This window comes from Gopherus evgoodei, chromosome 3 (assembly GCF_007399415.2).
Source record: "Gopherus evgoodei ecotype Sinaloan lineage chromosome 3, rGopEvg1_v1.p, whole genome shotgun sequence".
Lineage (NCBI taxonomy): Eukaryota > Metazoa > Chordata > Testudines > Testudinidae > Gopherus > Gopherus evgoodei.
The window spans coordinates 100,220,766-101,093,095 of NC_044324.1; the positions used below are offsets into that span (position 1 = coordinate 100,220,766).

General features: G+C 42.0%; 5 protein-coding genes and 1 long non-coding RNA gene across 9 annotated transcripts; 5 read left to right on the forward strand and 1 right to left on the reverse strand.

Annotated features, from left to right (window-relative positions):
• The first annotated feature begins 18,809 nt into the window (after positions 1–18,809).
• On the forward strand, positions 18,810–31,275 carry LOC115647513 (nephrocan-like). The gene is made up of 3 exons (XM_030554241.1): positions 18,810–18,998; positions 23,728–24,629; positions 30,828–31,275. The coding sequence occupies exons 1-3, from the start codon at positions 18,810–18,812 to the stop codon at positions 31,273–31,275; spliced, it is 1,539 nt and encodes a 512-aa protein (XP_030410101.1).
• Positions 31,276–38,312: 7,037 nt separating this feature from the next.
• NUS1 (NUS1 dehydrodolichyl diphosphate synthase subunit) lies at positions 38,313–79,464 on the forward strand. The gene is made up of 5 exons (XM_030556183.1): positions 38,313–38,924; positions 59,178–59,300; positions 64,454–64,606; positions 75,015–75,114; positions 76,622–79,464. Exons 1-5 carry the CDS (start codon positions 38,543–38,545, stop codon positions 76,710–76,712), a joined length of 849 nt encoding a protein of 282 aa, XP_030412043.1. The 5' UTR covers positions 38,313–38,542; the 3' UTR covers positions 76,713–79,464.
• A 92,222-nt stretch (positions 79,465–171,686) lies between these two features.
• SLC35F1 (solute carrier family 35 member F1) lies at positions 171,687–547,000 on the forward strand. The gene is made up of 8 exons (XM_030556184.1): positions 171,687–172,400; positions 392,645–392,820; positions 465,401–465,528; positions 480,196–480,355; positions 484,319–484,475; positions 494,390–494,442; positions 500,409–500,563; positions 543,839–547,000. Exons 1-8 carry the CDS (start codon positions 172,228–172,230, stop codon positions 544,061–544,063), a joined length of 1,227 nt encoding a protein of 408 aa, XP_030412044.1. The 5' UTR covers positions 171,687–172,227; the 3' UTR covers positions 544,064–547,000.
• Positions 547,001–553,328: 6,328 nt separating this feature from the next.
• On the forward strand, positions 553,329–634,734 carry LOC115648506. Its single transcript, XR_003999578.1, has 3 exons — positions 553,329–553,403; positions 579,754–579,984; positions 634,028–634,734. It is a non-coding gene; the product is annotated as an uncharacterized LOC115648506 (long non-coding RNA).
• On the reverse strand, positions 619,881–793,854 carry CEP85L (centrosomal protein 85 like). Of its 2 annotated transcripts, XM_030556185.1 has the most exons (13): positions 793,767–793,854; positions 765,396–765,557; positions 709,732–710,516; positions 663,121–663,242; positions 644,280–644,397; positions 641,601–641,777; positions 635,200–635,352; positions 633,662–633,816; positions 631,789–631,906; positions 631,225–631,275; positions 624,863–624,970; positions 624,194–624,407; positions 619,881–621,260 (listed from the first exon to the last, which is right to left on the reverse strand). In XM_030556185.1, exons 1-13 carry the CDS (start codon positions 793,828–793,830, stop codon positions 621,097–621,099), a joined length of 2,391 nt encoding a protein of 796 aa, XP_030412045.1. In that variant the 5' UTR covers positions 793,831–793,854; the 3' UTR covers positions 619,881–621,096. The 2 variants fall into 2 exon arrangements, with proteins under 2 accessions (XP_030412045.1, XP_030412046.1); XM_030556186.1 differs by lacking the exon at positions 765,396–765,557.
• Positions 686,024–708,151, forward strand: PLN (phospholamban). Of its 3 annotated transcripts, XM_030556189.1 has the most exons (3): positions 686,024–686,221; positions 687,847–687,918; positions 695,665–697,041. In XM_030556189.1, exon 3 carries the CDS (start codon positions 695,788–695,790, stop codon positions 695,944–695,946), a length of 159 nt encoding a protein of 52 aa, XP_030412049.1. In that variant the 5' UTR covers positions 686,024–686,221; positions 687,847–687,918; positions 695,665–695,787; the 3' UTR covers positions 695,947–697,041. The 3 variants fall into 3 exon arrangements, 2 of the variants coding, with proteins under 2 accessions (XP_030412049.1, XP_030412047.1); XM_030556187.1 differs by lacking the exon at positions 687,847–687,918; XR_003999577.1 differs by lacking the exons at positions 687,847–687,918; positions 695,665–697,041 and adding an exon at positions 703,454–708,151 and having other exon boundaries at positions 686,037–686,221.
• Positions 793,855–872,330: the final 78,476 nt, after the last annotated feature.

Consider the following 872,330-nt stretch of genomic DNA (forward strand, 5'->3'; position numbering starts at 1 on the left):
CCTGGGAGTGTGTATGGAAGGAGGGAGTGTGGGTTTTTTTGATAACTGTATTTGGAATATTATTCTGATCAAAGAATTGTTTTTCTTATCTGAGCTCTGTGGTGTATCTTCTGTTTGCCTTGTGTTGGGGCCACTTGGTTTTATCCTTCCATGTGACTCCCAGATGGTGAAGAAGAGCTCTGTATAAGTGCAAAAGGTAGTCTCTCTCAATACCAGAACGCACCTTATCTCCCAGAGATTAAGTTCTTTCTTTAGCTATTGTTCAGGGATTGCACTGGACGTAGGGAATTGGTGTTTCTCACCCATCTTATTCTCCTCTGTTGAAATCTTCAATCTTCTGAGTGTCTTTGTTGCTTGCAGCATAGGTGGCGGCAAGAGAAAGGCCCAGCATGTGGCCACTGTGTTCTGTTTTATACGCTTAGTCCGTGTGCTTGGAGATCACAAGTCCAGGCATGTCTGGTGGGCATTGCTGAGTCCCCAGTCAAGGCTGAGCAGTTCTCCTGGTGTGGCCTTATGGAGATGAATCATTGCATTGTAGATCCCTTGCTGGACAATGGCTGGTGATTACTATTCAGCACCACCCCCACCCCCAGCATGCCCTCTCCCCTGGGTGTTTGTTACCTCCCTAGTCATTATCTCTGGAGAGTTAGTATCTGGGTGCTTCCCAAATCCACAGCATATTTTCATGGCAACCATACAACACATTTTCATAACTTCATATGCATTAATGATATACATATTTAGATAGAACAGTGACCTTCAGCCAATCATAATCTTTTCCCTGATACCTCACATGGCATGCTTTATATGCAATATCACAATTATATCCAAAGAGGAACATGGGGGTTACAAGACGCTCCCCTAGGATATAGTATGTCATAATCTGGTCAATGTGCGATGGCAGTCAAAAAAGCTAACAGAATGTTAGGAACCATTAGGAAAGGGATAGATAATATGACAGAAAATATCATAATGCCACTATATACATTCATGGTGTACACACAACTTGAATACTGGGTATAGTTCTGGTTGCCGCATCTCAAAAAAAGATACTGGAATTGGAAAAGTCACTAAGAAGAGAAAAAAACATGATTAAGAGTATGGAACAATTTCTGTATGAGGAGAAATTAAAAAAACAGAGACTGTTCAGATTAAAAAAGAGATGACTAAGGATGGGATATGACAGAGGTCTATAAAATTATTAATGGTGTGGTGGATGTGAAAAAAGAAGTCTTATTTACCCCTTCACATAACACAAGAACCAGATGTCACCCAATGAAATTAATAGGCAGCAAAACACACATACAGCAATATTTCTTCACACAACACACAAGTCAACCTGTGGAGCTTGTTGCTAGGGAATGCTGTGAAGGTCTAAAGTATAAGTGGGTTAAAAAAAGAATTAGATATGAGGATAGGTACATGAATGGTTATTAGCCAAGATGGTCAGAAACACAACCCCATGCTCTGGATGTCCCTAAACCTCTAACTGCCAGATGAGATTCATTCCCTGTGAAGCATCTGGTGCCAGCCACTGTCACAAAACAGGATATGGGCTAGATGGACTATTGGTCTGATCCAGTAAGGCCATTCTTATGTGCTGATGAGTTGGTTCAATCAAGCCCTGTCCTCTTAAGATGCTCCAAAGTCACCACTCTCAGCAAATTGTACAGAATCATTATTCCCTTTCTTGCATGCAAATAACATCAGCTGTTCAATGGCCCTCTGTCTTGTATGATTTGATCAGCAGTGAAATAGTTGGTCTATTAGTCTATAAGGTGCCACAGGACTCTTTGCTGCTTGTACAGATCCAGACTAACACGGTTACCCCTCTGATACGTCTGTTAGTCTATAAGGTGCCACAGGACTCTTTGCTGCTAACACTATTTAGAGTGGCTACAAACTATTCTACAACTCTATTTGACTGAAGCCAAACTGGTTTGAAATGCTCCTGTATGCACTTGTGGGAACTGAGCCTAACTGAGTTCACGTCTGATCTCCATCCAAATAACAGCATGAGGCATATAATGCTGGCTGCAATTTCTGCAGGGGATAGTCTGATGGAGAATCAAAACATTTAATTGTGTCCAACTAGTAAAATGTCATTATGTTAACTTTGGTCAGTTACATGACAACATTAGTCTATCCATTTGAATTAGGATTTCAATTTTCTTTCTTAGCCTTGATTTAAAATAGATTTCAGTAAATGTCAGAGTGGAGAAATATATGTGGAATTACATTCCTTTCTGCTGCCTCAGTTTAAAGAAAAAAGGCCAAAATAACGCCTCCTACCTAAGCATTAGAACTTCATGCTAACATAACTTCATCTTACATTTAAAGATATCAGTTTATGTTGACAACTGGCAAAGAGGTTTCTCATACTTACTATGTAAAATACATATAGTAAACATTCCCTTTAAACTCACACAACTTGTTATAACTACCGGTCTACCTGTCCCTTTATAGAGTATCACCTGTTCTTGAATTTGGATGATCTTTTCCCGTTTGCTGAAGATTTGGCTTGGCTTTATCTTACAACTGCATTATCTGCAATGCTGTCAGAATTTACCAGTCATTAATTTTACTTTTTTCGTCCGTTGTCAGTGCTACATTTATTTCTCATGTCAACAGACTTCATAAGTCAAACAAGGTTTCCCTTTTGCTCCTCCAGCTCCCAAAGCACTCTCACAGATTAGTCCTTCACTTAGTTACATGTGTTTGTATTAGTATCAGACTGTGGTATTCAACCATAGGTATGTGTTTTGCTGAATTGAAAATAATTGGGATAGGGTGGGATCTACAAAGGTACTTAGGTACCTAAACCTGGTTTAGGCACCTATGTCTTGGGTTCAGGCTCATAAATCCCAGTTTTGGCTCCACTGCAATCCACAAAACTCCTACCGAACCATGTAGGTGCCTAAACTCAGTGCCCAAGTTTTCAGGGTAAATGTTCCCCTGGCACCTATGTTTCTGCCTCAGAGTATGCACACTGCTGCCTCCTTCTAGACATCTAGACATCTATCTCCCACATACACTCCAGAGGGAATCATGAAACAGAAGATAGGTGTTCGGCTGCTTATCTTGTGTGTAGGGTCCAATCCAACAGGTGCCCTTTAAGCACACCCACTGGATTCGGTCCCATTCAAAATCTGGCCAGAGGAAGTGGGCCACCTTATAACCTGTAGCTCAGTGGTTAGAGCATTTGCCTGGAATGCACAGACTCAGGTTTAATTCCCCTCCCTCTGGTAGAGAGAGAGAAAAGATTTGAGCAGGGGTTTCCCACCCCTCAAAAGAGTGCTTTAATCACTGAGCTCTAGGATAGTCTCATGTGGATTACCCTCAGTCTCTCTGTTGAAGCTGTTCCACTGTGGATAAATAATGAAAGAGTGATTGGAGCAGGGGGATTGGACCCGGGGTCTCCCACCTGCCATGTGGGTGCCCTAACAACCGAACTATAGAATCATTCTCTCTCTCTCTCTCTCTTTTTCCTTTTTGTACTTTGTATTAGATGGAATCCTGTGGGTGAGAGAGAATGGGTTATCAAAAGGAGATGAAGAACTTGTACCTTTCATCAACTGTGGGGTTGGCAGTGTAAAGGTGTGTGTGTTAACATGATATATTGGGGCACTGCTGAAAGAGGGCAGAATTAAGGTTGCATGGCATGTGTGGTGTGTGAGTCGCCCACTCAGGGAGGCTAGCCCCACCCCACCCTTCTGCCCAAGGCCCTGCCCCCCCTTTTCTCCCTTGCTGGAGCCCCAAGGCCCCGTGGCTGCTGGCCCCACCACCCCATCCCCCAGTCCCCTCGAGCACAGGGTGGCCAGCCCCAGCACCCCCAAGCACAGGGCACTGCAGCCCCAGCCCCAGAGTGCCTGGGCAGTCCCAATGCTGGGTGACCTAAGCGCCGGGCAGGTGGCCCCAGAGCTCCCAGCCCTGAAGCACCGAGTAGCATGTTCCCAGTGCCTAGGGGGGGCCCCCAGTGCTGGGCAGCCCCAGACACCCCAAATCCTGGCCGCAGGCTGGCCTGCCCTAGCCCCAGTCCACTTCTGGGAAGAGGAGAAGCTTGCCTGGATTGGGGCCAAGGGGGAAGCGGCAAGCAGGAAGGGGCCTTGGGGCAGAGCATGGGCAGGGCCATGTGGGACTGTTTGGGGAGGCTTAGGGCCTGCAATACCTGCCTTCAGTGTTGCAAGGAAAAACCTAACTGCATTTCTTGGTTTTCAGGCATTTGAGGTTTACTCAACTCAGCACTCTGCAAGAGGGTGACATACCACCAAGCAACCTTAACTCTGTGTTAATTTAGATTTTTTTTGTACGTACCATGTCCCACATACTGAGCCAGCCAACACCACCTCACACACCCACCATACACCAGCTTTGCCTCACCAGCCCTGATTCTGCACTCCTCCCCAGCCATGCCCCTGACCCATTCACTGAGTTCCCCCTCCACCTGGCCCCCCCCACTACTTTATCCTGCCTCCACCATCCCCGGCAAGCAGGGAACATATCTCCCTGAACGCTTCACTCCATGGTATACAAACATTGTATTGCTTTTACTTTCCATTCCACCTGAGCTCCCCTCCCCATAACGTGACTGACATGCAGTAACTGGAGCAAAGGCTAATTATGTTACAGTGGAATGGTGTTCCTGGTCATGTTTTAGAATGGGTGGGAGGGTGGAGTGTGTAACAGAAATCACAGACAGGGTTTCTGTTCCAAAATATTGAGTGTTTTATGTTTGACAGAAAGATGCTTTGCCCCCTGTCCAATAGACAGGGGGCATCTCCAAGAAACAGTGAGGCGTCAGAGTTTATAATGTTTCTGTGGCATACAGTACACATTTTCTGGTCAGCCATGAACCTCCAGTTTCCCAATGAATGTTCTTCCAACACATATTAATAACTTTTATATTGTTGCCATAGTAATTATTCAGATGCTCAGCCAAATCAGAGAAAACTAAAACAGCTCCTGGAGACAAATCTCTGAAGCTGTTCAATTCTAACCTCATAGATTATATGAGATATGAATCAGGAATTAGGCCTAGATCACTTCTGCCTGAGTGTATCACCACAGTGTCTGACAGATCACAAACTTCTTAAGTCACCAGTTAGAGGCTGCAGAGTGGGCAAAACATGATGCCAATGTAGGCCACCTGTCTTCACTCAAATAAACCTGTAATCAGCAGCCACCATATCATGGTGTACTCCTTGCTCTCCTGCAATCCTGTGATCCAGGAATCGCCCAGCATCCACACTGTGACAGCTTGGCAGCACACAGATTTCTTTTCCCTTAGCAGTCAAGGTACCTGCATTGTCATTCCAAACTTCTGCACTGTGTGTGTTGGGATACACCACATTAATCTCCCACAAGATCAGGAAGTAGCCACTTGTCACCCTTGGCTCCCCAGGGGCTAATAAAATACGGATTTTCTTGAACAATCAATCCAAGACTCACCTGCCACCTGTCCTCATTTCCTGCCCCCTCCTCAGCTGCAACCCCCCTCCCTATCACTGTGCTCCTCTGCCCCACAGTCCTCTGTCTCTGGCTTCTCCAGACCTGATACAACAAATATTTTGTTTAGACTGGCTTTTGTTGGCTGCTGACTATTCTGCTGTGTTCATTGTAAACCTCCCCACAAAAACAAACAAACAAAATAAAATAAACCCAAAACATGTTATATTATAAGGGACACAACTTGTAGCAAGCAACGTGAGTTATTATATCTTTATTGCATCGGTGTACAAAGATTAGGACTAGAAACATCAGTGGTGGGGTGTCACCAAATGCAAAGGCATTGACACATTCTCTCAAACTACCCATGCAAGCATGAAGTGGCTGACTGGAAATCTTCTCATGGCTTTTTTCTTTATTGGTTCATGTGCATTGTAATCCAGACTGCACATCTACACAAGGAAAGACATGAAAATGTTGTTAAATACCCTTCTCAGTTTGGGACCCCAAGCTTTAATGGACTATATGCGCTCCCTTGAGTATAACTTGACAGATTGAGACCGTTTTTGACACACATCACATCAATAGTTTTATCTCTAGCTCTGTGCAAAAACAACACACAAACAAACAAACCACCTGGAAATATTTTGAAAGATGACCATTTTTTCAGAGTTCATATTTCCACACACCTAGTTCATTTGACCTCAAATTTAGGTCATTAACCCTACTCTGCACCTCCCTGAGGCACACCAAATTTCAAAGACATCTGACTCAGCATGTCAATTTTAAAGAACTTTAAAAGGATTGTATTATATCTTTCTCTGCTAGATTGAAGAGCCTGCGGGAAAACAAACAAAAATTAGAGCAGCCCTGTGGCTACTTTAATGTATCAAAGGGGTCAAGCAGGTTCCTGGACAGCCCCATAATATAGGGGTACATAGGTGATGTAAAGCCACTTTCTCTCTTCCCCTCTCCACTTCCCCTATTCTTGCATAATGCTTAGCTCAGATAGAACATATCAGGATTTTAGAGGTTTGCACACACTTTCCTCAGCTTTAAATGACTACCCAAGGTGCAGGGCAGCATAGAATCAGGACATGGTGTTTACACATGGAGGTCAGCTGCTCTGGAAACTTTTGCAATTGCTGAGTGCCCAGCCATAGATGCTTTTCTACAGCATACGCATATGTCAAGGCCATGTGTGTAGTTGTACAGTTGCAGGAGTACAGACTCTTGATTCCAGCTTCAAAGGGAGGCAAAGATTGGGTGCTGGCATTATCAACATGAGAGAAACCTTGAGAAGATAAAACAAAACAAAAATATGCTTTTGTGAAGCACTTTATGGGAAAAAATGCCTCCATCCACACTGACATTTACGAGGACATATATTTTAAGGTGTAGCTATCGAAAACTTCTGTTGCAAAAGTGAGACTTAGTGGATTTTCACATTTTAAATGCTTGCCAATCTGTGGACTCAATGAGAATTCTTTATTTGAGTCCCTTTTACTGACTTGCTAAACTTGGATGGTTCCTTGGATGTAACAATACACTTATTTCTTCTATGAAGAAATGTTTACTTTTGGGTCTCTTTTTACACAGAGATAATGCCACAATTTCATAGTCAAAGGATAGGACCACTTTTTTTCTCTTAAAAATGTTTCCTATGGTACATTTCTAGACTCGGGACTGGCCCACAACATTTTGGCACCTGAGGTTGGGAGCTCAAATGATGCCTCCATGCCCCCTTGCTTGGGCCAAAACTTTGAAAAGTCTCAATTCTGCCTTCTTCCTGTTCTAGTCTTCCACCTACCCCAATAAAGGAGAACTAACAACTTAAAATGTCTTGTTCAAAAATTTTAAGTAATACTTAACTTTCAAACACCTAAACAGCAAATCTAACTTTTCTTGTCTGCATAGTAAACACTGGCATTTTTATCTGTTTGAATAATCAAAGTGGTGCTTTCCGTGCCTTCTTGGTTGCAAAGATTTGAACTGCTTCCTGCTGAAGTTCCACAGTCTGGGCCAGCTCATGCTCTGTTGAGATGGTTGCAAGGACGACCAGTTTCTCTGGTGTCACTGTGGAGTGTAGATGTGTTTTCACTAACTTCAGCTTGGAGAAGCTGCGTTCTCCACTGGCAACTGTTACAGGAAGTGTTAGAAGTACACGCAGAGCAATAAAAACATTTGGAAAGAGGGTGGTCATCTTATTTGTGCACATATATTCCAGAACAGCCTTTGGAGTTGATCCTGCTTAAATGTATCTTGAAAGGGCTCTCAGTTCATTACCTAAATCACTCGCATCAATATCGCACGTGTCATCATGTGTCAACACTGTCTCTAGTGCCCTGAATTGCTGGTGTAGGTCTTCTTCAGGTACACCGAGGAGTTCTGGAATATCATACAACATCCCAAATATACTGCTGTGTTCCTTGAGCTTCATGAAACGTTCTTCAACTGACTGTATTGCACAATCTAGCACTTTGAATTGTTGTTTGGGGTCTCTTATGGCATTATCCCGTGCCTTGTAATCAAAATGTCTTCTTCTTCAGTGACTCCTGTATTCTTGAATGGGTGGGAAAATAGGTTCAGTGTGAAGTTCCTTTGCCAACTTCTCTGCATTCTTTGAAATCCCTCATCTGACCTGTAAGACTGTAAGTATGACTTTGCTTTGTCCAATTGTTCCATTGCTCCAGATATATCAAGGTCAACACCTTGGAGTCTCTTGCTTACAACATTTATTTCAAACAGTATGTCATGCCACAACACTAAGCCACATGGAAATTTGAAGTTATTCCATTTCCCTCTGCCATCGATGAGTTGATGCAGAGAAAAACACATAGATGCTTTGAATTATATTAAAACATTCAGCAGCCTCACTAGAAGCTGATGCTGCATCGCTGACCAACAAGTTCAACAAATAAGAACTGCATGAGACAAAAAAGCTTGAGGGTTTAACTCTTGGATCCGTGTCTGCACTCCTCTGTTCTTTCCTCTCATGTTGGCACCATTATCGCAATTCCCGTATCTTCCAGATTTTTAAGAAGCACGTTTGTCGTACCAGCTCCTGTAGTATCATCAATGCCAATAAATTCTAGAAAATGCTCTCTGACAGTCACCATTGCAGGGACATTTTCACTAGGTTCTGTTGTTACGAAATGCATCATTAAAGTCATTTGTTTTGTACGGCTGATGTCAGGTGTGCAGTCCAGAATAGCAGAGTAATATCTTGCTGACTTCATATCTGCCACAATCTTCTGTTTGACTTTTATTGCCAGTAACTGTATGATCTCATTTTGAATTGTTTTTCCAAGGTAGTGGTGTGTGTACATTTCTTGGGTGGTAACTCTTCTTAGATGCTCCTGGAGTACAGCATCAAACTCAGCTATCAGCTCCACAATTTTAAGGAAGTTTCCATTGTTTGGCACATACAGCTGATCTGAAGTGCCATGCAGTGCTAGGTTTTGGGTAGCAAACATTCTCACAATGGCAATGAGCCTTTTCAGAACATTTTGCCAGTAAAGAGACCCTGATGCAATCTTCTCTTGATGCTGATCATCTATGGTGGCCTTTAACTTTAGTCTCATCTCAAGCTCTTTCCACCTATGGAGTGCTCCCTGGTGATTTGCTGCCCTCTCATGGCATGCCAGATTTCTAGCCCAATTTTTCCAGTCCTTTGTTCCTGGAAGAGCTTGCAACAAAAATAGTATGCAGCATTCTGGGTTTCTGAGTACATAAGCAATGGCCTCTCCACTTTGTCACCATTGGAGATTTCACGCCAGTAACGTGTTGGATGGAAACTTCTATTTTCATTGTCTTTGGGAAACATGAAGTTTTTCACTTGCTGTGGCCCATGCAGTACAAGGAAGTCCCTCAGGCTACTGCTCATGTGGGTCCACCGTCCTGGATCATCTAGACTTAAGGAACTAAACTCAGCAGCAGCTGTTCCTTGCGCCTTTACCACACTCTTCTCTGATCTACACTTTTCTTCAGAAATGTGCATGGTTACATCCATTTGAGATGGAGATATGGATGCTGCAGGTCACCTGCACTCTGACTAACTGGAAGATCAGGCATCCCCTCACCACTCACATCCTCACTGGGGCATGAAGGCTCACCCTGAACTTTTGTGTCTATGTAACTCAGGGGAGCTCCTTCCTGCTTAGATAGAAAAGCTTCCTGGACTTGCTTTCTTTTTCTGAATGCTGCCCCAGAGGAGCATTTTCTTCTTTCACTCATGACTGCTGTTCTGTGCCAGCTATAGTGGCTTTCAACACTCAATTGAAGGAGACAAATAAGCAGGCTGGTAGCAGGGCCTGAGTGAGGGAAGATATCAGCGTCTTAAGGGCCTAACTGGCTCCTACTACTTCAGTTCTCCTCAAGTGGGTTGAGGGAAGCAGCAGGAAACAGGAAGCTCCCTGAGAACCTGGTGTTAATCAGTCCAGGCTCCACAGAGGGCTAGAGTGGTACATAAGAGGCTCCTTCTCCTCTTTCTCCTTTCTGTTATTCCCTCTCACCTTTTCTCCTGCCTGCCTGTTATGTCTCTTGTGCCTTCCTTCCTCCAGCACAGCACTCCACCATCTTTGTGCATCTAGAGCACAGAGAATACATATGCACCAGCAGCAGACACAATTTTCTACACTCTGGATCCTAGCGGTGCCCTCCCACAGTCTGGCACCTGAGGCGGCCACCTCAGTTCACCTCATGGTAAGGCCAGCCCTGTCTAGACTTCTTTACACAGGTACCTTTACTTTCATTCACTTACTTCTTTTTCCACCTTTGACTCCCATTTTGATTTCAACTTTTAAATTAATTTAGTAGTGGGAAAAGGTATTGGTTTTCACAGCCTAGGAGAAAGAAGGCTTCTCTTTACATACAGAACAGGTACAGCTTGGCCAGTGACTGCACAACTTCCCCAGGCCAACATGCCAATGTGCCTCAGCCCTGAGCTGGCTGGAGAACAAGAATTCTGTTTCATGAAAAAAATTGAGGTTTTGACATTTGTTTCCAGTCAGATGAGCAATTAAACCAAGACCCTTTGATTTTTTTTAAATAAAAAACAAAAATAAACAAACCAAAACGGATGGAGGAAGAGTGATATGGAAAGCCACATTCAACTCCCTGATCTGCCTGATTTGGCACAGGCACTATGAACCTTCACATCCCAGGTGAGTGCATTAACCACCAGGCTATTTGGGATGGGGCGAAGTAGAATGGGAAAAATGCACATGCATACTAACGCACACAAATACCACTCCCCATAGTTAAGGTTGCCCCACATTTCCCATAAAAAGATCTTGGTTTCAGTGGCTTAAAGTTTGACAAAGTTTAAGTGTTTGGGCTGAAATTTTCGATGCAGGTTGTCTACCTCAAAAACAGTTTGGCTATTACCAACAGGGGTTAAGGGAAAATATATAGTTTAAAAAAATATCTTACAATATCTTTCAGTGAGAAGCCAGAGCACCTCCATGCTTTGGAGCAAGGACTTGAAATCTGGGTGGCCTTTGTGCAAGGGATCTTTTGTCAGTCCTGTCAAAATTGGTCCAAATCTGGTCAAGTTTAAAAATGCCTCTTGGGAAAAAAAAAATCTCTTTTCACATGCTCAGTATGGATGTAGAGTTTGGCAGCTAAATTCTGTGGTGATTCCGTCTGTCCTGAACACGCTCCATCCCCTTTTGGTTCCTGTGTGCCAACCAGACCACTTGCACCAGCCCCCCCAAATAACTGAGCTTGCGCCAGCCCCAGGCAGGGGCTGAGCAAGCCTCTCCCTGCAACAGAGATCAATGGGAGCTCTGCTCTGAACATATAAAATATGCTAAGTGCTCTGAAAAATCAGGCCTAAGGCATCTCAAATTGGGCACCCAAAATTAGTGGACATTTCTGACAATTATAGCTTTAATTCTTGTGCTTCAGTTCCCAATCTGTAAAACTGGGATAATAATATTGTCATAGTTTCAGGGTAACTGCACCTGTATTTCCCCTTTGTGGTCCTTCAAAGGCACCCACAAAAAGTTTCAGGCTTCCAGCCATCATGCCTCTTGGGCAGAGACCTGCGTCTCTCCCCGTCCTGACTCGGGGTTTTCAGGCTGCACAGTCCCGCTTACCCTGCCCTGTGATATACTCAGCAAGCCAATCGGCCTAAAGGCCAACGCTTATGTGTTGCTTTCTCCCAAGGGCTATGATCAGCATGTGTCAGCAGTTACAAGTTACCACACAGCTCTTTCTAAACAGAGTGCAATTATTCAGGATTAAAAAGCAAGCAGAGAAAACATTAAAAAAAAAACAAAAAAAAGCAATTGCAGGTCCTACACACTTACTAATAACTATACCAGAAATCATCCATCTGACTTATAGCCCTTTTGGCCAAAGTCATTCCAACCACTTAGCAGGATTGGTGGTCTCCACTTCTTGGACAAAATGTCTTGTCTGTTTGTTCACTCCAAATGAGGGCCCTGAATCTGTTTAAAGTCCATTTTTTTTCATGTCCCAAGTTCTTTCTTTGTCTCTTAGTCTCTGGAAAACCCAGTCTGAACCAGTATATGCAAACCATGGTACCTCGAGCTGTTTACAGTCTTAGTGTCACCACAATTACTCTCTCTTGTTTTCAGTTCCTGGAGGATCTGTGATAATCTTCTCCCATGGAGCAAATCACAATCATGCATAAACCATACATAAATTTTAACACATTAGTCCCTAAAGATACTTCATGAGGTTGCAATGTTTGCCAGAAATACCACCTCACTTCACAGGATGGTTGTAAAGATAAGTTCTTCACAAATATTAAAGAATTTAGATAGTGTGACCGACAGCATAGCAAAAGGAAAACAAATAATTTTGTATTCAGTGCAGAGTTTGGATGATGAGAAGTAAATAATGCATGGGGCCACACTTTGAATGATAAGGATAAAGGATAGATAATGAATAGTTTCCCATTCAGTGATCACTGTCTTTCCTGTCACTGAATGAGGCAAGGGTCCCACGGAAAAAAAGGTATTTGAGCATGTAATTAAAGCCTGCATCATAAGTATATACCCAAAGGGACTGGATTAAGGTTGCATGAACAACCTTAATTCTGGCATTTTGAGTATTTGATTTTGCAACCCTAATGTTTTTAAAATATGCAATAATTATATAAATATATATATGCTTTTGTTAAAATTCTGACTTCAGTAGAAGCAGGATTGGCTTCATAATATAAGAGGGCATACTGGCTAGTCACCAGGGCTATTCCATATTTTAAGTTTTTAAAAGAGCTAATAGAGGTCTAGGTGGATGTTAAAGACCTCACCATAGATGAGTAGAGAGGACTTCCACACTGTTTCATCCAAACTGTCATTTTTTTATACTTTGCAATTATATTTGATAAACACAATTATTTTAGTATTCAACAACATGAAGAGCCAGAACTGGATTTTGCGTTCAGCAGGTTTTGATTTGAAAATTTTAGTTTTCGATTTAAATCACATATTGTGTACTATTTCCCTGTGATTGCACATAATAACAGGTTACAGTCATGCTTCTTAACAGAGAAATCACTGAGGGGAAAATCATGCCTTCAGTTTTACTCCCCACTGAAAGCAGTCTTGAGTACTGCATAAAAATTGTTGGCATTAAATGGCTACTGATTTACTTTCTTAATGTGATATTACGAAATTGCACAATTCACTGAGCCAGCAGTGTTACTTACACATTAGAAATTTCTGAGCTGTTTGTTTACCCTTTAACATAACTCACATCTTCCTGCTTTTATTATAGGTACAGTCCCCTGACTCCTATCCCTGATTCTGATGAGAGATAAATATCAGGTGACAGTTTTATGTAGAAAGAAAGGTATTTGCTTTTGTGGAGACATGTTGGACTTCCGTGAAAAAGACAGATATGACAATGATCTTTCATAGGATCAACTTTGATAGCTAGCACATCTAAATAATAGTCCAATGACTGAAAGCAGAGTTCACATTAATACCTAAAATAATTATTTTTTATTAAATCATTGCAATAAATAGCAAATTAATTAATGATTTTACCATTAAAGTGTTCCCTTATTAATTTGGGGTAGCAGGAGTTACATTTGCTGAACAAGAAAGCGAGAGGCCAAGAACACTGAACCTTATTCATATCTCACACTGTTTTTACAGTGGTGTAACTCTAGGTCAGTGGTTCCCAAACTTTAACAGCCTGTAAACCCCTTTCAGTAACACGTCAAGTCTTGCGAGCCTCCTCTTAAAAATGAATATTTCCAGGGATTTTCTCCTGTACCTGAGTATAAATTATAAAAGCAGTGATCTTGGAAATATAGAATTTGTTTTTATGACATGCTTATTACACACTATTTATTATTATTTATTTATCATTATAGTATTTTTATTACATTATGAAAACGGCAACACTCTTCCAAGATCTCCCTTTTCCAAGATTTCACTCAAAAGTGTTCCTCCTACACAAACATTCCGGTCTTGAGCAGTCCAGGCAAACAACACACGTTACAAAAAAGCTTAAACTTGTTCTTCATAATAATTTTAAAAACGATACTAGCTGCCTATTTAATTTTAAAAACAGCAAAAAATATTCACCTCCCTTTCCATTTCTTATAAGGAGTCTTGAAGGTTAAATCTCCTCAGATAAATATGCTTGCTTTGATCTGCTTAGCTCTTGGAAGTCTAGGGGCTCCAGACTGCTGGTCCCATGCTGCCTGGGATCCCTAGGGACAGCTCTGTCCACCATTAGGGAATTTTTTCCAGAAAACCCCATGTAACATTTCGCAACCCCCCAGGGGTTCACGAACCCCAGTTTGGGAACCACTGCTCTAGCTTAAATGGAGTTACTTAGTTCTGATTAACACCAGTATCATTGCATCCCTGAGCAGAAACCATTGTTAAATTATATGTGCCAGACCGGGATGATATTTTGAGGTTGACACCCACATGAAATCATAAACATCCTAGTCAGTGGTGACCTATGTCAGTATTTGAACTAACTCACCAGAAGTGAAAGGGTAACAAATTGTTGCAGGGTATCACCTGCTAAAAATGCTTGAAGTATATGCCATTATAAAGAGAGGTTTTACTATTTTACCAGGGTTCTTTGATCTTTTTAGGAAAAGTAAGGAATAAGAATCTGCACCAAAATATGATAGAATGATTGCCTTAAAACATCTTTGCAAATTCTACTCACCCCTGGAGAGCTTTCGATGGACAAATAAGATGCTATTAGTTTGATCAATCACTATTGCAAAGTCAGGCAAGACTTTCTGCATGAGCTGGTATATATTTATGCCAGTTTTACAAGGCTGTTTTAGAAATAGGCTTATTTCATCGGCTGACCCTGGGCTTAGTAGGTGCTGGAAATGGCCTAAAGGTAGTGTGCTTGGCTCAACTCAGCACCTCAAGTGGGGTTGATATAAAGTAGGAAGATCCTCAGGTCTCCAGTAGCAATTATGGAAGGCCAGTATGTGTTCAGTGTAAAACCAGTTGTATCAAATGGACATTCCCAGTTATAAGTGGTCACAACCCAGTAACCACATTGCCAAATCAACCTGATGTCATTTTCTGTTTGGAAAAAAAAAACAGACCTATCAGTATATATGTGAATAGGGAAAGGTAGTTCACCCCAACCCCTTCAGATGATCAGATCTTAGACTCATAGACTCATAGATTCTAGGGTCAGAAGGGACCAATGTGATCATCTAGTCCGACCCCCTGCACAAAGCAGGCCACAGAACCCTACCCATCCACTTTTATAACAAATCCCTAACCTATGTCTGAGTTATTGAAGTCTTCAAATTGTGGTTTGAAGACCTCAAGCTGCAGAGAATCCACCAGCAAGTGACCCATGCCCCACGCTGCAGAGGAAGGCGAAAAACCTCCAGGGTCTCTGCCAATCTGCCCCGGAGGAAAATTCCTTCCCGAACCCAAATATGGCGATCAGCTAAACTCTGAGCATGTGGGCAAGACTCACCAACCAGCACTCAGAAAATAATTCTCTCCAGTAACTCAGATCCCATCCCATCCAACATCCCATCGCCAACCACTGGGCATGCTTATCTGCTGATAATCAAAGATCAATTGCCAAAATTAGGCTATCCCATCATACCATCCCTTCCATAAACTTATCAAGCTTAATCTTAAAGCCAGATATGTCTTTTGCCCCCACTACTCCCCTTGGATTATCCCTGAAGCATGAGATTTAATACCTTTTAGCTATAATTTATCTTACTTAGTGTCAGAAATTGTTAATGGTCAAAATATCAATAGCTTTTAAAAACTCTAGCTATGGCATCTGTTTCAACAGCTTCCGGGTGGCAGTGAATTCCACAGGCTATGTATGGCAGAAAGAAATTTTTCCTTTTATTGGTTTAGGTTTGCAGCCCTTTAGTTTTGTGAAGAATTGCTTAATTTCCCTGCCTGATCTTCAAGAGGATTCCTGGATAATTTACATACATCAAAGGATGTCCTTTCATTCCCTCTTTGTGGATTTATACATACATGTCCACAGGACAATATAATCAGCTGCCTTATTCTTCCCTTGATCTAATCTACACATGGCATTTCTAGCATCACTACTGGAAACTCTGAACATGGAAGTAAACAGGATGTGACCATAAATTTCCGTGGTTCATAGAACAATTACATCGTACTTTAAGATTGGATAACGTTCTATAAACCTTAATTATATTATATTCTATAAACCTTTTATATTGGAGTAGGTGTGCATTGTGCTCACTGTATGATAAAAATAAACAGTTTATCTTCCCCAAAGGACTAACAAACTGAGGGCACATGCTGAAATGTTCAAGAATAAACATTACAGTATACAGATATATAACCTCCAGCACCTTGGTGAGACTCTGCAGCATTAATTGCACTGTTAACATTTTGAAAGAATTGTCACATCATCTGCCTTCTCCCCAAAATTAAAAGAGAAATTGAATAAGTGGTGAACTCTTAACATTGTGGATCACACCTGTGCTAAGAAGCTAAAGTACGATATCTCAGGACATAAAAGGCAATAATTTCTGTCTTTTTCTTTCATCTTAATTAAGGTTGAGTGTTTCCAGCCTAACAGATCTGTCTCATTTGCATAAAATTTCCAAAAACTTTCACTTTGGGGCTGAAATTGTCCTGCCTGATCTCTTTTTCAGGATGCTTTTTTTAAAAAAACAATAATTTAGAGCAAAAATGGGCTAGCTATTTTTCAAAGTGAAGGGTAAATATTAGGGTGACCAAATATCCCAATTTTATAGGGACAGTCCTGATTTTTGGGTCTTTTTCCTATATAGACTCCCATTACCCACCACCCCCGTTCCGATTTTTCACATTTGCTGTCTGGTCACCCTAGTAAATATATATACACTTTTTTCATGATAAGAATTGTTTGTAGACATTTTTATAAAGCTCTAGTGTGCCTCGTTGCTTTGTGGTACAAACAAGAAAAATTGGCAGGAAGATAGTTCTTAGATAAGAGACACATGCCTGGTGGAGACTTGGTGAAAACCCATTGTGATTTGGTCAAATTGTAATGGTTTAAAAGATATTTATATTTGCAATGTTTGTTTTTTATATATAAAATAAACAATTGTTTGCCAACTGTCTCCCAACATGCCATTGGCACTGTAATGTGGCACACGTAAATATATAGGGCAATTTTCTAGTCAGTGAGCTCTCAGTGACCTGATGACCCTTGGCATAAGGACATAAGAAAGTTTAATGGAATTTCTCAGTCAGCATGTGGAATATGAATAAAATGAGTGAAAAATTAATGAAATTCTTCACAAAATTTTTAAACCATTCTAGTTGACACAGCTGTTTGGCAGCTTTAGGAGAGAAGTCAAGGACTGAATTGTCCATTGAGACTGAGACTTCTAGTCCTTACTTCCATTGAAGTAAAGAGAAATTTTGCTACAGAATTCAGTGAGAGCAGGATTGGGCCCACAGTCCCTCCAAAAACAAAGTTGAGCCATACCAGCTGGAGCAGGGTGAGGAAATTTGCATTGTCACTGCTTGAGTGCTACTTTTTCTGTAGATTTGTCTCTGTAGCTATTAATGGATCACCGCTCACAAACATTTTCATTTTATAGTTTATTAAGCCTTTTGTGGGTAATGCTGAGACAAGAGAAAAACAAAGACCCTGTTACAGATGAGGATGAGCTTTCTGCTGTAGACAAGAAAAATTTACAGGAGGAAAATTAAGGAATAAGCCATTGACCTGATCATTCCCTCTCAAGATCCACATGCAAAGGGAAATCCCAGACATGGATTTTCCCCTCCTCTGTGGAAAGAAGGCAACACATACCTCACTCGTCACAAGTAACATTAGGGATACTTTAAAGATCCAGAGATCTGTGTGGAGGGAGAATGGGCCAAGGATGGATCTTGGCTCTCAGAACAGGGGGAAAGACTTACAAATTGTTTCCCCTCACTTGCACCAGCCCTACAGAGCTCAAAGCAGAAATGCAGTACTACTCAAAACATAATTCCTGGATCCCAGAGCCAAAAGTTATTGAATTGTCCTCACAGCTTGTTCTGCAGCTACATGGAACAACTGGGGAGAAAACACCATAAGAGGAAGCCTAGAGTCTTCCTCTTTAGCTCCTATCCACCTGGGATGAGACAACTGGGCCTTAAATTATGAACACTTTCTTGGTCCTATACCACTGGAAATGTGGTAAAAGCTTTCAAGTGTTTCACAAATTTTCAATTCCAAAAAGAATGAGTATCAAAACTTGGAATTCTGTGGCAACCTTCTCCACGTTATAGTTAACACAAACCAAAATGTAATTAAAAAAAATATTTCTATCAAACTTTAAAAGAACTTGTACCATCCAGCATCACTGAACTGCATCAAAAAGTTCAGAAAGTTAATTTTTTTTTTTTTTTTAAAGCTGCTTGTTTTCATGTAAGTAATGTGAAGGAAGGAAAAAAAGGCTTCAGTATCTGTTTTAGGTGGAGTGTTTATTTTAATGTTTTAAATACAGGGTCACAGAAGATACAGAGGTTTTATAGCCCACTATAAAACAGCTCTTTATCTTTTTTCCACTAATTCCATGGTGTCACATTTAACAAAACTAGGAAACTGCAGATAATATGGATGTTTGCAGATTAGACATCAGGCAATAAATAACACTAATTTCACAGGCCTACAAATATAAAGGTCCCTTATCATTGTTTAAGCCTCTCACTCTTTGTAATGCTTGCTAACACTTTAACCCAGGCAAATTAAGGTATTGTTTTTGCTGCCTTCTCCCATAGACAAAGCACACAGTCATAATATCCTTTTATCAGATTTCATGGTATAAAAGGACTTCTGGTGCCTAAATTCATACTGTGTTGTTATTAACAGGGATGGTTTCAGAGTTCTTATTTTGGAAGATGCATTTGTCTTATGTTTTACTCATTTTGTTTCCTCTTTACAATGGTCTAAGTACCACCTGCCCCAGAAGATGCAATTGTGACTCTACACAGTCAGTGCAATGCTACCGGGTTCTACAGGTACCTAGAGAGATTCCTGCTAACGCCAGGCAGCTTTACATCAGCCACAGCAAAATCAAACACCTCCAGGTAGGATAAATCCCAGTTTAAATAACTTCCATTTTCAATTTAAATCAAATGATCCATTATGTTTCTGCATGGTGCTGACTTCAAAGTCAAACCCAGTGAGAGATTTATTCTAGCGACTAATGGTTAGGTACAATTGTGCCAGGTCTGTATTTGTTTTTCCTATTCTTTACTATTACTAATTATTATGTTGTTGTTGTTGTTGTTTCCATAACTATGGTATCTGACCCCGTTTGTACTGCTTGACTGATTTGTTTATGTGATTAATAAACCAGTGATTAAAGATGTTGATCTTACATATATACATTTTATAATCAATAAAAGAGAGCCAAATCTTGATCAGTTTTTAACCAGTCAAACTCCTATTGATTCAAGAGCTACCTTATATCTTCACTTAGAAGTGATGGCATTCTATTAAATGCAATTAATTCCTTCTTTATCTAAGTCAAGTAGCTTAACAAAATAAAAGAAGTTTCTGTGATGAATGTAACTGCAGTACTTTCCTGTGAGTAGTACATCTACTATTAAAAACTGCATAGTGAGGGTTTGACTACTCAGGACCTGAACCTGCACTTCTGAAGTCAGTCGGACTTTTGCATTTGATGTCAATAAAAGCAAAATTGGGCCCTAAGTGATCTTACTAAACAAGAGCAATTCATAAATGAAGTTGCTACCTACTTATTATTGTGATGGTCATAAGCAGTAAGAGGTTAAAAGAGTGTGACTCAGTTCATTCTGAGGTTCACTAGGCATCACTGATTTCTGGTAGATCTGTACAAAAGTCAGTACCACATGATGCTTTAATGTGGCACATTCTGGAGTAACTTCTTTTTAGTCCCACTGCAAAAATATTGCTATAATAAATCCAATTTACATGGATAGACAATAGGGAAATAAAACCATCTGTGTTATACATGCTATATGTGCCAATTGTATATGAATAATTTCCTAAGAAACTGTCTGTTTAAAAGAGAGAAATTTTTATTGAGGTTCATATTTTGCTTTTATTCTCAAGATTCAGTAAACTGGGCTAATAATTGCTTTGAAGCAATGTCTGGGATTCCTGTTGTTCAGACTGTTAAATAATCTCTATTTTGAGAGTAATATTGCAATTTAGCCATATCATACAGTTCACTTTTGCTGTTTCCCAGCCATTATTAATCCCCAAATTCCCCAGTCATAGATCCAATATCTAGAAGAGTCAAAGCTCACCTGTATACTTTTGGTGTAGTGATATAGTCCAGTTAATAAATTCCTTTTGCAGACATGTCTGTTTGCTCTTTATTAAGAAATGTAACAAAATAATGGGAAAGAAAAATAGTATTTACATTTCAAGACAAGTAAGAAAAATTGATTGCTCTTTATCAGTTTAATTGCTCATTTATGTCAACTAGTATTCACTTAATAGTAGCAAAGCAGACTTGGACTATGCCTTTTAAGAACACAGGTATTTTTTATGAGACATTTAAATGCTTGCTGTGAACATGTAAGACACCCAACTATGTTGCAGTGTAATGAAATAAATGCCAGGAAATTATACCTGAAACCATCTGATAAGGCATTTTGTCATTTTATAAATTCCCTGAGGTGAACAATCAGAATGCCTTACATTTACTATTAAGTTTGCAATGAATATGGTATAAATATCTTTATTCTATCAGGTTGTAATTATCCGGGCTCTTTAATTAAGATTACTCTGAGCTATTGCACATATATTTCACTTTTCTTTCCATGTGACAAACTTTGTTTAAAATAAAACTTAGGCCCTGATTCTCTAAGCACTTATGCCCATGTGCTTAAATTTACATATATAAAGTTACATATCTGAGTAATCCCATTTGGTGCATATTTAAGTGTTTACAAGATATGCATCTGAATTTTACAAGATATGGGTCTTAATTTCCAAATTTAAAATAAATGCTTTTTTCCTATGACAGCTTTAGAAGAAAGCTAATTTATTTTTTGATTCCTTGTCTTTCTCACTTTATTGAAACTGAAAGAATTTAAAAAAAAATTGAATTTACATATTATCATTTATGCTGTTTGCTCACCTTCTGCATTTTGCTCAGCTTGAACAGTGACTCTAGACTGGTTGCTTTCATTTTAAGTATTAGACCATTTCTAATTAGATTAATTTATGGTTTGCATCTACTAGCATAATGTTGTTCTCAGCCATTACTGCCTGGACTTGTTTAAGATGAATTTGCTTCCACTGACATAACAGTAATAATGCAAATGTTTTTATTCATCTAAAGCTTTGTAAATCCTTGTTTTTCCACAAGATCTAAATTTTTGACCCCAACCTTGTTGACAGTGTCACTTCCAATTAAAGACTGCCCAGCTAAACAATAAGAAGCACCATGTAGCAGAGGGAGCTGATATTATTTCAAATATGTCTTGGCTTATTAACTTTCATTTGTTTGGTGACTGCAAAAAAGGATACACGTGTAAGTGTCAGGAATAGAACACCAGAGAATGATACTACCAAAGCATACTAAATGGATGCAAAAGAAAATTATAATAATCCATATTAAGAACCATAATATCCTTCATCAGAGAATGAATATCTGTGGACTGAAAAGAAATTAAAAGTATTTATTTATTTAACTCTCTCACTTTATAAAATAAAAATTAAGCTTCTTAGAGATCTAAAGGAATCAACTTAGCAAAAGCAGGAAAAAGTTCACTTGGACCAGATATGTCAAATTTGTGAAAGTTCAGATTTAGTTTGATCTCAGTATGAAGGGCTTCCATAAATCCTTACAACATACAAGTAGTCCTTACTCATCTGAGTAATGCCATTTATTTCAGTGATACGCCTTTCAATTAAGGGAACAGGCTATTTTGTGGTGGTAACATACTCACTGAATTAAAATGGGGTTGATGGGAAAGGTTCCATATTTATACTTTTTCAATGACTCCATATGAAATTTGTATGGTCAAGGAATGGCTTTGCAAGAGAGTCAGTTGGAAGCTCGATGCTAAGCAGTTAGAAGCTAGTTGACAATTTTGATGAGAATGCAAAGGCAATATAAAATCTGGCTCACCCTTCTGTAGCTGTATAAAGTATCATTCTGTGCTCTTAATAAAAGTAACACTTGGATTTTGGAGGTAAAGTAAACCAATATGACTCAAGGACACACAGGGATTAGATATATTGAGTAAAATGGTGCATGGTTATAGCCATTTTTCTGATAACTGCTTTACTTTAAGATGCACAATGAAGCTGTACGGCTGCTATCCAGTACATCCTCTGCAAACAATTCCTATTAGCCAAGACAAGATTTGACAGGGAAGGCCCTCAGGGATGTGCTGTGAAGCATGTTTTGCTGTTCCTCTGAGTAGAAGCAAAGTGTGCCTCTAGCTAGTGACAATGAGTCCTGTGGCTCCTTAAAGACTAACATGTATTGGAGCATAAGCTTTCATGGGTGAATACCCACTTCATCAGACGCATGTAAAACTACATCCTACATACAGATCCAGACTAACAGGTCTACCCCTCTGATACTCTAGTTAGTGAGTCATTTGGAAAAGTGGTGTGCATGTGTAGCATTGGCTAGACATCTCTCCCTAGTGATCTTGAGTAGTATAGCGAGATCTCTGCTGTGTGCATGGGTGGAGCGAGGAGAAACAACTATCCTCATACTTCCCCCTTGTACACTAGGGCAGGATGTAATTCTTAGTCTGAAGGGTTTTTTGGTTAATCCCCTAAATTCATTCTTAAAAATCAAACCTCTTATGTTGCATTATAGTGTTACTCAAGCTTTTAAAGCTACTCAGCACCATTGCTTAAGTAAATCAGTGTTCTCTGAGAATTCCTGGATTCTTTTTTTTCAATTGCTTCTCATATCTACATATTAAGGGGAACTGCCACAGTAATTTAAGTCTCGTTAATTCAGCGTACAAAAAGAGCATTGTAAGTGAGAGATCTCCACTAAAGAAGAAAAATGATAAAACAATCAGCATTATCCTACTTATGAAATTCACAGCCACATCTAAGCTTCATTTACCACTGATAAACATCTGTTTATTTCTGACTTATGAAAATTCAGTGGAAGTAGAGAGAAGCCTGAGCTGGAACGTTCATTTTCAAATCTAAACTGCCCTAAAGTTCAGAGAGCTTGGATCTGGGGTTTTGCTTTGGGTCCATCTTAAAATGTAAGTTTTATAAAATTGAGAGCTAGATTGTGGTTCACAGCCAAAGCCCATAGTAGGGAAGTGTGTGATGAGACTTATCCTATCTCCTCCTCCAGTTTCCAGACAGCATCACTGCTCTATGAAAGGATGGAGTATGCACTTCTATCTGCACCAGGGAGCTCTGCTGGCCAGCAAATGGGGGAGAGGAACATCCCATTCATTACAATGACTTGTGCTTATATAGATGCTAGTCATGAACATGCACTGGGCTATCCTATGCAGGAGTGCACAGAATGCTATTTATCTCCCATTGCCCCATACATGTGCATCTGCAGAGCCAGCCACAAACTGGATCTAAATAATAAAGTAGCATTCCAGAACTGCAAACAAACAGCAATTGAAATGTACATGGCTGCAATAATATCTGTATTTATTGTCTGTTGTTTTCTCTGCTGTTCATCATTAATCATATTGTAGGAATAAACATTAGTAATAGTTAGACCATATAGAAAATTAAAAGCTAGTAAGGAGGTTCCATAAACTGGATAGTATATTATCACATTAATTTGTTCTGTTTTTTTCTTTTTTCTTTAAGATCTCCGACTTCAGTAGAATATCGTGCCTGGAAGAGCTTATACTGTCTTGCAGTGGAACAGAATCGGTAGAAGATAACACCTTCAAAGCTCTGAGCACCTTGAAGATCCTGGAACTCTGGAAGAATAAATTAAGGCGCATACCCACTTCCCTCCCATCCAGTCTTGAAGTATTAAAACTTGGTGACAATTCAATTAGTGTTCTGCATGAGTCAGATTTTGAAGGCTTAAAGAAATTAAGGGTGCTTGACATTCAAAACAACTTGATTTTGGCAGTCTCTTTCAACACACTTTCCTCCCTTTGCAGTTTACAGAGTCTGACTTTGGATGGTAATAATATGGAATCTGTGTCTGGACCACTTAAGCTTCCCGAACTGAAGTATCTAAGTATGGAGAATAACAAACTACATTCTTTCTCAGGCAGCTTCTTTGCACCACTCCAACATTTACAGTTTCTCAGATTAACTGGCAATCTTCTGACCAAGGTCCCTCTTAACCTGCCTAAGTCCCTGCTTTCATTAAAACTAGAGAGAAACCAACTCAAAATTATAAGATTTCGAGACATGAAACACCTGGAAAACCTGTCTGAGCTTTTCCTCTCTGAAAATCAACTCTCATCAGTTGATGGTGCCCAGCTTCTTCCTAACTTAACCACCCTGGAGCTGTCCAGGAACCACCTCCAAACCATGCCACTCAGACTATCAGCCAGACTACAGAAACTTGACTGTAGCAATAACTTCATTCAGAGAGTGACAGCCCAGGGCTTCCATGATCTACGAGACCTCAAGCATTTGTTTCTTGACAACAACACTGTCAGCACGTTTGAGGCTGGAGCACTTCATGCATGTGCACGACTATCTAACCTAGCACTGGAACAAAACCTGCTTATTTCTATTCCATTAAGGCAAGTGAATTTGAAGACAGCTGGTAAATGAAGGTCATCATCTCTCTCTCCATATGCTGCCTAACCTGGCAGAAATGGGACTGCAATTGTCGAAGCTGGGGGAGCAGCAGCTGTGCTGCCTCCCCTCCACTCACTTCTCAGTTTTTGGTCTCCTTCAGTATGTGGGGCTGCTCTATCATGCCATTGCTAAGCTATTGGGACTTCTTTGTTGGAGTTAAGGCTGACCCAGTGGGTGGTCTCTCTCATCATTCACCCCCTCTAGGACTCTTCTTAACTGCCCTGAAGTCCATGGCATTTCTCATTGATTTTGGGACATCCATATGTTCGCTTAATCTCTCCCCCTGCCTGCTCCACAGATGTGTGTGGGTGTGAGAAAGAAAACTCTGCTCCCTAACAACTAAAAGATCTGCAGCAAACTTAATAAATCGAAGTTAATAGTTGCTTGGGTCCTATGAAGGTATTTAGGCAGGGATCTGTGGACCCCTCACAACCTTTAGTTCAGCAGTCAGGGTAACTCACCCTGGATGTGGGAGATCCTTGTTGAATTCCCCTCTCTGCCTGATAAGAAGGAAGTTGAACAAGGACATGTCACCTCTCAGGTGAGTGCCCTAGCCACTAGACTATGGGATAGTCTGCTATAGGTCTCTCTCAATCTCTCATGTTGAAGCCATTCCCCTTTTTATTAAAACAGTATCAGAATGACTCTGTAGTCTAGTTGTTAGGGCACTTAACTAAGTGGTAGGAAACACCTGTTCAAATCCCGGGGGGGGGGTCCCTGAACAATGGGTCTCCTACATTCTAAGTGAGTAACCACTGGGCTAAATGTTATGAGGGAGGCTTCCTTCTCCACCCTGGCCTTTTTGTGTAGAATGAGGCATGCTCAGAACATGCTCACCTGATTGGGATTTCTCTGCCCATCTTCCTATGGTTTGCAGATGGCTCTGGGGTTTAGGTGTCCCAATGCCTGCCTGAGTCAGCAGTGCATATGCCCAGGGGGTGAAACTTATGCAATTAGGGAACTCTGACTCTGAAAACATAGGCACCGAGTTAGGTACCTACAGAGATAAGTGGCAGCTGAGCAGAGATTTTGTGGATCACAATGGCACCTAATAAATGGGTCTTAGGTGCCTAAAAAATGGGACTTAGGCACCTAAGTCCCCGTGTAGATCTGGCCCCTTTTGCACCAGCGCACCTTCACACAGATTTTATTTTTATTTACCGCAAAATTCAGTCCCGCTAGTACACATGAATGTGGTTAAAGAGACAGTAAAAGATGCAGTGAACTTTATGGAAACTTATTTTTCCCTGATGTCCGCAGAAAATTCCTATTGCCATCAGTAGTTGTTCTGTGCATGGAAAAGGCTAGCATTTAATTTATTTAAAATTTTAAGAGAACTGTCTGGCTCATACTATTGGTTCTGGCTAGATTGCTTGTGAGCCTTTAATGTCCAGTCATTATCTTTAGTCACCTAGCAGTTAATAATGAAAGAGAACATAACCATCTGATAACCATTGGGTGGGTCTCTGAAATGATTTTTTTTTCCTTCCTGTTCCTAGTAGAGAAATGTCTTTACCATGAGCCCATCGTCGTAATTGGCACTAACTGGCATCTTTGTTGGTAGTTGAAGCAAAGCAACAGAGCTGTTTTGAAAAAATTTGTGACCTCCATTGAATACATTTGTTTCTAATCTCTGGCTGCAACTGGAATAAGGGGGGAATGCTAAGTATATACAAAAGAATGGCATAGAGAAGGTACAGCGATGCTCATCTTTACCCCCTCTTATAATGCAAAAGCTGAAAGGCAGCAAGTTCAAAACTGATAAAAGGAAACATGTTTTACAAACCCATCTTTAACTTATCACTGCTAGAAGATAAAATTCCAAAAGCGTAGCATGGTTCAAACAAAGGAATTGGCTATTTATATAGATAACAATATTGACACACATATACATACTCTTCCTAAAGGTTTATAAACCCCCATGCTTCAAAAGCATAAGCCAACCTCTAACTGAAGAATTTAGGAAGGAACTGCCTTGTGGGCAGAATACTCCATAATTGCCCACTTTGGGGTTTTCGCACATTGTTCTGAAGCATCTGGTACTAGCCATTGTCAGAGATAGATGACCATGGTCTGATCCAGTATGGCAATTCCTATGTTCTAAATACCTGTACAATACGATGTTATAAAACATACCAACGTAACTGTGTAATATCAGTTTCTTTAACACCACTAAACTACTACATTTCATTTTATGGACAGGGCAAAGTAAACAATGTAATAAAACTTCACTTGCAGCAGATCTTTAGTATCAGATTTCTGGAAGGTACTTGGTAGGAATTTTATAATTAGTGATTTAGTGGTATGTTAATTTGTTTGATTTCAGTCTAGCTTAATAGAAACATTCATTGCTTTCTAGTTATGTAATTGCATTCAATATGTCTAATCCATTTTATTTTTACAACATATAGTAGAGACAATATAGGGAGAAGAAAGAGCTCTCTATTAATCTCTTAACAATATAACTTTTTAAAGCTATATTGAGGCTTTTTATTTTTAACTCTGCAGTGGGCATAAATTCTAAGGGAGCACCTTAAAACCACAGAAGGGGACGATGAGCAGAAGTATATTTTATGTGGTTAATTTTGTGCACCCTTCACTTGGTACCTGAGTGCATGTACAAAAAATGAAAATAAGATGATGGTACTGTGATATGATGACAGCAGCTGTCATCCTGGAAGTCTGAATATGCAGAGAGCTGGCCATAGCCCCAATCAATACTGCAGCATGTGCTGAATGAAATTTAAGCAATTGCTTAAGGCCCAGCTTCACGCAGGTACTTAGGTGCGGAACTCCCATTTTTAGGTGCCACTACAATCCATAAGAAGATAGGTGGCACTTGAGCAGGTAACTCCATAGGCACCTGAATTCACTTGGCAACAAAGATTTTATAGTAAAAGTTCAGTAGGGCCTATGTTTCTACCACTGGGCACATGTACTGCTGCCTCAATCTAAGTGTCTATGGGCCAATCTTCCACCTAAGCCACACTGAGATCCACAAACCAGCAGAAGATAGGCCATCCTCTATTTAACTCACATGCAGGGCTGATCAAGCAGGTGTGCTCAGGGGGCTAACTCCACACAAAATAACCTAATAGGAGAAAGGGAAAGCAAACAGCTGCCTTTAGCCCAGTGGATAGGATACTTCCCTGAGATGTGAGAGCACCCTGGCTCACAGCCCACAGCTGTCTGAGAAGAAAGGATCTGAACACAGATCAATCACCTCTCAGGTGAGTGTCCTAACCCCTTGACCATGGGATGGATAGTCTTATATGGGTCTCCCTCCATCTCTCATATTGAAGCTATTCAATTTTAATTAAATATTAATTGGGCCAGATAGTGAGACTCACTCCATAGTCTAGTGGTTAAGACATTTACCCAAGAGGTAGCAGATCCTTTTCAAATTCCTTCTTATCAAGCAGGACTTGAATTGGGGGTCTCCCACATCCCAGGTGAGTATCCTAACTACCGGGCTAAAGATCATAAGGGAGGTACCCTGCCTCTCTTACTTCCCCATAGCTATTTTGTGCTGAGTGAGGCAGATACCTAACTCATTCTCATCTAAGCCACCTGACTCCAGGAGATAGGTTCCCAGATTTGAAGAGCAAGCAGAGATAAGTCTCTTCCCACAGATCAGACTTAGGTGCCTATCTCTGTGAGAGAGGTTGGGCTTCAGACATACCCCTCTCATCAGCATCTCCCATTTGCTCGCTTAGGTGGATCCCATTCTTAGGAGACTATGTCTCCCCATACATTGTATAGGGAGCCTAGGTGCCTGACTCAGGCTTTTGTGGATTGCTATGTTGTTCTAGTGATTTAATAGGTATTTAAAAGCCAGGTGTTTCAATGCCTACATCCCTTTGCAGATCCATGTCCAAGTGCTTTTCGGAAATGGGTCACTTGAGAGCAGTGTTACTTTCATCGAGCCAGCCTCTGGGTTTCTGTCCTCTGCCTGACCAAGTCTCAAAAGTGGGGAGGGAATGCTAGAACTAGATAGTTATCACTTCCAGCTGCAGCATAGCTGTCATAGTCAGCCCTTTGATGCTGTGTGGAGCTTCTGATAGCAGTAGGATCAGCTAGATACTTGAACATAGTTACTCTTTTAAAATAAACACTACTTAAGACCAAACAATATGGCCACAAAACTTCAACCTGACTTCAGTGTGACTATTTATATGCTTAAATCAAGCATGTGCTTAAATCTATGCTGGATCAGCACCTTACACTGTAATCTCTTTGGGACAGGAACCTTGAGTGAAATCCTGGTCCCACTGAAGTCAATGGCAAAACTCTCAATTGTTACAGTGGAACCAGGATTTCAGTCCATCTTATCATTATTGTATGTCAAAGCACCATGCATATCAACTACCAGCATAAACCATGTTTTTTTCCCAAATATTTTTATCATGGTCACACAAGCAAAAGGCAAGATCAAAGTCTTACCAGTATAAAGCATAATGGATTATTCCATATTCTATCATCTGGGTCTTTTAGTACCATAAGACCAAATTTTACAGCCTTATTCATGTAACATTCTCATAGATATCAAGGGGAGATTTGCATCAGTATGACAGCAAGCTTTGGACCATGGTATAATATTTAGCCTCTCGCAAATAAATACTTCTACATCTGAATATCCCAATGGTACCTCCTCAGTTATTTTCAATGATATATCAGATCACTGCAGTACAATATACTATCACATTTGGTGTTAGTGGAGAGTCACTGCTCAATTATAAATCATTCCAGTTAAAATTATTTATAATTCCCAAGGAAATGATATGTAACAGACTTCCTTTAAATCTCATATTGCCACTCCTCACCTCAGCAGGTTGGGCACCAGAATAGTAAATTGTCTTTTGGATTAACTTCAAAAGGATTTAATTAAAATTGTTTTCTATGCCAAATTAACTTGCTTCCTTATTAAACAGCTTTCACCCATAGATTCGGATAAAAATAGAAGATAAAAAATGAACAGTACAGCGTTTGAAATATAAGAGCTTTAGTCATATCATATATTTATATGTATAAAAACAGAAATGAAACTGACCAGGCTAGTTTAATGTCCAAGGTGACTGAGTACAAAAGTAAATAAGCAACACATATGGTGAAAAGTAAATCATATTTCATCCACAGTTGTTTGCAGTGCTGTTGGAGCCACCTTGGTCCCAGGATATGAGAGAGACAAGATAGATGAGGTAATATTGTTTATTGAACCAACTTCTGTTGATGGAAGATACAAGCTTGCAAGCTGCTCAGAGCTCTTCTTCAGGTTTGGGGAAGCAAGAAAAGTGTTCTTCCCCAGACCTGAAAAGAGCTCTGTGTTGCTCAAAAGTGTATACCTTCCATTAAGAGAAGTTGGTCCAATAAAAGATATTACCTCACCTACCTGATCTTCATAAGATTTCGTTCAGCTACTCAAGTGTTTTTTAACAAAACAGGTAAGGGGCATTTCTATTTATTTTTTTTTAAATAAAATATATTGTCATATACATGGGCAATTTCATTCGGGTTCTTCCTACCTGGTGTGCTCAGTTTCTGAATCTGATGCTAACTCCCTTTTCCCCCAACCCCAATTTTCTAATCCATGCAATATATTGTACAAATTTTCAACCAAAATCATCCAAAGAAGGGCTAGGGGAGCATGTCCTTAGGCTTCTCTAGCTATTTAAAGTTTGGCACTACTATAAATTTGCCTTATGCATGTCTATGACATGGGACATCATGTATCTGCTTCTAACTTTATTGAAAACCCAGCTGGAATAAAATACTTTTTTTCCCAAATAGGACTAAAATTGCTCTTTATTTCAATTAAATGCATTCAGTATACATCAGAACTGTAACAATTCGGGGGAAAACAATTGAAAGGCAAAAAGGTGGTGGACCCACAGTTTAAAATAAGAAATCACCCCAAAGCAAAAATTCAGACAAATGCCACAAATTATGCATAAGAATGTTCCAGGGCCACACCTCTTCCATAGTGGGTCACATTATTTACTTAATTTTTAAATGATGGACAACAAAGGCTGATGGTCCATAATCTATGTGCGTTTCAACTAACCTTCAGCTTCCCTCCCTGCATAATCAACACCAGCAAAATCAGTAAGATAAATATATTCATCTTGTTTTGTTTTTTCCAGACTTCCAGATACTCTAGCCAGGTTGGATCTAAAAGGAAATGACATACAAGATGTTGGAGAACGAGAGCTAAAGGACTTGAAACAGCTCCAGGTTTTAAATCTACGGAACAACAAGATATCTGCCTTGGATCGCAAAGTCCTGGAAAATCTGCCTCGTCTCAAGTACCTGTATTTGGATGGAAACCCATGGAATTGCACCTGTGACCTTCTGAGAACCAGAAGAGCACTGATGGCCAAAGGGACAGATGTCAGAGGAGGACAGTGTGCAGCACCAGCAGAAAGCCAAGGCGAAAGCTGGATGTCTTCCAAAAAGATTCTGCAGCGGTGTGAAGACCACCTCTCTTCAACTGAACGAGGCAAAGAGGTCAGAAAAAAAATGAAGACTGATGACCTCTCCAGTGAAGGTGTAAACGTGGATGATGATTATTATGATTATGAAATAGATTAATCATGTAACTATGATGAGCTTTAGAGCTATCTTTCTTAATTCAGCAATGATATTTGCAGACAAAGAGCCTGCTCGGCTACAATTGACATTTCATCTTTTATTTTATACTACAAGACTTAGTGATTTGATGCAGGTGGGGATGTAAGGTGTTTTGAAAATTGTAAGATGCCTCTTTTTTAAAAAACTGCTTTTTGTTTAATATTATATGTGCGTAGAAAATAAGAGTACCAATATTAACAGCTAGAAAAGTTTGGCATCCTCAAACAAAACAGTGGCAATTAACTGGGTCTGCTAGCTCTGCATGGGGCTCAGACAAGCAAGCAAATAGTTCCACGGAAGTCCTGTAAATAAAATCCACACCTACCACACAAGATGCAGCAGCTGGGAATCTGAGACCCAACCCATTTAAGATGGCAGTGCTATAATTGCCAGAACAAGGGGCCTGAAGTTGGAAGGTTTTCTATGTGTACTCAGACTGATATAGGTGGTTGTTCAGTACTGTTCACATAGTATTGCCCTTGAGAAATTAAATTTTCAAGATTTGTCTCCTTTAATTGACTTAAACCACTTAGTCTAAAGATGAATTAGTTGAGGCACATCTCTAGGTTTAATCCACTTGTCTATTTTTATAACAAATACAACAAAGAGAACAGGTGAGTGGAGCTTGTTTATTGTTCAGTAACATTTATTTACTGGCTCTAAGTTTGGTTAGTATCCATGAACCAAAAGTTTGGGACCAAATGTGACCTGACTGTGTCCCTTTAAAGGATCATTGCTTACCCCTTTCTTAGGGAACAGGAACTGCCACCACCAGAAATTAGGCTAAGTTTGACAGAGGCAAAATTATTGGGAGACTTTGGTGTGCAACAGACAAACAACCATTTGACCACAATGCAGGACAAGTTGCTGTATGTAAGTATTTAGGGTTATGCATTACTCCTGTCTGTAGAGGTACAGCAATAAAAGCTGCAAAGGAAAACATCCTGTCACCCAGTGTAAGAGATCCAGTCTGCTAATGGAAAATAAGAAAACGTGACAACAAATTATTTAAACTTAGTAATAGGAGAGAGCTGAAATATCAAGTATTTAACAGAAGATGACACAGAGTTATTAATGTGCAAATTTCTTAAAGAAAGGTTGGCCTTTTTTATAAGGAAGATTGCAAGTGTTGGGTTAAATAACATAAGGCTAAATTCCGAAGTGATGTAAGTTACATGTTGATGAGATTCTAAGATGAAATGCCCTCTACCCACTTTATCTTACACCTTGTTACATTTTCTTTAGGTCTTGTGATATGTAAATTTGACCAGTTTGCACCTCTATTTGGCCTCTAATAGCTAAATTCAACATATAGGAGAAGAAGCTATATTCTCTCACATGGTGTGTACTATTTAAATATATCTGTTATTTGGGGGGAACAGAAGATACAAACATCAGAATTAATATAGATGTTTTTCCTGCATCAAGAAGAAATTATATTTTGCTACTTCAATTATATTAAGGTGAGAGGCCTTTCATGGGTGGGAGCGTCCCAGAATATTTGAGACAAAAGGGCTTTATGATATAAACACCAGCTCTGCTATATACACTAGTGCAGATCTTACTGAACAGTTCCCAAAGTACTTGAAAACCAAACAGAACAGAAATACACAAACACTAAAAACCAGTGAATTACAAACAACAATCTAAGGGCTTTCCTGCCAGTTCATAAATCTCAGCTGAAAACTGAGCAGTGATAGCAGCAAATTACTTTCCAAAACAAACAGTCTCAATTATCCACTGTTTTCTGGTGCCATTCAGTTACTTAATAATCACTCACATTCATAAAGTCTGTTTTTTCAGGTGTCAGACCTCAGTTATTTGGTTATGTCACCTATGAAAGTATCAATAGTATTTGTATTTAGAGCTATATGGGTCACATGATTAAATACACTGACATGAGGAATTTGGGGTTTTTCAACTTTTTTTTTTAGCAAGACATGAGACAAATGTTTTTGGTAGAGAGAGATGTTTAAGGCAGCAATATGTTTAGGCAAACAATTTTAGTGGTTGCTAGTGACTTTTATCTGCTTATATTGGACTGTGTATTAATTAAAAAAAGGTCCCAAAGTACTTTTTTCTGCATAAGAAAATCACTTTTGTTACACTAATTTTCACCCATTGTTCATAATGATAGATTCTTTTAACAATTTATTTTAAGTGCCCGCCTAGTGTTATCTCAGGCACCCAGCCTGTCTTACTATCAGAAGATATCAGTTTCACAGCAAAGGACTAACTTGATGGAGCTTGCTCTCTCTTTTGGGAAATACAAGATATATTACAGGCAGTCTATAGATTTTTACAAGCACAGGTTGCAGGAATCCAGTAGACAGAGATTTCATTTGACAAACATTATTCATACAAACTGGGATATATTGCCGGAGTACTGAATTCAGTTGCACCTTTTGCCTTTAGATCAGAAAAATTAGGCTGATCTCTGATTCTGGGTGGGAGATACTCTTCACTTAGCCGTGGCTGAATGCAGCAAAAACAAGTACAGAATCTGGCCTGGATCAACAAACGGACTTTTCAGTGCCTAGAAAATCATGAGAACTATAATGCGATCCATAAAGCCTGAGTTGGTGCTTAAGCTCCCTATACAATGAAGGGAGAGAGACAGGTGCCTTAGAACATGATCCACAAAAGGGCAACTTCCTGCCTAAGCTAGTCAATAGGAGCAGGGCCAGCGCTTTCATTTAGGCGGCCTAGGCAATTGCCTAGGGCGCCAGGATTACTGGTGGGCGGCGTTTTGCCGGAGGGGGCAGCAGGCGGCTCCGGTGGAGCTGCCGCAGTCATGGCTGTGGATGGTCGGCTTCTCCTGTGGCTCTGGTGGAGCTGCCACAGTCGTGCCTGCGGATGGACGGCTGCTTGCACGGCTCCGGTGGACCTCCCACAGGTATGACTGCGGCAGCTCCACCGGAGCGGCGGGAGCAGCGCGCAGGGCAGCGAAATTGACATGCGCCTAGGGCGCTAAAACCCCTAGCGCCAGTCCTGAATAGGAGATGGCAACAACGAAGGGGGTGGGGCGTGGAGGGCTGGTGGTATCTAAGCCCCCTGCCACCTCTCATAGAAATAGGAGCTTATCTGTGTTAGCGGTCCACCATCAAGAACTCCTCTCTTGGGGGCTTAGATGCCTAAGCTGTTTCTTGTGAGAATGAGTTACATAGGGTTACCATATTTGAACTTTCAAAAAAAAAAAGACACCCCGCAAGGGGGCCGAGAAGCACACAGCCCCGCCCCACCAGAGTTCTCCGGCAGCGGGGCACGCTGAGGCTGGGGGGGGAGGGGCTCTGGCTGCTGGAGCCCCTGATGCAAGTGGCTCAATCCAGCCCGGCCGCTCTGTCAGCCACGCCACACTCTGCATTGGGAGTGAAATCCCAGATCTTTTTAGATTTTTACAAAGTCTTCCTGGATGGTTATTTAAAACCCCAAAATCCGGACATGTCCGGGATAATCCGGAAGTATGGTAACCCTAGAGTTAGATGCCTGCCTCACTCAAAACAGCTACAGGAGGAAGAGGAGCAGCCCACTGTATAAATTTTATCCAAGTGGTTAGCACACTTAGCTAGGCTGTGGGAGACCCAAGTTCGGTTTTACTGCTGTCTGCATGATGAGGAAAAAGAATGTGAACAGGAAGTGCTCAAACAACTGAGCTATCAGGTATTCTGATGGGGGAATCTGTTAGCCTTAGGGTACGGCTACACTGGAACTTCAAAGCGCTGCCGCGGGAGTGCTGCCGCAGCAGCGCTTTGAAGTGTGAGTGTGGTCGCAGCGCCAGCGCTGGGAGAGAACTCTCCCAGAGCTGCGGCACTGTTTACATTGGCGCTTTGCAGCGCTGTATCTTGCAGCACTCGGGGGTGTTTTTTTCACACCCCTGAGCGAGAAAGTTGCAGCGCTGTAAAGCGCCAGTGTAGCCAAGCCCTTAGTCTCCTGTTGAAACTGTTCCACTGAAGCTCTCTCCAGAGACTGCTATTCAAATCTTTTCTCCCCCTGAGGAAGAGATGGGAATTGAATCTAGCCTCAAAGTTATAAGGTGGGTGCTGCCAGCCCCACGAACCAAATTTTGAATCAGATCTGATCTGGTACACAGTTTCTGAGCATGCCTACTGGATCAAGCCCCACATGCAAGACAGACACTTCTCTGCCTATCTTCTTTGGGTTTGAGGATTGTTTTTACATGCTTATTTGGGAGAGAAGCGTCCAGGTGGTGCCTTGAGTGACGCAGCAGTGCATATGCCCAGAGGCAGGAATTTAGGCATCAACAGAACTTTTATCCTGAAAATAGACACAGAGTGAGTTTAGACATGTACAGAGTTAGGCAGCAGTTGAGCGGGAGTTTTGTGGATTGCAGTGGTGCCTAAATCCAGGGTTAGGCACAGGGCCGGCTCCATGCCACAGCATGCCAAGCACATGCTTGGGGCAGCACGCCATGGGGGACGCTCTGCCGGTTGCCGGGAGGGCGTCAGGCTGCTCCGGTGGATCTCCCGCAGGTGTGCCTGCGGAGGGTCCGCTGGTCCCGCGGCTCCAGTGGAGCATCCGCAGGCACGCCTGCAGGAGTTCCACCGGAGCCGCGGGACCAGCGAGCGGCAGAGCGCCCCCCGCGGCATGCTGCCGTGCTTGGGGCGGCGAAATTGCTAGAGCCGGCCCTGTTTAGGCAACCAAGTACCTTTGTGCATCAGGGCCTCACTGAACACAAGCCTGAGAATGAGAAGCTTCTGAGTTCTAATAATCCCACCTCTAACACTGACTCAATGGTCTTGGAAGAAATTACTCTGCCTCAGTTTTTCCTCTGTAAAGTGAGGATACTGACCTATTTACATGGATGTTATAAGATTAATTACTAATATTGCAACACATTTTAAAGATGAAATACATATAAATATTAAAGTTTTGTTGTCCACTTGTTTTACTATGTTCAATTTCCTACAATTTAAAAATACCACACTAGAAGGGGCCATAAAATTACTTGTTTAAAAATCATTTTAAATGCTCTTCCCAGCTTATTACTTATTCCATGACTTGTTTTTTTAATACACTTCTCTCCCACTGTCTGAGTTGAGACACTTTCTCCGTCAATCCTGTACACAGGCTTCCTGGGACAAGATTCGAAGGGGAAAACATGCACGATGGACATAAATCAGCAGGCACAAGTTTTTACTATTTTTAAAAAGGAGCCCTTTTGATGCATTTTCTTAAAAGGTTTTTTTTTAACCCTCAGCGAGCGTTGGGATAATTGCATAAGCACGTGTTGGCATACCTACTAAAATATTTAAATAGTAATACCTTGCTTTTACATTGTGCTTTCAAAGGAGGCCAGTATCATTATCCCCATTTTACAGATGAGGAAACTGAGGCACAACAAGAGGATGTGACTTGTCTGAGGTTACCCTGGCTCTGGTCAGCTAGAACAGAACCCAGGTCTTTTATGTGCCACTCCAGTGTTCTTGCTTCTAGCCCACACTAGCTAAGAACCTGATGGAATTACTGAAGTACACATGTGTTGGTGTCACTATGCATAACCCTACGTAACTCGGGAGGGTGGAAGGCCACAAGAATATGGAGCCTTCCTGGTTTTAGGCCTCAGCAGACAAGAGTCCCTCCATGTTTGAACTTTAATCGACCTAAAAGGCCAGGTGTAACAGCCGTTATCAGTTGCAACAGTTCTAACTGGTCTAAAGCAGAAATAATGAGGCACCTTTAGCAGAAGGACAAGATAACTTGCAGAAGGAAAACTTACTAACGAGCTGCCGCGGCCAAGATTACTTAATGCACCTGCGCTTACGTAATTGCTACAGGGGGAGGAAGGAGAAAGAGGGAGGGGAAACGGGGAATTGCTAGTCAGTGAGAAAAGTTCTCATGGATATAAAGGAACAGACTGCTTGTTTTAGGTGTGCTTGATCTGAGTCAATCTCCCTGCACCGCTTTGAGATCTCAAATAAACTTGGTTTGCTTCTCCACCCTGGTGTGTTTATTGGCGCGGCACACCAGGCGACGGACCCCCCCGCTGTTGCTTGGCCTCAGGCAGTTATCTGCCGGCAACACATGTAACCAATGAAGTACAGGACACTGCACATTGTTTAAGAATTATATGAAGAAAAAACAGAAGCAGCAGAGAAGGGGTGGAAGAGGCTGACTTTACAAATCTTACTTTCAATAAATTGGGGGGTTGGGAGGGTAACATGGCTTCTCCAAAAACTGACACACAATGTGACATTTTCATTAAAGAAACAAAATCTTTCAGCCTGGATCCACAAAGGGGTTTATGCATTGCAATGCTCAGCACTCCAACACCTTTTAGGCACCTAAAAAATCACTTGGAACATGAGCCAAAAAAGACAACATACTAGACTGGGAGCCAAGCCATGAAAGGGTGTCCTTAAGGGCTTTGCTCCTAGGATGACCAGGCAGCAAGGGTGAAAAATCGGGACGGGGGTGGGTGGGGGGTAACAGGAACCTATATAAGAAAAAGACCGAGAAATCGGGACTGTCTTTATAAAATCAGGACATCTGGTCACCCTATTCGCTCCTCTCATGGAGTTAGGTGCCTGATCCAAGGCTGATAGTGACCCACAACTGGGAGCCCCACTTCTGGCATCAAGCAGCTGAGACACCTAAGAGGTTTCTTGTAACAATAAATTAAGCAGCTGTCATTGCCACATCCATCAAAAGAGCGTGGGGAGAAAAACGCTGCATCCAGCCTTTAAAGCGAGTGATTGGAGGGCCTGTCTGAGCGCCCCAGGCTCAGCTCCCGCCTTTGCCTGGAGCTGAGAGGAGGGGGCTTGAAGAGCGGTCTGACGCTTTGCTATACAGTTACCGTTTGCTACCCAGTTCCCCGCGAGGGGCCGCTGTGCCCAGATCTCTGCCTCCAGCCCCTGTGCGCGGCGGGCAACACCCCGAGCCGGACCATCAAGCCCAGACATTTCCTGTTGGCCACATCATTCTCGCCCTAATAGAGGAAGTGACGCCACCGCTAGGAGTTCAGCCAATAGGGGCTCGGCGGCGTCGGGGTCAAAGGGCAGGCGAAAAGCAAGATGGCGGCGCCAGCGGTAGCGGCTGAGCAGATGAGGCGGTGTCAGTGAGGAGCAGGACAGTGGCTGGGCTGGGCAAGGCGTGGGTGGGGATGAGGGTGCGTGGCGCGCGCTGTGGCTGAGGATCCCTCGCACCCTCTAGCCGTCCCGCGCACCCGCCCCTCTCAGCTGGTGCCCCGGGCTCGCGCTCGCTCCTCTCCATGAGCGGCGCGTGCGAGCTGGTGTGGCGCCTGCTGCACGCCCTGCTCTGCCTGCTGCGCGCGCTGCTCTCGTGGCTCCGCGGCCGGCTGCGGGGAGGCCCCCGCTCGTGGCTCTGGCGCTGGTGGCGCCGCGCGGCCTCTGCCGCCGCCTCCTGCGCGCTCCTGGCGCCCGCCGCCGGGGCCTTCGCTTTCCACAAGCCGGGCGCGGCGCGGCGGGTGCCGCGCGGGCGGGGGCGCTGGGACGGGCGGTCCCTGGAGAAGCTGCCGGTGCACATGGGGCTGGTGGTGACCGAGGAGGAGCCGAGCTACGCGGACATGGCCAGCCTGGTGGTGTGGTGCATGGCGGTGGGCATCTCCTACGTCAGCGTCTACGACCACCACGGTGAGCGCGGGGGCTTGGCGGGGAGAGAGGGGGCCTTGGGCGCCACCTTCCTGTGCTCGGTAACGGGCGCGGGCGGATACAGCGCGGCGGGGGTTGGCTCGGCCCGTGGCCGCTGTGTCCTGTTAGGGGGCTCCTCTGGCTAGTCGGTGTTGGAGAAACACCCCCACTTTCACGGGCTGGGGAGAGGGGCCGCCCGTCGCCTGGGGGAGCTCTGCCTGCCCCTGCACGCCTCGGAGGCTGTTACCAATGAGCTTCCTTCCTGCGTGAATAACTCCATCCCCACTCCTCGTCTTTGCTGTCCTGGGATCTCCAGGCTCATCTCTGCCTGCCTGGCTCTAGCAGCAGCTGTGAAACCACCAGAGACCCCTTGGCCGTGTTCTGCTGCCTGAGAAAGTGCCAGGCAGCAGCAGAGTCCTCATGCCTGCCTGCCAGCTCAGGAGGGTAGGGTGGCATTCCCATGAAGGTATGATGGGAGTTGGGTTGGAAACAGGAGGGAGCACGGGCTATAATGGCAGAGAGAAAAGAGGGTCAGGGCAAAGCTGGGAGGCAAGATCAAACCAGTATCTTAGATGCCTATATACAAATGCAAGAAGTATGAATAATAAGCAGGAAGAACTGGAAGTGCTAATAAATAAATACAACTATGACATTATTGGCATTACTGAAACTTGGTGGGATAATACACACGACTGGAATGTTGGTGTGGATGGGTATAGTTTGCTCAGGAAGGATAGACGGGAAAAAGGGAGGAGGTGTTGCATTATATATTAAAAATGTACACACTTGGACTGAGGTGGAGATGGACATAGGAGACGGAAGAGTGGAGAGTCTCTGGGTTAGGCTAAAAGGGGTAAAAAACACGGGTGATGTCGTGCTGGGAGTCTACTACAGGCCACCTAATCAGGCGGAAGAGGTGGATGAGGCTTTTTTCAAACAACTAACAAAATCATCCAAAGCCCAGGATTTGGTGGTGATGGGGGACTTCAACTATCCAGATATATGTTGGGAAAATAACACCGCGGGGCACAGACTATCCAATAAGTTCCTGGACTGCATAGCAGACAACTTCTTATTTCAGAAAGTTGAAAAAGCTACTAGGGGGGAAGCTTTTCTAGACTTGATTTTAACAAATAGGGAGGAACTTGTTGAGAATTTGAAAGTAGAAGGAAGCTTGGGTGAAAGTGATCATGAAATCATAGAATTTGCAATTTTAAGGAAGGGTAGAAGGGAGTGCAGCAGAATAGAGACAATGGATTTCAGGAAGGCAGATTTTGGTAAGCTCAGAGAGCTGATAGGTAAGGTCCCATGGGAATTAAGACTGAGGGGAAAAACAACTGAAGAAAGTTGGCAGTTTTTCAAAGGGACACTATTAAGGGCCCAAAAGCAAGTTATTCCGATGGTTAGGAAAGATAGAAAATGTGGCAAAAGACCACCTTGGCTTAACCACGAGATCTTGCGTGACCTACAAAATAAAAAGGCGTCATATAAAAAATGGAAACTAGGTCATATTACAAAGGATGAATATAGGCAAATAACACAGGAATGCAGAGGCAAGATTAGAAAAGCAAAGGCACAAAATGAACTCAAACTAGCTATGGGAATTAAGGGAAACAAGAAGACTTTTTATCAATACATTAGAAGCAAGAGGAAGACCAAGGACAAGGTATGCCCACTGCTCAATGAGGAGGGGGAAACAGTAACAGGAGACTTGGAAATGGCAGAGATGCTTAATGACTTCTTTGTTTCAGTCTTCACTGAGAAGTCTGAAGGAATGTCTAGTATAGTGAATGCTTACGGGAAGAGGGTAGGTTTAGAAGAGAAAATAAAAAAAGAGCAAGTAAAAAATCACTTAGGAAAGTTAGATGCCTGCAAGTCACCAGGGCCTGATGAAATGCATCCTAGGGCTTGTCTACATCAGAAAGTTGCAGCGCTGGTGAGGGAGTTACAGCGCTGCAACTTAGGAGGTGTACACATCTGCAGGGCACCACCAGCGCTGCAACTCCCTGTTTGCAGCGCTGGCCGTACTCCCGTTTTGTCTCGGGTGTAGAGGATCCAGCGCTGGTGATCCAGCGCTGGTAATCAAGTATAGACACTTCGTGGAATAAGCAGGTATCCCAGCATACCTGAGGAAGCCTCTGGTAATCAAGCTGGTCTCCTTTCCCGGTTTGCTCTCTCGTTCCCCGAACCGCCGAGCAGGCAGGTCTCCTTCCCTGCAGTTTGCAGGGTGGTTCGGGGAACGCGAGAGCAAACCGCAGCGAAGCTGGTCTCCTTTCCCGGTTTGCTCTCTCGTTCCCCGAACCCCCGAGCAAGCAGGTCTCCTTCCCTGCGGTTTGCAGGGGGTTCGGGGAACGCGAGAGCAAACCGCGGCGAAGATGGTCTCCTTTCCCGGTTTGCTCTCTCGTTCCCCGAACCGCCAAGCAAGCAGGTCTCCTTCCCTGCGGTTTGCAGGGTGGTTCGGGGAACGCGAGAGCAAACCGCAGCAAAGCTGGTCTCCTTTCCTGGTTTGCTCTCTCGTTCCCCGAACCCCCGAGCAGGCAGGTCTCCTTCCCTGCAGTTTGCAGGGGGTTCGGGGAACGCGAGAGCAAACCGCGGCGAAGCTGGTCTCCTTTCCCGGTTTGCTCTCTCGTTCCCCGAACCGCCGAGCAAGCAGGTCTCCTTCCCTGCGGTTTGCAGGGTGGTTCGGGGAACGCGAGAGCAAACCGCGGCGAAGCTGGTTTCCTTTCCCGGTTTGCTCTCTCGTTCCCCGAACCGCCGAGCAAGCAGGTCTCCTTCCCTGCGGTTTGCAGGGTGGTTCGGGGAACGCGAGAGCAAACCGCGGCGAAGCTGGTCTCCTTTCCCGGTTTGCTCTCTCGTTCCCCGAACCGCCGAGCAAGCAGGTCTCCTTCCCTGCGGTTTGCAGGGTGGTTCGGGGAACGCGAGAGCAAACCGCAGCGAAGCTGGTCTCCTTTCCCGGTTTGCTCTCGCGTTCCCCGAACCCCCCTTGAAGCCGCCCAACAGCACTGCAGTGTGGCCACATCTAACACCACTTGCAGAGCTGGTTGCTGTAAGTGTGGCCACTCTGCAGCGCTGGCCCTATACAGCTGTACTAATACAGCTGTAACAACCAGCGCTGCAAAATTTTAGATGTAGACATGGCCCTAGAATACTCAAGGAGTTAATAGAAGAGGTATCTGAGCCTCTAGCTATTATCTTTGGGAAATCATGGGAGATGGGGGAGATTCCAGAAGACTGGAAGGGGGCAAATATAGTGCCCATCTATAAAAAGGGAAATAAAAACAACCCAGGAAACTACAGACCAGTTAGTTTAACTTCTATGCCAGGGAAGATAATGGAACAGGTAATCAAAGAAATTATCTGCAAACACTTGGAAGGTGGTAAGGTGATAGGGAATAGCCAGCATGGATTTATAAAGAACAAATCGTGTCAAACTAATCTGATAGCGTTCTTTGATAGGATAATGAGCCTTGTGGATAAGGGAGAAGCGGTGGATGTGATATACCTAGACTTTAGTAAGGCATTTGATACAGTCTCACATGATATTCTTATAGATAAATTAGGAAAGTACAATTTAGATGGGGCTACTATAAGGTGGGTGCATAACTGGCTGGATAACTGTACTCAGAGAGTAGTTGTTAATGGCTCCCAATCCTGCTGGAAAGGTATAACAAGTGGGGTTCCGCAGGGGTCTGTTTTGGAACCGGTTCTGGTCAATATCTTCATCAACGATTTAGATGTTGGCATAGAAAGTACCCTTATTAAGTTTGCGGACGATACCAAACTGGGAGGGATTGCAACTTTTTTGGAGGACAGGGTCAAAATTCAAAATGATCTGGACAAATTGGAGAAATGGTCTGAGGTAAACAGGATGAAGTTCAATAAAGATAAATGCAAAGTGCTCCACCTAGGAAGGAACAATCAGTTTCACACATACAGAATGGGAAGAGACTCCATAGGAAGGAGTATGGCAGAAAGAGATCTAGGGGTCATAGTAGACCACAAGCTTAATATGAGTCAACAGTGTGATACTGTTGCAAAAAAAGCAAATGTGATTCTGGGATGCATTAACAGGTGTGTTGTAAACAAGACACGAGAAGTCATTCTTCCACTTTACTCTGCGCTGGTTAGGCCTCAACTGGAGTATTGTGTCCAGTTCTGGGCACCACATTTCAAGAAAGATGTGGAGAAATTGGAGAGGGTCCAGAGAAGAGCAACAAGAATGATTAAAGGTCTTGAGAACATGACCTATGAAGGAAGGCTGAAGGAATTGGGTTTGTTTAGTTTGGAAAAGAGAAGACTGAGAGGGGACATGATTGCAGTTTTCAGGTATCTAAAAGGGTGTCATCAGGAGGAGGGAGAAAACTTGTTTACCTTAGCCTTCAATGATAGAACAAGAAGCAATGGGCTTAAACTGCAGCAAGGGAGATTTAGGTTGGACATTAGGAAAAAGTTCCTAACTGTCAGAGTAGTTAAACACTGGAATAGATTGCCTAGGGAAGTTGTGGAATCTCCATCTTTGGAGATATTTAAGAGTAGGTTAGATAAATGTCTATTAGGGATGGTCTAGACAGTATTTGGTCCTGCCATGAGGGCAGGGGACTGGACTCGATGACCTCTCGAGGTCCCTTCCAGTCCTAGAGTCTATGAGTCTCTATGAGTCTATGATCCATGGTCTAGGACTAAAGTTAGTTAAATGGGAACTTGGATTCTGTAGGAATTGGTGACTTAGGCCTCTGTTACTCAGTAGGAAAAGAGTCAGGTTTACTGCTGGTAAATGGATTTGCATGTTTGGTTTGCTGTTTTTATTCTATAATCTTGTGTCGGAGCATCTCTCAAAAGTTTAAGCACTATAACTAGTGTCTCTTTTTCAAATGATTCTTCCTTCTTCAAAGGGGGAAGGATATGTACATTTTTATTTAAACTTTACATTATTAAATTGTATTACCTGGAATGTGCTATGTTCTATATTGATGAAGGCAAGATCAAGGAAGTATGCTTTCAGCTTGGAACCAAGCATTGAGATTTAGTGATCCTGCAGAAGATCCAGTCTTGGATCATCCCTTGAAAAAGCTTGGTCTCCTACATAGATGAGCTTTACCCTTGTAGTAAACAACTCTACTGTGCCAGAGGAGTGGAGCTGTTGAAAGGATGATCTTTAGGTATTCTGGGCCCAAACTCTGGGGTTTCTTGACTAGGAGGACCGATCTTGAATTTCTCATTTTATGGGAAGTCACTGCAGTGAGCAGAGAACAGACTTCATATATTCATGCCGTCACATGTTGCTGAGGACTTGTACAAAACCAGCACTTGATGTGAGCTCTAAGGAGCTGAGAGACAACAGGGCATGTCTTCATTAGCAACATTAAAGTGCTGTGTAGTTGTGGCACCAGTGCTAGGGGAGAGCTCTCCCACCGCTATAAAAAAAAACACCTCCGCGAGGGGGTCTACATTGCTATGTTACAGTGCTGAAACTTGCAGCACTTGGGTGGCGGAGCGGGGGAGGGTTCACACCCCTGAGCAAGAATGTTGCAGCACTGGAAAATGGCAGTGTAGACAAGGCCTTAGTTTCTTGACATCTGATGGCTTTGTTCCCAGCTAGGCTGCATAACTTTAGTCCAGCTTGGAAGTGATGAGCATCTATTACTAATGCTAGCTAAGTCATCTGTGAGGATAGACAGAGTCATCTAGCCATTTGGAGATAACAGCATCCACAAGTAAAACTGTGCTGTGTGAAAGCTAAACTGCAGATGGACTTACTGTACAATTGGCTATCTTCAGCCAAAGGAGACTGCACTGCACTGAGGGGCTCTTCAAAGTGTTTCTGATTACAGTAGTGTTGTATGATATGAAGGATAGAACTTTTTGCTATTTGCATATGATTTTTCTGATTTCACACCAGTTCTGGTGGCTGTATGTAGATCTTAAATAGGACTTCAGAGAGAATTGGTCCTTGTGGGTCTGTCTGGGTAAGAGATCTGGTGGATATGTACTTTTTCAATCACTACCTTTTTAGGCATTCCTTCAAGAAGGATTTAGAACACTTTAGAGCATTCCCCTGGACTTTTGCTACCTCCATCAGGTGGGATAGCAATCTCTCATGATCAGCCATGTGAAGAGATCTAGGAGTATGGAAAAGGATGTCTCCTCCATTCATAGACAAGCATGATGTTATCCATCAGTGCCACTAATGCTGTTCCTGTTCTATGTAGTGGCCTGAATCCAAACTTCAGGATCTAGGATGTTATCTTTGGCTAGCTTCTTTGAGCTTGTTTAGGAATTGTAGGCTTGATACTGGGGGAGCTAGGTTAGATCCAGGGAGGATTTCTGCAGTATTTATTGCACTATTCTGTTGACTAAATATTCTTTTGGTGAAAGAGGCATTAGGTTGTGGTGGCTAATGCATGCTCAGCTTCTTGGGGAAGTATATATTGGCTGCTGTGGATAAGGGTTTAGTTGTGTGTGGGTTTTTTTTTTTGGTTTCAGACTCCTGAGAGATTGCTTTAATTGCTCCAACAACATTGGAAACTATTGCCATACAAGATTATTCTAATCTTGGTAGGTCTTATGCAATGTGAAATTTATTGGAGTGTGTCACACTTTGACAATAGTAGTGATCATTGAGCAAGAATTGAGATTATGACTTAGCACTGTCCTGATACGTTTCTTATCAGATCCATAAGTTGTCTGCAGTAAATCCTGTTGCTCAGGGTTAGATGACACAAGTTTAAACATTAGTGCAATGTTCCCCAAACTGTGGGGTGTACCCACTCTGCTCCCTGCTCCACCCTGGCTATAAGATGCATGTGGACAGATTACATTATGGGTAATGAGGGGTGTGGAAGGTTCAGTCACAGACACCCTTTTGGGACTGTTCAGCACCTGATGTGCTGAAACTACCTTTGAGCCTGTCTTCTTTGTCAGCTTGGGACTCCAGAACCTGCCTCGTTGAGCCAGACATGCTAACCTGCTGCAACACAGACCCAGGGTCTGAACCGTGCCCCCAAAGCTGCAAACTTAACTGAAAACAGCTGAGCAAGTACTTCTGTCTCTAGCACTCAGACACCCAGTTCCCAATGGGATCCAAACCCCAGATAAATCCGTTTTACTCTGTATAAACTTTTTATAAGGTAAACTCATAAATTGTCTGCCCTATATAACACTGATAGTGATATGCACAGTTCTTTGCTCCACCAGGTATTAATCACTTACTCTTGGTTAATTACAGGTAATAAGCAAATGTGACTTTCATTAAGTATAAAATAAGATTTAAGTGGTTTCAAGTAACAAACAGAACAAAGTAAGTTATAAAACAAAACACGCAATTCTAATCCTAATGCATTAAGAAACTGAATACAGGTAAACCTCCTGCTCAGAGATGTTCCAATAAGCTTCTTTCACAGACTAGACTCCTTTCTAGTCTGGACCGAATCCTTTCCCCAATACAGCTTTGTTTGTTCCAAGCTCAGGTGGTAACTAAGGGATTTCTCATGACTGGCAGCCCCCTTTGGTCTGTTTCACCCCCTTTTCTATCTTTGGCTCAAGACAGGAATCTTGTATCAGAGGGGTAGCCGTGTTAGTCTGGATCTGTAAAAGCAGCAAAGAGTCCTGTGGCACCTTATAGACTAACAGACGTTTTGGAGCATGAGCTTTCGTGGGTGAATACCCACTTCCTCAGATGCATGTGGTGGAAATTTCCAGGGGCAGGTATATATATGCAGGCAAGCTAGAGATAATGAGCATCATCTCAGGATTAAACAAAGACTGTGAATGGCTTGCCATTTACAAAACCAGTTTCTCCTCCCTTGGTTTTCACACCTCAACTGCTAGAACAGGGCCTCATCCTCCCTGATTGAACTACCTCCTTATCTCTAGCTTGCCTGCATATATATATACCTGCCCCTGGAAATTTCCACCACATGCATCTGACGAAGTGGGTATTCACCCACGAAAGCTCATGCTCCAAAATGTCTGTTAGTCTATAAGGTGCCACAGGATTCTTTGCTGCTTTGACAGGAATCTTTTCTCTCTTGGTTCCCCTCCCCTCCTTCTAAATGGAAAAGCATCAGATTTAAGATAGATTCCAGTAGCAGGTGACATGGTCACATTTCCTGTGAGGACCGCAAGCCTCCATGACTCACAGCAAGGCTTGCAAGTAAATGGCCAATTTGCAACCAATTGTCCTAGTCAGTGGGAGCCATCAACATTCCAAGCCACCATTAATGGCCCACACTTTGTCATTACAATAGGACTTTAGAGTTATACTTCATATTTCTAGTTTTAGATACAAGAATGATAAAAAAATAGGATGAACACACTCGGTGGATTATAAACTTTGTAACGATACCTTACAAGAGACCTTTTGCATGCAGCATATTCAGTTACATTATATTCACACTCATTAGCATATTTCCATGAAACGTATGGAGTGCACGATCACAAGGAGTTTGACATAAAATTTGGGGATCATTGCACTAGTGGAGCTACACCATTGCTGTAACAACAATGGGAATTTCAATGATAAGCTCAGTAACAGCCCTAGTGTCACTGCAAATGCTATTAAGAAGCTTTTTAGTCACCCATGGCTTTGGTTAGTAGGTAGAGGAACCTTGTACTTACAATGAATAGTAAGAGATGAGAGTAATTTTAAAGATGTAAATATCCATCTCTGAAGTATTATGGTTCACTTCTGTGCAAGAACAGCGGGTAAGATCCCACTAGAACTGCTTACTTGAGCTTGATACTGTAGGGCCCTCAATATCTCACAAGTCTGGTGACACTGATGATATCTAGCTATATACTTTACCGTCTGGCCTTCCTCTCAGTAATTCTTGAGCTCATGACCTGTATGCCTCTTAGGAAGGATAAAAATATTACAGCAAGATTAAATTGAAAATATTGACTACAGTAAGAGTGTGGAACTATTAGTAAGGCATGCTACCACAAGATGACCTGTATCACTATGTATTTTGTACAGTGTTCAATGCAATGGGGTCTGGATCTTGGTCAGGCCTTTTGGGCTCTAGTTTAGCACAAACAGTCGCTTCTAAATAGACAAAACATACAAAGGGTCAGAGAAAAGTAGAAGTATCCCCTATTTATAGAGGGAAAACTGAGGCAAAGAATAAGATACTTGCCCAAGGTGGCATCTGTGGCAGAGCTGGGGATTAAACCCACATCTCTTGAGTACCAGTCTACAGCCTTAACAAGTCTCTTCCTTTGTATTTAGCAAGCATCCTAAGGAAGCAGCTGTCTAGTAGATCGTGCAGACTTTCAACAAAATAGTTCGATTCGTTATCTTAGTGTGCCAGCTGACACAGTATTGACAATATTTTTTTCCTTGGGAATGATTCCTGACTGAACTATTCAAGACTGAGAGGGGACATGATAACCAAGTTTTTCAAATACAAAAAGTGTTACAAAGAGGATGGAGAAAAATTATTCTCCTCATCCTCTGAGGATAGGACGAGAAGCAATGGGCTTAAATTGCAGCAAGGGCTGTTTAGATTGGAAATTAGGAAAAACTTCTTAACTGTCAGGGTGCTTGAGCACCGGAATGAATTGCCCAGGGAAGTTGTGGAATCTCTGTCACTGGAGATTTTTAAGAGCAGATTAGACAAACACCTGTCAGATTAGTGGTCTCCAACCATTTTAAGCACATGATCACTTTTTGAATTTAAGTGCAAACCCAGGATCTACCTCAAAGAAAATGTAGAAATAAGAGTAATTTCACAAACCCAAACACCCTTGCCCTGCCCCCTTTCCTGCTCTTGCCCCACCCTTCTCCGAGGCCCCACCCTGCTCACTGCATCCCCGCAATCTGTCCAGTGTTCGCTCTTCTCCCCCTCACTCACTTTCACTGGGATTGGGGTGCAGGCTCTGGGCTGCGGCTCAGGGGTTTGGAGTGTGGGAGGGATCTGGGCTGAGCTTTGGGTAGGGGGCTGGAGTGCAGGAGGGGGCTCGGCTGGGGCAGCAGGTTGGGGTGCAGGGTGCAGGCTCTGGGAGGGGGCTGAGGCAGGGGGTTAGAGTGCACAAGGGGGCTCAGGCTGGGTGCAGGAGGGCATTCAGGCCTGGGGGTTTGGAGTGTGGGCTCCGGCTGGGTGCCAGTTACCTCAGGCGGTTTCCAGGCAGCGGCAGCACAGTGGAGTTAAGGTGGGCTCCCTGACTGCCGTGGCCACATACTGCTCCTAAAAGCAGCAGGCATGTCTGGCAGCAGCTCCTGCGGGGGAGAGGGGTGGAGGGTCTCTTTGTGCTGCCCTCGCATGCAGGCACTGCCCCAGCAGCTCCCATTGGCTGGAGTTCCCTGTTCCCAGCCAATGGGAGCTGCTCTCCCTGCCACTCTGTGACTGCATCTGGTTCCCAAAGGGAAAGATGTGGCAATTTACAAAAGAGCCTAATGCTGTTGGTCAGTTTTCTCAACCAAAATATATCGAGTTAAATGTCTTCATCCCAACTGAAGACTTATAAGAACCTCTATATAAGCAGCTAGTTTTTCAGGGCTTGACAAATTTCTTAGGTCTTGTCTACACTTAAAAAGCTACAGCGGCATAGCTCTGCTGCTGAAGCTGCACCACTGTAGTGCTTCAGTGAAGACAGTGCCTGCACCAATGGGAGGGGTCGTCCTGTCAGAGGAGGTAATCCATCTCCCTGAGAGCCAGTAGCTATGTCAGCGGAATAATTCCTCCATCAAACTAGTGCTTTCTACACAGGAACTTAGGTTGGCTTAACTATGTCTTTCAGTGGTGTGGATTTTTTGTACCCCTGAGCAATGTAGCTAGGCTTATCTAATTTTCTAGTGTAGACCAGGCCTCTCTACTAGCAAGAGATTGCCTAAATAAAAACACACCCACCTTGGACCCTGCTTTAGTGCCTTTCTATTTTGTTGGCTAGGTAACACAGCTGCTTTGCTTGCTATACACTTGAAGCTCCCTCTTCGTAGCTGCCTTGAAGGTAGAGGTCTCCTTCACCCTAGAGCATTCTGGTTGCCATGTCGGGTTTGGAATAGGTCTCTGCTATTCTACCTCTCTTGTTTCCCTTATTTTGGGTTGGGGGTGGGGGGTTTGTCTTCCTCTCTGCATAACTCAAATGCCTACTTCCACTGATTATCATAGCCTGCAGCAGTCTGAAATTGGCAAAAATCATGTGTTCCTTTGCTACCAGTAGGGCTATGAATAGCTGTGAAACTGACTAGTTTTGTTAATTTAACTAGACTTCATTGATCAGCAATCTTTCTGCACACTAGGGCAGAAAAATCTGCATGACTTTAAATGCAGTTTACATTTGTAATCTTATATTTAAAATAGAAGGCTAGAATCTTGGCTTTTTTTAAATGAATTACTTGTGTGTTGTAGAAAATGGTGATTAAGATCCTCATCCATATTGGGGAATTCTCCTGTGGCAAGGAGACTTTTTTAACCTTGCAATTTTCCCTTCTACTAATGGCTGAGTTGGCACAAATATAGTCCGTTTAAGTATCATTGCATTGACACAAACCAAAGTTAATTTTTTTCCTTCTTCCAACCCTAGAATATCAAACTTCATGCAGGGCATTGAATGGCTATGGGAATTGACTGGTATTGGGTTGGGGACTTTCATCTCTAAATTACTAGTAGCAGAAGGAGTGACTGTAGCTTGTACTACACTACAACCCCTTCAGAGAGCTAAAATCCCTTTTGGATCATTATTCTTTCCTCCTCTTCTGGGAGCTTGAGACCTGGGTGTGTTGTTTGTTTTTTTTTTGAGGGAGGGAAAGCAAAAACTGCCCTCTAAAGATATATTTTAAATACTTAACCATTGCAATATGGTTATGAACTGTACAATAATCCATAGTAGCAGGATTTGTTTGTTGTAGTTTCCATTTACTCTGAAGTCATAGGATATGTCTAATATTAATTGTAAATGAATTTTTGTTTATATTTCATAGAATATCAGGATTGGAAGGGGCCTTGGGAGGTCATCTAGTCCAACCCCCTGCTCAAAGGACCAGTCCCCAGATCCCTAAGTGTCCCCCTCAAGGATTGAATTCACAAACCACTCAGCTATGTTCCCTCTCATTCTTGACTGAAACTTCTGAAAAGCTTCAATAAGTTATCTAGTTAGTTTTCATCAGATATTTAACGGGCTAACCTTCCCCTTAAGAAAAGCCCAGACAGGAATAATAAGTTAGAAGGGAGAGATCACTGAGCTTGCTGCTGCCGTTTGCTTGCCATAGTAGTCTGTAGTCACTGTTATGTCTCCAAGTATAATTCTTGTTTTCAAAACACAAGTGCATACCCTAGCAAAAATTGCACAAAATAACTTTCTATTTAGGAAATGTGTACAGTGTGACAATTGGTTGTTTATAAACTAAGTCCATTCTGAAAAATACATGAAAGATTTTAAACTTGGTTGAGGCAGCTTACAAAGAGTCCCGAGGATTTGCCGTTGACTAAATTAGTTTGACATACAATTGAAAGCATCTTTTCCCATATAAGAAATAAGCCTAAAATACCAGCATTTTATATGCTTCTAAATAGGCTGCATTGAATAGACACTATATTATCACGAAATCTGCTGTGACTGCTACACCAGTTTTTCTTCAGATCGTATAAATCTTTTTTGCCTTTTACTAAAGATTTCCTATGTTGCTAAAACTATTCTCATCTCTTGCCACTGAAAGCTAACGTGCTGACACTGAAGTCATGAGGTTTAAATGATTAGTTTAAAACTCATAACGCTGGAAAATGGCAAACAGGAAGCTGGAGGATATTCCATACATGGAATATGTGTTGCTTAGATATATCTTAATACATTGTCCAAAGGGAAATATTTTTTAAAAATGCATAAACATTTTCAAATTGTCTTTAGTTAAATAAAACTACCTTAACCGTGCTGGATGCAAAAGGAAAAAAGTTATAAGAATTTGCCAAAAAGTTCTGCATTTAATACTGACTGGCTTCATAAACAAAGGTAGCTACTGAACTGATTGTTTCTAATTGAATAGCTCAAGACTTCAGAATTAGTAGATCTCATCCTCTCATACCTTTTTTTTTTAAACCCATACATTAGAAGGAAAAACAAACAAGTTTTCTTGCTTTCCCAGTTGGTTTCTTAAGTTTGAATGAACTAGTCCTCGAACTGAACTAATTGAATAAAATGAAGAAAAAATGTTTTCTCTGCACCTGCAGAAGAAGCTGTTGATGTCAAAAACTGGTTTAGCATTCCAACAAACTCTAGTCCTGGGTGCTTAGCCAGTGACTTCACCAGTGATCTAACTTTATAACTTCAGCAGCAAACAAGTATCACTTTGAATATTTGTTTTTAATTAGACTATTAACGGATTATAGTAAATTTAGGCCTAAACATATGTTGTAATTTCAAAATTAATTCTAAATGTTTGTTTTTTTTTACAAAGCAATGTATTTAATCAGTTTTAAAGAAGAAAATATTTCTGGCTTGGTTTGGGGTCAGTTTCAAGCTCCAAATTTGGAACTGGAGGGTCCCAAGATAGACCCACCTTTTTCTCTTCCCTAAATCACATGACACAAATTAGGGGGTTTTCATGCACTTGGGTCAAACTGTGGCTTTGCTAGAGCTGAAGCTATGCCACTTCAGCGCCATATTTACTACAGCGATGGAAGGACTTTTTTCCATGTTAGTAAATCCGTCCCCTTGAGAGGCAGGAGCTAGGTCAAGGGAACAATTCTTCTGTCAACCTAGCTCCATTTCCAGTGGGGTTTAGGTTCACTTAATTTGGTGGCTGTGTGACACTTATCACAGCCCTCAAGAACTAGATCGACCTAATGTTTAGGTGTAGACCAGGCCTGGTCCTCTTCAAACATAATCACCCACTTTGAGGTGATATCCCACACCTGCTGCCTCTTTAAGGAAGCAATATTTTAAAGGGTGTGAAAGATTTGGGGGATAGGATTGTCACCTTATTGCATTTTTACTTGGTGAACACCCTTTGAATGTTACCTCTGATGTGACTTTAAGAATTCATTCTCTCAGGCTATGTCTACACTACAGCTTATTTCACTTGTGGTGTGAATAAACTACCCTGAGTGACATAAGTTACACCAACATAAGCACCAGTGTGCACAGTGCTGTGTCGACTGGACAGCTTCTCCTCCTGCCATAGCTTCTGCCTCTTGCAGAGGTGGCTTTATTATGCGGACAGGCACTTGCAGGGGTGCTGCTGCATATGTAGACAAGTACAGACACTGTCTGGGAAGCTGTCACAGAGCAATCAAAGGCCATCAACAGTGAATGGCTCTCCCCTGGTGGAACAATGAGGTTGCTAGTGGCAGGGCCATTGACTTCGAATGACATTTGTGCCTTGAAGTCAACACCTCACTGAAGCATAGAAATTCCTCTGTGAAGGAGCATGGACAGAACAGCTGCCAGAGGCATTTTAAGAAAAATGCTCCATAAGGGAGGGAAGCTAATTCATTAACAGAAACGGGACCAATCTGGAGAGAGTGGAGATAGGGACTTTACCTTCCCTGAGGATGCTGATCAAACCCAAGCCTTCACAAAAGGCAGTGAGGTCAGATAAAGGCCTGGTCTACACTAAATACTTAGATGAACCCAGCTGCATTGCACAGGGGTGTGAAAAATCTACCACCTTCCCTGCAGTGACATAATTAAGCTGACCTAACCTGTGGCAGACAGCGCAAGGTCATTGAAATTTTCATTGGCCTTGCCTCTGGATTACCTGCTCTGAAGGAGAGCCCCCTTTTGCCAGTGTAGATATTGTCTATGCTGAAGTGCTGCAGCTGTGCTGCTGTAGCATTTCTGATGTGGACAGTCCGTAAGGGAAAGCATTCAGGAGTTTGTTTTCCATATCTCTGTAACACTCACCTTTGAGGTGTGTCTGTGTGTGTTTTTAAGGAATTCATTTGCTAAGCCTGTATTTCCTTACTTTACTTCCATACTGTACTGTGACGGGTTGGATCACAGAAACCCCCTTGGGAGCTGCCAACTGATATGCCAAGACTACCTCTGCTCCTGTTTTCCCTGCCAGCTCAGGACTCCAGCACCCTGTCTTGCTGAGCCAGACACTGCCTGCTCCAACAAAGACCCAGAATCTGAATTACCTGCCCCAAAGCTGCAGGTTTATCTGAAAACAGCTCACAGAAGTGTGCTTGTCTTTACCACCCAGATGCCCAACTCCCAATGGGGTCTAAACCCAAATAAATCCATTTTACCATGTATAAGTTTACCCTGCATAAGCTTCATAAATTGTTCGCCCTCTATAATGCTGATAGAGATAGATGAACAGTTGTTTGCTCCCCCAGGTATTAATAAGTGATTTTATTAAATACGGAGAGTAGGATTTAATTAGTTCCAAGTAGTAACAGACGGAACAAAGTAAGTCACCAAGCAAAATAAAATGTGCAAATCTATGTCTAATCAAACCAAGTACAGATAATCTCACCCTCAGAGATGCTTCAGTAAGTTTTTTTTTTTGTTTGTTTTTCCTCCTCGACCCCCCCGGACTAGACACCTTCTAGACCTGGGCACAATTCTTTCCCCTAGTACAGATCTTGTTCCAGCTCAGGTGGTAGCTAGGGGATTCTTCATAATGGCTCTTCCTTCTTTGTTCTCTTCTGCCCCTTTATATATCCTTTGCATAAGGTGGGAATCCTTTGTTCCTCTCTGAGTTCCCACCCCCTCCTTCTCAATGGAAAGACACCAGGTTAAAGATGGATTCCAGTTCAGGTGACAAAATCACGTCACTGCAAGACTTCGTTGCCCACTTGCCAGCACATGCGTATACAGGAAGACTTGCAAGTAAAACAGTCATTTGCAGACAATGGTCCTAGTTAATGGGAGTCATCACAGTAATCCCTCAGTTATATTTCATATTTCTCATTTCAGATATAAGAGTGGTACGTTTATATAAATGGATGATTACATTCAGTAGATTATAAGCTTTGTAATACCTTACAAGAGACCTTTTCCGTGAAGCATATCTGTTACATTATATTCACTTATGATTTTATAATTAAATGTTTATATAGACTGCACAACGTTGCACTGTTTTTGAATGGTGCAGCTACACAAACCAGAGCTCCTGCAGCCATCTGGACTCTGTGGGGGGACGTATGTCGAAACAACTGAGAGTCTTCAGGGGGCCAGGAACTATCTTCAGGATCTAAGCAGTCAGACTACATGATCCTACTGCTTGAGAAGGTGGTCAGACCTTGGCATCAGCGCCTGAGAGTGCGCTGGAGCAATCCAGAACTAGGAACAGAGATCAGTCATTTCCCAGAAACAGTGAGCTTAGCAGCAGGTGGGATTCAGTGGTTGGATCCCTTTGCAACAGAGGAAATTCCTGTTCAGAGAGTGATACTGGACCATTTTGTGACAAAAGGTATTAAGAGTAAAAGTTGGATCTACAATGTGGGTCAAGCAAAGCTGCTGAACCAGAGAAAATCACTTGTACATTTGCAATGGAGACGGCCAGTATTGCTTGCATGCCAGAGTGTTTGCGAACATCGGAATAAGTAGGTGGCTCAAGGTGACATCCTGTGACCGTTGAACCCAAACAGCACCCATATACTGTGAGTTCAAGTCCTGTCCATGTCAGCATCCTTAGAATGTTTTCTGCACATTGTTTTAGAAAGCCAGTAATCATATCAAACTCCAAATATTCCCCCTCCCGTAAACTGTAACAAAAAAATCAAGCACTCCACAAACTACAATAAACATTTTAAAGTTCTGTTGCTTTGGTTAAAGCATCATTTTTGTAGGCTTTTTCCACCCCTCTTAAAATGAAACTCTTGCTTTAAGCTTGTGAGGGTGCTACTATCAGCCAGTGTATTAATGTCGTATAAAGGGCCATGGTAGAGTTTGTGGTACAAATGTAACTTTAGCACCATTGTAGTCCAGATGGAGTCTACTCTGCAGGCAGCTCTAGCCAAGAAAGGCATGTGCAGGAATGCAGCAGTGACAGTCCCTTCCACAACAGGAGCATTTGTTCTAACACCCCCAGAGTAAACACCTATGGGAAGGCTACAATGAATATAGAAAAGGGAAATATTTGTTTACAGAGGGATGAAAGGAGAAAAATGATGGGGGAGAGGGGAGATGGTGGGGATCAGTAAAACAGGGTTGCATTTAACACAAGGCCCCACCGAGCAATATTCAGGAGCCCTGGGCAAAGTTCCAGTCCAAGCGTGAATCTTGAGTGCTCCTGGTTATCTTTGGTGTTAGCAAAATTTTCCCAACAAACCTCTCCAGTATCCTCTTCTCCTGCTCTTTGCAAAGCCACACAGAGCAACAACCTTCCCACTTAACAAGCTAACATGCTCCTTCTTTATTTGCTATGCAAAGTCACAAGCCCCAGGAATCATGGCCCCATACAGTTCTGCGCAGCAGTGAAGTTGGGTCCAGCTCCAGTTTGTCCTTCTCAGGCGATTCCTCCTTGGCACAATGCTCCCCCTGCCTGGAGTGTCTCCGATGGGCTGCTCTGCCCCTCCCAGGCTTCATGGAAGTTGTCAGCTGCTTCACTTTGTGAAGGCCTGCTGGCCTTCTGTCTAGAGCTCCAGACACACGCACCTTGTCACTTTCCCTCCTCCCTGCCCCCCGCCCCATAACTTCCTCCTTCTGGAACAATCAGCACTTCCCCCCTCAGTGAAAAGATTTAAAGGGGCCACACACTCTAAACCTCAAAAGAATTACACAAATTTAGTGTAATTTGGGCAAGGGATTATCAACGTACACCCATCACATTGAGTTTGTTTTAATTTTCAACATCTCACCGTGCATATGAAAACTAATATCTTACAACAAGGGCTGGAGTAGACTTCATGATGGGGAGAAGAACACCTATTGAGTTAAATGGGTCATCTGACACCTTTCAGAACTATTGTCAGATTGTATTAATCTCTGTGACATGTTGTGATTCATTTGAGAACATCCTACTGAGATGAACAAACCATTCCACATCTCTCTGCAGTCCTAGCTGAAAAGGGTTTTGGTGAGCTCTTTCTTTCAAAATGGAGTCTGGTGTCCATCTCCACTCCTTGGTGCCTCCAGCTGGTAGATGTGCTCCTTGCAGCCAGCCCACAGTCTGTTTTCTCAAAGGTCTCTCAACCCCTACTGGGGACATGGAGGAACAAAGAAGAGAATAAACCCGGTAGCTTAGTGACAGCAAGGTTTCCAGGAAGACTTTGTGCCCCCTTACTACTAGAACCACTTTCACTTTTGAATTCACTGTTTAAAAAAAATTTGGTTAATTCACAGTTAAGAGTGACTAGCCGTGTCTCGTACCCTTCCAAAACATCAAGCACATGTATGGTTAAACCTTAAAATACCAGGATATAAAGCATTAAGGTATCTACCAGACCCACGCTGGAACTGAAACCCTGCCCTCTGAGTGAAGCCCCTTTCCACACTGACAGACAACATAGCACACTATCTTTCCAAATGATATCAAAATATCTGGGTATGGTAGGAAAACCTCTGTCCTCACTAAGGCAAACTGCATTTAGAACAGGCTTAGTGAACAAAACTGGCTATGCCTGGCCTGAACTTAATCTGTTCTGCAAAAACAACATCAGCATTCCAGCTATTACTGTTCCTTGACCTTTATCTTAGTCTCTTGAGAACATTGCCTGCACTTACGTCCTCCTTGAAGTGTACTGTCCTATGGTTTGAGTTCTACAAAACCCCACAGCAAGAATTGGCTGTTGTGCTTTTCTGCTTGTGCAACCTACATAACTCAGCACAGAAATGAAGGATTCATGATCTCTTTGGATGTAGATGTACTTCTCCTCATACTGCAGTGTGAGCTGTGGTAAACTACTGCAAGTAATCCTTGCACCAGTCAATGCAGCAGTCCCTAACACAGTGAAGATCAGCTGGAGTGCATGCAGATGAAGGAAAGAATACAATTCTGTAAGGTATACCACATTACATAAAATAGTATGCTTACTTCATCATTCCTTAGGTACGTGTTCTTATTGTAGAGTAGCGCTGGCTGAAACATACTTTCAGTATATTCCCTGTGGCTCTTGCCGGCTTCTAGGAGCAGAGTTAAAGTGGACTGAGGTTGGTGTGTTCTTAAACCTCTGAAAACCAAGAAATGAAGGGTACGTCTTCACTACCCGCTGTATCGGCGGGTAGCAATCGATTGCTCGGAGATCAATATATTGCATCTCGTCTAGACGCGATATATCGATCCCTGAACGCCCTTATATCTATTCCGTAACTCCACCAACCCGAACGGAGTTGCGGAATCGACAGGGGGAGCCACAGACATCGATCCCGCGCCGTGAGGATGGTGAGTAATTCGATCTTAGATACTTCAACTTCAGTTACGTTATTCACATAGCTGAAGTTGCATATCTAAGATCAATTTTCCCCCGTAGCGTAGACCAGCCCGAAGTAAAGTGTATGAGGCACTGGTGGTCAACTTTAAATACTAATGAAGTTTTGAGCAGTGAATTTTTGTAATAAAATGAGCAGTATTATTCTCCTAAGTGTCAAATAGTGAGTTGATCGCAATATGCTGTAATAAATATAGGCCTGTACTGTCAGTATTGGCTATGAAATCTGACTGTAAAAGTTATAATTGTTTGTAAAACAAACAGGACTACTCCTGTTCTTTTTGCGGATACAGACTAACACTGCTGCTACTCTGATAATTGTTTGTGTTGCCTCTAATAGTCATCTGCTCTAGCCTCACTTCTCATAATTTAGTCTACAGTGTATTTTACAAACATTGATTCTTGTAAAGCTGTTAAGAACATGTAAGAGGTTATGCTGTGCACCCTAGCTTTACAGCTGAGCTAGCCATGCACTATTTGTCCTGATACAAAGTTTCATTTGTCTTAGGCCACAGAGGGAGCTGGTGCAAGGCTAGCATTAGAACATGGGAATTCCTTGCTTCTGCTTGTTTGTACATCTTCTCTGTCTCTAACTTGCGCCTGACGTGGAAATGGTAAATTGGTCATAGAATTAGAGCGTTCTAGCAGTGAAGTGAGTGTTCTGCTTTTTAAAGAACTATCAAATGTCACTGCGTAGTGGTTCAGCTATACCAAGAACGATAACAGCATACACCAGATCTAAAGTTGTATGTAGTTAACTTTCTCTTCCAAGGTCACCATGAAGCCAGATTTATGTAGTATCATCTGCTTCAGTTATTTATTAATCTTGTTGAGTCTGGTTTAAAACTAGTGTTTACTGCCTGTTTCTTTTCTCTGTTTTCACAACATTCTTTCTGAAAAGTGGAAACTGAAGTGACTTATGTTTTGTTATGGGTTTTTTAAGGAATCTTCAAGAGGAATAACGCAAGGCTGATGGATGAAATTTTAAAACAGCAGCAGGAACTCTTGGGTCTAGATTGCTCCAAATATACAGTGGAATTTGCAAATCAAGACAAAACAGACCAAGGTAGGATTGTGGTGATGAGCGCCCTGAGAAAACTAAGTGGTTTGTTCTTTGAGGGTTATGTATCATGCTATATGTACATTCCACCCTCTCGCTGCTACCTACTTACTCTTTCTTTCCCCTCTTTCTTCCTTAGCCCCTCATTAAAGTGAGTGACAAAGAATGTTTATAACCATCCTGGGCTAGTGTTGTTTTTGTAGTAGTTGCTCAAAGGATCCTGTTATCTAAGGCAGTAGCTCTTAACCTTTCCAGACTACAGTAGTCTTTGTCTTGGGTACTCCCAAGTTTCACCGCACTTAAAAACAACTTGCTTATAAAATCAGATATAAAAAGACAAGTGTCACAGCACACTTACTGAAAAATTGCATACTTGCTCATTTTTACCATATAATTATAAAATCAATTGGAATATAAATATTATACTTACATTTCAGTGTATAATATATATAGAACAGTATAAACAAGTCATTGTGTGAAATTTTAGTTTGTACAGACTTTGCTAGTGCTTTTTATATACCTGTTGTAAAACTAGGCAAATGTCTAGATGAGTTGATGTACCCCCTGCAAGATCTCTGCGTATCCCCAGGGGTAAATGTGTGCCTGGTTGAGAACCACTGGTCTAAGGGACATATTGTCCTCGTAATCTATGTGAGAATTATTAGTGGAAGCAAATATTCTTAAATTTTATATGTCCATAGTTATGCTAACACTTCACAGTTAGCTGTAGAAATGAAGGGGACACTTCCCAATAGAAGATGCAGAATAAGCTAATTTCATAGGGGAGAGGTCACCTGCATATTCACTTTTTCTTGTTTTTTCAGCATGCTGGCCAGCCTCCTTTCTTTATGTGAAATTAACTAGCTCTGGGTAGGAGAAGGATGTGGGAGCAAACATTGCCTCAGTACTGGCAGTGTGCACAGTACCCATAAGAGGGGAAAAGGGAAGAGTGAACAGAAGCTCTTCCACTGCTGCGTGCAACAGTAGCTTCCTCATGAAGCATGAGGGGACCAGGGCAGGAATGTCTACAATAAGGTTACTTTCACAATTTAGCATACACAAACAAATCTAGTGAATGTTTCCTGTTCCACAATTAAGAGGAAGACACTAGGAATCAGTTCTTCTGACTCAGCTAACTAGCTTCAGAGTAGTAGCCGTGTTAGTCTGTATTAGCAAAAACAATGAGGAGTCCTTGTGGCACCTTAGAAACTAACACATTTGGGCATCAGCTTTCATGGGCTAGAACCCAATTCTTCAGATTCATGGAGTGGAAAATACAGTAGCAGGTATATATACATAGTACGCTAAAAGATAGGAATTGCCTTACCAAGTGGGAGGTCAGTCTAACGAGAAAAATTAATTTAACAGTAGAATACCAGGGGAGGAAAAATCACTTTTATAGTGGTAATGAGGATGGCCAGCAATGCCCCTCTGTCATATACATTGGCCAAACTGGATAGTCTCAACACAAAAGAATAAATGGACACAAATCTGACATCAGGAATTATAACATTCAAAAACCAGTAGGAGAACACTTCAGTCTCCCTGGTCACTCAATAACATAACTTACAAATGGCAATTCTTCAACAAAAAAACTTCAGAAACAGACTCAAACGTGAAACTGCAGAACTGGAATTAATTTGCAAACTGGACACCCTCAAATTAGGCCTGAATAAAGACTGGGAGTTGATGGGTCATTAGAAAAACTAAATTTCCCCCTACTGTTGTTCACACCTTCTTCTCAACTGTTTGAAACGGGCCACCCGCATTACCACTACAAAAGTGATTTTTCCTCCTTTGGTATTCTACTGTTAATGTAATTGTCTCATTAGACTGACCCCTCACTTGGTAAGGCAACTCCCATCTTTTCATGTACTATGTATATACACCTGCTACTGTATTTTCCACTCCATGCATCTGATGAAATGGGTTCTAGCCCATGAAAGCTTATGCCCAAATAAATTGGTTAGTCTCTAAGGTGCCACAAGACTCCTCGTTGTTTTAGCTAACTAGCTGACATGTCTAAACATATTTGCTTTCTTGATAAGATAGAGACCTCCATATGCAAGAAGGACAGCCTGTAACTAAGGGCCTCAGTATATAAACTTCTCCACAAGTGTTTTTAAGGCACTGGGTAAGCTGCTGCAAAGTGCAACTGTCTGCTTGGGTATATAACATTGGTATTGTAACAATATAGTGCCAGACTAACAATACTATTGTGCTACTCAAGGAGTGCATTTGTAAAGACAAATACTGTACTTGTAAGAAATGCTACTTGCCAAACAGATTATTACTTAAAAAGTACAGTCATCAAGTTGTATCCTATTATTATGAATGTGAGAGACCCAATAATTTTAAAATTAGTCTTTTACTGCTTGAGTCATTCAGTTCTTTACACTCACAGGGTTCTCTCACCAGATTTGCAGTACTACTTTAGAAGATTTCCTGAGAGAAGGGATACATTCCTTTTAATGTGCCAGCCAGCATCTGCCTCAGAAGTTTCTATTTATTGGTAGTTCTTCTGAAAAAGACATTTTAAAGTTTTTTTTCATTTCCTCAACTGCAAGAATTCTGGGGTGAATTTCAGTGTCTTGAATGTATACTTTATTAATGTTATATGGCACACAACAAGGGTTCCTTGGATTTTCAGGGTGCAAGACTGTCTTGTTGCCCATCTCCTCTTCCAGTAGTAAAGACACACTAACAATGAGTATCATGTTCCTCTTGTCCCCATGCATCTAGATGCTTCTGCTTCTCCACCTGCTCCCTTATCTATTCTTCTCTTGGTAGATAGCATGGCAAAGTCTTGCTGGTGATTTTGGTTTTAGACTGCAGCATCAGTTTCCTCTCTCTTTTCAATGCAATATTTGTGTTAAGTAACATTCAGAAACCCCACTGTACTGGGCAATGTATAGACATGTTATCTAAGCCCTGGGCTACACTACAGTTAGATAGACATAAGGCAACTTAAATCAACCTAACTCTAAATATCTATGCTAAAATTCAGCTCTCACTGATGTAGCTCTCCCACTCTGCTGACTTAATAACTTCACTTCTGCGAGAGGTTGATTTAGTTAGGTCGACACAGTGTCAGTATAGACATTGTGTTGCTTACATCAACTGTTGCTGCCTTTCAGAAGCTGTCCTACAATGCCCCACGCTGGCAGTTAAATTGGTGCAAGCACTCCTGGTGAGATGCGCACCGCTGACACAAGGAACATAGTATGGACATGCAAAAGCAGTTTAATTACTGCAGTGGCTATAAGTCAATATAAGTTAGGTAGACTTAATTTTGTAGTGTAGACTTGCCGTAATCATTGGCTGAATTCTTACTCTTATCTCGGCTTCCATATATAGGGCAGGCTCTTAGCTGTAAGAGTTCTGGCTCTTTGAGGCCAAGGTGGGTCAGCCTCATTTAGGCCAGCTGCCAGTTCCTTTGTCCTTTCAAACAATACTAATTGTGACATCAGGGGGAGCTGCTGAGTGTTCAGCACTTCAGAAAATGAGGCCACTTACTTGTGTCTAAACATAACGCTTATTTAAGAGCTTAACTTTAGGCATCCATTTTTAAAAATATCTTGGTCCAAGTCAGTATAGTATCTTTAGAGATCAGATAATTCTTTTGAGTAGATGCAGACATCTATTCCACTTAGGTATGTGCATACCCTGCATGCCAGAGCTGGAGACTTTTCCCTACCATTACCCATAGAGGGGCCACGCTTGAAATCTGCGTTGTGCTAACGAGTACGAATTCAGCCAAGCGATAGTTGTAATCCTGTTTCTCAAAGTTCAAATGTATATATTCTGCATCGGCCCGTATTGAGATAGCTGTGCAGTCCCATCTTATTCCTGGATGCTTCTGCAAACCTTCAGGCTCCCCTTTGCACTGAAGAACCTGGACATCCTTGAAAGCAGCTGAAAACAAGGAGAGCCAGCACTATCTGACCACATAACTTTTCATGGGCTACCAGCAAGTGCTCTGTAGTCCGTGACTGAGTCTGAGAACCTAAATAATAAACCTGGTGTGTTACACATAGCACAAAGCATATTTAATGATTCCGAGCTGTTTTCCTGGTTCTTTGGGTAAATGCATTGGATGCAAGTAGTCAGTTGAAGCCCACTGCAAAGTTTGCCCCTCACAGATGAACTTGTGACTGAATATCTTTCTTTACTCCTCAGACAAGAAATATGGAATGTATATCTCCTTTCAAAAATGGGCCATAAGTACATCAGCTAGCAAGAAGCTTGTGTATTTTTAGCATGGGTACCCTACCTTCATCCCTTCCATTCACTTAGTCTAGTGATAAAGACTAAAAACTAGTGGCTGTCTTCCCTAGTAGCCTCATAACCCTTGTTTTTCTGTCTTAATTTCTCTGTCTATAGCCTTTTCAAAGACTCCTGTAAAGCAGTTACTTGCAACCAAATAATTTAAAATTATAAATGTATTATGAGTTTCTTAAAGATCCAGTCTGCCTTTCACCCATGTCCCATTATGCTGTGTCTGGAATTGTCACATCCTGCCTCCTGTTTTGTTCTTTGTGCTACTCTCTTATTTTTGTCTGTCCTTTCTTTCATTTATCTCATCCTTCTGTTTTTTATGGGTATGCTTTCCATTTTTCATTTGATTGCAACTCCATTTGGAGCCCAGGTGATCCCTCCATTCTGTTCCCTACCCTGCTCCCTGGTACCATAGTCTTCTGGCACAGTGCTTCCAGCAGTCATATGCAGCAAGTGCCAATGCAGCCTTCTGGAGTGGCCTTGCCCTCCTGCCCCACAGCTTGGAAACTGGCCTGAGACTAATGACACTGTTAAATAAGTGGTAGGCTTTTAGGCACTTACAAGATCCCTGGAAGATGTCCTAAGGTCAAACTGTAGGAAATACAAAGTTAAGGTAACAAACCTTGAGACTATCAACACCAGAAACTTTTAAAAAGATGTAGTTGCGATATACATGTTTGTACACTGTGTAGAAATGCTTTAGTGCATTGCTTCTTAAAATGTGAGATTTCAAGATGTGCACACTTGGTTATTGATACAAGAACTTGCATCCCTGTCCCCATTCTCTGAATAGTTCATCAGCCTCCTAGAACTGTAAACAAATAACCTTTCTTGCAAAAGTTCACTTGCTTTTAAAACAATTTTGTGCTTTGTACTTGCAGTTTTAAATTGCCAATCTACATTGAAAGTGCTGTCCCCAGAAGATGGAAAGGCAGACATAGTGAGAGCTGCTCAGAACTTCTGCCAGTTGGTAGCACAACAGCAAAGAAAATATACGGACCTGGATGTGAATGTCTTAAACAACTTACTAAGTAGTAAGTACTGTATTGTGCCTGGGGCAGGGAGGGAATACTATGTGCTAACAAGTCAACTTGTAACAGGCATATTTGGATCAAAATGGCATTGGATTTACATCTGGATTTGGTCTCCTGTTCAGCATTGATGACCATTTTAGAACTTTTGCCCATATCTTGATAATATAGTAACTCCTCACTTAAAGTCATCCTGGTTAATGTTGTTTCATTGTTACACTGCTGATCAATTAGAGAACTTGCTCGTTTAAAGTTGGGCAATGTTCCTTTCTAACATCGTTTGGCAGCTGCCTGCTTTGTCCACTGCTTGCAGGAAGAGCAGCCCGCTGCAGCTAGCTGGTGGGGGCTTGGAACCAGGGTGTACCTGCAGCCCCCCTGTCGGCTCCCTGCTCCCGTAAGTTTCCTGTGCTGCAGCTGCCCAGCAGGCTATCAATTGCTGGCAGTTCAGCTGTCCCTCCCCCCACTGCCATGTGCTGCTCCTGCCCTCTGCCTTGGAGCTGCTTCCAGAGACTCCTGCTTGCTGTGCAGAGGGGGGAAAGGGGTGCTAATGTCAGAATGTCCCCTTCCCCCCTGCTCCTGCACCCCGCTTACCCCTTCTTCATATAGAGCAGGGTGAGGACACAAATGGAGAGAGACAGAGAGCTTGGGGCAGCAGCAGCTGCTGTCTCAACTTCCTGATCCACTTATAAAGACAATGCACTTAAGAGTGGGTCAGCTTACTTAAAGGGGCAGTGTGCATCTCTCTCTCTCTCTCACAAGGTGTGTGTCTCTCTCTGTCTGCTATGCTGTCTCCCCTCCCTTGTGTTTGAGCTGCCTTGTGAGAGAGGCTACATTAACAACATGTTAACCCTTGAGGGCTCAGCCAAGTTCATCATTTAGCAGCAAGGCATTCCCTGGGAAATATCCCACCCTCTTCCACCCTCTAACTTCACCACCTCAACTAAGCTTCACAATCATAATAGCTGTGAACAATATTAGATTGTTTATTTAAAACATATACTGTGTGTATTTCTATATAATATATATTTTTTTGTCTGGTGAAAAACATTTCCCTGGAACCTAACCCCCCACCCCCCAGTTACATTAATTCTTATGGGGAAATTGGATTCACTTAACATTGTTTTGCTTAAAGTCGCATTTTTCAGGAACATAACTACACCATTAAGTGAGGAGTTACTGTATATAGTTTAAATCATAACATTTGTCATGTCCCTGGCACAGAACTGAGCACATAATTTTATATTTATTTATTTCAGTGTTTGGGAGTGTAAAATTGAATTTTCATTTTTTTCCCTCGACTAAACAAAAAGCCTGAAAACCTTTCAAATCTCAATTCAAAGTGACATTTTGAAAAAAAGATTCAGCCTAAACTATTTCCCAAATTTGAGAATAATTTGAGCCTCTCCTTCCCCCCCGCCCCAGGTGTGTTTTTTGGCAAAATTTCTATTAGTCAAAAAACTTTCACCCAATTCTGCCCTATTTGAAGATGCTGCTGCTAAACTCTTTTGCAGAGCACTCTGAAAACATATCCCATTGGCTTCCCTCACCTTCTGCATCAGTTTCTTCTATACCTTCAGAGCTCGATTTAACTCCTCCCCTCCAAGTCTTCTTTCTGTCTGTATCCTGTATAACCTCTCCAACACCAGTCTTCATATCTTAGTGTCTTTTATGGGATTCTCAAACAATTTTCCTTCTGAAGAAATGAGAGAAGTGCGACTGAGTCAACTGAATGTATTAAAGCCTGTCTTCGCATTCAAATTAACTTGAATTATCTACACTCAGGCTAATGCCAACCTACCTCAAGTGAGCAGCAGCCAAACTACAGAATAACATGATGCAGAGTGTGAAATTTTGTTAACTTTTAACTGACTAGAACTCGAAACTAAACTTTTTTTTTTAAACTAAGAAAATTCAAGCTTTACTCTTGAATTGTGCTGAAAATTTGGTGTAGATGCACAGTTGCTTTTATGGACAAGACAGGTTTGATTTTAGGGCCGAACAGAATACTCTTGCTGATGACCTCCTAATACCTCTGACATAACTCTAATTTAACTCAGTTGTTGTCTAGGAATTAAGTCTGTTTACATATCTAAAATTAAAAAAAAAATTACAGGTAGGGCTTAATTATCTCTTAACACAGGCATGCAAAAACCCAGGAATTTCTAAGCGTAGATTAAATTCTAGAAATCTAAACATGTTAAGGTAGCAAAATGTACAGTTAAGGCACTTAAACAACTCTCCCCTGTAATGACACCAAGAAGGAATGTGGAAAGAGCAAACTAAAATGAAAAATCAGTTGAATCTATGACTCTAAGCACAGATGTTGCAATCAGAATTGGTTGGTTACTGCATGGCATTATTACAGGGCAGAGTTAAAACTAAAGATGCCTTTAGGATCGTGTCCATTGAGAACTTTCTCCCCATTCTTGATCTCTATTGCTGTGTCCTATACTGACTTTATGTCCTTCCTAGCCAACTTCCTAGAGTACATGGAGGAACTGAGCTCAGTGACTGCTCTTCTCTTCATCCTGAACTATTTTTAGTGGGCCACATCAATGGCTCTGGCATAGAAGATGTGTGTTGGAAGTAACAATTCCGTTGCTACCCCAAATCTGTCCAACTAATCAGACCACCACACTCTCTCCAGCCTCTGGAATGCAGTAGGAGCACAAGATAGTTACTGGATACCTCAGACTGGATACCTCCCTCTATGGAAGACTTTCTTGTGTATCACACCACATAGTCTCAATGGCTTTAAATCTGAAATGTCCCCTTCTTTTCCTTCGGAGATTAACTCTTCCAGAGGCTAGGACACTTGCCTCAGTCAACCACTTCCATACCTAAAGTTCTGTGATGCAATCATAAAAACCAGAATAATCCCAACCGATTCCCAGAGGAATGGAGTAGGCGAACAACCCATACTCCAGTGATAATTCTACCCTTATCAGAAGGTTTTGAAATGATTTTAATATGACTTGATGTTTTGCCTTTGTTTTGGACTTTCCCATCAATGTCAGATGCAGGGCTCCAGCTCTGCAAAAAGAACTGAGCTCTTGGTCATCTGTTTCCTCCCTTAACACAATACTAGAGCATCATAATAGGAAATTTAAGGTGTCAGACTTTCCATATAGACGTTCTTACATGTCTCATTTGAAAGAGGCATATCCGATTCTTGCTGCACATGGAATTACTCCCAGAAATTAAGGAAATTGGATTCCAATCTTAAATTTAATACCAAAAAACCCCAAGCCTGGTGTTATAACCTTATTCCCAGATTCTGGACCTTAGCGTCCAAAATATGGGGGTTAGCATGAAAACCTCCAAGCTTAGTTACCAGCTTGGACCTGGTACTGCTGCCACCACCCAAAAAATTAGAGTGTTTTGGGGCACTCTGGTCCCTCTGGAAAACCTTCCCTGGGGACCCCAAAACCCAAATCCCTTGAGTCTCACAACAAAGGGAAATAATCCTATTTCCCTTCCCCCCTCCAGGTGCTCCTGGAGAGATACACAGACACAAGCTCTGTGAAACTGCACAGAGACTCCCCCCTCTCTGTTCCCAATCCTGGAAACAAAAAGTACTTTCCTATTCCCCCCAGAGGGAATGTAAAATCAGGCTAGCCAATTCAACACACACAGACCTCCCCTGATTTCTTCCTCCCACCAATTCCCTGGTGAGTACAGACTCAATTTCCCTGAAGTAAAGAAAACTCCAACAGGTCTTAAAAGAAAGCTTTATATAAAAAAAGAAAGAAAAAATACAAATGTTCTCTCTGTATTAAGATGATACAACACAGGGTCAATTGCTTAAAAGAATATTGAATAAACAGCCTTATTCAAAAAGAATACAAATCAAAGCATTCCAGCACTTATATTCATGCAAATACCAAAGAAAAGAAACCATAGAACTTACTATCTGATCTCTTTGTCCTTACACTTAGAAACAGAAGACTAGAAAGTAGAAAGTACTTCTCCAAAGCTCAGAGGAGCAGGCAGACAGACAAAAGACTCAGAGACACACTTCCCTCCACCCAAGGTTGAAAAAATCCGGTTTCCTGATTGGTTCTCTGGTCAGGTGTTTCAGGTGAAAGAGACATTAACCCTTAGCTATCTGTTTATGACACGCCCCCCAAATTGCAGACAGTGGGGAAGCTCACTGGCGGCAATTTCCTTCTAGAACTTGAAAATAAACAGATTAATACAACACATGCACCTTTACATATACTACTAAGTATATAAACCCCTCCCATTGCTGCTTCACCAACTGTAATGGCCCCTTAACCTCGTGACCATACACAAGTTTAAATGGTGAAAACCCTAAACTGGGATGTGGTACAGCCCTGTAGGCAAACAGCAACTGCTGCAACACTAGGTCCCAATTATTGGAGAATTCGTTGATGAATTTTTTTATTATGGCCCCCAAAGTTTCATTGAACCTTTCCACCAGGCCATTGGTTTGATGGTGGTACGGGGTGGCAACCAAGTGATTCACCCCATGAGTTTCCCACAGTTTTTCCATGGTCCCTGCCAGGAAATTAGACCCTGAATCTGTAAGGATGTCGGAGGGCCAACCTACCCTGGCAAAGATGTTTGTTAGGGCCAGGCATACAGTGTTAGCCCTGGTGTTGCCTAGAGCTACTGCTTCTGGCCATCGGGTAGCAAAGTCCACTAAAGTCAGTACATACTGCTTTCCTCTGGGCGTCTTTTTTGGGAAAGGGCCCAGAATATTCACAGCTACTCGCTGAAATGGGACCTTAATTATGGGGAGTGGCTGGAGAGGGGCCTTGACCTGGTCTTGAGGCTTACCTACTTTTTGGCATACCTCACAAGACCGGACATACTTGGCAACATCCTTGCCCATCCCCTCCCAGTGGAAGGACTTCCCCAACCGGTCCTTGGTTCTGTTCACCCCAGCATGGCCACTGGGATGATCATGGACTAAGCTTAAGAGCTTCTCCCGGTACTTAGTTGGAACCACCAACTGTTTTTGCGGCTGCCATTCTTCCCGGTGTCCACCAGAAAGAATTTCCTTGTATAAAAGTCCTTGGTTTATAACAAACCGGGATCGATTTGAAGAGCTGAGAGGCGGTGGGGTGCTCCGTGCCGCCGCCCACGCTTTCTGAAGGCTGTTATTTGCTTCCTGCTCAGTCTGGAACTGTTCCCTTGAGGCTGGGGTCACCAGTTTTTTCTTAGACTGTGGACTTGGGCTTGGTCCCTCTGGAAGCGATGTAGGTGATGGGGTTGTTTCCGTTGCTGGTGAACCGCTCTCCGCTGGTGCACCTGAGGGTATTTCAGGCTCTGGCTGAGCCTTTTGGGTATGGCTGTCTTTTGCTTCTGCCAGTTTTGGCTTGCTGGCGCCCTCTGGCGTTGAGTTTGAAGATGTGGTTGCACTTGCTGGTGCTGGTTGCTGTTCCAGTTCCGGGCCTGGGACTGGAGATGCTGTGGCTGTTTTAGTGGTAGGCATGGAATCCGGGTTCACTACCTCTGTCTGGGTCTCTGGTAACACAGACGGGGCGTCTGTGGACGGCTCAGGAACAGGAATGGGTCTGGAAGCTTGCCTGGTTTGGCTACGGGTAACCATTCCCACTCTCTTGGCCCGCCTCACCTGGTTGGCCAAGTCTTCCCCCAGTAGCATGGGGATAGGATAATTGTCATAGACTGCAAAAGTCCACATTCCTGACCAGCCTTTGTACTGGACAGGCAGTTCAGCTGTAGGCAAGTTTACAGCTTGTGACATGAAGGGGTAAATGGTAACTTTGGCCTTTGGGTTGATGAATTTGGGGTCAACGAAGGATTGGTGGATAGCTGACACTTGTGCCCCCGTGTCTCTCCACGCAGTAACCTTTTTTCCGCCCACTTTCAAATTTTCCCTTCGCTCCAAGGGTATTTGAGAGGCATCTGGGCCTGGGGATCTTTGGGGTGATGGTGGTGTAATGAATTGCACTCGCATGGTGTTCTTGGGACAGTTGGCCTTGATATGTCCCAGTTCATTACACTTAAAGCATCTTCCATCTGATGGGTCACTGGGCCGAGGTGAGTTACTGGAGACTGGTGAGGTTGAAGAGTAGGGTATTTGTGGCTTTACTTGGGTGGTATGGAGGGTCTTTGGCTGTCCTCGGTTGTAGGGTTTATGGTCTGTGTGCCCCCTGGGGTAATTGTTCCCCTTGACAGTAGCTTTTTTGCTTTTTGCCAGTTCCATTCATTTGGCTTCAATCTCCCCCGCCTCAGCGATAGTTTTGGGATTTCTATCTTGTATGTACCGTGTGATGTCTTCAGGAACACCATCCAAGAACTGCTCCATTTGTATGAGGAGGTTCACTTCTTCCAAGGTTTGAATGTTGTTTCCTGTTAACCAGGCCTCATAGTTTTTTGCAATGTAGTAGGCGTGTTTGGGAAATGACACCTCTGGTTTCCATTTTTGGGTTTTGAAGCGCCGACGGGCATGATCTGGGGTTATCCCCATCCGGTATCTGGCCTTGGTTTGAAAAAGTTTATAGTCATTCATTTGCGGCTTGGGCATTTCAGCTGCCACCTCTGCTAAAGGTCCACTGAGGTGTGGCCTTAATTCCACCATGTACTGGTCTTCGGGGATGCTGTACCCAAGACAGGCTCTTTCAAAATTTTCCAAGAAGGCCTCGGTGTCATCACCTGCCTTGTAGGTGGGAAATTTCCTGTGCTGTGGAGCAATAATTGGCGCCGGGTTGTTAGGGTTGGCTGGCACATGCAGCCCAGCTTTTGCCAAATCCAGTTCATGTTTTCTCTGTTTTTCCTTCTCTTCATTTTCTTTTTCCATTTGTTTTTGTTGTTTTTCCATGTCTCGGCGGTGGGCCGCCTCTTCTTCTTCTTGCTTCCTTCTGTGGGCCAACTCATCTTCTGCTTGTTTCCTTCGGTAGGCTACCTCTTCTTCTTCTAGTTTTCTTTTGTGTGCTGCCTCTTGGGCTGCCTGTTCTCTTTGGAAGGCTGCCAGTTTGAGGCTTTCTTCCTTTTCTTTCATCTCCATCTGTCGCCTGTGTTCAGCGTCTTTGATTTGTTCTTCGGCGTCAATCTTTGCCTTAGAAGTCATGGTTCCTGTTTTCTTGTGTTGGGGTGCCCTCCGGTGTTTATTTTCTGAACTGCAGGCTCTCTGTTGCCTCCTGAAGTCTGCCTAGCAACAGTGCTTTTTTCCTTTTCTCTCTCTAGCTAATGTTCAATTAAGGGAAACCAGAAAAACCACTTTATTTGCATGCATATAAGTGCTGGTACTTGCCTGCTAATGGGAGGGCTATTGCATGACAAAAGACCCTCAACAGTCTTCTCGCTTAACATGCAAACCACAAACTGCTAGAGAGAGCAGAAAAAAAAATTCTCTCTGGTTCCCTTTTAAAACCAAACTGTTTCTCTCTGCTAAAAAGCCCTTAGCAGAGAAAAGAAAAATATAATATTCCTACTGGCTTCTGGATTCTGTCTATATCCCACCGCTGCCACCATGTTATAACCTTATTCCCAGATTCTGGACCTTAGCGTCCAAAATATGGGGGTTAGCATGAAAACCTCCAAGCTTAGTTACCAGCTTGGACCTGGTACTGCTGCCACCACCCAAAAAATTAGAGTGTTTTGGGGCACTCTGGTCCCTCTGGAAAACCTTCCCTGGGGACCCCAAAACCCAAATCCCTTGAGTCTCACAACAAAGGGAAATAATCCTATTTCCCTTCCCCCCTCCAGGTGCTCCTGGAGAGATACACAGACACAAGCTCTGTGAAACTGCACAGAGACTCCCCCCTCTCTGTTCCCAATCCTGGAAACAAAAAGTACTTTCCTATTCCCCCCAGAGGGAATGTAAAATCAGGCTAGCCAATTCAACACACACAGACCTCCCCTGATTTCTTCCTCCCACCAATTCCCTGGTGAGTACAGACTCAATTTCCCTGAAGTAAAGAAAAACTCCAACAGGTCTTAAAAGAAAGCTTTATATAAAAAAAGAAAGAAAAAATACAAATGTTCTCTCTGTATTAAGATGATACAACACAGGGTCAATTGCTTAAAAGAATATTGAATAAACAGCCTTATTCAAAAAGAATACAAATCAAAGCATTCCAGCACTTATATTCATGCAAATACCAAAGAAAAGAAACCATAGAACTTACTATCTGATCTCTTTGTCCTTACACTTAGAAACAGAAGACTAGAAAGTAGAAAGTACTTCTCCAAAGCTCAGAGGAGCAGGCAGACAGACAAAAGACCAGAGACACACTTCCCTCCACCCAAGGTTGAAAAAATCCGGTTTCCTGATTGGTTCTCTGGTCAGGTGTTTCAGGTGAAAGAGACATTAACCCTTAGCTATCTGTTTATGACACCTGGGTATTTTCTTACTATGGGGCCATTCAGTTAGTTAAACTACTGACATAACTACAGTATGTTCTACAGATGGTTGAGGAGAACAGTACTACTCACTACAGTGTGGTTGGCTGTATGTGGGAGTAGTCCAAGATGGATGTACACAGAGCACTACAGTTTAGTCTGAAGTGTGTAGTGTGGGTAGGAGTTTAAATGTTACTACACAACCCTGCTAAGCCTGCTTCTAATAGTCCCGCATTTTTTAAACTACCACAGTGACAACTTTATCAAACCATATTAAAATGGAATTAGTCTAGTTTACAAATTTAATCCACAGAGCTGAAATTCAGTGTGGCCTAGATAGAACACTAGACTGGGACTCTGGAGACCATTCCTGGTTCTGCCAGTGGCTTGCAGAATGGACTCTGGCAAGTCACTTCATCTTTCTGTGCTGCCATTTTCCCACAGTATTGTTACCAGCAAGTTAAAGTAGATTGAATGAATGGACTGATAGGTGGATAGAAAGCTGGTTAGATTGTCGGGCTCAATGGGTAGTGATCAAAGGCTTGATGGCTAGTTGGCAGCCGGTATCAAACGGAGTGCCCCGGGGTCAGTCCTGGGGATGGTTTTGTTTAACATCTTTAATAATCTGGATGATAGGATTAATTGCACCCTCAGCAGGTTCACAGATGACACTAAACTGGGGGGAGAGGTAGGTACGCTGGAGGGTAGGGATAGGGTCCAGAGGGACCTAGACAAATTGGAGGATTGGGCCAAAAGAAATCTGATGAGGTTCAACAAGGACAAGTGCAGAGTCCTGCACTTAGGAAGGAAGAATCCCATGCACTAATACAGGCTGGGGACTGACTGGCTAAGCAGTAGTTCTGCACAAAAAGACCTGGGACGAGGTGGACGAGAAGCTGGATATGAGTCAGCGGTGTGCCCTCGTTACCAAGAAGGCCAACGGCATATTGAGCTGTATTAGTAGGAGCACAGCCAGCAGATCGAGGGAAGTGATTATTCCCCTTTATTTGGCACTGGTGAGGCCTCATCTGGGGTATTGCGTCCAGTTTTGGTCTCACCACTACAGAAGGGATGTGGACAAATTGGAGAGAGTCTAGTGGAGGGCAACAAAGATGATTAAGGGACTGGAGCACATGACTTACGAGGAGAGGCTGAGGGAACTGGGGTTATTTAGTCTGGAGAAGAGTGAGGGGCTGTGATGATTTAGTTAGTGTTGGGCCTGCTTTGAGCAGGGGGTTGGACTAGATGACCTCCTGAGGTCTCTTCCAACCCTGATATTCTATGATTCTATGATACTTACCTCCTCTGAGATCAGTAGATGTTAAAAGGAGGTAAGTATTGTCTATAAGAGACATTATGGAGTCAGAAGTATCCTTTGTGGATGCATTGGGGTATCTCCATGTCCAGGAGCACTCTGGATGAAGACAGAAATGCATCTGACCTTAGGACTCCTACAGACACTTTATTGAACTATGTATAGTTACTTGTCTAAACTCATTAAGAACAATGGCAAAGTACAAGAAATTAAGCAATTCATGCCTGTTTTTGTGTTTAAAGCACAGGGATCGCTACGTAGTAAAAATCTGTCAATCTATATGTTAAGAGCAGGCCGGCCCCTTTTTTTTTTTTTTTTTTTTTTTAAGTTCTCCATGTAATAAATCATTAAGTTTTCTCAGCTGTGTCCCAGTGATTGGGATGTTTTGTGGAGAGTTCTGTGATATGTTATGTGACATCATGGTCAATATGTCAGCTAATTTGATTTTTCACAGTAGGATTCTAACGTCTTCACTATGTATACTTATATTTTTAATCAAGTCCCCAGACTATTGTGCAAGACATAGCAGCCCACTCTTACCAATGCTGGCCTCAGCCTCTTTCTTCACTTGTTAGAAAAAAGGTGCAGGGCTGATCTCTTCTCTATAACACTTTTTATTGTCTCTTATGTGACTGATTTTTTTTTTAAATGAACAAATGCATAATTCATGTGAAATAAGTCTCTTAAAATTCTAATAAGTCTAAATCTCTAATTCCATAAACTTTAATTATTTCCCTCTCTTTTTATTTATTTATTTTGTAGGTAATAAAGGTTTCCCTGACCCTGATTTAATTTTGAAGTTTGGTCCTGTGGACAGCACATTAGGATTCCTTCCCTGGCACATCAGACTGACAGAGATCATGTGAGTTGGTTATAAATCATTTATGTTAACTGGTTGGAATATATTCATTCTTTAACTTAACAGTTTTAAATGTTTTTTTTTTTAACTTTAAAGTAGTGCAGAAAGAAAGAGATTAAATCCCTCCAGCAGACAAAAAGCAGGGCCTAAGTTCTGCCTGGAGATAGTGATTGTACAGAAGGTATCTGTTCTGTGCATCAGTTTTTACCATCTCCTGTTACAGAGAGATAATATTGATTGGTTCCCTGCTTTTGGGTTTTGCTTGTCTCCAACAAGAAGCATTTACTCCATTGGTTCTAGAGGTTTTTGTGCCTTGAAGCCCAGAGAGGAGTTGTGTGTGCAGATGTTTCTAGTGTCTGTTAATTGATTGTTGCTCTTCAGTTCCTTTTCTGACCATGGTATGCAAAAAAATAGCTTCTAAAAAGTGTTGTCATTACCAGTTCAGTTAAGAGGATCCTGAATCCTTTTGTTATATGCCCTGGTTGATAGGTTCTTCAGAAAAGATTCAGTAGTTTCTTAAAGACCATTGGCTGCATAGTTGAGAAGGTATCAAACCATCAGTTTTGTGTGACAGTGTTTTGCCTCCGCTTGTATCAAGTTGTCTTTGAATTGTATGCATTTGACCTTTTCTCATAACAGGAGCATGTCTTGCTGTTGATACTTACTTTTCACTTAGAGTTATGTTATGTAAAGCTCTGTTGCCCTCTGTCTACACATGGAGGTTTGTTAAATATACTTGTCTGTCTTCTAGATTTAACTGAGGAGATGTTACGGGGTCAGAGGCATTCTTTGTGGATGTGTTGGGGTTTTTCCATGTACAGGAGTAATCTGAATGAAAGCAGAAGTGTGTCTGATCTTGGGACTCCTACTGACACTTCATTAATGAAGTCGAACCTGTAACTGTCTTTGAGTGCTTTAATAGAAAAAGGGCTCAGTCATACTTTCACCCAGAAGATTTAAACTTTCTTCTGTGGTTTGAAAATATTTTGAACATTTCTCAATGTTGTGGGAAGCAGCAGCTCTTTGTGCTATTTGTGGGCTACTTCAGAAGTCAGTAGAAGGACTCTCTTAAATAAATAGCATGACAATAGAATGGCAATGGTACTACATAAGTTGCTTAAAAGTCGTGTCTTAAGGTTTTTTCTATACACAAATTTACCAAATTTACACTGAAATAGCTAGCCTGTCTGTAATTAACCCAGTTTTTATTCTGGCACAAATCTGTCTGTCTCACACTTATTTCACAGTGCTCTGTAAGTGTCCATGGGCAAACTTGCACCAAAATAAAAAACATGTTAATTACAGCCAAATTAGTTTTTTTCAGTGCAGTTTGTGTATAGATAAGCCCTTCATTATGAGAGTTATTTGAGGGGTACCAGAACTCTGCAGCTCAGTTAACTGTTGTGGTTGTGATTGTGATGATTAACCAGAAATTACATTTGCTTGCCTAGGTAAACTCCTTTATATAAAATAGTTGCCTTAATGACTCCTTCCTAATTTGTTTCCTCAGTTCTTTGCCTTCACACCTGAATATCAGCTATGAAGATTTTTTTTCTGCGCTCCATCACTATGCAGCCTGTGAGCAGCGTTGGGGAAAATGATTTCTTGTTGAACACTCTGTCAGGCTTTCCATGGAAAGGATCCAGTATCTCTGTTTACAAGCACCCTGTGATCTGAACAAGTCTGGTTCATAGTAATTTTCTTAATTTATCAACAAACTCAATAAAGTGTCTTACCTTTCTAGAGAGTCTGTGCGTGTGAGTGTGTGAGAATCCTTCTGCGGAAAGGGGGAAATGCACAGTTTTGTTAATTTGTGCAAATTACCTTGTATAAATTTTAAGCAGAGCTGATCAAATGCTCTATTCCCCCACCTCTGTTTTATTTTCCTTCCAGTGACCAAAATGTTATGTAAGAATAATGTTCCCCTTTTCTAAGGGGAAACATTCATAGTATCCTTGTGAAAACTGCTAGGCAATATAAGATGTTGCCAGATGCATTGAAAGAGTGGAAAAGTGGAAGACTTGTTTGCAATTATATGCCTGTCCTGTCCTTATCCTCCCTGTGTTCCTCATAGATGAACACTTGAGAGCTATTGGCCTGGTTATCTTCAAATATGTTAGGTGTGTGTTTGTGTATTGCGTATATCAGTAACTGTTCAGGTGACCATAAAAATGGAATGAAAAGATTCCAGCTTATCAGCTGACAAGACAAAGTGTCTAATAGGATAAAAAGCACAGGTAATAAATTTCTGTAATCTGAAGAGGCCACAGATTCTTTCATTACCTTATTTTGGGGTAAGTACATTAAGCAGCAGTCTGTTATGAAATATCCAGGGTGAATTGTGGGGGTTTTTTTGAGGGGGGAACAAGGATGTTTAAAAGCAAAAGCCTTCCAAAAATGCATGTATAGCCCTAGATATATTCCCTTCTTTCCTAGGACCCAGCGAAGCCAAATTCCTGTTGAGTTCAGTGGCACTGAATTGAGCATCCATAGTGATGACATAAATTGAGATTTCCAAAACATAATTATCATTGTCAATGACTTTTTATATTCCACTGATCTGGTACTATTCTTAAATTAAAACTTTAAGTGAATTAAGTCTCTAGCTGGATAAACCAGTCTCAGATTGAGTTAAATTTAGATTTTGTGTTGCTGATTCTATTTTTCAAGCTCTATTTAAGGAACAATACAAATTACCACTGTGCTTTCCTTATTACTGTTTAGTCATAAGGCAATGTTTAACTGGGTACATTTCAGGGAAGTCTCCATCAGATATAAATATACATTCTGAGCTAGATATGTTCAAGACTGAGTTTTGCAAGTCTGCAAATACAGTGAAGAAAAGGAATGGATTTAGTGAACATACAGTACTCTTACTATGTTTTTTTTCATGTTTGAGATCGTGAATGATGAAGCAGTGTAACCAGAAGTGCAGCATTAGGTTAATATCTGCATAAAGAATTCTTGACAGTTATAGGAAAAAAACCTCCATGACAGAATGTCCTCATTTAATTATTTAAATATAGAAAATACACTTGAAATAAAAACTCTTAAATTGAAATTGTCATGTAATGTCTAAATGCTTTTAAGTATTAAAGAATAAGCAGTACCTAAAAAGAGAGCTGTACTGTTTATTGCTGAATGTTTGTCTTTTTGAAACCATATGCTTTTTTTTTGTCCTTGAGTTTATAGAATTGTTAGCCTGTTCTTTAACAAGTGTTTTCAGATCTGTCTCCCTCCTCAGAGATTTAGTCCTCTTTTGCTCTTTAAGAAAGTGGGAAGCTTGGCAAAGCACTGCATGGGAAATCTTTATTTCAGTTTAAAAAGGGAACTATCAAATTTTAAAAGAATGTGTTTTTTGTTTGTTTTTTGTGTAAAATAACACACTGTGCTTTTTGTCATTAGTAGATATAATGTTACAGTACAGGTTGGAGAGCAGTTGTTAGCATCAGTAATTTATGCTTTTTATTTTCCTCTCCCTCCTTTAATATCACATTGCAGGTCCCAAAAGAATCTATAATAATGTGAACTGCCTCATTTCATGTTTTGTGTGAGACAAAGGGACCTTGATCAAGTTGCTCACTGCTTTGAGCTGATCCTTTCAAGGACGTCAAGATGATATTCCCTATGGGTTGTAATGCCAGTACAGTGTATTTAATCTCATTTGTGGGGTTGGCTTTTGATGTTCACCCTGTTTCTACTATGATAAAACAAGATGGACAATTTAGCATGCAATGCCTTCTTGAGGTCCCTGGAATTCCCCACTAAACATACATTTAGCTTTTGGGGATGGGATGAATGACTTGCTCTTGAAGAGAGATCTTGGGTATTGTGAATTTAATTTTTTCGTGAGGCAAAGACCACCTTCATGTAAACATAAAAAAGGTTGTCAAGCAGTTCTGGTATTGGCAGTAAACAGAAATAAAACAGGAAAATGAGACTTAATTCTGTGTTTCTTTTGAACTTTTCACCAGTCTGCAGACTGCCAAAAAAGTCTTGCATTACCTGAACTGTTTTTGGCCCTTAACAAATTCCTGAATATCTTTACTGAAGCAAGTATTTCCTGTTTCAGAGCCAGACCTTAAGATTTAGTGAGCTGTGCCAAATACACTCTGTATATCCACAACTTGATCTTCGAATGTGTCATTGCAGTTAGCTTCCCCACCCCGGCTTATCCTGTGTGCAGGTACATTGTATAGCTGTGACATTGTCTGGCTGTAGTCTCTGGCTACATGTAAATAATGTGTAAAGCAAGTTTTTTATGATTAAGGAATCAATTTATTTAACTTTATTATTGAAAGTTAAACCTGAATCTGTAAAACAAGAAACCAATAAAAGAATATAATCTTTCTACAGGTTATGGTGTTATATGAACACTTTTTCTCTAGATTTTTGAATTGGGAAATAATTTATATGGCTCATGGTGGAATGGTATCACTTTTCTCTCTTCTGGAGTGTCCTGCTCCAGGCAGGCCTTACCTCTTGGGTGAACCTCCAAAACATTTTTTGTGGACTGTCCCCCATTTTTTGTGTGAACAATTCATGTCCTTTGTGTTCACATTATCATGGAAAGCATCTGCACTGAAAAGTTGGTGAGATTGTATGGGGATGCGGGGGCCAAAGGCAAGGGAAAATCTAAAACTTAACTGTCCTTTTATATAAAGGGATCTAAACTTTCTGCTGTAGAAGGGGAACCGAGATGCTTGTTCTGGGGCTTGTTTGCTCAAGATCAGGGATTGGCAACCTTTGGCACGCAGCCCATCAGGGAAAATCTCTGGCAGGCCAGACCGGTTTTTTTACCGTCCATGTCCTCAGGTTCGGCTGCGGTTCACTGCTCCAGGTCAATGGGGACTGTGGGAAGTGGCGGCCAACACATCCCTCGGCCCGCGTCGCTTCCCACAGCCCCCGTTGGCCTGGAACCATGAACTGCGGCCAGTGGGAGCTGCGATCGGCCGAACCTGTGGACGCGGCAGGTAAACAAACCAACCCAGCCCGCCAAGAGGCTTACCCAGGTCGGTCACATGCCAAAGGTTGCCAATCCCTGCTCAAGATAGTTAAATCCAAAGCAGATTGTGAAATGTTACAAAGGGATCTCATAAAACTGAGTGACCGGACAACACAGTGATGAAATTCAGTGTTGATAAATGCAAAGTAACGCACACTGGAAAACATAATCCTAACTACACATACAAAATGATGGGATCTAAATTAGCAGTTACCACTCAAGAAGGATCTTGGAGTCATTGTACATAGTTCTCTGAAAACATCTCCTCAATGTGCAGTGGCAGTCTAAAAAACTAACGTTGGGAACCATTAGGAAAGGGATAGATCATAAGACAGAAAATATAATGCCCCTATATAAATCCATAGTACACCCACACATTGAATACTGTGTGCAGTTCTGGTCTCCCCATCTCAAACAGAAAAGTTAGAGAAGGGCATAAAAAACAAGGATATGAAACAGCTTCCATACAAGGAGAGAATAAAAAGACTGGGACTGTTCATCTTGGAAAAGAGATAACTAAGGAAGTGGGGGGACATGACAGAAGTCCACAAAATCATGAATGCTGTGGAAAACATGAGTAAGGAGGTCTTATTTACCCTTTCACATAACAAAAACCAGGGCTCACCCAGTGAAATTAATAGGCAGTGGATTTAAAACAAAAGGAAGTACTACTTCACACAATGTGTGATCAACCTGTAGAACTTGGTGCCAGGAGATGTTGTGAAACCCAAAATGACCTGCGTTCAAAAAAGAATTAGATAAATTAATGGAGGATAGGTCCATCAGTGACTATTAGAATAAGATGGTTAGGTATGCAACCTCATGCTTTGGGTCTCTCTAAGCCTCTGACTGTCAGATACTGGGTGACAGGATATATCACTTGATTATTACCCTTTTTTGTTCATTCCCTCTGATGCATCTGACTGTGGCCAATGCCAGAAGACAGGATATTGAACTAGACAGACCACTGGTCTGACCTAGTATGGCCATTATGTATTTTGCATCAGTTAATCAAGCCCCCTACACTCTGATCCACAGTGAAGTGTCTTGCATTTGGAAGTGAGTGCCCTATTCTAGATTTCCCCTGCACACACTACTCCGTGTTTCAGACATCCTGTATAAAATCTGCCTGTTGTAATGAGAAGTCCATTACTCATGTAATACCCAACACTTGCTGCAAGTTAACTACACCATAGTCCTGAACATAAGTACATTTTTCTTGAACTGAACTCTTATACATATCTCATTTTAGCTTCCTAAACTACTTGCTGCAGTGAAAATCATTGAGCTGCAAAGTCACCTGAGACCATTGTGAGCTCTCTGCTCTGGAGAGAGGTAAATTTGGGAAAAACTATACTCTGTGCATCTTGGTGTGGACTTGTGGTTTGGGGTTTTTTCGTTTTGGGGTGGAGTGGAGGTAACAAAGTGTTGGCAAGTTATGCATTCAGCACAGTGACTCATGCATGGGGGAACTAATGCTTAATTGGGTTCTCTGGTTTGGGGGGCTGAAGCCTGATACAGTTACTTGTGGGAATACTGTACTTCTCAGGCTGCAGGCATTGTATCCACTTGTTGACCAACTCAGGGTACAAAAATTTTAATGAGAACTGACTTGAGTTATAAATACTTAACATGTGCCTAAGTTTAAACAGCCAGAGAACTGAGAGAGTAACTTGGTTTCAGAGGAGACTTAAAGTGATGGACATGGACACAAGCTACTTGGAAATAAGGGCTCTCCCCACAAGATTTTGGTTATATTGTATTTGCGCTTTCTTTTTTACCAGATATACTTAGGATTTACAGGGAAAGAGATGGTAGATTTACTCCAAGTTGGCTTTTCTGAATACCACTTACTTGAGAAGCAGAGGTGACTACTCATAAGAATGGCCCTACTGGGTCAGACCAAAGGTCCAACTAGCCCAGTATCCTGTCTTCCGACAGTGGCCAGTGCCAGGTGCCCCAAAGGGAATGAACAGAACAGGTAATCAAGTGAACCATCCCTTTGCTCATTCCCAGCTTCTGGCAAACAGAGGCTAGAGACACCATTCCTGCCCATCTTGGCTAATAGCCAGAAATGTTTGTAGAGGTTGACACAATATAGAATCCTTCCTGAATTCTGTTGGAGGAGGATCCTCATTAATCATGCAGATCTCAACTCCGTGATACCCACAGACTCCATTCTGCCTTTTCAGTCAGATGGTTGACTTTTATGAACAGTGGGGGAGAACAGCTAGAACAAGCTCCTAAGGGGACTGCTCATATTTTACTTATGCGATATTTATCTATTGAATGTCCCATTGCTTTTGTATCATGAGGGAGGGTAAATAGGAATGCCTGGTAAGCTTGGAAAATGTGGTAAAGGAGAGAGATGATACCACCCACAAGTGAATCTGATCTGGTTACATTCCCAAACACAGATGCCACCTTCTCCCCAAAGATGTGGTAATAACAAATAAAGCCGCCAGCCAGCCAGCCAGCTCTATAGCCTTTCAGGCATCTGCTGCCTCCACGTCTTCCACTATAGCTATGCTGGCACATTCGTATCCCCTTCTAGTTTAAAAATCCTTTCATGATATGTGCTTCTCTGGCTGATCTGGGTTTCTCAGCAAGAGCAATGAGTTATAATTTAGTGTTGTAACGCCAGCTCTGGCTAAAGCTGTGGAAAGCAGGTGGTGGTCACTGTGAAGTACACTGAAGTGAATGCTCTGTGACCTTATGGATAAAACTACCATGTAAATGTCCTTTGGGACGGGGGGTGGATTCTAAAAACCTTATTCACCTTCATAATTAAAAAGAAAATAGATCCTGTTGTGGGTCCTGGCATACCTTTCAATCAGCTAAGACTTACATGAGGGTTATCAAACCACCAAGAAAATCAAATGGCCCTTTAAAATACATTTTTTTTAAAAAAGGAGATGAATGCAAAGCATTTTCTTGCACTTTCAAACAAGCGTGACCATAGGCTTATCCAGTCCTATGTGATTCCCCCACAAAAGGGACATGCTGCAGGAAATGTTCATTTTTGAATCCATATTATGCCAGGCACATGGGTCTTAGACACATCCAACTTGAGTAACTTCTTAGAAATGAATGCAACTTCAAATCCAATGTTACTGACACCACCTACTTCCTCTAACCAATTGAAACACCACCATATGTAAATAGCAATATATCATTGGTTTCAGCTTAAAGCAAATGAGTTCCCAGGGACTCTAAGGTTTAGGACTCTAATCCAAGCATTCCAACAACAACGGAGCAGTACTCAATCTGAAGTTCTCCCTCCAAAAGCTGAAGTTTCAGTATGGAAACCACCTATTTCCCAGTCAGAGAATTTTTATCCACATACTATTTTATAACTTTCTCAAGAGACGTCTGTCCACTTGATGTGCAAAAGACAGTCTCCTCGGTATGCTGCTTTTTACCCGTTGGTATACCTACTTCTCTAAGTGTTTTACCAAAGTGCTACTTATCTTCTTGGTTTTCCGCTATACATGAACTCTTTCCAGCTTCCCATTATAAAATGATGTGTTCATCAGAGCACCTTTCCCGGAGAAGACTCACAAAGCAATTATTACACCTGTTCCGGAACAACATGAATTTGTCAATACTACTAAGAGTCATATGCCACCACACAGTTTATTACATATGAGGAAGTCCTAGATGCCAACTTTCAAAGTGGCTTTCGTTTTTTGTTTTCTCTAGCAGGAGCTGGTGCCCAAGATACCACCAATGTTATCAATTCTCCAATTACATCTTTGAGGACTCTTGACGGCTTCCTGGACTGATGTACTGCTGTGAATGAAGTTCTACATACTTTCTCTCAAGAAGTTTCTCATCTTTCTTAGCCCACAGTCTGTATCCTCCCTAGTCCTAGTGCTCAAAGGAGCATAGAGAGAACAGGCGCGGTCTCTCTGTGACTAGAAGAAGGTAGGTACTCAGATGGCCACACCATGTCAGGGTTGGTGGTGACAATCAATGGCCATTTCAGAAGCTCAGTCAGGGAACGTGAACAAACACAGCTCCAACACTATATCAAGTGGCTTGAGCTCAGAGCAATCAATTACGGCCTAACAACCCCAACTCCAATCCTGATCAACAGGCGTCCTTGTGATGCCTTACAATGCTTTCAGCAGGGACTTATATCAACAAGCAAGAGAGGTTCCAAATCCTTGCTCCTTCTACAGGAGCCCGGTCTCCACTGGTTTTTGGGCAGACAGGAATCTACACAAAAGGGGAGCTAAACATGAAAGATAGATCAAGTTGGTAAAGAATACATGTTGGAGAGTGGAGCCCAAGCTCTTTTAGGGGAGACTTGGGGCCCTGTAATACCCATCAATAGACCTGTTTACATTTGGGACCAGACAAAGATACTGAAATTTTCCTTCCAGATATAGCAATGAATAAAAGATTGCTGCAGTTTTGCTCTTCCCCCATTGTCAAAAGCATGATTGTATGTCTTATTACCATTCATAGTACTATTCACCAAAAAAAGACAACAGAAGTGAGGCTGATGGCTCTCAGATCAAGTTCAAATGGCACCTATCACTCTGGTATTCTTCTCCCATAGGAAAGACCTGCTCTCACAAGAAAATGAAATTACCTGTTTGCTATTTGAGAGGCACCAATTAAAACAGATTATTCAGACACATTCTGGAACCTAAGAAAAGTGATTATGAAAGTACTCCATGAATAGGGCATTATTCTGAATCACCTACTATGTTCACTATAAAATTTTAGAGCTCTCTTCACGTCCAGCATATACCAGAGGTTCTCAGAATGTGGTTTGTATATGGGCAAAAAGATGCAATGAATTCTTATGATGTATAGAATATAGAGCATATTGTAGGGATGAAGGTTGTGTTAACTCTTTGCACACCTTTGCCCTCTTCAGGTGTCCAGTTCATCTATTGATGAAGCACCAAACTCCAAAAGTCTTCTTACCAAAGTGATTGTCACCAGGAAGACAACCTTTAGAAAGACTATAAAAGCACTACTAACAAGGAATCAAAAAAGAATAGTTAATATTAGATTTTAGTCCCTTGGCTGCATTTCCATATTAGCCTAAGCCTGATGTATGAAACAACTCTGAAAACGCTAATGTCCAGATGAAATGTTGTCTTGTTTTCACGTGCTGCTTCTAGCACGTTGGAAAAGGTTAACAGTTTTACTGTTGCTCTGACTAGACCCATGCTAATGACTTTGTACCCTGCCTTAAATAAATAAACCAAACCTTTGAAAATCTAGTTCTTGTTCTGTACCATGTATCATCATCATTCCTCCTCAAAAAATGGGTTAACATGGCTAAATCTCCTCTGAATGGCTATTGTTATTCACTCAGCCATGGCAGCCTCCTGGTTCAAAGGATCATATGCAACATACAGAGGTCATGTAGGGGGCCATCTGGTTATCTTTCTACATCTTCACTAAGTTGACAAACATTCAAACTTCTCTTAACTTACCCCAAAATGTCAAGTCCACAGATCCATCCCACCCAGCACAAGTATTACAGTTCCAAAGGAAGGTTTACACTACCACAGCTCTCCTCCATTTCCTTGTTTGTGCACAATATTTGTCTGCCAGTAGCTAGTTGTGAAGTGTTTCATATAATTTTTTTAAATTTTATTTTCTATAGCCTATTCATTAAAGGAATTCACTCTACAAAGCAGCTTTGGAAGTATTTTGAACTGCCTGGGTCTTCAGTGTTGTAGCTGCTCCCCGCCTGCCTTCACTGACAACTCTGGTTCTGCTTCCAAGGAACTGCAAGTGCAAAGTAATACGAAAATTAATTCTTTTCTCCACTTGACGCAAACACAAGCTTATAATATGTCAATTAACATAGCCACCTCTGTTCTTTAGAGGAAACACTCAGTAAGCATAAGAGAAATATGTAACTTAAGAACATAAGAACTGCCATACTGGGTCAGACCAAAGGTCCATCAAGCCCAGTATCCTTTCCTCTGACAGTGGCCAATGGCAGGTGCCCCAAAGGGAATGAACAGACAGGTTATCAAGTGATCCATTCCCTGTCACCCAGTCCCAGCATCTGGCAAACAGAGGTTAGAGGCACCATTCCTGCCTAATAGCCGTTGATGGACCTATCTTCCATTAATCTATCTAGCTCCCTTTTGAACCCCGTTACGTAGTGGCCTTCACGATACCCTCTGGCAAGGAGTTCCCGAGGTTAACAGTGTGTTGCGTGAAAAAATACTTTCTTGTGTTTGTTTTAAACCTGCTACCTATTAATTTTATTTGGTGGCCCCTTGTTCTTGTATTATGAGACGGAGTAAATAACACTTCCTTATTTACTTTCTCTTAACTTATTTTAAATGTACTCTAACATACATGAAACACGTTAATTTTTAAATCTACCTGCTGGGATTCCCTCGTGTTTCATAATTTCAGTTTCTATATGAAATCAAGACTGCATTGAATGATCCAGAGTGATTTGCTAGATGTGGAAGATTTTCCTTTAAAAATAAATTAAATGTATGTCTTCATAGTTCTATGAATATCTCTATCCTATTAATCAAGGATTTGCTATAATTAAAATAAATTGGTTTATGTAACTCAAATGTGCATACAGATGGTTCCAGTCTTCATCTGCTTAAACCAGATGTGCCATCTATGTTGCTTTAGTTTACAAGCTTAATAATAATGTTTGAGATATGACTCAATTTATCTTGCTAGCAGGAACTGCATCACAGGCTTGTCACATACTGACAAGTCAGCATTTCACAGAGACATTCATTTACAACTTGAAGAGTATTAGGGGAGAAATCTGTTTCCTCACTGCTAACATTTTACAGCAGAGGTCAGCAACCTACGGCACGCATGCCAAAGGCGGCACGCAAGCTGATTTTCAGTGGCACTGTGCTGCCAGCCTGGGGTTCCATCTACCAGCCCTGCTCAGCCGCTGCCGATCTAGGGTACCGGCCGCTGGCCCAGGGCTCTGCTCCTGGCCTCGGCCTCGTGCTCTGCAGCTGCCCCAGCTGTGACCCAATGGCCCCAGCCTGGGGCAGTGAGAGGTGCAGACGGGCAACATTTTAAAAATTGTTCCAGTGCCACTGGGATATTTTTAAGTCCAGATTTGCTGCTTCTACCATGCCATGTAGAACAGCACACTGCCATCTGTCGTGATCTTTTTTCCACGGTAAGTTGAGGGGTACATTTGACAAAATGTCAGCTCCTAAGAAAGCAAAGTTAGATGTCCATTCATTTCAGCCTTCTTGGACAGACACGTGGATTTATTCAAAAGAAGGACCGTGCTGTTTGTGCTTTCTGTTGTGAAAGTGTTGTTTGTCGCACATCAAGTGCTTGATTACATTTTCAAATGAAGTATGAGAAAACCTTTCTTGACAAAGCAGACAAAAGTGAATCGATCAGAAAGGCAGTAGCAGGTTATGAAAAGCAATGTTTTTAAATGCTTAAGTGTAAGTGAAAATCAAGCTACAGAAGGAATTTACAAGATTGCACAGTGCACTGCAAAAAATGGAAAGCTGTTCACAGATGGGGAATATATAAAAAGTTTTTCTCAGCAGTTCAAAGGTTTTATTCAATGATTTGCCAAATAAAGATACGATCATATCTAGAATAAAAGAGCTGCCTGTCTCTGCCAGAACAGTTGAGAGACGCGTAAGCGAAATGACAGAAAACATTAACGAAAAGCAGACAACTACAGTAAAAGACACAGCAGTGTTTAGTGTTGCAGTGGATATAAACAACATTCCATGTTTGGCAGTTGTTGCAAGATATTATACTTCTGATGAAATCCAAGAGGAACTTTGTTGCCTAAAACCCTGCATGGCACAACAAAGGAAGAAGATATAGTGGAAAGTTTTGTAAAACATTTTGAAGAACGAGGAGTTGACATCAGAAAAAATATTTTGTGTGACAACAAATGGTGCTCCTGCCATGGTCGGAAAACAGAAGGGATTTATAAAGTTACCTGAAGGTCAAATTGGCCACCTGACATTCAAATTTCACTGTATCATCCATCAAGAAAACTTGTGTGCTAAAATTTCTAAATCAGAGCTTAATAATGTGATGAGTACAGTGGTGCGAATTGTGAATCTCCTTCTTGCTCAATCTACTTTGACTCACAGACAGTTTCAAGCACAAAACTACCCCAGACTGGATGATGACAAATGGCTGTGGAAGCTCATGTTTCTAACTGACATCACCGCTCACCTGAACGAAAAAAACCTCTGTCTCTAGGGGGCAGGACAAATGGTTCTGGATTTTTATGAAGCCTGGAAGACATTTGTTGGAAAACTAGCATTTTTTTCTCAGGATAGTCTAACTTCAACTTTCCACGACTTCCAGCACATAAAAGAGCTATCGACACGTTGCACTGTCAATGTCGATGAGATTGGAATGTACATGCAAGAGCTGGAATCAGAATTTTCTGACAGATGTCAAGATTTCCAGCGATTTGGCCCAATGCTTTCTTTTCTAATTAAACCTGAAAAGTTCAACGAAAGCGACTTGGATTCATCTGTATTTCAGTGGATGGGTGTTGAAGATTTTGAAATGCTGCTCATTCAGTTAAAAAGCTCAGAATTGTGGGCATCAAAGTTTGGAGTCTGCAGAGTGCACTTGAAGCTACTGAGAGAGATCCTGGGGCCTCTATTCTGATCTGCTGGATGTCCCTGCCAGTGAAATTTAACTGTTTGAAGAAAATTGCGTTTGCAGTGCTTTCAGCATTTGGATCCACATACCTGTGTGAACAGGTATTTTCACATGTGAAGACTGTGTGTAGCTTAAAGTATCCAAATATGCGCCAGACAGTGGAAAACTCAGCAAGGAAAAGCAAGGGCAAGGATCACACTAAACTGATAAGATCTGCATTTTAATTTAATTTTAAATGAAGCTTCTTAAACATTTTAAAAACCTTATTTACTTTACATACAACAATAGTTTAGTTATATAACATAGACTTAGAGAGAGAGACCTTCTAAAAATGTTAAAATGTATTACTGGCATGCAAAACCTTAAATTACAGTGAATAAATGAAGACTGGGCACACCACTTCTGAAAGGTTGCCTACCCCTGCGTTACAAGATGGTGACTTGTGTGCTACTGCCTTCTACTGGATGGGAACTCTCAGCACGTAGGGTGGTTGCTGACTGTAAAGGCTTTGCTCTCATGTAGTTTTCCTGAACAGAGGCTCCCCACTCTGGTCCTGAGAGCTAATGAAGAATCTCCTTCATCTCAACTGGAGCACAAGGAGTTCTACCTCATGCTATGTGAGGGTTACAGACAACCAAAGTTTCTAAGCATGTGGCTATATACCTTATCTGTATCACAAGAGTATTATTAGTGAATGCCAACAACTTCTGGCTCTTTCTGCCAAGAGCTGAGCCGCTCTGAAAATATTTAAATGTTAGTTTAAATGCATTAAACAAGGACCATACTGTACTTTAAATATACACTAACCGTTCCCTCAACTCTAAGTTTAAAAGATATGTTTGCAAGCACTTCCCTTGCTACACATGGCTTTGTTAAATGATGCAAGACCTTATTGAATTCTATTGATTCAATCTACTGAGAGCCTTTGGATTGTTCTTAAATTGCACCTGAAACCACTGTCTTAGAAGCTGAATAATGTTACATATCTTTATATGTAAACATGCCTCAATGCTGAAGCACTTCATAAATTAATATTTAATGAAACTGTTTGCCTTGAGGCTTTTCTCTGTCCAAGCTCAGTGGTTTGAGCATTGGCCTGCTAAACCAGGGGTGGGCAAACTTTTTGGCCCGAAGGCCACATCAGGGTTGTGCAACTGCATGGAGGGCTGGGTAGGGAAGGCTGTGCCCCAAACAGCCTGGCCCCCGCCGCCTATCCATTCCGTCCCACTTCCCACACCCTGGCTGCCCCCTCAGAACTCCCAACCCATCCAACCCCCCCTGCTCCCTGTCCCCTGACTGCCCTGACCCCTATCCACACCTCCACCCCCTGACAGCCCCCCTGGGACTCTTACCCCCTATCCAACCACCCTCTGCTCCTTGTACCCTGACCACCCCTTCCCGGGACCCCCCGCCCCTAACTGCCCCCCTGGGATCCCACCCCCTTATACAACCCCCCTCTGCTCCCTGTCTCCTGACTGCCCTCCTGACCCCCATCCACATCCCCACCCCGACAGGCCCCCTGGGACTCCCACTCCCAACCCTCCCTGTTCCTCATCCCTGATCGCCTCCCCCCGAACCTCTGCCACATCCAACCATCCCCTTCTCCCTGACTGCCCCCCCAGGTCCCTGTTCCCTTACCCATCCCCCTGCTCCCTGCTCCCTTACCAGCAGCAGGAGCTCTCAGCTGCAGCACCCAGCCAGAGCCAGCTGCGCTCCCCATGCTGCCCAGCTTAGGGTGACCAGATATCCTGATTTTATAGGGACAGTCCCAATATTTGGGGCTTTTTCTTATATAGACTCCTATTACCCCCCACCTCCCTCCTGATTTTTCACACTTGCTGTCTGGTCAGCCTAGCCCAGCAGGAGCGGCTGGCCAGAGTGCAGCCCACATGGTAGCATGGCTGCGGGGGAGGAGGGACAGTGGGGGAAGGACCGGGGACTAGGCTCCCTGGCTAGGAGCTCAGGGGCCGGGCAGGACTGTCTCACGGGCCAGATGTGGCCCGCAGGCCCTAGTTTGCCCACGTCTGTGCTAAACCCAGGGCTGTGAGTCCTATCCTTGAGGGGACCATTTAGGGATCTGGGGCTTGGTCCTGCTTTGAGCAGGGGGCTGGACTAGATGACCTCCTGAGCTCCCTTCCAACCCTGATATTCTATGATTCTAAGTTCACTTTTAAGGATATAAAAGAAAAAAATGATCATACTATGGATTTGGGGACAGAGTACTTATTAGACTTCTAAAATGTACTAATTAAAGTAAAACTTACAAATCTGCCCAGTGCTAAAGTATCTGTTTGATCTTGTATTCAGCTGTGATGCTGGAAGGACCTTTCCCAGACCCAAAGAAGAGCTCTGTGTGGCTTGAAAGCTTGTCTCTCTCAGCAAGTGAAGTTGATTCAATAAAAGATATTACTTAATCCACCGGGTCTCTCTAATATCTTGGCACCGACACAACTACAACACCACTTCATATAACAATGCCAAAATGACTGACTCAAGTTATCTATCCTACTGCCTTACTCAACATCCCACTACCAGCCCCACCCAGGACAAGCCTCAGCAAGTAGGCTTTGCACTGGACTCTGAAGGCTAGTAAATCAATGATATTGCACACTAGCAATGGATAGGGAGGAATGAATTTTGGAATCAAGGGCCTCTCACAAAGAATCCCCTGCCAGAGGCTTCTCTCATTTAAAGGGCTAGCATGAGTACCTTTGATCACAATAGATGTAGCTTGCTAGCCCATACCATTTCAGTAATTTTAAGATCATAAACACTTCTAATTTCATTCAGATATTAGTTGATACAGACTGCTAATCATAGCACATAGGGCTAAAGTGCTCCCTAGGGGAAATACTGTTAAATACACTGCTTGCTACAGCTGCAACTTCCAGATGATTTTAGCCCCTTTAAGATTATATTGCTTTAATCCAGTCTTGAGGTGACAAAGGCATGAATGACTATGGTACAGGGCTCTTGTGACTTTTTTTCTCCCTTACCCCTTGTGACATTACCTGGAGTACAATCCGGTCTGTTGAACAGCTGTGTCCCCACAAGCAATGAGCTTTCTATGGACACCTGATAAGTTACTCTTTATGGATAAATATCCTGTAAGACGTTAGGTGTAGTGAGTTTGTTCAGTCTGAGGTGAGAGCTATTTGCAAAGAACAGGGGACTCTTTTCCAAGGCGTCCCTCTCATACCTCTGTCTGACATTGACACAGTACTGGTAGCTAATGATTATTCTGCAGGCATAATTCTGGGCTCTCTTTTTTGGACAGGGCTCCTGCTACCATGTTTTCTTCCCTTTGCTGTGTATAATCTCCATTTTATATTGCTGGAGTGCTGTGCTTCAGCACAAAAACCTAGAGGTGGTACCTTTGGTCATGTGCAGCCACTCCAATGGAGAGTGCTTAACACCCAATATTTTCTGTTGAACAGATAGTGTTGTATCTGTTTGTCTGCCCATGCAATTGCAAAGCATTCCCACTCTACTGAACAAAAGCACTCGGTCATAGAGTTCATTTTTTTTACTTAAGAATGCAATGGGGGAGTTTCTTCTTGCTCTCCCCTGCTTGCATTAAAACTGGAAGTCTGGTAATGGTGGATACATCTGCACACAGCTCAAACACCTTACTAAAATCAGGGCTTGCCAGAACTGGCTGTTCCAAAGGGTCTTTTTTACTCTATCAAAGCCCTTTTGACCAGCCTCATATCAAACCACTTTGTCTGGTTTATTCTTTTTACAGAAGTCAGTGCTAGCTGATACAATATCGCTGAAACTCTTTACAAATCTGCAGTAATACCCCACCAACCCTATAAACGATTGCACTTGCTTTTTAGTTTGGGGTATAGGCCAGTTGACAATAAATTCCACCTTTAAGGGACCAAGGCAAACTGACCCTCATCCATCAAATGTCCTTTCACTGGTATTCCTGTTTACCATTCTTCCTATGCAGTCTGACTCTTTAAAAGACTTTGCTGCACCAAATCCATTGTGGATTTTAAGAGCTCTCTATACCTGGTTACATATTCAGTTAGAGACTTCCCTTTTGGTTCAGAATTCTCCCAGGAGTCCCTAATAAGATCTAGGAGGTCACGGACCTTTCTTCCATAAAAAAAGGTCAAATGGGGGTGAATCCCATGGACTTTTCAGGTACTTCCTGTCATCAGTTGTTGCATGCATTTGTGTGTTCTCTCAGCACGCTGCACTGGCTCTGGCCAGCTAGCTTGTACAGCAGGCTCTGATTGAACTGCCAGAGAAGACCCCAGACTTGGTTCCATAGCAGACGCACTCGGCCAGGTTTTTTGTCAATGGAGCATGGTCCTAATGCCCTAGCTCAGTGGTTAAAGATACAGTAACACATGTATGCTCGTTACAATGGACTTGGCTCAGTGAATTGCAGGACTTTCCATTCCCACTCGGCCAGACAAAGACACTCTCTGCGATGCCTCTTTTATACACTGATACAAACAAGTTACATATTGTGCCTCTGACATGGTTACTTACCATCCTTTAACTTGTACATGTTGGTGTGAGCGAAACATTTCTATCCATCACCCTGTCATTCTGACCTTATCTTTAAGAGGGGCCAGTGTGTCTCTGCATCATCTTTGGGGAGTATGTTTACACCATAACTTTGTATTGGGGTGTTCTAGTACTACCCTTCTGGAATGCATTTACATGAGTGTCCTGTGCCTAGCACTTCTTAGGAGTGTTTGCATTTTTGCAATACTAGCCCAGTTCTTGCCAAGGTCTGTGAACTTGCAAATAGGTATGTTTTGTAACAGAGCAGAGTCTGACTTTAGTTTGAGTCTTAGGGCTTACATCAGGCCTTTATACCAGGCCTCATGTCTCAGGTGCCTTCTTTCTACTTCACTTCCCTGTAAGCAAATAATAGGGCAATAACACATCTGAATCTCCAGCTTTTTCTGTCCACATACATTCTTTGTATGGATTTAAGAGTCTCATTGACCCTTTCCAGTAGACTTTTTGTCTCTGGGTGGTAAAGCGCAGACTTGGACTCTTTTACCCCAGGTCTTTCACTAAATATCAGGGACATAAAGTTTGACACTGAGATATGATTTCATTTCGACAACTCACTCTGTTGAATGACCTTTTGGGCACTATAAACTGTCTGCACGGTATCCCAGAGCACCGGTTGTTACCCAGCTGGACTTCCCTATATATCCTGCCCTCCTGCAGAAAGAATTTACCCTTGCTTTCCCTACTAGGTTCATCACAGCATATAGCCTTCCTTATGCTTTCTAGCGAAGGATTAATATTTTACTCTGTGACAAATGGTTTTGCTCCGATGCAGTACTGTCTCCAAGTCCACAAAGCATACTTTCAGTATTAATACATTATTCCCTAAATATTGTCCATACATACATCTTACAGTGATGATGAGGCTTGAAAAGTTATGAGCTATCTGTAGATACCTTACATGTTACTCTTTATGGATAAATATCCTGTAAGACTTGTGTTCGGTATAGAGAGGGTGACGGGTTGGATCACAGAAACCCCCTTGGGCTGCCAACTGATATGCCAAGACTATTTCTGCCCCGGCTTTCCCTGCCAGCTTGGGACTCCAGAGCCCTGCCTGGATGTGCCATACATGCTTGCTGGCCACAAACACAGACCCAAGTCTGAACTACATCCCACAAACTGCAGGCTTAACTGAAAGCAGCTTAAGAAGTGTTCCTGTCTTTAACACTCAGATGCCTAACTCCTAATGGGATCCAAATCCCAAATAAATCTTTTACCCTGTATAAAGCTTATACAGGGTAAACTCATAAGTTGTTCGACCTCTGTAACACTGGTAGAGAGAGAGAGATGCACAGCTGTTTTCCTCAGGTATGAATACATACTCTGGGTTAATTAATAAGTAAAAAGTGATTTGATTAAACACAGAAAGTAGGATTTAAGTGGTTCCAAGTAGTAACAGACAGAACAAAATGAATTACCAAGCAAAATAAAATAAAACACGCAAGTCTATGCTTAATACAGTAAGAAAACTGAATACAGATAAAACCTCACTCACCTGTAGTTATTGTCCTTTGTTCCAGTTTCTTTCAGGTATCCTTTGAGGGGTGGAGAGGCTATCTCTTGAGCCAGCTGAAGACAAAATGGAGGGGTCTCCCAGGGATTTAAATAGACTTTCTCTTGTGGGTGAATACCCCTCCCTTCTCTTGTGTAGAATTCCAGCTACAAGATTGAGTTTGAAGTCACATGGGAAAGTCACATGTCCATGCATGATTCAGAACTTACAGGTAGCAGCTGTGGTTCACATGCTACTTTGAACATCCTTGTGTAGACTTCTTATGTGGATTGGAGCCTTCCAAGATCCATTGTCCGTTAAGTGCTTCTTGATTGGGCACTTAACTTGCAAATCCCTTTCTAAAGAAGCTGACCAAATGCCTTACTAAGGCTATTTAAAATCAAACAAGTATACAGCCAATATTCATAATTTTGAATACAATAATGACACATGCATACAAATAGGATGAATAGATTCAGTAGATCATAACCTTTTCATAGATTTCTTACACGGCATATGTAGTATAAACCATATTCCAGTTATGTCATATATACATTCATAAGCATATTTCCATAAAGCCTTATGGGGTCCAATGTCACAAAGAGTTTGTCAGGTTTGAAGTGAAAAATGTTTGCAAAGAACACATGAGCCTTTGCCAAGGGGTGTCTGTGTCACACCTCTCAACACTAGAAGATTTCCTTCCTAAAATGGCAGTATTCTCTAAGCCAGTGTTTCCCAAACTTGGGACGCCACTTGTATAGGGAAAGTCCCTGGAGGACTGGGCTGGTTTGTTTACCTGCCCCGTCCGCAGGTCCGGCTGATTGCGGCTCCCACTGGCCGTGATTCGCTGCTCCAGGGAGCTGCTGGAAGCGGTGTGGGCCGAGGGACATACTGTGACCTGGAGGTTTTGATTTCAAAAGGGTTAACTTTAAAAAATTAAGGAAATTAGTTAGGGAAGTGGATTGGACTGAAGAACTTGTGGCTCTAAAGGCAGAGGAGGCCTGGAATTACTTCAAGTCAAAATTGCAGAAACTATCAGAAGCCTGCATCCTAGGAAAGGGGTTAAAATTCATAGGCAGGAATTGTAGACCAAGCAGGATGAGCAAGCATCTCAGAGAGGTGATTAAGAAAAAGCAGAAAGCCTACAAGGAGTGGAAGACGGAAGGGATCAGCAAGGAAAGCTACCTTATTGAGGTCAGAACATGTAGGGATAAAGTGAGAAAGGCCAAAAGCCATGTAGAGTTGGACCTTGCAAAGGGAATTAAAACCAATAGTAAAAGGTTCTATAGCCATATAAATAAGAAGAAAACGAAGAAAGAAGTGGGACTGCTAAACACGGAGGATGGAGTTGAGGTTAAGGATAATCTAGGCATGACCCAATATCTAAACAAATACTTTGCCTCCGTCTTTACTGAGGCTAATGAGGAGCTTAGGGATAATGGTAGGCTGACAAATGGGAATGAGGATATGGAGGTAGATATTACCACATACGAGGTAGAAGCCAAACTCGAACAGCTTAATGGGACTAAATTGGGGACCCCAGATAATCTTCATCCAAGAATATTAAAGGAACTGGCACATGAAATTGCAAACCCATTAGCAAGAATTTTTAATGAATCTGTGAACTTAGGGGTTGTACCATATGATTGGAGAATGCTAACATCATTCCTATTTTTAAGAAAGGGAAAAAATGTGATCCGGGTAACTACAGGCCTGTTAGTTTGACATCTGTAGTATGCAAGGTCTTGGAAAAAAATTTTTAAGGAGAAAATAATTAAGGACATTGAGGTCAGTGGTAATTGGGACAAAATACAATATGGTTTTACAAAAGGTAGATCACGCCAAACCAACCTGATCTCCTTCTTTGAGAAGGTAACAGATTTTTTAGACAAAGGAAATGCAGTGGATCTAATTTACCTCGATTTCAGTAAGGCATTTGATGCGGTTCCACGTGGGGAATTATTAGCTAAATTGGAAAAGATGAGGATCAATATGAAAATTGAAAGGTGGATAAGGAACTGGTTAAAGAGGAGACTACAACAGGTCATACTGAAACGTGAACTGTCAGGCTGGAGGGAGGTTACTGGTGGAGTTCCTCAGGGATCGGTTTTGGGACCAATCTTATTTAATCTTTTTTATTACTGACTTTGGCATAAAAAGTGGGACTGTGCTAATAAAGTTAGCAGATAACACAAAGATGGGAGGTATTGCCAATACAGAGGAGGACAGGGATATCCTACAGGAAGCTCAGGATGACCTTGTTTGCAGACCTCTGCAATAGAAGGTGCTGTAACAATGCAGTGTTAGTCTCTGCCAGTGTCCGGAGCAGCAAACCAAGGATCATAATATGTGACCCTCTCTGCTAAAGAAGGTCTTAGCATCAACTCCTTTAGTTAGTGGAGCAGCCCCAGCTGTGGAAACATCTGTCTCTTCTCACCTCTTGAATTCATTTGTCATAAGCATGTGCTGACCAGCTTTCTTTACACAGCCCACCCACTCTTCCTGCTGTGATTCTCCAAGTTAAGAGGTGTGAAATTTCTTTTCTATCTATAGCAGGCTTCCTGCCTGGGAGCTGGGAGCCTGGCAGCAACTATTTTTTTTGGATGCAGCAGCTGCTTGTCTCACTAAGCACCTCCAACGCACAGCACTCAAAAGTCAAGAAGTGAGAGCAGGATTCCTAAAGAGCAAACTTAATCTCATTGTGAATTAATAGGCTGGTTTATTTGAAAAACAGAACCAGATGGTTTTATTTATAGTAGGGCTTTAAAATATGTTGAGTTTGGCTGGGTGGTGAGAGCAATACTTCAGAGAGAAGCACTTTTAAAAAAGAAAAAGGAAAGGAAATATGAAATGTACATTAATGCAGTATCACTGGTATGAACTGGAATGCATTTCAGATGAACAAGTACAAATTCTTGTAGTTGCATTAGCTCACCACATAAAATAAACATTTAATGGTTTGACAAGTAATCCAATTACTTGTGCAGACTAGTCAATGAAATGTCACGCTGAGAGCTGTAACTTTTTCCAGTTCCTGATGGTATATACCAGGGGTAGGCAACCTATGGCACATGTGCCAAAGGCGGCACACGAGCTGATTTTCAGTGGCACTTACACTGCCTGGGTCCTAGCCACTGGTCCCAGGGGCTTTGCTGCTCGCCTGGGGTACTGGCCACTGGCCCCCTGCCAGCCAGGGTTCATCTGCAGGCCCTGCTCAGCCCTCTGCTGGCCCTGGGTTCCGGCCACCAGTCTGGGGGGCTCTGCTGCCACCTGAGGTCCCGGCTGCTGGCCTGGGGCTCTTCAGCCTCCCCCAGCTGTGGCTCACTGGCCCCACCCTGCAGCAGTGAGTGGAAGGACCCCCCAGAGAGGGGGCAAGTGGGGCAATTTGCCCCAGGCTCCGGGCCCCACAAGGGCCCCCATGACAGTTTTTTGGGGCCCGTGGAGCAGGGTCCTTCACTCACTCTGGGGGGCCCAGAAAACTCTCACGGGGCCCAGGGCAGAAAGACCTGCCGCCACCAAATTACTGCAGAAGCCGGACCCACCGCCGAAGTGCCGAGTCTTTGGCGGTAATTCGGCTGCGAAGGGGCCCCGCCGCAGGTCTTCGGGGCACTTTGGCAGAGGGTCCCGGAGCAGAAGGAACCCCCATTGCTGAATTACCGCCGAAGCGGGGGGCCCCCACCGCCGAAGATCCCAGGCCCCCTGAATCCTCTGGGCGGCCCTGGTGAGGGATGCAGACGCGGGCAACAGGGAGAGCAGCTCAGCACCCCAACCCTTAAAAATTGTTCCAGCTCCACTGAACTGAGATATTTTTAAGTCCTGATTTTCTGCTTACATCACTATCATGCCACATGGAACAGATCACTGTGTTTGATGTTGAGATTAAAATGTACATGCAAGACCTGGAATCAGAATTTTCTGACAGATTTCAAGCTTTCAAGATTTCCAGCAATTTGGCCTAATGCTTTCTTTTCTAATTAAACTTGAAAAGTTGAACGAAAACTATTTGGATTTGTCCGTATTTCAGTGGATGGGTGTTGAAGATTTTGAAATGCAGCTCATTCAGTTAAAAAGCTCAGAATTGTGGGCATCAAAGCTTGGAGATTTGCAGAGTGCACTTGAAGCTACTGAGAGAGATCATGGGGTCTCTATTTTGACCTGCTGGATGTCCCTGCCATGAAATTTAATTGTTTGAAGACAATTGCATTTGCATATGCTTTCAGCATTTGGATCCACATACCTGTGTGAACAGGTATTTTCACACATGGAAACTGCTCTCTGTCCCTCTTGGAGTCGATTAACAACTGATCACTCAGAAGCCTGTGTGCAGCTTGAGGTATCCAAATAAGTGCCAGACAGTGGAAAACTCAGCAAGGAAAAAGCAAGGACAAGGATCACACTAAACTGACAAGGTCTGCATATTAATTTACTTTTAAATGAAGCTTCTTAAACATTTTAAAAATCTTATTTACTTTACATACAACAATAGTTTAGTTATATATTATAGACTTAGAGAAAGAGACCTTCTAAAAATGTTAAAATGTGTTACTGGCATGCAAAACCTTAAATTAGAGTGAATAAGTGAAGACTCGTGACACCACTTCTGAAAGGTTGCCAACCCCTGGTATATACATTCATACACAACCTGGGTATTGCATTTAAAGAGCTTATGTTGCATTTATTTGATATGGTGAATTGATCAACTTTATCCATCCATCCTATGCCTATCTGAAACAAGCCCTAATTATGCTACTGTTTTTCAAATGGATGAAATCATCACTCTCCCTCAACCACAGAGGACTAGATCTTCAGTAGTGGGTAAATATAAATAAAATATAATAATAAATAATGATGATTGGAGATATACCTATCTCCTAGAACTGGAAGGGACCTTGAAAGGTCATTGATTCCAACCACCTGCCTACACTAGCAGGACCAAGTACTGAGCTATCCCTCCCACTCTGTGCAACTATTCTTCACATTCCTTACATATGTGAACCTCTAGTGGGGAATTACAAAAAAGAAGAAAGCCACTAATGTAAATGGTGGATTCTCTGTAATTTGAAGTCTTTAAATCATGATTTGAGGACTTCAGTAACTCAGCCGGAGGTTAGGGGTCTATTTACTGGAGTGGTTGGGTGAGGTTCTGTGGCCTGCAATGTGCAGGAGGTCAAACTAGATGATCATGCTGGTCTCTTCTCACTTTAAAGTCTATGAGTCACTAGAAACATGTGGATTTGCATATGTGCATTGGGTTCCTGCCCGCACCACTGCTGAAATTGGTAGTAACCACAAAGCTTAAACACATTTGCTGCTAAACACCATTCTCTTTGCCAGTGGAAGAAGGGTTTTGCCCCATGGAGCCATGCTGGCCATTCTCTCCCCGTCTCTCACTCCCCTTCAGGTAGCCTACAGATGGTTCCATAACATGATTCATAGAAGTAAAATAGCTGTCTAGACTTGTCAGGGAAACGAAACACAAATGAACTAGGGTGTTCACAGCAGCATTTCAACTATAAGCTAGATAATGGCAATGCCTGTTGTGATGGGATCCTCCCAGAGTGCATCCTGGACCTTACCAGTTTGGCCTTCTTCTCACACTATGACACTGTGACAAGCTGCAAAGCCCTCCCAGCTTGCACTCACACCAACATTCACAGGCAGGGACCACACCCAGCTGTGTTCATTAATACTCTGCCAGCCATTGCATGGACCAACAATAGAGAGGCTACAGCCAAAATGCAGCCAGCTCCCCAGCCTAGGACCCCAGAGTTATACCATCCTGCCCTGGTAAAAAGCCTAACCAGTAAAGGTTATTACAATTATCCAGTTCACCCCTCTTTCGTTGTGAAGAGGAATATGCACAAAACCTTTGTTAACTGAGCTAAGATTTTTTCCAAACACTTCACTTAAACCACACGATTTTAGGTAAAATATAAAACATATTTATTAGTTACGGAAAGATAGGACCCCTCCTCCTTTTGAGACCTTCCCTTCCCCCCTCCTCCCTCCCGTCTCCCCCTCCTTGCTGATGAATTTTTTCATTTGACTCTTTCCTCCAGTTCTTGTCTTTTAATAAAATAATTGTGTTGGTTTGAAAGCAATCTTAATTCTATTAAGTGAAAGCAAAAAGAGCCCTGCAAAGCAACAATTATGTTAAACCCCCTTCTTGCATCATGTGAACCAATCACCTCCTAGCATTAGAAGCACTGCAGTCTCCAGCATAGCAACAAATATTAGTGGCTTTCAACTTCAACTTGCTGCCTCAAGTCATCCCTGATCCTTATGGCTCCGCACTGTGCCCCTCTAATAGCCCTGGTCTCTGGCTGTTCAAACTCGGCCTCCAGGTGCTGAGGCTCTGCGGTCCAGCTCTGAGTGAAGCTTTCACCTTTCCCTTCACAAATATTATGGAGTTTACAGCTATAAGCACAGGAATATTGTCATCGGCCAGGTCCAGTTTCTCATACAGGCATCACCAGAGGGCCTTTAAATGGCCAAAAGCACACTCAACAGTCATTCTGCACTTGCTGAGCCTGTTGAACTGCTCCTTGCTGCTGTCAAGTTGCTCTGTGTATGGCTTCATAAGCTATGGCATTAAGGGGTAGGTGGGTTCTCCCAGGACCACTATGGGCATTTCGACTTCCCCTACAGTCATCTTCTGGTCTGGGAAGAAAGTCCCTGCTTGCAGCTTCTTGAACAGGCCAGTGTTCTGAAAGATGTGTGCGTCATGCACCTTTCTGGACCAGCCCACGTTAATGTCTATGAAACGTCCATGGTGATCCACAGGCGCCTGGAGAATTATTGAGAAATACTCCTTGTGATTAATGTACTCAGTGGCTAGGTGGGCTGGTGCCAGAACTGGAATGTGTGTGCCATCTATCTCCCCTTCGCAGTTAGGAAAGCCCAATTGTGCAAAGCTATCCACAATGTCATGCACATTGCCCAGAGTCATGGTCTTTCAGAGCAGGATGAGATTAATGGCCCTGCACACTTCCATCAACATGACTCCAATGGTCAACTTTCCCACTCCGAACTGGTTAGCAACCAATCAGTAGTGGTCTGGAGTAGCCAGCTTCCACAGTGCAATGTCCATGTGCTTCTCCAGCCAAAGGGCAGCTTTCATTCTTGTGGCCTTGAGTTGCAGTGCTGGGGTGAGCTCCCATGAATGTGGCTTTTCTCATGCAAAAGTTCTGCAGCCACTTCTCATCATCCCAAACATGCATCACGATGTGATCCCACCACTCAGTGCTTGTTTCCCAAGCCCAAAAGCAGCGTTCCACTACGGTCAGCACCTCTGTGAATACCACAAGCAATCTCGTGTCATAGCTACTATGCGTGGCGAGATCAATGTCACACTCCTCTTGCCTTTGTAGTTTAAGGAATAACTCCACTGCCACTCATGACGTGTTGGTCAGAGCGAGCAGCATACTGGTCAGCGGTTCGGGATCCATTCCTGCAGCCTGAAAGAGGCAGGGCGCCCAGTACATAAACCATTGAAAGATGGTGCCAAATGTGGATGGAAGCACAGAGATTGCTGGGATGTGAAGCAATGCATCACAGGGCATTGGGACAGGACCCAGGATGCCCTGCAACCCCCTCCACCTTCCTACAATGCTTAATGGCAAAAGAGAAAGAGGTGCTCTGTGGGATAGGTGCCCAGAGTGCACCACTACGAATAGTGCTGCAAGTGAACACACAACAGCAGTCTTCCTTTTGCACTCTCTGAGCGGCGCTGTAACTGCTGGCACTGTAACTTTGTCAGTGTAGATGTGCCCTAAGCCTAATATGTTAGACAGGATTTGAATTAAACAATATGTTAGTATAAACAGTCCACCAAAGTTTTCTACACAGACAGGCTTCCTTCTTTCCTGCATGGGACCAGCACTTCTCCCAGTTCAGTCTTTGTTCCTCAGGTGTTTCCAGGTGATATCTTGTGTGGAGAGTGAGGCCCTGTCATGATGTTACTCCCCCTTTTATATCTTTTTCCAACTTGCTGTAAAGATCTTTTGCAGTGGCCTAGAAACAGTCCCCATTGTGTTCGGCTATCTCTGAGAGGTTTCCATTGTTCACAGTTCCTGGGGTAATCCTTGTGAGTGTGGGTATTTCCTCAACAGGCAATCAACATTGTTTGGGCTTTTGATTGTTGTACCTGAAAGGCTGCTTGTGGGTGTTCCCAATCTCACAGCATGTTTCAGTAGCACATACATGGCAATACTTTATAACTTCACATACAATGATAACACATACAACTTAACAGGATATTAATGTTCAACAGATCAAGACTTTTAGCATCCCTCACAGGGCATACTTTGTACAAAACATATCATAGTTATACCACCAGGGTGAACATAGGGTGCAGAGTGTCTCCTTGCAGCACAGTGTGTCATATCTGTACCTGAAGGTTTTGCACACCTCCCCCAGCAGCTATCTATGGGGCTGTGTTGTAATCTAAGAACTTTACAGAGCTAAAAGGGCAGGAGGTTATATGCGAGACATATATTTTATGTTAAATATCCACACTACGAGGTAAGTAGAAGATTTTTTAAATCCCTCTTTAAAATGAGGCTCCCAGACCTAGGCAAGCCACCATTTACACATTACAATAACGTTCACAGTAAACTGCTTACTGCTAATCTCCAGGAAAGAGACAAGCTCCAAGTCTCAGAATCTCTTACATTTTATTTAGAAGGATAATGCCTCATTTTAGCACACAAAGGACGCAAAGGAGGTGGGGCAAAAATGGGTTTCAAAAAGAACCTGTATGCTTTACCTATGATGTCCTCATCCAAAAATAAGCAAGAGCAGGAAATGCCAGACTGCAAGAACAATGAGACTTGTCTTAGGTGACCACTTAGGGAGCCAGTGAAATGATCAGTTACTTGGAGGCAGTCTTTAAACAAAGGTCAGGAAAAAAACAGGTTCAAAATGTTCTAGTTCTTGTACATCGATACAGAGAATGAGAGCCCGATATTTAGGTGCCTAAAGATGCAGAGAGGCAACTCGGCACTTTTGAAAATCCCACTAGGCACTGCTTTTGACAAAAACTTGTCTTGTCAATTGTTTGTATATTTCTTCAGCTTGGGAACACAAACTTCTTAAATCTAATTGCTTTTAGTAAATTCAGCACAGGTGAACTATACAAATAATTGACAACACACGCTTTTGAAACTGAAATCCTAGTTATCCACACAGGATATACAGTGCCAGAAGCTTTCTCCGACTGGACCACCCATTTGCTTCAAAAGCTAACCTGGAAAGATCACCTCCCCTTTCAGTCTTTGTCTCCTCCACTGTGGACTACCATGTAATGTCTATTTTCAATGATTAATGTGATGCAAACACCTATCAACCAGAAAATGAGTCATCTACTCTTATACATAGGATACCAGCCAGAAGATGAAATCAACTTTTGTTTAGTACCAGTCTGAGCCACATTTGAATAAGTGAATTAGATGAAAGGGTCCATATACCAATAACTTTATTAATGTATTTTACAGTAGTGCTTAGAGGCCCCAACCAGGTCAGAGCTGCATTGTGCTATGACTTGTGCAAACATATTGTAAGACAGTTCCTACCCTCTCTTACTCTTTTACAGCAGCAAGTCAGGCTGGCATAATTATGATACCTCTTGAATCAGAAGTCTATGTCCTCTATTAGGTGCTTGAAGTTAGCTTATCAGTATCTCTCCTAATTACCCTAGAGTTCAAAGCTTGTTTTTTATACAGAAAATTAAAGTGGCAGAATGCCTGTATCATCTTGTGTCTTCTTTAAAGTTTATTACCCTACATAGTAAATAAGTAAGTCTTCCTTGATAGGTTCAGCACAAGTAGACACTTTCAAAACAAGACTTTTGTGCTGATTTCTTAAACTGAAGAAAAGGCTTACATTTCATTAAAGTGGAATTTCTACTGTGCTTAACACAGTAGAAACATTTTCTTCTTTAATAAATTAGATTATTGATCTAAGGAGATTGTGCATGTGCATGTAGTGCCAAAGAGAAAAGTGGTGTTGTTTTTTTTAAATTGCTTTGAATATTTGTTTTGATATTTTGCGGCATAGCTTGTCATAGGAAAGCATCATTCTTTCTAAAAATGCACATTTATGGGGAAAAATGAGGGAAAAGTAATTTCACAGGTTGAAGTGAATACAAAAGTGCAGAATCCCTTCGCAAAGAGTAACCACTAGAAAGTCTGTCTATAACAAACTGAGTCATAATGTACTGAAAGAACACAGACCATTAGAATTTCCAATATGTAATACCATTTACTTACGAACTGGTGTCTGTAGCTTTAATCTTTAACTTGCAAAGACACATACCAAAAGACCAAACGTTTGAACATGACAATGTCTTGGGTTAACTTAGCTTAAAGAAGATGCAAATGGTTTTTATACTATATTAACTCCAGCATTGATCAAGGAGGAATTGGTGGGTCTTAGGTAAAGTGTGTTAAATTAGAACTTAGAATCATAAGAAAGTGGCAATTAGGGAAGAAATAGAAGGCAAGAATATCTTATTGACACTAGAACAGTGTTTTCCTAAGTCTTTGACTAGTGCCTAAGGGCAGATCTACACTATGGGGTTAACTCAACCTAAGTTATGCAACTTCAGCTAAGTGAATAACATAGCTGGAGTCGATGTAGCTTAGGTCAACTTATTGTGGTAGCTCCTGTCAACTTACCTTATGCTTCTCATTCTGGTGGAGTATGAGAGAGCAATCTGTAGTCGATTTAGTGGGTCTTCTCTAGACCCGCTAAATTGACCCCTGGTGGATCGATTGCCGCAGCATCAATCCACAGTAAGTATAGACATGGCCTAAAATTCCATTTTATGTTGTTCCTGGCGGAACAAGAAAGCTTTGTGAATGTGTTAAGTGTGTTCGGTCACCCTTAGGTTTTTTAGTCAATGTACTGTATTTTGCAGGGTGCTGTCCAGTCCCTTGATTATTAAACAGTGAATCCAGCTTCCTTTTCCTTTTCTTCCTTAAAACCCTTTTTGCTGTTTGCAAGCTGCAAAGGAATGGGAGTAGGCTTTTCACAGCAGAGACAAGGGCAGCAGCATGACATCCTACGCTGTAAAATCTTCAAGCATACAAAAAATAAATGTTCAGAGCATTAAAAAAAGAAGTAATGGCTACACAGCAGATTGCTAGTGACACTATTTCTCCTTAACAAAAAATTATCAGGATTTTTTTTTTTTTTGTCAGTTGGGGCAAAGTTTTACTTTTGAAGAAAAGTCAGAAGTGTAAGTAATTCAAAATAACAAAAGAATACAGGTTTGCTGGTCACACTGAAGCTACAACACAGACAACCAATAAGCAGAAAAAACTGACAAGCAAGGATTAACCATGATCAGTGCATGATATGTTCTGTTTATGGCCAACATAATGCTGACTTTGCATTTAAAAAATACTTGCAAAAACATAAGGCCAGAATTTACCAACTGACTTTTGGGCTTCCAGCTTGAGACTTCTTAAACAAGCCTGGTTTCCAGGAAGTGTCAAGTGTCTGCCTTTTGAAAATCAGGACCTTTCTGATGTCTCAAGTTGGACGTTCAAAATCACTAGCCACTTTTATCCATCTTGGCCATAGATCAGTTTAGCTCTATGGAAGGTCTAAACTTTAGGATAAGAAACAATAAGACCTTATAATTGTAGCTGGTTCACTCTTCCGTAATTCCAAGACTATGGGAAATAGTTTGGATTGAAAAAAGAACCCATCTTGGTAAGTCATATGATTAATCTATTTTTTAACCTTACACCCTTATTGTTATAAGCTTGCATTATGCTGAATCTGAAAAGCCAGATGTGATAGTGGTGTGTGTGAAGGGGGAAATGGATGGAGAGAGAACTGGTTGTTTTGTCATGCCCCTATTACCAAATTTGCAGCCAGAGCTCTTCTGGAAAATATCTTTTTCTCAAAGAAAGGTATCTATTAATACTAGCTATCTGTTTCTTCTCCACACTGGAGAAACCCCCACTTTGCAAATTTGCTGTTAGCTTCCAGCCTTTGGAGATAAGGCAAATTGGTTTAGGAAAAGGAGACAGCAGAGAGATCACCTCCATAACATATACACATACTCTCTGAATTGATTTTTCGAAAGAAGCTTATGGGAATGTTGTCTATACAGTGGTTAAAGGAGAGGGAGGGGTTGGACCTCTAGATTCTAATCTAGCTGTACTGCTGATTCACTATACAAATGTGTCAAGTATCAGAGGGGTAGCCATGTTAGTCTGGAATTTATAAACTAACAGTTATTGGAGCATAAGCTTTCATGGGTGAATACATGCCTCTGACGAAGTAGGTATTCACCCATGAAAGCTCATGCTCTAATACATCTGTTAGTCTATAAGGTACCACAGGACTCTTTGTCGCTTTATACAAATGTGGACAATTCACTTGACCTCTCTGGGTGGGTGCTATAAATCAGCTGGAGTGGTAGTCTGAGGGGAAGGATTATATAGGAGTGAGGATAGGCTGGATCCTGGTTTCCAGACACACTTACCCTTGCGGGTTTTGAAAAAGGGAGGACTTTTTTTTGTAAAGCAACTAATATTGTTTCTTGTATGTTAACTGGACTCCACTGAAACACAGTTCCAACCAGAACTCATTTAAATTACATTTTTGTTTTCAGCTAATCAGCTTTCCATTAAGGTTGGACCTCTCTCACAGCAACAGAAGGGAGAAGCTTTAAAAACATAGGAAAATGTGATTGTAAAACTGCTGAAATTGGTGGGGAAACTGAGGGTAAGTGCAACATTTAAAATTATTTTGAAATAATTTTGAATTAATTTTTTTAAATTGACTAGATTACCGTGACTTTTTAAGTAGCTGAGTTATGCATATCTTAGGTTTTTATCCCACACTGACAAGTGAAAAAATAGTGCACGTTACCAGAATGTAGGGCTCTGACATACTCTGGAATGATACATTTTTGTAGTCAAGGTAATCTCCAAAAAAAACCTGTTTCATTTGGTTGTATGGAACTTTTCTCAGACCATGCATGAGCATATTTAATATTTTCTATTTTCATGCAAACATATACCACTGGGAAATGAATTTGTCTTAACCCCAGACAAAAAGGTTTAAAAGGAAGCCAGTGAAACTGCTCACGTTGCAATTTTGAGAAATGAGATTTAAAGCCAGACACACTACTTCTAATGCTTGCTTAGTGTACGCACATTTATTCTAATTTTCTGTAGTTAAAATTATTTCTATAATGGCAAGAAAGTATGCTCCTTTCTTGGCTTTAATGTATTGCACAAGCTAGTATGGCAGAAAAGCGGAAAATTAGATATATAAAATAAACAAAAATTAGAAATAGAAAACAAAGGGATTAAGAAGAGACAGCAAGACACCATCTTGGAGAAGTAGAATGCAAAGGGCTGTAAAAACAAAACAATCCAATAACAATTTTGCCAGCAATGCATTTCTGAATTAAAAAGGCAAGATCCACATACCCGTTTAATATATTTGTATTAAAAGATGCCACCACCAGCCTCTATTATTGCAAACCTGAGCAGAATACTTTCATCTTGGACAAGCTGTGAATGAGACAAGAAGAGGTTTGCTTTAATATTGTCATTCTCACACTTTGCTTGAGATTAACATTGGGGGGCAGGGATGTGTGTGTGACAGATGAGAGTAGGCTAAGGCTGAAACCCCACTCTAGGTATTCTGTAAGCTTCTCCAAAGGGGCCACCTTGGGGAGAGAGTTGATTAAGGACTGGTTATTAATCAGTTACTAAGGGATTCATATTGTCAGCTGGAAAGGTTAAAAGGGAGACAGGAAGGGAGAAGGGGAGGCTGGAAGGAAGGGCAAAGAGGCCCAGAATCTGAGAGAGAAATGAGATCTCTCTCCTCCATCTTGGCTTGTATCTAGGAAATAGGTAGAAGTGTGGAAAAACCTTTATGTTGTGGGGACACTAGTCTATAGAGCTAGCTTTAGCATTTATTTCATTTAGCAGTAACACAAGGAACCAACAGGCCTATATTCTGTGAGACATTGGCTTCAGGAGTTAGCATAAGGCTTGAGGTCTATGAACTTTGTCACAGATAAATGGCCCAGAGGTTATCTCTAAGTTTTGGGGAACTGGGAATAGAGTGTTTAAGAGGAAAGGTTATAGATAACAACCCCAGGCCACCACAGGAATATGAGCGAACACCAGCTTTTCGAATATTTTAGGATAGGAACGTCTGCAGATGTCTGCCCACAAGAGTGCTATGGCAACGAATTGATGTAGGTGATTATAACTTGAGATCATTAATATATTAACCTACAGGAGAAGGGCACTCCAACTTCAGTAGGGTGAGGAAATAGAAATAAGGAAGAGGAGAGAAAACCTCTAATGAATATGCATTACGCATATTGGCATCAGCGTAATGTATTATAAAACTTGTAGTCCAGCCTGAATGCAGGGGGAGAGAAAGAGATGTAATTGTCCACTTGCACCCATGAAGACGCTATGTGCAAAAGGGCTTATCTCATCAGTCTGAATTCTGGAAGAAGGAAATAAAAATAGCTAACAAGAAATTTTATCATCTCTTTTGCCTCTCACAGGGTCAGAGCTATGACACAGAAGCAGAGATCCCCTGGGTCAACCTGGGTTAGTCCTGAAAGACATTTAGAGCTGACAGATTCCTACAGTGCTGTCACCTTGTGAAACCATAGCCTGCAACTCATTTGTGTATATATGTTTGCCTGCTTTAACCTTGTAATAAGGCTCTCATTTCTTTTCTTAAGTTTTATAAATCCTTAGATAGAATACTATAGGGTTGGCTGAAAGCATTGTCTTTGGTGTGAGATCTAAGGTATAAGCTGACCTGGGGTAAGTGACCGGTCTTTTCGGTCTGGGAGCAGCCTGAATGTTTTGTGATCTTTGGCGTATAGTAACCATCTATCACTACGTCCAACTTGCCTAGGTGGCAAGATAGACTGGAATGCCCAAATGAACTGTCTGTGACTCTGAGGTAAGACGGGTATAGTACTTTAGGAGTTCACACCCATTACTGGGTTTGGGAAATCTAATTATAGAACATACAACCAGTTGGGGGGGGGGAGGTGTCTCTTCCCTGCTTCTTGACAGGCTGTCCTGAAGCACAATTATGAGCCACTTCAGACAGCGTGAAATGCACTGTGGAAACTTGAAATGCCAGAGTGGTACTGGTCAGTAGGAAATCATTTTGGAGTTGGAAAAATCCACTGTGAGGGCCATTGTCATGCAACTGTGTGGGGCCACTAATTTTTCTCCTGCTGTGCAGGACTGTGACTCTTAGCATCAGACCTCCTTGCCACAGAGTACGTCAACAGACAGGACTACTTTTCTATGCATGCACTGGTGGATAATCAGGCACGCTTCACCAACATCAACGGTGGCTGGTCAGGGAAGGTGCATGATGCTTGTATGTTTAAGAACACATGACTGTCAGAAAGCTATCAGCAGGGACTTTCTTTCCTGACTGGTGGATCACCATTGGTGATGTTGAAATGCCAATAGTGATCCTGGGGGATCCGGCCTACTCTTTGCTCCCCTGGCTTATGAAGTCGTACACTGGACACCTCAAAAGCACCAAGGAAACATTCAGTTATGGGCTCAGCAGGTGCAGAATGACAGTTGACTGTGTTTTTATCAGAGCGAAGGGGCACTGGCATTGTTTACTCACAGGATTGCATCTCTGTGAGAAAAATATCCCAATGGTTAAAGCTGCCTGCTGTGTTCTGAGTCATATCTGTGAAGCAAAGGGAGGAAAGTTGCTGCTGAGATGGAGGGTGGAATTGGAGCAGCTGCCCACTGAGTTTGAACAGCCAGGCACAAGAGCTATCAGAAGAGCTCAATGGGGAGCAATACAGCTAAAGAAGACATTGAAAGAGCATCCTAACAATGAGCCAGAGTAATAGGTTGTGGTGTACTGTGCTCTGTGTGGCCCTACAGTTTGGGGGCTTGTTAGGAACTGTGTGGTGCTTGGGGCACATCTATGAAGAAAAAACTGACAACACACCTATTAATTTTGTGATGCTTGCTGTACATTTATGCTGACTAGGCTATGTTTGTCATCGATCCTCTGAATTGTGTCACAGTGTGCAATAACAAGTAAGTGGGTGCTTTCACGGACACCAGGCATTCTGCAGCATATGTTGGGAATTAATACCAATAAATTATTTTCTGAACAATAGAGTTTTATTGAGTAAAGAAAACTCTTTAAAAATTCTATACAAGTTAAAAACAAACATACCAAAAAACTTAACAAATGTATAGAACCAGAGCTTAAAGAAGGGGAAAGAACGTTCAAGTCCATTTTGGCTACCCATACAGCAACTGTGGTTCTCAGAGGTCAATGTATGTGACCTGTGTTGTTCCTGGTGTCTCTTGGTGTGGAGTGGTAGGAGTACAGATGCGGCTCCTAATGCCATGTGGAATGTTGGAGGAGGAATAGGGAGTTCTCCATGGACTGCAAATGGAGGTGAGTCTGAGATTGTTGAACCTATTGGTCTGCAAGAGTCTGCAGCACCTGTGTTTGCTGCTGGAGAAGCCTCATTATGCTCCGGTGCATCTCGCTCTTCTTTTCCTTCTGGGCCTTTCTCCTCTCCACTCTTTCCTTCTCCAGGCTGTCTGCAACATTAACTCTCCAGGCCCTGTGCTCACAGTCAGAGGCAGCACTGGCTTGAAGGATTTTCCCGAACATGTCATCCCAAGTCCTCTTCTTTATCTGGCTCAGGCTTTCCCCACATATGGAGGGGAAACCCTCAAGGCAGCAATGGCAGCAGGAAGAGATAAAACACACGTAGGTACTACTGTCAATATAGTCACAAAGTTAAGACTTAGAACTCCCTTCCTTTGTTCCTTAAAGTTTTAAACAAGACATGCTTATTGACCCTTCTGCTTTGGAATGCGTGTGCCCGGCACCATTCAGAGCAGTATGGAGTATGGCCCACCAGGAGTGAGGGAAAGGAGGAGGGAATTGCTCAGTTGCATGAAACTATGAGTCTAGGACAATGGCACCGAATACCGGCGCCATTTTCCACAGGCGGTGGTGTTTTTAGCTGCTATCTCACTCTTGAGTGTAACAAAGGCACAGAATGTGCAGCTGATGATGATGTCCCGAAGCTGCCCAGACAACATACTGTTAGCCTGTTTACTGCTATGGTGCCTGCTGAAGTTATCACTGACTGGAGTGGGAAAGTGGTCTACTGTGGAGGCAGAAGTAAGGCTTCTTCCCCTAGAAACTTTTGGGGGAGGACTCCAGAGGACCTCCACATCTCTCAGGAGGTTTCAAGGGACTTCCCTGTGTATATAAGTAAACTGCTTCTTATGCCCCCCCCCGTAACTCCACAGTTCAATGAAAAGCAGATAACTCTGCCCCTCTTTGTTATACTGCTCTCTCTTCTAGTACGAGTAAATTAGTGAGAAGTCGATAGCTGTTCCTTGCTAAGTTTGGAGTGCCACCAGTACATCACTAATGGGAAATAAATGTACACACTTACCTGAGGTTCATTCCCCTGCATCCGGCTCACCTGTGCTCAACTGCTGAGACTGACTGGACTAAAGTGGGTCTTAAACAGGGCCTGTTGCATGTCCTCCATACTCCTCCTCTTCCTCCTACACTTCCTTCTTATCCCTTGCTGTTCATGGCAAGGACCTGTGTGTTGGACTCCTCAGAGGTATCCATAGTGGTATGTGTGTGGCAGAGGGGTCTCTGCCAAGTATGGCATGCATCTCTTTGTAAAAGTGGCAGGTCTGCAGCTCAGCACCAGATCAATTGTTGGCCTCCCTTATCTTCTGATATACCTGATGCAGTTCCTTTACTTTCACGGAGCACTGCTGTTGATCCCTGTCATACCCTTCTGCATCCCCTGTTCAATCTGCTCATAGATGTCCACATTTCTATGGCTGGTCTGTAGTTGTGCCTGTACAGCCTCTTCTCCATCCGGCCCAGGAGATCCAATACCTCCTGTCTATTCCAGGCCAATGTGGGTCTGGAATGTGTAGTTTGCATGGTCAGCTGCACATGACAATGGAGAGTGGTTGGAGGTATGCTCTCCAAGATGGACAATCAGGAAAAAAGCATTTCACAAATTCACAGGGCTGTAAAGGGGAAGGAGGGGCTTCTGTCTCTGTGACTCCTGGGCAGTGCGGTTCACAATTATGACTAAAGCATTGTGGGACAGCTGCAAGAGGGCTGTCGGTGTCGACATAGGTAATGCAGTGTCTATATTTGCACTTCCTTGACTGTTGCTTCCAGTTCATTGACCTTGGCTCAAAGCCGCTTGTAGGGGTGGTGTTACCATGTCAGCACAATGGAGAGCTTACATTGGTGGGAGACAAATGTAAGTGTGGACAGATGCACAGCTAGGTCGGTGTAGGGCAGGTTACATTGACCTACCTTTGTAGCGCAGACCAGGCCTTAGACAAGCACACAGAGTTGGACCTACAGGGGAGTGTGTGCAGATCGTTTGCAAAGAGAAATACAGGGTGAGGGAGCACGCCTTGTGACAGAGAGAAAGCAGAGTGAGGGCAGCAGGAGGTGGGGAATCCTCCCCTACCTCCAACACACAAAATAGTTCTTTCCAGCCTAGGCTGTTGTTGTTTTAAAACCTCTTGGCTTTTATTGTTAAATCAAACAGGAGTGTTTTGTGCTGCACAGTCTCTGTCAGTGCAGAGGGCTGGCTCCTCAGCTGGTGTCAGACGGCACAGCTCCACTGAAAGCACTAGAGCGACATTGATTTACACCAGCTGAGGAGTTGGCTCAGAATTTTTCCTTAAGTCCACTGATCAAAATATATGGAGGCTAATTATCCTGCCCAAGGAATAGATCCACGAATTACATTTAAAAATCCAGGGAGCCTGCTTTTTAACTAACAAGTTGTCTCTGTTTGCCTTCATCACTTCCACTTCTACCCCTTTCACTACCAATAAACTTTAGATTCGCTCATGTAGTGGGCATATTTGCTTTTAAAAGGTCAGCCACTGGCAGGCTTATTCCGCAGGGAGTAGGTAGTGTGTGCTTCACCAAAGCCTTGCTACCATTCTTGATGTGTTTAAAGGATACTAGGCCACAAGGGCATTGGAGCACAAAATTCATTGTCAGTACTGTAAGTAATATAATCTTTGCTACAGGGAGGCTTGCCAGGTAAATGTAAGACTCTGGGACTGTGTAGGAAAAGAAACTCATAGGCTCAGAAGACATTTTTTTTCACACTGTCTACCCTAGCACAGCACAGAGCAGTTTTACTTTGGTAAGGCCAGGGATGAGAAATTGGGACACAGTACTTCAGCCTACGGCACTGGAGACTGCACACAGAAGAGATGTTGTGTGAAGGAAAATAGCCGCAATACTGCACTTTCCCTTAAGCACTATTCTTCCAAACCGCCCCTCAGATTCTGTGCAATGGGGGAAAGATGGGAACCTCATCATTTTACAGAGCTGAGAGTGAAAATTGCAGTTTTTATTATACAGTCAAACCTCAGAGTTACGAACCCCAGAGTTATGAACTGACCATTCAACTACACATCTCATTTGGAACCAAGAGACAAAAAAACAAAAACAACAACAACAACAACCCCCCCACACACACACATATAAAAACAAAACAAAAAAACAAATAAAAGGAAAATAAAGCACGTTACTGTTAAACATAAACTACTAAAAAAAGGAAAGCAGCATTTTTCTTCTGCATAGTAAGGTTTCAAAGCTGTATTAAGTCAATGTTCAGTTGTAAACTTTGAAAGAACCATAACATTTTGTTCAGAGTTACAAACAACCTCCATTCCCGAAGTGTTTGTAATGCTGAGGTTCTACTGTAAGACTTCAGTATTATTGCTAGGATAGAAACAGGTGCTTTGGACAAGTTCAGAATTAGAAACGTAATAATGTAAGTTGCTGCTCAGTAGAAAATGCCTTTCCAGGAATGACGTGAGTTCAACTTACATAAGAAATTGCTGGAATTTGGGATCCCTTTTCAGTACTGTTTGACAAGGAAGTGAGGATCACTGCAGTGATAGGCAGGAAAAGTACCTTTCTGAGCGAGAAGTTCAGGAATTGGTTGACCAGATTTGAGCAAGACTAGCTGATGAAGTTAGGACTGAACTCAGAAAAGGGCTTGGTATCACTATTCAGGGATGAATGAGAAAATATCATCCTGCCATTCTGTAAGAGCCGGGAATAAGAGAAAGTGTTGTTATTAACAATGTTTATGGTGTGGTAGCACCTAAAGGCTGCAACTAGGCTGCACTCCATTTTTCTAGGCACTGTACAAGCATAGATGACTGTCCCTGTGCCAAAGACCTGGTAGCCCAAAAGACAAGATGGACAGGCGAATGAGACAAAGAAGCAGGTCAGGGTGAGCTGGAGTAAATAGGGTAACAGGTTAAATAGGAGGTCCCCAATCCTTGGTCTGTCAGTAGCAGTGACTACAGCTCTCTACCTGTCTAGCCACTGTCAGGTTCATTGTATGCGCTTCAGCAGAGGTGAGGAGCTTGAAAGAGGACAAAGTAATGACTCCCTGGGTTTTGCATGGGAGCTTTCCCCACTCCTAAGGGACAACAACACGGATAAAAGAAGGAAAGGGCTTTTCAGAGAAGCAGAGAATGGGGAGATGGAGGGTGGCTTAGTTGGCAGAGTGCAGACTGGAGCTGATCTTGTGAGGAAGGTCAGATGGGGACGGGAAGGCTAATGTGGTTGCCTTTTTCAGTAAATACCAGAGGGAGGAGAGGAACTCCTGTTTTTTCAATGGGACCCCTGACACTGTCGATGGAATATAAGACTTGTAATAGTATCTTGCATTAGCCTCTTGACAACTGTCTTTTTAAAGTTGTGTGGATCTAGTACAGATTATTTCCTTTTTCCATTTTCCCTCAGGAGAAAATAGTGCCATCTTCACAGTAGAAGAATTAGTTGTCCATATACATAAAAGCTCAGCTTTGTTTAATACTGGATTTTGTGCGTGTGTCTGCATGTGTGCCAAATGAATTGCTTACAAAATAATCCCCTCTTAGCCAGTCCTTCAGGGAAAACTCCAGATATTGTCACTTCTATTTCTGCAGATCTCTAACGTGGGACAATTTAATCACAATAAATCAGAATAACATTCCCCACAGAAATTCAACAGACATCTAATCTAAATGAAATGCAGTCTCATTGGGATCCTCCTTTGTATCTTCTTTGCCTTCTTGCTAAAATTTTAACATGCTCAGGTCCTGAATGCAGGTTCTTCCTGTCAGACCCAGATCAGGGTCTCAATGCTCAGTTCAGAGAGTGCTTTAGTCCTCCTTCTGTTGTTGTGTATGTGAATTGAGGGAGCAGGAGGAGGCGGAGAATGTTTTGAAAATATGCCTATAAAATAGTGTCACTGAAAGAGAAAGCATGGAATTAATTTGCAAGTGAAAGTAAGATCAATTTTTTATTGTTAGCATGAAGGCAGCTAAAGCGTTGTTTTTTTAGAACTAGAGCAAGGAATCAAAACATCTTATATTGACACTGCAAATAAAGCTCTTCTCTGGTGGCACTCCCTGTCATTTCTGAATGAAGAGCATTGACTGAAAGTAAATACATTATTGTCTCCATTTTTCTTTTATTATAGTCAAATTCACTCCTGCTCCCACCCTGCCACTAAACAAGTTGAATATTCTTAAACACTCAGGAATGTGCAGCCTACTTATATGAAGGTAAGCAGTATTGTCTCATACACCATCCTTCCCCTCCACACACACATCTCTGTGTTGAATTCAATTATTGCCTCTTGTCTTGAACATAGATTGCAAGCGCTTCTGGGTAGGAGCTGTGACTTTTTTTCTGTTTGTTCACTGCCTAGCATACTGGGGCCTTGGCCCATGATTGGAGCCCCTAGGCACCACAGTAATAATTAGAATGTACTGAAAAAGATTAATATTGCATATGGATGTACGAAAAATTCTTCAACTGGTAGACCTTTACCAGGGCACGGTTCTGCCTTTGCAGAGGGATGGAGTCAATGACCTAATGGGTCTCATACATCTTTTTCACAAGGCTCTTGATGCTCCTTGTTTCCTTGGTCTCAGGAGTACCCGAAATGGGTCTCATGGTATTTTGGTACTTCAGTTCTGATCCTAGTTAGGACCATAAAATTCCCACAAATTAATAGCATGGAAGATGCAGGGGAACAAAACTCCTGACAATCCCAAAGGTTCCATTTTTGGAGATTTGCATCTTATAAATGTTATTATTCCCGTTTCTGAATGTTTGCCAGGCTTTGTGCATATTGATTTTGACTTACCCCATGGGAAGAAGGGTGCCTTGCATCTGCACCGGGGAGCTATGACAGAAAAGGCACTTGCCTGTACAGGAGGGCAGGAAGAGGTAGTGCTACTGCCCTTCCACAGGGAGTTATGCTATGAAGGGATGTAGCTTGAAAGTTCTTCTAGGACCTCACGTGATCCAAGCAGATAGATTCTGTGCTGAGTCAGAGCATTTCTGGGATGCCCTGGTTAGCCCCCTTCTGGGGTGCACTCACTGATTCCAAGGTACAGATGGACCAGGCGGGTTGTAGGCAGCTTGAACCACTATGCTCTCACTGCAGAACTTGGAAAAGACAGCACCAGGATGTCTTGTGTTTGGGTACTCACCGGTGGTTGCCACTTCACCAGCAGAGCTGGCACTGAGGCTGCAATATTTCGGATCTCAGAGAGTCTATATATAAAAACTTAGTAAGTAGAACTTACAGTAAATGGTGTGTACAAAAAGTCAGTTGTTTTAAGAGGAAAATAAAGGTAAAAGTACAATCTGAAACGTTATCTCAGACTCTTCAGGCAAAGGGCATCAGTCTTTCAAAGTGGCTGTCCCTGGTGTAATCACTTACACCTGAATTAATCCAAGTAAATAAAAGTATTCAGTGGACTGGAAAAATATCCGTGGAGCTTGCACTGGGTTTGGTAAAAGGTGTGCATGCTAATGATTAGTTGCACACTCTAAGCAGTACCTTTGCAAGGCCCCAGTTGTATCATGTGCTATACAATTGTTAATAGAAAAGTAATTACAGGAACTTGTTACCAAAGTGATCTGTGACATTTTCTAAGGATAAGGATGGTTTCCATTGTGTGTATTCTTCAACAAGGGGAGGATTGCTTGTTTTCCCAGAGAGTAGGACAGATAGTTAGCTGGTGGAAATTAACATAGCAGTATTGACTTCAGCAGCAATGTGCTGATTTATGCCAGCTGAAGTTTTGAGGTGAATGATCCCCTACTGTATGTGGACCGCTACCCAGTCCTAAAAATCTAGGATGTTTGCACAGTTCATTTGGAAAATGTAGGTTTGTATCAAGTGTACCAGCAGATGGCGCTCAAGAGTCTCAGATGCCATCGTTAACACATGTGAGATATTGTCCTGGAGCAATAGGCCTCTTTTATTGGGTGGCTGGCAGGCCAGCTATATTTCAGCATACAGAAGGCAAAATATTTTAGAGTTTACTGTGGTGTGACTCATTATCTGGCTCAGATCCTCACATCTGTAAAATATAGATGCTCATCTGAGAAATCCAGAGTCTGTTAAAATATGTTAGATTATGGTGAATAAGAAGTAAATGTGCCTTACTCCAGTCACTGGTGACATATCTGAGTCATACAGTTGATATGAAAAAGTTAAAGTCTGTCCTAGAGAGAAAAAAAGTATAGTCCACAGTAAATGTTTCTATGAATAGCACAGAAATTATTCCTTTTGCTCTTAAGTGTTACAGAAAGTTTCTATCTAACTTCTCTTCAGTAACAAATCCAATGGCAATTAAAAGAAATGTGCTTTGTTTTAGAGAAAGAAATGCAAAAAGGCATTTGAGCAGAACAAGAGGATAGCAACAGCCACAGAAGTGTTAGTGGTTTTATTTTATGTTTTGTTGGGTTGCAGTTTTTACATGAGCACACACCAAAGACCTATTCCTTTTTCTTTTTCCCAATGGCCAAAACACTGACATTCAGCATAAGCCAACTGAAAAACTGGGAAATGAGGTGGAGTTAGCCCAGTTGCCATCAGGCGTGAAATCCACCAACAAAGTTCTATTTTCAGCCCTTCGTAAAAAGAACTTCCAATTACGACAACTGAAATGGCAAATGGAGGCAGACAGGACCAGTCTTTAAAACCTTAATGCTGCATATATTAGAGTCTAGTGGGAATGTGTTTCATTTTTAACTAGAGCCACATGCAGGTTGAAAAAACTAAGAGGTCCAGTACTCTGTATTGTGGAGACTTTCCTTGCAGTGACACCAAAATCTGTGCAGACTCTATTAATAGAGCTGCATGAAACCCACAATGAGAGAGTTAAAATGAAAACTGTCAGCAGCCAGCTATTTTTGGTGGTCAGATTTGGATCCACATATAGACCTGGTGAATGCGCTGTCTGGTGAATACCAATAGGCCCACATGGTACCTGCCATTCTTCCTTTATTGGAAAGTGAATTTGCTAGAATGTGACAGCCTTTCTGTAGAATGTTTGAGCTAGTAGAATTCTCTAGCAGGGATATAATTCTCCAGAATAATTTTAACAATGTAAAAATGAGATCATTTTCCATGTCACTCTGTAGGTACTTAGAGTGATTTCTATACAAGCTTATCCAGTCCATTATATTACTCTCTTGGCTTCATCACTGTTAAATTCTATAGGGTGAACTCAAATGGGCGGGGTTTCCTCACTATAAAAGCACTCACCCATACATCTCATTGTGAATCAGTTCAGTCAAGATTTTGGGGGCAGAGGAGAGGTGGCTTCTGAAGAGTCTAACATTTGTAGATTGAAATTATAGGGAGGTCTATTTGCCAGCCTCATGAAGAATTAATATGACAGGGCAATGGAGAACTGGCTAGCCATCCCCAGAAGATGTCTGGAGGCTACAGGATTTACACCCTTACCACACTTCAAAGGTAGGTAGCTAGAGTTAAAAGCCAAGGTGATCCATGATGCACAGGGCTTTATTGAACTAGATAAACACGAAGCCACCTTAACAATTAATTGGGGATTTTGCTTATGCAAAAATATTTAGTATAGCAGAGTTCACATATTAGCTGTATTTGCCTTCACGACTTGCTGTTTCTGTTTCATCATTTGATTAATTTTTCTGTTATTAATTTTGTGCCCTATTTCATGGCCTATAGTTCAGGGAGCTTACGGCCAAGCTAAATGAAAATGGGCCCCACTGATCCTGGCAGCTGAATTCTAAACCACTGCTACTATATTGCCACAATGCCTTTCGTGCCATTGTGCTAAGTAAGGTGATGTCAGTGGAATCTTCACTCTGGGGGGTTTATTACACCTCAACCATAAAAATGCTAGGGTTGTGGGGGATTGGAACCTTTCTTCCACTTCAACCTTGAGATGAAGTTTGACTTTCCCTTCCTCAGGCAACTTATCTGCTCCTGGCTCCAAAGGGCAGGGAACTTCATTGCCTTCCTTCTTGCAGCCGGTGGAGACAACTGGAGTACAGTTTCCTCATTTGTAAAAGCTTTAGGTATCACAAAAGGTTCAAGACCAAAACAGCTCATCAGGCTCACAGAACTCAAACTCCATGACATTCCTCCATCCCCCACAAACCTGGTCCAACTCTATCAAAGTCACTAAAGTTCTGACAAACTTTGCTGCATATGGACTTCCAGAAAGTAATCCATTGGTCAATGGTCTTCCACTCATTTCAGGCATTCTCTAAGAGGAATGGTATTAAACATATGAAATCAACTGCTTACTCTCCTCCATCAAATCAGGTGGCTTTTTTCAGTGATCAAGAGATGAACAAAATGATAATCACTCAGGCACACCACTGAGTCATTGTATAGCAAAATGTTGTTCTTGACTATGTCACCCATCAGGAAAACCTTGCTGAAAATTCCTATTGAGTTGGCTTTGGAACAGTACCTAAGAGCTGTCCAACACATGTTTGCACAGAAATAACAAATAGTGTGAATTACAACAGATGTTAGTTATTTCAGTGCAAAGTCTGTATGTGGACTCTGTTGTTACAGAATAAAAAATGTTGTGTTTGGCTGGCTAGTCAAGTTGAATAATTGTTCCTGTCTAAAAATGTACTTGTTAAATTTACAAGATGGTTAATGCCCCCTAGAAATGCTATCAGGGCACCTAAAGCCTCTGTATAGGTTTCTATTTTATTATTTAAATCTAAATTAAATAAAGTCAATTCAGTGTCAGTAGCAAACAGACTTTAGCTAAATTGCCTTTTGTGTTTTTATTCCAAAATGAGCATCTATACACAGACTTGCACCAAAATAGCAAAATCAGTTGTAGGTAACCCTTCAAGTTAAAATAGTGCAAGTCTGTGTATAGACCAGCCCTCTAAACCTGTTTTTTCTTTCTTGAGACCTCAAATAAGTAACACAATTTCCAGAAAACTAGCCAGAAATCAAAACTGCGAGCAAGTATTCGCTCCTGAAAACCAGTTGTTAGAGCTAGTGTAATAAAAATGGTACTTGGTCCTTTAGCTTCTTGTAACTATATGCTAAAGTGTACAAGACCTATAAATCAGTTACTATAAAGGATAAAACACATCAAGCCTACAAGTATCAGAGACTGACAGTTTGAAAATACTATTAAATGAAGAAAGTTTTGCTTTTCCACTATTTTTAGAGGGTTTGTTTCAATCATTTAGTAAAGCACAGGTTCAGCACCATGTGCCATTTTCATGCATCTGGCCCTCAAACTTTACACAGGACAGAAGAAATATGCTGTTAATAAGATAGTTATCCCAAGGACTGCCTGAGATTTCCTTTCAAAGGAAGGTAGATATCTTTATTGGGTACAATATGAGATTTACATAAGAGGATGTCTGATTATGTGCTTTGCACCCTATTGCAATCTAGCAACTAAAGTGTTAATTATCTTTCTGTAAATTGGTTAATTAGACCATTAGGGCCTGCTGTGTTTGACTAGAAGCACCTGGGAAATTATTTATTGTCAGAACTGTTATAGCTTGCACCTCTATGAGTTTGCACAGTTAACAGTGTGCTGTGAGCAACTAATGGAGTCTGGTTACATTGCTGTGCTGACTTCTTGCTCCTAAAACTTAAGCATGTTGGCTAAGGAAGTCCAATTAGGTCCTTTGTAATTTTTTTTTTCAAAACACACACCCACACAAAGGCAAGACCCAGAAGTCTGAGTGTCACACATCTTCCTCCACCTGTGAGACATATTCCACCTCTACAAATTGAAGTTATGGTCAGAAGAAAAATAGAGCACCTTCTTCTCAATTCAAACCCAGTCTGAAGTTCCTATTAGTGAATGTGTTGGAAGGAAGCTAGCTATCCTGCTGATTTTAAAATGCTAGCCCTTAATTTTTTTTTACTGTCAATTGTATTCTAATGATATTGCTAGGACTCTAGAACCATTAGTTAAAAGAATAAGGTTGTTTGCTTATTTTATTTCCTGTATTAAAGATGACAGATTTATAGTGTGCCTTTTTTAAATTAATACCCAGCTTTCAGAACCAGCAGAGCTGTGTGTGGAAATCTGAGAGGCTTGACTGTCCTTATGATTACAGCGCTATACAAAACTATCTTTAACATTACATTGTTGTAGTTACCTTCTTCCAAAAAAATTATATTTACATAGTTAAGCACATCCAGGCAAAAAAGAATCTTTATGCTGGAGTTTCAGGTTGAAAGAAATCTGAATATTAAAATTTGGCAAGAATTTTGTATTTCAAGAAGAAAAAAAGCATCTTACAACTTAAAAGAAACCCAACTTTTGGGAGTATGGAAACAAACACCTATGACAGCCAAATAATCTTAACTCAGTCCCCTTAGCAATGCCCACCTCCTATCTTCCCTTCACATATGTTTTATAACAGAGGTTATTTGAGATTAAAGGCTTTAGAGGTGTGAGCTATGAAGCAATTTAGGTGCCTAAACTCCAGAGTTAGGCACCTAAGTCCCTGTGCATGGCACTATTGTGATCCACAACATTCCCTTGTCTGCCACCTAATGCTATAGGCATCTAACTTTCCACTGTAAAATTTCCTAGCCACCTAAGTTTTAGACCCTGGGGCATTCACAGTGCTGCTTTCATCTAGGTACTCAGGTGCCTATCTCCCACCTAAGCCCAGGGTGATTCATAAACCAGGGGAAATGCAAGCATTCATCTAGCTAAGTTGCTTGTGTAGCCCTGATCCAGTAGGCAAACTCAGATGTCACCTAGTGGATCATGTCCCATTAAAAATCCAGCTGGGGAGGAGAAGGTAGCCAGTTTATAACTTTTAGCTCTGTAGTTAGAGCACTCACCCAGGATGTGGGAGACACAAGTTTCAGTTCCCCCTTTTGCCAGAAAGGGAGAAGGGATTTCAACTCCCATCTCTCAGATACCATCGGCCAGTGAGAGAGAAAGAGAGTGAGAATGACTCCGAAGCCTTGTCATTAGGGTTAGGAGGTGGGAGATCCAGGGAGTAGTCTCCATGCTCCAATCACTCTTTCAGCATTTATCCATAATGGAACAGCTTCAACAGGACAGACTCAGAGACCCCCACATCAAAAGATCCATTAGTCAGAGTGCTCACCTGAAAAGTCTTCTGTGCAAATCCCTTTTCCCCTTCTGGCAGAGGTGGAAATTTAGTGAATCTGGATCTCCCACATCCCAGGTGAGAGCTCTCAACCATTGGTTCTAAACATTTTTGGGCTCAGGACTGATTTGTAAAAATTCATGGCCTGTCATGACCCAGTAAATAGTTTGGGAGTCAAGGCCCAGGGCGGTTTTGGTCAGATGCCATCCCCCAGGGGGGTTGAGTCTTGCCCAGCATGCACCCCACAGTGGTGGTTCCTGTGCTGTAGAACTGGCTGGGCATCTGAAATATGGAGGAGATGCTTTAAATTAGGATCTGATGGTTCTTCTGTCCCCACTTATTAGAAGGAGTTGAAACTCTTTAGGGAAATATTGATGGATTCTTACCGATTCATTGCAGCATGTGGTGCTTGTTAACTTCATCCTGGCTATAGGGGAGTGAATCTCTAGGCTGAATGGCCTTTAGGGAGGCATCCTGGGGCTGGCTAGTAGTTTACCAAACTTAGGAAGAAAGTTTGGCCTTGACTTTGTTTTACTGTTAGCTGTTTGCAAATAAAGCCAAAGCCTAAGCCCAGGAAGGGGTTAGGGGTAAGTTTTGACTCTATGCAGTATGTATGGATTTTGGGGGGAAGGAGAGTAGTAAAGCCATCTACTCACACATTTTTTGGGGTGAACTGTAAAAGAACTGATTTTTGACATGGCTTTTATGCCATGTATGATGCTTTGTCACTCAATTAATTTTTGTTGTCTCTGAAACTGTAGTGACTTCTTATGTGGCCCAAATGGAGTTTGTATTACAGGTAGGGCTGGTGGTACCAGCTGTTAAGCTTGCCTGATGCTTCCCATTATAAGAACCTGTTTTCAGTTGTATTTAATTTAACAACTCAGCTCTTGCCAAATTTGAGAGTAGAGAAAATGCAATTATGTACCATGTTTTAAAAAAATATATATATAAAAATCTGCCAGCCTTTTCTTTGAGAATCTCTGGTGCTCTGATTTGTGCCTAAACTTGGCAGGGGGTGGCCTCTATCAGGCATGTGCCTTTTACCTTTGCATTGAAAATTCTCAAATTTGACCAAGTTATAAATTTTTGAAAAATCTGTTTGTACATGCTCAGTGGGAGCAGCTAAATTCTATGAAGGTTCTATCCACAATGATCATTCTTCAGCCTAGGGCTGTGGGGACTAAGCAGGACTTTGCCAGTAATTACTGCTCCTAGTGGTTGAGGGTCAAGGTGGAGCCAGGCATTGAAATGGAGAGCAGAGATACATGCTCTCAATGCTGCCCTGCTGGTCCCTGGTAGCAGGGAGAAGAAAGCCACCTGACTCCGATTTGAAGCAACAAGAGCTGGAGTCAATGGGGGTGGAGAGGGGAAGACTGAAAGTAGGAACTGTGGAGAGAAACAGAGGGAGACTGGGAGCCAGTGGTGGGGAGAAGATTGGAATTGGATGTGGAGATAGGGGAATTGAGACTGGGATTAGGACCCAGTTGGAAGGAAGGAATGAGAGGGGAAGACAGATTTGCTGAGGAGCTGGGTTGTGTGGGTAGAACTAGGATTAGCTGGACAAAGAGACTAAGACAAGGAATGGAGACTGGATATGGAGCTTTGGGTGGGAGACTGGGACTAGGAGGCAATGGAGGGATGAACAAGACAGAAGGATTAGATAAGGAACTGGGAGTGGAAGGGAACTGGAACTGGGAGTAAGGGAAGATTGGAGCTCAGATGGCGAGACCAGTACTGGCTAGGCAAGGAGCCTGGGGTTGGGATGAAAAGCCAGGGCTGGGGAAGAGGCAGTACTAGAACAATGATAGATTAAAGGGGATGGGGCAGAAGCGGTCAGGATTGGGAAAATGGGTCAAAGAGTCTATGCTCACTATAGCACACAGCCTTCCAGAGCCTGGAATGGACCTAGGGTGACCAGATGTCCCAATTTTATAGGGACAGTCCTGATATTTGGGGCTTTGTCTTATAGGTGCCTATTACCCCCTGCCCCTGTCCTGATTTTTCACACTTGCTGTCTGGTCACCGTAAATGGATTCCAAGCTTACTGAGTCTCTCTGTTCCTCTGATGTTGTCATATATCTGTGCAACTGACTGGCAGAGTGTGTCGCTCATCCCATGTAGTGCTGGCTCACACAGAGGATGACAGCCTACTACTGCTATCAATTACTCTATCAGCTCAAATGGCAGAGGTCTGTGCAGTGGATCTCATGTGTCAAGGTTTTTTCCCCACTTTGAACTTTAGGGTTCAAGAAGTGGGGACCTGCATGATCACTTTTAAACTTAATTTCTGGCTTAAATTTGGTATGCTGCCACCAGCCAGAAGTCTGTGTCTGGCACACTTCTGTTCCCCCAAAAGCTTCCCTGGGGAACCCAAGACCCAAACCCCTTGGGTCTTAAAACAAGAAGAAATTAATCATCCCCCTGTCCTTTTCCCCCCACCAATCCCTGGTGAGTTTAGACTCAATCCCTTGGATTCTAAAACAAGGAAAAATCAATCAGATTCTTTAAAAGAAAGCTTTTAATTAAAGAAAGAAAAGGTAAAATTTATCTCTGTAAGATCAGGATGGAAAATGCTTTGCAGGATACTCAGCTTCATATAGACTAGAGGGACTCTCTCCCCCACCCCCTCCACCCCAGCCTGAGATTCAAAGTTACAGCAAACAGAGGTAAAAATCCTTCCAGCAAAAAGACACATTTACCAGTTGAGAAAACAAACATAAAACTAATCCGCTTTACCTGGCTATTATTTACTATTTGGAAACATGAAAGACTGATTCAGAAAGATTGGAGAACCTGGAATGATGTCCCGTTCCTCTCAGGCCGGAGAGTGAACAATGAACCAAAACAAAAAGCAGAAAGAAAGACTTCCCTCCACCAAGGTTTGAAAGTATCTTGTCCTCCTATTGGTCCTCTGGTCAGGTGTAAGCCAGGTTCACTGAGCTTCTTAACCCTTTACAGGTAAAAGAGACGTTAACCCTTAACCATCTGTTTATGACATCGTGGTTCTGCTCCTGCTAATGAATCATGTGGGTGTCAGTGATGCAACATGATGGAATTTCTGTTTTAAGTTTGTGTATTTTATAAACCTAGGAAAATTATACACACACACACACATACACAAAGTAAGTTAAAGAGACATTAAGGTTGCAAAATCAAAGACTCTGAAGTAAGGAAATGGCAGAATTTAGATTGTCTGTGCAACATTAATTGTGCCCCTTGCTCCTGTGAATTATTATTTCATGTTGTGGCCAAATGGGGTTTATATGCATAAATAGCTATAATATTTGTAGTCCATGGAACCTTAATGAAGAATAGGGGATGATTGCCTTCAGTATGCTATGCCTTATAAGAAAGGGGTAAAGTAAGTCTGTCTTTCCTGTGTGTAGACTCCCTATAGTCATAAAGGATGCACTCAGATTAACCATGAACTGATTGAAAGTAAAGTATTCTACTTCTGTCATTTATGACATTAATACATTCTGGCCAGAGGAGAATCTCTGTGTGTCACTACTGCAGCACAGTTAAGGTTGTTTGGTTTACTGTAACTGTGCATTTCCATGTTTGCATTTCCTTCTAGTTTAACCAAAATTCTCAGATTCTGGACTTTCTAAGCTTGTGGCTTTTTTTTTTTTTTGGCAACTACAATGCTCTTGTATGCTTTATACATGCAGGTCTTTGATTATTTACTACTACCCTTAACTTTACATTAATAATATTTTTTGCCTGCATATTTTGTTAGGTTTTGAAAAATATTTAAAGGCATATTTAAGTAAAATGAGAGTCCCTCAAATTTCTGAGTGCTTTGCAGCCTGCTAACTGTAACTAGTTACAGCAAACAGCTGATTAAAGGATAGTTCTGTGGAAAATATCACTTTATTATAAATCTGCTTGTGTCTTCCATATTTTCAAAGCACGTATTTCAGATAGCTAAAGAAGTCTGCTAAAGTTAACCTAGAGGAATCATGTGGGTATATTCTATATCTGTGAGAGAAATATTGTACACCTTTTTTTTATAAACATTTCAGATTTGATTCTAATCTGAAAATGTTAGTGAGAATGCAACATATCTATGGCAAGAAGAGCTGATACGCTCCAAAAATCATTCTGACATTTACTCTCATTTATTTTGAAATGCAAATGCATCAAGTTTATGCAGAATTCTTTTGCGGCGTACTGTCTTATTAGTGATCACGCTGATAACTTGAATTTCTGAAATGCTGTTGCTAAGCAATGCATCTTCAGGCATGTAATGAGGCTTTCCAGTGGCTACTTGAAAATGAAGAAAATTATCTCAGCTTCACAGGTTGTTTGATCATCAACCATGTTATAATGCTTGGGTGATAAATATGTTTTTGGCATGCCCTTCCCCTTCTGCAGATAATTATATTTGTACAGTAATTCAGGATCATATAGTCCTAGGAGGAAAGTTTGTATGTTTTGGGGGATAGAGGCAATGAACTTGCCTACCTCCCAGTGCGTTCCCTTTTTATGAAGAGGGGGGTGCTCCTCACAACCCCTTACATTAGGGGAGAATAAAGGTGATTTGGGCTCCAAGGCACATTTCACATCACCACATCCCTTGGATAGTGAGGCTACCCATTCTTGGGGTTGCAGTGACAGGGGCCATCTACACATGGGCTGTCTGATGGGGACTTGCCATCACTTCTATTTGGGCAGGATGGAGCTCTCCACACCATCATCCACTGTCTTCACACAGGTTGGGCTCTGTCCTGGAGGAAAGGGGTCTCTGTCTCTACCTACTGTGTGTGAGGGCTGCCGCTGACATCACCCTAGCAGATGTTCAGTGGACTGGCAGCAGCAGCAAAGTTTCCACACACCCACAAACTCCCAGTGGGATGGTGAGGAAAGCCTGCCTTCCTCTAGAGAAGCAACCAGTAGAGACAAACAGGGCAGCTTGCACCTGTTGGAGCTATTGTTTTTAGCTGGCTGTAGACTCAAGCTGATGTTGTTACATTGGTTACACTTGAGTAATGTTGTTATTTGTATTGCCATAGCACTTAGAAGCCCTAGTTATGGGTCAGGACCCCACTGTGCTAGGTGCTGTACAAACACAACAAAACATTGGCCCCTGCCCCAAGGATCTTACAATCTAAGTATAAGTCAAAAGACAACCAATGGATACAGCCTGGGCAGTAGAAGGAAACAATGACTCAGTATTGGTTATAGGCTGCTGGTGTGCTGTGACCACAGCCTAACAGTTGTCAATTTTTTCTGTAGCTTTCATAGCAAAGGAGAGTTAGGAGGAGGGTTCTGAGGGTGGATAATGATGGTAGCTTTGCAGATGTTTACAGGGAGTGCTTCCCAGGTGTAAGGGGTAACATGGGAGAAAGCATGAAGGTACTTGTTTGAAAAATGAAGTGGGCAATAGAGACTGGCATCATGGGCCCATAGGAGCTGAGCATTAATCGCTCAGTAATGAATGAGAGATAATAGGTAGGTTAGGGATTGACCACAAAAGGGCCTCAAAAGTGAGGATCAGTAGCTTGTATTTGATACAACAGAGAAGTGGGAGTCAATGGAGGGATTGAAAGCGAGGAGAGACATGGTCAGAATGATGGGGTAGGAAAATGGTCTTTGCAGCAGTGTTCTGAATAGATATGAGTGGGACATGACTGCATTTATCAAAACCAGAGAGAAGGATGTTTCAGTAATTGAGATGCAAGATGAGTTTTAGCTGTGTGGATGGATCAGAAAGGCCATAGGTTAGAGATGTTCTACAGAAAGCATTGACAAGATTTAGACATCACCTGGATGTGAGGACCTAGCAAGAGGTCAGAGTCCAAGATAACATCCAGGTTACAGACTTGAGTGACTGATCAAAAAAGGAGATAGTGAGGAGGATTTAGGAAGGGGGTGGAAATTAGGAGCTTGTTCTAGCCAGGTTGAGCTTGTGCTGATGGCTAGATATCCCTGATGAGATGTCAGAGAGAAGCTGAGAATTTAGTTGGAACAGAAGGAGACAGGTCTGGAGCACAGAAGTAGATCTGAGGGCTCTCAGCACAGAGATAGTTGCAAAAGGCTTTCTCCACAAGCATGAGATGTAAAGACCTTTTCAAAAAAAATTGTCTGATACTATGATGTGATTGTGATGGGTTTGGTCACAGATACTCCTTTGGGACTGTCACCTGATGTGCTGAGATTACCTCTGAGCCCATTTTCACTGCCAGTTTGGGCCTCCAGAACCCTGCCTTGTTGAGCCAGACATGCTAGCATGCTGCAGCACACACCCAAGGTCTGAACCACACCCCCAAAGCTGCAGACTTAACTGAAAACAGCTTAAGAAGTGCTCCTGTCTCCAGCACCCAGACACCCAGCTCCCAATGGGATCCAAACACCAGAAGAATCTGTTTTATTGTGTATAAATCATATACAGGGTAAACTCATAAATTATCCATCCTCTATAACACTAAGAGAGAGGTATGCATTGCTGTTTGCTCCCCCAGGTATGAATTACTTACTTTGAGTTAATTAATAAACAAGTGATTTTATTAAGTATAAAAAGTAGGATTTAAGTGGTTTCAAGTAATAACAGACAGAACAAAGTAAGTTACGAAGTAAAATAAATCAAAATATGCAAGGCTAACTTAATACACTAAGGATTTAGTTACAAATACTAACTCCTCACCCTAGATGTTATCTCAGGTACAATCCCTTTCAGACCAACGTTGTAGTTTATGGCCTGGGTCCAGCAATCACTCACAGCTCCATAGTTACAGTCCTTTGTTCCAGTTTCTTTCAGGCATCTCTTTGGGGTGGAGAGGCCATCTCCTGAGCCAGCTGCAGGGCCAGCTCCAGGCCCCAGCGCGCCAAGTGCGTGCTTGGGGCGGCATGCCGCGGGGGGTGCTCTGCCAGTTGCCGGAAGGGCGGCAGGCGGCTCCGGTGGACCTCCCGCAGGCGTCCCTGTGGAGGGTCCGCTGGTCCCACGGCTCCGGTGGAGCATCGGCAGGCACGCCTGCGGGAGGTCCACCAGAGTTGCGGGACCGGCGAGCAGCAGAGCGCCCCCCGCAGTGTGCCGCTGTGCTTGGGGCTACGAAATGGCTAGATCCGGCCCTGGCCAGCTGAAGACAAAATGGAGAGGCTTCTAGGGCCTTTTATATTCTCTTTCTTGTGGATGGAAACCCCTTTGTTCTTATGTGCAAAATCACAGCAACAAGATGGAGTTTGTAGCCACCTGGGCAAATCACATGTCCATGAATGATTCAGCTTTTTGCAGGCCGATGCCATTGTTTGTTAGTTTGAACGTTCCCAGGAAAGCTCAGATATGGATTGGCATCTCCCAAAGTCCATTGTTAGTTAAGTATTCACAATTACTTGAATAGCCCCTTCACAATATGTTAGCCAAACCTCCCTTGTGTGTTTCCTACAGCAAACACATCAAATAAAGCATAGAGCCAATGCTCATAACTTCAGATATAAAAATGATACATGCATACAAATAGGATGAATATATTCAGTAGATCATAACCTTTGCAAAGATGTGTCACATGGCATATCTAGCATAAAGCATATTCCCTTGTGTTATATTTACACTTATAAGCATATTTCCATAAACACACAGAGTGCAACATCACAGTGCAATCACAGGCCTACAATGGCTGTACCTTAATTGTGGCTTGATTTTCAAGTGCTTGCTTTTTCAACCTTAATTTTTGTGTGTGTAATCTAATATTTCTATTACATTAGTTCCCAAAGCCTCCAATCAGGATATGTGCCCTGTTGTGCACATTGCCTGGTTAGACCTACAGAAAGATATAGTTCCTGTTTGTAAACTCTGCTCTTGCAAACAAAATTTTAAATTGAGAAATGGATGTGTTAAGGTGCCCTGAGGAGCTTGTTTGTTTGACAGATCTTGCCTTCTGAGTAGAAAGTAAGTGTTACAGGCAGAGCATAGCTATTTCAGAGGTAGGCCATGCGGTCTGAAAGCCAGACCAAGAAATATGATTGCTGTTGCTATGAGCTGATGGACTAAATCCTGCTGTCCTTGCTCATACAAAGGGAGTTCTGCCTGGGTAATGATTAAAGATTTTGGGATTTGGTCCCTGAAAAAAGAATATTTTAAAGCTTCTAGTTAGCTGAGCACACTTTGTTTTCATAGCACAAAGCCACTAAATCTGCACTTATAGTGTATAGACATGAACTTAATCGAAACATCAGATGAATGCACTTATCTGTGTGCAAGCAAGCCTTAAAATATAAGCAGTCAAATGCTCATGTAACATTCAGTGCACTGCACTCCCAACTGCTGAAGTGTTTGGTATTCTGGGAAAGAGATTTCCATTCCATTTTGCTAGCTCATGTTCTCTGGTCTCCAGTGTCACCTACTAAAATATCTTCCTCTGTTTCTGCTCTTAGTTTCAATCCATTCTTCCTTGGAGGATGGGGGGAGGGGAAGAGCCAGGAGACGGGATGGTGGGGGAGTTCAGCCTCTCTTCCTTTTTCAGGAGACAGAAGAACCTGAATTCAAGGCTGGTGTGAAGTTGCTGCATTGGCTCCCCGAGGCTCTGAAATTTAGAATCCACAGGTAGGTACTGGTAGCAATCTCTTAATACAAAATGCAACTTTAAACTGTGGAATTTAGTAGCCTATCTCCTTGCTGCAGAAGCAAAGACTATTCCTGCTCCTGTTCGTAATCACTAAACCCAGCGTTCAAAGCTGCCTGCTGTTGCTGTTTGGGATGTGGCCACAGAGCAGCACAGGAGAAAGTCACCTTCTGGTCGGGTGTCACATCTCAGACTTAAGGCTCGTGACTTCAGTGCCAGTCAGGAGCTCAGTGTCTTTGATCCTTGTAATGATTTTTCTTTATTCCTGCTCTGTCAAATGGCTCTGATAAAATCAAATGTTGTTGGTCTGCACAAATCATTTGTTCGATGGCATGTGTGGTATGGAGCTTCCTGAGAGGTTTTTTTTCCTGTTTGTGTGTGATGTATTCTGTTGGCTAAGTTTTAAAAGATTATCACAATACATGACCCTAATAGTCAAAAACTGTGTACAAAATAGGTACTTAATTAAAATCCTCTATTTCCAATCAACTTATCAATCAATCCAATCAAAACATTGTAAGCACACAGGAAAAAAAGGCCTGTGATCTGTAAAAACGTGATATCCCAATGCTTTCAAATAAAATAGTGGATAATGTAATTAAGGATTATCTTTCCAGTGTGGTGGTTAAAAATTAAACACCCTAAAGAAGGCATAATGCTTTTCATCTCTGTTAAGAGCTTCACAAACCCATTAACTCTTAGGAACCTGGCTAATTCTTACTAGTTTAATTCCTCATGGATGGTCCCCTCATGAGAGAGTGAGTAGGAATATTTGCACAGGAGGCAGGGCCATGCAACTAACGTAGGGAGGAACACCAAGTCCTAACTGACTCCCTTCCCTTCTATTTAGAAACTCCTCTCTCTCCTGATCTGTTTTCTTCTCATCCTCCATTACAGCCATGCCACTCTGGCCAGGAGCTGGCAGGGAAGTACTGTCTGCAGAGATGGCTCCAGGCACCAGCACGCTGAGTGCGTGCTTGGGGTGGCAAGCCACGGGAAGCGGTCTGCCGTTCGCTGTGAGGGTGGCAGGCAGGTTGCCTTTGGCGGCATGCCTGTGGAGGGTCCATTGGTCCCACGGCTTCGGTGGACCTCCCACAGGCTGCTGCCGAATCCATGGGACTGGGGGCTCCAGCAGGCAAGCCGTAGAAGACCGCCTGCCTGCCGTGCTTGGGGTGACAAAATATCTAGAGCCGCCCCCGACTGTCTGGGAGCAAGGAAGAACTTAAATTAAGGAAAAATGAGTTTGCTGCAGCTGCTTTCTCTGTGGAGGTAAATCCTATTTGCGGTTTCCATGTTAGCTACGTGGGCTGGACACTAGGGATCTACAGCAGAGGAGAAATTGCAGAACAGTAACAGAGCTTCTCCACAGCCACTCTTCTGGCCTCAACACAACAACAGCCTTTGTAGCCTTTTCCCCCACATTGTTGGGGTCCAAGGTTCTGCTCTCCCCAACTGAAAAAGCCTCTATCCATAGGCCACCCCCATGGAGTTTGTCTCCGCAATGAGTTAAATTGGCCAAGCCATTTTCTTCAGGTAGGAAACACTAAAGAACTGGAACAATTCTTATGTTGTGTGTTTTTCACTATGATGTTTCTTAGACTGAGGCCCAGCATCTTCACACTTAGTTTTTACCTGTGTTTGCTGGTAGTGCTGCCACCCACCTGCATTTCTGCAGTGAAGGAATAAATGTATTCTGGTTAACTCAAGTGATTGGCAACACCCAGGTCTGAGTGGACACTGTAGTCACACTCAAATTATTGTGTCTTCTCTTGTGCTTCCCTCTGTGTGTCACTAGGACTTCTAGGGACACAGTATATTGCCAGCTTCAAGAGATCAAAAATCATGAATTAGGTCCCCCTCAAATTACAACTGCCTTGGCTCCTTGCTCCCTGGTCTCCTGTAACAGTCCCATGGTGGCAGCACTACCTCCCTGACTCCTTGCTGCTGCGCCCTTTTCCCCAGGGCTGCTTCTGCCTGGATTCCAAGGAGAGGAGAAATCCCAAGGCAGTGGGAGGAGGGAAGTTTTGCTGCTGGGTCTGGGTCCCTGATCCCAGCAGTACTTTTCTCAGACTCTCCAGTCTGTTGTCCCAGGGCAATTTCATATTAAAGGCAGGGCTCAGACACAGGGCAGGTGTTTGCCCTCAGTCTCAAGGCTCTTGCACAAAGTTGTGCCCAGGCCTAGAAAGGGCAGGATCAGAGAGAGGTTTCTCACATCATTGCAACAGCTCCTCCTACAGGTGCCAAAATTCTGCAACTCAGTTTGCAAGAGCTGGCAACTCTGTCGTCCACTGGTTGCTTAAAGGGGATGTCCTTTGCTCTGCATGCCCCCAGGCTGGGAGAATTGACATTCTATTCCTCCACCTTGATCACTGTCCTCTGCACCAGCCCTGAGCTTCCCCGGTGCCCCCAAGTTCCCTGCAATCTCAAAATCTTCATTGTGCACCTCATTCTCCCCCTCTACCTTTCAAAGGGACTGTGCTGTTTCTCTCAAACTCAGTGTCCTATCTAGCTCCCTGAACCATAGAAGAGCAGCCATTTTGCCTGTGGGCTTGGCTTCAATCTCACTCTCACTGAAAACAGTGGCAGGTGATGGGCAGCTTCCCTTCCCCATACAGATAGACTGTAGAGAAATGGCAGACATCTTGCTGGCTTCAGCCCCACTGACAGTAAGAGGAGATGGTGGCCATTTTGAATACAGGAAATTTGTGAGTTGGCATCTTTCATGTTTTCATGAGCCAGGTTAAACCCCTCCAACCCAAAATCCCTGGAATCACAATACAATTGTGAGTTGGCAATACTAGGCATATCTTATGGTTCTTTGTGCTACAATCAGCTGAGCTGCTCTGATTCCTTCCTAGTGAATTGTGGGAGAAGTTATCTGTTCTAGATACGCAGGAAGAATGATGGAAGGCACTGGAGACTGTTAGCACTGGAGCAATTTAATCTGTTTCACTGCAGAGTGGGCAGGTTCCTTCCCAAGTGAAACCATCACTCTGGCTTTGGTCTATAGCCCCATCTGTGCCAGCTAGCCTGGGCTGAAAGCATCCCCAAAGTTTGTGTGTGTGGACAGGAGCTGGGTTAGGGGCAACCCCAGTTAAAACCCTGAGTTAACTCTGCATTAAGACATTCCCCAGGTGCCTCCAATTCTGGCATGGAGCTCATAAGCCTTGCAGAGATCCTTCAGAGTACTGTTGTGCTATAATGAATTTTGTGCCTAGAGAGCACTGGGATGTGATATAATATCTAGAGAAAACATGCATAGACTTGCAATCTGAGCATACTGACTCATTATGTGGTCTTAGGCAAATCGCTTTGCCTACTTTACCTTATTTATAAAATTTGCTTTTGTAAAATGTTGATCTGTGGGTCAAAAGTTCCTGGGATACCAGGATGTCATATGAAAATCTGGGAGCATTGTGCTAAAATTGGGGTGTATGGCTTTTTAAATTCCCCATTGCTGCTCTCTCTAGCTATGTCCTGGCTTGCTATTTGGCTGTTGTCTATCTAGGTATTATGGTGGAAAGGGGGCCAGGTGATGACTATGGATTCCAGAGATCCATTGCTAATTGTTCCCTGCTTTTATCTGTAAGAAATAATTAAAAAAAAAAACGCTCAATCACAAAAATGTAAAATCTTGGGGTTTATCTGTGAGAGTGTTCAGGTTAAAGGACAATTAATATGTATGTCTTAAGCCTACCAGTTGGAACATATGGCCATGCCTCAGAAAAGTCACTTTGGCAGTTAAAGGAATTGAATTAGTTAATCCTAGCTGTGTACTTGTGACTAAGGAAAGTGTTTCATCTGAAAAATATTTGGTAAATAAACCAGAAAAATAATGGAGATCTGGGTCAAAAGCTCATAATACTTAGTGTGTGTGTGGGTGGGTGGTTTCTGTCTCTAGTCTCTAACAGACCAAAGCTTTTTGGAGTGACTGGGGGAGGAATGAAATAAAAAAAAATTCTTTGAACTCTACAATGTGTCAAGAATGAACAGTGTTTTAATATTTATGCTTGCTGTATAAAAATTTGTCTTCCACTCTGTTGGCATGAAAACCTTGTTAAGACTTAAATCTTGTTTTATGCAGAAATTATTTGTTTTCTTGTTCTTTGCTTTATATATCTGCACTGCCAAGCAAGACATTTAACAATTGCAATGAAATATATTCACTTCCTCTTACAATTTCTAAAATAAAAAACTTGTGTTTTGGAATAATACATATTAACTAGGTAAGTAATTAAAAAAAAGTCTTCTACAAATGTTATCAAATTAAATACAACCTTCAATGCTGTTTCTGAAGTATATCCTTTGTTACTAGAGGCTTCATCTGTTCAATTTATTCTGTTTTGTTCCTCCTGCAACAGTGTAGTGTCAAAGCCAGAAATAAGCAATGGTTGAAAAAGTCACATGCATGCAGAGGATGTGGATGCACTAACATATTCTTACAAGCTTTTAAGATCTCTTTAAACTTGGCACATAAATAGGACTCTTCGTCCATATATGACAAAACATTTTGCAAAGAGTGGGTAAGTATCTTTAGTTCCCAGTTTTTTAGAATTTTAGAATGAAATCACTGGGAGTTGCAAATGACACAGTCAAGAGGAAGTCTGACTTTATGAAGAAAGTAAAATAGAATATCTTTGACAATTAGGGTGAGCAGGTGTCCTGCTTTTATAGACAATCACAATTTTTGAGTCTTTTTCTTATATAGGCTCCTATTACTCCCCCACCCCCTGTCTCGATTTTTCACATTTGCTGTCTGGTCACCTTATTGACAATCAGAATGAAAGCACAGTTATGAGCTATATCATATTGGAGAACACTGTCCTTTCCGTTCTTTCCTGTCAAGTTAAGTGACACCAATTATCTAGAAGAATTATCACATCAATAGATCTGGCTGAAAAAACGCAGCTGATTCATGTACAAAAGGTACATTATGACCTAGAGGCTCTTGTGTTCCAGTTCTGCCCAAAGAAGAGCCACATTGGAAACTAGCCAAGAGTATACAAGCCACATCTCATTTGCATGAAACTAAAAAGATCATGTTTACTGTTTTCAATAGAGATGTGACCTGTGGTGACTGCAGGTCTCAGCATGCAATGCTTCATCTGATCTGCAATAACATATCAAACGGATGAAGTGGGTTTTAGCCCACAAAAGCTTATGCCCAAATACATTTGTTAGTCTCTAAGGTGCCACAAGGACTCCTCATTGTTTTTGCCGATCCAGACTACCCCTCTGAAATCTGTCATTAAATTCAGTTACTGGACAGGAGGGCTGGAGGGTAGTAAATGTCCCAGTCTTGGTGGAGGGAGAAGGAAAATAACCAAAAGTCTCATTGGGGCTGATCCTGAGAACCATGGAGAGTGAGCCTTACTTCAGTCCAGGCCAAATGGTTGAAACAATCATTTTAAAATAGTATTATAAAAAACTCTTCAGTGAACGTATTCTGATAAGGCCAAATCAGCATAGCTTCTGTAACAAAAAATCATATTTCTCCAGTCCACTACAATTCTTCAAGCATGTCTGCAAAAGGAGTGGATAAAGGCAGTTGAGGGGTGACACTATCTACTGGGATTTTCAGAAATCCCAGGATAAAGTCCTCCCTAGAAGGTTATTAGGAATACTTCTCACCTGCAACATTTCAGTGAATACTGCCACAAATCAGAAACTGGCTGAGAGTCAGAAAACAGACTAGGATGTGGTCAACTTTCAGTATGGCAAATATTCAAAGATGTGTTCCCTCTAGTTCTGTACTAGAACAGGTGATGTTTTCTGTCTTTATTAATGGAGGTAGGGAAGTGGATGAACAACTCATTTGTTTTATTGACTTATTATGTCTGGTCACATCCAGAGGTACTGTTAACTATATTTGTATACTGGGGACCCAACCTGACTGGGGCCTGTTGGTGCTACTATAATATAAATGCTCATTATTAAGCCAAGGTTGCAAAAGTTACACATGATTCACTGATGGTAGTCAAAACTAAAGAAGACAGTGAGGAATTCAAGGGGGACCTTATCAAGTTAGGCAACTGAGTATCATAGAAGATGAAACTTATTGTTGACCAAAGCTAGGTTGTGCCTGTCAGAAGGAATCATTTGAGCTACTTGTGTACATTTGGTTCTAAGAGAAGTAGAAGCACTCAGGAAAAAGGAACTGTACATCATTGTGGATAGCCAAATGGAAACATCTGCCCATAGTGCAGCAATCAAAACAAAATGTTAGGCTAGAAAACACTGAGCGCTCTCATATCAATTCCAGTAATGTGGAATATTGGGTGCAGTCCTGGACACCAATTCAAAAAATATAATGGACACAGAGAGGGTTCAGAGATGGTCAGGAGTGTGGAGAGGCTTCTATGCTGGGAACGATGGAAAAATAATAGGATTGGTTAGTTTACAGAAGGAGTTGAATAAGAGGGTGCATTAGCGGAGTATGAAATAATAAATGGTATAATGGAAGTAAATGAGCACTTTTTTTTTTTTTTTTTTTTTTTACTATACAAGAACATAGTGACAGTGAAACTGTCAGGGAACAATTTAAAATGATACTAGGAATAAATTGAATTTTAAGGCCAGAAGATACCCCCAGATCATCTAGTTTGATCTCCTGTAAAGCACTGGCCACCAACATCATTCTTTCTATAATGTAATTTTACCCTCTGGAACTTACTGTCCCAAGAAAACATTGAGCCCAAAAGCATAGCAATTTTTTTAAAAGGCCTTTTTTCAGGATAAGGAGAATGTTAGATAGGATAAATAAATAAGAAAAATGCTTTCAGGCTTCAGGGCATAAACAAATCATTGAATGCCAGGAGTAAGGAAGAAACTTCCCCTTCAGCACAGGGGATTCCATAATGGTCCATTGCTTTACCACCTTCTGAAACCAGCCTCTGACAATAGACAGAAACCAGACTAGATGGGCCACTGGCATTCAGTATGGCAATTAATTCCTATTCTCCTGATGGTGCTAATCCCTCTGCCTAAATCCTATATCTTTATTCAGAGAATTTAAGTAATAAAAATATTCTCTCTTTTAGAGTGAAATGAAAGATCTAAAATCTGCTAACGAGTAGTAGTCTTCTAGAGTTCCCATTTAAATGGAAACACTGAAGGTATTATGCTATTTTCCAGTGTTAGCCATGGCATTGATACTGGTACCTCCAGAGAATTAATTCAACTCCAGTAAAGGCAGAAAAACTCGCTTAGAAGTGATGAGGTGAACAAGAAGTTAGTGAATTTGATTTATGCAAAGTAAATCCTGAAAGTATTGTGAATTATACAAATAAGTGCAAAAAACATCAATTAGTCTTTTGAAAATCTTAATTCAACTTTTTTTTTTTGAGGTGGGGGAGTGACAATGAAATCATATTTATACAAAAAATAGCTACCCTGGAGTTAGAGTTTTAATGTCAAGCTCTATTAACTGAGCAATTTAGAAAAATCCTGGGGGGGAAAAAGCTACTGCATAGAATAATGGGTCCTGAAAGTGCTTTTGTAACAGAAATAATAAATAAGCACACACTTGTAGGGTTATTTTTAAATACATTTTATGACTGACAGTTATGCTATGTTGATTAATAAGTTACGGTAAGAGGAATCTCATTAGTATCTAGTATAAGGTATAAGCAGGATTCATTAGCCAATTGTAATCAAAACATTACCAAACTGTAAGTACAGTTATTTTGGACATGCTCACCTCTCATGAGGTTGAAGGCTATAGAGCCATGGTTTCAAGCAGGGCCAGCATTAGACTCGCTGGGGGCCAGGGCAGAAAGCTGAAGCCGCACCACTTGGGGCCGAAGCCCAGTTCCCTGAGCCCTGCCACCCAGGGCTGAAGCTGAAGCCTGAGCGATGTAGCTTTGTGGGGGCCCAGGCAATTGCCCTGTTTGCTACCTCCTACCACTGGCCCTGGCTTTCATATGCAGAAAATCAGTTATTGTGGCACAGGTAGGTTATGGAGTTTTTATAGCATGTTTTGGGGGGGGGGGGCTCAGAAAGAAAAAGGTTGAGAACTTCTACATAACACATGGAGGCAGAATTGAGGTTGCACAAGTGACAAGGGGGAGGGATAGCTCAGTGGTTTGAGCATTGGCCTGCTAAACCGAGGGTTGTCAGTTCAATCCTTGAGGGGGCCATTTAGGGAACTAGGGTAAAAATCTGTCTGGGGATTGGTCCTGCTTTGAGCAGGGGGTTAGACTAGATGACCTCCTGAGGCCCCTTTGAGCTTTAATCATCTATGATTCTATATCTAAACTATAGGAATAGATCACAAAATTTCTCTGCTTATCCTAAACTTCATTCTTAACTGGCTGAAGCAAAAAAGTGGGTCAAAGGGCATTATCACCTTGTGTCCTGAACAGCCATGATGCTTTGGGCAAAGCCACTATTTTAATGTGAAAAAGTTTTTTAATCCATTGGACCATATGTGCATTAAAGCAATATTCATACACCTTTTTAATAAAGGTCAACCCAAAGTCTCCTGTCCCAGGATAAAATGTGCTCCATTCCCTGCTGTTGCCTCCCTCAGCAAAAAGCTTGAGTAGACAAACTACCCTTTCACCATGCCTGGATGTCAACAACTGGGAGCTCTGAACTAGCAGAGGGAAGCATATTCCAGAGCTGTGAGTCTTTCACGGTGAATGCCCTGCCTCTAATCCCCAGTAATTCATATTTAGGGATTTAAGGGAAATAGAACCCCAGGTAATATTGGTTGTCTTGATGAGAGAGGAGATCTTATGTAGCTTAGACATAAATCATACACAGCAGGGCAAAGATTTTCAGAAGTGACTAATGACTTTAGATGGCCAACCTGAGACATTTTTTAAAGGATCCGATTTTTCTAAGGGTGGCTGCTCTACACTTTCTGAAAATTGTCCTCTTTATGGTTTGTCAAGTTGGGCACCTAAAATCACTAGTCACTTCTGCAAAATCTTGGCTGAGGGATCAATAGATGAATATCAACCTTGAATTCAACCCAGAAATGAATAAGAAGTAGTGGAGCCTTTTGAGGATAGCACCACACAGCTGGCCCCATGCTTCAGTATTGTAGTTTCTGGGTACTGCTCAAGGGTAGCATAGCACAATACATTTGAAAGCAATTTAGGTCAGGATCTGTCACTTGCTATTTGTTTATACAGTGCCTAGTGCAATGGGACCCTAACTTTGTTTCAGGCTTCTTGGTGCTACCACAATATAAATGATTGATTACTTGTATTGTGTAATTTAACTCTGATTCTGGATAGGGACGAGGCACTGCAAGTCAACCTTAACAGCACGATGTTTTTGGACTGATACTCATACAAGCTTTCCCCCTCAATGACAGATTCAAGTTGATTTAATTTTTTTGCCACACCTACCCTACTAATGTAAAGTGAATCCTTGGTACAATTATTTATTTTAATATTTTAAATTATACATTACTGTCATTCTACAAATAGCGTTTGACTAAAAATAGAAGTATTTAAATTGGAACATATGACCAGAAAGGAGTACCTGGGTCACTGAGTCCAGTCCTCTGCTATCACAAGCAATCCTGTCATACAATCCCTGTTCATAAATTTATCAAGCTGCATCTTAACGCTAGTTAAGTGTTTGCCCTCACTGCTCTTGTTGGAAGGCTATTCCAAAACCTGACTTATCTGGTGGTTAGAAACCTTCTAATTTTCAGTCTAAACTTCCTCAGGGCCAGTTTATTCTTTTTAAACAATGTCAAATTTATTTGAACACTGGTGTCATTTTTTGAATGTAGTATTTGCCCAGTATCAAACAAAGATCCGTCTCTCAACTGTACTGTAATATGCAGTACAGCACACATTGGAACTGAACTTGAAGCTGAGATTCCGATTCAGCAGCAGATCTGCTTTAAAGAGTATTTTTTCTCATTAATTTTTTGATGAAATCCACACTTTTTTTCTTCAGCATTTTCTGTGGAAAATTTTAGGTTTTTCATAATTTTTCAAGTTTTAGGAACTGAAACTTGTGTGACAAGCGTTCAACCTTATTAGCAAAACCTGAACAGTCAAGTAAAAAAAAATTTTTTTTACATCCTTCCCTCCCCCCAACAAAATTTTCCAGCTATACTCAGCAGCTATGTTTTTCCATGACCCAGCTGGTCTGTACTTGAAACTTGTTGCTTAGAGCAGGGGTTCTCAAACTTCTTTGCACCATGACTCCCTTCTGACAAAAAATTTACACAACCCCAGGATGGGGGACTGAAGCCTGAGCCCGCCTAAGCCCTGTCACCCTGGGCAGTGGGCTTTAGCTTTGCCTCTCCCAAGGACTTCAGCCCTAGGTGGGGGGGCCTGTAGCCAGAGCTCCACTTCCTAGGACTGAAGCCCTTGACCTTTGGCCCCAGGTGGTGGGACTCAGGCTTTAGCTTCAGCTGTGGGCCCCAGCAAGTCTAACGCCAGCCCTCAGGACCCTGTTCTGGGGTCCTGACTCACAGTTTCAGAACCACTAGATTAGAGGCTCTAGTATGGCAAATAATATCACAAGTGATATTCTGTCAGCGATCATTATCTGTATACTTATCAGCTTCTGCATCATGCTGTCGATCTTGTTCTTTAAATGTTCTTATCTTTCAACTATCTCAATTCATTTTCAAATTGCTAGTTGTTTCTCTCAGTGTATTTCTACTCCTGTAGAGTTTCCTTTAGATTGTTGGAATGTCCCTCTACTCTCCAGAAGGTCCCTCACCAAAGGCTCTTAAGCCAGCCAACTCAACTGTGAGATAAGAGGGAGGATCATCTTATGGATCAGTAACTGGTTAAAAGATAGGAAGCAAAGGGTAGGAATAAATGGCCAGTTTTTAGAATGGAGAGAGGTACATAGTCCCCCAGGAGTCTGTACTGGGACCAGTCCTATTCACTGTTTTCCACTTTTTCCAGATAATTTATGAATATGTTGAAGTGGCAAAATTTGCAGATGATACAAAACTACTCAGGATAGTTAAGTCCAAAGCAGACTATGAAGAGCTACAAAGGGATTTCACAAAACAGAGTGACAGCTAATAGAACGTTGGGAAGCATTAAGAAGGGATTGATAATAAGGCAGAAAATATCATATTGCCTCTACTATAAATCCATCCTACACCTACATCTTGAATAGACTCATAAACTCATAGACTCTAGGACTGGAAGGGACCTCAAGAGGTCATCGAGTCCAGTCCTCTGCCCTCATGGCAGGACCAAATACTGTCTAGACCATCCCTAATAGACATTTATCTAACCTACTCTTAAATATCTCCAGAGATGGAGATTCCACAACTTCCCTAGGCAATCTATTCCAGTGTTTAACTACCCTGACAGTTAGGAACTTTTTCCTAATGTCCAACCTAAATACTGCATGCAGATATGGTGCCCCCCCCACACATCTCAAAAAAGATACATTGGAATATGAAAAGGTACAGAAAAGGGCAGCAAAAATGATTAGGGGTATGGAACAGCTTCCATATGAGGAGAGATTAATAAGACTGGGACTTTTCACCTTGGAAAAGAGATGATTAAGGGATATGATAGAAGTCTATAAAATCATGACTGGTTTGGAGAAAGTAAATAGGGAAGTGTTATTTACTCCTTCTCCTAACACAAGAACTAGGGGTCACCAAATGAAATTAATAGGCAGCAGGTTTAAAATAAATGAAGTATTTCCTCACACAATGCACAGTCAACCTGTGGAACTCTTTGACAGAGCATGTTGTGAAGGCCAAAACTATGACAGAGTTTAAAAAAAACTAGATAAGTTCACAGAGGATTATTAGCTATTAGCCAGGATGGGCAGGGATGGTGTCACTAGGCTCTGTTGGCCAGAAGCTGGGAATGGGCAACAGGGGATGGATTACTTGATGATACCTGTTCTGTTCATTCCTTCTGAAGCACCTGGCATTGGCCACTGTTGGAAGATAAGATACTGGGCTAGTTGGACCATTGGTCTGACCCAGTATGCCTGTTCTTATGTATTGGTGGCTTTTGTAGGTGAAACCAATGATTTTTGGGAGTGTGTGTGTGTGTGTGTGTGTGTGTGTGTGTGTGTGTGTGTGTGTGTGTGTGAACTTGAAAGGCCAACTGTGAAGAGGCTTATGTCTCTAAATTCTATATTGAGCCCCACCGCCCCCCTGCGCGCACAGTCAATTTCTTGGCCTTAATCAACTTTAAGGAGGGATTGAGGGCTACACATCATGGAAGGGGTACCTCCCGAAGTTAATCCTCAATGGAATTAGATTGGGAAGGGTAACTGCATGGACAGGATTATTTCCATGCCCCAAAGCACACCCTTTCCCAGTGTGCAGATTCTCTGCCCAAGGGAAGACATGCACAGGATCAGGAGAAGGAAAGAGCAATGCAGTAGAGGCAACACTTCCCATTCTATCCCCCCGATGATGATCTATGGGGTTTGGTTCTGGGATGGTTGGTCTGCTCTCTCTACTCATTGAGGGAGAAGGGATAATCTGAGTCAAAATAATTTAGGTACAGAATCATGTAACAAAATGCTGTAACTCCAGAAAGATACTATTTGTTCCATTCATGTTGTGGATTTGTTTGTTACAAACATGCAGAGATATTAAATTAGGAAATTGTCCACTATTCTTTCACAGCTACCTGATCAACTCTTTGACATCAAATCTATGTCACTGTTAATGGAAACCTTTGGTTCTTTGTTGGGATAAACAAGAATGGCTTGTGTTCACCGATTTATTAGCGTGTGGGTGAGTCTTTCTACAAATAATCAATGTTCAGAAGAGGGACGTGATATAGATCTGTTTGTTCCATGAAGGTTTATATAAAACACAGAAATGTAGACATCAGTCCATTCTTCAGCTAGGAAGTGGTTTTTATCCAAGCCTTGGCATCATTGGCCTTCAAATATATTTGCTTAGAAAATGTGGTTTTGAAAATGCGAATTGCCTTGTACAACGTTAGTGTTCCTGAAAACTCTAGTTTTATTTTGCATGTGAAATTTACTTTTACTGTTAGATTACACCCCCACTCCCCCCCCCCACAATCATATGTAGCCTAGACAGTAAACGGAATTGTGGCTTTACATGGTTCCACACCACAATAATATGTGGAGGTATGAATAGGAAGCCTGTCTCTATAAAGAAATCATTGTAATATTCTAATTATGGGAACATGGAATCTTCCCACTTGAGATATAACTTTGCCATGAATGTTCAAGGGACAAGAATTTTTTTAAAATATAAGGTTTAATTTTTTTTAAGTATGAATAAAGAAGGGAAAGGAACTTGCCAAGTTTGAACAGGGCAAAAGAAGTCTGTATATTTTATTCACATCTTGTCTATTGTTAAGAAACTCCAACATATCTTCCTGAGATGGAGCATAGTTCTAATTCAATTGTTTTAGTCTTTGACAATTCTACATAACTTGTCCTAGTACCCTTCCCCTCTCCTGAATGAATATGATATACCTCTTCAGAGGTAAGCCTTCCTGTCTCTTCGTAAATATAGCTGTGAATGAAGTCGTGTGGGCATTTGTTTCTAAATAAGTAGGCTTGGCAGAATTTTTGATTGATAATATTATATTAACACTTTTCTCTATTTGTATCAACTTAATGTCCTGCAACTGTGAACAATTTATGTGAGGTTTTGACAGTTACTTAATGACAGACGTTACAATTCAAAAAAATTAAAGCTTTATAACTGTAGAAAAATGAACTGTCTATCATGTTAATATATGCTAAGTAAATATGCTTAAATCAAACCATAGTTCTCTAAGCAACATTTTTCTTTCTTGGCATAGCTGTAAATTTATATTATTGATGGAAATATATTTTCATTGGTGTGTGTGTGTGTGTACAGTGAAACTGATGTTTGACTGACACTTACTGATAAAAAATTTAATCCTTCCAAGCCTATAAAGTTTTTTTGACTTCTTGTAGTAATAATAATAAGAAAGAACCCACATTTTGAGCCTCATTTTGGAGATTCAATGTCCTTGAATGTTATAGTTGATTATCATTTCTTTATGTAATATGTGCAGGGTGTCTGGCTCCTGGTCAGATTTCTATTGTTCCAGTATTGGATGCTGTTGTCCTCTCTATACAAATAGGTGAGATTGGGAAGCAAGAAAGGCAGGGCGGGGGCGGGAGGGAGCAGAGGGAGAACATATGACACTAGAATACTCCTCCTGTATGGTTCACTTATTCTCTAGTTGCCAGCTTCATGATTTTATGTGTGGGCATAAACTAGATAAAAGTTCTTTCAGGACAGCACTATCTAGGAAGCATGCAGAATGGGTTTTGCTAGTATCTATCCGTTAAGTTTATTAGCAAGGTTAAAGATTGTTCTAAGGATAACAGGGGTTATACCAAAAGCTAACACCCAGGCAGTTGGTTTGTTAAAGAAACCTGGGTCATCCCTACTGTGACAAAAATATTTACTAGTGGGGCTTCAGTGTCATTAAGCTTAACTTTCAGAGAGTTGGGTACTACTAATTAATTTTTGAAGGCATCCACAGTTTGATTTTAATTTTGTATGAAATATTAGAGAGGTCACTTCCTTTTGTAAGAAAGGACAGTTGTAATTTGTCATTCCTAGCATTCCTCTTTGAAGTTCTGGATTCTTAAAGTCAAACAGGTGAGTTTCCCGTTTGTTTTGGTTTGTTTTTTAACAAAAACAAACAAAAAAACCCTCTTACATCTTCCCTAGGTTTCTTGAGACTTGCCAGTATTTTCTTTCATGAAATAAGATTGATCATTCCCTTAATAGTCCATGAAATGATGTTTAAGGAGATACTTGTGATTGCTGAATAGCATTACGATTCCATTTGTCCCAGGTGGGATCAGATTGTGATAACTATTATAAATGAGTGAACTGTCAAATCCTGAGCCTTCTGAAGCACACACAATATACACCAGAGCATGTAGCTAGCTGATAAAGATGTGGTAGTACAATAAACCCTTCACAGAATACCACAGCAGAAAACAAGTGTTTGGTTATAACTGACAGCAGCCTCCTTGCTCACCCCCATTACAGATAACTAGGAAGGTAGGGCAGCAACTCAGTGTTCTGTGCCTCTGCCTTTTTAGGATTTGGGGATTTTCTGGAAACCAAGCATATAGACTCTGTTTGTGCTACTGCATGGAAAAATATGCAGTTCATCTTTTCAAAATAGGGATAGTGGATAGGGCACCTACCCTGAGACTTAATAGATATGGGTTTTGTTCTTGGATCTGCCACTGACCTGTTTTGAAACCTTGAGCAAGGCACTTCATCTCTCTCTCTTTTTGACCTCCCAGCCTCTTGTCTATTTGCATTGTAAGCTCTTCAGGAAAAGGCTTGTTTTCTTACAATGTATCTGTTGGGTATCTAACAAAATAGGTCCTGATCTCCATTTGGGCCTCTCAGTGCCAATGTAATATTATTGATTTTCCCAAAAAGAAGGCAGGCCAAGATGTAAAATTGCAAATCCATTGGCCATCTCATGTCCTTTGCCATTTGGAATTTTGCCTGCTATAACTGAATGTTATAGAAACTTTTATACAACACCAGAATAGACACTGGAACTCTTCCCCGTAAAAGCTCTTTTTGATATAAGACAAGCTGTAAGGTTGATTCAGCGCTGGGTTCCATCGGCTCTTCTGGGAGTGATCTATGGCTATACCCACACTAGTGAATTCACACATGTCCATTCATGTGGCTGTGCCACACTCCCCCATTCACTACTAAATACCTGTCTGAAGGTGAGTAGAGGGTGAGCAAACTAGCATGTCTGAGGGTTAAGGGTAAGTACACACCTTAGGCTGTGGTGTGGCCCCATACCTGTGTGAGTCTGCAGAGTGAATGGGGGTAAGGAGCGTGTACCAGTCTTGAGTTTCAGTAGTCCTCCAGTCTCATTCCCACAGTTCAATGAACCCTTTTCTACCTGACCCTTACCCGCTCTATAAATGTCCTCTGTCCTCTCATTTTTACCAGCATTAGCAAGTTGCACTCACCACATCAGCATAGCTTTCCACTGCGCTCTTCACAGATCAATACAGGTGAGAATGGATCCAGCTCTGAGAACAGCTGATTTGCCCCCTTACCACACCCAGGTGCTGATCAGTGTGAGGTCAGAATGCACTGTCCTCCATGACTTCACCTGGAGTGGAGTGTATAATGCTACCCGGGTCTCCAAACTGACAGTACCTCTGGCTCCCAAGAAGGAAACCATTCCACTTGGAGAGCAGAAGCAGCACCCCACAGGCAGCGAAGGCAGATGGAGGAGGACCCTGGAAGACTTGTTCATTGGCATGGACAGGAGGAACCAGGAGCAGTTTGAGTGTTTTTTCAGGGCACGGGAGGATCAGGCACCTCAACAGGAAGAGAGACTGATGAACCAGGTCATGAAGCAGGAGGTACACCTTTGGGAACAGAAGCATTTCCTAATGGAGAGGCTGATAGAACTGGGGGTTGAATGAGTTTGGGGTCTAAACGAGTTTGGGGTCTGCCTGCTTCCATAGCTACTGCACTTTCCTTTGAACGCCCAGCTCTTCCTCTGGCTGCTGCAGAGGACCAGCCACTCCTGACTCTGTGACATGGGGGAGCCTGCAGACTCCCAGAACCACACCCTCCATTGTCACTGAAACCCTTCATAAGATGGCCCCACCCTCACCCCTCTGAGCATGCATGAGGTGAATGATGAGCCTGCAGAAATCCCTGAAGCCCACTAAGTGTCTGCCCATAAGCTCTGTGCAGGACAGGTTCCTGGTTGTCCCCAAGAATTTTTTTTCAGTTTCTTCCCCATCTCCCTTGTCAGAGGGAATGGGAGGGTAAGGATATTGGCCAAATGTTAGTGTCTCTGAACTTTTGTTCATGGATTCAGTTCCATTATGTTTTGTTGGTTTACATTCATTTTACAAATATTTCAATTATGCATTCCATATACTACTTTAATATTACAGTTTCCTTGACTTGTATGTGGCCCCTCCTTCCTAAGTATGATAAAGGTAAGATGTTTTCAGGTTCAGGATTGGGCCCCATGATTCACCGCTCATGAATTGGGAGAACGTAACTGTCTAGAGCCATCATGCATTTTCTTCCACCCTCCCCCAGCTGAGAACAAAAATCCCAAGGACATACTAGAAGGACGGGAAATGTGCATCTAGAGTTTTGTGCTTACAGAAAGCACTGCTCATTCTAAAGGCAGCAGAACTCTCAACAGAGAAAATGGGTAGATAAACCTCTTTAGGGCTTGGTTCATATAGAGAAAAACAAAACACACTTCCTGTAACAATACAGGCATTTGCTGCTACCCAGAGATTGAACAGTCCCTCTCTTTCCCCCTCCTTCCCCAAAATAACTTGACCAGTTTCAACCCTGGGGCTAGTGTTCCATAATAGCCACTAAGCACATTTAACAGTGCTGAGACAGAACAGTTGGTGCATCTGCACCTGCCAAACCAAATGTTGATAAGGGTGGTGAGAAATTGAGTGCTCCCAGGAAGAGGTTTGTAAATAAGTCTGACCAGTTATGCCAAAAACATTGCACAACGACAATGCTACAGCTTGGTCCACACCATCCATATCACTAACCCAACCCGAAGGGCTAAACCCAGTAGAGCTGCCCTATTAGAACTGCGTATAGGGTGAATTGTCACAGGAACAAACAGCAAATAACCATCGACTACTGGGGAACAAAACCTCAAAAAATGATGTACCCGTCCCTGCTATGTGCCAATGTTCTGTTATGGCCTTTACCAGCAGCTGTACAGGGTATGAAGGTGACTCATGGCACAGGAATTGTCATCCTTTGTCTCCTTGCTGTTCCAAGATGCGTAAACATATGGCGTCCCTGATTGCCCTTGCCTGCTGGGAACCAGAACTAGTGTGTATTTGGGTGGGATCCAACTGCATGTAACATTTGTAAATTAGACTTGGCCTGTGCCCACTTGGCATGGAAGCTCTCCCCTGTAGCTCATAAATGTTTTGCAGTGCACAGCAGGTGCTGACTGTGAACAGCATTGACCACATTGGCATCCAGATGAGTGTGTAGGCAATGCCAACAAGATTTCAGCCTACCAAACATGCATTCCGTGACCATTCTGCAGCCATCGAGTTTGTAATTTAATTTCCTTTTTTTCCCCAATGATGATCAGATCTGGTTTCATCAGACAAATTAGCAGCAGGTATGTCAAGTCTCCCCAAAATAACATTAGTCACAGACACATTGTACAGAACCATGTTGTTTCTGGGGAATAAAATTCATTCTCCTCCTTCCCCTTCAAGTATAATCCCAATCTCATCATCATCCTGATGTCATGCACCTATCCAGTGTTTCCCATGTTTATATTAATGAGTCTGCCTCTGTGTTCCACTAAACCTTGCAGAACAAGTGAAAAGTAACCCCTGTGTTCACATATTCGTTTCTTTTGGTGGGAAAAGTATTGGGATGTGGGTGCCATCCATGTCCCTTGAACATTTTGGAAACCCCATCCCTGAAATACAACTGTTATTTCTGGAACTTCGCTTTTGCCACTCACCCATGGGTAGATCAGTGTTAACTGCTTCACAAATATGCACAGTCTTGACCCCAACAGTGGACTTACCAAACCCAAGGTAGTTTGCAGCTCACAGATAGCTGTCTGGTGTTGCCAACTCCTACAGGGCAATAGCCACCTGTTCTGTACCAGTGTGGTTTCCCTGAATCAAGTGTTCTGGTGCTGGAGGTTTGGTGCAAGTGCTTGTTTGGTGTGGCAATCTATCCCCCCCTCTAGTGGCAGCTAGATCAGCTAGAGATTGATGAGTCTGCTACTGCCTTGGTTAATAGACGTGTCTTTTAGCTCATTCAATAGCAACTTGTGGATTAAGCTCCAGAGAAACTAGGTTTGATTCCGGCTGACGATGACCAGGGTCTGTCAGCATTACACAAGCTCCTTGCACAGCTCCATAAAGGTCTCTTTCCTCATTCTGATGTTCTAAAGCCACTGCTGGTCATCCCGGGTTTCCAAAACGATGTGATCCCACAATACCATGCTGGTTGTCCTGTATCAGAAGCAATGGTCCACCCATGAAGCATAACATGGCAACACTGGCATTCACCATAGTTACTCTATGGGAGTTGGGTTACTATACGTCCAGGTTTTTTGAGCTTCCGTCCTTTGTCCAGGAGGATTTTACAAATAACAGGAAATATCCAGGATTTTTTCAGAGCAGACATTGCAAGTTAGAAAGAGCCCTGATTCGTCCACTTCCCAGTTGGTCCCTCCCCTGCATTTGCAGCTGACTGTTCTATTCCCCTACAGCCATAGCTGCTGGATCCCACCCACCCAGCCCCCAGCTGTCAGCCTTGGGGAGGGAGTCCTGCAAGGAGGTGCTGACTGACGTTTGTTGCATCCTGGGCTTGCGTCAGCCACTCTGACACTGTGACAGAACGCAACACAGCCACTAACCTCAAGTGAGCACCCCTGCCACAGATACCCCCTGTCCAGCTCCCCCTCCCGCTCCTCCTCTCTGCCCTCCCTCTGGCAGTGTCCTCTTTTTGGGATCCTGAAAAATGGTAACCCTACCTGGGAACAGACTAGACTGTCATTTCCCCCTCAAGTGCAGTCCTCTTCGGTGTGTCAGAAAGTTCTGCTCAAACTCCATTCAACATTCACTGGTCTCACTATTTATGTGGTGGAGTAGAAGCAGAACCAGATTATCCTTCAGTTGCTCCGTGCCTTCTACCCAGTTTAGCAGGAGGAAAAGGTGAGCAGGAACTGCAATCGGCAGATGTGTGAAGGCATGGGACAGTATCAACAACACACTGCACAGTGGTTTGAAGCGTGTCTCTCTGTGGTGCATAGAACCCTGGGATACTGCACTGGTAGTGCTATTGTCACATAAAAGCGGCAATGTGGATGCAGAGATATACGTGTACACCAAGTTATACCTGTGTCCAGCACAGCATATGTGAACACTCAGGGTGGATATAGGGAACATGAGAACATGTACACAGTCTAGTAACTGAATATGCACACCAGGATGTAGACAGTCTATGATGGCAGAATGTCTGTCTGGAGCAGGGTTGTTGTGGTGCCAGGTGCTTGCACTGAGGTCAGTGCAACCTCAAACATTTTCAGTGCTGGCTGTGGGGAGCACAAAGGTAGAGTAGCCACAGGATTCACTGATTCAGCACATTTCTGCTTAATCTCTGCTATCAGGCCACCTATGAAGCCATAACTGCAGTATAAAGCAGTCCTTTCTAGGCAGAAGCTCCGGAGAGGGCAGTGATGCAAACATCAGCCATCTTTCCATTGCAGTATATCAATCTATTCTTGGGTGCAGTGGCCCTTTCTGACACAAGGGGTGCATTATATATGTGCATGAACACCCTGGCATAAGCAGTTGTGAATCCAGGCTCTTTGTTTCATCCATACTATTTGTTCATTTTATTAAGTGTCTTTATTTGGTAAGAAATAAAAACTGAACATTATCATATGGAATGTAACAGTAAGTGGCACAAATAGAATTACTTGTGGTACAATTGGCCTTTTAAAGGGCTCTCTTAAATGACCTTGTAAGAAGATCAAATTTAGCTTTATTCTTCTTATTTTGCCCCCACCAAAAGTAGTCACGGAAGCCACAGAACACAGATTGTATGAAATATTCTCAGATCACTCAAGATAATGACCATGAATTCAGACTCACTGCTTGCACCTATAAAAGCAATGAGTTGGTTTGTTACCATAAATCTTTTCAAGTGTGTGTAGTTGTTGTTGTTTTGAGATGCTGAAGTAAGTATGAAAGCTGTTTAGTAACTGTTCAGAGTGGCCACATGGCTTCAGGCGCAACTGACAAAGAAAAAAAGCAGTTCTTCCCTGGAAAATAGCTTCTGATCTCAGCAAGTCATTTTTAGAGGAGATTGTTGCATAGAATTCTGTCAAAGTTTGTTGGTGGATGAAATACGTAAGAATCTACTGTCAGAGTGAGCCTTAGAATGAAAGTGGAGGATTTGTATGTTGTGTTTTGTTCAGGAATGATGTCAACATTAGTTTTATTTAGCCCTCATCCCAATGAGTAAATTTTCCATTTCTAATTATTAGTAATTTAAATGTTAAAAAACAACAAACAAACCCAAAACTAAAAGCTTCCAGTAATTTCTTATCATTTATCTTATGAATGGAAATGTTAAATGGATTCTTTGGGCCTTTCCTAACAGCTGGAATTTATTTTTGTAGGGTTGGAATGATAAAGTATTTCCAAAAGTCAAAGACACAGCTCTTCAGCTGGACCAGAACTTCAGTTGGTGCAGCTGAGGGGGACAAAGGTGACTGCCAGAGGCTAGACTGACATAACTGGTTCACTGCTCCAAATTACACCTAGCTGCAAAAGACACAAGGGGCCATTCTGCAGCTCGGGATCTACACTATGTAGGCATACCCCCATAATGGGGGAATCCCCAGCTGTCAACTTACGATAGCTTTATGGGTCCTGTTGCAAAGGAAACAAATCTGGCCCTAAAAGAAGAAATGAACGTTTCCTTTTATATACCACTCCCATGTACCTTGAGGAAAGTCTGTTGGTTCCTACTCTACAGTTTGTTAGTCTGTGAGGGTGATAATAGAAGGCTTCAGCAGGCATTTGTTGCTAGTTAGCAATGATTCTATATGAGGCTGTAGTGCCAGTTAGACCTAATCCTACACAGGGCATGGCGGTCAGTGCTATACCATGTGCGGAGAAGCAGCAGGAGGCATTCTCTCTCATAAAATGCCTCCTGGAAGTCTTTGCTGAGTAGGGGCGCACACAAACAGCTACCCCCCTTTAAGGAGTTCAGCATCTCCCCCCACCCTCCTCCTGCGTGATTGACTAATGGAGCAGGACTGGGGATAAACAGGATCATGGCTCCACCTGCTCACCATCCCCTTTTGTGTGTTCTCTTTCCCTGAGGGAATTATGTGGTGGGCAATCCCAGAGTTTGTCCTGAACACTGGGACTGCTATTCTCCCTATCCTAACACTGGACTCATATACATAAACATCTTCCCCTCCATCCCTCAGCTCTACAGCACTTCCAATTAAGGGCTAACTAGAATCTAGCCCACAGAGATTGACTGAATAATAAAAATTAACAGTGACAGTTTGTTATAGTGAACTCTTTCAATAAGAATCCATGCCTTAAATGCCACATAAGAAAACTCATGTTAAGGCTTTTGTATTTAGGCTTAACTAAGTGATGTATTTGTGTGTCTTGTCTCGATTTTCCATAGACTGTACAGCCCCTCTTTTATAATCTTAGTTTGTTGACCCAATGGTCATTCTAAAAAAAGAAACAATCTGTAATTCTCAATAAACCTGTATCACTGTCATGGAGATCACTTTTTTTTTAAATTTAATTCTTAGCATCTTGAGGGCAGCCTCTGGTTAGAGAAAGTGCTGTGGTAAGCTGGTTATGCTTCAATAGCTGTTTCACATACTGGTTAGTCAATAATTAAATTAATATATTTTAAAACACTGGGGAAAAGATCAGCTGGAGCTGTGAATTTATAGCACGCTATAGGTGCTGTGCTTTTAGCAGATATTTTGAGAACACAAAGACTTTTATAGAATCTGAATTGGGTGCAGGGGGAAAAAAGCAACCAAAGTCTCCTAGTCAGTGTTAGTTTAATAAAATAATATTAATTCATTAGTTACTGTATGTAGTAGCTTTCATCTGAAGATTTAAAGACACTTTTGAAAGGTGGATAAGTGTGATTGTCATCTTATACATGGGGAAGCTGAGACAGTTTAAATGTCACATCATCACAAAGTAGCTTGCTGGCACAGTTGGCTAGAACCCCTGCGCAACCGCAGTAGTCACTGAAATCTCAGCACATTGCTAGCCTTACTTCTTACTAGGGAAGGATAAAGTACAATGAATTAATATTAGATTCTAAGCAATAGAAGTAGTATTAATTCATTGCTGCCTCCACCTATGAGATTAAGAAAACAAAATAAAATTAGAGTAGGAAGGCTATAGGCAGGGAGCATCCTGGCCTCCTGAATTCTCCTCACTTAGATATTTTTATGCAGATCCCACTTCAGCTGTGCTAAGCTCCATAAGCTTAAGAATCTAGGCCAAACTTTCAGAAATGGATGCCAAAAATTAGGTTTCTAATTCCAGGAGTGAAGCCAGGTGGAGCTGTACTTTTGAGTGTCAGGTCATTTATTTAGGTGCTTATGTATTATTTTAAGGGGGAAACTTTCAAAAGCAGAGTAGCACAGTGGTGCTTAACTCTCATTGGTTTTCAAAGTGCGTCAGCTGCCTCAATGCCATTTGAAAATCTCTCTAGGACCCTAGCTTGAAGGACCAACCTTTGAAAATCTTGGTGCTAGTGTGAAATTCAGCCCAGGGCAGACAGCCCACACCATTTAACCCTGTGAAGATCAATCAATTACCATTATATCCATCTAGTGTAGCTTCCCTGAACTCTGGAGCTACTATTACCAACAATGAAACCTCTACTTACAGATCAAACACTTCCCTGTTACTTCTAGTGAAAGTTTATTATTAATCACTTCCAGAACAAGAAACAACATGTCTGCAATCCACGGGAATGCCAATGATCAATGCTCCTAGTCCCATTGTGTGGTGCAGAGGAAGAAAAACAGCAGAAATAGTCCTATGTGCATGATCTACTCCATCTTCTCCATATAAATTACATGTGGCTAATGGGTTGTGTAGTGAGGGAAAATGGGAAGTTGCGGAGGAGGTTGGGGAGAATCTGGGAAATATATTCCCCTTCTTATATGGCCTACACATTAAAACCAGGGTTATCCCATCCTTCTTACACGTAAAAATCAGAGATTTACTTTGTTGTTCAGAGCAATATCAATTGTCTCAATTACTATGTGCTACGCAGGAGTGGTCTCAGAGCACAGGTACCAGCCAGCCAATGTCAATGTGACAAGACAATTGCATTTTGTTGGTGGTGTAGAGGGCTTTGGAAGGTATATTTCCACAGGATTCTGCAGGAAACACTGGCATTAATTTTGTGGATTCTCTAGTCTTTTATTAATTTTTATGGTGCTGCGCCTCAACCCTACCCAGTCCTATTGGGAAGGTGGGAGAGCATGACCTGACAATTACATCTCAAAAAGAGTTTAAAAAAAGCTAAGTCTTAGCAGACAGCACATTACATGAACTTGTAATGTAACAGACAAGTTACAATGACCAGTGTAACTCTGGGCATGCAGTTTGGAACTTCATTCTCTCCCACACACAAAGGTCTTGGAGGCTTTGGTAATATACAGAGTCCAGCAATTTAGATTAATAACACCAGTTACTCTTACCACTAGAAAACAAGATCTTTTCACCACAGTTAATTTTCCTTCTTTACAGACAAAATTCACTCTCTTCCTGGGGTTCTTTCCCCAGTGATAGTGATGAGTTTTGCCATCATCTTGAACTTACACTCTCAACTAAATGAAAGAAAATACCAGCCTAAAGTCCGCAACAAATCTTTTCTTTATTATTTTTCTTCTGTCAATGGCGTTACTCCAGGGATAAATTTGGCACAATATATAAGACTTTTTCTTCACTAGATAAGTGAACTGGTTTAATTAAATTGACTCAAAACCATGTAAATCATTATTGTAGACACATTGAAGCTGGTTTAAGCCTTGCTTATATAAATTTTGTAGAATCACAAAAATACAGAGCTGGAAGGGACCTCAAGAGGTCATCAGGTCCACCTCCCTGCACTGAGGCAGGGCCACGTAAACCTAAACCACCCCTAACAAGCATTTGTCTAATCTGTTCTTAAAAATCTCCAGTCACAGGGATTCTACAACCTCCCTTAGAAGCCTATTCCTGTGATCAACTATCCTTATAGTTAGGTTAGACATTAGGAAAAAACTTTCTAACTCTCCCTTGCTGCAGATTAAGCCAATAATGTCTTGTCCCACCTTCAATGCCAGTGGACATGGAGAACAATTGATTGCCATCCTCTTTATAACAGCCCTTAAAATATTTGAAGATGATCAGATCCCCACTGTAGTCTTTTTTGTTGTTAATATTAATCGTGTTAAGCTTCTGGTTACAATTAATTTTTTTTTTAGCAAAGAAGCAAAATATACATGGAATAATTCAGTTGTCTTGATGTCATCTGTTATTAGCTCTTCTTTCCCGCTAAGTAGTGGACCTACATTTTTCTTCATCTTTCTCTTGCTCCTAATGTATTTATAGAACCTCTTCTTCTGTGCCTTGCTAGGTGTAACTCCTTTTGTGCCTTAGCCTTTCTGATTTTTGTCCCTATGTGCTTTTGCTAGACTTTTGTACGCCTTCTTTAGCAATTTGTCCATGTTTCTACTTCTTGTAGGATTCCCTTTTTATTTTCAGGTCATTAAAGAGCTCCTGATGGGCTCCTTACTATTCTTCATATATTTCCTTCTCATTGGGATAGTTTGCTGTTGCATCTTAATATTTTATCTTTCAGAAACTGCCAGCGGTCATGACTTCCTTTTTCCCCACAGATTTTCTTCCCATGGAACTTAACCTGCCAGTTTTCTGAGTCTGTTAAAATCTGCTTTTTTGAAGTCAATTGTCCTTATTCTGCTGCCCTCACTCCTTCCTTTCCTTAGAATCATGAAATCTGTCATTTCATGATCACTCTCACCCAAATTGCCTTTTACCTTTCATATTCACAACCAATTCCTCCTTGCTAGTCAAAATCAAGTCTAAAATGGCTGCCCCCCAGTTTATTCCTCCAGATTCTGAAACAAGCTGTCCCCAACATCATAGGTGCCGACTCTGTGGGTACTCTGGGGCTGGAGCACCCATGGGAAAAAATTCGTGGATGCTCTGCACCCATCTGCAGCCAAGCTCCCAACCTCCCAGAGCATGCCATGTCCCCACTCATCCGCCTACCTCCCAGTGTGTCCCACCTGGCCGCCGCCAAACAGGTTTTTGGTGGCATTAGCAAGCTCGGGGTGTAAGGAGGAGTGGGAACATGGCACGCTCAGGGGAGGAGGTGGGGAAGAGGCGGGGCCAGGGCCAGGATTTGGGGAAGGGATTGGAATAGGGGCAGGGAGGGGGCGGAGTTGGGGCAGGGACTTTGGGGAAGGCATGGGAGGGGGCAGGGCAGGGCAGGGGTGGAGTCGGGGTGGGGCCCGGGGGAAGAGGGGATGTCAAGCACCCACGGAAAAGAGGGGAAGTCAGGGCCTATGCTCAACACATTCCAAGGACTTATTGGAAATTTTGTGTTTTTCTGTATTACTTTTCCAATAGATGTCCAAGTAATTAAAGTCCCCCACTACTACCAATTCTTGTGTTTGGGGTATTTCTGTTATTTGTTCTAGACATGCCTCATGCACTTCCTCCCCCTAATTTAGTGGTCTTTAGTAGACACTTAACATGACATCACCACTGTTTTTCCCCTTTTATCCTCACCCAGAGGCTTTCAACTAGGCTGCATCTTACCTCCTTCTGAAGCTCAGAACAAGTGTATATATTCTTGATGAACAATGTAATACCTTTTTCCTTTTTAATCTGTCAGAATTTTTGAACAAACTATACTCCTCTGTACCAATATTCTAACCACGAGATTTATCTCACTGTGATGCCAATTAAGTCATCATTGTGCTTATGTTTTAAGACTTTTCAGTTCTTTCTATTTATTCCCCATATTCTTTGCTCAATACTCCTCCCAGTTAAGCTTGCATCAGTTTAGCTTCTGTCATTAAAACTGATTACTTTTTTTAAACCAGTCCATTTTTCTAATTTAGACAAAGCCACATTGTTAGTAAGTTTCACTTTGCCTTGGAACTGGCTAAGCTCTCAGCACAGGGGAAGAAAACTGAGCCTAGCTTTTCCCCTGTGCTGTGGCAAAATGAAGTTTGCTCATATTAAGTTTCATTTTGTGAAAAGAGCACGGTAGACTGTGGAACAAAGGACAGAACCAGCCAAAAAGGCAACAGCAGCTAACAAACAGGCACATAAGGGGGAGGGAGAAAAGTTAACTACAAGATGTTTCTACTTGAAGTAGGAAGCTTGACATCTATGATGCATGGTAGAGGCCTGTTTTGTCCCATTTCATCAGCTCTGTCCATTTAACTGCCATATCTCATTATTAGTTCCACCATACACAACTTCAATGCTAGGAAAGATTGAACCTTTTGTTTCAAAACACCATACAAGTGCTTCAAGGAGTCCTCAGGGTCAAAAATATCAGCCATGATGATACTCTTGCACATGATAAAAATTGTAACGCATACAACTGGGCTTCCAGACTGCATTCTCTGGGTATGTCTACACTACCCGTCGGATCGGCGGGTAGCGATTGGTTTATGGGGATCGATATATCGCGTCTCATCTAGACACGATATATCAATCCCTGAACGCACTCATGTCGACTCCGGAACTCCACCAGGGCGAGCGGCGGTAGCAGAGTCGACGGGGAGCTGTGGCCGTCAATCCCATGCCAGCAGGATGGGAGGTAAGTCGAAATAAGATACTTCGACTTCAGCTACGCTATTCCCGTAGCTGAAATTGTGTATCTTACATCGATCCCGTCCCCTAGTGTAGACCAGCTCTAAGTCTCCAAACTTCACCATGAAAACAGCAAAATGGGCAAAGATTGGTCACACTTGAAATTCTCTGGGTATGCTTTGTCACAATAAGGTGTCTCTTAATGGTTTAAGACTTTTAAAAGAGTTGCTGCAGCTGCTTACATTGGAGTGTCAGATAACCTTACATTTGTGAAGAGTCAGCTAGCAATGGGCCTCTAAACATTTCTACCTTGTTCTGTCTGCGCACAGCTGACTTTTCTATTACCAGCTCCTTAGGGCTCATTTCCAACAACTCAGAGTTAACACTTTCTATAAGTGCTGAACATTAGCATGTAGGAGAGAAGACCTAGAGCAGAGGTAGTCAATTATTTTTTGTCAAGGTCCAAATTTCTTAGTCAAAGTATAGTCAAAGTCCAGACTCCAGAGAAACATTTTTCATACCACAATAACAATAATGATGATAAGTAAATAAAAAGATTTTGCAGTTTGTTCAAAAGCAGCTGGTCGTCTGGATTTGGTCCGTGGTCTGCCTATTGACTACCCCGTCCTTGAGTTTTAAAGTGGCCTACAAAGCAGGTAAGTGATATCTTACCCACTAACTGTGGGTGAAATCTAACCCCGTAGACAGAGCCTGCGCAAAGCCTATGTGATGTTTACTCTTAAGTAATCTTTTGAAAGCTTATGTAGAACTTTGGTACAGAGCCCTTGTGCTAGTTTCTGTATGGTGGTGTATTTCACTCCAAATTAATGTGAGTAGAGATGTAGGCCACAGCATCCCAATAGCTACATTGGCAGACTGTAACAATTCAAGACTCTATGCTACAAAGATTGGTCCATATTATGTGGAGGTGGCATGACTATTGTGATATTATTTCATGTACCTACAATTATATTAAATCATTCAAAGCTTTGCACACTATTTGCCATGAATACCCCTGCTGATGGCTGGCTATGAGGCACAAATCTTATAATTCCAGGGTTTTCTGTAAACTGGGAGATGTGGACAAATCCTCAGCTGGTATAAATCAACATAACTTCATTGAAGTAAATGCTGATTTACACCAGCTGAGAATTGAGCCCAATATTTTTGGAAGGAAGATTGTCTTTGGAAATAGAAAAATCATGTACTATAATTCATGTGAGTAACCTAATTTGCTGGTATTAGCAGAATGGCAGAAGATCTTTTACCCTACTGCATTTTTTTGTACAGCTTCCCTTATGTGAAAATCAGCATAAGTCTTGGTAAACTTCAGAACTTCAGAAAGGACTCTCATTGGAATGTAGATGTCCAAATACCTTTGAGGATCTGGACATATAGCCATATGATAGCACTGACTTTACAGGTACCTTCTGCTCACAGTACTTCAACCTCATGGGTAGCCAATGAAGGAAATTACTGAATCTGAATCTGCAAATGTGGCCTGTGTTTGATGAGCCAAAGGAAAGGATTGACTAGCTCAGCAGGTAGAAAGCACTGTAATATCTGAGCAGGTTTATCATATGACTGTAGGTGGCAGTGGTATACATAATTAATAATGAGTCAATACCTCACAGCTGGCAACAATCAGCTCTAGAGTCTGTGAATACTCTGTACTGTGAAATGTGTAGCATGTCCAGCATGTTTTTGTTATTCTGGCTCCAGCATTTTTGAGCTAAGCTACTGAGACTGTGTCTGCACTGCACACTAAAGTATTCACAGCACATTTAATCCTGTCCCTGATATGACTCAAAGGACTAAAATCCAAAGAATGCATTTTAAAGGACACATCCTGCTGTGGCTGATGCAGCAATGGGAAGCAGAGATGCTGCTTCATGCATCCTCTTATTACAGGGATCCTGCTTACCAGGGTAATTCATAGTGTGGGCAGGAGCACCCCGTGGTGGGGTTCACTTTGTTGCCCCTCTAAGCAGGAGCACCATGTCTGCCTGCCACCTAGCTCTTACTGCTGATGGCGTCTCATACTCTAGCTATCTTGGGAGTGGAACACCCCCAACACGTTATCTATTTGGGGATGTGATATGTTGGTATGCTCACCAACTCTTGTGTGTTAAGGAGGCATCTTGCCCTGCTGTTTATGCATGAGGAAAAGTTCTGATCTTCGTCCCTCCCCCAGTCCTTTCTCAGGGCAGTATTGAGCTCAGACAATGCAGTAAGGTTCAGTTGGGCATGCAAAGAGTAGGAAATTCATTTTCAAAAGAGCAATTTAAGGAGCTGGGTTCAAATTTGCCCCTACGTAAAAGCCAGTGCAACACGCATATAAATCTCTGGGATACTTCCATCAATTACTTAAAAGGGGAAATAGTTTAACTTGTACTGATTAGGATGTAAAATGAAACAGCACTCCACCCTCTGCTGTTTCCACTGAAATCTATGGAGTTTACAGTAGAAGTGAATTTGGTGCATTGAATAAATCTAAGAACCCTGTCTAGCACAGCTCATTTCCTATGTATGTGTTTGTTCAGTAAACCCTTTACCATTAGAATATTCTTAGACTGTAAAACGTAATGTAGATGATATGCTGGGAAATAACTTCTCAGATCATCAAGTGTAACCCCTGGCATCAAGCAGGATAAAATACTAAACTAATTACACTCTATTTATCTAGCATTATCTTGAATGCCACTAATGATGGTGACATAATGACTTCTCTAGATGATCTGTTCCAAAACCTGATTGTCCTTATTAATCATGCCTGCTGCTAAGATTTTAATAATTAAGAACTATTAAGAAATAAAAGCCTTGAACCTGACTTTTTCCCCACAAAAAAAGTCAAATTATTTCCAGAGTGGATTCCAAGAATTCACAGATGTGTTTTTCTTACCACACAAATTTAGTTCATCGTTTTTTTGTTTTTTTTTGGAAACGTCAATCTTCCAGCATGGCTCTGCCTGAATCAGGCATTCCTCTCTGTAGTCAATCAGGTATACATTTATGTTTCTTTTCCTGCCTATGATGTCTGTGGAGCAGCATCACAATTAAAAATAACATGTTAAGGGTCTTGATGCTTTGACAAAGAGGGCTTGCTAATTTTTGGTGACCAATCCTCATTGAAAAAAGATTAAAACATTTCAAGTGTATTGAATGTGAAAGGACTGGCGGGGCATTTACTTAAGGATCTCAATAATAAAGCTGGTGTGCTGCAGTCAATTTAAGCATCCTGAGATTTTTGCCTTTTTTTTTACTGTTACATATATATGATTTGAACTGATAGTTTGTCTGATGACAAAGAAATCTGATGTACTTGAATCTTGATTGAGCAAATGAGCCTAGCAGCTACTGCACATGAAGTTAGCAAGATTATAGAAAGGGCAATATCTCTGCCATTTTCAGGAATAGAGAAATTCAGAATGCATCCTGGACAAGTATTTTGTTACTTTCTTTGCTTCTGTTTTATTGTGCACTTCTATATAATGGTGCATGTGTGCAGGTCACTACTGACTCTCAGCCAGGGTACAGCCCCTTTGTGTTATTCTGTAAAGCCATTTTACATAGCCTCCTTAGGATTTCCTTGGGTGATAGAGCTGGCATATCAACTCTATGTCACATTTTCTCCTAGGGTCCCAGCAGATAGGCTGCAGCTGGGGAAAAAGGGGTATGGCTAGAGCCTGTATCCCAACTGGCTGAATAATTGTAAATTTGATCAGAACAGCAGGTCTCCCAGTTGACCCCAGGATTAGGAAGTCATAAAGACAGTATAAAGCCATCTTTACTGTCCTACCCTCTGGTCCTACACAGAGTGCAGCTCAGCCAGAGCAGATCCTTGACCCAACAGCTTACAATCTAGATCAGACATGACATAAAAAGTTGAAATGAGAGATTCCATCAGGCAAGATGGAAGGAGACTTACATAAAATAAGTTTATGAAGATTTTTGTTTCAGTGGTTACAAATCATATTAGTTTCCCCTCATCCCTTTTAAAACTAATTTAAATTTCTTACATTGTCATGGAAGCGTGGATCTGGACTGGAGAGAGAGGGCAAAGCAGTGTGTCTGAAGAAGGGAGGCTGTGGGCTTTACAGAATGAGGGGCGATATTTCAGGTGTGGGAGAAATGTGCAGCAGCACTTCTGAAAGAAGGATGCAAAGATGCTGGGAGCAGTACAAAAAGAAACAAGATGCAGGCAAGGGAAGGGGGGGTGTAAAACCTGGAAAGCAAGGACATGCGGAATTTGAATTCAGTGTGAAATGATAGGCAAAGCTAGTGAGGGGTTGATGTGGTCACAGTGGCAGGAGTGAAAGATGAGTTTGGTATCAGGATTTTACATAGCTGGAGATGTGAAGGTAAGTCAAAGAGGAGGCAACTGATAGTCCAGTGAGGAGATCTCTGTCATAGTGACTAAGACCCCGCCTGATCTCACTGTGTGCACCCTACTTGCAGGTCTCAAGCCTTCGCCTCTCACTGAGGTGGAATCATGCTACTCCCCCACTCTCAGACCAGATTCAGGGCTGCAGACTAACCATGATTATCTCAGCAGGTCTAATTTAGGCTCAGACCCTGCAGTTCTTTTCCCTCTGAGAGCAATGACAATGGTAATCAGAAACAATACAGCCTTCTTCAAGCAAACTATTATTTATTAGAACAAAAGTATTTAAGAGGAAACATCTTAAAAACAATAAACCAAGCTATACACCCATTCGTACAAGAAAGTCTTATAGCCCAGTATACAATAACTGCCTCTCACCAGATCAGAGTGTTCATAATATTGTTACAACTCATTCTTAGATTATCTAGCAGCTCCAACAGGATTCATAATATTCTTGCATTTCTTCTCCACTTCCATCACACTCACTAAAGCATAGGAAAAGGTTTGGCAGTTGGGATGGATTTTGAAGATGGTAACAAGTTGCTGTTCTTTCATGCTATTTGTTACCCACCCACGTCCCAATATTGAAAAGTATTTTAAAGATATGTATTTAAACTAAATGCATTGTTTCTTCAAACTTTAAGATCTATTTTTCACTGCCTCCCTAGCTTTGTACATGCTGCAATGTTTGATGTTATATACTTTGTTATCTAGAGAGGCTTTGGACAATAAGAGAAGGAAAAAGACCTTTTAAGGGCAGAATTGTATGATGAAATTGGAATGGTAGAAAAAACTTCTAGTTAAAAGGCTGCTTCTCTTCATCCTGCTCTTCTAAGCTCATACTGCACGCTGAACAGTGGCTTACACAAGTAGTTCCATTAATGTCAATGGATTAATTGTATAAATAAGGGTAACATGAATGAAAATTATTTGCAAGACGGAGTACTCTCTGTGTGTACAGTAAAGGTAAATTCTGAACAATATTAAAATGACTGAAATTAAAATTCTTCCTGAAAAATGTACAGGACTTCTCAAGCCTTGTTCCTTAATTCCAAGATGACTGTATTTTATTTGTTATCTGTACACTCACTGATTACTGAACAGGAGCAGATTGCGAAGGGTTATTATTGCTCCATTGAAAATATTTTTTTAAACTTATTAATTCTGGACAAGTAGAGACACCTTTAAATTAAAAAGTACTTCAGGCTGACATTTAATTATGTAATGAGGAAGGAGAGGAGATGTGCAATAAAACAAAGTAAGAGTAATTGTAATGTGGATTACTGAAAAGAGCATGAAGATTGAAATTGTTACTGGGCTGAGCAAAGACACCACCATAAAACTAAGCAGTGTTCAGTATTTTCTATTTCAGCAGGTTAGAGTAGTCCTTCCCATTGGCCTTTTTGCACTAAATTTCAGTGTGTGAGACTATGGCATGTCTCTTTCTGCAATTGGCTGCAAGCTTTCTTGTCTCTCACCTTGTCTTTTGAGATTCAGTTCTCTTTCCTGTCCCAGGTTTTTGTGTTTTGAGTGAGTTGAGCATGTGAGCAACTGTGCTATGAATGAAGTGTGGAAGGTAGTACATTCCTGCGGTGGTTTTTTTTTCTTGTTTTATTAATCTCTGCAGCATTCCTTCATTCATTCTTCTCAGATCTAGGAAAGGACAAATAGGCAAATGTATACACCCATGGAAAAGCTAATGGCAGCTGCAGAGCTACGAATGACTGAGATAGACAGATTAGTCAAACCTAGCGGATGACAATAATTGGCAAAAGAGAGAAGCACAGGCCTGGTCTACACTACGCGTTTATACCGATTTTAGCAGTGTTAAACCGATTTAATGCTGCAACCGTCCACACAACGAGGCCCTTTATATCGATATAAAGGGCTCTTTAAACTGGTTTCTGTACTCCTCCCTGAGGAGAGGAGTAGCGCTGAAATTGGTATTACCATATCAGATTAGGGTTAGTGTGGCCGCAAATCAACGGTATTGGCCTCTGGGCGGTATCCCACAGTGCACCACTGTGACCACTCTGGAAAGCAATCTGAACTCGGATGCACTGGCCATGTAGACAGGAAAAGCCCCTCGAACTTTTGAATTGCATTTCCTGTTTGCCCAGCGTGGAGCTCTGATCAGCACAGGTGGTGATGCAGTCCCAAATCCAAAAAGAGCTCCAGCATGTATCATACGGGAGATACTGGATCTGATCGCTGTATGGGGAGACAAATCTGTTCTATCAGAGCTCCGTTACAGAAGACAAAATGACAAAGCATTTGAAAAAAATCTCCAGGCCATGATACAGAGTCCACAGCACAGTGCTGTGTGACAAGCGTAACGGAAAGCCAAAGAATCAAACGGACACTCATGGAGGAAGGGAGGGGGTACTGAGGACTCCAGCTATCCCACAGTCCCTGCAGTCTCCGAAAAGTATTTGCATTCTTGGCAGAGCTCCCAATGCCTGTAGGGTCAAATACGTTGTCCGGGGTGGTTCAGGGTATATATCGTCAATTTACTACCCTTCTCCCCCACTCCGTGAAAGAAAAGGGAAAAAAATCATTTCTTGACTTTTTTCAATGTCACCGTATGTCTACTGCATGCTGCTGGTAGACACAGTGCTGGGACAATGAACAGCAGCATCCTCTCCTCTCCCTTCCCCGGTGGCAGACGGTACAGTGCAGTAGGACTGGTAGCCGCCCTCGTCATCAGCCTGTGAGTGCTCCTGGCTGGCCTCAGGTGAGGTCGGCTAGGGGAGCCTGGGTAAAAATAGGAATGACTCCTGGTTATTCCCGGCAGGTGGTACAGAACGGCTGGTAACCATCCTCATCATAGCAACTGGGGGCTGAACTCCATCAGCCCCCCCCCCTTTCATGTCTAAAGAAAAGATTCTGTTCTGCCTGGACTATCATAGCAGCGGGATGCTGGGCTCCTCTCCCCCACACCGCTTAATGTCCTGCCTGGACTATCATAGCAGCTGGAGGCTGCCTCCCCCCCATTTTATTTCAGTAACAAGTCAGTGTTTCTTATTCCTGCATTCTTTATTACTTCATCACACAAATGGGGGGATCCTGCAATGGTAGCCCAGAAGGGTTGGGGGAGGAGGGAAGCAACGGGTGGGGTTGTTGCAGGGACACCCCCTAGAATGGCATGCAGCTCATCATTTCTGTGGGATCTGACATGGAGCGGCTGTGCTCTCTGGTTCTCTGATACACTGGTTCTCTAGTACACTTGCCCCATATTCTAGGCAGGACTGACTCTATTTTTAGATACAACATAAAGGGGGGAATGAGCTGGGGGGTCATTCCCATTTTGTCTTTGTGCCCCCGGCCGACCTCAGCGAAGGTCAGCCAGGAGCACCCATGACAGCAGCAGACGATACAGAATGACTGATAACCGTCATCTCATCGTCAATTTACAATGGCACAGCAGACGGTACAAAACAACTGGTAACCGTCTCTGCTACCTTGCAAAGGCAAATGAATGCTACTGTGTAGCGCTGCAGTACCGCCTCTGTCAGGGGCATCCAGTATACGTATGGTGACACTGACAAAAGGCAAAACGGACTCCATAGTTGCCATGCTATGGTGTCTGCCAGTGCAATCCAGGGGAAAAGGGCGCAAAATGATTGTCTGCTGTTGCTTTCATGGAGGAAGGAATGAGTGACGACATTTACCTAGAATCACCCATGACACTGTTTTTGCACCATCATGCATTGGGATCTCAACCCAGAATTCCAATGGGCAGGGGTGACTGCGGGAACTATGGGATAACTACGGGATAGCTACCCACAGTGCAACGCTCCAGAAATCGATGCTAGCCTCGGTACATGGACGCACACCACCGAATTATTGTGCTTTGTGGGGCTGCGTGCATTCGACTTTATACAATCTGTTTTACAAAACCGGTTTATATAAAATCAGAATAATCCTGTAGTGTAGATGTACCCACAGGAAATCAGATTTTAAAACAAGAGAAAGAGATTCTTCAGGAAACATTGTGCTAGGCTAGGAAGTTCAGATTCTGAGCTGGCTAATAAGCATCATATTATTGTGAGCTAAATTCCTTATGCTGTTATTTACAGTAATCTTTATTATCTATTTGTTTTTCCCTAAGGTGAGAGAGAATCTAATAAATTATATTTTCTTTTACCTTGTTTAGACTGGATAACCCATTTTCTTCACAAGATGACTCAGCCATTTGGTCTCTATTACACAATGGTATGTGATGGTTGTATAAATATTTTCCTCACAGGGAAGAATGAGAAACTTGGTTTAATTAGTTTAGTGTATTCCCCACATTTAAATCAACATCTAACAAACACAATTATAAAATATTGCTACGGCATGTGTCACCAGATGGCACTGTTACACATGTTCTTTTTCTTACTGTGCAAGCAAGTGTTCAGTCTTGGGAAGACATGCAGTAGTGTTGGTACTGTTAGTAGTACTTAGAGGGCGCTATGTGAGAGCTGGAGGAGAGATTTCTCTCTGAATTAGTCTCTGATTACAGTTAATTCTTGAGGCAGAGCTGGTCTCTGGGAATTGAACATTGGTGTTGGGATGAGATTCCTGACAGAAGAGATTGGCCTGCATGCTTTTTGCCTACCTATATTCTAGGACTTATGTATATTTATGTAAAAAAAATCAATTTACACTTAGAATATAGTCAGCCTTGGCATCACTGATTTCTCCTCCACTAGAAAAATCTATCTCTAGTAACTGCTTGGCAGAAGGGCAGAGCTAGTGTCAGAATAGGATACTGATGTTGGAAGAAGGGGCAATAATATCAAGGATTTTTCATTCTGCTGAATATCTCTGTTCTTTTTTATGAGGACCATTTCCATATAGGGGAATAGAGTTTTTTGGCTTCAAAGTGCAGTTTCCTTTGAATTTTTCCATGGATAGGGAGAAGGATGAGGGCACTGGATTTGGATGAAAAGGGTTGGCCTTCCCTGAAGGTTAGGAGATTCACTTCTTAAAGGTGCAGCTGTTAGCAAATGTCAAGAGGCAAATATCTTTTGTGCAAACTGCCCCCTGGACTGTGTGCTACTGTCCATATCTCTGGCTTCCTGCAACCCCCGACAGCTCCTCTTTGTTGCCAGGGCTCTAGCCTTTGGACAGTGACTGCCTCTGAACTACTTGGGGGAGTTTCTTAGCTTGGTTCTGGAAGAATCATACATAAAGTAAAGTTTTGTGGTTAATGTCTCTGTTTCTTTTGACAGTTTTCTTGTGTGTGTTTCTTCCTTTGTTACGTAAATTCTTCTATTTATACAACTATATGGAATTTCTTATGTATATTACCCAGTAAGTGTTTTACTTCATGTGTATATAGAAATGTTCATGGCTTATTTTGGCCTACATCCAGTACATGTCAAATTATAAGAGATACAGGGGAGAGTAAGTGAAATGAGTTAACATAGATTATATCACCAGGTGTTAACATAATGTCATCTAGGGTAAACTCCTGGCCTCACTGCAATGACAAAGCTCCTATCGACTTCAGGGCAGCCAAGATTTCGCTCCTTGAATTTAGGAACAGGACTGGTAGTCAGGACTCCTGTGTTCTGTACCTGACTGTTACATTCTCTCCTTGGAAAAGCTATTTAGTGACACATTTTTAAAAGTTATCTTTACTTCTGAGTTTCTCAAACTTTGTTCAGCATCTTTGAAAATCAGGGTGTCTAAATGTAAGCACCTAAAATGAGAGAGCCCTTTTGAAAATGGGGGTCTTGCCCTCTTTATAACTCAATTTGCCTACCCATAAAATAGGGATGAAACCACACTGGGATATTGTGCATATTAATATTGTGCTCTTTCTAAAGCACATTGAGCTCTTCCTCTGAAAAGTTCTCTATTGAGGTAAAGTATTATTGTTATTAGCATTTGTTATGTGGATGTGAATGGTAGCAAAATTAGCAAAAATTAATTATTTTGTGGGTGAAGCCTTTTTTTTTGTTCATTCCATCTCACATTTGGTCTAGTGTCTGAAACTTCCTACCCCTCCCAAGAGCCCACTTTCATTAATCCTTGTCTAGAGTTGCCCTTTGTGTCAGGTCTGGTATGGGTAGTTTTTGTTAGAGCAATTGGGAAATTTTTGACAAAACTGATTGGCGTTACTATCAGAACATTCTGATTTATTTTTTTAAACTAAAACTTTTGGCAGAAACATATCTGTTCTGACAAAAATTTCCATCAGGAAGGTTTCTCAGGTCAAGGGTGGAATGAAGAGAGAGAGAGACAGAAAGAGAGAGCAAGACACTCTCCCATATCCCAGATGAATGCTCTAGTCATCGGGCAGTTGGCTGTTTTGGGGGAAGTGCTCTAGCCACCACTGGTTGGCTGTTTTTGTGGGGGGTACCCTGGACACTGGGCAATTGGCTGTTTTGGGGAGCATTCTGGCCACCAGGCAGTTGACTGTTTTGGAGGGGGTGCCCTGGCCACCAGTGGTACATGTTTTTTTGGGGCGGGCACCTTTGCCACTGGCGGTTTTGGGGCCTGTATTCACACATTTCACGTTATTGTAATAGTTTTTGTATAGAGCATGCCTTGTGAGGTATCATTTGAAAACATATAACTTGCTGATGAGTAATACGGTAAAATGCATGTAGCAACATTATATGTAAAGTTATGAACATAAGCTGAAATCATGACTATAGTGTGTTTCCCAGATAAGTCTGGCGAGTGGCTAACCCAGTTTCTCAAAAGGCAAGCTGACATCCCAACCAGGTGTCAACAAAGCTGATGGGCCATCACCTATCAAATGGCCATTCTTTGGCAAGAAAGAGGGGCAGGGACATAGATCTGCATCTTAGCAAAGAAACAGCATGAGGAGTCCTTCCTCCACCAAACCCCCTATCTCTTGGTTCTGAGCTGGAAATGCTTTTCAAAGAGGGACTGAAACTATAAAAAAGGGGGGCAAGCATCCCAAGACCTCTCCCCTCTCTCCCTACCTATCTCATTCTCTGCAGCTGAGAAAACAAAGGAAAAGAGTCATTGGACTCTGGAAGCAAGGGGGGCAGTTTCTGACCTGAAGAGTTTGGTCAGTAGCGGTGTTGGAAGCATGTGGTCAGAAACTTTATTTGAATCTAATACAATTTGTTAAGCTAGGGACTAGAAAGCATTTTTATGTTTATTTTCTTGTAACCATTTCTTACTTTTATGCCTCATTACTTATACTCACTTAAAACCTATCTCTTTGTAGTTAATCAACTTGCTTTATTTAATCTACTCCAGTGTGTTCAATTTGAAGTCTCTGGTAACTCCATTTAGGGCGGCAAATTGTGTGTATATTATCCCCTTAAAAGCATACAGACTTAATATATTTGGGCTGTCCAGGAGGGAGCTGGGCAGTACAAGACCTACATTTCTAGGGGAAAATCTGGGACTGGGAGTGTGTTAACAGCACTTTGTAATATAACCAAGGCTGGTAAGAGCCAAGGTGTGACTGATGGGCTGCAGTTACACAAACGTATCTGGGAGTGACCTGCATGCTGGTGGCTGTATGTGAGAGATCCAGGTTGGGAACTACCACAAGGCACCCCAAGTTGCAGGGCAAGGGTGACACAGACCTCACTGGTCTGGATTGCACCCCAGTATGTCACAGGGTGCCCTGGTTATTGAGTGGTTGGCTGCTTTCGGGGGGGGGGGTGCCCTGTCCATCAGGAGTTGGTTGTTTTGGGGGGCACCCTGGCCTTTGAGTGGTTGGCTGCTTTTTGAGGTGGCTGCTTTTTTGGTGAAAAACTGTTTGTCTTGTTTTTGTTCTGAGGCCGAAGGACACCCTAACATTTGTTGGCAGCTGGGATTGCGGGTCTCCGGCCTGCCTTAGTTGTGATGACTCCCCATGTCTCACCTCAGCGGCTTTACATTTCCTAGGACTTTTGGCAGCCGCCTGCCGCTGTCCGCGGGTGGCTGGTACTGAAGGCGGGGTGGGAGACACCCCTGAGGGTGGAAACTACAACTCCCGGCAGGCAGACCCAGTCCCGGGGGCGGCAGGGGCGCTCTCGTTGCTGCATGTGCTCCCTCTGGTGGGTGTGAATAGCCGGGGCGGGGAGGGGAGGGCTGTTGCCCACTGGCTCCGTCTCGACTCCACTCGCGTTCATTCCCTGCCTCTGACTCGCTCTCGCTCCCAGCCAGTCCCCCGCACGGAGGGAGACAGACGCCGCACTCACTGGCAAGGACTGAGCCCGGCGCGAAGCCGCGGGCAGCACCTGAGCGCCGCACGCTCTGTGTGTGTGTGTGAGAGGGAGCCGGAAGAGCAGCGCCAGGGGGACACAAAGCGGCTCAGTCCAGCTCGGCAGCGGCTTCCTCTGATCCAGAGAGCCAGACGCTCGCTGGGAAGGGAAGGGACGGGGGGGGGGGGGTGTCCAAACTGCGGCCACTTCGTGGGCTGTGACCAGCCCTTGCTGCTGGGAAGGAGGCTCGGCTCGGCGGGCGCAGCAGCAGCAGCAGCCCGCCCCTCGCTCCATGGCCGCGCAGTGAGCAGGAGCGGGGCACAGTGGCCGTGACTCTGGAGCTGGCGCTGGGCGGAGAAGAAGCGAGGGAGCTGCCGCCCGCGCGGAAGTGTCGCCCGGCCGGCCGCGCGGCGCAGCATGCGCCCGGCTGCTGCCTTCTGATGCCCAGCCCCGCCGCGATGATCTCCCCCGAGCAGCCGCCGCAGCCCAACCATGTTGTCGCCACCATCGAGAACCTGCCGGCGGAAGGCGGCGCCGGTGGCAGCGGCAGGAGCAGCATCTCCGCCTCCTCCTCCCCCGGCGTGAGCCAGCGGCTCCGGAAAGTGCTGAACAGGTGAGAAGAGGGGCCGGCCCCAGGCGGCGCGGGCAGACCAGGGCTGGGATCAGGGGACGGGGGAGGGGGCAGGGGTGCCCAGCTCACTGCCCCCGTCCGGCCCTCAGAGCAGCGGGTAGCATGTGCTCCCCCTCTTTGCCCTTTGCAGAGCTGGGGGGGGGGCGGGGAGAGCGCTTTGTGCCCTCGGGCTTTTTAAACAGCAGGGCGGCCCGACCCGTCCTGGTGCGGGCGGGGGATGGTGCTGCTGACCCGGGCGTAGGAGGGCAGGTGCCACATGTCTGGGGTTCACAACCAGCCCAAGTCGTCCTGCAGCAACACCAGGGAGGGAGGGATCGAGGCAAAGGGTGCCCCAAAGAGGCACGAAAGTGTTAAGAAGAGAGAGCAGCCGGTGGAAGTGCCCTTATCTGCCAGGGCTGAGAGCTGAAAGGACGGGGGTTAATAACCCGACTGCTCCTCTCAACACAGGACCGCTCTGTTGCCTGTTGGAAAGGGACTTTGCACCATGTACTGTTTAACCGTGGGCTCCCTTTTCCCACTCCCTCCCTCCTTTCAGAGCTGGAAGACGCTAATTTTTACATGCCTAGTGACTCCATCAGAGGACGAACTCCATAGAATAAGCCTCCAAATGCTTAATTTTTGCTAGTTAATCTCATATTCACAGAGTATAGCCACGAAGAAATAACAGTAGACTCTATGTTATACAGTCTGCAGTTTTGATTTTTAATGGAGAAATCCCTAAGAAATTATGCCAGTTTACCTGAGTGGAACTATGAGGTTGAAGTGGGAGGATGTAGAAACAGCTGTAAAATTGTCATAGCTGAGGTGATCTGGCTAGTCATTATTTGTGTGGGGGTTTACTGTTGGTGCGTTGTACATATAATATGCAAAACAAACAAAATCTAATGTCTCAGGAGATTTTAAATGGGTCTGCCTGATTTCTGGTTACTTAAGCCAGTTTGCTTTGTCAAGGTATGTGCCCTGACATCAGAAATGAAGTGTTGGTGAGATTCTAATGGGCAGATTTGCCTATGCATGCTCAGAATTGTGCATGCTAAGATATTATGATTATAAGAAGAATGCATTAGATGATGCAGCAAAAGAAGAATGAATCCAGTGAAACATCAACTCAATTTATTTAATTTTTTTGTTTTCCCTTTGCAAATTACTTGTTTCTTCTGCCTTGGATACTAACATATCTAATATTTAAAGAATCCAAAACAATGGCTGTGATTAATTTTCCCCATAAGAATGGGAGATAAATAATTCAGCAGCATACCATCTCATTTCTAGCAGGCCATCTGAAGCTATCACTTTTGTGTATGCACAGTTTTACTTGCCCTATTGGGCAACTGCAGCACTGCTGATACCTGGGAGAAGGTGTGTACGCATGTTCACATCTCACGTTACACGCACATTAGTTTCACACAAGGGCAGCATGGGTAAACAGCTAAGAAAAAGCTCAGCACCCTGTTCTGAATGTATTGCTTTTGGAGACAGAGTGCCTTTACTCTTCCAAGCTTTTAAAAATTTGAAAGCAATGATTGTTACCATCAATTCTGACGGTATATGTCTGATTCCTCAGGGAACCCTGTCATTACTTTTCATTAATGAATTCTGATAATTCTAGGAGGATCTTAAAAGCATTTCTTAAGGAGAAAATATATTTGTACTTAGTTATTCAAGAATGTAGAAGATTGAAGAATAGTTGAAACAAATAGAATTATCTGCACAGACTTGGAGACTCAATGCCACATTCTCCAGATGCCTCAATCCAACTGAACCATGATGGTTTTGCTATATGGGCATTGGCGTACAGAACTCTGCACCCCTTCTTCATAAAGATGGTCTCTTTGGTAACTCTGCATAAACCACTGCAGATGGGAATTTGTGAGGGGAGGGAAGCGGTGGAGGTGTGTGTGTGTGGCCAGGGGAAAACTTTTTTCCTCAAAAAAACAAACAAACAAAAACAAGGCCAGGATATGTATGAAGGAGAGAGAAACACTCCCCCCGCCCAGCCAATAATCTAGTAGCTAGGGTACTCACCTAATTTGGAACAGGGACTTGAACGTGGGTCTTCCATATTCCAGGCTAGGTGCTGTACCACCACAGTATAGATTCAGTCTCTCTCTCAGACCCAATGAATATTTAATTATTTATATAAAATGGGACAGCTCTAGCAGGAGAGATTGAGGATAAACCTTCAGGCCAACCAATAGCTTGGTAGTCAGGTACTCACCTGGAAGGGGGGGTTTACTGGAATTACTTTGAACATAAACTCTGAGCAAGTCTTGAACCTAAGTTTCCCATATCCCCATGGAGTTACCTAACCACTATGCTATTTGAGTGTGAGGGGCAGCTCTTGTATATTCATGGAAAATTTCAAAAGGTTTCTTTTTCATTGTAATCAGCAATATGAACAGATTTTGAAATCTTGATGTTTTTCAAAAAATTGAATTGTTGTTTTCTGACCAGCCCAAGTGACCAGTGGGTCAGATACACAGGCTACATGCACTCCTACTCCAGCCTATGGACAGGAATAGTGACCACAAAAGGGTCTTCCAAGTGGACTCTACCCTGCCTGTGACCATGAGGTACTAGATTGGTTCTTCCAGCCCAGGTAGTTCTGCTGCTAACATGTGGGCTTTGTATATGTGAATCTTGTCCATTAGTGCATTTATCAAGGACCATTAGTGCATTTTATTTATTTTAATTTATACCTAAATAAAATGACAATATCCCAAGCTCTAGCACTTCTGACAATTTTTTTTTGTATAGACTGTTTTAAAATAATCTAAGGGTTGTTATCTCTGTGGAGGTCAAAAATAGTCTTCTCTTAAGTTAGAATAACCTGTAGCTCCATCCTGCAGTAAGTATCAATGGACATTTTACCTGAGTTTTAGACACTGTTTAAATGGGAAAAATCTAATAGCTCAGTCCTGTATAATGTCATGGCACTCATGCAAATATCTCCACATGAAACCTAACAAAGCATTCGTGCTTTCATGTGGTATGAAAGGTAAAATGCAAATATAGAAGGGGAAGGAGGGAATAGAAATATCAAAACCAGAAGCCAGTACTAATTGCTCTGCATCAATACATTTTCCTCTGTTGGAAAAGTGGTGCCCATTGTATTTTATCTGTGACACTTATCTACCATTTGTTTGGGACATTTGTGAAATGTTATTTATTTGAACTTACTTGGGCTGGACTTCTCTTTCCTGCTTAGAGAAGTCTCCTAAAACAAACAAAATAACAGGCTGGCACCAGGCAGAGTTTGCCAAAAACTTATTTGTAGTCTGGAATTGGCCTGGTTGGGGAGGAAACTGCCAGCAAGGGAAGGGCACTCTTAGCAGATGTGAAGTCTCTCTCACACAGAGAGAAAGAGAAAGAGAGAGAGAGAGTAATTCAGTCACCTGGTGAATCCGGAATTGTCTTCCAAGATTTCTCTTAAAATTGCTTTACAAGCTGTGAAAGCATATGGAGGAAAGGTTGAAAGGTGAAGGTGAAACATTCCCCCAGTAAGTTCTAAGATTAGAAGGCAATGTGGACATTGTGGAAGAAAATCTCCAAATGGTTACAGAGGAAAAAGAGATATTGAAAACGGGAGTGGATAGCTTTAAAAATCTATTTCAGTGATCACTAAGAGTGTCTTTCTTACTGTAAGGTGGGCAATAGCAGAAAACCAAAGTATACAATTAAAAATTGTAGGGTGCTCAGAATCAAAGAGGGATAGCAGGATTGAAACAGGTAATGGAAGGTGGGGTTTACTGGAATTATTTTGAACCTAAATTCTGACCTGCCATTACTGGGAAAATGATCTACCATATTTTGAACAAACTCCCTGTTATTTTTAAAGCCGTGGTATCCAGAGAGAGTGGCTCTCAAGACAATAGTGTTAAGGGTTGAAAATTGTGTTTGATCCTGAACTACAAGTATGTTCCTGACTCATATCCTGCAAATTTTAAACTGAAGTGTTTGAACCGGGCTCATTGTTAGGAGGAGGAGGAAGGGGGGTATTCCATCCTCCACTATCTTCCATGCTTGCCCTGCAGCCCTAAGAGGGGTTTTCATGTGAGCTGAGAGAGCTCTGAGCAGCTGCTGTTCCTTTCTTGCTACAACTGCTCAGCAGTCCCCTACTGACCATGTGGTGCTTTGCAGTTGAGGGAGAAGAGTAGTTCTAGCTGCTCCATTGTTTCCTTTCCCCCTGGGCTGTGGGATCCAGGACTGGAACTCAACTGGCTCCTCTCTCCTACAGTCATCCGGGGCAGCACAGGAGAGGAGGAGGAACCTTTCTGATGCCCACCATTCAAGAAGGATGTTGAAAAATAGGAGAGGATTCAGAGGAGAGCCACGGGAATGATTAAAAGATTGGAAAACATGGCTTATAGTGATAGACTCAAGAAGCTCAATCTATTTCAGGTTAAGAGAAGGAGAAGAGAAGGTTAAGAGGTAACTTTATTACAGCCTATAAATACCTCCATGGGGAACAAATGTTTGATAATGGGTTCTACAATCTAGCAGAGAAAGGTATAACACAGGGATCAGCAACCTTTGGCACGCAGCTTGCCAGGGTATGCTCCCTGAGAGGCCGGGTCGGTTTGTTTACCTGCTGTGTATGCAGGTTCAGTCAATCACAGTTCCAGGACAATGCAGGCGGCAGGAAGCGGTGGCCAGCACATCCTTTGGCTCACGCCGCTTCCTGCAGCCCCCATTGGCCTGGGACAGCGAACCGCGGCCAGTGGGAGCTGCGATCGGCTGAACCTGCAGACGTGGCAGGTAAACAAACAGTCCTGGCCCACCAGCGGATTTTCCTGAGGGGCCATATGCCAAAGGTTGCCGATCCCTGTTCTACTGCCTATGTAATACAGGAGGACATACTAGATCAGTGGTCCCCAACGCGGTGCCCGTGGGTGCAATGGTGCCCACCAGGGCATCTATGTGTGCCTGCGTACTGGCTGGCGGACAAGCAGCTACCGAAATGTCACTGAAAAGCGGTGTCATCAAGAGGCATCGCTGCTGAAATGCTTCCGAAAAGCGGCGTCACCAAGAGGTGCCACCGCTAAAATGCCGCTGATTTTTGGCAGCATTTTGGCGGTGATGCCTCTTGATGACACTACTGCAGCGGCATTTCGGCGGTGATGCCTCCGACAGCATTGTGGCAGATGGTTGTCTGCCGGCCACAGTCCTCGGTGGCTCGTTGTCCAGTGCCTGCCACCTGGAAAAGGTTGGGGACCACTGCACTACATGATCGCAATGATACTTTCTGGCCTTGGAATCTATCTACGATGAGAATCAACAACCAGTAGTGGTATCCTGATCCTCTGCCTGGCCCTGGTGCAGTTTAGAGCTGTCTGGGATAGGGTTGAAACCATAAGACTAAACAACTGGCAGTGTGTACTGATACCTGTACAGATTTCCCAGCACAGCTACAACAAATGGATGCTCCTGGAAAAACCTGGACATGTGGTAATCTTAGCCTGGGGGTCCTGTAACTTTCACCAAGTGTATATAGTCCTCCGACATGGGACTTGTGGGTCACCACTCCCTTTGTCATCTGAGTGATATAAAGGGAGCACAGCAGGGCAAAGAATCACCTTGGAAGTATTGATTGATGTTCTTTGATCTTTTTGAAATGTGTTTCAGCCTCATGCTGAAAAGGGGGAACACCACTGCCTTAAAGGAGCTGAAAAAAGGATAAATGTTGCTGAAAGATGGAGGGCAGTTATTGTTTGGTTGTCCCCTTAGAGGATTCAGAAAGTATTTACTGAAATGAGGATCATAAAGTGAATTACCCTAGGCCTTGCTATTCTGATACAGAGCCAAATGATTGGGTGAAAGTTGGACATATTGAAAAAAGAATTAATATGTGGGTTATGATAAAGGTCTATACAATCATGAATGGTGTGAGAAAAGTGAATAGAGAAGTATTGTTTACACTTTCACACAATACAAAACCAGGGGTCACCTGCTGAAATTAATAAGGAAAAGACGGTTACTCACCGTTGTAACTGTTGTTCTTTGAGATGTGTTGCTCATATCCATTCCAGGTAGGTGTGCGCGCTGCGCGTGCACGTTTGCCGGAAACTTTTTTACCCTAGCAACTCCAGTGGGCCAGCAGGTCGCCCCCTAGAGTGGCGCCACTATGGCACCGGATATATACCCCTGCCGGCCCGCCCGCTCCTCAGTTCCTTCTTGCCGGCCACTCTGACAGTGGGGAAGGAAGGTGGGTGTGGAATGGATATGAGCAACACATCTCGAAGAACAACAGTTACAACGGTGAGTAACCGTCTTTTCTTCTTCGAGTGATTGCTCATATCCATTCCAGGTAGGTGAATCCCAAGCCTTACCTAGGTGGTAGGGTCGGAGTGAGAAGTCGCGGCCTGGAGCACTGCAGAGGCAAAGGCCGCATCATCTCTGGACTGCTGAACCAGGGCGTAATGGGAAGCGAATGTGGACCGATGACCAGGTCACCGCCCTACAAATCTCTTGGATTGGCACGCGGGCAAGGAAAGCCAGCGATGATGCCTGTGCTCTGGTGGAGTGAGCAGTCGGAACATGGGCCAGCTCATAACAGGTCCTGATACAGGAGGTAACCCAGGAAGATATCCTCTGCGAGGAAATCAGTAGTCCCTTGACCCGGTCCGCTACTGCCACGAATAACTGGGGGGACTTGCGGAATGGTTTGGTCCTGTCCACATAAAATGCTAGCACTCGACGGACATCTAGCGAATGGAGCTGTTGCTCCCGGCGGGACGAATGGGGCTTTGGGAAAAAGACTGGGAGGAAGATCTCCTGGTTAATGTGGAAAGCTGAGACCACCTTGGGGAGGAAGGCAGGGTGTGGTCTCAGCTGCACCTTGTCTTTATGGAAGACCGTATACGGGGGGGTCTACTGTGAGGGCCCGTAGTTCCGACACCTGTCTAGCTGAGGTGATGGCCACTAGGAAGGCGGTCTTCCATGAGAGATAAAGCAGGGAGAAAGTAGCTAACGGCTCGAACGGAGGACCCATGAGCCGAGTTAGGACCAGGTTGAGATCCCATGAGAGGGCAGGGGGCGGATCTGTGGATAGAGACGCTCCAGTCCCTTCAGGAATCTTGCCACCATAGGGTGGGAGAAGACGGAACATCCGTCTCCTCCAGGATGAAACGCGGAGATAGCCGCTAGGTGGACCCGGAGGGACGACAACGCCAGACCCCTGGGCCTTGAGGGACCAGATGTAGTCTAGAATGGTGGTGATAGGAATCTCCAGAGGGAGAAGACCTTTCTCCGAACACCAACAGGAGAAACGCTTCCACTTAGCCGAGTAAGTAGCCCTGGTGGAGGGCTTTCTACTGCCCAGGAGAACCTCCCGAACTGGGATAGAGCATTGTAACTCGGAGCCCGTCAACCACGCAGGAGCCATGCCGTAAGGTGCAGAGATGGAAGGTCCGGGTGACAGAGCCTGCCGTAGTCCTGGGTGATCAGGTCCAGATGTAGGGGCAGGGTAACTGGGTTGGCTACTGAGAGGTCCAGCAACATGGGGTACCAATGTTGTCTGGCCCATGCTGGAGCTATGAGAATCACCCGAGCTCTGTCTCTGCGCACCTTGAGGAGAACCCTGTGTATCAGCGGAACGGGAGGGAACGCGTAAAACAGGTGGGTTGCCCATGGGATCAGGAAGGCATCCGCTATAGACCCGGGCTCCCGACCCTGGAAGGAGCAGAATGCTCGACATTTCCTGTTCTCCCTGGATGCGAAGAGGTCCATCCGGGGACGACCCCACCTCTGGAAGAGTGAGAGGGCGACGTCTGGACGGAGGGACCACTCGTGGGAGCAGAAGGATCTGCTCAGTCGGTCCGCCAAAGTGTTCCGCACTCCCGGGAGATAGGAGGCGGAAAGGTGAACGGCATGGGCTATGCAAAACTCCCAGAGACGCATCGCCTCGAGACATCGGGGAGAGGACCTGGTACTGCCCTGCTTGCTGATATAAAACATGGTCGTCGTGTTGTCGGTGAACACCGCAACACAACGACCTTGAAGGAGATGGACAAACGCTTGACAAGCAAGACGGACCGCTCTCAACTCTCGTATGTTGATGTGGAGGTCCCTCTCCTGAGGGGTCCACAAGCCCTGAGTTCTTTGGGCGCCGCAGTGTGCCCCCCAGTCCAGATCTGAGGCGTCCGTAGTCAGGGATGCAGAGGGCTGGGGCGGATGAAACGGGAGCCCCGCACAGACTACGGACTGGTCCAGCCACCACCGAAGGGAGTCCAGTACCCTTTGAGGAACGGTGATGACTGTGTCCAACGAATGTCTGGCCAGCCAGTACTGCGCGATGAGCCAAGATTGAAGAGGCCTCATGCGGAGTCGGGCATACGCCGTCACGAACGTACAGGCTGCCATATGGCCCAGGAGGGCCAGACATGTTCGTAGAGAGGTCAGCGGGGCCGCCTGCAAGCGCAGAATGATGGCCGACAGCGACTGGAACCTGGGCAAGGGTAGCAAGGCCCTGGCCAGGGTAGAGTCCAGAACGGCCCCGATGAACTCTCTCCGCTGCATGGGGAGCAGAGTAGACTTGTCCATGTTGATCACGAGGCCCAGGGCAGCAAAGAGGCTGCTGATCCTGCGGACGTGGTCACGGACCTGCAGCTCCGATGTGCCCCGGATTAGTCAGTCGTCGAGATAGGGAAACACGTGAATGCGGCAACGCCGAAGGTGTGCGACGACGACAGCCATGCATTTCGTGAACACCCTCGGGGCCGTGGAGAGGCCAAATGGGAGGACCGCAAATTGATAATGTAGTCGGTCGACCACAAAGCGGAGGAAACGCCTGTGCTGGGGGATATGGAGATATGGAAGTAAGCGTCCTGCATGTCGAGGCCGGCGTACCAGTCTCCAGGATCCAGGGACGGGATGATGGTTCCAAGGGATACCATACAGAACTTCAACTTCACCATATACTTGTTGAGTTCCCGCAGGTCGAGGATGGGCCTGAGGCCCCCCTTGGACTTGGGGATTAGAAAGTAGCGGGAATAACACCCCTTGCCCTTCTCACTTTCTGGAACCTCCTCTATGGCTCCCTTGACGAGGAGCGTGTGCACCTCCTGACGGAGGAATTGCTCGTGAGAGGGGTCCCTGAAGAGGGACGAGGAAGGTGGGGGGGGGATGAAAACTGCAGGCGATAACCGGCCTGCACCGTACGCAAGACACAACGGTCCGATGTTATTTGGGTCCACGCCGGGAGGAAAAAAGAAAGACAGTTGGAAAACTGCGGGGAAGGATCCGGAGGGGAAACTGGTACTGCGCCCTCGGGCGCACCTTCAAAATGAAGGCTTAGGTCCAGGAGGGGCCTTGGCGGAGCCTTGGTTCTGCCCCGTTTGGCCACCTGACTGCCTGCGTCGGTTGTTCCTGCCGCGGCGCCTAGTGAGGTCCTGCCGCGGACGGAACTGAGGATACGGCCGACACTGCTGCTGTTGGTTCTGCTGCCGGAATGGCCTGCGCTGTGTCGCGGGCGTATGCATCCCCAGCGACCCTATTATGACCCTATTGTCCTTAAGGTCCTTTAGTCTGGGGTCTGTTTTAGTGGAAAACAGGCCCTGGCCTTCGAAGGGGTGGTCCTGGATAGTATGTTGGAGCTCCGGTGGAAGGCCAGAGACCTGCAGCCAGGAAATTCGGCGCATCGTGAGCCCCGAGGCAAGGGTCCGAGCGGCTGAGTCCGCAGCATCTAAAGAGGCTTGTAGCGATGTCCTCGCTACTTTCTTGCCCTCATCCAGGATGGTGGTAAACTCCTGGCGGGCATCCTGTGGTAACAGCTCTGCAAATTTCCCCGCCGCTACCCAAGAGTTAAAGGAGTAGCGGCTAAGGAGGGCCTGCTGGTTCGAGACCCTGATCTGCAGCGCCCCCGCTGAATAGACCTTGCGGCCCAGGAGGTCCATCCGTCTCGCCTCCTTCGACTTGGGTGCCGGGGCCTCTTGACCGTGGCGCTCCCTGTCGTTCACCGACTGGACCACAAGGGAACAGGGTGTCAGGTGAACGTGCAGGTATTCATAGCCCTTGGAGGGGGCCATGTACTTCCTTTCCACCCCTCGAGCGGTCGGAGGGATGGAGGCCGGTGACTGCCAGATAGTAGCGGCGTTGGCCTGAATAGTCTTGATAAAAGGCAGGGCCACTCTGGTGGGCGCATCGGCGGAGAGGATGCTCACCACTGGGTCCTCGATTTCAGAGACCTCCTCTGCTTGAATGTCCAGGTTTTGTGCCACTCGTCGGAGGAGGTCCTGGTGTGCCCTAAGGTCTAGAGGGGGAGGGCTGGAGGATGAGGTACCCGCCACTGCCTCATCCGGGGAAGACGACGAGGAAACCCCCGGCAACAGAGCGTCCACGGGGGGCTCTGTCTGAGGCTGCACCTCCGTCACTGGAGGGAGCTCTGGATCCTGGTGGCTGGACCTGTCTTCAGCTTCCGGGGAGGGAGGGGGTCTAGACACCGTTGCCTCTGGTGGCCTGCGCTCCGCCGCAGGGCGGGGAGTAATATGTTGTGGACACTGGGCTTGGCGGTACGCCCATGGGGTCCAAAACCCCCACTGTTGAGGCCCTCGCTCCTGAGGCGGAGGGTCCTGAAACAGGGCCGAGTGTCTGTCCTGGCCCAATGCATAGGCGCTCTCTGCCTGAGAGGACACAGATGGTTCCCTTGAAGGCCATGGAGGCGCTGAGCCAGTTTGATAGGCCTCTCCATATGCCGATGCCGACACTCTCCTCGGTGCCGAGGATTGGTGCCGGGACCCGTATTGGTGCCGGGATCGGGTCCGGGAACGGTGTGGCAGTCGGTGCCGGGATCCGGATCGGTATCTGCCTCGAGGTCGGTGCCGAGAGCGGGATCGCGACCTTCGTTCAGCGCGGTGCCGAGATGGCAGTGGGGACCGGGACCTGCCACCGATGCGGTGCCGGGAGGTCGACCGGGATCGGGACCTACCACTGGCTCGGTGCTGGGAGGTCGACCGAGGAGCCGAACACCGAGGTGAACGGCTCCTAGAGTCTCGGTGCCGGTGGTAAACGGAGCGAGAGCGGGACCGTGCAGAAGCTGATCGGTGCTGCGAGTGCAACCGGTACCGCCATGGAGAACGGTGCTGGGACTGCGAGCGGCGTCCCGAGCATGAGCGCTCACGTCTCCGGGGTGATCGGTGCCGAGACTCCGGAGACAGCGCTCTCAGCATCGGCTTGCCTCTGGAGGTTACCCATCCCAGGGGTGCCATGGTCTGAGGCTGCGATGGCTCCGTGAGCGCTATTAAGTCCCGTGCCGAGGCGAAGGTCTCCGGCGTCGATGGGACTAACAGCTCGACCCCTGATCTCACGGGGGAGCTAGGAGGGGCTGGACTCGACGGACCGTCCGGGCCGAGTCGACAGCAGCCCTGCAGGCGGTGCCACAGCCAAGGTAGATGCCGGGCGTTCCATTCGAGCCTGCCTCGATGGTGTTGCAGATGTCGATGGATCTGCTCCCGGTGCCGGGGATGGACGGTGCCGGAGAGTCTTGCCGGTGCCGGCGCGGTCCAGTGCCGAGGTAGAAGCGGCCGGTTGCGGCGCCGGTGCCGGAGTCAGTGCCGCTTCCATAAGGAGAGCGCGGAGTCTTTGATCCCTCTCCTTCTTTGTGCGAGGCTTAAAGGCCTTGCATATACGACACTTCTCACTGATGTGCGATTCCCCCAGGCACTTGAGGCACGCGTCGTGGGGATCGCTAGTCGGCATCGGCTTCTTGCATGCTGCGCACTGCTTGAAGCCCGGCGAACCAGGCATGAGCCCGGTGCCGGGCGCCGGGAAGGGCAACGGCCCACCCGCGAACAAGTTAAACAACTATATATAATAAACAACTAACTAATATACTACTTAAAACTATCGATAAAACTATCTACAACGACGATATGAACAGAGTACAGGAGAGCTAGGTACGTGGAGGACAGCAAGCCGCACTCCACAGTTCCAGCAACCGACGTGGCGGTAAGAAGGAACTGAGGAGCAGGCGGGCCAGCAGGGGTATATATCCGGTGCCATAGTGGCGCCACTCTAGGGGGCGACCTGCTGGCCCACTGGAGTTGCTAGGGTAAAAAAGTTTCCAGCAAACGTTCACGTGCGGCGCGCACACCTACCTGGAATGGATATGAGCAATCACTTGAAGAAGAAGTAGGTTTAATATAAACAGGAGGATGTATTTTTCACACAATGCATTTATAACCTTTGAAAGTCATTGCTGTGGGAAGCTGAGATGGCCAAAAGTATAACTGGGTCTAAAAAAACTGGGTAAGTTGATGGAGAATAGGTCCATCAATGTCTGTTAGCCAAAATGGTCAGGGATGCAACCCCATGCTCAGGATGATCCTAAATCCCTGACTCTCAGAAAATGGGAGTGAAAGATGTGTGTACCACTTCATAGATGCCCTGTTCTGTACACTCCCTCTGAAGCTCTGGTATGGGCCACTGTTGGGAACAAGATGGAACGTGGCCTGACCCAGTATGGCAGCTCTTATGTTCTTACGTTTAACCAGTGGTATTTCATTCAAGTAAACAAAGTCATTCAGGACAACATAAAGTACAATAGTAAGACCAAAGCACTCTGCACTCCAGAGTGATATCCAAGAGCCACTCTGGTGGGTATTGGATGATAATGTTACATTTTCGACTGAGAAGGAAATTACTAAAAAAACTTATTTACTTTTAAGGCTTAATATATTTCCTCCTCTTACTTCTGGGTCTGTTCCAACCGGTGAAGCTTATTTTTATTCATCTCCATTTTTAATTAAGGCATATAGTAATGTTTTTATAGAACTTAACCAGGAGATAGTAAAAATAATAAATCAAAAAATACTCCAGAGTGAGACAAGATGGGTGAGATAATATCTTTTATTGGACTGACTTCTAGTCATGGAATGGACATGCTTCTGAGCTTCACAGAGCTCTGAGGTCCCTGAGGAAGAACTCTGTGAAGTTCAAAAGCTCATCCCTTCCACCAACAGACTTTGATCCAATAAAAGATATTACCTCACCCATCTTGTCTCTCCTTGGAGTGTCTTGTTATTTATTATTTTTACAATCTTCTATTGAAGTTCAGTAAACAAAAAATTGTCCTGGTATATAACAACAGTGCAAGATACTCCAGATACATTTTCAATATTATATAAAACTTTCTCATCAAACCAGATCTGTATTGTACATAATGCTTCTTGTTTTACTCTCCTCCACCTCCTAGTACTTTCACAAATGAGTACTTGTTGCAGAATCTAACAACAGTTTATATTTCTGTTTCAAGGATCTCTGTTTCTTTGTGAATGGTACTTTTGTGGTTTTGAAAGTTCCTAAAAATCATTTTTAAAGGGTAAAGAGAAACTATAAAATTGAAACAAAAAATTGGGTTAAGAGTCGTTTAGGCCTGCCTCCAGCCCCTGAATCCGGTGTCATTTATTGTATCTTTACAGTGGTGAAGTAGGACTTGTGCTGTCTGTCTGCACATGGGTGCATAAGAAACCATGACCTTTATTACAAAAAGAGAAAATGAAATTGTATGAAACAAGATAATTCATATAGGCTAAAAAATAACTAATTTTATTTCCAAAATAAATACATAGTCTGTGCATAAGGTCTGTTTTGATACTTCTTGTTAAGGAATACAGCTGTCTGGGTACAGTCTGAGCAAATCCCTGCTTCCTTCAATATATAATGGACCAAATTCATTACTAGTGTTAAAGTCAAGGAAGAATTTGGCCCAATACTGCACAATAACTTTGAACCTGGACTGTATGCCAAGGCTATGGGCTCTTGAAATAAGAGCATGAAATATTATGTGCCCCTACAACTACATTGCAACCCACAAAAACTATAATCCCAGAAAAATAATCTTCTAACAATGCATATTCTTATGATTAGATATGTATGTATATATTTATGTATTTAGAAATAATAAAACCAAGGCAATTTATTTCACTGCCCCAAAGCAATAACATCATTCAGTTGACTGATTTGAGACACAAACAACAATCCAAATAATTTATGGCATTTCTGCTTTAATGAAAGCAACTTGAAGATCAAATATAGTCCCCTTTGGAGTCCCCTGATGAACTAAGCTTTTTTGTTCAAAACAAAAGAATGAGCTTTCTTTGGCATTTTTATTTCTAAAACATTCAAACAGCTATTAAAGATCTCCTTGAATAAGGGCAGGTGAAAAACAGTGGATCTGAGGCCTTTTCACATAGCTTTTGGTTCACCTTTAGAAAAAATATTCAAAATTTCCATGCAGTCAAAGAAAATGCACATTTTGGATCATAGATAAAGCAAACACTTGCTCTTTTGTAGCCTTTTTTTAAATTATTTTGCTCTTCAGGGAAGACACTTGCATCTGACCATTACAGAGTGTGTGTTCTGTATATCTCCGTGGGTGTGTTGTTTGGGGAATGCTTGCTATTGAAACAGCAGTTCCTGATTTAGTGTTTGAGACTGACCATTTTTAAAAACAATCTTTGGCTATGTTAGTTTTATATCTTGGGCTTGTGCTACCGTCTTCCACTACCCAGATGTTGTGACTGGAAAAAAAATAGATCTTGGAAAGCGGACCAATGCAAAACATATCTGATCAGAAATTCTCTACTGTACCCTATTCCCAATATTTTACATGTAGCCATTATTCTGAAAGCAAATCACACCCTTGGGTAAGATACAGTTCCCAGGGATTTGTGTTGCAATAAGAGAAATATGTGGCTGTTAGTATTATAATATTGGTATCTTCTACCCTACCCTCTCCCCAGAGGGTAGTTCAGTATGTCTGTTTATTGGGAATGCAGCCTGATATCTCTCAACATGCAGAACTCTGTGTGTGTGTGCGCCCCCTTATGATCACATTAGGAGAGATTCTGGGTTCTTCCACTCACCCACTAGCATCCCTCCCTCTTTTGGAGGTTGAAGTGAGAGGGAACCTCGACCTCCAGCCAGTACCGCCATTAAGCACGCTGACAGGGCGGTCCCACCAAGTAGCATCCCAGCTCCTGGTTAGCACTTGCCCCCTGGGGGCTAGACATGATGCTCCATTTCATAAGAAGATGCACTCGGGATGCCCATTGTGTTACCTTTTGGGCTCTGGAGCCTAAATCAGGGAGTTCCTGCACTGGGTGCCTAACAAAAGATGCAATTATTAAATGACTGTCACGTAGATCCAAACTGTGCCCTCTGGGAGGGGGAGAATTTCCAGCCCTTTGATTTCCCAAAACCTAACCCCTATGTTTTGCTGAAGGAAGGCAAAAAAAAACCAACCAGCTTCTACCCAGGGCCAGCTCTAGGCACCAGCAAACCAAGCACGTGCCTGGGGTCTCACAATTTCAGGGGTGGCAAATCAGACATCTTCCCCCCCACACCTGCTTCAGCAGTTGTGCTCCCAGGATTTATTTATTTTTTATCCTAGAGATGGCCCTGCCTCAACCAACCTGGTGGTATAGGAAAAAATTCTTTCCCAGCCCCAAAATGGTGACTAGCACAGCCTGCAGCGACCTACATAAGGGACAGAAGGTGGGCTGACTGCTGGAAACCAGCAAACAGGAAGTGGCTCTGAGCACTATCTTATCACGACTCCAAATCTCATGTCAAACCCTGCAAGAGGTGATGGCTCCAAACCATTGACCAAATCCTGCAGGACCTCAAGCCTACTCTGGAAGTCCTGTGGGAGCTGGAAATCTCGTGGGACACAGCCCGTCCTGTCATTTTTTCCCTCTCCCCATCATAGGAGTTAACAAAACATATCCCTCACTAGGCTCTGAGCCCTTTTAGACTTAATGTCCTAATGCTCTTTGCCCTTGTCTTTCTCTTTTCCTGAGAATTTGTACCATACATTGAGTATGCCTTGGGAGTCATATTCTGAAATAGGAATTGTTCAAAGGGTGGTGATGTACTAGGGCAGAAGCTTGCTCAGTGCCCTGCATTCTAAAATACAAAAATCGAACGTACTTGATTGGAAAAAAGCTATTCTTAGATGGAGTAATTTGAAAGACAAATTATATATGTTTCTGCAGTTGAACTGTGACATTCAGAGTCTGTACTTACTGGGTACCTGTGGTAAGAAAGAAATTTTGACACAGGTTGTAACTCGGGCTTTGGGAAGAGGTTAGTGCCTCTTGAACTGTGGGAGGAGAGGCACAGTTTCAAAAGAGTAGCAGTGTAAATGGCTCCATAGAGAACTCTGGTGGATTGCACAGAGTGGCTCTGATCAAATGGACAGAGTCGCTTTAATGTGCTAATGAGGGGAAGCCCAGATGCCAGCTGGGATGAGAGGAGTTCTTTGTGATGCTGTGTCTTCTGAGATGGCTGGAGTCTCTGTCCTTCTCATTGCTGCTGCTGCAGGCAGGGATAAACACTGGGCTATTAGTGAGGTGTTCCCTTCCTTTAAATCTTGCCTTACAAATCAACACCTGAATGCTGATTAGGGACAATCACCACCAGAGTTTGGGGAAAGTGCCTGGTGAAGAAGCTTAAAACTATTCTTCAGGTTTGTCAGGCTTGTGAGTTGAGTTCATGCTCAGCTAAAGTCACTGGAGGCAAATAAATAAATAAAAATGATAAACTTAGCTATATGGGGGCTCATAAAATGTAACCACTAAAATATGAAAGATACAGGTATTTGTGGCTGTAGAATTAGTTATGTGAACAATTTAAGTTCCATGTGCTCAGTTCTGTCACCCCGTTTGGTTTTTCATTGAAAAAAGTGCTCCTTTTGAGGCTCAGGCTTTCTGCTTTCCCTCTTGGGTCTCTTATGACTGAAGAAAGTATATTCAGCATTTTGAAGTTTGTGGAAGAGAACAACCACTCCTAGGGAGCCCCCTTGTAGCTAGGTATGACAGCTCTTCTGTTATCTAGCTCTGTCTCTGCTGGTAGCAGCTCTGACCTACAGTTGTTTGTCGTCTCAGGAGTTGGCCATCCTTTTATTGAAACCACCCAGATCCTCCCCGGCTAGGATTCATCTTTAAGTGGGCCTGACCCGCCCTTCAGGTGCAACCAGATTAATTAGCCTCTCCAGTCCACATTAGTCCTTTCACCACCTGTGTGTGGGGTAAACACCCCTTCACACTGCTCAATATATGATTATGATGATAAGGGGAAAACATCCTCCTCTGTTTTGAATGCCAGCCAATTCTGCCATGAGTTTGACGTGTATACATCAGATCCTCAGAACTGTTTGAACTTGAGTGATGAGGACTAGTGGTGTTTCCCACCTGGGGAGTTAATTTCCCACACCCAGTCTGGATGCTGCTGAACCATCCCTGCTGCAATGACTTGTATTATTGCTTCTCTGTTAATACTTCTAAAGAAAGTTTGACTTTTGGGACATACTACATTGCACCCTATGGTAAGTACTATCCAAATCGTTTCCTGGGAAAGGATATTCCTGCATCCAAACACAAGAGCGTATCCACTACTTTCAAAATGACATTGTAACCTTCAGTAATTATTACTTCTGATCTCTGCTTCTTGTTGTAGCAGATCCATTCACTCCCATGCTTGATTTCAGTTTCCTGCTGGCTTGGTGATCAGTTTTCTTCTTAGGCTCCCTCTTCCATCGGCAGCCTTTAGTGGCCACATTCAACCTCAAAATAAAACATTGAACTGATGAGCAAATGGCATTACGCTCACAAGATAATAAGCATTGCAGGCTTTGTGGAGCTCATTTGCCAGAGCACGCTACTCTGAGGCAAATAGATTGCTGCAGCTCTAATGCTGATAAATGTGCTAATTTGTGTCCAGTAACAAGACCATAATTATTGCCTCCCCAGCTCCAAAGTTAATTGTCACCTATAAGGCAATATTAGCTGGTGATGGAAGAAAGCATAACATTTATAGCTATGGCCATTTGATTGCTGAGCTCTGATGTTCATTTGTCAAAGAAAATGGCATGTGTATGTCCAAAAAGCCTGCTTGACCATATTTTATTAAGCTACATTGATTTTAAAAATGATGCTGTTTTATGAGTTGGATTCTTTTTCATTACTTTGTCCTAGCTGGAAAATATTTGTGTGACTTGACATTTTTCTTCATTTACTAGAAAGTAAATTAAGGAGCTGTTTGATGGCAGCTCTTTTCTACCTTGCTTTTTGGAAAGAAATATATCAGAATTTCACACCCTCCCCTAGTAGCTTTTATGAAAGACAGATAAATTTTGGAATGATAGAGGAGTTTTATAGGGGGTCTGAAAATTATTGTTTTGTTCACATTTCATAATGGCTTTTATGTAACAATGAGCCATGGAGCGAAAAGGCACACTGCATTTTAAAGTTATATTGTTAGCTTTAATAGCAGATCAGTAGTTCAGCTTGGACTAGAATCCAGTATCCTCCTGGTCTCCAGTTCTTTGCTCTAACCACTAGATTGTAGAACCACTAGAGTTAGTGATTAGTTTATCTAAAGGCAAAAGGGGAGACATACACATAGTTTCCTAACTGGGTTTTATTAAAGGGTTCAGGGAGAAGAAGTTGCCAGATGCTCTGAGTGGAGACTGCAAAGTAAGAAAAGTGTGGACATTTTAATAAAATATAACGGGAGATAGTTCTCTCCCCTCACCTGGCCCATATACACCATTCTGACAACATACAGGAACCAGAAAGGTGCCACAAAGCATTGGGGGAAAATTGCCCTACTGCCAGCACACTACACTGCTCCTCTCATGAGCCTCAGAATAGGAGACATGCTGTGGATGGGAGAGGGTATCTCCATAGAACATAGCAAAATTGAGATTTTTGGGCTGGCACACAACACATAGGCAGCCTTTTGGAGGCTGTTAGCTGCTAGAGCAACACCCTAATATGCTGCTCTAATCAATGCCAGGGCCTGCACTGACTGCCTTAAACCACTTCTGCCCTCCTCTTGCCGTGCACTATCATAGCACTTGGACCTGATGTGTCTTACAGTATTCCTTTTGAATGAGTTAAAGATGTAGTGAAGGTTTCAGGGAAAGTGTAGAGTAGAAAATGAAACCACAGTGGAGTCACCATCTTTTAGGGTCTTGAGGGGAAAGGCAGGTGTGGTAAGTTGCAACAAAGAAACAGGATAGGTGAGATTAAGAGTAGATTTAAAATACTGGGCCAGATTCTCATCTGGTGTAAACTGGCATAGCTCAGACTCAATGGAATTATGCTGCTTATATCAACTGAGGATCTTCCCCATTGCATTAACAGCTAGTGAGGCTACTGAATCCTCTCAACAGAAATCCAGATTCTGACAGATCTTTATGTAACTGTCCAAGCTGTAGGGAGGTTGCAGAGAACTTCTCAGGAGCGGTGCCAGGGTTTCTGGCGCCCTTGGCAGAATTCAGGGGGTGGCATTTTGTGCGCTCCTCACGGGGCACATGGGAGCTTCCGGTTCTGCTCCCATTGCGCCACCAAAGAAGGACCCTCCACCGAAATGCCGCAGGTGACAGCGGCAGTCATTGAGCTGCTCAATTGCCTGCCGCTGTTTTTCACAGCACATCGACAGAAGGTCCTTCTTCGGCGGCTCGACAGGAGCGGAACCGGAAGCTCCCGTGGGGAACGCACAAAATGCCGCCCCCTGAATCCTGGCACCCTAGGCAACCGCCTAGGTCACCTAATGGAAGTGCCGGCCCTGGAACTTCTGTAACAGACAGATTTCAGTGGGCGGGATCATACTGGGGACCTCTGGAGCTTAGTGTGTGAGCCCCTGCTGCATGAGCTAAAAGACAGCTGGCTCTTAGCTAAGGCTGTAGTCCAGACTCATTTAACTCTCTCTCTAAATGGTCCCCATGCCACTAGATGGGACAGAACACCACACCCAGGAGGTGTGTTACACTTCACCTCTTTGTGCCCTGTACAAGGAGAAACTAGTGTTCTTAGGGTGTGCAGTCCATACTCCTTGGTATAACCCTTGCAGATGTTCAGATCAGGGAGCATACTGCTCCTTCTCTGAGAGTGGTAGAGTTACTGCTTTAGTGTGGACATCCCAGGAAACCCTAGCTGGAATTCTGACTGTCAGTAATGTGCCTTTCATTTCCCCTCCCTAACATGCAGGGAAGAATCTCTCCCAGGATAATTATTGCTCTGAGTCCATCACTGATTGAGCCTTGGCAAAAACCAGCCGGCATTGCACCACTTGTTCTTACTTTTTAGCACCTGGAAAAATATAAAAAAATTTTAAAAGGGGAGCTCTAAAGGTCAATCCAATTAAAGAATAAAAGTTGGTGGAAAATGATCTTTTTGAATGATCTTAAGGTATCCAACAAAGCATACTCATATTTGATATTATTCCACAGTGATTTATTATGGAGTATATAAACTGTCTAGTTCTTCTTACATTGCCTGTCTTTTGGCATTAGATCATTCTTTTCAGACATGTGGGTGTCAATCTAGCAACACACTTGGGCATATTCTTAACTTCAGGCAGGTCAATATCATTCCACTGATCACATTGGGATTACCAGTGTGCTAAGTGTTTAGCAGGGTTGGAGTTATGGGATCATATCTAGTCAGAGTTATATTCTGGCTGGCTTTATGTGGCAGGGTCCAAGGGCAAGAAGGGGAACAAAGATACAGATTTAACTTAGAACTAAGTTACTTCCCAAATCTACTAAGTACATATGTGCAGAGAATATTTGAGAAGCAGGTGTATATGTAGAAAAAAAAAACTTGCCAAAAATAGATAATTGCATGATATAGGTAGGATTGCTTTTTCCACAAACAACCCTCAGATGTTACCCATTGGGATTTAGTGAGGTGAGAGAGGAAGAGAGACATAACATTAGAGGTGATAGAGACTCTTAGGTCTTCTAATCCATTCCTTGCCAGTTCATAATAATATCTGGTGCATAGGGCAGGTTGTAATTACACGTTAATCCTTATACTGGTCTGACCTTATTTGTATAATGATCACAATAACAGTGCAGTTAGATACATTATCCCCCCTTCATTTGGATGCACTGGAAGTGTTCAATAACCTCAGGGAAGGGAATTATGGAAACAAACTAACTTCTGCCTAGCTTTAAAATCCAATCCAAGGAAAGAGCACACTAAAGTTTTCCGAAGTGAGATCTCAAGGGGAAAAAGAATGCTAGGAGATACTATTTCAACCTGTGCGTGTTAAGGGAAGATGACGCTGCTTTGAACATTTCCCTCCCCCACCAGGTTTCTTTGTTCTTTCCTAGTGAAAGTTGTCATGTCCATTCAGCACACTGTACTGCTAAGCTAATCAGGGTGTACTTTGTGCTTATGGTATATATTACTGCATACAGTTGCTGTACCTGCTGCTAAGGCTACAAGTGCCAGAATACTAATTATTCTATTGGAATAAACATCTGCAAGCTAGAAAGAGCAACCAGATGACGTGTATTAAAGGGAAAAGAAATCCAACTGTATAGATGTGTTTTAGAAACAAGCATCGAAGAGGACCAAGCAAAGTGGAGAGTACCTTAATGGTGAAGTTTTGGGATATTAGATTAATATGAAAAATATAGTGTGTGTGTCATTTTGATTGTGCTTGGCTAAAATAGTTTATGAGGGGTGGTTTTATATGTTGTTGGGATCACCTCTTTTATGGAAAAATCACAGCTCAGCAAATAATTACAGCAGGGTTGTTTTGGGGAGGGAGGTCTTATAGCTAAGGCGTTTATGGTCTAGCTCTGTATTTAGAATCCTGGATCAGTCATTGTCATGGTTTGTGGCGTTAGGCCAATCCTTTAACCTCTTTGGGTATATCTGCAGCTCCCAGCCTGGGGAGACAGATGCATCTAGCTCTGCTCTAGCTAGCATGGTAGAAATAGCAGTGTGGACATTGCAGCATGGTTTAGCCACCCGAGGATGTCCCCAGGGAGTCAGGCAGGCTCATACTTGGGTGGCTAGTCTGTGCTGCCATCCATGTCTCAGTATTGGTCTAGTATTAAAATCAGTGGAAGCTGAGCTTTGCCAATTTTGGGCACTTTTTTGAAAATCCCACTTTCAGGGGATGAGAGCATAACAGGAGCTAACATGACAGGAGAAACATTCTAACTTTCTTCTATCTTACTGAAGACAAATTGTGCTTAGTTTACCAGGGTAATGTGTGTGGTAGATTAAAACCGCAACGTTGCAGACAGCCATTCTTATCAGAAAGCTGCCACATGCTTTGTGGTTGTCTGTCAGTGTCTACTCATAAGGGCAATTATGAGGACCGCTCACTAGTAGGTACACCTCCTCCTGGCTGCTCTGGGGATTAGCTCCTTCCAGGTGTTGTGCCCTCCTCTGACAGTCTTTCCACCCACCTCTGCAATTTCAGGTGCTCCTTTTTCACAACTTGACCAGCCAGGCCACTCTGCATACTTCCCACCTTCTGGGGTAACAGTCTTCCTATTCATTGCCCCTATGGTGCCACTTCCACAGTGGCTGGTAGAGGAACATGGACCATCCCTCTACCCCCAGGTCATCTTAGGGAACCCCTTATTCAGCAGCCAAGGTCTGTTCCCTCCCAGAGCTAACTGCTTTTCCCTGAGCCATTTTCTTACCTTCTGGCTCTCCCCATCTCTCTGGGTTTGCAGGTTTTACAACTCCATCCTCCTAGGGAGTAACTGTAAGGCACTTGTCTTTGTAACTTCAAACACATCTCGCAGGGAGTAACTGTAGATTACTACCCTGAAGCCCCTAGCTGCTCTCCGCTTCTGGGCTTTATAGAAGCCCTACCTGTTCCTGCACAGGCGAGCTTCCCCTAATTTAGGACTTTCCTCTCAGCCTTTGTTCTCCCAGCTTGAGCCTGCTAGGTTAATTGGTCCATCTGCCCTCCATTAATCCCTTTGGGGCGAGTGTGGGGTGAACACTCTGTCACAGGGGCAAAGGAACAACACAGTCTGATTGATAGATTTGGAGCTGCCCTGTTGTTTATGAATACTGTATGAATATTGGTTATTGGGATGTTTCCTGTATGAACATGTTGGTTTAGTTTAATAGGAGGTGGAAAGAAAAAGCAGGTAGGAAGGAAACAATGACTCAAAATAAGCCACTCCTGGGTAAACACCTAAGGGTTTTTAAGAGACAATACCTGAACTATTAACTGTGAAGATTCGGCTTCCTGACCCTCAAAAGCTCTCTCTCATCAGCAGAAGCTGGTCCAATAAAACAGTGGTTCTCAACGAGGGGTATGTGTTCCCCTGGAGATACACAAAGGTCTTCCAGGGGGTACATCAACTTGTCTAGATACTGACCTATTTTTACAGTAGGCTACATAAAAATCACTAGCAAAGTCAGTACAAACTAAAATTTCATACAGAGAATGAGTTGTTTATACTGCTCTATATACTATAAACTGAAATGTAAGTACAATATTTCTGTTCCAATTGACTTATTTTATAATTGTATGGTAAAATGCTATAGTAAGCAATTTTTCAGCAAAAGTGTCATGTCATGGTATAATTCCCCACTCTGAACCTTAGCGTCCAAAAGATGGGGTACCAGCATGAATTCCTCTAAGCTCAATTACCAGCTTAGAACCGTAGCGCTGCCACCAACCAGGAATTCCAGTGCCTGGTACACTCTGGTCCCCCCAAAACCTTGCCCGGGGACCCCCAAGACCCAGACCCTCTGGATCTTAACACAAGGAAAGTAAACCCTTTCCCTCACCGTTGCCTCTCCCAGGCTTCCCCTCCTGGGTTACCCTGGAAGATCACTGTGTGATTCAAACTCCTTGAATCACAAAACAGAGAGGACAATTCACCTTTCTCCCTCCTTCTCTTTCCCCCTCCCAGACTCTTCCTGAGAGAAAGTAATCCTGGCACAGAGAGAAATCAGCCTCTCTCTCCTTCTTCCCTCCTTTCTCCCCACCAATTCCCTGGTGAATCCAGACCCAGTCCCCTGGGGTCTCACCAGAATAAAAACACAATTCGGTTCTTAAACAAGAAAAGCTTTTAATTAAAGAAAGAAAAAACAGTAAAAATTATCTTTGTAAATTTAAAAAAAAGTGGAATAGGTACAGGGTCTTTCAGCTACCGACACTGGGAACACCCTCCCAGCCTAAGTATACAAGTACAAATTAAAATCCTTTCAGCCAAATACACATTTGAACTTCTTCCAACCAAATACACATTTGCAAATAAAGAAAACAAACATAAGCCTAACTCACCTTATCACCTAATACTCACTATTTTGACTCTAGAAGAACCTGTATCAGGGAGACTGGAGAAAAACCTGGTTGCACATCTGGTCACTCTCAGAACCCAGAGTGAACAACAACCAAACACTAACAGCACACACAGAAAACTTCCCTCCCTCAAGATTTGAAAGTATCCTGTCCTCTGATTTGTCCTCTGGTCAGGTGACAGCCAGACTCACTGTTCTGTTAACCCTTTCCAGGCAAAGAGATATGAAGCACTTTTTTTCTATTAACTCTTACTCATCTGTTTATGACAGTGTGCTATGACACTTTTATATTTTTGTGTCTGATTTTGTAAGCAAGTAATTTTTAAGTGAGGTGAGACTTGGGGTATGCAAGACAAATCAGACTCCTGAAAGGGGCACAGTAATCTGAAAATGTTGAGAGCCACTGCAATAAAAGATATTACCTCACACACCTTGTCTCTCTAATATCCTGGGACCAACACAGCTACAACTACACTGCATACAAGAATTGGTTCATACAAGCCAGGATAAAGTTTGAGAGCTGACAAAAACAAAGGAACTCTAACTGGCTTCTCTCTCTCTCAAAGATTCTCTCTCAAAAGGGCAGGTAATTGAGGAGCTGGTCTAGGAAACCAAACTGAGCCTGTACCCCGTGAGGTGTCTGAAGATGTTTGGCCAGCCTAGTTTACCATCGGGATGGTAACCCCGTAAGATAGACATGCATAGACTCTGTTATTTTAAAATCCTTTTTCTCTTAATGCTTTGTTCCTACTGTTAAAATTAATCAATACTTTGGTTTTAAGAAGGCTGTGTGATTACAGTATGACACTGCTCACAGACTCCCAAATGAAAGACCTGCAGGTGTCAGACCTGCTGGGAAGGCCTGGTTGAAACACACAATACTGTAGTCCAGGGTCTGGTCCAAATGGAAAAATCATTTGATTACACCCCAGGAGAGAGAAAGGTCTGAGGCCTGACATCTGAGGGGGTACATTTAGAGAGGAGATGGGTACAGCTAGCCCTGTAACTCTGGCACATAGCAAGGATGTTGTGGGTGTTATCTGAAATGCATTACTGAGCTACCCAGGGAAGCCTGGACAGAACTTCTCCCTATACCTGTTTTTAGCTAGCACTATTTAATTCCCTCATTTCAATAGGCACTGATGTTATGTAAAATCTTGTATAAACAATCTGTGTGTTTGGTCTTTGCTCAGAAACAGAGCAGGGGCCTTTATTCTATACAGATTTTATTTTTACAATTACTTATATATGAGAGTTATTTGAGGATGTTTGAATTATTGTATGTAGTTTGTGCAAGTTGCACGCTGTGCATTATGAATCATTCCTGTGTCTCTAAAGAGTTGTGTAGTAATTTCTGTTATACTGATTAGGAAGGAAATTGATCAATGGCTGCTGAATTGATTCATCACATTAATTATGACATCAGACGCTATTTTCAGACTGTTCCCTTGCTTTGTGAATGGCTATTTTTACTGGGCAGATGGTGTGGCTTTTTTTGAGTCCCATGGTAATTTCTTGGCCTTTTTTTCCCCTTTTTGATCTTCCCAAGAGCAAATGTTCATGTACTTTCATTTTACAAAGCCAGCACTTTGAAGGAGTGCTCTGATCAGCAGAGCGGTAACTTGAATTGCGGAAAGAGTATTGATCATCCATTGGATTGGTCACATAGGAGGAGCTCCTTCTAGGTGCTTAGATTCATAGATTGCATTTATATATATATTATTATACAGAGCTTGTACAAGTGTTACTTCTGGCTTTCTGTATCAATCCTATGTTCCCAAAGCATTCTGTTTTAATCTCAGTTGCCAATACTTATTAGCAATAGAAGGGATGATCACTCATTGCTATATATCTATCCACAAAACCACTCTTCTCAAACCCAACAGTAAGTAAAATCAGTGGTATTTCTGATGAAAGCATAGGCAGGCTGAATAGGAGGCAAGTGGAGGTAATTGCACACAACATATTGAACTGAAGATACATGCCACTTACAGCATGAAGTGCCAAAAGTGTGACCTACTGAGTGTGTCTAGGTGGCCTACAGCTACCTTGATCAGAAATATGGACTCTGAATATGGACTAACAAGTGCATCAGGACTGCAGGCCTCAATATGTAGTGCTTTATTTGGATCCCTATTATTCCAAGTGGAATATTATGTAATGAGACCTATAGATCTTTGGGTTGCTTCTTTGTATTAAATATTGTGCTGTTGCAGTTTGCTCCATTTGGTTCATTTTCCTTCCAATCCTAGGATTATTGTAGGCCACAAACTCAGACTTCCCCCTGGGCTTGTATATGGAACATAGCCACCATAAACTGTATCATCCTGGATATTATCGATGAGATCTATGACAATCATATACTGTACAGACTAGGGGGAAGTTCTGACAATACAGTTATTAAAAAAAAACCAGTTGTTGCCAGGCTCCAGCTCAATATGGGTGGAATTTTTGTGCTGATCTACAACTAATCATGTGTGACTGCTGTGTCTGGGAGATGAATAACCTGTTACCTCTGATTTTATCATCATACATGCTTTCCACATACAGGCAGAAGGAACATGGACAAATTTCCTTTTTTCTTTGTCATCACCCCGATGAAATTATACATGTGTTGAGACTGACTGGTCAGGTTATTCCCCAGCCTGGTGCCTGCAAAACAGATGGTCATCTAACGTTCTGAGTACTGTCAAATACAGTGCTGCACACCCAGCATCCCCCAGTGATTTCAACTGGAGCTGTTGGATACTCCAGCACTTTTCAAAATTATGCCACTAAGTTAGGAACCTAAATAATGACAAACTTTGGACTCCTTTTTTAAAAAAAAGTCTTGGCCTGTAGGCCTCTGAGAGTGATGATACGTGATTTTGATGTGATCTACACACTCCTATCAAGAGGAAGCATTGCACATTAGCACTTGTTGACTTCATAGGCTCCTAGCAATTCAATAATGTTGACTGTGGTTGGGAAAAAAGTTTGGGCTCTCCTGATCTAGAACCAACGATTCCTTGGTACATCTGCCCCAGGCTAAAGCGTTAACAGTTTGCGAATGGGTAGCGCCCAGACTGGCATATGATTGGCAAGAAGATTTTCTGTGGATCACTTCACATTGGCATGTTGAAGTATAATTTTCAAACTGGGAAGGTTGAAGCAACTGTCTCTTCTATGTGCAGGTTCTATAAGAAAATGTACAGTTGCTGCTGTATCTATCCTGGATTAACTATCAAAAGCAGGGAAGGGAAGAAGCTTCCATAGCAGATCTTTTCTTACATGTTTGAATTATATATATTGGAAGTGGAGAGATGCGATACAATACATCTTCATCTATTTTTGTCTGTGTCCAAATATGCGCTCATAAATGGAATGAAACCAAAATAAGCTTCTGTGGCATGTGACTAGATTGTCAGGAAGGGAAAACCTGTTCTCTTGCCTTTTGTGTAATGTGTGTGTAATTATTATGGTTCAGTTCTGATTTGTAATAGCTTGGCAGCCATTTCTGTGTATCTTGTTAAATTAGCCACTGTGCATGTGTGGTTTCATGGCAAGCATTTTAGCTGATTTTATAATCAAAGTGATGATGATGCACACCTGCATATTATGTAGAGCATGACAGACCCATTTCTATGGAAGAACCATAAAGTGCCAGTAAAACTAAATATAGTCATTGTACAGACTAGGACTGAACCATAGAATGCATTTTATTTCCTTTCAACCAGCAGTCATCTGATCCCCAATTTAATTGCAAGAATTTTTTTTAGGAAGTGGGCTATGAAATTAATCCCATACCCCAAATGAAGAGGGTCTATTATAAAGGATTAATTCCCTCCCGCCAACCAAAAGTGTGACCCCTTGAGAAGTTTGTGTTACCCTTTTGACATGCGTGTTTCAGTAAGAGGGTATACTATATTCACTCTATTTCAGAGCAAGTGTGTTTCATGTGATACAGGGGTTACCATAGTGATTAATCATCCCTTTTAAGGAATAGTATAGAATACAAATCCATGTAAATTACTCTGAACACTAGTTAGAGCTGCCCTCTAGGCACCTTTGTTTTTGATTTTATCCAAAAAGATAAGAGGATGGAAGTTTTTTTTCCTTATGGAAAGGGATGAAATATACTTGGTTTGTACTGTGTTTGACTAGCTTTAGCCTTTTTTGTCCTTCCTCTCTTGGGGGTGTGGCAGAGACTAGCTAGGCATTGTATACAGACAAAGGGGACTTTTGTGAGTAACAAATTACAAAATATACTGGGACTTTGTGGATTCCATACTTGTGTTTGTTCTCCAGTCCTTGCAAATATGAAATGGTGCATACCTTAGAAATGAAATAAGCTTGGTTCACAAAATGATTTGCTGAGATTTTTTTGTCTAGGTTTTAAATGGAAACCAATTGCAGCAAAACTTCATTCAGTGTTTGTGTTGTTATGTGCAGATAGGGGCAATGGGGGAGAAATAGAGGAGACTGACTATGCAGTTATGAACTCGTAAATCTAAATGGTGATGACCAGTAGTCATTTTGTGATAAGAATGGAAGTCATCTTAACACATTCACTGGAGGGTTAAGGCCTACTGTTACCTATCCATTTTAAAAGCAGTTCTGTTTTCATCCATGCCTTATTAAAATCGATTGCAAATCTATACGTAAGTTTGACAGCTTATTTAGGGCATTAAGGTCCACTCTGCATTTCTTGGAGCAATAAGAAGTGTAAAACATACTCTTTTTAGTTTTAATAATAATCTTCAGAAAAATAAAAAATAAACCCTACATTTTAGACTTGGAGGGTCAAATGATCAGAGACCTCAATCTGTCCCTTTAAATGAGTAGGCACAATTCTACATGCCCGTAATTTTGTGGGCATAGATTTACACCAAGTATTTGTACAGGGAAAAACTTGTGCACACAAAACTGTGCCCACTATTTTTAGAAGCTGCTTTTGAGAATTAGAACTCAGAATTGGTGGTAGTAGTTTTGTTATATCACTAGTTTCTTCCATATCTCTCTTCCCGTCCCTCTGCTTCCCCTCCTTCCTCTCTCTTGCCTATTGCTCTTAATATCTTTTCTCCATTTGCTATTATAGACATTAGATGAGATGTATAATTTGTCATAAATTGGAATTCATTGACATGGTAGGTCACTGAGTCAAATACATGACTGGATTTTAATAAAGGACTGGGTAACTTTATGACTATCAATAACATTGGTATGGTAGCTATGCACACTAAGAATGCATGCTAAATGTCATACTTCACGTCATAAGCCAATCACTAGAAGTGCCAATATTTTCTTCAGCGTATATGTAATACTGCACAATTGGCTAGCTATATTGCTAAGTTTGTTCTTACTTTCCTCAGAAATGTCAGATATTACTGCTGACTGCTAAAGTTTGATAACCAAAAAAGATGAACCTAGAGTCCTTATTCCAACCTGTGCATTGCAAGTCCTTCCTATATGGAAGATGGGCCCAAGCCACTGTGTTTTGGACCTGAAGTCAGGTGATTTTTTTTGTTGTTGTTGTTTTTACAAAGCTCAGCATTTGTCATATCAGAGGTTTTGTTGTAAGAAGGTAATAAGATGGCATTTTGCCACTATTCCTACAAGTGAGCACCCAGTTTCAAAATCACTGCAGAGGAATAGAGCCTCAAACTGAACATGCATCTAAGATATCTGTTTTAGAACAAGATGGACAGATCTTATTCAGTTAGAATGTGCCTCCATGATCAAGTGCAGGAGGGAACCTTGCAGAAGTAGATTTCCCATGCAGAAGAAGGGACTGTCAACTCTGGGACACCGTCATTTCCACTTTCCCCACCCCTTTCACTTCTCTGTCACCCAGACCCTGCAGCAAGCTCTTTACAAGGTTAGGATCAGTCAGACTGGGGTGGCGGCAAGTATTTGGCCCCAAATTAGATGGAGAAGTGTGTTGGGGAGCACACCTCTTCCTCCCAACTGCCCCATGGCTATTACCTGGGAAAATCTGTACCTGTATTACCTTTCTCAGGAAGTCCCCTCCACAGTGGATTTCCCTTAAAGGACATTGAAAAAGGACCCAAGGTCAGGAAGCATTCCTGTGAGGGATAGAAGGGAAGTATGTTAAAGGCCCTGCCTGATTCAGAACAGAGTTTTTTATCCTAGATCACTCTGAATTAGTCAGAGCAGAGACTTTAATCTTGCTCTCCCACATCTCAGGTCAGTGCCCTAATCACTAGTGTAACCGGGCGCAACTCACCCCCACGGCACCTCCTACTTGTCATCCTGGGAATTAGCTGAAATTCCAGCTCAGAGCGCCCTCTGCAGGCCAGTGATCTGCCTTGTTTCCTGCTACAGGCCCTATATCCCTCCCTGGACCCCAGTGCCCCTTTTACATGGGGTTCTGCCCCCAGCAGCAACCCCTTTTCCTTAGGGGTTTCCCCTCCCTGGGAACCCCCCACCCTCTATCCCCACCTTGCCTCAGTGTAGGCTACTGCCAGTCTTTGTCTAGCCCCACGCCCTGCGGTAGACTGCAGTATCAGCCACTCATCATCAGCAAAGGGGTTTGGACCTGCTGCCTTGGGCTACCGCTGGGTTGCACCCTGCAACCTCCAGTATCTCTTAGCCTTCTGCTAGGCTGCAGCCTGGGGCTTTCCAGGCAGGAGCTCCCCAGCTCCTCTGCCTTTCCCCAGCCCTGCTTCACCCTAGGTAACTTATTTGGTTTTCTGCAGCCATGCCCTTCTCTCTTTGAAGGCAGAGAGAGACTGTCTTGACTCCTGACTTCTCTGCCCTTATATAAGGGCCTGTTGCTCAGTCTGGGGCATGGCCCCAGCTGCTGCCACTTCCCCAATCAGCCCAACCTAAATGGCTGCTTTCTCCAGCCCCAGCCCTTATCCAGGGCTGTTTTAACCCCTTCCGGGCCGGAGCAGAGACCCACTCTGCTACACTAGGTTATAGACTATGGAGAGAAATTCTCTCTCAAAGCCACCCCCCACCAAAACTGCAGCTCCGTTCCCAGTGAAAACATCACTAAAATGGATACATCTTTGCACAATGTTTTTGGCTTTGATGATGAAACAGCATATTTCACCAAAATTTCATTTAATCAAAGATGTTGTGACCACTCTAGGTACAATTGTTGTATTTGTCTTGAGCTTGCCAGTAAGACTGTGTGTGTTCTGTATTGTTTGGCACATCTTAGTCATCAGTCATCCCATATTCCTGCTGAAGTCCTGAGAATTTTTTGTTCTCCTTGTTGCCGTACCTCTGTTCTGCAATGGCAGAACGTAGGTAGGGCTTGTTGTATTGCCAGCAGAGGCAAAAAGAAACTTTCTGTTGCAAAGCTGTTTGAGAGCTACAGATACAATACTTTCCAGTCGTGTCAGCTGGCCTGATAATTCCCAGCTGCTTTCCTAGTGCAACTACCAGAAATGTCAATGTCATCTCACAGTGATGGAAAATTCCAGGAGACAGTAAGTGGAACGGAGGAAGAGCAAAACCAGCAAAACCTAAACAAGAAGTCCCAGGCTGTCCTAGAGGTCTTGGACCTGAAGAGAGATGTGCCATTTTTGAATGCATTGGTTACTTGAAATCATGGTTGTGGGTGGAGACATTGTTTCTTTAAACCAGTCTACTCTGCAAGGGGGTTATTGTATGTTATGGGGAATAAAAATGCCACACCTCATCCAGCTTTTAGAGAAGATGTGGGGGAGAGGGTAAATCTATTGGGATTTTGTGTTAGTGAACTGGGAACCCCACACTAATGTCTCCTTGCTGAACTGTGTTGATGGGGGTGATGATAGCGGGAGTGGAAGGAACTCAGGCTCACTTGCCGACTGGACCATCCCTAAATGTGCCTATTAAAAGCAAGGGATCCCCCGCTAAGTATCTCTCTCAGGAATGCAGAACGATTGAAAGGAACAGTAAAAGTGCAGCTGCGACTGAATGTTGCCCGTGTGGTTGCTGCCAGCTGGTGGCCCTACTTCATGCTGCTCCCTGTCTGCCGCACAGCCATCTGCTGCAGCTTTAATGAATGAATCTCTCGCTCTCTTTTTTGGACAGAACAATAGCTTCTGAGATGTGATCTGCATTCCAATGGACGCACACTCTCTCTGTTGCTTGTGTGGGGTGGGGGTTGGGCCAGTGTTTGTGAACAATTTTTTTTTTTATGTTCCATTTTGTTAAGTAATGGTCAGTTATCCTTTTTCCTCTGTTCCCGATGAATGCAAGTAGTGCCATTCCTTTTGCCCTCTCTACCCTATGGCTTTCTTTTCTCTCTTCACAAGCAGACTGCGCACTTTCTCTCAAGAGGAAAGTGTACTTACGTCGGGGCAGAATAGCAAACCTGTTGGGTGAAGTAGTTCAGTTCTTTGTGTCTGAAACAACCCGACTGTTTCTTGGTGCCTGCTGTGAGGAATCACTGGCCCCTACCCTTTCCACAGACTTTGCACTGCAGTTTAGAAGACATTTGGCTGTATATAAAGTTGCACACATGAGTTGGTGAAACTTTGAGAAACAGCCACAAGCAAGTTCTGTTTCCCTGTAGTGGTGATCCAATTTGTTAACATGTCTCTCTTCAGAAGAGTGTCCAATTACAAATATAAATAACTAGAACAGGCTTGGTTTTGTGATGAGGATAATGCTGTTTGAAAATAGGCCTTGCTCAGAAATATTGCCTTTCTGACAGTAGTCTCTGCTGTCATGCAGGGAGGTTTGGTGTGAGGTTCCATCTCACGCTCATGGAGCTGTGGAGGTGGATCTCTCAGCACTCATGAAGAGAGACGGTCTCATGTGTCCCAACAGTTACCCTGACTAAGGAGTAATTTTGACAGGATCTAAATATAGTTCTGTTCTGTCATCTTTAGCTGCCAGGACTGTTGCTGCAGAGAGAGAGAGAGGAAGGTGCCATAGGTGTTCCAGGCACACCTGGGATTAAATGTGTTGCTTGCATTAACCAACTACATGCACTTACTAACAAAAAACTGGGAAAAATAATCCTATTAATGACACCATTTTCTGTTCCTCTTCAATTTTTCTACAGTAAATAAATTGTAGCCTGTTATGACAAGAATGGCCTCCTACATAGATTTTCTGTCTATATTGAAAGCCAGAGTTTGGTGGCAGCAGAGTATATTATTAGTCTGAAATTTCTTTGGATCTCTTTATTTTTTAAAGAACTTGGTCTGCATCCACTACCCATGATGTTTGGGGGAAGCTTGGTTCTAAATCTGAATACAATCTTCATAGCTAGGGTATATCTCTGCCATACTGAACCAGAACCCCAGATCCAAGTGTATCTATATAGGAAATGCTAAGGCTATATTATGCATACCTCTAACACTCTTCTTATTCCTGGACTTCAACATAACTTTTTGCAGAAGCACAGGCCAGAGTTCTGTCTTTTCAGGACTTTTCAGATAGCACTACAGAGTTAAACTTCAGAGCTATTGTATGTAAAATCCTGATAAGAAGGCGTTAATAGTCAACTGCAGAGAGTGATTACTAGACAGTTTCTTACTAAATAAACATTTAATGCACACATACAACATTGTAAAGCAGCATCCAGAATACTGTGAATAACTTTTCCACAAAAGCTATTAGACAGTAAATCTACTGGTGTTCCTTATGCAGACTCTCCCCGATCAGCCTCCCTTGTTGTCGTTACACATATATAACAGTTCAACATAATGTCTCTGTCAGTTTCACCTCTCTTGGGCGAAGACCCTTGTCTCTCTCCCTCTTGACCAAAGTTTTAAGGCTGCACAGCTCCCTGAATTACATTGTGATATCCCCAGCAAGTCAGAATGCACTTTGCTGTCTTTCTCAAGGCTATCAGCAGTGTACTGCTCACTGTTAAAAGTTACCACACAGCGCTTTCTGAGCAAGCACATTTATTCTCCAGGTAAAAGCATTACAGAAAAAAACACTAAAAACAATAAATGAACCTACACACATGTTAAAGAGCTCATCAGAGATCCCCCCTCCCACCTTCAACGTTGGGCTCGGTAGGTATCAGTCCTGCAAAACCCACAATTGGATTTTCCTCATGGTTACAAGTTCATTACTGTCTCAGATTCAGAACCAGAACCCAGGCTTGGCAGTACAGCTGCTTCTTTGTACCACTTAGGCCATTGATCTCTAGCCTCCTGGAACAGGAAATTGTCAGACAATGACCCTCTCCTCAGAGCATAGCTTCAAAAGGAGCATAAATGGAGTTGGGACATTTGCATTAACCTCTCCCTAGAGATTCCCCAGGAAATCCACTTCAGGCTTATTGTCCTCCATTCTTGTCTAGCACATTTTCACTATAGTCCTTTGAACTCCCAAGCGTCACATCATTTCTCCTCGCATTCCCCCAGAGAGGTTATATACAATCCCAGCTCACAGTAACAGATATATCTTTTATTTAATACAATGGACCCCCAAAGATACTTAAGCTTAATTCAATATGGTCTCCCAGGGATATGGCAGGATGCTGCCATGTCAATCACAGTTTACACCTCTATACTTTAGCACACACATAAACACACTGCCCTCTAACCTTCTCTCAGAGATGATTTTCAGTCTTTATAGTGTGACTATAGTATGTAGTGTGTATGTGTAACCTGGACTTCTCAGAGCTTGAGGAGAATCGCATAATTTCAGTCCTTTCATACACTTCAGAATCCTGTCATCAATTAAAGAATCTGGGGATCTCCACAGCTTCCAACCTTTGGGTTAAGAGCTGATTTGTTCTCTGTGTTGCTGACGAAACAGAAATCTGGAGCCTGTATCCAAAGTGGTACAGGGATTGGGACCCAGCCCTCAGAGCAGACACGGCTCTTGGTCCTGCATGGATCAGCCACTGACCCCACAGGGCTTTTAACTCCTATTTATGGACTGCCTACCACAGGGATCCCTAACGCAGTGCCCACGGGCATCTAAATGCGCCCACATCCTGGCCAGCTGCACTGAATTTTGGCGGCTTTTCGGTGGATACTCGACCGCCACCACAGTCCTTCCAGACGAAAAAGGTTGGGGACCACTGGCCTCCCATGAAAACGTCCTATACAGCTTCAGAATCAATTATTGAGCATGTCTAATAACTGCCACACCCTATTTCCAGATTTTCTGGACCCTTCTAGCTGAGTCACCCTGCCCGGCATTCTGCAGAGGCATAGCATACTAAACTAAAACCCATGTCTCCTCCCCACTGCTTCTCTGACTTTCTTTGGGCCAAACAAAATCAAATGCTGCAGTGTAAACTATAACGCATATGAGTTACACAGTTATCTGCAAACTTCGGGAAGGTTCTGATCCGTATCTGAGGATTGTGGCTTGGGGTCATCAATAATTTTTAAAGTTTGTTTAAAAGCAGAGCACAAGTTCCCCTCATTTCACTGATATGTTAACATTCTATAAATGCAATAGCAGGGGCATGTCTTGATATACTTGTATATGAATCATGCATAATAAAACAGACAAATAGTAATGACCAAGGGACATTCAGAATAGCAGAGAATTCAGATATAGATGTATGGAATTCTGGGGGCAGACATAATAGCTTCTAGAAAATGTAAACTGTTGACAGCCTATCATTAATTAAAGCATATTAATTTATCAATTTGGGACTAATTATTTGAAACAGATTATCTTCAGTATATAGAAAATAAGTCAATGCAAAGTGTATCATAAAAGAAAATTTTCCCAAGTAAGGACTAGAGTTTGGACCTACAGAAATAGGAGAGATCAAAGGCCCATCCTGTGAAATTACTAAGGGGCATGACAAAATCAAGTGCGAATTTTATCTTTAAATGTTTTCATATCCATATAGGGGAACCTCGCTTAATTTTGCCTGAACTCATAAACGGAAATTTACCAGCTCAGACAAAAAACCTGTTTGCTAACCTTTTACCATAATGATAACAGTGCAAAAACTAGTAATCGTATTTAACTTATTCATCAAGAAAATTACTTAGGCAGGGTGGGTGAGTAGGATTTTGCAAAGGTGATATAGGGTTGGATTCAGCACTAATGTGCTTTCAGTGGGAATTGCATCTGCTTATAGTACATCAAAGATGAATTTATTCCATAGTCACTCACTATATTGTCTCCTAGCTATCCTGCCTGGGAGTTTCTGCAATATCATTCTTAAAATCCATATCTCTTAACTCCTAGCACCGTCTTCTTTTGCAACATGTTCTTAAAAGAGGGATTATTTTCATTTAGGGTAGATTGCCCTTGAAGGGTTGTAATAAGACTGAATAGCTTAAACAGTATGGCTTACGAAATGTGATACTCTAGAAGCCCTATGTTTCTAAATATCTGAGAGAGAATCTATCTACTGTTAATTTTTAATCTAAAAGTATTGGCTTAGATCCTGCACAGACTGGCCTCCCCATTTATATTCGGAAATGTTTGGGGTAGTTCAAAAGAATATAACTAGGAACAATGGGATATATAAACAAAATTAAAGCTGGATATAGGAAAATAGCCTGCTGGTGAGATATGATACTTTGGATTAATCTCCCCTAGAAAGAAATGGAATCATCTAAAACTAGACTGCAAAAAGAACCTTCAGAACATATGTGGAGGAAGCAACTCTGAAGTGGCAGTGGGAGAGAAAAGATGCTCTGCAGTTTTTATCATCTCTAATTTCTAAGGTTTTGAGTCCTTCACCAAAGCTATAATTTCAGGGTTATTAAAGACAGGGATGATGGATTTAAAATCAGATCCCTGGCTTGTTACATCATGATGACATGCCACTTTCTAATTGTTTTATTCAAGATAGAGGTATAATTTATAATACACTTCATGCCTGTTCACAAGCAGGTATTAGATTCTGAACAGCAGGGTTCCAATGTTAACAGTGTAGAGCACCCCAAGTTCTTCATTTCGAACTAGTGACTGGAATGAGTGTTGTATCTTTCCAGAATGGCTGCTCATGGTGGCAAAGGGTGCCTGTGTATTTCCCATGAGAAGAGCAGAACTGTTCTTTTTGCCTGCTTTAGACAGAAAAGAGAACGTATATGATTTTGGGCAGAACTATGGCTTTATTTTCTTTGATGTGCTGTTCAGCTGCATTGTGTGGTAAAGTATTCCGGTTCCCTCCTTTGTGGCACGTAAACTGTGATTAAATCCTCAATGAGTGCCCCTTTACTAGGCAACAGGGGAACAGTGCCTGGAATCTGGTCAGTTCATTGATAAAACTTGAGCCTGAAAGCATGATTATTCCTTTGTGTAACTGCATCCAGGCCTTTTTAATGGGCTACTGCCAAACTCTGCCATCTGATTCAGCCATTGCCTAATCTGAGCCATTGGAAAGTCAGCTTTCACAGCCTACACTGAGGTTTCTAAGATTTTATTTAACATTTTCATGATCACAAAATATTATTTAAGCCACATGAGTTTGGCTCATGTTGTGTTACTAATATAGAGTGTGTATACAATTTTTCATAGAACTTTAGCATTTGAAACCATTGCTGAGATCAGTGCCATTGGAGGGGTGCTACTTAGAGGAGAGGGAAGCTATTCTTAAAGCATAAATAACTTAAATTTCCATAGGAATCTGATCCAACAGCTCCCTACTCTTAGCAAAACAAGGTATATACCTCTGTTCTCTGTCTGCTGATTGAGGTCCAAATTCAGACCTAGAGTAAATGAGTGAACTTCCATAGATTTAGTGTAGTTCCACTGGCTTCCACCAGCTCTGTGTTTGCTCCATAGTTCTTTTTTATAATAGAAGAGCTAGTCAAAAGTTTTTTTCATTAAGGCTAAGTGGAGTATTTTTCTTAAGGCAGGGATTTAACCACTTTGTTATGTATGGAGAGTTACGTCATATCTTCCCAAAATTGACAGCACTTTCAGTACAGATTGCATTATCTGAGGATTTACAAGTAAATCAGTTAGTTTATTACTTAAAATTAATTTAGAAACAAGTCATTTATGAAATTTAGCAGTGTCTGACCCCCTTTTTTCTCACGAAAGATCTTAGTTGCAAAATAATGTAGACTCTTAAAACTTTCCTTTTATATAAAACTCACTGAAATCTTGTGCATTGGCTACATCTGAAGAAATGATAGACATGATAATATTTTGCTGTTATTATTTATAAATGACTGTTTCTTTCTTCTTTAGCAGGTTCTGATGAATAATTTGTCCTGGGAATTCCACAAAGAACTACCCTCTTTCAAAATGGCTGCCTGTGACGGGGCGTCTGCCCAGCACTGGCTCTGATAGGGTTAAAACCCAACCTGGAGGGCTGTAAGGAAACAGCCATTTAGGGCAGTGGCTGCAGCCAGTTAGGGAGGTGACTGGACCAGCCAGTCAGGGCCCAGTTGGCCCCTATAAAAGGTATCTGGAGGCCAGAGCAAGGGAGCAGACTGGCTTCCTAGAGGGCCTCAGAGACTAACACTGTGAACAAGGCTGCTAGTGCTTGCAGGCTCGAGGCCCTGGGAAGAGGGTGAAGGAGCCAAGGGCAGGAGCCGAAGAGGCTCGGGCTTTAGGGAAGTGGCCCAGGGAATTGAGACAGACTGGTGGAAAAAGAAAGGAGGGGCAGTGGGCAGCTGTTGTTTGCAGGGTTCCTGGGCTGGGACCCAGAGCAGTGGATGGGCCTAGGTTGTCTCCACCCCCTGCCCTCAACGCTGAAGAAATGGCCAGGCTATGGACTACCAAGCCACTGTGAGGAGTGGCTAGACTATTGTGGAAGAAGTCCCACGGAAGGGGGAACCCAGATTGTGACATGGCTGGAGGGCTGTGCCACGAAGCAGAGGCAGTGAGACTCAAACTGTGGTGGGTCTGCAGGCAGAGATGAGGACGGGAGAGCCACCACCACCGGAGGGCACACCTGCTGACCAGAGCTAATTCCCGAAATGGCCAGCAGGAGGCGCCAGTGTGGTGAGTGGCCCCGTGACACTGCCATATATTGTTCTCAGGAGGAATCAGGCTATAATACAGCCCTTTGCAAAGATGGCCTCTTTCTAAACTGCCATTGCATCCTGTTGCCATTGGAATGAAACTAAGCTACTCTCCAGGAGCTTGGTGGCCTCCAGTAATGAAGGGGGCCGCTATCTTTCCTAAAGTAAATATTTGTTTGGGGGATAATTACAACATAATTGTTTTATCTTTAATTTATTGATATATATGCAGTTTACTGTAGTTTTACTGTGGGGATTTAATTTTTGTGTTGTGGTAGTGCTCAAAGGCCCAAATCAGAATCAGGATACTCTTACGCTAGATGCAGAACAAACAGATAAGAAGACATGGTCCCTGCCCTGAAGAGCTTACAGTCTAAATTGAAAAAAAGATAAACAGTAATTAAGAGATAACATATAAACAAAATACTTTTTTTCTTCTTCCACATAGGTTAAAAATAGCAATGTTAGATATCCAAGTCTAGGTTGGCAATCGAATTGAGTGTTTCAGGTCACGTGGCGTGGATGGCAGAGTTACCACCAGGATATGATTGTTTGGGACAATTTTTGCTGAGGTGATCCATAGTGTGAAGTCTGTTTCTGTAGTCATAGATTGGATTGTGTCTCAGTTATGAAGCAGGTAGGCGCATCTGCCATGTGATGTGCAGATGTGGTTCAAAGCAGACCACATTTTCTGAGTGAAAAGCCATTGGGTTATTGTTTGGATCCTTCATGAGGTGTTTGTACAGGGCGTTAGCGTCCTTCCACCTAGCTCACCATCGATCTTTGGGGGAGAGCTCCAAGTCTTTGAGCTTTTGTATTGCAAGCCAAAAAGGCATGAATGCACAAATCTTGTTAGTTACCCTAAAAAACAAAAAAATAATAATCAAAACCATTTCTGCCCCTTTCCAATGGTCTGTCCACATGTCTCAGCCACTGTGCTACACCATTGCTAACTCAATATGTTCTTCTTCCACCCTGTCTACTCCTCAGAAATAGATTCACGGATGGGGCTGAGGGTGAAAAAGTCTAAATGCCTCCCTGCTTCTCTGATGCTTTGCTTTCAGTTCAGCTGCTTTCTCCCTACAACCCCCTCCATGGAAGGTCATAGGGAATCTTCTACTTCTGTGGGTTGGGACCAACAAGGCCAGCAGTTTTTGTTATTCTTAGTTAAAGCACTGCACCCGCCTATGCACCGACCTGATCCTTATTATGGCCATTTTTCAGTGCAGAACATAGATTCTGTGAACTGTTTGCAATGGCAACATTTTCAAATCATGAGACTAAGTTACTCATACAGAACAGGAAATCGCTAAGAAATGAATTATTCACAAAGAAAAATTGCAAATTGTCCACACAATTTCCCTTTTATGGGCTCATAACTTAGGTGCATATTTTTGAAACTGTAGCCCAGGATATTTCCTGAATTTTAAAAAAATACCTGGCTAATGGTGAAATCACACATGCCTCCTTTCTATACCTCTTTGAGTTCTGGAATTCCAGGCTAATATTTTCAAAAGTGATTTAGCCAATTGGGTTCCTAAGTCTCATTATCTTTCACTGGTACGTAGTCCCCTAAGTCTCTTTTGAAAATGGGATTTAGGCTCCTAAATAGATCTGTATGAATAACAGATTTTTCAGTTTGTTGGGAAGTCCAAAAAATTGAATTTTTTTAGCAAATCAGAATGTCAATTTTTTTGTTTCAGGTCAAACAAAACATTTTGTTTCTATTTTGAGCACTTTTAAAAATGTTTTAAAACTTATTTTAAAAAAAGAAGAAAGAAAGGAAAGAAAATTTAATTTCAAAACCAAAACTCATTTCAAGTAAAAAATCCAAACCTTTGAAACAGAAACAAAATATTTTGAGTTTTTCAGAATTTTTAAAGTTTTTTTTAAGCCAAAATGGTTACCTAAAAGCAACATGAATTTGTGAAATGTTTCAGTTGAAACGAATCTGCCTTTTTTGCCCCTCCCCCTCAGAGTTTCAGTTGAAAATTTTTGTCTGGCTCTACTTTTGTGTCGCTTAGATGCTTTTGAAAAAATTATTCCTCATCTTGAGTTGTCTTAAAGTGTTGCTTGCATATGTCAGGCCTCATAGACATTCATTTGATTAAATTTGATAAATATATTTCTTATTACTATGGTTAATAATCAAAATGCATTTAAATTTTTTTCTGAGGATCTCAAAATGCTTTTCAAACTTCCATTGAGCAAGACTCAGAACCCCCCTGTAATATAGGTAAACATACCCAGTTTACACGTGGGTACAGTGAGATAACATGAAGGCACACAACACCTCTGTCACAGTGCCAAAAATAGAACCCAGGAGAGGAGTCCTGGAGTTGTGCTCTAAGCACTAGAATATAGTCCCTTGCCTTTGTCCCATTGAAATCAGTGGCAAAATTTCCATTTTCTTCTGTGACAGCATGTGTGAGTACTAAACGTGTTACTTTTCAGTGGGTGGTATGAGGGGCAGAGGCATAAAAGGGAGAGAAGATTGGTGCTTTTATAAAAGACTTTTAATTGATTTTAATATGTTGCTTTTCTTAACAGCAGCATTTAAAAGCCTTTTAATAAATAATCTGCTCAGCACTGACAATTTATAAGGAAAGGAGACAGCTCTTTTAAAGGTTTTTAAATGATAATGCTGCCAATTTATAGCTATATCAATTAAACTGTTTTAAATAGCCATCAACTTCCCCTCCACTCTACCTTAGTTATACTTCATATCTCGACCCTGTATGCTAATGTGGTGTTATCTGACTGGTAGAGTGTGGTGCAGCTGGTATAAACTTGCTGACCTGAAGAGTTGCAAAAGAATCCAGTGGTTGGCTCTTACTTGGGGTCAGCACAGGAAAGTTCCACATTTGAGGCAAGTGGGGTGGGGGGTAATTCTGTAGCAAAATCAGTGAGTGAAGAATTATGGAAAATGTGGGAATCTGATCATCACTGGGAATATCTCCACCATATAGTAGCTATAATTTTTCATTAGGTGTGTGTGTATTAAAGGGAGTTAGCCAACACTTTCGATTCTAAAAATAATACTTGCAACTTTTTTTTAGCACTTTACAGCTCCATGGTTTGCAGTAGGAGTTTGAAATTTGGCAGGAGTATAGTTTTGGGGTCAGCGAGGTTTCTTTTTTGCTTCCTTTATAAAAACCTGTTTGTATTTGGCTGCGTTATAAGCTGTTGAAAATCACTCCTGCTTGTGTGTTTCATACAGCACAGCTTGTGTTTGGCACCCACACCAAAATCCATCAACATTCCATTGTTATTGCACATGCTCCACCCCATCCTCTTACTTCAGTACTTTATATACAACATAGACCCTCTAGACAGGGCACAGACAAAATTGTTCTTCCTCTCTTGGGGATGCACTATGCCGGGGCCTGGGAGATCATGAGTCCTAGACTCACTTTCTAACTAGGGTGGCTAATTCTATGCCCTTCACAACCCACAAATCTCATATCTGTAATCCACTTTGTCATCACTGATATTTGACAAACACTTAGCAGGTAATCCTGTGAGATGCTGAGTGCTTCCTGAGAGGTGTTGTGCAGACTCAGCTCCCACTGAAGTCATTGGGAGGTAAGGGGCATTCACCATTTTCCAGGATTGGGCCCTTATTTATGTGTTAGTGTTAATTTTAAGAAAATATTTTCTGATTAAGATAAAAATAATTGTTTGATTCCAACCAGAAATTTAGTTTGTCATTTGAAAGGGAACTTGAACTGCAGCACTAAAAGTGCGAATGAAACCAGTTGGGCCATATTGTCTATTCCTTTGCCATAATATGTGACATTTTAAAACTAGAAAGGCCAAGGCACTGGATAAATATGCTACAGGAACAATCCCTGTAAATCTCAGAAGTTTATATTCTACCAAGAACTTCAGAAGCTGTCTGTAAATTTTAGATAAATTGCAGGCTGGGCATTGTATTATGCGGAAGTGAATTTCCAGAAAGTTATACAGCATCACCATCAATGTCCTCATCATGTGCATCATTAAGACCAAACAAGGAAACTGCCTATCAGTACAACAGCTTTTATCATGAAGGAAATTCAGATTTCCCATAACCCAATGCAGCTGTGAGAGCACTGCCATTGTCCCAGCTGTTTTAAAGTACCTTCCCTTTCAACTAAACAGCAAAGTCATACAAAGAAGACAGATAGCTGTTGTACAAAATGACTGTTTAGAAAGGTTAAAGTGAATAAGTGCTTCTGGAGAAACCAAGGCACATATCTTTACCTCAGTGATGTTGCAATAATTACGCTGGATGCCGCATGCCAAATTTTGGCTAAATCTTAATCAACATACCCAATTATCAAACTATAAATTTGGGGAAAAGAGCCTCTGCCTTGTCTCTTTAGCCAGCTATAATTTAGCTAATTCTAATCATAAACTATTAGGGTTGGAAGGGACCTCAGGAGGTCATCTAGTCCAACCCACTGCTCCAAGCAGGACCAATCCCCAGATTTTTACCCCAGTTCCCTTAATGGCCCCCTCAGGGATTGAACTCCCAACCCTGGGTTTAGTAGGCCAATGCTCAAACCCCTGAGCTATCCCTCCCCCCAAAATTGAATCATAGCTTCCCAGAATATTAGGGTTGGAAGGGACCTCAGGAGGTCATCTAGTCTAAACCCCTGCTCAAAGCAGGGCCAAGCCCCAGACAGATTTTTATCCCAGTTCCCTAAATGGCCCCTTCAAGGATTGAACTCATAACCCTGGGTTTAAGCAGGCCAGTGCTCAAACCACTGTGCTATTGCTACTCCCTAGTTTTGTGATCTCATCAAATAAATTGAGCAAAATATTTTTCTAATAGTTTAATGTTCTTACAAGAAATAAAAATGAGGTGCCTGTGATTCTTTTGGGTGCCCACAGGGCTGTGAGCCACCTTGTTGCCACCTGACTCCAGTGTGAGGGAGCCTTGCCTATGCCAGCTGGTTGTTAGCTTCCTAACACAGCCAGCCCGTCAGCCACTCAAGCACCCCCCTCTGGGCTATGCCAGGTTGATAGATGCACCCTAGCCCTCAAGTCTCTTCGAAGTGTCCCCCTGTGGTTTCCAGGCTCTGATCACTAGATACCTACAGAAATCACAGATCCTCTGTTCCCAGAGGAACAGGGTACCCCAGTTTTACCTGAGTCCACTGCTCTTGTGTCACATGCAGTGCTTGAGTTCAATTATAGTAATGCAAAAGGAAACTTATTTGAGAGAAAATAGAGATTCAAATAGACACAAGTGTGAGTGATGGAATCAAATGGTTACATATAAAACAAAATAATAAATAATAAAACAAAATAGTAAAACACAGACTAGAGCCTTCACATAATAAAATAGATAAAAAGTTCAGTCTTTTGCAATGCTTGCTAGCTCCAAGGAACCAAGACCCGGTCTTTTATGAAGCACCCATGCTCATCAAGGTACCTCCTCAGTGAATGGATCCAGAGTGTCTTTCTCCACTATGTGATATACTGAATCATCCTTTGTCTTTATTCACAGACAGGGTGATCCCCTTGTTGTCCTATTGTTCCTGTTCATTGCCAAATGGTTTTGATTATCATTTGTCTCTGGTGGTTTTCCATTGGCTTTTCTGGGTTGTTGCAATGGCGGACAATTGAATAATATCCTCTTCTTTGCCTATCAGACAGATAGTTTTGGAGCTGTTTCTTGGCATGGCTGTTTTAACATAAGTGCAATATAGACATGTTCAGAGCGAAGAGTATTCCACTCTAGAAGTACTCCATTTTGATATTTGATCTGCAGGGCTGATCAGAGGTAAGGATCAGAAATGGCTTCTCAGTTGCTGTACAGAAATTCTCTAGATGCTTTCATAAATCCTAACAGGAATTTTCACAGCCTGCACGCTGCATTTGCATTGATTGGGCTCAATGGATTTCCAGATGACGAGCTGTGATATGGGGGAAAAAGTGTTGTTGTTTTTTTTAGCTCAGCCCCAAAATATGGTATGCCGCCTTACAGTTTATTGAAATGAAAAGATACTCCCTCTGCATGAAATACTGATGCATCACAGCTGCCTGGCATGTAGAGACCCTAGGGAAATGTGTGGACACTTCTCTATGCACATAAATACACATATTGTTGTACTCTAAATGTCACAAGCAAAGATAAGTAATCCAGAGTATCACTTTGGAGGCAGACATCCTCTAGAGGGTTTATTCTGTAAAACAACATGAAATCACACTGGCAATTTCTAAAAGTTATAAATCTCTATTCCTATGTTTCAGGACACCTTCTGTACTATAGACCCGCCAAGCGGCAAGCAGATGTGCCTTTGAACTCTGATTTTTTTCTCTCTCTGTTGATGTATTCTTTTTTGGCATTTGTGAAACAACAGGTGGATCATGCATAAGGAGGCATGTGTTACCAGGCTTCAGTGCTGGCATATGGGATTGAATTCCTGCAAATTAAATGGTATCCACAGTGCTGTTCAGGATGCCTCACTGCTTGGCACCTATGGTGGAGGGCAGGAGTTTGGCCAACTTGTATAAGTTGGCATCGTGCCATCCAGATAGATTGACATGAATGGAAGCAGCCAAGAGACAGTGTGTATCATGTAAAGATGTTAAGAGCGGCATACCCAGCTGAGAGCATACAAAGAACTGTCCATCCACATCCTCTGAGTTTAGTAATAAAGAGTTGTGACATTGCTTATCAAGCTCTGAAATGGATATAGTCTTAGAAATAAAAATAATGTTGCTTCAGCTGTTTTGCCTCAAAGTGCTGGGCAGGAATGGAAAGAATCCTTCCATTGAAGTTTTCAGCCCTTTTTATCACTTTCCAAGTGGTTACCCACAAATAGCAGAAAAGTACCAGTAGTTTCCAGCTGAATTTTTTGTGAATTGGACAGAAAGAGGAAGTAATTCTGTCCCCTGGCATTGTAGCAGGTTTCTTGGCATGGAAGAGGGAGACAGCATACAGAGTTCAAAGACAGGAAGTGCTCCTCAAGAAGAGTTTGAACAGCAGTAGCATCAGATGAAGTGGGAAAATGAGCTTTTCTGTTTTAAAGAATTAATGTTTTCCAGTGGGAAACAGGAAATACTGCTCTCTTCCCGTGTGAGGGGGAGGAAAACAGAATGAAATAAACATATGCGTTGATGTTAAAGAAAGACAAATACAGTACTTCCAAAAGAACTACTATACATATAGTATGGAGTGTGCGTGTATATATGTACTGTAAATTCTGTATTATACATACATTCTATCTATAGGTACTGTTCACTCTGTGTATGTGTAGTCTTTGATGACATAATAGAGTCACCATGTCTCTGGTTCTGTTACTTAATACGTAATACATAAAACACCCCCCTTCCCAGCACTGCCAATGGAATGTAGTAATTTGCAATGCATTACTCATTTTTTCCCCCAGCTTAGTTCACATTATGTACATTTTTGAGTTTTTTTGTATACTTATTAGGAGAAGACATATCTGTTGCAGAACAGATTTGAGCTTCTCAGTGGAGGAAACGTGGCTTCTGTGTTTGGAAAGAGCTTAGCACATTTTAGGCACTATTAGAAATAATAATAGTTCAGAAGAAAGTATTATGAATCAGGAGCCCCCAGCATAGGCAGTGACTTTTTTTTAATTTTTCCCCTGGGGTGCTCCACCCTGCTCAACCTGAGGACCTTCTCCCACTCCACTCCTTCCCCCAAGGCCTTGCCCTTGGCTCTGCCTCTTTCTGCCTCCCTTCCCTGAGGCCCTGCCCTCGCTCTGCCTCTTCCTGCCCCTGCTCCACCCCCTCCCTGAGGCCTCCACCCACCTGCCACTCCCTGCTCTCCACCTTCCCTCAAGTCCCTCCCCCAGCTGCCAAACAGCTGATTGGTGGCACTTTGAATAGCTATGGCTGGTGGATGCTGAGCGCCCTCCTTTTTTTCCTGTGGGTTCTTGAAACCGGGAGCACCGAGGCAGTGCCTGTGACCCACAGTATACTGAATGCTCCCTGAAGCCACACTGTACACAACTATATGCCTTATCTAGTTGTAACCTAGCCTTGAGGTGTGACTGGAGCCTTCTCCCTTTTCTCCTCAGGGGTCTGGGTCAAGGATTCATCTATAAGGGCCCCCAGTGCCTCCACCCAAGAAATCCCTCCTAGTGCAGGAACAAAGAGGGCTTGTCCCTTGCAAAAATACTTAATGCACAATCTGTTACAGAGGATTGTCAGCCAGAACACACACAATAAAATAGCTATCACAATTCTTAGAGTAGTAAAACCATAACTGGGGCTTTATTATGTATGGGGAGCTCAGGGTAAGTGACGGTGGAAAAGGAGATTAGGATAATAAAAGACAAAAACATTACATAAACTCTACTCCTCTGAACATTTAACACTGCATCACTACCAACTTCCCTGTGCTCCCTCCCAGGACCTGCCTAGGCACATAGTGAGTTAGGCTCACTCTTGGGATGAGTGGTGCAGCAGTGAAGTTGGTGGCCGGCTTAAAACAAAACAGCAAAATCAATAGGCAAGGCTGTTCTGACAAAGTGTCTATGTCAAGGATGGACATATTATCCTTGTACTCTCTGGTCTGGATTCCAAAGAGCAGTTAGGTTGGCTCTTGGTAGCCTAACTGTGACTCTCCTCAGCCTCCTGGGTTTCTGGTCTCTGCTGAGATGATACTGTTCATTGTCCCAGAAATCCCCAAAGGACTCTTCCTGTGGCTAGGAATAGAGGGCAGAAGGGGCCTTCATGGCTGTGATGCTTCTTTTCCTGCCACACACATTTTAAAACACAGTCGAAAGTGAAAGTAATACCAACCCCATTATCCTTGAGTTTTGGTTTATGATTGGTTCTAGTAGTGCTGCTAACCAGTTCTTTCACTTCCCTGGACCAGATGCCATCTGGGAAACAGATTTCTGAGCCCTTGCTGCTGTAGTCTAGGGGTGAATAGTGGCTCAGTGTGGTATTTCAGAAGCCCCCTTTCTAAAGGGGTTACACACAGTGCAGTGCTGAGTTCCCTCATCAATTTGTGTTAGAGTCATTGAGAATTGAGTTTGCTCAGCTCCTTGCTGGATCAGGGCCTAGCATTACTTCAGAACTTTGAGGCATCCTGAATACTGGCCTGAGCAAAGACAAAGTGGTGGTTTATTATTGCCCTTTTCGTTGGAATTGTTGCCCTTGTCATAAAAATCTGTTTGCCTCTGTATACAGCAACATTTGCTCTCTGGGTAATTATACAATGCCTGTGGTTCTGTTTCAAAGCAGAGTGAATTTAAAAGGGCTTTTGTATCTCCTTTTTGTTTGAGGTAAAAATACCTAAACATCTTTCAACTTAAACACCCAAAGAGATTAAAAAAGCAGTATGACTAGTTTCCATGCATGAAGTAACCAAAAAAGGAACACAGTTCTCATTAACCAATTACTGGTAAACCGCGACCCCGATATAACACGAATTCGGATATAGCGTGGTAAAGCAGAAGTGCGGCGAGCGGGGGGCTGTGCCGTCTGGTGGATCAAAGCAAGTTCGATATAATGCAGTTTCACCTATAACGCAGTAAGATTTTTTTGGCTCCCAAGGGACAGCATTATATCGGGGTGGAGGTGTATGCTGTGAGAGAAGCAGGATTTGTTTGGTTTTTTTAAGAGAGTAACTGGAGAGTACATATTGTGGACCTGATCCACAGCCCATTGAAGATAATGGCAGTTTTTCTGTTAACTTCAGTGGGCTTTGGGTCAAATGCTGAATGAATTAATAATCAAGTGTTCTATACTCTAGAATAGGAAGAGTAGACTCCTAGGTATTAGAGACTGAGAGGACCAGCTTTTCCATCCCTCTGGCAGTGCAGGATTTAAGCTGTGTGAAAAATAGAATTTTAGAAACCTAAAATCAGTATCACAATTCTATTTATTTGCAATGGAAAAACTGTCAAATGTTTTGCTACTGAGCTCTGAAAGAGCTTCTCCATGGAGCCTCATCATTGGTGGGGAGCCCATTTAGAGGAAACTTAGGAGGAGAAGGGTTACCCTGGCAGTGCAGCTCCCATAAAGCTATAGTGAGAATAGCTCAGAGGAATTCTGGGGGCATAGAAGCTGGTACGGAGGCACAGCGTCTCTATACTAATGGTCTTGTGTCTCTGGCAAATCCCTCAAAAGATTCTCACGGTTTGAGAAAAGAACTTCCTATGACTGATGTTCTAGCTCAACCAGTAGTTATGAATTTGATATAGCAATCACTTGGTGGGGTTCTCTGGCCTGTGTTATGTAGGAGGTCAGACTAGATAATCATGATGGTCCCTTGGGGCCTTAAAATCTGCATACTGAAGAGTAAAGGGAACCCTACCTTCTGATGGGGCAATTTGTGGACAATGCAGTGAGTGCAGTATGGTTTTCCTCTATTCCCTGCCTCAGTCTGGACCATCATGTTCAGCCTGTGTTTTATTTTCAAAGCACAGTAGCCTTGTGTCCCTCACTTTGTGAAGTCCTGGGACTTGATTGTTAGCTATCTTCATCCTGCTCTTTTCCTATCAATGTAACTTGATTTCCCCATTCTCACTCTCCCTGCCCACTATGCTTCTTGCCCTCTTCCCCTCCCCTTTCTTCCTCCCCTTCAGTTTCCCTCTCCTTTTAACTCACTTTGCCCTCATACTCTTGTACACCACTGTACTTTCCATCATCCCTTAGCCCCACTTGACCTCATTGAGTACGACCATCAACAAAGAAAATCTAAGTTGTTAAACAGATATAAAAAATAGCCTGTCAATGCAGAGCCCTAACGAGGTGTTTTTGTGCTTGGGGAAGCAAGCTTATTTGCACCCACTAGAAATGATGTATGGGGGGACACATATGTTCAGGGTTCCCCCGCCCAGATTTTAGTCTTCCATTTAGCACAGAGGTTTGGAGGCACACCCCATAGTTTGAAAACCATCATCTCCTGCCAGGAACTGGTGTTTTGGAAGCTGGTGGGAGCCGCCCCACCCCGCCTGCTTAGGCCCCGGGCTCTTTGTGCTGTGGGAGCCGGGGTTCTGGCTGACTGTCCATCAGCCCTGCTTTCCCTGCTTTCTGAGCTGACCTACCTCTGCACAGCCAGGTGCTCCCCAGGCAGGGTGGACATCACAGCTCCATGCTGTGCCACCAACGCACTCCTGCATCTCCCCTGAAGGAGCACAGCACCTGCCAGCAACTCCCCCTGGAGCCAGACCTGCCTGCAGATGCCATGAGATGCTCCCCAAGGCACTCACTTGCCACTGCAAAGCAACAGCAGAGCCAGGACTACATGGGTGTAGAGAGTGTGCCCCATAGATTGAAAACCTTTGTGATAAATGGAAAGCAGAAATCTGGGGAGGCACTTGACCCTGCATGCCCCTCATGATTCCCCATTTTCTGCCCCATGGCTTTGCACCCTGGATGGCTGCCCCACTCTCCCAGCCTTGTTTATAGCCCTGTGTCAATGTAACCATTGGTTTTCACTCCCCCCCCATCCCCGATATCTTTGTTCATCCTGCATCCATTTGTTATGTCATGTCTTTATCTAGCTTGTTAACCTCTTTCGGAAAGGGACTGTGTCTTCTATATGCTCTGTAAAGTGTCTGTCTCATTTTGGGGATCTGTAAAACAAATAATGAGACAAATATCCTGGCTAATTATGAACCCAGACTTGCAATGCATTTCAGATACCACCAATATGTCTTTAAAAGTATTTCTTCTGATGGTGTGTTTTGAAATTTGAAGCATGGAGTTTCTGTTGTTGCATGTGACAGAACTATTTATTTTTCATTTTCCTGGTTAGGAAAAATGACTCAAATCCATTTGAGATTATTCCGGGATTATCAGATGGATTTGGCTTCACCTCCATAATCTATTGAGAGGTTGGTCATGACTACATGATTGTCTGTCATATTAAGTAAGACTGATTATCTTTTTAAATGTAGTTATTTGTGGGATTACTCCAGATTTCATTGCTTTATAGATTAGATTGTACAGTTTGTGCAGCAGGGACTGTCTTTCCATACAATGGGCTTCAATTCTGATTTGGAGCCTGTGAGAGCTATACCACAATAAAACAATTACACCAGCGTAGCTGAGATCACAAGGAGCAAAATGGAAGCAAGTTAGAATTGCCCAAAGCCACTTAAGGGCAACAGGATGAGCCTCAAAGTAATTCCTGAAGTTGGAATTTGGCCAGAAGACCAGGCCAACCCCCTGATCAAACGAAAAATTATGTGGTATCTTTAACAATCATAAGTATGGTTGCCAGGTTTTTAATCACAGAAAACTGAACACCCTTGCCCCCTGCCCCTACCCCTTCCCTAACCCCTGCCCCTGGCTCCCAGGCCCTGCCCCCCTCCCTCCATCGCTCGCTCTCCCTGACCCTCACTCACTCATTTTCACTGGGCTGGGGCAGTGAATTAGGAGGGGTGGAGGGGGTGAAAGCTCTGGGCTGGTGGTGTGGGCTCTGGAGTGGGGCTGGGGATGAGGGATTCAGGTTGTGGGAGGGGGTTCCGAGCTGGGGGAAGGGGTTGGGGTGCAGGAGGCAGTGCGGGGTGTAGGAAGGGGCTCAGAGCTGAGGCAAGAGATTACGGTGCGGGAGGGGGTGTAGGCTCCTGGAGGGAGTCTGGATGTGGGAGGGGGCTCAGAGGTGGGGCGGGGGGTTGGGGTGCAGGAGGGGATTCCAGGCTGGGGCCTAGGATTTTGAAGTACAGGAGGGGGCTCGGGCTGGTGCAGGGTGTTGGGTCATGGGAGGGGGCTGTGGGCAGGCAGGGTGTTGGGGTGCAGGCTCCAGGAGAGATTTTGAGTGCGAGAGGGGGTTCTGAGTTACGACAGGGGGTTGAGGTGCAGGAGGGGGTGAGGGGTGCAGGCTCTGGGCGGAACTGACCTCAGTCAGCTCCGGGGAAGCAGCAACATCTCCCTCTGGCTCCTAGGCATAGGGGCAGCCAGGGTTCCTGGACAATGGGAGCAGCATTGCTAGCGCTTGGGACAGGTGCAGCGCGTGGAGCCCCTGTGGCCACCCCTATGCCTAGAGCCGGAGGGACACGTGGTCACTTCCTGGGAGCATGCAAAGTCAGGTAGGGAGCTTGCCAGACTCATGTCAATCCTAGTCAGCAGTGCTGACTGGAGCTGCCAGGGTCCCTTTTCAACTGTTTTTTTTGGTCAAAAACTGGACACCTGGCAACCCTAATTGTAAGTAATCAGGATTTTGGTTTTTCATTTTATCTGCAACACGGATGATGGAAATTGGTGTAGCCAACTGTCACACAATCCTGCCTAGAACAATGCTTGTACTTCTAGCCATTGAGACACCCATGCAGGCTGAAATTTTCTTTGTATTCAGTATGTTCTGTGCTATTATTTTCCCCCATTTTATGGTATACATATTTTGGAAAACAGAACATCAAAAAGACCCAACTTCTTTAATCTGAAAACTCTTTTAAGTTGTGCTGTGGGGGTTTCCCAGTAAACATAATTACTTTGCTTTTCCCATACTGACCAGAGCTTGCTATATTCATTTAAGTAACGGACTAAGGCATGGACAGATCCATCAAGAGGAGCCAATTTGCATTGTTACTGTTGGTTCTGGACACACACACACCTTTTAGGTTAAAATAAAAAATAACATTAGATAAATGATTTCAGGGCATTTCCATTTAGTGTGCAATTTTTCAGACTGAGCAAGTTACTAATAAAATACTTCAAAAAGGCACCAGAAGCATTTCAAACTTTCTGTCAACAGCTGTTGTAGAAGAGAAGCAATAGATTTTGCAAGAGAATATATTTTATATATTGTTTTATGGATTTATTGCATGCCTTGTATTTTATTTTTCTTCATGTATTTTATAGCCTTGTGTGGAAGAAAAAGGCTTGAGACGTGCAGTATATATGGGGAAAGATATAAAAATCAATATTCGGTGAAGATCAGATTTGTACAGTTTTTGTCTTTTCTCTCTTTTTGCATTACACTGCCTTTATTTACCTTTTAAAGTCCTAGATTAGATCAAGCCCAAAAGAGTCCTGATCTATTTTTAATTTCAGTTTTGTTTGGAATGCAAAATCCTTTCAAAATATGTATCTCCAAGTCAACCCCTCTAAAAGTAAATTTAGTTTATTGTGGTCATTTCCTACAGATCCAGATCCTGACCATAATTTTGTGGCAAGCTGGACCTAAATGCTGAGGCAAGGTCCCTGGATTGTGTGGCAGAAAGGAAAATCTGCAGAACTTTAAATTAAACTGAAAAATGAGAGGGTTTTAGTTTAACATGAAAATGAATAATACAATTAGTACAGTGTTTATTTTTAATTTAAATCAATATTTTTTTATTTTGTCCCCTCATTTTCAGTAGGCCATAGTATTAATGCATAACTGTCATTTATTTAAAAAAATGAAAGCCTAAATTCTTGAGCACAATTCTATGTAAAGGCAAATACTGCAGCTCAGAAATTGTGGAATAAATGGAGCCCTGACCATAATAAGGAAATAGGTAAAGGAGAGAGATAGATCAGATGAGGAGTCAGAAGGGGGAAACTGGGACTGGCTGGCAAGGAGCCTGAGACTGGGATGAGAAGCCTTGAGGTATAGAGACTGGGACTAGCTATGTGAAGGGACTGGGACTGGTATGAGGAGCCAGGCAGAGACAAGGCAGACTGGGACAGAGACAGACTGGAGGAATGGGGCAGAAGGGGTCACACACAGAGGGAATGGGCAGAAGGCCTCTGTCCACTAGAGCATGCTCCTCTCCAGAATTTGGGATGGAACCCAAGATTCCTGAGTCTCACCATTCTTCTGCTGTCAGCAAATATCTCTGGCAAACCCACTGGCAAAGTGTCCTGTCCTCCTCAAGTGCTGGTCCATAGGGTAGCATCTTACTGCTGTTATCAGTATTCTGGTAGCTGTGCAGTGGAGCTAAAGGTTCCAACTCAGCTGATCATGCATGTGGTGTCAATATGACACCATGTACTGAATTTTTCAGTTTGTGCTTTTAAAAAGGTAGGAAATTATACACAAAAAATTAACTCAAAAGAATATTACAGAGGTTGCACAGTGAAGCATCAAAAGTTAGGAAATATTAGAATTAAGTTTGCCTCTATGATAGTCTTTAATTACATGATAACATACTAGTTTTTCTACAGGACCCTTACCTCATCCAGCACTCAGAATGCAACATTAATTCTGGCATTTCATAACAATTGAGGGGTTGACGTTGCAGCCTTAACAATGTTATTTTAATGTAGTTTTTGTGCATGTAATATACAGTAGTACAGAAGCATACCCTTTTAGTAGTACATAGGTAGGAAAAAACATTCCAGGTAGCTCTGAACCAGCACTTTGTCAGCAACACTCTACCCCATGCTAACTTCTACCAGTCTGGGTTACTGCTTGCAGGATAACCCAACACACTCCTAGTGCTGAATTTTCCCTAGAACATGTGTGTTCTGCACTGTCCAGCTCTCTCCTGAGCACCCTCTGACCCATACGCCAGCACCCCGCTTCCCTCAGAGGCCAACTATGGGGCACCCTCAGCCAAGACACCTGCATCCCCACAACTTCTTTACTGTCCTGCTGGAGGATTCAGTGTGGTGTGGCCCTGCCCTTCCTCACCCTTTGCCAGAGCTGGGTCTCCTGCCCTCTCCCATCCCTGGGAGAATGAGGATCAAGCCAACAGCATGCAGCCTCTATCCTCGCTGGGATGGCTACTCCACTCACTGTGAGCTGGGCTCTGAAGAGTCCATCAGCCTCTAGTGGCGGCCAGCAAATCTGCAGCTTCAATTCTGTGGGGGAAATGCAGAATTCTGTGCAAATTCTGCTTTGAGCAGTGGTTCAGAATTCCCCCAGGAGTAAAACCTTGGAGTTTTTTAGGTGAAAGACAGAAATAGGGAGAGATCCACTGCAGAGTTTTTGCACCTCACTTTTATAGTCCAGTTACCCTTTGAAGTAGATTATTTTGAGGATTATCCCTTACATCAAAGTTTATTCAAACAGTAAAGAAAGTGACATGGAGTCTGGGGGTGAATGTGGCTTCCTGCTTTTTCTTCTGCCCTGTGTATGCTGAAATGTCAATTTGCCTTGTCTCCTCTTTCCCATTTTTCCCTCCGTCTGTCTCAAGGACCCTCTCTCCTACTTATATGTAAATTGAGGTAAACATACATTCATTTGTTTAAATTCAATCTATTTAACAACTTTTGCCTAGTCAGTGCTGAGTGGGGGATGATCATGTGCTAACAACATCATATGGGGGAATTCATAACTTCACATATAATGTTGCTACATACATGTCACCATGATATCATTGACCAGCAAATTATTAGTTTTCAAATAAAACCTCTCAAGGTATATTTTGTACAAAGATTATTATAATAGTGTGTAGGGTGTGAATACAAGGGTGCTTTGGGTCACAAGCCCCTAATCCTTGCATACTCTGTTCTCTGAATACCCAACATTATCTACCTCTTTCTTATACGTGGGTGTTCAAAATGGAATCTGTTATTCTTCGTGTGGTCTCTCCAGTCTATCTGGACAAATATCACCAGAGCATATAGCCACTTTCTTCCCTTACAAGATGACTGCTCCTTTAGCCTGATTCATTCCCTGTGATCATCTGTCCAGTTATCTCAGTGAATGAGACTAATATCACAAACACATAATCATTATTACTGACAGTGTCTGATAAGAGTCACAAACTGAAAAGGGGGTGGTTTCTGCTAACAAAAAGTGTGAGGCAGCTGTGAGCCATGATAAGGAAGAAAATAAAAAACAAACGAGAATTTGATGATTAAAAACAGGATTCAAGTTTGCCACAGTGTAGCAATATTATTTTTTAAATAATGTTGTTTTTTAAAAAAAATCTATACTTTTCATATTATTACAAGCATACCTGCCACCCTGTATTTAAAATAAGTTAATCACGAGCTTCCACCTCAGACAAAGGGGTATGTGAGTCTGCCCAAAATTTGCACCATGTGGGTGGAGAGTTCTACTGGGCATTGTTTGCTTCAGCTTGTCTCTCCTATACATATACCTTTAGTCAAAGACAAGAAAGAGAGACACTGAACAAGTAGCTGGGAACTACCCTGGAAAAAGTCTAGAGAGAGAGAGCTTTTGGGGAGTTGGCGGAAAAGTGTGTGTTGGGTGCTGTGAGCATGGGACACTGTCCTGTTTGGTTCCTTGTATGTTCAGAGGAAACTGGATTTTTACATTATTTGTAAATAAGACTGCATCAACAAAAATACCAGACCCCTTTGTCAGTTTCTACTCCAAACTGGAACATCCCCAAAGCCCTGAACATTGACTAACCACTCAGATCAAAAAGATTAATGATATACTTCTTTAGTAGTTACCTCACTCTATTATAACATCCTTTGGGGCAGAGGTTCCGACATTTTTTTGCCTACATGACCTCTTTTTGAGACTTATTGATTCCCATGACCCCACACAGCAACATAGTGACCAATGAATTCAAAGAATTACACATTAAGTACATTGCTTAGTAAACTCACCATCTCTAATGTGAGACATGGGTTTGCATGTTGCAACACAGCTTCTTGAAGTCCAGCTTTGTGATAGAAATTGCACATCTAATCTCTGATGTGACATCAATGTTAGATCAATACCAAGACTTGATGGACATGTTTTCGAATGGCACCATCAATTCAAGATAGGTATTGAGAGGGCAGGAAATTTGTTCTTGATGTTATACCAATATAATAAAAACCAGCAGGATCTTATTAAGAGGGATAAGGAAAAGATGCCACATTTATTGTAAATATAATAATAAAGCAAAAGACAAAAGTAAACAACGTTGTTTGGCTAATTCCTATTACGACTTATTCCTTACACACACACACACACACACACACACACACACACACACACACACACACACACACACACACACACACACACACACACACACACACACATATTCATTCACACAATCATTCATTCAATTTCTGTATAGGTGTTATAGTTACCAACCTAGAAGTTGCTCATGCCAAGTTACTGGCCAGGTATCTTGGTCATGAGGATGGAGCCGAGTCTGTGTCACATGCACCTGATGCTCCTGGAGGTTGGCAGCAGAACCAGAGACTCAAAGTCCTCAGTTTTTGGAGTTCATTCTTATAGGAATTAATTCCTGTGTTAGTCTATGGGAACCGTTTCATTCTGCTGTCGCTGGCTCAATTAGCAGATGGCACATTCCTGGTGGCTCCACACTGTCTAAAGTGGCCCATTCCTTCCAGGTGTTTGGGGTGGATCCCAGTTTACCCTCCGGGGGTTGTCTGGTGGTCCACTTGACACATTCTTTGGCCGATGGATCCCTTCTAGGCTGGCACCTCCCTAACCATTCACGTACATTACGCATTCATCAACATACATTCCATATCTTAGGCAGAGTCAATTAACGGCATAAGGCTCACAGCAGGGGTGGTAACATAGTGTCCACTTCAAGAACAAAATCAATTAACTTGTTTGTAAGTTTTACATAGCAATAGAGTATCTTTCACAGGACAGATACAATCAATGTTTTCTGCAGACAGAAGCTTATAGGTTTTAACAGAAGAAATTAAAGATTTTTGTACTTGGTGAAACTTGGGGGGGGGGTCACTGTCACTTGGGGGAATCACTGTTAGTACCTTCTTTAATATCCCTACATTGACACTGAACCAGAACTCTGGGAAATTTCAGTGAGCTATTTGATTTCAGCTACTGGCAAATCCATGGCATCAGGCTTGCACTGCAAGGAGTATTGCACAAAATCTTACATTATCACGTCCAAGTCAGGGAAAAAGGATGCAAACTGTTCCTCCAGCTGGCTGAGATGTTCAGCCCTCATTTGTGTAGAAGGCTGAATAATTTCATTGTCAGCCATGAACCTGCAAAGCTGCAGGAAAAGGATTCATAATTTGTCTGGAACAGATTATTCTGCCAGAAAACAATTTTCTTCATGAATCCAGTGATTCAATCAGTCAGCTGAAGAAAGTTCCTTGCAGACTTGCATTCAATGTTTTCAGTTTCCCAAAGATGTCTGTGACAAAGACAAGAAGGCACAGCTTCTTTTGGTCACATTGAAAATCAACAAATTCATTATTTTTACTGTCCATTGCTTAGGCACACAGCTTGTCTCTCAGTTCAAAGAATCATCCCAGTACTTTTCCTCTTGAGAGCCAACAAGCTTCAGTGTGGAACAACCACATGGCATGAGCTGACCCTGTGTCTTCACACAGTTTTGCAAACAATTGTGTGAACAGGCTGAGGCTTAATATAGTTTTCAGTGGATGAGACCTGCTGCAGGACTTCACATAGCTCTGGACTCAGATCTTTAGATGCCAGTTGATCTCTATGCATCATGCAGTGATTCTACTCAGTAGACAGAGCACCTTTCTTGACAGACATGGAGACCTGCTTTGTGGCCTGCCACAGACAGAGTTCCATCTGGAATCCCACAGGATATTTTTTTCATGCATGGAGCCATGTAGCACATCAAATATTCTTTGTGCTGTCTTCTGTCTGGGAAGAGAGAGACAGAACAGAATGTTTTTGGGAATTGCACCATCCCATATGGGTTGTGCAAAAGGGGAGAAATGTGCATCAGGACCTTCAGGTCTCACGTCAACTTAAAAAGCAAAATCATCCATGTTTTTCAGACACTCCAGGAGCATGTTTTCCTGATATGCTGCTTTTGCCTCAATCTGTTTGCTTCACTGTACTGTTGGAGAGTGGTATGGCTTTGAATTTGTTTTCTCAGTTTCCCCACAAATTATCTTCACCATATTGATTGCAGTGGGCATAATCAAAGTCTTTTCAATTGTGTGAGGCTTCTTGGCCTGTGCCATGTAATAACTCACCTCAAATGATGCCTTCTGAGCTTGGTCAGCTGTTATACTTATAAGAACACACTGGATCTTTATAGGGGAGAAGACAAAAATGCCACATTTATTGAGAATACAGCAGTTGGCATATGCTTTTCAAACACACACATACACACACACGTACCCAGTCCTGCCACTTGATGTTTATAGTTACCAGTCCAGAGTCTGGATCAATCTAATGGCCAGCCAGATTGGTTGCAGAGGGGAGCCGGGTTCTGTCAGTCGTGATCTGATGCTCCTGGAGTGTGGCAAGACGAACCCCAAATCCCATGGTCAAGCACCCTGTTCTTATAGTTTTTTTTCTCTGTAGAAGTCTATGGATTTTGTTGTGTCAGTTTCTGACTGGTTACTTGTGTTATCTGCTCCGATCAATTGTCCTGTCCTTAGGGCTGCTAGCCTTCACCTCAGGGTCGTCAATCTGCGCTTCCTTCATTATGGATGTGCATTGATGGTTCTCTCACTCCTTCTTTCTTGACCATCTGGCTATAACAATGGCCATCACACTGTATCTTTTCCTGATGCAGACATTCCTCATTCACACAGTCTTTTACAGAGGCCTCAGATAGGATAACATTTTGGAAAGGATTATATGGTTACTAAAGAGATTACAAAAGAACCTTACCCAAATTTAGTTTGCAATGCATACAAGAAGCAAGACCTTATAGCAAATAATGTAATGAAATCTTATCCTAAAACAAAAAGGTAACCATAATCAGCCATAAAGACTGTTCTGGTCTGTCCCTGCCCAGGGTCACTACATACACTGGCAGTCTGTCAGATGCATTTCTACCAGTGTCCCAGAGGGTCATTCCTTTCTGCTATTCAGAAAAGGGTGGCTGGCAGGATGAAATCAAATCATACATTAATTCTCATAGTACAATTATAAAATCCTGCCCCTACACAGAGATGGACATGGCATTCTTGCATTACACCTGTTGACACAAAAGTTCTTCTTTCAATGGAAAAATTATCTTGTTTTCCCTATGTGTTCCTTGTGAAGGGTTTTCAAATATTGTTTGTTTATTAGGCTTCATGCTTTCACAAGATATCTCTGTATAATACAGCAGGCATTTTGACCTTTTATTTTTTAATTATTGACAAAAACACTGGTGAAGTCATGCTCAAGGAAAACCTCATTATATTTGCAAGCATGTTTTTTGCACTCTTGTTTTTCATTCATATTATGTCACTGAACTCACTACTGGAGGTTGAACCAGATGCTTTGTGTAAAAATGACTCAATTGTGCCTCTTATTACAAATCAGAATGAAGAATGTATGATAATAACTTGGTAAAAATTAGCACGCTCACTGATAAGCAAATGAAGTCAGAACTTAGGAAGTCCCTGTGTGGTAACACTAGGCTACACCGGCTATGTTAATCAGTCTGGGAGCCAGAGAGAACAACAAGGTCTGTCTGTATCCTGCAGCCTCAATAAAGAATCTCATTCATATTCACTACATCCCAGTCCTGTCTCTTCTTGATCATGAGACACATGACATGAGGGCTTTTATTCTTTCCAGATTGGTTCTTGCCCATTGCTAACTGGACACCAAGAAAAACACTCTTGGTCACTTGAGGACCAGAGGCCAGAAGAAAGAACTCACCATCAAATTATGCAGTCTTAAAGACTGAATTCATGAAAACCTTTCTGAACAGCCATATGCTTCCCAATGCAAAGAGTCAGTGACTTGCAATAATTCTTTGAGTGTCAGCCCAACAGGGTGCTCTTGGTGCCATACACATGAAACACTAAAACCTAGTCCCTGACTTTAAGGAGCTTACAAGTCATTGCAGATTCTCATCTCAGAAAAGCCTAACACAACCATCTCTAGCAGAGAAGATGCTCTCTTGATAAGACTGCTGTACACAGAAGATAAGGATGTTGGTTCAGGTCTCAACTGGATGCTTGCACAGCCATTGGATGGTGCTCGTTGTATGTGTGGGGTCACACTATTTATAGGACACCATTTTGTAGAGAAGGTCTGGATGCATTTGGAAACCAGATGGAATCATCTCTTTGGCTGGATTAGACTGAAGGCCGCGAGTTGAACCTGTCAGTCAGGATCACAACCCAACCTTCTGATGTTGTGGCCTGACCCCTAGTTTAGGAATCACTGCTTTATACCAAAGTGCTAGCCAGTGTTCAGAGGTTAAAATCATTAGCGCTCTGTAGAAACTAAATACGTTTCTGTAGCAATTGCTCTGTAAATATATAGACTTTAACAGAGTGGAAGTCTTTCTATTCAAAGTTTTATATCAACCAATATAATTTAATAGTGAATTACATCGCTGTGACAGAATTCAACAGGTTAATTTAACACCATTGACAGAGGTTGTTAGTTGCTGTTAAATAAAAATATTATAATAATCCAATAAAATTGATTTGCACTAATGTACCCCTTGGAAGCCTTCAGTCAGGACCGAGGCTCTAATGCATTGGGCGCTGTACTGTCCCATAAACATTTGGGCTAGGGCACATAGAAGTTATATTGGCAGATGGTGGGAGTCAATGCAAATGGTAATTTAAGTTCAGTGATTGTTTTTAGTCTCCTTACCATAGAGGGCTGGAAAAATTCTGATGAAACATTTTCAGAGTAGGTGAAATATTAACTTTTCACTGAAGTTCTCATGGAACCCAGGTTTCCTGACAACTCGCCCACTTGGCTCCTCACCAGCCCAGATTTCCAGTATCTGCAGCTCTGGGACCACCCGACAGGCAGACTACCTTGGGGCAGTGGTCCCCAGGATTTCCAGGATTTGTGGCTCTTGGGCAGCCCACCAAGCAGACTGTCCTGGAGCCTGCACTCCATTTCCTTTCATGGAGAATTTTTTAATTTTTGGTTTTTGTTCCTAAATCAGAACAAACCCAAATTTACAAATCTCCGTGAAATGGAATTGCCTTTCTCTGCACAGCTCTACTCCTTATTTTAATCCCTTCATTGCTGTAAGAACGTGCTTGTGTCCTGGCACCAGTTTCAATAGATTTCCACTCACTGAATTGGATTTTCAGTTTAGTTGGACTTGTTTAGTCATTTTGACCACTCTTCACAAAGTGTTTGTTCCTTTTATTGACGTGGTGGCTTTCAGTTGATTTTTATCTAAAAAAGTTAACAGATGTGGTCGTGAAAGATATTGAAATAATTTGTAGTGACACTAGGGAACATGCTTTATAAACTGTCCCTCATTGGGAGGGAAGTCCCTTATTTTAGGCCCAAAGTTGCATCTATTGTTGACAATTATTTAATCGGAAATAAAAAAGAATCATGAAACTGAGATTAGTGGGCTGAATCTTGCCAGATGCTGAAAACTCTGGTCCTTATCCAGTGAAGCACCTAAGCATGTGTTTAACTTTAAATACGTGTGATGTCCTGTTGTGTTTTGCAGGATCATGACTAGGAAGCTCAGCACTTTGCAGGATTGAGCCCACAGATAGTTATTTACCATAAAGGAGTGAATCAAATAGTATTTTAAGTCTATTAAGTTTCCTTCATTAATAATTTTTCTGTGTCCTTCACTTTGGGTCTTTGCCCTACATCATGACCTTGACAAGTTGAGAGGTTTGTTGAAGAGGTATATCACTTTTTCACCGAAGATGCTTTTTGTGATTTCAGAAAGTTCAAAGCTCTCTCCCACCTCTCCTACATTACATTTGTTTAGGAGGAAAAAAATCTGAAAGTACAAGGGCAGAAATAATTTACATCACCTTTAACAATTGCACCCGGGCTGTCAGCTGCTGCAAGTACTGGAGAATGATAAATTGACATTTAACTTGCACAGAATTCATGGCATGCTGAAGACAACAAGAACCTCTGAGGAAATAATTATCTTGCTGCCAGGAGTTCATGCATACCAAATTGGTTGGTGCATCAACTTTAGAGTTGCCTGCCTGCCTATTGAATGTGGTTCAGAGTTGGCACTTTTGGCTGCATGTTAGTGCAAGAGCATAATCAATGAGATTGTGTTTTAGGATGTCAGAAAAAGAAAAGAAATGACAAAGGTCTAATGCTGGCTATTTTTGTTTGCATGCAATGAGAGAGAGAGCAAGGGTTGAAAACAGAGTTCAGAAATACATTCCTTTTTCCTTTTAATATAGTTTTGGAACCATCACAGGATGAATCACTATGAGCCTCATTGTTAACTGCTAGGATCGCCCATGTATAAGGCAATTTCTATTGAGTGGCAGGTGACTTATACTTTACAGTCAGTAAATAGTATCTTCAGTTAGTGTGCTTGATTCTGGGAGAGTAGGAGAATTTCTCTGACCAGAGAGGGAATGTTACTACTTTGAGTCACAATAACTAAATTTCCATGTAAGGAATTGACTCCTATGTGACAGAACATTTTCCTCTTCATGGTATGACAATTTCTTGGTTTGCTCTTTTTGCACTGATAGAGTTTAAAGGCCTGATCCTGCAAGTGCTGCATTCCCTAGCTCCCACTGAAGTCAGTTAGGAATATGAGGTGCTCTAACATGATCAGGCCCTCCGTTTTCATTAGAAATTAGCATAAATAACACTTTAGATACTTTCACTGGAAATGAGGCATCGTAACTTTGAAAATCTCTCATGTATCTAAGGAACAGATGCTAGTAAAGAAATCATTTCTTTTGAATTCTTACTTCAATTTTTCAGAAAAGAGAATAATAAAATGTCAGTATCTACTTGTTATTAGTAAAACCAAAATTGGTGATTGCTTATATTTGGTAAAACTTTCACAACTGAGTTTTTACTTTGCAAGTCCAAAACCAGAGCTGTTCATATCCCAGGTCCATTTGATCTGAACCACCAAAGTTTTGGGCCCTGTCTAGAGGGCCAAAAGTGGAGGCAGGTTTGATTTTTTTGTAAATCCTTCTGGGCTGCTTTTTCACTTTGCAGCAGGAGGAGTGGTTTTGGATCCAGCTTGTATTTTATCTGAAGCCATTCCTCTGCATCTCACATTTGCACTTTGCTCTTGGACATCCAGAACAAAATCAGTAAAGCCAGGAACACCTTCAGGAGCTAAATACAGTCTGGAAATCATCAGAATACAACACCAAAACCAGACTTAAGATTTATCAGAGCTGCGCGCTTTCAACATTACTTTATAGTGCAGAATGAGAAAGTATGATATGTCCAAACTGTCTTTATTCCATACAACCTGCCTCAGAAAAATCCTCCGTATCTTTTGGCCCAGAACAATCTCAAACCAAGATCGACACAGTGCAGCCAAGAGGATCTGAGCACCATCATTGCCAGGAGGCACTGGACATGAATTGGTCATGTGCTTCGGATGGAAACTGATTCCATCACCAGAGTAGCAATAAGATGGACCTCTGAAGGCATGCGAAAACAAGGCTGCCCGAAAACAAGATGGCAAAAAGTTGTGGAAGCTGACCTGAAAAACCTAGGCACAGCTGGGGAACCATTGAAAGACTTGCCGAAACAAACGAGTGGAGGAGCTTCGTCACTGCCCTAAATGCCAGAGGCATAATGGGAACACGATGATGATGATGATTTGTGACAAAAAGCCAAAATGTAGAGCACACAAAGTAATTCACACAGAAAACTTAAAATGCTGTAGGGTTCGTTTCTCTTGTGTACAGGGCTGTCCCTGGGGGGTGGGGTGCAGTCCCCCATGGGGCAGCAGGCACACTGGGTCTCCTCTGGGAGCACTGGTGGGGGAATAGAGGAGGGCTGCATTAGTGGGTGATGGGGCTTCAGCTGCTCCATGGGGCAAGTAATGGAACACAAAATTTCACGTCATGTGCCTTTGCATCTTTTGTAGATTGTGTCCTCCATAGATTCCTCATTATTTTATTTTAATGTTTCATTTGAGCTGATGTCAGTAATATCCACACCATGTTTAGGAACATATTTCAAGGAAACCAATCTCATCCTAAAGTTTTCAGTGGTATTTTGCCATCTTGAAAAACATTCTTGTTTGTTTGAGATACCTTCTCTAAGCAGCTTCCAACTTCCTCTGAGCCAAATACTTTTTTCCTCCTCATTCAAATATCTCTTCCAAACTAATTTTTTTTCACAAATCCACTTTATGCTGATTTCCTCACTAATAATGACTCTCTGGGTACATCTGCACTGCAATTAACACTTGGGCTTACGGGGCTCAGCCTGCAGGGTTAAAAAATAGCAGTGTGGGCTTTCAAACTTGGGCTGGAACCCAGGCTTACGCCCAAGCCAAATGTCTACATTGCTATTTTATAGTCCTGCAGCCCAAACCCTATGAGCCCGAGGCCAACCATGGCTGTGCTGTGGGTATTTTATTGCCATGTAGACATATCCTGTATATAATAGGACTTTTGTTTATCCATTTATCTATGGCCAGATTTCAAGTGCTTAGGATCCATGGTTGGGGTCAGATTTTCAAAAGAGCTCAGCTCTTATTTAGGTGTCAAAATAAGGGACATTTGAAGTTTTCAAATCCCAACCCTCCCACTGTGACCTTTAGAGACAGATTTGCAAAACCGTTCAATACATTAGAGACTCTGAGTTATTTTGAATATCTAGCCACTTATTATGGGCCTGTCATGGCATAAACCCCCACTCTGAACCTTAGCATCCAAAAGATGGGGTACCAGCATGAATTCCTCTAAGCTCAATTACCAGCTTAGTACTTGTAGTGCTGCCACCAACCAGGAATTCCAGTGCCTGGTACAGTCTGGTCCCCCCAAAACCTTGCCCGGGGACCCCCAAGACCCAGTCCCTCTGGATCTTAACACAAGGAAAGTAAACCCTTTCCCTCACCGTTGCCTCTCCCAGGCTTCCTTTCCCTGGGTTACTCTGGAAGATTACTGTGATTCAAACTCCTTGAATTTTAAAACAGAGAGGAAAATTCACCTTCCCCCCTCCTTCTCTCTCCCCATCCCAGACTCTCCCTGAGAGAGAAAGTAATCCTAACACAGAGAGAAAATTAACCTTTCTCCTCACCAATTCCCTGGTGGATCCAGACCCAGTCCCCTGGGGTCTCACCAGAATAAAAAAAACAATCAGGTTCTTAAACAAGAAAAGCTTTTAATTAAAGAAAGAAAAAAACAGTAAAAATTATCTTTGTAAATTTAAGATGGAATATGTTACAGGGTCTTTCAGCTATAGACACTGGGAATACCCTCCCAGCCTAAGTATACAAGTACAAATTAAAATCCTTTCAGCAAAATACAAATTTGCACTCCTTCCAGCCAAATACACATTTGCAAATAAAGAAAACAAACATAAGCCTAACTCGCCTTATCTACCTAGTACTTACTATTCTGGACATATAAGAGACTGTATCAGAGAGATTGGAGAGAAACCTGGTTGCACGTCTGGTCACTCTCAGAACCCAGAGAGAACAACAACCAAAAACTAACAGCACACACAAAAACTTCCCTCCCTCAAGATTTGAAAGTATCCTGTCCTCTGATTGGTCCTCTGGTCAGGTGACGGCCAGGCTCACTGAACTTGTTAACCCTTTACAGTCAAAAGAGACATGAAGTACTTGTGTTCTATTAACCCTTAACTATCTGTTTATGACAGTACCTAAATGTGATTGTCTACACATGGAAATTTACCTAAATAATTATTCTAGATAATTCTGGAATAATTTCCCATGTTAGTAATTAAGCTAAATTAGAATAAGACACTTTTATTCCAGACTAAGCATGTCCTTATGGAGAAGTATTCCAGAATAATTATTCTTGTATAGCTGTTTTGGTAGTTTTTCACATGTAGATGAGCTCTATGCTAGCTACCACTGTGACAAATAAAGTGATCTCTAAATATCACTTAAAACGCAGTGCAGTATTTACTGAGTTTATCTTTCTATATTAAGCACTGTGCAAACATCCTAGTGTGAATTCAGTCGCAGCAGGATAATAAGCAGAGTGAAAATAAGTGCTTTGAATGTTATGTGTATGACTTGGCCTTTAAAATAAGCAATAATTAAAACCCTTTAACTTCCTCTTTCCTTTTAGCAGTAACCAATACATTGCCACAAACAAACATTAGAAAATTTGCATATGATGTGCACAGAGAAAGGTAAAATTATTCCTTATCCTCTCTCATTATTAGCCTCTATCTCCTATTCATTTATCTCCATTGTATGAGTGCCTAGTCTCCAGTCCCCTGGATGTTTTCCTTAGTGAACTGTGGGCCTTCTTGATACTGAATATAAAGGGAGAGTGTTGCTGGGTTTTGCTCATTATCTCTTTTTTGTTTAAATGGAGGGGGAGGCATTTAAAAAACCATCTCTTGTTAGTTCTCTGCTTTAATGTAATATCTCTATATATAAGAAAACTCTATGCATTGACCATGATAGGAGATTGTTTGTTACTTTTTCTTTGCGACTGTCTTTATCTTTCTATTCTCTAAACTGCCTGAAATTAAAAAAATTCTGAGTCTCACTGGTGACCACAATATTGAGAGCCATACAAACTTCCATTGTTGTGATCTAGAATTGCATGCAGTAACTGTTGGGTGGTTCAGAGAATGGCAGATGGTTGATAAAAGCAGGGTGCAGAATTTTCCACATCTTTGTTAGTGGCTGAGAGGGTATTTGCAAATACACAGTTCTTTTTCATCTTCTCTATTTATTTCTGTGCTGTTGGTAAAGAAAACATTGGTGACACACAGAGGCAAAAACTAGATACCTGCCTGCCGATAGTGCAGGGGATATGTGGTTGACAGAGAGACCTGGTGATTAGTTTTATTCTATTGAAGAATTTCAATTGGTTAGAAATAGATTAAAAAAAAAGAATTAAAGTACTAATTTCATAACACTAAGTGGACTCTTACCTGCCAACCACATCTCTATCTTTCAAATCCCTCCTCTTCAAACAATCCCTCCTCATCAGTGATCCTCCCACTGTCTATTTCCTGAACACCGTAGTCTTTGTGCTTTCTTTTGTGTTTATTTCTCTTGTCCTTTTAGTGCCATCTTTTGAACCCATTTTTCACACTGGTGAGCAGTTACTGTCATGAGTAGTTCTACTGATGTCAGTAGGACTATCCTGTGAGTAGCTGTTCACCAATCTGAATAAGGAGTTCACAAACTGGCCTTTGGATTTTAACCTCTGCAGTCCAAGGAGCATACCGTACCTTATCTATATTTGGTAAAATACAATGCACATTTATAGTGCTATTGTTATAAGGGGCCCAATTCAGCCACACTTACTCGTACTGCAAAATACCTGACATGGCTCTTTACAAAGTCTTTACAAAGTCAGGTCCACTCAATGTAAGGTTGTTAGAATTGGGTCCTAAATATTTATTAATAACAAACAAAATCTTTTTGAAAAATTCAGATTTTTAACAATTGTAAGTTTTACATTTTGTAAGTTTCTAGTTTTCACTTGCTTTACAAGGGTTTGTTTCTTTGTGACACAGAGAAACACACCTTCGCTGGTTCTGTCGGTGATTCTGTTGTGTACTTTCCATGACAGAGTGATAGCATACTTGTTATAAGAGGGCATCTTATATTATCCATCTTTCAGATGAGACGTAAAACTGAGGTTAGCCCTGCTTGTGATGGTTAAAGATTCTCTTGCACTGCTTATGAAAACCCCAAGGGTTCTGTGCTAGATCCCAATCTGACTTAGCAGTAATGATCATTAATAATTTATACTTTTAACACTGAGAGGTAGACTGCTAGCGACAGAGAGGAGGTGGCTTTTAACAGCTTTATGGCTACAACCAGACCAAACCCAGACTGAAATCAGTCCAGGATGCTGAATTGATTAATAATTGGTGGTGGTAATAATAACGTTTAATGCATTATTTTATTTTGCTTTGTTATGAAATAATTCACCTGGCCAGCTGTGCAGAGTGAACGCATTATATCCTTTTAACTCATGGAGCCTTGGGTTTCTAAGTGATATTGTGACTGAAAGGGAACTGTCGTTATCCCATTTTGTATAGGCCCTGCTGTCCTAAGGTGTTTCTTCCCTTCAGAATTCAGCTCTGATTCGTATTTCAAGGTATGACAGTGGAAGCACTTAGATTTAGGCACAAAGAATGTCCTAAGCTAAGCCAAAATGGCAGCTAACGTTTGGCCCCCTTTATTGGCTTAAAAGGGAGAAGACTGAAATGAGATCCCTACCTGACTAGCCTCTTCTTCTAATTTTCTATGCTGCATTGATATTTTGCTCTTATGACTGTAATGTTTTGGGGTTTAACCCAGACCGGTAAGGGGTTATTTCACTGGCTGCCCCATAACTCTGGGTGCTTTCAATGCTATGCTGCTGCAGCGAAACATCCAGCAGATCACACCCTAGCTTTCACCACCCAATTTCTTTTTTGCAAAGTGACTCCAGTGCCCTTGCAGCACCAAATTTCCCCAGAATCATCTCCCAGTGTGACAGTCTGTTAGGGTTCCCTTGTAGGTAAAGAAGAATAAACCTCAACTCCTCACTTCCCCAGAGACTTCTCCATGTGGTATCCCTCTCCCCGGAACACTCATAGATGTTAATAAGTTTGCTGCTCCTTTAAGGAGACGGTATGAGCTGCTCATTAATTTAACTGGGGTTTGACAGTCTTATTTCAGTCACAGCACTGAATTGGTTTATAGTAAAAGTAAAACAAATTTAACAAAAAGGACATAGGATTAAGTATCCCACAGTATTCTTGCCAGCAAGTTAAAGAAGTATGGATTGGATGAATGGACTATAAGGTGGATAGAAAGCTGGCTAGATTGTTGGGCTCAACGGGTAATGATCAACAGCTTGATGTCTAGCTGGCAGCCGATATCAAGCAGAGTGCCCCAGGGGTCCGTCCTGGGGATGATTTTGTTCAACATCTTTATTAATGATCTGGGTGATGTGGATTAATTGCACCCTCAGCAAGTTCGCAGATGACACTAAGCTGGGGGGAGATGTAGATATGCTGGAGGGTAGGGATAGCGTCCAGAGTGACCTAGGCAATTTGGAGGATTGGGCCAAAAGAAATCTGATGAGGTTCAACAAGGACAAATGCAGAGTCCTGCACTTATGAAGGAAGAATCCCATGCACTGCTACAGGCTGGGAACCGACTGGCTAAGCAGCCGTTCTACAGAAAAGGACCTGGGGATTATTGTGGACAAGAAGCTGGTTATGAGTCAGCAGTGTGCCCTTGTTGCCAAGAAGGCAAGTGGCATATTGGGCTGTATTAGTAGGAGAGTTACCAGCAGATCAAGGAAAGTGATTATTCCACTCTATTCGACACTGGTGAGGCCACACCTGGAGTATTTCATCCAGTTTGTCCCCCCACAGCAGAAGGAATGTGGACAAATTGGAGAGAGTCCAACAGAGGGCAAGGAAAATGATTAGGGGGCTCGGGCACATGGCTTGCGAGGAGAGGCTGAGGGAACTGAGGTTATTTAGTCTGCAGAAGAGAAGAGTGAGGGGGTATGTGATAGCAGCCTTCAACTACCTGAAGTGGGGTTCAAAAGAGGATGGAGCTAAGTTGTTCTCAGAGGTGGCAGATAACAGAAGAAGCAATGGTCTCAAGTTGCAGTGGGGGTGGTCTAGGTTGGATATTAGGAAACACTACTTCACTAAGAGCGCGGTGAAGCACTGGAATGGGTTACCTAGGGAGGTGGCGGAATGTCCATCCTCAGAGGTTTTTAAGGCCCAGCTTGACAAAGCCTTGACTGGGATGATTTAGTTGGCATTGGTCTTGCTTTGAGCAGGGGATTGGAGTAGATGACCTCCTGAGGTCTCTTCCAACCCTAATATTCTATGATTTGTGATAAAGGAGGGCCAGGGAGCAGTGGTAGAGGGGAAATATATAAATCCTAGGCTAATTAAGGCATGGTTCCCTGTAGACTAGGGAGGGTTGCTATAGGTTAATTAAAAGCAGCAAAGGGTCTGTGGCACCTTATAGACTAACAGACGAATTGGAGCATGAGCTTTCGTGGGTGAATACCCACTTCGTCTGATGCATGTACATGCATGACTCTCTTCAGGGTCTCATCCTAAGCAGTAGCTCTGGAAGATGTCCTTAAAATCTTCCTCAGTTGGGTTGGTCTTGCTCTCCAGTGAGTACACTCTCTTGACAAGACCAAGAGCATAACACATTTTTAACCTCATCAGTGTTTAATGCATATGTTCTCACAATGATATTCATTACCAGTGTGACACAGGCTTTCATAAAAGAGCTTACTCAATACATTTCTTTAATACTGTAATATTGTATACAGTCAGTCAATTCAATTGCTTATCATTTGAGATTCAGACCTCCGGTCTTTATAGTAAAAAAGCTATCTCTCCCACTCACTAATTTGTTTATCCTTCATGTAAACATACCTTCATTGTCAGGCAAGCAAATACACTTTCCTTTGTCTAAGACAGACTGTGCTTTTGCATTGCTTGCAAAACACGTATTAAGAACATAATTCTAGCACACAGTCATAACTCTTTGTACACAACACATACATCACACAAAAATATTAATGATGAGTGAGTTATTAGTTTCCCAACAATATATTGTATGCTACTTTATGGGTACATATAATGGCAACAGTGTGTTAGGTGTAATGAGTATGTCAGGCCCGACAAAAATTCCTGACACAGAGCAGTGAACCATCAATGGGCCTCTGTGTCACAATGACCCCATCTCCCTCTCCTATATCACTAACTGTTACAAGTGTGACATTCTGATAAAATATATTATTGTTACATACAACTAGCTCACATGCTTTTTTATATGTCATGTCAAGAAGTTTGTGTTGTTTTCCTTGGGGGGGTCAATAATCCTGAGATTAGCAAGTGTTAAACAATCAGACAGCATGCCTGAAAGTTACATTCTGAAGACTATTCAGTAGATCATGATAGTTTATCCTAAACTCATGTGATAGCCAGTGAGATTATGCACATCAACGTCTTCATTGTCTTGAGTGCCTTCAACAGCAGGTATCCAGCCCTCCGATATCATATTATCCTTAGAATGTCAGGGGTTTTATTAAACATTTAAGATATTCATACCCACACTGGTTAGATTTCCACATATTTCCAATGAAGACATTCAGAATGTGTGTGTAATGAGAGAGATAAACTTTTCGGCTGGGATTTGCAAAGGCACATAAGGGAGTTAGGTGCCCAACTCTCTTTTAAATTCAGTGGGCTTCTAACTTCCCTGTGCTCCTTTGAAAATGTTTTGGCAAACACCAACTGTCTGATCTTTTAAGCTCTCCATGTCTGGAACTCCCACAGGATGAGTTCTGTGCATGTGGGGCTTGGAGGAACAGGCCAAAGGTACTTTAGTGTGTATCAAGATTAATATTGACCTCTACTTCACCTCAGTCTATGTTTCCTCTCAGGTCAATATGTGCACCTCAATAGAAGGTAATCATCCAGCTTCATAGTATCATATTGTTAAACACAGTTTATCTGAAGTAACATCAGTAACAGTAATTATTTATTAGTGTGTTTTTCTGTCTTGAAGAACTCATTTACCAAAGAGATTACAGTAAATAATTTTCCTGTACAGTCAGTCCATTCTCCCCAAGTTCAGCCCTTTCCACCACCACATTCCAAACAAGGCTTGGAACTGTATTTTTACAGAGCTTGCAGCACAGTGTAAACATGTTTAATGGAGGCCTGTTAATTGAGTGTGTGTGTGTGTGTGTGTGTGTGTGTGTGTGTGTGTGTGTGTGTGTGTCTCTCTCTCTCTCTCTCACACACACACACACACACACACAGAGTTTTCTGTTAACAAAATGTTCTTGTAGACAGTTACATTTATTTAATTAGTCATCGCTACCTGTAAAAATCTAGTTAGATTGTGTTATGCCTACACATCATTAAAATTAATTTCTCATATTTCCATCTTGCTGCTTCAGTGGCCATCGTATTCTAGTTAATTATACGTGTACGAATATGCACCTACATTCAACACAAGTTGTAAAGGAAAAGACAGTCAGTATATTATAGCATTATTGATTTTATAGAAGTTCATAGACATTAAAAGTCAGAAGAGACCATTATGATCATGTAGTCTGAGCTACATAACACAGACCATTGAATTTCACCAGGTGCTTTCTACATCAAGTCCATAATGAAGACTGTAAGTTGCAATAGGAAAGTCCTGGCTTCTTAGTAACTTGGGGTTAAAGTCCTGTGGAAAAGACACCATACTAGCAGCCGAACTCAAGATAAGCATAATCAGTACTTCACTGCTGTTTTGCCACACATTCTCCCATCTTCTTTTCTCTCATCTTTTTTTTCCCCCAACATTTCCATCCGTTCTCCTTCATAAACAATTCAGTGTTGGATGATGGGATGTGGTATTCTTCCTGATTGGATTTTCATGTCATAAGAAGCTCAGCCTATTATCATCCCTCCCTTCTTCCTCATCTCTCAACCCTTCTCTTCTCTCCTCAGTGGAATGATGATATTGATGATATTGGAGGTAAATAAGCCATGTTCATCTTGACCCTGTTCCTCCATTTTTCTCTCCCCTTTTCCTCCTTAGTAAATTTCTCCTGTTACTTCCCCCCCCTCCAATTCATGTGCAGGTTGATAAGCCTTTAATTCCCCAAATACACCTCTACTTCAATATAACGGGACCCAATATAACACGAATTCGGATATAACGCGGTAAAGCAGCGCTCTGGGGGCGGTGGGGCTGCGCACTCCGGCATATCAAAGCAAGTTCAATATAACGCAGTTTCACCTATAACGCAGTAAGATTTTTTGGCTCCCGAGGACAGCATTATATCAAGGTAGAGGCATATTATTGACCAAAAAACCCCAAACAGATCCTTGAGCCAAATGGCTTTGATGGCAGTAACATAAACTGAGAAATGAGTCTCTGATAATGCTCCATTTACCTGTATTGGATCACAGCTGATCATAGCTCACTGCACAGGAAGAACTAAATCCTGAGGTTCTGATTTTTGAAGTTTTTTTTTTTCACTCAGTCCTTACTCAGCCAAATTCTCTTTGATTTCAGTGGGAATTTTTTACATGAATGAGGACTGAATAAAAAATGAGTAATGAGTTGAAACCTGCTCCCAACCTCCTTACATTCAGAAAGTTTGTGTTTATATCCTAAATATACCATCAAGAGGAGCTTAATGTAATTTTTTCAGCAACTGTAGAATAATGTATTTTATAGCTGGTATTAGACTGGCACAATCTTAAAACTTCACAGGGTAGTAATACATGAAATATAAATAAAACCTCTCTGCTTGTGGAAGAGATGTGTATCAAGTACTGAAGTGCTGGTCTTTGAATAAACACTTTAGTTTCAAGCTAGTTACATGATGGAAATATTGTTTCATAGAAATGGTGTCATTGCTATTATTTTTACCTTGTTTAGAGAGCACTGGTGTTTTATAAAAATATTCTGTGCTGAAATTTATGCGGTTTCTGTTATGCTCTATCTATCTATCTATCTATCTATCTATCTATCTATCTATCTATCTATCTATCTATCTATCTATCTATTCTTACTTATCACTTTAATATCTAAGATCCCAGTTCAGTAAAGCATTAAAACATGTTCTTAACTTTAAGCACAAAAGTGGTCTGATTAGATCAGTTGCCTTCAATGGAGTTACTCAAGTGCATAAAATTATGTACATGCTTAAGCACTTTCCCAAATTGGGGCATAAGTGAATTATGCAGCTTAAACAAAGAGACCCTGTAACTTATTATCACATGATTTGTGGTTGCCTTGTGCAAACTCTCCCCTTTGCAAAATCAAGTTGGCCAGTTTACAGAAAAAAAATTGACTCACAAATGTAAGTGAAAGGAATTTAATATTTTGAAGGATGGAAATGACCTTGAGGATAATATCCATGGATTCTTTACCCAGAACATGGTTCAACAAAGTGTTCAAGGATGGCTGTCTCAGTAAGAGTAAAATCTTAGCTGTCCTCAGGTGAGCAGTCCATCGTTGTTGAACAAAGTGCGTATTCAAAATAAAGGCAAAGATATCAAAATTGGGAAGGTATTCAGGTCTGAGATTTTGAAGCATGATATGGTGTATTATAGAATTTCTTTGTTAGAAACAAATGCTGTTAGAGCATAAAATGTTAAAAAATTCCACTGGCTCTAGCAAATATTTTGATTAATACCCATTATAGAAAATAGTGGGAGCAAAATTTGTCCCTGCCTTAACTCCAGATGAAGTCAACTGAGTTACGCCAAGGATGCATTTGGTCTCATTCATCTCACATGTATCTGAGGTTTTCTGTTTCGAGGAACCATGATATTTGGGTCTATCAGTCAGTCTCAGTAAGGGCAAGGGAAAGAGGAAGTGCTGCTTTCTTTTCCTGATGATGATGCATCTCTGTACTAACAAAAGCATATTGACTAACCAGCTATTCAGGCCTGACTGTGCTTCCCCAAGTACTTCACTCTAGAATTGCTTCTTCCGCACTGGAGATTTCTCTGGGCTTGAATAAGATTTTTCCAGTTTAGACTGTATCTTGTTGAAATTAGCCAGCCTAGGGCTTATGTCCCAGTGTCGGTTTGCACTCCCTGTAGTGCATGGGGATGATTCAGAGTCAATATCTTGTCTAATTTATCCGGGTTCTAGTAGCATTGAAAGAGGATTTTGTATTCTAGCTACATAAGATGTGAAAATTGAGGAACTTTTTGTCACATAATTGGGAAAAAATGGGTGTCAGTTAATAATTGCACTGTAGCCCTTTTCTCTAGTTTCCCATATAAGTATGTGTTGTGTCATTTTTGAATCCAAAGCATAAACAGAATTCACATGATGCCGTGGCTGTTGTACTTTTTTTTTTCACGGTACAGTGAAATATTTTGTGCTTGGATTATTTTTCTTCTTCTTTGAAAGTATCTATTGGGGGTACCGTTCAAGGGCGTTTTTGGATGCTGTTGAAAAACTGCCAGAACAGATTAAAGGATTCAAAAGAGCCAATGTAATGAAGAATTCAGTTTCTCATTTTCAGATTAATTGTTACTCATTGCAGGAGTCATCTGGCATCTCCAGGTATATTCCAGTTCATTTTGCCTCTATGCTTTGCCTGAGGTTCTAAATAAAAAAGACATGAATTTTTGCAGATGGCATTAGGCCATGCTTCTTTTCTGGTCAAATAACACAATAATGATGTGACTTGTTCATCCATAAAAATTTGTAGAACCGCACCAAACATCTGCACATAATGAATCCACTCATGCAAAGAAAGCTAAGTGCCTTGTTTATCACACTGGATCTACAAGAATTACTCTCTTTCCTCAGACAGCTTCAGAAGTTTTGCTGCTACAGGAGGCAACAGCCCACACCCCATTAATGAAAGGGTGCTGAGAGCCTTTGAACCAAACTGTAAACTCTGTATATGATGGAAACCACTTCAAGCCAGAAATACTACAACTACTTCAGCACCTGTGCATTAATCTGATGAGGCAAAGTGCAAAATGTCACTCTCACTGTGCTTGTGAATGCCTAGCCTGATTTGGAGGTAAGAAGAAGTGAGCCATGGTACCCTGAAAAAGCAGTAGATTCTACAGGACAACTATTATTAATTGTTGTTATTCTTTTGTATTTCAGTAGTGCCTACAATGTGCTAGATGCTGTCCATACATACAGGAAGACACAACTTCTGCCCCAAAAAGTAATATACAAAGTGTGGTGGGAGATGGATAAACCATATTATGATATCTATAATATTATATATAATTAGCCATCTGTACCTAGCCATTATTAGTCAGCTAGGTTATTTGAAGCGTAATGGAAGAAGTGGGTCTTGTGGAAGGATTTTAAAGTGGAGGTCAGTGGTGCCAGAGAATGGTGGGCTTGGTGGGAAAGAGAAGAGAATTTAGTTTTAGCCATGCAAAGAATAAATTAATGATGAGACACCCAGGAAATATTGGCAGAGACAGGCTTACACATGGAATTGGATCAAGGAAGGAATATCAGGTGCAGAAAGGCAGACTTGTGATTCACAGGTGAAAAGATGATAGGTGAAGCTATGTGAGCCGATGAGGTCATTCAGAGATTGGGTGTAAAGGAAGAAATCGAGTGGAGGGGACCACAGGGACTCTGAACATTGATAGAGAGAGGAAGAGATTCTGGAAGTGAGGTAGGAGAAAAAGGAGTAGAGCAGTGATTCTCAAAGCCGGTCTGCTGCTTCTTCAGGGAAAGCCTTTGGCAGGCCGGGCTGGTTTGTTTATCTGTCGCGTCTACAGGTTTGGCTGGTCGCAGCTCCCACTGGCCACAGTTCACCGCTCCAGGCCAATGGGGCTGTGGGAAGGGTAGCCACAGGGCCTGCTCCTGGCACCAGCCGAGCAAGCTCGTGCTTGGGGCGGCAGATTCTACGGGATGGCAGATTCTACAGGACTGCATTCCGCCCAATCCTAGGGCTGCACGGCCGTTTTTTGTGTTTTTTTGGTTCACTGATCCATCCGCCCTGTAGGGGGCAGCGGCACGGAGGAGGGGAGCGCCCTGCAGCAAATTCGGCAGGGCAGCCTGCGTCCTTCCCTCCCCACCGACTGGAGCAGCGCAGAGCTCTCCAAGCAGACAGCGCAGCAGTCAGGGCCACGTGGCGAGTGCCCTGCTGAAGCCCTGGCTGCCCCTCTTCTCTCTCTCCCCCCCGCTCTCTCCTTCTTCCCTCTGCAAGCTGGGGCACGTCTGCAGTGCAAGGGGTCCCCTGAACCCTGGCTCCAGCCAGGCCGCAGGTTATTTTTTTTTTGTTTTGTTTTTTCTCCCTGCTTTGCTGCACTGGCTCCGCCGTCCCCTCACCCCAACCCTACTTTGCCACTCTGGCCATCCTACTCCCCCTTTTTTTTTGTCCTTGGGGCGGCAAAAAAACCAGAGCCAGCCCTGGGCGGCCAGCACATCCCTCGGCCTGCGCTGCTTCCCGCAGCCCCCATTGGCCTGGAGCGGAAAACTATGGCCGGTGGGAGCCGCAATTGGTCAAACCTGTGGATGCGTCAGGTAAACAAACTGGCCCAGTATGCCAGGGGCTTTCCCTGAACAAGCGGTGGACCGGCTTTGGGAACCACTGTGGTAGAGGTCAAAGATTTGTAAGCCCATGTAGTATAATATTTTGAAAAGGAGGATGTGATCAACTGTCAATAGCAATAGAGGTGCCAAGGAGGGTGTATATTGAATAGAGATATGAGATTTGGCTAGGAAGAAATTGTTAGAGAGCTTGGTGAGAGTGGTGCCAGATTGCAGGGAATAGCGGATGAAATTGGCAACGCAGGACAATGTTGGTTAATGGCAAATTCAGTTAAGAAGTGAACAGAAGAAGGAAGTTGGAGAGGCAGGTAGGTTTTATGAAGATGAGGGACACCACAGCATGCTTATATTTTGAGTACAACTTCCCTGGTTGTACTGAATCAACATGATGATTCTTTCATTATGTTGGCAGCAAAATTAATAGATTCAAAATTGCATTTCTCCATCATTTCTTAACAAATGGGCAATGAAATCCTGTTCCTGTGAGGTGCTGAGCATCCTTACATTTCACCAAAGTCAGCACCTCCTGGGACTGGGCCTGAAGAGAACAAGGAACAGACTTCTTTATGTCATATGCCAGCTTTCAGAGGCTAAGGTACTTAATGGCCTTAGTTTTCAAAAGTGACTAGTGATTTTGTGCATCTCAGTTTTAAGACACCTTTAAACAGATTTTCAGAGGTCAGGTCCTCACACCTCTAAAAATCAGGCCCTTTTACAGTATCTCCAATTGGGCTCCCAAAATCACTGCTCATTCTTGAAAACTGAGGCCATTATCTCCGTTAGTTCTGAGCCCAAATGTCACTTCCATCATGATAATTCACAGCAAACAGGAAAATGGGGTCAGATACAGATTAAAGAGATTACAGTTGCATGAGATTATGATACATCATGAGGCATCATTATTGTCCAGCAATTTATTATGTCAAGAGAGAGAGTGTGTGTATGTTGCAAATCCAGGCTACATGGGTAAGCGTGAGTAACAATGGGAAGCATACTGTTTTAAGCAAGGTTAGATGTGAAAACACTATAAACCCCTCTGCATTTCTTCTGGCTTTAAGAGCTTTTTGATCAGTCACCCTCTTGAACTGGAAAATACTATTCATGAGGTCAGAAAATTGTCATAAGGAGGTAGGGCACATGACAAATTATGTTTAATTATCAGACAAGATGCCCAGTAACTAAGGCTATGTTTTAGTCACAGGTATTTTTAGTAAAAGTCATGGACAGGTCACGGGCAGTGAACAAATTTCACAGCCTGTGACCTGTCCATGACTTTTACTATATACTCCTAAGTAAAACTTGGGCTGGGGGACTGTGGGTACTGGGTGCAGGGGCAGGCGTCATCGTGCAGTCCTGGACTGCACGGGAAGTGGTGGGGTCAGGAGGCAGCATGAAGCCCTGGATCCCTGCTGGTCCCAGGGGGGCGAGGGTTGGTGGGGCAGGCAAGCTTCCTACCCAGCTCTGACCGGCATGTCCCTGGAACACTGTGGCAATAGACTGTGACAGGTTCCCCAGGGTACAGCCTGGGACGGTGGGACCACTGTGCCCCCTTAAACTCTCTAGCCTGAGCTGTCTCCCACAATGTTTTGCTAGTGGCAAGCAGCAAACCCCTCCAGGCGCTGTTATCACTCAGCACAACCACATGTGGAGCCCCGCACCCAGCTAGATCGCATGAATGCTCCCTGAGCCATCCATGAATCACCCAAAGAAAGGACCCAGCCAAATCCCCCCAGCTCCCTGCACTGTACCTCAAGAATATACCATCTTTCCCTGCAAAAGACGAGCAGTGCAAATTATTAATTGGTTTGCCACTTCATCAATGGAAAGTGGACATACACCAGCCTTTGCAAGCCTGAATAGATTTAGCACACATTTCAGGCAAACTCACTGATAAAGATAAACAGTTAAACAAATTTATTGACTTAAAAAGATAGATTTTAAATGACTATAAGTGGTAGACAAAAAGTCAGAATAGTTACCAAAATAAAATAAAATATAAGCACACATTCTAAACTCTCAACCCTATAGATTGGGCAACATCTCGATTAAGCAGTTTTTCTCACCCCACTTTATATTTCAGTCCTTAATATGCAGGTTTTCCCCTTAAACCTGGACCAGTCCCATAGGCACTGAATCCGTGGGTGCTCCAGGGCTGGAGGAAAAATTTTTTTCCAGGGAAAAATTAGTGGGTGCTCTGCACCCACTGGCAACCAAGCTCCCTTCACCCCCTGCCCCACCTCCTCCTCCCCTTAGCACACCACATCCTGACTCCTCTGCCTACCTCCCAGTGCTTCCCCCCCAGGCGCTAAACAGCTGTTTGGCAGCATTAGCACACTCTGGGAGGGACAGAGTGTCTCTAAGGAGGGAGACACAGTGAGGCTGGGGCCTGAAGAGCCAGTGGGTACCCAAGTACTAAATAAATTGGTAACTTGTTGCGAAATAACAGGTAAAAAATGGAGAACCCTAATGACAACCAGATATTGTCTTGATCTGTGCTTGCCTGAAGAAAAAAATTAAAAAACAAACTAACTCAAATAAAATGTGTATTTTAGTGCTACTGACTTGTATCGTTCTCTGCTGCCACAGTACAGTTGGGCATGAGGATAAAAGAATTCTGAACTAGAATACAGAGGCAGTGTGTGCACCTGTATATGCTTGTGGATTTGTACACACATGCCTATGGTGTTGCTCAGCCCATGATTGCAGCAGCTAGCTGTATACGAGCTAGATATTTTATCTGTTCCAGCCTGCTCTTGCAGTAGCCTCTATCTTACTTGAGACTTTGCCTTTTTTTTAAACAACTTGTTCATTAATGCAGCAGTAATCATGAAAATAGGTCACAGCCCTTTTGGAGTTAAGCTGTTATGTCCCCACAGAGAACAGCACTTAAATATCAATAGCGTAACCGGGAAAACTCGGCAGTTATTTCCCTGTTTTCTGCAGCTCAATGAGGAGTTGTTCGGTGCAGACCCCATTGCACTCAGGATGAATGGTGGTGATTGTGAGAAAATGATCTCCTATTAATGCAGGATGTCACAGTGAGAACAAAGACTAGTTTTTACCATGATGTGATGAGCTCACCCTAGCCCCAATTTGAGAGACTTTGATGCTGGTCCAGGTGCCAGCTTTTGCATATGTCACATACCAGGGAAAACTTTATAAAATGTTGAACAGGACATTAAATATTGATTCATGGTATTTGAATCCCAAGGTCACATGGGGTGAGATGGTAATTATGACATTTTGCATATTATTTCCCTCTGCAGCCCCCGCTCCATCCCAATAATGTAATCTTTAACGGAGCTAAGACAATCACATTCTAATTTAGAAAAAAGAAGCCTATCACAATATAGTAAAAACAGAAAAAATTCAAGGGTTTTTAATTGCAAAATTGCTTTAGTTTTTACTGGCATAAACATCTACCAAGAATCAGTGTATTTCAGATTAAAGGTTTCTGCCAACTTTTCCACAGCACACATCCTACTTGTTCCTACTCTGAGATTTTGTTTTCTTCTCAGGAAGGTCCTGGCATGAAATGCTGCGAAGCTGTGTTATTCTCCTACACATATGACCACTCATGTAACAGAGCAGTAGGGTGAAGGAGCGGCACTCACTAGCTGTTTTGGGCTGCTTGTTGCTGTGGACTCAGCAATATTTTTTAATAAAATATATAATTTATCAAAAACAGGACAATAAATGCCTTTAACACAGCTACAAATTAAAAGATTAGGTACAACCCACTACACTAGTATCCTACAAACAAAAGCGTGAGATCTAGCTGTTGTGTTAAAAGATCATAACATAAGAACGGCTATACTGAGTCAGACAAAGATCCATCTAGCCCAGTATCCTGTCTCTGACAGTGGCCACTGCCAGGTGCCCCAGAGAGAATGAACAAACAGGTAATCATCAAGACATACATCCCCTGTTGTCCATTCCCAGCTTCTGGCAAACAGAAGCTAAGAACACCATCCCTGTCCATCCTGAGTAATAGCCATTGATGAACCTATCCTCCATGAACTTATCTAGTTCTTTTTGAACCCTGTTATACTCTTGGCCTTCACAACATCCTCTGGCAAAGAGTTCCTCAGGCAGACTGTGCATTGCGTGAAAAAATACTTTCTTTGTTTTAAACCTGCTGCCTATTAATTTCATTTGGTGGCCTCTAGTTCTTGTGTTAAGATATAACCAGTTCTTGCAATATCAACCATTATATGTACAGGTAAAGCACTGGCTACAGCAGGTTTGCTTACCTAGTAGTTCAAAGGTAAGAACGTTTTCTGCATACTTCTTTGAACTATAGTTGAGTCCTGTAATATTCCCCAAAAGTCAGTGGGCTTGGTCTTTACCAGCCACTAGGGGGAGCAAATTCCAGAATTGAGGACTCCTTAATGCTCAGATCTGGAAGTGGTTTGCTCATGCCTCCGGGTTATTTCACTGTTGGCGAAAAGCACTGGGGCAAGATCTCACAGACACCCATAACCCAAACCATAGAATTTAATCAGAGAACCAAAATATCTTGAATTGCACCCAGCTAGAAATTGGAACCTAATACCATCTTGAAGAACTGGATAATGTGTACTCTTTGCAAAACAACAAAAGTAGCTAAATTCTGCAGTAGTTTAGCCGTGAGCGGTCTTCAGGTATCAAGTAAAATGTGTTGCAGCAATCTATTTGAAGACAAAAGTCCTAGCCAAATGAAGATGGAAAAAAATAATTAATGGCTGCCTCTGTAGTGTAGAGATCTAGAAGTAACCTGGGAGTAGATGGGAGTCAGTAGGACTCCCATCATTCAAAACTTGATAGTGCAAGGAAGACATGCCTGCTCAATTGTGCAGTTTGACATTACTGCAACTACTTCAAGTTGCTTTTTCCAGTCTACCAGCATTATCTCTGTCTTTTCTGGAATGACAGCTACTTCAGACAGCTACTTTTACCTGAGCCTGTTCCTTAACCAGATACTCGGAAAATCAATTAGCAAGATCTGATGAAATAAACATAATGCTAATGAGTGTTATCCTGAGAGCTGGTTGGGAATTTTTTGATTAAACTATTTTTTGTTGAAAGACATTGATTTGTCAAAATGGAAACTTTTCATGGGATTGTACCAATTTCGACAAAGCTTTCTCAGGTCCAGGATGGTTTTGAGAGAGAGAGAGAAAGAAAGAGAGAGAGAGAGAGAGAGAGAGAGAGAGAGAGAGAGAGAGAGTGAGCCGAGAATAGCCAATAGCTAGGTGGTCAGGGCACTTACATGCAAGATGGGAGACCCAGCTCCTTGCTCTGCAGGATTCAGAGCAGGGACTTGGGTCTTCCACCTTCCATGTGAGTGCCCTGACCCCGATGTATTCATTACTCTGTTTTTTGTCTAAAACGTTGAAAGGGCTCAGTTCCCTCCCAGTTTTCATTACCGCCGGTGTACTAATGATACTTCACCCAAACCAGCTCTCTAGTGGCCTTGTGTACTCATCAAATAGGAAGGTTGAAAAGCTAGATCCTTCTTGTATCCGTCATAAGAGAGTCCTCTCAGTTGAGCAATTGCCCAATATTAAGGGTCCTTGTGGAGAGAAAAATAACAGAATCACTCCAGTGCAGTCCTGTCTGTCCCTACCAGCGTCCACAGGTATGTGGAAATTTCATAGGCAACAGTATCAAAGGCTGCTGACAGATCTAAAAGAAACAGCATGGGATACCTGGTTTTTGTTTATCCCCTCAGGAGGTCATTCATAAGATCTTTTATGATATGAAATAAAAGACACTGCAGAGAATAGAAAATGAACTCCTGAAGAACAAAGAGAAAATGTTAGAATACTTTTTAAGCCTTAGAAAAGGGAGAAAACACACCAGAGCAGGAGTTGTCAGGGACAGACTTTTAAAGCATTGAACTTTTTTATTCTATATAATGCTTGTTAAAAAGCATTCAAATGTATTGAACTTGATTCTGATCTCACTTGCAGGGGTTAACCTCAGTATAAATACATTTACTTTAATGAGACCACTTCTGATTTACACAAGTGTTAGGGAAAGAAGAATTAGCCTTTATTCAGATATGACAAATAAAATATATGTTACCTTAACTTTATTCAAAGTGCAAAACACTATAAAATTCCAGCCTACATGGAACAGCTACAGATTTAAAATACAACTCTCTTTTTTTAGGAGAAAGGATGCAGGCCCAGTGCATGAGAGACTGACCCAGTACCCTAGAGCAATTTTTCAGAAAGGGTGACCAGGAGAGAAACCATCAAAAGAAAACTTCTGATAAAAATGTAATTGATAAGGCATTCATACCTGAAGACCTCTGAACATTTTAACAAAAGTATAGATAAAACCCAGAATTTCAAAACTGCAACATATTCTGAGAATCAGAAAGATTGCAGAACTACCATAAGAACAAATTCCCAACCCTATTCCTGCCATCACCCCAGGTAAGCCAACCAAGAAATAAAGATGTCTTTGTTCTCACCTAGAAGGATGCCACAGTTGTCATCTGGCATACTGTGGTATAGGAAGAAAATCATTCTAAAGATAGGCCTAATTTTTTAGCCCAGTGGAACAACTGAGTGTTTTCTCGTAGTACCTAGTCTGGTTTTCTAATTCCTAGGCTTAGTGGCACCACTTTCTACAGCCGGACAGAAAACATTTGACACCTAACTTGGGAATCACATATCTTGGTGCTCATATTGGCATATAAATTCCTAAAAGTGGTATTTAAGCACCTAAATGTTTCTCTGTGAGGTTAAATGCATGATTCAGGCATCCAGCTTACCATGCCAGTTTGAAAATGAAGGCCCTGGTCTGAAAAACAACTTTGTGTGGGTGTGTGGATGTCTCCCCAAGCTGATGGAAACTAAATTTATTTTGGAAGAGATTTAGAGTCTCCTGGGAATGCATGCTTTACAATATATGCTTAGGTTTGGATTAGATTTTTATTGGTAAATATCAGTAAACATCAATTTCACTGTCCACACAAACTGACAAAAATATTTCCATTGATTAATAACTGAAATTTGTAAATAGGCAACGAAAAAATGCTGCTTGGGAACTTAGAGTATGATTTAAGGATGATCTTGACAATTTGTGTTAATCATTATAAAGCTTTAACTTTTTGAACCACACTATCTATTGTCATTAAATAATGTATGGCACCCCCCTATAATGTCCCACAATGATGAAAATTTAAAGAGAAAAAATGCTTAAAATGAACTGATATTATCCATTACAATTATATATATATATAAAAAAAACATTGAATTGTGCTAAACCAAAATATACTTCAGCTTAGGTCTGATCCAAAACCCATTGAAGTCAAATTGGGAGTTTTTTTCATTGATTTCAGTTGACTCTGGGTCAGGTCCCATTGGAAGAGGTCTCTGACTCCATCTCCCAGACTGTAAAGAAGAGTCTTTGGTAAACTTGTTGAGTGGTGAGAAGTGATATTAGGTCAGGATTCTGCATTGATCTGCATTTGGATGAAGCCTAGAGCTCCCATGGTGCTCACTGCAGGATTGGGGCTTGAGAGTTAATATTGGAAAGGTAGGGAACATTCAGTATGGCTATGCAAACTACTGAAGCAGAAAAATCATGACTAAGGAATGTATTATTTGTTTCCCTTCATTTTGAAGTTGGATGGCTAATCATTAGTAATGCTGTGTTTGAGTTATGATTTGTCATAGAATATCAGGGTTGGAAGGGACCTCAGGAGGTCATCTAGTCCAACCCCCTGCTCAGAACAGGACCAATCCCCAGACAGACTTTTGCCCCAGATCCCTAAATGGCCCCCTCAAGGATTGAGCTCACAACCCTGGGTTTAGTAGGCTAATGCTCAAACCACTGAGCTATCCCTCCCCCCATTGTTTTAACTGTGTTTAATTAGCAAAGATATGTGGTTAGTGAAACAGCATCTTAAGCTGCTTGCAATGTCTGTAATGAACTTTTTTGCCAGTGTTGGAAGTCGATTGGAGTAAACTTGCAAGCCAGTGTTTTCCAAGGTCCCATGCTATCGCTACCCATATGAACAGTATCTCGGCAGTTCTAGTCTAACCTTGCTTCTGAACCCCACTACTTCTTGGGCAGATTTTTATCATTGTCACCCTCAGTGTATATTATTGAAGGGGTTACTGATTTGCCATGGTGGCCAGTAAACCATGAAATTGGGTAGTATTGGTAATCTCCATATTGGTTCTGGAGATGTGCTGCTATGCTTAGTCTCAGCTGGTGATGGTGGACATTTGACACAGAATCCCCTGGAGTAGTAATAGCCTGTGTTTACAAGGTGCAGAGCCATTTCTTTAGCAGTACTTTTAAACGTGAGCAAAAATCAGAGTGATCTTTCTGTGAAACTCTCCCCCTCCCCTTCATTACAGTGCTTCAGGTCATAAACATAGCTTGCTGGCTGCCAAATCTCTTAGCAGCAGTAGGGCCTGCCTATGTTATCAACTAATGAAATGGCTGTGATTTCATACTGTGCCTGTTTGCTCTTCTCATGCACTCATTCCTCAGTTACTACTGACTCTGAAATTCAGAGTAGGTCAAAAGCCTAACTCCAAGTAGAGAGGGCTCTTCTAAATAATAGCAACTTGGGAACGATGGGAACTCTTGCTAATTATGTTTCTATCATTCATCCACAATAGGCTTTTGTATCACTCTTAATGTGAAATAGCCTTGGGGTATTATTTCAGTGCACTTCTGTAAATTACTCATTGACTAAAGTGCTTGAAATCAAGCCCTTTTCATGTTGTTTTGCTAAAGCCATTGTAATCTGGGAAGAAATGAGAGGGATGAGAGCCACGGCAAGAAACAAGTGGCTAGTTGCATTGTGAGGTTCAAGGCCAAGCTCAATTAAATACAGAAATAGATAAGGTAGTGGGACAGATTCAGAAGTTTATAGTTAAAGTGATGTAAATTACAGGTCAGTAAGTGAGTATAAGTAGGCTAACGGAGGCTGAGGGGCTGCAGGGCCAAACCTGAGTGGGCACACCAGGCACTGGACTGGCTAGCACTGTTCCTCCTTGCCACAGCCTTGGGGCAGGTTCCTGCACCAGGGCTGCCACCCCACGCCACAGCTGGCTTTCAGCAGCCTGTGTTCCCTCCCAGGACAGGTCTACACTTAATATGCTGCATTGGCGCAATTGTGCCACTGTAGCACTTCAACGAAGACACTCTAAGCTGGATGGGAGAGAGTCTCGTCATCTTAGTTAATCCACTTTCGTGAGAGGAAGTAGCTATGTCGGCAGAAGAAGCTGTCCCACTGACATAGTGCTGTCTGTAGCTGTGCTTAGGTATGTATAACTACCTCACCTAGGGGTGTGGGTTATTCACACTCGAATGACATCGTTATCCTGAAGTAATTCTGTAGTGTAGACCAGGGCCCAGGAATGGGGAGTGACACTGCACCTGGGCAGGTCTAAGCTGGAACATGGGCTGAGCATGATGTGGATTCAGCTGGGCCAGCCGCTGCAGAGCGGATAGCTCTATGGGGAATGACAGTGTGCACCATGGAAAAAAATTCTGGGAGCATCCCTCTCTGAGGGAGCATGAAAGTTATGCTGCAAAGGGTTTAGGGCTGCCCCTAAGTACACAACTGTAAGTGATGCCAGAGTTGAACCCTACGTATCTGACCTGGTGTGATATACACACCACAAGGCTGCAAGAGTATGTAGAAGGTGTCGTTTAAAATTGCAGTAATGATGCAGAATGCTACAGCAGCATTCTTCTGTACATTGTGGTAATTTGGGCCAGTATTATAGAATATGGTAGTATTTTTTTAATAAACATTATTTTCCACCAACAGTAGTAAATTGCTAAGATTGAAAAGTTTAGATGGTTGTGTGCCATTGTTTTACTGTTTGTACAGTGCTATCATTGAATTTACAAGACAGTGCAGTCAATACTCATATCGATTGTTTGACCTTAATAGACGTTTTCCAGGCCTTGCACAAATTGAGGGCATATGAAAATATCTTTTGTTCTTACCTCACAGAAAACTCATGCTATTTGCACCTCTCCCTTTTACTGTTTTAGTGCAATAATCAGCTGTGGAATATTTTAATTCTTAAAACAGCTTCTCATTTTTTAATTGTATATGTCAGGTCACACCATGCCATTACAGCTCTAGTGCCCTTTTATTCTTAGTTTGTAACAGATCACTTTAAATTTGTGGATACAGTACATGTTAATACAGCTAATTTTCTATACTTCATTGCTTGACTAAGTTCTGGTGCCCCTTGGCACCAGCACTTGAGTAAAATTAGACTTGTTTGAATTGGAGCAAGTAGCACTGAAGAGGTAATTCCAGCAGAAACATTCATACTTGGATCATTGATCCGCTCACTCAGTTTGAGAAGATTTGTTTGGTTGATTTTTCAGGGTGGAGGGGTTGTTTATAATGCACTTCATTTCTGACTGTAAAGTCAGCAATAACCATGGCAAATAGAAATGCTGACATAGGGCCAAACTATTTAGTCCTAACTTGTAAGTCAATGGGACCTTTGCCTAAATTCAGAATGAGGCAGTGTAGCAGTGTGAGATTCTCTACCATGGTTCCTCCTGCTGGCCATTCTAGAATTAGCTCAAGTCCTTTCACAGGGCGCCCTCCTCCGGTGGTGTCTCACTCACTATTACTCCTGCTTTGCTGTCTCCACCACTGTGGGACCTGTGTCGCTGCACAGACCTCTGACTGTGTCCCACTCTACTGTCTCCCCTGTTTTGGGGGAACCGGCAGTCTATAGTCCAGCCACTTGCCTCAGTAGCCTGCTGCAATCACCAGTCTAGTCCCTCGCTCTGGGGGGGCAAACTGCAGTCTGTGTTGGCCACATCCCTCAGGGCAAGTTGCAGGGGGGAGAAGGAGAAGGGAAACACGACACAGAGCCCTAGCACCTTATCTGCCCTTCCTCCGGGGCCTCGGTCTGACAGTGGCCAGCCAGAAGCTCCTTCTGCTCAGCTACCCTGCCCAGCACTGCTCTAGCTATGGTGCTCCTAGACAAACAGTCCTTCTCCCTAACAGGCCAGAGAAAAACTCCCTCTAGTCCCTTGAGCAGCCCTTTATATATGGCCCCTGCTGGCCCTGATTGGCCACTACAACAAGCCACCTCCCAATTGGCTCACTTAGTGAGCCCTCCTCTAATTGGAAGGTTCTGTGCAGGCTCCCTCTGGCCTGCTTTAACCCTTCTTCCCTGAGTGGGGCAGCGACCCCATCACAATAAGGACCTCAATATTTGGCCCATGAGTAGTGAAAATACAAACAAAATGGCACGGCTGCTCAGATAAAGTACCTGCACAGTAGTAGGCTACGTCAGCATGCATGCAAAGTGTGTTGTTTTATGACTTTGTAATACTTTGTAAATGCCTTTGGCATTTCTGGCCTGCTTTTCTGTTTATAATCCTGAGAGGACTCAACATGGTCCGAACGATATAAATGTTTCTTTAAGAGTGTGAGTAATTTCAGAGAGAGCAGAATATAACAATGTTTGGTATGACCATTTACTTCCACAGTATTGCATATATTTCATGGTTATGGAGGTTGAGAAGTAGATGCTGAGGTTTGGGATAGGCGTGGGCAGAGTTTATTTTTATTGGAAGGTGGAGAGAATATTTTTAAAAAGAGGGTTCATGCTATATCTGCTGGAGTTAGTGGTGCACTTGCATTGTTATTCAGATACATAGATTTTGATGAGATATGTACAATTCTGAAGTAATTGCCCAGCTGCCAGAAGAAAAGGGAAATGTACGCAGTGCTAGCGGGTCCTTGCTCAGGAATAGAGGAAACCTGAACTTTGTTCCTCCTACTGTACTTTCTCCCTCCCTCCACCTTCCATGCTTTTTTCTTTATCTCTCCTTAGCTCCCTTATACCTCACCTCCCTCCATGCTGCCTGAAGGGGTAGCTCAGTGGTTTGAGCATTGGTCTGCTAAACCTAGGGTTGTGAGCTCAATTCTTGAGGGGGCCATTTAGGGAACTGGGGTAAAAAAAAAATTGTTGAGGAATTTGCCCTGCTTTGAGCAGGCAGGTGGGACTAGATCTTCTGAGGTCCCTTCCAAGCCTGATATTCTATGAATGCTGCTGATCTGCACTTAGTCTGTTCATGTGTGCACTACACACTATCTAAAACATGGTCAGAGCAGGGATGGGGTAGGTGCTTGGTTCCCCTCTCTGATCATGTGCTCCGAGAGGGAGGGAAAGGAATCAAATTAGAGAGCAGCAGAGAAAAACCTCGGTGCATAGAAGACCATGATTGCTAACAGCTGAATACTTTTTCTAGGTACAGGTCTCAAGATAATCTGGGACCCAAGAGTCCCCTGCCACAAAAGGGCAAGGTGTGGTGAATTCTAGGTTGTTTTAATATCCATATCCCAGAACTCAGAAGCTTTGGGGTTTGGATAAACATCAGGAGTTTGTATACTTCTCTGAATCTATGGAGCAAAATGTGTCCCAAGAGGCTCTGTGATATTCTGTTTCTAAAACAGGGGTAGGCAAACTTTTGGCTTCAGGGCCACATCTGGGTGGGGAAATTGTATTCAGGGCCATGAATGTCGGGCTGGGACAGGTGGTTGGGATATGGGAGGAGGTGCAGGGTGTGGGAAGTGGCTTGGCAAGGGGTTGGGGTGCAGGAGGAGTGTGGGGTGCAGCAGGGGGCCCAAGGCAGGGGTGCAGGTGGGGGTGTGGCATGCAGGGGGGCTCAGGGCAGGGGGGTGGGGTTCAAGAGGGGTGTGTCGAGGCACAAGGCAGGGGATTAAGGGACTCAGGGAAGGGGATTGGGGTGCAGGAGGGTTGTATTGGGGCACAAGGCAGGGGGTTAAGGGACTCAGGGCAGGGGGTTGGGTTGCGGGTGCAGGAGAGGCTTGGGGTGTGGGCTTCAGCTTAACGCCGCTTGCTTCGAGGGACTGCAGGGTGGCGGCAGCGCGTAGCAGGGCTAAGGCAGGCTCCCGGCCTGCCTTGGCCCCGTGCCGCTCCCGGAAGTGTCCAGAATGTCCAGCAGTTGCTCCTGGGGGTGGGGTGGGGCAGGCAGCTCAATTGTGTGCTGCCCTCACCTGCGGGTACCACTCCTGGAGCTCCCATTGGCCGCAGTTCCCTGTTCCTGGCCAGTGGGAGCTGCAAGGGACAGTGCCTGCAGGCGAGGGCAGCGCATGGAACCCTCTGCCCCTCCTTCCCCCAGGGGCTGCAGGGATGTGGTGCTGGCCGCTTCTGGGAGCGGCGGGGGCCAGGGCAAGCAGGGATCCTGCCTTACCTCGACTGTGCCACAGGGCTGTCAGTCCGATGGGCCGCATTGAAAACCCTGATGAGCCAGATCCAGCCTGGCATGTCTTGACCCAGTAAATAGTCTGGGGGTAGAGGCCCTGGGGCATTTTTGGTCAGGTCATGCTCCCCAGGGGGTTGGATCTTGCCTGGCACTCACTCCACAGTGGTGGCTCCTGCAGCTCCTGTGCTATGCAGCTGGCTGGGGTTTGCTCTCCACCTCAGGCATTGCAACCTCAGGAGTTGCAGCACCACTCAGGTTTGGCCCCACCCCCATGACTGGACTGAATTTGTGTGAGTGGAGTTGTGACCTGGCTCATGGGGTTACAGTGCCACTCACTCAGATTTGTCCTACCCAGACTCCCATCATCATGATGGCTGGGCTAAACCTGAGTGGTGCCGGGACCCCAGAGGTTGCAGTGCCTGGAGCAGGGAGGCGAGCCCAGCCAGCCCCGTGGGACAGGAGCCACAGGAACTGCCATAGGACCTTTTGAAACATTCTGGTGACCCAATTCTGGGTCCCGAACCACAGGTTGAGAAACCCTGATGTAGGGTTTCTTCGTTGGGAGCCTGTTTAGATAAGGGTAGGGGCACGTTCAGACTTCTACCCTTTGTGTGTGTGTTCATTGTCCACCTCCTGCCTATCCATATCACCCCTAATTAATTGCATCTTCCACCCACTCAGCCTACAGCACTCTTCTTCCCCTTCCCCCCAATATATTTCCAATCTACGATGGTCTTCCCATTGCCTTTAAGTGTGTGTTACACATGCTGAACAATACTCTGGTATAAATTGCCCAAAGTGTGTGAAAAGTAGCTGGAAAGTGATTTTAACCTGCAATCCTGGTTTGTACCATTGCTGAAAGAAAGCACTGACCTGTCAATGAAATGGTGTGAACTGGGTTTGTTTGAACTAAAAGATCTGTTGGTTAGAAGTTTTTCATGCTTCTGGTGAGATTATAACATTGTTTTATATGACAGGCCAAAATATCCTTAAAATCAGAGGGCCATTGGAAATTTTTGGTCACATTTGATTGTGCAAATTTGCCACTCTTCACAGGCATTTCTTTTCTGGGGAACACTTAGAAAATTACACCACTCAGGGTGGAAAGGAGATTGGAGCACCATCACTTGCACAATTGCCTTTAGAAGTGTCAAAAGTCCTTGGCCCTTCTTTCTCATCATCTTGAAAGATGTTCTGAATAGATCACAGGAGAAGCAACTGGATAAATTTCCATCTCTGTGTGTCCGTTCTGAGCTAATCTTGCCATGTGAACCTAATATCCCTGCTAATGTCTCTGTGTGACAATCTACACTCTCACCTTATTCCTCCTACCTTTCCCATTTTGCCTTCTGTCTTATAAGAGTGCAACTCAGCCAAGCAGGACAAATTTAGCCTTGCAACGAATGCTTTGTTGTACCAGTCTGGCAAGCTAAAATTGGATATGAACAGTCCAATCTCTGTTTATTTAAAAAAAATGGCCAAAGGAAAATAAGAAAAATCTAGCCAAATGTTTTCCCAAGCTAGGGAAGCAAAGCTGGCATCCTAGAGTGGGAAATTGGATCTTGTACAGTGGCTGTGATTTTCTAGCAGCTGAACAACAAGCATCAGAAGCAGAAACTGCATTTTCATGTTTTGCTGTTTTTTCCCTCTAGTCACTCCTTTGCCTGAGTTTGTCTTAACAGGATCAGACTTTAACAAAGCTTAAGAACTACCTCCTAACTCTGACTTTCTTTTCCCCTATTTAATACCATCTGAGGGACTGCCAAGCAAAGATTTATCACATAAAAACACCTATGAAAATAGAAAGGATGAATACTTTCTTTTTGTGGTTGATAATTGGCTGTGTTCATCAAGGGAAACCCAAATTCAGTTTTATGAGACAGTTTTTTTTAAAAAAGGTAGAGCTGAAAACATTCACTAAAAATGAAATTTCTTCAAAAAGCGGAATTGAATGTTTTTAAAACAAAGTTCATAGCTTCCCACCCCATTTTCTGACCAGCTCTGTAAAAATTAAATAGGTGACTTAAAAGTTCAGCATCCTAAAAAGCCCATCCAATCCTTACAACAGGCCACCAGTGCATGCCTATCCATTGTTACTGAAGTATGCGTCACAACCAGGACAAAGGTGGTTAGAGCAGGAGTTGAGCACTGGGAGGTCAAAGTCTGAGATATGCCAGTGCGCAGACCGAGGTTCAGGCGTCTGGAGGCAGGATCAGGTTATCAGAGTCAGGTGCCAGGTTACAGACAGCAATCAAAGAGCAAAGTCAAGGACAAACCAGGGTCAGAAGCCAGAGTCTAGGGTTAATCGCAATCCGGAGTCTGGAGCAGAGACAGACAGTCTGCACTGTTGCTCTGACAGCTCCCCTTCGTGGTTTCCTTGTGTAAGTACTGGTGCAAGTCGGCTGTGAGGAGCTGACACTCAGGCCTGCTGGGCATATTTCCTGCCAAGCCCAGCAGCCTCACAAGGCCCTGCAGAGGTATCAGCAGCCCAGAATCTCCCAGGTTCCAGGCTTGCAAATTCTTACAATGTTCCTGAACAGTGTGCTCCATATCGTCAAATAGGGGCTCCTTTTTTCTTTATCTCTATCCTGTATCTTTTTGCCTCTCAGTTCTGAGTTGGGTTACTGATGTGGGGGAAGAATTGGGTTGCCTCTCATACATTAGGGCAAGAGCTGCTGCTCCTCTGTTTTCACTGCCATGACTCCTGTGCATGTCTGTGCATATCTGAAGACCCCTAGTGGCAGCTGTCTAAATTGTCAGAAGTGCCAGGCAGCATTTCATTAACCTCACCTAGAAAGGATTTTAAGACAGAAGAAAAGAAATTAAAAGTAAAGAATTTTTAAAAGCTTTAACTCAATCTACCCTGCAATACTGTTGTAAATCTGGATTAACATCACTGAGTTGAATGAAATTACTCTGGATTCACATCAATGTAACTGAGAGCAGAATTTGTCCATCTGAATTTTCAACCAGCTTTGCTAAACTGCATCACTTGATTCTTTTTCTCTTTTGGCCCGTGTATGCATGGAAATCCATGACAATAAAGCTGAGACCGTGGTGAATTTCTGCTGTTGCCATGTGCTGCTCTTCCTTCAAACAGCCGGCTTGTTTCTCTTTGGCGTGTTTCTCTCTGTATAGTCCGCACTTTTAGTTCCTAAACATGGCCCAGAATCCTTTACATTGTTTGCAGTAATGCTTCAAAGGAACTAGCACATAGGGTTCTTGAGCATATCTGAGATCCCAATGCATCCATTGCACCTGACAGAGCAGAAGCAAGGCGGCCCTTTCTGCAGCAGGAATGAGGCTCAGAGACACTCCATTGCTAGAGAAGAGAAATTTAGGAATGTACTACTGATTAGTGACATTGATCCAGGTACGATTCTGGTTATATATTCGATATGGCACTCAAGGAAGGCCGTGTCTGCTTAAGGCAGCCTTAAGATTGGGTTATAATGTTTGCTTTTCTTTGATAGAAGCTTTAATGTAATTAGTCATTATACAGACTGATTCATGGTTACAAACTTTCATGCAAGGTTTCTCAAACGGGTCGCCGCTTGTGTAGGGAAAGCCCTTGGCGGGCCGGGCTGGTTTGTTTACCTGCCCCTCCGCAGGTCCGGCCAATTGCAGCTCCCACTGGCCGCGGATCATTGTTCCTGGACAATGGGAGCTGCAGGAAGTGGTACAGGCCGAGGGACTTACTGGCCACCTCTTCCAGCAGCCCCCACTAGCCCAGAGCAGCAAACCACAGTCAGTGGGAGCCACGATTGGCCTGACCTGCGGACGAGACAGGTAAACGAACCGGCCCGGCCCGCCAGGGGCTTTCCCTACACAAGCGGCAACCCTGTTTGAGAAACCCTGCTTTAATGTCTATGCAGAATCCAGTTATCACGGACATTGTTTCTTCTTTTCCAAAAGACTGGAGTAGTGAAGAGGGAAATGGAATAATATGTCTAAGCATCCCTAGTAAACACTCTGAGTAAAAAAGGCGCACTATGCATTGTTTAAACAATCGCCTTGAGCATTCAGCTGTGCATGCTTAAGTAGAAGTGCTGGTCTTCTTTTGCCTGAAGTCATACATCACAGATTCAGTTATATGATCATTGTGGCAGTAAAGTTCACTGCAGATTGTTAATCTTATGGTGCAAATCTAGAAGCACTTTTCTCAAATGCTGCTTTTCTTTCATAGAGAGGCTGTTTTTGCAGCTTTGCCTTTGAAACTTCCTCTCTCTTTAAAATCAACTTATTCTTTTTTCAAAAACAAAACTCCAGTTTTTTTTACAGCAAGAAACCTTTCTGAAGGAGCATGTCTATTCTGCTGCTGGAACCATTGTTGGAATTAAATCTGGTGACTTCCCACAACACATAAATCAAAATTACAGTTTCCTTAATGAATACTTGGACATTCAATTAATAGAACATTGATGCCCATGAATAATGGAGTAAAACACACTAGAGTTAGGTAAAAGGAGCACTTGTAGAATTTTAATTAACTCTGAAGTAGCTTGAGCGTGTATGATTTTTGTAGGATAATTTTCCTTAAATTAAATGTGACCGTGTCTCAGAACAGGTGCTGCATGACATAATAATGTAGTTCAACTTCTAATTGTCCTTCAGTAGCTAAAAATTGTATTATACCATCTGGAGAAGAATAACTTCAGCAAACCCAGATAGTCATGGTAATAAGCCTTATTTCATTGCAGCTATTATAAAGGCATGTGGGTCCTGAATACACAGCTGTTACCAAGGCTTAAGCTTGCCCATGAGTTGAATAGATGATATCTTCCTTTATTCTGTCCCACTATGGAATGAATGGAGTATCTGGTGGCACTTGAGGTACCTGACTTCTTTTCATCACTGTCCCTCTAACACAATACTAAAGCTTCCTGAATTTCCATATTAAATAGCTGTTAGTGATATTGTTTAATAAAAAAAACTCTTTGTTAACAAAATTTATATCTACATACATCCCAGCATCCACTTCTCAGAGCTGCTTTGTATATTAGGCCAGGCAACAACTATAATCTCAACAGTACCATAAACTAAGGAGCTCATTACAATATCAGCAAACCTAGATGTAGGAAGCATACTCTGTAGTACATTGTGGGACGGAAGATGGACTTAGGAGAGGATACAAAAAGAGGCCTTTATTTTTTATGACTCCCTCCATATTACTTTTTTAGAGGGTCCCTAATTTTTTTGGTGTACATTTTCCTTGTAAGTCCTAATTGGAGCCATTTGAAATGTTCATCATAGTGCAGGGTTTCTCAAACAGGGGTCACCGCTTGTGTAGGGAAAGCCCCTGGTGGGCTGGGCCGATGTGTTTACCTGCCCCATCCACAGGTCCAGCTGGTTGCGGCTCCCACTGGCCGTGAATTGCTGCTCCGGGCCAATGGGAGCTGCTGGAAGCGGCGGCCAGGAAGTCCACCTGGGAACCGCAATCGGCCAGACTTGCGGACGGGGCAGGTAAACACACCGGCCCGGCCCGCCAGGGGTTTCCCTGCACAAGCGGCAACCCCAGTTTGAGAAACGCTATCATAGTGAATGCTGATGAAATTGCAGTTGGGACTGGTTTTTATTAGGTATACAATAGTCTAAAATCTAGTAGAATGTAGATTAGATACTGTATTAATTTGGTTCATGAATGCTGAATCAGAGGAGATAGAATGAAATGTTCTCTCCCTTTTGTGATTTTTGTTGTTTTTTTCCCCTGAGTGTGTGTAGGGTTACCAACTTTGATTGGACAAATTCCTGGAGATTTCCTCATATGGCATACTCTTTAATCAAAGATTAATCTTTAATTCCTGGAGACTCCCGGACAATCCTGGAGGATTGGCAACCCTAGTGTGCTGCAGGGGATCACACTTCAAAATGCCAAATACTGTTCACTTGAGAACTCTGGTTCCCATGGCAACTGTATTTCTTGCTCTGAATGAAGTACAACTACAGCAGTCAGCACAAACACACTCTAACACATGTCGGGGCAGAGGGACATTCTTGCAGGTGCATGGAAATACTTGAACCTGCTGCCCAGCATCAGATTCTTTGAACATTTACTGTAGGGGATAAAACAACAAATGGGAGAGTTCAGCAGATTTGCCTTTCTGCACATTGGTCCACTATATAAACATTAGAGGTGATCAGACATTTTCCAATGAAAGAGTTAGGTTGGAAAATACTGATTCAGTGAACCCAAAAGGTCGTGTGAAAGTGAGTTGGGTTCAAACGTTTATCAGATCGAAAGCAGAGGTTTGATGGAACCCTGGAAACTTGCCTAGTACCCTGCCAGATCACCTGGTGGGCCACTGTGGAGCCTAGGTTTCCAGGTTCCATGGCTCCAGGCCAGCCTCACCATGCGGACTGCCCTGGGCCCAGGAACTACAGGGCTTCCAAGGTCCACAGCTCCAGAGCCGCTCGCCATGCAGTACAGTTGTGACACTGAGTAGAATGTCAATTTTAGTCAGTGGCTACTGGTCCTGGGGAACATATTTCATTTTGGAAATACCATGCATCTGGTTCTGAATCAAATCTTTTTGAGGGGATTTCTGACTCACAAGAAATTTTTAAAAATTTGGCTTTGACCAAATTAATAATGAAACAAAATTCTTGAGATCTTAACATTTTCTCACAAAGCAAAAATCCCGAGTTGTGGCCAACGCTAATAAACATATTTTAATTCAGATTGTGATCAGCCCTACACAGGTGCACAAATGGACAAACACACACACACTATTTTCAGTTTCTTCACCCCAATGTGGGGGCCAACCACAATCATGGTGATGAGGGAGAAAGAGACAGGGAGGGTTAGAGAAGAGCTTTTGTTCCATCCCCCACAACAGCTGAGGTTTAGGGCCAGCGAAGTGACCCGGCACTGTGTACGAGGTCATAGCGTTCCCACTCTGTGTACTATCCCAGAGAAATTCTGGCTAAATCCACCAGAATGCCTTTGAAGACTCTAGCTGCTATGCAGCTCTTTCTCAATCCTCTTCCCACTCCCATCATGACCAGTGGCTTAAAGCCATAATTTGGCCCAGTATTTCTGCTGATGTGCTTGTGATCTGATGAGTTTAGTAAATATAGCTATTAAAGCATTTTGTTTTGTTACGTATTTATACAGGACGCTTGTAAAGCAGTGGTAATGGGAAATCTGGAGACTGAGAGACTTTTAAAACAGACATGAAGCAAGCAAATTAAGATGATGTCATGAGCTGAATATTTCTTTTAGGAGGCATGATGTTAAGGATCCAGCTTTTTAATTTTATAACATAAACTACTTTAAAGTTAATTTATGCTCTATTTCAAACCATTAAGGCTTTCCCCCACCCATTCATTAGAAAGATGTGCACAGTTTATTTAGATTCCCACATGCAGTATAATTTGTGTTGGCTAAAAGGGAAGAGCATACTTCTGCCAAATAAAACATTTGGCTCCAGGATTCACTAAACTTCTTTTCCTCAGCTTGTATTGAGAAACTGCTTTAATTTTCCAACTATATCAGAGAACTTCATTAATGTCCAAATGCTGATGTCTTTGAAGTAATGGTAATGCTTCCATTGTCTTGAATGGTATGAGGATTTGGCCTTAAAGATGACTTTCAAGGGGAAAATAATAGGATTGTATCTTTTTTATATTGTTTTATAGTGTATAAAGAAGTTGTGAGCATTTCCCAAACCCTTTTCCCATTTTTTTTAAAAATCTAAGGAATGTCAACTCTAATCTTCCATAGGTTTTCTGGAGAACTTGTTGAGCTCTCACATCTAAATGTTGTTTCTCCAAATTGTAAAAGATGAGCAACTAACTGCTCTCCTGCAAATAGTGGGTGAGCGTAAACAATACATTCTCTAAAATTCCCCCTAACATCTGCCATGTAAAATCAGAGAAGACCAGATTGAATGATCCTAAGGAGAAATAAAAAACAAGAATAAATAAACCCCTTTATAACAAAAGTTTCTTTTTGGGTAGTCTCTATATATCGTAGCTTCTTTCTTTTCTTTTCCTTCTTTCTTCTCTCTTTTTAAAAGATATTTTCCAGGTGATCTTTAAAGACTCTGCTGTGCCTTCTGTTGGTCAAACTGTTCAAATTAGTGTCACTTCTGTGTAAACTATACTCAACAATATGCATTTCTATTGATGTGACCATGTACTCTCGCAGATACACTCGGATCTTTCCATGACAGGCACCTCATAAAAACTAGATAGAGAAAAGAGGTTAGAAAGAGCTGTTACTCCTCAGTTACAGTGCAGATGTAACGCCGACAGACCCAGATCGTTGGCAGACAAGATCAAACCAGGGACCCCTACCACATGAGCTAAAAGCCAACTCGCTGTTAGCTAAGGCAGTAGAGCTGACTCATTTTATCTTTTTCTTATCTTGTTCTCGGTGCCACTAGATGGGACAGAACATCACCCCCCCGAAGGTGTGTGGGTTACACAGACACTGCAAATTTAGCTATTCTTTCAAATAAGATTGATGCCAATGACAAGACTCCCAATAAGCTTTAGAGGCTTTATTAAAAGTTGTTTTTATTGGCTTTCCATTCTTAGGCAGGTGTTCATCTGCCCTAATGTTGAGAGGATAATGAGGTCTCAAATGTAACACTTACAATTATTACTGTGCAGCTTTTCTAGTTTCATTAACATCAATAATATCTTAGCAAATTTTCAATGGGTCCCAACATATGGCTCTGCAAATTGTAATTTTAAAAAGAGGTAGTGACTATAATCACAAGAGTTCCATTACATGCCCCTTGCAGCTAGCACAGAACACCCATGAAAGCAGTTCTACCATATGACTAGCTGCAAGGTGGTGGATTAGCAAGAAGCCCTGTAGTGCTGCTGGTTGGAGCACTGTGGGACTGGAGTGCTTTTAATAAAATGGAAGGCAAGAGTTGTTTTTACACTGTAACTTTGGTCTAATCTCAGTTCTTGGGGATGAGTTTGTTGAGGCCAATGGGAATACTGATGGACAAAAGGGATTTATAAATCCAGCCATCGATGATAGCTCTTTTGTATTTCTCAGTAGTCGACAAATAAAATAGCTGTATTTGGATGAAAAAATTAGAATCTTCCTCTTCATCAGAATCCTCACGTTACTGGGCAGCTCTGTAGGTTTCTAATAACTGATATTCTTAAGTGTAGTATTAGAAAACAGATTTTCTCTTGGCAAGTTACCTGAAGCATGAGTGGGGATAGAAGTGATTGACTCAGTACACTCACCTAGGAAGTTTTCTGTCTGAGCCTATTTCCAAAGTTTCCCCCAAATCCCTTCTTGTAATAGAAATAGCGTGCTATATATTTTAGCACAAAATACAAAGTGAAGTCCCTTCATGAAGTTGCTTAGTTCCTCCAAATGTTCAAACAAGATTCACAATGCAAAATGAGCAAATAAAAGTCATGTGTTTCTAGCAACCTCTAACAGAATGGAGAGTAGCTTATTTTCTTAGTAGCAGCAGCAGAAGCAGCACCCTTTTCAGGAGCTTTTCTATATGTGCTTTTTGAAAATAAGGTACAGCTGTCCTGCTTCCCGTCCTTGAGCTCTTGAGGGAATTGCTCTGGGTCCTAGCCTCTCACCTTCCAGGCAGATGTTGCCTCCCTTCAAAAGGAAAGCTGGAATGTGGAGATAACCGGGTCATGAGGGCCCCTTTTTCCCAAACAGACTCTGCCACTTGTCTTGGGTACAAACCAGCCAGAGTAATCTGAGCACTGGTGGAGAAAACAAGTGTATTTTGCTTTCATTCGCACTTGATTTTTTTATTTGGCTCATGCTGCCTACAGGATTTAATCCATGCCCCTCAGATTTGAAACATTAACCACCACAGTTGCTTTCCTGCCAGAGTTCTTATCTATATTTCACACTGAACGCCTGTAGATTTAAAAAGTTTTCTTTTAAGTTAATTTTCAGGGCTGGCTATATAAAGTTTTAATGTAAGAAATTGATCAGTGATTTTAGGACTGCCGAGGACTCTAATATTTGTATAGCTATAAATGTGTTTCATGCTTTTGCAGTCCCTTTTCCTGTTAGACATTTTCATTACAATGTTGTTTGGGACTACAGAGGGTTCATTTTCACAGTTAATTAGTGGACACCATTATTTGTTTTAAGTTTTTCTCCAAAGTTGTTGACTTTTTGACATGTCTTTTCCTTTTGTTTAGGTTTTTTTTTGTTTTTTTTTAAATAAAGATAATGTAGTACTCTCAAGATGATCGCTCTTTGTCAGGACCTTAAATATCTTGTGCTCCATTTATTGCTCTCAGAACTGCACCCCTGTACTGAGTGACTGTATGTCTACCTGGCTGTAGAAAGGTTTTTTTTGTTTGTTCTATCTTTACTTTTTGACACAGCCACAATGTCAACAACAGACCAGAATCAAAGCCCAGTGAAGACTCCCATTGACTTCAGTGGGCTTTGGATCAGTTCCAGGATCAGCCATCTTGTTGCTGTTAGTGGATTAAATATTGGAGAAGAGTATAAGCTTCTAAAACTTTAAGAAGTGACTTTGCAGCACAGCCACCATAAAGTTTAATGGGTTAGGAGTAGACTGTGTAGGTTCCCTCTTCCATGTCTTAGCAGAGGCTTTTAAAATAAAAGGCAGATATATATTTATCAAACTGGATAACACTATAGGAGAGTTAGAACTGAACCCAATTTCTGAAATACACTGTTAAGAAAGCTTTTTATAATAATTTTAATTAATCCAGAAGGCTGGATACACACATTGAATGATAAACTGGAATGTTTATTAATAGACTGTAATGTTTCATTTCCATTTTTGAAGATGACAGATATAGAAAATACTTTATCTGGCCATTTTTTCTAAACGGATTGTTTTTTCCATTTGCCCCATATTATTATGTATCAGCAACGCATGCATTTGCTTTATGTTTATGCTTCTTTTGTTATCCTTGGAAAATAGTGTAGTGCTCCATATTTCAGATATGTGAACATTTTACATTTCATGCTATTCCAATAATAGCACATTCACATTTACTAATGATATTCTTAAATTTAACCCTCCCATCTCCGATGCTCAGATAGTTCTGATTTTATTTTTGTTGCTTTATTAGACTTCCAAAATCGTCCCTGGTATTGTTTTATAGTGATTATTTTTGAATGTAAACACTTTTTTTAAAAAAGTCACTTTTATGGGCACATTGGAAAGAAAAACAATCTGTGAAAAATCTTTTGGAAATTCTTGAATGATGGTTTGATTTTGGACAACATATTCTGGTGGGTTTTTTTGTTTTTGTTTTTTTTTCCCCAATGAAAACACAAACTGCACTTAAAAATTCATTAAAAAATTCACATATTTTTAAAAGTTGAGACTGTCTTTTGGGCCTTGGTCTTGCAAATATGTGCTTAAGTTTTTGAGTAATCCCATTGTAGGTCAGGGCTAAAAGTTAAATTTGCAACATCAAGATCTGGCTTTAGAAAGGCTCCGTCGTACCAGATACCAAGCACTCTTAACTCTCATGGAAGTCATCTCTCATGAAGCACTCAGCGCTTCACAGGGTTGGCTCCTAATGGTCAAAAAGAGAGCTGCACTTGTGTATCTGAAGAAAGAACTTGTAATTTTGCAGCTGACAATGAGGTTTCTTTCTTGAATGTTCATTTTCCACTTCTTTTCAAGCTGCTAAATTTAACACAGTTTTTTGCTTCTATGGATCAGCAAAAAGAGGGTTCTTTTTTAAGCCTACCAAAGACAGCTGCTGGAGCGGAGAAATCCCAGAACAGTAGCAATATAAAAAAGTGTTAATGCAACAAAGAGGCTGTATAGGCAAAGTCAACAAAAATCAGAACATAAAGTTTCCAGCAAGAATCTTAACACTCTCACATTGAACATCATGCATATTTTACAGTATATGTCTGATGGCATAAAATAGTAACACATTAAGCTACATAATCAACCAGAAAACCAGGATTAGAAAATACTAAATATATGTGTAATGAGGCTGAGTTAACAGTGCTTGTGGAAAATTAACTTGAATTCACTGACATTTGCTGATTTTAACTATGCAAACTTGATGTTGCATTAATTTAACTTTTTCTGTTTAATTTCCAAATTTTAAAAATTCTTTGTTAAAATGACTAAAATGTTAAGTAGGGGGTGGGGAATCTCTTTACCAATATGAATATTTTGACCTGGCATAAGTTCATATGGAGGCACAAGAGCTAAAATTGCCTGAAATCCTTACTGTGACGTTGCATATAGAGGCACAGTAAATCCTTAAAATGCAAGTCACCTCATGGCCTTCAGATGATGTAGCTTTAAAATAACATTAAAAATATGGGGTAGCATAAGCCAAGGGGCATAAACATTTGAACTGTTGAGTGAATTGAGGCACTTTATTCATTTGTGTAAGCTTAGATCTGATACCAGCTTCCTGTTGCATGTGCCTTGCACTTCCTTGTCAGTGTAAAGTATGCATAAAGCCATCTTAACCAGGAGGTTGAGGATTCCTTTGCCATAGAGAAATCACCAGGTAGTGTGGAGGCAGCATAATCCTGGTACAGGAAGTGTTAGTGTGGGTAGGAAGAAGGGTCTGCCAAACGACCCTTGAAGGCTGTTGCAGTCACTCTGAATTCAGAGAAGCACTAAGTATGAACTTTACAGTGCTAAGTACAAGTACCCTGCCTTAAAATTTTCCATGATACATGAACTTTTTCTTAATGCGTCTTACCTCTCCCTCTATGATGGCACAGCTGTAAGCATGCAACAAGGATCCAGATTTAGCCCTCAGCTTCAAATGCCAAGTTTCAAAATTCAGACCATTTTGTGTTGCTGTGTGAAAATGTGGCAATTTTTTTAAATAAGTGAAACTAGGAGGTGGTGGCAATGGGGGCCTTATGTATGTTTGTTTTATCCTCATTTTCAGAACTCAAAAGTGATTGAAGAGATTTTGCCCAAAGTTGATTTTTGAAAGTTTGGGCAAAATCTTTTCAGAGAACAAGCACAGGAAATTTCAGCCTGAAACTTGATTTTTTTTTAAAGTTAATATATGTAAATGGGGCGTTATAATGGAAATTATTTTGTAAACTTCATGCCTCCTAAAATAACAACATTCGCTATTGCATTCATTACAATCTATTTGTGGTGAGCTGTCCTGAAATTCAATAAGTCAAAGAATAAAAATAAAGCAAAGCTTGTTTAATGGAAGACTGTTCCACTCAGATGGCACAACACATGAAATAGCAATTTTCAACTCACCAAGCTTTTTCCGTGTTGACAGAGATTGTTGTTTCTCAGGTTTCCTTCTTTCCCTTCGTTAAAATAAAATAAATTGACAAATATTCAGAAAGCTTGCCAGTCGTTTCTTTATATAAAAAGGAATATAAATTCAATTTCCTCTGATCTACCAGATAAAACCATTCTAGCTGCTGAAACAGAGGGCAGAGTAATGATGGAAATAGAATTTATCTGCTCAAATTGTTGGATCTTAATCCAACAAGGGTCCATTTATAGCTAGAAGAAGTGACCGTGTGCCTGACCACTTACATATTTATTTTTTCAGCTCAAGAGAGTTGTTAATAGAACAATGATTTCAGAGTTGAATAGAAATTAAGGGCCTGATCCTGCAAAGACTTTATACACTCTGAATACTCATGGCCATCTTTAAAGAAAGAAAAGCCCTAAGAAATTTCAATTAAAAAAACCCTCTACATTAAGAGAATGCTGTGCTTCTCCACTGAAGCAATCAAAAGCCAGGAAATGCCAAGTGTTAAAATTGCACATATATAAAGCTGCTAAATTTGAAACGAACTTTTGTCATTTTCTGATTTTTGATTGCTTCTCTTTGGAACCTTAATACTCTTTTAACATAGCTTTCTGTGTGGAATCAGAGAAAAGCGATAATATACAGTGACAGATTAGCCACTGGGCCAATGGGGTCTGTGTCTGGGGTCCTGGCCAATTGCACGGCCGCCACATCCCAACCCCTTTTCCGTGGCAGTAGTGCTAGTGGGGACTGCAGGGTGGGGAGGGGCCCCCACTCTGCTCTGGCCCAGGGCCCAACAAACCCCTAATCTGCCTCTCATAATATATGTATTAGGTTACAACCTTTACAATGTACTCTGTCTGTAATTGTAACCAGTGCAGAGTTATTTTACTGAATAATAAAGGTACAATGATATATGTGAATGTGCTGCTACTCATCTTGAACTGTCAGATTTTCACCCTTCTTTAATTAATCAGGAAAACTGCAAATTAATTCCAGTTCGTGTTATACTCCATGGGCAGCACTACAATGCTCATGCTAACTCTCTGTCTCCATCTTTTTCTCTTTCTGTCTCCTGGTGCCTACCTGTATATTACTTATTTCTTCATATGCTGTATTTTAAAGAAATTTTCCTTCTCCTTGGAGTAAAAGTGTGTACTTTCTGATGACAGTTACTATATGCCCTTGTTAACTCTTAACATATTATAAATCCACTGCCCATTTTATGGATGTTTTAAAATAATTTTTCAAAATCAGCATCGTCCCAAAGGTCCTGAGTAAAACTTACCTGAAATTATTATATCCTCATTACTGTATTGGGACTACCTCTCAATTTATCACATTTGTGGACTGGTAAATTTCAGGGAGGCATCCTTAAAATGCTGTGTTTGATAGAATTCAGCAAAGAGAACTGGGAGCTGTCTCGGGGCCCACATTGAGTTGTTCAGCATGAGAATCCACAGAAATGGATTAATGCAGCTAGTCTGTTGGGGTTTTTGCAAAACAGGTAGTTGATGGATGACTAAGCAGAAATCAAATTATAGATACATTAAGAGCCTTATTGCAGTTCTTGCCACCCATGTTGCTAACTAGAGGGGAAAAAATTCAAAGAGAAATGCTCAGAAACCTGGTGGAAAACCTGCACAGGGAGTTCAGTCTGAGTTGTTACCCAGGAGGTAGTTAAAAGTTCAAACAAATTTTCTCACGCATAATGCATGAGCATAAAACAAGAATTTTGATTTGATCTGAGAAAACTCAAAGAGACAGTCTCAGGTCATCTTTTTTCCTCTCGCTCCCTTCCCTCCCCACTTTGCAATCTTTCTTTCATTTAAAATTGTGGATGGAAAAGTTCCTGAAGCTATTAATTCTCACTTACGTGGAATTCTGGATGACACATTCACATCTTTATTTCTGCATGCAATCAGAATCGAAAATTGTCTGAAGACTCGAGAGGCTAATTTGGCCCCCCAAAATCTCGATAAATGGAGCCCCTTCACGTGTAAAAGAAGATTCAGGTGACATTTAGGTTAGTTTCCCATAACCTTAAGAGCCATTGATGGGTTGTACTATGTTTATTAAGACAGAGAGTAAAAAGTAGGCATTTAACATCCAGATTCCTTGACATCTTGAGGACTCCTCTAAGTTCCTGCTGTCAGTCCCAAGTACTTAATGTGCTGCTGCAGGAAGACAGCTGTAAATGCTCCTGCTCTGAATTTCAGTGTGTGTTGTTGTCTAATCCATCAGTGATGAAAAGACCAGAGGAGAAAGACAAGCAGTACCTCAAGTGAAAATCCTTGCTGTTCATAGCCTTTGGAAGGCGTGTCTGCCAGCAGATCTTGAGTCACATGGCTCTGGTGCCAGGACTTATTTGTTTAACCTGATGTTATATGCTCTTCTTCCCAGGGCTGTTGTTGGAGGTGTTCTTGAAGGCTCAATGGTCCCTGCTCTAATAGTTTGAACAACACTAAAACTGAGTTTAAGTTCTTGCCTAAATTCTTTGGTTAGAAGTGAGCACAGCCACCGTGATTTTACATCATCAGCAGTGTTTCCCATGTTTCAGCATTAAGGAATGACCAAGATTCGACCGTTCCTCCTGCTGCAAGCACAATGGTGTAGCCTGACCCATATAAAGAGTGTGTTATCTGTGAATGATGTTTCTTCTGCATCACTCAGGAACACCAATCTGGAACCACTTTGTAGTTTGTACTTTGGACCAGGGAATTTCTTTGACTTGAGTATGTTCTTTTATTTGTAATGCCCTGGTTTGTTGCCCCTATGAGAGCTGTTAGAGAAGTGGGACAGAACAGAAAGAGAGGCTCCAAAATTTGCAGCATGATCAATTGCTGCTGCCGCCTACATTTAGGGTGATGAGGGGAGTCTGGTGAGTAGGCAGACATGGCAACTTCAGAGTGGTAGGATGTGTTTAGAAATAGGACTTAAGTAGTTGTTGTTTTCATGATTTTGAGGGGATAGTCATGAGATGTAGAGGAATCAGTAATGAGCAAAAAAGTTGTTCCTTACTGTGAGGGTCTTTGCTATTGCAGTCCAAACCAGTCGGGGGTTGTGTCACCACTTGCACTGTAACTCTGGGTGCTTCACAATGCTTTGCTGCTGCAGCTCCCAACCTGGGATGCTAACAACCATCGTACAAGCATGCAGGTCACACCCTGAAGTGTCTCTGTGCTAGACAACCCTGGTTCAGCAGCTCTGACCCCAGCAGCTTGTCTACAGCCCCACTCTGGCTTCTATCAGCCATAGTTACTACTTGCAGTGTGACCTTCAGTCCTGAATTCTCCCAAAATTGTGCACTCTGCAATGTCCAACTCTCTCCTGGACAGGTCAGAGAAATAGTAAAGGTCATTTGTTCCTCTAAAGACATACAGCCCACCATCTTGCCACATTAACTAGAGTTAACATTCACTTTAATTCAAACACAACACTGCTGGTTTCAATTAATAGTAGAACAAGTTTATTAACAAAAGAAGACTACTTTAAGTGAATTCAGGTATAAAACATAGTTAGAAAGGGTTACAAACAAATAAAAGTGAAAACACATCTAAAAATCTAAAACTTAATCTAGAAAGAGACAGACTTTGTTCAAGATGGTTTCTCTTACTAACCTTCCTTCTTCTCAGCCAGGGCAGACTTTTTCTCAGTCAGGACCTTCCACAAAAGCACATGGGTCTGGTTTCCCTTGTCTTCTAGGTGAAAGATCTTTGCCTAAGCATGTTTCTCATCTGTATTCAGTTCCAGAGATTTCAGCCCCCCTCCCCCCCCCGTTGGCTGAAGGACCCATCTTTCTCAGCTCACAAGAGCTCTGTTCCCTTGTGTCTGTCTAGTGATGGATGCCAAAGATGGCATCTATCTTTGCTTAGATCTTCCAAAGTTCAACGACTTTATTTCAAGAGGCAGGATGACCTCATGCATTCTTACCTTCCTGTGGACTTCTCATCCTCCGTATGACTTCGGTGTAAATGGGACATCCATTGTTTGATTCCATGATGCTTAATTACATAGGTCACAGATAGCTGTAACATTCTCTCCTGACTGGGCAGACTGTACAGCCTAATATCAATGAGTATGCATAATTCCTTATATAGTGTTGATACATATATATCACAATGATATTAATCACCCCTGTGTCTTTAACTTTCAGAAAAGACTTCACTTTATACACTTCAATAATACAGTACTGTTGTATACAATCAGTTGATTCAGTTGCTCAGACTTCTCACCCCCTAGACTGGGAAACATTTGCAATGTATCTTTGAAAAGTAAAACCCAGACCAAGCTTCTCTTTCCTGCTGACTATAGGTGCCATGCTGGCCTACTGCTGTCTTAATATGAGGTTTGGCTCCACCCCTTTTTTATAATAGGGTGTAGGGTGTGAATATAGGGGTGCTTAGTGTGCCAATCACATCTAAGGTTGGGAGAAGTTCTAGGCTCCCATCAGTAATCTGCTAATTAATAAATTTAAGTTGAGGGGAAAATAAAACTTTATATGATTCTATATTTACAAGCTTTTGTATGGAACTAATTTGGAACTTGATTTCTCTATATAATAATCTTGGTGCACTAAATGTTAAATAAAGATATAAGCATGGTTCTTGATAATACTGTATCTTCCCAGGACTGTGAATGGCACTCTTTAAAAAAAATACTCCTGCTGATCACCCAGCTGCTCTTTACTGAACCTGTTTCTACACACTGTGCAATGCAAAGCCTAACAACTAAAGCTGGTTGGGAATTTTTAGATGAGGCCTTTTTTATGTCAGGTTGAGGATGGAATCTCTAGGTTTGGGAAGCAGGGAGGGGAGAGAGAGAGAGAGAAATACTCATCCCAGAATTATCAAAGCTCATTGGTTAGGGGACTCGTGTGGAATCTGGGAGACCCAGAACTTCAAATCCCTGTTCTGTCTGGTTCACTGAGCTATAGAACTAGTCTCTCCTGTTGGACCTTGTTCTTATTTATCTGAATAATTAAATATTCATTGGACTGGGGAGAGAGAGAGAATGACTCTATAGTTTGGTTACTGCTCCCAATCAGGTAGAGCAGGGAGGAGAACTTGGATCTCTCATATCCCCAGACAGCACGCTCCCCACCAGGTTACTGGCTGTTGTGACGACACCATACATCTTTCCCAGACTCAAAACTTGCTTTAACACTAAGAAAAAGGACTTGGAAGACTACGTGTAATAGCACCACTTGGTGACTCCTGCCATAGTAATATGAACTGGTCTTTTGTTACATTACTAATGATAGGATGGTCATTGAAGGACTGTCAGCTGGTATTTGAATATTTGCTGGTGTAATTCCACCTGTATAGATTCTTTTACTGAAATTTTGGCTACAGTAACACTGGCTGAGACTTGGGGCTTCTTCAAACATTTACTTATGTGGTGTCTTTTTCTGGCAGCTATGTACTGCACATATATTTTTATTTAGTGGGAGTTTTTCAGTAAAATTGACTTCTGTTTAGTTTCAAGTAGCTTCCACATTAAAATCTCAACCTGAGTTATTACCAAATGACTGGATGGCTCATCTAACTGCAAAGCCTATCACTGGCTTCTAACTTCTTAGAATCAGGGAGTAAGGGTTTTAAATACTTTCAGATAACGAAAACAGTTGTAAAGATTTTTGTAATGTTTGGTATCTGAGTCAATATCCTGCCTGTTAATTAATCCAGTTCAGAATACCTTGTGATCAGTCTAGACCTTGAGGGCCTTTGAGTTGCAAGGGTGAATCATAGACCTGTATATATCAGATTCAGATTTCTGGATACCTGTTGTGTCTATGTGAGCAAAACGCAATGATATTGAACAGGATGAGTGTTATTCCCTCATTAGGACCTTGAAAGCCCTTGTTCACATAGTTATAAATTTAATTTCTATTTATCACTGGGATTTACAAAGAGATGACACTAACCCACTTTCTTTCTCTAGGTTGCAATAGACTATACTAGCATTTTTGTGTTCAGGCACAGATAGAATAAGCTGCACTTTAACAAAACTGATGGCAGTATCAGAAGTTGACACCATCTTTTAAATGTGTATTATCAAAACAAGTAATAGCCCTTGCCTATATTCAAAGGTGGCATCCCCCTCCCAAGCACCCTCCCCCCAGTTTGTGGTATTGCATATTTTGTTTCCCTGTACAGTAGGGGATGGAGGATATTGCTAGGGTTTTTTAATGATGCCATTCAATAGTTTTAGTTTATTTTCTATGCCAGTCATTGTCAGCATTCTTATTTTAAATCCTGCCTGTATGGTACTGATTGTGATTACCATAGGAAGCTCAGCTCTGTAGTCAGCATTGCACAGTGAAAAAATCTGAAGAAACTGTACTGTACCTCTCTAAAAAGTTCCGTGCTTAAAGAAGCAGAACTGGCAGCCATTTAGTGCATGATGTATCACACCTGTAAAAATATAATAATGTGCTACTGCAGGATCTGTCTGTCTGTCTGTCTCTTTCTCTCTAGTAGAAGGTGCTATCTACAACTAGTTTTAGTAAAGCTTTGAATCAGTGCCCATGAAGATCTGTACCCAAGTAGTTCAGTGTAATAACAAATGCAGTACTCTTTTGCTGATCTCCTACAATAAATTGTTTTCCCTTCAGCCGCCATCTCAATGATTGCTTTTAAACCAGGTCTTCTTTACTGAGTCCTTCTCCATTTGCTCCATTGTGTGTGCAGAACAAGGTTTGTGCTTCTTGGTCTTGACAGGTATGCAGTAATTACAGACTGTGAAGGACAAAAAAAGGACTCTTTATTGGTTCACCTCATTGCCCTAAATGCTGCAAACTAGCAGGATTTTATTGGACGGATTAAATGTCAGGTTCTCTTCTCTAGAACTGATGCCTATTGTGTTTTTAATGAGCACTAATACTTCCTACTATATGAAAGAGAGAGCATGGAGCACACCCATGCTTTAAAACAAAATACGTAAACACAGTCTGGTGTTTTAAGACTTTGATCATCTTTCCGATACGGTCCATGTCACCTGAAAATGTCACTGCCCTGCAGAGGATTCCTAGCATACAGCTCCAGAAGGGAAAACAAAACAAAACAAAACAAAACACAAAAACCCTCCAACCACTCCCTGTGTTAGTGTTAAGCAGAAAACACTGGTAAACCCCCCAAATTATGGGAATAAACAATTCCCATCTGCCTCTTGAATTTGCTGCACAGAGAGTAATCTGGAAGATAAACAAGAACATGAAGAAACAGTGACTAAAATACTGCCTTTCTGAGGTGTGGTTAGGAGTCATGGACAAAATCCCAAGTAATTTGAGGCCTCAGACTTTTTTTTTTTAACCTAATTTCTTGTTTTTTTAGATGTTGACTCTTTGAATTAAGTGAGTCCAATGGGAAAGGTGGTTTCACCACATTAATTGATTTAGTCTCTCTTTGACAATTGTGAGTAACTTCTGTTTATGTGCTTGCGCTGAGGGAAGAATAAACCTATAATAATGTAGACATTTTGTTATTATGGGGGAGTGAGGGAAATGCAAATGGACAAGTTGCTTAACTTTGCAAAATGGTAGCTCGTGCAATTATCACATTTTCATAAGGATTTTTATTATGCACTCCAATATACATTGTGATAATTGCCTAATATGTCAGTCTACAATGGCTACAAAAATGCATGGAATATTGGATATATAATACTTCACATTTTTGCTAAATACAGTCAGATGATCAGCTCACATAAACCAGAGTAGCTCCACTGAAGGTACTGGCATTTATGCTACCTTACCTCAGCTGAGGATCTGGTGTCCTATGTTTTATAGGCAGCACAAGTAGCAACACCTACAGTTAAGGTTGCTCAACACTTTTCATTATAAGACCCCTGTTTTCAGTTGCTTATTACTTTCTCAGCTGTTACCATTTGTGCTGAAATTTCCTACACTGGGTATCTGACTCAGGCTGAGATTTTTTTGCCATATTTCAACAAAAATAGGGCAGCCATTTGAGGTTAGGGGAAAATACATTGTTTTGCCTATGTTAAAAAAATTCTTACAACCTTTATGTTGAGAAACTCTAATGCTTGCATGCTTTGCACTAGAATCTTGAAATTTGGTAGGGGTTTACCGTTAGCCATCCTTGGGAAAATCTGCAAAAAATCAGACAAGTTATGAGCCTCTGAAAATCTTAGTTTGCTTGTTCTTTGTAGAGCGTGACAGCTAATTTCTCCAAAGGTTCTGCTGCACTGAGCTTGAGCCTGGGGTTGCAGGGCGTGAGCAAAGTTTTCTCTACAATTACTCCTCCCGGCTACCGAGGCGTCTGAGGTGCTGGACACAGGAACTGAGAGCAGAGACTGCCTCTCCAGTGCTGTCAGTGTTCCCTCTCCTGGTGCCCAGGCAGTAAGCAAGTATGAGCCTGAGCTGAATGCAGAGAAGAGCTGGGCCTCCAGGAGTGGGGTGTGTGTGGGGGGGGAGACTGGGATGAAAATCCAGGAGGGACTGGGGTTGGATTCAGGAGCCCAAGGGGACAGGTGGGACTGGGAGATGGAGCCAAGAGGGCACAGGGGGAAGCCTGGGACTGGAATAAGGAGATGAGGGAGTATGGGGGGATGGGGGACCAGGACTAAGACAAGGACAGGCTAGAGAGGCCAGGGCAAAAGGGTTCAGACATGTGGGGAAAGGGGCAGAAGAGTTTGTGCTCACTAGCCCAGTGGTACACATACCCCTCACACAGAGGTCTTCCAGGGGGTACATCAACTCATCTAGATATTTGCCCAGTTTTGCAACAGGCTACATAAAAAGCACTAGCAAAGTCAGTACAAACTAAAATTTCATACAGACAATTATTTGTTTATACTGCTCTATATACTATACAGTGAAATGTAATATAATATTTATATTTCAATTGATTGATTTTATAATTATATGGTAAAATGAGAAAGGAAGCAATTTTTAAGTAATAGTGTGCTATGACACTTCCGTATTTTTATGTCTGATTCCGTAAGTTTTTAAGTGAGGTAAAATTGGTGGTACACAAGTCAAATCAGACTCTTGAAAGGGGTACAGTAGTCTGGAAATGTTGAGAACCAGTGCACTAGAGCACACTTCGCTCCAGAGCCTGGAGGAGAACCCAGGATTCCCGACTCTCAACATTCCTCTGTCAGCAAATATCTGTGAAACCATCTGGTGAAATATGTATCTCTGCTGAAAATATGTGTTCACAGCTGCCTGCAGTTCCCAGTGGCTGCGGTTCGCCATTTCTGGACAATGGGAACTGCGGAAAACGGCGGCCAGCATATCACTGCATCCCACTCTGCTTCCCGCAGCTCCCATTGGCCGGGAATGGTGAACCGCAGCCACTGGGACCTACAGGTGGCCATGCTTGCAGACGGTCAATGTAAACACTGTCTCATGGCCCACCAGCAGATTACCGTGATGGGCCGCATGGGGCCCGTGGCCAATAGGTTGCCAACCACTTTTTTTCCATAGGTCTTCAACTTAGCAAAATGTTTGGCACATAGGACTTTGGGCTGTATCACAATGGCAAGTGCTAAAAGGATACAGTATCAAGGAATCTTGGAAAGTGGTTGGTGACAATTCTTGATCATATTACCCTTTAAGAGGCTTTCTCCTTTTCAAGCCTTATTGTTTGGTTAATATTCCAGTATTATATAGTCTTTATTCTTTCAGCCTAAAAATCTTTCAAAACCATTGCTTAATTTTAGATAAAAGGTTTTAGACTAAATTCTCTATGTTGATAGTTCAGCTAATAACTAACATTGATTGCAGTGCTTATTTCCCCGAAATAATCAGCGGAGAACAACCAGTCAAAATTACGTGTCTTTGCTATTACCACGGTGGTCGAGTGGCTTTAATGGTGATCTCTGAAAAGCAGTAGAAATCCTATTATTTTGTGTGCTTATTCAGGTCACCTAAAGTTATTGAAACTATACTTGATAGAAAAGACATTTAATAGCAAGAAGAGAGCAATTAGATATTTTAACTATCACTCATCAGGAGGAAAGGTCAGAGGAGACTATCCTACGGAGTAAAGAACGTGGCTTAGTCTGGACAAAAGGAATTGTTATATTGAAGGAAGTCTGTGTGAAAGGATGGAAAATCAATTTTTTTTCTATTGTTTCCACCTTCCTTTCTCTTCATTCTTTCTAACTGATGATCATTAAGTCTGCGAGTCATAAACTCTGATAAACATCTCAGAAGTTATGCAATAAACACTTTTGGTTTATAGTCAAAGCATAGCTGATCAGTATAAATCCTCACCACAGCAAGAGACACCACCTTTTCTCCTCTGGTCCCCCACTACCGAGAGCCACACAGAGGAGCATCAGGCCCATAGAACGAGGTGCAGAGAGTGTGAGCGCATTCATTTTTTGGTTTTGGATTGTGTTTTATGTTTGGGTTTTGTCCCATTCCCTCTAATGTAATCTTGTATCTAACAGGAAGAAAAATGTTTCAGAGCCCAAATCCCAACAAACATTTGGGAGACTCATATATAAAATAGCGCATAGGGTATATATCACTCCACATCTTTGTAGTAGGTTGCTTGCTGGATCTAGCCCAGTAAATTGAAAATACAAGAAGGGGGATTGCTCATGGATTGTACTGCTGGTGGAGCTGTCAACAGGTTTTGAGTCTAAGTTATTTTAGAATTGTTTAATTGCTTTAGTCAACTCTAAAATAACCGTGCAATAATTTCCCATTCTTAGTGTTGCTGAGTGATTCAGTTAATGGAATTGTTCACCTGCAGAAAGAGAGGACATGAATTTGGGTCTCTTTGTGGACAGAAATTTTATTTATTATGTGTCAATTTCAGCTGGTTGAAATTTTCTAAAATTCCATTTCCTGCCAAGCTTTTCATGAACATTTTGAATCTCAGTAAAAAATGAGGCAAATGTTTTAAGAAAAACATCCATGAACATTCCATCCAGTTTTTCAGCCAGCTATAGAGCTAGCTGAAAATTTTTGGAATTAGAAATTTTTAGTAAAATTCCACATTGAAATTTCAAATTTGATAATAAAAGAATGACATTTTCATAAAAATGACTTTTCACTTTTGACCAGCTCTAGTATCTATTTTGGGGGTTTGTACTAGCACCTTTCATTGTAGTATCTGAATGCCTGGTCAAACTATTTATTCTATGAAGGAAGAAGAGCAGGACAGCAATGCATGGCCGGCTCCGTGGCGGGGACTTCTGGACATAGAAAAATCTCTCTTCCATCTTCTCACTGGAAATCTAGGTTGCTAAATCTCTTGTATATGGCTAACACTCTGCTCTTGTGGGAGGTGGTGGATAAAATGACATAAAAGATTTTTGTGTGTGTGTGAGAGAATTCACTTCCAAATAGAACAGGAGAAAGTTGTGGACAAGTGGTTGTGGGAGTGCTCCTGTAACTGACTCTGAAATACTGTTTTTTGAGATCTTTTGGGACTGGATTATATGCTGAAGGATGGTGATGGGAACTGAAAGGGCTAATAAGTGTAGGGAGATAGTTCTTTATAGATATACTGACATATGAAGTGAGTATGCTGGGGATGTGGAGTGCTTACTTGCTTTGTTTTGGTTCTAGTATAAAAGGGTTAATACAAAAACTGAGTCAGGTCCCAGATATTTAGTCTCATAATGATATTGTAACTTCTCTTCTTAAGTCTTGTTTAATGTTCATTGAATGCTTTATGATTTGGGATATACACCTCTACCCCGCTATAACGCGGTCGTGGGGTGCCAAAAATCCCTACCATGTTATAGCTGAAACCCTGTTATATTGGGGCAGGGGTGGCAGGGCTCTGGTGGTGATTTAAAGGGCCCGGGGCTCCCCACTGGAGCTGGAGCCCTGGACCCTTTAAAGTGCCGCCGGAGCCCCGCTGCTACTGCGCTATATGCGAACCCGTGTTATATCGGGTCGCATTATAGCGGGGTAGAGGTGTATACTATAACTGTCACTATATTTGTTAACCAATAAAGTATCTCTCAAACCATTAATTAAAATTTTGCAATTAAATGGTTAGAGCCTTTGATGAGATTGGGAAAGGACAGGATTATTGTGCTTTATAGTATGTGTGTAGTTGGAACAGCGGGTATAAAGTAATCTTGCTATAGAGTGTGTCTACGTAAGGGCTCAGTAGATAAATAATCCTTTTTGTTGAATGAGCCTATCTTTTCATATAGAAAATAGGCCGAAAACCTGTATACCTCTTCTGCTGCCATATAGGCACCACAAGATTTAAGTAGCGCGTTGTGTTTTGTACAGGCTCTCTGCACACACTGGATATGTATCTTTTGTATAATTTATGTGGCTTCACTTTCATTATTATCTATTATTTGTATTACAGTTGTGGCTAGAAGCCCCAACATGCTTAAGATTGTACAAATGCATAGTCCCCACCCTAAGGAGCTTAACATTTAAATAGTCAAAACAAAAGGTGGAAGAGAAAACAAAGGCATAGAGAAGTGACTTGCCTAATGTCCATAGCATGTCCATGGCAGAAGCTGGACTAAAACCCAAAACTCCTGACTCCCTGGATAGTGCCGTAGTCACAAGGCCACAGCCACCCATTTGGGTTTAAATGAGAGTGGAGGACTATCATAAAGGGGACAGAAAGACAACTTATATCCCTATTTCTTTTTCCACATCAGCCAGCAGAGCTATCATTGAGACATGTCCATGTTTTAGAGGTACAATCAAACCCAAAGTTTTGTTTTTAGGCAATTTCTTCTGTTTTCCTTTCCTGATTAAAATTATTTCCAGTGCTTTTGTGAATATATGAGAGCTTGTATTGTGTGCTGCCCTGTATTAAATTCAGTATGAAGTAGTTCAATATGTTGTTCAATACAATAAATTTTATTCAATAAAATGAAAAATAAAAAATATGTTTTAGAAGGAGGGGAGAAGTAATAAAATACGGCTTTGACAATGCAACCTAGTGGATTGAAATTCCCCTTATTGTTAATGAAAGTCAATGTATGTGCGCACAGAGTAGAGAAGAGAGAAATAGATCCCTGTGTTTTTTAGATTCCTCCCCCGCTACGCGCGCATTCAGACATTTGCTAATGTTTTGTGTTTTATAAATAACTTCACAATTTGTCGGTTTAATCTACATCCCAACACTAAGCCTTTTTCATCCTACTGCTTCAGCTGTAGCACCATGATGGAAGCTGCTGTGTATAGGCAGCCTAGTGACTGAGTGGAACCTTTTGAGGTAAAACAGATATTATCTTAGCTCAGCAGGATGGAGGGATATAATTGATTCACTTTCATCTATAGCCAAGATTCCCTTCCTCCTTTCACACCTGCTAAAATTGGCACCAGCTGAAGATGAATTCTGTATTATTAGTAGTTTTGCATTTTTACTAAAGAATTGTGTGGTGCAGATAACCAAAACACCCATGTAGTTCACCAGTCTTCCTATTGAGTTGATTGCTTGGTATTGCTTGCAGACCCGGTGCTTGCCCTGACATCTGGCACATTAAAGATAACACTATAATGAAGGGAGTCTTCATAATGGACAAAATTCATATGAGAAATAGTCTCTCCTCCAGGTAAAAACGTACTGTAAACTATGTCCTCAGGAAATGCCACTGACACTCTGTGATACCTCATCCTCTATGGCTGTTGTTACTGTGGAAACACAGTCTTCCGTTACAGACACAGACACATATTCAGCTCATCCCAACTCTTCTATTACTTTGTTTCAGTAAAGTGGAAATTTTGACAAAATTGAAAATGTGTTTTATCAAAAGGCTGTCAGTTAAAACCTTACTTCTGATGTAGGACCTCCATTTCCCAGCTGAGATCCATATCAGATACTAATAACTTTTGCTTCATTGTTCTCTACACTGCAGCTTGTAAACTAGTTGTCTTTCTGTGACAGTGATATATGGTTTGTGAAGCTCAAGTGAAGTTAACATTTATATTGTGTTTAGTGATCGCACTACAGTTGGATCTCACTGTCACAGTTTCAGGGCAACTGCACCTGTATTCCCCCTTTGTGGTTCACTAAATTCACCCACTTTTGGCTTCCAGCTCCCAGACATCAACTTTCTTGGGCAGAGGCTTGTGTCTCACTCCCTCCTGACCATGGATTTTAAGGCTGCGCAGCTTCCTCCCTGCACTGTGATGTCCCCAGCAAGTCAGACTGCCTAAATAGGCCAGCATCTGCAGTTTACTTTCTCTCCAGGGACTGTGACCAGCATATTGCCTATAGATAAGTTACCATGCAGCTCCATCTAAGCAAGCACATTTATTCTCAAGGGAAAAGTACTACAGAGATGTACCCATGTCAGCACTCACCTCTTGTTGGGTGTGTCTGTATTATTTCAGTGCTGGTGACCCCTCTCAATGATTCTCAAGCGGTTTTTTCAATGACTCAGCCCTCTGGCCAAGTCTCACACACTGGCTGCATGTGAATCATAGCAGACCCCTTCCGGGGTATACAATCCACTAGGGGCTATCTTAGTACCCCTCTGGTGGTGTCTCTCTAGCCTTGCCTGGGCTCAGTCTTAAAGTAATTTTGGTCCTGGTATGGGGACGTATCCCAAGGGCTTCCTCCCTGGAGGCACTATCTTCCTGCAGCTGTCCCTGGGCTCAGTCCTTACTCAGTCCCAGCAGCTGGCCAGGAGTGCTCTTGCTCCCTCAGTCCCTGCGACAATGAGCTGTCCGTGGTCCCATTGTCCGTGGTCCTGCTGCTCTTCCAGCCAGGCACACAGTCCTTTCTTCTGCAGCACTAAGCAGCAACTAACTACAGTAACGTCCTCTCGCTTAACATTGTTTCAATCTTACGTCCCTGCTCAACTGCAGAACATGCTCCATTTAAAGTTGTGCAGTGTTTCGCTATAACATCATTTGGCTGCCTGCTTTGTTCACAGCTGGCAGCCTCTCTATCAGCTCACCTGTGCCCTCCCCACAGTGCCTCCCACCCGCTGGCAGACTCCACGGATCAGCAACTTCCCCCACCTCCCCCGTCTCCTGCCGTGGCAATCAGCTGGCTTGCAGCATTCAGGAGGGAGGGGGAGGAGGGAGGACTCGGTGCTAGGGCTCCCCCTCCCTCCCCTGCCTCCTGAACGCCACTGATTGCTGGGGGCGGGAGGCAGGGGGAGGAGCAAGGACATAGCGTCCAGAGTAAAGGGGGAGTGGGGGGAAGAAGAGGTCGGTTAAGGGTGGGGGCTTGGGAGAAAGGGTGGTGTGGCTGGGCCGAGGGTTAAGCACCCTGCCCCTGGTGCTTGCAGAGTAGGGGAAGCTGCTGCTGCTGCTGCACAACATGCTTCTCCTAGCCTACAGCACCTTCAGCCTTCTTGCCTACCTCATTGTCTCCAGTGCCTGTGTGTGGTAAGGTGGGGGGCACCTCCCAACTATAGTACTGTACTGTATGGCAAAAAAAAAAGTCCCTGAAACCTAACCCCGCCATTTACATTCATTCTTATGGGGAAATTGGATTCGCTTAACATTGTTTCACTTGAAATAGCATTTTTCAGGAACATAATTGCAACATTAAGTAGGAGTTACTGTACTGCTCTATTTTGCAGTTCCTTTTATATAGGCTATTCCTGCAGCCCCTCTGATTGGTTCCTTCCTCACAACCAGTCTAGGCTGCTTGGAGGGCCTCTCCACTGCTCCTTTCCTGGCATAGGTGTGGCAGAATCCTGAGGCCTCCAGCAGGGGGCCTTTGGGCCTAGTCTACTCCATTACAAGAGAAAACTTTAAAACGATAAAAGAAATAACACACATATTAAGAAGCTTACTAGAGATCAGCCCCATCTCCAGCTCAGGATGCTGATAGGTTTTAGCCTTTCAAAACACACAGTAGTGTTTTTCCTGTGTTGACATGTTCATCCATCTTAGATCCAGAACTCAGACGGTTGGGTCAGCCATTTCTTTATATAGCTTGGGCATTTGAACTTGGCCTTCTTTATAACAGGTTATCTGCAGACAATGACCCTCCTTTCAGGGCATAGCCTCAAAAGTCCTAGAATCATAGAATATGAGGGTAGGAAGGGACCTCAGGAGGTCATCTAGTCCAACCCGCTGCTCAAAGCAGGACCAATTCCCAACTAAATCATCCCAGCCAGGGCTTTGTCAAGCCTGACCTTAAAAACCTCTAAGGAAGGAGATTCCACCACCTCGTTAGTTAACCCATTCCACTGCTTCACCACCCTCCTAGTGAAAAAGTTTTTCTTAATATCCAACCTAAACCTCCCCCACTGCAACTTGAGACCATTACTCCTTGTTCTGTCATCTGTACCCCCTAGGTTCTTTTCTGCAGAACTGCTTCCTAGCCATTTGGTCTCTAGTCTGTAGCAGTGCATTGGATTCTTCCGTCCTAACTGCAGGACTCTGCACTTGTCCTTTTTGAACCTCATCAGGTGTCTTTTGGCCCAATCTTCTAATTTGTCTACGTCTCTCTATATCCCATCCCTAGCCTCCAGTGTATCTACCACTCCTCCCAGTTTAGTGTCATCTGCAAACTTCCTGAGAGTGCAGTCCATTAATGAAGATATTGAACAAAACCAGCCCCAGGACCGACCCTTGGGGCACTCCGCTTGATACCAGCTGCTAACTAGACATGGAGCCATTGATCACTACCCATTGAGCTCGATGATCTAGCCAGCTTTCTGTCCACCTTATAGTCCATTCATCCAGCCCATACTTCTTCAACTTGCCAGCAAGATTATGTGGGAGACCTTATTAAAAGCTTTGCTAAAGGAATAACACATCCACTGCTTTCCCCTCATCCACAGACCCAGTTATCTCCTCATAGAAGGCAGTTAGGTTAGTCAGGCATGACTTGCCTTTGGTGAATCCATGCTGACTGTTCCTGATCACTTTCCTCTCCTCTAAGTGCTTCAGAATTGATTCCTTGAGGATCTGATCCATGATTTTTCCAGGGACTGAGGTGAGGCTGACTGGCCTGTAATTCCCCAGATTCCCTTTTTTAAAGATGGGCACTTCATTTGCCTTTTTCATGTCATCCAGGACCTCTCCCGATTGCCATTATTTTTCAAAGATAATAGCCAATGGCTTTGCAATCACATCCGCCAACTCCTTTAGCTCCCTCGGATGCAGCACATCCAGCCCCATGGATTTGTGCTCATCCAGCTTTTCTAAATATTCCCGAACCACTTTTTTCTCCACAGAGGGCTGGTCACCTTCTCCCCATGCTGTGCTGCCCCATACAGTAGTCTGGGAGCTGACCTTGTTCCTGAAGACAGAGGCAAAAAAAGCATTCAGTACATTAGCTTATGCCACATCTTCTGTTACTAGGTTGCCTCTCTCATTCAGAAAGCATCCCACACTTTCCTTGACTTTCTTCTTGTTGCTAAAATACCTGAAGAAACCCTTCTTGTTACTCTTAACATCTCTTGCTAGCTACAACTCCAAGTGTGATTTGGCCTTCCTGATTTCAGTCCTGCATGCCTGAGCAATATTTTTATACTCCTCCCTGGTTATTTGTCCAATCTTCCACTTCTTGTAAGCTTCTTTTTTGTGTTTAAGATCAGCAGGTATTTCACTGTTAAGCCAAGCTGGTTGGCTGCCATATTTACTATTCTTTCTACTCATCTGGATGGTTTGTTCCTGCAGTCTCAATAAGGATTCTTTAAAATACAGCCAGCTCTCCTGGACATCTTTGCCCCTCATGTTATTCTCCCATGGGACCCTGCCCATCAGTTCCCTGATATTTTGCATAACCGGAATTGAGGAATATGCATTAACCTCTCCGTAGGGATTCCCCAGGAAATTCAATTAACATTTATTGTCCCAAAAGTCCATACTTGTCTGACGCAATTTCAGTATAGTCTTTTGAACTCCCAGGTCTCACGTGTGTCATACTTTCCTCCTCCAGAGGTTACATACAATCCCAGCCTCAAATAATATAGAAACTTAATACCATAAGGTCTCTTAAGGATATTGCAGGAAATTGCCATATCTGTCACACTCATCATGGGTGCGTTTTAGAAGCCGGCAAGATTGTGTTTTCAGTTCTGGTTGATAGAGAACATTTTATTAATTACTGTGCAAAGGCAGAGCAGATACCGCTTTTCCCCCACTCACAGCTATTTGTAGTTATGACCAATGTTGAGAATTTCAGAATGTCTGTGTTGGAGTTTTTGTTTGCTCTTGATTTCAGTTCATAAAATCTTTGCTGGTAGAAGTGATCATAATAAATGTATACTGCATTTTGAACAATCAGATAATGTAGCAACCTTAGTGATTGTCTTTTCTGTTTCCTTATTCTCCTGAACCCTCTGGTTCATAAGGCAGGCACCAATTTCTGCCATTTGTTTTGGTCTTGTGCTGGTCAGTTCAGGCTTCTGAGTGTCATGTTGAAGGATTTGGCTTTTCTGCTGTGCATAATGTTTTTTTAGGTCGCCCTCTTTTTCTCTTTCCAGGTGATGTTCATATTATCACTTGATATGGACGTTGTGTTGGTGGCATCCTTAAAGTGTGTTCTGAATATGTCCATCATGTCTTCTTACCATATTTGATACTTTAGGTTGGTGTACTCTATTTAGAATTTCTAACATTGCAAGAAACTCATTCCAATGGACTCTGAAGATATTCTGCATTTATTTGCTTGGAATGAGTTTATTTTACCAAGTTCTGTTGTAGATTTCCATGACTCTGCTCCAGAAAGGAGAACTATCTTTTACTATTGAATAATCTTTCAAGTATATGAGACACATTTGTGATGACTGTTGTTTTATCTTAATATTTTGGCTCACAAAATGTATCTCCTTTCTGCAACCACACATGACAATATCCCTGGAAAATAATCCAGTTAATATGCCATATTGCTGGGTGTGAATTGAGTAGGGACAAATCCTGAAGTCTTTGCCCAGTCCTTACTTGAGCAAAACCTACACTGAAGTCATATGGGAGTTTGCCTATGTAAGGTCTGAGTAGGGCTTTAGGATTTATCCTGTAGTTTGTACAGTAAGCATTGCACATCATGACACTATTTGACACAAGTGTTTCCACTTGAACCAATTGCAGCATCCACTATATGCAGTAATAAGTGCTACAGAGTGTTGGCAAAGCAGACTACTCCCTTGGATTCTGTCAGTTTTTTCCCTTTGAGGAGGCAAATTGGTACATCTGAAAACTGGAAGCAGAACCAGTAAGACAGTGGTTGTTAGTGGATGTTATCTTTTCAGGGCCTGAAGATTTATTAAGCATGCAGAAGCATTTTGCTTTGTTTCTGAATATTAAAAAGGTAATTGTGTTTCCTGAGTTGTCTGTGTTGAACTGCAAATCACCAAGTGTTTTAATATGGCCAGGTTAACGTGTCACCTTGATTGATTGCATATTTAAGGAAGATGAGCAGTTTTTAATCCAGGCTAAATGTTGCAGTCGGTTTGCTCTTGATTAAAGTGGTTGCTGGTGACATATTGGCAGAAAACTCTTTTTCAGAATCTTCTTAGCTAGCCAGATATCACAAAGTAACATCCTTGCACTATTTTATCTGCTTGTCACACAGTGGATGTGTTCTCCAGACTATGTGCCCTTATGAAACTGAGAAAAGAAAAAGCTATAGATTTATTTCCATCACATTTATGAGCACTAAATTTGAATATTGTCCTACGTCTCCAGCAGTCTATTACATTTAGATTACCTCTGACTCCCACCAAGCCTCTGAAGCAGTACCACTAGTAGTAAAGGATGAAGACTGCTCAAGTTCCTGATGTCTGCTAAGTTAGCCTTTTGGATGCTAGACTAATGGCAATTGTCTGCATGATGGAGAACAGTAAATTTTGTTTTCGAGTCACAATATTTATTTAATGAAGCAGCTAGGTTGTTTCTCTTTTTGTCTCATGGATTAGTCTAAACGCATGTCCTGTTTTTTGGCTCTTGAATAATAAGTGATTCCAACTGAGGACTGATATGAACTAGAGAAGTTATCAGTATAACAATGTCAATGTAAGATACATATATATATATTTACCAATATAGCTATAGCAATATAGGCCCTGCTGTGGGTGCAGTTTTACCTGTATAGCTTATTCCACTTCCTGAACTAGAATTTACCAATATAGTCGCTTTTGTGTAGGTATAACTGTGTCTACAATAGGAGAAATTTGCCACTTTAACTCTCCTGGTATTGTTAAAGCAGCACGTCTCGTGTAGATGGAGGATTCTCTGCAGCTTGAGGCCTTCAAACCAGAATTTGAGGACTTCAGTAACTCAGACATAGGTTAGGAGTTTGTTATAGAAGTGGATGAGTGAGATTCTGTGGCCTGCATTGTGCAGGAGGTCAGACTAGATGATCATAATGGTCCCTTCTGACCTTAAAGTCTATGAATCTATGAAATGAGCCCTCAGCAACAGAAGTATGCAATTAACCATGGTTTTAGAGCTTTGACCCTGGGCAGTTTGACACTTTGAATATGATACTTTGACAAGCAAAAAGAGGGCAGCATCATGCAGAAGAATAAGTGCAGGGCTGGGGCTCAAGAAGTGCTGAGCTATAATCCTGATTCTGATATCAGTTCCCTCGGTGGCCTTGGGTAAGTCACTTCACTTCTCTGCCTCAGTTTCTCCATCTGTAAAATGAAGATATGAAGGTTTACTTCACTTCTTCACAGGGTTTTAATAATTAATGTTTGTAGAGCACAGTGGACAAGTATTGCACTATGAGGGTGAGGCATTACTATTATTGTTAACATCTGTTACATGAAAATGAGTATGAAGATGAGATCCAAAGAGTGCAGACATAGGAAGTTAGGCATGCTAGGAAGTTATGTTTTCCATACACATGAGACTAAATCATATACTTTCATTCTGAATTAACATAATCTTAGACTGAGGGACATAATAAAACAAGCAAGAACAAATGTTAAGCTTCCATGAGAGGGCACACTGTTCATGATGCTCTGTAACAGCGGACTTCATTAATTGAAACTGACAGCCAAAATGGAGGAACTCAGAACTGAGAGGCAGGGATGCTCCTTGGAACAGTAAAGTTTCAGTACAATGAAATCAGAACTGTAATAGTAACATGCACCTTTACATACCAAATCATGCAAAAACTTCTTTATTTTCCGAAGTAAATAAAGAGCCACATGCAACCACATGAAAATCTTTATGGGTTTGATTTTCAGAGGTGCTGAGCATCTGCAGCTAAGATTCATTTTATTTGAATTTTTGAATGCTCCACACCTCTACAAATACAATCCAATGGGCCTGAACCACAGCCTATTGGAGTCAATAAGAATAATCTCTTGGAGTTCAAAGGGATTTGGATCAGGGTCTGTGTTCTAACTCCTTAATTATGTGCATTAGCCTTGGAATCACGTTCCCACTCAAACTAAATGTATTATTGTGACAGAGTGTACCCCTGTATTCACGCCTTGCATGCCACTGTAGTAAACTTTGTACAAAGTATGCCTTGTGAGGTAGCATTTCAAATCTCATAATTTGCTGGTCATTATTGTCATGGTAAAATATGTGTGGCAACAATGTATGTAAAGTTGTAAGATTCTACTGTATGGTGTTTCTAAATTATGTCCCAAGTCTGGGGAGTGGCCAAACCAGTTCCTCAAAGACAAAGGGAAAGCTGATGCCTCAGTCAGGTGTAAACAAACTCAGTAGGCCATTACCTGTTAAATGGCTATTCATTGGCAGGGAAGAGGGACATGGGCAATAAATGTACATCTGAGCAAAGAAACAGCATGGAATTCTCCTTCACACAATCTACCTGTCACCATGCTTTCAGCTGGAGATGCTTGTCAAAGGAGGGGCTATAAAAAGAAAGGGGAGATCTTCAAGGACACCACCTCCTCCTTCCTCTCTCTCTCTCTTCTTCAATTCACTGCACCAGAAAGAACAAAGGAAGCAGCCGCTAAGCAGAAGAATGTATCCTGTTCTAAGAAGTCTGGCCAGTAAGATTGTAGAGAGCATGAGGCAAGAAAAACTTTACTTTGAATGTAACTTAGTTTGTTAAGTTAAGTATCAGAGGGGTAGCCATGTTAGTCTGGATCTGTAAAAGCAGCAAAGAATCCTGTGGCACCTTATAGATTAACAGACATTTTAGAGCATGAGCTTTCGTGGGTGAATACCCACTTCGTCAGATGCATGTAGTGGAAATTTCCAGGGGCAGGTATATATATATATGCAAGCAAGCTAGCAACCTCATTATCTCTAGCTTGCTTGCATATATATATACCTGCCCCTGGAAATTTCCACTACATGCATCTGACGAAGAGGGTATTCACCCACGAAAGCTCATGCTCCAAAACGTCTGTTAGTCTATAAGGTGCCACAGGATTCTTTGCTGCTTTGTTAAGTTAGGCATTAGTTGCATTTTATCTTTTTTTTTAACCATTTCTGACTTTTATGCCTCGTCACTTGTACTCATTTAAAATCTATCTTTGTAGTTAATAAACTTGTTTTATTGTCTTATCTAATTCAGTGTATTTGAATTGAAGTGTCCAGGAAACTCCATTTGGGGTAACAGGATGTGTGCATATCATTTCTGTTAAATGACAGTCTTTACATAAGCTTGTATTGTCCAGGAGAGGGCTGGGCAGTACAAGATGCACATTTCTGGGGGAACTGGGGGTGGGGGTGTGTTGGGGTCACTTTCAGTTCTTATACTACACTCTGTTGACCAGTCACAGGGAGAGTTTTCACATATGGCAGATTTACACATTCCTTTAAAAACCAAGGAGGAAGTATTGACTTCATTGACATTAATGGCAAAACTCCCATTGACCTCAGTAGAGACAGGATGTCAGGAGCAAAATTAATGGTAAAAGATTTTCAGCACAACATTAAAAATTGTTGTGCACCAGAAAAATAATCCTCTTGTAAAGCTCACAGGACATACTAAAAATGAATTAGGGGTTTTGAGAGGATTAAATATAAGTTCCTAACATTATTCAGGGAGTCAAATATTTCACATCTTCCCAGTGCTGGAGTTCAGTTCCTTTCATATGTATGGCTTTAGCAATAGTGTTGTAATTGCATTTTCTAGTGATTAACATTGCATTCTTGTAATATATAAGATCCACAATATTCAAGAGCACTGTCTTCTAAAGTGATCCTATCACATGGCCCATTGGCAAACACAAATGAAGTTAAGTAATTAAATTAGTTATCATTAGCATTCAAAGCTACCTAAACAGAAACTTATAGAGAGGTTCACAATTCTGCTCTCTATTATTCCTCATAGGTTTTTGACAATATTATGTGAAAACAGATTGCCTCAGAGGACTAGTAATTTAATGTGGATCTTTTAATCTTTATGTTACTAGTTCAGATCCAACCTAGTCTAGTGGTAAGCACAAGTCATTATTATTGGGCTGCTGTTTGGTGGTCTGTGTTAAGTGAGTGGGTTTCAGTCCAATTCCTAGTGAACAGTTGTCCAAATGTGAAAAACCACCATCACAACTGGTACTCATTAGCACTCTTGTTGGGGGACTGTTTAGAGAGGCCTTTATCATCCCTCCTTGAGTCGCTTCAGCTCACGGCTAAGGCACACTGGTGATGTGGTGTGGGAAAGCTTGCATTGCTGCTGGCCTTGGTGCCTGGTCTCTGGATAAACAGATTTCTTTGTTTTCCAGGACTGTAAATCTGGCATCTTTCAAAAACACTTAATTCACTTAACAAACAAACAGCCCTGGTGACATTAGGTGAAGAGTGTGAGTTGGGCATGCCATAAAGGAAATTTACAATTGGGATAAATAAGCAGTTGATGTAATCATTTTCCTACACCTGGGCCTGATCTTGTAATAAAACTACTGGGGAGGTTGCATGGCATAGAGTGCATGTGGGTAGTTTTGCATATATACACAGACAGGAGTTGTGTGAGTGTATGCAAAGGCAGAGTATAGTGTAATACATAACAAATATATACACTTGTTCTGAGGTCCAGAAAGAAGGTGGCAGGCAAACCAGCTGAGAGGCCCTGGGTAAAGATAAAAGGGGTAAAAAATAGGGGTGATGGCATGGTAGGGGATCTACTATAGGCCACCAAATCAAGATGGGGAGGTGGATGAAGCATTTCTAGAATGAAAAATATCTAAAATACTAGCCTGGTAATAATGGAAGATTTTGACTACCCAGACGTCTGCTGAAAAAGTAATATGGCAAAACACAAAATTTCCACTAAGTTCTTGGAATGTAATTGGGACAATTTTTTGTTCCAGAAAGTAGAAGAATTAACAAGGAGGACAGGCATTTTAGATTTGATTCTGACCAGAATGGAGGAATTGGTAGTGAATCGGAAGGTGGAAGGCCGTTTGGATGCAAGTGATCATGAAATGATAGATTTCATGATCCTAAGGAAAGGAAGGGGTGAGAGCAACAGAATAAGGACAATAGAATTCAAAAAAGCAGACTAACAATCTCAGAGAGCTGTTAGGTAAGGTTTGAATGGGAAGAAAATTTAGGGGGAAAGGAGTTCAAGACAGCTGGCAGTTTCTTAAGATGACAGTATTAAAGGCACAACTGCAAACTATCTTGATGTGAAGGAAAGATGGGAAGAATAGTAAGAGAGCAATATGGCTCCATGAGGAGCTCTTTAATTACCTGAAAAACAAATCCTGCAAAAGGTGGATACATGTACAAATTGCAAAGAAGGAGTACAAAAGAATAGCACAAACATGTAGGAACAAAATTAGAAAGGCTAAGGTCCAAAACGAGTTAAACCCAGCAAGGGACATAAAAGGCAATATAACAAGAGGTTCTTAGAAAAAGATGAAGGAAAGTGCAGGTCCTCTTCTTAGCAGCAAAGAAGAACTAATAACTGAAGACATCAGGAGTGCTGACATGCTTAATGCCTATTTTGCTAAACAGTTAATGGTGACCAGATACTCAACACAAGTAATATTATCATCAAGAGGAAAGAAATGCAGGTGAATATAAGGACAGAACAGGTTAAAGCATATTTAGATAATATAAATGTATTCAGGTTTCTAGAGCCCTGATGAAATGAATCCTAGGTTATTTAAAGAACTGGCCAAAGCAATCTCTGAACCATTAGCAATTATGTTTGAGAACTCCTGGAGAATAGATGAGGTCCCAAAAGACTGTAGAAGGACAAACCTAGTACCTATCTTTAAAAAGAGGATCCAGGGAATTATAGCCAGTCAGCCTAACTTCGATACCTGTAAGGATACTGGAACAAATTATTAAACAATTCATTTATAAGCATCAGCAGAACAATAGGAGTATAAGGAATAGTCAATATGGATTTGTCAAGAACAAATCATGCTAAACCAACCTAATTTCCTTCTTTGATGGGGTACTAGCCTACTGGATGGGGAGAAACAATAGATGTGATATATTATGATTTTAGTAAGGCTTTTGGCACAGTTCTACACGACATTCTCATAAACAAGCTAGGGAAATATGATCTAGATGAAATTCCTATAAGGTGGTTGCACAACTGGTTGAAAGACTGTACTCAAAGAGTCGTTATCAATGGTTCGCTGTCAAACTTGAAGGGCTATCTAGTGGGGTCCCACAGGGGTCAGTCCTGGGTCCATTACTATTCATTAATGACTTGGATAATGGGGTGGAGAGTATACTTATAAAATTTGCAGATGACATCAAGCTGGGAGGTGTTGGAAGCATTTTGGAGCACAGGATTAGAATTCAAAATGACCTTGACATATTGGAGAAGTGTTCTGAATTCAACAAGATGAAATTCAGTAAAGAGAAGTGCAGAGTACTTCACTTAGGAAGAAAAAATCAAATGCGCAACTATAAAAAGTGGAATAACAGGCTATGCTATAATACCGCTGAAAAGAATCTGGGGATTATAGTGGATCACAAATTGAATATGAGTTAACAGTGCAGCTGCAAAAAAGGATAATAGCATTCTGGGGTGTATTAAGAAGGCACTGGAGATAATTGTCCTGCTCTGCTCAGAACTGGTGAGGCCTCAGCTGGAGGACCGTGTCCTGTTTTGGGTGCCACACTTTAGAAAAAATGTGGACAAATTAAAGAAAGTCCAGAGGAGAGCAACAAAAATTATAAAAGGCTTAGAAAACCTGACTTCTGAGGAGAGGTTAAAAAAACTGGGCATGTTTAGTCTTGAGAAAAGAAAATTGAGGGGGGACCTGAGAACAGTCTTCAAATATGGGAAGGGCTGTTATAAAGAGGATGGTGATCAGTTGTGCTCCAACTGAAGATATGACAAAATCTTCAACTGAAGATATGACAAAAATGTAATGGGCTTAATCTGCAGCAAGGAAGATTTAAGTTAGAGTAGCCAATTAGTTCATTTTATCATCCATTATTATTTGTTATTTGGTGTTATGGTCAACTCATGTGCTATTTCATATATAATCAATGCATGCTAAATAGATTAAGTTGTAGGATTACAGAAGTATTAAATTGACAAGTATTTAGGAGTGATGAGTGTGTATCGAGTATGTAAGTAAACCATGGCTGGAATACAAGGCCTACAATCTTAGCCTTGTACGATTTTAGTTTAGTTATATTAGCGCCTAGGCTTAAGAATGCTTGACATGAGTGAGTGACCTAGGAATAACCGTATGACAGTACATTTATAAGATTACTATAAAAGATGTGCCAATAGGTGATATGGAAGAATTGACTGCAGTAGACCGCAATGTATTGTCCAAGGAATGTTCTGATTTGACTGCAGGTTAACGTGGACATTTTATTATGTATATATGCTAATGAGAATAAGGAGAACTAAGAATCAACGTATGAAAAACTGAACCCCACCCCAAAATTCTTGGGTTATGGAAGTACAGATAAAGAAAAGAGGGTTAAAACCCTCATGCATATGTTAGGCATGATCAGAACAACAATATAAAAGCAGTTGCCTGTTTGGGTAAAAGTGGGAAAACCCCATGAGAAATCTCAGCAGGAACCATCCATCTATCAATGATCATCTGCTGAGAGATCCATCAAACTCTAGAATATCTTTGAGAATGTATGACTACAGTCTTAGTCACTGCATGGGTTGTTGTAGGATTTATATACGCATGGATAATTGTAATCTCAGTTATTGCTTTACTAAAACTACAGATAAGATTTTGTGCTTGTGATTGTGTCTGTGGTCATTTATCTTTGGTTTTTGTGTGTTCCTAGAGTCTCTAATTTCGAAAAAAGCACCAAAGGTGATTTTCACTGTGTTCAGCTTGAAACTGTAGCAACAAGAGTTGAACGCATAGTAGGCTGGTACAAAATTACTAAATTCAATTTAAATTAGAAAAAACTCCACATTAGCTATTGGGAAAATTTTCTAACTATAAGAAGGGTAGTTAAGCTCTGAAATAGGCATCCAAGGGAGGTTGTGGAATCCTTATCATTGAAGGTTTTTAGAAACATATTGGAGAAATGCCTGTCAGGGACAGTCTAGGTTTACTTGGTCCTGCCATAGCTCAGAAGGCTGGACTTGATAACTTCTCGAAGTCTATTCCAGCCCTCTATTTCTATGATTCTATGTAATGGCACACAGAGCTAAAGTCAATTAAATAGCTTTTCTTTATTGTAATAACTGATATCGTTGTCACTAAATTGCAGCAGTGGGAGCCAAATGAACTGGGTTCTGTTCCTGGTTCTGCCCCTGACTCGCAGTGTGAACTTGGGCAATACTGTATGCCTCAGTTTCCTCATTTTTTGAAAGGAGAGATTAAAAATATTTACAATGCCACCTTTAAATGTTGTTTTGAGGCTTATCTTATAACTCTATGTAAAACCTATTAAGATCATCCAGGAAAGGCACTGTAAAATTATCTCTGATTATTTTATTGTATGAAATACATTCCTGTTGGCCAAACAGCCCTTGAGCAAACAAATAATATAACTGTACCTATATTTTGATTATTTAAAAAAATGGAAAGGAAGTTTAAGAAACAGATGCCAGGAGGGCATGGAAGAAGGACCATGTGCTTAATCAGCAAAGATATGCTCAAAGGATTTAGGAAAGATACTGGGAAGTAGAGTCCACTGAACTAAAAAATAAATGTGATGCGTGGAGTTGTGTGAATATCTATTTTCACGTTGGTTTCAGCAAATATAGGTTTACACCTTCACAGAAGTGGTAATACCTACAAGCTCCAAATGTGATCAGGCCCAAGCACATAGTAAGAGACAATCTTTCGCTAAAGAACTTACTGTCTGAGGCTTCAGTTCAGCCAGGTACTTAAGCATGTCCCTAATGATGAGCATGTGTATAGTTCCATTGTAGAGGTCTCACTGGGAGAAATCCTAGCCTCACTGAAGTCAATGGCAAAATTCCTACTGACTTCACTAGGGCCAGGATTTCACCATTCTCTTAAAACAGATTACTCATGTGCTTAAGTTTAAGGATAAGTTCAAGTAACTTGTGGAATTGGGGCCCACACGGATAAAGAAAAGGGTGGGAGAAAGGAACTTGACAGTAATTTTGAGCTTCAGGGTTAAATGGAACCATAGTTCAAAGTAAAACTGAGTCAAAACTATACTTATGACTGGACTTTGCATTCTAGCCACATAAATCGCTGAGTTCATATCTTTTGCCACAAAACTGTAAATCAGCCCAGGTTTGCTCAAAAAGTCAGTGACCCTTAGCTAATCTTCTGATGAACCTGGGCTGAGTTTTGCATTGGACATGAAGTCTAGAACTAGCTGAGCTTCCCAGGGTTTTATGTGTTACAAAAAATGTTTTGCACAGTTATAGAAATAAAACATATTCGGTGCCAGTTCTACTTAAGATACTTAGATAAAATTACTTCATTATCTGCAACATTCCATTGCTTTCCCTGTACTTACTATAAGAAATATTGATACAAAAATATTTAGTTACCTAAAACTTTTAGCTGCAATGATGGCCCTTAAAATATGCAAATACTCAGCAGAGTGATGACAGTACATGCACAGTAGATCACATGACAGAAGTGAGGACTCAAGATTTAGGCCAACCCAAGTGGAATTAAGATGAGGAGTTAAGTGGGAAGGTGAGTGGCACCTGACATCTCAACTGGGGCTCCCATTTTATGATTGTATCTCTGTCTCGATTGATTGACAGCCATGTACAGTACAAAGGCCCTCTGTAAATTCCATACCTACGGAAGAGAGGTTCTGCCACTTTAACAACATTAGTATATTTTATCAACCCACTAGGCTGGCTGGAAAACAGCTTTTCAATACATAAGTGTTTTACTTTGTAAAGACTATACATACCTTTAACGACTGACTTACAAAATGTGCCATTTGTGTTTTATATTAAGAATTCCTTTTAATCATGTTCTTGCTTAGCTATTTTTCTGCCAGTCTCTGGTAATGTGGCATTGTAGCTCTAAGTGACAGAGCAGCCTCTTAAAATAGAATGTAATCCTTAGCTATCATTTGATCAGTTTTAATATAATTTCAGTGCAATGAAAAGATAATGAAAGTCTGAACTGCAGATTATGCAATTCGTGGAAATTCATTGTCAACATATAGAAGTCATATTCAGCCTTTTGAAACAACAATATAGACCAAACAGATTGGTCTGCAAGTGTAAAAGTTAAGTAGTGTATTTATTTATGCCATATAACATAGTACAGTTCTTGAGAATGATATGTAGTGGCCCAGTTTTTTAAATGCAACCTCTCTGATTTTTGAGTGCTTCCATTTTTGGATGTCCAACTTTAGACATAATATCTGATTTTCAAATGTACTGAGCACTTACAGATCCCATTGACTTCAAGTGTTATCAATACCTTTCACTTCTTATAACCATTCTATCAGTGTGCATTGAGATCTTAATCCAAATCTCTTAAAGACTCCCATTGATTTCAGTAAATTTTGGATCAGGCCATAAGTACTGCTTAGAGATATCTAATCATCAAGTCCAGTTCCCTTCTTTTTTTGAGCTGAGTTCAGGAAACAAAATTCCACTTTCTGATTTTCAGGGTATCTGCCAAAAACTGGAGCCTTACCTAGAGCTTCTGTTGATTTCCATTGCCATGATATTGCGGTTTGGGGGATTGTCATTATTAGTGTCACTGATTTATTATGTTCTCTATCCAATTTTAGCTTGTCTATTATTGAGACTTGGACTCAAACAGACAGTTTCAGTTCCCACAGAATTTATTTTTGGAGCTTTTTAAATATTCATTTTGTAATATGTTGCATTACTGTGTTAACTGGGGTGAGGTGGTTGTTTGGGAAGAATAATTAATAAGGGGGCAAAAGAGAGACTACAGCATACTGAAATAAAGCCAATAAATGCATTCTTTGTGTTCAGTTCTCATTCACACATGACTTCAGAATAAGAAAGAGCAGCCGCAGATCAGAACTGTTCTTGGCACTGTTCCATAGTCTGATTGGGAGGGAGGGGCGAAGCTGTCTACACAGAATTCCAAGCTCTTCCTGCACTCCAAGAGTAGCTCATAGACTCATAGACTTTAAGGTCAGAAGGGACCATCATGATTACCTATTCTGACCTCCTGCACGTTGCAGACCACAGAACTTCGCTCCTGTAATAAACCCCCTAACCTCTGGCTGAGTTACTGAAGTCCTCAAATCATGATTTAAAGACTTCAAATTACAGAGAATACAGCATTAATCAGTGCTTAAATCTTCTAAAAGGTTCAGAAGTGTAGTTAATGTTGACATTTTAATTCCTATTGTTAGGCTTAATAGTTAACACCTGACTGAGATGAATGGAGTGTAGCTGTAGCCATCTCAGTTCCAGGACATTAGAGAGGCAAAGTGGGTTAGGTAATGTCTTTTACTGGCCCAGCGTTTATTGGCTAGGTTACTTCAGGAAGTAGGGATGATGATTAAGTAGCACTCTTCCTGTCAGTGTCAAACTGCTTCACCAACATGAAGGTTTTGATACATTGTGCTTCTGGAGGTGCTGTCCTTCAGAAGAGATGTACAGCTGAATTACTGGCTTCTTGTGATAGGAATAAAAGAAAGAAAACAATTGATGATCACCTGCTTATAGCACATGTGCTGGAAGCACTGTGTTCACCAAGACAAAGGGGGCATGAGGGAGATGTGCCATTCTCCCTTGACAAGAGGATGGGAAAGTACCTCCCTTCACTCCAAGCCCCTGGATGTGAGAAATCCAATCTCCAGTTTACCATTTGTCTCAGAAGCAGCATTGTATTGACATTTTCCCTGGAAAAACAGCAATGAGTGAATGCATCCGTGTTTCTCCTCATGGAGTCAACGCACATATACATAGGAGGGCATGAGATGGGTAGAATCTTTAGCCCCTCCATGGAAAATACAGTTGGAATCTTCACCATTTCTCTTTGCACAGAGCACCCAATGACAAATATTTCATATGCTGCTCTGCTCCTTCTGATGAATAACAGGTGGTGACATCTCTTCCCAAGGCAGTGGCACTTTGACACACAATACAATTTTAGGTGGCTCCTCTGCCCTCTCAGTCTGCAGGGTTGTCTACACTGCTCTCCCAACTCCAACTACAGGGGTGTGACTACCAGTATGCACTAAAGTACTGCATTGTACCTTCCCTATATGGACACTGTGGGCATGAACTGAAAGGTTCCTAATTTGCGTTAACTTAGTTCTCTTCAAACAGAGCGGTATTAATGTGAGCTAGGAACCTTTTAGTTCATGCCCACAGTGTCCACGTGGGGGAGTTACTGTGTAGCACTTTGGTGTGCACTACTGTTCACACTCCTGTAGTCTGAGCTGAGAGGCAGTGTAGCCTGAGTCCAATTTGTTGGATTGACAGTAACAGTGGTCCAGCTCTAATCAGTTGTGCGTTAACCTGCAGACAAATTTGAGGACTCTTTCCAGCATGTAACCCAGTTCACAACAATGAAAGGATTTGCCACGTACCTGCTCATACATAATAGAAACCCACCTGTTAGTAGGAAAAGTATAGATCATTTCATTATACTATGAAAAACTATATTATTGTCATTCATATAATTGGGAGTCCAAACTTAAGGGTCTCCATTTGAAAGATAAAGATAAGTAAAGCTTGTCCAATTTTTTATCTGAAAACAGAATTTTTCAAAAATAATTTAATTTTCAAAATGTTCCCTTTTTTCCAAAATTGTCATGAAATTTTAAATAAACAAGTTTGTGCAAAATCTAGTTTTGTTTTATTATTTCATAAGTTTGTACTGCCAATTTTGATCATTCAATTTAGTCACATGGTAGGATTGTTTTGGAAAATGTATAATTTAAAACAAACATTTCCACAGAAGATTCCTTTGAACTAAAACTGCTTTCAAAGTTTTCCAAAATTTTGCAATCCCCTCCTTTCCCACCTACCATATTTCTGTCAATCCTACCTATAAAATGCATGTGATGTGGGGTTAGGGTGGGGGTTAGGGTGGGGGTGTTCTGTTTTCTTAACCATCCCATCCCTCAGTCCTCACCCCAAATAATCCCAAAGGAAATTACATTGTAAAAAAAATCTGCAGAGAATGGCTTTGCTCTTGCTTCTCATTCCAGGCTCATGCAAGGGTGTTTCCACCTGTAGTAAATTGCTGGATCACGGCCTAAGGTTGCACAGTTAAGCATTCGTAAATCAAGAAATATACAAAAAATGTGAACTCTCCCCTTTGTGCATAATAATACATTATTTAGTGGTATGACAAGATATTATTTCTCAGACATTCTAACAATATTTTGTGCAATCTTATGGAAATGCTAATGCATAGTGCACTAATATTTCTTATTTTTTATACTTCCATGAATGTCCTGATCATCTTGAATATTTAGACTTCTAGTGTGATAACTTCTTTTTTCCTTTCATAACTTTAATAATAATTATTACGTAATCTATGTGCTGTCTAGTTTCTTTTCAGAGGGATAGGAAGGATGACCCTCCTCTCTCTCCGCCTCCCCCCAGCCAAGACTCAAGAGAGCTGGGAGCTGGGCTCAATTCTTGACTCATATGGCATCTGTCTTTTTGCTTTTGCACAAGGCAGTTAAGCTTGATCTACAACACAAAGTTTTGCCAGCGAAACTTGCTTGCTGTTGGCCAACCTTCCATTTATCAACTCTTAATCTTTAGGCTTGCCATAAAAACCTTGAACTTTTACCAGTGAAATTAAACCAGTTCCCCAAGCAACCTAAGCCCCTAACTGGGGCTGTTCTACAGGTACAAGACCTGTGTGGATGCTGAAGTACCCGTACTGGCATAAACAGTCCATTAACACCACGCCCACAATGCCTGTCCCCATGGCAGCTACCGCTCTGGTCAAATGTTTGAACTCTGCTGCTCAAGGCTCACAGTGAATGCTGACAGATTAGGTGGTAAAACTTTCTAGTGTAGACAAACCCTTAATCTACCAGCACCCCCAATCCCCATTTGTAAAATTGGTATAATTCTTTACCTCACGGGGGTGTTTTGAGGATAAAGTTCATTAAAGATTCTGAGTCGCTCAAATACTACAGTGATGGCCGCGTATAGATTTAGATAGAATCACCACAGCCTCCTCAACTGAAATTTATGAGATGAAGTTAACGTTAGCGGGCTATATATAGCAGCCAAATTTCAGTAATACTTTTTGTTTTCATTCATCTGCAGTATGTTGTGGAAGTTCAGTTTACTGGGTACTTTCCATAGAGGTTCCTTTTGTGACTTATGTTTATCTTGCTTACACGGAACAATGCACACTACTAAAAGATATGTATCAGCTTGTAATAACCATTTATGATGATAACTGAGGCGTAATATATAACCATACAGTTAAGATTATACCCCCAACTCAGCATCTCTATGTAGGAAGGAGACTTATGCATATGCTTAACCTTAAGCATGTGCTTACTTCCCATTACCTTCAATGGGATGTAAGCACATGCTGAGCTACTTTCCTGAAATGGGGGGCTATGTCGTAATTTGTATGCTCAAGTATGCAGAATTAAAATTATAACTTCAGCATTTCCTGACTTTTTAGTGCTCATCAGTGCAACTTTAAGACTCCCTCAGGGCTTGGCTATACTGGAGAGTTGCAGGACTGGTGGTGGGTTTACAGCGCTGCAACTTACTCATCGTCCACACTTGCAAGGCACATACAGCGCTGCATCTCCCTGGCTGCAGCGCTGGCTGTACTCCTGCTCTACCTGGGGTATAACGATTGCAGTGCTGGTGATGCAGCGCTGCTCCGCCAGTGTGGCCACCAAAAGCGCTGTAATTGGCCTCCAGAGGTATTCGGAGGTATCCCAGAATACCTGTTCAGCCACTCCCAACAGCGCTGCAAATGCTGCAAATGGGGCCACACTGCAGCGCTCGTAGCTGTCAGTGTAGCCACACTGCAGCGCTTTCCCTACACAGCTGTACGAAGACAGCTGTAACTCCCAGCGCTGTAGAGCTGCAAGTGTAGCCATACCCTTTTATATATGTAATATATAATATGTATATTTAGTATGTAATTATATTAGCATTGTTTTAAAGAACAGCATTTTTTTATGCTTACAGTTAACTTTTCTCTGGGAATATGCAGTACATGTATTCTGTAAAGCACCCTGATGCTTTTAAAGATCTATATTCAAATAAAAGAAGTTCTGTCTAATCTACCTGATCAGTGTGTGAACCGTCAACCAGCAGCTGGTAGAAGATCTCAAAGGCCTGGTCTGCACTGAGGGAGGAGGGAGGGTCAATATAAGATACGCAACTTCAGCTACGGGAATACTGTAGCTGAAGTCGATGTATCTTATTTTGACTTACTTCCTGTCCTTACGGCGCGGGATCGACGGCTGTGGCTCCCCCATCGACTCTGCTACCGCTGCTTGATCTGGTGGAGTTCCAGAGTCGATGGGAGCGCGTTCGGGGATAGATATATTGCATCTAGATCGGCAAGTAGTCTAGATGTACCCAAAATGCTGGACTTGGCCAATTACCAGCAAAGAATGCTTACCTTTTATAATTCAAAGCACATAGGGAAGTTATATTCATTTTCCACTAGTATGGAATTCACTCTAAGTTATACTAGGAAGCTGATGTTATCAACTAACAGTTTTTAAATTCCAAAGCAGAGTGTAAATAGATGAAGGGGAATCAGCCTTATACTGGCTGGAGGCTCACATCATCAACATGAAATTACTTTTCTTTGCATGCATCAATTGAAAGTGCCACTGCATAGCAATTAGGTGTAATGAAGGGAAGCTGCTAGCTCAGACATTTTGACAGACCTTCTGTTTATTATTTTTAAGGGAATAGATTCACAACCTGTTGTTTTTTTTAATAAACTGTTTTTTTCTTATTGGTTTTAGTTTTCTGAAGAGAACGCTTGCTTATTGGTTCAGTAAATGGAGGCAGGCAGAGCAAACTGGAGTCAATAGCTTTTTCCTTGAGTATTGGCTTATTTCATTCCTGATTATTGTAGTTGGGAAGGTAAAATCATAATAAATCTAAAATTTTGCTGAAAGCTGGAATTTAAGGTAACATAGCGATATTAGAAGTTTCCTCTCTTGAATGAGTTGTCTTTCTTTTATTTTTTAAAAAAATAACTATTTATTTAGGAAGTTTTAGTGGGTTTACAAAGCACTGCCGTGTAAATATCAGAAATAAAATGATAATCGTTACAGCAGTGAGCTTATTTTTTTTTGTTTAGATAAACGTACATAATAAAATCATCAAATCTCTCTAAGAAGTGTTACCATATTACAGTGTGTGTTCATAGTTCCGGATATTTTGTTACCAGAGAAAACTTTTTGATGTACAGAAAGCTTGAGAGAAAAGAGTAGGACTTCCTGTTTAAAGTCCTGTCCCATATGGGCATTGAATGCAGTTCTTTATATGGATATCTACTCTTTATACCATCCCAAAACAGCTGTGTGGGTCAATGGAGTTAAATCTCCTCTGAATTACAAAGGGAAATAAGCAGGGATGTCTATTGTTTCATTTACTTTGGAATTGTTCTGTCCAGCTCATTGGTTTTCACTTTGCTCTGAAATACATAAGATTAACCAATTTTGGAAGCCATGGTAGTACATCTCCTCCTACTCGCATCCTTCTAAAAACATGTACATAGGAAGCCCAGTTATTACAGATAATACTTTTGTCAGAAAGTGGCTCCTTCAGGATAGTGCTCTAATTGTATTTGTCAGATCTTCAATGCAGACACCCAGCCCTTGTTTACGCACTGAGTTGTTACTCCTGGGGAATTCTGCCTCACCGTGCATGCACAGAATCCATATCTCCTGCAGATTTTTTTTCCAGAGAGCTGCTGCAATTGCATCTTTTGTCCAACTGAGGTTGCTGTGGTGTCAGAAGAGAGGGTAGTGGCTCACAGGCTGGAGCAGCCAGCTGTGGAGAGGGAGGGGGCAGAGGCCAGGGGAAGAGGCAAAGTATATAGGGGGATAGATAGAGTGGGGCACATGGGGCTGCTGGGGGGTCACATAGACTGGGATTCAAAAGCACTAGTGTGGGGACAGACTGGGGTGAGGGCATAGGAGCTAGTGGGGCGATAGCATTAAGTCAGGGGCTGAATGTGAGGGCGTGCAGGGCCACTTCGGGACAGGAAGGAGAGCAGTGCAAGGACACCTGGGGATGGGGGAGAGGAGGCTGCAGGGACACATCGGGACGTTGAAAGGAGTGGCTGAGTCAGGGTGCAGGATCACATGGGGAGGAGGAGTGGCTAAGTGGGGGTGCTGGGACACCTGGTGAGAGAAGCAGATGTGCCTGACTGAATGAGAGAGGCTAGGGGTCAGCCAGGATTTTCATGGGGGAGGCTCCCCAAATCCCTAACAATCCCTCTCCCGACCCCCAAATCTGTTTCATACATCTCACACCCACACCCAACAACCCTCTAGGCTCCTTCCCAGCAATTACTTCCCTGCCCCTCAGCTCCTCTGTTACTCCTTGCTCCCCCAAGGCTTATTCCTTTGCTCCTCTATTACCCCTGATTCCACCAAGCCTTTGCACTGCTTCTGAAGGGTACGGGAAATATGTTTCTGTACTGTTCTTTAAATGAATTATTACTCAACATTCTCTATTAATATGCTTAGTAAAGAAACTGTTTGTCAAAAAACATTTCCTGAATCTTTATTGTTGTCTGTATTGTTACAGACATACTTGCTGGCACATATTTTTAAATAAATTACCAGAATAATTGAAACTGGTGTGATTATATTGTGTTATTTTGACAAATAAAATATGTAAAATTTTAAAGTATTGTATGCAGAATTTTTAATTATTTTGGCACAGAATTCCACTAGGAGTAAACAGTTGTATTGCTTTAACTTTACTGATATAGTTTCATTCCTGATTATTGAAGTTATGACACTAAAATCATAACAGTAAATCTATTCTCTATTGGTACAGCTAAAATAATACAATTCGCCTTTTGCAGTTGTATCCGTATTGGTATAAAGGTATTTTATACTGGCATAGCTATTACCAGATGAATGGAGATAAGCTAGACTTGTCTAAGGCACCTTTGTACCAATATAACTGTGTGCATACAAGCAATTGTACCAGTATAACCATTTGGGTGTAAAAAAAAAATAATCACCCCCCCAACCAAAATAGTTATACCAGTCCCTAGTTGCTCCCAAAACTCAGAAGTATATTGTCCCCCAATAGGAAATGACATTAGTTACAAAGGCTTTGCTTTTTAAGCTTAAACGTCTGGTGACAAAAGACATCTTTATTTCACAAATGAAGTCTTGTGTAAAAGTTGGCGCAGTGTTTCACAGTTAGGACATTGTTCTTTCCTCAGCCTCCTCTCCCACCCCAGCTACCCAGATCTTTTTTTGTTTTGACTAATAAATGAACTCTTTCTGATCAGATAATCATTGTAGACTGAGGCAGGGTAAGATGTGTGGAAAGTAATGTTTGCTGCTGCTGCCTGTGTTATTATGCTCAGATATTGGATCATGTAACACGGGGAAAAAACAGTCTTATGAGGTTGTTGATGACTGATTTGGTATAATGTTATTCATGATTGTCGGCTGTTACATTATATAGGTATGATGATGTTTTTTACATGATTGTGAAGGTTGAATGAGAAATATCTACAGTGGATGAAAGAAAACCTTTTGGATAGTGTCCAATCTACCACACACTCATGTGAACTCTCAGCAGGTTTGTCTAAATTCATTTTTTAGTTCAAAGCTGGTAAAGGGTCTTCTGTTCAAGCCTTTTCATTTTTAAGTACCATTAGTAGATTATAAAACCAAGAATCATGTAGGGAATTTGCATATGCATGAACATCTACAATAACACAAATAGCAGAAATAAAATATTTTAGCCAGTGGCCAGTTTTTCTTTTAGTAACAAGTGGCATCTTCCTTTGGAATTTCAAATAAGCTAAAATTGGAGCAAGCTGTACTGAAGTGACTTCCACACCAATGTGTGCTGAGACAGACATAGTCTAGTCTGGTGGATTGAGCAGAGAATGGAACATCATGAGACCAGGATTGCATTCCTAATGGTCAGTGATTCATTCTGCCACCATGGTCAAATCTCATAAGACAGATTTTCAAAAGTGGCCACTGATATGGGGTGTCCAACTTGAAACACCTTAGAGCTTGTCCACATGGCGGCTTAGTGTGCAGCAAGCTGGAGTGTAAGTCTACAGTGCAGTAGCCTGCCACACATTAACTGGCTGTGTGGATCCTGCCATCGGATACAAAGAGTTCTGTAGTGTGCTTCAACCTACTGCTGAAACAGTAGTTTTAGAGTGTGGTACCACACTACCAGTATCTAGTGAAGGTGGGATAAGAAGTAATGGGCTTAATCTGCAGCAAGGGAGATTTAAGGTTAGATATCAGGAAACAGTTTCCATCTATAATGATAGTAAAGCACTGGAATAGGCTTCCAAGGGAGGTTGTGGAATCCCAGTCACTGGGGGTTTTAAGAACAGGTTAGACAAACATCTGTTCGGTTTAGATTTACTTGTTCTGGCCTCAGCACCGGAGGGCTGGACTAGATGACATCTAAAGGTCCTTTCCAGTCCTACATTTCTATGTTGCTGTAGTCTTACTCTCATTTTATACTACCGCTTAGGATATGTCTACATTATGAAATTAGGTTGATTTTATAGAAGTCGATCTTTAGAAATTGATTTTATATAGTTGATTGTGTATGTCCCCACTAAGCGCATTAGGTCGGCAGAGTGCGTCCTCAGTACCATGGTTAGCATCGACTCATGAAGTAGTGCACTGCGGGCAGCTATTCCATAGTTCCCACAGTCTCCACTGCCCATTGGAATTCTAGGTTAAGCTCCCAGTGCCTGATGGGGCAAAAACATTATCGCAGGCGGTTTGGGGTACATGTCATCAGTTTCCCTCCCTCCATCCCTCCGTCCCTCCATGAAAGCAACTGCAGACAATCATTTCATGCCTTTTTTCCTGGGTTACCCATGCAGATACCGTAGCACAGCAAGCATGGAGCCCGCTCAGCTCACCGCTGCTGTTATGAGCAGTGTAAACACATCATGCATTATCCTGCAGTATGTGCAGAACCTGGCTAAGAGATGGCAGCACGAGGGTGATTGTGAGGAGGACATGGACACAGATGTTCCTAAAAGCATGGGATGTGGCAATCGGGACATCATGGCAGCAGTGGGGCTGGTTGATACAGTGGAACACCGATTCTGGGCCCGGCAAACAAGCACAGACTGGTGGGACTGCATAGTGTTGTAGGTATGGGTTGCTTTCCCCTGTCCTGAAGTGTAGGAATACCAAGATGAGAGCTGCCCTAACAGTTGAGAAGCGAGTGGCGATAGCCCTGTGGAAGCTTGCAACGCCTGACTGCTACTGGTCAGTTGGGAATCAATTTGGAGTGGGCAAATCTACTGTGGGAACTGCTGTGATTCAAGTAGCCAGTGCAATCACTGACATTCTGCTATCAAGGGTAGTGACTCTGGGAAATGTGCAGGACATAGTGGATGGCTTTGCTGCAATGGGGTTCCCTAACTGGTGGAGCGATAGATGGAACACATATCCCTATCTTGGTACCGGAGCACCTGGCCAACCAGTACGTAAATTGCAAGGGGTACTTCTCAATGGTGCTGCAAGCACTGGTGGATCACAAGGGATGTTTCACCGACATCAATGTGGGATGGCTGGGAAAGGTGCATGACATTTGCATCTTTAGGAACTCCAGGTTGTTTGAACAGCTGCAAGAAGGAACTTACTTCCCAGACCACAAAATTACTGTGGGGGATCTTAAAATGCCAATAGTTATCCTTGAAGACCCCGCCTACCCGTTGCTTCCATGGCTCAAGAAGCCATACACAGGCAGCCTGGACACTAGTAAGGAACAGTTCAACTGTAGGCTGAGCAAGTGCAGAAGGGTGATAGAATGTGCCTTTGGACATTGCTGGCGCTGTTTGCTGACTCAGCTAGTGTGGCAAGCCAACGACTCACCAGTGCAGCACCTCCTGCTGGTCATCCAGGGAATTAGCTCACTAGCCTCCGGAGCGCCCTTGCAGGCCGGTGTCTTACCTTGCCACTGGCCCTCATGTCCCTCCTGGATCCCAATGCCCCTTCTCTCAGGGTTCTGCCCCCCGCAGTACCCTGCAGTCTAGCTGGGTCTCCCCTGCCCCCAACCCCCTATCCACACCTCGCCTCAGTCTTGGCTACTGCCAGTCACCATCTAGTCCCCACTCACTGGGGAGGACTGCAGTGTAAGTGCCACTCATCCTCAGCAAGGAGGGTTTGGACCTGCTGCCTCTGTCTACCCTTGGGCTTTCCCTAGCCCTGCTCCACTCAGGTACCCTGCTCAGCTCCCAGCAACCAAGCCCTCCTCTCTCAGCATCCAGAGTGAGTGTCAGGAATCCTGGCTCACAGCCTCTTATAGGGGCCAGCTGGGCCTGATTGGGGCATGGCCCCAGCTGTTACTGCCTTTCCCAATCAGCCCAGGCTTTGCTTCGCAGTCTCAGCCCTATCCCAGGGCTGACTTTGTCCCTTCCAAGGCTGGAGCAGGTGACCCAGAGGCGGCTCTATGTTTTTTGCTGCCCCAAGCATGGCAATCAGGCAGCCTTCGGCAGCATTTCTGCAGGAGGTCCACCCCGATCACGTAGATTCGGCGACGGTTCTGTGGGAGGTCTGCCAGTCCCGCGCCTTTGGCATACCCACTGCCAAATTACCGCTGAAACCGTGGGACTGGCAGACCTCCCACAGAAACACCGCCAAAGGCTGCCTGACTGCCACCCTCACAGCGACCAGCGGCTCTCCCCCTGTGGCTTGCCGCCCCAGGCATGCGCTTGCTGCGCTAGTGCCTGGAGCCACCCCTGAGGTGACCACCCTGCTACAGTCAGACCTCAGCACAACCAATATTCCCATTGTTATTGCTGCTTGCTGTGTGTTCTATAATATCTGTGAGAGTAAACGGGAGACATTTATGGAGGGGTGGGAGGTTGAGGCAAATCGCCTAGTGGCTGATTTTGAGCAGCCAGACTCCAGGGCAATTAGAAGAGCACAGCTAGGCGCACTGCGCATCAGAGAGGCTTTGAAAATCAGTCTCATGACTGGCCAGGCTACCATCTGAGAGTTGTATGTGTTTCTCCTTGATGCAAACCTGCCCCCTTTGTTGATTTTAATTCCCTATAAGCCAACCACTCTCCCCTCTTTGATCACAGCTGGCAAAGGAAATAAAGTCACTATTGTTTTGAAGCCATGCGTTCTTTCTTTATTAATTAAAAAAAAAGTGAGATAACTGACAAGGTAGCCCAGGTGGGGTGGAGGAGGAGGAGAGGAGGGAAGGACAAGGCCACATTGCTAATTATAGCTATGCTACAAATAAAAACTGTTTGAATGACAGCCTTCTGTTGCTTGGGCCATCCTCTGGAGTGGAGTGGCTGGGTGCCTGGAGCCACCTTCCCCTGCCCCGCGTTCTTGGGCATGTAGGTGAGGAGGATATGGAACTTGGGGAGGAGAGTAGGCAGTTATACAGTGGATGCAGCAGCAGCCTGTCCTCTTGTTGGCTTTCCTGCAGCTTCACCAGATGCCTGGGTATGTCCATTTGCTCCCCCATTAGCCTCAGCATCTTATCCTGCCTCTTCTCATCGCGTTCACTTAATGCTTTCCTGGACTCTGCCACTGAATGCCTCCATGCTTTCAGTTGTGCCCTATCAGTGCGGGAGGACTGCATGAGCCTGGAAAACATGTCATCACAAGTGCGGTTTTTTTCACCTTCTAATCTGCGATAACCTCAGGGACGGAGATGATGGGGGAGCGTAGAAACATTTGCACCTGCAGGGGATAAAAACGGAAAGTAAAATTTAAGATGATACATTTCTAAGAACAAAAGGGAGACTCTTTCACAGTGAATGAAGCAATTCACAGCAGACAGTACATGTGCTTTAGGTACAAGGTCACATTTTGCCTTTTATACTGAGCGCCTGCCAGTATGGTAAACATCATATGGTTTCCAGGCAGCCATGGTAAGCCAAAGGGTATGTGGGGTTGGCTTCTAAGGCCTTCATAACATGTGGGAATGGTTTCAAACTGCAATGCCCTCCAGGAGCGGCACCAGAGTTTCTGGCGCCCTAGGCAGAATTCGGGGGGCGGCATTTTGTGCGCTCCCCACAGGGTGCGCAGGAGCTTCCAGTTCCACTCCCATTGCACCGCCCAAGAAAGACCCTCTGCCGAAATGCCACAGGCAACAGCGGCAGTCATTGAGCTGCTCAATTGCCTGCCGCTGTTTTCTGCAGCATGTCGGCAGAAGGTCCTTCTTTGGCGGTGTTACAGGAGCGGAACCGGAAGCTCCCGTGCGCCCAATGGGAAGCACACAGAATGCCGCCCCCCGAATCCTGGCGCCCTAGGCAACCGCCTAGGGTCACCTAATGGAAGAGCCGGCCCTGATGCCCTCCTTTCCCATAGCAAGTAATGCCGGTTGGGTTTGCCATCTAAAAGGATGGGCTGCGGTTTTCGGGTAGATGTGCAGCACACATTTCCCCCCACTCCACCGCGTGGCTATTCTCTGGGATGATCCCTTCACTCCTCCCCCCACCGCATGGCTATTCTCAGCCAAGTGCAAACAGCCCAGCATGACTGGGGTCCTTTTACTGTTCCCTTACAAAAATTCCCCTATTTCAACCAGGTGACCATGAATTATATCACTCTCCTGAGGCTAACACAGAACGATATAGACCGAATGTTGCTTGAATGTGACCAAAATCCAGGACCACTCACTGCCACGCTTTGTTCTGCAATGATTCCAGACTACTTGCTACTGGCTTGGCATGGTAAAGTGTCCTACTGTGGAGGACAAAATAAGGCAGCTCTCCCCAGAAACCTTCTGCAATGGCTTTCAGAGTACCTCCAGGAGAGCTTTGTGGAGATGTCCCTGGAGGATTTCCGCTCCATCCCCAGACACGTTAACAGATTTTTCTAGTAGCTGTACTGGCTGCCTTCGGATGGTATTGGCTCCAGGGTGATGAAAAGGTCCTGGTTGCTGGGGAGAACAGATTCACTGCTTTTCTGCTGCACATTCTCCTCCTCCTCCTCTTCCTCATCCACAAAATCCTCCTCCCTGTTGCGTGAGACTCCCCCCTTGCAGGTGTCCATGGACAGTGGTGGGGTAGTGGTAGGGTCCCCTCCTAGAATGCCATGCAGCTGATCATAGAAGCAACATGTATGGGGCTCTGACCCAGAGCGACCATTTGCCTCCTTTTTCTTTTGGTAGGCTTGCCTGAGCTCCTTAACTTTCACACGGCACTGCTGTGTGTCCCTGTTGTAGCCTCTGTCCATCATACCCTGTGTGATTTTGGCATATTTATTAGCATTTTTTCTTTTTGATCAGAGTTCTACCTGCACAGATTCTTCTCCCCACACAGCAATCAGATCCAGTGTCTCCCTTTGCTCCATGCTGGAGCTTGTTTGCGATTCTGGGAGGACTGCATGGTCCCCTGTGCTGCTGAGCTCACCACACTGACCAAACAGGAAATGAAATTCAAAAATTTCCCAGGGCCTTTCCTGTGTACCTGGCTAGTGCATCAGAGTTGAAAGTGCTGTCCAGAGCAGTCACATTGGAGCACTCTGGGATAGTTTCCGGAAGTCAATAATGTCGAATTGCGTCTGCACTACTCCAAATTCGACCCAGCAAGGTCAATTTTAGCACTACTCACCTCACCAGGGAGGAGTACAGAAGTCGATTTTCAGAGCCCTTTAGGTTGACAGAACTGGGTTAGTTGTGTAGGCACATTCATTTTGAAATCAACCTAACACGGCTAAATTCGACCTAACCCCACAGTGTAGAATAGGGCTTACTCTCATTGTACCTATAAAGTTTGCAAACACTCTCCCATTGCCTGCAATTTTTGCAGGATCTCTAAGGGACATTACAACTGTCTGATGTTATAGCAGAAACGTGTGTGTGGCAGGTGGGAGAGGGGTGTTTGGGGAGTAGATTTTGAGTCAGCATAAAAAATATAACTAAACTGGTAGATAATTATCACTTACTTTCTGCAGTGATGTTATCCTTCCAGTGGCTCTGTATTCCGCGACTAATAAACTGTTACCTTTTTTAAAAGGCTGCCTCCTGTCACTGAAGATACTTACTCAGAACATTGTGCCCTGAAGCGTCCCACAGGAATCTGGTTTGGATGGACCTGGTGCAGGGAGCCAGCACAGTTGCCACCAGTCCAAGTTTTCCTCAAAAAAGGGAAAATCCTGGGAAAACTTGGACTGGTGGCAACTGTGCTGGCTCCCTGCACCAGGTCCATCCAAGCCAGATTCCTGTGGGACGCTTCAGGGCACAATGTTCTGAGTAAGTATCTTCAGTGACAGGAGGCAGCCTTTTAAAAAAGGTAACAGTTTATTAGTCGCGGAATACAGCACCAGAAAGCTGTTAAGTTATCATAGAGAAGCAATGACTAGGAGATAGTCTATTCTGGATAAAGCCGGGGCTCCCTTGAGTCATGCTGCTGTAGGAACCATCTCTGCTTCCTTCCACTGACTCTGGTCCTTTGTCTTAAGCTTGGTCTATGCTACCGACGTATGTCAGTATAACTACATCACTCAGGATTTTCCACACTCTGAAGCAACATCGTTATAAAGACCTAACCCCTGGGGTAGACAGCGATATGTCGATAGGAGAGCTTCTCCCGCCGACATAGCTATCGCCTCTTGGGGAGGTGGAGTACCTATGCTGATGGAAGAAAATCTCCTGTCGGCCTAGGTAGTGTCTCACTAAGTGCTACGGTGCAGTTGCTCCACTGGAGCGCTGTAAATGTAGACAAACCCTTACACCTACTTGAGAGCCCTTTGAGCTTGGCTCTTACCAGAGCCACCTGACATCTTTCTCTTTATTTCCCTGGCTCAGGGCCTGTACTCTGCTTCCCTGCAGACAGGTGGGGGGAAATCTCCACTTGGCTGTTGGTCAGTAGGTGTGAACGTGCTGGACACTGGGAATTCCATTTTCTCTTCCAAACCCTCCACTCACATGTATATGCTCTATTCAGTTTGTTAATGACTTTGGTTTCCAATCAAGCCGCTTTGTGAATAAAACATCTTGTCCCTTCCCTTCATTCTCAGTGTATAGCAATACAAAGCACAGAGGGAAACTAACTTGAGCACAGGAATCATAAAAATTTTACCAACATTTCCACATTTGTCACACACATGCCACACTGTGAAGAAAAGTAGTACATTGAGCCAATGATCTCTTTGACAAAGAAATAGCTCAAGGGACCTTTTGCTTTACAGCATGTCTGTAGTATCTTGAATTAGCTGCAAAGAACCTTTAAATTTCTTTTTATAACTTAATAAAAATGAACAATAGTTAATTTCTCTAGTGCCTGAGGGATTTTCTTCCATTCAGATATAAAAATGTTAATTTCTCAATGAAGAAAATATGAAGCAAGACAGTATATCTATTGAATTGGGTTGGCTACACATTTAGTTTAACTTCAGTGTCTCTTTTCTTGAGCAGATATTTGATTGTACCTATCAGGAATGACAAAGGCCTTCTCCCTTCCTCCCCCGCTCTTGCCCATTGGTGAATTAAAAGAGTAATCCAAAACCCACTGGATTAAAATCAGAGGAAAAATTCCAATTAGAATATGACGGTAACTCTTGTGTCTTAGGCTAGCTTTAAGGAAGTACATCTGGTCGATACTCAAGCATCTCTTTCATGCCAGTTTCAGAATGACATTGACATTGGTCTTGTACAACAAGGAAGAATTGTAGCACACTGAAGAAGGACAGAGCTTTGAAGTATTTAAAACAAAGTTGAGACCTTCAGAATATGATCTGATGATCTGGAGTATGTGTCCCAAGTAAGGCCTTCTCTTCTAGGACAGGGATAAGAGTTGCAAACTATTGAAATGCACTGAGGACCCTTTAATGAGGAAGAATTTTAGGGGACGAAAAACAAACCAAGCAACCCTCTAGGTTAATTCAAGAAAAATACCCACAATCTTAAGGCAGGGGCGGAGCAGTATAGAAATTATTCTTATCAATCTTTATTTTCAGATTATTTTCTTTTTTGTTTTTTTTTCTGTAAATTTCAGATCCTTCTTTTGTTTGGAGAAACCTTTATATTTTATTATAAATTTCAGAGCATTACTGTTGTATCTCCTAAGGGCTCTATCATGTAAACACTTACATGAGTGGGTAATTTTATTTATTTTATTTTATTTATAATTTAATTAAATTAGTCATTTCAGTAAAGTCATTTTTATATTTTTACACAATTGGGTCCCAATCGGTGTTGGATTGGGCCATAAAATTGTAATAAATTGATGTGATTAATAACTCAAAGGTGCCCAGATTGTAAATACAGTACCAACGTGAATTATATGTATAAAAGCAAAAGTTTAAAAAATCACTCTAATCCATCAGATACACCTGCAAGTCATCACATACAGTGTGCAAGGTTGGAAGAAGTCACATAATAACTGTATGAAAAGCTATTAGGACAATGTAAGTATGGAATGGGTGAGAAATCGTGCTATTTCTTGGATGGATACTTAGAAATAGTGCTGAAATAAGTAAAACCTCTGCAAAGTTGCTTGTAGGAATAATTTTTTCTATATTCATTTATATCTTCTAACACTTCTTTGGAATTCTTCTCCAGCTGCATCAGCTGACCTTAACACAGTAAATAAAATAAGGAAGTCAGATATACACCTGAGAGAGGATGATTCCAAAATAAATGTTATCCATCCTAATAGCTGGAACGAGAAAATGAACTGAATTTAGTGATGGGTGAACTTCAAAGGTACATAGTTTTGGTTCAGTTGTGCTTAGTGTGGAGGGAGAGGTTAAATAAACTTCTTTAATCCCTCAAACTGGTTCAATTTGAATTTGTGGGGAAGGCTTGTGTCTACAATTATTTTAATCAAATACTGCACAACAGCAGTTGTAGTTACAAAGCAATATTACTGGCCATGAAATGGGGCTTTTAGGTACAGAATCTTAGTGTCTGAGGATATCTTAATGAGCTAAACCCTGGAGTAGGGGATGAAGAAATGAAGACAGAAGCACAGATAACAGTGTCTGTGACAAAACCAATTATCGTACTTAATGAAAGGAAACTTTTTATTTTTGGAGGGTGTGTGTGGGAGAAGCTAGAGCAGTACAATTGATTTGCCTGTCTTGTAGATTTTGCAGTCATTGGAAGAGATGGAGGTTGTGCATTCTTAAGAGAAAACGGATATTGTCTTAAAGCAACTTGTGCAGAACACAAAAAGTGGCTGAAGTGCAGGATGAGGAGAGAACAAAGACTGCTAAAGCAGTCATTGCTCTCTGACAGGAAGCTAAAGGATCTAGCAAAAAAGGACATTTAAAGGGGTATATTCTATTTATGTTATGCAAGGCCTTTTAAGTAGCCTTGGAAGGATTCGATTTTTATTAGTAAATGTCGGTAAATATCAATTTCACCGTACACATACACAACGACAAAATATTTCCATCAATAGTAATTGAAGTTCATAGATAGGCAAAGTAAGAAAAGTGCTGCTTGAGAACTTATTAGAGTTTGTGTTAAGGCTCTTTACTTTGTATATATTGACATGTGATGTTGACAAATTGTGTGTTAATGGTTATAAAGCTTTTAACTTTTTAAATCTGTCATTAAATGTCTGACCTCGCACCATAATTTACCTCAATTGTGAACATTTTAAATCTAAAATATTGAAGAAATGCTTAAAAATAAACATGAAATTATTTTAAAAAATTCAATTCTGCCAAGTCTACTTTTAATACAAGGACAAAAAGTTTGAGCTTGATGTGGTGGAGAAGGGAGTTAGTGGAACGATTCAAAATGAGATCAGAGCAATGGGTAAGGAAGATGATCTGAGTGATTACATTTTTGTATATATACAATTTTTGAATAAAGTGAGGTGGCCAGGGAGATGATGGTTACAGTAATCAAGGTGGGAGAAGAAGGCAGCCTGGATGGGCGCAGTAGATATATGGACAGAGAGAACAGGATGGATTTTAGAGGTGTTATGTAGAAAAAGGTGGCAAAAATTGGACACAGGCTGGGATGTGTAGAGTGATTGAGATGGAAGAGTCCGGGGTTGCAGAGGCCCAGCAGAATGGAAACTGAATTACATTTTCATGCCAAGGGGGAGGAGAGGAATCCCTCAAAGTCAGGGCTGCTTCCCAGCATGGGTAGACAGATGTGCATTACCTCTGCTAGAGCAAAAATAGCAGTGTGGTTGGGGGTAGCATGGGTGGTATCGCAGGCTGGCCAGCCAATATGCACCCAGGGACTTTGGGTGGGATTGTACTCAGGTGGCAAGCCTGGAGTGCAGATCATGCTGTACCAAGCTGCACTGATAGGGTTAGCATGCTAAGTTGAGCAGAGCTAGCACATGTCCATCCACTCACATGGAGAAACGTGCTCCCAGCTGCACTCTGTAGACATCCCTTAAGGGAAAAAACAATAAAAAGGATCCTCAGTTTACGAAACAGTCATGGCCTTTCCTGGATCATGCAAGAAACTAAACTTTGGATAGCACAGACAAGGTTGCACTGTCATAAAATGTTTCTTAGATCCACCAGATGATAATAGGAACTACGGAAGAAATGCAAAACACGTTTGCCTGATATATTTCTGAAGAATTGAAAGTATTATTTTCCTAATACGATTCTTCTGGCTTTTTTATTATTGCTGTGAGAATAGATTGCTCCTTTAGAAGGAGCCATCACCATAGCAAAGCCAGCCTTGGAATTCTCTGCAGCACTCTGTAGTTTTGACTTTTTGTGTGATTGGAAGCACCGGGGTAGATCTGTATTACTCTTATGATGCCATCAGAGGTAGATTAAGGTTTTCTGGGGCCCTAGGCCAGAGTAAGTGGGGGACCCCTCCCCACCCCTTCCACCTGAGGTCCTGCCCCGTTCCACCCCTTCTGCCTGTGGCCCTACCCATGGTCCTACCCCTTTCTTCCCCTTCCCCGGGGCTTGCCCCTGTTCTGCCCAGGGTCCACCCCCCAGGGTTCCCTGATGATATTGCTGAAAATAACATTATTTTGCACCCAGGAGCCTGTGTGAATACTCATACATTGAAGACGTGATCAGTAAAAACCCATAGTTTATGTTCCTCACTATTAAGTCTTAACAGTTTGATTTAAATTGCTACACAATTACCTTGGACACCACAGAGCACACTGGGTATTTAATATGCAATTGACCACACAAAGAATCCCACCTTGCTTTAAAATTCGTTTATCTCGTGTGGTCATAAGTCATATTTTGTTCTGGAATAGGATTTGCCCAGTCAAATGATTCAGCTATGGAGAGTCACTTTTAAAATTACAGAATTTTATTGTAAAACCACAGGTACTAACTCCAGCACACACAGGGAAGACCTAACTTCCTGCTAAACCCTCCAGATCAGACACAACAACATAATACCATGCAAGACACTGCTTAACATTAAAATAAAGATACAGCACTTACTGGTGGAGGTGCTGTCTGCACTGATCATTACAACTTCCTCCTTTTGTTAAATAAGAACATGTAACAATGACTCCTAGGGATCCAGATGTGTTTCATGCATGCTGGTTTATGGGTCTCCCTGCTAGAGTCATGACATCACTTGTAGTTGGATCTAGATCAGGCGTCAGCAACTTTTCAGAAGTGGTGTGCCAAGTCTTAATTTATTCACTGTAATTTAAGGTTTGGCGTGCCAGTAATACATTTTAATGTTTTTAGACGGTCTCTCTCTATAAGTCTGTTCTATAACTAAACTATTGTTGAATATAAAGTAAATAAGGTTTGTAAAATGTTTAAGAAACTTCATTTAAAATTAAATTAAAATGCAGATCTTATCAGTTCAGTGTGATCCTTGCCCTTTGCATTTCCTTGATGAGTTTTCCAATGTCTGGCACATATTTGGATACTTTAAGCTGCACACAGGCTTCTGAGTGATCAGTTGTTAACTGGCTCTGAGAGGGACAGAGGACAGATTTCATATGTGAAAATACCTGTTCACACAGGTATGTGGATCCAAATGCTGAAAGCATTGCAAACACAATTTTCTTCAAACAGTTAAATTTCACTGGCAGGAGTGTCCAGCAGGTCAGAATAGAGACTTCATGATCTCTCTCAGCAGCTTCAAGTGTACTCCACAGATCTCCAGACTTTGATGCCCACAATTCTGAGCTTTTTAACTGAATTAGCTGCATTTTGAAAGCAGCGTGGGCTGAGGGACTTACTGGCTGCTGCTTCCAGCAACTCCCATTGGCCCTGAGCAGTGATCTGTGGCCCGTGGGAGCCGCGATCTGCCAGACCTGCGGACGGGGCAGGTAAACACATCGGCTCGGCCTGCCAGAGTCTTTCCCTACAGAAGCGGCAACCCCTGTTTGAGAAACCCTGCACAATATCTTGCAATAACTGCCAAATGTGGAATATCATTTATATCCACACTCTCATCAACTGCAACACTAAACACTGCTGTGTCTTTTAATGCAGTCGTCTGCTTTTCGTTAATGTTTTCTGCCATTTTGCTTATGCGTCTCTCAACTGTTCTGACAGAGACAGGCAGCTCTTTTATTCTAGATATGATCGTATTTTTATTTGGCAAACCATTGAACAAAATCTTCGAACTGCTAAGAAAACTTCTTTTATGTATTCCCCATCTGTAAACAGCTTTCTGTTTTTTGCAGTGCGCTGTGCAATCTTGTAACTTACTTCTGTAGCTTGATTTTTACTTACACTTAAGCTTTTAAAAACACTGCTTTGCTTTTCATATCCTGCTACTGCCTTTTGATCAATTGAGTCTTGTCTGCTTTGTCAAGAAAGGTTTTTTGGTGCTTAATTTCAAAATGTCGTTGAACACTTGATGTGCGACAAACAACATGGTCCTTCTTTTGAATAAATCCAAATGTGTCTGTCCAAAAAGGCTGAAATGAATGGACATCTAACTTTGCTTTCTTAGGAGCTGACATTTTGTCAAATGTACTCCTCAACTCAGCAGAAAAAAAAATCATGACAGACAACACACACAACATCAAATGCAGTGTGCTGCTCCACGTGGCATGGTATAAACAGCAGATCAGGACAATAAGGTGGGAATTTTTAAGGTGGAGGTGCTGAGCTGTGCCCCCTCCTGCCTCCGTCTGCTCCCCTCACTGCCCCAGGCTGGGGATAGTGGGCCACAGCTGAGGACGGCTGCAGAGCGCCAGGCCGAGGCCAGGAGCAGAGCCCTGGGCCGGTGGCCGGTACCCCAGGTTGGCAGCAGGCTGAGAGGGGCTGACGGATGGAACCCCAGGCTAGCAGCAAAGTGCCACTGAAAATGAGCTCACGTTCCACCTTTGGCATGTGTGCCATAGGTTGCTGACCCCTGATCTAGATTATCATTGAGTACAGCATTCATGTCCTCTAGGATAGAAAGGTTCATTATGGACAGACTATCTCCTGAAGACTGACGTGTGTTGAGGTCCCAAGGATACATTGGTGATTCCTCCTCCATAGTCAGTCTTCCATTACAAGTCACCTACCAGGGTACCTCTAAATCCTCCTCTGCATTTCTCTGGGATGGTTGTTGAGCATCCTCAGTGTTTGCCATCCCCTTTCTTTCAATGAATCCATGCAGTTCTCAGTGCACTACAGAAAAAATTAAGCTCTTGCTTTGTGTATCAGGAAGTATAAGTTGTTTAGTTATTTTTTTAACTACTGTATAAGGTCCCATAAAAAAATGAGTAAGTTTGGGATTTTTTCCAAGTTGAATTTTCCAGTTGTACACCAAACCTTCTCTCCTTTCTAGATGGGCCATAATTTTCCATTTCCTGGTATCTTGTGGCTAACATGCTCACTTCCAGTTCATCTGTTCCTCCACCTTCTGGAATGCAGTTCTCAAGTCCTGTGATTGCTCAGGGATGTCCAGTGATCACCTGTAAAAGCAACAGCTAGCGCATTTTTGAGAAGCTCCACTTTGTGATATAGGTCATGTATTTGTGATGCAATGGTTCCTCAGGAAAGGAAGGTGTATAACTGATTGGAAGATGAAATTTGAATAGCGTCTCTTAGCCCTCTGTCATTTACAGTGTTGAGTGGTCTGCAGTCCATAGCTATTCACTATGCACTAGCATTGGCTAAGTTGTTGTACTTTGAACCATGGATTTATAGTGATCCCGAAACCCTGTAAGCGTTCTCTGTCAGGGCTTGTGGGATACATTTGCTGTTGATGGGTTATCTGTAGCTCAAGAACTGGAGGCAAAAGGCAATACTATACTATGCCATCCTTACTCCTACACTGCTACTGGTGGTGGCTCTGCCTGCAGAGCTGGGCTCCTGGCCAGCAGCCGCCACTCTCCGGCCGCCCAGCTCTGATGGCAGAGCCAGTGCCAGCAGCAGTGCAGAAGTAAGGGTACCAGCACCGCAACACATTAACCTTGCCACCTCCTCCCACAACTCCTTTTTGGGTCAGGACCCCTACAATTACAACACTGTGAAATTTCAGATTTAAATATCTGAAATCATGAAATTTACAATTTTTAAAATCCTATGACCTGAAATGGACCAAAATGGACCAGAGTTTGGTAGGGCCTTAATTATCAGTTCCAGATTCAGCACAGTAGGTTCTACTTCGTAAAGACATCTCCCAGCCAGGGTGGTGCAGAGAAACCTCCATCAGTCAGTCACTGCAGTGCACACAAATAACTAAGGTCCCTTCTGCCTCCTGGCTTCCATTTCTGCTGGTGTTACAAAAAGGGCAGCCCCCATCTCATAGCACTTGCATAAGTGCTTATGTAACAGTCTATAAGAACCATGATCTGCACTGGGATGTTACTGGTAAAATGCTTTGTCAGTGCCATCCAAGAACACTGCTAAGTACTGTGCTGTTTTCTCATCAGTCCACTTCTCACAGAGAGCAACAGCTCAAAGTCTGTCAAGTACTCACAGATTCTAGTGTCATCTACATGATCGGTAATTTTCTTCTCAGGCAAAAGTGCTTTTACCCTCTGGCAGCCACTGCCACCAGTTGTAATACATGGTTATAGACTCACAAGGATTTATTGGAACACTGCAAGTACCAATTCTAGCACACACAGGTGAACTGAACTTCCTGCTAACCCTCCATGTCAGATCAGCGATATCATAACATACAAGATCACAACTTAACATCTGTTGGTGGAGGTGTTGTCTGCACTGATTGTTATAATAGCTCAGAAAAAAACTGAAAGGCCTTGTTTGTACATTGAAGCCCCAGTTAAGTATGGTGTGATCCCTTTCATTTCAATGGAGCCATTTGCATATTTTAAGGTAGGCATGTGTTTAACTATTTTGCTGAGTTGGGAGCAGAATGCTTATATACAAATCTTTGCAAGAGTTACCTATGGAAAACATATTCACATTACATTTAACAGAAGTCAAACTCATAATAACTTTGTTCTCAGTCAATAAATATATTACTTCAAACCATTTATCGTGAAGTTTGACTATATTTTAATTTTCTAGCTTATTAAATTTCTCTTGGCAGCATTCTTAAAGTTATGGTTGGTAGTCAGTTTAAACTTGGCCAATGCAATGTGATGGGCAGTGAAAAACAGGGTTCCTTGTTTAAATTAAGCCCTACAGAAGACTCTCAGGCAAAAACAATTATTCTAAAATGCTTAGTTAGGCTTCACTGGTATCTTAAAAGTTAAGTCAGTTTTTATATAAATAAAATGATTATGTATCAAAACCCATCTGAGGCCAGCAATTAAAGTGTTATTCTTTAGGTATGTTCATTTAAACAACCACAAAAGAAGAGAACTACAGTATACTCAATGAGAGGTCAGAATTCATACTAGATTCTGCCCTCAGAAACCATGCTGCTATCAGTGTTCAGAAAGGTAAGTCTAGACTCTGTAAATGGATTGATCGATGAATGAAATTACAAGGAAGAGCAAGGAATTATCAGAGTTGTTGGTTGCATTTTGAAAACTATATTTGAACCTTTGTTATTGACTGCAGATTTGAAAATGAGCATCTGTACAGAAGCAACAACAAAGTAGCAAAAGAAAGAAAGAAAGAAAGAAAGAAAGAAAGAAAGAAAGAAAGAAAGAAAGAAAGAAAGAAACTGTACACTGATGGCTGCAATGAATTATGGTAGTCCTGTCACATAGCCACCACAGATGTGTCACATAAGAGGATCACACTTACTTTTTTGCATCTCTGTCATAGCCATTCTGGTACTCATGCTCTGAAAGCAAATGCAGAGATATGGACATGATTCTGAAGGCAATATGATTTTTCTGTTTGCATTGCAAGCTTGTATTATGTATGGCTTTCCCCCTCTAGACTCCATGCTCTCACTGTGTTACAAAATGTGAGCGATCCAAAGTACAGTAAACTGGCTGCCTGCTGGAGGGTGCTGTTGAAGTCCATGCTGGTATTTTATGTGATTATTGACTTTTAATGGCTTTTCTGGTCCTTAATTGAGGTATTAGAGGCTGAGCTAGGTTTGAAATGGGTTGAAAATGCTTGCAACGTATGCTGGTGCTTGCCAGAGTTGATTGAAATGGTGATTGAGAAGATGGTAGGACTCCTGGTGGCTGCATGTCTGAAATGCACTGTAGCCTGGAATAAATGAAAGACTTATGTGCAGCAGCTGTGCCACCCCACCCTTGCATATCAAATGTGGGAAAAAGCTGTTGCCATGGGCACGTAGGGGGAAGATACATTGAAAGAAAATGGCACAATGCAGGAAAACATTATGGTAGCGTATGTAAAAGTTAGTCACTTTTACAGGGCATATGGTACGAGTCCTATCCATACACTGCCACCGCAAACTCTGAGCTCTTTTAATCCTTGCACATAGGAAGCATGAGGGCTGAGATTGTTCTGTGAAATAGAGTGCTACAAAATAGGACTTCTTGTACCTTCTTCTCCTTTGTTCATCTCTCCAGAGACAGCCATAGGCTGGCTCTAAAACATTAGATTTGCATATACTGGCACTGTGCTATCCCTACGCTGTAAACCACATAGCGCTATCCTTTACCCACACAGAGAGCGGTGCTAGTGTGCTGTTGAAATGGGAATGATGCTTGGATGTCCAAAAGATTGGGCGGTGTGGCCAATAATGGGTCCTTTTAAACACACACATACACAAACACACACACACACACACACACACACTCCCTCTCTTTCATTTCTGGTAATGTGTGCATGAATGAATAGATATATTTAGTGTGATTGTACTACATTCCTCACAAAGCTAAAGATGAAAGCAGACAGATTTTTGTTAGGTCTGTAAGTGATGAGATGTCAGTAGAGTTCTCCACTCTGCAGGAGCAGTACAGGATCCACTCACTATTTGTTTATCATATTGCTCAGCGGTAACTGTACAATTCATTTTTATGTGCAACTTTTGGGTTGTGATTTGCACATATTAAAAGGCACGCATTCAGCAGAGCACTTAAGCATGTTCTTAACTTTAGGCATGCTCTTAAATTCAGTGGGACTTGAGTACATGCTTAAAGTTAAATATGTGGTAAAGTGCGTTCCTGAAAAGAGATGAATTTAGTGGGTACTCAAATGCTTTGATGAATTGGTGCCTGCAGCAGTACTCCTGTGGTGTTATTAATTCAAGAATTCTGTGTTGTTCTTGCTATTTCTTCGTAGCACTCTGTCATTTATTTAAAAAAAAATCAAAATCAATGTGCATGGAAGGGCAAAGGGAAACTTCTGACAGGAGATAGCTGGATATCATCTGGAACAGATTGTACGGGAAATGTGGGGTTAGCCCTGATTCTATGAAGAAGGCATTTTATGAAAAGGTTATGTCTACTGAAAATTGACTGTCGTGTTTTAGTGATAGATCTGCCAATAACAGACAGCGTCATGTCTTTTACATTTCTCCCCAAAGTCTACCAGGATTATTGATATCAACAGCAGCTTTGTTAGTTGCACATTTTTTGAGCCTCCTAAAGCATGCTACTGCTTTCGTCCTCTGCTCTGTTCATGTTAGTTTAGTTCCTTATTTTAGCAGAATTGTCCTAGCAGACAGCTTTTCAATTTGATTAGAAATATAAAAGTAAACATTTAGAAACTACAAATGAAAAAGCCATCACTCAGCACCTGTATCTATAAGGGGAACATGTTGGGCAATATGCAGTTCTGCATGTTCTGGTAGGCGTACTTACTGTAACCTCTTGTTTTGAGGGGGGTGTGATGGATTGGACCCCCTGTCTAGGATGCCTCCTGATGTGCTGGGGTCCTGTTGGTTCCACCCATTCCATCAGCCTGGGTTTCCTCACCCTGTCCTAGCTGTGCCAGGCCCTCAAGCCTTCTCCAGCACACACGCACACACACATAGGTAGGAACACACTCAGCTGCAAATGGGCACAGAGACACTGAGATCATCTCTACGCGGGAGGAATCAGCTCAGGGAGTCACACAATACTCCCTTTGCAGAGTAAACCCAAAATAATATTGTCTTTTGCTGTATAGAAAGATCTGCACAGTGCAAGCTCATAAAAATTCACCCTCTCCCTCAATGCGGAGAGAGATATGCACAGCTTCTTGCCCCCCACTGTGTGATATGAATTGCACAAACTGGGTTATGTAATAAACAAGAAATACATTTATTAACTACAAAAGGTAAATTTTATGTGATTCTAAGGGATAGCAAACAGAACAAAACAGATTACTGAGCAGATAAAACAAAACACACAAACTAAGCTCAATACACCTAAAAAAGCAGGTTACACATAGTAATTTCTCACCCTAAATGTTGCTTAGGCAGGTTGTAGAGTTTCTGCAGCTCAGAGTTCCAGTTATGTCTATTTACAGGCTAGACCCCTGTTCTCAGCCTGGACTCAGCCCTTGCCTTCCCCTGGCTTAGTTCCTTGGTTTCTTCAGGAGCTTTCCGCAGTCTCCCTTCTCAGGTGGGGAGGCAAATGGAGAGCCCTGAAAGCCTTCCTTCCCAGCCTTAAATAGAATGTACTTAAGGCTGGAAGCCTTTGTTTCCAGTGGAAAAGTACCAGCAGGGTCCAAGGTGGTATTTTGTACTAGGTCACTTTATCACCTGATCTTGCAGTCTCAAAGCAACCATGAAACAAGGTTTATTTGCAATATCCACAGGAAGGAACTCCAGGGAAGAGGGGAGATCCACATCTTCAAAGATTCATTGTTTTTTCATAATGGCCCATGAAGGCTGATTGCTTTCTGTCTAGTGGGCATTTCCCAAGTACACACACAGTTGTAATTGTTACATAGACAATAATCCTAACCTCAGATACAGAAATAATACATGCATACAAATTGGTTAATCACACTGAGCAAATTATAACCTTTCCAATGATATCTCACATGACCCATCTTGCATAAAACATACCTTAGTTATGCCATATTCATATCACAACACTATTTCTATGAAAAATATGGCGTGTAACGTCACAAGGTTAATTTCACCCACTTGTGTGTAGTTGCTTTCACTATACCGTATAGTCAGTAACCCACTTTGTTTGTGTCAGTATTTCACACAACAGCAGGAAAGAGGTTTTTATTTTTTAAATTGGAAATGTGATTGTAACCAAACATTAGCAGGTGGCAGCGGGGCCTGAAATCACATTGAACTCATTGTTTGTACTTGATTAGGTTTCTAATTGATCATGTCCCTTTAAGTGAGGGTATTAAGGTAGCAAAACTTACTTTCCAAATATTTTGTTTCACTCCCTTCCACCCTTTTAGAAGGTACCTGGTGCATGACAGCTTTCTCATGTAATAATGGGAAAGAATCACAGAAGAGGTCACAATAAGGAAAACAGTATTGTTCCTAAAGTTACTTGTTCTCTCTTCCTGCCTCGAAATTTCCCCAGCCCTCCTCCTACCCGGTGTTCTACTATTGATTTAAAGAAACGGGACACACGTTCTCCACTGCTGTGCTTCAGCTCTCTTGCAAACTTCTATTTGGAGGCAAGAACCATTGATGGCCTGAATATCAAACATAACATGCATGTGTAGACTACCTACCTATCTTGGGCTGGCTTTAATAGTGACTTTTTTGTACATAGATTTACTTGTGTGAGAGAGTTGTTCAAATCACAAATATCGTTAGGAGAATTTTTCAGCTAGCAGCAGCAGCAGTAGCTGATAACGCCACAACAGTAATTCTTTATACCAATTAAACAAAACAAACTAATCCATAAAACAAACAAGTAACATTCAGCTGAAAGCTTTAATAACAATCCAAAACAATTACCAACTACACAGTAATTATTCCAGAGTGCACATTGAAATACAGCTAATCCAAGCTGGTTCCTGATGTCTAGGCATTGCTAATTCTTATCTCAGGCCAGACTCAAGTCAGCCAAAATAAAACTTCTCCTTTTCCAGTTGCAGTAACTTCTTCAAAAGTAGTTCTAAAAACTTTGCTGTTGTATAAAACCTCATTCTCTATGGGTCACATTCTACCTTTGTTCCATGCATAGAAACTCTCATTACAATTAATGCAAACTGTGTACAAGCTTCAAGGGGGAAACTCTGACACCAAGAAAAGTGCACTAGGGAAGGAGATACATGTTATCAAATGGAGGAGGAGGCATTTTTCTAGCAATGACAGGCCAAAAGTAGTAGAGACTCGTAGTAGCCAGGGTAAAGTTCATTTTAAAATTCACTCAATAAACATCTAGGGTTTTAAATTGGCAGGTGGCAATGAAAAACAGGACTTGAAATTATCAATTTGTTAGAATTCTCTTGAACTCCCATCTCACTACGTGAGAAGGAGCACAGATATAGACATCGATCACTGCTGGAGCCTTCATAATTGAGCCCATGTCTACACTAGGAACACTTTACCAGTATAGGAACTAGCACTCTGTACTGGCAAAGTACTCCTAGTGTGGACTCAGCTTACACTAGCAAAACTGTGCTTTTACTGGTATAGCTTATTCTTCCACCTCCTCCTTCCCTATCCCTCGGAGGGAAACAAGCTATACTGGTAAAGTGCAGTTTTGCTGGTATAGCTGCATCCACATGAGGGGCTTCTGCCAGCACAGAAATCACACCTCTGATTGGCATCGGTATGCTAGTAGAAATCTGTAGTGTAGATATGGCCTAAGGTGCAGTTCTGGTAGACTTTCTGATTAATTGATTTAGACCTCAAAGAAGACCTGACTCTGCAGTTGTTTTCCCTTCAGAAGATGCATATGCTCCGGCTCCATGGGTGCTTCAGGGCTGGCGAACCCACAGAAAAAAACGAGTGGGTGCTTAGCACCCTCACAGCCCTCTCGCCCACCAGCAGCCCCGCTGATCAACTCCTCTCCCTCCCTACCAGTGCTTCCTACCAATGTGATCAGCTGTTCCATGGCATGCAGGAGGCACTGAGGGGAGGGGAGGAGCAGGGACAGGGTGCACTTGGGGGAGGAGATGGAACTGGGTGGGAAAAGGTGGGGTGGGGGGGAGTGGGAGCGGGAAGAGGCATGGTGGGGGCTTGGGGGTAGGGGTGGGATGGAGTAAGGGCAGGAGTGGGAAGAGGTGAGGCGAGGTAGGAGCTCTGGGGAAGGGGTGGAGTAGGGGCAGAGCATGGGGCTGAGTGGGAGTTGAACCCCCGTCCCCCGGGGAAAATTAGAAGCTGGCGCCTGTGCAAAAAGGTCTAGATAGGGATAAAATCTGCTGCTGTTTAAGTATTTTATTTTATTTGTTCAATTGCTAGGAGTCAGTAAAATCTGCTGCAATGACAGGTTGTGGAAATGAGTTCACGCACTGGAGTGAATACAAAACAGTGTAGGTTTGAAATGGTCATGCTCACAGAGGGTACGGGGAAGATGTTTTTACTGGTAATGGCCACAGTCCCTGGTTCTGAGGCACATTCATAGCTGTTGGCAGAGAAGACATTCGGGAGAGGGATGAATTCTATTAGGAGAGCAGAAAAATTGTAACGTTTCTGGGAAATGTTGTTGCATTGGATTAAAACCACGAATCATACCTCAAACATTCGGTATAACTCAACCATTTTTAACAATTTGTAGCTTGCAGCTCCATTCCAGATGGACAAAGAGTTTCAACCTTGCTGACAGTCAGGATAAGAAGGATATTTTGTGACCCATTGTCTCCAGCTGCGCCCAGAACTGCTATCTGGGAATTCCCCTTGTATAACAAGAATCCTCATGTGGCACAGAGCCAGCACAGGAGCTCTCAGTCACTCCCCCTTCCTTTGGTCTAGCACAGCTGGGAAGAGGGAGTGTAGCTGGAGTGACTCTGTATTCCAAGTATTTCTGCCTGCCAGAACAGCCCCTTGACACGTGGGTAGCAAAGTGTAAGACAGGACTGCTTTAATTTATGGTGGGCCAGGCCATGCTACCCCCAGAATCCTAAGGTCTCTGAGGTGTGAAAAAGCTGTGCTTGCCTTTCCTAATGCTGAACTGCACTGAGTACCACTCTGATGCAGCTCAGAATCTGACCTCAACTTCCTGACTCCAATCCTCTGCATTGCTACTCTGCATCCTTCTTTCCTACATGTAAGGAGTGCAAATAGTATTTGAAGTGTTGAAGGAGAGAGAGCTGCCTAACTACAGGGTCTTAGATTGGCATTCTCAGACATGGGGTCAGCTAAAAAATGGTGGGAACGATAACAGGAAATTTGAGGACTCCACCTAAGGTGCAAATGAAAGTCTCTTGCTCCATTTGTTATTTCAGTGCTTAGTCAAATTCAAATAGATTGTGAATTACCACGCATTGAAAGAGGTAAGGCTCACATGATAAAGTAATCCTGATGGGTATCGTGGTGTGCTTACCCATGTAGGAAGCTCACGTAATCATTTTTAATAGAGAAACTGCTGTGCAAATAGGAACACTATGAACCAATATTTGCATATTATACTAAGATCATGTTGCATCATATTGTTATCAAATTCTGATTGTTTTGTTGTTTGAAGGTTTGCTCAAATATTAAAATATTTACTCAGCATGTCCAAGATGAGCACAGAAATCACAGGGAAACAACTTACCTTGGCAGCATGTGTTCACCTTCAGAGAAGGCCTGACATTGCTCTTACTGAAGTCAGTGGCAGTTCTCCCATTAACTTCAGTCTGAGCAGGATTTGACCCAGAATGTTTCAGTCTGAATGATTTCTCTTCATTGTTTATTGGCCAAACATGTCCTCTGGAAATAGGGAGAGAAAAGGCATAATTGGGCCAGGAAACTCCAGGTGCTTGACCCTGTGGAGTTGTTTTACAGATCTTGTTCTTAAGCTAAAGGAAGCAGTGGTCCTCCTAAATAGACAGTGTACATGACTGCTCTCACCCATGCTCCTCTCCGTTTCCTCTGTGCTAGCACACATACACAGTGGGGAGGGAATACTGTTAGCTTCAAATGAAGTAGTGGGTGAAGCTCCAAATCCTGTGGATCCTGGCATTGTAGGCCTGTGAGCCCTCATCTGCAGAGGGCTGGCCTCTCCATACTGTTCCTCCAGACTCTCTTCCCTCAATCAGTGACTTCAAGCCTGCAGAAACCCTCTTTCTCTGAAATGAGTACAGGAGAGGAGCCTAGGCTGAATGTTCCTTCAAATAAATATTAGCTTAGGCAGTAGGTATCCGCCATCTCTGGTGTGAGACGACCATGAAGAGGATTGTTGTCATCCCTCCATGTCCCCTCTGTACAAATCAGATCCTTCTGGAGCCCTCATAGTGGGGCATCCGCTAGGTTGTAAAAGAGGACACAGCACTATGCAGGAAGTACTTCTCCCTTCCACACAGCCTATTAAGATCTATCTGAATAGCATTTCTTGCTGCTGAAGCAAAAGGAATGGTTGACACTGGTATGTTGTTTCTTCTGTTTTTATATGGAGTATGGTTGATGGGATTTTTATGGTGACTGATTGATCCCTTTGAGGTTTTTACAGGCCCTTCAGCTGTTATCAGAATCCTGATTACAATAAACAGCTCCTGAAAGTCTTTACATGTGAAACATAGGAAAACATTTTTGATGATACTTGATGCACAAATGAAGAAGCATCTGGATGCCAGTGTCCCTTTAAGGGCTGAAAATCTACAGAAGGGTTCGCAGAGGACAGCTTTGACAGCTGCAGAATTGTATGTATGATTTGAAAGGACTGAATAGCAATGAGGTTTGTGTGAGCTGTGTTTGTTTGTTTGTTTAATACTAGATTTAATCTAACTTCAGTTTTAAAACTCTCCCTGGTCTGGGAGTGTAATGTTTGGCAAGCCAGGCAGGAGAGACTGAATTGTAATGATCTGACCTCTCTGAGAGATGAACCTACCTGGAAGCTGCTATAGATTGCTCCAGAAAAGTTGCCTGGGAAGATTTAATTGTTTGCAAGCACTATGGCTGGGAGAGAATCAGAGGACCCTCACAAGGAGATAGAAGAATTTTTATATCAGCTAAAAGATGAGCATTTAAGAGAAGTTTATGTCTCTCTGAGCATTTCTGGGACAAGTTGCAGTGAAAGTGCAACAAAAAGCAGTTTTGTTTTATTCAAACATATAAGAAGCCACATAAATGCGAAGGAAGATTTGGAAGATCAGGGACTGTCTATATTGCTGGCATTAAAAGATAAGATTTTACACCTCACTGCTACATCAAAAGAGGAGCAAACTGAAACAACTGAAGTAGAGACCATTCAGAAACAGTATTCTGAAAAATTAAAATGACTTGGAAAACAATTTCAGAAAATCTTGGAAGAAATTAAAAGCTAACCCACTGTGGAAAATCTGTCACCCCTACCCCAGAAAGCAGAACCATTTTTTAAAGAAAGGCTTTAAAATAACAGGACAAATTGGAGTCCTACCAAAACGACAAGTTAAGTCTCCAACGGAATCTTGTGCAACACCTTCAAAAAACGAACCCGTGATCTTAAATTCATGAATTTGCTATAGTCTAAAAATCATGGTCTTAATAAAGACACTGCATTTATGGCATATTACAATAATTTGTAACCCACTCACCCCATGTTCTTTTGTCCTATGACTGCAGGAGTGTTAATGGGCCACTTCACCTTCAATGGTCCCTTAAAATGTGTAACAAATTATTCTAAACAATTTGTTCCACCTTATTAGCTGCGACGTGTTGAGGACCTTTCTTCAACCTGAAGAATAGTTTTGTGTAGTTCAAAAGCTTGTCTCTTTCACCCATAAAAGCTGGTCCAATAAAAAATATTGTCTCACCCACCCCGTCTCTTTAAATTAAGCCTAAACAGTTTGGTTTATTACATTGAAAGTGGGATTTGAAAGAGGTATACCGAGGAAGGAGGAAGAGATAATGGAAGTTGTGATTAGAGAAGTTTGCTTCCGGACTTTCTTGGGTGGGGGTGGAGGGGTATTAATCTGAGCCTTCTAAAACTAAGGTCATCTTAAGGTCCTAGCAGGAAAAAGGTGTAACTGAACGTTACCTGCAGCTCTCAAGAGCAGCACAAGAGCCAGAAGAGACCCCTGAGGGTTTTCTAGACCAAGCACTTGATTTGAGACAAAAGTTTGCCTCACAACAAGCTGACTCTGACCTGAGATATGACCTTGTCCTCGTACAAACCACGTTCTTCCATTCAGTCCTGACAGGACTGCAGAATATCAATATTCTTTCTATGATATGACCTTATTAAAAGATAACCGGGGTTGCAGAGGAGAACTTGTTTGAGAAGCTGCATGCTGTTGTAAGTGATGAGGTACAGACACATCAGAAGCTGGGGAGGGACTATATGCTAAGGCAGTAGCGTGTAATTCTGTGCAGTCACCTAACAAAGAGTACAGGTCAAAGAATAAAGCAGCACCTCCTCTGAAGGGAAAAGAAGACTCCAAAGGTGACTCATTGATGAATGAGATGAGGGACTACTGCCACTATTGATGAATTCAAAGATGTGAATGCTGAAATTAACATATTAAAGAAGCCGTCTAGGAGTATATCAAAAGTGCCTACTATGGTAGGAGCAAACATGCAGACAGGCAAACCGAGGGAAGAGGACATGGTAGCTGCAAGCAATCTAGCAGAGACCAGTAAAGAACACTACCATTCAGGATGCTGTACCAGTCAGGGCCAGCTCCAGGCACCAACTTATCAAGCAGGTGCTTGGGGAGGCCACTCCGGAGCGGGGCGGCACTTTCAAGTATTCGGTGACAATTTGGCGGAGGGTCCCTCGCTCATGCTCGGAGTGAAGGACCTCCCGCTGAATTGCCGCAGATCGCGATCGTGGCTCTTTTTTGGCTGCTTGGAATGGCAAAACCCCTGGAGCCAGTAAATCATAAGAGAGCCAGGACAACACTTACATTGCATCTGGTTAACCAGGAGCAGTCTACTTTTGCCATCTAACACCCAAGCAGCAAATCAGAGTAGCTAATTGAGTTGGAAAGAGATGTGTGGCATGGTGTTTTCTCAATAAAATACAAACTCAAGTGCTATGGGATACTGGGGCACAGGTGTGCATGGTCTCAATTCAGTGGCTGGAAGATAATCTCTCAGGGACACACCATAAGGACCTTGAAGAATTAGTGGAGATAGGGGATGGGCTTGATTTTAAAGCTGACAATGGAACAAAAGTCCCTTATAAAGGATAGATTGTAATCCAGTTCTGATTAAGCAAAGATGATAACTTGACTGTTGTTGTGCTGGTGAGTCCACTCAAATTAGAGGCTTTGATCATTGCCTCCAATATTATTGAGGAGATAGTCAAACACCACGGCTACAATTCACCTGATGAGGCACCAGTATTTCCTCATGATGGCCTGGAAAAAGTGGAAGCTCTTCAGAAGCAAAATTCAGAAAATCTGTGCATGCTTAAAAGTGGAGAGGAGGGATGTAATTATCCCCAAAGGATAAACCACTACTGTAATATGCTGGGTTCACCCAGGCCTGGATATTGAAAGTTTAACAGCAATGTTTGAACCAGATGTTGCTGCTCAGTAGCCTGAGGATTTGGACAGAAAAGAAACACTTGTCAAAATACCTAAAAGGATTATTTTGCCAGATAAATCTCTCTGTGAGTAACCCGTCAAAATGTGACATCATTGTGAAAAGATTAATTGTGCTTGGAAATTTACAGCAGATTAAATCTGAAATTCCAGTGGATGCTCAACAGATAAAAGCCTTACAGGTGGCAAGTGTATGGAAAGAGAGAAATGGTAATACCAAGGGTCAAGGACTAACCAACAAAGTGAGAACTGCCTCTAGGTAGAGGGGCTGATTGAGATCTGTTTGAAGTGGCAGTGAACCTGAGCCATAAAGAGATGAAAAGGAAAATGGTCCAGCAAATACTGAAGGAGGATTTTAAAGCTTTCTCCTGACATAATGGTGATATGGGACAGATCCCTGGTCTGCCGATGCATACCAACAACCCGCAAACATGTACAGAAGACTTTCATCTAAGTACTTTATCGACTGTATAAAAAAGTAAAGGAATATCTGAAAGATTTCCTAATCAGGATGTGAATCACAAAATCAAAGTCATCCTATTCATCACCAGTGGTACATGTCCAGAAAAGGCATTGTCATGTAAAACTCTGTGTAGATTATCAGGAATTGAATAGTAAAACAAAACGAGAGACAGTCCATCCCTGGACTCCAAGATGTTCTGAATGAATTAAAGGCTGGTTTTCTATCTTAGATCAAGGGAGGCCTACCCTCAGGGTTCCATAGCTAGACAAAGCTGTCACTTCACATTACTCCTTGGGCCTATATAAAATGAGTTACAATTCCATTTGGTTTAACAAATGCACCTGCTGCCTTGCAGCAGGGTTTGGGGGATTTCTTTGTGGAATTTAGGAATGAGGAGTATACTTCATACCTGGATGATGTTCTTGTGTACAGTGGCATTTATGAAGAACTCATGGCAAATGTAAAGAGAATAATGCAACAGTTACCAAAGCATAGAATGAAGCTGAACGCTTCTAAGCATGACCTCTTTAAGAGAGAGGTACATTACTTGCTGAATGTTACAAGAGGGATCCTACTGTCCTCTTGGCAGTTTGTGCTCTTATAGAGAAACCGGCAACCACCACAGAGTAACTTCACAAGCTGCTGGGTTCCTCACCTACTATCAAAGGTATATTCAAAATATATTGCAGATAACAAAGCTCTTCTATGATTTATTGACAATAGAATCTGACCCACAACACCATCAGAAGTGGACTTGGAAAAAGAAGATGCCAAAGGGCAAGAAAAGGATCTGGACAGATGTTTTCCAAATGGCCAGTTACCTGGCTTGAGCAACATCAAAGTCATCAATAAAAGTCTATTCTGATTTTGTCTTACCCTTTATCCTTTGTGTAAATGCTTTCAATAAGGGACTAGGTCTTGTAGCAATGTTAGGAAGGTAAACAAAGAGTTATTGATTATGGGTCAAGGGCACTAACTGGATCTCAGAAGAATGATCTTAACTTAAAAAATTTGAAGTTTCTAGCTTTGCTTTGGGCTGTAACTGACAAAATTTGTGACTCTGTCTGCTATGCACAATCCTTTATGGTTTATAGTGAAAACCCGCTGACGGGTATTCACCTCTGCCATGCTGAACACCACTGCCCACTGGTGTACGCCAGAATTAGCTGACTCTTACTGCAAAGTTAGAGATCATCCAGGGAAATCTAATATGGAGGCAGGTGCTCTATCTGGAATGCCCCATTGATATTGAAAAATATATGACAGAGTGCACAGAAGAGATAACCAAAGATGTTAATGCTTCCTTACAGTCACTGGGTGTACAAAGAAATGTCAAGGTGCCTTGGTTAGCAGCTATAATTGCAAATTCTTTGGCTGTAGAAGACTTCTCTATGAACATTAAATACACCATAAAGCCTATTACATGGGGAAACATTTTGGCAGCCAAGAAGGAAGATCCAGCGATTTTATATAATTTTTCATTATAAGTTCTTGGGGCACAAACCGAATAGCCAAGAGAACTTAGAAGGATGTGTAAGATCACCACCCTTATGCATGAATGGTATCGGTTGCATTTGGGTACAGATGGAATACTTTATTGAAAACCAAGTTATGAAATCAACTGTTATTACCTGAAAATTACAAAAGGCAGGCGTATCAAGAACTGCATGAAGAGATGGGACATTTAGGAGCAGAATGAACAGCTAACAGATAGCAGTAGAGTTTCTATGTGAGTGTGGCCTGAGAGGAGAGAAATTGTGGGGGCAAATAACTTAATTAGTTTGAAGAGAGCTGGACAAATTTATGACTGTGCTTGTATGATGGGATTACTTGTGATGGTTGGGGGCAGGAATCAACAGCCCTGGAGCTCACTTCCAGCGTATGTCTTACGTTCCTAAATCCTCATGCTTCAGCATTTCAGCCACCCACATCCAGGAGTCAGAAAGATGTTCTCGCCAATGTATTCTGGGAGAGTTGTTTTTAATCTCCATTCTCTGAAGCACCAGGAATGGCCATGGCTGGAGATGGGACATTGGGTAGAGTGGGCAAGGTCTGTGAGGTAGTACCAAGCATTCTATCTCAGGTGCTTGTCTGGCTGCTTAGATCAGCATCCAACTGATCACCCTATGGGAAGGACTTTTCCCTCAGGTCAGACTGGCAGTGACCTTGGAGTTTTTCACCATCCTCTGTGGTGTGTGGATATGGACCACTTGCCAGGATTATCTAGCTGTATCTCACTGAATCATTTGGCAGACAATCTTTTACTTCCCTGTGACTTGTTACTACTAGATATAAAACCGCCCTCTAAACCGTCACAGCGGAAGACATAGAAAACAAGGCAAACTAGCACAATAAGAGATCAGAACGAAGATAAGAATTTGGACCCCAATGATCTGATGGTGAGAGTAAAGATGAATTACATGATGGGATGTTACTGGATACTGTCCATGGCACAAAGACTCTGAATCCAAAGGCAGAAACATTCTGTCTGTATCTGGAAAACGAGCATGCTGCTGATCCTGTAAAACTTGGAAACTGCTGATGAGATTGATGTGACATTCACACCAGCTGTTGAAAGACATGAAAGCCAAATGTGACCATGGAACTTGAAATCAGTAATGCACAAGAGGACAGATCACTAGAACAATCCACTAACACACGAGGTTGCCCGACTAGAGAGAAAAGAGCCCCCCAGGTAGTGATCTATGAATAGTTAGGCATGCTTCTCTGTGTCTAAATCCAACTGTTGGACTGGTGAATGCACCATGGGGTTGTCCCCATGTTGTAACATGTAATACCAAGTACCTATTCCTATACTTTATCCTGCATTCTATCCAAGACTGAAGTAATATTCGTAATGATGTGATATTGACTCATGGTATGGATATTGTTCTGAACAACGTGTTTAATAGTTCTATTATTATGTTAATTTAATAGATGCTTTCCTAAATAGCTTGCCATATGCTCAGTGATTTGGAGTTACATGGTTATACTGCTGATCATATAGGAATTGTTATTTCATAAGACAGGAATATCTTTGGAAATTTAAGCTGCTCAGAAATGGCTGTTCTGTTGGATAGAAGAACTAAAATTGTCACAGAAACTTCCTCCAGTTTAATGTGAAATAAACTGAAGAGAGATACAGAATTTTCCACCGTCAGTACCAGAACTTGAGAAATAAGAGAGATCTAAAGACTCAGTTGAGAATGAGTTATGTGTTTGTGGAACTCATGGGCTACTGCTAATAAGTCAAATGAATGGACTGCAGGGCCGTCCTTAGGATTTATGGGGCCCTAGGCAGTATTATTAAACTGGTGCCCCTATGCCGGATGGCAGCCCAAGCTCACAGCCTGGTGGGGGAGGGGGAGGAGGGACTTGACAGCAAAGGATAATGAGATCCCAGCCTGCCTCATGGTGGCGGAGAGTCACAGTTCCCCGCAGAGACTTCCATGCACTCTCCCTCATGCAGAATGGACATGAAGAAAGTACCTAATTAAAAGCACTAAAATTTGGGAATAAAAAATGTCAGTCACAGGTTTTTTGATATGCCCTGAAGTTTGTCAGAGATTTATTTGCAAAAACTTCATAGTAAGGGTGAGTCAGCTGTCCTGCTGAATACAACATTACATATAATGGAATACATGATGCACCTCTTCTCTGTTTTACATTTTCTTCATCAGTATTTCTAAATTGAATTTATATTTTAAATGTACTCAAATCTTAAGCCAGCATTCCAGATTACTACATATTTAACTCACTGAAACAAAGACATTCTTTTAAATTAATCAGAGAGATTTAGTGTGTTCATAACAATGTTCATTGCTTTTAGAAAAAGGGAACAGTAATTTACTTTGTGTGATCTCCGTAACAAGAGACATGGTTATGAAATTTCACCAACTTTAAAAAAATATGTTTCCAAAGATTTTAGGTATAACAAGGATTTTGTCTTACTAAGGTACTGATTTTGCTGGAGGGTTCTTTTAAAACTAGTTTGTCGGATAGTCAGAAGTAAAGAAAGGGAACTCTTTGTCCAGCTATCTGGAAGGGAAGGACTGTTGTCCCTTGAAGGGCTCTCTTCAGTGGGGAGTGGGGGAAGAGGTGGTGAAGGGATGGACAGAAAGGACAGGAAGACTTGGAAGCACTTTTTTTTTAACTATAGTAATTAAAATGTGTATTTTAGATAAGGGAGGTCTTTTGAAGGATTTATTTAAAAAACTATGTGTGAAGATCCACACATTTAAGGCTAAAGATGATTGTGCATCTAAAACTCTATGCAAGCATTTTTTAGAAATGTGATTTTATAAGCTTCACCAGCTCACTAATGAAATATTTTTAAAGCAAATTTTAAACTAAGGTCCTGTAGACTGACATGTTCTGTGTAAATATTACATTAATGCACAACTGTTTTTGTCAGTAAAGTCAGAAACTGACAGTATAAAAATTTATTTGGGCATAAGCTTTCGTGGACATCTGATGAAATGGGTTCTAGTCCACAAAAGCTTATGCCAAAATAATTTGTTAGTCTCTGTGGTGACACAAGGACTCGTCCTTGTTTTCGCTGATACAGACTAACAGGACTACCACTCTGAAACCTGTCAGTATATACCTTGGGGTTGGCAAATGCCTGTTAAATGGCTTTATTACCCCTTGAATGTCTCTTTAACAGTTTCAGTGTTGTGCTAATAGGTCTGGCAGGCTGGAGGTTTTTTCACTTTTAACTACTAGATTCCCTCCCAAGGAAGACTCACCAGGCTTGAGCAGCCATCTGTGGGAGCCTGCAGGAAGGGTCAGAACAGGGATAGGAAAACAAGAGGGTGGACACTAAGACCCAGTGGTGCCCCAAATTTTCAGGTGCCCTACGCAGCTGCCTGTGTTGCCTATGCCTAAGGACGGCCCTGTGCTCCTTTCCCAAACTCTACCCCCACCCCTTCCCAGAGAACCCAGCAGCCTATCCCATTCCTCAGACTGTGCTGCATTCGGCTCTCTCTAGGACCCAGCAGCCGTGCTTCTACACTGTCTGGGCTGCCTGCAGCGTGGTGCCCCCAGGGAGAATGAGGCCCTATGCGGCTGCCTATTCTGCCTATGCCTAAGGACGGCCCTGATGGACTGTATGTTATAATTTGTTAATAGAAATGTCAGGATGACATTACGTTTATGAGGAGGGAGTGTTTTACTCATAAGGGAATGTCAGGTTGCATTTACCTGTGCCTTGTCCCTTTAAGAATTGTAGGTCTTCTAAGGGTTAAACCCTTAGAAGGCTAAAGGGGAAATTCTAGTTGCAGCTGCAGAGTTCTGTGTGCTCTGATTGGACTGAGCAGCAAGGAGGCTTCTTGTGCAAGCTGTGTTTGTTTGGTTTTGTGCTAAGTCTAATTAAACTCCAGTTATAAAATTGTTCCTGGTTGGGATTGTAACATGCGCTGGTGGAAATACACAGATTTCAAAAGATAGATATTTGTGCAGTGAAGCATGATTTTTTTTTTAAAAAGTCTTGAATCAGATCCAGCCTCACATACAGAATAATGGCCACAGCTGTACTGCAAGATCTCATCATCATTACTTTCTTCCTGAATTCTTTTCACTTTCTGCACAATTTCACCTCATGGTTATCTCTCTTACCATTGCACTTACAAATGCCTGCACCTGAAATGTTTACACAGAGGCAGAGTGAACTAGGCAGAAGGATGATTCTACCTGGTTTGCTCAGTATTGTTGACTTCAGCTAAATAAGATGAGAAAGAAAAAACACTAAGTTCTGAGTCCCCTTCTCAATATGTGCAAACAGGTTTTTCTTCCTGTTTTTGCAAGCAACTGCAAATGCTACATAGGCTGCAGCATTCAAGCATTCTGCGACTTTTCTGGTTCTTGTGACAAATGTAGAAATATTTATTTCTTGCAAAGCGAGGTTTAGCCCTGTTTTCTTCATTAAAGATGGAATCTGTTACTTGCTAAAAACACACACAGTCACGCATGAGGGAGCTGCTATCTTCTCATCATTTCAATAAATCAGAAGTACAGCACTGGCTCTGATTGTGGTCATTCTGATTCCATCCATCTTAAGCCACAAGAGAATCCAAGAATGACAGATGTTAGATTTCCTTGTAGTACAAGCATCATGAGAAGAAAAAAATCCCAGGCAGAACTAAACTCTAGAATGCGCCCCTGATCTGTGAAAATACCAACCACTCCTAAAAGGAAGGCAAGTTGTCAGCCATTATTGACAGGGGATTCTGAGGGGGAAGACAGTGTATTGTTTTTATTTATGTATTTTGGTTTTCTTTCTCAGTAAGACTGCACGAATTGTATGATGCTGTTGAATGTACACTATTTAATGACTTCCACATTTGTTTTGTAATGCCCACTTACTCTGCTATTTTAACCACCTTCTTCATCCCCCAGATATTTAAAGCACAAAAGCAAGGGGGATATTAAGGCAAATTAAATGGCTGTCTGAATACAAGAAAAAGTGTGAGACAGGATCGTTCAGAAGGAACATTTCTCTGATTCTTGAGAAGTTTATCTCCAGTGTCTGTTGACTTTTCTGGCAGCTAGAAAATTAGAAGTTCACTGTATTTGAAGTGGTAAGAAGATTGCAGACTGGATCAGTGTTGTTCAGTGCTGAAAGAACCTGATCCAAAGCCTATTAAAGTCAGACTAAATGTTTAATTAAAATTTTCAGCTATATAGGGCCAGATTCACTGCTAGTGTAATTGGTTGTAGCGCCATTGACATTGGTGGAGTTTACATCAGCAGATAATTCGGTCAGTAATTACTCCTGGGAAAATTCTGCACCATTATGCTATGCAGAATTTGTGCAGAATTTCCTTTTAACTTTGCAGAAATGGGCTGCAGAGCTTCTGGCTGCCACTAGAGGCTGCTGGACCCAGCAGAGCCCTGCTCACAAATAGAAAACACGGCTGTTGGGAGGGGGATGGAGCTGGAGGATTCCCAGCAGCTGCAGTTCCTGGTACACACTGAAGGAAGAAGGCAGCATGCAGCAAACTCCATACCAGCCCTGGACCCAGCATCAGGCTGTTTCTCACTCTGGATCTCTGGACTCTAGGGGTAGGGTATGGGTTTCTGGGCTGGGGAGGCCCTGAAGCTGGGCTCTGGTTGGGGAAGAGGTGCAGGTGTCTGGGCCAGGGAGGGGGCCTGCAGCTGACCTCTGAGGGGAAGGGGCAGAGCAACAGGAACTGGGTTGTCATAGTTGTTTCTTTAACTCTCTACTCTGATGGAATTTTTGTGTGTGTCTGTATTCTTACAGACATAGTTGCTGACAGTTATTTTGAAATAAATTACCAAAATAATTGAAATTGGCATGATTATAGTGTATTATTTTCACAAATAAAATATTCAGAATTTTGCAGAATATTAAAATATTGTGTGCAGAATTTTTAATTTTTTGGTGCAGAATTCCCGCAGGAGTAAGTAATAGGTATTTATTAAAAGTGTTTGAGCATTGGCCCAGGATTTTTATTAAAAGTGTTTGAGCTAAACCCAGGGTTGTGAGTTCAGTCCTTGAGGGGGCCATTTAGGGATTTGGGGATTGGTCCTGCTTTGAGCAGGGGGTTGGATTAGATGATCTCCTGAGGTCCCTTCCAGCCCTAATAATCTATGATTCTATGATCTATGATTCCCCTCTGACTTACTCTTTTGCAGATCTGAAGTAACTCTACTGAAGTTGATAGAATTATATCAGTGTGAAACCAATGTAAGGAAGTGGAGAATCAGGGTAAATGGCTCTTAAAGAACTGTGTTTACACTGAAGGGAGATAGAGGCAAAAGCACAGACCCAGAACTGGCACACACATGCTGAACACTGACTTCCCTTATGCCAAGGGAATTTGATGAGGGGAATTTACAGTCAGATTAGATTCTTTACACCAGTGGTCCCCAACCTTTTCTGGGTGGCAGGCACCAAACAATAAGCCACCGAGGACAGTGGCCAGCGGACAAGCATCCGCCAAAATTCTGCCAAGAAGCGGCAACGTCAGGAGGCACCACATTGGGAACCACTGCTTTACACCACCTGAGCAATGTAAAGGTGCCATAAAGTGAGTAGAGAATCTGGTAACGTGTGGAACAGGCTTTATATGAACATGATTTAATTAAGGAGGAAGCATGGCCAAAAGAAACTCAGCTGCCTCACAGGCTCCTCCAGGAAAAGAAAATTGTGAAAGGATGCTAGGAGAGCAAAGAGTGCAGCAGCCCAGGGCAGCTTTACTTTATTCAGTTTTGATAGTACGCTAGGATAGAGTAAAGACACTGCTGTTGGAGTACCTCTGGTATTTGTTATGTCAGCAGTACTGTGTCATGTGCCCTGTGCTCCTGAAGGCTAGGTTCAGTAGAGAGATCACAACTGCTAAGCTACAGTGTTCTCCTTGCAACCATAGCCCACCATTATTGTTTCACATTCATGCATTCTTTATTAATTTATCACACAAATAGGGGGATAACTGCCAAGGTAACCCGGGAGGGGTGGGAGAGGATGGAAGCACCAGGTGGGTTGGGGGAGGAGGGAAGGACAACACCACACTGCACTTTAAAACTTATTGAATGCCAGCTTTCTGTTGCTTGGGCAGTCCTCTGAGGTGGAGTGGTTGGGTCCCCAGAAGCCTCCCCACTATGTTCATGGGCATCTGGGTGAGGAAGCTGTGGAGCTTGGGGAGAGGGTGGTTGCTTACACAGCGGCTGTAGCGGCAGCCTGTGCTCATGCTGCCTGAACCTCAGCCATACTGTTTAAGGCAGCAACCTTGGCATCTTTTCATACGTTATTTGCCACAGCATTACAAACATGACATGACAATATATGTAGATGCTACCACTGGCAGGAGAAGTCCTGCTTGCTTTTAACCATTAAACTCTCAGATATTTTCTAAATCACCTACTCACTTCTGCTCCCAAGGTGGGTACTGCTGTTAAAGTTGCAACTTCCTAGGCTGGTGCAGAGGGACAGTGGAGAATGCTAATCTCATACCTGTCGATCTCTTGTATTGGTTGTCTGAGTTCCTCTATACAAGCCTAGTCCTTTTACCTTGTTTTTCATGGTAGTAATGGATTTGCAGGTGTTTTCTCTGAAAAATTGTTCTTTACATATAATTTAGAATTAATGGAAAGTTATTGCTTTGTGAGTCTAACCAATCTAGCCATCCCTTTTATTAGGGGTATCACAACTTTGCTTTTTTCCCCATATCCATTTGCTGGTGGGAGCACTTATACCCATTATGTATGCTGTCATAGAACAGCTAGGAGAAGCCAAAATTACAGGTGAGAAATTATTCGTTCATTCCATGTTTTGGCATATGTGTTATGACACCTCAGGTACATTATGGAAGGCTGGAAAGTGGCTTTTGAAGGACTCTGCTAAAGCAGTCAATGGTTTGACTGCAATTATCAGTGTTGCTTGTTATCTTTAGCTGCTTGCTTACGCTATGCTTTTTAATCCACAGGCTGAAAGTTGCCAGTTTAGTGTTATATTCCAGTATTATTCTGTGTATTCTTAGCAAACCCCTACTGTAGTTGGAAGAAGGATTTTTGTGTTTTACGTTGTAACAGAATGTTGTTATTTTGTCTCACACTGTGAAAATTAAGCTTCTGATAGTGTTAAATGGTATTCATCGTTTATTTACTTCATTTTGTTTAGAATCAGGGTTTCCATTTGTCCCAGCTCTCCTAAGTAGGCATTTCTGCAATGTTGACTGCTGCAGCTTCTGCTGGGAGAAGCTGGAAAGGAATAGCGCTTGGTTTCTCTAAATAGAATTTCTAAATGCCCGAGTGCCATACCGGCTGATCGTCAGGATACCTTATCTTAGTGTTGACAAGTGCAATCTTCTATGCTATTGCAAGATCTTCTTTTGGGGATGCTGAGAGGAAATTCAGCATGTCACAATAAATAGATCAGGTTGTCATATTGAGGTACAAGTTTGAATGCTGCTGCAGTTGCAACCATAGCCCACCAGGTGGTGGAAGGGAATGAATCAGCCTGCAGTTGCTGAGCTACACAACTGTTGAAGTATATATACAATAGACCATTTTTAAAGCCTGTTCTATATAGCAGGAATGTGTATGGGTCTCAACATGTGTGGTTTGGAAGAACTTGGGATTCAAGATCTGGAAATCGTTGGATTCAGGATATTAAACATTTAGTACATTAAAACGGCAGCAAAGCGCAGATGAAATCCAAAACTATAACTGGAAACTAATCTCCATCAAGGAACAAGAGCCAGTGTACCAGAAAAAGAACGTGCCTGGGCCAAGGGTGTGCTGTATTGCTCAAGAGTCTTGTGAGAGAAGAAACATGCTAGAATTTGGTCTGGGATGACTTAGTGACTCTGTTTCCACATTAGATGAAGTTATGAAATTAAAATCCTTTCTTTGCCTTGTAAAAAAAAAAATCTGTTAGTCTAGCACCTGTGACAATTGAGTGCCTACACACTGCTTGTCCGCTCTCACGGGCCTCTCGTGAGACAGCATGTCTTAGGATTGCTCATTAATTGTGTTGCCACACTATGAATATGAGAATATGAACAATTTCAAAAGTGGAAATGGAAACTCTCCTGTACAAATAGAACAGAATGTGGCACACACGGGCCCTTATAATATCATTAATTGCCGCCATATAAAGGGCTTTGTAAAAAGGGTTGTCTTTTAAAAAAAACAAACAAAAAAACCTTGGGCTGACTGTCAGCAGTCAGCTGTGGCCTCTGTGCACTGGTCAAAGTGCAGTTTTTCTTCCTTGTTTAGTTTTTGTTAAATTGTTTCTATTGTTAAGAGATTTCAGCCCATTCAGGAGCTCTTCTCTGGTTCCCTTAATTGGACGTAATTTTCAGCTTCTTGTGAACTCTCTGCTCTCACTAGTCGGCTATCTTACCATAATTTAGAGCACTATTAATTCTGCATTGCTGCTAAATCAGCAGCATTCTCCAAACCTGAAGCTGGAATGCTAACATAACAGAATACGCAAGAGGCATAAACCTAGTACACTTCTACCCTGATATAACACAACCTGATATAACATGAATTTGGATATAATGTGGTAAAGCAGTGCTCCAGGGCGGCGGGACTGCACACTCCAGTGGATCAAAGCAAGTTCGATGTAACGCGGTTTCACCTGTAACGCAGTAAGATTTTTTGGCTCCCGAGGACAGCGTTATATCGGGGTAGAGGTGTACTGTATGGCCAAAGCAAAGCAGAATTCTGGACAAAACTGAAGTTTTCTTATTGGTCATCATTAATACTACATCCACAGTTCATGGCCTAAATTTTCAAACATTATGACTGGTGATTTTAAGTGCTTCAATTTTTTGGTACTCAACTTGACATAACTTTCAGGAACCTGATTTTCAGAGGGTGGATATCTTAATTTGGGTACCCAAAAATGGGCCACCAAAAATCACTAGTAGTTATTTGGAAAATACAGGTCCAGTCTACAGTTACCAATAAATACACGTCTAATGGTCTTCCTAATTTTTTTCAGTATATTGTAATTTCCATTTCACAGTAATAGCAAAAGACTCATAGACAGCATCTCTGGGCAATTAGTGCACTCTTTGGGTGGTTAAAATTTAATAATACAACCTGTGGTGTGATATGTACACTCCCTGCCATGTCTTAATGCTTAATTATGATATATCTGTTGAAGACCTTCCAGAAGAAGTAACATAATGGAAGCAGAATTAGTCTTTGATTTAGATCAATATAAGGTTAGATATAAAATGAACTTTTGGTGCTCAGCTTCAACTTAGCCAAACTAGACATTCTCAGAAAACACACACAGAAACAAACAAACAAAGGAGCATAGATTAGAAAAAAATTGTCAATTAAAAAGTTAGCTAAATAAGTCTACTGTATAGAAGTGTCAAAGTCCTGGATTAATTAAATGAAATCTTCCTTCTCGCCTCTCCTACTTTTATATTCCAGACTGGCTGTATATGTCATTCACAGAGCTAATTATTTTACCCTGGGTCTCCAAATCTGATTAATTGCTTCAGTGCTGCATAATGTACCAGCTACACTGGCCGAAATTCAAGTTCCCCTGCTGCTCAGGGTATTTAGCAAGTTCTTCACAAATACCAGCACTTCAGCCCTGAGCTTCATTGGAAGTGGGGTGGAAAGCTGAGAAGTGAAAAGGAGACACAGTTGTTGCCATTGGGAGGGGGAGGCAAGCTGGAGAATCAGGGGACAGAGTGTGCTCCAGTTGCTGGGAGGTGAGTCAGATTGACATATATATTCAGGAAGAGGGAGGGAAAACAGTCTTATTGTAGTCCCAGAAGCAGAGTGAGCTGACAGGGTGCTACTATGTCTTGAGGTTGTGCTGCACCTCTGTGGAGAGGTTGAGTTTCAGTAACCTGGTAATAGGGACATTATATGCATGCAATTGTTATGACGAGTGGGTCAAGGCATGTTTCCAAGGAAGTAAAGTGTTTCACGAGAAGCCCAGTACAACTTCTTAGTAAAGAAGATTGAGTGTGTGTCCTTTGCCATATATTGAAAGGTAGATAAGTAGAAGAAACTTCCAGAAGCCTCTGATGTTTCTCTCATCTCACCTTCAGTACAGACACAGGTAAATGTAAGTGGCATCAAGCAAAGAGGTTGTGAACAAATACTATTCTTATCAGACCACGAAGATCTGATGATCTTGTTGTGTGGTTCTCCTGGAACTTGGCAGTCCATAGAAGTTTTATCCAAGACCTCCTAGCTGCATCTCCTAAGGGTGTCACCCCTACCTTCCGTGGGCAGTGGGAAGAGCCCCCCTTCGGGGAGGCTAGTCCCAGCTCTGCCCCTTCTGCCCTCACCCTGCCTATGGCCAGAGCCTCGAGCACCCCCCCGCATCGGCCAGAGAAATCCCAGACCAGCTTCAGCCACACCGCACCTTCCCCGCACCCGGGGAAAAGCGTCTATGGTCTGGAAGAAGCTTTTGCTATACCCCATGCAGGTTCCGGGGAAGCTGAGGAGGCAGTATTTGCTACTCAGTATTTGCTACTTTGCTGGAGTCCAGGAAACTGAATAGCACATACCGCCTCCTCAGCCGCCCCGGAACCTGCATGCATCATAATAAATCAAAAACTTCCCCCAAAACCCCACAACCAGGGATCTTACAGCCACAGCAGCACCAGGGCGGGCAGAGCTCCCCTGGCCTATTATACACACCACCCATGCTACCTTTCTTATGTCAAGGGTGCAGTTATGCCACAATGAGTCTGCAGAACTTCTGTAGTTTAATGCAAGGTTCCAACCACCTGCTAAGAGGGTGGGCCATCAGGAAAACCTTGCCATGCTATTATAAGAGAAAAAGAGGCGTAACATTAATTTCTTAGAGTCTTTCCATTTTAAATCATGAACTCTTTACGCCAAAGGCACATAAGGTGAATGCTTATCATTGTTATCAAGTGGAAATTTGATTTGGGATCTCTGACCTTTAGGTAAGATGCCAACAGTGGGCAAAAGAAATGTACCCTGGTGACAAAGAGGCTAGAAGTCTAGTACAACCTACCAGTTCTTCAGAACACACACACATGCATTCTGTTTTATGTGAAAGGCCAATATATAATTATATTTATCTTTTCTGAACCCATAGTATAAATAATACCTCTCAAGGCCAATTATTGTGTCAACTAAAGTAAGAAAGTGTAATTTTCAAGTTGGTTGAAGTTGACATAATACAGCTAATGGAGTGGTTCACTTACACACAGTGAATAATCTGAAACCTAACAATCTGGCCTCCCATGTTTTACCTCTTGAATTGTGAAAGAAAAGCCTGGTATTTAGGAAGACTGCTAACCACTGATATGAATCAGAGTGGTAGCCATGTTAGTCTGGATCTGTAAAAGCTGCAAAGAATCCTGTGGCACCTTTTACACTAACAGATGTTTTGGAGAATGAGCTTTCGTGGGTGAATACCCACTTCGTCGGATGCATGTAATGGAAATTTCCAGGGGCAGGTATATATTGCTTGCATTTATATACCTGCCCCTGGAAATTTCCACTACATGCATCTGATGAAGTGGGTATTCACCCACAAAAGCTCATTCTCCAAAATGTCTGTTAGTCTAAAAGGTGTCACAGGATTCTTTACTGCTTTCACTGATATGAATGCATCTTTACTGTCCAGTGAAATCCATTTCGAAAATGTCCTGAGTGGACCATAGAGAAGGTAACATGTTATTAAACAGTAAGGAGGATATAACACATACCCAGTATCCTAGTTTCCATACGTAGGCAGAGTTTGCAGGGGACAAGGGAGGACATTGCACCCCAAACTGCAAACCTCAGGGGAAGGCAGCCTGTGTGTGCAGTGCAATGCGTTCTGCAGAGTAGACAAGAGTTTGCTCACCTGAAGAAGGGTATTCAGAATTTTGTTTATCAACAGAGTGATTAACAGGTGATTAGGGTGAGAAAGAGCTGTTAGAATGTTGGCTAAAGTTAAATGACCTGTTCCAAGCTTGGTGAACTGCAAAAAGTTAAGTAGTCTAAATGATAGAAAGTTATTGTAGATTTTTCTACAGTTGTTTCTGTTGTTGTATTTAGGAGGTGGTAACAAAGTTACTAATAACTCTTTGAGAAGATAACTGATTTTTTAGACAAAGGAAATGCAGTAGATCTAATCTATCTGGATGTCAGTAAGGCATTTGATACAGTTCCACATGAGAAATTATTAGTTAGGCTGTGTCTACACTACACAGCTTTTAGCAACATGGTGGTGTCGTCACAGCCCTGCTACTAAAAGTCGCACAGTGTAGCCACTGTTTGTCGGCTCTCCTGCCAACAAAAAACTTCTACCCCCAATGAGCTGCATTTATGTTATCAGCAGGAGAGTGCTCGTGGCACTTGTCATGGCAAAACTTTTGTCTTTCGAGGGGAGTGTGCTAATAAAATTTGCAGATGACATAAAGTTGGGAGGAATTGCCAATACGGAGGAGGACCAGAATATCATACAAGATCTGCATGACCTTGTAAACTGGAGTACTAGAAATGGGATGATATTTAATAGTGCAAGGTGAAAGATCATGCATTTAGAGACTAACAACAAGAATTTTTGGTATAAGTCTGGGATTTATCAGTTGGAAGTAACAGTGGAGGAGAAAGAGCTGAAGGTATTGTTTGACCTCAGGATGACTATGAGCCATCAGTGTGATGCAGCCGTGAAAAGGCTAATGCGGTCCTGCGGTTCATCAGGCATGGTATTTCCAGTAGAGACAGGGAAGTGTTAGTAAAATTACAGAAGGCACTGGTGAGACCTCATCTGGAATACTCTGTGCAATTCTGGTGTCCCATGTTTAAGAAAGATGAATTCATACTGAAACAGGTGCACAGAAGGGCTACTAGGATGATCTGAGGAATGGAAAACTTATCTTCTGAAAAGAGACTCAAAGAGCTTGGCTTGTTTAGTCTAACCAATAGAAGATTGAGAGGAGATATGATTGCTCTGTATAAATACATCAGAGGGATAAATACCAGGGAGGGAGAAGAGTTATTTAAGTTAAGCATCAATGTGGATCCCAGAACAAATACATATAAACCGGTCATCAACAAGTTTAGGCTTGAAATTAGGCAAAGGTTTCTAACCATCAGAGCAGTGAAGTTCTGGAGCAGCCTCCCTAGGGGAGCAGTTGGGGCAAAACACTTAACTGGCTTCAAGACTGAGCTTGATAAGTTTATGGAGGACATGGTATGACAGGACTGCCTACAGTAGTGTGTGGCCTATTGGCGACTACCTGTAGCAAAAATCCCCAGCGGCTGGAAACGGGACATTAGATGGAGAGGGCTCTAAGTTACTACAGAGAATTCTTTCCCAGGTGTCTGCCTGGTGGGTCTTGCCCACAAGTTCATGGTCTAACTGATCATATCTGGGGTCAGGAAGGAATTTTCCCATGTGTTAGATTGGCAGAGGCCAAGGGAATTTTTCACCTTCTTCTGAAGCATGGGGCGTAGGGTCACTTGCAGGTTGAAACTAGTGTAAATGATGAATTCTCTGTAACTTGAAGTCTTTAAACCATGATTTGAGGACTTCAGTAACTCAGCCAGTGGTTAGCAGTCTACAGGAGTGGATGGATGAGGTTCTGTTGCCTGCAATGTGCAGGAGGTCAGACTAGATGATCACGATGGTCCCGTCTGACTTCAGTAAGAGTATCTGAGTAAGAATATACATTACAATTTTAAACTGAACCAGTGTCCCATAAGTGACTTGCCACATACGGTGACCAGATGTCCTGATTTTATAGGGACAGCCCGATATTTGCGGCTTTTTCTTATACAGGTGCCTATTATCCCCCACCCCATGTCCTGATTTTTCACACTTGCTGTCTGGTTACCCTATTACCACTAGATGTCAGAACATGTTAGTGTTAGAGCTGAGTGGGTCTAATATTTATTTAATTTTCTTTCTTGATATAGGAATTAGATACAGTGCTCCTGTCAGATATTTCTAAGTAATTATCTGCAAAAACACTAGAATTTTCAGTTGCCTAAGTAGCCCCTGGAATCACGGTAAAATTGTGCCACCCGCCAATCTGAAATGGTGCCCTTGTGGGGGGCAGGCATGGAATTTGTTTCCTCCAAACACACACGTGGCCCCTTTGGCCTGACTGGAGCTGCCCCCTGAAATATAGAAGTCAAAGTGTGCCTACGTTTTCATAGTCAGAAACCAAAGACAGGTCATTTAAAATCATCAGAACAGATCCTGGCAGAAGACATATACTTAGCCCACAGACTAATGGTACTTAATAAATGTGGTCCAAATTACTTTGTTTATTAATAATTTTCCATAGTTGTGATGAAAATACATTTAGGAAAACCAGCCTATCAAATAAAACCCACAAACCACTGAGAAGAAACCTTATTCCTTCAAATTAATTGATGGTCAAATTTGGATAGCGTTATTCATGTCAATTAGTACCCTAGTCCAAAAGTAGTCAAGAAAGAATAAGGGTATCAAAACTGACATCAGTGGGACTAATGGTGCCATCACAATGAGTAAGCAATCAGAATCTGGCCCTGACTAATTTAGCGTAAATATTTTGAAATAATAGTTCCACAGTTATGTGAAATATAAAAAGTCTCCATTCAGTATGGACATTGGGTCTAAATCTTTGCTCTGTTGTCAATGCTCATTCCACCTTTGCATTTTGTTATTTTCCTTCCTGTTATTTAATGTGCTCATATTGTGATGGCATTTTTTGAGACAGTGTGTGTGGTATTTACTGTTGGATGCCTGCCACAATCCGTATTTTAAGAACTTTTTAAAAATATGCTATTGTACCCTGTTGCATATCCTGAGCTGACTCCAAGGCCTTTGGGAATTCAACTTATACTTTCTGTAAAACTGATTTACTGTTTCCATCAGAACTTGTGAGGAAAAGAAAGATTCCGTTCAAAGTAGGCTTTTCACAGTGGAAATACCCTAAGGAAATGTGAAGCCGATAAAATGAACTCCTACTTTTCCTTATAGAATGCCACACAGTGATATTTTATTTGGTATCACATTTGAGAGGAAATTATTCTGCAACAGTGTATTATAAAAAATAATGTAGTATGTTAAATTTATTTGATAAGTGCAATTTTCCACCAGTTTCCTCATTTATTTTTACTTTCATATACAGAAAATTGAAATATGACACTATTAGAATGTAAACTGTTATTATTAGCTGGTACCGGTATAACTCAGCTGTGGTGAATATTAAAACAACATGACAGCTTCATTCCCAGTAGCTGATTGTGCTATACATAGTGGTATAAAAGATTCAATATAATGTAAAGATGGTCATTAGAGAACATCTGCAACATACAGGCAGACATTTTATGTGTCCCAGTTTGAAGCATTGCACAAACTCCACTATCCCTAAATAACGCCCGGAGATTAAACTAAGAAACAAGAGTTATTAACTTCATTCTACCTTGCTAAATTCTCAGGTAGTTTTAGTGGAATGTGCCTTTATCATTTCCAGTCCTAAATTGTTTTGTAGTGCTCTCAGGTGCTGTTAAATAGCTGCCATATTTTGCCCTAGAGGGAGCTGCATTATAATTGATGATGTGATTAATATCTATTTATTTGTCCATCGGATATTGTTTGTAAAGCATTTTTGTGATCCTTTGGGATTAAAGTGCTATTCTTGAAAGTCAAAAATTCAGAGTTTTAAAGTTGCAGTGACATCACTGTAAAAGTTATGGTGCTATGACCGTTTTGCAAGGAAATGGATAAGACTGGGCATGATAATATATAAAATAATGAATGCTATTGAGAAGGAAGATCAGGAGCTTCTGTTCTCCATTTCACAACATAACAAGAAATTGAAAGGTAGCAAATTCAAAACTGATAAAAGGAATATTTTTTAACTCAATGCATATTTAGACTGGGTTACTCTTTGCCACATTTCCACAGATTACTGCTGGAATAGTTTGTCCGATTCTAGTTCCAGAATTCAAGAAGGGTGTTGATTAATTACAGAGGGTTCAGAGGAGAGCCACAAGAATGATTAAAGAATTAGAAAACATGCCTTATAGTGATAGACTCGAGCTCAATCTGTTTTGAATTGACATAATCTGTAAGTATTTACACAGGGCTGGGAAACAGAAATTTGATACTAGAGGACTCTTCAAGTTAGCGGACAAAGGTATAATAAGGTCCAGTTGTTGGAAGTTGAAGTTAATTAATTCAGATTAGAAAAAAGTCACAAATTGGTAACAGTGAGGGTAATTAACCATTGGCACAATTTACTATGGGCTGTGGTGGATTTACCCTCACTGGCAATTTTAAAGTTAAGATTCAATGTTTTTCTAACATATGTTCTAGTTCAAATAGGACATAATTCAGGGAAATCCCATGACCTATGTTCTACAGGAGGTCAGAGTAGATGATCATAATAATCCCTTCTGGTTTTATAACCTATATGATGTCACCAGGGCCAAGAATTTAGTGAGATTCACAAAAGGATTGGACATTTATATAAATAATAAGAATATCCAGAGTTGTAACAGTTAAGGCAAAGAAAGAATATGGAAGGGATAAGCTAAACCTTATACTTCAGGATTTAAACCAGTCTATAACTATTAGGAATTGAGGATTAAGGATGAGACCTTGCTGGGAATTACATCCCAGCTGCCTCAGGTGGGTTTCTTCCACCTTTCTGTGAAGCATCTATACTAATGATTTTAAATGAGTCACAGGCACAGATTTTATCCATTGATATTGATTACCTAATACAGACCTTAATTAATCAGCTCCTCTTTCCAACATCTCTGATAAATCACTCAGTATCTACTTTTACAGACATGTATAATCTCGGGATAGTAAGGGAAAACAGAGACCAGTTTGGATGGTTGTTTAGAAAAAGGGACTATGTTCACTTTCATGGTTGGATGAGTAAATCAAAGGGATGTATTCAAACAAAAAATGTTTTGGAACAGTTCAGTCTATAGGGATAGCAGAAAACTGGAATTAGACTTTATTGTATTACTCCAATTCACTTCTCCCCTTCCTAGTTATATAGCTCTAGTGAGTTATGGAGCAGAGATTATATAATCTGACCTATTTTCACATTCTTTTTTGTGTTCTTTTATAACACTTGTTACATTGCCTTTCAACACCCATTTGTAAAGTATATTAAGATTTTCACACTTCACTTGGTTGCTTTGCTATCTCTGGCTTTGGTGCTAGATTTTGTGGAATATCAGAAGAAACATATTTATTTGAAAATGAGAGAAATTTAGCAGCAGGTGGTTAATCAAGGCAACAAGGTAGACGTGACACAGACCTGGACTGAGAAGACTGTATTTGCTGTATATGTGTCTGTCCTCTCAAAATGCTGACAGTGTCAAGAAGGGAAATGCTTCTCCTGGGGCTGTGAAATCAGGAATTGAAAGAATTCTAATTACATCTTAAAGTATAACATAACAAGATGTAAACAGGGGCACTCTAGGTCAGTGACTAGATTGTTTTTCTCCCTCCTGACTGCTGGTCTCTTACAGCCTTGCAGCAGATTTAGTTCATAAAGGAAGCAGAAGTGGGAACTGAGAAGAGTCATTCTCCTTCTTTTCATTGGGGTAGTCAGATAGGCTTCCACAGAATTCTAGTGATGACTTCTTTCTTTAGACTGTGCATTTTCTTTAGACTGTGCATACCATTTGTTTTCCTTAGCACCCAAATCAAGGAGTTTACTTGCATGATTAAAGCAAGTAGGATGTGACTGACCCACATGCTTACATACTCTGAACTATTCACACCTACATTGCAAAAGGTGAAATACCTATAACCTTCCGCCCTGGTGTCTAAGGAAATAGTATAATATACTGATGCTTCAACAACTCTTTGAGACCTTTTGAAACAAAAATTTTGATCCCAGTTTTGTGTCTTCTCCTCAAAATAATCTTGACTTGGGCCAAACTCTGACAGATCATCCTGAGGGATGGGGCAATGGAGCTAGTCAATATATACTGTAGTAAGAAAGAAACATGGGTTCAGTGACATTATTCATGCTAAACACATACTGATGATTCAGGAGAAGGCATGTAGGAACCAATTCTGAAAGGCGCTGAGCATCTCCTGCCAGTTGTTGAGTGCTTTTAACTCCCAATGTCTTCAATGGAAGTTGAGGGAACTTAGTGTATTAGAGAAGATGCCAAGCAGTGCCTCATGAGATCATTGCGTTAGAATACAAGTGAGAGTACTGCTATAGTTCTCTTCACATCTCTCTGTCTAACCATGGGCTGAGTGGAAATGAGAGGCAGACAGCATGAAAGGTAGCAATAGAACTTGCCCTGTAAGGATGTATAATGGATCCTTTTCTTTTCTTTGACGTTTTCTTTCTCAAGGATAAAGGCTAATAGCCATCATATGTGGAAAAAAAACCATGTTTTGATTCTAATTGATTAATGATGCCCTTTTAAGTAATGGGGAAGGAGTTTATTCCATAAAGTCACTAAAGAACAATTTCATTATAACTTCAGGTCAGTTTTTATACCAAGATCTAAAGGCTGAAGATTCCATGGTTACCACAAGGGAAATTTGAATTGGAAAGTGAGCCATAGTAAACAGATGGAATGTTGTGGTCAGAGAATCATAGTAATGAGTGTAATCCTGGCCCCATTGAAGTTAGTGACAAAACTCCAGGTCATTTCAGTGGAGCCATGCTTTATTTAACCTGTGATGCGAAGGCCCTGCACAACAAGGCCTATGTAGCAATTAATTTCCAATTAAACCCTATTCTAGTGTCTTAAATAGGATTTTAAGTGGTGTATTATGCTGGCTCTCTGATTAATGGTGAATATCATCATATGTAACAGATTAATAAGAGAATAAGCATCTTGAACATTCAGGTATTTAATTTCAAAGGTAAGATTATGAGATTATCTGTATCTCTAATAAACTTTCACACACTGGTAACATTCTTAACCTGCAATCAAGAAGCATTAAAAATGTGACGTGATATTCTTTCCTATCTTGGAAAACAATGAAAATATAAATTTCCAATCTGAGAAGCAAAATCCCTACCGATCAATATAAGCAAAGCATCATCACACATGAGAATTGACTTTTGGAAAGCAATATTTGCTTCACATAGCTGAAAGATCACTACAGGCAGATAACAGTAAAACCAAAGTTCCATTATACTATCGGAAAGCCATATCTCCTTAGGAATGGAAGTTTATTGACATTTGAAGAAATAATGTAGATCCCAGGATTTTTTCATCTTCAGCGGAGTTCACTGCATTAAGCTTAAATGTTATTTGCACATTTCTCTGGCACACTAGTGAGTTTCGCTTTTTGATATTTAACAATATGATTTCTTAAACAGAGGTTTCTTAACATTTCCAGAAGAATAGCTAAAATCTTCTACCTTGCAATCAGCCATGTTTTCAAGACTTGTGTATTAGAAAAGAGCCTCAAAGTGTGACCATTTGTAACAAATGGAAACAAAAGGGGAAGCTGATAGTGATGAATATAAAGCAGAAACTAAGAACTGTAGAAAATTGATAAGGGAAACAAAAAGACACAAGAAGAAATCAGTGGCCAGCAGAGTTATGGGTAATAAGAAGGATTTTTTTCAAATATATTAGGAACAAAAGTAACGCTAACGACGGTATTGGCATTTTACTAGATGGATATGGTAAAATTGTCAATAATAATGCAGAAAAAGCAGAAGAGTTCAACAAAAATTTCTGTTTTGTTGGGGAAAAGCCAGATATAGTTATATTATGATGATGGAATACTTTCCATGCTAACAGTAACTAAGGATGATGATAAACAACAACTACTGTAGATAGACATTTTAAAATCAGCAGGTCCACATAACTTGCGTCCAGGAGTTTTAAAAGAGCTTGTTGAGGAGCTCTCTCAACCATTAATGATGATTTTCTATAAGTCATGGAACACTGGAAATTCCAGAGGACTGGAAGAAAGCTAACGTTGTGTCATTATTTAAAAAGGGTAAACCTGGATAATTATAGGCCTGTCAGCTTGACATCGATCCCAGCCAAAATAATGGAACAACTGATTAGAGACTTAATTAATAAAGAGTTAAAGAAAAATAATATAAATGATGCTACTCACATATTTTTTTAAATAGATCCTGTCATACTAATTTGATATCTTTTTTTAATGAGATTGCAAGTTTGGTTGACAAAAGTTTATAGAATTGATGGGATATACTTAGATTTTTGTAAGACATTTGACTTGGTGCCACATGATATTTTGTATCTTTCTAGTTTTTTAATCAAAATCAACATGGTTCACATTTGATGGACTGAAAGCTGGCTAACTCTGATAGGTCTCAAAATGTAAATGTAAACAGGACATTATCACTGAGCTAGTGTGTTTCTGCTGAGGTCCCACAGGGATTACTCCTTGGCCCTACACTATTTAATATTTTTTATCAATGACCTGGTAGAAAACATTATTGATAAAGTTTGCAGAGGACACAAAGATTGGGGGAGTGGTAAATAATGAAGAGGACAGGTCACTGATACTGAGCATTTGGTGAGCTGGGCACAAACAAATAACATGCCTTTTAATATGGCCAAATGTTAAGTTATACATCTAGGAACAAGGAATGCAGGCCTCTAAAAAGAGCCTGGGGATCATGGTGGACAATCAGCTGAACATGAGCTCCCAGTGCGACTCGTAGCCAGAAGGGCTAATACAATCCTTGGATGTATAAACTGGTGACTACTGAGTAGGAATAGAAAGATTATATTAAGACACTGTATCTGGCCACTGGAATACTGTGTCCAGTTCTGGTGTCCACAATTGAATAAGGATGTTGATAAATTGGAGAGGGCACAGAGAAGAGCCACAAGAATGAATAAGGTTTGGAAAACATACCTTACAGTGACACCCTGGAGGAGCTTATATCTGTTTAGTTTAACAAAGAAAGCGTTAAGTGCTGACTTGATCACAGTCTGTAAGTACCCACATGGGTAATAGAAATCTGATAATCAAAGGCTCTTCAATTAGCAGACAAAGGTATAACAAGATCTAATGGCTTGAGGTTAAAGCTAAACAAATTCAAAGTAGAAATAAGGTAAAATTATGTAACAGTGAGGGTAATTATGCATTGCAACGACTTACCAAAGGTTGTGGTAAATTCTCCATACCAGGAAATTTGTAAAGCAAGATTAGATGCTTTTCTAAAAGATATTCTCCATTTCAAACAGGAATTAATTCAGGGACATCCTATGACATGTTGTACAGGACATCAGACAAAATGACTGCAGTGGTCCATTCTGGTTTTATATAACCTATGGATCTATGCTTTCTTAATTGAAATGCCAAGGAGCACAAACTAGTTCAAAGAAAAAAATGTTAGAATAAGTACTTAGAGTGATTCTTTTCACTTCCATTTTCTTTTACTACATGTTAGCTATAGTGTTAACATACAGCTTCACAGGAAAAACCTCTTTCAGCAAAGAGGTTTTCTGAGTGCTTTCCTGCTTGGCATTCTTGTTAAGCTGTCTCCAGATATCACTGAGCACAATTTGTTATGGTGTCATCAGGCTACATATCCTCAGTGGATTATGAGTTTTAGTGAAAAGCCGATTTCCTTGCATGGTAACTGTGAACTGCTTTTTTTCATTTTTCCAGTTATTCTGCAAGTTAATAAAGGGATTTTTTTTCTTTTTCTTTTTTTTCTTCTAAATAATAGAGGGCCTTTTAATCTAGTTGACAAAGGCAGAAAAAGGTCCAATGACTAGAAGCTGACGTTACACATGTTCCGACTAGAATTAAGGTGCAAACTTTTAACAAGAAAATTAATTAACCATTGAAATAACTTACCTGGGAATGTGTGGGTTCTCCATCACATGAAGTCCTTATCATAGAATTCATTTAAAAAAAATTGTGGTCCCTTTTTGTCCTGTTTTATTATTCAGTCAGAGCCCTTTCAGTTGGCTGGTAACAGTGTTTGGAAATGGAGACATAGGGTCAGTTTCACTGGTGCCATAATTAGGCACAACTCCATTGATTTCTTGTAATGTAAATTTGTCCTGTGTGGTATATTTTGATCTCAGGACCTAGGGGTTCATGTGTATATTAATAATACTGGGAAAGCCCCATGCAGATAGATCACAAATATAGCCACATAACTGTATCTGCAGGACAAGTTCATAAAGTGAATGTTTTCTTTTAACACACATTTTCTGAAGGATATTCAGGAATTTGCCCGAAAGGCCAGGAGGAGGGTTGGAAAGCTGAAAAGAATGGACAAAAAGGAAGAGATCTATGATAAATGGACGTAATTTTCAAATGCCTGATGAGGTCGTATCCCATTACAGTTGTTTTCTCAGTCAGCAGCGGAGAGAATGGAGTGTGAGGCTTGGCATAAGCTGTGCCTGTGAAGCCTTAAAAGAAAGAAAGCACAAAGTTGCATCAAACTGAAAATCAGGGTGATGGAAGTGCTCCTTTCCCTGCCTTGGCAGAAGCCCCTCTGTGGGGATCAGATTTTGGGGGTAGAAAGAGGGTAGGGCTGGAGGCACAGCAGTGGGATATAGGGTTGCCAACCCTCCAGGATTGGCCTGGAGTCTCCCAGAATCAGTATTGAAAGCAATCCAGGAGATTTTAATAGGATATTTTAAGAAAATGACATTACATCATGTTGAGGAAAAAAAATCTCCCAGAATATCTTCAGTCAGAGTTGGCAACCCTAGTGGGATAGGAGAACTCTTATTGGAATTGGCTGCCCAGGAATTACTGTGAAATGCCTCCTGAGAGAGAATTCCATGGGCACTGGTTGGCAGCAGTGGACCCCAGACCACACAGCTCCAGATGCAGTGCGGTGACTGGCAGGCAAGGTAGAGGTAGAAGGCCTTTGCATGAACAGCTCTCGCATTCACTGCTTTTGGTGGCTGAGTCCCCGCTATCACCATGAGTGAAAGGGGAAACCCCCTCTTACCCTCTTATGAAAGAATAGTTATAGTTTCTCTCCATCTCCTCTACCCCCCTCCCTCTGTGTAAGGACATATAATTTGCATTGTGATTATTTTCCTTAATTTGTTAACGCCTTTTCTTTTAACTTTCCCTTGTACTCCTTCCACTTTCAGTTAACCTTTTGTTGTTCTGAGATTTTTGTCTTTTTGTAATAAAAGTGCTTCCCTTGTCTGTGCCCCCAGGCCCAGCATCAAATTGCTTTTCCTGTCACTACATCTGCAGAGGTAGAGGGAACAAGATGATTCTTTATTAGGAACATAAGAGGGTTAAAATAGAATGTAACCTGTATGTTCTTTTAGCATGGGCATCCCAAATCACATGCCTTAAGTAAGGGCTTTACCCAGCTCTAGTTGTGTAATTTACATATAAATTAATAATATTTGTGGAGGCACGTGTTGGCAGAATACCGAAATATTGCAAAAGGACCATGAAAGATTAGGAATACAGACGGGAAATAAGAACGTTAGATTTCTCTTGGTGAAAACATCAGCAATTATATGTGAAGAAAAATAATCCTAACCACAAAATGAAGCTAAGTGATAACTGAGAGGGGATAAAAGTTACATTACAAAAGAAAATGTAGACTAAATATCAGGAGAGATTTCTGGACAGTGAGTTTTAGTATTATATGTATCAGATTCATTCCTAGAAGCCCCAACATACAAAGTACTACACAGAAACATAATAAGATGGTTCCTGCCTCAAATAATTTACAGCCTAAATAGCCTAAACAGCCAGAGACTGGAGAGTAAAGAGGGGCACAGAGAGCTGAGGTAGTCTGAGGTCACATATAAGGTTAGTGACAGAGGTGGAAATAGAATACAGGGGCAGATCCTCGGCTTTGACAATGTACATTAGCTGAGGATCTGTCCAGAGGTCTCCTGCTTCCCAGTGTAATGCCCTATTCTCTCTAGACGAGCATGCTGGAACAATCTCTTTAGGGAAGTGGTGGAATCTATTTTAAACTACTAGAGGATGGAATAGGTGATAAAATGGGCCTTTCCCAGCTCTCATTTCAATAATTTGATGAATTTCTCTATAGCATCTTTCATTAAAATTGTATGAGAAAATGATTTGCAGGCAAATTAAGTGATTGACATAGATACTAAATAATAAAATCTTGTAAATTAAACATAAGCACTCAGTTAGTTATAAGATTAATGTCTCTCATCTCCTCTGTTGATGTCTCTCAAACATCCTTGAATGTACATAACAAGTAGTAGCAAAAGAAGTAAAGATTTTTAAGTACCATAACACAGCACTGATCATATTCTGCACATCAGATGATTCTACTGCACACCTTGGTGAAGTCTGATATTTCCCTTGAATATGTAATAGAAATCAGCTAACCTGTGTTATATAATATTTAGGACCAAATTTTTATCCAAGCTTCAACTTGACTTCCATTTTCACATGCTCAGTTCTGTGCATGATGTGTATATATAGAAATATACACACATTTTATATACTGTTTAATCTTTTGTCTTCCAAAAAGTAAACACAGTGGAAATTCACTTCTCAATTAGGGTCTGGTCTGATGTTCAAAGATAGCAAAAGATGCCCACCAACTTCAGTCAGCTTTGGATCAGATCCGTACCCCTATGCAACCCTACTGACATTAACGGGGTTGCACAGGTGAAAAAGAGAACAGAATTTGACCCAAAGGAGAGAGGTGTATAGGGGGGAAACCTGTCACTATTGACAAAACTGGAAAAAGGTTATGTTGCACTTGTGTCTTGAAAGAACTAAATATTTGATTTATTTGGATCTCACTTGTGCCATGTCAAATGGTTTTCGTATCTGAGTTGCATCTGCAAACCCTCTTGCTTAACCCTCCTTCTCCCTCTGCTCCCTCCCTTCCCCCAAAAAAATCTGTACAAGAAGACTGAGCCAAACAAAACTGATTGAACAAAAGTTTGTGGTAGAGTAATTTAATTACAGTTCAATTAAATATCAGCATAATTCACAAGTAAACCATGGCACAATATGCAAAGCTAATGTGCTTCACCGATTTTATAAAAAGCAATTAAGTTGTTCTACAGCCCTATATGCTCATTCCAAAATAATCTATTTCATACGTTAACTAACCAATCTATTGGAGTAAAGAACAAAATGTAGGGTGCATACTAAAGCATAGCAAATATAACCTATTGAACATAATCTCTTAAGCATGTGTGTGCTGCACATGATAAGTGGTATAATTTAATTCTCTCACCTCTCAGAGGAGTGTTTCTTCCCTTCTTTATTTTCTTGTCCCTCTTAAACTATCAAAGATTAAATCAGTAGGAAACTAAACATATAATATTCAAATCACATTTAGTGGTCTGACAAACTCCAAAAGGCAAGGAAATTCAGGGTTAAGGCGGAAGTTCCATCCTTTGGTTATAAGTAGAGCCTTTAAATTCCTGTCCTGCAGGATAATAATGGCAGACGTTTCTCTTGAAATATGACAGTGTAAGTGCCAAAGCGGTTCAGTTACTGTGTGTCATTCATGAGTGGCTAGAAAGTCCAGTTCATCTTGCAGACCTGAAGAAAAGCTCTGTGTGGTTCAAAAGCTTGTCTCTTTCAGCAACAGAAGTTGGTCCAATAAAAGATATTACCTCACCCGTGTTCTCTCTCAAATTCCTGAGTGACAGCCTTTGCCACAGATAATGCAGGTGTAAGGTGAAGGGCCAGAGGATGAAGCCAGCACACTACTAGCACTTGAGGCCTGCTGCACTTTCTTCTTTGCTCTCTTCATTTCCTCTCTCTCATCCACCTCTCTTCAGCCTCTTCGACTCCTGCAATTCAGCCCTCCGATGTGTCCTGTTGCTTGCTGCAGTGTCAGTGTTAAAAGTTTTCAAGTCCCTCTTGCAAATGTCCTTGAATGCAGGGTAAACACTATTGAATAATATTGAGTTCCTGTTTCTTTTTACAAAGATACTACCCATAGGTATTACAGAGTGTTGATGCTATAATAATAATAACAATAATAATAATTATTATTTATTATTATTTTGTTATGCTGGTGACTAAAGTGTGCTAGGCACTGTACAAACACAGCTGATGACACAGTCCCTACCCAGAAGAGCTTACAGTCTAAATAGGCAAGACCTACAACCACCCATAGACTAGCAACATACAAGGAAAATGGTGATGTTAGGGGCATTTTCTCCCTTTTCCACTTGCTTGCACTCCCCAATTTCACCTCCTTTTCTTTCCTCCCATTTTCTCCTCTGTCCAGCTGACAATCTGCTCTGCTGTTGCTGGACTAACATGCCTTCCTTCTGCTGTCTCTACCATAGAACATAGATTCGGGCTCAGTATGAGAAGCTAGGAGGAAAAAGGCAAACTACTCAGATGATGCTGATGCTAATGAAAGCATCTGTATGTGTCTATGTGTGTGCCAGAGGCAAAAGAAGCTTTGTTTGAGATAAATGTGTTTAGTGACCAGGACGCATCTGTTTTTCAGTGAGCTTTTATTAGGTTTTGGAGATGTACTCCAAACAATTTTGAGCAATTTAAAGCAGGTGTCTTGTGGTGGAGTTTAAGATAATTCTTCATATTACTCTGATTTATACCACTGGCCAACACTCAGACACCACAGACGAAGGCTTTGTAAACTCTTTGGGCAGGGCCATGTCTACCTCTGGGTTTGTGAAGTGCCTATATACTGTCACAGTGGGGCCTGGACAATATATGCACTCAATCCTCAGGTTTTCTATAGTGGAGGTTGGCACACCTGAAGCGTAAGGAAGCAAAGATGGTGTAATGACACCTCTCTGTCTACCATAATCCCAGGATTACCATGAGCCTGATTCAGCTCTCATGAGAAATTAGTGCAGCCTAAGGGCTGTTCAAATTTACACCAATAGAAACATCTTCTTTATGATCCATTCTACTGTTCCAGGATCCTAAGAGGATATTGGCCTCTGGCCCACCACCCATCCTCATCATGCCATCTACACCACAGAGGAAGTGAGAAATGTAAAGCATTTTTACACAACTCAAAGATTCATCCACCTGGGGGAATCCTTGGCTGCCACTTTAAAGCACATTTTGTGTCACTACGGTATCCTAGGTGGGAGGACTTCTGTTCTCTGTAAGTCGTCATTACATGATTGACAACAACTCAAGTTGTTGCAACCAAAATGTAGATCCTGAGATTGTGGAAGAGTTGCAGTAAAACCAGCTGGAAAGTAGTGAATGTAGATAAATAAATACTCTATCAGAAGGTCAGACTTGATTTATCTCCTACATGAAGACCATATATATATCTTATTTCTTCAGAGGTTTCATTTTACTTTAAGTGAGTCATCATGATCATCTCTTGGGTCATCAAGTTCTTTGGTGTGATTATCACCACAGCACTGTCCCACAGGCCAGGAGTTACCCTGAGTTGACTCTCCAGAAATCTGCAGCTGACACCTTCCTCTGTCACCTTTAAACTTTGTGTGTATACTAAGAACAAACCCTTTTAGACACATTGCAGTTTTAAACTCTATTAAAAGCAGCAAAATGAGATCAGTGCCCTAATTTTTTTTAATGTGTGTTCCATCAATGTGTGTCAAGTCTGTAATACATTTTCAAAGCTGTCAGAAGGTGTCATGCTGTCTCACTTTATTGAAAGGCAGGGAAGAAGGGAGAGATTTATCTTGGCACTGAAGGGGAAAGCAATAAACCCAGACCTGTTTCATTCTTAACTTGTACCTAAAATGTAAGATCTCTCCTTACTAAGCGAGCAGAACTTATTTTTAGTAGTAGACAAATTATATATAATTTTGGTTCCTGCTCACGATACTTTTTTCAATTTTTGCATAAAATAGGAATTTAAACACAAAATCCTGACTGTAGGCTTCCCGTTATTATACTCTCGTTAATGGTTTCTGCAATACAATGACTATCTTTAGTATGTGTTGTGAGTAAAGGACATGCTGATCCTGTGGTGCAAACAGTAAAAACATGTAGTCTAGCAATGCTGGTTCCTTTCTTTAGAAACATAGGATCAGTTTATATGCTGCACTTGAAGGCTCACTACGCACAGTGTCAGAGAAGCAGAAAGGACAGCCATGATTTTCCACAGCAGCTAGTGATTTTGTGTGCCCGACTTGAGACCACTTTGAAGGGGCTGGGCACCCACTCTGTGAAAATAAAGCTCCTTTACTGTGCCTCAAGTTGGATACCCAAAATCACTAGTCATTATTTTTAAACGTTGGCTGAGGTCTCTAAGGACAGGTAACAGAGACCCAAACCATTTAGGGGTTCCATGATCAAAATCATGAAAATCATTGAATTGCACATGAAAACAAACTCAAAGCCAGTACAGATTTAAAAGCTTAAGCGTAATGTTCTCCCTGAGAGAAACACCACTAGGCAAAGCAAGAAGCCATGTTCCGTACTAGCTGAGGTTTTTAATTTGTCTTCAGGTGTTACATTGTGGTAATCCAGTCTTGATGTGAAAAGGGTAGGAGTAACTGGTGAGGTTCCCATCTGAAAGGGAAAGATATGTCTTTCTTGCCCAGTGCAGATAGACTGTTGGCCACTTCTGTCATCTGAGTGTTCAGAACAGCAGGAGATCCAGGAAGACCCTGAGAAACAAAAATTTCCCCCAGGGAACAAACCTGAGCAGTGACAGGCCTTAAAGATTCAGATCATTTGGATACACTTTAGGCATCCAAATATCTGAAAGTTGTAACCAATCTACACTTGATATCTTGTGTTCCCCACAAGCTTCATGAGGCAACAACTTTGAGGATTATTCCCTTCTGAGAGGCTGAAGAGAAATGAACCTTCTGGCATAGCGGCCAAAAGTAGAAAATCGTGAATGGAGACATGGAAGCAGGGCCCTGAAGAGGCTAGGTCAGAATTAGCCACAGGCATACAAATATCTCCTTTGAAGTGGTTACTGACTGGGGAAAGATGTAGTAGCAAATGCTGCTTATTACCAAACTGAGACCCTCAGTAGATCAGACTTCAGTGAAGTGGTAAACCTCATAGGTCTTTCAGTGTGCAGTGGTACAGTTAAGGGACAAACTTTGAGGGTGCAATTTAAGGATTTTTTCCCCCGGGTTCTTACCCATTTTTTGCATATGGCTGGTGGCAGAAGTTTGCTGGAAAGAAGTTTGAAGCCAGTGTAAATTGCATATGCCTATCTTGGGTATACATTTGAAATAAATGTAAATAAAAACAATATCAGTAGCTTCCCAAAAGAATGTAATAATTATCATAAACACTAAAAATACTTTCCACGAGTCAGGCAAAAGACTTAGATGTAACAACAATCAGATCATTAAATTAGATGGATATTTGCAAACCATCATACTGGTCACTCTACTTATACATTATATCCTTCCCCCTGTTCCTTATGTTCTTTTGTCTATTTAGATTGTGAACTCTTTGGGGCAAGAATAATCTCTTAGGGGATGTCTGTACTGGAGCTGGAAGGTATACATTCTAGCGTGAATAGACATACTCATGCAAGCTCTGATTGAGCTACTGTGCTAAAAATAGTACAGAGCGGAAAGACCAGCAGGAGAGGCTAGCCACCCAAAGTACATACCTCGTGTCTTGGATGGGATCAGATTTGAGGCCGCTGGCCCCTCCCACCACAGCCACACTTCTATTTTTGGTGCTACAGCTCATCAGAGCTACCACAGGCATGTTTCCTTAAGCAGGGCCAGCTCCAGCTTTTTTGCCGCCCTAAGCGGTGAAGCGGAAAAAAAAAAGATAAAGCCGATCAGCGGCACTTCGGCGGCAGCTCAGTCATGCCGCTTCATTCTTCTGCGGAAATTCAGTGGCGGATCCTTTGCTCCCTCTCTTCCTCTTCAGCGGCAGCTCAAAGAGGAAGAGAGGGACTGAGGGACCTGCCACCGAATTGCTGCCGAAGACCCGGGCATGCTGCCCCTTTCCATTGGGTGCCCCAAGCACCTGCTTTCTTCGCTGGTGCCTGGAGCGAGCCCTGTCCTTAAGCAGGAAATTATACCTTCCAGCTCAGTGGTCCTTTGGTGCTATTTTATTGCAAACTAATAATAATAAATAATAATTAATAACAAAAACACCAAACAGTGTATTTGTTAATATAAAAATCCCTCTTTTTTAATGTACCTATTAGCTCTAATTTTCTAAAAATCAGCCACTTCTTTATTAAGTGAAAACTTGCATCTATATAATTTGTATCTGTCACTTTTTAAACCTGTAGCTTTGTCCCACACAATAATCTGAGCACTAGCCCTGGGAAGGTGTAAAGGATACCATTCCTCTGGGGTCAGAGGCCAGCAGCTGGCTGGCTGATGAGCCCTACAACTGCACCTGGGAAAAAGACCTGCAACTTAATTGGCTGTTCCTCATAAAAGAAGGCAGCAGGAAACAGAGGGGGGGAGTTGGAATACCTGCTTGAAAGCTGTGGGCCCAATAGGCAGCGGCTAGAGCAATCACAACAAGGAACTGCTCCAAGAAACAAATGGGCAGAAGGGAGACTGGGGGAAGTTTTATTATTACTAAGGCTGTGAGGCAAGAGCCAGGAAATTTTGGGTTGATGTCTTAGAGGGTGAAAGGACAGATTTGGGGAAGGGATTGCTTACCCTGTACAGACTCTGAGGGAAGAGTCTGTGAAGGTTTGATCTTGCTTTCTTAAGAAGGCTTGAAATAAAAGAGGGGAGGAATTAATGGATCCCTGGATTCTGTGAAAGGGCTCCACACAGAATTTCCCCAGTGAGGGATTTGGCTCAGCAAGAGCAAACCTGAGTCCAACAGGAATGGAAGAGGGCGCTGTAAAATAGACCCCAGTCCTTTACATGCTCCTTCAACTACTTGGTTGTGGGTAGGTGTCAGGTCATTAGAAGTGTTTGTGCTTAGAGTTATGCATGCAATAAATTTTACGTTTTAAGAAAATTCAAGCACAACATTTGCAACTGCAAGTTGCACCAGCAAAGATTGTGACCAGGGCTCAGCACATCTGAACATTTCCTTCACTATGTCGGTATGCAACTTATGTAATTAAGTGAAATTTTCTCTCGATTCCATGACTAGCTACTTCATGTAATTTTTTTCTCCTTGGCATATACACACACCTCCTTGCAGTGCTTTTGATCTGTTCCCTTTCTGAGAGGCTGACATCTCCTTTTCCTTTTAATTTATGAGAGAATGGTATGTGTTAGGTCAAAATATTCTGACTCACATATTTGGGGAAGTATAGGAGATGTGTAAGACAGTTCTTAGAGCTGGGAAGAGTCACTACAAAATTTTTTTATTTAGCTCTGAAATTACACATAATCACTGATGTTTCTTTTACTGTGAGTTTGGGGGGGAATTCTGTGCCAATAAAAATTAAAATTTTGTGCACAATATTTTAAAATTCTGTATATTTTGTTTGTCAAAATAACACAGTATAATCACAACAGTTTCAATAATTTTGTAATATATTTCAAAATATGTATGTCTGTAACAATACAGACAATAAAGAAGATTCAGGAAATGTTTTTTAACACTGTTGCAGACACAGCAGTGCCAGAGGCAAGCAACAGTGGTTCGTTGCCCAGAGTGCTTAAGCACCAATAAACACACCAGAGTGGAGAAGCAAGCAACCAAATTTATTTGAGCTCAAATAAGGTGCCAGGGAGAAATAACAATCTCAGATCCTGCACCCCTAAAACAAGCAGTTTCTTCCTTTTATATCCCAGTTGTTTACTACAAAAATTTCTTGCTCACTAGCTGATTTCTTACTTCCCCCTCCTTTCCCATCCAGCTGCAGTATCTTTTCTCATTCAATCTTTTGTCTCCCCCCTCTCTGCTGCTGAGACATGTATACAGTATCTTAAAACGGCCTTGAGCGTGCTTTAGCCGAGCTTCAATGTATTACAGCAGAGAACTGGCTGTTACAACCGAAAACTAACTGTTAACACTACATTTTTGCAGCTATTAGTACATTAGGTTACACTAGGTTACACAAAGTGTTTAACATGGAGAAACATTGGTTCATTGAGACCTACAACAGGAGGGCTTCATTGACACTTGTGGTTTATCACCTTTCCGAGTTACCTAGGGTTATGCCAGAGTGACATCAACAACTCCCTCCTTTGAGAATACTCAACAAACTTTTGGCTGAGTGTTCTCACATTAAAAGGATAACGTGATTAAGCTCTGGGGAGCTGGAGTGCTTTACAGCAAGCAAGCAAGAGAAGAGTAACGATACACAACACCACACCAGTGAGCAGGAGGTGAACAATACCTTCCCTTAGTTCTTCCAGGTTGAGCAACCAGCCCCAGGTGGAATCAGAAATAGTAGGTTTCCTTTCCTGTGCCTTCCACTGTTCAAAAGCCTGTTTGGCTGACAGGATGTGCTTGTTGATATCCTGTGCGCTTTCTGGGACATAAGTACAGTATTCATCCCCTATCAGGGCGCACACCCCGCCCTGGGAAGCCACACTTCCACCCAGGAAGTGTCCACATATGTCTCCATGATCACAGATCAGATGGTATTCCTGATGCGTCTTTAAGGGCAGTGGGCCAAGTCTGGTACTCAAGATCACTCCGAATGGCCATCAGCTGGTCATCCAGGAAATCCCGAATTCCTAAACATACTAGATCCCACTGCAATGCCTTCCCAGCCTCAGTTATATTTAATACCATGTTTTCTTGGTGTAGTACTATAATACACCTGTTAATTAACTATTCTCAGGTACTGTCAAAAGGCATTCCCATTAATAGCATACATTATTAGTCACTGGAATGGTTTCAATATGGGTAAAATTTCTAGTAGCAGAACAAACTCTTTGGGTACTTGTTATTTAAAATCCAATTAGAGAGAGCTATATATGCTGAAAGATTTATCCAAAACACAGGGCGCAGCCTGTAGAATAAACCCCAAAATCCATTCAATACCACATTCCCAAGCATGGGTCCCACAAATGTCCTCCCACCAGTGTATAATTCTTTGTTTCTTCACCAGGGTCAGTTCTTAATGTCCTTTCTAGTCAGGAATTCCTGGACTTTGGCAATTTCAGTGGAGCGAGTGTTCCTTCTTCTTTCCCAAAACAGTCGTGGTGCAGCATCCTACAGGGCAGAGGTTACTAGCACATAACCCTGTAATGGTTTTGATTCTTCTAGAAAAATTCAAAGGCACAGTAGATCTGTCAGTGGATAAGGGAGAGGTTACTAGCACTTCACCTTGTACATTTTCCCTGCTGTCCAAAAGGCACAGTGGAGCTAGAAGGTGAAATAGGCTAATCATTAGTAGGAGAATTCTCCCGATGTGGAGTGGGTCTTTTTGCAGTGAGAATCTTGGGTCCAAGCAGTCAGTCTTTGGCACTTCACAGTGGTATTGGTAGTCATCAGGACTTAAGGGCCTTTCCAGCATGGAGCCAAGGCAGTCTTTCGTCGGTGGACCTTTACATCAATCCCGTCTCCTGGTTCCAAGGAGTGGCAGGGCTGCTAGGGTCTTTGGGTAGCGCTTCTTTACCTGTGAGAAAAGAAACTTACACATTTCATTAGTGCCTGGCAGTGTTTTTCAGATCTCATAGCTGTGTGGGCAAATTCAAGCCCTCCTTTTCCTAGTTGTTAGCCAAGTCTTAACTGTGAGCAGTGTCCTTTAATGGAGTCAGTGTCTTATCTATAGCCTGAGCTTCCTAGCTAATTCTTTTTTTCCGGTTAACTCATTCTGTTCTTTGTTCTTCTTCCTTTCTTGTCTTCTTTTAACCTGCAAAGGAAACTTCCTCTTTTTACTTATACACCTTTTTTCCAACAATGAAGACATAAACATTCTCATTATACAGTACATTAGTCTTATTATTTAATATATGCCACACACACCCTTTTAATAAAATAACCTTATTACAGAGCTTTGGAGCAACAAGCCAGGACAAGCACACCCACTTTGAGGAGTTCACTCAATTTAACCTCTAGTCCAATAGCTTTCCACCATCCCCAGCCCTCTGGCTAGAAATCTGAGGTAGCCAGAAAGATCCCATGTACAATATGGGGAGTGGGTTAACTTTTCATGTCCTTGCTTTCAAAGACTGTTGGTATGCAAATTTTAACAACAATTTTTGCAATTAACAGTTTGACCAATGAAGTTTCTTTTCCTTACTTAAGGAAATGCATTAGACTTTAGTATATTACTTTCTCCTGATTTATCCAAACACTTTGTATGCCAAGTTGAACAAAACAAGTATCTGCATTTTAATTTAACCTTTTTGTTTAGTTTTAAACTAGACTATTTTATATTAAACACAAAAATTCTGGCCACAAGACAAACACCACAAGACAGAACATAGAACACAAAACATAATTTCTATTGTGCCAGTAAATGCATGGTACATTGAATGCTGTTCAGCTGGCATCAGTTTTCTCTGATTATCTGAAAGACAAAAAAACAGAGGTCTACCCTTTCTGGGCAGACAATCATCACTTAAAATATACAAATACCCTTGTTGACTTCAGGCAAAACAAAGGAATTACCCCATATTTTCTTGTATTTGTTTCATAGGCAGCCCAGGTTTTCAATTACATAACACTGTAAACATTCTTCAGCTAATTTAACTAAATTGTTCATAGCCAAACCAAATGATTGCAATCCAATAACTTCTTTGCCTGAATTCATTTACAAACATTTCACAGACACCAAAAACCTTTTTTTCTTTAGCGTTTTTACAAAGTTCAACTGCTGTTTTCTCCAGCAACTACAGAGTTAACTTCTCACTCTCCCTTAAATCACTTGCTTGTCTTCCAACAGCCACTTTTATCAACTTAACTCACCATTCCAAGTAAGTCCTGGGTATTTGAAATCCCCATGCTTACACTTACTGACTCCTTCCTTCCACTACACCCTTAAAGTTTTCCAACCTGTTTTCCAATCTCTCTGTCTGTTGCCTGCCCGCCTGGGCCCGATCCTGCTTTTCTTGCTGAACCGTCCCTCCCATGGGCACCAACTTGTTCCACTACCACTTTAGCTAGGAGGATGGGCTTCTCAACTAGCCCCCATCCCTCCTGGTCTTTTCCCTTAAACATTCTTACTCAAGACTACCCGAGTCCTCCTTCATGAGGCTTGTTACCTGGACAAAAACACATGGCCCATTGGGCAAAGGCCATTTACTTAACATACAATCCAAACCCCTTTAGAGGATTTTACCTAGAGACCCATCCATCTGTCTGCTGACACTTAAACAGAAAAGTGAATTACACAGAGAGCAGAGGAAATTACAGTCTAAGCTAGACTTTCCCACTTCTATACACTGACCGCTACAAGGGACGGGACAGAAGGATCTCAATTCAACCTCAGAGCTTTCTTGCACACATGGCTTCCACTCGGAGGAATTACGAACGAGAGGTTCAGTTCCGCCCACACTCCTAATGTCCAAATGAACAGAGCAGAAAAACAACAGTAACCAGTTAAACAGAACAGAACCAGAACCAGATAGTGTTTCCTTATCCTATTAAGGCTTACATTTACTCATGCAGTTCTCAACATATAACACCAACAGTACCAAGCAAAGCAAACATAAAACAACAAGGGTAAAACAAATGGATGGTGTAAGTTCTGCAGGGCTCCCCCCTTCTTAATTGCTCACCAAACTGTGACAAATTTCTGTTACCACTCTATCCCTCGTGTCAGGTGATCAGGCTGACACTACAGGATCGTTGGGGGAAGATAAAGAAAACACACCATATAACTGAATTTTAAAGCTTCATTAATAAAATAATAAAACAACAACGGAGAGTGTTGGGAACACTCCCACATCACTGAGGAAAACATTAATGCCCCAAGCCCCTTTCATACCCACACACGTACGTCCAGACTGGCCACTTCTGTGTATAATGTTCAGAGGAGGGGGAGAGGTGGACAGGAGATTATCCTGTATACAGCTTGTCCAGAATTTCCAACATGCTTTTGCTCTTGGGAGGGCTGTTCTCTTACACCCTGGAATCTCCTGCGGTGTCTCTTTCAGAGATTCCAGTCCCGGTCGGCTGCCTATGGCTTCTTTGGTGTCACCAAGGCACACCAACTCCAGGGTCACAAAGGCACATTGTTGTATCTTACTGGACAGTTAATCTTTGCAAATGTAATCTCAGTTCTGTAACTTGTATTGCCTTTGGTTCGCTTCTGTCTATATATTTTTCACAGCCAGCTGGGGCTGAAAGCAGTCCCTCCCTGCACCAAGCACAGTCCGCGCAGATTCCTGACCCTGAATGCAGAGCAACACCCCCCCTTCCATCCCTGGGCCAAGATGATTTTTAAATTAACCCATTCCTTTCCTCAATAGACAAATTTGCTCACGCTGTGTCAGGGCTTTTTGGTGATTAAACGCTCCTCTTAGGTGTATTATCTTATCTAGATTGAAGTACCTTCTAGTGGGCATTGTTTAGATGGATTTTCACGCATGTAAATATTCCAGTTCTCTAAATACCTGCAGGTTGATGAACCATAATGTACGTACATGTAATATGCTGGGGTACTCTTAGGGGGTAAGATGGAATGTTTAAACTGCCCCCCACCCATTTTCCACTTACACACACAGGGAGGGTGTCCTGTCCGCGCTAGCGGCTCATAAACTAAGGATTTTTCTTACAAGGTACTCACACAGGAGAGGCTAACGAGGATGGCCACGACCCTCCTACACCTCCCTTCAGCGAAGAGCGTTGGCTAGTCTCTGGGAGACAGCGCCGCTTACTCTGATTGCATCCAGTGAGATGATCAGACTGTCAGTAGCCCACACGGAAAGGAAAGGGGTAGGGAAGATGGGTACACACACTCCTAGACCCAGGTAGCTTCCTCACCGGACGATGCCAGGCCGAGTCAGCCCACCATGGGTCGGACCTCCTAAAGGTCCACTAGTTACCGGGCTTGCATTAGAGTAGTCCTGGTCACGAGCTTTTGCTTCACAGGGTACTCTGGGCATCTTCCGGTAACAGTCACTCATACTGGCCCCCCCCCCTCTAGACAGGTCCCTCCTTTGTCCCTGCACTATCCCTAACCTGCTTTTGGATCCTTGCACTCCGCCAGACAGAGGGAAGAACAGGAGCTACGGGGGGTTTTTTTGTTTGTTTGTTTTTCTTTTTCTTTTTCTTTTCTTTTTTTCTTTAACCAGAGCTTTTCATACAAACAGTTTCAGAACCTATCTGTTCACTGACAAAACAGGAGTAATTGTACTGTAATTTACTGATCCTTCAGGTGGCCACCTTTCCTGACCCTCTAATTTGTACTGAGGCCAGTCCACTGCACAAAACCTTAGTAACCTATTTTTGGATAACGGATCCAATCCAAACACCTTCCAGTTCTCCAGAATGCATTCTAGGGGGGAGCACCTTGCCTTCCCCACCTTGCTCTGCCCCTGCCCCGTGTCGCAGGTAGATGCTGGGCGTCCCCAGGCCCTAGCAGAGAGAGTCCGGACAACCGGACTTTTCCTACCTTATCCAAGGGACCGGTTCCTCACCGTCGCCCGGGACCAGTTCCACACCGTCGCCCACAACTGCTTCTCCACTATTTGAGCGCGTTGCACCGTTGTGCCCTCTGGGGTCACTCACACCGCATCTCCCCCGAGGCCCCTGGTGAAGTCACCGGTGTGCACTGGGAGTCGGTCATCACCGCGATCCGTTGACCTCCAGGAGGGATCCAGGCAAGGCTAATTTTCTCCTCCGCCCACCCAGGGACGCCAAAACTGTTGCAGACACAGCAGTGCCAGAGGCAAGCAACAATGGTTCGTTGCCCAGAGTGCTTAAGCACCAATAAACACACCAGGGTGGAGAAGCAAACAAACAAATTTATTTGAGCTCAAATAAGGTGCCAGGGAGAAATAACAATCTCAGATCCTGCACCCCTAAAACAAGCAGTTTCTTCCTTTTATATCCCAGTTGTTTACTACAAAACTTTCTTGCTGACTAGCTGATTTCTTACTTCCCCCTCCTTTCCCATCCAGCTGCAGTATCTTTTCTCATTCAATCTTTTGTCTCCCCCCTCCCTCTGCTGAGACATGTATACAGTATCTTAAAACGGCCTTGAGCGTGCTTTAGCCGAGCTTCAATGGTATTACAGCAGAGAACTGGCTGTTACAACCGAAAACTAACTGCTAACACTACATTTTTGCAGCTATTAGTACATTAGGTTACACTAGATTACACAAAGTGTTTAACATGGAGAAACATTGGTTCATTGAGGCCTACAACAGGAGGGCTTCATTGACAACTTTCCGAGTTACCTAGGGTTATGCCAGAGTGACACCAACAACACTAGATTCCTTTCTAGGCATATTAACATAGAAATTGATGTATCTTTGTTTGCAGTTATCTTCTGTTTCAGTGAAATTAAATATTTCATTTAAACAAAGTCATTTTACAAAAGTATGTTATACAATAGTATTGTAACAACCTAGCCTAAAAGGACAGTAGCATTCTTAAGGTTACTTTTGTGTCTATCTGTCATGTTTTGTTCAAACTTCTTTGTGTATTGTAAGGTTTTTATGTCACGCCACTGTAGAGGGAGGAGGGTTGGTGAAGGTTAGTGGTAGTTTAGCTGTAGGATAGAGGGTGGTTAGTATGAGGAAGGGAGATCCAGTGTAGTATGTGTTCAGGTAAGTGCGGGTTGGGGTAGGGGTAGGGGGGGTTGGGTAATGTATATGGTTCGCCAGTCAGCACCCCTCCATCTCCAGAGGTGGCATGCATGCCTGTTGCCAGGTGTGGGTGGGAGTGCTGGGGTGGAGTTGTGCAGTGATAGGTGGGAGCGAAGGGCAGGGTGTGGGTTCAGGCTCATGTGTGGGCAAAGACATTGCGTGTATACATAACTAATACATTTGAAACATGCAAAACCAGAAAAGTGAGCATTTTGGTGGAAATCACAAATTCTGTCTGAAAAAATAAAATTTTGCCGAATACATTAATTCTGCAGAAATTCTGCATTGCACAATGGCATAGACTTCCAGCAGGAGTGTTCTTTTTCTAGGGCTCCTATGTAATTTTCCAGGACCACAGCTGCTAACTAGGACCACAACAAATTAGGTCACATGTACCTTCTCTGCCTGATGAATCAGTCACATTTCAGCTTCCCATCTGAGTCCTAAATTGGAATTGTTTTTATAGGTGATGAATGTCTCGGTAGCTGTGATGCTGCTTGCCTTCTTCAGTATTTACTGTCCCTTAACATTGGTAAGGCCTGTGGACCTTCTTCTCCACAATTTTAAACTGCACTAACCCATTATGCAGTTTTGGCAAAGGGGAACTAGCAAGAGATGTACTTGTAAGGGCACTGGTGAGCTTCCCCCCACCCCACCTCTGGGAATTACCCACACTTGTTACTGCTTGCTGTATACCTCCTAGAAAAATGGTAGCTGTTGATCTTAGCTGACTGGAAACTTTTAAAACTATTGCTCATTTCATCCAAAGACATTCATCACTTAGTGGAATCCAGTTTTACCACTTTGCTGTATTTATAATGTCCTGAGCTTCAGGCATAAAAGTTGCTGACAGTGAGATGAACCAATGGAAAATGTCAGAGCTTTATTTCCTCTAAGAGGCAGATAGCCATCAGTTACTTTACCCACTATTTTCCTTTAAGAGCTGACAGCTCAAACTAGTTAATTTACAATAGAGTAAAAGCTAATGTTAACAACCTCACATAAGTCTGTGTGCTGTCTTTGTTTAATTGTAATACTGGGGTGCTCAAACTCTAAGGGGGCTGGTAGTGTATTGTCTGAAGCCCAAGGGTGTAGGGAGAAACTACAAATTAGAGAAGTCATGTAACCTTTCCATCCCTCTGCTGACCCAGAATGTTACCTAGTTCAAATATGTATTCTTTACTGATTAGAAAGCATTTCAAGATCCATGACTGGAAAAGCAAATGATAATGTTAGTTATTCCCATTAAGATGGAGATTTTGATGTGGAATCTGTAGTTTCAATGGGAGAGACTTCTACATCAATACTACGAGGACAGTTGAAAGCTGAACCATAGATTTTTGAGTTACATTTAGATCTAGGAGACTAATTGACCTCCAAAAAAGAAAATCATCATTGTGCTGGACAAAGGGTCTACGACTTTGCATCATTCACCACCAGATAAACTACCAAGAACCTAGGGTGACCAGATAACAAATGTGAAAAATCGGGACAGGAGGTCGAGGGTAATTGGAGCCTATATAAGAAAAAGACCCCAAAATCAGGACTGTCCTGATCTGGTCACCCTACCAGAACCATATGTAAATACACCTCCACCAAAACACAGGCTTTGGAAATAGTCCTGCTCTGGTTTCTAGATAGCCTAATCTACAGTAAGTCTCGAGTTGACAGACAACTGTCAATTTTAAAACTGAAAGTATTATGGATTTTAGGAATAACCTACCTTTTCCCGTGAAGAGCTCCTTGGTAGGATGTCTGTTGACATGTTGCTTCAAAAAATGTCTGATTCTGCCTGAATAGATTGAATTCAGGGGCAATCTAAATAAGAGCCCTACGGGCTTCTCCTTGCACTTTATTTTACTGTTTTTCAACATGCGTCTTGTTTAAAAAAATATAATGATGAAAAGTGCTGTTTGTGTTTGCAGTCATAGCGGCAGATTCTCCAGTGCCGTGGAAATGCACAGCAACTGTATGTAAGAGGAGGAGAAAGATCTGTGTTTTCGGGGAACAGCCTTACACCATTTACTTGTGTGTATGAAAGAGAGAAAAAAAAACAAATTTGTTTAGATACAAGCTCACTAATGGAAGTTCATTTATAAGAATTACAGCACAGTGAAACATACAAGAGAAAGGAAACATTTAGGAAATCTCCTGTCTTCAGAGGTTGTCCTGAAGATTCCCCAAGCATATTGAAGTACACATTTCTGTTCCATTTCTATTACAAGGTCACCTCTGTTAAGCAGTTAATTTTTTTTTTTTTTGGTCAGCCCCTTGGGTGGCCATTAAAGATAGGTTTCAGTGCACTGATGAAGGAATGAAGTGTTCCTAAGATTCAGTTCTCATTATCCAAAGCTAAGGTGACAGGAAGGAGAAGAGGATGACCTGGAGAAAGTAGTGGCAGGAGGGGACAGAACAACCAGTGCAGTGAAAAGGAAATTGCTGATCCACCTCTGACCTTCACAGAAGAGCTCAAACCATTTGGAAAACATCCTTCCTAATTTAGATAATAGATAGTAGAAAACAGAAGACTAAAACCTCTTGGCTAATGCTTTATTCTGATAGCAATTTCCTACTGTAGCTTTGTTGCTTTTCCTTAAACTTTAGTCTGTGATTCAAGGCCTAAAGTTTTTCAGGTCATCTTGGTGATCAAAGTGCCAGAAGTTCATTATGTTGCCAGTTATGATTATTAATGAGTTGATGTTTAATTTTTCAAAACTGTAAGGAATGTTGCTGACCACTTGCATCCTTGAAGTCAGAGGGAGTTGCAAGTGATCAGTAATTGTCAGTGTGTGAAATTCACCCCTGTGCAGGGGGCCAGCGTAAAGCCTAGGTACCACTTAAATTCCACTTATGTAGAAGCAGGATTTTATAATTGAACTATGAGAATTAATGTATGATTTGATTTCATCCGTCCAGCCACCCTTTTTGAATAGCAGAAAGAAATGGCCCTCTGGGACATTGGTAGAAATGCATCTGATAGACTGCTAGTGTCTGTACTGACCCTGGGCAGGGACAGATCAGAACAATCCTTATGACTGATTATGGTCACCCTTTTGTTTTAGGATAAGTTATAATGTCTGCTATGGTTTCCTATATGTATTACAAATTAGGCACTCTAGTTAAATATACATTTCTTTGTTTGAGGTTTAGTAAGTAAGAGACAGGATCTTGTATTGTGTCTATGTTAAGGAGATTAGAGTAACGTTGAAGGCCTGGGCCTCAATGTGAATTGTTTTGGTTATGACACTTAGCAAGGTTTAATTTACAATGCCTTTTCTTGCTCTACATAAAAATTGCTGTATACCTTTGAAGGTCTTTGTAAAAGATTGTGTGAATGAGGAATGTATGCATCACGAAAAGATAAGGTGTGAAGGTCATTGTTATCACCAAATGGTCAAGGAAGAAGAAGTGGAGAGACTTAAGGTCACCATCAACATGCATCCATAATGAAGGAAAGGCAGATTGACGACCCTGAGGTAAGGCTGGCACTCCTAAGGACAGTTGATTAAATCGAAACCTGGACAGGATGACCCTCTCAGAGGTGTATTGGAATGTTTACATCAAAAGATTACACAAGTAACCAGTCAGAAATCGATACAGCAAAATACACAGACTTCAACAGAGAAAAAAGATTATAAGAACAGGGTGCTTTGCCATGGGATTTTGGTTTTGTCTTGCCACTGCTCCAGGCGCATCGGATCGTGACCGACAGAGCCTGGCTTTCCTCTGCAACCAATCTGGCTGGCCACTAGATTGATCCAGACTCTGGACTGGTAACTATAAGCATCAACTGGCAGGACTGTGTGCATGGTATGTATGTGTGTGTGATTGAAAAGCATATTCTGACTGTTGTATTCTCAATCAATTCGGCTTCTTTGCCTTCTCCCCTATAAAGATCCCATGTGCTTCTTATAAGTATAACATTGTAGACCTCAAAATAAGGATTCAGTTAGGACTTAAGTGATGGAGAGGCTTGTATTGACCTTCTCCACAAGGGTGAACTTCACTCATTGAGTTTTATGTAAATATTTGAGTAAAATTCTTATGAGGTTAGGTGGGATCAAAGCTTTGCTATTTCACTGTCCAGTTATGGCTATTACCTATGATTCTGCAGCTCTGAAAGGTTTATTTGTGCCACTGTGAGAAGCAAAAGAGGCCTTTAAATATTAACCTTATAACAGTTACAATTACACAGGGTATTGCCTAATGTAATCATTGAGAATTAACATGATGAGAATAGTTGATTAATATAATAAATATAGGCGCCAACTTCATTAACTGTTAACAGCACTTACACACATAAATCTGCTTGCTCTTCATTGCTTTCAATGTTTTATTCTTGGAAGTCGTGATCACTTATGTAAATTATCATGAGCTGATACAGATGCTTTAATGTATTAACAGAAGATTTCTGCTATAAAATTTGTCTTACTGGGAGAGGTGTGGAGGTTGAGAGGCTTGTATGTGCCATCTTGCAGGATTTCTCCCCTGTGTAGTGCACATGTGAGAATAGGGTAAAAGTAAGAATGCATAGGGGAAAACTCTTACTAAATAGATGCAAAATATCTCTCTCTCTCTCTCTCTCTCTCTCCTCTCTCTCTCTCTCTCTCTCTCCTCTCTCTCTCTCTCTCTCTCTCTCTCTCTCTCTCTCTCTCTCTCTCTCTCTCTCTCTCTCTCTCTCTCTCTCTCTCTCTCTCTCTCTCTCTCTCTCTCTCTCTCTCCTTTAGATATAGCCAGTATCAAATCAAACAGAACAGCTGAGAGGCTTTCAAGTGTGCCAGACTGAAAATTATTAGAAATCTGTAGCCCCAGCTTTTAAAGATAACTGGCCAGTTGCTTTAGTTGGCATAAAGAAGGGTTTAGAAGCATCCTATTAATTAAACTTCTCAGGTGCCGCATATACATGTAAGGTGGATATGACAAGATATTGTAGAAATGTCTATTTTCCTGGTATGTCCCTATTTAGGTCTGGTGTATCACTGGGACCTAAGAGCTCTTCCATACTGCAGCAGCAGCATCCTATTTTTGTGTTGACATTTGGGTTTTCAAACCATACTACTTTCCCTTTCTTCCTGAGATAGAGTGACAGAAAAGTCAAAATTAAAGATGGGTATCTAAAGTTAGGATGCTATGTCCATATTCAAACACTTCAAATAAAGCAGGTCTGATAGTCACAGGAGAACATGAAATTCCTAATGAACTCAGACTAGAATTTTTAAGATAGTGATCTCTTTTCTTCTGCTGTTTATATTAGTACATTAAAGTGCACTCAAGTAAAGCAGTTTGGTAAAACCATGCACTCAGATGGAATACATGCTGTCATCAATTTTAATCTGTGTTAACAGTAACCAGTCTCCAAATGAGATCCTTCTTTCCTTTCAAAATACATCCTTATAATATTTTGATAAATAACTCAGTCTTTGAAGTATATAACTACCTCAAAGCCTGTTGTTCTACCATACTATGAAACTATTATATAGACTACTGTTAACCTGGTAAAGACTCAGGTCAGGAGAGAATCTGCCAGGCTCAGACCCTGGCTGGCAGATATTGACTGGTACTTTTCAAATCTCTGGAGATTAAAAGTACCAGGAGTTTTCACCATCTAAGGTATGCTGTAAGAGATGCAATGGGGACCTAGCAATGAAATGAGACCAAGTAAAAAGACTCACTAAAAAGTCAGTGTTTCTTATTCCTACATTCTTTATTATTTCATCACACAAATGGGGAGACCCTATAACTGTAGCTCAGAAGGGTTGGGGGAGGAGGGAAGCAGCGGGCGGGGCTGTTGCAGGGATACCCCCTAGAATGGCATGCAGCTCATCATTTCTGTGGGATCTGACACAGAGCGGCTCTGCTCTCTGGTTCTCTGATACACTGGCTCTCTAGTACACTTGCCCCATATTCTAGGCAAGACTGACTCTATTTTTAGATACAACATAAAGGAGGGAATGACCCGGGGTCATTCCCCTTTTTGTCTTTGTGCCCCTGGCCGATCTCAGCAAAGGTCAGCCAGGAGCACCCATGACAGCAGCAGACGGTACAGAACGACTGATAACCATCATCTCAGCGCCAATTTACGATAGCACAGCAGACAGTACAGAACAACTGGTAACCGTCTCTGCTATCTTGCAAAGGCAAATGAATGCTGCTGTGTAGCGCTGCAGTACCGCCTCTGTCAGCGGCATCCAGTACACATACGGTGACAGTGACAAAAGGCAAAATTGGCTCCATGGTTGCCATGCTATGGTGTCTGCCAGTGCAATCCAGGGAAAAAGGGCGCGAAATGATTGTCTGCCATTGTTTTCACAGAGGAAGGAATGAGTGACGACATTTACCCAGAATCACCCGCGACACTGTTTTTGCACCATCATGCATTGGGATCTCAGCCCAGCATTCCAATGGGTGGGGGCGACTGCAGGAACTATGGGATAGCTACAGGATAGCTACCCACAGTGCAACGCTCCAGAAATCGACACTAGCCTCGTTACATGGATGCACACCCCCAAATTATTGTGCTTTGTGTGGCTGCGTGCACTCGACTTTATACAATCTGTTTTACACAACCGGTTTATGTAAAATCGGAATAATCCTGTAGTGTAGACGTACCCTATCAGACTTCAGCCTTTCTCCCTTGAGCCACCCTACTCAGTAGTACTCTTACTTTGGAGATGGAATATGCCTGGGGGGAGGGAAGCAAAAACAGTAGGGCTTGATCATGTTGTTTCTGAGTGCATGATATATTGCAGCAGGGTGTGGCTATATGATTTTAGTCTTCATTTCCTAGGTTAGAGAAGAACTTCCTGTTGCTCTGTAGCACTAATTATAACAGACTTTTTTGTTAAAGTGCTTTAAGGTATTCAGTGACTCTAGGCACACGTGTTTTATTTACATTGGTTATATTCAAAAGGTAAATTCTATTTAGAGATAATATTCTGATCCACATGCAAAATGTTCCCAAAGTTTGTGTACTTTCAGAGGAGGAGTCTTGATTCTTGCCCCTCTCTAATTCCATTGCACTTGTAACTACTTTTCTGTCTCCAATGGGAATTCCAGCTATGCGGTGGAGGCAATAGTAAGAGTTGATTTAAGGATGTTTAATAGCTAGGGTTGCCAATTTAATATTTAATATTAATTTAATAGCTAGGGTTGCCAATAGATCCAGAGGGGATCTTCAAATTTTACAGTCTCTCATCAATTGGCAGCCGTGGCAAGAATTATGGATATGTGGTTCCTTTAGCACTAATGTTAGTCTCTTCTGTTGCCATCTTTAACATGGTGTTCACCACGCAACCACTCTCTCACGGCCAGGAGTGCCTCTACAGTGTCTGCCTCAGTTTCCCCTTCTTCAGGGCTCCTTAAATTGAACTACCTGCAGTTTTGCTCATCCACATGCAACCTTTCTTGTGTCTGGAGTTTTGTATTAATAATAAAAAAATCTTAACAAAAAAATCTTCAACCCAGTCTTAAACTGGGGAAAGCCCCCAAGAAACCGTCTCTTTCTGCTGTGTAAGCAACTGGAGAAGATGCAAGGCCCAGCCTGCCTTCTCCAAAGGATAAACACACCTTCCATCTGGGTCTTCTTAACCAGCCCCAGTCCCTTCTTCAGAGACCCTCTCTCCCTGCATCTTTACTGCACAGTTCCTTGTAGCTCTGTCTTCAGTGAGCTTCCTCTGACTGCTATAGTCCAGATGCAGCCCTGTCCCCTTAACTGGCTCAGCTGTGAGCACCTGCTCTAGAACAAGGGAGCTGGATCTGTTTTTAATCACAGGGCCCAGCCATCCTGTGAAACCATCCCAGTTGGATATCTTTATTTCACAGAGGCATGTTTTGTATCTCAGTGAAAGATGTAAGGGTGGAAGGAGTGGTTACATGTGTGACAGGTTTGGTCACAGAGACCCCCTTGGGACTGTCACCTGACGTGCTGAAATTACCTCTGAGCCCGTTTTCCCTGCCAGCTTGGGACTCCAGAACCCTGCCTTGTTGAGCCAGACATGCTAGCCTGCTGCAACGTAGACATGTCCTCAAAGCTACAGACTTTCACCAAAAATAGCTCAGCAGGTTACCTCTCCAGCACCCAGACACCCCAGTTCCCAGTGGGATCCAAACCACAAATAAATACGTTTTACTCTGTATAAAGCTTATACAGGGTAAATTCATAAATTGTCCACCCTCTGTAACACTGATAGAGAGATATGCACAGCTGTTTGCTCCCCCCAGGTATTAATCGCTTACTCTGGGTTTATTAATACACAGAAGTGATTTTATTAAGTATAAAAAGTGGTTTCAATTAATAACAGACAGAACAAAGTACATCACAAAGCAAAATAAATCAAAACACGCAAGTCTAAGCCTAATACATTAAGAAACTGATTACAGGTAATATCTCATCCTCAGAGATGTTCCAGTAAGCTTCTTTTACAGAGTAGATGCCTTCCTAGTCTGGGTCCAATCCATTCCCTGGTACAGTCCTTGTTAGTTCCAGCAGACATCTCAGGTGGGAAGAAGGGTTTTCTCATGAGTGGCAGCCCCCTTTGTCCTGCTTCACCCCTTTTTATAGCTTTGGCACAAGGCGAGAATCCTTTGTCTCTCTGAGTCCCCACTTGTCCTTCTAAATGGAAAAATACTAGATTAAGATGGATTTCATTATCAGGTGACATGGTCACATGTCACTGTAAGACCCCTAGTTTCCATTCCCCCTAGGCTGGCCCACATTTAGGCCATGGCTACACTGGCGCTTTACAGCGCTGCAACTTTCGCGCTCAGGGGTGTGAAAAAAACACCCCCCGAGCACTGCAAGATACAGCGCTGTAAAGCCTCAGTGTAAACAGTGCCGCAGCGCTGGGAGCACGGCTCCCAGCACTGCAAGCTACACTCGTAGAGGATGTGGAGTACGTGCAGCGCTGGGAGAGCTCTCTCCCAGCGCTGGTGCTGCGACCACACTCGAAACTTCAAAGCGCTGCCATACCCTTGCTACATGGTTTTTTTTCTCTATTGGTCGTGTATACACAGAGACACATGCTAAATACGGGGACAGCTATACACTTTCATTGTATTGAAAATGTGAATTTATACTCCTGGGTCTCTCCTTTGAGACACACACAAGCAAACTGGGGGAAGGGGTGAAGAAGTCTTAAGACTAAATGGGCCCATATCCACCAAATCAAGGTCTGGAGTCTCCCGGTTCCAGTCCTTTTCATTCAAAAAGCGACTGCTGCCTTCAGTCCTGGAGTGACATGGTTGGTGTAGGTGGTAGTTAGAAGAACCCCGCAATTCTCAACGCAACAGAGGGCAGCTTGCTGCGAACCCAGAGGCTCGGCTTTCGTTTTGTTTTTCAACACCGGAGTGTTGGCTTCTCCCACAGGGTTTTTTTCAGGGAAGTGTTTGGGAAGTATTTCAGTAAATGCTGAGGAAAGAGATGGTAATACTTATTGGACAACTCCTACCAGGTACATTAGAGATCAAGGCCATCATGTTTCTTCCCATGTTTTAACACTTTCATTTGGATTTATGCTTCTCAGAGGAGAAGAAGAATTTCTTGGTTGGTTGAGAGGCTGAGTGTTTTATGTCTGTGTTTTTTCTTGTTTCTTTTAGGGAGCTCTTGCTGTCTGTGGCTCTTGGCCAGGTTTTGTCCCTTCTTATCTGTGGCATTGGCCTGACCAGCAAGTATTTATCAGAAGATTTCCATGCCAACACTCCTGTTTTTCAGAGCTTCCTCAATTACATCCTCCTGTTTTTGGTCTACACCACTACACTAGCTGTCAGACAAGGTAAGTACCGTTCTTTCCAAGAGAAGTAGCTTCTGTAAGCTATTTTGCAGAATCTAGTCCAGTGGTCCCCAAACTTTTTACCGGCCAGGAGCGGGGCCACAGCTCTGGGAGATAGGGACACAGACAGAGGTAAGGTGGCCAAGGGTGGGGCCATAGCTGGAGGTGGGGACAGGAGCGGAGCCTCCCCTGGGGGCTGGTGCCGGCTGCTGGTGCCTGGGGGCCAGGGCCAGGAGCAGAGCTGGGTGGCGCTCCCTCCCTACCCCCCCCATGGGGCTGGCCTGGGCCCCAGCCATGCCCCACCAAACATTCCTCCATGCACCTCTAAGGGGGCGCACCCTACAGGTTAGAGACCTCTAATCTAGTCACTATGGACAAAATTTTCCAAAGCACTCAAATCCTGTTTATTAAAAGCATCTAAGTCACTCAAGAGCCTAAGTTCCATTGCCTTTCATTCAATTCGACTTAGGCCCAGATTTTTTAAAGGTATTAGGCACTGCTGTGTTTAGCGTTGCAACATCTAAATGATTTAGGAGCCCAAAGCTATTGTCAGCCTAAATCCTTTTTTAAAATGAGCTTTGGGCTCCTAAAAATGGAACTTAGGCTCTTGAATGGCTAAAGTGTAAAATTTCCAAAAGCATCTAATGACATTTCTGTGTGTATTAACTGATCCTTTTTTCCACAACACATTAAAAATTACATACTTTCTGGATGAAAGGAAAAAGCAACTTTCATTAGAAAGGACTATTTTAATAAATAACCAATACAGTAGTGTTGTGTGAAAGGAAAATCTGTATCCCTTCTGCCTGATTATTTCCATGTGAATTATTGCTCCTTTCTTCCTGTTTCATATACACTCATTTAGGTCTAGATTGCGAGTTGGAAAGTTTTGGAGTGTTCTAAAACCTGGTATCTATTAAAAATGTTCAGAACTGCTGAATGTTGATCTCTGGGCATGTCAATCCTTAGGAAGTCTCTCTAGGAAGTTGCTACTCAGCCTTTCTTTGCCTTCCCAGTTCAGCTTGGGTTGTGGGAACATCATCAAAGGCTCTTTGGAAACCTGTGGTTAAACGTAGCTCTTGCTGGAAAGCACGAGTGTAGACTTTGCATAACTGTTACCGAACAATTTACAGAATTATTACAGCCCTAAAGTCTCATTTTCAAAAGTAACTCAGGCACTAAGTGAGTAAGGACTTCCAATGAGATTTGGGCTCTCAAGTCACTTAAGTGTTTTTGAAAATGTTGTTAAATACTGGGGAGACAAGGTAGGTGTAGTGATATCTTTTTTATTTTAAATGTTACCCTATGTTGGGACATATCCTGTGATGCCATTCCACATTTAGATTTAGAACATTATTATTGTGTGTATCATACACTGAGTTTTGAAACTGTTTAAAACTTTCTATCAAGAGCAATACTTAATACTTAATTCCCCAGAAGATCCTAACACAGTCTGAAAATTGTGTGCCAAAAACGTTTGGTTTTGCATGAGGTATGACAGTTTGGTAATTGGCCCATCCTCAGATGGACAGGTATCAAGTTTAAAATGAAAGAAAGAAGGTTTAACTTTGTGGATTAACCTGCTGGAACACAAAGCAACATTTAATGCACCACGGCCAGGAATGATCATCCAGTAGGAGACTGTCCCTGCCCTGAAGGGCTAACAGGCTGAATAAACAAGATAGACAAAGGCTGGGAGAATGTAAAATGGGGATGCTAATATTTCCTGATGAGCATCTGAGGCACAGAAAGGTTAAGTTACTTGGCCAGGGTAACATTGGAAATCTGTAGCAGAGCTGGGGAGTTAAGCCAAAACTTTCAAGTCCTGATGTAGTGGGATTTGAATGCATCCTCATTTCCTTCACTTAGCAGTGACTGGTACCTGTGGGAAGAGCCTTCATGAAGTAAGTTGGGAGTGGGTAGGACTTGATGCAGTGTGCACAATTATTCTAGAAGGGAGGGCATAGGTGTTGAGAGAGGATGACCCATAGGGACAGTAGTCATGGAAGGTGTTTAAAGTTGGGCCAGAGAAGAACGACAGAAAGAGTTGGAGGGCACCCACTGAATAGCCTGGAGCTATTCACGAAGGAATGTCTGGAAGTGGCAGGATGCCCAGAAAAATCCTGGACAAGGAATGGACACAGTGCAGGAAGAGTGGTAATCCAAGCACATTCCATAAAATTCCTACAGGGCACTACAGCAGCACATGGCCATTTCATTTATTGTCCATCTGATATTGCCATGTGACAAACCCTGTTGGATTGGGATTCACTTACTCAGCAGATGGGTCTAACAAATATCTATTAAGGCAAAACATTCAGCAAGTAGTGATCAATTACTTACAAGTGGGAAGCAGCAAAGAATCCTGTCGCACCTTATAGACTAACAGACGTTTTGGAGCATGAGCTTTCGTGGGTGAATACCCACTTCCTCAGATACATGTAGTGGAAATTTCCAGGGGCAGGTATATATATGCAAGCAAGCTAGAGATAATGAGGTTAATTCAATCAGGGAAGCTCATTAGGACAAACTCATCACAGTCACCTCCTGCACTGGACAGTACAGCTTCAACCTCCCTTTGTTACACAAGCTTATAAATAAGTTTTTTATCTTATTTTAGACATATGTATTAGTCTCTCATTCCATATTCTCTCTCCTCCCCTACCAATGCAGATATAGTGTTAGTTCAATCCAGTCTTTTCTACCTTTTTTTAGTTAGTTTCTTTTCTTCTCACATACTCAAGAATTTCTTACACATACACAGTTCTGCTTATACTTATGCTGTTAAACATGATCAGAACAGACTCTTAAAATCCACAGCAGGCTTCTGTCAGGCGAAAATATGGCTTTGCTCCCAACAAGCCTCACATTGGGTTTTTTGCTTGTGTATTTGTTTAAATTCTTTATTTTGGGGTGTTAGACTAGAACAGTTTTTCTAGCAGCTCTCATTGTTTGGCATCATTAACAGATGAAAACCACATAGTAATTATATTAATTTTGTACAGACTGATTCAGTTCTGAATGCTGGGCACATCCAAAAACTTCTTTCTAGCTTAGCTTCTTCTATTTCATATGCAAAATTTAAGATTTATTAAATGACTCCATCTTTCTATTTCAGAAATCAAACCATGAAAACGAGTATAGAAGTTAAAAATAACATCATCCCCATTTTTTCTTTTGTTTGCTTTCTGAATGGATAAATGGATTGGGAGGACTATATAGGCATATATTTTGAATATGGAGGCATTCACTTGAGACACTAAACAGAATTTCACTGCGGAACTGCAACACTTGCTTTCAATAACTTCTTTGGGGGCATCCTTAACAACTCCTATAAGGCAATACCCTGATATGGAAAGGCAGTTTATTTTTTTGTTGAAATGCTTTGAAACAAAATAATTTGGGTCAGTTTGACAAAATGAAATATTCTGATTGGATCAGTGTCCCAAAATGAAATATTTCATTTTGATTTTTCTATAAGGAAAATCAAATCTTTTCCGTAAAATCAAGAGCTTTCTATGGAAATTTTCAATTCTGCAGAAACTGCATTTTCCATCAGAATATCATTCTGATGGGAAAATTCTTGACTAGCTCAATTATTTTGTTTGGGGGATTTTTTGTTCGCGTAGGTATCTTTTTTTCCACAAAGTCATACAAGTTAGCCTTCCATTTTCCACAGGAGGCCAACTTTAAGCTTATTAGTTACTTAGAATGCACACACACTACAGCTAACATTAGCACACACTTACTGAAGTACCAATATTGAAGTATTAAGTTCTAAATTTTCCTTTCAATTTCTTTGTGTGCATGTAGCTAAATCAATGTTATAACAGTAAACGTTGTTAATGCAATATCATAAAATGACTGAATATTATTATGTATAATCTAACTGATTTTTCCCAAACTGAGATAAATATTAATGAAATCGACAGCACGTAGCACTTCCTTCCAAGGTAACTTGCTATCATGCCCATTTTTATTTTGTTCACTGTTGTGCCAAAACCTATTTTTTGTCCTGTGTTGAGGAAAAAGATTGTACCTCTTCTTATCACAGCTCTACCCTCTAATCTGCAAAGGATTCTGGTTAGAGGGATCCTGTCATGACACTTGTGCCTACTCATTTGTGTTAGAGGTGATTACACAATGAGGACAAGAGAGAGACTTAATCATCCTTCTGTCAGTGAAATGGAGTTATGGAAAAGAAACCTGGGGAGATCAGCTTTAGCACATGAAAAAGCAATAAATGGGAAACTGTCCATAGTAGCCCAAGAGGTGTTAATTGTCAGCAGTCAACATTGTGGTGGAGGCATCAGCAGCTTGTAAGCAAAAATTAATCCTTTCTAAAAGCCACAAAGTATGTTATAGGTGAATATAGCACATATACTAACACTGTAAAATAATTAAGGGATGAGAGAATAGTAGGTATCTATTTTGAACAGAAGGGGAAAAATCATAATCTGAGAGGGGCAGATTCTGCCTTTACTCATACTGTGTAGCGCCTTACTCTGCAATGCTTTAAATAAGACAACTTGCTCAGTATGTCCTGCCTAGCATACATAGCGGTGGCAAAATTAGAGCAATAACTTGCTGATTCAGAAGGGTTGTATGACTGTACATAAAGCTGAATGAATCCTCCTTCTTCACCGCTAAGTGATGAGGTCATGCCAAAAGTCAATGGAAATACAATTCTTCCTGAAGTCACTGTAATGGCTTAGATTTGGCATATAAGCAGATTTGACCTGTGCCATGAAAGATGAGTTATAACCTCCTGTGAGACTATTAGCAGCTGAAGTCATGCCACATGTTATTGGAAGGTTTATTTTGCATCGATTTCCTTCTTGGTTTCAACCTATGACCTCATTATCTTAATATGTGCATTCCTAATTTACCTGCTACTCAAATGGGTTCTTCCACTTTAACAAACTGTGTTTGAATGAAAAGGCAACCTTCACAGGATTTGCTCTATTTCACTGCACATCTGCCCTTTGGTGAGCAGTCAAAACAACGGATGTCTTCTGTTGGTTGATTTCATTCTAGTAGTAAAACTGCATTTATCTTTTAATTAATTAAGGGCCAGATCCTATAGTTCAGATCGCACAGGCTACCCCATTAGATATCCAAGGTGCTTTCCCCACAGTTGGCACCTCTGCATTTGGGTCACATATAATAATGTGGCTGGGACATGCAGGAATATTTTCAATAAAATGTGGTTTTGTTTAAGTAGGCTGTTTTTGTCAAAGCCAAAACATTTTGCGGAAGCATATTGATTTGGCTAAAGTTTTCAATGGGAAGGTTTCTTCAGTCCAGGACTTTCTAGTCACTTCTGAAGGGAGAGAGTGAGAGATCCAAATTGAAGAAGTCTGGTTTTCAGTTGGGAAACGAATGTTTCAGTCAGGACTGGCTTTAGGCCCCAGCAAACCAAACACGTGCCTGAGGCGGCACAGTTCCAGGGGCGGCATTCCAGTGAGGGGTTTGTCTGTTTGTTTTTTGTTTTTGTTTTTTTGCTTGGGGCAGCAAAAAACATTAGAGCCAGCCCTGGTTTCAGTGCACATCAGTTTTGCACAAAATATTCAAAAGGTATTGATTTGATTCCAGTGCAGAAGGCAAACGAATTATGAAACCTCAAAAGTTGTTACAAAATGGAGTTTTGGTCCTCCAAACAACTCTACCTGTGAGAGTAACAGTATTGACCTCCCTGAGAGGGAGGGGAGGGTGGGGCCATGACTCAGATCTCACACAGGCCAGCAGAACATGTTGCAGACTTTCTAAAGGTCAGCAGAGCTCCCATGGCACCAAGCACTGCCCTCGAGGCCCAGGATTCTTTCTGGAGCTCCCACTGCAGAGGATCCCTTCCACCCACCCCAGTGCAGGGCTATGTGCTTAAAATCACAGTCTCGCCCTGTATTTTGAAAATTAAACAGCCTATGCATGCATTACCACTTGGGATCAGCACCAAAATGACATTTTAGCATTTGGAATTCTGATAACAATATTTCATGTTCCCCCTACGGTGTGTTACTTCTTCGCTGTCAGTGGATAGTGCACTTCCTGTAATTTCACTAGTCTTTCAGCCATGAATGCCAAATTGTATGGAATACATTTATCCAGTCTGCCAGTTGGAAGTCTCTTTGGCTGTAAGTTGAAGATCCCTGATCTTATTCAGATAAAATTCAGTTAGTGGATGAGAAATAAAACTGCAATTCTGGTTCCTGACAACTTGTAGTTTAAAGTTCCATGGATCATTTTGCCAGGAGTAAGAGTTGTCATTTTAGTTTATACTCTTTTGAGGGGACAGTAACTGTCTTTGTCTGTTTGAAATGCTGTAAGCCGTTCTGCAAACTAAACAATAGAAATAATAGATCCAGTTTCCTATCCAATCCAATTTGGATAATTACATTATGCCTGCTTAAATTTTCCCTGTAGCTTCAATTGAATAAGGTGCTTTTTTTTTTTCATTTCCCACCTTAAGTTGTTGGATAATGTTGCTGTGTGTTGTATAAAAAAAATTCTGTTCCCTTCAAGCAGTGGCTACAGTTCGGTGATTCCTGTATGATTCCTGTATGTATAATTTGTAAAGGACTTGCAGATTCTATTCCTTTGAGATACTTTTCTAATTACTGTAGAAAATTTCCCTTCCCATAAATGGAAAGATATCTTTTATTTATTTTCTTCAGCCACAGACTGAAGCTGATGTGATTTCAATGGAACAAGATTTATTCCACACCATATGTGAGAGGAGTGGGTAAAAACATTAGCCCTGACCTTTCTCCTGTTTTATTTTGACTGGTTGTTTTTTTGTGTCTTTTATTTTTGCCTCCTCTCAGTTGGGAGTTTTCTTTTACCCTGAGGGCTTGTCATTTGTCAACTGCCTTTATTCCACCAAGATACACAAACTAGGACTACATAGGCCTCTGCATCCTTTTCACCCACATGAGGGACCAAACATCTTAGGGCTCAAGTCAGTTTTCATCAGGTGACTTTTGCTTTGCTAGCAGATTTAGTAGATTATAAATATGCACTTACAGAGATTAATACTGGCCCTAGACATTAGGCCTAGGTGTTGATGATTTTGAGCTGCTTTACCTACCTTCTTTTTATCACTTTGATTTGAAGACAGTGTCCCCCTGAGTCTTAGCTTACATACACCTGCTGTCTAAATCCATGGCCTGCATCCTATCTTTTTTTTTTTAATGTTTTTTCCTTTTGATCCTAGAGATGGTGGCACACCACAGCATTTCCATCCTGTTGCATCATATTATTTGAGTAAATCATTGGTGTAACAAACATCATGTGACACAGATAGTAGTAAATATTGAAAGGACTCCTTCTCTTTGATTCTAGTGGCAACAGTTAAGTATGAACTGTCATGGTATGTCTGAATGCTGTGTGCCATGCAATAATGGTACAAATGCTCAAATACCCATGATGAGCTCCAAGGAATAGAGCCGAGATCTGACCATGCTGGTGTTTTCCCTGCATCAGTGACGCTTTTTCTGTGAGGTCCTGCATACAGGTCACATGGAGACCAGAGCTCTTGTTTCACTTGATCTCTGTCAGGGTGAGTGGAATGTAGCTGAAAGGAGCACAGTCTGATGCAAGGGAGGCTGTAGGAAAGAGCTGAACAAGTGGAGAGGCACTATCAAGGTCCATCCTTCCATCTCAGCAGTCAGGAAAAGAAAGGGAGTGGGGGGAAAGGACTACCACACCCTCCCACTTGCCTCTGCCACCTGGAGATGTAAGTTAGGAGAAAGGGGGAGATTCTAATGTATCTGATGGAGTTGTGGAGAACCAAAATGTAATCCTGGCGTAACACTGTGCTGTTATGTTTTTGTCCTGATGCTAGCTCAATTTGTGATGATGGTGCTACATCATGGTGCAAATATGATCAGATAGGCCCAGGTTTTCAGCCAACCTGTAAAATGTGCCAGCCTTTGAATTGTGGGGAAAATCTCAATATTTGCATCTGTGACTGCCTGATTGAGGTCACAAATCCTCAGTGACGACCTGGTTGAGGACACACATCCTCAGTGGTTAGACTGAGCCTGCAGTTCATATTGTGGGTGCAGTCTGAATGCTTGTGCCACTAACTACAGGATTTATGGTCTCAGGCAGGTAGTCACAGATTTTGCAGGTCAAAAAGGCCACACTTTTGAAAATGCTGCAAGCCAGATGCTTGTCACCTAAAGCATGTGTGGAAAACACTTGGGTACCCTGCTGATGGGTACAGTATAAGGACACGAACAGAATAGAAAATTGTGCTGATATGATTTTGTGGCTCTCTCTGATTCTATTTGAGGATGAAGTGGTTCACTAGCTTTGCAAGACTGCCCTACTGTATCCTACAATAAACTGTTTGTTTATTAGAGGTGGAGGCTCAATCACAAATATAGTACAACTCTGCACAGTATGTTTCCTTGGCAATTAAGGGATAACTGTCCTTTATAGCGTTAGTATATGGCTCCATCTCTTTGTCTTCTGCTACATAAACATTTCAAGGACTGTTATTTACAACACAGACCATCCTTTCCCACCCTATTGAGGATAGTTAATGGTTTTGCTAAAATAATGCACCTCTGATTCTATGCTATAAGCTAAATGCAAGGTCATGGTTGCCTCCCATTTTATCCAGCATCAATCTTTGCCTGCGATTTATGGAAATATTTAAATATTCATCAATTCAAGCTGCTAGCAAGTATAGTGCAATGCACATTCCCTGCACGTAGCTTTAGTGTTCATACGGGAGATTTGAAGTGTGGTTACAAGACGATAACTGTATTGCCTGAAGGAGATAAGTCCCGCTCTGCCAGAATGGTGCTTTGTATATAATTAGTGTAAAAATTCAGAGGAATAGAGTTTATCTTTGCAATCGTCTTTCTCATTAAAAAAGAATCATAATGAAAGAACAAAGCGGTCCCTGCAGTGAATTGAATTGCCTCCCTACGTTTTCATTAAATCAAAGACTCAGCAGCATCCAGTTTTGCAGAACCCACTTGCAGGCAGTACACAAGACTCACAGTAGAACCCCTATGCAGATCATATTTTTTTGTGCAGGCTTGGAAGTGCAATCTGTTTATCTTACATGGGAAATAGCCTGCTTGCCTCTTTTCTTCTTATTATTTCATTGGCTTCTGTTGACAAGATTCTAGTGGTGTAAAGACTACTTGTGGTGCTACTGGTAGTAACTTTGCTCAGTGCAAACCAAAGTACTTTACCCTCTCATCTAGAAAAAGGACCATAAAGATTATATGAAACAAGGGAAGAGAAAGCTGTGGCAGCTGATAAGGGCTTAGATTTATTTCACAATTTCCCATTTATTGTAATGACACATTTTCTGCCAAGCAATAACACAAATGGCAATTTCCTCCTCCTTTAACTGCATTATTTATTATCAGCATGATCTTGTAACAACAATTATACAGTAAATGCATCTTCAGGGCAGAAACTTACAAATATTCTGTAAATTGGTGGGTTAAGAGTTTTTCAGTCTTTTTATAGAGACATTTATTTTTCTTCCTTTCTTTTTTGCTCTTCTGTGAGCCATTAAAGCATGATCCCTTTATACTCCTGTCACATTTCTGGATGCCAGTGCTATGATAATAATTAAGCTTTTCATCTTTAAAATGTTTATAAACATTTAAGCCTCATATTTACAAAATACCTGTGAGTGAAATCAATAACTATTATCCCAGTTTTGGCAATTAGGCGATTAGGGCCTAGCTCTTTGCTCATATCTAGCTTTTCTTGTAGGGCCTGATCACTGCAGTCAAGTGGAGTCCGTCCATTGACTTCAATGAGAGTTGGATCAGATTTATAAAGAAAAAGGTGTTGTGGTTTTATCCAATAGGGTTATGCAAGACAACTGATTTTACCTCATAATTCTGAAGTGATAGTCTGTAGGAAGACCCGTGGTAGGAAGCTGAAGAGGAAAAAGGGTGTTCTCTCAAAGATTTCTCCCAACTTGTTCTGTTGGGTGGTGGGATTGCCCTGTCAAACAGCATGCGGGCTGTTTTCACAAACTTCACAGATCCCTTGGGATCCATGCAGATCCTCATATATATTGACAGGGGAGTGGGTAGGACCCTCAGTATGGATGCTCTGTGCCAGCCCGGGTCTCTGTAGTGTGGATCGATAATTGTCAAGGCTTCTACTTCTAGCAACTACTCCCAAGATCCCTATTGTGGGGGAAGTGGGTTCCCAGCAATGGAGAAGAGGTCAAAGAAAAGTAATACAGCCTCTAGCTGTGTATTATCTTTCCAGCCTTTGCATGACAGGGCTAGCAGAAGTACAATGCAAATCCCCCTCTCTCCCCAGCCTGTTTGTCCCTGTATAGAGATCCACAGACTAGTGGAGAGCCCTCCATGGGGAAGGGAAGAACCCAGGTGAGGGCCTTAGCAACCCATGGCAATGCAGGAGAGGGAGAATGTGTGCAAATCTAGGGGAAACAACTGGGTCCTTAGCTTTTCCACACCTAATGCAGGTGACCATCACTTGTCAGAGATGCATTTTTGGTACTGATTCCAGTAATACAGCAAATAGAGGTTGAAATCAAGCTACAGCAGTACTATTTTAAAGTTAAATAGGAAATATTGTTCAACCTAATGATCTAGGTGAGGTAATAGAATTTTTACAAAATAAAAGTGGTGCATGTGTTGATGATTCTTCATCTAACAAACTGATTATCTGTTTTTAAGGGAGATTTTAAAACTAGAGCCGGACCCCCAGTAGATGTATATTGGCATAGTTCTAGTGACTTACTCAGCCTCCGCTGGTGTATCTGTGCATGTAGGATAGTGTGTGTTTCTTTTGTTTATTTGTTTTTCATTGGTGTTTGGTTCTTTTTCACTTGAATGTCACAGTATGGGTTAGACTTCTCATTCTCCATAGATTGAGATGACAGAATGTGCAGTGCTGTCATTCTTCATGTCTAGCTAGAGAGAAAATGAGCAAATATAAAGAATGGGATGTTCTGAATATTTCCTCCCTTAACAGAGGCCAGACCCTTACCTGGTGTAAATTGGTGTAACTCTGTTTATTTCAGTGGAGCTACAGTGGTTTACCACAGCGGAGGATCTGGCCCTAGGATGCTTTCCCTTGATACATAGGTAACTTCAATAAATAAGTATTAGTAGTATTTATTATTAATTTGTGTTACTGTAGCACCTACAAACACCAATAGACATAATAGATCTATTGTGCTCGGCACTGTATATAAGCACATACTAAGAGACAGGTTTTTGCACCAAAGACCTTTTGAGTGAGATCCTCCGATCCACTCCCACCCCTTTACGCCAGGTAAAAGGACAGGTGTGACATAACGGGCCACCATTTTGGCTAGGAGAGGATTCACCAAGCAAGGAGGCTCAGTAGGAGACAGCCATAAAGCTGCCCTCCGAGGAGCCCTTCACAAGTCCTGGTAAAGGCACGTTGGGGGTGGAGTGGGGCGTGGGAAGAGCATATCAAGGACAGGGCTGTAGCATGCAGCCCTACTGAGATTCCAGGCAGTGCTGCAGCTTTAAGTTAGAGCTGCCTCCCCAGGCTGCCCTAAGAGTCCTGGGAGCCGGTTTAAGTTATGCCAAGGGCCTCTCTGATCCCTGGAGCAGCCCATGAGCTGAAGGGCAGAAAGGTGGCTTGCAATCACAATAGCCTCCTTATCCCACTGGGATGTGAGTCACACCTTTTCTCTTTGCATCAGTTTGTTGTGTTTTGATAAATATTTAGTGGAAAGGAAAAAAAACTGTACTACGAGCAGTGATGGGTTTTACCATTATTAATGTAATTGCGTTGCTTTTGACAATTATAGAAAACCAAGTACTTATGTACAGTTTTTGAGAGTGGTACTCTTTGCCTATCCCAAAGTGATAATTGTTCAGTCTGAGTAAAATCCTGACCTCACTGAAACCTATGAGAGTTTTGCCATTATCTTCAGTGGGGCCAGCAATATGTCTGACTGAAAGTAACTAAACAAAAGCAGCATTAGAAAACTTCCTGCCTGACATTACAGCTGCAGCATCAGACTTGCTAAAATGTCAATGGTTACTGTGTGCTTCCTTTATGTGACTGGCAATAGTTGTGCATGGATATTGACAGGCAGCATGTGATGGGCTGAGATCATCAGCACTCTGAGAAATGCCTACTTTCCCCCCCTTGTATATGACATTTTTTAATTGCGAATAAAAAAAAATTGGAATCTAGTCATGGTTGATTTAGTGGGGATTTTGTATAGCTATGGGTTTGGGATTTTATTTTTATTTCTAGAAAACAGTGATCTGTACTTATCAGAGATTTCTCTACCGTATGACAGTGGAGTAAGACAAAACTGACAGAGAAAAAGAAAATAGCACATACATGATTCTTTAAAGGAAAATGACACACCAAAGAAAAATAATGTATGATTGTTTCAAGATAAGAATTCAAGTCAGGCTCTCAGAACAATATTGCCTTCAGCATTCTCAAAGATACACAGATAACCATGACATGTACTATAGTATTTTTGCCAATGAAAGATTATTTTTCTTTCAAAATAGAGATCTCACTTATCAAGTGCTTTCCACATTACAGCATCATGATGCTAACAGTTAGGCGTAGTTGAATCTTCGAAAGTTAGAGTGCTTATCCACAACTTTTCCATGGTGTGCACCACTGTTCCCATTAATATCAATAGAAATAGTCTGTAATTGTAAAGGAGAAAATGGCTCCCATAGACCCTATAGAAGAATCACTTAGCTTTGACCACAGAAATACAGGGTAATCCTCAAAGTGGAAATAGGCATAGAACTAACTCTAAGAAGTAAATGGTGCTGTTTTAAAAAATATAGTGAACACAGAAAGGCTTACATTAATGGTTCTGGCTCAGTAATACTCTATTGGCTGTCTCTCACTTCTCTCAAAATGCTTAGTTTTTCTTCCATACTTTTTAAAAGATTTCATTTTGTCAGTAATCTGAGGAAGTGTCTTTTCCATATTTCTTAATATTTTGAACAGTGAAGTAGAAATAATTATTCATTTTCAGTCTCTTCTGTCACATTCATCAGAGTAATTTCTCTGGATTTTCAGTGTGCCTTGTGTTTCCCTGTGTCTCTCTGTTTCTATTTCCACTTTGTGATCACAAGTTGTGTGTTTGAGGGACTGCTTGTGTCCTGTGAATTTCACTGTTGAAAGGTAGTCTCCTAGAGTGAAGCTTCTCTGACAGACTCTGCAGCAATGTATTACTTTTGTTTTTGTTCTTAGCTACTCTGAATGCTGCATGCTAGTTTTTCAGGGATTAGCCTGTGAGGGACTGAGCATTGTTTAGTGGGATTGTTAGAATCATGGATACACAAGAAAACAGCAATTTGAGAAGCCACAAAGAAAGTTGTTTTCAATCAAAAATTGGGAACAAGGAGAGGAGTGATTGGTACCACTAGAAAGGTGTGGAATGGCAAAACAACAGAAATAATTACCTGCATGTTGTCTCTACCAGATCAGTAAGATGAAAAAGAAATGTTGTTATGTGGTGCACTAAGTTACAAGACTAGTTCTCTGCAGTCATCACTCCACAGGAAGAACAAACCAGCATCAAACTGTATTGACTACTTGTGAGAAAACCATATCTGAAGTAGCAGGTTCTAGATATCTGCAGTACTTTTTGCAGTTTTGCTTAGTGGTCTTCGCATTTGTTACAGTAGAATTGTCTAGCTGTGGAAACTAAACTGAGCGTGTTTATTGCAGGCTTCTAAGCTGGATATTGTTTGTAAATTTTGAAATGAAAACTCATCCAGTATGAGCAAGAAAACAGAAAATTTGTATTTTTGAATATACTATTTCCATGTAAGGAGCATGCTAACTTAATTCCTTCAGTAAGAATTATTTCTGTTATGTATTAATATTGTCCTTTTAAAAGCGGAGATTATACATTTCTTAATAGTGTACACTTCAGTGCCTCAAATGATTGAGAACTGAGAAAGGATTTCCTCTTCCTGAATTGCTTATGATTGGGACAATTGTACTATCATAGAAATTAAGAAGACCTCTTGAGCTCAGCTTTCAAACATTGTGCCACCAAATTGAACCATTGCAATAGCAGTAACCAGGAACAAGTGGTGTTTGTACCCATATTAGTTTTTCAAAGGGAAGGGGCAGTCGGGTATATTTAGGGCTGCCATATTTCAAGTTCCCAAATAGAGGACACTGCCAGAGGGAGGGGGAGGGGATTACAGTTTCCATGGCAATACCATGCCATGCTACCCTTACTTCTGTGCTGCAGCTGGCAGCGGTGGTGCTGCTTTCAGAGCTGGGCACCCAGCCAGCAGCTGCCACTCTCCAGCCATCCAGCTCTGAAGGCAGCGCCACCAGCATCAGCACAGAAGTAAGGTGGCAAATCCAATAAGCATGCACACTGCTATTAGGGAACACTGGGAATTGAAGTTCTACAAGAATCGATGTTGAGGGGGAGGAGAGGGAAAAAGGATGAGCAAGGAAAAATCATGGACATTTGTTCATATTTTAAAAATCCATCCAGATGGAGATCAGAGGACCAAAAAAAGGTTATGTCCAAGAAGGCCCTAAGTATAATTAGAATGTGGGCCCAAAATGATAAATCTGGGAAGGGAAACTTCTGGAGGGCATGGCCAGAAAATAATCCTGCAAATAAATTCTCAAAGTAGCTCACATAAGTAGGGAATCATTGGGGAAAACTCAGAAAGTCAGTCGGCTACTTCTGTTCTTTCTGAGTGCCATTCTCAGGAGGGTTTATTTTAATAACTTCCTCTGAGTCTGGACAGCATCAAGGTCATGAGAGAGTTTCATAACTCCCTAAGTTCTCATGTCCAGTCCTAAGTGCTAGAAAGTGCACTTGTTCCCTTCAGGCCAGTCTCCCCAGGCAATGAGGGGGCTGTGACATATTGGGGCACAGTCCAGACTAGTGGGGGACTGTTACCCAAGCCCTTCAACCCTGAATGCTTTAAAATGCCTTGCTGTACTAGCTCCCACCTGGGCTGCTTACAAAACAGCCTTCCAGCATGCAAATCACACCCTGAATGTCTGTGTGTAACTGCAGCCTGCCAGCAACACCTTAGCTCTTGGCAGCTATGGTTATGCTGCAGAGTGACCCCAACACACCTTCAGTACCAGATTTCCCCCACCCTAATGTATGTCCTGTACTACTCAGCCTTTTCCTGGACAGTACAAATTTATTAAGTCTGCTATTTCTTTAAGGGAATAATATGCCAGTTTATGTTAAATAGAGTACCCAGATACTCCAATTTAAGCAAGCTGAATTAGATAAAAGAGTAAAACAAGTTTATTAACTACAAAGAGAGATTTTAAATGAGTACAACTAATGAGGCATAAAAGTTAGAAATGGTTACAAGAAAAATAAAGATAAAATGCGTACTAGTGCCTAATTTAACAAACCATATAAGAATCAAGCAAAGTTTTTCTTACCACATATTTCTGCAGATTACTAACCAAACTCTCAGGTAAGGAAACCCTCCCCACCCTAAAAGTCAAATAACAGTTTTCCTTTGTCTTTTTAGGTGCAATGCCAGAGACAGACAGAGAGAGAAAGAGGAGGGCACCTTGGGGTGTTTGTCCCTTCTTTATGTAATTTTAGTCCCCCCTCCTGAAAAACATTTCCAGCTGAGAACCAGGAGACAGTTTATGTAGAAGGATATTCCCTGCTGCTTTTTCCCTCACCTGTTTGAACTTCCTTTGTTTTGTCTTCCTGCTTTATGACTCTGCTTACTGCTTAAATGCAAATTAAGGCAAGCACACATTCTTACCTTTGTTTAGGACAGACCTGACTTCTGCCTGGGCAGGGCTGTGGGGTTTTAAACCTGTGTTAATAACCTCATACAGGGGAATCTTACAACTTCACATACAGTGTAACCACACATATTTTACCAGGACAATACTGACCAGCAAATTATGAATTTTGAAATGATACCTTACATGGCATACTTTGTACAAAGATCATTACAGTAGTGTGCAGGGTGTGAATACAGAGATGTATACCATCACTGTGGCCTACAGGAACAAGAAGGGGTTCCATTCCATCAATCTGCAGGTTGTCCATGGTTCAAAATCACCTAATCACAGATGCATTGGCAAACCAGCTAGGGATATATCTTGACTCCTTCATTCTCAAGAGGTCTGGGCTTGTAAAAGACATTGAATCTAGATACTTGCATGGTTGCTGAGTATGTAGTGTGGCTTCACCGTTATTATAAAGGCAGACTATCCCTAGCAATATCACAAATATGTGATGTACTATCTCTGTAACACATCTTAAAGACAAGGCTTATGACTTCTCCTTATGTCTTCTCCTTCAGAGAACTGCTGTAGTATTACCTCCCTCACCACTAAGACATCCTTCTACTCAGCAGAGAAACTGGGCTTCCTCCTGCACTGGTAGTATCTACTCTTATCTGAGGACATGGTGGAAATGTAGGCACAAATGTCTTTCCATTCTAATTAAGGGGCACGCAAAAGTGGCCTGGTATGTTGAAGGAATTTAGAATTGTACTTTAAGTTGAGTATATCTTCCAAAAAATGAGGTGGAACTGAAAATTATTTAATTTTTTGTACCTGTGTCAATCAGTGATACATATTAGAATGTGATTTGCACTGTCCCCACTGCATAACTTTGCAGGCACACTAATTAAGGCTTTTCCTCCCTAAACCCATTGAGTTGGTTTGCATGGACAGACAGACAAAAAGAACAAATAAAGTAAAGAATAATACATTGAGACTAGGAGCAATAGCAAGTGAGACTAAGACCTCAACGTCAGCTGGAGCAAAGCTAGGGTTCTCAGTGTGATGTGGGAACTGGACCATCAAATAGGTAAAGTACTGAACAGGCTAGCAGCATGATCATATTACAGCTCTCCTTTCCTCGCTGCTTAATTTGAAGGTGTTAATTTAAATCTAGGATCAATGAATCCCTCCACTGACTCCACTTGTTTCCATCACTTCAAGTTTATGCTTCTTGTCCTCACTGCCCTTCACAACTCTGCCCCTTCCTACTTCTCTGGCTTTGTTTCTTACTCAGACCCCTTTCCCTCTGACCCTCCAGTAATGTCAGCTTCAACCTCATGTTTGACTGCTTTATCCATAACTATCTTTGTGCTTTCTTCCATGCAGCCTCCTATGGAAACCCTTCCTACCTGACCAGAGTGATGCTCCTTTTGAATCCTTCCTCAAGTGCTGCTTCTGCTTTTGAGTTAGACCATAGTTCCTTCCCTATTTGTTCCACCTCTGCCATGTCAGTAAAAATGTGCATTGTAATATCTCCCTCACCCCCCACCCCACAGTTTGCTTTTTATTTCTAGGAGGAACAGTTAAAATCCTCTGGAAGGAATGACATGGTGAAGGATGGCACCACACCAGAGCACTTTTGTAAACTAACAGCAGTTGTGCCATAATGCCCAATCCTGATATTGTCACCTCGTCCTTTGACTGAATGAATCAGTGGGAGTTTTACCTGACTAAGAACATCAGGACTGGGGTCAAATATTTGTCTTGGGCAGGAGGGTGAGGGGAGAGTGAGAAAAAGAATGCTGTGCTGTATTTTAGACAAGTGCATTATTTCTATTATGAAATTGCCTTTTCACTGCATCAGCAAGAAGTGATCTCTGTGTCACAAATGAAATTACTCCAGCAGCACAAGCTTTGATTTATGCATAAGGTATAATAAGAATTTCATATAGATAAAGTTTGAGGGGAAAATTACCCTTTTCCAGTCCGGAAATTCATTAATGTGGAAAATTGTGATTCACTTTTGAGTCCTTGTGCTCTACCAAAGCAAATGGAAGTTAAAGCTCATCCTTTGGAATTAAAATATAAGTTAGGAAATAATAATATATATAGCTTTGATGCATTAAATATTTCACCTTGAACACTGGTGTAGTTTCTCCAGGTGGGATAATATTTTCCTGTCTGGTGCCATGGAAACAAAGCCGATACTTTTTTCTTTGAAAGAATAACCGCTTGTGGATAGGAAGTTCTGGTAAAGAGTTTTGCCCAGCTTTTGGTTTCAGTGTTGTAGAATGAGAGTTCCATACTGACAGCAAATCACATCACAAGTATGCATCCCCCTCATGATAGCTGAGTGCATTTCCAGGCCTTTTCATCTGAAGGCAAGGGAGTCCTTAGGATCCTGTTTCTAAACAGGACGCCAGATAAAGGACTATACTCTGTATGTTCTAGTTTATACAGTAGCACATTTCAGATCCCAAGGCTACTATTCTCTGTTGCCAACTCACTTGTAACACTGGACAAGTCATTTACCGCAAATTTTTCATCTGTATCTTCTATCCTGGGCAACTGAGGGAACAGAGCAGGCATGGTGAAGACTAGGGCCAAGGAATTATCTACTGGTGTAGAACACAGCATTTCCAAATCTACAGTTTTATCATGCATCTTATTATATTTGGTGTTTTTTTTTAAAGTCTCAGATCTTGAAGTCATGTGAGGATCTCAGCTTTCATTTATTTTAAAAAGAAGTATATTTCTGGCATGGTTGTAGAGAAAAGCTTGTAAACATGAAATCTGAAGGCTCAAATGCCAAAGGCAAATAAAAAGAATCTGAAATTTTAGTATTTTTAGCACTCATGATTTTTAAACTAATCTCGCAAATTTCTCACGAATTTTGGGGTCTGATTCCTGATTTTTCAATGTTTATGTCTGGCAATAGTGAGTAGGAGGACACAGAAGATCAATCTGCTCAGCAGCTATATTGAGAATAGGATGGCATAGGAAATCAATATGCCCAGCAGCTTGCCTTGTTGCTGCTCCAAAGAAGGGGAAATGTGCTTTACCTGACCCTAGTGGAACAGGAGAAAGTGGTGGCAGACTCGGGAAATAGCAGTTTGACTAATGCTGCTGACTAAGCCCATCTCAGTGGTGACTAACCAGGCATCATAGTCCATGGTCCACTGAGAAGTGAGGTGGGCTGTCTTGCCCTCCCAGCTAGCCAAGATTATCCCCTACTATTGAGACATCACTATGGTACATGATCTACTGCTGCAGAGTTACAACTGCCATCTAGTCCCTCCATTTAGTCTTCGTTCAGTCCTGTGGCTTAGTGCAAATGGAGAGAGCAAATGGAAATCAGCTTTGTAGCAGTTTTCCTATAGTTAAAGCCAGTACCATAGTGTGATAGTAATAATATTGAAATTTATACCACACATAAACCTTTTATAGCAGTGTAATTAGTAGAGCCATTAATACCACCCAAGCTTAGCTTTATTTTATTGCTGTGAACACAGCTTGTAATCACACAAATGACATCAGTAATAATGCTTAAGGGCACCCTGTAAGCCAAGGTATTTCAGTCAGTTGAGCTAGAGCTTAAGCAGACTCCCTGTGGAGAAAAGCAGGGTGCCCTGGAGCCCCCCTCCCACACACACACATACACACACTCCTGTGGGTGACACCTACTTAGTTGCTTTCCTTACTGATTTTTTCCGAACAGAAAAAAAGATCAGGTCTGATTCTACTTTTGCTTACATCAGTCTTACATCTGTGTAAATCCATTTATTTCAGTTGTTATTTATGGTTTATACCAGAATTTGCAAGAGGAGAACTGAGCCCAGTGTTTTTTTAGAAATGTTATTCTGTCATCTCTTTCCGAAATTCAAAGGAGTGTGTGTGTGTCCCTACAAGTTTTATGGTATTCTGTATGGGAAGTTATTCAGATTATAATCTTGCCTTGTATTTTCATGCTGTTGATGGAATTATTATTAGTATTTAAGTATTGAGGGAGAGAAGTTTCAATTTGGTTGGTTTTTTTGTTTTGTTTTTCTTATGGGGCTTGGAGGTTTTGGGGGTGTGTTGTTTTGTTTTTTCATCTATAGTATCTTGTGACTGTAGAGAAGTGCCATGCGCTTAGGTTTGAGAAAGTACAGTCCAATTAACCTTGGAACACAGATTTACCAATTGGTGGCTTGAGTTTGTTTTTAAAATATATATTCTTGGAGTAAACCAAAGCTGCAGCACTGTACTAGTGCATGAAAACTTGAGAGCAGTGTAATAGACTAGAAGCTAACTATAAATGGCGGTACTAACTAATCTATTTTTATTGACCAATCAGAATGTAAAATGTGATAATTAAACAAATAGCACAGAGTGGAATTGTAAATCAATTTTAAGCATTCTTTCTGTGTTAATAATTTAAAGTACTATTTGTAGAACAGGTAAGGAATTTTTTTAAAATGTGTTTTTTAAGCTGACAGTTTCCATTTAAGAGGAAAATTAAAAGGCCCATTTTATATAAATGTCTTATGGAGGCTGGATTCTGCCATGCCGTTCTGCAGATACGCACTGATGGGGAGCAGTGAGGGTTAGGAACAGGGGTGTCTCTAGGGATTTTGCCACCCCAAGCACGGCAGGCAGACTGCCTCCGGCAGCTTTCCTGCGGAGGGTCCGCTGGTCCTGGGGCTTCGGCAGACCTTTGAAGCCGCGGGAGGTCCACCAAAGCCGCGGAACCAGCAGACCCTACACAGGCAAGCCGCCGGAGGCAGCCTGCCTGCCGCCCTCATGGCACCGGCAGATCGTCCCCCACTGCTTGCCACCCCAAGCACGCGCTTGGTATGCTAGGGCCTGAAGCCGCCCCTGGTTAGGAAGTAAGGAGCTTTCCCTTGCATAGTCTAGTTAAGGGCTGGGCATAATAGCAGTCCCTGTGCTCAAGGGAGCTTAGAAACTGCTCTCATTAATTCTCCAAGGAAGCCATCATCCTAAAGGGGACATCAAAAGGAAAAGAGTAGGTGGAGTGATAGCTCCATTGCCACCCTATGCACTGAACAGTGCAGCTAGTGGTGATCGTGGCATATGTTGCATGCTTTAAAAGGCGGTATCAATTTGCATTCTTTACTGTGCATAAGGGAGCTCACTGCCTTTGAATTGCCCCCAGCTTAGAGCTGTGTTTACAAGGCACAGTGTAGTCCATTCTGAGCTTTCCTCTGGTTGAAAATGTAAAAAATACCCTGGAGAGAGGTCACAACCTCATTCAGAACGCTCTAAATGACCAGGTTATTTTATTGTTTTTAACTAAAAACTTGAGGTAAGACAATATTTCATACAGAACTCAAATTTATTCAACAAGTCAGGTTACCTTGAAGACCTAATTTTATCTCTGTTTGAGCATACTGTCTTGAAAATGTGAATGGTCTCTAATTATTTTCTCTGTTTAATCTATTTAAAGCTAAAAGTGCATCTGAATATTGTCACTGAACTTCTCAACTATTCTTATTAGCTCAATTGGAAACTGCAAAGGCAAAAACTATTAAGAAAGTCTTATTTAAAGGAAGTTTAGACAAGTGTAGATCTCTGAAGAAACAAGCAAGCAGTCTTTTATATTGAGCCTTGCATTTAACAGTCTGTGCCATAGGCCCTTTGGGTTACTTTTAAATCTCCTCTAAGAATATTAGATCTAGTGCATAGAGAAATCTAGTCTATGCTGAAGCTCAACTTCTATTACATTTTAACTACCATTTGTTACAGTGCTTTGCATATGATGGTGATAACTTTTAAGATCAGGGAACTCAATAGGTGTTCATCTTTCTGTTAGACTCATGACACGCTGGGTAACAATTATTTTAATTCTACTAATGCTTTTTACCAACAGATTCCACCTACTAATATTTGATTCTTGAAGAGGTTCCAGGACTCCCTGATTCTCCTGTAATGTAGTTTGTGTAACAAATTCTACTGATGGTATTGCCTCTCTTTGTGACTCCTATAGATGTGAACTGCCAACAACCATCCATCGCTTGGATATGCAGAACTAATACTAGTATTTGTTAGAAGTACATCTCTTCAGATCATGAGTTGCTACTTGTATCACACAAGTAGAAAGTAAAATTCCAAAATACATTGATCCATATGATATTGGCCACCCAAACATCACAATCAGTTTCTATCATAGCAGTAAAGTAGTTTCTTCAGTATTTAATTTTTTTAATAGCTTGTATGAATGAAACAGAAATCTTTTGGTTTAAACATATTTGTTTGATGTTCATTCCTGTCTCCACTATTGAAGTGCCTTGTATAGCTTCTGTTTTACAATCTCTGGTTGAGGTTCCTTCAATGTTGTAGATTTTACAAGTTTTTGTTATGCAGTTAGGAGCCACCAAAACTACCAAACTATGGTCCTCAAACTTAGTTGATTAGAGTCTTCTGCCTTAGTGAAATACTGGTTGTTCTTGAATGGAGATGAAGTGCTTTGTTCTCTTCCTGATTTGTGACTTTCTTGCTCACAATGGCAACATTTAATTCTATAACAATTTATAGAGTTCTTGGTGAAACAAATTTTTTTATTCATAACTACTTTATTCTTTAGGAAATATGCTAGATTTGTTTTATCTTCAATTTATGGTTCATTACAAAGTTAAACATTTATAAATTGGTCTTACATTAAGCTATCTTGTAGTTCCTCAGGGACCTCTTGATTTAACTGACGTCCTAATTGTTCAGTATTTAGAGCCAGTTCTGGCAGAGATTCTTCATGTCGTCTAGTACAGAGGTCAACAAACTGCAGTTTGTGGAGAGTTGGCTGGTCACATGGTATAAGCACTCCTCTGTAAGGCTGAGAGGAATTGAACAGATCAAGCAAAGGAGGTGAAATGAAGAGCAAAACTGGACAATATGATTAACTTCTTTTTAGTCAAAAATTACAAAATGTCCATCTCATTACAGGCAACTAACAATACACAATTAGTTTCCTGTGGAAGCAATTACTGTAGTTGACACAGGGATGTGATGCAATCATGACTGGAAAGGGAGGTGCTCCCAATTGCAAATGTGAAGGGCAATGTTCCATAAGACAGTCTCCATAAAGATGTAGCCCACACTGTGGAAAAAATCTGAGAACCTCTGCTGCCAAACTCTTGAGTTTACACTCTGCCCATTCTTTTTGGAGTCCAACTCCAAAATAACTAGTTAATGCAACTACTAATGCTTGATAGGCCTAGATAGGGGAAGGTCCTATTAGACTGGCACCATGAAATCGTGTTTTCTGTTCCTCAGTCCAGTGGCTTATTTGGCTTCTTTTTCCCAGCTAGGTATAATAAGCTTCCTAGGATGAGGGTTTTTTTCTTCCAAGCTAACCAGTCTTTGAATTGGTCAGTTGATTAGATAGACTGCGTTCTTGATTGCCTTAGATTCTTGAGACTGGAAGCTTTGTGATGAATTACAGAAATGTAAAGAAATACTGTTATTGTCCTGTATTGACAGGACTTTTCTTTGCTGATGAAGAACGCATTGTAGATTGTGGTTCTGGCCTAAAGCACTTCATCTTTTCTAGTTCTATCTCAAATTTTTGATGATCCCCACAAATACTTCTTTGAAAAGAAGGAATTTATGGAGGAGGCATCCCAAAAGGCGATTGCTATGAAACATGCTCTCATAAAACATATGCTAGGAGAGCAATGTATGTGAACTCCCAATGGCAAGGAACACGCCAGATGAAAGAAAGTGATGGTCTCTTAACTAAACAATAAACAGTCAATTACATCAATATTATTGGATGTTTAAAACTAAGGAGAGACAACGATGACAACATAAACACCAATTGGGAATGAAATTTTTTCAAACCTCCCACTCCTATGGCTAACCTTGGGGAAGAATTTTCCCCACTTGCTTGTTACCAAAAAACAGGGCCATTAGGGCCATGAATAAAAGAGACTATGTGTCTTTCCTTGTGGAAGCCAGCACGGTTCAGCAGACAGGGCACTGACTGAGAATCAGATCTAGGTTCTATCCCCAGGTCTGCTATTAGGCTGCTGTTTGACCTTGGACAATTCACATACCTTCAATTTCTGCAACAGTAAAATAGGGTTAATAGTGTTTATCTACCTGTGTAAAGTACTCTGAGGTTTACAGGTGGAAAAATACCATATAAGGGGTTCTTATGAGTATTTTACTTATCTCCCAGATGACAACAGTAAGTGGAAACTGAAGCCTTGTTAATTTCATTAATGTTTGTTACTGGATCAAACGGACTGTACACAAGAGTCTTCCCTGGTGCCCCCAAAGCAGCAATTTATCCATTTCCAGATCACAGTCAACCAGCACCTTTTATTTAAAACAGTAAAGATGGAATTAGGATTGATCTGGCTTGAAATAACATATTGGAGCTGTAAACTGGGAAAGGGAACCACATTAACTTTAATAATGTCTGCGTAAACTGATTATTTAAATGACTATCCTTTTGTGTTATCCAGCTGCTTCAGTAGCTATCAAGTTTTATATGGTCAAGTGATTCCTTTCCTAGTATGTTTTTGGTTATTTACTATTTTCAATAGAGCTGCTTGAAGTGTACAAGAACATCAAGGAGGTCAGAACTGCCATACCATCCCCAGCTATAAATAATATTTATAAGATACAAAAAATGAACTTACTTAAGCTGAGTTTTGGCCATTTGTTCATAGACCAACAAGCCTAATTGAGGGCCTGTCTACATTACACACTGGATCAATGGGCCACGATTGATCCAGCGGGGGTCGATTTATCATGTCTAGTCTAGACACGATAAATCGACCACCAAGCACTCTCCCATTGACTCCGGTACTCCACTGGCGCAAGAGGCACAGGCAGAATCAACGGGAAAGCATCAGCCATCAACTTACCACAGTGAAGACACCACGGTAAGTAGATCTAAGTACGTCGATTTCAGCTACATTATTCACGTAGCTGAAGTTGCGTAACTTAGATCGATTCCTCCCGCCCCCAGTGTAGACCAGGCCTTAGCATCTGTTCCAAACCTCTGTTGTAGTTTAGAAACAACAAGTCCTCCATTTTCCAAAGTAACTAGTTATTTTGGTTGTCTCTGGTTTTGCGTTTTAGTTTTTAGCTTTTCTCCACAACCTTGAGGACTTATGTTTTAAATGAAAGCTGAGATTTTCATGTAATCACTTGACTCCATGAACTGAGGCTTTAAGAGGAATATTTGTATCACAAGACTTACGACAAAATCGCAAGAGTTGGCAGCACTGCAATTAGGGTTGCCATCTGGCCAGGTTTTCCCAGGATCATTTTTTTTAGATAGCTATCCTGGAAAGTCAGTGAGGATGCTCAGTACAAATGTATGGGCTCAGAATCATCCTGGATATCCTGCATTTTTTATACTTCCAGAGATGGCAACCCTAAGTGCAGTAAAGTGTGTCAGAGGGAAATAATTGTTTTTAAAGTTTTTATTTCATTGTAATAAGTTCATTTTTAACTAATCATAAACTGCAAGCCTACATCTTCATACTGTGTGCTCTGTAATCATGCATATTGTGACATCACTTACTTTTCAATCTCATGTCTAATAATGCATTAAGGCATGCATTATTTCATTCCTTCTCATGTCTCAGTGATTGCTTACAAAATTCAGAACTAACAAATGAGTGCCAGTACAAAGCAAAATAAAAATGGAACATGATTATAATGTCACAACAGTTTCTAAGCCAGTATAATTTATGATGCTTAAAATGTACTCAGAACTCTATTAAAAGTTTCATATTTTTCTCAATATTCTTATTTGGATGAACTTACAGGAGTTCTATGAACAGTCTATAAAGTCTGTATTTATTTGTTTTAGTTCCCCCACCCTCAAACTCCAGTGTCTTTCAGCAATAGCTTCTCATACTGAGCTTATCTGCATCTGCTGTGTCTGACAAATGCAGTTTTATGCATGCAAACAAGTTGCCATTTCATTTTGTAGGGGGATTATTAGAGGCCATGTTTCAATATTTGACCTATAGTTGTTGGTGATTGACTGTATTAGTAGACTGTCGCTGACCTGACATTTTGCAATGGAGGGACTTGCCCTTCAAAACACTGTCCTCCCCAGCAACTCCCAATTTCTGCCTTGCAGGCTTCTCTGTGGCTCCACCTCCTAAACCTAGTCCTCTCACAAACTAGACTGTCGCAGGTATTCTTAACAATGATTCTCTCTCCTTCACATAGCAATGTGGGGAAGGAAGGGTTTGCAGCAGGGAATTTTTCTTCTCCCAAGGCCCAAAGCAGAGGGTGGTATAGAAGCAAATCACTTTCTGCCTTCTCCCACGGCCTGGTCAAAGTCATCAGTAGTGAAACACTTTCTCTTATCTGGGTGTGGAGGTACAGAATTAGAGGGGCAAATCCTTTTTTCTTCCAAGGGGGCCAAGAGCATGGGATCTGTGGCTGAGTGTCCTTTCCCTTCACCCCCTACTGCCCTCTTCATAGGTTGGGTACAATTACTCAGGATAGGCAGGAAGAAACTGTTGGTGGATTGATGGCCAGATGGCTTATAGCTGTCTGACCCTCTAAAATCTCACTGCTTCTCGCTGCCTCTGCTCTCATTCCCTGACACGCTCAGACATCACTGCCCAGGTGGCCTTGCAGGAGGAGACTGGCACAAAAGTAAGCAGGAGAGAATGTGGGCACTCTCACAAGGTAACTGCACCTGTGTTCCCCCTAAGTGCCCTCAAGGGACCACACACTTAAGGTTTCTGGCTCCTAGCCAACATCCTCTCTCCTGGGTGCAGGGCTGTCCTTAGGCATACGCTGCTGCGTAGGGCACCCAAAAATTTGGGGTACCCCTGGATCTTAGTGTCAACCTTTCTGCCTCTTCCTAACCCTGTTTTAACCCTTCCTGCAGGCTCCCACCACAGCTGGCTACTACAGCTGAGTCTTCCTCCAGAGGGGATCTAGTACTTAAAACTGAAAAAGCCTTCCAGACCTATTAGCACAACACAGAAACCGTTAAAGAGCCATCCAAGTGATAATGAAGCCATTTAACAGGCATTTGGCAATCCCCAAGTATATACTGTCGGTTTCTGAATTTACTGACAAAAAAAGTTGTGCATTACTGTGATATTTACTCAGAACATGTCTACAGGACTTTAGTTTAAAATTTGCTTTAAAAATATTTCATTGGTATGTTGCTGAAGATTATAAAATCACATTTCTAAAAAATCCTCGCGTAGATTTTTAGAAACGCAATCTTTAATCTTAAATGCTTGGATCTTCAGACATATCGTTTTTTAAATAAATCCTTCAAAAGACCACCCTTATCTAAAATACACACGAGAGCCTGGGCTGCCGTCAGGCATAGGGGCACCAGTTTAATAATACTTCATAGGACCCCATAAATCCTCAGGACAGCTCTATCCTTTCCTCTTTCTCTTTTCTTTCCTCAACAGAGCCTCTCCCACTGAGTCCCTGCAAGCCTCTGCTAAGTGCTGCCCCAACATCATACTCTCTAGTGATGGTCTTTGATGCTTTACTCCTTTGTGCTATGATTTGCTTTGCCAGTCTTGTTCAGTTTTAAGGCACCGTCTTTACAAAAGCTCCGAGGTCCTGATTCACAATGACTACCTGCAAGTTGTAATGGAACCATGGATAATTTTTGAAGGCTTCTGAAGGCTTGCACGATATGGTAGTTTTATCTTATACTGGAAGATTATAGAAGAATTCATATTTAGGATTTTAGGATCAGATAGTCAGGTAGCATAAATCAGCACAGCCCCTGGGACTTCATTAGAGCTACATTGATTGATTTACACCAGCTGAGAAACCTGGACCTTAGTGTTTAAAGCTTCATGCTTCATGTCATCAGCAGCACAATTCCAAAAGGTTGAGTGAAGTCTTCATAGCGCTGCTTATCCGAGGCACATGATGATGATTGTAGTGTTCTGAAAATACTCCTGCAGACAGAACAGCTAAAAGACTGTGGTCAACAAAGAACGTATATTTGTTAAACAAAATGTGTATATAAATGAGAGCTACCTAATAAAACATGTGACTGCCCCTAAAAATATGTAGGGATAAATGAAAGTAAAAAAATGAGGTCAGAAGCCACTAGAACCCCACAAGAAGGAAGACAGAACATGATTCTTGAATATGAAAATACCATCTTCTCAAATATTTAACTGGTGTGTTGGCTTCCTTATAAAATATGGTCTGCTACTCATTGAGTTTTTATCTGTGATCTTACACCCTAGAAGCAAATCTTTCCCCAAACACATAGCCCATGTTATTGCATTGTTTATTCAGGTCTTTGTAGGGCTAGTGGAGAAAATAATCCTCCTTACAGTAGCTCCAGTGGCACCTACACAGAGGATAATGGTTGGGAGATGCATGTAAAAGCAGATCCATTGGCATCACCCATTCTTCATCCTAAACCCATGCACCACCATGCACAAGAGCACACAAGGGGCCATAACCGATCTGTGCTGTCCATCAGATCCACATATCCTGCAATGTTGTCAACTCTCAGAATGTTATCACGAGTCTTGTGATATGTGGTATTTTCTAAGGCTGTCAATGAATTGCAGTTAATGCATGTGATTAATGCAAAATAAATTAACTGCTTAAAAAAAAGTCATGATTATTCAGAGTTTTAATTGCACTGTTAAACAATAATAGAATACCAATTTGCATTTATTATAAATTTTGGATATTTTCTACATTTTCAAATAGATTTCAATTGTAGCACAGAATATAAAGTGTACTGTGCTCACTTTATATTATTTTTTATTACAAATATTTGCACTGTAAAAAAGAAACAAAAGAAATAGTATTTTTAAATTCCCCTCATACAAGTACTGTACTGCAATCTCTTTATCATGGAAGTGCAACTTACAAATGTAGAATTATTATTTTCTTACATAACTCTACTCAAAAACAAAACATCCAATACATTTGCATCCTAATGCCCGAAATCTGGATCTCCAAGATGCCCTCAGCTGGTGTTTGGGGCACCTCAGCCGTGAGAAATCACAACTGCCATACCTGAAAGGGTTAAACTCTAAAAATGTGATGAATAACATTAAACTCCCTTACACATGAGCTAAATACTGTAGTGCACCTTGGATTGGAAGATACTCAGTCATTATCTCAAGCTAAGCGCAGGTGCACATTATTTGAGCAGCAGTGTCTCATTAGTTTTAACTCTCTGCTATCAAAATCACTCATGTGACTAAATATCAGTTCTATGTGCCAGTCAGAAGTTGACCATCTGTGGACTAACAGATCACAAGCCTTTCATGAGCAAAATGCTAATCAAGCCAGTGTTTCACTGAGCCACTTCCCTCCCCTATTTCATGGCAACAAAGCAAAAGCAACACTCTGAACATCTATTTCATATTCAGAAGAGGCTAGGGTAACCAGATGTCCCAATTTTATAGAGACAGTCCCGATTTTGGCATCTTTTTGTTATATAGACTCCTATTACCCCCCACCTCCTATCCTGATTTTTCACACTTGCTATCTGGTAACCCTAGAAGAGGCCACTAACTTTTAGCAATCCTCTGCGTGATTGCTTTGTGTTGGCAGCACATGTGCATTGGATGAAGAACAGAAACCATGTGCAGCAAAGGGGGAAGTGAATGATGCTATGGAGAGAGACATTTTGATTCTCTACCAGAGCCAGTAGAAAGAGCTGTCAGTAACAGACACCATAGCAGAGTAATTACTGCAGAAGACCCTCTCCCACTGTGAGGTGCTGCAAAGTCTGAATGCCAGTCAGATCCCCACCTGGCTGTGCAGGGAAATATCCCTTTGAATAGTATGCATCTGGCTGATTAAGGCTATTGTACTTGGCCTGGCTAAACTTTCTTTCTGGCTCACTCAGAGGAGGCATGTGTTCAATTTGGACTTTGTACCCTGACAAAACAAACTCAAAGAAATCAGCAGCATTCCAAATTAAATTTTGATGGCCACACATGAGACTTCAACTCTATTATTGCCATTCATAGTGTTCCAGTTTGCATTTTGTCCATAAACAGAAGGCGATTGGGATGGTAAGGAGAAGATGAAAGGAAATACTGAAAGAGAATCGTCTCATGTTTGTTTTTTAATCCACTATGTTTCTAATGTGGTCTCTAATTCCAAACTGTTTTGTCTCATTGCATGATAAGAGAATTGATGATACATTGTCATTACTGACTTGGCAGAATGTGGACCAAGAGTACCGGTAAATTATTTTTAATACAGATGAAAGAACCATTACACTACACAAACAACAGATCCCACAGAGTAATTATATTAGTCATGAAAACAGATTCTGGGTCTGTTTGTTTGTCTGGAACAACAGATTGGGTAGAGCAGGTCACTCTTTGTGGAGAAATCCTCCTGCAGTTTGATTATATTGCCTCATGTTTTCGTTATCATCATGTGAGCAGAGAGAAGCCTGTCATTCACCATAAAGAGAATTTTATTTAATTGACATAACCTCGTACGACCTACAGTGATAGCTTAAAGACTAGATCAGTATGTGTAAATGCATCTAATAAGCAACCTGAGCTGCAGATAGTAGCATTGTCAGTTGTAGAAATATTGGACCAATTCTGATCTCACTGATCTAACTCCATTAACTTTAAAGGAGTTGCTCCTTGTTTACTCTTTCCCAGCACTACCTTCCAGCCACTGACAGATGTAGTAGAATCAGCATGGATGCTTACTGGAGCTCTAAAACAGGGCTATTTATACTAATGACAGAATATACTAGTGACAGAATGTACCCACGGCCACAGCCTAAAAACTGTTGTAATAATCTTTGTACAAAGTGTGCCTTTTAAGATATCATTTGTAAACTCATAATTTGCTGGTCAATATTGTCCTGATAAAATATGTGTGGCAACCTTGTATGTGAAGTTATATGACTCCACTGTATGGTTATATTAATAGGTCTGTCTCAAACAAAGGAATGTGTGTTCTGCTTTATTTGCATTTATACAGTAAACAGGGTCATCAAGCAGGAAGGATAGGCAAAGAATCATCAAACGGGTGATGAAAAGCAGAAGGGAACATCCTTCTCCATAGACTTTTGTCTCCAGAATCTTAGCTGGAAATGTTTTCAAAGAGGGGGACTGACACTATAAAAAACAGGGACAAACACTCCAAGGCACCCCTCCTCTCTCTCTCTATGTCCATTGATTCAGTGCACTAAAAGGGACAAAGGAAGAAGCCATTGAACTGGAGAAGGGATGTTGGCCTAAGAAATTGGTTAGTAACACTTCTGAGAGGATGTGATGAGAAAAACTTTGGTTTGAATTTAATATAGCTTGTTAAATTAGGCTCCAGTTGCATTTCATCTTTATTTGTCTTGTAACCTTTCTGGTTTCTATACCTCATTACTTGTACTCACTTAAAATCTATCCCTTTTGTAGTTGTTACTTGTTTTATCTAATCCAGTGTGTTTAAATTGAAAAGTCTGTGAAACACCATTTGGGGTAACAAGATGTGTTCATATAGTTTTTATTACATAAGAACCGCCATATTGGGTCAGACCAATGGTTCATCTACCCAGTATCCTGTCTTCCAGCAGTGGCCAATGCCAGCTGCTTGAGAGGGAATGAAAATAACATCATCAAGTGATCCAGTCCCTGTCGCCCATTCCCAGCTTAAAGAAATACAGGCTTCATATGAACTGCTCTTGACCAGGATAGAGCTGGGCAGGACAGGATATACATATCTGGAGTAAAATCTAAGACTGGGAGTGTTTTGGGGGTCACTATGCAGTATAACCAAGGTTGGTAAGAGCCAAGGTGTGGCTGGCTGGCTTTAAAGTACGCGCACAGACACAAACACACACAGAGCTGGGAGTGACTTGCATTCTGGAGGCTGTTTGTGAGCAGTCCAGGTTGGAGGTTACAGCAACAAAGCACTGTAAAGAAAACCTCAGGTAAGAGGGCAGGGGTGACACAGCTACATGTTAGTCTGGTTCATACCCTGAGTATGTCACAAGTAACTCCTCTTCCTAGTTGCTCTCCAAAGAGCTGCAGCTGAGGATAAGGGTGTCCTTCCTACATATCACTCAGTACTACTCAAGAGAAAACAGTTTCCTCCTCAGGCATGAGGCACCTGCAGTATCATGAGAGTTGTGACTGCCTGGCCTAGCCCTCTGAGCAGCAGGCACAATCTGACCCTGTATCTTATTGAGTTGCTTAGTACTGGTTCCATAGTTAATGTTTACGTCAAGGTCCCATTCTAAGTCTCAGTTTCAACCCCTCATAGTTATGTCCAAAATTTCCTCCTATTTACCTGAACATATTCATGCTTACTCCTAGGCACTGAAAAATAGAGACACCTGAAATCTGTGGCCACTTCTGAGAATTTTGCCTTTAACCTCTCTGCTCCTCAGAGGAGAAAATTGAATTCATAATTGTTGTGAGGCTTAAATCATGTGTTAAGTTTTTGAGATCCTCTGAAGAAGTGCAGAGTGTTGTAATTATTGTGGAATGTGATTGTTATGATAACAGACATTAGAAAATAATTAGCCATTGAACTGCTCATGTTAAAGAAGAAGATGCAATTCTTCATTACTTTAGACTCCTATGTGTGGATTTATGAAGTCTAGAAGGGAGGCAAAGTTGGTCCTTATTGTGTCTGCAGAGGGCAGTTCATTTATGCCTATTCAGTATCAAGTCTCCATTTGAGGGTCAACTGGGCTGCCTAGGCTAAAGAAAGACTTGACAACCTATCAGCAGAGCCCACTCTTCCCATTCCTTCCTAGTACAGGGCTTCCCCGTATAATTTATGCCTTAGAATGCATAATGAGCTCACAAAATGTTAGAGAACACAAGATCTCTCTTTCTCCCAGAGACCAATAAATATCTCCCGAACAGCCATTGCTGTTGTGCAACAGGAAGTCCATTTGTGTGAGTTCTCCTCCTGGGTAGCTTTGTCACTTCCCACCATGGAGGTTTTTTGTGTCTATGGTTTCTACTGCAGGCTGATCTTCCCCTCTGCCTCTTGATTTGTGTCAATCACCATCAACTACCAGCCTGATAGCAGACAGTATAACAAATACACATAAACCTGCCAGCAGAACTAAAGAAATCTTAAAAAGGGAGTAAATATTGAATAGGAAACTGCAAGTAAACTCAGAATGGTTTATCTGTTAGCAAATGTAAAGAAAAGCTTATTTTTCATCTAATAATAGAATAAGATCATTTAGAGCTGGAAAAGATGTACTATTAGAGCATATCTGCTCAATGCCTTTTCCTTAAAAGTATTGTCTGGTTTTGTTTGTTTCTAAGTACACCTCTACCCCAATATAACGCTGTCCTCGGAAGCCAAAAAATCTTACTGCGTTATAGGTGAAACTGCGTTACATTGAACTTGCTTTGATCCACCAGAGTGCGCAGCCCCACCTCTTTCCCGCCCCCGGAGTGCTGCTTTATCGTGTTATATCCGAATTCATGTTATATCAGGTTGCGTTATATCGGTGCAGAGGTGTATTTAAAGCGGAGACAAAGACAGGATAATAATAAAAATGTCTTGCTCAACGCTTCACTTTGCTGTTTGAAAATGCATTGGAGACCTTCCATCAATTGTAAAATGGAACTGCTCCATCTTTGGTATTTTGCAGATTCTTATTATATCTTAGATTTATTATGATTATTTACCTTCTAGGCAATAGGCTATGTACACACAAAAAAACAAAGTCTGTGCCCTAAACAAACTACAACCAGGGTCTCTGATCCTATGTTGTGTGGCATGTGGAGCAGTCCACCTACACACTAAGTTTGAAAACTAAGATCCCGATCCTGAATTGGACCATATAGCCTTTTTTTATTAAACATTTCCTGGTTTTCCTTTTTTTACTTCTATTTCTATTGTCCTCAGTTTGTGTAACCCTTTCCCATTGTCCTTATTAACTTTTACCCAATAGCCCATTTTCCCCTTCTTCACTATTTTGAGCCTCTCTTCTTTCTGTTCATTTGCAGATGACTATATACTTACATTATCTATTGTCTTGAAGTCAGTCCAGAATTAATTATTTCAAATTGGCTCCTCTGACAAGGATCTTAAAAAAGAGAGATAATTGGATTAAGTTAAACAGATAGAGTGAAGAGTTCTTTTTGTTCAGATATTCATATGGGGTGCACCAGTCCTTTTCCAGGAATTGTATTGCTTATCAGTTCTGAGCCATTTTGTTCACTTAACTCTTAATTAGAATCTCTGGGCTTGTCTACATCAGAAAGTTGCAGCGCTGGTGAGGGAGTTACAGCGCTGCAACTTTGAGAGTGTCCACATCTGCAGGGCATCACCAGCGCTGCAACTCCCTGTTTGCAGCGCTGGCCGTACTCCCGTTTTGTCTCGGGTGTAGAGGATCCAGCGCTGGTGATCCAGCGCTGGTAATCCAATGTAGACAGTTACCAGCGCTTTTCTTGACCTCCGTGGAAGGAGGAAGCCTCTGGTAATCAAGCTGGTTTCCTTTCCCGGTTTGCTCTCTCGGTCCCGGAGCCACCCAGCAAACCGCAGGGAAGGAGACCTGCTTGCTCGGGGTTCCGGGACCAAGAGAGCAAACCGGGAAAGGAAACCAGCTTCGCCGCGGTTTGCTCTCTCGGTCCCGGAGCCAGCCAGCAAACCGCGGGGAAGGAGACCTGCTTGCTCGGGGTTCCGGGACCGAGAGAGCAAACCGGGAACGCCGCGGTTTGCTCTCTCGGTCCCGGAGCCAGCCAGCAAACCGCGGGGAAGGAGACCTGCTTGCTCGGGGTTCCGGGACCGAGAGAGCAAACCGGGAACGCCGCGGTTTGCTCTCTCGGTCCCGGAGCCAGCCAGCAAACCGCGGGGAAGGAGACCTGCTTGCTCGGGGTTCCGGGACCGAGAGAGCAAACCGGGAACGCCGCGGTTTGCTCTCTCGGTCCCGGAGCCAGCCAGCAAACCGCGGGGAAGGAGACCTGCTTGCTCGGGGTTCCGGGACCGAGAGAGCAAACCGGGAACGCCGCGGTTTGCTCTCTCGGTCCCGGAGCCAGCCAGCAAACCGCGGGGAAGGAGACGTGCTTGCTCGGGGTTCCGGGACCGAGAGAGCAAACCGCGGCGTTCCCGGTTTGCTCTCTCGGTCCCGGAACCCCGAGCAAGCAGGTCTCCTTCCCCGCGGTTTGCTGGCTGGCTCCGGGACCGAGAGAGCAAACCGCGGCGTTCCCGGTTTGCTCTCTCGGTCCCAGAACCCCGAGCAAGCAGGTCTCCTTCCCCGCGGTTTGCTGGCTGGCTCCGGGACCGAGAGAGCAAACCGCGGCGTTCCCGGTTTGCTCTCTCGGTCCCGGAACCCCGAGCAAGCAGGTCTCCTTCCCCGCGGTTTGCTGGCTGGCTCCGGGACCGAGAGAGCAAACCGCGGCGTTCCCGGTTTGCTCTCTCGGTCCCGGAACCCCGAGCAAGCAGGTCTCCTTCCCTGCGGTTTGCTGGCTGGCTCCGGGACCGAGAGAGCAAACCGCGGCGAAGCTGGTTTCCTTTCCCGGTTTGCTCTCTCGGTCCCGGAACCCCCCTTGAAGCCGCCCAACAGCGCTGCAGTGTGGCCACATCTAACACCACTTGCAGCGCTGGTTGCTGTAAGTGTGGCCACTCTGCAGCGCTGGCCCTATACAGCTGTACTAATACAGCTGTAACAACCAGCGCTGCAAAATTTTAGATGTAGACATGGCCTCTGTATTAATGTTCAGGGCCTAGAACAGACAAGGCCAGGTAATGCAGTCATAATTATAATTATAGGGATTGTACAGGCATTCATTTAATAATTGTTCAGTTTCATTAGCTAGTGGCCCAGTCTTGGTGAGAGTTACTCTGATGCACACATCTAATACTGTTTGTATTTCCATGGAATAATAGGCTTGGAGAAACTATTTGAAGGACGAGTCCCTTACTCAGCAAATTTTACATGATCTGAAATCATCCTTCCTGAGATTTATGTAAGATAAACAATTGCAGAGTTTTATCATTTTTCACTTCTGGATTATTTTGTTTCATCTCTAACTTATTACTTCAACATCAGTGGAAGAAGGGACAGACTTATGGTTAAAGCATAAGACCCATAAAAAGGGAGACACAAGCTTATTGGGTGAAATCCTGAAGATTTGCCATTGTCTCTGTTGAGGTGTTTACATGGCACCCTTGTCTCTACTGAGGTGTTTACATGCCCCCTCCATCACTACCACAATATCTAAATGCCTGTTTTGTTTGGCCTTGTGCAAGTTGTGTAACCTCTCTGTGCCCATATCTGCTCATTTGCAAAATGGGGACACAACATAAAACTGCTCCGGGACCAAATTCTACACTGCTGGTTTCACTGGGAGCTTTACCTGAGTAAGGTCTACAGGACTTGGTCCAGAAACAGGCTGAGAGTTGAGTAGTTGGGGTATACATATCAGGCTTGAGAGCCATTGGCTTAGCTGTGCAGCAAGTTCAAATTCTAAGGCACTTCTTTCATCACAAGTCTAACCAAGGTTTTTATGTTCCCCATCACCATAGTATCTGAGCACCTCACAATGTTTAAGCTGTTGTTCCTATGCATAATTTGCATGTATTACCTTATCTGCAAGAAGTGACATGCTGTCGCTGCCAACACTTTGTTCAACACCCAAAATGTTCACCAAACCAATGCACAAAGATATGAGACTGGTAGGATCAGGTAAGAATAAATAGCTATAGGGCTTTATAGCAACACACAACTGGCCTTTTTCTGATATGCCTTTCCCAGATGAGTTCACTCACAAAAGATGACACATCTTTTCATATTGATCACCAACAAGACAGCTCCTGAGGCAATTTGAATCATTATACCAATAACACTGTTGGCATAAATCTTGGATTGTAAGGCCTTCCAGCACTTATATTGACAGGCTGCAATATCTGGTAATGACAAGACAACTAGGCTGGAAAATAAGTTAAACCAAGATGTGTGAAACATTGCGGAAAGGTTTCGCTCTAAACACTGCCTGGTGTTGCAGAATCCAGGCTTGTAGTTGATAAAAAATCACAGTAACAGGGATACAGCAAGAATCCATTGCCAATTTACAGTGAGATCTGGTTTAGGTTTTCCTCCTTTTTATCTGCAAATAATTAGGCTGAAAAGACTTTCTCCCTGACCATCCCAAGCAAACTTTATCATTTGAAAATTTTATGATCAGCACAGTCATGCCTACTTGAAATGGATTTTGTATATGATACTGTGTGAAAGAAAGAGAGAGACTTCACCAGCTCTGAGCATCCAATCCTTAAGTCCCTATTCAAAGCTGGAAAGGAATATTTTCCAAAAGTATTGGAATTCCCAGCTATAAGCCTGACAAATGCAGTAGTATAAAAAGCAGCATGACCAATAGTTGCACATCTATGGTGGTTGAGTTCAGATCTGAAATGACTCTCTTGGGGATGGAAGTTGCTCTCTGAGATAACAGATTTTCTTTCAACACTTCTAGGATTGTCTGCATTCAATCTGGTCACCACCAAAATTACTAAAGCACTCTGCTTCATGACATTTTCACTGTCTACCCCAGCCAAAGCCAAGACTCGCAGAAGCATACGATTATTTTATTTTTAGTTTATTTAAAATATATCTCATAAGGGTCCTGATCCTGCACTATTAGAGTCAATGAGATGCAGTGATTTTGATGGACCAGGACTGGATCTAGAAGTTCATATGCACAGCTGTTTGAGTGCACACTATGTAAAAATTTACATTACACTCTAATAACCACTGCTTAGCTCCTAATCATTGAGGAAGGATGGTTCAATGGTTAGGACTTGGAAGACCCGAGTTTAAGTCCCTGATCCACCACATATTTTCTGTGTGACCTTGGGAAAGTCTTTTAGTTTCTTTGTGACACAGTTCCCTATCTGAAAATCAGGTATAACACTTCCCTACCTCACAGAAGTACTGTGAGGATAAATACATTTTTTTTCTTAAGTGACTTCAGTGCAAGTGGGAGGCGCCAGGTTGACACAGATTCCTTATACTGACATCTCCCCACCTAACAAATATGCCTCAATCTGATTTGGAGAGACCATCTGAAGGGGTTGTTGGACAGTTTAATTCCCATTCTATTCATTCTTGGCAGGGGCGGCTCCGGGCCCCAGCATGCCAAGAGTGTGTTTCGGGCAGCATGCCACAGGGGGTGCTCTGCCAGTTGCCGGAAGGGCGGCAGGCGGCTCCAGTGGACCTTCTGCACGCATGCCTGCAGAGGGTCCACTGGTCCTGCGGCTCTGGTGGACCTCCCGCAGGCACGCCTGCGGGAGGTTCACCGGAGCCACCTGCCGCCCTCCTGGCGACCGACAGAGTGCCCCCCGCGGTGTGCCGCTGTGCTTGGGGCAGCAAAATGTCTAGAGCCGCCCCTGATTCTTGGGCATCCTGAAACTATTTATTATTAATAATTATTTGTATTATAGTGGCATCTGGAGACCCCAACTGCCTAGAAGCTATACATACACAGTATAGGGGACACTATCTGTCTCAGTCCGAAGAGACAAGACATGCAAAGGATGAAAGCAAGGAAGAATTATCCCTGTTTTTATAGATGGGGAACTGAGGTACGGCGAGATTAAGACTTGTCCAAAGTCCCACATGGAGTTTGTGGTAAAGCCAGGAAATGAACTCTCATCTCTTGGGTCCCTCTTCAGTGTCTTAAATATGAGAGCAGCTTTACTCGCTGCCTGTAGTGGTGGTGATGGTTTTTTTCTGAGGTGGACACCAGTCCTGCTAAGAACTGAACTGAAACTCATTCCATACAGGCTACTGAAAACCTGACAGATGGTAATTATATTTTTATCACTACTCACCTGGGCTAGCTATGAACTTATGGCGTAGATGAAACACACTGTATCCATTACCAATCTGCTGGGCATTCCTCAGAACTTCAGTTTTTATTAGCCGGAGTAATTAATTATACATGGGAGAAGTTCATAATGCTTTAGCGCTCTGCAGTTTGCTGAGCATCCTGCAGACCTGGAAATGCAAACTGTGAAGAAGCGAATCAAAAATAAACAAGGAGCCAGTTGCGTTTTTGTTTCCTTGAAATAACCCAGATTCTGTAGCTCTGTCTTTCTTTTTGTTTTGTTTGATCTTTTTCTTACCTGTCCTTTAGAAATAAGTCAGCTATAAAACTTTTCACATTGAGATTTGACCAGATAAGGTCTAAAGAGAGGCCTTAGTTGCACTAGCAGCTAGACAACCTCTGCATTTTCCTAAAGGAGAGTAGCAGCAGGGCAGTACCAAAATCTGGCAAAAAGGCAGTTCTAGGGATTTAGCCATTCAGATGCCACAGAAGTGAGTGACTGCTGGATGGGAGTTTAGCATACGTTTTGCCTTCTGTGAGAAACCTGACAGCCAGCTTATTGGTTTTGTGGAAAGAAGAGTTTGGCCTGATAGATGTAAAAAGTTTGACACATTTGCCTCTCTTTTTAAATGTGAAAAAATAGAAAAGATTTAAAAACTCCTGACAGTAGTAATGAAATTCACAGATGAATCATCAGATACATTTTTCGTGTTTCAGTTAATTTTATTCCTAGTATGGATCCAGCATAGGGTCAGTTTCTGATTTGTTCATGTGAGTGCTTGGAAGGAGTGAAATGAAGGGTGTGCCTGAAGTCTTATGCAGCACAAGGCATGATTTTAATCTAGCAGTTGAATGTACAAAGGGGCGGGGGCTTCCAACCACAGAACATCCATAAGGTGGCGTTCATTGGTCAGGGGGTATGATCAGACCCCCAACATGTATGTTACTGTGTGTTAGACCAGGGTACATGATTATCCTTACCAGAGCAGTGGTAAAGTGCATCCTACTGCATGTTCCACCCCTTTTCCCCAGGAAGCCTTGAGTTATCTTGTGATACATTAGCATATTGTTCTGGGACCCAGCACCCAATGGCACCATTCCCAGCCCCAAAGCAGTACAGCCAAATAAAGGCAGGATTTTTACAAATGCTATAATTAATTCAGGGTGGTAATTAGAAGTTAATCAAGGTTGTCACACACTGTTGTGTAATACACATTGCCATAATGCTGCACATTCAAGCACCCTACCATGCTTCAAAGGGTTCGTGTCTACTTTGTTGAGAGCCAAATTCTTTTTTATGACATCAGTATAAATAGTTCTTTAAGAAAGGTACCATTTCTGCCTAAATACATTTTTAGAAGTATTTTTATAATGGCATAAGTACCACTAATTCGATGCTTTGTGATAATTGCTAAGAGTATTGGGAAAGCTAGTTTGTAAAAGGTGCTGTAATGTGGAAGTCAGGCACCACTCTTCAGCTTGTAGAGTCCTGAGATGACACTATTATAGTTGATTTAGTATATTCTCTAGTATGTGGCTTCCAGCCATTTATATGTGTAGCTATACTGATATTTGTGAATATGTGACTGGTTGTCTCAGCTGCACACTTGATCGCCCCCATGCTTTTCTTCATAATGAGCCTCTGTTAAATCATATTGCACTGAAACTACTGGCCTTCCTATCAGATGCATGTGCCTTAATCTACAGAGCAGTGTGGCTTGCTCCAAACACCAATGGAGATTAGAGCTGTTACTGCTGAAAGAAATGTGGGTGGGCACTAGCTAGCATTGCCAAGCTAGTCATATAAACTGCCCAAAAAGGCTGGAAATCCCTGCCAATCACACGCATGCCACTGTAGAATAGTAGTAGTAATAATAAATTCACACTACCCAGGGAAACTTGAGCTCAGTGTTTGTGTACATATTTATTTATTACAATCTGGCAGCTAATTTTCTCAAATTAACTAGATAAATGTCCCATGTTCTTCATTCGATCTTCATTACAAATATTAAAGTGTGTGCTTTTGTAATAATTTCACAATATTAATTTGTTTTCCATAAAACTCAAAGTGAAGCTGTTAATTATCTTCAGCTTAGTATCCGATTATTTCTCTTGGGCGGGGAGGCAAACATCAAGCATCTGTCTACAAAGTGGTCCTCTCCTACTGATTTAATTTGCACTGCTTTAACAACTGTCCTCAGTACCAATGAACACTACTGTGGGTAGCTTAAGCCTCCTGCATTTTCCTGGCTGCTGGTAGGCAGCAAGCAGATCATGAATGTTTCCAAGATTTCGGCTGATAATATCCCACCTTAACTGATTAGTCTTGTTATAGTTAGTATTGCAACACCCATTTTTTTCATGTCCTCTGTGTATATATATCTTCCTACGTATTTTACTGCATGGATCCAATGAAGTGGGTTTTAGCCCATGAAAGCTTATGCTCAAATAAATGTGTTAGTCTCTAAGGTGCCACAAGTACTCCTGTTCTTTTTATGTATAACTCTGAGGTCTATGCTGATAAACCAAACATGGGTGTCAATCCCAGTGGGAAAACATCACCAAGAATTGTATTCCAGCCCAGCTGCCAGATATCTGCAGAAGCGCACACTTTCACATTACGATATAATGGACCAAATATTAAAATACTGTTGATGACTGGGATGCACTATGTTATGCACATTTGCAGCAGCTTTCATGCTGTCTGTGGATGGGTAGATGATTGGTCAAGACAGCTGGAGCAGATGGTCTAATATCTTAAAGAAGATCAATGTTACTACAGCTAAAATATTTGCACATATCGTTGCTGCTGTGCACTGAAGGAAAAAAGGCAATTGAGAAAAAAATTCTATACTGTTATGAAGATGTAGGCCCCTCGTAAAAGTACGGAGTCAAAAGCAAAGTAGCAGTGGATGATCCCTTATTAAATACTTTTTCCTTCCACCTTGAAAGAGAATTAGACATACTATGAACTACTGAACTTTGCAAACACACCTGTTCAGTAATATCCTTGGTGAGAATTTAAAAGTCCAAAACACTGTTTCTGTAAGATCAATATTCACAATGTTTACAGTTATTTAAGAAAGACCCCTTTGCCAGCTAACATTCATCATAATCTTTTCCCTTCTCTTGTAAGTATGACTTTGATCCTATGGTTACAGCTGATTGTTTCGTTCGTTCGTTCTTTCTTTCACAAGTAGCCAAGTGATACTGGGAAGTAGTATGTAAGTGCCAGCAATGTATCAAAACTGTGCTTTGAGGCACAGGTTGATGGTCAGAAGTGGTCAATTAAAGTTAAAATAAAATTAAAGGAGGCAATGCATTATTTGGTAAAGCACTTGTTCCCTTTCTAGGCTATCTATATTTTGCTGGAGTGCCAAACATTGAGGTAGATGAGGTATGAAAGCTCAGAATACAGCAATCTGAATGTTACTGGGCTGTCTGGAATGTCTCAAAGAGGGAGAAATTAAACATGCATACGAGAAATGGGCATTTTTTGAGTTTGTAATAATAAAAACACCAGAGAGAATACACATGAAAGGTTATTTGCTTGCACAGAAAAGATGAGGCATGTTGCTAGGCAACAAAGACGTACAGGTAGTAGTGGGCCATGAAAGAGGGATAGTGAGAGACTTTCTGAATAAATTCTTCTCATGTTAAGAACCTGTTGGAAATCTTGTGTCGGAATTCTGCCTATCACATTAACTAGCAAACCTTACATGACTGAGACACTAGGTTGATGTTTTTGCACCAACCACTTTTCCTTTATGCATGGTAGGGATAGATTTCCACAAGGGCAGCTGTTGTGTCAGAATGGAAATGAACACACAGTCAGTCCAGGGCTCGGAAACAACTATAATGAGTTTATTCATGTATAACACTCTCAGTTGATCACAGTGTAATTCACTGTTAAGGGAGACTTGACAGTGTGCATTTCCTTTTAGTGGGGACTGGCCATTCACATGTTGATATCCAAAAGTTTACCAAAAGAGAAGGGCCTTAGGGGTTAGGACACAAACCTGGAAGTCAGAACTTCTGGCTTTCCAAGTGCCTGATGGGTGACCTTGGGCAAGACCCTGTTGTCTTAGTTTCCCCATCTGTGAAATGGGGATAATTAATGAATTCATCCTTTCATAGATAAAGTTTGTCATGTGCTTAGGGCCGTTCAGCTGAGGCTCTCAATGCAAAGTGTTAATATGCAAAGCAGTTTGAAATGTTGTTTTTCTGTGTAGTCGGAGATATCTGTCTCTACCGTCAGCATAATGAGTAAGCCTCACTCCAAGCACCTTTCAGATCTCTGGTGTTATCCTTCACCCCCAATCACTGCCCTCTCAATAAAGTTCAGACCTGAAACCAAACTGTTTTCCAGGATTACAAGCCAGTCCTTGAAACAGAGTAGTCAAGTGAAAAAGAAAGGTCTTTTTCTTTCCCTAAAGTAAAAATGTGAAGGAGAAAAATGTTAATGGCAACTCAGTGGATTAGAGTTTGATTTCTCTTTTGGTTTAGTACAGGAATCCTTTACTCTCTTGACTGTTGGACACACCAGTCCCAGCTATGAACTGAAAATCCTGTGATTTCTTTGACTTCTTAGATTTTCTTCCTGTAGGGAAAGAGAAACACACACTCAGTGGGGAAAGAATAGTGGCCCAATCCCATTCTGAGTTACACAGGTATACATCCAGAGTAAATCTGCTGAAGCCTTGTGCCCTTTAATGTACTCCGTTTCAAAGCATGGTAGTTCAAAAGTGCACTATGCATTTGTTCATTTAAACAAGCCCTAAGAGGAGGAATACCAGACCTGCCTGGGAGGAGACTGCAGTATTACAAATACCTTGATAGAGTAGCTAGAGTGAGAGAAGGTATGGATTGTGCCACCTAAATCCAACTAGGATCACAGCAGAGTGGTGAAAAGGAGCAGGATATGATTATTTTGTTTGTGTGTATGTGTGGGTGTATTACTTTGAATGTGTCTGTGTAGGGTGAAATGGACAAAAAAAACTAATACAATTTGATATCATTAATATCAACCTATTTACAGCATAATTGCTATTGTGTGCTAAGTTAAGGGCAAAACAGTCTGATTCAAAATGGTTTAAAGGGGAGTAGAAAGAGAAATATATTTGTACTGTATTAAATTTTCTCTCTGTATAAGGTAAACTAGCCTGGAGAAAATTGTCTTTTTAATGACATAGAACAATTGCCTCTTTTCCCTCCCATATAAGTGAGGAGTGACTGTGCTTGTCGCTCGAAGTTCCCTGTAATTGTACCTGATGTTTCCTGACTGCGGCAGATGAATCTGTCAATTTTGTGAGTTTGAGCACAGAGCTGCGTGATACATTCTATGTCATTAGTTAAGGATTGCCTCAGGACTCTTACCACTTGATGAGCACAGTCAAAAGTATGACAAAAGGTCCCATCCTGAATTGCTGTAGATTGACCCCAAGGCCTGACACAGGGCATCCATCTTAGTACCTACCCGTAAGTCATACCCAGCACAACAGGTTAGTCAGACAAGGCTGAGCTGCACTGTACAATAGAAAGGAAATGCAAATGGAACAGAGTGTTTTGTTCATAGTTGTTGATTTTCCCCCCCTTCTGTGTACTACAGCATCTGTGTTTAACTATTTAAATACTGGCATTTTCCATACTGCCAGCCAAATTGACACTTGGGAAGATGTGCATGTATATTTTCAAGTTCCAAGGGGCTAATCTATTCATGTTGTAATCCAAGGAGTGGTTGAGCATCTATTGGGATCAGTCTCCTGTCTGCACCAAACCTGGGATGAAGGACAACAGAATCTTCTCTGATATCTTGGCTCAAATTTTACCTATCATAACAGCTTGTGCAACAGCACAAAATAAGTATCAGAAAATAACACTGTAAAAAAAAAACTATAGCACATACTAAGGAACACCATGGTGGTGTAGGCATCAGGTTTCGTTTAATCCACCTACTCCCTATAACCAGAGGCTTGAGTTCTACTAGGATTGTTTCAGTCCTTCCTATTTTCAAGGTAGATAAACTGTTTCTGTGCAGTTTACTGTGTGTACATATCTTTCAGAGAAGACTTTCAAATCTCATGTTATGCCTAACCTACATGAGCATTAAAGATCTCGTGCATTTTAAAACCCAGTGCCATGAGAATTGCCATCAGATCAGTCTCTCACTTATAGACTGTATGGTCAGAAGGTACCATCGTGATCACATTGCAGGCCACAGAACCTCACCCTCCCACTCCTGTAATAGACCTATAACCTCTGGGTGAGTTACTGAAGTCTTCAAATCATGATTTCAAGACTTCAAGTTACAGAGAATCCACCATTTACATTAGTTTAAACTTGCAAGTGACCCTTGCCCCAGTTGACCTAGGGGAAAATTCCTTCCTGCCCCCAGTTAGACCCTGAGCATGTGGGCAAGACATACCAATGAAACACCTGGGAAAGAATTCTCTGTAGTAACTCAAAGCCCTCCCCATCTAGTGTCCCATCACCAGCCATTGTAGTTATTTGCTGCTAGTACTTGCTAATCAGAGACGTGCCCTTGCAGGCAGTCTCATCATACCATCCCCTCCATAAACTTATCAGAATCTGTTTTGAAGCCAGTTACGTTTTGTGCCCCCACTGATCCTGTTGGAAGGCTATTTCAGAAGTTCACTCCTCTGATGGTTAGAAACCTTCATCTAATTTCAAGCCTAAACTTGCTGATGGCCAGTTTATATCCATTGTTCTTGTGTCCACATTGTTACTTAGCTTAAATAACACCTCTCTCTCCCTGGTATTTATCCCTCAGATGTATTTATAGAGAGCAATCATATCTCCCCTCAGCCTTCTTTTGCTAGGCTAAACAAGCCAAGCTCTTGGAGTCTTTGCTTGGAAGGTACTGTTTTCCTTTCCTCTGATTATCCTAGCAGCCCTTCTCTGCACCTCTTCCACTTTGAATTCATCTTTCTTAAACATGGGACACCAGAATTGCACACAGTATTCCAGATGAGGTTTCACCAATTCCTTGTATAATAGTACTAACACTTCCCTATCTCCATTGGAAATACCTTACCTGATGCATTCTAGGATGTATTAGCCTTTTTCACAGCCACATCACATTGGCAGCTCATAGTCATCCTGTGATCACCAGCATACCCAGGTCTTTCTCCTCCTCTGTCACTTCCAACTGATACATCCCCAACTTATAGCAAAAATTCTTGTTGTTAGTCTTTAAGTGCATGATCTTGCACTTTGCACTATTAAATTTCATCCCATTTCTATTACTCCAGTTTACAATGTCATCTTGTATGATATTCCGGTCCTCCTCCATATTGGTAATACCTCCCAACTTTGTGTCAGCCAGAAATTTTATTAGCACACTTTCACTTTATGTGCCAAGGTCTTTAATAAAAATGTTAAATAAGATTGGTCAGAAGACCGATCCCTGAGGAACTCCATTGGTAACCTCCCTCCAGCCCGACAGTTCACCTTTCATTATGATCCATTGCAGTCTCCCCTTTAACCAGTTCCTTATCCATTTTTCAGTTCTCATATTAAGCCCTATCTTCTTCAATTTAACTAATAATTTCCCATGTGGAACTGTATCAAATGCCTTACTGAAATCCAGATAGATTAGATTACTGCATTTCCTTAGTCTACAAAATCATTTATCTTCTCAAAGAAGGAGATCAGGTTGGTCTGGCATGATCTACCTTTTGTAAAACCGTGTTGTATTTTATCCCAATTACCATTTACCTTTAAGCCTTTAACTTTCTCTTTCAAAATTTGTTCCAAGACCTTGCATACAATTGAGGTCAAACTAACAGGCCTGTAGTTTCCCAGGTCACTTTTCCCCCCTTTCTTTAAAATAGGAGCTATTTTAGCAATTCTCCATTCATAGGGTATGACCTCTGAGTTTACAGATTCATTAAAAATCCTTGCTATTGGGCTTGCAATTTCATATATTAGTTCCTTTAATATTCTTGGATGGAGATTATCCAGGTCCCCTGATTTAGTCCCATTAAACTGTGTGTGTTTGATTTCCTCTGATGTGGTCATTTCTATTTCTATATCTGCATTTCCATTAGCCACCCTGCCACTACCCCATGATCCTCATTATCCCTATTAAAAACTGAGGCAAAGTATTTCTTTAGGTGTTGAGCCATGCCTAGATTTTCTTTAATCTCCATCCCACATGAAAATGTAATCTGAAATAAGGTAGGGTGTGAATTTTAAAGCAAATTAACTGTTCCTGATTAAGTCTCTGTGCGGACGCTCTTATTCAAGAATGAGTGTCTTATTCTGAATTATTGTAGTCCATTTTGGAAGTGGATTAAATGAACACAGAAAAGTGTCTACACATAGAATTAAGAATAGTTAATCCACTTTAAATGCATACCCTACCTTATTCAAGGTTAATTTTCATGTGTAGATTATCAGGAACAGCTATTCCAGAATAACTCCTTATGTAGACAAGCTCTTATTTGTGGGTGGAGCTTGAAATAGTGCCACCACATTTTTCCCTAATCTACCTGGGCTTCTTGTTTTAGGTCAATTCAGCATCCTTGCGGATGATAGTTTCTCAGTGTTTTCCAAAGATTTTATGGCCACAATGGCAACCATGGACCTATCCCAGTTGTTTTCTCACTCAGTACTTGTGAGTGGACACTGTTTGCATCTTGTATTGCTCTGGGTTGGCAACTGAGGTAGTGAAGTTTATACCTAATGGTTTGGACTATTATCTCCTTCAGTCTGAAGTCAGGAATATTACATGCTCTGAGTTTGTAACTGCGTAAGGAGAATGACTGCTCATCTCATGGGTGAACTAAACTGTCTGCCTATGATGGACTCTGCCTGCTGGTGTTCTGAAGCCCCTCCATGCAAGTTAGCTCCACTTGCAATAAGTGTATCACCATGCATATAAATTGAAACTGTACTAGTAATAGTAAATAAAATAACATGTTAGCAGACCATTTGTATATCACTTCCAGTGCATAAGCTGGCTGCTCAGTGTGGCAGGGGCTACTCCACTTCTAACATTGATTTGTTGAGAGCCTACTTATCCATCATGGATTCCCTCTCTAGTCCAACATATTCTTTTTCCTGTTTCACTGGCATAAACTCCATAATGGGGGAGGGGAGCAAGGTAAATATCATACATGTATCTTTGTTTGAGATCAAGGCCTTAGAGGTAAGTAATCACATTATGACAGTCCATCTGAGGTAATATTTCATATCCTGTGGGAGGTTTTGTATGTTTTTATGCATAAATATTACGATTTCCACAACAGTTACGTAAAACAGACCAAGGTGTAACAAGGACAGAAAAATAGAAGAGGTTATCATGATAGCACTGCATTCATGTGCTGTCACAACATGAAGTTCAGAACTGGTGGGTCTCTTTTCTTGAACTAAGAACAATTTGTTATTTATTCCTGCCTTCAAAGAAACCCTTATGTACCTCAAAATGGAATAAATTAATTATTAAACTCATAATTAAGGACCAGATCATTCCAAGTAAAACGTAGTGTAGAAGGTGAGGGGACTCAGAATTCACTCAGGGCTTGTCTACACTGCACAGCTTTTAGTGACAAGGCTGTGTCGACACAACCTTGTCACTAAAAGTCAGTGTGTGTAAATGCTCTTTTTTGGTACTTTGTCAGCACTTTTGTTGGTACTTCCAGCCCCCTGAGCGGCGTTAGCTTTGCTGGCAGGAAAGTGCTCCTGCTGATAAAGCTGCGTTCACACTGCAATTTACATCGGCAAAACTTTTGTCTTTCATGGGGGGCCTTTTTTAAGTACCCGTGAAAGACAAAGTTTTGTTGACAACTTTGCAGTGCAGACAAGCCCTCAGGAGCAAAGTATAAAGAAGTACTAATGCTGCATGTTTCCAAGGTAAAGTTGCAGAAGAAGTGTACGTGATACAGGACAGCTGCTGCTTCATGTAGAAAGGGGGCTGTGGTTATGCAATTTGGGGGGATGTGTCAAGGCCACGGAAGGACCACTAGGCCATTCCACTAAAAGGCAGTGGGACAGGGAAAGAAAAATAGAATCATGTAATGATTGCAGGGAAAGAGTTTTTTGACTCTCCCACACATCTGTCTGTGGCTGTAATTGGTTTACAATCACCTCCCCTGTTGATCTCTAATTCAGTGGTTCTCAAAGCCGGTCCGTCACTTGTTCAGGGAAAACCTCTGGCGGGCTGGACCAGTTTGTTTACCTGCTGCGTCAGCAAGTTCATCTGATCACGGCTCCCACTGGCCGTGGATTCACCGCTCCAGGCCAATGTGGGAGGCAGGAAGTGGTGGCCAGCACATCCCTCAGCCCGCGCCACTACCTGCAGCTCCCATTAGCCTGGAGCAGCAAACCACAGCCAGTGGGAGCCGTTATTGGCCGAACCTGCAGACGCAGCAGGTAAACAAACTGGCCCGGCCTGCCAGGGGCTTTCCCTGAACAAGCGGCAGACCAGCTTTGAGAACCACTGCTCTAGGTAGTTTATATCATGCTGGGAGTTCTGTTAATCACATAAATTCACAGAATAGCATACTCTGGCTTTTAGCTTTTGCCTAAATTAAGTGCCACCCTTAGCAGGTGGAGCGAAACACAGTCCCACCATTGAAATAATATATCTATCATTGTTTCGGGGCTTAAACTGGTGAACGTACGCTGTTCCCTAGGTGCGGGGGAGATGAGAAGGCGTGAGCAGAATAGTGCTGGATGGAATATGGCTCCAGTAATAATTACTTATCCAGTTGGCTTCTGACCACACCACAGATGAGCAGTGCAATGATCAGATTCCATTTCAGCACAGTGACTTTCACACTGAATCCAATATGAGAGACACAAAAGCCTAAGGAGATGCTTGGAATTGAAAACCCACCCACTGCTCATACTGCTATTGAGATAAATACCCAGGTACTTTAAATAGTTTGAAGGGTGAGAGTGAAAATTATAAGAATGCTAACCACAATCATTTATTCAGCCACTGATACAGGTCAGGATTGTGCTGCTGATATTGTTTGAATGGACTTCCAAGCAGACCTGGGTCCAACTGAGCTTCCCTGCATAAATGTGGTTTGTATGCACGCTGAAGTACTTGTCTTACTGTCAGTGGTAATAAAAGTTGGTTGAAGGTGCTGAGCCTTTACAGCAGGTAGACATTTCATGTTAAAAATCTACTCTTAAAGGTGCAAAGTGATGTAGGGAGGCCTGGTTTAGTATTGGCCATGTCACTAAATGACCACAGAAGGCTTGACTCTCCTCTGACTTGCATCTTGTGTAGTTGTTCACACATGTGCAAAGCAGATTAGGCCAATGACTTCTTGTCCTAATATAAACCCACATACCTTATACTGCATTATTTGACTTTATTTCTTCAGGGGAGGAGACATAGATCTTAGCTGGATACTGTCTTCACACATGTGCAAAGAGCAGAATAGGGCAACTCAAAAAGACCCAGAAACTTACAGAACAGAGTATATTTTAAGTAGCTGTTCTAAAACTACATGGGAAGTTTCCAGTCTGGGTAGGGTGACCAGATGTCCCGATTTTATAGGGACAGTACCGATTTTTGGGTCTTTTTCTTATATAGGCTATTACCCCTCACCCCCTGTCCCGATTTTTCATATTTGCTGTCTGGTCACCCTAATTCTGGGCAACCCACCTGGTAGATCGTATGCTTATCATCCTTTAAGTTCTGAACAAATCAGAGAGCAAGGGGTGGGAAAGGTTATAAGTAGAGTTCACAAGAGCCTTGTGGACCCAGTCAGCAACTGATAGTGCAGAACCAAGATTAGTTACTGCTGTAAGGGCTGGGTCCCATTCCCTGTACCACTCTGGACACAGGCTACAAGTTTCTATTTCACCAGCTACAGGGAGGACCAGTTAATGGTCCCTGGAAAGCTTCTAGTTGTGGAGAGTCCCAGACTGTTTGTTTGTTGAACTGCAGCTGGGAATGAGCCTCGCAGCCCAGGTAGACAGACTCCTGCTAGCTTGGCTTGAGCTAATACACTAAAAATAGCAGTATAGATGTTACTGCAACTTGGGCACCCAACCCCTGGATCTGAGCTTGGGTGGGTGGCCCAAACCTCCACCAGAGTCATACTGTCCACAATTCTATTTTTAGTGCTAGCTTGAGCCAAGCTAGCAGGAGTCTGTCTACCTGGCTCGGAGGCTCACTGCCAGCTACAATGTAAACATACCTTAAGAGGCTGCCATTCCACAAACTCTGAAGAGTCCAAGTGACACCCACTGCATTCTACGGTTGGACTGTAAAGACTGAAAGTCATCTCAGAGAGTATCGGAGGGGAATGTGCTTTGATGCATGTGCTAAAGTACAGAAAAGGTTATATTGAAACCTCATATTTGAATACTTAGAAACAAAAGGAGGGAAAGTCTGTATAAGGAACACCAGAAGATTTACCATCTAAAGTTTATTCATAGTATTCCCAGTACTGCTTACAATGTTTTATACTTTTTTACAATATGTTCTGTGTGCATTGTTTGTTGGATTTTACTGAGAAAGTCTATAGAACTCTGTCACTGAAACGGACTGGGAACTATTAACATCAGGTATTTACATACCGTAGCCAATGTTTAACACTGTGTATTGTTTTCTGAAAAGACAGAATTCTGACCTGTGCTTCAGCAAAGAGTTAAGCCGAGGTGCAGGAAATGGGGAGGAGAGGGTAATAGTTATACAGACTATGCCTGAGCATCCCTCTGTCCCAGCTATGCTACCTTCAGTGGACATAGAGAACAATTGATCACTGTACTCTTTATAACAACCCTTAACATATTTGGAGACTGTTTACAGGTTTCCATTTAGTCTTCTTGTCTCAAGAGTAAACATGGCTAGTTTTTTTAACCTTTCCTCATAGGTCAGGTTTTCTAAACCTTTGATAATTATTGTTCTCTTCTGGACTCTCTCCAATTTTCCACATCATTCCTGAGCGTGATGCCCAGATCTGGACACAGTATTCCAGGTGATGCCTCACCAGAGTCGAGTAGAGCAGGACAATTACCGCCTGTGTCTTACATATGACACTCTTGTTAATACACTCCAGAATATTAGCCTTTTTTAGCAGCTGCATCTCATTGTGAACTCATATTCAATTTGCGATCCATTAAGATCCCCAGATCCTTTTCAGTAGTATTACCATGTAGCCAATCAGTCCCTATTTTGTAGCTGTGCCTTTAATTTTTTTCCTTCTTAAGTGTAATACTTTGCACTTGCCTTTATTGAATTCTACCTTGTTGATCAATTTGTCAAGGTCATTTTGAATTCTAATTCTGTCCTTCAAAGTACTTTCATCCTCTCCCAACTTGGTATCATCTGCAAATTTTATAAGCATACTCTCAGTTATCCAAGTCATTAATGAAAATATTGAATAGTACCTGATTCAAGACAGACTGCTGCAGAACTCCACAAGATTCCTCCTCCTAATTTGACAGTGAAACATTGATAACTGCTACCCATGAGGCAAAGAAGGAAATTAGGTTGGTTTGACGATTTATTCTTGAGAAATCCATGTTGGTTATTGCTTATTACTGCTGTCCTCTAGGTGTTTACAAAGCTAGTTCCTTAAGTACCCTATGGTGAATTTAATCAGGTCCTGACAACTTGAATTTAAATATTTGTTAACATATTATTTCCCCCTTGTTAATATTGTGTTAACCATGTGGGTACAATTAACTTTTTTAGTAAAGACTGGAGCAAAATATACATTAAACACCTCAGCCTTCTTGGTATCATCTGTTATTAGCTCTCCTTCCCTGCTAAGTAGCGGACCTGCGCTTTCCTTTATCTTTGTTACATGATGTGAACTCCTACTACTCTAACTCTACAGTTCCATATCATAGGGCTTTCTCCTGCAATTGTCAGTCAAATAGATTTTGTAATGGCGCTGTATTTTCTGTTCTTATAAGAGTTGGTGTATATTTCTAAGTGAGAAATCATCAGCATCATGGAAAGGATATTGTGGTTAATTCCTGTTGAGAAACAGAAAACATGATATGATAAACAACAAGGAGGCATTCTGCAAATTTCTTTTAATTAAGTTTTTTTTTAATGAGATTGCTCACTGCTAGTATCACTGCTTATTTGTGCTTGTTAGGTCTCATGGAGACTAGGTGGAAAAGGGGAAGGTATAAATGTGCTTTACCTTTGCAAGGATTCTACTTCTAGGTGTCCCAGTATGTTAAGACTCGTGCTCGTGATTCTTGTAGTGGGGATGGGAAATACTTTATATCCTTGTGCCCCCCTGTGCAAGGTGACATCGTATAGCTGCAGTATCACATTCATTGTGAGAATTTACAGAAGACATTTTAGGTTTTTGGAAATGACAGATACTTAATGTATTGACTATTTCAGGATTGGAAGATGAATCTTAATAGTTCTTTGTGATCTGCTTGCACCCAGCCTGCAGACAAGATCTAGACAGATAATAAAACCTTCTACAGGCAAAAGAAGACATGTATCACTGTACCAGTTACAGGAATTTTTGCTGTAGGTTGCTAGTGGTAGGCAAGGCATGTGTCAGTCCCTAGTACCAAGCTGGTTTTACCAATGTAATAAAATTAAGCTAATCCACACTGAGCAATTAATTAGATTTCCCACATTGTACAAGGAGCCAGGGGTGAAAGTGAAAATAGAGACTTACCAGTGCGGGGATGGGCTGGGGCAGCTCTCTCTCCAAGAAGGAGCGGGGCCTCAGGCGGAAGGGGTGGGGATGTGGGGGGTCAGAGCCAGCCCGGCCCACGCTGTACTGATAAGTGCCCTCTCCCTCCCCCACCGGGGTAGCAGCGGCAGCCGGGTGCTCCGGCAGCAGTTTAAAGGGCCTAGAGTTCGGCTGCCACTATTGCCCCAGGCCCTTTAAACCGCTCCCAGAGCCCCAAGCTGCTGCTGCTACCTCAGGGCTCTGGCAGCAGGGCTCTGGGGGCTGTTTAAAGGTAGAGGCACTCCTGGGCCCTTTAAATAGCCCCCCAAGCCCTACTATTACTCCAGGGCTCTGGGGGCTATTTAAAGGGCCCAGGACTCCCCTGCTTCTACTGCCCCAGCCCTTTAAATAACCCCCAGAGCCCTGGGGTAGCGGCAGTGGGGCTCAGGCACAGCTATTTAAGAGTCCAGGGCAGTAGAGGCAGCGGGAGCCCTGGCCCTTTAAGTAGCCCCCGGAGTCCCACTTCTGCTACCCCAAGACTCCAGCAGCAGGGCTCTGGTGGCAATTTAAAGGGCCTGAGGCTCCAGCTGCTGCTGGGAGTCCCAGGCCCTTTAAATTGCCACCTGGGGAAACCAGGCCGCCCCAGTACGGTGCACTTGGCTCTTGCCAGTATGCTGTACCAGGGCATACTGACTTACTTTCACCTCTGCAAGGAGCATAACTTTGTCAAAGTTAAACTCTATCCATATGCATAATTCCCCAATCCTCTTGGTGTGATTGACTGCACTCAAGTGCTAGTTCAACCAGCAGTGCTACTGAAAGCTGGCTTTAGGAAGAAGAGAAAGTGTACCACACTGTACGAATGTACAAGTACTATCCCACTCGAGATGTGTCATAACATATGAGTTGGCTTGTTATGAGGTTCAAATAATGAACTATTTATATTCCACTCAACAAAATTGTTACAAACCAATGTGACTAGGGTATGTCTGTTTACATTCATCTGAAGTTACTGTCAAATGGACTACTTGTTGAGTAAAGCCACGCTATCAATGATTGACTGGAAATATGTCTGGCACTTCATAAATACAGTTACTCCATTGTTGCACATACACATTTGAGCTGTGTTTGTGTGACTTCACCTGGGGATGTCTCCAGGGGGTAATGTGAATAACAGTATGTTGTACTGTAGCATGTGTTTATGTCATTGCTTGTTGCCATGTCCATCCACACATGCCTTCATCTTTTAGGTCAAGATTATCCATTTCCTTGCTCCTTTCATAGTCATGCCTAGGCAAAGTGGATACACATACCAGTCAGAAGGGGAGCATTTTACAGCCACGCTGCACAGGTGTACATGACTACCTAGGATAGAACGTAGTGGAAGGCCAGTCCCCTGTTGCCCAAATTGTGCTTCCCCATGATGAACATATGCAGGGGTGAGGCTGCTGCTGCTATCTGGTTATTTAATACTAATATTACTGTAACTTCCAGAGGTCCCAGTCAAGATATGGGCTCTATTTTTTAAGTGCACTACAAGTACTTTTCTGTCCTTAAAGTCTAAAAAGCATCTGGCCTACAGGAATTCTTATAGTCCATTCTGGATCATTCATTTCTTCAATACCTTCTTATGCCACGTAGGTGGCCAGATTCTTCCACAGAAGTGGCATACAATAAGGCCCGCAGGAAGAACCATAAAGTGTACTTGTAGCACCTTAAAAATGCACTTTTAGTAGCCGCGTAATTAAGGTGGCACTGTATTAATGTTCCCCGGGGAAGGCATACAGGATGTGCATACATGTGCCTGCATGCTACATAACCAAAAACAAAACACCCAACAACATTGCAATGCAGTCAGAGAAGGGTGATCTGGAGGAAGCACTAAGACAGAGCTAGGAGACAGTATATGTACCTAGGCAGCAAAAGTGGGCATTTGGCACTCAGGTATAAACTGACCCTCAACAAGTTTAGATTTGAAATTAGATGATGGTTTCTAACCATCTAAAGGGAGCAGTGGAGGCAAAAAACCTAACTGGCTTCAAGACTGATTTTAGTAAGTTTATGGAGAGGATGGTGTGATGAGACTGCCTACAATGGCATGTAGCTGCTCTGCAAGTGCCAGTAGCAAATATCCCCAACGGCTGGAGACAGGACACTGGATGGGGAGGGCTCTGAGTTATTACAGAGAATTATTTCCCAGTGTTTGGCTGAGGAGTCTTGCGCACATGCTAAGGGTCCAACTGATCACCATATTTAGGATCACGAAGGAATTTTCCCCTGGTCAGATTGGCAGAATTGGGTGGTTTGGGGCGGGTTGTTTTGTTTTTTTGTATTTTTTTTTTTGCCTTCCTCTGCAGAGCAGGGATCGGCAACCTTTGGCATGCAGCCCGCCAGGGTAAACACCTGGAGGGCTGTGTCAGTTTGTTTACCTGCCACGTCTGCAGGTTCAGCCAATCACAGCTCCCACTGGCCGCGGTTCACCGGCCCAGGCCAATGGGGGCTGTGGGAAGCGGCACGGGCCGAGGGGTGTGCTGGCCGCTGCTTCCTGCCACCCCTATTGGCCTGGAGCAGCGAACCGCGGCCAGTGGGAGCCGCAATCGGCTGAACCTGTGGACACGGCAGGTAAACAAACCAGCCCAGCCCGCCAGGGGGTTTACCTAGGCAAGCCGTGTGCCAAAGGTTGCCAATCCCTGCTCTGCAGCATGGGTTCTGGGTCACTTGCAGGTTTAAACTAAAGTAAATGGTGAATTCTCTGTAACTTGAAATCTTTAAATCATAATTTGAGGACTTCAGTAACTCAGCCGGAGTTTAGAGTTTTTACAGGAGTGAGTGGGTGAAGTTCTGTGACCTACAATGTGCAGGAGGTCAGACTAGATTATCACAATGGTCCATTAGATAAGTACTTTTGCATTACATATGCACCCCTAGTGGGCCAGGTAGCTGTGTGCTGCGCTATGATATTTTGATAAGCTTTATAGCTGTTTTCTTCATAGCTGACTGAGAGGGTATGCTTTTGGCACCTCATGTCTGTCTGACTGTGTTCACTCTTCACATTGTAGGCATGATTTTTGGAGCCCCTTTGGCCATCTTTAAATGGATGTCGTTGAATGCTACTCTTTCAGCAGCTTGTATGTGGGTATGCCTGTACTATGACTTTATCAGGCTTTTCATGCTCATGCATAAACTGCCGTCAAGGTTAATGACATCTTGTGGTCCACAACTATCTAAAGGAACATTTGCGACAATGGATGTGCAGAGCTAAATTCATACACAGGACTTTCCTTCTTTTGACAACCTTACCACTGAGCACTTGTGTTTTTTACATCTAAGGTAACTTGGGCTGATCCTAATGTGTGCCTGATACTGCCCTTGGTGAACCTTTAGCCCAGGGATCGGCAACCTTTGGCACGCGGCCTGCCAGGGTAAGCACCCTGGCGGGCCAGGCCGGTTTGTTTACCTGCCGCGTCTGCAGGTTCAGCCGATCGCGGCTCCCACTGGCTGCGGTTCGCTGCTCCAGGCTAATGGAGGCGAAAGGAAGCGGCAGCCAGCACATCCCTTTGGCAGGCAGCGTGCCAAAGGTTACCAATCCCTGCTTTAGCCCATAATAATAACACAAGCGTGTTTCATGGGGTTTTGCGTACCCTCTGCAATGAAGCAGAGCCTAATATTTTGTGTGGCTTCCCTGATTTTCACTGGCAATGTCACTAGCATGAAGGAGAACTAGCTTTTCATAGAAAGCCCCCGGATCAAGCATTCTTCTGCTGGCCCTGCTCCCGATGATCCTTCAAGCAGGCATTTCCAGCAGAGCTGACTGCAACCTTTTAACGTAGATGGATAACTGAACAAGTCTACATATAGTTACAGCTTCTGTGCAGATGTGGGCATCCTGAAGCAATCTGGTCCTTTGGTATTCTACACTGGTTTACCACCCAGCTTGCCTGGGACCATAACAGGACATAGTGCAGCTATTAGCATCCTATGCATTTTCAACTTATTTTCCCTACACTTTTGGTAGACTCCAAAATCATCCTTATTTCTGCCACTTTCTCTCTGACATAAACCCGCTGTTTTTCTTTCTCCTCTGAAACATTCTGCTCTGACACTATTGTCAAACTAGCAAGAACAATCACAATACCAGTGTATATATATCCCGTCTGCTTATTCTTCAGACTCCAAACAGCCTATTTTTATTTAGGCACCAGGGGCTAGATCCATGAAGGGTCTTGGGCATTGCAATGCCTAACTCCTGGATGCCCTGCCATCTGTGGAATCCTCAGCCCCAAGTTATATGGACAGCCTGGACATCTAATGAATGGGGAGAGTTAGATGCCTAAGGAAGGACTCCTCAGAAGCCAGAAAGTGGAATAGGGAGCTGCCTAAGGTAGCCAGGAGTAAAAATGCATAGGAAAGGAGCAGGGGTGGGGCCATACATTCCTAACCCCCACTGATCTGAGCCTTAGGCGCCTGACAAGCCAGAGGAGGGAGACACCCATTTCTGTTCAGGATTTTCAGCCTTGAACTTCCATCAGAAATTAGATGCCTAACGGGGGGGGGGCAAGGGGAGGTACGTAGGTAGGGTGTATCTGTGTCTGTGTGTCCCCAATTGTAGCCTGTAGACTGGATGGGGCACTCAGCTGGGTTATGGGAGACCTGGGTTCAAATCTCTGACAAAGGTGGGGGTTGAATCTACCCACCAGGCTATATGGTAACCTGGGATGGGGCTCTCTCCCATTGGAGCTGTTCCACTTTATAAATACTAATCAGGCCAGAGAGAAAAAGACTGTATAGCCTAGTGGCCAGGGTACCCACTGGGATGTGAGAGAGTCAGATTACAGTCTCTGTTCCAGGAAATATTTTTTTATACTAAATGGAGCAGCCTCAGCTGGAGACACTGAGAGAACCACCCCAAAATATCAGTGGTTAGGATACTCACCTGCAATGTAAGAAACCTGGGTACAATCCCTGCTCCAAATTAGGCAGAGAAAAAGTTTGAATCTAGGTCTCCAACATGCCAGGTGAATGTATTAACCACTAGGCTACTGTGTATTCTGGGAACATCCCCACTCATGCCCATCCAAGTCTGCAAAATTCCCAACCTGCTCATCGCTGGCTGTGTTTTGTGCCTGGTCGAATCCAATAGGGATGCTCAATGTTTGCCAATGTGATTGGGATCTGCTAGGGAGATAGGCAGGCGGTCACCTAGTATGAGCCCCACCAGGGCTTAAGGCTGTGAGCAGCTCATTAGCTGTGGGGCAGTGTCAGTCCTTAAGCAGTTTTACATGTGCCCACCATTAGAAACCTAGATGCCTTGAGGACTGTAGGCAGCAGTTGAGCAGTAGGTTTGAGAATGTCATTGGTAGATTTAGGCCCTAAAGGTGCTGGTAGGCATCTAAGGACTTATGTGGACACAGCCCCAGGAGCTGCTGCTGTAGAAAAAATAGCACTGTCTACCTTCTACCCGTTACCAGCCAGACTTGTTTTCTAACAGAAATATCTTTTATGTTTCATAGTTTATCTGTTGGTTCTAAATGCATGTCATGTACACTCCTTGCCTGATATTTCATGCCAACACTTTCCAATAACAATGAACAATTTGTTGGATCTGCTTAAGCTGCTTCTGATTAATAAATAATGATACTGTGCATTTGTACTGTGCCTTTTGTCTGAAGATCTCAAAGCACTGTACAAACGGTAGGTAGCTATCATTATTCACATTGTCTTAGAAAGTGAAACAGTTTACGTGGAAAACCTGTTTGACTAGAAGAACTTCAAAGTTATTTACACTAGAACTTTAAAAGTGAGTTTGGAGATTTTTTTTTTAAACCAAACTCTAATAATTCAAAAGGGTTAATATCAAGCAAATTTCATACAGTTCTTGTCACTGGCTATTCCCTGAGATAGCATATAGCAATAACACATAGCACAGTCTGCCACCAAGGAAAAAAGATGGATGTCACTAGATAGAAAGTCCTGATGAGAACTCGTCATCAGCAAAATCCTTGACCATTTTATGGTAGTAGTCATATTTGTACTTTAAAAAAAGACATGATCAACAGTCTCTAGAAACAAGATGGTGTCTAGAGGTTGTTAATCATGTCTGTTACAGTATTGCTTAAGGGCCAACCAAGAATTAGGCCCCATTGTGTTAGCTACTGTACACAACTAGAGTAGTAGATGGTCCCTGTTCTAAAGAGTTTACAATCTGAAAACGGTTGCTGGTTCCAGCAACAGACTTTGTGATGGAACAAGACCAAAACCTCAGAGATTGAACCCTTTATATTTTGAGAAGATTCAGATTTAAATTCCCAGATCTGATGTCATCTCTTGTATTTCTGGTTCAAGGGCCTAACAAAGGATCAGTTTTCTAGGTCTGCTTCTGAGGCAGCAAAACATCATGAGAACAACTCCTCATAACATTTTAGGAGGGAATAGCTGATCTGAATATTTGAGATGACTTTCAGTTTAGTAACAAAGGATTTCACACATACTGAGCTATGAACATTGTAGAGAAGAATGAGACTAAGTCAGAGTTAACAGATGCAAAGGGTATATACCATTTTTGCTTTGTGAATAACTCCTCCTGATGTCAGTAGATCAAGGGCTATATGAACTCGCATTTCCTAAACTGCTAGCTAAATGAATACTTAGGTACATTCAGTTATTGAAATTCCAAAGAGTTGAAGTAGACATTATTACCTGGCTAGACACTAAATAGGATAAGAATTCTGGATGCATAAACAGTATCGATTATTAGAAATACACCAAAATTCCCCAAACACTGAAAAGAAAACCTGCTTTGATAACTGATAAACAAGGATGTCTTTAAAAAGGGTTTAGAATACATTCCCAATATGTAGCCCTTTCCCAGAGCTAGGTTTGTATACTGTAAAAACCTTGGCTTCAGGAGCATGATATTGCAGAAAAACAAATTTCATTGTGCAATACACAACAAGTGTGTGTGTGTGTGTGTGTGTGTCAGTCACAATAACTGAGAAAAGTCACACACACAAAAGTTCAACCTAAGTCTACCTTGGTTCTGCAGTGGAAGCAGCAAGTGAAATGTGAAAACAAGTTGAGAAGTTCTCTGCTCTCCCAAAAGGCTTAAAGAAAGTGTGGTACATTATGAAAGCAGAACAGAATAAAAAAAAACAACAACTCATGAATACATTAAACAGAATACACAAGCAAGAACAGAACAACCCTGTAAGGAGAATTTATCCTCTATGAGCATGAATAATTTGGTGACAGTGTAATACATATAAGTATGAAGAAGTAAACAAGCATCATGGGACTATATTAAAAAAACCTCTCAGAATAAGACCGCAGACCTCCATAGCTGTGCAGCTTTTGAAGAGCTGCAAGCCTGCTGCATCATCCCGTTGGGTCCAGTGGGCTGGCAGGAATCACACCAGCATTTTTTTCATGTACAAAAGCCACAGGAATACACAGAAATGACCCAGACCTTTTAGAGTTCAGGTTATAATATGGGTGTGAAGTTCTACATAGCTGCTACATGGTCCCTCCCTCATCTCCCCACCAGCTGGAATGGCAGCTTAGCTAAAAAAGATGTTATTCTATGATTGGCTAAATCCCCAGACAGGTATGTGTCCAAATTCTCTGAAATATGTGAAAGCAATTGAAAGAAAGTCATTACTCTGCGTGATAGTACCCTGTGACTGAGATTGCCTTATAAAGAAACTGCCATTTTGACTGGATGATCCTGGTTCCAACCACCATCTCCTGTGGGCACTCTCTCATTCACATGATGCTCAGCTCCCACACAGCAGGTGGGGGCAGGGGAGAATCATTATGTAGCTGTACTCCTCCAATCAATCCTTTTCTGTGCATTGAGGTCCCTTCTGCTGTATTCCATGCTGCATAGCAAAAGTGGAGTGTAGGGCTTCAGGTGACCTTCACTTAAATAGCAAGCTGTTATCCAGAAATAAATTGGATGGCTATGGCAGATGAGAAGAAGAAGGGCAATATGTTTAAACTCTGAAGCCTATCAGATCCATTATTCTACCCAGATACCAAAACCATGCACAAAGAATTAAATCTGTTTTTTGTCAAAGTCTCCTCTGCACCTGTGGAAATGAACGTGAGAAGGGTTCTACATGTGCATATGTGGTTTTGATAGGCATTGCACAGATAAGGCCTCTTAATTTTCTTTTTCTCATTCTTAATTTTGTAATCTCTTGAGGGTAAATCCTTCTTTGTGATGTAAAAATCATTTCTCTTACAAAGCAGCCTACTTGTTGAATTGGAGCCAGCAGTGGCAAGAGTGCAGCTTTCATACTCTAGGAGATCTTCTGCATATTGGCCTCAGAGTATGTGTCTGGGGGACACTGAAAAACTGTAGGTAAATCACTTATGAAAAGCAGGGGGGGAATAGATGGTCCCCCCAAAAGCGTGCATAAGTAGGCATTATTCTGTGCTCTCACACAAGTACATCCTCACAAGAACCACTGCATATCCCGTGGATTCTTTGAAAATGTTGCTCTTATCAAACTAGACTTTGCACTTTCTGGTTTTCAAATTATTATCATTTGTGCCTAGGACTCCTAGTCATGGACCAGGACTCAGTAGTCGTAGGTGCTGCACAAACACAGAACAAAAAACAGATGGGCCCCCACCCAAGATCATACAATCTAAATATATTTGTATAATGAAATTCCAGATTTTCATTTTAAAGGCAACATGCATAGGAACAAGGTAGATTTGTGCCTCTTTTTTTTTTGTTTATAGTGAATAAAGAGCATGAAACATCCCCACCCTGCAAAGAAGCAACCATTTTTTTTCTTCTTTGTTTTACCAGGAAATGTCACAATGTCTTACCTTCCCTGTTTCTGTTGTAGGTCCAGAAAAGTGGATTGGGAGCTGTCTGCATCCTTAGGAGTGAAGTTTTTGAATCATTAATAAGAATACATTTTCTTACATCTGTTTACAAAATGTTTGAATTAAATAGCTGCTAACAAAACCCAACACAACATTTTAAGCACACTTTGTCAAAAATCACTTCATTTCTTAATTAGGACTTAGTGGTTCTTGTCAAAGGGCACCTCGGTTGCTATCCGGTGTTCTTCACTGCCTGGCCAGTTCATGTGGTCTCTCAGTCACAAATGCATATGTGGTTGTTATCCTATTCACCACGTGTGTATTTATTCCTTCTTTGCAAAGTATAACAGCATAATGCAAGTTCATGCCAAGAGGGGGTTTCCCACCGGCCTTCACTCATCAGCCCAGTCTCACCCTCTGAGCTTTCCTTCTGAGCTCCTCCTTGCTTCCTGTTCTATCCACTTATAGCCTCCCAATTACATCATTAGCCCAGTGATTACCACCCAACTGCTCATAATCCCCCAACAGAAAGTGTTTAATTAGTCATACCTGAGCCTGCAGCCTTCCTCGTGCTGTAGCTACATCAGCTATCAGGGTGCTACTATTTGTGCCCTGTGACACACCTCCCCACACTTTATTGCACCCAAAGCCTTTTCTTGCCTCCCAAAGACGTAGTCTTTGCTGTCCATGCCATACCCTCTTTACAGAATTGGGATTCTACTGTGGGTTCCTGTGGGGATGGCCTCAGACCACCAGTGAGGGTCTCCTGCCTTCCACCCACAAAAGGTACACTGAGAGAGTAGAGATTTCCCCGAGAGCTCCTTCTCAGTCCACTGATCATCGCACCAATCACATCCCACAGACCTTTCCTCCAGTTTACTTCGCTCCAGGCCTATATTTTGCCCACATGAATTCTCTCTCTTGAGCCACTGTCCTGGGATCTCTCTTCCCTGATTTACCTTTCCCTGGTTCAGAACTAGTGGTGTAAGTTCACCCACCAAGGCTTCCTTGTCAGGACCCTCCTCCCATCTCTCTTTGGCTTGTTCTTCATCCTGTGCCTTGCCCCAGGCTTGCTCCTTCTGGGAGTCAGCCCAGTCTCTGCCCGCCTTCTCCTCTAGATGTCCCTGAGCTAATACTTCCTGTGTCACTGCCCTCTTCTCAGGTTTCCTCCCCCCGCCCCAAAAAGTCCTCCAGTGTGTTGCATTTGTCTGAGCGTGTTGCCATATGTCTGGGGGCATCACACACTGGGCCTGGAGGACTCCCTGTAGGTTCTACACTTGTGAAGCTTTTAGGTGGACCCACCAGTTAGGATACCTTTCCCCCATTGTCTACCCTTTTTACATAAGGGGAATGAGGGCCAGTCTGTTCCTAACATTACCAAGTAAGGCATGACTTTATTATCCCTCCTCCAGGCCATCTAAACTTTTATTCTACTGCCAAAGGGATAGCTGCCACTGTATAAATGCACTTTTCCCCATGTATTGTGACAGACCCAGACCAGTGGGGTACAAGAGTCTGGTAGAGGGAAATATACTGGTCACTGGATGAGTAAGTTTCTGTTCCCTGAGTGACCAGAGCAGGGGCTGCACTGGAGTAATCAGGAACCTGCTAGAACTAATTCAGGCAGACAGGCTGATTAGAACACCTGCAGCCAATCAAGGCAGGCTAATCAGGGCACCTGGGTTTAAAAACGAGCTCACTTCAGTTTATGGTATGTGTGTGAGGTGCTGGGAGCAAGAGGCGCAAGGAGCTGAGAGGGTGTGCTGCTGGAGGACTAAGGAGTATAAACATTATCAAACACCAGGAGGAAGGTCCTGTTGTGAGGATAAAGAAGGTGTTTGGAGGACGCCATGGGGAAGTAGCCCAGGGAGTTGTAGCTGTCATGCAGCTGTTCCAGGAGGCAATCTAGACAGCTGCAATCCACAGGACCCTGCACTGGAACCCGGAGTAGAGGGCAGGCCCGGGTTCCCCCCAAATCTCCCAACTCCTGATCAGACACAGGAGTTGACCCAGACTGTGGGTTCCACCAGAGGGGAAGATCACTGAGGTGAACAAATCTGCCAATAAGTTCAGGACCCACCAAGGTAGAGGAGGAACTTTGTCACCCTCTTGTCACCTCTGCAGCCTAACCAGGTTGCTCTGCATGAGGGAACATGCTGCCACTGAATCTACAATGCCACTATCATTCTTTGTTCGACTTTGACAGGGATCGTCCTTATCCCAGCCTCTCCCACTCCCGTTTTACGCCTGTCCACCCACAGAACTCTGAAAACCCGCAATCCAGGTAGGGGCAGTCTCTCTTCACGTGCCCTTTTCCCCTGCACTGATAGCAAGCTGGTGTGTGGGCATCTGGTGCACCGTTGTTTGTCCCTTGCATCTGCTTCCTGACTTCACTGCATGAAGTTCTTCAACCTTCTTTCCTCTGTCCTAGGTTGTAGGGGTATGGCGCTCTTTCCATGGAAAGTCTGTCTCAGCATACTCATGTTAACATTACCTCTGCCTCTAATGATTCTGGCTGATGCCTCTGAACCTAGACCCTTGTAATCTTGGGGAGTCTATGTGTAAACTGTTACAGAATAACAGAGTCCATTAGGGACTCAATGTCCTATCTATCTGGCTGTAACCATTGAGTGGCCCAGTCAGACAACTTCTGTGCAAAGACCCTGGGATGTATACCGCAGTTCCATCTGGCTGCTCTGAATTTTTGGTGGTATTTCTTTGCTGACAGGTTCACCCTATGTAAGATAATGGCCCTCAGTGTATCATAACCCTTGGTCTGGTGCTCACTCACAGCATAGAGAGCACCTGAGCCTCACTGGCCAGATAAGAGGCTAGTCAAAGTGCCCATGCGCTCTTGTCCCATCCAGTGCTAATGGCCACCCACTCAAAGGTTAGTAAAAAGGCAATGGGGCCATCCCCTGAAACCATCTTACATAGCCCCAGGCCTGCTGTTAGATTTCCAGTCCCCTAACTGGAACTCATCAGCCTCTGCAGGAGCTATTGCTGTACCTGGGCCTACTCCTTGATGAATTCTTGTAATGTTCATTGCTGCTCTGCCTGCCAACCTAGAAGTATTTGCCTCTCCGCCAGCTGCATCTCCTTTCGTTGTTCCACTAGCCAGCGCAGCATTTCACCCATTGTGCCCAGATCTCCTGCCTTCGTGCAGGTTACCGCTCAAGTCTCCTTCTCTCAGCTGAAAGGGTTAATGATCCCGGATAAGCCCCAACGTGTCACAGGGTCCCTTGGTCACTACTTCACTGTCTATCCAGTTCATGTGGTCTCATTGTCACAAACACACATCCAGTTGTTACCCTGCTCATTGTGTGTGTATTTATTTCTTCCTTGCAAAGTATAATAGTGTACTGCCAGATTACAGCAAGAGGTGCTTTCCCCACAGCATTCACTCCTCAGCCAGTTTCACCTTCTAAACTCCCCCTAGCTTCCACTTCTTTCCACTTATATCCTCCCAATTACATCATTAGACCAGTGATTACCATCCAGGTTCTCATAATCTCACAACAGAAAATGTTCAATTGGTCATAGCTGAGCCTGCAGCCTTCCGCAAGCTGTAGTCACATCAGTGACCAGGGTGCTACTATTAGTGCCTGTCACAGTACCACTGATACACAGGCCCTCACTAGGGTGCATGTAGAATTGAATTCACCCCCCATTCCTCCTGGCACTCCTTGGCATGCATAGAGGGTGCAGCAGAGGGGGAAGCAGGCATGCTGTTACACTCCATCAGGGGATGCAGCTCACCACCCCATGTGGTTGGCCAGCTCAGGTGCTATCTCATGAAAATACTTGTAGAAAATAGCTATCTCACATATACTGAGAGAAGATTTCTTTCTTGGTGATCAATTTAGATAGATAAACATGTGTAAAGAACTAGCACATCAAGGAAATTTTAGTAAAATAGATGATCATGCTGGAGTGTGGGGGAAATTAAACAAAAATCATGAAATTAAGACAAATGCTAAATTTGACTGCCTTAGTATGTATCTTGTGTATAATAAATAATTATTGCATGCCAAGTGGTTTCCATGATCTGAACCCAGTCCAATAGGGAAAACCAAATAGCAGGAAATGCAGCATGTGAATGAAAGCAAAAAGTGTTGCATGAAGGAAAATGCGGTTTAATCAGGAGATTTTTGTACCTCTTCCACCCCAAAAGGTAAACAAGTTGCATATTGTCGTAGCATATCCTATTGTTAGGAACCCGTGAGTTCTCATGCTCACTAACATACTCAGAAATCTTGGAGTACAGAGCTAATTAAATCAGATCGAACCTCCAATTAAGTCTGAACTCACATGCTGAAAAACTAGCTGTATTCCCATTTTTCTGCTCTGGTTTCTAGTAAAGCTTTCAGTAGTAACATTCTGATCTTGATTGGACATCTCTGCTTGTAATGCACTGACTGGAGAAGGAAGATGTTTTCAACCTCAGGCCTAATTGGAACACAAGAGAGATCAAGACTAAACCCATTGAGCATTAACTGAGATGAGTCTCCAAAATTCTGGAATTCCCAGACTAGTTAAAACAACCTGATGTGCCTCCTATCACCAGCTGGTGTCTCCACAATTTCTGTCTGGACATACTCAGTCAAGGAATGGACTCTGCTCAACACGGAGAAGAATATAGTCTTAGGAAGTCTCAAAGTAAGGCAATTATTTTTCCCAGGCCAGGATGAATACAATGAGGAGGAAAATATAGACTTCCAGGGGAGGCAATGAAGAAGTGTGGTGCTCTAAGAGGAGGTCCCACTATGGATTGCCATTCTTGTGGATTACAGAATGATTTTGGGGGAAAATCTTAGTCAACTTTCTCATCTTCCACTTCAGCGAGGTGTCAGAAGGGTAGCTAAATTTCTTCCCCAAAAGGTTGACTAAAAAACTAAAACTCTTAGATAACCCTCAGCAAGTGTAGAATATGAATGACAAGCAGATGACCATGAGTCCTGGCCTTGAAAAATGCATGTCAGAGGATGTTACTAAGATTAAAATTACTACCAGTCCGTCTCATGTAGGGAACACTTTGAAGAGGTTAACATCCAGGCTTGGAGCTGTCAAAGGTTACATTTCTACATGGGGGATTCACATATGGACTCACAATGTTTGAGACAAAGGCATGCTAAAGTAATAATAAAAGCCCTACAGTTTCAGAAGTGAGTTTGGACAGTAAGGGGGCTGACTGGGATGTAGATTAGGACATTTTTAGATTAGCACATGTTGATGTGCTTAAGTGCAGAGTAGATGGCACAATATGGAAAAAAAATCACCTTTTGAATTTACATTTATTGACTGTAGCACAATTTATCCTTTACATGCATTGGGGCCCTCTTAGCTATTTTTCAAGTAATAATGAGAACTGTTGGCAATGAGGAGGCACCCCAACATCTCTATTACTTTGGTGTAGAATTCCCTAAAAAGAGAGTCTTTTGGAATAATCTGTGCACAAGGAGAAGCTTTATTTTAGTTATAAGACTTGGAGTGAAAACCAGAAATATTCCTACCAGCAATCCTTAGTTTTAACAAACAGCTGAGTAAACACCAGAACCTGTTTCTGTGGACTGACCTCATAGCAAGATGATTATCTCTCAAAAGTTGGAGGTCTAGCCAGGGAGCAAACTGAGAGGTTGGTAATATAGTCTGTCAGAACTGGCACCTCATTAACCTCTGGCATTTGAAAGAGAAGTGAGCCTTGGGACTCCTGTGGTCGCCATTTAGTATATTAATGATTGATAGTAGAGTTGCAGATGTAAGCAGAGTCAGGATGAGCTCTACCCTGACATCTGGTGGTGATATGGCAAGTGTGGAAAAGAATTTCAAGAGCTGATCTTGTTTGCGTAGGCACACCCACCCCACCTAGCATAGCCCACGGCAGCCTAAAATGGTCACTTTGACAGCTGTGGGATCCCCAATTTCTCTGTTTTTGGGGCAGGAGGAATAAAGTGTTGTTACCCTTATTATGTGAATGAGGGACTATGAACCTATTTTATGACAGAGGATCTCACCATCAACTAAGTAGCACTCGCTAGACAAGGGACATGGGTGCCAACACTGAGTGAATTGAGAGAGGTTGGGGACTGGTGTGTGTACTTGGTGGTATGGGTCCCTTTTGAGGGCCTGGAACACCAATTGCACCTTCTCCTCTCTCCACTGTTGAAGAGCAGAGCTAATTTTGGTTCCTTTAGGAGTCTATCTAGAGGCTGCTGCGCTGAATTCACTTTGGGCCAATGGTGCACCAGCACTGGTGCTCCCCTACTACAAGCTGAAATCACTAAGAGCTGAAATCACTAAAAGAGCTAAACTTACTGAGCTGAGATCACTGAGTGCGGTGTTAACTAGTGGGGGAACCTGAAGATGTATCGCTAAGTGGCTGGCAGAGCGGAGCAGTTTGCAGCATGGCTGGAGCAGCCCACAGAACAGTGAGAGGAGTGGAGCCAAGCTGAGCAGTTTGCGGGACGGTTGAAACGGCCCATGGAACAGTGAGCGAAGTGGAGCGGTTTGCAGGGACAGCTGGAGAAGCTCACAGGTCGGCTGGAGAAGCGGCACAGCTGGTGAATTGTAGCCGTTCGTGGTGAAGGCTGCAGCAGAACTCCACGGAGAGGCAGGGCAGTAGGCCCTGGCCCACGTAAGGTGCCCCTTAACACCCTGTGTGTCCCCCCACCATTTCCACCCAGGCTGAGAGGGTAAAACTCTGCAGATAAACTTTTGAACTCTGGGGCAGCACTGACCAGGGACAGAGACTTTTGGGTTGTTGGACTTCAGGGTGATTGGACTTAAGACCCTAAGGGGAAAAGGACATTGCCAAAACTTACATGGTGGGTCTTTTGCTCATGGTTTATATTATGAATCCTGTTTGTGGTGTTTCCCCAATATGATGCCATGTTGTTTCCCTCCTTTATTAAAAGGATTTTGCTACACTCAGACTCTGTGCTTGTAAGAGGGGAAGTATTGCCTCCTAGAGGCACCGGGGGGGGGGAGAAGGGTGGTATGTAATTATCCCAGGTCACTCGGTGGGGACTCAAGCCGGTTTTGCATTGCATTATTGAAACGGAACCCTTGGATACTGAACCCAGCCCTTGTTGCTGCCAACTCAGAGGGGCAGAAGGGTCACACAAGTAATATGAAATATAGTTTATAGTATTGTTGAACTACACCTTTTGTTACCCAGCAATGGTGTAGATATTTCTAGTCTATTTACTCATTTAATCTTCTCTGTCTTATTTCTGCTTTTCTTGAACTTGGGTTCTGTGGTGACCTTTTGCTACTCTTTCATTGTTTCCTTAATGTGTTTCCTTTTTTTCAAAATGATTGTGTATGTTACATGCAGGATTATTTTGTATTGTAGATTATCCTCTGTTTAACTTCCTCTTCTCAGTTTGTGATACTAAATCAAGACAGTACACATTACATCCACCAAAAAAAAAAAGAAGAAAGGAGAAAACATGTTACCATTGGTCCATTGGGGGTAAATTTGGTAAAGACAGTCTCTATTGTGTTGTACTGTAATTTAAGTCATCCTGGTCAGATTATGTGCATCCATTTTATCTGATGTGTAAATATAATAATTTAAAGCCATGGTAATCTATTTCACCACACCTTCCCCACTTTGATTTGTTTCAGAGCAAATGATTTGCTGTTCATGACTTACCAGTGCAAGCTTATGCTTTTTTTTTTTATTTCTTAAGATTCTTTATTTCAGCCTTTATTGTAATTTTCCATTAATTTCACAAGTTCTCCAGTTGGTGCGGGAGATCTATGACTGAACTTCCAATAGCGTTGATAGTAGTCAGCTGTGTAAACTTTCCTCCCCACTGCATTTATAAGGCAATAGACCTCTTCACATTTAAATTAGTTCAGTGTGATGTCAATTCCACTGATGCTCAACTCACTTCCCAATAGTACTCTTTATAAAACAGAAAGAGGGCCCTAATGTAATTGTAAATAACTTTGCCCTGAATTTAGCAATCTAAAGTTACTGAAGCACTTCATATTTTAAGAGAGTCTTGATCTTTCAATCAACACCACTTTTTTTTCCGCCTTGGTCTTTTCTTTCATTCTATTCCAAGCACCCCATATCTCTGGAGCACAGGAGTTAAACCCCAATTCAGAAAACAGTTGAAGCATGTGCAATGAGATTTCAACAGCTTCTCAAAGTTAACTTCATGCTTATGTGCTCCCTTGGATAGGCATGGATTTAAGCAGGTGTTCAGGGACACTTTTAAGAGCAGGCAAAGGAGGATGGTTTTCCTGGGTGCCAGCTTCCAGGGGTACCAAATCTGGGGTTGACCTTGCAGGTGCTTAAGTGCTTTGCTGAAACAGAACTTTAATATTGACAAGTATCAGCATTAATTCCCCCACTAATACTGTAGCACACTATGTGACTCAATGAACCCTGCAATGTTCCAGAACTAGATTTCATTATTTTTAATCTCTCTTTAAAAGTAAGGAAAAATATCACTTCAAAGCTTTAATATGTCTTTTCATTACACTAGCACTTTTCAGTGTGGTGTTTTAAGGGTATATCAAATCATTTTGGCACTGTAACTTTTTGGGATACATTTTCAAAATCCTGGGAAAGGATTTATCTGTGTGACTTGCACTGATGTTAATCACGTGGCTAAATCCCCAAGTGCTGCTTTGAAAATTAATCACTTTCATGTTCAAAAAATAAGCAGACTCAAAGGAAAAAGTTACTGTGTTTTGCATCCTCAAGTCAACACAGAGGCATAAAGTTATAGCATGTTTCAAATATATTGTGCTATGCAGCATCATAAACCAGAGTGTTTTTGCAGCCAAAATCACTTAAAGCGTAAAGGTTAATGGAAATGCTGATGTGGTAGAAAGGACCAACTCATTCGAATCCAGATTATTAAATTACTTATTGGATGTCATCTGAGCAAAGTAATCACATTCCTGACTCCTGCTATTTCTGTGCTTCTTTCTGCAAGTAAACAAAGTCTGGTCTGAACCTATCAAAAGTTATATTCTCAATGTCACTGCCAGTACAGTAAATAATTAGGATGCTGCCTCATGATACCCCCATTGCAAAGAGTGCGTGTGAGTGTATTTCTTAATGAACAAACGTCCTATGAATCACAGTTTGGGTTGGGGAAAATGCTCAGGATGAAATCCTGGCCCCGTTGAAGTCAATAGCACCACTCCTATAATATTCCAGTTAAGCCAGTTTTTAATGTCCAAGCTTTTGAATGAGTATCTGAAGTATTTGCCACTTTCTTCTGCAACAGCAGGTTAGAATTCTCATGAGATTTCAGAGAGTCTTCCTCCAGGTTGTTCCAGAAATGCCAAGAGCCCACCTTTCCATAGGAGATGGTAGCACATCTGTTACCTGTTTCAGCTGGAACCTAGAAATACATGGGCTCACATGGCAATGAAGAATAATAGGGGTGCAGTTGGGAAAGCCGATGAAACTTTTTCAAATCTTTTAAAGGTTTTGGTGTCTATTTGGAATAATGTTCAGTTTATTTTTTTATCCTATTTTGCCCGTTGGTAATTGTGGTTACAGCTGACACTAAAAGGATTTGTGGAGACACACAAAAAATATTAAATTGATGGAACTTTTTCTAACTTCCCAGTTTGTTCCCGTTCAGGTCAAGCTTTATGACAGTGGTTCAGGTCAGCTCTAATGTCCATATTTAGACTATAAGCTCTTTAGGGCAGAGGCTGTCACTTATGATGGGTTTGTACAACACCTCACACAAGGAGGTCCCAGTCATGATTGGGGCCCTGCAGGTGCTACCACAGTGCACATAAGTAATAGGGTTATCTGTCCCTGATGAATGTGTGTTTGGTTTCCTTTGAACTGAGAACAGTAATAATCCTTTGCCCAGCATTAGAACTGTCTGACCTTTCCGAAGTTATGGATTTGATCTGCAAGCCATGTTGTGCTGATAGTCTTCACGTAGTAGAAATTAAGTATTGTGTGACTGGCAGGATTCCATTGCCAGGGCATTGAAGAACAAATCTAGTTGCTCAAAAATTAACTTTGGAAGCAGAGCTACCAGTCACACAAAATCTGTCTCTGTGCAACCTTTCTCTAAACTAATCCAACGTTTTGAATCTGCACCTAAGATTTCCTTTAAAGTTTATAATAAGCCGGATTATTTGTTACTGTTCTGCTTGGTTACTTTGATACCCTTACATACTGTTGCTCTCCGACTTTAAATGATAACCTCTTGCGTCCTGTTTTACATCATATTTATTATTCCGTAGTCAGGACTTGCATACATAAACTGGACAACAAAATATTCTTAGGAAATATTACCAAAAATTGTTTAAGTTCAAATAACTTTTCATGACAAGTTTTTAAAACCCAAGTGAACTGAAAACCCAGACAACCAGCTTGCTTTGTGGTGTTGAATTGCAAGACAAATAAGGTGTTAGTTTTTACCTACCTAAAATACCTTGTAAATATTTCAATTTTAACTATATTTAAGTCACAATCTGGATTTATGTTCAATTGAATCTATCCACTAATCTGATTGCAAAAGATTCTATAGAATAATCTCTCATGAGACAGAGTTTGTTGTGGGTGTGTTTCTAACTCTTTATATGTAATTGTATGTTTGTTTTTATCTACCAACACAGGAGAAGAAAACTTGTTGGCAATTTTGAAACGGAGATGGTGGAAGTACATGATCCTGGGTATAATAGATATAGAAGCCAATTACCTGGTAGTCAAAGCTTACCAATACACCACTCTTACTAGTGTACAGGTAAGTACTCAGATGATTTCCTCTCTCAGGGTTTGATTCTGCACCAAGTCAATGGTAAAGTCCCCATTCACTTCAACAGGGCAGGATCAGGAACCCAATTCCTTCTTTGTCTTCCTCTTTATGATTTCTCACACTCATAAAATGATGTCTTTTTTTGTTTTCATCTTTTGCTAATTTTAATGCTGACCATTCTGCAATCTATAGAAAAAGAAAATGTTGTTTAAATTACTCACTCTCAGATGTTTGAGGCTAAGCTACTTGGCTTGGTCCTTTAATAATATATTTTAAAGGGTAAACTCCCATTTGTGTAGACTCAGTTTGTAATTGGAAAATTACAACCACATATTTCACTATCCTAAATCAAGTAATCACGTGCATTTATTTCAGGCGCATTTTGCCCTTTTCAAAAATCACCAAAAACTCCCAAAACAAAACCCCATAACCCTCCCCCACCAACACAATAGGAACAGTCTATTTAAAGGTATAGCCTGTAAATTTTAAAGACTTAGGTTTTTTCCATTGTAATGGAGAAAAAGTAATAGAAATTTATAATGGAAAATGTATATCTCTGAACATAGTTACACAAATTGATGTTGATCATTCTGAAATAAAACACATTTACACTCTATATAATGTTTAAATAGCATGGCACCCTTAGATGGTCTGATCGTATTTATACCTTACTTGCTTGAAACTTGCTATAAAGCCAGTAAAATAAATAAGCAGCAGTTAATGTCCTGAAAAAGCAGAGATAATTAAGAACATATCTCTTCCATGGTTGAGTGAGCAGTGTTGGTACTAAAAACCGAATTGTGCCTGAATAAGAAGCAAGAATGAGGGAAAACTTGGCAGTTTTAAGGATTATATGAAACATTTGAAATCAATGTGAGCAATTATAAGTGCTTCTGCTTCCAGAATTTGGCTTTCAGACTTCTTTGAAACACAGATACATCTTTAAAATTACCTGTAGCACCTTTTCAAAGAAAATCATTGAGAATTAATTAACAACCCTCCCCCCAACAACACACAAATAACTCTGTTATTTTATACCTAGTGGAATGGAAAAATCTATCATAATAAAACCAAAATCAATACTACTACTTTTGTATAGATCTCTCTGAGCAAGGTTCTACACTACTTATACGGGCACACAACCCCCTGTACTTGGTCTTTATAGGTCTTTGTATCTGTCTATATATCTACCTTTCTCATTCATCCATATAAATGTGCTTACGCAGCCTGGTTTGTGAATTATTTGTCTAGTTCTAAAACCTGGGTAAGTAACTAAAATAATTAATTGAAATATCATGAACGTTGTCAAATTAAATACCTGATGGAATTATTTGACTAGCTCTGTGACAGATTTAGTGATATAATCAATTTTTGTAAAAGCGTATTTTTTTGCTGCCACATTGCATTGTGATCTCCCATCCAATTTGCTGCCCACTGAGATCCCAACATTTCCACATTTGTACGTCTCACTGAATATTTTTGAGCTTGCATTTTCCTAAACTGAATCTTCTTTTGTTGTTTATTGCCCATATTTCTAGTTTCTCTATGCCCCTTTGCATCATTTATCTTCACTGATGTTCACAGCTCCTCACAAGAAGGTCTTGTCTATGCATTTCGTTAAGCTACTGTTGTTTCATTAACACTTAGTTTCTGCCATGGTGGATCTTACCCCTATGGAGAACAGAGAAAGAGGGTGGAGCTATGATCCTCACTCTGTCCATGCTGAGGCAGGTGGTGAAGGGGAAATAGGAGAAATGCCATAGGAGAGAGACTGCTGGCTCTTTTAGTCCTCTTGCACACAGAGGTGGTAAAGGGGTTCTACTCTCCTTTCTGCATGGCTTGCAGGAGAGAAGAGTTGGAAGTTCAAATGCCTTGAGGCCTTTTGCCAAGAAAACGATACTGTACTGTCTCCCATTCCCCTAGCTGTCCTGGATTGTCTTAGGGCTTGTTCACACATGGAGTTATTCAGAAATATTGATTTGTGCTTTAAATTCACACCCTAACTTAATCCAAATTAACTTTCAAGTGTAGACGAGCCCTAAAAGCAGGCAGACTGAGATGAGCATAAATCAATGGGTTGAGATGAGGAATGAACCAAATAACACATTTCATGAATTGTGGCCCAAGTTTCACTATATCCAGGAAATATCATAAAATTAGTGCATCATTAAGCTTGAACAGAAGTTCCCTGGTTGCTGACAGGGAAAGAAGATGGAAGAAGGGAAGTTGGTAAAAAGATTGATGAAATCAAGCTGTTCCAAGGAACTCATTTATTAGAAAGGGAACAGGACTATTCTTTTCAAAGCATCTCCTATGAGATGTTGCATGCCATCAACACATAGTGGGAAGCATTCAATCCTTTTCAGAAACTTTGGGTCAGACTTTCAGATGGTGTAAATCATTACAGCTTCGTGAGAAGCCAGTGGAACTATGCTGATGTGCAGCAACTGAGAATCTAGCCCTTTGACTGTGTTTAATAAGGATCTTATTCTGGATGGATTTTACGCTCAGTCTTCTCTGACATGCGGAGAATAAGTGTATTGTTGCACTTCTTTAACAGCTTGACAATGACACTTCAATGAAAGAGAAATCTTTCACTATTTTTATAGCAGTGGTATATGGACCATTTCAGTAGAAAATCAGCTTTACAACATACACCCTTTATCACATGGAGTCTCTGCTCCATCATGCAAAACTAACGTGTAAATGTACTGAGCTAGGGTGCTTTTAGGAAAGAAACATTAGGCAACTCCCAGCAAAAATCCAAAGCTTAATTAGAAAATTAGACTTTTAATAAAACCTATTTGCTGTTTTAGTTTCAGTTTACAACTCCAAACCCACTGTGGTAGTGTTTGCCAAACAGCATTATGCTTTTTAGGATTGTCAGATTTTCCAGTGTAAACAGGAACTCAATCTTGTTTGTATGCATGTTATCCCACAGTGTCTGTGAGAAAGGCATAAAATGCCACCCCTCTTTCCCCACTGCCCAACGCCCACACATCCCCTAAAACATCCCCTTACAGACTTTGGTCCTTTGGGCTAGAATAGAAAGGTGTTTCTAGTGAGTTTTTCATATACATTTCATAATATCTGTTCAAAACTGCCAGTTGTTCAAGCTAATGGAGTTACACTGGCATAAATGAGAGCAGAATGTGGGCCATATCATTAACTTCTGGATGTGCTTCTGATTAAATATTTCAAAGTTCTTCCACAGTCACTGTCTGACAGTGAGTTGTTCAGTTCAACTGGCTCCCGGATGCACCATTGTGAGATGAAAACAAAGCAGCGTTATGTTTAGTACCACAATATTCTCTCTTTTTCAATAATATAAATGTCAGGAGACTCATACTGTAGAGTAGGTTGTGTATAACAGTTTGGTTTAAAACCACTCTGAATTTCATATTTTACATGTCAGGGTATAAGCCAATCATTAACTGCCTGGAGTTAGGAAGAAATTTCCACCAGGGCAGATTATTATGTCATTTTCCATTTCCATCTTCCTTTAAACATCTGGTATTGGCCAAGATTAGAGCAAAGGATACAGGACTAGAATGACTACTGGACTAACCCAATATGGCAGTTACTGTAGTATAATGCAGCATTTCCATTGTGCATCCAGGATCTTGGCACTGTGGCATAATGGTCATAAAATCAGTCTGGCCCTCTTACAGTTTCAGTCTGTCCTTTGTGCATCTACATCATGGCCACTGAGGAATGGCCTGAGAGCAGCAGATGCTACCCTACAGAAAAGCCATTCCTTCCCAGCTGATATGTCTCATAACATTTTCTTTCATTTAAAAATTCCTGCAGCGAACCAAGAGAAAGGGCAGTATGGTTTGGAGCAGAGTAATTCACCCAATAGGTAAATTTGAACACACCAGAAACTGGCCATTCAAGATGCACCAATGTACTATAGTCTATAGGCAGATCACATTTAATTGTATCAGACAGCTGAGTCCTGATTCCCAAATGGCTATGAACTTGTAAAATATTTTCTATTTTGCCTGTGATAAATTAACCTAACCTGCATTGAGTGATGCAGTCCTCTCGCATTTCAGCTGTATCGGGTGTATAGAGCATATCTAATAGTCCTGTGTACATTTGAACCAGCTCCCTTAGGGCTGACTTTAAGATTATACAGTTAACTTCTAGGACCGTATGAGGTATTGCTTTTCCTATTTATCTTTGCTGTTTTTACATGTCCCTGGTGTAGTTCTATGGAAGGTTTAGTAACTATTCAAGAGATGTTTTAAGATCCCACTTTCCACTTCAGATAAAACTCTTTTCCCCAAGGTAATAAGAAGTTCTGAATTTTTTTGTTGTTTAGGTCTAGACTCAGTATTCACATAAAGTATATTTCTTTTAAACTTCAGTTTCCTGGTACTGTATTTACAAGATATTACATCGTGCTCATCTTACCAGTGTTATAAAGTTTTCTGTTAAACATATTGTGTGTGATACAAACATATCTAACTTGCCTTCCAGCTCAGTTCTTCCCCATTTTATCATACAGCACTGTGAGACAGATTCTGCTCCTTCTCCCCGTTTACTCACATTCAGTAGTGCTTTTTTTCCCCAGCAAGCAGTCCCATTCATTTCAATGAGATTGCTTTCAGAATTTGGTGTAGTTCATCATGAGTAAAGGATCTGGCTCTATTTCATTAGATGAAATACCCTTTCCAATCTGATTGGCCTCATAATAACACCCTATCTTTCTCCAAGATGGTAGATCATTCGATCTCTTTAAATGTGTATGTGCTTCATGATGCTGGCAGGAAACAAACTTTGAATACATGGGTGCTGAACGTTTGAAAGTCTGGCTTTGAGCTCTTTTGAAAATCTGATCCCAGATGTCTAAAGACTGAGAATCTCACATTCATTTCCAAAATCCAGGTCTTCAGCACAGCAGCCAAACACCATCTCATCACTTAGGCCAGCCCTAATTAGTCCCTGAGTCTTAGCTACACGCAGTGCAGTATATGCTGTTCTGTTGTATTATCTGGTATTAATTGTTTTCCTTATTCTACATCAAGCAACTCTTTAGGCTGCTTCTTCAAAGCTGTCTGCCACAGTACTATAGTGTATGCATACGGAGCCACCAAAAAAAGACCATTGCAGAAGGGAGAGCCATTTTTCTAAATGGTGATTTATCTGGTAATTTATTCCTTGGGCACTCAAGCCTTTGACTGGCATGATAAAAACGAAGATAGTAAAACCTCGGATTTATAGACATCTGGAGACCAACAATAAAAGTATGTTCTTTGAGTTATTTTCCCTGTAGTCGCTTCCACTTCAGGATGTGCGTGCCTCCGTGCATTGTTGGTCAGAGATTTTGTCAGCAGTGTTCATTAGTCTGCCACTGTGCCCTGCACATTCTTGTGCTCCAGAGCGAGGATACAAATATAGGAAGGGCAGGCGCACTGTGGCTCCCATTCCTTCTCAATTTCCTGTGGCTTGATATGGAATGTCACGATGTCCATTTTAGCTATCCATGCAGCTTGCTGTTTTCTTTTGTTAATTGTTCTCTTTCTTTTTTCCTTAACTTTTCTTTATTTTTGGTTATTTAGCAAAAATGTGTGGGGGTTTTTTTGAGAGGGGATTCCCCTTTCCTCCTTTTTTTGCCTAGTTGGGACCAGCATTCTGATTCATCCTCCTCTAGCCTTCCTAAAATGTTATGCCCAAAAGTCTGGGCTTCAAACCCTGTCACACCTGCTCCAGGTATTTGCCCTGCAGCAACAGGCATTCTATCTGCCTCCACTGCCTTGGAGAGACTTTCATCCCTTCCAAATGTAAGGTCTGCTCTGGATTCAAAAGCAGATGCAGAAAATGGAGGGACCGCCTAAAATTCCATCTTATAGAGCATTTTCTGAGACCCACAGGGTCCAAATCTCTCCACCCCTACAGTTTGGCTTTACTGCCCAATGCAGTGAATATTTGTGAATATTTTTGCTGTGGTAAGCAAAGACCCTGGGGATCCTTCAGAGTTGTCCAGACATTTTAAAAAAGAGACCCAGTTCTCCAGAGGAAGAAACCAAGAGATGGGCTAAGTCACCTCTCAAACTGGAACCAAGGAGACTAAACAACCTGGCATGTGTACCACTGATGCTTCTATCTCCTCTATTACCGAGATCTGGCACTGACTAAAAAGACCATGCCACATACTGAGAAGCCTTCTAGTAAGCAACCTCAAGTGGTATTACTGTCAGTACCAGACCCAGTGCCTCTGAAGAGTTACCCACACAAAATTATTTGTTACACACACTCTAAGGCAACCAATTTTAACCTAAATTTGTTGCCTGTACACTCTAGGACATCCCACCTCTACTCAGTTCCTAGGGCTCAAGGCATAACTCAGCTGATTTAGGCACCCTCCACCCTTTCCCAGTTTGTAGGGCTCCAGGAAAAAGGCACCTAATTTTATCCCTCTGTGGCTCTGGGCACTGCTCCTCCGGGGCTCAGAGCAAACACCCATTCCCTGTGGACTGAAGGCTTAATCTTTTGCAGGTTTACAGATCTTTTACCAATGAAAGAGCCTTACACAGTAATATCCTACTTAACCTCTATTTATTAACAATCACCAAAACAGAATGCACACGCTAAGCATACAATGCTCACCACTCCCAATAAGGCAGATGAACTTTTCTTGATGGATAGTGAGGATCAGGTCATCTGGGGGACTCTATCTTCTTCACAGTGTCATTGGCAGGGTGTGGAGGTCTGGCAGCTCTGATCTTGGGGCTGAGTCCTGGAGCTGGAGACCAATTCTGGACCCCAGGAATTTGAACACTTTCATCCTCTCTCAACGGTTCAGAATGGTAATCCTACCAGAGATAATTTCCTCATTGGAGATTGGTTTGTCTCCCTTGATGTTCAGGATGCCTGGTTTGTTTTTTATAGCCATACACCTGTCCCACAGACATTTTCTATGCTTTGTCATCGGCAGAGACCACTACCAATACGGTATCCTACTTTTAGATCTCTCCACTACCCCAGGATCTTTACCAAGATCCTCTCAGCCACAGCAGCCCATCTCTGCCAGATGGAAATAATTATATTTCCTTATCTGGATGACTGGCTTGTAAAGGGTCATTCAGTTCTCAACAACCAACAAGATCCTACCCCTATTCTTCTACTTAGGCTTCAGCTTGGAAATGTCAGCTCTCACACTTACACAACAAATTACCTTAACTGGGCCTACTGTGGCCTTCACCACCACCAGAGCATACTTACCCACACACAGGTTTGCTACAATGTCCAGCCTTATTTCCACAATACAGTAGAGCCCACAAGCCACAGTGAGGGCTTGCCTTCAACTCCTGGACCACATGGCAGCCTATACATTTGTAATATATTTTTGGCAAGACTACACTCCTGCTATCTTCGAACCTGTATGAGAACAGTCTAGGCATCCAACAAACAAAGTCTGTCCAAGCAGGTGTCAATACCTCAAAAGGTCCTTAACTGTTTCAATTGGTAGAAGAATCCCCAAAAGGTCTATGTGGGACTTCTATTCCTGCATCCCCACCCTTCTGTGAAAAATGCCTTCCTGCTAGGCTGGGGTGCACATTTTCAGGACTTCACAGCTTAAGGCAAATGGACCCAACATGAGACCACCCTCCATATCAGGGCAATCCATTATGCTTGCCATCATTTCTTACCCCACATTGGGGCCACTTGATCAGAGCAATGCTGAACAACAGAACAGCAATGTATTATATAAATCATCAAGGAGGAATAAGATGGAGAAAATTTGTTCTATCTTGCCTCAGAGGCAGGACGAGAGGCAATAGATTCAAACTACATCGCAGCAGATTTTAGATTAAATCTCAGGAAAAACATCCTAACTGTAAGAACAGCAGGACAATGGAACAAACTGCCTGGGAAGATTGTGGATGGTCCTTCACTGGAAGTTTTCAAAAGGAGGCTGGATAGGTACCTGTCTTGGATGGTTTAGACACAATAAATCCTGCATCTTGGTAGGGGGTTACACTAGATGACCCTTGCGGTCACTCCTAACCCTATGATTCTATGACCTTATGTGCAGAATCCATAAAACGATGGAATTGGTGCATATCTCACATGTAGAGATCTCAGTGGATTACCTACCAGAATTGCAGAACAAAGTAGCAGATTCTCTGAGAAGACACTTATACCCAGGAGCACAAGTGGGAGCTGAACAATGAGATACTTCAAAAGATTTGTCTTACCTTGGACTACATGGATGCAGATCTCTTCCCAGTTCCATCCAATGTGAAGTGCTGATGATTCTGCTTGAGGCGGGGGTGGGAGGAAGAGCAGGATGGGACACAGTCGTAATTTCTTAAGAGATGCTTTCATTATCCATTTGTGTGTGTGATATATAGTTGAATTGAGTATATGTGTTTTTATGAGGAGATGTACTAACTGAAGTGGAGATGGTAATGAAAAGAATAACAAGCCACTTTTTAGGCTGAAATTCTGTATATATTTAAGCATGTCTGTGCTGTTGTGTACAAACATATACCTCCTTTCAGCATTAAAACAGTAGAAACAGGATAGACTCGTTACATTACAGTCGGCACATAGGGTAGGATCCACAAAGGTGTTTAGATGCCTAAACCTTAGGGGTCTACGTCTTGGGTATACACACCTGTGTCCCTCTTTTGGCTCTTCTGTAACCCACAAAATTTCTGCCTAACCCTGTAGGGCCTAAACTTACTCGGTGCTAGGGTGACCAGATGTCCCAATTTTATAGGGACAGTCCTGATATTTGGGGCTTTTTCTTATATAGGCACCTATTACCCTCCACCCCGTCACGATTTTTCACACTTGCTGTCTGGTCACCCTACCCGGTGCCTAAGTTCCATCTGTGTCTATGTTTCTGCCTCTGATCATGCTTCTGGATGCCTAACTGCTGCCCAAGCCTGAGAATGAATCATGAACCAGGAGATTAAAGGCATTTGTCAGCTTATCGCATGTGCAGAGTCCAATCCCGAAGCCTTTGAGCACACCTACTAGATTGGTTCCCATTCAAAAAATGTGGCTAAAGGAGCAGGTGGTGCACACCTTATAACTTTTAGCCCATTAGTGAGAGGACTCACCTGGGATGTGGGTTACCCAGGTTCAATCCCCCTATCTCTAGCAGAGGGGAAGAAAGAATTTGAATAGAGGGTCTCATGAGAGTCCTACAACTACTGAGCTTTGAGATATTCTGTTGTGGGTTCCCTCAGTCTCTCCAGGTGAAGCTGTTCCACTGTGTATAAATAAAGAGTCATTGGAGCAGGGGTACAATACGTGGGGTCTCCCACCTCCCAGGTGGGTGCCCTAACAACTGGATTACAGAATCATTCTTTTTCTCTTTCTTTTGCCCAATGACTCTGTAAGTATTTATCCACAGTGGAACAGTCATAGGGCGAGAGAGAGGGAATTACTCTGTAGTTCTCATTTGTGACTCACTAAGCAGAGATAGATGCCTCCCTGCAGCCCTGACTTAGGCACCTATCTCCAAAAGAGGGGCAGGGTTTAGGACACTGCTCTCCTCAGCATCTCCCATAGGCTAGGTTAGGTAGTTCCGTGCCTAGCATGCTGGCTTTTGTAGATCTCACTCTTAGACACCTCTGTCTCCCCATTCATTGTATAAGGAATCTATATGCCTAACTCGGCTTTGTGGATCGGAGTTTTGTTTCTGCGATTCTTCCAGGCACCAAAAAGTTAGGCTCTGTGGCCACGTCTACACTACCCGCCAGATCGGTGGGTAGTAATCAATCTATCGGGGATCGATTTGCCGCGTCTCGTCGTACTCCACCTCAGCAGGAGGAGTAAGCAGAATCGACGGGGGAGCTGCAGCGGTTGATTTGCCGCTGTGAGGATGGCCAGGTAAGTTGAACTAAGATACTTCGACTTCAGCTGCGCGAATAGCATAGCTGAAGTTGCATATCTTAGATCGATCCTCCACAGTGTAGACCAGCCCTGTGACACTGTGTCTTGCAGTGCCTAAGTCTGTTGATGGCTCTCACCCATAAAGTCTGATACTGATGCCACTGAAATCAATAGCGAAATTCTGACATCAGTAGTTCAGGATCTGACCCATAAATTATTAACTAGAACAGTGCAACCCAGCAATCTTAATTACAGTACAGCAGCATCAGTCAGCACATAGTCAATACATGTAATATTCCTTACATTGCATATTTTTCCATGAATTATGCTGATTTTACATCTGTCATTAGAGGGCAGAACAGATCGTGATTAATTAATTTAGCATGCGATTTGTTCAGGTTTATTTTTATATGGGGAAAGGAGTGCTAATGGCACTTTCTCTGTCCTTTTTCCCTATTTGGTGGAAGAGAAAAATGAACATAATTCCCAATTCCTGCAGATAAAATACACTGTGAAGCTGTGCATTGGTTGCTGCCCGGCTCTTTTTGTTGTTCAATTAACTGTTATGCAAAAGAGAATGCACAAATTATGTTGATTATACTGAACAGTTCTCACCCAGTCATCATACTTCCCTAAAATCTCCCTGTCTTTCAAAATCAAGATTTGTCACTATAAAATAAATCATTATGATTGATTTACAGAGCAGAATAGTTGTTTACTCCAATCATTAAGAAAATTGTGTATCTATAAAAGCAGAATCGTTGCTTTCCTGAATATGAAGTATTTATTGTGATAAGATGACTTATGCCTCACTCATGTTTCAGTTCTGGTATTTAACTTATTATTAGTAAATAAGAGTCAGTCATTAGACAGCACTTTGACTGACTACAGTATATCGCATTTGCTATAATTTCTACATTTTGTCTCTGTTGCCAGTGAAATGTCTCTACATGATCAAAATTAATCCAAAGGGACACATTATTGTCATTATCTTCAGGAAGTTCTAATCACCGTATGCTTTTTTTTAAACAAACGATTATTGTGAAATATGTGAAGTTGGTCCTGGGTTGATATTTGTCAAACACGTATCTTGTCATGCTAATTTTTCCATTTCCAGGATGCAATTGATTTTTTATTATTATTTTTAAATGTGCATACAATGGGAAAGTTAATTAAAATGTTATAAAGAAGTTCCTGTACATACCATATTTTCAAGTTAAAGTGACCTGTTTCTACCCAAACCCAGGGTAGAATCAGGTCAGACGTCATCAGATAAATTCTCTCTTTTTGTCATGGGAAGATGGTAAACTTGTCATCATATATGGTGCACACAATTTAAATATTCCTTGCACATGATGCTGAGGTAGAACGTGGGTTCAATTTACCTAGATCCTGCTATCCCCTTCTGTGGATTCCTCTAGTGAAAATTCTGATTTAAATCATTTTAGGAGACAGGGTGCGAGACTAACCAATCCACTGATCTGTTCCGGTGTGGCAATTCTTATATTCTTATGTTAATATGCCAGACAAAACTTCTCTAGGTGGTTGATAATTAAAAGACATTGCACTGCCTCTGAGCCAGGGTTGATAACAGACATCTGAGAGAATTTTTTCCCCCACTGGTGATAACATTTTTAACAATTACTATGTTTTATCATATTTGTGAATTGCAAACATATACCCTCTTGCTGATAGTGACATCTATTCTTCGATCTGTGCAAACAGAGTGTGCATGCAAGGATGTAACTGGAATGTATCATAAGTCTCTGGAAAAAGGGAGACAGAAAGCTTTAGAAATAAGGTCACTAATGTGCAGGAATAATTGCTGATCTGTATCAATATCAAAAGGAAAAAGTGCTGGTCAGCAAACTCCCAGTGGAGAACAGCAAGAAACAGATGAGCTGATTCTTCCTTTCTAAACATTCAGTGAATTTTCTTCCAATTACACACTCCCCTTCCTTGTGTTAGAGCTCCTCATTAGCACTGCCCTCAAGCAAATCGTGTGGTGAGAGCTTCCCCTCACAGCTGCCACCTGTCAGTGACTGGCCCTGAGGTACTGTAGAATGTGGAGAGGGATTTCTCTGCCCCCACCTCTCCTCTTCTAATTAGCAGTTCCCCTTTGGTCATTTCTAATGTGACAGATGAGGAAATGCCTGTTCTCTTGTGTAAATCTGAATCCTGATGGCACATGGTACTTAGAGAAACAGCCGCACCTTTTTTTAGGCTTACTTTCTATTTTGAAACTGTAAGTAAGGAGATCAATAAAATCCACCAGTGTCATATTCACATACAATTTTGAATTGTTAAGCTTGTGCTTGTGCTACTATTCATCCTATTACATGAATTCAAAGCATAATACAAATAGCAAGTGCGGCCGAGCAATGGAAACACATCTTGGCATTTTATTTTGCTTTTTAGTCAATGTTTTTAGGCTGAAATTCTGACCTTAACTTATCCAGTTGTAGCTGTTGTGACAGACCCAAACCAGTGGGGTACAGGAGTCTGGTAGAGGGCAAATATACTGGTCACTTGATGGGTAATTTTCTGTTCCCTGAGTGACCAGAGCAGGGGCTGCACTAGAGTAATCAGGAACCTGCTAGAATCAATTCAGGCAGACAAGCTGATTAGAACACCTGCAGCCAATCAAGGCAGGCTAATCAGGGGACCTGGGTTTAAAAAGGAGCTCTCTCTCCAGTCAGGGAAGGGAGAGCCAGAGGAGAGGAAGTGCGTGTGAGGAGCTGGGAGCAAGATGCACAAGGAGCTGAGAGTGAGAGGGTGTGCTGCTGGAGGACTAAGGAGTACAAGCATTATCAGGCGCCAGGAGGAAGGTCCTGTGGTGAGGATAAAGAAAGTGTTTGGAGAAGGCCATGGGGAAGTAGCCCAGGGAGTTGTAGCTGTCATGCAACTGTTACAAGAGGCACTCTAGACAGCTGCAATCCAGAGGGCCCTGGGCTGGAACCCGGAGTAGAGGGCGGGCCCGGGTTTCCCCCAAACCTCCCAACTCCTGATCAGACACAGGAGGAGTTGATCCAGACTGTGGGGAAGATCACTGAGGTGAGCAAATCTGCCAATAAGCGCAGGACCCACCAAGACAGAGGAGGAACTTTGTTACACTGTGTATTACACCTAATATACGATTGTAATAGACATGTATAAGCAGAAGTTTAATGGGATATAGTCATTATTCAGTAATATTTTCTAAGTATAATGGTTACCAAAACTGAGAGAATAGAGTGCAGACACATACAGATGCTAGGCCATTGCTCCAATGGAAAAAAAAGCCACCCTGCATCCGCCAAAATTAAGGGAATAACATCCAGAGAAATACACAGAATAAAACTTCCATGTTTCACAGACAGTCTGCATACAGTGGAGCCCTAAGTAATAAATTTCTCTAAGGATAAGCGAGATAGTGAAATACCTTGCCTTACTAGCCATATAACTTGCAATTAAACACTCAGGGAGAGATTCTGAAAGGCACAAAGTGGGATTCAGCACCAGCTCCCACTGAAGTTTAATGGCACATGGGTGCCAAACTTCACTTCATGTCTTTCAAAATGTTTGGTTTTGCTGACACTTGAAAGTTGGATCTGCATTGCTATGCTGGTGAGGTATGGGTTAAAACTATACCCCGCATCAACGTTGCAATGCCAGTAGATCCCACCCCAACCCCCAGTGTAGACACAGCCAGGTCACTGAAAGAATGCTTCCATCAACATAGCTAACATTGTTCAGGGATGGTGTTCCTCTGATGGGGGCCGGGGAACTTCTGTTAGTGTAAACTAAGTCTACACTATGGAACTGTGCTGGCATAGCTATGCTGGTATGGTCTCCGTAGTGTAGACATACCTTTTACCTTTTCATTTTACTGATTAACTGTACTGTGAACCACTGTTTTTATGGAAGCAGAAAACCCATCATGTAAGTCGGACAACCAGTTTCATGTAAAGTCCGTTACACTTTCTCCTAAAAATATTCAAAAGCAGCTAAGTGACTTAGGAGCTTAAGTCCCAATTTCAAAAGTTACTTAAGCATTAAGGAGTAAATTAATGGCATTGAATCTTCTGTATGACTAAGGCCCAGATTCTCAAAGGGATTTGGATACATAACTCCCATTATTTTCAATGGGAGTTAAGCACCTGAGTCCCTTTGAGGATCTGGCCCTTGAAAATGGGACTTAGGTGTCTAAGCTACTTAGGCACTTTGAAATATTTTGCTCAAAGTCTTTGGCTTTCAGTGGTATGCTGGTAGCTCTTTTACAAATATTTGATCTGATTTTCTTAGCTGGTGGGTCTCTCTGAAAATCAGGCCAATTCATGATTAATTCTTACAAGACCCCTTTGAAAGAGGTACTATCCAGATTTTATGGATGAGAAAACTGAAATGCATTAATGGTCTGATTTTTTTTTTCTTTAGATGAGCTCAGAGCTTGATTTTTCAAGTGATCATCATCCATAATAAGAGCCAGATTTTCAAAAATGCTCAGCTCTCATTGTGACACTTGTGCCCAGCTTTTCAAAATGTGGCCCAAATTGTGAATGATGAACACTGCTGACAATCTGGCCTTGGATGATCTGACCAAGGTCACATGGTGAGTCAGTGGCACAGCCAGGAATCAAATGCAGAATTCCTGGCTCCTTGTCTTGTGTTTTAGCCACAAAGTCACACTGTTTCTGGTAAGGAAAACTATCAGTAAATAGTCCTCTGTTCTGCTCCTTTAATTGTCACTAGGTTAGTGTTTTTAGAGTAACCTGTGCAGCAATGTTTTTTTGTTGTTGTTCTCCTCCTCCTTGACAGCTCCTAGACTGTTTTGTTATCCCAGTGGTGATATTACTGTCCTGGTTCTTCCTGCTGGTCCGATATAAGGCAGTTCATTTCATTGGAATTGTGGTCTGCATTCTGGGCATGGGCTGTATGGCAGGAGCAGACGTCCTTGTCGGGAGACAGCAAGAAGCAGGTGAGTCTTTGGATACATTTGTGTGATTTCATTCAGGGAAAGCTATGTAACTCTGAGGTGATCCAAGAGGGTAGGAAGGGGGCAAAGAAGGGAAAGGCCCCAGGAGATCATGTGTGGATTTAAATGTGTTTCTGAGTTTTCAACCATCTCCATGCCTCAACATCCATTCATCGAGGGAAGGAGCCATAGAATAAAATGACCCCAACTAATGAGGGTCATTGCCACTTAGGGAGATGACTTGAAACACTTTTTCTTCAAGCCTCAGCAGCAATTTTGCTCAGCTTTTGGCTGCATCTTTGAGCTACAGGCCCCTATTCTCTCTTAGCCCTTCCAGTCTGTTTTCTCACTTCTGTTCCCTTTTGCTCACTTTCTGCACACAGCCTACTTCACTGGTCACATACTCAGACACATCCAACCCACAAATTAACAATCTCCATCGTGTGCTGCACCAAATCTGAAATAAAGGTTAATTGTGGAGATACCTGCATCATACCTGAAATAACTGGTTTATATGTAAAACACGCTTTTTTTAGATTATACGAATAATGTGTTTTTAGCCACAATTACAGCACACTGATGGGCAGTATAGAAGGGGCTACATTTCATCAATCAATATCTTCTGTCACATTGATTTTTCTAGTGCCGGCCCAACTGATGTGGGAAGAGAACGAGTTCTTTTTAAAAATTGGCAGTTGGATGCTGTTTTCATTCTAAATTATAAGTATTGAATTTTGAGCTGAGCATAATGCACTGGGATTTTAAAGTCAGTGTTCTGAATACAAAAGTAAGTGCAGGGAAAACTGCGCTTGCCAAGATGCTACAGAACAAAAACTGAGCGGGTTTATAGAGAGCAGATCTGCCTGTGTTGTCCCATCACTTTCTCTTTTCCTGTCCTGAAGACTTTCACTTCATCTCCCTACCCAAGAAGCAACTCTGTTCCAGCTACAAAGGAGAAGATCTGCTCTGTCCCATGAATCAGCAAATCAGAGCTGCATTAAGAAAAACTCTACACAAAAAATAAAACTACATTCAGAAAACAGCAGCATTGCCTACACTCAAAAGTCAGGAAAGGCCAAAGTTAAGGTTGCATGGGCATGTGTGTAATGCATTGTAATCTTAGTTACAAGATCATAGCCTGTTTCTCAGTTAATACAATACAATATCATACAGTGCTTCTACATCCTTACAGAAACACCTATAGTGTTTTGCAATTTTTTTCATTGCTTTTACTTAAGCAGTTTTCATTAATGACTTAAATATTTTGGCTCAGGTGCACCAGAGGAGGGCTCCCCTCTGTGCTCCTTAAAAATTTCTCAAGAGTTAGTCCTCAACTGCTGTACACTTTGGGATGCAATCCCAGCCCCATTGAAGTCTATGGCAAAACACCCGCTGACATCAGCAAGGTCAGGATTTCACCCTCAGGCACCAAAGGAAACATCCTGGCTACCGATTCACCTGCTCCTCATTGGGTGGATGCACTGTGGCTCACTGGGAACTTGCAGAGCTGGGGACCAGGGTGGAGAGGGCATGCAGAGATTCAGGGGCCAGTGAAGCAGCTGTGAGAAATGGCACGGAGGAGGAAGAACCATACACAGAGGAGTCTGTCCAGTGGAGTTCTAAGCCACTTAGGAATGTACTAAAAGATCTGCCCCTTAGGTAAAGGAGCCAGGGACCAGGAGTTCTATCCTTTGCTTCTTAGCAGGTGTACAGCTATGGCGGTTGCTGTTGAGGAAACTTGGAAATTGAAACTAGATTTGTGTGGAATCCATCATGTGGCCTTCCTCTCTAGCAACATTAATTAGTTCACTTGACTTCACTTGTTCTATTTAGGAAAAGAAAAAGTTAAGAGACAATCCCATACTAACTAGAGTAAGTCATTAGATTGAGATAGTCACTTGGCAGGTTACTGACAAGAAGCAAGTAGTATTTGTCATATTCATTGATACTATACAGATAAGGCTACTAGGTATTTTGATCCCAGAACATTCTGTACTCACATTATTGCCTGCTTCTAATCAGGGGCGGCTCTAGCTTTTTTACCGCCCCGAGCATGGCAGTCAGGCAGCCTTCGGCGGTGTGCCTGTGGGAGGTCCCTGGTCCCGTGGATTCGGTGGCTTGCCTGCGGGAGGTCCCCGGTCCCGTGGCTTTGGTGTACCCGCCGTCGAATTGCTGCCAAATCCACGGGACCAGGGACCTCCCGCAGGCAAGCCGCAGAAGGCTGCCTGATTGCCGCCCTCGCAGGGAACGACAGGGTGCCCCCCACAGCTTGCCGCCCCAGGCACGCGTTTGGAGTGCAGGTGCCTGGAGCCAGCACTGCTTCTAATGTAGACCTGGACCTGAAGGACTGTCTGTATCTGTGTTTATTGGTATGCAAGGAGAAGAAATTCAACCACAAGCATCTGCCTTTCATGCTAAGTATCACAGCTCTTTTAAAATTATAAAATGGCTTTATTAAAACTCAGGGAATGACTTTTATGTTATGTGTCCCCTTTAATGAAGTAAAATATATGAGCTGGTTCTATTTATGAAATGCGGTCAAGATGGACTCTAAATAAATAAATAAATGCTGGTGGTGAAATAAAAGGCTTCAGGAGGCTCTTCATTAAAAAGCGCTGCACTGTTTATAGGATATTTTCCCTGGCTAGGCAAACAAAAGAAGGGGATGAACTAGAAACAAGTACACTTTTATTATTTCTCAATAAATCTCTTCTCCTCCTGTGCACAAACTGTTTATGTTCAAGGGTAGTGAATGTATACATTTACAGGACATACCTGATATCACTGTAGCATAGTCTCTCATACAGATATTATTTATTATGTTAACAGTCCCCCAAAATGTGCTAGGCATCAGCTGAATGAGAAATTGTGTATGTAACAACACAGGGCTTGATCCTACAAAGACTTAGGCACTTCTGGGTTGTTGAACTCACGTGAATAAAGTTACCCAGGTGCCTAAGGGCTTGTCTTCATGGCAGGGTAATGCACTCTACAGATGTGTGATTTCTAAAGCTTTCTTAGTTTTGCATGTCAGTTGGTCCATATAGACTCTGCTGGCATGAACTAGAAGTTCCTTAGTGCACTATAACATAGTGCTGTTTCATAATATAATACTAATTAAATAATATTTCAAAATGAAAAGTCATTCCAAATGAAAAATCAAAATGTAGTGTTCCAAAAGTGTGGAAATGGGATGTTTTGACATTGTTGGAACTGTTTTTCTCTCCATTTCCTTCCAAAATGAAATTCTGGCAAAATCTACCCTATTTTGCAAAGCATTTCATTGTTGACAGAACTGCATATTTTTGATGGAACATGGTTTTTTTGAAATCTCTTCAACCTGGTCTAGTCAATAGCCCTAATGAAATAACTGGGATTAGTCACATGCTTAAGGTTAATCACACTCATAAGTCTTTGCAGGATCAGTGCCTAAGTTTTCTGGAATAGTTGGAACTTGAATAAACCTACCTGAAAGCTCTCTACTAAAATAACAATAAAAGCTTCCAAGATTTAAGGAGGTTTTGAACGCTCTTTGAGACTGCCAGTACTTCAGTGGCAATGCACATCAGGCAGGTATGTTTTTTCCCTGTGTCTGGTACATTAGACAGCACTACAGTCGTTCAATACAGTGTAAAAATCTCCATCATCACTACTCTGTACTTCACACCAAAAAACAAAAAAGGTTAGTCTCTGGACTGTGCTATTTTTTTCTGGACTTTACAAAGTCATCTTCTCCTCCAGTTAATCTCCTTCACAAAACAATGAAATCTCTCCCTCTGTCTCTGCTAAGTTGGCTTTACATTTTGAATGCAAATCGGCAAACAACAGTATATTTGCATGCAAGTTGTTTACAAAGACGTGGGCTATTTTGCTAGGTCTCGAGTCTGTGGGGAAGGGCTTGCAATAGTTCTAGGCAAATGATCACTATTTTGAAGCCTCCTGTGTTTTTTCTCCATTTATTCCTAGGTGAAAATAAGCTGATAGGGGATCTCTTAGTACTAGGTGGAGCAACACTCTACGGCATCTCCAATGTTTGTGAGGAGTACATTGTCCGAAACATGAGTCGGGTGGAGTTCTTGGGCATGATTGGGCTGTTTGGCTCCTTCTTCAGTGGAATTCAGCTGTAAGTGAGAGGGTTTGTGGTTTGAGCCTGTTGAAACTAATTCACCGGTTAGTTTTTTCTTGGTTTCATTCTCCTTTCTTCTTAGCCAAACATTTTCTGTGGAGAGTAGACTGTTTAAATTCTTGTGTTTTAAGTCTTTACTTGGTCAGTTTTAATATTTCCTATAAGGTGAGTACATTTCAGCAATGATCTAAATAATTACCTAAATTTGCACTGAAACACTACAGTGGATTGTGTTCTATAAGTACCAAATGTAGACTGATAGATGTAAAATTGTGTCCACATATTTGCTATTCCAGGACAAATGGCAGTTTAACATCTTGAGCTGTATTAGGAATGATACAGGCCACACCTATCTCTAATTGTGATTCATGTTTATAAAAAGTCACCTAGAATTTATAAGCAGATGGAAACACTGACTCTGCCAGAGAGTATTTCATTAATAGTTTTACTCCATGTAAATAGTTTATGATATTTAGAAAGATATGAAAGAAAACACGGAAACAGTCACTTTGCAGTGATAACACAGAAAGGGCCAAAGGCTCCCAAGCTTGGCTCATGAATTGCAGGCACATCCATTTCACCCATAAAGCCCACATATATTCACATAAATGGGTAAGTGATGTGCGCAAGTGTCCATTTTGCGCTCCGGAGGCAGGCTTTGTAGCTGGAGAGTAGGCTCCAGCCTTTGAAAATGTGGCTGGTGAAGGAAAATACCACTCCAAACCATCATTAGGTAATATTGCTAAATTTTATGCAGATCTGATTATTGTGGTGCCCAAAATAACTTGTAAATTATTAATCAAAACTGGTGGCTTATCTGCACAGCTGATCTGCTCAGCCTCCAAGAACAGAGAATGATCAGCTATAAATCTCTATTGAGTCCCACTGAACCAACTACATTTGTTTAGTAGACTAGTTTATTATTTTTGTATACCCATTGTTGTGGCTTCTGGGCACATGACTTAAGTGTTTTAAATTAACTGCTCGCTGCACAAGTAAACTGCATAAAGGAAATAAGAACTGGTAAAACTGTCTGATTTGCTTGGGGAGAATCATTTTTATTGCCTTGGTATAGGTATACATGGTCAACAATAGGTAATGATACAGAAGACAGTCATTATGGAGTCTTACTAAATGTATGTCAACTTAGACACATCTAGGAGGCAGTGTTGCCTGAAGGAGACAGTACAGGCCTGTGACTCAGGAGAGTAGAGTTCTAATCCCAGCTCTGCTGCTGGACTTTGGGAGCTCACTTTACACCTGTACCTCAGTTTTCCCATTTGTAAAATGGGGGTACTGATACTGTGGCCTTTATAAATTGCTTTAAAACCTGTGGATGAAAAACACTCTATATTATATTAAAATAATAATGCAATCTACCATTTGAGTTTTCTGCACTGAATTTATAGAAGCATAGCTTGAAAAGCTGTAGGTGATTATTAGCTATTTCAGTGCAATAAGGATCTAAAATAGATGGGAACAGTCTAGATAAGGAATCTGTCTTGGAAATCAGACAGTTGTCCAGCATGTCAGCAGCAGCATCTATTTTGGTGGCATTCATGGGTGCTGGGATACAAATTAATGGATGCTAATCTGGGCATTATAGTCAGGAACCATAATACATAGATTGAAAAATGAAGCATCTATTACAAAACCTAGTGTGAGGAAGAATGAGTTTGATAGTAAAACTGCAATATTTCATTATCTTTTAGCTTACTCTTGTCAGGAGAGTTGCATCCTGAGGAGGGGGGCAGGGGAAGGAGGAAGAAATTGTATTTGTTTGCTGTTGATATATTATAAATCTAATGCTGTGCATAAAATAATGAGATCATTTTCTCTGTAAAATAATGGAATTATATCTGCCTTTATATGCATGAGACTTATATCTCAGTTTACGGGCTGTCCCCCAGGATTGTCTTGAAAACAAAATGTTGCAGTTCATGAGGTTACCCTGCTGAGCAAAATGTTAAATGAAGTATGGCAGAAAGATATCTAGGGGTCATAGCAGACCACAAGCTTAATATGAGTCAACAGTGTGATACTGTTGCAAAAAAAGCAAACGTGATTCTGGGATGCATTAACAGGTGTGTTGTAAACAAGACACGAGAAGTCATTCTTCCGCTTTACTCTGTGCTGGTCAGGCCTCAGCTGGAGTATTGTGTCCAGTTCTGGGCACCACATTTCAAGAAAGATGTGGAGAAACTGGAGAGGGTCCAGAGAAGAGCAACAAGAATGCTTAAAGGTCTTGAGAACATGACCTATGAAGGAAGGCTGAAGGAATTGGGTTTGTTTAGTTTGGAAAAAAGAAGACTGAGAGGGGACATTATAGCAGTTTTCAGGTATCTAAAAGGGTGTCATCAGGAGGAGGGAGAAAACTTGTTCACCTTAGCCTCCAATGATAGAACAAGAAGCAATGGGCTTAAACTGCAGCAAGGGAGATTTAGGTTGGACATTAGGAAAAAGTTCCTAACTGTCAGGGTAGTTAAACACTGGAATAGATTGCCTAGGGAAGTTGTGGAATCTCCATCTCTGGAGATATTTAAGAGTAGGTTAGATAAATGTCTATTAGGGATGGTCTAGACAATATTTGGTCCTGCCATGAGGGCAGGGGACTGGACTCGATGACCTCTTGAGGTCCCTTCCAGTCTTGGAGTCTATGAATCTATGAATCTATAAATATAAGAACTTTGCTGCAAGGCCCCAGGTCAGGAAAAGGCAATACAGAAGAAGTATATGACAGTAAATTATGTTCTGTGGAACAGCACTCCATTATGTTGTTTGTCCCCCTCATTTACCATGTAGTTGTTATAGATCATGAACAGTCCTCTCCTCACCAGCTAACTTCCTCTTCTGGTTTTGATACCTAGCTCTCCCTCTTCCTCTCTTCATTGCCTCCCATCCTCATCCTCTACACTTCAACTTCCAGAGTACTGGACCACTTAGCCTCTTGTCTCCCTACCCTCACCTCCTTGTTTGCTCTGCAGCTTTGAGGCACCGTTTGCTTCTTCAACAATCATTAGCTTGCCTTATTCTATGTATGCTGCCCTCTGTACATGGGATGCCCTTCCTGAGCTAGTCCACAAAACCACAGTCTTCTCCTTATTGAAACCCCTCCTGGAGACACACCTCTACTGCCGTGGCTGAAAGTAGAATAATTTTCTCTCTTTCTTTACACATTGCTTGCTTGCTTGAAGATTATAATATGGTCTGTTTTGAAGGGCTCTGTGCTGAGCCAAGTGGCTTGCTAGGCTAGGCTGAGAGCTTACTAATGAGGCTCTAGCCTGTGATCTCTTGATCCCTAGCCTCTTTAGGATGCCTTGACGAGGGGACAGGGATAATTTACATAGAACAAGGGTTTAAAAAGTCACCTCCACAGTCAGGGCCGGCTCCAGGCCCCAGCACGCCAAGCGCATGCTTGGGGCGGCATGCCACAGGGGGCGCTCTGCCGGTTGCCGGGAGGGCGGCAGACGGCTCCAGTGGACCTCCCGCAGGCATGCCTGCGGAGGGTCCGCTGGTCCCATGGCTCCAGTGAAGCATCCGCAGGCATGCCTGCGGGAGGTCCACCAGAGCCGCGGGACCGGCGAGCGGCAGAGCACCCCCGCGGCGTGCTGCCGTGCTTGGGACAGCGAAATGGCTAGAGCCGGCCCTGTCCACAGCAACCAGAAAAGTTAGTGAACATGGAAGTTTTGTGAGGGAGTTCGAAAGACAATCCTTCCAGGTCCAGTTCTCAAGCAGAGAGAGTTCCATGGCAGAGTGAGAGAGCATAAGACAGAGTTCAGCAGCAGGAAGAGGTGGCTATAACATAGCTACTAAAAAGCGCCAGAAAAGCCCTCTAGAAAAAAAAACACGCAGGAGGTAAGGGGGGAAGGGGAATGAGTATAAGAGAAGCGTGGGGGGAGGGCACCTGGCAAACATACTCTAAATTTAGGCCAATAACTCCACTCCAAAAAAAACAAAAATAAAACCCCCAAACCACTCCTGCAAAAGTAAAAAGAATGAAGGGTGGAGGTTCTCCAGTTTATTGCACTGAATGCAGCATGAGCAGGTGGTGTATATGTGCTTTTGATGCGAGAAATTCATGGCCAAAGAGACACAGTATGAGCTCTTGAGGCTAGAGTGGCAGAACTGAAGGAGCTAAGGGAGACAGAGAGGTACATAGAAGGGACTTTCAGGAAACACAGTAGAGCATCCCATCCCCAGTTTGACAGTGTCTGTGCTGTTGAGGAGGATGAAAATCTCAGGAAAGGGAGAACATCAAACGAGCATAGGGAAATGATGTTATATTTGGAATGTCCTTCTAGAGGACATCATGAGTTCCTTCTGGGGAGGGAACCCCAGTTATTAGGAAGAGCCTGGTAATAATGATGGGAGATTTGCTTATTAGAAATATAAACAGTTGGGTTTATGATGATCAGGAGAACCACATGGTGAATTGCCTTCTGAATGCAAAGGTTGCAGATCTCCTGAGGCATCTAGACAGATTTATGTGCAGTGCTGGGGAGGAGCTGATGGTCATGGTACATGTAAGTACCAGTGACATACGGAAAAGTAAAAGAGAGCTCATGGAGGCCAAATTTAGGCTGCTAGGTTAGAGATTAAAATCTAAGACCTCCATGACAGTATTCTCTGAAATACTCCAGTTCCATGCACAGGACCAGAAAGACAGGTGGAACTGCGGAGTCTCAAAGTGTGGATGATATAATTGTGTTGAGAGGAGGGTTTTAGGTTTATTAAGAACTGGGGAACCTTTTGGGAAAATGGGAGCCTATACGGGAAAGATGGGCTCCACCTAAACCAAAATAGATCTAGCCTGTTGGTATGTAAAATAAAATGATTGTAGAAGGTTTTTTAAAATTAAGGGCTGGAGAAAAGCTCACATGTATGATGGAGCACACAATTCAGGTGGAGACATCCCTTAGGGAAGAGTTTATTAAAGGGGAAACTCTGTATCCTCTTAAAGAGGATAAGAAAGAAGTTGATAAAGCTGCCCCTGGATAAAATACAGGTAAGAACTAGTGAGGAACAGTCAAACATAGGAGTCCCATTTAAATACACACACAAAGGCAAGCAACTGATTACTGGCAAAACATACAAGTGTTTATATACAAATGCTAGAAGTCTAAATACGAAGATGGATGAACAAGGAATGCCTGGCATTAAATGAGGATATTAATATAATAAAGCACAGCAGAATCTTGTTAGAATGATGATAATCAACAGGATATGGTAATATCAGGGATCAAAATATATAGGAGTGATAGAGTAGGTTGTACTGGTGAGGGAGTGGCACTGTATGTGAAAGAAAGCATGGAGTCAAATAAAGTAAAAATCATAAATGACTCAAACTGTACTATAGAATCTCTGTGGATAGGAATTCCATACTTGAACAATAAGACTATTGCAGTAGGAATATACTACTGACCACCTGACCAGGATGGTGACAGTAATTGTGAAATGCTCAAGGAGATTGCAGACAGAAAACACAATAATAATGATGGATTTCAACTATCCTCATATTGGCTGGGTATATGTCACCTCAGGAAGGGATGTAGAGATAAAACTTTTGGACAACATTAATGACTGCTTCTTGGAGCAGCTTGTCCTGGAACCCGCAACGGGAGAGGCAATTTTTGATTTAGTCCTGAGCGGAGCACACGATTTGATCCAAGAGGTGACTATAGCTGAATGGTTCAATAATAGCAACCATGGTATAATCAAATTGAATATCCTTGCAGGGGGGGGAATGCAAAAAACACACACCACAGTAGCATTTAACTTTAAAAAGGAGAATTGTGCAAAAATGAGAAAGCTAGCTAAACAGAAAGTAAAAGCAACAGTCACAAGAGTGAAATGCCTGCAAACTGCATGGAAACTCTGTAAAAACACCATAATAACTCTGGCATGTGAGGTATAAAAGTGTAATAAACCAGACCAAGAAAGAATTTGAAAGAGCAAATACCAAAAGACACAAAAACTAACAGCAATTTTTTTTAGGTACATAAGAAGCAGGAAGCTGCCAAACAGTCAGTGGGCCCATTGGACTATCGAGGTGCTGCTAATGGAGCACTCAAGGAAGACAAGGCCATTGAGGAGAAACTAAGCAAATTCTTTGCATCAGTCTTCACTGCAGAGGATGAGAGAAATTCCTGCACTTGAGCTGTTTTTTTATTTTTTGGGCGGGGTGACAAATCTGAGGGGCTGTCCCACATTGAGGTGTCAGTAGAGGAGGTTTTGGCACAAACTGATAAATTAAACAGTAGTGGGTCACCAGGACCAGCTGGTATTCACCCAAGAGTTCTGAAGAAACTCAAATACGAAATTGCAGAACTACTAACTTAAATCAGCCTTTGTGAATGATTGGAGGGTAGCTAATGTAACACTCATTTTTTAAAAAGCTTCCAGAGATGATTCTGGCCAGTAAGCCTAACTTCAGTATTAGGGAAAGTGGCTGATATTATAGTAAAGAACAAAATTATCAAACACATAGATAAAGATATGTTGGGGTGGAGCCAACACAGCTTTTAAAAAGGGAAATCATGTTTCACCAATCTATTAGAATTCTTTGTGAGTATCAACAAATATGTGGACCAGAATGATCTAGTAGATATATAGTATCAGAGGGGTAGCCGTGCTAGTCTGGATCTGTAAAAGCAGCAAGGAGTCCTGTGGCACCTTATAGACTAACAGACGTTTTGGAGCATGAGCTTTCGTGGGTGAATACGTGCATCTGACGAAGTGGGTATTCACCCATGAAAGCTCATGCTCCAAAACATCTGTTAGTCTATAAGGTGCCACAGGACTCTTTGCTGCTCTAGTAGATATAGTGAACTTGGACTTTCAGAAAGCCTTTGACAAGATACCTCGCCAAAGGCTCTTAAGAAAACTAAGCAGTCATGGGATAAGAGGTAAGGTCCTGTCATAGATTAGTAACTGGTTAAAAGATGGGAAACAAAGGATTAAAAATAAATGGTCAGTTTTCAGATGGAGGTAAATAAATAGATCCCAAGGAGCTGAAATGTTCACCATATTCATAAATGATCTGGTAAAGGGGGTTAACAATGAGGTGGCAAAATTTGCAGGCAAAACAAAATTACTCAAGATACAGTAGTTAAGTTCAAAGGTGACTGTGAAGAGTTACAAAGGGATCTCGCTACACTGGGCAACAAAGTGGCAGATGAAATTCACTGTTAATAGGTGTAAAGTTATGCACATTGGAAAACATAAATCCCAAATATACCTACAAAATGATGGGGTCTAAATATACTGTTACCACTCAAGAAAGATTTTGGAGTTAATGTGAAGAGTTCTCTGAAAACACCTGTTCAGTGTGCAGCAGCAGTAAAAAACAAAACAAAACAAACACAAAACAGAATGTTAGGAACCATTAGGAAAATGCTTGATAATAAGTCAGAAAATAACTTAATTCCACTATGTTAATCCATGGTACCCCCACGACTTCCATACAAGGAGAGGTTAAAAAGAGTGGAACTGTTCAGCTTAACAAAGAGACAACTAAGGGAGGTCTGATGAGGTGTATAAAATCATGAATGGTATAGAAAGAATGTTATTTATTCCTTCATGTAACACAAAAACTAGGGGTCACCCAATGAAATTAATAGTCAGCAGTTTTAAAACAAAGAGAAATACTTCTTCACCCAATGCACAGTCATCCTGTAGAGCTCATTTTCCAGGGGATGTTCTGAAGGCCAAAAGTATAATTGGATTAAAAAAATAAATAAGTTCATGGAGGATAGGTCCAACAATGCCAATTAGCCAAGATGGTCAGAGACGCAACTCCATGCTGGAGCTGTCCCTAAACCTCCAACTGCCAGAAACTGGGACTGGATGACAGGGAATGGATCATCCAAAATTGTCCTATTCTGTTCATTCCTTCTTGAAGAATCTGGCATGGGCCACTATCAGAAGATAGGACATTGGGCTAGGTGCACAATTGGTCTGACCCAGTATGGGCATTCTTATATTCTTAAATATTTATATATTAAAAAGCTAAGCAAAAATATTGTCATGAAAACTCTGAAGCATACAAAGTGTGTCCTGTCATTTGTTTGTGGGTCCCCTTTCCTTTCCCATGCATCTCTCTATTTGTTTTGTATTTTTTGGAATGCAAGTTCTTTGGGACAGGAACTGTGCATCCTTTTGTCTTGTGCCTGGTGGATGCAGCTGGAAACTAATAACAATAATAAAGAAAAGTGGTAGCAGCGTATTATGCTTTTTGAAAATTGTTTCAGAATTATTTTAAGTCTCTCTGTAAATGACAGGAAAGAGAGATCTTCAGTTTAAGAGGCACAAACTCATAAGAGCCCTGCACAGCAGGGTTTTGTCCCCAAATCACAGACCAGAGAAGGCTAGTTGAGTGGAGAACTAGCTAGGAGGAGTCCTGACCTGTAGGATCCCATCCTTAGAGCATGGGGGGCCTTATTGGCACCTCACTGTTTCCTTATACTACCCCATCTGTCTATATCCATCTCTTGTCTTTTGTCTCTATAAGGTCTTTGGGGCAGGGACTGCTTTTTTGTTCCGTGTTTGTGCCAAGCACAATGGGGTCTAGGTCCATAGCAGGGACTCCTATGCACTACAATAACACAAACAATAAGGGTCTTAGTGTTAATGGGCTTTTATCATTCAGTTAACCTTGAAACTAAATCCTGAACTAGACTCCTTCAGTTTGGCCCACCCTTAGTTTTGTTTCTTGAGTTTTATTGCTATGGTTACTTGGTTTCTCTCTTAATGTTTGACAAATCGTAGCGCTGGATGTTTTTCTCAAGACTATGCTATGAAATCTGCCACCTCAAGTCTGTGATTTACTCATCATTGTATTTATTCTACAGTGCAGAGGAGCTTTGAAGGCCATATAACTCATGCAGATACATTATCAATCCTTAAAGTTCAAGAGCTTTAGGAATATTAAGTCCCAAAGGGCAGGCCAATATGAAAGTGAGGGGGGTGGGCAGCTCTGGATTAGCAGCCAGAGATCTGAAGATAAACCAGGGCAGATCACATGCTATCAAATCTTATTACTGCACCAAAGATCTTTCCAACACATAGATACAGGGATAAAACCAAAGGGGGTTTAGATTCATAGATTCTAGGGTCAGAAGGGACCAATGTGATCATCTAGTCTGACCCCCTGCACAAAGCAGGCCACAGAACCCTACCCATCCACTTCTATAACAAACCCCTAACCTATGCCTGCGTTACTGAAGTCTTCAAATTGTGGTCTGAAGACCTCAAGCTGCAGAGAATCCACCAGCAAGTGACCCATGCTCCACACTGCAGGGGAAGGCAAAAAACTTCCAGGGCCTCTGCCAATCTGCCCTGGAGGAAAATTCCTTCCCGACCCCAAATATGGCGATTAGCTAAACCCTGAGCATGTGGGCAAGACTCACCAGCCAGCACTCAGGAAAGAATTCTCTGCAGTAACTCAGATCCCATCCCATCCAACATCCCATCACCAACCACTGGGCATACTTATCTGGCAATAATCAAAGATCAATTGCCAAAATTAGGCTCTCCCATCATACCATCCCTTCCATAAACTTATCAAGCTTAATCTTAAAGCCAGATATGTCTTGTGCCTCCACTACTCCCCTTGGAAGGCTGTTCCAGAACTTCACTCCTCTAATGGTTAGAAACCTTCGTCTAATTTCAAGTCTAAACTTCCTAGTGCCCAGTTTATACCCATTCGTTCTTGTGTCTACATTGGTACTAAGCTTAAATAATTCCTCTCCCTAGGTTAACTAGGTCTGACTGCGTTTGGTCTGTATAACTGTTTCCAGAGTCTGTTGTTATAAGGCTATTCATTTTGTGTTGTCCACCATATGAATTGCATGAGTGGAAGTAATTTAAGTTCTGTTCCTTCCCATCAAACTTTGCCTTCTTTTCTTTTCCAGTGCAATAATGGAACACAAGGAGTTATTAAAAGTTCCCTGGGATTGGCAAATAGGTAAGAAGATAATTCACTTCATTGAAAACTGTTGCTGAAGAAAGCAACAAGAGGAATAATGCTTAGGGAGGAGTGTGAGAGGGCTAAAGGAGGCAAGGTTTGCTATGTTCATTCATGCTACTGTCAAAGGTTGGAACTGCATGCCTCAGAACCTTTTGAAATGATCTGTGCCCCCACTCCTCCTACTGCCATTTTATATATTCCCTGCACTATTACGTTAGGCAGAGAAGAAGCATGTGAATGTCATGATTAGATCATTCTGGCGGCAGAGTGACTTAACCAATAACAGGCTTCTCATTCCAAGATTCATTGCAGCACTGAGACAAATAACCGGAGTGGTTGTTAAAAACCAGCGTTTTACACTCAGTGCAAAGGAAAGAAAACAGAACTTAACAAAAAACTATAAAAGAAAATTGCCTGCACTGGATTTTGCAGGTCCATAAAACCTTTTCTGAGGGGAGCATTTCTGCATGCAAATAGTTAATTGCTCTCCAAGTGAACTTGGTGAGTATAGCAGATATGTATTTCAAGTACATTTTTGGTAGCAACATGCACAATGACTATACTGCATATTAAGCAGGGGGTGGGGGCACCATTATCTGGCTTGTTGGTGGAAGGCATTTACCTCATTAAAGGGCTGGAGGCATGGAGTGACTTTTACAGATGCTGCGGAGCAGGTCAGTGTGGGAACATTGACCCATCCCTCCCCACAGGTGACCAGAAGAGAAGGGGTACTATAGAGGTTCATGCCAGTCAGAAAAAGCCCTCTTTTATTTGGACCAGATAAAATGGATTGGTAAAGGATTGAAAGGAGGTATTTTTTAGAGGAGCAAAAACCCTGGGGGTTCAGGGCTCTTATGACTGCACAGCAGGGAGCCAACTCCCCCTCCTTTGTAGCCCCATCCAACGCTCATTCAAGGAGGGGGGACGGCAAGGTCCCAAAAGCAGGTTGGCTGGGGTTCAGGATGGGTAAGTGGGAGGGCTGTTGGAAGTCCCCCAAGTATATATGGCAACCTGCACTGTATACATTTATCTGCCAGCTACTCCCAGACAGTTAAGAATAAAGTTATGGCCTAATTAAATCACATCCAGTGCCTCCTGGCCTTCCAGCATAGCTAGACAATGAAATTCATACAGTGATTCACTTTGCACACTGGGTGGCTTATTCCCTTTTCAAGTTGGAAAATGATTGTGAGTCTAAGATTCTGTTCTGATAACTCAAGCTAATTATTTCCCCTCTTTAAAAAAATCAACATTTAGGGACAGACAGTTCCTAAAACATCACGTTTGGCATCTGTGACAATAGAAGCATTTAATCGAATGCTGATAACACACAATACTGTATTCTGTGCAAGAATTTGAAATACTGAGCAGGAGGTCAGGCTTTAATTATACAGCAACAGCATCTTGTTAGCCTAGTTTCAAAATGAGCATCAAGATATAACCTTAGAAATATGGAAATCAGCTGGTTATACAGGGAATCTCTGAGATGTGGAGTGATAAGTAACATAGTAGTTTGTTGCTTTCTTTACCGCTTTATTTACTATTTCCTCTAATTATCCTAAACCGTAATAGAACAATGCATCTGTCATGAAGCATCGTCACTACAAGTCTTGGAAATTTTACACAAGATTTGAAAACTAAATGACAAATCAGTTAAAGTATCAGCTGAGGAACAAACCCTTCTGCAGATTGTAGATTCATTTACCTTCATTCATCTGAGATCCTTAACAAAGCTCTAACAGAATTTGGTAACACTTCATGTTAAGAAGCCTATGATCATGAATTAATTTGGTACTGATGGTACCAGCAGTCGTTATAGTGAATTCATCTCCTAGTTATTTGGATGTCATCTGTAGTTTCACAAGAGTTCTGTTGTAATTCAGGATTAGTTAAATGTGCCCTTAAAATAAAGTCACACCCGGTGGTCTCCACTGCCATGAAAATGTCTTCCCAAGTTAGTCACAATGTCTGAGAGTAGAAGGAGGAAATCAACCTGCCAAGAATGGTGTACAGCTGTACTTGTTTTGTGAGTGCAATAATTTGAAATGTGGTTGAGTTGCCAAAGAACATGGATAAAATGATGATAACTTTGTATAGTTTTGAATTCTTCCCTGGTTTCCACTGTACTTGGTGCATTTCCCATTGCGTTGGCAGCATTGTAAGTTTGTCAAGTAGTGATTGACAAGACTACATCAAGGAGGACACAGCCTTGCTTGTCCTAAATAGTTATCCTGTGCAGCAGATTTAAACCTGTGGCCTAGCACGGTTAAATCTTCAGACCTTTGAATGGTAGTGGTAAAGTCATAGCAGGCAACCTAGTAAATAACTAAAGATGGCCTCTTGCCATCTACCGTAATTGTGTCATTAAGAATGTAGGAACTAACATTCAGCTGACGTAAAAGGGAAATGCTTTCGTGTTGGGAAGGTCCAAATCCATCCTAGCATATAACACATTTAACATAGGTTGTAACCCTCTTAGCTACTTAGTTCTTCTCCTGCAAGGTTCTTTCACACACAGGACCAAATCTTCAACTGCTGTAAACCAGTGTAGCTTCATTTTAATCAGTGGAGCTATGCCAACTTCTATCAGCTGAAGATCTTCCCCAAAAGGAAATGATTTGACTGTACGAATCAAGTGGAGCACTGTAATTCATTTGTGAGGTGAATAATGAAACAGTAACAACCATGAAAACAGTAATCTGATGTGAGAGAGAAGTAAATTTGGGTCTCAAAGAGGCACATCCCTCACAATGAGAGGTATGATTTTCTTCTCTAGCATCCTTTGTTGTTTGTTCTAAGAAGCAAGTTTAAGAAATCTTTGCAAGAAATGATCTCTGACTGTCAAATACCAGTGGAACTCTGGATTTCCTAGTACAATGGTCAAGGCTAAAACAAGCTGATAAGAGCCATGTAACATGCGGAGGCATTTCTACTCTGAAAACTGACTCTCTGTAAAAATCACATTGGGGGTTCCAATTTTATGGTCTCTCAGCAACTTCCAGATCAAATTTGATCAGTTTACAAGTAAAATAAGTATTTTTTTTCTGGAGCTGCTAGCCTTGTAACCTGGGCTATGAAAGTCAAATGGCATTCTTTCTGGCTTACACACAGTCACCAATAACTGTCACCCAACTGAAGTGGATTATAGGTATAGTTAAGGGGCAAATAAGATGCCATTTTTTACACTTAACCTTCAGAGTACAACCACAATGTAAGCATTCTTCTGCTGGAACCAGAACATAGTTTGAAAAAATGACTCTATGAAAATGCAGTTAATTCCCTGACAAAGTATCTTAATATGAAGAATGTAATGTAAAATGCTATTGTTCATAGAGACCCCAATTCATCAAAGCACTTAACTTTAAGCATGTACTTAAATCCCATTGAAGACAGCTCGGTGATATATTCTTCATTTCCAGTTGCTTTTACAGGCATTCAGACTGCTCTTTGCAATGAGTATTTGCACCTGTGCCCTGCCAGCTCTCTGGTGGTTTGCAGAGTGTTTCATGGAGCGCCATTGATGTGATGACTACTGTTTGAGAACTGCTCGCCTAAAAGCTGGAATAACTTCTTTACCTGAACTGGTCTGAAGCCAGCAAGAAAGAAGCTGAAGTAGTGCAATTTGCTGAAAATTTGTCATTAGACCAAATTATACTGCCTTTTGTGGAATCATTGTCCCAACACAGAATGGCAGAGCTGGCATAAAGCACTCCTTTAAGTACCGTACGTGGGAGAATCCCATGGATACCCATGTACAGTGCTAACCATTAAAATGTCACTATTTGCTAACAGATACAACATTTACAACAGTGATTTCATATTCTAAGTCTAGATTGAAATTGTGATATCAGTGTGTGGTAACTTTGGGCATTTGCTGATCTCTTAGGCTGACCACTATATATGTTTTATACAGAGCTATACTTCTGTTGAACTGCTTCTATGAGATCAAAACCAGGAGTATTATGGCAGTATTTGTCTGCTGGGTAGCCTTTTTTTTTTTTTAAAGATATAAAATCAGCAGGACTTTATTCATTGTTATTATCAGTTAATTCCCTATTTTGTACTTTCAAGTCTCTGGGAATCAGATTCTCTGCAGTTTTAAGTTAATGCCTCTGAAGGGTGGCATGAGTCTAAATTTAGTTCATGCACACATCGCAACGTCCAGTAGCAGGGGAATTATCATTTGCTTGACTGCAGATGAGTGGAGAAGTTGAGTGGTTTTTTTTTGTTTTGTTTTTGAAACTTGCTTTGGGATTTACCACCAAGTAATTGCTGCTGTGAATTCTTCCCTGGTAGGGCTTCAGATGGTTTTTTTGTAAGTGAAATTACTTTTTTAATAGAATGTATTATTTATATTACGTCAGTGCCTAGATGTCCCACTGTGTTAGGAACTGTACAGACACATAGTAAAAGACAGTCCTTGTCCTGAAAAGCATGCAATTTAAATAGACAAGTCAAACAAAGGATGGGAGAGTAAATAGAGGCACAGAGATGTATAGTGGTTTGCCCAAAGTCACATGAAAGATCAGTGACAGAGCCAGGAACAGACTCCGGATCTCTTTATTCCCAGCCCAGTGCCCTGTCCATGGACAGTACTTCATCTGCAAGTGCAGTATAATCCATTTTATGGGCCTAATCCTGCAATGTGCTGAATGCCCTCAACTCCTGTTGAATTCAGTGGGAACTGAGCATGTTCAAAACCTTAGAGGATTAGGTCCAGTTTGGAGGATGCCCCAGAACACACTTTCATTTCCCATTAAGAGGAATTCACAATTAATAGAAGATACTATTTTAATAGTAAAGCTATTCTCATGGGAACTACAGAACACTTTGTGTTATTGGACTAGTCCAAAACTGTTGAAAAGGCAATATTTGCACAGGGATGGGTAGTTATCTTGCTTCCTGCTCGACGGCAGGGGCATCTGCAAGACACACAGCATAGCTGCTTAATATGTCTAAGAGGCGATGAAAATATTCTATCATGTAAAAATGAAGCCAGCCGCACACAGTCACCTGGTGATCTTCTGAATGAGTAAAGAGAGTTTTGATGAAAACCTACCTGAGTGACTGATACTCTAAATGTCATGGAGAAACTTCAGTGTCTCAATGCAGACTGCCTGACAACAATCCAGATGGACTATCCAACCATAGCATCTGATGTCAAGGTGAAGCAGCATTGAAGAATTGCATTCATCCAGTCAGGGCACAAAAACATGGACACCCCAGCGGGCAGCATACAAACTATGTGCCCAGTCAAAACAGCATGAATGTCTAATTTAGAATATTCACAGCAAACCCCTGTCAAACAAGCTACAGGCCAAAAATTATTCACAGAATTTATTATTTGAATAATTTTGAATATCCAGCACATTTGAATAAATTGTGGTGAGCTCACAGACAATTCAAAAACAGAACAGGTGTAATTTGTTCTATAAATAATTCATTATGAATTAGACACCAAGTTCTATTGATTGTGTGATTGTCCTAATGAATGACAAACCTGTAGTCTGCCAGGTCCCATCACTTACACTATTTATACCACACCAGGCAAGATATCTGCAAAGCAGTTATTAGTACACAGGTTTCGGTACACATTTCTCATATTTAATCAGCCATATTTGCAGTTGATTTACATTGATGTAGCTCACTGACTTTAATGGAGCCGTAACAGCTTACATCAGCTGGGGAGCTGGTCCTGTGTGATTTAGACATTCGTAGCGATTCCATGATTTATTAGAGGATTTTACATTTCCACTGTATAGTACATAGTTATATTAATGCTCCAAGTATGTCCATAAATATAAACACAGGTTAATAATTTAAATAAATGCTCTTTGAAAAAAATATTCTTAATTCTTTTTTAAGCAGTGTGACTTCCTTCTTTCTCACAACACAAATTCAGGCAATATGAGACCTTTGGATTATCCGTGGAAGATCGTTTTATCTTGTTCCTCTTCCCCCAGGGTTGCTGTATGTTGGCTTTAGTGCCTGTATGTTTGGCCTCTACAGCTTCATGCCAGTGGTCATTAAGAAAACCAGTGCTACTGCAGTCAACCTCTCCCTGCTCACAGCAGACCTGTACAGCCTGTTCTGTGGATTATTCCTCTTTAACTACAAGGTAAATTGAATAGATTATGTATCTGAATGATGACTCTGTCTGAAGAAGTGTCAATGCCGAGAAATGAATCAGTCTAAGGACCACAACAGGAACTGCTGTTTTTTTTATTGGGTCTATGCAGTGAAGTGGAGAACTTTTGATGTATCTGTTATTACTTATTAAAAGTGCAGTCTTCCCCATACTCGCCTTTCCCCCAATGTAAACCAATTTTTGTGTGCTTCTCCCTTGTTCTGAAATTACCACCTCTGAGAGAGAACCTAATTCAGTCTCCATGCTTACTTAATCCCTCACCCCCATCCTTGACCAGATCCAAACTTGTGTATGAGAGGAAAGTCACTTTATAAACCATTAACAGATCCCACATATTTCTGCAAGATGATGAGCTTGTTTTGTGTTTCACACGGTATCTGAAATAGTTTTAACATTGAATTATTTTTGCATAATGCCTCTTGACTGTCCAAAATATAGCTGCAAAAATGTTCTTTTTGTCAGCTGTCCCAGTGGATTGGCTGTTAGTGTATCAGAATGTGAAGGAGACTTATGTTAAAGTCAAACCTCTAGCTCTCAAGCCATCTGATATTTAGAACATGGCATAGGCCACAGTCCAGGCCTCCAGTTGCAAGGGATTATGTCACACTATTCAGAACCCTCCCTGGGTGGCCATCTTAAAAATGGCATGATGCTCTTGGAGGCAATTGCTATGTAGACATGATTTATTCAGAAAAGGGAGGTGACTTAATGGGGAAAATGATGGCCTGGAAACTAGTGGAAGGAAATGAAAAAATGATGATACTGACCTGGCAAACAATCCAGAGTCAGGGTTTAATGTATCTGAATGGTGAGGAAATGTCCACATGCAAAACTTCAGGGCCCAACCGAAGAACAAAAATTCTTATTTGCCTATTTTTTCATGCTAATGACTCTTCAAGGGCATTGCAGATATCAAATAAAGATGCATATGGAATCCAAAATGAAAATAAAAACACACTGGAGAGGGCATTTGCTGGAGCACGGGACTGATTAAGGGATATGGAATCCCTGACTTCTAGATCACCAATTCAAATCACTAGTGACTGAAATGTGTTACTATCTTATGGCTGCTTGGAGTCTTATAATGAAATGTGCTTAGTGGTGTCAGCCCAGTTTCTTGTAGACAAGTGGCCACATCACAAAAAACAGAGATGGGCAAACCCAGGGTGGATTTGGTTTTGCAATGTCGTTGGTCATTTTGCTTTAACAAAGCCATCCATATTCCACAACAGGAGATTCAGATCCAGGTCCCATTTTATCCAAATCATTATAATTCTGGAGGGTAGCAAGAATTGGATACGTGATTTTAGTTTTGGCCCATGTATGCTCCAAATAGAGATGGACAAAAAGATGTGTGATTTTGGTTTTGCAAAACAAACCCTGGTGCTGGATCTTAGTCCAGTTTTACCTGAACCCTAAAGTACAGGGGATGGATAAATGGTTCCAGTTTTGTTTCATTTCTATAAAATATATTTTAAAAAAATAATCAACTGATACCATTGCCAGGAGTCCCAGCCCAGACTTTGAGGACTGAATTATCATGAAGATTGACCCACATTCATAAGCTCTTGTGGGCATGAATTTTCTGTTATATGCATGTGTGCAGTGCCTAGCACAATGGGGCCTTGGTCTCCACTCAGAGATGGTGATTGCTACCATGAGAGATATAATTAATAACAATAGTATCATGATCCCTCCAGTTGGAAGCCCAGTTGGGAAGTGTGGAGAAGCTTGCCCTGCCTCTACACTAATGCAGTATCAATCTCAGTGCTGTCAATCTGTCTCCTTTCACAATCTTCATGGTCGCAGGGGAGGAAAATTTAGAAAGAGGAAAAGGGGTTGGTAAAAGAACTGGATTAAAATTCCGGCTCTAGCTATCTGAACATTTTTTACATACCAAATTAATTTCTCTTGTTCTGATCCTTAATCTGATCTTTTTCTCTGGTTTACTATCAGGTATGATTTTTATATGAAGAAGAGCTATGAAATGGGCTCTTTGCATGAAATAGTGAAGTCTAATACATATACATCAAATTACCTAAATTAATTCCCCTTCTAGGACGGCATGTTTTCTAGTTTCAGAAAAGCTGTTCTGTTCCCAGCCCAGCTGTACCTCTTCTTCTGATGCACTGTTTTTTCTATTTATTGCTGTGCTGACCAATGGGTGAAGCCCCACTTCACAGCAAATGGCTTTATGCTAAATTAGAATCATCTGAGTGGTTTACTGCCCCTTACAGAATATAATTTTATGAGGCTTTCAAGAAACAGTTATGATTTTTCCCTGTTCCACTACTTTTATCACCTGACAGCTTTATTGCACCTACAGCAGTAAATCTATGAAAATCCATGGAAAATACAGGAAATGAGTTTTACTGGGCTTACAGCCTCAGAAACCAGAAGAGATTATATTTGAAGTGTTTTGATTTGTTAATATTTCAGCTTCTTACAACAAGGACTCATGCTATCTTGATATATAGGACAGTAAGCTTATAAATAAACCAAAATCTGTGTGTATTATATGCACCGCGTATGCTAGTGTCTCTATTATATTGGCCAGTCCCCAAATGTTAGTCTGTAGTAAACCAAAACTATAGCATGTATCTCAGAGTCAACTTTAATGGAGGATTAATAATGTAATAAGTGACTTTTATATATTGTGATAGATTTCTGAGTATGCAAATTGCAGTTCTTTTTTAAAAAACTAATCAAATTATTTGAATTCTGCCAACTAATGCAGTCATTTTTTTTAAATCAGTAACTGAGTCCAAATGTTCTGCTTGTGAGAGAAAGATGTTTATCAATGCCCTGTCCAGTAGCTGCATAATTCTCATTACTGAATTAACAGCGTAAGCATCACATTACACATTTTCATCCCATTTATCCCCCTGCCTTCTGATCCTTCTGGCCCAGGTACAACCCTTTGACCTGTCTCTCAAGAGTGATCTAGCTATCTCCCTACTTGAAAAATAAGGTCCATCAGGATCCTAAAACTGAAATAAGATAAGGAATTAAAGGAGTTGTTTGGCTTTCTTATTTATATCATATTGAATCAGGCCACACACTGTCCCAATCTCTGTCTAGGTCTCTCTCTTGTTTTTTAGCTTCTGTGAAATACATTTGTGGTGGCAGGGAAAATGAGTGCTATACGGGATGTGATGTGGTGGGCAAATTCCACGCTAGCCCAGCCAGGGAAAGAGTTAATTCCCACCAAACAGAGCCAGGCAGAGGTCCTATTATAACCTGTGGATTTTACTCAGCTTGCACATCAGAATACATACTTAAGCAGGAAGAGGTAGCAACTTGAGGGTGTGTGGGGAAACAGCGTGCCTCTCTCCTCCAGTCTGAGGAGTCCACCGGGTGAGAGACTGAGGAGGCAGTTTGTATGGACTTTATTTCTTTTGATTTTTTTGTTATGTGACCCTGGCTTACTTGACCTCTTTCAGTGAGTGAACAGATCAATCTGGCCTAAGTGGACAGTTGTACTGTGGGATGGTACCCCAAGTAGAGGTGGCTTCATTTGACTGGAGAGCCAGATATAGAGAGCCATGAAGACTGGGTAACATACATACACCCCAAGGAAAAGAGGGAAGCAGTGGAACTAAGTGACCTGAGTCAGGAAGCGGAGAAGGCTTGATGCTTGGAGTGGGTGCCTGCTTCCTTTTTAGGTCCCAAGCTGGAACTTCCAGTAGAGGGCAGGCTAGGCTGCACCTCCCCTTCAACCACACCATATCAAAACAGGAATTGTCACCTTGCCCCATTCCCACAGGATGTGAGTAAGGTTGCAAGTTTGTCATGAAGGTCACGGAAGTCATGGATTCCATGACTTTCTGTGACCTCCATGACTTCTGCAGTGGCCAGCTGCACCAGCCGCTGCTGGGCAGTCTTGGGCCACTGCTTCCCCCCCTCCACCCACAGCAGCAACAGGAGTTTGGTTGGGGGAATGAGGGTTGGGACATGGGAGAGGATGAGGGCTCTGGGTGGCTCTTACTTGGGGGCAGACTCCCTGGAAACGGCGATATCCCTCAGCTCCTAGGTGGAGGTGAAGCCAGGGGGCTTTGCATGCTGCCTCCACCTGCAGGCACTGCCCTCACAGCTCCCATTGGCTGTAGTTCCCCTGAGAGATGCCACCACTTCTGGGGAGTCATGAAGCCTGGTAGGGAGCCTGTCAGCCCCGCCAACTCCCCTCCCCCGCACCAGCGTGGGTCCCGGGCAACTCACCACCACCCACTGCCCACAGCACCAGCAGGGGTCCCAAGCCCCCCTGAGCACCTTCAGCACCCCACCCCCATAAACCTCCCCCCTGAGCACCTCTGGCACTCCCCCAAGCACCCATCCCCCAGCACCCATGGCACCTCCAGGCCGCCCCGCTCCCCAAGATTTAGTCAGGGATGTATAGTACAAATCATGGACAGGTCATGGGCCATGAGTTTTTGTTTACTGCCTGTGACCTGTCCATGACTTTTACTAAAAATACCCACCACTAAAACATGGCCTTAGATATGAGTAATTCCCATTTACTTTAATGGAAGTTACTTGGAGCAGAGATGGGAGCAGAGAAGAGAGAGAATCAGGTCTCTGGTCTTATAGTGGAGCCTAACTGGCTCTTCATATGTATTCCAAGTTACCTGTCTCTTCCTGCGTGGAAACATCTGTGAAGCTAATACTTCCCCTGTTCTTGCAATTCACACTGGGATTGTGTCTGTCCCCTATGCAAGTGTGTATGGGGAGGGAAAGTTCTTGCCCTCTCTTCTGCCATTCACACTTGTGCAGGGCCAGCCACATTCTGTCCCTTAGTTTCATTATAGTGTCAAGGTTGCTGCTATATTCCAGACTAATTACAATTTATATATAAGGGATTTTAATTTTTTTAAAAACTATATAAAGAAAATGTACAGACACGAAACAATGAAGGCAAAAATAGAGTGAGCTATGCCCCTCATGGTCACGTGCATTTTACCAAAGTCCTGCAGCATAGGTAGCCCTTTAGTGTGAAGAACCAGTAGAGGGGATGTTATTTACTTTGCATTACATTTTGCCTCCATCTTGCAGGTTCAGTTCTTCATCTGCTGCCCTAAACTATTGTGTCATATTGCTGTAGTCTCTTAAAAAGCTTTCACCTTCCACACTAAGCTAGCTCTGTTTTGGAGATGTTTTCCATATCCCAGTTTTGGAAAGTGCTTTGAGAACATCCAGAATGGAAGATGCTAAATAAATGCAAGATATTTTTATACCATATCGGTATTGCAATGCCTAGGCATACTATGGGCTGAAATAAGGACATGAAGGTAGCCTTAGTGACATGACCCTGGAAAGTATAATTTAATAGAGTCATAGAGTTATAGGCCATAAGGGACCTCCTGTATATACAGAAAGGCATCCAGTCTTGATTTAAGAAGATCAAGAGATGGAGATTCTACCACTTCCCTCGGTAGTTTGTTCCTGTGATTTATCACCCTCACTGTTAAAAAAATTGTGCCTTTTTTCCAGTTTGAATTTGTCTGGCTTCAGCTTCCAGCAATTGGGTCTCATTATGCTTTTCTCTGCCAGATTAAAGAGCCCTGTAGCACCCAGTACTTTCTCCCCATGACAGTACTTACCTGCTGTAATCAAGTTACCTCTCAATCTTCTTTTTGATAAGATAAACGGATTGAGCTCCTTGAGTCATTCACTGTAAGACATTTTCTTGAGCCCTTGAATCATTTTTGTGACTTTTTTCTGTGCTTTGTCCAATGTTTCAACATCCTTTATAAAATGTGGACACCAGAACTGTACAGGGTAATCCAGTATCCATCCCACCAGTGCCACACAGAGGTAAAATCACCTTCCTACTCCTCCTCACTGTTCCCTTGTTTATACATCCAAGCAGGGCTGGCTCCAGGCACCAGCGCAGCAAGCAGGTGCTTGGGGCAGCCAACGCAAAGGGGCGGCACGTCTGGGTCTTTGGCGGCAATTCGGCGGCAGGTCCCTCGGTCCCTCTCGGAGGGAAGGACTTCCCGCCGTGCCGCGAAAAAATGAAGCAGTGGTGGTAGAGCTGCTGCCGAAGTGCCGCCAATCGCGGCTTTTCTTTTCTTTTTTTTTCTCCTTGCCACTTGGGGAAGCAAAAACGCTGGAGCCGGCACTGCGTCCAAGAATCGCATTAGCCCTTTTTCTACAGCATCGCACTGGGAGTTCACGTTGAGAGTTGTTTGTACACTATAACTCCTAAATCCTTGTCAAAGTTATTGCTTTCCGGGATACAGTCCCCCATTTGGTAGGTATGGCCTGCATTTCATGTTCATAGATGTATGACTGCATTTGGCTCTGTTAAAATGTGTTTTGTCTAAATAGGCCCAAACTTCCAAGCAATCTGGATTGTTCTATGTGACTGCCCTGTTCTTATCGTTTTTTACCACTCCACTAGTCTTTGTGTCATCTGCGAATTTTATCATCAGTGATTTTATATTTACTTCTAGATCACTGATGAAAATGTTGAACAGCACCAGGTTCCTGTGGAACTCCACTAGAAATTAAATGTTGGTTCTGGGGTAGGGGGTTGGGATGCAGGGAGAGGCTCAGGGGTGCAGAGTCTGAGTGGCGTTTACCTCAAGTGCCTCCCGGAAGCAGTGGCATGTCTCTTCTCCGGCTCCTACACGGCGGCGTGGCCAGCCAGTTCTGCATATTGCCCCATCCGCAGCACCACCCATTGGAGCACTCAGGGGGCCATTGGAATGTGTAGGAGCTGGAGGGGGACTAGGCTGCGGCTTCCGGGAGCCACATGGTGCAGCTCCCAACCCTGCACACAGGCTGGATTGCTGGAGCAAGGCCATGCAGTGGCTTCCAGGAGCCACGTGGTGCAGACCCCGACCCTGCGCCCCAGCTGGAACACCAAAGCAGGGCCATGCTGTCATAAACAGATAGCTAAGGGTTAAAGTCTCTTTCACCTGGAAAGGAGTAACCTGAAACACCTGACCAGAGGACCAATCAGGAAACAAGACTTTTTCAAATGTGGGTGGAGGGAAGTTTGTGTGTGAGTCCTTTGTTCTGGTCTTGTGTCTGTCCCTCTCGGCTATGAGAAGTGATTTTTCTACCTCCTGTTTCTAATCTTCTGTTTCCCAGTTGTAAGTACAGAAAGGACAGTGGTTTATATGTTGTTGTTTTTTTTGTATTTACATGTGTGTAGTTGCTGGAGTGTTCTGAATGGTATTCTTTTTGAATAAGGCTGTTTATTCATATTTCTTTTAAGCAATTGACTCTGTATTTGTCACCTTAATACAGAGAGACCATTTTTATGTATTTTTTCTTTCTTTTTATATAAAGCTTTCTTTTTAAGACCTATTGGAGTTTTTTCTTTGGTGGGGAACTCCAGGGAATTGAGTCTGTAGCTCACTAGGGAATTGGTGGGAGGAAGAAGTCAGGGGGAAAGCTGTGTGTGTTAGATTTATTAGCCTGACTTTGCATACCCTCTGGGTGAAGAGGGAAGTACTTCTGTTTCCAGGACTGGAAATAGGGAGGGTGGAATCCTTCTGTTTAGATTCATGGAGCTTGCTTCTGTGTATCTCTCCAGGAACCCAGGGAGGGAACACCTGGAAGGGAGAAGGGGGGGGAATGGTTTATTCCCTTTTGTTGTAAGGCTCAAGGAATTTGGGTCTTGGGGTCCCCAGGGAAAGTTGTTAAGGGGACCAGAGTGCCCCAAAACACTCTAATTTTTTGGGTGGTGGCAGCTTTACCAGGTCCAAGCTGGTAACTAAGCTTGGAGGTTTTCATGCTAACCCCCATATTTTGGACGCTAAGGTCCAAATCTGGGAATAGGTTATGACATGGTGTACAGCATTGTGGCAAAGATAGAATCCAGAAGCCAGTAGGAATATTATATTTTTCTTTTCTCTGCTAGGGGCTTTTAAGCAGAGAGAAACAGTTTGGTTTTAAAAGGAACCAGTAAGAATTTTTTTTCTCCGCTCTCTCTTGCAGTTTCTGGCTTGCATATTAAGCAAGGAACCATTAAGCTGTGACAAACAGGTCTTTTGTCAGACAATAGCACTCCCATTAGGAGGCAATTACCAGCACAATATACATGCAAATAAAGTGGTTTTTCTGGTTTACTTTACATTTAAAAGATTAGCTAGAGGAAGAAAGGGAAAAAGGCACTGTTGCTAGGCAGACCCCAGGAGGCAACAGAGAACCTGCAGTTCAGAAGATAAACACCGGAGGGCACCCCAACACAAGAAAACAGGAACCATGCCTACCAAGACAAAAATGGAGGCCGAAGAACAAATCAAAGATGCCGAGCACAGGCGAGAGATGGAAAAAAAAACAGGAACTAGAAATAAAACAAAAAGAGATGGAGATGAAAGAAAGAGAAGAACAGATCAAACAGGCAGCCCATAAAAGAGAACAAGAAGCCAAAAATGCAGCCCACCACAGAAAACTAGAAGAAGAAGAGGTGGCCCACCGCCGAGACATGGAAAAACAACAAAAAGAAATGGAAAAACAACAAAAAGAAAATGAAGATAGGGAAAAACAGAGAAAACATGAACTGGAATTAGAAAAGGCTAAGCAACAGGCTCCAGCCAATCCTAATAACCCTTCACCAATTATGGTTCCACATCACAGGAAATTTCCCACCTACAAGGCAGGTGATGACACTGAGGCCTTCTTAGAAAAGTTTGAAAGGGCCTGTCTTGGGTACAGCATCCCTGAAAACCAGTACATGGTAGAATTGAGGCCACAGCTCAGTGGACCTTTAGCAGAGGTGGTGGCTGAAATGCCTAAGGAGCAAATGAATGACTATAAACTTTTTCAAACCAAGGCCAGATACAGAATGGGGATAACCCCGGATCATGCCCGTCGGCGTTTCAGAACCCAAAAGTGGAAACCAGATGTGTCATTTCCCAAACACGCCTACTACGTTGGGAAAAATTATGAGGCCTGGATATCAGGACACAATGTTAAATCCTTGGAAGAACTTCACCTCCTCATACAAATGGAGCAGTTCTTGGATGGTGTTCCTGAGGACATAACTAACACGGTACATACAAGATGGAAAACCCAAAAATCTCACCGAGGCAGGGGAGATTGGAGCCAGATGGATAGAAGTGGCAGAAAGCAAGAAATCTACTGTCAAGGGGAACGAATACCCCATGGGGCACACTGACCATAAACCCTACAACCGAGGACAGCCAAAGACCCCACATACAACCCAAGTAAAGCCACAAACGCCCTATTCTTCCACCTCACCAGTCTCCAGTAACTCACCTCGACCCAGTGACCAGTCAGATGGAAGATGCTTCAAGTGTAATGAACTGGGACATATCAAGGCCAACTGCCCAAAGACCGCCAACCGAGTGCAGTTCATTACACCACCATCACACCAAAGATCCCCAGGCCCAGATGCCTCTCAAATACCCTTGGAGCGAAGAGAAAATTTGAGAGTGGGCAGAAAGAAGGTTACTGCGTGGAGAGACACGGGGGCACAAGTGTCAGCTATCTACCAATCCTTCGTAGACCCCAAATTCATCAACTCAAAGGCCCAAGTGACAATTTACCCCTTCATGTCACAAGCTGTAGACTTGCCTACAGCTAAACTGCCTGTCCAGTACAAAGGCTGGTCAGGAATGTGGACTTTTGCAGTCTATGACAACTATCCCATCCCCATGCTACTGGGGAAGACTTGGCCAACCAGGTGAAGTGGGCCAAGCGAGTGGGAATGGTTACACGTAGCCAAACCAGGCAAGCTTCCAGACCCATTCCTGTTCCTGAGCTGTCCACAGACGCCCCGTTACCAGAGACCCAGACAGAGGTAGTGGACCTGGATTCCATGCCAACCGCTGAAACAGCCACAGCACCTCCAGTCCCAGGTCCGGAACTGGAACAGCAACCAGCACCAGCAAGTGCAACCACATCTTCAAACTCAACACCAGAGGGCGCCAGCGAGCCAGAACTGGCAGAAGCAACAGACAGCCATACCCAAAAGGCTCAGCCAGAGCCTTAAATACCCTCAGGTGCACCAGCGGAGAGTGGTTCACCAGCAACGGAAACAACCCCATCACCTACATCGCTTCCAGAGGGACCAAACCCAAGTCCCCAGTCTGAGGAAGAACTGGTGACCCCAGCCTCAAGGGAACCGTTCCAGACTGAGCAGGAAGCAGATGACAGCCTTCAGAAAGCTTGGGCGGCAGCACGGAGCACCCCACCGCCTCTCAGCTCTTCTAATCGATCCCAGTTTGTTATAGACCAAGGACTTTTATACAAGGAAATTCTTTCTGGTGGACACCGGGAAGAATGGCAGCCGCAAAAACAGTTGGTGGTTCCAACTAAGTACCGGGGGAAGCTCTTAAGCTTAGCCCATGATCATCCCAGTGGCCATGCTGGGAACCAAGGACCAGTTGGGGAAGTCCTTCCACTGGGAGGGGATGGGCAAGGATGTTGCCAAGTATGTCCGGTCTTGTGAGGTATGCCAAAGAGTGGGGAAACCCCAAGACCAGGTCAAGGCCCCTCTCCAGCCACTCCCCATAATTGAGGTCCCATTTCAGCAAGTAGCTGTGGATATTCTGGGTCCTTTCCCAAGAAAGACGCCCAGAGGAAAGCAGTACGTACTGACTTTCGTGGACTTTGCTACCCGATGGCCAGAAGCAGTAGCTCTAGGCAACACCAGGGCTAACACGGTGTGCCTGGCCCTAACAGACATTTTTGCCAGGGTAGGTTGGCCCTCCGACATCCTTACAGATTCAGGATCTAATTTCCTGGCAGGGATCATGAAAGAACTGTGGGAAACTCATGGGGTAAACCACTTGGTTGCCACCCCGTACCACCATCAAACCAATGGCCTGGTGGAAAGGTTTAATGGAACTTTGGGGGCCATGATACGTAAATTCATCAACGAATACTCCAATAATTGGGACCTAGTTTTGCAGCAGTTGCTGTTTGCCTACAGGGCTGTACCACATCCCAGTTTAGGGTTTTCACCGTTTGAACTTGTGTATGGTCACGAGGTTAAGGGGCCATTACAGTTGGTGAAGCAGCAATGGAAAGGGTTTACACCTTCTCCAGGGACTAACATTCTGGACTTTGTAAGCAACCTACAAAACACCCTCCGACACTCTTTAGCCCTTGCTAAAGAAAACCTAAAGGATGCTCAGGAAGAGCAAAAGGCCTGGTATGACAAACATACCAGAGAACGTTCCTTCAAGGTAGGAGACCAGGTTATGGTCTTGAAGGCGCAACAGGCCCATAAGATGGAAGCATCATGGGAAGGGCCATTCACGGTCCAAGAGCGCCTGGGAACTGTGAACTACCTCATAGCATTTCCAAATTCCTCACTAAAGCCCAGAGTGTACCGTGTTAATTCTCTCAAGCCTTTCTATTCCAGAGATTTACAGGTTTGTCAGTTTACAGTCCAGGGAGATGATGCTGAGTGGCCTGACGGTGTCTACTACGATGGGAAAAAAGACAGTGGCGTGGAAGAGGTGAACCTCTCAACCACCCTGGAACGTCTGCAGCGGCGACAAGTCAAGGAGCTGTGCACTAGCTTCGCCCCATTGTTCTCAGCCACCCCAGGATGGACTGAACGGGCATACCACTCCATTGACACAGGTAATGCTCACCCAATCAGAACCCCACCCTACCGGGTGTCTCGTCATGCCCAAGCTGCTATAGAATGGGAGATTCAGAATATGCTACAGATGTGTATAATCCGCTCATCTACCAGTGCATGGGCATCTCCAGTGGTTCTGGTACCCAAACCAGATGGGGAAATACGCTTTTGCGTGGACTACCGTACACTAAATGCGGTAACTCGTCCGGACAACTATCCAATGCCACGCACAGATGAGCTATTGGAGAAGTTGGGACGTGCCCAGTTCATCTCTACAATAGACTTAACCAAGGAGTACTGGCAAGTACCGCTAGATGAACCTGCCAAGGAAAGGTCAGCATTTGTCACCCATGCGGGGTTGTATGAATTTAATGTCCTTCCTTTTGGGCTGCGAAATGCACCCGCCACCTTCCAGAGGCTGGTAGATGGTCTACTAGCAGGACTGGGAGAATATGCAGTTGCCTACCTCGATGATGTGGCCATTTTTTCGGACTCCTGGCCCGAACACCTACTACACCTTGAAAAGGTCTTTGAGTGCATCAGGCAGGCCGGACTAACTGTTAAGGCCAAAAAGTGTCAAATAGGCCAAAACAGAGTGACTTACCTGGGGCACCAGGTGGGTCGAGGAACCATAAACCCCCTACAGGCCAAGGTGGATGCTATCCAGAAGTGGCCTGTCCCAAAGTCAAAGAAACAGGTCCAATCCTTCTTAGGCTTGGCCGGGTACTACAGGCGATTTGTACCACACTACAGCCAAATCGCTGCCCCACTGACCGACCTGACCAAAAAGACCCAGCCAAATGCAGTTAAGTGGACTGATGAGTGTCAAAAGGCCTTTACCCAACTTAAGGCAATGCTCATGTCTGACCCTGTGCTCAGGGCCCCGGACTTTGACAAGCCATTCCTAGTAACCACGGATGCATCTGAGCGTGGTATAGGAGCAGTTCTCATGCAGGAAGCAACGGATCACAACTTCCATCCTGTCGTGTTTCTCAGCAAGAAACTGTCTGAGAGGGAAAGTCACTGGTCAGTCAGTGAAAAGGAATGCTATGCCATTGTGTACGCCCTGGAAAAGCTACGCCCATATGTTTGGGGACGGCGGTTCCAGCTACAAACTGACCATGCTGCGCTAAAGTGGCTTCATACTGCCAAGGGGAACAACAAAAAACTTCTTCGTTGGAGTTTAGCTCTCCAAGTTTTTGATTTTGAAATTCAGCACATCTCAGGAGCTTCTAAGAAAGTAGCTGATGCACTCTCCAGTGAGAGTTTCCCACAATCCAGTAGTTAAAAAGTGTTCTTAAAATGTAGATGTCTGTTAGTTATATACTTAGTGGTATATGTAAAGGTGCATGTGTTGTATTAATCTGTTTCTTTTAAAGTTCTAGGAGGAAATCGCCGCCAGTGAGCTTCCCCACTGTCTGCAATTTGTGGGGTGTGTCATAAACAGATAGATAAGGGTTAATGTCTCTTTCACCTGGAAAGGAGTAAGCTGAAACACCTGACCAGAGGACCAATCAGGAAACAAAACTTTTTCAAATCTGGGTGGAGGGAAGTTTGTGTGTGAGTCCTTTGTTCTGGTCTTGTGTCTGTCCCTCTCGGCAATGAGAAGTGATTTTTCTACCTCCTGTTTCTAATCTTCTGTTTCCCAGTTGTAAGTACAGAAAGGACAGTGGTTTATATGGTTTTTTTTTGTATTTACATGTGTGTAGTTGCTGGAGTGTTCTGAATTGTATTCTTTTTGAATAAGGCTGTTTATTCATATTTCTTTTAAGCAATTGACCCTGTATTTGTCACCTTAATACAGAGAGACCATTTTTATGTATTTTTTCTTTCTTTTTATATAAAGCTTTCTTTTTAAGACCTATTGGAGTTTTTTCTTTGGTGGGGAACTCCAGGGAATTGAGTCTGTAGCTCACTAGGGAATTGGTGGGAGGAAGAAGTCAGGGGGAAAGCTGTGTGTGTTAGATTTACTAGCCTGACTTTGCATACCCTCTGGGTGAAGAGGGAAGTACTTCTGTTTCCAGGACTGGAAATAGGGAGGGTGGAATCCCTCTGTTTAGATTCACGGAGCTTGATTCTGTGTATCTCTCCAGGAACCCAGGGAGGGAACACCTGGAAGGGAGAAGGGGGGGAAAATGGTTTATTCCCCTTTGTTGTAAGGCTCAAGGAATTTGGGTCTTGGGGTCCCCAGGGAAAGTTGTTAAGGGGACCAGAGTGCCCCAAAACACTCTAATTTTTTGGGTGGTGGCAGCTTTACCAGGTCCAAGCTGGTAACTAAGCTTGGAGATTTTCATGCTAACCCCATATTTTGGACGCTAAGGTCCAAATCTGGGAATAGGTTATGACACATGCAGCAGCTTCCAGGAGCCACATGGTGCAGCCCCCGACCCTGCGCCTCAGCTGGAGCACTGGAGTGGGGACATGCGGCTGCTTCTGGGAGCCATGTGATGCAGCCCCCAACCCTGTGCCCCAGCTGGAGTGCCAGCAAGCCCCAGAGCCTGCTCCCCAGCGGGAGCTCCTCGGCCATCTTAAAAGAGCTCACAGGCCGGATCCAGCCCACGGGCCGTAGTTTGCCCACCCCTGATCTACACAGTTACTTTTATCAACAAAATTAGTAATCTCCTCAAAAGATTAAATCAGTTTTATTAGACAAGGGCTATTTCCATCAAATCATTAATTTCCCGATTGTAGAATACAGCGTTCTCTGGCTGTCATCAATGCCAGGAAATTAATGTATGATATCCCTGGGTTTATTATTTCCCTTCATTTTTTGTTTGGCTTTTTTATTGTTTGGGATTTTTTTTTCTCAGCCTTAACTTAATGTTTAATGTCAGCTTTTAAAATTTCATACTCTTCATTTTCAAGCATATGTTGTACTTTAGTTATTTTAAGTAAATTGTATTCTCAGTAAATAATCTAAGCAGTTTATTTTACATTTTCTGCTAGCTAGACCATGCATGCTGATTATGTTCTGCATCAGCAGGTCCAGTCACACTGTATTATATCATTACCTAGCAAGCCAAACACAATAAATTATATTCTGAACTAGCAAATCCTGTTTTATCCAAGATTTAGCCATGAAAATTCAGATATTCTGGACATAGCAACAATTTATTAATCAGGACAATTTGGCTATTACATGAATAACCAAAAGAGTCACAAATCCTGCTGTAAAAGCTAATAAAATAGGGATTATAAGGGAATCAAGAATGTACAAATAAACACGTGACATTCAAAACCCTATTAGTATTAGAGTCTTGTAAGTGTTATAGGTTCAGAAGAGGACATATTTCGTATTAGCTCTAATATCAGAGTTTCTCCATGGAAGACTGTGGATGGGTATTTCATAGACAGTTCAAGAAACCTAACACAATGAAAAGCTGTTTTTCTAACATGATAAAAAAGTACAGAGTGCTAGATTCTGATCTCATTTATGCAAGTGTCAATCCAAAGTAACCCCAATGAACTTTGGATATACACTGGCTTAACTGGGCCATCTGGCCCTAAGTAAGAAGCTATTAAAAAAAAATACCAAAAAAACCCCCATAGAATTGCAGCAGAAGAATTAGGAGCTTTCGTTGAAAAGAAAGTCTCTAAATATCTGAGCCAAGGCCCATGAAGTCAATAAGAGTCTTTCAGCTGACTTCAATGGACTTTGGGTCACGTCCTAAATTGGCAAAATCTGATACTTGAGAAGGAAATCTAAAGGTACTTGATAGCTTAAGGACTACAGAAGGCTGCCTTATGACCCCCCCCTTATATGTTCCATTTCAACATATGAAGAATATAAATGAAGCAGTTAGGCACCAGCATGGTTAAAAACACTGGAATTCTTCAGCCTTCACTTTTTCACTAAGAAACCTCAAAGTTCTTTACAACAAAGAGTTAAAACAGCCCTTTTTCTTCTGTTCACAAAAGATGGTTATTTTCTCTATTTTTTCGCCTAGCAGTAGTCAGTCAAATTGATCATTTGAAAGAATGTCCTAAACATCTGAGAGTGATCAAACAATTTCAGAAAAAGGTGTTGCTTTTTGGGGGGTTTCTTTGTAAACCAGAGTAGGAGAAAAGATTTGAACCAATACACATGTTGCATTTTCTTCTGCCGCACTAAGGGCCTGAACCAAGGCTGATTTAAGTCAATGGAAGTCTTTCCATTCTCTTCAATTGCCAATGGATTGAGCACTAAATTTCAAGATCTGACAGGTGCTCTGCCGCTGGTCCGTTATTGTAGGTTGAGTTGGAATCAGGGATGGCTAAACAAATAGTGCAAAGGATAAGGGCCAGCAGTGACAAGAAATGGGATTATAAATTAATACAGGTGTGTAGGTCAGATGTTACTACTGCTGGCTGCTTTTGCTTGAGAACAGACAAGCGTTCACAATTCCTTTTCTATCCTGGCTGAATTATTATAACTCAAAACATTTGTTTACAGTTATCCACTGATTTTTCAAATGTCAAGAACCTGTATTTCAGGATATTTTCTCCATAGATAAGTTTATACTGCAAGCTCTTTGAGCTTGGGACAATGTTTATCTGCGAGCTTGAACAGAATCTCAAACAATTGGGCCCCTATCCTGATAAGGGCCTCTGGACACTGCCACTACAAATATGTCATATTAATTATGCTAATGACAAATACCATTGTTAGTGATTCAAACTATTGATGATATATAGCAACCTGATAGTTTATTTTACTTTTACTTTCTCTTCCAACCTATGAAATCCCACTTACTGTAACTCACCTTCAATAATGCGGTTACTATTAAGCAACATGGTGAAATTGTACTGTTTATGTGCCTTCCATCTGAGCAGACAGAGTTCCAAATCAATACCTGAATTTTTTTTTAATCAATTAGAGACCAATTCTAGGGAAAAATCAGACTTCCAATCTTGAAAAACTGGCTTGCAATTCAAGAAAGTTAGAGATGTTTTTAGTTGCAATGAGAGCCCCTTGTCATTCTTTGCTCTCTCTTCATTGGAAGAAACAGGAGCTAGTTTTGGTAGGGCCATACCAGGTTATCCTCTGGTATGACTCTGTAGAGCGCTAACTCATAGTATAAAATTCTAAAGTGAACTTCAGGGAAGGGTGCAAAATGGAAAATAACATGCTCCCTAACAAGACATTTCATAGTCTGACAGTAGATTGTTCGCAACTTCACACTGAGATGCTAGTTCTCTGAAAAAATTGCTCCTTCTTTTGCATGCTATCTTGTATTTAAATTTATTATTCATAAATCATAAAGCAATGAATTGTGAAATAATTTATAACTGCCATTTTCTGACCATCAAAATGTACTGCATAACAGGCTGCAACTGTAACATAGAGGTAATATGGAGGTTTCCATTCCAATAAATCACTTTTTCAGATGCTGTTACTTCACAAACATCAATTGCCATAGGCTAAAATAATGTTTTAATGAATTGTTTCAATTTGGATTTTTGGATTTTAGTTTTAAAAAGACTGTTCACAATTAGTGTAAGACAACACCAAGCCTATGATTGCATCTACTTCCTTGTCAGGGTACTATAGCTGCCTGTTTGAGTATTGGCCTGCTAAACCCAGGGTTGTGAGTTCAATCCTTGAAGGGGCCATTTAGGGACTTGGGATTTAGTTGGGGATTGGTCCTGCTTTGAGCAGCAAGTTGGACTAGTTGACCTTATGAGGTCCCAGTGTTCTGGACTTTGATACTCCAAAGTTGTATATCAGATTGTAGTGATGTCTCTACTATGGCCCTTACTTTTGAGAATCAGTAGATCATTGGCCAGAGTAACTTTTTTTAACCAGCTGTCCTCTGAAAGAAAGATGCTGCTTCTCCAACATGTAAAAAATGGACGCAAAACCTCATTATGCCCTGGTTCTACACACTGCTGAGGTAGTACTGCCTTGTTGAAGCAGCACGTGTGTGTGTGTGGGTGTGTTGAACTGCATATCCCTATCACCAGAAGGAATTATTTAACTGTGTTTATCCCAGAAGGGTACTGTAGAGAATATAATAGCACCAGGGATGCTGAAGTGCTATTTGGTGAGTCCAACTTGTGTAATTTAATTATCTTAATTTTTAAGCAAGACTGTGGATTATCTGAAAAATGGGAGAATAGTAAATGGCTCAACCTAAATACATTTGCACTCCTTTTAAAATAAACACTTTTTGTGATCATTTGTTCAAGTGCGGTTTTGTTTATAGAGATATTCACAGAAAGGGAATTTTGAATGAACTGGAATTCATTTAATCATAAATGAAATTTGTAGTGAAACAATATTAATTTTAGAAATAGTTTGAAGGTGAATCTATCCTGTCAGGGTAAAGAAGCAATAGCATGTGACTTATCTGAACAGTCAGACAGCTCAAATATCATGTTGCAGATATTGACTGCTTCAAAAGAATACTTGCAGTGAAAATGAATTGAAGAGGTATAAGTAGCAAACAAATGTAAAAATCAGTCTGTTCATGGACAATTTGGGAAGAGGAAAAAATCTAAATAAGCTATGATGTCCATTGTCCAAATGTTTGCTCAGATTTACTTGAACTGAAAGATTTACATTCTCAAAACAATTATCTTCTGGGAAAGAAGGTTCGTTGCCAAAATCATGTGCTTTGTAGTCCAAGAGGTGCTGATTTCCGGTGAAACTTTGAACCAAGGTTGCGAGTGTCCTAATAGAACCTATTGGTCTTATGGAATTAATTTAAAAGATACGAAGATGAAATCCCAGATCATAGTCAATATTTTTTTCTTTACATAAAACAAATTTTCACAGTTTAGGTTACCTTACTTCTTACCTTACTTACTTACCTTACTTCTATTTGTCTGTGCATTCGATTACCTAATCCTAGGAAGAAGCCTGGAGAAATGGGATGGGACTGAAGCAAAACTCCATGAGGTTGATCTTACAGATTTAGCTGTAAACTATCAATCACCTAAAGCAGAAGGGATTTGGTGTGGTGGGGAGGTGGGAAAGAGTAAAGCCCCTCACTCTGCAGACCTGAGGATCCACCAAGAAAGGACTCCTCAATTCCACTGAAATAGAAGCTATCAGCAAGGCTGAATGAACCTCCATACAGATCCACTGCCCATTCCTCCCCTAGCACCATGTGGCTATGTCCCTTTCAGCTTCATAGAAGACCCAGAAACCCAAGAATCCAAGCTGTATTAACACCCAGACAGATTTCCATGGGGAAATCTAGACATTCTTCAGGGACAACCAATCCCTGCAGCAAATCCTCCTACTCCAACATCTTCCCCAGACTAGGTAGAGCACCCACATAGGACCATACACTGGAGTTCTATGCAGAAGTGGCACACCCCATCCTTCCAAAGAGGTGTGGAGTTCTATCCGATGAGAGTCCGCTTCCCATGTATATCAGTGAAGATGATCTGTCACAGTACCATCAGAATTCAACTAACTGCTTTGTAAATTACCTTGAAGTGAAAGATACTATATAAATAAAACCCAATTCTGTTCTAATGGAAACTAGTGTACCATCCGATATCAGTCACTTTTAATGAATATTTAGATTTTTTGACATTTGCAAAGCTTTGTATAGACTTTCCAAAAATCAGATGTCTAGGCTGGTATTTACAGGAGGGTCTGCTGCCCTCACAGACTGAAGTTTGAAGCACTAATTGTTTTTACAGTTCCTACAACCTTGTCCAAAACCCATTGAAGTCAATGGGAATCTTTCCTTTGACTTAAAGAGGATTTGGATAATGCATGTAAAATTGTTCCTAATTCATGCAAATTAGTTCTTTAGAGGATGAATTTAGATATGGATGAATAAAAGAAGAGGTATATCTGAATTATCTTGGGAAGGTGACTCAACACATTACATCAGGATCATGAAACTTCAAGTTTGGACAACCTGCAGAATATTCAGACCATCATCACTAGGACCTCTGCATACAATAAAAAGGGGCAAGAAATGGAGAAGGATGTTTAGGGAACTAATGAAAAAAATCCATGCTGTGTATGACAGCCTTCTAGTTCTCTGTTTTGTTGGACAGTTTTGTGCTTGGATATAAGAAAATTCATCTGCTGAGTTGGTCAATGCTCCATTAAAATTGCTGTAGGACTGTGGCAGGGTGCACTAGGTCTGGAAGCCCCCTGCTGGAGGCCTTGTGGCTCTGCGTCACCCTGCCCCAGAATAGAGCAGTGAGAAGTTCTCCAGCCTCAAGTGGCTGCAGAGGAGCAGCCAATCAGAGGGGCTACGAGAGCGACCAATAAGGGGCCAGAAGGGGCAGATAAAAGGCAAGCAGCAGAGCAGAGACTTCATTTCCTACCTGGAGTGCAAAGAGGGAGGACCAGGTGCCTGGCTGGCTAAGCAGCAGGACCGTGGATAGCTCACTGCAGAAAGCTCACTGGAGGCAGAACTGAGTCCAGGGAAGGCTGCCAAAACCTCGTGTCTGGCTGGCTGAATAGAAGAGCAGCAGGACCATGAAAAGGTCCGTGTGGGCAGGCTGAGCCCCAGGGACTGAAACTAGGACCCAGCCAGACCAGGCGAGGGTACTGAGATGGGCCCTGCTGGTCTGGTTAAAGACTGAGCCTAGGGAGGGCTGCTGAAAGGACACCAGCCTAGGGTACCAAGATAGGCTCCAGTTGGGTTGTTGAAGAAGATAGTGCTTCTGGGAAGAAGCCTTAGGGCTATAGCCCCATACCAGGAAAAGAACTCGGGACTGTATACCTCAGAAGGGGGGAACAGCATATGCAGCTTGGCTGAAGACCCGCTGAGAAAACCATCGACTGGTGGGTGCCCACAAGAGACAGGTGCCACCCCACTGAAAGAACTAAAATCAAAATGCGGATCTAAATGCAGAGGAGGCCTGGAATTACTTTAAGTCGCAGCTGCAGAAACTATCGGAAGCCTGCATCCCAAGAAAGGGGGAAAAAAACACAGGCAGGAGTTGTAGACCATGCTGGATGAGCAAGCATCTCAGAGACATGATTAAGAAAAAGCAGAAAGCCTACAAGGAGTGGAAGAAGGGTGGAATTAGCAAGGAAAGCTATCTTAGTGAGGTCAGAACATGTAGGGATAAAGTGAGAAAGGCTAAAAGCCAAGTAGAGTTGGACCTTGCAAAGGGAAATAAAACCAATAGTAAAAGGTTCTATAGCCATATAAATAAGAAGAAAACGAAGAAAGAAGAAGTGGGACCGCTAAACACTGAGGATGGAAAAGAGGATAAGGATAACTTAGGCATGGCCCAATATCTAAATAAGTACTTTGCCTCAGTCTTTAATAAGGCTAATGAGGAGCTTAGGGATAATGGAAGGATGACAAACGGGAATGAGGATATGGAGGTGGATATTACCACATCTGAGGTAGAAGCCAAACTTAAACAGCTTAATGGGACAAAATTGGAGGGCCCAGACAATCTTCATCCAAGAATATTAAAGGAACTGGCACATGAAATTGCAAGCCCATTAGCGAGAATTTTGAATGAATCGGTAAACTCAGGGGTTGTACCGTATGACTGGAGAATTGCTAACATAGTTCCTATCTTTAAGAAAGGGAAAAAAAGTGATCCGAGTAACTATAGGCCTGTTAGTTTGACATCTGTAGTATGTAAGGTCTTGGAAAAAATTTTGAAGGAGAAAGTAGTTAAGGACATTGAGGTCAATGGTAATTGGGGCAAATTACAACATGGTTTTACTAAAGGTAGATCGTGCCAAACCAACCTGATCTCCTTCTTTGAGAAAGTGACAGATTATTTAGACAAAGGAAATGCAGTAGACCTAATTTACCTCAATTTCAGTAAGGCATTTGACACGGTTCCACATGGGGAATTATTAGTCAAATTGGAAAAGATGGGGATCAATATGAAAATTGAAAGGTGGATAAGGAACTGGTTAAAGGGGAGACTACAACGGGTCGTACTGAAGGGTGAATTGTCAGGCTGGAAGGTGGTTACTAGTGGAGTTCCTCAAGGATCGGTTTTGGGACCAATCTTATTTAACCTTTTTATTACTGATCTTGGCACAAAAAGCGGGAATGTGCTAATAAAGTTTGCGGATGACACAAAGCTGGGGGATATTGCTAACACGGAGAAGGACCGGGATATTATACAGGAAGATCTGGATGACCTTGTAAACTGGAGTAATAGTAATAGGATGAAATTTAATAGTGAAAAGTGCAAGATCATGCACTTAGGGATTAATAATAAGAATTTTAGATATACATTGGGGACACATCAGTTGGAAGCAACAGAGGAGGAGAAGGACTTTGGAGTATTGGTTGATCACATAATGACTATGAGCCGCCAATGTGATATGGCCGTTAAAAAAGCTAATGCGGTTTTAGGGTGCATCAGGCGAGGTATTTCCAGCAAAGATAAGGAGGTGTTAGTACCGTTATATAAGGAACTGATGAGACCTCACCTGGAATACTGTGTGCAGTTCTGGTCTCCCATGTTTAAGAAGGATGAATTCAAACTGGAACAGGTTCAGAGACGGGCTACTAGGATGATCCGAGGAATGGAAACCTTGTCATATGAAAGGAGACTCAAAGAGCTTGGTTTGTTTCGTCTAGCCAAAAGAAGGCTGAGGGGGGATATGCTTGTTCTTTATAAATATATCAGAGAGATTAATATTAGGACTATTTAAGCTTAGTACCAATGTAGACACAAGAACGAACGGATATAAACTGGACACTAGGAAGTTTATACTTGAAATTAGACAAAGGTTTCTAACCATTAGAGGAGTGAAGTTCTGGAACAGCCTTCCAAGGGGAGTAGTGGGGGCAAAAGACATATCTGGCTTTAAGACTAAGCTTGATAAGTTTATGGAAGGGATGGTATGATGGGATAGCTTAATTTTGGCAATTGATCTTTGATTACCAGCAGATAAGTATGCCCAGTGGTCGGTGATGGGATGTGGGATGGGACGGGATCTGAGTTACTGCAGAGAATTCTTTCCTGAGTGCTGGCTAGTGTGTCTTGCCCCATGCTCAGGGTTTAGCTGATTGCCATATTTGGAGTCGGGAAGGAATTTTCCTCCAGGGCAGATTGGCAGAGGCCCTGGAGGTTCTTCGCCTTCCTCTGCAGCATGGGGCATGGGTCACTTGCTGGTGGATTCTCTGCAGCTTGAGGTCTTCAAACCACAATTTGAAGACTTCAATAACTCGGACATAGGTTAGAGGTTTGTTATAGAAGTGGATGGGTAGGGTTCTGTGGCCTGCTTTGTGCAGGAGGTCAGACTAGATGATCATATTGGTCCCTTCTGACCCTAAAGTCTATGAGTAAAAACAGGCCACACCCAACCAACCAAAAGGGAGCTGTCCATGAAAAGTGGGTGCCATTCTGAAAAAAGACTCTGATTACAGGCATATCGGTCAGAGAAAGGGGGTGCCCAGGAGAGGCGAGTGCCAACCCCATTACAAGGACAAACTATGAAGTAGGCAAGGTCAGACCTTTTTCCATTCTCCAGGAAATACTGCAATGGATGAGCTGCATTTTGAAAACTGAAGTGAAGAGTCAAGTAGAAAGTGGAGGAGAGCAGCTCATGGTTTCTACTAAATGTGAAAATGCAGCTATTAGCTGGCATCATAGAACTGGAAGGGACCTCTAATCCAGTCCCCTGCACTCATGGTAGAACTAAGTATTATCTCAACCATTCCTGACAGGAGTTTGTCAAACCTGCTCTTAATAATCTCCAATGATAGGGATTTCACAACCTCCCTAGGCAATTTATTCCAGTGCTTAACCACCATGACAGTTAGGAAGTTTTTTTCCTAATGTACAACCTAAACCTCCCTTGCTGTAATTTAAGCCCATTGCTATTTGTCTGCATTTCCTAGATCCATCCCACTTCTATGGATCTTGACCTATTCAGAGTAATTAATTCTTGCAGATAGAATTGGGTGGGGTTTGTAAAAGTGTCAGTGAACATGAGCTGAATTTCCAGTATATATGGGCCAGTTTTGGGATAGAAGCCATTTGAAATTCAGCAATTTCCACCCAAAACCAGGCAAAGCTTAGTAGACTTTTTTTGCTCAATTTCAGTTTGTTTTCAGATTTATTTGGGAAATTTTAGGGGTTGGGCTAATGCAAATACATGCAAATAGAAACAAAGAAAAAGATTTAATCAATTTCTGGAAAGTAGGTCAACTAAATTTCAAACAGCGATGCATGAGAATGTTTGTCACCAGTGTCTGTGTAACCAAAGATGCAGTCTCTCACCTCTCCTGTTTGGCATTGCCATTGACTTCATGAGAGAAAATGTAGACGGATACAACAAAAACATTGCGTGACTTGACAGTACATTAGAAGGCAAAGGGACACGAAAGGTGGGTCACTTCTCACCCCTTGGTATTAACATGCAAGCCAGTGGGAATATCCAGAAGGAAATAATGTCACAAATTGGCCAAGAGGCAGCTGCATTCACCAGCTTAAACAAGATTTGGTCATCAAAAAATCTATCACTTAAAGACCAAAGTATGAATCTTCAACTCAATGTTCTTTCAGCCTTATTATATGGATATGAAAGCTACAAATACACAAAGGGTATAGACTGATGTCTAAATGTGTTTGAAAGCAAACGCCTTAGGAAAATATTCAGTATATTTTTATGGAATTTTCAAAAATGCTGAGATTCATCAGAGAATTCAATACCCTTGGATCACTAAAGTTATCCAGAATAGAAGATGGAAATATCTGGGACGTGCATTAAGAATGAAGCCAGAGCATTTGCTCTGGCAGGCATTTCATCGGGCAGCTTGAGGAACACACAGACAGGGCTAACTGGAAGAATTCCTCTGTCAAACAGTATTCAGAGAGGGGGAATTTATGGGACTTAACAACATAAGGACATGCAAAGAGTAGTCTATGATAGGGGTAGCAGATCCCATTTGTGCCCTGAGAGAGATTTGATGGTGCGGAAAGGATTCAGGACAAGAAAAGAAGAGGGAAAAAGCAAGAGTGGCTGAATATGTTTGACTTCAAGCCTATGGGAGGGTTTGACATTTTCAGTCATGTTCTCAGGAGCAAACACACCAAACTCTTAGAATCCTAATGAGAAAGCATGGCATTGTATTCTCCCCTCCCACCCCCCAGGTGATTTACAGTAACTTACACTGAAGGTAATGAATTGCAGCTGCAGATTCTTTGTGTCAGTGTGGGAATGTTCTCCAGTTGTATTGGTGAGATAAAGAATACCATTCTAATGAAGCTATGCTGTATGCACGTATTGTAACACTCAGCAGAAAACGTATAAACAAAGGCCACAAGAAGAATCAATTGCAGTAACCTTGCTTTTGAACACCATTAGCTTCAAATACAGCAATATAGAATTGATTACTGCAGGCAGCTGGTGCTTTATTAAATTCTTAGGCACACAAACAAAAAGCACTCATGACAACTGACAGCTGATAAAATGAATCACTAGAGAATATTAAAAAATAATAAGTAGGGGGAGGGCAGTATATGTTATTCATAAACATTTCTATGGTGCTTATTCCCATAGTATTATGAGCATTTAAATATCTATTTTATTTTCAATGTGTGCTAATTTAATTCAGTGGGCTTTGTCTCAGAAGGTCAGTACTGTAGGTACCTGGAGCTTATATGTAACCAACTAGCCTTTGATTACACAAGTAGTCAGTATAATTCCATTTTACTGTAGGAATAATGAGCTGGTTCAGTCTGTTTTGACAGCAGAACTTCTACCTGTGGATAATAACCCATAAGATAAATATGCAAATTTGAACAGTCGTGGATGCCCATACCCTGAGTTGATCCAGTTTGGAACAAAAACACCACAATGCATGTAGTAGAGCTACTCAGACTTTTTAAAAAATCTTCAAGTTTATAAGACGTCAATTCTGAGGGTTAACTATGACTCCTTGTGAATCTAAATGCAATTTTATTACATCAATACAGCAAATACGTGCAAATAAAAAAATTAGTATCAAACCTATAGATTTCTTCAGTACCAAAATGTACACAAACCCTATGCATTTAAAACATGCACCCCAATTTGGTATTAATGTCCCTACACCATCCTGAGCCGAACAGGCAGCAAAAATCCATTTCTTTGACTCAGCTGGTATCCTTCTCCTTGTGGTTGTCTTCTTGCTGCAGTTAGTGAAAGCAGCCCTATAAGCATCAGCCCTCAGGACAGAGATCTTCACCTCCCCTCTGATATGGCTGTCCCACGCTGGGTCTGGTTGAAACAACTGAAGAGTTGGGTGCCTTTTTTTCTTTACACTTGGGAGTGGAAATGGCCCCCACCCTTGGAGATACCCTACTGAGCATGCTGCAAGGGCCAGATTAGCTGGAGTCCATAGACAGTTGATCCACTCTTCTGGCAAAAATAAATATGCTCTGACTACAACTGTTTAAAAGGAACAGTGACAAGCATGGGTTACATAAGCAAGTACCTTTCCCATTCTTATCAGTGTAAAAGAGTTTGCACACCTACAGGTATCTTGATATATTACAGTGAAATTGTATTCTAGCTACACGGTAAGCTGTTTTCACACGGAGATCTCTAGAGCTCATTCAGGTGATCCTCCTGCTTTTCTTCTGATTCTGAGAGTTCTGCTTCCCCACCACATGGTCCCATGGATCAGCACTCCACTTGCTCAGAAATGAAGAAAACTTTACAAGAGCTTTCCCTGTTGTGTCTAATGGCTGTGAACCATTCAGAGCACTCTGCCTGGTCTTAGGCCTTGTCTACATTGGAAAAGTTTTGCCAATTTTTGTTATACGAGGGGTGTGTGTGTGTGTGTGTGTGTGTGTGTGTGTATAGATATACATCTTCCCTCTGTGAACGCTAGTTCTGGTATAAGAGTGGCTTTTTCATGTTAATCTTAAAACTCTTCCCAAGCAACGTAAGCTATACCAGAAAAGGGCCCTCATATACTGAAGTAAGAGTGTCCACTCAGAGAATTATACTGGCTTAGCTATACCAGTTTAAAATCATATCTTAGGTTTCACAGAAAAAATCTCTCCTGTGCAGACAACCCTATAGACACTATGAGTAAAAACACGGTTTTCAGGCACCTTCTGCCTGATGTATTTGAATTAGACAGCATGGTGGCCACCTCAGATGTACTGAACACAGACTCATTTCTCCCAATTCCTGTGATCTGGTGGAAGAAGGGGCAGAAGAGAGAAAGTTGTCTTCTTAACCTTATTCCCTACTCAGCTGCCGGGAAAGCAAGAAGGAAAGAAGAGAAGATAGGATGAGAGTGGAGCTCTCTCACATAAACACACAGTCCTAGCAGGTAAGTATTTGGGAAGGAAAGTCCACAGTAGGCTCTTTGTAATGACATCATTTGTGAAATCTGAGATCTGACTTGCAGAGTTGAGGGGACACTCCCGGCTGCATCTCTCTGGTTTGGGCAGAATATCAATGATTAAAGTCATAGAGGACATAGGAGGACACATAAAGCCTCAAGTGGGATGATTCTCGATTGTGACACAGCCTAGAACTTAGTCCATTTTAAATAAATATAAAATGGTGGGGTCTAATTAGCTGTTACCACTCAAGAAAAAGATCTTGGAGTCATTGTGGATAGTTCTCTGAGAACATCCACTCAATGTGCAGCGGCAGTCAAAAAAGCAAACTGAATGTTGGGAATCATTAAGAAAGGGATAGATAAGACAGAAAATACATACTACCTTTATATAAATCCATGGTATGCCCACATGTTGCCTCTAATAAATACATGGGATGCTCACATCTTGAATACTGTGTGCAGATGTGGTCGCCCCATCTCAAAAAAAGATATCCTGGAAAAGCTTCAGAAAAGGACAATAATGATTAGGGGTATGGAACAGCTGCCATATGAGGAGAGCTTAATAAGACTGGGACTTTTCAGCTTGGAAAAGAGATGACTAAGTGGGGATATGATGGAGGTCTATAAAATCACGACTGGTGTGGAGAAAGTAAATAAGAAAGTGTTGTTTACTCCTTCTCATAATACAAGAACTAGAGGTCTCCAACTGAAATTAATAGGAGCAGGTTTAAAACACACAAAAGGAAGTATTTTATCACACAATGGACAGTCATCCTGTATAACTCCTTGCCAGAGGATGTTGTGAAGGCCAAGACTATAACAGCATTCAAAAAAGAACTAGATAAGTTCATGGAGGACAGGTCCCTCAATGGCTATTAGCCAGGATGGACAGGGATAGTGTCCCTAGCGTGTGTTTGCCAGAAACTGGGAATGGGCAACAGGGGATGGATCACTTGATGATTAGCTGTTCTGTTCATTCCATCTGGGGCACCTGGCATCGGCCACTGTCAGAAGACAGAATATTTGGCTAGATGGACCTTTGGTCTGACCCAGTATGGCCGTTCTTAAGTTCCCCTACCCAACCCACAGTCATAGACTTGGAGATATGGCTAGAGTGACACTGGGGAGTGCTCTGGTTATAACAACTCTCTAGTCTGTGACCAATTACCAGAAATTAGGAACCAGAGCCTGCCACAGCTCGGGACCACAGCCATAGCTTCCCACCTCCTAAATCAGGGAACAGCAGGCAGAGACAGAATTTTTTTTCCCCTGGTAAGGGGCAGCTAGGGACCAAAAGCCCATCCAGAGCAACCTCAGCCAATGACTAGAAGCAGCCAGATGCTCCTCCCAGGCCACAGCGGTAGCAGCCAGCACTGGGGGATAGCCACGCAACCACAGCCCTCCACCCAGTCCAGGGCAAGGGACAGCCGAGGCAGAGCCTCGAGCTGAACAGGAACGCAGAGAGATGCTGGAGAAAGCCAGGAACTGCACTGCTATGTTCCTAGAGCTCATTCCAAGCTGCAGCCTTGTCAGACTTAAATGCTGTTAATTAGGACATTTGCTGTCATTCATGTAAATAAGGTAATGCATAATACTCAGAGATGCAAATTACGGCATTAGATCATTTATGTAAAATCTCCAGATATCTGAAACTTCAGCTGTAACAGGTACTCTGACTGATTTGACTTGCATCCCACAGAGAAAACTCATTCCATGCAACTTCTGGATTTTGTTATAGTGCAGTTCATTTACTGTATATTTGAGGTAAAAATAGAAAGCAGTGCGCAAACAAGCTCAGACTCTCGATCAATTCATCAACCCAAGTGGAAATGTCTGTCTACCATATAAAAGATAATGAGAGAAATTCGATTTTAGTTCTGTTAGCTCAGTTAGTTCATGTATTCATGTGTGAAATTACCCAAGGGGGGAGGATACAAGTCTGTAAAGGAACCCCCATTGGCCTCTGATTTGATTGGCTGTGCAAATTATGCTGCAAAATGAATTAGTTTTGAAAACAGAGGGCTCACCAAACTACACAGGATAGCTGATTAGAATAAAGCACTGCTGGGGACTGCTGCTCCTCACAGCATCAAGAATGTAAAGAGGAATATGGAATGAAATGAACTGTGCTCCAGTGAAAGGTTTTGTGGATTTTGTCGCTCTTTGTGAGCATGTTCTCAGGAAGTTACTTCTCTAAAAGGGTTAACATGTCATGGATTAATTAGCCTGGTTTGTTCGTTAATTCTTGTCGATGATTTGCTTCTCCGCTGTTTCCCAGCTGGAGAGGAAAAAAGGTAGTGGTTCTTACATTTCAGATGCTTATCATGTAATATGAGGCAGATAATGTCTCCAAGTTTTCTGACTTCAACTAGTCATCTAACAGACATTTTCTTATCTCAAGACTTAAGAAATGCAGTTAGGTTGCCATCAGCAGGTAGTCTGATGTTTCATATCAGCTCCCAAGAGGCTTAGACTGCTGCTATTCTTATGACATAAAATTGTAATTGGAGAACCCCAGCAGAAGAATCTGCACTGCTCTTGCAGGCTATTTCCAGTCCAATGGGCCGGATAAAAGAAAATTTGCATTTTCATAATCATAAAAATAATGGTCAGGATCATTATCCTGATGGGTTAGTGCAAAACCAAAATTAGCAAATCACTCATTTGTCTTTGTTTGTGTGGGCTGTTTTGCAGAAGCACATCTGGCTGGCTGTCATTCACACTAGTGTTTTGCCCCAGTGCCAGCAATAATGTGGCTCTGTTCAGCAGTGACGGGCAGAAGCACTTGTCTGCAAATTCCCTCTTGCAACAGAAATTCCCCTTAGCTGCAAACACACTTTTATTTCCTTTTGTTCTGATTTCCCATCTAAATTCATGATATATGAAGAATGACTTGCTCTTGTCAGACCCAGAAATGTATTTTCCTCCCTTTTTATAGTTTTTTCCTTTTATTTTCATTTACTTTCTTTGTAGTTATTCAGGATAGATGAAATCCAAAGCACTATTTACTCCTCAGCAAGGACCCACCTTTGCACCCAGTTTCTCAACTAGATTATCCTGAGGCAGTGTTTCTTAATGACTGGTCTGTGTGGACCAGTGCCAGTCCCTGAGATCTTCCTGACACAGTTTAGGAAGGTCGCAAGCTGACCCCTTGTATGGTGTTGAGAAACACCATTTTGAGGCACAAGGATCTCAAATGCGGATAAGAACAAACTTTGAAAGGTTTAAAGGTTCATTCTGGATAAGCACCCAGAACTTCAGATGCACTCATCCAAACCTCATTTAGTTTGAAAACCTTGCACTATCAGGCTTTTCCACAAAATGTCTAGTTTCGTGGATCCAGATGAGAAAGATATATTGCAAGAACAGACTTTCACAGTTTTTAGGAACTTTCATTTCCAGCCATAACTAGAGATATGTAATGCTGTTTTTAAAAACAACCAAACCTTTTTGGTCAATCTGCAAAATTGTTCTGGTCTTTTCTTAATTTATGTGAACTGGTTCACCCACCTATAGCAGAAACTTGAATGGGCTTGACCACCTGTCTTCTTTGATCACTAGATCATAGTGCTTGCCTTGAACCCAAAGTCATGAAGCTGAATCAGATTATGTTATATTTTCCACTATCCCTGACTGGGTGGATGTATTCTGGCATCAATTCCCTATGGAACATCCCTAGGATATATAGCAGGAACATCCAACCACTCAAAATCGGTAGGTTTGCTGCATATACCGAGCATGTCATGTCATACATGTTATCTAGGCCTTGTTTTGTATGATTATCTTCAGTTTGACAAGCACATAAAATACACTTTTTATAAATCAAAAATTTAAAAGTGTTAGTTGTATAGTTTTTATTTTCACTGCAGGTACTGAAATAAGGTGAGAAGTAATCTTTATAGCTTCCTAATATTTTGCAAATTTCAGTAGCATCAGTAATCTATACTGAGGGCTTGGATTAGGCTGAGATTTAGACTCATAGACTTTAAGGACAGAAGGGACCATTGATTGTCTAATCTGACCTGCACAATGCAGGCCACAGAATCTCACCCATCCACTCCTATAATAAACCCCTAACCTATGTCTGAGCTGTTGAAGACCTCAAATCATGGTTTAAAGACTTCAAGTGCAGAGAATCCTCCAGCAAGTGACCTGTGCCCCACACTGCAAAGGAAGGCAAAAAAAAAAAAACCCAGGGCCTCTGCCAATCTACCCTGGAGGAAAAATTCCTTCCCAACCCCAAATATGGCGATCAGTTAAACCCTGAGCCTGTGGGCAAGACTCGCCAGCCAGACACCCAGGAAAGGATTTTCTGTAGTAACCCATCTAACATCCCATAACAGGCTATTGGGCATATTTACTGCTAATAGTCAAAGATCAATTAATTGCCAAAATTAGGCTTTCCAATCATACCATCCCCGCCATAAACTTATCAAGATTAATCTTGAAGCCAGATATGTCTTTTGCCCCTACTGCTCCCCTTGGAAGGCTGTTCCAGAACTTCACTCCTCTGATGCTTAGAAACCTTCATCTAATTTCAAGTCTAAACTTCCTGATGGCCAGTTTATATCCATTTCTATGCATCTGATGAAGTGCGTTCTAGCCCATGAAAGCTTATGCTGAAATAAATTTGTTAGTCTCTAAGGTGCCACAAGTACTCCTGTTCCTTTTGTGGATACAGACTAACACGGCTGCTACTCTGAAACCTGTCATTTGTTCTTGTGTCCACATTGGTACTGAGCTTAAATAATTCCTTCTCCTCCCTAGTATTTATCCCTCTGATATATTTATAGAGAGCAATCATATCTCCCTTCAGCCTTCTTTTGGATAGGCTAAACAAGCCAAGCTCTTTGAGTCTCTTTTCAGAAGATAGGTTTTCCATTCCTCAGATCATCTTAGTAGCCCTTCTCTGTACCTGTTCCAGTTTGAATTCATCCTTCTTAAACATGGAGATCAGAACTGCATACAGTATTCCAGATGAGGTCTCACCAGTGCCTTGTATCACAGTATTAACACCTCCTTATCTCTACTAGAAATACCTCACCTGATGCATCCCAAGACCGCACTAGCTTTATTCATGGCCATATCATATTGGCGGCTGCACTGGGGTGGTCACCCACTCCGGCCTTAAAGGGCTTAAAACAGCCCAGGAGAGGGCTGTGGCTGGGAGCAAGCAGTTCCGAGGCTGATTGGGAAACAGGCTCAGCTGTGGCCACGCCCCAATCAGGGCTCAGCTGACCCTTATAAGAGGGCAGTGGGCCAGGTTCAGAGTTAGTTTCTCTCTGTCTCTAGACGGAGAAGGGCCTGGCTGCTGGGAAGCTGAACAGGGTACCTGAGTAGGGCAGGGCTGGGGAATGAGGCAGAGCTGGGGAACAGGGCAAGGGAGCTGGGGAGCTCACACCTGGAAAAGCCCCAGGCTACGGCCTTGTCAAAGGCCAGAAAGGTACTAGTGTGCAAGGGTGCAGCCCAGGGTAGGCAGAGGCAGCCAGTCCAAACCACCCTTGCCTATGATGAGTGGCTTTTACACTGCAGTCTGCCCCAGTGATCGGGGACTAGATGGTGACTGACAGTAGCCCAAGACTGAGGTGAGGTGGGGATAGTGGGTGGGGGTTCCCCTGGGTGGGGAGACCTTGAGAGTGGGTGTACTGCTGGGGCCAGCACCCAAGGACAAGGGGCACCGAGTCTGGGAGGGACATGGGGGCAAGTGGGACACTGGCCTGCAGAGGGCACTCTGGGTCAAAAGAGCTGAGTCCCAGGACGAATGACAGGAGGCGCAGCAGGGGTGAGTCTTGCCCCATTACAGCAGCTCATAGTCATCCTGTGATCAACCAATACTACAAGGTCCTTCTCCTCCTCTGTTACTTCCAACTGAGGAGTCCCCTGCTTATAACAAAAATACTTGTTATTAATCCCTAAATGCATGACCTTGTACTTTTCAATATTAAATTTCATCCTATTACTATTATTCCAGTTTACAAGGTCATCCAGATATTCCTGTGTGATATCCTGGTCCTCTCTGTATTGGCAATACCTCCCAGCTTTGTGTCATCCACAAACTTTATCAGCACATTCCCACTTTTTGTGCCAAGATCAGTAATAAAAAGATTAAATAAGATTGGTTCCAAAACCGATCCCTGAGGAACTCCACTAGTAACCTTCCTCCAGCCTGACAATTCACCTTTCAGTACGACCTGTTGTAGTCTCGCCTTTAACCATTTCCTTATCCACCTTTCAATTTTCATATTGATCCCTATCTTGTCCAATTTAACTAATAATTCTCCATGTGGAACCGTGTCAAAAGCCTTATTGAAATTGAGTTAAATTAGATCCACTGCATTTCCTTTGTCTAAAAAATCTGTTACCTTCTCAAAGAAGGAGATCAGGTTGGTTTGGCATGATCTACCTTTTGTAAAACCATGCTGTATTTTGTCCCAATTACCATTGACCTCAATGTCCTTAACTACTTTCTCCTTCAAAATTTTTTCCAAGACCTTGCATACTACAGATGTCAAACTAACAGGCCTGTAGTTACCCGAATCACCTTTTTCCCTTTCTTAAAAATGAGAACTATGTTAGCAATCCTCCAGTCATACAGTACAACCCCTGAGTTTACAGATTCATTACAAATTCTTGCTAATGGGCTTGCAATTTCATGTGCCAGTTCCTTTAATATTCTTTTATGAAGATTATCTGGGCCCCCCGATTTAGTCCCATTAAGCTGTACGAATTTGGCTTCTACCTTGGATGTGGTAATATCTACCTCTATATCCTCATTCCCATTTGTCAGCCTACCATTATCCCTAAGCTCCTCCTTGCCTCATTAAAGACTAAGGCAAAGTATTTGTTTAAATCTTGGGCCATGCCTAGATTATCCTTAACCTCCACACCAGTATTTAGTGGTCCCACTTCTTCTTTCTTTGTTTTCTTCTTATTTATATGGCCATAGAACCTTTCTCAATTTATCCCTACACTTTCCGACCTCAGTAAGGTAGCTTTCCTTGCTGATTCCTCCCATCTTCCACTCCTTGTAGGCTTTCTGCTTTTTCGTAATCACCTCTCTGAGATGCTTGCTCATCCAGCTTGGTCTACAATTCCTGCCTATGATTTTTTCCCCTTTCTTGGGATGCAGGCTTCTAATAGTTTCTGCAACTTTAACTTGAAGTCTTCAATTCCAGGCCTCCTCTACCTTTAGATCCACAAGTTCTTCAGTCCAATCTACTTCCCTAACTAATTTCCTTATTTTTTTAAAGTTAGCCCTTTTGAAATAAAAAACTCTAGTCAGATATATTTTTGTTTATCCTTCCATTTAGTTTGAACTGAATTAGCTCATGATCGCTCGAACCAAGGTTGTCCCCTACAAACATTTCTTCTATGAGGTCTTCACTATTCACGAAAACCAAATCTAAAATGGCATCCCCTCTTGTTGGTACAGCAACTACTTGGCGAAGGAATCCATCAACTATCACATCCAGGAAAATCTGAGCCCTATTATTATTATTAGCACTTGTCTATATCTGGGAAGTTAAAGTCTCCCACGATCACACAATTCCCATTAGTATTTACTTCATTAAAAACATTAAAAAGGTCTCTATCCATATCCAAATCAGATCCCGGCGGGCTATAGCACACCCCAAGAACTATCCCAGGGGAAGCTCTAGTACTTTTCTTCCCCAATGTGATTTTTGCCCAAAGAGACTCTGTCTTATCCATTCTATCACTTCTTATTTCTTTACAGTCTACCTCGTCATTGATATACAATGCTACTCCACCACCTTTGCCTTTAGATAGATCCTCTAATAACTTCGTTCAAGCACAGAAGGCAGGCTGTGATGTGTAGACTGACTTAGTGCTGACTAGTTCACATGTTTTGGGGAATGTCATAAATGTCCATTATGATAAGACTACGAAGTTAACTATAACAGAGGTATTTATTTTCTTTCTCTATAGAAGAGATGTCTGCATCCTTATTAGATCCAGGAGGATGTCTCTGTTTCCATTTCTTTATGTCATCAAGGCCCATGCTGTGCCCATCATCCTTTTTCTGATTAAAGAAGACTGGATGAAAGTCCTTAGAAACCCACCAGCACTGCTCATTAATTGGTAGAAGTGGTCGATACTGAGCAACATGATGCATTCATTCAACCTGACTACATTACAACATTTACCACTCCAGTTCAGGCTGGAAATCAAACTCTTCAGGACAGTAACTGTCTCTTTTTCATGTGTGTATATGTAGCTCCCAGCATAATGTATGGAGCTTGGCTTGGTTGAGATCTCTAGATGCTACCCTCATCCATGTAATTATCATTAATCCCATGGAGGGTTCTGACCTATCTACACAAATATACAGAGAAATTCATTTTAATCCTCCATTATTTATCTGCCATAGTATCAGCAAAGTCCCATAGCAAAAATAAGCAGCGTGGTGATTCCAACTGGCTTTAGCTCTATTTCAGAGTTCCTTTTCTCGCTGTAAGGAAATTTCCATCTGCTGCACTGAAAAACAGCTGGCTTCTCCTGACTGATTGGGCAAGTGCTGTGGATTCAGTATCAGGGCTGGAGATTATAAATATACAACCTTTTGCTGAGTTTCATTCTGTTTTTTGTTAAGTGTGGTCTTAGGTCAACTAAGGCAAGTGTTCTCAACCCAGGGGTTATCCCAGCTCTTCTCACATTTGCTAAATGGAAGGGGGGGCAGTATGAAAAGGGGTGAGAACGACTGTTGAAGGGGAATTGTGGTCCACCACCAGTGAGACAGACCTTTGCACTGGTCAAGGACAGAAGAGAAGTTTTGAGCTCATTATTGACAGAGATTGCTAATGCTTCCCTGTGGAAGGGCAGAATGTCAGTTGTGACGTACCTGCGTAAAAGAAATAATGTGATTGAAGAGCTAACTATCTGGGGGATTGTCTCTCTCTCACTGGCCCATCACCGCAGTTATGAATGACCGGGTCACGTGCTGTTCTTCTGCTTGAACATTGCAGGATCAGTGGCAGGGTGTTCTTGGTAGAGAGCTTCCTCCTTTCTAACTCACTCCCTCAAACCCCAGATTTAGGAAGCTCTAGAAGGCAGGACAAAGCTTAGTTGCTTCCCTGACTTAATTGTTGTTCATGTTTATTTGGCTCCTAAATGAACAATAGCTCCTAAAAGGCCCCTACTTAGAACATGGCCACAGTGTGCTAGATTCTATACAAACACATTAAGATGCAGTCCCTGCTCCATAGACCTTGCAATCCAAACAGAGATGGCGGACAGATGGTGGGAGAAGGTACGTATTATTGTTCCTGATTTACTGATCAGGAACTCAGGCACAGAAAGATTAAGTGATTTGGTCATCCAAGAGATATGGCAGATTATCCTTCCTCTCCATGAGATGATGTTGCCACTGGTTATATTAATTTGTGTGAATTTTGTGTTCGTTGCTGTCTGGTGTCCAGTTTCCGAGGTTCTGGGGGTGCCACTTATAAATATTTAACTAACTAGAAGTACAGAATTTCTTGCCATATTCCATTTTTAAAATGTTCCATTTTTATCCTGTTTAGCATGGATGGAAGTGGGTCTCAGTGAGAACTACAAGTCTAGAGTATTTCTATTAGGGCTGTCAAGCAATTAAAAAAATTAATTGTGCTTAATCACATGATTAAAAATAATTGTGATTAATTGCATGATTAATCATGCTGTTAAACTAATAGAATACCATTTATTTAAATATTTTTGGGTCTATTCTACATTTTCAAATATATTGATTTCAATTACAACACAGAATACAAAGTGTAAAGTGCTCACTTTATATTTATTTTTATTACAAGTATTTGCACTGTAAAAAACAAAAGAAATAGTATTTTTCAATTCACCTAATACAAGTACTATAATGCAATCTCTTTATCATGAAAGTTGAACTTACAAATGTAGAATTATGTCCAAAAAAAAACTGCATTCAAAAATGAAACAATGTAGAACTTCAGAGCCTAAAAGTCCACTCAGTCCTACTTCTTGTTCAGCCAATGACTCAGACAAACAAGTTTGATTACAATTTGCAGGAGATAATGCTGCCCTCTTCTTGTTTGCAATGTCACCCTGTCAAGGTTCCTCCCCACTCTGAACTTTAGGGTACAGATGTGGGGACCTGCATGGACACTTCTAAGCTTAATTACTAGCTTAGATCTGGTAACACTGCCACCATCCAGAAATTTCAGTGTCTGGAACACTTCCTGTCCCCTCAAAACCTTCCCGTCCCTGGGCAGCCTTGAGAGGCTTTTTCACAAAGTTCCTAGTGAACACCGATCCAACCCCTTGGATCTTAACACAAGGAGAATTTAACCATCCTCCCCTCTTTTCCCCCACCAATTCCTGGTGAGTCCAGATCCAATCCCCTTGGATCTTAAAATAAGGAAAAATCAATCAGGTTCTTAAAAAGAAAACTTTTAATTAAAGAAAGAAAGGTAAAAATCATCTCTGTAAAATCCAGGATGGAAAATACTTTACAGGGTAATCAGATTCATATAGCCCAGAGGAACCCCCTCTAGCCTTAGGTTCAAAGTTACAGCAAACAGAGGTAAAATCCTCTCAGCAAAAAGGAACATTTACAAGTTGAGAAAACAAAAATAAGAGTAACACGCCTTGCCTGGCTGTTATTTACAAGTTTGAAACATGAGAGACTGATTCAGAAAGATTTGGAGAGCCTGGATTGACGTCTGGTCCCTCTTAGTCCCAAGAGCGAACAACCCCCAAAACAAAGAGCATAAACAAAAGACTTCCCCCCACCAAGATTTGAAAGTATCTTGTCCCCTTATTGGTCCTCTGGTCAGGTGTCAGCCAATTTTACTGAGCTTCTTAACCCTTTACCAGTAAAAGAGGCATTAACCCTTAACTATCCGTTTATGACACACCCGAAAGTGAGAACAGGCATTCACATGGCACGGTTGTAGCCGGTGTCGCAAGATATTTCCGTGCCAGATATGCTAAAGATTCATATGTCCCTTCATTCTTCAACCACCATTCCAGAGGCCATGCATCCATGCTGATGACAGGTTCTGCTTGATAATGATCCAAAACAGAGCGGACCGACGCATGTTCATTTTCATCATCTGAGTTAGATGCCACCAGCAGTAGGTTGATTTTCTTTTTTGGTGGTTCACGTTCTGTAGTTTCCGCATGGGAATATTCCTCTTTTAAGATTTCTGAAAGCATGACCCATACCTCATCCCTCTCAACTTTTGGATGGCACTTCAGATTCTTAAACCTTGAGTTGAGTGCTGTTGCTACTTTTAGAAATCTCACATTGGTTCCTTCTTTGTGTTTTGTCAAATCTGCTGTGAAAGTGTTCTTAAAACGAACATGTGCTGGGTCATCATCCAAGACTGCTATAACATGAAATGTGGGTAAAATAGAACAGGAGACATACAGTTCTCCCCCAAGGAGTTCAGTCACAAATTTAATTAACGCTTTTTTTTTAATGAGCATCATCAGCATAGAAGCATGTCCTCTGGCCAAAGCGTGAATGGGCATATGAATGTTTAGCATATCTGGCACATAAATACCTTGCAAGGCTGACTATAAAAGTGCCATGCAAATGCCTGTTTTGACTTTCAGGTGACATTGTAAATAAGAAGCAGACAACAGTATCTCCTGTAAATGCAAATAAACTTGTTTGTCTTAGCAATTGGCTGAACGAGAAGCAAGACTGAGTGGACTAGTTCAGTTATATGCAGGGTAGCAATACAAAATGAAGTACTCAAACTCCGTTTCTTAGAATAGTTTATGGAACAGCTATTTTTGAAGTTGTTGTTTCTTTTACTGTCTATTAACACTGAATCTAAAGGAAATGAGGATCGCAAGTCAAGATAAAAATTCCTTACACAGACCCAGCAGTAGAGCAGTTCAGCGAATATAAGTTTCAGTAAAACAAAGATTTCATTTGGGGAATCTAACAAACTCTGCACGGTGAATAGCATTTGATTAACATAGTCTGTCTTAATCTCTTCAGAGTGCTGATTTCAAAGCCCATGAAATCAATTGAAAGATTCTCATTGATTTTGGTGGGCTTTGGATGAGGCCCAAAAGCTGCTGGAAAAATTATCCAATAATCAATGATTGCTTTCCCTCACTAGCCTGCTATATATATTTGCTTTACCTTCGTTGAATGAAATAGGCTGAAACCCCAACAATGCTATTAGCAACTTTTATCACCTTAGCACTGCAGAGAGCCAGTGACTAAACTTCTAAGAAAGTTATGATGATAGAAAAGAGAGAAAATAAACAATTGCAGCTCCAGCCTGTAACTTCTTGTTTCTAACCAGGAAAGTGTTAACAATTCTTATTATATTTTGTTGTTGTAGGGCCTCATTGCACTAAATAATCTAGACACTCAGAGCTTTGTACGCTCTGCCACAGTGTGGGCTATAGGTAGGGCCGCCCAGAGGATTCAGGGGGCCTGGGGCAAAGCAATTTAGGGGGCCCCTTCCATAAAAAAAGTTGCAATACTATAAAATACTATATTCTTGTGTGGGCCCCTGCAGGGCCTGGGGCAAATTGTCCCACTTGCTCCCCTCCCCTTCCCCTCCCCCCCCCCCGACCCTCGCAGGCAGCCCTAGCTATAGGGCTCTGACTTGCAGTGCACACCAAAGTGTTGAGTGCTAACTGTCCCGTGTCTGTGCTGCTGGTGTGACCTACAAGGTACCTAGTTCATGTTAACATAACCCTCTTTCAACAGGACTGTGTTCACGTGAATGAGGCACCTTTTCATTTGCACCAGCAGCATCCTCATAAGGAAGTTAGTGCGCAACACTTGGTGCGTTCCACAATTCATACCCCTATAGTCCATGCTGTGGCACAGTGCAAAAATAGCCCCAGCAATAACCCTGGCCCCGGAGAGCTTGCCATTTTCAAATGACAAAAGCAGACACAGGGCGAGGGGAGAGGATAAAACAGCATATAAGTATCCTGAGAAGGAGAGGCACATCTTGTTAGTTTGTTTCCCTCATCCTGTCCCCAGCCAACAATGTGAAAGTGGGGAGAGGAGTGCAGTCAAAATAGGCTTTATTTTTGTAAATATTTATGTTCTCTCCCCTTTCCCTTGTTACCTTTCCTTTCCTACCTCCACCCCGGCTGTCTTCTCTCTGACCTCTCCCCTCATCCTCTTTGTCTCTCCCTCCTTACTCCTGGATATCTGTACCCCACAGCTTCCATAGTTTAGGGGATCCCCACCAGGAGCGGCGCCAGGGTTTTTGACGCCCTAGGCCAGGGTCCTTCCGTGCTCCCGGTCTTTGGGGCACTTCGGTGGCGGGTCCCAGAGCGAGTGAAGGACCTGCCGCAGAATTGCTGCCGAAGACCCGGAGCGTGGAAGGACCCCCCGCTGCCGAATTGCTGCCACCCCCCCAAATCCTGGTGCCCTAGGCAACCACCTAGGTTACCTAAATGGAAGCGCCAGCCCAGATCCTCACCCCAAGACAGTTTTGTGCTCAGCTCCATTTTTTTAAGGCTATTGCAATCTGTATGATGCTGTTGCTCCCTGAGCTGCTTTTTCCCCCCTATACCTGTGACTGGCAATTGCACTGGCAACTCAGTGAAGGAGCCAGGCTTATAGACCTTTGCCAAATATGGGATTGGGGGCACACATGTCTGTCCTCCCCCGGCTTCCCTTCTTCAGTTTCTGGTGCTCAGTGGTGTCTTGACCTAGCAGGCAGCAATACAAATTAAATTCAACTGCCAACCCAGTGTAAAACTCCTAAAGTCTGGATAGTAATCAGACCTTGGGTTTTTGTTCAGCCTAATACCACAGTAGAGACTAGCCATGACATTTGGATTGTTGGATCAGGGATCAGATTCTTGAAGCTCTTCCTCCCACCCTAAAACTTTTTGGGAAAGTTTGTGCCTGGGATTTTAATTTGGGCTTATTTGTAGACAGAAGGGTCCACTGAAAAGCAGACCCCTGCTACAGCCAAGAGGTGCCAAAATTTATGTATGAGGAGAAAAGGAGAGAATTGAGACATCCACAGGGAGTGAAAATTAAAATGAAACAGAGAGGAAAAAGACATTGGATTGACTGACTTGGGGTTTGATTACCACAGGGGGGAGATCTCTGCCCAACCACTCCTTGCAGGCTTGTGACACATGGAAGGAATCTTTCAGCAGACTAGCTCTTGCATTCTGCATTGTGTTTTTGGCTGGGTGATTACATCAGATCACACTGCCAGATGACACGTGAAGATCTGGTGACATGCTTGGAAAAAAGCAATTAATGACTGACGAAAAGCAGAGCCCTGCCTTCTTTCCAGCTACAGACCTGACATGCTTTAAACTTTCCTCATTATGGTGCATTCCCTTCTGAAGTGTATTTATTACACTCTCGCTGTGGAAAATGATGGCAGATACAGACTTATCAGGGGTTATGCTTCTAGCATTTTCAAAAGCTCTTCGGAGGGGCTATTTCTGAAAAATGCCAAATGCAGCAGGATTAACCACGAGTAGGAATGGTGGACACAAACTCTGAAGCTCAGTGCTGTGATAGCAAATTAATAACGGGGAAAAGTTTGCACCTTTAAAGAGAATTTGCATTTGACAAAATTATTTCCTTACAAGCATAAAGAAATGGGGCAGAACTGCTGAAGCTCTTGCTTGAATAATTAACTTAGTCTGGCCTTCTAGCACTGCATCTACATGAACCAAGAGAAACACATTTGGCACCTGTAGTCCCGTAGTCAGCTAGGATTAGAAAACAGATTTGCGGCAACCTTTTGTTCAGAATAATATATCCACCTCATGAGGGTAGCCTGTAATTGGTTACGATTGCAGTTAGCTGTTGGCATTTTCATTCATTCTTGTATTCCTGACCACAGCTGAACACTTGCACTTTTAGAATTCTTGCTAAATAGAAAATCAGTTCTGTGTCCTTTGACCTACCAAGTTGCTCCATGCAGTTTGTCCTCTAGTGAGTCTTGAATTCAGATCACTTTTGACTGCTTTGGGGGAGTTGATTAGGGGTGCACATGTACCCTCACATCACATCTTTGCCCATTTCTACAATGTACTGTTTAAAGATTCTGAAAGCTAATTTTTCCTTTATTGGGTTCAGGGTTGGTACAGCTTGTAGTGAGCGTAAAGGTGACTTCAAGCCCCATTTACTTCTCTTTTGATCCTCGACAAGCTGGAGTGGCCATATGACTGCTCTGACTTATGCCAGCTAGAATGGCCCTCTTGGGATCATTCCACTGGCTAGAAATTAGCAGAGTACATTGTGTTCCAGCACCAGTATAATTCACATTCCTTCTACTGATGTGGGAGAAGCAGGCAACAGAAAATGGTTTGTGCCGTCTTTCTACCATCCAAACTTTTGTCCATTGCTGAGGAAAACCTCAGCTGCCCCTTTAGGGCAGCTTTACAGTCACTTTGTGCTGTACCAGCAGCATACAGTGACCTTAAAGGAGACTAAGGATCAAATACTTTATTTCTGATTCCTATAGACTTCTGGGTTCCTGCGTCTACCTCACCTGCAAGTGCTAAAATATTGCCAGAAAGGCTATATGTGTGATATTTCCAGCCCAATCTGAAAAAGGTGATACCAGAAAACTCAAGAGAAGTTCTGGTCTTGTGAAATTGCCTATCAGATTATGCAGACTCAAGCTTTGGATAAATATCTGATCTTCTGTGTGTACATTTCAACCTTTTGAAGTCAGCCCAGGGCTTCTTAAAGCTAAAGTCTCTGACTCTTCTGAAATCACATTAAACCATGTGCAGCTCTGTTAGCTGCTTTCTGAATTCAGCTTACATACAAAATATTTATTGCTGCAAGTGAACTACTTTGGGCTTTCATGTAGGTGAATAAATACTGATGTACCACCAGCACCAATATATGGGTAAGTAAATGTCAAAAGAGCCTTTACTAAAAATATATTTTGTGAGGGTACTTTTTAAAAGCCTTTTTAAAATTCATGGTGTCATTGCTATTTATATAGCACTGACTGTGTTTGTTATACTTTAAGGACACGTGGTTTGAAATCAATAAAACCTCATACTTATACTGCACCTTTCATCCATAGATCTCAAAACATTTTACAACTATTGGGAAATAGCATTATCGCTATTTTGCGGAGGGAGAAACTGAACTTCAGAGAGAGGAAGTGACTTGGGCAAAGTCATATAACAGATAAGTGTCAAAGCTGAGAACAAAACCCAGATCTCCTGAGTCCCAGTTGACAAACTCATATTTACCTATTGCTAGAGCCACAGGAGAATTGTACTCATAATTTTGATAAAATAGGTGGCACAAGTAATGGAAACAAACTTCCAGTATCTCCTCAAAATCTACAGTCAGACAAGGAACGACTAACAGTGCTCTATGCTGTGCATATAAAAACAAGGATCTGTGCCTGCAATTTTCCACTAGCCCTTGTGAGCACAGAATAACCAGTGCAATTTTCTAATGACTTAACTCTTATTTATGTTTAGTTTTCAGGACTTTATCTGCTGTCATTCTTCACAATCCTTGTTGGGCTGGTGCTGTACTCCTCCACCTCAACATACGTAGCCCAGGATCCACGGGTGTATAAGCAGTTTCGAAACCCTTCAGGACCTGTTGTAGACTTGCCAGCAACCGGACAGCTGGAACCTTCAGTAACGTATACCAGTCTAGGCCAGGAGACAGAAGAGGAGCCTCACATCAGAGTTGCCTAAACCCAGGCACTTGTCTTCCACTGATGATTTCAGTGGAGTTTGTATATCCATGGTCCCTGTATTGTACATAGAGAAAGGTATTTACTGGGTACAGTTACACAGGTGAGCTTCAAGGTAGCAATAAGGAAAGCTTGTAAAAGTTACAAACTAATTGTCACTGGGTGTACACTGCAAAGAGGTGCCAGTCCCTTATTTAGGGTGTTAGCAGTATGCTGGTCTCAACAGAATGCTCTGTGTGAATCGCTCACTATTAAACGATCTGTGAAGATATTCAAAATACAAGCTGAAATTACATAGAAATCAAAAGGGTATTTTTGCACCTATTGTGTGATACTTTGCCAAGGCCACACAGAGTTGTGGAAAAGCCACATTTTTACAGCAAGTCCACTTGTACAGTCACTGTTATTTTCTCTCTTTTTAAAATGTGTTTGTTTTGCACAAATAGGTGGGATACTTCTGGTGGCTACACCCTGATGCATTTTTGGTAGCACCTGGATCTTTTGAGAGAAAGGATTAGTGAGTTCAGCTGTACTATCTATCTGGTAGCCCACTTTATATGTAATCTCTGCTATGAGTGCAGGGGAGGGACAATTTACAGTATCAGTCTCTATTCTAGGAATAGGTGTAAAATGAGCATTTTAGCCTTTCTATATTTACAGAAGTGAATTACTGAAGCATTGACCTTTTTATGTTTCATGGAGGATTTCCTGGTGGCTGAGGTTCTGTACCAGGTGACAGGGGAATTACATTTCTGTGGCTGTGTCTAACCTGCAGAAACAGAACAAATTTCCTACTTTTAAAATTAAATCTGTAACTAATTTTCATTTTCTATTTTCCTACATATTGCAGCTCTCATTGGTAATGATATATCAGTCAGACCAAGGCACTTATTTTCAATGCTCAGTGCATATTCAGGAGCCTTCTACTATTCCAGTTCTCTCAGTCCTGTGGTACAGGAGGCTTTGCGTTCCTTTTCCTAACCATGCTAATCTGGAAATATGTACATTTTTAATTAGAACCTTCTTGTGCCATAATCATAAATATTAGTATGATAATACAATGACCTCATGAATATTAAGAATAAGAGTGACCCATCTGCTGCTGGTACTGCAGCAGCATGATGGTATTCATGCCAAAGAGGTGTAGCCAATTATTTTTCATTTATCTACAAAAGTAAAAGAATTTAGCAGTTTTCTGATATTCACCAGGGAATGTGACAGTCCCTCTGAAATAAGGATGTGCTCTAAGCTGTACTTCTGCTGCAGGAAACTCATCAGAAATGTGGAGCATTTAAAACACTTATATTGAATCTGAAGCAGAACCCTGCGAATCTGTAGCCTGTCTTGATTTTTTTTTCCTTTTAAGAGCACAGTGAAAGAAAAAAGTCATTGCTTCATACATCAGTCCAGTTTCCTCTTAAAATTAAGGAAAGGAAGTATAGTCTTGTGTTTAAAGAATAGGATATAGATTTAAGAGAACTCAGTTTTATTCACAGATCTGCCACAGACCTCTTGTGTGATCTTAACCTCTGTGTGGCTTAGTTTCCTAATCTGTATATACAGGGATAGTAATTCTTTACCTCCCTCACAGAAGGACTGTGGGATTAAATTTTTTAAAGTGCTTTAAGATCTTCAGAAAAAAGGAGCCAAGGAAGCAGGACATATTATTATAATAGCTTTTATATATTCATTGTATTGGAAAACAGGGTTTGCAGCAAGGTTGTGGTAAATTGTTGCATTTTCTGCTGGTGGGCATATGAAATGTATTTTAGTTGAATTACATTATTCTGAAGAAGTCAGTTTTAAATGAAAATGTAGGGCTTTATGTAAAAAAAAAATACAACTCACCTATTTCTATGAGAAAAAGAAACTGCACACTCTTGAGATTGGAAAAGGCCATGCAAATCAACCAAGCAGGATGGATTTCTGCTGAAGTATTGTCTTATAGTCCTGTTCTGCAAAGCTATAAAAAGGACTTCTCTGAAGCAGCCTGAGGGAAATTTGCATACAAGTATAAAAATGGTGATGTGTCAATATGCTAATAAATTATTGACTATCTGTTTAATCTCATTCTTCCTGTTGATGAGGAAGAGAGACACAGTCCGTCTCATCATGATTATGCTGCCTTTTATGATCCCACTGCAGTTGAAAAAGAGGGGATTGTAATATTTTCAACCCCCCTCTCTCTCTCTCTCACACACACACACACACACACACACACACACACACACACACACACACACACATGTTCAGAAATCATGAGATTTACCCCCCCCCCAAACACACACCCAAAAAGCTGGGTTCTTTTTATTTTTTTTACTTCTGGTTGGGAACTTTTAGTGGTCATGTTGTAAAGCTTTCCCCTGCAACCATAAGGGCTGAAAACTTAAACAAGCAAACAAAAAAAAGCTGAGATTTTCATATAATGTGACTCCAGGATCTGAGGCTTTAAGAGAAACTACAAATATTGTGAGATTCACAATCTAAAATTACAAGAGTTGGCAACACTGAGATTTTTCACATTCATCCGTATTTGTTGGGCCTCTCCATTCCCAGTTAAGACCTCAAAATAGGTTTTAAGCGGGATTTAGGTGACCAGTCAATTCACCCTTGTGCAGAGGGCCAGCACAAGAACAAGTCCTCAAATCAGGGCTTAACTGGTGCATAGACTTTGTGTAGTCACTGTACAGTTCAAGCCCCTGCCGTATGTTCTCGTCACAACTGTCATTGTTCTTTCAGGTACCCTGAAGAGCATTGGTGGGCACCTGTCATCTCCCAGTCTTTTTGCTACCTTTTATACCAATTAAATACCTTTCTCTGAGCATTATTCCCATGTTAGTCTTGAGACCTTTGAAGACTGGGAGTGTATGTGTGCATGTTTGTTTCATGTTTACATTCCTTCATTTTGCATAATTGTTTTGGTTTACTTCATTCTTAGTATTTATTTTCTAAGCCAGATGTCTGTAGTCTTTTTCTCTCCCTTCTCTCAAATTTTTTACAATAATTTGTAGATGTTTATTAAAGTCTTACTAGGAACAACTGGATCGAAGGCATATCCAGGTCAACTCAGTGACCCAGGAGTTTATACATATAAGGGTTTGAAATCAACTGATGGCTAAGAGGTGCCATCTGAGACAACTGTTATCAGATATCTTAAATGACTTAACTGTATGGAAATAAATTGCAACTGTTCACATATGCACTGTGCACTCAACAACCATCCTGTGTGTTCTTGCACATGAAGAGGTTCATGTCACTAGGATAACTTAGTATGGGGTTGTTTTATTATTATTTTTTATTTTAGTTTTATTTTGTTCAATGGGCTCCAGCTAAAGAGGATGTGTTGAATTGTTCCAATTTGCCAGTAATGGATGGACCTCAAAGGAGAATAGTCATATAGCTTTACAAATACTCTGAATGAAAGCTGAGGTCCAGCAGGGAAAATTTATTATTTCTAGATGTTTCATTTCCTGCAATTCCAGAACTCAGTGGACACCGGCAAGGTTCAGCTATCCAACAGGCAGTGATTGAATTAGGACTTCACCCGCTTTGTGTATATCTTTTCCTTGGAAAAAACTGAGCCTCTACTACCCATTGGCAGTGAGTGGCCCTTAGCAAGGCTGATGTGATTTTCTGCTACTGGATGGAGACCTGCACTGGGAGTCAGAACTTGTCATTTTTCCCAGCTATAAACTTTTTAAATATACAATAATAGACAAAGCAATTGAAAATTTTGCACCACTGTGTCATATGAAAAAGTTTCAATGTATAGTTTAGATATTGCTAACGTGTGCTATTAACATTTTGACAAGCGTGTTGTATTGTTTTCTTTCCCTTTTAAAAAAAAATAGTATTCCCAAGCTAGCTACAAATATAAATTTTACCCCATGGGTAGGATTTTATTGTTAAATGTCATAATTAAGCACACTAATCTTGGCACTGCAAATGGAAATATGAACCAAAACCAACCAAACAAAAACACTCCAACCCCAAACTCCTGCACCAAGCTGAACAAACTTTTCTCTGTTTTGATATTTGCATGCTCCTATATGGACTGGCTTTGACAATGTAATGCCTGTATAATGTTTTCAAATAAAAAAATAAATGCTTTCTGAAAGCAGGGTTATTAGTTTCTTTGCCTGTTTCCTTTCCTGTGGAATAACCTGACATGACTTTCTTGACATATGAATATTTAGCAGGGGGCACTGTAAAATTAAAATCACTGGATGATTTTCAAGTATAGGCAGCATATTTTTGCTACACAGCCATATTTACACAAGCCTGACTTTAGCCATCTTCATGAAATCACTTACTACTAGCCAGGCTTTATTAGGAGCAGTAATATTCCTGCATCGGGGGCTCCTGTGGCTTCTGTTCCTAGGCAGCTGCAGCCATCTCTCCTGGCTTCCTTCTTTGGTGCTCTGCTTCCGGTTTCTACATTCACTGACCCCCAGCCTTGGACACTGCAGCCATCTTTCAGGAAGGCTCCTGAGATGGGGGAAAGGAAAAAGGTGAAGGAAATTAGACACCAGAGGGAAAAAGGGACTGGGCTGGGGGTGGGGGGATCAGAAGGCAGAGGAGGAGAGATAAGACTGGAGATACTTCAGAGTAGGGTGACCAGATGTCCTGATTTTATAGGGACAGTCCTGATTTTGGGGTCTTTTTCTTATATAGGCTTCTATTACCACCCACCCCCATTCCAATTTTTCACACATGCTGTCTGGTCACCCTACTTCAGAGCAGACTGAGAAGATGGAAGAGAAGAAACCCTAGAGTGTGCAGTCAATGCATTCAGTGGAGTTTAAGTATTGACATTCAAGGATACTTGTCAGGATGTGTGTCTGCCCAGTTTTATTTGCATGGCATTCCTGTAAGAAAATCCACCACCATATTTCCCCCATCTCCTGCCCCAGTGCTGGGAATGCAAATGGCTGGCAACTGGTGATCTGATGCCATTTCATACCCTCTTCTCACATCAGCCCAATTGCAGCTGGATGGAGTTCCACAGACAGAGATTCTGAGCTAATGCACGCTTTTATTCAGTGCCAGATTAGCAAGTGTAAATTTGTGCATGTTATCGTGTCTTTAAGTAATGAGTAAGTGTGTGTGGTTTGATTGTGCTAATAATTGCTGTATATTGTCCTCCAAACCTGCACATCCCTGCATCCACCACATTAAAAAATCTCTTGTTATCTTCTGGCTGGAACTTGACCTCTGCCTGTATGAATCCTAATAATAGTGATTGCTTGGAATTACTCTATAAATAACTGTTTACTTGGAAATATTTTCACATGAATGATATCACACATGCTTCAGTATGAAAGGAACGCTGTTAAGTAACATTAGATAATGTTTTATTTAAAAAATTAGTCAACATCTAATGGCAAGAAACATTTTCATTAGTATCACTTTTCTCAGGGAAAACAGGTATTTATTGTTTGTTTGTTTTGTTTTTATTTCAACAGCACCCTACAATGGCAGAAATCCAAAGCCAGCTGCTTACTAGAAAGGTGCCAATGCATGAGAATCAGGAAGTGATATTATCTGCAAATAGAAAGGGCAACTAAGTAGACAATCCTAGTTTCACTGTTTAAGCTTAAAGAAATGCAAAAAAAGTAACCAAAAGGCTTGATTCTCCTCTGCCTCATGTAGCTATTTATAACTCTGGATAGTGAGTGCAAAATGGGTATAAAATGCTAACAAAGCAGAATGGTCATGTTCTACACCCACTTTCAATGCAGTTTACACAATTATAAAGTGACTGTGCAAGGTCCAAATTCTTTGGCCCAGCCAACCTGTGCTTGGCACAAGATCAGACTGGGGAGCTGAGGGCAGGCAGAGAAAATTTTATGATGCCTTTGTGACCCCTGGCTCCTGGAGCTGTCTGGGGAAGAGCACAATTACTGGCATAAGATAAAACAGCCTAAAAGTGTTTTTTTTAATTTATGTCTGGCTGCCCATGGCCCCAAGGGGTTCATGCCAGCAGTGTGGGATACCTAGCGTATAGAGGCATTCTAGCCATGCCCTCTTCCCCTGGAAACATCCCCTCGGCCAGAGGTTAGGAGAGGAGTAGCATAGATTCTATGGCTGCTCTATGTCACCTGGAGCTTCCCCTCATGTAATGGGGAATCCTCCGTGGTGTCAAGTAGTCAGAACAGGAGCCAAAATCTGGGTGAAACGGAAAGACTGAAAGAATCAGGCCCATTTTAAAAATGCATTATTTTTTAATCTAATTTTTTAAAATGCATTCAGTTTTAATACTCTAAGGCAGTGCTATCATTTTCTTTGAAATACTTTATTTACTTTTTTTTCTCAACAGAACCGGTATTCCCTTAAAGTTAGTTTCTAAATGAAAAAAAATAATAATATGGTATTATTCTGGGTTTCCCCTAGCATAAATTAGCTCAGAATCTGGCTCTTTGTGTATAGGCTAACATTTTTTTAGGATCAAAAAATGTTCATGTCATTTTTTCAGAATAGTGTATTTTATGATTTCACTCCACAACCTTGAGATACAGTCAACATTTTAGTGGCAACTGATTATGTGCAGTGTCCCTCAGGCAACTGGCTATTGCTGCCAACATCAATTAATACTTTGCTGTCAAATACATTTATACAAAATATTGCTTTTTATTCCCCACATTCTTGGTCAGAGTAGGCTCGTGCAATTTTAATATAAATGTCAGGTTGCTGTCAGTACAAGGCCGTTTTCCATCCTTCATTTGAAGGAGGTATACACTTGTCAGGGACAAAGTACTGGATTTTCCATGGATAACACATTGACTTCTACTAAAAGCCCTTGCCAAAATAGAGTGGGTGGAGGGCAATGGAAATCTACTTGAGTCTACAAGATCACTGAGCACTAAAGTGGTAAGTAATTTAATTACAATGTTTCAGGATTGGGACATAGGTGAACAAGTGTAGTGGTTCGAGCCAGAGTCATAATGAGGAGTCAGTGCAAGGTCAGAGCCAGATTCAGAGACCAGGGGCAAGGATAAGGAGCATGGCAGGGTTCAGGCATCAGAGAGGAAAGCAGGGTCCAATGTAGCAACCCAGTGAAACTCAGTTGGGCAGATGCTCATGGGGTTTAAATAGGAAGCCCTGACCAATCAGACTTCAGGGTGTTCCTCCAATCAGGCCCAGGGAAGCTCTTCCTAATGTTAGTTCAGGTTGCAAGGTCTCTCCTGCTTGGGTGATTAGTAGCAAGCTGCTGGGTGTGAATGTGGAGGCTAACAGCTGAGTGGGAACCCTGTGGACCCAGCTTCAAGATCTATGGCAGGGGTTGTCAAACTTCATTGCACAGAGACCCCTTTCTGACAACAACAATTACTACATGACCCCAGGAGGGGGAGGACCGAAGTCTGAGCCCACCTGAGCCCTGACGCACCAAAGCCCAAGCCTGATCCCAATTGCCCCACAAGGGGCGGGGAGCAAAGCTGAAGCCCAAGGGCTTCAGCCCCAGGGAGGAGGCCTGTAACCTGAACCCTGCCACCCAGGGCTAAAGCCCTCGGGCTTTGGCTTCAGCCCTGAACGCTGGGTCTCGGGCTTCAACTTCGGCCTCAGGAAGTCTTAACACCAGCTCTGGTGACCCCATTAAAACAGGGTCATGACCCACTTTGGGATCCCGAGCCACAGTTTGAGAACCACTAATCTATGGGATCATTACATTATATTAGAGACACTTCACATCCAGAATAACTAATCTGGTAGTAGATGGGATTGGATATTATACATGCCGAATGACTGGAAATCTGTGGCACTGGATCAAAATCATGCTCGACTGCACATATTTAACTCAGCTAGTTGTTTTCTCAGATACCATCAAGTTTCACAGAAGGCTGGCCTCGTGCCAGTTTCACAGCAAACTAGCAATCCAAATTTGTATATTCTTAAAATGACTGCTTTTCTAAATGAAAGTCCTGAGGGAGAATGGACTAATCACAAGAATAATCAAAGTAATCTTATCACATGACTCCCCATGAGCATTTGTTTGAATTCTCTAGCTTAGTTTTTGGCATTAAATAGATTTTTAGACGCTAACTAGATGTCACACATACATGCACGTGCAACTGGTTGGATGGATTTCATAACTCTTGCATATCCCCAAGACTACTTCTCTTTTCTTTTTAATTAAAATTAACAGACGCCTCACAAAACAGGATGACAACTTTAGTCAGTTAAACCTATGTTAAAATTCAGATTTACCACACTTCACTCTGCATTTAGGATTCAATTAATGGTCAAACTGATGAGGTGCCTTGAAAGAGCAAAGCTGCTTGCTTTCACATAGTGACCTAGAGATGTTGGCAGACATATGTTCCAATTGGGGCTCATGCTGGTGATGGGACAACAGGCATGCAAGTGGACCGGCCACCCCAGCCAACAAAGGCACACACAAAAAATCTTTCAATGAACAACTTTTCTCTCTCTAGCTTTATTCCTGAGATTTAGGTTGCATGCAGCACATAACAAAAGGAATATGGCTTTCTATAAACCACAAGAAAATAGCAGTCTATGATCCAGCCCTCTAACAATTGGATTTCTGGCACTTCACTTCTTTGACTATCAGGTAGCTGCTTTTTTAGAGTTGCCTGGTTTTCTTTCCTAGCACCCACAGTACCTTCCTCTACTCCGTCAATGACACTGGCTAAAACCTGCTTCTTTTTCCGTGTCACTGACCACATCACACCACCCCCTGCCTCTTTTGAATCCCTAAACTGGCTCCCTTTGCTTCACCTCCTCAAGTTCAAACCTCTTGCTCTCATTTCCAGGCCCTTGACAATGCTGCTTTTCCTCTGATAGCACTTTACACTCTGCTATCTCCGCTTTACTAATGTGGGCTGCCTGAGCAACTTACTTGAAACTTCTCATGCAAATGGTTTTTAGTCTTGGGTATATTTGTACAGCACCCCCCAGAAAAACGGGTCCTCAGTCCTGACATGCCAGGATCAGGACTCACAGTACTCTGCTTGTGTACCAGGGACAGGCCGGCACATAGGCCACAAATGGGGGATTTGCAACTGATTCCAGCTTCAGAAGTGGGGCAAGCAGAATTTATGTGGAGCACTGTGGCCTGCTGCAGGGCAGGATGTAAAAGGGAGTTTCAGACACTAATGCAGGTGTCTAGCCCAAGGTCCACTGTGCTTCAACAGCTGCTATGGGAACTACAAGTTGTGGACTACAAATGGCGGCATGCTGGGAGAACTCCCAGGTTCCTGCCAGGAAGGAAGACCCCTCTGCCCCTCCCAGCAGGAAGTTCAGCACTGGCTGAAGCTGGGAGCATGAGGCAGGCAAGCAGAGAGGGGCTGCTGGACTGTAATCCTGTTTGTGTTTCTTTGCAGGTAGGACCAAAAAGGGTTACAAGAGCCCCTGAGAGGGGTTTAAATGACCCCACAGGAGCACACTAGCTTGTTTTTTGGGGGGTTAGTTATTGTGGGAGTTAGGGGGTTGTTTGATACAAAGTCTCCTCTGCCCACAAGGCAGCCTTACCCTATCTTGAAAACCTCAGACTGGGCCAGTAGATGGGAGTGGGGGGAGCTACACAGGCCCAATTATAAGGGATGTAGAAAGGGGGCATTTCTCACTCCTCAGCTTTCAGCTTCGGGGGGACAACAATATCTTTCCCTCTTCCCACTGGTTTTGGCCAAATAAGGAGGGTAGGGCTGGACCCAGGGCTGGTGCAACCATTTAGACGACCTAGGTGGTCGCCTAGGGTGCTGGGATTTGGGGGTGCCATTTTCTTCGGCAGGGACTGCAGCAGCCAGATCTTCGGCCGCCCCGGTTGCCACCGGCATTTAGGCGGAGGGAGCTGGAGTAGGGGAGCATGGGGAGGGCCGCCTGCAGCAAGTAAGGGGGGGTGGCACGCAGGGGAACTCCCCACCCCAGCTCACCCCTGCCCCCCCCTGCGCACAACATCGCTGCTTCACTTATCCCGCCTCCCAGGCTTGCAGCGCCAATCAGCTTAGGTGCCACAAGCCTGGGACGCGGGAGAAGTGAAGCAGCGATGGGGTGCTCGTGCGCGGAGCAGGGGTGAGCTGGGGTGGGGGGGGTGTCTCAGGGCGGAGGGTGGGGGATGGGGAGCTGCCGCAAGGGGGGGGGCCTCAGGGCGAGGTGGGGAGCTGCTGCGGGGTGGGCCTCAGGGTGGGGGTGTGGGGGGAGGTGCAGGCTGGAAGTTTCGCCTAGGGCACCAAACATCCTTGCACCGGCCCTGGCTGGACCAGAAAGAACAGATATCAAGCTGGGGCTGCTGCTTTGGGAAGGGAGTGCTCAGGAAGCAATGCACCAGGCCAGCTGAGCAGAAGCCTCCCTGGACTTGCAGGAAGCTGCAGAGAGATTCTCTCCACAGCTGCCCTGTGCCTCTCTCTGTTTTGCCAGGCCTCTTTCCTCCTGGCTCACAGGGCTTGAGAGCAGGGCAGGCAGGCGTTAAAGCCCCTGACTGCCCACCCAGCAGTAGCTTCTCCTCCCACCTTTTAGCAGACAGGTAGGGTGCCTTGAGGGATTGATCCTTGGGAGGGGACACCTGGAGGAGGCACTTGGGCTGGGGATAGGAACCTTGTGGGTGGAGGAGCAGGTATGGGGGCAGGGGGAGAAGGGGAACTTGAGGTGGGGAAGGAGAGATCTGGATGGCCTCTTGGAAACTGAGGCCATTCTAGGAATTCTTGGGGAGGAGGCACCTGTGAGAGGACAAGGGGAACCTTGTGGACATATGCAAAGGAGAGCTGGGGGATATGCAGCTGCCTTTTGAAGGGAGCAACAAGAGTGGGACCTTGGGGACAGAAGAGGGGGGAGCTGGGGAGTAGGGAGAGGGAGCCAGAGACTTGAAGGGGAGAGCTGGGAAATCTAGGAGAGGGAAAATTGGGGACCTTGGGAAGATAAGTGGTATCTTGGGAGGCAGAGTGGGGGGACATCATGGGTCTAGGTTTATGTGATACCTTGCTGGTAGAGGAATATTAGAAAAGGCAGACAAGTGCAGGGACAGGGCAGTGGGGGAGAAATGGGTGATGTGGGACCTTTCAGGGAATGAAGGAGGAGAGTATGGGCTTGGGAGAAGAAGATGAGAATTAGGGGATTCTGGGAGAAAAAGGGGAAATGACAGAATGGTGTCAGGGAGGAGAGGAAGATAAGTGATGAGGGGTGTTTATAGTATAGGGAAGAGAGGATGTGGGTTGTTTCAGAGATAGGAGAGAGAGAGGCTAGCGGGAACCCAGCAGCCTCATGGAATTGGGACCTTATAATACTGAGTGGAGAAGGGAGTTGTCCCCAGCACCCGCCCCTAAACTTTTCAGGCAAAGTTATAGCCTGCAATGTTCTGAAGTTCATGGACACAAGGTGCTGATTGCCTTCAACAGGATTAATCTCAAATGAAAGAAAACACATTTTGCCTTAACTTCTATAGTTGTTGTAAGGGGGATGTTCTTCTTCACTGCAATTTTCTTTGATTCCGCTCCAGACATTGTAAGGTAACAGGTCTCTTTCACATCAGAATGTAATTTCCATTTACTTCTATTAACCTCATAAAGTGGAGACTTTTATTCATATTGTAACAGAATTCTCCTCAGCTTCTAATGACATTGTAATGTTACCTGCCCTTTCACATCATAATGTTGTTGCCTCTAGCTCCTACTGAGCTCATAGACTCATAGACTCATAGACTAATAGGTCAGAAGGGACCAATCTGATCATCTAGTCTGACCTCCTGCACAAGGCAGGCCACAGAACCCCACCCATCCAATTTTATAACAACCCCTATCCCAGGATCGAGTTATTGAAATCTTCAAAACTGGTTTGAAGACCTCAAGCTGCAGAGAAACCACCAGCAAGCGACCCGTGCCCCACGCTGCAGGGGAAGGCGAAAAACCTCCAGGGCCCCTGCCAATCCGCCCTGGAGGAAAATTCCTTCCCGACCCCAAATATGGCGATCAGCTAAACCCTGAGCATGTGGGCAAGACTCACCAGCCAGCGCCCAAGAAGGAATTCTCTGCAGTAACTCAGTTCCCATGTCATCCAACATCTCCCCGCAGATCACTGAGCAGACCTATCTGGTGGTAATCCAAGATCAATTGCCCAAATTAACAATCCTATCATAACATCCCCTCCATATACTTATCAAGCTTTGTCTTAAAGCCAGGAAAGTCTTTTGCCCCGACTACTTCCCTCGGAAGGCTGTTCCAGAACTTCACTCCCCTAATGGTTAGAAACCTTCGTCTAATTTCAAGTCTAAACTTCCTAATATCCAGTTTATACCCATTCGTCCTCGTGCCTACATTAGTACTAAACTTAAATAATTCCTCTCCCTCCCTAACGTTAACCCCCCTGATATATTTATATAGAGCAAGCATATCCCCCCGCAGCCTTCTTTTGGCCAGGCTAAACAAGCCAAGCTCTGAGTCTCCTTTCATAAGGCAGTTTTTCCATTCCTCGGATCATCCTTGTAGCCCGTCTCTGAACCTGTTCCAGTTTGAATTCATCCTTCTTGTACATGGGACACCAGAACTGCACACAGTATTCCAGATGGGGTCTCACCAACGCCTTGTATAACGGTACTAACACCTCCTTATCCTTGCAGGAAATACCCCGCCTGATGCATCCCAAAATCGCATTTGCTTTTTTAACAGCCGTATCACATTGGCGACTCATAGTCATCCTGCTATCAACCAGCACCCCAAGGTCCTTCTCCTCCTCCGTCGCTTCCAACTGATGCGCCCCCAACGTATATCCAAAATTCTTATTATTAGTTCCTAAATGCATAACCTTGCACTTTTCACTATTGTATTTCATCCTGTTCCTATTACTCCAGTTAACAAGGTGGTTCAGATCTTCCTGAATAGTATCCCTGTCCTTCTCCGTGTTAGCAATACCCCCCAGCTTCGTGTCATCCGCAAACTTTATTAGCACATTCCCGCTCTTTGTGCCAAGGTCAGTAATAAAAAGGTTAAATAAGATCGGTCCCAAAACCGATCCTTGAGGGACTCCACTAGTGACCTCCTTCCAGCCTGACAATTCACCTTTCAATACGACCCTCTGGAGTCTCCCCTTTAACCAGTTCCTTATCCAACTAACAACTTTCGTATTCATTCCCATCTTTTGCAATTTGACTAACAGTTCCCCGTGCGGAACCGTGTCGAACGCCTTACTGAAATCTAGGTAAATTATATCTACCGCATTTCCTTTATCTAAGTAATCCGTCACCTTCTCAAAGAAGGAGATCAGATTGGTTTGGCACGATCTACCTTTAGTAACTCCGTGTTGCAATTCGTCCCAATTACCATTGACCTCTATGTCCTTGACTACTTTCTCCCTTAAAATTTTTTCCAAGACCTTGCATACTACAGACGTCAAGCTAACAGGCCTATAATTACCCGGATCACTTTTATTCCCTTTCTTAAAAATAGGAACCACATTAGCAATCCTCCAATCATACGGCACAACCCCCGAGTTTACCGACTGCTTAAAAATTTTCGCTAACGGGCTCGCAATTTCACGCGCCAGTTCCTTTAATATCCTCGGATGGAGATTGTCCGGGCCCTCCGACTTCGTCCCATCGAGCTGTTCAAGTACGGCCTCTACCTCAGTTGCGGTAATATCCACTTCCATATCCACATTCCCGTTTATCATCCCTCCATCATCCCAAGGTTCACTAGTCTTATTAAAAACTGAAGCAAAGTACTTGTTTAGATGTTGGGCCATGCCTAGGTTATCCTTGATCTCCATTCCATCCTCAGTGTATAGCGGCCCCACTTCTTCTTTCTTTGTTTTCTTCTTATTTATGTGGCTGTAGAACCTTTTACTATTGGTTTTGATTCCCTTTGCAAGGTCCAGTTCAATGCGGCTTTTAGCCTTCCTCACTTTATCCCTACACGTTCTGACCTCACCAAGGTAGCTTTCCTTGCTGATCCTGCCTTTCTTCCACTCCCTGTAAGCTGTCTGCTTTTGTCTAATCCCCTCTCTGAGTTGTTTGCTCATCCAGTTTGGCCTACGACTCCTGCCCATGGTTTTTTTCCCCTTTCTCGGGATGCAGGCTTCCGACAGTCTCCGCAGCTGCGACTTAAAGTAATTCCAGGCCTCCTCCGCATTCAAATCCACTAATTCCTCCGTCCAATCCACTTCCCTAACTAATTTCCTTAACTCTTTAAAATTAGCCCTCGAGAAGTCAAAAACCCTAATCCCAGATCTACATTTGTTTATCCTTCCATCTAGTTTGAACTGAATCAGCTCATGATCACTCGAACCAAGGTTGTCCCCTACCACCATTTCTTCTACGAGGTCCTCACTGCTCACCAACACCAAATCTAAAATGGCATCTCCTCTCGTAGGTACTTCAATTACTTGATGAAGAAATCCATCCGCTATCACATCCAGAAAAATCTGACCCCTATTATTCTTGCAAGTACTCGTCCTCCAGTCTATATCTGGAAAGTTGAAGCCCCCCATAATCACACATTTCCCCTTTGTGTTTACTTCATTTCACATCATAATGTTCTTGCCTCTAGCTCCTACTGAGCTAATGTACCAAGTCTTTGACACATTGTCCTATAATTGCTTCAGACTTCTCCTGAACTGGACCTCTCTCACTGTAACTTCAGTCCTTTACACAGTACTCTTTGACTGTATATAATGCTTTCTTACCTAACATAGTCCTCAGACCTGCAATGTGGTCCATGCAAGAGGAACCTTATGCCCAAGAGGTTCCCAGTGATCTGAATAGGACATGGTGGGATGTATAAGGATCTGGCCATCTGGATAAGATTGCAGGATTGGAGCCCTAATTGTTTATGCAGCTTTCAGTGTTTGTACTCAGTTCTACATCTCTGAAATCAGAGAGGAATTCAAAATGAACTGCAAGAAGTATATGAATGATTCTTTCCCAGAAGCTGTCTTTTTGGGCGCTTACATAAATATATATTAAAAGCAAGTGTTTTCAGCCCCAAAAGGGGATTAATAAATAAACAATAATACAAATAAATGCATCCCCCCAAACACTCCCCATTTGGAGCCCAGTGCTGAATTCCTTGCCCACCAAATATAAACCTTTTATTTTTAGACAGGAGACATCAGGAGATATATTCTGTAGGGCAGCCCTGAAGAGATGATGTTCACTGTGCATGAGAGAGGTGTTCCTGCTTAGAGGGAAAGGGATAACCTGCTTTGGGTTAGTGTTTGTTTCATGATATTGATGCTAGCTTATTGACTTTTCTTTTTAAAATCATTTGATGGGAAATTAGTGAGAGAGTTTGGGATACTATGACTGGGTTGTATGGGGATTTGCAAGTGGCATTTTATTCTAGTTTAGAGTTCCAGATAGTACAGGCAGGCTTTCTTTTGTTACTTACATTTTTTTTGTTTGAAAATGTTTGAAAATCTTCAAAAAGGTATGAAACTGCACCTGGTCAGTCAACATTTTGTGGAAGAGGTAATTCCCAGTCTCCATGTTTAATGTTCTCTTTCTGACTTTATTTTTATTTGGCTAGCAATAGGCCAAGGGAAAGAGGGTGAGGAAGGTAAATCCTCAGAGTAGCAGGGTTTTTTTTCTTTTGGAGGAGTTGTGGGGCTCTTCAACCCTCTGCTAGGAGAGCTCCATCTCTGTATCCATGTGATTCACACCGCATTGATTAAGTTGTTTCCCCTTTCCACTTGTGCTTCTGATGGCTTTACACATGCAATACACTTTGCTGTATCAGGTTAAGTGGAAGTAAAGCATGCATTGCAATATATACGAATGTACACTAAAGGAAGGATCGTGACTATTAACACTGAAAGTTTCTATTCACATCCATACTCTGCACAGTATTTATCTGTGAACTACAGAAATAAAAGCTTGAGTATTCTGATTTTTATAAATGTAAAGGTGCAGTGCACAGAAAAAAGACCCAGACAATAACCACATACACTACAAAAAGTATAATAATATAATGGAGAGAGATTTCTATGCTGAAGTATCACCATTCACCATTTCTATCCATTTTGAGTACCAGGGCGGCCTTCCTTGGCAGTTTCTACCTTTAAGACCATAGCATCCACCTCACAAAATACACATTTTTTGTAATTCCTCTTGGCTGAAAGGAAGCAATGGTAATACTTTCACTTCTTAGCATCATCTGTCCAAAGTTCCCAATGAATTGTTATAGGAGTGGGTGGGTAAGATTCTGTGGCCTGCATTGTGTGGGAGGTCAGACTAGATGATCATAATGGTCCCTTCTGACCTTAAAGTCTATAAGTCTAATTTACAATCATGTGCATCTCTGGGCCTATTCAGGGCTTGTGGTAGAGTTTAATTTCCAGCCCTTCTCCCTCCCCCCCAGCTTAGTTCTCTGTAAAGGATAGCTACTCAGGCTTTGTGTGTGTCAAGTTGATTTTCAAGATATATACTTACAAATAATGGTATATTAAACGTGGATAGAAAGGAGTTTCAATCTGCCAAAACATATAGATGATGGTCTAACGGAAACTCAGTAGGATTTAGGGTACAAAATGCTTAAGTCAGTTTTGAAAAATTGACTTGATATCGCAAGCATTTAAACAGAGAAGGGCTCCACAGCATATAATTTGGATTCTATACAGTTCTTTTAAACTTACAGGCTTAGTCCCAATGGTATTAAAACATTTATTTCTTATAACTACCCCAGGCCTGCTGTTAGCCAACTGCATTTTGTGGATGACACCTACACCAGACCGACTCAGTCCTTGCTTTGTCTTCTGAGACAGCTAAATAGTGTCAAATTCTGGGGAAAGAGGGGTGATTATGGGGTAGCCATCCCACTGTGGTAACAGTCTTCCATTGTTATCAACCCAAGTTATATAAAAATCTTCCAAATTATTTATTGATTTATTTTTAGTTGGATATATTTGATACTACTCAACATCTAAAAGCCATTAAAGAAATATAATTTAAAATAATGGTGAGAGAGTATTTGAGATACATGGTTCCTTTGCCCCATTTTGTATAGTTTAGCTATTAATTTTTAAACACACTAATGAATACTGTGTGCAGTTCTGGTCACCCCATCTCAAAAAAAAGTATAAGAATCGGAGAAGGTACAGAGAAGGGCAACAAAAATGCTAAGTATGGACCAGCTTCTATATGAGGAGAGATTTAAAAAGACTAGGAATGCTCAGTTTAGAAAAGAGTTTACTGGGGTTAGGGATATCACAGAGGTCTATAAAATCATGACTGGTGTGGAGAAAGTAAATAAGGAAGTGTTATTTACCCCTTCACATAATACAAGAGGCAGGGGGGTCACTCAATGAAATTAAAAAGCAGCAGGTTTAAAACAAACATAAGGAATTACTTCTTCATATAATGCACAATCAACCTGTGGAGCTCAGTGCTGGGGGATGCTGTGAATGCGAAAAGTATAATTAGGTTCAGAAAGGAGTTAGATAGATTCATGGAGGATAGGACCATCAAGAGCTATTAGCCAAGGTGGTCTGGGATGCAGCCCTATGGTCTGAGTGTCCCTAAACTTCCAACTGCCAGAATCTGGGACTGGATGACGGGATGGATCACTTGATAATTGCCCTGTTCTGTTCATTCCATTTGCAACATCTGTCACTGGTCAGGGTCAGAAAAAAGGACACTGGGCTAGATGGCCCACTGGTTTGACCCAGTATGGGCATTCTTATATTCTTTTACGTAAAACAAATGCAAGCACTGAATTGTTTTTACCAGAGATACTTGAATCTTTTGCACATTTATATCTGTTGCTCCTATTTTAAAAAATAGGAGCAGCCTAATGGATTTTGCATTTAGAGAGAAAGGGTAACCACTGAGAATACATACACAAAGAGGATTCTTGAAATGATGCATTGCACTTTTGAGCTGTCAGCTGGATGTTTCCCTTTAACTGGTCTGTCTCAGTTTGGATTTTAATAGTTCCTGTGCTGCCTCACCCTTAAGGATGCCTTTAGGCACCTGTATATGTAGAGCAATCTGTATAAAATGTTATCTTACAGCAGACAGCTGCAGTTTTTCACCTTTTCTGGAACTCTAATATGCAAACACTGATTGGGTTGATGATCCCTTTTTTCCTCTTATCCAGTTTTGAGATGATAAATAATATTTAAGGAATGAATAAAGAATATGTTGATGAAAAAATCAAGGTTGGTAAATTCTATCTGTATTTTACAAGGTGTATAAAATACATGAATCAGAAAGTATCTAATCAGTCATTTTAGATATTTCTATAGCACCCATCTCTATAGTGTTTAAGAGAAGAACAAAGTAAATTAGACCTGCTTGGCAATTGTCAATAGAAGATGCCACAGTGGGATTCTGCTATTTTCTCCCCAGTTTCTAGGAAGTTCTGCTTGGTGGCGTTTGTTTGAGTTATTTTTGTTTCCCCAATATGTTCAAAATGAGCTACTTGCTTAAATGACTAATTTTCTTGACAAAGGACTATTTCACTTCAGAAACAAAGTAAAGAAGTTAGGAAAACCAATATCTGAAAACTGTGTAATTTGCTTCCTAAAGTTTTGAATCCAAAACTTTGCAGTTGTAAAATTTTGTAATTTCACTGTGGACTTTATACTCAAATGCCCTCTGACATGGAGCATATTCTCCACATCCACTGAAGTGTTACTGGCCTGAACAAATGCTGCTGCTCATCCTAGATCATAATGGTTCCTCCTTAAAAGGCTTGTTCTTGGACATGATGGTGTATAGTACTTGAGAGACCAATTCCAATCTTGTCTCTCATTGCTGGTCGGAAAATATGTAATTAGCCCACCTGACCCCAACAGCTAAGATTTCCTGCTGCTAGCCACTAAAGTGTTCTGTATTTGAGTGATATGGAGTAGTCCTGGGAGGATGTTTTAAAGCCTTTCATTAGCACTGGAAAGATGGCCAGGTCACTTTGTCTTCCATTGCAAATGGAATATACATCTGTACCTCAATTACAAAATGATATAAAATTCCTTAATTTTGATTGCCTAATTTTGTCATCTTGCCTTTTTTAGGCAGAAAGTTACTTGACTAAACCTTATATCAGTGTTTCTCAAACTTTTGTACTGGTGACCCCTTTCACATAGCAAGCCTCTGGGTGTGACCCCCCTTATCAATTAAAAACACATTTTTATATATTTAACACCATTATAAATGCTGGAGGCAAAGCGGGGTTTGAGGTGAAGGCTGACAGCTCGCAACTCCCCGGGTAATAACCTTGCGACCCCCTGAGGGGTCCTGACCCCCAGTTTGAGAACCCTTGAAATCAAGGCACTCAGATTTGATAATGAGTTACATAAAGTACCTGTGTGGACTTTAACTGATTTTTCTTTCTTTTTTTTTTTTTTGGTCTTCCCTCTCTGAGCATGCTTCCCAATTTGCTAAGGCCTAAATTAGAGACACAATGTGTGACAAAGGCCAAAAATGAAGAACACCAAAAAAACTGTTCATGCAGGAAAATTAAAATCTGTAACCTCAGTTTCATGATTCTTTTAAAAGATAAAAATGAAGGGACGTTTATATTGTGTAGCATGTAGTTACCTTTGGGAATAAAATGAGGGATGCCCCTTGACATGAGCGATAGCTGAGAAGTATATGAATTAAGTGTTCACACTGCACTGACTAAACTTCCTAAGTTCTGCTCCAGCATGCACTGAACTTAGGTGCTAAACCTAGGAAATACTTTCTGGGAATGGCATATCTCTGGCTATCCCACTGTCCTTATTTAAAATCAGGAAGGGGGATCTCCAGAGAATCACAGCTTTGTGGTCAGAGCTGTGGAAACTACTAGATATAAACAGTTCAAAATCTGCAAAGATCTGAGGTTGCAAATGGATTAAGAGATGGTCACAAAGGATAAAATATGATACATACTGAAAGCTAACTTCTTATTAATGGCCACACATTAGGTATGATGAGGCTTTTCTTACGATGGGATCAAACAATAGTTTTTCATGATTTTTGTTTGTTTGTAATTTGTGTTTTCACAGGGTGATTCTTTGTCTGGGGATTAATACATTTTGAAAATACAGATCATTTTGCCAAAGTATCTAACATCTGTGCAGGGTTATAATTTAAGATTAAAGAAGTCATACAAAACTATATATTTAATTGCTGTATCTGAATTTCTCTCTATCCCTGGGGCTTTTATTGCTGTGTAGGTCCCCGCCACCCATGTTCAGTCCATTAAAACAAAGTGGACTGCAGTGAAAATTTAGTGTTAATTGTATTTCAGGGTTAACTTTCTTCATTTGTGATTATTCAAACAGAGGATTAATTTCTAAAGTAGCTTATGAATAGGATGCCCGGGTGTCCAGTAGATACAACTGCTTTTAATAGAAATACAGAGGAAGGCTTAAATATATACATGTCAAATCTTTTCTTAAGGGAATGAATGGCCAGAGCTACTCTGACAAATCACTGTGCAGATATGATGGAGGATCAACAGAAATGATTTAACACATATCTTCCCTTTTAATTTTCCTGGCTGACTTTAAAAGCTAATACATTCAAATATGTAAGAACACTTCAGACTTTTACAACAGTTCTTGAAAATGTAGTTAAACCTTTCTTGTTATAGAGTTAGAGACACGGGGTTTCTAGTGTTTATGCCGCAGATGTAAATGAGTATATCAGTTAAATAGGAACCTGCACCGGATTCACTCTCTCCTTTCAGGCATCTGTTAAAAGGTTAACAAAATCCTTTCTATTTTATTTTAGTAACACACAACTCAAATTTTGAGTCTATTTTACAGATAACTTCACACGTATTTGTGGAATGTATATGTTTGGTGTTTAATGTCATTACTTCAGAAATAATGAAAATCCCTTTTCTTTGTGGGAGGCATTACTCTGTCAACGTGTTGGTTCAACAACATGTTTTAAGTCTTTCAGTCGTTTCAGAGACTGCATTTAATGCTTTATAAAGTTAAACCGTCTGGGTCAAATTCTGCTTCTGTGCAACTGCATCAAGAGTAGAATCCAACCCTAACTACCAGAAAGATATTGACAAATTGAAGGAAATGGAGAGAGGAAGGGGAAACGTTAGTAAGGGACTGGAAAACGATTTGTGATGAGAGAGGATTTTAAAATTATAGATAGGGTAAATTACAACTGTGGAGGGATATTATAACTCTCCCTGAGAATCTGAAAGTTTTAAGTTCCAAGGTGTGGTTGGAGATATAATTAGAAGTAGTGGGATGAAATTGAGAAAAAGAAATTTTAGCTTACATATTAACTTGCTCAGAGTGAGATCTATCAAACTGTAAAAATAGTTTTCTACAGGCAGTGTGAGTAACCATGTTGCTTGAGATGTATAAACCTAGACTAGGAAAAGTACTTCAGAATATACATAAAGAACAATACCGTATGAACTCTTTGATTAGATAGATCATCAAAACCATCCATCAGTTATTTCTGATCTCTAATGTCTTTGCTTTCTGTTTAGCAGTGTTCATGTAATAAAAAGTAGCTATATTAATTGTGAAGGGGTCAGGCCAGATGGCTACAGGAGAGTTGTTGTTTTTTTACCATATGTTTTAAACTGACCTACTGACTCAAGTGTAAATTATTCTGAAATGAAGAGAGGAATGTTTTTTGGTGCTTTTAAAATTATGCAGCTCTCGCATACAATCCTCACTGGCTTCTGATGCACTCGTGTACTTGTCTTTAAGGTTTTCATAATAAGTAAAATTAAAGTGAAGTAAAGCTAATTATTTTTATATATATATATATATATATATATATATATATATATATATATATATATATATATATATATTTTACAGCTATTGTTCAAACAAAACTCCTGTTTGTAAAATGGCAATAGGAGATCCTTCATTTCAGTTGACGCGTCCCACCACCACCAACACAAATCTAATATTCATCATCTTAAGTAATATTAATACACCAGTTTCCAGAGGCAACTGGCAAACAGCGAGCTATATTTGGAGGGTTTTATGAAGGTGGGGAGTGTTTTCTGCTTCTTTTACAGCCATTTGTTTCTGATTCAAAGTCATCATTTCAGGAAGGCAAAGCGAACATATCTAAGTTTAATAATGTAAACCGTTGCAGAGACCATGCATGTTTTCAGAAGAAAATTATGTTGACAGAAAGTAACAGGAGTACAAACAGTCTATTTTTTACACTAGTAGTAGGAAGTCAAACCAATATTAGGTGCAATAAGTCAGTTTGAACACAAATACTAGACACATTTGCAGATTAACCAGCCTATGTGCAAAGTTTAGGGGATGTGTACACAGAAGCTGGGATGTGTAATTCCCATTTTAGGTAGACCTACACACTAGCTCTGCTCAAGCTAGCACATAAAAATAGCAGTGACTCAGGTTAGCCACTCCAGTATGTACTCAGGGGATTGTGTGAGATTGTAGTTGGGCAGCTCCCCTGAGCATCAGCCCATGCTGACACAGCCACACTGCTATTTTTAGCATGCAAGTACATGTACATGAGCTGGGAATCACACTTCCCAACTGCTGTGTAGACATATCCTTAGTGTAGTTGCATTATATATGGTGTGAAGGGGTCAGGCTAGATGGCTACAGGAGAGTGTTAAAAGGCAGATATATTAGTCCCAGATTAAGTTGATCCCTTTTCCCTGGGTAAGGTAACAGGGACAGTTCCAGAACAAGCAGGAACTTTCTGGAACCAATTAAGGCAGATAGCCTAATTAGGACACCTGGAGCCAATTAAGAAGAGACTGCTAGAATCAATTAGAATAGGCTGGCTAATCAGGGCACCTGAGTTTAAAAAGGACCTCACTTCAGTTTGTAGTGTGCATGTGAGGAGTTAGGAGCTGAGAGTGGGAGGGTGTATTGCTGGAGGATTGAAGAGTACAAGCATTATCAGACACCAGGAGAAAGGTCTTGTGGTGAGGATAACAAAGGTGTTGGGAGAAAGCCATGGGGAAGTAGCCCAGGGAGTTGTAGCTGTCATGCAGCTGTTACAGGAGGCACTCTAGACAGCTGCAATCCACAAAGCCCTGGGCTGGAACCCGGAGTAGAGGGCGGGCCTGGGTTCCCCCCAAACCTCCCAACTCCTGATCAGACACAGGAGGAATAGACCTGGACTGTGGGTTCTACCAGAGGGGACGGTCTTTAGGCTGTTCCTTGACCCACGTGGTGAATCTCTGACGTGAACAAATCCACCAGTAAGCGCAGGACCCACCAAGATAGAGGAGAAACTTTGTCACATAAGATATCTTTTATAGGTCCTAGTCCTTCTCCCACTGATGTTAATGGGAGTAGATGGGCCTACAGTATACATTTTGATCTAGCTTAAGATGTGAAAGGATTAGAAGACTTTTTTTCTACACCAACAATAATGGCCCAATTCCATTTACAATTAAATTGATGAGTCTCTTCCTGTACTTTACTAGGAGTTGGATCAGGTCACAAGATAGAATATATCCAAAAATGGTGCGGTGCAGTTACTACTAAGTCTTACTTCAAGACTGACTTGCAAAAAGGTTCATAGATACTTGTTTGGAATAGTCTTTTTATTAATACAAAATGGAAATTATAGCTGTTAATTATACTGAGTTATGTTAATGTTCACTTTTTATTGTTCATCTCAAGACTGCATCTGTAAAAACATATTACAAAATTAGAGCTTTAAGAAGCTCTCTCCTATAGTCATTTTATTTTTTAGTGAATGATTTAACATATCTGATTAGAAGCCCCTTGTTTGTGAAACCTCGCCTGGCATATGTGCAAAAACTCATTAGGAGTCAGCAGTGAGCTGTAAGTCTTAGCTTGTGTGCATGATGTACAACATATTTCATGTGTTAATAAAATATTTATGCTTCCATGTCAGCATTTCCACATTACTTTGCCAATAATGAACTATAACAACAAAGTGCAGGAAGAGTCCAAGTTTGTAAAACCCAGGCAAAGCGTAAATCTCACTTTCACGTTCTAGGGAATGACATTTTAATGTATACAGCCACTCCTGGATGATATTGTTATACTAGGGCCCAGTTTTGTCCCTATTACAGTTAATGGCATAATTTCTAACTACCTGATTGGTATGTAACCTATGTTTAGTACAGCACAAAAGAGAAAATTTGTTTCTAATTCAACTAATGCTCTAGGACCTTAAAATGTACAAAATTCTTCAGAAAATCTGCCTTCAGTGGGCCCACTGACTGGTTCAACATATTCCATGCACTGAGACTAGAAATCTTAATATTTTAGGGCTAGATTGATGGAATTACTTGTGGAGTAAGGGCCTCCTCAGTGTAAGTAAGGGGAGGGGGCAGACTCTGCCCCTATGTAAATAGTTCATTTTGTTAGTTTTCTCATTAGTATGAGTATCTCATTTGAGTACAGCCTTGGTGCTCATATTATAGCACATAATATATTGTCTTTAGAAATTTAATTCTGAATTTGTTAAAAAAGAGTTGTCATTTGGGGGCTAGTTTTATGACCCTCCTCAATAAGCAGCTCATTGTGGAGCAAAAGTGGAGTGTCATGTGGTATCATTTAACCCTGGCTATTGTTACAGATTTTTCAAGGTTTGTGAGAGCATTGGGACATTTCTAAGAAGACTGTAAAACAAAAAAATCTCCAGTCCCCAGTTGGGGGATAGTTTACCCATCTGTGTGTACTATAATGGTGATGATTGCTATCATTATGATTGAAATACAGCTCCCATCATCCCCTTTTTTCAGTCACATGCTTGGTTTCCTGCCTGAGCCAGATAGTTTTGGAAAGTTTCAGCAAAATCAGTTAAGCTAGGTTGTAAAAACAAAGGCAAAACCAAACACTTGATCGATGTGTTCGAAAGAGAGAATTTGTCCCTGTATAACTCAAGGATGGCTTGAATGGATTTTGTTCAAGCCTGTGTTGTTGTATACATCACAGAGATTTAAAGAACAACCCAAGTTTCAAGGAAATTAGTTTACTAGATTTAAATTCTAAGTGTTAAATACCTAGTAGGATTTTCTGTGATATATTTTTCTGCTCATTTTAAAGTGGCTTAGTATATTGAGGTGCTGTGAAGGCCTATGGCTTTACTTAAACTTGTAAAAAATTTGAAAATATAAATCAACCTTAAAAAGCTTTTGGAAATCTGGAACAAACATTTTCATCATAGTATCGGTGCTCTCGAGAGGCCACAGGTGCAGCACAAATACAGCACAATACAAGATTCCCCCCCCCACTCTTTTGATTTTATTTTTTGAAAGATAAGTAGACATAGGCGGCAAGTTATATACGTTTGTGGTGCTCGGGCACCAGGAATATTCCCCCCCACCCCACCCCTGCATGGAATATTCCCCCCCACCACGTCCCTGCCTGGAGCGGGTCCTGGCCTCCGCCTACCACCCCTCCCCCTGCGTGTCATCGTCCCCCCCCACCCCTTGCTGCGTCCCTGCCTGAAAGAAAGCGGTGTGCGCCTCTCCCCTGCCTGCTTGTGCTGCCAGTGTAGCACATTCCTACATGGAGCGGCTCCCAGCAGAACTGCTGTCTGCTGTCCTAGTGCCTGCCATTCACTAATGGCAAGGCAGGCTGCCCTTACCTTGCCCTTCCACCCTAGCCCTGAGCCTCTCCAACACCCCAAACCCCTCATCCCCAGCCAGAGCCCTCATCCCCCTGCACTCTAATCCTCTGCCCCAGCCCTGAGCCCGCTTCTGCATCATGAATCCCTCATCCTCAGCCCCACAGCCCTTACCCCTGCACTCCCTCCTATTCCCAACCCCCCTCCCAGAGCGTGCACCCTCTCCCTCTTCCCACACACCCCTTCTGACCCCCCAAACTCCCTGTCAGAGCCTGCACCCCTCACCCCTTCCTACGCCCCCAGCCCCAGCCCAGAGCCTGCACCCAAACTCCATCCCAAAGCCTGCACTCCTCACCCCCTCCTGCACACCCACTCCCCTGCCCCAGCCCAGAGCCTACACCCAGCACCCAAACTCCATCCCAAAGGCTGCACCCCTCCTGCACCCTAATCCCCAGCCCAGGACCTGCACCCCAGACCTCCCCTCCGAGAGCCTTAGGCAGGTGGGGGGCAGAGTTTTGGGGGGCAGAGTTGGGGGGGCGGGTTCTGGGCACCACCAAAATTTCTACAAACTTGCCACCCAAGTAGATGATCTTTAATTCCCTTAGTTGTGGTATTTTCTTGTAGGCAGTGGATCTTGAAGAGACTAGGGGCTTTGTGGACTAGCTCAGGGAACACATTCCATTTGGAAGGTGCATAACAATGAAAAAAATGCAGAGACTGTTGTGAGAGAGGCTAAGAAAGAGTTGTTGTTGCCAAGCAACATCCATCATTAACAAAGGGGTTGATGGGAGAGTTTATGTGATAAGAGACAAGACTAGATAAGTGTCAGTCTGGGCTCAAACTTAGCCCACCTCTAGGAATAAGATCAACAGGTAAAGACTTTCTGCCATTACCAATCTGGGTAGGGATCTAGAGGTGAGAGGCATTGTATCCTGTTGTTAGCAACAGGTAGTACAAATAAATCCTGATCATTATTTTGTTTTGCCTCATGAACATCTACATTTGTGTGTGTGAAATGCACATCTGACTCTCTATCAGAAATTCCTTTTTAGGAAGCCGTGATGTTATGAATAGTCAAGCCAAGGACATGGGTGTACTCGTCCATTTTCAGACATTCACTTCTTGTCCCAGCTTTGTACCTACTGAACATTAGTAGTATATAGCTCGATAGCATTCATCGCCATGTATTTTTGAGAGGTTTTGACGCCCTGTTTTGGGCTTATATCCCACCCTCCATTCCTGTTTCTGTTGGTGTTGAGATTTGGCACTGTGGGCCATTTTTTGTTTTGTCGGGGGAATGTTGGGTGCTTGTGCTTTGATACATTTGGTTGATTTGTTTAGAGAAAAAGGTTGAAAGAATAGAGTGAGAGTACGTAAAGGAAAGGAGCTTAAAGATTTGGTTAGGTTTAGAGGAAAAAAGAAAAGGTTAATGTACACAAGAAAGAGTGGTTAGGTTTAGTAAGGAGAGATGATTTTAAAGGACTAGTTTGGAATGTTATTAAAGAATAGAAAGAGAGCACTTAAAGAAAAATATAGATTTTGTGTTTAAAGGGTTAGTTTGAAAGAATAGAGGCAAGTTATTAAAGAAAAGAGATTTTTGGTTAGGTTTAGAACCTTTAGAAATCCTGGTTTTAAAGGCCTAGTTTGTCATGTTATTAAACAATAAAAAAAAAATGTAAAACGTTTATTAAATATAAGGGTAGGTTAAGAAAAGAGCATTTAAAAAGTTAAATAAAAGAGAACAATATAAAGATAGGTTAAAAGAGAGCATGGCAGAAAAAGGGACAAGAAAGCCCTTCGCAAAGATAGGCAGCATGTGGCTGAGTCAGAGAGAGAGAGAGAGAGAGAGATCTTACCTTTGGGACTATTCCTGGGGAAAGAGAGAGCTTCCAAGGCTCACAACCCCTCAGGGTGATTACTCTGGCGGGCCGCTTGCCAAAGGTTGCTGATTCCTGGGCTAGCCAGTGATCCATGCACTATGGTCTGCCTTACCAATGCTCTAGGGCAGTCACTCTCAAACTTTTGCATTGGTGACCCTTTCATACAGCAAGCCTGTGAGTGTGACGACCCCCACCCCCTTACCTTAAAAACACCTTTTTATATTTAACTCTATTATAAATGTTGGAGGAAAAGTGGGGTTTGTGGGTTGAGGCTGGTCTTGTGCCCCCCCCCCATAATAACCTTGTGACCCCCTCAGGGTCACAACCCCCAGTTTGAGACCCACTGCTCTAGGGGGTCACCCCTTCAGTTTTCTGTGTTGTTGGGTTTTTTTTTACACAGACTTCTTTCCTAACTTTTTAAACACTGTTAAAGTTTTTACAAATGGTGAGATTACATTGAAAGACACTTTGTGAAAGTTATAACAAGTATTCTATTCCATTTACTGACTTGTAAAAGATGAAAAACCATCGCTTTGTGACTGCATGATGCTCAGAGAGCGCCTATCTGAAGAACACCCCCCCACCACTTGACTTTTCCCTCATACTTTTAACACTTGCAAAACATGCAGTGTTTCATTATATTAAAAAAAACCCATGAAAATACAGCATTGACTGGGAGGTAACATAACATGACTTTTCTTAAGGATATTCTGTATGCAGTGACGCCTATTTGAAGCATTGCATGTTCGTTTGTTTTTTTTGTTTGTTTGTTTTTTTAAGTTTAACGTGAAAAAGCAGTATTGACTGAGCTGTAACAAAACAAGGCCACTCTTAGGGATATTTTGTAGAAGTTTAGTGAACTAAAAAGGCTTAAGATACTAGCCTATCCTTTTAAAATAGTGTTTTTAAAGTACCAAAACAGCAACTGATAAGAATATGAAAACTGGCAATTGAGGGGAGTTTACATATCTTTTATTAAAAAAAAAAATTAACAAAAAAAATACATAAGATTGCTTTTTAAAGTTTGGATTTATACAAAAAGCACAAGAAAAAATTAGCTTACATAAAAAAGTTAGCTGTTTTTTTCCTGCTAGAGATAAGGAATCTGCCCCCACCACCGCACTCTCTTCTTTTCTAATATTTTTTTAAAAATCTAACAAATTTACAACGAATTTAAAACTTTTTTTAAAAAAAAAGCCACAGAGATCAGGCCATGGGAGTAGGAAAGCTGTCTTGAGTTTTAGGGGGAATGTTGATAACTTTTAGTGAAACGGTGTTGTAGGTAGCCATTCTGTATTAGTTATGCTTCAGCATGGGCAAGCGTTCGTCACTTGGAAACACTTTCCCACTTTGAGGTATTATCTAACCCAACCTATGACCTATCAGACATACAGTAACTCCTCACTTAACGTCCTGGCACTTAAAGTTGTTTCAGTCTTGCATCCCGGCTCAGTTACAGCACATGCTCCATTTAAAGTTGTGCAATGCTTCACTATAACGTTGTTTGGCTGCCTGCTTTGTCCACAGCTGGCAGCCCCCCATCAGCTCCCCTACACCCTCTCCCCCACAGTGCCTTCAGCTCGCCAGCAGATCCCATGGATCACCACCTTCCCCCTCTTCCCCCCACCTTCTGCCTGCAGCAATCAGCTGGCTTGTGGCTTTCAGGAGGGATGGGGGAGGAGTGAGGACTCAGCGTGCAGGCTCCCCCTTCCTCCCCTGATTCCTGAGTAAAGGGGAAGGAGGGATGAGGAGAAGAGGTGGGTTAAGGGTGGGGGTTTGAGGGAAGGGGTGGTGTGGGTGGGCCAAGGGTTGAGCCCCCTGCCCATGGTGGGGGAAGCTGCTGTTGCGCAATGTGCTTCTCCTAGCCTACAGCACCTTCAGCCTCCTTGCCTGCTCATTGTCTCCACTGCCAGTGGGTTGTGCCTGTGTGGGATAAGGCGGGAGTACCTCCCAATTATAGTACTGTACAGTATGGCAAGAAAAAAAAATTCCCTGGAACCTAACTCCACCTCTTCCCCCATTTACATTCATTCTTATGGGGAAATTGGATTTGCTTAACATGGTTTCACTTAAAGTTGCATTTTTCAGGAACATAACTATAATGTTAAGTGAGGAGTTACTGTATTAACAAAAACAAACTTAAAGATATTTTGTAGCAGTGCCTGTAAAGCAACAATTACAGTTTTGTTTATCAGTATCTTGTCTAAGCCCCTAGAGAATATTTTTTGTTTTGTTTTCATAAAACACTTTTATGCAAACTGTAACCCTAGATGCTGCACATCATCAAATAATAAGAACCAGTAGACGAGAGACCTGAGACGTTGAAATCAGAAGTGTCATGATTAAGTCCTAATGCTGAGGGCCGGGTGTGGGGAGGAGGGGAGAAAGACAATGAAAAGGTACAGCCGAAGCAGAAGACGGTATGCTTTAAGAGGGGTTCTGGTGCTGCTTTGCAATGGTCCAGATGCCCCAACAGCCTATATCCTTCATACACAAGTGCCAGGATTGGGTCGGGTTGGTGGGTTTTTGTTAGAGGAACAGGCCGCTCATATATCTCTTGTTGTAGTTGACAAATTGTAACTTAACTGCACATATATTGCAAGGACAACCTACTTCCCTTTTGACAAACCCCACACCCCTTCAACGCCATAAAAACACGCTTCGCACTGTTATTTTCACCTGACATTTTATTTAAAACATGCATCTTTATTTTATTTTACAACATGCACTATTTTATTCCCAAAACACGCTCTAACTTTTTTTTTCTTAGCAAGATTTTGTAATTTGCTGAACAAAGAAGATGTTTTCAACACTTATCTGTTGGTTTGATGGTTTAATCTAAAACACTATTTGGGTCCTCGGCCTCTGTCACTTTGTCTACCAATTCTGCCTCTAGAGCGAAATGTTCCTGGGTTAAACAGAGGCACTGCAGCACATATCCCAGCATGATGATGATATTTAACACACTCTTCATATGCAAAATACTGCTAATTTATTTAATTTTACAGTGCACCTCATCTACTGGTCTTTAGACCAGTACATGCAGTCGTGATGCTCTGACTGGGGGCATCTATGGTGCATCCAGGGCAATCCTCACTTTATTTCTCTCTCAGGCAGTGCTTGATAATTCCGTGCACAGCCGCTTGCACAATTGTACACATCATGGTTTTATGGTTATGAACTCGCAAAGGCTTAATACCGAATTTCTCTTTCAACTGTAGATAGTGTAAGCCTATAGAATAAGCATCCTCCTCTGTTTTGGTATTCTGTTGAGCATCTGGTTTTGCATCTAGGCAAAAACAGATCGGGCCCAATCCACTTGCCCTTCGGCACTGTCGGTGTCCAGAACCTACAAGTCCTCTGAAGAACCATTGCTCAGCTGCTGAAAAATTGACAATAAGAAATACGTGTAAGGCATCTTTGTAGTTTTTCATAACATGATCTAAAAACCTTATACACTGTTTGTCGAGACCCCTTCTGCGTGCAGCTTTTAAAAACAACAACAACCAATGCAATATGTGTCTGTGCAGGCTGAAGGAAGGCCCAAGGAAGACCATCGGCAATCCTTCAGAGTTTGAGTATGACTGTCTTCCATAAAATGATAGCCAGTTACCGCTGGTGGATCTGCAGGTGGCTAATGAGGCCGATCCAGGACCCACAGATCTTGTCGCAGTTGGGACAGACATTTCCTAGTGGAAAGGGTGGATCCTGGATTGAGTCAGGCTGTGACATGTTCTTTCTTCCTTTCCCACTTCTCCATTTTCTGTTGTCTTAGCTGGATCTCGGATCTGTACCACAATGTACTCTTCCATTTTGGTCTGTTGAGGGCTTGTGTTTCCCATGCGTTTATGTCAATATTGCACTTCTTCCTGCTGGCTTTGAGGGTGTCTTTGGAATGCCTTTTTTTTGCCTGTCCCAAGAAAGCTATCAAGTCCCACACCTTCCCAAAGGTGGGGGTGGAGGGCAGGAGGACCTTCAATCTGTTTAGTGACTCCTATGGGTGTTTAGTTCCAGTTGTGGAATCTGCAAGGACTCTGCTTTCTCTGGGCTTCCCCAAGGGAGAGTTTGGAAAAGAGGAGGTTTCTGTGCCCTCCATATCAAGGTGGTTGGTAGGGGAGCCCAGGCCTTTCCACTCAGTGAGGCTCCAGCACTGTGAGAAACAATTATGTCGAGCACCTAGGAGTGGCTTAAGGCTACCTCCCTAGGCCACTTCCTACTTCTCACTGTTAGCCCAAAGTCTGCAGGTGGGGATGGACAGGACTGCCTGATCCCTGGATTGCTTCTTAATCCTTTCAGTTCCAGTGTGAGTTTTATATATCTCATCACAGTCCAGTACCTTGTTCTTTTAAAGATGATCCTCCAAAGTACAAACCAACTCATGGGGAGGAGTAGCTTAGCGATCTGAGCTATAGCTTTGCAGTTCCTACCAATGTTTCCTAGAATCACAGATTTGAACTCCAGCCAGGTTGACTCAGCCTTTAGTCCTTCCAAAGTAGATAAATGGAATTGTATATCCTGTTTACTGTGTTTACATTATTGAGAATAGCTTTTTCTAAATGAGGTCCTGTCTGCACTGTGTGGACAGTAATGCCCTAGTTCAGCAAAACACTTAAGGAATTGTTTAATTTCATCCCTGTTGAGTAAAGTACTTAGGCAAATGCTTGAGCATATGCTTAAGTGCCAAAGACTTTAACAACTTAAGCACATGCAAGTTTGCAGATGACTCTCAAATTTGGAGAGTGGTAAATAATGACAAAGACAGGTCATTGATGCAGAGCAATCTGGATCACATTGCTTGCATCCATCTTACCAACATGCATTTTAATATGGCTAACTGTAAACATACATTTGGAAACAAACAATGTAGGCCATACTTACATGGGGCACTCTATCCTGGAAGAGTGATTCTGAAAAAGATTCAGGGTCATGGTAGATAATACTCTGAATATGAGCTCCCAGTGTGGTGCTCAAAAGGGCTAATATAATCCTTGGGTGCATAAACTGGAATCTGGAGTAGGCGCACAGAGGTCATTTTACCTCTGTATTTGGCAGTGGTGTAACTGCAGCTGGAAAATTCTGCCTAGTTCTAGTGTCCACAAAAATTCAAGGCTGTTGATAAATTGGAGAGGTTTCTGAGACAAGCCATGAGAATGATTAAGGATTAGAAAACATGCCTTATAGTAATAGACTCAAGGAGTTCAATCTATTTATCTTAACAAAGAGAAGGTTAAAGGATAATTTGATTAGAGTCTCTAAGTACCTGCATGGGGAATAAATATTTAATAATGGGCTCTTCAGTCTAGGAGAGAAAGGTTTAAAACAATCCAATAGCTGGAAGTTGAAGCTAGACTAATTCAGGCTGGAAATAATGTGTAAATTTTTAACAGTGAGAGTAATTAACCATTGGAACAATTAACCAAGGGTGGTAGTGGCTTCTCCATCACTGACAATTTTTAAATCAAGATTTTCTAAAAGAGATGCTCTAGTTCTAAAGGAATTATTTTGGGGAAGTTCTGTAGCCTGTGTTATGCAAGATACATTAGATGATCACAATGGTCCCTTCTGGTTTGGGAATCTCTGCGGGGGTGGGGGAGGTGGGAAAGATAACAAGTTAGTATGATATGATCGATTTTCCAGAAACCCATGTTTATTGGCATTAAAGAATTTAAGGAAAGTAATATAATTATTGAGTCCTGTATCAGCTGCTTCATTATCTTGCTCAGGCTCAATGTCAGACAGTTGAGCCTGTAATTACCTGCATCATCCCATTTACCCTTTTAAAATATTGACATAACATTAACTTTCTTCTAGTCTTCTGGAACTTCTCCAGTGTTCCAGGACTTATTGAAAATCAACACTAACAGTCCAGCAATCTCATCAGACAGCTCTTTAAAAACTCTTCGATTCAAGTCATCTGCACTTGCTGATTTAAAAATGTCTAACTTCAGAAGCTGTTGTTTATCATGTTGCTGAGATACTAGTGGAATGGAAAGAGTGTCATCCTCATATGATATAACTACATCATCTGGCTGATCTCCCAAATACAGAACTGAAACATTTATTGAACATGTCTGCCTTTTCTGCATCATTATTGATAATTCCACCATTTCTATGTAGTAATGGACCAATACCAATTAATTTTCCTCTAAGCAGGTCAGTTTTTGTAACCTGTATGGTCTTCTTCCTCAATTGTGGCTTTTTGGGCAACAAGTAAAGTGTTCTTAAACAATTTTCAATTATAATACACACCTTTCTGATTTAAATTCTTCCTCCCAGTTGATTTAGCTTATAATTGTTTTCAGCTTTGTGAAAATGGTCCTTTTAAAGCCCCAAGTATGTGTGTGGGTGTATGTGTATGTATATATAATTACTGGTTTGAACTTTCTTCTGTTTGCCCATAACAGATGTGATCAAGTCATGATCACTTGCACCTAAATTAGCACTAATTTTTTGTGATCAGCTCCTCTTTATCTGTCAAGATGAGGTTGGATGTAGGAATCCTCCCTCTTGGATGTAATGCTTTTTGAGACTATATTATCTGGAATATTTAGAAAATCCAAGGATGTTTTAGTACTGTCAGCATGAGACCTGTTCCTTTGTGTTCTTTGGTGGTCTGTAGCAGATACCAGCTAATGCTTGGTACTTTATCAGTTAGGACAATGATCCATAAAGCTTTCAAGATAATTTTCTTCGAAGTTAACAGTGACTTGGGAATGGGCCATTTTTTTTACATAAAGTGCCCCCCTTCCCCTTTTGCCCGCTTGATCCTTGCTAAATAGGTTGTAACCATTAATTTTAAACATTCCAGTCATATGAATTATCCCTTCAGTAATATCAAGTAGATTGAATTTATGCTCATAAGTGAGTAAATACAGTTCCACTTGTTTATTATCCAGGCTTCTACCAATAGTGTTTAGGCATCTAAAGAATTTGTTCTCTGTGTGTCATTTGGTTTCTTGATTAATTTTATTCTCAACACCTACATTTTTGTGCTGTGTGCTCATTTCTTCCCTCTTACTTCCTCCTTTTTTGTTATTAATTTAACACCCTTCTCACTGCACTAGCTGGTCTGTCACCTAGAAGTTTGGTTTCCCTTTTACTGAGATGGAGGCCATCCAAACTATATAGACTCTCTCCCCATAGAAGGTGGACCAACATTCCACAAAACCCAAATCCACCAACTTGTACCACGTACGTAGCCAGGAGTTCACTTCCAGAATCTTCTGCCTTCTGTCTTCCTTTGCTTGTGGGACATGAAGATCTCCAAGAAGCTCACTTAGATGTTCTTCTTCAGCACCCTTCTGAGTACCCAGAAGTTGTCTATTATCTGTGAGAGATTCCATGACAAAGTGTCATTATTGCCTGTGTGAATAATCCCCTATCCAATCTTAGAGTGCTGCATCATGTCTCAGTTCCAGGCCCCAGCCTGCCTGTCTTCATCTATCTCCAGACATGTAGAGTTCTTCCTTGACCTCTTGCACCTGGTGGTTACAAACTGCCCAGCCTCCTCTCTGAGTTCCTCTCTCCCCTACTTCTTGGTGGCCAGTTTTGTTCTTCATTTAACCAGGGGTACTGATGTTTCCCAAACCCTGATTGTCTAGGAACTCCTCAGCTTCTCTGATTCTCTACAGCATCTTAACCCGCCTTTCCAATCCACAAATCTTTTTTTTTGCAGCACACCCGCTAACTTGCATTTCATATACAGGAAAGTCCCTTCTGCCCTCAGGCAGGAAAGAAAACATGGCACATGCATTGCAGATCTCAACCATTGTTCCATTGCTGGCCATTATGGAGTTGAATGTAGAGCTGGACCTGGAAGGAAAGTTTCTCATGCTCTCTTTCCAAACTCCATCTAAAACTCTCCTGTTAGCTGCCTCTGTTTGCTGCTCTCAAGTTCTCCTAGCAAGTTTCAAAGTAGCAGCTGTGTTAGTCTGTATCTGCAAAAAGAACAGGAGTACTTGTGGCACCTTAGAGACTAACAAATTTATTTGGGCATAAGCTTTCTTGAGCTACAGCCCACTTCATCAGATGCATAGAATGAAACATATAGTAAGGAGATATATATATACACACAGAGAACATGAAAAGGTGGGAGTTGCCCTAACAACTCTAAGAGGCTAATTAATTAAAATGAGCAATTATCAGCAGGAGGAAAAAAAAACTTTAGTAGTGATAATCAAGATGGCCCATTTCAGATAGTTTGATGAGAAGACATGAGGATACTTAACATGGGGAAATAGATTCAATGTGTGTAATGGTTCAGCCATTCCCACTCTTTATTCAAGCCTAAATTGATGTTCTCTTGTTTGCATATTAATTCAAGTTCAGCAGTTTCTCATTGGAGTCTGTTTTTGAACACAGGTACACAGAGAATGAGCGGACAACCCAAAAGAGCAACCATACTTGAACCTGATACAGAAGCTTATGCAAAGGGGTGAAGGTATTTGATGAGGAGAACTATGTGGTCAGAGTGGTGGTGAAGATTGCTTTGCCAGCAGGATTTTGGATGGGCTAGCATGGAGTGAATTAAGAAGCTAAAGGCAAGAAGGATGCAGATTTCAGTAGCTGAGGTGGGAACTGACCGAGACACAGGTACGTGTTTTGGATATGGGCAAGAAAAGGCAGATTTTGGCAATGTTGAGGAAGAACAATGAACAGGATTTGGCAATTGCTAGAATTTTGGGGAGGGAATGGAAAGCGGAGCAAAGTACGATGCCTTGCTGGTATGCCTTGGTGAGTGGAATGATGATGGAGTAACTCACAGAGGGTATCCCTCCCCTCACTTCCTGGGATGCATTGTAAGGTACTAGCAGAAAATTACTCTCTGCTGTGAAATGAAAAAAATATTGAAGCTGCACAATGTCTCAGTTCAGCATTCAGAAGTCAATCTCTTTAATAATAAGGCCATGAGGGGATGGCCTGACTGCATTGTCAGAACTGCAAATTCAGACTGCTGTGGCTATTTCCCTACCTTTTGGTGAATCTTTAATACATGCACCAGCCATCTGCAGATAATCTGTCTTTAGTGGATAAGGTTCACCAAATGGAAAGTTTCTTGGTAGGGAAGTACAGGCTGTGATCAGGGGTTTTTTTTGTTTGTTTTTGTTTTTCTTCCATGTTACGGACCATTACTTGAATGGAAGATTGGACAAAGGGGTCAAGAACCTTGGTAAAACAAAATCCAATATATTACAGACAGAAAGAAGCATCTAAGCAGCGGATAAGCAGAATGCTTCATTTGTTTTTATGTCTGTTGTGCTGCTGCTGTTAGTTTTGAGTCTGGATACCACTGGCTGCCTTGGTATTTTTGCCTTGTGAAGTTTGAGATGCTGAAAACTGCTGCGTTGACAGCCAGTTATGTCAGGGACAGGAGATGTGTTGAGTTTGAGATTTAAAAAAGAAAATCCCTTCAATTTAAATTATGCAAACATGAGCAGGCAGCAATGGCAGAGTGTTCAGCCGTAAGCAAAGCTGATTGCTTCACCCATGCCCTCTGGAGCTGGTGTAAATTTCTCCATACGAATGTAAGGCACCTCATGTTCTAAGGATGACAAATAGATCTGTAAGGCTCCAGAGATGGTTGCTGAACAGTCCTGTGAGTAGCTGAGCTCCCCAACTCTCAGTGAAATTAATCAAAATTGAGGGTGCTCAGCATTTGCAGAATTGATCCTATAGTTTGAGCCCTGCACAGATGCAAAAATGTGTATCGACATCTGATCCATAAAAATTGTCTGCGGATATCTGTGGCTGCAGATATCCGTGGATTTGCAGGCTCTAAACAGCTTCACAGGTCATTGAGAAACAGTAACACAGGGCTGTGTCAAGCTCCTGACCCCCAACCACCTCCCCACTTCTCCCTAGAGACCTCCTTCCCAACCACGTACTCTACCCCCACAGTACCTCCTTCCCCATTCCAGGTAGGAAGGCTACAATCCTGAGCCTCGGGTTCAGCAGTGCCCTCCCAGTGGCAGTGGTGGGGGGTGGACTCAGACTCCCCTATGCAGCTGTGGGGGCTGTAATGCATGCAGACCCAGTTCAGGCAGAGAGCGTCAGTAACTATTCTCTTCAAAGCACATGCCTTTGCCGCCTGCTAGTTTAAATTACAACCACACTTCTTTCAAAATAGCACTTGGTTCACTCCTTTCTGAGAGTTGTAGTTTACCTCTTCCATCCAAGCAAGCGGGGACTGCAACTCCCAGAATGCCCAGCAGGTAATTCCCCTTGCTGCATGATTCAGAGAGCCAAGCTGGAGCCTGCAGGCTGGGTGACAGCTGCTCCATTCAGGTCAGTGTGCGCTGCAGAGCCCTGCGCAGATACGTATCTGCATCTGAGCTGTGATCCGCAAAAATGGTCCACGAATATAAAGCAGATACCTGTGGATTTGAAGGGCTCTACCCATAGTGTGGTTGGACCAGAAAGCAAAAAAACACTTATTAAAATGACAAATCTGGGTAGGTAGTCTGATGGTAAGTGGAATGTAGCCCTCTAGGACTTTAAATTGTTTGTATTCTGACATGACAGTGTAATGATATGACCTTTGGTGAGACACAACTGAGAGTATCAATTCAGGACAAATTGCTTAGAGCAGGGCAGTTGCAGCCCAAACCTAGAGTTCCTTTACTATTAAGGCATGCCAAACCAGCCAAACAGAGAGGACTTTGGTTTTACCCCACTGGCTAACCAGAAGTCATACAAGCAATTCCCTCAAATACTCTATCTAGTTCCCTTGTAATACCACCAGTACTGCTCCTTCTGGGGACGAATGGTTATGAAAACCAATACCCCAGTAAAAGAAAAAAGGGTTCTCCCGGTCCCAAAGGACCAAGCCCCAGACCCAAGTCAATATACAAATCAGATCTTACCCACAAATTACACTGTTACCAATCCTTTAGAATCTAAATTCTAAAGGTTTATTCATAGAAAGAAATATAGATGAGAGTTAAAATTGGTTAAATGGAATCAGTTACATACAGTAATGGCAAAGTTCTTGGTTCAGGCTTGTAGCAGTGATGGAATAAACAGCAGGTTCAAATCAAATCTCTGGAGTACATCCACAGCGGGGATGGGTCATTCAGTCCCTTGTTCAGAGCTTCAGTTTGTAGCAAAGTTGCTCCAGAGGTAAGGAGCAGGATTGAAGACAAAATAGAGATGATGCAGCTGTCTTTTATAGTCCTTTTGCCATGTGGCTTGTGCTTCCTTTGTTCCAAATGTAAGCGGGGGAATGGTCCTGCTATTGTGGGGAACTTTCCTGGCTTCTGCACTACCCCAGTGAAGTGGGCTAGCGAAAGGATCTGAATCCTTGCTCCCACTTCCTTTACCCAGAGGCCTCCCTGCCCTTAAGGACTCCCTTTCCACGCTCCTGTCTGGCAGAGTCCTCATAACCCCAACAAGGCTGGGCTCCTGGGGGGCTCAACCCCAACCCTGCTGTGGTCACCTGGGACAGGGGCTACGGTGTCCTCACTCAGGGTGCTCTCTCTGCACTGGGCACCTCCCTGACCCACTGATCATTTCATACAATTTAAAGCAAATACAAATTGTTTAACAATTAATTTAAAAAAAGAATAAGGAAAAATGGGAAAGGTTAAAGGAAAACACATCACTCTGCTCTGTGGCAGAGAACATTACGAACAGTGTCTCTGGACATCAGGGCACTTCACAGTCTGTTCGTTGTAAGTCCCGGGTCTCCTTCTTAGGCCCTGGCTTTGCTGCAGGGATGCTGTGGGTTGGACACTTGCAATGGTGGTGGCCACACACCTCCGGACTTTGGGTGGTGGGACCCTTCTTCCCAGCATCAGCCCCCCATCGGGTTAAGATCCCCCTCCCAGTCTGGCCTGCAAGGACCCTTGGCTGGGGGTATCTTTCCACACTGGGCCCTTTGCCCAAGGTCCCCCTCCTTGCCTGGCCCAGTTGCTCACCACACCTGGCTCTGTGGCTGCAGCTCTGCTCCCAGCACAGGATCTGCTCTCTCCCTGGGCTGTCTCTGGCTCTGTTTCCAACTCTGACCTGCTTCCTGAGCTGCTTTTCTGGCCCCTCTGGATCTGGCACAGCTCTGCTCCCCAGCTCAGCTTGGGCCCCTGCTTTCTCCTTAGCTCGGCCCCACTCTGTCTGTCCCAGGCAATTCCAGCTCACACGGAGGATGGGACCCCTTGGCCTCCTGACTCCCTGATTAGCCTGCCCGCCCTGTCAATCAGGCTCAGAGGCTGAGGCTGACCTGGAGCATTGGCCTCTCCCCAATCTTTTAGTGCTGGGAACTAGCCAACCAAAACACCCCCACTGAATGTTAATAAGGGGGCAACAGTCCCCTTACACAAACACAGGCCACCCAGCACGTCATGGAAAAACCTTAGCGTTCTGTCCATAGGCAGGTCCCTGCGTGCCTTGCTGAGTCACAAGGTGTATCTGCCTGCTCTCAATGGATCAATTATATAGCTGATTTGGTGCCATTGCAGGACCTTGGGTGCAACAATGATCTATACGGTCCCAGTTTGTGTCAATAATGTCACAATTATAGTGACATTCTGTTAAGTTGTCACTTTATTTTGCAGAATCTCTATGGTGTCGTATAGTATGGAGAGCTAATTATGTAACCCAGGAGGGGATGATTTAGGCCTGTCAGACCGAAGTTTGATATCTGCTATTTGTGTATCTAGAGATCCACACAATATAACACAGCTTCTTCATGTGTGACTCTTCACTGGCATTGATTTTGGAGCATAACTAGAGAAGATTTAAAAGACAAAGAGTAATACTCTGAGGGGTAGATTTTGATTCTAGTCTTGTTTTAAAATTTTGGTTGAGGGTGAAAAAGGAGTCTTAAACTGTTGACCACACCCAACAGCAAAGGCTTTTTGGCCTATCACCCCACTTGTTGAAAAAGATGCAGCTTCCTCTGGAGTTTTTCCACTGCTGCTCCACAAATCCATGAAAGGGAAAATTGCTAGAGTAACATAGTAACATGAAGCTCTCCCTTTCCTGGTAGCTGAGCTAGATGGCTCTGCAGTCTTCTTCAGCCCCTGCTACCCAGGTGGTGAATGAACAAATCCTGCTCCCTAGCATAACAGCTGTTTGATCAGTGATCTGGTGCCCGTACTAAAACTTTAATTAAAATAAGATATACTAGGCAACGGGCTACTGGAGAACTATAGTTTAAAGATGTTCAGACACAAAAGGAGACACTGTCAAGTAACTTCTCTCTCACTCTGTATATTTCAAATCAGTTGTGCATTGGTGGCAAATACCTTGTTTTGCTGTTAATTCACTGCACTCCCCAAAATAATTTTTATTAGAATGCTAAAGTCAGGAAGGCTGATGTCTGTTCTGTTCTCTGCGTCCCCTTTTTAGAGGTCACATCAAAAATAGCATGTTCCGCAGAAAGTAGTTAACTAACAAACACTATTCCCAGAGCCAGTGAATTAATAAGTAAAAGGACCTTTTTGTTATAAGCATTGATAAATTATTTCATTATAATTTAAATAGGATTTCAACAGTCTTTTGCCAGTTATAACTCTGAGTTGTGAATCTTGTGACTTGTATGCGGGGAAACTGTACCATGTGTGTTGCTGCTCTGGTTTTAGAAGATAACAAGGCTTCAAAAGATGTCAGGCTTAATGCCAGATAACTAAGCCATTTGAAAAAGAAAATGTTGTTTTTGGAACAAGCAGAATCATTTAGGTAAAAGGTCCATCAGATAGCTAAAGTAGTGGGCATATATAGGTACTATGTGAGTTACCTGTACAGAAAGCAGGGTCATGGATTATTTCAAGATCAGTAACCCTGGAGTTGGAAGAAGATGACTAATTATATGTATCGCCAGAGTTTAGTTAAGAATTTAAGTTCTGGGTTTAAACAACCTTAAATGGTGTGCATAAAAGGGAAGAAGAGTCTTTACTATCTTATTCATTAGCACCTTAAAACTCCCTAAATCCTTAACCTAGTAATTCTGACTGAAAACCCAGATGTCTTGGCCTATTTCTGCTTTTCAGCAAAGATTTAAGAGCAGACTATCTTACCCCTGATCTAGACTACAAACTTATGTTGGTATAATTATGTTGCTCAGGGGTGTGGAAAATCCACACCTCTGAGTGACGCAGTTATACCAGCTGAACTCCTGGTGTAAACAGTGCTATATCAATGGGAGGGCTTTTCTCGTAGACATAACTACCACCTCCCGGGAAGGTGGAATGCCGACTGGAGTAAGTGTAGACAAGCCTTAAGTCAATTCTCAGATTACTCTTCTAATAATGGTTTTAAGATTGCTTCAGATAGTTCCTTAAGTGCTCTAAGACCATCCAGATTTGAATACGTCAAACTTACCGAAATAGTCTTTAACCTGTTTGTTTCCCAGTTTTGGCTTGTGTTCTTTCCCTCTTATTGTTTCTTAACACAACTAATATCTGGTCACCATTAACATTTTTAATGAAGACTGAAGCAAAATAGGCATTAAATATCTCTGCCTTCTTGACATCATTCATCATTAGTGCTCTGGCCTCATTAAATAGAGGAGCTACACTTTTGTGTTGTTCCTAATGTATTTATAGAAACTCTTGTTGCCTTTTTATGTTCTTTACTAGGTGTAATTCATTTTGTGCCTTAACCTTTCTAATTTTGTCCCTATATGCTGTTCTTTTATTCTCACCCTTAGCAATCTGTCCATGTTTTCACTTTTTGTAGGATTCCTTTTTGACTTCCAGGTTACTAAAGACCTCCTGATGGAGCCAGATTGGCTTCTTACAGTTCTTCCTATCTTTCTTTCATATCAGCATAGCTTACTGTTGCACCTTTACTGTTGTCTTTTTGAGAAACTGCCAGCTCTTCTGAACGTTTTTCCCTTAGATTTTTGTCCCATGGAACCTTACCTATCAGCTCTCTGGGGTTATATCTACACCAGAGCTTATGTCGGCATAACTTATGTCACTCGGGGGTGTGAATAAACCACTCCCATGAGTGACATAAGCTACACCGGCACTTATGTTGGTGTATGGACAGTGCTGTGTTGGTGGAAGAGGTTCTCCCACTGACATAGCTACTGCTGCTCAAGGAGGTGGTTTTATTATGCTGATGGGAGAGCTCTGTCCTGTTGACATAAAGCATCTTCATCAGACATGCTATAGCGGTGCCCGACTTTGTTAAAGGCTGCTTTTTTGAAGTCCATTGTCCTTATTCTGCTGCTCTCATTTCTTCCTTTCTTTAGAATTGTGAAATCATTTCATGATCACTTCCACTCGAGTTGCCTTCAACGATTGATTTACAACTAATTCCTCTGTTCTAATCAAGTTTAAAATTGCTGTCCCCCTGGGCACTTCCTCCACTTACTTCCCCCAGTACATAGTCGTATATTAATGAAGAACAAGACTAGGTTATATTCTGGAGGGAGAGTGAGCCAAAATGCTAAACTGGACTGAGACTAGTAATTATTAAAAATTAGTAATGTTCTATTGTAGTAGCTTCTTGGGAGGAAATATTGATTCCCAACTCAGTATTAGATGCTGGTATCTGATTTTCCATTCTAGAGTATTTTTTTTAATTACTTGCTGAGCTTCAGCATAGGTTAGTATATCAACATGCAGACTGGCAGACATGCAGATTTGGCCTGTTTTGTTATCACTATGTGAGAATTTAAAATGGCATAACTGAGAAACACATAATGCAAGAAATGGCTTTTGCATTTATTTTAAAGCTTTAATCTTGCATTTATGATCTCTTCAGAGTTGAGTATTTTTAAGTGCAGTGTTCTGCATTTGCAGTTTTAAACTCTGCTTCTGAGTCAAAGAAGTTTGATGGTCTTGGCTTCGTCCAAGTGTACCAAATCTGTCAAGCACTGGGTGGTACAGTGAATGGTATGGCTGTTGACTGAAGCATGGATGATGGGAAACAACACTACACTGTTAACATCAGAACCTCTCTTTCAATAGAGAACTCTGCAGTTCTAACAATCAGTTCATTAACTCTAACAAGCCAAACAGTTGTGTGGGTTTTGTTTTGTTTTTAAATCTTTGGGTATGAAAATAATATGTAGTGGTTTTCATTTTCCAAGCTCATGATGAACAGCAGAAGCCAGATTGCGAATGACCTCTATGCAGAGGCGCCGAGGCATGGAAAAAGCCAGTCCAGTTCAGCTGCCAGGCATGTTTATATCCCTGATGCTCACTCGCGCCTGCCACCCCTCCAGCACAGGAATGGCTCCCTGCTAGTGCCCTTCTCTGGTGCAGGCCACACTAATGGAGGCGGGAAAGGCACTGCTCTGACCTACCCACACTGGCCAGCTTTAGGAGGTGTAGCAGGCGGGCACACCTCTTCTGTGCACCAGGAAGCTGCAGGAGGCATTTTGTGTCTCAGTGGGGAGATGTAACACTGGGCTCTGTTTGTCACTTACAGCTGAGATCAAACTGATTAATTCTCTCATACCCTTGAAGATCATAATTACCTTATTTGCTTTCCTAAAGTCACAGAGAGAGCTATGTCAGAGGCAAGATTAGAACGGAGGAATTCCAAAGGCCCATTTTTGTGGTCAGTTCTCCCCTCCCTCTGGAATAGAAAATAAAGTAAGAATTCCTCGTAGTGCAAATTTCGCCAAGAGAGTGCATTATGCAAGATCAAGCTATCTTAACATCTAGTAAGAGTAGGTGAACAGACTGCAAGCTTAATACAAAAGACTCTTCTAGACTCAGCATACTGCAAGGTTAAACCCACATAATGAAAAATAAAAAAAATGTTTGAGATCACATGCATAGTATGGCTTGTCTGTCCCTGAGCTGGGCACTCACAAGATCTGACTCCCAAGTCTGTGAAGACTTAATTGGCAGGCTATACAGATTTCTGATTTCAGCAATGTGGGTGTTGATGATCACTGAAACAGTTCTGGCAGGCAGCCGAAGCCCCAGTAACAAGACTACTGTAAATGATGTCAGCTGTGGGTTGTTCTGACTCTGTGTCTTTATTGAAAGTAGTTTTCTGAATGTTCAAAAGGTCATTGACTGCCTTCACCTGCTAATATATTTTAAATGGGATTGCATGGATTCTAAGGGAAAACAGATAACCTGAACAGCTGTGGTATGTCCTTAGTTACTTTATCCCATTTTAAAAATGTACTGTAGTTCAGGACTCAGTTTAGTTTGACGTACAGAGTCCTGTGAATTCAAACGTTTGTTATAAATTAAATTTTCTACTCAGTCATCAGAAAGTGTGGCACATTGGAGCAATTTTTTGTGATCCTTGCTCAGTCATTTTGAGAAGTAAGTAACAAACCCTGTTCCCAAAACTATACTTCATTTAAAAAAAAAATGCTGGTACAATAAGGTATTATTTTTTTGTTGTTTTAAAAATGGCCATGTTCATTTTAGTTCTGGTCAAAATGCAAGGGAAAAATAGTGCTTTGCTAAATGGAAAAGGGCTATCAGTGCAGATAAATAACTTTATGTTCACTCTCATTGGTGGCTGGTAGTGAAAATGAGGAACAAAACCCAAACCTTAAACTCTTAATTAAAAAATCAGTGTCTTTTAAAAAAAAAAAAGAAGTTATTTGATTTAGGCTTTTGACAAAGGAGGCTTGTAACAAACCCTTCAGAGTTTTTTAATACTGGTATTTAATCATTTATGTAAAAAAAGCTAGAAATTACCCAGCTCTGATATAGTAGTCAGAACTAGAGCAATATAATGAGTATAACCTCCTGTGTCTGCTTACCATAATCATAATTCAGTGATTTTCAAACACTTGGTCTGTTTTTTCACATAATTTCATTGCAGAGGGGAAGGGTGAAACTGAAACTGGGTGCTTCGGAGTTTGATGTGTTTTAGTACTGTTTAATATTTAATCCATCTTCCCCAATAAGAGAGAGAGGAAGCTGGTGAAATCTTTCCAGATGGACGTGGGGGAATTATGTCTGCTGATAAAGTAATGAACGCTCCAATCATATTGGATGAGGGAGAATATGGCACAGAAGTAATTGTTCAGGAGGCAGGTCAAACTCTAATTCAATTTAGACTAATGGGACAGCTCTGGAATAAACTGGATATATAGGAGTCAGTGGCTGTTCTCTTAATCAAAACATAGCTAAATAATAAAAGCAGAGGAAAGATGAGAGAATGCACACTGTTCTAGGACTATTCTATATTCTTCTTTACATCAACCCTAAATGAATTCCTGAAAAAAAATGTTTTCAGATACCACTGAGCAATGTCCCATGATGTTTTGTAGGTGTATTTATAGTGAAGATAATGCTAATGTGGAAGAATATAGATTTGCCATCACAGCTTGAATGTTTTTATAGTACTGCTTAAATGTCAATGCAGTTGTGCTTTTTAAAATCTTTCCTAAATTAAACTAACATTCAGAAAGGCCTTGTGTGTGGGAGTTGATCAATGAAGTGAATTATTGGGGGAGAGGAAGTAGTAAATGCTAGCAGCATTATTTATATTTAACAGAATTATTGTGCATATTTGCTTCTTTTCTTCCATAGTATCTGCATGATAGCTGGAAATCCAGTTTCTCTGTAGAAAATTAAAATGCCTCAGCAGGGGTTAGTCAGGAAATAGGCTCTATAATGCACTACTATTCGTCTGTCACCCATTCAAATCCAGGCAAGATTTATGTAACAGCACATTATTAAAATCTCAAGCCTCTTCATTACTATGTATGTGAGATGAATTGGTGCTGGTTCAGTCTATTTCTTAGTGGAGAAGATTCCACATCACAAAACTCTCCACCTGTGACAAACTGAGAAATAGGTGTACTATTTTGTATGAATATGGTGTATGCCTCTGTGTCAGTTTATGATGGGTTGTCATGCAATTAAATCAAAAGGGGTTGTTAGAAGAACCAAGCAGGAAAGGTAAAGCAATGGCTCAGATAAGGAGCATCCCAGCAATCCTTCAAATGCAGGAGTCAGGTTTATAGCAATGAAGGGGTGTCTCTTCTTCCCAGTCCCAGAGACATAGCTATTGTGCCAGAGCGGAGAAACTCCAGGGTTTAGAAAAGGGTAGAGTTGATCAGGTGGCTGGAGGCTTCCCAGAGAGTGTCAGCGAGAGCTGACAGGCTGGCCAGGGATTGGACGGAGTGTGCTGTTAGCAGGACAGTGTTTTAACCACCCAGGGATGGCGGTTAGCTGGTCAAAAATATTGAGGGGAGAAATGTTCTCTGTGCGAAGCAAAAGGTAAACAGTAGAACACCTTGCTCACCGATGCATCATTCAAGAGTTTTGTGCTTACCTGCAATTCATGGAACAGGATGGTATATTCAGTGTCCAACAGCAAATGGAGCAGTAACACCTATTGAGAATGGGATTGGAAATCTAATAAAAGATAAGAGCAGAGGTTGAGCCTTACTATAGAACTTTGATATCAGTGTATACAGCAGTCGCTCTGCTTGTAGAGGTCCGTGTGTACCAACAATTAATAAAGATGGGAAAATGAAAAAGATCTTCTAGGTGATCTAGTTGATCACCCTGCTGGGTTGTCCTCTATCTATAGTTTATTCTCTAGTGCCTTGTCTTGTTTAGTGTTGCCTGATACTGCTGATGAAGAAGAGAGAGAGACACTGCAGTTTGGGCAACATTTTATTTTTGAAAAGTAATTAAGAGTAAATAGAAATGTGTTTTAGTGCTGTCTCCTAGCCTGTGAAAAGGGGAAAGAGAAATGATTTTGTGAGTAAAACAGGATAGCAGCTCTGGCATAGATATGTGTATGTTCTCTGTGCTTCATTGACTTGTCGATTTGCAAGACAAGAGTTTGTGTGTGGCTGAAATCCTGGCTGTGCACCCTTGGCAAGGCAAGTGACTTACCATTCAGTCTGACTTCTCAACATGAAATCTAGAAAGGTACTTAATTAGAGCTAACTTGTACCTCAGTTTACATACCTGCAATCACATGTATGTGTAACCACAGGCAATTTTTTTTCCTCAACTACCAGGTACAGCCTTCCTATAACTTCAACCGTCACCTGATCTCCAGTGCCTGTTTCAGTTCAAAACATTCTGTATGTTTCTTTTTCCATTCTCACTCATTCACTTAAAAAATTGTCATTTGGGGTATGGACGAAGTAGCAGAAATGACTGAAACAGACTTTCTATGCAGTATTATTGTAGCCATGTTGGTCCCAGAATATTATAGTTTCCATTTCAGATGGCAGGAAGGAAACAGAGAAGCCTAAAGTAGTGAGAAGTTAACCATGGTGAAAAAAATAAAGAAACCAGTTCTTTGGTTACTGTACCTGTGTTCAGGAGCGGCGCCAGAGCTTCTGGTGCCCTAGGCAGAATTCAGGGGGCAGCATTTTGTGCACTCCCCATGGGGCGTGCGGGAGCTTCCAGTTCCACTCCCATCGTGCTGCTGAAAACGGACCCTCCGCCGAAATGCCGCAGGCAACAGCGGCAGTCATTGAGCTGCTCAATTGCCTGCGCTGTTTTCCACGGCACGTCGGCAGAAGGTCTTTCTTTGACAGCACGACGAGAGCAGAACCAGAAGCTCCCGTGCGCCCCGTGGGGAGCGCACAAAATGCCGCCCCCTGAATCCTGGCACCCTAGGCAACCATCTAGGGTCGCCTAATGGAAGCGCCGGCCCTGCCTGTGTTTTTATTACTTACTGAAAGACAAGAACCCAGTAAACCTGTAAAAATAGTCTGTTCCCTACTTTTTTAAACAATATTCTTCTAAACATTTTATCACCATGAGCTTTTTAGGCAACTTACTGTCAGTTGACAGTTTTAACGCTTTAATAGTGTACCAAAATTCTTGCTGTTGTAAGAGCTTATTATCTGCTCTCAGGAACAATAGCTTTTATTTAACAGTTTCTCAGACCTACTTTATGATCTGTTTGCAGTTTTTATCTAATTATAAATCCTTCCATTAATGTTCCTTATTCTATGAGTACTAGAGTACGTTGTGTTCTGGTGACATCTTCTGGATCAGGTTTCCTGTAGAAGAATAATCAATATGGCTGTTCTTCAAACCTTCTCCTTTCTTTTCTGCCATCTCTATGTTTGCTTCTGACACAATATGGAGAGAAGGGTTGGAATGAAGTATGTCTCTGCCCAATTCCATTTGTTAATATCTGATTCATAATTGATTAACTGACTTCACTCTTAGTAGTCTAAAAAACCCATTGTTTTAAAATCCAAACACCTAACAAAAGGTACATGCATACACTCCAGCTGCTAAATGCATCAAGCCCACTTTAGCATCTAACTGCAATCCACATTTTTAAAAAGATACATAAAGCATCACATCTACAAATTTGTTTTTTTCCAATACGAGGCAGTGTAGTCCAGAGGCTAGAGTAGACTTGAAATTAGGAGACTTGGGCTCTGTTTCCAGTTCTTCCGGACCTAGTGTCTGACTTTGGGCAAATCACTTAATCTTTCTTTGCCTCAGTTTCTCCATGTGTTAAATGGAGAAAATCATATGTACTCACCTTTTGCACAGCACTTAGAATGCTTTTTTTATCTGCAGATTTCGATAAGTGCTGAGCACTATTCTGTGTATCTGGCAGAAATAAAGGGTGGGCTTTTTAAAAGCACTCAGCATTTGCCTAACTGTTCTTGTGAAGTTAGTGGTAAAACGCCTGTTGATTTCATTGGGAGCAGAGTTAAGTCATGACTTACTGGTTTTGAAAATCCTGCCGCAAATGTGAAACCAATACACACAAGAATGGATCTATTAAAATGATCTGTAAATGTATGTGAATAAACATTGGTTCCTAGAACACTGGTTATCAACCTTTTCATACTGGGAATACTCAAGAACCCACCTCCATTCCTTTTTAGCCCCATGGGAAAGGCAGGGTGGTTGCAATTCCCAGACATCAGATTGCAACCTCCAGGTTGAGAACCCATGTTTTATTCTGCCCCGTATGTAAGCATTCCGAGGAAGCCAGTGCTGGTTAATATTCTGCATGGGCAGAGTCACATTCAATAAGGAAAATCCTTCACACTCTTCTCTGATTCAAAAAACTTTGCCACATGAAAACCAATGAATTTCATTCTGTTTGTAAGAGGAGCTACTGGTATTGAGAGCTCATTTCTTCACATAAAATAGGAAAGAGGCATGCATTGGGTTTACCTTTAATAAATTTCACAATTTATTTAATCCGACTCACCATTTTTACAACCTCCTCCAATATCTTTTTCAATTCTACTGTCAACTTCTCTGCCACCAAATTCTCCTGGTGAGTTGACCAGAGTACTGTCGCTAAATGGCGTGGAGTGAAATAGACCAGATTCTAGTCATAAAGCCACACTTGGTTTTCACACCTCAACTGCTAGAACAGGGCCTCATCCTCCCTGATTGAACTACCTCATTATCTCTAGTTTGCCTGCATATATATACCTGCCCCTGGAAATTTCCACTACATGCATCTGACGAAGTGGGTATTCACCCACGAAAGCTCATGCTCCAAAACGTCTGTTAGTCTATAAGGTGCCACAGGATTCTTTGCTGCTTTTACAGATCCAGACTAAGACGGCTACCCCTCTGATAAAAGCCACACTGTTTTCCTGTCATGGTTTGGGCACCCTCAGTGGTGCAATGTAGTGACTCCAATCAAACTTGTCTGAAAGAATTGACTGTTAGAGTTCCAAAGCTCCAAAGCACATTTGGTCTCCAAATGTCTCCATGCTCCCTCCTTCTAATGGCCATATACATGCCACAGAATCCTTTGCTAGTCGCTGCAACAACTCCTTTTAAGTACTGTGGTGCATGTGTGGGTCTGAGTCCACAAGACAGGAAAGTGAGGCTGCAAGGGACACAGAAGACTGCAGAAGGGGGAGGTTGTTTGGATTGCCCTGCTGCCTAGCTTCATGAAACAGTGTAGTGAGCATGTACTCAGCCCCTGGCCTCGCCCCCACCCCACCTCTTTCCACCCCTTGTCCAAGTATGCCCAGCCCTGCTCCTCCCCGCTCCACGCCTCCTGCATGCCACTGAACAGCTATTCCACAGGGTGCAGGCGCCACTGGGAGGGAGGGAGAGGAGTTGATCAATGAGGCCAGGGCCCTGGACATGACTTGCGGACGCCAGTTTGAGAACTGCTGATCTAGTCCATTCACTGTTGAATGCAAATTTGCTTACTACCCTACATTTTCTAGTGCTTAGTTCAGCCTACTTTAAAAGTCCTAAATAATAGGTTTCCACACCTCCTGTGGGAGATTATTCCCTAATCATCTAGAAAATCTCAGAATTTTTACTGTTCTTCATTCCAACACGTTATTCTCTTTCCTGGACGCTGACTAGCTTACTCTTTAAATTTCACCTTAAAGCTTGCCTTTTCTCTTTGGCTCACAATTGTACTATCTGCAAAGTGTTGAGATATTCTGTGTGAAGGACACAATAAAATAAATTAACTTGACTAGCAAAGGAAGGAAGGTCTTGTGGTTAATGTATTGGACTGGGTGTCAGGAGCTCTGGGTTTAATTCCCAGGTCCGTGTAGACTTCCTTTATGATCTTGGGCAAGGAATTTAATCTTTTTGTGCTTCAGTTCCATATTTAAAATTGAGGATTGTAATACTTCTCCCCTTTCTGTCTCTCTTAGCTCTTTAGATTGGAAGCTGTTCTGGGCAGGGGCTGTCAGTACAGCAGTTAGCACAAGGGGACTCCAACCTTGGCGGGAATTTCTAAGTGCTTCCAAAATATAAACAATATGATTAGTGGGCTCTCTGGCTAGCAGCTTTTCTGAGCTGGCTTCTGTAATGGTGCTGCCATCCTCTCAGGAATATGCACGTAGAATTTGCATATGAGAATTTCTGTAACTGTGTTTTAGGAGCAGATCCTGAAACAAAAGAAAAAAAAATCTACATGAAACCGCATAAATAATAACACTCCAATATCCAAATGGGTAATGTCTTTCATGTAGAAACCAACGCATCTTTTTATATGTTGCCAGGAATCTGGGGATTCTGTCATAAGCTGATATTTTACTGTTTTAAATGAGAAATTATTTCAGGTTATCCTTGCCATTATACCATGTGTATAGTGCATAAAATATTTATTAAGGCTTTGCAGTATTTTTTTTTTCCATTGGGATCTTTGAAGTGCTGGTCTGACCTTTTCTGACTAAACTGCTGCTGATTTCTGTTGCATTATGGGTTTGGGGGAGGAATCAAGACGTTATTTGCTGTTCCTGGCTATATGTATATGTGAGGGTTCACCCTGATGACTTTTAAAAATGTGTTTAATACTCCAATGTCTAGAAAATGTGTAGCAAAAGATATTAGTTACAATTCCTTTCCTAAGGTTCTTGCAAACGTGAAAGGTTATTCTACAATTGTGTTCGCTGTAAAAGTCCATGAGATGAATAATTCATGTTGCTCTGAAAGATGTGTAATTCAAAAAGAATACATTGAACAAGAAAGTCTAAGTGGCAATTAATTTCTTATATTTGAGATACCAATTTTATCATTCAGAAGCTAAAGTGCTCGAAGATTTTGAGGTTCTCCAGAGGTTGTGTGCTATGCCTCAAACGAGTTATTTTATAAAATATGGCACTACTGTTGAGTTTAAAAATTGCCTTATTAATTTAGCAAGATACGTTGGGCCAGAACCTGACTCCATTATGCAAGTGTAAATGTGGAGTAACTCCATCGAATTCAGTGGAGTTACGACTCTAAATGCAAGACCTCATACATTTATTACCGTGAGAACTTCGTTGAGAAATCTGAAATTCCTATCTCCCAGTCCTGAACTCTGAGAACAATGGAGTTTGGAGATTGCCAGTAACATCCATGTTGAAGAGTTTGTTTACTTATTGTGTAGTAATTTATACTTGGTTTTAACTGAACGTCTGAAATTTATTCCTGTTTTTAACATCTCTTTTGAAGATAGGAAGATTGTGAAATATTTTATTAACTTGATTAGCTATCAAAGTACTTAATCTTTTTGTTTCAATTGTGCTTTGCAGTGATGTCATAAACAGATAGCTAAGGGTTAATGTCTCTTACACCTGAAAAGAAGTACCTGAAACACCTGACCAGAGGACCAATCAAAAAACCAGACTTTTTCAGATCTGGGTGGAGAAAAGTTTGTGTGTGAGTCCTTTGTTCTTAGTCTTCTGCCTGTCCCTCTCGGCTATGGAAAGGATTTTTCTATTTCCTGCTTTCTAATCTTCTGTTTCCAAGTTGTGAGTACAAAAATAGGTTTGTTTTTTTTGTATTTACATGTATGTAGTTGCTGAAGTGTTTTAAATTGTATTCTTTTTAAATAAGGCTGTTTATTCATATTTCTTTTAAGCAATTGACCCTGTATTTGTCACCTTGATACAGAGACCATTTTTATGTATTTTTCTTTCTTTTTACATAAAGCTTTCTTTTTAAAACCTGTTGAAGTTTTTCTTTAGTGGGGAACTCCAGGAAATTAAGTCTGTGCTCACCAGGAAATTGGTGGAAGAAAGAAGTCAGGGGAAAATCTGTGTGTGTTAGATTTACTAGCCTGACTTTGCATTCCCTCTGGGTGAGGGGGGAAGAGAGATTAGCTCTCGGTACTTCTGTTTTCCAAGGCTGAAAACGGGGAGGGGGGAATCCCTCTGTTTAGATTCACGGAGTTTGCTTCTGTTTATCTCTCCAGGAACCCAGGGAGGGAATACCTGGAAGGAAGAAGGGAAGGGAAATGGTTTATTCCCCTTTGTTGTAAGACTCAAGGAATTTGGGTCTTGGGGTCCTCAGGGAAGGTTTTTGGGGGACCAGAGTGCCCCAAAACACTCTAATTTTTTGGGTGGTGGCAGCTTTACCAGGTCCAAGCTGGTAACTAAGCTTGGAGGTTTTCATGCTAACCCCCATATTTTGGACGCTAAGGTCCAAATCTGGGACTAGGTTATGATAAGTGACCACTTTATTTCGTGTGTAGATTACTTTATAAATATCTTCACATGACACAAGTCGAATGTCTCTTAGTATAAAGATACTTGGGTTGCTCCATCAAGTGATGCATGAGAGGGCACGCAGAGTCATGTGTCTCTTCCCCTCCCCTCACTGTGAGTTGCTGCTTGGCGTGTACTGAGCATGCTCACTAACAGCAGCTGAAGCTGCTGCCCTCACTTTGTCCCCCCCCCCATTATCAACATGTACGGGTCATCTCTGGTTTCTCTGAAGCTCAATCTTGCCTCAGAAAAGATTAAAACCTCATGCATATTTTAAAAAAAGGAAATCTGGGTAATTCAACACAACTGTTGACTTTTCTCAAAGAACAGAGGAACTTACTCAGTATCAGATATGTAGTTGGCAGCCAGTATCAAGCAGAGTGCCACAAGGGTCGGTCCTGGGGCCGGTTTTGTTCAATAACTTCATTAGTGACCTGGAGGATGGCGTGGACTGCACCCTCAGCAAGTTTGCAGATGACACTAAACTGGGAAGAATGGTAGATACACTGGAAGGTAGGGATAGGATAACAGAGGGATCTAGACAAATTAGAGGATTGAGTCAAAAGAAATCTGATGAGGTTCAACAAGGACAAGTGCAGAGTCCTGCACTTAGGATGGAAGAATTCCATGCATTGCTACTCACTACGGATCGAGTGGCTAGGCAGCAGTTCTGCAGAAAAGGACCTAGGGGTTATAGTGAACAAGAAGTTGGATATGAGTCAGTGTGCCCTTGTTGCTAGGAAGGCTAATGGCATTTTGGGCTGTATAAGTAGGGGCATTGCCAGCAGATCGAGGGACGTGATCATTCCCCTCTGTTCGGCATTGGTGAGGCCTCATCTGGGATTATTTAGTCTGCAGAAGTGAAGAATGAGGGGGGATTTGATAGCTGCTTTCAACGACCTGAAAAGGGGTTCCAAAGAGAATGGATCTATGTTGTCTCAGTGGTAGCAGATGACGGAACAAGGAGTAATGGTCTCAAGTTGCAATGGGGGAGGTTTAGGCTGGATATTAGGAAAAACTTTACTAGGAGGGTGGTGAAGCGCTGGAATGAGTTACCTAGGGAGGTGGTAGAATCTCCTTCCTTAGAGGTTTTTAAGGTCAGGCTTGACAGAGCCCTGGCTGGGATGATTTAGTTGGGGATTGGTCCTGCTTTGAGGTTGGACTAGCTGACCACCTGAGGTCCCTTCCAACCCTGATATTCTATGATTCTAATGGGAAGGGTTATAGGCTTGACAGCTGGCTTGGTTGTACAAATGTATTAGTGTCGGGGTAAGCAAGCTTGCAGCAGTACTCATGGTGGTAAATTAGAACTAAGGCTAATGGCTAATTTATAAATACTACTTCTTGCAAGAGAAATAGAATAGCTTTTGGAGTAACCAGATCAGTGATCACATGAATAATTTAGCTGACATGGCAATCACTAGACTAAATTATCTGTAGTGATAAATTAATTCCTTAAAGGCCCTCTAATCATTCCCATATTGTAGAGTCTAAGAAGCTGGACTGTGTGCTGGGTAGTTTCTTGGGGTATGAAATGGGGAATTATGGACAGGAAAAAAGGTCTACAGGAAGCAAGGAATCTTGATAAACTTAGCAGAATTCTCTCATGCTACTTGGAATTAATTGGAATAATCACTAGGAGCCTGTCCAAGGAATACAAGGGGGTGATGTCTTGTGAAATAGTAAGGGCTTGTGAGGGAAGTTCATGAGAGAGAGGGCTAGTGAGCACCAGGGGCATATTAGAGGATCAAAGAAAATGATGCAAGGGCCTGAGAATCAATTGTGGAGAGGTTGGAATGGCTGCAGGTTGCGCATAGGCTCCAAACATCAGAGGGCTTTGTTTTAAATAAGGGTTTAAATTTCCCAAGATGTTTATTCAAACTGCTTTGCTAAATCTGTTGAGACTGCCCATCACTAAAGAGGGTCTTGCTTAACTAGAGACTTAACCAGAATGAGAACCTGCAGTATGAGGAAGAACAACAGTCTTAAACAGCCAGATCTGCTGTGATAAGAAAGCAGAGACAGAAAATTACAGTCAAAGGAAATCGTTTAAATGATTTTTGAAGTTTGCCTCAGTGTGAAAGTCTCTTTTCAAGAGGCATGTTTCCATTCACTCCACTGCCCTCTCTGAAGCTCTTTTAGAGGATGTCTGACTATGATTGATAGGGCCCTACCAGATTCCCAGTCCATTTTGGTCAAAGGATTTTAAAACAATAAATTTCATGATTTCAGCTATTTAAATCTGAATTTTCATTGTTGAAATTGTAGGAGTCGTGACCCAAAAAAGCGTTGGGGAGGGGTTGCAAGGTTATTGTCGGGGGAGGAGGGGTTTGTGTTGCTGCTACCCTTACTTCTGTGCTGCTGCTGGCAGCAGCACTGCCTTCAGACCTGGGCAGCTGAAGAGCAGCGGTTGCTGGCCAGGCACCCTGCTCTGAAGGCAGAGTGGCCACCAGCAGCGCAGAAGTAAGGATGGCATAGTATGGTATTGCCACTCTTACTTCTGTGCTGCTGCTGCCGGGGCGCCGCTTTCAGAGCTGGGCACCCAGCCAGCAGTTGCCACTCTCCAGCCACCCAGCTCTGAAGGCAGCGTAGAAGTAAGGGTGTCAACAATGGAACCCCCCCTTAAATAACCTGATGACCCCTCCTGCAACCCCCTTTTGGGTCAGGACCCCCCAATTTGAGAAACGCTGGTCGCCTACGTGAAATCTGTATAGCATAGGGTAAAAAGCACACAAAAGACCAGATTTCAAAGGGGGAGACCAGATTTCACAGTCCGTGATGTGTTTTCCACGGCTGTGAATTTGGTAGGGTCCCAGTTATTGATGATAGCACTGAGAATTACCTCATCCGAAGTATGATAATGCCATGTTCTTTCTCATGCTTATGGTGCTCCAGACTTACTAGGCTCCCACTTTGCAGGTCATATACTGTGTTATATTTTACTGAGCAATAAGTGATGTACATACAGCTACTGCATCTATAGGGCTATATTTCAACTGTTTGTGCACTTAGTCATTAAACCTCTGCCTTGGCATATGCTAATATTTGCACAATGCGATGGCAGCTGTGCATTCATATGGCAAGACAAGGTGCAGGTTCATTGTTGCATCCATACACATTCATGAGAGTGGCCCAGGCTTGTCAAAATTGGGCCATAAATTATACAGTTTCACTCTGGGGCTTTCAGATACGTTTCTCTCTGTTCTCATCCCTCCTCTTCCCTCCTCCAAACATATTCATTAATGGCTGCTGTCTTCCTCGGTGACAGGGGCCATCTGATTATGGCCTATGTCTTTGGAGCACTCTGAGTCTTAGTGAAGCCTATAGGAATGAGAGGTTTTGATAAGGTATCAAACAGTTTGGCTCTGAGTTAGCAAAACTTTTGATGAAACTTCTCTTGCTGTTCCCTGATCTCCCTTTGGAAAAAAAATAGGATCTGCTTGTTAAAAAGGCTTTGATGGAATGTACTTTCTTCTCTTTGAATTATGAAGCTCTATGAAGCACAGGCAAGAAGTTTAGATTTTCTTGCCACAAAGGGATATTTGATATTGTTCTGACATTCAGTCTTCATTCCCCTGAAGAATTCATTTTATTTCCAGTTGAATTTAATATGATGAAGTTTTAACAACTGTCCTCTGGCCATCTTTTCCCAATTTAATCTGTTTTGTTTTAAAGAAACAATGTTTTAATATTAATCCAAAGTAAGTTGCCTTCATGCTTAACCAGATGCCTGTTTCATTCCCATATTTGTAATGATATTGATGTCAGTCTTACACTTATTGGCAAATTAATGTCAGCTCTAAGGTGATGAATATTATTTCCCTGATTTTTTTTTTTTAATTCGAAACAACCTACTGTGATATCCTATATAGTGAGTCCTCCTCTCTGTTATCATAGGCTTGGCTTTACCAATGTTCACTCAAAGTCCAGCCACTAAAAAGTATGTTGCCACTGGCTTGCAGGATCTTAATCTTCTTCATATATCTGACTAAGTCATCAGTGAACAGCATGTTCCAAGGTGTTTCCCTTTGTATAGTCTCACTTATCGCATCCATGACCACTGCAAACAAAAAACACATTCCCCCGATGTAGGCCAGTGTTTACTGGAAATTCTCTAACTGCAGTCCCATTTAGTTTTGACTGCAGTAGTCACTCCATCATACATACCCTGGATAAGATGGATATATCTTCCTGGCACCTCCTCCATCAGAAATCCCACTAAATTAATTCTCCTGGTACATGACTGTGAACTTGGAGAAGGCGTACAAAGACCATATCCGGTTGCCATCTCTTTTCTATAAACTTCTCAGAGGATCAGTAATGCAAATATGGCATCAGCTGTGGTCTTCCCAGCATGAATCCATACTGATCCTTCCAAATTTCAACAGTTCTACATGGATGCTCTTCGGTAATCTTCTCCCATACTTTCATAGCATGGGACATCAGCTTAACTGGATGATCATTAGCACACAGTGTAGTATCTTCTTTGAGTTTAAAAATAGGCACCATCAAGCTTTTACACCATCAATCTGGCATTGTCCCTTTCTGAAGAACACCGTTGAACAAACTTGTAAGATACTTGATTTCTTCCCTTCTCAATGACTTCACCGCATCCTGTGGTACTTCATTCGGCCAAGATGCTTAAGTGCCTCTGTAACCTCTTCCTTTATCTGCCATGCACCAGTTTGGTTTCCTTGGGTTCTCTTCATTCTCATTACTCTTTCAAAATTATCACTCCAAACATTGATTCACCATTTGTTTGCAATATGCCGTATTCAATTTTAATGTAAGCAAACTCTTTCATATCCCTCCTCATTTTCTTTCTTGACTTGGTGAGTCTCTAGATGGTCTTTTCTCCCTCATATCTTCCTAGTGGGTTATATAGTCTAGGCTGTGATGACTTTTAGCTGTCACAACACCTCTTTTGGCCTCCTTTTTGGCTCCTGTATATACCATCTTATCACAGTTATTGGTCTGTTTTTTTCCTGAAGGTTACCTTTTTTTCCCCTCAGTGGATTCACCACCAAATCTACCCTCTTATCCTTTTCAGCACTGGTTTAGTCACTCCTCGGATTTCGTATACCATTTCCAGCAAAGTTGACTTGAGTTTGAACCAATTGTCATCCACACATTCCGGTGTGCAGTCAGGAAGTCTACATGTTACTCCTTAATTGGATGAAGGTTTTTTTATTCTCATCTTTAAGTTTCCAGCACTTAGGCTTTTCCAGTGCCCTGGGGTTCAGGTGCTTCCAAAGTCTCTGCATTCTGAATACCACAAGGAGCAGTCTGTCCTGTCTCACAATGCACTTGCCAACTATTATCTTAAAATTGATTATCCCTGATCTCTCTCATTATTATTAAAAGGAACTCAATTTAGGACTTGTGTCCTCTACCAGCATAATTTATGAGATGGCTTTTCCTCTTCTGAAAGAGTGTGTTTGCAATTGACAAGGCTATAGGATTATTTCCCCCTCTCAGGCCATGTCTACATCTAAAATTTTGCAGCGCTGGTTGTTACAGCTGTATTAGTACAGCTGTATAGGGCCAGCGCTGCAGAGTGGCCACACTTACAGCAACCAGCGCTGCAAGTGGTGTTAGATGTGGCCACACTGCAGTGCTGTTGGGCGGCTTCAAGGGGGGTTCGGGGAACGCGAGAGCAAACCGGGAAAGGAGACCAGCTTCGCTGCGGTTTGCTCTCGCGTTCCCCGAACCCCCCTGCAAACCGCAGGGAAGGAGACCTGCTTGCTCGGGGGTTCGGGGAACGCGAAAGCAAACTGGGAAAGGAGACCAGCTTCACTGCGGTTTGCTCTCGCGTTCCCCGAACCACCCTGCAAACTGCAGGGAAGGAGACCTGCTTGCTTGGGGGTTCGGGGAACGAGAGAGCAAACCGGGAAAGGAGACCAGCTTCGCCGCGGTTTGCTCTCGCGTTCTCCGAACCACCCTGCAAACCGCAGGGAAGGAGACCTGCTTGCTCGGGGGTTCAGGGAACGCGAGAGCAAACCGGGAAAGGAGACCAGCTTCGCCGCGGTTTGCTCTCGCGTTCCCCGAACCCCCCTGCAAACCGCAGGGAAGGAGACCTGCTTGCTCGGGGGTTTGGGGAACGCGAGAGCAAACCGGGAAAGGAGACCAGCTTCGCCGCGGTTTGCTCTCGCGTTCCCCGAACCACCCTGCAAACCGCAGGGAAGGAGACCTGCTTGCTCGGGGGTTCGGGGAACGCGAGAGCAAACCGGGAAAGGAGACCAGCTTCGCTGCGGTTTGCTCTCGCGTTCCCCGAACCCCCCTGCAAACCGCAGGGAAGGAGACCTGCTTGCTCGGGGGTTCGGGGAACGAGAGAGCAAACCGGGAAAGGAGACCAGCTTCGCTGCGGTTTGCTCTCGCGTTCCCCGAACCACCCTGCAAACTGCAGGGAAGGAGACCTGCTTGCTCGGGGGTTCGGGGAACGAGAGAGCAAACCGGGAAAGGAGACCAGCTTCGCCGCGGTTTGCTCTCGTGTTCCCGGAACCACCCAGCAAACCTCAGGGAAGGAGACCTGCTTGCTCGGGGTTCGGGGAACGCGAGAGCAAGCCGGGGAAGGAGACCAGCTTGATTACCAGAGGCTTCCTCAGGTATGCTGGGATACCTGCTTATTCCACGGAGGTCAAGAAAAGCGCTGGTAAGTGTCTATACTTGATTACCAGCGCTGGATCACCAGCGCTGGATCCTCTACACCCGAGACAAAACGGGAGTACGGCCAGCGCTGCAAACAGGGAGTTGCAGCGCTGGTGGTGCCCTGCAGATGTGTACACCTCCTAAGTTGCAGCGCTGTAACTCCCTCACCAGCGCTGCAACTTTCTGATGTAGACAAGCCCTGAGTTTCCAGTTCCAAGGCTGTGCCCTCCATGGACTGTTTCATATCCACCTTCACAGTTCCAACATATGCATTTAGGGGCTTGTTTTCGCTACTGCACTAAGCTGTCAGTGATAAGACTCTGCATTAAGTTGATGTAAGTTATATTGCTCAGAGGGTGGGTTTTTATGTAACTTACATCTATCTAAGCAGTAGTATAGAGATCTGTTTCAATAATTACCTTCTGATTGGATGGTATGTTTCCGGTAAGGTACAACACCACATCAAAACACTCCTCTTTTACCTTTTTGATCCTCTCCCACTTATTGTATGCATAGTTACCTCTTCCCAACACAGTTTTACAGCCAGCAGTTGGTCTGACATTCTGGTAACCACGATCCTACGCCTCTGCACGGTTTCATCCATAATAATGCCAATGTCCTTTCAGAAGGTTGAACCTCCTGAATTTTGTAACCTCTATCCGTATCTTGGCTTTGCAACCTTTCCATTTGGTCTCTTGTACACAGGCAATATTTACTCTTCCTAGGTGTGTCGCCTGCCAAAGCTGATGAGTCCCACCTGCCCCAACAAGACTTATGGTGTAAAGTTTTTTCCAGTAGCATAATTTTAATATATATTTTGAGCCAATCATTTCATTGATGGAAGCTGTGGGCATTTCTGTTGCAATTCTATGTTGCACGAGTTAAAAAAAAAATTAAAAAAATTTCTAATACCCATGAAGAGAGAGAGGTTATCAATGCTTACTACACTGTTTGATCCAGATTTCTGCAGAGCACAGAAGGGATGGTTAGTTTAGCCTTCATGGCAGTTTAGTCCTTTGATTCTCAGACTGCAAAAAATGGGGATTTTTCATCCAGCTTTTTTGAGATCTCCTTGTGCAGAAGATTTATTTGTTCTCTTAAAAGATGAATAGAATGGCTCAGGAGATCATCACCGCAGCTATGCCATAAGCTTAGAAAGAGGCTCAAATTATTATATATTAGAACAAAGGTTCTCAGACTTTTTCTTAGTGTGGACCACATCTTAACAGAGAGATGGGCTTGGGGAACACATCCTATTGTATTTGCAATCATGTCATCTCTGTGGCACGGCAGCAATTGTTTGGGGACATAGGAATTGCCATATTAGATCAGATTTGTGGCCCAGCATTAGTCAGCAGCACCAACAGTTAACATGGAAAAGTAGTATTAGGAAAGTATTTAATGCATTTCTAGGGTGGGTTTTTTGTTTTTTTGTTTTTTTTTTAAATGTAGTTTAGCATGGGGAAGGCACCAGGACATCAGCTCTCTGCCAATCGGAGTCAAAGAATTCCTGAACAACAGGACAGCAAGATATTCCGATGCTACGGTAAAGTGTGGCATGTAAGTAGGTAGAGAGAAGGGGAGAACAAAGCAACTTTTAGAAGCACAGCGATCTCTATTAAATGGATTCACATTTACCATTAGCTGTTCTCCCTTAGCCTGTTGGCTGATGTGTTAGAGTTAGTTACATATTTTAAGTAACTCCTCATACTTCATCATAGAATTATTTCTCCTTCGTGCACATGACAGAAACATAAAAGCCCAAAACAAGAGATGTGTTTATGCCAAATTCTGTCCTGATTTACCAGGTATATAACCATAATGAAATGAATAGGGCTACAGGAGGTGTAGGTCACAGCAAATTAAAGCCTAAATTCTGCTCCCTATTTTTTTAATACAGGATTTATTTTAAATTTAAATTTAATTATTTTGTTCTCTATTTTAACATCAGTATGAACAGACATCTGGGTTTTATGGCCTGGTAGGATCTTTTAAGCCTTTTGCAGTTCAGACAATCAACTGTTAAAAGCTGTTCTATGTGCTGACCTTCAAAGCTGGAGTAACAGCAACAGCAGCTTGGGGTGAATCCAGTATTTTCTGCAAAGCCAGGATTTCAAGAAAACAATTTTCTTTTTAAATCAGAGAAAAGCTTTAAAGTCTTCAACCCCTGCCTCTAAGACACAAACAGCTGTTGCTGACATATCAGCTTTTGTGCTGCACACCACGATGGTTTAGACTGAGCCACATCCATTGTCTTGGAGTCTTTTTTCCACCTCAGATATTGTCTTGAATGCTGCAAAGAGAGTCCTCTGAAATTCTACTACCTCATATGCAAAAATACTGTCACTCACTTCTTACCATGGTGGCTAAGTTTGAGTGAGAGGTTAGAAATTTTCAAGACTGATATAATCCGTTTTAATGAAATGTTTGAACAATAATTAAACTAACCGTCCTATTCCTTGTCTTCACTCTTTCATGGACTGATTAATATAATGGAGGACAATGTCACTAACGAACTGATTGTCATGGTATTATGTAGTATAGCATGTCTCAGAGCCAGTCAGATTATGCCATCAATCTAAATCACTTCATAATGTTTCATTGCTTAGCAGACCTCTAGGCAGCAGGGACATTTTCCTTGAGTCGTACTAGCGTAATATTTTTTTCAGTAAAAGATATAAATCCTCATGAGTCAGGGCAGAACCCTGCCAGCATCTGCCTGAATGCAGAAAAACATCCCCTTGGGGCAAGTTTTCATTTTTTGGTAATAATTTTTCAGGAAGGTGTAGACAAGCGGACTCACCCCTGCAGCGCCTCCTGCTGGTGTCTTCAAGGAATTAGCTCGATTCAGCTCTGGAGCACCCTCTGCAGGCCAGTGATCCTCCTGTCCTATGACTCCCGTGTCCCTCCGTGGACCTGGTGCCCTTTTACATGGGGTGCTGCCCCCTGGCAGTAACCCCTTTCTCTCGGGGTCTCCCCTCCCCGGGAAACCCCCACCCTCTGTCCCCACCTCGCCTCAGTATATGGCTACTGCCAGTCATTGCCTAGCCCTATGCCCTGGGGCAGACTGCAGTAGCAGCCTACTTATCACTGGCAAGGAGAGTTTGGACCTGCTGCCTTTGCCTACCCCTGGGCTGCCCTCTGCAACCCCCAGTACTATTAGCCCAATGCTAGGCCGCAGCCTGGGACTTTCCAGACTGGAACTGTCCGGCTCCTCAACCTTTCCCCAGCCCTGCTTCACTCAGGTACCCTGTGTCCAGCTCCCTGCAGCCAGGCCCATCTCACTCTACAGCGAGAGAGAGAGAGAGACTGACTCTTTTTGGACTTCTGGCTCACAGCCTCTTATAGGGGCCAGGTGGGCCTGCCTGGGACTTGGCCACAGCTGAGCCTACCTTCCCTAATCAGCCCAGGCTTTCCTTCCCAGCCTCAGCCCTCTCCTGGGCTGTTTCTAACCCTTCAGGGCAGGAACAGGGGTCCCCCTGCTACAGAAGGGTTTTTATAGAACTGTTATAACACTCTGTGAAGTAATGGCTTGAATGTGCCAATAATTTATATTGGACAAAGAATTATTAGTAAGACAACAGTATAGGAACGGAGTCCTGCTACGTTAGCCACAGATGCAAAAAAGACAACAAGCTGTCAGCTAGACTAGCACTTTGAATATTATCCCAAAACAGATGCTAACAGGGATGCAAATGTGAGCTGAACACTTCCAGTTGTGTGAATATACCATCAAAGCGATACTTGGGGTGATCAGATGCAAAAGAACAGGCACTGATGCTCAGTCTTCATTGAAAGGTAAGGGAGGGGCCTGGGGGCAGAGGAGAAAAGGTGGCTTTAAGACAGGTGGCTGCTTTGACCAACATGGGCCACCTTGTGTCCAAACCAGGCATTTGTATAATTTACAATAGTCTAAGGACACCCATAGGGACCACTTTACTAGCAAAGGATTAGGCAGTGCACAATGACTATGGTCTGTCCTATGCTGTACTGATACCCAAGGAATCTCCTGCAGTGGAGAGAATTCTTGGCTGCCCTTGAGTGGGGTTAGGCTAGTTGTTGGCCCTAAGCTACTTAACCAAACCATGGGGTACAGTCCTGAATGGATATGGGAACAGACTAAACAGAGACCACTACCCTGAGAGGAGGTGTTGCAATTGCTATGAGGATGTGCCATAATCAAAGAAACCTGAAACGTACAAAACTCCTTGATGGAAATGTACAGGGAGATTTTGGCAAACCAGTGAAGTGCCTGAAACCACTGTGGCTTATTGTTTAAAAGCAGCATATTCAGCGGTCTCAGCTTGACCAAGGCAGGAGGGGAGGGGGTTTTGGGTGCTACAGAAAGGGCAGCTTGACCCCGCATCCTTCCTAATAAGAATTGTGTTGAAGTTGCTGATACATGCATTTTAAAAGAGTAGGATGTGCCCCAGGAATGTCTGTTGGGGTCTCAAGGCTGCAAACACTGGAAAAACCCACATCTGGTTAATCAATAATCAGTAGGAACCTCTTGCTTGACCATTGAAACTGCTTACTTAACAAGTTTTCTTTAAGGGACATGTCATTCTATTACAAATGTATAAATAAGGGGGAAAGTGTGAGATAGTTGAACTCTCCCTCTGGATACATCTTGTGGTCCCCACACAGAAGATTTGGCCAGTGGAAGCCTGCCGCTGTGTCACTCGAGAGCCACATCCAGCTTCGGTAATTATCAAAGATTGGGGGTGTTTTTACCAACTTGTTGCAGACATGTGTAAGTGCTTGAGACTAAGTAAAGTTTAGCTTTAAGTGAAAGCACTCTTGTGTTGTGCTGTTTGTGCCAGCCATCTATCGGTTGGATGGCTATGTCTCCCCTGATTTATTTCCTGACACCACCTCGCATAGAGTAAAAGTTACCAAGAGCTTTGGATTGATAGACCCTCGAGGGTAACAGGAGCAGGGGACAAAGAACCAAAACTATGTGTCTCCAACAGACTGGGCAGCCAGAAGACTCAGAGGGGAGTGAAAAATGCATTCTGGACAAAATGTGGGGTGGCTTTGTTCCCTGTGACTAAGATATATCATGCCTTTGTGGCTCAGCATTAGCAAAGTGTAAGGCTAGATGTTATAGCTTTTGTTTGTTAGTCTTTAGAGTGATTTTTTTCCCCTCTGTGTATTTGGTCTATTTGAGTCTCTTACACGAGTTGTGCACAATTCTCAAACAATCGTATGAGGTGAAGTCAGAGAGCTTGGTACCTACACTACTTGGGACCGTTTGTCAAAGTAGGACATTTGCCGGACTGTGTGTTGACAGACACACAGGAAACACCTATTGGTCATAGAAGAGAGACAAATTTAAGGAGTCAAAAGAAATTATGGCCATGGTTGGAGATCCTGGACTACATAGAACTTTGGTCATTTTGGCAACTCATACATTCCTACTGTTATAAATGAATGAACCCAGATCGATGAATAGGTCTTTTCCACCCCTAACGCTAATGAGCCTAATTTATATACCTTTAGGAATACGCTGAATTAAAAAAAAATGGTCTGAGTGAAGGTGTTGTCATGTGAAGTCCATTTGTTAAATTAATGATTGTGGCTTAAATGCTCTACGGAATGACCATAACGTTATGTATTACCCATATTACCTGTTCAAAGCTCACATTGATTTCTGTAATATAATGTCACTACAGCACTGAAATCATGAATACAGAAGTCATGGAAAGGAACATAGCAATTAATGTGTGTCATCGTGGAATCAATATTGTAGGAGGTAGCCTGAACCAAAAAAAGTCAGTATATGTTTAAAATTTATTAAAAAGATGGTAATGCTTTCTAAAAGCATACTATTGGGATTAACGTTTAAGGAATTCTTAAGGCATTGGAGAAAGTGGTTTAGTTTCCTGTTCATGTCTGCCTTGTTTCTAGTGCAAATTCTGTGTTTCTTTCTCCAGTAACTTAAATTGGGATAAAAGAACAGGAGTACTTGTGGCACCTTAGAGACTAACAAATTTATTTGAGCATGAGCTTTCGTGGGCTACAGCCCACTTCTTTGAAACATATATTGAGGAAATATATATACACATACAGAGAGCATGAAAAGGTGTGAGTTGTCTTACCAACTCTGAGAGGCCAATTAAATAAGGAAAAACTACTTTTGAAGTGATAATCAAGATAGCCCAGTACAGACAGTTTGATAAGAAGTGTGAGAATACTTACAAGGGGAGATAGATTCAATGTTTGTAATGGTTCAGCCATTCCCAGTCCCTATGTAAACCTAAATTGATTGTATCTAGTTTGCATATCAATTCCAGCTCAGCAGTTTATCGTTGGAGTCTGTTTTTGAAGCTTTTCTGTTGCAAAATTGCCACCCGCAGGTCTGTCATTGAATGACCAGAGAGGTTAAGTGTTATGATTCCTGATGTCAGACTTGTGTCCATTAATTCTTTTGCGTAGAGACTGTCCGGTTTGGCCAATGTACAGGGCAGAGGGGCACTGCTGGCACATGATGGCATATATCACATTGGTAGATGTGCAGGTGAATGAGCCCGATGGCGTGGCTGGTGTGATTAGGTCCTATGATGATGTCACTTGAACAGATATATGGACCGAGTTGGCATCGGGCTTTGTTGCAAGGGTAGGTTCCTGGGTTAGTGTTTTTGTTCAGTGATGTGTGGTTGCTGGTGACTATTTGCTTCAGGTTGGGGGGTTGTCTGTAAGCGAGGATAGGTGATCCATCACTATCACTCTCACAGATCTTGGGGGACAGACCTATCCTTGCTTACAGACAACCCCCCCTCCAACCTGAAGCAAATACTCACCAACAACCAAACATCAACCTTTTGTTTGTTTTTCATGAAGAGCTTTATTAACCTCCTGCTAGTTTGATGATGTAACTGTACCTATTGTGTTAGTGATCACAGTGTGTGAAATAACTTCTCTACCTTGAGAGATCAGTAGTATAGTTCAAGTAAGGGGCAATGAATTGCCAGGTATTGACACATATTTCAAGTAACCAGCTATATTCAGTATCTGCATGAAAATTTTAATTAAACTGGATTTCTACACATAGGGTTCCAAAGAGAAAGAGGTAGCAAGTCAGTGACAAATGTAAGCAGACAGAAAGGTAAGAAAAGCTGTACCATTTGTACCCTCATTCTGCCCTTTGTGGGATTGCATGTGTAATTGATGGAACTGCAGGTCAGTCTGTATCCGAGGCTAGAATGTGGTTCTTTGTTTTGGACTTTCTAAGGGTACGTCTATACTAGCCGCCGGGTCAGTGGGTAGTGTTTGATGTACTGGGGAATCGATTAATCGCGTCTCGTCTAGGCGTGATAAATCGATCCCCAAATCAACACCCGTACTCCACCTTGGCAGGAGGAGTAAATGGAGTCGACAGGGAAGCTGCGGCCATCTACTTGCTGCCGTGAGGACGGCCAGGTAAGTTGAACTAACATACTTCAACTTCAGCTATGCTATTTGCATAGCTGAAGTCGAAGTATCTTCGTTCACCCCTCCCTGCCCCCGCCAGTGTAGCCCAGGCTTAAGACAAAACTCTGAACCAAACTAGCATAGAGCCTGCTCTGTGCAGCTCAACAGCCATGCCACATAGGCAGCTGTACATATCAGTGTGTGTTGTTTTCCAGCACCTTTTATTATAATATTGGTTATCACTCAAACTGTTTTTATTTTTGTTCTTTAATATTGTGTGAGTCAGACATTGAGAATATAGGTGGGGTCTATGCAAATAGCCCTACACAATTCTTTGAATGCATTTCTAGTCTCATCTGCATTATCCTTTCTGTGATGTCAGTCCTAGAACACTGAATATAAGATGCTAGCTGGGCCAAATTGTGTGGTGTTTTTTTTATTATTTGAATTCATTCCATTTTCAAGTGTTGTTTTTTTTTATAATCCAAAGAACAGCCCTATATGTTCAGCCTGAAGTAACATTTTTAGGCTTGGCTAAATTCAATTTTACTTTAAAAAAAATTTCAGTGGATAATATCAATGCTTATTTTAAAACTTTTTTATTTTTGATCTTAATGTTCACAGTTGTGGAAAATTATGGTGGCTTAGACAATTTAATGACCGAAGCGGAGATTCAAGAAGTTAACTGTTAAACATTGCCAACATCATCAAAATATATAAAGCAAATATCTTTAAAGCAGACTTGTTCTCAAACAGCATTTTTTTTTTTTACTTTGCCTATTCGTAAATTTTGATTACTAATGGAAATAGTTTGTTTATGTATACGGTAAAATCAACATTTACTGATAAAATCTTACCTTTCCAAATGTACTTATATTAAAGAAAAAACAAAGGAGAGAGAACAAAATTAGTCTCCATGACAGAGCATAACATTGCAATCCTCGAGCATGCTGTATCAGGTCTGCCTCATAAAATGGCAGCTGCTCCCTTGCAAATTTAAAAAGGGGCAATACACAAAAGTCTGTCAAGTTGTATAGAGTTCAGATGTATAGTGCCAGATATCAATTCAGACCTCAAGCAGAAGCAATGCTAATGCATTGAATTCTCATGCCATCTAGCTGCCTTTGCACATGTAGATACCTGGCCAGTGTCACTTGGAGAACTTCTTTCTACTAATTGCTGGCTTCAACAGGTGGAAATATAGTTTTGGTTCAGCCTTTGAAATGTTTTATAACCTAGTGAACAGTTCTGTATTTTGGAGCAAGTGGCCAACTGTAAAGCTAACTTTTCTGCCACTGTGACTGTAGTCATCACTTTTGAATCATAGCAATAATGTGAGATTGGCAGAGAGATGCACCAGAGAACCAGTCACAAATTATTCTGTACCGCAGTGGCTCGCACCCTTTCCTGATTATTGCACCCCTTTCAGGAGTTTGATTTGTCTTGCGTACCCCTAAGTTTCACCTCACTTAAACACTACTTGCTTACAAAAATAGACATAAAAATACAAAAAAGTGTCCAGTGCACTATTACTGAAAAATTGCTTCTTTTCTCATTTTTATAATTATAAAATACATCACTTGGAATATCAATATTGTACTTATTTTAGTATATATAGAGAGCAGTACAAACAAGTCATTGTCTGTATGAAGTTTTAGTGTGTACTGATTTCGCTAGTGCTTTTTAGGTAGCCTGTTGTAAAACTAGGCAAATATCTAGATGTACCCCTGGAAGACCTCTGTGTACCTCTGGTTGAGAACCACTGCTCTACAGCATATCCACGAGTGCTTTGTGCAGTTGAGTTTCACACAGTGTTGTGTTAATTTGCCGGATTTTATTATAAAAATATCACAGTAATCCAGCTTCTTTTCTGAGATTTTGCTATTAAAAAATCTCAATTTTCTTTTATTAAAGGAGCTGTTCACAATATCAAGTAACCCTATTTCAGTGCAAACCTTTAGCATCATCGCAAGTATTAATTCTGGGACTAAGGCAGAGGAATTTTAAAAAAGGAATGAAATGAACTCTACCTCTCCTGGGTCATGTGCTTCTTTCCTTCAGCGTACCCCCCCCCCCCCTTTGGCCATCCCTCCAGACAGTAGCTTTCAGAGCGGTGAGACTAACAAATCCAGTTATCTCTCAGGTCCATTAATGCCCATGTTTGCTTTCTTCAGTAACACTGCCAAACTGGTTATAAAACATTCCAGGTGTATTAGCTGAAAATATTAAGTTTTCTAAAAAGGGCTTCAGGTAGACTTTTCATTTCAAGGTATTGACTTCAAGAGAATACTGGGTAAAGTCCTGGCAAGAGGAAAAATTAGAAAAGTAGCCCTAGACAGTTGGGCAGAAGTAACAAAGCACAAGGAGAAAAAGAGGAGACAGTTCTACTAAGCTTTGCCACACTAACACACACACACAGATCCAGGTACTGAGTATCACAGAACTCTCTCTCTCTCTCCTTTCCCCATACCTTCAAATACACCACCTCACAGCACTGTCAGTTGTTTCCAGACCAAATGACTCTTCAGTCATAGTGAACCATTGCAAAATCTACTGCAGGTTTAGCTGTCACAGTTGATGTGTGTTTTGTAAAAAATAATAATTTAGACTGAGGAAAAAATTTAAGAATTAAAATGGCTTTAACCTTATGAGAATGTGATGAATAAATCTGTTAATCTTTTATGAATTGCTCAACCTTAGGGAAAAGGTGGGATCTATGTTGCCTAGCACATATGGTAATACAGAGGAGGGTCTCATTTAATTAGAAGTACCTTTTAGAAGTTCAGACAGAAGGCTAGAGAACTCCCAGTGATGTGAAATGTGTATAACACACTGGCTAATTATATTAGAGGTGAATTTTGTGGTGTCTCTGGCAAGTAGGCACAACAAATAATTTCTGTGCTGTGCATGCTCCGGGAAGTGAGATAGGGGCTGACAGAGGTGGTCTCTGAGGGATAGGCTCTCACAGAGTCCAAGGCCAAAGAGAAAGGACAGAGAAGAGATCTTAGAGGGAATTGCAAGGATCCAGGAGAGGTGAATATAAATGAACCCTCTTTCTTTATTTTGCTTTAGACAAGAGGCTGTTTGGAGTTGGTCATTCTCCTTTAACCTGTCTTCTGTTTCATGTGTTTATGAAGTATCTGGCTGTACTGGTTATGAACTGGTGTTAAGTAGGGACAAACACAAATCTATCTTTGACTAACTCCACATCAAAAGCAATGACAGCCTTTCTCGTTAAAGTCCTGTGACAGGGGCCTGGATTATTTCATGCAGCTTGAATCTCTGAGCAACTTTGAGATGTCAGTTGGACCCAGATCACTACCCCTTTGGGAATGATCTTCAACAAACAGCTGGCCAATCCTTTTACTTCTCTGGACAGACTCGTCTTACCCTTCCCCACCTTGCTCATTTCTCCTTGGCCTGCATGTTCTCTTACACCTTTCTGCTTCTGGACTCTTACACTCCTGTTGGAAGCCAGAACAGCCTATAGATTCATGCTGGCTGGGCTCTGAATCAGCCAGAACGTTTCCTAGGGGATGAAGGACTTCAGAGCAGCCCACATATCCCCACATATCATCTGCAAGCAACATAAGGAGTCTCTTTGTGCCTAGCTGTGAAGCAGTCTTAAAGTAAGATTTCAAAGGCGTTGTGTGAGAGCAAATAAGCCCCCCTCCCCCGATAAGAATACCAATGCCAGGGGTCTCCCACATTGCATGGGAGTATCTTAACTACTGAGCTGAAAGGGAATGAAGGAGGTCCTAGTTTCTCATTCCCTCCCCCAACTCTGTGTGGCCATTTTTTGTGGCGTTATGAGCATGTCTGCAGGGCTTGATATGGCAGGTGTGCTCAGAGGCTGCCTATTTCCCCCGCGTTTATGAATTGCACTAGGGCTTAGGCACCTGGCATGAGGCAGTAGCACCCCTATTCAGAGGCAGAAACGTGGGCACTTTACTGCAAAAAGTTTAAGCTCCAAGTGAATCTAGGCACTTACAGGGTTAGGCAGCAGCTGAGTGGGGGGGTTGTGTATGAATACCGATGTCACTCACGGACACCAAGTATGCATCGTCGCCATGTATTCTGCCAGCTTGCTTCCTGGGAGGTGGAATGGCTCGTGTGTGTTTTAGGCTGTTTTTGGTGTAGGATAGCTTGAAGAGAGAACTATTTTTAAAAAAAAAAAAAGTATTAAGGGTGAGTAATTTTCCTTCATCTATCTAGGTATGTGTCACAGTGGGTATGTACTGGTATCTCTTCACTTTTACCTTTATGTTGTTGGCCTTTCAGTGGAGGGACCAGGTCTTGCTCCTCTTTTGTGTAGTGCCTAGCACAGGTAGGCACCTATCCTAACTGGGTGTTACCACAATATAAATTATGATTAAAAATAGTAATTTTGTAACAAAATTTATTTTCGCTCTGTAGATACAAATCCCAAACATCAACAAACAAAATTCCAGTGGAAAAATACTAGCCATTAACAATGAAAACTTATTTAATAAATAGAACTTTGGCATTCAAAATTCTAGCTGTAAACCCTACTATAAAAAAATTACAAAAAGGAGGCAATAACCACAGAGCTAAAGGTGAGCCACCCAGTGGCACCTTTACTTTTTACACTGAATGCATTTTGATTAAGTCATGACAACTCTATTTACACATGAGGTATTCTGAGCGGTCCGAAAACAGAACCCAATTTACATAACTACCAGCCTTTGGGGACTAAGCCAATACATATGTCAGCTGTGCTTTTAAAAGTCAGAATCAGCCCCTCCTCTCCACTGATCCTCAATGAGATATTGTAGTTAATATATACAAAACTATCATTCTGATTGAATTTCCTGCTCACTCTTCCCGTCAGAAAAATTGGACTGCTAAAATCACTTAACTTACACGATGTATACCTAGTACCTATAGCATTTAGTACATATTTCTAGATATTATGTAAGAGGCTCCTTACTATCAAAGCCTTAAAAACAAAAGATCTGTAGTTAGAGCAAACAAGGTGCAATAATTACTGACCTTCTTCTAGCTCAACTAAAGTGTATTAGGACTATATACATTTACTGAAGGCAAAAAGGCACAAAGGTATGCAGCAGTGGAATTAATATTGCTGATCAGCTATCATATAAAATCTGTTTATATAATCTTCAGTAGCCACTGCTTTGTTTTCATATTTTAAAACTGTTAGTTGATTGATTCAAGCAATCGAAATACTTCTCCACGCATCAGAAAAACCTGTTGTATCAATTCCATTAAAAGAACCAAATTATAATTCCAGTTACGCCCATGCAGCCCCACTTATGTTATTGAGGGTAACATAAGTGAGGGCAAAATTCAGGTGTCAGGTAGGTACCTGAAGAGGGATTTCCATCCTTCCTTGCACCCTCTTATCTTTAAAATAGCAAGCAGGATAATTTTTTCCTCTAACTGAAAGTGGTAAGAAATCTTCAGAAATGAGCAGAGCAAAATAACTTTGGCTCTTACAGCTACATCTATTGGCAGTTTTAAAATGTTGTCGCCTGAGTTGGTGGTCATAGCAACCACAATAAGTTACAGAAGTACATCACTATAAACCTACACATCTGAGGCTAAGAATCTAAGTTAAGTTTGCACAATTGAGCTGAACTACTTATATACAGTAAATACATAGCATCTTTTATAGCTTGCCCAAAGACAACTACTTTCCAAGCTATTTTTAAAATACATTCTTGAATACAGTAGTTATTTACTGTAAGTATCACTTAAAAGGACTGTAGAAGTTAAACTGAAACTATACAAAAATGACTGTACTTGTTTCTCTAAGTCCACTAATAGACAGAATGGTACAGTATCCACTCAGACTATTTTTTAGCCCTTGAGATTGTCTAAGTTATGGCAAAAAGTTGTCATGACTAAATCAGTTTCAGTAATGCCACTGTTAACATTTGTTAATCAACCATATCATTAAATATGTTGAATGAGACCACACACGCTCTACTTTTTAACCAGTTAAACAATCATGCATATCTTACTTAGACAAAGCTTATTCTGTTTGGAAACATCTGTAAACTGATGCATATATAGCAATAGCTCCTACAACAGCAGGCCCAATTTTAAGAAATCAAAGAAAAGGAAAAATACTTATTCTTTGTGGTCACTTCATTCTAACCTTATCAGTAATTTGCATCTTTGGCTCATCACATCTGCCATTTCTCCCTGCTTTAATTTGACTGAGGCAGATAAACTCAGTGTGTTACTTTAAAAATCAAGGGCTCTGTATTTTAATGTAAATAAAATTGGTGCTCTAATATAACGGAGAGAAAAAAATGCAGAATTACAGCATCATCATTCACAATAGTGCAACTAAAAAAATCAAGACTTTCATAGGGGAGAACCTTCTATAATACTCTTGAATCACAGAACTTCTTTCCAAGGATCTAAGTGCTTTATAAACATGAATTCATTAATCACAACTCCTGAGTGCAGTATCCCCATTTTTGAGATGGGGAAACTGAGGCGCAGAGGTTAAGTGACCTGCTGAGCATCACAGGGAGGACCTGGCACAGATAAAAACAGAATCTGCTGTTCTCTTCTGTAACACTACACTACTATCCCTCCAATATGTGCCTATGCAATTTAAAACAGCAATACATTTCCCTTTTATAGGCTGATTTTTTTTTGTCCCGTCTGCTTATTGAAGTATGGTGTTGCTTAGACATGGATTTCCTCCTTTTTACCCCACCAAATACCCTTAGTTGACTGTCTGAAGTCAAGATGTTGTATTCCTGACACTAGACAAAATTTGCTATAAACACAGGATTTTGACTTCACTTCAGGGTCAAGCAGAAAGAAAGTGAGTTATATAGAAGTAAGTAGTTATTAAAACTACTAATCAAAACAGCAACCACTAAGTTATAGGCAAAGATTCCTTATTTTCAGTTTTGCCCTAATGTGAAAGTCCCTCTTTAAAGTTGTGTCAATAATAATACTACAAACTCCAATTTTTAGGCAATAAAAAAAACTCTAAAAACCAAGTTCTGGGCAAAAAGATAGCTTCTTTCTTAGCCCCCGAATATTTTTTAAAAATATATAAAGATTACGCTGTTCAGTGGTAAGGCTGGAAAACTTAATGCTCCCGAAGTTGCTGCGTCAGTATGAGCAAATAATCTGCATTTGAAAAATACTGAGAACCATTAATATAAACACTGAGAGATTTTCACAGATCTAGGCCAGGTGTAGGGACAGTTTAGCAGGCAAGACTTGTTGAATAAATAAGCCCATGTAATAGTTAGAAAAGACTGACCAGAAGATTTTTAAATCACTAAGTTCATAAGAATGACATTTAAACACAAAACAGAAGGCTGAAAATTTCAGCGTTAAAATCAGCAATGTCAATCCACATTATCCTTAAGCTATTTTTTCTGTTTTTAACAAATGGTGAAAATTAAATATAGATATTAAATGTCAGAAAAACCAAAAATAGCCATTCTTTTACCACAGTTCGCCGTCTTCCAGCCTACTTTGTCATGGCCCATAAGCTTACTAACAAAAGATTTCTAATGCTGTCAGCTGCAATAACTGCACAAGCGAGCTGCACCTATTTGCTCTCAAACTTTTTCAGTTTTTAAATGTTTGTAGTCTTATGCTTATTCTCATAGTCTAATATTAATAATGCAGCTTGGCAGCCATTTTGGCCAGGTCAGCATTTGAAGGCAGAACTTATTTGCTATGTTTGTCTCCAGTGAAATAGAGGCATCCTTGTTCTACAGTTAGGCTACGTCCAGACTACCCGCCGTATCGGCGGGTTAAAATCGATTACTCAGGGATTGATATATCGTGTCTAATCTAGACGTGATATATCGATCCCCGAGCGCGCTTATATCGATTCCGGAACTCCATCAACCCCAACGGAGTTCCGGAATCGAAAGGGAGAGCCGAGAACATCGATCCCGCGCGGTGTGAACGGGTGAGTAATCCGATCTTAGATCTAAGATCGATTTCCCCCCCATAATGTGGACCAGCCCTTACCCAGCTAAGTTCTGATCACAGAATCGTTTTGCAGGAATGCTAATATTCTATCTATCCTGCAGGGGCAGTCTTGCACTGGATAACAACAAAAAAAAAATACAGGAACACATTAAGTAATCCTTTCCTGCAGGACTGGAAAAATCTACAAGTCCTGCACACCACACAAAATGATAGAGGTCTGCTGATAACATTCTGAGCTTTCAGCACTAAGAGGCAGAAAATTTTTTCTTTGGGCCAGATGCTGCAAGATTTGGGTTGTTCATTACCTTCAGGAGGCCTGCAGGATTGAGCCCTGGATATATAGGCTGAACACATTTAAAACAGAGGTTGTAGACAGAAAATAACTACAGTACACACAAGGCCGGTGCTACCATTTAGGCGGACTAGGCGGTTGCCTAGGGCGTGAGGATTTGAGGGCACCAAAAAGCGGCGCCCTCCAATTTTTTTTTTTTAAGTGTTTGAGCGGCCGCTGCCGCTGGGCGGGAGAGGAAGTCTGAGCTGCCACAGCAGCCCAGGGATTCCCCTGAGTCAGCGCGCTGGCAGCCCAGGGGTTCCCGTGTCAGCGCATCGCCAGCTGAGGGGTTCCCCTGGGTCAGCGCGCCACCAGCAGCCCAGGGGTTCCCCTGGGTCAGCGCGCCGCCTGCAGCCCGGGGGTCCCACCGCGCAGTCACTGCTTCGCTTCTCCCACCTCCCAGGCTTGTGGCGCCAATCAGCTGTTTGGTGCCGCAAGCCTGGGAGGAGAATTAGAGCAGGACAGCGTGCTCGGAGGGGACACGGAGCAGAGGTGAGCGAGGGTGGGGAGGTACTGCAGGACTCCTCAGGCCTGGGGTAGGGAGCTGCCGTGGTGGGGGCGCCTCAGGGCAGAGGGGAGCTGCAGCAGGGCTGGGGGGGCTCAAGGTGGAAGTTTCGCCTAGGGCACGAAATTTCCTTGCACCGGCCCTGAGTACACACACCATGAGACACCTCCAGTGTCCTTTTTTCTGACAGAAAGCCAGTCTTAAGACTTACAACAGCTGGCTTTTGTGTGTTTGTGTCAGTCTTCATATTACTGAAACAAAGTTTTAAAGCAACGTGTTAAAAGATGGAGATATGAGGAAGGCTAACATCTAAATCTGATGGGACCACATTCACATACAGAGTTTGTTTGCCTAGACTGTTGCTGGATAAAATAAAAATCCTAATAATCAACAGGGATCAGCTGCTGAAACCACACCTTCTTTCCCTTACCTAATTCACAAGGCAGTTATAAAAAGAGCAACCACCTTTTGTAGTAGTCAAAGACCACCCCAATTGCAGTTTCCAACATGATGTGTTTTGCAGAAGTATCTGGCTCCGCGGTCCATTTTTTCTCTCACCTTTGGGTGCTTGAATGTGTCACTCCAGCCTTTCAATTCAGACTGCGCAACTCCAACCTCTGATGAAGGAAAGTAAGTACAGTAGTAACATTAATGCCATTTTTTGAGACTTTGCTTTGACTCCGGAAAACAGTATAACCATACAGATTGTTTAAATGAGCCATGAGGGAGGAAATAAAATCCTACATCTCTAATGGGAACATTCTTCACAGCTTGGTCCTACATTCAGTAGTTTGGAGAACACAGATTTTCTTGAGATCTGTACCATTCTCTTCAAATTAAGATTTCCCCACCATCCTCTAAATTAAATATGCAAAACCCTCAGACCCATCAGACACCCATGTGCAGCTCATATACAATATGCAATCTTCCCATATGGCTCCTTCATAGAAATGCAAAGATCTGTAACACAGCAGCATTTAATAATGTAGTCATTGCTGTGAGACCAACATTTTATCATTGGGTAATGCAGTTGTCTCCCATGTCCTGAGCATAACGGTCTGATATTATAGTCCTCAGTTCATCAATATCCTTCCGTAATTGACACACCTCCGAGAGTTTCTTGGTGAGAGTTTCTGTGCTGTGGTAATTCTCATTCTCTTCAGCTGAACAGCTCATTGCTGTGAAAAACAAGACACAGCTAGAGCTTAGCATGCAACCACATGAAAGCTTACACATTCACTCAAAGAGTGCACATTTGTTTTTTAGTTAATGATACCAGCACAAATCTTGCTTCAATATAAGGAAAAGCCATCAAAATGCAGTATTTAGTGCACTTAAAACCATACACTATTCCTTTTTTGAATCTAGTGTAGCTCTTTCAAAGTGGCAATGGAAAAACCTAAAGGGCAGATTGAATACACAACTTTATGGGGGGCTCCTGCCAATAGAAAGTGTGCTGGGTGGGATGGAGAAGTGGTGGCAGCACAACTTTCTCCCCAAGGGTCTGGTGGCAAAGAGGCACAGCCCAGAAGCAGTTGATAGCAGGTCTGGGCAACCTGGTGGAGGGCAATGCATACAGGATGTGTTGTTTCTGTAGCCTGGGACAGCAGGAGTATGCATCTCGAACAGAGATTCAATTTATTCTCCCGAGAACTCACGGAGTAAAACCACCATTCGGCCAACCCCTTCAAATGTAGCCGAGGGAACAGAAATCACAACTACACACGTATCCCTGCCCCCACACTCACTAATCCATAAACATGGCTGGTCTGCAACAGCTCTCTATTAATAAGGATTAGTGAGGTCCTATAGTATTTTCTTTAATTGATATCAGCTCATATGGTCCTACTGGATCTCACAAAATCAAGTCAGATTAATAATCAGTTGGGAGATCTCAGTGCAACACCTAATTTGCTTCAGGAGGATTCTATTAGTAGTAAACCTGTGTTACTGAAAGCATCCCTTTTGGATGTGTTGTAAACCTGGAGTTTTGACTACTTACACATCTCTGCCCCGATACAACGCCGTCTGATGTAACACGAATGCTGATATAACACAGTAAAGCAGTGCTCCGGGGGATGGGGCTGCTTTACCATGTTATATCCGAATTCGTGTTACCGCAAGCAGTTCCTCAGCTCACCTCTGCTCCGCCTCCTCCCACGAGCGCGCCATAGCTCTGCTTCTTCTCCCTCCCAGTCTTGCTAGGCCAATCAGCTGTTTGGCACGGCAAGCCTGGGAGGGAGGGGGAAGCAGAGCTGCGGCACACTCGTGGGAAGAGGCGGAGTGGAGATGAGCTGGGGCAGGGGGGCCACAGCAAGTAATGGGGGGGCACAGAGGAACTGCTCCCCATCCCAGTTCACCTCCGCTCTGCCGCCTCCTCCTCCTCCCCGCACGAACACAGTGCTCAGCTCTGCTTCTCCTCCCTCCCATGCTTGCCACGTCGAACAGCTGATTGGCACAGCAAGCCTAGGAGGGAGGGGGGAGAAGTGGTGCGCTCGTGGGAGGAGGCAGAACAGAGGTGAGCTGGGGAGGGCCGCAGCAAGTAATGGGGGGCACAGAGGAACTGCTCCAGCTCATCTCCGCCTCCTCCCCTGAGCACGCCACCGCCGCTCCGCTTCCCACCCCCACCTCCAGGCTTGCTAGGCCAAACAGCTGATTGGTGCAGCAAGCCTGGAAGGGACAGAGGGAGAAGCAGAGTGGTGGCAGTGCGCTCAGGGAGGAGGTGGAGGCAGAGCGGAGGTGAGCTGGGGTGGGGAGCAGTTCCTCTCACTACCCAGATATAATGCGGTCTCACCTATAACACGGTGATATTTTTTGGCTCCTGAGGACTGCGTTATATCAGGGTAGAGGCAGTGATGAGCTCCCAAAATCCTAATAACTGGTTCCCTGCCAGGTCCTCGGCGGTACTTCAGCAACGGGGGTCTTCACTCGCTCCAGGTTTTAGACAGCAGGTGCTTCACCTGGAGTGAGTGAGGACACCCCCCGTCGCCAAAGAGCTGCCGAAGACCCAGTAGGGAATCGCGCAATGAGTACAAGCCCCGTGTGCCTTTCCCCCCATCTGACCCCAACTGCCCCCCTCAGAACCTGCAACCCATCAACTCCCCCTGCTCCTTGTCCCTGACCACCCCCTCGAGACCCTCTCCAACCCCTAACCAATTCTCCCCACTCCCTGTCCCCTGACTGCCCCAACCCCATTCACCACCACCCCGATAAACCCCCGGAACTCCCACACCTACTCCAACCCCCCATTTTCCCTGACTGCCCCCCCTAGAACCTCTACCCCCTCAACCATTCCCTGCCTCTTATCAAAGCCCTCCTCCCAGCCCTGGCCCAGCCCCCTTACCATGCTGCTCAGAGCGGCAGGAGCTGCCGAGCTGCCCAGAGCGCTGGTGCCCTGCAAGACGGGGGGGGGGGGGGAGGAGGAGAGAGACCCTCAGGCAGGCCAGACAGGACAGTCCCACGGGCTGGATGTGGTCTGCGGACCAGAGTTTGCCCACCCACTGGCCCCTTTAATAACTGGTTCTACACCGGCTTCTTGCGAACCGGTGCGAACTGGCTCCAGCTCACCACTGGGTAGAGGTGTACTTATTCAAGATCACATGGCACAGTAAAATTATGTGTATTAATGCCAGTATACTGGCTCATCTGCAAATATGCTAACAACATATATAATTTTCTCCACTTCTCCTCCTAACCTGTTGAGTATGTTGTGTGCGATCAAACAGCTGCTGCATTTCACCTTAGAGAAGATGGCACTACTCTATAAAGTGGTTCCTGATTATGGTTTGGTCACAGCATATACATTTGGAAAGAGCTTTGGGTTCTTTGCGGTAAGATGTACATGGGGAATTGCTGCACTTTAGCAGGCTGAGTTCTGCCCCTCCTGTATATCTTATAGCCTGAAGGACATTAACAGGAAATACTTAATAGCTTGGACTAGTAACTGCATGATCAAGAGCACTTGAAAAATATACGAAGAGTGCTGTTTAGATTTCTTCATGGTGACCAGAAAGTACAGGTCTCCGCCAGCCCAAACTAGATTCCATTGCTATAGACTGTGTTTTCTCAATGTCAAAGTACAATATAAATATTGCATGATAATATCACTTACATCTGATTCCCAGCAGTAAGGAGAGGTTAGGCTCCTTGCCCTGAGCTCTCTGGGTGAGAATACTGCATAGTGCTTTCAAGTCAAACAAACAATGGGACATTTCTTTGAACAACTGGTCAGCCACCGGCATCTTTTCAGACACTGGCTGTCTGGACTGTTCCATCTGGCATATCTGCTCCCTCAAAAAGGCATTCTCTTCCATTAGTCTTTGGTTCTTTGTGAAAATAAAGAAAAAAGAGGGCGGTGTCATTTTCTTCACCTAATACTAACCCCACCAGAGGTAGACTTCTCAAAACATTGCCCATACAAAAAAGCAGCACGTTTTCTGTTTCAGACAGTGAACAATATGAATTAAACTGAATGGACTTAGATAAATGATGGCATTTATTAACTGGCAGATTTAGGGCCTACTCTGATTTTAAAAAATAAACATTAAAAATAAACCATCCATATCAAAGCTTCCAGGCTAAAGCACTTGCTCAAAGTGTGAATGGCAATGAGTCCTCACCCATGTGTCTGTTTCATTCATTTATCAGGTCTTGTCATTAACCTAAACAGTAAGCTCTTCAGGGCAGGGACTGGCTCTTTACTACGTGTCTTCACAGCATCTAGCACAATGGGGCTCGGTTGTGGTAGAAATATTTTTATAAGGGGGTTCTAATTACTTACTTCAAGCAGAGTTTTATTTAACTGCTGTATATGCCTTTCTTTTTCTTCAGTCTCATTTGTCATCTTCTGCATTGTCAGTTTCCCTTGCAAAAGCTTTTCTTCCATAGACTGGATAGAATAAAAACAGGAATAGGTGCCTTAATTCTTGTATCTTGTCAGTTGTGGTATATTGTGGTACACAGAGATAAATTTTGTTGATTTACTGTACTTGTTATGTTCCAATTTACTTACTCGTCTATTTATTTCACCACCTTGCTATTGGCAGTTAAATGACTCAGCATTTATCTATAGGAACAACTTCCTCTAGCAGTCTGTTGAGGAGCAAATCTCTGTAGGACATTGACTATTTTTAGTCAGAAAAAAATGTAAGTTATCATGATAGATTGCTACAGTAATATCACACCTCAGAGAAAAACCCTTAAAAAATAGGTGTCTTCATAAACACAAATACCTGTAGATTTTAAATAGGGAAAAAATGCATGGAGTCTAAAATTACTGGTCTTATAATTAATTCAAAGCAGCTATTTCCTTTTCATGAGGAGTGTCTTAACACCCACTAACTGTCCACTTTATGCTAATTTCATTGTGACTAACAAGATGAAGTTCTTTTCACCTTTCTTTTTCCATTTTTAAGAATATGGAAACAACCCCTCCTTTGAGTACTGGTGAATTTGATGCTCAGTTCAGATTGAAGGACTTTTTTGGCCTTTGATGATAACTTGATATGATGCAGTTTCTTTAATTTTTTACAAAATTATTTTTAAACACCTGAACTGTGCAGTGGGGGGTGAAAGAATCCTGAATAAACAAGTGGCTGCAAGGTAAAATAATTTCATAGCTTTTGGGTCACTTCAGCTGTCCAAATGATTATCCTAGCAGTTACAAACCAGCAATAAACTTTCTCTGCACCTATTGCTAATAAATACTCAGTTTCTCAGATTTGATTCCTACACTGACGAAAAAGATCAACTCCTCCAATGACTCTGAGTCAACAGCTCTTGAGTGTGCTTTAGTGGTCTCACCTCACTGTCTTTGACAGCTGACTGCTTAAATAACAATAAACCCATTTTATAAAGCTTCTTAAGGTTGTTGAAAACATAGATACAGGACAAATTTCACCCCTAATTAGGTCAAAGTTTTTGCAATATCAGCTCATCTGAGACAATGATTTTGATCTCATGAGAAATTCACACCATTGCTTAATTTCCTTTGCCTAGCTTTAGTATGTATCTCAGATGATAAACACATTTGTCAGACTACATTCATCTAAAACACTTATCTGTACTTATTGGAATGTTGCATCACAGTAACATACATGTTCTTTCTTGAAAATAGGGATAATCCTGCTCTGCACAAATATGTGGAATTTGTTAATGTTTGTATAGTTCTGAAAAGGTACATCACTAAATAATATTTCAGATTACATGCATGCATCATGTTTTGCGGGTGGAGTGGGTTTCTAGTTCCTGCTTACAGAGGTTACTTCTGGGTTTCAAGACACACCTCCGCATACCTAGTTCCACCTGGATATATACTGCAATTCAGTATGATCGTAGTTATCTTTGTCAGTATCATGTAGACTTATTTCACCACTTGATGATTTCCCTTATCTATGTTTATATGCTTTGCATGATTATTTGGGTTAAATCCAGAAAGAGAAGCAGACAAACTGCCTCACTCAGAATATTAATAAAGCTGAGCTACTGCTTATATAAACTCCTAGTACTCTAAACCACAGACTCTTGCAAAGCTTCAAAAAGGGTGATTTTTTTCATGTTGGTAATGTTATCGCTCTGAAAGCCCATTGATATGCTCTCTCAGTGCATCCAAAGGTTCCTTTATATCCTTTGATCAGCACATTAATATGTAAAACCTGTTGCCCAGTTCCAATTATTTTATGTCAATCCACTCCTATCTTGCTCAAGATACAGTAGGAGCATTGGTGGCAATGCTGTGTACTTTGTCACTGGTTCCCTGGCCTTGGGAACTCTTTTGATTTAACCTTTCCAGGCCAGTGGAACTCAAGATCATGTTGCAACAAGAAAAATGGGTGCTCCATAGATTACTGCCTACGACACAATGCTAGCCCATGTAGGGGATGGCATTGGCTCTTGGAAAAGTCCTATAAAATGTAATAGAGAATTCTCTCTCTCTCTCTCTCTCTCTCAGAGAATTCTAAGAGGATGGTTAAAAAAATGTAAGCTTAATCATTCTTTATTAAGTTCTATAGTTTAATTTCAATAAGAACCTAATGTTTCATCCCAGTTTTCTAACCATTTTTCTTGAGGATATGAAGAACTCAAGGAGTAGAAGAGCAATAACTGAAGCAGCCACAGCAAATTGTGCTGAATTGTTCCAAACTGTACAGTGCTTTTAGGGCACAGAAAAATGCTCATAAAGTTTTAGGATAAACTAATTCCTTTTATGACCTAATATGAAATTACTCTGAGAGTTGCATTCAAAGGCTAATGCACTAATCCACTGCCCATTTGACACCCAATAGCATAGAGCTTTTCCAAATGCATTATCTTGAAAGTAATGAGGAATGGTGCCGCTGCTTCCCTGTTCCGACGCACCAAACCCAAATACAGAGGATTTGTCTTCCCTATTACGTTTAAATTTTGACTTCTAAATGGGGAATAATAAGTCACCATGTAGAGCCCCCAGATATTGTTCATTTATATCAACTAAAAGAGGTTTTTACCTTCAACAGTCATACTGAATGCATGTTTACATTCTTTGTTCTATGTTCATCCCATCTATGCACATTACAAGTTGGGTTTTTTTTTTGTTTTTTTTTTTAAAAGACGTGTTCACAAGTACTATTAAGTTTTACCATTTGATTTTCAAAATTCCGTTTGTCATTTGTCTTATGTATAACTCTAGTCACACTCCATCAATGAATAGTCTGGAAATAATTTCACATACAATTCTGCATTACACTGAATCATATGTATGTCATCAGCTCATGAGTCACTGGCATTTGGAAACTTGTATTAATAATTAATTCTACCTTGGGTAGGAAATACATGTGAGTGCACTTAAGCATGAAAGTCCACTGGTTTACCATCTTGGACACACAGTACTATGGTTTTCCCTGTCCCCTCTTGCTGTTTGACTTACTTTATACATTTTCTGTATGAAGTTAACATTCAGTTATGTTAATCCCATCAGTCATGATACAAAAACAGCTCCACCAATAGGAATGCCAGATATGCATTAGATAACAAGTGCTCTGTACAATCTGGCTTTTCTATCCTTTTTAGTATTTTTTTTTCATAAGGGAAATGTTAATTTTGTGACAATCTAAAATAATCATTTGAACAGGAATTTTTAAAAAAGCAACTTCCATCTACATTTCTTATTTCTGAAGCTGTACGGCACGCAAAATAACATCTCTCACAATAGAAAAAACAGGAAGATCAAAACCATTACTTAGAGATTACAAATAAACAGGAAATTAAAATGGTCACAAACTGTTGTTTGGAGCAGGATTTGTTTTCATTTCAGCTGACACTTCCAGCAGGCAAATATCAAAAATCATATTGGGGAGGCTACTTTTTTAATAAAATACTGAACTGAAGATAAATTTATAAAGCATAATTTTAAATTGTGGATGAACTCACTGAGTAAATAAGATTCAAAAAGTTATTATTGGTCTGGTTTTTGCTTAACCATATTCTGTGCTTCCCGGTTCTGAAAAGAAATCCTCCCTCTTCTAGTGATGTTAACAATTCACCTGCAATTTCCTATAAACTCCCAGCAGGAGACAGGAGAACAAGTGCTACGTGATGACTGCTGAGGGCAGAGGTCAAGTAAATATGGACTGATGGAACCTTGCTGGCCAGGAACAAGCACTGAAACCCACTTCTCCAGCCCCACAAAAATATCAAGATGGCCGGGGACGGGAGAAGGAAAATGAAAAACAATCCTGCCAAGATGTGAGAGTTACTCTCAACTGTGAAGTCAACAAGCCTGAGACTGCTGATCCCCCTTTGGAGCTGCCCGTGACTCCCTATTCTGAAACAGGCTGGGGAGGAACGGAACTGGTGAAACAGCCATATTTCTTTTCTCCCTTCCTCTCTCAACAGAAGCACAAAATGACCATAGAGGAGCACACGAGGCATCAGGCAGGTCTACAGAGGGGAATCTGAGTGCTCTGGGGGGCTGACTCCACAGTGAAACAGGATAGAGAGCTTCTCAGCGTCTAAAGTTCAATTTTTGTTCTTTTGGGGGTGGTCTGATGGGGCTTGATCCGAAGGCCACTGAAATAAACGGAAAGCCTCCCTTTGCAGCAGGCCATTAGTGCTTACCACCTGGTTTCTGAGGCGCATTGTGGATCTTTCAGAGGGGTGTTTATGCATCTCCCTGGATGCAAGTGCTGGTGCTCCACATCTAGGAGTCTTTCAGTGGGAAGAGACCGTATTATTTGGGTTGCCACCAAATGGGGCAAGGAAGAGCTGCTTACAGGAAACTGGAAGCAGATGTGTTTCAGGGGCAAGAATCTCTCTTACAAACAGGAAGACAAGAAAGAGATCCTAATTTAAAAATAGAAGTTTTAAAGGAGAGAGCAAGATCCCTGGTCACGCAGACTTCTGTTTGCACCACTCTGGGAGTAAAAAGGCAACTTAAAACTGCCCTAAATACACAGCTGAGGATTCCCCAGGCCTGCCAAATCCTTTGTTGGCATAGAGCTGGCATAGCTAGTTCTCCACCATCCCCTTTCCAGGACCCTCAAACCAGGAGTATGTGCGGAGCATACTGCAATCCAGCTCTCCCCACGGTTGTTGGCCCCGAGGGGGCCATTGCAAACCAGCATTTGGAAACCACTCTAAATTGGGCCAGGAGCTGAACTGGCCCTGGTTACTTCAGGGATCTGAAAAAAAGGATTCTATTTTGCTGCCTTTGGTGTGCTGACGGATACCCCATTGCACCTGAGATCCTGGTCCTCATACCTAGATTGGTTTTAAACTCATTCTGACCCTCACTTATTTGCTAAGGGGGAAAGTTTTCTACATTGCACACCCAGTATTTATGCAGTAGGTAACTGAAACTGACATTATCTTTATAATGTTGCTGAAGATGGTAAGTCAGATTCTCCTTTCATATAAAACCAATTTTCCCCATGTCATTCCACTGCTTTCAGTGGAGTCAGACCTGACTCAGGATGGTGTGAGAACAGAATCAGCCTGTCAACTTACAGCTGACAGAACACTGGGCACAAGTGTCAGGTATGCAAGCTATCCTTTTTCCACCTCTTAACCGTACAAACATCCCATACTGAAGATACTGTTTAAAAATAGGCTGTCAATAGCAGCAAGTGCTGACAGTGGACATAGAAGAGCTACTGGGACTAACTCAGGTTAGGGCAATGCTGGCCTTGGTACCAGTAAATAAAGCAGAGCTTGTAGCCACTGGTCCTAATCCAGATCAACACAGAATTTGACTCAGTGTAAAACCCTCAGCATATTTAATGTCAGAGGGATAGCCGTGTTAGTCTGGATCTGTAAAAGCAGCAGAGTCCTGTGGCACATTATAGACTAACCGATGTATTGGAGAATGAGCTTTCTTGGTTAAAACCCATACAGCATGCATCCGACAAAGTGGGTCTTCACCCACGAAAGCTCATGCTCCAATACGTCTGCTAGTCTATAAGGTGCCACAGGACTCTTTGCAGCATATTTAATAACTTCCACTGATATGCCACCCAGCAGCAGGGAAGTAGATGGAATAAAAAGGTTAAAACTATAGGGGAACTGGAAAGATCCAGGAAATATATTGTGATGGCATAAGTGTGTCAAGCTACTAAACGGTCAGTCAAATTGATGGGTAAAATTACTCATTTATTTTATGAAAGTAACTGAAGGAAACTGCTTTGCTAATAGGTATGCCAGATTGTTCATACTGTAGCAACTAATCAATAGTGGCTTTTTTTTCAAACCCATTCCTGTTAGATTTCCATTCATTCAAGACTGCACTCTAGTGTTCAATAGTTAGGTGTGTAATGTGTATTTCTTTTTCTTATCTGACTACAATTTGTGCCTGTCCCATGACACGTTGTTAAAGAGTGTGCAGTCATACCAATAGCACCAAAAGTGACATAAGCAGCTCTGAGGATATCGGACATGACATCCTTTAGACCATCAGCATAAGACAACTTGTAGGGAGGCAGTTTTCCACCTTGTGCTGGGAATCTAATTTGTTTCTATCTGCAAAGTGCTAAAAAGCTTATTTTAAGTTAAGGCTAAGGAGATGTTCTACTCCAAGCTATTTGGACACAGATACAGTATCTTTGTTTTAATAGCACATTATCATAAACTGCAACTGCCTAAACCAATGGCAAAATATATATATTTCCTTACCTGAATTTCTATGATCATCCCAGCTATCTGATTTTGTTGATTGTCTATGACCTGTAAAAAAACCAGAAATATGACTAAGTACCACATTTAAAAAGATGATTGACCCTGTGAGTTTTAAGTAGAACAGTCTCTCTAATTTCTGATCTAGTGACCTCTTTTCTCTTATAAATGTCTAAACCTGGAACTCAAATTACCTATTCTCAAAGAAGTAACAAAAAAAAAAAAAAAGAGAGAGAGAAATACTGCTTAATGCTCACACAGCAATCTTCATCATGAAATTACTAATTACACAATCACAATTAATTTTTACCAAGAAACTGGCAGTAAGTTAAGTCTCTCTCTCTGTATTTTATTTGACCAAAACTGGTTTACATTTTCTTGTGCAACTGAGAATTTATGCAAAACAAATGCACTGATACAAGAAACACATATGTTGAAGAAAAACCGGAATCAGCAATACACGTGAAAAATTGAGTGAGAGAAAAATAAGACACAGAAACACAATAGGAGATTCTAAGGTTGTGGATCTACTGACAGTTCAGCTAATCAGTTTCATGGACTGACCTTGCGGGCTCTCTCGTTCTTTTCTTTGAGGCATTCATTCTCACTCTGAAGCTGTTTTGTGTCCAACATGGGAAGGCGGATACCATCTTCCAGGCATTTTTCTACCTTCTGTTGCAAACTGCAATTCAGAGATAAGAATGGAAAAGCAACTAGTCAATTTATTGGGAAAACAAGGAAACAAAACTGCAGTATGTTCTAGTGGAGGATTTAAAAACCACTCTAAGCAACATCAACCAGTCTCTCACCAAACCCACCAAGACTTTACAAGTAGATTCCAGCTTCGTGTATAAGCAAACTGACAGGTGGGTAAGAGGTGTAAATCCTGGATTTCTTGAAGTCGCCATGTCACTAACAAGAACAGATCAATCTAAATACACAGGAAAGTTTTATTACTTATCCAATATATACTCCATCTTTGTAATACTTTGCTGCCTGGTTAAAAAAGTAAATCCTGGACCAGATTCTGTGTTGCATCTCTTGAGGCAAGGCACTCTAGGTGCACTCAGAAGGAGGGGAACAACTGTGACTTTAACACACCTTTGTGCTGCCCATTTTATGGGCTGCTGTGGGGGCTGAATCAGCTCCAGCATTAGTCAGAGCAGTCCTGGGGGTTGTTCTTACAGCAGCTTTACTAAATTTGCCTATGGGGTCCCTATGAGCTTCACTGCAGTCCACAATTGCCAAGCACTATGGTCTATCATTCCTGCCCCCTATGATGGGCATGTGAGGGGGCAGCATAAAGTCACAAATCTCAGTCATTACAATGTTTACACACCAGAGGAATGTTCCCAGCCCCCAGCAGTTTGTTTAAAGTCCCTATATGCTGCCAGAGCTTCCTCCCTCAGCAGCTTTCAAAAATAAATGTGTTTTATTACAGTGACAATCCTGTTTTCCAATACAGAAACCAGAGATGGTTTCAAATGTGTGTAGGCTTTCAGGAGAGACAAAACCATCCCTGTAGATCACACGGACACAAATAAAAAGGTGCATCAGCTGTAAGGTGGAAACAGTCTGCCCAGTGATCTGCCTGACTACATGTCCCAACCAGCTAGCCTTTCATCAGTAACACACTTTTAGACTGCTACTGGCATGTACATTTAGGAAAGTGAGGGGCCCTGAACTAAAGCAACATCCACCCCAAATTATAAGAAATTATCCTTTTCATAACCTCTCCCTTTTGGCTGTCTTTATCACATAACTCAAAGGCATCATTTTAAAAGGAAAAATATCAATTGAAGTAGTGTAAAGAATGTAACGGTACACCATAGTCTCATTCAATCATCCATCTGGAATTTTTCCATGGAAATCTGCCCAATTTGTTCTTTTACGATTATGTAAGGCCAGTGATAGGGCACCAGCTGCACTTAAATCTCCCTGTAAATATCCGCCCACTTCAGAACAAATACCTCCCCCATCAGGAGAGGGATGCAGGATTTTTAAATCTTTGACCCTTCCATAGTTAGTTTACCCCTCAATACATTTCTTCTGAGCTTTCCTACAGTCCAGTCCAGGCTTATTTATTAGCTTGGAATGCTGGGGGTCTCGGAACAATGCTCTTTTGCTGCACATGCTTATTCTGTCCAACCCTCACTGGGCACCATGTCATGACGCCAGCTCTCATAAAGACATTGGTGATAGTCAGCCCCTCCTCTGTAATCATATCATTCGTAACATGATACAAAGGAAATCTCATCATATTTCCAGTACAGTGTCAATGACTTTTGTGTCACACTGTCACCCTCTGTGTGGTAATATATTCCAGCGTGACACAAAAGTCATTGACACCACACTGGAGTAAAGTTGCAAAGAATTTGGCAGCTTGAAACAACAAGTATGCTGCAACAGTCCTAGAGCATCACGTAGGTATTCATACCTCTGCACTGTGGTGACCAGGTCTTTTTCTTTCTTCTTCTGACACACAAGTTGCAGCTCTTTCTCCCTACATTGTGTTCTAGTCTCTCCAAGCTTCTTCTCCAAATCTGTCACTGTTTCTTGCAGTTGCTTGTTCTTCTCTTCTAGAATGTGCAGCTAAGACATTACAGCCAAACAGTCAGACACAATGCTGAGGTTTGTATTAAGAGTACTTACTACAGGCCCCGGCTTTACAGTTATCTTCGGAATACCCTTTTAGCCTCATTTTGACTGTTTCCAACTACAGTGCACTAAAGTCTATTATAATTATCCTTGTTACACTGTTAAAACACCTTTTAACACTTTAAATATTTGTTTTACTAATCAGGTGGGGGAAAAGAGTGATATTCACATTGCAATTCAATCAAGAAGAATTGCAAAACAATCAGTGATGATGTGATCCATGGCCAGAAAGGGTTAAGCATCCTGCAAGAGAAATGACCTGAATTCAACCTCTAGGAACATATTGGTAGAAAATGTTTGTGTTTTGTGTGTTTACATATATATTGTTAGAGGTTAACAATGTAACAAAACCGTTCCTGTCTATGCTGTATTCTGTTAATTCATATATCAAAGAGATCTTAACATTCAAATGAACTGTAAATATAGTGATATCACTGTATTGATCTCTCTTTGAAATGTATAGAAAATCACCTGCGAACGATGAAAAACAGGCAATTGCCTTATGTTAATCCTTGTAGCTAATTACTGGTGATGCTTAGGAAATAAGCCTACTTCAAAGTCTCAGTGATTGCCTATTGCTCACCTAAGAACTCCGAGCTGTCAAGAGAAGGCCTAGAACTATATAAAAAAAACTTTTTGGGCATGATCCTTTTTATTTCAGATTTGCTTGATGCTTTACACAGGGGAAGCTTGAGTCCTACGACTGAGATCTCCAGTCCAACCGGGATCACCCTGAATATGAACGTTGGACTATATCCTATGGACAAATTCTGAAAGAGCTCTGCAACTACAAAGCTCACCATCTGTACTATAAAACTGATCTCAGAACTGTACTCATGTCTGTATGCATCTTTTAACCAATACACACACTCTTTTCTAATACATTTTAGTTTAGGTAATAAAAATTGGCTGTAGGCATGTATATGGGTAAGATCTGAAATATTCATTACCTTGGGAGATAATGTGTCCAATCCTTTGGGACTGGTATAACTTTCTTCTATGATGAATAAGATTTTCAGTAATCCTCATCATATTTGACTTGGTTATCTGCGTGGAAGCCCAAGGCTGGGTTGCTTTAAGGGAACTGTGTTGGCTTCTGGGTAACCAGTAAGGTATTACAAAAGCTGTTTTCAAAATCTAAGTATTGGAATATGCACCAGCTTTGGGGATTGTCTATCCCATTCTTTACAGATTGCCCTAATTGAATAACCTCAGTGTGGCTCCCCGGGACCCTGGTCACAAATGCAGGTCACAGAATATATTTATATTTGTACCTCTTCTTTTACGTATTATTAAAACCAGATACTTCTCCCTTACCTGCTTACTCTGCCTTTCTACATCATCCAACGTTGGCAGGTCAGCTAGATATTTTTCTAGGGTTTCAATTCGTCTCTGTTTGTCTTTGTTTTGTTCAGACTCTTTTTGGCATTTCTTTTTCAGGCTATTTATGTACCTGTCTCTGGTTTTAAGCTACAAGAGTAATAAAATTACATAATTTATTATGGTACAAAATAAATCTGTACAAGATAATGAAGAATCTATTTCCAAATTCTCAGAACTCAGCAGATCTTTAGAAGCTACATTCTTAGCCAGAAGTAAGTTACTACAGAAAATTACACCACAGGGTCATTTATTTTGCTTAAATCCAGTATCACCTACCCAGAACAATTACCATTTTTCAGTATTCTCACTGCGCCAAACATATTTGAAGCTACAATTATTTTACCTTGATTTATATGACCCACTGCTTGGGAATTGAAAACATCCTTATTTAATACATTCTTTTTTATGTCAATTGCCCACCATCTGCTAGGAAGTTTCTCACTATTTTGGCTTGCTCTATGTGCATTCCTGGGAGAACTGGAACAAAACTACTGTGTGGACAGTCAGAGAGTCTACATTTTGCTGCAAGTCTGTATGAATCTTTGAAGAGAAAAAACAGAGGTCGAGAATTGTTTCTGGGGATAATGCAAAGCCTGGTCTGAGGCTACTGCAGAAGAGCTGTCTATGTTCTGCTCTTTTCCTACTGCTATCCAGGCAAACAGGACTGGTGTACGTTTTTTGTAAATAAACATACTACACTAAGATAGTGGTTTCCAACCTTTTTATGCTCAAGTTCACTTTTTGAATCTAAGGGCAACCCAGGATCTACCCCGCCTCTTCCCTGAGGCACTGCCCCTCTTCCCCAAAGCCCCGCCCCACTCACTCTTCCCCATTCACCCCCAGTCACTTGCTCTCCACCCCCCCTCACTCACTTTTCACCAGTCTGGGGTAGGAGTTTGAGAGGGAATGTGGGCTCTGGGCTGGGTTCAATGGGTTCACAGTGTGGGAGGGGGCTCTGGTCAGAGCCTGGGGCAGGGAATTGGGGTGCAGGAGGGGATGAGGGGTGCAACCTCTTGGCAGGAGTTTGGGTGCAGGAGGGGTCTCTGGGCTGGGGTAGGGGGTTGGGGTGCAGGACGGGGTACAGGGTGCTGGCTCTGGGAGGGAGGTCAGGGCTGTGGCAGGGGGATTGGGGTGCAGGATGGGGTACAGGGTGCTGGCTCTGGGAGCAGAGTCAGGGCTGGGGTGCAGAAGGGGGTATAGGGTGCTGACTTCAGAAGGGGGCCCAGAGCTGGAGGTTGAGGTACAGCCTCCTGCTGGGCAGCCCTTGCCTCTGGCGGCTCCTGGTCGGCAGTGCAGCGTGGCTGCTACTAAGGCAAGCTCCCTGCCTACTCCAGCCCCACACCACTCCTGGAAGGGGCTAATGCATCCCAGCAGGTCCTGGGGGGTAACGAGGGGCATGTGGCTCTTCACACTGCACCTCTCTGCAAGCACCGCTCCCACAGCTCTCCAGGCCAATGGGAGCTGTGGGGGCAGTGCTTGCAGGCAGAAACAGCATGCAGAGGCAGACCTCTGCCCTCCACCCCGGTCCCGGGGCTGCACTGGCCACTTCTGGGAGCGGCATAGGGCCAGGGTAGGGATTCTGCCTTAGCAGCAGCCACACACTGCCACCAGAGATCATGATCAACTGGGAGATCCTCTAGGATTGACCAGTCGATCGCAATCAACCGGCTGGTAACCACTGCACTAAGAAAATACCCTGATACTATGCCACCAATTTCTCATCCAAATGGAAACCTCTCTGCAAGACCCTGAATTTTTGCTGCTCAGCCTAAGAGGCAACAGCTCTGTTTTTGGGCTTTGATGTCATATAGCATCATACCACATAGCCACTTTTACTCCCAGCTCTTGAACTTTTCAGGTACTTATTCTGTATAACTTGATAACGTGAGAGAGCTTTCTTTGATCTGTGGCACATTAGCCACTAGAGCATACAGCACAGCCCTACTTTAAAAAAAAAATCCAAAAACTTATAACACACACATGCTTCAGAGTTCTTGGGTAAATACTATGTTTCAAAGCCATGTATACAAGAAACTGCATGGCCTCTGACAGAGCACTGGACTCGGGGTCAGGAGACTTGGTTCTATTCCTGCTTCTGCCACTGACCTGCTGTGTGACACCGGGCAAGTCACTTCACATCCCTGTGCCTGTTTCCCCTCCTATCCTTTGTCTGTCTTGTTTTTCGGGCAGGGACTGTTTCTCTGTATATGCTTGCAAAGCACAATGGAGTCCTGATCCATCTGGTGCCTAAAGGTACTGCAGTGATAATAGGAAATAATAATCCCTAACTCTTAAACACTGCTTTTCATTATTACATTTGAAAGTGCTTTACAAAGGAAGTTACTATCATTAGGCCCATTTTACAGAGGGGCAAATGAGGCACAGAGGTGAAGTGACTCATCCAAGGTCACCCATCAGGCCAGTGGCAGAGCCAGGAACAGATCCCAGGTCTCCCGAGTCCAGTGCTGTACCCACTATGCCAGTAACAGTGGTTTACTCATGATACTCTTCTTGAGTTACAAAGTGTTATTTCAACTCTCATTTTATAATATACACACAATATAAACAGGTGACCAGATAACATCCTCGCAAGACAGACGTCCTAAATGTTTGGTTTTGGATATTATTTTGTGCAACAGCTACAGGAATTAAAAACAACTTCAAATACATAACTATCGGGACTAAACCTAATAGGAATCTGAGCCAAAAATTTGACCTTGACACACTCCAACAACTACATCAGAGGACATCACAATGAAACAGCAGCTTTGTTAAGGCTGACTTTCTAAAGGAATCTTAATTTACCATCAGCCTGCAAAATACTTTCTTTGCTATGTTTGATAACCAAGATCAGTACACATACACTCATTCCTGGCACTTGCTTTATTAACAAGGACTTTAAAAAGAAAAAAAATACTCAAAACCTGTCTTCTCACTCAGGATCTGATTTAATGAAAACTCTACCCATATTGCTCAGATCAACAGCCTAGCAACTTACAGGATTAGAAATACTTGTCGCTATGAATAAGTGTGAAATGTAACCCTTTAAAATATCAAATACAATTGGTGTTTCTGTGTCTACTGATGGAAACATCCATCTTGCTGAAAAACATATGTTATGTGTGACACTGGCCATGTCAGAGTCTAATGATGGCATTTATAAAAGTGTTTAGTAGCTGACAACATCTGAAAAGCTTTTTCAGGGACAATTTTCTAAACAAGTCAGGATCCTGGGAGCTACGGGAGGGCTATATACAGATTCCATTAAGTTTTAAGATTAGTTTTGATATGAATCTCTTAATTATCAGGGCCTCAAAAACGGGCTGTTCTACGACATTTCTTACCAGGTAGAACCCAAAAGTGTTTGGAGATACATCGTAGAATTAGGATGCTTCCCCAAACCTATGACCTTCCAAAAATGCCTTTGCTCCTCTGACATGTCATCTTCCTTTAGGGGATGCTGGCCTTGTGCTTCTTCAGTGAGGTTTTGCACAACTGTTTCATCCACTAAAATCCTCCATCATTTTCAGGGACAGACGTAGTGACTTCTCCACATCTACCCTTTCCCTCTTGCACCCACAAACTGAGGTTCCTCTCCTGCAATCACAGTCTGTAGCTTCTCTTCCTCGATTAGCTGGACTGTGAGCCACTGATATTCCCCTTCCTTCCATCTCCACATCGCCAACTTCCTCTCCCCACTTCCTAAAGGATTATTTTTCCTGTAAAGGTCAGCCCCCAACAGTGTTAATGTCAGTATTACGGTGAAAACTTAATTTTGTCCTCCTGTATGCAGCAGGGGTGCAGGGTTTGAAGGAAGGGGGTTCCCTTACTAGTAGTTTGTTTCAATCCCCCACCCCTTGCCTTGGGATGGAGAGCCCTTCCACGGCCTTTGGGGAGGAGGAATTCACTCAGAAATCACTTCAACACCTTTCTCAGTAATGATCTGTTTTATCAGCAAATAGTTCCCCGGATGAGCAAAATAATTTCAGCACCCCCATCATCAATTCCTCAGTGACTGATTAGGGGCCTCCTCCCCTTTAGGCTCTGACTGATCCTAACATCAGCACAATGACAGTGGTGCACAGGGGTCAGGCAGACAGACTGCCTCCTGGACCTAGCCACCAATCCAGAGTTCAGATCTCCTGTCAGCTGTATTCCTACAGCAGCACATGCCCTTTCTGGCCCTGCATTTCCTCCTTTCTACAACTACAATCCCATCCTACTTTAATACATTCGTTTAATTACACAATCACATTTTTTTCCACAGGATCCTTGGCTCATTCAGTCCACAGGCTGGATGGGGGTTAGGGAACAAGCCATGGTTGTGTAGTAAATTACGCTGCAGAGATTCTGCCCAACTCCCAGAACAGCCCAGAATCAGGAGCCGTCCTTGTCTTGCATTGTAACTTCTAGGCTGCACCTCTCAAAGAGGCAGCAGTTTTTCACTTATGGATTTGGCACATTCACTCTAGAAGGCAGAACAGCTCAGTATATGAGACTTGTTTCTGCTGTATTAGACACAGCGGTTCTAGTCCCAAACTTTCCACACTATTTAAAAAAAATGTTAATTTATTCATATTAATAAGTGCTTCAAAAACACATGAATTTTCAGACTGTTGGGCTGAGGCACATGGATACAATTTTCCTTTAAAGCAACACCCTGAGCAAACCTAACTGACATGAGCTGAAATCAGTGTCAGCAACAGGTTGTAACTGGTTTCTGAATACCATCCAAACCTTCAAGAGAGGTTCAGATCCATTCATGCTGACACTGTGGTCAGCAATGGTAATTCTTCTATTACAGACATGATTTAATGGAGTTTTAAAAATAAATTGAGTCGTCAGTTTGTGTAGTGTATTTTAAGATGTGCCCAGGGTTGCTCAGAGGATGTAATTTTCCTTCTAAGGCAGTGGTCCCCAACCTTTTCGTCTGGCAGGCGCCAGACGAAGGACCGTGGTGGCAGTGGAGCACCCGCCGAAATGCCGCCGAATTTCCACGACATTTTGGCGGCGACGCCTCTCAATGATGCAGCTTGCCGAAGCAGCATCATCGAGAGGTGTCGCTGCCAAAATGCCGCGGAAATTCGGCGACATTTCAGCGGGTGCTCCACTGCTGGCCAGGACACAGGTCCATTTAGATGCTCCCGCGGGTGCCATGGCGCCTGTGGGCACCACATTGCGGAGCCCTGTTCTAAGGGAACGTGCTCAATTGAAAGTAAGTAAAGAAACAAAAAATAAGATTTCAATACACCGTCACAAGTCTTTGTGCTTACAAGCCTACCGCCTTTTCTACACCATGGAATTTTAACAGAAAACGTCCCTCTTTGGCTCGCATTAGGAACCACAAGACCCATAATGAAGATGGGTGATTTCAGCACCAGGTCATATATGCTTGCTGGGAGCAAGCTTAATTAATATGGTGCTGAAAATGGCAGTTGGAACAGAGAAAGCCATCTACATTCAGGCTAACACCGGTGAAGCTGCCCACAGTCTTCTCATCCCTCCAGGAAAAGCTAATGCTACCTCAGTGAGTTGTTTTTACTGCTCCCTCAGCCACTATTATCTCTCCCCTGTTCTGAATGTTCCACTTTAGGGAGGATAGCAACACAGGCCTTTTTTAAAAAAAGGTTTCCAGAGTTACATCCATATTAACAAATTACAATCTATGTGGCAGCCATGTTAAAAACCTGCTACAGGTTATGGTACTTGTGGCGGTATATAGCATCTGTTTGGCTGTTATTATTTGTTACCTGGATTACAGTTATACGTAGAGGGCCACTGCAGTAGGCACTGAACACACATACAAATAGCAAGACTGCCCCTGTCCAAGAGGGGTTTTTTAAAATGAAAAACGAAAAGCCCTCATGCTACCACTCAGGGCCGGCTCCAGGTTTCTTGCTGCCCCAAGCACTTAAAAAAAAAGCGGGGGGGGAGTGCCACTGCTGAAGCAAAAACAACAACAACAACAAAAACCCGGAGTGCTGCCCCTTGAAAAGTGCCGCCCCAAGCACATGCTTGGAATGCTGGTGCCTAGAGCCGGCCCTGCTGCCACTCTGTTGACATGGTTAATGTTTGGTACACTTCTACTGGGCTTGATTCACACTGTGATACTCCAGTTTCACCCAGTGCAGCTCCACTGAAATCAAGTAATTGTGTAACACAAAATAACACTGGAACAAGTGGTGAATTGGGCTCGGCATGTTTAAATGCCATATTGTGGATGGACTATAGATACCACAGGATAAATTAGAGCCTACACATTAGTCGCTTTCTGCTTAAAAAGTTCTGATGCAGTCATGGCACAAAGGTGAAATCTAAACATGAAAGCCACTTACTTTCTCTTCCATCTTCTTTTTCTCTTCACTGGATTTGTTTGAAATTTGCTTGAGAAACTCATTGAGTTGCATTTCCTTATTCTCAACTGATGCAAGCTTTTGCTCAAGCTCCTCACAGTGGGATACTGATCTTTCTGAAAATGGAGCTTGCAATGATGTGTTCTCATATTGTGAATGCTTTAGAAAAGAAAAGAAAAGAAAAGAAAAAAGTATAGTTAAAGTGCATAACCGAATGGCTCCTAGAGAAAACCCTCTTACTTGGTAGATTGAAAAATACAGTGCTTGTTTTAGAAAGAAAATGCACATATGCTACAACATCTTTTCTGAGGAGAGATGACACAGCACAAGCTACGAAAAATAACTGCACTGGTGTTTATTAGGCTACATCTTCACTACAAGCCCAGTGATTCCCCTGCTCATGTACACATACTCATGCCAGCTCTCATCAAGCTAGCATGGGGGTAAATAGCACAAGCAGGGGAATCGCACCTCAAGCTCGTAGGGAAGGCATAGCCTTATAACAAACATTTTTTTGTATACAAATAGAGTGGGATTTATTTTTCAAATCAATATTGGATGTCTGAGCATAAGCATGAAAAAATCAGCTAACACACCATGAATTTCTGGAAGTTATACTTTGTGGAGCAGGAGAATATCTGAATCTGGCAATCATACCTTAAAATGAAGAATTATGATGATCACCATAACATGCTTAAAGGGACAGGGTCATGTCAAATTTGGCCCCAAATTTAGGTTTTTCTTTTACAGAAAACCAAGACATCCATAGTGTTTCCAGCCCCAAACACTGCATTAGAACCCCAAAAGCAAGCCAGACTACAAATGACTATGAACAAACCAAAATATTGCAGTGGCGCTTACATCTTTAGAAGCTTTGCGAAAGAGGGTAGGCATTATTATCCCTATTTTTCTGATGGAGAAACTGAGGTACAGAAAGAAGAAGGAGTGACTTGCCCAAGGTCACGAAAGTGGCAGAGCCACGAACAGACCCTAGGTTTTATATCTGCTGCTCTATCTACTGCACTAAGTTGCCTCCTCATTTCATCGGAGTGAAAATTACATTTCTGTTTTCATTGTCCATGGCGAGAGAAGTGCAAGACAGAGACAGATAGCATGAGTGATGAAAAGTAAATTGCATTTTTTTTAAAAGACTTGCAGTTTCAGTACTCTACATTGGAATTTATAAAGCAATCTGATTTTGTTAAAAGACATGATTTTTGAGCTGACAGCATCCCTTTAACAAAACAGAGAAAATATTCAGAGTAATTTTTTAAAGCTTTTCAAAGATTAAGCTATGTCTTAGGAATACAATTAAGAAAAATAACTCCCAGGAATAGATGCTGACTAAACCAATTGAAGCAAAAATCCTCTGAGGCTTGATTTTAAAAATGCTATTAATTAAGAAAAGCCTTCGTTAATGTTTTACATAAAGTTTACTATTTACATGATTATATGTAAGATTGTGTGTAACACCCTTTTCCTAAAAAATAAATAAAACCAACACAGAACATCCTTGCAAGTTCTGGGGTAACTGCCCCTTTCATGTTGAAAAAAATGCCAATACTTTTTTTCTTTCAAACTCACACCCACCCAATCTCTAATAGGTAACTATTTCAGTATAGAAAAGCATGTTTACAATTTTAAAATAATTTTACAAAATGAGATTTGCAGAAGGGCCTACGACTGGGATTAAGCACCTAAATCCCTGAGGCGCCTGAAAATCTTTCCCTAAATTATTAACAATGCATGGTGTTTCCATTTCAGTTAATGCATTTGTTAGCTTACAGGCATGCTAAATTTTCAGTCCCAACAAGACAAATGTTCAGGCATTCAGACTCCTTTTTCTATGGGCTTATATGTACACTGGGCCAGGTCCTCAGCTGGCACACATCACTATCACTCCAATGACATAACTGGAGTTATGCTTAAGTACATGAACTGAGGATCTGGTCCATGGATTGTAACAAGAAAAAGGAAAAGGTGATACAAGGGAAACAGGATAGGAGAATCTTTCGTCTACGCTTGTCATTGTCATTCTTCCCTCCCCCATCTCCCTCTGGATGCATCTTTGGGCACTATCCCAGGTCCTACTTAGGTGTCCCTGCCAAATTTGTCTTCTTTTGCCATGCAAAGTTACTCCATTGGTACCTTGCTTGACCATCACAGCCCAGGCTTCTACATCTTTTCCATTTATTTTAAGGTGTTGGACTTCAGACAATATAGCTAACACTCCAGTGTTACTTTTCTTGAACCTCTTCCTCATTTCACTTCATCTTTAACATTACCCTGCACTCTGTCTTAGAGATCCCTCTGCTGGCTGAATACTATGATGGCTCTAACCTCATTCTTCACAATACACACTTTTTTCAGATTTCAAACACATACAATAGTAAAATTAATGTTAAGCACAAAATACACTTAATATAAAAACAGTTGATTTAGAACTTGTAAAACACTTCTACAATTATTGGGGAAAAGTACATTTTAACAGAACATCCTGAAATGTATGCAAAGTATGAGTATTAGGCAATATTACAGATGACAACCAATTTAAACGGTTTTACTTTTTGGCCTGCAATGAACTGTGCACATGCCCTCAGGTATTTCTGATGCATTCAGTTAATATATATCGCAATACCTAAACGAAAATAACCACCCTACCTGTAAATTAGTCACGTAAGATTCTTCACAATTCACAAGATGGCTCAGCCTGGCATGTTGAGCCCGTAATTCATTCTCTCGTATCTTCTGATGCAAACTGTTAATTTGTTGCTTCTGCCTGTAATACATAAAGCCAGATTACTTTGGGGGTGGGGAGAAGAAGAGGAAACCATGAATCTTGAAGATTTATGCTTCCAACCACTATAGCAATAAAGACCAACCTTCAACTTCCTTTGAGCATGTGAAAGAGAAAACTATAGGCTCCACCTGGCCAAAGTTAGATGTTTCACCATTCTGAATCTATAGTAACCCTGGGATTTCCCATTCCAGTCTATCTGAAATTAATCCAGTTTGGGGCCAGAATTGGAGTCCCATTAGGCTATGAAATACAGACGTCTGCTAAGATACATGGTCACATATATTCCCCATAAAGCATAAACAAAATGAGCTAAATTCAGCCTGGAGAATCCAGGTGGAACTCCTGTGGAAGTGTGTCTTGAGACCACCATGAATTTGACAAGTAGAGATGTCTTTTATATCAAGGGTTAGAAAAGGGGCAGGGCTACACCTGCTTTTGCTCCTGTATGTTGCATATTATGCTTTTTTCACATAACTGAAATTTACACACCACTGGGAGGGCCGAGGGGAAGGAGGCAGAAAAAAGTTTAAAAGGAAAAGTCATGACCATAAAATAAGGATGGCAGTGTTTAACTTAAGACCCTCCTTTTAGTTGCTTTTCTGCTTACTATTTCCTCTTCTGACTGCTTTACAAATGAGCTATAGTGCATTTAAGTTTACACAGCACTGGATATCAAAGTTGTACATGTTAAACTACTTTATCACTTGCACCAACCTTCCCTCCAGAGTACATGAGAGGCATAAATTATACCTCTATTTATAAAACAACTGGATTTGAACTACTATGGTTAGAGGGCCAAACACAACCTTGGATGTCAATTTACAAGTCAGTGGAGTTACATCAGAGATGCGCATAGCCCAAAGAGTCCACTAATCTCTTTCCTGAGAGAGACAGGGCTTCCTGTGGCCAACTACAATCAGCTTTGTCACACTGGCCTGTGAAATCCTTAAAGGCACACAGATTCCTTGGCAGGACATTATTCTGAAACAATAAAAATTCTGCACTTCTCATTCTTTGTATTTCTCCTCCATTTTCCCCTCCCCCACCCTTTTTTCTTGTTTTGTCGTGTTTTTGGTTGATTGGTTGGTTTTGTTTTATTATACTAGGAGGGATTTGCTGGGAGACAGGATAATTGATTAAGTATTCATCTGTTCCTGCTGCTTATACATCACCTAAATTCACAAACCTGTTTGTGACATCACAATTAAATTCTTTGGAGATTATAGCTGTGGTGAGTGGGAATAAACAGCAGGAGCAGATTAATTTCTAAGGAAAGAGATCCATCTTTGAGCAAACAGCCTACACCCCGCCCCTCCGTAAAAATTATAATCCATAACCAGAGTGGTTTCTAAATTGAATGTCTTCTAAATATTCCCAGGATACATCAGAAGGTTTTCAATAAAAGTAAAGCAGCAAGAAATGGAAAAAACATGAAAAGTTGGTTAGGGAAAGGAACCCTTTGATTAGTTAGGTAAGGAATCTCTGAGGCCAAATCATGGGAGAAAAATAAAGTAAAACCAAACACACAAAAACTCAATTACAGGGATTTTTTTTTTTTTAAAGCAGGAAAATTCACCCAGCTGGCCATGAGCAGACTGTGTCCCAGTTAGTTCACACCTCAAAGAGGAATTTGCTGCTTAAAAAAAAAAAAAAAAAAAAAAGTAAATTTACATGTCTCATAAATGTTTGTTGCATAAGCTGTGGTATGTATTATACATATATTGGGATATATGGGGAAAATATAAGAAAGGCTTAACTGTACACCGTATTAAGACAATTCATTAAATATAATGCATAAGAATAAATAAATTTCAAGATGTCCTATGATACAATGGAACAATTTTTTTTCGCCACCGCTCCTCCTTCCCAGTCTATGTGGAAGGAATGAGCCCAGTTAACAAGGAATGAGTAACACTGGGAAAAATAAATTTGCTCTAAAAGAGGGGGAATGCTACAATAAACAATTTCGATTTGGGTCTCTATGCACTATTGCATTTCAAATACCAAATCCTGGTATGAAGGGAGAAAATATGGAGGTAGAGAGTATATGATCTTTACTAGAAAGAAACACATAGCATTATCATGAGAGAGATGATGAGGTCTTAGTAATTGTGACCAAGAACACAACAGAATTTATTAAGGACAGGCAAAATCAAGTTCAGCAAACTCATTTAATACGAGACCTCTTAACCTGAGGTCAAAGTGGGATGATAAAAGGTGAAAAGTTATTATTGTGCATATTTATTTTATTAGAACATTTCCACCAAGTCTGATTTAAATTATGTAAGTAACCATCACTCAACTGTTGAAGCAACTGCACTCTCCTTCTCTTTTGATCATATCTCAACATTTGTTTTAAATTTGCATTCCTGGACAGATACTAAACAGTTGAACTGAGCATTTTAAAAATATTATCGAACTTCAAAATACATCACTTTTTTTTTTTTAAACCAAGCCTCTTCCCACTAATCCCCAGAAGAAAATAAAATGAGCCAAATTAATCCCAGGTGTAAATGATTACAGTGGATTGAATTTGTCTCAATACTTTGTGGTTCAAACTGCAAAGTATAGTTAGAATTTATCTGCCATCCTAAAATCTTGTCAACAAACGACATCATGGAAAAATGTCCATAGATCATGTAATTCTTGTGCAGTTGTCTTCCTAAAGATGCACTCTCTCACAGTAAACTAACTTCAGGCCATAGGAAAACAAAACTATGAAAGTTGATAGCTATTCATAAACAAAGAACGAAAAACAAACACTAGAAATATATTCATTATATGCATATAATCCTATAAGTCTTTAGAGTTCTCTGACAATGAAAGACCTCATACTATGTGCATTTCATTGCTGATGTTGTCATATGCTAGGATAGTTTTAATCCTTCGTTACCCCACAGCTGTTACTACTAATCCACTACATAACCACAGGCTATGAGGGCTTTGTTTAAAAAAAAGTGTGTGTAAGAGCTTAAGATGATCTCACAAATATATAGCCTGTGCGTGGCAGTGGAAATACTATACCTGACAGCCTGCCTGTTTTCAGCTAATAATTCTAGCGTTTTCAAGACACTACTTTAGGCTCTTTTCAAGCCGCTGCTCAGATAAATGGCAATATTTAATATCAAGCTTGGTAGGCCAAAAAAATTAACCAGCCTTGAAACAGACAGCTAGTTTCACCTTCCAGATGGAGCTGCTATTAGAGTAGGTCAACTTTAATATTAATCACCTTAACAGTGTCCTCTGTCTTCATAAAGGACAAAACTAGAGCTCACTGACATTTTTTGTTTTGAAATCGATGTTTGAAAAAAAAAATAAAAAAAATTCAAATTCACACCCCATTCCCAAATTATCTTCTGTGGTCATCTTTTTTTAAAAATTCAGCTTTTTGATGAACACATGATTTTTTTTTTAAATTTGCATTTTTCAGCCAGCTATAGCTAAAATGTATATCTGACTGCAATGAAAAAAACAGTCTAATTCATTCACAGGACTACCATTCTCTCATGAAAGGCCATCTCTGAAAATTCAATACGGAGTGTAGGAAAAAAAAAATCACCAATAACACTACTTTTAATACATGGACTTTTAGTTACTTCAACTCAGTTTCTCTACTGTGAACCAGAAGATAATTAAAAGTATTTTTGGGTTGTTTTTTGTTTGCTTGCTTGTTTGTTTTTTAAATCTCAGACTTGGCTTCTTGTGTATGCCAGCAGGGTCAGCCTGAAGAAAAGGGGTGAGAAGAAATGAATTGCATACCTCTAAGGTGCTAGTTAAAGAAGCTGCATTCAAGGGAAGCAAAACTGTATTTTTATATAAAACAAACACTAAGAAATGAAAAGCACCCTTTTGGGAGGGGTGTTTATAATATATATATATAAAGGTGATACCTATGAAGAAATCTTCATTAAAAAGAGGTATTACTGTCTACTTTTGTAGCCAAATAATTGATACAAATATAACACAAGCTGCTTTTCAAAAAGATTTTAGTCTGCAAGACATCTCAAATCTTTTCACCTTTTCCTCAAGGCATAAAGCTGTGATCTACAAGCAGAAAAGAAAGCTTTGAAGCTTCTTTTTAACAACATGAAAGATCCTGTTGTACCCAGAATACCATATTGAATTCCCACAGAAAAATTCTGCAGTGTGGCTGTTTCTTTTTTTTTTTTTTTTGGGGGGGGGGGGATGAATTAAGAAATGTGTTTTTCTTCAGACATGATCTGCTTGTTATATTCTGAGTATAGCAATATCTTTCTCTTCCCTTGATCTCCTAAAAATTTTCCAATCAATATCCTGAGGGTATGTTCTTTGTTGGTCCCTTTACCTCTCCCTTCCTATTTTAAAAAAAAAACACCAAAACATTATAAATCTCAGAAGCCACATTCGATCTAGATGTATCTGGCATACAACCCAACTGAAGTCAAAGGGGTTACCCAACACATGCATCAGGCTACACCTGGTTCCCACATATTAGATTCTCAAGTCCCAAATGCCACATGCAACATCCTGATATACCTACAGTAAACCCTTTTCCTGAAAAGATGGGTTCCCTTCTATTTCCAACTTTTGTAAAATCTGCATGTCTTTGGAAAATCCTGTTCTTTGCCATTTTGCCCCCAAATACCTTTCATGTTTACGAACCACTTTCAGGCATCAACAATGTCTTTATTTCTGTGGATCAGTGGTGCTTGACAGTGTAGGGGAGGGGAACACTAGCCATGGATGTTCATATAAGACCTGGTTTTATCTGGACACATTATTATAATACATAGCCTGACAATACCAAATGTTGTTTTAGCTAATTAGAGGCTACAGTTAATATGTCTTAAAGTGTCAAGTAACTTACAAAAAAAGCATCTGAATCCAACTTAAAGAAAAAAATTACTTATAACAGTATATGCAGGTTACATAAAGGAAATACGCTTCTACTTAATACTATACAACAAAGAAGGAATATACAATACAGCCATAGTTATTCAAATGTCATGGGGGACACTGAAATGTCCCTGTTATCTAAAATTTTCATTGTACAAATTTAGTCAATGCATTTAGCAGATGTTTAAGGAAATAACCCTATGTCAGATAATAATGTTTCAGAAATTGGAGACTGTGCTATACATAGCGTAGGTTGGTGAAAACAAGATAACACACAGGCCAATATTAAGACTTCTTCATAACCCTTAGGACTAATCTATCCGACATCAAAGTACATGGTAGGAGGAGGTCGTCTCAAAAGATCAGCTGCTTCTCTTTACATTCTGCCTACATTCATGCTTCCAGCAGGCAGAACAGCCAAGAGCTGGGGCCATCAGTTCTCACATATGGCAGAACTCCGGAAGCATGTTTCCCAGACCTCATGAAACTTGGCCACCTGTGGATTGCACCATGAGCTACAGATGTCTCGCTAGACCCAGTCCAGCACTGGTAGAGCAGTTTTCAGTTTCCATGGTGCCATTTACCTTTTGCCTGAAGCTGTGTTCAATGGCATCTCTTGTAAGATTCACGGAGCAAGGTAATGTAGGTTCACGATAATCGCTGGCATTCTGTGAGAACTGGTTCTGTTCTACAAAGGTTCTTATATTGATGTCATAACCACAGAAGCTGATCGCTTCACAATCATGCATTAAGTGACATGCTAACAACTGTCATGTATCAATCATTCTCTTTCCCACTCCTCCAGAGAAGAATTGTGTGCGCAGGGAAGTGTTTTATTTTGGTAGAAATTTGTTTAAGACTTTTTTGTTCTTATTTTTAAATATACCCACTGCTCTGTGTTCACATCAGCGAAGGCAAGGTTAAAAAAAAGTGTGTCCTGCACTTGGAATGGAAAGTGGTGAGGTTTATGATGGTCTTTGTTCCCAGGTCTACTCACAGCCTATGCAAGAACTGTCTTTTCCAAGTCATTGGGCTTTGCCCCTGGCCTCACAGAGGTGATATGACAGAGGGGCAGCTCAAAAATGCCGCACAGTTGACAGGGCTTCCTGTTAAATGCTGCTTGATGCAAGAAAGGATACTGTGATAGGATGGCCACCCCACACAGGTTTGGAAGAGGGTTAAGGCAGCCAGGCAGGCCAATTAACTCCACAGTCACCTGGAGGAGCCAGGGAACAGGAAACTAAGTGACTGTGAGTAGGCCCACCTGTGCAGGAACAGGCAGGGCCTATAAAGCCAAGTAGCTGGCAACTAGGAAAGAGCAGTCTCTGCCTGGGAAGAGGAAGAAAGTTTGATGCTGGTATTCCCCGAGAGAGAAGGAACCAGAGTGGTAAGAAGCAGTCCAGGGAAGGAGCACTGAGGGCAGAGAGAGGAAGCGCTGAACCACTGAGCTGAGGGTCCCTAGACTGGAACATGGAGAAGAGGATGGGCCTGGGGTCCCCTACCAACCACCAAGGACATGGAATAACTAAGACAGCGAATGTGAAGACTGCCTAGGACTGCTGATGGACTGTACTCCAGAGGGCTAAGTCACGAAGGGTCCTGGAGTGAGAGGAGCTGCAGACCAGAATCGGACCGACAACGTTCAAACCGCAGACAGGGGCGTCAGTCTCAAGAGCTAATGCCTGGAGCAGGGGTCCCAAACACGCGGCACGCGGGGTGATTTTCTGCGGCCCGCGAGCTCCTTGCGGCCACCCCACCCTCCCCCAGCGTTTACGAAGAGCGGCTCCGGCCCGATACAGACCAGGGAAAGGGCAGGCTCCCTGCCTGCCTGCCCTGCCCCCACGCCGGCTGGAACATGGGGAACAAAGGGGCGCAGGGTCTGTGTATTGCTGTTCCTTCAGGCACCGCCCCCAGCAGCTCCCATGGGCCGCGGTTCCCCGTTCCGGGCCAATGGGAACTGCTGGGGACGGTGCCTGAAGCAACAGCTACACACCTCCACGCCCATCCCTTCCCCATGTTCACTTCCCAGAGCAGCGCGGGGGCAGGACAGGCAGGCAGACAGCCTGCCTGCCCTGCCCCCGATGTGCGCCAGGCCAGAGCTCACCCCCGAACGCCTCCTGCACTCCAACCCACTGCCTTGAGCCCCCTGCCACTCCCTGACCCCCTGCCGTACCCTGCACCCCGATCCCCTGCCGCAGCCAACACCTGTCCTGCATTCCAATCCCCTGCCACACCCCACACCCCAATCCCCCAGCCGCACCCCCAACCCTCCTGCACCCCAACCTCCTGCTCTGAACTCCCTGGCACACCCCACACCCCTCTTGCACCCCAACCCACTGCCCAGGGCCCCCTGCTGCAACTCTCCTACACTCCGACCCCCTGCCCTACCCCACACCCCTCCTGCACCCTGCCCTGAACCTCCTGCCCACCCTCAACCCCGACCCCCTGCCCTGAGCCCCTGCCACATCCCACACCCCTCCTGCACCCCCTGGGGGCAGGGAGGGGGCAGAGTTGGGGTGGGGATTTCGGGGAAGGGGTTGGAATGGGGGCAGGGAAGGAGTGGAAAGAGACAGGGTGGGGCGGGGCCTCATGGAAGGGGTGGAGTGGGGGCGGGTCCGAGAGCAACAGGGGGAGGTGTCAGTAATGCAGCCCTCAGGCCAATGTACTAGTCCTCATGCTGCCTTCATGGTCATCTGAGTTTGGGACCCCTGGCCTAGAGAGACCAGGAGGAGGAACCAGACCAGTGGGGAGTGGTGCACCCCAAGGGCCAATCCGGGTCTCAGTCACAGCAGCCGAATCCCATAGGCATATTGTAATTTAGGGCCATATTCTGACAATCCTTACACCCTATGCAGATGCACAGGAGCTGCGTACAATATATGTGGGAGGTAACGCAAGAGCTTCCCCTTGTGCCCCTCAAGTAAGGGCCTATCCAGAGTGCAGGGACTCCAGGGATGGCGGGGACCATTCCTTCTCAACGCACACAGGATGTACACAATAGCATAATGTGCCTCATTACTCATGAATGCTAAAGCCAGGAGTGAATTATACAGGTCATTTCAAACGAGTGCCAATAATCTTCATATACTGTATTGCCTCTCTGGTTCAGAGAAACTGTTACAGAGATTTTCAAGACCTCCAAGTACCAAGCCCTAAAGCTCTGATCACTAGTAACAGATGGCAGTGGAGAAGGTCCTATTTGTAATGGAATAAAGCCCCTGTTTCTTCATGAGCTACCTTAAACCTGCCAGTGGTTCAAACTGAGCACTGCTCATTCCTGGGCATCAGGAGAATTTAAATTTTGACATAGAGAAAGGAATACCACATTTGGAAGTTAGGAGGAAACATTTCTCTGGAATGTTATTTTTTTACGTGGCTGCTTTTTAAAGCAGCCTAGAAATTTGAATGTTAGAATAAGGCCCACCGCAAACGGTTAGTGGTGGGAGTGCAGGTGAGGCAGTCAAAGGTGTACACAACTGTTTTTTACCACACGGCTTTGCTATTTATCACATGGCTATAACTACCACAGAGAATATGTAGAAGGTGGAAAGGGAGGAAGATACACAGAGTTGCCTGCTCAGAAAAAGGGCTGGTTCCTCCACAACATTGTGGGAGTTCTGTAGTTTTCCAGAAGAGTGCAGACATCAGTGCAGGTATGAGAAGTGCTGTTTCACATTGGTTTTGTGCTAAAAAACTAGACTTTTTTTGTTTTGTTTTTAAGAGAGAGAGAGAGAGAGAGAGAGAGAGAGAGAGAGAGAGAGAGATACAGCATACGTCAAATCTCAAGTTTATATCTATTATGTAGCCTATGAAAATGTGGAGAAAGACTTTTTAATATCTTTATTTCCATTTTATTGATCTAAGTTGTAGCCACTTGTGGATTTTTTTTTTAAATGACAAAATCACCATGAAAGTTTACTAGTCAAGGTACAAAACCTTTACTCATCTCTTACCAAAATGTTCCAGGATAAAGAAAAAGCTAATTATATTTTACTCAGCTGCTCTCCAAAAATGCATTATTCTGACTGTGTGGATGAGTAGAATTTTACAGCATGCTCCCAGTGGGCCATACATATATTGGTCTTGAGCTAATGCATGGAACTCCCACTTACATCACAGACTGTTGCACAATCGTATCTAGAAGAGTATATGGCTCTCAGCAGGCCATTCATGAATTCACTACTATCCCTTTCTCAAATATCTGCAAAAATTACTATTTCAAAATGCCGTTTCTATGCATACAGTAATACTATAGATCATAACAAGATACTCAACTCAAGAGAGTACAATTAAGCACTGAATAAAGGACACTGGCAGTAACATGCACATAATCCAATCACACACAGTATGATGTTAACAAATCAAGACAAAATAATTTCACAAAAAGAAAGAAGATTGATCTAATTCAGCCATCTAAATGAAAGCTCTAAACACAATTCAGCTAAGGGTATGAAGCCAATAATTTAGTAACTGTTCTAAGAATCTAAACATTATTATACTCCGAGGAATGAGAGCTAATCACTAAAACTCTAACCTTTACATTTACCTTTCCTTAAAAGTAAGCTGTTTGGATGCCCCTAAGCTGTTTGGAAGAGAACACTACAATCATTGCTGAGCGCAGTGTTATTTTCAGTAGCTTATGTCATATGTTCAAATATTTGGCATTTATTCACACAACCGTTATACAGAGTTCCTGCCAAACAAATAGTGCCAGTATTGCCTAAGTTTGTATTGCAAATGCCTAGATGTAACAGTTGGTCAAATTCAGAACCACTCCAAATATTACAAAACAAGGTTATAATTTTGTTTAACATTTTTAATATACAAAGCAAAACAGAAGCTTACAGAATTCAAATATGACACTGGCATTTACCAAATCAACAGAAGAACGTGCCGCTCCCTCTAGTGTTAAAAATAAGATGATGTCACAGGTGAAAACAAAATCCTTGAGAAATACTGCAAAGTGAAAACAATCCAGGTTTGGCTATGTTTTCAAACTACTTCGTACTGTGTCCGATAGAGCATTCAGCTTGTAAACATTACAACAGCAGCAGCACATCTGCTCTTAAGGAAAATCCTAATTCAGGGCTCGATCATTCCTCATGAACTTGTGCGTGGAGGGGAAAGACCATGTACATCTCTCATTGGTTGTGTGTGTGCACACAGCCATAGCCTCTCATGCATTTTCCTCAGAAAAGGTGGTGGATCTGGACCAGTTTTCATGGCTGAATAAAAACTGATCTCAGTCTCTAAGGCATTAAGATACACAGTTTTTATAAGTACCTTTTCAAAACTTCCAAATGAAAATAATTACCTTTTATCTACTTATTTATACTATTGTGTTCATACGTGCTCAGCTTTCAAGCTGATCTATAGAATGGAGGTGTTAGGCCTGAATAAAGATATTGCAGACAAAACCAGGTATGCCAACCTGACCAAAGTCAGGCTAACAGAGGTTTGTGGGTAATCCCTGAGTGGAAAACACTAAGAAGCAGCAGCATGTCTCACAAGCGCTGGGAAAAAGTGAGATAAGAGAGAAGCTGCATTCCTGGCATAGTACCAGATGTGCTGTGTTCGGGCAGCTCCTTCGAAGAACTGATAAGAGCCCTAGGTTCCCAGCCTCCTTGTTTTCACTCCCTGGTTTTGTTCTTTGTTTGTTTTTAACTCCCCTACATTTCTAACTTTAGGCATGCATGTATACTAAAGGTGTCTAGTTTCTAGTTGTTAGAAGAAGGGGGTGGGTTGCTCCAGTGAATAATTTATGACGCGATGGAACTGTCTATATAGGCTTATACTAAGATGTAAAGAGGGGGCTGGTTCTCTCTGGAGACGAGCTGCTCTCTATTGATGCGTGCACTTGTCAATAAAGAGCTTTTGATCGGACCTTGCTGGTGTTGCCTGTCTCTCTCGCGGTCAGACAACGAACTTTGCCGTCGGGGTTAGAGTCCCTGACAGAGGTAACACTCCAACTGATTTTGCATACTCATTTAGTAAATCTGCTGCTCAACATGGTAAGTCGAATAAAAAATAAAGCAATTTTTGTGTTTACAAATGGAACCAGGTGAGGTTTTTGTTTTTGTTTTGTTTTGTTTTTAACTCTACTCAAATCTTTGGCTTTCCTCTGACAAGAAACTACCAAAATACACTTAAAGTTCTTTTAAGACAGCTTAAAACTGGATTGATTGCAGCTATCTAGCTTTTACTAGGTTTCAAATGCTTAAGATACAGAAAATAATGTTATCCAGTTTTCTGATCCAGAGTGCTTGTTTTTTGCTTCTTCTCAGGTAGAAGGAGGTGGCTGATATTTTTTACAGTAAGGTAACACTGAATTATCCAAAATGATTTTAAATCTAAAACATCCATTGTCTGCACATCAGTAGACCAAAGTGCATATGCTCTAGATTTGCGTGGGAGGTGCAAAGGTGATTTCTCTCTCTCCCAATTCTAGACAACTGTGTGCAGTGTTAGTCCCTGGTGCATGTTAGAACAATATAAGTGCAACATTTAAAAACAACTTATACTGTTACTAATGTCCCCAGGGATGAAACTGCAGCCAGAGATTGGTGTAGGATACATATGTCCCAGCCATGCTCCTTTTTATTTGGCTATGTCCTGTACTGACAGCAGGGAACAGGTAGGATGGATGACAGCACCAGGGAAGAAAATCCAGCCCATCATGTGAAAGGCCAGCACTACAGCATTGCTCTGATTTCCAGATAGATGGGGAAAGAGGTGTTTGAGAAAAAGCATTTGTATTCAACTAGTTTTGCTGGTGTTGTCAAGTTACCAGTTTGTTACCAATTAGCTTTTTACATCAGCTCAATGTCAAACACGGTTTAAAAGAGAGAGACTCCAGCAACCTCACAGGCCTCCATAGAACACACAAAAAGTTGTCTCCCCCAAGCATCTACAATCAAAGCTACAGGAAACAAAATGAGTTTTTCCTCCTTTTCCCTAAGCATAAAGCCTCCAATTTAAGGATCAACTTGAACTGTCAGCAATTTGGCAATAAAGCACCAGTGCTAGCAATGCTGGGATTTTTTTTTTTTTAAATCCCCTGTGTGAACACATCCTTCCAAAAACGAGTTAAAAGTATGATCATGTAGGCAGAATAATATATGACTGAGTCAGGAGACCTTGGTTCTATTCCTAACTTTACCCTTGGATCCCTATGTCCCTTTTTGCCTTACTTTCCTCATTGACAAAACCTGGATAATGCCTACCACTAGCAAAACTGGGATAATGCCTATCTGCGCAAGTGCTATGAAATCTGTAGATGAAAGACGTTATTAGAGATAAACATTATGAACCAAAGGCGCCTCACAGGATTTCATATCTAGTGCAAAACACCAATTCTGATCAATAGTGCCATATTTCTGCACTTGTTTTCTGCATTAAAAGAGCCAGCGTTATATAGTTGTTTTGATTAGTCATAAAAAACCCTAAGTTTACATCTTGTAAAAACTGTTAAAAGAAAGCCTGTTTTAATTCTCAATTTTAAACTTCTCACAAAATATAAGTGTTAGGCTATTTTAAAATATTTCAAATCATTGGCTTTAAACAATCTGTAAATCATTATTTTTAAAGCAAGTCCTTTGCCAAAATGAAGAATCGCTACTCAGGAGGAAATCCTTCCTGCATGGTGTTATTAAGCTGCCTAATGGTAATTCACTGTATGCTTAGCACTAGTGCCGAATATCTACAAAAAGCAAATGAATGGAAGGTCACTAAGGTTTTGTTGTGCACCTTTAAGCGCTTCCATTATGCATTCTACCACATTTAGTTGAATGAAAAGTAATCAGCATAACTGATTTTTCTGAGAGACGCACAAGGACCTGTCATCCCTGCAAACAGAACATGTAGGAAGAAAACTAAAATTAAACACTGCTAACCCTGGCCTACACTACAGGGTTAGGTCTAATTTAGCTGCGTTAGGTCAATTTCAAAATGAATGCGTCCACACAACCAACCCCATTCCGTTGACTTAAAAGGCTCTTAAAATCAACTTCTGTACTCCTCCCCGGCGAGGGGAGTAGCACTAAAATCGACCTTGCTGGGACGAATTTGGGGTAGGACAGACGCAAATCAGTGGTATTGGCCTTCGGGAGCTATCCCAGAGTGTTCCATTGTGACCGCTCTGGACAGCACTTTGAACTCCGATGCACTAGCCAGGTACACAGAAAAAGCCCCAGAACTTCTGAATTTCATTTCCTGTTCGGTCAGCATGGCAAACTCAGCAGCACAGGTGACCAAGCAGTCCCCTCAGAATCGTAGAGCATAGACTGTTCCTACACTCTCCTTCTCATCTCTGTCCTGGAGGTTACCGCAGATTAGAAGGCGAAAAAAAGGCACTCCTGATGACATGTTTTCCGAGCTCATGCAGTCCTCTCGCACTGATAGGGGACAGCTTAATGCATTGAGGCATTCAGTGGCAGAGGCCAGGAAAGAATTACGTGAGTGCGAAGAGCGGAGGCAGGATGAGATGCTGAGGCTAATGGGGGAGCAAACGGACATGATGAAGCATCTGTTGGAGCTGCAGGAAAGCCAACAAGAGCACAGACCCCTGCTGCATCCACTGTATAACAGCCTACCCTTCTCCCCATGTTCCACAGCCTCCTCACCCAGATGCCCAAAACGCAGAGGGGAGGCTCTGGGCACCCAGCCACTCCACTCCAGAGGATGGCCCAAGCCACAGAAGGCTGTCATTCAAACAGTTTGATTTTTAGTGTGGCTACAATAAGCAATGTGGCCTTTTCCTTCCCTCCTCCCCCATCCCACCCGGGCTACCTTGTCCATTATCTCATTTTAAAAAAAATTAAGAAAGAAAGAATGCATGTTTTCAAAATAATAGTTACTTTATTTCGAGGGAAGGAGGGTGGCTGGCTTACAGGGAATTAAAATCAACAATGGGGGTGGGTTTGCATCTAGGAGAGTCACACATAACTGTCACACCAAAGCCTGGCCAGTCATGAAATTGGTTTTCAAAGCCTCTCTGACGTGCAGCGCACCTTGCTGTGCTCTTCTAATCACCCTGGTGTCTGGCTGCTCAAAATCGGACACCAGGCAATTTGCCTCAATCTCCTACCCAGCCATAAACATCTCCCCCTTACTCTCACAGATATTATGGAGCACACAACAAGCAGCAATAACAATGGGAATGTTGGTTGCACTGAGGTCTGACCTAGTCAGCAAACAGCGTGAGCACTTAAACTTCCAAAGGCACATTCTACTATCATTCTGCATTGCTCAGCCTATAGTTGAACTGCTCCTTACTACTGTCCAGGCTTCATGAGCCATGGGAGCAAGGGGTAGGCTGGGGTAGGTCAACCGCACGGTGGTACTGGCTGGGCAAGCAGCCTGAGGCAGATGCCTCCAGCTCGCATGATAGTCCAGGCAGGACTGAATCTCCATGAGATGAAACTTATAGAAGAGAATGACCTGGAGTCTCTTGCTCCTATTCGGTGTTCTAAGAGGAGAATAGCCATGTCTGTCCAAGTGCCCCAATCGACCTCACAGGAGCACCCAGGAGACTTATGATGGCTATCAGTCCTACTGCACCATCTGCTGCGAAGGCAAGGGGCTGCTGCTGTGTAGCAATGCAGTACTGCATCTGCCAGCAGCATCCAGGAGATGTACAGTGACAGTGAGCTGAGAGGGCTCCATGCTTGCCGTGGTATGGCATCTGCCCAGGTAACCCAGGAAAAAAGGCGTGAAACCATTGTCTGCCGTTGCTTTCACTAAGGGAGGGAAGCCTGATGACATGTACTCAAAACAATCCGTGACAATGTTTTTGCCCCATCAGGCATTGGGAGCTTAACCCAGAATTCCAATGGGCAGCAGAGACTGTGGGAACTGTAGGATAGCTACCCACAGTGCACCGCTCTGTAAGTTGATGCTAGCCACAGTAATGAGGATGCACTCCGCCGACGTAATGCGCTTAGTGTGGACATGCGCAATCGACTGTATAAAATCAGTTTCTAAAAATCGACATATAAAAATCAACCTAATTTTGTACAGTAGACATACTCTGCTACAGAGGGAAAAGAGCTGAGAATTACAGTAGTCAGACTTTTTGCCATTCAAAATGCCAGGTAAAAATACTTGATGTCCATCCCAAGAAAAAAAAGCAACAAAATCAGATAGCTAGAATTCAAAAAATCAAATGGAAGTTCATGATCAGTTGTGATAATGAAATGTTTAGCAGAAGGGGAATGAAGAAACATAGAAACATGAAAACCATGTTAGCTGCCATCCTCTAAAACCTAACACACATAAGGTGAGATGCCAGCTAAAATGGCCACAGTGGAGTAAGCCCCTAATCTGGCTGGGAAAAAATCCTCTGTCACTGGAATTGAGAGACAGCTATAGACTGCGCTCCCAGGACACCCTCACAAGCACTGATGTAGAGGGTGTGCTGGAAGGAGGAGGGGCATGTCAGGGGAGGGCTGTAGCACACAGCACTGCAGAAATTCTCGGTAGCATCGCTGAACATACAGCGACCTGGAGAGACAGCCATAATTTAGACAGATCCTGCTCCCCTCCCCCAGGCTTATGTAAATCATGCTACTCCAGGGCCTCTCCAGCCACAGGAGTAGCCCAACTTCAGGAAGATGCAAGGGTGGCTTAAAGCCACCTTAGCCCATCCCTTCCCCTGGCTGAGAGTTCTGTGCAGTGCCTCTTGGAGGTGCGAGACAGAAGCCGCTCCAGGAACGATACTACATGCTGTAATCTCAACGATCATACTCTATTATCGAGGACAGTGGCTCAAAGAAAATGGTAACTACTATTTTCTCTTTGTAACAGTCAAAGACTAAAATGAGTCATCCCACTGGAACAGATTACATATGGGACATAATTCTATTGTGTCCAAAAAATTGTGTCCAACTGAGCTACACAAATGCATTAGAAGAAAAGAGCCGTTGGCATTAAATAACAGAGCAGTAAAATATTCCATGACAAACATCCATTATTCCTGTAGTTGGCCAATCCCTATCTATGTTCCGTACGCCAATTCTTAATGAGAGGTTTCAAACACTTCACAATTAATATAGCCTACACATCTTCACCAGCTCCTCAAAGGCAAGAGTCATTATTAGAGATGGACACAATCTCAGATCCAAATACTCTTTGACATTCAGATCCAAACTTCGTGACTCAAGCTCACATCTGTTCCTTTAATGTGAGCTTCATTAAACTTAGATTTTTCTCTAAAAGCACATTTTCTCCTTCAAAGCTTCATTCACCCAAACATCAAAAACTGCTACAAATTTAGAAGGTAACATTCAACTGCAGATTGCTGCACATCTATCCAAAGGGGCACCAGACCTTGCCAAAACAACAGATGCAAAATCTGCAGACATTTCTCCACTGCTACAATAATCAACAACCCCCACAACACATTTTTCAAGATCAATGGGCCCTACACAAGCATATCGCAACATGTGGTGTACCTCATCCAGTGCACTAAATGCCCCATTCGCAACTACATGAGTGAAACCAATCACCATGCTCTTGAATAAACTCAGGAAAATCATAAAAGTAAAAAATAACCATATCGCCTGTGGGTGAACACCTTTCACAAAGTGATCACTCTATATCTGAGCTATCGGTCCTCATTCTTACAGGAATCCTGCACAATACTTTCAAACGATGAGCCTGGTAGCTTAAACTCATAACTTTCCTAGACACTAAACCTCGTGGTCTGAATAGAGACACTGGATTTATGGCTTATTACAACAATCTATAACCCACTAACACCACCCTAGCTGCTTTCCCCCTCCTCTTTTCTCTCTGTGACTGGAGAGGTGTTAACAGGCCACTTCACTTTGAATGGTCCCTTCAAATGTGTTAACTATTTACCTAAACAATCTGTTCAAACCTTGTATTTAGCAGTGACACTTTCAGTTAGGCCATGTCTACACTACAAAATTATGTCAACCCAACTGACAGTGACATACAACCACTGCAGTTATTAAATCGCTTACATGTGTGCACACTTGGCGCCTTGTGTCGGTAGCATATGTCCTTACCAGGAGCACTTGTATTGTGCGTGTCGGGCATTGCAGAACAGCTCCTGAAAGCCCAGTAACAGTCAGTCAATGTAAACAACACAGTGTCTACACTGACACTGCATCATCCTAATTACATCAATCATGACTCTACATTATTCGGAGAGGTGGTGTTACTATATCAGTATAGAGAGGCACTTACGCTGGCAGGAGCCAAAGTTAAGTGAAGACACTTCCATAGCTAAATCGAAACAAGGCAGCTTACACCAATCTAACCGCATAGTACAGACCAGGCACTAGTCTCTCAGACCTGAAGAAGAGTTCTGTGTAAAAACCTGGCTATGCCACTGCTAAGTGTAGGGGGAGCAAACATAAAATAAGCTGCCCTCCCTTGGCGGCTCCTCTGGCCACGCCCCCCGACTCCTCCCGTTTCCCTGCCAGATTAACCCTGGGGCCGGCTCAGGACTCCACGGGTTTCTTGGGGGTGTGGATACCCCCTCATCCCCGGGAGAGTCTCTCCTGCCCAGCGCGCTCTGCAGGTGTCCCCCACCGGGCTGCGCCGCCCCGGCCCCAACCGTGGGGTCCCATCCCCCCCACCCCAGGCTCCTGCAACGCGCCAGGGCCCTCTGTCCAGACAGCGTGGCCTGCACTCCTGTTCTGCGGGCCCAGCCCCGGGGAGCCCCTTGCCCAGACCCCCAGAGCAAGGCACTGGACCCCCGCCACTCACCTTCCGTCCTGCGCCGCCACCTGTCCCCTGCCTGCTCCCGGCACTCAGTGCACTCCATGCGGGGCTCGCCAGCCAGGTGCCCTTCAAGGTGCAGGGGCCCTTTCGCCTCTCCCCGCCGCATTAGCAAGGGGCAGGGAGCGCTTGGCCACGGATCCCAGAGCCACCGCAGGAGGTGGCTGCGGCGATGGTGGCGCTGCACTGAGAGTGGGGCACAATGGCCGAGGAGCTGGCCCCCTCGCTCCTCTGGCAGTGCTGCCGCCAGTGCCGGCCCGGCAGGCGCCGCTTTTTAAAAACGTGCTGAGGGGAAGCAGCTGTTTCCCCTGCTAGCTACGCTACTGGTAAGCTCAAAAGCTTGTCTCTCTCACCAACAGAAGTTGGTCCAATAAGAATTATTACCTCACCCAGCCTGTCTCGATGATGGTCCTCTTCTAATTGTTTCATACCACAGATTAGAGAGGAAGTGTTTATTTAGACACTTATTCTGGATTTATCATTCTCTGAGTAACTCATAGGAATCTTTGAATGCATTTTTACCAATTGCATACCTTTGTGGTGCCAATTTCTCAAATCTTTAAGAGCTGGTTTCAACTATATCATTAAACAACTGTAGCATTCACCCCCCTTTAACTTGTCATGGGGAAAAATGTCTCAAGAATGGGTTACAAATAACCAATTTTTGTCTTCCAAGTCATTTTCAAAGAATTGTTCAGGCTGAAAAAAGGAAAATTAAGATTTTACAGCCAGCCAGTTTCTTAAAAATCTGTTTTTTTGTAATCTTAGGGGCAACAGTCCTAGCCAGTGGTCTCATTCGCTTCTCTCGACCACTGTCAGTGAAAAGACAGACAAATTACACTACATCCTTGATCCTGCAAAGGCGCGCGCGCGCGCGCACACACACACACACACACACACACACACACACCTGCACGCACTGACTAGTCCCACTTGTACATGAGTCTTTTCAGGTCTGAGTCCTAAAAACCTTCTTTGAACCAGGTCTTTGAAAGTCAACATCTATAGTACTTTCTATGTCAATAGTCTGTCTGGTCTATTACTTAACACTGCAATTGAAGACAAGAAAGGATTACTCACCGATCAATCACAATTTCTTTCTGTCTTAGCAACCCTTCTTTGATTTTCATAAGGGATTCCCAATTACTGAAATCCTGATAGCCTGTACCTGTGTAACCTTGACGAGACGATTCAGTCAGAACCTGAATTTAAAAAAAAAAAAAAAGATTAGTTCAAAGAACAATAATAGAACAGAGAAAAATTGTTACAATGAGTTTCAAATGTAGAGTTTTTTCTGAAGCATAAAACATTCTTGCACTTAATTTTGCAGCTTTATTTAAAGGAAAACTGAGCAAAGAATTAAGCATATAGTAAAGTTAACATTTTTTAAAAAGCAAAGAAACTTTGATCCAAAAGGTCCCATTTTCAAACTCATCTTAGATTATCCTGAAAGTATTGTTAAGGCAATATCCTCTGAAACTAGAGCTGAAGGAAAAAAGGCCATTGAGAGGTCAAATATTGTGGATAAGAGAAATACTGTTGTATGCTGATACACATTTTTATGCACTTGCTGCAGTTTTTTTTTGGTTTTTTTTTTAGCAAAATCAAAGGATTTCCAGATGGTATTAGAGCGGTGGTTCTCAACCTTTCCAGACTACTGTAACTCTTTCAGGAGTTGGATTTTTCTTGTGTTTCACCTCACTTAAACTGCTTGCTTACAAAACGAGACACAAAAAATATTTTAAAAGTGTCACAGCACACTATTATGGAAAAATGCTTCCTTTCTCATTTTTATCATATAAAATAAATTGATTGGAATATAAATATTGTATTTACATTTCAGTAGGATAATTGAGCCTGTTTTTCATTTGTGAGCCTTGTCTGAAGCCCGAACCACAGGTGGCCGGACTGAAGCATGCAACTTACCTTCACAGGACACCCTATGGCGTGGGGTCCTGGGCAATTGCCCTGCTTGACATACCTTAATGCTGGCCCTGCACTCGCAATCCCCCAAACCTATCTGGGAATTGAGAAAAAGTGATCTAGAGGAGTTGAGTACACCAGAAGACCTCTGCGTACCTCTGGTTGAGAACCACTGTATTAGAGGCACTAGATTCACAAGGTACTCAGGTGCCTGACTCCAACATTTAGGCACCATTGACACTCACAAAATCATTGATCTGCTGCCTCCTAATACTGTAGGCAGCCAGCGTTCCCTCCGGTGTACGTACACAAAAAGCTGCATGAGTCCTGAAGCTCACTTTAAACCCTGGTGAGATCCTCAGACTAGGTGTTCCCCCCACCTATCTCCTCTGCAGAGCCAATCTCAGACATGGTCTGAGTATGCTTAACCTGCACAGAAGAAAGGTGGGGGTGAGCAGTTTGGGAATTTCTGGGGCTGTGGGGAGGTGCACGTTGGGAATGTTGAGGACAGGTATGAGTACGTGTCGCAACATACCCAATATCGCCAGGGGCTAGGGTATGCTCCTATGGGAGAGGTGGGACACCCAGGTTTGAATTTGCATACTGCTTGATTTGAGCCAGGGACTCTCGCATGCAGGTGAGTGCCCCAGTCTATTGAGTATTCTGGGGTGTCTCACTCTCTCCTGATGAAGCTGTATAATTTGTATAAATAGTTAAATATTCACTGAAGCAGAGATTTGAACCTTACTCTCCCATATCCCAGGGAATGCCCTAACTGCCAGGCTAGAGTCAGCCTCTCACTTTCTTTCTCTGACCCAATGAATATTTTATATAAAAGGAACAACTCCAACAGGAGAGATACTGTGTTCCAGAATACCCAATAACCTGGTGGATAGGGCACACAGATGGAATGTTAGAGACCTGGAGAGAGACCTGAAGTCCCAGCTCCAAATCAGACAGAGCAGGGATTTGAAAACAGGTCTTCCCCATGCCAGGGGAGCAGGGCCAGCTCCAGCTTTTCTGCTGCCCCAAGTAGTGAAAAAAAGAAGAACCCAATTGAACTGCAGCCGAAGTGCCACAAAAGAAGAAGAGAGGGACTGAAGGATCTGCTGCCGAATTGCTGCCACAGACCTGGACGTTTCGCCCCAATAATGGACGGAGTGCCAACTCTTTCTATTTGCCACCCCAGGCACCTGCTTCCTTCGCTGGTGCCTGGAGTCGGCCCTGCAGTGCCTAGCCACTGGGCTATTGGCTACAACAGGGAGAGAAAATATCTCATTCTCTCCCCACCCCTCAAAAAAGGCTGAACTGGCTTAAGTGCCTAACTCGAGGAGAGGGTTCATAGCTGAGAATCCAGAGTGGAGATGGGTGCCTCCTTCAGGGCCAGTAAGTCAGGTACCAGATCAAAGGGAGTTAAGTGCCATGAGGTGCTTGACCAATTTGCATAGTGGCAGTGCTGAGAGCAATTGAACTAAACTGTAAACTTTGTATATGATGGAAACCACTTCAAGCCAAGGGGTGCTTCCACACACACCCCAGCACCCCTAGTTCCAACACCTATGTAGATGCCTAAGTACCTTTGTGGATCTGGGCCCTAAGTCCTGCTCCTTTTCTCTGCATTTCACTCTCTGCTATCTTAGGAGGCTCCTCATTGAACTTGCTGGCTTCTGCAGATACCTTCCTTAGGCATCTAACTCTCCTCATACAACATATGGGAACCTGGGTGCCTGCCTTGGAGCTGTGATTCTCACTAGGCAGCTGGGCAGCTAGGAGTGTTTCAATGCCTAAATCCCCTTTGGGAATCTAGCCCTTGGCATCTTGAGATCTTCAAATATAATTTTATCATCCTTCAGTCAACTGCTAGATTTCACCTACAATGAATTACATGGAAGAAAAAAAAAGTATGCAATCCCCATGAATATATGTGCATTTAAAATATATATAAGCTGGGTTTAAATTCAGCACACAGAGGCTTGGATTGCCCTCCCATCAGTCCTAGTGTGTGGCTGAGAGGGGTGCTCATTTGGATTTGTGACATAAGACATTACTAAAATTTACTATTTAATTTGATGATTTAACTAGTTGATTTGGTATTGATTTGAAAGTTGCATTGTTTTATTTTTCGTTTGGTTTATTATTAGTAGTATTAGTTTTGGTTGTGTGTTTTCTTGATTTTACTTTCAAGTGACTTAATACAATTTTTAAAAAGGTATTGAGTCACATTTCTTTTGATAAGTTACATGAGTCAAGAATCTCTGAGGCCCTGGGTGGATACTGGCCTGTCAATCTAAGTCAGACCAGCTCCCTCATTAGTTTTTGCTTCTCACAAGATCCTAAAATCATTGTCCCATCATTTCCTCCATCAATTTTTTTTCCAGGCCTGGTGCATGGGATGTTGTGCCCCAATGCAAAAACACTAACAGAATCCATTTTGCATGGCCACACAAAGCATGCCTTACAAAAAACTTAGTTGTACCAATGACAAGAGGCTGGATTGCATAATAAAAATCAGTAAAGGTGGCCATATTTGGTGGTACATAGCATTTCCTTTGCCGGTTCTCCCACTACAGAGCTGCCTGCCTCTCTACCCCAGCTACTGGACCCTTTTAGGCTACAATCAGACAGAGAGGAAAAAATCTTGAATCTTACCAGATCAGATTCCTTACTTTATCACCTTCCCTGCCTCTCAGAGCCAGGGATTCTCTGCCTTCCTAAGAAAGCTCATTAGTTTGATATGTTGATTCAGTGTCCTGTGCACTGCATAGCTATGAAATTGTCAACACTGAGATCACAACTCTTGCTGTGTGATACAGCAGCCTATTTCACTAATGACAGTGTGTAAACTGATGGAATAACTCACTGGAACAAAAAATACAGTTGCAGTCAGCAAGGTCTTTTCCCTGAGGGACAAGGTTTATAAACGGAAAGCAAAAATAAATTAATATAAGCAGAAAAGAAGTGCTAACAGATTCTCCAAAGTTTGAGCTTCAACCCAGTCACGTGACATGGGTGTGGAGCACAGGTGCCAGCTTCCTCTGAGCCTAGAGGGTGCCCAACCCCTGGCTCTGACCCCACCCAACCCCTTCCCCAAGCCTCCACGCCCATTCCGCCTCTTCCCACCCTTGCTCTGCTCCAGGTCCTGTCCCCACCCCTTTTCCCAAGTCCCCAACCCTGCCTCTTTCCACCCCCTCCCCTGAATGTGCCCCATCTCTACTCCTCTCCAGAGCCTCCTGCACGCCACAAAAAAGCTGACTGTGGTGGGCAGGAGGCACTGGGAGGGAGGGAGAGGAGTTGATGAGCGGGGCCACTGGCAGGCAGGAGGCACTGGCTGCCAGTGGGTTCTAAGCACTTGCAAAAGTTTTTCATGAGTGCTCCACCCTGCCACACCCACACAGTCGGCACCTATGGTGTGGAGTCTAGCCTTCCTAAAGGCATTCTCTCCCTCCTGTCTTCAAAACAGCCAGTCTACAGACCTTCCCTTGAGTGTCTGAGTAGAAGGAAGGGAAAGTTGAACGGAGGCAACTTCCTGTCTACATAATCTGTCATAGGATGGCAGGGTCTGGCATCATCAAAAGAGTAAGGGCTTATTTACATGGGAATTATTCTGAAATAGCTATTCCAGATTAAACTCAGGTTATTTTATTCCAAAATAAGAGCATCCACACAGGGAGTTAATCAGGAATAGCTACGCCACTTTCATTTGTACCCTACCTTAGTACGAATTAACTTCTCTGGGTAAGATGAGCCTTAGCAGCTGGTATTCATCTGCTAGTTCAAATCTGGCCCCATAAGCAATAGGCATGAAACAGAATTTGTGAAGCACTTTGAAATCTACCGATGAAAAATGCTACATAAGAGCTAGGTATTATTATTACTTAAATTGTTGGGTACATCTTCCAAAGGAGACCTAAAACAAAAAAAAGACTGAGCAACTGCAGTCAAAGATCTTAAAACACTTTTTACCAAGTAATGGGTATGCTGACCAGACCCCAAAGTGCAATTCCACATAAAGCTCCTCTTGTACTTTCAACTGGCAAAACTATTCTTCAATTCCTCTCCTAAAATATTTTGCATAATGAAATAAGAATATACAAATTAAGACTGTAAATGAATATAAATGTCATCTAATTGCTTGAAAAAGGAAAGTTCTGGCTCTTATACCGACCAATGAGAACAAACAAATGAACGAACGAACGAACGAACGAACATGTTGGGCAATTTTAGACAGCCTTACACCCAACTCAATGGCATTTCGGTTTGTCTGTCTATCAGTAATGAGATAACTTTTGAATGCCACATCCGATCAAGTCTAAAATTTCAGGCAATGTTCTAGGCACCAATGACCAGAACCCTCTTGATCTCGGGGGAAATTGGAAGAATGAAAAGGGTGAAATGGGGGCACATGAATTTTCTGCCAGGTCTTTAGCACACGAAGCTTCAAGCACCTCCAACTGTCTATTGATCAAAGAAGTGGTTGATGGCACTCATTACACTTTATAGCATAACAATACTCCCATCTCATATCTGCTCATCCTCCCAGTAGATTAACAGGCTGACACCCCAAATTACTCCTTTCCCAGACAGAAAAAAAAAGTATGGTGGAGGGGAGAGAGGGAAGGGAAGCATACACAGACAACTCCTGGGGGGCGAGGGATGTTAGGGGACTCTAGCATGGGGATGAATGAGTTAAGGTTTAATGAAGGATTACATACAGTCTCTGCCATGGGGGGCGGGGAAGATGGAAGATTCTACTATGGGAGGAAACAGGCACTCAGAGCCCCCTGGCATAGAGAGGCATGGAAGGTACAGGGAGAGGGGAGCAAGAATGGTGGGGCACACAGAGCTGCTGCTATGGGGGAGGGATGAGGGACCCTGGTATGGGAGAGTTGCAGGGAGTCCCTGAAAAGAGAGGGGGATGGGAGGGTGGCACACAGTGAACTTGTGGGAGAGGAACGGAGAAATGCAAGGAGCACCTGGTGTACATAATGTGCTTAGTTTACACAAGCTACAAAGTGTGCAACTCCCGAGTCTTTAAAAAAGCACCTAAAAAAGGGGATGGGGGAGGCAGAGATTAAAGTAAGTGATTTAAATCTTGCCCCCTTTATTTGAAAATTATATGGAAGTTTCCATATATTTTTCTAGCTAAATATTTCAAAAGAAGTCCACTACATAAATCCACTGTAAAAACAGCTTTAAAAATCATTTAGTAATGTGCACCACAGCAAAAAGCAACACAAAAATCTACTTCACACAATAAAATGACTATGTGCAGCATCTGTCAGAGACCTGTCAATGCCACTTGAAAACCAGACAGAATACACACTTGAAAGTTAAACAAATAACGATACATGATTTGCCAAACAGTTGCTATATGATGGGGGATGTGTCACAATATGTACATACAGTATCGAAGGTCTATTTATGTGACTTTCACAAACAAACTTTTGCTATCGGAACATATCCATTCCCATAGAATGCACAATGTTTAGAGAGCATCATAATTTTCTATGAAACCTATCAAACCAAGGTGTTTTTACTGGTCATTCCAAACTGAAATTATTTTTCCATTTTTGTTTTGTGCTATAAATACTTCAATAGTGCCCAGAATAACAACGGCTCACTTCACTCACTTAGAGCACATGGTATTAAACACTCCCAACAGCTTTCTAAATAGTTTGAATTGTATGAGGATAGAAACACAGGTGGTCCAATTACATTTGAGAACTTTTTGTCCCTTCAAGCCCTCAAATCATGTAATGAGAACACGGTTTGTTTTTAACAGCAGATACAGTAAAGCCAACAACACGTTCCCACTTCAGACACCATCATCCTCCACTGCAACTAGAAAAGATGTCCATCTGAAACACCCAGCATTCCTTTCCAACTGTCCTAGAAAACATGACTATTTTTGCTAGCTGGCACCTCTTCCAAGCATATCTAACGCAAATTGAAAACATCTGTTCAGTTAAAACAGCATCCTTTGCACACGGACATCCAAAGCCTCACTAGCTTGTTTTGAACAAGGGCTTGGCCTTGACTTTCAGGACCTGGCAAGCCTTCAAGTCACAGCTAAGACAGCTAGCTGCTGGGAAAATTTTTTTTTTGCTGTACTGGCTTATATGCAAATATTTAGTGTTGGGACACAAATTACTGACCAATACCACAATGTTTCCTAACAGTGGGAAAAGGATTTTTTCTCTAGACTTCCAAGATACTAACATTCAGATAATTTAACCAGATATTTGAGGTCCAATTTTCAATGACGATATTAAAATCTCCTCCTCAACCATGCTCATGCTTTTTGCCTCAAAAAGCATTCAATAGCTCAGCACATATAATTAGATGAGGCCAAAATGCTGAGGGCCTATGTTGAAAAAAAAAGTTAAATGATTTTTTCAGATAATCTTCCCTGAAAGTTGTATTTTAATAACTTATTAAAATATATTAACTTCTACTTTACAACAGTAAAGTTTCCAGCTGCCCACTACTGTTTCTCACAATCAGCAAGAAGACAAAATTATATTGTTTAAGTGAATGAAACTTCTGACCAGTTGCTTGCAGTCCAATCAAAACTCCACACTTTTTATGGACTGTATATAGCCCCTTTGTAACAATGTAATTTACAGACATCATCACGTAAAGACATGATACCCTCCTCTGCAGAAAGGCCAAGGTGATGGAATCGGTGCAGCTCTGCTGCACAACAATGGCAGGATTTTTCTTTTTGGGGGAGAAGGGGGGATAGGAGGTGGTAGTGAAGGAGTTAGGAGGAGGAGCAAACCATAAACCTGTGTGGCATGCATCTCAACTCCACAGCAGTTCCCATAGCAATCTAAAAGGCTTGGGGTGGGAGGGGGGAAGGGAAACAAAGCTGGAAGCTCTACTACTGCACAGAGACACTTCTTTTCTCTTCTCTTCTGGGCAGGGTCAGGTTAGGGCTTCAGTAGTGGATTTGGTTTAGCTCCATGGCTGTTCTATAGTCTGCAAAAAAATAGCGTGAAGAGGATTTCTTTAACACTCTTCCCCCTGTCACCTGACATACCTCTTCTCAGCCATTGGTCCATTTATTTAGGCTGAGGATATGGGAATTGCTTTTTAACACAACACCCCTGTAATGCAGAGAACTACTATACCTATTTCACTGATGGACAAAATGAAGCACACAGTGAAGTTTAGAGACTTACACCAAAAGCCACACAGAAGTCAGTGGCCAAATGAGGATAAAAATGCAATAATCCTGACTTGCAGTGTCTGAATTCTAACCATCTACTATTTCACTGAACCTAGTGCCTTTGCTATACAAGGATAAATGTGCTGCCATTTAGCAACACATGATTTGTTAAATTCTTAACGGGAAAGACTAGGGGTATGTCTACATTGCAATCTGAGGTGACACTGTAGCTCAAGCAGACACACCTACACTGGCTTCATCTGCATTAGCACTGCTAAAATTAGCAGCGTTGCTGGGAAACTAGCAATGCAAGTATGTAGTCAGAATCCCATGTGTGTGTACTGTCCGAATTTAAGTCTGTGCCACCACTCTTCACTGCTCTTTCAAACAGCAACACATCAATGCGCACTAGGGAACTTTTAGTTCATACTAACAGGGCCTATATGGGTCATTTAATGTGCAACGTGCAAATCACATCCCTCTAGTGTATGTTCCATGTACACAAACCCTAAGGTGTGATAAAATCTGTTCTTGTCTCTGCAAATCCAGCACACTCTGGGTCGGAGTTTGTCCTAAATTATAACTATGCAACCCTACTGATTTCAATAGTATCTAGTGGAGCTCTGCAGAGACTGCTGTTTAGCCTAGTCTTCTTCACTTAATAAAGAAGTGTTAAAGAAGAAAAGTAAATAATCAAAAAGATCAGAAAACAACAACAGGAAATAATGGGATTCATCTTGGAAAAATGCATCCTAATACAAGTTGGGAAATGCATATACTTGATGTGAGGATGTAACCTGGAAAGCAGTTATGAGAGAGATTGTGGGTTAAAAATTGACACTAAAAATTAGACACATTTGCAATATAACATGGCTGCAAAAAAAATTAATGCAGTTTTGGGCTCCACAGACAAAATCAGATTATGGAGAGAAAGTAGAAGATAGCCTCTTTATATATAGCTCCAGTGTGAACCCATGTAGAATACTATGTTCAGTTCTGGGCACCACATAACCAGAAAGATACTGATGTACTGAAAGGTGTTTGGAGAAGAACAACAAAAATGATCCGGGACCCGAAGGGACTGATTTATAAGGAAGAATTAAGAGACCACATGCATAGTTTGGAGAGATTTAACAGTCTGTAAATATTTCCATGGAAAGAAGGAAATTATTTAATTGGTGCATGCACAACTAAGAGTCGTCTGATCAAATTACAGAAGTGAAAATGTAGGCTAACACCAGGAAAAACTTAATGATAGTGAGACATAATTGGTAGTACAAAAGTCTCCCAAAGCAAGTGGTGGAAACCAAATCGCTTAATATTTTTTTTAGAACTACACTGGGCAAAAAACACTAGAGAAAACAGAATAAGCCTGTCCTGGCAGAGAGATGGTAAGGATGACTTAATGGGTCTTTTTCTACCTAATGTCTTTGATTGGGATTGCGCAGGTGTAGCGGAGGGCAGAATTCACTCATTGTGTCTACTGAAGTGTCTATTTAAGGACCAAGCACACGTACTGTAAAACACACCCACTAATAATTACAAAAGGGTCCACATGAATGTGCACACAAGGGATTTCTGCAGAACAAAAGGCTAGAATGACAGTTGAATTAATTGGTATCCTACTTCACAGAAGTCAAAATTAGCACTGGCAATTTGGAGTCTAAAGCTGCAAAAAACAATACAAGTTTCCTTTCCCAGTTAAGTGTTGCATTGTTTTGAGCATTAATCTCGTATGACTGTACATAATAGATTCTAAAGTGATATAGTTCAGAAAGTAGCACGTAAAATTTGTTTCAAATATTTTTCCTCCCTTTTGTCCTGTTTTTGTAGTTGTGGGTTAGATTTAGTAGTGATAAGTACTTGTTTTGCTTTGTAGACGTTGATCAAATTTTCCTCTACTCTATTAAGTGGACCCATATTCTTGAATTCCATTGTATAAGTGTTTTAACATTATTCAATAAAAATATTTATTAAAAAGAAAAATGCTACTTAGGACAGCTTGTGACCAACAATGCTATTATTGCTGTTTTTGCAAGTAACTTGATAACTGATAGAATAAGGCCTTCAATAGGAAAAAAATGAAAAGGTATCAATGTATACAACACTACATTGCATTGTAAAAGCAACATTTCTTCCGAAACATTCAGTGACATTCTTAGTACTAGTGTTTTTACCTAGCCATGAACTGGAATGGTATATTAAGCATAAAACATGATTCACTTTTATATTCTGAAATAAATCAGTGTGTAAAGAAAAGAACTAGGAGAGAGAAAATATAAAAATATATTGTATGAAGTAACAGGACAGAAACACAAACTATTTTGTTTTTATTAAGGTGAAATTAAACTTTCACTTGCTTAGTCATACTTCATTTTCAGAATGATAACAGTGGAAGAAGGAGACATAAAATAATTAGAGGCTTAACAGACATGTTCACCAGTAGGACTTTGAACTTTAATTGTTAGATACATGAGCCAAATGAGGGGGAATATAGAGGGAAATATCAACTTATCAATCAAGTCATCTGTAAGGGACTTAGGATCTCTGAATGTTAGTTTTATTGCACTAAATGCCCCAATTAAGGAGTGCAGGAGCGAGCTCAAAACTGGCATTTGCTTTAAGTCAGTGTAATGGGTTGTTGTCGCCATGTACACCTTGCACATGGTAGGTTGCTACTAGCAGTCCTGGCTTTTGTACCAGATATGGACTGGCTACAGAGCTTCCTTCCCAGAGAGGGAGAGAGAGAGAGACCAAATGTGTAACCTATAAGACCCTTTAATGCACTGCCAGGAATAGCAATTGTGAGCTTATGGGAGGTATGTGACACATAGCGTCACCTAATGGTTGATCTGTATAATACAGTTTAGCAATCCATTACTGTTGCAATGTATGCAATCTTAGGACCTGACACTGCTGGCACCTATTACTGGACATAGTGCTCACTACCACGAATAGCTCCAAGACTACGTGAGGCCAATGGAACCAACTTATGTTATGCAAGTCCCGGGGAGGGATCCTGAGACTCCGTATCCAATAACAGCAGAGATGAGCCCCACCTGCATCTATTTGCATGTGGCAAATGACACTGCGGTAGGCTCCTCTGCTAGAGCCAATGGGCTGCGGAGCAGAGAGCTAGGCCTAGCCCCACAGAATGAAAGCGCTGCGCATGGAGAGTAAGGGGCAGATTCAAACCCCCTCCCCAATATTTTCACTGTCTTAATGTGCCCTTCACTGAGGCATAAAAGGTACCATGTAGGGAGGCCACTATTAGTGACAGACATCCCACACGATAAACAGTGCCTCAAGCTTAGTGAGTGCTGCCTACTATCGAAACCAACTATTAAAATAAACTTGAAAGTATAAAACAAGAATCAAAAAACACTTAACAGGTGTAAACTGCTAACTAACTGTTGACAGATTAGCTCTCTCTTGAATTAGCTACCTACACAGAAGAAAACCCATGAGGTAAACCTCATAGTGGGCTCTGATTAAGGCAATGGGCAGTGAGAAGGAACTCAGCAGATCAGGGAGGCACTGACCTTATATAGCCTCAGGAGGGGCCATAAGGAGGTGCAGGATACAAGTGTCTCCTCAACAAGCACTGCTGCAAAAAACTCTGTCTCTGGCATTCTGGAATAGATATGTGCAACCATGTAAAGAACTGCTCAGGAAGGAAATACAGCTAGCTGGTGAATTAGGCAATCCCCCAACACACTGAGTAAACCTACCCAGTAAAGAGGATCTGTGCAAGGCCCTGTGAGCTATCTGAACCCTTAACACAGCTTTACTGGGTGCACAGGGAACCCCTGAACTGAAATGAGTTCTCTCTATAACAGCATCTTGCTCAGAAGTGTCTGGATAGCCTCAAGCAGGGGTCAGCTCTCGACTGTAGGAAGCAATGAACACTGAACTGAAAATGGACCCAAACTTTCACTGCACAAAAGCTATCCCTTTGGTTAGTTTCTTCTAGAAAACAGACTGAAGGGCATCTTTGGCATTTTTGGTTTAGAACTGGCTGCTGGAAGTTTTGGCTTACCTGTTCGACTGTTTTGACCAAAGGTTTCAGAAAAACCTATCATACCACTCATTTGCAAATAATTATCTTGGCATATTGATCCCATATTCCTTAGCAGGCCAGATGAGTGACAGCTGAATATTTCTGATGTCCCAGAAACATTTAAAATAAATATGTTTGCATAAAAATGATATCCAGAGACCACTCAAAGTATTTTTGATTTGTCAAAATATTCTTATTATTGAGTTTTGCACCATGACAGTGTAACAGACAGACCCTGGAAGTGGGCAGGTGGGATCAAACCCTAGGACCTCTGCATGAGCCGCTACTGCATGAGCTAAAAGCCACATGGCTCTTAACCAAGGCTGTAGCAGACTCATCAACCTCTAGCAGAGCTAGGTGCCACTAGAAGGGGACAGAGCGTAACACCAAACTAGACACTATACAAAGATAATGAAGATGGTCTCTGCTGCCCCATACAGCTTATGATCTAAGTAATTCTTATTTTGCTCAGAATCTATCCACTCACTAACCTACATGTGTGTATGCTTATGCTGCACACCTCACTATGGTACCAAGTTCAGTATAAACACCTAGATGAAGAGAGAAAAAGGTATCATTTGGAGCTATGGATACCCACGTGGGGGGTGAGAACATTAGTTTTCCTCTCATGGGATGTTCTATTGTAAGAATGGCACCAGTGGTGATCTTACCAACAACAAAATCTCTCTCTCAAAAAAAAAATCACTAACCAAGAAGTGAAAAGAATATTAACTCTGAAAATACAATTATGCAAGGTACAATACCCTCTGCCCACCACTGGCAGCAGGGTCAACTGTAGAAATAAGATACACACTGTCACGGCAGCAAAGAGTCCTGGGGCACCTTATAGACTAACAGACATATTGGAGCATGAGCTTTCATGGGTGAATACCCACACTGTCATGGGTAACTGTATTTTCAGAGTTAATATTACCATATTGTCACGGGTAACTCTTTCATAGCACAAGAATGTTGCCTCATTTGTGGCATGGTGTCAGGCACTCAGTTATGCTCCACAACTTTCTCATCTATGCCACTTCCGAGCCAGCACACTCTTACATAGTGAAAAAGGTATTCCCAAAGCTGTGGACTTGATTATATGCCTCCTCCTGCATATCTACCTACTAACAATAAAACCATGACACACAAAAGCAACAGACGTGTCATTCCTTTAAAGTCTGTGCCAACACCAGTATTATTTTGTTCAGAAATCCCTTCCATTTATATTCTGGCAAATGTTATGAGCACAAAACAGTTCTAGGTGCCACTTAATATGACGTGAAGACCAATAGTGCCTGGAATTTTCCACAGATAACAAGTGGGTCTTTCCTAAGTATAGAAGCACGTGTTTTGTTAAGTGACCATATTATCTTCCCATTACATTTAAATTCAAACTTTTTTATTGAAACACTCTGGAGACAAAAGGGCTTTACTTGGTGAACGGCTGTGATTTTTTTCCTTTATGCTCTGAAGCTGTGCGTGATACAAGTTGCTAGAATGATTTCTTCAATCCACTCTTCTAAGCTAGAAAGCAGCATAACCATAAAAAATGTAAATATAGTTATTCAATATGAAAAGCAAGCACTAACGTTAAGACAAAAGAACATGCACTCAAAAAGGTCAGGAAAGAGTTATGGCTGATTCACCATAAGTTGTTTTTAATATTACAGTAGCACCCAGAGACCCCAATAAGGGATCAGGGCCCCTACTGTTTTAGGCATTGTACATACAAAATATAAAGAATCTCTGCCCCAAAGATTTTCCAGTCTATGCATAGGATAGAAACAATAGATAGCTGACACAAGTGAATTAGTGGGAGCACAAGATAAACAACAAAACCATTATGACTAGAATAATAAGTAACAGTCTTGGCAAACCAACTGCCAAAAATTTCCAGTATCTGTAAATTTGTTTATCAGGGGCCATCACCTAAACACAGCCATCTTTAAAAAAGATCTGAACAGAACTATATCCAGTTAGGGGATAAGTATGTGCTGTCAATATCTCCATATCCCTAACTTATCTGGCACATGTAATAATTAGTCACTACTTATCTCTACAGTTGACCCTGCTGCCAGTAGTAGGCAGAGGGTATTACCATACAGGGGAACAATCTGGGCCTCAGACTACAAGCCAAACAGTTTAGTATCCTGGGAACATCATTAAACTGCAAGTTCCCTGGAGCAGGGACTGCATTTCATTTCTGTACAGTGCTATGTACAGTCTACAGCACTACACAAATAGCGATTATTCAAGAATTTCCCCTAGAAATTAGGCCAGAATTTCTAGACTATTTTATATCCACCTTGGGCCTGATTTTTCTGAGGTGCTGAGCATCTACCTCTCCCATTAACTTCAGCTGGAGTTTTGGGTGCTCAGCATTTCTAAATAAATAAATAAATAAAATAAAAAATCAAGGGTAAGACATATCAAAATCAGAGGACACTAGAAAATTCTGGTCTGAATCTTTCACAGGTTCATACTGGACTAAAAATTGCAAGCAATCTGGCCTCTAACAGAAAATCCACACAACTATGACTGTGTGTGGAATACGTGAAAGTTTCTAATTGTTTGGCTTCACTTCAGATAGCGAACCTCTTCCACTTGACATTATGAGGGGTACTTGAGACACACTTGTCTCTAACAAAACTGGAAGTTTGATATATGGGTGCATCTGAGGGCAATCCCGTCTGTTTGTGAAAGTGGTTTTCTTCCTAGCAAGAGACGTCAGAGGCTGGAAGGTCTAGCTGCATAATACCAAAATTCAGGCCCTGAAGGCTTCTTAAGGCAAGGAGAAAGATTCGAATAATTTTCACTTCCTAATGCATGATAATACCTACTACCCATTATATAGTGCTCTTCACCTCTGGATCTCAAAGAACTTTAGACAAGAGCTAAGCATATTATTGCCATTTTACAGATCAGGAAACTAAGGCACAAAAAAGTAAAGTGACTTGCCCAAAGTCACACAGCAGACTTGTAGCAGAGATGGGAATGGAACTCAGATCTCTTGAGTTCCAGTCCAGTGTCCTACCTACTGGAATACACATCCTCCTGGTCACTATCTGGACCAATATACTTATTTATGTAATGTTATTTGTTGGAAAGGAAGCAATATTTGGCACAGACGGGCCAGTTCCCCAAGTGTGAACCCTTCTGTATGGCTTTGGCAGTCAAGTAGGTATGGCTTAAAATCAAGGAATGAATTAAACTTTTTTTTTTTTTTTTTTAATAAAGAGAGACTACAGAGGCTATAAAGGGTTTTTGTTTTTTAAATATATTTATTTTATACAAATTATAATATGTGCATACTTGAAACCTCAGGATGCTTGGAGGATGTTTTATATCAGGGAACGACATGCTAGTTAGGAAAATTATTGCAGCCAGCAGGCAAAAGATTTTTAAAACAGTCCTTTGTGATACCTGTCTTACTTTCCTACATCCTCCCCACTAAGAAAGGTGCAATGATATTTAAGCAAGATCACCAAATTCTTCAAGTGTGGAGAGAGGAACAGCTGGGAGCCAGGTTGGTTTATATGGAAATTTGGAGATCCAAATAATTTGTATAAAATTCTCTGGATCCTTCTGCCTCTTTAGCATTTCTATTGACTGATAAACCGTGAAGGGATACCACACGTATTCCCCAATGACAGAGCTGAGCATGAGGACATATCAGCTGTGAAGAAAGTATGCTCAACTGTTCACTTTGGAACTTTTAGTAGTCTGGATTTGAATGCAACACAGCTCTATAAGCATGCCTGCATCCAGCAGGTTTGAAACCCATTATCAGTCTCCTGAATTTAAGATTTTTTAAAAATCAGATTGCCATTTACTGAAACACATGCACAAACACACTCATGTATTAACATACTACTCTTGTGAGAATTCTGTGCCAAAAAATAAAAATTCTGCATACAGTATTTTAAAATTCTGCATATTTGATTTGTCAATAAATAAATGTGGAGGCTCCAGCATGGCAGAGGGGAGCAAAGGCCACTAGCTGCACAGAGGTGGGCGATCACCCTGCCCCAGTACACAGACTCGGCGGTACGACTGCACCCGATCCTGACACTGCGCAAGGGACAGGCCTGTCCCAGAAACATGGTGCCCTTCCCCTTCACACCAAGAGAGCAAGCGAGAGGGACAGAGTCTTCCACGCATGCCCAGCCCTGGCCCCAAATCCAGGTGTGAGGCACGCAGGATCAGCCCGACAGGATCCAAGTGTGGAGTGGCTTAGTGTGAGGGGATCCAGGGGTGGGGGAATCGGGTTCTGTGTGGAGCAATCTGCAGACAAGCAGCTCAGTGGGGGGGCTGGATGCACAAGGGCTCACTGAGGGTTACAGGTTCATGGGGAATGGGATTCTGCAGGGGGGTCCACGTGAAGGTGGTTGGGGCTCAGCAGAGGTGTGTTAGTTAGGGGGCTCAGTGGTGGGATCTGGGTGCTGGGACAGTTGGGTTCAATGGAGCACAGGGTCTGGATGCAGCTGGTTGAAGCTCGGTGAGTTGGAGATCTGGGGGGGCTCATCAGGGTGGCCCAGATACAGGGGGGATGGGGCTTGCCGAGGTATGGGTTGGAGTGTGGAGACCTCAGTGGGAGGTAGTCTGGGTGCAAGTGTGGGGGTCCAGATTCAGGGGGTGAAACTCGGCAGGGTGGGGTTTCACGTGCAGGGGGCTCTGTGAAAAATAAAAAAAACTCTCCTCTTCATTTCAAACAGTCCAAGGATTCACAAGACTCTAAAGAGCATACTTTCATAGTTCACTGAGTGATAGGAAGCAGTGTACATGTAATAAAAAAAAAATCAGGCTTCCATTGGAATCTGTTCTTATTGCTTACAGATGGATCCAAACTAGACTCCCAGATTACAGTTAACAGTTTGATACTTTCTATAATGGTGTGGATCCAAATACTCCGAAGTTTTGAACACTTTGGCTCAGAGGCAGATTTCAACCCCTCAAACTCACAAGTATTCGGGGCGGTGGGGGAAGCTGGGCTTTCCTCCCCCCCCCATAGGTGTTACCAGAGAACCTCACAGGAAGCAGCTATACTTCATATAAAGTCTTTAGTATTTTTTCTTGCCCATGTACACGTGAAATGAATGACAAGAAGTCGACACATTATTAATTATTACTATTATTATTATTAAACAGGAGAAATTCTGTATAAAAAGTCAAATTGTAAAACCTAACCAAATATTTTATTTATATCTATTTGGGAAACTAACAGAGAAATGGCTAATGGCTGGAAATCCATCAAGAGCATTTCACTCATCTTTGTATCACCATCCCATACACAAGCAAGATGAAGATAGTGGAGGAGGAAGAGAGAAGGGAGTAAATGACAATTTCTTAAACTTGGAAAGTGTTAAAATTTCCTATTTCAATATTTCACACATGCACCTGGTAAAGCAGGGATGACTAAACAAGTGGCCTGCAAGCCAAACACAGCCATTTCCTTCTGAGGAGTAAATCCATGGAAACTAAAAAGAAAAAAGAAAAAAAAAAAAAGGACCTCTTTATGCCACCTCCATCTTAATGAATGAAGTGCCCCTTGGAGCCAGATGGAGCATTGCAAGAGGGCACCCATGCCCTTCATGAGTACTACTGCATATTAGGATGGAACTTGCTACTGCACTGTTCTCTGTGTTACGACTCTCATGCTCCTGAGTATTGCTAATGTGTTCCCCAATTGGGCAAAGTTTGAGCACTCCCCTGTTAAAGACAATCTACTACTGAAGATATGTAGCAGCTGAAATCCAAAACACAATCTCTGGCCTCCATTCTATAATTGCTGTTAAAGTGGAGAGATAATCCAGTGCCACCACACTTGGCAATTGAAACATGGTCTTCCAAGTCTTTTATCTCTCCTTCATATGCCTTTGTCCCTGTGTTCATCCATCACTCATACCATGTCAAATAACACAACTAATCTTTGTGTTTCCTGGAACAGTTTATCTGAAAGACACTCAACACAGTTTCTTTGTTACAAGAATCTCAGCACGTCACTTCATGCAAATAAACTAAGCTAATCAACTGAGAGAACTAAAACTTCAAATTATAATGTGTTTGAAGATTTTGCAATTATTACAAAAACAAGCACTGTGTTAACCAAAAGCACTGAAGCTGAAATAATTCTCTTTTTTCCTTGAATGTTCTCTGCTGTATCATGTTGCTTTCTGGCAGGGAGACAAGCATAACGGTTCTCTTAATTTACTAGTTACATAAACCAACTATTTAATTGAATAATCAAAAAAAAAGTGTTGATACCAAAGAAGCCAGATGTTTTACAGAATATAGATTTTTATGGTGTTAATATTTATTGTAAAAATAAGGTATTACATGGGTACAATTTATGCCAAATATGTACTGTTTAAGGAAAATAAATTGTATATTTTGGAGGTAAGGCAACCACTATGAATACATACCACAAGACCCAGCCAAAAATCTTTTTTTATCCTCTTTCCCTATCCTACCAATAGGTCAAAGTATCAAAGAACATAACAGGTGCCATAATACTTGTTAACACTGTAATCTACCACACTTGTTAAAAGTTCATGCCCATAATACTGAAGGAAATGAAAATATTAAAGCTGACCTTTTCTGAAACAGTCTTCTGTTAGTAACAAACCTGACAATCAATACTGTTAGAGCCTTTAGCATTCCAAGAGGAAAAAAAAAAGAGTCCCAGAGAGATATGTGATACTGCAGCTCCAATGATGAGAGACTTTTCTATTCAGTTATGTTCCACACAATTTTAAACCCATATGCTTACGTATTCTTAAGAAAACAGGTATAAAGCCAAAGACTTATCATTTTACCTTGCTATTATCGATGACAGAATAAAAATTAAAAATAAAAATAAAGTCAGCACTTTAATGACAGTCCAATTTTAGGAAATAATTAAGAACTTTTCACTTTTTTTTTTTTTAAACCAGAGGACAATAAATGTGGTGCTAAGACGACAGGCCTAGATCTGCAGGGCACTGGTGTGAGGAAGGAAGGCCTCCTCCACAACAACACTCCACACAATCCCCTGTAAGCCAATATATGAAGCAGGAAAGGTGGCTCTCTTAAGAGAGGACGCTCCGTGACTCTTCCATCTCCTTTAACTTGGATACAGAATGTTGAAACAATAGCCTGACAGCAGTACAAGGCAGGCGAAAAACAGAGAAAGGGGAAGGGGGAGGGAAAGATATCCTGGAGTGATGTGGTGAAGGGCAATGGAAAAAAATTCAGAATACTGCTGATCATCTTTAAAGCAAATGACTAATTAAATTACCTCACAGGCTATGGAGTGCAACCTATCTATTTATATAGCTTTTGTGATTAAAAACACACAACACTAAAATCAGAATGCGTAGATTATATGTTAACATCTTGACTCTGATCTTATTTGTTATTCCTGAAGCGTGCACTCTGGTTATGTTACTAGAGAATGTTTCACTAAATGCTTCACTAACATATTAAGTTAAACGAAACCAAACAAAGCCTCAACCCCACTTCTCTGCAACGCTCTCCTCCGCCCCACCCCAGTTAAAAATAGTAGACTCTGACATGAGACTCACTGAAGTCAGGACTGTATTCTTAAACCTCACCACCAAAATGAAGCAAGAAAAATTCAGGGATAGGCAACTGTCAAAGTGCAATTCTGTTGTTAAAACAACTAAGTAAAATGACACCTGCTTACCATATCTGCTTTTGGGCCAGATCTTTAGCTGGTATAAATCTGTATACTGACATTGGCTTTAATGGGACTATGCTAATTTACAGCAGATGAAGAAGAACTAGCCCTTTCTATGCTTTTAGAATCATATCTGCCAAGTTCAGAAACAAAAAAGTTTTCACCACTTTTTACTTCTGTTAGTCCTGTAGTTCAAACACAAACACCACCACACATCAACGTAAGTGCTTCCTAAATTACAATCAGTGACACCTGTGCAAACACAAACAACAGTGAGGTTATCACCAAGAACAGCATTTGGCTTGTGGATCGCATGTTATACTGGTGACAACACAAAAAAATAGAGGAACTCTGGCTCAGTTCTCAAGGTGAGTTTGCAGCACTGGCAGTTAGGGAAAAAAACAAAAAATATCTTTTCTATTAAACTGAACATGTTCTACTGAAATCTAGAGAGAGATGGACTCTCAATTATGTCATTTTGGCAGAGGCAGAGGCAAAGATACATTTTAATTTACTCAATATTAATAGAGAAAAAAGTGGCACAACAGTGTGAGAAGGCCTCATCATCGGTGTTCAATTTTAGTGCTGAATTTCTTTGGTTACTTTTAAGCCACAAAACCAGACTATGCTCATGTTTTATAGTTTGTTTCTATCCATCACCATAGATCATAGAAAACACTAACATCTCAGAGTTTTTACCAAGATAGTACTGGTGATGGACATCTGAAATTTTAAAAACAAAAACACACAAAAGACAAAATAACCTGAAGGAAATTTCTATTATTAGTTAAATAAGGAGCTGCTACACCGAGTGTAAAATGCTTATGTTCTTTGGATATTATCCCAAAAAGCAAACGGATCTCTAAATACAAGAGCACAAACATGCTCTGGTGGTGGATTTCTAATCCCACTGGAGATAGTCCAGATCATCTCCATTTAAGGTCATGCAAGCAGCAGCTGCACAATTTTGTTCCCAAGAAGAAAATGAAGCACGTCAAAGCCTCCAACATGTATTCCTTTTTTAAACCTTTTCTTTTCTAATGTCCCAAATTAGTTCATTTGTGGCTGAGTACCTTGTAAAATATACACAGAAAAGTTAATCAGAAAAATGCAGTATGCATTTAAGTAGAATTCGTGGATTTACTGCGCTAGTATCTCAGCAGGAAGCATGTTAGATATTTTAAAAAGACTACACAGATAACAGAGTCAGATTGAAGTTTAACAAAGTTCTATAGTAACAAGTTGTCTAATCTAAGACTAATTTGTCTACAATCAGTATGATCGACACAAGATCCACAGTGGATATACTTATAGCATTCACTTAGTCTGAATCTGCACTTCTTTATTCAGATATTTTAAATGGTTCTGGAGTAGACAGTCCTAAAATGGTCTTAGAAAATATACAGAAGAGATTCATTAAATTTTTTTGAAGGCACCGTTTAATTGTTTGTACTATTCCCTCATTTATTTCCTGGTCATAAATTAAACACAATAAAAAAAAGTATCGATTTTAATAAACTAGATGAAACTACTGGATTGAAGGCAATTTTTCCTTCCCAACATGTCACAATACTATATATGAAAAAAAAAATCCTTATGAAGTGTACACAGAGACACCCCTAAAGAGGCAGTAACAGACCAAATGCATCAACATCAAAGACAAGTTAAAAGTCTGGGAATGAATAAACGTAAAACAGCATTTTTGCTATGCCCATCTGTACGAGGGATGGACATAAATTACAGCTAATGATACGCCGGGTGTTTTAGTCAAACACTAATGATTTTAACAGGGGACATTTCACTTTAAAGTGAGAAGTGAAGAAGCAGACTAAGTTAAAGAAAGTACTTTTGCTAAAAGTGGTTTGTTTTGTCTAAAGTAAGAGAACAGCGCCACAATATACCCATCAATGGTAAATGAACTTTTTGCAGGACTACATCCTGTGATAAATATAGGATGCTTTCTTTATAAAGGGCAAATACATTTCTCCTGAGATGTCAGAGATCCATAATACTAACACTGTCACTACAAGTGAATTATGAGGCCTTATGCACAAGTAAAGAATCACCACCATTCACTGAGGAGACATTCAATTTACTTTCAATTGAAACATGTAACTTTAAATTTTCTGTTCCTGATACTAAAGGGCAATAGAACACTGCCAGATTTACTGTATTAGAATAAAAGCTTCAAGTTATTATAACAGTTTTACAGGACCTGCCTTCACTTAACGAAGGGTAAAGTCTAAGAGAAACTCAACAAAACAGTGCAAAAAAAAAGTATTTTAAATGCAAACACTATATTTTTAAACAATGCTGCAAGACAGAATCCTTCTCTCAGCACATTATTGTGTGTCTGGTTTGTGTTCTCTGTCTATTTAACCTTCCTCTGTTTACTATAGTGCCAAATACAATATCCATGCTTTCTTATAAAAATGATCATATCTGACCACAATATAATTTGGTTTGAGGTACAGGGCAAGAGAAGTAACTATTTTAAACATATGCGGAGAGCTTAAAGCATCTCAGTTTGTCTGGGGCAAAATCCTGCCCCACATCTAGTCTGTGGGTGTGCAGATCTTGAAATGAAGCACAAACTGCATCAGTTCCTCTGTGGTGGGGAAGGAAAGCTTTGGAGAACACAACAAGGATACTCATACTGTGACGTAAAGAGGATAGTGATCAGGTGTATAACACCACTAAAAGCTATACACACCACATACCTTAGTAAATCCCTTTTAACAAATGAAAATGGTTCACAGCTTGTGAAGATGCTCAAGACCCATAAGGAAAAAAATTAATTTATATGAAAGCAAAATATTAAAAGGGAGATTATTATGGGGACGTATTTGTCATTGTTGTAGCAAATTCACCATTTTGAAGAATTTTCTAGAGTTTTCTTATTAATCACAATTTTATATATGTTACTAAAAATACTACATATTTGCATGCAGCCTCATCTCCATGTTTCCAAACACTGGATGATATATCACTGCTCAAGTTCTTCAGTTCATGGCTATGCAGACTGCTTGCCTCCTGTCCACTTTCTTAAAGAATGTGTCAAAAACAAACAAAAGAAACCCCATTTCCCCAGTGCTAACATTACTGCTATAATGAGTTTAGACGAGCAACTGCCCTGCACTAAAAGGCCACGTTGTAACCAATCGCAACTTCTGAATTCCTGCATGACATCATGAGCCCTGCCTCAAACTTTTGTTATTTTTTCCTCCACCTTCTTCAATTGTTCCTACAAACTTGGCGACAGGCAGACAAGTTGCCAGAGAAGTCCAGACAAAGTTTCCCACAGCTCAGAACACATTATCTTACAATTCACTAATAATCATCATCAGAGGTAAGGGATCTCTTCTTATTACAATTATGTTTTAGTTTTCCAAACTAAACTGCTCTATGCAAAATTAGCAGCCTGTATTGTAAATGCTTATTTAAAATAAAGCCCAACCCTTACAGCAGCTTTCTTTTTATTTTATTTTTTTAAAAAAGTGGAGAGATTTTAGGCATTACTGTTCCAAGCCAAAAAATAGTGCAGTGGAAAGAAAAGGATGGTAGTCTTTTTAAAAATCATTAGCTTCTTCTTTTTAATATGAAGCTATGTTTTCCTTGGGGAATGGATTAAGCAATCACCACCACAACACCAGAAGTCTTCATAATTTCTCCCACACCTCTACTCAGGTTTTTGTTGGCAGTTGTTGCTTTTGTTTTAAAACTCAAACCAAATTTTTCTGTTCTCATCAAAAAGTAAAATTTTATTCAAGAGTTTACATTACTGTTTTTTGGTTTTGAGGGTTTCTACTTTTAGTTCAGTTGCCCACTAGCAACGCAACATAAGGAAAGTTCACCTTCCTATTCTTAAATCAGAAAAACTGATTCACTTATAGCACATTTTTAGAAGACTTTTTTTAAAATTAAACATATGATTCTATCTATATCTATATCGAGAGAGAGAGAGAGACCCCTATTTTGAAGATAAAGAAGAGTTACAACGCTGATCCTTAATCATTCTGTAGTATTCAAATTTTAATGTAAAAATACTATGTCTCAGTTCTAAAACTTTTTAAAGCTTCTTTTTTTTGATGGCCAATATAACCTGAACTTACCTTTTTTATGATATCTTAACTTCTGAATCCATTAGTTTCACTGAAATACAATGGCACAAAAGATTCTTAATACCTATCAGGAAAATACAGCTAAGATTCTCAATATCGAAAGTAATTTTTACAAATAAGGTATCCTTCTCATCCATCGTTGATAAACGTGTTCGGGCACTGTACAAAACAAAAACAAACCCACATGAAAAAGTTTTAGCTGTTATAAAGGGTCAGATTTTAAAAAGACATATGAAGCAAAAATACACTATTAATTAAAGAAAGGAAATGAGTAAAATAAAGGATACGTCTGGTAAACAGGAACATTTCTTTGTCATTTCTTACACTGGTTTTTGTATTTTCATGTTAATTTATTCTGTTGAGAAATCCAAGGATCCATGCATGACTGCATGAGTCTAGGAATCTGATGATAATTTTCCTAAATAACAGGAAGAAATCTATAATAATTTTTTTGTGGAAGTCAGGAGACTACAAAACACAAAAATGGACTCAGTACATTATAAACCTATATCTGTTCTAAGAGTAGCAGTGTATGTCTATCAATATATACCTCATATATGCATGTTTACATTTTAGGATAAGATCCATGAATACCAGAGTTCTACTGTACATTTTGTATTTAAACGTATATTCTCCCAACACTCTTGGGAGTGCTGGAATGCAATTCCATTAACATTACTGAGAGTTGTGTGCAATGTATTCATCAAGAATTTACCCATACATTTGTATTTGGACATATCATCCATGTGCAAACGGGAACTGTTTGAATTCCATTCCTGGAACACTTTGATGTTCATATGGTGAACTTTGCAGCATGTAACTACTAGTTGAAGGCTATGTAATTCTGTTATAGGAGTTGTTTCCAGAAGGAAGCAGTAATACTTCTCATTTTGCCTGCAAGAGGCATTTGTCTCAGGACATTTAGGTAACAGCATTTTATTTTCTTTTTAAATGTTTTTATTTAAAACCAAATATTTTGTCTTTTCATACAAAGATAGGGATTTGCTCACACTAAGTACAGTAATTATATTTAAGAAATCAACAAGAAATTTGAGTTATTAAACTGTGTATATAATACACACACACAAACAGAACTATAGCACTTAGCTGCCCTGGCGTTATTAGACTCTTTATAAAAATACATCCATGGCTATATCAGGTGCAATTCTCGTCTGATGTAAATGGATATAGTTCCACTGGCTTCACTGGAGTTATGCTGATTTACATTAGGTTAGAATGCGGATCATCTATACGTAATCTCAATAGCTTGCACGGGTAATAACCCATTTTGTAGATGTCCAAGAATGCTGAGTAACAACAAAAGTATTGGTGATATAAATGAAAAAAGTTTTAAAACAGATGTAAAATGTTACATTTGACTTACAGTTAACAGCAATGATCTGCCTTTAATTGTCTGATTCCTTATTAATATTTAGAGAGTTTTGTAAATACTGTACTGCAGAAGGGAAAATTAATGAGTGTTTCATAGATGTCTAGAGACAAGTTATATCCTATGTAAAACAACACTGCTCTAAAATTCATTATTTTGGATGCTTTAGAATACAAGAACAGCCCTACTGGGGCAGACCAAAGGTCCATCTAGCCCAGTATCCTGTCTTACGACAGTGGCCAGTGTCAGGTGCCCCAGAGGGAATGAACACAACAGGTAATCATCAAATGATCCATCCCCTGTCGCTCATTCCCAGCTTCTGGCAAATAGCTGGCTAATAGCCAGTGATGGACCTATCCTCCATGAACTTATCTAGTTCTTTTTGAATCCTGTTATGGTCTTGGCCCTCACAACATCCTCTGGCAAGGAGTTCCAATGGAACTGTATTTCTTTTTCTGCAGGTAAGCTATGAATAGAACTCCCTCACTGTAGTATTACTGGTAAATGGGAAGCTCATTAAGATGGGCCCATAATTACAGACAGCAAAAATGCGCTGATTCCTGTACTTTTTAAAAACATCAGCATGTGACAAATGCCCCAAACACATCCACATAGGAATAATCAAAACACATTTGTTTTGTTTGTTTTTAATGGTATTAGATCAAACAATAGATGTATGACAGGCGAGGACCAAGCTTTGGAAAGTAGACTCACGGATACATGTATGCTTCCAGGGATTTGTCTGCATATCAAATCACTTTTTAACTACTTGAACTCACCCCCTACTCCATCCCAACACCAATCTTTTTAATAAGATTATGAAGGAAAAAATTGTTTCTCATTGCTTCCTCTTTGCCTCAATTCTATTTTCACTTACTTGCTTTCTATTTCTGTTATCAATTATTAGTACTACAGTAGCAATTAAAACCCCAACTGCGACTGGAGACCCAGTGCACTAGATGCTGTACACGCACACATTAAGAGAGAGCTCCATTCCCAAAGAGCTCGTCTAAACAGACAAGTCAAACAAACAAATTGGAAAAAGCAAGTGGTATTATTATTCCCCAGTTTTTAAGATTGGGAATTGATACATAGAGAGATTGAGTGACTTGCCCAAGATCACACAGGAAGTCTATGGCAGAGCTAGGAATTTAACTCGATTTGAGTCAGCCACAAAACCATTCTAATGGCTGAATATTATAGCAAGATCATTACTAATTTTATTAGATGATGATCAGTATTACCATATGAGACATGCTGGGTGACTTTCAGAAACAAGAATCTAAGCTATGTATGCACAACTAGAACTGTTGCAGATGCTGAGTGAGTAAATAGGCATGTATACATATGTTTAATTTATCTGTTAGGTATTTATAGGACCCAATCAGTGTAACATTTAGACACTCTAGCCTATGTTGGTCCTCAGCAACCTATGATTTAGGAAGAAGCTCTATCACATGGATTTTGCTGCTGTTCTTGTTCCAGAGGTAAAATAGCTATCAGTCAGAATGGGGGGGGGACCCTGTGCCCCTGAAAATGGCCAACGAAATAGCTGAACTTAGCCTGTTTTATGACATATTAACCACTGACTCCATTAGTCTGATTTAAATGCCATTGCACAAAAGATTCTTAATACCGGGCAAGAAAATTCAGTTAAGATCCTCAAATATCATCATCAGAAGACTTTATATATAAAGTATCCCCCTCATCCATCATTAAATCAAAGTGTATGGACAATGTACAAGAAAAAGCAACCCCAAGCAATCTTAAAATTTGGTCCTTGCTATTTCTGGCAAAATGGACTTCCTCCATCTTTCATGAACTGTTTTCTGTACTCCAGCTTCAGTTCATCTCTTCTTGTTTCTTTACACCCTTGTTTCTCTTTCCCTCTCTGTTCATGTTTGGTCCCTTCATCCCTTTGATCTCCCGCTCCATTTCTCCTCTCCTGTCCCCATACCCTATTTCTGTGTTCCATCTCCCCCTTCCGTGACATCTATTTTTGTCTAGTCTCCATCCTTCACCCAGTTCTATCCATTTTCTTCCCCCCAATTCAGCTTCCCTTGTTTGATGTTCAGGCTGTTCCCATCAGATGACTGCCCCACTCATGGTGTGAGAACAACTTATTGTGCCCACAGTGCTAGTCCTTTCCTACAGCGGGCTGGTCTGATCAGAACTCTTCTCTAGCTGAAACACTTGAATCAGAGAATAAAAATGAATTCCAACCAGAGGTTCTACAATACTTGAACAGTGGTACAGGAAAGCTCCTCTCCTGTGGGTGGATGGATATACAGACATCCAGCTAGTGACCAAAGAACCAGTGGACCATGGGCAGGGCATTGCTCCACTTCAGAAAATTGCTAGATGCCATTATGAGCCTCTCCAGCACCACACCACCTATAATCTAGTCTTGTTTTTTTAATGAACGCTAGTTTTATTGAACTAACGAGAGCATAAACAGTAGACAGAGGCCCTCTAGTGGTCTAATGAGTTAATGTTCCTTCTTCTTCCTAGACTGAAAAAAAAGGAGACTTCAGAAGGACATAGAAGGTTCCCCAAATTAAATGAATAAATACAGCCACTGGCTCAAAAAGGAGGTTACATATGCTGGGATTAAACAGATTTTTGCAGAACTATAAATAGAGCAAAGTCCTTCTGTCAGGGAGGGAAATCAACAGGCAGATCCTCTGCATTGCCTACAGATTTCTGTGCATGAACAGAGTAGCAAATTGTACTCTTAGTTTTCCTCTTGGATCTGCATGTTGCACATCTAACTGTTATCAGGGGCTCCAGATCTACACTCCCACAGCTAATGTTCAGTGTTTAATCCTAGATATTTGACTAGCTCTCTTTTGCTTTTGGTATGAGGTACCTAGATCCCACTGTCAAATACAAACTGTGACCTTTTAGTTCTTCCTCACCTGAATTTAGAGAGAGCATCTCATCTTAACTAGGATTACTGAGATTTCGTGTAGGAAGACCAGAGGAACAACAATTAATCTAAAAGTATGTTGTATGCTAGATTATTTTAGATAATAGCTTCCAAAAATATACATAAACCACAGATCACGTAACTCACTAGCATTTTCACTTTGTGGTACTGACAGTCACTAAATTGTTCATTTTCAAAACGAATCAACTAGGATTATTGCTTTTTGTACCATGCTACCAAAATGAAATTACTGTGAAATACTTCACTACCTATTGTTCATTTCCTGTGCCTGTCTTACTATTCCATACCACAAGTTAGTTTGGTTACATGGGAAGATAATAAAATCAGGCATGTCAAACTCCTTTTATTTCACTGATATAACTACCACATTTAGTAAATATACAACAGGAAATGGGTAAACTGTGTCTAAAATCACTGTTTCCAATGGAGCCAAATTTATCCTGTGTGACCCAAGTGAAGTCAATATACTTATACCTGGAATGAATTTGGCCTACAGGTTTCAACTTTGTTCACCACGGTTTTGAACTTTGTTCACATACCTGCTCTCAGTATGAAGGGTACTCAGAAATGGATAATAACCACCACACATAATCACTACAATAATTACTTGTCAACTAGGAGCTCAACAGTGACTGATCTGTTGAACCACTGTCAGACAACAACTGTAAAGTAACCTTAGCATATGGACATGCAGGATCAGCAATTTGGCCTTTTACCTAAACAATGACATGTGCACAATGTCTTCCAGAAGAGTGAACACATCCATTCAGTGATGGAGCCAAAGGTTTGTTTCTTGGGCAACGCAGGACAGTACTGCATCCGAATACAATAATACTTGGCACATAAGATCTCAAATAAAATTTGCCCTCCTGCTGAAACTCCCACTTTTGATTTCTGGTGTGTGTGTGTGTGTGTGTGTGTGTGTGTGTGTGTGTGTGTGTGTGTGTGTGTGTGTGTGTGTGTGTGTGTGTGTGTGTGTGTGTGTGTGTGTGTGTGTGTGTGTGTGTGTGTGTACGCAAGGTTTCGTCATTGTTTTGACCTAAAACATTAGCACCAGTGACCTAAACTTGGGCATTTCTATGCTGTTATCATATACAGTAAGAATAGGCCTTCATTTTAATTAAATGATTCTTCGGGATAGAATATTGGACTGTATCTTTTAACCTTGTTTGTTATTCACACACAGCTGTGTTACTGTGTCTATTTCTCCTTATGCACACCTAGGGAAGATTAACAAGCAAGATGTGCATTTGCTAGCTGAAACCAAGCACCTTGTAGGGAAACACATATTGAAGTCTAGACATATGCATATAGATCAGAAAACCTCTCTCTCGCAAACAGAGACGTATTATATAGGGAGAAGACAAGAGCACTCAGAATTGCTTCTGAAACCCTGCTGGTGCTTCTTTAAGAACTTCATATAGGTTCTCTAGCACAGCAACACTAATTACTGAATTCTGAACTCCCTACGTCTTGTTCTTCCAGAGCATTAAAAATATGAATCTTTTAAACACAAAAAGAGTACCTATTTTTCAATTATGCCACTATCTCACTTTAAGGGTCCTTTACACAGCCAGAGTGCTATATGAGAATCAAGCCCAACGACTATTTCACTAACAACATTTCCTCTCTTCTTCCAAAGGTTTAAAAAAAAAAAAAAACCACTATGAACATTTTTTAATATGACCTTACTAAATGATGGGCCTTCTCTCAATTGTGATGGCCATTAAATAATTGCACAGCAGGTTGTGATGAAGTGATTCCCAGCAAATATGGCTGTCTGAAGTGTCACTCTTATGCACTGCTTGAACAAGCTTGTTTGTGTCAGCACAGACACGTTAGTGCTTGAACTAGCATACCTCTTCTGGAACAGAATAAACATTTTAGTGTATCTCAGCCCCTATTAGGCTAGGCGAATGGATAAACTTTCAGTCAAGTCATCTGAGAATTCTTGCACATCTGTCTTGCTTTTACTGCACTTACACAAAAGAGACACAGACCAGACAAATAACTGAATGGAATATGCCAGGCAAGCACTTTATGCTATACCTGCTTTCATCTATCTAGCATCAAACTAAGCTGAAAAATTAAAGTGTCAACTAAAAATAAGCTCTTGATGTCATATACTGTACTAAAATTGTAGAATCTAATTTTAAGAAAAGATGTCACCACATTCAACCAACCAAAGCTATTAATATATCTACATGCAATCTGATTTTTAAGTCAGTTTTTGAAATGCTATTGCAGTCTTTGATGCTGAAAACAGATCCTGATCACAGCATACAATACTACTGATGTGAACTAACAGCCCCTTATCCTCTCCTGTGGACAGATTTTTGAGAAGAGAAAAAAAGATAGGTTGAAAGTTTTCATGAAGTTCACTGTATGATATTTCTTATGGACCCTTTTAGCCTGATTGGCAAGCAAATTTATGGATCTGGAGGCTGGATGTGTAATGGAAGCCTCCTTACGCTGCTCTCCATCCACTCCCTTTTACAGTCAAGATGGTTCACACAGCAGTTATGATGCCATTTGTGGGATGGTCACTTCTAAGGATTTGTCTTCCCCTACTCCATGTGGATGCAATGGCACGAGTCTATACATCTTAAAATATAGCTGTTATCAATTAACTTATTTGGGTCATGAGCAGAGAAAGTATATCTGCCATAGAGAGACAAGGCAGGTAAGGTAATATATTTTATTGGACCAACTTCTGTTGGTGAGAGAGACAAGCTTTCAAGGCACACAGAGCCCTTCTTATACTCCCAGCATCACAGCAAAATGCAAGGTGGAACCGATTGTTTAGCAAAGAGGTTCTCAAACTGGGGGTTGGGACCCCTCGGGGGGTTATGAGGCTATTATGTGTGGGGTTGTGAGCTGTCAGCTTCCACCCAAACTTTGCTTTGTCTCCAGCATTTACAATGGAGTTAAATATATTTAAAAAGTGTTTTTAATTTATAAGGGGGAGAGGTCACACTCATAAGCTTGCTATGTGAATGGGGTCACCGGTACAAAAGTTTGAGAATCAATCACTGGTTTAGCATTTTATTGTGATGTTGGGAGGACCTTTCCCAGAGCGGAAGAAGAACTGTGTGTGGCTTCAAAGCTTGTCTCTCTCACCTACAGAAGTTGGTCCAATAAAAGCGATTACCTTACCCACCCTGTCTCTATAATAGCCTTGGACCATCACGGCTACAGCTACACTGCATACATAAAGATATATGTAATATAAACAAACATCAAGGCGCAAATTCTCCCTTAGGAGAAAAATATATGGTGAATAAATGTATTTATCCAAAGGCAGCTTGAGGTTACCATCATTATCATCAATTATTTGTATCCTTGTTGTGCCTAGCAGCCCCAGCCATGGATCAAGCCCTCATTGTACTAGGTTCTGAACAGACACAACAAAGGGACAGCCCCTTGCCCTGAACAGCTTAAAGCATGTTTTGGGGGCTTTTTAAAAAAAACAAAACTCAATATAACTTGCATTCCTGAAAGCACTGCATACCTATCTTCTCTTTATTTCTCATAAAAAGCACTTCAAGCAACACTGTATCTATCGCTAACAAATAAAAAATTTATATTTTCCCATGCTTTTATTGCAACACCATCCCTCTGCCTTTGGGCATGAAATTTTTAGCGCACATAAGTACTTTCAGAGAAGAAAAGTCTCGTGTCTCAGATTGCCCATCCTTCAAGATAATTTTACTAGAAATTCCCCATATCAATGATACATATTAGACGCTGCCACAGCATTTGCTTACACATGACATTCTTTCTACTTGGAAAGGAAATGCATTAGCAAGATTAGTTTTTCCACTCCCCCTCAAAAATGAAGCACTGAGAAGTTAAATGATTTGTCCAAGGTCACATAAGTAGTCAGTGACACAGCCAGAAAAAGAATCAGAACTTCCTCACTCCATGTCCTGTAGCTTTTATCCACAAGATCGTCCTGCCTCCTAAGCGGCCAGAACCAACTCCGACTGAAGACATAGGGAGTCTTTCCATAGACTAGGAAGGAAATCAGATTAGGCCCTATTGGACTGATTCTGAGAAATGCTGAACATCCACAAGTCCCATTTCATAAAGGGCCTCCACCTCAGATCTGCAGGCACTCACTAACTCACTCATAAGGTTGCATGTGCAATTCCACTAAGTTTTATCTGTCTTGAAAATCATTTTTAAGTGAAAATAATGTGTAGCACACTGCGGAAAGTAACTTCACTTTTTCTTTCAGGCACTATTATAACATGAATACAATCCGCACATGCACTGAACAAAACACTTTACTTTTGTGTTTCTAACTCTTCACTTTCCTGCTTTCCCAGCTCCACACAGATTCTCTAAACCAAAAACTGAAGATAATAACCACTTTGCACTGTTCCTGACTTCTGCTTTTTTACCTGCACTTCTTCTAAAGCCTGACTTGTGCTCTCTGCTTTCCTGTTGCCATGGAGAAGGTCCAGCACATAACCCGCTCTGCCATGAGAAGGGCCTCAACTATTGAGGTGAACCCACAAGCACGCCAAAAGCTCCAGGATCTCTTCATAAATTTTTGTCTTATTTTAATATGCCTCTTGCTTATCTGTATCCTTGTGATGCTTCTCTGAAGTTCCATAGAATCTTTGCTTCCCATTGCACTATCATATAAGAAAGCCACACCAAAAGTGAAAAAAAAGAACTAAACAAGAAACTCCCAAGGCAAGAATAGCCCTGTGAGCAGGTCGAGCAGTTGGACTAAAACAGTCTCGTCAACCACTGCACCATTTTTGGACTAGCCATTGTAAACACATGAAAAAGCACTTCTGTACTGAACAGTGATTTAAAGCCTACTGGTACAAAGCTGTCCATGAACTAACTTGTTTGTTCACTTTGCTAAGAGGCATCTCATGTGAATGTGGTAAATTTGTGCCTTTTTCATGGAAGTAAGAAAGGGCATTAATTGTATTATTCAATTTGTGGTTCACTTGGCTGAAACACTATATTAAAAAGCCCACCTCACTCTTTCGGGCCTGCATGCTTTAAAATTTCACTGCAAATCTTTTTAGATATTGGATATATATTTTAATATCTCGTAGAAGCCCAGATCAATCCAAAATGATGCACAGGCACATTTAGATTTGAATGTATTCTTCAAGATGCTACAATGTTACACTGTTAATTGAAATTATTCAACTTGCTCTAATAGTTTATGACTAGAATCTTGAAAAATGAAGTAGAAGCTATTTTAAAGAAACCTTTTCCCTGATATAAATTGTCTTTTTCTTTTTTCCTATTTAAAGAAGGGGTTCAGAACTGATTATTGGGAAGAAAAGTAATGCCAAAACTTCAATTCTGTCTGGTATCTTTTCACATGACTTGTGACTCAGTTTTAAAAAAATACGTCTATTGAAACAAGCTGTCATTTGCAGAGAAAGTTTTAATTTATTTTTCAAGGTATCTAAAGAACCAACCACCCTGGTAAGAGAACAATATTCACTCACTGTGTTCAGTTGGCTAACTGAATGTTAGAAGGACATTAGAAGCCAAAAGCGTGCCTTGAGTAGGCTTGCCAATTGTCTAATCACACAAACCCAAACACCCCTGCCCCGCCCCTTCTCCGAGACCCCATCCCGCTCACTCTATTTTCCCACTCCCTCTGTCACTCGCTCTCCCCCACCCTCACATACTTTCACTGGGCTGGAGCAGGGAGTTGGGATGTGGGAGGGGATGCAGGCTCTGGGCTGGGCCGAGGGTTTTGGAGTGTGGGAGGAGGCTCTGGGATGAGCCTGGGGCAGGGGGTTGGGGTGCAAGGTGCAAACTCTGGGAGGGAGTTTGGGTGCAGGAAGGGGCTCAGGCCTGTGGCAGAGGATGGGGGTGTGTGCGCGCGCATAAGTTCCAGTCAGGAGATGCTGATCTCGGGTGTCTCCCAGGCGGCGGCTCAGTGGGGCTAAGGCATTCTCCCTGCCTGCCTTGGCCCTGCACCATTCCCGAAAGTGTCTGGCACGTCCCTGTGGCCCAAGGGGATGGCAGGGGTCTCTGTGCACTGCCCATGCCCCAAGCACCGACTCCGCAGCTCCCATTAGTCGTGAAGTGCGGCCAATGGGAGCAGTGGGGGCAGAGCCTGCCTGAGCCCTGCTGCACAACCGACTAGGAGCTGCTGAGGTAAGCAAGGCTGGGGGTTCACATGCTGGCCCCACTGCACGCTGCTCCCAGAAGCAGCCAGCACGTCCCTGCCACCCCCCGACACACTGCCTCTGCCTGCAGGGACCACCCCCAGAGCTCCCACTGGCCGCCATTCCTGACCAATGGGATCTGTGGAGTCGGAGCTCGGGGCATGGGCAGCACACAAAAATCCTTCCCGCCCCCGCAGGATCATGCCGGCCACTTCCGGGAGAAGCATGGGGCCAGGGAAGGCAGGGAGCCTGCATTACCCCGCTGCGCCACCAGACTTTTAGCGCCTAAAATCTCCTGGTTTGGCTTCTACTCTACTTTGGAGAGAGAGCCTTGACCAGGAGACTCCCAGGCAAACCAGGAGGGTTGGCAACCCTAGCTTTGAGAACTCAAGATCCTTTTGTTTTACATAGCTTTAGCAACAGATTATTATCTACCACACTTTACATTTACCATAATTTGCACTAAGAAATGCAATTTCCTTTACATTAGAAAAATTCAATACATAAAATTCAGCATTTATCTGTGTCAGATTTGCTTTTATATTTGGTATAATAAAGCAAAAGATTTGGATTTTTTTATTCTGCAGTCAGGCCATTCCCATTATTCTGACCAAACTTACCCAAGCTGGATACAGTACAAGGAAAAATACTGCTTTTCTTTTAAAGATAACTCACTGCTTATCCAAACCCTTTCTATTTGAGGCAGCTCATCAATAAAGTATTTGAACCAAATTCACCTTCTAGTGAGATCAAGGTGGTCAGAAATAGGTCAGAAAAACACAACATAGGCCTGCTCCCAGCTAGCTGATGACTAGGGATGTGTTCTAATGTGATTGTCTAGAATGAAAGGCTACCCATTTGTCATTATATTGTAAATTTTCTACCATGCCTTTTCCCAGGGAAGGAAAATTTTGCAGGCATCAAGAACAAAACAAAGCAGTGGTTCACTAACTGGTCCATGGATCCTGGCAGTCTATGGAGCTCTTGCTAATGGTCTTCAGATAGCTGGCAGTTCACACAGTGCTAGCTCTTCTTGTTTCCAGCAGCCACACATACAAATATTTTCCCAGTACCAGTTTTCCAAAGGGACATTGCGTGATTGCAAAGGAGGTGGCCCACACTATCCTGGATAGGAAGGGAAACAGTTTGCACATAATTGTGTGACCTATTAGTAAATAGGTCACACAATAAAAAAGTTTGAGAACTTCTGAATTAGAGAATTTATTGATCTCTCAAGAGCAAAACCTTCAATTGAAGTCTATTTGATTCAGCAAGACTTTGTAACACTGAAGTTAAATATCAGTTTCATATGGAAAGTCACTAGAACTTGACAAAGATTATTATGCACTAGATTACAGTTCCCATCCCCACTTTTTGCCTATCTTTAATATTCAGAAGATCTATTCCAGCAGCATTTAAAGGGAGGAAAAACAAGACTCTAGGGTATCAGCCAAAAAGCATTCATTTTTAAAAGGGTTCTATTCTACTGTAGTCTGTGTGTGCATCTTCTATTTGATGTCAAAGGGAGTTTCATGCAAACATCAAAGGATAATAATTTGCCCCAGGAATTAAGGTTACAAAAGCAGGGATTGATAGTGAAAATATGAGAAGTCAAACAGAATGAGGAACTAGCTTAATATTTGGTGTGGTGGAAGCCACCATGCCCATATTAAGGTGATGCCCTACCTAGGTAAAGCAGATAGACACAGGCCATGTCTACATCTAAAATTTTGCAGCGCTGGTTGTTACAGCTGTATTAGTACAGCTGTATAGGGCCAGCACTGCAGAGTGGCCACACTTACAGCAACCAGCGCTGCAAGTGGTGTTAGATGTGGCCACACTGCAGCGCTGTTGGGCGGCTTCAAGGGGGGTTCGGGGAACGCGAGAGCAAGCTGGGGAAGGAGACCAGCTTCGCCGCGGTTTGCTCTCGCGTTCCCCGAACCACCCTGCAAACCGCAGGGAAGGAGACCTGCTTGTTCGGGGAACGCGAGAGCAAACCGCGGCGAAGCTGGTCTCCTTTCCCGGTTTGCTCTCGTGTTCCCTGAACCACCCTGCAAACCTCAGGGAAGGAGACCTGCTTGCTCGGGGTTCGGGGAACGCGAGAGCAAGCTGGGGAAGGAGACCACTTTGATTACCAGAGGCTTCCTCAGGTATGCTGGGATACCTGCTTATTCCACGGAGGTCAAGAAAAGCGCTGGTAAGTGTCTATACTTGATTACCAGCGCTGGATCACCAGCGCTGGATCCTCTACACCCGAGACAAAACGGGAGTACGGCCAGCGCTGCAAACAGGGAGTTGCAGCGCTGGTGGTGCCCTGCAGATGTGTACACCTCCTAAGTTGCAGCGCTGTAACTCCCTCACCAGCGCTGCAACTTTCTGATGTAGACAAGCCCACAGAGGGCAGCAGAAGGATAGAATAAAGTTGTTAACTACAGGCAATAAAAAGAGATAGCTACTATACATTGGCCAATTCAGGCATTGATGAATTCAGCTATCCTTCAACTCCCTTTGTTTTGAAGGACAGTAGTCAATACTGTCTCTTGCATCTCAAGCATATATCAGAATCCTGAATGCACCATTGAAGACTGGTAAAATAATCCCTGTTTCAAAAGGTATTTATAAATGCTTGGTTCACATAAAAGCAGGTGTGTTCCCTCAGCCTAGTCCCTCTGTTATAACCAAGCATGAATGCCTTATTTCTAGTGAAACTGTAAATGTAGTGGAGTACAATTTGAAACAAATACCCTTATAATTCTTGTTTGCAAAAACTTACTGTTATTTAAAAATGGTTTATTGGACTGTCTAGGTAGAATTTCAATTAATTTAAAAACAAAGATGTGCTATCACATGCAATTTAATGTGACTATAAGAATATTATTCATAATTACAATGTTTAAGTGATCTCATGATCTATTCCACATCTTTCAGTCCTGCCCCACAAACTCATGAGGGGATTCTAGTAACTGTACAATAACTATTTAAAAGATCTGCCTGTAACATGTGGGGATGTCCCTGAAGAAGAAGTGGGAAAAGACAAAGCTACAAGCCTTTTCAAATGTTTTTGGATATAGGGTTTCCAATTTTAGTTTGCCTTGGTGAGATTTAAAAATATATATATTGAAAATACCCAACATTTAACATTACTGAAAAATTTCTTGAAAATGGTTAGGCCCTCAAGAGGAACCCATGCATTCTGGGAACTCCTTGTTGGAATAATAGGCTTCAGAGGAATCAGTTTATATTAGAAGGCAAACCCTAGAACAAAGAGAATTTTCCTCATACAAATGAAACAGTGAGTCTTAAACCAGAAAAAATGAATTTAAGAAACTAGAAACACTATTAGCATTTTGCAACAATGTAAATCTATAGTGTATACTATAAGATTACATTTGGGTCTTGGGATTCTGTTGATATGAAGAATATACAATAACATTTCTATCATACTTTATACCGTAAATATCAGTGGAATCCAAAGATAAATAAAACCTTTTTGAAAATTTGGGTACATAATATTCTTTGTATAGTTATTTGATCTTTAAAATAAGCATTTTATTGTACTTCTAATTTACTAAAAATCAACATTTGAAGATAAAATCTTAATATAGAAGTAAAGAATGTTCAAATGCACTCCAGTTTAGAAAGAAGAGTTAAAGTCATGTGAAAGAACTAAGCGATATAAAGTTTTTTGATTCTCTGTGGTGCTGTTTGTTTTGACCAGTGCTATTTGCTTACTTTATTATGCCTAAATGGATTTTAAGTAGTTTTAATTCACTCAGAGTATACAAGCAATCTAGTGAGTTTAATTAAACTACACTACAGTTCACTCTTTTTATAAGAATAAAAATTCCAAATATCTTAGGTGACTTTGGATTTGAGAAGTTTTCATTTCTGTATTCAATCAATTGCCGCTGATTTACTGCACACTACCGAATTTGTTTTTAGTTTATCATAAGGAGAAAAAAAATATATAGCAATAATCTTGGATAAGTCCTTCAAAAAAAATGAAAATTCAAGATTCATTAACTCCTAACTCTAACATGACTCCACTACAGTCAGCAGAAGTTCCATCCCTGGAAAGAATTTAGTCAGGATCAGAATTATGCTAGTTTTTAAAAACTATTTAGAAAGACTCCCTGTTTACAGTCTTTAGGCCAGATAATCAGCTAGTGTAAACTGATGTTACCATTTTACACCTGCTGAAGGTCTGACCCATTTCAGCATCATCTGTTCTGCTCAGAGCAAGTCTAAACCATGAAGCAGTTAAACTCTGGATAGTTAATAAGGGCACAAGTACTTTCACCCTTTCTATGCTAGTTCTGCCAGTGGCTACTGTTGCCACCAAGGGATCCATCAATGGGAAATCTTGGGGGAGAGGGGAGAAGAAGCTAATGTGGAAAAGGTCTAAATGACACTGTTCTTGCAAAGGTGCATAACCACCACTGTCTCACAATGCCGAATAATCCACAGTGCATAGGTATCTGGTGTAAGCCAGGTTCCACCTACTTGTGGATGCACCAGTATGCACATAGCTATTTACACATACACTGAATTTGGCCTGTGGCATGTTGGTGCCAGATTCTGATATTCATATTCTCATTAAATAGTACTAGGGTGACCAGATTTCCTGTTTTTAAAGGGACAGCCCCTTTTTTAGGGCTTTTTCTTATATAGGCACCTATTACCCCCCACCTTCTATCCCATTTTTTCCACAGTTGCTTTCTGGTCACCCTAAATAGTACTTATGAGACTAGCTCTTTATTTACAAACATTTTCTAAATTGTCTGAGAAACACTGATAACCATATTTCAGTGTGGTGTTTTGTATTTTCAGTCTGCCCCACCTCTAAAGCTTGTAATGGAATAACATGTTTTTAAAAATGTCATGATACTTTAGCAATGCTGTAGGTGGTAATAGTACTCTATAGATAGATAAATAAATCAAAAGCTTGTAATTAAAACTGGTAAATTAAAATGCATTTCTTGGGGGCAGAGGAAGGTACGTCAACATATTTTTATGCCCATAGTGAAAAAACAAAGTATAATGGCATACATATAGAGACTTTTGTCAAGATCAGGGTTCTCATTAACAATCACCTAAGGTATTTGTAATGGTTTCAACAAGGCTCAACCATTTCTTTTTCATATCTGGACCATAATTCTTTGACTTTTTTATAAAAATCAGATATGCTATTTTTAAAAAGGTACAAAAATGCCAGAAAAGGTACTAGTTTTATGTGTTTGACAACCATAAACAATCCCCCTTTCCCTCCCCCCACCCCAAAAATGGTTTGCCATCTAAATGAAGTTTTGGCATAGTGTTGAGCAATCCTATCTGTTCATGTTTTATTTTTACAATTGCTAAGTTATTAAATTTTTAAATAAACTACTGCATGTGTTTATTAAAAGCAGTAAAGATGTGACCTGTGCCAACTCAAACTAGGCCCTTAATAAGGCTTTTGCAAGGTTGCAATAAATCTTACATAACACATAGTTGGCAAAAATAAGTGGGTGTTGCTCGCTGTGCCACACAATGCTGAAAACCTTAGAAGGGAAGGAATTTTCCCTATTTGCAAAGATGCATTTGACCCATGTTAGGAAATGTTACACTTTTTGAAACTTTCGTGCTCTTCCAAAAAGTTTCAAGCTGCTAGTTTTTGAAATGCAATGGGCTTTAACGGAAGTTTCAGCCCCATTATTATTACCCATACATTCCATAAGTGACCTTGACAAGAGCTGTGCCTGGACAGCACCACCAGTTTTTTGTTTTTAAATAAAATTGCTATATAATCCCCAGTTCTTTTACTATGGATCTGTTCCTTAGAAGAGCAGTAGCAAAACAGGAGATATCAGTAAGTCAAACAAGTTATCTTTCCAAACTAGCTGCTCTTTGCAGAAACTAGAGGATTAACATTAGCAGTCATAAGAGTTTAAGTTATTATTGTGAACATACAATTTTCTCTTAGGTGGCAGAAACTGAGGACAGGTAGAAAACAAGAACAAGATGAAATACATGCAAATCCGAATTTCTTACTACTGCAGCTGAACCAACAGCAGCTACAATCAAGAAATCAGTTGCAAGCACAAGAGGTCAGACTAGCGCAGAGTATGGATCTTGCTAACAACAGAGGCCTCAACTTGCTACTCAATTTCCTGCTTATTGTTATGGTTCTAGTGCTCATGTTTATCCTTGTGAAACTCATGTGAATCTCGAGGTTCTGCTTTTTTTGCAATGATAACTTAACACTTCAAACTATCTGAACATAACATGTAAAGATTGCATAAGATAGAGAAGTATATGAATATTACGTGCTCGTGTATCTACTCTACAGCAAAATAGCTTAAAAGCAAAACAATCAACATACTTGCTGAAGGCTAAGAGGAGTGTATAGTTCCATGCTGACGACAAAAGGACACTGTATCTAAGCACACACAGTATTCTTGCCGCTGGTATAATAAACTCATTACTTGTATTTAAACAACTAAGAATCAAAGGCAGGAGTCTTCTAGGAATACAATCTCTGCAAAGAGGATAAGAGAAATAAAAAAAATGGAATCTCCACGGGGCAGCCTCTCTGAAGAAAACTGAAACACAGGCCTCAAAAGGACAAGAGAGATGCCTAAAGCTGATTGATGGCAAGTATCAGATTACATACGGAAAAGAAAAACAAAGATGTTGTTGTGGTTATTTAAAAGCAAATCCCACCATCTGGTCACAGGATCTGTCATGCATGTTCAAATATAAAAAAAATTATTAACTGCAGTTTTTTAAAAGGCACACCATCCACTGCAGCATTTGAAAAAAAAAAATCTCAACAAGCAGTTCTATTATGCATCAATATTGACAGAATTTCACCAATCACCAGCTGTTAAGCTTAAAATTTTGAGCAACAACAAGGTAATATAAAATAGAGAACGCTATCAAGTCTCACTCTACTTCAGTCTCTCTGAAGTTTGCTGAAAGTCTCATGCAATAGTAGACGAGACAGCCTGGATACTTACAATTAAAGCTTTTCACTGTTGTCTACAAATGAAGTATGTGCAACAAATATTTAAACAGCCTTTCCAAAAATCAAAAAGACTTATATAGCAGCAAACTGTAAAGTCAATAGCTATTCTATGTTGATACAGTATTGTCAATTTCTATATCGATTGTCAATGTATGTTTCAAAGAGGAAAAGTTACCCAGCTGCTTCATAATAAGCACTTTATCACATTTTGTTTGATATTTTGGAGGCTATTCCGCTTTTATAAACTATGCCTGAACATTCATATACAAGGGATCTAAATTATAGCAAAGGGTTGGTTAATGTTTCAATTAACCCTTTAGCGTCAATGAGTAGGCACATTACCACAACATGAAGTAAACCAAATCCAAACATACAACTGATCCAATTTTCTAATGACATGCCTATTCACAGATATGCTGCATATATTGCTTTAGAACGTACTGTGTATATAAATATATAAACAACTACAGCTATCTAAGAGTTTGTATCAAAGAGAGAATTTGAAAAAAAAAGGAAAAAATGGTGACTCTATGGATTGTATTATCTTTCACTTTTATCTGAAATCACTTTACAAACAAACAAAGCATACAAGAATCTCACCACTCTCCACTAATGCGTAACTACCTCTGGGGGGGAATGAAACAACTGTTTATCCCAGTGACACTACACAAGTTTGAGACAGATAATAAAACATACAGCTTTAACTAGACAGAATATAAATTTGTATGAGCTACTGGGAGTAAAAACTTCTGCAGCAAACAGAGGCATAATATTTTTACTGATCAAAAATGGTCAGGATTGGATTAACACATCAGCCATCAGCACGTATTGAAAACCAGTCCCACATATTTATTGTATTAAGATGAATCCCTAGTTGTCAAATCCCAAGACCACTTACTTCAAAATGAACAGAATATAAAAATTAACTTCAGTGAGCACAACAATGAATATTAAACTAAAGTGACTGCAGTTTTTAGCATGAAAAATTCTCTCTGAAAATATCATTAATTAAAAATTTATATTTTCTGTGGGGAAATGCTGATTTTCAGAAAAAGGATTTCAATTTTTTGATCAAGTGGGACGAAAATTAAAATATTATGAGTTGACATTTCAAAATGAAACTTTCTTCATTTCAAAATGTCAGTTTGAAGAGAATGGTATCATTTCAACATGTCAGATTGTTTTACTCATAAATGCAGACATTTAGTTGAATATTTCCAATTCACAAGTTGAAATATTTTGATTTGCAAAACCTTGGGATATTTTGACTGTCCATTCTGATTTGAAATGCAAACTAATTTTGAATTGTCTAAATTTTCCAAGAGACGAAAATCTCATTTCCCGACCAGCTCTAATATTAACCTATGCATGCTTTAAACAGAGAGGAGGGCTAAGCACCTTGTTAATGGAAAATGGCAAAAAGACAAATTAAGGGGAAAGCCAGACTATTAAGTAATTTCCATCCAGCACAAGTGTAGCCTCCCAGATGAACTGGTGCAGTATACTAAACTCAAGTGTAATCGCAGTATGAAACAAAACAAAAAACAAACACACACAAAGAGAGCATGATACAATGAGAGCACTGGAGGGAGGAGGGGGTGGCAGGATGTGTGGTGAGGACATGGACCTGGCTTCAGCACAGGGTCAGCTTCACTTTACACAGTTGCCCTGGGGAAAGTCCCAGTTTACACAAGGCAGTGAGACCCCACCCAAGAAATGGTGGGGGAGGGGGCTCCACTCATCATCAAAATCCAGCTGCTCAGATTGGGGAGAAGGCCAGTATGAGCCAGCACCCGACCCTGCTGCCCTTAGTGCCTGGAGAACCAACCCCTCCCCAGAGTTTCCTTTGGGCCGCTGTAGCTCTGACCTCTTCGTGCCGTGATGTGGCCAGGAATGGTAGCACCATAATGCAGGATTCAGCCTATGGAGCTGCATGCAAAGGAGCAAACATGGCTCCTCCAGTTATTCCCGCAGGATGTTTCTGCATCCTTGGTTTCAAGATTTCTGTGGGTCCAACTGAACCCATGAACCCCTGCTAAAGCCACCCTGGCTTCCACCTATTATATCAATACTAGAGGCAGATGCAAGTCAGGGTAGTCTAAAGAAGCCTCTTTTCACCAAGCAAGAAAGAGTCCTGTGGCACCTTAAAGACTAACAGATATATTGGAACATAAGCATTTGTGGGTGAATACGCATGCATCTGACGAAGTGGGTATTCACCCACGAAAGCTTATGCTCCAATATATATGTTAGTCTTTAAAGTGCCACAGGACTCTGTTGCTTTTTACAGATCCAGACTAACATGGCTACTCCTCTGATTCTTTTCACCAAGTATACAAACATGTTCTTCCAAAGACACCTAGAACATAGTACTAATACACAGGTGTGCAACCTTCTGAAATATTTCTTACTGTATGTTCTCCTGCAGTTTTCAAGACCAAGTATTTTCATTTTAAATCTTATTTCTAGTGCTGCTGAACAGCATTCAGCTCTATCTCAACAGTATCAAGGTTTGAGAAACTACTATTCACAAATACTCATAGTCAAACCTTTCACAGCCTTAAGGGGCATATTTCTTCACTCCAAATTCTATGCCCGGCTTCCAGTTGAATCAATGGGAGACTTGGTCGTGCATCTGAGGCTAAAATTTTGCCCTAAGAGGTGCCTAATCCTGCAGCACTTTCCTGTGGAAAAAGTTACCTAAAGATGGGATTTCTGTGTGCTGGAACGTTAGGCATCAGTAGGGAATAACTAAGTGTAATGCCTGATGGCATGGAAATATAGTGTGGATCTTTCTAGCTCACTAAGAAAACGTTAACCTTATGTTTAAAAAAAGTCTGCTTCTTGAACATCTGTTTATACCTTAAAGGATTTGATGAGAGAGATGCCCTCAGAACAGGACAGGTTGGTGAAGACAACCTCAGGAACGCTCCCATGCTGTCACTGAGTATCAGAGAAACACTTAAACTAGTAACCTCCCTTGAAATTTGTTTCACAAGGCATGTGTAGATATTATAGCCTGAGGTGAACATTTTATAATCTCTTCAAAGTAATATGCATCTCCTTTGAAAATCTAATCTGTTGATTCACATCACTTTTATATATATATAAAAAGATGCCTTCCACATAGCCAGAGGTTGAGTACAGAATGTGTTTAATAAGCCAATTTTTCTGCACACACTTTCTGATGTAATGTTCAGGGCAAGTTATCATTGTTCTATCTACGTTCTTAGTCAAAGATAAATTTAGTTATAATTTTGTGTTGTTTTCTTTAATGTAGCAACAGCGTATGTGAGTTATCTCTGCCTGCTCTAAAAATCACTGCATTTCAATCAGTACACATACTGTACTTCCAAGCAGATGGCACATTTCTTATTGCACTGTTAAAAGATTTTCACCATCAGCAAAAATGATCTCTAGTGTCATGAAATGAAACTCCTAACTCTGAAAACAAAAATAAAGTTTATCATCCTGTTATTGCATTGTACACAGTATCACTGCTTTACTATCTTTTTTTTTTAAAATAAAACTAACTTTTTACAAGATTTTTAATTTTTCAGAAACAGTAGCAAATCAACTTCAGGAGATTCTGCTGTTTGGACAGTATTCAATATGTAAAATAGCATTACAAATAAATTTTATTGCAGAAACATTTTAAGGTTGTTGCAATAAGATGATTTTAAAACAGCAACAAACTCTCATTGAAGCGTTAAAAGAAGGAAATTGTTCCCCCTCTTTCAAACACTGCTACATTGCTTTTAAAAGGCTTCTAAAACACCCCCCTACCCACATTTCCCCATTCTTCAAGTGTTCCTCATGTGGCCAAAAGTCCGACCTCTCACTTGAGGGAGACCAGATAGGCTTTTAAATGTGATCTATAGACATCACTCATTAATCATCTGTATAAGTGCTTCTGCTGCTGTTAAGCAATGCTCCCATTGTACTCCAAACAATTGTGCACAGTTCCTCAGTATTCCCACCCTGTGCTAGCCACAAGTGTCAGAGTAAGGGCTTGTCGACACGTAGAGCAGTACAGCTGCACTGTTGTAGTGCTCAGTGAAGACACTACCTATGCTGATGGGAGAGCTTCTCCCGTCGGCTTAGGTACTCCACTTCTCTGAGAGGTAGTAGCTATGCCGATGGGAGAAACCCAGCATACATTTGTAGCGTAGACCAGAGCTAAGTAGCTCAGCAATCAAATGCTGGCCTCCTGCATGTCAGTTCAGAACGCTTCCCCTAAAGCTACAGCCTGACATAGGGAACTGAATTTTTAAATAATAGTTGGAGAGAAATGAGCTCCAAAAGAAGTAAAAAACTGAGAATTTAAAAAAGAAAGTTTTAAACAAAATATTGTCTTAGATTTGTTACGATCTTGAAAATCTGAAGAATAGAAGTATCAGTGAGCTTAGCCAAAGAGATAACTATTTGTGTTCCCTGTGCTCATTCTGTCCTTGAACACAAATTATTCTGAACTGTGTTGACATCAGTATTTGCAAACAGACATGCATGTAAATGGATATATTTTGAAATAATAATTGTAATGTATGTAATGCTTTATTTTTGTTAAACAGTGTTAAATGTCACTTTCATACAAAACAGAGGGGGACAATCTTGAATGCTTACATTTTTCGAGAAAAATAGAAGAGGTTAGGAAGTGATAACATGTCAATATTAATTATCAGAGTGGGATTTATAAATGAGGATATTAGGTACATTTATGAAGTAACCAATCTTGACATCTGTGAGGGTCATTATCTACTATGAATCTGTTTCAAATCAAAAGGAAATGGAGTTTCCTTACAAATCAGTTCAGATTATGAAGTCCATTCAAGCATATATCACACCATTTCAAAGGAAGGTTCTCTCAAAATGACACAAAAATGTGACTCTGTATATGTACCCTATATAGATATAGATACACACACACAATATGTTACACAGTTGCAAAAAGTATAGATGCTGCTCTCATATAGATTGGGTAAATTGTCTGGTATAATTAACTGCCAGCAGCTGTAAATTAACTGGAGCACACTTTGCTGGCACTCATAATAAATGAAGCTCTAGTGCAGTCAGTTTTTCATTAAATTATAGAAACAGCTTAAGTTTAAAAACAACATAGCAGTGGGTGTGAGATAAGAAACTTTCCCCACCTGAAACATTTAATAAAAACATGATCAATGCTGTGTCTCTTACTGCCCACCTGATGGCAGCAAACACCAAATTTCTATTCTTACCTGCATCGGGTGCTCATTTCCCCTTGTAAGATCTTCAAGCTGCTGCAGTTGCCAAGCTGCCAAACCATATGACTCCTCAGCAGTCCTACAGTCCAGAGGATTTGCATGTAACTGTTCTGTAAGCCACATTTGAGTCCTCACTGACGGCTGAATGGGTACTCCGTTCATAGCCTGCTGTCCCAGTGTTGCATATCTGTGTCCAAAAGCCTCACCACTGGCTGAGTTGGGCTTGCTTTCAGGTAAGGCACTGTAGGTCATGTCAAAGACATGTCTCCTATTTGAGGCATCTGAAACACCAAAGTCGTCTTTGCTGCAACTTTCAAATTTGTATTTACAATCCAGCGTAGTAGATCGTTTTTTCCCAGTTTCTTTGTCCTCAACTTTTAGCAACTCCATGCTATTATGCAAACAACTTGGCCCATTTGTCCTTAATTGTGGTGACATGTTCTTGTCTCTCCCTGATCTGTCAGTACTAGCCCTGGAGTCCCCTGAAAGGACACTTTCATCCTGACTGCAGCTATCTGGTGTGCTGAGTTTAGACAAGGATGACCACTTCCGCACAGGCCTCACATCCTTCATGTCAAGAGAGTTGTCCACTATGCCCAGATTTTGACTTCCTCCTGATCGTAAAAGGTTTGTACTCCATTGTGAGCAGTCAGACTTCAGAGCTTCCCTGTGTTTGGAAAGTGAAGAGCTGGCATTAGACGGCATCACATGGGCAGTGGGAATGGAGACCAGTGATCGGCTGGGCTTAAACAAGGAAGTACCACTTGACGTTGAATGATCTAGGAAAAAGATTTATCAAGTAAATAAACACAACACAAGCTCTGCCAGATATACTGATCAAATGTCAAACTCAGGACGAAATGTTAAAGCAGCAGGCATATCCTCTAGTAAATTCTTAACGGGACACAGTCATATTAAAAACACATTTCATGACACAGAGTTATTAGAACTGATAAATATGAAACCTATAAAAACATTTGTTTCCTTTCTGTGGATGTTGCACAGCTAGGACAATGAAAATTGTGTAGACTGGCCAGTTTCACTACTATTTTTTCTTTTGGGTTGCCAATGTTGCAGGGGAATGTTTTCATTTAAACAACACTGTCATAAAGTTGCCAAGATGTCTATTTAGGCTATGTCTACACTAGAGATATTACAGCGGCACAATTGTACCAATGCTGCTGTGCCACTGTAAGATCTCTCGTGTAGCCGCTCTATGCTGACAGGCAAGAACTCTCCCTTCAACATAATTAAACCACTCCAAGTGAGCGGCAGTAGTTACGTCAGTGAGAGCTTCTGATATGCTGCTGTGTACACGACCACTTATGCCAGCAAAACTTATGTCGCTCAGGGGTGGGGAGGGGTTCCCCCCCATATCTGAGCGACATACGTTTTGTCAACATAAGTGGTAGTGTAGGCAGGGCCTTAGGCAGTAGTGACTCTCCTAAATGCGGGGAAAATATTTTTTGATCGTTCGTATATTATGGAGATATCAGTAGCAACTCTACAGTTAAGACTGTGTTGAAATTTTTAATTAAAGGAGGTTTAAAAATTCCCTCATCCACATATCATATTTAGTGTCCAAATACGAAATAATAAATTTTCAAGGAAAATTAATTTCTATGCACTGTTTGTAATATATTTATTAAATTTTGCAGAGGAAACAATTTGAAGTGCTCCCTTTTTGAAATGTGCATTTGTTTGGTTCCTCTAGTTAAACCACAGTCCTCACAAATTCTAAATTTCTCTCTTTCTGAACTTCATACATACAGGCAATGTATTGGAAATATGCCACTTTTAACATTTTAAAATTAAACCACAAACAATTATTCCCTTTTGTCTATTTCCACGCTTTATTTAAGTTTATTTAAGTTATTTAACCTCCTTTAAGTTATGCCAAGATTCTGCAATGAAACAGCCCAGTTCTGTTAGCTTCTGCCATTCTCTCACACAGTCAACTGTCCCGGATTCACCAGACATCCCGTGGAGACAAGGAAGCAGGCTACTCAGCTAAAGAGCTGTGCATGTGTGTACACGCACACTATGGAGAAGAAAATGGAGCTGTAAAGGATCAGTGATCCTGTGAAGGTCAAGTCCGATGTCCATATAACATGTTGTACCGCATGCTTAACGTTGACCATCAGGGCATGCACAGGCTGGGGCAAGCAGAGGCACAGCCCCTCCACCCCCATAATAGGTAGGAGCACAGAATTCCTCTGGCCCCAAAGGATCATACTGTCACTTTCTTCCACTTATCCCTGCATCTCCAACCCCAAGCGGAAATATCAAAATGTTCATAGAGGACAACAGGGAAGCACTGTTCAGAGAGAGAGAGACTGGTAAGTGAAAACAACAGAGGTGAGGCAGAGGTTACTAAGATCTGATTGACAGCTCTCTCATAGTCAGCAACTGCTGCTTAGCATCATAGCCTGTAGACAACCAGAAGTAAGCAGCTAAACCTCTCACGATCTTCCATTAAGTCACATGGCTCAACCTTACCCATGCTCTCATGTTGTTCCATGCTGTAAGCTCATTAACGCATTATTACTTATTCAACCACCTGCAAATTAAACCCCCATAAGACTTTTTGGTTAAATTTTTGACAAAAAAGGAAGTCGTCACTGTTTTTCCCCTCAGAATCCTCAGCCTTACAGTGAGTACAGAGTTCCTGGGGAGCCACAAAACTAGCCTGGTCAAGCTCAGTGTTCAAGGGCAAATCAATTAACACGAACCAGCACTCTGCAGATGCTACTTGTGGGGGTGGCTGAGCTTTGGGAAAGGCACTGTTTCTTTTACTACAAACCCAAATAATGAGGAGCACCCAATTCCTCAAGACACCTACTCCCCATTCACAGGCCAGCTCTCATTGTTCCTGCACATCTGTTGGGGTTATGTAAAAAAATACGAAAGACAACATCCACAGGGCTATAGTAACTTCCTCACATGGCTTTATCATGGAAAGCAGGCTGGACGCCGCAGGCTTTAAAAAAAAAAAAAAAAAAAAGGGAGGGGGGAGGATGTGGGTAGAGGAGAACACCTACAGTTTGGGGATCTCTGTCTCCCCACTCCCATCACTAATCTTTGTGAGATCCCATGCCCTGCATTGGTGTTGGGACAGAAAAGAAATTGCCTTCATTTCCCTCTCGCCCCCATCTCACTTCCATACTTCTTTGGAGGAAGAAATATTCTGCCCAGTGCCCACCTCTTGGCTGAAATCCTTTTTAGAGCAGCGAACCAGAGACAGTTGAGCTGTTGTTACCCATTTAAAACCCTAGCTAGCCAGTGATTTCGAGAAGAAATCACATGCACTGGTAAAATGCTGGTGTAGTCCGTTCTATACCTACATTATACCTGGCAACTGAATAAGTTGGAGACTGGAAGAGGGACAGGACAAGGCAGCCACATCAGTTCTTATACGGCTTTTTTCCCCAATAGGAAAAGTAAACACTTGGAATAGGCTGGAGCCTCCATTACTATGGAGCCCAGCAAGTTCAGGGACCTATGCCACAGGCTATGCAAGTAGGGCAATGATTTTAAGGAAAGAATCTTAAAACAAAAAAGGAACAACCCAAATCTGCCTGGAGTAAAAAAATAAAAATAGAGAGAAAAGGGAATCACCCAGAAAAGGTATCAGAAAGACCCTAAATTGTGATACACCGCTACTTCGATATAACGTCACCTGATATAACACGAATTTGGATATAACGCAGTAAAGCAGTGCTGTGGGTGGGGGGTGGGCCTGCGCACTCTGGTGGATCAAAGTAAGTTCAATATAACACGGTTTCACCTATAATGTGGTAAGATTTTTTGGCTCCCAAAGACAGCGTTATATCGAGGTAGAGGTGTATTTGTCCTGTGGCCATGAAACTGCGTTCCATTTAGCAATAACCCACCAAGGAAAAGGACTCAATTCAAAACACATTTTTTTCCTTACAAAAGTCAGGAGTAAGGGTAGGAATTAAAGCACTACTTCATCCAACAACAAGATCAAATTCAGAACCCACACAACATTCAGACTTCAGTATTTCTCATCAAACAGGGCCCATTTTATTTAATCAATTTTTATGTAAAGTTTATAGGCATTACTACTGATGCTGCCTTACTGGCTCAAGAGTCTTAAATTCTCTGTTAAACAATTCTTTTGGTAATAAAATAATAAAATAAAATAATAAATAAATAAATAAATAAATAAATAAATAAAATTAGAGACAAAATGGCAGAAAAAAATGGAGGAAGTTATTACTGGGTCTTCTCTAAAACTACATCATAACCATATCGTATGGTATATAATAAATGAGTTGCTTTTCAATTATCCTACTTTCTTAACCCCGCCATAAAATTCCCTAAAATACTTGGCTAACGTGTACAACATTTTCATGACAAACCAGCATTGCCCAAACCGACAGAGTCATATAGACAGATAATTTGGAATCTCCTGCATTACACCTTAATAAATCTATAATTTATTTATATATGTCAAAAAGTACAACCAGCTACTGGACAGGGGTGTATTTATATGAGTTTATTCTCAGCACTGCACTGCTGGGATGAAAGTAAAAGGGAACAGCCTCAATCCTGGTCACATTTAAAAAGAAAAAAGAAAAGGCAGAATTCTCATTTGAGAGAAGACCCAGATGATAATTATTTTTTTATCCTCCTACATGATCAATTTACTCCTTGTCTGTTCAGTAAAGTTTACAACACAAGAAAATATGATTTTAACACTGATAGTGTTAAAAATGATTGATAGTGAACCAAAATACTGATTTAAAATCACTAAAGGGAATCTCTGGGGTCACTTTTTGAGTCAGATACAACACATATATTAAATTATGGCCCGGGAATGGAGCAGCTAGAAAATTTTAATCCATCTCACTTTCTGGAGGGGGAGGGAGCGGAGGGGAGAGAGAGAGAAGGAGAGAGAGAGAAGGAATTGCAAGAGGGGAAATATGGGCCAAATTCTGACTTCAGAGATACCAATGAAAAATTGCATTCCATATGTCTTGGAGAGTATGCAGCAAGATTGAAACTGGCAAAAAACAAACACTTCTTGGTTGTTATACAGTATCCCAGTGCTTCTAACACTGTACTCTTTCTGCTTGCCCTCTCCAGCACCAATCACATAGGAATGTTTATATAAAAAAACTTGAGTTTACTAGTAGATTTTTCATTTATTTATTTAGTGAATAAAACCTGAAACTGTCCCAAACTACTTACCTGAATCCCTTTAAAGAAGAAGAACTTCAATTCTTTACCTGCTAAGTCTATGTTCAGGTTTCTGTATTTTTCCTAGGTCCAGTAATCATAATATCTAAAGAACAACAGGGAGCTGAATTATGCACCTTCCTTACACTATATTAGGTGTTTGTGAGCACATTTTTAAATCAGGAAAAACAGAAGCAAAAATTTAGGACATAGTTAAGGAAAGAAAGACTCATCTACCACCATAATATTTTGTTTTAAAAAACTTACTAGATGTAATTTTAAGGCTACAAATTATATAGATGTGGTGCTTTGATACTACTATATTGGTTAGTACAGAAAATCCTACAACATTACTGAACTTGAATTTGCCATTTTAAATGTCAAGTAAAACCAGTTGCTTAAGAGACCTCATTTATGAGCAAGAGCGTCGCTATTTATCACAGTTTCCTCATTGGTACAAAAGTGTTTTCTTCTCTCAGAAAAGCCCAAGCAACCACTTAACTCATTTGCGCAGTTTTAATAAGAGCAAATACTGTATGGCACGTTCATCTCCAGTGCTGCTGAAATCAGTGGGCTTTCCTAATATTAGAGGCTTTCAAGTCTGGCATTTTATCTGGGCTATAATTCGGAAGTCACTGAAGAAAATGCAAGTATTAAAAAGTCACCCAAAAAAACCCCATACTTCAAACTACCTCTCTGATCCAAGAAAGTACTTATTACAGAAATAAAAATATTCTTAGCAATCAGAAGAGAAGGTTTAGAGAAGGCAGACATTCCTATCCTAAGAGCTCGCTAAAAAAAACAACCACCTTAAATTGGAGTGTACAGAAGTTCTGTGCTCAGCTGCACAACCTCATCTTTTCAGAATGATTGTCCAAACCATGCCTGCTGAAATTCCTAGTTAGTTAGACCTCTGTGACACAGCCACAAGTGATTTAAAAAACAGCCAAATCATGACTCACACAGTCTCTGTAATAAATCATCACATCTGGCTCATGAGGGGGTGGGGGCCTGTTCAAGCCTTCTCTAAACAGTTCCTGAGAACAATGAGAATTTGAGCTAGGGATGGGGGTTTAATCAAAATTGAAGAATTGGGGCCCTGTCAAGAAAGTTTAGTGCTGCAGCCACTAGCCATGTGTTTCCATGTATCTGACAATTATGGCTGGACTGGAAGCCTTGCTATAGAGGGATAAGCAACTGCAAAGCGGCTGGGGGACCTTAAATTGGACAAGCAAATAGCCAGTTCAAACAAAAAAGACTACTCAAAATGCTGATCTATCATTCTCTAAAAGCAAAAATATATTTGCATGATTCAACAAAAAGCTGCCAATGGTGAGACCACTTTAATAATCTACATATGTACCTCACCACACATCCTTTGGAGTCTCTCTGTACAACTTTCAAATTTTAGCATGCCAAAAACATTAAAAGGATAATTTCGTTGTAATTACTGCAGGAAAATAAACAAATTCCTTCAAACAAGCATTTCCCAAAAATATAAACAGAGAGATATTATCTATCTATAATAAAAACAGGAGTCCAGACACCGGAGAGAAAACCTGAAGTGTGTAACGACTTCTTTATAACAATAATTTGAAACAATAAAGACTACTTAGTTAAGAGAAGAGACAAGATAAAAAGGTATAACAAGTAATGAATGGTACAGAAGAATTAAATTGGCACTTTTACTTACCCTCATTAAAAACAAGGGAACATCCAAAGAAACTGAAAGTCAAAAAGTTTAAAATTGATAAGAAGGTGTATTTGAGATTTTTTAAATAAAACACAAAAACTGGTGGAACTCATTGAGGGCAACAGATTAGCAGGATTTGAAAAAGGATTATACATTTATACGGATAATGACTTTCATTAAATCAGATTAAAATGATAACTAGCACAACCCTATTACTAACTAATGGAAATTAAAAAGAAACTTCTCCTATGGCCTGACCATTCTGTATGGGTCCATTATGGGTTGACATGAACCCTCCTCTAAAACATTTTATATTGGCACCTGTAACAATCAACATATTGAACTAGATGGGCAAAGTCTGATCCTGCATGAGAGTTCCCTTGTTTCCAAAAGCATGTTCATTAAAGGTTATAATAGGCAGCGGATCTGAACTCCATGTTTAGCTGCTAAGTATAGAAGCTTTTTAAAAAACAAAAGTGAAATATGTTTTGACTTTTTAGAGGGAAAAAAGTTTTTAAAATTTATACTCTACATGTAAAATACTAATACTACTACTAAGAAAAGGGAAAAAGGGGACGAAAGGGAAAGGAAAAAGAAAAAGAAAAAGGTGTCCATAGCGCTTATCATTGCAGTATTTAAGCACACATCACATTCTAAGTCTTTAATCAATTTAACAAAATGATCGCTTGAGATAGGAAGCAGTTTTGATAAGGGCCATTTCTAAAAGCGAATTAAGAAAATGAAGCACTGCTGGCAGTGAGTAAGTCATTAAATAGTCATCGTGCTGACCAGAATTTGTCAAACTAAGCAATCCACTGCAAACAGATCAGAATCAATACATCACATTAATCTAAACTGTTCCTTATAATATCTGATGTAGACTAGAATGTTTCAGTCATTTTTAAGTGTTGGGTTTTTTTTAAATCACGATTTGGTTTGTTTTGGTAGGCAAGTCATTCAAATCCCATATAATTCACAAGACACACACAAACAAAAATCCTAAAGACAAGCTTATCAAAAGATGCTTTTTCTGTAATTCATGTTGCTGCTCAAATATGGTTAAAAAAAATCACAACTAGGATGATTTTGTTACATTTGTTTTTGTTTCCCTTGAAATTCCATTTACCTACAGATGTATTAGTCATACCCCAAGAGGTCTGCTGAAATATTAGTACAGCCACCAACACTAAGTAATGCTTTCTTGTTGAGAGGATGAAGACAAGAAGAAAACAAAGATGCCTGCCTGACAGCCCTCTATAGCCTGTAGAAACTGAAGGCAACAACGAAGTTTCTTCAGGAAGAGAGGAAGGAAACCCTGGAGAGCTAGAAGCTGCAGGTCAGGGAGTAAATGCAGTATGACTGCATGGTACATGGAGGAAATATAATTATGGACTGTTAAAACAAGAACAATGAGTTCCACAATATGATGGACAGATTCTCAGCCACCCCTTAGAAATATGCTTTCAACATCAACCTGTCCAAACGTGTCATCTAACTTCTCAGTGACTGGTTTCTGGCAACCACTTCATTACCCTCCTACTGTTGTTTTGCAATGATCTTGTGTGACAGTGTACCATGCATTTGCTACCCTTTTCTGGAGGCCCTTGGTGCACTCTACCCAAAGAGGGTGTCCTTTTTGGGAGAAAGAGCTCCAAGTCCTCCAGGAGCTACCTAGATACTCAGAATCAGCGGCTGGTGGAACCAATGAGTATTCATCCTACAGAAAAGAGCAGCAAATGCCTGGTACACACCCTTCCCCAACCTCCCTTCTTGCCAAAAGTCACACCTCACCCATTTCCCACAAATCCTTCTGCTAGGTTATCAACTATATGGCACTGTGTTTCGCCAGATGGAAAGGATCCCAGTTACATTCAGCTTTACTCTTCAGTTTCTACCTCAAAACTCAAACACCTACCCCTTCTATTTTTAAATTAAGTACATGAGGTAAAGTTTCATTGAATTAAGCTGCAAGTCATAACTGATTAGTTAGGCAAATCATATTTTATTCACTCCAATATCACAGATGGACTAGTCACTCACCTCTATTTTCCTTGCTTTCAGTACATACAAGCTCCCTTGCTACATTCAGATTTACCCTTCCTCCTCAAAACACACAGTATTGGCAGAGGACACACTATAGAAAGTTTACTTTCTTAGTATTTGTAACAGTGCTGCACGTGTCTTAAACAGTAATGTTAGGATGTTAAATGGTGGTATTTCTTTTTTCTTAAGTCCATTCTCTTCATAAAATCTCCACACCCCTGGCATTCAGACATGCTATGCAGAATGCCACAAATCATCACAACCAGGGACTTATTTAAACCCATCATCATTGTGCTTCAGGATTCATTCCCACATAACCTTCGATCTTACACATTTTTCCTGAGGCAATATTATAGCCTTGGGTGCTGTAATCTAGAATTGTTTCTTTAAAGTAATGGGGCAAGAATAGCATAGCTCTCTCAGAATCATATCTGTTAAGAATTAAGCATGACAAATGTATGGTCACATTGTGGAAACATTGCTGCCATTTGGGCATGCTGAAGCATGTCATGGGAGAGCGGGAGAACCCCCTACTTTGATTTTTAGAAGCCATTACCTAACTGTTGCAAAATGCGAACAGACACCCTCTTAGTTCAGGAGTACTGCACCGAATACATAAAAAAAAGCCCAACACACACACACACACACCACACACAACGTTCTGAGAAGAGACACAACACACACACCTGGTTGAGATACTCATTCTCCTGCATACACACAGTTCATTACAAATATGGTTTCAAATGATGCTCCAAGTGAAGATGAAACTAGGTGATTTAACATGATGTACATCCAAATTACATCACATTAATACTCCATTTTAAATATGCAGTACACACACACACACACACACACACACACACACACACACACTGATGAAAGGATCAAGCATAAAATCTTTTTGCTCATTAAAAAGAAAAAAAGTAGGGGCTCTCGGAAAAAATAACGCAAATCTCAAGAGGCAAAAACACATTTCAGTGGATTTGAACAAAAAACCTTTTAAAAAGGAATGATCAGCTATAAAATGTAAACCTGGCAGTATTTTGTGCTCTGCAAACCCTAGTCTCAGAGGGACAGAACCAGGCAGATGTTGCAAAGAGAATTTTTCATTAAAAAAAATTCAGAGTCATTTGAGAAGTACAGGCAGAACTCCCAGGATTCAACATGGGAAAGCTGACTTTTCAAAAGGCACTCATATTTTCCCCCTTCCCTGGAATGTATATATCAAAGCTTCTCCTTGAGGGTGTTTTTAAGCAACACATACAATATTACAGTAACTGCCTACCCAGATTAGTGGCAATGGTCAAAAAAAGGTTTCAAGGTTCAGTATGGATAAGCAATGGATACATATCCCAACCTCTGAAGGCTCCCCAGTAAGTTCTCGCTGAAGGTAAAACCCATCAGTTAGAGGGTGAGGAAAGAAGAAGTGACCACCTGTGTCCTCCTGAAGCTGTCTGCGTGCTGCTTCTGGAAGAAAGTGAGAACAGCAAATAGGGGATTTGAACAAGAAAAAAGGTTCAGTGAGGATTTGATGTGAGATAAGGGTGAAGACATCTTACTTTTAAACTGCTGAAGCAGCACACCTCAATCAATCCGGTACTCTCCCTGTTGCAAACAATGGTTTAGTCTCCTGAGGGCTGTAATAGTCTGGTCTAATTTTGGCTGTTAGGCTTGGTGTGGAGGTGGCAGGGTGGCATTTAGTGGCCTGTGATATATAGCAGTTGAGACTAGATGATCTGGTGGTCCCTTCCACCTGTAAACTCATAGGGTATGACATCACATGCAACTGAACACCCATGGCTGCCCAGGTCAGCAGACTTGGGCTGAGAGGCTGTAAAACTGCAGTGTAGACATTCAGGCTGGAGGCCGGGCTTTGGGACCCTTCCTGCTCATAAGGTCCCACTGCTCAGGCTCCAGCCCAAGCACCTACACCACATTACTGCCCAACAGCCCAAGCCCCACAAGCCTGAGCTGACTGACAAGGTGCCAGCCACAGGTGTTCAAATGCAGTGTAGACATATCCTATGAGCAGGACCCTATGAAATTCACGGCTGCGAAAAGCACGTCACAGACCGAAAAATCTGGTCTCACCTGTGGAATTGGTGTTGTGTGCTTTTACCCTATACTATACAGATTTCACCAGCATTTCTCAAACTGAGGGTCCCGACCCAAAATGGGATACTGGGGGGGTTGCAAGGTTATTCTGGGGGGTCACGGGATGCCATCCTTACTTCTGCATGGCCTTCAGAATGGGACAGCTGGAGCGCAGTGGAGTCGGCCAGGCACCCAGCTCTGAAGGCAGCGCCCCGCCAGCAGCAGTAAAGAAGTAAGAATGGCAATACCATACCATGCCAACTTACTGCCTTCAGAGCTGGGCAGACGAGAGTGGTGGCTCCTAACTGAGGGCCTAGCTCTGAAAGCAGCAGCGCAGAAGCAAAGGTAGAAACACCATACCATGCCATCCTTATTCTGCACCGCTGGTGGCGCTACTGCCTTCAGAGCTGGGCTTCCGGCCAGCAGCCACAGCTCTCTGGACACCCAGCTCTGACGGCAGCGCCATCAACAATAGCAGCACAGAAGTAAGAGTGGAAATACTGCAACTCCCCCCCCATACACACACAAAACCTTGCAACTGCTCCTCCCCCCACACAACCCCTTTTTGGGTCAGGATCCCTACAGTTATGACACCATGAAATTTTAGATTTAAAATATCTGACAATTAAAATTTGTCATTAAAAATCCTCATGACCGTGAATTGACCAAATGGACAGTGAATTGGTGGGCCCTACCTAGGAGGTCACCTACCACTAAACCAGGCCAAGGTCCTGAACTTCAGCTACAGCGGAGGAGTACACAGTGAAATTCAGGAGAATGGTGGATCCTAAAGATGAATTTACCCCATTTTTGCAGTCCCTAGTCTGAGGCCAGTTGTGCATCAGTGGTCCCCTAGCATAGGTCAGAGCAACTGGAAGGCTGCTCTAAATCCACTGGTTATCAATGTCTCCAAATTTTTTATGGCAGCTGTGGATCCCAAGTGCACACGGAAGGAAAGTCCAGCCATAACTCGATTACAGTAGCAGGGGGTAACTGCTAACACGGGCAGTACGCTATTCATAGGATTCCTCTAGGCAAGTGATCTGACGTGTACCAATTATAATGGCCACAGGCATTGTATTCCTCCGGGCACGCCCGGGCAGGGCCTCAACCCCCTACTTCGACCCAGACCCAGGCCCTGCCCCTACCACGCCCTCCTTCCCCTACCCACTCTTCCACCTCCACTCCAGGCCCAACCCCACCCCATCCCTTCTCCAAGCCCTCACCTCACCCCACCTGATCCCACCCACCTCTTCCAACCCAATTCCATCCCCTCCCCTGCTCCTCCCCTCCCTCCCAGGGCCTCGTGTATAACACGGAACAGCTGATTGTTGTGGGTGGGAAGCGCTGGGAGGCAGAGGAGTTGATCAGCGAGGCTGCCAGCGGGCAGGAGGCACTCAGGGGAGCTGGCTGGTGAGTGCTAAGGACCTACTAATTTTTTCCATGGGTGCTCTAGCCCTGGAGCACCCATGGAGTCGGCACTTATGATAATGGCCTTACACCTGAATTGCATAGACAATTCAACACTAAATGGCCTCTCACAAAAGAAACTCTGGGCCCTAATTCTGAAAATACACACAATTTTAAATTTTTAATCTAAGAATTTCAATATAGTTCTGCAACTGGGCGATCACCCCACTCCAGCTCAGAAAGGGGTAAAGCCAGCCCTTTTAGAAAACAGCCAAGGGGGCTGAAGGGTAGGCAGCTGCAGGTGTGGCCAAACCCAGTTAGGTCCAGCTGGCCCTGATAAAAGGGCTGGGAGCTAGGCAGGGGGAGTCTCACTCCAGTGGCAGAGTGGGAAGGACCTGGCTGCTGGCTAGAACAGGGTATCTCAAACAGAGCGGTGCCAGGGAAGGACAGACAGAGCTGGGGAACTTTGGCCAGACAAGATCCCAGGCTGAGGTTATACTAAAAGGGCCTGTGGTGGTACTGAGGCTGTAGTGGTGCAGCCAGGCCAGGAAAGGCAGCAGGTCCAAACCCCTGGCCAATGATGAGCGGCCATTTCAAACTACAGTTTTCCCTGAGAAAAGGGGCTAGATGAAGACTAGCAGCTGGTCACTGAGGGAAGGTGGCTATGGGAATTGGGATTCCCCAGGAGGGGAGTATCCCTTAGTGTGGGGGCACTGCTGCAGGGCCATACCCCCAGAGAAGGGGCATTGTGAGCCGGGAGGGACGTGGGGCTAGAACTAAAGGGTGGTACTAGAGAAAGAAGCAGGTGGCAGTGAGGGAGACACTGGCCAGCAGGAGGCACTCCAAAGCTGGAAGAGCTAAGTCCAGATCAACCAGTAGGAGGAGCTGTGCCCTGTGAGCGATCCGCCTATAGGTTCCCACTCTAATTTTGTTGTTTTTTCCCCCCGTTGAATATTTTCTTTTACAAATCACATATCCAACCTCTGCACTTGAATTTTCTTGAAAAATAAACTTTTTAACTAAAACAGAAACAAAGGATGGTTACTATAATTTTTAAGAGGCCGTTGATACCGATGGACAAATTATGTTTGTGCCTGTGTTAAGGGCCTATGTATTATGCCTACAACTGGAAGGTCATCTAAAAGGGGCTCCTGTGGTGGAGGCGGGACACAGGAATCAGAGGCAAATCAGATAGCGGTCATTTATTGACAATAACTTGGGGTATTCAAAGAATATAAAGGATACCATTAATAAACTGTTGTTCTTCCATTCCATTCTAGATGCGTGCACGCCCATGTGCACAGTCGGAGATTTTTGCCTTAGCGGTATCTGTAGAGTCGGCTGTGGCGCCTCCTTGAGTACCTCGCTAATGCGCTGGTATATCAGGCGCAGCCAAACCTACGCCCGCTCACTTCCTTCTTGCCAGCAGTCCGACAGAGGGGTAGGAAGGCAGGTAATGGGGTCGCCAGGGCTAGCATTAGATTTTCTGAGGCTGGTGCCAAACTCCGAGCCTCATCACCCAGGGCCAAAGCCCAAGCCCAATGGCTTCAGCCACAGGTGGCAGGGCTCAAGTTACAGGCCCCCTGCCTGGGGCTGAAGCCCTTGAGCTCAGGCTTTGGTTTGGCCCCCCAGCCCAGGGCAGTAGGGCTTGGTGGGCTCAGGCTTCAGTCCCAACTCCTGGAGTCATGTAGTAATTTTTGTTGTCAGAAGGGGGTCGTAGTGCAATGAAGTTTGAGAACCCCTGGTCTAGGCTTGCAGTACTGCTCTACTGAAGCCAACATCGTCCTGGACCTGCTGGGTAAGGCGGAATGGGACATGAACGTGTGGATGGATGACCAGGTGGCTGCCCTACAGATGTCCTGGATAGGCATCTGGGCTAGAAAGCTGTCGACGATGCTTGTGCCCTGGTTGAGTGGGTGGTGACAGTCGCTGGAGGTGGCACCTTCGGCTGATCATAGCAGCAATACAGGCCATGATTCAAGAAGAAATCCTTTGAGTACACACTGGATGACCTTTCATCCTGTCGGCCACCGCAATGAACAATTGTGTCTACTTGTGAAATTACTTGGTACTTTCAATGTAGAAGGCTAGCGCCCTCCTGACATCTAGTGAATGCAAACTACACTCCTCCTCCGACTTATGTCACTTTGAGGAGGTGTGGGGGAGACAGGTAAGTAACGTCCGGGCCCGTAGAAACCGGCAAGACTATCTTGAGCAGGAAAGCTGGGTATGAAAGCAACCTTGTTTTTGTAAAAAACGTATAGGGTGGTTCCAAGGTAAATACCCTAATCTCAGAGACCCAGTGGGCAGATATTATTGCAACCAAGAACACAACCTTCCAGAAAAGGAGAAGGAAAGAGCAGGAAGCCAGAGGCTTCAAGGGGGGCCCTGTGAGCTGTGACAGCACAAGATTCAGGTCCCACAGAGGGGTGGGGTCCCTGACGAACAGGTAGAGGCACTCAAGGTTCTTGGGGAACCTGGCAGTCATGTCCTGGGAGAAAACCGACCTACCCTCGAGTGGCGAATGGAAAGCCGAGATAGTAGCCAAGTGGACCTTGATAGATGAAAGGGACAGGCCTTGCAGCTTGAGATGCAGAAGGCAGTGAGGATTAACTGCAGCGAGGCCCACTCGGGCCGAATGCCTTTATCAGAGATTCAACAAGCAAACCACTTCCATTTGGCAGGTAAGTCACACTGGTAGACGGCTTTTTGCTGCCCAACAGGACCTGTTGGACGCTATCTGAGCACTCCAGCTCCTGCTCCTCTGCATTAACCATGCACCAACCAAGCCGTCAGGTGCAGCACTGTCAGGTTCGGATGCAGAAGACTGCCATCATTTTGGGACAGCAGGTCTGGCCTGAATGGTAGCTGTAACAGAGCAGCCACTGAGAGTCCAGAAGCATGCCGAACCAGGTCCAAAATGGGTCTGAGGCCCCTTCTGCTTTCGGGATTAGGAAGTAGCGGGAGTAGAACGTCTTTCCTTTCATGTCCCGAGGGACCTCCTCCACCGCCCCCAGGTGCAGGAGGTTCTCGACCTCTCGGACAAGAAGTTGCTTGTGATAAGGTCCCTGAAGAGGACAGGAAAGGGGCTTGGGAGGTAAAGTTGGCCATGAACTGCAGGGTGTAAACTGAAGATATCACTTCAAGTGCCCAAATGGTCTGAGGTCAGCCGAGACCAGAGGCCGCCTATAATAGGGACAGGTGGTTAAGGAAAGAGGTGAGGGTGGATCCTGGAAAGTGACTGGGGCGCCGTTCTCGGTGCACCCTCCAAATGTCTGCTTTTAGCCTTCTTGGTTGTGGAAAAAAACAGGCTGAGGCAGACGAATGGGAGGACACAGGTGCTGCTGCATAGGGTAGAGATGAGGAGTCTTTCTCCTCTAGGTGCTCAGACAGAGAGGCCCCCAGGACCAACTGGAGAGGCAGAGGACATGGAGCTGGAACAGCTCCTAGCCTGCTGAGGAGTAGAAGGCCCAAGGAGTGGAGGGTGGCATGGGGGCCTTCAAGGCCATGGAGCCTTGAGCCGTGAGCTCGGAGAAGAGTCGTAGTCCCTAAGCCGTCTGGGGGCCCCTCTCGCCATGCTGTGCCTTCATCTACACAAAGCGGTGAACTCCTGGCTTGGTCCTGTGGGAGGGCCTCCCTGAATTTGTAAGGGAGTCCCCATATTAAAATTGTACCTACCTAACAAGCCTGTTGGTTAGACACCCAAAACTGCAGGCTGGACATCAAATAAACTTTGTGCCAAACATATCCAGCTCTTAGCATCTTTAATTTTTTGGCATGCCACTGACATGGCCCTGCCTGTCCCTTTCAATAACAATAAAATGACCGCCATGCCACTGGAGGGTGTACAAAATATTCAAACCCTTTGAAGGGACTAATACTTCTTTCCACCCTCTTAGAAGTAAGCAGAATGGAAGGGAGGGTCTGCCACAGTGATTTGGCAATCTTAAGTGGAAGGCAGTGCAACCCGGGTGGGGTGGAGGAGGATATAACATTAAAGAAGTCTGATTCCTCCGCAAACTCCTCAGTATTTAAGTTCTAATTGGTAGCCACCCTCTTAAAAGGCCTGGTGCCGCTTGAATTGTGTCAAGGGGGACTGCCCATTTGGGAGGGACCCACCACCACTTCATCTGGAGACATGATGACAACGATTGCACAGTCAGGGGAGCAGCAGGTTTCCCTTGCTTCTCTTGCACTGCCCCCCCATCAGATTCGGTGCTGTGTTCCAACTCCAGTCCTGGAGGCAGCTTTTCTGAGGTAGCCATGGAAGACTGGTGGGAATATGGGACAGGCTTTCCGGGCACGCCCCACAGGTTCTGGTATGACCATTGAGCTGCCACACTGCTGCAGATGCCACAATGGTCTTGCTAGTCAGCAGCGAATCATCCCTCCTTGGTGAAAGGGCTGAACTCCCCATCTGACTCGGACCACTGCGTACTAGCGACCATCAAGGCTTGAGTTTGCGATTGACCCTGGCCAGCGATCATTGAGACAAGGGCGAGGATCGGTGCCTGGCTGACGAGTGGTAACAGGGAGGTGATGATGGGGAGCAATCCCGCCCGGTGGAACCTATGTCTGGGAGACCGTCTAGGCAAAGGTGACCTGCACCATGGCAATCTTTGGTGGAAGCTTGCTATACCCGGGATAAGGGACCGGTGTCTCCAATCCTGTGTCCCATGCCTCACAGGGGGAGAGCACAGCATTGGGGACCTGGGTCTTCTGACCAGAGACCAAGGGTATGGTGCCAGGGTCCTAGGCGTGGAGATGGGGATCGACGCCTGCAATCCAGGGATTGAGGGTGTTCCACTGCCCTAAGGGGCAGTCCCAGGACTGGCTTGTCCTTAGGTGTTGGGGTCTAGACGAGTCTGGCGCGGCAACTACAGTGCCAGTCAGCCTGCTTGTTCCTTAGCTGCTGGGGCCGCTTTGGGCAATGAGGGCCCGAGGAGAAGCCAGAGTCCCCTGCCGTTCCAGGAGTCGATCCCTGGCCTGGCTGGGGGGTCCAACCACAGCAGTACCCCCATGATGCCCCATGGGCAGGCACGTGGCCTGACTTAGGTCCTTGTTGCCCAAAGCCCCTTTCCTTTTGATGCTAGGGGGCTCTTCTTCTTTTGCAGCTTTTTAGGCACTGGTGAGGGGGAATGGTGCTGGGTGGAGCCCGGTGCCGGCAATGCATTCTGCACCGATGCGAGGTGCTCGGCACGGGGTCCAAGCTGGAGGGCTCTGAGGCAGGATGAAGTGCAGCCTCCGGAGGAGGGCCCACTTCTTCTGGGTTCTAGGGAGAAAGCTTTTACGGATTCTGCACTTGTCCTTTCTAAGGGACTCCCCTAAGCACTTCAAACAGCACATTAGGCGGCACTCAGAGGGTGCCCAGCCAATGCTATAGATACTGCTAAGGCAAAAAACTCTGACAACCAAACACTGGGCACGCACACACCTAGAATGGAATCGACATGAGGAGCACCCGAAGAAGACAATAGAGTTACTCCAGAACGCTGCTCCACAGGGTAGGCTATTCAGAGGAAAGTGTAGAGTTCAAGTTTTTGAAAATTAAGAGAGACTACTGTGGTACACTGTGCTTCAAGCAGCACCCTGGAACCCATGTTCATCAGTGTCAGAATTGTATATGCTGTGTACAAAGTCTGCCTTGTGAGGATCATTTTAAAAGTCTGATACTGTTTAAACAGCTGATTATATAACATTGATTGCAGTGCTGTCCACTGTATGTGGGAACCTCAGGTTTTACAAACAATGGAAGCAGCCTAGCGCTGCTGATGGCCCATTAAAGGAATCCACGCTCCAAGGACTATCCCAGGAACTGTATACAATGGAGGACTTCGCAAGAGATCACATGTAGACAATGGAGACTGCTTGATTCAATCATAGCAAAGGATCTTTCCAGCAAGCTGGAAGAACTATGAAAGAGGGGAAGTCACATCACATGGGCCTCACTCCCCCCTCAACTCACACCTTGAAACACATCTGGAGAACAAAGAGGTGGTCCCAGTTGAAGGAGAGTCCCAGTCTGTGTAGTGAAGATCTGTAACCTGCTTGTATTATCTATCAGGGTGAGACTGCTGCGATTTAAATCCTGTTTTCTTTATAGCAACTCAGATCGCGATTTTTATTTCTTAGATAATCAACTTGATCTGTACGCTTATTACTTATAATCAGTTAAAATCTATCTTTCAGTAGCTAATAAATCTATTTTATATTTTATCTAAAACAGTGCATTGTGGTTGAAGTGCTTGGGAAATTTGCTCAGGTTGCAAAGGCTGGTGCATATCCTCTCCACTTTGAGGGAGGGGCAGACTGGGTAAGAAACTTACACTGCTCAGGCAAGATGGTAGAGCTCTGGGATCCTAGGCTGGGGAAGCTGGCTGAAGACTCTCTATTGCTGGTTGATGAGTGGCTGGGAGAAGCATTCATGTAACTCAGTTGGTGTATCCCTGCCTGTGGATGGCGGTGTAAGTGCAGTACGTGGAGTGGTTTGTAGCTTGTCACAACATCACAGTGTGAAAGGGAGCCCAGATTGGAAATCCAGAGGACAGCAGTGCCCCAATTCCAGGTTGCACCCTGGGGAACCCATCACAATTGTATTGTGTTTTCTTATTAAATTGGATTTATCCAGCGGTTTATCTAAAAGGGGAAGTTTAATAAGGGGCATGGATAGCAATTTTTTTAAAAAAACACATCCATTGCATGTTGTGAGAGGATAGATACTACACCACCTCTTTCTTTATGCATTTCAGCAAGTAAATTAAAAACACGTTTAAATAAAGCTACGCGTCAATGGGTAAATTGATCTTTCTAGTACACTGTGAACCGTCTATTTATACATCAATGTGTTATTTTTCTTTTCTGGTTGCCTGTCCAAAAAAAAAAAAAAAGTCAAACACTCACACTAAGAAGTACAGTTAAGTGTAATTCCAGTAGAGCAACACACTAAGGAATGTTGTGAACTTAATTTTTTTAAATGGTTAATTTTTTAAAAGTAAATTTTGTGACAGAGCACCTTTTGTCCTATTCCCTTCTTTGGTTTATAAGGGTATTTTGGGTCAACTCAAAGGTGATACAATGCCACAAAAGATATTTGTTCACACACCACCTCCTCCCCCCTCTCTGTCTCTTCACTTCCTTGCCTGCTGCCTCTTCAGTTTCAGCATTAGGGTGTTGGTGCTGCACTAGTTACTAGTATAGAATCTCTTGCAGACTTTGGGCAAAGGGTCCTCAAGAGAGAACCCACAAGATCATGCAGGAGTGTGGTGCAAATGACCAACAAAAAAATCCAGTAAAAAATGACTACACACAAAATCCTATCTAATGCAGAAAGAAAACACAGAAAAAAAAAGAGACACAAATGATAACTCCCTCCCCACTTCTAATCTCCTTCTGTTCCAGTAATCTTGAGGATTATTTTTAAACACTAGATACAATGTTCAGAAGCAGAGGTGATTTTTAGATTAACAGTGTCCTTTTCTCTCGAAAAAAAAGGAAAAAGCAACACTTCAAGGAGATGAGAGAACAAAAGGAAAAAGCAACACTTCATATAACCAGAGATGAGAGAACAAACATGCAAGATGTGTAGGCATGTTGCTTGATGCACTACCGGAAGGCTCTCAGATACTACGTGATAAGCATGGTATCAAAACCTATATAGAACAGAACATAATCATATTTATAGTGAGGTGAAGCCTGAGAAGACACTCTCACCCCTTTCCAACCAATGATCTGCTCCCAGCTTTTAGTGTTACAATTAACTGAGAGTGAGAATAAGTGGTTAGGAAAAAAAGAAACACCCATGCTGCCCTTTTCTCTTGGGAACCATTCCAAGGGAAAAGGGCAGCAGGGAAGACAGTACAAATATGTGAACAGGAGAAAGATACCTAGGCGTAAATAGGAGGCTAACATACATACATATATATATATACATATATATTATATATATATATATATATATATATATATATATATATATATATATCACACACACACACACACAAACACACACACCATTTACCCCCATCTACACATGCTGTGTTTTGCATGATGATTTACTTAACATATTCCAATGTGCTATCATTCATTTCATCCAAAACTCCAAGATCTATTTGGGTGACATTGCCTCCAGGAATTACACAATGATTCACTGCAGTTGTCCATAAAAATTGAACATTTCTGCATGTGACATTATACGTAGATGTTAGGGCATAGTCTCTTACTGAGGGCACAAACATAGCTATAAACAAACACTCTAAAATGGTATTATATGAAACCTTAATATGGCAGACAGACAGTTTAGTCTGACCCTACTTAACAGAAGTCATATAAGAAGCTAGCAATTCTTTACGTTACCTGCAGAAAGACTGTGTGCATTTGGGAAGTGAATAACAGGATTTGGCAATAACTAAATGTTGAGGAAGAAAAGTATGTTGTTTGTTGAGCGCTACATCTTTCCAAAGGATCATAGATTTTATCCACCTGCAGGGTGGATAAAAATCAATAATTTAAAAAAAAAAAAAAAAAAGAGATCAGATTTTTTTTTATTTAAATCAGATTTTTTGGATAAAATTTTTTTTGTGGAAAAAAACCTATCTAAACATAGTTTAATTAAGATATATTTTGAGCTATAATGTCTCATCATGGAATAGGGACTACAAATTCTAATTCTATAGTATGAGACAATATATTCCTGTAATGTTTAGCGACCTAATCTTATGGGGTTCCAGGGGCTTCTATATAGATGATTTAGGTTAAATTTTCTATCTATCCAATGGGACTCAGTGCTCAGTCTAGAAGATACCAGAGATGCTTAGTTTTGCAGTTCTCAAACTGTGACTATGTATCTCCCAGAGATTTTTGCTGTTAACATGCATGTTATGTTTTTAAATAAATAATATATAGAGGTGAGAAATAACAGACCTCAACTCTATTGTCCCTCTGCAAATTTGTGTACACAAAGTCAATCTCTTACCTCTCTCTAAAAGTGCAAAGTTTCAAAAAGTTCAATGAATAGAAGATTGTTGGGGGTGGAACAGATATAGATAAGGAGAAGAAATCTGGAGATAAATGTGAGAAGGGAGGGACAGGCAGTAGAAACAAAACTGAAACTGTTTGAGCAGCATATTCATTCCATGAGTCTTGAGGTCCTTTCTGAGTGTAGCCTTCATTGATTTGAGATCTACCATACAATTCTCTCACTAGAAGGGAAACCTATAATGGCAGCAGGTCGTAAGAGAGACCCAGTTTGGGAATATTTTAATGAAGTTCCTCTACGTATGGTAAGAGAGGCATGCGAGTAAAATGCAAACAGCGCAATGAAGAAATGAAAGGCCTGGCTGCCCGAATGAAACAACAACAACAAGAGACATGTTCCTTCTCTGAAGGAAGTACGTTGAAGAGGATGAAGGAACATGTCTGAACATGCAGGATCTCAGGTTAGTAACTTTTTTATTTCATACTTCTTTCTTAAGACTGCCTGTCTTCCTTCTGGACTAATCTTGAATTATCACGTTTGAGCAAAAAAAATACAGTACCATAGAATAACAACTATCATTTAGAGTCAGATGTGATAAAAAATAAAATAGCTGAAATAGGCAGATCTTCCTTTTACAATGTCACCTTTAAAGTAGTACTGAGTATCAGTGAATACAATGAGTAATACTAAATGAACAGTATGGTAATAATTAAATAACTGCATTGACTTATTTGTTTAGGAGAATCCATCCTCAACATACAGGATTCTGAAGACTATCCACTTTCAGATCACCATATTTTCTATCATTTCAGAGTTATCTGCCAATGAGAGTGTTTCAGTCACATCATGCATGTTACATAGCCACAGTACATCACCTGTAGCAAAAAGAAAAAAAAATCTCCATCATCCAGAAACAACCATAAATAAGTTTGTGATAAGAATCAGCATTTACAAAAAGAGGTAATTGATGAAAAAATTGTCAGGTTTGTTTATGCAACAAACTCTCCTTTCCATATGATAATGAAGTATGGGTTCTGTGATTGACCATATACCCAGCTTTAGCTAAAGGGAAGATGTCACAAAATCCTATATCCTGATGAGCCATTCTAGAAAGGAAAACATGTTTCTAGTGGAACAAATTCTTCCCAGGCATGGTTGGCAATTTTAAAGAAAGCACAACATGGCCTGAGCTACAATGTACATTAGGAAGTAATTTTAGGGGCACTCTTAAATGTAAAGAAGCTAAAGACACAAAAGAACAGCAGCATCCTCTAATCCCATGAACAATTTTCTTTTGCAACGCCTATCTTGTTTACTTGGAAAGCTGCCTAAAAATTAATACTGTGGTTACTTTTACCAGCAACCCCTGAAATTCATTCACTGAATGTGCAGCCATCTTCTGGGACCAACCCAAAAAAGTCTACAAACGGTAATGATTATAGAAATATGTAGGAAAAATCCATCCCTAATATTTTTGGCCAAACCAAGTAATCCTGCCTCAACTATAATTTGACTGGTCTCAGTTAAGTGGTGGGAGACCCATAAAAGAGTACTGAGGAAGACACCAATAAGTAATATAAAGACCTGAGAATCTCTCAAAACCAAATGAAACATTGATTTTTCAAAGAAACTGCATTTTAGAAGGCACAGAGGATTTAAAGAGACTATTGGGGTGGAAAAAGTTCTCATATGACAAGAGATTAAAGAGAACAGGATTGTTTACCCTTCAAATAAGGAGACAAATAAGAGCGGACATGATAAAAGTACATAAAATAGTTGATGGTCTAGAAGACCAGGAGAGTCAATTCTCTGTCTTATATCACAAGAGCAAGGGAGATATTCAATGAAATTTAAAGTTGATAAACTCAAAAATTGATAAAAAGGAAACATTTTTCACATGATACAAAATTAGTCTGTGGAATTCATTATCACAGGATGATTTTGAGACCAAAAACTTACAATCAAGATTCAAAAAGAGGAAAGTGACAATTATATGGATAACAAGTATACTCCAAGCATTAATAGTTAATGATAATTAAAAGGTACTGGAAGGGAGAGAGGGCTGTTTTTTTTAATGTTTCAGGATTGAAGACAATCTTTATTATAATCTCTAAAAGTATCAGAGTGGTAGCCATGTTGGTCTGTATCCACGAAAACAAGGAGGAGTCCAGTGGCACCTTAAACACTAACAGATTCATCTGGGCACAAGTTTTTGTGGGTAAAGCTTATGCCCAAATAAGTCTGTTAACCTCTAAAAGATTACTCCACATTTGCTCACTGTGAGGGTTCTTGCATCTTCCTCTGAAGCATCTGGTGCTGACCACTGTTGGAGACAGAGCACTGGAGGAAATGGACCACAGATCTACTACTATGTTACAAGTTCTAAATGGGAGATGGGAAAACACACACACACTTTCTAAGATGACTAATAAAAAAACCCCTACAAAAAACATTTTAAAGTTGCTCTTTTGCCTCAAGAGTCATCAATTCCACAGCATAGTACTCTAAAAATAATGCTAAAACTGTTCAATGGTAAACAAATTAGCAACACGGAGGCAGGCAGGCACTATTGGTTTTTATACTCACACCTCATGCCTTGCCTGCAGTTTTGGTTTTGTTTGGGGTTTTTTTGGTAAAAAAAGCAAAATGATGACTAGACCCATGATCCATGTGTGTTTTCAGCATTCCGTTATTGGTCTACAGTGGTATTCTCATTGCTATGGATCTACAATACAATATTAAGGCAGCATCAGTTTAATATCCCCTTGTCTAGGAGACTTCCGTTAAGAGAATGGACTCAAAATCTCTACGATCTTGTTAGAAAAACTGAAGGCTCAACTAAGCTTTTCCAGGAAAGGTCAGCCAATTGCTTCAACAAATACAAATAAAACTCTCATACCAATGGGAAGATTTAGTGGCCTTAATGCTCATGCTATTCTTACAGCTAAATCTTCCTCCCATTTAAGTTGATGGGATTTCTGTCACTAACAATCTGGAGTGGGCTCAGGCCCCAAGGCTGCTTGCTCCTCTACCCTTCGCCTTCAGAAATAATCTTGTGATTAAACATTTGAACATAGAAAGCTTGCCAAATGCTTGCATATTTACTACAATGGAAAAATACAGACATGTAAGCAATCTATATAGCTTGCTTTTCAGTAATTTCTTCCATTTTTGCAGGCAGTTTTGCACCTGCAAATAGCTGTGACTGCATCAGTTTTTCTGGATTAATAGTAGTAATGAGACATCTAGCTACCTGTTTGTATCTGTAAGTCAGCTAGTTAGACGTTCTCTGACATTTTCACCCCCAATTACAGGAAAGTCCAGGACAAACTTTCGTCTCCAAAATAGCAGATTGTCTAAAATCTGTCTGGAAAAATCAAAATCTACTATAAGGAAAGAAGTGAAGATGAAACAGACACTGCATTAACTATAAACACAGAAAGGCTAACATGATTTCAGTTCTAGACTACGTCGGACTAAATGGATAGCCATTTGGAAAAAAGCTGTGCCAGTGAACTCAGACCAATTAAAAGGTCTGATATTTCTTCCACTGAAGTCAAGTCCAAAGCTCCCAGGTTTCACTGAGAGCAGGATTAGATCCTATGTCTTCTGAGCAGCCTTAAGACTGTTTCAAACTACTCACAATCTTTAAACAACATTAAGATAGTCTTTTTTCACGAGGCTCTTTCTAGTCTCAATATCTAAATTCTTGATTATTGTAAGAAGACAGTCAAGGTGTTCTGCCACTGCTCCATTATATTTTCCCGTAGTTAATTTTCAGAATAGAAACTAAACTGTTTTAAAAATTGTTTTAGTTCCCTCCATTCACGCCATCGACAAAATATTAGAGTGTTGACTATTTTGATGTTACCATACTTTTGTTTATGGCTGGAGGAGCAGATGTACGGACAAGACACGGGCAATAAACAAAAATTCACTGAAGCCAGTGACCTGTTCCCATTTTTTTCATGGATTTTTTTAGTAAAAGTCAGGGAAAGGAGGGTCCAGCACCCTGCTCCCTGCCGGCAGAGGCTGGGATCTGCAGAGACCCCATTGCTCAGTAACTGGTAGCTACGGTGGTCCCGGTCCCACCCAGTGAGCTGCGGAGGTCCCACCCATGGTCCCACCTGGGGAATCTGCGGAAGAGGGGCTCCCCCCACCACCACCAGCAACTGGAGATCTGCAGAGGGGGGGCACCCCTGCCAGCAGTGGTGGCTGGGCAGCTCAAGGATCCCCACTGTGGCTGGGAGCTGTAGGAGTCCCCCCAGTCCCGCAGCACCTGAGCAGCTCTGGGGTTCCACTGCTGGTGGCAGCAGGGCACTGTGGATGGGGGTGGGAGCTGCCAGCGGCAGCAGTTGGGCAGCTCAGGGATTCCCATCAGCAGTGGCAGCCAGTCAAATGTGGAGGGTGCTCCCCAATATCATAGAGATCTCAGGAAATCATGAATTCTATCATCTCTGTGACATAATTGTAGCCTTACTCATCACCATGGTATACAAGCACCTTATTCCAAGTAGTTTATGCTACACAAAAATACATAACCCTTTCTTTTATGCTCAACATCCCACCAGGGAACACCTCAGAAATCTGTTTCGAAAAGCACAGTAATATCCCAAAATTAGAAAAAATTTCACTAAAAAAAAAAAAAACAAACAAAAACACATGATGAACAAACTGTTCAATGCACAATATATGTGAGAGAAAAGAAGATACAGACCCACAATCTACATTCTAGTTCTAAATGAAGTCAAACCCTCTGGTCACCAGTACAGAAACATTTTAGATAGTCATCTTGCTATAATTAGTTCAAAAAATGAGATATGTTCATTATGTTCTAGTGACATTAACAATTAGAAGAATTATTGCGCTATAGGAAAAAAAGAGCCATTTTGCACAATTCTTCTGTTACCTAAGAGTAGCAGCAAATCCCTAACATAGCAATTGTAATGGATGTGGGCCAAATGCCAATCTACACGGGTGAAATCTGAAACTTAGCACAGGGTAGCAATTTTAGAAGCCAGAGAAAGAGCTTTACATCATCACTCAGGAAACCGAGGAGGTAACAGGCTCTTGATACACTTCAGGTTAAGGGCAGAAGAAAGGACACAAATGACTCTTGATAAATTGAAGCAATGTGCTTCACATTCGATAAAATTCTTCTTAATTCTGAGAAATTAATCTCACTTTAAATCGACAGAAAATAGCATAACTGAAATGGTGAATTATAGAGCAGGTGTAAAACACAAACTTGTTTGGTGAGAATTCTGAATACTGAACATACAAAATAGTCTTTTTAAAAACATATATAGTTAACATTTTTACTGTGGTATTTTATCTACTTTTGTTTTTACTCGTAAGTAAGTTATTGCATAAAAATTATGCCAAACTTTACACATATAGAATCACAGAACTGGAAGGGACCTTGAGAGGTCTTCTAGTCCAGTCCCCTGCACTCATGGCAGGACCAAGTATTATCTGCACCATCCCTGACAGGTGTTTGTCTAACCTGCTCTTAAATATCTCCAATGAGAGAGATTCCACAACCTCCCCAATCAATTTATTCCATTGCTTAACCACCCTGACAGTTAGGAAGCTTTTCCTAATGTCCAACCTAAGCCACCCTTGCTGCAATTTAAGCCAATTGTTTCTTGTCCTATCTTCAGAGGTTAAAGCGAACAAAGTTTTCTCCTTCCTCCTTGTAACAACTTTTAATGTAGTTGGAAACTTATGTCCCCTCTCAGTCTTCTCTTTCCCAGATTAAACAAACCCAATTTTTTGAATCCTCCCTCATAGGTCATGTTTTCCAGACCTTTATTCTTTTTTGTCGCTCTTCTCTGGATTCTCTCCAATTTGTCCACATCTTTCCTGAAACATGGCACCCAGAACTGGACACAATATTCCAGCTGAGGCCTAATCAGTATGGAGTAGAGAGGAAGAATTACTTCGTGTGTCTTGTTTACAACACTCCTGCTAATGCAGGGGTTCTCAAACTGGGCGTTGGGACCCCTCAGAGGGACACAAGGTTATTACATGGGGGTCGCGAGCTGTCAGCCTGCACCCCAAACCTTGTTTTGCCTCCAGCATTTATAATGATGTTAAATATATAAAAATGTATTTTTAACTTAAAAGATGGGGTTGCATTCAGAGGCTTGATATGTGAAAGGAGTCACCAGTAGAAAACTTTGAGAACCAGAATGCTAATGCATCCCAGAATAATGTCTGCTTTTTTTTTTGCAACAGTGTTACACTGTTGACTCTTACTTAGCTTGTGGTCCACTATGACCCTCAGATTCCTTTCTGCAGTACTGCTTCCTAGGCAGTCATTTCCATTTTGTATTTGTGCAACTGATTGTTCCTCCATAAGTGGAGTACTTTGTAAACACAGTGAAATTCAATAAGGACAAATACTTCAGACCATTTCTCCAGTTTGTCCATATCATTTTGCATAAAGGGAGAGCAGGACAGCAGGAGCTCCTGGTGCTAGCCTCACAGTATAGCACAGGTGGGGAAAGTGACCTGGATTCATGGAGCACCTGACATTTCTCTTCACTCTCCCTCTTATAGGCCCATTGGGAGGCACAGGCAAGCACTGAGTCATCACTTTCCCCCCCCCCCACTTTCCCCCAATCCTCAGCCAGGAGGAAGCAGGGAGAAAACTGGACACTCCCTATGCATTGCCTCTGAGTTTGCGGCACTTCCCTGCCAGCCAGGAGCAGTTCTTAACACTACACCAGCAGCGTACACCTCTGCACTGCTACACGGCATCCCCTGACCACAGCGCCCTGGGCAGTTCCCTGCATGACCCACCCCTAATGCCAGCCCTGATTCTAGGATGTATTTAATCAGGCCCTGGTGACCTGAAGACATCTAACTTGTGCAAGTAATTTTTAGCTTGCTCTTTCCCTATTTTAGCCTTTGATCTTGCCTCGTTTTCACTGGCATTCATCAAGTTAGATGTCCAACTGCTACTAAACTTTTTGGTGAAACAAACAATAAAGCCATTTAGCACTTCTGTGATTTCCATGTTTTCTGTTATTGTTACATGCACAGAGTGTGAGCATTAAACTGCTGATACTTTATACAATTTTCTGCAGAGGAAAAAGCAAACAAACAAATACAGGCGGTTTTGTCAACCTATTACACCGGTATGTAAATCCAATTTAAAATCTAATTTAACATAAAAAGTTACGATATTAAGAATTTCAGTAGCATGGACACAATATAGGCAATACATGTTGGTGTGCATTCTATAAGTGTTTCAGTAGCATGGATTTGGGATGCTCTTGTTATTCATAGAATCATAGAATATCAGGAAGGGACCTAAGAAGGTCATCTAGTCCATTCACCTGCTCAAAGCAGGACCAATCCCAAACTAAATCATCCCAATAAGGGCTTTGTCAAGCCTGACCTAAAAAACCTCTAAAGGAAGGAGATTCCATGAGTATTGAGCCAGGAGTGAAAGTTATGCAGATCATCTCAAACAAATGTTGCGAAAACCTTCATGCCAAGGCCCAGTCTGTCATTTAATATGTGTTTGTACAGGGCCTAGCACAAACAGGCTCTGACCTGCTTGAGGCCTTTAGGCTCTACCGCAATATTAATGTTAAAAAGCAGTGTTCATGTATTCTGTAACACATCACTATTGCTGAAAAGCTATTTTACAAATGTTAAATGTTTTGTTTTTTAATTATTATTGGGACTATTTCTTGTATTCTTCCACCTGTAAGGTGTCATCACCTTTGGAATCCCAGAAGCAATTCTAGGTAAAATATTTGACATCTGTAATCCAATTTTGGCCATAGTCCATGGTAGTCCTGCTACTTCTTGCTTTGCAGCATCATTATGGAAATTAAACTATGCAGTCAACTGTCCCACATAGATGATTGACTTGTAAGTTCCACAATGTACAATTAACATGTGTGAATGGACCACACAAGTCATCTTGACCACAATTCTAACTAAGCAATAGAAACAAACAGTCAATCTGCCAGCTAATCTGCAGAGCTGGTACAGAAGTAGGTTTCATAGAAAGACTTGAATGTGAAGATTGCTGCTTTGCAGACCAGCTCAAGAAGGGTATTCTGGGCCTTATGGCAGCATGAGGGAAAGGTAGAGGTGGTCATGGGAGGAATGGACAAGCAGAGTACTGAGGCTAGCATAACTGGTGGAACTGAAAAAGAGTAGAGGAGGTAATATATTAAGAGAATGTTGAATGTTCTTCCCACATTACAGGACAAGGAACATCTAGTCCCTACAGAAGCCATCAATCACCACACTAATGGAGTTATCTGGAAGCTATATTAGACAATACATTGCAAACATTTATAGATAATCCAAGTGAGTACCAAAAAAGTGCTATTCTGTGTTTTATTCATGAGTGACTTTCCCCCTAAAAGTAACACAAACCAAAAGAAGAAACTTGTGGTGCTTTTCCACACAAAAGACTAAGGCTATGTCTACACTACCACTTTTGTCGGCAAAACTTTTGTCCGTCGGGGTGTGAAAACATACACCCCTGACTGACGTAAATTTCACTGACAGAAGCACTCACGTGGATAGCGCTACGTCAGCAGGAGACTCTCTCCCGCCGACACAGCAACCCTTTTTATTGGGAATAATTTACTTATGCCAACAGGAGAGCTCTCTCCCATCAGCATAGAGCACCTACACGGCAGACCTTACAGCAGCGCAGCTGCAGTAGTATAGCTGTGCCACTGTAAGGTCTGTAGTGTAGACAAGCCTAAGTTTTCATATTTTGAAGAGGGTCAAACTGCTTGTTCCTTCTCAGGACCTGCTTCTATTGACCTTACTTACAATTCCCATTGTCTTCAATGGCAGTTTGGCCCAAGTTAAGGACTACAGGATCAGGTCAATATAGACTTGAAAATAATCTCTTGTACTATTAAACTTGCCATTCTCAATCTGATAAACATCAATTTCCTTCCCTTACCCTGCCTCCTTTATTCCCATTGCAATAAGAGCCAACAAAACTAGTTTGTTTACGTTCTTGTTTGGGCAATGGTCACCCCACGTATATGCCAAACTCTGGGCCTAATCCATTTCCTGTGTTCATTTACTCACAAGCTAGCATTTGCTCCCTTTTCCAATTGCCATCCTCAACTTTGCTATCTGAAAATAATCACATTTAAAGGTTTGCTTTTCATGCTTTGTACTGGAAAAGGCATGTATCAGAATCTAGTCAAATCACCAAATCCATTGTTCATTTCAAATAGGAAAGAGTGCTTGTGGAATCTAATAGTATTAGTTTCTATGAAAAAATAATCAAAAAAAACCAGCAGAAATTTTAAATTCCAGAGAGCTAGAATTTCTGTATATGAACTTATTTCACATGTTCTTTCAAACAATTTCCTGCATGCTGACAAAGGTGCTGCCTAGTCTAATTACTTCTCTGCAGAACACTTGCTTGGAGTAGACAGTACCAGACTTGACTGAAATGAACATGGTCTAAGAAACAAGATGGAAATGGGGGGGGGGGGACACAAGGAAATCATACCCGTTCCTGTGCACCAATATTCAAACTCTTCATAGCACATCAGGTATCAAGTTTTATTCTTGCATTCAGAATCCAAAACTGCTGGACGTAATGGCACCAATTCTCCTGTACATCTGAGCATAGCTGACGCACAGAGGAATCCCTAACTTACCTCACTAGTATAAGGTTCCTTAAGAATCTTAATTTAATTGAACATCAGGTGTATGTAGCAGATCACCACTGTACCTAGTCCCACTCATTGCCCACTTCCACCTGCCTCCTCCTTCCCCTTTTGCTAGGGATAGGGGGACAGGGGCTGGTGCAAGAGGTAGTAGGGTTGTCTCTGCTAGTTTTAAACTAGCAGAGAGCAACTCTGTACAGGGTGAATTCTACACTGGTCATCTTCTGCACTCTAAGGCTTTGTGCCACTTACCAGTTGCAAAGCAACCTTAGTAGGCTAGAGAATTAATTGCATTGCATTTATTTTCAGGTTAAAGTTGTATAGTAACAAAAAACACAACAATATTATAAGACAAGACAGAAATAACAGTAGAAAATTCCACTTGTCAGCCCTACAAACTCAACAACTGTTTCCTCTTAGGTGATCAGACAAGTTTGGAGCACTGTTAACTTCCGTACAAAGAACTTGGACACACAAGTGTTGAGACTTTCCCACTCAGATCAACCAGCCAGCTGCATCATCTTACTAAGGTTACTAAGCTATAGTGCTAAGGATACACTAGTAACAAAAATATTTTGTAAATAAACAAGGGCCATCACTAAGCTTGTAGCAAAATATAATACGAGTCTGTGGACAGGTCCTATGATATACTGTAGAGCACAAATAATCCTATTTTGGAAAAATTAACACCTCTGTTAAATATCCAGATAATTAAGACAGGCAATGCTGAGTAACTCAGACCGGAGTAACTTTACTTTGACAAGGTAGGTGAGATAATATCTTTTATTGGACCAACTTCTGTTCTCTTTTAAGCTCTGTGTGGCTGCAAAGCTTGTTTCTCTCACCAGCAGAAGTTGGCCCAATAAAAGATATTATCTCACCCACCTTCTCTCTCTAATATCCTGGAATCAACATAGCTACAACAACACTGCATTATCATATTTATTAGCAATCACAGAACTTCATTTTCCAGCATCCTTTTACCACTAATAATTAGTACAAATAATTTAAGTCATGCACTTTAAGAGCTCACCCACACAAGTGCCCTCTATATCCATAATGGGATATAAGGATTTTCCCCACTGTAACTATTAAACATCCTTCTGAACTGGTCAACAATTCTCTGTAAGCCATCTGAAGTGTCACCTCTGAGCACATTCCTGCTCACTAAGATACTCCTATTCCATTGCCTCCACTAGAAACTGAATACACTACCCCCTCCTCCCAGTCTGTGGACAGAGACCAGGATCGCAAAGTAAAAACTGATCTGCATGGATCAGTCAGTGCAGGGCACTACCTCAAGAACAGAGGGTCAGCCCAATATGCTTATCACTATTTTATATCTTTTTAAAACTAAGGTAAGTATTAGATTTTTGTCATGCAATGAGTGACATTCTACCTGCCCACAAAATGCTTTTCTATGTTCTGTCTCCTGCGTAACAAACGCCCTAAGTTTATCCTTGATAAGGAGTAAGCACGTCTTGGTGCCATTCTGTATAATATTTTTAACTGTTGCCAAGAAAGTACAATACAAAAATGAGAAGCTTCTTCTCTGAACTACAGTCTGAAACAAAATAAGCAGGTTGGGCTACAAAGAAATTTTTAATTTCCAGCCAGCCTATTTTCTCTCTAATTGTAGTCATCTATAACAGAATCGTAAAGGCTTGCAGTCTCCAAACCAGAAATCAATATGACATGCATTCAGAGAAGACACCTCTCTCACCTAGCGTGTGAGCAGGCTGCACTCTCTGGTCTTTGCTTTAGTTTCAACAACTTTCTTTTTCCCCTGGGAATTTCAATCTATGGTAAGGTACTCTACTTTCTTCCATCTCTTTAACTGGACTCCTTTTGAGATCCCATTTTTAAACCAATGAATTAAGAAATGCTAATATATTGTATGAATAATGCACGGCTAGAGAATGGGTTTAAGTAACTGATGAGCATTACTTAGACCCAGGCTATCAATTTAACTTTTAGAACAATAGGGAGCCTGATCATGCAAATTCCGATACTCTTAACTCCCCCTAGTCATGCAGCAGCTCATGATAGGCCCAAAAGTTCCTAAAAATTCATTACTTTCAAATTGAGAAGTAATGAAACATGTTCCCTAGCTCATCCTCTTAATTTTTAAGCAATATTGTTACTCCTTTCCTGAGAACATTCCAGTCCCCAGTATAGTTACAGACTAAGCTGCATGTAGAAGAAATCTAGAGGTAGTTAGTAAACTGTTCAGGAAGGACAGAGAGGGCAGAAAAGGTGGGGGAGTTGCATTGTATGTAAGAGAGCAGTATGACTGCTCAGAGCTCCAGTATGAAACTGCAGAAAAACCTGAGAGTCTCTGGATTAAGTTTAGAAGTGTGAGCAACAAGGGTGATGTTGCGGTGGGAGTCTGCTACAGACCACCAGACCAGGGGGATGAGGTGGACGAGGCTTTCTTCTGGCAACTAGCAGATGTTACTAGATCACAGGCTCTGGTTCTCATGGGAGACTTTAATCGCCCTGATATCTGCTGGGAGAGCAATATGACGGTGCACAGACAATCCAGGAAGTTTTTGGAAAGTGTAGGGGACAATTTCCTGGTCCAAGTGCTGGAGGAATCAACTAGGGGCAGAGCTCTTCTTGACCTGCTGCTCACAAACAGAGAAGAGTTAGTAGGGGAAACAAAAGTGGATGGGAAGCTGGGAGGCAGTGACCATGAGATGGTCGAGTTCAGGATGCTAACTCAAGGAAGAAAGTAGAGCAGCAGAATACAGACCCTGGACTTCAGAAAAGCAGACTTCTACTCCCTCAGGGAGCTGATGGGCAGGATCCCCTGCAAAAATAACATGAGGGGGAAAGGAGTCCAGGAGAGCTGGCTGTATTTTAAAGAATCCTTATTGAGGTTGCAGGAAAAAACCACCCCGATGTGTAGGAAGAATAGTAAATATGGCAGGCGACCAGCTTGGCTTAACAGTGAAATTCTTGCTGATCTTAAACGCAAAAAAGAAGCTTACAAGAAGTGGAAGATTGGACAAATGACCAGTGAGGAATATAAAAACATTGCTCAGGCAAATCAGGAAGGCCAAATCACACTTGGAGTTGCAGCTAGCAAGAGATTTTAAGAGTAAAAAGAAGAGTTTCTTCAGGTATGTTAGCAACAAGAAGAAAGTCAAGGAAAGTATGGGCCCCTTACTAAATGAGGAAGGCAACCTAGTGACAGAGGATATGGAAAAAGCTAATGTACTCAATGCATTTTTTGCCTCTGTCTTCACAAACAAGGTCAGCTCCCAGACTGCTGCACTGGGCAGCACAGTATGGGGAGAAGGTGACCATCCCTCTGTGGAGAAAGAAGTGGTTTGGGACTATTTAGAAAAACTGGACGAGCACAAGTCCATGGGGCCGGATGCGCTGCATCCGAGGGTGCTAAAGAAGTTGGCGGATGTGATTGCAGAGCCATTGGCCATTATCTTTGACAACTCATGGAGAACGGGAGAGGTCCCGGATGACTGGAAAAAGGCTAATGTAGTGCCCATCTTTAAAAAAGGGAAGGAGGATGATCCGGGGAACTACAGGCCAGTCAGCCTCACCTCAGTCCCTGGAAAAATCATGGAGCAGGTCGTCAAGGAATCAATTCTGAAGCACTTAGAGGAGAGGAAAGTGATCAGGAACAGTCAGCATGGATTCACCAAGTGTAAGTCATGCCTTACTAACCTAATTGCCTTCTAGGAGGAGATAACTGGCTCTGTGGATGAGAGGAAAGCAGTGGATGTGTTATTCCTTGACTTTAGCAAAGCTTTTGACACGGCCCCCCACAGTATTCTTGCCAGCAAGTTAAAGTAGTATGGGCTGGATGACTGGACTATAAGGTGGATAGAAAGCTGGCTAGATCGTCAGGCTCAACAGGTAGTGATCAATGGCTCCATGTCTAGTTGGCAGCCAGTATCAAGTGAAGTGCCCCAAGGGTCAGTTCTGGGGCTGGTTTTGTTCAATATCTTCATTAATGACCTGGAAGATGGTGTGGACTGCACTCTCAGCTGCAGATGACACTAAACTTGGAGGAGTAGCAGATATGCTGGAGGGTAGGGATAGGATACAGAGGGACCTAGACAAATTAGAGGACTGGGCCAAAAGAAACCTGATGAGGTTCAACAAGGACAAGTGCAGAGTCCTGCACTTAGGATGGAAGAATCCCATTCACTGTTACAGACTAGGAACCGAATGGCTAGGAAGCAGTTCTGCAGAAAAGGACCTAGGGGTTACAGTGGACGAGAAGCTGGATATGAGACAACAGTGTGCCCTTGTTGCCAAGAAGGCTAATGGCATTTTGGGCTGTATAAGTAGGGGCATTTCCAGCAGATCGAGGGATGTGATCATTCCCCTCTATTCAACATTGGTGAGGCCTCATCTGGAGTACTGTGTCCAGTTTTGGGCCCCACACTGCAGGAAGGATGTGGAGAAATTGGAAAAAGTCCAGCAGAGGGCAACAAAAATGATTAGGGGGATGGAGCACATGACTTATGAGGAGCGGCTGAGGGAACTGGGATTGTTTAGTCTGCAGAAGAGAAGAATAAGGGGGGATTTTGATAGCTGCTTTCAACTACCTGAAAGGGGGTCCCAAAGAGGATGGATCTAGACTGTTCTCTGTGGTACCCGATGACAGAACAAGGAGTAATGGTTTCAAGTTGCAGTGGGGGAGGTTTAGGTTGGATATTAGGAAAAACTTTTTCACTCACCGTGGTGAAGCACTGGAATGGGTTACTTAGGGAGGTGGTAGAATCTCCTTCCTTAGAGGTTTTTAAGGTCAGGCTTGACAGAGTCCTGGCTGGGATGATTTAGTTGGGAACTGGTCCTGCTTTGAGCGGGGGGTTGGACTAGATGATCTTCTGAGGTCCCTTCCAGCCCTGATATTCTATGATTCTATGAATCTGCAACCTATTACTTCTGTGATAAAATTAAAGAATTACTTTTCAGATCCAATAATCAGCAATTTGTCATTAATTTACAAAGTAGCTTTAACATCCCTATTGAGATAAATGCACAGGGCTGACTACTTTCCATAATTCCATTTTTGTGTCTTCTGTGTTCACGTCAAAAGGATTTATTTTTGTTGGGTTTATTTTTACATCACAGGCCACATCTGAATCTATCTTGAATAACGTGATTAGAGTAAGAGTGCTTTCCTTGCATGAAAGTGATCTGCAACAATGCAGTAAAAGGCAGGCAGCTTCAATACTAAAAAGGTGTCACAGGCCCTACATATCAGTCTCCCTTCAGGCTCCTGCTGGAATAATAAACCCTACTCTATGCATCTTCTGCAGTCTTTTGGTCATATGGATCCATGCCATGGCCCTAATCCTGCAGCAAGCATCACGTAAGTCTACCTTTGTGCCTGCATGGAGCCAAACTAGTTAAAATAGGGCTGTGTGAGAGTCTGCATCTGCAGCACTCACTAAAAGGAATGGGGCTTATTTGTGGATCTATTCAGTATGCTCCCAAATGTGGGAAACATACCCAGTTCTCCTCCTCAGAGCTACTGTTATAACCAGAAGGCTGCAGAGTCTCCCTGCAAAGGCCCTCTGCAGTTGCTCCCTTACACAGAGAGGAAATGCGCTGGTTTGGGTAGATTAGGTAAATTTGATTATACTGTTTGCTTGGTTTAAAAATAGACAGACTGCCACCTTTCTAATGGCTGGGAATTGGACCCCCGAGGCCCTTCCCCTGCTCTGTCTTTTTCTCCAAGGCCCCGCCGGTCACAAACAGGACCGTCACCAGCATGGCCAAGGCCACCTTGCTCGCCACCTGCAGGCTGCACAGAGCCATGCATTGCTGCGAGCAGCACAAGCAGCCTGGACTCGGAGACAACGGCAGCTGCTGTGCTGCCTCCTTTCCTTTCGCTTAAGGTTGCCATCCTTTTCCACAGATTTAAAAAACAAACACAAAAAATAGACATCCGGGCTTGTCAAATGGCACCTGGATACACAAGTCGAAACCCAGACTATCCAAGTAAAAACTGGACAGGTGGCAACCCTGTAGGTAGCAGAAGAATGAAGCACGATTTTTAGCATAGCTTTTCTGATTACTAGCCAAGATTTAAGCCTGAATTCAATATTCAGTAACTGTGCATTTTTAAATGACTTTGCTTTCTAATTTAATTCTTACAACAAATGCAATGTTTTTCTGAATAAAAATAAACCAGCTAAAGAATACCATAACAGCAGCATTTATCTTATAAAATGAAAGCTAGAATTAGAATCAAATGCTAGATCAAGTTTTGAAGGATCAGCATAAATTCATCTGTTTGTATGACCACTGGATATAGTTGTCAACATGTCAAACATTTTTCCAGGGACAATTCAAAAAAGCTAAATATTTGGGGCATGTGGAAAGCAGCAAAATAGTATGCAAATACCCAATTTATGCAATTGACCTTCCAAATTACAGTCCTATAATTACAAACATAAGTAGGTCTGTACAGAAAGGTGGGCTGTGTGTCCATGTAGTGCAAACAGGGCCTCACTCTTACGGTTTTACATCCACAGACACATATACTGGAGTAAATTGCATGGTTTGCATTTTGCATGCCTTGGAAGGATGAAAGAATTCATCCATTCTGCTCAGATTCTACTGTTCCAGCAAGTTGAGGCATTCTGAGTCGAGGCATTTTGAAAGTAATTCTTATATCATTTACGCAAGTCAGTAAATTCTTCTGCTCCCTCCCCTCACTACCTCCTTCTACAAACTCTTTTTAGTGCTCCTCTGTTTCTGCAGCTGCCCTCTGTGCTCCCCTGATACTGATGAGGTGTCCATCGCCTCCCAGCCCGACCCTCCCTCACCCCCCAATACGGCAGATGAGCCACTCTGCTTCTCACTTCCATCTTCCTGCTTGTAAAAGTGGCAGTAGTCTTCCCTCTCCTCCAAAGCTAAGTGTAGCAACCACTACCAGTACCACCCATCTCTCTCCCGCCACTTCATTCCCCTCATAAAAAATAACCGTCAGCACTTAAGTCTTTCCAGCAGCTGTGCTGAGTAAAGGAATAAGCAACTGGTTTGGCAATGCTCTCCAGAAGAGCAAAGCAGAGAGCGAGGAGCCTGCCAGGCACAAAAGTTCTGGATGCTCACTGGGAACCCAGTTCACAAGTTCAAAATCCAGGACTCTCTTGCCAAAACACAAACTACTGGCAGCTCTGGCATTGGGCCAACTGCCTTCTGATTCTCAGCTGTAGGCCACAGAACTAATAATACTTTTAGTGTCTCTTATAACTATGTCTGCCACCTCTTCAAGTCTCATGATTGGCCAAATTCACTAGTTATTTGTAACTGTCCATTAAAATTCAATTCCCCAATTTTCATTTCTAGGGTTTCATGCCCCTTAGAACAGAAGTAGTTTACACACTATAAGATCTTTCCTGCAGCACTTACAGGCACACAGATTCAGTACTGATTAATGGCCAGTAAAAGCTGATGCTCTGAGAATTATTGCTTTGTTACATAATAATAATAATGGAGTTTAAAATCCCTGTCTCCCCCTTATGCACAATCAAAACCTTGTTTTTTTTTTAAATGTAAGATCAAAAACTAACCACAATCAAATCTCTTTTGGATTTCAGAAATAAGCCCTGTTTTGAAAGTATTCACGTCACTGACCTTTTGACATAGGCATGCCATCACTTCTCAATCAAGTGTGCTCAGTCTACAAGAAAAGATTTTTTTTTCTTATTGACAGTACTACAAACTCAAGTTGGACACTGAACATACAGTTGGATTCTTTTCTTCGCACCCATCTTTAACTCTGAAAGTTTCTGCTGGCCAAACCAGGCCTTCACTCACAACCGTGAAAAACAACAGATGAGAATACGATTGCACAACAGTAACCAATTTCCAATTGGAGGTCACCTGAATAAATAGTTCTACTGATGAGGCACAAAAGGAACAGAATCCAACTCACTCATCATTGTGCTAGCTCTACAATGCTAACAAGAGTAAAACCCTTTTTGACACTAACGTCAGCAGACAGAACTCTGACTACATACAGGAAGCCCATCTGTTGCTTAAGAAGGCAACACTTTGAAAAGTAACACTGTAAGAGTAACACCACTTTAAAAAGCCTTTTTCACTCAATTAAAAATCTTAAAATGGTGTCTACAGCACCTCGCATAATGGGCCACAATACCAATTTATCTCTGGGGTGATCCTGCAATAAAATAATAAGAAAGAAAACAGATCACAATAAAGCTGAAAATTTTATTCTGAATTGAAAAAACAAACAAACTTGTAATGTCAGTGTACAAGAACGGTTCTGTATATGAAAATACAAATTATTTTTAGCCTCTGGTAGTGATGGGCTGAACGTGGTGCAAAAGGATATACCATTAATAGTCTATCCATGTTTCCCATAATCCACTAAACATACACAGGATGTTCAGACTTATGATTCATGTGCCCATATCAACAATTGTGCTCTATTTAGCAGTGGCAGCCCAAATACAAGGAAGTGTATGTGTTCTACACAGCAAGAGCCATTAAATAAAATTTGTGCTCTGGCCAGCTCTTTAGCAATCTAGATGTTAGAAGATAATGCTAGACTGTAAAGCTATGCATAATTTTGGGAAGATCTATCAAAAATAAATAGTTAAGTGAATAAACATCAAAGTTTCTCATACAATTTCCTTCTCAGACGTTGACAGAGATTGCGCTAATTATTTTGGATAAAGCAGTTTAGAAGTATGCACCTTAGACATACTAGGGAGCAACTTACACCAATGTGTAAATTTACTACGTGTTTTCATTTGAGATATTGAGCCCGATGGTGGCATTTACGGCATGGAATATGCCAGATGAGGAACAGACAGGTTGACCTACAGCAAGGACCCGAAGCAGCATAAATGAGTGACTCACCCAGAATTCCTCCTCGGCCCTCAGTGCCAGGTCCAACATATATTTAAAGGAGTGTATGCCATGTCCTGACAACTCTGCTGCCTGGTGCAGGAAGGTTTGGGGCCAGAGCTCCACCTTCATTCTGCCCTGTTCCCTTTTAGGTAGTTATTGCTTGCTAGAATGGTGGTGGAATGGGAGAAGAGCCTCTGCTCCCAAATGGGAATGTACTCTTTCCAGAGGCACGAAGATGCAGTGGGGAACAGGGGAAAGAGAAGAATTTCTGCAACCCTGTGTGCACCTGGTTAGGAATCAGGTCTACAAGCTTTCGTGGGCTGCCTAGCATGTTAGCAACCTCTTTATGCCCTGTCTGTTCAAGCCCAGAAGAGGGGAAAAAAATAGCTGCTGCGAAAAAACAAATCTTGAAGGACATGCACGTAATAAGGGGAAAGATGGTACAAATGTAAGAATCTGGAATCTATAAAAGCAACAAACAAAAAACAGCTGTCAGCAAATATACTTCACATTTCCTCCTGTTCACTCTGCCAGTGGAAAAAAAACAAAAACAAACAAACAAAACAAAAACCTGAAGACTATCTGCACTTTCCCGGAGTACTGGATGTTCTCTAAGCAAAGAGAAAGCAATCTGTGAGCCAAAATTAGGGCTCACTCCTATTTTCATTCAAGTGAACATCAAAGCTCCCATTGTTTTAATGAGAATAGAACTGGGCACTTAGTATGATTTCTGCAATAGAGAATGGACCCTTGTCAGTAGAATGGTAAGTAGGTTGGCTGCTCTGTAATCACAGCTTCGCTAACAAAACAAAAATTGATTTCTCTTAACACCTCAGGTTGACAACTGAGATTTCAGAAAGAAATCCTAGTGCTTCCTACACTAAGTTGCCATGTTCCAGGCAGTATCATTCAACATAGTTTTGTCTTTCCAGATGCTTAATTTTACCTTATAAAAACAAAGAATTCATTACTGTCTAGGAAGAAGTCAAATATTTTATTTAGCTAGTTTCTTCCCTCAGGTTATTCTTTCCCCCACTATAACAGTAAGAAATTTATTGTTATGTGCATCAAGAAATTGGGGTTGATTTATTTTTTAATTTTTAAAGTCTCAGCTACCTAATATGACCACAAAATGGCTAAACCAGAAAGGAGTTTCTGGTTAACTATTATTTTTCCGATATGCACAAACCAAAATTTTTGGGAAAGGCAATTACGCGTAAAATTACAAACCACCTCTTTTTTCCCCACAGAAGAAATGTGAAATAATGTTTGTATTCTCTAAAAAGCTATGCTTAGCATCTTTCACAAATATTTGTTTTCATACTCAAAATATTATGCATCTGGCTAAACACATATAGTATTACTCCAACAACAGCACGAAAGCATAAAATCTCAATACAAAAATATCTTATGCAGTGGGTTTTTTCCCCTTCAAATCAGGCAATTTCCAAACAGAGAAGTAAGCACTTTAAAAGATTCTGATCATTTGCAGTTCAATAGAGGGTCTTAAAATAAGCCAATAAACCTCTACGTAGCCTGCACATGGTCACCTAATCATATGAGATTTGCAGAGGTGCAGAGGCAGGGGAGCATTTAAAGATTTCACAGTAATGAGAAGATTTTTACATAAGCTTTCTCTCAGAGGGCAAGATTCTGTTTTCCTATCTACACGCTTGTCATAAACAGATAGTTAAGGGTTAATGTCTCTTACCTGTAAAAGGGTTAAGAAGCTAAACCTGGCTGACACCTGACCAGAGGACCAATCGGGGGACAAAATACTTTCAAATCTCGGTGGAGGGAAGTCTTTGTTTGTGCTGTTTGTTTTGTTCTTTGTTCGCTCTTGGGGCTAAGAGGGGCCAGACGTGCAACCAGGTCTTTCTCCAATCTTTCTGACACAGTTTCTCATGTTCAAAATAGTAAGTACTAGCTAGAAAAGGCAGATTAGTTTTATGTTTGTTTTCTTAACTTGTGAATGTGTATTTTGCTGGAAGGAGTCTTACCTCTTTTTGCTGTAACTTTTAATTTCAGGCTAAGGGGGAGGAAGTCCCTCTAGTCTATATGAGCTGAAGACCCTGTAAACATTTTCCATCTTGATTTTACGGAGATAATTTTTACTTTTTCTTTCTTTAATTAAAAGCTTTCTTTTTTAAGAACATGATTGATTTTTTTCCCTTGTTTAAGACCCAAGGGGACTGGGCCTAAACTCACCAAGGGATTGATGGCGGGAAAGGAGTGGGGGCGGAAAGGTTAATTCCTCACTGTTTTAAGATCCAAGGAGTTTGGATCAGTGTAATCTCTCAGGGTAACCCAGGGAGGGGAAAGTCTGGGAGGGGGACAGGAGGGGGAATGGTTTATTTCTCTTTGTTTTAAGATCCAAGGGGTTTGGGTCCTGGGTCCCCCAGGGAAGGTTTTGGGGGGACAGGGAGCGTACCAGACACTGGAATTTCTGGTTGGTGGCAGCGCTATCAGATCTAAGCTAGGAATTAAGCTTAGAAGAGCACATGCAGGTCCCCACTTTTAGAACGCTAAAGTTCAAAGTGGGAAAAATACCTTGACAATGCTGCATTTCAACTTTGATATTCTGTTCTCCCTATGCAAGTTCAGCTCAGAATGAAGAAAGAATATTGGACTCAAGACCAGCACACAGATAAGAGAAGAATAATTCTGACTTTAAGTTACATCTTAAAAGCAAACAGAAAAATACAAGCAGTTCAGTCATGTGCCCCAAGAGGCAGTATGTATAGCCCATTACACAAATATATAATCCACCTAATTTAACATCAAGTAAAAATATTGCCTTATAACCCTCTGTCGTTTTTTTTTTTAATTCTGAAAATCAGCGTACATATTTTTGAAATGTTTGAGACATCATAAAGGCTTAAAAATCTGTTAGCAACAGATCTTCAACTTTAGGAGTACTTAGAATTATCTTTGGTCTACAAAATTGTTCAATTATTCCTCTGCAATAAAATGCTAAAAAATTGACCAAAAAAAAATCTATTTAAAATTGTTAAATCCTGATAGACTTTTGAAGAAAAATTAAACCATTTTCCCATCATCAGAGTAATTCCGGGGACATTTCACTAAGGGTTCTCCTGTCAGCAGGAAACAAACAGCCTCCTGAATTTTGCTGTTTTTTCAGCAATGTTTATACTGTTGATATTGTCTGTTTGCAAAAGAGCAATGAGAAGACAAATCTTAAGCAACAAGTTCAGTTCAGCCCTGTTTTGTACCTAATCATCAACGGTTGCTGCTCAAACTAGGTCACATCGGGCTAACTGGCATATCCCTCAAAGAAAGCAGTAACTTTTAAACATGCACCCACAAAAAGATGGATGGGGAGTTTTCCCTGCACTTTCACAATGACAGATGGTACCAGATTGACTACTTCAGCTTCACCAAAATGACTACAGCCATAAGTTTCAAAATTTCAAATATAAAACAAATTTAAGTACATGTACTTCAAGTGCAATCTCTATTTCTCTCCCCAACATTAAGCACTGGTGCCTCTTGAACATAGTTAGAATTTGAAATTAGAACCTCAGCTCGAAAACTCAAAGTTATGGAAAAATACTAAAATGTAGTGATAGCAGTTGTAAGATCTCAGGAATGCACACAAAGAAGGTGCAGATTTATAAACTGCAGTGTGATTCTAATGTAAAATCTGCCAGAAAAAAAAAGCTTTCCCTTGCTGAAAAGCTTACATTAAGACAGCTAAATTACAAGGATTAGAAACTAAACTCAGCTCAGTTCTATCCATTAGATATCAAACACTTCCTATGATATAGTACTGACGTATCACATGGAATATTGAAAGTACTGTTACAGTTCTCTATCTTAGCAGAAAGTTGTTTTGTTTCATTTTTACACTATGAAGCATTCTCTGACTGCTAGACACTGGGCAGGAGCTACAGCTGCATTATCACCAAATACCTTGTAAAAATAAATAAAATAAATCAGCTATTAAAAATACATTTATCTGAAATTAAGACTCAAGCCCTTCAGAGGAAATTCTCCAAAACTCAAGAATGGCAAAAAAGGAGGGACCACTGTGGTCCTGCTACATAAATCCCTGTAGGGCTTCATTGCCTCCTGGACACTGTGGAGACAAGCTAGTGTCTCTCTTCATAGTTGAAAGGCACAGTTGCAGTTATACTGGGAGAGAGAGATGGGCCTGCCCAGCAGATCCAGGAATTTCAAAGTCTGACTGACAACAAACACTCTGGGACATGAGTGGCACTTAGTCCATGGTTTCCATGCCCCAACACATTCTTAACCGCACACACAAGACGTGTTTGCTCAGACTACACAGGGGAACAGGATTTCACCTTTAGTTTGTAGTACAAGGTTCATGAGCAAATGAAAAAAAATAAAAATAAATATTGTACATACGAGAATACCTGACTGCTATTAAAAATTCCAGTTAGGTTCTCTCTCATGTCCATCACCACCCTTCAATGGACCACTCATTACAAATTAAATTGTCTAGTCCTCTGTCCAGTCTCAATCCATCAGGAATATACATCAGTAGCAAACAGCAATGTGGTGCATAGAAAAATGAAGGGAAAACTGAAAAATTAAACATCTGATTATTAACTAAAGAGCACTGTCCTAGTGTTTGCATTTATGATGAAATATATTTATCCTGGCACTTCAAATATATTTATGAAAGAATGCACTTTTCATGGAGTAGGTTACAACTAGCCAGGTATGCATTCAAATGCAGCTTTCTACAACGTAGGACTTCTTTTTTCCTCTCCAATACTGGAAGCTAGAAGCCATGTCTGTGTAACTGACTAGGTTTCTGCAATGCAAATTTTCATTGCTGCAGCTGACACACATGCAGTCATCATAGCAAACCTTTCCATTTCACTCCTTAATACACACTCCCACGCCCCCCCCACACACACAAACACCCCACGTATTGTACTTCAAGTACAGGGAAGAAATTTCCCTTATAACAAGTGGGTTGAGTCTGTAAAAGCTTTTTACAGCAGGGGGACTAGAGAATAAATACAGTGACAATTTAAAAATAACAGGCACAGAACTTCAGTCACAGTTCTCAAATCAAGTCTAGATATTAACTGTGACACAGTCCTTTCTATTCTGTATGAAAAAGCTAATAATCAAAACAGAACTTGGTTGAGCTATTGCTTCTAATCATCATTTCGGTTCCGCAAATTCTTCAGCATCCAATGAGCAGGTGGCCATGTGTTTTTCGTTTTTTTTAATTTCAAGCATCTGAGATTTCCAAAACATTCCCCTCCCCCTAAACCTGGGCTATTCAAATTTTTCCTTCACTGTTCTACATATGTAATTATATACATCTCTCACACACACACCCCACCTCCTCCTCTGCAGGGGATTCGGGGGAGGAAAGAGAATTTACCTCTCTATTAGTGTAAAAAAAATGGAATAATCTAGGAATGTTGCATTTACAAGCTAATTTCTTCACCATTGAGGAGACCCATCCAAAAGAAGTCTGTACTTATGGTTATTAAGAAAGTATAGAGTAATATGTCATTCAGAAGCAAGACTTTGGGACAGATTCTATTATCAGAGCAGTTTTTACACACGATTTTGGTCGAGTCACCCCTCTATTTACACTGGTGAAAGCTCAGAATCAGACCCTTTGTTTCTGAGCAACTTTTTAATTTAATAAAAATAATTAAAATCACTATATAAGCTACATTCTCAAATGCAGTATTCCATCATAATTAGTTCAGCTCTACAGTGATGACAGAGATCTGCTTACATGACCAAAATAAGAGGAGGAAGTCAAGCAGACTTCCAATAGTGTAAATTTAGGGTGATAAAGCAATGACTGCAAAGCCATCTACAAAGGCTTTGACGTCTTCTTTGTAAAATTAAGAGCTGAAACTTCAGGCATCATCAACAATTCTTCTCAACCTTAGCAGAGACTAAATCATTTCTTGCAACACAAATGATTATATTCACTCTACTGCTAGTTGCAGTACCTTGATTAAAATGCAAGGAATTAAAAAGAAGTCATATGATTAGTTCAAGTAAGGCTGTAAGCCATATTTAAAATTATGTAATTATACACAACAAGGGGGTTAACGTGGTTATTCCAGATACCCCAGTGTACATAAAAGTACTTCTAAGCTCATTTTCCCCCCAAAAAAATTCTGGTGCTGTTTTGTGCAAGCTGGTCTGTTAGGGTATGTGTATGCTGCAATTAAAAACCCACAGCTGGACTCTGCCAGCTGACTTGGGCTTGCAGGCTGTGGGGCTGTTTAACTGCAGTGTAGATGTACAAACTCTGGCTGGAGCCCAGGCTCTAGGACTCTGCGAGGTTTTGAAACTGCAATTATAGGGCCTGATCCTGCATTCCCTACCTTTCTGTAGCTGTCACTGAAATCTATGTAAGCTTGCAAACAGAAAAGGAGTGAAAAAACAAGCCTTTGAATTCAGTCTTTAGGAGGCCCCTGCTGCATGAAACTCAATGGTAAATTTGTAAGTTATAGTTTCTCTCCTCTCTCTAATTTGAAGTACCCGTACCAGGTTTTAGGTGCTTCTATAGGAATTTAAAATGTATAATTGAAAAAAAATAAGACATTACAAATACAAATCCATAGTGTCCATAGGAAAAAAACCCAACATAATAATATTCTCTCCCCCCGGAACAATCTCAGCATTATCCCCACTTTTGATCACCCTCTATCCATCAGCCTAATACCACATTGTGTCACTTGATATCTGTTATCTTATGTATTGGCTATTCTAATAGACATCTATTTTTACAGAAGCCATGTGGAAGCCTTAAAGTCTGTTGCCTCTTTAAGCATTTTCAAACTCAGTTTCAAATAGTTTCTTCATAAATTTTGGGGTCAGGATTTTTGTGAGAAATCAAGGAAGTCTTTTTTCATGCATCTGTCAATTTGAACAAGATTACTCCCCAGTGTTGCACAGACAACTTCTCAATTCAGAAACAGACTTCTACCATCTAAACATGCAGGGTACATGAAGTAGGTTTTAAAAGTAGCAATTCATAGGGTCCCAGGCTTTGGCAGGCTGACACATTTTGTTCCAGCATCCATAAGTTCCTGGATGGTAGGAATATATTTATAAACTGGGTATTCTGATCTAAATCTTAGAGCACAGTTGTTCGCATGCAACTTGTGGTTGCAATGCGTATAGGCATGAGCATGCACAAGTTCTGAAGACATAGATTAGGAAGGGGAGACCTGTTCTGCTGGGTAACTATTTTTGTTTTTATAAAAACTTTCCAGTAGGAACACTTGAGCATTAGAGAGATGTCCCCTCTTATTGTTGTATACAAATCTGAATCAATGTTTTTGTGTGTACGTGCACTTTGAAAATACGTTCCTTAGTTGATATCTGTGGAACTGGCCTTTGGGAGGAGTGTTACAATTTTAGCAAGGGGAACATCCCTCTCCATTTTTTGACCTTGACTGCTGAACTTTAAAAAAAGATGCATTATCCAGAAAATACAATGCAGATATACATGACTGTGTTTAATTAAATGTTGCTTTGTTCAAAGGATGAGATTTAACACTAGATGTTATTTTAAAGAACAGTATGAGGGCCAAAGGAATCTGGCCTCACATTCTGAGCTGAACTTTTCTCTTTATCACTATTACACCTAATAGCAACATTTACCTGTACACATGGGGATGTGCCAAGTCTGCAGCAGCAGCTTGAAATTATGGTTTCCATTATTTCAAAACTTCCTCTTCTCTTCTTTCTCGACTTATTTCTACCCTTCCTCCCTTCTCTTTATATGACTGAAGGATGGCTTAATGAATATATTTGCTACCTGTAGCTTAGTGCAGGGTTAGGAAGAAGTTTGATCTGATGAAGTTAACAGTGTTGTCTAAAGACTGAAGCTTTTTTTATTTATTTAAAAAGAGGTAGCTGGAGTGTGTGTGTGTTCACTCCCAGCACCTCCAAATCTTAGTCATACAGTAGCCATCTATCTTGATGTAACTCAAAATGACATAGTATAAGAGCACTGAGAAGCCTAAATCTTGGGACATGAGGAGAACCTCCTTTGAGCTGGCAAATGCCATTAGCTCCCATTGTCTTCAGTGTACTCTAATTTCAGAACGTACTGCATTCTTAGTTTCCAGCTAAGCTATAAGCTAAGCTGGAAGCTGAAATCCATGTACTATCCCAAGTTGAACAGTCAAATCCTGAGCCTCTGGATCCTGGCAGGTCACAGACAGAAATTGATGGAGTAGTTCCAGGACTGGACAGGGAAGCCAAGGGGGAAGGAAAAAAAAAAAGTGTATTGGAGCCTCTCTTTTCTGGGTTTCCTTCCTTTGAAAAGCACTGCTCTGCTCCTGTGAGTAAACTCCATTGTGTTGGATAGATAATATCTATCTTGAGAGTCAGGAATGTGTTTCACCTAAATCTACAATAAAGTGTTTTCTTTAAAAGGAAATGCTGTCACCATTTGATAGGTAAAAGTGTTTTTTTCCTGAAGGAGCAGAAGTAAGTACTTAGTGCTCAGAGAAGTATTTATTCTTTAGTAGGATTTAAACAAAATTGCCAGGGAAACCTAAGTTATATTAGTTTTGAAAGAACATACTGTCAAGATATAGTAGCTAGAAAAGAATGATGGTAATGAGTTCCCAGCAAGGAAGACTTAGGAAGTAGCGTGAGTATATAAAACCAAGTCACTATTTATTACCATAGGTAAACGGTGATCCTATTTTACATCTTTAAATCAGTAAATAACTTAAAAAATAAAGTGTTAGAAATCACGTCTTCAGATCAGTTTTCACGGACATGAACATACATCTTGTTTGAATTGTGATGTGGCAACATTCACCATGATGCCACCCAAAAAGTTGTCTCCCTCACATTAGCATTAGCATTTTTTTGAAGCTTCACTGAGTTTGCACTCCTGTCTCTATGAATTGACCACATTCCTTATGATACATCCTGTGGCACAAAATGGTAAAATACACCATGGCTTCTAAAGCATTAACACAATGCTGCATGTAGACATTGACTCATATGGAGGAGATGTCACTTGGGAGCAGCTGTGTTGTAACCCTTTGTATGCTAGTGGCCCTAGTCACCAGCTGGTGATGGATAGACAGTCAGCCTCACCCAGGTTAGATTTCTGACCCTTTATTCAGGACTCTCCTCTTCACAAATAACAAGAAAAGTGTGCAAAAAGGAACGCAAACCATCTGGTTAGGCTTCACATTGGGGTACTCGGGCCTTCAGTAGCTACCAAGTAGGATCATCTCCCACTCCAGGGGGCTCCACAGGGTCTGCCTGCTTGCCTTCAGCCTCAAGTTCTGGTAAGCAGAGAGTATCCTCTCTCTTGGTCTCTCTCCACACCCCACCCATCAAGGAGCAGAGAGCCTCGGCCAGTCATGAGGTGCTGATTTCCAGCACCTGTCTCCCACTAAAACCTCTTCTTCTGTGCAAAAAGAAGAAGAGTATTTGCACCACCTTGGAGACTAAAATGTATTTGAGCATACGCTTTCGTGGGCTACAGCCCACTTCATCAGACGCATGCAGTGGAAAATACAGTAGGAAGACATACGTATACACAGAGAACATAAAACCATGGGTGTTATCATACACACTCTAATGAGAATGATCAGTAAAGGTGAGCTATTACCAGGAGGAGAGAAAAAAAAATTTTTGTAGGGGTAATCAAAATGATCCATTTGCAGCAGCTGACAAGAAGGTGTGAGGAAGAGTAGGGGGGAGGGAAACAAACGTGGGGAAATGGTTTTACTTTGTGTAATGACCCATCCACTCCCAGTCTTTATTCAAGCCTAATTTAATGGTGCCTAGTTTGCAAATTAATTCCAATTCAGCAGTCTCTCATTGGAGTCTATTTCTGAAGTTTTTTTGTTGTAATATTGCGACTTTTAGGTCTGTAATCGAGTGACCAGGGAGATTGAAGTGTTCTCCGACCGGTTTTTGAATGTTATAATTCTTGACGTCTGATTTGTGTCCATTTATTCCTTTATGTAGAGACTGTCCAGTCTGGCCAATGTACACGGCAGAGTGACATTGCTGGCACATGATGGCATATATCACATTGGTAGATGTGCAGGTGAACAAGCCTCTGATAGTGTGGCTGATGTGATTAGGTCCTATGATGGTGTCCCCTGAATAGATATTTGGGCAGAGCTGGCAACCGGCTTTGGCCTCAATGTACATTTGGTAAAAAAACAACAACCAACCAAAAAAAAAAACAAAAACACTCAAACACTTGTGAACAAGGATTTGTAGCAGTGAACAAGTTCATGTCCATCACTTGTTGGCAGAAAGATTAAAAAGATACTCTGAGTTAAGATAAATACAGTTAATACAAATCTTTACTAATAATCAGATGATATGGGTAGAATGGATTTAAGAGTCCAGTTAGCTTTTCAACACACAAGAGTCTTTCCCCATAAACACTTTGCTCAATGTGAAAAATGACACTAAACTGGTCAGTTTCATTTCCTGGTTTTCGGATACTAGCACAATCGGGGCGGCTCTAGTCTTTTTGCTGCCCCAAGCACAGCAATCAGGCAGCCTTCGGCAGCTTGCCTGCAGGAGGTCCCTGGTCACGCGGATTCGGCGTACCCATCACCAAATTGCCACCAAATCCGCAGGACCAGCAGATCTCCCGCATGCAAGCCACCAAAGGCAACCTGACTGTCACCCTCGCAGGGACCAGCAGAGAGCGCCCCACAGCTTACAGCCCCAGGCATGCGCTTGGAGCGCTGGTGCCTGGAGCCACGGCTGAGCACAATACTATGATTTGGGCTCCCAGTGCTGCAGGGGAACAATTACACTTTAAGTGATATTTTCTCTTCCTCTTGGGCATTATAAAAACCTCTTTCTGCCCCCAATCTGAAAATTTTAATTCCTAGTCTAAAAAAATTACTTGAGACTATCCCTTTAAACTCTACAATTCCAGAATGAAAGAAGAATGCTCCTGAAATAGTTCAAATAAATATTTAAATTTTAGGTTACTACCTTTTAAAGAAATTATTAAAATGCAATAATAAAAGAGAAAAACCAGACCGTCTTAAAAATACCCAGTGACCTGAATTTCATTCTTTGCATCAGACAACATATTATTGCATTTACTACAGCTCTGAACAACTGAATAAACCTTTTGTTTACAAAAAAATCAAGAATAGTGTTAAAATTAACAACATGCATTTTCGTAATTCTAAAATTAAGAATAGATTATCTGTTAGTCGGCCAGAAAAAGCAATGTGACACACTCACATTTCAGTCTTCAATTGCTAGAAGTTGTAATGATTTGCTGAGTTGTCAAAATATCTTTTCTGCAGAGCCTGTTCCCTAAGGGCTATCTCCCTAGCACCCACATTAAAAACAGATGGCAGAACAGAGAGTCTATAACTACAAGCCAGCCTTGGCAATCCTATCAAAATTGCATCAGCTATTCTAATTTGTTCCTGAAAAACAGTCAACTTTAAATTTAGTCAGCTACAAAGTAGTAAATTCAGATACTACCTATCCCCTCAGTCCTCCTGCCAACTTGTATTTTACAACCACATTTTTCCTGTTTTCCTCTGCTCTGTTATGCAAGTTTTCAAACAGCTAACAAGCCAGGGGACTAAGGGAAACAGTGAAACTGACTGTATGTAAAGCATCACCAAATGTGCAAAATATACAAACTCAAAAAAATATAGAGATGTTATGTGATTGCTGTAACTGAAAATAAGAGATGTTTCTTGTAATAGTAGGTCAAAACCATAGAGATATAATGTAGCTCTTAAAGTGATAATATCCCCTAAATCAAGTTTTATAGTAGTTGCTTTTTTATCCCCTCTTTCCCACCCACCCCTCAAATGGGGAAGCCATCAAGAAAAAGAAAAAAAAGTGCTTTTATCCAGGCCTGGATCTTAACTCACTATTCTGCAATGCCTGGATCTGCACATAAGGAAACAGAAATCCAATGGGCAAATCAGGGAGCAAATTATGGGCTAAGGCGGGTAAGGTAATACCTTTTACTGGACCAACTTCTATTGATTAGAGACACATGCTTTCGAGCATACACATAGCTCTTCTTCTGGTCTTATGGGCCAGTAATACTTCTGGACTCCATCCACACATTTTGCTCAGGCAAGGCTCCCACAGAATTTCATGGGAGCTTTGCCTGAGTAAAGGGTGTGGCTAGGACCCTAATGATGCATAACTAAGCATTATTTCAGTATTACAGCAACCTAGTTGTCTGTTAAAACATTACATTTGCAAGAATCAATAAACAAGATTTGAAAAAGAAAACAAAAAAATAGAATCCCAGTACTGCACATCTATATTCTTGAATTTTTTTCTGAAATATATTTCTTCATAAACTAGCTAATGAATAATCTGTTTTACATAAATCCTACTATATTTTATAAATAAGTATTTGGAAAAAGAAGAAAGCAGGTGTATTAATTTAGATGGAATATATAGGCTCAAAGGTTAAAGGAGTGAACAAGACCCTATTACTGCTTAAGCTTAAACAGAGCTAAACAAAGTTTGGAATACAGAGAGCTTAGTTTGCTTAGTACCATGGCAAACACGCCATTAAACATTACTTTAACCTTTTATCAAAAAATACAGAAAAAGGGAAAAAATAAAACAGTTAAAGCATTTGAAATGTCAAGTACTTCATAAGGCTTTCATCTTAACATTTTTGTTTACTTTTTTTAAGGTGCAGTGAGTTTTTAGAAGACACTCACCCCTCCCCCCCCCGACAGGTTTTTAGAGGATTTTTTAGAGGATACTAAAAATGGTAATTATTTTTGGGGAGGAGGCGGGAGAAGAAATTAGTAGATCAGCTGGAGCTGTCATTGCTGGTGTTGTTAGAGTTGGATTTTGCTTTTACAAGAGAAACAAGACAAACACCCACACAAAAAGGGAGAGAAAAGAAAGAGATAGAAAATGCAGCTTCTGTCGCTGGTGCTGACTTTCACTTGCAACCTCACTGCTGGAGAAACACAACACAGCACATAGTCTTATTAGCCATTCTGAGACCTGGAAAACTTGTACCAGCATTCAGCTATTTAGAGTATTACTTTCAGTTGCCTTTTCCTGGTCACAGACATAGTAGTGTTGAAAAATACAGTCTTGCCCAGCTAAGCTGGACTATTATTAGACAAAAGGAAAAAGGTGAGGGATAGAAAGAAGAAATAAGGTGAGGAAGGAGAAGAACACACTCAGATGGGTAATATAGATACAAAAAGTCTCACATCCCCAGAGGTGTTTGGCAGAGCTGGAGATGTCAATTGTGTCCCTCTCTGGTCAGGACATCTTTTAGTATCAAGATGACAAATGCATGGGGTCCCACGAGATGCTTGGAGTAGTAGCAGCCATAATGGTGAAGCTCACTCCAGTAGCCAATTTCCCCCCCTCAAAAAAAAAAAATCTTTCTTTAAAGGAACTCAAAAGGGAATGATGGGTGAAATAGCTAATCCTTTTATTATTTTGTTTACAAATTTGGCCTAGTTTTTAAACAAATCAACTTTAGTTTACTGATTTTTGGTTTTACACTGTCCTGCTTACCAGGCAGAATTTTTACACAGTTCTTGAAATTACATTAATCAGCCTTTTTATTTTGACTAATATAATCTTTGCCTCTTTTGTACTTTCCCCCATTGATTGCTATTGTGACCTTTTAGAAACTTTTACTTACTTTTTACAGTTGAGCAGACAATTAGGGTAAATACATAGGCCCAATTATTACAGAGGATTTCTCCAACAAGCTCTGACACAAAGCCGAGTTAAGAACTCACACTGATCAGAGTACAAATCCATCGCAATTAGCCAGAGAACATGTCGTCTTTGTACAACAGTCCTCACTTCCGAGTCTCTTAATACAGCACCAGATTACCCCTTCTCACAGCTAAACTCATAGGATAGGAATAAGGAGACAGAGAGGATTCTTTTTCAGAGCTCGTCTGCAATCAGCATGCTGGGTAGTGGGATGGGTAGGCAAGGACTGCCCCCCCTTTGCAACAAGGCATTACAGCCTCAAAACCTGAGGATCCTAGGCCATCATCAGGAGGTCAGGAGCATTCATACAGAGACCTGCGCCTCTACACTGGCATTAGGGCTCCCATGCTGTCATAAACAGATAGCTAAGGGTTAATGTCTCTTTTACCTGTAAAGAATTAACAAACAGGGAACCAAAAAAACACCTGACCAGAGGACCAATCAGGAAACAAGATACTTTCAAATCTCAGTGGAGGGAAGCCTTTGTCTGTAGTTTTTGGGTTTTGCTTTGTTCTCTCTAGGCTCTGAGAGTGACCACACATACCTACAGGCTCTCTAATCTTCTGTTCCAATTTTGTAAGTACAAAAGTAGAAAGACAGTTTAGTCTTTTTAATTGTTTTTCTGTATTTGCAACTGTGTATCTGGCTGGTAGAGTTTTAATGTGTATTTGGGTGAAAGTATTTTAAATTCTATTTCTGCTGGAGAAAGCTTTCTTTCTATTGTCTATAAGCTGAAAGACCCTGTAACTGTTTACCATCTAAATTGCAGAGATAGACCTTTTATTTTTTCTTTTTTTTTTTTATTAAAAGTTTTGCTTTTAAGACCTGTCTGATTTTTTTCCCCCTTGTTGAGGTTCAAGGGAATTGAGTCTATACTTAACAGGGAAGGAGAAGTGAGGGGAAGGGTGGAATCCCTTTGTTTTAGATTCAAGGAGTTGAATCACGGTGATCTCCTAGAGCTGGGAGGAAGAAAGGAGGGGGAAGGGAAATGGTTTATTCCCCTTTGTTGTGAGACTCAAGGAATTTGGGTCTTGGGGCCCCCAGGGAAGGTTTTGGGGGAGACCAGAGTCTATCAGGCGCTCTACTCTAAGTCCTGATTGGTGGCAGCAGTACAGGATCTAAGCTGGTAATTAAGCTTAAGGGAATTCATGCTAGTACCCATATTTTGGACGCTAAGGTCCAGATTTGGGAATTATACTATGACACATGCTATCTCCCTTCTCCTGGGCTGCAGTGGTCCCAGGATTCCTTTTCAAGAGATCCATGCACAGAAAGGCCCTGCAGAAAAAAGTAACATAGCCCCAACCTGCATTACTTAACCCTAGAGAACCCTGCTGGAGGAAAGAGGACCATGCATCTCTGTGGCCTATCACTGCTCAACACAGGCTTAACCCATTCTTGTCCCATTCATTGCCCTGGTGCAGTTCTGAACTCCAGGGAGAGCCCTCCATGCAGGGGGATAGGGATACTCCTGTTGTAGTGGCTAAATCCCTTATACATCATCTGCGATAGGAGCAAATTTGAGAAATCTTGGGGTTACAATATCACTCACACTTAGTTTTATCCCTCTCCAGATACTTTTGGATAATCTTAAAATTGAATTTTGCCAGTTCATGAGATGCCTCATAATAAAATGCAATTTGTAGTCCCCTGAACAGAAGGGGAAAGAGGATAAGACCTTTCTCCATCTTTTTCCCAGTTCTGTGATTTAACTATCTTTACTCTCACACAACAGAAGACAACCTTGTGATACAGAGAAGTTAAGGCCCATACAATGCAAGTTAAACAGATCTAACCAAAACAATTTCTCAACCCATCATAAAAAATTGGCAATTTCATGTTCTTTAACAATATTGGAGAAATAAGTATTTTAAGATACAGTTGGCCTTTAAAACTTCTTAATTCATCTCTTTCTCTCACGAAGACTGATTAACTTCAGAATTTAAGAATCTTCACTCACCTTCCACACTATCAGAACAGGAGGTACCAATGCCTGTGTCCCCGCTGTCAGAAGCTATACTGTGTCTTCTGATATGGTTACTTCGGCTGCTCGATGGAATGGCTGAGGCCTGCCACAGTGATTCAGTACCAGATAACCATCCCGCAGAGGAGTAATCTGGGCCTACAGAGAAGGAAGTCAGAAGTCTGTCATTCCAGATACAGACCAGCAGAGTCAACAGGGACTATCTGGTTATGAATAAGGTTACAATCAGGACTCTGTGTGCTCTATGGCAAGGTTGGCCTAAAATGCTTCTGTAGCAACAGTTACTGTGGCACTCCAAAGTAGCAGACTAGAAATTCCCCAGCCATTTCAGGTAAACATAAAAATACACTCCTTTTACTGATTTAAATTTGAACATGAACAAAACAAAACTGCACTGATTGTAGCAAGATATTTAAAATTACTGTATGTTGCCTGTCTTAAATTCACTCATCAACACGCCACAGAACTGTGTTTCATTGAGGAAGCCATAGGAGGAGAAGATGGAAGCTGGGTAGAAGGTGGTGGAAGCTTTAGGTACTTGAATGCAAGGAAGGTACATTAGTTTCAAGTTGTAAGATAATCACACTGCTTGAACATTTTGCTAAAAATGAAATCAGTATTGGAACACTTAACACTGACATCTCACTGGTCAACATTAGGTTTCAAAGTTTAAAAAGAGAGAGATAAATGGGGCAGCTCACATCTCTCAAAACTATCATTTCCAGCTGGCTACGGGCTCAGGAAAATATCACTGCACTGGTTATACTCAGTTTACATTTGGAAAGTTTCTTTCACAATCACAGGATCTAAGATTTTCTTTTTTAAAGAAACGAAGACTGGATTCTAAAGCACAGTTCTGCAGAACTATGAAACATAGATTATGCAGAGTACGTGACCATGCTTACAATTAGTCCCCAGAGTATACATTTTATAAGGATGATCACATGCATACCTGATATGCTAACCAGACGTCCATCCAAAAGCAACTTTCAGTAACCAATATAGTCTAGTTAAGCATATTTTCATGCAGAATATTGACAATCAGATTTGTACATCTAATAAGAAGTCAGACATTAAAAAACTGAGAATTAGTCTTGTTATACGCTTATCTAACAGTTAACTACACATCATACTTTCAATAGCAAGTGATTCTCAAAGGTTAGTCACACATTCAGTAACCCTTCTCACATGCCACACGCAGGTATTTTCAGGTCATTTGACAATTTGAGTTCATTACAACACCCCAAAGTACATAGTGATCTGACTGTGCAATAGCTGTTCACGGAGACGAGAATGCAGCTAAGGAACTGATAGTTTTTGACAGGACTCAAAAAATATACCCTACCCTACCCTACCAAGCCTACTAGCCATGGCAAAAACACATATACCACCATGCCTCTAAAATGCCCTACCTCCTGCAATTTAAGGCATGGCTCTCAACCTTTCCAGACTACTGTACCCCTTTCAGGAGTCTGATTTGTTTTGTGTACCACCCCCAAGTTTCACCTCACTTAAAAACTACTTGCTTACAAAATCAGACAAAAATACAAAAAAAAAAAGTGTTATAGTACACTACTACTGAAAAAATTGCTTACAGTCTCATTTTGGCCATATAAAATAAATGAACTGGAATATAAATATTGTACAGTACTTACACACCAGTGTACAGTATATAGAGCAGTATAAACAAGTCGTCTGTATGAAATTTTAGTGTGTACTGACTTCACTAGTGCTTTTTATGTAGCCTGTTATAAAACAAGGCAAATATTTAGATGAGTTGATGCACCCCCCAGAAGACCTCTGTGTACCCCTAGTGGTTTGCATATGTTGCCTATACTATTGTCAGAGTCTGTCATTTCCTTCTCTTTCCCCATAGTGTTCTGTACCCTTTTCCTTTACATTTTCTGTCTTTCCCCCAAACACCTCCTCAGTCAAACACCTCTGCCCACCCAAACCACTACATATATTGTCCTGTCCCCTCGCCAGACACAAAACATCCTCACTGCAGTGATTGGGAGAATTGCTATTATATCCTTCCTTCAGCCTTGTTCACAGCAATTCACTACACTGCCCATATCTCTTGCTGCTCATGACTATTCCAAGCAAAAAAAGAAAGTTGGCCTAAGGCAGACTTCAGTCAGAGATGTCTTTGACTTAGTTAGCTTGAGAGATAATTAACATCTTGTTAAAGATTTGCATTTTTATTTCCTCTTTTAATAAAGCAGAAGCACAGAAAAGAGATACAAATACCAAAAAAGTAATACAAAAAGTTTCTTGTTGATATTGCAGCCTTTAACACACAAAAACATATGCACTGAGGAAAAATCCCAGTCATAAACTAAGTACACACAAACTTCATGCCCAATGCAAAGCTTATATAAGCAGCAATCTCTACATTCAAAGGTCATCTAGGATTAGAAAGATGATGTTTTTAAACATGTTCACATTTTAAAACCAGTACCACCACCACCACATATTTTCCTGCCCTGGACATGCCCAGTGATTGCAACTGCAGTTGGCCTACTTGCAGGAGGCACAAGATGGGAGATGGAGGGAAGAAAGTTTATTTTTTCTTTACATACCATAGCAGGGGCCAGGTACACTCTGGCCACTAAAGAATGCACCACATCTAAATGATGTAATTCCAGGTGACTAAGCCTGTAGATGTGCCATAAACAAGGCCCTACATTTTTGTTTACATTATCTGGGAATTTATCAGTGTTTCCATTTCAAAATTTTAAATGGATGAAAATTGGTGCAAAAAATCATCTCCCACAGTTTTGTGAGTAAATATTGTGGTTGATAGAGGGGGACGGGATGACAGAAAAAAGCAACAATAGAAAACCTAAGTGTAGTGAAAGTAAAAAGAAGTTTAATGATGCAATTCATTGCATGAACTGTACATAAACAGCACATATAACTATGCATGCACATGTGTGGGTACACACATTTTCTACTATTGTCTTGCTTTCACAGACATCCTTGCATTTACATTTAGACTAACTGATTATTAACTAACAGCTACCTAAGGTAACAGATTGGATTTTCTTAATCAGTATTTTCATAACAGCCATACTGGGTCAGACCAAAGGTCCATCTAGCCCAGTATCCTGTCTTCCAACAGTGGCCAATGCCAGGTGCCCCAGAGGGAATGAACAGAACAGGTAATCAATCTCATCGCCCATTCCCAGCTTCTGGCAAACAGAGGCTAGAGACACCATCCTTACCCATCCTGGCTAATGACCACGGATGGACTTATCCTTCATTAATTTATCTAGTTCTTTTTTGAACACTGTTAAAGTCTTGGCCTTCACAACATCTTCTGGCAAAGAGCTATACAGGTTGATTGTGCATTGTGTGAAGAAATACTTCCTTTTGTTTGTTTTAAACTTACTGCCTATTAATTTCACCTGGAGACCCCTAGTTCTTGTGTTATGAGAAGGAGTAAATAACACTTCCTTATTTACGTTCTTCACACCAGTCATGATTTTATAGTCCTATCATATTACGGCTTCATCACCTCTTTTCCAAGCTGAAAAGTCCAGATCTTATTAATCTCTCCTCATACAGAAACTGTTCCATACCCCTGATTATTTTTTGCTGCCCTTTTCTGAACCTTTTCCAATGTATCTTTTTTTACATGGGGCAACCACATCTGCATGCAGTATTCAAAATGTGGGCCTACAATGGATTTATATAGAGGCAGTCTGATATTTTCTGTTATTATCTATCCCTTTCTTAATGATTCCCGACATTCTTTTAGCTTTTTTGACTACCACTGCACATTAAGTGGATGTTTTCAGAGAACTATTCACAGTAACTCCAAGATCTCTCTCGAGTGGTAACAACTAATTTAGACCCCATCATTTTATGTGTGTAGTTTGGAAAACAATCCCATGTGCATTACTTTGCATTTATCAACACTGAATTTCATCTGTCATTTTGTTGTCTAGTCACCCAGTTTTGAGAGATCCCTTTGTAACTCTTTGAAGTCTGCTTTGGACTTCACTATTTTGAGTAGTTTTGTATCATCTGCAAATTTTGCCAACTCACTGTTTACTCCTTTTTCCCGATCATTTATAAATATGTTGAATAATAGTGGTCCCAGTACAGACCCCTGGGAGACACCACTATTTACCTCTCTCCATTCTGAAAACTGACCATTTGTTTCTTATCTTTTAACCAGCTACCGATCCATGAAAGGACCTTCCCTCTTATCCTATGACAGCTTACTTTGCTTAAGAGCCTCTGGTGAGGGACCTTGTCAAAGGCTTTCAGAAAATCTAAGTACACTATATCCATTGGAACTCCCTTGTCCACATGCTTGTTGATCCCCTCAAAGAATTCTAGTAAATTGTACAGGGAAATCATGCATCGCCAAAAACCATGTTGACTCTTACCCAACAAATTATGCTCATCTATATGTCTGACAATTCTGTTCTTTATTATAGTTTCAACCAGTTTGCTCAGTACTGAAGTCAGGCTTACCGACCCATAACTGCCAGGATCACCTCTGGATCCGTTTTTAAAAATCGGTGCCACATTGGCTATCCTCCAGTCATTTGGTACAGAAGCTGATTTAAATGACAGGTTACAAACCAGTTAGTAGTTCTGCAATTTCACATTTGAGTTCTTTCAGAACTCTTGGGCGAATACTATCTAGTCCTGGTGACTTATCACTGTTTAACTTATCAATTTGTTCCAAAACCTGCTCTAATGACACCTCAATCTGGGACAGTTCCTCAGATACGTCACATCCGACAAAGTGGGTATTCACCCACGAAAGCTCATGCTCCAAAACGTCTGTTAGTCTATAAGGTGCCACAGGACTCTTTGCTGCTAAAAAGAATGGCTCAGGTTTGGGAATCTCCCTCACATCCTCAGCTGTGAAGACCGATGCAAAGAATTGATTTAGTTTCTCTGTAGTGGCCTTATCGTCTTTGAGTGCTCCTTTAGCATCTCGATCGTCTAGTGGCCCCACTGGTTGTTCAGCATGCTTCCAGTTCTGCATACATAAAAAATTTTTGCTATTACTTTTTGGAGTCTTTGGCTAGCTGTTCTTGATATTCTTTTTTGGCCTTCCTAATTACATCTTTATACTTCACATGCCAGAGTTTATGCTCTTTTCTATTAGGATTTAGCTTCTACGTTTAAAAGAATGCCTTTTTGCCTCTGACTGCTTATTCTACTTTGTTATTTAGCTACAATGGCTCTTTTTTGGCTCTCTTACTATGTTTTTTAATTTGGGGTATACATTTAATTTGAGCAGCCTCTATTACGGTGTCTTTAAAAAAAGTGCCCATGCAGCTTGCAGGGATTTCACATTTGGTACTAAATCTTTTAATTTCTGTTTAACTAACTCATTTTTGTGTAGTCCCCCTTTCTGAAATTAAATGCTACCATGGTGGGCTGCTGTGGTGTTTTCCATTCCACAGGGATGTTAAATTTAAGTTATAATATGGTCACTAATGTATTTGAATGATTCAAAATTAGGGAAAAATAAATAAAAAAATAGAAACCAAAGTAACAGTTTTTGTTAAACCCAGGCTTTAATTTTTTGGTAAAAATCAGTAAAAACTGAAAACAAAAAAAAGAGCCTTAGCCATGAAAAAAAATCAAAATTACTATTTTATCTTACTGTCCCATTGGTGCATTTTGCAGATGAAAACCATTCTGCAGAGTAACTATTGTACATATGTGGTAGCTTTTCATATTTAATTTACTCCATTGGCATACACTGTTTTAAAAAAGCAGAATGCAATAAGACACTCTAGTTTATTAAATTGAGTCCCTAGCAAAAGTGTGTCTCAAGAGCTGAAAGTTAAATTGTAACCAATGCAAATTTAAAGTGTAAAGATAAAAAGCCCCAATTCTAAACTAAGGCAGTTAAGAAAGCAAAAAACAAAACAAAACAAAAAAAACAAAAAAAACCTTGCAGGTTGAATTAATTCAGTTCATTATTTAAAATTCATTAGCTTAGAGTATTTAAAATAAAATTGCATGACAATCATCACATACACTTTCTCATATCCCACAACTCCTCTTCAACCCTACTTTGTGAATTTATGATATACGTAAAAGCGAGGGACTAATGTAACTGAGCCAAGCTTAACATGGGCAGATGATATGCAAGCTTCCCCTACACTGCTCTGCCAGTGCACCTGTCTTACCCTGCTGTTCTTATCTTAAACCAGGCAATCAGCTTAGAATGCCAATCTTGCCTAACTGGGGGAGGAGGGTGAGACACACACAATGCCAGCAAGTATCACACCAGTTAGAAATTAATGCAATATTTTACAGTTTGACCAGTTTTATCTCGTGAAGATGATGTGATTTACAAATGAGTGTTCTAAAAATCTGTTCCAAAAAGATTAGAATTATGGTCAGATTAGGGAGCAATTTCTTCCAACAAGCAAAATAAACAAACACTCCCAGAATTCTGAATACGTCTGGAATAGACTTAGTTTATCAAGAGCCGTTAATTATTATTCTTTAAGGCTGGACAGTCAAAATAAATGAAAGATAAGATGCTGTCTTACCACCATGATTGTTTATATATAATATAAAAATAATTTTAAATATAAAATCAGTAGACAGCAAAGTGCATACAGAGCCAGAAGTGGACTAATATTTATTGAGACAGATTATCTCAACATTCATTGCTTTTTGTATAAAATTTAACGTTTCTACAGAAAGCATCACAGAGAAAGAGTTCGGATACTGGTGACAGACAGCTAGCTAGCTAGCTTTTCGGCTGCATCAGCACTTTATTTTAGCAGCAGGTGTAGATTTTAATATAATTGTGCACAAATTTATACATTTATATAACACAATAATCTTCACGAAAAGGGTTTTAGAATCCCAGTTTAGTGAGTTTGATAAAAATGTGCTTTTACAATAAGAACAATAAAGGAGTTAATGAACTTAGATGCTAAACTATAAGCAACAGCTAGTCTTCCACTCTTGTTATGAAATTGGTAAGATATTGAAATTGGTAAATTATATTGTAACTACAGAATGCCAGATTCTGTCCTTGACACTGCTTTTGACACAGAAATTTAAAAATTGTGGCCAGAAATGAGTCAGCATGGACAGCCAACATTACTTTTAACATTCTTTGTCAGTTTAAGAGGAATCTTGCTATGTTAAAATTAAACATGACTACACTTAATCACTGTCAGCTAGTCTTTCTTTAAAAGTTCATTTGCTTTATAAATTGGACTGTAAATACGATAGCTGGACTGACTTTCCATTCGAATACTCCCGTAGAGGAACAATGAATGGTTACAAAGAAAGGAAGATTACTTACCTTATGGTAACTGGAATTCAAGATGTGTGATCCTTAAGGGTATTCACTGGGGGTGCACATGTGCTCCGTGAGCCCGAAACCGTAAACACTTCAAGAGCAGCGTCCATTGATCTGTTCCTCCTCCTCCTCCTCCTCCTACCAATAGAGGGCACAAAGGGCAGTGCAGACCAACTGTCAATCACCTCTCTAGTCCCTACTCTACCATGAATCCAAAGAGGACCCAAGCAGCAGGGAAGGAAGGAGGATTATGGACATCCACAGGCACTACATATCTTGAAGAATTCCAGTTACTAGGAAAAGGTAAACAACCTTCCTTTCTTCTTCATTCCTGTGGGTCACTCCCAAGCCGTGCTCATTGAGGAGAAGGATGCGAGGAAGCATTCTGTACTACACAGCAGAGGATACCTGAGCCGAAGGAAGCATCTGAAGCTGAAGTTTGAACCACAGCATAATGCTTGGCGAAGGTGGGTAAAGAACCCCAAGCAGCTGCTCTAAGGGTACGTCTACGCTATGGGATTATTCCAATTTTACAGAAACTGGTTTTGTAAAATAGATTGTATAAAGTCAAGTGCACGTGGCCACACAAAGCACATTAATTCAGCGGTGTGCGTCCATGGTCCGAGGCTAGCGTCTATTTCTGAAGCGTTGCACTGTGGGTAGCTATTCCATAGCTATCCCATAGTTCCCGCAGTCGCCTCCACCCCTTGGAATTCTGGGTTGAGATCCCAGCGCCTGATGGGGCAAAAATCATTGTCGCGGGTGGTTCTGGGTAAATATCATCACTCATTCCTTCATCCGGGAAAGCAGCGGCAGACAATCATTTCGTGCCCTTTTTCTCTGGATTGCCCTGGCAGACGCCATAGCACGGCAACCATGGAGCTTGTTCAGCTTTTTTTTTTTTTTTTTACTGTCACCGTATGTGTACTGGATGCCGCTGACAGAGGCGATACTCCAGCGCTACACAGCAGCATTCATTTGCCTTTGCATGACAGCAGAGATGGTTATCAGTCGTTCTGTACCATCTGCTGCGCCATTGTAAATTGGCAATGAGATGACGGTTATCTGTCGTTCTGTACCGTCTGCTGCTGTCATGGGTGCCCCTGGCTGAGGTCGGCCAGGGGCGCAAAGACAAAAATGGGAATGACCCATATGGTATCTAAAAATAGAGTCAGTCCTGCCTAGAATATGGGGCAAGTGTACTAGAGAACCAGTGTGTCAGAGAACCAGAGAGCACATCCGCTCCGTGTCAGATCCCGCAGAAATGATGAGCTGCATCACATTCTAGGGGGTGTCCCCACAGCAACCCCACCCGTTGCTTCTCTCCTCCCCAAACCTTCCTGGGCTACCGTGGCAGTGTCCCCCCCATTTGTGTGATGAAGTAATAAAGAATGCAGGAATAAGAAACACTGACTTGTTACTGAGATAAAATGGTGGGGAGGCAGCCTCCAGCTGCTATGATAGTGCAGGCAGGACATTAAGCGGTGCGAGGGAGAGGAGCCCAGCACCCCGCTGCTATGATAGTCCAGAATCTTTTCTTTACACATGAAAGGGAGGGGGCTGATGGAGCTCAGCCCCCAGTTGCTATGATGAGGACAGTTACCAGTCATTCTGTACCATCTACTGAGAATGACCGGGAATCATTCCTATTTTTACCCAGGTACCCTGCCCAGCCTCACCTGAGGCCAGCCAGGAGCACTCACGGGCTGATTATGATGACGGATAGCAGTCATATTGTACCGTCTGCCACCAGGGAGGGGAGAGGAGTGGATACTGCTCTTCACTGCCACAGCATCGCGTCTACTAGCAGCATTCAGTAGACATAGGGTGACACTGGAAAAAAAAAAAAAAGTCAAACGATTTTTTTCCCTTTTCTTTCACGGAGGAGGAGGGAGTACATTGACGAGCTATACCCTGAGCCAACCCGGACAATGTGTTTGACCCTACAGGCATTGGGAGCTCAGCCAAGAATGCAAATACTTTTCGGAGACTGCTGGGGACTGTGGGATAGCTGGAGTCCTCAGTACTCCTTCCCTCCCTCCATGAGCATCCATTTGATTCTTTGGCTTTCCGTTACACTTGTCACACAGCACTGTGCTGTGGACTCTATCATGGCCTGGAGATTTTTTTCAAATGTTTTGGCATTTCATCCTCTGTAACGGAGCTCTGATAGAACAGATTCGTCTCCCCATACAGCGATCAGATCCAGTATCTCCCATACGGTCCATGCTGGAGCTCTTTTTGGATTTGGGACTGCATGGCCACTCGTGCTGATCAGAGCTCCACGCTGGGCAAACAGGAAATTAAATTCAAAAGTTCGTGGGGTTCTTCCCGTTTACCTGGCCAGTGCATCCGAGTTCGGATTGCTGTCCAGAGCGGTCACAATGGTGCACTGTGGGATACCGCCCAGAGGCCAATACCGTCCATTTGCAGCCACACTAACCCTAATCCGATATGGTAATACCGATTTTAGCGCTACTCCTCTTGTTGGGGAGTACAGAAACCGATTTGAAGAGCCCTTTATATCGATATAAAGGGCCTTGTAGTGTGGACGGGTATAGCGTTAAATCAGTTTAACGCTGCTAAAATCGGTTTAAACGTGTAGTGTAGACCAGGCCAAAGATATAGCTCCTTCCTTCATTCTTTCAGCAATAGCGACAAATAATCTCAGAGACTTTGTAAAGAGTCTTGTCGGGCACAAACAGAAGGCCAAGGTACATCCAGAGAATTAAGCTTGATTTCTTTAGTGCTAAGGTGAGGTCTTGAGCAGAACACTGAGAAGCGAACAGTCTGGTTAAGGTGAAATTCAGAAGACACCTTGGGGATTAATTCGGGATGCAGTCTCAAAGAGACTTTGTCTCTATGAAAGCCTGCGCCTAGTGGGTTTGCCCCAACCTGCCTACCCTCCTAATGAAGGTCATAACCTAAAGGAAGGCCACCTTCCGAGAGAGGTGTAGATGAGAACAGGAAGCCAATAGCCTCATGAGTGCAGAGGGACAAGGTTCAGATATGGATCAATTTAGAAACTGGAGGGTATCTCCTTCTGATGTCCTTCCAGAGCTTCATAGTCATGGGATGGGTAAAGACTGAGCAGCCCTCAACAGAGAGATGGAACGCATCAATAGCTGCCCAGTGTATCTTACAGAACTGATTGAAGACTTTGGGTCTGTCTGAAAGAAGATATTCCAGGATGAACGGGATTTCCCAAGGTCTCAAGAGATAAGCAGTGCTGCTGAAACCAGGAGAACTTCTTGCATTTGGCTGTATAGCATTTCCATGTAGAGGGTTTTCTGCTGCTGTTAAGAAAAGACTGAATGTCCTGGGAGCAGGTTCTTTCTATGCTCGTCGTCTATCCAAAAATACACTATGCAGTATAATTTGTTACAAATCTTTCTATAGAGAAGCAGAAAGAGAAACCATATAAAATTAAGCTTGGATGGATGATGCAGCTGGTTTGTAGCATAAGTGATCAAATTGGGATGGCAGTGTGAGATTAGCTAAATATCTTAACTACTCATTTTCAGCTTTACTGATGTTTCAGGTTCTAGAAACTATTTGTATGTGGATTTTTGTTTTAGAAAAGATTGCTGCTTCTTTGGTTCTTGCACAACGAGGTAGTGGAATCAGCATTCAAACAACTTTTCTTTAAGTAAGATTCGTTTGGGAATGTCCACTTTTTCACCATAACATTTATGTTACATGTACAGAGTTGCTGTTTCCAGTTTTTGCTGACATTATCATCAATACCATCAAGCGGCCAATACTGCACTAAAACTGGCCTGTGCAGTTTAAAACATTCGTAATAGCAGAGCTCCCAACATGCACAGTTTGAGGACTGAAGGTTAAGAACTCCACTTCAAATAAGGCAAGGAGGAAATAAGCACATCTTCAGAAAGGTACTGGCAGGTATTTCCTATCCTACAGGTCTTAGATGGTCAGCAACCATGGAGAAGCCTCTCCTACATATATTTATAGTCTGCAAGTTGTGAGCTCCCCTCCTACATGTCTTTTAAGGTGACAGGATTTCAGCAGAGAAGTTCTTATCTTGTTCCTAAGGAGGTGTGCAGAAGTAGAGCTCATTCAACAAGAGCAGTCATATAAATTAACAGATTACATGTGCAAGTTAAGAAAATATACAAAAAGAAAAACAATAAGACTTGTGCCCTTCTACGTATACTTCAGAACAGGTGTGCATAACTTTTCAGGTGTGAGAAATGTCTATAAAAACACCGTTCATAGATAAAACAGATTAATATTATTCTAAAGCCAAAAAAGGTTAGCAAGTCAGTAAAACAGTGTTCCAAGCAACTTGCAATTTGCCTCAAAACTGATAAGATAGTTTATTCCTCTCAAATTAAAGGGGGTTGAAAATTATTAGGGAAGCACTACTTCACTTCCAACTACAGAAACAGTACATTTCTGCACAACACTAAATCCCAATTTGGTGAAGAAGCAATGGCAGATCCATATAGTATATTAATGCAACTTTATAAACAATCCATTGCAGGATTCCAGTGGGATCCCAGACCGTAAGAGAAAAGCTCTTGTGGTTTACTATGGCACCAGAAACCCTATATTCTGTTAATTGTTTCCTTATAACTCACTGGCAGATATCTATTTTGATTTATAGACCTGGTCAAATTCACAATGCAATGAGTGGCAAAACTTCCATTAACTTCAGCACAATCAGGAGCAAAATGTCTTACACATAGCAAAATATGACCTTGTAAAACAACAAAAAGGATAGATGTATTAGCTATAATAGAATCAAACCCTACAGGTTAATAAGAGTCCTCAATTCCTACAGATCTCAACTGAATTTGAAGGTGCTGATCATATTGCAGGATAAAGAAATTTGGTAATAAAGCTTCTTCATGCAAGGACTGTGTCTTTTAATGTGTTTGTACAGCACCAATCACAGAGAGTGCACATGTACCGATATGTAACTGCTGTAGAAATCAGAGCAGTGAAATAGGCTATTACTTCAATTAGTGGAAACTGACTTTTATGACTTTGAAACCAGGTCTCTCATATTCACAAGAAAGACAATTGATTTACACCATCCCATACACATTCTATAATAGCTTTAAAAGGAACGAACATACGATTTTTCTTCTGAGAAACCTCATCTCTAAACAGAAGTATATACAAAATAGAGAGGAGTGGAGGGACATTCTGTCGACAGTTTTAATAAGATTCCTTTGGCCAAATCATGCCACCTCCCTTATGCTATACATTGAGAGGTCCTCTATGCACAAAATTTCGCCTCGCCCATGCAGCAGGGTAGACTTGGAGGCCTCTGCAACACTATTCCTTCCTTGGACAGTCCAGGGTCCACTTCAGGGGGTAGGAGATGTACTTGAAGCCACCATCATCCCTACCCACTCCGCAGAAGCTAGCACAGCTCTAGGCTTTAATAACCTTTCCAAGCATGTCCCTGATGGCCACCATAGACAAGGAGGAGCCCACAGTCATTCAGCTCCTAAAAGAGAAAACTGGGGGAAGGAAGAGCCTGCTAGGATCTGAAGTTGCTGCGGAAGTACAGGATCTACATGCAGATGGCTCTGACCTACCCCGGATCTCTGGTCATACTTCAGGTTAGGGAGCGACTTCTCATCTCACTGCCCGCAACAGGGAGATGTGGGAAAAACTTTGCAAAGAGTCTGTGAAATCTCTGCAAAGTCCCTTCCTGAAGCTTTGTGTGTGGAAGGGAAAATTTAGTCCCTCTTTTTTACTGCATTTGCTGTCTTGTTTTTCTTTACAGTTTTTGTTCCCCCCTTTTATGATTCTCTCCCCCTCTTTCTCTTTCTCTTTCTCTCTCTCTCACACACACACACACACGATTGATCTTTACACCATTAGCAGCAGACAAGCATTATAGATTTATATATGAAGAGCTAAACAGAATTCTTCTACATTAAGTCACCATCAGGTAAGAGGGAAATTGACTAAAAATCATATGGATTACTTAGATTACCTCTGTGGTTAGCTTCATTAATAAAGCACTACTGAGCCACAGTGTTACTTCAGCTGCTGTAGTCTGTCTGCTTTCAAAGGTTTTTCTATGCTTATGATGGATAAATGATCAGGAAGCATGAGAACTGTGGTTTATGCATGTCAGGTGACCACCAATACATGGCAAAGTCCCTATGTTCATGCACTCTGGAAAATGCATTAGGGCAGGCTTCAAGCAATAAACATTCAGCAATGGTAACTGCATTTTTATTTCAACACATTTATTTTATTTAACAAGGCTTCCACAGTTCTTCAGTTAGGATTTTGGTTTTTTTAATCTCCTTCCTCTGAAAGATCAGGGATGGCCATAGCTGGACATGGGACACTGGAAGAGAAAGGCCAGGTTCATGAGGTGCTACTGAACAGTTTCTCTGTCAGTGCTTGGCTGACTGGTTCTTGTTCACATGCTCATGGTTTAATGGATCATCATATGTGGGGCTGTGAAGGAATTTTCCCCAGGTCAGATTGGCACTGTCCTTAGCAGGTTTTTGCCTTCCTCTGCAGCTTGTGGGTACGAGTCACTTGCCAGGATTATCTGGTCTCTCTCACTTAATCATTTACCTGCTATTGCAGGGACCTCAGGCACTGCTGAATCTCAGTCCCTCCTATTCTCTGTCTGCGGTACACAACAGAATAGTCTAGTCTCCTGCGAGCTAAAATATTGGGGTCTAATTTTGGTTGTTTGGTTTTATGTGCAGGTGCTAGTGGCCTGTACTATAATGTAGATCAACTAGATGATCTGGTGATCCCTTCTTGGTTTATACTCTAAAACAGGGGAGGGCAAAATTTGTGGCCCAAGGTTCACATCTGGGTGGAGAACTTGCATACAGGGCCATGAATGTGGAGCTGGGGCAGGGGTGTGGGAGAGAGTGTGGAGTGTTGGAGGGGATGTGGTGTGCAGGAAGGGACTGAGGGCAAGGGGTTGGGGCGTGGGAGGGGTGCGGCAGGGGGCTGGGGTGCAGCAGGGGGCTCAGGGCAGGGGATTGGGGTGCAGAAGTGATTCACAGTGTGGGGCGCCACTTACCTTGAGCGGCTCCGGGGTGGCAGCAGCGTGCAGCGGGGCTAAGGCAGGCTCCCTGCCTGCCCTGGCCCTGCGCCGCTCCTGGAACTGACTGGCACCATGTCCCTGCAGCCCCTGTGGGGGGTGGGAGGGTGCCAAAGGGCTCCACGCTGCCCTTGCCTGCAGGTACCTCCCCCGAAACTCCCATTGGCCATGGTTCCCCGTTCCCAGCCAATGGGAGATGCGGGGGGCAGTGTCTGCAGGCAACGGCAGTGCGTGGAGCCTTCTGCCACCCCCTCCCCCCAGGAGCACAGGGACGTGGTGCCGCCGCTTCCAGGAGTGGCAATCCAAGGGCCAGATCCAAAACCCTGATGGGCCAGACCCGGCCCGCAGGCCATATTTTGCCCACCCCTGCTCTAAAAGATAAATAAGAAGGAGAAAAAATGGATAAATAGTAAATCAGAGGAAGGGAAAGAAAAACCAGAAAGACAGAGGAGTGGGAAAGGGAAGACTATTGAGACAAGAGAGGATAATTTTTATTTATTTTAGCATGGAGCTTACAGAGTTGTAGATAGAGGAAAGACAGCTCTCTTTATAAACCCTTTTTACAACTGGAAGAACTTTGTAGGGAAACTAGCAATTTTACCCACGCAGACTGATAACATGCTGCCCTCTGTATGAAAAAGGCCCGCATCTGAGTTACATAAGATACATCGGTAAAATAAACAAACATTCACACATTAACGTATTCTACTTCCCAGTTTTCTGATCATGTAATAGGCGACCCTCCCATAATGCAAGCAAGTGAATAGAGAGAAGAATGATGTGAGAAGGGAGGGAAGAATGACAAGGTAGAGGAGAGTGAGAAACCCAGAAGAGTGAGGAATCCAGGAGAATGGAGGGTGAAAGAGCATGAAGTCTCATCTAACTGAACTCCCTGACTTGCAGCTCGAAATCACAACTCAACTAGAACAGTATTTTAGACTAATTACATTTAATATTATAACCCAGAGTTACTATAAATTCATGTAATTTCTTCTGTATTTGGCGACAGGAATAATCTACATAAAAACTTAACCCTCGTGTTACGTTGTCTCAAACTCTTTAATGCAATTACGTCGTATTGCATACAGATGGCTACAGGTACAGTATTCTTTACATATCCCCAGAGGCTATTTCCAAATGTATAACTCTCTTTGTTATAACACGGAACATCTAATTATGAACTCTCACAAATTATGAAGATTTTAAGCTATTAGTATTTCCAGAGAAGAGAAAAACCCTTCCGGGAGAAGAAGGGAGGAGTAATACAAAATACAACAGTGTAATCTTAAAATAGCATCCAAGACAGAGTCATCATTTATATGGCTCTGTAAATGTATAAGTCACTGTACAATACTAGGTCACTGACAAGTTTTCAAGTCCTTTTTGGCAGAGATTAGATCAATCTAAAGGCACAAGCACAGACAAACAGAACAAAGACGACAGGCAAAGATTATATGAAGACATTTGATTCAAATTTGTGAGATGTCACATTCTAGCTTACAACCAAGTTTGTTTTTTTTCCAATCTATTCACACACACACACACACACACTTGAAATAAGGTGCAATATTTTAAAATTTTATTTACTTATTAGTTTCTCCACTGAGGGTTAATCACCACTGAAACAGCTTACTAAGGCAGCGGTAGATTTACCTTATATGGAAATTTTTAAAATCAAGACAAGATGCTCTTCAAAAAAGATGTGCTTTACTGCAAACAGGAATTAATGAAGGGAAGTCCTACAGCCAGTGTTACGCAGAATGACAGACCAGATAATCACAGTGTCCCTTCTGGCCTTATAATCTATGAATATATACACCAAACACACACACACACACACCCCTATAAAGATTTACTATCAACCTAGCAATCACAGGTAAAATCCTGGCCCCACTGAAGTCCATGAGAATTTTGCCATTTACTTTAGTAGAGCCAAGATTTTACCTCACTTGCTAATAATATTTATGAGTTCCTTTCTTTCTTCCAGATACAGCCTATTAGCACACAGCAAAATTCAGAAACGTAGACTACAGATGTTTTTTATTTTACATTTGGCACAAAAGACTCCATAAATTACCTCATGCCTGCTATGCTGGCTCGCTTCCTTGTCTTCATATTCAATGTACTCTTTACCCCCCTGTTCCACTTTTGCTCTCAATTCAATCTGATTACTGCAGACAGGGAGTCGCCCTTTTAAATTCAGGGAGCCTATCAATTAAAAGTTGCTTTACCTCTCTTTTGACAGCATTAATAATAAAATCTTTTATAGATTTGGTTTTACACTGTATTTGTGTACATTTCCTACACTGGGCCCTCTGGGTATGCAGCCAATTGCTGAAGTCGAACAAGACATATTGTACATGAACAGCTGAATCCCTTCCCCAGCATCAGAAGACCACTTAGACCCCCAAGTCAGTGTCCAAATTTAGCCCTTTCCCAGGGATTGGCTTTGTTGATAACTCAAAGACAGCACCACAACATAAACCTGTGCCGAAGTGTCTTCTCGTAGCCTGGCCATTCCTAGGGTTTCCCCTCCAGAGCCTCCTCTGTCCTAGCACCCTAATTCCTTCTCTTTAAAGAGCCAATCCCACCTCCCTATATACAGGGTGGAGCTAATCATCATGTTTACTACAAGTCAGTCAACAAAACTTCAGTAGTTTTATAGAAGGTTCTCACACTTGCTAACAGAGCGAATCACAGAAGAACTCTTGCTACCCTGGTGCACTGGATTTGGGGAAATGAGAATAAAGACACCCCTCTTCTTCATTATAAGCAAAGGTATATAAATAACCTTGACTGTAAAGAACAGCCATGTAAAAAAATGGGATGTAGGGAGGTGTATTACAATTGGTCAATAACTTTCAAAAATCTGGTATTTCTATTGAAACATGAAAGAATTTCCACATTTTTCAACTAGTGGCGATATGCACTATACACAAAGAGGGATCCACTTAAAGATCTACCACAGCCAATGTCTAAAAGTCTCAGGACCATGGCTGTTCAAGAGGAAGGTCCAGTACCTCTCATCATAGATAGGATCTAAAAGTGGGAGTCAACACTTCCATATCTGAGTGCAAGGGACAAAATCCTGGCTCCATTCAAGTCACTTGGAGCTTTGAGATTGACTTGAATGGGGCCAGGATTTCACCCTATAATTTTAACAAAGCACCAATTTTCTTTACACTTGCTATGTACATTTGGAATGAAATCCTTTCCTCAGCACTTAGCCAAAGTGAGAAAGCCACTAGGGAATTTCAAAGGGGAGAAAAGAGACATGCATGAAGAAATGCTCCCAACCTAGAGTAGGAACAGAATTATTTCAGGACTCCCACTCCAACCCAATAACTGAAGTATTCTCTGTGGGCGAGTCCTGACAGGCAATAAAAGAGTTTATTTTTTTATCTCATTAGCTTACCAGGATTGAACAGCCCTGTTAAGACATAGGGGAAAACTAGGCTACAACACAGCCAGCTAACAGCTCCAAAACACATTAGCAGCACCTTCCCTGGGCATTCCAATTGTGTTCAGCGAAGATGATTTAAACACACACACTTTCTGTTTGTCATGACCGGACCTGGGACTCAACAGCTCCACTCCAATCTACTGCATACCAGCATCCTGGAAGCTCCCATGGAGCCGGAATAAACATTCAGTTTTCCTTTGAATAACAGCGTCAAAGGGCTTGCTTACTTTTGATGGCAAATATTCCCCTTAGCCCCACCTGACTCCACCCAGGGTACTCTCCAGGCTACCAACAGCTACTTCTGTTCCTCTTCCTTCTCAACTGTTTAATGGTTTTATATACAGTAAAATCTTCTATATGATTTAATGATGATTCTTCTGATACAACGACCATACCAAGCCCTTGTTCTATTTACATCAAAAAGGAGCTGTGCATGAAGATACAGAACATCATGAATATAAGTGTTAGCCCCATTTTCCATATCACTTTTGCTAGAAAATATTGTTTTTTTAAATAAAGGGGTAAATCTAACCACCTTGTGCGAGGTCATCCCTTTGGGCTTCTACCCACAGATGCTTTCATCCTTTGATTAATATGAGTCATAGAATTCTGTATAAAGTTAAGTCTCTTTTGCATTAATTCTCAACTATAAAACAAGTCTCCTAAGGATCAGGATTGTTCATACATATGGATAACTTTGTTGCAGAGCAGGAATCCAAGAAGAGCTGCCATTTTTAAAGAAAACCAATCTTGAAAAGCTGCCCAATTTGCCCAGAAACATATTTGAAAAAAAGCTGCAGCTTCCAACACCATCTGGACATGCCATATCGCAAAAAGAGTAAACCAGACACCAAAAACTGGATAACTTATGATAAAAATCTCAGACAAGGTTTCTGAGTGACTCAGGAATGATTCTTGCTTGGATACTGCATGTTAAGACTCTCTAATGAATTAAAAGCTGAAAATTATGTTTGTCCCAATAAGCAAAAAGGATTTTTGTTACATAGATTATATCTATGTATATTATATATAAGAACTGTTAAAGGCATTGAACAAAATGCTTCTTTATAAGCCTATCCACAAGCTTCTATGCCTTATAAAATAATTTGGATTTGGAAATTTCATGGCCTCTGTCACTAAATGTGCAGAAGGAGAGCATGTGCTCAGCCACTCCATGACTGGCTAGTTTTCAGAGATACACACGGTTTTGGGAATTACACGGACAGCTGCAGAAGAGAAAGTGATTAACACCACCAGCCACTCTTCTTTCTCTAGTAACTTCCCAGCTCTCTACTACCTGCTGTACAGCCCCTTAGAAAATCCTTCTCTTGACCATGACACTAGTGCACTCAGTCTTTAGCCTGCCTTTTCTCAGCTAAGGGTTTGTAAAAGCAGTCTTCCCTTATCACTTTAACCCCCATTCATACAATCAGGGCTTTGGAGTGGAGCCCGGAACTGGAGAGTGGAGGAGCTCCAGAGCAGCGGAGCTGCAGGTTTTTGCCTGGAACTGGAGGGGAGCAGGAGCACAGCTCCAAAGCCCTGCATATAATACTATTCTGGACGAATTCAAATCTGCCAGTGCCATTGAAGCTGTCCTACTCCCTGGAGTTAACATCACGATCCTTCTTCCTACTGCTCCTCTCTCCTTATTCTCCTTGTCCTCCATGTGGGAGTCTGCAGCTGAATATCTACTTCCTGAAGTCACCAGATGGACTGTAGTGGTGAACCAAATCGGTGCGAAGAGGCTATTGGAAAGACTCATGTAGTTTTAAGATTTGATTCATCCTCTCTCTGGCTGCAGGAGTTTTTGCACCAGGTGAAACCTGAGGGACTAATGCACCTCAACGAGGGAAATTCTTCCCAGGGGAGGACAGGTAGCATATGCACTATTGCCCTTTCTACACTTTCCACATACTTGCCACATGGCAGCAGAGATCAAAGGGGAATGACATCAGGAAGAGGCCATCACCTCCCAGGTCATGCCTCTGGGGGCTACTCAATCGACAAATGCTGGAAAATCAGTAGGATGCTGAATATTCTGGCAGCAGAACCAGCTGACACACAACAAGCTATTTTGGAGAATGCTAACTTGGATCCCAAATCCTTAGATCCTTCTACCTAAACTTCCACAGGCAGCTCTGCAGGGAAATTAATTGTCAGGTGCAGCAGAGCAAATGGCCAGGACCCATACAAGGTTGGTCACAGCTCTAAGTATATTTGCATGAATTCTTCAACCCCTACTTCTGAGCCTCTATAGGTTCCAATGACTGAGTGGCTGAGCAAATGCTTTGTAGCTCTGCCTGTGCCAGTCTAACCATCCTCAAATTAGCCAGGCCAGCAAAAATCTCCCCCACAGGAAAGTAAGAGACCTCTACACCCCTCTACATTAGGTTCTGCAAATTTTCTAATAACTTATCAGAGGTTCTCAAACTGTGGTCCGTGGATGACTCCATTCAGGTGACCCACACTAAGTTCCCGCTAAAGTGCGCGCCTGGATGGCCGCACACGAGAAAATGAAGGGTCATCTACCTAATTAGTTGAGCTGCGCAGGCATGGCTCCACTAATTAGGTGCCTGGACCCTGGAGAAGACGCACATGTAAGGTGAGATGGTGGCCTTGGGGAGAATAGCGAGTAGGTGGAAGGGGACAGTGGGGGGAGAAGAAGAGGCAGAGGGGAATTTAGGACATGCAGGGCTATGGCGGCCAGAGAAAAAGAGGCAACTTTCTCCAGCTCCAGGGCTGCAGTTGCTGGGAAGAGATGGCCCTCTTTCCTAGCTTCAGCTCCGTGGTTGCTGTGGCAGGGGAGATTCTCCAGCTGGGGCTGGGAAGGAGGGGGTCTCGCCCTCTCTCCCTCCCACAACATGTGTAAGAGTTTTAGTGTAAACTTTCAGTTCACAGCACAGTTGTGTGTCACTGAACACTTTACAACAAAGGGCAGAGTGCAAAGAAATTCTTCTTAACTGCAGCTGTACAAAGTAGGCCACCCTAAGAATTAACAAGTGGTTTTAACTCCTCCACTGTTAAGCCTCAAGCAGGTTGCAAGGCAGAGGCAGGCTTCTAAAGAATGTGGAAGGCAGAACAGTTGATACTGGAGACAAGTGTAGAACTATTCCTCTTCTTATAATAACCTATCCACAACATGCATACTCTGCTCCCAACAATGGCAGCACAATCATTTGTTCCTACAATGTCAAGTCCTTCCAGAACCATTAGATTTACAAATCTTTTTCACTTGTGCTTTCTATCAAGATAGGGGTCTGCCAGACATAGTGATAACCTAAGCTTTATCCATACTATTGAAAAAAAAGAGTGGACTTTTAACACACTAGCTTACTCACGTTAAATGTTAATATCCCAATACAGACAAGGTAAGTGCAGCTTTAACATGTACTAGCTGACTGAGGTAAATCTTAAGGTATCAGTAAGGGTTTGCTTTCACCGGCTAACAGCTGTCAAAACTACAGCTTGCCTAGTCTATTCCATGATTTTAACACATTAGTAGTCAACATGAGTTAATAAACACCTGTTTAAACACATACATACAGATTTTTCTTACTGTAGACATATCCGCCCAGGGCAAACCATTAATATAAAGTTCTGATTTGTATAGTGAGATAACTTCACTGTATTACAATTTAATCCAATGCTTCTGAGCAGAATATTTTAAAGAGTCATTTTAGATAGGTATTTTGTAAAAATATATAGGGTTACAAAAAAATGTAGCCCATTGTCAGATCAGGAGTTCTGAGTGTGAGTATACAACTGAAAAGATAGCAGCCTTCCTTAAACACCACTGAGTAACAATATTATTGCTCTTATACTTTTGCATTTTGTAGACCCATCAATTCTTCGCACTCAATCTCTTAAGACATTAGTGTTTTGTAGTACGAATTCCCTTGAATATATACAGCTTTAAAGTTAATGTTTTGAAAAGCTATAGCTTTGAGGAGAGATGTAAGGAGTTAACAGTAACTACCATTCCAACAAGGAATCTCAGTTTACTTCATTATTACTGAGGGAGAGTAAAGTGATCGCCTCAATGTCCATTCCCATAATTGTCATACTGAGTTTGTGAACGCCGATAATCACTCATTCTGTACTATAGCAACCTGATTTGTGTGTGTCTGGCATAAATATGTATATGATGCCCACTCTATAGGGTGACATTAACTCACCATTTATTGCCCAGCACGCAAAGATAAGCCCGCCTCCTTGCAGGCTTAGAGGACCATCACATCCTCAGTAGCTGAACCTGAATTACTGATGAGCAAAACTTGTTACAGAAATGAAATTACTGAATCTTTTCCCCCAACCCAGCCCCCCCCGAACCCCCAAAAGAACTATGTTTTCCCAAGTACTTCTCTCTTTTCGGTACAAACTAAGCACCTAAGTTTCATTAATGCCACTAGGCAGTTGTGTTCAGAAAGTTAACACCAGGAAAGCTCACAATGAGTTGCAACCTTATCACAATTTTAATTATGACATCACTAAGTAGGCTGTCTAACTCTTACGCATACTAGCTTATATATATGGTTTAAGTAAGAGAAACTTCAGGGATTTGTGGATATGAACTAATCACATTCCTAATGTATTACAAGTCACAAGACTTAGGAAGTTGTTTCTATATAATGTTAATCACACCCTTAGGAGCTTCCTTATTTCAAGTTTGTTGAGCAGGTGGCCAAACCTTCCTCAGACACGCAGACCCATGGCCGCAATAGTCCAGTTTTGGTTACTGAACTACAGTATGAACATAGATGGTCCCATTTATTTAAGGTAAACATATTACAAATAAATCATTAGGCAGTTGTCTAAATTCCTACAATCATTTATATCATACTGAACACACACAGTCTGAGTGAATGATTGTTTGTCTGGTGGATACTGTTGATGCAGATGAACATTTTCACAGCCTGAAGTGTGTCATTAATTGCCTATGCAATTCAAGCAATAGTCCAGACGACTGGGCTTGGGGCTGGGAGTCAGTTTCAGAACTCCCTGTGTGGTCTTCAGCAAGTTATAAACTCTTGCATCTCAGTTTATGCCTCTGTAAAATAAAGAGAAATTACTTATCTAACTCAGGAGGTTTTTATGAGCAATAATGTTTGCAAAGAGGTCTGAAAGTGACCTATTCACATTCTAAAAATTATTATTAGATTTTCAAACAATAGACACGTGTTAACAGAGCTTAGACTGACTTTAGCTTGGCAGCAGTATTTGCCATGGTGTAAATGTTTACCATTTAATCCTTGGCTATAAAGAGGCACATAGGTTTGTTTACAGATTTGTGCACAAGTTAATGCCTACTTTCACTGCAGAATGCAAAATTCCCTTAAACCGCAGAATGAAAACAATTTGGAAACAAAACATGATGTGAGTAAAGACTTCAAAGACAGCTAGACTTTCAACATTTTCCAAAGAATTCTGGGTATTTGTGTTGTGTATCACTGCAGTTTACCTATAAAGACAATTACTTTACTGGTTTTGGAAAATAAATATGAAAGAAAACAGAATAAATGTTATCTATGCTATACCTGAACATTTAATACACACAGGGCCAAATTACTCCTTGGTGTACACTCCAGGAACTGATCTTGCCAATTGTGTTTTAAGAAAATTAAAATGAATTTATATATCTTTCACAGAAAAAAAAATCTCATGATCCAGTTATATAACTAGTGATAGTGTTCCACACTCTGTATCTAATTTTTTTAAGTAGACCATGAGATTTTTCATGAAAAATGGGGATGGTATTAGCCATCAACGTACTTTACTGAAAAAAGAATTTTTCCACGGATGTAGAATATGCTTCTAACAAAATATTATGTTTTCCTGGATAAACTATTCTGATCAATTTAATGTGAAAACCTACTGTGTGTGTCAACCAATCAAAATGCAATAACAGCTGGTCAATAATGTTGCAGTCTTCAACTCTACTGCACCAATATGCAACAGACAAAAAGATATAAAAATCTATACCGATCACTTGGTCCAAGAGAGATATGTAACTGGGGGGGGAGGGGGCACATTGTTATAAGACAAGAATCTCCAGCTTTGAAAATAATGCCTTAACTTTCGTTCGCCAGTAAGAGACCATTATCTTATGACACCATACCGTTTCAACAGTCTCAGTTTTATTCCTTGTACCAACACAAACAGTATCAGATCTGCTAACAGCAAAGTACATTGGCATTCATCATCAATGTTGAATCAGAATGGCTGTGCACCTCTAACTACACTCCTTTCATTTGCTACCCTGTACTATTTATGGACACCCTTAACTGCAGCAGTTTCTTCAGTCTGTGTTGGAAATATTTTTTTCAGAGATCAGAACTCAAAGGTTGCACTTGACCTTTATCTTCTCTTCGTTTTCTAACTAACCATGCATGTCATTCTGTGTTGTGCCAAGCTATACATTTGCTTTTAAAAACTGCATTTCATACAATAGAAGAGAGCCAAAGTCCCTTTTTATTCAACTCAGATTATTCCAAAAGCACAACACTGGGGGGGGGGGGGAAGAGGAGGATGGAAATCAGACAGTGAAGTAATTTATAGAATATTGCAGACACAGTTGCGATAAAGATTATCGGAACTGAGATTTGCTGAACAAACGTAAGTAAACCCTTCATCTATTCATGAACTAAGGGATACTGGACGGTTGATTCAAACACAGAAACAGAACATTGTTTAGCCTAATCCAAATGACTTCCCAGTGCAGACACAATGGGTATGTCTACAATGCAATGTAAGCATAGGGTGAATAGAACTCAAGTTAGCAGACCCTGGGTTTGCTAACCTAGGGCTTGAACATTTTACACTCATTTGTAACCCCGGGTTAGGAATTGCTGAACTCTGGGTCTCCAACCTGGGGCTCCAGCATCTACACTGCATTATGAATCCCCGAGTCCAACCAACCATATTCCAGATTTCCTAGCTGCCTCCCAAAATGAGGCTGCTCTAGCCCTTGGTTCGTGATGCAGCGTGGGAAAACTTGACTGTTCAGTGGACAATGAAATTTTTCTTCTTTTGTATGGCTTGGGTAGGTAGCCATGACTACAAATGTCTATCTAAGTCTGATAGCCAGGCACATTGCCACAGCAGTGAACTGGTAAATGTCCTTCAGGCCCTCGGCAAACAAATGAAGGGGAGACTCAGATATGATGTGCTCCATCATTTGTGCCTGGTGACCACAGTCACATACAGGTGTTTGCCTCATTTTCCATTTAAAGAGGATTTGTCCACATCTCCCATGAGATGTCCTGATGCAATTCAAGCTGCACCAGTCTTTCTGACATAAATGAAAATCTGGTGGTACCTCAACAGGATCAACAACAAGCTGTTTGTTTTGAGCAGTTACAATGCTCCATGTGACCCTCCATTGAGTCTCAGCATCGAAGGTGGGTGTAAGGGTCTTGATACAGTTCCATAGAGGTTTGCGGGATTTTAATCTCGTCTTTGGCAGGTTCTGCAGGTCATTGTGCAGTGGGATCCTCACGCTTGCATTAAGAAAGCAAAATGTCTGAACAGCTTTTCTAATCTGTGGAGGCTAGTTGTGAGATAGGACTGGGAGCCAGCCAACTGGAGCCAATTTGAGCATCACTGACACTATGTGCATACTATTATTGAGTTGAGTGCAAAGGAGCTCAGTGTGACTGCTGAGAGACCACACTGGCGCACAATATTCAGCTGCAGAATATATCGACCTCCCAGTGAAGGTAGTACGGTAGTAACGATTATACGTTATACCTCAAACCGCCCTTTTCAGGACCAAAAAAGAACAGTTGGCCAGTCCTCCAAGTATATCAATTTAATGTAGAAGGGATGTCCTGGGAAAAAGGACAATGAAATCCAGCCTGTGAGATAGTGGAATACTTTTGGCAGACTCTCAAAGCACGAGTCCCTATTGCAAAGCAGTAGGGTTTGAACCCTGGATCACAGCTTCATTCAGGCTCAGAACCTTCACCCTCGGGGGATCCTGAGACTGAGCCCTGGGTTAGCACGATTTGGGTATAGACAGAAGGGGGGAGTTAAGTCTGAGCCCGAATTTGAATTCTGGGATTAGACTGCAGTGTTCACATAGCCAGTAAGGGCCTGATTCAAAGCCCACTGAAGTGAATGGAAAAAGACTCCCATTAACAGGAATAGGTTTTGTATCTGGCCCTAAGTTTAGTGATCATAACAACTGATATTATACACTGCCCAAGTTCAGTTATTTGTACCACTGGATTTCAAATAATTATGGCCATCTTCTCAAGGCTGCCAAGTTCCTGCAGTTCCAAAGGAATCCACAGGTACTCAGCCCTTCCAAAATTTAGGCCCCGGGCTGTTTTCTCTTTTAATTTTATGTAGAATATGACAACTTTTTATATCAAAAGAATAGAAAACTAGACAAAATAACTAAGCCTTATAATTAATCTTTTATAACTATGTTATACATAGTTTTAAAAGATTAATAATTCTTGCTACCAGTAAAAAATAACAGCATCTTATTTCATATTACTGTGAGCACACATTGGACTATTTGTGAAGGTTCAGGCAGCTGCTAGAAATATCTTATATTTTCAAGCAAAAACATGTCAGCTCAAAAGCAAACAATATTGCCATTTAACCATGCCAACTATTTATATACCATTTAAGAAAGAGACAGATGTTTCGCAACAATGCAGCAATTCCTAAATTAAACTATATATCTCATTTTCAAAACTAACACAGTAGGCTGATTTCAATGAAATTACTTGCAAATTACACCAATGTAGAAGAAAGCAGAATTTATCCCTCTGACACTTTGACAATGATGTATTAATCTAGACTAGGGAGCAAAATCATGAGGATTTTACTTGAAAAGGAACTGTATGATTTTGCTCCCCCTTCTAGAAAACTGTCTAAAGCGCTCTGCAGTCAGTCCATTTATTTTATTTGCCCGTAGATAGAGGGCCCAATCCTGAAAGCCCTTGCTCCCATGAGTTGTACTATTCATGAGATCGATATACTACAAAATCATCTCTAAAAATTCAATTCTAAATATTAATCAGCCTGAAAAAGTCTTGCCAATTGCAGAAACTCAGAATTCAAATGCAGGCCAGAAACAGTTATGAAAGTGACATTAAAATTAAAGGTCTGAAACAAGGTTAAAAAAAATGGCTAAAATGTTGGTTGTAGTCCAAATTTGAAACAAGAACCATGCATACAGGCAACGATGTCTATGGTTTAGGTCCTTCATCCTCTAGGGTGAATGAAGGAAAAGCAGATTATTTAGATAAGATCAGCTTTTGTCATCACCTCTATGTTCCAGCTAACTAAATAGAAAATGACACAAAAAAAGGAGTATTTGAAAACTACATTTGTATAAACTATAACAGTTAGTTCTCCTGCAACCCTGGGCAGTTTATATTTATATCCCTAAATCCAGCTAATTAGAGATATAAAATAACTATCAATGTTGCAAAAGAATGATAGTATTTTCAAGTGCCCGACAGCCATATACATACAGTGTGTTCCCAGCACTGTGACCAAACTGTTCCACATTAATAAAAAAATGGGTACTTAACTGGATACAACACAGTGTCATTTCAGCAATCACCGCAACAAGAATCAAGGGGATCACATAGTGCATTGTTTAATTACCAATAGAGATATACAACACATCTAAACACAATGAGACAGCTTCTTCTCTGGTGTAAATCCACTGATTTCAAGAAAACTGGCCTTCCCTTATTCTCATCCTTTTACAATCTAAAAAACACTTGAAACTGAATTACACCAGGGATGAATTTGGCCAAGATACCATATATCCTGAAAAGTTACACTACCGAAAAAAATAAAAGAGGTATCACTATGTTTCCAGTCACTGTACCAGTGCTGCCTCAATTATACTCACTGACTAAAGATTCATTAACTAGATCTTTTCTTGCCATGTGCAAAAGAAGTACAGATGTGCAATAAGGACTCTTCCGCGAACCCCAAACTTGTCTCTCTCCCTTTTCAGCAAAACTAGTGAAGTATCTGGTGGGAAGAGGGGTTTTTTTTTAGTCGCAGATTTAAAAGCAATTATGATCAGCCCTAAATATAGCCCAGAGCTAATTTCATTTCCTCGGCTCAAATGGCTCCCTTAAATGCCCCTCTACACAAGCAGCCTGTCTGCAAACGTACCACCAGAAATTAGTTGCACTGACCTGCCACCTCCCCAAAACTATTATTCTCCCCTCCACCCCCATCCTTTGCAACTGTTTTTGAAGCACAACCGAACCGATTGGTTGTGGGGCCGGGTCTGCCCCAAAGCCAGCCTTGGGGCATGGAGACCAATCTCCCGGCCATCTGTTTAAGCCGGGAGAGGGGAGAGAAGGAGACGTGCCTGGGGGGTACTGGCTGCTCTCTGCAAACCCGGCGCGGTGCCCAGATGTCACCAGGCAGCGCAGGGTTCCCGCTAGGCAGGGGCCGCCCAGGGTGGAGGAAGGGTCCGGGCGAGAGGGAGGGTGGCAGGCAGGGATGGATGGATGCGCGGCCGAGCGGGCTCCTTACCAGCTCTGTAGCTGCGCAAGCCGCCGCCGTCCCCGAGCTCAGGAAGGATCCTGCTGCCCCACATGGTGCCGGGGCCCCGAGCCCAGCAGCACCGCGAGCTTCCCCGCCTTGCGCCGCGGGGCCCGGCCAGCAGCGGGCGGACGCGGCCGGGCAAGCGGAGCTAAGGCGCCGGCGCCGCGGCCGGGGGGCTACTGGGCTGCTCTCGCCGCGCTGCCTCCCCGCTCCGGCCCGGGGGCAGCCGCGGCCATGGCGCGGGCAGGGGTCGAGCTCTCGCCGCCTTCTCGCGGGGCGCAGCAGCGGGGACAAAACTTGCTGTATGCCGGGGCCGCCTCCTCCTGCGCGGCCGGCAGCGGGGCGGAGCCAGGGGCGGGAGCCCCGCAGATGCTGCTGCTTCTCGGGCGCTGAGCCGCTTGCATAACCCGGCCCAGGGGGAGGGGGCGCAGGCGGAGCAGCCCAGCGGCCGCGGGGAGGGTGGCAGGGGAGGGAGTCCTGTGATTATCGACCGGGGCGGGCAGGGGCTATGCCCCACCCCGCCGTCCCATATACGTATCTGCCTATCTAGATTTCCACCACAGGGTACCCGCTGTAGCCACTCAGCTATGCCTTATCTCCTCTCTGCCCCTTCGCCCCTGTCCAGTCCTGCATTTCATATCTACAGCCTGGGAGCCTTCAAACCCCATCTGCGTTTCAGGGAGCGGGTGCCTTTTTATTTTTTACAAGGCCTTAAACTTAATTCACCATACAGGACAAAGAGAACTGGAAAACTCCAGGACTATATATTCCCAGTCCTTTGCACTCCCCAAACATTTCCACTGCCTTCTGCCCCCAAATATCTCATCTATATTCCTCACTTAGTTCATGTAGGATCAGGGAGAATTAAAAGGACAGCCACATGGGTGAAATCTGAATACAGAGGGATCTGAAAACCAATTCTTTCCTGTATCTTCTCAAACAAGTTACCAAGAACCACCTTGCCAGGTGCATGGAGAGAGTAGCAGTATGAACTTGGGATGATATTGGGAGAAGCTGATGACGAATTTGCAGTGTGAAGGTGCACCAATATATCAGACATTCCCAAAGCTGCTTCTTGCCTTTGCCTTAAGCCCCCTTCCACCAACAGCCAATACAGGCAGACTTGTAACCCCTCCAAAAAGTCCACCGTAACTAGCTACTGACCAGCGCAAAGCAGAAGAGCCTACATCCCTCCCTACTATGTAATGTATATAAATAACAATAAATGTACAGAAAAAGGATTTGTGTTATGACGACAGAACCTACCTTGGGTTTACTCCCAAGCTTGCACTAGAAAGACATTTAAATGAAAGAGAGCTACAAGATTATACCTATCTCAGAGAACTGGAAGGGACCCCAAAAGGTCATCTAGTTCAGCCCCCTTCCTCCACTAGCAGGACCAAGTACTGATTTTGCCCCAGATCCCTAAGAGGCCCCTTCAAAGACTGAACTCACAGCTGTGAATTTAGGAGGCCAATGCTCAAACCACTGAGCTATCGCTGAATCCAATCCCAGCCCACTTACAAGAGTTTATGATAATAATACATGATTACCATATACTTTTCAGTTTCAAATACCAGAAGAAAAAAAGATGAAGACCAATAAGAATTGCAACTAATATAGATTTATTTAAAGAACACTAAAAAGGCCCCCACAAGAATCACTAAGTGCCCTAACAATTAATTACTTACAATCACAAATAACAACCATCCAGCAGGAAAAAAATGCAAATAATGCTCTGCCAGAAATAAATCAAAAAATGAAAACAGCCACATCTTCAGAACACAGCTTCTGCTTGCCCCCAAACCCCTGTCAAATGGCTTCACAACTGGCTGGCATATTCATTACATTGTTGTTGGTCTGCAGAAGGTGTTAGAATAACTGTGTCTCAGTGGGCCCTTCTTTAAATGTGCTTCTGGAAAAAATTCAACCTGACCTCCATCAGGAATACACGTCAATAAACAAGGATGCAGAGATAGTGGTTGAGAAAAAGTATTTAGCTAACACCCAGTATACATACTTTATTGGACCCACCATCACAACAGTAGACCACTACAATCCAGACAATAGAAGTGAGGGATTCAGACACTGTGCCCTGTGATGAACACAGTATACATGCCTAGTAGCCTAAACAGAGGGTCAGATGGAACACTACAGTATGTGTTCATTGGAAACATTCAAGCAAGCAACAAACCCTGTGCTCATGTAACTTCTTGCTGATCCAGTGCATTGTGTTTTTTTTTAAATGGTAGCTGATTAACAAATTATTTTATTTTCTTATTTTAACTCATTATGGGGAATCTAATGGTTATAGATTGGACTTTAGCAAAAACATTAATTTATCTATTTGGTGTTTGTAATGCACGTATCACAAAATAGTTTTTAAGCACTGGTTCTAGGTAGAGGCTTCTGGGCAAGCGCACATTGGCTAAAAAACAACAGATAGAATCACAGAAATGTAAGACTGAAAGAGACCTTGGTAGGTCACCTACTCCAGTCCCTTGCACTGAGGCAGGTCTAAGTATTAGCTAGACCCTCCCTGACAGGTCTTTATCTAACCCATTCTCTAAAATCGCCACAATCTCCTTAGGTAGTTTTGTTCCAGTACTTAACTACCCTAATAGTTAGGGAGTTTTTCCTCATGTCTAAATTGCAAAATCTTTCATGTTGCAATTTAAGCCCATTACCCATTGTCTGTCCTCAGTGGTTAAGGAAAACAATTTATCATCACTCTCCTCTTTATAACAGCATTTTATGCACTTGAAGACTGTTATGTCCCCCTGCATTCTTCTCTTCTCCAGACTAAACAAACCTTTTTTTTTACAATTTTTCCTCATAGGTCATATTTTGTAGACCTTTAATCCCCTTTTTTGTTGCTCTCCTTTGGACTTTCTCCAATTTGTCCACATCTTTCCTAAACTGTGGTGCCCAGAACTGGACACAGAATTCCAGGCCTTAACACTTCTGAGTTGACTGGAAAAATTACTTCTCGTGTCTTGCTTACAACATTCTTATTAATATATCCCAGAATGATTTTCAGGTTTTTTGCAAGAGTATTATATTGGTGACTCATATTTTGTTTGTGATCCACTATAACCCCCAGATCCTTTTCTGCAGTACTCTCTATGCCATTATCCAAATAATTTAAAATGCAAATACTAAAATTGGCAAATGTCTAACCCTTTGTTCAGGCTCTCAGATAAGTCCGGTCTCCTTCTTATATACAGAGTGGGGTCCTTCACATGAGATGTTAAAAAAAGGTCCTATCTACTCAAAGATCCCATAGTTCTTTGCCTAAGTGTAGGCATTTACCCCAATATCCTTTCCATAATATCTCATTTCCTGTCCAGCTTGTGTTGTTGTGCAGTGACCTGATTTGTGTCTGAAATGACTATATGTATATGCTGATAGGCTAAATCCTCCAGACCTTTTTAAGTCAAAACCTACCACAGATCAGGATGTATAGTTCCCAAAACCTACCTCACTTCTGGCACAGAGGAACCACACTGGTCACTTTTCTCCACAGCATAGGAGGTACCCAGCAAAGGACAGGATTTTCTCTTTACTGAATACTTCTCTCTAGCCAGTCTTATTATCACTAAGACTTCAAAGCACAGTACTTATAACTTGAACCACAAGTATGAATACTTCAGCCTTCTTAAAACAACCTCAAAATAAATTGGTAAACAAATACAAATCCTCTAGACAGGCCCAGTTTGAGTTCAGCCAAAACAAGGCAGCTGACTATGACAAGCAAAATTAGGACTATAATATTCTGTGCTGCTTCACAGCCATGACTGGATTTCTCTCACCAGGCACAGGGGCTGTACACATACACCCAACTATATCATTATACTGTGTTGATGCTGACTTGCTTGTTAAATTTAGCCAGGACAAGAGTGTGTTTATTAAAAGTAGACTTCATCTCAAGGTTGATTGCAGAGCTGACTCTCCAGTATTATACTTTTAACACATTGCCTAAGAGTTCTAATTGGGAAAAAAAAACCTTTCTGATCAATTTGCTTCACAATCTGTGGCCAGATAATTTAAGATAAATATGAGAGAGAGAGACAGAGAGATCAAACTACTAACTTCAAGGAATTATTTAATTAAAAGGACATAAAACAAGAATGAAATAATTTATGTCATTTCACTGCAAGTGTCAGTAAACTATTGCAAAATTACCAAGGGGAAACATGGATCAATCTATATGAATATTAAATGTATTTCTGTGATGTCACAGGAAATCAAGATAAAATTCAGCTGTATGAAAGATTAAGATTTAAGGTCTTGAGAAATGTGATGGGGTGTACTTGGCCTTTGCGGCCCCACAGTTCTACTACACTCCACCCCAGGAAGCACCAAAGTGACAGGAAAGGAGCAACAAAGGTGGGTCTTCCAGGCCTGCCTAGTGAGGCCTCATGGAAGCAACTAATCAGAGTCCACAGGCTCTGATAACAGGCGCTACAGGAGAGTTCCTCTTTAGCCAAAAGAGCTTGAGGGCTTGTTTCTATTTTATCTTAGCTGAGTTTGCAGGGAGAGAGAGGACATAAGAACCTCAGCCTTGAGTTACGGGGTGAAACTAAAAAAGGCTTGGTAGGAAGAGTCCCAGCAAAGAAGCAGCAATGAAATGAAAGTGAGCTGGGCATAGCTGCTGTTTATATGGTCCCTAGCCTGAAACTTGGAGTAGTAAGCAAGCCTGTGTTCCCTTGCTGGCTACCGTGGCATAAACCCCAAGAAGGAGACAGAACTTATTAGAGAGCCTGAACAAAGGGTTTAATTTAAAGGGCCCAGAGCAGGGCTGAAGACCCTAGCAAGGGCATCAGAACGGTTCATTTATTGGATTTTTTACTACCTCAGAAGGGGTTCATTTGGACTTTGTGACTTGGCTGGAGGGCCAAGCCATGGAAGACCCTCCACAGTCAGCTGGCAGACTGCAGGGTATGCTGGGAAGTGACAAAAGGACAATGGTATTCCACCCTGCTGTGAAGAGATGCTTAAGAGGTGAGTGTCCCCATTACAAAGAAGCATAGAAAAACATTATTAAAAGTTGTAAGTGGAAATAATGCTACTTAAACAGTAGGGAGGTAATCCCATCAATTCTAGACATTATAGAGCTCTCAGTTTTACATTGTTTGAACGGGCTTTTTCACTCAGACATCCCAAATAAGGAGGCCTGAGTAAATCAGTGCACAGTGAAATGAAGGAATCATAATTCTTCCAAGTAATATGTATTGGTAGATACAGAAAAGATTTGATGGTTTCCTGTATCACTTATTGAAAGGTCAAAAGTTAAGTTCTCTTCACCGCTATTGGCCTCTTTCCAGCAAGTGATGGATTTCCTTAGGCAGATCTAATAAAAATCTAGAGCATGGGAGCAGCATCCTTAGTTTTGAAGAACAGATTCATATGGCAAGTATATTAAGGTGAAAAAAATGGATGATCAAATAATACTTTGTTTTGTGTTTTTTGCTTAAATTCTTTATTAATTCTTCTACATCTTCCTCCTTTTTAACTCTCTCCTAGTCGTTAACCTCTCCAGATGATTGGACATACACTTATAAAATTAACAGTTTTGTAGATATGCTCCCTAATGTGAACTTGACAATGAGAAAACTACGGTGACCAAACAGAAAATTGCAACTTTAAGAAGCTACAAGAAATAGTAACAGAGAAGCAATAAGAGAATGTAAGGGCCAGTTATGCACAACATTCCGATCTGCAGACTGTTTCAATGGGCCCTCCATAAGGACAACTCATTCATGGAAGCCCTTGTTGAAAACTTCACTGGAGTTATGTTATTTGAGCCTTTCATAATATTGTCCCTGCTGGAATGCATTCCCAGCAGTCACCATGTCATGGCCTTTACTTAGCACAAAGTATTGGGGGGAGGGAGGGAGAGAAAGGCACAAATAAGAAGCAGACATAACTGCAGTAAGCAATCATTTTTCACGTATACAATTAACTATCTTCCACTGTTAGATACAAGGACAATGATGTGAATCCACAAAATATTGATCCTAATCTAAGCAATTAGGAAGAACGAGATACAATTCCCAATGTATCAGGGATTTTGGTCAAGAATAAATACAAAAAAGGGAAAATTGACCCACAAATAAAAATGTTCTTACATGTCTTGAAAACAGCACAATTTGTCATATTAATATTATTTATTATTTTCTGGTACTGCCAGTAATATGCTAGGCAATGTTAAAGCATTAAGTCATAGGTTCTAAATGCAGAATCTAAATTAAAAATAATATTCTGCAGTGTTTTCCAGCCCTAACTTTACACTTTTAGGCAAAGTAAAACAAATAGCCCATTAAGTAGAGAAGGAAGAATTGATCTTGATTAAGTAATACAACCAACCATGTTACCAAAATCCATATTGAATATTTTCTGTGGCTTGAAATAGTCCAGAAAATTTTTTTTTAATTTGTTTTCATTTCCCCGGCTGCCTCTGCAGAAGTATCAGTCTACCATGAGGAGAAATACAGAGCATCTGTGGCCCGAATGGAAGCATAAAGTATCAGAAATCTCACAACAAAGCTTTGCCTTGTAAGATTTTCAGATCAATTTTTTCAGAGCCAGGAGATTCAATCATTCAGATGAACAACCAGAAGTTTAGTTGCTTACCTCACATGAACCTTTTGAAGTTTATCTATCATTATCTACTGACTCTATGCTCCGTTCCAAATACAGGTTTAGATCCTACTTGCTGTTCAAGCAAACCTCCCACTGGAGTCAAAGGGTGTTTCCTTTGTATATATGAGTGCAGAATTGGGCCCACATTAAGTAGAAAATCACATAGCAAAACAAGGGTTTGAAACCAAATCTACTGAAATCAAAAGTAAGCTTTCCATTGACCTCAGGGGGCTTTGGATCAGATCATGGGACAAATTCAGCTTCCATTTGCACTTGTGCTACCACGCTGATACGAGTCATGCATAGGAATAACAGAACAAAATACAGTCCACTGAATGTTCAGGAAAGATGGCACTAAATTAACAGTAGAAAACATCTGTAGCTTTATTCTTGGGGCGGGAGCGATGGAGGGGGGAGGCGGAAAGGACAAGGTAGAGAATGGAACAACATATATTGGTCTGACACGAGTTCTAATTCACAAACCAAAAAAGTCCAGATGCAACTTTCTAGACTGAAGGTCCATGCATTATAATTTACTTAATGTGGAATAAAAGACATCACATTTTCTACCAGGTTCATAGTTTTACATGAAGTATACAAAACATTCAAGAGGGTAACTATGACAAGATAAGGCAAACTCTTGTCCACTGAAAGTTATAGCCATTGCCAGCCTCGAAAGTAAGAGGCCGGTCACTGAAACTCTCTCCTGCATGACATTGCAGACTAACCATCACAAACCAGTCCTCCCCAATCATCTGTAACTTCTCTTCAGATCACCATGGCTATTGGTAAAGTGGGTAGGAATTTATCTGACAGTGATGCATAGCTAATTGCCAGACCATCAAAGCCCTTACTGGAGAAGATGTCCTGGCTTGAAAAGTAAATTCTATTGATCCGTGTGTCTTCAGTGATACTACCTGCAAAGAAGGATTTGGAGTATGTGGAATATAAGAAGCCATGATAGGATGTATAATTAATTACAGCCACTAACACATCAGGATGAGTTTTAAAAGGAGCTTAACTTCAAACGAGCTCTTTTGAAAATCTGGACACTTATTTTGATGTTTAAATGGGAACTTGGCTCCTTTGAAAATCTGGCCATTATGCTCATCTCACTTCCACCCAATAAAGCTAGTTGCATATTATTTCCTGAGATTTGGCCGTCAATCCCACAGCAGTATGATTAGCAACAGAGCAGTGGGCTTGGCTATGTTTACTTTTGATTGCTGAAATCAGCTAGATCAATCTAAGTGTGGCATAAATTAAGGCACTAGTGACTCTGGGAAGTGGAATCTGCACATCATGGCCTGCTCCTGCTTGTCCAGAGTGAGAGAAGCAAGAAGTCTTTCCTCTCATTTTGTCTTCTATGCAGACATTGGCAACAATTGCAGCCCCTGGAGCTACCCTGAATGAAAGGACTCCTTAGGGCTAGTAATCTTGTTGTCACTACAAAAAAAGGTGAGGTGAGGATATTGTGGAGCTACCTGGCCATGAAGGCATGTGTGTATACTGCAACCTCCAAAGAGGTAGGGTAGTAAAAATAATAAAATACTATTTATAATAGTAAAGAGCTTTTCATCAGTAAATTCCAAAGTGCATTCCAATCTTTCACTGTATTTATCTTCACGACACTCATATGAAGCAGGGAAGAATTATCTTCACTTGGTTAGAAAGTTTTTCTTAATATCTAGCTGTCAGGGCTGGTTCTAGCAATTTTGCCACCCCAAGCATGGCGGCACGCCGCGGGGGGCGCTCTGCTGCTCGCCAGTCCCACGGCTCCGGTGGACTTCCCGCAGGCTTCCCTGCAGGGGGTCCGGTGGTCCCGTGGCTCCGGTGGCCTCCAGCAGGCATGCCTGCGGATGCTCCACCGGAGCTGCGGGACCAGCAGACACTCCGCAGGCACGCCTACGGGAGGTCCACCGGAGCCGCCTGCCGCCCTTCCGGCAACTGGCAGAGTGCCCCCCGCAGCATGCCGCCCCAACCACGCGCTTGGCATGCTGTGGCCTGGAGCCAGCCCTGCTAGCTGTCGTGGGGTAGGTACAGTCCATCTCATGTGCCAGGTTACGTAGGGTGAGAAGAAGGGGGGGGGGGAAATCTATATAGCAGCCAGTTAGATCTTGTGTTTGTGACCCTGACGATAAAATGTGTCAGTATGGCCTCATGGCCAGAGTCAATACCATTTACCCATATGGGTACCAGGAGTTTAGCCGGGCCCTTTTCCCAAGCCCAGTGGTCTGCTGTCCACACCTGTCCATAGGCAGAATCCATAAAGGGATATTCTCTCCAAAAGTGCCCTTCTTACCTACACTCATAGCAATGGTCCTTAGGCATTCCAGTGTGCGTGCAGAGTCCGGGAGTCTCTGATTTACTTGGGGAAGCTTCTTCTCCCCTCAGGGTAGGATGCGTTGCCCAGTTCCCATGAGTGGTCAGTGGGGGCCTAGTGGTGTTATGTTTTTTCCAAGCTCTCACTACCTCAGGCCTCAATTGCTTGTGATCAGAATTCCGACTCCACCCCAACTGTACACTCTGGTTTGGGGATTTGTTGCTCTGATCCTTCCATGGCCAGGTAATCCTCCATTAGCGAGACACTTTTGGACAGGATAGTGGGGCGGTGGCATCGCACCCACTCTTTTCCCCCTGCCGGCAGTATCTGCATGAATTGTTCTAGGGCCACGGCTTCTGCTGTCTGGGGCCTGGTAAAGTTCTCAGGGCTTAGCCATGTCCAGCAACAGTCCTGCAAGTGCTGGGCCACAGCCTGTGGTCAAGCTCCAGGCAGGTACCGTTCTTTGTGGAACCGCTGGCATTAGGTCTCCGGACTAATGCCAGTGTAATCTAATATGTTGGCTTTTACTCAGGACTAATCCAAGGCTTTGTGAGGATCAAGGCTGTGGTAAGCATTCTGCACCTGGCCAGTCAGATAGGGGGCCAGCAGGGTGGCCCAGTGTTCTGGGGGCCAACTGGCAACCATCACAACCCATTCGAAGGTGACGAGGAATGCCTTGGGTTCGTCATCAGGCCCCATCTCGGTTAGGCGCACTGGCAGTTCCGCAAGGTAGGCCCCAAGCCCAATCCCTGCAGGGCCATCAAGGCAATAAAGCAGCCCTTTCTCTTAGGACAGCATGGCCTAATGGCCGGAGTCAATAAGTGCATCCAATCCTGGTGTTGTTAGGGAAGTAGAGCACCCCAGTAGGGGAACTTGGGCCCTCCCTGCTCCTCTGAGTCCCAGCCCAGGGCCCTGGCAGTGGTGGGGATCCCCCTGAAACATGCTGATTGGTTCCCCGGTTCACTCATCAGAGAAAAGTCTAAGTCCCCTGGCTGCTTCCTATCCTTTCTCCCTCGGAGATGCTCCATGGTTCGCATGAGTCTCTGGGCTCCTTAAGTGGCATAGCTCCTGCCAGCACGGTCTCTTCTCTGGGCTCGTCAGGAAGCCTGGAGCCCATCTGGAACTCAGCGTGCTGTGGCTTTGTAGTCAGGGCCTGTGGCAGCTCCCTAGAGAGAGCTTGCAGACTGCAACCTATCCCTTCAGCAGCCTGCCCAGACTGCATTGGGCTGCTTTCTTTTATACTCTGCTGAGCATGCCCAGTAGAGTTGGAGGGGCGGGGCTTCCTCAGCCTGCAAAGCACAGTTAACCCTTGCAGGGCTGGTTTGGGACAGGCTAATGTAATGGGGTGTACCTAACTCTAAGGATAGTTAAGCATTAGAATAGACTTCCAAGGGAGGCTGTGGAATCCCCATCGTTGGAGGTTTTTAAGAACAGGTTAGACAAACACCTGGTAGGGACACTCTAGGTGTAGTTGGTCCTGTCTCAGCATAGTGGCTGGACTAGATGAGTTCACAAGGTCCCTCCTAATCCTAAATTTCTATTTTAAAGGTGGAAAACTGAGGCACAGTGACATGCCCAAAGTCACACAGAGTTAGTGACAGAGCAGGAAACTGAACCCAGGTTCTGAGGTCCTAGACTAGTTCTCTATCCATTGGAGTATCCTTTCTTCCTCTCCATACCTTGTAGGTGTGCTCCCCAGGAGTTCTGGAAGGCATTATGACTCAAAACTCAAAATACTTTCTCCCCCAGGTACAGTGCAACTGCCGATGGGCTCCTACTCCGAGCTAGGCCATAACGGCAGAATCTGGTCTAACATTTTTTCCCTACTCTCATTTGATTATCTTCTTTTATTAGAAACTAAATAATAAAATTCTGCACTTTCATAGCACTTTTTATCCATTCATCTCAGAGCACCTCACAAAGAAGAGTAAGTATCATTATCCCCATTTCACAGATGATGAAAATGAGAGGCACAAAAGTCTAGGCAGAGCTGGGAAGAGAACCTGGATCTCAGTCCTGATCTTATTCTCTGAACCATGCTGAACAGACTGGTTAGATGTAAAATTTTCTTATGTGTAGCTTACTGATCTGAACAAGTTTAATATAAAATTGGTTCTGTTGCAACAGTTACATAATTATAACTAATCAGTGTTTGGCTACCAAACCTATTGTCCAAAAATAATTCTGGTGAATGCATATTGGGGGAGCACAAGCACCTTGAATTATCTCTGTTTCACACATTCTTTGAGCTTCTGATTTCGATATTAACTAAAGTGAAAAAGTACGGGTGATGTTTAAAATACCTGCCCCTATGAAGAGAATCACTGATCCTAGAATCACTCTGAACCCTGTCTTCCATGCACTCTGATAAGCTGCTGATATATAGAGAAGCTATATTAGTAAGTGTAGAGGCTTTATAGAAACTAAAAGCACATTTCATTATTCAAACCTAGTGAGTTAGTCCTGGCTAGCAGAATGTCAGTTTGCCTGGTGAAAGTAGTGTGCTTGTCTCCAGAAAGAAGAGAAGGATATAAGATGTACCATAGGAATAATAACTCTTCGTGGCTGGCCTAAGCAGCAGTGATAACATATAACCCTGAAAGGAGCTCTGTATTATAACAGTGGAAGTGGTTCAGTAGGTTTTCTTCCCTTTTTTTTTTCTTAGTGGGGGGAAGGGGAAGCAGGGAGCTAGAAAGTTGAAGGATGAAATGAAAATGGTGAGATCATCCTAGAGCTTACAGCAAATGGTAAGGGATACCGTTACTGGCAATATGGAAAATGGGTAGGTTCCCACAATCTGCAGGGTAGGAATGATGGGGATTAAGAAGAAAACTAAAAAGAAGCTGATTTCCAAACCACAGTTAAAGCCCCTTTAGCTTCACAGAAATAAAGCACAGGCTCCTCACAGGAGGTTCTGAATTTTTATTTGTGACAAATTGCATTTGCACAACTTGCATAGCTGGTGTGTGTTAAAGAATAACAGACTTAAAAATAACTCTTTTGGCTACTTGAAGAGACATTTATCTATAACCATCAAGCAATGCCATTTTATAAATGTATTAATAGTAACTTTTGGCACTTCCATGTGCTGAAGTAAATATTTTGATGTAAAGGTTTAGGCAGATACATAAGAAACAGGCAGACTGATGCCTACTCTCTCCCCCTTCTCTTGTTTTCATTCAATCTGGGCAATCAATCCTTTCAATCCATCTTGGGGCCCAATCCTGTTCCAAATTAAGTCAATGGCAAAATGCCCAGTTACTCCTCCAGGAGCATCAGGACCTCCATCGTGATACTCCAGTTAAATCACTAGCGGTCCTAGAGCTCAAGTTTTCAGAAAAGAGAGCTGACTCTGAGCAGTCAGGTCTAAAGGGTATGGGTTTCTGGATGAAAGTGATGCCTGAGGGGATATATTGCATGGGGGCAAGACAAGACAGATAAGGTTAAAGAAAGCCAGAAAACAATTAACTGGCCTTGGGCCAGTCTGTGGCCTCTGAACCAGCAGTGTTCAGTTTGAGAAGACCTCTGGGGAGACCAACATGAGAAAAGCAACCATCCAGCATGTGTGCATCATCCTCCACATAACTACTGATGCACAGGGGCCCCTGCATGCCCCAGGTGTGGTTGGTCTTGGCGGTGTGAACCACACCTGAACCTATTGAGCTGGCTCCAAAGGCAGTGTGGGAGCCCAACACCAGGTAGCCATTCATCCAGCCTGATGATGGTGATGAAGTTCCTAGTAGTGACAGAGGCTCTCTCCCATTTTGTCCACCACAGCAGTGGCTCTCAACCTTTCCAGACTACTACTCCTCTTTCAGGAGTCTGATTTTTCTTGCGTACCCCCAAGTTTTACCTCACTTAAAAACTACTTGCTTACAAAAAAAGACATAAAAATACAAGAGTGTCACAGCGCACTATTATCAGGATCAGCGCTAGGGTTTTGAGCACCCTAGGCGGACAGCAATTTCGCCGCCCCGCGCGCTGGTCCCGCGGCTCTGGTGGAGCTGCCGCAGTGGTGTCTGCAGGAGGTCCACCGGAGCCGTGCGAGCAGCCGACCGTCCGCAGGCACGACTGCGGCAGCTCCACGGGAGCTGCCTGCCGCCCCCTCCGGACACCCTAGACTACCGGCTGCCGCAGCGGCGCCCTGACCCAGGGTCAGTGCGCCTCCGCGGCAGCCGGCAACCCGGGGTTTCCCTGGGCCAGGGGACCCCCGCCCCTGGGCTGCCGGCTGCCGCGGCGGCGCTGTGACCCAGGGGACACCCTGGACTGCAGGCTGCCGCGGAGGCGCCCTGACCTAGGGGACACCCAGGCCTGCGGGCTGCCACGGAGGCGCCCTGACCCAGGGGACACCCTGGATTGCGGGCTGCCGCCGGCAGCTCAGACTCCCTCTCTGTCCCAGCAGCAGCGGCTGCTCAACCATTTAAAAAAAAATTGGGGGGCGCTTTTTGGCACCCTCAAATCTCAGCGCCTTAGGCAACTGCCTAGTCCGCCTAAATGGTTGCACTGGCCCTGACTATTACTGAAAAATTGCTTACTTTCTCATTTTGGCCTTATAATTACAAAATAAATCAACTGGATATAAATATTGTACTTACATTTCAATGTATAGTATATAGAGCAGTATAAACAAATCATTGTCTGTATGAAATTTTAGTTTGTACTGAATTTGCTAGTGCTTTTTATGTAACCTGTTGTAAGACTAGACAAATATTTAGATGAGTTGATGTACCCTCTGGAAAACCTCTGGCTATCCCCAGGGGTACACGTACCACTGATCAGCTCACTGTGGTGCAGTGGTTCTCAAGGATGATATTAGCTGGATGGAAAGTGTGCAGCATGGTTCAGATAGGATTTCTGCTTTGCAGTCGGTGACTGGGCGCATCCTATATATCCCTGAACTGTGGCAAGTGTGGCATTTTCTGTACGTTGGTGATCAGTTTATTGGCTGTATTCTGACAGCAGATGTTATATGGAGGAATATTGGCTTGGACTGGTAACCATATAATGTTGTTTTTTTAGCTCTTTGATAATAGTTTTGGACAGAAAAATTCTGAACATCTTTTTTTCGGGGGGGGCAACATTTTATTATTACATTTTGAAAAGGATTGAACCATAAAATCAGATATGTAAACAAAAACTGTCTGTGTAGATGATTGTACAGCAATCAGGAGACCCTTTATAACCGGCATGTTGCATTTTAACTGTGGCCTCCAGAAGGCTCAGCTGTCCCCTTCTTTCAAAACACATCATTGCTCAATGCTTTTCAGTGTGCTCACAAGCTAATGACTTTTCTTTTTGTGCTCACAATAAACAGACACAGATAGATTCAAAGCACAACAGCTGATTCTGATCACTGCCTACACTGCAGATTGAAACGAGAATAACAATAACTAGCTATTCTGAAAGCAAAAGAGCATGGCTCTAACAACTCCACTCTCCCTTCCTTCTTTCTTCCCTCCCCCCTGCACATACACAGTCATCTGCTCTCCTTTCCTGCATTTGATTCAGTGTTGGATGTGTGGAGGACCCAACAGAAAGCAGCAGCACAACATACTGGACATTTCCTTCTGGGTATTATTATAATCACACTTACTTCAGTTACCATAGCGCAGGACCTGTCACTGTTTCCATTATAAAATCATTTCCAGAGGTTTACAGCTCCGCTATAAAAAGTTATTTCAGACTGAAATTTAGCATACCAGGTCTCCACCTGATACATATTATTTATTTTTTTATTAAAGGGCTAGCTGCATTGACCTTTCTTCTCTAAAGACCTATATTCAAATCCACAAGTGAAAATGAGTTTGGAAGTCATGTCTTAGGCTTCTGCATACTTGTCAAAACGACCCAATGTTGGCATAATTAATGAATCATATTTGGCAGTCTCAGCTAAAATGAGGATAAGCACTAGAAAAGGAGCAAGTTAGGAAGGAGCTGCTTCGGCAGAACTGTGTGGAGGAGCTTGTGCAGCCACTAACCAGACAATACCTAGCTCTCACCAATACCATTAGGTCTTGATCCAAAGCTTATTGAAGTCAATGGAGAGGGCTCAGGCCCTTTTTTCCTTCAATTTCATGAGGCTGATAGGAAACTAACCACAAATTATGAAGTTTTAAAGACAGACCTAAACCAGAATCCTGTATTTCAACATACATCCTGTATGTTGGGAAAGTTCAGAGATGGGCCTGAGATACAAAATTCAGATGCAGGATTTTACTTGGGTGTGCTTTGGTTCTAGGGTTTTTGTTTAGTCATTATAGAAGAAGACTGTGAAATTCAGATCATCACTTGTCTATTTAAGCCCATACTGTATCAGAAACAGTCCTATACAGCACAGTGCAGTGAAAGAAAAAATAGAAGGCAGAAGACTATATTTTGTTTCTGGCTCTGCCACTAGCTCACTGCATGACCTCAGACAAGTTATTTAACCTCTTATTTGTGACTTGGTTGTACCATATAGCCACAGCCTTGTGCTGAAGGTTGGTGCCTGCTACTGTTCCCCTTGGGGAGTGGTAATAACTGTACTCCCCACCACTTTGCATGGTTGCTCAGTGTGGAAGGGCGATGAAGGGGGCGAAAACAGAGCAATGGCACATCTCATGTCTGCCAAACAGCCTTTCGAGTAGGTACGGAGCAGCTCCTGTATGAGCCTTTCTAGCCCTTACACAAGCCACACAAGGTAGAGAAGGCTCCTTTTGGCTTCCCTAATCACTGGGTACCACTGTCCACTTGTGCACTGGGCACAATCTCGCCCTCAGTCTGCAAGCTTTCATTTAGTTTGCAAATACTTTGGGAGAGAGACCTATCCTGCTTTACATCTGTGAAGGAATGTGCTAATTTTTTGTGCTTGAAAAATAAGTTATTAAAATGCTGTCCTCTAATTAGATGCAGGTAGGCAACTGAAAAACCTTAAGATATAGGTCAGTTTAACTGAGATCTTCAGTTGCCCCTGCAAAACATGTTTTGGGCTGTACAGTTTCAGACTGAGGGATGTGATCTGATCTGTTACGACTACAGCTGTAATGAAACTAGTTTTCACACCCACAGCAGAGCTACTGTGTGCATGATATTTACTGTTAGAAATGAATGCTATATGTGTCTGGTAACAAATGGAAGGTCTGAGTATAAACCATGAAAAGATATCTTTACAGAGTTTCTAGATCTCTTATTAGTTATTCTACATACTGGAATACAGTACACAGAAAGCATGCTTTGTGAATTTCAATGTTCACAGCTCCAGATAGGCCATAAAGGAAAGAAAGAAAGAAAGCCTGTATACAACTGCACCTAGGATTTTTAAGCATAAAGGGTCCCACTCTGAGGCATGCTGATTAGAATCTTCTGTACCATTAATGAAGCCTGGTTCAAGTACAGTTTCTTTTATATGGAGGGATATGGTTTCCTTTGGACACGGTCAACAATTTGGGGTGCTCATCATTTGGGTTTAGTGGAAGAGTTTGACAGTTTTGAAGGACTCGTTTTAGGCTGCATTGATTTACAAAAAGAAAAAAATTGCCTGCACACTGAAGAGTAGTGTAGTCAACTGGAACTAGAAACTAGAAAACCTGGATTTTATTCCTGGCTCTGCCTTTAGCTCCATGTGAGACTTGGGTGAGTGATTTAATCTCTCTTTGCTTCAGTTTCTGTCTAAGGTACCTGTAGGGTGTCCATCACCACAATATCTAAGCGCTAATTAGGAAAATGAGGACACGTGTGTGTGTGTGTGTATATATATATATATATATATATATATATATAAATAAACCTAGGGTTTGTAGCTCTTCTAAGCAAAAATAAATAAAAAGGTGGGGGTTGGGTAGGGCAGGGCACAAGCTTAATTTTCCTTTCGTTATCTGCAAAATGGGGATAATAATACTTCCCTAAATCAGAGGGGTGCTGGGAGACAATTGTTGATTTGTAAATCCTTTGAACCCCACAAATGAATGATGCTCTAAAAGACAAGATAAGCTTTAGAACTCTACATGGAAATTATATTCCTATTTTGGATCCTGAAAAACAGATATTTTTAATGTAACCAACCAACCAAGCTGCCACTCAAACCTTTGCCTTTTTGCAATATCTTCCAGTACAAATGTTGGTTGTGGCACCCATTATTTACTGCACCTGTCCTGGCAGCAGTAGATAAAGAAAATGTCAATAGCAGTTTGCAATTTCTACAAGAATAACTTAATTTTTGACTAATTAATATATCTCTGCAACTACAAGGCATGTTTAATAGCTGTTGCTTGCATACTGTTGGGAATTTATTTTTGTCCATATCAATTTTCTGTAAAGAGGATTTCACTGACCAGAAGCTATTAATGGAAATGATTTTATTTCTAAAAATTGGTACTGTATTTCTTCAGAGCAAGAAAAAAATCCTCTTTCCCTTTCACTTATATATATATATATATTATGTATATATTTATATATATAAAACCATAAAATATAACTAAGTGAAAGGGAAAGAGGATTTTTTTCTTGCTCTAAATACATTATATATATATATATATATATATATATATATATTTGTGCTAGGAGACAAATATTTTATTTTCTAGTACAGGATAGGCAACTTTTGGTACACAGCCCATCAGGGAAATCCGCTGGCGGGCCAGGATGGTTTGTTTACCTGCAGCGTCCGCAGGTTCGACTGATTGCAGCTCCTACTGGCCGCAGTTTGCCGCTCCAGGCCAATGGGGGCTGTGCAAAGTGGCAGCCAGCACATCCCTCAGCCTGCACTGTTTCCCACAGCCCCCATCGGACTGAAATGGCAAACCACAGCCAGTGAGAGCTGTGATCGGCCAAACCTGCGGAGGCTGCAGGTAAACAAACCGTCTCAGCCTGCCAGCGGATTTCCCTGAGGTGCGTGCCAAAGATTGCCGATCCCTGTTCTAATAAATCATCATGACAAATGTCTTTCATTCTTAAAAAAAATCTCATGGTTGAGTATACGATTTATGCTTTTGTGGTAAAATATTTGGCTGCGTAATGAATAGGTCTAGACATGTACTAGAAAATTACATTTAGCCTGGAACACACATGGTTTGTAGCATATGTGTTCATAAGTATTTCTATCTGACCATTAATGTTTAACTGACTTAATGGCACAGCAAAGAGGTATGAGGCAGTTAAATATGATCAATGTTGCCATGAACTAGAATTGTTTGGGAAGTACTGTAATCTGGGCCTTTCAGTTAACTGGTAGCTTGTTAGACTGGATGCACTACAGAAAGTGTAGAGTATCTGAAACAAGCTGCCTCATGGTTCAGATAAAAGGAGATACAAATCTTTCACCAACACAAATCCATCTGAGAAGCCTGAATCATGACAGTATTACTCACCAGTTTTATACAGGTGCTATTCCACTGAAATCAATGGAGTTGCACCAGTAGAACTGGAGTTACATAGTCATGAATCATATTTGATATGAATATTGAACAAAAGATTTTGTCATTGACAGATGGTTACTAGTCTGTGTGAAATTATTTGGTCATACTATGGTTGTTTGATCCCCAATGACCATACAGTGAAACCCACTGTGATGCTAGCAGACCAGGTGCCTGCTCATGCCAAGGCCCTTAGGCCTCACAAAGGCATAGCTGGAAACCAGTCTGTTTCACCTGTGTTTAATATTGTTAAGATTGAAATAAGTGCAATACCTATGTGTATAGTATTTACACTTTATGAAATGCTTGTGAGTTGCTGCATGCATTAATCTCACTTATGTCCTCTGTAGCCCATGCTATAAGATAATACAAACAAAGGTGTTTGTTCTGAAACTTTGTAATTCACCAAACAAGAAAAAAACTTCATCTAATGCAAAATGCTGGATTCCTGCAGAAGGTGTTATCTCCTGCTCATCAGGAAGCACTACTGAATCCAAGTGGGCCACGGTCAAACAAAGACTTCGTTGATTGCTTCCCCCATAGCCCTGAAGAGGATACATGCCCAAAACCTCATCCCATCACAGCTTGAATTCTGGGGGAAGGGAGTACAAATGCCTTCTAAGGAGAACTTATTATTCCTTTGCTAGTCTGACTATGAGGGGTAAGGATTTCTAAGCATAAGGAAGGAGTCCCTTACTGTTCAGTGGGTTAACCCTAAAAGACATATACAATTTGAATATTATAGAAATTTCTATCATTTGGAATTTAAGACTGTAACTCATTTGTGTGTATGCTATCTGCCTTAACCTTGTAAATAACTCTTTTAGGCCTTGTCTACACTAAAGGGAAAAGTCGATCTAAGCTACGCAATTTGAGTTACGTGAATAGTGTAACTCAAATCAGTGTAGCTTAGATCTTCTTACCACAGGGTACACACTATGTGACGTTGATGGAAGACTCTCCCATCAACTCCCCTTACTCTTCTCAATCAGGTGGAGTACAGGAGTCGACGGGACAGTGATCGGCAGTCAATTTAGCAGGTCTTCACTAGACCTGCTAAATCGACCGCCGATACATCCATCGCCACAGCATCGATCCTCCAGTAAGTGTAGATACTTTTTCCTAGTTCAATAAACCTATAGTTAGTTTGTTACAGGATTGGCTATAATAGTTGTCTTTGGTGAGAGATCTAAGGTGCAAATTGACCTGAGGTAAGTGACTGGTCCTTTGGGACTGGGAGAAACCTGAATATTTTGTGATCTTTGGTATAAAGTGACATTCTATCACAGAGTCAAGCTTGCCTAGGTGGCACGATAGATCAGAATGCCAAAGGGGACTGTCTGTGACTCCATATTAAGGCTGCATAGAGAGTGAGCAGTTTATACTTGTTACTTGATTGGTGAAATCTAAGTATAGAACTCAACCAGTTTGGGGTTTGTGCCTTGCTTCATAGCAGTCTGTCCTGAGGTTGATATTCTCACTCACGAGCCACTCAAGACAGCGTGACACCCACCATACCAGAAGACCATGCCACAAAATTGTCATCGTTGTTGTCAATCTCAGTAGAGAAGAAAGTGTTCAATAGATGATGAATTCTAGCCTGGAATACCCGCACCCGGCAAAAGAAGACTAAAGCAAATTAGTGGGGAAGCTTGCAACATTACTTGTGCTTTTTGGACAACAAATCTCAATTAGTATTATTATCAATCAGCTAAGCATGGGCAGCTGCAATGTAAGCTCTCCAGAACACTACAAACTTACTGGGGGGCATGAAGAATCTGTCAGAAAATTACATCAGCAGACTTGCAGAGCAGAAATGATATAGCTGGGGGAGGGGGAATCTTACTTTCCTTGACATTGTAATAAAACTATGTAATTGAAACATACTGTTCTGCTCAGGATTTTACACTATAGTACGCTACTGGAAATGTGAGAGGGAGTGAAACAAGGCGGTGGGAAACACCACATTCCCACAGAATGCTTAAATCAGAGCTAAATTTCTCATGGTTTTATGATATGGTGTTTTGTTTTGATATTTTGTAAGTTTCCAATATATGAGCACAATTATAAGATTAAAGCAAAAAATCCGTATCAGCAAGATCTGTTACTTGGGTTAATTCCCCCAAAAAACAATTTATACAAACAAATACGCATCTGGATTTCAAAGTTATGGTTAAACCTGGAAAAAGAAGCACAAAGTTTTTCTGGCCATTGTTTAATTGGGGATGTATGCTAAATACACAGCACCAGTGGCCATTCAGAAATGGCTTGTTAGACACAGATCTCCACAGAACTGCTTCACAGTAGGGACTAAAAACTGGAAATAATAATTTGGGATACTGGGGGATGGTAAAAGTTCCCCAGAAAAGTTTTAAAATAACAGATAAAAATTAATACAATGTGATGCACATGCTGGGCCAGACTGAGTCCTGAAGAAGAGGCAAGCCTTGCAGAGAGCAGGTGAGGAGGGCTCAGTATAGTCCATGCACTCTTCTAAGCTCAGGGGCTGCTCCTTACTAGTACCTAGAGCTATCCAGAAAAGGCAATTTCCGTCATGCAAAAAAAATTAATTTCCGAAAGAAATTTTCATCCCAATCAGGATGAAATGGTCAAAAATTCAAAATTTTTCAAGAGGGAAAAATTGTGAAAAATTCCATTTTGTGAGAGCAATAATGGGATTTTTGGCTTGCGCCTCAGATTTTTTGGCTCTCTGGGCAGCTGCTTCCCTGGTTTCCCCTGACTTGCTTGGAGAAGTGGCTGACCTGAGAGCCTGTGAACCCAGAATCCTGCCAGCAGAGTGGCTGGGGAGCAGCTTGTCCCTGTGCCTGGTTTCTGCTGAAAATGTTGATGAAAAATCGACATTCTCTGGGAACTGTTCTGTCAAATCTGTATTTTCAGATTGAATGGCATTCCAACAGTAAATCTTTGACCAGCTCTACTAGCAGCCTCTAGAGCATTAGCCAACTCAAAGAAGCTCTGTTGGAGTCTTGTCTTCTCAGTGTCTTGGTTGCTTGCAGCATAGATGAGGGCAGGAGAAGGGCCCAGGTTTAAGGAACAAAACTGTATATTAAGGACTACAATATCCAGTGGGGTGAGAAAAACTACTTAATCTAGTTGCTGCCCAGTATAATAGGGTTGAGAGTTTAGACTGCGTGCTTATATTTTCTTTTCTTTTGGTAACCACTCTCACTTGTTATGCTTTGACTTATCACTTAAAATGTATCTCTATAGTTAATAAATGTTTGTTTATTCTACCTGAAGCAGTGCATTTGGTTTGAAGTGTGTCAGAGGCTCCCCCTTGGGATAACAAGCCTGGTACATATCAATTTCTTTGTTAAATTGATGAACTCGTATAAGTTTGCACCGTCCAGCAGGCATAACTGGACACTGCAAGATGGAAGTTCCTAGGGTTGTGTCTGGGACCGGAGATATTGGCTAGTGTCATTCACTTGCAAGTAGCTTGAAGTGGCTTACATGCCAGAGGCTGTGCATGAACAGCTCTGGAGTGGGGGTTCTCACATCAGAGCAGGGTAAGGCTGGCACCTAGAGTCAAGGATTGGAGAGGCCTAGCAGATCACTGGTCCAGACAAGAGCAGAGGGGAACGTCACAGTGGCACAGCGAGCAGGGTAGGAACACTCTTATCAGGAATTTCATGTATTACACACAGCCTTTCAAAAGGTAGTCAGATATTCAGCAATATCATCATCCTCACTGTATGCAGGACATAAGTGTTCCCATTTTTGGAGTGATGGGACTCGTTGGGGTTGGGGGGGTTCTGGTTCTGCTTCTCTAGCAGGTCCAGTTGGTGTTTTTGCTCTCTCTTTCCTCTCTCTCTTTTTTTTTTTAATCTCCAGTTCTTTCAGTTGCAATAATATCTGGTGCTCCCTCTCCCTTTCTGCAGACTGAAACCTAAAATGCTCCAACTTCGCAATCACTTCACTTCTTTCACTCATTTTCCTGCTTTCCTGTTCTTACTTCCCTTTCCCAAAATAAGCAAACAGAAAATAACAAAACTGTGACCTCCTCCTGACTGTTCTTAGCTACTGCACTTAAAACTCACTTAAAATCACAAATATCAGTGCTTAAAGTGGACACTCCCCTTGGGAAAACAAGCCTGGTACATATCAATTTATTAAATTGATGAAATTATATAAGATTGTAGCATCCAGTGAGCATAACTGGACACTGCAAGACTGAGGTTCTTAGGGTTGTGTCTGGGACCAGAGATATTAGCTAGTGTTTATTTGGTTGCACAATCCAAAGAGCGGCTTACATGCCAGAGGCTGTGTGTGAACAGCCCAGGAGTGAGGGTTCTCACAGCAGAGCAGGGTAAGGCTGGCTCCCGAGTCAAGGATTGGAGAGGCCTAGCAGGTCACTGGTCCAGATAACACCGGGGGGAACATCACAATTCCATCAGTAAATCTTTGACCAGCTCTACTAGCTGCCTTTAGAGCATTAGCCAGCTCAAAGGAGCTCTGTCCCCACCTCGTCTCCACCAGCCACAGAGAGCATATTCCTTAGCATGTGCCAGGGAACTCCAGGAGGTGGTAGGGTGCTTTCCTGAGGCACTGTGTCTACAGAACTCCTCATAAGAGAATGCAACTCTACCTGCCTCCAGTACAGGGCAGTGCCTAAGAGTCCCAGTCTGGCCCACAAAACAAACTGTTCTTTAACTATTACAATGGCTTTTCCCAGGAGGAACATTTTATAGGTAGGGAGAAAAAGCACAGATTTCAAAAGATGACATGTCTATTGGCTGAACTACATGTTTGCTCTGTCTGTAAAAGCCTAGAGACCTAATGTAAAATACTCTCATATCTGTAACAAAGTCACAAAAATAAACAGACAAAAACAGACTTTCAACATTCATACATTTATGAGTTGTTTTCAGAGCATTCAAAAGGTGTTATGTTTGGCAATAGTTTGGACCATTAACCGATTGTGGTGTTTAACTTTCCACATTAAGTTTTACTCTTAGTTCAACAATTACCCATATGTTTCAGCTTCTATCTATTTTCCTGTTCCACATTATTTCTACAGGAAAAGAGAGAAGAGAGAATGTGCACCCTCCCATATTCATAGTCTGTAAAAATAGCCATTAGAAACTAAACAGGAATACCCAGCCTTTTAAATAGTTTTAATCATATGCAGCATATCTCCAAAAATATTATCAGCACTGGACAAACCTCTTTCTATCGCCTGATCGTTTATTCTTAGGGGCAGATTCAGCCCAAATTTCAAGCATGAGTCCATGGACAGAGCCCCAGTTACAGAAAGTCTGCGGGGAGGTAGGTTGTGGGAATAGAAAGTGGCAGTAACCTCCCTAATTTAATAGCCATAGGGGCACTAGCCAGAAAAGAGACATGTATAATGTGGCCAGAGGAGAATCACAGTTCCTGGATGAATAAATTTGTTCCATATTCTTCTTTTTCCTCCGTCTATTTTTACTGTTCTTCCTCCATTACCTTGTGTTTTTCTTTCTTTAGGCCTATGTTTTACTTTTCTTTTCTTTTTAAAAAGAGCCAGTTGGAAACTTAGGATTTGAACACCTTTGCATTTGGGAAAGTTCAGATCCAGATCTGAATACAAACTTTCTGGTGAAGGTCCATCTCTGATTTATATTTTATTTGTTCTCCATTGTGATTATCCTTCTCCACTGTCTCTTGCACTTTCCCTAGGGGCAGGTTATCCCATAACTGCCTACTGCAGGATTTCTTGTACCTTATTCTGAAGCAGCTGGTACTGACCACTATTGGTGACAGGATGTCAGACAAGATGGACCAGTATGTCTGATCCCAGATGGCAATTCTTATATCACTTTTTAGGAGGATTAGGGAAAGTTTCCTCCTGACTAGAGCTGGCTAGTCAACAACAATTCCATTTCATGAAAAATTTCAAGATTTCAAAATGTATTTTTTTTTCAGTGTCAGGAATGAGAAAATGCTGAAAAGCCTGGCGGTTAAGGCATCACCTGGGATGTGTGAGAGACAGATTCAAGTCCCCTCTCTGAGACAGACAGAGAACCCTAAACACCAGGCTAGTCTGGGGTCTCTCTCTCTCTCGGAATTCCATCCTGGATTGAGAAACCTTCCCAATGAAATTTTCATTCAAACAGACATGTTTCCGCAAAACATTCTGGTTTCAATGAAACAGCATCATTTTTAGACCAGCCCAACTAACTAGAGATTATCTTAAGCTCTGATGCAGGAGGATTTATATCAACCTTAGACTGCACGGGAGGATTTTGCAAGCACTAAGCCACGCCTGGGTGACACAAAGGACCAGATGAATGGATTCTCACTGAGAGCTTCTGATTTCTAAGAAGATTTATCATCTTGCCCTCAGAACCCAATAAGAAAAAACAGATAATTAAAAACAGAGAGAAAAGAACAAAGAGAGAAGTTGAAATTACAAGGCCAGTTCTAACAATCTGTATGTACAAAACTGTACACTAATAATGTATAATGCATGCACTTTTATAATTTGTGTTAAGAATGGAAAAAATAGACAATACTTGTGGGCACAAATAAATGCTTAACTTTTCAACTTTGACTATTATATATTCAGGATTCTATTCTTTTCACTGTAAACACCTAGAGTAATTTCGTAAAAATAACTCAGTAAATTGCAGACAGTCATAATATATGCATAGTGGCAAATTTAACTGTAAAGATACAGTTAAAGTCATAAAACCAGATAGCATGCTATCACAACCAGGGTGAGTGAGATTGGTATCAGCAGCCCCCGATCTGCAGACCCAGCTGAGGGCAATTATACACTTTCTGCTGGGGGACTGTGAGCACCCGGGTGACAATCACTGTGCTAACAAGGTAACTGGGGAGGCTATAAGGGGAGGAACAAGAAGCAAGGGGCAGCTCAGAAGGAAGTTCAGAGAATGAGCCTGGGCTGGGGAGTAAGGGCTGCAGGGAAGCCTACCCTTGCTGTAAGTCTGTCTTGCACAATATTACTATGTAAGAAGGGAAAAATGCACATCTTGGTGAAAAATAAACAGCCCGGTGTGTGTTTGTGACTGTGAAACCATCTAAACTGGCCAGACAGTGCGGTTCACCAAGCAGCGATGGAGGTGCCCTGTGACACTCATGTCAAACTGAAGTAACTCCATTGAACTCAATGAAGTTACTCTAGATTCGTAACTGAATAAAGAATTTGTCCTGTAGGGCCACTGATCAAGCTTCAAAGCAATGTGTTTGTGAAATTTAGTGAGCAAACAGACATGTTAGAAATCGAGACACCTCAATTACATAAGCTTTCTGGTAACTGCAATACACATGACTTCAATTAGGAACCAACTATGAGTGTTACCAGAATCTCTTGAGCATCAGTTTAATTGAGTAGTTCCTAATATTACTAGAACCCAAAGATGGGTTCTTAAAATCTATAAGTTACCAACTCTTTTATCCCATTTACTATTTCACCAAATCATAACAAGTAGAAATACAAAAGACCTGTTAGGTCTCCTAGTCCATCTTTCTGCAAAAACAGAATTTTTCCTTACCGTACATTATTTTGCCCAGTCTCATTTTAAATATGCCAAGCAATAGGGCTTCTACCGCTTCCTCATGAAAACTGTTCTACGGATTAATGTTTGCAGTGTTGTTGTAGCAGTGTTGGTCCCAGGTTGTGAGAGAGACGAGGTAGGTGAGGTAATATCTTTTGTGACCAACTTCTGAAGTTGGTCCAATAAATTTTAAAAGCTGTTACCTCATCTACCTTGTCTCTCTACAGATCAGTGGTTCTCACTGTGAAGACATTTTTCCTGAAGTCCACAGCATTCTGAGATGGCACCTTACTCCAGAGTAGATTATGAGTGTGTGAGAAGAGGAGTAGATGAAGGAAAGTATCTAGTGCACTCACCATGTACCCCTAGAGGGTCTTCAGACACCACCACCCAGAAACTCCAGCATCCACCAGTCTTATCCCAGCAACCCCAACACTCTCAACCCTTCACAACAAACCAACCAACCACCCAAGTCTAGTACTAGTTTCTTGCCGTTACCCCAGTAAGAGTAATTTGCAGCTGTAAATGATTGTGATTGTGGGTCATACTATGAAAACACAAGTGTTTTTTGGGGTCTTGGGTAAAAAAGTTGAGAATTGTTCTAGATATTTAACACAAATATTAACACAATACAAAATCATGCAGTACCTCCACTAAATAGTCTAGACCAGGAGCTTTGTATATATCAGATTCTCCAGCTTGTTCTCTTTCCAGTTCTTTATCAATAGCTATTTCTAATGTAAATTGAACAAATATTTTAATTTAGAAATTCTATCTAATGAACTGAAAAGGACATCACACAATCCTTGTTATACTGGCAGTACTGGTAATTATTCAGTTTGACTTACCGCAGTCACAGAGTTCTTCCACCAAAAAGTAGTTCCTCTAAAAAACAAAAACAAAAAACCTAGCAAAACATTACCTTTTCCTTTTTAAAAAAGTCTGATATTTGCACAACACACACACACACACACACACACCCCACAACCAAGGTTGTTTCCCTCATGTCCTATGGAATTTAAAAGAATATTATTAACTTTCTTTATGTGCTCTGATCCATTTTATAAAAAGTAAGAGAATTACATCCCTGCTATAGGATTCTATAGGAGAGTTTAATGAAAACCAGCAGAATCCTGTTACATTATACGGCCCTGATCTTTCACTGCTCTGCACCTGTGTAGTTACTTACATCTGTGTACAGTGGGCATAAAAACACTACCAAATAAATACTACTATGTTATGCCCATTTTCTTGCTTTGCACAAGTATAAATGACTATAAAACAGTGGTTCTCAAACTTTTGTACTGGTGACCCCTTTCACATAGCAAGCCTCTGAGTGTGACCCTCCTTATCAATTAAAAACACGTTTTAATATATTTACCACCATTATAAATGCTGGAGGCAATGCAGGTTTTGAGGTGGAGGCTAACAGCTTGCAACCCCCCATGTAATAACCTTGCTATCCCCTGAGGGGTCCCGACCCCCAGTTTGAGAACCCTTGCTATACAAGGTGCAGGGCAATGGCAAATCAAGCCCTATAAATATTTTTAGTGGTTTCTGTAAAAAGCCAAGTTTCTAATAGGACCCTAATAGTTTTATCCCAATTCAATTCTATTGGGCTTTTCCATTAGAGTATACCGTAATAAATAAGCTATGTCCTGAACCACAAACGCCAGGTTGCTGCTGTGACAATCCCATACTTTGGAGAAATTCAGCCAAGATTCCCCACTCACAAGCAGGCCTGATCCTTCCCTGAAGACACTGAAGTTACACCAGAATAAAGCACATGTAGTTCATAAAAGAATCTAGGCCTCAAAGTTCAATGTTGCTCCAGAAGGAGCAGAGAACTGGACTGTCAGCATCATACACTCAACAGTCATCCTTCTCTTTAAGTGGGATATGGACTGAGCATGCTTCCAGTAAGACTCCCTATTGCTCTGGAGTAAGGGAGGGAGGGAATAGGCATGCATAGTTCCCTCTGAGGATCTTTCCTATTCCAGAGGAGCTGGGTAGGAGCGGACTGTGCAAAATGATCCCTCCCTCTCCTAAGTATCTCTTTTTTTTCTAAAATTTGGGAAATGGTTTTCTCTCCCTTCCAAACCAAAGAGAATGGTTGGTCATTCTTAAGAATCCTTCTATTCCAGAGGAAGGTTGAGCTGTGAGAAGCCTCTGCAGAGGATTCCTGTTGCAGGAGAACATGGTGGGACTTGACAATTTATGTGTAACTTATTTCATGTAAGTATTATAAATGTTGGCCCTTCTCAAGATGCTAAAGTTCAATTTTGAGGGCCTATCAGTTTCAAAACCCTCTGTTCTTGAACATGTTGCCTCCTAACACAACATCCTCTGCCTTTAGGAAACCCCAATGAATTCTCTTATTGTCAATAAGTTCATAATATCTGGTTTTGACTTTATAAACTACACTTTGCATGAAAAATACAGCAGAGACACTTATGTAAGATCCAGTTTAGTTGAGGTAGAGAGTTTACCACCTACACCTGATTAAACTTACTGATTCTTGTGATGTCAAAATAAAGTGGCTAATGTCTACAAGCCCTTTAATCAGTTATGGCTTGCTCCTGTTCTACCATCATTCCAGCATCCTGCCATTTATGCTGGAGACTTTAATAGTCACGGCTACAGAGAATCTGATCAAAGTGGGATAGACCTTGCAAACTATACCTCCCTCAGTGAACTACAATTTCTTTGTGACCCTAAGCAGACCAGCAACTTTTCACGTTGCTAGCTGGAACCAGGGCTACTCCCCTGACCACAGTTGTGTCATTTCAGCTGGAGACTGCCCTCTACCAGCCATCTGCAGGGTCCTTGGAAATTTCCCTCACAGCTGACATCACCCTTTCCCAGTCCAAATAGGGGTTACCATTCCTATAGTGACCACTGGCTCCGAGCTATGGTGGGACTACAGAAAGGCAGACTGAGCCAATTACTCTAAGCTTATCGACCAATGTAAGTCTGTATCCTGCATAACATCTCAATAGATCAAGCATATTCAAGGATACACCAAAAGCAATCTTTATGTCTATGCCAAAGTCCATCCCACATGGCTGCCAAAAAAAATCTAAATATGTCTGGATGAAGAATGTGCAGAATTCCTTGAACAGTATGAAAAATTCAGTGTTTCAGAAATAGCCAACCCCCCTCCTAAACAGCCTGAAAGAAATTTGAAGAGCCCATTGGAGAAAAGTAATCTCAATATCTAGCAGAAAGGCTTGGATGCTCATCAAGTAGTTCAATGCAGCACAAAACCCATATTACCCAATATTAATCCTGAGCTGTAGGTATAAACTCCTGGAGTGGATAATCCTACAGAGAATTTCACCCATGACAGAACAACTTTTGAGTAATGATCAGGCAGGTTTCTGACTAAACTAAGTGTTAGCACTAACTATGTACATTTGAGAATAGATTTCAAGAGAAGAAGAAAACTTGAAGCTGTCTTTTTTAACCTTACAGCAGTGTGTGACATCATCTAGCACATTTATCTGCTGTATAAGTTTTCAAGAGCTCTTCTTAATAGGTTGCCATGGCAACTGAGCTGATGTTCCAAGGTAGATGTTTTCAGGTGGCTCTGGGCCACAAAATCAGGACCTGGAGATTCCAGAAGAACAGATCCCCACAAGGCTGGGTGCTGTCACCATTTTTATTTAATGTATTCACCAATGACCTACTGAATACCATCTCCAGGCAGTTCATATATATGCCAATGATAACTGCTTGGCCACAAGGGACTAAGATTTTCAAAACACTGAAGAGAACCTGAACAGTGATAGGGCTTCCTTAGGTGAGTATTGCAAGAAATGCAGACTGAAATCAATTACATCAAACACATGTCAACATGCTTCCACTTACACCATGCTCAGAGCTAACTTGAGGTTAACATCTTGAGTGGTCAGTTGTTGGCTCATGATTAAAAGCCAGTATATCTAGGGGTCACCCAGGATCACACACACCCATGTACAAATACTATCTCACTAAAGTAGCTGAAAAGATCAAAAGCAGAAACTGTCTCCTGAACAGACTGGTAGGGTCCACCTAGGGAGTCAGTGCGCAAACACTGCATAGTTCAGGGCTTGCTTTCTGCTACTCAGTTGGCAAATACTGTGCTCCACTTTGGTTAAACTCTGCCCAGACTAGATTAGTAGCCACACAGCTTAAATCATACCATAAGAATTATCATGGGCACATCTAAAGCCAACCAAACTTGTATGGTTACCAGTCCTAGCCAATATTCCTCCACTTAACATCCAGTGTCAGGATGCAGCTAATAAATTGATTATCAAAGTACAGAAAATCTCACACTTGCATCAGGGATATAGGGGATGCACCCAGTCACTTACTGCATAGCAGAAATCCTCTCTGGATAGGCTGCACACTTTCCATCAGGCTAACAACATCATAGGCTCACTGCGGTGGATAGAATGGGAAAGAGACTCTGCCACTACCAGGAGCTCCTACATCATAATCAAGCCAGGTGAACAGCAATGTGGCTTTGAGCTCCCATGCCAGCTCTGAAGCCAACTTAACAGGTTCAGGTGTGGTGTGGTCCACTGCACCAAGACCAACCATCCCTGGGATATCCAGGACAGCCCACTACGCATCTGTTGCTGCACAGATGCTGAATGGCTGCTCTTTTTCTGTTGGGCTCCCAAGAGGTCTTCTCAAGCTGAATGCTGCTGATTCAGAGGTAACTGACTGGCTCAAGACCAGTTAGCTGTTGTGGTTGTTTTTTTTTTTTAAACCTTGCCTTACTTGTCTTGCCCACATGCAATTGATTTTACACACACAAACACACATACACACACAGAGTTCATGTTATCAACTTGATTAAAATAACGGTTGGGATATTTTAAATTAACATCTGACATTTTTAAAGCCATATTTGGTTAAATAATATGCCCACTGCCCTAAAATCCATGGTAACAGCAGCTTTGTTTTATTTTATGGTCAGATTACTGGAAGGCTGTGCAATTACTGTCTTGTAAGTCAAACATCAGGCACTCTGAGGTCAGATTAATTATAAGAATACTGTACTTTTTTAGTACAGTACATTGGATTTTATATAGCATTTTTCACACAAACTGTATCCCAGATCACTTTACTAAGTTAAATAGCACTACTACAAAGACAGATAATAGCAGAAGGAGTGGAATATTGAAAAGGTACAGGACAAATGGAGAAAAATAAGTTTTCAGCAGTGATGTTAATTAAGATGAGAAAGGCACAGATTCACAAAACTTACTGAGGATGGCAGTAACTGTAAAGAAGGCTCTTGCACTAACAGTGGCCACAGTAGATGAGCAAAATTAGAAGAGTTGTAATGTAAGAGAAGGTCCTTTATGGATCATGGAGTCTTTCAATAGCTTTTATAGATACACTTGTGTTTTAACCAATGAGAGACAAAAGAGTCCTATTCTCTAACCCAATCAGAATGCAGCAAGTCTACAGTAGTACAGAAATCAACTATCACTTGACTTCATCAAGAGTCATTACACCAACAGCCTAATTTTAAATTATATTAAGGCCCCTCAGCTGAGCAAAAAGGGCCTCAGTGTAAATGAAAATAAGGGCCGGCTGTCTGATTCTAATTTACTTCAGTGACAAGATCATTGGGTGTAACAGAAATGTTCTTTTAATCAAACAAGAGCACAGAACTAGCATCTTCTGCTCCAAAAATAAACATCTTGGCTTTGCCTGGCATATATTTTCCATAAATGCCTGAGCATTCATGTATCAGCAGGAGACCATTATCTTGTGACAAGATTCCATTTCACTGATATTACCTCTTAAAGATACCAAGCAGAATGTGTTCCTGTCAGTCAGGTTGCTGGACAGCTGACATTTATGGATTTTTTTTTTAAATAGCCAGTCAGAGCGAACTTATTCATAAACATATAATGTAATCATCATAATAGAGATTTCTGTGGCCGAGGATAAACTAAAACAAATGCCCCTTTCCTGAACAACTCAAAATGTAGCCCTTGATTCATGATAAAGTGATCAGATGTAGCTTTATAGCGTCAACATCCATCCAATAAAATTCTTCAAGCTTTATCAATCCTCTACTATGACAAAAATAAAATCATGTTAATAGAACTTTGTGACTTTCCTGCCTTCCCTATAACACTTACTTTTGCTAAACTATTTAGTTTGGTCTTTTTCAATGACATTGTAGCCATGTTGGTCCTTGGCATTTATATGTAGCAGGAACCCATTAACAGGCCAGAGACATATGCAACATTTCATCCACTAACCCTACAGATATTCCCTCATAAAACCAGTCTAAGTCCTGGTCCCTTGAGCAAAGCCTAAGTAAAAACTCTTTGCCTTGTGAGAAATATTCAGGGTTAGGAAAGGTAGAGGCCTACCACTGAAGCACTAAAACTTGAGTATCTATGAATGAGTTGCAGCTTCTACAACAAGGTATGGGGAGAAAAAAAAATCAGAGAATCATAGAAATGTAGGACTGGAAGGGACCTCAATCAATTATCTACTCCAGTCCTCTGCACTGAGGCAGGACTACATTTTATTTAGATCATCTTTGACAGGCATTTGTCTAACTGTTCTTAAAAACCTCACAGTGATGGAGATTCTGCAGCCTCCTTAGGTAATTTGTTCCAGTACTTAGCTACCCTTACATTCAAGAAGTTTTTTTCTAACATCCAACCTAAATCTCCTTTGCTGCAATTTAAGCCCACTACTTCTTGTCTTGTCTTCAGTGGATAAGGAGAAAAAGTATCACTCTCCTCTTTATTAAGAACTTTTTAAATACTTGAAGACAGTTGCTATGTCCCCTTTGGTCTTTTCTTCTCCAGACTAAACAAATTCAAATTTTTTCAGTCTTTCCTCATAGGTCATATTTTCTAGATCTTTAATAATTTTTTGTGCTCTTCTCTGGACTTTCTCTAATTTGTCCACATATTTTCCAAAGCGTGGTGCCCAAAACTGGACACAGTACTCCAAATGAAGCATTACTTCTCATACCATGCTTACAGCAGCCCTGCTAATATATCCCAGAATGATGTTTGGGTTTTTTGCAACAGTATTACACTGTTGACTCATATTCAGTTTGTGATCCACTACAACCCCTAGATCCTTTTCTGTAATTCTCCTTCCTAGGCAGTCATTTCCCATTTTGTATTTGTGCAGTTGATTATTCCTTCCTAAGTGGAATACTTAGCATTTGTCCTTATTGAATTTCATCCTCTTTATTTCGGACCATTTCTCCAGTTTGTCAGGATCATTTTGAATTCTACTCCTGTCCTCCAAAACTCTTGCAGCCTCTCCAAGCTTGGTATCATCTGCAAACTTAGTAATTGTACTCTCTCTGACATTATCCAAATCATTTATGAAGATATTGAATAGAACTGGACACATGGCAGATCCCTGTGGGACCCCACTCAATATGCCCTTCCAGCTTGATTGTGATCCATTGATAACTACTCTCTAAGTATGGATTTCCAAACAGTTTTGCACCCACATTATAGTAGGTTAATTCAGGCTATATTTCCCTACTTTGCTTATGAGAGTCATGTGAAACAGAATCAAAAACTTTATTAAAATTGAGACTATCACATCTACTGCTCCCCTGACATTAACAGGGCTTGTTACCCTGTCAAAGAAAGTTATTGGGTTGGTTTAACATTATTTCTTTTCTGCAAATCCATGCTGACTGTTACTTATCATCTTGTTATCTTCTAGATACTTGCAAATTGATTTATTGATTTTTGCTCCATTATCATCTTTCCAGGTACCAAAATTAAGCTGACTGGTCTATAATTCTATGGGCTGTCTTTATTCCCCTTTTTATAGATAGGAGCTATATTTGCCTTTTTCCAGTCCTCTGGGATCTCTCTCATCCTCCATGAGTTCTCAAAGAAAATTGCTAATGGCTCAGAGATCTCCTCAGCCAGTTCCTTATGTAGTATAGGACAGTGCTTCTCAACCAGGGGTAGGGGTAACTCTGGGGGTACACAGAGGTCTTCCAGGGGGTACATGAACTCATCTAGATATCTGCCTAGTTTGGATAAACAGGCTCCAGAAAAAGCACTAGCGAAGTCAGTACAAACTAAAATTTCATACATACAATGGCTTGTTTATTCTGCTCTATATACTATACACTGAAATGTTAAGTACAATATTTATATTCCAATTGATTTATAATATGGTAAAAATGAGAAAGTAAGCAATTTTTCAGTAATAATGTGCTGCACCACTTTTGTATTTTTATGTCTGATTTTGTAAGCAAGCAGTTTAAGTGAGATGAAACTTAGGGTATACAAGACAAATCAAACTCCTGGAAGGGGTACAGTAGTCTGGAAAGGTTGAGAACCACTGATCTAGGATGCATTTCATCAGACCCTGCCAACTTGAACATATCTAACTTGTTTAAGTAATTTTTAACTTGTTCTTTCCCTATTTTAGCCTCAGATCCTACCCCATTTACACTGATGTTCACTAGGTTAGTCATCCGCTCTCTGCTAAGCTTTTCTGGTGAAAACTGAAACAAAAAAGGGCATTTAGTACTTTGGCCATTTCTACATTTTCGGTTATTGTCTTTCCCTCTCATTGAGTAATGGACCTACCCTGTCCTTGGTCTTCCACTTGCTTTTAATGTATTTGTAAAAAAATTTCTTGTTACCCATTATGTTCTTAGTTCGTTTCATCTTGTTTTATGCCTTGACCTTTGTAATTTTGTCCATGACCCACTTCTCCTCACATGAGTTTGGGATGTCAGTAGATGATGGGCCTGTGTGGGTGGCTATTTGACACCATGCAGTTTAAGGTAAAGCCCTTAGCTCTTACAGTGCCAAGGAAATCTGAAATAACAGTGAGGTAAAACTGATGGAAGATTTGTAAATGAAGTTCAGTTTAATACTTGGTTTATGCCACCACCTATAGGCCTCAGTCAAGCTTGGGACCCCACTGTGCTAAGTCTGTAGGCTTTACCCACACAAGAAAGTGGAATCAATTTAACTAAATCATCTTAGAAACCAGTTTACTTACATTGGCATAACTTGATTCCTTACCAATTTAGTTGCCATAAGGCATTATTGAACTGAAATAAGAATGTCCACACAAGAGAGCTGTGCCAATTTAATTAAACTGGTTTCTAAAATAATGAGCAGGAGGCAAACAGAAAAAAAGGTCGGTGAAATGACTTGCCCAAGGTCACACAGCAGGTCAGTGGTAAAGCTGTGAACAGATCCCATGTCTCTTGATTCCCACACTAGGGCCATATCCACTAGACCACACTAAGTCCAAAAATTGTCATCAATTTGTTTAATACATTTTCACGTCCCTGAAATTTTGCTAAATGTGAAATTCGGGGTTCCCTCCCACACATATACTGGAATCTGAAATACACTTCTGGTGCAGATTTTTACATGCTGGATTTTGCACATGCAAGCTTTGGAATAAAAGCTCCTCTTTATTAAGAACTTTTTAAATACTTGAAGATGTAATGTGGTCGGTGAAATGTGGATTGTGAATGAGTAACAGACAAAAAATACACAAATTAAAATGCTATATATACTCAGACTGATACAGAGGCAGCCAAGGAGCAAAAATCCTGAAAGATGAGCAAGAAACTTTCAGCAGATCCCTGTTCAGTAAGAAAGATTCAACAAGGATGAGTGGATTAAACTAGTATTTCTCTGAGCAAAGCCTGAGATGACACAGCCAAAACAGAAAGCTATAAAAACGGAGGGCAGTTGCCTTAAAGACAAGGACACTATTCTGGATGGTAAACTTCATAAAGGTGATGAAGAGTAAAGTTTCCAGCAAGTGTATTAATGATAGAGGCACGGTGGCCTAAACTATTACATTGCTGTTAATTAAAGGAAGTTCAGAATGTCTGGAGTAATGGCCCAAGAAAGAATGCACGCAGCTAGAATGCTGGGTAAACATGAAAAAGGTAATATAAATTGTGAAACAAAATCAATGAATTTGAATGGATTGTTCTTTTTACTATCCTGTAAGAGGGAAACCACCCCCCCCCAACCATAACTGCAGTTTATCCTTCAACAGAGGAATATAGTCCAAATTACTTCTGCTACCCTTCCTAACCTCATGGGATAGGATCATTTTTGCCCTTTCCCCTCCCCTGTGTCAACTTTTGGTCGTTTTCTATTGTAAATTCTTCAGTAGCCCCATTCCCTCTCTCAGCCCTGCTCCTCCCAAGGCTCACTTGCAAACCACATCTCCTCCCATGCCACCTGCCATACTCACCGACCTTCCTGTCCACAATCAGTAGCCCAGCCCTCTCTTATTATCATCACCTACCACTCTCTCCAGCTTAGCACCCTCTGTTTTCTGCATGTCCCCTCATGTCCCACTCATCTCCCTGTACTAGCCCATGAACTCCCCTTTTTAAAAAAAGTAAAGACATTTCCAACATAAAAGGTTGATTGATAGAGTTAAGGTTGGTCAAAAGTTTTTACTATCAATGCAATCACTAAATCTCAAGAAAATCATAAAATAGGAAAATTTTATTTAGTTGATATGATGTGAATAGAGGTTGGTTGCATGTTAATGTCTTAACTGGGGATTTCCTTGATTTTCAGAGATTGCATTGACAGGAAATGCATTTGAACATCCTTAAATCTAAATTAACAAAGTTTTGGTAAGAATGAAAGGTGATACATAAAACAAAATCAGATGGATATATACTTGTACATTGTAGCACTTTCTCCCAATCCAAGTCTCTCTTGTCTATTTAGATATCGTAAGCTCTTCAGAACAGACACTCTTATTCTGTGATATTGTGATGCCTAGCCCAATGGGGCCCCATTATTGGTTGGGGCCTGTTAATGGTGTTAGGATACAAATAATAAATAATAATAATATGCACACACAAACACCTATTTGTGCATATATTAATAAAATAGATTTCTAAAGCAAAGTATCTAATGAACAGATATATAAGAACATTTTAAATAGTCTACTGCATAATTATTCAAATACACATTGCATACCAGCAAGGCCTCCATTCGAGTACACATTTTGTGTCTCTTTTGGAATGGTTCTCTTTGGTCTTGGTTTTTCTGTTTAGTTTCTCTTATAGGCCTCAGTGTCATTTCTCTCTAGGTCTCTATCTTCTCTTGTTCTTTTGCTAATCACTCATATTCTCTTGTTAGCCTCTTTATTCTTTTTTGTGTCTTTTGTTGGGAAACTCCCTCATTTTATGGTTCAGTCTCTCATCTCTGGACTACCTTGCATAGCTCAGAACAGAATGCCCATACAGCTCAAAACAGAGCTCATCTACTTGTAGCTTCCTGTTGCTAGGTAACCTCCTCCACCCCATTCTCATGTGCGGTCTGGTTGCCTAGCACCTCCTATTGGTGTAGGCACAAGTGTCAGAGACAAGATTATTTCAGATAGGATGAAATTCACTCCTAGACAGAGGCCTGCATAAAGCCTATGTATCACTTAAGTCCAGGGTCAGCTCCAGGCACCAGCTGAGCAAGCAGGTGATTGGGGTGGCAAAGGGGAAGGGGCGGCACATCGGGCTCTTTGGCGGCGGGTCCCTCAGTCCCTCTCAGAGGGAAGGACCTGCCGCCAAATTGCCGCCAAAGAAGAAAGCGACGTGGTGGAGCTGCTGCCGATCATGACTCTTTTTTTCTCTCCACCGCTTGAAGCGGCAAAACCCCTGGAGCTGGCCCTGCTTAAGTCCTACTTATACAGGTACATTGGCCCTATGGGCCCTACACAGGCGATGGAATTTAGGTAGGTGGAATTTATTACTGGGTACTGCATCTTTCAAAAGACTCAAGGTTTTTTACAGAGTTAAACAGTGATGCATATAAAAGCATATGGGTGACATCCCACTTTCAACACTGTCACTTCTGTAACTGGATGCAATAGCCATAATTATAGGGAACCGAATACTACAGTAGAGTTTTAATACCCAAAGTGAAGACTAACCTTATCCAACTGAAATTACAAGGGAATTTAAGTAGGCAAGTAGACATCTCATTTATATTAGGCAAGGGCACCAGGTGGCACTTGGGGATAACTGAATTTTGCTTTTCCTTTCTATAACCTCAAAACTGCAAATTTATAGTCCTATATTATATATATATATATATATATACACACACACACACACACTAAGAACATTACTTAAGTCAAGCATTCTGAAGTAAGGAAATGCCATATTTAACCATATACCTCTAAATCCCCTCACTCTGAAATGAGGGCCAGTGAACCTCAACGTGAAGGACAACACACCTTGAAATGAGGGATACAATGATGGACACTACCATATTACAAACCTAGGCTCTTATCTTTCAGGGCGCGCTGATCCCTGTGTCCATGCAGAGCTCCAGTAGATCAGCTGGCAGGACTGAGGTCTCAGTGCTGTGACGAGGTCACTGCTCTTCTGGGCATCCGAATGTCCAGATGTCTGTCTCCAACTCTTCATCCTAGGATATCACTGCATCCCCCCCACCAACTCCTACACCCTCTTCAGGGCAATCAGACCCATGGTAGGTTCAGCCCCTTTGTCCCTAGAGGAGGAGGAGACCCCTTCCCATTACCTTGCAAACTCCAGGGTACACACCTTCTCATGTGGCTGAGCTCTAGATACTGTGCACATGCTGCCCCTTCCAGGCTGCAGGGCTGAGACATGAGGCTGTGGAACCATCCCTACCAGCAGAGACTGTGCCATAGTTTCATGAGCCCTTCATTTTCTGTCTTCTGACTCCTAGCCCTCCCCTTCAATGCCACCTCCCTATTTACATTGCCGCACTCCATCTATCACCCATGCTGTATTAGTCACATTGGAATACCATATGTCCTGATCTGCACTAAGATTATTTATTTAGGTAATAATATAAGAATGGCCATACTGGGTCAGACCAATGGTTCACCTAGCCCATTAGCCCATTTTCTGACAGTGATCAGTGCCAGATCCTCCAGAGGGAATGAATAATTATCAAGTGATCTGTCCCATCATCCAGTTCCAGATTCTCGTCAGAGGTTTAGGGACACACAGAGCACGGGGCTGTGTCTTGGTCCACCTTGGTTAATAGCTATCCTCCATGAACTTATCTAATTCTCTTTTGGACCCTGTTATACCTTTGGCCTTAGCATCCCCTGGCAATGAGTTCCACAGGTTGACTGTGTGAAGAAGTACTTCCTTACACTAGTTTTAAATCTGCTGCCTATTAATTTCATTGTGAGATCCTTGGTTCTTGTGTTACATGAAGGGGATAAATAACAGCTTCCTATTCACTTTCTCTACGCCATTCTTGATTTTACAGACCTTTATCATATCATAATGATTGAGGTGGAGGGTATTTCCTGAAGATTAATGACTGGTTGGGAGCAAGTGACAGGTGAGGAACATTAACTCCAGCCAATCATTAAATCCCCAGGAAATGGCCTGAACTGTGATGGTTATTGCTATTACAAACTGAAAGTGGAGCCAAAAAAAAGCATATGGATTTTCTTCTGCATTATGTAGCCACTATTGGAATGTACAAGCCTTTACTAGAAGACTAAAGTCTAAAAGACTATTTAAGAGTAGATTAGATAAATGTCTATCAGGGATGGTCTAGACAGTATTTGGTCCTGCCATGAGGGCAGGGGACTGGACTCGATGACCTCTTGAGGTCCCTTCCAGTCCTAGAGTCTATGAATCTATAAAGCCCTGTAGAGTAGCCAATCAGCTCATTTGACTATTTCTTGATCTTATGTTATAATTTTCTATTTTGAAGGAATGGGAGACATTATAAAAACATTTCTACAACTGCAGCAGTGAGAAGACATCTGAGAATAAAAATCCCATCCCCAGCTTTACAAAATGTCTCCACTCCCCTTCAACAGCAGTTTCTCTGTTATTTCTACTATTGCTAACATCTTAAATCAAAATAACTCCACACTTTTGGACCTTTCACATCACCACTTTCCATGGGTAGCTACTTTTGTTATTGCAGATGACTGACATAACAGATTTGGCAAAAAAGAATAGGACCAGGTACACATACATGTGGATGGGGAGGGGAAGGACCTAATCTTCATTTGAAGCAAACTCCAAGACAACAACTACACCATAACCATGACTCAGCTAGTTGAATGTGTAATTTATTGACTTAAATGAAAAAAGGGGGGGTAAAGGGAAAAAAGCTTAAAGATAGCTAATTATGTCAACTTACTGCCAGCACTTTTACTGAATTCTTTGCAACGTATAGCGTTTCTCCCTAGTGGATTTCACTGCAAAATGTGATTCTCCATCAATCTTTTGTGTGGATACCACATTGACAAGCTTTTAACAATCTCTCAGTGACTTCTTCAGAGTCAGTTTATTCTCTGTGAAGGCTAATAACATTTCAAATAGTCACCACGCAATGCTCTGTCTCCTTATTCCTCACAACACATGGCACATGAACTTCAAGTTAAAATTACAGGCAGAACAATACTTAGGGATATTTTCTTAAAGGTTTAATGCTCACTTGGAAGATTCTAGAACTCTGTGGAGAGCAGATGCTGCAAATATTAGAAAATTATGAAAGCAATGAGAGATGTATCTGTATTTTCTTAATACATTTCTGCTGCAATTCCCAGTTATATCACAGGCAATTGTGCACATAATTCTTACCACATGGGTAGTGATGTGGTGCCAAAATTTTAACAAGAAGCTCCCTCAATTTTTTTCCATCAGTCAACAATATGTGATATTTGTGAGTAAAATATTTTGCCTTCCACTACATCTTTCCTACAAAAAAAAGTCCACTGATCCTGTATTCTTTGATTACTTTTAAATAACCAATAAATAAATACAAATAAAAAAATCAAACGCTTTCTCCCCTCAAAGCCATTAGTTTTCTACTCTTCATCCACTAAAAATTATTCAATACTTTCTCCCTCATCCTCCACCCTTAGCCAGTAACTCTTGACTCACTATGCTCTCATTACCCAGGCAGGTACTCTACCTGCCAATTTTTTCCTCACAGCACCAGTGATAGTGGCAAGCAGATCACTCATCTGGCTGTGTGGTGGTTGGTAGGGGTGGGGATGGGTCCATTCTCGTCATGTGGTTTGGTGGCTGGATTGGCTGTTCAGATAGGTGGGTCTCCCCTGATTGCTGGAGGTCTGTCCTAGATGGTGTGTTAGGAGCAGCTCGTATAGGGGATTTGGCTGTATCAGGCTCTAACCCCTCTCAAACTCTTGGCTGGGCCCAGGAACACAGCTTCTAGCAGGAATTCCTACTAAGTGGAGCTGCTAGCAGGGTGGCGTATGTAGTGCATCCCCAATACACTACTGGAGGTAGTGCTGAGGGACACTGGAAAGGAGTTCCCCTTATAACAGCTGCCATAGCAATAGCAGGTGCATCCTTGGGCTGACAGTTGCCTGGCTGTGTTAGCAGCAGCTTCAGTTCCAGCCTCAGAAAAGGCATTTTAACAAGCAGAGCTGGTCCTAGCATTTTTAGATGGATCTGAAAAGCAATTTTTTTCTCCCTTTTCCTCCCCCAAATATAACCTGAAACTACCACAGCATCATTGGTACACAGCTGGCTGACAAACATAAAAAGCGTGTATGCATGTGCCAGCAGACGTTTAGGTCCATCCCAGCCTCCTGCTGCAGAAATGAAACCCAGCTACTTGTTCCTTTCAACATTAGTGCCTGGTTTACATTCTGAGGCCACCAGAGACACTACTTCTTTCTTCCACCACACAGTTATGGTTGTGATCAGGAAGGCAGTCAAGCTGGAGCCCCCTCACTTTAAAAGGGAGGGGATACCTGCAAGGTGCTCTCTCTGTGGGCTGTTGGCTTTGGAACCTGCTTGGCCTTAGTCACAGGCTGGATTTGTTAACCTTCTGCACACATGGCAAAACCTATCTTTTACCTTGAGCCTTTTGGAAGATGCTAGCTAAGAGTGCAGTAGCGTGGAGGGAGGACTATTGTCCTTGTAATTTCTACTATAGTGTTGCCAACTCACAATGTATTTGAGAGTTCAGCTGGGGCTGTATAGGGGCTGTCTAGCATATAGGGGCTGTTTCATATACGTGGGGCATGTGGGAGAGTACATATCACAGACAGGTAGAAAGACAGGCATTCAATAGCTGCGGGGCTGTCTAGCTGGGGTACACTCCATAATCCAAATGGCACAAAGCCACCTTTGACCAAGGGTGGCTCCAGGCCCCAGCACACCAAGCGCGTGCTTGGGGCAGCAAGCTGCAGGGGGCGCTCTGCCAGTGCTGCGAGGGTGGCAGGCAGGCTGCCTCCGGTGGCTTGCCTGCGGAGGGTCCGCTGGTCCGCAGCTTCGGCAAACCTCCCGCAGGCAAACCGCCGAAGGCAGCCGGCCTGCCGTGCTTGGGGTAGCAAAATCCCTAGAGCCGCCCCTGCCTTTGACCCTTGTGTCCACTTGTGCCAGCCAGTCAGTACAACACAGAATTTAGCCACTTGAGTCTAAGATGCAGTAAATCATTAGAAATAAAATAAATGTGCAAAGGTGCACGTGTGCTATTATTGAGTATAAAAAAAATGTTGCCATGTTCCGCTAGATAATCACTGCACACCAGTTTCTGGCTCATCACATTGTCAAGAGTTTTGGGACAGTGACCACGAATGGCACTACATAAAATCAAATTCTAATTTATTATGGTCTATCAAAATGTTTTTGTGCTTTGTAAGTTAAATGAGTGCTATGGAGAGACATAAGCATACTTGGCTCTGTGACAAGCCATATTTATTATTCAGGAATGCAGCTATTATACAATTCTGTATGTGCAGGTTTTCTTGTACACCACAGTCTAACAGAAATGGGATAACCCACAGGGTGAAATTAGGACTCATTTTTCCAAAGTGGGGGTGAGAATATTCAAGTAAAACTTTAACTAAAGCTAAAACGAACAATGCTAACTAAAAATGTGCTCTTTATCCCCACTCCCGTGAAAGGAAGTACAGCTAATCAGCAAAACAACTCATATTAAAACAAGAAGAAAAAAGTATGAATTTAATGTATGTGATAAATGCGAAGTTGTTAATTCTGGAAGTCAAAAGCCACTGATTTATCCAGAGAACATGTATAGTAAGTGTAGTGGGAGTGAAATCTACCCCATACTTCAGGCCGACTACCTCTTAGGATATGTCTACACTGCAATTAAAAGCCCATGGCTGGCCCATGCTAGCTGATTTAGGTTTGCAGGGATCTTGTGAGGTAGGAGGGCCGCAGGCCTGAGGCAGCTGCCCAACACTGAATGTCTATACTGCAATTAAACAGCTCCTTAGCTCGAGCCTCAGTCAAGTGGCTCGGATCAGCTGCAGTTTTTAATTGCAATGTTGACATACACTTAGAGTGAGAGATTAGTCCATTCTTCATGCCCATTCAGTCCTTAGACACTGCCAGTAATGGTGCTAACTAATGCCAATTGTAAAGGTGGTTTTTGTGACAAATATTCCCAGACTCAAAGGGGACAATGGAGAATCTTTAAAAGCTGAGTAATGATGCTAAAAATATCCTATTTCTATACAACTTGGGGTGTCTGCAGTATGTGGAGATTCTTCTAGGGTGCTGCTCTCTGTCTTGCTGCCAGCTAGAGATGCATCTCTAATTCTATGACTAAAGTGCTTCAGATTCCCCCTCACTCTTTATTGAAAGGCAGTAGTTTATTACCCAGTGGCTATACCCTATCCTCTGTGTTCTCTCAGAAATGGAAATTAGTTCCAATTAGAAAGGCTGCCGCTACAAGACTCAGGGGCCTGCAGGTCCTCAGTCCTTTGGCCTTTGCATTGCAATACATATGCAGCTAAAGATTATTTAAATTAGTATATTTGGCATATGGTGGGCATTCAGAACAGTTCTAGTCGGTTTGATCTTAAGCAGAGTTAGCTGAATGGGTCTACAAAGTGAAGATACAGACAAAGTATAAGTGCAAATGGCACTGATCTTAATAAATATTTGTTTTCTGTCTTCCTATCTGCTCTGACCTAAACAAGAATTTTTTTATCCCTAACTTTAGTATTTGCTACACTTTTAGTTAATTACTTGGTTTTCATTTTCTAAAACCATTCACATCCATTGATGCCAGTGGGAGTTTTGTCTGAGTATGATAGTATTAAAAACTGAGTAAAGACCTCAGGATTATCCTGGCATTGCGGGGGCCTTGGGCACTGGGGCACGTCAGTCCCTCCTATTCTCTGCCTATGGTGCATAATAGTCTAATCTCCTAGAGGTTGTAATGTTTTGGTCTAATTTCAGTTTTTGGGTTTAGTGTACAGGTGCAGGGGGGTGTTGGTGGCCTATGATATACAGGAGATCAGACTAGATGATCTAGTGGTCCCTTCTGGCCTAAAACTCTGACTATGATTTTGCCTGAAATGCATGTAGCAGCAGTTCTCTGAGAATCAGGGCCGGCTCTAGCAATTTCGCCACGCCAAGCACAGCGGCATGCTGCGGGGGGCGTTCTGCCGCTTGCCGGTTCCGCGGCTCCGGTGGACCTCTCGCAGGTGTTTCTGCGGAGGGTCCGATGGTCCCGCGGCTCTGGTGGAGCTGCCGCAGGTGTGTCTGCGGGAGGTCTGCCGGAGCAGCGGACTGTCCGCAGCCATGCCTGCGGCAGCTCCACTGGAGCCGCCTGCCGCCCTACCAGCAACCGGTAGAGCATCCCCAGCGGCGTGCCGCCCCAAGCACGCGCTTGGCGCACTGTGGCCTGGAGCCAGCCCTGCTGAGAAGGCCTGTTAGGCCCAAACAGCAGCATTGATACAGCAGGCAGGGAGCTGCAGTTTTCTGAAATGCACAGACATAAAGGAAAACTTGAGAGCAAAGTAACTGCTGAGGACTTCTGTTACATGGACTAATTAGAACAGTCTTCATGTCTTGTTCTAGCTTGGCTTGGTTCCCGTATTACCAGCAAAACAACTGCATAGCAACCCAAATTTTCCCACAACATGCCTCACAAAGGCATTGTGTGTCCAGAGAAAATACAGCAGCTAATATTCTCTCTCTCTCTCTCGTTTGGCCTTTTGTTTGGGAACTAATGTTAAATCCTCATTGCATATATAAGCTTCTAACTGCAGTGCAGTAGCTGCAATGGCAAAGGGGACAGATAAACAAACATACCAAGAACGTCTGCTATGAACAGCACAGAAACCACGTGCGTTCTAAACAGGTTATCTGAGTGTCAGATGGAGGACTTGCTTGCTTTTCCCCTCCACCCCATTTCCTCTTACACAGGCAGGAAACCATGACCATTAGCAAAAAGGTACAAATATCCGTTATATTGAATGACTTGTTTTATGAACATTAAGAGCGGGCTCCAGCTTGCACTCCAGTAGTATATAAAGAGGTCAACAAGAAATAAATATATCTGTCATTTTTAAAACATTCTGGCTTGGATCACGTGAAATTGCTTTTTTGTTACTGCCTTTAAGGAACACTTACAATTGTACAGTAGAATTTCTAATGGCAAAAGGCTCAATTTACTTATCAGAAATCCCAGCTGCAGTAATATCTGGCAGCTGAATATTTAAGCTACTTTCCTCAGTTTCAGCATCATAAATTAAAGGGTCTCCTGGAACCTTATACAGCTGCTCATGAGCAACATGCTGAGAAGACTATAAAGCTTCTAAAATTAGCTTGTGTATTTGTCTGACTCTCAAATCCCTTCCCCCTCCAAACCATATTTCAGTTTGAAGAGCACTCTGTATAACTGTAACAAGCACCATTAATTAAGGGAACATTCTTAATCAAATACACGGAAATTAAGACAGCAAACTTACTTGTTTTCTGCATAACTTCCTCCGAAGTATTCTCTGTTCAAATTATTGTAACAGGAAATTGTGGTGGTCATGGGTAGGCTTAGAGAATGTAGCACAAACCACCCATTGCAATTTGCAGAGGGAGTCAACGTTGGGGTGTTAAGTCACAGTTTGACTGTCACCCTCCTGGTTGCACTTTACATGCAAATCTAAAACTGACACAATGCACAGAAAAGTTACTTGTTCTGAGACTTTATGAAACCTGTCTGTGCAAAGCCTGTACTTCTCATGACTGCTATCTACTCAGGATAACGATATTCATCTTTGTAAAGATCTTTGAGATCCACATCATAGATGCGCTTTTATTTATTATCCATTTTAATGGAAAACGTCCACATTCATGGTAGCAGCTATCTTCAGGCTTTTAAAGGCATTACTAGCCTTTTACTATTTGCTATTTATAAAGGGCCAGATTAATCACTGTTCTCTGATGTATATAGTCTGGTGTAAAGGGTCTGTAGGGCTCGTGTATTCCCCCAAACTGAGAGTTATCCCTCGTGGAGAAGGTCCTACAGCAGGTGCTGAGCTCTCAACAGCAGTCCTGGGTACAGGGCACTGGGAGTAGGGGCAGGCCAGTGGAAGGAGAAGGTAGATGGTATGAAGAGGGTTGTATGCCTGGGGCAGAATTGCATCCCAATGATTCTGTGCCCCTGAAATTACCTACTGCAACAAGGACACAAAATTAGGGCAGCCTTCCTGCTAGGAACTATACTAGCTTCCAACAGCTCTTGATAAGGAGCTGCACCCTCCCCTGTGCAGCTTGACAGCCACTTTGTGATGTACCTGAAAATTCAGTTAGAGTGGCTCCCACCTCCAGCTGTCAGTTGCTGTACAGACAAAATCTGCTGGGGTGCTGGCTCATAGGGTTACAAATAGAAGGAAGTAGTTCTGGCTGACCCTGTAGCAGAGTGGATCTCTGCTCCAACCCTGAAAGGGTTAAAACAGCCCTAGATAAGGGCTAGGGGCTGGAGAAAGCAGCCTTTAAGCTGGGCTGATTGGGTAAGTGGCAGCAGCTGGGGCCACGCCCCAAACTGAGTGACAGGGCCTAATAAGAAGGCCAGGGAAGCCAAGGGTAGACAGTCTTTCTCTGCCTGTAAAGAGAGAAGGGCCTGGTTCCAGAGAACTAGAGCAGGTATCTAGGATGAAGCAGTGCTGGGGAGAAAGGCAGAGGAGCTGGGGAGCTCCTGCCTGGAAAGCACCTGGCTGCAGCCTAGCAAAAGGCTAGGAGGTACTGGGGTTGTAGGGTGCAACCCAGGGGTAGGCTAAGGCAGCTGGTCCAAACCCCTTTGCTGATGATGAGTGGCTGATACTGCAATCTGCCCCAGGGTGTGGGGCTAGACAATGACTGGCCGTAGACTACACTGAGGCAAAGTGGGGATAGAGGGTGGGGGGTTCCCAGGAGGGGGAACCCCCAAATAAGAAGGGGTCACTGCCAGGGGGATAGAACCCCATGTAAAAGGGGCAGTGGGGTCCAGGAAGGGACACAAGGCCTGTAGCAGGAAACAAGGTGGATCACTGGCCTGCAGAGGGTGCTCTGAGCTGGAATTTGAGCTAATTCCCAGGATGACCAGTAGGAGGTGCTGCAGGGGTGAGTCGTGCCTGGTTACAGACCTGTACTGGGGCACAAAGAATGTAGCTGGAGCTGAGGTGGAGAGTATATCATTGAATGAGGCAGACTGAGGCCCGTGCCATTATAGGGTGCGTGGTCCTGGCGACAAAATAAAACCACCCTGCACAAGGGGCTGAAGCTCTGTCGCCAGAAGAGTGTCTTCCACCACCGAAGTACTGTCCACACTGTCACTTTATGTCATTAAAACTTTTGTTGTTCTGGGAATAGGGGGTGTCATTTTCACACCCAGAGCAACAAAAGTTTTAATGACCAAGTGCAGTGTAGATATAGCCTTAGTAAGAACAGAGGTGATTACTAGATGATTTCAATGGAATACAAGTTCCCCCAAACAGTCAGTATGCTGCCTTTCTAAAACAGACCAAGAGTTAAAAAAAAAACCTCTTTGAGTTCTGCTTTCTCTGGTTTCCCTCAAGTTGCTCTTTTATGTCTTCTATTCCTTACTTCTATTTTTCCTGTGTTTAACTGGAACATGCTCAACCAGGTTTCTAATAAATATATATTTTATAACATAGCTCACTGGGTCTTGGTTGCATCTTTCTTTCTCTTCCTTCAGTCCTCTCTTCCTTATACAGTATTTTAGGGTCTTTCTTCTCTCTGTTCTCACACCTTCTCCATCTCTAGCCTTATTTCTTTCTTACCTTGCATTTCACTCTAATTCCTTTGCCTACATTGTTCTATTTCCTTCTTCTCATGAAAGTCCCTCCTCCTCAGTCCCCTCCCCCCAATCACCACTTTCCAGTCAATCTCACTGCATGCATATCAACTGAACAGGAGGAGGTGAGAAGAAAGGGGTCCAGATGCTAGGCACTAGCACTCTCAAAGCTAACCTGTAAGGGCTTGTCTACACAGTGCAGCAATGTGTATTATAAGGGTGGGATTTTTAAAGTGCATTGACATGTTGTGCATTAATTGGGCCACGTAGACTTTGCTAGTGTGCACTAAGGTGTCATGGTGTGCTTTAACAAACCAGTTCAAACAGCACAATAACATGTCTCAGATATTGAAGGAGACTCTTTGATATCTGGGAAGCTACTAGAGCAAGGTATAAAACATTCAATTTGTAGTACCTGGAGGATGAAGGGGTGATCACTAGCAAACAGCATGGATTTACCAAAAACAAATCATACCAAACCAGCTTCCTTCTTTGACAGAGTAACTGGTTTGGTGCATAGGAGAATGCAGTGGACATAATAAATCTGGACTTCAAGGCTTTTGATACAATCCCACATGACATACTGATAAGCAAGCTAGAGACCTATGGGCTTGGCAGAACTACCATTAAGTGGATACATAACATACACATAAACAACAACAAACAAAGAATAACTATAAATGGAAGGATGTCAGATTGCAGGGAGGTCTCAAGTGAGGTTCCACAGGGATCTGTTCTGGGTCCAGTGTTGTTTAACATCTTTAACACAGACCTGGATGTAGGAATAGAGAGTGTACTGATCAAATTTACAGATAACACAAAGTTGGGGGTGGAGGCAGAGCTAAAATTCAAAGGTATCTTGATAAATTGGAGAACTGATCTAGACACAACAAAATGAAATTCAACAAAGACAAAATGTAAGGTGCTATACTTCTGTTTTTCTTCCCAATGCACAAATACAGACTGGGGGAATAACTGGCATGGCAGCAGCTCTGCTGAGAAGGATCTGGGAGTTGTGGTGACTCACAACCTCAATATAAGTCAGCACGGTGATGCTGCTGCAAAAAAAGCAAATGAAATTTTAGGTTGCATTAACAGAGGCATAGTATGCAAGTACCACTCTAATTGGTGCTGGTTAGACCTCAGCTATAGTACTGGGTCCAGTTTTGGTCACTAGTGTGTAGAAAGGATGTGGAGAAACTGGAAAGGATCCAGGAGCAAGTGCCAAAGATGATCAAAGGCTGGAATGCCAGCCATATGAGCAGAGGCTGAAGGAACTGGGAATGCTTAGTTTGGAAAAGAGGAAATTAAGTGGAGACATGATAGCAGTCTTTAAGTACTTGAAAGGCTGGGTAGTGGGATGATCCCCCCACTCTGGCCCTGGAAGGGTACAAGCAGCCCTGGGGAAGGATGCAGCTCTGAAAGCTGGGCTGATTGGGAAAGCAGCCACAGCTGTAGATGGCTTAATAAGGGCCTAGCTGGCCCTTATAAGAGGGCAGTGGGCCAGAAGCACAGAGAGACTCTCTCTAGTTGTGAGAGGGAGGGGCCTGGCTGCAGGAAGCTGAGAGAAGGTACCTGGCGTGGAGCAGGGCTAGGGAAAGACCAAGGGTGCTCTGACCTGGAACCTCCGCCCCCCCCAGGCTGTGGCCTAGTGGAAGGCCAATTAGGTACTGAAGTTGCAGGGGGCAGCCCATGGGTAGGCAGAGGCAGCAGGTCCAAAACCCCTTGTGTATGATGAGTGGCTTTTACACTGCAGTCTGTCCCAGTGAGTGGGGGCTAGATGATGACTGGCAGTAGCCCATGACTGAGGCAAGGTGGGGATAGAGGTTTGGTGGTTCACCTGGGTGGGGAGGCCCTGAGGCTGCAAGGGTATTGCCAGGGAGTAGCACCCCAGAGACAAGGTCCTTGGAGAAACATGAGGACCAATGGCAGTGGGACACTGGCCTGCAGAGGATGCTCTGGAGTTGGAAAAAGAGCTAATTCCCCGGACACCAGGGGATACGGAGGTGCTGCAGGGGTAAGTCCTGCATGTTTACAGGCTGCCTTTTTAAAAAAAGATAAGTTGTCCTGCCCTCTGGGGCAAGAGGCAATGAACTCAAACTACAGAGGGCAGATTTAGATTAAATCTCAGGAAAAGCTTCCTAACTGTAAAAACAATAGGATAATGGAACAGACTGGAGGTTGTGGAGGCTCCTTCACTGGAGGCTTTCAAAAGGAGGCTGGATAGCCATCTGTCTTGGATGGTTTAGAAACAACAAATACTGCATCTTGGCAGGGGGTTAGACTAGATGACCCTGGTGGTCTCTTCTAACTTTATGGTTCTAGGTTAGCAGTTTATTACTATCATTGACTTCCTTCAGATAGGTGTTGGATCATTGTCCTCCTAGGCTGAATACCTCCTGTGCAATTGCCCAAGAGATCCCACTTAGACATAAGGCTTTCCACCCTATCTTCAACTGAATCAGAGGAGCCATACCTTATTGTTTTCTACTTGGAATGAGTCCATCAATTCTCAGAATAATCTGATTTGCTAAACTAGTGTTTGACTTTCTGGAGCTCTGGTGTGAAAACCAACAATGCACAGATGCACTGGACTAAGAGCTAAACACATGTGGGATAAACAAATCACTTTCCTCAGTCTTCTGTTCTGATCTGTAATGTGTGAAACAATTCACAGTGAATTCCAGTAATAAATGCTGAGATCCTAGCCCTGTAGGACTGGTACTACAGCTTCTTCATAAATTTTTTTAAATGACTAAGTGTCTTTTCAGAAGATAGGCAGCCTTTTGAACTATACAAGGTTGTGCCTCTAACTAGTTACTCATTATGGAAATATTTCAGAGTAGCATCTTCCAAATAGGGGGTTTTTACTTGTTAATATATTTCTTCAGTTCAGGTGATATGTAGCTTCCCTGTGTGGGAACTGACAATGACATGTTTATCAGGCTGAGTCATGCTTAAGGTCAAGATTATGTCTGACTTCTGTGACCTCCCTGACATTGGGGACCCTGCAGCAGCCAAGCCTCCAGGGACCCCCTGCAAATGACTGGCCACTGCCATTGGTGGTGACCTGAGCTGCTAAGGTCCCCCCTGCAGTGGGTCAGCCGCTGGGAGCAGCTGCCTCCTCCCTTGCTCCAGCTGCAGCTCCCAGAGGCTGCCGGTGGTGGCAGAGGGAACGTGGAGCTGCTCAGCCACTGTGTGTGTGGGAGGCTACAATTCCCAGACAGTGGTGGCAGAGGGACCACAGAGCTGCTCAACAGCCAAGGCCCACAGCTCTCCATCTTTTGCTGCTGGCAGGCCTCACAGTTCCCAGCCCTGGAGGGTGGCAGGAGGAGCCCTCCCAGCCACTGGGGTCCCTGCAGCTCCCAACCGCTATGGGGGGCAGGGTGCTGGACCCTCTTCCCTCCCCATTTTGTCAGGGATGTTTTTAGTAAATCAGGGACAGACCATGGCTTGTGTTATTTTTTTTTTTTTTTTTTTTTTTTTTGGTTCATTACCCATGACCTGTTCCTGAATTTTACTAAAAATATGCCTGACAATCTTATCCTTAGTCATGCTTCCCACTTAAAGATTTTTTTGTAAATATCTTGACAGACTGGGAAATGTTTGCATTTCCAGGGCAACTTTTTAACAGCAGCTTATTGAAAAATGTTAAAATCACTGAAGTTGTCTAATCCATCTCCTCCCCCTATAGCACATTTTATAGTTCTTTGCAAGTTCTATATCTGAATCAATATTACATGCATCTTTTCTTCAAACTGCTGGTTGGTTTTAGCAAGTTTAAAAAAAAGATGATAGACAACTAATTTCAGAGTCATTTCAGGATATTTGCTAACCCAGCTGGGACACAATCATCTATTTGGCAGAAATCCAGTAGTGCATATTTTTAATTAAAAGAAAAGTGAAAAATATAAACTACCAATTGATCCATAGTGCAGTACTGTAGAAGGACAGGATTCACAATCCAAGGGCAAATTTTGAAATGCAGATACTTAAACTTGCACCTGCAAAAATGCATGCATACTAACTGCTCCTGGTTCCTTGATTTGCCCCATTATCCCCCACTAAAATGTTACCCATTAAATTGCTCAATTCTGTTTCCAATGTTCCCAATTCAGCCCTTACATGGCCAATCTGCTGATTAGCACTTCCCTTATGACAATCAAGGTCAGCAGACTGGACTTCCTGCTGGAGTGAAGCAATAGAATCTCAGCACTTAGACACCAGACACATTCACAGTAATGGAGATTTTAAAGAGATGACAGGTGTTTCTAATAAAACTGAAAAATCAGTTATACGTTTCTTTAGTGACAATTTATTTGCTACCTAAAGCCCTGATCCTGCAAACACTTAGACTAAGTCTTTGCAGAATCTGGGTGTTAAATCATGGTAATCAATTCTATCTTGGTCTTGAAATCAAGACCTATCTTTAATTAGTTTTCATTGTAGACCAACCCTGCTCCTACTGAAGTCTTTTTGCCATGAACTTCAATGGGACCAGGATCAAGCTCTTCATATGTAACATTGCCTACTAGGAAGGCAATATATTAGCCCCTATATATAAGTAGTCATTACAGCTCTTTAAAAATATGGCACTGTGCCCAGGGGGCACTCATCCAAACTCCTGTTCTGACCTGCTCAATGACAACTGCTATTTTTCTGATAACTGCAGCTATAATCTTGCCACCTGGATCATGTTCTGCTACAAGGTAAAGAGGTTTGTCTTGTTAACTTACTACCATCTTACTGCAACATCCTTTTAATCACTGATACTAGACATTCTACATATCAGTTGAGAATACTTCTTCAAAGCTGATCGTGGCATGATGAATGTTAACAAGTCATCATACTATGTATTTAAAAAATCACTGAAATTCTGCCTCTTGCCCACTAAAGTGTATAAATTGCCAATTAGTTGCTTGAAATGTAAATGTATTAAACTATCAGTGCAAATTAGAGTAACATCTGAGTTTGGAATGCACATTAAGATGAGTCTTATGAAATCTTTATTGGAAAGTCACTGCATGTTACTAATAACCATTTGTGATTTAATTAGGTTATTCCACACAAACTACTACACAAATTGACCTATGCACATATTAACAGCATAGCTTGCCTTAGATGCAATATAGAGGATGAAGCCATTAACTAAGACAGTAACTAAGCTGCAAACTAGAGTGGCCTCTCAGCAACTTTTTTGCATTACTCTGTCATACTAAACTTGCAGTTTGTTGAGTAAGTACTATTCACTGTGGGGGGGTTTGTATTTAAATGAAATGACTTTCAAGGTCACAGCTTGGCATTTGGAGACCAGTGTAGAGTACTACAAAATGCTACACTTAGCAGAAAAAATGTATATTGTTTAAGAAATAGTATGATCATGCAATTAAAAATTATTATCCACATGCACAATAAGGGCTGAGAGTGTGTGAAACTTTGGTATATCCTTACATCTGAACACTTACTGGTGCAGTCTTATTGATCTCTTAAGGTCATTCTTCCTATGGAATTTCCTAGATTTTTTTTGTTAGGAAAAAATGAGATCCTTTGGGACGTCACCACTCTGCTGATATGCCAGAAATTCTGGAGGAGTTTGGCTAGCCACTACCAGAACACCCTATCCTGTGCACTTTAGGGGTTTTACAGGATGGAGCCTTTTAGACCCTTAGCCTCTTAGGAAGAACCATTTTCCTGGGTACATGAAGAGCTATGCTAGTGAGGATGTCTTTCCCCAGCTGTGAAGTGCCCAATTCTTAAATGGCTGAACTATATTAGTAAACAAATCACCTTTAATCAAAAGCTAAGTACAGAAAGTTGAAAACAAAAAAACTCTCATTTCAGAAAGTCAAGAGGCATGTGCTTAACTTTGGGCTGGTGAGTAATCCCCATCCCCTATTCAGAAAAAGATGCATTGAAGTCAATAGATCTAAACAAATGCTTTGTTGAAAGGGGATAGGATTATTCCTAATCTTAAACTGATGTGTAGTTTTAAGTGCCTTGCCGAACAAAGGCCTAAAGGCTGAGAACTTCCAAAACTTTTAAAATTCTTTTCTGCTACATTGTTAAACTTCAATAAATACTGTATCCCATGGAATAAGGATCCAGTATTCTCTATGGGTGAAATTCACTCTTGTGCAGAGGCCAGCAAAAGACCTATGCACCACTTGAACTCTATAGCAGGGGCTTAAATGACAGCTAGTCAGTGGTTCGCAATCAGGGCTCTGGGGCCACCAAGCATGGCCAGCATTAGACTTGCTGGGGCTCATGGTAGAAAGCTGAAACCCCACTGCATAGGGCTGAAGCCCAGGGCCCTGAGCCCCACCACCTGGAGCTGACACCAAAGCCTGAGCAATGTAGCTTTGTGGGGGGCCCTTGGCATGCGGCCTGAGGCAATTGCCCAGCTTGCTGCTGCCAATGCTGACTCTTTTCTATACAGAAAAGTAGTTATTGTGGCACAGGTGGGCTGTGGAGTTTAACAGCATGTTGGGGGAAGGGGGGGCTCAGAAAGAAAAAGGTTGAGCTAGATGTTGCCTAATGGTGTATCTATGTTGCAATGTGTTGCAATGTGTGTGGTTACAGCTTGAATAGGTATACCTGGGCTAGCTTTGCTCTAGCTAGCTCAGGTCACAGAGCAGTGGAGCTGTGGGCAGCTCATGCTTCAGCAGGGATGGTACATGTCTGTCCAGAACCCTGGGCATTTACTGGTATAACTAGACTGAGCTGAAGCTCACACTGCTGCAGTTTCTCTGCTCCTGGCCAAGCGAGCTAGATCAAAGCTAGTTCAGCCATACCTACTCAAGCTGCAATCACATGCTGTGACTGCACTATATAGACATAACAGCTTGTCTACATGGCACTGCAGTGAGCTTTTCAATTGGCACCCCGATAGACCACTACAATGTGTTGTGCAGAAACTGCCGTAGACTCTGCAGGTGCAAACTAAAAGGTACCTAGTTCATGTTGATATAGGTGAGAGGTACATTAATGTGCACCTAGGTACCTTTTAGTTCATGCCAATAGGGTCCATGTCAAGTGCAACATATTAAGGCTCTCTACAATTTAGAACCCCTGTACACCACACTGTAGACAAGCCCTTCGTGTTTTGTTGGCCCCCTGCAGAGATGAATTTCACTCTAAATCTAAATGCCTATTCCTGTATTTAATATCAACAAAAGCTTCATGCTGAGTAGTTTTATAACTTTAGAATTAGGAATCTAACATTTGCAATATGCAGTCAGGCCATCAGGTTAGCACTATCAAGTCCAGTATCTTGTGTTCAACAGTAACCGTTACACCTTATGCTTCAAAGAAAGTTCAAACCCCAATCATTGTAAAATCTTATGAGTTTAAAAAAAAAAGCTGACCATATCCCACCAGCAACCAGCTTATGCCCTTTGATTTGACCACTCATATTGGAGCAATCATATCTCCAAATGTTGGTAATACTCAATTATCAGATCCTTTTCATATCCAGGCAAAGCATTTGACTGCCCCTCCTGCACCAGTGAACACCTTAGGGTCAACATGCTAGGTCAAATAAAACAAATCACTTCTTGACTTAAGTTTTCCTGACCATATCTTCAGTGAGTTAATTTAAAAGTGAATTTCTCTTGCAAAGGTAAGAATAGTTCAAATGAGTTTAAAGATCGTGAAAACAAATGCATTTAACACTTAATCCTAAGTGAAGAGGCTATGTCCTCCATTGATTAAAGCAGCAGAGGAAGAGTTACTACTCTGGGTTGTATTCTCAGCTGACATTGTAGAACCTTGGACAAATTGCTTAAACTTTCCATCCAGTTTATCTGTTTACAAAGATTGAGTCTCAAGTACTTTGAAATGCCTCCATGATAGTGACATTATAGAGACCAGGTTTCATTTATTGTTAATAAACCAGTTAAAAGTAAAGGCATATATAATACAATAGGCAATGACTTTCATGGTATAGGTGCAAATAGATAAATGAGGGACCACCCAAGTTAACACATTTTGGGAATAAAAATACAGGTCTCCTTGTATCAGTTGATCCAGCACAAAGTATAAAAAGCCACTGATTCAGAAAGGTATGCTAGTTCCTGTTTTGTTATGGGGTTTATGTTCAAGTTTACTAATGTTTGTAGTTATAAAATTAACTAGTACAAAAAGAAAAATTGGGGTCACAGTCACTCAGACTTCAGCTGCTGTATTTTGTACTAAGTTGTAGCCTATTGATCAAATGAGTGGGAATACCAATAAATCGAGCATTGCAACAATCATTTAATTTATAATGTTATTCCCAAACTTCTATTTATGGAGGGTAGTAAAATCCTCTGGAATCAAAATCCATTGCTGAGCAATGAGGCATAAGATGTTAAAACCCAGAAAGATTAGGATATGAAAACAACAATCAAAACTGTGCATAGCATGGCTGTAAACCACAACTCAGTAATACTGCTTAAAATTTGACAATTAAAGCCCTATTGGCCTAGCTAAGGCTTTTAGACTCAAAGGAAATTGCAATATTTTCAGCAACTCTCTATTATGAGCACATTGCTAGTATGCATTTTTCAGCACCTCCAATCACAGACTCATATTATATAGTGCATATTTAAGCTGGATGAGATAACAAAAATGAATTGCAGCTAACTCTTGGATAATATTAATGCACTCATCTTTAATTTCTAACATCTGAGTTCAAATAAAGACACCCCCCGCCCTGCGCCCAGTAATGTAATCTGCTAGTGTGTACTTTTTGCAGATATTGGGACAGGTGGATCTAGGCCCACCCAAAGCTAGAGGCCTGCTCCCTCCAATGGAGGAGAAGCCATTGGACCTAGGCCCCAAGTGAGTGCTGCAGACAACAAATGATAATATAGGAAAGGGAGTGAAGGTTGAAAGTTAAAGGTTTAAAAAAAATCAGAGCAATCCAGAGGGAGGCAGCAAGCAGAGAATACCTCACAGTGCCTTCTGCTCCTCAAAAGGTGTCAGTGGACAGCACTCAGAGGAACTCTGCCTGGAGGCATGATTGGATGAGGGCCCAGAAAGAGGCCTTATGGTCACAGAGCTCATCCAGCTTCTTCCTGGTATAGTGGATGACTATGTTGGCCAGCACCAGGAGGTTTGCCAAGGTCTCAGTGAGAGGGTCTGGAGGAGCCAGAAGATGGGCTGCAACCTGACACACTCTGCGTCCATGTGTTCCAGGGCCTCCCTCTTGATGCAGAAAGAACAGGTGTAAGGGGAGCATGTGAACAGCTCCAGGTGTACACCTGTGCATAGGGCTCCATGGTGGAACTGCAAACTGGATGTTCCTGCTGGGCTGTGGAACCAGAGTGGAGTACACACTGGGCCACTGGGGTTCCTTGCCCTCCTCAGAGGGCAGCACCTCCTGCCACTTGGTGTCAGTATGAGACATGAAGGCAGGGAAGTGGATGGGATGAAACATGAGCACATATGGATGTTTCTGTGTGTAGTTTGGAGATAAAACAGCTGGATGTCATGCAGTGACTCATGGCATATTGGGGCAGATGGGGAGGTTCACAGGGTAGGGGTCCAATGACAAGTTCTAGAGTACAGGGGTGAGTAGGGAGCACCAGCCTACAGGACCCTCTCAATAAAAGCAGGAGGCAAGGCAACCCTCACCTCTTGAAGCACATGACAGGGAATGTGCAGGGTGGGCAGCCCCATGTACTAGTAGAGTGCCAGGTAGTCCACTCATTCCTTCCAATCATAGTCTATGACAAGGGTCAGCAATCTTCATCACACAGCCCATCAGGGTAATCTACTGGCAGACCATGAGACATTTTATTTATGTTGACTGTCCATAGGCACAGTCCCCTGCACCTCCCTGTGGCCGTGGTTCGCCATTCCTGTCTAATGGGAGCTGCAGAAAGTGGTGGGCTGCCACTTCCTGCAACTTCCATTGGCCAGGAATGGTGAACCGTGGCCACTGAGAGCTGCAGGGGACCATGCCTGTGGACAGGCAATGTAAACAAAATGTTTCATGGCCTGGCAGTGGATTACCCTGATGTGCTACGTGCTGAAGGTTGCTGATCCCTGGTCTAAGAGGGCTCCAGTTCTGATGGCATCAGCCAAGACGGTCCTCTGGCAATGGATTCCACCACCTGCACATGGAGATAGAGGATGTGTAACCAGGGCCGCCGGGGGGGGGGGCAAGAGGGGCAATTTGCCCCAGGCCCCAGGCTCTGCGCTCCACAGGGGCCCCCATGAGAGTTTTTGTGTCCCTGGAGTGGGGTCCTTCACTTGCTCAGGGGCCCCAGAAAACTCTTGCGGGGCCAGGCCCCGGAGCTTCTTCCGCTCCCGGTCTTCGCTGGCAGGGCAGTCCTTCCGCTCCGGGGCGGAAGGACCCCCCGCCATCGCATTACCGCCGAAGTGGGACCTGCCGCTGAAGTGCAACCCGGTCTTTGGTGGTAATTCGGCGGCGGGGCACCCTTCCATTCAGGGACCCGCCGCTGAAGTGCCCCAAAGCCCCGTGGCGGGGGCCCCCTGCCACCGAATTACCGAAGAGCGGGCTGCACTTTGGTGGCGGGTCCCGCTTTGGCAGTAATTCGGTGGTGCGGGGCCCCCGCCGTGGGTCTTCAGGGCACTTCAGGGGCGGGTCCCAGAATGGAAGGGCCCCCCGCCGCCAAACAGGGCCAGCTCTAGACATTTCGCTGCGCGGGGGGCCCCCTGCTGCTTGTTGGTCCCGCGGCTCCGGTGGACCTCCCGCAGGCGGAGCCGCGGGACCAGCAAACCCTCCGCAGGCACGCCTGCCGCCGATGGCCCCAGGCCCCTGGAATCCTCTGGGTGGCCCTGTGTGTAAAAAGGGTTCTGCGAGGAGGTGTCCCACGCAGAAGCCACTATAGGCCTGATCACAGACTAGCTTCCAGGTCACTCCTATGTATGGTGTCCCATAGAAGCCAATCCAACTCTGCACAGCAGCTGAGAATGAGCTAGGAGATCCTGAGGCAAATATGCAAGCTTTAGCTTCAGTCACAGGTGAAGAGTTTGGAAGTTTCAGCCCACTGAACATTTCTCTACATCAGAATTCTCCCTATAAATAAAAAGACAGCCATGTTGCGCAGGAAAAACCCAGGACTGCAACAGCTGGAAACCTGTTGGATTGAACATACGAGCTAAGTTACCTACAGTGAAGCTTGCATAACCAGTTATTAATGACTCAAGTGTGTATTACCCACTTTTCATTAGCACTAAAACTCAGTCTAAACAAAGATGGGAACAACAGGCATTCATGGGACTTGAAAACACATTTTACCAATAGCTTTTCCAAGAAATTTAAAAAGTGCAAGGGTATTAGTACAACATTCAGGTTAGGACAACAAGCATCATTTATAGCATCTCCTACTAGTTAATCCCACTGTTTTAGTAAACATATCATGCCATAAATTTGATGAATGGTATATTCACAAGTCAAGGTATTCTTCTGCACAGTCAGCAAAAGTCTGACATGATTGTGTTTAATTGCAACCATAAGAATGCAAACTGCTCTTTTTCAATATCCATCAGCATGTTACACTATCTTTGGAAGACATGGGCAAGAAATATATAATGAATATTTCAAGACCATCATCATGTAGTCTGTGACTAAATGAAATTAACACTGGTTCAGTCAGCATCATCAGGCAGCTCTTTACCATGACACTCTTATTCCTGGAATAGAAGAAACCAAGAGCATTTGAGAAACCAAAACAAAATGCTGTTCTGAAGTTCCCAGACAGTTTGGACTAAATCGTGCCACCCTTATTCCTGAGCATAGTCCCAATGGCTTCAATAGAACTCTTCCCTGAGGGCTCAAGTGGAATTTAAGTATTGCCTAGGCCTTGTGTCACCTCTCTGAGCAGGGCCGATGCAACCACTAGGCAAACTAGGCAGCTGCCTAGGGCGCCAAGATCTCAGGTGCCAAAAAGCAGTGCCCAAAATATCTGGGATGCTCACCTGACACCGGCTCAATGTGTAACTCTCTTCCCACCGCTCTGCGAGGGGGCGCTGCGGCTTTAATCAGCTCCGGCCGGCCAGCCGGGAAGTGGTGTCATTCCTCCTCCCGCCGCCAGGGGCGCTGTGCTCTCCCTGCTGCTCTGGCTCTTCCCCAGGGCCCCCGTCCCTGCTCAGCCCTGCCCCACCCCCACTCCCCTGAGCTCTGCAGCAGGGCTGGGCCTGCACTCACTGGCGGGGGGGAAGTGCAGAGACCTGGCCCCAGCTGCACTGCTGGTGAGTGCGGGGGGGTAGTTCCTCCCCACTCTCTCTCCCCTGCCCAAATCCAGCCAGCCTCTGCTGCACCCCCTGTGCCTGAAGCCAGCCAGCCCCACACCCCAGTCTCCAGCTAACCCTACACCCCATCTCCGTGTCCCCTCCCCTGCCCAAAGCCAGCCAGCCAGCCAGCCCCACAACTGCCTATCTCCAGCCAATCCCTGCCACACACCCCTGCCTGAAGCCAGCCAGCCCCACATCCTCTCACGTTATTCATTTATTTTAATTAAATATGTAGTCTAAATAATTAATACATTTTCAAGCCGCATGTGTATTAATTCTCATTAACAGTGCCATATTATGCAGTATTCATTTTTGAAAGTTTATAATAAGCGATGCTCTGGGGGGAGGGGTGGGAGTGGGGGGCTCAAGGCGGAAGTTTCACCTAGGGTGCAAAATATCCTTGCACTGGCCCTGTCTCTGAGTAAGGGCAGAATTTAGCCCTTTCAGAATTGCTGCTAGGTCTGACACAGCACGTAACCCTGCCAGTTGGAGACATGCTGTCTCCATATGCTTCTGCAATAGAGTAGTGGCAGCTCAAGGGTGAAGTCTGGCAGTTGCATACACAGACATCAAGCTCTAGATTGATTTTTTTTTCCTTTTAACAAGCACAGCATTTGGCTCCCAGCTTATCTTCCTGGTTGCTTTCTTATCTAGCTCCAGTTTTCTGCTTTGGGAGATGTGATTTGCAGTGGCTGAGCTTCCTTGATTTCTTTCATTCCTTTCTCATTTCAGTTTGCAGTACATGTTATTTTGATAAATCTCTCCTTTGACATGTTTGGGATAATTTATTCCAGACCAGAGGCCCAAGCCTCATGCATCACTCCCGCAAAAGCTGAATTCTGCCCTCAAACATATTCAGAACTCCCACTGACTGCAATGAGATGCTCCTATGTAAATATGGGGAGGACTGGGAGCATAGTACCTGCATAGGCTCTTTGCACTGATGAATTTCACCCTGCCCCTTTTCTATTTCTAAATATCTAGGCTATAAAATATGCATATCAAAGCCCTTTATAGTGACATTATTAGTCACAACAGCAGAATTGGGGCAGTTTGTTACCACAGTCTCTGGAGAAAGGTTTCTTGAATTATTTTGTGGCACCTAATATTTATTATTTTACATAATATACAGTTAGCATGTTTGAAGCAACTTAAATATTCCAAAAGAGGCAGATTAGCATTGGACAGTACTGTTGATTATATCAATGTGTGTGACTGTTTGAGGTTACAGCAATATTAAGCTGTTTAGCTGTTCTTTTATTATGTTGTGTAAACAGTCAGAAACATTACAGACTATAGAAATATAACTGATGGATTCTAGTGATATATTTAGTAAAAAGTTTCCTGGAATATTGCTGTCTGAAAACTGACATGGGCATAGAGAGTATTTCATTCTTGGGTATACATTCTGCCTATATTTTTATAGTAATCAGTGTACATGTCATGATGAATGCTAAAATCCTAAAAAGGGCCTGCTCCTGCTTCCATCAAAGTCAATGAAAATATTACCATTGATTTTACTGGGAGCAGGGTGAGACAAATGTCATGTCTTCTTGTTCAGAGGGGTTGAAATTCATTCTCATCAGAGAGCCAGCACAAGTCCTATCTTAAGGGTTTAAATGGTGCCTAGATCTTACGGTGGATTTTTTTTTTTTAAACGCACAGGGTGAATTTCACTCCATGGTGAAGATTTTAATTCCTTCCATCCACCTCATCTAACAATTCTTTGGCCTCAATTTAGCAAAGCAAAGAAGCAGATGCCTTGATTCAGCAGAGTACTGAAGGATATGCTTAAGTCCATCTCTTTCCAGCAAAGCATTTAACACGTGTGCTTAACTTTAAGTCAGTAAGACTTAATCCATACTTGACTTTAAGCATATGCTTTAGTGCTATGCTGAATCAGGGCCTCTGGTTCTATGCCAGTCTGTAAAAATGGTTTATTTTAGGTGTAGTGCCTCATTAATCCTAATGAAAACAAAAATGAAGTGTCCAGTTACCAGTGTTACACTGTTTATGGTGCACTGAAGTACATAAATAGAACTCAAAGATGTTTAACATATCAATCCTCTGCCAGGGGGTTTAATAGGGAGCAAAAAATTAACATAAGTTGATTAATAAATATTTACTGCCCACTATTTGGGAATCTGATTACCAAAGTGAGTATAACTGGTACACAAGTAACTCACTCCAGCAATAAATCATTTGGTTCATGGGAGGCAATGTGAGAGAGTAGACATGACAACTGGGCTGGGAAGCAGCAGACTGGGTCTATTCCCAGTGTTTTACCACTGACCTCCATCACACTGGGCACGTTACTTCAATTATCTTTCCCCTCACACCCTTTGTTTTGAAGAGAAGATAAGTTGTTTGGTGCAAAGACTGTCTCTTTTAGGGTATTTTAGAACTCAGTGAGACATATTTGTGCTAGCTCTGATCGAACTAGTGCACTAAAAACAGAACAGAGCCTCAGCAGCATAAACAGCAGGAGTAGCAGCCACCTCTGAGTACTTGTCCATCTGAGAAACTAGGCATGTACTTGAGGTGGCTAGCCCCCTCCCACCACTTCCACAGCTACACTCTATTTTTATCCTGTTAGTTTGATCAGAGCTAGCAGGGGTATGTCTCCTCGAGCTGGGAATTTACACTCCCAGCTGAAAGTGTACTCATTCCCATAATGCGTGTGCACAATGCCTAGTGCAATGAAGCCCCAGTCTCAGCTAATTGTTTAATGAATCAGCATGTTTTTTATAACCCAACATTACATTGTGTTCCAGACGTGTGTGTATTTTATATATATATATATATATATATATATATATATATATATATATATATATATATATATATATAAAAATAAAATTAACAGTTTGAATAGTAAAGTACTTTTAAATCCAGGTTAGAGAAATTATGAAAAGGAAGATTTAGCCTTACCGATCCATCAATATAAATTTAAAAAAATTCAAATCTTTCATGCTCTGGGTGCCTTGTTTGTTTCTAGCATACATATTTGTAAATAACATAACAGCTTTCTTTTGAATGGCTTCTAATTTATTAAATTTAAGGAAAACCAATAAAGGCCATCTCCTGCTCCCATTGAAATCAGTGGCAATACTCCCATTAACTGCAGTGGGAAAAGGACTGGATGTATGGTGTAAATCTCAGGCAAACGAAACAAATCCCTTAAGCTCCTTGATTTTATGATGGCCAAAACTCAAAATGTCAAGACTCCAAACTTGCAGCTTTCAGTCTTCTGTGTTCTGCTTTGAGTAGTTGGAGTGTGACCAAAAGGAAAAATAACAACAGAGTATTTAAGTATTGTTGAGGAAGTTGCCACGTGGCCGTGCCTCTTTCTGAAAGTATTATACAGAGTTGCCTTGCCTTTTTATTTAAATAACAGCTCAAAAATATTTGACATCGTCATGCTTTTCTTAAAACATGTCTCTGTGCTCCTGAATCCAGCTTAAAACAAATTTCAGAGGGTCAAAACCTCCAAAGTTTCAGAAGTTTGATACTGATAAGCATTCAAAAACAAACAATGGATACTTACTGAGGCCTTATTTAAACAACCAGAACCATCAGAGTCAATGAAATGCTGCTGAAATGAGACAGAACCCAGCAAATGGCATGAGAAAGTTGATAGCAAAATTCTCAAACCCCCAAAAGGTTTGCTCTATTTTTACTTGTTTCTTGGTTTTGTGTTTTGTTTCTTATTTAATCCAAATAGATTGAACCATCCCTTATATTCTTGTCAAAAGTTAATGAAATTAATCCTCAGAGTACCCCCATGAAATACCTAAACATTAGCTGTACTTGAGATACAGGACTGGTTGCCTGACTCTCGTCTAGAGGGTAAGGATGCTCTGCTTCCATCCTTGGATGAACAGGGACGAGAAGGGTCACTGCGTTGCTTCTTCTGCATAAGCTACTTAACAAAAACTTCAACTGTACAGAAGTTCTACAGTGGAAGGTGCTCTCTGCCCCATCTAATGATCAACAAGAGGGGGACCAGAGGGCGGAGTAGAGCTCCAGCAAAAGCTTTGTTTGCCTAAGCTTTCCACCTAGAATTTCTCCAGTGACACTTTGGGAGTCACCATAAATTGCTCACAAACTTAGAACTGATTGGTTACTAAAGCTGCCTTCATGAAGGGGAAAAGGCAAGGACTCTGCTCAAGGGTTCATTATGATATTGGTTGATCCCATCTAAGTATTTTACAAAGTGAAACAGCTTCCCACAGGAGAGATTGAGAGAAACCTCACATCAGAACGTCCCATAATCCAGTGGTGAAGGCACTCTCCTGAGAGGATCCCTGTTCAAATCCTCTCCCTGCATCAGGCAGAGTGGGGAACTGAGCCTGGGTTTCCCTCATCCTGAACGAGTGCTTTAACCACTGGGCTAAAAGTTACAGACGTAGCACCACCACCTTATCCTTTTCCACCTCTGGCCAGTTTGGATGAGCTAGGCAGGTGCTTAACTCCTTCTCACAAAAACAGCTTAGGCACTTACACCACCTGACTCAGAGAAGGGTTCCCGGCTGTGGATCACAAGCAAAACCAGGTCCCTCCCTGCAGCCAGAACTTAGGTGCCTAACCCTCAGAGGGGCAGAGCCTAGTACACACTCCTCTTGTCTGCATCCATTATAAGCTAGCTTACACAGCTCCTAGCCTTGTGTGCCAACTTTTGTGGTTCCCAGTCTAAGGCAACTCTTTCTCCCCATTCATTGTATAGGGAGCCTAGGTATTTAACTCAGGCTTCGTGAATCCTGTTTGTGATTATCTAGGTGCCTGAAAGTTAGGCACTGCAATGCTGATCACTGCAATGACTAAGCTCTTGTGTGGCTCTGGGCCTAAATGGATAATGGTTAGTCATAAAACATTCCATTGCTGAGCCCCTCCATGACCTTGCTGTCCCACAGCATTTGTCAAGTGCAACACTCTTGAAGACTCCAGTTCAAATTCTCTCCCTGCAGAGATAACACCATTGAAGTCATCAATTTGGTTCATCTCCAAAGCACCTGAAAAGCTGAACAAGGAAATAGTTGAGACAAGAATTTACCCATACTTCACTCTGTCCACACATGGAAGTAGGCTTGTCTCTAGAGAAGAGGGAACGCTTCCCACTTCTCCCTCAACATCCTGAAAATCCCTTCATGTATTTCCTGCTGTGGAGTAGAAGGAAAAAACACAAAGGAAGCAACTAGGCTCCTCTAGATTCTTCCTCTTCCCTCTACACATAGCAAGTTAATACAATCTAAAGATCCATTGTTGTGTGGCAATTGCCGCCAAAGCCCCTTCTGTACAGATGTCCTTTGCCTCTGCAAGGTCCCCAGAACCCACGTAGCTCTTAGGCTCCATGCATGTGATGGAAAAAGATGCTTCTTTCCAATCAATTGAGCTAAACAAAATTGAAACCCCATTAACAGCTGTATAGGCACAGTTTCACACTATTACAATAGTGTGAGCTTGTTGTGTAGTAGAGCAGGAGGGAGCCTATATGATGGGCATTCTAGGAAACATCCATCTTCCTCTGGAACACCAGTTGTTGGCTACACTGGTAGAGTTAGGCTATTAGACTTAATGGATTTATGGTCTAATCCAGTATGACAAATCCTATGCAATGCTGCATGGGAGAACAGAGGCAGGATGTAGGCCTTAACATTCCTTCTGATCATTATTGATCTAAAAAATAATTGTGGCTCTCAAAAATCTGAAGACTCCTGAGTACCTCCCAAAAGTATATAAATCCCCGCAAAGATGAATAAGCAACATGGCCAAATAAGAAAAGAAATTGCATTAAAAAAATCCACCAAAAAACCCAACCTCAAAAATAAACCCTCACAAATACACGTTAATAAAAACCAAAAACCGAACCAAAACAAAACCCAACACTTTTTACGTCCAAATGCTGACCTTGAGTCATATCCCCAGGAAGCAAGTGAGCTTTTGAAGATGAATGAAAATTGAATGGACAAAAAGGTTCATTTAAATAAATATAATAGTGATTTGCAGTCAATTTCCTGACAGTGACATAACAGTATCTGTCAGATGGCTACCAATCTGGATAAGAAATCTGTTCAATTAAAGTGGAAGGATCTCTACAGAAGGAATTGGCAAGGACTGGTACTAAGTGATAGGATTTTTTTCTTTAGGATTTATAAAATCAGGAAAAAAAAATGGGCCAACATTTTATTTTGCATTAAGGCATGACAGGTTTTTCAGCCACCTGAGCCCTAGTTCTCCCTGGAGATGCAATAACCTTTGATATACCAACTTCTACTAAAAGAAGAGTGAGCGGCTAATTTGATTTCTAATCCATTAATATTAATCTCGTCACTGAAGTGTCAGTAAGTGTGACCTCTCAGCTTTGCCTCCCCTGCTGCTTTAGGTTTCTGTTTAAGACAGCAGCATTTGAAATGGCTGCTGCTACTCACAGATCATTAGAGTTATTCTCCAAAAAGGTTTTTGTGCAACCTGAACTAATGAAAGGAGAAAATCTGCAGACTGAGCCAAATTCAGCCCATATGTATGTGAGTCCATCCATCCCCCATCGACTTGAGAGATAGTCACACACATTTACAGCAGACCAGAATTTGGTCTATTGTTGGAATGTTCTTTTGTGAGCATTATTTACTGTAATCAAAAGAAACTAGAATACATTTTAACTCCCCCACCCCTAAAGGAATCAGCAGAAGGTGCTATGGAAGTACAAAATATATTGAAAATTTCCATTAAAGACATAGCCAGGTAATGTAATTTTCCTATCACTTTGTAATATTGGCTGTGTTTCCCCCCTCCAATTTAACAGTACAAGTCAGGCAATATCACATGTGCAGTGTGATGCTAGAAAAATACTAGCAGAGTGCGGAACAACTGCCACCGAAATGCCAAAGATCTGGACTGCCGCCAGGTGAGTACAAGCGCCGCAGCTCCCCCGCTTTGCCTCAGGCCCCCTGAATCGTCTGGGCAGCCCTGTTTAGAGGGGAAGATTAGAATTCAGCATGACTGTCGGGACTGTAGGTCTTGAACGCTGCTCCATAGAGCTTTTAGCAGCTAATAAGTTCCAGCCTGCCACCCACTGACATAGTAACAGCTGTCAGAATGGATTGTGATCCCAACAGAGGACTCCAGTCCTGCAGTCTGATTGCTGGGTTTATACAGAAGCTGTGAACTGGAATCTCCCTGTTTAGGACTGCTTCCTCTGCAATACCTGGTCCTGGCTACTGATCTCCAGGTAACCTGACCCTTAGGAGGTCAGAGGGCAAAACTGATACCTGACCTGGCCTGATTCCTGCTCAGACCACTAGATCAGATTGCCCACACCCTAGTTGTGACAAAGACTGACTAGAACTAGTCTGAAATCAACAATATGAAATTCAATAAAGTACTACACTTAAGAAAAATTAAATATACAACTACAAAATGGGAAGTAATTGTCCAGGCAGCAGTACTGCTAAAAGGATCTGGGGTTTATAGTGAATCAGAAATAAAATATGAGCTGACAATGTGAGACAGTTGCAAAAGACTAATATTCTGAGGTGTATTAACAGGAGTATCATGTGTAAGACGTGGGAAGTAATTGTCCCATTATACTCAGCATTGGCAAGGCCACCTCAGATGGAGTAGTGTCCAGTGCAGAGCAACAAAAGTAATAAAAGCATTAGAAAACCTGACCTATGAGGGAAAGGTTAAAAAAAAACTGGGTATGTTCAGTCTTGAGAAAAGACAACTGAGGGGGGGACCCGAGAATAGTTTTCAAATATGTTAAGAGCTGTTATAACAGGGGCAATGATCAATGTTCTCCATGTCCATTGAAGGTGAGAAAAGAAGAAATCAGCTTAACCTGCAGCAAGGGAGATTTAGATCAGGTGTTAGGAAAAACCTTCTAACTATAAGAATAGTTAACACTGGAATAGACTTTAAAGGGATGTTGTGGACTCTTCATCATTGGGAGTTAAGAATAGGATAGGCAAACATATGCCAAAGATGGTGTAGATAAACTTGGTCCTGCTTCAGTGCAGGGCGGTGGACTAGATGAACTCTGAAGGTCCCTTTCAGCCTTTCATCTCTATGGCCAAAACCCACGATCAAGTAAGAAGGCAATACTGGTTTAAAACAAAACAAAAAACAACCAACCACACCCACAACCTGGTTTAGCAGGAAAGAGAGGAAGATATATATAAAATATACACACACACATGAAACAAGAAGTTGATAATGAAACCAAATCAGAAGCTTCGAATTGTAGAAAATTGATAAGGGAAGGAAAGAGAAACAAGGAGAAATCTATATCCAGGAGAGTTAAAGACGGTAATGTACTTAAGTATTTTAGGAACGAAAAAATTGACAATGATATTGGTTCGTTATTAGATGGAAATGGTAGAATTATCAATAATAATGCAGAAGAGGCAGACGTGTTCAATACATATTTCTGTTTTGTATTTGGGGAAAAACAGATGTCTAGGATGACCACACACTCTTTCCATTCCAGTACTATCCTCAGGAAAATGTTAAATAGCAGTTACAAAAGTTAGACCAGCAAGTCCAGATAACTTGCATCCAACAGTGTCAAGAGAGCTGTTGGAGGAGCTTGCTAGCCTGATTATATTGATTTTCAAAAAGTTTTGGAACACTGGAGAAGTTCCAGAAAACTGGAAGAAAGCTACTGTTGTGACAATATTTATAAAAAGGGTAAATGGGATGACCCATGTAATTATAGGCCTGTCAGTTAGACATCGATCCTGGACAAGGTAATGGAGTTGATGATATGGGACTGTATTAATAAAGATTAAGGAAGGGCAGTATAATTAATGCCAATCAACATGAGTGTATGGAAAATGGATCCTGTCAAACTAAATTGGTATTTTTTCTAGATGAGATTATAAATTCAGTTGATAAAGAGACTTCTGTAAGGTGTGAGACTTGGTACTGCATTCTATTTTGATTCAAAATTAGAATGAAAAATTAACATGACACATATTAAATGGATTAAAGCTGGCTAACCAATGAGTCCCAAAATGAAATTGTAAACGGGGAACCATTATCTAGGAGGCGTGTTTTAGTAGGGTCCTCCAGGATCAGTTCTTGCCCTACACTAACATTTTTATCAATAACCTGGAAGAAAATTGAAAATAATCTAAAGGTTACACGCAACACACAAATTGGCATAGTTAATAATGAAGACAAATCAGTGATACAAAACAATCTGGGTCACTCGGTAAATAGGCACAAGCAAACACTATGCATTTTAATTTGGGTAAATGTAAATGTATACATCTAGAAAGAATACAAGTCATAGTAATAAGACGGGGACTGTTCCAGGGATGCAGGGACTCTGAAAAAGATTGGGGGTCATAATGGATAATCAGCTGCACATGAGCTCCCAGTGTGACACTGTGCCAAAGGGGCTAATGAGATCCTTGGATGCATAAACGGGGATCTTAAGTAAGAGTAGAGAAGTTACTTTACCTCTGTATTTGGCAATGGTGCAACTGCTGCTGGAATAGTGTCCCGTTCTCATGCCCACAATTTGAGAAGGATGTTGATAAACTGGAGAGGGTTCAGAGAAGAGCCACAAGAATGATTCAAGGAATAGAAAACATGCTTTACAGTGATAGGTGCTAGAAGCACAATCTATTAATCTTAACAAAAAGAGCAGATTAAGAGGTGACTTGATTATAGTCCATAAGTACCTACATGGGGAATATTTGATAATGGGCTCTTCAATCTATCAGAGAAAGGTATAACAATCCAATGGCTGAAAATTGAAGGTAGAACAAATTTCAGGTTGTGGTGAATCCTCCATCACTGGCAATTTTTAAATCAAGATGGGATGTTTTTCTAATATATACTCTAGGAATTATTTTGGGGAAGGGCTATGAACAGTGTTCTACAGGTTTGACTGAATCAGTGGTTTTCAACCTGTGGTCTGCACACCCCTGGAGTTCTGCAGACTAACACTTCCAATGGGGTCCATATCTCCATTTGAAGTTTTTTAGGGGTCTGCAAATGAAAAAAAAGTTGAAAACCACTGGACTAGATCACAATGGTCCCATTTGACCTTGGAATCTCTGAAGACTAAGTGACTGAAGTGAATGAGTCAGAGATAACACCGGTTAGTTGACTGGTTTGTAATTGAGTGAGTGAAAGGGATACCTTCCTTGTGCATTGTGCTGGTTAGACAGAAATACAGTGCTAGCTAGCAAGCAAGAGTCCCTTCTGAAGCTGAAGGAGTCACTGACAAGGCACAGAAGGGAGATTGGACTGAATGGGAATTCAGCACAGAGGAGAAATAAGCTCCTTAATTACTTGTTAGTGGACTACATTTAAACAAACTAAATTAACAATAAAGCAAAGACATGTACTCAGCCAGCACGTACTCAGAATAAAAACCTCAGTTTAACTATGGAGGCAGAAAACTAGTAGTAGATTTAAAGTGGACAGTCCCCATCCTGCTTAAAAACACAAAATAAAATAAAAGACTGCTTACCTCAGGGCCAAGTACCATCGGTGTGCAAGCAGCTCATGACTCTTGGAGCTATGGTAAAATGTCTCGAGGCAAGAATAGCTGAATTGTGGGACCAGAGAATGTTGGATTCAGAGACCCAATATAAGGACATTGTAAAGTAAGCTCACCTCAGAATTGGTTTCTCCATCCCTCCTGTTGGGAAAGTTGATCTCAAAATAGGAGGAGATTAAGATGAAATGGAAGGACAAACTTTCAGCTGGGACTCAACTTGCACCTAAAAGGTCATGCTAGGAAAGGCAGCAATCCCCAGGCTAATTTTCCCCCTACTGTTACACTTTCTTGTCAACTGTTTGAAATGGGCCATCCTGATTATCACTACAGAAGTTTTTTTCCCTCCTGCTGATAATAACCCACCTTAATAGATTAGTCTAATTAGAGTTGGTACGGCAACACCCATTTTTTCATGTTCTCTGTGTATATATCTTCCTACTGTATTTTCCACTGCATGCATCCGATAAAGTGGATTTTAGCCACGAAAACCTATGCCCAAATAAATGTGTTAGTCTCTAAGGTGCCACGAATACTCCTCATTCTTTTTGCTGATACAGACTAACACGGCTACCGTTCTGAAAAATGTTCTGTGATGTAGACATGGTGTGATGACAGCTACCCCTCCATGTGGCAGTCTGGCTTCTTTAGGAGCTGGGTACCATTAGTCATCCTCCCAAATCAGTGCAGAAGATAGGGAGGATGAGTTAATGTTTTGACCAGTATTAACTATGAAGCTGTTTTGGGAAAGTCACAGGAAGCAACAAGAACAAACCAATTAATCCATCCTTTGCTTTCATAACAGAAGGGTGGCATCGTCCTTGATGATTGTGCTAATACTTGGCTTTAGCCTGGGAATTCCAAAGCACTTCATTAAATATTGAAGCCTCACTGTTCTCCTGGGAGGTTGCCAATCTCAGAGAGTTTTCTCAGTTTACAGATGTGAAACCTGAGGCAAAGATGTTAAGTGACTTTCTTGAACTTATACACAGTCAGTGGAGAAGGAATGGAATCCATCCTGCCTAACTCAAAATCCTGTATTTATGTTTTGAGGACAAAAAGTACTATAAACTGCTACAAGTTTGGTGTTCTCTTACTTGCTGCGTTATTGTAACCTCAGCACGCTTCAAGATAGAACAAATCACATACATGTGAAATATGAAAAGTGCACTTTCAGCTCTCCATGGTGAAGGACAAGAAAGATTCAGATAATGCATAGGCTTGGATACTAGGATTTTAGATAAATGGGAGTATACACTATTGTGATTTGGGGCTGGGGGCTCTTGTAATCTCCTCATGTTTAAACAGACAATTTAGGAATTTTGCCTGAGCCATCTGCAGTTTCCCTTTTTGGTCACTAGAGACTGCTGTGCTTCTTGGGATGACTAGAACAAAGCTGCTCCCCTCCTCATTTTAGGGAGCAGCAGCCTCCCCCGTCCCACCACCCTTGTGCAGCAAGGGAGAACTCCAGGAGAAGCCTCCTTCCCATCTTTGGTACTTGTATGACCCAGTGACTGATATTTGAGCACTTCATTCTTTACAAATAGGGAACTGAGGCACACGTGGATTAAGGTCACACAGGAAGCCTATAGTACAGCAGAGAATAGAGCCAAGCTCCCCTGAGTCCAAGGACAGCACTTTGACCACTGGTCCACACTTCCTTTTCCTCCCATGCAGCCTAGAGCCACGGGTAACTTCAGGAGCTTGCTGGGAGGCTGTGGAATCCTGCCAGTGTGCAGTGTTTTGGGTGGGCAAAGTTGAGAGGTTGCTGCAGTCTGCCTTGTGGGAGTGGTGGGTTGCTGCAGCTTGCTGGGGGGGGGCAGGGGGAGAAGGGGTGGAGAGCAGTAGACTGCAGTAACCTGCTAGGATAAGGCAGCCAGAGAGAGCTCTGGCCAAATGTTTGGAGTGAGAGGGCAACAGTTAGGGATGTGGTGCTCTGACGATCCAGGGCCTATAGGGGTGTGTGTGTGTGTGTGTGAGACACACACACACTCTCTGCATCTTAGGTTGCATTTTCAACCCACGGTATCAGACAAAAGGGCAGGGGAAGGTCAAAAGCCAGGACAGACCAAAAAAACTAGATATTTTAAGTCTCATATTTAAGCCAGTCTTGTGTTTTTGCAAAGAGTACTCACTCAGGATTTTTTTTTTATTTTCTTACTGCTGGGGGTTAGTAATACACTACTACAAAACCAGAGTAACTCCCAGTAAGCGGGAGGAGAATCAGGTGCAATGTTATTAGCTATGACAGAATGATGTTGAAATAAATGTTTAATGCAGGAAACAGGTTTACTACACTCTTCACTTCTAAATTAACAGTAAATTCACATTGGGGAGGGGAACATTTGAGTTTTTTCCAGAAAATTAAGTTATTTAATATAGCACTCCTTCATCCAGGCAAGACATAACATTAAAATGAGGAGCAAAGAGTCCTGTGACACCTTATAGACTAACAGAGGTTTTGGAGCCTGAGCTTTTGTGGGTGAGTACCCACTTCGTTGGATGCATGATGTATTCGCCAGATATATTTACCCACGAAAGCTCATGCCCAAAATGTCTGTTAGTCTATAAGGTGCCACAGGACTCTTTGCTGCTTTTACAGATCCAGACTAACACGGCTACCCCTCTGATAATTAAAATGAGGGGAATCCATGTGAAGGGTTGGTGATTACATCTCTGCCTCTCTGGAAAAATACTTGAATGGGAAATTCTGCTGCAGTTTTAAAGTGCTGAGAGTCCATAACTTGATCTGACTTCACAGCTCTCTGCGCGGAACAGTATCAGAGATAATTCCTTTTTAGGAGCTGGCCTTTTCCATGAAGGTCACTCACTCAAGTCTTTTCCACAGAATGAGGACGTACTTACTTTAGAAGAACAGCTACTATGCATGATGCCCCAAATGGAATTATTTAAAATACCCAGGACATGTAAATGAATGTGAATTAAACTCAACATTTATTGCAGGTGCTAGAATTTGTGTCTTAACTCATGAGATTAACTCAAAATTGTAATTAATTGCAGTTTTAATCCCACTGTTAAACAATGGAATACCAACTGAAATATATTAAATATTTTGGATGCTTTTCTACATGTGTTGTATTCTGTGTTGTAATTGAAATCAAAGTGTGTATTATATATTACACACATATTTGCAATGTAAAAATTTAGTATTTTTCAGTTCACCTCATACAAGTACTGTAGTGCACTGTCATGAGTGCAATTTTATGTTACGTAACTACACTCAGAAAGAAAAAACTTCAGAGCCTACAAGTCCATGCAGTCCTATTTTTTGTTTAGCCAATCGCTAAGACAAACAAACATGTTTGTTTATATTTCCAGGAGATAATGCTGCTTGTTTCTTGTTTATAATGTCACCTGAAAGTGACAACAGGCATTGCATGGCACTTTTGTAACCAACATTGCCAGGTGTTTATGTGCCAGATATGCTAAACATTTGTATACTCTTTCACCCTTCAGCCATTGTTCCAAAGGACATGCTTCCAAGCAGATGATGCTCATTAAAATAATGCATTAATTAAATTTGTGACTGAACTCGTTGGGGGAGAATTGTATGTTCCCAGCTCTGTTTTACTCCCATTCTGCCATATATTTTATGCTATAGCAGTCTGAGATGACCACCCAGCACATGATGTTCATTAAGAAAAAAGTTTCACTGCTGATTTGACAAAATGCAAAGAAGGTACCGATGTGAGATTTCTAAAGATAACTCTTGCACTCAACCCAAGGTTTAAGAATCTGAAGTGCCTTCCAAAATCTGAGAGGGATGAGGTGTGGAGCATGCTTTCAGAGATCTTAAAAGGGGAACACTTTGATGCGGCCACTACAGAACCCGAACCACCAAAAAAGAAGAATCAACCTTCTGCTGGTGGCCTGTCTCAGATTATGACAATGAACATGTGTTGATCTGCGCAGCTTTGAATTGTTATCAAGCAGAACCTGTCATCAGCATGGATGCATGTCCCCTGGAATGGAGGCTGAAGCATGAAGGCATATATGAATCTTTAGCACATTTGGCATGTAAATATCTTGTGATGTCGGCTACAACAGTACAATGCAAATGCCTATTCTCATTTGAGGTGACATTGTAAACGAGTGGGCAGCATTATCCCTTGCAACTGTAAACAAACTTGTTTATCTGAGCTGAACAAGAAATAGGACTGAGTGGACATGCAGGCTCTAAAATTTTACCTTTTTACTTTTGAATGCAGTTTTTGGTACATAATTCTACATTTGTATGTTCAACTTGTGATAAAGAGATTGCACTGCTTTATTGGCATGAATTGAAAGACACTTACAATGCAAATAAATGTAATCAAAAATATAAAGTGAGCACTGTACACTTTGTATTACATGTAATTTAAATCAATATATTTGAAAATGTAGAAAACATCCAAAACTATTTAAATAAATGGTATTCTAGTAATCTTTTTAATCACGTGACAGCCCTAGTTGTATCAGCTATTGTTTAGAATGCAATGGCAGAGATTTAAAAAAAAAAAAAGCCTGAAGTTAGGCTCTTAAATCCATTTTTAGGCATCTAATGTAGTGTCTTGATTTTCAAAAGCACTAGGCATGCAGTTGATCCCAGTGACTTCAGTGAGAGCTGTTGAGTGTTCACCCCCTCTGAAAATCAAAAGGAGAAGGTGGGGGGGAAACAACATGTCAAAAAGCCATATTCAGTTACCCGACTACCAGAGCCATATCTAGCCCTAACACAATCTGAAGCTTCTGCGAGGCAGCCTTAAATTGTGCAACTAGCAGAGTGTCCTTGTGACTCTGGCAGTGTAAGGCTGTTGGGTTCAGTTCCTATCTGCCACACCTCCTCTGCCCCAAACATACCCCTTTCTCTAGGCTAGGAGACCTTGCTGTGCCTGCTTCCCATCCCAGACTAACCCCACCAGCTTCCTAAATGCTTTTCTGCACCCGCCACAGCTGCAAGGTTTTGAGTTAAAAGAAAGGGAATATTGACAGAAGGGAATGAAAGCCACTGATGTTAATAAATAGCATTTTCCCAGAGAACATCCCCAAGGAGGAATTTCAACAGTGAAAAGTACAAACGAATTCCCACTTTGGAGCTCCCTCTACTGGCCTGAAACTAACCTTTACTTTACTCTTCCCCCTTTAATGCCTAAACACACGACAAAACTAATTCCAGGTATTGGCACAAGATTAAAAAAAGTTTAGTTGCATGTGTATGTAATTACAGGGAGGACTCCTGTGGTGTTCCTCTAGGAAAGACATCTTCCTTAAGGTTCACACCTGTGGCTGAGGCTAGTGTATGCACACAAATACAGTATTGCTAAACCCAACAGTTGAAAAATCATGAATCTAGCTTAAAAAAATAAGATTAATATACACATGTTGGATTCTTATTTGACTTAGTTTGAGTCTTTGGGGGTTTCACACCTTTAAACTCTCTTTAAAGCTATAAGGACCAGAAGTGGACACTTTAAAAAAAAATTAACATTCTGACCTAGTAACGTGACTCCAAAAGCTGGGGCTTTAATAGAAACACCAAATATTAAAAAAGTTATGATAAAATGAGATGTGGCAATACGGATACACACAAGTTACCTATACACAGACAGCCATTGTACGAGGGTACACGGCCTTGGGATATAGACAGTGGGTGCTTGTTACAACTCTTGGGCTCTGTGAGAGCAGGCATTCTGGGAAAGTTTCCCCAGGAGGGACAGAAGCCACAAGTCATGTGATCAGGGAATCCTGTGAGCCTGTGGGGCACCAATGAATAGCCTCAACTCACTATAGGAGCAGTGAGGACTGAGATAATACCCTGAGAGGTGGAGGAGTGAGTTGCTTTGTTCTGTTTTTGGATCTTTCAGTTGGTGATAAAATGATACCTGAAGAAAGCAATTTTGAAGTGATTTGACTTAGGAACTTCATTTTACCTTTTGCTGATGAACCTACTCATTGACAGTTAGCTCATTTGAATATGCAGTCATGGCATTTGCAGATATAAGTTAAGCATGTATAACTTTGTTCAGGCATAGGCACATGTGAAAAATCTGTCCCACAAAGTAAAGAAAACAAAACATTAAGGGGAAACCTTTTGAACACACTCTGTTCAAAAAAGGTGTGTAAAACTGAAGAAATAGGTTTAAGTTGTTTGCGATACAGGTCTACTTGCGTGTTTTAGGTGTTAAGAGCTTAGGAACATATTACAAATATGTAAATTAATTTAAATTAGTGGCTTGTATTTTTCTGCATTGTGCCTAGCATATACACCTGCTCCATGGAGCTTATAGTTCTGGAGAGTAACTGATATCTGACATGCTACACACTTGAAAATATTTATATACATTCCACATAGTCTCATTCACACAGTAATATAGGAAATCAACACAAAGCATTGCTCAAATTATAATTCAGGGCTGAAATGTAAAGTAACCTTTCTTAAGAACATACACAAGCCTAGTTCTATCTCCTCCTTAAGGGCCTAACCCAAAGCCCAGGGGACTCCTTTGATTTCAGTGGTCTCTGGATCAGTTCTTCCTTGCTTTGAGCCCTTTGGGCTTGTGAAAACAGATCTGCAAAGAAAAAGTATGCCTTACCATTTAAAAAAATAAAAGAAATTCTGTAGGTATTGCATTGATTTGCCATCCACAGCCATTAAGAAAAGTCCAAATATAATCATCATAATGTAGGCATGACACTGAGAGAAAATAAACATTTTATAGGGTTTTTCATGTGTGTATACACACACCAAACCACTTTACAGAGATGGGTGTCACAGAAACAGAAAGAAAGGGATGTGTCTGCTTCTCTGTAAGCCAGGCCCCAGCTGTAAGATAAATCTGGCAAAGTGGTAATATCTTTTATTGGACCAACTTCTGTTGGTGAGAGAAACTTCAAGCTCCAGAGCTCTTCATGTCACAGAAGTTAGTCCAATAAAAGATATTACCTCATGCACCCTGCGTCTAATACACTGTTTCTCAAACTACGGTTGCTGCTTGTGTAGGGAAAGCCCCTGGCAGGCCGGGCCGGTTTGTTTACCTGCCTGGTCTGCAGGTCCAGCCGATCGCGGCTCCCACTGGCAGCCATTTGCCACTGCAGGCTAATGGGAGCTACTGGAAGCAGCGGCCAGTATGTCCCTTGGCCCGTGCTGCTTCCAGCGGCTCCCATTGGCCTGGAGCAGTGAATCACAGCCAGTGGGAGCTGCAATCAGGGCAGGTAAACAAACCGGCCCAGCCCAGCCCGCCATGGGCTTTCCCTACACAAGCAGCGACCCTAGTTTGAGGAACACTGGTCTAATTTCTTGGAACCAAACCCAGCTACAACACTGCATAACATTGGAAGATAAACCAATGACAACAAGAAATGCAACCTACTGTTTTAAGCAATATACCAGACTATCATGACAGGATCTGTCAAGTCATCAGTAATTTTATTAAGCATTAAAAATACATTTCAGCAAGTGTTAAGCTGCAATTTTGGAGAAAAAAAATTCATAAACACAAAGAAGTTATTCAAATTACCAGGGCAATATGTGGACTAAATGTTCACCACTCATTACAGATACAAAAATACAGGTTAACAAACATTGCTCAGATATTTTTAATGCACACACAATGGCCAAGATTTATCAAAACCTGTGCCTAAAGCACATCTCCTAAATCCATATGTAGATGCTAAAGTAGCCTGATTTTCAAAAGTGCTGAGCACCTGACTTCAGTGGGAGCTGCTGACTTCTGAGCACCTTAGGAAGTCAGGCCACTTTAGCATCTGTATATGGATTTAGGAGCTGTGCTTTAGGCCCATTTGCCAGTTTTGGCCATTAGTTTACCATGTACAATATCTTATTTATATTTGTGATTTGTAC

Excerpts from the sequence above, each read along its gene's own strand:
- LOC115647513 (XM_030554241.1), top strand. The coding sequence starts at position 18,810 with ATGCATTTGTCTTATGTTTTACTCATTTTGTTTCCTCTTTACAATGGT. Across the intron at positions 18,999-23,727 it reads GCAAAATCAAACACCTCCAG|ATCTCCGACTTCAGTAGAAT; the intron begins GTAGGATAAATC and ends TTTTTCTTTAAG. Across the intron at positions 24,630-30,827 it reads CTTATTTCTATTCCATTAAG|ACTTCCAGATACTCTAGCCA; the intron begins GCAAGTGAATTT and ends TGTTTTTTCCAG.
- NUS1 (XM_030556183.1), top strand. The coding sequence starts at position 38,543 with ATGAGCGGCGCGTGCGAGCTGGTGTGGCGCCTGCTGCACGCCCTGCTC. Across the intron at positions 38,925-59,177 it reads CAGCGTCTACGACCACCACG|GAATCTTCAAGAGGAATAAC; the intron begins GTGAGCGCGGGG and ends GGGTTTTTTAAG. Across the intron at positions 64,607-75,014 it reads CTTAAACAACTTACTAAGTA|GTAATAAAGGTTTCCCTGAC; the intron begins GTAAGTACTGTA and ends TTTATTTTGTAG.
- SLC35F1 (XM_030556184.1), top strand. The coding sequence starts at position 172,228 with ATGCCCAGCCCCGCCGCGATGATCTCCCCCGAGCAGCCGCCGCAGCCC. Across the intron at positions 172,401-392,644 it reads CTCCGGAAAGTGCTGAACAG|GGAGCTCTTGCTGTCTGTGG; the intron begins GTGAGAAGAGGG and ends TGTTTCTTTTAG. Across the intron at positions 500,564-543,838 it reads TATTCCTCTTTAACTACAAG|TTTTCAGGACTTTATCTGCT; the intron begins GTAAATTGAATA and ends ATTTATGTTTAG.
- PLN (XM_030556189.1), top strand. The coding sequence starts at position 695,788 with ATGGAGAAGGTCCAGCACATAACCCGCTCTGCCATGAGAAGGGCCTCA.
- CEP85L (XM_030556185.1), bottom strand. The coding sequence starts at position 793,830 with ATGTGGGGCAGCAGGATCCTTCCTGAGCTCGGGGACGGCGGCGGCTTG. Across the intron at positions 663,243-709,731 it reads GAAATGAGCACCCGATGCAG|GTTCTGACTGAATCGTCTCG; the intron begins GTAAGAATAGAA and ends TTTTAAATTCAG. Across the intron at positions 624,408-624,862 it reads TAAATAAAACTCTGCTTGAA|AACCAAAGACTAATGGAAGA; the intron begins GTAAGTAATTAG and ends ATTTTCACAAAG.